The 1,113,047-nt window shown below is 40.8% G+C and overlaps 44 protein-coding genes, 1 long non-coding RNA gene and 2 other non-coding genes across 98 annotated transcripts; 23 read left to right on the top strand and 24 right to left on the bottom strand.

Moving 5' to 3' along the window:
- Positions 1-7,527: 7,527 nt before the first annotated feature.
- Positions 7,528-52,751, bottom strand: flrt1a (fibronectin leucine rich transmembrane protein 1a). Of its 3 annotated transcripts, none has more exons than XM_044371704.1 (3): positions 52,326-52,751; positions 24,738-24,996; positions 7,528-11,890 (listed from the first exon to the last, which is right to left on the bottom strand). In XM_044371704.1, exon 3 carries the CDS (start codon positions 11,817-11,819, stop codon positions 9,756-9,758), a length of 2,064 nt encoding a protein of 687 aa, XP_044227639.1. In that variant the 5' UTR covers positions 11,820-11,890; positions 24,738-24,996; positions 52,326-52,751; the 3' UTR covers positions 7,528-9,755. The 3 variants fall into 3 exon arrangements, with proteins under 3 accessions (XP_044227639.1, XP_044227638.1, XP_044227641.1); XM_044371703.1 differs by having other exon boundaries at positions 52,330-52,751; XM_044371706.1 differs by lacking the exon at positions 52,326-52,751 and adding an exon at positions 27,024-27,540.
- A 21,302-nt stretch (positions 52,752-74,053) lies between these two features.
- On the bottom strand, positions 74,054-90,919 carry rps6ka4 (ribosomal protein S6 kinase, polypeptide 4). Its single transcript, XM_044371793.1, has 18 exons — positions 89,912-90,919; positions 86,766-86,837; positions 86,093-86,160; positions 85,549-85,699; positions 85,229-85,344; positions 84,045-84,152; positions 83,834-83,914; positions 83,516-83,619; positions 83,163-83,313; positions 82,895-83,056; positions 82,487-82,612; positions 80,519-80,652; positions 78,827-78,920; positions 78,480-78,650; positions 77,269-77,460; positions 77,024-77,183; positions 76,646-76,809; positions 74,054-76,544 (listed from the first exon to the last, which is right to left on the bottom strand). Exons 1-18 carry the CDS (start codon positions 89,997-89,999, stop codon positions 76,332-76,334), a joined length of 2,355 nt encoding a protein of 784 aa, XP_044227728.1. The 5' UTR covers positions 90,000-90,919; the 3' UTR covers positions 74,054-76,331.
- A 1,015-nt stretch (positions 90,920-91,934) lies between these two features.
- Positions 91,935-102,903, bottom strand: stip1 (stress-induced phosphoprotein 1). Its single transcript, XM_044371794.1, has 14 exons — positions 102,787-102,903; positions 99,426-99,635; positions 99,185-99,326; positions 98,724-98,865; positions 98,220-98,385; positions 97,993-98,119; positions 97,414-97,516; positions 96,831-96,951; positions 96,328-96,424; positions 96,105-96,229; positions 95,973-96,009; positions 95,721-95,824; positions 93,961-94,133; positions 91,935-93,856 (listed from the first exon to the last, which is right to left on the bottom strand). The coding sequence occupies exons 1-14, from the start codon at positions 102,793-102,795 to the stop codon at positions 93,784-93,786; spliced, it is 1,629 nt and encodes a 542-aa protein (XP_044227729.1). The 5' UTR covers positions 102,796-102,903; the 3' UTR covers positions 91,935-93,783.
- Positions 102,904-106,956: 4,053 nt separating this feature from the next.
- Positions 106,957-110,540, top strand: LOC122995372 (spermatogenesis-associated protein 22). Of its 3 annotated transcripts, none has more exons than XM_044370580.1 (8): positions 106,957-107,061; positions 107,347-107,506; positions 107,905-108,042; positions 108,431-108,617; positions 108,806-109,175; positions 109,292-109,415; positions 109,507-109,604; positions 110,020-110,540. In XM_044370580.1, the coding sequence occupies exons 2-8, from the start codon at positions 107,467-107,469 to the stop codon at positions 110,209-110,211; spliced, it is 1,149 nt and encodes a 382-aa protein (XP_044226515.1). In that variant the 5' UTR covers positions 106,957-107,061; positions 107,347-107,466; the 3' UTR covers positions 110,212-110,540. The 3 variants fall into 3 exon arrangements, with proteins under 3 accessions (XP_044226515.1, XP_044226513.1, XP_044226514.1); XM_044370578.1 differs by having other exon boundaries at positions 107,000-107,072; positions 109,295-109,415; XM_044370579.1 differs by having other exon boundaries at positions 107,001-107,072.
- Positions 110,541-111,312: 772 nt separating this feature from the next.
- LOC122995351 (transmembrane protein 211) lies at positions 111,313-206,773 on the bottom strand. Of its 2 annotated transcripts, none has more exons than XM_044370523.1 (3): positions 203,877-205,816; positions 179,380-179,518; positions 111,313-113,882 (listed from the first exon to the last, which is right to left on the bottom strand). In XM_044370523.1, the coding sequence occupies exons 1-3, from the start codon at positions 204,231-204,233 to the stop codon at positions 113,656-113,658; spliced, it is 723 nt and encodes a 240-aa protein (XP_044226458.1). In that variant the 5' UTR covers positions 204,234-205,816; the 3' UTR covers positions 111,313-113,655. The 2 variants fall into 2 exon arrangements, with proteins under 2 accessions (XP_044226458.1, XP_044226459.1); XM_044370524.1 differs by lacking the exon at positions 111,313-113,882 and adding an exon at positions 142,857-144,051 and having other exon boundaries at positions 203,877-206,773.
- Positions 206,774-206,875: 102 nt separating this feature from the next.
- akap10 (A kinase (PRKA) anchor protein 10) lies at positions 206,876-221,070 on the bottom strand. The gene is made up of 15 exons (XM_044370522.1): positions 220,815-221,070; positions 217,854-217,901; positions 217,159-217,344; positions 212,517-213,002; positions 211,988-212,086; positions 211,804-211,888; positions 211,504-211,627; positions 210,957-211,093; positions 210,501-210,645; positions 209,882-210,049; positions 209,563-209,672; positions 209,071-209,153; positions 208,445-208,497; positions 208,186-208,278; positions 206,876-208,092 (listed from the first exon to the last, which is right to left on the bottom strand). The coding sequence occupies exons 1-15, from the start codon at positions 220,834-220,836 to the stop codon at positions 208,087-208,089; spliced, it is 1,845 nt and encodes a 614-aa protein (XP_044226457.1). The 5' UTR covers positions 220,837-221,070; the 3' UTR covers positions 206,876-208,086.
- Positions 221,071-222,547: 1,477 nt separating this feature from the next.
- Positions 222,548-225,832, bottom strand: c13h11orf54 (chromosome 13 C11orf54 homolog). Of its 2 annotated transcripts, XM_044370278.1 has the most exons (9): positions 225,741-225,832; positions 225,399-225,498; positions 225,198-225,296; positions 224,789-224,862; positions 224,573-224,674; positions 224,032-224,208; positions 223,602-223,751; positions 223,157-223,273; positions 222,548-222,949 (listed from the first exon to the last, which is right to left on the bottom strand). In XM_044370278.1, the coding sequence occupies exons 2-9, from the start codon at positions 225,463-225,465 to the stop codon at positions 222,776-222,778; spliced, it is 960 nt and encodes a 319-aa protein (XP_044226213.1). In that variant the 5' UTR covers positions 225,466-225,498; positions 225,741-225,832; the 3' UTR covers positions 222,548-222,775. The 2 variants fall into 2 exon arrangements, with proteins under 2 accessions (XP_044226213.1, XP_044226212.1); XM_044370277.1 differs by lacking the exon at positions 225,741-225,832 and having other exon boundaries at positions 225,399-225,557.
- A 285-nt stretch (positions 225,833-226,117) lies between these two features.
- On the top strand, positions 226,118-230,618 carry pho (phoenix). Its single transcript, XM_044370276.1, has 5 exons — positions 226,118-226,293; positions 227,054-227,327; positions 227,421-227,548; positions 227,623-227,665; positions 227,761-230,618. Exons 1-5 carry the CDS (start codon positions 226,118-226,120, stop codon positions 230,257-230,259), a joined length of 3,120 nt encoding a protein of 1,039 aa, XP_044226211.1. The 3' UTR covers positions 230,260-230,618.
- A 2,453-nt stretch (positions 230,619-233,071) lies between these two features.
- aspa (aspartoacylase) lies at positions 233,072-241,114 on the top strand. Its single transcript, XM_044370279.1, has 6 exons — positions 233,072-233,680; positions 236,123-236,318; positions 237,834-237,927; positions 238,070-238,177; positions 239,684-239,793; positions 239,938-241,114. Exons 1-6 carry the CDS (start codon positions 233,439-233,441, stop codon positions 240,127-240,129), a joined length of 942 nt encoding a protein of 313 aa, XP_044226214.1. The 5' UTR covers positions 233,072-233,438; the 3' UTR covers positions 240,130-241,114.
- Positions 241,115-250,653: 9,539 nt separating this feature from the next.
- abr (ABR activator of RhoGEF and GTPase) lies at positions 250,654-382,129 on the top strand. Of its 5 annotated transcripts, none has more exons than XM_044370667.1 (23): positions 250,654-251,712; positions 300,865-301,046; positions 308,283-308,381; positions 312,368-312,553; positions 317,751-317,858; positions 319,462-319,522; positions 324,955-325,007; positions 325,906-326,046; positions 327,350-327,471; positions 329,420-329,588; positions 332,904-333,023; positions 333,187-333,262; positions 333,418-333,522; positions 336,589-336,663; positions 344,838-344,935; positions 345,028-345,159; positions 377,071-377,130; positions 377,514-377,623; positions 377,751-377,890; positions 378,709-378,843; positions 379,023-379,128; positions 379,299-379,452; positions 380,456-382,129. In XM_044370667.1, the coding sequence occupies exons 1-23, from the start codon at positions 250,911-250,913 to the stop codon at positions 380,543-380,545; spliced, it is 3,324 nt and encodes a 1,107-aa protein (XP_044226602.1). In that variant the 5' UTR covers positions 250,654-250,910; the 3' UTR covers positions 380,546-382,129. The 5 variants fall into 5 exon arrangements, with proteins under 5 accessions (XP_044226602.1, XP_044226603.1, XP_044226604.1 ...); XM_044370668.1 differs by lacking the exon at positions 250,654-251,712 and adding an exon at positions 273,962-274,261; XM_044370669.1 differs by lacking the exon at positions 250,654-251,712 and adding an exon at positions 295,701-295,898.
- LOC122995458 lies at positions 254,778-273,561 on the top strand. The gene is made up of 3 exons (XR_006406794.1): positions 254,778-254,787; positions 255,786-255,788; positions 273,435-273,561. It is a non-coding gene; the product is annotated as an uncharacterized LOC122995458 (long non-coding RNA).
- Positions 373,307-373,379, top strand: trnav-aac. Its single transcript has one exon. It is a non-coding gene; the product is annotated as a tRNA-Val (tRNA).
- Positions 376,408-376,480, top strand: trnav-aac. The gene has a single exon. It is a non-coding gene; the product is annotated as a tRNA-Val (tRNA).
- A 5,378-nt stretch (positions 382,130-387,507) lies between the features above and the next one.
- LOC122995765 (histone-lysine N-methyltransferase 2B-like) lies at positions 387,508-785,883 on the top strand. Its single transcript, XM_044371130.1, has 5 exons — positions 387,508-387,556; positions 387,654-390,533; positions 783,860-784,277; positions 784,932-784,997; positions 785,119-785,883. Exons 1-2 carry the CDS (start codon positions 387,508-387,510, stop codon positions 388,763-388,765), a joined length of 1,161 nt encoding a protein of 386 aa, XP_044227065.1. The 3' UTR covers positions 388,766-390,533; positions 783,860-784,277; positions 784,932-784,997; positions 785,119-785,883.
- timm22 (translocase of inner mitochondrial membrane 22 homolog (yeast)) lies at positions 392,904-395,808 on the bottom strand. Its single transcript, XM_044370708.1, has 4 exons — positions 395,518-395,808; positions 394,643-394,839; positions 393,550-393,622; positions 392,904-393,454 (listed from the first exon to the last, which is right to left on the bottom strand). The coding sequence occupies exons 1-4, from the start codon at positions 395,768-395,770 to the stop codon at positions 393,378-393,380; spliced, it is 600 nt and encodes a 199-aa protein (XP_044226643.1). The 5' UTR covers positions 395,771-395,808; the 3' UTR covers positions 392,904-393,377.
- On the top strand, positions 396,392-479,699 carry specc1 (sperm antigen with calponin homology and coiled-coil domains 1). 6 transcript variants are annotated; one of them, XM_044370672.1, is made up of 15 exons: positions 396,392-396,493; positions 416,858-417,042; positions 417,177-417,312; positions 441,714-443,281; positions 445,485-445,692; positions 447,367-447,440; positions 448,784-448,959; positions 454,024-454,187; positions 455,865-455,965; positions 456,073-456,148; positions 456,891-457,035; positions 459,797-459,899; positions 472,854-472,970; positions 474,891-474,950; positions 478,177-479,699. In XM_044370672.1, exons 2-15 carry the CDS (start codon positions 416,881-416,883, stop codon positions 478,264-478,266), a joined length of 3,180 nt encoding a protein of 1,059 aa, XP_044226607.1. In that variant the 5' UTR covers positions 396,392-396,493; positions 416,858-416,880; the 3' UTR covers positions 478,267-479,699. The 6 variants fall into 6 exon arrangements, with proteins under 6 accessions (XP_044226607.1, XP_044226609.1, XP_044226608.1 ...); XM_044370674.1 differs by lacking the exon at positions 396,392-396,493 and adding an exon at positions 409,087-409,127; XM_044370673.1 differs by lacking the exon at positions 396,392-396,493 and adding an exon at positions 412,094-412,722.
- adora2b (adenosine A2b receptor) lies at positions 480,287-490,873 on the top strand. 2 transcript variants are annotated; one of them, XM_044370704.1, is made up of 3 exons: positions 480,287-480,815; positions 481,130-481,484; positions 487,700-490,873. In XM_044370704.1, the coding sequence occupies exons 2-3, from the start codon at positions 481,165-481,167 to the stop codon at positions 488,397-488,399; spliced, it is 1,020 nt and encodes a 339-aa protein (XP_044226639.1). In that variant the 5' UTR covers positions 480,287-480,815; positions 481,130-481,164; the 3' UTR covers positions 488,400-490,873. The 2 variants fall into 2 exon arrangements, with proteins under 2 accessions (XP_044226639.1, XP_044226638.1); XM_044370703.1 differs by having other exon boundaries at positions 480,288-480,815; positions 480,991-481,484.
- Positions 488,574-501,876, bottom strand: zswim7 (zinc finger, SWIM-type containing 7). Of its 2 annotated transcripts, none has more exons than XM_044370711.1 (5): positions 501,744-501,876; positions 500,005-500,026; positions 498,597-498,699; positions 492,803-492,907; positions 488,574-491,435 (listed from the first exon to the last, which is right to left on the bottom strand). In XM_044370711.1, the coding sequence occupies exons 1-5, from the start codon at positions 501,817-501,819 to the stop codon at positions 491,310-491,312; spliced, it is 432 nt and encodes a 143-aa protein (XP_044226646.1). In that variant the 5' UTR covers positions 501,820-501,876; the 3' UTR covers positions 488,574-491,309. The 2 variants fall into 2 exon arrangements, with proteins under 2 accessions (XP_044226646.1, XP_044226647.1); XM_044370712.1 differs by having other exon boundaries at positions 488,574-491,420; positions 501,744-501,874.
- ncor1 (nuclear receptor corepressor 1) lies at positions 504,402-564,338 on the bottom strand. 4 transcript variants are annotated; one of them, XM_044370662.1, is made up of 46 exons: positions 564,196-564,337; positions 559,456-559,645; positions 556,123-556,217; positions 555,698-555,905; positions 555,198-555,380; positions 553,051-553,164; positions 550,964-551,020; positions 550,757-550,809; positions 550,010-550,076; positions 546,663-546,835; positions 544,374-544,464; positions 543,075-543,253; positions 542,866-542,920; positions 542,175-542,276; positions 534,149-534,279; positions 533,064-533,359; positions 530,155-530,220; positions 526,394-526,530; positions 526,207-526,303; positions 523,796-524,243; positions 523,557-523,680; positions 522,983-523,157; positions 522,127-522,294; positions 517,451-517,617; positions 516,644-516,758; positions 515,380-515,465; positions 515,087-515,255; positions 514,870-514,995; positions 514,697-514,780; positions 514,348-514,598; positions 513,872-514,181; positions 513,383-513,607; positions 512,952-513,152; positions 512,372-512,521; positions 511,403-511,594; positions 510,475-510,610; positions 509,736-510,220; positions 509,461-509,577; positions 508,892-509,040; positions 508,542-508,759; positions 508,308-508,451; positions 507,734-507,879; positions 507,498-507,551; positions 507,215-507,403; positions 506,936-507,112; positions 504,402-506,829 (listed from the first exon to the last, which is right to left on the bottom strand). In XM_044370662.1, the coding sequence occupies exons 2-46, from the start codon at positions 559,564-559,566 to the stop codon at positions 506,606-506,608; spliced, it is 7,245 nt and encodes a 2,414-aa protein (XP_044226597.1). In that variant the 5' UTR covers positions 559,567-559,645; positions 564,196-564,337; the 3' UTR covers positions 504,402-506,605. The 4 variants fall into 4 exon arrangements, with proteins under 4 accessions (XP_044226597.1, XP_044226598.1, XP_044226599.1 ...); XM_044370663.1 differs by lacking the exon at positions 512,372-512,521 and having other exon boundaries at positions 564,196-564,338; XM_044370664.1 differs by lacking the exon at positions 522,127-522,294.
- pigl (phosphatidylinositol glycan anchor biosynthesis, class L) lies at positions 564,900-578,842 on the top strand. Its single transcript, XM_044370705.1, has 7 exons — positions 564,900-565,199; positions 566,455-566,554; positions 573,899-573,989; positions 575,135-575,202; positions 576,213-576,244; positions 577,858-577,991; positions 578,317-578,842. Exons 1-7 carry the CDS (start codon positions 564,941-564,943, stop codon positions 578,443-578,445), a joined length of 813 nt encoding a protein of 270 aa, XP_044226640.1. The 5' UTR covers positions 564,900-564,940; the 3' UTR covers positions 578,446-578,842.
- cenpv (centromere protein V) lies at positions 578,742-583,239 on the bottom strand. Of its 4 annotated transcripts, none has more exons than XM_044370716.1 (6): positions 582,822-583,239; positions 582,136-582,232; positions 579,862-579,954; positions 579,514-579,583; positions 579,290-579,404; positions 578,742-579,008 (listed from the first exon to the last, which is right to left on the bottom strand). In XM_044370716.1, exons 3-6 carry the CDS (start codon positions 579,951-579,953, stop codon positions 578,854-578,856), a joined length of 432 nt encoding a protein of 143 aa, XP_044226651.1. In that variant the 5' UTR covers position 579,954; positions 582,136-582,232; positions 582,822-583,239; the 3' UTR covers positions 578,742-578,853. The 4 variants fall into 4 exon arrangements, with proteins under 4 accessions (XP_044226651.1, XP_044226648.1, XP_044226652.1 ...); XM_044370713.1 differs by lacking the exons at positions 582,136-582,232; positions 582,822-583,239 and adding exons at positions 580,086-580,188; positions 580,340-580,767; XM_044370717.1 differs by lacking the exon at positions 582,136-582,232.
- ubb (ubiquitin B) lies at positions 582,448-590,518 on the top strand. 5 transcript variants are annotated; one of them, XM_044370685.1, is made up of 3 exons: positions 582,448-582,578; positions 583,267-583,508; positions 589,771-590,518. In XM_044370685.1, exons 2-3 carry the CDS (start codon positions 583,275-583,277, stop codon positions 590,452-590,454), a joined length of 918 nt encoding a protein of 305 aa, XP_044226620.1. In that variant the 5' UTR covers positions 582,448-582,578; positions 583,267-583,274; the 3' UTR covers positions 590,455-590,518. The 5 variants fall into 5 exon arrangements, with proteins under 5 accessions (XP_044226620.1, XP_044226619.1, XP_044226618.1 ...); XM_044370684.1 differs by having other exon boundaries at positions 583,267-584,603; positions 590,182-590,518; XM_044370683.1 differs by having other exon boundaries at positions 583,267-584,603; positions 589,954-590,518.
- p2rx5 (purinergic receptor P2X, ligand-gated ion channel, 5) lies at positions 593,337-602,114 on the top strand. Its single transcript, XM_044370695.1, has 13 exons — positions 593,337-593,806; positions 594,697-594,847; positions 595,078-595,149; positions 595,227-595,302; positions 595,691-595,775; positions 595,960-596,040; positions 597,898-598,048; positions 599,361-599,482; positions 599,582-599,675; positions 600,073-600,138; positions 600,305-600,393; positions 600,495-600,718; positions 600,810-602,114. The coding sequence occupies exons 1-13, from the start codon at positions 593,676-593,678 to the stop codon at positions 600,881-600,883; spliced, it is 1,416 nt and encodes a 471-aa protein (XP_044226630.1). The 5' UTR covers positions 593,337-593,675; the 3' UTR covers positions 600,884-602,114.
- Positions 601,946-606,394, bottom strand: emc6 (ER membrane protein complex subunit 6). Of its 2 annotated transcripts, none has more exons than XM_044370719.1 (2): positions 606,248-606,394; positions 601,946-602,736 (listed from the first exon to the last, which is right to left on the bottom strand). In XM_044370719.1, exon 2 carries the CDS (start codon positions 602,700-602,702, stop codon positions 602,370-602,372), a length of 333 nt encoding a protein of 110 aa, XP_044226654.1. In that variant the 5' UTR covers positions 602,703-602,736; positions 606,248-606,394; the 3' UTR covers positions 601,946-602,369. The 2 variants fall into 2 exon arrangements, with proteins under 2 accessions (XP_044226654.1, XP_044226653.1); XM_044370718.1 differs by lacking the exon at positions 606,248-606,394 and adding an exon at positions 603,892-604,135 and having other exon boundaries at positions 601,946-602,733.
- shpk (sedoheptulokinase) lies at positions 605,963-612,087 on the top strand. 2 transcript variants are annotated; one of them, XM_044370699.1, is made up of 7 exons: positions 605,963-606,160; positions 606,584-606,725; positions 608,217-608,376; positions 608,502-608,654; positions 608,841-609,016; positions 609,443-609,643; positions 609,958-612,087. In XM_044370699.1, exons 1-7 carry the CDS (start codon positions 606,023-606,025, stop codon positions 610,350-610,352), a joined length of 1,365 nt encoding a protein of 454 aa, XP_044226634.1. In that variant the 5' UTR covers positions 605,963-606,022; the 3' UTR covers positions 610,353-612,087. The 2 variants fall into 2 exon arrangements, with proteins under 2 accessions (XP_044226634.1, XP_044226631.1); XM_044370696.1 differs by having other exon boundaries at positions 608,217-608,391.
- On the top strand, positions 612,433-627,998 carry trpv1 (transient receptor potential cation channel, subfamily V, member 1). The gene is made up of 16 exons (XM_044370680.1): positions 612,433-612,560; positions 614,526-614,756; positions 614,942-615,099; positions 615,194-615,346; positions 618,001-618,138; positions 619,224-619,522; positions 620,018-620,194; positions 620,281-620,436; positions 620,518-620,613; positions 620,701-620,771; positions 622,723-622,888; positions 622,975-623,041; positions 623,310-623,617; positions 623,712-623,833; positions 625,673-625,794; positions 625,910-627,998. The coding sequence occupies exons 2-16, from the start codon at positions 614,548-614,550 to the stop codon at positions 626,002-626,004; spliced, it is 2,337 nt and encodes a 778-aa protein (XP_044226615.1). The 5' UTR covers positions 612,433-612,560; positions 614,526-614,547; the 3' UTR covers positions 626,005-627,998.
- fam222ba (family with sequence similarity 222 member Ba) lies at positions 626,894-660,107 on the bottom strand. Of its 4 annotated transcripts, none has more exons than XM_044370692.1 (3): positions 660,045-660,107; positions 636,411-636,538; positions 626,894-630,739 (listed from the first exon to the last, which is right to left on the bottom strand). In XM_044370692.1, the coding sequence occupies exons 2-3, from the start codon at positions 636,490-636,492 to the stop codon at positions 629,025-629,027; spliced, it is 1,797 nt and encodes a 598-aa protein (XP_044226627.1). In that variant the 5' UTR covers positions 636,493-636,538; positions 660,045-660,107; the 3' UTR covers positions 626,894-629,024. The 4 variants fall into 4 exon arrangements, with proteins under 4 accessions (XP_044226627.1, XP_044226624.1, XP_044226625.1 ...); XM_044370689.1 differs by lacking the exon at positions 660,045-660,107 and adding an exon at positions 655,529-655,637; XM_044370690.1 differs by lacking the exon at positions 660,045-660,107 and adding an exon at positions 655,540-655,637.
- On the top strand, positions 660,632-674,813 carry eral1 (Era-like 12S mitochondrial rRNA chaperone 1). The gene is made up of 11 exons (XM_044370700.1): positions 660,632-660,910; positions 662,982-663,140; positions 663,270-663,397; positions 663,491-663,568; positions 663,648-663,694; positions 663,792-663,853; positions 664,005-664,117; positions 664,476-664,763; positions 664,881-665,030; positions 665,500-665,580; positions 666,715-674,813. The coding sequence occupies exons 1-11, from the start codon at positions 660,805-660,807 to the stop codon at positions 666,835-666,837; spliced, it is 1,335 nt and encodes a 444-aa protein (XP_044226635.1). The 5' UTR covers positions 660,632-660,804; the 3' UTR covers positions 666,838-674,813.
- On the bottom strand, positions 672,694-693,412 carry LOC122995448 (flotillin-2a). Of its 2 annotated transcripts, none has more exons than XM_044370702.1 (11): positions 693,192-693,412; positions 689,646-689,727; positions 685,456-685,546; positions 680,622-680,745; positions 679,824-679,942; positions 679,584-679,697; positions 679,335-679,454; positions 679,027-679,241; positions 678,235-678,418; positions 677,432-677,581; positions 672,694-676,305 (listed from the first exon to the last, which is right to left on the bottom strand). In XM_044370702.1, the coding sequence occupies exons 1-11, from the start codon at positions 693,238-693,240 to the stop codon at positions 676,255-676,257; spliced, it is 1,299 nt and encodes a 432-aa protein (XP_044226637.1). In that variant the 5' UTR covers positions 693,241-693,412; the 3' UTR covers positions 672,694-676,254. The 2 variants fall into 2 exon arrangements, with proteins under 2 accessions (XP_044226637.1, XP_044226636.1); XM_044370701.1 differs by lacking the exon at positions 685,456-685,546 and adding an exon at positions 684,853-684,943 and having other exon boundaries at positions 693,192-693,411.
- si:ch211-283g2.1 (sodium- and chloride-dependent GABA transporter ine) lies at positions 697,538-704,128 on the top strand. Its single transcript, XM_044370693.1, has 13 exons — positions 697,538-698,029; positions 698,489-698,623; positions 698,734-698,938; positions 699,941-700,073; positions 700,166-700,300; positions 700,453-700,556; positions 700,649-700,773; positions 701,353-701,465; positions 701,574-701,714; positions 701,815-701,914; positions 702,068-702,168; positions 702,280-702,447; positions 702,579-704,128. Exons 1-13 carry the CDS (start codon positions 697,855-697,857, stop codon positions 702,735-702,737), a joined length of 1,794 nt encoding a protein of 597 aa, XP_044226628.1. The 5' UTR covers positions 697,538-697,854; the 3' UTR covers positions 702,738-704,128.
- dhrs11a (dehydrogenase/reductase 11a) lies at positions 703,565-719,794 on the bottom strand. Its single transcript, XM_044370707.1, has 7 exons — positions 719,365-719,794; positions 707,050-707,259; positions 706,011-706,105; positions 705,519-705,648; positions 704,824-704,916; positions 704,678-704,743; positions 703,565-704,570 (listed from the first exon to the last, which is right to left on the bottom strand). Exons 1-7 carry the CDS (start codon positions 719,494-719,496, stop codon positions 704,529-704,531), a joined length of 768 nt encoding a protein of 255 aa, XP_044226642.1. The 5' UTR covers positions 719,497-719,794; the 3' UTR covers positions 703,565-704,528.
- ggnbp2 (gametogenetin binding protein 2) lies at positions 721,003-727,699 on the bottom strand. The gene is made up of 14 exons (XM_044370681.1): positions 727,597-727,699; positions 726,748-726,867; positions 726,242-726,322; positions 725,816-726,069; positions 725,527-725,625; positions 723,920-724,033; positions 723,597-723,806; positions 723,279-723,453; positions 722,983-723,171; positions 722,729-722,876; positions 722,464-722,589; positions 722,199-722,347; positions 721,902-722,114; positions 721,003-721,791 (listed from the first exon to the last, which is right to left on the bottom strand). The coding sequence occupies exons 2-14, from the start codon at positions 726,838-726,840 to the stop codon at positions 721,588-721,590; spliced, it is 2,055 nt and encodes a 684-aa protein (XP_044226616.1). The 5' UTR covers positions 726,841-726,867; positions 727,597-727,699; the 3' UTR covers positions 721,003-721,587.
- Positions 728,885-731,731, bottom strand: pigw (phosphatidylinositol glycan anchor biosynthesis, class W). The gene is made up of 2 exons (XM_044370694.1): positions 731,217-731,731; positions 728,885-730,788 (listed from the first exon to the last, which is right to left on the bottom strand). The coding sequence occupies exons 1-2, from the start codon at positions 731,379-731,381 to the stop codon at positions 729,292-729,294; spliced, it is 1,662 nt and encodes a 553-aa protein (XP_044226629.1). The 5' UTR covers positions 731,382-731,731; the 3' UTR covers positions 728,885-729,291.
- Positions 732,680-744,716, top strand: LOC122995437 (unconventional myosin-XIX). The gene is made up of 24 exons (XM_044370678.1): positions 732,680-732,941; positions 734,247-734,394; positions 735,398-735,546; positions 736,017-736,130; positions 737,173-737,305; positions 737,388-737,457; positions 737,580-737,682; positions 737,979-738,075; positions 738,193-738,269; positions 738,367-738,457; positions 738,647-738,812; positions 739,070-739,143; positions 739,515-739,636; positions 739,862-739,975; positions 740,082-740,258; positions 740,344-740,481; positions 740,586-740,693; positions 740,806-740,876; positions 740,962-741,041; positions 741,719-741,882; positions 742,060-742,189; positions 742,530-742,615; positions 742,704-743,027; positions 743,136-744,716. Exons 1-24 carry the CDS (start codon positions 732,882-732,884, stop codon positions 743,247-743,249), a joined length of 2,910 nt encoding a protein of 969 aa, XP_044226613.1. The 5' UTR covers positions 732,680-732,881; the 3' UTR covers positions 743,250-744,716.
- On the bottom strand, positions 744,814-747,324 carry znhit3 (zinc finger, HIT-type containing 3). The gene is made up of 5 exons (XM_044370710.1): positions 747,159-747,324; positions 745,925-745,956; positions 745,742-745,807; positions 745,334-745,411; positions 744,814-745,215 (listed from the first exon to the last, which is right to left on the bottom strand). Exons 1-5 carry the CDS (start codon positions 747,224-747,226, stop codon positions 745,013-745,015), a joined length of 447 nt encoding a protein of 148 aa, XP_044226645.1. The 5' UTR covers positions 747,227-747,324; the 3' UTR covers positions 744,814-745,012.
- Positions 751,947-762,058, top strand: vkorc1l1 (vitamin K epoxide reductase complex, subunit 1-like 1). The gene is made up of 3 exons (XM_044370709.1): positions 751,947-752,235; positions 755,421-755,530; positions 757,794-762,058. The coding sequence occupies exons 1-3, from the start codon at positions 752,012-752,014 to the stop codon at positions 758,018-758,020; spliced, it is 561 nt and encodes a 186-aa protein (XP_044226644.1). The 5' UTR covers positions 751,947-752,011; the 3' UTR covers positions 758,021-762,058.
- On the bottom strand, positions 763,941-774,587 carry gusb (glucuronidase, beta). Its single transcript, XM_044370682.1, has 12 exons — positions 774,297-774,587; positions 772,803-772,988; positions 772,481-772,662; positions 772,021-772,163; positions 771,642-771,829; positions 770,367-770,519; positions 769,982-770,160; positions 768,852-768,998; positions 768,124-768,208; positions 766,578-766,754; positions 766,230-766,365; positions 763,941-764,956 (listed from the first exon to the last, which is right to left on the bottom strand). Exons 1-12 carry the CDS (start codon positions 774,567-774,569, stop codon positions 764,805-764,807), a joined length of 2,001 nt encoding a protein of 666 aa, XP_044226617.1. The 5' UTR covers positions 774,570-774,587; the 3' UTR covers positions 763,941-764,804.
- Positions 785,884-814,660: 28,777 nt separating the features above from the next.
- ca4a (carbonic anhydrase IV a) lies at positions 814,661-823,388 on the bottom strand. The gene is made up of 8 exons (XM_044371680.1): positions 823,163-823,388; positions 819,052-819,096; positions 818,793-818,957; positions 818,554-818,699; positions 817,428-817,520; positions 817,271-817,337; positions 817,019-817,182; positions 814,661-816,487 (listed from the first exon to the last, which is right to left on the bottom strand). Exons 1-8 carry the CDS (start codon positions 823,224-823,226, stop codon positions 816,308-816,310), a joined length of 924 nt encoding a protein of 307 aa, XP_044227615.1. The 5' UTR covers positions 823,227-823,388; the 3' UTR covers positions 814,661-816,307.
- A 3,146-nt stretch (positions 823,389-826,534) lies between these two features.
- Positions 826,535-871,119, bottom strand: mtmr4 (myotubularin related protein 4). Of its 7 annotated transcripts, none has more exons than XM_044369883.1 (20): positions 871,024-871,119; positions 865,839-865,940; positions 847,717-847,806; positions 842,289-842,405; positions 841,187-841,216; positions 840,535-840,617; positions 838,715-838,881; positions 838,527-838,623; positions 836,710-836,823; positions 836,365-836,564; positions 835,272-835,400; positions 833,983-834,094; positions 833,188-833,383; positions 832,811-832,996; positions 832,454-832,624; positions 831,891-832,045; positions 830,238-831,705; positions 829,971-830,081; positions 829,713-829,801; positions 826,535-828,417 (listed from the first exon to the last, which is right to left on the bottom strand). In XM_044369883.1, the coding sequence occupies exons 2-20, from the start codon at positions 865,839-865,841 to the stop codon at positions 828,240-828,242; spliced, it is 3,696 nt and encodes a 1,231-aa protein (XP_044225818.1). In that variant the 5' UTR covers positions 865,842-865,940; positions 871,024-871,119; the 3' UTR covers positions 826,535-828,239. The 7 variants fall into 7 exon arrangements, with proteins under 7 accessions (XP_044225818.1, XP_044225812.1, XP_044225817.1 ...); XM_044369877.1 differs by lacking the exon at positions 871,024-871,119 and adding an exon at positions 870,914-870,976; XM_044369882.1 differs by lacking the exon at positions 871,024-871,119 and adding an exon at positions 867,065-867,197.
- Positions 868,668-880,401, top strand: hpda (4-hydroxyphenylpyruvate dioxygenase a). Of its 4 annotated transcripts, none has more exons than XM_044369885.1 (16): positions 868,668-869,096; positions 874,489-874,588; positions 874,692-874,717; positions 874,935-874,961; positions 875,278-875,340; positions 876,004-876,108; positions 876,211-876,253; positions 876,365-876,447; positions 877,137-877,226; positions 877,320-877,426; positions 877,980-878,057; positions 878,366-878,528; positions 878,855-878,926; positions 879,062-879,184; positions 879,279-879,395; positions 880,084-880,401. In XM_044369885.1, exons 3-16 carry the CDS (start codon positions 874,715-874,717, stop codon positions 880,195-880,197), a joined length of 1,188 nt encoding a protein of 395 aa, XP_044225820.1. In that variant the 5' UTR covers positions 868,668-869,096; positions 874,489-874,588; positions 874,692-874,714; the 3' UTR covers positions 880,198-880,401. The 4 variants fall into 4 exon arrangements, with proteins under 4 accessions (XP_044225820.1, XP_044225823.1, XP_044225822.1 ...); XM_044369887.1 differs by lacking the exon at positions 868,668-869,096 and adding an exon at positions 874,220-874,409; XM_044369888.1 differs by lacking the exon at positions 874,692-874,717 and having other exon boundaries at positions 868,671-869,096.
- Positions 880,402-882,664: 2,263 nt separating this feature from the next.
- On the bottom strand, positions 882,665-971,634 carry LOC122995274 (E3 ubiquitin-protein ligase RNF43). Of its 3 annotated transcripts, none has more exons than XM_044370359.1 (9): positions 969,676-971,634; positions 912,875-912,958; positions 889,183-889,257; positions 888,892-889,026; positions 888,308-888,409; positions 888,018-888,188; positions 887,799-887,922; positions 885,944-887,446; positions 882,665-885,642 (listed from the first exon to the last, which is right to left on the bottom strand). In XM_044370359.1, exons 1-9 carry the CDS (start codon positions 969,895-969,897, stop codon positions 885,617-885,619), a joined length of 2,442 nt encoding a protein of 813 aa, XP_044226294.1. In that variant the 5' UTR covers positions 969,898-971,634; the 3' UTR covers positions 882,665-885,616. The 3 variants fall into 3 exon arrangements, with proteins under 3 accessions (XP_044226294.1, XP_044226292.1, XP_044226293.1); XM_044370357.1 differs by having other exon boundaries at positions 912,845-912,958; positions 969,676-971,633; XM_044370358.1 differs by having other exon boundaries at positions 887,820-887,922; positions 912,845-912,958; positions 969,676-971,633.
- Positions 971,635-971,769: 135 nt separating this feature from the next.
- hsf5 (heat shock transcription factor family member 5) lies at positions 971,770-974,694 on the bottom strand (the record flags this gene model as incomplete). The annotated part of the gene is made up of 6 exons (XM_044371129.1): positions 971,770-972,435; positions 972,562-972,678; positions 972,812-973,195; positions 973,360-973,451; positions 973,687-974,007; positions 974,340-974,694. Coding segments are annotated over 5 exons (1,233 nt in total), but the record flags the coding sequence as incomplete, so codon positions are not given.
- supt4h1 (SPT4 homolog, DSIF elongation factor subunit) lies at positions 974,660-981,648 on the top strand. Of its 2 annotated transcripts, none has more exons than XM_044370361.1 (5): positions 974,660-974,854; positions 980,292-980,398; positions 980,488-980,543; positions 981,075-981,128; positions 981,315-981,648. In XM_044370361.1, exons 1-5 carry the CDS (start codon positions 974,702-974,704, stop codon positions 981,380-981,382), a joined length of 438 nt encoding a protein of 145 aa, XP_044226296.1. In that variant the 5' UTR covers positions 974,660-974,701; the 3' UTR covers positions 981,383-981,648. The 2 variants fall into 2 exon arrangements, with proteins under 2 accessions (XP_044226296.1, XP_044226297.1); XM_044370362.1 differs by lacking the exon at positions 974,660-974,854 and adding an exon at positions 979,208-979,427.
- An 8,675-nt stretch (positions 981,649-990,323) lies between these two features.
- Positions 990,324-1,052,592, bottom strand: LOC122995011 (RIMS-binding protein 2). 6 transcript variants are annotated; one of them, XM_044369918.1, is made up of 33 exons: positions 1,052,226-1,052,585; positions 1,050,235-1,051,248; positions 1,027,869-1,027,976; positions 1,027,373-1,027,501; positions 1,025,484-1,025,660; positions 1,024,556-1,024,741; positions 1,017,112-1,017,279; positions 1,014,681-1,014,764; positions 1,014,437-1,014,526; positions 1,014,154-1,014,276; positions 1,013,955-1,014,059; positions 1,013,653-1,013,703; positions 1,013,050-1,013,082; positions 1,010,860-1,011,040; positions 1,009,905-1,010,009; positions 1,009,262-1,009,467; positions 1,007,175-1,007,281; positions 1,006,971-1,007,080; positions 1,006,008-1,006,883; positions 1,004,076-1,004,227; positions 1,003,486-1,003,953; positions 1,003,005-1,003,385; positions 1,002,216-1,002,371; positions 1,001,083-1,001,889; positions 1,000,180-1,000,279; positions 998,516-998,658; positions 997,978-998,146; positions 996,198-996,266; positions 995,479-995,526; positions 994,614-994,759; positions 994,450-994,521; positions 994,104-994,223; positions 990,324-993,524 (listed from the first exon to the last, which is right to left on the bottom strand). In XM_044369918.1, the coding sequence occupies exons 2-33, from the start codon at positions 1,051,138-1,051,140 to the stop codon at positions 993,216-993,218; spliced, it is 6,885 nt and encodes a 2,294-aa protein (XP_044225853.1). In that variant the 5' UTR covers positions 1,051,141-1,051,248; positions 1,052,226-1,052,585; the 3' UTR covers positions 990,324-993,215. The 6 variants fall into 6 exon arrangements, with proteins under 6 accessions (XP_044225853.1, XP_044225847.1, XP_044225848.1 ...); XM_044369912.1 differs by lacking the exons at positions 1,001,083-1,001,889; positions 1,009,905-1,010,009 and having other exon boundaries at positions 1,052,226-1,052,561; XM_044369913.1 differs by lacking the exons at positions 1,001,083-1,001,889; positions 1,009,905-1,010,009; positions 1,013,050-1,013,082 and having other exon boundaries at positions 1,052,226-1,052,560.
- An 8,497-nt stretch (positions 1,052,593-1,061,089) lies between these two features.
- On the top strand, positions 1,061,090-1,070,119 carry LOC122996235 (scavenger receptor cysteine-rich domain-containing group B protein). Of its 2 annotated transcripts, XM_044371872.1 has the most exons (9): positions 1,061,090-1,061,872; positions 1,063,139-1,064,767; positions 1,064,887-1,064,955; positions 1,066,420-1,066,734; positions 1,067,690-1,067,773; positions 1,068,076-1,068,141; positions 1,068,333-1,068,647; positions 1,069,416-1,069,496; positions 1,069,585-1,070,119. In XM_044371872.1, exons 2-9 carry the CDS (start codon positions 1,064,440-1,064,442, stop codon positions 1,069,899-1,069,901), a joined length of 1,575 nt encoding a protein of 524 aa, XP_044227807.1. In that variant the 5' UTR covers positions 1,061,090-1,061,872; positions 1,063,139-1,064,439; the 3' UTR covers positions 1,069,902-1,070,119. The 2 variants fall into 2 exon arrangements, with proteins under 2 accessions (XP_044227807.1, XP_044227806.1); XM_044371871.1 differs by lacking the exon at positions 1,061,090-1,061,872 and having other exon boundaries at positions 1,061,880-1,064,767.
- A 5,272-nt stretch (positions 1,070,120-1,075,391) lies between these two features.
- ywhag1 (3-monooxygenase/tryptophan 5-monooxygenase activation protein, gamma polypeptide 1) lies at positions 1,075,392-1,092,901 on the top strand. The gene is made up of 2 exons (XM_044370603.1): positions 1,075,392-1,076,130; positions 1,090,702-1,092,901. Exons 1-2 carry the CDS (start codon positions 1,076,044-1,076,046, stop codon positions 1,091,356-1,091,358), a joined length of 744 nt encoding a protein of 247 aa, XP_044226538.1. The 5' UTR covers positions 1,075,392-1,076,043; the 3' UTR covers positions 1,091,359-1,092,901.
- An 11,399-nt stretch (positions 1,092,902-1,104,300) lies between these two features.
- Positions 1,104,301-1,108,597, bottom strand: hspb1 (heat shock protein, alpha-crystallin-related, 1). Its single transcript, XM_044371054.1, has 3 exons — positions 1,108,117-1,108,597; positions 1,105,694-1,105,757; positions 1,104,301-1,105,054 (listed from the first exon to the last, which is right to left on the bottom strand). The coding sequence occupies exons 1-3, from the start codon at positions 1,108,502-1,108,504 to the stop codon at positions 1,104,898-1,104,900; spliced, it is 609 nt and encodes a 202-aa protein (XP_044226989.1). The 5' UTR covers positions 1,108,505-1,108,597; the 3' UTR covers positions 1,104,301-1,104,897.
- Between the last annotated feature and the right edge of the window lie 4,450 nt (positions 1,108,598-1,113,047).

Raw genomic sequence — 1,113,047 nt, 5'->3', positions numbered from 1 at the left:
TGACCCTTCCCTCTAAAGCCAGCTCAGACTACAGCAGTTTTAAAATCCTAACTGATGTTGAAATCGGGTTGCATTACACACATAAGGAGAAACTTCACAAATGTTCTTCTCTCTAATCTCAAATATGCACACTGTACACACTACCAGATTTGAAAATAATGGCGCATCACACACTACAGGATATTAATAAGATCATCGTGCCAGAGGGAGCAATGCACCACTGCATGTGATCTTATGGAGAAGCAGATGTAAACAAAATGGAGACTGACATGGTGCAATAACTTGCTTAGCTCTTCTCATTGTCCATATGGTTATGATATGTCTTGGGAGACATGTTATATAGTCAGCCCTGTTTTTGTCACATATCGACAAGCCTTCCCTCCATCTAAGCTGTCCAACGCACTTGTACAACAGCTTGTTGTTGTTTCTTCATGGTCGCCATTTCAAAAGTCCTCTCATTCACTTCTGTCTCCTTGTAGACTTGTCTCTCTCACTGGCTATATGTGGTGTGACATAATCATCCAGATTTTTAATCCTAAATATCAAACATGTTTTAAATTATTGGGGTGACCCCGATGAGTCTGCAAGCAGTTCTGGAGGTTTAAGATTGGATCTGTAATTCCCTCACATTACCAGATAATTTGGGCCAGACATCGATACCGACCAAGGTCCCAGGCCAGATTTCTCCTCCGATTGTTGGGAGGTGTGAATCGGCCATAAATCAACTCCTGTAGTCTGGGCCTGGTTTAAAGGGACAAGTGGAACCAAACCATGCCAGCAAAATGCCCCCCACAGCATAACAGAGACATCAGTTCCCCTCACTGTAGGGGTCGAGCATACCCTCCCCTCTTGGTGTATGCCACACATGCACTTGCCCACTTGTCAAGAATATAATGAAGGATGAGTCATCTGACCATATCACTTTTTTCCACATCTCTGTAGACCAGTGCCTATGGTTTTTGCACCACTGAACTCTCAAATGTGCATTCATCTTTGTAATGAGGGGTTTATGCACTGCCACCCTACTGTTCTTGCTGACACAGTCTAATCACGTCCTGCATTGACATTCTCAGTCACCTGAGGAAGAGCTGCTCTTCTGTTTTTCCTTACATATCGCACTAATGTATGAGCATCACAGTCATCAAATGTGTGCCACAATTTTCTGATGTCTTTCCCATAGATCTAAATACAGATGTCACTTTAGTCACTGTTCCTATTGAAACATGAGCCAGTTGAATGGTCTTGTGACTGAAGATCCTGTCATCTGTGCCCCAACAATGAACCCTCTTTCAAAGTCACTTAGATCTTTTCCTCTTGCAATCCTGATACATAATCAGAATAAACTGGGCATGCTCAGCATTTTTATACATGCCACAGAGCATGATTGGATGTTAATTGCTTAATTGTACAATGCAGTGCACCTGTGTGGAAGCATCTGCATTCATTATCTTTCTCCATTCATTTATTCAGGTTTTTCTTTTAATTTGTCACCTGTCTGTAGCTGCTAAGCACTAAACTAGAAAGGTTTCTTCTCTTGCATGTACACTGGTATAGAAACCAGTCTACACTTCCAAGGATATGCAATGAATACGTTTGCCCATGGCATTAAATTGGTTTCTAAATGTTTTTAGTCTTCCTTACTTTTCATTAAGCCAGAATTAGTCAGATATGTTTTTTATTATGCTGTTCAAGGTGTGGACTGACTCACTCTCTGACACCCATGTGCTTGAGATAATCAGATCCTGACCAACTATCAGTGTCTTTAGCCCACTTTTAGCTCAGGTTTGATGTTCCTACCACTGAAACACTGCTGACTTACTGTTTAAGCCCACTTTACCAAATCCTTCACCAAAATTGTTGTTTATGACAGAAGGAGAAGAACTGTCAAGAGATCCTATAGTTATTACACTCATAACTTTTTTGTGTCCCTTCCTATATGGGTCAGGATGCAGGGCTTTGCTGGCTGTATCCCCTGAACACCCTGGTTGGATATAATGTCCAGCAGCTGTCTGAGAGTTATGCTGAGCCATCTGTGACTCCTCCCCCAGCGGATCTGAAAGGCGCAGCTTACCTGAGCTCAAATTTGCACTTGACCACTCAGTGTCAAAACATAGTTAACAAACACCAAAGACAGCTGTCATCCTAAATCCCCTGCTCATTTGTTTGGCTGCTGCCGGTTTGTCCGTCACACCTCCTGCTCCTTCATGAGAACAAGTGCAGGGAGGAAATGATGAGAACAAAACCCCAAGAGGACACAGCTGTTTTTAGCGCAGGTGACGACAATCATTTGATCACTGTAATGGATATGTTGAGTCAGAGTGGAAGGAGATGAACCATTAAAGTGATGTGTCAGTACCACCTACCTTTCAGGTGTTTGATCAGAACGGCTGTGTTGACAATATCAAAGCACCGCTTGAGTCTCAAATGATTAAAAATGAACACTTCACTGGATCTGTCGTGAACAGAAAATAACTCTTGATATAAAGATGAGTAGTCATTGTGAATTTGTCATGACTGCAGTATTTCTCTGAGTCATGGTCTGTTATCAGTTCATCTTCATTGAGATTTTTGAAAGATAAAACTATTGAGACGGATAAGATTTGGATTGCGCTTAAGAGGTCAGAGACTAAAGAGTTGTTACAAATTTGTAAATTCGTAGTAGTTGGTGAAATGGGTGACCTCTTTAAGATATCCAGCAGGGTCAGCGTCCTTGTTGAGAGATGCTGTTTTCTCCAGGATATGAAAAGCTTAAAATCAGCATAGCACAACCTGTGCTTCATTTTATGACACAATCATTCTTTTTTCTGCCTGATAAATATCTACTGCCAACATTTTTCAGCAGCCACTCCTTTCATTGTTACCTGTGTTTTGCATAACTTATACATTCGTTATGAATTATATGTTAGCATATGAAAATGTGTATGGCATTTACAATATGAACGTAACAAAACAGGTGTATGAGAAAATAGTTATTCATATATGAGTGTATAATGAGGTGGTGGAGAGCTTAAAGGAGTCACAATGATGATAACAGCTGGGCTGGTGTGTTAATGTCTATGAGAGGGAAGGCAATGGTTCTTCTGCACTCATCCAGTGTTTCCTTGTCAGGAATGAATCTGTGCACAGATGAAAGCAGAAAGAAACATCCTAAAAGGTGAAATATACTCACTGCATTGATACCTGTGATGTAGTGAATCATAATAAACTGAATAAAATACTCATTGTTTAAAATGTAATTTATACTTTATAGTGCTGCAGTGTTTTGGAACAAAGCCCAACCTGTTAAGAAACCAAAATTAGCTTAATCACATAGCAACGAGACATCCTTTCTACAAAATATTTAATTTTCCCTCAGTGTAACACAGAGTCCAACAAAGGAAGAGTGTGATCACTCAGAGGCAGTCATTTACAAAAAACACACAAAGAAAATATGGTTAGACAAGAAAAGACAAAATGATGCACTCCTGCTAACAGTCAAGTAGGGGAGATTTTTTTTTTTTTTTTAAATTTGAAGAAAAACACACAATCCTGTTTGAAAGTCTGACTGAAATTTGAAATTACAATCATGATCACATGCCGTTTTGGCAGTGGGTCTCCTGTATAGGTCCGTGTGTGATGGGTAACACTGATGAGATGTGATGATGACACTGATGTGCACCATATTCCTGGAAATCTTGACAAAATATAGAGGAATTTGAGATTCCCACAAGTTTGCTTCATTGTGCTCTCTATTATTTTTTAGCAAGACACACACACTCTCTCTCTCTCTCTCTCTCTCTCTCTCTCTCTCTCTCTCTCACACACACACACACACACACACACACACACACACACACACACACACACACACATGCAAACCTTGCCAGACCACAAGCAACTGTCCACACCTGCCAACTGCAATCCCTGTGATTGTCAGCAGGTGTTTGGCAGGAATACTAAAAACTTCAAGTGGTCATGTTGCACAAATGCCAGCATGCAATACGTTTTTTCTTAATGGTATTAGTTTTATTAAGTGACTCCTGTAGAATATATTTACTATCTGTGTCCATCCAGAACAACTGAGTCAGTGAGATTCTTAATTGCAAAACAGCTTGGCTAAATTGCTTTACAAAATGTAATTTTAGTCCAGTCTGGAGCACCACCTTGGTAATTTGAGCCACATCATTTTTTACATCATTACTACCACTTTGGAATGAATAGCACACTTACATACAGATGTTTGGCTACTTACAGTAGATTTATGCTGCAACACATTTATCTTTGATAATGCTCTGCATCAATCCACTTGCAGAGAAAAATCTCTCACACCTACACACAAACATCTCGTCTCGATTCCTTTGCCTACATTAACTAATTAAAACTAAAGAATGAAAGCTTATCTAGTAACAATAATAGCAAGAAAACAATACTGTGTGTCTGCAGGTTAAAGCTGTAAGCATTTCTGAGAATCAGGTTGACTCTGGGACCTTGGAACAGACAAGAATAACAGAAGATATAGTATTACTGTAGGATCATTGTGCTGTAATAAAATGTCTGAAGGCAAGAGATCTGGTTCCTGGCTGATAAATGTTGGGGTATTACTTAAAGAAAATCAAATTACAGGCTAAGATAGAAAAATACATACCGTAAGACCATTAAAACTAAAAACCTGCTTTTACTTCCCTTCCATCTGTGGTTTTACTGATTAACCAACACATCACATTTAGTGATTAGAGCTCAGTTGAAGCAAGGACAGGTTCAAGAGCATGTATTGTATTTCCATTATACACCATTGAGGTTCTTGCTGGTGCAGAGAGTACTGAATGTTCTTCACCTTGTGTTTCTTTGTTTTCCAGAGGACCTTTTTGAGACCTTGGACTAATTTCTCTATTTATACTACAGGGCACACAGAGTTCTTAGATTAGATTTTGTACTTAAAGATGAAGCAACAAGAGAAAGAAAAGGTCCAGCTTCTTCTTTGAGGTCCATGACTGCTCTATTGTGACTCAAAAAAACAACTCTATAGTCTGACTACTGTATGCTGCTTACCCTGCAAAAACCACCAGTACAGTTTGTTTCTCTACTTTTAGACAGTGTTGTGACTGTAGCCAGAGCAGTCTTCTCCTCAGGGTCTTAACGGTTCAGACAAGGCTTTTCTTACAAAATCCAAGGCGGTCTTATATTATGCTTATCCAAGATGATCAGACTGCAAGCTTATCAACCTTTAACAGTTGAAATCTTGATAAAACAGTATTAAACCATCCGCATTACAAACAAAGCAAGCCCATCTGTTGTGAGACTCCTCAACGACTCCCATTGCCAACATCTCCACGATCTCTTTCTCTGCAATATCCCCCTTTGTCCTCATTTCCACTGTCATATTGCTCATATTTCATTTTCCTCACCTTTTTTTACTTGCTGCACAATAAGATTTACAGAGAATGGTCTTAAATCGTCCAGGACTGAGGCAAGAAATAGGTTACCGCCCAACCTTCAGGTCACAGTTATTTGAGTTGTGATCCGACTGACCATGACAATAGGATACTCTTTCATCTCTGTGAGCACAAAAGGTCCTCGAGATCACTGTCCAAGACCAGCAGAGACATATGTACTGTTGGCAGAGAAGCCTTCCTTGGAGACCATAGCAAAGAATCATCTTTCTTATTGCAATCCCAGTTTAGCTACAGAACAGTTGCCGTAATTCCACTGATTTCGGATGGAAGTTTCTTGTCCTCCAAGGTAACATTCACAGGACTCCCTTGCTTCTCCTCTTTTTGTTTCTTTCTTTCTTTTTTTGGGGGGATGAGGGCTTCCACAATAAATTGGTTATTTTAACTAAGAAAACTACAATTATCCTTGTTCAGATTTCTATGACTTAAAACCAGGTGTAATTTTTTATCTTTTTTATCTTATTAATAGATGTGCTGGAGAAATAAAGATATGACAAGATGCTTTCAGATGTTTTGCTCCCTCTCGGCTTGTCAGTCTGTGGGGTATCTGTAGACTTTAGAATTTTCTGTCACACTTGAAATTAACTAACTTGCGTTGAGTTGACTCACACTCCAGCATGTTGAGGAGTGGCGAATCCAATCAACTTCTGTCGCTCTGCATGGGGAATTCAGCCACCATTACAAACTGTTCACACTGCTTTGCAACAGAAGTTACATTGTTGATCTGTGGTAATGCTCCTTAAATCTCTCACAGACCCACCACACTCTCATGGGCTTAGACGATAATAAATGGCGCCACGCTGTAGTTATGTGGCAATCAAATGTGTGACAGCAAGAAATTCAAGTTGTATTGAAAGGGAAAATGAAACAAAACAATACAATGGCAGTAAAGTAACAAAAGGAGACTAAAAACTCTTTGGAGTTCCAATGTTTTGTACCTCAAGGTCACAGCTGGTGGTTCTCCTGAGTGCCTTTTCAGTCCAACACCCAGTATTTCCCCTATTCAGACCACAGACTTTAGGAATGAGCTTTCCTCTGACACAGCCAAACACAACATGACTGTGGGTACAGTGTAGTGGGTTCTCCACTTCAATTCAATCAATGTTTGCTCTGTACAAGCAGAGGAGTTAATCTGACTCGTTGTTACTGTGTCTACACCTTGCGATGATGTAATTGACAAATGTTTTGATATGCACAATAGCAAAGAATAATGTAATAGATGAGTGTATCCAATTTACAATAAAACATTGTTATTTGCCCTGACAAAGATGAATGTGAGTATTTGTATGTTGGGTTGCTTAATGTCGGCATCCTTCATTCTTTAGTTAGCCAGCTAATTTGTACTGCAAATGAAACAGCTTTGTTTTCCTTTACTAAATTAGCAAGTGGCTGTTGGGAATTCGGAGGTAGCTGAGGGGTATCCAGCAGATGCACAGGCAAAGTCGTCAAACTGAAATTTCAACCCATTGGAGGCTAAATGGTAAATGGATTGCATTTATATAGCGCCTTTCTAGTCTACTGACCACTCAAAGCACTTTACACTACATGCCAACATTCACCCATTCACACACACATGTTCATACACCTATGGCAGAGGCTGCCATGCAAGGTGCCAACCTGCTCATCTATTGCTCATTCAAACATACTTACACACTGATGGCACAGCCTTCAGGAGCAATTTGGGGTTTAGTAACTTGCCCAAGGACACTTCAACATGTGGACTGGATCAAACCACCGACCTTCTGATTAGTGGACGACCTGCTCTACCTCTGAGCCACAGCTGGCTGATTACTCTATCTAATTTGAAATGTGTTGATGAAATTTTTCATTTGGAGTTGGGCTCATACAACCTTGTGTCCCAGGCTGCATGTAAACGTATAGGTCACTGAGGGCAGCAGCCTGTTGTCTCTTCTCAGCTCCATTTTATAATCTCAGCTGCTTCCAAGTGTCTGGCCTCAGGCTGTAGCTGGCACTGGTTTATCCCAGTGCTACCGTCATCAAATGAAAACAATATGTAGGTCTAATTTGTGCATGAAACCAGCTTCTTGGGATAGATTTTGATCTCCTACCAAAACCTCTCTGCAATGTTACTTTCAGTTCAAGAATAAGTCACGCTGGGTTAAAGAAAAATCCATCTCTTCAGGCATGAGGTGAAATGACAGGTTGCAGTAATAACAAGATTATAAAACTTTTATTGATCCCCTCTGAAGATGAATTTATAAAGCAAAATCCACACATATCTCAGGTTCACATATTTTTTTTTACGCAAAGTTATGGCACCATTACTTTCTATAATTTCACCAGAGAAAATATTCATGTGGCTATGGCCATGGTTTTATTTATGCAAATGATGAGGAAGTACGTGTCTTGAATAGACCGACTATAAAATAGCAATTACACTATATCAACATTCCCCAAAACAGAATTAGCCAGGCCAGTAAGATGTTATTTGTTTAAGCCAGTGATTTTGGGCGCAAGATAAAATATACATTCCACTGACATTTTTTCTGACGCCAGTGTAAAACTCTAGCGGACAGAACAGTCGAGGAAGCACAATTGGTTTCCCCCTTTGGAAGCAACACAGTGGTAAACAACTGATGGACAATATTAAACCCAAGGGGAGAAGCTGAGTATGACAAACAGATTTATGCATGGGTGAACTCCATCGCGCCAGAGCCATCAATTCTGCATCTTTGTCAGTGCCTGGAGATGTTTTTTTTACCCTCCCTGTGCCTGTCATTACATTTATCCCTGTTCTCTGCTAAGTGCTAAAACATTTACATTTTTAGTGCTGCTCAGTAATAAAAGAGGTGGAATAGGTGGAGGCCTTTCACCATTGCTAAAACAAACACTGGTGAACTCCCCTCCCTGAGGAGTCAGCTTCACCCCACCTCCAAACTCCCCCACCAGTCCATCCACCCACCCACAGCTTGGCCGCTGCCCCACAGTGCAGGTCAACAGTGATGCGGTTTGAGTCTCCTCAGTTTCACTCACAGTTCATTCCTTCATTTTGAGGTTCACTCACAAGAGTCTGCCTCATACAGGAGGCTCCCCATTATTAGCATTTTGTCCAGTCTGGATTTTCATTCGTCACTTCAAGAATGTGGAGGAAACATTTCATAACCAAAAGTCACCAACTGCAGATACAGGTTAAGCACACAGGCACAAAATGGGAAAGGGGTGATTGGGGTTGGTCTCTACTGTCTCACTGGACATGCTAGTCTTTGGGTGGGGTCTAATTTTCAAATTACACATTTTAAATAGTTTTACTTCAGAATTCACTCTGCTGCATTTAGGATAACATGAATCTGCAGAAAACCATCAGAACATTTTCTTCACTTTTCGTATTTTGTTTTTGTTTAGGATGGAACAATCCACCGTCTTCATCAAAGCTGGATTTCATCACTATTGAAGAACATGAGGGTGAAAAATTTTAAAAGTAATTTTAGCAGAGACAAAAAAACATCACATAAGGAACAAAATAAATAAATAAAGAGAGTTATGCAGAATTTTATGGTTAAAAAAACACTGAAAAATTGCAAAGCATTTTTCAAACACAGCCCAGTCGGTATCTAAGTAAATTATCTACACGCTTGTGCTGCATCTCATCTGATGCAACACTACAATGCTGAACTCAGGTGAATGATCTTGAGAGGTATAACCAAGGCTGACCAGCCATGATAAGATCTTCAACCTGCCATCTACTGAATAAGGTAATAACAAGCTTACTTTAAGACAAGTGGTTAACGGGTTGTTTGAAATAGAACAATTCACAGCTTTACAAAGCCCTTTCCTTGAATAGCTGGTAGGGCACATCAATATAGTTGAGGCATTTGGAACAATGAGTTGATAAGACTTTATACTGTATGTGACCAGTGAGCAGGAAATGAGTACGAAAAATGTCTGTTTAACATCATTTCTTAATCCATTTTCAGTTTTGGCTCCTGTGTGTTGGAGGAGGAACTCTACCTGCACTTACGCTGAGTTTGACCTTTCCACAGTGTATACATTCTTTGCTTACATGTCACAGGGAGAGAGCAGAAAGGAAAACATACACAGGCCATTACTAAGATGGTGACGAAACAGTCAGCTGTGCATTTACACCTGGGGCATTGGCTGCTGCTTCCTGCAGTGAACTGTTCCCACACGGTTTCAGTTCCAGTTAATCACATACAGTACTTTCAGTGCAGTGAACAGCAGGTAATTTGGAATGGGAGACCAGAAGAAGAAGGCACAGAGGGGTGCTTCAGAAGTGTCCATGCGAAGGGAAATTGTGCATCTATACAGTTTACCAATAACACTGTGAACAGGATCTGGTACAGTACATCATGTATAACAGTAGTCTATATCTGGGATTCCTCCTTCTCTATAGCCCCGGTTGGTGCCATGTCCTGCATTAGAAACATGGTTGGCACCTTTGTACAGGCCAGTGCCATTGGAGGGGAATATGGTATGAATGATGTAATCCTCTTGTAGGGGTTTAGGCTGCATTGGCTGGCAAGCTGCCATAGGCGTCATCTGGAATCCCGGACCACGGATCTCCAAGATGGTATTGTCCTTCTTAGTGCCTGACTCAATGTAATCATCATAGTTCTTGCTTTTTCGGGAGCTGTTGCGAGTATAATGGTCACGGGAACACAAATGGCCACTCCTATGTCCATACCAACAGAAGACGCCAAAAATAAGAGCCAAACATACAATGGCAGTAGCTCCACCAATAATCCCTGCCAGAGGCAGAACTGTCATCTGCTGTGAATCTTCATCCTCCTCCTCTTCCAACAGGCTGACATCTGATGTTTCAGCTTTTGCACACACCAGAGCTTCATCAGAGTCAGCGTCTCCAGAAATTGCCCCTTTGCTTTCTGAACTGGCCGGCAGGGGCACCATGCAGATAATGTAGCTGGAACGCGGTTGCAAGGAGGTGAGCAGGTATTCCCGACGGTCGCCCCGAACCAGTGTCTCTGTGATAGACCCCATGGCGTTACCAGTACCCAGTCGGAGCCAGCTCAGCCTGAAGGAGGAGCTGGGCTGGGCCACGCTCCAGGTTACACGGACACTGTTGTGAGAGAGAGGCTTCACATTGAGGGCCAGGCTCTTTCCCACACCACTGCTGCTGAGAGTGTAGTCTAAGCCAGAATCAGGAAGCCCCAGGCCAGGTCGCTTTGAGCGGAGGGTGAAGAGAGAGCCCTGTGGAGGGGTGTTGGTGGTAGAGCTATCGACTCCACCTCCACCCACTCTGTCTCTGGTACCTGCTGTCCTCACCACCTCACACTCCTCCATCTCACTGGCCAGGTCTGTCAAAGCCATATCTCGCACTCTGTCAGGCCCATGGCAGGTGAGACCTCTGACAGTGATAGAGTTACCGCGGGCATGCAGCCAGTCATATAGCCAGCGCAGGTTACAGCCACAGTGCCAAGGATTACCTCGCACCAGCAGCTGACCCAGGCTGTCCAGGTCTTTAAACAGTCCCCTCGGCAGGGTGGTCAGGTTATTCCCTGACAGGTCTAGCCTCTGCAGCCTGCGCATGCCATCTAAGGAACCACGTGGCATGTGAGTCAGGGCATTGTCCTGTAGAGACAGGCGCTGTAGATGGGCACTGGGCAGGTTGACAGGTGGGGTCTGGAGGGAGTTACGGACTAAGGACAACTCGGTCAAGTTGGAAAGGCGTGAGAATGTGTCATCAGCAATGCGCTGGTTTGCCAAAAGATTCCCATCCAGGACTAGACATCTAAGAGAGGTGAGGCCTCGGAAGGCGTGGGTAGGGATAGTGGAGATTCGGTTGTCATCCAGACGGAGTTCTTCCAGAGAGGCAGGCAGTCCTGAGGGGATACTAGACAGGTGGTTGCGTGAAAGGAAAAGTAGACGCAACCGTGGATTGTCAGCAAAGGCCTGGTCCTCAATGCTGACAGTGGAAATAGAGTTGTCATCCAAATGGAGCTTCTCTAGCAAGGGCATCCGAGCCAGTGCACTACGAGGAATGGTGCGGATGTTGTTGTCCTGCAAATGCAGTTCACGGACCGATGGTGGCAGGTGCATTGGGAATTCATCCAGTTCATTATCATAGAGGTAGACCACGCGGACAGTAAGCTGGCGCTCCAAGGAAGTCGGCAAGCCCGGGTTATTTATGTGGTTGTTCTGAAGATAGAGGACAGACGCAGAAGGAGGCAGTGATGGGATGGAGCTCAGGCCACGGTCATTGCAGTAGATAAAATCCTCATCACATCTGCACACAGATGGGCATATCATGTCCCTCTCTCCAATGTAACCTTGTATCGTGGCTGCAACAAACTGAAGCATGCCAGCACGTAGTGTCAAGCAAAGAAACAGCAGGAGGGGCCGGGCCCGCAGTTTAGCTACACCTACAGGTGCCATAATGGTGAACATAGGCATTGTCTCTCTTTTCCAGGTCTGCTATTAATCCTCAAATTGTTGTGGTGAGCTGAAATCCTCTGACCTCCACCCTGAAAGACAAAGAAAAATTAGTCAGCACTGATGAATAAGTGAAACGTCACAGGTAATGACACAGGAGATTTCAGTGAAATTTCATGAGCTCAGAAACATTTAACAGCTTCAAAATTATAATCTAGGAACTACAATGATCATATCTAAACACAAGCTACAGAGACATCTTGCACTAAATAACAAGATTTTTTTCACAATTATTAATCATATCCTCAGGGGGATGTACAAACATGGATGGATCTATGATGATTCCCATCACAGCCTCCACCCTTGCCATTGATGATCCTGAGTAAAGCACACTACCTGAGGAATAAGATGGACAAACTCAAACTTTACACCAGAACCTGCTTTGAGTACCACGAATCATGTATCATGGTTTTTACAGAAACTTGGCTGCATCAGGATATTTCTAGCTCAATCGTTGAGTTGGATGGCTTTTCCCAGGCACATTCTGATAGGAGTTCTGAGTCAGCTAAGACAAGGGGGGGTGCAGACTATGTGTTTATATTAATGATAAATGGTGTAGGCAATACACCACATAAGAGGCTATTTGTAACCTGGACATTGAGCTATTATGCTTGAGTCTCAGGCTGTTCTTCCTTCCAAGGGAGTTTAGGAACATTGTGATCTGTGCTGTTTTGTGCCCCAACGTGGAAATGCAGGGAAAGCTGCGGCCCAAGTGGCGGTCTGTGTACATAGACAGTTGCAATGCACACCAGACACCTCTATGCTCATTTTGGGGGATTTCATCCATTTCAAACTTGAAATGTGTTTACCTGGGTTTGAACAGTATATTAAATGTGACACTACAAACAGTAAAATTCTTGACAAATGCTATGGAAATATCCAGAACATACATACAGCTAGAGCCGTAAGTGGACCACCGCTGAAGGAACTGTGGGCCACTATGAAATCTATTACAAATATGACTTTCACCAGGAAACCACTGCACACAACAGATGGCAATACAATAACAAATGATTTGAACAATTTCTACATTAAGTTTGATTTACATGATTTCTCTTTATAACGTGAAAGTGTCATTAACACCATAATAATCGATGATTGTGTTCCAAGGATAGACATTAGCCCCAGAGAAGTCAGACTATTTAAAAGCACAAACACCAATAAGGCAAATATGGTTTGCCTTGATGGTTTCTCAGCTTTCCTTTTGAAGACGTGTTCGGAGGAAATTACATCAGCCTGGGTCTCTGTCTTTCAAAGATCTGTTGATTCACATATAGTTCCATCTCTCTGTAAAACGGCAATCATTACTCCTCTTCCAAAAAAGCCTGTTCCCCCAGGAAAATAATGACTATAGACCAGTAGCCCTGACCTCTATTATAATGAAGTGTCTGGGAAAGATAATGGTGTGGAAGCTGAAGTCAAACATAAATGGACAGCTAGATTCTTATCAGTTTGCCTATAAAGAAAATCATGGCACTGATAATACAATACTAACCATACAATACCAATACACTTTATTTTGTGACACCTAGAAAACCACAAGGCCTATACCAGACTGCTGTTTGTAGACTTCAGCTATTCTTTTAATACCCTGCAGCCACACATCCTTGTCAGTAAGCTCAGGCAGATGTCTGGTATCATTTTTGACCAAATCGACCCAGCAGGTCCAAGTGGACCAGACATTATCTGAGTTTAATGTCAATAACACAGGCGTTCCTCAAGGATGCGTGAGTTCTCTGATTGTTTTTACATTATATACAAATGATTGTACAGCAGTCATCCCAGCAGATTTATTGTCAAGTTTTCTGATGACAATGCCATCTTGGGACTTATAGATACAGACACTGGCGTTTCTGGCTTTAGTTTGGAGGTTAAAAAGTTTGTACAATGATGTGATGACCATCATCTCATTGTAAACTCCAAGAAAACAGAAGAAATTATTTTTGATCAAGGACATATGGGGGATCATTCTCCAATACTGGTCCATAACGCTTGTATTACCCAGTTTCATTCTTAAATATATTTGGGTGTACATATTGACTGTAATATGTCTTGGAATGTCCATGTGAATTCTGTATCACTAGGATCCAACAGCACAGACTCAGGGTAATGATGTTATTTTATCATGCTATGATAGAGAGTATATTATGTTACAGAATCTCAGCTTGGTTTGGTAACATATCAGTTAAGTTGAAATCACAAATAAACAGACTGGTCCACACAGCAATGACAGTGATGGGGGTGAGGGAGCATCCCTCTCTCAAAATGCTCTTTGAGAAGACTATAGTTAAACAGGCTAGGAAAATTATTGCTGACCTCTCCGATGTCCTGTATTCAGAATACGAACTGTTCCCATCAGGTAGACGCTACAGGGTTCCAATTAAATACAGGAAAAGATGCCTGAATAGATACAAAAACTTTCATCCTTCTATCAGTGAATCTCCTACACTCAGGACATAACAAGGGTGTGAAATGAGGGAATGTGTTGCACTTGAATGCATTTCATGTCTGCACTTGTGTGTACTATGCACTTCATGTCCGTTACTGCACTAAAATTGTATATAATTTTTATGTGGCAGCCTTTATGTCCAAGACAAATTTCCCTATGGAAAAATAAAGTAATCTTGAATCTTGAGCCTTTCACAACATTCTGTCATCAATTAGCAGCCAAAAAGAACACAAAAATAATTGCAATAATTATACAATAATCAAACATTAAAGACAGTCATAAAGCTAAACTTTGTGTACTGTACTGAACAATTAGTCTTAGGAAAAGCAACCCTGGAACTGACAAATTCAATCCTACATTTAGAATTAAGCCTTGTGTATAAATATGAAGTCTTAGATACGCTCAACTTCTAAATTATTTAAGAGATCTTGAGAGGCTCCATAACTCCATTAGGAGTTGCCAGCAGATGGCTGCATTAGCCAGACAGAGCTGAAGATACTTTTCATTATCAAGAAGGAACAGCATGTTCATGAGCTAAATTCTAATTAAGCAGTCAGGAAGGCAATGGACACTTTAAAACTTCATTAAAACTTCTCCACAAATCATACCTTCTTAATTTAGTTGTATAGTAATAATTCATAATTCATCTGCAGCTGAATGTAGATGATGTGATAACTAATTAACCATTTGCAGTCACTACAAATGTAAATGTATTGTGGGAATCTACCTAAGTTGTCCTTAGAATTTGATTGGCATTGTAATTTGTTGCTACTGATTAAGTGGGAGATGTCATAACAGTAAGTACAGTATTGACTACAGAGATTTGGAAACTGGTAAATTGCAACACTCCGTCAGTGACAACTTGAGCCCATCGTAGTCTTCAATAACCAGGGCCATTAGTCAAAGCGTTAAGGCCCACACAGCTGCAGACATACTCAGGCTGCAGTATTGATTTCCACACAAATTCGAGGTGATCTGCCAGAGTCATTCGGCTCTCATGCACATTACAGGATTCCCAAGAGTGTAAGCTGATAATTAACCAAACAAATGGCAACTCTGCTGGCAGCTGACTTAGTTGAAAATATATTTGCAAACATTCATCTGTACTGTAAGTGCTTATTCATTACCAAAATATTTAAAACTATTTGTTGACATTTGTTTTAATTTTCAAGTGTAATTAATCACTGTTTGAAAAAACACCTAACACTCCAACAGTCGTTCAACCATGGTCGGTCAGGGATCATTTAATGGAAAAGTAATCATTTGTAAATCCAAATGTTTTGTAAATTCTTCTTACAAATGGAGGATTTTCATTCTCATTCTCCACTGAGTTACTTCCACTTACAATTGTGCAGACTAAGGCAATCTGTAAAGTCCTCAATCAAAATTAAACAGAGAAGCATTGAAGGAGGTGATAAATTCAGAAAACTATTTTTCAGGGGAAAACGGGATTATACATGGGAAAATGGATGACTGAAATCGAGACTGGCTGAAAGCAATTTATATTTTGGCTGCAGCAGAATGTGTTGCTTGATTTTATCTCACTGCTGGCGCCCTGCTCTGCTCAGTCCTGGACAGCAACACTGAGAAAAATGGCAATTTTAAAGGTGGGAGGTGTGATCATTTAAGACTAAAATTAAGTTCAAGACAAACTTTCTTCTAGTTCAACTGTCTACAATGTAGAATAATAACACATTTGTAATAGACTTTGGTATTCTATGTTACTTTTTCCTGTTCTATTCAGATATTGTTCACAGATTTCTACATTTATAACCCTGACAGGGCAAATTATTACAGAAATCATCTGTTCTACTGTATTATTAATATATTTTTACATCTCATATTGGACTTGAAATTTAGAACGTTACCAATAAAAAAATAAATGCATAATAATGCCATTGTGACAAAAAATACTGTGTGTTATTCTTATTTTTCAAGTTTTACTTTCTCTTCTTGTTTCAGATGTTGATCTGTGTCAGTCACCATCTGCCAAATGATCTCTAAAAGGGAAAATTCACCACTGTTAATATTATGTTTTTAAACTAGGTCATCTATGTAGTAGAAATGTGGAATTATTTTCGAAATTGGTGCCCTATGACTAAAGAAAATGAGAAAAAGACTATAGATTCCCTATACTGCCAGCAGAGCACCAAAAAAAATATTTCTTTACTGAGGCTTATTTTCATTTACAAAACATTTTTTCTATCGTACTGGTGTGCAAGGTTCATCAGCGCACCGTTAGTTACGTTATGCGGATCAGTTCAAACTCCCCGAGTGCCTCTCTATAGGCTGCCGCAGTTATAGCTCCCATGTTCGCTTTCTCCTCTATACTCTGTTTTGTCTGATTACAAAGCACTATATTCGGCCACATGAATTGTAACAGTGCCGCCACATCTCAGCTCCAACATTATATTGTAAAGCTAGTTGTTTTTTGTGTTAGATTCAGCTCTTCTGGATGAATCATGGAGAAACTTAGCTTAGCTTAGCTTAGTTTAGCTGCAGCTGTAACGTCGCTCTGGTGGTCTCTTCCTCCTCTACACTCTCTTGTGTCTAATTCAACAGCACGATATTCTGCCTTGTATCATGAAACTAGTATTCTTTCAAATATATTGATAATTTAAAATATTTAGCAGTATGATATTTTAGTGTCTGCTTTTCCCTTTCGTTAGTTAACATGATAGACAAAGTGTTTTGGGAGACCCACATTTTACTGTCCTTGAAGGCACCACTACAGAAAATGCAGAAACTTAGTTTGTAATCTAATGCAGATCTCCAAAGTCCACCGGATGACACGTTTTGCGTCACCCAACAGACTTTTGCCGGCAAATGAACACGGAGCTCTGGGTGCAGGCAACATGGAGGGAAGTTAAACATTGTTCATTTGCATATACTAGCCACATTGTAATGATACAATTCTGGTTGAAAATCAGCAAAGTTTCCCTTTAACTCTCACGCTCACTGATCTTTAGTGAGAGTAACATTTGTGTGTTGCTCCACAAAATATTCTCATTCCCTGATAAATTCACCTACAACCACTAATCCATTTTTGTGCCTATTTCCACTTCAGTCCTCTGGCCACAGTGAAGTGGTGCCTGTGCACTTTAAGTGGAACCTGGAGAGTAAAATGATTTCTGAAAATTTTAAAAGCTGATATTGTTTATACACTATGTGCAGTTTGATATGAATTCATTTCAAAGCCAAGAAGGCTAGATACTGTATTATATTGTAAATGTTCATAAGGTTTCAGTGTGTGAGCATGTGTGTGTGTATGTGTGAGAGGCTGAGTAGTGCTAAAGAATGGATGACTTTTGAATCCCAGGAGCTTCAGCAGTGAGTCCCTTGAATGTTGGAGTATTTGGGTCAGCTCTTTAAAAACAAGATAGATGTGGTGTGAGATTGAAATAGTGCACAGAGCCACAGGGATTAATAGAGCATATTGAGCTGTTATTCTCTGGATTAAGCAGGTGCTACGGCAGACAAACATTTCAGGGGGTTTTTGCATCATGGTTACTCATTTTGCCTCCTATATTAGAGAATAATGATAAAGCATAAACAGCACCTGACAGCTCTTTGTGTTTGTGTATGTGAATGTTTCTGGTTTGAAAGCACTGTGTGTTTGTCTGTCCATGCATGATCAAATTGCAGACATTAACCCATATGTGCACAATCTATATGGTCACAGTCTACATTTCACTGATCTGTATATGGGGAGTAAAGCATGGATGTGGGGTAATGTGTTAGCCAGACAGCCAGCCGCCTCAGGCAGAGTACAGTACACACACAACAACCCCCAATCTGATACTGGAACCCAAGACTGGATCGATTTACATAAAAAAAAAACCAGAGTGAGATGGAGAGAGTGACAGAAAGCAGCTTTGAGCAAGACCTTTGAATCCCATCTCCCCATTAAGACCCCCACAGAGGGATAGGGCTGGGAAATCTGGAAAACCGGATTTTGGATGACTGAGGGGGCTGCTGATGTATCACGAGATCCACTTTACTGATGGCAGGGAAAAGATAATAGTGGCCCAAAGCTTATCTTACATGCCATGTCTATGGGTCCTATTTTAGATTTAGAGATTGGACATGTGGAAAGGATGACAAAAACATGATGGCTATGGTGATGACAGAAATAAATCGAGGGTTTGAGACAGAGAAGTACACAAGGCCAGAGAAGCTTGGCTTATTCATTTTGGTTAATCGCAGAGGTTGTTGGAGCCACAGAGGAGAGGTGGGTTTTCATTTTTGTGTGTGTAGTATAATATTTCTGTAATACTGTGGCTGATAGATGCTGTTTTTGCAATAATACACTATAATCTTCAAGCTATCAAAACATGGAGATAAAAAATTGACTTTAATCCCCAAACAAGGCACAAATGTGCACCACAGCATCAATAATATGGAAATATTTTGCTCTCCACAATTTGCTTCTTTCACATTGGCAACATCAAGATCTTCATTGTCAGTTTTATGTAAAATAAACAGATAATACTGTCATCATCACAAATAATGCTCAAGTATCTTGAATAAAGGTATCAAACCAAATGAGTCCCTGTGTTATTTTTTTAAATTTTTAGATTTTCTTAGCTATACTTATGAATTATTTGATATGCCAATGCATTACAATCCTTTTAAATCTCTTATCATCTTCTCTTCTTGCCATGTGAATATGCTATAGAGGCAGAATGAATAATATGTTAAAGGCTAAATACGTAATGGAACCACCCCCCAATCAGTTTTTTTTTTTTCTTGGTTTATGCACCCATTTCTTGGCATGAAGGAGTGATTGGATTTGCACTCAGCAGTTTCTCATTTCAGCTGCTGACACAAAGACCCCGGGTATGTGACATATATAAAAGATTTGTGTTTCCGGAAGAAAATGTTGTTGGTTTTTTTTTCTTGTTTTTGTCATATAGTCTATATTAACACTCAAATAAAAAGGCCTGCATTTTCTGTTGTGTTATTACAGATTATGTTATTAAAAAACTCCACCAAGAGCTTAAATTCTTCAGTTACATGTACAAACAAACCAAAGATTAAATTCAGTATCAAATAAGTTATGCATCATATGTGTAAAAATGGATCTGGAGTCGAGACATTTACATAAGACAACGTAAATACTTTCGATACACATAGTCAACTTTGTGACAGGTCAATCATTTTTAGAGACTTTGCATGTTTTTGTCCAATTGCCGTATAAATGTCAAATGTATAATGAACACAAACAAATAAAGAGCACAGTTCAAATGAATGTTTGACCTACAAATCGAGAGTTTTTATTGTGTACGGCTGCAGATATTGCTTTGAAAATATGCTGTAGCAAAGTAATAAAGATTGTAGAGCATCTATGGAGTGCTTCACATAATTCACAGCTGGAGATATGTCTTCATCTTAGAGGCTTTTGTTTGCTGGTGGGTATGAGCCTGCAGGGCCCTGAAGTGACTTGACATATAGCTCTACAGCACTATAACATGTTTTATCTTTACAGCACTACTATATGTTCTGTCGTACCACCAGTCTAATTCCCCAGTCCTTTCCACTGCAGCTGCAGCTGCCCCTGAATACTTTTGGCTCGGCGTTTCTTCCTTGAGACAGCCAGATTACAGGTAAATCCTTTCAGCATTAACAAAAGGACCACAGCTCTTTTGAAGCAATATGCTCCTGCATTGTGTTCAAGGGTAAGAACAAATCTTACATGATGCTGGCAGGGTTTTGGGAGGGTTATGTTCAAAATGTACCGCATGCTAACTGAGATCAATAATGTAATCCAGCAGGTTTCTCAAGGGCATTATAGTAAAATAATCAGTCATCTTCACAAAACTGAACTGGATAGTTTTACAAAAATAATTGTCCCGTTTTAAAAACGTCACTGTGAAATCCAACAAACAATTGCAAATTTAAACCTATTTTTCAACCAGAATAGATAAAAATGATTTTAATGTTCTTAAGCAAGCATTCCCTGGCTTTGTTTGCTAATTGAAATGAAAAAGCTGACTCACATGCTGGATTTGATCTATAATCCAATTTAAAATAAAGGTCTTGGTATTTAATGGAAGATCTGCTGCTCTGTCACATTGGTGGATGATACAGTGACATAGCATGAGTTTGACAGACTGGCTGGCAAATAAACTTTAGATGTGTCAGTCTGTGTCAGTGGTCATATTCCGGTCTTTGATCACCTCGCTGACTTCTGAAATAATCTGCCCTGCTTTTAATGTTGCTGTTTTTTCCAGTAATGTTGGCGATACATAAAATAAAGGAAACTGTTTATTCTCAAGGACGGACTCTCCATTTTGAGAAAACGAACTTGATCATTTTAAACGGGCCTTATAAAGGCAAATTTATCTCCTGCCTTTAAGTCAAGGCTGTGGTTGTCACGCTTCAGCTAGGATTCTGATTGGATTTTTTTTATTTGCGAGGAAAGGAGAGAGGGAGGTTGGTTAGCTTAATTGGTTGAATTTGAATTCAACCCTGACAAGTTTTAATATAAATACAAGGCTGTGGGAGGCAGGCAGCTGAGTCACAAGACAGCATTGTGCTTTCAGGGTGAAAATTCACCTCCACATCAGAGAAAAGAAGATGAAAAAGAAAATACAACATCAATGAAAAACCTCTCTGTATCCCTGACACCTTTACTGGGCTGCCAGGTTGTGTCTGGCAGCCATATTGGAGGGCCAACAGCTATGAACAACTGAGCACGCTTCTAAACATAAAACTCAGCCATCTCACCACAGCTTAAATGATGTGAAAAACATATGTGCTTCTGAGTCTTAACTGTTCATTTCATTGCTGCTAACACACCTGATGCAGCTGCTAGTCGAGGCGTAGTTGCCCTGCAACTACTAAAGATTACTGCATCTTTCATCCTTTTATTTATTCAGTTTCATTGTTATTTATGTATTTCCGCAGGCTTACTATTTGTGGCTTTATTTATTTATTCAAAAATACAATATACAAAAAAAATACATTTATACAAAAAAACATTTCTCGGGAACTCAAGTTGGGCTTTTTAGTTTAAGTTCAGTTCAAGTTTTTTGTTTTCTATATCTGAATGAAAAGTGGTGGAAAATAAAAAGTTGACATTCTTTGCACTTTTTCCATTTGAGGAACCCAGACAGCGTTATTTGGTTTCTTACAGGCAGCTGTCACAGTGTTGGCATTATAATCATAATAAACAATCACAGTGAAGACATTTGTTTTTTTGTTTTAACATCAAACTGGTAATTCCTCCAGGAAAATGAAAGATTATTACTACAATGCCTTTGCGTTACACATCTGGACCACATCTGGAACGAAAAACAACAGTGATTGGTGGCTTGTGTTTCCCCTTTCAAGTTTCTGATGCTGGTACAGACTGTTGATGGTGAAGACGATGTTAAGGAAGTTGAAGAAAACCTCAGTAACTTGCTGCTTATCAGTAACACACACCTAGCAAAGCAAAATTGGCTGCAACTAGCGATTATTTTCATTATCGATTAATCTGTTAATCTAAAAATATCACTCTCTGTTTCCCAAAGATGCCCAAGATGCAACCTAAAATGTCTTGTTTTGTCCACAACCCACAGATTTAAAGTTTACTATCATAGAGGGCTAAAAAACCCCAGAAAATATTCACTTTTCAGAAGTATTTTTTATTTAAAAAATGACTCAAAACGGTTCACTGATGATCAAAATAGTTCCAGATTAATTTTCTGTCAATCAACTAATCGATTAGTCGTTGCAGCTCTAAAGCAAAATTCACATCCTACCCCAAATCCACCAAAATAGAAAGTAAGAGCAGAAAATCTAAGCAATAACTATAAAATTGTTTTGGTTGACAGGATCATAGTTCAGTAATACCAGAGGTGGATCTGCTGTAAAGGCCAGTTTCACGTGTTGGTTTCGTGATCCCAGCCTGTTGCTCCCAGCCTACCGTATTTCTCATCTCGCTGTCATTGATTTTGATCTACTTCTATTCTCTTCTATGACCTCCAAGTAACAATTTACACATCAAATCCTATACTGTACTTTCCAAAATGAAAGCATGCCTGTTTACATCTTCATTCACACAGCCTGAACATCTGAGGACTCACTTTCAGTCCACATTGGTTTAACAAAAACAGTCAGAAGAAACATATTTCTCGTCTCACTTTCTCCTCTCATGTACGTACGTGGCTTGTGGGAGCTATGAGGGGGCTGACGGAGACCCAGATTCTCTCAGTTTCTTACATAAATTCACAAATTCACAGACTGTTTCGGCTTCATCATCATGGCTCCCCTTTACAACCATGTCTTCCTTTCGCTTTCATCTGCCTTGTCACCTGTTTGTGTTTCATTTACGAGTGTCAAAAATGTTGATGTGAATTTCATCATTTCCTCTTCTTTCTTTTCTAACCAGAGTTTATTTTTCTGCATATTTTATTCCTTTCCATTCAGTCAGTAACAGCATCTCTCCTTCTTTTTCTCTTCCCTTTGTATGACTTTTTCTTAATGCAGCTTTTACTTAATCCCATTTTAAACAATCTTTATATCTTCCAAACAGAAATCTAAAGGAAAACAAATACTTTCTTTTCCTTTGACTTATTGAAATAATAAATGGTGGCAAATACCATCCAGTTACAATCCACTTATGTCTCATAAAACCTCATTCAAAAGGAAATTACAGCAGCAATGCAACTTAGAAAATTAATTACAGAGCCATTAAATAAATCTAATTTAACATTTGAGGAAAGCTCTCCATGTGTAATAGAATTGCAGTTGTGGTTTAAAAGGCACCGGTGTATGCATGCCGGCTTATGTTAATAATGAAGTAAATATTATCTTGGTAATACGTTGTCGCACTTAGAGCTGTATACGTTAATCTTTCAACATACAAGAGACAAAAGTGGATAAATACATACGGCCGCCTCCGGGGCTCAGAAAATATCCTGTGCAGTGTACACTTGACTTCCCAGTGTGTGTGGGTTTCTCCTGCATGAAATATCAGCTGTAGGAGTGTTTGGATCTTAAACAAAAGTTGCCTTGAATCCTTAGACGCCTAACACAATTTTTCTAAACTCTTCGCTCTCTTATGAAACCACACAATGACCTCACATTCACCCCTGAAGTCTGCTCAGACTGGGTTCAAAACAGAACATATTGTAATTTCTTTTCCTGATTTAGAAGATAAATCTCGGAAAATTTTGTATTAGAATGTTATTATTATCATTACACACTGTAATCTCACTTTTCAAACAGAATCATGTCTTATATTTGGATACCAGCAAAGCATTACTGAATCTTTGACTGAAGAAAAAAAGTCAAATCCTGCCCTTGTGAACCAACACACTTTGGAATTGTAAGACAAATTGAGGCAGTCATGGTGTCACAAGATACAGTCCACATCAAGGCATTGACCAATAGCAGCTAGTTAGTATATTTCGTTAATGGGTGCCGGCTTTTAGAGCAACCTTTACTGATTGCCTCCTGCCCAAAAGGAGAAAATGAGGGTGGTAATCAAGCTTTATTGCTCACTGTTTAACCAGTGATAAGTGTTAGTTTGTTTAACAACTTCATTTATCTCTCATTTAATTACTGCCACTATTTGAGAAGGAGGTACAGTCAAGGTGCTCCTCTGGCTTGGGTTATTTTTGCTACAGCGTTCAAGTCTCATAACTTTTTTCCTTTCTCAATGAGCCAGAATGGATTCCCCATAACAATATGAAAAGGATAAAAAAGAAATTACAAGCACGGAGACAGTTTTCTTACTTCCAAGCAGTAATTATATTGTATTTTGTGCATTTCATAAAAGAGTGTCTGTTGTAGTCTACTTCTTTTCAAATTTTTTATCCCAGTACAAAGGGTCATTGAGTTAGATTCACATTACATGGTGATAAAATAGCCCCAGTTTGTGCCTCTGATTACTTTTGAGCAACTGCGCTAAGCATTCATTTCTCTGAAAAATAAGTAAAACCAGAAGGTCGTTTAACAACACTTGCTGCTGTTCTGAGGATATTTTCAGACTCCTCAAAGACTCTTCTGACCATCTGGATGAAAAACTATTATGTCTTCTGCATGATAAAAACATATTTTAACCACTTTCCCAAGTTGCAACTGTTATATGTATAATCCAGGTAGCCAGAAATGACATATGTCCCTGCACTTTTTGTAAAACAATAACAAAATAAATTTAAAAAAAATATTGGAACGAGAAACAGAGAAATGCATGCTTACCACTGTGACACAAATATGATAGTGATACATGAGAGACACAAACTGGGTCTGGAGTTAAAGTAGCATGAAGTACACAAAGCACACATACAGGAGTGCTTCAATTAGTGACAAATTCAAATGCAGAGGAAAATACTTTGATTATGCAGTAATACATATATCAAAAGGTATAACTGCTCAAATACATCAATCTATTGTCTAAATATAGAATAAGTTACTTCGACAAATAACATTAAACTTACTTTTTGAAGTGGGGCTGCCAGGGAAGGAGGTGCTGCAGCACCATTTGCACTCTTCTTCCCGACACGATTCCTTCAAAGTCTGCTAGTTGTATCTTCTCCGGCTCTTGTCGACATGCGGTCCATAAACTCTGGGAAGCTGATGCAGGACGTGTTGTGTAGAGGTGTGGACCCACTGTTAACAAGAGCAACTCTTCCTCCTGCGTTTTTATTTTCAGTTTGGTTGTCGATTACATGCCACCACTGGTTTCAGATCAACTCTCTGTGGAGAAAGAGATGACAGAAAAATCATAGAGGATCACAGCTGACCACCAATGTCAATCAAGATGTCACATTTTCTGATGAAACTGTAATGCCATTACAGATGTCTCTGTCTATCATGTTTGCTACTGTTTCTCATATATAGTATTTCACTTTATATCTGTATTATGTTTCTTAATCTGCCCTTGTTTAGAGGATTAAGTGATTTATTCTTCATTTACCAAACTATCATTGTATTCATTCCAAATAAATCAAATGTGCGTTTGTAATGACTGTTACTCCGTCTAATCAAAAACACTCTAGATAGAAAAAAAACAGACTGAATTGCTGTTTAAGTGGTTTTAATGCCAATTACAAAAATATAAAGTCAGCAAACCTCAGAAGCCCATTACTTTTCCTTTGATTTTCCATCACACTTGATGCTGAACTCCTTTCCACTGAGTCGATGATTGCATCACCATGACAGTCATAAGGTTGTTGAATCAAGTTCAAAGAAACGCTTTAAAGAATGGTATCAATCTCAGCTAAAATATGTGAACATGAAAGTTTTCCACCAAAGCAACCTTACACCAAGTCTTTGCCTCTAACCTCACACCTCCTATTAGAGGATTTTGTCATTTACTCGGAAAAGAAAATGGTCAATGACATCTGAAGCTCCCAACTCCAAACTACCTCACTCACTTTCCCAGGCAAGGCCCTGAAACTCTGCCAGCAGCCCCTTCCACCCTGATTTCACCGTCTATCCTTCACAGGGATGCTGATCAAGTGTCTTTCTCACAACTAACATCGACTGCTTTGTGACAGCATGCCGTCCTCCTTCAAGTCAGTTACTCCTCATGTCAAGAAACCAAACCTCATCTGATCAGACACCTAAAAATACAGAATATTGCTCCTTTAACATTTGCTCTTCTTACATTTTTGAACATGCCACATCCAATGAGCTCTGTAGAAATCTTTTCAAGAATAACCAAAATAACAAGGTCAAGTCGTCTTTTTATGCCACTTTTTATGTCTTTTTTCATATATCAGCTAAATTATGACTTACGGCACTGATCTTTGGCACAAGCTTTGAGTAGAAATATAATACTCTGTAAAAATGTCTTGTTATATTAGTTATACTTCTCATAAACAACTTTCTGTGTGGGTGATATTCTAAAAAAGTAACATTATAATCTCAATATTCAAAAGAAGATCCATTACTGAAGAACAAGCTGCCTGCAAAAAAAAAAAGATAAATACACAGACAGGTGTGACTGAAAACTTGTACTTTGAGTTAGAAATATGATCTTGCCACTGAATTGGAATTGAAACAAATGCCAACAGTTGTCAAAATATGTGCTGAGCAGACAGTGCACCTCGTCTATGGTTCAATTCCAGTACACCATCAGGTATATGATTGAGTTATGATTTAAACAATCAGGTGTCGGAGCAGCATATTGAGTCAAATCAAGGTTTGGTGGTACTCATGTTCAACTTACAGTATATGCCAAAGAAACAACTTTACACACCTGTGACAGCAATGAGCAAACACCAACGAACATAGCAGAAGTTTTATTACCCAAATAGCTGTCATAATTCATCGAACTACAGTACCATAACTCACAAGCCATAACAGGAACACCTCTAATTTATTGCTACTAAGTAAACATAGTGGCATAAATATAGGAAGAGACCGAAGCAGAGATTGTGCAGCCAGACATACAACAATTTATTTCATTGCTCTTCCCTAAAGTGTAAGTTTTTTCGTTGAAATTAGAAGTTATTGTTTTGGAGACAGGTCTGTCTGACTGCAAGGCCTTTAAAAAAAAGAACTGATCGAAAGCAAGAGTTGTTGTTGAAAGAGTCCCTGCCTCTGAAATCAGCCTGAAATCATCCAGCCAACACTCAGTGCTTTAAGAAAACATTGTGTTACAGGTATCATGACGAGTCCACTTTCTCCAAACCCTCATCTTTCTCTACACCTAAACCACTTGCGCTGTCACCACATCCCATAACTTTTCCCATCATTGCTATAACACTTATACTGACCTTTTGCTTCCCCCTCTCTGACACACAGGTTGGGTTGCATACCTCCAATTTTCTAGCTGAAATCACCGACTGGATCGCTGCCAAATGCCTCCCGATTGACCTTGATAAGATTGAACTGCTGTTTTGCTCCGAAATCCTGCCCTTAACAAGAGCTGTCAATCACCATGACATCAGCACAGTCGCTCCTGCCCAGACCGACGTTTAGTCTGATCTTAGACCACCGACTGCTAGAGCTGCTATTGCAGATTTGCTGTGTGTAAAATGTGCTGACTCAGACCCAGCTGCTTGAGCAAACACTCTTTGTCTGTCATCTGGACTGCTGCAGATCTGATCTGGCTGAGCAACCTGAGAGTAACTGCAATAAGACAGCTGTCAGACTAAACTTCAAAATGCACTGAAATGTGCTTGTTTTCTACTAGTGTAATAGAGAGTGGTAATATACCATATGCACTGTCTCCACTAAAAACATGGAGGCAGGCAGAGCATTGACAGTCACTAGAAGCACATTCATTCCCCTGTGATAGCGTTGCTGTGTGTGTGTGTGTGTGTGTGTGTGTGTGTGTGTGTGTGTGTGTGTGTGTGTGTGCGTGTTTGTGTGTGTGTGTGTGTGTGTGTGTGTGTGTGTGTGTGTGTGTGTGTGCATGTTTGTGTGTTTGTGTGTGCAATCCAGTCTCACGGCAGTTTGTGAAATAGTCACAAAATTTAATCTATAGATTCGTGTACATGGACACGAATTTTCCATTTTTTTCGTGACACTCAGAGCAACTTTCAAACTAATGTATTTCATTTAGGAGTATGTTTCGTGCCTGCGTTTTTTTTTATCAGTCGGGACTCGGGAGCACAGAAGCTATATTGTTTTTTCTCATTTGTTATTCATTTTAACTAAAACCACTACATTGCTCAACATTTAATCACGAGGACCAGAGGATCCACTGACTTGCTGTGTGCATTTAATATTGCTGTCCTTTTCTGAAAGCTGGCTGCTCACATAAAACATGGTATAACCTGAGTTTGACTGAAAGATCGACTGAATGTGATAGAGTTTTTATGAACTGTTGAGTGTTGAGTGAATCGAGCTAGCTAATGATAGCAGCTTTATTTCCAGCCTGTATGCAATGATGCATCTGATGCAGCTGGTTTTGCTCCATTTCTTAGAAAGGATCCCTGATTAACTAACACAGCTCTGTAGATACAGATTTAATTAGCTTAGGAGCTGTTTTATGTATTTTTCTCAGTAACATTGGCGGTAACAGGCTAACAGTGTGTTAGTGGCGTTGTATTAGCAGTAGTCCAATTGGAGGAGCTTCCCATCCTGGGTCTGATGTCAGAGGAAAATGGCCATTATGTGAATAGCGTCTATGTGTTGTGGGAGGAGTTTGTGTGTTTGACTCCTGTTTTGGCTAAAATATCAGAAATAAACCAACATCTTAACTTTTTCTTAACATAGATCATCTAGATGCAGTGTAATTACTAGTTCCACTCTACAAGATATTTGATATATTCTGTAGATATCTTTTTACGACCCTATTTACAACCCTAAACCAGAAGAACTACAACTGTGGCGCTGATTTGTATCAAGCTGCATGGTATAGCTCTAGGGAATTGTAGTTTTTAAAAAATATTAGTGTTTTTCCTAGAATTGGGAGTTGTAAATACTTAATTGAGAGTATAATTAGAAGTTTAAGGGGATGGTAAATACATTTGGTAATCAGATTTTAAATATCTCATTTTTAAAAGGGTGAAAATTAATTTTATCCATATTCGACAGCACCCTGGTTGTTGACTATACTCATATGATAGCTGAGGTCAAGAGCTCTCTGTAACAGTTGGTCCCATGTCTGTAGCCACTTTTTCTGCTGAATTATAAACCTTTAAACGTGCACCAAGGTCAAGGTACAACAGTCTGTATTTCAAAGCAGGAGCCATGTAGAATCTTCATACTGACATGTTAACCCTAAACCTCACCAAGGCTGAGACCTTTCCAATGATTTATTTGATTTCACTCTATGACAAAGTTTTCTCAATTCATTGGAAAGGCATGCCATGCCTAGTTTCAGAGAACTTTGAAGGCCCAATAAATATAAAATGAAGCTTTTTGTTTGTCTGTTTGTTTTTTCTTTTTTAGTGGTAATAGTGACCAAATGAATCGCCTTCAGAGAATACAATACTGCTGGCGGCAGCAGTAGGCCTGGCGGGCCGCCAGGCCAAAAAAATATTTTTTCAATGCCAAAAATAACGCCAAATATCCATTCATTCAGAAATCAATAGTGTTTGGGAGCCTCTGTGCAGCACTGTTCCGAAACGTTAGTTAACCTCTGTATCGCTGCCTGGGAAACTCTTGGTAGCATAGCTCCCTCTAAGTAATAGGGCAGTGCATAATATTTGTGCATAGCGGGTGAATGAGTAGTTGAGTGAAATAGCGAGCGCCAGGCCAAAACAGTCAACCTAGGGGAAACACTGCAGGTCATCAAATACTGACGCATGCATAGTCTACTATTTGCACAGTTGTGGAGATTCTTTATAATTCTTGGTTTGGGGATTTTATGTCAGCATGACATACAGTAGCCCATTCAATCAGAATCTGTTTTATTAGCCAATGCAAGCATACAAAGAATGCGTCCTGGCATTTGCTCACAACACAGAAGAATAAAAATAAACAAAAGTTAGTTTTTATTAGTACCAATATAACAACAACAACAAGAATAATAATAATAATAATAATGAAATAAACCAAATAATATTAAAACTAAATTGAAATTTTAAAATCTATTTAGAGAATGGAATAGTAATAGTTTTGAAATGGGATATAAAACTTGAAATGTAATATTGACTGTACAAAGGAAACATGGACTGTGCTTCGGACAAAGAAATAAAGTGTATGAAATATATGAAGGTGACAAGCAACAATCAAATGTGTAAATAATTAAATTATGTAACAGTAAATTAAAAAAACAGTAAATTATGGAGGTTGAATGCAATGCACAATCTTAAGTCCTGTTTGATGAAATATATGAAAGTGAAAAGTGCAGGAATTAAATGAGGGATGTGAAATGTAAAGTCCAGTTTGATAACTCCGTCTGTCAGACCACACACACACACACACACACACACACACACACACAATGTTGGAGTGCTTTATTGGATGACGTGGCTCAATATTAATTTAGGAAGACTGTCTGTGTTAAGAAAGATGATTTCAAGTTAAATATCCTCAGCCACATATTCTTGGAAATATAAATTAAATGAGCAACATCACAGGTTATGAAACACCTTTTCCTAACATGGCATTGCCCGGTGGCAGTTTGAAATGGAATGAAGCCCACCAACGACAGACAACCCAAAATAGTAGCTGAACGTGTCACATCCACCCACAACACAATGCACTTCCTTAGCCTACCGCTACCAAAAACTAACAAAAAACGTTATTTCTCAGAATCGAAGGAGAAATAATGAAAACTGATGGCCATAACATTACCCTATCATATTACTGAGTTATCAAGGACACTATCGTGTTTTTGTGTTGAGAAAAGATATCATTAAAAGAAAACCTTAACACAATGAAGAAAATACTTTCGGACGGACTGTATTGGAAGTAAAGATACTTCCAAATGACTGAAAGTCATTCTGAGTGTCACAAAAAAATGGAAAATTTGTCCATGCACACAAATCTAGATTAAAGAGATCTATTAAAGAGATTAAAGAGATTATAGATTAAATTTTATGATTACTTCACGAACTGCTGTGAAACTGGGTTGGTGTGTGTGTACCCGTGTTGAGAAGTGCCAGTATGGTCGCCAATAGCCATGCTGTTTATTATGGTTAAGTTAACATACTGTTACTCAGCCCCATATCAGCAAATTCATATGCTACGTTTGGGCTTGCTAACGTTACTAGTTAGCAGCTATGTTACCATTTGAATCCCTTCTAAAAATATTTTGGTATTAGCTATTCTGACGACTGTCATTACATTCTTAGTGGAAAAGAGCAAGTCAGACAATGAACAAACAAAAACTGGTTGGGAAGATGTGGACAACACGGGTTGTCGATTCTTCAGTGAGAATTGAGGGTGAGATTTTAACTGTCAGTAACAGTAGTCAACAGTAGTATGCTAGTTAACGTTAGCCTCAAGGGCTAGAATGTTTACCTTTACTGTCTGCTGCTGAGACTTGTCTCTTTCATTAGCTATTGTGGTCCCGCTTGGAAAGTAGTAACATAATCATCCAGATTTTAAATCCTAAATATCAAACATGTTTTAAATTATTGGGGTGACCCCAATGAGTCTGCGAGCAGTTCTGGAGCTTTACGATTGCATCTGTAAACCCCTCACATTACCAGATAATCTGGGCCGAACATCGGTACCGACCAAGGTCCCAGACCAGATTTCTCCTCCAATTGTCGGGAGGGGTGAATCGGGGATAAATCAGCCCAAAACTCCTGTAGTCTGAAGCCTTGTTTATACTGTTTATACTTTATACACATTTATACGCTGTGGTGCAGGCCTCTGCAGATGGCACGTGAGCTACCAGCATGCAAAGAGGTGTTTATGCTCAACGCGTTACTCATTGCAGTATTCTCTGTAGCACCAGGGATGTACAAACAAAATATTCTGTGAATAAGCAAGAACTCAACAAGTGTTACCAGAAGAATGTCATTATCCAACATGGCTACAAGCACTGCCCTGGAGCTTGTTGTTGAATTTATCTGCTTAGGTATGTCCCTTACATGCAGAGATACATCTCAATGGTGAATACAGCTTCAACTACATCCTCATGTCTGCACTTCCACACGCAGAACGCACCTAGTTAAAACAATTCAGAGGTGCATGACCAAGCGCCACAACAACTTTCAGAGCCTTCATGCTTGATGCAAAAGAAGCAATGATTGATGAATGAACGGTGCGTGCACCGTTGTGCAGGGGACACTTCATCGAGCATAAACCTAGCTTTAGCCAAATGACAGCTAAATAATGAGCTTAAACTAACTATAAAACTCTGTAAAGCCAGGGGGGAGCTGCAGAGTCGCTCATAATTCTCTGTAGGTTTATTTCTACAAGCAACACCTCTCACATTACACACAGTCGTTTGACACGTTATGAAAAATATCAATTATAGCTGCTTTAAGTATGAAGCTGGAGTGTTTAGCTTAGCTTAGCATAAAGACTGGAAGCACAGGGAAACAGCTAGCCTTGCTCTGTCCAAAGTTAAAAATACCTTAACCAACACCCCTAAAGCTGTCTTATTTACATCATGTATCATGTCTGTTTAACCCTTACATGAACAGAAATGTAAAAAGGACAATCTGGGATTTTAGGGAGTCGGCTTTGGGGCTATTTCTTGCAGCTGGACTAAACATGTTCTGACTCTATGTACTGAATTAATCTTCTTTCAGAAAGAAAACAAATAAACTAATTTACCAAAATGTTGAACAATTTGTTCAAGTTATAATCTGTATTTGCATGTTTGTGTATGTCTACACTATAAAATGTCAGGCATCTAGGTTGACGTTCAGTCATTGTTTCACTCTGTTATTACTGCACATCCTTAAGTTACTGTTTCCATCTGGATATAAATAAAAGATGCAAATGTGTGTGTGTGTGTGTGTGTGCTGTGAATTGTTTATACCTCACTGTGATTTAATGGTGATAGACAGTAAAAGGTGCAGAACCTGAAGCTGAAATGATTTGACACTCACACACACACTACTCTCACACACAGACACCCCGCGATGTGATCAGACTTTCAACGCAGCTGCACATAATGTCTATTCACTGACAGGGAGGTGGCGGAGAGCAGCGTGGACTGGGATGACAAAGATGACACATAATTGAGACAGAAAGCACAAGAGTGAGATGATTTCACGAGAGCACTTAGCTCGGACCTTTCTTTATCATTGTCCTGAAGTTGTTCTCGCTCTTTCCTATTCAGTGCTTCGCTGTTTCACTTTTTCCTTTGAGGCCCATCTCAATGACAACTGAAAGAGCATTCTCTCTTCCCTCGTTAACTGAGGAGTGCATCAGTCCTAATAAGAAAGCTTTTACACGGTTAATTAAGAGACACTGTAATGCAGTATGTAATGCTCAATTTACTCTATCTCATTCTCCCCCTCGTCCTCTTTAATTTCATTCAGAATCAATCTGTCGGATTCTCTTTTTTTTCCCTATAATGTGTACTTTGCTACATCAAGGCTCGCTTCTGTGCTCATGACTATCCAATTTGCTTGTGCCGGCTCCATTTTGAGCCTTTCCAATATGTTCCTCTTCCACTGCGCTCACTGATCGGCCATTTCTTTTAACTTTCAGCCTTGATGTTGCTAATTCTGGGCAGAGGAGAGAGGAGAAAGGGGAAAGGAGAAAAAAAAAACTGATGTCAGAAAATAAATGAGCTGGTTTGGAGAGATGTTAAGATGATAAAACGCTGGAAATAAGGGGCAGCATTCACCAAAACACAAATATTGGCAGGGACTGAGCCTCCAGGACTTGCCAGTGAAACTAATGTAAACATGGAGGGAATATAGAGTGGAGAGAAAAAGAGAAGCTGTGAAAATAGAGTGTTGAAAGCGGATGAGTAAACACACCAACCACACTTTAAGGAAGAAAAAGAAGAAGAGGTGTGTGGATATTTGGAGAGGGGGACAAACAGAGCGGACACTCGAGAAGGAGAGAGAGAGGGAGCGAGCTGAGGTTGCCATTTTAAAGGTCTGCACGTTTGAACATTAATTAAAAGTTATCCACTGATGAATTGCCCTGTGATGAATTGTTTCCCTTACCATAAAAAATGTGTATGCATCCCAGCGGGATGGAGCCAGGCTACTAAATCTGTCATCTATGTTTTTCATGCTCTCTGCTTTTGACAGTAATGAGTCAAGCCAGTATGATTGGCTGTTCAGTGGCTGATTAAAAGTAGTTTCTTATAATACATGGATTTACTTTGACATTTCCTACACAGGAAACCTAATGGCTTCATAACAGTGGAGAACATAATGGTTGTTTTCATTAGCGATCAATCTCTCGCTATTTTTTTGATTAATCAATTCATTGTTTCATCTTTAAAATATTTTTAAGAATGGGTCAAAATGCCCCATAGTGTCTTTAAATTGCTTGTTTTGTCCGATCAACAGTGCAAAACTCAAAGATGTTCAGTTTTCAATGATATAAGACAAAGAAAAAGCAAGTCCTCAGTGAAATGTCAGCATTTTTGCTTGGTAAAATGGTAAAATTGTTGCTGATTAATCATCTCTCGACTGACTAATCAATTAATCGACTATTTGTTTCAGCACTTCTTCACAGCATCTTGTTGGTGAGATAAATCTCTTCACAAGCCTGTTTTCCCTTAACCTTTGAATGCAACATGCATTTAAAGTCACAGAATAACTAAAGTAAGCAGTAATCAAAGGGTAGTCACAGCAATACATCTCCCTGCGATAAAAAAGGCTTTTGTCACGCAAACATATGATTTGCTATCATCTCACCATTCAAATATAGTACCTCACAATTGGAGGCATGTTCAGAAAAGCACAAGGCTCAATCGTGCAATTTTGCAAATGTGCACATGCAAGCCGCATTGGGGCTGTTATATGACGCGAAGTGGGAGACAAATTGCAGAGTTGCAGGCCGAAATGGTCCATGGCCTCGGCTGAGTCTGATAAATTCTGTCCGCCGAGCTCCACTAATCACTGCAGCCTGTCACAGACACGCCCCTCGTCCCTAGAGAGCAGAGGAACACGTTCCTGATCTCAGGGCAGCCGCTGGCCGACCCCATATAACACACACTTACAGAATCACCCATTCAGCCTCCTCTACACTCAGACGTACACTCTTTATGCATGAATTCCTTGATTGTCAAATGATTCACAATCAGAATACAGTTTGAGTTTTCTTCTGCCTCCTGTGTGTTTTTTGTGACTCGCATGAAACCAGAAAATGCATACTACAGCACAAAAATTTCCATATCTATCATTTTTAATTCTTTCTCTATTCCATCCCCATCTTACCCACAAACACACACACATGCAAACACGCTCAGTGTGCTCGTCTGTAAGCTGTATCGGTGTAATTGATGCAATGACTGGAAATAAACAGGCAATTTAAGTGCTGGACACCTCACTGCTCTCCCTCTCTCTCTCCTCTATGTTTCCTCTTGTCCCCTCACACACACACACACACACATACACGCGCACACACACACACATTGTGGACTATCTCACAATCGAACAAGGTGGAATAAGGGACAAGGTCAACATGCTGGAGAAAAAAAAACGTGTGAGACAGAGGAAATTACGCAGGATAAGAATAGAGAGGGACAGAGGGCACATAGAAAACAAAGACTAATCTCGCAGATGACTCATGTCTGGATGGCCTGTTTAATGACAAATTTACAGCCCCATGAGAGAGCAACAGACCATGTTATCACCGTCCAAACTACATTTTGTGACCATTTTCAGTTTTGGAAGCTTTACCATATGTTCATGTTGTTCAGAGGCCTGCAGCACACAGGAGGTGCAGTTCAGGGAGAGCTTTCACCTTCTAAAATGTTTCCTCTAAAAAGTCTTTCCTGTTTGCGTGATGGGTCGCCCTCACTCGACCACTCAGCCAGGCAGACAGTGTTCCAGCCTCTCCTGCCTGCAGCGAGCTCGGACCAAAAAGTACAGAAATAGCCCAAGCTGCTCCAACTGGCCACGTCAATCTGACCAGGCTGCTGCACAGAACAACTCACTCTGTCCTTTGACCATTCCAAAAGATCCCTCTGTGTGTATTCATCATTCTACTGTACACCATGTGCATCTATATAATGACCCATAGCAGCAGTAATTATTAAAAAGCTGCATGTCAAAATGTGTACTTGTTTGTCTTATTCTGCATGTGTGTGTGACTGTATAAATCTGATCCCACTTGGTCCTGTTAGCATCAGTTGGGAACAGTCATGCTGCATGAATATTAAAAGGTTGTAGCAACAGTTGTGAATGCAACAGAGTTAATAATAAACGAGGTCTAATAATTTAATGGGTCTGCATGTTGACATATCCCATGGGCTGCCATACAGTCTGTACATGAGGTAATAGGAAAAGAGAGCGAAGCATAAAATGATACAGTAGGACTTGATAAATAGAGAGCAGCAGAAACCAAGACAGCAATGAGAAGAGCAGGAGTTACTTTCTTGAGGCATCCTCCATCATTGATGGGAAAAGCCTCTGGGGTATCCTCAGTTGACCCTGGGGACTCAAGATTTTCAAGAGCCCCAACAAACACAGTTTTATGTGCAATTTTATTTGCCCCCATACAGACAAAATATATAAGCATTAAGTAAGGAAGATGCCAAATCTGACATTTTGAAAATGAAACTGCGTTATTTTGGAGGTTTGATTCTTGTTTCCTCAACTTGGATGGTAGGTTTTGCACTGTACCAAGTGAGTTCTTGAAGTGGTCAGTGTACGTGCACAGTCTACAGAGTGGACACTGCCAATCACCAGCAGCTTCAGTAGCAGGGGTTGACTGAGTCTCTAGGATTCTGTATTTTTGCCTTGGATCCTCCTGGTCGGTTAACCCAGTTTTTCTCCCAATCATTATACCTGTTGGCCTCCATATAAACACCATTAGGTCTCTGGAAAAAAAAAGATCTTTCTGTAAACACCGTCTCCTGTGACCTCTGACCACAGCACTGCTGCTCAGCCATTTTTTTAGGACTGATGACATTTGCTCTCCTGCTGAGGAAAATATAGTTGTCATCTTTCAGACTACATGCCCTTGACTCAGCCTACGTAGCAACTCAACCTTGACTTGTGTCCGAACATCTTCACACTGACAATATTTTACAGAACTAAATAAACTTTTCAATTTATACACAAGATTATTGTGAACTCCTATGTCCATGTCTTGTAATTGCTCTAAAACAGCAAATAGATTTGACGTGAACTATCTATGCACAGTTTTCTTGAAGGCTTTTGAAAACCCCAATTCATTCATTTCTGTACGGCATGAATATCAAATGACATGACTCTTGAAACATGGGGACAACAGAAGTAGGTTGTGAACACAACCCTATACTTATCACCTTAAAGTTGATATGGCAAACCTTTAACAAACAGTTGTCTATTTACACATCGAGCAGATACGAAGCAACATCTGAAATTGTGTGACCTGGTTAATGTCCAATATTCAATCTCCTTTTAACTCTGTTTTGGTCTCCACCAGCTCCTGAGGTAAATATCTGACTCTTTATTGCTAAATGCTCTCCTGTGTTCACCAGCTAGTCACTAATTTTGTCTGTTTGCTATTTGATGCTGAGCAGGTAGTGTACAGTGAGTTTTTAAAGCCGAAAACAACTATGAGAGTGGTGAGGGTGAACCAAAACCATTAAGCTGTGAGCTGGAAAACCAAAACATTGAGCTAAAAGACACTAAAAAAAGCCCGTTTGTCACACCTCTCACCATCACTTTTTAATGCACTGGGTACCCCTTAGCGTCATTTTTCAACATGCAGGGTAGTCGGTTAGACTTCTTGAAACTCCCACAACGTCTGAAATAGACGCCAAGAGACCAATGACTTCTATATAAGGTGACAAATTGTCTTTATTCTGAGGTGGTGGAAGGGTACTTAGCTGGACTTTGCTTCAAGAGACCACTATTTGCTTCCTGCCTCCAACCATGTCATTTTAACCCAAACCATGATCTTTCCCTAACCCTAACCAAGTGGTTTTTGTGCCTAAACCTAACCAGACCTTAAACATAGCATTATCACACCATGAAACATATATTGCATAGTTGTTTTTGTAATGGTTAGTGCAGGTACGAAAGATATTTCCAATTGAAATACATTATATAAATTAAATTTCACAAACTGCTGTGATACTGCACATTGAAAAATGCTAATAATCTAATAAATCTAATAATCTAATAGTCTAATAATGACACAGATGGGTTTACATTGGAGTAAGATGAAAACCTTGCGACGCCCAGGGCTGTGACAAAGCATCGGTATTTGACGACCTGGGAATGAGAACAGCTTGAAAGTGATGGAAATTCAACAGCCTGCGTTATAGAATTAGCAGTTAAGGCTAAAATATTGAAAAAAACACTGATCCTTACAGGATAACATTCTTGTCACAGTATGTGTAGGCTACTGCTTTTCTCACTACCCTTCTATTTCTTTTTTTGGTCTCTATATTTCCTTCACTATCTACACCTCTCTCTCTCTCCCACTCTTCCTGACGTACATGCTCATTCTCCCTTGAAAGACTTCACTTCTTGATGCCAGCATTATCACCGCAACCTCCTGACAAACAAACCCCCACTCATACACCAAAGTACACTGACACACACACACACACATACTGTACATACACACACACACGTACACACTGCGTAGGCTCTCTGCAGTGCCTCTACCTCATTGACCACAGTATAATACTTCATTAGCTATATAGCAGATTTTACCGTTCTAAGTGAGATTAGCTTCTTTGTCTCCTTTAGGCTTTGAAAAGCTCCCTGCCATAAACCTGCTCACTAGTCACAAAGCCAATAACCTCAATGTCAAGAAATTTTATGTTTTCCTGGCATATTTTTTATTCGCAATTCATTCCTTATTCTCAGAAAGTGTGTGTGCTGGAAGTGATCCATGGCCATATGACTGATTGTGAAAACTCACACTGTAAAAATACACATGAAGGACTCCCGGAGGGGTCAAAAGCTGTTGTTTCATTACTAAAAAAATAGAGAAATCAGATACTAGTATAAAAAGGGCTTGATGCAATTTTCTAAAAAGCTCATACATTATAAAATGTTCTGTAAAGTGTTTATATATTTAACAACTCTCTTCTGTAATATTAAACACCTACAGTATTAACAATCAAACTGCTTGAGGCTGTTCCATAAAGGGCAGCCATTTTTCTTTCTGCACAGAGGAAAGTTAAAAAATTCAGGAGGCAGACCGAGGCCACAGAACTCCATTTTAAACCTTCGGCAAAATTTTCAGCGCAATTGATCATCGCACTTCATTTCACAAAGCACAAAGCGTGAAGCACGGAGAGAGGACTGCTCAGTGGTAGGAGGAGGGATGGAAATCAGAAACAGTAAACCTGTCCATCTGGGCCCCGTCTGTGCGGGTTGGTGGTTATTGCCCCCTGACAGGGCGTCCACACTGCGAGCGGCTGATGTGTTGCTGTAATCTGTGGGCGGTGCAACAGGGCCTGATTGCTTCTGTGTTCTGGTCTTGTTCAGCTACAACGTTTAAACAGTCAAATTATGTATGTATTTGCTGCTTTACCAGAGCAATTACCATAGCCAACAGAACACAAAGCAGTAAATGGGAAGCACCGATCTGAAACAATAAACTGAAAAATCACAAGAAAAATAAAGCTGTGAGCAGAAATCTTCACTTTTATTTTTTTTTTAAAAAAAAAACACAAAACAGGAAATGATCATATGTGAGGTTTATGGGTCCTTGAGGTAAATATGTTAACCATGTGGAAATGTATATAATATAACATGTCAATAACATACAGTATATGTATTATATGTATCATGTCTGATGTCATCGTGGCTGGCCTACACATGTAACATCTGCAGCAGAGTCTGCCTCTCACGGATTGGACTTCACAGCCACAGTAGATGCTGCGCCAAAACCTTACTCCAAGCACAAGAAATCAATGGTCTTCCGAGACCGCGATGCCAATGATGATGGATGGATGATGATGATGATGGTGTCATGTTAATTGGTCAAGCAGAACAGTGATTATGAGGGTTTGACTGAGACTTTACTACAGCTGCCCGCCTGATCACATTTGTTTCATTGCTTGTTGCTAATGTATACATCTAAACTATACAAAAACACACTAGTGTTACACACTGTTACTGCACAGTACAGATTTGCAGTACTGTCGCACAACAGGCTCTTACAGTTTTGTCATTTTATATTCACTTTTAGTGATTTCCTCTCCACCATTCTGTTTTTATCCTGTGCTGACTTTGCTTGTTAGTATTTCCATTCTATGAATGGCAATCAGAGAGGACAGCAACTTGTTCTCAGCACAAATGACAATAAAGCTGTGAAACTTTATTGAGCTACAATTAGACTCCAACTGGGGATACTGGAATTACATGGTCAGCGTCTTAAACTCCTTAGTCAGGACAACCCTGGACTCCTAACTGTTCTGCACACATTTATTCATGTAGCTTAAGAAAATTGAGATGCTATGAGCAACTGTAATAAGCTCCACATTCATTTCTCAATTTGCACATATTGATCATAGCTTGAAATCACAACAGTATGAAAATCAGTCTGGCTGTTGACTAGTTGTTGCCAGCTTTTCACATTGGCCACATAAACAGATTTCCTGTAACGTTTTGCTCACAGAGTGTGTGAACACGCCACAGTGATACACACATGTGCACTCTCCTTTTATGCATCCAGTTTTATTTTGGACTTATTCCATTCAGCTCTCTTTGCAGTTTAAGGGCAGGACTCTGCATGTGAGCCATTTCCCTGAGCTTTCTGTGATGGTTTGTGAATTATTCATTTAAACATGATTGACCGGGGGATTGAATTACATGACTGATTGATCAGCGAGCTCGTAAAAAGGAATCCCAATGACCACTGAAACCTAAGTGTGACTTAAATGACTAGAGGGTGGAGCCGCCTCAGTAGGCTGATATGCTCAAAATGCACCACTCTGGTTCTGAGGGCCTGTTTCATGGAAGTAATTTGCGAGCACTGTTTATAAAGAGATCGCAAATGGTGAAAAAGACCCTTTCACAAATGATTGTCACTTACAAATAGCAGATACATTTCTGAGTCCTTCAGTCCTCTCATATCTTTACACATGGGCGGCAAGTATGGGGTTCTATTTGATTAGTTAAATATGTCAAAATCAATACGAGAGGAAATTATCTCCTGTTGCAAATCACATCTTGCCTGTTGCAACATTGGTGAAACAGACTGCTGGTACACAACATCCCTCATTCTTTCTTGTTTCTTTTTCTGTAAACAACCAAACAACTATGAACAGATGGATGTTAGCTGGGGGGCTAAAAAGAATTAGAAATAAGAATAGATGAGGGCAAACCTTGATAAAAATAATACAGCGTCTGCGAATGCTGTGAATGCTTCTAATAGTGCGTGATGTTTTGAGCTAAAATGCTACTTCAAAATGTGTTATCTGTCACTTAACTGAAGAGGATCGCTGCAACTAGCGATTCCTTTCATGATCATATAATCTACCAGTTATTATTGCAAATAACTTGATGGTTTGGTATAAAATGCTAGCAAATTGCAAAAAATACACATTACAATTTCTTTGACACCAAAGAGACATCTTCAAATGTCTTATTTTATCAGACCATCAGTCCAAAACTCAAAGATATTCAGTTTACTGTCACAGAGGACCAAGTAAACCAGAAAATATTCACATTTGAGAAACTGGAACCCGTTCATTTTTGACATTTTTACTTGAAAAAGTTAATTTCCCCACAATAGATTAATTAATAGATTAAGAAATTAAAGTTGTGATTCAAAGATGTAGGAGATAATTATTCTGCCAGTGGAAGAGCAACACTCTCTTCCTGTCCTGTGCCACCGATCATCACCAATTTCCCTTCATGTGTCATGAAGCAGTTTATCAGATTTCCAGCGTAAGACAGTGACACATAATGTCATGTGTAGTGTAAAGGCCTTGTGGTGGCTGCCCTGTTTGTTATGATAATTATACAAATGTCTCAGCTGTTATTGGAGTAATGGTAGTAATCAGTGTTAGAATGCTGCATGTTAACATCTTTACTGGTGTTAATGGCGACACCAACATTCCCATACACGTCAGAGAAATGTCTGTGAACTGTTTTATGTTTCCAGCAGAGTATTGTTGCCGGTGTTTCTATCTCAGACTCTGATTTTCTCTCTCTGTCCGTCTCTCCCATCAAAGCAAAACAACAAATCTCTGTATCCCTGATTTTTCATTACGGCTTGTCTTGCTTTATCCCTCAAGATTCAAGTCTGAGCCTTGTGTTTTGTCTCTTTCTTTTTTTTCTATGCATTTTGTGTATTTCTGCAGGGCATGAAGTGCTGGTCATGCCCTTCTTCTGTACTATAATAATCCCAGATTACACGTCTACACATAGATATTGAGTGTGTGTGTGTGTGCGTACTTGTATATGAATACCCTCGTATGGCACACGTCTTTTCTTTTACTCTCTGTGTATGTTTTATATAATCTTGTGTACTGTAATTTTCTTTGCAATCACTGACCTCTGCACTTCCATAGATTGTTGTAAAATGCAGCAATCCAGCCTCCACACAACACTAATCAGATCTTGGATTTTCAGTGCTGCTGTTCAGTCTACAGCAACCAGGGAACCTGACCCAAATGTCACTTACTATTTAGGGTGAAGGAATGAAAGGAAAGCTGTCTTCCGTTTGGGAATGCTTGAAAATGAAGAAAACAGTGCAAATTATGAAAGAATAATATAATGGTAACGGCTGCTCCTCCTGTTTTCAACACCATTCACCAGTCAGAATTTCAGATATTCAAGACTCAGCTCAGCAGCTGATATGTAGTGGGGGGTGTAGATAGTGGAGAGTGGGACGGCACACGCTGTTTGTATAATAAAAGGTGCTGTTTGCATATTGCACAGTCATTACAGGAGATGTCTTCCTTTTGCTGTGAGCTATAAAGCTCCTGAATATAAAGGAGCGGGAGAAGGACAATGCTAAAGGGAGGAAAAGGGGCCACATGAGTAACAAAGCAGAGTTTAATTATTGCTCCAGTCAAAACAAAAGAGAAACTAATTGTAGTAGCTTTCCAGAAGCAATAAATATAGACATTTTCATAATAATAAGTTCACATACCGGGAATGAATTTTAGGGATGTCAACATCAATCTGTCATCAACTAAAAATCCATCTAAATTTAACATCTATCCACATGTTAATTATTATTTTCTAATCAATTCTTCTCCACGTACTGCTGCGTTCAAGGTTGATTTTTATGGCAGCTGCCTGAATGGCCTCTGCCTTGAACTCCGTCCCAACGGATTCATTTACAGGCCTTCCGTGAACATACTGTTGCACGTTTTAATGATCACGAAGCTCCATGGGCAGCAGGAACTGTAATGTGTACTGCGTGTGTTCGAGCTGTCCAAAAAAGAACAGCAACGAGAGATGCAGAGCTACAGCACGCATGAGTCAGTCACGTTCAAATGTGTATTTTCTCAGGTCAGTTGGCAAATATCTGCACTTGGGCTGGCATGCCCACTGTACCCTACTGGCTGCCAGCTGTCACTCAGGAAGACGGAAAGATGGAGGGTAGAGAACAGGGAGGGGGCAGAAGTGGAGAGAGAGATAAAGGGAGTGGTGACGATGTGAGGACATGAGCCCCAAGGCTTTCTTTCTCTCTTGTTTCTCATTTGTCTCTCTGATGATAATAAAAAACATGGCAGCACAAAAGAAAAGAGGTCGACATCAGAGGCGAAAAAGAAGAAAACAATGCTGAAGGAAAAGAAAGCGAATGTGCGTGATATGGAAAGGAAACCATTTTTTATGTTGATGGTAAAATTATTAAATATGCAGGCCACAACACAGTGAATCTTAATGCATCAATCCCAGTGAGTGCACCCCAGGGTCTACCATGATATTAACCATATACAACAATGTGGTATTTTATGCATACTTTGAATTGCTTTGTTTGCAGAGGGCTACAGGTTTACCCACAGCCTGTTGCAGTATTCATTACAGTACTCCTCCGACTAATTAGGACAGACTGGAAAAAATATAGCTTGTCTGTACAAAGAGAAGCTCCTCATATGAGAAACAAAAAAGGCACATTTTAACCCAAACAGAAAACAACAGACCCTCACAATGCATCCTTTTGGGTTCAGATTCAGTTTTTCCTGTAATTAGGCAGGCACAGGCCCTGGTTTTTTATGCCAGCGATGACAAAATGTGACGCAAATACAAATTCGTCAATATGGGTGAAAAATGTAATGTGAAAGGTTTCTTCTTGACGCCACATTTGGCATTGCACTCCAGCCAAGTACAAAGACTGTAGGTTTGCAGCAAGTAAATGAAGTCATTCATATTTTTAAAGGCCTCTTTGGTTGCTCCTTGTCATATTACCATCCAACCATAAGTGCTACTATTACTGGTAAATACTGATTTGGAAGAAAAATGGACACTCCATTTTTAATAAAAGTATTTTCTACTCTTTAATGATGAATAAAGACTGTTGAGAACGCCTAATAGAGCCTGCTGCACTACCAACACACTGTACAAAATCTGATGTCATGACTTCTCCCTCTGATTTTTGGAACATCAATCAATGCAGCCACAGCGCGGCGCAGAGAATTTCAGCTTAGTTACTCTAAAAAAAAGTGTAAGCAGCATGTGTGCAGAGGTTTGGCTTAAAAATACTGTCTCTCAGCATATACTGTACATGGGATTTGACATGAAGTTACTTGATATTCTTTGCTCTGCTGCAGCAGATTTGCAGATTAATAAATTTCTTGAAGCCTTTCATGTCACTAGACTGGGCATGGCACATGCAGATACAACTTACTCATATTCCACCTCATGGGAAACATTAATATTTAATATTTTTGGCCCATACAATACAACTGAGTAGCGCTCTATAGCTAGTCTGACTCACAATTTTAAATTTGTGTGTATATTTTTCAACCAAATGTCTTCTGACTGAATTGCCAACAAACGGAGCTGAGTATGAATGCTTACGCTTCTCATAAGACACTGGTTCATGTGATTTACAGAGTACAAGGGGTTTAACAGATCAGTTAATCATTAGAAGACACATTCTGTGATGTCTGCTGGATTCAAACGCTTTAGTGTCTACAAATGTCAATACTGTTGGGCCACAGAAAGCTGCACATCTCATTTAGAGCCTCAACACAATAAAGGAAAACCACCATTAATTGCTGCCAATTTGCATTTGAGATCTTAAAAATTTTCTAAATGTTTTTAAATAGAAACCACTATTGTGATTTTTTAAATCATTCATGCGAATAATAATTATCAGCATGTTATCCTCACTTTAGGCCTCCTGCAGTACCTCCTGCGTTCCACAATAAGATTTATTTGATGTACACAACATGAACAATACTCCATAAATCCACCCAGCATGAACCTGTACAGGCTTAAATTAGATATTATTTCAGGGCTGTGTGAGATTGCAGTTGGGTTCCATGTTATGAGCTACATATTGTTTCAAAGATGCTGGCATGGGCTCATTTGACCCAACTAGTGTGTTTGGGGGTAAAAAGCACCTAGAATGTGTAGAATATAACAAATTAAGTTCACAGAAGAGCATATTGCCAATGGGACAACTGTGCTCACACAAACAGGTACGGGGTTTGATTTTTTTTATACAATATGAATGTTATTTCTCCTGCATCTACGTACTCAATGCCTGTTATTAAAGTGAAGGACAAATTAAAATTGAGAGAGGACATAGTTTGCTTTTTCGGTCTCTGAACACGCAATCTACAGTGCTTTATGAAGGAGGAAATAATATTGCCTGTGGTGGAGCAACACAGGCTCTCTTGAGATGGACAAACCGTGGTTTTATTCCAGCTCAGTAAGCTCTCACAGGCAGCTTCAAGCTATTGATATCTGTTATATTGAACAACGTCAATGCTGATGACCCCACATCCTCACAAAGCTTTCATCTGCACAGAGCTTTCATCTGTGGATGAACTGATCACTCTGCATGCACAGCCGAAGTAGAGAAACTCAGTTACTCTTGGCGGTAAACCTTTGCGAGACCAAAATATATTGAAAATTTGTATAGATTATGTGGAGTAAATGAATTAGGCCGCTGACTGGATTTTTGGTCTCAGTGAACGGTCAGCTTTCTGTTGTGAAAAGACTGAGACATCAAGAGGTTTTTCTTCTGTCAAAATGGCAGACATACAAAACACTCAAAAAGACAAAATGAATGCAGGAGGCTATGTTTCTTTAGCCCAAAACCACAGTAAATAGCTATATCAGCATCACAGCTGATGTAATCAGTGACAGATATGCACTGCACACACAGCAAGACTGAAGCATAGCAGGGGAGGGAGAGCAGTTCATGTCTGGTCCTTTTAGTGATATCATGAATCTCTCATCTTTGCACCTGCACTGACTTAAACTCAATTTTAGAATATGAGCTTAAACCTAACCTTCCTCTTATGCATATTTACCAAAGCCTGTGATCTAATACGTCTATGTGTTGTACGACAGTGACAGCAGATACAACACTGGTGGTTATCATCTAGGCCAGTGGCTCCCAACCATTTTTGTCAGATGCTGCCTATGCCCACAGCCCTGTCCTAATACCACAACTATATAACTATATTTCAACTGTTTATCTATTTCATTTAGCAACTATTTTACTGTTATCCTTTACTTTAGCTGGGCTACCTTTTCAAACTATTATCCATTACCTTTGGCTATTTCAACTATATATCTTGATATATCTATTTCAAACATGTAGCCTATCCATAACTTTAGCTAGCTATCTATTTCAACCATTTATCTATTCTTTTTAGCTATTTATCTATTTCTACCATATATCTTTAGCAATCTATTTCAACTGTACCAGTGCAGTGCCCATTCAAAACGTGCCTGATCGGAACAGGCTGATTGCTTATTATTTCTTAAGCATATATATGTATCAATTAACAAACCTATCAATTTAAACAATAAAGATTCAATAACTTAAATGGTTTTATTCGAGACAGAGACTTCACCAGTGAGACTAAACAGAGGTTGATAGAATAGAAGCGGTCTACGCTCCTATTGGCTAGTGTTTTTCTCCTTTGTGTGCTCGTTCCCCACTGTGATGTGATGGTGTTTGTATCAAACAACCCTGGCTGCACTCAGATGCGGAACTGAGCAGCTCGCTGTTCGCTTGTTTATTCAAAGTTTATTGATATTAAACGTGTCGCGTGTGCAAATTGCACCAAATTCAATACTGCACTCCCTTTGTTCCACAGCCATACACCCACCAAGTGTGGAGTCAATCAGGTGAACGGTTCAAGAGATAAGCAAAGGACATACACACAGACATATAGAGATTCCTTTCTTTACAGGGTAGATATCTCTATCTATTTCTGATATTAATCCATTACTTTTAGCTCACTATTTAATATTTGCTTACTAACTAGTTTTCTTGCTCTAGTGGTAATCACAACACCTGGTCTTCAGATGTTATAGACTCAATTTTTTTTTTCATCAAATCATAATTCGTTTTTTTTCCCAACTACTCGAGCTACCCTGCAACCTTTCCATGTACCCCAGTAAGTGCAGAAGTACCCACTAAGATATGAGGACCCTTGGTTGGGAATCACTGATCTTGCTCCCTCACATGTTTTTCTCAGCTATAGGCTGCAACACTTCCATGGAAGCTGAAACAGCTGATCCCTCTGGCTTCAAACAAACTGCCCAGTGCAAACATAAAAACTATCATCAGCTGACAATGTAAGGCACAAAACAGGCATAAACACATGGTACTGACTCAAGGGTGTTGCCTAGGTTTACAGGTACAGAGATCTCTCCTCCTCACCTAGACAAGCCTGGTCTTCACATCTTACTTATTTCACGTTTATGAAGAGCAACAGCCATTACACCTCGATTCAGTCTGTTCAAACAAAGATTAACTATGTTTTTCTCAGCTGTGCATTAAGATATATGAACCTATAAACCTGCTCCTTCAAAAGATGAGTTATAAACTGTTTCCTTTTATGTCAAAACTGAGTGTCACTTAAAGGAGCGTCAGCACGGATGCTTACTGTGCATTGTGTCATAGGCATAATAACTCATGGTCATTATGGCCCATTTGCAGGCTCTCAGTGCTTGACTTCATTACATTTTTATTCTTGGAAATGGCATGTAAAATGCCATGTTTGAATGTCCATTTCATGCATCATGGCACCTGAAAAGACTCTTAAGACTTATTTTCTTAGGTGGCTGTTAAATGCTAGGATGCATAAATAGAGCCAGTATAGAGAAGCAGTGGCTTTAACTGATGTGAATGTGATGGAGTTACTCCTTTTTAGTTTTATGAAAAAACTAAACAAAACAAAAATTAAATTAACAATCAATTAATTAAATTACTTACAGTGACGGCCACATACTGCTAAAATATGTTTAACTTTCTGCTGGCTAATACTGATTGATTTGTATATCATATTTCATGCTAATTTGCAATCAACACTACAACAATCAACAGCAATTAGGGAACAATTGGAAATGTCCATTTCATGTTCATTTGTATTTTATTTGCCTTGGAGGGATTAGGGTTTGGAGTGCATGTGCTGATATCGCCATTCTCACTCTGCCAAATAAATAGCACTCGTAAAACTCAGGCGTCTGCTGCACAGGATGGCAGGAAGTTTACAATAAATGTCTGGATAAAGCCATGAAAGACAATGTTGCCAACTCTTCTGCAATGAAATACACTAATGGCTGCACGAAAAGTCGCACAAAGAAGATGATGCAATACCTTAATTTACATATAAATGAACTTGATGGATATTTATCATCCGAATGAGAGACTTTAGAACATGAAAAAGAGAACGATGGATATTGTGAGTGGATATTGAGCTAAGACCGGGGCCATGAAGATGCAGTGGCTCCATTAGCTGGAGGTAGAGACACATCATGTCACAAGCTGTCCCTCTCTTGTCTCCCAGCCAGCTGACTAACACTGATCCAATGAACCTCAGTTTTGTCAGCAGTAGTTCAACGTGCTGTTTACCCTGCAAATGTACAACTAATTAATTTGTGTTCATAGCCAAAGATAGAGGCTGTCCAGCTCAGCGCAGGCCTGTGGCAAGGGTACCAACACCAAAGGCCTCACTGGTTGCAGAGAGCCCTCCCTTCCCTTTCCTTCCTCCCCCTCTAGGGCTTTGGAGCTGTGGAGAAGAGAGGGACTGTGTTTCTGTTCCTGCTATTGCAAATGGCAAATGGCTCAAGAACGGCTTTCATTAAAACAGCACAAACAGTGGATGCAAAATGCTTTCAGAAAATGACAAGTCCCCTAGTGTATGCCCACAGACATTTTGCTGAAATTAGATTTCGAAAAGAAGCTGCAAAGTTGCTGAGAAAATACAGTTTTCCACATTAATATGATTATTGATGGAGAAGATCTGAGAGCACAAAGGCCTTGAGAAATACCTTAGCCATAAAAGATGGTGATTTTTTTTTCATACCCGCTTTTAGGTTTTTGCTAAGTTTCCCTGCTATGCAATTGTAAGAGCGCTTCTATTTCAGGACAAATAGTCCTTTTCGTACCATCATTTTAACACATGCTCATAAATGTTCCATTTTGTTAAAGACTAATACTAATTAGTACTCATGAATCTCCTTAATCATCAAGTTTTACCACTTTGCCATTGAAAATAACATGAAAATAACACTGTGGGATTCTTGGAATGACTTACCTTGCAATTAACAATATGAGTCAATAGTGAGTATAGGTGCTTTTCATCATAATCAAACTCAACTTATTTCCATAAACTGTTTTAATCCCGTTTCTCAGTCCGCTTCCAGTCTGTTCTGACAGGTTCCCACCTACTGCCCACCACAGACACTGCAAACCATCAATTTTTCAGCTGTAATGGCAACAATGGGTAGCGGGAAGGCTGTCATTCCTGTAATGACTGTGCTGTCATGAATATAATGGATATGCTGTTATGTTTTATAGACAGGAAGTTCACATATTTCCCAGTGTGAGCAAGAAGCCTACCGTAGCTGACGACACCTGGCTTAGCTGGGCTGAATCTGCATCATTTCTGTATGATTTTGTTTTGTGGCAACACTGAGCAGTCTATCATAGTTGAAAGAGAGCAAAATATCATGAGACAAAGGTTTCCAGCGGTTTTGAAGCCAAGTTTCATCTTGCTTCTGTAAAATCTTTGATGCACCATTTTCTTTGTTTTGAAAGATCTTCACATGATACATCCCTGTTGATATGTGACGTGTTGACATTAATCTGTCAAAGATCAGGATAAAATGATCTGGACATCAGTCAAACGCCAATAACATCAATAAGTCAAATGTCAGTAAGTAGTCTCACTTTGCATTCACAGCCAGTTGAAATGAACACTAATGATTTGGGACTGGCTTATCACTGGCAGCAACAGTCTCTGATCTACTACAGGTTGCCAAGTAAGGCACACGTACAGCGAGCTGGTCATTATTGAAAGTAAGCCCCAAGGCAAAATGCAACAGTGAATGGCTCCCTATACATTACCCTGCTTATTACATAGCTGCTTACAATAGACATTAATCATCTGACACAATATACTGATTTAAATGTTTTGAAGTAATAAACAAGGCAGATCAGCACTGCAGCCATAGAGACATTTGTAGCTATGGCATCCATGGATGCACTGTGAAAGAACTGGAACAACAGCAACATAAACATGCTGTCCAGTATCTGACAGGCAATAAAAAGTATTGTGCTCTCAAAATAATGTGTAATCTGGGTTTTGCAATTACTAAGGAGTAACTTCACATCAACAAATATAAAAAACAAGCCACTAAAAATGCAACACAAAGAACCCCCTACTACAAAGACCTTGTACTATTTTGTGCCTGCTCTATCTACAAACGAACGAATTAGAAAGCCACACTATTCAATTTCCATGTTAATGACCGGGCATCTAATAGCACTGGAAGAGGCTGCATTGTGCCTGAGCTGGTCATGCAATTGCAAATCATCTCAATTGCCTGCATATCTATTGATGTATGATGAAGCCATGCAAATCAATTCAGCAACACTCTGCAGCATGAGCATCGCAGCTACTGTACAGTGAATCTAGTTTGAGGGGATTGTTTTTTTTTAATAAAAAAAAGGTCCCGGTAAGTTAGAAGACTGAGCGGTGTAATCAGCGAGGCCATTCACCATGACTGCCAGACGTGAGCCCCGGTGCCAGCGTGTCAGAGGGTAGTCCATCCAAGAATATCTCTTCCAACTTTCACAAGATGAGTTCCTTTGGAGATGCCATCTGTTTGTCTATCGCCCGGGTGCCATGTGTGCAGGTTAAATCAAGTTATTGCAGCAGGCATGTCTCAAGCCTCTGCAGTCCCTTATTCACATGGGTCCTTCTCATCCTGTTTTGTTTCCCCTCTGCGGGCTTCTGCCAAATCTACCTTCAATCTAAGATTCCGCATGAAGGATTAATCAATGAGTTGGATACGGGGTTGTAATACACAGTGGGTTGCTCAACGTCGCCTCCCAAAACGCTTCCATGATCAAACACTGGTTTTTGAAATTTGGTTTAGCTGATCAAAGGTGATTAAATCGAGTGGAAGTATGGAACAGACAGGATATCTGCATGCACGAGTGTTGACTTTTATTCTGATTCAGATTATGACATGTAACAAGATGCTTTTTGCATTATTTCCATTTTTTGTTTTCAGATCATACCCTTCCTGATTAGCTCAGCCAGGGTTACATGCTTTGGATACACGAGCCCTTCCCTGTTTATCTGACTGATCCTGTGAAGCACAGTGTTTCTATATTTTATATGTTAAGATTTGTTGCGCTGGTTTCAGCTTGTGGCGTTATAACATCCAACTGTCTTACCAACTTAATGCCAATTTAATAATAGGCATGCATGTTGGGAGGCGCTGCTGCGGGAGTATTGCATGCAGTAATTCTGTCCACATGTGTCTGTCAGATGAGTCAGTGGAAACCTGGAGGTGGGGGCGTGGTTAGCGAGGACTCACCTGACCAACTTAACAATATTCAGCCCCAAACCAGAACAGGAGGCTGAGCAGGATCTGAGTACATTCAGGCTGATTGAAAGCATTGTTTTGCAGATCCATTGTTCTCTGCCTAATTGCAATTAAAAACGCAGACCTTCCCTCCAGTTAATACACATTACAAGCGCAAAGGCATTGAAAACAATACAGCTGTCAACTTACATTTTGCAGCTTCAATGTGCAGTTTTATTTTCTTTGCATGAAGACCTGCGCCAATCATTGCCTAATCCCTGTTGCTTTTATCTTGTCTTCTCCTTTGTTTGAATTTATATCCACTGTGGGCCTTCGAACCACAATCCACTGCTTATACATCTGACTGCCAGCCATTCACTGAAACCCGCATCCTCAATCAAGTGGTTTGGCAATTGCAAAGAGTCGATTGTATTGTCTCACAGACAGGCCTAATTGTTTCTTCAACCGTGCCACAAGCACAATAAAAAATGTGTCAAATACTTGTTGGGCTATAAGGCGCAATAAAACACTGACGAGGTGTAAATTTTTGCCGGATCAGATGATGCAAAGCATATTGGCAGTCCGTGCACATCTATGAAGGCTTACCTACCGGATGGTGCTTCGGATGCCACGCTTTCTCTCCACTGTGTTTGATGCAAAGTCCCTCCGGTTTGGCCGCCCTTTCCCCGCACGGGTCCGCCGGTGTCCTCCAGAACCAGGTGTGACCACAATCTCGCCTTGTTGTATTCCCATATGTTGTCGTCAGCGCAATTACGAATGCTCCAGTTGATGAGTGACTGGATAGCCCGTGTGATCATACGCTGCCAGCTCCTTTCTGTCTCTGTGTCTCCTCTCTGTAACTGCTCCCTCCGCCCGATTATCTCCCCGCTGCGGCACTGGCTACACGGAGATACGGAGAAACGAAACGTGCGCTGGCGAACTTGTGCGCCTTATTATGGTAATTAGTCGCCGGACCGGTCCGCGACTTGCTCATCCGTGCACCTTTGCAAAATATGCTGGCTCTCAGCTATATCCGCTATTTGCACTGAATAAATTGCCCTCGAGACGCTGAAACGTGTTTTATTTTCTGAAAGAGAGAGGGAGAGAGAGAGAGAGAGAGAGAGAGAGAGAGAGAGAGAGAGAGAAACAACAATCTGACGGCTGACGCTGGAGAAGAGGAGCAGAGAGGAGAAAGACTGAGGCGTAAAAGGATGGAGAGGATTAAAGGAGAAGGAGGAGGAAGCTGGAACACATTTGTGAAAGCCTTTCCTCTAGGCTATATGTCCTTTGAATAACAGTGAGCTACGGTGCATATTCCCCAAATCTCTCTCTCTCTCTCTCTCTCTCTCTCTCTCTCTCTCTCTCTCTCTCTCTCTCTCTCTCTCTCTCTCTCTCTCTCTCTCAGCTCTTCCCTGTTGATTGACTGTAATGTGAACTTGAGTACACAGCAATATAGATTATTAATAGATACGTCAAATCTATCTATCTATCTATCTATCTATCTATCTATCTATCTATCTATCTATCTATCTATCTATCTATCTATCTTTTTGTATAGTATCTGCCTTAAACATACCTGCAGTGTCTTTGTCTAGAAATCCATCTTTATGAATGAATAATATCACCAGGAGTCTCTTGCATATTGAAAACCAACAATTTCCCACAGCTTTTTTTTTCCTGGTCTCAGTCAGTCCGTCTTTGTCAGACTGATGGATGTTATTTTTTTCTTCTCCTTCTTTTTTTTTTTTTTAATTAGAGCTTCACTCTGATCCGGGCAGCATGTTGAGCAGGTTATGATTCTGTCCAATCATGGCACTGTTAGTCCGAGCCTTGACAGTGTGTTTTCAAAGTGCTCCTCAAATTGGTTGGACATCTGCTACAGTCCCCAGAGTGATGTGGACCACTGCTCACTGTGGGAGGAACCGAGCAGTGTGAGTGTTGTGAATCCCACCGGTGGGGCTGAGCTCAGACCAGCTGCTTACATTTCAGTTGTGCATCAAAAACCAATACTTGTCAGCTTGAAAGCTTTCTATGAATCAGCTGGTGTGATTAGATGTGGCACCGCTTTAGCCTCGCTCTCCCTACATGTGCACATGTCAACTTAAGAAATGTGCTGCTCTGAAGATTTGACATTGTTTTACGCCCCTCGATCATATTCCATAAAAAAGCAGAGCTTGTGATTTTTGTGGAAAAGCAGAATTTTATACATATAAGGCAGAACTGTAAGCAAAGATCAGTGGCTCCTCAGTGTATAACATTAATGATTCAGCAGGACCTTGAAAAATGAAAATGCAGCTACTTATAGTTTGCTATACCATCATGCACTCCAGTGCTGGCGGTGCATTAGATGTATTTTTGTATGCATCAAATTTATGTCAGTGTCTCTCCGGGAAACAATTACTGTAGCATCTGAGAGTGTTAAAGCATGGAAAAAATGACAACATTAGCCCTTTGAACAGACAGCTGAAGTGACTGGGTGGAGTGAGTAACCTACAAATGTAGTTCTCCTTACTGAGAGCTGAAGCTCAACAGAAAGCCAAGGAGACCCAGACTAAACCTGTCCAAGGAGTGATGTTTCTCAGTGCTATGATGGGCCTTGTCTCTATGTGCAGACACTGATCTGGTGTGCATAGGAATATGCAGCCTAATAATCCCAATCTGAATAGTATGCATTACCCTGATTATGAAATGTGGAGTCACAAAACTCTAACCTTTTCCATCCTTGTGAATGGATATCTGGTGCAATTTCATAAAAATAGAGATCATTTTCACGTGTTGATTGATGAGTAAGGCTTATTTGTGGTTGTTGCTTATCGAAGGTGCATGCCCCTGGCAAACTGTGCAACACCAGTGTTGAGCTGAATGTGCACGCTCTTTAGACATGTGCTGCAGAGGAGCCACCTGCCATTATGTGCATGCAGGTCATCGATAGTCTCCAATCACTGCTGGGGTCGTGCTGGCAGGTCCGGCCGTTTCAGTGGCTCTGCAGGCTGACTGTTGATGTATTCCAGCTGCTATACAATCAAATGGTAAGATGAGCTGAGCTGTGTGTCCTTCATTTAGTTGGCTGCTTGAGCTGTATGTTGAAACACTGGGAGGACTACTACACCAGTTGTGTTGTACTGGTTAATGTCAACAACCTTGTTCGAGCGCATGACTCCCTGTCAGCAGTTGATGTGGGTGCACATTTTCAAATGTGTTAATTAAATTTGTCTGGTTCTCATAATAGGCTACACGGAAACTGTGGTTTGTGACACTCAGGCTGATGACGTTACTGTCCTTGAAGGCTTGTGGGTATCTGGCTCCTGTTATAGCCAGCTGCTAAGATCCTTTTGTGATAAAGTGGCTCTCAGTCCATCCATTGAGCTATTGCACTGCTAAATGTGATTTACCATTAACATAGCCATATTGTAATTAGATTGCAGATTGAGTGAAAGCTTGAGTGTTACGTGATGTTCAACACATTATTTTTAGATAAAATTGCACAAGGTCCAATTGCTCAGATTTGTAATTCTATACCAAAGCATCCCGAATATTGAGCAGAGATTTTAACCTTTGCAGTTTGTGGTTTGATTGACAATATGATTGAGACCATTATGTTCAAAGTCACATTTCCCCCCTAATCTGTAGGAGTGCCCAGCATCCAAGACTCAGTAAAGGAGTGATTCTAATATCGCCCCCCCCCCCCCTCCCCCCACTCCACTGTGACATTTTGCTCATCTTTTCTCTCTCCCACTGCCACTGCTCTCCATCTATTCTGCATTTTTTTACTTATCCTCCCTCTCCATGGCGTCTCAGTGGGAGTGGGAGTGTAATTACGCAGTCAGACGGTGTTTACAGACGCAAAAGCGCCTTAATTTATTCCAACAGTTAGCAGTAATTCCCCACTTTAATTTATAGCTCCTTCACCCAGTGGGAAAAGGAGAGAAGCAGATAGTGAGAATGAGGGGGAGAGAGAAGGAGCATATGGACGTTATATTACGGAATACAGTTGGCTACAACTTCCACAAGGTGTACACACGTAAAAAGCCATCACCATTGGTTTTACTGCACATTTAGGTTGTTTTTTTCCTATCAATGGTGGGTTTTCGTTTGCTCTGTAATGGAAGGAATGTAAATAACTAAAGAAAAAAGATTTTTATGGCTGTGTTATTTGTGGCTGAAAATCGTTTGCAGTGTCTCTGTTCAGAAATCATTATCATCCAGTCCTTTGCAAAAAGCCTCAACAGACGGCCAACTGTGATATTCATGTCTTGTCAGGCTATAAACCATGTAATGACGGGTAGTTCAGTTTGTCTTTACTGTCATTTAATCAACACTGCAATCAACCAGTCTGGTAATAATCCACAGTTCAGTTAATTTACAAATATATTACACTTAGCTTCCTCTAAACAGGTCTTCAGTCTGTTTTGGGTGTGATTCACCATGAACAGGGAGTCTTTTCAAGAAATAAAAGTGCATTTATTTCTGTGTTTTCTTAACTTATAAGACCCTCTAAAACTGTGAACACTGTTGAGAAAACTGGCATTGATTACATTCATACTGCTGCCTCACAACAGCTTCAATGGCTCTTATTGACTTTTTGGAAACCATGTGAGGCAAGGTACAAAACCTTAATGACCGCACCAAAAGAGTTATGTCAAGATACCCAAGAAAAACAGCCCACTGAGCTGTAGCAGCTGGTGTGGAAACACGCCTCTCCATCCCCAGCATGAAAGTGCGGTATTGATGCAGCTGTTGACAGCAATTTGAAACAGGAACGTGTCAGAATGGAAAAGAGAGCATGGACCAAATCTTTGCACCAAGGGTTGTCACTGAAATCTTAAAGCTATGTTCAAGAAGGCAATTTGAAGCTGTGTATGCTGTGAAATCTCACAGATAATCTTGTTGTCAGATTGAGTCTGCTTAAAGATTTTCACATTGATAATGTCACTAAATGCAGTGTCATCTTTCTGCTGTATCTTCTCTTCCATTTTACCATCTCTCTATTTACAATTATCAAGTAGAAAACAAACACTGATATACGTAAAGGCTCCAAATTGGACAATCCTGATTTACATTTAGTCATTTAGCTTAAGTTCTCATACAGAAGGCAAATTGCATTTAGTGTAAAGCTAGAATAAGCTTCAATTCCCGGATAGCCAGCATTAAAGCTAAGCATTAGTAAGACCATTAGTAGAAGAGCAAGAGTCAAAGCCACAGAGGCCTGACCATGAATGTAACAAATCGTCCTGTGTAGCAAGAATGATCATTTATAATAAAAGAAACAAGAAAATTTGAGTGCATGAGGGAGAAAGAAGATGTATTATGTGCAGGGGAGTGGGGGTATTTCAGAAGAAGTAGGGCCATAGAGGAGAAGGGGACATAAGAAATTAGTTTTCGGGTTAAAACAGAGACACTGATTGCTGTGTCGACTGGTGAAGTTGACTCCACCAATGATGAATGACATTTGAGGAGTTGACGTGGCGTTGGGTGGAGTCACGGTTCAGTCGCCAGAGAGAAAAAAAGAGCTAAGCAACAGCAGACACACAAATAAGCTGGAGTCTGCATCAAAAAATGATCACTGCACTTCAGCAAATAAGCTGCATCTGTTAAGGGTCACACATGTCAGCGGTAAAAGCAAGTTGGCAAAGAGTTGGCTCATCTGGCAAGTCTCTTCAGTCATTATGGCAGACTAAATGATATCACTTGGCTGTCCTCTAGAGCCAGTGGTCAATAGGCACCATGTAACTGTGACCTGGTCTGACCTGATCTAGTCTGTTTCTGGTCTGGCCAGAAACATGTCAAATGTTACCCTCCATGTAAAACAATATTTCAAACACAGTGGCTACTTCACACAGACATAAAAACAATACTAAGAAAGAGTACGACATCAATTTAAAGCAGCTATAATCAATATTTCTAGAACAACAGCACAAATGATTGTGTGCAGTGTGAAAGGGGTCACTTGTAGCGACAAACCCACAGAGAATTATCACCTGACTCTGTGGCTTCTCTCAGCTCTTTAGAGTATTATAGATTCTTTCATCTGTTTATTTTGGTTTTCTGGCACACAACTTTAGTGTTTTGGTTGAGTCTCAAGGCTCTCATAGCATAGCATTTCCTCGCAGCAAGCAGCTGGTTTTCAGGAAAAAGCTCTGATAAACCCACTATATGCTACCTGCACAGCCCCAAACAGCAGACAGACACAGTTAGTGACTAGCTGGTGAACGTAGCAGAGCATTTAGCAGCTAAAGAGACAGATATTTCCCTCAGGAGTTGGTGGAGACCAAAAAAAGAGCTAAAAGAGAGTGAATATTGGACTTACATTCACTAGGTGGCCAGAAACATGACTCCAAATAATGAATAATAATGTTGCTCCACCTTTGCTGTGTAAAAAGGCAACAGTTTGCTAACAACTTACGCATATCAACTATAAAGGTGACAATATGTCAATGTTATGTTTGCCAATGTCATATGATTTAGAAATGAAATCTAATGGGACAAACAAACTGCAGCTACAGTATTTCTTCAGTACAGTATCTTGTGGACACTTCAGTTCTAAAACTTTGCTCATTTGGTGAAGTATCACATGACTGTCAGTCTCTTCCTGAGTGTTGGTTTTGAATGGAAACAATTATATACCTCATTCATTTTCAGGGGGGGTGGGGTAAATCATTGCAGTAAATTTCTGCAAAAACCCTCAAGACCCAATACAAGTACCTCATAAAACACAATCACAGGATAATTTGTGGATAATAAATTTAGCATACAGCTTGCAACAGTAAGCTGTTTCACAGTTTTACTATGAATGGCTCAAAGCCTTTCTCATTTTAAATGTGTTTACATATTCAGACTTGCTACTGTATAAAGATTAAAGAACTGAAGTTGCAGTTTCCCTACTTGTCACATTATCTAATTTTAGACAGTGAGATAAAACTGAGGAAAGCATGTTATGTTCAAAGGACTCCCTAATAACTGAAGTTTCATAGTCATATACATATATTTTGTGAGAATTATTACAATGTCAGCTTTCCAACCATATCACCTTTCTACAGAGCCTCAAACTATAAACACGATTCCACTTTCCCCCTCTGTCATTTACATAGACATTTTGATGTTTGTACTCGCTTTAAACCATTCATCCTGCTACATGTTCTTCATCAGAGACACATAAAATAAACAATGGTTTAGTTAAACCATGTCAATCAGCACTTAAACAGGAGGAGAAAGAACAGAGGTGTGGAGTGGAGGAAAGAGTTAAATTTTTCATTCTAGACTTTAATATCCCCTTTTCCTATTCATGCAATCAACAAACCATTTAACCGTACTGCAACGGGTAGTGACCCATTATAGCACGATAACAGTCATTTTTATTGGATGAACAGTCAGACCACTCGACTAAACCCAGAGCAGCTGTCAAATTCAACTTAAGTGACATGACTTGGCAACTAATCATTCTTAACTGCTATATTTTGTTTGTCCTTGTGGGTAATTTGATTATATTTATAAAAGTGATGTTGGTCTCATCTATTATGTCTGTCCTTGTTTCTCCTACTTCACTAAATACTCCAGGGATCCTCTTCCTGCTGGTGTTGCTGGGGGAGAGGACTTACTGTCACGCTGGACTCCTTCAGATTGGTGGGGGGTTACTGTTGAGAGTCTGCACTCCTGTTATTTTGCCAAACAGAGTGGCATTTTCCCCTCGGGACTCACCGGTGCACAACCAAATATTTACAGAGGCACACATTCTTAAATCCACATCGCCGCCATCATTTGTACCCTGCAGAGGCAGATGTGAAGCATTCTTGGCACAGAGCAACTTGGCACAGCATGGCAAGCAAGGTAGAGAGATAGTGAAAAGAAGGGTGAGAGAAACTCAGGGTTAAAGAGGTGTTTGTGCACAGCATCAATACATGTTTAGAGGGTCAGCAGCAGCACTAAGTCTGTTGAAATTCTGTTTTTTTGGCAACAGATCCTGTGAAAAGATCAAAACCAACAATGAATCGATCCGACTAACAAGTGTTGTGTGTCTATCCAATGCCTGATCCCTCATTCATTGTGCCATAAAGCTCACGTGTTGTCCAAACACTATTAAAAACACTTCAAGGAGCCACATGGTTGCACTGGGTGACTTGTTCCTGAATTATAAAGAACATGGGCACTAACTCCCCAAATAAGCTGCTGAAAATAGTCCCCAACAAATACACTATTTACTCCTGTTTGCTTAAATAGTGCCCAGATGTTTGGGGAAATTATTGAGCCTTTTTAAAAAATGAAAACATGTATTTGTGTACCACAGACAGCAGGATAAAGAAGTCAGAAAGCAGTGAGAGACAGATTAACACATTGTCGGTTTGGGTCTCTCCATCTAAGATGTTGGCAATAACAAAAATATAAACATCACCAGCCTTATCCTTTAATAGACTATCAAGGGTGAGTTATTCTCAACATAAAGCTCATCCCCCACAACTGCTGAAGACTCGTTAAATTACTTATCAAAGATTCCTTGTTGATGATTCCCAATTAAGGATCTAATTTTCCACCCCGCTGAGCTGACTTACTCTGTCCCACAGCATACGGGACAGAGATATTGGAGGCAGGGAAGGGAGACAAAATCACCACAGATGCATACTGTTGGGGTATGTGAGTGAGTGTTAAGAGGAAACCCTCTCTCCTCATGCATCACCAGTGGACAACATATGGTATCTATCATGATGTGTCACAGCAAAGAGCTAACACAATCTAACAAAATTCACCTCCCAAATGGCTACAAACGCTTTTTAAAAACAGACAAAAACTGAATTATTTGTTTTTAAAATGGTGTTTATTTGGTTGTTTGCTTCCCTTCGGTTGGTTTGTTGATTTACAATTACAGTTAGAGCTTCTTCATCATGCAATGAGCATTTGTTATATTTTTTGTCATTTATACATTTAATGATTAATGGATTTCTAAATCATTTTAAATCAGCAATAAGCATAGTGTTTTATTTACATCCCTGGTTTTTAAAGTTGTGGATTGTAACTATATTAATCTTACCCACTAAATCCAGTTGACAATGGTCCAACAAACAGTTGTCATCTCACTAACATGACTCTTTATGTATGTCAGCTTAGCTTGCTGCAGTATTTAAACATGTAGCTGGAAATTAAAAGAGAAAATATCTAATATTTCCCTTACAGCAGACATTTTGACTTGTCATAGCAGGAAAAGCACAGGTTTTACTAGTGACATTAATGATGGCTCTGTTATATTCAAGTGTCCCAGTAAGCCATGACAGTGTGACTGTGAGCCAGCATGCACAATACCAGGACTCTGAAACTTCCGCAGCTAAATGAAATTCATCCATCATTCATTTGATTATTCACACCTGTGCTTTTCCTACTCTGATACGTCAAAATGTCTTCTGTGAAAAATGCATTTTCATGTTCACAGATTGAAACATCAATATTCTGTCAAGTGAAATGTGGTGGAAAACTAAGTAAATGAAAAAACTAGTAATTGGACCTTAAAGGGGACCTATTATGCTTTTCCTTATTTTCAGTCATATATATATATAATGTTACAATGTCGGGTGTCCATATTAAACATGGCCAAAGTGTCAAATAATGAGGTAAATATATGTAGAAGTAATCCCTGTGAGCAAAAAGCACCGGCTTCAGACTGCTCTGACCACTCGGCTTCCAACAGTTTTTTCTACTTTCAGTCCAAGCTGACGTCAGTTTGTGATGGATTTCTCTGTATGATCTGCTGATCTGTATGAATGCAAGTTTTGTTTAATTTCATGTCTATAAGGTATAAGGAAGTAGGAAAATGATACTCTGTGATTATCTGAAGTATAATAAGGATAGCTATGCTCCAGTCCAGCAATTATACATATAAATAACTGGATATAGGTAGTAAACTGCTACCAGACCCTAAATAAATTCTCCTGAGCTGTTGCAGTTATATGGTCTAAGTAATAAATAGTAATAACAACTATAGTAGTAGAAAAAAAAAAGTGAAATCCATGGCATTCATTTTGATTTGGCATGATGTGGAGACTGGAATGGGGGCCGAAGGCAGGGGGTTGCAGTGCAGTCCCACCCCTAGTACCCCCACACTTTTAAAATTGCTGCTCCACCCCTGAGTCACGCCGAGCCATGACTCGAGTCGAGCTGGCACACTGTGAGTGTTTTTCCATTACACAGCAGGGAAAAGTAAAATAAGTTGTTTACCTGTTGGAATTGTGCTGGTCGTCTGCAGCTGTTCATCAAACATCATCATCACTGTGGCTATTTCTGCTTGTACTATTCCTCCCTGCATTATTTCTAACTGATCCGCTGAACAAAGAGCTCCAAATATTTCCATATCTTGTTGTGCTGACCGTTTTTGAGTGCTGCTAACAAAGCTCTGCTAATTAAGTGAGGAACACGTTTAATTTCCTGTAAATCCTTCACAGTAAAAGTCTCATGTTATTTAGTCATTTAAACGCCTTTAGTGTGAAGCAGTAAAGCAGGAAATTTTGGGTTTTCATCGGTGGCAACTTAACACAACTCTGATACAGCTGCCCCTCGACAGCTTCCTGAAAGCTGGCCAATCAGAACAGAGTGGGCTAATCAGGAGGGGGGCTTTAAAGGGACAGGAGCTAAGACTGCCTGTAAGAGACAGAGGCTGAACTGAGGGTCTGCATAAAGGGCCAGTATAAGATAAATAAGGAGTTTTTTGAACTGTGACTCATGCAAAGCTACTCTAGTGGAGTCCAAAAATAAAAATATAGAGCTGGAAATGAGCATAATAGGTGGCCTTTAAGTAAAGATTTTGTTTTATTCAAAATTTTATAAATATAATTTTGTTTTGTTTTTTACTTTTTTGTTCAACAAATAGATCCTATTTCTAAGTCCAATGTGGTTCTGTTGTACGTTTTATCTCTACCTGATCTACAACTTCACCATTCCTATTCTTTGGCCTTTGGACTTCAATGATAAGCAGATCTATTATAAAACTTATGTATATGAATTAAGTCTCTTTCAAAACAAGTGATGTTTAGAGTAATCATGAAATAGTTTTAATTTTAAGTGAAGTGGTTGGCAATAAACAATCAGCAGATAATAAAAACATCAAGATGCTATTTGAAAGTTAACAGTAAAAATGGGTCTTGGGTTGTAGGAGATAGAAATGGTAGGCACCTGCATTATTTGAGGGAACAGTTTCAGTGCCACTGACAGCACTCGTGCTCCCAGCCTGAGCCACTGGGGAGAGTAATTGAGGGCAGCTATCGATCCAGCGATCTGCTCTGCATGTGGGCAGGGAGTCACGAGTGCGATATAGTCTTTTATTTCCACTAACCTATGTGAAACGGTTTTATGACAGAGGGAGGCAGAAACGTTCCAGAGTTTGCAAGGAGGTCAGAACTGCGTCCAGCTCCCTGGTGCAATAAATGGCTTCATGCCAAGCTGTGTGAACAGATCTGGATGTGGCTGCTGTTGTTGATTTTCTGTCACACCTTTCTCATCTATCCTGCTTGGTGCAACATCTGCCAGAACCTCAACGATATTACCAGGGATCAGAAAGATCACCAGGGACAGATGTTCCTGCTTTTATACCAGAACATTTACAGTAAATGATCTTCTGCTGAAATTGAGCTCAGCATTGGTTAAATCCAGGCAAGGAGGCAAGTGGCTAAAAAGGCTTAGATTTAGTCTAGGTCTTTAGAAATGAAATATAATTTAAGTCAGAGAAGATGACCATAGTGGCCATTTGCTTCGACTGATGATGTAAATATATATATTTTCATTTTTTTAAAAAGTAATTTCCTAAAACATCTGGGCGCTGTAGTATTTAGCAAAATTACAAGAGTGAATAATCATTTCAGCTGCGGAATAATATACATTTGGTCCCCTAGTGAGTATTTTCAGCAGCAGGACCATGTATGTGGGATCGATTCAAAATAAACTATAGTTCCTGTGTTCTTGGTAATGAAGGAACATGTCGCCCAGTGTAACAGTATGTCTCATTGATGTGTTTTTAATAGTTTTTGGACAACAAATGAGCTCTATTGTACAGAATAATAAGATTTATCAAGCTTAATACTATACATACTTGTTAGAAATATCAATTCATTGTTGATTTTCAGTCTTTTCATGGAGTTTGTTGACAATAAAAAAATATCACCAGCATTATCCTGTCAATAGAATTTCTAGGATTTGCTTTGTTTTAAAGTTTGGAACAAACTGTTTTGATTGCAGTATAAAAGTGTTGGATTGTGCAGTGTTCTTTGCCAGGCTACTAAGCATACTCTTTCAACTTATCAATTTCTCAATTTCTCCTCAATTTAGAAAAGTTCGCCACACATGGGAGTGTGTATCTGCTTATATCTATGCAAGTAAGCCTCAGAAAACAAAACATGAAATAACTTTGAGCACGAGGAGAAACTAGATTAATAATGAAGCAACTGCAACACAGATTTCTTCCATCATCGTGCATTATCCAGCCCCTCCAACCCCCTATCCTCCACCTCCCTCCATCGCCACACTCACACACACACACACGCACACACACTGCCACCACAACTCCTCCTGCATCCAGTCTATGAAGTATCTTAATGGTAATTATTATGCTTCGCTGTTTACGCACAAGGGCAAGAATGCATTGCATGTCTCCTTCAGCTGTTTGTACCATTTTCAGCACATGTGTGACCTGTGAACGCGTTGTCGCTGTGAGGTTTGAGTGATAGCTGTAGGCGCTCTGATGGCTGCTTTATACATAGACATCAGCTAAAAGCAGTTTATAGACTGTTAATAAGAGCAGTGCAGGCTCCACAATAGAGCTGATTGTGTTTCCTCTGAAATGCTGGTCCTGTGTGCTGCATGTTTGTCTTGTGTGCGCCTGTAAAAGCACTCATGCATTACAGGGGCTTGACCCAGATCACAGACAGACATAATAATGCCTGACAAGTTGTCCTTTTGAAAGCCCTGTGTCCTAAAAGGCAGACTGGCCATTCACAGCCTCAATGTCTGATATCCTGACGACTAAAGCAGGGCATCTGCTCCCTTTAAATTTATTTAAATCCAGAAAACATTCCACACTGTATGAGAGTATCACAAATATATTCAGTAACTGCTCGTTCCAACCTTCATTAAAGCTATATGATGTTTACTTTGAGTTAAATATTCAAACCTAAGACACCATGGTATTATGGCTGCACCATTCCATCAAATGGAAGTATTCTGTCTTACGCTTCATTTTATACATATTTTTCCTCCAATTCAGCATATATTTAGTATCTTTGAGAACTTTAATTTAAAGTAAACCTACACAGGTTTGAACAAATCTTGGTTGCACACCAGGAGTTTTGAACCGCCAAGTCTGGCAGAGTACAAGAGGTCTCATAAGAAAATGTCTCTCACATTAATTCACCAAATGTGTGGCTGTCTGACTTTGCACATGTAAACATTAAATTCACAAAAAAAAGCCCAGCCAAGATAATACTCCAATTACAAGAAACTCTAAAAATACTGTGCTCACATTCCATGATGTCAACTCAAGCACAGTTTCCATGGCATCTGTGAGCATATTGAGATTATATTTATTCATTATACATGGGAACGTGTGAGCATGACATCAAAGATGCATACGAACAGCTTATCCTTAAGACTTTAAAGGCGCTGCTCACCAAACAAACAAAGATAATGTATTATTCAGACAGTCTCATGTCGTGGAACTGTACACAGTTACCTGCAAATTCCTCTGACTGGAGTTATGCAGAGTTAATGAGGCTAAATTTACCATCTGAGTGGTGTCATCTGAAGGACATATTCTGTGTGGAGAAGCGACAGTTCATCCTGGTAGAACAACATTTACATTTTTGTAGTTCACCTGACTCTACGTGACCTCATGAGTGGTAATCCAACAATTTGACTGATGATCTTAATCAGCAGGATTTTGCTTATTTTCATTTTGTGCCGTTACTGATGTTCCTCAGTTTCTCTGGAGGTACAGTGAGAATGCTGAGACAAAAATAAGGCAAAAATAAACAGCAGCCCTTTTGTCGGTTTCAGAGGTTTTGTGTCTCCTGTGCAACACATTATGAAGAATCAATAACATGAAGGCTGAGTGGCTCAGACATATTCTCTAACTGTTTATATCTGAAGTACTTGTAAACATGCTCAGTGAATTTATCCATGATTGTGTCTACTGTCCCAGCTGAATCCACAGCACATGATGGTTAGTATTCATCTCTCTTCATAATCTGGTCTGTTAACGTTTCTGGCTGTCTCCTCAAGCGTTTAACCTTGTCAGAGATAGGCTGGGATCCATTAAGATTTCCTGAAAGGGTTGAGCATTATGGGCTCATTTATAATGACTTCCATTTTTAATAAACTGCTCGCAGCCCTGCAGATCAGATACCGGGGAGGTGCACTTAACAATGCCGGAGAGATAGATATGCCTCATAATTTATATTACACAAAAGCTTAAGAAATCATGCTAGTGCACCCGCCATGATTTTTACCCCCCTTCATTTTGTTCTGCTCCTTCCTCCTCTTTGTGAAAGCTGCTTTCACACAACACGCTCTTAGTTTGAGATATTCAACATGTCTAAAAGCTGCCTCGTCATCCTCTCAGATTTTGCCCCTCTGCAGTTCCTGTGTGGCTTTTTTATATACTGCAATGATGTTTACCTTTTTCTTTAACAGACTCTGATTGTTTGTTTGTACATGGCATCCCTCCCTGCCAACTGAATCTATAACAGTCTGAACAGGCTTGTTAAAGTGGATCACTGGCAGGAAAGCTCTCCTGTGGATATAACCGCTGGTGATTTTACGTTTTTTACAACACACTTAAGATTACAGTGGCATTTGTATCACAGCACAATCACGCCTAAAGATGGACGTGTGAGGAAAGGTAATGATAATATCTCAGCTGAACAAGAAATGATGAGATGAGAATAAAGCGGACAGGGTTAACAGACAGTGAGAGGGGTGATGGGTGCCAGAGGGGAACGTGAGGTTAATGGAATTGGTGGAGTAAAAAGTGTAGGGGAGGCTGTTTAAATGGTACGAGAATTGAAAATGCCTTTTTAGCTACTGAATCAATACACAGTTTTTCTGTTCTGAGAACCTGTCAGTTAGCGAAGGCTCTTTTACCACTGAGGTGAAAGGGTGTAGGGTGACGAAAAATGCATAATAAAGACCTTTCTATCTACTATGTTCCTCTTCTGCATTCAGTGACAGCAATCCCATTGTGTCGACATATTCATAGGGCATCTCAAGTCTGTTCTCTCTTTTTTTTTTCTTCAAAAATCTAAACTTCAACGTCAGCCCCTTTGCTATCCTCACGGGTAATTTAACAAAGAAATATGCTGCTGGAGAAATATATATCTTTATCCTTACAGTATTTTATAGGTTGACCTGCATGATTAAGTGAAAGCAGCTCAGTATGCACCACATGAGTCAGATTTCTGAGATGTATTCACAGATGTTAGCTACTGCAAAATTAAAGTTGCTTGTGTAAATGCCACTGAGTCAGAGGACAAAAGTAAGAGAGAGGAAGCAGACATACACGACAAAGGATCGTTCTTGCTCATCCTCCAACATAAGGTTGGCGACCAGCGATGAACTCAGAAAGCCATGGAGCAATTTTAATAAAGCTTAGGTATACTGAGACTTTTACCCACAACACAGAGAGGAAGAGGAGTCACTCATTCGCTGAAAAGTATTCATTTATATACTGACATTATTCTACCAACTGTCACCCCCAGGTTCAAATCTCCTGTTTATTTTTAATTTCTAACTTCAATTAAAGGAGGCTGTAAGCTATGAAAATATGTTGACCCTTGGGTTAATGAAAACTCAGACAAAAAAATGCACGATCATCCAGTTAAAAATTTAATCTCTGACTTTTTGGGGATCACCTGACATGAGTAACAGTAAGCAAGGCCTGTACTGTGTCATGTTTATTGTCCCTCCTTGCTGTTTTGCTCAGACATTAATTTACCCTGCTAAAGCAACAAGACTTCAGAAAAGCAGAGAAATTGATGACTTTGTATTTAAAGAGATACTCCACCAATTTAATATTGTACACACATAAAGTTTTGGTGCTTGCATGAGACAGACTGAAAAAAAGAATGGTCGAAAAATTGGTGCAGCAGAGGCCGAAGTACCCTGACTTTTGGTCCCTAGTATGGGTCAAGTTTGAAAAGGACTGGACCCTACAGTTCCCATAATGCAACTCAACTGTATCTTTCATTAGACCTTCCCAGCATGTCTGTTAAATGCCCTCATCTTTCAAACTCAGTGTCCTTAATGACATCATTAGGATTATTTTCTCATCCTTTAGAGAGCTCCCTCCAGAGCCACAACAGATACTATAAAACTATTTTCACACGCTGAGTAGTGCTCACCATGACAATCAGACCAATCTTAAAATAAAAAAATCATTGGAGTGTTCCTTTAAATATCTTCTTGTAATATGAATCTTTTTAGATTTTTTCTCCAGCCTGATAATACCATACAGTTTGCATCATACAGCACAAGTCAATATTGTGTCTCGATGCCCCTTGATTCCCTGTGAAGTCCATAAAGACATTTTGTGACAGTTAAACTGCTTAATAGAAGAGTCCAAGACCATGTCTGTATCAGCTCTGAAAACTTAACATGTGAATTCCTGCAGCATCATGGTGCTACTAGAAAATGTTTCCCCCTTTTGCTTTCTGACTCTGTTCTCAGGTCACTCCCAAGCCGTATGGACTGTAATTGATGATTCTGAACAGGCGTTCCATCCAGATCCATCTTTGTCATGCTCAGTATATTACATTTATCATGTGCAAATCATCCACCCAGGGACTGATTTGATTAATGGCTCAATGACACATTATATTCATGTTATCCATCGCTTCTCAATTGCTCATTGTGGCATTTGTGCTGTCGGTGCCAAGCATCCTACTGACCCCCGGTGGTGTGGAATTTATGGCGCAGCACTCACAACCATGGACTGCGACAGAACTCATGAAATTTCTCTAATAAGTCTAATTGTGGGTCCTTGATGAGCAACATTTTCTGATACTATATATTATCACGAACCACATATTTTAATAGCCTGTTAAATATTTCATTAAACACTCCCATCAGTTAAAACACTTGGTATATAGTCTTTAACATAAAGCTTGGACTGGACAGCAGCTCCTCTCCCACATTCAGTACTGAACTGCAGACGTGCAACAGTAAAGTCGTTCCTCCAGGCTTTCATTTGATATATAAATATATACAAATATTTTATCATTCCTGGGTGAGCTGTTTGCTACATGCAGCCAGACACACAAATACATTATAGTACTTTATTCCTTTAAGATGTACCAACAAGGAAATGCATTGCATTGGCACTTTCTGTGGGTGTCTGCGAAACTGTTAATATGCTTACGATAACATTTTAATTCTACTTCCCAATTAATATTTAATTTATTACAAAACCTAAATATAGTTTCAGCTCACTGTGCCAACAGAACTGCTTCTTCCCACCATTTGTTGGCTTTCAATGTTGCTTTGTATGAAAATGTGTGAGTTTTAGGAGTAAACATTTGCTTCTTCCTGTGTGGACAAATGTTTTGCCCTTCAGAAAGTGCATCCGTTTGAAAGCGATGGCCATGCCAGTAACAGTAGCCCTCACTGCAGCCCACAGTCTGTAGAATATGTGAAGCGAAGAGCTTGATTAGCCCAGAGGCTCAGCGGGGGATTCACTTGCTGCCAACGATCAATGCAGGCTGCAAAGCATGCCAATCAGTTTTATTGGTTTCTCCATGCTTTTGTGTTATCACATGCATCATCACCAACAAGACAATATCACCTTCATACTGAAATATCTCTTTCAGATGGATTGTCATGAAAGTTTGTACAGGCATTCATGGTCCCAAGGGGATGAATCACACAGATGTTGGTGATACCCTGACTTTTCCTCTAGTGCCACCGTGAGGTTGACATTTGTGATTATGAGTGAAAAGTCTCCACAACTACTAGATGGATTGCCATTAAATTTTCTACATTCATGTTCTCCTCAAGATGAACTGTAATCACTTCAGCGATAACCTAACTATCCATCTAGTGCTGTCATTAGGTCTTATTTTTAAAACATGTCCAATACTTTGGTTTATGACCAAATATCTGCAAAACTAATCACATTTTCCTCAGGTGTCCTTTTTGTTCAGTGCTAATTAGCAAATATTGGTGTGCTAACTAGCTAGAATAAGATGGTAAACATTATACCCAGTGGTGATTTCTTAATTTTTAACAGGGGGGGGTGGCCCAATGGGAGCAAACCCTAGGACTGCAGGATTATCATATAGGCCTAGCCTAATTCTTGATATTTTAATCGTGATTATAATTTCAATTTAATAGAACTGCCATTAGGCTAAATATATATTTTGTGTAGGCCTCATTTTTTACTGGATGTGGACATTAAACATTTTAATAATGCTTATTTTTCAGAACACACCTAGTTTTGACAGTACAAACTTTACCTTGAATTATGTAACTGTAGCAGCTGAGCGCAGTGCGGTCAGTGCAGGTTAATTACCTCAGTCACATTATCTGCTCCACTCCCAAGTTACACCAAACATCTTTAGAAAAAACTATATCTGTAGTCATCTCTCCCCTAAAATATTTTGTTACAGAGGTGGCTTGGTCTGGGGATGTATTTTCAGCAGCACAGAAGCTACTGAATAATCATAAAAATAATATAGGAATATTGTGGGCATACTACAGGCAGTATTGTGTCTATATGATCCTCTCGCTCTTCCACAACTACACTTTGCTACTTGTCACTTTGATCATGAAGGTGACACTACTCTAAAGAGTATATAGGCTAGTATGTAGTATAGAATTGAGTACTTATAGTATATAGTTTAGAAAATATTATATATCCAAGACGAAACTGACAGAGGGGCGGGACTGAGAGAAAAAGATGCAATTACAAATCCATCTGCTTCTTCAGCATCATGGACAGCACCATGGATTTATCAATACACAGCACAGTTAGGCTACTGATATTTCAGAGCCATGGTTGGGGCCATAGATTCTAACTTGCACAAAACTCAGTCAGATAAAGGATCAATGAGTCAGGCAGATTAGACGAACCTATTCAACTAAACAACCCCTCTACCCCATCACTCTCCCTGCTACTAGTGGTTGGAGAGGGGGGATTGCAGGTTAACAAGGGGAATGCATTTTGGTCATTTTGCTAACAAAGGAGATGATATCCCCCCCCCCCCCCCCCCCAAAAAAAAAAAAAAAATCGCCTACTGATTATACCTGCTACATAAGCAAGATAGCATCATCATCATGAGAATAAATATATTTGATTTCAAAAGTTTAATTGCTGGACACAAGATGTCTCCTGCTTCACTGTAAAGTCCAACTTTAAACAATCTCATTTTCTTGGAATTTTTCAGATAAAGCAAAAACATGTCATTAGAAATGTTTGATTCAGCTGTCAGTGCTTCTCTAGTTTGTAGACTGTACAGTGACTCTGCAGACTCCTGGTCTGGTGGTAAATGAATAAGGGTGCAAATTTAGTGAGACTGTGTAGTTTAGTGTCTTGGCCTGTGTAATGAAGGTCTTGTATCATTAGGTGACCACTGTGCCCGTTTCTGTCCTGCTCTGTGTTGGCAGTGTCCTGTTCTTGTGTCCTCTGTGCTGTTAATCGGTGTCTTGTCCTCAGCAGTGTTTCAAACTGTCATGTCGTCTGAAATGTAGCACATAACAGAATATTCATTGAACAATAAAGTAATGCAATATTGAGTATTTTAAATATATCACAATGTTATGGTTCTGTCCCAGTCTGGCTCCGTGTCCCTCCACCAGTCCACCAGTCCACCAGATGCCCTCAGGCCTTTCTCCCTGTTTGTTAAGACTGGTTTGATGGGAAAAGGACAGATAAGAGAGATTGCAAATTATATTTAAAGACCACTTGAGATATTGTTGCTAAGTGCAAAAGTGAACTGAAACTCAGAGCAACAGTTATCTTTCTGTCCAATTTATGTTACATGCAGGCTTAATATGCAGACCACTCCGCTTGACAGATTTATTGGTTCATGTTTATGCCAGCAGCAATTTATGTTTCTAGTTTTCTGGTAAAGGTTCCTAGGTTGGCAATGTAATGCTGAAGTTTATTTACTGTGTTTGCTCAGTATGACTTGTGCACTTATTTAAGTTATATTTATGTAATTCTGCGACAGCTTGATTAATGACGGTTTATATATCAGGAGGATTGTACATGATTATATTGTAGGCTTTTAGTTTACTCATGGATGAAATTCTGTTTTTGACGTGTTCCCAGCCCAGAGCAGCTATTGCCTTTTGTGTTTTTTCTCCCCAGCCTGCTTTTCCCTCCACACCTGCCCTGGATTCAGCCTCGTCAGCCCTGCCCTGATCGCTGTTTTCCCCAGCCAGTCAGCTTCTTCCCTGTTCTCCCTTTCATCTCCTGATTTCCTCCACTTGAGTTTCTCCACCCATCTCCCCACCTGCACCTCATCTCCTCATTAGTTCAGTTAGTATTTAAGTCCTGGTTTGCCATTCAGCCTTGTTTGATCCTTTGTTGATCAGTTTTGTTCAGTTCAGTTTTATTTTACCTGCACTTGAGCCAGAATAAAGATGTTATTCTTCAGCTTTGTTCTGCCTGCAGTCTCCTGCATTTGGGTCCAGCTGCTCTGCTCCACATGACACAGGATTTCATTGAGCTCACCAACATACAGTAGTCATATCTTATGTCAGTGCGGACACAAAGAACACAGGACAGCACACAGCAGCCACCTAATGGTACAATAAACTCATTACACTGAATGGGATATTATAGTTCCCTCCTAGCGACTGCAGGGTCATCAGGCCATATGTGTGCGTGTATAAACCAGCATATATGTGGCTGTTCATACACTGTTAAGAGATTAAAATCACTCCACTGACTGTGCTGTTCCTGCCAGTCCTGTTACATACAGTTTGAATGAACAGTGTAAATATATGTTTTATTTTTCCTGTTGAAGATTTCAACAATTATGAGGCTCAGGAATTTCAAGAAAGTCAAGAATAATTCTTGACATGAAGATCAAGTTGAAGATTGACTAATTCACAATGATACTTAGAACAAGTCTTCAACGTGTCTGTATCACCTGTCTCAAGTACCTCACATAACAAACCTCTTTTGCAGAGGTGCTGTTCCACTCATCATGAAGCTGCTTTCTGTAAATGGTGGATAATAAATATGGATCAATGAAATACAATTAGGTTTTCATACAAAAACAAACTGACTCTGACCTTCTGAGTACTGGGAACTTTTTTATACACTAAAAACAATTCATGACCAAAACATAATTTCAAAAATCTGGAGAAGTTTATTGTGCATCTTTGAAATCAGTCTGCTGTTATGTTTCAGCCCATAAATGTTCCCCATTAACTGTGTTTGAATGGTCTGTTATCTAGTATATCTATCAAAATGTCATTATTAACTATCAAAAGATTATGACTGGTTTCAAAGCAGCAGTGTTTAAAGATGAAAGGCAGCCATGTTGACAGAAGAGTTTTTCTACAACCCAGCTGAGGAATGAATGAAGATGCTCAGAAATTTGCTTAACATCTAATTTTGTCCCATCATTTTTGTGCAATATGGTGGTATCAGTAGTTGTTCAGACTAGTGTGAAGTAACTTTAAAGCCCCTTATCTGACTTCAGCAACTCATAGTGGTCATTATCTCTCTAACAACATATAAACTGTACCAATTTTCACTAGGAATGTCTCATTTTATTGCAAAAAGATATTCAGTATATAAGATATTCGACAGGGGGTTTGAGATACATTTGAATAACATCATAGATTTGAGTTCATAAATGGCTGTCTTCACTGTTTAGTTCATGTTGTTTTGACATTGATTAAAGCGTCCTCCCTCTGTTATGAAATAGGTACATTTTTGGAATCACTTTTGTCCAGTGGAAGAGTTTTCAATAGATGTTTTTCACAGCACATATTTAGACTTGTCATAGCAGCAAAGGCACAGGTGCAACTGACAACATTAACGATCGTTCAGTTCCATTCAAGCGTCAAAGGAAGCCATACAGGTGAACCATCATGCACAAATGCAGCGTCATGAATTTGGGATAAATAAATGGGATTCAGCCATCGTTAATGTCATTAATTGCACCTGTGCTTTTCCTGCTTTGACATGTCAAAAAGTCTGCTGTTAAAAAGCTCTATTAGTACCAATCGTTCACAATAAAAAAAACCATCAATATTAATGCATCTCAGTGTAATTGGTGCTGACAGTCCTCAAACTAATGAGCGTTCTTATCACAATCACTTACAAAACAGTATCAGCACTCAAGACAACACACACACCATCTATTTAAAAGTAGTTTATTTTGCACCAAACAAAAAATCTTGGTGCAAAAGATAAAACTCCCAGTTATGACATCAGTGACAGTGCATCTCAGTAAAATAGTAATGCTCAAAAAAAAAAAAGAGAGAGAGAGAGAGAAGAAAAATATCATTTACTACAACAAAAGAATATCAACACCAATAAAAGCACAGTTTCTTAAGTAAAAATGTTCAATTTTCAAACACAAACAACCTGTTACCTTTTAAAAAGACAAAGGCAGCAAACAACAACAAGAAAATAATACAGTAACTTGCAATAATGCTTCATCTGGTACAGAAATATCAGTACAACCAATCTCCCAGCGCCACTCATGCTCTCACACAGCCACGCACACACACACGGTGCTGGTACACAACAAGAGCCAATTTCACATGAATCCCATTACCACAGCATTAAAATCAATTACATGTAATAAATATCAGTGAAAGCACCTTTAAAGCTGAAATGTGTTTAATTGATCAACTGTGCAACATGTAAAAAAAAAAAAAAAAAAAAATCCAATAAAAACATAATTACATCAGGAGACTATACCATACCATTAAATCATTACAGACATCATTTTTTGCTCTAAATCAAGGATGAGTATATACACAACAGCTCTCGCAGGATGGTCTCCAAAGAACCATTTTTAAAGTCATGATTAAGTGTATCATTGTATAACATCATTTTCATTTCAAAGCAATAAAATATTTTGAACCACATCTGTAAAAAGACATATTTGGGTGACCTATGCAGCCCAGGTGACAACAAACTTAAATCTTAAAATCAAAGCGTAATCGACAGGCAACAATACTTCACTGTATCAAATCTGATTTTATTTGTAATAGCTGCATTTGGCGCTGGTCTGATAGGCTAATAGAAAACTGCAATACCCTTTTAAAAATCACCAGCCCAAGACAATGTGCACTCAAAAATCAGTTAAATCAATTTTTGCTCCAATCTACGTGCAAACATTCTGAGTGACACTTTCTTAATGAGCCCGAAATACCAAAATATAGAAAATGTTCTTATAATTCATCATCACAACAGATTAGCATGCTAGAAATCCTCAGACAGGCACAATAATGCGAGTAATTTACAGCAAATATGACAAGAAAATCGCTCTGTATATCATGACTACTTCTGTGTCTTCATCTCTTGTTACAGGTGCTGCTACTGTTGGACACTTAGTTAGTACTGCGACCACTTCAAATCAAACTGATTGTTTATCAAAACACATCATCGGAGCAGCATATCAAGACATGAGCTCCGTGTTGTGTTCAGTGGGATCTGTAGAGTTGGTAGTGTATTAGAGGTGCCACTGCTTTGTCAGTGTCCTTTGGACTGAAGATCATCACACAGTTAAAACTGTATTCAATAGAGAAGATTTCGACTACAGCAATAATCATCCTTTGCCATCTCCAAGGTTCTACATATCACAAGCATTTCCCTCAGCGCTCAGTCCAGAAATATTCTTTCCTTTTCAACCATTTGATCATTTACATTCTCTGCAAATAGTGCAAACAGCTAGATTATTTTTGACCAACCTAAACAATTTTTAAAAAAAATGTACGTTTCGCTATCTTTACAGAGCAGAGTGCCTACATGTGGCAAAGCACTTGTAAAGCAGTGGCCAAATCATTATGTGTGGCAAAGTTAAAAATAACTAGATACAATCAAAGTATTAAATCTGCAAATTACTGGAAGGACTACTCGTTTGCTATGTGCAAATTAAGTGTGTATTCACACCGGCTCAATTGATATATTCACTGCTTTGCTGTATATATGGCTTCTGCTCATTTATGGCTCCTTTTTCCCTTTATCCCTATATAACCAGGCACTGTTTCTTACCCACAGTGAAAACAGGTAAATGTCTCATTTTTAACTTTTAGTGTGTGATGTCACCACATTATAGTGAGCGAATACTGAATATGTATTCATTTTTCTCAAGGCAACCAATTTCTGTACATCTTAGAGATGCCAAACTAGACCTCTACCATCTCATCTTACATCCAAAATACATGTGTGGTTTGGGGAAAATAATGCACGACGACATGATGAATGAAGTTGCTTTACAATGTTAGTAAAAAGTGGAATTCAATTTTGTGCTGAAAACCTAAACACTAACCTAAACCAGTCTTTTGGTTTGTCAGTATGTTTTTTGGAACTGGGTGACAGTATCACCACTGGAGGACATCTTGTTGCCAGTATGAGCACATACCACTTCATTTTTTCTACTTTCCTCCCCACTGCCATTTAGGCTAGCTCTGCTTTGGGGTCACAGTTTGCTTTGGCTGTGCTTTGGATGGTGTTGCAGAGGCGGAGGAGGAAGTGGAAGAAGAAGAGGAAGAAGAGGATGAGCTCCATCGGGTCTCTACACCTGTGCTTGTCATCTTGAGCTTTCGTCGTTTTGCAAGGGGAGCGTTGTCGACACTTTTCAGAAAGAAGCCCTCTCTCTTGCCGCGGTTGAAAGCCTGGTGAGAGACGAAAATGACAGTGAGATGAGACACATTAAGTACACGCACTTAACATATTGTTTCAAAAACTCTGAGACATTAGTACACAATGCTGTTACCTTGTAGGTGGCGTTGACATAGGTGCGGACAGTGGGCCCACTGGACTCCAGCACATCTGGAGTGCACAAAGGAGTGGTGGACATGGATGCTCCGCCTTGCAGCCAGCTGTTCTCTTTCAGATCAGAGAGTTTGAGTCGCATCTCTGGATCCACTGTCAGTAGACCTTAAATCATAGAGCAAAGGGTTAAAACAGAGAAAGAGACACAGACAAGAGAACAAGATAATGACGCGGGCTAACAAGCTGACTTGCATTGACATTCCTCTCACGGCTAGAAAACAGTGGGAACACTGTAAGCCATCCACCATGCTATTTGCCAACAGTGCAGACAGAAACAGAATCAGAACATGCGTCAGTAAAAGCAAATCACATCTCATACCTTTCACAAGCTCTTTTGCATCCTCTGACACACCCTTCCAGGCCTCCCCATCCAATGAGAAATCTCCCTCTTTTATCTTCTGCATGATGTCGGCAGCATACGATGAGGTCATCCCCTGCTGCTCGCTCTGAAATGGCACCTGGCCTGACAGCATGGTGTACTGATAAAAAACACACACAGATAGTAATAAGCACTTCAGTTAGCCTGTCTGATGTGATAAAATCAACAGTTTTGAGTGAAATTACCAGGATGACCCCAAGACTCCAGAGGTCACAGGCCTTGTCGTATCCTGCGCTCTCAAAAAGTTCAGGTGCAGCGTACTGCAGCGTGAAGCAAGGAGTCTGCAGGGGGGCGCTGCCTGCGGGGCACAGGCGGGCAAATCCAAAATCTATCACTTTAAGCACAGAGCTCTCTCCCTCATCTGCAAACAGCACGTTCTGTAAGATAAACCGACAAGAAACATGATCATCCACTTATTTTTCTTTACCTTTTACACTCAGGCCTCATTTTTTCCTGACAGAGCACTAAATACCACTATTAAATACTGCAAGTTGGTATGTTCCTGACCTTGATATGCTGTATGTGTTTGGTATTTTGCAGCACATGCAGCACAAAGGTGGGAATAGGGGCCAATGATGAAGTGTTATCATTCAAATGAGGTGTCAAAATTAGTTGTGGATATTTGAGTGAGACAAGAGCTGTTTCCACATCACTATGATTAAACATTTGCTGATTCTGACAATAAGCGCAAACTAAATACTTAGAGAGGAAATGTGCATGAATTGTAGAATAATGTAGATAATGTTTTGATAAACCAGGAAATGCATTTAGATCAGCATCAAAGATAAAGGTTTATGTAATTACAGCAGGCAGTTCAGTAAAACACTGTGCAGAACTAAAATGGGTGATTCTTCACTGCTGTCATTCACAGCTGCTTTATACTGTATGAAAGTCATGTCCTTCAGTTAATTAAATCCCGACAGCCTTCTGAAATCAAGATACATGTGTGATAAATCTGCAGCCTTCATTTTGAAAAGTGCCGTGCTGCAGCGCAGACAGTATGCACGACTGTCCACGGTGTTTACTTTTATTTAATCATGTGAAAATGATGTCCCAAAATAACCACACAAACATTCACACACATCAGACTGGTTGGTTAAAGATCTGCCAGTTTATGTGAGATATCCTGGAGGCGCACGACACATGCAGTTCACAGAGGAAAAACACTGAGATAATTAAAACTTCACTCTGTTCTTGTTCCCACTCTCGTTCTCTCTCGTCAGTAATTCTACTCACCTTGGCTTCCTTTCTAACTTCACTGGCACGAGTTTCGTTTTGAATTATTAAAAATGGATTTTTAATTTCAATCTGATGTGATACAGTGGAATTGTTCTGAATTAAGTGGGAGATTCTGTATGTTTACGGAAATCAATTGAGTCATCAAATCATAGCCCACCTCTGGTTTGAGGTCTCTGTGCACGACTCCAGCCTCGTGCATGAAGCTGACAGCTGAGACCAGGCTCTGTAACAGCTGACTGGCTTCCGCCTCTCCAAAGAGTTTCTTCTTCTTGATCCTCTCTAGCAGCTCCCCACCTTGCAGAAGCTCCATCACTAAATATGTGTGGTACTGAGAGAGAAGGAGATGTGCAAAGAGAAGGGTTTGTGATGACATTTTTCACCGTTAGATAGCTTCATATCCAGTATTGCAAAGTTTCTATCCTCGAATATGCATTCAGTATATTAAATTAATTAAGGAATTGTACATGTCATTATACATAGGTTTCCTGGATTTTTCCATTGTACCTGATCAGTATAGACGTCATGCAGCTTCACGATGTTTGGGTGAGCCTCACATTGCCTCAAAGCAGCAATCTCCCTCTGGGTGTTTGCCTCCATTCTAATAAAATCAAAAGAAAACAGTTTTACTTCACTGTTCAATACTTGAGACATACACACATACGAGAGAGATACACAAAATAAAACACAGTCAGTGGGTGAGGGGTGGGTGGTACTCAAGGCACTGGCCCAATCCTGCCGCAAATGGGACAGATTCACAGTTCCTCCAGCCTGCAACCCTCCCAACAGCACAGAGTACAGAGTAGCACCCTCTACACAAGAACAAATCCTCAGCACGCCCACACACACAAGAGGAAAGAAATCATCATGGTACATATTGTTTCAAACAGCAGACAAGGAACCAAAGAAAAACATCTATAAAAACAACTGAAAAAATTATAAAAAATGTCAGATGTCCATTATTCAGCCCCGGAGGATCTGTAGCTGCTTGTTCCATTGATGTCAAATATCAAAATCATCTTTAAGCCAGTTCTTCAGATGAAAACAATTTGGTTTTCTCCATTTCCAATGAATGAGTGTGGTCCTCTTTACTGAGAGACATAATTTATGGCATAATGGGATATTTATACAAAACATATGACTTAAAAAGCTTACCACCTCAGCGCAGAATGTTTTCTCTGCGGGGCAGTGCCACAGTAGATGTATTAATGTACCTGTCCTGCCACTCTGACCCATTTAAAACACAATTCATTCATTTGTGGGGGATTATATATATCCGACCTGAATAAAACCTTTGACTGAATAACTTTCTGCTTAAAATAGTCTGACAAATAATAAAAGCTGCAATATGTTTTCCCACAGGTCTATAGTGAGAGATACTCCTAGGTTTATTTAGTTTCTTTTTTTATTATTAGTGCAACAATTATCAAAAGTGTTCAACAGAATTTGACAAGGTTTGACAACAGTTCCTTTGCCATCACTACTCACTGTGTCTTTATGGCTAAATGTTATGCCATTAACAATGTAACCTTTTAGTAACATTTTCAGCTGGATATACTGAAAAAAGTTGGCATCATTAAAATACTGCATACTGCATTTATCTAGTAAAATCAATAATATTGCCATTAGAAAGAAATTGGCACAATTTGGTAATACTTTCCTGCTGCCAAACCTTGTTAAAAACCAGTTTCCAGACAATTTGTTAATTTCCTTGAATCATAGCTGTGGAAACTTTAGAGGAATGGTGGAAATGAGAAAAGACAGTCTGGGGAGTACATTCATTTTTATCACGTCTGCTCTCCACTATAATGATAAAGGCAAAGTCATCCATCTCTTGAGGTCTTTTACTTTTTTCCAGAGCTTAGGACCATTCATCGTTAAATATTTCAACCCTTGTGTTCCCCATACAGTGCAGGTAGAAGCTAAGTGATCAGACACTGTAAAATGTTTAATGTTAATTTTTAATTCATACTTTGATTACTTCTAATGGCACAGGACAACCCTGTCTAGCACTGGTTTGGAGCCAATTTAATCTGTTTTGTCACAAAATTCTTTCTAGGGTTAATACTCTGCATCTCAGAAGGAGAATGGAAAGGTATACAAGAAACAAACATGCTGTCACTTATACAATCAGATGGTGCAGTGATACAGTAAACACACAAACACAAAGTTATGTAAGAGCAATGTACTAAGACTCACCTGCGGCTGACGATCTTGACTGCAAACTCATGGCCACTTTGCTTGTGTCTGCATTTCCTGCACACAGAGAAACTACCCTCACCTAAAGGTGGCCCGTGGAGACACAGCTCATAGTGCTGGAAAAACTGGGATTCCTAAATAAAGAAGGGAAAGCGTGTGACTTTAAGCCTGAGAGATGTGTTTATTAGTTATTTTCTTGTGCAATAAAACATGGCTCCCAGCACAAAGATCTGGCTTCGGTGCACATTGATGAATGAGCATTTATGTACCGAACAAGGGTTTGTTATAAACAAACAAATATTTTTGGATTTATATAGTGATAAAATTTGCTTTTACAATCACATGAAACCTGACTGCTCAACATATCAATGTCTATCATAACCACGCTGTTGTTGTTTTTTACATAATGTAATGAGCTGTGATACACATTTTTGTTGTTACAATAGCAATGCAAACAATTACTACGTCAAATGTATGTATTATGTAACATTTGAGAAGGCCAAATGAAAATGATATGTAGCTCCAATTTGACTTCCCTTTCCAACAGGCAGTCTCATGACCTGAGATTTTCCATTCCTAAACATTTACTATAATATTGTACATTGATATCAGAACAAAGCCTCGTGATTATTGTGATATTTCTTCCATATTGCATAAGCCTTGATATGATATGACAAAACATCCTGTGAAATAAGATAGGCCAACTTTGGTTAACAAACTAAACTACTTTCTCTTCCTCCCTTTCTTCCTGTCTATCCTGATTAACAAACACTATGCTGAGCCTTTTTTAGATGCTACTTTACATCCGTCTAGATTACAGAGAGGAGAGATGAGGAACTGAGTCACCTAGGTTAGACAGTGTTAGCAAAATGTCATCTGCATAAAGATTGGCTTTGAAATCATAACCAAAAAGATACCATTTATGTTCTGATTATCTCTAACAGCACAGGCAAATGTTTCAAGTGTTACTGTAAATATGACTGGAGATGTAGGACAACCCTGTCTAGTAGATCTATACAGTTTAAAACCACTGGTTTGGACATGTGCAGTAGGATTACAATAAAGAGCTGATTTAAAACACCTATTTTGTGATAAAATTCTTGAAATAAGGTAGGCCAACTGTAGTTAAAGCTGGAGTGCAGGACTTTTTTCTCCCCCTTCTGGCAGTGAGAGTAAAGGGGGGGTGCTCAGCTGTGATTGCTTGACATAGGCATGCAGCACGCTCTCATGCGCACCCCCAATGACAGGCGTACAGAGAGGGCCGGTAAAAACTGATATGTTTTGACGGTACACAGGCCCGAAAACATATTTTTTTCGAAGCCCACCTGCTTACCGGGATTTGTCCCAGTATGCCAGTACACCACTGGCCATAATCTGCTGTTGCAGCTGTAAAACGGTGGATAAATTGTTTTGAGCGCCGCACAAGCCCCGTGAAATGACTCCTTTCACTGTCAGAATTAGATCCATTAGGTCCTACAACGTTTGGAAAGTCTAGAAGACCCACACGATTAACGGCTAAATGGGCAGTTCAGGAATGTTGTGCCCTACCTGAGATTTAAAAACTCCATATACTGTGAAATACAGACAGATTTATCTGACACAACTCAATCAGCAGATAAATCTCAATCAGCATGATGTGAAAACATTTGGCAAGGGCTTGAATGTAACAGTAGATATTTATATGTGAAAGTTCCGCATTGCAGGTTTAATAAACTAGGCTAAATAAAACTAGTTTCTCTTTGTCTCTTCCTTCCTTTCTGCCCTGATTAACAAACACTATGCTGAGCCTTTTTTAGCTGCTATTTCACATCTGTCTAGATTGCAGAAAAACTTCAAATAAAGTCAAGACACTTTATGTTAGTGAGGTAACCTTGCAAAAACATTGCAAGACTGCCCTTAAAACATATCTTTATTCCTAAATCACTTAACACCTTAACCAAAAATGGGTTTATAAGTGAATATCCATACCTCTAACATTGCACTGCGTTGGACAGAGGCCGAGCCTGGTCGATCAGCACGAATCTGGGACTCTACAAAGTCTCCCATGACCGCGTTCTTATTGAACAGGATGGAGGGAGCAATAAACGAGTAGCCCTAAAAAAACAGAGAAGAGATGTTGGGTTTATGACGAGGTAGTAGACGCTGAGTAGACTGCTGTGAATGATAGAGAGGAAGCAGACTACCTAAAAAACACAACATCATTATCCAAACACACAACTCTATTAATAAAAAAGGAATTAAGACACACTTTTCTATTATCTTTATTATCAGGTTCGCATTTCAGAATGATAATATTTTCAGATGATAGTTATGGATATTTTACATATTGGAAATCCAGCTTTTGTTAGTGTCCAGGTTGAGACAGCAAGGACTGACCTGGAACAGGCGGTCTGTGCTTGGGGGCGTGCTTGCCGGAGAGTAGACTGGGTCCATCCCCGTGAACTCCTCAGCAAAGTTCCCCACGTCAAGTTCACTCTTCAACTCTGGCTTGAATGGACTCTGCACCTTCTTCTGGGCTAGGTCATCCCAGTTTAGTCCCTGTCGGGCAAACAAAAAGCAGATGGGAAGAGTTTATGAATCAGTAAAAAAGGGCAGATGGAAGAAGAGAGGCACTTGAGTGAGTAGCAGCTGAAGAAAGAGGAACCTTGAAGAAGGAATGTGCTTTGATGTCTTCAGCTCCCCGTGGTCCAGAGCCCAGCCTCTTGTGGGGATCTTTCACCAACAACTTCCTGAGCAGATCCTGAGCAGTGTGTCCAATCATAGAGGGGAATGGTGGATCACAGCGCAAAATACGTCTGAGGAGGGTGGAAAAGATGATAATAAGTCCTATTTTATTAACATAGCACCCTCATAACATACTAAGACAATTCAAATTAGTTAAGTTAAAAAAGTTAAGTAAATAGTACTTTCAACACAATGGCTGAGATCATTTTTAGGAGTTGAGAATAAAGATGATTGAGATTTGGATACATATTTTAAGGAGTCAGCAGCACTCACTTTGACACCTCACTCTGGGAGTTCCTCTCTCCCTCCAAAGTAAAAGGAGATGCTCCCGTCAGCAGCTCAAACATCAGGATCCCGAGGCTCCACCAATCTACCGACTGAGGGAGGAGACGGGTTAAAAATACATTACATAAAGAAAAATGGACAAATTACACGCAGATGAGGTAGCCTATCATCAAACTGAATGTAAAAAATATATCATTTGAACCTTACTTCACAGGTGCACATTGAGATCATCTAAAATCTTTAACATTACCAAAATTATCTGAATACTGGAAACCAGTGCTCGCTGCCTTACTGTCATATCTTTACCTTGCCATGTCCCGCCTTCCCCCGGATGATTTCAGGTGCCATGTACTCAATAGTGCCACAGAAAGAGTAGGTCCTTTCCTTCTGTAATAAGAAGAAAGTGAAGATAAAGTATGACCGTAAAAACAATTATAATAGGAACAAATCATTGTTAAGATTGCGATAACAAATGACGAACGTTCCATGTATCATTGCCCACTTCGTATTTACGTACCTCTTCGACCAGAAACTCTTTGCTGAGCCCAAAATCAGTCAATACCACATGTCCTTCATTGTCTAGAAGAATATTTTCCAATTTGATGTCTCGGTACACAATCCCAAGCTGAACAAAACAAAAATACGTACCAGTTAATTGTATGGTACGTGCTGTGATTTGTGAACAGAGATGGCTTTCATTGTGCACAGTATAAGGTAAAAATCTTCATAAGAAAACAAAAAATTACCCATTATCTACCGATTGTTTTCAGTAATTACAGCATTTTCCAAGCCCATTCAGTACTTCTAATCTTCTAAAGGTCTAACTCCTAAACTTGTCAAAGTAAACTGCCTGACCAGCTACACAAACAGAAGTGCAACCCTTAATTGCAACATTACCTCAGGAAATGAGAACACAGCTCACCAAAGGTGCTGTTCTTTACATGGTTTTACTTGATGCTATGCAAAGGAACAATTCCTAACAGTTGACATTATGTTTTCAGCCTATATTAATTATTTAAATGCTTTCCTGTGAATCTAGTTTGCCCAGCAAGTGTCTTTACTTAGTTATAGACTAAGCTGATTCATAAGAACCTCAGGAGTGTACTCGTAAAGTTCTAAAACATCCTTGAAAATGCACACACTCTATCTTCCCTGCATACAGTGCTTTTTGCATATGCTAGAAGACGACATAAGGATCATTTAATGGCACAGTTGTTCACCTGAGGTTAGAGCTAAATTTACAGCTACAGTAGTTTTGAAACATTATTAGGTAACCACTAGGTAACTTTAGTGAGCTAAAGAGTATTTCAGGGAGTAAAACAATAGCACAGAGTTGACTTCCTGCCCAGCATCAAACTGATGTCAAATTTAACAAATATCTGGTAAAGAAAGTTTAGCATTACAGTTTACTCCTATACTAAAGAGGTGGTGGTGACTAAACCAGAGCTAAAAGGTCACTAAATATGGGACTAACATTAGTCAGGTGGAGAGAAACACGATTCCAATAGGATGATAATGTTGCTCCATCAAAACTGTGTAAGTAGGAAACTGCTTTCCAACACGTCAGACATAACAATTCTATAAGGTGATATCACTGCACTCTAAGCTCTTTAAGCTCGCCTTGTCTTTCTTCTGCTTTCTAGTGCCCAAAAATCAATAAATGAAGATTGAAGTTATAGTACTGGAAGGAGAAACGCCCACCTTGTGCAGGTGCTCCAGAGCAAGGATTATTTCCCCAATATAAATCCGCACCGCTTCCTCTGGAAAGTGATCCCGCTGGTACAAATGAGTGAACATCTCCCCGCCGCTCACATAGTCTGCACTCACACACACAGACAAATACACAGGGAGCTTGAATAGACATATACAAAAATTACGCAAACACACATTATGCACAAAAGGCCAACAGACACACAAACAGTAATACACAGAAACATAAAGAGAACATCTATTCAGAACTTCAAGACTGAAGAGACATGAGTTCTACATATTTGGTTAGACCTTTGTGTCCCAGCACTCACCCAGGATGAGATGCAGCTTGCTCTGCGTCTGAAAGGCATAATGGAGTGTGACCAGGAAGGGAGACTGGCGGATGTGCTCCAGCACCTGCCTCTCTGTGCGAGTATGTTCTGTTGTCTTTGCCTTCTGAACGATAGCTGCTTTCTTTAGCACCTAGAGTAGAATATAAAATAAACTTACTTATATTTTGACTGATTGGGGTTTTCCATCAGTATATTAAGTCAACATCAGGAAAACCTACATATCCTAAATTTATTTAATCCTACAGACCAGGTGAAGAAAAATACTGTATTAAGTTACAGCAAACTTCACTTTGTTGCATATCATTTTTAGAGTGACATCTCTTCATGTGTTTATTTCAAAGTAACAAAATGTGCACAATAAATTAAGTATAACATATACTGAATAAAAGCAAAATCAATTCATCATCAACATAAAACATTTCAAAAGGTTTCTTGTCTTAGATTTAAAGCAAAGCCCAGTGATTCATTTTTCGAGCCAAGAAACAGTTTTGTGATCACATGTAGTTCAACATTACGGACTCACCTTCATTGCATATAGCTGGCCTGCATCGTGGCCGCTGTTCTTCCTGACCAAAAACACTTTTCCATAAGCTAGACAAAGACAAACAAATATTTCCTCCAGTCATTCAATAACTTCTTGAAAGAGAGCCCCACAAGTACCAGCAAACAAAGAAACATCATCAGATTGTGCCTTAATTAGTTGTGGAGCTGCTGCAAAACACGAGCACAAGGTGAACAGGTGCAGAAATGATTTAACTCAGCTAAATATATGCAAAAGCATTCCTGAACACTAAATTTAATCAGGTGTTGTTCTGTTGATAGAAGCCGCTTCTCATATCTCCCATAGGTATTTAGTACGGCAGAGGTCTAATAACAAAGACATCTACAGCATCTGGTCTACCCTCTAAACATCCGCATATTAGACATGCTGTCTTGATGATTTGCAACTCCCAAACCAGGATATGAATGTAAAGACATGTTTTGTCACAGCACTGAAGTCCTCAGGGATGCTTTCTCTATACCGGCTATGAATATCAATTACAAACACTCTACCCCAAAGATATTTAACCATGGCAAGAAAAACACATCCTGTCTGCTCTGTATTTTCCATACTGACATTTCACTCAAGTTTTTCTTAAGGTTTGACAACACTTATAATTGTATTTCATATATTTCACGCTTCACTTGACACTTACCTCCAGTGCCCAAGACTTTGAGCAGCTCAAAGTTCTCCATGCCGACCCTCTCAGTGTGTCCTGTGAGGTTAGCTAGTGGCAGAATGAAGAAAACGTCTTCAAAACATACAGCAAATATGCTCATTTTTTTTCAGTACACTGCAAACATTTAAAAAATGCATTAACATCTCTTAAAGTAATTAGAAACATATGTCTAACTTTTAAGAGATACCTAGTTTTAATTGTGAGCAAGTCAGTTTAGCCTCGCACATGAACTGAGATTGACTATCAGCAGTCTACACAAGAGACTTGACAAAATCATCATAATATTAGAGATTATCAATGCGGGTCATTCTGTTTCAAATCAGATAAAGTTGTTGCAGCACCGTCTCAAATTTTGTTCAAACCTTGTCTATATGATGAATGGGTCCCAAAACCAAGGCCTGTAAAATATTTCTGTTCAAATCCTATGTTTTCATATTTTTTTCAGCCCTTGATATTATTTCATTTTTATAGCCTCAAAAACACCTTCTCTGGTGAGCCACGTTTAGGCATTAATATCTTGACAGGTATTGTTCCTGGATTCATCAAACTTTGTAGGATAGAAGAAAAACATGTTCTGTTTGCCAAAACCATTAAAAGCCTGTATTGCATGCCATGTTATTTTTATAAGGCTGTAGATTTGGAAAAAAAGTGCAAAATTCCTGAATGAGAGTGATATTGAAGGTACTACAAACACACATTTTTGCACCAATATGATATCAATCATTATTTTTTCAGCAAATACAATCTTTTATTAATTTTGTGCCAATATTTGAGGTCTCTACCAGCAAAGGACATGAAGATATTATGAATAAAATATGGCATGGTAGCATATTGGTCATTTTCATAGGACCAAAATGGTATGTAAGGCAGCTAGTAGGAACATTAAAATGTAGATGGAAATTGCTTGTGTATGGTTATTAACGGTACAAAGTGCCAATGTCCTTCTGTTTTTCCTTCATACAAAAATAGACACAGATTTGAGAGATATTTTACCTCTGGCAGAAAAACATCCATTTCAGGATTACATTTTTTCACCTCAGTATCTCCATGATTATTGAATTCCTGTGTCATAGGAATTGTAAGAAATAAAGGATAAACATGTTTTCAGTATGTTCATTGGAATAGAGGGCATTTGAGATGGGAATGTGTCACCAGTAAGGTCTTGGATATTGAAAATAAGTGAAATATTTTGATAAAACCTCTGGTATAAGGAGGAATAAGTGCTATCCTAATTGGCCCTCTCAGGCTCCTGTGGGAGAATCTTAATGTGTTTTCACATAAAAGGTTGGATGTGTTTATATATGTAGTTTTACAGTGTGCATGTTATAAAGCTATACGCCCTGATAGTAAAGAATATAGCTTGTATTAATGACCTATAGAAAACATGTATTTCTTAACTCCAATCAATATTTCAGAGGCTGGGACTCACATAGGTACAGATAATAAGGGAAGACCCTGCTTCTTCATGATGGAAATTTTTTCCCCCTAGAGTTAAAGCAATGCCTTCATAACTATGCACATGTATCTATGAAGGGAACATGGAGGAGACACTGGCACTCTGTACACTAAATGACCATACATTAAGCTATTTCCACATTTCCATTTTCATGTTCCTACTAGCTACCCCATATACCATTTTGATCCTATGAAAATGACCAAAAAATGCTACCACGCCTTGGTTTATTCATAATATCTTCATGTCCATTAGTGGTAGAGACCTCAAAATGACACAAAATTAATAAAATATTGTATTTTGAAGAAAAAATAATTGATACCACATGGGTGCAAAAAAATGGGTTTATAATACCCTCAATATCACTCTCATTAGGGAATTTTGCACTTTTTTCCAAATCCTGGGCTTTATAGAAAATGAATAGGCATGCAGTACAATGGTTCAGTCATACTGAGAACATGTTTGTCTTCCATCCAACAAAGTTTGGTGAGGCTAGGAACAACACTTTTCAAGATATTAATTCCCAAACATGGCTTCCCAGAAAAGGCATTTTTGAGAGTGTAAAAATTAAAAAATACCAGGAATTGAACAAAAATATTTTACAGGCCTTAGTTTTGGGATCCAAATATTATACAGACAAACTCCGAACAAAATCTGAAACTGTGCTGCAACCACTTTCCTGGATTCTGTCTGATTTGACAGGGAATGACCCATGAGCTAAAAGTGAAAAACTCATGGTATATAAATACATATTCAAGATTTTTTTTTTTTTTGAAGACTATCACTATTTTGCAGGTATTACAACACTATTACTAGAATAGAGTCTCTATATACACGCTATAGATTAAAACGTTGATGGTTGTTGCACTTCAATCAATATCTACATCCCAACTGATGAGCTCACTGTAAGCACAGTAATACATTATTCCTGTGACAGCTGATGAAAAATATTCTTTAACACCACACATGGCCAGACCTGTGACTTACTTTAAATGTTCAACCTACTGAGAGAAGATGCAGCAGCCGTTATCCGCTTTATACGATTCAGAGTGGATTTTCTGAGTAGAGTAACACTATAAGTCTCGATCAAATTTGTATTCAGGCTGAAGCACCACAAACTAAGTCAACATCCCTTTCTGAAGGCGGTGCACCCATCTCCTGCATCTCCTGTTCACAAGCTCCTCAGGTTTGACACACAGATGCTCTGAAAGCTCGGCACATGGCTGCAGTAAGCTCTTGTCAGACTAATTACTTGAGCTTATGCTGAAGGCCATGCAGTCCATGATCTACATATACTGAGCAATGAAAAACACAAGTAGAATCATGTATCATGTGAAGCAAATACTTTGTGTATTGACTTGATTTTATGGGACATTTTGGGGTTTGTTGTATTATACTGCATCGTATTGATGGTGTTTCTAATATGTTGTCCACCCACTGTATATGAAGAAGCACACAGTTGAAAAATGATAAACATATTACAATATAATACAAACATCACATCAAACTCCAGCCTCAAAAATGACCAGAGTTCAAATCAATCAATACATCCCTGACAAAGGTTCAACATTTAAAAAGTATGCGTTTCACGAAGGTTGTGTTTATTTAATGATGGAATTTAACTACAATTTACAGGGGTTGTATTCTCTGTTTACACAGCTCGACTTACCATTGGTGATTTGATGCTTGACGGTACAGGCTGTTTCGTTTGTTTTTGCATCGGAGTCATCACCACTATCAGATGCGTCCCCAGGCATAACTTACAGAAAAGTAGACTGTACCCTGTAGAGACTGTCGAAGATGAACTGGGTTGCCAAATGTTTTGGTGTTTACAAGATGTTACACTAAACTCTCAGCTATTAAAAAACAACAATCTACAGTAGCTGCATTACTGAGAATACAGGGATTATCGAAATGACCGGACAGATGTGTTTCCTACACAATACTGCTGCCCAGACATTAATCCCGATTCGCTTGACATCCTGGTGTTTCGCATTATTTATCTCATGTGATTGGCCGAAATCAATCTAAAAAAAAACCACAGACGTGTTGTTATCAGATTGTAGCTGCTCACTGCGTTAAGCAATTATTCGCTTTATTTCACAACTGACTATGACAAAGACATTCAACACTGATTTTGAGTAACTGTCACATATGTGTTACCCTGAAGTTTAAGTGGCTAACGTTAGCATTACTAGCAGTCATTCACTAACTAACGTTACCTGACGTTACTCAGTTATAACGTTTTCGCTAATTTTACAGACACGACGCGTTATTACTCAGTGCGTACACCGCTAGTTAGTTAACAAAATTGCTACGATAACTAGACATGTTACCTATCCAGCTGTTGTGGTTTGTAGTAAACTGGCAAACTAGCAGCTAGCTAACGCATTTGCTCCTGTTGCCCGTCAAACTTTGAACGTTAGCTGTCGTTAACGCTGTTTTAGTTAGCGGTGTTAAATGGCCTCTTCGTCTATCAGCTATCAGACCATGTTGGTAAAAGGCCAGTTTGGGTAGTTCCTGATCTTCTTTGTCTCCACTAAAGCCAAGTTCATGATTCGTCCATGTTAAAGATATTTACAGCTCACTTATTGTTTTTGTCAGCTGCTAGCTAACTGCTAACACCAGGATGCTTTCGACACAACCTGGGCGACGGTCAGTCACGTGACACGTCAGTGTGGGCGGGGCGACGTTGCATACTGATCCGATCTGGTTTCAATTGTAGTATAATCAATGAGGTGTAGGCCTACATTTCTTCACCATATAAATAACTCCATTTAATAGTTTTTTTTATCATTATATAAATCTTTGATCTCATCTTTAATTTAAAAAACTAAGAAGGTTCAGAGAAGAGCTACATCCAGGTCTGAAAGAGATGTCATATGAGGAGAGTTAAGAAAACTACATTTACCAATTTTACCATACAGGAGACATAGTGGAGACACGATTAAGGTCTATAAACTTGTTCACAGAATATATGATATCACAGGCGAGCCTGTCATCCACCTGAGGAAAGGAAAGAGGAAACTCCTTAAAATTATTCCTACTAATGTTTCTCTTAAAAGAGAAAAAAAACGTCTTCACACTTCATACTGTAAAAGCATGAAATGAGCTTCCAGAGGATGTATTGCAGGCTCCTTCTATGACTCTTATATAATATAAATATATTGGATAAATTCTGGTCAACATAGGGTATTGTGTATCATTATAAAGCTGATTTATGATTATTTGTGAAATTATTATTTTAAACAAGTATATAGTAGTACTGTTTTGTTTGTCGAGTCTGGTGTGGAGGATTTATATCCAGAAAATGTTCAATAAATTTCAAAAAATAAAAAACAAAGTAATATAAGAATACAAACTACCAAAATGGCTGAGAAATTGTTTGAGATAAAATGTCACAATCTATCAATATCTTTATTAACAGTGTGTTTAAGATGTTATTTTATGGTCATTTAAGTTTATAAACGCAACAAGTCCAAGCATGACTATACTACAAGTGTTTAGCTTGTATGAAGGCCACATTTCAGAATCTCTCCATTGTACTTATAACTGATGTGTGTGTATTGTGAGGTGTTGGAATTACATTACCTATGACCAGACTATAAAATTAGTACTACTACTGCACTGACTCAAATGTCAATGATGTTGGTCTCACAAGACAAAAAAAAAGCCACCACTGACCTTTCAAATACATTCAGATATTGTATATTCCACAGTAAAACTGATTTCCATCAGTACATTACACTTCTTGGGACAGTTTCTTTTACATCATGTGACAGATCCACATTTGTTGTATATAGTTTTTGATTACAATGGGGCATTTCTGCTGTGCTGTGTGCCACAAGGAATAGAGAAATCCTGTTGGAGCAATTCTACTGTGGAAACAAAAGGTGTTAAAATTCTTTTCTGACATATTTGAGTCCCTCATGGAGATCATTGCAGAGATATTATGACAATGTTGTGACTTTGAGGTATCTGAAGCCACGTGTGGCATAATGGTCGATAGCAATATTAACACATATGTATTTCCTCTCTGAAAACAGAGGCTGAGTAGTCTGCCGCTGTAGAAGGACAAATACCACCAGCATGTGTGAAGCCAACAAATGATAGGTATTACAATTTCAATCAGAAAAGGCTGGCACCATTTACCTAAACAATTTCCTTGCTGGGTGAAAAACACATTAGTGACAGGGTAGCACTGGGACTTCATCCGACAAACATTAAAGATGCATATGAAGTGAGATTATCCCCATTTACTCAACCAGTAGTTGCTGTCTTAGAAAGGTAAATCCACCCTTTGTCACATTATTCCCATTTTTCTTGAAATATTCATACCAGGTAAATCGCCACATTTTGTTGTGCAGCCCTCTAGTTTCAGGTTCAGGAAACTAAAATTTGGGGCTAGCCAAAAGTATCTATTTGGACTTGAATTAACACACCTCCTGTTGCCTGTGTCAACTCCTCATGCTTTGGCATTTTCCACAGTTTTCCTGTGATGTTGACTGACAGCTTTACTGATACTTCAACTGGCACAGAGCTTTACCTCCAAGATTTTCATTTTTAACATAGAAACAATAACATGGTTGCTTCAATTGATACATGAACTTATTTAATAAACTATTAAGGATCACTCTTACGTCTTATCATGGCAAAATTAGCCCTTGAGTCCAAGGCAATTAGTATTTGCTAGTCCCCATTACAATTTGTCAAGCTCCATCTATCCACCACAATCAACTGACAGAGGTAAAGCTCAAGAAAAGTGTCCATCCCTTTGCTGATATTAACAGTACACCAATAACATACCATCATTAAGCCAAAGACAGCAATGCTTGAAAACTAATATCAAATCTTTTGGATATGTACAAAAATAATATCCAACCTGCTTACAAGATCCAGAATCTGCATGTAAGTGGCAAGTAGACGGGACAGACTCAGCTTTGCACCTGAGGTGTGGGAGGTGACTCAAAGAGGCACAGAGGAAAACTAGACTCCTCAACTTCACAGCCACATGTTTAGTCGAGCCTTGAAGAGGACAAAGGAGCCAAGAAAAGTAACCAATGCTGAGAATTTCAATTTGTGATCTACATTACAATCTTGTTTTGTGTGTAGAAATTCTTCTATTTTGTTGCGTTTCCTTCAAACACGTCCATGAACTAATAGGAATATGTGAACTGATTTAGGGTGGATTTCCCCTTTAAACACTGATCGTGCTGGTGTACTGTATCGTGATGTTTATTTTAAGATGTATTTAAGCATCTGTACACATGAATTCTTTTTTTTTTCCAGAAGAAGTTGGAGTCGGAGTCCTGGAGTTGTCTAGATGACATACAAGATGCCTTCTTAAATACAATGTAAAAGTAGTGAAACTGATTTAAAAATAAAAACAAAAAACATACACACAAAGTCTCAGTGAGACTAAGGACATATCATTTTGAATTTGAAGGCATGTAAAGAGAGGATGTAATATATTGGAGGGATTTGCATTTTGTTCCACTCTGGTCTTGGGAGTTTCTTCACACATCTGGCTCTTGTCTCTCATCAGCGAATGGCTATCAGTCCAACATCAATGAGTTTCTGAATCTTCTGAGCAATAACTGGATTCTTTAAGTGGCTGGGGATCAAACAGGAAACAAGAACATATTAACATTTTCATGCATTTTAGTGGATGTTCGCACGATACTCTCTAAATGCAGAGAGAGTAAAACAGAAACTTACTCGCTGAGCGCCTGAGGGTCCTTCTGCATTTGCTCCAGGATCATGCGCATGGCTGGGTCAGACATAATCTGCTGCACCTCAGGATCAGCCATGGCCCTTTTCTTCACTTCCTCAGGGCTGTCGTTCCTCATGGCCTGACTGACCATACAGCGCTGCATGCCTTCTGTGGCTTCCTGAATGTAGAGAAGGCAAAAAAGGAAAAAAAAAAAAGAAAAAAAAATCAGAATCAGACACAGCAAGTATGGATAGGATTTAATACACTATCAGAGTATTTCAAACTGATCTTGATCTTGATCTTGGTGCTCAGTTTTTGCTCAGATTTCACATTGGTGGCCGTCTTATCCCAAACAACACGACTAATACTTATGCATGTAACAATAGTAAACAAATCTTTCACATATTGATAACATGCAATCAAAATATCATGTGTAAGTTGAGCAGTGATAGTTTCATTGGTGAAAAAATATATATAACTCCCTAGTTTTCAGAGTGGTGATGAATTATTGAAACTATTTAAAGGCAGATATCTGGTCACACTAGTTTTTACTGCTTTGGGTGTTAAATTAAAAAAAAAAAAAAACAATTGCACAGTCATTTGTGTTGACCACTTCAATAAATATTGTATAAGTAAAAAAAAAAAAAACTGTAAATAGTAATAGTGAAATGTTATCACATCTTGGCTTGTCCATGCGTGCTCTGTCAATTTTGATATTTCCAGCATGAGTTTAAGTCAGGTTGAGATGAGAGGAACCTCTTCAAAGTTTTAGCAGTTAATAAAAATTGAATTCAAGTAATGACCCAATGTTTCCCACAGAATTAGAGTCTGTTTGTGGCTCAGTAATACCATATATGAGGTGCTCCACTGCAAATAGGACGCAGCTATGTACAGCTGATCTTGACAACCCTGCTGTATTTTGACTTGTGTCGTCTTGTGTTACGAACATAGACTTATCAGAGATAACTTGCAGGGTTTCCGCCAATGTATTGCAAGTTGACCCGCCGGGCCTAAGCATCGGGGAACTTTGTTTTTTAAAAAAGTATTTCAATATGTTTTGTAAAATAAAATGTGTTTTACAAGTAGTGTAGCTACTTTAAGGAATAGAGAGTGTGTGTTGCTGTGCTGACACCAGTCTGCAGCGCACACTGACACAGGCACAAGTGCCGATTATAACCAGAACCGGAGCAACCCGTATGCCATCTGGAGAGAGATACACCGAGAGCAGACAGAGAGCGGGAGGATTTCGCCGAAAACATGCACTCTTTGCTGCAAACTCATGGAGCAGACACTTTAGTTTATAACTGTAGCGTCAGTTATCCAGCTAAGTATTGATAAAACAACAATCCAGGTCCAGAGTGGATGAGTATTTAATGAATTGTATTATCTTTGACACTTTGGCAATATTGTTAAGCTGACATTCATGCCAATAAAGCTTTATGAATTGAGTGAGTGAGAGTGAGAGAGAAAGAGAAACAGAAAGAGAAAGAGAGAGAGAGAGGGGGGGGGCAAGGGCACTGAGCGAATCAATGCACAGTACGCAGCTCTACTATGAAAAGACTTCACCCAAACCCTGAATGACCTATTATTAATATCAGTAATTTGTGGAAGTGGAAAATGTAATATAATGTTAAAACATTAGTATTTTTAGATACTTTTCCTAAATCTTTGTCATATTTAAAATTTTCAAGGCCTGGAAATTTCCAGATTTATTTCCCCATTAATTTCCAAACTTTTCTGAACTGCATAGAAACCTGTAAAATACCTTTGAGGAAGAGTCGAGCTCCAAAGCCTTCTGGTATGCATCCATGGCTTTTGAAAAATCTTTCATGGCCTCCAAAGCAGCTCCTTTGCGTGTGTAGCCTTTAACTGTGGACAGATGACTTAAATTAGGTGTAAATTCAGAATGATTTGGCCTGAATCTAAACTTAAACAGTTATAGTATAAAACACTCCTTCATTTAAGTTCCTCAAGCAAATCTTAATTAATGATAATTCACACAGAGTTTCCTACTTACTGAAGGTGGGCTCAAGTTTGATGCACTCTTCACAATCCTGACAAATAAAACAGATCATCAAGTTAATCTTATGTAGGCACTATTTTGTCAGGCTAGAAACTCATGAAGATGTTTGGTAAGGATGCACTGTACCTTCAGGGCAAGTTGAAACTCCAACAGCTTTGTGTAGCAGGCAGCTCTGTTACTGAAGAGTTTGGCATCATTGGGGTTTCTCTTGATGGCCTCGCTGTAATGTTTCATGGCTAAGGGGTAGTCTCCTGTGAGAAGGAAAAGATGAGTAAATCTTTGTTCAAGTTCATTAAATAAGAATCAAATCAAATCCTAACCATAGAGCACTTTAAACTATTGCACACACCTTTCTGGAAGGCGTCGTTGCCCTTATTCTTCTCCTCCAGGGCTAATTTAGGGTCGATGTAGGCTAGTTTCTCCTGCTCCTTCAGTATCTTCTCAGCCTGTAGAACCAATCAACAGTATTGTGGTGAAAGTAAATTGATAAGAGGTATTATAATCATGTAGCCAAACAGCAGTTAACAAAGTCTCTTACTTTACTTATAGAAAGTAAATCAAGCCGATTCATTCATTACTAGAAGCCAACATGTTATGACTTACAAAGGTCTGACTGTAAGAAATAAAAGGAACTTAAGGTCAGAAATCTTTTCTAAAAAGTTGAAGCCAATTTAACACCTAATTATGTTTTAATTAACAGCCATCTACAGTATATTTATTTTCAGACTGATCACACCACTAACCAGTGCAGAATCCAACAAGGTATCAGTTTGAATATTAAAAGTCACATTTACACATGTAGGTCTAACAGTTTGAATGGATGGATGAATGAATATTGTCTGAATACTGCACCTGTTGACACTTCTTCAAGACGTCTGGAGTGCGATGCTCTGTCAAGCTTTTGTTGAAATACTGAATTGCTTCTTTGTATTTTTCCTGCTTGAAGTATGAGTTGCCAATCCTGGCCAAGGCCCTATGAAAAGACAAGGAGGAGACAGATGATGATAAACATGTTCATACATGAGAATGCAATGATTTGACATCATTCTTGTTTCCTCACTAAAAAAAACTCAAAAACTCAGAACATGGAAGTGTTCACTAAAGGAAAAGAGTATTTTAGTAAACTCTGATGGACAGATAATTAGTGTCCCAATTCCACATCATCTTTTGCGAGTCTGTAGTAGGAAGCTACAGATCAACACTGCCATCCAATGGTTCTGCCATCCAACACAACTGAGTTCTCTTATCAAATGTTTGTTAGCAGCATGTGGGTATCCATCCAGTTTACAGTAAATGTTTTCTGTAGCCTTATCACTTCCAAATCCTGCAAGATACACAAAATCCCAATCCTGCCCTCTAGCTTGAAAGGCAGCGTGTGTGTAGATTCACTCCAGTAACAATAATTTAAAAAAAAAAGAAAAAATACAGAACTCACTTTGCAATTTGTCTGTAGTCTTCTCGGTTCTCTCTGCCAACGTCAATGGCCTTTTCACACAGCTCCCGGCACTTCTCAAAATCTCCCTTCTCAAAGTACACAGCTGAAGGGATATAAAAAAAAAAAAAAAAATGAATACACAATTAACATTTAAGTTATAAATTAAAAGTCATACGTCACATCAGTTTTCAATTCTGGTTGAACTGGCCAAACTAATGTCAATAAAAAAAAAAAACTGTGTCTGTTGAGTCAATATTTCAGTACATTTCCATTTCTGAGTGATTCACTTAGTGGCTTGTCAGCCCAGTGGCAGAGTGCTTCTACCAACACTTGAAAGTCAACTGCAAAATGCACCATTCTGACAGACTTTATTCAGTCCGTACTCTCAAATGCATTTTCACACAGATATTTAAAAGGATGACATAAATACAAAAATAAAATATCTCTCTGGGTGGACCGCATAGATTTGTTTTATATACAATCAAAATTAAGACTTATTTGTTCATTTTAAGAATTTTGTGGGTCAATAAACTCAAACATGTGAGGCTGGTATTCCAACATGTGAATGAAAATATGTACCTGCTTGATTAGAAATATAGGTCATGTTGGTAGGGTCATGTTTGATAGCTTCTTCATAATGTTTCAGCGCTTTTTCAAACTCCTTATTCTTATATGCAGCATTCCCAAGTTCTTTTTCCTTCAAGGCCTGTTAAAAAAATGCAAAATTACAGGATTAAATAAAACTCAAAATATGGATTCATCAGAAGTGACTCATTTAATGTAAAAACTATTCTGAATTGATGCACCTTTCTCTTGTTCTCGGGAAGGTCTTCCTCTTTGGGAGGAGGTGGTTGAGTCTCTTTGGGTTTGGGGGGAGGAGGGGGTGTGGGCTCCTCTTCCTCCTCCATCTCTGAAAGGTTCAGCCCCAGCAGCACAGAGAGTGTGGTCATCACTCTGGGATCCTGCAGCTTCCTGCGGAACAGTCGAGCAAACAAATGCATTTCTAAAACCACACTATTCAGGGCTAATACTCGTTTTCCCTTTTATGCTAAAAACAGCTGGGCGACAACACTGAAGATCCACAACAACTAATATCACAATATAAAGAATGACAGTGGGCCTACAAATACTGTATAATCTTGTACTACAAAAATACTTCAATACTTTTACAGAGTTTTTGTACAATTCTCAGCCTATTGAAATAACTACCTCTGACCTACTCCCCTTTGATTCTCATTCCAGCATCACGACACAAGTCTATGAGAAAATAATTTTTGTTCAAACTGAAAATTTTTGAAAAATGCACATACGTGCCGAGCTCTGATGGTTTGTTCCTGAGCTGCTCCAGCAGTTCTCTGTAGCTCGGATCTGACAGGAGCTCACGGGTCCGAGGATCATTCTCCAGCTTCTGATACAAGTTGGGCATGGCGAAGGGGTTCATCATTGATTTTTCTGGTGAAGCAGAAATTGATGTTCATTAGTGTAATCTATACAGCATCCAGGCTTCCCACGCATCCTCTACAGGCCTGGGATTGAATCCATCAAGGCTTTCTCTCCTGTGCCATCTACTACTTGCCCATTGACTCAATGTATAGCAACACTCAAGTGGACCTCCCACTCCCTTTCTGAAAACTTGAGCGCTCACAATGTGATTTTGCATTAGTGATTCTGTCAGCAACCATCTCTAAATCCTCTGCTCACGTAGGAGGTAAAGTGAGTCACATAGTTTTCACATCAGTGCCCTTTCATGTACAATAATAAGAGATTCTACCTGCAAGTCGGGCCTCGATGTTCTGTAAACCCTCCTTTAGTTGCTGATTACTTGGCTCTTGCCGTATTCCCTCTTGGTAAGTTGCTTTCGCATCCTCCAATCGGCCGAGAAATTCCAACGCTGCAGCTTTACGGGAGTAGCCCTGGATGGTCAAAATTGAAAGATTGTACATTGCCATGTTAGTTTTGATCATTATATTAAATATTTTGTCAACAGAATAACAACAGAACAATCATCTCACCTTGCCCCAGTCAGGCTTGATCTTGATGGTCTGACAGGCATCCTGGAGAGCATTCTCGTAGTTGCCTTTCTTGGCGTAGGCAGCTGAGCGGTTACTGAACAGGACGTGGTTTGAAGGGTCGAGGGCCAACGCTTCAGTGTAGCAACGTACAGCCTCATCGATATTTCCTGCACTCAGCGCCTTGTTGCCCTGGTCTTTTAATGCTGAAACCTGTGAGCCAGGACGAAACGAATAAGTGAAGCATAAAGAGACAAATTCACAATACTACAGCTCTCCTGCTCTTCATGCTCTATTGCTCTTACACAGGACACATGTATACGTTCCTCAATATAGATCTGACTACAGAGCAGACATCTTGTACAGCTGCCACAACTTAAAAAGCAATGGACAAATCAGCTGTTCATGTCAGACAGGTGCAGCAGTCACACAGCAAGATTTCTTTTCAAACACATTTTACATGTTGGAAAATAATTGCTGAAAACGTGAAATGACTGAATTACATAGTATTGAATTGTGGTGTTAGAGCATTAAACTGTTTTTCACCATTTCTGTGTTCAGGATTTTTTGGGCAGGCCTGAAATGGTGGCTCTATGAGTTAAGAGGGGTTACTAGCAACCGACAACAGCCAACGCCCGCGGCTTCAGCGGTAGCTGTGTGGCTGGGAGGTCCTCAGCCAGAGCGAGAGCGTTTGACGGGCAGCACTTCACCAAAAAGCACAGCGTGAGAGGCAATTGCTCCAAGGGTGACGGCTACAATAAAGCTGCCAAGGACATTTCAGCAGAGGTGTGAGTAACGTTAAGTGCAACTCCACTGAAAAAAAACCCAACAATTTAACATAACGATGACTGGTGATGGTTCACTTGTTAACTAGTCATTTAAGTTACATTTTTACTGAAAAAGGTCCACATTTACCTACAAAATGTGCTAAATTGAACAGTGGCTCCTAATGTTACTTTATTTTTTAAAATATCATCCACGTTGCTTGCCTTACACCTACAAACAAGGTCTGTTTTAAATTGTATATTTTTATACAGGAGTTTGGTATGAGCGTTGTTAACTCAGAGGCTGTTCAGTTGGGCCGTACTTTCAGCATCTTCAGCAGACGTGCCCCTAGCATTTCAGAGCAGAGAATACTGCTTATTTTTCCACAATCATGAAACCTAATTTTATATACTTGGCCATTTTTTTATCATTCCAATTTGGCTGGGTGGTTAACTGCACATTTTTCTGTGGTGTGACAATCTCAGAACACATTTATCAGTGCTTTATTTTGTTAATGCACATTCACTGCCCTTCAGGTGTAATCTACTCTGCTACTCTAAATATAAAAATCCAAATCCGGTGAAGAAAATTACACTTTTGAAAGTGTCAGTTTCAAAAAAAGGGTTTTATTCTGACTAAACACAGTAATTTGGCATATTGGGATGTTTAATCTGAGAGACAACAAGGACACTAATGATGCTACAAGAAAAAGGGGAGAGAAAGATGAGTTGTGCCCTGAAATAAAAAAAAAGCATGTGAGGATGCAGATTGTTTTCCAAGACCTCCTGTCACTGAAGTACCTGCTGTGGTAGTATGTGACTTAGACAGGATCAATAACACACAGACCAGAAATAAGCACTCTGTTCTAAAAAAGCTCTTCTTCCTTTCTGACTTCAAATTGAATAGACTTGGATTCCTTTGCTGACTGTGTGACAACACTAATAGTGCATTAATGCTATACTAGGCCAAGAACAAGGAGTGTTTACAGGCATGGCTTGGGGTAAGGCCTCTGTGACTCTCCAACAGAAGAGGAGAATAATGTTGACTTTCTAATGACTTTCTAGGCCGTAATTATAATAAACAACGGGCCAAATACGGTACATTTCGGTAAATACAAAGTCAGTCAATTGTTTTGACTTCTGTTTGTACTAATGGAAATAAAAACAAAAAAAAAATCTTGTATGAGTAAAAAAAAAACAAAAAAAAAAAAAACATACAGTTCCTGCATATTCATTTTTAACCAAACAGCTGCAGGTCTGACAAATTATAAATCTGTGAAATTAGTCAGAAGTAGTATCCCTGATCCTAAGCAGTGTCAGCCGCTGCCTACTTGGAATACCAGCCTGGTTGATGATGATGATGATGATGCTCTCTTCTGGATACTGTCTGTCTTTTAAGCATTAGGAATTCATGCAAAATCCATATTCACAAGTCAGTAGATCCACCTCTAGAAAGTCTGGCCTGTAAGCTGTGGTACGTGAGGCTATTACACTGCACATTTAATGGGAAAACGTTTGTCATCAAAGTGTCTGTGATGGAGACACTGTGGGTGTACCAACTGTCTTATTCCACTTTGACAATCTAAAATTAAATCATTTATGTGACAGCATTTTAAAGTTTAAACATGGCATAACATTGAGGTAACCACAAAGATCCACTAAAGCAAAAGATAAGTAATGCCTTGAAGGAGTGACTCTGCTTTGTTCTCTCTGAATGGTTTTTAAGTGACCATGTAAAACTATGGATCATGCCTCACAGCAGCAGCATACTTGTAACCATGTAGCACTCTCTGTTGACCTGCACGGTGCACGCATGTGACGAAATACGGCTGTAGCCATGACAGCGGCACCGTGTGCATCGAGAATGATCCTCCGGTCTGATCCAAAAATACTTCTGCAGCATGTGCTTTAACTTACACTCACTTCCGCAGTTTAAGCTGTCGATCCTCTGACATATTTTGACAAAAGAACGCAATTAACTTACAGCTTTCATTTGTCGGACGCCTCATTATTGATAGCTAATGTTAGCTATTAAACAGCTATTTGCTGGCTTAGGGGTTACTTGGCAGTATCTTATCGATGATTTGCTAGTGATTAGCGATTTACATAGAACGGCTACCGTGGCAGGCAAACCTTACCGTGGTATTTTCAATGATAAAGCAGCAAACTATCATATAGCTACATTAGCTTAACAGTTATCGTTAACGCTAGCTAACCTTGTCGAGTACAATCATAATTAGCCACAGCAGCACACAAAATAACTAACAGCTAACTTTGCTAAGCTTGCACTTTCTGCAATTGAAAGTTTGGCTACATTGCAGACTAGCGTTGGCAAAAAATCTAGCGTTGGCATAATATCTAGCGTTGGATAACACCATTAAACCCAAGCTACCACACACTGCTACCGGACTAACGCTAACCTTACAAGCTAGCTTAGCTATATGATATTAGCAAACAGTGAAGAGGTGTTTAGCTACACTAATCTCCAAATTATTATGGTGAAGACACTTAAGTTTAAAGTAACTCAGAGGAATACGTCGATATTTCTTTACCATATAGGTTGTAAAATAACATTAAGAAGAGAGTTGCAGGACACTCACTTTCTCCATGGTGCAAGCATGAGGTTCCTTCCAGAAGCTACTACGGACGAGCGCCTCCCCCTGAACAACATGCAGGTTGCCAGTTTGGGAGGAAGAAACCCCGTAATCAACGATCTCACTTACGTTTTCACCCATGTGGGCATATATAGACCGCTAGAAACTTCCAGAAGATGATGGAAAAAAATCGTAGGTGCGTTAGATGTGACATAAGATGTGAACATTCATTAAAGGTAGGGTTCACCTTTTTTCAAATGTGTCTTAAAAAGTAGTCTGGTGCCCAAGTTAACATTTTAAAAGTTTTTCTTGCTGTAATCATTCCTCCCGTTCATACTAGCCATAATGCACTTACAATGTAATAGATAGGGTCCAGAATCCACAAGCCTCCTTCTGTGAATTTTTTCTAAAGCTAATATTCCAGCCATTCATATTAGTCAAATCAACTAGATATCTTTCAATATTACAGTCTTTTTAATGCCATAGTCCCTCTTTTTGTTATTATACTTCCACCGCAGATCAACAGGGAAACACAAAGAGGGAATTTGGTGCCAAATACACTAAATGTGGCAGATATTCACTTGATATGACAAACTTAGACTGCTGAAGCCTCATACAAGCTTCAGATCAACTTTTGAATACATTTTTGCGTAGAATAACTGTGGACACTGTGGATTTTGGCCCCCATTACTTACATTTAAAGCACGTTTGAAGAAGATCTTTTAATAGCCAGTATGAACAGGAGGAATGATTACAGCGAGGAAAACCTCTTTCACTGTTCATATGGACACCTGACTGTTGTTTTAAGACAGACTTGAAACATTGTGAACCATTCATTTAAGCCATTGGTGCTTAATGGAAGAGTTATGTTGACTGAAGCCAGTCATTTCTCGGCAGAATGTTAACACAAATAATATAATACATCCATTAGTGAAACCTATAAATTTTATGCAGTGTATGTGGTTTTATGGAAATACATTAAGCCATACTGTGTCATTATGTATTTAATACTTATTCATTATTCATAGGCTGTGTTATTGTAAGGTTTCTTTTGCTAAATGAGATGTAAATCTGACTGGGAAACAGAAAATTTGAACCCCATGTAGACAATGTTCTGGTCATAATCTCATTTTGTATACTGAGACAAAGTAACATCCGATTATGTGCAGACATAAAGTGTAAACAGGTTTCAATTACCTAAGAGTCAATTGTGACTCAGTAACTGAATAATTGGTTTTCTACTCCACATGAGAGATAAAAGAGATTCAGAGAAGACAGGTGCTGCTGAGATGACAGAGGATAGCAAGGAGTGACTGAAATGGTTATTTTTTTCTCACCTAAAATAACATCTAATAACTACACAAGTTGTTTGCTGATCAATAGTTTCTCAGAGGCAAAGGATGTAGTGGAGGCCATCCTGAATAGACCATTCATGCTGCTGTTGCCATGGATTCCTAGACCGAGGACACACAAGACAGAGAAGCGATGTGTGTCAGGACCAATGAGTGTCCTCTGGACTCTCAGCGAGCCTCAGGCTTTGTGCAAAAGGAAGGGCAGCACTGGTAGCTCTGTAGCCTTTGCCCTTCTGTTTTCTTATAAACCTTTGAACAAGATGTCATCTGTTCACTGTAGTTCATCCACTGAAACACCATGAGGAGTCAGAAGCCCACAGATGAGCAGAGCATTTCAACCACACGTAAACTTATATAAATAAGATGAAGTTCAGAAAAATGTAATTGCTCCTCTGCAGATATTCACCATTAGCACACTCCAGGTATTTGATAAGGATTAAGGCACAGTTGGGAGCTCTGTGTCTTTCTTGTGGCTTGAGGATCCCATCAGGGAGGACTGAGAGGGACTGACACTTGCATTTTTGGACATTGGATACCTTTTATGGGTCCTGTTTTGCAGGTCAGGTTCATATTGGGATGGTAATGCCACAACTATTAGAATCCTAACAATATTTTTTTCTGTGTGCAAAATTAAACTTAGCAAAAGACTGAGAAAGTGCTCATACTCTTCGATCTTGTTCCCAGTTCTTCTTTAATTCTACATGGATATGACAACGTCTCAACCACTAATGGTCTTCCCCAGGTAAAGGTGAGGGTGTGAACACACACTTGTATATAAAAAGGTGACCTGTGATGACACGTCATCAGTGAACTGGATAACTGATTATATACCTGTGAGGGCAATATGTCTTATTATTTTATTATCATCACTGGAGTGGTGATGCAGCACACATATGAATATCACATCAGCATTGCATTAGAAGTAACCTACTGGATTAGAGAGCCTACACAGAAAAAGACGTACCTACATTTCAAAAGTAATAGGCTAAAGCAAACTTAAAGATCCCCTCTTGACATGTTTTATAATGTATATAAAATACTCTACAGTGAATAATAATTCATGTCTGATATGTTTTTTCCACAAAAAAAGTTCAGTTATCTTGTTAAAATCCTTAAAATGACATCTACTCCTTCTCCCTCATTAAAATCATTAAATCCAGAATCTATAAATATGCAAATATTTTTCATTTCAGAAGTTTAACTGTTGGACACAAGATGTCTCTTACTTCACTGTAAAGTCCATTCTCAGTGTTTGTGCACTGGGGGCTTCAAGTGTTTGCATCACACTTGCGTAAGTTGAATATTGGACCAGGATTGGCTCCAAACTGGTTTTGATATCACAAAGGCTCGTGCTCGCAGGCCTGCCGCTTAAAATTGGATTTTCGGTGAGCACAGAGAAACTTTCCACTTTCAGCAGATTAATGTGAAAACAGCCTTCTAGTGTCAAACTTTTCACATACTTCATTCTGCACAGTGAAGCTCAAACATCCAACTGTAGGAACAAGAAGAAAAACACATTTTTGAGTGAAGGGGGACTTTAACTCAAATTTTAAAATTATTAAGGAGATGTATAATCAGTGCACTAGACATGCTACTGAGGCCACTCAGAGTTACCTCTGATATTTTCTTTTTCTGTGTATGTGTATGCATCCAATGCAGTACTTGTAATGCAATGTTAATGTGATATTCATGTTTTTTTTGTGTGACTACACCAGTTGGGATGGTGTGAGTTTTAGGAAAGAGTGTTGACGTCATGTCAGCAAAAGATTGTGGTGAATGCACACGATTTGATGCATACAATAACATCAATATTTTATTTTTTATTTTATTTCATTTGCACAGACATAAGACTGCATAAAATCCAGATAATAAAGATAAAATATGTGACAGGAGAGGTCAAAAAGCCACAGGCTTATACAACGGACCTCTCATCAACAAACAAACAATAACAAAAAAAGAAAAATAAAATAAATCAAAAAACTAAGCTAATGTAAAGGGTTAAATATGCAGAGTGTAAAAGGTTAAAAATGTATATACAGGAATTAAAAATGGCATAAAAAAGATGTTAAAAAGTCATTGGGACTATCGTACAGTTCATTGCAAAAATAATGAGTTACATGTGTTTAAAAATAGACACCCCTATATTTTTTATTTTATTTTATTGTGTCAAATTGTAATTAAACTCCACATTTCATTGTACTCTACTTGTTACCGTGTCAGTGCGATGCTTAAACAGGTCGCTAGAGGGCGCTTAGCGCTTGGGAGGAACCTAAAACCCCGTAGAGGAAAGCACTGCAGAATAAATCCTGCAGTCGAGCTGAACCATAGTCTATGAGCTGAACGCAAACTAAAGTTGTCTGCCTCTTTGTTTTACATAAAGCTGCAGGGTGTATGAACACACCCCTCCTGACACCCACCAGGCCAGGGGGGCAACACTAACATAATTTAGGAAAATACAACAATAAATAAATGACAACAAGAAGCACACAAAATGAACATAAAATCTAACCAATCAGTGGACAGCAATCCAATAAAAACAAATAAATACATGAGAAACAAAATATATATATATGTCAAGAAATAATTAGACATCATGAATTAAATGTGATGACAATTTCCTTTTAAATTTTCTAAAGATCAGGAGCTCTTGATAAGATATGATACCTGTACACCACGATATCTGAGGGAGTACTATATATCAATATCGATGACATGTGTCTAGCATACTTCCCCCCTCCTTTTCACAGCTGCACCACAAACAAGCGCTGTGGGTTATTAAAAAAATAAATAAATAAATAATTGTTATTATCGACCTAAATCCCCTTTGAGTTGTAAGTAGGATCCCCGAGCTTACTGGGGAGACCTGAACGCAGCATCCGTCACCAGTGACTTTTGGCGCGAGTCGGTCTCCTCGGTGCTGCAGTGGAAAGTAAATTTCTGGTACAATTGTTGTAACTTTTGTGAACTTTCCGTAGCAAAAATGGTTACTAACTAATGTACAATGCTCAAAGAAAACAAATCGGTTCACTACACATCGTAAAATCGTTCGTCGATAGTAAAAACTGTTATTAATTGTAACTTAGCTGTAAATAACAGCTGTAATAGTAGGTTAGCTCCTAGCTAAATTAGCTGTCTGAATATTTAGCCCAAGTTAGTTATTTAACTTGTCGAGTCTGTCTAACTGAGTTAACCTACCACTGTTTTCACTTTTTAGAACCAAGTGAGTGACCAACACTAACCAGGACATCAGTTATAAGGTCTTTCCCCTATTTTATTTGGTGAATTTCTTCATATAGCTAATACAAACCACAGCTGTTTTTTCTGAGCAACCATAATGAGGAGACAAGAAAACCAGCCAGCCAGGCCCACAGCAGGTTTGTAAAATCTTATTTCACAATCCACAGGCTAGTATCTGTTTCCTCATCTTAATCGGTTTGGAAATGAAATAGCCTACTATTCATTATAGTGAGTAGTATGAGTCTGGTGATTATCAGAAGTCAAATTAGTTTTGATTTCTGAAAGGTCCTGTCATCATAATGGCATATGGATAAAAATGTTTAAAATGCAGCTGTGCTTCCTCTAGGGTGTATTTTTAAGATACAATTTAAGTATAATGAGTGAAGTCAATTTTAATATGTTTGATAATATTTTAAATATATCGGTATGTTTATAGAATCATCAAGTAGTAGTAGAGTATTTTATTACCTGGCATAATGTACTGAGAAATCTGATATGTTCAGATATGTTTCCTCTGCTGTTTCCTCTCCATCAGGCTGCCTCTCTGTGCCGCTGTTTAACCAGAAGAAAAGAAACAGAGTTCCTTTGACATCAGCTCCGTCCGAGAATGAATTCTTTTCCCACACTGAATACATGGCAAGCACCAGCTCGGCTACATCTCACAGCACATCAGGTGAAGTATTCAGTCAGGCTCTTTTAGATTCTACTGTATTTCAGTCACTAGGTGTCAGCACACCCAAATAAAAATATAAATCCACTTTAAATAACAAGTGGTCTTAATCATTACCTGAGATGTTTTTTCTCTGTACCAGTAAAGATGTTTGACCCTCAACAGTGTGGCTTATACAGGGCATTTAAATGTGTTAAAGAAATGAAATCCTTGCTTTCAAATGTTGTTCAAAGTCTGACTGTTGAATCACACATTTGAGAACATTTTCCTTAAAATAAAGAACAATATTGTAAACAGTCTCCCCATGAAGTAAGCTAACAATTCACAGCTATGGGAAGAGGAGGCTGCTATTTCTGTGGAAATTTTCATCTGAGAATGTACCTTTTCTCAGGTCCCTATGGATGTTATCAGGCCTCAGGTCCCTCTTCTGGTGCTCCTCGAAGTCACCAGTGGAACAGACAGGTTATCCCACAATCTACTCAGCCTCAGCAGTATGGTAGTAGACCTGCTCCTGGACTTGCTCCTACAATGAGAGCCTGTGCACCCATACCACATCCGTACAAAGTTGGAAACACAAGGTATGATTTATTGATCTTCTGACCATTAGCAAGGTAGTCAGTGAATTGACTTATTTGTCATGATACATTAAAAAACAAAAAAATGCTGAACAACCCAAAATACTTTTGACAAAATAAGATCCACAAGCTGTTTAAGTTGGACTGTTTTTTTATATTTTGATTGAAAGTAGGTTTATTTTCATTTTCAGCTCTAAGATGGGACAGCCCAACAACCCAGTGAGACAACAGGATTCCAGCTCCAGTGTTAATTTCAGACAGAACAAATATCAAACACCCCTCAGCAGTGAGAGTGCACAAAACAAGCAAACACCCCTTACTGGGTTCTCTCAGATGGGTCAGCAGTCATCTTACAAACCGCCTAATCTCACACATCAGTATTCCCAGCAGTCTAGATCTCTGCCTCATCATGTCCCACCACCCAGCGGGCCCTCTGCTCACACAGTGCAGCCACAACACCACTCCTGGAAATTTACAAATAGCTTTGGGCCACAGAATACCCCCTTTGAGGGAAAAAGGAGCACAAATCAACCTCAGACTCCACGACACACTCAAACTCAGGTAGAAAAATATATAGAAAATATGTAATAATACACAGAAATGTCTAATTTCCCAGTAATGTTTCACTGTAGCATTAATGACAAGTGCAGCATTTGAATTTTTTTCCCTGTATTCAGCAGGTAACATTTCCAATGAAGCCGGCCATTGAGAACTCACTGAGGATCCTGACTGCGGTTATCAATGGCATGAGACACTGGAGCCAATTTAAAGACAAAGTCCCATGCTTATTTGAGATATTTGGTCAGCTGATTTGGAGTTACTGCTGTCTTTGTTATGCACACTTTAGTGTTTTTAAACACTATTAATCTGGCATCCTGTGCTCTTTTGTCAGCTACTCTAGACTCTGCAGTCACACTGGCCCACCACGGAGCCAAGAACTTCCTCATGAGAGATGGGAAGGAGGTTGTGCAGTGTATCTTTTATGAAAATGTGAGTTGGGAATAAACACTTTCTCTTAAGAAGTAAATACAAACGAATGTTTCTTGAGTTTATCATAGGAGAATGTCAAATTACTCATATTAACTTGCTTTGAGTCTTCTCAGCTTCAGTCAGATAAAAATAAATTAAAATTGCTTAGTATTATCCAGGCTTGGTATTATTAAAATGTACTTTTTTTGTATAGTCACCTGTAAGTAAGTATACTACCAAGTAAACCTGTTAACATGAACATGATATCACCATCATAAATATCCTTGGTTTGAATATATATAATCAAACTCAAAATCTTGAGGATTTACTGAATACTTTTAAAACTGGCAAGGAAATTTTCAAAGTATTGGCATTACAAAAAATAGAACTGGAATCTGTCTTGACTTAATCTTAATTTCTGCCTCTTGTCCAACAGGAGCAGGAATTGCCCCGTCTCATCCGTGGTCAAATTCATCGCTGTGTGGGTAACTATGACCGTAGCAGAGATGTCCTGATGTGTGTGTCCGTCAGACCCGGCCTGCCTTCAGAGCTCAGGAACGCCCAGGAGGCTGTCAAAGCCTGCGATGCTGAAATGAGGGCCCTGGTCAAATCACTCAGTGAAGTCTGAGCATGAATAGATATCTTGAGCAGTGCGAGACTGATTGGAAGAATGTACACTAGTATTTGATGAGGGTTCAATTAGGGTTCATGGGAGCCAAGTCAAGTGCTATACAGTAAAAGATAATTCTTGTTATGAGTAAAAGTGGTTTTAAAAGCATTTTCAAGCATTTTCAAGGTATTAGTATAGTTTTTACCTGTAACCTGCTGTTGCCATGAGTTTGTTGTATGCAAACAAAATTAATTTGTTCTTAAACAGTTTAATTCTCTTGCATGTTCTGGTGTAGATATTCTTGTATTTATTTGTGAAACAAATATAAAAATAATTGTTTAATTTAACCGAAACTTTAACCAAAAGTAAAGCCTCTCTTTTTGTAATTCATGAAATATTTTTATTACAAAGAAAATTCACAGAACAGCAAACATTGTTTAGAGGTTAGTTCAGGTAAAGCAAACACGATGAGGTAATATCTCAAAATATATCTTTGAAAAACGGGGCAGTTAAGAATAACATGTGATATCAAGTACAGTTAGTTTATTTACAGTCAAACATCACAATGGAAAAACAATAATTCTACTCTACCAAAACAGTTTCACCAGTGCTGAGACTTTACACACAATGGTTCAACAAATAGGGGAATAAGTCCAGTGCAATCACGCCAGTCATTCCCACAGTCAAGCACAGTATGAGGTCCAATACAATACCAACATTTCTTTCCTGACCTTCTTCCAAAAATGAAAACATAATCACGGAAATTTTCTTAAAGGTATACTATGCAGGATTTGTCGGTTGGTGTTTGTCAACACAGCATTCAAAGTTGGCCCCTCCTCCCCGGCTCGAGCGAGTGAGAGAGAGAGCAGCAGTGGTCGAGCAAGCTAGAGAGCGAATGAAAAGAGCGAGCGGTGCTGGCGAGAACAAAGCCATGAATCAGATAAATAAAATGTTGTTTTCTGATTGTTTCACAGCGGTTACGTTGTAAAGCACAAATAAACAACCCTGCAGGAAGGTGCCATGTTGCCGGATTTTGTGTGAATGCAGAGCTTCATCCTGTCCGCTGTGGCCTTTCTGCTCTGCATGTGTGTAGCTCAGCCCCGCCCTCAGTCAAGCAGACACACAGATCTGCAGCTCTTTATACATCCACGACACAGAGACAGAGAGCAGAGTGGAGCACAGGAGCAACGGAGACGGCGATGTTACTTGGTTGCTACACTACCAGTCCCAACCTCACACCCTGCGTGCTATTATTGGCTACACACCCACTGCCCAAGGGTTGATGCCCAGAAGCGTCCAGAACACAGCAAATAATTAAAAAAATACGGGCAGAGGGCAGAGTCTCTGTAGATAAATACTCCACCACACACCTCTAGTGCGTCATAAGTGATGATTGTGAGGGAGTCTATACATTGTTTTTTAAGAAAATCCTGCATAGTATACCTTTAATGTCAGGATATGTCATTATGGGAGCCCAAACTTGGGAAGTATTTAAAGTTTAACCCATTAGCAGAATCCAACCCATTAAACACTAATACGCACATAAACACCCACTAGAAAAGGGAGTCTAGCTTGATGAAATTGGCAGTGTACGGGAACAGTAAGTGGAGAAGTAGACATTTTGTCCTTGGAACATGGCAGGGATGGTGCCAGCGCTTAAAAGGAGAAGTGGGGTGACAAAACACACACCAACACATTAGCTTATTTGAGGAGCTAATTATTTTCAGCCACATTTTACACATGATGTGAATAATGTGTCAGCTCAGCACAGATAACTAAAGGCAAAGTTCAATTTGTACAGCTCCCTCCTCTACCACTCAAATTCAAAATCACATAAGACAAGGATGCCAGGAATTAATCTGTTAGCTGCATGTCACAACCTTTTGATATAGCAATTCAAGTGATTTTCCTCTTCTAGTTAATTGCCAAAAATGTCTCAGGGCATAATTGAACACAAGTACATTGCTTTCCTTTTTTCCCTTCTGTCTGCCATTGCCTCCAAGGATTACAAGACATCATCTTTTCTTCTTCCAGAACATTTACTCAAGTTAATGAGATCATACTGCATCAAGTACAGGAGAAACACTTTACCACTGAGAGGACAAAATATAATTAAAAAAACACTTCATACAACAGGATCCACATTTTTCAGCAGAAAAAGATGATAACTTGATAATCGTATTAAACAGTTGTCTTAGTTATGTTAAAAGGCACAAGTTGGTCAGATCACATTAAAATCTACATCAATTGTTCTACCATTAACAAAGTCCATCTTATCATGCATTTTTGACTAAATTCCTACATCTCCCTGCCTTTTGCAATCATTTTTGTCCTGAATTGAGTGTTTAGTATTGTGTGTTGTAGACAGAAATTAGCGAGTTACATTACACAAGGAATTCTGGGGAAAAGGTTGACAAAAGGATGCAGTATCCCAACATTAAATTTTTGACAACACTGCTTTGAAACCACTACTTATTGTTATGATTCACGTCCTTGTTTGGAGAAGAGAAAAATTTCCATTTGTCCTCTCGGCAGGTCAGATGCTGTGTCTAGTGTCCTTTTCTTTGTGACAGTAACTGAAAGCACTGTCTTTAAAAGCTAAAACGTCCTCTTGACTCCCACTGGTTCACTGCCTGCTCACAAGACTGAAAGGCAGAAAAGTCTAAACAGCAAAAATCCTTCAAAGCACCAGAGTTCTCTTTTCTGTATTATTTTGAAACCTCAAACCTCAGCTCTGTTAAGTCCAAATCATATGTACAGTCCAAACGCCTCAGCACAATACATTGTCAAAAGATGCAACTCCATCACAGCTCCATTAATCGAGATCCATTAATATCCTCAGTCTTCGACCACGCCAAGTGGCTCTCCCCTTGTGTCTAATGTTCTTCACAATCTCTTAATGAAACATATTATTTGACTGGTCGAGTCGTGTCATACTGCCACATAACCTCATGCTTCCTTCCTCTCTCTTAATGCTGACAACTTCCAGTCTGTTTTGGAATGTTACATATGTTAACTTGTTACCCACAAAAGAAAAGAAGGAAAGAAAACACTTTAATTTTTAGCAAGCACTTGTTATGTTTGCGGTAATTTTCTTGAATCGTGTGAAATGTCCTTTCATCTTCTGACTGCATCTCCAGAACTGACATGAAGAAAACAGATAACTCAAACATGGAAAACTCATGATGGCATGATGATAGATTTGAGGGTTAAAAATATAACCATACAGTATTATTCTTACATGAAACATTTCTTTTAAATGAACTGAATTTGAATTAATTACATAAAAGATGCAGGAAGACAGTGTTTGTTGTTAAGTGTCAGCTTCAGTTTTCACTGAGTGAGGCTTCCCAAACAGCATCACCTTTAAAAAAAACGGGATGCAGGTATCTCTCCATGACATCAAGCCCAGATTAGAGAGAGTGGTCAGGAGGGAAAAAACAAAGACATCATTTCAATGCACTATAACAGAGTGGGCAAAGGGGTGGGAGATAGCTGCTCCTTCGGTGCATATTTGGCGAAAAAGGGCAAGAAGACAGTGAGCATAACTCCAACAATAGCCAGCATGTAGCCCCAGCCGATTTGGCACTCGCCAGCGTAGTAGATGTCAGAGTCTCCACAGAAGGACCTGACCAGTGGGGAGTTCAGGCCAAAGGGGTAGACCAGCAGTCCAGCAGCCATGATGAACACTGTAGAGAAGATACAAGACAAAGTGCATTAGATGGTGTACAATACTGAATATTCATATAGGCTGGTTGTGGAAACATTTAACACAAAATCACAAAATCAAATGTATATATCTATATATACATCAAACTTTTAAAAGGTTATATGTGTAAACCAGCACTTTGTCTCACTTTTTTTAGAGATATGAAGCCCTGCAGAGTTTTGGTTTTATTTTCCCAAGTTTTGAGATATCTGTTTTTGCCTACGCCTGAGTACAATGGAGGTAAATAGAATTTCATGTGTGGTGCTCACAACATTAAAAAGAAATTGTGTCTTCTTTACTCTGGATAAAAAATTGCGTGTTTTTTGTTTGTTTGTTTGTTTGTTTATAATGTAATTTTTTTATTCAATTTGAGTGGACCAACCCTTATGGCTAGATACTGTACTGATGTGCCAACAGAGAGCCACTTGATGGCAGTAGAGGTTTTGCAGAAAGCACTAACAGTCTGACCGAGAGTCAAGGGTGTAATTTAGATGCTTCCCCAGTGTTACAGTTCCCCCATTTGCATTGAGACTTGATGATTTGTTGCCTTGCGTTACATGCATGAAAATAAATCACAACTCAGGTAGTTTTATTAACTCCAACAGTGGCAGAACAATGCTTTTAATATACTGAACAACAAAAGCCGTGATGACCTGTAATTGACAAAACCTTCAAATGTAAAATGATTCACGTTTCCTTAAATCCATTTGTACTCGTCATTTCAAAACTCCAGGGCTCCGTTAAAAAAAAAAAAAAGAAGCTTGCTCTGCGCTTTGCGGCGATCAGCTTTCTCAGACGCTCTCCTCAGCGCCCATACAGCCAGAGAGCAGCTCACTTTTACAAATTGAGTCAAGTCTCCCAACCCATGCTGCCAAGCAGTTATCGACTGCGCTACAGGCTATCATTGCTGCTCTTAGTCATTCTGAGTGCCGGCTGGATTTCCATTACAATGCCAGGTGTCATAGTTGTTTTAGCTTTGGAGAGCTGTGGGGTTACTGGAAAAGCTTTAACTTGTGAAAGCGAGTAGCTCTCTAGAAAACACAACAAACATATCTTTTATTACGTCGTATTGATTTTACGAGATGACGGTTTTCCTACTTTCAAGGGCAGCCGCTTCATGGCTAGTGGAAAACAATGCGTCATGCGAGCGCCTCAGTGCAATAGCTGTACGAGTATCAGATCGATGGTTTGTGTGGGCAGGGGAGGATTGTGCTCGTAGAACAAGGCTGAGGTAGGAAGCTTTCGCTGATGTTCTAGTTGCACACTGGGGGATTTGGAATTGACTGTGAGGCAAAGAAAAGCAGAATGATGAGGAAGAAACAGACAAAGAGGTGTGAATGGGTGAAGGAGTAGTATCTCTAGAGTGTGGTTCGTCTAGCCTCTTGTAGCGTCTCTCTGGAGTTCATTGAGGGTGTAACTCTCAGCAGACCTAACCCCGTGCTCAGCCCTCCCAGCGCTCAGAATGGCTCCATGTTTTATCTGTAGGAGCCCGGCGTCTCAAAGCTCCCTGCCTAATGACACTTTAATGACCTTCTTTATCAAACTATCATTGGATTTTGTGGATGAAACAAAGACACAGGCGCAGGCTTGCAACCCAAACCCACTTCCCTCCTACTGTACACTGAAATGATGGTATATAAAGCAAACTTGGGCCCAAACCTCAAATGGATTAATGATGAACAACATAGCATTACTCCCAAACAATCAATACAGGAATTAAATCCAGGCTGTAGTCTATAACAAGTGTTAGGTAAGCAGGATGAGGGGTGGTTGTCTGGATCAGATAAGCTGCAGTTCGGGCTGACTGGATCTTTGTAAGCCTTTACTGAGAGAAGAATTGAAAAGCTGTAAAATCAACCTCACATCAGACTCAAAACTGATCAATGTATCCTTGACATGCATTTACACGTCTTAATGACTGCCTGTATTACACACTGTACGGGACACATATGCAGAAGAATGAGCTCTATGTTTTGTGACAAAACTTCAATTCAGGCAAGAGAAAAAGTGAAATTGCATTCTAGTTTCCACTTTATGGTGGACAAGCTTCATTTCAACTGGCTCTTACATGGCCTGGTGGTCTAATCCAATGAGGAATGGACAGTGTGATGAAAGAGTCTGACATGACACCACAGTGCCATGCAGGGAGACTGAAGCCTGAAAGTGTTCATTACTTGTGCAACCAGGAGAGCAGCTGCTGAGATCACATGAAAGCAGAAAACTTGCACATTTTGTCAAGAATTACAAAGAACATCTGAGTCACCTCTAACTTGAAAAAGAGAAGAATTACCGAAACCAACCGGGGTAACGGAATCAAAACCAAAGATGTTAAAATCATTGTCAGTACAGCTCTGACTTAACTCGAACAGAGTTGAATTTCTTGGAAGTTTAAAAAGCTGTCCACACAGTAGCCACCAGGTGGTAAAACGCTACGAGTACTTCCATCTTTTATCTCCTAATAGACCCAAGCAGCACAGTTTACTAACCTTCCAACCCTTTATCAACACTCTGCATTTGTAAGAACTCATACAGGGAGGAGAGTCTATTTTGGCCAGACCTTTCTCCAAACGGGAATAAAAGTGAAGAGGTGTGGAGTGAGTGAGTCAGCCCCAATCAGATGAGACTGCTGAGTACCGCTGAGTCCATGAAGCTATCATAATGGCTCAGAGATGAGACGGTGAATAATGGAGTTAGCTGGACACTAATGTGTCCCAGTTTCATTGCAAACTTTTCTCAGAGGGCAAAGGAAGGGGGTTATTATCTTTCAAGGTGTGTGTTTATTCACAGAACAGATGACAAAACAAACAGATGCTTCTCAGATATTTAAAGTCGCTAGCCATTATTGTTTTTAATTAATTTGTGCTTTCTGCATCATACAAAGGTATGAAGCTGAAATGGCAGTTCTGATTAATGCTGTAGTACTACATCCTTTTGAGTTTCTTGAATTGCTTTTTCACCCATGATATTACCATTTAACATACTTAAAATTTTGAAAAAATATCCTTGAAAACTCACTGTGTTTCTTATGACTGACAACTTTTCTGAATGCATACTTCAGCAGCTTTGAGGCACACTCAGACTTTGAGTAAGATATCGATTTGGAAAGGCGAAATAGCCAGAGGCTTCCAAGAGCACCAGATTTCATTGTTCATGAGATTTGGCCCGTTTTCAGGTAGCTACAAGGCTGTGGAGGCCTTTGTGTACGATAATGAATAGTAAATACCTTTATGTGTTTGCTTCTCAATTTTTCTGTAAAGGTTTTTATTGCGTGCATCCGTGGCAAGGGAGGTGGGGGAGAGAAGTGAAATTAAATAAAACAAGAGGAGAAAGCGTTGTACTGCCATTCAAATGCTCAGTGCAGCTTTTACCAACTAAATGAACTAAATTAACCTTGAATCTCTTTCTCAGTGGTGTAGCGAGAAATGGAAAGCTGCTCCCAGAGATGGCGAAACAGGTTCACAGCGGTGAGAATGAGAGACTGAGATTGAATGGGTTTGTGGAGCAGGAAGGTGTGTGATAACCTGGCGTCCAAGTGTGACACTGAATCAATTTCATCACAGGCCTCTTGCTCAGAAAATGGCTTAGGTTCTTACAAAAACCTTGAAAAACACACATCATAAGATTACTCTTGTCATATTTTAATGTGAACGTCTGAGGTCAACGGTGGTCATCCTGGAATCTACTCTTGTCAGAACAAGCCAGAAATCCAATAAACTGCAACCTCTGACATTCACAGACCTTGTACCTATGTAGTATTCCTCAATTTTATTCTTCCCAAGATATTACTAATAAAAATTTCCATTATGTGAGATTCGTGGCTCCTTTTATTACAAGGCTAAGCCTTCTGCTTTGGATCAAACTCTATTGCCAGCCCATGCTGACTCTCATAATTTGGTTAGCAATGGGAAGGGTTGAATTAAACTCATTGGAAATGGGTGGCTCCCCTACTGTATATGCAGCGCTACCTAATTCCTGTTTTGACATGGTGTCATCTGTCTAGTTGCTCCCTCTGGCAAACACTTACATACAGTATATTAAGCGCTCTGATTATTGTCACCCAGGCCCAGATGGAGAGATGCCTGTCTATACAACTACCATGCAGTAAAACCCAGTGTACAGTAGTGTACTGAAGCAGAATGATTCAAAGTCTGAAAAATATAGTATTGTTAAACCTTGGTAAGGATCAGGGTGAAGATTCTGTCAGCAGCAGCTTAATTCACTAACATGCTGCCTTGTGTGTGTTCTTCTATCGAGGAACAGGCTCTTTAAAGTGTTTTATAAAGAGACGTCAGCGAGAGAAAGACACTGAAATAAAAAAAATCAGACAGGACGGGTTACACAATATATATTCAAGCCTTGCAGCCAGCAAGAGCGGACTAGAATATATTAGAAGAGACTAATGCCCTGCTTATCTTCTCTGACCTACATGGCAGACAGACAGTCAGGTGGAGACCACCAGCTCTACTGGGATGAGAGCAGTCAGACGTGTAAATATAAAAACATTAAAAGAAGAAGCGCAGAATCAAACCGGATCTTTGGGTGTTACTTGCATCCTTCTGTGTCACTTTACTCTCACTCCTGAAAGAAACTTCTTATCTGGCTGCGGTCCAAACAGGACATTATCTGCTGCTACTATTCACTTCAAAGACACATGAAAGAGCACACACATTAGACCGTGGCCTTACATAACCACAGACCTGTTTGATGTCACATTACCTCGCATAGCAAAGACATCAACACACCAACTAGAGGGGAAAAAAAACACATTTTTCTTCTCTGCCAAAGCTAACGCCTGCCTTCTTCCAGGTAAAGTTGTAGGCGAATGCACAACAACAACAACAAAATGCGTTTAATAAATCTTGATTTGCCGACACAGCGCTCATTTGTTTCAGTTGCCAGCCATGTTTGTCATTGATGAAATACAGTGACAGGAAACATATGCTGGAAAATGCTGAGAAGTATTGCTTAATTACAGATGCAGGCCCAAAGCTATACATCAGAACTACTGTTTCTCTACGGTGTCTTTCCCCACTATATCCTCTATCATCTTGCCCCCCCCCCTTTTTTTCCACGAGCAAGCATTTTCCCTGAATAGAACAGGTGAGCTGCTCTCTGTCTGGTCCCATGTAGATAATAATAACACAGATGTGATCAGGCAAGCTGATGTAGATGAGGTGCTGATTTACAGCAGCAGCCTGGGGCAGTAAACACATAGCGTGACCCACATACACACACTGTTATATTGTATATACATGGCACATACAAGAGAGCATATATACACACATATACAGCATGTGGCTATCCAGGTAAAGAGGGGCCCCTGTAACGACAGTCGGGGGCCAATGCTTGGCTCAACAGTGGTTTAACAAAGAAATTGAAAGATTAGTGTCTAAACTGCATAATTTAATCACTGTTTGTATTTGCTGGAGATGTGTGTGTGTGTGTGTGTGTGTGTCCCATAGTGAAAGCATAACAAAGGGCAGTGCATAACAGTGGTGTGTCTGTAGGAAAATGGCTTTTCACAGGCTGCACACAAGGAGTATTTCCATTTCCTCCTCTATCTACAGGCGAATGGAGATGGGGAGGGATAATTTCTGTTTCTCTCTCACACAGAGAGCACACACTTTTTCCTCGATCTCCAGTCTGGCAGCATGGAGAAGGAAGCAGAGGCACGGCCAAATCATAGATGCGACTGTGCATTAAGGAGAAACCACAGATAAAGATAAAGGAACAGCAGAAGAATGTGTGAGCACACCTGAGAAGATCACAGACAACGGAGCGTTCCATCTGAAAAACCAACCATCTTTAAAAGGGAATCAGTTGAAATAACAAAGCTGTGGACACAGACCGCAACAGATGGTCCACCAGAGTCTTGTATCTAAATGTGCATCGAGTTTGCTCCATTATTTCGACCCCTCGTGCCCTCAAGGTGAGAAATGATACTGTGGAAGAGGAAAGTTTCTGAGTTGTTGGGAGTTGAGCTGTGCCAGCAATGAATCTCCAGGTAGTCAGCTGGGACCTGGCGGAGCGTGGGCATAAACAGCAGGGACTCCATCCTAATGTGATGAGCTGTGCTCTAGTCTGCACACAGCCATGTTGATAATTAAGCTCAGTGCGCCTCTGGGAAATTATGCTAATGACACTCCGACTACCTAGTACATTTCTCGAAAGGTTGGGCTTAAGGTGATCATGTACACAACGGAAACTAAAACGCATCTTCCTAATAAATGTCTCTGGAAAATATTAAGGACGAGAGAAAAAAAACATTGAATTAAGTGTTTTGGTAGATACATCTGCTCATGTGATGTTCATGTGTTTTTATCTCCATTTTCTTCAAAGACTGTTGTGCAAAAGAAGAATGACAGAGAACTGTAGGATGGGAAATTCCCTTTTGTGGAAAAATGAGATCATACTGAGGTTTACAAGAAGAAAACAGTTGAGAGGGAGGACATAAGAGGCTGCTGAGCTGTCCTGGTCCAACTGGAAAGGACACATCCTCCAGGCAAGGAGTTTTACTAAGGGGAAAAATCTGAAACCGTTAAAATTGAAAGTTATAGTCAATGATGAGGAAATCTAATGATCAGTCAGCTGTGATAAACAATAGCTGTTATGTGTCACCAAATTGTCAAAACTGGACAAAGAAATTCAATTTGTATGGTCCAGTTTTCTTGTTTAATTACAACAAAAAGGTGAAACAAACCAACACTGAGTCTACAAAGCTTGTTTTAGTCTATGTGAAAGCAACTCGTTAAAGAGAAAATCAAACCATTTTCAGTGGAAATGGTCCACTAATGTCAGTGGAGGGAAAAAAACTGTTGACCTTGAGCTCTGCACACAAAAAAAAAGATATAAAAGATTGAGAGAGTAAAGAAAGGGAGAGAAAGAGAAAGTCGACGAAATAAAATACAGTGAGTTGGGAGAGATTAGCAGGGCAATAAAATAGCTTCTGCTATCTTTAGAACGAGCAGGCCTGTCTGTGGACTGGTCAATCAGAGCTCAGTAATAGGTCTGTTTATCACTCAGTCGTTCAGACTGCTCTCCACACACACACACACACACACACACACACACACACACACAAACACACACAGGACTGCATAGGTGGTTAAAGCCCGCAGTACAGAATGCATTTGGGCATGCAGATGTTTTGTTTAGTCTCATAGACTCTTAATTGATTTTGACTCGTACAAGCTTTTTGCATCTGGGAGATTATATTAGATGATTAAGTGAAGCTTTAATGATTGTGGCACTGCAACAACAAAGACAATGACACAGATAAGATACAGAGAACTAAAGATAACACAACAGTTAAGTATGAGAGCATATTGTGAATACTCTCCACAGATAAAGAAATATAGGCTAGGCGGTGTTGTAAACAGATTGCAGATTAATTTTAAAAATATACTTGATTTATTGCTGAGTTAGATGAGAGGATTGGTACCCCTCTCAGTGGTATCAATCCTCTCATCTAAGTAAAGCAAATAAGTGTATTTCACCAAATTTTTTCCTTTAAAAAGGTGGGTTCATCCAAGTCACAAATAACACTCACTGACAGTGAGGTGTGTGGATTATTTTGAGTAACAGGGATAAGGAGATATTGCAGCTCAATTTTTCAACAAGATGATGTCATAAATACCAATTGTTGACTAAGGCTAAAAGAAGAAGATAAGATAATATGCAGATCAGCAAAAGAAAGCAAAACAAAGAAACAACAAAAGAATGACAGAATTACAAAAAGATGGACACCATTTTCACAGCCTCATAAGATGACTTTATGTGTGCATGCTGAGCCATCTAAACCCACGATTATGACTGTGAATCTCCATCCTGGGAGCACTGTAGCGATGACACATGAATCTCACACGCTGCATCCAATCTATCATCTTAATTACTTCCATTTCCATATCGCCATCTATTTTTTTTAATTTTTTTTTTTTTATGTTGTAAATTAATTTACACCTCAGACAAATTGCTTGTCCTTGACTTCCTTATCCCTTATGAGGCAGCCCACAGCGAGCATGGGGTTGTGTCAGTGTACAACCTAACCAAACCTAATCTGTCGCTCAATCCATCCAACCCACCGTGCAGATTGAATTAGCATGGGAGACAAAGTACCTCACATGCATGGATGGGAATATAAATAATAATAATACTGGAAAGAAAGTGCCGATTAGATTGAAGACATCAATCAACTGTGAAGAGTTGCTTTTGCCGCGACGATAGTGTGTCGTGTGAGGAAACAGTCCATGGTTTGGACGGAAACAACGGTTTATCTGACGAAACTTGAAGGTCTGCTCTCGTGCTGCATGTGGACGGCTGCAAAAGGTGATGTCTGTGTGTGTGTGTGTTTGTGTGTGTACGGCCGTGTGTCTGACATTAACCCCATGATTGTGTTGACAGCCTTTGGCCCTGAGGCTAAACCCCTTAAGCCAGACGTCTCCTGGGTTCAGTAGCTGCCGCAGGTTCAACAGGGAATGTCAGCCTTAAAAGTCAGAACAACCTGGTGACACTGGTAGGTGCATTGTACATCCAGCTGTGCTGTGGCATCACAGTTCATATCTGTGTGTCATAGAGACAAAGAGAAAAGGTAGAGCAGAACAGCCTGTGATGAATGTTACAAGCCTTGATTGATGCCATGTACCTTTTATGTAAAGCAGATGAAAGCTACAAAATGAGGAAATGGTTCAACTTTTTTTGTCCCTTTAAGGTTATTTTCATTAAAAAACATATATTTTTCTAAACACATGCATGAAAACAGCACAGAAGATGTAGTGGATCTTATTGAATAAACATCTACACAACCACACTAGCTCTTTGATAGAATATACTGTAGAACACAGCAGGTATAATGAAAAGTGCAAAATGCATGAATTCATGAGGTTGGCTAAGAACAGGGTACTTATTTTCCAATTGACTGCTGCGCATTTTTCAAATTGCAGAATGTATTTTGAATGGGTTTCCTACGTCCTGGGGTTATAAAGCTCACTCAGCACACACACAACCCTGTAATTCAAGTGAGAAAATGTGAAAAGTCCTGCAAGAGGAATTCACCTATTTTGTGTAAATTAATTTTGCATCCACAGACAGTTTTAAAAAATGTCACCATGGTAGCATGTTGATTATGAAAGCAGTGAAAGAGAGAAAGTGGATCATTATGAATGTGATGTGCACAAGGCTGCTGTAGACAAAAGAAGATCAGGAGCCCTGCACCTGGGCGCAGCAACTATATACGAACTCCCATTAATCAGTCTGTGTGTGTGTGTGTGTGTGTGTGTGTGTGTGTGTGTGTGTATGTGTGTGTGTGTGTGTGTGTGTGTGTGTGCGTGCTGCAAATGTGCCTCTTTGTGTCGCTTGTGCAGTCTGCACACAGAACATATGAAAATAATACATGAATGTCCTTGTTTATATGAATCTTGATCTCTATCTGTGTGTATGTGTGTTTCAATAGTGTGTATTTTTCTGGCAGTAGTGTTGGATTGAGGACGAGAGGGTGGACTGTACACAGAAAAAAGAGGGATCTTCTATGGTTTGCATAGTAGTTGATATACTTATTGATTCAAAGAAATAGTTTGATTTGTTAGAATAAAATTTTAAAATCCAAGATCTGAAAACAGGTACCTGCTGGAAAATACTTTTTCAATACAGCTGATTTTGGTAATTTTCTGCGATATTAAGGGGCTTTTACAGTATAAAACCATATAATCACAGTGTTAGAGAAAACCTTTTCTATCACAGGTTGTATAACTGCCTGTGGAAATAAATTGTGTCAGTTTTTACAGTGAAAAAGCACAATTCGATATTGGTTTTGGACTCAGCTATGTGCACAAAGCGAAATTTTCACAGCATCTGCTACATGGCAGTGTGCAGAAGATGCTCTAAAATACCATGTGTTTAGCCATGTTTTCTTGTTGAAAGACATTTTGCTAATATTAAAAACAAACTTATCTTCACTGAAACAAAAAGAGTATAAACATCTTTTTTTTCTTTTTTTACCAAAAAAAGCTAGAAAGAGGATGTTGCAGCCTCACAGAACAGAGGAGTCCTGCTTGGTACAAACCTAGAGGATCATTATCTGACAACATATAGAAATCTTTATGAAGAGTGCAAGATGTAGCCGGGTTGTGTGTGTGTGTGTGCATGTGTGTGTAAGGGAGGGTGCAGCAACATAATGAATCCCTACAGGAGATATGGGGGCCTGCTGGGCTGCTGTAATGAAGCTCTGCCCTGCCATCGCTCCCTGACCCACTGGCATTAAGGAAAAATGGAAACCATTACCTTCAGCCTTCACCTCACCAGTCAACCAAGTGGGAGACCTGGAACAGACATGTGTGTGTGTGTGTGTGTATACTGTATATATGGAGCAGGTATTCCTCATGTTGTGGGAAATCATGTGTGTGTGTGTAGGTTCAGGATGGAAACATAAATCAGGTTGAGGTAGAGACGGGGCACAGCAGGGAATCCAGACCAGACAGGACTGCTACTGTATATGACGAATATGTCTGTCACAACAGTGATAGGCTGTCGCAGGTGTGTGTAGGTGCCATGTAAAGTAAAGCCCAAGAGAAGAATGTATCTTCACAAGCATCTAAACAGCTTTAGCCAAGACATACTTTAGTTCAGACACAAACACACACACACACACACTGAAGATGTAGAGGACGAGGTTTAAAGAAGATTGGATGTTTCCTCTCAGTCACATTGAGGCAGAAGTCTGTAAAACTGCCCAGGGATCTTAACAGCTTTATGTGTGTGTGTGTGTGTGTGTTTCAGTACTCCCCCGCTAAGCTCAGCCTTGGTTGAATGCATCTTATTAGGAGTAGAGTGTCTTTGTTTGTTGTGGATTTCCAAAAGAGTAAACAGACCACACTCCTCAGCTATATGTGTCTATGTGTGTGTGTGTGTGTGTGTGTGTGTGTGTGTGTGTGTGTGTGTTTGTGTGTGTGTGTGTGTGTGTGTGTGTGTGTGTGTGTGTGTGTGTTTGTGTACGTGATTTCCACAGCATTTTATCACGTTTTTCAGTTGCATCTTGAAGCCATTGTTCAGAAGTGTCGAAATCCACAGTACCCCAAGGGAAGGAGAACAAAAGGGAGGCTTTTGTCTTAAGTCTCCACAAATTATATTTTGTGGGCTGCGTCGGTTGTGGCGGCTGCGTCCTCCACTGTTGGCTGGCCTCTCAAATTGGAGTGCCGCTGGCTGGGGATCATTTGATCAGCAGATCTCTGGGATCAAGCTCATTACAAGAAATGGAGCACCACCGCAGCCTGCCACAGATGAACCCTTCAGATAAGATGGGCTTCTCTCCTTTGGCTCTGGTTTCCTTTTCTCTTTTTTGAATCTTTTTTTTATTGTTATTCTAGCCTTTTCTCACTCCTATTCCCGTTATTGTTTTAAAGGTTGAATGAAGGATTAGGAGAATGTCTAGTCAGTTAACAGGTGACTAGCAATATCATAATTATTAGTAATTTTATTGGACAAAAACATATTCGTACACTGCACTCATTTCACCACATTTGCTTAGTACACAAAAAATAAATATATCTTGTGTGAATTATACCAAACTTCTTCTCTAAACCACCAGATTCAGCCACTTACCATAATTGATGTGCATGAAGGGGGTAGAACACAAACCAGACTGACAGAGAGCTTAAAGAGAAATCAACAGAAGTTGTTTTTATGTTTTGAAGAATCACAAAAAGTAATTGGTGGAAGTTACTCATATTCCCAGAAAGGAAACCTCACTGTTAGCTCACAGCAGGATTACATATTAGCATGTAGCTATATCTGGAGAGCTGTATCTGTTCAGAGCCCTGGATTTTAATGGTGTTGGTGTTTTAATGGTGTTAAGGTGGTAGATGGTTTTGCACAGAAACTGCTGATAGAGCTGATAAAGGTGCAGACTGATGGCTTTGAATGGAAATGTATTTCAGATAAGCACAAACAGCTCTGATCTGATGAATACAGTAATACTTATTAAATCATGCACTAATGGTTTGTTGTCATTGTAGTTTTGTATACATTACACATATCTAATATGCCGATGTGCTAACTTGTTTTAAAAATGCTAACGTTACCTGTGTATCATGGGAGGCTTCTGTGCTTTTAACTTTTGCTGCCCATTGATAGTTTGGTACACACACTTCATTATCTCCTACATAGGAGTTAGCATTGTGTAGTGTGGGTTAGTGTTATTACTGCTACTAGCTGCTATTTCTCCCTGGAATTCCACATGTCGTGTTAGTGATTTCTTATGGTTTTAATTAATAGTTTGTAGTGCCGTCACCCCATATGAAAGGCAGAAGATGGTATTTGGCACTGGAAACCTTTGAAGGGATGTTACAAAAAGCAGCTCTGCAGGCCAGGGTAGGTGCACAAAAAATGAGATTTGTTAAGAAAAATATTGATGAAACAGTGACAAAAATGAACCCCAGGAAATTCAACAAAGATAACTTAAGCTGAGCAAAGACCAAACAAATAAAATCTGCAGCCTCAGCAAGCTGCCTCCTCTCCTCCCTATTCCGTCTCAATGACCAGAGACCAGCCTTTTACCTTCTCAGCCTCACCTGACTAGAACGTACCATCTACTCAGGTGACCACCGGGTGACCTAGACAAAGCTTTTAAAACTTATAGAACAACACTGATGTAGAATTTCTCTGTTACTGCTGACAATCACAATTTACTATGGTCACACACACACAGCTATGAGTGCACCAAATTATACACAACGTAATTTAATACAGAACTCCTTCCTAGCTGAACTTAACAGAGCCCAGTGACTCACTGTTTAGTGCAGCTAATGATGCACACGTGTTGTCACTGTCACTGATTAACCAGACGTTCTGCCCACCATCACAAAACTCCAAAAGATTAACAGGACTGAAGCCCTTCAACAAAATATAACACTGTGAAACACAAACTATTCAACTAAAACACATTTACATTAGTGCAACATGACTGATAAATTAACATAAACATTAGACTGAAATTAGTGATTTAACACAAAAACACTAATAACGTTGGAAACCAGGGTGATGAGGGAGAGGAGCAGCCACTGAACAGCTGACCGTGTGGATGATTTTATACTCTGATTCATCACTGCAGCTCAGAATAACATGAGACATCTGTGTGATGATAAATAGAAATAAAAACGAAAGACTGTCTTTTATTAGAAAAATATTCCACACACTGTTAATTGGCTCCCATGATTATAAATTTAACATTTGGGTCAGACAGACTTCATCAGTCATTAACTGCTTTTAAACTCTTTGCTTCAGTAGCAGAAGCAGTCTGGCATAACTTTTAGGTTCTTTTATCTGACATATTCAAAATGGTTTCCTCATCATCCAATTAAAGGAATTTGGATATTATTTCTAGTGTTTCTACATCTTCTTATTCTGTTGTATAATTACAGGCTGTCATTTACATTTCATATTGTTGAATATGACTTTTTGCTGTCCCTAAAGCAGGATTTTTCCGCAGGTACTTTCACTGTTTCATCTCATGTCATAAGAAGTACTTCATTCATGGTTCTGATGATGTCACTCGTGATTGACAACACCGCCTCTTTCACATGAACATGCTTGTAGCTAGACAGGAAAACCCAGAGTTGACTGAGTTGATAGCCTGTTTCGTAGTAGTTCTGCTTTGTAGTACAGGCTCCAGGTCCTATCACTGATTTATAATGTTTGTTTTTGTTGGTTAGTCTGCCCGGCTTTGCAGGGCCTGCAGACAGAAAGAGTAGAGAGTGCATCTTGTGAGGGCGGGCTACCTGACTTTTACTCTCCTTTCCTGTTATTTGTTTTGTTTGTGCCATTTTCCTCTTCCAACCCGTCATCTGATATTTCACATATATGGAGAACTGAAATGATCTACCAGGATCATTTTGATTATTTTGGTGTTTGTCGATCTCTCCTCGACTCAGTGTATTCTTTTAAAACTCTTTGATCTTGCATCTCTTACATCTTTAATGAGCTTCTCCCTTCCTCCCTCTGCCAACTATGACACTTAGGTGCACACACACATACAAGTACACATACACACACATTTTAATGACATCTCTTGCAGCACTGCTCGTGCTAATGGAGCAAGAAAGGGACTTTAGCAGTTCCCCTCAACCTCACCCTGTGTCTTCTCATCAGACTTCTGTAGTTTCTTGCTCAAAGCCAGAGCATTCATCCTGTTCTTTAATCACTCACATCTCTTATTTAATCTAAGGAGCCAATCACAAATCTGCCTTCAGCCTTTGCTGTTAAATGGCCTCCGTCTCTCCTTCAATCGATCACATGCTTTCAGATCTGTAAATGAGGGCTTAGGTAACGAGGTTGACCAGAGAGGTAATCAAGAAGACCACCGAGACACAATGGAGAGGAGCGTTAATGTGGTGAAAGCATTTCCTTAGTTTCAGCAGCCTTCATGAAAGCAGTCAGAGCAGCGGTGGTTGAGCTCCTCACACACACACACACACGCACGCACACACACACAATTGCCTTTGTGTGCATGTGCATTGGCCCTTCTTAGGAATGGTCTGCCTCACTCTCCTTTATTTAATGCTTCGTCCTCTGTCTGTCTTTCATGTGATCACACACACACACACACACGCAGGGTGTCAGTGGTGAGGGTCAAAGGGTGACCTCTGTTCACTCAGGCGTGACTCCGGGACCTAATAACACATGCTTATTGTTTTGCTCTCTGAGCATCTATGTATCATGCCAAAACTGACAGCCTGACAGACAGACAGACAGACAGAGAAAGTATCTAGAGATGGTGGTAACTCAGGCAAAGCTGAAACTGTAGTAAAGAGAAGGATAAGTTATTGTATATTACTGTTAGTGTGTGTTTAAAGCATATATTTCAAATAGATCAAATAGCACATTTAAATGTAGTGGAGAGAGCTAAAAGGCAAAAATTAAAAAAGAAAAGAAGGAATCTAAAGATCATGGACTAAAGGCACTTAACTGTTTTTAACCAACACCAACACCTTCCTGTATCATTATTTGTAGGCCACATAGTTGAAATTTGATGCTGAATTATTATGAAAACTAAAAAACACCTCCTACAGACTCAGTATCCTTTGTTTTGCTGACAGCTTGCTTATCCTTTTGGAGTGCTTCACAGAACGTAATGGCATCATGAATCATTTATAGTATTGTATGTCAACACACACACACACACAAGGTGCGCCCATAATTGCAAACACCACTGTTCTCTGATTGGTTGCACCCCTCTGGTTTGCCCCGCATGGTTTCAAAACTCAATTTGAACACCGCCTCCCCTACAAACACACACACAGACATGTTGATTGTCCTTCAATCACAACAATCACAACACGCTGATAGGTGGAGTGGACTCACAGTGAGAGAATGTTAGTGTGAGTGTAATGGTTGGGTAATTGTGACAAAAGCGTTTAGGTAAAAGTTTTCAGAGTATGACAGAAGGGGTCCAAATACTACTACGAATCCTGATCGGCTGAATCCAGTTAATTTGTCTCTATTTTAGTTCCGCTGATCTTGATGCTGTTGATGTTTCCACCCGACAAAAGCAAAAATCTGAATATACCTCAGCCGCCACTGAACACAAGCTGTAATTCACTCGCAAGCATATTTGGCGTGGAGAGGGATGCAATTTCTGCCAGTTCACACCTCTTGTTCAGGCCAGCCCGCTGAGCAAATTGTCAGGAGGAGGAGAGAAACTCATCATCGCCCTGGGATGTGAGGTCAGAGAGGTGAACTGGGTGGGTGGGGGCCTGGCGGGGAGGTCGCTGGGTATAACACTGGGAGATCAAACTCATCAGCCTGAATCCTACTAATCTCCCAAGTCTGGGTTTGGCTTCAATTGGCCAAAATTGAACAGTTGGTTGGTACTTTTGTGCTTGAGTGCAGATCTCTGTCCACTGGTTGCCGCTGGGACCGGCCGCTCAGCTGGCATGGTGAGGTGATCGCACACACTAGCAAGCTGCTATGAGAGAATAGTGAGGAAAGCAGAGCAGCGTAAATAGAGCTGTTGTCTCCCTCCAGGAGCTGGTTTAGTGCGTGTTTTTATGAGCGTGCACAATGCTCTGTTTCCCAATATTTTTTTAAATTTTATGCAAGCTACATACAAACACACCTGTAGAAACTCTCTGGTGTAAATTTTAAAATGTGGTCATCCAGTAATATGTTGAAGTTATGATATAAATGATCTTATAAAAGCATTAATCCAAGATTTCAACAGGCAAACACACATCCATACACAGTTTTATCTCCACTCAAATAGTCTCTGTGGCCTTTTGGCACTTGTAGCTCAAGGGGAGAAAAAACTCAATATAAGGAAAACATTTTAAAAATTCTGCTCTCTTTTGGAGCTGCAGCTATTCTCAACCAAAGGGAGGAGCAGGGCCACTTGCTTGTCACGCTGCCTGTGAGAGGATGAATAGGCAGGAGACAAAGCCAGGTGCAAAGCTGACTGGTCATGCTTTAATAACAAGGCACAGCCCTAGTTACTAAGATCCTAAAGCAGCACCTAACATCTCCACTGTGTACAAACATTCCCTCATCCCAAAAGCATCTCATGCAGGTCTGGAAAACCCCCATGTTTAAGGACAGTGACACGGCAAACCGAAACCAAGAAAAACACACAAGATTTCTGTTATTACAGGCCCCTGTGACCCAGTGCCTGCACACACACACACACACACACACACACACTGATCACAAACTCACATAAACACTGTGTTGGGTTCCCTTGTGTCATATTATCATGATAACTGGGGTGTTCATCACACAGCACAAAGACTGGTTAACATCTTCAGTGGCTACTCCATTTGCAGCTTTATCTCTAAGCAACAGCAGAAAACCCCCGACCCCCCAATCTCTCTCTCTTAAACACACACTGACTCCAAGGGACACACACACTGTCCCTTTAAATGTAATGGCGCTGTGTCTAATTTGGAGGGTGTTTGACAGACAGCATTTTAATGACCCAGAGCCTGGGTGAGGACTTAAGCTGACAGAAGCATCTATGGGGCCTCTATCATGTCAGAGAGAAAGACTTTGAACAGTCAAATAAACATCCATTGAAAGTAAGATGGGGGTGTTCCTATTATCAAACCATTAAATCCAACAGCTATGAATAACCAACTAATACAGTTAGCGTTTAGATTGTAGAAACAGACTAAATATAACACTTTCCAGTGAGACACTGAAAACCAAGCTGGGCTTTCTCACTGTGCGACTTCTCCCCATCCTCAGCATAACACTACGGCACTCTGGGAGTACTGAGTAGCATGTAATGAGAATAACCATGCAGCTTTAGTCATGAAATGCCTAATTATCCATTAGCATGCACTAAAAAGCAGTTATGAGACCATCACTGTCTCTCCTCCACAATTCCCCCCACTGAGATTATACAATACAGGACTGGCTCAGAGGATCCTCACCGTGGCGAGAACAGTCAGCCTATCAAATGTCTCCTTCCACAGTTCGGGTCCCAGCAATGAGACTGCAATAAGGTTTCTCTTTGATAGCACTGGTCCAGCACACCCGTGCAAACTGTGGCCTCCTGTTTTTCTAATTTTGTGGGTTAATTAGGATGCAACTGTCTGCTGTTTACAAGGATGCAGCCATATGTAGTCCAGATTATCCTCATCAACACTTTGTATTTAGAAGAATCAGCTCTGGCTAAACATACGCAGATATACAGTATGTGTGCACAAGAGCACACACAGAAGCTTGCATGTATGCTCTATTTTAATCTGGATTGTGTTCCCTGTCATTAGCAATTTTCCTCTCACTCTGTTTTGGGATAATTAAGCAGCTCAATTTGGTGCCCATCTTGGCTAATGAGAGGTGATGTGCTGAGACTGTGTATGTGCAGAAAAGAATCCTTATAATTAGAAAAGACAACAAAACTATTGAGTCAGATACCATTATAACAAAAGACAAGTTTTTTTCCCATGTCCACTTGAAGGTCAGAGATCAGGCTCAGCTACAAGAAAGCACCCTGGATCTGGTAGAGAGTCAAGAGTCTTGCTCAAGGACACATCAGCAGTGAGGATGATTGTCAAACTGAATCCAAGCCATCTGGTTGAGAGACAGCGCATCTCTCTACTCACTGTTCCACCTTTCTGCCCTCCAACAGTTCAACTGGTGTGTGTAGGTTTACACTGAATACATTTACATTCATTAGCGTTGACATTTGCAATTGCGGCTCATTGACGTGGCGTTTGGCTTGTACTGTGTGTGTGATTAGTTTATTGATGTCTGAGTTTGGGAACCACTGAGTGTGTGTTTAGTCTGTAATGACGGTGTGATTTTGCAGGAGCAGAACCAGACAGAGGTGAGAGACCCCGTCAGGGCCGTCATTGATTGAACAGACAAGACAAACTGAATATGCAGACCTGCACTCAGAGATCTGGACAGCAGAGTGTGATGAATGTGTGGATTAAATATCACCATAAAACCATCTGTAAAGCCAACTGGCCAATAATTGCTTTGCTGGATTCTTCCCAGTAGTACCTACCAGTGTCACATGTATCTTTTTAGAGTTGTAGACATTACCTTCTGCATGCTTTAAGGGTGCATATAACCTATGCAATGATCAGACTGCTTGACATTTATGTCTTTCAAGATGGTCGCTATATTAGATTAGGTGATCATGGTCCTGCAAGGATTTGATCAGGAATATCAACAACCACAGCATCCAAAGAATCACAGAGCACGTTGTAGAAGCTGTCAAACCAGGCGCATGCAAAGAAATTCTGACATGCTAGTCAATTGGCCATGAGACGCATCCTCATTGTCCTATGACACACTACACAGGATAAAAGCACAAATTGTCATGCCCAGTGCTGTCCATCTGTTGGATCAGGTCAATTTCAGGACATTGGGTAGCCTGATCCCGGCTTTATGCAGAAAGTCTCTACAGGCTATCAATTCCCAAAACTTCCCCATGTCCAGCCCCATAATGGCACCCAAAATGCACAACCATGAACCCCACATTACACTCCCTCACTAAGTAAATATGACCAGTATGCCCAACGCAAGCCAAAGCATGTCTGTGTGCTTCCATCACCCACATCACTGCCCATGCACATCTCATGCCCAGCCTGTACCCCCCAACGTACCATCTGCCTTGGCAGTAAAATGAACCAGACCAGACCAGACCACTGCTCCAAAGGAGGGGTGGACCAGTGATGGGAGGGTGTGCTCCAGATGCTCCTCAATCCAGCTGCAGCCTGTTGGCAATGTCACGGCATGACGGCACGCCTCTAGATTAATGAGCCCCCCTTCTGCCAATTCCTTGGGCTGCTGTCCCACTATCTGTATGATGCCTGCCAGGCCCATTATCCATGCACGGTTTAAGTCAAAATGCCACACGCTCACTAACTGATCGATGGGGTCTTAAACAGTGGGGAGCCATTTAAACAAGGAGTAGGGGGTGTGTGTGTGTGTTTGCATGTGTGTGTGCGTGTGTGTGTAATAGTTTTCTTGCTGCCCATGTTCCCACTGCCATCTCATCCTTCCCAACCGTCTGTATGGATTTAGGTGGCTGGCCTGTGGGCCAGGCTCCATCAATTACAAACAGCCAACCAATCACGTTGACAGGCAGTTCGGTCGAGAGCGCACCTTGGCTTTTAATAGTCCTGTCCACGATGCCCATGTTCATGTGGCAAGCTGAGAACAGACAGTAAAACACTGCACCAAACACACACTGACACCCAGCAGGCAGCCGCTGTAACCTTGTGTATCTGTATAATGAGACAGACAAAGACGTAGACACAGACAACCTCGAGCAGTTGCAACACACACATTCACAGAGCCGCACAATGCTTTTTAAAATTTAAACCTATTTGTGCCTCTCCCTTGTCCTGCGTGTGTCTCTGCTCTACTGGTGGGCTGAGAAGCAGCTTAAAAAAACACTCAGAGCAGAAATGCAAATGACCTTGTCTCACGTCAAAGCAAACATTGGGAAATTAAATTAAGGCTTGCTGTGACTTGCGAAGTGCTGTTTCCTCAGTCTTGTTGGTTATATGTGTGTATTTGTTTTCTGTGTGTGTGTAGCCAGGCTGCGAGGAGTTGATGTTGAGCCCCATTTAAATTCTGTTTTACTTTAAATGTGTGAATACTAATTTAATTTGCTCGAAACAAATTTCCAAAAATGTGTTGGAGTTAGCGTGGGGGTTTTTTTGCCCAGTTTTGTGTGATTATGAGAAAGAGTTCAGTAACATGTAACTGTTTCTCTGAGGTTTTTTTGGTGTGTGTGTGTGTGGGAGCTGTTTGTGAGTCCAGCTCTTTGTCTGGCCTGCTCTACTGTCACAACCACTAATAGGAATTCAAAGCTGTTTAATAATTCACACCGCGGTAGGCGGCTACAGTAAACTGTCAACAACACAAGCTCCTACTGAAATCCCATTTACTGCAAATGAATTATTCCCATCTCACATCTGTCCCTGCTTTTATACTGTATACACAATCACACACTCGAAACACAGATGCACATGTATCACATTCCCTCACAATATTCCTAATGGCCCAGTACTAAGCAGGCTAGACCTGGAGGTCTTGTGGGGCTTTAAGGCACTTTCCATTATTAGAGTGGTGAGATGGAGACCTCATTGGCCTTTGGGATGGGGTGCTAAACCCAGGGATATTATGATAATGGGGGGTTCCATGGGGAGTAAATGCCATGCTGGCTGATGTGCTGTCTGGTGAGTGGTGATATAATAACAGCAGCCTGGCTATAGGTTAGGCTCGCTGCAGCTTGATCTAAACATTTCCTCCATTCTTATCTGATTTAACGTCCGCTGCTGCATATTTGCTTCTTATGGTTTGTCTTTCCCACATATTTCTTATTGGAAGTGAGAAAGTGAGGTAATAGAGGGCAGGTGGGTTCTGAAGTGAAGGGTGGTGGAAGGAGATTAATGTCAGATTGTATTTACATATATTTGAACTTGTCATGTTCATATTGAACTGCTGATTTATGTCAAATAAATTGCTGAATAAATGAATTAAAATTGTATTTGACAGCTGAAATTGAATGCCATTACTATTCAATTAAATATTTATAATTCACTTTCCTTTATTCAAATTTTCTCCTGGAGTCTTGTTACTGTCCGGGAAGTCTCTGCTCCTGGCCAAGAAATAGTCCCTCATATAACATCCCATAAAACCACAAACTGTCATTTTTACAGTTTGTTTTTTATACAGATTGGACAAACTGGGATTACATGCTAATTAGTGAGCTTTAGAGCCGCTGGTAGCAGGATTTTGTTGGACAGAGCCAGGCTAGCTGTTTTCCCCTGCTGCCAGTCTTTATGCTAAGCTAAGCTAACCCTCACATCTAACTCTCTGCAAGAAGCGAGTTTAATGATACCAGCACCACTGTGTTTCATCATTTGCGGATATAAAGTCTGATGAGGTTTGTAATTTAGCAATTTTATAACAACTTCCCAACCAAACTGTATCTAGTGAAAATATGACAAGGATGAAAACTTCAGCTTTCCAGTAAAATCTAGATACAATACTATTACTATATGCTTTCCAGTATTATTGAATTAAACTTGTGTTTATCTGCATTTCCTCAGTCCTGAGATATGTCTGCCAGAGTCGGGGAACTCAAATTTAACAAAATACTGGCTGTGACTGGGCGATATGGAAAAATAATTAACTGGTAGACACTCTTCTGATATTGATGTATGTAACTATAAATATTTAGGTAAGAAAAATCACCTCTAGTTCTTTAATTGATGTTCACATTTGCAGTGATGACAAGCCAAACAGGAACCTTTGTTATCGATCATTCTGAGAGAGATCTGTCTGTGTTAATTTAGACTAGAAAACTGTGCATCACAGTTCCTGATATTAAAAAGAGTCTCATGATAGAAGATAAACAATAAAATGTCATATATTACACTACCTCCCCTGTGCTGTGGAATATTATTTTTATTTTAGGAGACACAGCCTTTCCTCAGTGTTTCAGCATGATGTGCATCTACACAACAGCCTTCCACATCCAGTAGGGAGTGGCTCTTTGTCTGCCTGCGTTCAGCTTGCTGTGTTACACATGCACACACATACACACATGCACACACTGAAACGCTCCTCCAGCAGACAGACGACAGTCCCTATTTGTCAGGAACTGAGATTATACCTTTCATCAGCAGCAGCAGAAAGCTGACGTGAAAGCTATATGGATTTCTGTTATCAAGCATGTAACAGTTTGGATGCCCCTGGTTACTCATGTGGAAAACTGGAAATGTTTGGGGATCCCTTCATTCCCCTTTTGATCTCTTTAACGTAGATTAAGATACTTTAAAATCCCAAACTGGCAGTAAAGAACACTTTGGCAAAACCTTCTTCATTTCCAGTAATTGCTAATAGGGACTGAGCTATTAAGAAGCCTCAGCTCAGCACTGGAATTGAAAGCGTTTTATATAAGCACCTGCTTCAGGAGCCAAGAAGTGTCACGTTAATACTGTCCATTTACTGTAACTAACTGCTTCAATTGAGATAATGGAGCAGAGGTAGAAGGGCAAGTTAACACCCCCCATCGCACCCCATGGTCTCCCTGCGAAGACACCAAACTTGTTTTCCTAAGCTGATACTAAATATTTTCAGTCATACTGCCTTTTATTTTGTCTCATTTCAGTCACTCCTCAAGGTCATCTACACAGACAGTCCATTATTATTTTATTTCATAGCCGATGGATGAGATCTTCATTGACATTGCAGGGCTAGGCTGGTTTGGTAAATATAATCACAGCCTCCATTATAAGGAGCAGGCAGAACCAGAGCCATACTGTACACACTGCAGAAAAGCTCAAAAGCAGCATGAGGGCTTATTGTGCTTGTATGTGATGAAATGAACACACTGGGGTTATATGACGCTTGAAATGTGGTTAAGGCCAACCAAAACTGCTGGAGCTGTATGGAAGCTACAGTTAAACTAACACAACTGCTGCACCCGCTGGGTTGCTGGAGGGTTTGGGTGACCTGGTCAGAGCATAACCTTTCCCTTTCTGTTACAGTTCACAAATCTCTCTGCACTTGGCCCTGAGGCTGTGAGACATTTGTCACCAACACTGCCATGTTACAAAAAAAACAGCTTTTGACTTTAGAAACATGTAAAGTGTGAGCCATCCTGTCGGCAACCTCCACCCATGGGTGGCTGCGGTACAACATTAGCAACCATCTTTATTAGTGCTATTAGAGTACGAGGCATGTTTTTCATATCCAGGCCGTGTTAATGTGAGGTTAGATTGATGATGATGATGCTCAGTGTGGAGATCTTGCATCTGATTTGCAGAGGTTGACAATGAGGGCTTCATTTCCATAATGAATCCTCAGCGTCTCTTTGATGAGCTGTTGACAGAGGAGAAAAAAAAACACGTGTCTTGTCTTCTACAGATAAATAATGGAGCAGTGGAAAATGAGCCAGTCCAGTAAATGACTCCATTAGCACTTCAGGTTTTTTTTTTCTATCATGGGTTTCTAGTTTAACAAATTGTAACAAATCTAACTGAAGTTTTAAGGCTCTCGCTTACAGCCACAACTATCTAGCCTAAAGCTTTCTGTCAAAGAGGACAAAGCTTCGTCTATCTCTTCCACACATATCCTTACGCAGCCCTCCCCAGCTCCGAACAGCCTACCTTCTAGCTTTATTGCCAGAGAGCGACTCTAGCTAGATGAGATCCCTACACAGCTTAACATCTGGGCGCTTTGCCGCTGATGCCCTCATAAATAAAAGATAACTCCTGCCTACCGCGCACAGTCGCACTAGTATAAATCATGTATATGGATTTTCACTTGGCTTTCACTCTCTCTTTCTCTTACAGTCTCTCAACCCCCTTCCTTCATTCTGCCACCTTTTCCATAACTCTTCTTCTCCTCTATCTCTTTCTCTCTGCCTTTACAACCCAGCGTGAAATCCACGAGACAAAGGGAGATGGCAGGTAATTAGAAGCTTCATGATGGTGGGATGAGAAGCCACCTTGTCCTTGTCCTCCTGTAATTCAAAATCATTACAGCTGGCTCTGTGGCCAGGATGTCTGAGGACTGTTATTTACACTGGTAGTTGTCGGTTAAAACAAATTTGCCTGCACTTTTAAAGTAAAGTTGTAGACAGATGGTGTGACATATGAATCTATCAGTCTTAAGTGTAGTTACCTTGAGTATTCATCGAGGTGGCAACAGTGATAAATCTAACAATCAATATAACATTTAATTGCAACAAAAAGCCAAATGTAAAACTTTTAAAAACCTCATTTATGCTACTGATTGTGTGGGACTATGTAAAACTTTCACAGACTGCTAAAGCAATGAAAAGTTATATGGATACATGTATAAACATGAAATATACTGTATGTGTCTTTATAAGAGATTAGACTCATCTCTTCATTTCTTGTGGTCATTTTCAACAATAATGCCTTGTCTTTAACCTGACAGGCCAGATGGTTTGTTACACAGACCCATTTGAGAAGTCGTCCATGGAAATTTTTTGGATAAGAGCAGGCACATTCAAAAAAATCCTTGGCAGGTGATTGGATGAACCATTCATCTATCACCATCTTACTTTGCGAGGCAGCTGGATTTGCAACGCTGATTGGTCCGAACCACCAGTGGTTCAGACACAAGTGCAAAACTTGAAGCCTGACAAGATGGATTCTCACATGATGTCGTGATCTTGAGAATCCAGCAGTCTTGCAAGGTAACCTTGCCTTAAAAATAAGGGTCTAATTCACAAGGGTCAAGTTAACATTTGTTAAAGGGTTAACAAAGAAGGACAGCGGGTGAAACTCGGATTATAGGCAGAAAGACAAAATAGACAATTAAATTAATTAGCAACACTAACTACTAACCATTTTCTGGATCAATATAACAAAACAGTAAAACACAAGCAATTGTGAACAGCAGCATTTCCACCATCAGAGCATACTGCATGTCCATTTCGAAATTGATATGTACTATTTAATTACAAAGATGGAGCTATTGTGAAAATGAGGTCTGAGTAATGTGGCCCTACCAATAATAACATAGCTTTATTAATGTACAGTGTGATACTTTATTGATGCCTGAAGGGAAATTCTTTTTCCCTGCCATCCCCGACCCCCCCCCCCCCTCACATCATGTTATTGTAGGAATGGAAGCATTTTACGTCAGGTCATGAAGATGCAACACATTCAGACAGAGTACAAATGACAACCAGCAGAATTCAGTCGAACCAAGAGATAAATTGTAGGAGCTCAGGTGGAACGCAGATAGTCACGGCTGATCAATAGACGTGGCTGAAAGAGGGAGCTATGGACAACTTCCTGTCTCAGGTTTTGTTAGGAGATGAGTGCGGCCCGATGGGTGCTGAACAGTCGAATGATTGTCTGATATATTTAATCCCCAAGGACAGGAAGCCCAAATCAACTTCAAACAAAAAAACCTAATTATGTCAAGTCTCCTCTGGCTGATGATAAAGGATAATTACTTTTTTATTCCCCTCGCTAAGGCTGAATACGTTCCCTCAGATGTGGCGACGTAACCTTTAACGAACACCTTGTGATTGATGAGGCGCCTCATTTCCCCCTTCCAAATGATTACCGATCACTGTTTCCCCCTCCTTAAACACACACACACACACACAAACACACACAAATAATCCATCCACCCGCTCAACCAGCTACAAACAAGTTTGTGCATGACACTTGAAAAAGGAAAGCATCTCATTTCAGGACTTTCATTACTCATATCATCTAGTACTTACATCTCCAGCAGTGCATGGAGACGGAATACAATTACAGAGAAAAGAAAGAGGGCTCTGCTTTATCTGTCCCGGGAATGAGACGCATTCACATCCACAATGACCGTTTCTGACAACAGTGTCAGCCATAGACAATACTCTGCCATATCTATCTGTCTTCAGTGGAGAGATAGTCGGACAGTGGGAGCCAGTGATGAATGAGACATCGCCTCGTGTCTGATACATATTTCTCATTTCCAGAACAAACAATACAGACATCTGAAATGAATATCACCAGCTGAACACAGGCAACACAACTCACTAGGCAGGCAGGAGGAAATAGACAGTTTGTACATAAGGAAACACTTTCTCTGATTTCTTACTTGTCAATAAACGCTCATGAACTTGTGGCAAGAGGTCCTGTTCCTGAGTGAGTTTACATTTAAAATCTTCATTTCGGCTTAAGGAAACCTATTAACTTGTAAGTCCAGCTTGACAGTAAATGAAATGAGACAGCTCCCGCCCTCAATCTAAACAGCTTGTGTAAATTCCTACGAGACTAGAGAGCAAGTGTACAGTACATGTCCATATCTGGTGTTTAGGTCTCAGCCCTGACACTTGACAAATGTGGTGTTCCCCTCTAAACCTGTTACTAGCAGGTTGTCCAATGACTGCAGCTATTCGCTGTTTAATGCCATCGAAATCCGATTATGTCTTTCGGAGGTGCATTTGTCGGCCGACAGAGATGGATGGAGATTATAAACTGAGGCACTGGCCGAGTAGAACATTTTTTAAAAGGTTAGGAAAGACATAAAAATAGCAGGGCTCAAGGATATCTGTGGTTAAATATCCCAGCACCCAAGGTCAGCAAAGTCGAGGTGGAGGAGATGATACTGGGAGCCAAGCAGGTTATTGGTGCTTCATCCTGCGACGCCACCAAACTGTCCGAGAGACACAGAATCTTATATGGCGGGTGTAAATCCTCTGTTTTTCAGTATTTTCATGGTCCTTGTAAATTATTGCCGCAAAGAGAAAAAAGTGAAGGAAAAGGACAAAAAGACAGAAGAAAGACGATAGATTGATAGCAAGAGGGAGATTTGTTTTCAGCAGTTGTATAAAAAGAGGTCATTCGATAGGTCATTAATGTCAGTCCCCTTTGGTGAGTCTGGCTCCAGGTGGCTGAGAGCAAAAAAGTACAGTGGTAAACATAGATTTCTATTAAGGATCAATACAAGGTAATCAAAAGCTGATCGTGACCATAGCCATGAATTGTTAGCACCGAGGAGTGATGAACACTTTCACTCTTTCACCATGGTTTAGCGCCATTGTTGCACCACCACACATTCGGCTGTGACAGTATCAGTTTCTCAAAAGCACCAGTGAACTCTTTCAACTGTATGTTTGCCAACACAGTTTACTCTCTGTGAAAGAGGGACCAATCCAATAATCACATTCCTCCTCTCGTTTTGTCTTTCAGCCATTCTCAGTTTCTGGAAGGGTCCATTCAGTAACCCGGGGACCATTCTACCTTTTCCTGAAAGGCTTCAAACCAGCGCCTCCACTCAATGGCTGAGAACAGGACGGCCCAGGCTTTCTCTGGGTAACACAATTAGCCATGGAGCCCGGCCTCCTTCACATTCAGGCTCTGTTTGATGGCCAGCCAGCCCCATGACTTCATCCATACACACTATCAGCCTATTGCAATGCAAAACAGCAGCTTCTTCTCCGGCCCAGCACCATCTCACACTGAAGCCTAAAAGAGGTCCCCCCTCTTTAGCCCTGCTTTGTCCCACAGCTACTAATGCGTGTAATTTTTGTGCGAATGAGGAATGGAGACTGTGAGCAAACACACCTCTTTCAGCTCAAGCTATTATAGGATTTGGCCCATATGGTGGGAGGAAGATTTGTAATTGTGGCCTACTGGGGGAAACAGTGGGAAAGACAAGGTTGGGGAGAGCAGTATGGGAGGGCTTAGGAGTTTGTGGCACTCAGTTTAAAATAGAAAGCAGAAGAAAAACAAGAATTCATGGTAAACAACTCAGGAAAGCACTGCCAGACCTTGTTTTCATGAAGATGTCTCAAGAATGTAAATACCCAATCGTCCATTACTCCAAACTGCAGAATGAAAGTATGCTCTAACATTGAAAGTTGATAGAGAAATGCTTCAATCTGTATCATCCTGCATATATCAGATGGAGTTTAAGGTTTCTGACTGCCCTTTGTTCTCATAAAACTTCCACACATGATTCAAAACCCGATTTCAGGCTCAACAGCAGAGCGAGGAAGAGTGAAATATAAAGCCGGCATTCCTTCAGTGAGAGGCCGAGACAGCTTTATATGATTAAAATTGACTGGCACATGGCGCAGGCCTCCACATCCACCCATAACAGATATTGAAGACCCCCCTGGGAGGGTGAGTCTCCCTCTGTGAATGAGACAGGTTTGTAAGAAAGCATGGGGCTGCCGCCACAATCAATTCCCTTCCATTCAACCCATGCATGTCTGTTTTCTGAGGGTGTGTGTGTGCTCTGTCCTCGTACCAGGGCACCAGTCACCAATTCCAATTCCGTTAGCTCTTTAAAAAGCACTCAAGCCCTCCTTGCCATACCACCCACCCACCCCCCCCCTTCCTCGAGAGGCGTGGAAATAAATATTTATCACATCACAGGAGGGAGAGAGAAAGACGGACAGAGATGCAGGCAGAGAAAAACAGGAGAGCAGGGACAGGGAGAGAGAGAGAAAGTCAGAGACACTTGTGGTTACGATGACAACAGCTTCCCACTTGGCAGAGGACAGAAAGGGATGGAAATGGAGCGGACTAAAAAGCAACCAAGACCAAGCAAAGAAGTTGAGAGTGTGGGGGAGAATAAAAATAGCAGCTAAACCCTCAAAATGAACCCAGGGTGGTGAACATATGCCACTCTGGTCAACTCCCCTCACTGAATTCTGGGAAAGACAGACACATGGTGTTTTTCTGTGATTTGTCTCCCGCGCAATGTTGTGTGCAATGTCAGAACTCGCATTCCACTCCAGTCCTCCTTCAAGTGCAAAAGATGAATTCCAAGTAGGCTATCATAATACTAACTGCTGTATTTAATGGTATCTTGCAAGGATGGAGAGCGACATGTATATATAAGAATGGCGCACACACCGCTGTAATACTCAAGGTGACTGTGAATGTTGAGGGTTTATGGATGAGGAATCTATTTAGAATTCAATCAGAGAGGGGAATAATCTGGAAGAGACCACGGAGGCTCCGCAGGGCGTACTTAAAGCTGCCGTGAAAGAGATTTCTCTGGATGGAGCACCAGGATCCAACATTAGAGTATCCTCAGTCCTATCAGCCGGAGCACATGTTGCTTTGACTGGACAACAGTCATGACCTTTGATCCCCAAAGAGGCTGAGGGTCATATGGGTGTGACCGCTTGTGGGAAGCGGGCCTGAGAATACCATTTTATTTCAATGCTGAAACAATTATGAGATCAATCATTTACCACACAAAATTTTAAGAATCGATTAATTGTTCATGTCATTAATCAAGCAGGTTCCAGCATCTAAGATGTGATTTTTTTTTGCTGCTTTTCTCTTTTTCATATCACAGGAACTGAATATCTTTGGATTTTCATCTGTTGGACAGACAAAACAACATGATTCTCTCTTTCTGACATTGACTAGATTACTCAATTAATCACCGAAACGTAGAATAATCAATAATGAAAATAATCCTTGGTTGCAGCCTTGTTTTATTTCACTCAAACTCACTAATTCATGCAAACAGACACAAACACACATAAATCATTTCAACAATAAAGCATTTAGTTTGATGGATTTCTATCATTGTGTCTGCCCATCCCTTCAGGGTCTGAATCTACTTTTATGTTAATAGACACTATTCCTTTTCTGACTTTAATAGGCGGTTTAATAATGCAAGAGTATTCCATACAATTCTGTTAAATTCTATTCTGCAAATCATAGCCTCAGGCTTTTCTTTCCTGCACTTCTTCTCACTCTCGGCGGGTAGCCAACCTGGAAAGGTCTTTGGCAGTTGTATCCATAATTCTGTGGTGGCCGTAGATAAAACCATTATCTCCCGCATTTGATCCACCTCAATCCTCTCAATATTATATTTCCTAATTAAGGAAGGTGCGGGGGAGTGCAGAGCTTTCCCTTGAGTCTTTTTCCTCACTTGATTTCTTCCTGTTGCCAACATTTCACCTCCATCCTCTGTTTCATTCCATACGCATCAGTCTCACTTTGCTTTCTCCTCTGATTCTCTATTTGTCGCTCTTTCCTGCTCTTTATCACTCTGCTCAACAGCCATCCATCTTTTTTTGTGCCTGTCTGCATCTCTTCTCTTTCACTCCTGCTTCCTCTCTGTCTTTGCCTCCTCCTCCTCCTCTCTTTCTTCCGGGGGCAGCGGGCTCAGGCAGAACAGTAGAGGATGGTTTTCTGAGAAGTTGTAAATCCCAGAGAAAGCAGCAGAGACGGTGACATGGGCAGCGAGAGAAAGATAGAGTGATTTGGAGAGAGGAAAAAGCAAAGCGTGAGAGAAAAAAGTTCAATTTGCAGTAATTCTGTTATCTGGGGCAGGCAGGGCTGGGTCACAGCTTCAGATACAATGGGTCCCCTTAGTCCTGTATTCCCCATGTCCAACATTCAACATCAGTCTTACAGCTCACTGCAGTTTATTTATGTGTGTGTGTGTGTGTGTGTGTGTGTGTGTGTGTTTGTGTGTGCACATGTCCGCCTGTGTGTCAGTTTGTGTCCATATATGAGGATTCCCTGGCCAGCGCAGTAATCCTTTAGAGCAAACATCCTGTCAACAGCAAGGAAGAGATGTGACAGAAGTGGCAGCCATTAGCAATAAGAGGACCATATAGTCCTCTAAAAAAATGAGATGTCAATTTGAGGAAGAAGGAGTATGCAAGACTTCACCACCAACTCTATCCGGCAACATTTGAAATGTTTTGGCTGTCACACGATGCTAATTGCAGATTTCTTCAATCAGGGTGTGCTTTAAGGGACTCAGGGAGTTTTAGCCCTTATTATTGGTCAAGCTCCAAAAATGATGGATCCAACACTTCCCATAGTGCAACTGGATAGTTTCATTTAAACTTCATTCCTCCAGTTTGTAATCTTTCTTGTGCCGTTCAAGCCCAGTTTGAGATAACCTCTGATGACATCAACAGGGTCAATTTATCAGACATGGCAAAGCTCCTCTAGAGCCACAGAAACTGATTTTGGTGTGTAAAATTGGTGGAGTGCCACTTTAAAACTAGCCCCTTTTGCCCTTACATGCCTATGAAAATGAAAGAAAGAAATGATGGAATTTCCATTACACACAGATCACCACTGTCTGCAGCAGCAATCCCAGGTGTAGTGCATGAAAATCCTCTAAACTGCACTCCTCCAGAAGACTGTTTCAGCCTTCATTAAGCCGGGCAGCCAACACAAAGGTGTGACCTTCAATTACTCCCCTCCACATTCAAATTAACCGTCTTTAGCAGGAGAGATAGAGGGTAAGAGAGAGAGAGACGTGCACAGAACAAATAGGCAAAGAGATACAACTACAATATGCAAAAGGCACAAAACTCACACACAAATCAGTTTAGTGCGTTAATACTTACCGCAGGCTTTAATGAGCCCAGGATAAAACCACTTATATATTAACCAGCAGGTCGTAATTACAAGAGAGGCAAAGCTGTTAAGTAAACAAATTAATTATTAATGTGTATGCAGTGAGAATTTTAAAAATGTAGCACTACTGCTAGATGCTGTATTTTGAACTTTTCTTTATCTATTTTTATATCTTTATTTTGGGATATACAACTACCTACACGTTGTTTTAACGGGGTGGGGGTGTGGGTGGCTGTGGGGGTGGGGGCATTGTGGGCTTAGGGGGAGCCTGGAGGTAAAGAACAGATATCGTCCATCGGGCTCAAATAGCCAGGGCAATGTGTTGGAAAAACAACCCACTGTGGAGCAGGGATTATTGAAATCTTCTCAGGCAGGGCAGTTTTAAATGGGAAAGGGAGTAGTAGTGCTGATGCTGTGTGTGTGTGTGTGTCAGTGTGTGTGTGTGTGTCTGCGTGCACGAGTCACGGACAAGCATGAGCGCTGCTGTTGATGACACCTCAATGAATGAGTAAATCTGCTGCTTTCCCCTCCTCACACCACTGCTACTATATTTTTACTAGGAAGCGGAGGGCTAACAGCTGCTGCACTTCTCTCTCATGCACACACACACTTATGTATGGGTGAGGGGGCAGAAAAAGCTGAAAATGAGGGTGTGCAAGCTGTGACGGTGAACATTAATGGGGACAGCAGCTGTGGATTTAATGTGGCACATCTGGGAGGACGGAGGAGAGAGAAGACAGCAGCTCCGAGAGGGAGTGATGAGGAAGAGATGGAAGAAGACAGACAAGGGGAGAGAGAGAGAGAGAGAGGAGGAAGGGATGAGGGAAGTATGTTTGACTTGACTTTCAATAAGTCGTCATTTCATCTCTCTTGTACTCCAGCATCCAGATGAAGCAATAGATTTTTAAGATCTTTTCATCCTTGCGTCACCTGTTAAAAATTCTTCATCTTTGACTTTTATTCATCACATCGCCTCACATTCATTCACTTAAAAACACTCCCATTATAACCTGGACGCAGACTTGAGACATCGAGGTATTTTGCTAATGCACATACCCATTGCAAACTACAATAAGCGGGGGAGTATAAAAAGCTATGAATTTAATCAAATCATAACAAGTGCAACAGCCTTGACAATATGCCTATGACCATGGAGAGATCTTGCAGCAGGGTGCAAAAAGAAAAAGACAAGAGCTCAGAAGAAGAAGCAGAACATGTGAACGTTTTCACACAGCAATTAGACTGAGAGGAAGGAAAAGGTAAATGTTTCAGTGGGGAGAGGTTGTTCTTCTTGAAAACAACCACTAGGTTGCTGCAGCTGGGACTACAAATAAAAGAGTGAAGGTTTAAATGGGATTAAATGGGTGTAACAGATTCATAACCAATTTCCCCTCCCTCTACAAAAGTACAGCTTCAAGGCAAGGCCTTCCTCTATCCCCCTATTCAAGTGCTATCCTGGGAGCTCCATCAAACAGGCAGCCAGAGGGCAACCTTAAAAAGTCTCCTCAACCTCCCACCCCTCTGACAGTTGGCTGCTTGTCTGGCTGTCTCTCGGCCTTAACGCCTTCATTGAAGGCCCTCAAAAGCAAGAGCAAGCAATAGACATAGAGTGGAATGTCATGGAAATGACATCTCCTCTGCAAGATTTTACTTGGAGTATAAAAACATGCAGACAGGCTTCAAGAGCCCACTAGGTGTAAGAAAGAGGAGCAAGGTGTCTGGCTGCCTGTGTGTGCATGTGTGTGTGTGTGTGTGTGTGTGTGTGTGTGTGTGTGTGTGTGTGTGTGTGTGTGCCTCTACAAAAACCCACTACCTTTCCTATCAGCCAGCTAAGACACATATACAGGATTGGAAGAGCTCTGTAATGAGCCATCACAGTCTTGGAGATCCACTTCACCTTTATACCAAGAAGCTCAGAACATCTGCCATAGGCAGGAAAGAGAGAGAGAGAGAGAGAGAGAGAGAGAGGAGCTGAGGATTGTAGAGGAGGAGGAGAGAGAAACCATAAAATAAACTGCTGCCACTCTCTAGACACCCTTCTAAACAAAACATATGGCCTGATGCTGTTCATCAGCACCATGATGAATGAATAAGCCTCTTTATGGGCTCACAAATGCTCAGTATTCACCTCAGCACCCTCTGCACTCACTGTTTTCCTTCTAAGACCAAACATGGTAGATGACAAAAAACTCAGTTCACACACAAACAGTAAATGTCTGTTTTGATGCCAAAACCAAGGCTTGAACCAGGACTATCTGGTTGAAGGTCTTTGTCTACAGAGCACAGTAACATTTAAGGGCAATGGAGGACACCAGCTAGTTTTACATAATCTCAAGAGCAACATAGCACTAGAAAATTTAACACTAAGACGTGAAGAAGCTACCAATGTTCTCGCTGCGCAACATTAAGTTGATCAAAGGGCTGACTTTCCAAAACCTCAGGGTATGTCTTTATAAGAGTACAGAGGAGGTGGAAGAGCCGAGGATTCGCTCAGATTAAGACTTTGATTCTCTGACACTCTCCAATTTCCTCAAGCAAGTTATGACCCATCTGCAAGGCACAATTATAACTGAGATGAAGATGTAAGCCAATGAACCTTACTAAGATTCATAGACTTTTTTTCTTTAATTGGCTGATTAATTGTCTGTCACACACGGCCTGACCAGGAGGTTAGCATGAAGGGGAGGGGAGACGTTGGCGGTAAAACAAGCTGATATCCACCCTTTGCACAGAGCTGAGGATAGAAATGGATGATCTCTCTTTCCTCTCCTGCTCTCTTTTCTTCAGATATATTGCGCCATCAATCCCCCGCAGCGGAAACCACACTAGGAAGATGAATAAATTAATCTGGAATAAATGGCCTCCTGCCTGACACATAATCACAGATTAGGCCAGGTTGGCTGGTGGGAGTGATGGGCTGAGCCAAGCTGGTAGGGGAGACGGAGGGCTGAGTGGAGGAGGGGTGAGGGGGGAAGGTCACCCACATTAACCCCTGCCTTAGCGAAGGGAGCCCTGCACGGCCTTAACCAGAGTCAGAGAGGAGATGGAGAACGGAGCTCTGAGGTGATTTAAGTGGATCCACAGCCTCGTCCCTGAGGTGTGATTCAAACCGTGGGAGGCGGCAGCTAATGATGTCACTAATGAGAGGTTCATTACCAGGTCAGCCCTTTGCACCCGGACATGTTAACTTTTCACTCTGCTATGAATAATCTTTGAAAGCTCTGACAAAAGACACTTTACACACCATGCTGGTATATTTCTTCAACTCTCAACAAATATCTTTTGCATTAAATCAAATCAATTTACAGCTTGCTACATCACCTTTTCCAAATGACCAAAAGCATCTACAACATCCAGCAGCGCCCCGTCTGCTTTTCTGCTGAGCGAAACACAATTAAGGTGAGCGGAGAGATTCGTCATGTTGATTTGTCCCACACCTCACCAAATGAAATTTTCACACATTCCCTTTTGAGCAAGTGGCTGAAGGTGGGGAGAAAAAAATGAGAAATTGAAGACGGGACGACCCTCCGCACCCCACGTTCCTCTATTTAGATAAATGAATTGCACCGCTGTCCCTTCCATTTTTCTCAATTAAGTATTTGCCATTTGGAATGCTTCCCAGCTTCATGATCATTAAAACCTTTGCATGTCAGAGGAGGTTGAGGAGGAGGAAAGGGGGGTGGAAGGCACACTTAATTCAATTTCACAGTCGTCAGCGCTACCTGCCCTCATCAACAGACGAGAGAATGTGAGGGAGGGATGGTTAAAAGAGAGAGAGATAAATAATGACAATAAACACACCATTCATCTGAGGGGACTTTCCAACATGAAAAACACTTAACAGCGGTACAGTTTAGTGTGGTGATGAGTCTGAAAATCTTGTTGTTTTAAGGTAAGACAAAAAAATCGTTTGCTTCTGATTCACAGTTTAAAAATGTCGATAAATCACATTTCCTGTGAACTCCTACGTGATTCCCAACAAACAAAAGATATGACTTCACCTCAAACTCAACAAATAGATTTGTTTTTAAGAAGGCCCTGTACAACACTGAAGGAGATTTAACAAAAAAAAAAATAAAGATTTTCCAAAGAGAGAGAGACATAAAAGAGCTGTGAGCCAAACACTCCTCTTGCTCGACTCAGAATGGAGTCTGTACAGTTTCTTTATCTTCCTCCCGATGCCGCATTGACTACTGCAGAAACCCCTGACCCAGTGCGCTTCGGCAGTTAACGTGATATATTCATGTGTCGATAGCAGGAATGCAGGGGAGAAAATCAATGCTGATATAATACACTCACATTAACATGGGACAGAGCAAGGCCACAGAGGAAACTTCCCCCCTCAGAAAATGTCATCATCGTCATAGTTTGTATGTAGGCAGTGAATGAAAGAGACAGAAACAGAGTGGAGTTCAGAGCCTTGGTAACAGCAAAGTTCTTCTTCTGTTTATTTCACACAAACCACAAACATTTTACCTCCTAGGTGTGAAATGTTAAAGAACTGAATTGAGTAAACTGTAGGTTGAATCATTATCATATCAAACAGAAAGTAGCATCTAAGAGGTGAATATTTAAAATGTTGTATTTTATAGCTATCTCACAACTGTGTGCAAGTGAGACAGGTGACTGGAACAGCGGCTTGTAAATCCCTGGAGGTTTCATTTAGAAGGGAATGCTAATTCTTATCGACCCTCCAGCCAAGTCGGGAAATAAGTGATGGTTGCTCTGTCGCTGCTGCCTTCCCAATAACATCACAGTCAGAGGGGGGGGAGGGGGGAGGGGAAGAAACACTTCTGGCTTAAATACATTTACGGTTCTTCTACCTCAGTGATTTGCAAACTTGGGTCTTGCACACCCAGTGGTTCGACTTCAGTGTAATTTAGTGTCCAACAATAAGACTCCAGCCATGCTAGTGGCTGTGTGAGGCTGTACTTTGGCACAGCGATGCTTTGAGCTAAATGCTAACATCAGCATGCTAACATGCTTACAATGACAATATTAATGATGATGCTGGTGTTCAGCAGGTAATGTTTACCATGGTCATCAACTTAGTTTAGCATGTTAGCATGCTAAGATTAACTAAGTAGCACTAAACACAAAGTACAGTTGAGGCTGATGGAGATGTCAGTAGTTGCAAAGTATTTGACAAATTTTGACCTGATGATAGTGTTAGATGAAAGGGATGACCAAAGTTACTACAATTCATTCTGTGGGAAACATGAATGTCTGTACTAAATTTCATGGCAGTCCATCCAACAGTTGTTTTGATATTTCAGTCTTGACCAACCAACTGACATTTCCATCCTTAGAGCCATGCTGCCAATGTGGCTAAAAAAAGCTACAGTAGTTGTTGAGACATTTATATGTATCTATATTTTTTTTATCAATCCACCTCATCGATGTTGAGGTATTTCACTGGATTTTTTAATAACTTTCATTAAGACATTTTACTAAAAAACAAAAATGTCATCCTCATGGTGGCGTTAGAGGAAAAGTCAGGGGCTCACCAAAATCACTAGGCTCCATCCTCTGGTCACCATGAATGTACATAATTTCATACAAATCCATCCATTAGGTGTTGAGATAATTGGACCAAAGTGGTGAACAAAATGGCTGACATTACCATTCATAGAGCAAGACTGTGAACATTAAGGAGTACCAAATAGTATTATTAAAGTTATTTCCAAATCCCTGCATCTTGCCTCATTCCTTGACCTCTAAAATTAATCTCACTGGCTAAATATCTATAAAGAATGTAGAGCAATGACTAAATATTTTTACAGTCAATGCAATGTACATTCATGGCCATCAGTCTACCAGTAGGCATGCTGTCTTGGTTTGTGTTGTGTTGTGTTCATGAAGAGTGTAAAAGAAGCTAGCTGTGGTTAACAGCTCCTCTATGAAGGGACTAAAAGAGTTTCAGAAGGCGACAACATAATGTGCCTGCTTCTCTTCTCACTAGGACCAACTCCAGTATCGAGCGCAGTCACCATGCCGACGTCAACCCATCAATTTTTATACTTTCACTCCTCCCTCCGTCTCCGCTCCTCTTTCCATCCCTCGACCCTACATGGATAACTATATATGTCGGCACTAGGTTGTCCGGGACGTGGATCGACTCTTAATACACGTCACACACACACATACACACACACACACACGACAGTCTCCCCACCAGGTTTGATTAATTTGGCTCGTAACGCATGTGAGCAGAGCTATCACCGGCATCCAGATGTTGCACAGCCCTTTTGTCTGCGCCCCCCACTACACACACACACACACACACACACTCTTTTAAACACACACATGCCGGGTACACACCTGCTTACATCTCCTCCCCTTGCCTCCAGTAGTCAAGGATGTGATGCGGCGTGTAGCGTGCTGTTGTTTTGATTATTTCTCCTTTGCTTCTCTGAGCTCTCTGTGAGCTGTGACTATCTGCTGTGCATCAGAAGAAAGAGGCCCACACTCTGTTTTCACAGAGGCTTGCAGAGATTGCATCAATGACTTAAGGGCAGTTATCAAAGGCAAAGATATGTTGTGTAAATACAACACACAAACACACTCGAGCACAGATGCACACACCTTCTCCTTCACCATAATCGCCACCAATCTCATACGGACACACTCACCCACCACAGAGCGTGGCACCAACACTAACAAGCAGAGAGTAAGACATCTCATGGAGTCCGGTTTCCCTGCTCTGTCTCTCAGTGTGAGCCAGTGACAGTGAGCGTTGACAGGGATCATAAGTCTCTTCTTCACCTCTGAACCGTCTCTTCCCACAATGCTAACCGACCTCCTCTGATCCTACCTCCCAGCTTTTACCCCCTCCTAAACTGAGGGAGTGTCTGGACACAGGAGCAGGAAAGGAAGAGAACAGGAAATTGGGTTTTGGAGATGGTAAGCATGAGAGGGACAGAGGACACAGAGGGAATGATAGATTGCAGCCATTGGGAATACAGATCAGAGAGTTGATAGCCACTTTATGGATGGAGAGCAGTGGTAAAGTTATGCAGCAGTGGAGCCCTTTCGTCATAGAGAATAGGTTGAGATTTGGTTTGATTTTTTTGGTGATTGTTCTTCAGTTGTGGTGGCTATTGCCTCACATGCTACCTCCAGCTACCAAGCAATCCCTGTTCACTTCCTTTGCCAGATTTATTTCTCAGAGGGACGAGAATGTTACAGCTTTTAAGCAATAGCTTTACATTAAACTGCTATTCAAAACTGCAACACGAACACTTATTTATATGACTATGTCAGTTGATTTGATTTGTGGTTAATTAATGAGCTTAAAGCCATTGACCATATAAATTACAGAGTTTGACTTATAAATGAAGTACAGTCACACAGGCAGCTCTTTGAGGCTGCACTTAGGCAAAGCAGAGCTTTGAGCTACATCTTGAAGTCAGTATGCTAAAATGATCACAGTGGTAATGTTAACATGCCAATGTTAATGTTATGTTATGTTATGTTATGTTTACCATGTTCACTATGTTAGTGCACCATATTATGAGGCTACCAATTAGTACACAGCACTTAACACAAAGTACAGCTGAGGCTGATGGGATTTTCGTTCATTTGCAGGTATTTGGTCATATTAGACAAAGTAACATCTGACTATATGGAAAATTAAGGGATCACCAAAGTTATTACACTTAAACCAATCTTGGGATTTGTTTTGTCTTAGTCTTGTTTACTCTCGGACTCTATATTGTATCTTTAAGACATGTGGTCTTTTGTTCTTTTGTTCACATCTAGAAAACTATATACAATTTCAAAGTAAAGTTTGCAGCCTCTGAAAAGTCGTGGTGGGACTGTAATAACATAGAAACACATCAGTATGAACACATGCAAGCATAATTCTGACATGGAAACACACATACATACACACACACACACGCGCACACGTAGAAACCAACAGATGCTAATAAATACTCACACACATGCACACACACAAGCACACACCCTCAGGGTATTTGTATTTCTGAAGCATATGCGTCCCTGTTTTTACCAGTTGGAGCTAATACAGCTCTGTATCTCAAGAAGCAGGCTCAGTCTGTTTTCTGATCATCTGCGGAAAGCACACATGATTAACCTACCATACTGTGTGTGTGTGTGTGTGTGTGTGTGTGTGTGTGTGTGTGTGTACATGTTTATGTGTGTGTGGGTGTAATTTCCTCAAATACAGTTAAATACCAGGCCACAGACCCTCCCTGTCTGTTTTAGTCAGCCAGATTCAGAGGGAGAGAGGGTTAATCACTGCGCTTGTTGGGAAGCGGTGATATGAAGCTGATGTCTTGAGAGTAACATTGTGCCGCTCGGAAAGCTTTATTGTTTTGTGTGTGTTTGCATACTGATGACGTTTAAGCTTCCAAAGACTCCTCAGCGTTTAGATCCATGACAGCGATCATTAAGAATCCCTGAATACACACACTTTGTTTATGTGGGGGCGGATTTAGAGACAAGCTTAAAAACACTGTATAACGATAAGGCGAACAAACGTAGGCACACACGTTTTCTCACATACACACAAATACACACTAAAGACAAGGAAAGTGTGTGAAGTGCAGCTTTAGCATGAGTTACATTAAATTGTGAACAGAGTCATGCTGCACTGGAGTCATTCATCCATCTGTCCTCCAGTTGGTGTTGGTCATGTTGAAACAAAATCACAGCAGATCTCAGTCATGGTAATGTATAAGTCAAGAGTCCTTAGCATACAAGTGGTTGCTGGTTCAAAATTATAATATAAATAAATAAATATTCTTTTGTTTAATGGCACTTTTGTTCTCCAACATCACAAAGTCAAGCCTCCCTTCTTGATTGAATCTCTTCCCTTGTCTTGTTAGTGCAAACAAACCCACCTGTATTGTGTGTATGTGTGTATATACTGCGTGTGTGTGTGTGTATGTGTGTGTGTGTGAGTGTGTGTGTGTGTGTGTGTGTGTGTGTGTGTGTGTGTGTGTGTGTGTGTGTGTGTGCGTGTGTGTGTGTGTGTGTGTGTGGAGAGATCTGTAATTGGAACATATTAAATGGGATGTTTTTATAGCCAAGTGTAGGCCATGCTGAGTTGAGGGGAAAATAGGGTCATCATAGAGATGATAACTGAACATAGGCAATAAACATGTGTGTGTGTGTGTGTGTGTGTATGTGTGTGTCCATTTATACTGACAGACTGTGTGTTTTTGCTGAATGGATGTGTGCAGCCAATGCTAGGGGCCAAACAAAGGAGAGTTGTTTATCCATCTCCACTTTATAGACACTCCAATGCTGCACAATGAGCCCACAATGAAAACTCACACACACACACACACACACACACACACACACACACACACACACACACACAGAATACTGATACGGTTGTTACGTGGTTCATAGCCTTGGCACTACTTGACAGGAAGCGTGTGTGATTGGCTTTGACTGTACATGACAGAGGGAATTGGCATCACTGCTGTCACCGGGTGGGGATAGGACACATGTGTGTTTGTGTGTGTATGAGAAGTGTGCATGAAGAGCGACAGGTTTTAGTGGATGTGACATGCAGCCATGGGTGAGTGAGTCATGTTGTGTGTGTGAGGCAGTAGAGAACTAAGCACAGGTGACAGTGTTTGCTTGTATGTTCATTCAACTCTAGACAGATACAGTAAATAGTGGCATTTATTTACCTCAACTGCAAAGAGAACCAGAACCTTTCATTGTAACGTGTATATGAGGGACAGACCTTTATCGCATATTCCTCTCATTTTATATCATGTTTATATTATATCATGTTTTTAGTAAAACATGCCTATTTTGTGATCTGCTACTGTTTGAAGTTGCTGTTGATTCTGTTTGCTCCAAACCTTCTCCATGTTTACATGTTGTCTTATAAAATTCAGGATAATGTACATTTCGGCTGCATTATTTTCACTCACTAATTAACTTCAGCAGGTTGCTGGTTTTTAAAGCTATTAAACGTCTGTTAATGAAACTCAACAGTCCCTGCAGTGACTCAAAGGGCACAATCATCCCCTTTCATGGTTAGTTAATAGGACTTTTTGACATGTCACAGTAGGAAAAGCACAGGTGTAACTATAAAAATAATGAATTTATTTGTTGTGCATGCTGGCTCTCCATCACACTGTCATGGTTTACTTTACTAGGATATTTGAATAAAACAGAGCCCTTGTTAATGTTTTGACTTGTCAAAGCAGGAAAAGCACAGGTGGAATAATGACATTAACGATGGCTGCATTGCATTTAGGTGACCCTGTTCTGGCGCTCTGGTATTGTGCATGCTCACTCACTGACATGGCTTACTGGGAAAATTAATGGAACAGAGCCATTGTTAATGTTATTATTTACACCTGTGCTTTTCCTGGGGCCTGTATTATGAAGCAAGTTCAATATACCCAGGATATCTTTTCGTTAGCTGGCTTCACTGAGTGTAACATTGGACATCCAGATAACCAGCGCTATGAAGCTGGTTATCAACTCAGTCAACTCTGGGTTTTCCTATCCATCTACGAGCGCGTCCATGTGAAAGAGGCAGGGTTGTTATTTACAAGCGACATCATCAGAACCATGAATGAAGTACTTTATATGATATGAGACAAAACGGTGATACAAAGTACCTGCAGAAAACTTCTGCTTTACGACAGCAAAAAGCTGCATTCAACGAAATGAAACGTAAATGAACCTGTAATCATACAACAGAATAAGAAGATGTGGAAACACTAGAAATAATTTCCAAATATTAAAAATGAGCTAAGGCTTAAAATACATGTAGGAATTACTATACATGACTTAAGTATAGAGTGAGTATGTTTTGCTATTTAGTTGGTTGATGAAGAAAACATTCTGAATATGTCACATCAAAGAACCTAAAAGTAATACCAGACTGTTTCTGCAACTGAAGCAAAGAGTGGAAAAGAAGTTAATGACTGATGAAGTCTGTCTGACCCAAATGTTAAATTTATAATCATGGAAGCAAATTAACTGTGTGTGGAATCTTTTTCTAATAAAAGACAATCTTTCGTTTTTATTTCCAATTATCATCACACAGTTGTCTCATGTTATTCTGACTGCAGTGATGAATCAGAGTGTAAAATCATTAACATTGTCAGCTGTTCACTCCATAAAATCAACTTTGCACAATTAAAATGCAGCTAACATCATCATTATGTCCTTAGTTTCATGAACGATCTCTCTGTTTGTTAGGGGCTCTGTTTTAAAACCAGAGAGGAAATAAAAAGCCTGGAACAACAAAATGTTTCCACTGACCTATAAAAATATATATTTCTCTTTTTTAGTTGTCACTTTATTGTAAACTCAGGATTTTTGTTCGTGTCGGTATCCTGTAGGAATGATGACTCCTTTTTTTCCAGCCATCTGATTGGTCAGTGGTCGGGGGGGTTGACAGGTTGTGATCTGATCCTCTGAAGTTGCTGCTCCGGAGCAGATTAGCTGTTCAGCATAAGTTACCATGGTGATGTATCCCTGAACTACTGTTGTAACCCTTGAAACCCAGAGTTAAACCTGAAGTTACTCCAACTCCTGTTTCTTAGTAAAATGTCTGCTGTGAAAGGGGCGACCAAATACTATGGTTTCAATTACACTCCTCAGTCTCACCCTGACTGTTTTCTCTAACTTGTCTTCTCTTTTCAGAGTCTAATTTATGGGAAATGTCATCAGCTTTGTCTCTAAAGTAACACTGCAAAATGCTCAGCTTTCACTCTATGTAGCATCAATTTTCTTAGCATGATCTCTAAATGCTGAAAAAACAGACATCCAGTAGTCCAATATACCAGCCCTGCAGGGAGCCGCTTCAACAGTAGCATTAACATCCTTCACCATGGGTTGTAGCACTTAAAGTCCCCCTCCACTCAAAAATGTGTTTTTCTTCTTGTTCCTACAGTTGGATGTTTGAGCTTCACTGTGCAGAATGAAGTATGTGCAGAGTTTGACAGTAGAAGGCTGTTTTCACATTCATCTGCTGAAAGTGAAAGGTTTCTCTGAGCTCATTGAAAATCCAGCTTTAAGGGGCAGGCCTGTGAACATGATTTGTGACATCACAAATACTTTGGAAGCCGAGCTTGGTCCAATATTCATCTTGATGTGGAAACTTGATGCCTGCATTGCACAAACACTTAGAATGGACTTGAACTTACAGTGAACAAGGAGACATCTTGTGTCCAGCAATTTAACTTTGAGATAAAATATATTTGCATATTTCTTGATCTGGAACTTTTAACAATATAAAGGGAACAGATGTCATTTTAAGGACAAGATAATTAAACTTTTTAACTTTTAATTTTTTAAACACAAATTATTATTCAAAGTAGAGTATTTTACATACATCTCAAAACATGTCTGGAGGGGTCTTTAAGCATCAGTTTACAGGTAGCATTAGCATCCTTCACCATATTCTTACAGGTAGGCATCGTTTTAGCATTAGCAGCTCGCAGTGACCCACTTTCCTCATCAATCACCGCATCTGTTGCACCTCTTCCTCCAATGCTTTGTTCATTATCTGAAGTTCCAGTGATGTTGATGTTATCAATCTATTTTTAAACCTGAAATCCAACCATCCAATCCCAATATTTCAGCTAATGGCAAAATGTCATCCTCACTCACAGAACCTGGAGTGAGTATGACTTATTGTATTGCACTGCTGGAATTAGTGCTGGAGCTGTACATTGTGTTGAATTCACCGTTATAAATTTACTATTTATACATCTGAGCCTTATTTGACACATTTGAATACTAGCTTTCATTTGAGATTTTACAGTATGTGTGTGTGTGTGTGTGTGTGTGTGTGTGTGTGTGTGTGTGAACATCTCAGGTGAGGCAAAGGGTAGAGTGAGACTGAGGATGCAGATACACAACCAGACATATGCACACATTAAGTTTTCCCACCTCATTACCCCTTTTAGGATGAATATGAAATGCACAGCAACCACACACACACACACACACACACACACACACACACACACACACACACACACACACACACACACTCCCTCTCTCTCTCTCTTTCTCACACACACAGAACCCACTAACCATATCAGGTCCTATTATTTACACTAGACCACAACCTGATGCTTAATGGCCCTCGCAAGCAGAGAAGACACTAAGAGAAAAACCCCAACCATCCTGCCGACTGAATAAATAAATAAAATGAGGTTGAGTGAAGCTCCAGAGTAGAATAAACAAGAATAAAGCTTTTTGATCAATAACTCAGAGTGGAGCTGGACATGGAGAGCGAGCTGACAAGCAGTGTGAGAGTGTAAGTTGATTATCTGTGAGCTCGGGGATTATCCCTCGCCATTCATCCTCTGTAGTGAACCCTCGTCACCTGGATAGAGAAATAACTGAGATCAGAGAGGCAGGAGGAGAGCGCTGATCTGCACATACTCCTATCTGGGAATCATGTCAAGGAGGTGAAGCACCTTCCCTCCTTCCTTTTTGTCTCTCCGTCCTCTCCTCCCTGTCCTCTGCTTCCATTTCTCTCCACGTCTCAATTTCTTTATAGCTCTCTATTGTTTCTACCCATCCCTCCCTCCATCCCTCCCCTCCTCGGGCTGGTACGGGCAGCAGGGAGGTTCAGATTTCAGATCGCTGGCATGACAGTGACATCAAGGCCTGTGCCAAGCCGACTGTGCTTCGGATCATCAGAGAGAGAGCGTGAAAAGATACTGGCGGTGACACACAGACTGTCCATGCACAAACACTAACACAAAAACAAACAGAAATGCAAACAGAGGGACTAAGACTATTTGAACTAGCAGTGTGTACATGTGTGCGGGTGTGTCTATGTTTGTGTTTGCGTATGTGTGATGCATGGCTCAGCATGGGAGTGTGTTTGCCAGTGATATCACAGGGAGCACAGCGGTCCCAAACCTGCCAGCGTCGCCTGACATCTTTATCCGGGCAGCCTGCCCAGCCTCACCCAAAACCCACTACCCATCCAAGTCACCTTGATCAGGAGGGAGATCACATATCAGGGCTTCATCTCACACACACACATAGAGCACCACACTGTTCCGAAATAATACCCAGAGATTTCATGTGTGACTCATCTATTTATTCTACTCATAACCACTGGGCTTTTAGACAAAATGTCTATTATTGACTTTCACATTTGATTTTGTATTCCAGCTGCAAACTTCACTTCATTATCCTCATTATCCAGTAATGTAACAGTGGTAAAGCACATAATTCTCAGACTTAAGCTTGTTTTTTGCAGTGGATGGTAGCATCATATGGCCAGTATGCTTTGCTTATTGTCATATGACACAATCAGACAGAGGTTAGGGAGTCATCAGAGGCTGTGGACCAACATTAAACGATTAAATGGATCCCCTTTTACCAGTAAGAACCACAAACACAGTACTGTCCTCAAAATTCAGAGATGTTTGTCATCCAAACCATTTCTTTCAGGTCTTAAACTGCAGAGTTCAGTGAAGTCTGGAATCAGGCTCTTAAAGCCCTGAGAACTTTAAATCTAACGTACTTCTCTATTACATTAAACTCACGACTAAATAAGCTAATGATAAGTCCAAATAACTAACTTTAGGTATTATTTATTGAGAGTTTAACAAACTCAAGTAATCTGCTTCATCAGGACTGTGCGGGTGTGGTTTGATCAGATTTGATTGATCAAACAACCTACCAACTGTTATCAGGTTTTGATTCCAATGTCGAATGACATCATCTTTTTTATCCAGCTGAGCCTCGTCAGCTTCAAACCAGTAAGAACAGCCCAAACAAAAAACAAGATATAGAAATCTCTCATGTGTAACAACCTAAAGCGTATAACTTTGTCAGAAAACAGTGTGTTTGTGGAGGATCCCATCACTCATAGTAGGGAAGCTGAATGAGAAAATGAGTTTTCAGGGCCCTAAAAATTAAACTTGTTACTTTCTGTTTCAGTTTAGTTCCTGTGTGCAACGCAGAATTTCAGGTGAGAAAAAAAGGTCATTGTGACATGTCAAAGAGGATGGAAGCTCCTCTCTGTTGCAGCCCCAAGTAATGGTTTATGTGAACAAGACAGGTGTGTTTTCTACATAAAAGACTGTCTGGTACAGCTTGAAATAGCAACATATACAGTATATGCAATACTGCAATATCATAAAGATTAAAAACAAACTCAGTGTTGGTCAGTGGCGGCATTCAATACCAACCAGCACTGAACAACTACACTGCTTAAAACATTTGTGGTCTGCTGTCGCTGTCAGCCCGACTGTGCGTAGACAAGCAAATAAACGGAGAGGCGGCTGTGCGAGGTACTGATTAAAAAGCTGCAGGGGGGGGCCAGACGGGAGTATCATTATTATTTATCAGCTCCGTATGGCTTCTCTCACACACCTGGGTAACACGTATGAAAAAGCTGCAGGCGTACACACAGATCACGCACACACACACACACACACACACACAGCACAGAGCAAACACAAGTACATTCCTACACAGCAGACACGACTTGACACATTTCGATACATAATTGTGACGGTAAAAGTCGACAAAAATTAAAATCTCTTAAAATCTCAATCACTGATCAGCTGTCCGTTGAGCAAATCAGCCCTTCAAACTGCTTAACAAGTCAGGCCTATGAAGCAGTAAGGTTGGATTACCATTCTGGAGAAGACGTTAATTACGCTGGATCCCTCTAATAGAGTCACGCTGCACCAATTAAAGACAACAGAGACTCAGCGTGGACGTACAGCGCTCATTACTCACACAAACAACACAGTTCTCACGGGACACAGAGATTAATGGCACTCTCCTTATACAGCACGTACATACACAGTGTTTGCATTATGCAAACGCTCACAGAGACGACAGGGGGAAAGCACAAGCATGGGAGTCCAGTGCCGTAACACACTGTAACACACAAGGATGAGAAATTGTGCAACAGCTGTAAATATGTGTAAACTGTAAGAGATCATCAATCGACACCTGCATAGAGAGAAAACAATAAACCTTGAAAAGAGAATCACACTTATTTTCAGTCTCAGGTCCTCGGTGCAGGGCAGGACACCAGGCACATTTCAATTTCAGAGAATTTTAAAGGTTTCTTGGAGACGACATGCGCAAGGGGTGGGCGGTGAGGGAGGAGAGGATGGGAGGGGGTTGGAGGGAAGATGAAGAGACAATGGAGGGAGGGGAGGGGTGAAGTCAGAAGAGGAAGGAACAAAAGGAAGAGTTGAAAGAAAGAGCCAAAGCACAGAGGGTGAGAGGGGAACATATTCTTGAGAAAAAAAATTGCAAGCGAGTATCATTTGCTTGTTACAGCTCTTTCGCTCTCCGCTTTGAGACACAAGTAAGGCTTTGTGGTGATAATTGCATCCACACTCTTGCTGTCAGGAGCATTTCTGGTCTCTCCGTCTTTCTCTGAAATAGCGGTCGACGTGTGGACGTTGAGCGGAGGGCCCGCTGTTGTAAAGACGGGGCAGAAATCAGTGATCAGGTCCTCCGACAGAGAAAACATCCCTCTCTCTTCTCGCTGAAGGCCTTTCGCTCGACTGAGGCCGTTTGTTCTGCTGACAGGCTGTAATTCTGTTCTAGGATAGAAAAACCTGAAAGTGCTATACCACGATCAGCAGCAGTCAAACTATGGTTTTTTTCTGATAGTATTTCTCTCAGGATTAGATGAATAACGTGTCTCTCCTCAGCCATACAAAGTGCTGATTGTCCTTGTGACCTCTCATGAGGGTCGTTGACTTCCTCTGGCCTCTGCGTGCCCAGACTGTGTTAAACAGCCCTGCTATAAAGGGCAAAGCAGAGATGATAGAGGGATTAGGGCCTCAGTGTCACCTCTGTTTCCCATTAAAAGTCTTATCTCCATCACAGAGACCCTTGTGTTTGCAGACTGACGACAACGTGTATATAATTCTTACATCAAATCTGTAAATCTGTCAAAAGCCGTCATGGTTTCTCTCTTTTAGTCGTGAAGCTATATTTCATGACTATAATGTTGATGCCCTAGTTTGCATTATATCCTTTATTACTGTTTTATTCATGCCCTTTATTAATAAAACACCGACTTATATTCTTTTCTGCTTCCCTTCAGGGATCACTAAAGCCCTTTTTATCTGGCAAATTTGGCAATGATTCTGTGAATATGATTATGTTTAATTCTATTTTAAGTTTATAGTAAGTCTATTATATTTTACAAATAAAAGAAAAATAATAAAATATGAATAAAATTCTAAAAAGAGAATAAGATGCAACGGCTGTCTCTGTTAGAAAATACAGAAGGATTTCATCATATAAGATATGCATGACGAATGAAAGCGTAATGTAGGTGTAAAAAGCCTCCCTTTTTCAATCCAAACGTATTGTTTTTAAGCTTTTTTTTAAGTCATTAGGGGAAACTTCTTATAAGAAGAAAACTCAAATATTGCCAAAAAACTGATCAGATAGTTTTCTCAACATGGAAAACAACAAAAAAATAGATTTGGTCGAGGTGTGTCCACACAGATGTGTTCGCTCCGTGTGTGAGTTCTCCACTCTGTGTGTGAATGTGTGGTGACAGATTGAGGGTGCTGGGAGGCTCTGGGAGCCGATGACGCCTACTGCTCCTGTTGCTCCTGCTGAATGTGAGCTGTGCTCTCTCAGATACAACCCGCTCTGCCCCCCCAGAAACAAGAAAAAGGAGATTTCCAAAATGTTACACTCGCCCTCTTTTCTCTCTCCGTCTGGTTTAGTTTACCTTGTTTGTCTTTCTCATTTGTTTTCTCACAAGAGACTACTTTTATCACTTATACTCATATATATACTATACTTCTACCACTATGTCTCCTGCCTGAGAAGCTTCCCGGCGCTAAATTGCTTCCACGTGAGAGAGAGAAAGAGAGGCAATTTGCAGCCAGTTTCCACACTTCATATCTCATCACAAGAGGTGCTAAAAACTGCCTTTTTTTGACAACTTGCGTATTTTGTTGGAAATGTAAGAAATGCTACAGTATAGAGCTGAACAACTCATCTCATTCTGCTGCTTTTAATATCACAGTCTGTTGCTATATGGCCGATTCAGCAACCAATCTGATAACAGCAGTACAGCAAGTCATCGTCTGCTTTTGCATCTTGAAGCATCAGCACGTTAAGTTGCACACAATACTGCAAAAGTTAAAATCCAGCTCATGAATTTTGTTTTCTCTCCACCTAACAAAGCAGAATTTCCACAGAGGTGATCTTAAAAAGGCTCTGAAGATGAGCACTGTTCGACAGCATTAGACTGACGAGAAGAGAATGACAGCCTGGGTTTCTCAAACTCTGCCAAAAATATATTCTCTCTCCGTACTTCCCGTCTCTCTGACATGCTTTGGTTAGAAGTTGAGGACCAGGGGAATTCCAGCTGTGATGAAAGAGTGCAGATAACTCTAGAGTAAACAGGGCTAGACCGAACCAAGAGAGAGAAGGGAGACAAGGGAAATCATTAATGCATCAAAGACTGTCAAAAGAATACGGTCTGAAAGTCTGAAAGTGTAAACACAGCAGATGGCGAGCATCTTATCCTTGGATGGACAATTCAGCCCCGCTGATACAGTATTAGCCTCTACTGAGGCTGTTTGTATCTGCCTGTCAGCGAGAGGGGATAATGGAGAAAATAGCTGGACGGATTATGTGATTAGGCTTTGCAGTTTTTACAAGAGGTGTGATTAACGGATGTTCAGAGCCTCCAACACCTCGTCACAAAAAATACTAATCCTCACTGATATTATTATTATACTTCCTTAAAAGAAAAGTCTGGTTTGTTTCAACTTGGGTCTCATTTTTGTAGTTTTGGTCATTGTCTCTATTAGTTATGACGATATTAAACAACACAGTCATCACTGAGATCTGGGAACACATGACATCACCGTGCCGAAGCAGGAAACAAACAGGTTTTCAGTGTATGTGTGTGTGTGTGTGTGGGAGGGGGGGGCATACATGTATGTATGAACGAACATGTTTAGAACAAACAGCATACTGTATATAGAAACACTGACAGATGTAGAATCACATTTTCTAAACATTGATCTGCAACGTGTGGAAATAATTACAGCAGTTGAATTGATATGATAGATATGATCAAGGACTGATGATAAACTGCAAAAAACCATCTCCGTACACAGTACATTTTTGGTGTTTTATTGAACATATTATTAATGCGTCATGTTTTTGATACTGTCAGGTTGTCTCAGCTGTCTGCTTCTCAGAATCAGCACCCTTCAGTGATTTTTCTCTGCGTAAAGAGTTTTTATCTCCCTGCGCAAGTGGACAGTAAGTTAGTTGCTGCTCTGTGTTCACATGAGAACATCGAGACTCATTTTCAACAAAATAAGCAATGTTAGGATTTACAGAAGAAATAGTGTCAGGCAGAAACCAGTGTCAATTCTGCATAAATACACCAAGGGATGTACACATAACATGAGAATATCTTATGCGTGTTTATCCATCAATGTTTTTTCCAAACATCCACAAACATGTAAACTGTGATGGATGTTATATAGTTGTATAGTTAATCATTTCATTGTTCACTTTTTTCTTCCAAATATGTTTGGCTACACTGTAGCTTTACTTACAACCTGTATGATCATCTGACTGCTCATGTTTCGTGCCCCATCTGACTTCATTTTAGCGATTTTCCCAGATCTCACCAATTAACTTGAAAAGTACAATATTTTTATTAAAGATAGGAATTATAGCCAAAACTACAAAAATAAGACCCAAATTGTAATAAATCAGAATTATCCTTTGAAAGAATATCCATGAAACATGGCCAAACACAAGACGATGTTTTGTTTCCCGGTGACAACTGAGCCAAAGTCGGGTACGAAGACAAGACAATTAAACATACAATAAAGGGTGTGGTTGAGGGATGTGGCTGTCAGAGTGATCCCATCTTATTCTTCACTTCCTGCCCGGCAGCCTCATCTTGACCCCACAGTCATACGATGAGAGAAATGAAATGAACATGAGAGGCTGGTGGGGCGACCAGTGCTTTAATCTGTTTGGTCCCAGACGGGCTGCTTGCCCCATCTGTCTTCTTCCCCTGTCTGTGTGCTCCTGTGAGGTGCCCTCTTTAAACTGCAATCAGAGGGAGGCGAGCGAGGTGAGGGATGTGCTGGGAACGAGAGAGAGAGAGGAGAGACAGAGATCTCTCTCTCTCTCTCTCTCTCTACTATCCTCTCTATCTTCTGTGTGTACTCCTTTGCTGTAACAGATTAGATCACAAGCTTGAGAGCATCCATCCCATCAGCAGATCACTCAACGTGAGCTGCAGGAGCAGCCCAAAACACACACGACATATCAATTAGGAGGAAATTGTATGGGTTGAGGGTGTGTTTGTTTTACGTCGCTACACAAACCTTATTGGGTTTCATAAAATGCTACTATCATGAAGAACAAACACATTTTCTTTATTATACTTAACTTGAAAGTCCTCTGCAGGTCAGGGAGTTGGACAAAATAATGGAAACGTCATTAAAAAGCAGCCATATGCAGCTCTCACTGAGAAAATAAAGCCATTTCCTTCCAGTAATTCAAGATAAATACTAATAAATAAATACCCATGTGTCATTTTTATAGAAGTAAACACACACACACACACTCACACACTCACACCTCGAATTCCAGATAGATCGATAGCATGGAAGAAGTGGATCAGCAGGTGAAAACATGAGGACAGATTTCATTACAAAAATGATCGATGAAATCATTACATTCTGTCAGTGTGTGTGTGTACATGTGGACGGGCCTAGAATAATATGCGACTCTGGTCCTGATGTACGGAGAAAGAACCATCCACAACTGACTGCTTTTACAACACCTACGTGTGTGTGTGTGTGTGTGTGTGTGTGTGTGTGTGTGTGTGTGTGTGTGCGTGTGTGTGTGCTGTGGTCTCTCCCAGAATACTGATCTGAGTTCTACCTTCATGCTGAGATATGATAGCTGCTTACAAATAACCTCAGAGAGTGATGCACATATCATATCCTCTTCCTCCACAGAGCCAGAGATACACATCTTTAGGGCCGACAACAAAGGTGTGTGTGTGTGTGTGATATATACAGTGTAAGTCAGACAGAGAGAGAACATTCCGGACGTGTGTGAACTCACCCATTTGTCTACCTGCATTTCTGTGAGGACGAAGGCAGTGAAGCCAACTTATGTTAGCTACCCACCTTAGCTACATGTAGATACAGATTATACAGCCAAACCTATTCAGTACACGAAATAGTAACAGAAATAACGGAATGAAGATGATGACAAAGAAACTTTTTTACACACCGTCTGAACAATGAGTTGTTGTCGGTGGCTGAGCCTATACTTGTACGCAAGCACAACATTGGTTTTTCTTCTTCTTTCTCTCGCCATTCTCTTCAAACGTCAAATGGTAGCTTCCTTTTCTAGATCCATTTCGTCATCCCGTCACTGTTTTTCAAGCAAAAATCATAACAACAGCCTGAAAATCCATGACGATAAATAGCTGGCTACCAACAACCGTTAACACAGTGTCACGGTAAACAGTGCTAAAGAGGACGCTGCTTTTAATCATCATCGACTCAAGACAAGTGCATCATCAGTTAAAGACACACCTTCAAGAGGGTAGCCCTGTTTGGAGATGCAAATCCAAGCCGTGCTAGGCTGATGCACCGAGTCAAACCGAGTCAAACCAAGTCAGCATGTGTGTGGAAAAGGGCCAAGAGTGTGTGTTTGATTTAAGGAGGCACCGGGCCAACTGTATGGGGGCCCAGAGGGGTCAAGAGTCCTCTCTCTCTACTTTCATGGGTGTGTATTTGTGTGTGTGTGTCTGTGTGTGTGTGTGTGTGTGTCTAGCAGAGCAACATGCACCTGTGGGTACCACTTTTTGACAAAGACGGAGAGGTATGTTAGAATCTGTTACAACAAATACACACACACACACACACACACACAAACACACACACACACACACACAGTCTCTCTCTCTCTCCAGGTCAGTTGGCTTCTATAATCTCAAAAAGCCATTTTTCACTGGTGTAATATGCTGTGGTCTCCAGGCTGAGCGGACAGACAGGCGTGTCTCACTTTCACTTTTCACCGAACATGTGAAAGCACTGAGAGCAGCTGTGTGTTCATCACATCATCATGCCTCATCAGCTCCACATCAGAGACTGAGTGGTGCATTAAAAGCTCTATTCTGATTAAACAAGATGAAGTTTGCTTGTCTTAACCTAAAAGTTACTGTGCAACACGTGTGAAAATATAAAGACAACGATTCTTTACCAGTTGTGTTAACTATTTGGTGCGTTAGGGTTCACAATTCAAAAGCTGAACAAAGATGAAAATAGTCTTACTGGGCGACACAAAATTTCAGAGCCACTTAGATCAAAGAATGAACAATTTATAGGTATAGGAATTTGTTAGCTATACAGTTAGATTTAGCCTCTACTCTTTGAGGAGCTCTCAAATAATCCAAGCAGCAACTAGGACTTTCTTGGGAGAACTCATCCCCATTTATAAATATATATGATCACTAAATATTGGTTAAATGAACACTACCCAAAAAAAAGCACATGAGATGCACCTGCAGGAATAAAACTGGGTGTTACAAGACAGCTGGATATGACCCAGGGATTGTGGTTTTCACAATACAAGCATGGCTTCATTGCTCTGCCTGAACTAACGTTACATTTTGCGATATGTGGATCAATTCAACTTGACGTACAGTGTTTATAGGCTCAAACTCCTGAGGTACAGAAGTGATGCATAAGTAAAACATTCCAGCGTGACTCTGCCTTTGAGGATCATCATGTTGCTGCAAATGCATCAAGTGTAGCTGCTGCATGCATGCATGCATCAGGTGGTTCAGGACTGGACCAGGTGCAGCTTCATCGCAAATGTTGACGCGGCAACATCAGCATCAAATTAACATAAACCATAGCAATAAACGAACAAACATCCATTAAGTTCAAAGCTTTTTTTTTAAAAGGAGAATAAAGTGATTCATAGCAATCCTCAGGGGGCAAAACCACTTTGTGTTTGAGTCTAAACATTTCCTGTCAGTCCTAATGTCTTCTGCCTGCTCGTAAAAAAGGTGATGCGCCCTTTACCAATGCCTTACTACACATGATTATCTCTTTATATACCCCACCATCTTCACTGAATCTGTCTGATATGTGTCTCTTATCCAGCTGACTCTGAATGTACACTCAGTCTCCAGTCGCCCTGCCGCTGCTGATAGCTGATTCCCTCTACAGCTCTCTCTGCCTGTGCTGCTTGTGACACTTGAAAGCTCAAACGTGTCCTGGATCGCTACTGTTCTTCTCTTTTCTTCTGCACAGACCTGCAGGATCAGCAACGGCACATACAGAGAAAACAGTCCCTGCTAGTTCCAAACAGTATACTATTTTTCAGTCTTATTTTGTGTGCTTTTCATCAGCGTTGTACACAGCAATAACAGAAATTGCTGCACTTAAGTTGTGATTGCTTACCCTTAAACTGTAGAGCTTTTTGTTCCCCTTTAGTATACTGAAAGAAATAGTTTGACATTTTGGGAAATATGCTTACTTGCTTTCTTGCTCATAATTAGATGAGAAGATGGATAACACTCCCATGTCTTAGCTTAGCTTGGCATGAAGTCATATGGCATGTAAATTACTGAACTTTGGGGGTGTTCGTATGTGGCTTTTGTTACCTTTGGATGGAATGGCTAGATGTTTCCCCCTGCTTCCAGTCTAGCTAAGCTAAGCTAACCGGCTCCTGACTGTAGCTTCATATTTAACCGACAGATGAGAGTGATGTTGATCTAAATGTTGAACTACTCCTTTAACATAGATATTAGTTTTTGATTTTTGTTCTCTCATTACATAACTGCTAAGATGATTTTGGGGCAAATTCTGCTAAAACCTTTCAAACCTGAAATGTATTGATGTAGCTTCAGTAAAGCTGTGATTGTCAATGTTATAAAATAGATAGGACAATTGCCAAGAGCAGCCAAAGTGTCACGATTTTGATATACCATTGTTTCCCAACTTGATTTCATCCAGTATACATTCTGTACAGGAACAATAGGTTGGTCAGCATACACGCCATGTACACACCTACACACAATCCTCAAAAGCAGTATTTTTAATTCACTTAGCAGAGCAAACACATTCATTTGTCTCATGTAAATGAGGAAGTCATGAACACAAGCAAAGCAATAGCAACTGTGCAGCATTGCCTAATCAATCATGTTGCCCGTGTGTGTCTGTGTGTGTGTGTCTGTGTGTGTGTGTGTATGTGACAGGTACCGGCGGTCTCAACCCTTCATATTGCCTACAAAAAGCTAATTCCCAACAACACAGATGGCACAAACAAAAACATGACAACGCGGCACCGGCTCCCACTCATCACCGCGCACTCAAGAGAAGCCTCTGAGCGGAGGATCAATCACCGCATGAGAGGGAGGAGGATAAAACGACATAGGAGAAATGAAACTGAAAGGAAAGCACACATAATCACGCACACACACACACACACACATCACACATACACACCCACAAACATTCATCCAAGTGTGTGTGTATGTGTGTGTGTGTATGTTTACGGCTGAGGGCCCAGTGTGGAGGACTAAAGCAGCTGCAATCCAACAACCACAGACACAACAATGAGTCATCCAGGCTGTTGTTCATATCAAATGGGCACTAGTGGGAATTCCTAGGAGATGCACAGACACACACACACTTACTTTGTGTGTAGAGTTGTATTACAGTGACTATTAGTGAGCCAGTCTGTTGGCGTGACTAACCAGCAAGCTTCTAGATCTACTTAGATTTAGTAAAAAACAAGTTGAACATCCAGAGCACACGCCAGAGTGTTAGCACAGGTGACAATTCAGTTCCCTTTGCAGTCAGACTATCTAGTACAAACATAATGTTTAATGAAGACTGTTCCAAAAACTTTCCATTTGTTGGGTCTGAGTAAACTTCAGATTTTATTGAGTTTAAATGTTTAACATCTTCTGTAAAGTCAGACATGCAGAGCAAAGTCAAGTAAGCGGAGAGTAAAATAAAGCCATAGGGTTTATGGGAAACGTGGTCTGACTACAGTGAAACACTAGCACATCAATAGGCAATGGGTTTCATTAATTTCCTGCTCTCAACTGCACAAAGATATTACAGAATTACATATTGATGATTTAAACTGCAGCACACAGCATCTTTAAGTCGCAGGTTTCCTATAAGCAGCTTCTGGTCTGTTTTCCTGCAGTAAAGAAAGGAAGCAGCCCTTAAGTGCAGAATCTGGCTTCCACCTCATCATCTCTGCTGTAAGTTGCGAAATGAAAAAAAAAGCAGAGAGGCCTTCAGAAGTGGAGGACTCATGCAATATGCATAGCCACTAGTTCTTTGAGTGTGTTTGTGTGCGAATGTGAGTGTGTTCACCGGGGCTTTCATGGCAGGATGACGGAAGAACAGGAAGAGAAGGGAGAAAGGGGAGGAATAACAAACAGCCGAACATGTTTTTGGACCCTGCGACGGTTCTTCTCCATCTGACAGAAGGGAAAGGACTCAGCCAGTCCACTGGAAAAAAGAAACAAAAAAAGAAAGTGCTGCTGTTCCCCCTCCTCTCCTTTCAAGCTCTGTTCATCTTCCTCCTGTCAACATGTCATTTGTTGCTTGCTACCGTGATACGACTCAGGGAGGCGTAACCACACACTAGGGCAGTTTCAGTTTCAGAGATAGAGTAATAAGGGTTTCCAGCATATACAGATAATAAGGAAGGTTAATTAATATTGTAAAGAACATTAATATCAGAGGAAAAATCTCTGAAACACGCCGGTATTCTCGCTTCTTCACATGAGTTCACAAGAGTTGATGTGGAGGAAAAATATCAAAGCACAGCTTTCAAAAGGCAACATTAAAGATAGATTTAAAAAAGAACTGTTGATCTGAGACAGCCGCTTCAATGCAAAGTCTGTAAGAGAGCTCTCTAGTAAATTAAAGAAAGTAGATGAATTGGACAGCATGAAAGTTCAGTCTTAATCACAGTCCAGCTCTAATTGACTGGTGGGCCAATTACTGTGGTTTTTGTGGGTAATGTATCAGTGAGCGAGCAGAGCCAAGTGCCGCCATGCTCATAATTACAGTAGACATCAGATTTGACCAATGAGTGAGCTTAGCATACGCAAATACACAAACACGCAGGCTGATTCAGTAGACATTAGGCCTCGTTTATCCATTTGGGTCCATTTGCTGTAACACAGATGACAAATGAATCAAACATGTTGCATGTTTGTAAATGCTTTGTCGAGTTCGCAGACAAGGCTGTGTGGTGCTTCTCCAGTGTAAATCTGCTCCGATCTTTTTTAATTAACAAGTTTGTAAAACTAGAGCGCAAACTCAGAGAAAATGTTCAGACTGTGTGTGTGTGTGTGTGTGTGTGTGTGTGTGTGTGTGTGTGTGTGTGTGTGTGTGCAGGATGCAACTCTGATTATATAAAAAGTGACACTGAAACATACGAACACTGTGACTGACAAGACTCCTTGAATGTCTATTGTCAGCATGCTGTGAGTCACAGGTGAAGAGGTTACAATGTCAGCATCACACTGCATCTAAACTGGGTCACATTCTGTCAACACACACACACACACACACACACACACACACACACACACACACACACACACACACATACACACGCACACAGACAAAACATAGCGTGTGTAGAAGTTAAATTGACTTTTCTGTCTTTGATTTCTTTGGTAGATCTGTGAGATTCGGTGGTGAAAAAGTTCTAGACTCCCTACTAAAAAAAACACTTTGAGGCGTGTGAGAGCCTCGAGCCGGCCCGACGCATGATGAAACAGAATGAAATACCAGTGATCGACAGAGAACATGCAGAAAGAGGTTTGGGGTTCTGATCGTGATTAAGACAATGTGAATAGTATATGCAAATTAACAATGTTTAACTTCCCTCCATGTTGCCTGCACCCAGAGCTCCCCACTGATTTGCTGGCAAAGACTTTGGAGATCTGCTTTAGACTACAAACTAAGTTTCCTCATTTTCTGTAGTGGAGCCTTCAAAAACTGTCAAAGGTGAGTCTCCAAAAAAACTCTGTCTACCATGTTACACCAGTGATAGGCAAAAGTTTCTAAAATATCACTACTAAATACTTTAAAATATCAGCATATTTGTAAGAAAACTAGTTTCATGATACAAGGCCGAATATCACACCGGCACCAATCCTTGCACACCAGTACAATATATCCAGAATCGATGAGTAAAGAGATATAATGCTTCTTACTAACTTTGTCTCTGAAATTTGCATCCCATAAACGCACCCTTCAGTAGATTGGACAGGACACACACAATGCATCTTGGTTGCTGTAGGATTCCCCTTTAACTTTTTCTCAGTTTTCTCTAGTCATAGGGCACCGATTTCAAAAATAATTGCACATTTCTTCAACATAGGTGACCTAGTTTTAAGAAATCATCATATTCACAGTGGTGAATTTTCCCTTTGAGAGAAAGAGAGTGAAAGAAAAAAGCAGAGGAAGGAGTGATAGGTCAGAAAAAGGAGCGTGGATTTACTACAGCAGTGCTCACACACATTCAGACACACAGCATATTAAATGAGAAGGAAGCAGCTTGAAGGGTGGAGCAGAGGCCTCCTGAACAGACATGAAAGACTAAAACTCAAAAACATCAGTTTGAGTACGGAGCTTAACCCAAAGTTGCCCCCGTCACACAGAAATATGGAAAACTGGACAGCACTGGCTAGATTTTATGCCTGGAGGCAGCTGGAAGCGGTTCAAAGATGGCAGAGATAATCAAACAATGTTTCAGTGATGTTTGCTCTCTAAGAAAAGTTCTCTCACTCAGTCTGAGACTTTTTAGAGGAAAACTATTCAGAATACTGATGGTGACATAAATGATGGTTCAATCATCCTCCCTTTCGCAGCGATGAAAGGAAAACACACAAAGTGTAATTTAATTGTTGGAGGGACATGTTCTGCTAATAGACTCTGCAGCTCTAATCCAGCCTGATATGGAAAATGTATTCATCTGTATCAGAGAAATGATTGACAGCTGGCACAGGTACCATATGGGCTCCGGCGGCGACAGCAGCACTGAAATAAAACAGCAGGTGCTTTGATCAAAGCAACTTCCTATTTTCATCACCATGCTTCGGAGGACATCTGCATAGCAGCTTTGCCCAAGGGAAAGCTGACACAGCAGGCCGGGCTTCCTCAGCATCAGCACAATGAAACTGGATGTGAGTGTATGTGCTTGAGGGAACACACACACACACACACAAAAATACACGCTCTCTTTCGTTTCCCAAGCAGCCAACGTCGGGGTAAAAACACTGAAGGACTCTCTCTGATGGGGATGCAGATAAGAAGGCACAGTTTCAGAAAGTCGCATAGGGGGAATCTTCAAAGGGAAATATTCAGCGGGTGCAGCTGGGGTTGGATGGAGTTTAGCTGCAAATTGGAAACCTTTTTGAGCCAAAAGTTGGTCCACTGAGCAAATGATAACATTCCCTTACAGAGTCATTTTCATTCATTCTGCTGTGACTGCAAAATCCATTCATTCATGGCCAAGAGCAGCCGAAATGTCACGATTTTGATATAAATATAGTCCTGAGGCTGAGACACAGTACTGTGATATCTGCAGATATCAGAAGAGTAATGTAGTTGTTTCTGAAGTTGTTTTACAACAAGAGGTTAGTTTGCCAAGTGTCCATGAGCAACTCAACCTGCCTCTCCACACAATGAACCAAATATCAAATAATAATGTAAATCAGTGGTTTCCCACTAAAGGGTCAGGGGCCAAAAAGATAACTGGATACAGTGTCGGAGGGTTCCATTCATTCCTATGAAAGTTGCTCAGTGGTGCATGAAGCCAAAAAAGCCACTTCCCAATGTAAAGACCTGGATGAAAACATACTGTGCAACTCATAATGCACCCATAGAGTTTGCCCACTAGAAACTTCTGCAGGCTGAGATAGCTAACTCCTAGTTTAGCCCTCTGGCTTACTTGAATGTGGATAAAACAATTCAATCGTGTGGCTCTTCTAGACTTTTGAAATGTGATCGGACCGAATGGATCAAATTCTGATGTGAAACGAGTCATTTTGCGGGGATTGTGATGCTCAAAAAAATGTATCCACTGTTTTAGAGCCGTTCCTTTTCTCATGATTGTGTTCAGGAAAAATGCTTTTTGGGCCCAAGGTGGAAATGGAAGTTGTAATTCCACAGTTTGGCCATCATGTGAAATTGGCTTTAAAGCCCAGCGCTGTTCCTGGGGACTTGTAAGGGCCCCAAAGTAAATCTGAGTGATTGCAGGATACTTAACTAACTGGAAAAAATATATATACTGAATATATATATATATATATATATCTCCTATATAAAATCATGTATCAGTCATCATTTTCAGGTCAACTGACTGTGAAATACTGAAGTTTTACCTCTTGACTTAAAGGGGCTATATCATGCTTTTTGTGATTTTCTGTTATTTTCATACTGTTATGATGTTGAGTGACTATGTTAAACATGGTCAAAGTTCCAAAACTTGATGTGAATGTATGTTAAAATGCTCCCTGCAAGCCAAAAGCCAGGGCTTCAACTTGCTCTGAATGCTCTGCTTGCAAAGTTACCTCTACTTCCTCCTCGTGATGACATTAGATTGTTCACTCATGGCCACTAACAGCCATCCTTTCTGTAGTCTTTGTTGCTAAGGTTGTTTCTATGATTGTTCTGTAGGTTGTTTGCGTTGTCCACTCACATATTCTGGATTTGATTCGGGTTCAAAAAGAAAGAAAGAAAAAGAAATGAAATCCTTCTACTATAGTTTGTTTCATGGTTTGTTGATGTAGCCTCCAGAGCCAGCAGAAGTCTGCTGAGGGACAGCTTCTGGAAGCTAACCTATCAGAACAGAGTGGGCTCATCGGGAGGGGAGTCTTAAAGAGACGGGAGCTGAAATGGCCTGTTTCAGACAGAGGCTGAACTGAGGGGTTGCATAAAGGGTCAGTATAAGATGAATAAAGAGGGTTTTTTTTTACTGTAAATCATTCAAAGATATTCCAATATAGCCCCAGGATATAAATATGGAAATGTACATGATATTTTAAAAATCTGATTGCTCTTAAAGTGCTCACAGCTCATAGAAATATGTTGAGTTTGCTTTGTTTAAAATGGTCACAAGCCAAAAAAGTTGTGAACTACTGACATAAAGAATTTGAAATACTATAATCACTGATAGCTGCAAAGAATATGTTCAGATAACATACCAGGCTTTGTACATCAACAAGGAAAATCAGAGCATAAAAAAGTCCATTACTTCAGGACTTCATGTCTATCTAAGATGAAAAATTACTTTTCTAAGCTTCCACTTTGGGAAACTTGATTTCTTTCCTCAACGTGTGAAGTCTTGTGGTAAAAGAATTTCAATAAGATCTTGACATTTTGGGAAGCATACAAGAAAACTTTCATGTTGCGGCACATGAAATATTTCTTAAATTACAGGGTTCCTTGTTATCAGAAAAAAAAAACAGTTTGGGTTTCATATTTTAAAAAATGTCACCAAATAGCGCTGCCAAATTCATTGCTCAAAGCAGAACCAGATTTCACTTGTGGTTCCCCATTTATTACTGAGTGCCATTGCTCTCCTTTTATCTCTCTGTGTAACAACAAAACACCACAAGCTGCTGCTGCTCCAGACCGAGCAACTCAAACATCTTCGATTATACAGGTAAGAAAAAAAAAAACACTCTGTGGTTCATATTTCTTTCAAGAGCAGAAAAACACAGCTTTAGGTGTATACCTTTTAAGTCCTCAACCTGCCAGACTCCCAAAGAACCATTTTCACACTAAAACATTTTTTGAACTGGCAGTCATATCAATAAAAAGAGAAAACAACAGGCAATCAATGTAGCACATAAAATCTCTCCAACGTTTTCGTGTGAGCATGTAATGTAAATGATCTCCATATGTTAATATGGCTATAACCCTGGAGGAAAGCAGCTTGAGATTACGCTTGTCTGTGCAGTGAGTGCTTGTACACTCAGCGGAGTGTGACGTGTCTTCAGCCCTGAACAGATAACTGCACTGTGAGAATCTGCCTGAGTGTTGTTGCACGACGAAACCCCAACGTGGTCTTCAGCTGCTTCTGTCAGCATATGAACTGAAGTAAAAAAGCAAAAATGAAGGGTAGATTTGATGTTACCCAGGAGTGGAATGCTAGAAAGTTAAATACACAGAAATTCAAATAAAATTCAGTAACACGAATGAAATAAATGAGTGGGTGTGTTTGTGAGCTTGCAGCTGTGTTTTTTTACACCTGTGCATGTTTGTACATCTATAATATGCATAAATTTATGTGCGAAGTAATGGTTGCATGTATTTCTTTACCCTGATAAGTAAATCTGTCTATGCAAGTCTCCATCTCTGTTCACTCTTTCCACACAAACACACACACACACACAGACACACATTGCTCGAATCAAAGAGCCATCCAATCCTATGGATCCTGACCACTAAGAAGAACAGGCCGATAAAATATGCATGACAGGAGAAAAAGCTCCCCGCCTAGGCACACAGAAATGTTCTGCCTCCCTCTCTCGGAGCGTAAAACATTGATGGTGGCAGCGCTCGGTGGCGCAGGAGCTGAACCACTTGATATAGTGCTGAGCTAAACCAGTGGAGGGGTTAGCAAGTTCACATCTAATTCTGGACTTCACCCACGGGACCACCGGCCTGAGAAAGCAAAGAGCTGGGCAGTTTTACCTCGAAAAGCCCTCTGCTGTGTGTGCAGAACTGTTGAATGTAAGGACACAAGGTTACGTGCTTCTACTTCTGACAGAATGTACAAACATTCCTGGGCTGTGCCTCCCATGTTCTAGCTATGTAGTAAAAGTGATACAGCAAATGTTGTAAAGCAAGTGTCAGTTTTAGAGGTGGACTCTAACCCCTAACCCTAACCCCTAACTCTACTCCTAACCCTAACACTCATCCTTTTGGCCAGCTCCGTTGTCTCAGACTGTCCTTAAAGCACCCCAGTGACTTTGTGAACCACTGGTCTACTATAATACTGCTACCATATAGCAAACAGATATTATGAAAACAATATTGTTACTGTTCCACATGCATCTGCAACGTCATCATAAGTGCAACAGACTACAGCAATGAATCCTGACAACATGACTGACTGTAATTAAACCCAATATCTAATGAAAAAAAATCTCTTTTCACCTATTGCCAATTTTTATGCAATAATTTCTACCACATGTTACTACATGATGATTTTCTTGCATCTCTAGCTAAAATCCTTTTGCATTACTCAATCCTATCAACTTAAAAATGCAAATTAACTTTCCACCCACAAAACTGTGACATTTCTGCCCATACGTTTTGCGTATGTTTTGCTTACATTTCACAAACATTTCATAAACCTCCCCTTCCCTTCCTATTTGATATGTGATCTCTTTTTTATTTTTGTGACGCTCAGCCCTCATACAGTAACTACTACTATATTAATACTGTAATACTGTAAGTGAAGTAATACAACATCACATGTCTCCTTTGCCTCATTTGTCAGAGATACTGTAGAAAACATGGGAGTAAAAACAGGCATCAGCAACACTGATAATATGCACACTCTAACGAAAACCATTGTTCTTAATCTACTTGTTTCAGTTTATCAGGCCACTTTGATAGCACTCATGCACATACTTGCATTGCTGGGAAAACAAACACTCCTCTGATCTGCCCTCCTCAGGGCTGTGTGGGCTCTCTGTGAAACCTCTGTCTATCTAGACAAGAGTCGACCTGGAAACTGAACAAAGGCCCGTCTCCTCGCTTTGCATTGTTATTTAGCAAAGTCTATCACTGAGAAAGACACACAGCTCTACACCACAGAACAGGATTACACACACACACACACACACACACACACACACACACACACACACACATTCACAAGAGGCTCAGCACTCTTGCTTTGCTGCAGACTCCCTCTCATCTTCCCAGAGCAACATTGATCTGATTGTGGAGTCAGACAGAGGAGTATGAGGGTCTGACTGTTAGCAATAAGCGCCACTTTAAAACACACCATTAACCATGCCCTGTGAAAGTTCCGGCTTTGTCAATAAAGATTTAACCTGCCCAATTAATTCAGCTTCTAATTATGCTTAGTTAAATGCCACATGCAGGGATTCAAATTAGCTACTCAGTATACAGGCTACGTAATTGCTGCTGACGCCAAATGAATTAGAGAGGGAAAAATAAACAACTAAGGGTTTGTGAATCAGTCGACCTGAAAAACAGAGTGGATAGATGAAGTGACTTGAGACTTACTAAATCAAAAAGGCATCAGAGGTGCATGAATAGCTTTAGAAAAGGCAGAAAACGGCATTTTTTTGACTTGCTGCTCAGCTATTTTATCTTTAACAGCGCAAATGCACAGTATCTCAACAGAAAATGTGAAGGTGCGACACGTATAAGAAAATATGTTGCTTTAACTAAAGCACACATGAACCTCTCATTTAACATTAGAAAAATGCTTCACATTTGTACCAACAGCCATTAAAATGGTCCGATGCACAAGGCAAGAGTGTGAAGGCCGCTACCGAGCAGTGACATGAGCCGTGGTGTATTATGGGTTTTTAAAGCCGAAGTGCTGACAAGACCACGCTTTGTTTATGAGACTACTTCTCTGTTTGAATGAAAGCGGCAGCCTGATAAGTCACATGTAGCCCTGAACCAATGACCTGTGTTAAGGAGGCGTAATTGTCTTTTTACAGCAGGCTCTAAATCTATCCTCGCCTTCCCTTCAGCAGTTCACCCCTACGAGTGCCATGCAGACTCTGGTTGCCTAGCAGCAGCTGTCCTCCAGTTGTTTCCTTTGTTTTTTTGTGTTTTGACTGATGGGCAACAAAGTCAGCTTCTTTTTACTGTTTCTGGTAATAGGAAGCACTGTCAGGGCCTGTTGCAGAGAGGCTCTACTGAAGGAAGATGCCTCATGCTCGGGGGGTACAGGGGCAATGCAGAGTGTTGAAATGATGAATTTTAAGCAGATGCAGGACTTAACAAGCTGTTATTAGCTATTTGTGAGAAGAAAGTCCTCTGTACTATCTGTCTGTATCCAGTATTAGTGTGTGTATGCTGCTGTGTGTGTATTCACGTCTGTACTGACCTGAAGCCATCTGCATGTATCCAGCCAGGGTGCAGATCCTCCTCTCACATCCTCCACTGGGCAGGAAGATGGTGATGATGGCTAAGAGGGAGCTGACAGCCAGCAGAGCGCAACCTCCTGAACACAGCACCGCACTGGTCTGAAGAACACAAAACACACACACAAAACACTGTTATTTTAACTTAGCTGCAACGATCAACCATTTTTGTCATTTTTCAAGCAAAAATGCCAAACATTCACTGGTTCCAGCTTCTCAATGCTTTTCTTTGTCACACATAAGTTTAAACTGAATATTTTTGGATTTTGGGCTGATGATTAAGTAAAACAAGCAATTTGAACACATGACCATGGGCTGCAGGAAATTATAACGAGAATTTTTCACTATTTTCTGACATTTTGTTAACTAAACGATCAATACTACCTGATTCATTCACTGAAAGCAAATCAGACACTACTGTGTTAGACACCTGGCTGCACAACAAGTGGTTGCAAATTCCTCTACTCTGTGAAAAGAGGCTGCTTTTGTAACATAGCCACAAACAAATGTCTGTGTTTGCCTTCCCGTCAAAGAGTTATGATTCATTGCTACATTTGAATCCACTCCCAAAAGCCAGAAGTCTGTGTTTTGGTCAGGGCAGATTGTGTAATCTCACAGTCAATCCTCCTAACAGGTTAATGGCTCTCTCAGCTGGAAAACAGCACTCTATGGCCAAACAACAGGACACTGTCCCTATTCATTACATCTTCGCTTAATCACACACACATGCTGGGAGCAAGAGGAGCAAAACAGAAGCACTACTACACACACGCAGATGACAGATTCATTCACACCTTTTCTAATGAGCTGTACAAATGTGTGCAAACATGTAAATTTGTACTAGCATGTCTGCCATGCATTTGACATGGAACATCACCACTTCCGTAAAGCAGCAGGCATGTTAATTCTTCCGCTGCGAGAAATTTAAGTTCTTTACGCAGCATCCTGTCAGTGTTTTGACCGGCTTTTCACTCAACCTGCTAAGCTGGCCTCTTACTCTGCTCTTACAAAGAGTCTCCTGGGAAAGTGTGCATTCCTGGACGAGTGGCAGGTAAGTTTGAAAGCCCTATAGTGCGTTAGCCCTGAGGGAGTGTGTGTCTGTGTGTGTGTGTCTGTGTGTAGGTGTGAGTGTGTTTCCTACAACCTGTGTGTCTTGGTGGTGCTGTTTGATGTGGATAGCTTCTCAAAGTGACTCTCCAGCTTCACTTCACTACAAAGCTGCCACACACCCTCCTGGACACTTTCAAAACATGTCCCTCTTGGACAAGTGCAACACACAGACACTGCCGCAGTCAGAAAACAGCGCCACATTAGTGATTAGCATGCAGGCGGGGGCGATCCGAGAGAAATGTCTAACACGCACTAGGGAATTACAGCCCTAAAACACGTGTCATTATGCATGTCCCTGATGTGACTGACGTGAATGGAGGGAGGATGAAAGCAGAGCGATTTCCATGCCTGACAGAAGATTTAATTAGCTTGTTCTGGGTGTTTGGCAGAGAGGCAAAGAGGGGAGCAGGAGAATATTCAAGTGCTATGATGTTAGTGGCAATGATGGTGATTATTCTTTTGACCTTTATTTGTCCAGGTTTTGCTGAACGTGTGTTCTTCTTCACGTTCACAGCTGGGTTACGGATCAGCTCCTTGGGAACTGCTGGGAGCTAAGTGCCTTGCACAAGGGCACCTTGACCATTGCAATTAAGCAAAGGAAGAGCATGTGCAGAATGCGAACAACTCCTTCAGGATTGTATTGCAAATAATTCAGAGGAAGATTATAGGTTTAATTTGATTTAATCTATGATTCAAATGTCATCATAATTCTGCACAGTTGATCATTTGTCAGTCATCTAGCAGTACAGTCTCTTCCTCTGTGATGACTGTTTGGATATTAACAAATGCAAGCTTTGACTATCACATCGGTGGTCAGCTGTAGGATGAGCCAGAGGACAGCAGACGGAGATGCACAACAATGTTCATTTTTGCCAAATAAATTTAGTCTGTCAGATCATTTGTGCTAATATTTCTGTGCATTACCAGCTTAGTCAATCAGTTACTTTCCCCACTTTCATAGTGAGTACAGAGGTTGCTATCTGCAAAAGCTGAGCCACACGCCCTCCTGAGAGAGGTCCTACCAGTGTTTTCCCACATCTGCATTTCTTCCAGTATCTATTTCCTTTATATACTGTGTGTTTGCACTCTATTTACCAAATATTATCATCGTTTTTCTCTATAGTGTCATTTTACTTGTTATTTCTGTCGACTTTGTACACACAACATCTAATGCATGTCCACCTGTCCTTGAGGGACCCCTCCACTGTTGCATTTCCTGACTTTTTCCTTCTCTGAATCAAGGGTGTCATAGGCTTTACAGATTTTAAATTCCTTTGTGATTCTGGGTTATATAAAAAAAAATCAATTGGACTTGACTTGACATGAAGGGAGGAGGAGGAAAAATAACCAGCAGGAAGACACAAGGTATAAACAATAAATATAAAAACATGTGGTGATGTTGATGAGAATAGTTAAGTTTCAGCAAACACAATAAAGTCTGAATGGTGTTTGGTGTGAAGCAGTGAAATTGTTCTCAGCTGGAGAAAAGTGGACAACACGACTTTATATCAAAATATTTCCAGCAGCTACAATAGAGTGACAGGGAGAAATGATTACTAGAAGTGTTCTAGTAATTTAAAACATTCACAGTGAGCATTTTGTCAGATAGTGTCAATCCCTAGAAAGAGACTCTAGTAGAAAGATTTATTTCTAACCTTTTTTCAGTACTAACAACAGCACCATTGAATAATCATAAAACACAGATCATAAAATCATAAAAGAAGCAGAGATTCCAATTTCTCCAACCAAAGTGGCAGCAACAGACCAGAATGCACCACAGTTTTGGGTACAGTCAAAAACACTGACACATCCAGTATATACACAGCTGAATAAATACACCTGGAGGGTATTTACCTGCTTGTGTTTAGACCTTTTTCTGAACTAACAAGTTCAGGTACAGTCAAAGTTATTATTATCAAAGGCATTCTAGGAAATCTAAGAAATCCTTTAGTACACCAAGTGAAATATATCATCACATACTGTAATAACTCCTGAGCATTAGAGATTGATTATATTTAGCAACACCAGTGGTTTCCCTTTCAAAGCAATTATTTTCTGGCCACTTAGAAGCAGAAGAAACAAGCTGTGAACACAACACTCACACATTATCACCTTTTTTTTAAAGATTTTTGGGGGGGCATTTTATGCCTTTATTATGGCAACAGTGGAGAAATGACAGGAAACAAAGGGGGAGAGAGATGGGGAGGGACAACCAACAAAAGTCCACTGCCAGATTTGAAACACGGACGTTGCGGTTATGTGGTGTGTGGCATGCGTCACACCGTGCATGTGGCAACCAGTAGGCGTGCCACATTATCACCTTTTAAGGTGCCAAGGACACGTTAGCAAACAACTGCCTATTTACACATCGAGCAGATATGGAGCAACATCAGCATTCATTTGCTTTTGTGTTTCTGGCCACCTGGTGAATGATGAAAATCCAATATCTTCTTTTAGCTCTTTTTTTGGCTTCCACCAACTCCTGAGTGAAATATCTGTCTCTTTAGCAGCTAAATGCTCCACTATATGTTCACTAGCTAGTTGCTAATTTTGCCTGACTGCTGTTTCGTGCTGGGCAGGTAATGTGTTGTGGTTTTTTAGAGCTTTTTCACCGAAAATAGCTGCAAGCTGCAGCCAAAAACAAATTGTTGAGAGCAGTGAGACTGAACCAAAACAGCACATTTGTGGGCTCTAAAACCAAAACAATGAGCTGAAAGATGCCATCAAGCTCCTTGAGAGCTGCGGAGAACTGCAGAGTTGGGTGATAATTACCTGTGGGTTCATCATTACGGCAACGCCTTTCACATTACACACAGTTACAAGATCCATTGATACAAAAATATAGATTATAGCTGCTTTAATATACCAAAAAAGGACATGATAAGTAAAGAAAAAACATTATGCCAACAAGAACTCTTATCTCTGCTACTCCTGCTACTTGTTCTTCCTGTTTTGAACTTGGTGACTACAAGAGGACAGAGAAGACACAGCGGTTCACTCAGATACAGAAAAGCCATTAACTTCGGTGGTCTTTGTTCTCCTCCCTTTCTCGCTGGAATGATATTCATGTATGCAGAGGAATGTCTCCTTTCTCCCTGCTGCTTGATCTCGGCGTGCCTCGTGGGTTCCCAGTGTGCAGCCTACCTCCCACCCTGCTGTTCTCAATTCATTGTGACACATTAAAGGTGCATCATGTGTCATATAGGGGAGTGGAGCCTTTGAGGGGGAGGACAGCCGTGTTCAGTTATATAAGGTCTACTTTGACTAAACAATAAGAGGCACGTTGTGATCGGCTGAATTAAGTTTGATAAAGATGATTAGCATAAAAATGCATGACTGTTTGAGGGCAAAGAGAGAAATACATTTCTGAAAATGGTTGTAAATATAAATATTTCCCTATGTAAGCTATAAATCCAGCTGCTATTTGTGTATTCTGCCCATTTTTTCAGTCAATTATCTGCAAGCTGTAATAGATTTATACACATGACATTTTCTGTGTGCCATTTAAACACAGCCCGAGAGACTAATAAAGGCTATCAGAGTGCTGCACAGCTATTTTTACAGAAAACAACCAGCATTTCAATTAATGGTGTCCCAATTAATCAACTCCCAACTCTGTGTCTCTGTGTGAGTGTGTTCTGATGAAACAAACTCATAATCATTACCACTTTAACTCAGACAATACAGAAAAACTTAGGAGGCCCTAGTCGCTCTGAGCAAGTTAATTTAGTAGAAAATGAGCTGCTAACTGCACTGGTCCTTTCAGTGATGCTTCCTAAATAAATTGCAATTATGTGTGAATAACTGGTAGATCCACCCCAACAGCTGGAGCCAGAGTGGAAAGCAACGAGGGGGAGGGGTTGAAAGAGTAGAGAATTGTGGTGAGAAGAAATCAAAGTTTTCATTTGGCAGAAGACAGGAAGGACTTATCTTAATCTCTTTGTCTTTCACTCTGCTGCAGCCTGAAAACTTGATTTAGAAAGCAATCCTCTCAGGATATTGTGACTTAAGGCACAAGGACACAACTTTTACATCACCACCCTAATTAATACAGACAATAACTGGCGGACTTGACCCACAAGCATCATTTAATCCGGAAATACGAGTAACAAGCCTCTAGCAGCCGCTAATATAACCATACAAGTGTTACAATGCTGATAAAACTAAGGGCCAAAGGCATTGACACACATGTTGTAAGACTACCTGGCTCTGTCGTAAAGAAACTTTATTGGATTCCCACAATAAATGGTCCACATCCTGAGCCTGTTGGAGCCCAATAACTGCGCTGAAACAAAAAAAAAACCCTCTATACAGCTGCTTTGAGTAATAAAGGGGCAGTCTGAAGGGGACTCTTTCATTTCCAATTACATTAAGGAAGTCAGGGATTACACTGTACAGGACAATGAAATTTCATTGTCTCCTCAATTGGGAGTTACAAGATGGAGATGGCAAGGCATGTCTCATTAAACGCACTTTGCCTTCCCAAGCCTGGACTGAATGGCTTAATGTTTCCACACAGGTTTCTGCTCTTCAGAAGTGCCGGGGCGAGGAGAATGTTACCTTAATGCTCAGCACCGGCCCTTGACAGAAATAACCTCACCACTTTACAATCGAACGCCTCGCCTTTATGGAGGACAAGAGGTGAGGTGAGAGCACTGCAGATCCACCGATAAGCAGATGTGACAAGTTTGTGTGTGTAGGTGTGTGTGTGTGCTTTGGTGTACATTGTCAATGTGTACAGGTATGCCATCTGCACACAACTGCTGTCTCATCCTCTGCGTGTGCTTGCCTCAGCTCTCCCATCTCTAATCAGCATTCAGCAGCGTGAGAGCCCAGAGGTCACACTAAAGCATCGGCCTTGACACGTTCAGCCTCTAGAAGCCCATTAGTGCTGTAACACAGCTTCCCTGAACATCTCAGAGCCACCAGAGGTGTTTCTGCTCCATCACACATAAGCAATCAGCTGATTTCACCTGTCCAGTTTCTGTAAACCGTTCCCCTTCTACTCTTCACTTTTTCTCTCTGCTTGTTGTGTAACATCATCATCTCTCAGATGAATTCTGACAATCCTGCCAGAGCACTAAGACAAAAAGCTCCCTCCACCTCTAAATTAATGTGCTGAATAATACATCCGTCTCCTCATTGATCTTCACTGGGAGGAGACTGGGAGAGGGAGTGTCGTACGGTAAGTGTGTGTGTGTGTGTGTGTGTGTGCATGTATGTGAGTGTGACTGTCCTCTGAATGGCTGACGACGCTGTGTGTACAGAGTGAATACGAGATGGAGAGGAGATGAGGGAGGGATGGGAGCGGAGATTAATCACCTGACAAGTGGATGGAGTGTCCATTTGTACCTTGGGGACGGGCTGCAGATAGGATGTGACATTCAGGAGCACTTAGCTGTTCCCTCTCAAGCACACACACACCCACAGGGACTCACATAGGGAGTCACTCAATGTTAGCATACAAACACATGTACGTTCAGAGGGGAATTCCTTTGTTTTTGTTGTAAGGGTATAATTGTAAGGGTTTAAGGTTGTGATATAATATAAAATCCCACAACAAGTATGATAGGCTGCTAAGATTATCGGCCACAGTGAAAACACTTGTTGGTTCAGGTCAAAATGCAAAAGGTGCCTCTACATTCATTTATTTTTGAGCCCATTTAAAGAGTGGTTCCTCCCCAGAACATATCATGTTCTGTGTTTAATGTGCTACAAAAACTGTACGACAACTGTAAACATCAGTCAATAATTTCCAACATTAACAAAACATTCTTGATGAAAAAGATTGATCATATTGTGGATGCATCAGTTGTACCAGAATGCATTGAATTTCAGATTAACCTCAATCTTGTATCAATTTCTGCCTGAAGTCTGCCTCCGTGAATTTGTTCAAGAATCTAAGAGAATCCATTCTGAGAGAGAGATATTTTTTTCCACAAGAATAAGACCTTTGGTGTCCATACTGGATACATTTATGGTGTACTTTCACAATCTTTCCTCCTGTTGTGTATCCAAGCAATGGTTTGCAAGAAAGAGATACTTTTCACACATACTTTCACTCCTTCACAACATTACATAGGCCAAAAAACACCAGCAGTAACACATCTTTCTTTATCTTTTCTTTATCTGCATGGTCTCAGTAGTTTGGAAGGAAAATCCCTCAGATGATTTCAGCTCTATGTCCTCTGTCGTTTCCTAAATTTGTTGTCCTATCATTCATTACAGGGTTTTAGTTTTAGTGATGGAGATGGATCGGTCTGTCAGTCGGTTAGTTGGTAGATTCACCACTTTGATCCAGACTGAAGTATCTCAACAACTGTTGGATGGATTGTCATGACATTTGGAACAGATATGCATGGTGCCTGGAGGATGAAGTCACCTGACTTGTCCTCTAGTGATACCAGCACCAGACATTTGTGGTTCAGACTGAAACAACAGTTGGATGTATTACCATGCAATTTGGTTACCCACCGCCTCTTTCTTCACTAAGGGTCAGCCGTTTTGTTAGCTCTGGTTTGCTAGTGTAGGTAACCTGAAGTTAAACTGAAGTGTTCATGTTGACTAGAATCTTCTATAAACTTCTATAATCCCGCGACTAAAGAACCTATCCTGCTGCAACTTTAAAAAACTGAGTGAGACAGGAAAACTTTATTAAATTTTGTGATGGTAAGGTACATAAGATCGACCGCCAGTTTTAATGTCATTATGTATGGGGAGAAATGAATTTTTTATCAAAGTAATGACATTAAAATTAATAATTTAAAAATGGAATACTTAAATAATTTAAAAAACGAGGCTCTGAGGGACTGCTTTTTGCATTTCAGCTGATTTTTTGAGCCAATGTCTGAAGTAGCCAACTTTCTGGATTAATCTCACCGTATGGGCCGACTTACTGAAGCTGTTTTGGCCTCATGTTACTTAAGTCCTGGTGCTTGTTCTGCCAAATGTCACAGAAAGGGTACACGCTACTACCTGGAATAGTTTTAATTACTTCTATTTTGGGCCTTGAATGGTGACATTAATTATGTTTGGTAACACTATTCCTTTATAGTATCAGTGTTCAGTTTCTCTCATCCAAGTTACACAGTAACACTAGAAAGTTGTTTATTGTCATCAGACATCCAGTGTTCTCGTCCAGGGACCCAGACAGGACGCTCCCTGCTGCAAAGCAATGCTTTAATGTGGTGTTGAGTCTTCGGTGTCATGTTAAATGAAAACATGGTGAGAATCTCTCGTACAGTCAGAGTGTCGCTTTCACACACCCTCACACTCACTCACACACACACACACACACTGACAGTAGAATGAACTGGGAGGAATGCCATATATGAGCCCAGGAAACACCCCTAAACACACCAAAGGCAAGAGAACACACACACCTTTATACTTCCCATTTCTAGGCATTTACTGTACAGTATGTATATCGTGTGAATGTTTGATCTGGATCATAGTTCAGGCCAGGAAGTTGGTTCAGAATCTCCAGAGGCTGCAAGAACACAACCGCAACCTGTCATTTCCAACTTACTCCAACTTCTGTCTAGTGGACTGTATTTTTCAACCAAATATATACTTTTTTTCTGTGTGTTTGTATTGGAAGCAGAGACCCTACTGTGTATGAACACACTGCGTTACAATCTTCAAGGCATCTCTCTTCTCAACCCACAGCTGAGCTGAGGCTGGATTAGCCCGGGGTAGTGGCCCGGGAAAGGTGGGAACTTGCACCACTATAAAGTACAATATCAAGACAGATCCTTTATTATCAAAGTTTAGCTTTAACAGCTTTACAACCTTAATAATTTTAGATTATAAGGTGCTTACGTGGCCCATAGAAAGTTGTGTTTAATCAAATAGCTTCAAGATAATTAATACTGCAAACCTGGGGCCAGGTGGTATTGTTCCAGCATGGGAGTACTGGTTGGTGTTTGGATGTGTGAGGATATAGTGAAACATCACATTTTTGCCCCTGGGCCCCCTTGCAGGTTAATCTGATCATGCCCACAGCAGTCCACTGTAGCTGGCGTGGTTCCAGTTTATCCAGAGCTAATCTCTATAAACAGATATCTGCATATGAATGCAGAATCTGTAGGCAAGGGACAAGATTTTGGGATCAGAAGCGTTCTGGTTTCTGTTTCCACTCTGGGAATTTCTACAGGAACATGCTTTGGTTGAATGCAGGTAAACAGTCCGTGTGGGGAGCGAAAGAGGCAGAACCAATATGTCATCTGGACCTAAAACACCTACAAAAAGTATTGATGTTTGTTTGGTTTAAAACTGTTACCTGAGTGTAAACTGACTACTTGTGAAACAATCCAGTCGTAGACATCATCTCTCAACTCCAACTCCATTCTTGCATCTCGCAAGTTGCTAATCAGACTGTAAACAATGACTGATGCACAGAAGAGGAAGTCTTGGTCCCAATATCCAATAACTGTTATCCGTTATCTGTTATCAGTTATCCGGATATCCGCTGGCTTCACCGGAACCCCCGAAATATTGGCCATCGCCCCCAGAGGCTAAATCGTCGTCAGACGATAGCTGATGGGTTCTGAGATTGGTTGAGAGCTGCAGGCAGCTGCCTCCCTGCCAGACTAATAACTGCCACCTGCTGCACCACCTGGAGACCAAACTTCACCTCTGGGCTCTGGGGTGATGAATAAACCCAGATTATTGTTCATCAGTGAGCCAAAGCTGCACTATGACCTGTCACTTTGAACAAATCACTATCAGACTGCTATCAGCCAGTGCAATGTCTCCAATATAAATGATCATATTCCAGTCATGTGTGAGTTTGAATAATGACAGCTGCATATACACCCTGAATCAGGACTGTATGCAACTGTGAATATCTTAGGAGTGAGGTGCTAATGAAGTTTTTCTCTTTTTCAGTGTTCTTCTGACTTCACAGTCTACTCTCAGGTTATTTCCAACTGTGATTGTCAACATAGATTCTGCTGTTGTACATAGTTTATTTCATAGCTTCTCAGATTTTAACTAAATGAACTGTATGGCCAATAAAAAGGTAAAAACTGCAGCCTAAATGTTTCCACACCAACAAAAGAGAAAATTAGACCACAGATTACTCTGGAGAGAGATTACTGGAGCTCTTTGCACAGTAAAAACCATTATGTTCCATCATGTTCTTCATTTTCAAAAAGAATAAGATTTATTTCATTCTATGAATAGAAGTTGTACAAATATAAGCTGCCTCGGGTACCTGCCAACCTGCCAAAAAACTTCAGTGAGGCTCGAGTCCCAGAGCTGCTGGAGAAAGGGATAAACCACAGCTCTGGTTTCACATCAGCCGCGGAGCAGCGAGAGGAAATAGATGCACGCTGGTATCATCCCAGAGGAGAATCATCTTTATGAAACCCTCAGGTGGAGAAGCACAGACAATGACTCATATGTAAGAGACTGTGATGGAGGACTATAGGACGCGGAGAAAAAGCTTCTATTTTAGGCACATTGTTCCGTGAAAAATACCTCTCTTTCAAAACTACATGAAGCACTGCAGCCCTGCAGTCCCATTCATATCAAAATACTGTAATACTGTAAAGCTGTAAAGATCAAAAGCTAAAGAAACTTAAAGAGACACATAAATTCCCTCAATGATCCACTGATGATGTCGATGAGGGCTTATACACTGGGTTCATCTTTATGGGTTAATCAAGAATTGTGTGACAAATGATCAAGTGTCCATCTGGCATTGCTGAGCACCACCTGCCCACACACACACACACACACTGCAGCACTACATGACTGATTCTCACTGTTTCCCCACAGTGTAGAGATGAGAGCAGCAGGCTTATGCACAGCTCACACAGCCGCACCTCCCTGACCAAAGCAGAGGGCTTGCAGAGATTGAGATCATTAAACCTCCTTCTTGCCTCCAAACTTTACCGCCTCAGATCAGAGTCATCATCTACTATACCTGCAGGGCAAAATATCCAAATAGGATGCAACACAAAAGCCTTTTCTTCTGCTTCTTTTCTCTTTATCGCTCTCTCTGCTCTCAATTAAACCACAGTTGAGATCCTGGAGAAGGAGAGGAGGGGATGAGGGGGTGTACAGGTTGAGATACTTCTGAACATTGCCTCTTCTCTCTCTTCTCCATCGCACTCTTCTTCATAATAGATCACACAAGCGGATCAGATCAGATGGGAGGATCAAATAGCTGGTTTGAAATATATGGGATCCCTCACAGGCCGGTTTAATGATGGCATCCTGAGAGCCCGGCCAGAGGTTTGTTCAGCTCCTATAATGGGCTGCTGTTGGTGGGGGCTGATGGGTAGTTGAAAGAGAGAAACCCCGGGCAAAGTTTCTCCTTTCTCTTCTCTCTCAATAGATGCTGTAATTGAATTATAGCGCAAATGATACTTTTGTGTCCGACGCCCTCCCCCTCCCCCTCCACTCTTTCCCCCCCTCAGTCTCTTCAAAAGACACCAGTCGTGGAATTTGTCTTGTTTTGTCTCTCGGCTTTGAAAAAAGATGCTAATAAGAAATGGATGAAAAGCAAAATTTGAATGAAGTGATGAAAGCAACCAAGATGATGACTGTTAATCGCCATGTTTGCTCATTAGAATTAACGTATATTTGGCATCCCAACAAACAGCAGAGCGCACAAAAGGAGAAGTTATGGTTGATCTTTTTACATCAAAAAACATTGGCACCGTAGGAGAGAGCCAGAGAGAGCTGAGGGGAGAGTACGAGATGAGAGGATGGAGGAGTATGAGAGAAATATGGAGAAGATGTGGGGGAGAGAGGGGGGAGCACTTTGCCTTTTTTTTAAAGTGAAAAAAAGAAATACTGTACTTTTTCACACTGGCATAATAACACTACAGCCCACATACAGAAAGGCTCCATCTGTACAATAGATGACTTATTCATCTAGTATCTGTTTATCAGGCTGAAGCTCACTCAGTCCAGTAGGTAGACAAAATGTATGACTCAAGTCCTCATAATAAAAAGCACTGACTCACCTACTCAATTTTCCTGAACTGAGGTGAATGAGGACACAGGGTATAGAGCGAGGATTTCTCTCAAATTATTGCTTGTAGAACAGATTAGAGTGTTGATGATTTGAGTCCAGATTAAAATTGATCTCAAACTGTCGTCAGGGCAACAAGTTCTTAAACCAAAACCTGTAAAAGTGCAGACTTATCACAGTTATAATGATAACACATTGTGTGAGACACAAACAACTCACTTAATTATGATGTAATATAATGTTGAAGTATGATTTTAGATGAGAACATGCAGTTTTATAGAGGAACCAATATTTGCAGGTGTAATTAGCGAGATGTCATTTTAATTACAAGGAGTTACCTACTGAACACCTACAAGTACATGATAAAATATACAACAAAACAAAGTATGATGAACACTTAAAAAGGAACGAATACAACATTAGTTTAGAGCATGAACCCAGAGTATAGAGTAATCAGAATATGTTTATGATGAGATTTTGCAGTGAGCTAGCTATCTAATTACTTAACAGTAGTGGAAATGCAGAAATAGTGGAAACATTGTGGAGCTCGATGTAAAACACAATAACAGCAGTAATAATTTAGCAATACAAATTGAATGAGACTGACAGCACCAGTCAAACACTTGGACACACCTTCTCATTCAAGTGAGTGTGTCCAAATGCTTGACTGGTGCTGAATGTCCATGAGTCTGTTGTACTAGTGCATGCTGGGAGGTTTCCCTACACGCCTACTTCATCTAACTCCAATCATATAATCAGCACTTTTCCCTCTCAACTCATGGTGCTTTTATTTCAGTAGAGAGCACTTCAAGATTCAAGATAAGTTCATCAAAGAAGCAACTTATCTGGATGAGAATTGACAGGATTGTTTAAGCTTGATAACAACATGTTAGCCTGTTAGTCAAGCCACATTTGAACAACAGCTGTTATATTTTGGCCAGTTGTATGGAAATATTGGGACTGAAAAACTGTATCATCACATGATGTAGTGCAATAAATTAATCTGAAGAGTCTGATTATATGAAAATGATTTGTAGAAGAGCATCTTCTTAAGAGTGAGTTACTTTCAACAGTCCAGTTTGAACCGGTTTACTATTCCCCGATGACTAGTGAGTTTGCAGAAAAATGAGGTAATTTACTTCGATTTTTTTTAGAATTTGGATTTAATATTTATGAATCTTGCATATTTATGCTTGATTACAAGTACAGACCTCCCCCCAGTTAAAAAAAAAAATCAGTTTGTCTATGGCTAAAGTCTAACTTATAGACAATGCGACCACGTGGGCCGGCCTCCTCCACCTGTAATAGAGCAGTTTAAGAGAGCGTGTGGGCTTCAGCAGAGGCCGTCCTTCAGCAAACCTCTCACACAACTCACACCCTCAAAAACTCGCACAGCCCAGCTTGTTCTTGCATTTATGCATGATCTGCACTACCGCTGGTCCCAAGTGCACATTTCATAATTCATGCATACTGTACTGTAGCAACTGGAAATGCTACTATATCTGCCTCCACCACTCTGCTTCATTTCATCAGCAAGTCAGACTGGTCCATGTTACACTCGGATTACAGCAAACTCACTGACCCCAAAAATGAACATGTAGCTATAGGGCAATATTTAGAAAAGTTTAATTAACATCTTTAGTTCGGGAGTCGAATTGGTAACCAGCACTAGACCTTCTTGCCGGTAAAAAAAAAAAAAAAGTCAGGAATCTTCTTTGAGTTAAGCGTATTTTTTACACAAATCAAGACGAAAGTAGAGCTCCACAGGCCTAATAAATAAAGTGTGTTACCAGGTCTGAATCACAGTTGCATCACTCTGATAAAGTATCATCCTCATGACTGAAAGAGCATGTTAAGGAGCTCAGAGTCTGGTCTACAGAGACTTAGGGTAAGAATGATGTAACTGGACAACAACATGCTGAGCTGCTTACATGGTGACAGTTAATCATTACACAGTAGGTCACTAATTAAACTCACTTTTGTGATTTGCTGTCTGGCTGGGTGAACACTGATCAGAGATTTCAGCAGGTTTTTTTTTTTTTTTACCATTTATTGTGCTGTGTTTTCCCAAACTGCATGAACATATTGTATAAAAATCTCTTTAGAGTACAACTATAAGGGAGTTTTCCAGGAATAATGGTGAGTTGAGATGATCAGCTAGGAGCTACAGTTTTTATTAAAGTCATTAATAACTGCATGGGAATACATATCAAATGCAGGAATCCTATTCTTGTAGCCTTGCAGGGTTTATATTTATGAGCAGGAACAACACTTGAACCAAATTCTTAAAAGCGAGAATCTAGATTTCAATATGAGATGTTACACTGATGTACAAATTGACTTGCATCCAAATGACTTTATTATACATCTATGTTCTCTTATGAATGTCAGACTTTACCCGTATCCTCCCATATTCATCTTTGGAGCTGCACATTAGCACAACATCAAACTCTTCACTGTTCGGGAAATTAACTTTTTATTGAGGAATATTTTTCCCCCCTCAGCTGTTTTTTTGGAGACAATCTGCATCACTCTAAGAGAAAGCCTTTGTATCATCCAAACCAATCACATTAAACGGTAATAATACATGTTGTTGTCCATTTATCAAACTGAAACAATGCACAGCTGTAGCATATTGTGTTGTGAAGTTGGCTGGAATTGATTCATAGTAAAATTCACATTACATCAAGATAAGAAGAGGGACTGCTACTTAAATGCTAATGCTAAATTAAAAATGCATCTAGTACATAACCATTAATACACAAAAACATTAACCCCAATGACTGTGTGAGTGGGTTGTGATAAATGTTTCCCACATGAGCCTTTAGGCCGCCTCTATCATCATAGTTTGAGTGAGAGAGGAAGAAAGTCTTCGCCTCTACTAGTAAGACAGAACTCCCCACAGAAAGATCAGAAAATCTGATTAGATGCTGCAATTCCCTTCTGCACACCAGCAGGCTTCTTCTGACCCAAAACTTAAACATTTGAGGGGAACACTGGCAATTCATGTCCCAACCAAGGGCTATCTTTTTTTTTGTCATGTATGACATGTCTAAACTGTCTAAGAGCTTATAAGAGTATGATATTTTAAAGCTTTTTATATAACTCTGAGTAAGTCTACACACGTGGGACTTTTCCTCTCTGAAGCTGCACAACTCGCTCCGGGATTCAACAGAGAAGTTATGTTTCGGAGCTTAGCTGGATCCCAGGAGCTTTATGTTTTGATGTTTCAGGATTTGAGAGAGAAACGAAAAAGTGGAGCAGCAAAACTATATCCATCCACGGTGGAAAAAAATCACAAAAATATATTGATTCCATCTAACTAGTATCTTCACCTCTTAAAGAAGTCTTCCTAGCACATTGCCCTCTACAGAATGACAGCTTTAAGATGTGAAGTGGAGGTAGACTTACTGTATGAAGGCAGCAAAGTGTTTTTCCCGGTATGCCTGAGCTCTTTTACCTGCGACCCCTGTGCTTTGATTACTGAAGGAGGCCGGCTCGCACGGCTACAGCCGGCCTGTATGCATCGAGCCGAGTGAGCCATCATTTATGTTAAAAAATGGAGAAAGGCTCCCTGTTAAATCAATACATAAACTACCCGCAGGATCCCCAGTGGAGGCGGTGGAAGTGACAGGCCGCTTAACAAATGGACGGCGGCCTCCCGGAGACCGCTGACTCAGCACGTTTCCCGGCGAAGGAAACAGCGCTCCGCTGCCCCATCACTCCCGCTCTCCTATCACTAAGACAGCTCACTGTGTCTACCTGGGAACTGCTGATCAGAGGGTCTTAAATATCACCAAAGCAAAGAGTATAATTCATAAGAGAGAGATAAACGCACGGTTGGGAATTCAGCCAGTATTTGAATAAACATTCTCCTGTCTGCCGGTGGAGTAAATCATAGTTTTGACCATCAGTGTCTTTTGGAGGTGCACATCATCAGAGCAAGTGTTTTGCTGTGCCAGTTCCTTTGAGAATATCAACTACCAGATATAAAAAGCAGCAGAAAATGATCACACGCAGCAGGTAGCATCCATCCATCAAGGCTGATGAGATCATAAATCCTTTTCCTCCTCAGCCAGACTGATTTCCTCTCTATTTCACCTCCGTGGGTATAATATGCAGATCAACATGTTCCCCTCTCTCCTCCTCATCATCTCTCTCGAAGCCACCTGTTCTATCCATCATCTGGACAGCTGTTCCTCTGCACTTTCAATTCCTCTCCCGTATGCAGCGCTGACCTCTTGCCCCGCTCCGCCTGTCGACACACTCCCTCCCCCCTCTCCGAAAGCCAGCCGACACACACACACACACACACGGCCAAAATCTTACATCTAGGAATTTGTGACAAAATCCACAGATGCAGGATTTAGATGAGACACACCCTACCTCAAGGTAGCAGAAGTGACTCCTTCAAAAAAATGAATAAATTCTATTTTTCAATCATGTGGACAAACATCTAGTGGGCGGTTGTAGCTCAGGTGGTAGAGCAGCTCAGCCATTACTGTAGAGTTTGTGGGTCAATCTCCACCTCTACATGTCAAACTGTCCTTGAGCAAGACCCCTGTAATGCTCCCAGTATGTGCATAATGCATTTTAAAACCAGGAGACACAAACGCTCTGTACTAAAATATTGCAATTAATAGCAACAATACAGTAAGAAATGCATAACTGAGAGGAGTCCAATTCAATTTAAAGGAACATACTATTAATTTTGCATATTTCCCATTCACATTTGTAACTTGTGCTGTGTGTATTTGTGATATTACAAACTGTACCAGTAACAAGTTACGCCAGGATAGCCGTGTGGTGGTCATTAAAGTGAATTGAATTTAACTGAGTTAACTACTTTTTCAAAAGCGTCTTAAAATGATTTCCTACCTTCCAGGCAGCCATTGGTTTTATTCTTCTCAGAGCAGCATATGAATTCAACTTGCAGAGGCTTGAAATGTTCTTGAAATACATAAGGCATTGCGAGCCTACTTGTCGTGGCGTTCAAGGACACTGTGTGCAAAATTTCAGTGTGAGATTTCAAAAGGTATTACGTTAAGAGCTACTGTATGCTGTATATCACAAATTTAAACCCAGAAGACAAACAGTACAGTATAAAATGAATGTTTTGAGATTGATTGTGTGAATTTGGTTGTTTCATGAATTCAATAATGACATAACTTGATCAAATACTGTAAATAAAGGCAACGTGATGCGATGGATTACCTTTCTCAAGCAAGTTTCAAGTCTCTGTATGTTAACTTTCATTGTGTGCTGACATAAACTGAAACAAGAAGCTGTTTGGAAGGAAATCAATGTGAAACCTCACAATGTGCTTTCAAAAAGGATGAGCAGCTTTATAAAGTATGTATGTTTTGTAATTAATGCAGAGTTACCGTAGTACAATCCTTTAAATGCCTCCCATAGACGTCAGCAGGGTATTGACAAATTCTCCAAAAGCTCATATCAGAGGCAGACAACACTGTCTGGACCAATTTGAAATAAAAGATAAGCTGATATCTCAGCACATCTTTATATGCGTCTCACTCATTCTAATAGATATTGTAGTCAAAATGCATTATGAAGCCGTTAACACTGGGAGTTCAGAAGGGTAAACAAGAGAACACACGAGCATGTGAGGGGGTAAAAACGAGAATCAGGATGCCATCCAAATGGCCCATTCATCCTCAAATCTATCATTTTAAAAAGCTCCTCTGTATACATACTGCCTACCATTCATTTTGTCACCAGTCAGAAGGTGGCCTTGAAGTCAACATGCGCCGTATGATAATAAGTCAGCACACCACATTTCACGCAAGACTTGCTGTCAAAGGACCAAACATTTATCTCTCTTTCCAGTTCCAGCGCCTTCCCCTGCTCTCTACACTGTAGTTTTTGCAATGAGTCTATTTATGTACCTGGTATAAGTCAAGGTGAACAGACAACTAAATACAAAACACCACTAATTCATATAAGGCTGAGCGTGGGGGCCAAGGATGTGTTTGTCTCATAAAGCAGGGGCTATGTGCTTTGCCAGGCAGCACGCCACCACTAGCAGCGAGATGATGTGTAGCTCTGCTCTTAACCAGCCACCTGAAAAACAACCCGGCAGAAGAGACGGTAGTAAAACACGACTCTTGACCTCCCCGTGTCTCTCCTGTGCTCGCTCCCTCCTCTCGTCCATGCCACGTACTTTGTACTTTTCTTTCTTTTCTGTTCACAGGTAAGTGTGCGAACAAGAGGCTGGGCTAAAGGTCGCAGGGGAATCAGAGTGGAAATAGGCTGGAGCTGGTGGCCGCGACATTACAAGTGGATTTCCTTTTATGATATCAGCTGAAAAGAGTTCAGTTTATTACTGAGTGTGAAAATGGATGATGGCTCCTTTGTGCTGTGAACGGGGGCGGTTTGCTGGGGCGCTGGTTTTGAGTGGATACAGCCTTGTTTTAGCATGGACAATGTGTTATAGCTGAGTTTTTTGGAAGGTAGCAAAAGAAGCATTTTTATTTAAATAACACACTGGGTCTACTTCTTTCTCTTCTTTTCTAATGTCCCTCGGCCATCCCTCCCTGAACCCCTAATTACTGCCTCAGTGCTGACATGGACAGCCACTGTACATCACATCAATGTCTCTTTTGATCACGCTGATATGTGAGAAAGCATTTTTTTTTTCCTGTGAGTTAACATGTCTGCGTCACTCTGACTCTTTTCATCTCACCGTGTGCGTGCGTGTGCGTGTAAAAAAAAATATGTGCGTGTTTATGTGTGGGTGCATCACATCACTTTGACATGTCATACTTGTGTACGTGGTGAACGTGCCTCTGTGGTAAGAGCTGCGCATGAAGCTCTGAACAGAATGAGGTCGGCAGGAGAAAGCATCCAGACAAGTCCGTCTTTGTCTCTCATGCAAACCGGGCAGTGGACTCCCCACGGGGAAGCAGGAATACAACATGTGCATTAGACCCCATAACATCATTTATAACAGGCAGACACACTTCCACACAAATGGCTTTCACCACAGAGGTTCCCCATTAGCATTAAAGGAGAGAGGCTATAAGAGGCAGAGAGGGGAGAGAGGAGCTTTACTGCTACACTAAATCTAAGGAGCGACTCGAGCCTGCATCAAGGACGAAATGATGGTTTTCTGTTCAGCGGAGATTTCACAGCCCTCTGCTAGTCTGCTGGGTCCTCTGTTGAGCCGGTGTATTTGTCAGTAAGTGGCAGCAAATACATTGAGTCTCTTGGGAATGTGTGTGTGTGTGTGTGTGTGTGTCATTGGACCTTCTGGCCCCCGCAGTGGAGGCCAACTCAGAGCACAGACCCTTCATTTCTCTCTCATGTTGTTCAGACAGATAAAGGCCAGACCTTGTCCATCATTCTGATATTAGACGGCAGACACACCAGTGAATCTCTACCTGAACTCACTCTCCACCAGGAGCATCATGCTCTGGTCTGAAGGGCATATATCATACCTTATTAAAGGTGCAGTGTGTAGAATTTAGCAGCATCTAGCAGAACGGACTTGGCAGAAATGGCATATAATATTCATAAGTATGTTTTAATTAATGTATAATCACCTGAAAATAAGAATCACTGTGTTTGAGCCCTTTATATCTACATAGGGAACGGATCCTTGTCCACGGCGTCCACAATGTTGCACCGCCAAGTTTCTACAGTAGCCCAGAATCGACAAACCAAACACTGGCTCTAGAGAAAGCCTTTCACATTTTTCGCATTTTCATGTGTTTTGCGGCCACCGTAGGTTCTCCTACACACTTGGAAGGGGAGGGGGAGGAGAAGTGGGAGGGGTATTCAGTTAGTTGCAATCTGCAACCTCACCGCTAGATGCCACTAAAACCTACATATTGGTCCTTTAAAAGAGAAATATTTAATAAAAGTGCATTTACTTGACTGTTGTTTTTTCTGGATAACAAAAGAAATATGGAAGTATAGGTCATGGTCTTAATGTTGTCTTTTTAAGTCAGAGAACTTTATCTTATCTGTTAAAATTTTTATATTATATATTATATGAGTTGATGAAGTCTTAGATTTAGTACAATGTGAACAAATGTATTGTCTGCATTCACATAGAGTATCTCCTATTTGAGGTAACAAAGATATTTATTTCACAGATATTTTATATACGAGTACTTTTTTTTAAATCTGTTTGATCAAAAGTCAAATGTACCTTTTCAAAATATGCTTCGGCTAAATGTTATTGAATTACTGGGTCATTGTTGGGTATGATCTTCATGACTTCAAAAGGTTAGGATAAACTTTGACAGACCTTTTACGACTTTGTTTTAAGGGACTGTACACAACGTATTGGGGCGGTGAGGGGGACAGAACCTTGTTTTTCACTTTGTAAAAAAGCAAGGCCATCCCTATCCTAGCATTATTAATGTTACCACTGAACCCTCCTCCTGACTTAGAGGCACCTGCTAAATATATTATAATGTCAAAATTATATAACAGTGTTAGATTGGTACAATTTGTTTAATCATATACCCCAATTTAAACCTAAATATTTTAATGGAAATTCTCATGGGCACCACCAATGTACACGTTAATAAAACGCTGACACAGAGACAGTAAAGCATACAGAAACGGTCCTCTGCTTATGGCAAAGTGCATGTTTATGAAACGTGGTTCAAGTGAAAGTTGTCTTTTTGATGCAACTATTAACTATATTGCAAAGGAAGGCTGAATTAAAATATAAATTTAGGACAAGAAAAAATAAGTCTCTCTCCTGCTCTCCCAAAAAAGTCAGTCTACCCTTCAACCAAAAGAAAAACTATAACACCCCCCTCCTTCTCTGACTCCCCTAATAATTTTCACACAGTGCCTAAGATAGAATCATTGAAAATGTCAAAAATTAACAAAGTTGCATTACTATTTTGTTCTTTTGTTCTGCTGGTTGACTGTTTGCTGTAAACTGCTCCACAGCTGTCTAGTTTCTAATAAAAATGCACTTGATCAAAGGTGAAATTAAATACTTTAAAAGTAGAAGTGCACAAAAGCTATCAAATGAATGTAACATGAGTAAAGGTAAACTAGTTACAACACTTTTTGGTGTAAAATAACCTAAAATAATCCTCACACACAAACACCAGACTAAAAATACAGCTGTAACATCCTTTTTCCCGTTAACATTTATTTTCACAGTGTAACCATCTCTTGATATTAACATTAAATGAAGGAAGGCAAAGACAAATGCTGACTAGCAGCCAGACAAAGGAATCACATGTGAATTTCATTAGATGAGTTATCTGTCTACTTAAAACTAGTTCTGGCTCACTGAGTGGTGAAATGACATTTAGAGCATCTAGCAGGGTTTATGCACCAGTAAGTGTTCTTCATAGGTAGCTGGCAATTAGGCATGGTAAAACATCTCCAGTAACGTCTATAATTCATCTTCTTGGCACGTGGAAGAGACAACATGGGCCGATTGTTTTGTCTAGTGTGTTAAAGGATTTCAATGGAAGCCAATCACATCCCTTTTTCACAGCCCAGAATCTCCGCCTTGACATGCTGCCATTTCCTGCACAGACCGACAAAAGATGAGGACAAACTCAGACATTTTCCAATCAGTGTTCCTGGAGCTCGGCCACCACTCATTTAGGCTACAAGACGACCTTGACATGCAGTGGGCACGTGCTGTATGAGAAGCCCAAACACACACAGCACAGCAGAGACAGAAAACACATACAGAACAATCCAAAAGCACCCAGACACAGCACCTCTTTGCCCAGACACACACACACACACACACACACACACACACACACACACACACACACACAGTTGTAGTGTCTGAGCTGTTGGCTGGTTACTACAGAGGCCGAGCTAATCCAGTTCCAGTGTTTAGTGCTGTGGAGCAGCTGGAAGCACATAAGCTCTTAACAAGTTAAGGTGAAAATGTTTTCTGGCAGGCGCCCTCCTCCTCCTCCTTCACACTTTACCTAGCAGCAGCTCACAATACAGCTCCTCCAATGACACGTCCAACCTGGCGTGCACCACCGCAGCACACACGCTTTCACACTTCCACTGACTTCTACACACTTACATTAAACGTACGCAAACACGCTCACACACTGCCGCTACTCTACATCACCCGACCCCAGCAGTGTGATATGAAGAAACACGCGACAAGGAATAATTTATATGGAAAACCACTATGTAGAAGAAACAGTTTTCAGTAGCTGAACTTAAACCGTCCCTGCCAGCCTGGCGACGGCTCACAGCACTGGGCTTCTAAGCGCCAGCGGCACTGGAAAGCAGCGCGTTCCAAGGAAAAGCTTTTGACAACATGGAGTAGCAACAGAAAACCCCACAGAAACTCCAGCACAAGTAGGGCAGTCTCTCTGGGAGCCTCCTCCTCCTCTGTCCTGTCCTGTCCTTCTCTGGTTCACTCACACAGCATCAACAAGAGCTCAGCTTGACTCTTCAGAGTGAGACAAGAGCACACACCCTTCCACTCTGATGGAGCTCAATATACAGTTAATAGTTGTCTTCTTCTACTCCAACACAAACACAGAGTGGAACTAATGGCTTCTGGGGCTTGCGTCTGTGTATTTATCACATACACACACAGATTTGTGTTTCTGTGTGCAGGCAGGTTGTTGACAAGTTGAAAATGGAAGGCATCAGCAAAATGATGTGCACATCAGCGAGGAGTGGTGGAGTAATAAAGTGGCTCTGATGAAAACTTAATGGCCCCTTCACCTTTATTAATGGCTGTGGGAGCAGGATCGTGCGCTCGGGTTCACCGCCGTAATAACACGTGTAGCCCTGCGCAGAGAAGCAGCTCCATCAGCCAGGCGTTCACTAACACACTGGCAGGAAAGCTTCATAACTGGAAGACTCGCTAATTGACTTACTGACAACTGGCAAAGTGACTGCTGATTTTAGCCAAATGAGCCTTAAACACAGCGCAGCAAAACTTTGATTCAGTGAAGGACACACAGTAGCTGATATTTGAATGTGAATGAGATGAAAGATACATACAGAGGACCAAGTCTCTGTTGTGTTTGCTCTCTATCTGTCTCTGCAGTTTCAACACCTGTGTTTCCCTGTGAAAAGAATCCCAGGCGTTGCATTCTTCCCTCTTTGCAGATACTTGCTACAATCACCCAAGCAGCCACTTATTAATATCTCCCTTTCAAATGCTAATTCCCCCTCATACATAAATCATACAGTAACTCCAGAGGTGGCTGGTATTCTGTAGCAGGTTTTTTTTTTTTTAGACTTTTAGTGGGGGTTGCCAAGCTTGGGGGTCCAAAAAGCCTTCCTGTAATAATGAAATAAATTATTCCACCACTTGCATGAGCACTAAGCGTCCCAGATACAATCTCCTAACAAGGCCTATTGTATTTCTAACTCTGGCACTGGGAAACAATCTGATTTGATAACAAAGCAGTCTTTTCCAAACTTTTTTTTTAAGTCTCAAACAGATCCACACTGGCCCACAGACATTTGTGAGGATGTTTGTTGCTGGATATAACCGTGCAGCTGTTTACACCGTATGTGGGGAGACTGCATTGGGTAGGAAAACAGCCACTCGTGCATTTGCTAAATGGGTTCAATTTGACAAGAAGAGACCAAAATGAAATTTCTGCTTAGTAGGGAGCCCCGATCAGTGAGCAGCCTGCCAACCTAGTGCCACTTTAGCAGCTTTGATGAGTGTCTGCCATGCTGTGCTGCAGATGCTGCTCTGTATGATACACCCCCAGATCAGTAATTTCTTCTGCATCACCCCAAATGTGTTTTTTTTTTCCTCAAAGAAACTGACTCAGGAGGAGCATCAGAGCCACAGTAATAATGTTGTAGCGTCATTCAAGTTACTGTGACACATATGGCGTGTGCAGCGTGTATGTAGGCCTACAGCATGTGACTGAGTACAGAGTTCCATCATGAGATGTCAGTTCACCTGAATGGCAGGGTCACTTTTTTCATCTGAGCCCAGAATTTACAAAAAAACCCCAAAAAACAACTTATGAGGCTGATGGATGAGTAGATATTGGGAAATGTACATTATAACAAGTCATTTAAACTACCATTATAAGTTAAAAATGTGTTGTTTTTTAGATGAATGACTTATTATGGATACAAATCATCTTGTTTAATCAAATATCTTAAATCAAGAGACATTTCAATGAGGTGTAATTCTCTTGATTTCGTAAAATCATCAGTAGCAGTAATTAGGCTTGAGTCTGGATGCTCAGATTTGTTCATTTTTGCTGTAAGATACTCCTTAAAGATCGCTGCCCCGCTCCCAGTTCTCTCCTGGATCCCGTGATGCCACACAGCCTGCCATGCATTACCCACCCACATGCTCACATCCATCCACATGTGTCGGACATGGGTGTGCACGCTTACCTGCCAGGAGCTGGAGGGGATCTCTGCAAATTTACCCAGTCCCCCGAAGGTGTAGCATCGGTACATGTGATCCAGAGACTCCGAGCAGTGCCACAGCAAGCCGAAGCTCACGGAGTCCTTGTTGTTGTTGTGATGCTGGTGCTGGTGGTTGTTCCTCAGCTGGTCTTTAACAATCCAGGCAGGAGATATGAAACTGAAGCTGCAGACGGCGACCAGAGCGGAGGAGAGGAGCACCCAGAAGCAGCCCACACAGCTGAACATCGTGGCAGCTTGGGGCAGAAAGCCCGGAGACAGACCCAGATCGATCCCAAACCCGGCTTCTTCTTCTTTCTTCTCCCGGCCCAGGAGCGAATGCATTTGGAGCTCACACCTTCAAGAGCAGACTTCAACTTCAGCCCCTGACCAACACTACATCAGCAAATAATAATAGTAATAATAATAATAATCACTGGACATCCGCAGCCCTGCGCGTGTGTGTCCAGAACATCTGGTCAGCAAAGAGAAAACACTAAGAAAACGTCCAAAACACATCAGCAGCTGGAGTGATGATGATACAATAAAGTCAAGTCATCCGCGCGTCCACTCAGGCTGGAAAAATGCCCAAATCTGACACACACGCGCGCAAGATGTTTGTCACACCCAAAACTGGTTGCGCAGTTGACATGCCGGTGCAGGTGGAGGAGCAGGTTCATTCAGAGCCAGAAACACAGACAGAAACATCTCCTTGTACCGCTGTCTGCCTTTTGCTCCTCTGAAGGTACTTGCTCTGCCTCAACACAGACAGCAACGCACTTTGCGTTTCAGAAAGAGTGCGTCTGGACAGCGTCAAGCTCACTGGGGTTAGAAAGACCACATTTCCGGATGTGATTTTCAAAGTGAAATCCAGAGAGAGAGACGGTGCAGTCAGCCTTCACAGCAAATCAAGGAATAATGTTAGAATATAATTAATATCTTCAGAGAAATGTCTCAATTACAATTATATTATCAACAGCAACAACAGCTGCCCTCATGGAGACAAAATGTGGCCCAGATGTGGTCCAGTGCCACCCCCCTGATGAGGCTCTCATCTTGCTTCTGTGGAGACTGAGGTTCAGTCAGCTGAAATATTGGTTGGGTCAGTTATTGCCGTCATTCAGTGCAGTATGTGGGGCAGAAGAAAGTGGGAGATGTGGGTCAAAACAGGGATTGTGGAAACTTCACTGTGTTCCTACATAATAAGCAGCAGCCCTCTGGTGGGTTAGTCGAGACAAACTCATGCTGTGCCCAACCAGACTTGACTCAAACCCACAGAAATTTATTGTAAATTCTCATGGAGGTCCCAGCATTTCCAAAGACACCAAATATGTCAAGCTGAATTTGGAGTGAAAGGGTGTAAAATGATGCAAATGTAGAATATTTCCATCTAATGTAATTGCACAGCAATAAAAGAGCATGGAGTGTTGGGTTTGAATATTTCACAACAACAAAAGAGACAAAACTGTACGTTAAATATTTTGTAACACTGAAGTCCAGTTGGATCATCCCAGCTCTTTGTTGGTAGGACAGGTTAGAGCCTGATAAGATATTTGCGTCAAGATATATTTAATGAGAACCTGCCTAACTTGAGCTTGTGGAAAAACAAAATGCATCAAAAATGAATTGATGCATTGATGGATCATGTGAAATAATCTAGTGTGGTGTGTTAAGATATTACATTCAAGTGTATCAACAAGTTCAAACAAGTTGATCTTTTGGAGAAGTGGATGTACACATCCAGGTAGACCGACAGGTTTTTGTCACACAACCACAACAACACAAAGTCAACTCATAATGTGACTTGTTTGAGGATTAAGAGAACCAGACTGTACATGTCGATAGTTAAATTCAGTCTGTTTGGGTACACTACATGTTTCTGTTAGAGCTGTGGCAGGAAATCCTCTATGACCCCCTTGTTTAACAACATTACTTCAATTGTGAAGGTAAAAAACTTCATTTCCAGTATTTTCCTACACTGCCTTCTTTTCACTTGACAGAGCAGGTGTTTGTCCAAATTCACACTGCACTTTGTTAATGCACAATGTTATGTTAAATGATTTCATAAAGACACATTGTTGTGATAAAAACAGTGAATTAAAATATTAATTTAACATTTTTAATCTCAATTAAATGGTATTTTCTGCCCAAACAAAATATCTCATACCATCTAAATGTACAATAGAAGTTGCAGTTACAAGTGTGTGTAGGTCAATTATTATACCAGCCAATCAGAACTCAAGACAGGGACTGTCGGTTTATATTTAGGTGGACAGACTCTGCATGTACAGGTGTCCTCAGTCTGGAAACCACAGTCAGCTGGTGTAGCAGCAAGTAGCAAACATGCTGTGAAATGAATTTCACACAGCTATATGTGGCACTCTAATTAGCTTTAGTAGATTAGTGTTATCCAGGAGAAAATACATACAATTAACAAATTAGCTGTAAATCAAATCTATTTTGCTGTAAACTGTGCTGGGGTATTTACAGAGTAGATATAGAGCTGTTGTACCATTAATTGTTCACACACAGTGAGAGACAACAATGACTCCTCTAAAAATGCATTCATAGGGCCAACTTTGAGCCATTTCACTTCAATTATATTTTGCAATTTGTGGATTTTCTGGACATGTAGACTTACTCCAAGAGTAGCCTTATTGTTAGAGAAAAGTAGACATAACTTAAGTTGTATTCTTAATGTTAGAAATCATATACAGTCTCATCAGTGGGCGTCTTTTGTTTTGCTTTAACATAAGCACTGCAATCAACACTGCCCCCGCCTGGTGGAGGGTGATGATTGTCCACCCTAAAGCTGTCAGTACTGGGGTCACTACTCTCCCCATGTTTGAACTATAACACTGTTTTCAAGTCAGTCTGTCTGTAAACATAATACATTTAACTGTATCAAAAAAATAACCACAGTTTGCAGTATTACACCAGCACTTCAGCTACAATATGTTTTTGTTTTTAAAAAGAGCACAGACAAAAACATTTCATAATATATGTATTTAAATCAAACACAATTTAAATATATTATAGATTAAGTACACATACATGTCAGAAAACATTAGTGGTACATAGTACCAAAACTCTTTTCTGGTTCTTTTCCACATCTTGGTAAGGCTCAAAAGAAATTAAAAAAAGTTTAATTCACTGAGCACACTATCCAGTTGACCAGTCTAGCCATCACTGACGCTTGATTCAGTGATGCATACAAAAAAAAAACCACCATTAAAAAAGGACTAACATTAATATATGGGGTAAACCAGAAATCTACATATATATACTATATATATATATATAGAACATGGAGATTGGAGTTTTCCATCACAATTGGAGCAGTTCGGTTCATTAGGGAGTATTTCTTCTTCTTCTAAGCTTTATAAAGGTGCCGGGAGGTTCCTATAGGAAGTCGGCCAGTCCAAGAACAGAATCAGATCCTTCTCTGTTTCATTGTCACATTTGCAGATGTTCTACAGTACGTAATTGTCCAGAGTAGGACAGCTTACATCAGTGAATAGCAGACAAAACAACTCCAGGCATGAGGGAAGCATATGCAAAAACTGTACGACACTCCAAACCGATGATTTTCATCTGCTTAAGCCTGAAGTGGCTGACCCTTAGGAGAGAATTTCATCTAAAAACAAGGAATGGTTATAAAAGGTGTGGGGAGGTGTGTCATCAGGGGGTAATTCAGTCTTTGTGACATCCTCCATAGGTCCGAGATAAGACATTTTTCAACAGTATGGCTACAGCAACGCAGTAATGGTCTTGACTGACATGCTGCCTCTTCGTGCCAGTGTCATGTTGAATGTTTCCTTCCTCAGGAGTTGAGAAGTGACCTCAAGATGATGCGCTTTGCTTTGCTTTGCTTTACTTTACTTGACTTTGCTTTGGGCGACGACATGTGTACCTTTATAGTGTTATGGAGTTGGAAGATTGGAACAATGATGTATTTCAAGTTTTCCACTAGCCCATGCGTTAACAACTACTCACCCAAGCTCACAGCCTCACACACGCGCGCTCACACACACACACATGCACAAATACACACACACACGGTGGTTGGGGAGGTGATAAAATGCCTTGTTCGTTCTCAGAGTAATGCAGTTCATTGCGGGGTGAACCCTGTGTACAGTTTGTCACAAGCTTGGCCGGCGTCTGCAGGGAGTGACGGTCCTTTGGTTCCTCAGCGGGGTCATAACTGCAAACATACAAAAGAAAACACTTAGAAAAGAACTGTAGTCATTTCACACATCACTGCACAGGAAACAGACAACTGACTGAGAGTTTCTACCTTGGTGGACTTGCCAGGGCTGTCGTGGTTTGACTGGTGAACAACGTCGTTGACAATCATCTTGGCAATCTGCCATGCCATCTCCTCCTGGGCCTTGAAAGCAAGAGTCACAGCACAAACAACTTTAATTCATCACGGGCTTTTCATTAGATTATTTAATAAATCATACGTCATCCGCTAAGTGGATTTGATTACATGCCATTCATGAGCCTCAGACCACTGAATCATTTATGAGCATTTTAACATTTTGTAGTCTCACCTCATCTGAGTTGCCTTGGACCCACTTCTTCATGGCTTGAGAAAACATGGAACCTAAATGAAGAGAGAGAGAAGACGGAGTGAGACAAAAAGAGACGACATCTGTTAAGCAGACATCATAAACTGACCTGAATACACTGCCACAAGCTACAGGCTAATCTGGCTTTCTCTGTAAAAGTGCTCTCAAAATTAACTCAAGGTGAGATAACCCTGACATATTTAGTGATTTGTTAGATTCTGCTTTTGAAATGTGAATAATAATTTCTAAGCAGGCGGTTAACGGTAATGAATGAGAGTCGATATTCGTGCTAGTTATTCTACAGTCAACATGTCTGGGACTCTGTTGTAGTCCTTGAGAAAACACTCAGAGACATGATAAATTAAGATATTTTATGTCATTTTGTGTCCCTGAAATCTAAGAGTAGTGGATGCTGTTTTTTTAAGGGAATGCTCTTAAATATTTCAGAAGGCTATGAGCTGTTAGGAGAATGGAAACAGCCACAAGCTAGATGTTTTTTACTGCAAGGAGAATGAGATAAAATATGACAGAGTGAGGGCAAAGACAGAATACTAAGACAGAGAGAGTCTAACAGGCAGAGGAGAGAAAAAAGTGGGAGTGTATCATGCCTTTGGATTTCTTCACATCCGGCTCTGGCTCTGCCTCCCTGATAAACTGGCCCAGCTCATTCACCTTCCCAAACGTCATCCTTCTGAGCAGACAGAGGAGAGGAGACCAATGAAAAGAGCAGACAGAGCAAATGGGACAAAAGTGAGCCTCAGGTGCACACACACATATACACAAGCATGTACATATCCCTGTACAGCTGTGTGTATCCATTCAATAACTGACATTTCTATGGGAAAAAAAAAAATCAAATCTGACATATTATAGCTTTGTCTGTCAGTATGATCCTTCTCTTCAGTTCTGCTTTTTAAAGTACACTCATGAAATCACTTCACAAGGGAGCATTAAATCCAAACAGCAGTCTGAAAATCAAAGAAACTTAAAAGGAGAGCAACATAAAAGTAAAAGACAAGAAAGGAACTTGAGGTAAATTAGCAAAAAATAAATTAGGTGATTTAACTAGTGTAAAGCCTAATTAGATATGCAACACTCACCCAGCATATGGCCTCTGGTACAGGGACTCGGGGTCCAGACTGGCAACGTCCACCGTTATCGCCTCATCAAAGTTTTTCAGGATCTTTATCGCTGCCTTTTTGACACCATGCTGTAGTGAAGATACCATGAACTGAATGTTTGGCAGCATTACAAGTAACATCATTTTTTTCTCTAGGAATACAACTAAATGATCACGACCCTTTGGCATTAACAAAAATATCTTCATAATTCATCTAATGAGACAGAACAGGTCTAAATGTCAGCAGACAGAAGAACACCCCCGCGGGGGCTGAAGATGTGGGTTAAGGTTTGGGTCACCTGAGTTTGAGAGCCCTCGCTGGCATTTGAACTTGGACGGTCGTTGTCCGCAGGCCCACCCTGACCCGGAGTGCTGACATTTACAAACTCATCCGCACGCACTGAGTTGATGAGGTCACTCAGGTATTTGTAGTAAAGGTTACTAGACAGGAAGCCTGGCATGTAGACCTGCGCAAACACAAGACAGGGTGAACTCTTAGAAAATAATGAGCTCCCTGATATATTTCTAGGTACAAGTTAAAAGGTTTGTTACTGACCTTTATGTGCTAACAACAGTGTTCAACTTCTATTTCATTAACTTAAAGCAGGTGCATTTGTCAGTGGTGTAACAGGACAAGTTGTCAGTGACTTACAGTACAAAACCTTTCAATTAAATTCAAGAAAGAAGTTCATGGAGTACAGACAAAAGCGCTATTGAACCACAATCTTAAAATATCACAATTTTCTCCTACTTTGCTGGACAATGAAACTGAACTGAAGGCTTTGTATTTCTTTGTTTAGGTTGCTTTTGTTTATGTAGCTGCATATTCCATATTTCCTCACGTAGTGAAAGAACAGAAGAGAAAACCCATATTGAAAATAATGGAGTCCTTGGTGGGTGGCTTTTAGAGAATCTGACCTTCTCCATGGTTGTCCAGGCCTGTCTGAGTGGAGTGGTGAAACAGTCGGGGAGAGGGCCTCCCTCTCGGCAGATATTCGACTCTATCTCCATCCGCACAGAGTCGCCAAAGCCCAGAGGGTTGGTGGCCTGGAGTGAGAAATACCTGGAAAGGAAACAGAGCAATGAAGGAGTTCAGATGAGGGTACTTATATTGATTTCAATCAGTACCTACAATACTACTTCTGGTTCAGAAAAAACCTCAATAGCTTTACTGAAAGATTTGTGACTTGAAATGAGGCACAATAGAGCGAATCCATATGACCTTCAGTAATTCTAAGAAAATGACATTTAATACAGGAAAAACAGCATCACAGTAAACACTGAACAGTTTCAAGTCAAACCCCATCCCTTTGACAAAAACAACTGGTATTTCTGAGCACAACAGCACAGCAAAGCAGCACCATGAAAACCTACTTATCGTATAGGATCATGGCATCATTTTGGGCCTCCTGACCATCATACTGGCCCTTTTTAGCTGCAAGCTGGTTCTGGAAGTTGTCTGCCGCCAGCCAGAACTGCAATACATTCATCGCCTCCTCCTTTTCCATGTACTGCAGGGACGGAGATACAGAAGATGGAACAAATCAACTGACAGTGTCTGTCATGATTCACTGTATGTGTGCTAACTCTGTCAAATTAACATAATTATCACCCCTGTATCATATAAATATATCAACAGGCTAGAAGATTGTAAAGAGAGCATTCACAAGTTGTTTGTGTTTGTTACTGTGTCCTGAGTTTATTGATGCTGTGACAGTGGAGTTTCCCTCTAGGATAGATAGATAAATATGCAAACTAACTGTCACTGTTCATTCCCACAGAACCTCTTGCAGCAGTGGCAAGAGAGGACAAGTGTATAGTAAGGAGTCAAGAGGAGGCAGAGATTGTCTGTGACAGGAGCAAAAACTGTTTAACAGTAACAGTGTAAAACAATGTTTTGGGAACCACTGGGCCCACTCACCTCAGAGAAGTAGAAGAGAGCTGACTCACAGAACAAGATGTCAGCTAGGAACACGGAACCACTAGTCAACACTTCAATCTGGTATTTACAGAAATGATGGCTCCGCAGGAATTCACTGAAGTGCCTGGGAATGAAAGAGCAAGTGGGAGGTGAATGCAGCCGCTAAAGTGGATGTCAAGGTGGTAAAACGACAAAGGACAGCGGAGACACTTTAATCTTAAATGTCAAAATATGGCAACGGGGGAAAACCTTTCTGTGTGACTATTAACTCTTCTAGAAAATGAACAGATAGAAACTCACTGTTGCTCCATGATGGAGAAGACTACCACCTGTGCAATAACAAAGCAGTTTGGGTCCACCATGCCGTCCTCTCCACATATCTTAGCTACACAGAGGAAACACAGGAATTAACTCAAATCAGTCGGGCTTTGGTAAAAATGCAACAAAACAGACCATGTTTACATTACGCTGATATGCGTCTTACCAACTATGTCGTTTCTGATCTGTTCTGTGATGGGGATAGGCCTCATAGCGTCTGGAGAGATGTACTTAGTGAAGATGGTAACTGCATCTTTCTCTATACCTGAAAAAACACAAACATAGCTGATAATCTAGTGATGCTACAAGATAAGTAGTTTCTCTCTCCAGTTGTTTTAAAGCTGCAAAAGATAATTCTGAATCGCAAAGTGGAGGGAAATGAAACAGTAGCTAAAAAAAGTTTCTCCCCATCACCCCCAAACAATCTCTCTGCACGAAGCTGTTTAAACTTTCAAAGATTTCAACAATCTAGTTGCCCACTGGGGCCACTAGAGTACAAAGTACTTACTTCAGATTTAACAGTCATTAAAGCTGCTTTTCATAATCGTTCTCCATCAGTGTAATGAAAATTCACTTTCTGAATTTAAAACATCCTAATTCGACTTGGCAGCAGTAGCCCACTGAGTACAGTATGTGGAAAAAACATAAACAATTAGAGAAATATAAAGAGAAAGACGTGTGTAAAGCTGACTCACTTTTCATGAGTTTGTCTGAGAGGTCTCGCAGGGTGCTGTTTGACTTGTAGGGAGTCCCTGTCCTGGACGGTGGCTGCCTGCTGGGGGTTTCTGCTCGAGGGGTGCCGGGTCTCTGGCCTGCTTCTGTGTTGGAGGAGTCCCGCTGCTCTGACTGCACTGTAGTGCCTTCACTGCTACAGTCCCGGGTGAGGGCGTTGGGTGTGTGTTGGGCGAGCCCTGAGAGCTCCGAGCCACCTTCAGAAGCAGGGACGGGCTCGGCCAAGGAGCTGTGTTTGACAGAATTGAGGCTGTGTGCTCGGACTCGGGACCAGCTAGTGGAGCGGAAACTCTCGGCCTCCAACCAGAACCGAACCAGGTGGTCGGCACCCTGTAGTTCCATGAAATGCATGTAGTGGGGCATCGCCACGTTGTCCCGAAGGACATGGTCTACCGTCTTGGACAGCCGAGAGCGGGTCTCCTGGGGCTGATAGTTTACACTGGAATGACCTGGAACATACAAATACAAACACAACAGAGCAATAAACTTAGCAGAGGTAACTATAGGTTTCAGAAAGACACATTATAGACTTTATTAATATGTTTTACTTTGTTATAAATTGCATTCAAGTACAACTACCTCAACCAAAACAGTGTCAACAGTGTATTTCTAGCAACATAAGACAATCCTGATATGTGATGCTTTACAAATCTGCTGCTGTGCAATTCAATGTAATTTATCTCAATTTAAAAGAGTGCATTAATTATCAAGTACTTATGCTGACTGAAAAAGAAACCTGTCATTACACAGTGGGAAACAAGAACACTGATATCTAAGATAATTTATGAATTGTAGCGTCTTGTTGACAGATAGTATAAATTCCTGTCTGCAAGGCTGAGATCACTGAAGCATATACATTTACAGTAATGATCCATACAAGTATTAGTAATCCAAGTGTCCAGAATAACAGCTCTAATGTTATTAAAGACACTATGTAAACTTAAGCCAAAACCCTCTGCATTCATATGACACGGGCACAAATAGGCACAGATTAGAAACAGAATTGTTCCACTTTAAAACCAGACTGAGCACTACATTTTCTTTAATGTACAGCTTTCAATTTTCATACTTGAAGAAGATAAATTGTGTACTTTATTGATGGAAGTTGGAAGATGTAGTGAAAGGTAAATGGTGGATTTTCTGTGTTCAACCTTCCCATTTCAACTGAAAATTTAGTCCAGACTGAAGGCTGTTGTGAGCTGAATTTAAACTCCTGGATATTTGTTTTGAAGACGTGAATTTCCAGCACTCCGTCTGAACGTGGCCTTAGACTATGTAATTTCACGGATGATTTAACCCAAAGAAATTTTTCAGAATCATGCTTTGTGTCTCGTGTCCATCCTGTCATTCATGCGTATATGAAGTGGCCGGCGGCGGACACTCCTGCAACCTTTGGCAGTCAAATCACACCAGACTCAAACTCCAGCTACGTCTGAGCTCTCAGACGGTGACATGGAATGTATTGTAATCAGATTCCTGTAGAGAAGTATTTGACTTTACAATGTGTCAAATAGAGACTGTCTGTTTGAATAACATCCGCCATCCTGGGGGACAGCTACTACAAACACACACACCCAGAAAGCAAAATAAACGAGGCAGCGTGTTCATTGACTACAAACCCGACACTTGCTTGATTATGAAATCTGAGCACATCATCTGCAGTTCGAGTGAGATGTGGGCAGAAGCTTCGTGATGTTATGTTTGCTCTTTGAAGCTTTGAATCTTGATAAAATTCAAGAGGTGTCACCCAGCGAGTTGTTTATCTATCTGCCTCTTCACATTCCTGAAGATCACACAGTCAAGGCCACCTTGACACTGAAAGCTGTTTAAATCACAACAACCAGCGCAGCATCTGTGTCTGCATCACATCATCAAAAACACCAGCCTCATTTGCATATCTTTTCAAAGCCACTCAAAATCTGCAGTGCCTCCTCACATCTGCGTCTTGTACTGTCCCACCTTAAAACCATCACCGACCCACTCCTGGAGACAACAGGTCTGTGGATGATGCAGTAAACCTGGCCCTCCACTTCATCCTCCAGCACCTGGACTCCGCAGGAACCTACACCAGGATCCTGTTTGTGGATTTCAGCTCTGCCTTTAACACCATCATCCCAGCTCTGCTGCAGGACAAGCTCTCCCAGCTGCACATGCCCGACTACACCTGCAGCTGGATCAACAACTTCCTGTCCAGGACCATCAACACCGGTTCCCCTCAAGACTGCGTCCTTTCCCCTCTGGTCTTCTCCATGTATACAAACAGCTGCACCTCCAGTCACCAGTCAGTCAAGCTCCTGACGTTTTCACATGACACCACCCTCATTAGGCTCATTTCTGGTGGGGATGAGTCCGCCTACAGGCGGGAGATTGACCATCTGGTGTCCTGGTGCAGCAAAAACAACTTGGAGCTCAACGCTTTAAAGACAGTGGAGATGGTCGTGGATTTCAGAAAGAGCCCGGCCCCACCCGCCTCCATCACCCCGTGTGACTGCCAAGTGTCCCTCCGCTACCTGGTCACCATCATCAGCCGGGACCTCAAGTGAGAACTGAACATCAGCTCCCTCACCAAGAAGGCTCAGCAGAGGATGTACTTCCTGTGGCAGCTGAAATCGTTCAACATGCCAAAGCCAATGGTGGTGCACTTCTACACCACCATCGATGAATCCATCCTCACCTCCTCCATCACCATCTGGTACGCTGCTGCCACTGCCAAGGACAAGGGCAGACTGCAGTGTATCATTCGCTCTGCTGAGAGGGTGAATGGCTAAAACCTGCCGTCCCTCTAGGATCTGCACGCCTCCAGGACACTAAGGCGAGCAGATCATGGCCGACCCCTCCCACCCAGGACATAAAACCTTTTCTAAACACTCCCCTCAAGCAAGAGACTGTAATCTATCTTGACCAAAACTTCACACCACAAGAACAGGTTCTTCCCGACTGCAGCTGGCTTCATCAACAAGACCCGGACATAAACTTTTTCAAACATCCCCCTACGGCAAGAAGCTGAGGTCTATCCTGACCAAAAACCTCATATCACAAGAACAGTTCCTCCCCAACTACAGCTGGTCTCCCACTCACAGTGACTGCACATCATATTAATGTGAAATCTATTATCTTATATTGTACATCTGTGAACTCATCACATCTAACATGGTGCATTACATTAACACAACTGTTTGTATTTGTATCATTACACTTGCGTATTACCTAAACTGCTTATACTATGAACATTTGCACATTCCCAACTCAACAGCTCTCTTCACATAGAGTATATTTCTACTTATTCTTTATTGTAAAATTGTATTTATATATTTATACCACCTGTCTTTTGTGGTAGTTGTATTTATCTCATTTTGTATATACTTTTTTTCTCTTGTCTTCTATTTTTTGATTATTGTGCACAACACCAAGATAAATTCCTTGAATGTGCAAACTTACTTGGCAATAAATCTGATTTTGATTCATCTACTCTATACTCTTTCAACCACGATCAAAGGAGACGAGAGAAATCATGTCCAACATTGTGGTTCATGCTGCCACTCAATTCCTACAGGCTACTAACCTGTGAATGTTTAAGTCCCACTAGCTCTGAGGACGGTACGGCTTTCACCACCTGCTCTAGGATTAACTGGCACGACTGCCTACAAACTGACACTGACACTGACACCTTCCTCCTCACTGACGTTTATCCTTCCTCCTCCTCCTATTGAATCTCTGCAGCCCACAAATCATCGGCACCCAATGTGTTTCATTCAGATTTTGTTGTCCGGCCTGTGGCACAGGTTCCTCCACCTCTGTCTGACTCAACCCAGCTATTCTCTGGACAACTTGCTCGTACAGTTCCTGCCACTGCTGTCACTCAACATGTCAGTCATTCTACACGTTCGCTGCCTCATATCACGGCACCCTGCGCACAAACACACAATCTAATTTTAGATAAAAAAAGGAGGAGCTGTTTCTTCACCGTGTGACAACGCGTGAAGACGGACTGCGTGTTGCTGAAGGTCTGGGTGCTCGTGTCATGTGAGTGCCTTATAGGGTTAATGAAGTGTTTTCCCCCTTGCACAAGACAGTGGGTTGTTTAAGCCATTTCAGTGATGCAACTGTCACACTCACGCATACTGTAGCTACAGTACGCTACTATGAGAAACCTAATTATCTCCATATGGTTTATGCAAATTTTATTGCAAATATTTGTTCATTTTTGATAATTTTCATTTACTTCTCATTTATTTCATTTGCCTGAGTATGTCAAGCTTTTATTATTTGGCATACCCTTCATACATGCTGTCATTTTTATTTCTATACTTTGCATTCATTTTAACCAAATCTAAGCAAAATTACTGGAAATTCAAGGTGATAATCATAAGACAACAAAGAAGTATAAACTAATGAAGTTTTCTTAAATACTTGCACTAACCACTGAGGTAAAACCTGTATTTTGAATTTCAACCATTTGAAAAAAAACAAAATGCTGGTTTTCCATCTACAACAATAACTCCGCAGTTACTTTTATGCAAACACCCCAAATCTAAATGGTGAAATGTTTGATTTGGCCTCTGTATGTTATCACTAAAAACAGTGTACAACACGTGAACTCTGTACCAAGATCGCCGAAGTGCGCAGCCTCCATGTGGCTCGGCTGCTTCTTGAGGATGGCGGTGCGACCTCGAGCAAAGGAGTCCATGTTGGCAGAGATGGCGTTAATGGCCACATGGCTGGGCCCCGCAGCTTCCTGGATGGCATGGTGGTTCCTTAGTCCTAGTGATGGAGAGTGAGGGCTGACTGGAGCTGTGAGCGAAGTACAATAACGTCAAATTCCTGAGTGGCTTGAATGTACAACATCGGAGTGACTTATATGAAAAGGTCTTTTTTTAAAGTGAAATAACTGTCTTTGAAAGAGCTCACACATTGTGTACAGATGCCTCAGGGGTGCGAGACATGTTTGAGAAGACAGACTTGCTCAGTGTTCATTTGACTGTGTGCTCTGTCTTTCACTTAATAGCTAAAGGGCAAAATGTGGGTCCTTGTGACAATGTAACCAGTGATGATTAAACATAAGCCAAATTAAGCAAGAATCACTACCTTGAAAATGTTAATTTCAGTCTTGAGTACACACAGATACAAAAACATGTATAAGCAAAAAGTCAGCTAATACATCACAGATATCATTGAACATTATCTACTAGGTCTGTAGCGTTTTCATACAATTTTCAATGATTCTATGAAACAAAACATTTCCAAATTCAACAACACTGTATGACACTTTCATAACATCACAGAGGTAAAGATGAACTCACCTCTGTTGACTTTAGCATCTGTCACTCTCTCAGGTTCTTTGCTTTTAGCTGCGGGGAGAAAGATGAGAGCAGTGTTGTAACTGGAGAGGCGTACAGCATTTTCATTCACAATACAGGGTGAGACCAGCAAGTTTAAAAAAAAAAAAAAAAAAAATCATACACAAGAGTGATTGTGGAGTCAGGGGAAAGGTTCTTGTGGTGTCACTGACTGGAAAGTACTATCTAGTTAGATAAAGGCATAGTCAGGAAACTGATATACTGTACAAGCAACCCTGAATAACTATGCTATGTAAACACGTCATTTACTGCGGACCTGCTTCCATGCTGCTGCTGATGAATAAGGAGATAAATAGGGAAGTTGTGTTCTGATATGTGAAAGCACTCTCAGTCCTGCTCACCATATAGTAAGCAGAACTGAGAGGGCTTTCATACTTGACATCGGCATTAAGAGCCCCTCACAAGATTTGTGACCTTGGTTCATCAGAAGTTTAAAGATAGATTTTCCTTCAGCTGAGTGGAGTTGACTGTGAGACAGCTGGAGTTGCTGCTTTTCTATTAAAAAAAAAAAAAAAGTAAACAATATCCTAACTTCAGATGGCAAACAGGCCAACCAAGTGGGTGAGCTAGAATTTTGTGATCTACTGTAAAATTATTTAACAAGACAAATATTTGACGCCGCTCCTAACCTCTGTGGCCAACTGTCAAATTAAAAAAGGAAACACACAGACTACAGTAGAATGAATGCACATTGGCAGACATGATCAGAGTGACTCAACATTCATATCTTCAGATTAGGTTGTTGCTGCAAAGACCAGTTAGGCCGAGTATCAATTTCAAGCAATGACATTACATAATGGACCGTAAGACTTGGGCAAATGGTACAGAAGATAATCTTTCAGAGAGACATTTTGGACAGATGTTTGTGAATGCATGTGTCAGCCAAAAGTCAGAGTTGGTTGGCACTGGTAGGCACAGGAAAGAGTTGTGAAAAAGTCTGAGCTCCAAAAAAAAACTTTGCTGTACTAAACTGAAGCATCAGTCTCTTTGCTCTAAATAAAAACTCAAACAACCATGATGGCTTGATGCAATTGATTTTCTAGATGTTCTAAAAAAACAAACAACACTTTCACTTTTGGACATAAAAATGAATTTTAAAAAAAGGAGGAGCTTAATCTCAGCGCTTTAGCACAAAGACAGATGGGAAGAAATTTTGTATGGGCCCATTATAAACAAACAAATGCTTAACTGAACAACAGGTGGCTAAAACTGATAAAGGAAAACTTGTATGGATTACTTCCTGATCAAGATAACTAAAGGAAACAACAATGACCTTTGAATGACCAACCTGAAGATATTAAGATTAAAAGCATTGTAATAATGAAAATATGTTCACTTGTGGCAAACAGATTTGACTGACGACATTTCAACCATGCCTATCCCCGAGAACACACCCACTTCCTGTCAGTCCTGAATCCTACTTTAGAGCGTTATAAGCGCACTCTTGCAACATTTCCTAATTTTGAAGATGTGCTGTGTCAGCTGCTTTGACCACTAATCTCACTCTTTAAGATGAACAACTGCAGGCCAGATTAGACAGTGAAGATACTGTGCTGATTTCCTGAATGAAACACGAGCAGACTTTTCAGTTGAAATCCATTTCACAATCACTGGCTCTCCTTTCTGTCCCTTTTATCAAAGCAAGGCTCAGTGAAAATGTCTCTTGTAATCTAACTGGGATGATTTAGTGAGTAAATGTATTGCTGCTTCTTTAAATACACTCAGTTTCCAGTTTATTTGGTACACCTACAGTAGCTCAAACAAATGCAGCCTAATTCAACAGGTCTGCAATACATCCTACATTCATGAAGACTGTCATGTTTAGTTTTTGTTAAAACTGTCTTACAATATACTGACAGGTGTTTTAATAGTCTACCCTAATGGAGTACACAAACATGGACAAAATATTAGAAAAACCTCACAGTATAATGAAACTACAGCCTTCAGAATGACCATGAAATTGAATAAACACCTCTCTAAAACACTCTGAACAAAAACTGAACATTACAACCTTCATGAAAAGTAGGAGTTATTGCAGGACTGATATATTGGAAGTCATTATTGTCCCTCATCATTTAGTAAATGGGTGTAACTGGAGCAGCACAGCAAACAGGTAGAGTCAGTGAGGCTTTGTGCAGGTGAGTAAGGACCATTTAAGGACATGAGCAATAGTAAACTGGATAACAAATTTCCCTGTGTCAAGGGCACAATTTTTGCGTCATGCAGTGGCTATTCTTTCACTTGGTGGCCAAAACTATAGGAGGGTTGGCCTGAAATAATGCCTGGTCATGATGTTTATGTCTATCTAATAGCTAATGGACAAGTCCGATTCATATCCGCTCCTCTTTCTTAGAAGTTGATGCTTAACATTTCGGCTAAGGGCTCTTAATAAGGACTAACAACGCACATTTCCTTCATGATAACCATCAACTCTGACTCAGACATAACGGACTGTTTTTTATCTTTTTCGTATTTCTTGTTCATTGAGGCTGTATGTGTGAGAAACGCCTTGATAAAGCTAGCCGCCGTAGCACAGCTCGACATTTGTGTCAAGTGTTAGCTATCACAAATAAGAGACTTTTGACCATGAAGAAGCACTATTTTCACGTCTACGTACTAACGTGTATGCTCTGCGGTGTGTTTAATGCCGCCCTGGTTAACGTCTGATCGGGTAGGAGGACAGTGAGGCCACCGCTAAGCTAGCCGTGTTACTGCGGTGAGCAGCAGCGGCGGCGGGACAGCTCATTTCCACAAACACCACGGCATCCCTGTCTCTGTCTAATTAACTAGCAGCCGCAGTCTCGGCCACATATTAGTCACATCTTTTCGAGGAGTACCCTCAATCTCTCCTCCTCCGCCGAGTGTCTCTGCTGCTAGCTGCCGTTGACGTTGCAGCGTCCTCACCTTTCCTCTTGAAAAACGACATGACGGGTTTCACACTCTGAAACGTTTCCTCAGCTCACTGACACCATCCCGTGGGTTCACGGCTCCCTTCATTCACACGCATCTGTTCCGTGCACTCCTGAGCTGGGAGACGGGTTACTGCTGCAGCCCCGGAGAGTGCTGTCAAATTCCTATTTTCTCCAAATCCAGACCCAATTCAGCGGCCATGTTGTCAATAAACGTCTTACTTCCGGGCTGGTGCGGCAGCAGCATTGTGGGAAATGATGTGTTACCTGCTCGGGTCAGCAGAGGGCGGTGTTTGCACACGGTCATCTAGAGAGAGAGAAAACATGCAAGTTCAACTCTAATATTTCACTTTTCAAAGAGCTTAATGACCTCTCAAAATTAAAAATACTCCCAGGAGAAGGAGACAGGGCATATCTTGCTGCCCAATATGTATTATATGTACAAACACAAACACACACACACCCACACATACACAAATACATGCATAGAATATACCATGTATACACATGGATACATAGATATACTATATATGATTAATACATGTCAATCTTAATGTTATGTTATTTTGTTTCATCAACTCTTGATGCTTTGCTGTTGATATTGTGACATAAAGCAGTAGATAGATAGATAGATAGATAGTAATTATATTGTCCAATACCACCTACTTCCATTAATGAAACCAAACTGAACATTCTCTTCCCCAGGAAACAACAAAGCGGTTAAACTATTAAATGTGTTCTTTTTTATGTCTATGTTGTCAACAATGACAACAATGATATATATTTTTTCCATGTGCAATGGAAAAAATATATATAAAGCAATCCTTCATCCATTCTATCATAATAATTCATTTTTCACATATATGTTTTGCTTAAATGTACATCTTGGGATTTTTCAATAACCATGACTGTAAAATCCAAAGGTTTTCATCATAACAGTGACAAACTGTGTTAATACTTTCCCAATTACATTTAATGTAACCACAATACAATATTTTATTTACTATAACCTATTGTAATCGCCTGAAACCTTTTTAAAATTTGGTATGTTTTAAAAATGTATTTTGTTGGCAGTATGAAACAGAATTGGGGAAACAGAGTAAAAAATACTAAAACTCATTCTGGGAGGAACAAATGTGATGGGGTTCATACTGCTTTCATAACAAAAATGAAGTGGGAAGTGAGAATGATAAAGGAAAAGGTGTGGGTTTGTAAATCCTTAAATGTGTAGCTCACACGTCATACATTGTTCCACAAGCGTAGACATGACAATTCTTCTCTGGGGATAACTTAGACAAATATATTATCCAGTGTTGGCTCTAAAACCAGGATGAGGGTTACAGTTATACATATGTAACCTCTGATAGCTCTCTTCTATATGGTTCTGATAGCTAACATATACAGGTGTTTTCACTTCTGGCTGATTAGATCTCTGCTATCCCACCTCAACAGGTGCAGGAGTTAGACATATGTCAATCAAGCACATTTTGTAAGCACCTCCCCTGTCCTCAAGAGGGTTAGCAAGTGAAAACCGCTGTGTATGAGGACCATGAGTGTGTAAAGTGATAGTTCTGTCTGTCTTTACTTACTGCGACTGTCTAGTCTGACCTGTCTTGCACAATATTTTATCATGATGGAGCTGGCAGCCTGTGTAGTTCAAGGTCCCAAATTTACCCAAATAATAAAATGAACTACTTCAATGTGAACAAACAAAAAAGAGCCAAAACACAAATTCAAGATTGTTTTTATTATAATACACGAAAATTTCTGAAGTTATTAGAAGATAGAAGAATAGAAGTTAATAGAAGAATTATGAGAGCAAATGATGCTAACAAATCATTTTCATTGTACATTTTTTGTGGGATTTTATAAATCATAGGACCTAACATAAATCACATACTGCTTGATTCATTTAGATTAGATCAAGAGATGCTGTGCTGCTGTTTATACTGTGTTTCAATCCCGTCCAACTGTGTGGGTCTCTCTGGGCCTGTCGATGCGGTAGACAAACTCTGCAGGCATGAAGTAGCCCAGGTACTCCACACTGTCGGGTGTGGTGTCTATGTAGTAGTGGCCACCTTCTCCATGGTGACTGAAGCAGTGGGTGTGCTCCACACGCAGGTCTAAACCCTGAATACACAACACACAGCAGAGTAACACTTTTAACCCCCCTTGTTTAGCATTTATAAGCAGTATATAAACACTTCATAAATTGTTTATAACACACTATAATGCAGTTGTAACCAGATAAAAGGTCCTTTTTTAAGTGTTGTGCTCCAATCATGAACTCATCTGATCTCATCTGTCTCATTGTGATTGTGTGTTTGCTTTACTTACAGGATCTCTGGATACGAGCACTGACTGGCAGATGAGTGGGGCGCTGACCTCAAAGTGCTTGAGCCAGTTGTTGACCTCATCGTTGGTGTTGAGGGGGCAGGCTGAGAACTCTCTAGGCTATGTATGAGTCAACACAAGGAAATTAATCAATGTTTGAAACTTGACAGTAAGGCAAGAAAGTGTAATTTGCTTCCACAATGTTTTGGGTTTTTTTTTTTACTGTTGCAAATGATGGCCATTTACAACAGGTAACAAAAAGGAATTGGCTGTAACCCCAGGCAACAGGCAACCATATATGCATCCTCAGAAAACAATCAAGTGATCATGAACAACCATTTAAATGCAAAACAACATGATACACAGAGAACAGAGACCCATTCCTCCTTTGAAACTAGACAGTAACAATCAGTCGCTCATTCTGCGCCTTCTTGTTGACAATACTTGCCATGATATGGATTTTAGCTTTCCCTTTCTGGATGATGAAGGTGCCTCCCAGAGCCAGGCTTTTATCAGGGTAACGATCTTCAAGAGTCTTCCTCAAGGCCGTCACGAGACTGTGGCCTCCTGTTCTCTTCTTAGCCCTCACCTCTATGACCTAAGGGGGCACACATGAAGAGAACGTGTCAACTCAGCTTGTATAGTCACTTTACATTTGTTAATGTTTCTTCTTTCATATGTCGGGAGCAAACATGTCCAAAGGCCGAAGTTCATGCACAAAAACTTGGTTAATGACACCCAGATAATTGTGTTTGGATTCATATATAACCAGAGAAGTTCATTATTTGCCAAAAACCAAAGTAAATAATGAGAATGCATTTTTGCAGGAACCCCATCATCCATTTGTAGATTTTGTTTGATCCATTAAGTCTAATTACCTTCCCGGACTTCCCTTCACAAGCATAAAGATTGCCCAGTAGTGCGAAGTTGCAGCCGGAGAATCTGTCGCTGTATTTCTCTTGCAAACACTGGCCATCGGCTGGATTGATGGAGGAGAAGTAGCTGCTGTTCACTGCGGGCCTTCCCTCCGCTTCAGTCAGAACCAGAGGCATCAGCTGGGAATGAGAACAGTTATTCCGTCAACTTCTGTGTTTCAAGTGTTTTTGGTTTTTTTAAAGATTTATTTGTCACTCTCTGCAGGGAGGGTCAGTGATTCAGCATCTCACTCACTGGGAGGACATGTGGCTGCAGTGACTAGCTGTTTACATGAGCTGTTGTGTAATACAGTGTAAATAGTACAAAATGAGCAGTGAGCACGCTGAAAACGAACCTATACACAATTCAGTATCTGGAGCACCTATTGGTCAGCTGTTATTGTTTACTTCACTCTAACATTTTGGTCAGAATTCGATGGTGTGATGCCAACATGTTGCTATTAGCTGCCTGACACAGAAAGTATTGGTGGTAAAGGTGATTAACCTCCGCGTTCATCCCAGTGATTCTGGAGGGAGCAGCTGCTGCACCGAGGATGAACGCTCCAGGCAGCTCCAGCTCCTTTGATACAGTGTTCATGTTGTACTCCTGAGAAGAGAAAAGGGGAAGACAGTATGACAAGTCCCATTCACCACCAGTTATTACACGTCATCTCCATGCATCGTTTCCATATGCTGCGCTGTGAGTGGTTGAAAAAACTACCTTGTGCTTTTGAGCCAAGGGGATCAGGTACGGTACACCACCAACATCAGTGATACGAGGATTTCCACACAAGCCTACGGTGTGAGGAAAGAGATGATATTAAAGGACGGGTTCATATTTGTTCAAGTCTCTCTTAAAACTACAATCAGGAGCCCAAATGAACATTGAGACAGGTTTTTCTTGCCATGATCATTGGTACAACGTTGCATACATGCATTACTAGTATTTCAGACCTAAATCAGTGTTTTGATCCACAGCCAGTGGCTAAAATGTATGCATGTACAGTAGGTGGCGTGCTAGAGAGATGTGATTTTTACACTTCTCATGGGATTCTGCATGTACATATAGTGTGGCATAGTTTTAGAACATTTGAAAACTGTGCACACTGGGAAATACACATGGCTTTTACCTTTGACAGGAAACTGGAAGGGCTCTTTGGTGAGATCTGGACACTCGACAACACAAACCTGAACTTCTGCGAAGTTGGTTTCCAGTCCTGTTTGTAATACTGCAACCAGCAATAATGTGTTTACTCTCTCTTTATCAACACATTACTCGCATTATAAACATGCCTGTCACTTTGCCTGTATATCAAAGCTGAAGTCCTTACCACCCCGCAGTTCCTCCAGATCTGGTGTGTGCAGCTGGACCTTCTCAGTTTTGCTGATATCTGCCATAACTGTACTGTAAGCTGGACATAAAACAGCTGACTGTAAGGTGCAGGAGAGGTAGATTGTTATAGCGGGCACATCTACTGGCTGGTTAAAGTACGACCAAAGAGTAAAGTGTAACAAGATAGATATCCCACATAGTGTTTCCTCGCCTGTGCAGCCAGATTAAGTTATAACTGCTTAGATTTCATAAACGTTTTGTTCACGGGTTATATTGTAATCAATTAGTAATAGATTAATTTGTTTGTTTGATTTAAGTCTTAACTCAATGGTCTACTTACTAGCTTTTCGTGAAGCTTTCAGTTAGTTGGTTCGTCCATTTGAATCACTGGATTGTGTGAAAATCAGCATCGAGTCGAACACGGAAGTACACACAGTGAACTCTCTCGTTCATTTCGGTGACTTCTGCTACTCTTTGGTGATCGGTCAGGTGATCATTCGTCGCGTTGATGACGTATATACCGCCACATGTGTTTTGAGGAATGTTTTCTTATTTGTAATTATACATCATCATGTATCTGTAGCGGACAACTTACGCAAGAATCAACTCGTTTCTTGCATGTTTACGTTGGAGGCATCAAGGAGATTGAATCGACTCAAATTTATCACCAATCTCCACTTCCGTGACTAATATCTTTTTCTGAACTAGCGTTGCACGATGAAGGCAGGGCATCATCCTGTAAAGAGAAGTGGATTAGATGCCATCACTGAGGTATCATCACAGTCATGTCACTTTGTGCTGGAAACGTCTCCTCCGGATTATGTGGAGAAGATATCGCGGTTTCTTGAGTCTTCTGTGGGACAGAGCAGACAGGACCTAGAGGCTAACGACAGGTACCAATGTTACTCAATCATCAGTGGTTCCACCAGAGTGGCTCCCAACCTGGGGATCAGGACCCTGAGAAGAGGTCGCTGGATCAATCAAAGTGGGCGTGAGATGATAGGACAGGATAGGATACAGAATTTTTTTCTGTATCCTACCAATCCACATATTTTTGACACAAATGTGTGATTCTTTTTTGTCAAGGTTTCTTCTAATTTTGCTTTATTTCTTGTGGATCTCTGTATTTTACCTCCTCAAGCCTTTAAGTCATTCTCATAAAACAAAAAGTGCTTTTTCTAGAGCTGCAAGGTTAATCAATTCGTTAGATTAATCAGCAGCTGTTTTGATTACTGAATAATCATTTTAGTCATTTTTAAAGCAAAAATCTAAATAAAATAAGCTGGTTTCAGCTTCTCAAATGTGATGATTATGAATGTGATGACTGTTAGTCAGACAAAACGAGACATTTGAAGATGTAATCTTGGACTGTGGGGAACTTTAACAGATATTTTTCACTATTTCCTGACATTTTGTGGATGATTAACGAATGAATCAAGACAATAATCAGTAACTTAACTGTTAGACAATGCAACATGTCACAACAGGTCCATGCAGACTTTATTTGAAGGGGTCGCAGGCCAAAAAGGTTGGGAACCACTGCTCTAATGCCACAGCGATGATGCAACTACCCGTGTAACAGCCCTATTTGTGTTGCAGCAGCCTGAGGATGCTCCAGTCTGACGCTGTGAATGTGTAATTGTGTCTCTGCAGTGATTCAGGGGACAGCTTGTTTCTAACTCAGAAGTCGGTACCTGAGGCTGTGAGGTCACGAAGGCGGCGTCACTCCACCTTGAGGTCAGACCCAACATCTCCCAGAGATCTAGAGGACGGTGAGGATTCATGCTTCGCTCCCCACAGAGAGGATGGCAGAGAGAGGAGAGAGAAGAAATACAGACTGCCAAAATACAGCTTCCCTTTCCTCACGGAGAGGAAGGGCAAGCCCAAGAGCAATCTGTTGTTTGTCCAGCAGAATACAAGGCTCCATGTAAGGATAACTAATACTTCAGTACACATGTTTTAGCTGTCTGGTTTTGGGGGACGAGGGTTGTATATGTTCTAAAGTCTTTTCTGTTTACAGAATTTTGGGATGGGAGGCTTCTTTAAATGTGTCAGAGAGCTGTGGCAGAGCTATCAAAGAGGAGATAATCTGGAGTCATCTTTACTAACAGTAGATGTGGACGGGGAGGAGATACCTCCGTTGTCAGAGTGAGTTTATTTCAAGGAGTACTCATGCTTATTTGAAGTGACATGTGTAATTAATCACATCTTTACTGTTACAGAGGAGAAGAAGAAAAGTCTGAGGATGAGGACATCAAAGTGGTGGTAAGTAAGTAACTCATGGAATCTTGAATCCCGAAGCACTTCCCGAGTGTGAACTTGGACCTAATGTGTGTGTGTGTTTGTGTGTTATCTTGCAGGAAAGGAAACGTTTTGTGCTGTCATCTAAAGCAAAGTGCCCACAAGCCTTGAACACTCCACAGAAGAGACACAACCACGTAAAACAACAGAGGAAGAGGAGGAGAGCTAGTAATGCCAGTCAAGAAATGTCACAAGGAAGGCAATGGAAGATGCTGCATAAAATGCCAGCTAAGGGATCCATATCAAGGGTAACGTTATCGCCTTCAGATACAGAGAGCACAGACGATGGAGCGTCTTCTTGTAGAGCGGAAAGCAGGAAGAGTGATGAACATATAAAAAGTGGCAGGAACATTGTGGCCCAAACTGAAATGCCAAAAACAAAGAGATGCAAGAGGAATCTTTTCTACCAAAACGCAGGAGAGGAAGAGCTTCATAATGATAGTGATGCTACAAGCCCAGTGGAGTATACGCAGCTGGACAGAGAGGTATCAGTCACTGTGACAGCTGATGTTTCTCACATAGATGATCCGTCCCAAACAGGTCAACCAGAGGACGAATCTGGAACCAGAGAAAGCCAAGATCTCCTGCAAAGTCCCCCACACCTCATAAGGGACACCAATGGTGATGAAAGCAGGGTAAAGAAGAGAAAAAAAGAGAAAGGAGAGCACGGCGGTAAAGACAAGCTGCCTGAAGCTCAGCATGCTGCAACATCTGAGAATGTGGAAATCACAGATGCAGATTCCCCGGCGCTGCAGGCTGGCGGCAAGCTGGAGATTAATGAAAACAATCAGATGGAGAACTCGTTGCATGACGACAACACGCTGAGACAGGAAGGAGAGAGGAGTGTGGAAGATGGTGTCAATGAGAGAGAAATACCCCCTTTAAAACAAAAGAAAAAGAAGAGAAACAAGAATAAGGTTGCAGTAGGAAATAGTGGTCAAGAGGACAAGGGTGGTAATTTAGAATGTGACGTGAGGATGGAGGAGGATTCTGTGTTTTCAGAGAGCTGTAATGTGGTGAGTGACGGGACAGAGAAAAAGAAGAAGAAGAAGAAAAAAAAGAGGAAAAGAAGCAGTGAGCAAGAGGAGGATGTGGAGCAGTTATCCTCCGGCGTAGTTGCCGAACCTCTAAATGACGATGCTGAGACACAGAAGAAAAAGAAGAAAAGGAAAAAGGAAAAGAGAGTTATAAATGCAGAGGAAGTATTGAATTCAACTTTAGATCAGTTAGAAGAACATGAGAGTTGTTTAGAAAATACTGCAGCTTCTCAAGAAACGTTAGACTCCAGTTGTGTGAAGAGAAAAAAGCACAAAAAGAAGAAACAGTCCTCCTCTAATGATGCTACTCAATCTGGAGAAGAAGATGGTGTAGATGTGAGCATGTCTAATGATGCTGCAACTCTGGCAGGAAAGAAGAAGAAGAAGAAAAAACCAGGTTTCGATGTGTGTGATGGGATAGATACGTCTTCTGGGGAAGTTGCTGACAAAACCCAGAAAGCAACTGGAGACGAAGATGCTGAGCTGGTGACCAAGAAAAAGAAGAAGAACAAGGAGAAGAAAAGAATGAGTGAAATATTGAGCAGACATATCTCAGATGACACTGTGGCACAAAGCCATGATTCAGCGTCTGTGCGGGAAAAGGAAAAGAAGAGGGCCTCTTCCTTCCTTGCTGCTGATGCAGAGGGAAACTGTGCTCAAACAAACAAAGATAAAAGCCCTCCTTCGCAAGCTGTTGCCGTCAGCGCCGGTGCTTTCGAGACAGAATCAGCAGAAATGGCTGGAAATTTGTCTGTCGCAGAGTCTAACGACGGGGTCAGGAAAAAGAAAAGGAAGAGGAAGATGTCAGATAAAGGTCACGAGCGGGATTTTGAGGAACCAAACGAAACATGTCAGAGCGATTTGCCCGAAACTACTGACGGTGGGGTGAAAAGGAAGAAGAAACGGAGGCGAGAGGAAAGTGAGCCGGTAACCCCCACGGAAAGTGCAGCTGATGTGGAATGTTTGCAAATTGATGAGGCTGTTGTGTTGAAGAAGAAGAAGAAGAAGAAGAAAAAGATAAAAGAGAATCCACCAACTGACATTGAAGATGCTGAATCAGAAATATTCACGCTGACTTCACACAAGAAAAAACAATTCGCCTCTCCTCTGGATCCAAAGGGCGAACATGGTCACAGTGCTGAAAGATCCCATGATAGCAGGACTTCTGACCAAGCCGCCAAGGAAACAGCAGACATAGCAGCTCCAGAAGTACCTGGAAGTCAGACATTAAATGATGTCAAAGACAAGAAAAAGAAAATGAAAAAGAAACGCACTGATAACGTCTTGCCGGAGGGGCAATCGTTGGCTGAATCTGTTGAATTAGAGTCCCATAAACATAAAAAGAAGGAAAGAAATAATCCAACTGCTGTCCCCAGTTTCATATCCAGTAGCTCCATGTTACCAGACACTGACTCTCCTTCACGTTTTGAAATGTCCTCCTCTGACAATATCAGTAAAAACAAGCGCATAAAAGCGAAGAGGAGACTTTATAATCTGAGTGAGGACTTCCTCATGCACTGATTAGTCTTAGATCAACAGAAAACACTGAAGTTTGACCACCTGAATGCACAAAACAAACTGCTGCAGCTGTAAATAATCAAGTTTCAAGATGAACAGTGTAACAAAGACACAGAGACAGTTTTTTTTAATATAATTTGTTTTGTATCAAAGCATTTTTTTTTTTTTTTTTACTATCATGGCTCTCAACCTTTTTGGTGTTGAGATATTGATCTTGAGCAATAACACTCCATAACAAACCATGAATGTTTTGTGTTTTTGAAAGAAAAGCTCCAGAATCGGAAAGTTACAATATTTGGAGGAAAAACTTTTCCTAAACTTGAAAATTAAAACTTGAAATAAATTGGTTTGTGAACACTCTTTGACTGTGGAACAAATTGTTAGACAATGCTTTTTATTTTATATTTTTGATTTAACTTTATTGGTTTAAACCTAAACATTTAATTGGCATTTGGAAGAAAAGTCAAGGTCATTTTTCTTCTAGTTTTCTTACCACTAGAAACTTATTTTTTCTTATCCTTGCATAGTTTTGAGCATGTTGCACTGCAACTCTTCCTTGAGTAGAAATGATAGACATACATTTGATGCGTAATATATTCATGGCTGCAAAGGTACGATAGCGCTTTTTTACACCCTACACTTGTGCTTGTTCTGTTAATGGTGTTTAAAGTTCAAAGGGTTTATGATGATGAGGGTGTAATTGTCAGTTTCTGTGCTGGAAATTTCGGGCTGCTCAACACTGTTGAGGAGATCGCTCCACCATGTCAGCCACCTCTGCTCTTTTACTGAAAATGATCTGCTCTGTCTGAGTGACTCAGTGTTTTTTTGCAGTTGTAACAAAGTGCAGCTTTAGAACCATTCATGAGGTTAATGGGTAATACTGTGCCATTACTATGGGTAAAACATTTTCAGGGATACTTTCTGAAGAAAGGAACATTCTCTGGTATTTCATTTGTGATTGTGCTTCTGCGTGTTGGTGGCTCACTTCACTTTTGACAGACTAATGTACCAAATATGGACATTTTCCATTTTGCACAATTCAGATGGGTCAAAGTTTTTAAAATAATTTTATTTGTCTGCTCCTATTTCTACACCATGAACGCTATAAATTTAATAAGGAAGATCAATAGTGGTATAATTGATAAGTCAATTAAATGATTGACCGAAAATGAATCAACAATCATATTTTAATAATCAAATAATCATTTTACTCATTTCAGCTAATGCTTGCAAAAATGTGTGATGTTATGATTAATCATCTCTGGGTCAGAAAATCAAGACATATGAAGACATCACCTTTGACTCACTTTGCATTTTTTATTATTTCCTGATATTTTTAAAACAAAACGATTAATCAAGAAAATAATTGTAACGTTAATCGATATTGAAGATAATTGTTATTTGCAACTGTAAATGGTATCTTGAGACCTCTATAGGAACAGGTACATGTTTTATGTTATTTATGCTTTACGGAAGCCTTGGTTCAGTCTTAATCCTGCAGATTATGTAGCTGCACATCTTGTGACGTGGACTTTTTGGGGGGAAACGCTGTGATTGTGTTTTCAGTCGTTTCTTCCTGAAGTGCTCATCTTGTGTCCACTCAGTTATTTCTCAAGTGTCAGTTTCATTTTGAAGGTAATGACCAGAAGTACTGTGTCCAGTCAAATCTAACTTTGAACACTCCCGTAACATTGATTACACTTTATTAAGAAGAACGTCACTGGAAACCAGTTAGTATTTTCCATTAATTTGACAGTGATGAGGTAAACAAAGACTGAATCCAAACTTTCACCCTCCGGACTTGCAGACTTGCCCTCGCAGACTTCAGTGAGTTACAGTACCGTGACACGTTCACCGTCGGCACATCAAGTCTGTGATGGCGCTGAGCCGCGAGGGGATAAAATGCACTGAGACGGGACTTCAACCTTAAGTGTTTCCATGGAGATAAATTGAAATTCCTGACCCTGTGACTCATTTCAAAGTGTTTTTTCTGGGTTCTTGATGGTTCTGATATGTGCACTCTCTGCTGCTTTACTTAGCAAATCTGTTCACAGTGCTCAGCGAGATTTCCCGTTTGCATGACCTGCTGAACACTGCTAATATTATATTCAGATTGAAGCTGCGGTGGGGGACCTTTGTCTCCCCCTTCTGGAATTGTGAGTAATTACAAAAACACTCTACGCTGTCGTCTCCTGCATACAGGTCGTTCCCCCCCACCCCCAGGGCAGAGGTAATGAGGTAAATATCTATTTTCCGCCACAGAAATGTGTACTACCAGCACTTCCGGTGCGCCAGCGCGGGAAAGTCGCCACAGACATCAGATTTAAAAACTATGTACTGTGAAATACAGATAGATTTATCTGGCGGTGATAAACTTAATGAGCATTGTGTGAACTTGTTTGGCAAGTTCTTACGGAAGTTCACTTATATGTAAAAGTTCCACACTGCAGGTTTACTTACTCAACTAAGCACCTTCACATTGTAGACCGATAAAAAACCAACCTTTGCCCGTCTACATTAGCAGATTATAAAAAACAAATCCACTTTATTTAGCCTATAGGCCTGTTCTGTGTGTATACATTATACCTCACTACATCACAACAAAAGTGAAAAAAGTCATCAAAAGTACACATTTTACAAAGCTTATTGTTATTGTTGTTGTTGTTGTTGTTTTTATTATTGATAATAATAATTAGTAGTTGTCTTTACATCGTCATTTTATAGCCTATATTGCTGCAGGATTAGGGGTAACTCTCCGAGGGAGGTATGGTGAAGTCTACACCCTGAGCGGACTCTGGAAGTCTGCAGAAAGTCTGCTTGAGGGCTCTTGTGGACCTGATAAAATGCGGGTTTGAACAGCTCTCAGCACCCGCAGACTTACGGGGAACGCGCCCGCAAAGTCCGCGAGTCTGCAAGTGCGGTGGCGTCTGGACATTTGGATTCAGTCAATGGGACTAACCTTGTTGACCGGAGTTTAGCCTGCAACTCGAGATGTCGTGCACAACTCAGCGCCTTTTACGCACGGTGACTGATCGTGACAGCCCAGCGGGCACGTTACGTAAGCGCGCAGCCACAGTGGGCATTTAAACAGTGAGGCTGCGAAGCTCCAGCTGGAAACTTTTCCTCTGCCGTTGAGACCAACGTGTCTTCATCCAGGCTCTGCACAGTTTCTCTGTCTAGATATGTCTTCTTATAACAACAGCGTGTGTTTGAACGAGGCCAGGAGAGTAGCGATTTTCGGAGGGACTCATGGGAACGAGATGTCCGGCGTGACGCTCGTGAACCTGTGGGTGAAGAATAGCGCCGAGATACAGAGGAAAGGGGTCGTGACCAAACCTTTCATCACCAACCCGAGGGCTGTGGAGAAATGCACCAGATATGTGGACACGGATCTGAACCGAGCCTTCACACCAGAAAACCTCAGGTAAACACAACACACACCTGCTGTCATAGCCAGTGTCGCTGCTGGGTGCTGTTGTTCCTATCTGCTGTCACGTGTTGAACACAATCTGTTTCATGGCACGGATCCACAAAATTAATTTTTCGGATTTGGTTTTGAGCTCAATTTTATAGGTCTACTGAAAAAAAACATGGCACATTTGCATACTAGTGCTGTAAATTCTGACATTGTGTGAATGGTCTTACTTACTGTAAGTACATGTTGCCATTACGGTAGTTTTTTTGCGAATGAAATGACTAAAATCCGAGCTAATTATTGTGCTTGGGACCCAGTGGAATCTCCTTAAGGATCCATCTGTGTTAAAGGATCTGGGCCACAGTGAGTGGAAATGTGATGGAAAATGTAATGACAGCTTAAATTATGTAACATTATTGACATAATTGACCATTTATGTGTGTGCTCTGGTAGACAAATGAGGAAAAGATTCTGGGATCTCTCAGTGAGAACATGATGGTTAACACAATAGAATGAAAAACAACGCGGTGTGGACGTAAACAAGGTGTAGGACGTCTGAATATAGGATTCATACTCTTTTATTGTAGGAATTCCTACAGTAAAACAGTCACGTGGACACTTCCATCATACTGTTATTATCACAGGTAGTGTGTGTGTGTGTGTGTGTGATTGTGTGATTGTGTTTACCATCGTCCATGCCCCCCATACCCCCACCCCGTCCCACCCCCCTCACCTGCGCCTCTGCCAATAACAGCCGAGCAGCGTGCCCCCTCCTCTTGGACTTCAGCTGACTGCCAGCCAGCAGGAAAAACGTGAGCGAAACGTGACCGAGCTGCAAATGATTTAAGACGATTTTTTTTCGCTCCTTTTTTTTGTGTGTGCACTACAGCGTAAAATTAAGTCTTATGCAAACCCTGGCTCATACAGTCAAGTGTGCACGAGCACGCACAGCAGCCTATTTACTAATGTGGTTGGATAACAGCATCTCTATTCATAAATCATAATAGGAACAATGTAATAACACTCCCAAGGTTATTGTAGTGTGTTTGTTGTTTCCAGAGGGGAAATTATGATTATCACCATGATATTTTTAAGTGGGCTTATTTATTTATTCAATCTTGACCTTTTGCCATCATATGGTATCACTGATATTCCTGTTATGGGAATATTGTGGTGTTTACGGTACTTTTGGATAGTGTGTATATACAGTAGAGTGACAATAAGTGTACTTAATAGTGATACTATTGAAGGATTTCTGATGATATACAACATATTTTTCAGTAGTGTCTTTGTGAAAGCTCTCATCGTATGGGGGAAGTGACTGTCACTGCCTCATCATGCAGATGATTTTTTTTCTCTTAAAAGATCTTCTCAGCGCTCTCCAGCTTACAAACTGTTTGGCCTTTCTGAAGGCAACATATAAGAAGATTAACTACTTTCTAAAAACAGCACACAGTGTCATTTTCTTCAACTTAAATAGACAGACAACTCTGCTCTTCCCCATATTTAGTGACTGTGTGTCATTTCAGTTTAACTTAGTATGTTGGAGACCACTTTATCAGCTGTAGCTGACACTATGCCTGTGTACTGATGTGCCGGCAGTCCAGACAATACCAGATATTTGCTGAAAATGGGGTCTAAAGAGCAGATGTGAGGGAGGTGAGACAATATGGGCAGCAGAGGTGCTATTCTACAGTAGTTTGGAGAATGTCCTAGACTAGGGGTTATTTTGAAATGCTTTAAAAGAGCTAAGAGAGAGAGAAAAAGGGCAGCTCTCATTCTCTCTGTGGAGAGCATATACAGTGTAATGTCTGTCTAGGGAAAAAAGCAAGCTTAGCCCGGGGGACAAAACAAACTTCTCAAGGATCATTTAGTGCCGACATGCAAGAGAAAGTGGAGAAAGTGGATTAAATTTCTTCTGAATGCTCACAAAAGGAGGCCACTGTCCTGTTGAATCCAGCTTTTGTGTCCCAGTGTAGACTTAATGACTGTCATGACTTTCTACATTAACAACAAAATAGGTGTAATCATCTGCAGTCACAGTTATTAATGTTTTCCTGTTACCCACACGTGAAAAACTGTTGGAAATACAATGCATACATTCACCACATAAACAGGAAATTCTTGTTTTTTGGCTTTTGACGCTTGTTGTAGATGATCTCTAATTTAACCACACAGTTACTGTGTTAACATGCAGGCTTCTATCCACAGAGACAGAACAGTTAGGTAAAAGTGTTACAGGGTATCTTGGACAAGTACACACCTTTGTGTAAATCATTAACATGTTTCATTGTTCATTGTTCTTTTCAGCCTAACTTTCTGATAAGATATAAATCCAATGACGTCAAATATGAATTCTTTGATTGACCGCTTTCTAATGCTGCGTGCATGTGCGTGTGTGTGTGTGTGTGTGTGTGTGTGTGTGTGTGTGTGTGTGCATGTGCCCTGCAGTGCCCTGGAGGGAGATGACCTGCCCTACGAGGTGAAGAGAGCTCAGGAGATCAACAGGATATTTGGACCTAAAGGAAGCCCAGAGGCCTACGATGTCATCTTTGACCTCCACAACACGACGTCCAACATGGGCTCCACTCTAATTCTGGAAAGCTCCAAAGACCACTTCAATCTGCAGATGATGAACTACATCAAGGTGACGACCTCGGAGAGAGGTTTAAAATCTGACTGAATCTTTACACCTCACAGCACAAACACACCTCTGTAGGAGCAGCATTAGCTATTATGGGGATCTGCTGCTGTAACCATTTCCATAATTTACAGTATGCAACATGTATCATTTTTTTTAAACTTCTCAAAAAGAGAGAAAGTGACAGCTAGAGACTTTGTGTCTCTGGTTTCCTCTTACATCTATCTTCCAAATCATTGTGTGTGCTGAAGAGTCAATGTTTTACTAAAATTAGCTCTCTTTGGAGAGGTTCAGTTAACCTATGTGAATAATGTCATGATCTGTTTACCTTTACGTGTTGGACAAACTCATCTAAAGGATCAACCATCCAAACACACCCGAGGGTCACCTGTTTTTCTTTGGTCATTATGTTCTCTGAGCCACAAATGGCAGATGAGTGTGAGAAGATGCCTTTATGTGTTTCATATACATACACAAAGGTGTTCAGGGCCTTTGTCTATGATGTTACATATAGCATAACATTTGTTTTGGCACATTGCTGCAATGTTATGGCAAAAATACAAACCTCACTTTGCAAACATTACATTAGCTTGCTTACCTGTTTGGAATATATTGTGCAAGGTGTCTTATTAGCTCTTGTTCCTTTTCTTGCTCTACAGCACAAAACAAAGGCATGCAGAGCAACACCAGGGAGAAAAAGAAAAGCCAAAAGTATCTTTGTGACAGAGCTTATGAGCAACGTGTTCTAACACAAAATGCTTACACAGAAATGCATAAAGCCCAGTATACTATCACCAAGCATCAGCTGTATGATGACTCATTTCTTTGCTGTGTGTTAGATAACAAACTGAACTTTGAGTTCTTTGACTGACTTTCTGGTAACTGCCAGCAATCATTATTCTGCTCAGAAACTGAGTCAGGCTGGTTTCCTCAACAGGGATTGAGCCTCGTCTAATGACTAAAGGCAGGCTTCTATAATATGTGTTGTAGAATGGGAAGAATGTACGGGACAGTACTGATGACTTTGTCTGGACTTGAGCAGAAAGATGTTGGAGCCCTGCAGTCAACTCGGGTCCTCCACTGATTCAGAGACCCCTCAGTCAAAATAAACACAAACAATCTACTATTATTTGAATTATCCACAGTTTAAACTCAGTAGAACATGGTGACAACAATTGACAACAATAAATTATGAAGACAAGAATCACAGTGCTGTTTGTGCTGAAAATGATTTTGTGCCTTTACTGATTACCAAGACAGACTACCAACTTAAGCTTGATTCATGCACATGGTCATTGAGTTTGTTTGCTTTTTATTGCATGTGTCATATTTGTTGCGATGTGAGTTGGTGCAAATGTCATTTTCAATTTAATTCCATTCTGTTGAGCAGAAGCTTAAACTAGTCACTCACAGTTAAAGTAGCTCTGCTTAAGACAGCTGGCTGATGTGACGCATGTGACTTTGTTAAGGTGTGTTTTTATTTTTTTGCTAGATCTTGTTTTTGCTGCTTTTGTGTTGCAGAAAGCCATCGCTCCAGCCAGCTGTCTTGTTCTGCTGAATGAACACCCTCTTCTGAAATATTCCACTTCACGCTCTGTAGCCAAGCACCCTGTTGGTGAGTCTCTCAAGAACAGCCAAATCGCTCAGGGAGACTATGGACAAAGGAAATAACGTTTAAGCCATTCCCAAGGTGTCCATTCAGTTGGTGGGAAATAGTTTTACATGTGCAAATGAGTCTTTTGATTGTTTTATTGCAGGTCTGGAAGTGGGTCCTCAGCCTCAAGGTGTTTTGAGGAGTAATATCTTTGAAGCTATGAGGGCAATACTGAAACATGCCCTGGACTTCATCGATCTGTTTAATGAAGGTAGGGGAAGCAGCTTAAAAATGTAAGTTATGACATACCACGTTTATATGGCAAGAGGCCATTTTTGCAGGAAATAACTACACTGTCTCTAGAATTTTTCCTTGGGGATGATTAATATTATGATTCATTCATTGTGTGTTATGTAACTTTATGGTCAGTCTGTACATCTGTCAGCATAACGAGAAACTAGACGAGAAATGACATATAACTCATGGGTGCCCGTCTGATTTACCTACACCCAGAAGTCTAAATTTATCTGCATTTGCCTCATCTTCGCCTCCGCTCTACCCCTTTTCTTCCCCACAACATGGAACAGTGTTTGCATGTTTAGGTGCAAAGCAGCTTTTCCTTCCCCTTTTTACGTAAACAAGCGGTCTGTGCCAAGTGTGAGTTGCAGTTCTGTTGGTTTCCCCCGACTGGCCTGCTGTTGAATGGCCTGCTTGTTGGGAGTTGGTCAGTTTCCATGTCATTAGGGTCTGGCTGCCAATGAGTGTGGTAATCTTCTGTCGTGGGGCCACACTGGTGCTGATGAATGCTCTGGCATGGTGATGAATTGGTGTTCCTGCTCTCTGAAGCTGAGCACCATGACGAAACAACTCTTTAAGCTATACGAGATTACAATGCTGTTACAGTTCGACATGACTTCCTCTGCAGAATAACCATCACATAGATTCAGTCGGCAACGGTGATGACTTTTGGAACCCCCATGCTGCACCTTGCATATCAATACAGCTGAGTGGTCTCACTTAGGTTGCAAAGCAAAGCATTTGAGTCTGGACTCAAAAAGCACTGCCCTTCCTGTGTTGTTTCGGAGGTTGAATTGGGCCATTTTGGCAGTGTCTACCATCTTCCAGCACCTGAACAATAAATTGATAATTAAAGAAGACAATTGTCAGACCTGTTAATAATGAAAATAATTGTTGGTTGCAGTCTTACAGTACTCTATGATGGAATGATATTACCCTGCCCTCAGTTTTGTGTGTGCAATTCGATAAAAGAGTCCCTCCTCAAGACCAGGACCACAAGACGGAAGACCAGTCATAGCTGATATCATACTTCACTTTTGCAAATTTGTTACATTTTTTTGATTAATAAAATAGACCCGAATGATATGGAGCAAACCTGGGCTTTTGGGGCCCCTGGGCCGCTTTGCCTGGTTGGTAATCCAGCCTTGCATATACAGTTGTTGTTTTTTTTAAATCACATGACATCATGGTATCCCACGTAAAACATCAACTTTTGTTTACTTATGTTAATATATTGGGGTTTTTTTAAGTCTCAGATTGTGTCCATTATTTCAAAATAACTGAAAATACTGAAAGTTTTTTTCTCCTCCAAGTGGAATAAGTGCCATGATTCTGAGGATAATATGACCTTGTGAAAAAGTGTTACAAAAAGCTAAAAATGCTTGAATTTTTTGTGATAGTCACATTTTTCATCAGTGTTCAACAGGTTTCTTTAAGATGCTTACAATATCAGAGATGTTGTGTGCTGTGTGTTATTTAGGTATGGAGTTCCCTCCCTGTACAGTGGAAGTTTTCCGGGTCACAGAGAGGATCGACTACCCCAGAGATGCCAACGGAAACATCATTGCCATGGTGCATCCCAATCTGCAGGTTAAAAAAAAAACATATTTGACCCATTGCACCTGTAAATATAAGATATTATGAAAGAGGAAATGAGAAATCCTTGGTTGATGTTTTCCTTGGAGCAACACACTCAAGTTACTCTTCTGTGGTTATTGCTTGTTGTTGTTTCAGGACTGCGACTGGGAGCCGCTGAACCCCGGTGACCCTATGTTCCAAACGTTTGATGGGAAGACCATCCACTACCAAGGCTCTGGAACCGTCTATCCCACTTTTATTAATGAGGCAGCCTATTATGAAAAACAACAGGCGTTTGTAACCACCAGGCGAGAAACCTTGGTGGCAAGCGGCATCAGAAAAGCATAAAAACTGGTTTGTAAGGCTAACAGCGATCTTGAATATGTGCTAGTCACAGCAACATGTATAGATTTTGCACTTTGTTCTGTTAGCAAATGACAGACTTTCCTCACATATTGATTAGATACCATCTTTTACACTCTGATTTAGTTTTTTATGCGTTTACTATCAGAAAATCAATTAACTATGCAAAGAACATTTGTGGAGGCTTTGCAAAGAGTCACTGTGAAAGTCTTTCATCTGAAGACTGGTATATCGTTGTGATAAGTATTTATGATACTATTGTTATTTAAAAACCTATTTACATTAAATCAACTAAATTTTTATAATATTAAAGGCCAGGCTTAATCATGGATGACTTATGAATCCTTATACACCATTCTTTAAGTTTCCTTTTTACTGCTCAGGAAGGCCATTGAGGATCATAACCTGCAACTTTTGACCCAAAACTGTAGTCATTTGTCTTCTTCTGAAATTATACTTGTAAAATCTTCGGGAGGGTGTTTGTGGCCTTTGATACTACCTACCTGTAACTCCAGTGGTTGCATCTGTGGTGCTGTCCTATTGTTGCCTTAAAAAAAAAAAGAGAGATTTCAGTGAAAATTGCACAACAAATTTGGAGTGGAATTTGTAGATTACGTGTTGGATAACAAGATATTATTTTGATAAGAAATGGTATGTGTTCTGTTCCTCAATACAAATGGGATGCAGTTTGAAACATGTTTTATAATAATATATATGTGTCTATTTTGATATCCTTGTACTGTATGTTTGGTTTTAAGTGATGTATAGGACTTGAATAATGGAAAGCATATGTACTTTCTAATGTTTTTACGTCTTTGTTGTCTCAAAGTGTATCGCTGTGGTCTTACAGTCATTCATTTTTATAATGTTAATTCATTATTTTTGGTAGCAACATTTATAAGATTAGTAAAACTCACTGTCTTTGATGTCCTGTGGAAATTGTCCAATCAATAAATATAGTACTATGCTATTTTATTGTTTATTATTGTTGTTGCAGATGCACTCTTCATACTGTGTTGCTTTGACTCCGTCATGCTTGTTTTGTCATGCACTTGCAGCCACAAGAGGGCATCACACAACCACTGATCTGTAATCTGTATGTGGCCCTCTGCTGCAACTTAGAATATAATGGAGTAGTTGCAGACTGTCAGAGCTGGATCTTTTGCTCTTCAGCCTGCCACTGCTGGAGTGCATGTCAAAACATTATAGCCAGCATGCCATTACCAAGGAATTTACCCTTTAATTATTTCAATAGGAGAACTTTTCTTGTTCCAGAACTACATATCTATAGCTCAAATATACAACCAAAGTTTTTATACTTGACAGAAATAGTCAAAAACACCACTTAAATGCTGTATATTCATATATACTAGAACATTCATTATGTTTCATATAATTGGATGACAGTCCATATTTAAACTCTTTATGCAGCCATAAAGGAGTGGATGTCATTTGGTAAAATATTAAGAACACATTCGGAGCCTTGACGTCTAACCACTTAATTTAGATAGATTAGATTAGATTAGATTAATTTAAGTGTTGAAAATCTTGTCCAAAGCTTAGTCTAATTTGTCTAATTTTTAACAAAACTCTATGTCGTCTTTGTCACAGCACACACTTGAGCTACTTTTCAAAAAAAAAAAAAACATCTGTCACTGACGCATTTTAACACAACATTGCATGTTGTGTACGTATAAAAAGTATGTTGCAGATAAGATGTTCAGCAAACATGTCTGCAAACAACAGATGTGTTTACAATGACGCATCCTTTGCAATGACTAAACACTAAATGCTACAATTACAGCACAACTGAGAATTTTGCACATGTTGTTGTTGCAAGACACTATTGGTCGCTTCTTGTTCTCAGAGATGAATTCATATTAGGAAGTAAATCAGATTTCAGAATATTTGGAATTGAATGGCAATGAATGACGCTGAGAAATGCTGGAGGTGTCATTTAATCTGTGAATATATCGGTAACAGAAAAGCATGCACATTTAACAGGATAATTATACTAATACATTATTTTGCCTTATTATGCACCTTTGGTTAATGCAATACATGGACATGTGGATCAGAAATTCCTGATTTTGTTGTCTAATGAATAAATTCACTTTGGGAATGAACCAAAATGAGTGTGTACATGCTGTAGAGCGGTCTTTTTTTGTGTCTGTTAACAGCACAGCCCTACATAGTGTTTCCTTAGACATAATCACTGGAATGAACACAGCACACATGAGAAGGTCTGGACTCAGCTGTCACACTTCTGCGTTCCACAAGCTGACTCTATTGAAGACATGTAGATTAACCTGAAAAGTCCATACATTTTCTGTCAGGCCAGTTTCATGACTACAGGCTATAGTCGTAGCCTTTCTCATCTATTCATTACAGTAACCTGATCGGGGCTGTCAGGTCTGTAATGAGTGCTGATCAATGATTCCTCCTGGCTAGAGAAAGCTTTTAGGAGAATGATCTTTCAGTTCTGGGCAGTGATCCAAATGGGCACTCGAAAAACCAAGAGTCCATCTCTGCCCCCACCCTCCGCTCACTGTCCGTAGTGATAACTTTCTCCCCTGTTGTATTGCATTACAACTCTATTTTACTGGAAGTCTCCTACTTGGCTGCTTACCAGTTTTTTTTTTTATCCGGACACAGCTGCACAGATCCTGCTGAGGTTAAAATGATCAGATTTTAAGTTTACCCCTTTGTGTAATTATCAATCATGTAAATCACCATGATCACAAGTTTTTAAGGTATGATTTAACACATTTGCCCATTGCTACATTTGAAAATGTTGGAACTAGTAGATGTAAGGTGTCTGTGTTCTGTGGGTGGGAGAGGCTGAGCAGGAGTAACATTTCTTACCAAAGATTTTTCTGCAGTGATAAAATAGCATCAATCAAAACAAGCAAGAGAATGAGGATGTGTTCATCTGAGCTATGGCATGTTCCTGTATAAAATATGCACATGCAAATGCATTTCAAAGGCATCCACGTGTTTGCGGTGCCAAATAAGTGCTGAGGCCTGATAACACAAAGCCTGATAAATGAGCACAAAACTCTTCCCTTGTGTCTAACCACTGAAACCAACAGCTGAAGGGGAGGAGACTGGTTTCAGAGGGAACAGGCAAGCTCTAGTCACAGTGCCCTCCTTTTGCAATCAAGCGAGTTACCAAATGCTTATTCATGCTATTAAAACAATAAGTGAGATGATAAAAACAAGACCCATAAATGGATCTGTGTTAAACTATGAAAAAGAATTAGATTCTCATTGATTTTCTCTGGCACTCAAAGTAAGTGTTACACCTTTTCCTCTTCTCTGGATATCATAGTACTCTAATATGTTCTGAGAGAGAAAAGTAGGCTATGTCATTGTGTAGTGTGCAGTCAATGCTGCTTGAACAGAGAACCATGAGAAACCCATCAGATTAGAGAGGACAAAATGTTTCCAATAGCTCTGTACTTGAATATAAAACTGCACAATACAGCAAAGTTCACTATTAAAATAATACCGAAAAATGACTTTTTATAATTCATTTAAGTTGAATTATAAGAACAATGTGTAATCTTTTCAGCCAATGAATAAAATGTTCTATTCTGAAAAGAGAAGACTCATTTGGGACCAGGATAACAGACCACCATTTCATCTGTCATATAAACATCATGTTATTTTGCAAAAATGTGATTATAAGTGACTTCACATTTGTCACATGGCGTGTCCACCTTAACCACCAGGTTAAACCTGTTATCATCCTGATATCTTTTCATCACTGTCTCCACCAGCAACTGTTGCTTTCAGGTGCTGTCAGATGTTTTTGGACCATAGAGCATGACGGAATATTCTGTGGTGGGCTACAAAAGACATATTAGATATTTTATATGGAGGTATAAGAAGTGAGAACAATTTATGTTACAAAAATTATTAATTATTAATTATATAATTAATATTGTTTGGATTGTTTCTCTATTCTATATAATTTATTGTGACTTTTGTCTAGTTTTTGCCTTTTTATATATTTTTCTGCTGTTTTCCTTACACTGAATAATGTCGTTATTTTAATATCACTAACACATTTGACCTAGAACACAATCTGTGACCCTGGAAACCAAATATAACACCTGATCTAAGTAGGCCATAGTTCTGTGGTTGAGTTCTAAATGTTCAAGCCACAAGAACAATGTTTTTTTTTCTCCCAAAGCCAAACACACTTGCTTCAATGCTGGTAATGAGGTGTGAACCTTTGATTTGATTCTTTTTTAAAAAAAATACTTTTAGTTTTAGTTTCTTTTAAGGACACAGAACAGATGGGGCTCTGAGACAAGACATCACAATCAGTAAAAGAAAAGAGCACAGGTTGGAGAGAGTCACTATTATTGTAACATTTTTCATTTTTCACTCTTTTACTCACAACTTCTTACCTACATATGTAATATTTTCAGGCAAACAACCTGCATGTGTTATAAACCTCTTAAAGTTTTTCAATAGAGAAAACAAGAAGCACTCATCATGAGTATCATTTGTAACAGCGTGAGCTACGGTTGTAACACAGCTAAAAAACAGCATTAAACAAATAGTGTTCATGGCAAATCAACAATATTTCAGTGAAGCAACTCTTTCTACGTTGATTTCATGCCATGGATGTGATCAGATAATGCATACAACAAAATGATATTATTAAAACTTACCTGATGTACCAGTTGGCGCATTTGTGTTCTTCCTTGTCGGCAAGTACATTAATTACACCTACATAGTTTGTGAATTGGATTGATGGAAGTTGTAAAAATACTATACAGCCCTAATCTGATTTAGAATATAATTGAATGACATCTGACTGAACACAGAGTATTGGCCACTACAGCGCATGCTTTTTGGGGAGGCCCATGTGTAATAATGCCCTGAGGCCTGGAGGGTCAAAAATGTAGTAACACCCTAGATCACTAAGCTTTACATTCTATGCTATAACCACACAGTGCAGTCCACCAGCAAACAAAGGGGAACATTAATCAAGCTGTGCTCACAAATCCAGGCAGTTACAAATGTAACATGTTACAAATGAGCTCCTGGTTGCGCCCATGCTTTGTCCTTCCTTACAGACCAGAACTAGCATGCATGACATATGAAAACTATGCTAACTGATGAAGAACAGATACATGCAGACAACCATGTGGATTTTAGCTCCACAACATACAAGCACAACTTTATATTTGAAAAATACTTCTGGATCTTAATTTTTACTTACTTTGAGCTAAACTGGTTTTCCCGCCACCCTGCAGAGAGGACGAATCCTGTTGATATTTCTTAGGGATGTTTGGTACTGCACTGGCCACATGCTGACGTGATGAGGTCATGATGGCATTTACATAATGTGTGTGTGTGTTACAACTGTAACATGTTAACTTTAAGGCGACTCTCCCCTACAGTTCATAATGCATTTACATGGAGCCCATCTGAGGTCAGCTGAGAAAAAGAAGCTATCATGTGTAAATCTGTACTCTCAGTTTAGAAGGCTTATAAACTATGCTCTTGGATTACAAAACCATGCCCTTGGATTTGCAATCCACATGCTCAAATAACTTTTGGACTTTTCACAGTGGTCATTGTATAGCTTATTTATTGTACCTTTCAGTTTGAGGCTAGTGGGGAAGCAGCTAATATTAACTTCCCGGGCTTACTTGTTGGGAAAACTTTGTGTCACAACAATGTGAGATACTACTTATCCAGTTATGAAGCATCAAACAGGGTGAAGACAATTTACAATTTCAAAAAATATTTAAAAATAAAAAGACATATATAATTAATAATATTATAATTATTACATTTTTTAAAAAGGTATTCCACCCTGTTAGGGACATATACATAGTTATCACAAAATAAAAATACTGTAAATATTAAACCTGCAGTGTGGAGCTTTTACATATGAATGAATGTTCGTTACATTCAAGCCCTTTCCAGATGAGTTCACACAATGCTGATTAAGCCTATCAACACCAGGTAAATCCCTGTATTTCACAGTATATTGTACTGGAATCTGGTGTCAAGTTTGACATTCCCTCGCTGGCCGGATGAATGCATACTGGCATTAGAGACTTCCACTGGCCAAGTGGCTAACTTCTGGTTAGCTCTCTGCTAACTTGAATGGGGATAGAATAATTTAATCGTGCAGCTCTTCTAGACTTTACAAATGTTATTGGAGTCATTTTACAAAGGTTGTGTGAACAACATAGCGTTGGAACAGGCTACGGCCAAGCCTATGACATAAGCACGTGTCAACAGTGTTTTTGTAATTACTCTCACTGCCAGAAGGGGCAGATGACAGTCCCGCACTACAGCTTTAAACAATAATGAGCTTTACGTGGATAGTATATGTGCCTTATGCCATCATAGTATTTTTTATTCTTGAAACAATAACAAAACAATTATTCATGAATAGAATATGTCTTGATTATTAAGAACCGGTACGTTTTTAGACCCATTTTTGTCGATGGTAAATAAAAAAAACATATCTTTGCTGTTAATGCTCCTCACCTCCCAAAATTACACAAAACTGTGCCAAACATTTAATGTTGCTGTCAAATTGTTATTTAAAAATTACTTGTCCAAGAGGGTGGAAAACCAGTGTTAACAGGTTCTAACTGTGGATGAGTTTTCCCTCATTGTCCTGCATACTTTGTCATCTGCAATGTGTGAAACTCCACCTATATAATAATGTTTAAAAACAATCACTTTTTTTTCCAGATGTCCTTGCAATGTGCAAATTGGGGGAGGGTCACAACAAATAGCTTTGTGTGTGTGGCTCCTTATCACAATCAATCATGATGACAAGTGGCAAAACAATTCTCTGATCAGGTGGACAGAGAAAGAATTACATATTAGCAAGGACAGACAGAAGAAATTGTGTTTTATTTATTTGATTAAAAATAAAGATGCTGTAATTCATCATGTGATTATAATTAATTTCTTAAAGAAATACAACATTTTGGCACAAAACAAGTGATACATTCATCAATTAGAGTATCTGGCAGAGGTAGTGGCAAATATAAACCTTGAATGTTGCTTGTAAAGTGATAAAAACTGGACCTGCCAAAGTTCTATTATTAACTTGTAGGTTTAACAGACATGCATACATCGGGTCAGTACAAAAACATGAACACCGAACAATGATTAACAAGTAATAACAAACAAACACATAAACCATCACAAGGAGGAACAGTAATGGACAGGGATGCCTTTTTTTGTGGTTTGGCTCTTTTGTTCGTACCTCCATGTTGAGTGATCTACCTGTAAAGACCTTTTATTGAGGGCCTGCGGTCCTTTGATCAGGCACAGTACCTGATTGTCAGCGTATCAGCTGATGTCTTTTCACAATGCATGGAGGGTTTCACCCCAAGTCCAGCACCCTGAGACTGTACACTAAGCGGAACGAGGGAGGCCGAGGACTGGTGAGCCAACATCCAGGAATACATCAGGAAGACGGCCCCCAAAGATGAACTGCTAAATGAATACCTCAGACAGCAGAAACCTGATGATGCAGAGGAGGAGGAGGAACCATCATGGAGGGACAAGCCCCTACACGGTATGTACCACCGACAGATAGAAGAAGTGGCTGATATCAAGAAATCCTACCAGTGGCTGGAAAAGGCTGGACTGAAGGACAGCACAGAAGCACTAATCATGGCAGCACAAGAACAGGCACTCAGTACAAGATCAATAGAGGTGGGGATCTACCACACCAGACAGGACCCCAGGGTGCAGGCTGTGCAAAGATGCTCCTGAGACAGTTCAGCACATAATAGCAGGGTGTAAGATGAAGGCAGGAAAAGCATACATGGAACGCCATAACCAAGTGGCTGGCATAGTGTACAGGACCATCTGCACTGAGTATGGGCTGGAAGTCCCAAGGTCACAATGGAAGACACCTCCTAAGGTGGTTGAGAATGACCAAGCCAAGATCCTGTGGGACTTCCAGATCTAGACTGACAAGCTGGTGATGGCTTACCAACTGGACATCGTGTCAAACAACAGAAGAAGGCAGTAGTGATAGATGTAGCAATCCCAAATGACAGCAACATCAAGAAGAAGGAACACGAGAAGATCGAAAAATAACAAGGGCTGAAAGAGGAGCTAGAAAAGATGTGGGGAGTAAAGGCAACAGTGGTGCTAGTGGTAATTGGAGCACTGGGGGCTGTGACCCACAAACTGAGAGAGTGGCTCCAGCAGATTCTGGGTACAGCATCTGGGGTCTCTGTCCAGAAGAGCGCAGTCCTAGGAACAGCTAAAATACTGTGCAGAACCCTTAAACTCCCAGGCCTCTGGTAGAGGACACGAGCTTGAGGAAGACACACCACCACCCCCCATGGGAGAGGGGGGTGAGAGGAAGATTATTATATATCGATCGGCCAAAACATTAAAACCACTTGACAGGCGAAGTGAATAATATTAATATTAGGCAGCAAGTGAACAGTCAGTTCTTGACGGTGATGTGTTTGAAGCAGAAAAATGGGCAAGCATAAGGATCTGAGCGACTTGGACAAAGGCCAAATTGTAATGGCTAGATAACTGGGTCAGAGCATCTCCAAAATGGCAGGTCTTGTGGGGTCTTCACGGTATGCAGTGGTCAATACCTGCCAGAGTGGTCCAAGGAAGGACAACCAGTGAACCAGTGACAGAGTGATTATGGGCACCTAAGGCTCACTGATGCATGTGGGAAGCAAAGGCCAGCCCATCTGGTCTGAACCCTAAGAAGAGCTACTGTAGCACAAATTGCTGAAAAAGTTCATTCTGGCCATGATAAACATGTGTCAGAACACACAGTACATCACAGCTTGCTGCGTTTGGGGCTGAGTAGCTGCAGACAAGTCAGAGTGCCCATGCTGACTATTGTCCACTGCCGAGCGATGGAGTGATGGAAGAAGATGGCCTGGTCTGATGAATCATGTTTTCTTTTACATCACATGGACGACCGGGTGCGTGTGCATCATTTACCTGAGAAGAGATGGAACCAAGATGCAGTATGGGAAGAAGGTAAGCCGGCGGAAGCAGTGTGATGCTCTGAGCAATGTTCTGCTGGGAAACCTTGGGTCCTGGCATTCATGTGGATGTTCCTTGGGCATGTACCACCTACCTAAACATTGTTGAAGACCAAGTACACCCCTTGATGGCAACAGTATTCCCTGATGGCAGTGGCCTCTTTCAGCAAGATAATGCACCCTGCCACACCACAAAAATCATTCAGGAATGGTTTTTAAGAACATGACAAAGAGTTCAAGGTGTTGCTTTGGCCTCCAAATTCCCAAGATCTCAATCCAAACGAACATCTGTGGGATGTGCTGGAAAAACAAGTCAGATCCATGGAGGTTCCATCGCACAACTTCAAGGACTTAAAGGTTGAAGGTTGAATTCCTGCCCCCCCCAAAAGTTTATATCACTTCCCTTCCTGAAAATGGTCTCAATGGAATTGTAGTCTTCTTTGGAAGGTGAGAAAGTACATACTAACAGGAAGATGACTTCAGGGACACACACAATGAAGAAAAAGGTAAAACAACAACAACTATAGTTTCACCTGATTTATATGCTATGATTAGAGGCAGTTTAGCCTAAACTATAACATAATTAAAGACTATTTTGAGGTTTTTATCATTTCATGGTTTATAGTTCTTGTGGAAGTTGATTACTTTGCACTGAAGACACGATAAAATTGAATGCATATATCAATTACTTGTCAATTGATTGTCTATTATCCCTGTTTAAGTGATAAAGAAGACCTAAATATATAATTTAAGCTGTTTATTATAAATATGTGACTCATTTTAGAGAAAATATGAGTGAGTAAATCATAGGGACAGAAAAGTCACTGTATAACGGGGACGAGTATAGATTTACACATGGATCTTTTTTCTCTCAGCTAACCCCAGGGGGGCTCCGTACATTTAAAAGGGTTCAGACAGAAAAAAGAAAAATAGCTGAAATCTTGGTGATTATAGCACTCCCATTTTCCCAGTTTTTATCATCTTCTCTTTTTGAAGTTGAAGGGTTTTTTTTGAAGTTGTCATTTTTTCCATGGAGCAAATAGAGTTGATTATGTTGATAATAGGGCAGTGGTGGGAGGGTTCCTCTGGGGCATTTTGTAATTGTTTTTTTTTTTACTTGGGGCCATAAAACGTTCAAAACATATGTGTCACTTTTACTAAAAAATAGATATCCGATTTCAGGTCCAGAATCTCTGAAACTAAATGTTTCACTTCTCTCCAAAAAGACTTAATATATAAATAGGACCATAAAATATGTGCATGGTCCACCGAAACCGATTCACACTCCAGCAAGGGTGCTGAGACTCACTAAATTTGGACTTCTGCTTAGGGGTAATAAAGAAACGGATCAAGTTTTTCGAGCAGAAATCTCTCCAAAACAAGGAGTTAGTTAAAGTATATTATTTGATTCTGTCATAAAACATTATAAAACACACACGTGTCCGAGCAGCACTTGAACGCAGCATGCGTCGATACAGGAAGCCTTGAAACTTTTTCGTGGTAAACCTGTTATCCTCGTCACACACACACACACACGGTGCGCGCCTGTCACTTGTATATGAAAGGAGCAGAAGATGTTTAAAAAGTAAAGACTCTCAGACTGCTTAGTTGTGAGACAGGAGGACAGAGGGAGGAGGATATATGCGACAGACACGCTGCTGACTGTCGGTGAAGACTTAACATTTCTCTCTGTTGCTTTACGAGCCTGCGTTTGGCGGAAAGCCCGGTGTGAACAGCGATATGTGGGAACAGGAGGAATTTGCAAAACATTGGAGGAATGAATTTCCCGACGGCGAAGTCCCCCAAATGAACCTGAACTCTGTGGAGGACATCGAGTCGGAGCTGGAGGCATGTAAAACCAACCTGAAGCAGCTCCAGAAAGCTTTGGCGGAGGAGAAATTCAAGGTGATCTACCTGCAGACCACCGTGTCTCGACAGAAGAGGAACGACCCGGAAAGATTTGGAGGCAAAGACGAAAACTTTAACGCGGACACATTGGCCTCTAAGACGAGGGACACGGGGAAACCACAGTGTGACGGCGAGAAGCTACCTGACTTTGGAGGAGGCGTGAAGCTCTACGCCACAGGTAAGACGGCAGGGATCACCGGCAGCTCCTTCGGCCATGAACGGAGCAGGTTCAGCGGCAAGACAGGTAAGCCCGTCCCTATCCCTGTCCCGCCACTGAAACCCACCTTTCAGAAAGGGAGCACGGTCCCGACCAGGGTCCCCCAAACCAACGATAACGAGGAGGGCAGCGACCGAGAATACGAGGATGCGGAGCTGAATGACAATTTCGTGAGGAATAACTTGTTGGCACCAAAGATTCACGTCGCCAGGGACAGCCAGAGGACGCCCAACACCTTCCGGGACACCCGGCGACCTTGCCGCCACAGCAGAGATTTTGACTCCGGCGATGACGGCAGGCTGTCCCCATCCTTCCCGCATATTACCCGCAGAGCCTCCCGCGGCTCCGGCTGCAGCACCCCTGACAGGAGGAGCGATGGGTACCTGAGCTCAGACCATGATGACTCCTCTTCTGCAGGTACTGATGTTCATTTCAATATTACCACTGCTACCATTACTGATGATAAAATGAGAAACAAAAATATAAACACATAATACTACTACAACTAACAAAACTCAACATAACAGTGCAATCAATGAGTCTTGATTCTACATCAATGGTTCTCAAACTTGTTCACGTCAAGGACCCCTAAACTGACACAAATTAGACCATGGACCCCAATTTGATAAGATTTTGTCTCGGGGTCCCCCATCTGATAAGAGTTTTGCTTTTAGATGTTTTATTACAGAACGTGTATGAAACCGAACCAAAACTAGTCATGCACTGTCATTGTGCTACTTATGGATGGAATTATAGTGAAAATAAATGATTCCCTCTGGAACCCCCTCAAGGACCCCTGGGGGTCCCAGGACCCACTTTAAGAATCACTGTTCTCAGTGGAAAACTCAGGATGGTCCTTAATACATTGTAAGTGTGGCAAATGGCAACATGTAAAGGCACATATACTCCAAAATAAGTTAAATATGGCATTTTTTTCATTGACAAAATGTTGACAATCAATGCAAACAAATGTAACGTTTGACTTTGATCGCCTCTGTATGCACAGACTGACAAGTTGCTCAATATTTTAGTGCAGTCTCATTCACTGTCCTGCAATACACCATCAGCTGCTATTGATCAACAATGTTAAGTGATTTATTTATTTCTGGCTCTTGTTTCCTGCCGTGACTAGCCAGCTCCTCCATTTGAAGCGGACATCATGAAACAAAGAGGTCCTACCTAAAAGTTTGGCTCAGGACCAGATTTAAAGTGAACTACATGCTCTGTTGTTGTAGATATCTGAGCTGACTTAAGGGAAATGCCTGTTAGATGCTCGCTTACAGTAACACAAAGTCTGCTGCAACATGACACTTTCCAGGTAGAGGCAGAACAGGAAAAGTAAGCAACTACAATACAGACAAAGAAGTAAATTCCTGTTCCAGCATCTCTTTGTCTTTGTTTCACTTCATCTTGTACAGTAGATTAGTGGTTTACCTCAGACCGTGCCCGAGGTACAGATATAGCATGTGAACAGAGAGCTTGTAGGCAGTCATGTTAGCATACACTTTGGTTGTGTGAAGCAGAACCTGGCGTATGGGAACTAGGTTCTGTGGCTAGATGAGAAAAAGTCTTTCTGTACAAAGATCAACACAATTCAAAGTATTTAGTATGAAAGTTTTTATTACTGTTTTTGAACACAAATGAGGGATACTTAAATCAATAAACCTTGTGGGCTTACCTATGGTAACAAATGTCTCTTGTGTAGATCGGGCCAATGTTTCCATAACTATTGCAAATCCAGTGTTTTGACATCTTTGGATCTTTTTTTGTTTTTGCTGCAGACAGCAAAAAAAAAAACAAACCCAAGTTGCTGCAGTCTGATCTTTTCATCACTGACACTAGTCACTTTCATATGTTGTGAAATGTAGTTCAGATTACGTTTGTGACCATGAAAGTGAATGTAGACTTTTCATCACAATCAAATCTCCCTCTAACTCCTCTGATATGACATCAAGGAGGTGCAGCTTGACGTCATGTCCTGTGCGTTCAGTGGTAGGTTAAGCACTACAAACACATACAGAATGACTCACTGACATTTTAATGAGTAACTACAACTTTGTGTAAAGCCCACAGACAAGCGTAAGGTGGCTTTATGTGTCAGTGCATCAGGAATACATGTGTTCAGGTGGAACAAAAATCAAATAGTTCACTAATGATTTATCAGTAGTTGTAGTTTTACAAGATGTTGTGTTGTTACTCTGGTGCACAAAATCCAATTTCTTCCCAGCCCCTGAAGAAGGGATCTAAGAGATAAAGTAATAACATGAAGACTAACTCAGGAAGCAGCATTTACACAAATGCTTTGGCATTTGTTTGAGACTTCCTCAGGAAAGTGTGGCAATATTGACTGAGATTATCTGGGTGTCATGAGTCAAAAGTGAATGACTAACTTGAACATGTGAATAGATTGAGGAAGGCTTTTTGTGCAGACAAGACATTTTTATGACACATCCTCGTGCCCATGTGTGTCCTGCCCTTTAATATTTGAGGATTATGGGCGGATAAGTACTTTATTGTTAGCTTTTCCTTGTGGCTTCATTGTTTTATGTGTCTGTTTATGGCATTTATAGATAACATAAGTGTGAGTAGCTGCACAGCAAGAGGTCTGAATTATATGAAAGGAGGCTGGGTAGGCTGGATGAGACCCTCAGGCCCTGTGTGCTTCCTCTCAGTAACAACCGGGTACCAGCGCTGTGTATACTGACGCTAAGGCTTCTTCTTAATGGAGAACTGATTTGAGGAAGGCACTCAACCCCTGTCGCATTGGATGTTGAAATCATTTTGAGCAAAAGTGGAAAATCATATTTATGTAATAATTGAAGGCTGTCATTTAAAACAACACCTTTGTTGAAATGTCATACTTTATCAAGGAGACACGACTGTAACGAACGACTCTAAAACAAAGTCGTTGGAAATGAGTCGATGTGAAAACCCCTCATGTCTGAGGAGTTGGTCTCATACCTCAAATACAACATCGGACGAACAGAAAGAAAACACCTTCTGTGTTTTCTGATGGTGACACACTGTTTGTGCCTCTGTAGCAGTTTAGGGGATCATGCGTTTTCCCATAAAGCCGTGGGTCAGTGAGGATAAGCACTTACTGTAAGTCGTTTAATCTATTCCATCTTTGTTGTCCGACAGGATATTGATGTTTTGCTCTGACAACTGGGATAATCAGTGGACAGACTTGATTGTGGCTAAAAACAATGGAGGGTTTGTGGAGCTGTGGGAAGAACTAGAGGCTTTTTTGGGGCCTCTGCCCACTTGGCTGTGAGGTCAAGTTTTTTCAATTGAAGCAACAGCAGTTGCCTGGCTCCTGGTTCACTTGGAATTATGGGATGCGGCCCTCTTTTACTCCCACACGCACATGAACACCAGTAGTGGGCTCATGCCAAGGGTCTTGCTCATGCTGATGCCTTTTGTGTAATGTGTGTTTGCTGGGAAGAGGTCCATCAGGTCACGTGAGTCTGAAGCCATAGGTCTGGCCTCGCTGTATGGTTCCTGATTCACCTCTGATTCACAGCACGGTGTTGCTTTAAACCTGGAGCAACTCTCTGTTATTGTAAGACTGTCGCAATAAGCTTTGTTGTCTTGTCTGATGATTCTGTTGATCCAGAGATCTCACTGAGTGAGTTTGAAAATAAGAAAACAAAGTTTTCGCTGGTGTTTGTTTTGCATTAGTCCCGTCTAGTCATGCCAGCATGCAGCATGCAGACCTCCATCAGATGACTGGAAGAAACGCTGCACACACTTTAGTTTTCAGCTATTCTAGCTATTACAAGCATTTTAATGGAGAAATATCTGTTTTTTTTTATTGAGTGAAAGTAAGAGTGAGGTAGAATGAGGGAGCAAATGTGGCTTCAATAGATTGTTTATTTTTAGCCCACAGCAACTTTGATCTGCACAGAGAACTTCTGCACGGTTTCATTTCTGCACGGTTAAGTGTGTTTAGTCATTGTTTAAGTGGTGATAACATTTTGGCTGATGAAGTAAATGTGATAGTTTACATTAAGCTAATTGTGTTTAAATATAAGAGCAGTTTGTTTTATAGGTTGCTTTGTCAACAGAATGGCACGGGTGACTGGTCTGTTTTCTGTTCCTATTATATCTATAATACTAAATCTATAATGCAAAGCACCTGGGTTAGAAAATGACTCCTGCATGAAGTATTAGAATATGAAATTCTTTGTGACTGTTTTTGAGAACAAGCAAAGTCTGAAATGTTCAATATTACAAAAACCTTGTAGGCAAAATGTTCAGATGAGTCATCACTTAAATACTAACTTCTAATAAGAGATATTTTTTTGTGGTAACAAGTATTTTGGCTCTGGACTGTGAATGTATAATTTTGGAATAAAAGTCTTTGGAGTGAAGATCTTATCCAAACATACAATTAGAGAACATCGTGTGTCATGTTAGCACTGCAGGACATAGACTGTGTTTGGAAAGCCAATGTTTGTTGTAAGACCTCATATGAAATTACACAGAAGTTGGTCATTTTCCGAGGAAAGATAATTGTAGAATCCAACACGATTGTGTCAACACAGATAAGAAGGTTGTTTTCATTTTCACTAATCATTTGGGTGCTTTCTGCAGAAGTGCTTTTTGCCATGATGAACTCCCACTGTAATGTAAAGAATAAAACAGTATCACCAGGCAGGCCTGGTAGTACATGCTGTGTCATCATCATGGTAGGTTTTGTATGACTTTTCTTGATGATCTTGAATAAGCGGTTAGCGTTGATAACTGGGTGTTAGAAGAGTTCTGTTAATATGCGCTCAGGAAGAAAAACTGGGGAACAAACCTGTTTTTGTCACTCTACTCGAGAGTGATTCTTGAACATTAGCTCACATATTTCTTCTCTCCCCTTGGCTCTTTCTTCCCTCAGATAAGCAGGGCTTGTTCAGGCCCGTCTCGAACAGCATGTGCAACAGGGCAGCCGTCATTGTTTCCATGTTAACACTATGTGGTGTAAATGGCAGCTAAGACTATATTGTTTGTTTGTGCTTTTCTCATAAACTTGTGAATTATAGTTTCCAGGCTCTGATGCCTCGGTGTACAGTATGTGCTTTGTACCCACTTCTGGTTTGTAAGTATTATTACTGGACAGCTTGACAGCTCAGTTACTACAGCGTCTTACTATGAAGTGAAGGCTTTACACTGTGGCAGACAGTCCTCTGAGAATGTAATAGATCCCCACAAATCAGGGTAAATCTCTCCAAAAAAACTCTGGCTCATCTCAGATATCTTCTAGGCAACACTGCTGTTAAGCTCAGGCAGACACGGTTGCTTCTGTGGTATGTCAGCCTCTTCTCTGCCTTCTTAACAGTAGCACATGGGGCTACACAGGGCTTATACAATTCTTCATATTTTTCAGAGGATACTAATCTAGTGCTGACACTATTAGCCCATGAATTGATGAATCAAAATGTTAGGCTTTGCTGCTTTTCTCTGTGTTATATCATTGTAAATATATGTACTGGCTCTGAAGGCCACAGAGTCAGTTGGGGGCTGTTAGTGGACAGATGGTGAGGAGGAAGGCTCCGTGTATCACAGAGGGACCTTCACATCCTCTGTTCTCCAGATTCCAGAACGCTAAAACTCTGGGAGGCACTGCAGGATGCCTCTGGCTACAAAAAACATCTTTAATCCCACAGGCAATTCATTGCTTTGCTCAAGTCTTAGAAACTCAATTTGGGTCTTTTTTTCTTAAGGTATGTTTGTTAAATTATGTATGATGTATTTTATTACTTGTAGTTTTCATACTATAGATTAGGACTATTAGATTGGGAGACATCACCTTAGTCTCTTGGAACAATTGACAGATTTATCAACAATGAAAATACAGCTCAGACTGTTTTCAGACGTTTTCAGTTCTTCAGATTCTGTGCAAATTTAATTAGAGATAAAATAATGGATAAAGAAGCTCATTAAAGTCTAAGCTTTAATTTGAGGAGGTTTACATCAGTATCAGATGATGCGTGTGGCAGATATAGCCCTTTTAACACAGAGTGCCCAAAGATTAGGGGTTCAAACATAATTGGACAGATACAAACCCAAGTCATCATATTTGATATTTTGTGGAAAATCATTGTGCAGTCAATGAGTGCCTGATAGTGGTGTAACAGTTCATCCATGAACTGTACGGATCACCCCCCATGGTTTGGCGTGTATGTGAACCGCGGATTAACTGCAAAATTTAATGTCTCATTGGAGACAAAGTAAACAAACTGCTGTAGCTACAAGTCACGGACAGACAGCGTGTCACTAATGGGGATTTTGAAGAACAATGACTAAACAGGCATCTAAGGGGTCCAAAGTGACATCTACAGGTGTGTTTACACATTGTTTAGCTGTCTAGCGGTGCACTTTTCCCTGGTGAATGTTTGTTTGGTGGCTTATTGAACAAGCTGCAGAACAAGACACGTGTTTGTACGTTATCATTAAGTTTTGATGATGTGGACGCAGGTTGTTGTTTCATTCACTACCATGTTTAGAGGAAGAAGGTGTCACGCCTCATATTGCACTTTACTTTAACAATTGAGTATTAGTATTTCATTTAGTTTAAGATTTTATTCAAACATCGGACATCTTGAGTGTTGTTTTCATTTAAGACCTTATCTGAAAAATGATCCGAGCTGTGACTCAAAACTGTGATATGATCTGAACCATGAGTTTTGTGATCCGTTGCACCTGAAGTCTTGTTGCCACAGACATCAGCAGACACTTTGTATCTTCCCCCGGTGATGCTCTCCGAGACCTTCACTTCAGCTCTTGCTTGTTGTCTCTCTGCCTTCAGTCTGGTCTTCAGCAAGTGGAACGCATGTCAGTCTGATTGAGATCAGCTGAATGACTCAGCCATTCGAAAATATTCTACCACTTCACCCTTAAAAGCTCTTCGGTTGCTTTGACCGTATGTTTCGGGTCGTTGTCCTGCTGAATGATGAATTGTGGTTTTGATGCATTTGGCTGAATGTGAGCACACAGGATGCTCTTATAACTCTGCATTTGTCTTGTGGCTTCTGTCAGCAGTGAAATCATCAATAATGTGAGTGAGCCACTTCCATTGGCAGCCATACATGCCCAAGCCATAACAGAACCACTGTTTGACGGATGAGTTGCTATGCTTTGGGTCATGACCTGTTCCTTTTTCTCTCCAAACTTTCTAATGATTTTTAAATCATTTTGATGGAGGTAGATTTTTGTTTCATCAGGCCGTAGAACTTTGTTCCTGCACTCTATCGCTTTCTTTTCATGCGTCTTGAGAACTGCAGCCTGACCTTTCTGTTTTTGAGGCTTAAACCTTAAACCCAGTGTTTGCACTTTGGTGGGGAATCCTCTGAGGTTATGGTCATGAAGTCCTCGCTTGATTACTGACAAGTAAACACATATGTCTCCATCCTGAAGAGTATTCTTAACTTCCTGTGCAGTCATAAACAGGTTTTTCTTCAACATGCAAATTATTTTGACTTGTGCTCCTCAGTCTACCAGCACATTTGCCATTGCCTGGTTTTCCTGTGCACACCTGCTTTCTTATACAATGTACCCAATTGTTGATTTTGGCAAACCAATAGACTGAAGTTGTGATGAATTGATTCACACCTCAAATTCTGTTACAGTTTCATAATGATGTATTGCCGCTTTGATTTAACACTGTACTGATGCAGGCATCTCGAAGTTCTACCACATGTTGTTCATGAGATGGAAGTATAATTATTTGCGTGTTCAAGTAACTTCAGAATAAATCTCCTGTAACCCTAAAACTCCCAAAACCTTGTGTGGTGCAGCAGTGGGATCAACAACAGGACAGTTTTACACATCCTTCAAATCTAAAATGTCCTCAAAGCGAAGACATACAAAGAACCTACAGCTTTAAGTTCTCAAGACCAAAATACTATTTATGGTCTGACTTGTGTTACTAAGGCGATGAACATACCGTGGTGACTGCTGACAGGATGTCTCTGTGATAGCAGAGATGTGGGTTTTGCAGCATCAATGCTTGTTCATGAGATGGATGCAGGAGTGAATATCTGTGTGTGTGGGAGCCTTGACCTTAGTTCTCAATCAGAGGTGTGAAACGCAGTGTACATCTAGTGCATGTGCACAGGCACAGTTAGTTATGTAGATGCATATATACTTATATCCTGTTCACTCTAAATCAGTTGTAATTGTTCTATTTGTCATAGCAGTGTACAGTGATGAACCTAAAGGATATGGCTGTCAGTCAGTTTTCTATATTCTTCTTATTGTCAACCAATAAGCAAAACCAACAACGAACTGATCCTACTTACAAGTATTGTGCGTGTATCCAAAGCCTGATTCTATCTTATTCCTTCCTATAATTTGTCCTTGGAGTCTTTTCTATCGTCATGGTAATCTTTGTTATGAAGGAGCAAGTCACCCAGTGCAAGGGTGTGGCTCACTCACATGTTCGTAATAGTTTTTGGACAACAGTAGGATCAATTCACTGTTATCCTTTTAACCTGGTGATTTAAACAGAACTGTAGTTCCTTGTAAGGTGATTTATTTATTTATTCCCCCCCCACACCCACACCCTCACCGTCAGTGAAATACCATGCTCCAATGACACACAGCACAGTCACTGTCACTTCTTAAGAGAGTGCTTTGATGCAGTGTTCTCCCGTAGCCGACTGATGTCAGCAGCCTCAGTCACTAACTGCTGAAACTGTGATGAGCAATGAAAGTGGTTTAGGCGCCTGACAAATGCATGATGGTGACTATGATTTATGGAGTCATCAGATAATGTGAAGATTGTCACGGAATGAGATAGAACAAGAAAATTACTGAGGAAAAAAAAAAACCCCAAACTTTGTTAACACTTGCTGATTTCCCACCACCTTACTGCTCATCAGACATTGGCACACTGCCCTTTGTGTGTGTATGTGTGTGTGTGTGTGTGTGTGTGTGTTCATTCCAAGAATCAACAAAGGCGTGGACTTCCCATGGGGTTCGTGATTAGGGACATGGCTACGCTTGAAAGGTTTCCACATTACAAGGAGCAGGGAGGGGTTACAGGCCAGTTGGAGGTGACGGTCATCTTGCCGCAAAAGCCTTTTACTCTCCATCCACCAGCGAAAGCCCCCCCCCCCCCCCGCTGCTGTTCCATCTCCCTCGTGACAGGGTTGAGCTGGAATACCCCTCGCTCACCCTCATTTTTAAACAAAGACTAGACAAACAAACTCAGCCCGGCTATCACTTACTGTGTTTCCTTCAGATTACAACTTGGAGCTAGGGGTTTGCACGAGGGAATACAGAAGAACAGGAAATGCAAACTCATTCTTAATGTGAAATGCTCTCAGTTCAAGTAAATGCAAGATAAAGGGGTGCTGAGAGTGGTGGTTTTCCTGTCAGTTGGCTGATTCACACGGCACCTTTGCAACTCTGCTAAATGAACAAACCGCTCAGGTGTCTTAGATGACAGGCAATTATTGTATGAAAAAGCATGTTAGCTCTGAGGCTATCGGGATATGGAAAACACAGGTTACATTTAGCTACAATAACCACATGACTCTACTGACTTCTGGCCTGCAAACTGAGAGCAGAAGAAGAGACTTGCTTCCTCTCATCCTGTCCCCTCTGACAGGTTCTCGGTTTCTATTCTTCTCCCTCGTTCCTATTCTGTTTTTCAGTCCGTCTGATTTTGGGCCACACATTAATGTTAGGCCCAGTGTGATTCTGATCAGAGCACTTTCTATTTTGGTGGCTAACGCTGTGGCTAATACAGGAATTGACTTGTAAGTCTCCCTGCAATCAGAGTGTGAACTACATGTGAATGATGTGAATATCATTATTTCTTGCGCTGCGTGAAGTCACGGCTCAATTCAAAGCGAGACCGCTTCATCTATACTTTTGTATCTTTCATTTTTGATAGACGCAGCTCGCATGCAGCCACACACCAAAGGCTCAACTCTGTTTTTTTTATTGTTGACAAACTTCCTCTCGGTCTGAAATCTCAGAAAGCACAAGGACACTTCTGATTGGCTGACAACTGTGGCTGCTATGGAGACCCCATTGTGGTGTGTGTGTGTGGTAAAGAGCTGGTGTTTGTGTGTGTGTGCAGTGCATATGGGCTCGCTGAGCCCTGCATTCTTCTCTGACACACTTTCAGTGGATGTCAGCCACATATCGGTTCACTACTAATTTCACAGCTACTCCCACTTTAACTAGATGGGTTCAGTGCACCAACCACAACTTGATGATGCGGTCCCAGAACTGTTGGGGGTATCGATTCTTACAGATTCCTGCCTGCAGGACTGAAACTGTGGGTGTGGGTGCATTGCTAATTTTCTCTAACCTCAGCACGTAGTCTGATGTATCCAAAAAATTTGATAAAGCCATCCAAATGTTTCAGTCATGTCCAAATGTATGCATAATTCATGCATCAAGCTTCTGTTTTGAAAATATATACCTCTAATGGTATATAGCCAATGAGCTAATTCAGCTCATTAGCTAATTAGCTCATTAGCTAGAGGTGAGAGCTGGGTAATGACGTGGTAACAACTGGGACCAGTCATAACTTGTTGTTCCACGCTAGAAAGATTGTAAAGTTTTCTATCAGTTGGGTTTTTTTTTAATGTATTGTGTCAATCACTTGTTGCAGAAGGAAGCACAGTGCAATAGTTGCGGCTAGTGGCAACCTCGCTGCAGTGGTCAACATCTGCTGGCTCAGACTGCACAGGAGAGAGAACATAATCTGGGTTTTTGTCCTTTTACTTTGTTCCTTTTTCAGCTGTTTCGTACAAGTTTCATACAGAGTGTTGGCATTTGTTAACAAGCAAATCCTAATGCTTCCTCAAGCCTAGTGCAGTAAAAACAAAGGAGAAAAAAAAAACACATTTTGGACTGATGCTTATTTGTTAATGTGCTCTAAACTAACTTGTCATAAACCGGCTCCTAGGCCATGACAAATACAGGGATGGACACAACGGATGGCGGTTAAATTAAAGATATCTATTGTAACAAAGTAAACCACTGAAGAAATGACTACATATATGGAGTGTGCCAGTCAGTAACGTCAGTGATGTGAATGTGTGGGCAGTGGTGTGGAAGGTGCTGTGGAGAGAAAACAAAACTAAAACAAAAAGCAAAAGCCTGCAGCTGCTGGCTGGGATGAGTCAAAGTGAGAGAGAGCCTGAACAGCGCTGGGAGTTGGCCTTTTATCCTATGGAGCATTAAGCCCAGGTGCTCTGAGTCTGGCTGCCTGCCATGCCCACATTCACCCGAAACCTTTATAGACACAAAAGAATATAACAGCAACTCATAACCACACCACCATATACATATACAATACATTTAAGGTAGGTTAGGCAGGGGCCGTCCCAAACTCAAACTATATGGGATAACAGTGAACTGAATGTTCGGTAAACAAGTTGTGATCTCTCTCTTGCTCTCGTTCTGTCTCTGAATGGCGGGCTTGTGCTCTCCCCGCTGGTGTGTGACGCTCTCATGGTGACAGTGTTGCCATGTCAGATGGCAACCATGTTCAGACCAGAGGAAAAAATGCTTTTCATGGGCTGTCGTGGATCATCACCTCTGTATTAAAGAGATTTGGCTCAGACTTAGCACTTTTTAGCTTTCATAGCTGTCACCACAGGAGATGTTCTCATTACATGACTTTCTTTTTGGGACTGAACACAGCGGTATTCTCTCTCAGCTCCACAAGACACAACTTCTTGCCAAGCCTTTGTCAGTCCCCTCACTTGTGTGTCGCTCTCATGAAAGCTATTTCTGTTGTCGGCCGCACACGGGGGAATTAATGGACCGTTGGCTTTCACTGAAGTATAACTGTTTTATATACCTATGAACATTAATGAAGTCTCAGTTCTCTTATCTCAGTGTGCTTTGGTGATTTTCTTAAGGACTTCCTTTGCGATGCTTATCACTTTCACATCTTACTTCTGGGTGGAAATAGAAACAGATGGACAAATAAACAGGTGGATTGAAAGTGTTCATGAACCGCAGTAATGGAAGCCACTTGCTGTTTTAGTTATACAGCAACATAATAATATTATAATAATTTATTCTGTACAAAGACAGTCAGGACGGGAAGGTTTGCTCCCGGTTATCTGATTGTTCGTGTCAGAGAAAGGAAAGAAGTGTTTGAGTTTCAGGTCACAGGAGCTCCCACTGTGGGTATTGAGTGTCATCGCGGTTCCGTGTGGAAACACAAGCTACACCGAGCCCGCGGGTCAAGAGTTAAAAGTACAAGCATAATATTCTACTTAGTATGAGATCACTCCAGTAGGAAGTTGTCTATCTTCTATCTAGTTTATCTGCTCGTTCAGTGTTGAGAGACTGTCTGTAGGATCAGACAGTGTTTATTGGTGCGTTCTCATAATTGCTCTCTAGCCACAGGCTCTTGGCAAATGAATTGAGAGCGATACAACACGGCGCCGTTTGCCGTCAGGATGTGATTTAAAGAGACGCTCTCTCCAGCTCTCCTACATTTCAGGATATAGAGGGTGTCGTATGTATACTTTACTCTCTTAAGACATTTGTTTGCTTTCCTCCTGGTATCACATCTGTCCACCCACAGCAGGTTTGTTCCACTGCTAAGTTCCAGTGAGGTGATGTTAATGCCTCCTCTGTAGTGGCCAGAGTATGACATGTTATTAAGACACCTCATGATGATTAGCATAGAAGAAAGTTACTTGTTTTATCTTGGAGCAGAACTGTAAAGATGATGGGGACACAGAAGAGGCTTTTTAACAGGGTTCTCTGGTTCACAGACAGTCCACACACAACTGAAAACTGATGATCTCGATGAAAGGAGAGAGAGATCTGGACAATGCAGCTTTCGCTCTCTTAATTTGCAGTAAGTGTCCCTCTCATGTGTCAGCAAGCACTGTATCCTGTCCTGGTACAGTCCACCTGACTCGAGAGGTGCAGCGACCGGCCTGCTGGGAGGGAACAAATCCCTCTGCAGCTGCAGCTGCTTCATCAAACACACTCACCTGCTACACATTATCAGTAGCTGTGTTTATGGAACCTGTTGTTTCCACTAATAATCAGAACTCAATCAAAGCTTTTGTTCTAATTATTTCAAAATATTGTAAGAACTAAAACTGAGTAAACTAACTAAAGATCTAAAATCTTCTTTTTAACATTGAGATTTTGAGTCAAACCTTGAGAAAGAGTTGATCAAAACTATTGAACGCTGCTGGTTTGTGTCACTGTCACATACTGTCAGACTTATAGGTAAACAGGTGAATGATCCTGCATGCTCAAACATTTATGAGACATAATGTAGAGCAGAGTCAGGGGGATTATGGGATGTTGAACATATGGACAGCACCCTCATGTGGACATCTGTAACAGTGACATTTTTGTCGTGGTGCATTTGTGGTCATTCATTTCAGTTATTAAACTGAACTTCTTATATTCTGGTTTTCATTACATTTCATGTTGTTTCCTACCATGACAAGAGTTTTTCTTATGTCTCAACCATCAATGGATTGTCCAAAAACTAATGGTTATGAATTGGAAATACAGCTTTTTTTTGTCTGACACTGAGTCAATATCAGTCTACTTCTCGTTGTAGTTTCACATTAGTGTTAATCACAGCCGTTGAAGGGATACACTGGGGTTTGAGAGGTTGACCTGTTGGCAAACATCAAAATCAGCCATTGTGATTGTGTGTGAATAGAGACAGTGAACGAGGTTAAGTGAAAGAATTGACGACAACAATGCTAGTTACTGAAGTGCAATAAAACCTTCAAGTAAAAAGCCAATAAGAGTAATTTATCAAACCGCCACCTCAACAAGCATAAACATGTAGAAAATCTGTTTAGGCTGGTTGTAATGAACAAGCTAAAACAAAATCTGTCTGTATGTCGCTGCTGTAAATGTTTAACGTAGTTTGCCACGTATATTGAAACTAGTCACATTCTTGTAAACTTAGCTACAGGCTGAGACAAACCAGCCTCTTATCTTAACCAGCAGCACCTGCAGCAGTGAATCACATCAGCAGCAGAAGGAGGAGGAGGAGGAGGAGGAGGACAGGAGGAAGGACTGATACTGACTGATGTCTGCATTCTTCATTCTTTCTAAACTTCACTCAGTATAATTCATGTCAGTAACATGATTTATTTTACTGACTTTCTAGGATTACTTCAGGACATAGCGCCTACTTCACCATTTTGTTTCACTGTTCTTCTTAAACAGTGCACTGTGAAAAATTTTCTCGGGGTTGAACCTCCCAAACCCCCCCTACTTTGTTGAGGCATTTCATTTTTTGACATTTACTACAATGACCTCCAGAGCCCTTCTGGTGTGGAAAGTTCCTGTAAATTATTATGACTCTGTGGACGTGGATAAACCTATCTGGAACAAAGTTATTCCACTGCCGGCGTGCGCAAATACGAGTCCTGACGTTGTGGGCTGCGTGTGCATCCAACAGCACCGCTGCTGAAAAAAAATCCCAGGGGAAACACTGCTCTCCCCATCAGTTCCTCCTCTAGCTTTATGTTATTTTCCACACTCACTGAAGGTCTTTACTTCAGCTCCTGAACTTGTATTGGCAGAATCTAAACACTAGAGTGCAGTAGTTCTTTATTTAGACGCCGGTGCCTTCACAGTACTCACTGTCCACTGTGTTAATGGTGTGTGTGTGTGTGTCTCTATCTGTAACACTCCATCTGATGGCGGCTTTTCAGTTTATTGGCGGGCATCTGATGAAATCAATCATTCAGAAATTAATCTGTGGAGTGCAGACATACACTGCGCCGTTGTGTTCATTTTACACACACACACACACACACACACACACACACACACACGTACATAGACACACATGTGCAGCTGTGCATAAACAGACAGACTGTGTTTTTTTTTTTTTATAGAGCAGTCTTACGCATCTCCTCTCTGGGTATGTTTTAAAAACGCCAAACAAGCTCCCTGCGCAAGTGTGTCTGTGAAAGCAACAAATACTAATGACAAGCAAACAGCATAAATAAGACATGAGACGTTTTACAGCGTCGTGAGCACGTTTTGACTGTATGAGTGTTTGTGTGCGGAAGGGTAACGCTCCTTATTGGTGTCTGCCCAATCACAGCATGATTCAGATGATTTCCACATTGACCTCAATAGATCAAAGTGAATTCAGCTGGCACGGGATGAATACTCGCTCTATCTCTCTTTCTCAAACACACACATACACTCACAGACACACACACACACACACTCTTTTCTCGATATCTATGTCCCCTCCTCTGTCTCTCTCCTTGACAGAAACAGAGCGAAAGATTATATTTAAGGAAGCTCTATCTTATTATAAATCAGAAGCCGGTTTAATATAGAAACAGCGCACACACATGCACACACTGATATGTCACAGTGGTCGGCTAGACAGGGTCGTTCCACATAATTGGATGGTGAGGGAGTTAGGGGAGAGATTCGGGGCAAATGAGGTGAGCGGGGATCTCGCCTGCCAGAGCACATGCTGTTATGTACACACACACACACACACACACACACATTCATATATAAGCTCTCATGGTTTTCTTGTGTTGGCTGTAGCTTTGTGAATGTCATAAAAAAAAAGCTAGATTGTGACAGCTCAGTAGGTCATAGAGAAGTGTTAACAATCAGAGCCATATAAAGCAGTTATTATTGTAGTAACACACACATACACAGGACAGAAGGAATAGGAGAATCAAAGGAGGGGTAATTGTCGGATGAATTACTCTTTGACACTGATAAAAGTTGAAGTGATGGATAAAAAAACGCAGCGATTACAACAACACAGAGGAGAGACAAACGACTTATTTGTGCAGTTGAGATAAAAAAAAAAAAAAAAAAGGAAAACCCAAGAGGCTTATCACACCATTTCACTTTAAAAAAAAAAAAAAAAAAGCAAATAACAAACAATAAAAAAAAAAACCCGCCCCTGATGATTTCAAGCAGACATTCATCGCTGGTGCACTCTGGGCTTTTTAATAATGCATAGTCATCCCTCGTCCACGCTGCCATCTCCCCCAACCCCCAAAACAAAGGAACATGCAGGAAAATATACAACTAGAGAATATCGTCATTCATCTCCAAGGAGGGTGAGAGTTCCTTACAAAAGAGCTGAGAGCAAGTGACTGTTACACTGTCAGATAGGAAATTGAACTTGATTCAGTATTAGTTTGTTGTGATCTGATTAAGTTTCTCCATTAATTTTAGGAAGTAAACGGGTGCAGCTGGCGATGATCTTCTACTACGCGATTGATCGTTTGTAGATTCGACTCTGACGTGTCGCTGTTATTTCCAGCTTCACGATTGGCACGTACCATATTTTGAAAGAAAACACATAATTTAACTTTGTTTCAAGTTTGTAAGTTTCACATTCATATCAGTGGATGTTTAATATTTCTTTCTCTCTGCCAGGAATGATTTCAGTCAGCCTGAATTATTTGTGTTTTTGTAAATTCAGCTTTGCTCCAGTGCTTCATTAGGCTTTTTTGAAGCCACTCGTACGGAAACACAGCTGTCTACTTCCTGTGTGTGCAGCCTCACTCTGTCACTATCATGTACATACACACACACACACAAAACCGGTAGCGCTGGAAAAGGTTTTTGAAGAGTGGGAGTGAGGATGGTGGGATCATGCAGGAGCAGGTTGTTTTAAAAGGTGTACATCAGGCTTTTAGCATTTCCAGTAGACTTTACACTCATCTACCAGTTGGTGTTCCAGTGCCAGGTTGACGGGAGCAGGAGAGGAAGATGGAGGCAGAGTGGCACAACTCTCTGTGGATGCTGCAGGGGCTGGTGTGGGGTGGTGACTGGAAAATTAGTGCTATCAACAGACCCCCCCCCCCCCCCCTCCTTCCACCCTCACACTCTCACACTCTCACACCCCACCCCCTCCCATCCCCCAGGCCTGAGGTTAGGGTCGAAATGCTGGGGACCAGTAAGAAGGGTAGATGCGGGTGGGGTTGGTGGAGTAGGGTGGGGCGGGGGTATCTGGGTAGAACAGAGAATATGGAGGGGTGGGAGAGTGGTGGATGGCAGTTTGATTGGCTGGTGGGCCCCTATGCTGCCTAATTATACATGCCCGCAAACACACACACACACACACACACACGCTCAGGCTCACACTGGCCTGGTAATGACAAGCCCATCTCCCTCCAGCCTACATGGCAGGAAATCTGTATCTATTGAAATGTCATGTTGAGAACCGGAAACAATTTGTGTAAATATTTCTTTTTTGCTGTTGCTGATTGATATAACACACTAATAGAGCAACCTCCTGCCTGTTCATGGACACTTTTACATTAGCATTTCTAAACACAGTTTGTCTGGTAGGTGTTTGCTATGGATAAGAGCGTATTTTAATAACACGAACAGTGTTATTATAATCACGTAATTATGATGGTGTTGGTGCTGCGTGGGGATTAATCAAGAGCTATAATTCCCCAAATGAGGCTTATTAAAAATCATTTTGACCTTTTTTATTAGCAATGTTCATCAGAGCAGGTTTAGATTGTATTCACACAGGATCACAGGATATGTTTAACACTAGTCTAGTTTACACAGGATGTGTAGCGTGTTAGCGGAGCAGCGGCTTCATTCCTCTGTCAGTGTCGATACACAAGATGCATTCAGGCACAGCGTCGAGTGTAGGTCACCTGGTGTTTTGGCAGACCAACACATAATCACTGTAGTTACATGTGTCAAATGGAAGAAAATAAATTTGAATAAAAATATGCTTCAGTTACGCAAGTGGATCACAAGCTGATAGGCAGCCTGTGTGACTGTACTGATTAAAAGGGTCAGTCAGGGTCGTTATTGTGCTGTGGATACCAGGTGAAATTATATTAGAAATTAGAAAGACATATCATTTGGCTTAATTGTGAATATAAAATACATGATGTCCAGTAAATTGTTCCATTTGTGTCTGATTAATTTGTGTGTGTGTGTCGATTGATTGACTTCATCTGTGTTTTTATCCACTTTTAGTTTCGACTTCCTAAAGTTAAAGCTGTTTTTTAGTGGAAACAGTGTTGTGAATAATCAGCTTTCCTGTGAACGTAGGTGGTGCAGAACTTCAAATAAATAAATAAATATGTCCTCTAATTCAAATTTGACTTTGTGAAACCTAAAGATGCCTCGGAGCATCATGCAGTATGGTGATGAGGTGATGCCCTTTGTTCAGATGGTATTTGCTCACATTGGGATGACACGCATGATCAAAGGAAAGCATTGATTTTTGTCTTTTTTTTGTGTTGTAGCCCGTATTTCTGGCTGTACTGAGTAATGTTGTATTGGCTTTTTGTTTTCTGTTTGTGTTACACTCACATTAACTACACAAACACACAGAGACTATATGAGGAGATATTTTTTTGGGACTTCAAATGACTTGAAGTTGATTTGGCACGATGCACCTGCTTTCCTGTGAAAACCAATTTCAGTATGGAAACACTTAAAATTATGATTGCCTGAAGTCTAGATCTTATCCAGCCACTCTATCCACCTGCTAAGCCTTTATGCCAACACACACACACACACACACACACACACACATACATAAACACACAGAGAAAGAGTGGGAGACTGTTGCTGAATGTTGACCTTTACAGAGAATGATGTGTAGAGTTATATTGTTGCCTTACAAAGAGCCAGACTGCTCCCCCAACATCTGCAACCAGACAGATACTTCAGCTGCTCTTAACCTGAACCAACTGTGCTAGTTGTGTGTGTGTGTGTGTGTGTGTGTGTGTTAAAGGGTTGTAGAGACAGTTAGAAATGGCCCTTTTTACTACACAGCTTGACTGCCTATTAATATTTGATGGATGTAGGTTTGTGATGCTCCAGGAAGACTAACATGCAGCTTGATGTGTTTGCATATATATTGTGTGTGTGTGTGTGTGTGTGTGTGAGAGAGAGAAAGAGTAGAGAATGGCACATGTGTGTTTTCTTTGTTTGGCTTTGCCTCTTGAATGATGAGGCATTTAGGAGGGGAGGGGGCAGCTTCGCCCTCAAAACCCTTAAAGACAGGTACTTGCACACATTGGTAGAGTTATAGCTGTGTGTGTGTGTGTGTGTGTGTGTGAGAGAGAGAGAGAGAGAGAGAGAGAGAGAGACCCTATTGTCCCAGATTTAAGACAAAGGATGTGTAAGACTGTACAGTAGATAAATCTATTTTTGATGAAGTGCCACTCACCAACCATGTGCCATGCCCCCCTCCGCCTGCTTGGCTTTTCCGTTTACGTAAACCTGTGTGTGTGTGTGTGTGTGTGTGTGTGTGTGTGTGTGTGTGTGTGTGCGCGCGCGCGCTCTTAAAACCTTGACTTTGTGAATGTATTTGTCATGCCAGTATGATTTCCCTCCTTCATAATGGCACATTTATATTCATCAACAACCCTAACATACATTAACACATGCAAGCTCACATGAAATGCCTTGACACATACACACACACACACACACACACACACACACACACACAGATATGACCCCTGGCTAGACGAGCTCCTTAGGCACCCTGTCGTTGAATGTATGCGTTTCCTCCAGCTGGCACATAAGAGCTCTGTAGCCAGACAAAGAGTGATGTTCGGGGCCCGGTGCTCTGCCTGTGGAGGGGAGGGAAGGAGGGAAGGAGGGAGGGGGGGGCCCTCCTGTCAGCCTTTGTGTCCTAATTGAAGTTTTTCTGCTTCTCAACCCTCTGTCTTTCCTCCCCCATGCTGGTTAGAGGGGGAAGAAGGGGGGGGGGGGGGGGGGGAGTGGACTTGACAGGGTTTCGAGGGGAGGGTTTCACATATGTATCGGGCTTTGTCGCCACTGGCATGATGCTCGCATCTGATCGCCCACCTCAGCAGCACATGCGGTCACGAACACGGGAAGCTGGGTTTGATGAAAAGGAAGTGGGTTGGTTGGTGAAGCTGTCAGCTCTGTCTCTGGCAACGGGACGCGAAAGCTAACGTGCTAAATGAGCCCAATAAAACCTGATAGAAAGATAATTTGAAAATCAATAAAGCAGATTATTAAACTCTAATTGCATAATGACACATAACCTTGATTTGTTTGCTTTCCTAACTTGATGAGACATGTACTGCAACCAAATATCTGTTTTCTGGTTGTGTGGGGGGTTTTTAAAAAATATGCTCATGCCACAGTTTTAATGCAGATATTGCCCTGAAACTCATAATTCTGACTAGGCCTGGACAATTTGATGAACATACTTAATTTCACTTTTTGTGACCAGTATTGCAGCAGCAGTTTCAATGTCTGTTATTTTCTACAGATTAAACTTCAGGCCTGTTTTGGTGGTGTATATAGCACTAAGGTAACATAATCACACACTTTTCTACCAGCACATTCTGATATCAGTATTCAGTTTTGTCAGACCACCTCTCCACACTTTCCTCACATACACACACACACACACACACATGCTCAGGTTTGTGTGTCTCTTTCAAGTTCCTCCAACATGCGAGTCTGTGTAGACGAGCGGGGGGCCGAGCAAATTGCCAAAGGGAACAGAAGACGGGAGTAGCTTAAAACATGACATCTGAACCAGTCCCTCTCTTACTGAATGACTGACTCTCTTTCACACACAGCTGCTCATTGTGTGTGTGTGTGTGTGTGTGTGTGTGTGTGGTAGTAGAGAGGCAGTGATCTTGAGCTGATGGTGTAGTGTGGCTACTATTATCACGCGTCAGAAACCATCAAAATACACATAAGCATACTCACTGACAAAAACGGATGCTGCCCCTTCCACCCCCAACAATGTACAAAAGAAACTGATGAATTTCAAGAAAAGTAGCACTCCTGGTCAATGCTTTTGCTTCTAATTTATTATTTATTATTACTTTTTCTTTATTTTGATAGATTTGAAAACTCAAATGCCTGTAAATGCATCTTTACTGGAAATTGTTTCTGGTCTTTTGTAGTGTTTGACAGTTGTCTGTTGTTATAACATATGTTTTAAGCTGCCTTCTTGGTCAGATCTGTCTTGAAAAATAGATTTAATCTCAGTGAGGTCAAATAAAGGAAGAGCAAAAGAAAAGACAAGCAGCGACTTGAGACAAAGATTGAGAATTTTATCTTAAAAGTCTGTTTTTTTTAAAGGTATTTAAGAGTTCAAGGTAAAGCAAATGAATCAAGCAGCTGCTCAACAAAAACATAAAAAACAAAGGAGAAAAGAGACAGTGAACGTAACTTTGGATTTGGCATTCATTCAGTGATAAAGCTGGGCCATATTATACTCCTATTCTACAAGTTAACTGGGGTCTTAATAAAATGTATCTGACATGCTTTGGTCAAAGTACCACAAGGATCAAGCACCACAGCAGCCCTCTGGTCCTGTCTAAACAGCCCCGTTCAGAACGGCCAGTTTGAGTGCCTGTCCCGCCCGCCTCACCCCCCTCTTCCATGGGGTGTGCCGGCTACCATGGCAACTGCTAAGCATGAACCCTGGAGAAACATGGCTGCCTGAGAAAACATAACAGTGTAGCAAACACAGCAAATGCCTCGCTTTACACATGCAATCACTTGTGTTTATTCGCCCTAAACAGCCAGGGAGCAACAGCAGGCACCAACTAGCTCAGCCTGAATGAACCCAAAATAAACTTAGATTTTGCTGCGGTTTAATTGCAATAAATGGATCAAATGGATGTCGAAATAACTACATCATGATGCCGATTTGTAAAAAGTCTGAATTCATGCTTCGCCGGGTCTGTTTGCACAACAACAAGCGAACAACTTTTAAAATGCTTCTCTTCTGAATGGAGTTTAGATTGATCAGAGCTATGCTAACATTGTAGCTGCTCCTTCCACACTAATTAACGTCATCTAAAGAACGATGTTATTGTTTATACACATAGATATCTACATACTGTGTAACTTTAAAATTAGCTATATAAGATGTTTATTATTGATGACAGCCGCTGAGGTGGTGTGTGACTCTGGGGTCAACTTGGCTCCAGCTAGGTTGAGAAGCCACTTTGAAGATAAATCCAATTAATCCCAGAAGTTTAAAAAATAAACTCCTCCCGCCAGTAAAAAGCTCCTGATCCGAGAAGAATCGGGTGTTTATTCCTACAGCAAATGAAACAGCAGCATGCAGGACTCTCCGGCTCTGCTCCCCACAAATTTGTCGCCCTTAGCTTAGTTTAGCTAGTCCCTAGTCAATGAAGCCCCATGTGATGTAAGAAGGGGCATCAAATCTGAATGGCTTGTTGAATCACATGAGTACAGAGCAAGCCAGCCCAAACTAAACTGACAGGGTTATCTTATTTCACAGTTTGTGTGTTAGTAGGCACATCAGAGACTCAAATATATACATACAAGAACTGAAAAAATGAGTTTTTCATAATATAGCCCCTTTAAAAGGAGAAGAGCAGAGAGAGAAACAGACGGTGAATGTGCCAGTTAATTCACATATGACACAAGCCTCTTTGCTACACAGTCATTATGCATCACTTCTGAATTCCTGCCTCCACTCAGGGAGAGAGGCTGATGAGCCATTCGCGCAGAATCAAGAGAGGGAGACAGAGAGAGAGAGAGAGAGAGAGAGAGAGAGAGAGAGAGAGAAGGGGTGGATGGGAGTGAGCGAGCAAGCCAAAGAGAGAGAAGGAGTGCTTCTCCCTTCCCCTAGCAACGGTCGGCGGTGGTCGTCTCCAGCCTGTTGTTTTCTCTCTTTCTGTTATACAGACACACACATACACAGCACTCAAGCACACTCTCCTCCTTCGGCTCACTCGCTCGTCTGCCTGTTGGACCTCGGGGTGTCTTTTGACATTTTTTTTCCAAATGATTCTTTTTGCTCCTTCCTGCGACATGAAGGCTGTTTTTCAAGGATAAGGAAAAGAAAAGAGGCAACACAAAATAACAGCAACAGAAAAAGGAACGGAAGAAATAAGAAAGAAGCAGAGTGACTGAGCTAGGGAGAGAAAAAGGAGGATGGAGCCCCTCAGCGCTCGTGGCCTGCCCCGGCTCTCCTGGATCGACACCCTGTACAGCAGTATGTATCTCTCCGTCTATCTACGTACTCCTCTCCACACATCGCTTCCCATTTATCTCTGCGCTCTTCTTTACCTCTAGCCATTTTACCCAGCACCCCCCTCCTCCTCCCTCTCCATCTCATGGGCTGCCTGTTTGTGTTAAACCAGAGCTACATGCACTCACACACACAGTGGGAGCCACACTTTGTATTTCTCAAGACTTCCAATTAGTGTGTATTACTGTGGCTGTCCATAACAAGACGGTCAGCGACCCCCTCACACTCATTCTTTTACCTCCATTCCCCGACAGTGGTAGCAACTCGTGTCTGCTGTTGTCGGGCGTTTTGCTGGCTTGTAGGCAGAGAAGCGGGGAAAGCCTGGAGAAATATAGTGTGGGAGCGAGTGAGTCATGCTTACAACCTGGAGGTAGAACTTTATGTTCCATCCTATCGAGGACACAAGCTGTCTGATGTTGAATTTTTAATTTGCTCTTTATTGTGTTGTTGACACAGTCTTGACATGTCATACTGTACACTGGGTCACTTGGTTGTGTTTTCAGATCAAGCATTAGCACTGAGAAACAATTCATTATTCTTTCCTGCCTAAATTAACCTTGATATTTTTTTTTTTTTACTGTATATAAAGGAATATTTTAATGAGCAGTTGTGATGAATAAACATTTTTTTTTGCATAGACCAGATTATGAACAATGGTTTTTCACGGTGTAACTCAGCGCAGTGAGTGTGTGCCACTTTGCAGCGAATGCACACATCCTAGCAGGAGCAGCTGTGATTCCCTGTCGGTGTGTGTGTGTGTTGGGAGTTTTTCGGCACATGAAATAGCCTTCTGGGATTTGCTCTGCTGTGTCACCATTGTTACCATGCCTTAATCTGCGGAGAGGGATTGAATAGTGTTTGGGATTTTAAAGTGATAAAGAAAGAGAAACACAAAGTATTTGTCAGAAGTGTATTCACTGGGCAGCTGTTACTGAAGTTCCTCAGAGGTCTAGGGACTGTCACACAGATACTGAAGGCAGCTACACAGGAGTGATAATGTTTTTATCACAGTTATGGGCAGTATTCAACCAAGTGTATGATTTGGTACATTATTATATGTGTAACATTGTAGCTTAGCACTCATCTGTTTGCTGAATGTTGTGTGGAAAAAAAAAAAAAGACACATATGTGGTTGTGGCGTGACATTATTCAGAATATGCATTTTGCAAACAATTGAGCTACACACACGTTATTTTGCATGACGGTGATTAGCTGTTTTATCTCTAAAGGAGTAGTTTGACTATTAGGGAAATACGCTCATTCGTTTTCTTGCCGAGAGTTAGATGAGAGGATTGATACTGTATGCTAAATATGAAGCATGAACCAGCAGCCGATTAGCTTAGCTTAGCGTAAAGACTGGAAGTGAGGGAAACAGCTAGCTCGGCTCTGTCCAAAGATAAAATTCTGCCTGCCAGCACCTCTAAAGCTCATTAATTAACACACATTATATCTTGTTTCTTTAATCTGTGCAAAAACTAAAGTGTGGTTTTACAAATTGGTTACATGCTAGACTCGGCGGGGTGCAGTGACATCCAGGCTAGCTGTTTCCCCTTGCTTCCAGTCTTTATGCTAAGCTAAGCTAATCGCCTGCGGGCTCTTGCTTCATATTTAGGGTACAGACGTAAGAGTGGCTTCAATCTTCTTGTCTAACTCTGGGAAAGGAAATGATTGATTTCCCAAAATGCCAAACTATTCCTTTAAAGTGTCAGATTAATTTCTTTGTCTGATGGCATAGCGACATTTTATAATTTGGGGATTTTCATCAAAGATAATAATTTACTAGTAACTGTGAATGCATCATAGCACTGGCTTATCTCAACACAGAATCCTGCGTGCATGCATTAGTCCACTTTCAAAAATAGATCAGGTGAAGGTAACAGCATAATAATGATTTTTGATCACCAGGGACTGTAAACTTGGTCTGTGTACTATTTTAATATGGCTATTTTGGTTCTGGTATCGCTGTGAACAGAAAGAATCATAACTTTAAACCTGATGTGCTTTTACACATTTGAAATTCTATGAGAGCCTGGATGTGTACAATAGAGACTATTAACATTACAACAGCCTCTCTCCAGGCTTTACTATGAGCGTCTCTGAGGGAAAGGGCACAGTCCTTTTATGTTCCTGTCATTTCATCATCCTTTTGCTATCCAATCCTCCTTTATCCCAGCTCCTATACTTGTGTGCCTCTGTGCATGTGTATTGTGTAAGTAAATTGCTCCATCTATGGCTGCTGAACTGCCCCCTTTCCTCCACTCAGGATGATAAAAATACACCACTACTTTTGTGAGCTTTAAGGGCTACTGTTAAGTACACTTCCTCAGTACTACTACACTGACCCTAAAACAGCCCATTCACCAGTTCACAGGCTACAACACATCAACACACAGCAGACATACTATGGAAGATGACTCATACCTGGTTGTTAATGGTGTGTGACCCAGTCCCACCCTTCCTTAAACCATAATATGTCTGCCTCTGTTGTGTAGTGGATTTCCAAACATGAGGCTGTAAATGCATCTTTTCTTCTTCAGCCGCTGAAACTGTGTTAGTGGTCCAATGTTAAGCTGTGACCACACATCCTTAACTCCCTGAGTAAAGCGGGAGTAGATGCTCAAAGCCACAGCCGCGTCGTTCTCCCAAGAGGCTGAAGTCTTTCTGTTCAGCTCAACATTTTGGCCACAGCTGCTCAGGACAGCATTTCTTCTATTCCACTGCATCCTCTCATAGCACATCTTTTGTTTTTTTACAAGCACAAATATATTGTAGCGTATTCATACAAGGTGCAGAGCCCCATTTGTCTGGTCAGCAGCATAAGTGGTAGACTCCCAGGTGGCCATTAGTGTGTGTGTGTGATTTATCAATACTTCAACAAAACCCTCCTATTTTCCCTCATCTTTTCCTCTTCCACCTCTTTTTTTTTTTGTCTTCTTGTTACTTCTTAATCTAAGTAGATCCTTTACTCAAGAGTGTTTCTCACGCACACAGTTAATCAGTTTTGTTACAGTCTGCAGCAGGATAAAAGGTTTTTTCCCTCATGATCTGATTTAAGATGCATTTTGGTGGTGCCAGTGTCTCCATTCGCTGGCTCTAACTAGTCTGTCTGTGTATTATGTTTTTATAATGTTGGTTGTTTTTATTTCTTTATCACTGCAGTGGTTTTGTACATTTGAAATTGTCTATCACAGCTGCTGTGTATGTTTGTGTTCTTTACTGATGGAAAAAAATGCTTGCTAAGTTACATCAGCTGGCTAAATTATAGTGAGTTTGGATTACTAATGCTAACCAAGATGTATTAGCAACCTCAATTAATGTTGACTGGCTCTCTCAAAAATGTTTGTTTACAGTATATCTCAGGGCACTTTCAATTTGCAACATTTTATTATGTTTATTCAAACAATGATATAAAATAGTGATTAAGGTGATGGCCTTCACCTACAGGGGCATTGTAGTTTAGTTCTTTTATTTATTTATAATATCACAGGAGATGTACAAATTATTTTCAAGTAGAGCCTGACCAATACAAGTTTTTGAATGCTGTTTTCAATATGAGGGTTTTAAAAGATCCACTAACTATCTGCTGATATTCATTTTTTAATAGAAACACAGAACATAAACATTTTTGATGAGGATCCCTTAAATTTAGATATATAAAAGATATGTACTGATGGGTAAATTATGCAGCTGAACTACGGCGCTATTGCTGCCATCACAGCCTGAGTGACAGACGGTCTCCGACTTCTGACTGTGGCAATCTGCGCTGTAACCTTCAGAGAATTAGCCAGACTCCTCTCTGGCTTGCTTCAGTGCCACGTGATGCTAAAGCAACATCAAAGGGAAAGCTAGATTATGTAAGAGCCAGAATATGGGCATTTTGGCATGGCAGAGAAGAGGTGGCACATGCACGTGCAGAGAGAGAGAGGCACACGCATGCACGTATGTAAAAACGATTTTCTCTAATCCGAGTCACAGTGCGGAAGGCTTGAATTTATGCGCAGCTCTGAGGGAGCATAAAAAAAAAAAAAAAAAAAAAAAAAATCCATCCTCATTTCCATATATCCTGTCAGTGTGTTGGGAGCACTTGAGTTCAGCCCAGCCCAGTGTGAGTCAGGGCGGGCCATTTACCAGTTTGCAAGGGGTTAATGTGTGCTGTATAATCCCTACTTCCTGCTGCCAGTTTTTGCAGATAGTAATATGGAACAGCATGTTTCTGGTGAGAAGTAATCTGCCGTCTGTCCTGATGCCATCCAACTAGTGCGCTCTAATCATAAACCGTAGAACAGCATGAACGTTATGGTGATGACGTCACTCATAGGTCTCTTAAAGGATATTTTATAGCCTGCAGTTTGAGTTTACCACTTGCTGCTACCATGCTAGTTTCTGAAGCCAAATTTTGGCAATAGATTGGATCCTGATTAGAGTTGATGTGGGACTAACAAGCAGCTGAATGCTCAGTGTGGGATACCTGTCAATCAACGCGCTGCTTTCAAACAAACACTTCTTTGTTATATTGCAAATTGCAGTCAGTAGGCAAGCAGAGCTTTGGTATGACCTCAGTATAAATGACACATTGGCTGATATGTCAGTCAATCTGGGCATAAAATTTGCTCTTTTAACATTTAGGCCTCTCTGCTGCCACATTACAAATCTATGGAGTTTGCAGGTTATGCCTCCACATTTCACCAAACGGTTGTGTTTTCCCTGTGCTGAAACCACAAAGCTGTCAAACTGTCGGTCCCCCCCTGCAGCACATAAACTGTAATGGATCATGGAGCCAACTTCACTGCTGGCTAGCTGCTCCCGTCTGATTCGACCCGGTCCCAGTTCTGTCTTTAAGTGTTTAATGTTAGTAGTTAGTTGGCTGTCACATGGCCTGCTTTGGCAAACAGGGCACACAGCAAAATGATTCTGGATAGCTTCCCAGCAGCGTGTCATAGGGAAGTTTAATACAACTAGGGATGTCTCATTTATCACACCCTACAAAATCTATTTGACCAAACCACCCACCTCTCCCTCTCAGTCTCTCCGTCTCACTCTGTTTTGAAAAGCCAATGGCTCTGCTCTTGGTGCCAGCAGAAACAGGTCCAGATCAATGTGATCTGATAGTGTTTCCAAACACATCAATTGTGGCTTGACCGCAGAGAAGAACACAACTCAACAAAAACCAAAAGGTCTACTTAAATCCCTGATTCACTGTTAAGATTCACTCTTTTCACCAGAGTGCTAGTCCATTTATTTTATTAAAGGATATCAGGGTCATTGAGCAAAAATGATTTATATATAGTATGAAGTGGGAGTCACAAGGACGAGAACCCTCTTGGGCTTTCCCACCTGCGAACATGGTGCACCACTGCTGGGAATAAAATCCGTAACTGTACAGCTGTCCCACATGGGCACCTCAAAACCAGTCTGCACTTAAAAATGCATGAAACACTTAGAAGATACAGCAACTATGACAAGAGTAAAAACAGACTTAATGTTGCTTAATGGCGCTGTAGGTACATACATAATTTATTACATTATTTGAAAATGGTAAATACCTTTCTATACAAGTATTAATCAATGAATTACTGCTGGCCCTGTTACTGTAACTGTTCACTAATGTGCAGTGAGAATAAGATCTTGTTCTGTAGGAATGAGGCTGTGTATTGCGTAATTTAATCTGTGCTGTTTGTCAAGTCATGAAGCATTGTCTTCCCACTGTACAAGCTCCTCCATTATCCTGATCAATAGATGAAGCTGTTCCTTCCCTCCTCTGTACGGTAGCTATAGAAACAGACATTTAAATCTGTCCTTGCGCACACACAGAGAGGGAGAAAGTATCTGAGTCAGCCTAAAGCAGTGTTATGTAATAGCGTCATCTCCACTGCCTCTTCCATGCCATGCTTCTCTGCTTTTTGTGTTCGAGCATCTTCCTCCCATTGAGCCTGGTAAGGGGTTCATGCTTATGTAATCGGCTTCATGTTCACTTCTCCAAAACAGGCAGAAAACAGTTTGTACGCTGCTGCTGAGGGAGAAGCAAATGCTCAGTGCTTTGAGTGCTTGAAAGAGAAAGAAAGAGAAAGAGAGAGACCAGAAGTACTGATAGTGAAGTAAACAATTTAACTGATGCTCTTATCTAGCAAGACCTAAGATGCCACTTTTCTCCACAGGCTCATCGAAGATAAAGGTGCAATATACGACATTCAGCCCTACTAGAGGTTGCACTACAGCACCAGCATCTCACACCAAAACATGAATGTGGTATATTGCACCTTTCACTACTGTACCATTGATATTATTTAAGGACCATGTCAAGATCCACTTCAGAATATAGTAGGCTTTATGTAAGAACACACCTGTTACATGCTGTGTAATGCAGTATGAAATGTGCAGCTATCTGTTGATTAACATACAGAATACAGATTTGTATGGAAAATGACCCTCACTGCATGGTGTAGTAAAAAAATACAAACCCAGATTTATTTTTTCAACCAATGATTAGTGTTTCATTTATCTACAGATAGGGTTCTAACTAAGATTAAATGTTTCAGTATTTTCAACAAGCTAATGTTTTATTGGTATTTACTGTTGAAACCAAAACTGTCATATACAGTGACACACAATTACAGTAACAGTGCAGCTTGTAGTGTAGTGGCAGCCACATTGAAACGTGGACATGTTTAATTTCTCATCATTCCAAGTGAGTGAGTCCAGCTGAACTGGAGTGAAGGAGAGATTTGGCACAAAGTCATAACACTAACCTAGCTGCTCGTTCACCCACATCCCTGCTGGTGTTGTACTCCTCTGTACCAAGGATGCTTGGGTTCATTCAATGACAGCCTTGTAAATAATTGATGGAGCTTTTGGCTCAGCTGAATGTGTTGTTGTTGCTCTTTAACACACAGAAAACAAGGTAGACGTCATGTATCACTAGGGCTGAAGTGAATTTGGAGAAAATATCCAGTTGAATTTTCTTCAGACCTTGAATTGATTTTTTTTTGACCTGCAAAATGCAATTCTTTTTAAATTCCTACATAGCTGTCGTTTTATATAACAGTGACAAACTGTTTGTAAGTGATACCTGACAATATAATAGAGCTGCCTTATCTAACAGATAACAGGGCTCATGCAGTTTGAACATTTTTAATTGGAATTTTGATATAAAAACTATTAATAGTCCAGCCCCAGGTAATCTTTCATCATATATTAGGATCCATTTATAGTACACTGTGTCTATTCACTTGCCTTTTTCCTGTGCATGTTTTTAAATCATCTTTTTATTCTGCTTGAATCGACCTCAGTGTTCAGGAATTATAGAAACTACGATTCCTCTGTGCTCTTTTTGTTTATCACAAGAATCACTGGTTCAAGCTAAGCTATAATCTAGTTATAATACCCCAAATAGCAGCATTAGCAACATTCTCCTTTCAATTCCAAATCTCTTGCCATCCTCACGTGGGTGAAGCTCTGAAAATCCTTTGTTGTGCTTGATGTTAGAGGGTGTGTCATGTGTCTGAGTGTGTTTGTGTTCTGTGAGTCTGTGGGGACCTTCGCCATGTCCTGAGGGGCTGGAGCTGTGTGTGTGTGTGTGTGTGTGTATGTCTGGTGTGTTACTATGGACAGAAGTCATCCTCAAGGGCTATAGTATAGTAACCACCAACCCCTTCTTCTTTTGCCACCCTTGCCCCCTTCCGTTCAGCCAATCGGCAGAGAGTAACACCACCACCTCGGCCAATGGCGCGGCTGGCATGTTTACGTGCTCCCGGAAGGCAGGGGCCGTGATTAAGTATTCAGGGTAGTCGAGCGGAAGAGAGGAGATGAGGGAAGAAGTAGGGGGGGGGGGGAGATGAGGCCATTATGAGTTGAGAGGGCTGATGGATGCACTCGAGCAACGACCAGTCACCCAGACACACTCAGGTGAATAAACACATATAGGTCACATATCACCTCCGGTTTTCTTAAATTGGCTGGAACTCACACCACATTCCTGAATCACTGATATAAATCTGACTCTATAAATGTTTGGTCACATGTTTACAGTCAGTACAGCGGTCCTCTTGCTCTTTGTGTGTGCGTGCGTGTGTGTGTGTGCATATGTTTACATATGCGTTTGTGTGTGTATCATTAAAGATTGATGGCCCCAGTAAGGGTTGGCCTTCTGTTCTCACTAGGTCGTCCTTCTGCTGGGGTCAAAAGTAGATGCTCCCTTCGACATTGTGGAGACCCTCAGTGAAAGAGTTGGGAAAGAGATCAGATGTAAAGGGAGTTTGGCACAGTATGGGAAAATATGGATAGGATGCTGGCACTATTACAGACTATGTTTGCCACGGCAAGCCCATTCTGTCCACTTTTTAATTCACCACTAATGTCGAGTTCACACTACACAATTGTAGCGTCTCACCCATATTGTTTTCTTTTTCTTCCTTGTTTTTTTGCTGCAAATCAGCTCACAAACAACTTGGATCACTTGTTTCTTGCAGGCATCCATTTTTGGAATAAAAAAATCCTGCCTTGCGCATGGTATCATGTCATATCGCATGTCACTTGTGTGTTTGCATGACAAAATGTAGTTTGGGGACCAGACAGACTCGTCAAGATCCCTCTTGGTGAAAGATCCTGTAATGTGACCCCCCTGTTGCGATCAGTCATGTAGTGTGCAAACCACAACTTCAAGATTCCTGATTACAAGACAGAAAGTTGTGTAATGTGAACAGCACAGGGATCTGACACCTTTTGAAAATCATGTAGCGTGTGTGCTTGGCAATAACCGCAACCTTTTGTAGATGGACCCAACTCCAAATCAATGGAGCGATATCCACAAGGTCTCTCTCTCCGGTCTGTGTGTGTGTTCGCTGTGCTTGACACACTCGTGCCAGATGGCCTTGTGGCTCAGAGCGCTCTCTCACTTCATCAGGCATCATGCTGCATCCCCTCTTTCTGTCTTATCCCTCCCGTCACTCTTTCCAATGTCCCGTTCAATAGAAACCTCTTAAAATAAACTTCTAAAACAAAGTGGAGGCCAGCCTCTTTGTAGAGTCTGAGAGAAGTTTTTTTTTCCCTATAATGAAGGTGTTTCTCTGTATGCCAGCACTCCTGTCGTCATTGCTCAAAGGACAGAGGAGCTGTCACGATGCGGGAATGTTTTCAGCTCTTTTTCTGAATGGTGTATAGTGTTTCTCATCTTTTGATCTAGTCTTCATAGACAGCCTCATATCTGCTGCCAGCATTTAGCATTGACTAACACAACTTTTCAGTTAAAACCAGTGGCCTCTGATTTCAAAAGTATTTATTTCAAACAATGTTTAGCACCAGAGCCTTTTAAAGACTGAAAGTGAAAAGTACGTGCGCAACAGTTTTCAAATCTGCAAGGTTATATGCACACACTAATATTTTATTTGAATGTTTCATGGTGATAAAAATGACTAAATGTTGACTGATTTTTTTTCAAAATGATTCGCAGCTCTTAGAGAGAAGGCACCATAAACAGTTACCACAACACTTGTAGTCTTCAGAGGTTTACTAAAGGCACCATGAAGCCAGCAAATTTCTCTTACAGTCTTCAAAATGGCCTCTTTAATATCTAGATCCAGCAGAAAGTTTTATGTATTCCCACTCGAATGTGTACACCCACACACTGCCACTACCACTTTCTATCTTCATGTCTCTTTTTGGTCTAATTAGTTTCCACATGATTTTCTTCTTTGTCGCAAACTAATTCACAGATTTTTTTCGTGCTCACTTTTACTCCCAATAGAAGAGAATATTTTCCTTTTGATATCAACACTAGCTCTTTTCTGCCTTTCATTTATAGGTATGCCTTGATGGTGTTATTGTGACGTGACCTGACTCAGACGCAGACACCGCCGGCTGCTCAGGGCGTCCTCTTCCTATCTGACACACCTAAGAGTGTCGCAAACTCTCTGCCTCTAATCTGCATCACGTTCTCCTAATTGGGCTAGAGAGTGTAATAAATAGACGCTCCAATCACTGGCAAAGGATGCCCCGAAGGCTATCGACAGACGCTTGTATTTTAATAGCTTCACTCATCGTAGCTCTCTGCACAGTTTGATACTCTTTCCATTAGCACAATACCCACCGACGAATGCAGGGTGTACTGCAGCACACCGAGAGGTAGATGCCCACACAGTAGAGCTGCTGTACAAGTACGCGTGTGCAGAACGTGGGTGTGTGTTGGCAGAGAAAAGCTCTACAAAACATGCGAAGGATTGATCTCCTCGTACCTGCTTGCAAACACATGGAGAGAGGTGCAAGGTGGGAAGTGGGAGTGGGATGATCGGAGGGGGGGGGGGGGGAATATGGTGGTTTAGTCAGGGTTTTGTAGATGTGCCATGTTTGTGTCCCTTTGTGTGTGTGCGTGTGCAGAGGTGTGTCTGCACTTGAATGAGACCTTGTGTGTGTGTGTGTGTGTGTGCAGACAGACATGCTTTAGGCTCCATGTACAACAGAGGTTGTTCTAATCTATGGAAGCAGTGAGTTGTATCCAACCGGTCCGAGCCTTGGGGATTTAGGCCAGCTAATTACAATGTATAGTGGCTGGCTGCCATGGTAACGTTGGTTGGTTGGGTTTTGGGGGTCTTTTTTTGGAGGGGGGGGGCGTGGGGAGTAATAGCAATTCATGCATGTGGCTCTGCAGCTGAGGGGGTCCTTATCTCTTGCTGCCTACAGGCATATGGCACGTGAAGATATGCAGCCGTAGTAGAAGTGTCATTCATTTGAGCTATAAAGGAACAAAACTGCTTTTTATCAGGCTCTCCTCCGGCAGGAAAGTGCTCTGAATGTGTGTGTGCACAGGTTGTGGAGTGGATAGTGAGCACACATCTTCATTAGCCTCCTCTCATTACATTTGTAGCGAAATGCATAGACCAGTCTCATCTATCTGCCTACATTCGATGTTTCAAGCCGTTAAGGTTTTGATTTTTGATTCGCAGTTCTCCCCTCATCTTCCATTAACGTACGAAGATGTGAAACCGTGTTTCCTTGCTGTCTGCGCTTCTTTTCCACTTCCCTTTTCTGTCCAGTAACTAATGTGTGGGAGTCCAGAAGCTTATTGACCTTTTTAAAGTGTGCTCGGCTTGTTTCCTGAGCACAGTGGTTAGCTCTATCTGAGCCGAGGAGCCAACCCATTATCATCTTGATCAGGCTGGATGAGGGAAAGGGGAACAAAGACCCCGGCTTAACTGGATGACTCACAGACTTTCAGCTGCTCTCAGCTCTTGACACTGGCTTAGTTAGCATTGTTAAGAATTACTGTAACATCGAGCCGGTAAAAAGTAGTGGGATGATCTGCTACTTGTTGAAAGGGAAGGTGCAGGAACTGAAAGTGAACTGTAATTATAAGGTCTGGAGCCATAGAAAGGCCTCTGTTCTCTCTTCTTCTCAGGCAGATTTGTAATATGTGGATTATATCTTTACAACAGAGTGGAATTAAGCTTAGTAAGGAGAATATATTTCATTATTCAGACAAAAAAAACAGAAAAAATATGTCTCTTATCTCTCTTGTGACATTGGATTATACCACGAATTACTCCCAGATGTGATCTGATTTCTTTAAATAGCACTGTAATTTGCTCACGGGGAACACAGCAGGACCTTGGTGTTCCTTAAGTTATCATTGAACGCATTCATGATCCAGAGTCCACTTACAGTCGTAGTAACCTGTGTTTATCGCTGTTCCACATCCCGCACTCATGTGAAATTCATGTAGTCGGTTTATTTTCGGAGCTTTAAGTTCTAAAAGCTCTCATCTTGTATTCAGCAGTGCTCACATCTTCTCTACCTGTACCGTATAGATTGTTTGATCAGGCAGTCTGTGGTGGATGGCTGGTAACAGCTGGAGAGCATCAGTGCACGGTTAAAACTGAGTTTTTCATAGCCGCTAGAGACTTTGGGATATGAGAATGACTTTCTTCAGATGGTTTTTTTCTGACCACAAGGCCGTGCATATTCGTGCAAATGAATACTTTGCAGAAGAGTAGGTTGAGATCGCAGTGATGCTGGTGAATTCGGCATACAGCTGAGCCACAACCGAGCCTGCCTGAAGCGTGAGGTCTGCAGCATCATGTCAGACTTCACTCGTCGGTGCTTCAGTGAGCCATTTTCATTTTAAAAGCTGCTGTGGCTCTGTGGCTAATCAGATGGGTTTCAAATATACCGATGATCCCAAAAGGTATGGAAAATGTTTTGCATGTGTTTTTGCATTCGTAATGGCAATTGCACATATCACAGCTTTTTTTTTTTTAAACCCTTGACTCGTCCTTGTAAAGAACTGAGTTGTAGAGGACTCCTGTGCTGCTAACATCTGTTCACAAATATCTCCACCAACACTTGAGCCATATCCAGAGACACTGAACTTACTTGTCAAATAAAATTCCATATTTAATGCTCAAATAACAAGCTAAATCAGAATCTGTCATTGCGCAGCAAGACCTCTCTCTCCAAACATCTGCCCATCTGTCTCTGTGTGCACATGTGGCCGCGTGTTCACTCACGTGTCCGTCGATGTAATTGTTTTGACGATCTGTGTCTGTGTGTATGGAAGAGGGTGGATGTGTTTGCATATTGATCGCTACCTAAGCTGGATCGATCACAGTTGAGATTTCACCCTGGAGGGACAAAAAAAAGATGTGAACTGAACTGAACTGAACCTGGGGGAGGCAGCATGCGGTAAAGAACACAATCTGTCGCTCCACATCTGGCTCTCTGGCCGGCGGCTGTTTGCTGTCAGCCCGCAGGTTTACCGTTGGCTTCTGAACGGTTTTTTGAACAGACAGTGCGTAAGCAGAAAGACTTTTGACGATTTTTGGGCCTGGTTCACAAGAAAATGAAAGCTAATGAAGCAGTAAATCAGGCGCTATGGTTTTATTCAAAAGGTTCTTTTCCATCTGTAGAGTTTCATAACAAGTAGCTGAAACAATCAGTTAAATAGCACCTGCACACTCTGGCCAATTCTGAATACTGTTGATATGATATATAATCACTACATTTGGACATTTAATGTTTTAAACCTTCCCACAGGGCTATACACTCACCAAAGCTCCCCTTTTCCTCATTTTAGAGCTTTTCATTTGAAGCATCTGCATGCGGTGGAATAACATTGGTTTCAATTGATAACTATATTGCTGCTGGTTGTGTCCTCAGAGTCTCACTGCTGTGGAAATACTTTATGTTGATGAGTGGAATAACGGGACCCGGGCTGTAAAGATAGACCTTCATAAAGGCTTTTTAATTTCCCTAGTGTCCTGATTGATGACTGCAAGACAGGGAGGTGTAAAAGCCTACATGTACACAGTCATCACACACACACACACACAGACACACACAATGACCACACATCTGTCAAACCACTGATGTACTGTCACGCTGTCATGGCTCCACAGGGCCGGGAAGACTAGAAGTAGAGCAGGAGGCACCACTCCGTCTTTTTGTTTTCATTCTCCTCTCTCTGTCTTTTATCCGGTCTTCGGGGAATTGGATCTGTTATGGTTGAGCTCCCCTACATCTTGTGAGAGCGACACGGAAGACGCAGAGGAATATCTTCAACCATCCTGAACACACACACACACACACACACAAAAACACACAAACACGTTCGGTATATATACAGTAAAAACGGTTGAATAATAAAAAAAATAAACTTGTACAGACGTGTTGTGCTTTCTCCTCATGTAATTACCTCCCCAAAGAAACTTAAAGGTGCACAACAGCCTTGGCTCATAAACACACATCTCTATTGTGAAAATGAGTGTTTATTTGTGTGTGTGTGTGTGTACTCAGTCACTGCAGCCGAGCCCCATATACAGAGGCAGTTTGCAGGGCTGCTTCTTGTGCCCACACAGTATAATGTTAGCTGGCTGCAGGGCATGATGTAATCCCTCTCCTCCTTATAAAATTGCTGAGCAAGGCAGCAAGAACTTCCTGATTGAATTCTCACACTGCAGCAGCAACTTTTTCTCCCCCTGACTTTATTAGTTTGCAACTTTGCACAGCGGGTCTAAGCTCTTATAGATGGACAAGAGAGAGAGAGAGAGAGAGAGAGCTGGGAGGATGACATTATAGATTCTATAGGGGCTGTTTTCTTCTGGGGTTTTTTTGTCCAAAGGAGGCTGAACATATCCGATTTTTGCTTTGTGCTAATACACATATTCTATTTACCTTTTTTTTTTGATACTAACTGTTTGATGACATGGATTTTTCTCACTTATTGTTGATCATGTGTGTCAGTATGTGAGAATATAACTAGATGGATTATACATCAGGGTTTTGAAAATGTGTGGACTTGTTTGAAGGAAATCTTTTCATAAAATCATGAAAGCTTTAAAGATAGGATCACATGTTTACAAGTCTACTTTATTATAGTACTCATGTGTACATTGACAGTGTTATTGGTGGCTGTTAGCATTCTTCCTGTCCACACTGGCTGTGATTTAGCTGAATCTAATATGAGGCTTCAGCAGTTTGAATTATACAAATCAGGTGGGTAACTTCCAAACTTACAGTACAGTCTTTTTAGTACAGAATTCCCTCGTCGTGCCTGTTTTATAGACAGTGTTTCCTTACTGAGCTACGATGGAGGAACAGCAAGAATGAGTTTCGTACTAAAAAGACTGAAGATTTAAAATGTATCTATTTGATTTTTGTAACTCAGACCACTGAAGCCTCATATTAGCTTTACATTCACTTCAGAAAGCATTTATGCGTTATTAAAAAGGTAGACTGTGTATTTTGGCCCCATCACTTAAAGTGGAATTGAATTAGAGGGGGATCTCTTCAGGGCCAGTACGTGACCACTCTTTCAATGTATATATATTGTAATGAAGCTGTTTAATCAATACATCATCATCATGTTATATTGATTTCTTACATTCACTTTTTTTAAATTGCTTTTTAGACAAAATATTAATTTATCATTTATCAACACATACACACAAAAATCCACATAGCTAATGTGAGAATGACTTTGTCCTTTTGAATCAATTTGTAGGTAGAAGGATATGTTTTTACCATAAGAATAGTAGAATGGATTTGAAAAAAAACTAAGCATTTGCAGAGGTCACTCATGTTTGCATTAGTGCTGACTCATCTGTCTTTAGGTCATTTAGGTCAACACATAGTATTGTTGCACCACATAAACAAACTCTGCTGCCACTGTTTCTCTGCTCACACTCACACAGAATACTGATACAAAGCCGTCGCTGCCACTACATTATGTATATGAGTTTATTCAGAGGTAGGCAATGAGAGAATCAGTTATCTCAGCACACAGGTACAGTAGCCTCGCAGAGGACGACTACACTCGCATACTAACCTGTTCTCAGTGTTTCATCTTTCCATATAGCAGTAAATTTCAATTCTAGCTCCTTTTTTTCCCTCACTGACACATTATGATTCAGAGTCTTGCTTGTTGTTTGTATGCTTATGTCTGCCGTTCAGGTTCTTGTATGCACTTGCTGCTGTGTATGTTTCTGTGTTTTTGGGATGCTTCTGTCAGTCCCAAGTAGCACAGTGGACATGTTGGCTGTGTGATGGATGCCTTTGCAGATTCCTGTAGTCCCACTCACCCATCGCATTACTGCCCCTCGGACACACATGTACACACAGCTGCGACCCACTCTTAAAAAAGACTTAAAAAAAACCCTTTCATGTCTGAGCATAAAGGTGATCTTACAGAAGCAGCCATTTTCGTTGACTCTGGCTTCAACTGAATGCTCGGTGTAGTTAATTTGCTTTTCCTTATTTTCAGTCATATATATGATGTTACAATGTCTGATGTTCATATTAAACGTGGTTAAAGTGTCAGATAATGAGGTAAACGTGTATAGAAGTAATCCCTGTGAGCGAAAAGCACTGGCTTCATTCTGCTCTGAACGCTCGGTTTCCAACGTTTTCTTCTACTTTCAGCCTGAGCTGATGTTGGCTTGTGATGGACTTCTTTACATGGTCACTGCTCCACTCCGCTAACATTATGGTGTCTTTCCATTGTTTTGGGGGAAGTCACGCAGAGCCATGACTGGAGTTGGGCTGGCACGCTGTGACTGTTTTTCCGTTACACAGCAGGGCAAAGTAAAATAAGTAGTTTATCTGTTGGAGGTGTGCTGGTCATCTGCAGCTCTTCATCAAACATCATCATCACTCTGCTCGTACTATTTCTTCCTGCATTATTTCCGACTGATCCGCTGAACAAAGAGCTCCAAATATCTCTGTATGTTGTTGTTTAGACCAGTTTTTAGCACTGCTAATGAAGCTCTGCTAATTCAGTAAGGAACGCATTTCATTTCATATAAATTCCCCTCCTCCTGTTATTTAGTTATTTAAAAGCTTTTAATTTGAAGCAGAAAAGCAGGAAATGTTGGTTTGCGTCTGCGGTAACTTAACAGGACTGTGATACAGCTGCCCCTCAGCAGTTTCCCAAAAACTGGCCAATCAGAACAAAGTGGGCTCATCGGGAGCAGGGCCTTAAAGAGACAGGAGCTAAGACCGCCTGTTAAGAGACAGAGGCTGAACTGAGGGGCTGCATAAAGGGCCAGTATAAGATAAATAAGGAGTTTATTGAAATGTGAATCATGCAAAGCAACTCTAGGGGAGTCCCAGAATAAAAATGTAGAGCTGGAAATAAGCATAATAGGTCTTCTTTAAACAGCTGGAGACTGGCCCACCTGCTGTAGCAGCTTTAAGCAGGGGTCCTTCCATGCGATATCGCCTGGCAGTAGAGCTGTCACTCAGCTGCCCAGTGCGGGTGTGAGGAGACGATACAGCACAAGTGAGGTTATAGGTTTTTAGTGTTTCAAACCCTCCTTGCTTCTTGTCTTGTATTCTTGCTGTGTGGCTGCCTTCCTGGCTGAAAGCATCCCACCCTTATGCTTTAAAATGCCATTTTGACATTATCACTTAACCTCAGCAGCATGGGAGAAACCTTCTAACTGCATTAGAGTTGACCACTGTAAAACTCTCATAGGAAGTGTGTTCTTTTAGCCAATCTGTATTTTGTAGAGGATGTTTTCCTATTAACCATTTCTCTATTATTAATGTGAAGCAGTAGCGGACATACAAGCTGCGGTCACATTAAAGAGGAACAAAACAAAACAAAAGCTGAAAGGTGAGCTGTGATGCACATATACTGCAGATCTAGTACGTTCACGGGGCTAGATTTCATCTTTTGCAGTGTACGTGCTTTGCTGTATTATCTCTGCAGAGGTTTATTGTTTAGTGTGGAGGGGTGGGCGAGGGAGTCACACACAGTCTATAGCAGAGTATTCTCTCTCTGTTGAGCCCTCAGTCATTAGCCGAGGGCTCCACAGAGTGACTCGGAGTGTTCTGTTTTAAAAGTTTCCTCCGGTACAAATAGTCCTGTCAAGAACATTGGCTACCTCCCGACACGACCAAACGGCTTATTGGCAAGCAAGAAGCATTTACATCAACCTGACCAGTTGTCATGGCAGCCTTTGTCCTTGCCACAGAAACGAGGGCTGGTTATTGAGAGTGACAGGTGGATTTAGAGCCGTCCGTCAGGAGAAGTTAACAGTGAGAGTGATGTGAGCTGACACTGGGCCGAGGTCAATGGGTGGCAGGGATGGGATTGCAGATTCAACCGGTTGCTTATGCAACAATATTTAGACTTTATTACGTAGCAGAGATGACAGACCAAATCAACTGTCACGCACACCTCAGCGCTAATTCTCTGGAGAACCTCTGGACTCTCTGCATTACCCGAATCCTTTGTTTCTCTGCTGCCAGCTGTCACTGGCAAAAATCACATTAGGGTAGTATTGATGAAAAAGCGCTTCATGGCTCTCAAATTATGGCGTGTAAACACTAACCTGTCATTCAACCCTTCACCTCTGACCTCTTTAAAGGATGACATAGGTTTTACATGTTTAATCCCTTTAACTACAAATTGTGTGACAGGAACATTTAGTCTGCTGCTTTATGTTTCGTCAAAGTTACCTCATTGATTTTTTTAGTGCAGCTGCAGGCAGGGGGAACCCTTCCTTGGTGTGAGATTGAAGAGCCGGCTGCTATTGCATTCACACGCTATGTTGTCTAAAAACCAAACCCTTGAGGAAAAAATAATGCAACATAGTACTGAAAAGAATAATTTGAATTACATCAATTTTTGCATTTAACAGGTTGCTGCTTAGTAATTTATACTCAAATGTCACAGTTTAGAGCTTCTTTGAACGCATCAGGGAAGAATATTTTAAGGTGTGATAGCAACATAAATAGCACCAGAGATTGAGGACTATTACACTATTACTCATTTATTTCAAAAGGAGACTTTATTGCGCTGTACTGTGAGGAGAATATTGGCAGCATTTCATTCATTTTTCTGATTTATCTCATCGCGTTCACTTTGATCCCTCTGTGATAAACGTTCTTCCACCACATGTGGAACTAGTTGCTCTGAAAGCGCTGAGGTAATTTTCTCCGTACAAGGCGGATTTCAACACTTGGCTGTTACATTCTGTCACATACACTTAAGCAGTTGCTGAAGTGAGCAATTCTACAATTGCAGATTAGATTGCTCTGTGAGTGTTTGTGTGCGCGCGTATTTACCCGGTTTGAAAGGTTTTCCGGTGCAAGTCCCCCATATTAGCTAAAGCCTCATTGATTTAACCCGATCAACACACATCAGAGCCTGTTAGTAATTGGGTAGAGTGTGTATCTATGGTGTGAGTGACACAGTGAGAGTGTCTGCGTTTCCTCCAGGGCTGCACTAATTTCCCCAAGCATTATGTGGAGTGAGCGAGAGAGCACTATAAAATACATGATGCACAGACTGCTGTTTTTAGTTTTCATTGTAGATGAAGGAAAACCCAACCCATATTAATAATATACTTATATCTCACATGTAACACTCTTGACATATATATATTTTTTCTAATCCCGTGAATTACTGGCCATATGGTGATGACGTCATGTCACAAGTTTCATAACATGACCTTTTCGGTATTTCAGTATTATAAAACATCAGCGGAAATGTCAGGCTTTGGAGTCAATCCCTCAGAATCAAAGCAACTCTTCTTTCTGTATTTGCTTTGACATTTTACTAGGGCTGTGACGATAACCGCATGTGATGCCTACCGTGGGGCTGAGCTCATACCATCATCATTGCACTTTTTTTATTTTTTGGTATATCTTTTTTAAAAACAATTTCGAACATCACAGGATGCAGCAAGGTCCGTGAACGCACCAGCGTCGCCGGCTGTGTGTTATTCAAAGCGGCTGGCATTGTGTCTCCGCGTTTGTCTTCACCCGCCTCCCTAGCAGAGCTGAACGAGGAAGAACGAGACGGGGAAACACCCCCATCTCAGTGTGTGTGTGTGTGTGTTTATAGAGTATTCCTCACCACATCTCTTAGCCGGAGGTTTGAACTGTGTGAGCTGGCCTGTATGAGGACACAGGCGGTGAGCACAGTGGGGGTCAGTCACTGTTCTCATAGTTGTTATGCCGGGGCGATATTTGCCTTCTCACAGCATAACCTACATTTTACACAGAAATCCACTGTTGTGGGGATACAAATTTCTCAACTGCCAGTAGACTCAATGAACCAGACAACAATACTCAAAACTCTTAGAATGTATTAAACATTAATCAGAGGAAATATACAGTATTCAATAACAGAAAAGAATAAATCTGCCTTCTGTTTAGCTGTTTTAGAAAAAAACAAAAAAGCCAGCAACTATTTATTTATACCTTGAACAATGTTCAGACTTAAATGGAAAGGGCAGATAGTCTTGTCACTATCTCTCTCTACTCTCATAGCTTCAGTTATTAGCTGTTTAATTACCGTTTTGAGGTCACAGCAGCAGAATGGTGAAATAAATGGTTTGACTATCATAAACTTGTGGTAGCAATCATGCACGCGCACTATGACTGGTCTTCATCTCCATCCTCAACATTAAAACCCCATTTTAATCAAAGCTTTTATTCTTTAAAGCTCTCTGCAGGCGCTCCTGCTTCTGTCAGCACAAGCAGGATATGAACGTTGTACATGTGGTTTTATCTTCCTCAAAGTGCAGCTCTGTGGTCTCCACTGGTGGTTTGTTAGAGTATGCCTCTCTCAGTTTAGTCAATGGTACACTAATGACCGTCAGCATTTGAGTGCCACCTGTGCACATAGAAAACATATTCCTTCGGTGGCACTCAAATGCTCACTTATTTTTGAGTGTGCTCGGTGACTGTCAGGTCAGCCATTGTGTCTGTAAAGGTCAACTTGGCGCCGTTTGTCAGACAGTGAACCCTTGCATGCTCACTCAGTGTGTGACCTTTTGTAGGTGTTCTGTTGATTTCTGCGCCAACGTAGAGCAACACTTCTCTATTACAGTTGGCATAAATGATAGTCACATTTTCCTAATTGAGATAAGATCCAACAGAAACACAAGTAAAGAGGTTGAGATGAAAAATCTATAATAACAAGAAAAAAAATCTGTAATACAAGAGAAAGCACGCCTAGTGTAGCCAAGCTTGGATAGAGCCTGTCAGGAACTGTTTTTGTCAGACACTCAATCCTTTGAGCCGCAGCTCTCTGGTGCTTTAAGTGTAATTCTGCTTCCAACACAAACATGCTGGAGGTTGCACACACACACACAGCAGTAGAAGAGCATCCTGTGTTGGCCACAGGAGATTTTCTGCTTCCTCTCAGGTTCAGACAGACTTTTGCTGTAAATCTAATAGACAGCGCACCATTTACTTATACAAATGAGCCAGTGATTGTATGTCGAACCTGGTTCCCTATTTGATATCAGCCAGTTGGGGGAAATTGTTTGTCTGGAAAAACCCAAACTACATATTCAAATAGTCCTGTAAATGGTTAATCACAGTTTAGTTGATACTTGCCGTGTTCATCGCAGCTTGTCGGCTCTCCACAACAACATGATTTGAATGATTTCCAAATGTGAAGACTCCTCTAATCCAGAACTGGCTTCACCGCAGCAGTTTTTTGAGTTCCAGTGTTTGGTTTGGGTAGTTGACTTTCCATCATGTTGTTTGACAAGTGGTTAAATTATTGAGTATCTGAACCAGAAAACCAGTTTTGGTTGGTTCCTCGTAGTACAATTCATGCACATACACCCACAATATTGATTATTATAACTACATGACCCACAAACCATACCGGGACAGTATTTATTGGCCAACTGGGAAGTGATGTGACAATATTCAGTGGATAGAGAAGCATGTTCATGTACTCAATACTACGTTTCATAGCTTCCATACAGTAATTACTCTTTGTGCGTAGTTTGTTGCTTCCTCTTAGGATGTGGGTGTTGTTGCCTTCATTTGAATGAGGGCTGAAAGGTTTATAACAGTGGCAGCATTCAACTGAGCACTGAACAGCTTCAAACCAGCTCTCTTATTTTCATATCACTCCTCCAGCGGGACAGTTGAGCGAGCTTCTCGGTCTGTGTTGTCGAATATGAGTCGAAGAAACGGGACCAGCAGGACATGAGGTGTGACACAATGTTCGCCCGACTGCCTTGGTGACATGGAAGACTGCCAGTGAAAGGTGTTTTAGTCAGACAAAACACACACCTCGCCAACACACTCATGGCTTTCTTCTTCGAGGCTGCCTGTGTCATTCGCTCTCTCCTCTCCAACAACGGTGAGTCTGGTCGACCTGTGTTTGACTGGGTGATTCTGCCGGTCTGTGGGTGTGTTCGCTTCACTGTAGCGATGTGCCAGACTGAGGTTGTATTGATTTGTCAATAGAATCTTCCTCTCCTGCAAGTCAATCCTTTTTACTTGGCGTTATCTCCTGTTTAATCACATGTCATGTTCAGCTTGTCCCCGTTTTAACCCTTTTTAAAATGTGTGTATGTGGAGGATTGCGCCATTGAACAGTAATAACAAGTTAGAACTGATTAATCCTCTGCACTGAAAAAAAAAAAACCCTCTCCATGGTCTTCTGAGTCATTAGTTCATGTCAACATTGTGACTGTGGGAGAGTTTCCTGTGACAGTAAGTGATATTGTGATATAATAAAAAACTAAATTAAACCCACAAACTCCTTTTCATAAGTATATGACAACACTGATGCAGAGCTTTTAATGTAAATTTGTATCTTGTCTGGGAAAACTTGTCTCAGTAAACCAGTTTGTTTAAAAAAAAAAAAAAAAAAAATCTGGAACAAAGTGAAAAAGAGTGTATTCATTTTCAGGTAGCACAGTTTCCTAATGTCTCTAATATCCAGCTTAATTGCATATTAATGGGTTTTCGGGAAAAGCAGTGTGGAACAAGAGTGCTGAAAGACAAATGTAGGAAACAGGAAGATAATACAGCCCTCATTCAGAAACATCGCTTTCCCTCTCTGAACACATGAACTGCACACACTCAGTTTTTTCACACTTTTGCTCAGCTGCTAGTTATAAAACTTGTGCTTCCACCTTTCTCGGTCAGATATCGTTCCTCTATGCAGACTGGATATCTCCTGTGACCTCAGCTTCAAACACATCAAAGGTTTTTTTTCGGAAATTGCAATGAGATAGATATTACATACCGCAGCACGCAAGAAACTGGAGTCACACGTGGTATGATTTATCTGTGACTCTAGTTTCACCTACCAATAATGGAACAATGATGGTATTACTGAAATGTTCAATTTCACCAAGCGAAATTAATTAAAAAATGTTTTAATGACTTTTGTTCCTTTTTAATTATTGAAACAATTGTCATCCAGTAATACATACTCATTTGTAACAGGGCTCTTGTGAGATACGGTGCAGGCAGGGTGGTTAGGTATGGGAAAAATCTTCTCCTGTTATATCTGATGGTCTCTATAGTATAACCCCTATAAATATGCAGTAGTGTGCTGGTGTTGGCCTTCATACTGTAGGGTTGAACAGTATGTATGACTGGAGTTTTTACCTTTTTGAAAGTGTGAATACCAAAATGCTGTCGTTGAGACTAAATACTGAACAAAATATCTAAATTCATGTACAGGCATACCTACAACAGTTAGAAACCAACTTCCTGGTTCTAAAGAATGTGCATAGTGCACGCTGCACACTAATTCTTCCTATACATTGTAACATTAATCAGCAAATGGCAAAATATTGGTTCTTGATACTGATGTAAAGGTCTACTGATGATGACATGACTTGCAACATTTAACTTTTGAATGACAAATAATTTTAGTTTAAAACTGATGGCTTTATTTCCCTTAAGCTAAACTTCAACATACATAAAACATGATTATATTTCTATACTTAAAGTATGTTATTGTTTACTCCATATTATCTGATACTGTCAATATCAGTTTAATCTAGTCACTAGATTATTAGAAACGTTACTAACTTTTATTGTGCATCTACTATGTCCTACCTGTTTGCATTTATTCAAATATTGACACCTGAAACCGACAACAAACATGTTTTCAGTTTCTGTTTTGACAAATCAGCCGAGATGAGCAGGATTAGAAGGACATAGGCATGTCGGTGTTGTCTTGAAGTCTGTTTCCCTGTTGATATGTGTTTCCCTTAACCTGCACCTGCACCCAAACTCATCTCTAACCCCAACCAGTCATCTCTGCTACGCCTAACCATAACTGCAACCTAAGCCCTGACCCCAACCACAGAGGTGGCTCTACGGGAGGGAAACACTATTCGAGGGGGAACAGACGTCAACACATGACCTGTAAATAGTCCATTTGGACAACACGAGTAATCAAATGTCTCAAATGCCTTTTGGACCTAAAATACCAATGGTTGTTTATCATGTGGGAAAACATTTAACTCAAATGAATGAATAGAAGTGGCCAATTATGTGTAATCATATAATATTAGCTGATATAACTGAATGACCAAAGCACTGAGCTTTTACACTGTAGGTGCATATGTGATGTTTTCTACTAAATAACTGAGTTACACTATATATGGCTACAATTTCAGAGTGTTACTGAATACACAACCTTCATTTCTGTCTCCTTGATCTCCTCTGTCCTGAGACTGTGTTGGATCTTAGTCTGATATCATCACTGAGTGTCCAAGCAGCAGCTCAGCCAGGCGAAAGAGACGTTCTCACAATCTTTTGTCTCTACTTCTCTCTCTCTCTCTCTCTCTCTCTTTCTCTCTGTATCTGTGTCTTTCTTGCATTAGTAGAGCTCATCAGATATAATAAGGAGAAATAATGACCACTCACACACCAAATTGCACTCAGCGAGATTCATTCAAAAACAAACGGACTCTAATGACTCACATTAACAGTGGAACACACGTTGCACACACAGCAGACAATCAACTAGCAAATGCATGAGAGCTCAGACGAGTGTAAGTAAAGCGTGTAAGCACACAGCTTGTGCGCGTGTGCAGTTCATGAGCCAGAGAGTCGAGTTTACATTCAGCCCATTTGCTCTGCTTTGTCTTCGCCGCTCCAACTCTGTTCTCCATGATTGACTGGCTCCCTGCTCCCCACAGTAGGGACTGTATTTCTAAATGATTTCTGCTGCCTATTGATGTTTCTGCCAATAGAAATGAATCATGGCCTACATCTTTGTAAAAGAGGGAACAGACTTTAGTGCTCGTCTAGACGAGTGCTTTGTGGAGTGCACCGTGTAAGGATTTCTGTGCTATCCATCTTTTTTTTTTCTATGCCAATTTATCCTGTTCAAGGTTGCTACACTTGCACACTTAAGAAACACAATCACATTCTAACTCATATTTACACTTTCCAGTTCACCTAACCTACACGTCTCTGAGATAAGTGAGGAAAACTGTAGCACCTGAAGAAAAATCCCACAAAAACATGTAAACTCACACACAGAAACCAGGTGTGCAGTGTTCACTGGGTCTATGGGAACACTGAGTCCTACACTCAATAGCAGCCCCGAGTCTAAAACGTTCCTTCCAGCTCATAGTTTGGTTTTATAACATCAATACTTCACTCTCACACACACTCACACAAACAGGGACAAACTAGCATGTCAGGAGGCCAGAAGGTGTACAGAAGAGCCAGAGAGGGAACAGATGGAGGAGCGAGAAAAAAACGAACACACACACACACACACACACACACACACACACACACACACACACACTTGTATGTTGGAAGAGCCGATCTTTTCTATGGCATGATCATGGCACAGTTGGTGTTGGACAAGTGACCTTACCACAGTATTTTAACACCATCCTCTCCCTGTTGTCTCATGTTCTACTCTTCGTTTTCAGTGCTTGAACGCACTGTCAGTGTTTTTTTTTTTTTTTTTTTGCACATGCATCACTAAGTCAGCTAAGACCCAAATGCACCATTTGTCAGCTATTTGCCCAACAGCTACAAATAAACCATATGGTAGCGGTGACTCTGCACGCTCCACTCACATACTTGCATGCACATAACAGATGGAGGGATTTTTCTTTTGCTTTTTGATTGGCAGGTGGGTGGTCCAGTGACTATGGGTTATGGTGCATGTCAGGAGGTGACAGACGGCAGTGTGCCGGCCACTGTAGGCACCCATCAACATTAGCTTGATGGTGTGTGTAGTCCCAGTGGGGATTTACCCCTGCTTTTATTTTCCAATTAGTTCTCGTTTGTGGCTCGTTAGGATTGTCTGATATCTTTGTGCACACACACACACACACACACAAACACGCCTTGTTGAACACGTATGTCTGTGTGACGATGGTGAGTTCACACACAGCTCTACTATTAAGTGGTGGCGTGAGCTCAGCGTAGGTCATTGGCAGGCAGATATGCTTACCTACGCACCTCCCACATGAAGCGCTCTCCAAACATTTGGTTTTGCTTTTACTCCGGTCCACTGCTGTAAGGCTTTTTGTACAGATTGACACAAGCTTTGGTGCGAGCACCGCTGCTATTCCAAGTTCATAAAGGAAATGTATAGATAAAAAGGATTTGCCTCCCATCAGGGTAAAAAAAAAAAAGGAGAACATCTAAGAATCTCTAAAATTACTGACTGTCACTTAGTAACTAATTCCTCCCTCTGTTCCTGACAGTACACCAGTGTTGCTTGTGTTTTTGATCTACTTTATTACAACAGCTGACCATTACATGAGCTTGTTTTTCATCGAGTGCAGCCATGATGCTGTTTGTCTGCAGAGAATGTCACTCCTCTCCCCTACGAGGCAACAAAGAGGTGTGACTGCCCATCAGAAATACACCTCTCCTCTCTAATAAGACACCAGATATGAAAGGCTTCAAGTCGACTCACTGTTTTTTATGTCTGACAGGCTTTTTATATCTCATACATGCCTTTTTGTTATTCCGTGTTCTCCTCACTGGTGCTGCGTGTGAAGGCAGGACAGGAGCCGTTTCAGAGTCGGCGTTGTTCCTTTCCACTGGAGCTGTCACTGTTACTCAGGCCTGAACGCTAGCATTGTCACAGGATATGAATTTTGACCTCAATACTGACACTAAGCCTAATCATGTGATACCTTAGAAAACCAGAGAAACATTAAGCAAGTTACTTGTGACACTTTATTGAATTAGCAGCTGGATGTTTGTCTTTTTTGGCTCTGCAGAAATAAATAATTACATTTGAGCCCAGCAATGGACTTGTTCTCTGTGGTAAAATGCTAACCAGCATCTCTCTCTCTCCCCGCCTCTCTGTCCTCCAGACTTTAACTACAACACAGATGGCTACGAGGGGGACGGGGCAGAGGACGGCAAGTCTCAGGATGGCTCAGAGACGCTGCCCTATATAGATGAATCCCCCACCATGTCGCCCCAGCTGTGTGCGCCCCAAGGGCCCGACGGAGAAACGGTCTCTCCCACACCACCAGAGGGCCTGCTGTCTGGGGTAAGAGCGCACACACACACACACACACACACATACATACATACATAAAGAGGCAGGTATGAATCAGTAGCAGTCCGCCACACTTGAACTTGAACACACGGGAATAATGTGACAGATGGGAAGAGAGAGGGAACGTGTGACCTGGATGTTCCAGGTTGTGATTACATGCTAGATGACTGATTGGCTCAGGTGTGGTTCAGCTCCAGGCGAGTTGCTTATGTAGAATATTTTTCAAGATCCTGAAAGGCCTTAAAGACTATACTGGTAGTTGTGTAGGTTTAAGCCCATCGACTAGTTTATACTTGGTGCTTTCAAGTGAATGCATTCAGCACAAGAGAGTTTCCTGCTGAACTGCAATCAGTTATTTAAGGCAAGAAACAACCAAAGTCACATTATCCTTAATTATTCTTGTGAATGCAAACCTCTCAACAGTCTGCTCAGATGTTGGAGCTTTTTTTAATGCACCAACAAGGAAGAGTCTTCGAAACAATCTCTGTTAAGCCATGACCTCATGATGATCATGTAATTAAACCTAAAGGTAACCAAATAATCATTAACCATATGAAGAAAGTTTCATGTTTCTACAAGTTGATTTTATTTACAACTAACTGATAAAAACAAGTATTATGTGATGTTTAGTAAAAGGTGCACTATTAACCAGTAACCAGTATCATATTATCTAAACTCTCAAGTTTCCAAATTCTAAGTGGCATCAGAGTATTTTTAGAGCGTAGAGTGTAATACAGTTAAAGTTTCTGCTGGTATTAGCAGTAGAAGTTTCATTTGGGATTATTTACCCCAGGCTTCATCTGTCTTTCTCTTTTCTGGGCTGTTTGTTTCTTTCTGAAGTTAGTTTCCAGATCTTTACCCTCTGTAATTGTTAGCGATTAGCCGCAATAGCTGGACTGCCTGCAGCACACTGCAGGTGGCACATTCACAGCAGCAGGAAATGACCACTGACCCAGATGGGGTTTGACGCCACCGGCACAAATCTGCCATTCTGTGTGTCAATGAGAATACATTACTGTAATTATCCACACAGTTGTAATTTTTTAAAAACTTGCTAATTTTTTACATGTCAATCAATCGATGTTGGTGCTTTGGTGCTTTTTGTCTTTGGATTTACAGTTAATGAAATGAGAATCTATGTATTGTGGATGTTAGTCTTTTCTTTGTTTGTTCAGTCACAGTGGCTATCAGTGCACATGCTGAATACCATCTGCTCTTCTGTTTATTCCAAATAAACTGCTGCTGCTGGAAATATAAAAACACACTAAGACACCAGGGATTTAGAACAGCTGATGTAAAAGCTTTCATGAAATGGATATTTGTTTGGTCCTTGCCATTATATTAAATTCTGATAGAGTGCCAATATACTAATTCTATAAAACTACTGGTAGTTTTCGGATTGTTTTTATCTGCATATTTCAGTGTCCTGTCATGTGTTCATCCCCTCCTTCATATCAGTAAGTCAGAGGTTAGCAGAGTCTCTTTTCATGCCCTGCGGCTGCATGTGTTTGTGTGACTGCGTGTCCTGTGTGAAAACTTGTGTGTAACACTGTGTGAGAGGGTGCTTCACCAACCCAGGGTGGCTCAGCGGGTGTCATGTTGACCCTGACCTGAACCAGCCCTCCCACACACACACAGAGGAAGACTAGAAGACTTTTCACTTAACACATCACAGCAGCTTTGACATGCAGCATGAAAAAGCCTTAATGAAAACTACCATATTACATGTATTAACATGAAAGAAACCCTGAGTCCGGTTGGCTAAGACTTGTTGTGACAGTCTATCATGTCCCGCCATTATACAGTGAACAGAAGTAGAGAATTTCCAGGAGATTGCCTTCCCACGTCTGTCACCTTTTTCAAGAATTGCCTCTTATCACCTCCTCTTCTTTAATCTCTGTCTATCCGATCCTCATCCTGCCCCTTCCTTTATTTGCTCCGTGAATCTACCTGCCCTATCTCTTTTCCAAGCAGCTCTCTTATCACTGTATGATCACAGACCTTGACCTTCTTACAATTGTGGCAAATGATGAATTATTAAGCTCATTGTTCTGTTACATTCACTGTGAGTCACCCTGCTTGGATGTCAGCTCATGTAAATGGAAATGTGTCTCCATCTAGTGGCAAGTTAGTGTAAGAACAGGCCAGAGAGGACATTTTCACATGTTTCAAACTGTCCAAACTCTAAAACCTTTGAGGAGGAGGAGTTTCATAATCCGTTGCACGCATGAAGAAAAGTTAAACTGGTTACATCTTGATTATAAGTTGACTTTATTTGTTTAGTCAGGTTAATGGTTAAAAACATTTACTGGTGTCAACCTTATGTGGTAGATTGATAACTCATGACCCATTATATAGAAAGGACAAAAAGGAGCCTTATCACAGTAATATCAAGATGCTGAAAAAATACAATGTATATAAACAGATCATGCAGCTATGTAGAGTCATGGAAAATATATAACATTTCTGTCGCTTTGGATCATTTTTTTTTCAGTCACCACCTCCAACAGACCGCTCAGCACATTTTAATCCTTCCACCCTCAAAAAGCTGTCACTGCATGCATAATGTTAGTCAAAATGCACCAGTGGATAATCTATATTCTCAGTTCTGATGGCGTATTTATCTTTATCCACTCTCACTTTTGTCTCCTGACCCTTACACTTCAGTAGAAAAATGAGTCAGAGCAGTTCAGAGTGCTTTAGTTTGACCGAGCCGACCGGTCTGCTGTGGAAAGATGTTTGTGGAGAATTTGTGTTGGACGCTGCCTCGCGGACTCTAAAGGTCTTTCCGCTGAAGCCGTCCTCTCCTCACCGCCTTGTTAAATAGGCCTTTTCTTTCCGCTGAGTTTGCACAGGCCTCTCATCTGCTGACACGAGAGAGCCGACGCTGACACCTCCATGCCAAGATACATACGTTTAGCGTGTGGAGCTTGTATGTAAATGTGCACGCGTGAGAGTTAAATTTGAACTCGGAGATATTTTTGTTTTTTGTTTTTTTGGGATGCTTTAAAACTTTAGTTTCTGTATGGCTGTCTGTCTACAAATGATTTCATTCCAGTCTTTCTTTAAGGCAGATGTTATTTTCTTTCCTTTGTCCTCTTTCTTACAAGATCACTCCTTTCTCCCCCCGTAGTACTGTCTTATAAATACAAGCCACAACCATAAATGTATTCGTATTAATTCTCCCTGCTACCTTCCAAGTCCTTGGTTTGTAAAATAAGCCTGTCCTAAATAATGTAGGCTACAAAGTTATTAACTCAAACTAGCCTAGATTTAGCCAGATTAGCCTGCATAAATGACCTGAAAATGGCCTAAAAATGTGGTTTGGGACACACAGAAGAACAAGTCTAAAATCTTCCATCAGAGAAAGAGGTGGGGGGAGGAAAATCTAGAGGGAGGCTGAAAGAGCAGTAGTGGGTCTCACTTCCTGTGAAGTGGCATCTTAAGGGTCAGGAGCAGGGTGGGAGGTCATGGCGAGCGAACTAAAGTCATTCACAAACACATGTGCTAAGTAACACCCACTCAGAGTTGAATCATTATATGCTCAGTGTGACTCAAGTCACTCCCAGTTCCAGTTTCTTTCCATTTCTACTCTCCAGAGTTATTAATTTTCCTAACAGCGTGTCTCTGTGTCTTTTTTTAAACACTGTTTTATATTTGAACCCTGTGTTCTGCCAGTGCAAAATCGTTGTTACCCAGTGAACTATGCGACCTGTAATTAGAATCAGCCGCACTAGCAGCACATTAGCCGGGTCTCAGCTCAACATCCAAGCCTCTTCGAACGGATCAATAAAGAAACAATGACCAGAGAGTGCGAGAGAGGAGGAGAAAAAAATGAACTCTGCGACGCTCAGTGATGCAGAGAAAGAGAGAAACTGTGTGCTTGCGTGATGAGGAAGTGGCTGCAGCCTGAAGAGACGGAAGAAAGAAATAAAAAAGAATGAAACAGAGTAACTCTCCCACAGCTAGAGAGAGAGAGCCTATGTGGCCATCAAGGAAGTGGCTGGAGATCGTTTGTTGTGAGGGGAGGGGCGGATGTAGAGGGAGGGCAGACCTCATCGACCGAGGTGGAACACTGAGATACACACGCACACACATAGAGTACACACACACACACACACACACACACAGAGACACACACACACACAAACACACCACCAGGAAGCCCAGCAGAGGAAGGGGGTGGGGTTATGTAGGCGGGGTCCTCTCTCTTTCTCTCTCTCGCTGTCCAGACGACTTGCTCTGACGGGAAAACACTGATGTGTCCAGGCAGGCCCTGAAGAAGGGAATAGCAGACAGAAAGAGGGAGAGGAGGAGGAGAAAGAAAGGAAAAAGAAAGAAAGAGAAAGAAAGAATCATGGAGGAGGAAGAGGAGGAGGTGCTGTGCTACTTGGACAGGGTCCTGGAGGAGGAGGAGGAGCTGTTTGATTATGGAGATGGGGAGCTAGATCCCATCACTCCGTCACATAGACAGTTCAAGGTGAGACAGCGGCTGGACAGCTGGATGCAGAGAAAATACACACACACACACACACATGCACACACTTACGCAACTTGACACTCTTACTGGGCTTGAAAGCTTGGCTATATTTAGCAAAGTGGAAAGTCTTATTGGTGTCTTGGCATGATGTGGCGTCACTACAGTATGCGCTGCAACGTGTGTCTATGAGCCATCTGTACTGCAAGAGTGTGTGTGTGTGTGTGTGTGAGATAGTCATTGATGTTTCAGCGTGGCCCGACGAGGCGCTCACGCTGTTACTTTTTTAAGAACCTCTGTTCCTAATGGTAACTTTTGTTTGTTAAGAAGCCTCATTGTGCGTGGGTGTGTGGGTGTGTGTGTGTGTGTGTGTTTATGTGCTCCTCCCAGTAGATGAATTGACAAAAAGCAGGGCTGTCTGTGTGGTATCAGGTCAATCTTGATATCATCTCCTTTTATGACAGAATGACAGCAGAAGGCACAATAAGAGAGCACACAGAGTTGTCTGTATGAAAAGTGTAACTGTGAAGGGACAATTAGCGGTGGACAGACAGGTTGCCGTGGAAAAAATCCTTTCACCACTCATGTATTTCTCATCTTGCCCTCTCGCCACACAGTAGCTCTTTGTACAGCTGAGGGAAAATATTCCTGCTGTTGGAAAAAATAGTTTTTCCCCCTTCCTTTTTTCTGTCTTTTCTCATCGTGCTGTGACATGTTTGTCACCGAAGGAGTAAGCTTTACACGTCACCAACACGTACGTGGATCCTTTGAGTTGCATATGGTTACTCTGTTTGTTTAGTCCAGTGTCAGGGCAACTACAAGGCATCATATCTCAGACCTTAGAAAAGATAAGAAGTCTTGTTAAACATAGCTCTGGGATGTAATTTCAATAAAAAACATGTTTATAATCATTTATTTAATAATATAAATAATGTTTATATAATATTATAATCATGATGTTTATTGAAAACGTCTAGAGATGTGAGCAGACGTTTGGTGCTAGAAATAAGTGTCGTGCAGGACTTGCATGTCAAAAAGCTTCTGAGAGTTTCAAGAGTATGACTCATCTCTGTTGTGGCTTTTGTTTTTAGTTTCAGTCATCAGAAAAATGATCTCTCAATTTCTTTCAAGGAATGCCAGCGTTCAAACATGTGGAGAGGCTACTTACTCATGAACTCAAACCTCTCTGGATACAGGCGCTGCTGAACTCCTGCATTACCTGACAGAGGCGATGATGTAAATGCGGTTTGACAGATGGAGAGTTGAACAGTTCAATAACATCTCAAACTGAAAATCCTCCACAGTTCAGTTATATGAGACAACAGCTTTAGAAATCGATCCCGGTTCGTCTTCTGATTTTTGCTCTAATTTTGTTTTAAACTGTCAATTCACAGCGAGATCAAGCGTCAACACTGTTATCATCACAAGCGTGGAGATGCAAGTATATTGATAAACAGGTGCACATGTAGCATTTTAGATTTGTCACAGAATTTTAATATATGTCTTAAAATAAACATGAGTTCACATAAATATTACTCCTTATGTTACAAGTGAATATCTAGCCCGCAATAGTTTGTGCAGAAATTTAAAGTATATATTGTGTAAAAACTCTATATACTGTACGTACAGTGTTTGTCCAATCTGGAAAGACAGCAGGAGTGTCAGGAGGTAAATGTTAGTCATGATTGGGTTAAAACAATGAGGTCATGGCTCCCTTTTCTTATCAGGCCGAGCCGGTGTGCTGATATCATTGTAAGGATCTGGCTGTTAATAATTAATCTTCCTCTTCTCACTCTTCCTCTGCTCACATCGCTGTTCTTTGGCCTCTGTTAAGTACATATGTGACTGTCTGGCAGGTTGCTTAGATGTTTACTTTGGGGAAGTAGTTGATTAACTGTTAAGGTATATTCTGGTTATTAAGGAGGAATATTAAAACGAGGATGGCCTGAGTAGCTTTCACGCATTTGAATTGTTTTGTTCAACACATTTTTAATGTGCTTTATAAATTAAGTAACTTGACTTGTTAAGGTTATATGAACACCACTGCTCTTTACACTGCAGTGCAAATGATGATGTTGTCATACATGCACAGATATAACGATTGCCATCTTCACACATTCGCATATGTCGCTGTGTAATATATTTTATTAACAGCTTGCTGACTAGATAAGATGTCTTCAGTGATGATACCAAACATCTTAAAATATTTTTTTGATTCAATAACCATTGAGTCAACATGCTTCTCACTACTTTGCAGCTGTATTTGTCAATTTTTTCTCTTTCCAAGCCTTGATAATTTTTATTCAAACTAGTATTTCCCTCAATATAGGGTGAAAACCACAAGTATGTCTTGTTTTGTTCTCCGTGTTTCTCAAACATGATTAGGGTGGTGACTTCCCTGATACTGAAGTCAAAATACAACAACCGCTTTGAAGCACTTGGAGTAAGACTTTCCACAGAGGAAGCAAGCTAATTTGATGTTTTTAGATGAGCAGAAATTCCCAATAAACATTCCTTCGTAGTTTGGCTATGTGTGTGCATTAATGTTTTGTTTACGTGATATGGTAACTGCAGCGGCATCAGGAAATGAGCTTGAGTCATGGTACTTTTATGTGGTGTTGGTTAGAAATTAATTCTGAATACAAATAGGTTATTCAAGGATCCTTGCTGTGTATGTATGTGTATGAAGTATGAAGTATATAACTACACGTATCATACATTATTACAATCATGTTTGTTTTATCCCACAGGGAGACATAGAGAAAGGACTGGAGATGAAGAAACTGGTGCTGTCTGGTTTCCTGGCCAGTGAGGAGATCTACATTAACCAACTGGAGGCCCTGTTACTGGTGAGACACACACACACACACACCCTGCCAAAAAAAAAGTAAACATTTTGAAGTAATACAACAAAATGAAGTCGTCCACTTATGCTCTAGACCCCACTCCTACCAAACTCTTTAAGTCCAGCTTCCAGTGCCTCTCCAAGGAAACAACAAGGATAATCAACACTTTGATGATTTTAAAGCAGTTATAGTAAAACCAATGCCAATCTCAAATCTTCCATTTCTTTTAGAACTTCTGGAGAAAGCTGTTTTTGACCAACTACATGTTCATTTGAATACCAACAATATATCAGAAAAAATCTAGTCTGGCTGTCAAACCAACCCTAGAACTAAAACAGCTTCATTAAAGGTAGTAAATGACCTGAGAATTTCAATTGACTCCAACATTGTGGCCGTCCTCATTCTGTTAGATTTGACCACTGTGTTTAATACAGTTCATCGATCATGGCATTTTAATTAATTAATAGACTTTAGATTTGGTTAGGTCTCTCTGTTGTGCTGTGTGACCTGTTTTTCTCGTACTTGTCAGGAAGAAAGTTTTGTCAGTCTAGGTTTGGATTTTTGTGTCATAGGCATTTGATATTGATTATGGTGTTCCTCAGGGAAGCATCCTGGGCCCTGTCCTTTTTTTCTTTATACAGAACATTCTCCCTCTGTGTAAGATTATTAGTCAGCATACAGTAATGTCAAATATAATTGTTACACAGATGATACACAACTGTATCTCTGTCTCACGCAACCCTGGTTCTTTTTATCTTTCTCATGGATATCAATATTTGAATGTATCATCTTTTAAAAAGGGGAAATGAGCATGAAACCGAGATTCTACTTGAAGGATCAAAAGAAGAAAGACAGAATCTGCAGTCAATGTTTGGTTGTCTGTCCAAAATAAATAAGACAGAAGTTACAGATATAGGAATGTTTGGTTTTTTTGCCATTTTAACAAGGTCATGAAAATATAATTTTTTCATCTTTTTCATCAGGGTTTTGACTAAAACAAAAAAAGAGGGATCACATTACCTAACTGCTCGCAACACTGCACTAGTTACCTGTATCTTTTAGAATTATTTCCTTTTGCCTGTTTATAAAGCCTAACATAATCTTGCACCTTCCTATATCACCGACTGCCTTTCATTTTTTACCTTGCAATGCAGCTGGATTTGCGAGATCACGCAAGAATCCATCTTGTCAGGCTTCAAGTAATGCACTTGTGTCAATTAGTGTCCTATGAGGATTCTCTTGTGATCTTGTGAATCCAGCTGCCTCTAAGATGGTGATAGCCAATAACCCGCCAAGTGTTTTTTTGAAAGTGCCTGCCCTTTCCCAAACAGTTTCCAACGACAACTTCTCAGATGGTTCTGTATAACAAAGCATCTGGTGCGTCAGGTTTTTTCATTTTATGTTCCAACTAGAACTCTCAGATCTTCAATTGCTTTTCTTTTAGAAGCTCCTAATGTTGCCCACAAGAAATCTGGTGAGGCTGCTCTTTGTTTTTATGGCCCTAAGCTGTGGAACACCCTTTCCTTAGAGCAGCAAACTAATAAGAAATTAAAGACCCATCTTTCTGATCTGGCTTTTAATTCGGGGTAATCCAACCTCGCCAGCTCTTAATTTTTTTATCTTTAGTTATTTATATCGTTTTTTCCTGTTAGTTTTTTTTTGTATTGTTTTTAATGTGTCATTGTAGTGTTATCAAACGTTTTATCTGTTATTTTTTTATTTTAATTTTTGTTCAGTTTCGTAAAGCACTTTGGGCTGCGTCTTATTCTTATTTCTACATCAAGGCTCATGTAGAAGCATTCATGTAGAGGCATTCATGTTTCAGCGCTGCTGCTATGTTACTTGGTGCAGGCCTGTGTGATTGCCATTAGTGGTCATAATGAAAGCAGGACCGCACTCACAGCAGTTTCCTGAAACACTCACTGAACATGCTTCCCCTTGCTAAACTATGTCATATCCTGCCGCTCTCAGCCACATGTTGCACTTTGACCAATATGAAGTTGGTTTGACAGCAAGTGCAACGTTATGCTATTCTGTAAAATTGTTTTGTCACCGTTATAGTGCAAAACCTCCATCACTAAAACACAAACAGCTCTAGTTAGTAGCAATCAATGAAGTAAACATAGGAGTGCAGAAACACTGTCAAAAATCTGGTCTGTGGCTCAGTTCCTCCTCTTTTAGCTGTAGTAGTGACAACACAAGTCATTATACAAGTCGACCAATGGAGAGTTTGTTCCCGTCCTCTTCCACTTCCTCAGTCATTGAGATAATGTCTAACACGCAGGGTGTTATCACACTTTGTTTTTGCTCTAATGCATTCTTTATATTTTGCAGATTTTGGTTTACACTACCAAAATACTGACAAGCGGAACTTGTAAACAAAAGTCACAAGTGTTGGTCATGGGGTGTCAGTAACCCTATATGTCATCTTTCAGTGTTAAAAAATATTTTGGTGAATGTGACAAAATCTTTGAAGAGTGATACAGATATGTGACAGCCTAGTAGTCACTTATACTTGAATGTTTTGGTATAGTTGCCAGCTGCAGTCTGGAAGCTGGTATTCAGTTGCTTACTTTTAACTGGTATTAACACCTGAGAAGGTAACTTAGAGTACAGCAACGACAACAGAGGTGAGATAATACTGTGTGTGGATCAGTGCACTACTACTTTACAACAGGTCTCAGTTTGTCTCACTGCAGAGAGGGTATTTCTCTCTGTATATAGGTGTTTTACTTAAGTGTTGCTGATGCTGCAACTGTCACCAACTAACAGCAGGAGGCTACAAGTCATGACCTATCGAAGGAAGTATAGAATTAAGCAATAGATCAGATGACACTGACATTAATAGGGGTTAAAAGGTCTAATGACACATGATGAATATGTACTTTTTTATGCGATACCAAACACAGATTTAGCTGTACTGAGCATGTAGAACATGCGCTGTGGGCCTGTGCACACTTGCTCACATAGGTGTCTTATTATCAGTAACAATGTAGATAAAGACGGCCCATATTTTACTGTACAGTAGCAAAATGGCTGTTTGTAAATATATTTCAAAAGTATAATTTCTAACAACTCTGTGCAGTGGCAAATATAAATTCACACGTGTCCCTTTTGTGTTTTTGTCGGTTCCGTAAGCATGTTATCCTGTAATTTAACCAATAATATGCAAAGATGGAAATGAACAAATGTGATCAGTCTGTGATTTCATTCATCTGTCAAAACATTTGTCCAACCCGATGAGTGGTTTTCAGCTTGCTGCTTTGCCATCATATATAGACCTTGCCGGGGGCGTCGAACGCAGTCATTGTCAGAGCTTTTAAAAATGAGCCTGTGTCTGATTAGCCTTCATGCAACCCCTGCAATCAGTGGGAGACTGACTCATCATCGAGAGAACTTTTGCTTCTATGACGTGAAAGCCTTTTTGTTTTCACTGTAATTCAGTGTCATCGCCCCCCCTCTGTGTCCACTTCACACATCTCTATGATTAACCGAGTTGTCCTGCAATCTGACTGGTCAGAAACAGCACATCGGAGAAGAGAGTCACCCAATGGCAGAGAAGAGAGGCTAAGATTACATGCTTATCACTGGGTGACACACAGCGAGATCAGAAACTTTTCTTTTCAGGCACTGGTCCAATTAGGCCACTGATTGGCCAATTAACTGCACCAAGTTACGCTCGCAGCCTGCTCTGAAATTGGAAACAATTTCAACCCACTTTATCAGGACTTGAGTGTAGAATACTGTATATAACTTTTTAAATAGAATGAACATTCCCTTGAAGAAAACAATTACACACCACCTCAATAAACTTGATATTGACTAGAAGAAACATTAACTGAGTTAAAGTATGATGCCAGTTTCTTTCCCCTTCTTAATATATTTAAATAACCTTTGAGAACACATTCAAGGTCGGTCCTGGTCTGCCTCCTCGTCGGCTGAGTTGTCTTCACTAACTCTGTCCGTTCTCTCTGTCTCTGCCCATCCAGCCCATGCGTCCCCTGAAAGCCACGGCCACCACCTCGCAGCCCGTCCTGACCATCCAGCAGGTAGAGACCATCTTCTACAAAATCCAGGACATCTTTGAGATCCACAAGGAGTTCTACGACGCCCTCTTACCCAGCATCCAACAGTGGGATGAGAAGGTCACCGTGGGACATCTGTTTCAGAAGCTGGTGAGTCTGACGTGTGCGTAGCGCTCACTGTGTGTGGATCTCTTTCTTCTCCTTCCCCTCCATCACTTGCAGGATACATATGAATGAGAATTGTCAGACTCTCACTATTTGTATTGAGTGAATCTCTTTTCTAATTTAGACTGTGTATGTAAACGTGTGTGTGTGTGTGTGTGTGTGTGTGTGTGTGTGTGTGTGCACCCCTGTGTCTGTGGTCTGAGTGCATTAGCAGAAATGTGGTAGCCCCCGGTCTCTCGCACTGTCATATTTGAACTGGATTATGCTGTTTAAACAGGCTCTTTCAGTACAGAATGTAACAGTATCATTGTTATGTGTGTGGATGTGTCTGTGTACAGAATTAGCAAGGCTCCAGGCCTCAGCTAGTAGTAAAGTGAGTTAGTTCTCCCTCTGTGTGAGATCATTACATTGCAGAGGATAATGTAATTTGAACAGGGCTTATCAGCACATAACATAGCGTAAGAGCATGTGCATACAATGTGTGTGTCTTAACATATTTTAGATACTCATTGTATTTGTTTGGCATATGCTCGACGGGCTGATGCAACACGGTGTAACAGAGACTTTCAACTAAGAAACTGGAGACTAGCAGGAAAAAAAAAAAACAGATAGAAATTTAATTTAGAGGGTAAAGCCCAGTTAGTGTGTAAAATCCAGATACCATCATCAGGGAAAATAGTTAACTTTAGTGGCCAATTTAAAGCGTTTGAAAGTAATTTATTGAGAGCAGTAGCATAGTAGTGCCCTGTTAATTCCCCCCTGACACAGTCCAACTGTGGGCAGACGGTAGAATATTGTGGTTTATAATTTTCTGGGGCTGGAAACTAGACAGACACACAAACACTTGCTATTTAGAAAAGTGGCAGTAAAGTGCTGTAAGCTTCTCCACCTGACAGTAACAACAGGCTTTTGCTCTTAAATTGGGAGCCTCACAATACCGCTGCAGATTATACAGTACCACCCCTTGTGCGAGTGAGAGTGATGCTACTAGTCATCTCTGTCTTTTACATGTGGACCTCCTTTGGTTTCAGCTACTTCCGCTGTTTGTAAAGACGTGGTACAAAGGCAGAAGCTTAAAAATAGACAACTTTACTGTCATGGGAAAAAATCAAATACTATACTGATCCTGTGTGAGAACGTTATGAGCTGTTTTTGAAATCTGCCTTTAAATTTTACAATAATAACCAGATAAATTTGACTTACTACTGTGCGATCAGTGATTTAAAGAAGTCCTGCATTTAGTTCACACCATGTTTTCAGATTTTAGGAGATGTGATTTATTCTCGCCAACGAGCTGTTAGTTAATCAGACGTCCCATTATGAGAGATCCTGTGACATTTTGCCAAGTCATTAGCACATTTCTGTTTAGACTAGAGGACGTGTCATGCCAGCTCTTATCCTCACCTCAGAACCAAGACTTCACCATCTATTTTAATCTTTTACAAAGAGAAGTTTTGATGTTATAAAATATTTCTGGCTCTTCTGGCTTGCGATTCAGTGTTTGTTTCTGTGGGCTGGCTGCTGTGATTTAGAACTGAAAGTATTTTAAAAATGTGACAGATTAAATTAGAGTTAATGTCTGTGCAGTGGACAACATCTTAGGCTTTTTAAATGCAGAGCAGCACACATTAAACTCTAGGTCTGATCTTATTATCAACGTATCAATCAGTGTATTTTTCTAGCCAAAATCAAGGTGTCACATTGTTTGGTATCATAATGTTGATTGTTTTGCTACATTTACGCACTGTTTGGTTTGGTCACAGCTCAGTGAGCAAGTGAGCTACAATATCTAACCAGGCTTTCGGTTTTACAGCTGTATAAGCATGACAACTCCGATAAAATCACTGAGAAAATTCATGCTATCATTATGAGGAACTTAGGCAAGATGTCTGGTGTATTCTGATATGAAACAGTTTCTCTGCCATGTAGACATCTTTCGCTTTTGGTTTTCAACATCTCACAAAGGGTTTCGGGTATATTTTGATCTCTTAAACTATCAGCAAACTATCAGCCAGAGTTATTATTAACAGTAAACCACCACAACTCAACGATTGCCAAGAACCAGTCAAGAGTTGCCAAGAATTGAAAATCGGCACTGAATGTCTGGTCAGATTCTTATTCTTTAAGGTGATATTTCCATATCTAAGTCCTGATATAAATTTGGACTGTATTATATATTGACAAAGTTCTTGTACAGCTTTGTGTTAAGACAAAATAAACCAATATGTTTCACAAGTATTATGTGGGATTGGCACATATCATAAGTACCAAATAAAGTGAAATCATACCCACTTTCCCGCTAACTACTTTAGCCCAAGAGCTAATGACTTTCAATATGGTTATTAAACTTCTCCTAAACGCACACTGGTTCAGATTTATGTGTGCAATAATGCACCAAGTGATTAATTTCATAAAATATTTAATGAAACGTTTAATGAATAAATGATTCTGTTGATGATTCAGAGGGGGATAAGTCTCAGTAACTGTGGAAGACAGATTGGCAATAACACATGAGCTCATGTTTAGAAAATGATGGCGGCTCTGGTGTAGAAATGTAATACTTTTAGTAGTTTTAAGCGCTTCCTCTCACTCTCGCTCCTCTCTGTTAACCCTGGGAGTCGCACCACCAAGTGACACCTATTAGTGTAGTCATCAGCTCCCATCTGCGCTGCGTATATGTGCGTACATGGGCATGTCATGTGGCAGCTAAACATTTAGTCAGAGTGGCAGTGCGACACTACAGATGGCACTGTAATTAGCTGGTTTGCTTCCTACTGGTCCTTGTCAGCAGCATGGAGGCCACTGGAGCAACACAGAGGGACAGAATCACAGAAAGCAGGCTGACAGGAAATAAAAGCCTGCCACAGTTCCAACTCTTCTCACCTTTTTCAGACATAAAGAAGGGTCTCAGCTGCAGCCTCTGACTGCCAGGATTTCTTTTGACCAACCAAATTGTCAAAATCTCTGGAGACATAAAGTGAGAAGGGTTCAATCCTGCTACGGTCATGGCTCTGAAGGGGCTTTGTAAACCCCTTTGCTGAAGACATGCCTCCATGTTTTGACACTAACTATAAGTGTAATCCATGTATTATGTTATTACGGGTAACTGGGTTACTGCTTCCCCATGATAACCTTTAATGGATTATTGCATTTGTTCTGAGTATATTGAGGATAAAATTATGATGAGTAGATGTCAGAAGGTTGGCTCACACACTGATGTACTTCATCTAAATTTTTAGCCATGCGTATCTCACTTTGACTTTTTGATTTCTGTCTAAACTATGCAGTTGTTATTTTTGTGGATATTTGAATTTTGTCATCACAACATTTGAGTGAAAGCAGTGAAATCTTCCCGGTTTGATTATACTCACTTCTGTACAACTGACTGAAGTTTGACTGAGTGTTTATATATCAAGGGGAACAATGTATTTCAGCAACAGGAGGAACTCTGACCCATTGTAGACAACAGACAGTGCTGCATATGGCTGCACTATTTGATTGTGCAATTGATTTGTCTGTTGGGATTTTTCTCTGGAAGGCAGAAACACTCGTTGGTGTTGCTTAGCTGCTATCAAGCATGTGCAGTATATACAGTAGATATTAATAATTGCTAATATTTAAGCATTAGTGTCTAAAATGTTTGATTGCTTTGTTTGTCTTTGTTGTTTTTAACTGATCCTAAAAATGATGATCTGTGCTTAAACAGAGTAGACTTCCTCTTCTCCCTAAAATAAAAAAAAACAGACCCAAAAAATCAAAACAGAGCTTGGATGATGTGTTGTGTAACATGGTTTGGACTGCAGCCTTCTCCTACATGTCAAAGATGGTTTGAATTATCCAGACTACACAGGTAAAAGTCTCTATTCTAGTCAACACATCTAGTGCCCTCTCTCATCATCATCTTCTTCCCACCTCCATTCTAAAAACACAAACTGATGTTTTCCCGCCAGCTATTTTCACCTGTGAACCTGTTATTTGAAGTGTAGGCACTACGCTAGCAGTGTTGCTCCAAGTCCAGCGTGTCCAGGCAACATGATGAACTTATGAAATATCATCACGTCAGTCTGCTTGGTTGGTACTTTCCAGCCAAGCTGCCAAGTCAAAAATCTCTATATTTGGAAATTCAGTAATTACACAGTGGTTTCTCCCTTCCATCCAAGGTTAGGGTTGGACATAATGAAGTCACCATTATGATGAGATGTTGTGCAGACACTTGTTTGGCTGGCTTCTTGTCTGTTTAAGTCTTTATGTGGCTAAATGTTTGTGCTAAGATGACCATATTAAAATAGTTGTTGGCTATTTTATTTTAGTTTCTCTATCATCTGTTCCTATTAAGAATGTATTGATCTAAAACACAAGTGACATATGAGGCCGGATGACTCCCTAACATCTCCTCTTCTGAGCCCAACTTTCCACTTCACACCCTGAGAGGAAGTGGAAGGAGAGGAAATGAAAACGGGAGGTGGTGGGAGGGTTAACGACAAAAGTAACAAGTCTTACTCATTCATTCTATTCAGCTGAATCCAATCTCATTGCTTTAATAGGATGCAGTCAGCTCCTCAGCATAGCCAATCGAGCATAGCTGTAGCAGGATGCATATTCATGCACTGCTGGTCTGCAGCTTGTGTTACAATGCACATACAGTGCAGCAGAGAGGGGCTGTTAATGAACGGGAAGAGGAAAGAGAAAGTGACTCTGTTCCAATCAGGAACACCGCACAGAGCCACCAGTAGTGTGGCATTATGGGAATATGATTAGTCTGCGTGCATTGACTGTATGTGTATGGGGGCGGGGGGGTCATTTCATGTATGCTGATTGAGCAAAAGAGCGACTGCAGCATTCTTTTCAACCCTTCACGTCAGGCAGAATTCTGATGGGAAAAGAAAATGACTTTATCTGTCAGAGCTGTATATGAACTCTAATAAGTGACATGCAGGAGTATGGAAGTGAAGGTGAATGCAAGATGTACTGAACTCACTGTATTTATGTTTATGACGCTCAATGTTGTGTTGTGATAGTAAATGTAGGATTAGGCAGTAAACCAGTTCCTCATTGGGTGTCCATTAAACAATCCAAATGGAGGAGAGGTAGATGCCCCGATCAGTGTCTCTCCCTCCCTCACACCTGCCTGTTTCTCCTGTACCTTAATGTTTATCCTCCTCTCTTTTCTCATATGCTCCAGGCCAGCCGGCTGGGAGTGTACAAGGCCTTTGTGGACAACTACAAGGTGGCTCTGGAGACGGCAGAGAAATGCAGCCAGGCCAACAGCCAGTTCCAGAAGATATCTGAGGTATGTTTTTCATCCTTCAGAGATGATAAGAGACTCAAGGAGCAGTTGGAAGAATGTAAAGAACCTGCGTAGCAGAGAGGCAGCATCCACTAGGTTCCTTTTTGCATTAGGATGACTTGTCATTTTGTCACAGTTGCTGTGTGTTGTGTTTTTAAATCACAATTTTTACACCACAGCATGACAAACTTGTTCTAGTTAATGCATTAGAAGATAAATCCCTCATGATGGCGGGTTAATCCTCCACAGTAAAGTAAAAGAGAAAACAAATGCACATGGAATGATAGCACAGAGAGGAAGCAGGGTGAAACATCCTCTTTTCGACAAGAAGCAACAGTGTTTATTGGAAATGTGGTCTGATTTTGAGGAACAGTAGTTTAAAACACCCCTTGAGTGAGACTGATGCTACAAGTCATCTCCGTCTTCATTTATATACAATAACAGTCAAAAGTTCAGACATACTTTCTCATTCAAGACAATGTGATGGTGTGTCCAGCCTGACCGTACTGGATATTTGGGGCCAATCAAATATACATAAAATGCTGCCAGTATTACTTTAAAAAATAAAATTAATACATACATGTACATACAATACATGTCGGACAACGTGTGATAAAATTGGCTCACTGATATATCGGCCGGGCTCTATATTGTATAGATTGATGGTAAAATATGTTTCACCTAGAATATTTATCTTAAGTCTGCTGACTGAATTCATTGTGTTTACAGGTGAGCAGTGTGTTTCACAACAGAAGGTTTAGAATACTGTAGGGTTACTATACGTCAACGCATAGCTGCAGCAAGGAGCTTATATATATTTAGTGTTGAGAGCTGGTGTGAGGAGGAGTGTTGTGGGGTGCTAAAAATCTTCCTCATTGCTTTGAAGGTGTTATTGATGTTAATAAACCAGACATATGTGATGGAGTGGCATCGGATGAACCCGCTAATGACAAACCTGCTCTCATTCGCTCGTTTCTAGGCTGGTTTTGTACACAGCTACACACCTAAAGTTTGCACAGAGGTGTTACATCCCACCCATTGGTAATTATAACTTAACTAATAGTGAAGGAAATCCTCCTTCCTGTCTCTGAATACTTGAAATGTCAACAGTGAATGAAGTGCTTCGACTTTCTAGCACAGTTTTACTCTAATTTGTATATCAGTTCCAAAGTATTTATGAAGGTATTGGCCACCTACAAACTTCTGTCCACACAAAGCGCACACATTTCACCGTTTACAGCATAGACGCCTTTTTTTTTTTTTTTTTTTTTGCATTTATAAAAACCCCTATTTCCTGTTTTTAACCTTTTAAACCAAGTGCTATCCCGCCCACTGAGTATGCAGCTGAACATTTTACAAGGTTTTAATCAAAACCATTATTTGTATTATTTCGCCATCATGCTGTAGAAGTGTGTTGGTGGTTGTAAATATAATTAATTTTGGGGTAAACTTGTGAAGGTTGCATGGTCCAGCCTCTCTCAGCTGTCTCAGTCTGCTGCAGTGACCGATACTTCTTCGTTAGCTCAGCCTCATTTTCATCCAAGCAAGTACAAAGAAGTGTGTGTGATTAATTAAATTGATCTTTCCGCTCCTCTGTTTCTTTCAGAACCTCAAAGTAAAAGGTCCTAAAGACTCCAAAGATTGTACCACAACGGTCTCAATGGAGGGTAAGTTTATGTGTGTGTGCGTGTGTGTGTATGCGTGTGTGTGTGTGTGTGTGTATGCGTGCGCACATATGTCTGTCTTTCTGGCTTGATGCTTTAAGCCTCCAGTCCTGCCCCCTTCTACTTGTGTATGCAGTGGCGGGCTTTGGGAGGCAAACTGGCGCATGTGTGAGCACACACACACACACACATTCTCTCTCTCTCTCTCTCTCTCTCTCTCTCTCTCTCTCTCTCTCTCTCTCTCTCTCTCCCTCTCTCCCTCTCTGTCTTGTAGCCTGAGAAAGAAGGCAGTGAGCAGGAGAACATAGTGAGGAGAGGAGAAGAGGGATATGGAGGTGCTTGTGGTCCTCAGACTGTGTTGTAACTGCACATACGGTAACGACTGCATGATATGAGCTGCCGCCGTTTGATGTTGGCAACTTGGAGTGTTGTTTTTCACGTCGTTTTTTTTCTGTGAGCCGGGATATCAACGTCTTTGATCCTACGGTAGACTGGTGATATACCGTATTTGCTGTGAAGTTTGGACAGTTATTAATAAGCGCTCAGATATTGATTTTGGATATCGGCATATCTGATTGGCATTTGAAGCTTTGTGCGCTGATGCTCATGATGTACAAATAGTTTCTGTCTGCCGGTGATTTCAGACCTTAAATGGAATTTGCCCTTTTCAGATTTTCCGGTGATGAAAGTAGTTCATTTTGAAGCGTCTGAGCTTTTGTGTGGTTGCTGAGTGATGCTCCTCTCGAATATGCTGTTCACCGGGACTGACAGACTGCAGTTGTTCTTGTCTTTTAACATAGAGAATACACAGGAGGACGGCAGCTTTTATGTGTGTGTGTGTGTGTGTTTAAAATCAAGGCATGTTCTGCCTGTATAAGAACTGCTGGCCCCAGACTGCTCCTCATAGAAAATACTTATCACCAGTGGATCAGAAAAAGTCTGATGTCTTATGTGTGAGTGTGTGTATATATATTAGGAAGACAATACATGTCTGTGCTCTGCTGCCGTCTTGCAAACTTAAGGGATTTTGCTTAACCAAACCGCAGGGTAGACTTCACACTGCAAGGGAAAGAGGAAAAGGTTTCGGGCTGTTCAAATTATGCAATGATAAGCATGCATGATGAGCAAATGGTGTGGCTTTGTCAGGCTGAGAGAGGGCGGGTGAGTGTTCACATGTGTGTACCGTGTCGATTTTCAGCAGCATGTACCTGTGAAACGTCTGTTAATTTATGCATCGTAAATGAGGAAGAATCAAACATCTGGGTTATTTCAGTTGCATTCTTTTCTGTACAGCTGAGACTATATTATGTTCTACAAGAATAATATATGTTTTGTTTGCCGGCAGTTAGGACGCATGAGAACTAAACTAGTTTAATATTCCCTCAACAATCCTTGTTTGTCAGCACCCGGGGCCGTTGCTTTGATTACTCTTTGTATTGCGGTTCCTTAATTACCTGGCAGAGCAGTCCATGGATTTCTTTAGCTCAGCTCTGAAACTTCCTGTTTTTTTTCCCCTTTATATTTCTTTTATCATGCTTTCTTCCTTTCTTTTCATTACCCAACCATCCATCTTTCTTCTTTCCAAATGATTTCACTGGATCCCGGCCAAATGAACTGATGTTTGATCTTGTGTGTGTTTGGTCTTTATTGAAATAAGTCAGTTTGTCAGGCTTGTTTTACATATAGTAAAGCTCACCGATTCATCTGCCCACCACCTAATGAATGGATGCAAATAGCAACACAAGTACTACATCAAACAAGCATCTAACATCCTGATTCATATGTAAATGGAGGCTCATGCGCTACATTGCTGGCGTTTGCTCTCTATTTCTTAATCCTTATATGCCCTCTCCCTGTCTGTCATTCTGCCTCCTTTATTATCCCTCTCTTCTCTGTCCTGTTCCATCCTCATCCTCCGTCATGCCTCATGCCTGGCTTTGGTAGCTGAATGTCTTGCCAAATATTAAGGGCAGAAAGCTGGCAGTCCCCGTAGCTGTACACCCCTGTGTGTGTATGTGTGTGTGTGTGTGTGTGTGTTTTGCTTGTTCAAAGGTTTTGGCTACATGGCCTATTCCCTCGTTAGCAAAGATGAACTATTTGTCCGTCAGCCAAGCTGTCAAGGCGACCTTGAGAACAGGACCAATTAGAGGCCCTTGCTGCGACAGGTCATCGACTTAATATTCCACCTCTCTCTGTCTGATTCTCTCTCTCCTCATGTCTTCTCATCCTGCTTTGTCCTGACTCTTACCGGACTTTGAACATAGCTCCTCTTTCCAGATTTGTGTTTGTAAAACACACACAAACACATAGATATAGATATAATCCTTATCCAGTCTGTGATTACATTCATCATATGAAGTTTCCCTGGAACGTCGGGTAACCTGGTTATTTATATCTGTGCATACATAATTATAACATTATGTATCCGAGAAAAAAGTCATATATATGCACAAATAGATAAAAATAAAGTCTTATATCCTCCAAAGTATGGAAGATGTGATTGATCGTAAAAAGAGGGAGAAAAGAGAGGAATATAACATGATCACTGAGCCATCACACTCAGTTCAAAACAACTGATGATGAACTCAGCAAGCATATTCAGGTCTCTTATCCAGGTTTCCAAAACCATGATGTGACATTTACATTCACAAACACATGAACAGAATACTCCAAAAACATGATCGTACTCAGGACTCTGGTGATAACATATACATACTCAGTGTACAGTATTCTTACTACATGTATATACTATATAATATTACTATATAATCTATTACATCACCAGATGTGTAGTTACAGCTGTAGAGATCGTAAAGATGTTTTTTTTTTCAAAATTCCTCTCAAGAATGCAACCAAATTGCAATAATGCAGACATGCAGCACAAAGTAGGACATAAATAATCAATACAGCTGATGTCAGCTAGCATACTCACAGCTGAAGTACTTAAATGTTCTGTACTAACTTTTGATACTTGACTTGTACCCAAGGTAAACTAAAGTCACCTAAACTTTCCCAAAGTACTTGTACTTGAGGTGAATACAAACCCCGACACACACATAATTAAAGGTGTTCGCTGCCCTCGCAGCCAGAGCAGGTCCTGTGGTAAATCCTGCAGGAGGTAGCAGTATTGGCTCACTGAGCCAGGACCATTGATGGAGGCGGCATTATTAATGACCAGAGGGTTTAGAAACTTCAAAGAGCCTCAGCAAGGCTCCCTAGAAGATTCTCTTTGGTCTTATACAGCGACTGAGCGTGTGAATGTATATTTGAGCGTATAAGAGTGTGTATAGAGTGTGTAAAGTTTAACATGACAAGTCCTATCAGAAGATCTAAACATGTTCCCTGTAGGTTTTTGCTCTGCCTCTTTCATTTCTTTTAGTTGAAGGAGGAGGCGATAAGAAAAGAGAGCGAGCACTTGAAAGTGAGCGTACTCAGGGAGAGAAGAAGAGAGAGATAACATGTCTGTACTACTTTACAGCCGAAGAGAGCGACTTTCATTGGTTTAAACAGATAGTGTAACATTCAAGGGGAAGAGTAGCTGTGTTTCTAAGTCTCTCTGGGAGCAGAGCGCTGTGTGCCAGGGACAAGCAGCCCTGCATACAGAACTCACTTTACTTCTCTTTGTTTCACTTGGCTAGCTTTTCCTTCCTTCGGTTTGGAAATCAGGTGCTTAAAGTCCGCAGTATGCACTATAATAAATGGAGATTAGCTTGGTCACTGAGTGGAACATCGTCAGCCGGTTTCCAATTTTTTATGCCCTTGTGGTTTGTTTTGATTACGTACCCTTGCTGTCTTTTCTTTTTGGGCACATGTGCAGAGCAACATAATTATACTTTTTTTTTTATAATGCTTCGTGACACCAGTGGCATTATTATTTTGAGACGTTTTTGGCATTTCATTACTTGACTGTTGGAACCTTAGGTCTTACAGAGGAAACCCAGAATAATTCCTCCCCCCCTTCTTCTATTCTTATACATCTATGTGTGTTCGCTTCTTATCCGTCACCCCTCCCTCCCTTCTCACATCTGCCATCTTGCCTGCCGCCTATCTCCCCTCTGTCATTTTTCCCCCCTCTTTCTGTCTGTCCTTTCTGTGGGAATTTCTCACTTAGAGCCGCCTTGTGTGTCAGACCTGCTGCTGTTCACACTACCTCAGCAGCAAAACCATCCCCGGGGAAGCCAGCCAAGTATGATGGTGCAGGCTTAAAGCTATAATATGTAACTATTCCACATTAAAAATGTCTAAAAACGACTAGACCTATGTGTACTTACATTATCCCAAAGGTTTCCAACAATCTTCAAACTCAGAGAAATTGACTTTTATTCAGGTTTAAGCCAAATTTTTACAATAAACTTTTTAGATCTTGGTCATTTTTTAAGTATATCTTTTAACCGGATGAAGGATTTTAGTCATCAGACATCTGGATCTTAACTTATCAGAGAAACAAACTGAGAAAAGGTTAGCAGCCCGTCCTGGATGTCCTGTGCCCACTGAACAACATCAGAGAAACAGATTTTTTTACGTGAAACTGCTTTACTCAGTGGTCTAAACGTATTAATCACCGGGTCTGTTTGTTTTGGAGAGGAGAAGACCTCTGAGGATAATTCAGCTCCCAGAGAAGCTGGTTGTTAAACAATGAAGACAACAACTCCCAGGATCCCACGCTGCTTCACGACATCATCAAACTCCGTCTTTTGTTACTGTTTTAACAAGATACCCCTGATTTAGAGACAGGAATGGCAGCGTGTGGGCACGTGTCTGTCTTATTGGACTTTTTATATATACTGTCATGCATTCATTTGTGCTGTTAACGTTTGTATCTGTGCATTTCAGAGAGACTCTCTTACAGTCCAGTGTTCAGGCAGGCTGTAGTTTACCTAGTAGCAGCCTAAATATGCAGTGGAAGCAAACTGTTTCAGAACCAATAGGAGGCAGCAGCAGCAACCCTGGAGATGGACTGCATGTTAAGCAGCCTGCCTACGGATTTGTGTGTGTGCGTGTGTGTGTGTGTCTCCAGTTCCTTGTTGTGCAGTAACAAACTGCTGCATTACCCTGCTTTCAATCTATAAAACAGCACACATGCAGTCAGATTTCTTTAAAATAACAATAATAAGATGCTCTTGTTTGCTTACTCCCCTTCACAGAGAGGTCAAAGGTCAGGGTCAGCTGCACCCAGTAGCTTGTTAAAGGACAATTCAGCACTATGGATGCTCATGAATTTGAAAGTCAACTCAAGAATCATATCATCAGTCAGACTATAGGTGCTGTGTTTAACTCTGTGTGAGATTAGTGGGAGTGTTTGTCCTTGTGCGAGCAGCAGAACTGTGACCTCCTGTTGATGTATGTATGTGTGTTGGGGTGTGTGTGCATGTGTGTGTGTGTGTATGTGTGAGAGAGCAACATTGACTCAGAGCCCTCTTCTTCTCTTCCCACAGCTCTCCTTTATAAGCCTATTGACCGTGTTACCAGAAGCACCCTGGTCCTTCATGTGAGTACACGGTTTACACTTACGCTGCTCAGTTCACCCAAATCACCAACAAACAGGAGCACAGAATCTGGAAATGTTGCTGCAGAATTTTACAAATGTATCTGTGTAGCCAGAGACCGCTAGACTCAAGAGGAAGCTGAAAAAATGATTCTGAAAAAGAAAAAAATATCTGTTCTGTTATAACAGACTCTGCATTCTTCACAGCAAATCCACCCTGGAGGGTAAAATTTAGACTCTCACACATCTTATTTCCCCTCCACACAGCAGCCCAAGAGCTGAAAAGTCAAAGCCTTGCTTTTTGCACAATGATGTTTATCACTGTGTCCTCCCAGCTTCCCACCTCTTTGGATGAGTAATAATTAAGTAGAAACTGCCAATCAGGGAAGCGGAGATGTCTGGATGTGTCTAGTTAGGTTACAGGAGTGTACTGCATGAATAAGTTTGCATAAAGCTGCCAGAACAACAACAACATGCCCAGTGCATCCATGGTTAGTGTGTGTTCCTACAAAGGTCATGTTCCTGTCATAAATGCAAAATAAGAGATGGTGGAAGTTGGTGGTGTTTATTTAGGAAGGAAGATGCTTGCTCAAGCTTCTGTTGTCAGCTGTGCTGTTCATCATTCAGCTTTACTGATGAAAGCAGCTTCAACAGCAACAAGGAAATGGGCTTTTGAGAGATGACTTCTTCTCATGTGGAATTTCTAATGAAAAAGAAAATAAGGTCAAAATTACAAGACGCTAGAAATTAAGTGCACAATCAGAAATATAATTACTATCTGTTGTTAATGACATTCATTCATAATTGCACCAACAACCGTAGGCAGTTATATTTGTTCTTTCACACTACAGTTAAGTTTTATGCATCTATGTAACCCTGTATTTTTGTACACGTGTTGCAGGACTTGCTGAAACACACTCCTAAGGACCACCCGGACTTCCCCCTCCTGCAGGACGCTCTGCGGATATCTCAGAACTTCCTTTCCTCCATCAACGAGGACATCGACCCTCGCAGGACCGCTGTCACCACGCCCAAGGGAGAGGTGTGTGGGGTGGTTTGTGTTTGATTAAGTGGACTTGAATCACATCTTCTCCAAGTACGAATGAGGTTGCCCACATGCTCTATCTAGTTACTGTAATGAATACAAAAGCAGTAGATATTATTGGGTTTTTTTTAGAACTTGTCTTAATTATCTGGTCAGAGCAATGGCAACAGCCTTATGATTGGATAATTGACTATGTGGTTAAGTGCTGTGTCATTTGGTACAAGGAGAGACTGACAATGAATGGAAGAAAAACCTGAGGTCTATTCCACTCAGTCAATATTTTCATATCCTCTCTCTGCCAATTCTTTACTTCTCCTGAGAAATGACATACAGTATGGTGTGCTTTGACTACATTTCTGCATGAAACACTTTCAAAATTAAAATCTGATGTATTGATAGATTGATAGATTTCACAAAATAATGAAAGTCATGATTTGACACATGATTTGACTAACTTTTATAGGCAAAAATAGCAACAACAATAGCAAGTACAACTGTGAAGAGTATATTAGGAAGTTTAAATATTAAAACACTTCAGGAGCAAGTTTTTTAAAAATATTTTAAATCCAGCAGTGTTTATATCCTTGTTTACTAGCTTGCAGTCTTCTTTGCTACCTTCATGGGCGCTTTTCTACGCTTTTTTTGCTCATTACCGCCACCAACTGTTGATCAGGGGAACCGGTAGCTGTAATGTGAATTGTGTCGCCCACATGCATGAATATGCATCCTTGTGTGCATGCATGATACAAACGAAATGGGGACCCACTTGTAAAAAACAGTCAAAAATTCAACAGGGTACCTTTTAAATAAAAAAACAAACTAAAAGGTATGACTTCTTTTAAACCATCTTAAATGTTAGTGTCTGTTACTGCGGATACTAATGGCTGGTAGGCTGCTGCAGGGAAATAATGAACCTGTTTTGGTTTTAGCTATGTGACTGTTATGAGATCAATGTGACTGTCTGGCCTTTAAGAAACATTTAACTAATACATACATTTTGAAACTGAGTGTGGGGCCAATTCAGAGCCAGCAAGAGTGATTATAGAGTTGCTAGTGTATTATTTTTCTTTGTTGAAACATATTACTAGTTCACATCCAAGTCAATAAAATCCAGAAATGCATTGTGATCTCCCTGAAAACAAGGCAGTTTCTCTCAATTCTCAAATGTTGCCAAAATTCATCATGGTTTTCAACCGACATGGAAAAAAAAAAACACAATTTGACCCATGTCAGGTCAATTTGATCAGCATTGTGTATATGTTGTTGGCACAGTAAGAAGTGACATGAGGTTTTATCTCAGGCTCGTCAGCTGGTGAAGGATGGCTTCCTGGTGGAGGTGTCAGAAAGCTCCAGGAAGCTACGGCACGTCTTCCTCTTCACTGATCTGCTGCTCTGTGCCAAGATGAAGAAGACAGCTGTGGGGTGAGTCTACTTTACCTTTTCCTCTTCATCCTTTTTCAGAGTGAAAAACTATGAATGTATTTAGTGGTCTGAAAGTGTACCTTTAAATATCCACTCTTAGGATTATCCTCCCTGTCTTCATATCTTTATGTCATTCATTTTGCCTTCCACATCAGCATGTCGGCCCCCCGACGGTGAAACAGAAAGGATGACACTGGCACTTTACAAAAGATCCTGTCTCTCATTCTGTTCCCGTTTCTGCAAAGCAGGAGGGCTTTTTGATTCCTCACTAACAAAGAGAAAGACTAGCAGGCATTTTACCTCTGGTATTATGAAGAGTGGAGGAGAGTAGCAGATGAACAGGGTGAATAGAGAGTGAGTCTGAACACAAAGGTGTTATTCAGAAAAATGCTTAAGTACAAGAAGGGGGCTGTGTGTCTCAGGAAGCAATCTGCTGGAGGCAAAGTCGAGAGGGTGACAGAAACAGAGCGACTGTGTTTTTTTTGACCGTCCACAGATTAAGTGTCACATTTTTGGGACTGTGTGTGGCTCGCCTTATCAGCATGGTAGCCACTGTTAGCCTGATTGGATCTGATTTTGGTTGACAGTCACTATACTAATCATTTCCAGACGCCTCTCACTTGGAGGAAGACACAGTGTTTCCATAACTACCAGACCTGTAAATCAGACTATTATGGTCTGGAGTGTTATCTCAGTGTGCCGCCAACAACCACCCCCAAACACACACACACACACACACACACACACACACAGTTAGAGCTACAGTAAGCAACCATCCAGAAACTCAATCACCTTGTGTTCCCTGAGGATCCTTAATCCCTTTGAATCCGATGCTTATCTCTATCATTTTCTGTCATTTTGGAATTACATACATAAACACTGATTGTGTCTCATGGGTATTTTTGCATTTTCCTGTTGTATATTCTACCTTGGCTTTGGTTAGTGAATGGACCGTACTGTTTGGCGCTGCTGGTTAGGAGATTGGATACGGCGATCCGTTCATATTCTACTCTCATGTATCTAACTTAGCTCCACCCTTATGTTTGTGTATCAGTGTGCAGCACCTGCAAGGGTGTGTTCAAGTGTGACTGGATCAGCTTTAAGCAGCGCTATGGGTGCATTGGATTAAAATTGATGGGTAGTCTGTAAAACAAAGAGATTTTGCTCATCAGAGTGTCTGGAGGGAAACAGCTTCAAGAGGTGTAACATAAGTGCTGTCAATTATAAGACAAGTCCAGACTACTGATACCAAACAGTATTTGGTCAAGATGATGTAATGAATCGTTTTAACTCTCGCTGAAAAAGCTTTATAGCAAGTGCTGAAAATGCATTAAAATATGTTAATTGGTCTTTTGATGATGTTATCACATTGGTAATGTGTTGACTGTGCAGAGCCCGGGAATGCTAATCAAAGTCTCATCATTAGTGTCAATGCAATTCAATCCTCCCAGCGCCAGTGGAAGTAGCACTTTGCTGAGCATGCATTATTTTCAATAATATAGCTTTGTGTTTATATGAATGAGCTGAGCAGTAATGCATTTATGAGTGTGAGTGTGACTTTAAATTGGAGTGCCCCTCTATAGACCAATTATTGTGATTTGTAAGGCTGGCTGGTTGTTGTGATGTGTTTCCATTACAGTGATGTGATTAAACCAAACAACACTGACAAATAAAATCATCTCTTACAAGGAATGCTTTGTCAAAATCACACTAGAGATAAATTAATTATGGAATTTCAAAGCAAGGAAATGTGCTATGGCAAGGAATTATGGCATCTCTTTTTTTTTTTTTTTTTACATTTTTTCATATCTGCAAAATGGCCATCTTGACAGACTTATTTGTTTTGTGGATTTGATTTAATCTGTGATATTTTGACTAATTGTGTTTCCTCCTCTGAATCCTTCTTCTTCTGCATCCCTCCATCTTTACCTTTTCTGTCCGTCTGCAGTCGTCACCAGCAGTATGAGTGCAAGTGGTACATCCCTCTGGCAGACTTAACTTTCCAGACCCTGGACGACTCCGACTCTTGCCCCAGCATCCAAGTCCTGCCCGAGCATGAGATAGAGGAGATGAAGATCAAGATCTCAGTCTTAAAGAGTGAGATACAGAAAGAAAAGGTAATCCTGTTGGCTTTTACTGGCATGTGGCGAAAAATCCAATGTATTCCCATGGTTTAGAATGGCTTAGCCAGTTTAACAAGCAAGGGTTTAACACTGAGACAAGCGACTGAAACCTCTGTTAATCTCTATTAATGCAAAAAAAAGAGCAAGTGTTGGGTTAATCTACAATGAAATGGGATTGACGTTGAAGAAGGCATTCGACAAAGACGCATTTATGCAATATTTCAAATCTAAAATGTGATTGCATCATCTGTGACTGACACATTTTACACTCTGAAGACAGAGAAGCAAGAAGACTAATTCATTCATACGATCTGTAAATGGAGCTATTATTGTATGACATGTTGGTACATTTATAGTAGGAGTGTAAAAGGATACAAACACATTAATGGGATATGAGCAGATAATGTCCTCTGAACAGTTACGAACAGCATGAGAATTTTTACAGTAACATTCGTCCCCCCACCTCCCCTACTAACCTGTCACTCAGTTTACAGTTTGCCACAAAATCACACCGTCTCTTCTCAGAGTTGTAACTCAGTCAAATCGAAACACACTAACATGATTCACACCTCAGCTGCAATCAAATCTGTTTAGAAATTATATAAAAAGGCGCTCTTGAGACAAATCTTGTCTCATGGTCATCGGAACCGGATGATTATCAAAAGTAAGCCAGGTGATTGTTGTCTGTACAGTGTAGAAAGGCATTGTTTGTGGCCAAAATAGCATGACTTTCCATGACTCAAGTTTGCCAAAATGTAAACAAACAGGCTATAGGGAGAAAAAAAATGAAGGTGTAGATAGTTTTAAGTTCAATACTCAGACACTATACGAGGTTCATCCTCGAAATGTTTTGTTTTTTAACTGATTTGTTGTGACATGCAGGATCAGGCTCGACTGATGTTCCGCCAGTGTTATAGTGAATCCTGACACCTTGTGTAACTTGACAGCAGATGGGAAACAGATGTGCTGAAGTTAGGAACTGTCTCAAAAGTGCATGCCAACAGACCAAGCGAGCTTTTCATATTTTTGTCGACAGCGTTCTCATTTTTTCATCAACAGTTACATTGATTTTACTTCGACTCTGTTCAGACTGACTTTTTTATGATGATAGGGATCAAATACAAATTGTGCTTTATTATTTGATACATTTCAGTACATAATTCAAATATTATGTTATTTTGTATATTTTGGCTTCAATCACTACTGTGTATGAGGAATATAAATGGCAGTAGAAAACAATGAAAATGAGACAGTCTAGACAGTGTCCAGCAGTCTCTGGTGTAGGCGGCACTCTGCCCACTTCCTGTATAATACAAGTACAGATATTTTTGTGATGTATACAGATACAACTTTGTATTACACCCCTAATTCATAGGTACATTTTGTGACTGTAGAGTAGACTGGCAGACATATCGGAAACAGGCACAGGGATAAAAAGTTTGATGCCAAGGTACACATGATTAGGGAAGAAGTTATTTTAAAATATGTACCGGAAAGCTCTCTTTTCTGAGCAGGACCTGTTCCAGGTTCCACAGATTCAACACACAAACACACACATGTAAACACACACAAGTGACTCAGAAGGGGAGTTTTGACCGATTGTGTCTTGTTCTTTCATGGAAAACTCCCCCATGTCACTTACCACTTACTGGAAGGGCTGAATCTCCTGTTACACACTTTGCTTATTATTCACACCTTTGTTTATCTTTCATAAGGTCAAGACATGGTTTAATGTATCATGGTGGGAAACTCCTGTGACTGTGAGCACTGATTAAAAAAAAAAAAAGTGAAATCCAAATATGCACGATTTAGATCCTCAAACTGGGGAAAAACATGAACTTAAAAGATGTCAAGAACACGAAGAAGAAGTCAAAAACGTACTACTTCCTATTCTCTGAATTGTTTGAGTTACTGTTATTTGGACTTGCGGTCAAAAATGCGTCACACTTGGAAAATGTTTGCCATGGCATCAGCCTTTTTTCTTCTATTTCTGTCAGTTGCTGAAACATCGGTTAGTGACGGGTTGGAAACAAAAAGATGTTTTAAGCCCCCAGCTGTTACAAGTATGTACAGTAATACACCCCCTCACCCCTGGGTGAGAGGAGCAGAGAGTTCCTGTTATTCCCCTCGCTCAGTGTTAAACTCGCCCACCCAGGGCACATTGAGTGACCACGGTTGGTATTTTGAGTCAGAGGAGAGATCCATCTGATAGTAGCCAGGCTGTGACTCACAGCTTCCTGGTCCTGGGCTGGGAGGATGTGTGTATTTGTTTTCCTTCATTACTGGCAAGGAGCTGAGATCCTTGAATTATATATAAATACTCTCTCAGCACTGCGCTCATTTCAGCTTCAGAGCTTATCCACAGGCTTTCCTGGAAAATAGGAAAGATTTTGATAAGCTGATTCGATGCTGATAAGAACTTCACAACAGCAGTGATTAATGAGTTTGTTTGTAATTTGTGCAGACATCCTTTTGAATCAGCTGTTAAAATATTTTGTTCAAAATTGAATCGGTCCTTACAAAATATGTGTGTAAACGAGATGCAAAATCAATACCAACACCATAGTTTTATGTCAGAATATACTGTACTGTTTATTAATGTATTACGACTCTGTCATGTTAAAAGACAACTTAAAGGTTAGTTTCAGTTCAACTTTTATCAACCAGCATCCAACAAACCACACATCTGGCTGCACAAACATTCAATTCACATTACAATCACATTTCAATCTCCTTTTACAATTTAAGGTAATCGATCCTGCTACAATAGATGTACCTTTAATGTAAAGGAGAGTAAGAGTGGAGGAACAGTAACAAGTATACAGATGTTAATAAACTTCAGGAGATACATGAGGCCAATTTTGAACTTTGAATTTTGAAATTTCAGGTATCACATTAACCTACTACTTTGAAAAATAGCCTAATATTTTGCTGTAAGAGAAACTTTGCTATTCAACAAATTATAATGCAAGTGTTGCTTCTTTCTTTATGATTATGCCAAAGTGAAACTGTGGCTGTACCTACTTATTATTTTTTAAATATTTTTTCTATTAATTGTTTTCTAGATTTACTACAGACCAAAGTGACACATTGCAATTGCTTTTGGACCAACAATCAGACAACCCAAAGTCATTTTATTCACAATGATATGAAACAGAAACAAAATAAAAATTAAAAAATAAATTAAACAGTAATGTTTTGCATTTTACTTGGTAAATGTTTCTATCACTTTATTGATTCATTTTGATTGGTTCATTTCAGCACTAAATGAGATTCTGTATGTCTGTTTTTGTGTGTGTGTGTGTGTAGAAAGCACCAAAGGGTCAGAGCCGTGTGGACCGTCTGAGGAAGAAGATGAATGAGCAAGAGTCTTGGCTGCTCCTGCACTCCCCCACCATCCCTTTCCGCATTCACAACAAACATGGAAAGGTAATCAGTCTGTCCCATCATGCCCTGCAAAGCTCTCAAATCTCACCACTAGAGGGAGACACGTACCTTTCAAAAGATTTTTTGCACTAGATTAGATTTAGAATTCGATCAGATTTAGGTGTCTGATTTATAGTATAATTTTTTTTTTTCTGTGTGTATTCAGAGCTACCTGTTCCTGCTTTCCTCTGACTATGAGAGGTCAGAGTGGAGGGAAAGCATCCAGAAACTTCAGAAGAAAGGTAACACTGCCTTCACTATGATTGTCCTGTTGATTGTCCTTATAAAACATTGTGTGCTTCATCTTTAAGTTGGTTAAAACCACTTTTTATACACTGTGCCACAGAAAAGTGAAAGTTTGACCATATTTGTGTGGTTGCTGTGTTTTTTTTTTCAGACCTTCAGGCGTGTGTTTTAAGCTCCGTAGAGCTCCAGGTCCTCACCAGCTCCTGTTTCAAACTCCGAACTGTCCACAACATTCCTGTCACCAGTAACAAAGACGGTAAGAAACACTCACACAATATCTTTTTTATTCTCTTCTGTTTGGACATTTTGTATGTTTCTTTTTCTCTCCCCCCCCCCCCCCCCCCCCCCCCCCCCCAATCACAAACACACACACAGTCTCCAATTGCTCCTTCCTCTCCTCTCTGCTTTGAGTTTAAATTCACACAAAAGCGCCCATTACATTCTCAGCACAAAAACAAGCCACATAATGAGAGAGGGGGCCTTGCAGGAGAGAATCTAGGTTACAATATGTTTCTCATCTAGCTCGTAGCAGTCAATGCCACGCAGTGAGTCGGCGGTGGCCTGTGCCGAGCTCTCGGCTCCTATATGTTTGTTTTCGCTCCAGATCTCCATGTCGCACTGCTTTCAGAGGCTGGTAGTGACATTAAAGCCATCTGGCCGACCTGCTCTGATCTCCCTGAATGGCATGAGGGTCTCTGCTTTCAAACGCACACATACACACATAACCACAGAGCTGATGGAGAGCTTTCAACACACTGAAACACACTGTCTTTATCTATCTTGCATAATACAGAAAATAGATCCATGTTCATGTACAATGGACTCACTATGTCAGTGAACCATTATTTTGACATTCAATGCCTTTAAAGTGGTGATCACAGGGATTCTTGGTTTTTATTTTCATTTCGCATTCCGGTAAACTTTGAGGGCTACCAAGAAGTCCCTGCTGAACGTAAAACACACAACACTTCTGCAGTTTCACCACACAAACTGGCTTAATCAGGGTTTCTGAGATGACAGTGTGTACAAAGCTTATATAGGCTGCGTTCAATCAAGCATTCATTCAGTCAGCTGTTGGTCACACCCACCTATTACATCACCGCACATCAAAGAAGCATTTTACACACTCGATGATCAGAAGGCAAATAGAAAAAATATTACAAATATTGTTACAAAAAAGAAATTGTAAGGTGTATTAAACTTTAGTGGATTAGCTGTCATAGAATGGTCTCAGATGAAAGTCAGTATTCATGCTGTAGTGCACAAGAGCTTTAAGGATGAATGAACCTTTTTAGCAACAGATTGTCCATGTCTTCCTCTTTCATTGAGACCTTCTCAATTCCAATATATCTTTACAGTTTGCCCTGTTGCGGGTGTTTTAAATGTTGAGCATGTATATGTATGTATGCATGTATATACATTACCAGTCAAATGTTTGGACACACCATCCCCTTCACTTGAATGAGAAAGTGTGTCCAAACTTTTGACTACTGCTGTTACACAATGTACATGCTCCATATTTGTAATTCTCAGCCTGTAAAGGACATAGACGACTCTGTGAGGAGATATTTGGAAGAAGATGATCAGACTTTAGCCTTAGATTGATAATTTGCTTGAAAGTCCTGATGGGAGGATATTTAAATGCATTTCTGAAGGTCTCATGTGAATGATGAATATGTCAGTGTCTCCTTAAAATTAAATCAGAGCATTTTGAGTCTTTAGTTGTGAAAACAATATAAGATTTTTATTTATTTTTAATTCATTGATTTCTTCTGAATATGATCTGATCTGGATTTCCTTGAATTTTTTTCAAATGCAGAGTTGAATTGATTTATATCTTCTCTCCATGAACTTCTCTTGCTTTAGCAGATACCAGGAGGTTCTCGTTGTTAAGTTTCATTACAAAGTTTTTACTTACACATTTATTGTTTATGTTTGATTACACCCTCAGGTCAGTCGTCAGTTGATATGTCTGTGTGTTAAAACAGAGCTCAGGCCCCATGTCTTGTCTTAGACTTTTGACCCACTCCTCATTATAAAGCAAACACACACACACACACACACACCTCCATGACATGCAGTGCACAGAGCACAGTGGAGGTTGAAATGGGGACCAGCTGGCAAAGGAATGTTCTCATAATTAAGAGGATGGATGATGTTGCAGAGACCCTCTCTAAGTCCACAGTGGAATACTCAAACTTTCACTTGACTCCTTTGATTGACTCATTATCAATTATCACATATTAGTTAATGGTTTTCTCTAGTTTCCCTCAGTTTATTGTTCAAGTTTGCTCATAATTGAGAGAAACAAATCTCAGTTTTGCTCTAAAAGCAGCGCGCAGGCCACCTCGAAGCTGAACCTTTGAACCTTCTCCCTGTGAAACTCCCCTGTTGCTTATACATAACACACACTCACTCACAGTTAACCCCTGGGCTGACTGCACTCCTCTCAGCCATCTACAATGGAGCTCCAAACAGTCCTGCAGCCCTCCATCGTAGTTTATTTACCAGGAAACAGTCGGGGCTTCGCAGGCCTCTACTAAAGCAAGAGTGCATCCCCTTCATGTGTCTGTCGGCTGGACAGGGGGTACATCAGGCCACCCAAAAACATCCACCCACCAACTTCTACTCGGCGGCCAGCTCAGTTGTTATGGCAGAAGAGTGCGTTTGTTGATGTGAGGTCTGATACAGATCTGATAAAAAAAAAAAAAAAAAAGGTTGTGATAACAGTTAATTTTCAGATCTTCAAATAGTAAAACTTGTGCGTCATATTCAAGTTTTAGCTAATGTCATGTGAAGTTTAATATGTTTTTTTCTCCAACATAAATTGGTAACTGGGTGTCTGTAGGGGTGAGAGCAGCTATCATAATGGATGATGATAATAATGAGTTTAGGACCACCCAGACAGAGAGGAATGAAAAGCACACATTGTTCCCACTGAGCAATTTCATGTTGATTAACAATTTTAAAGACATCTAAATGGTTCTGGACATCAAGGCGAAAATTAGGCTGCACAGAGTTTAAAAGTAAAAGCTAAAACCGCAAATAGACATCTTGAGGGAATTACTAGAACACGATTATATATTTTTGAAGTTTATAATGTTACATCTGAATAAAATATGCATTTTTTATTTAGTCTGAAACTGTTTGGGGATTTTGAGAGCTGCAATAGAAATGTGATTGAATTAACATCCTCAGGTAGGTTATGCGCCATAATTTGCAACGACTGCTTATGTTTCCATTCTGAAAGACTTTAAAACACAGTACGTCACCATATTTACACTAGAAACGGCCCTGACTGCGCTGTGTGCTTGTTTTCCAGATGAGGAGACTCCTGGCCTGTACGGCTTTCTGCATGTGATCGTCCACTCTGCCAAAGGATTCAAGGAGTCAGCCAGTAAGTCAGCCAGAAACAGCTTTTTGTTTTCTTACCACACTTGTACTCACACTCTGGCTCAGCATCCACTCGCACATAGCTGCCGCGCACGTACGTGTCTGCCAGCAGGCGTACGCAGAAACACATGACCCAGTCAATCACTGCAGTATGCACACGCATATCCATCATGTGAGAGCCCAGAGATGGATAGATGGATGGATGGATGGATGAAAAGAACAAAGATAGAGGATAGGAGAGAGTGAGGGATGGAGAGAAGTCGAAGCCACTGTGGAATTTCTGCGGTTGTTTTCGTTTCGCAATCAAAAATGACAAAAATACTCCATTAAATGGAGAGGGAAAGAATGTCTAAAATCATGCACAGCAGGGGGATGATAATTTACAAACTGAGCTGCTGGCAAACATAATACCAGTTGTCTTTGTTCACAAACTCTGATATCGCCTACCTTACACAACTGTTCCTTTGTACAGACACAGTTCTGTGTGCGTGTTCAGTATCAAGCCAGTGTAATATTGGCAGGACCGTGCAGAGGCTGTTTCAGACGTGTCAGTAGTGGACAGCTGGTGTTTCAGTACACTTTGTGCCCTGTTACACAAGCACCAGTTCAAATATCAAATATCTGGATAAGAGAAAAAAGGGAGAAATATGATTTCCTCAGTTACCATGACAGCCTTTAGTATATGAAAGCTGGCCTGCTAGAATTTCCCGGGTAATGGATTGGAAAGCTATCTCCTCTGAAAGCCTGTTTGATCCTCAATGGAGTGCAGAGAGCTGAGGGGTTTAAAAGAGAAGAAAGTGTGTGTGTGTGTGTGTGTGTGTGTGTGTGTGTGTGTGTGTGTGTGTGTGTGTGTGTGTGTGTGTGCGTGTGTGGGTGTGTATGGGTGGAGGAAAGTTGGGTAGTTTCACTGATACATTTTCATGTCAATGTGTCCAGCGGAGCATACAGAACCAGGGTGGGGCATGCACACCATGAAGGTACTGTGGCGTAGATGAGATGTTAGTGTTGTTAGGGGGCACTCTGGGGAGGATGATGATGATAGTTTATGTTTATTCGATTACAGGAGCGTTTCATCCTTAAACTCAATGAATGCCACATACTCCGTTAAATGGCTTTAAGCTCTAATAAAATGACTTTATGTTGATGTAATAATTTGTCATATTATAATAAAATATCCCTCCAGATGGGTCAGAAATGAACAAAATGTAATTGTCAGGGATGTAGTGGAGAGTGAAAGCACATTAATGCCATTAACCAGCTCTCAAAATCTTAAAATTGAATTCACATTTGCACATATTAAAATGCTTTTTTTTCTCTTGTAAATTCTGAGTTTGCTCACACGACCCACTTGGGTGAGTTAAATATGGGGAAAAAAACAAACCTAATTCTTCACTGAATCCAGCAAAAGAGGATAATAATTCTGTTTACCTGGTGAAAAGAGACAAGTCAGAGGTAGTCATACAGCATGGATATCCATCAGAATTTAAAATATACTGCATCAAATTCAATCTGAATAAAAGACCATAAGTTTATTTATCAGCCCTTATGTGGAGCTAAAGCTTAAGAATCAACTCTGTTAAATCCCACCAAGGAAAAAAAAAGACAGTATTGTATATAAAACCTTGAATTGCCATAATTAATTCTATTTTCTAATTTTACATCACTGAGGTTTTTAATGCAGGTGTATCCAAAACATTGCTCTATAATAAAAAAATCACATACAGTACTGGCTGTACTGGTGGTGAACCACAGTTCACCAACACTGCCACAAAACATCTGTGATCCTGGTTAGGAAAGTGTTGTGTGGGTGACTGTTTTTATACAATGTGTGTGTGTGTGTAGTTTATATGTGGGCGTGCACTGGCAGTTAACCATCACAGCTGTTCATCAGTGCAACATTTTATTTAAGGAGCTGTTTTTGTTTATTAAGACATTAGTGCGACAGTATTACGTTATCATGCAATCAGTGTATCATCTTTTCACATGTATTCAAGCCCTCTGCTTACATCTTCATGGTTAAAGTAATAATAAATTCTTTCAAATTCAAATTGATGCAGTTATGGCCTTGATGCACATAATACCAGTATCAAACACCAGTATTCAAATATCTCACTTTTAATGGCATTGAAGACTGATGGTGTGCCACAGTTTGTGCTTTTACCCGCCTCAGAAATAGATGGATGTCTGTAATATGTTTTTAATATCCCTATAGAGGCCTGCTTATGAAACTTGTCCAGCACTGGCAGAATTTCTCATATACAGATGTTTTGAAAACAGCCCAGTGATCACTGTGAGACATCATGTTCGTGACACTGTGTCCTCTGCCTTTATAATTCCCTCCAATACCACAAATGACAAAAATGACACTGTTTCTTTCAGATGTAGGTTAATTTTGGGATCCAATTTGATTTTTATGTAGATGTTTTGCAGAGATGTTGTTGTGTAGTTCAGCCTCTGTGTGTTAGAGGATTGTTGTGGTTTTAGTTGCTTTGTGGACGCTGCCTGCTTAAGACATTTCTCACTGTTAGAGAGCTGGCATCTAACAGCAGTTTGCTGCTCTTGTGGATAATTGGCGTGTGTGTGTGTGTGTGTGTGTGTGTGTGTGTGTGTGTGTGTGTGTGTGTGTGTGTGTGTGTGTGTGTGTGTGTGTGTGTGTGTGTGTGTGTGTGTGCTCTCTTTTGGTAATTATTGTCATATCAGAATGGAAAAGTGTAATGACTGGAAATAGCAGTCATTATTCAGTAAACGTGGAATCATCAGCCTCTTTTTTTCCTTTTTTAGGACTTAAAAATCACATAAGCTTGTACTAAAAAAATCTTATTTGAGATGTGTTATTTATGTCATATAGATCTCCCCTAGTGTGAAAGTGCTTTTAATTCAGCCCAGGGCAAAGTAGTCAAACTGGGTCACAGAGGAAGGAGCTGGGAGTTGAGAATCTCCCAAAAACTTCAATCCAAAAAAATCAGTGGAAAACATGACCTAGTAGAGAGGTATGAAACTTAGGACTTTGTTCTTGGTTTATTTTCGTGTATGTGTGAATGTCAGCGAGTGACACTTTGCATTGTTCCCACTATATGTATTCAACAGCTGCTGCAACATGATGCTGTAAATCTGTAGTTGTCCGTGCTGCAAAGGAACAGTTTGTACAGATCCAAAGACGAAGTCATTTTCAAATACATCAGTTGCACAAACTGAGAGAAAGTTAGATGAGCTTGTCCAACAGCTTCCAACGACATTCAAAACTCAATTCATATTTGATATACTTAACTAATAATAGAATAACTGCAGTTGCTACAGAACAAGAGAACGTTACACAATAGCTTTCATCTTGGAACTCCAACAAGAAATGCTTTTTTATGCCTGAATTGCAATCAACTTTTCATCACTTGCCACTGTTCCCATAAAGATTTAAGGCACGACACTGCTTTAAATGGTCACATGTTCTCATGACTCTTGTGATTTCTGCGAGTAATCGAATCCAGCCATGGCCGCATGCATTCCCATTCATTGTTTGCCACGCTTTTATTAGTTTTCTCCTTCTGGATTCTATGAAAACAATCCGATTATGCTGTTCCCTCCTCATTTTGTTCTCTTAAGAGAATATTTTCTCCTGAAGCCCTCAAGCAAAGCATACAGATAGTCGTTCTGGTGGCAGGGACTAGAAGCTGTGGAGACATTGATTAGTTTAACTGGTTATCACTTGTCTCCTAATTCTGTGAACCCACAGTTTGACCCGGCATTCAACACTGCCTCGGGCAAAGATTAGCCTCCTATAGAACACACACATACGGGCTGCAGCCCTCAGTTAATTGAGATGGAAAAGGATGGTATCCATTAACCCCTGCATTTAGGGGTCAGAGACCCCATGCTGACCAATTTATCCCCCTCATACTCAGAGCCTGATGGTGACCTGCCAGGAAAATGAACACTCATGGAGTTCCAGGCCTCTTTTAGTTTGTCCTACTTCTCTAAGCTCTCCTGGATCCACTGCAAGGACACAAAAAAAAACCTCTCTAAATATGCTCTCTCGGGTCTTGTTTGAGTTTTAGCTCTGCACACATCAACCCCTTTCACATTGAAAGGAAACCAACTTTCAGAGACATGTAGGAACTGCCCATACACTCGCTTCTGCTGTGTGGTTAGATGAAAAAGAAAAGTTTAAATCACATTAGTGTCTCAAAGAAATGTCCTCACAATTTATTTTTTCTGAACTGAACACAACAAACAGCTTGTTTTTGTAGCTATAAAAAGTGTCAAACTGAATTTTCACTGTGTTTATAACTAAAAACAAGCTTGATCAGTTTTTTTACTTCAAAAGTTTCATCCTACCTCTTCACTGAACCAGACTCTGACAGGTAGTTTGTGTATTTTTGGGGATGTCGAATGTCAAACCAGAGGTGATGGCCATGAGCTGTTTTGCTTCCGTATGTAGCGGAAGCGTACAATAACTGCTCAGCTATGACTTCACTTTATAAATATCCCCCAGATGGTCACACTGAATTCCCCTCTGCTGAATTTCCCTCATACCACCGCCGCTAATCTTCTCCTCATTGGGAGTAATTATGCCAGAGCCTTTCAGGATGCTGAGAAAACAAACAAAGAAGGAATGAACTTACAAAACTTAACTGTCCTCTGAGAGGCAATTTGTGGTACAGCACAGGACATATAGACACATGAAAAGCACAAAAAGCACAAAAACAATAATAGTTAATAGATAAGATCATCTATACCCGCCATCATACATATCATCACAGTCCAGGCAAGCATGCAAGTGCATGTCAATAACTGTATACCAACAATTAAAATATAATAAAATAAATAGACAGTGAGTATACTGCACATCCCCTATGTATTCATGTATTTCACATCCCCTAGTCCATGTATTTCCCAGACTCCCCATGGCTACCACATCTCATTTAATTGAGTTATTCCCATGGGAAAAAATGAGTTTTTTGCTTGGTTGGTTCTGATCTTGGGGTATCTATACCGTTGACCAGTAGGTAGTGACTGGAACTGAAACTGGATGGATGTATCCATGTAGAGCTTGGCTGCGTTCTCAGTCAGCCTGGTCAGGTACAGGAGGTACAGGTCAGCCCCAGCCCCCTAACCCTCCCCCATGATTTTTCCACAAGTCTTCACATTTTTTTCTAATTTGTTCTTGTGGGTGATTTTTGAATGTCCATACCAGCATACAATACAATAACAAACGATACTCTCAATAAAACATTTGTAAAAAAGAGTGAGAATTTTGTTATCAACATTAAAAAGTTGAGTTTTCTAAGAACTTAAATGCGCTGTTGGCCCTTCTTAAAAATAGCAACAACACATTGGTCCCAGTAGAGTTTGTGATCTATAATAAGACCAAGATACTCCATCACCACTACAATCTCCTCTCCTCTGATCCTGGATAGAGTGGGTGGTGGAGCATCACGTCTGAAATCTAAAATCAGTTCTTTGGTCTTGGATGTGTTCAGTTTCAAATGTGAGGCCTCACACCAAGTCATTTAGAACTGGACCATGTTTGACTTCATCCAGCCAATTAGATGAAGGAAATGGGCCTGTAGTCATTACGAGAGGATTGATGAGGAACTCTGGGAAGGGGGACCACGACACATGTTTTCCACAGTGACGGGACCACCTGGGTATCCAGTGAGTGTTGAAAGAGGGAGCAGAAAATCCCACTCAGTCGGGCTGAGTAGTGTTTCAACACCCTGCCACCAATGTTATTGGGCCCTGGGTTCTTTCATGTGTTAGTGCTCTCAAACACTCCATCTCCTCCTCGATGATGAGTGTGTTGTGTGTGTTCTCTATCCCAGCATTGTCCGTCTCTTGCCAAGCAGGAATGTTGTCACCGCCCCCTGTCTCAAAGTGGGTGTAAACTTAATTCAGTTTGTTGGCTCCATCTCATCTGGACGGGGGGCCAGTTTTTTCCCTTCATTAAAGGGGGCATTTGCCAGCCCATGCAGCCCTAGTGTTGCTCTCAGTCAGGATACCTTGGCCCTGTACTGGCATTTGGCCTTGTAGATCTCCTTGTTTACCTTCCTCTTTATCTCCTTCCTGTCCTGCAGGCTCCTGGAAGCAAAAACCCTCTTTTTCATCATTTATTACCCTGTTTAACCCTTTAGTCGCCCACGGCTTGTTGCTTGGGTATACTCTGCTTGTCTTTGTTTGAATACCGCACCCACACAGAAGTCTATATAACCTGCGATAACCTCTGTCACCTCATCTAAATTGGCAGAAGAATCTTCAAAAACGTTCCGTGATGTGCACTCAAAGCACCCTTTCAGAGTCTCAACACTGTCCTCATCACACACCTGGACCTGTTTTTCCGCAGGCTTCACCCACATCAGAACCTGTCTATAGGTGGTTCTAAGAAGGACATTATTGTGGTCTGAGCCACCCAGGGGGGCCTTGGCAATGCATGAATACGCCTTAGGGATGGAGTCACAACATAAATCAATGGTTTTGTTTTTTCTTGTAGGGCATGTGACATACTGAGAATAAGTAGACAATGTGTGTATGAGGGTGCAATTATTAAAATTATTTATGAACTTGGGCGCATCTGGTGAGATTTAGTAATATTAAAAATAATATCTCTTTCTTTATCAGTATTTGCTTTTGTATGGATATAAGTAATAGTGAGAAATATTTGTGGTAACTCACGGGGAAGGTAGGAGGGGTGCAGGGACACTGATAAGAGTTCGATATCAGGGGTACAGATCTTCTTCCTCACCACTGTTTCATGACACACATGCTCCCTCCTTGCTCCTTGCCTGTAGTCTCTCTGCATCGATCAATGCGTGTGATAGTAAATCCGTCTGGGCAAACGTCAGAGTCCGGCACGGTCTCATTAAGCCAGGTTTCAGAAATGCAAGAACACGAGCTTCCCTGTATTTGTGCAAGTAGAGAGTGTTTGCTTGAAGCTCGTCCACTTTTTCTTTAATCTTACCAGATGAAACCAGATGCGTTGAGATTCTATTATACTGTGAAGTCCTGTTAGTGATTGTTACATGGCTGCACATGTGAATGTTTGCTCCAGTCAGTCATAGCTCACCCAGCTGGTATGGTTGGTGTCTCTCTGTAGCTTTAATCAGACAAAGATCGGGCTTTTGTTTTTGATGTTGCAGTATAAACAGGTTCTCTGTCATATATGTATATGAGATTCAACCAGCCCCCTTGCATCTGTCTCTGGCTACCTCGTCCAATCCTGGCGACCCTCCTGGTGAAAGGTCGAGCCACACATCCATCCATCATGCTGTCAGATGGAGGTTTACCCGAGGGACCAGGTCCAGGCTACAGGACATACCATAGACACTTTACAGACAGCTGGCAGCGCAGCCTGCAGGAACCGCTGCTGCAACAGCATTTGAAGAAACACATTAACAGACTTAATTGCTCCTGTGTAAGAGCTGAGTGTGAGCTGATCTCAGGGGAGCGACGGTCGTGGTTTGAGGATGTAAATGGAGGGGGGGGGGGGTCCTGATTGTGTACACAAGCAGGAGATTGATGTCTGTCAGCTAACGGACTACAACATATTGACATTTTAAAGGGCTGTTTCACTTTGACAGCGCATAGTGTTTTTCATTTTTAAATGCGCATTTGTTACAAATACGCTACCAGAATTAAATACTCACTCACTTTCTGTTAAAGTATAAATACTCTCTGTAAGATTTGTACTTTCAAACACTTGAAAATGGATTCAAGTGTGGATGAGACTCTTGAATAACAAATCATATCTTTTTATATTTATATTTTACTTATTTGTGCTGACTGGTGGAGATATGCATGCTAAAAAAAGTGACCTCAGAGAAACGTTGCCTTTAACACTGTAAATATTGATCAAGCTTTGGCAAATTTTGCAGCAAAAAAATACTTAATTTAATGCGATTCTCTGGTTGCTGAATTTATAAGATACATGAATATTGCATAATATTCAAATATGACTCTAGGGTAGAGACACTCATTAATTAGAAATGTCTTTGGCCTGTAATTATGTTGACGTTTAATGCAAAGACATCATTTTCCATGTAATGAAATCATTACCCACTAAAAGTCTGTTTTAATGGCCGTACTTCTAATTTTGCAAGGTATATGTTTTCAAAAGATTTAAACATGATATAAAAGTTAATTTTATCAGCGTGACTGATGGATCTTTCAACCTTCTGTGTTTCCTACTAGATCTATACTGCACCCTGGAAGTGGACTCATTTGGATACTTTGTCAGCAAGGCCAAGACCAGAGTCTTCAGAGACACCTCAGAGCCTCAGTGGAACGAGGTCAGTTACTAAGACATCTCCTGGTATATTTCTCCATTTTGGCATATGCAGAGTCAGATATTTTAATTCTCCTTTCCTGTGTCATCCAATAGGAGTTTGAGATCGAGTTGGAGGGCTCCCAGTATCTGCGGATCCTGTGCTACGAGAAGTGTTATGACAAGAGCATGCTCAACAAGGACGACAACGAGATTGTGGACAAGATCATGGGCAAAGGGCAGGTTCAGGTAAGAAGAGAGAAGCTAACAAGCCATCCGTGGATGATCAGAGAAACAAACTGTACACAAAGAGAAACGTCTGTGTCCTCTTGGGGAGATTTCCCAACATGTGACTCGTTTTAATTAGCTGTCTAGCCTCCGTGCACAATGGAGTGGTCTTGTAGTAGCAGCCTGTAATGACGCTGGTTGGATTAACAGTCTGAAAGCGAGTTTATTTAAGGGGGGTTTCCCTGCCTTGTTGTGAGAAATGTCCCTATAAAAGTCCCTTTCAGAGTCTTGTTAACTACACCCTGCCTACACAGTGGAATCTGCGGTTTCTTGGGCTGTTCTCCACTCACAGCATCGGTGTTTTGGTTTTGCAGTGCAGTCTACGGAGAAGTCATATTTCAGTTTTTCCAGAACTTCTTTGGAAAATGTGTTTGGTCAAGTGAAGCTTGACTCCTGTCATTTTCCCTGCAATTCAGTCAAATTGCTGCTGCTGCAGTTTCCGTCTCCTCTGCCCTGTAATGGATAGAGTTTCACCTCATGAATCTGGGCCAACTCAGAGGGATTTAGTTGCTCTTATCATCAATTAATGTCCTCATGTTTTTCTCAAGTGTTGTCAGTGCCAGAGGCAAACTTGCAAGGCAGGTTATTTATGAACCTGCTTCTGACATTTTTTATCTCTCTTAAACTAAACAGAAGATATAAATCAGTTAAGATTTCAAGATTTGTTTGTTGCTGCAGCAAATTTGTAGTCGCAGGTAAAAGCAATATCAGTAACAAGTTGCAGTGGGAATACAAATCTCCTGTCTAACAGAGAGAAAGTGGAACAAACATGACTCACTCACATAACCTTGCATTTTAAAGGAAAGGATGCAGCTCAAAAATATCTTATAAACCTTATGTTCTTGAGTGGGTTTGTTGTTTCTCCTCAGACCTAAGTTCCCGTTTTATATCTTTCAAACAGTCTTTGAATGGAAAAAAAAAACACCCACAACACATTTGTTGTAGTATTTCTTGTTTGTCACCACTGTTTTCCATGTTTTTCTCATTCAGTTTGATGATTTGTGTCCTTGAATGTCAGATTTGATTCCCTCTGAAGAGTGAATTGGAAGAAGAGCAAGTGTGTACCACACAGACATACTTCTCTTGCTGAACTGCATCAAGTCTCTTTCACACAGAGCTCCCGGTAAATTACTTGGATTACCTTTCAGGCACCGCTGGTGATTTTTACTATTAACACAAGCAGCAACATTTCTGTCTTGCGCCTTTTCACAAATGCCATGGCAATGCCGGAATAGATGGGGCAAGGGACAGTCCAGCAGATGGCTGTCATGCAACACTCATGGATGCCAACCGTTCTGCATGGACTGAGAGAAGCTCCCTTATTTCTGAATCTGTCCAGTTTCCAGCCATTCTTGGAAAAAAAGGGGGCCTGTGTACAAACAAAAGAACTTGAATTGCTTGTTAGTTATCAAATCAACCCTTTGGCAAGGCAACTGTGAACAAGTCATGGATTCAAATACGTCAATTCAAACAGACGTAACCCTTTACGTGCTGTTCCCTGCAATGTTACTGCTTTCATTCACAACAGCTGTACTGGCATTTTCCCTGAAATGTTACTAGGTCTTGAGGTGCGAAATCGGTGGTACAGATTTCCCTGAATATCGATCCCTGCTCCCATTCACACATGACCCCATGCAGGAAATGATCCTGAACATTTCAGGGATAGACTGCATGTTAGATTCACATCCATCTTAATTTGGCAGCTGTTTTTTCTTATCATGACCTTGGATGTTTCTAACATAATTAATAGAAACATCTGTGAGGATGATGGAAATCTATGGAGTGTTACCAGTCAATCTTTGTGTCAAGTTTAGTGTGGTAGAAATTAATTAAAATCTTCATCATGGCAGTTCCTGGTCTGTGACCAGTTATCTGTATTTAAAGACTTAAACATAATGTATGGGGTTAATCAACCTTACCTTGCCTTGCCTGTGTGATGTGGTTAATGAGGTTGGCTCCTGAATGAAGACTCACGAGAGGACTGGAAAAAGAATTGTGCACATGCATGTATGTAAGTGTGCAGGCATCTGTTTCTACATCTGAGTATGTAGAGTAAAAGGACTTCTTCACAGTTATACACTCACAAAGTTGCAAAGAATATATTTTATTACTGATTTTACCTCCACATTTTCAAGCAGAACCATACAGATGAATATAATGTTATTCAATTATCCTTTCTTAGTTAAAGGGGACCATTCCATCTCTGCACATAAGGTATAGTGGTTTATCGGTGGCTCAACATTTTATCTTATATGACAGTAAAATCTGCCCTCTCTGGTGTGGCAGCCAGTCAGAGAGACAAATGCTGCTGGTGCCTCTGCTGCTGCCTCTGGGAACATCTACTTCCAGCCAACAACAGCCAAAAAAACAAATACACCACAAGTCCGCTGGCTCGCTGAGAGAGTGGAGAAATAGAGAGGAGGGTAGAAATGGAGAAAGAGAATGGCATGTTCTGTCCCAGAGTCTGACAGGGTGGGAACGGTGTATGAGTGTGTGTACTACGGAGTGGGAGGCCAAGTGACAGATGTTGATGGAGAAACTTTCTTTACTGATTGTATCAATTTGTGTATCAGGTGAAAACACAGTATCGTTGATATCAAAGGCACTGACAGTCCAGGGTTGTGGTGGTAAAACTGGAAAATACATTGATGTTTTGGATATTGTCACCCTTGAGTGATATATATTCAATCTGATTTTGATCTCAGTTGTCGGCCCCTTCTACCTTTTTAAGGCTCTGAATGCAAGGACGTACAATCCATGAACAGGTCATTTTTCCAAGATAAACTGACCCCACAGTGTTCATGTATAGTTTAGAGACATATTTCATCACATTACAGAGGCATGTCATGATATGGCAGCTGAGGAACTGAAGTGCTGTACATTTTCACCAAAAAATTGGCCTGGGGGACATCAGTCTACCGTACAGTCCAGAGTGCATACCTAAAGAGACTTTCGCTTGGACCCGAGCTGTTTGCTTTCCTGGTGAAGCTGAGTTTAGAAGGACCCTTCAGTGTTTTGCTTTCCTCCCTGGAGACCCTCTGATTTATTTAACAGGCTTGTGGAATACTGACTGACCGTAGATGGGCATATTGAGCTGGAAGTTTTCTTTTTTTACACTCTGCTGTTATTTCACTTTGCACTGATGAGAAAGTTGATCGCCTTTGTCATCAGAAGATGATGATTTGGGCCAGAGATTTTATTTTGGTTGTGGCTAAGGAAACCTGATGGATTTTTGATACTGTCTTTTCGGTTAATGATATGCCTTTGTTGGCAGGAAGTATATTGCGCAAACTTTAAACATTTTGTTGGAAAGTTCTCCAGAGTTTGTTATGTCCACCAGTGAGCACGTGCACACACACACCCACAGTAAAGGAAAAGCACGAGAGAGAGAGAGGCAACAGTAGAAGTGCTACAGCAGCGCTCTCATGTCAGCTTGATTGAGTCGCTTGTCCACAGGCGAAATACCACTCACCATTTATTTCCAGCCCGTCACCCAGTGATGTCCCCTGAGCAGATAACCTCTGATCTCTGAGGTCACGCTGCTAATCATCCTTAAATGGCAACAATGTCGGGGTCACACTCACCCTGTCTCTCAAACTGGCAACACAAATGGACTCATGTTTTTTAATTACAGACTCCACTGGATCAGGCTCTCATGTTGATTTCTGATAACACTTAAGAGATATGTCACTGCCATCTCTGGTTGCTTAGATTGTGTTCAGTCTTGCTACTAAGGACATTGAGTCCTGAACAGTCTCCTGGTCTCCCAAGTGGCTCTTATGTATCAGCTGTAGCTTGCGATACTTGTCTTCAGAGTGCCGGTTGCGTAACTGTTTAGGTTATCAGCCTCTGTGTTTTGTGTAGCAGAAATGCATCATATCACCCATCGTCAGCAGTGCTTTCATCTGGTAACCCAACCCTCGCAAGCCTCCCCTGGGCTCACCTCTTGAGGCTTTTATTTCTTGTCTTATCAGGGGAAGAGTGTGTTGTCTTTCATACACCCATCAGTACCCTCAAATCGTTTAGTCTGTCGGCTGTCACATTGTTGAGGGCTGGTTAGGAAGAGGAAATGGATCCCATCGTGGGTAAGGTGAATCTCAAGGCTCTATAGTAAAGTCTTTGGTCTCTCTCTCTCAGAGCAATCAGCATATCGCTGCCATCCAAACCCTTGAGTCTACCACTTAAAAGATCAGGGCCAACATCACGTGATCTGTCTCATACTGTTGCTTGTTGCTGAAGTTTACAGTCACATCTGACGATCCTATGTTCGCTTACGAGTCCACTTATGTCCCCAGAAAAGGGACACTACCTCAGTCTTTGAACCCCTGCATTCATCCATGAGATTCACGCACCTCTCTCTGCCTCTGCACCGCTCTGGGGGTTGTTTCTATTGGTTTGTATTCAGAGGTGAGTGCATGTCATCTCCCCCATCTCTTCAGTGTTAACGGGCCCCAACAAGCTGTAACCTGATAGTTTTGAATGGCTTCCCGGAGATAATGAGAGCCAGAGAAGTTGGGCATTAGGAGGGAAAAGGGAAAGGGGCGATGAAGTTGTTTGTTCCTGGCAGCTCTGGAGCTGGACAGGGGAGCACGCATTAGCCGGCATTACTGTAAAACTACGGGTGCAAAGGGGTTGTAAAGTTTGAGGCGAGCATCTATCAGCACTCTCATTCCCACTTAAGAGCCAAAGTCTTTCCTCTACACGAAGCATTAGATGCGAAGTTTGACATTTACATGCTATGTGAAGGGTTTATGGGTGAAAGCACCGTTGTTTGGGCTAATAGCAGGCTGGCCATCTGGAGAATTAGCGGTGAAGCTTGTGGACCAGTGGCACCAAGCCAGTGCAGAAAGCGCAGTCCTCACGCTCAGACCCAATCTCTCAGCGCCCGTTCAAACGTAATGCCAACATCAGGCTGTCATAATGATGAAATATAGCCTGGTGCTTGTGTTTAGTAATATCTACAGTATGTATAAACAGTGAAGGAACAGGAAAAATCGTAAAAATAGTTGTGCGCAGATATAGAAATTGGCAACAAAATCAGCACAAAATGAAAATCTGATAACAGATTTTTGGGATTCTTTATATTTTATCGTCATCTAAACAAAACAGTCTCTAGATTCTGTTTCAGTGTAGCATAAAATTAACATTAAGGGGAACAAAATAATTATTTTTTCTTTCTTTTTCTATGGAAACTGTACCCAGAACTCCCAACTGATTATTTTTTTTAAAAAATGTCTTGCCTCTGGGGTATGCAGGGTGGTAGTATTTCATGTAGTATTTGCTTTGAACATTGAGCTCAGAGGTTTTAATGAGGGTGTGCGTGTGTGTGTTCATGCTCCAGTGTGTAGGTATTAATATAAATTATCATCTAATAGATGGTGTCATCTATTTTGTTTCTGCCCCCTGTCATTTAGGGCTGTGATCTGTCATGTTTCCACACCACACACCCCCTGCAGCCATACATACACACACACGCACACACACACACACACACACACACACACAGAGCCATCAACAACACTAACAGATGGGACCCCGCTGTGTGTGTTCAGCCCCCCCCCCCCCGGGAGAAGACACACACACATACATGCACACAACTGGGTGATGGGCTAATGTATTGTAAATGATATGAATAACTTCAGCCTGCCACATTACCTGGTGTTTATTAGCATGTCTCCTTTGTCTGGCTAGGTGTGTGTGTGTGTGTGTGTGTTGGGATGGGGGTTGTAGATTAATGGAGTATGTATATTCATTCAATAACAAAGTCCTCATCGCTTGTTTACTAAATCCACTTATTTTATTCTTTATGTTTCCGGTACAGATTTTTTTTTTTCACTATGATTTTTAATGAGGCTCATCCCTCATAGTCTGTCTGTGTTTCAACATATGGAGCTTTTTTTTTATTGATGAGTCCCAATTAAGCCGACTTCCTCATCAAATGACCCTTGATCAGTGGAGCTGAAAGCAGCGTTTTGATTGGATTTTTAGTCTTTCCTTGTCATATCCCCACAAAGAAGCTCCTCCATCACAACCCCTCACTTAGACAGCCTTTGTTCCCACTTAAAAACATCCACTCCCCTCCACTAGGGATATACATGCCCTAAATAACTACATGCACTCCTGTAAGCGTTCTTAGATCATGCAAACGTGCAGATACACACTTTTTTCCTTTTTGTGAGCAGAATAGGAAAATCCTCTGACCTGCCAAATCTAGTTGATGTGTGATTGTGAAGGGAAAAGAAAGACACATTTGTCCAGCTAGAAGCTTTTGTTAGGTTTTACTCAGAAGGTATAGACTGGGAGTAAAAATCAAGCATGAGGAATCCTAATGTATTGACATATTCTTATAGAAAACAATAGAAGGATGCCAGCAGCAAAACCAAGTGAAATGTTAGTTTGGAGACGACAGTATTAAACTGCAGCAAAGAAAGTGGAGTTAGTATCTCAAATCTTGGAGTTATTGTTGGTATCCTGGGTATTGTCATAGAGAACTTCTCCAACTATACCAACAGTTTTAGGCCTTTCTAAATAAAGTGAAACATTACGAATTCCTACTTGGAACATGATGAACAATAAATTCTGAATCTGTTATGAGTAACAGGATGCCAGAACTGGTTAAAATCTCAGCTGCTGGACGGTACAAGTCGGAGGCGTTGGACAGACATTTTTGATTCAGCCAAGGAAAAAGAGTGAACTGTGTAGGAAGAGCAAAGCAGAAAAGTTTTGCTGTAGCTGTTTGATGACTGAGGACCCCATGAAAGAATAAAGTGAGAATATAAACAGGCTATTTAAAGGCCAAAGGATCTCCGTGACCTCCTTCACATCGCTGTCTTTTTCCCTTGCGATCCCATTTGTACCTCTCTGTAGTTTTTACAGAAGAAAAATACAAACACGCTTCTCTCCGAAGTAATGGCTGAACCTCCGAGATGTCAAGGGCAAGCCTGCTTGGTAATTGGTCCTCATTATAACATTACATAATCTTTCGGGAAAGTGGAAGGGATTGACAACAGATGTATGATTTCCTACCATGAACATGCATATGTGGCGCACGTGGAGAGGACGGTTAGAGGGACACAGAAGAGGAAGAGAATAGGAATGAGAGCCCCAGATGGTGGCCAATTATATGAAGCTGAGAGTTAAAGTGAGAACAAAGGAGCTCATCAGAGCCGGAGAAATGAAATGTTCTCCAGAGAGACACATTTACTACCACCCTTTAGTCTCATGGAAGAGTAGGGGTTCAGAAATAATTGGAAACAGTCTGGAGGGTGTGTGTGTGTGGGGGGGGGGGGTCAGCTAATACAAAGAGTGTCACATTTGAACACAGAGGTCGTCAAATTCTACGTTCAGATAAAACCGTGAGAGTGAGAGAGCCGTAAGAGCTCGATGTTCCCGTTTTGACCATCAGGATCAGTTAAATGGCCTGTTATTAAAATTTCCCATCGCTTCTCTTATTGTTTCAGCTGCTAAATACGTAACGTTGGAGCCTGAGACTTGAAAAGGATAATACAGAGACTCTACAGTTGGACTCCAGAGCACAGAGAGAAGCAAGAAGTAGTCATTAATAATGACAAGCCGACTTTTTGGTTAACACCCAAAACTCCTCGCTGTCTTTGTCATCCTGCTGTGTTTATAAAAAATCAAATCTCATCTAGTTTTCATGTTATGGGACTACTGCTAGCAGACGAACAAATGGTGACAAAATACTGTATATTTTATTCAGTATCAAAGAGAAATCATTCTTTCATTTGATTAAACTCCCACCTTGTGTTCCCGCTTTTGTTTTTCTTTCTTTGTATCCTCTGACATTCCAGATTTAATTTAGGCTCTTCCCCTTGTTCCAGTGCGTTCTTTCTTTTCTTCTAATTTACAAAATGAACCTGACACACACACACACACACATCCCCTCGCTGCTCTCAAGCTGTGGATTTATAGACAACAGATGACATTGGGGGGAAGAGATTCACCTCGTTCCTCTCATCACGGTCCCAGTCTGACTCTCTGTGGGGTAAAGCTCATTTCATGCTTGGCTCTGCCTGCCAGCGCACTGCGAGGCTCAAACCATGGATTGACTAGGGTTCACCTCAGCTGTGGGTCTGTGAAATCCCCACATTGATGCTTGAGTGTCCTCTGTGTGTGACCACACAAACGCTTCTCCACCATAAGAGCGTATCTCCTTACAGACTGGAGATGTCCTCTTAATTTCTGCTCTGTCCTCTTTGATCTGTTACCAGGGTTTTACCTACAGTTTAAGGATGGTATGAAAATTATGATATTATATATTAACATTATTAGTTATTATGTCAAATCCATAGTATATATTATAAGGAATATAGAGAAATCCACCTACCAGCAGCTCTAAAGCACATTAATTAACACATTATATCTTGTTTAATCTGTACAAAAACGTGTAAAAAGCTGACTGGCATCTGGCTGTATCTTATCTTGAACAAACTGATATGAGAGTGATATCAATCTTCTCATCAAAGTCTCAACAAGAAAGCAAATAACTGCATTTCCCAAAATGTGGAACCAATTCTTGAAAGCAATCCCCCCTCTGCTCTGCACACTTTCCTCCTTCGTCCTTGGTTGACTGTTTGAACAGCTCTGCAGAGACATCTCTCAGCTTCTCTCTCTCTGCCTTTTCTGTCTTTTCTTTCTTAATAAGATTTCACATCACTGCCAGAACCAAGTCTCTGACCACCAGATGCGCTTCTGTATTTTTTATCCCCAAAAATCCCAGTGAGACCAGAATACTTTCTCCCACTCTGCCTCCCTTTCACTCTTGTTGTTGTTGGCAGCCTCCCTGCACATATTAAAGTAAATGGGCCTCAGCAACACACAGTGTCCCCAGCATGGAGAGCTCGATCTGCCTTTCAAGTGGCCAGTCAGGGGACCAGAGCTGTTCCTACAGTGGTGAGATGCAATGGATATCCATCTGTAGCTGACGTCTGCTCTGGCCCGCTTTTGTTTTGTAAGCCACAGTTCTCTGAGGGAAGCCGGTGATTGGATTGGACAGTTATGAAGCTGTAGAGTTTGCCCGAATGCCACTTTGTTCGAACGTTCTCCTCAGCCGTTTGTTTAGATGTGATAATTGTGCAGGAACTTCGATGCTTTCCACATGGCCAGAGCTGGGGTCTTAGATTGAGCAAGTATTTGCCCACTGCGGTTCTGCACCTCATTATGCAGGATGGTTTATCTGCACTGGGGCCTGCGTGAGGTTTGTTTTCTTCTAGGAATTGGAGATATTGTAGAGAAGACAAGGGGGTGGCTGTCTACACCAGGAAAAGAGAAATTATACTTATGGCAGAATGTTTTCTTGTGTTGTACTGCATAGTGGAGGCATTGATCCAAAGTACTTTGTATTGCTGTACTGTAAACACAATTTTACCTTTGTTAATCATTGCAGGAATTGCAAGCATGATGTCCCTGTTCACCACACGTGGCCCACTATATCCTGACTACCGTGTAGCGTTTCTCCTCTAAAACGTTTCCCCAGAAGTGTCCATAAGAATCTGTCAGGCGGTATAGTGTGTCAGAGAGATTACCGACATCCTGGTTTTCCATTCGACAACCTCAGTAGAAAGGAGAAGCTTTGTAAAACATCCGCAATCCAACAACAACATTTTGTATCAGCAGAAGTGGGCCAGATTTAATGATGTTTGAACAAAATCAGGAGGCCTCACCCAAAAAGATGGGAGAAACAGCAGAAAAACAGCAACTGCTCCAACCATCACGGTCATATGGGGTTTTCATATTGTGTGTCTGTTATTTTCCAGTCACATTTCCACTGTGTTGTTCATTGACATCCCTGCTGAAAATTCCAATAATTTTTGAAAGATGAGCCTCGCCCCTGCTGTCCGCCAAGAACCATATGCAGATTCTTGGATGCTCTTTGTCCTCGAGCCTCACAGTCTTTGTTGAAATACTTCTATATCTGTTTGTGTGTGTGTGTGTATGCCTCAGTAAGCTGTCACATCTGTCTATATGCCTGGCCTCTAAAGCTCCAGTGGCTCACACATGGAATGAAAACACCAACAGGACTGTGCTTGTGGAGGTGCACAATGCTTCTGCTAGTTGCAAGTTAGTGAAGAAAGAATGCTATCAGTAATTTTTAACAGGTTTCACAAATCCTCAGTGATCGAATCGAAACGTCGCCTCCACTTTTCTGCTTGTTTTCATTGCCTGTCTTTGAAATAGTGGAACAGGCGAGCGGACATTTTCAGAATTGTAATTTCAATGTAAAAAGGTGTTGAAATATACTGCTACAAATACAGTGGGTGACTTGAGATATACAAAATATAATTTCTCTTTGAGGGAAGTACAACGAGGGATTGAAGACGCAGTTCGTGCCAAGTCATGATTCGGTTGATACCGAGCGTTTAGCTTGTGTTTCCTCTACACCATATGAAGATGAAACAGTAGCTGACTCTTAATCAGTAGCTTGAGGTACTGCAGCTGTTATTTTTGGGTTGCTGCATGCTGTTTCTGCATGAAGGCGGGGTGTTTGGTAGGCATCTGCTCAGCTCCTGTAGTGATCTAACCATGTTCATGGGTGAGTCGAGAGAGAGAGAAAGCCCCCCTCCCCTCCCCCCCCCCAAGTCACAAACACGCATACTGAATTTGCCCAGCAGGCAGAGAGACAAACGAGTGGACATGAAAAGTGCTGGCTGAGGGAACTACATTTATTAATAGCATTCTTCCCAGGCTTGTATCAAGATTTAAAGTGAATGCAGGGTCCTTTAAAATAGTGCATTAAGCCTGTAGTCTTATCTAGACTGTGATCTTTAACCCTAATGTAAGCAGAAGATGATGAACAGTGGTGGAGACGTGGTTTATGATGTTAAGATTCATATCTAAACATAACTGTAGAGGGTCAAAAGCAAATAAATAGCCAAAACTAATAAATGCCTGGCAGGTGTTTACATACTGTAGGATAAGTGTGAGATTTAAAGGGTTTTAGTCTAAACTGGACTAGTTAAGAAGTATTTAACATATAAATACTATAAGGATTTTATATGGCTTTTTATTCTGTCTTTACTCTTAAGGCGCAGTCGTTTCAGGTCATGGCTCAAACCTTCGTGCTTTTGTGTTTGTTGACTCTCTCTTCACATTTCAGCAAGTCCTGCTGACCTTTCCATATTCCTTCCACTCCACTAATCTGAGTGCGACACAGCCTCTCCATGTTTAATGTAAATGTACAAGAAACCGGGCAGCTAGGTAGCGTACCACTGAGAGAACCTCTGACTCATCATTAATAGTGTTTCTGCCTCATGTACAGATTCTACACTCTGCAAACATCCAGCTACCTTCGATGGATCAAGTTTTCATAACTTCAGTTATTGCAAAGGCTTTGAGTTGTCATTAGCATTTCCACTTCAGGACTTCCCATGACATTTAGTTGTTCATATGGCAGGACCGTGAGCAGTGCCAGGCGTTTGATCCTGCTTTATGACTTCCTGTCCCAGGGCAAGGGAGGAAGACTGCTCGTTTCCTGCTGGGACTGTGCAGTCTGCATAAACTCTGACCTCGCTGGTGTGCTAATGGCAGAAGTCTTTATCTAATTTGTTTTTATTTTTATCAGTAAATATCGGAAACCCCTCCCACTCTTGAAAACATCTTGTCCAGAACAGAAGCTTTATTAAATCAGATACATTGTTTTTACAGTCTGCAACCACAGCAGACAATGCAGTTCCTTTCCCATTCATACCATACAAATGTGCAGCCGGACTGACATCTGGCCACCCGGACAGGTGTTTGTCTTCCCTAATCACACAAAGCATTCCTCACATGGCAGATATAAATATGCTGTAATGAGTTAAAATGATTTAAACATATCACAATAATGGTTATTAGGTAGATTCAAGGAATTATGTAATTCTCTCAGAGCCTCCTGGCTGTTAACAGCAAATCTCTTTTTATTGGCTTCTTGAATGTTTGACCTCCTGTATCGGGCCTCTTTTGCCACCATACATTAGGCTAATGATGATGTAATTGTTTTCATGTGGAGGAAATGTTTCTAAAGTCCCTCCAGACTGTGGAGGATGTTTTGAACTTGTCAGCTGTATAAAAGATGAGATCACCGCAGTTGTGGTTATCTAGTATTTACACCCGCACCAAATCCAGTTCAAATGCTGTGAAGCAGACTGACACCACATGTAACATGTTAGGGATCAGAGCATTTCAACTTGATCTTCTGCCTTTGTCACATATTAAGGAATGTTAAACTTCTGGAGAAGAGCAGTGTAAAGCTCCGTCCCTAATGTGTCAGCAATTCATGCGTCCTTGTATAAGTTTACTTGAGTAGACGAAACTTAAGTAATGCACAATTTGAAATTAGTCACTTTACAACACTCCACTATGAGATTAACTACTGAAATGTACCAGTTTAAACAACCTTGGAGAACAATGTTGCTTTCTCCAGCTCTTTGTGTTTCTCAGATGATGAGTGCACTCTGTACCTTGCTTCGCTTGAAACAGCCTGTTGCATAACCAGCATGTCGTGATGAATTCATTTGAGCAATCTATTTAAAAAGCGTCCCTGGCAGAAGCATGAAATGTTTTGATCCGGCGGGGGAGCCAGCTCGAGTGTGTACCTGTTCCCTCTGCTGGTCCTGCTTTCAAAGAGGCTGAGTGGGTGTTATATGAGGGAGGGCACCTCAAAAGTCTATTTCACAGAGTCACACATTGGTTGAATTATGTAATGTGTGTTGTATAATAGCCAGGAGAGGGATGTGTACTGAATGTGTGTGTCCAGGCTCTGCGGAGGAGTTGTTTGGGTTGATTGCATCTCTGCCTACTTGTGTCTTCTCCCCTCCCTCCAGTATAAACTGACGCTGGCGGCTGAAGCAAGCGGGTCAGCTGTGTTTAGATAGAAGACACTGTGATCCAGCTTCACTAATCCTGCTAGTGGTTGCTTGGTATCGATCATTAGTGGTAAACACTAACTTATTTAGTTTCAAATCCGTCTTCTTTATCTGTGAATTGGATGGAGAAGAGGAAGAAAGATCGAGAATCAAAGCGAGTGAAGGAGAAGAAAAGAAGAGACTTGGAGACAGAGAGTAGTGTGGTACATCAGCCTTTAGCCTGAGGTGGTTTTCTGTGCCTGCACTGCTAACACTGTTACACAAAGACTTATAAGAACCCAATCATCAGGATGCTTGCTGGGAGCTGACACTGCTGAAATCTCCATTGATTGATTAATAGATTTTCCACTTCCATGTTGATAGCTTCTTCACCTGATAATGAGGTTTTGACCCTGCACTGATTTTTCGGGGGGATTTTTTTTACTCTATTGGTAAAAAAAGGGAGGGTTTGTGAGGGTTTGGAAGATGCTGTGAATTAGTTAACGGAATAGCTGACCCAGTTTTGCTGGAGAAGAAAATGTCAGAGCTTACAAAACAGATTTTTTGATAATCTTTGATGATTTTATGTCCTTCATTAAGGCATGTTCTCAGTAGTCGGCTCATCGTGGAGAAACTGCACTACCTCAGTCACATTTTGTGCTGATGATAATCTTGAATTGAGCTCATAGGACTTGTTGTAACTATCCCTTAAAATAATCAGCAGTCCTTTGATTTCTTGTAGGTAGGATTAATCACTTTATTGGGCTCATCAGGTGGGCATCCTTCATTCTCTGGTGTTTCGTTGATAAGCCCATGACACCTCCAGAGGGCAACATCTGGCTTCCCAGGTGTGCCCCCCTCCGCTTTTAACCCTTCCTATAGGTTGATGGTCACCTTGCAGCCCAGATCAGGGCCTTTCTCTTCAGCCAAAGCCAGTTGCTGCTACACTCGGCAGCCTCCGACAATGACCTGGTGGCTTGTCCCATCTCTTTCAGGATTCCAGTGGTTGATTTGGCCACCAAATCTCTGCAAACTCACGTCCACTGGGAGCACTCATGCTGTCCAGCCCTGCTACACAGCCTCAGCTGCTATGTGTGTGTGTTTCAAACTTTTCCATTCATACGCTTCACCCACTGCAGTTTTTGTTGGTTGCTTGGCAACTCCACAGTGACGACAAGACTCCAGTTTAAGTTTGGGGTCAGCATGAGCTGGCTCACCCACTACCTGTTTAACATGGAAAGCTCGCCATCTCTGCATCATGATCGGACATCCTAGAAAAAGAAAAGTGTCTACATTACGAACTTCCAAAAACTGAAGAAAACACCGAGTTGGTTTAAACACAGAAGTCCTGTGTGCTGTAAAACACTTTATCTGCCTCCCTCCTAACATTTAGATACTCAGAATTGTTTACCATCAGTGCTTTTTACCGTAAGCCTCAGTTGTGTAATACTTTCTCATCTCATCTTATGTCATTCATCCGCTCACCTCTTCGTCCCTGTTAGTCCCACCTCCCTCCTGCCTGTTCGTGTAATCTTCCAGGTGGCTGCATCCAGTCAGCCGTGACTTTATTCTCCAGAGTGAATTATTCAAGCAGGCCAGCAGCGTCGTCGTCCTGTGAGGCTGCACTCTCTTCATCACTGGAACTGGGTCACACTGTTCAGATGTAACCCAGCCTCGTCCCAGTCAACCAGAGGGCACAACACGAAGGCACGAAGCTTCAGCATAGTGGGTTCACATCCAGATCGCACTTAAGGCCAAGATAGTTTAATGCTACATGAGATTTGTATGAAGAATGTGTCACCCTCCCTTGAGACTTACTTTTTAGCTTCACTCTATTTACGCAGATAAACTGATACCAGCTAATGCATGACACCAACTGGAAATCTTGTGCACAGGAAATAACAGATCTAAACTGGACAGCAAAAGCCAGTAGGTGAAAGCTAAGTCCAGAAAAACCTGGAGGCAGCAATGATGGCTAAACCTGCCATGGAAAGATTTCTTATCACAATCTCTTCCCCTACTTGTGAAGAAAAAAAGATAGACCCAGACACTTTTTTGGTTTCTTAATGTTATGATGCTTTATGAGTTATGAATTCTAAACTTTCAGAAATTCCAAAAACTTATTTTATACCACTTCTCTGGGTTTCAAAAATGCAAATTTGCCTTGTGCAGCTTTAACTCTATTTTGAGACATGGGTGTTTATTTAAAGCAAACTCAAGTTTTATCTCAGCTCAGATTCTATCCTATAATATTTGCCAGGGATGGGCGGATCAGTTGTAATTAAAGAAAGTTCACTGTGTTGATGAGATGTAATTACCTCCACTGTTGTTTGCCTGAAAAGATTTCTGTTGTTTGGTGAACAAATAGACTTTGAGCCAAGGAACAACACATTTGAATTTTTGTGTTTCACATATAAAGCATCAGCTGCCTCATTGCTCTCTGTGGGTACACCGCAGAGTGACTTAAATAATAAGATTATGAAAATAGACATTAGAATAAATCAAGAGAGGAGCAATAAATATAAGTTAGCAATCACAACACATTAAGGGGAAGTACATGAATCACTGTAAGGAAAATATGTGAGGAACAGTGTGTATACAGAGTGTGACCTCATTGTTTGGATGCAGGTCTGTCATGCAGAACCTGCAGCATTGCTGCTTCAACATTTGCTCTTGCGTCACTCTGCTTCTCAGCCTCTTTTTGTACTTAGTTTCCTTTCCCTCATTTTATCTCTCACTGTCCTCACCTACATCCACATTTACTGATCAGACTCAAAAAATATTCTTCAGTGAAGGGAGCTTTTAAACATTTTCTGCTGATTTGTGGATAGGTTTAAATAGCAGGCTCTATGTCTCATATCTTCTCATATCCTGAATGCTTTGTTTTCCCTCTCTGTTTATAAGTGGGTACTCACACACTTCTCTTCTCTTCTCATCCAACCACACCCAATAACACAGACTCCAGCTACATGCTAATGAAACCTTCCCGTAGCTCCTTGTCTTTTTTTCCCTCCTCGCTCCCCTTCACCACTTTTGTTCCAAAGTGCTTAATAAGTGATGGAGCGGTTAATCGGAGGAAGATGCCCCCCAACGGCGCAGATGAAAGAGAAGAAGGAATAATCTGTGGAGCACCCTAAGGCTGTGATTTCCCACCCCGCCAAACCCCCTCCTGCCTCTGCACTCCCATCTTAGCACTCCCACAGTACCCTGAAGGACCCTCCCTTGAAAGCCCCCTTCGCATACACACACACGCACCTCCTTTTTTACTCTATTTCCCCTTCCTCTTGCTTAAGCTCCAGTGAAAGCAGCAGGAGAGATCAAAGAGGTGGAGCGGGTCATCTCGTAAACATACTTATAGAGACCGTTCTAATTAAATCTGATTGAATTATCCGCTCTCAACACTGCTTGCAGCTGTTGATGTCACCCAGCCCTGTCATTTCAGCCAATCTCAGGCCTCGAAGAGACACACATGATGAAAACACAGCACTTTGTCATTTTTGATGAGTAAGTCAAATAGGCCGGGGGGCGCTTCCCCCAATGATCACCTTTGTTCCACCGTTAGCAGCTTCACAGGGACTCACAGTAAGAACATTACAGAGCTGAGGCCATGTGAATCCTGCTCCTGCCACATGTGCCTGCAGATTGTAACACACAATAAACCATACGTGCTTTCAGCCAAACCTCCTTAAAACATATGATTTAAAACAAGCTGCCAAAACTTTAAAAATCTATACAGATACACACTGAAATGCTCTCTGGCTAGCTTTGTACATTTACAGCAAAATCCCCCATTTTTTTGTATTAAAGGAATAGTTTGACATTTTGTACCTATTCACTCATTTTTGCAGAGTTAGATGAGAATGTTGATTTTGTTCTCATGTTTATGCAATGACTATGCAGCTAGAGCTAGGAGATTATTAGCTTAGCATAAAGACTAGAGGCAAGAGGAAACAGCTAGCCTGACTCTGTCCAAAGCTCAAAAGTCCACCTACCAGCACCTATAAAGCTAGCTGTTTCCCACAGATCCTAGCCTTCATGCTAAGCTAAGATAATCAACTCCTGGTTTTAGTTTTATAGCTAATGCATATACATGAGAATGGTATCAATCTTCTCATGTATCTCTTTGCAAATAAGCATACTTCCCAAAATGTCAAAATATTCCTTTAACAATTGAATGTAGCAGCTGTGCATACATGTACTACAGGTCAGGCAGGACAGGACATGCAAATTCTACACCAAGTGGCCCCAGCTGGAAGCTGGATTTGAGCCCAGGACCTTCTTGCTGTGAGGAGAGCCACTCCACAGCTTTCTATTCAAAAATCTGGAGTCAAAAATTTGTAATTGCAGGATCATGCTAATGTCAAATATTCCAGCTTTAACTTGAGATGGGAATCATGAACAAGTTGCTTATGATATTAGGAAATTATCATTGTAAACCTCACACACAGGGGGAATACAGCAAAGGTCAACTACAAAACATTTACAGGCAGATGTTTTTTAGCCAGATGTACAACATTCCCAGGACATCTTCCATCCACTCATAGGTTACATGTCAAATACACTAAAACACCAGACTGACTGCATTACAGACTGTCAGGACCATCCCATGTTCATTAGCCAGGCATGAATTCAGAGCTGCTCCATATTCATGTCAGAGCGCTGTAGCTGTTAAATTGATCATTAATTTATCTCTGGCTCGTGAAGGTGTCTGTGATTGGCAGAGCAGTGCTGAAGCCTGCAGGAGTGGAGGCCGGAGAATCGCAGAATCAACAGAATCACAATGCTTGTCAGGGAGCGGCTGCAGTCCCAGATGGAGTCTGGAGTGTAAACCAGAACCTGGTTCAACGCTCCCTTCCCCCTCCTGTCTGGTCATATGCTGCGGCTTTACGAGGGGCTGTGCCACCCAGCCCATCTATAATTAAGGGCCAGGACTGGCCCTGATGTCAGAGCAAAGGCACTCAGGGCTGAACCATCTGCTTCCTCACCTTTTCACATTGTAATTTTACCTTCATCTTTGAAGTTAAAATAAACTACATTTTAAAATGAAATATCTTTAAATTGCCCTTTTAAAAAAATGGTGTCAAGTAAGTTGTTCGTTGGAGCTCTGGTGCACAGATTTCCAGCAGCAAAAGCAGTTTGTTAAAGAAAAATAGATAAATTATAAGAAGAATTGATTAGTCAGTATGATCCACAGTATCAAAGAGGAAAAAAGAAAAAGTATAATGGAGAGCAATTTTTAAAAAGTGTAGGAGCAGCAGGTGATCTCTGAAAGCACTCACACCATAGCAATGAGGGCTCAGCACCAAACCTGGAACCAAAAACACTTCACAGATCACCACTTTTACTAATTACTCTTTTTTTCTTTCATGTAGCCTTTCATTCCCACAAGAAAACTTAATCTTATCTCCCTGTTGAACTCCATCCTCTTCTTCCTCCTCCTCCTCCTCCTCCCCTGCTTGCATCTTTCCTCTTCTCATATCTCACAAGCTCAAGGCCCCACACAGCTCATCCTCTCTAATAGCATACAGTGAATTTATCTCTGCGGTACATTTTTATCTACGAGCGGCCCTTTTTAGGAAAATAAGGGGCCATTATTCCGCTCATCTTACGCACAGCAAAACCCATCCGACCAACATCAGAGTGCTGAAATAGTTTGGTTCCAACGAGATTCAGATAAATATTATCCTGGCACATCGCTATCCTGTCATTATTTTTGCATTTAAATGTCACGTACGGAGTAAATGTGGGTTTAAGGGAACCGTGGCGGTCTGTGTGCAGCCTGTGCGGAACTGCAGGGAGTGTTTTTAATGTGTGTGTAGTGGTGTGAATCCATAGTATTCTTGGTTGACACGTCTGCATGTACAGAATATTGGCATGTTTTTAGTGCCATAAATAAAGCATGAGCTAACACTAGGGAGAGGGGGGAACCTGGATATATGTATATGAATGTACAGTTTACGCTATGCTGGGGGAGATGATGTGTGTTCACTCCATGATGTTGCTGATGTGATGTGTTGTGAAGTGTTGGACTCTGGTTGACCCGGTCCTAGAGACGCCGGAAAGCTGCTGTTACTCTAAGGAGCAACACCACGCCAGAGTGTGTGACTGGCTGTTCATATATCGAACATCTTATCTGGTCAAAGAAAAACAATCAATCTCAGGAGTGTGAATATACAGAAGAAGTCATAGAAGAGTATGTATAAAGAAAGTGAAGACAGTAACATGAGACACCCCTGGAACGTGAGGAAAAGAGGGTTTTTTTATGTCTCCTTGTGACAGCAGAAAAATTTGATAGACATTGAAAAATCAGCTGTCTCATTTGTAAATTGAAGACTATGTTGCTGACTGTTGATCAGACTAAATAAGGAGTTTGATGACATCATGTTGGGCTTTTGACTTTTAACTGAACTTGTCATCACTGTGGACTAAACAATTAAGGATGCACTGATCCATAAACCTTCTTTAAGTTAAACAGATGGGGTATCAGTCCAGTTCACATTAAATATTGTTCATCACTGGCTTAAATGCAGTGTTTCTGCTGTCATTTTAGACTCTTTAGTGTTGTATCGGTACATACATACCCTGCGTTGGGGTTGGATCGGAGCATCCCTTTAAAGGAGATATAGTCTAATTCAGGACTGAAGTGAAAAGATCACATGAAGGCATTAGTTTTCACATGGCTTCCCTCTGGAGCTTCCAATATGGAAGTTTTCAATTTGGACTTTTCTTTTTTTTTTCCTGCTTATGTTACCATCTCTTTGATGGATGCTGTGGCAGCAGAACTCTCTTGCAACAAAAATATCTAAAACACATACATAACAGTGAACATATACACAGTCCAAATACACTTATCTATTTCTGCGTTCTCTTTCTCTCTCATCTTTCCCCAAAAATATCTCATGTCTCCCCTGTGGGTTTTTTTTTTCCTCCCATTTCCAAAACATGGTTTTCCCAGACATTCTTTCCAGGACGTGACGCATGGAGTGTGTATGTCTCATACTTACGAACCCTGGAAGTTAAAAATACTCTGCGGTGAGGGTTGGCTGAGGTCTCTAACCCTCTACGCCACCCCTCCTCCTCCTCCTCCTCCTCCTCCTCCTCCTATGCTGTCGGTCACAAAGTCAGACATATAGTCTGTCCTGCTCACCCTTCTTATCTGTTCACTATTTTATCTTCACTACAGAAAACACAGATTGTTTTACACCCTGTTATCACACTGTCTACTGCTGACACGTGCCAGAGACATGATGACTTTGTTTTGACTGCATGGACGTAAAAGTAACCTCTGAATACAATATTTTCACTTACACTCTGTCAGCTAGTAACTGCTGTAATAGAGAGAATATAGAATTGACAAATCACTAAATCATCATTGAGAATATCAATAATCATTAACCTTAGTGATCTTTTTGTATCATCAGAGAATACAGGAGGTGAAGAAAAATGTTTCCCCAGTTATTATTTATTCATTTTGCTTCAACCTGATTCTTTCCATTTGTATAGTTGGAGTAAACACATTTAATAGAGAGGAAGGAGAGCAGTTTCTGTCAGAGCACGTATTGTATTTATGTATCTTACTTGCCATCCTAGTAAACACAGCTGTGTCGCAGCATTTCAGAAGATCAAGGAAATAGTGTAACATGCACATACTGTCCTCTCTTCTTATCGGAAATCCCTTTATGAATCACTGTACAATCAGCAGGCATCAGTCTACCCACCGCAGACACCCACTGAATCACAGCTACTGCTCATCTCAGCAGACAGCCGGTCGTACTGGTAGCGAGGTTTCAAAAAATGCAGCCTGGTGTCTGTAACCTTTTCCCCAGCAGAATATATTTCTCCTCTAATTTGAACGGGATAGGACACGGTGGATGGAGATGGAGTTTGACAAGCGTACACACACACACACACACACATACACACACACTCCCCTGCCCCTATCGATCCATTATACAGAGGAGTACGCCTTTTAACAGCAGCCAGCTCAGGCTGTCCTGTTGAATAAAGATGGTGATTCGCTCCGCGTGTCCTCCGAGGATGTGTGTGTGTGTGTGTGTGTGCATGTGGACGAATGACTTTCCAATGTCAACAGGCAGGCTTAGTGAAAAGGGTTAAGCATTGTAGTGGAAAAAAAAACCCAGTGAGTGCCTTCATAGCAGGAGGGGAATGGTGGAAATCAGAGAACTGTAAGAGCATGGTGAGGAGAAAAGAGGAGGAGGAAGGAAAGTGTCACATTTTGAGAAGCTTTTAAAGCCTCTTGTAATGTTTTTGGCTGTTTTTATTTTTTTTGACATTTTATCTAAAAGTGAATCCTTCTGCTGCTCATATTTATCATTCATTACCTGCCCGCTTTAACGCAGCTCTTTCTCCTCATCACATTCCTCTCCACTCGCGTCATGAGTGTGGTGACCAGCTCTGGGAAAGGTTGACAAGGGGTCAAAGCGCGGAACAAAACACAGTACTCCCTCTTTCACTCTCCCTCTCTCTCTCCCTCTCTCTCTCCTCTCATTTCTCACTGACTGTTTATTGCGCCCTCCTCCCCTCCCTCCTTTCTCTGGAGGTGTGTCCATCAACATCTGGAGAAGCAGGGCCCGCTCAGTGACAACAGGAGCTCATTCACTCCCCCCTCCTCCCCATCTCCCTCCCTCCTCTCTCTCTTTTTCTCTCTCTCTTTCTCTCTGCCTCTGCCTCGCTCTAGCGCTCTGTATCTGTGTTTGCCGTTGTGGAAGTCAGATTGCACGAGCGAGGAGATGTTGGCAGCTGACTGTGGAATGAGCTCACAGCGAGAGGCACCAACGTGGAATTATTACCAGGCTTATCAAGGAGACCATGGCAGCATCTTGTTCTCTTGACTTTCATCTTTCTTTTCTTTATTGAAGTGAACATCTAGACTTTTTTTTTTTTTTTTCTTTTGCCGGTGAATTCTTCCTGTCAGGAACGTCTCTCCAGCATCTGGTCCAGTGATCAGTGAGAGAGGTTTAGTCCTCATTGTAAGCGGCGTTACTTCCTCCACCTGTGTTCGGTGGAAGGGGGATTCAGAGGCTTTGGGATGACGGAGATCTTGGTGTCGGATGTAAACTTGAACTCAGTGTGTGAGCGTCTGGAGCAGCACTGCTGCGTGGACCAGAATCAGCAAAACCTATCCAGCCAGCCACAGACCCCTGTGCTTAAAAGGCACACCAACACCGGGGCCAAGCTATGGGGCCGCGTCCGCAGCAAGCTGCTCAGACAAAAGGTCTCTGGCTGACATATGCACACACACACACACACACACACACACACACACACACAAAAAAAGCATGTCACGTGCATACACAAGCTGTGTTTCCTCTCTTTTATCTTCTTTCCCTCGCAATTGTTCTCTTCTTTTTATCACTGTGTCACTTCCATCTGTTTGCTCTGTGTCTTTTATGCTCACTGTGTCCTTCTCCATGTGCGTGCGCTCGCTCCCCGGGTGTCTTTCTTTCAGCGCAGAGTTGACTATTATCTGATGGGTCTATTGACTGCGGTAGAGGTAGTGATGTAGTGCTACAGCAAAAGGTGGCTAAACTATGATCTGCACTAAAAGCCAACCACTGTAAACACAAAAATATATATTTTTAGAAAAGCTTTTTTTCCTCTTTAAATGATCTTATCCTCAAATAACTCACATCGATTTGCTCATTGTACATATTTACCAAGCATTGTGTTGGCTTTAAAACATAGTTAATGTTCTCTATATCAAGGTGTGTGGTCAGGATTGATCCTCCACCACAAACAAGTGTGTCTTGATGTTAATGTTTTGATAAATAGGTAACAGATACCAGGAAGATGTATTCTCACCTGGATACTGAACTGTACAGTTTAATTACTAAGAGATAAAATCACTATTGCTTCGATGAGTGAGACCATCTAACATTAATAACATCTATTGTCTCATTCCTGACACTTTCTACATCCGTCAGTCTCTCTGTTACTCCTCATGTAAAGGTTCTGGTGATGAGCGCACAGCATTTCCAGCTACACTGTGTTGATGTTTCAGTATCAGATTAGCTCCCCCTGCTGTTCACTTACCGTCTGAGTATCATCATCCTCCGGCTGAGCTCATCTAATGCCCCTTTGACATTTCAAGCACACGTATTTTTTTTTTCTTCCACTAATTAACTATCACATTATCCCAAATAGACTCCAAAACATCTGTCTGGCACATGTGCATCTGATTTTTTTTTCTCATGAAATTAGCATTGCAAGGATAAAGTTTAATTAAACTTTGACATTTTTTCAGCATTCAGCCAATTATCAGTAATTTGTGCCACAGTGTTGTTTTGTTACTCACAGACTATTGACATTTCACTCTGTTTGTATGAATTTTTCAGCGTGATTCTGTTTTTGCACTTTATGAGAGGCAGTCCGTGGATGGTTAAGCTAAATAAAGATAATAAGCTAATAAAGATTAGAGAGATGTAATTTTAGCTTTTTCTTAAGAATTCACTTAAATTCCAGACCAAAATTAGATGGAAAACATAGCGATCACTGTATGTTCCATTATAAGACTGAGCTTCATTTATTATTTTCATGTGGTTAAAACATTAAGATTGGACTGAATGACCCTTCTGTCGAGGGATCTGTTACCTAAAGATGGGTGTGCACACACACACACACACACACACAGGTCTGGTATGGCATAGTTGAACTGCTGGCTCTGGATTTGTGAGTCGTGCGTGGGAGCAGGGGAAAAAGGGGCTACTTCTTTTCTTCCAGCTGCTTTTTTTATGTGTGAAAGATAGAGAAAGAAGCACGTGAGTCTGCTCTGATTCTCTGCATAGCTCTGCACACGCAGCTAAAACTATGACTAATGTGTGGAGGTATGAGCCCTAGATGTAATTTTTTTTTTTTTTTTCACTGAATATTTGCACACGTGTGCTCAGCAGTCCCCTTCATCTTCATCATGAGTGCATCTCCAGCATTTTGAGTTGCATAATAAACCAGTTCAGGACAAGCAGCAAAGGACAAAGAATCTAAGTTGAGAGGTGGCCCAACCTTTGCTTCAGTGCTTTCCATTATTCAACAGAGGCCTGAGGAAGGCTGACCACTGCTTATACTGAGCAGGATAAAACAGGGATTACATACTAAGCCCAGACTTTACTGCATTGACCCACAGGTCCCGTATTGACTCATTCCTCTCCTCCCTGCGTACACGTCAGCGTGTCTTAACATCAACAAACGTGATTAAGACGGTTTCTTTCTTTCTGTCTGTATTTCATTGCCGTCTAAATATGTCAGCTTTGCAGTCAGTTGCATGTGATCCTGCTCAGAAATCCCCGTTCACTCGACTGCTCTGTGAAGTCCCATTCATCCACTCATTCATTTTTGAAAGGGTCTTTTGAATGCCAGGTTTTATGAGTAAACTTGTGTTGCAGTATTTCTGTGCTCAGTTGCCTTTTGATCCTATCAGCTCTTCTACAATTCACCCTTTCTTCTCCCCTCTCGGCCTGCGTTTTCTGCCTTGAAATGGCGGTGAAGGCTGAGATGATAATGGCAATCACATACCATCATCACTTGAAACAGTGACAGGGTGCCGGAGGGTCTCTAGAAGTATCTGAAAATGTCAAAATCTGAAGTTTAAAAAGTAAAAAAAAATATGTTTGTTAAGGAAAGACAAGGTTAATCAGCGTACATACTTTTTTTAAAAATTATTTTTCTCTAATCTGCACATTAATTATTTTACAGCTTCAACCGGCCACCTTCAAGTATTGTAGTAAAAATATGAAATGGAACTTTGTAACATACCAAGTATGAGGAAGGTTGACTTCAAGTGTTATTTTCAAAGGATTGGATAAAAGGGGGGCAGGGAAAGCTGACTTTAGGCCATATCGCTTCTTCTGTTTGTGTGCATCTGTGGCATGCATGTTATTCACAGGGCGTCAACAGTATTGTGGATGTTAAAGAATGCGTGAGGGTACGGGAAGCACACCGGGGAATTGTCCTCACTCCTTCAGCCTAAAGCGGCTACCTAATTAAGATGCGGTGTGATGAGATAGGAGGAAGAGGAGGGAGGAAGGGGCTGGCTGGCTGGCTGGCTGGCTGGCTGGCTGGGAACACTAATTGGACTAGAACCAGACATAAGGTATTGCAAATGTCCCAGCAAAAGAACAAATGATGATTAAGCTGTTGCTCTGTTGTAGCTGGAGGTTTTTTTGGCCGTGTGTTTAACATCATGTTCTTTTGGCTGATGACCTGTTTGCTGGACAGGTTGGGTTTTATTTTCTTTTGTGGAGTGTCAGCCAGCTTAGCCCAGAGAACAATGGAGCTGTCGTGCCGGCTTAACTATGGAAGAGAATCAGATCCAACCATTATCATCCGCCCTCATCCCACCTCTCGCCCCTGCTGTATTTTAGCCCACACACGAAATTATGCTCTTCCATTTGAGTATGTTGATTAGCGCAGATGAGATATTAGGGTTTCATCCCTCATGCATGCCTAAAATGCCAGCCAGTCCCCTAATGGCCTTTTATATAGGCCACATAAATCTCTGTCTGTCCCCGCCGGAGGGCATAGCTCTTTATTGGCCCCAATCCATCCTCATGTGCAGGATCTGAGATTGGTTAATGAGCTCCAGGAGGGGAGTGGCAGGTCAGTAAAGCATTCTCAGGTTGATACCCAGAATAACCCCCTCCTCGGATGAGTCCAGTCCCATCGCTTCTAGCTGTGCAGCAGGCCATATGCAGGGTGGCTTTAATCTCACTAGGCTTGACAACGAGGCATTAATCATCTAATTAGACAATGGGAGTTAGGATATGTTGGTTTCTGCTATATTCATCACATGCTTTAACAGTGGTCTGGGCTTAGGTAATGTAATGACAGGGGGGTTTATAGGGAAAACCCAAAGATGATGACTCTGGGTTACCACATGAATTCAGGGAAACTGAAACATTTATATGAAAAAGTCACAGGACATTTAGTTTATCACTTGCTTGGCACATTTGTCTCAATAGTTGTTGGTTTTCAGCTGTTTTTATGAAAGTTTTCCTCTGACCTAAAACATAACATCACCAAGCAGGAAGATTTTTCATCCAACTTAAGTCATCAAAGTCACCAAAAAACATGATGAATGTTACAACAGAGCTTAAGCGAGACGCATCCGATCATCTTACTGGCACTCGCTCGAGCAGTGACACATCCTACTTCCTCGGTTACTTTGTCGACTCTGTTGGGTAAACATACATAGAGATGATCTAATGGCTTACAAATGGTACACGCCGTTAGTTGTGGCAAAGATGACAAATGAGCTGAATAGTCAGGTAATGACTTAGCCCAGAACGACACAATGTTCCCATGAGGCCATCGGCATCACCGTCAATCTGTCCAAGACAAACATGAGGGTTCATCAGAGGACAAAAATGTGGCTGAGATCCGAGTCTCTTGATAGCATATGTGAGTTTTGTCACTGCTGCACCAGATTAAATCTTTTTTTTTTTTTTTTTTTTTTTAGTGGTTAGTCTGTATGTCAGAGGATGGAAGGTGACATTAACAGATCTTTGTGTGTGAAGAGGGTTCATGAAATAGTTTTTTCTGCTTTTTTTTTTTACAGCAGAAAAGACTTAAGCATTAGTTTTTTAAATTGAGTGGGTTTTATTTGTGTCTGGGGTCAGAGTTCAGATAATCCATCTGGAGTCGATATCGTAGTTTAATTTGTTCTGACATCACTGGTTGTACTGACCTCCTCATTTTTTCATCCTTTTTATTACTGATAACCACTTCAATACATGAAGTACTTGTGTTTAATTCAAATTCAAAACATTAAAGGGATATTTCTCTCTCTCACTGCAGTGCAGGATAACTCGCGATTCCGTGCGCATCAACGCTCTTACTCACCCAGGCTGCAGGCAGGGCCGTGTTGCATAAGTGTAGTACGTGTCTGTGTGTTACTGTTTACAAGCCCTATAAGAGAGTCACACAATGCCCGCAGAGATGCAAGACTACTCTGCAAATCACAATCCTGTGCCAGCTGAAAACCTGCTCCCATTGGTTCAAACAAGGAAGTGAGGGGAGAAGACAACATGGCAACCGAGTCAAAGACCTCTCATGGCAGTGGTGACATCAGCAGCTGCTGAGTAAAGAGGCCCGCTATTACTGATGCATATGTAAACATTATGCTTATGTGGTTCATTTGTCTAAAAATAGTCATGTTGCTCGTACTCGAAGCAAATACACTGCAGCGTGAAGTGATAGGTCAGGGAGGGAGGGGGGGAAAAAAGACTCAATCGTTGCACAAACAGTTCCTGTAATCCCACTAAAACCAGAGAACCATGCAGTTTGAGCTACGTTCTAATTAAAGGAGTAATAAAAGGCTTTCTGCAGCTGAATGAATATTTAATCAGCCAGAGCACAGCGATGTGATGAAACACAAAGGACAAATTAAATAGAATTCATTAATTTAGCATATCTAAAGATCAAGTTGTGTTTTGAATGTTGTCACCAGCATGCATTAGCTCTCCAGCACAGCAACAATGGGCTAATTAAGTGTGTAGGGATTTTATTATTAAAGACTGTACAAATCATTGCAGTAACGGACTTTTTAGCATAATGTCTTGTTCCATATCAGAACGCCCTTAGTTAGAGCTGCATAAACTAGTGTGCAGAACAAACAAGAATCCAAACCCCACACTTAATTGCAACCCTAAGATGAATTCTGAGAAGCATTTGATATATGATATAAAAAATTAAATGAAGATGCAGGATTTTTACTTTTATTTTAAATGTATAGACTAGTAAATCTTCCCTAATTGTGACTGAAGAAATCCCCAGATAAATATTTTCAGTATTCATTTCTCAAAAAAAAGTTTTGCACATATTGCAGGTGTGTGTTTTGTGCTTGTGATGCTCGTCAGCAGTGAGAAATGCTTTCATGTATAGTATGCCGGTGGATCGATCACACCTCTGAAGGGCCCAGGGCCGAACATGCTCTTGTAAGATATGTATGGTCTTTTCAAGGCCGCTTGGCAATACATGTGCTGAGCTCTCACTCCTCTTTTTCTGACAAATGAAGAACCTGGATCTATTATTCTCCTGCTGTAGTGCTGCATGTGCAGGAAATGTTGTGTAGGAAATGTAAACAGCTGTGGAAGGAGGGGGGGGGAGGCAGACCTCTGACTATCCCGCTGTGTCGGTCTGTTGTTGCTGTCAGTCTCATACGGGCTGCAGCAGCACGGCTCACATGTCACTTCACACCAGCGAAGGAGGGCAGGGATTATCTGTGCAGAGCGGGGGAGAAAAGCTGTCAGCCAGTTCCCGTAGTGTAGTGGTTATCACGTTCGCCTAACACGCGAAAGGTCCTCGGTTCGAAACCGGGCGGGAACAGCCCTTTTTGTCTCTTTTGAGCCAAATAAATCAAGGAGCAAAAGTTGAATTTACAATAACTCTGTTGGTTTTGAGTGAACTGTGTTGCTCTTGGTGTATGCAGTGGTTTAATGGTTAATAAAAAGGCTAAATCAGTGACTGACTCACCAGTTTATTATTTGATCAGAATAAGCAAAGCATTGCGCCTTTTTAAACAGATTTTGCAATGTCTTATGTTTCTTTTTTTCCACATTTTTACTCATTGTCAAATCTAATCTTTTAGTAATCAAATTGTCTGAAAAGCATTCAAAGGGACTGACAACCTAAACCAATTTTCACTCAAAAGGCTCTGTCACCTCAAATCTCCTTATGAATCCTCATAAAGGCAAATTAAAAATGTCAGGAAATGAAGTTTACCCTCTCTACCAAGTCTCTCATCGTTGCAAATAATGAAGGAGGGAACTGACAGCTTGTTCTCCTGCACTGTCTATACAAAAGAAAGACCATGTGGTGGCAAAACACCCTGATTTATCTTATCTGCTTTGTTCTGTCCCCGTAGATCAGTCGGGGCAGAGTACGGGCTGTGTGTACTTCCTGGTTCACGGCTGTCTGCTGCGTCTTTGAAGTTTAGACTCCTGGTCGTGATATTTCTGCCTGTCTTCTGGTTGACTGACAGAAACTCCAACCAGGAGCGGGAAAGACGTACTGAAATCAACCATCGATCTTCTGTTGAGCCCACAAGAGGGCCATATCACATGGCAGCCACATGCCTCCTGACATATTTCAAATGCTCAAACACACAGAAAAGTGATGAGAGGAAGATGTGTGTGTGTGTGTGAGCATACAGGGGTCAGGTTTAGTAGACCATATACACAGAGAAAAGTAAATGGGCAGCAGCGTAACCAGCTGATCCCCAAACCTGGTGCACACTCAGAGACCTACATTATGAGCTACTTACTGTACAGAATGAGCAACATGCTGACACACACACACACACACACACACACACACACTTATTGTATTCTATGTAAGGAAAAGGCTTCAAATGTGTACCGCCTACCAACTGGAATGCGTACAAATCAGTGTACGCAATGGTCCACTACATTTGAAGTATCTGTGTTTTTTTGCTTCAGGCTGCAGTCTGCTCTGGCTTCTCCTCAATCATATATTCTCAGTAGCTTTCATGGCCGTACAAAGAGAGCTTTGACACCAGACTGATGCGATCCTAATCGGAACCATATAAGCCTGAGGATGTCTTTTAAAAAAAAAAAAAAAAAAAGAAAGAAAACACGAGACACGTTCTGACTTTTATCTTTTCCTTGACATGTGCATCAATGTGCACACATACTGTAGATGCTCATGTGCTTATAATCTCCTTCATGCAGGAAGCTGCTCATTGTACTTTTCAGCTTTTTGGACTGAGATGAAAGGCGACTGCTCTTCTGAGAGTCCTTAAAAGGTCTGATGAGGTCTTAATATATAGAAAATCAGCTAAAAGTGAGGCTTTAAAATGTATCCTTTGCACTGTCTTGTCTATTTTTAATCTTATTTGCTATAAACATTATTATATCTTTGGTATAATAGCCTATGATAGTTACACTGTCAGATTTAGACAAGTATAACACGCTTTATTTCTTTATTTTGGCTTTTAATAGGTCTTGAATTGAAATCTAGGCCTGCTCTGTTACCTGCTGCCCTCTTCCTGCTGCTTCCCCAGCTGAGCTGTCACTTAGCATAAAACCTTAAATCCTCCCGCCGCTTTGTTTAAACCAGCCAACTGGACACATCCCTCCATAAGTCACTATTCATTTCCAACAAAGCTGTTTCCTATCACGCAACCCTTCTCCTGACATTTTGCTCTTTATTCTGAACGTAATATTTAGCATGAACTAAATCAGTTTTCTTCGTGCAGCCTCCTTAGCCAAGCTGTTTGCAGTCATCCCTTTAAACCAACTCATTTCCCAGGAAAGGAAAGGGGGGAAATGGGCCAAGTTCCTCTCTAAGTATTTTTTAATAAAAGGAGTCCAGTTGAGGATACGGTTTCGAGAGGGGTCACTGAGTGTAACTGCTGCCTGTAAAGGATCCTCTTTGTTTTTACAACCCTTATCCAACCCTATGCATTCATTTTTAATCAGGTTTTTTTTTTTTTAGAAATTAGCAGAGGGCAACAGGGAAGAAATCAGCAGGAGGAACAGTTTTTGTTTTTTCAGTGAGTCTACTTCGAGGGGGTTACGTGAGGCGTCAGCAGTGAGTCCTGGATCCTTGCCCGGTTCTCTTCTTGGAAGTAGCTGTGTAAAGACCCGATTGCAGTGATTACCTGTCCGTCGTCTCAAACCCACACCCTGCTAGGAAAACAGGCTTTAACGATTATAGGAATGCGTGAAACCGATGCCAAATGGCCTTTTTATGAGGTGATGAAACACACTCACTGAGAACTTTTAATGGTTTCAGCCTAATGCCGACAATAAGAGAAGCGTGCTGCCCTTGTGCTCACCCAACATTCATTATTATAAATTGAGCTTGTCACTATGCCGGATAGTAATAACATAACTGAAGTGCAGACACTGAAACAGCCTATAAAAAAGACATTAGCTGTTGTGGCCTCACTTAGCGGGACTCCAGGAGACTTAAAACAAGTTTCCATCTATCATGTCTTAGAGGGCATCAAGGGACGTCTGATGAAGACTTTGAGAATGTGTGTGGTAAAGTAGGCCAAGCGTCTGAGGAAATCTGGAGTCCTTGTCGGACCCCCGAGAGACTGCCAAGGGCATATGTGGGAAACATAAGTGGTATCATTCTTTCCCAAAGTAGACTTGGTGACTGTAAAGCACGAAAACCCAACAACAGCAGCTAGACTTTGATCTGGTTCAGAGGTTAGACATGTGGAGAAGTTCAAAGCTAAACTTCTGTCGCTTTCCTCTCACCTTTAAACTTTGTCAATAGCAGCTTTGCTTTTCTTGTCTGAACATTTACATGGCTACAGACAATCTCTCGGTCAGGTCTTTCTCAATACATGTATGCAGAGAGGGGGAGGGGATGCCGTCAGCCAGTTCCCGTAGTGTAGTGGTTATCACGTTCGCCTAACACGCGAAAGGTCCTCGGTTCGAAACCGGGCGGGAACAGCCCTTTTTCTTTCCTCCGCCGCGATGGTGTATTTGTTTTTAAGTAAAAGAAATAGAGCAGAAAACGTGGAAGTTAAAGTGCAAAAAGCTCTGAATGTAGTCACACTACTGCTCCTCCTTCCTCACAAGCGGGTCGAATCACATTTCACTTCACCAGTTGTCGGCCTCTTGGGAGTTCAGCACTGCTCAGAAAAAGACATTCTGAAGCAAGTTAGAGTTTCCCATTATCATGATTTTAGTGTATATAAGTGTAGACAAGCATGTCTGGGAGCACACACCGAGATGGTAAAAGCTGACTTCCTTTTTTTTGTTGTAAAAATATTCTCCACGATTGATGTGGTGTCATATCACATAATCAAAACCCTTAACTTCCTCTTTGTGAGTGTACAGGTAGTGACTCTCTCTTCTATTGTTTTCCCATAACAATATCTTACAAAAATGGGACTTTTCTGTGCTGACACTCATCATCAGATGATTTGATGTAGCAACGTCGTCCTCTGGGAAACTCTGTGAATGAATTAAGTAACGTAACCTTATTTGGTCAAACATCTTATCATCCAATGTATCTCTGTCTCTGTTGTGTCTTTCAGCTGGATCCTCAGACGGTGCAGTCCAAGAACTGGCACATGGACGTCATAGAGATGAACGGGGTAAAGACACAAGCAATTTGAAATCAACTTTAGATTATGACATACACTCTGTGGTGACATATGTTATGTTTGGAAGGAGCGATGTAAAGTTGGCCAGCTTTTCTGTTTGGACAATGTTTTTATTCAGCAGTCTTAACAACACTGTATCCTCTTACATCCCTGCAGGAGAGTCAAAGCTAGATTTAGGTTTAGATTGTTATATTTAGTTGATTAAGTGTTATGTCCTCAAAAGTACAGACATTTTATGTACACAGATTTTTAAAAAGAACTTGATAATGTGAAGAGATCTGTTAATAGCTTTGAGATTCAAACTATATTCAGAATTGACATCTGTTTGGCTCTAATTTTTAAAAAAAAACAAATGTTAAAATGTCTGTCATCAGATCAAAGTGGAATTCTCCATGAAGTTTACAAGTCGGGATCTAAGCTTGAAGAGGACGCCGTCCAAAAAACAGAGCGGGGTGTTTGGAGTCAAAATCAACGTGGTGACAAAGTAAGTATGTTCCAAATATGGGGCTGTTACCTTTTTAAAGCTGAATTGTTTACATGTCAACAGTAGAAAATCTGTATAACTTCACTCACATCATCAGAGAATTAACACGACTGTTAAACGTCCACAGGCGCGAGCGCTCCAAGGTGCCTTACATCGTCCGCCAGTGCATTGAGGAAGTGGAGAAGAGGGGGATCGACGAGGTGGGAATCTACAGGATCTCAGGGGTTGCCACGGACATCCAGGCCCTCAAATTAGCATTCGACACCAGTAAGACTCCACTCACTGTCTCTCTGTGTTATCTTTCCCTCCCATCATCTTGTCTGGAGATCAAATTTAACAGGTTTTTTTTTTGTCAGTACTATGTAGTACCAGTAGATTACAGTAAATAAAGTAATTTCCCTCTAAGATGATAGTTTGAATAATCGATCCTTTCCTCAAAAGTCTTAAATAGATTTTCATATCTTGAAGGTCTTAAATTTTGAGTTGATGCGTAGTTGCGTGATATTTCCCCCACAGGATTCACTAATTTAAATATGATCAGTCATCAAGCATTTAGCTACTTTGTCCTCAATAATATCCTGTAAATGTAATGTGTGCACAGAGGCTGTATGTGTATGTTTTGGAAAAAGACTTTCTGATGTCATAGTAACCGAGGCCTTTGCTCACAGTTGTTTAGCGAAGAGATTTGTGAGAATTGGCAGTCAGGGAGGCCAGGGGACAGAGATGAGGAGCAGCAGCTGTCAAGTGTTCAAGTGTTATAATACATTTTTATAATGATAATACATTTTATTTATAGAGCACTTTTCAGGGTACTTGAAGACACTTTACACGAGTTAAAATGATCATAGAAAAATGTTGCATAAGAGCCTCTTAGTGTCAGTCACAACTGCTTTTACATCACTAAGAGCGGACTGAGCAGAGGCTGCTATCACCTTTCATTCTCTTGTCTGCATCTGTCTCTGTCTGGACGTGGGGTTATTTAGAGATTATATCATTCCTGGAGACGAGGGAGAGGAGAGAGCAGCTGAGTTATTGTGAGCCTGTAATAATGTGTTCTGTTTATAATGTGTGTGTCTGGCCTGTAGATACCAAAGATATCCTGGTGATGCTGAGCGACATGGACATCAACGCCATCGCAGGAACGCTCAAGCTGTACTTCAGGGAGCTGCCGGAGCCTCTGCTCACCGACCGCCTCTACCCGGCCTTCATGGAGGGCATAGGTATGACCTTTTACCCCACTCCCAAACTTCCACATTAGCCCAGGAAGTGTTTGTCATCAGTGAGCCATTATAGAGGTTTACAAGAGAGTTAAAGTTGCCCAGCTGGATCAGATGAGGGCTGAAGTTTAAACGCTGTCTTTCCATAATTGGATCTGACATCTTTGTCCTCTCCTCCGCAGCTCTCTCAGACCCGGCTGCCAAGGAGAACTGCATGATGCACCTCCTGCGCTCCCTGCCTGACCCCAACCTCATGACCTTCCTCACTCTGCTGGAGCACCTCAAACGGTACACATACACTCACACACTAGCCATGGAAAAATCAGCTCAAAAGCTTCCCAGTACAACCACAGTCATCTGCTGTACACATTGTCCACCATGCAGTTTCTGTCGACATTTGTAACGACCATCACTGTCACTTTTAACCCCGTCCTACCTGTCGGCGTGTGTTCCTGCAGGGTGGCTGAGAAGGAGCCCATCAACAAGATGTCCCTCCATAACCTGGCCACTGTGTTTGGCCCCACTCTTCTCAGGCCCTCAGAGTCAGAGAGCACGAAGGGACAGCACATCACCTCCGCCTCTGACATCTGGTCACACGACGTCATGGCACAGGTACCTACACACACTTCACGGTCGCGTATGTATGTGAATATACTGTCGTTGATAGAGGGAAACTGAGCGCATGCAGTGAGTGACAGACTGGTGCGTACATGCATATTTCCTCGGTCTGCGCACATGTTTTTCCAGATGAATTTTACTCCCACGACGCTAAGTGACCCGTGTCACTGCGGTCTATTCCCCCAGCTGTATTTAGGCTCCAGGACATCCATTCATCCCTACTGAGAGATGAGTTTCCTGTGCACAAATGTCTTTTCTTGGCAGAAAAAAGAACAACATCCAGAGTAAATCATCATAACTGGGGCAGCGTGCACATGTAGCAGGCCCCGTCTGTCTAACAGTGAAGCTGAGTGTTTGTATTGGGGCATATTTAAATTCTAAATGTTTATTGCATAAGTATACACAACGTCAAACACCCTTGAAAGATACTTCCGCCTGCATATCCTGAATATACAATAATCTCATACTGAGACATGAGACCTCTTTCTAATAAAAGAACCCATCTAGCAAAACTGAAGAGAGGGTAGCAGTCGTTCCTACATGCTTTTAAGCTCACTGACTCACAAAATACACTTTTTCTGAGTAGTAAAATACATATTTTAAATTCAGTTACAAGCTAGAAACTCATTTATCTGGTGAGCCTCTTGCAGCATTAAACAAACAGTAAATCAAAAACTCAATTTTCCAGACATGTGCTCGTCTGATGAAACTGATTAAAAGGGAGATTAAGGGAAATTTATGGAGTGGACTGAAGGGGAAACATTAGACTGATTCACCTGTTTTCATAAAGTAGATTGTCTAGACTTTACAAAATTTCAAAATGTTTGCAGACTGCCAGAACCTTTCCTACATATTAAATCGGTTAATCATGGAAAACTTATTTAAACTGTATTAGTCACATTGAGGTAGGAGCAGACAGACAACCAGGATAATGTGGGTTCATTTCAGATGTGGATAAGATGACTGTAAAGTTTCATCTCTTTCTGTCTCCTCTTAGGTCCAGGTGCTGCTCTACTACCTGCAGCATCCTCCCATCTCCTTTGCCGAACTGAAGCGCAACACGCTCTACTTCTCCACTGACGTCTAATCCCCACCCACCTCCCTCAGGGCGACTTCTGGAGACGAGAGAGAGTGAGAGACTCCATACGAACCTTTCGGTCCCCGCCGCTCGGTCCTCCCGCCTCGCCTCTACTCCCAGCGGGCGGCTCGTCTCGACTGTACAGCCCCCACTCCCCCACCCACATCCTTCCCGTCTACTCCAAAACAGCCCTTAATCAACCTTCTTCTCCCCCCCCCCCTGTCCTGAAAAGAGATGAAGCCGAGTACGTAGGGAGGTGGTGAAGGAGATTTCCTGGTTGTCTAGTAGTCACGTGTCATGTCATGTTTGTAATGTGAGGAGAGCAGAGCCCCCACCCCCCCCTCCCCTCCCCTCCCCGCCTCCCACCGACATGATGACAAGGCATTCTCGGACCGCAGTGGGAAAGGTCAGGTGGCGGTGGTAGTGAGGGGGTTCTGGAGGCCACGGTCCTTCAACACAGGATCATACACAGGGATGTGTGTGTTGGCGTCATCTAGGGAGCCTTTTCCAGACACTGGTTTCATGATCTCAGAAAACCGGTCGACTCGCAACCTCCAGCGTGACACTTTTTTTTTTTTTTTCCTGATCAGAGGCATTCCAGAAAAAAATGGCATTTACGTGTTTTATAACTATGTTCAACAGCTGTTTCATTTCCTTTTTCTTGTCTTTCTGGCTTTGTGCATGTGGTGGAGGAGGCCGGGTGTGTGAGAGACAACGTGGATGTACATACGTGAGTGAGTGAGTGAGTGCGTGTGTTTGTGTTTAAGGGACTATGAGAACTTGTGAGGTTTAGAAGTGGGTGGGAAGCCGTCCTAATAAATGACTGGCGACGCGTCTCTCTATGCTGACAAACGAGAGAACTGCCCTCCCCAGTGAGTCTTGGCCAAATTAGCCCTATTTATTTTAAATATATATAATATGTGTGCCTGTACAGTTCTGTGCAACTAGAGAAATGCTCTAAGGAGTGTGTTTTTTGAAGTTTATTCAGGTAGTGATGTTATTTTTAGTCTGATTTTCTCATTCACCATGTCCATGGTTGGTAAGCTGTACTGAAAAGATCATCAGAAAGTCTGCCAATGAATTTCAGATCACTTTGTAGAGGAGAAGGGGCACTCTGTGACATGAGGGTTGTTGGGGAAAAAAAACACAATGAATGGAACATTTAGCTTTTTTTTTCTTGTTGTTGCATTGCAAGCCTGTTCCAAGTGTCTTACTGCACCGGTATAATCTATAGGATGATTTGTGTAGTTGCCCTCATTGCATGTTCAGCTTGTCAATCAAACCAGGCCGGGTAACACAAAGGTAGGTGGTCTCTGCTACTGTAGGCCCTCGCTAAGACCAACAACAGCCCATCTCTGCTCTGTACAAAGCCAACCTTTCTGCTATCAAGCCTGCGACATATCTTAAATACTGTAAGCACTGCTAGATCAGTACTATTTGATATTTTTAATATAAGATTAAAATAAAATAAAAAATGTTGTATTTTACTTCATTTGAGAAGAATTTCAATATACTGTAATATTGAGGCTAAATGTCAATGTGAACTTTTTCCCCCTTTTTTTTAGTAAAATAAAAGTTACCAAAACACTCTGACTTTGTGTCCGTCTGTGATTTAAGATCTTTAATATAAATAAAACTGTCCTCTGAATGTAAAACTGCACTGTATGGTCATGTGTATTTATAGTGGATTGTTTTCAGCCAACTTGCACATATATATCAGAATAATGACTTCTCTCTGTATTTATTCCATGTAATATACTTAAATAATTCACCACATGATCAGAAATGTTGGTAGTGTAGTTCTTCCTGAAAGATTGAACCACATTTGGATCTGTAATTTCAGATCTTTGCATATTGCACCACCTGGTGGTCAATTTTACAAACTGTTGAAAGTGACCTCCAGTGAAAGATTTAACTCACATGACTGATTAGATTTGCTGTTAATCTTCAAATATGTTGATATATTTAGATCTGCTGAAGACTGCTTCATCATATGTGCACATTTGTACCGTATGAGTTGAAGGAGAGTAATTATATGCACATCATGTAGGTGTAAGGCTAATAGAAAGCAGTGTCAATGAAAATAGGTAACGCCTGCACATTTACTCCAAGCCACAAAATTTAATCTGAACACTTCGATCCTACTCTGATCTTGTTTAGGTCAGAATGTGGACATCCAACCTGCCCAGGGTGATAATCATCTAATCATTTAATAAAGTACATAGAAAAGAGCAGGAATACCAAGGCCATACTTCAAAATCAATAGATCAAAAATATCACAAATATCAAAAGATACATCTTATATATAAACATTTCATCACATTCATCATCACATATATCACAATATCACATATGTTCAGAAAGACATAGTAAGCTAGAAAAAAGGAACCTCAAATTCTTGTACAGAAAGGGGATCTTTCTGTACAAATATTTGTACAGAAATGTATATTTTATGTAATATGAACTAGATCAAATGACATTTAAAATTGACAAAGTGGCACCTCTTAGATTTACAAATTTTAACAATATCAAATATGTATGTCAGAAACTAGAAATGTAAACATATAAAGCCATCAAGAAGCCACCAACATTTTTTATACTTCAGAGAAAATGTTTAATCTCATATTCTTGATTCAGACCTCTGGGTGTAAGAGTCTGAAGAACATTTTCACCTTATATCATCCACAAAAACTCCTTTCAGTCCTGCAAACGTGAGCAACAACACTGAGGCTCAGTGTACCGATGAGGTCCAAACTTTGGATCTAATTTGCCCTGCAGCATGACTGAGGGTCTTCATGTAAATCTCGTGATAAGATTGTAACGGATCAGTTACAAGAAGCCCTGCAGCCAATGATGTTCTTCATGTCTTAGATGTGTGTGAAATCTACATGGATGGACGATAACATGGACATGGATGCCTCTGGTCTGTTACAATTAAAAATACATTTTACAGGACGTCCACAGACGTATCAGTTAAAATCATCTGTACTGTATATCCTTATTGAACTCATTTAAGATTTTTATGAATAATATCCCAAATAGCATATATTATAGGATATATAGTATCAATTGATATTGTCAACATAACTGTAAGGGAAATATATAGTAAACTTTTCTCTAATATGCAACAATATATTGAAGTATATATAATCTTGGATACAATTAATGATGGGTAGTCTTAATCACAACAAGTTGTACATGAAACTGTGATGATTGATGTGATTCAGCTCTGACGTGTCCCCTCTGGCTGATTCAGTGCTGGAGGGAGGGCACTGTGGGTAGACATGATTGTAGTCTTTACTTTAAGAGTCACTGCAGTCAGCGCTGAAGAATCACACTTAAACTTTGCTGGAAATTACTTTGGTTTCTTATTGCAAATCCACCTACAGCCCACTTTTTACAAGGGATTTTCTGACTCAAATTTTAGGATCAATCTTAAGACCATTACTTAGAAGTTTTATTCATACAGTATCAGCCCTGGGACCTCAGCTCATTTTAACTAAAATGTTCTAAAAAGTTGAGTGTACTTGAAATATCAAGTTTAAGTTTGCTCAACTAGTCGGTTCAATCAGTCAGGCTATGTGCGGCCCCTGCAAAGATGCAAAGGCAACCCCATAGAGGCAACAAGAGCCATCCACCACCTACAGAGACATTTACCCTATCTTTTACCCTGCTTGTATGGTTTATCAGATTTACTTTTGGGTTAACTAAATGAAGTGCAGATTAAATTATTGTTTAACATTGTTGGCAGCCCTATTGGACACAGAGACTATTAGAAAGCGAACATTAGCTCGTTAGCAGCTGCAGTTTTATTATGTTTTACATGTACATGTATATACATATTATGGCCAATTTTAGAACTTGTGTGACTTTCCCAGTTAGATATTTAATGTAGATAAACAAGCTTAATTAGCAACATTATTTCAAAAAATGTTTTCAATCCATGGAAGCCAACTGGGCTTGCATGTATTTTCTACATTTGCTTTGTTTTAGATATTTGACTTTCAGGGGTTTGACTGATAAAGCGCCATTTTCAGCTATGACTCAAATGATCCTCTCACTGACTTTATCAAACCACAAAATGATAATGGTTAAGCCACCACCATAAGTGGAAGAATACAAAGCAGTCATTGCTAAATATAATTTAATTTTTGAGTGTAATTATTTTTTTAGTACATTTTAATTAATTTTTAATTTATACTTATAAAATATGAGCCAATGTCATTTAATTGTTCATTCTTTAACTATAACATATTCTTTTCATGTGGTTGTTTATCGTGGGCTGAGAATCAGGGTTTTAGGGACACGTCGTGCCCTCATACACATCACCTGATCATCTGGTTAAAACACACAACACAGAGACTTGAATTTAATAAAACAGCATTTTTGAATGTTCTTTGTTGTTGATGAATCAACTTTATGTGGTGCTGTTAGAAAATAGAAACTGTTTTGTGGGCAAATTACACAGTTCAAGACTTTGAATGAGCTTAAAATGTGAGTAAGATGAACTATTTCTGAAAGAATGACCTGGCTGCCATCACATTTCTGAGGGCAATATGGATCTTTTTCATGGCATTTTAAAATGTCATACCAGGAGAAGTACAGGTGTAATTAATAACATTAATCATGGCTGCATTCCAATTACATGTGGAGGTTTCAGGCCTCCTATTTGGCTAACTGGTTTAGCATACTGGAGCACCTAAATGGTACGGAGCCATCGTTAATGTTATAAGTAACACCTGTGCTTTTCCTGCTATGACAAGTCAAAATGTCTGCTGTTAAATAGTACTATTGTTCTACATTTATCTGACCGCTACAGTTACTAGTTACTTTGCACACCGTTGGGCCCCTGGCGTTTTCGTGCTTGGGCCCTAATCAAAAACATGGCATGATCACAAAGTCTGTTTAATATTCATCTGGTTTGTTGTTATTACTGCTGGTAAATGGGAATGTTAGTTTGCATTTTTAACTCTTTGTCACAGAGATTTGCCCCAAACTTGTCTTTTTAGACATCAAACTACATACTCTAACTCTAACTAACTAGTCCATTTACTGACAGCAGACATTTATGTCTTCTAAAAAAACTGCACATATGAATTACAACTTAATGCAATAAAACTGTTTGTTTCCGTTTTAACTTGTAATTGTTTTCTGCATCCTGTTGTGTGTTTTTATCATCAGACCATCAGCTGCTGCAGGAGACATTTCTGAGAGCTGCACATCAATATCTTTGCTCTCTTTCTCTCTCTTTTGTTTTCAAATTCGTTGTATTGTCATAATCATTAGTACAATATTTGCTGAGTCAGGTTGTATTAGAGTTAAATGTCAGTAATAACTCTGAATGTAAGGACGAAATACCACAAATGATTTGCACATTACTGCAAAGCTGCTGAAATGAAAGAAAAACAAATCGTACATATAATTGAACAAACTAGTATAAATAAATGTTATTGTAAAATTTGATTTAAAAACTCTCTCACACGCATGCGCGTGCGTCATCGATGAGCAAACCGAGGTTACGTGATGCCTACAGAACCTTGATTCCTCACTTTGCACCTGAACTTGGACCCGAGTGGACCTATTGCAAAGCTTGGATACTGGAAAGTGAACTCTTGGAAAACTCTTCAACTCTAAAGCGGATCTTGTTGGAAAACAAAACTACTTGGATCTCTGAACAACTACTTGGACTTCTGAACTCTTGTGGACAACTGAACAAGTTGGAAATGGCCCTCGGAAGACCCCTCTCCACTGGTGACCACCTGCTGACTGGAGTCGCCCATGAGATGGACCGTGACCCGGCAGGTAAGACGAATTTAAAATTTATATTTTACTTATGATTTATTCATTATTTATCTCCAAGAAAGCTTTGAAACCAATCTTAGAGTAAAAATAATGTCACTTTTAGAGTTTAAAGGTGGACAGTTCATAGCATGTAATTGGGCCTATTGAAAAAACACAGATTTGGTGAAAACAGACAGTTATTCGACGATTTCTCCGTGTAAAATTATTATTTATTAGATAGAACGAATGAAATATCCCGGGACAGGTGTGGAATGTGTAAACAATTAGTGTAGTGATTTGAAACACTGTTATTTTGGTTTCAATGCATCAAATTGTCCAAAACTAGCATTGAAATTATGGAAAAAAGATGGCGACTGGGCCAAATTTCGGAAAATGCCAAAATTATGTTCTTGTCTCGCACCATGGAGACGCTGGAACTCTGAGCTCCAGACGTCAGAACGTCAGGACGTACAGGTGTAAACAGACCTGGTCCGGTTCTTCTAAATGTGTAAATCTGAGCTGCTTGTTTTGATTGTTGAAGCTTAATTGGCTAAAAAAAAATCCGGAACTGTTGCCGAATAATTAAAAAAAATAAAAATCATTTACGTTTCAAAGTTCATCACATTTTAAACTAATTTCAAGATATTCATCAACATGGAGGAGAAAAAGTGAAGCATGTCTGACTGTTTTTGGGTTCACAATCAGAACTTTGCGTTCAATCATTATATAGTTTGTACTTGACGTTGGTATTTTCATAACATTGAAACGCGATCTGTTTGTTCGTTTGTTGTTTTATTTTTCGAGGGAGAAGACAGAAACGTGCAGCTTTAAGGTTCTGCGTGTGCGCGTCCTGCGTCCAGGATGCCGCCGACTCCTGCACGTCCTGACGGTTTGTATCACATTATCACAGTTTTTCTTGTGATCCGTGTCTGGAACAGAAGCCAGCCCCCTCTCTGTTTTCTCATTTACCCCGTTATCCAATTTCCCCTTTCATAAATTCTCGTCCAAAGAAAGGATTTGTAGCCTGCAATAATAATCCAGATCAAAAAAAGAAAAGTGGATAGAGCCGGTGCGTTAAAGCGCAGGGCGCGCAGGGAGCTCAAAGTCTCCTGATTTATATAATTAAAAACATTTTAACTGTGAGTCCTATGTGACAACAATTTGATAATTCGTGATCAGCTCTTAATAAAATGATAATCACGTCAGTGGTACAAATTGACTTTTCATCATCAGACGTCAGCTAAATAAAATTCAATTCAGAGTTGATTTGAATATGAAAACATGCAGCTTTAGATTTGAATCAAGTTCTCATGTGATGTGTCTCTTTTCCCATCAGGTGACTCCTTTCAGCGTGTCAACTACCTTGTTGAGCGTCCTGCAGGAGACGGCGTCCCTGAAGTCATCAGGATCCTGGACCACGATGATGACAACAATCTCCCCATCTGCATCTCTTCTGACAAGAAGGAGGAGGGTGAGGTTGCGGTAAGTATTGTACGTACAGGTGGAGGTGAGGACGTTCCTCCGTTCTCTTCTGATGAAGAGAGTGACGAAGAGGAGGATGAAGACACCGAAGACAGTGAGGGCTGGTCTGACTCGTCAAGCGAGGATACTGGATATGACAGTCTGTCCGAAGATGAAGAGGAATTAGAAGACGACCACATCAGATGTCGCTCTCCTCTCGTCCAGCAGCTCTCACCAGAGAACATTTGGCAGCGTTGGAGAGAAGCTTGTCCTCCTGTTCCTGCTGGTCCTCCTGTTCCTGCTGGTTCTCCTGTTCCTGCTGGTCCTCCTGTTCCTGCTGGTCCTCCTGTTCCTGCTGGTCCTCCTGTTCCTGCTGGTCCTCCTGTTCCTGCTGGTCCTCCTGTTCCTGTTGCTGCTCCTGTTGTTGTTCCTCAGCAGCTGACTGCCAGGCGTCCACCGGTACCTGTTCGGCACCGCAAGCCCCGAGGAGCTTCAGCATCCCAACGGCCTGAAGAGTCTACTCCTTCAACCCCCAGCCTCAGCTCGTCCATGAAGAGGAGCAGGGAAGACAGCCACTGGGAGAGGGTGACTGCTAAGCGGCCAAGGTGGAACTGTGAGGAGAGAACGGACAACTCAGCTCCCTCAACTTCAGACCACAGCTCTTCTACAAACAGCAGCTGGGACGAGAGCTACGGGGACTCACTACTTTTATTCTCCGGCCTCAGCTTGTACACGAAGAAGAGCAGGGGAGACAGTGACTCGGAGGAGGTGACTGCTAAGCGCCTGAAGAGGGACTGTGAGGAAAGAACTGACAACTCAGCTCCCCCAACGTCAGACCTCAGCTCCTCTCCAATCAGCAGCAGGGACGAGAGCTACGGATACGCAGAGCCCTCAACTTCAAGCGGCATCTCCGCATCTACAAACAGGCCATTCAGGGAGTGTCATTTTGGGATCCCGTTGTGGGCTTATGACAGCGACTCAGACTAGGACTGCCAGCCTTGTACACTGCAGGAAGCAGGTTCAGAAAACTGTAAATACTTTGCATCTGGCAGAGCTGCTGATGCCCAGCCTTTGCGTCTGACGGGGCTGATGAAGCCCTGAGTAGCTTCTTGCACCGGGGTCTTTTTGTATATAACTGGTCACTGGATTGTCCCTCTTTAACATTGAGGACTGGCCTTTGTGTCTTGCGGGGCTGATGAAGCCCTGAGTAGCGTCTTGCACTGGGGTCTTTTTGTACATAACTGGTAGCTGGATTGTCCCTCTTTAACATTGAGGACTGGCCTTTGCGTCTTGCGGGGCTGGTGAGGCCCTGAGTAGCGTCTTGCACCGGGGTCTTTGTGTACATAACTGGTAGCTGGATTGTCCCTCTTTAACCTTGAGGACTGGCCTTTGCGTCTGGCGGGGCTGGAAACACCATCTTGCACCAGGACTTTTTTTAATCCATTGATACAATTTTCCTTTTGAATAATAATTTCCTTTAATAATAATTAATAGGACACTTAAATGCATACACACACTGATGGCAGCGAGTGACCATGCAAGACACTGACATAACCATCTGGTTCAGTGTCTTGCTCAAGGACACATCCACATGTAGACATCAAACCATCAACTCTGCAATTAGTTGAAGACCACTCAAACTCCTGAGCCACAGCTGCCCACACTTAACTATTCATCTGGTCCTGCAGGGAAACACTTTCAAGCTCCTTCATGTTGAATGGATATGAGCTACATCTGAGGTATCTCAGTCATGAAATACTTCAACGCCTCCCTGTGAAGGAATTCTAAGCACCTCTAACCAGGACCAGACCCTGTGGCAGACCCACTGGAGGGATTACTTACAGTATCCCATCTAGTCTGGCTATGTTAGCCTGGGGTTTACTGGTTTGATGCAGATAGAGGGAGCCAGGGACTGAAGAAAACTACCCTGTAATTAATGGAGGAACGCTTTAGCACACGAGCTGTTGTCCAGGATATAATGTGGAAGAAAAGTTAAGTATGAACATCCGACTTGCAAAGAATGTTAACTACTGTAGGCTCTGTAAACAATTACAATATGGCTGTTTCATGTCACTTATTTAATAATTCAAAGATCATTTATTACTTTTCTTACTCTGTTTTTTTCATACTGAGCTTTAGGTGTCTACACCAGAGGTAAGTTAATAATTAATGACAATAATAACAACATTAAAATTCCTGCAAGTTTTAATATCACTTAATGATAATCCAAAGATTATTTCTTTCACTCACTCTGCTGCAGTTTGATGTGTTTTGTAAGGTATAGGTGGCTGTGTAAATAATAGTGATAGTGATTATTTATCTTACTCACTCTTGTATTTTGATTCTTTTTTTCAGAAGACCCAGTGAGTTCAACAGTCGAGAGGATGAGGAGGACCGTCCCAACCTGACCTGCACAGAGGAAGTTGTCACTATTTGCTTCTTCTGTGCTGGTGGGTTTGGGAAGCTCCTCACACACACACAGATGTTTTTCTCCAGCTGTGGATGGTCACACCAGAAGAAGCTAAGTTCAAACTTAATGACAACATTAACAAACATGTTCTGCACGTTTTAATTTGACTTATTTAACAGTTCAAGGATTATTTAATCACTTAATCTGTTGTACTGTTGTACTTTTCTCTAGTTGTAGATGATTATACCAGCTGTAAGTTAATACTTAACAAGACAAAAAAACTGTCATGCAAGTCTTAATATCACTTATTTATAAAGTCAGGGATTATTTATCTTACTCACTCTTGTATTTTGATTTTTTTTTCAGAAGAAGAAGAGTTCAACAGTCAAGAGGATGAGGAGGACCGTCCCATCCCAACCTGCACAGAGGAAGTTGTCACTATTTGCTTCTTCTGTGCTGGTGGGTCTTGGAAGCTCCTCACACACACATAGATGTTTTTCTCCAGCTGTGGATGGTCACACCAGACGAAGGTGAGTTAAAGCTTAACAATGTTAACAAAAGTCTTAAGGCAATAACCAATAAACCAAACCAAAGATTATTATTTTTATTATTATTTTACTCACTCTGTTGCACTTTCATGATTTTTAGTAAAAATCATCAAGTCAACAAATTGGTGAGTGGTATCTTGTATGTTAAAAATATTTATGTGGCAGTTTTTCATACTCTGTTCTTCATTCTTCGTACTCCGGAGGCTTGTCTTAATCACTGGATTGCACCTCTGACAGAGCAGATGGCTCTAACATGTTGCTGTATCAAGTGTTCACCATAGATGATGTTTTTTGTCGTGACAGGTGGAGCTGTGGAGGCTGGAGCACTTCCCCCTGATGACCACTGGACAAACTAGAGAGTAGTAGTAAGTAATCCCCTCACTAAAACTAGAGAGGCAGCAACAGTGACATAAAGTGATGATAAATAAAGTTAATTTTATAAATGCTGATGATATTCATTATAATATTATTAGACTCAAATGTCCAGACCTACAAGCAGCTGAGAGCAGATGTTAACCAACCAATCATCCCATGAAGACCCAGAACCACAGCAGACCTCTGAACCAGTCCCAGCACCCTGCTTCCCAAACAACACCCCCCCCCTCCTCTCTCCTCTCCCACCCTACTTCCTCCTCCCTCTCCCCTCAGCTGCCTCCAGCTGCCTCCTCATCAGCCAAGAGGATGAGGAGGACCATCCCGATTCCACCTGCACAGAGGAAGCTGTCACCATCTGCTTCTTCTGTGCTGATGGGTCTAGGAAGCTCCTAACACACACTTGGCTTTGTCACATTAAATACAGCATATTACTGTAATACAATGCAACACATTAAGACAAACTTTCTAAATATTTCTTTATAATATTCAAAAATATGGTCATATTTAAACTTATCCATATCACCACACATAATTTAAGTGTTTATTAGTGATAATAGATCATACATTCATTCCTATTGTTCATATGTGTCACAATGTTTTACAGTTTGACTGGTTTGTTGTTGAATTCAATAAAATCATCACATGTGAAATGATACTGTGTTCTGTGAGGTTCTTTACTCTCAGTGATGTTAAAGTTACATAAAGCTTCTTAAATACTGAATCAGCTGCAGGTGTCATAATATTTGTTGGAGTCTGTTTCAACCAGCAGCTTTACTGAGATGTTATGATAAGTGTCACAGAGAACAATAGATATATGAATCTCTTGGTGCATCATTGCTGATCAGCCCAGAGAAGCTTTCATCTACAATAAACAATAGACACATTCTCTTTTTCTCCATTAGTCAACTGGCAAATATTTGATTACATGTTTTAAAATGACTATAAATGAACACTCCAACACTTATGTTCAAACATAAAATATGTATTTACATATTTTTGACAGTTAATATTAAACATCTGAACACCCATCAGGTGTTAATCAGATTTTTTGTTGTGGTACCTGCCACTTAAAATGGCTACATTATTCACCAGTAAACACCAAACTGATATTTGACCACCTCTGTGTGGTTTAATGGTTTACTACAAGATGTGCTGTACTTTGTTTTGTTAAATAAATTCACATCTTGTATTCTGAGGTACATACATTCAAAATGAAGTCATGTTTTTAGCACCTTGGATAAAAGTGTCCTCCAAAAGTTAAACAATTATAGCAGTAATGCTCTCTGAAGTGAAAACCTTTTCAGTATTTCTGATATTAATAAGCTGATATGTGTTGTTTGCTTGTTTTTGTAGATAATTAATAGCCTGAGCTGTTTGTCAAAGTTGTTAAACAAATGTCCCGCTAAAGATTGACATGTTACCAATACTGTAACTACTTTTAACTACTTGTAAATAAAAAAAAAATCCCATGGCATAATGCCGTGGACAAAATATGTGATTTTGTTTAGGTTCTACTGATAATTTATAACTCCATCTGCCCCAAATTTATGCAGCTCTGTGAAGGATCTGTTGGTTTTCCTGAGGTAAAGCCTAGGACTGCAGTCCAGCTGCCTCTCCTGGTGGAAACCTGTAACTCTGAACTCTGTGTGAAATCTGTATGACACACATCACGATACAAGAAAAAGCCTGGAATAAAGGCAACCTATTTACATAGATTGACTGTTATTAAAAGGGAATCAACAGTTCTGTGATTACGGACACTTGTAAAACCAATCAAGAATTAATGCACAAGTTAATAAAACAGTTTTATTATAAATAATCCTAATGTGGATTAGTTACTGACTCATCATACCAGTGTTCTACAACAAGAACAATGTTTTATATGACTCTGATCTGATGCCGTCATGATTCAGAGTGAAGGTGTCTCGTGTTCAACATTTTCATCTCATTACACCTTCGGTACAGAAGCAGACCCACCCTGCTCCGTTTCTGGAGATTCTCCACATGAAGTTGCTTTGTTTGGTCAAACTGTCCATATGATAATAAGTAATGAGACACTGGAAAACACAGATAGGTTTTTTTTCAGCGTCACTTAACACCACTGTACACAAACAGGAACCTGTCACTTCCACCAAATACTTTCACAGCAGGCCTCCATGTGCAGACAAATATTCTCAGGGTTGGATTTCTCACACAGTGAGTCTTCACTGGCTTGTCCAGATGTGCAACGATTAAATTCTTGTCCACAGAGCAACTCTTCAGTGGTTCACCGCAGATAATATTCAATGGCAGCGGAGAATGCAGCAAAGCCTCCACATCCCAGCACCCCGGCCTTCAGACCAGCTACAGAACAGAAAAAGAATCCGTGTGAGGACGTCAGGAATAAATCACTTTCAACTGAAAACATAAAAATAAATGTACCAGGTTTGGTTACATACCACGAAATCCAATGGCTCCTCCAGTTACACAACCGCTGTACACTGCGTTCTTCCAGTCAGATTTGCCTCTGTGCTGCAAATGAAAAACAGAAGTTGATTTATTTGTGTGTGAGAGCTGTAGAGAGCAAATTAAACTGATCAGAGGAGATGCCAGGGAACACTGAGGGGATTTCTATATCTGAACTGTAATAATTTGGGTCAGAGTTGTTTTTTAAAAATTTTGCACAAAAAAAACCCCCAAAACAAAAAACAGTTTAGCACCAGAGGGCGCTACCACACCACTGTGAGGAGGTTCAAAGAGCAGAACAGATCTACCATGTGTTTGACATTCATCAGGGGATATTTGAATGGTTTTACAATAACAAGATGTGGATGAGTAATTCCTCAAATAGCTGGAATCGCTTTATAATTTCTGTCCAAGCTCCATCATGGATCTGTTGAAGCAGGGCTATGAAGAATATATGAAGCCTTTTTAGCTTATCCCTGTCCATTTTTTACAGCATGAAAGCAGGTACGCTCTCCAGTCAGTCTGGACACACAAGAAATGACACAAGTTAACTACTCACTCATCTTTCAACCTGAAACTAATGTTCCTCTTTGTTGATGTGTTTTCTATTTGTCATCATGATTTTCCATATTGTTCTCGTCGATGTATTTAATATTTCTGCTGTGTTTTATAATGATACTCCTGAAATTTGACCACAGGTTGCATATTTGTTCTTTTTGAGGCTGTTAGTAGTCTCATGTTACTTTCAAAACTCTTGTCACATGTCAGCCATCCTTGTAGCAGTGTTTATAACTGTGCTTAAGATACTTCAATGTTTAAATCCATCTTCACAAAGTGTTTATATTTATTTCTTTGTTTCTTCCCTGTCTTGCTTCACATAGGGACATACTGAAATCCTCTTAACTCAACTACTCAGGAGTTGAGTGATGTGAAGTATCATATTCACAGATGATTCTGTTTTGTTTATAGGATTCTTGTGAAAGTCTTTAGTTTCAGCCACGTTTATGAAGCCATATGGTTCTGTCCTACATCGGTATGTCAACGCACCAGTCCCCGCACATAATGAAGAGACCTACTAAGACCTACTGATTCTATGATGCACTCTGTGCAGGAGAACATGGCGCCCACAATGGCAAAGTTCTTGGCGTATGACATCCCCCTCTGGCCCATGTCTTTCAGGACTTCTCGTGCTGTTGGAGTTCTCAGAGGATCTTTGGGATCGAAGCCAACATTGGTATCGATGCCCGCTGTGAAAACACCAAAAGCTCCTCCGAGGACGAAACCTGTGACAAAACAAACAACCGACATGAGGTTTTAAACAGTAAATCACAACAATATTAGGGAATGAAGTAAAAGACGCAATCTGTTGTGCTTATTCTCCTCTGATTGGAGAAAAAGGCTGTCTGACTGACTGATCATGTTTCTGTTATGGACAGGAATCTTTATGGTGGGGTTACAACTAATAATTATGTTCAGTATCGATTAATCTGCAAATTATCTCTCTTGATTCACTGATAAAATTGATAAGATGTAAGATAATACTGAGAAAGATAACACATTAGTGAAGCCCAAGGTGTCATCTTCAAATTGTAGTTTGGTATGTTTGCTTTAAATATGACTTAAACCTTGAATAGATTATCAGATAGTTGCAGATGAATTTTCTGTAGATCAACTAGGCTAATCATTTCAGGTCTGCATTATGGAAAACACATGACACAAACCCCAATGCCAGTGTCCTCCTAAAATCCTCATCCACATACAGAAAAACTGACACCACATATTAAGAGATTTGTTTCTAACTGCCTGTCAGCTGAAGCCAGACACACACACACACACACACACACACACACACACACACACACACACACACACACACACATACACACATACACACACAAAGACACTGAGCACTTTAAAATAATAATAATAATAAATAATAATATAACAATTGTGGTGCTGACCTCCCACACAGGCCAGGACAGACTTGAAGGCGCAGCTCTCCATCCCCCTTTCGATCATCTTCTGCTCTTCACTTTTAGGAGGCACCGGCAGTCCCCCCATCACGGTGGGATTAAGATCCTTTACGGTCCTCTTGTCCCCGATAAGATGGTCCAGAATCATACTGTACTGAATCGGTGGGCTGCCCATGCTCGCCGAAGTTGGACCTTGCGAGTCGGAGACAGCAGCGTTTGCAGCACCCGTGGAGTCGGCCATGTTTCTCAATGACAGTCCTTTAGGTAAATGTAGTCAAAGACGAGCGGGAGCAGATTCTGCACATTTGTAACGTCTTATATTGAGAACGGAAAATAAGGGCAACACAATCAAAATTATATATACTCATATATTCAAAGGAACAAACAGAATCATGTAGATATACTTTTTTCTAAGCTCTTTCAAATTCTTTTATCATGTCATCACTAGACTTATTTAAATTCGTGTCAGCACATTCGACACAAAGTCAACCTGCAAATATGACCTTACCAGCAGCCCGGCAATAACTCCTAACTTCATATGAGTCATAATGTTTTCGTTGAACATGTACGGTCATTTTGGAGGCTGTGGATTGTGGTGCTATTGAATTGTGGTTAAAAAAAATTGTCTACCACTTAAAAAAAAAAGTGCAGACAAACTATTATCAATATGATAATATTATGGTTTTAATAAACTATTTAAATATCGTACATTTAAATATGACATTTAATATTAACACGGACATTTGGCCACATTTTATCTACCTTTTTCATTTCACTACCAACCAATAGAAAGACTACATTTCCCAGAAATCTACCGGAGCACTGCGCCAAACTCTCTTCACGCGCTCCACCTACCGGCTCGAGCGCAGGCCGGTGGTGACACTTTGATGACTCGTGTGTATGAGGCGGCGGCAGCAGCAGCATCCTGGCCAAACAACAGCAGTACCGCCGCAATACTGAACAGGTGAGATGAAGCTAGTGGCTTATACTCGTTTATTTCTGACCTTATACGGTGTTTTCTTCTTCTTATCGCCAATGTGTTGAGTTTAAATGTGTAAACTTTACCGTTAACGCTTTTCTGTAGTCGGTGGAAATGAAAGAAGCTGTCAGAGTCGCTCGGGATCAGTTGGTTTGGCCAGTTTACAGCAACGGCAAACAGACTTTTATGACAGCTTGTTCATTAACAGCATTGACAGTAGATGTCTCTATTTCTTTAATTTAATGACTAACGTTAATTCATTCTGAAGCAGACGTGTCATTCCTGATAACGTCTGCTATTAAAATTAGGCAGAGGACATGTTTTCGCGCTAATTTAACGTCTCATTGTATGACTGTAACGTTAGGCAACAGAAATCCGAATAGTATTTTACATTGCTTCAGACTGTCATCCTGGATTTTTCAGTTTACTTGCTAATGTTGCACCATGCGTAGTCGTGAGTTCAACAGGATTCTTGTTTGTCCAATACTCCCCATCTGCACTGTAAAACAAACAAACAAAAAAGACAACCTTTTCTTGGCTCACTTTTCATTCGACCATAGTTAGAAGTAATAGTCTTTATACAATGATAATGTTATCATGGCAGTGGTGGTAATGTTTTCCCTGACACCTCTGCATGTGCTGCTGTGTGGAGGGACATGTCAGTGAGGAGACTGCAGCTTAAACTCAGCCAGGGCTTTGGCCAGGATTTTAGCAAAACTGATGTCCCCTCAACGTCCCCCTACCACCCTCAGATATTTTTTTTTATTATAACCAACCCATATGTATATATATATATATGTCAACTGTTCAGTTATTTTTTGTAAATCTTATATCCCAACATAAAGGTCTAAATGCTGTTTCAAAGCTTTCTCCACGCTGCCAGGAATAAAATTATGGGGGAGAAATGCTGTGGCCTTTATTTATTATTTTGTTGGCCTAAAAGTATAGTTAAATATAAACGTACTGAGTCTAAAAATGTTGGAAGCAGCTTATATAATAGCCACCGTGTGTTAAGTCCCCTCAGATTGCTAAAATGCCCTTATTCTCCCCCAAAATAAAGAGGACTTGATTTCAGTGGAAGGTAAGACCCTGCGCATTGCAAATATTTTGTTTTGGGATGAAAGGTTTCCTCTTGGATTTGTATGTACAGTAGTTGGACCCTGTTTAGCACCTGCTTCTTTCATAACATTCTCACACTTTCCCTCCTGACGTAAAGCTGAGAATGTACTGGCAGATCAAGATGAATTTACAAAATTAGCCATACGGCTGAGGTTTCCCTGTGTTTTATGTAAATAACACATTTTGTTGCCAATGGCAAGTTGCCTTTGGAACCGTTTAAGTTCACTGCAGGCGTTTTTTCTTCACATGATCAGCCAGCCATTTGTTCCTCATTAGATCAGTGCCATGTGAAGCAGTCAAACAAGGCTTTGTTGTGTTTAGTGTAGTCATCGGTGAAAGTTTGCTGTTTATGTCTTTAATAGGTCCTTAAATGCTTCATTATGGCCAACTATCCTGTGCTAAGCTACTGTGTGTTATTCTGTTCTTGCCACGTAACATTTGCTTGTTAACTACATTACCAAAGTGTTCCAGAAACACCAGATCACTGTTTAAAATAGTGATGGTAGAATAATAAACCTTTGCTATTTTGGTCATGGTTTGTGGTGGAGCATAATTGGACATCTCAATAATAACAAAAGGTTAAGTTAAGTTAAGTTGTAATATGTCCTAATTGCAGAGTTTAAGTTGCAGTCTTATGTTTATAGAATAGGCCAGCCATGCAGTGGAACATGCATGTGTCCTTTGGGAGGAACCAAATAGGCAACAAATGACAGCTTTCACTTTCTTCTGTTCCTTTTGATAATACCAGTAGAAAATAGGGTTCAAATATGAGCAGGGCACCAGTCATTTATGATGCAGTCAATGTGAAGGATGTTTGTAGGTAATTACAGCGTTTGTTTTTCTCATGGTTAACCATCCAAAAAAGGGAAATAGTTGGAAGTCTGGCTTTTGGCTGCTGGGCTGGACAAGCTGGGCTAGACAAAAAAAAAAGCACTCAGACCAAGGGAGGCCACGCTTGTGTCCATGTAATGATGCGCAGTCAGACTATAGCACTGAGTAAAGTGGATAATCAAGTTTTTTAACCTTTGACATAAAATCTAATTTACTGATGGATGTAGCGTGACGAGGCTCCTGTCCTTTCTGTGTCTACGATGTGTATCGTTTATGAGTGTTTGTATCTCAGAAAATCACATGAAGACATCAACGAAATTGCAAATTTTCAGTTTGTCTAAGTCTTAAGTTTATTATTGATTTACTGACTTTGTGTTTGTCATTTATAGAGACACTGGTGTCTCTTACCTGGACCTGATACTCAGCATGTCCTTTTAGAGCCTGCAGCAGTGAACCTCCTGCCTTTTTTCTATTTTAAAGATATGTTTTAGGGCATTTTGCTTTTACTCGACAGTGGAGAAGTAGACAGGAAACAAGGGGGAGAGAGATGGGCACGACATGCAACAAAGGTCCCCAGGTGGATTCAAACCGGGGATGTTGTGGTTATGTGGCATGCACTGTAACCATTCAGCAACCACAGTGCTCCTGCCTTTTTTCTATAGCTGCTCTCATCCTCTGTTCAACGCATTATCCACTGTCCTTGTCATTGGCTATTTATAGCTAGGGGTTATGTGAGGAGCACCCATGGCCAGTTGTACAGCGGTGGTATGGCTTATTTTGTGAGATGGAAAATCATGCCTGGCGATCTCCTTCACTGCTCTGCTTAACGGGATGTGATTGTGTGACGTTCTTAAGGGAATTCAAGGTCTCCTCTCAGTGCTGCGCTTGCCCCACACGCTCAGGAATATCTCCTACCAGTGCTGGTGTCCTGGATTCACTTTTGTTAACGACACACTCAGGGACTGTGAGTAGAAAATTAGCAGCTGTACTGGAGTCCTTCATCCACATGCTGTAACTGACATATGTATGAAATGAGTCAGGATGAAGGTGGGGTAACAACATTTGGGGTGACCTTGTCCAGCTGTGGTAAGAAGGTTGAAAGGCAGATACAGCGGTGATGAGGTCCTCTATACTGTTCTTCATATGCCCTGTGTGATCGCTCTCTACGGAGGGAGATACCATCATAATGATGACCTGTGACTCAATATAACTCACACCAGGATATCAATCTGGGTCTCAGGAATGGGGTGAATACACACTTTTCAGAGCTGCAGCACCCCAATATAACCAGCAAGAAATCTGCTTATGAATCTAATACCTGGCCATAGCTCTCTAATTTGTCCAAAAAGTTCTGATTAGGCATTAAAAACTGAAATAATAACTTTGTTTTGTATAAATTCTTACTTTTAAAGAGTATGTACACCCTTGAGTTCAGCTAGGCAATGCCAGTATATTTAAAACAAAAGTGTGTGTGTGCAAAGACATGGCCACATGGTGCCGTGTTTGACAATGGATGGAGGTTGTTGGTTAGGATTTTTAGCAGAGAGGGATTGATAGTTAGTAGAGAGATTGAACATGACTTTCACCAAGTTGAGCTAGCATGGATGGAGACCACAACTGTCCTCTCAGGAGACTTCAGCCACAAGTAGTTATGTAAGGTGGGGTACCCGTCTTTACCAGAACATACAGTACACCACCCCTCTCCCCACAACAATGAGCTGGATGATCACAAAGGCCACCGCGCCAGTTTGAACCCATGGGCAGTCTTCCTGAACTTGATGCTGCAGCTGAACCTGCTCAGTGTTAGCCTATAAAGACCTGTCAGTCAATGTTTAGTCTTTATATATAAACAATGCAGTTTTTCTTGAGTTGGAAATGACCTTATCTCTAAACAAACTCAAGACTAGAAAATCAATTTCCTGCTGGCTGATGTAGTGCAGTTTTGGAAGTAGATCAACGAGTGCAGACTGTGTGCTGGTTGTTCATAAAGGGATCAACTTAACAACAATTTCCCTGGCATACTTTATCAGGTAAAGCAATTAGGACTAAGCATTGAATGCAATGTGCTGCTCAATGGACCAGTGTGTAAGATTTAGTGGCATATAGTGGTGAGGTTGCAGATTGCAACCAGATGAATACCCCTTCCCTCACCTCCTCCTCTTTCAAGTGTGTTGGAGAACCTACAGTGGCTACGTAACTCGCGAAAAACACGAAAGGCCCTCTCTAGAGCCAGTGTTTGGTTTGTCTGTTCTGGGCTACTGTAGAAACATGGTGGTGCAACATGGCGGGCTCCATGGAAGAGGACCTGCTCCCTATGTAGATATAAAGGGCTCATCTAAAGTAACAAAAACACAATGATTCTTATTTTCAGGTGATTATACACTAATTAAAACACAATTATGAATATGATATTGGATATTAATATTATATTAGAAGATGCAAGTTGTCTTCTTGAAATGAGCTCATGGATTTTTGTATTTTTTTAAGAATTAAATGTAAATGGTGTATTGTTTTAAATTGAGTGTTGAACAAATGACATGTATATATGCCCCAGCCTGATTGGTTGTAGATGTGGTACCACTGGGTATAGTTCATGAATCTTGAGCAACACAAGTATCCCGTGGTAATCAGCACAGCAGAATGACCTGAAATCAAGGCAGTAGCCTGTATAGTTTTATACTCTGAGGCCTGTTTGCCAGGACACGTCTTCTGTCTGTTTCTTCTTCTGTAATTAACAGTGTAACCATTCATTTAGCCTTTGTTGCTGTGAATGTTGTCGCTCTTGTTTGTGAAAAGAATAGTTCTCACACTCCTCAGCATGAGGATCTTAGGACTATACTAATATGGTCAGAAACACATTTCTATGCCTGGTATGACCAGCCAGCTCTCCTTCCCACTCTTGTTCACACACTTTGAGGGAAAGCACTCTGAAAAGAAAAGAGTTGTTATCTGTACCCAAGAGGCGAGGTCTGGTCTGCATACATTTGGAGTGGCACGTCCTTTACTGCAGTGGAGGCTTTAATTGAGGAGATAAGAGGAGATGGACTGATTGGAGCAGGATGAGTACTGCTGTGGCATTCAGTCAGTTGAATAAATAGAAGTGGCCTTATTTCTGACAGAATATGAGGCTGCTCAGTACACTGCAGCAGGTTGCAGATATTTTGCATGATATTTTAACAAGATACTTTCTCATTCGCATAGGCACAGAGAGGTCCTAGCCCTCCCGGAGCATTGCCAGGCTGCCTTCCCTCAGTTTTTTCTCCTCAAGCATCATCTACCAAAAGGCCAGTGGAGAAAAATGCATGGCACTGGCACACCATTGTTTTTTTGTCAGAGAGGTGTATGTTAGCTGTGAAGGAGAGTAGCTCCAAGCTTTTTTTTTTCGTTTGGCTCTGTTTTTAGCTCAGGAACGTCCAGGAAACAGACCGCATACTTGACAAGCATCGCAGTCTAACTCGCTGGCTCCAAGGAATTCTACTGTTTCTGTAAATGGGTCATCTGGGTCACGTTTGAGGTAAACCAAAGATATGGTCTTTAAACATGAATATCAGGCTTCTTTTGCCCTCACAGTAGCCTGAGAGCATGAACAGTATCTTGTAGAACTGTGCTGTGCAAGTCAATAATCAGACAGATGATTTAATATTATTGAGTTATCCCATCCAGGTAAACAGGACAAGCGAGTTTACAAGTGTGACGTTAACACGTGCGTGGGGAGAATTGTTAAAATGTTTGCTTGGTAGCTGAAAGATGTCTGGCCTATTGTAATCTCTTCTGGTCTCTCTTCACACAAGTGAAATTGAACACACCCACAGTGCACATCAAATAGCTCTCATGCCACAAGTCTGTGTAGTGCAGGGAATGCTTCTTTTGGGTTGTACAGTAGTTCTGCTGTGTGGCACTAATATTATAATGCCCTATTGTGGAATATCATTGTGCTCTGTTTAGTGGTTGTCTTTTTATTTCCACCCAGTTCTCATGGATCCTATGCTAGTGTTTCTATGGAATCCGCCCACTCACTGTACATGTAGCCAGCCAAGCAGACAGGAAAGCAGCTGAAGTTTCTGCAACGTGGCTGTGACTGACTGTTTCTCAGACAAGAACTTTGACACCATCAGAGCAGGAAGTTTGCCCCTCAGGGGAGCCCGACTCTGAGAAAGATGAAACAGAGGCTCTAGCAGATGAAATATGCATGAAGACTATCTCAGCTCCTACTACTGCAGTGGTTCCTAACCTTTTAGGCTTCTGACCCCCCTTTAAATGTATTTATTTATTTATTTTATTTTTAAGGGACCATGTACAGTGTTAAAAATAAATGTTACCATTTGATGCACTGTACCAGAGTTAGCTTATAGCTAATTGTCATCTACAGTCCCTTCGGCAGTTCACAATTAAAACATACAGTATAACAGCACAATAACAAACTTCAAAGCAAAAAACACACAGGACACATAATAAAAAGTCACGCACAAAAGCACATCACATACATACCTACAATGTCAACTAGAAATGACAAATGTATGCTTGTCAAATTAAAAGCAAGATTATTTGCTTTCATGAGAAGACCATGAGATGAAATGTAGAATCAGTGGTTACAGAGCTGAGTATTTTTTAGCAGACTTTCTAATTTGGTTTTAAATGTGCTGATGGAGCTGCAGCTCTTCAAATATCGTCGGGTAGGGTGTTCCATTGAGTTGTGGCTTTCACATGCTGACTGCCTAAATGCAGTGTGACGAAATGGTACAGTAAAATCTGTTTAAGAGGATATTCTTGAGGATTTTATAGTGTTCACTGAACGAAAATACACAAAGTCACATAATGGAGGAGGGGCCAAACCATTAAAAATTTTATAAACACTAGTGCAGTGCCCGTTCAAAACGTGCCTGTTCGGAACAGGCCAATTGCTTGGCCTCCAGCTGCTACTTCAACACGTAATACGGTTGATGTGAGGTTTTTCTCATTTCAAGTAGCCTTAAATAAGGGCTGCATTTAAAAATAAAATAATATGCATCCGAAAATAAAGTGGATTGATGATATTGGGCTCTTAGATCGTTCCTATTTTCTGTGCCTTCAGGTTGGATTTGAGTGGGTTTGTTTGCTCCAAAGATTTGTGCTTTGTCTGTAGTGGTGCTTCATAATCGCCACGGTCTCAGAACATATGAGACAATTGGTTTTGAACTGCCTGTGGAAGTATTTGATCTGTTGTACGTGCGTAACTATGGTCATTGTGTATTGGGCTCTGAGCGCTTCCAAAACACGGGTGATCTACGCTCAACAATGTACCTAAATGCCTCTTTCACCTGCCCCCAGTGTGTAATGCAATAGGACATATGGGAAAGGATTGTAGCATGCATAAATATCTTGGCTGCATCCAGAGAGAGACAGTTTCTAATGTGTCTAAAGTATGCCAAGTTGTACTTTATGGTTTTTACCATTTTTTTAAACATGTTTATTAAAATTAAAATTTGGATCCAATGTCATGGCAAGATATTTAAAATCAGTGACTATGTCAATACTTATATTTTGATGAGAATATCATCGTTATGGGGGTTGTACCATGGTTTTAGAAAAAAACATTTTGTCTTGTCAACATTCAGACTAAGACATGATTGATGAAGCCACTGTGTGATCCTTTCCATTTGGCAGCTGCTAACTGTTTTTGCATGTGTGCATACAACAGTGTCATCTGCATATATTTGCAGTTCTACATCATGGTACTATTGTTGAATCTTTAATATAGAGGCTAAATTATAGGGGACCTAACACTGGTCCTTGTGGTACACCCATAGTGCACTTCATGTTACTGGACAGTGCATCACAAACTTTAACACATTGCATCCTATTAGATAAATATGAAGACATCAATGCCAGTGCTCTAGATGAAAAGTTAAATTTATTAAAACGTCATGATTGACTGTATCAAATGCTTCATGTAAATAAAAATACATCACCTCCTTTATCAAGCCTAGATTTAATGTGATCTAGATTTAATTTGATCTGTAAGGTGTAAAGTAGGTATTTTGGTGGAAAGATTTTCTCTAGAGCCAAACTGTATACGATGTGGACCAAAATTGCCTTTGTTAGGAGATTTGTCAATAGTTCAACAACAACTTTCTCTGCAGCCTTTGAGAGTACTGGCAGTACACTTATCTGTTTATAGTTATTGGCTTCATGGTGGTCTCTAGATTTAAAAATAGGAGGGACTCAAGGGACTCACATACAGACTCAAGAAAAAAATGATTAAAGACAGAAACAGTAGAAAGATTATCTTAAATTAGCTCTCCCTGTATTTTGAGCTGAAAATCTCCCAAAAGTTATGGGTCTCTCCCTGTGAGATTATCAATATTTTTCCAGATCAATTTACTGTTACCCTTTGACTCATTCGTTATATTAAGATAAGAGCAAGATTTAGCTCATCTCAGCTCTTGATAACTCTGTTCCTCAAACCTTTATAAATCAGCATATCAGTGTCTCTTCCAGATTTCATTATTTTCCTTAGTTCTGCATCTCTTGACTTCATCAGTTTCCACAGATTTTCATTAAAAAAGGGTGGATTATTTTTATTAGATTTTTTCTGCACCCTCACAGTAAATCTTTCCCTAACATAGTTCATTCTACAAGTATAATGTGTTACAGCCATACTCCAGATCATCAGAAGATAGTACATCATCCCATTTCAAACCAAGTAGTCTCATTGTCAAATCCATCTTGGATAGTAGTTACAGTATTCAGTATCTATTTTTGTCAGTTTACTCCCAAAAAGAGTTAGATTGTGATCGGATAAGCCAGTAATCAAATTATAACTTTTGAATGTTCTTTCTGGTTTGTTAGTAAATACCAGATCTAATTGTGTACTAGAGAGTTATGCAATACTTGTTGATCCATTTACTAATTGTGCTAGGTGGAAGTTCTCTGCGATCGTTTTAAATTGTTTTTCTCTTTAACTTATCCCCCGACTGACATTAAAATCACCCATAAGAATTAATTCTGTGTTGTGGTTACACTTCTGTCTAGTCTAAAATATTGACATCCAGGCACAATAAACACACTAATGGGAGTCGACTGTTTCAGCCACGTTTCAGATATAGAACAAAGTCCAGATTTGAGTCAGACAGTAAACAAATTAGCTGATTGCTCTTTGAAACAATACTTCTGATGTTCATGTGTCCACCAAATAGTCCCCTCGGTTTCAACTTCGGGTCCGATAGGACTTTTGCATGATCGACAGTTTGAAATGTTTTGGATAGTCTCTGTTTCCTCACCGCAGGGTTCCAGCACACTGCAGCGTTTGCAGCAGATTTTATGAGAGAGACAGTGGGCCTGTTAAGGTCTCCAGAATCCAGCAGCGGTATATTATCCACTAATAGATCGTTATTCCTGGTGTTGACAAAGCTCAGCCTGCAAAGGGAGAAACCAGTCTCAGAAAGTTCATGGTCACTTACCACCACTGGAGAAGCCTCGTCCGCACTTTTCCTGTATTCCTGAAGTAACTAGTCTTGGACTCAGTTGTACATCCCTGGAGAGCAGGAGCAGCATGAACTGGAGACCTGGTATCTTTCCATATGGGGTGGCGTATGGCCACTCCATTGGTCTAGTATGTCGGCCCATCCGTGACATAAGAAAGAGGAATTGATTGTGTAAAAGCTGTTTATGTTTTGGTGAAAACTTTCTGCAGGAGCATTGACTGGCCATGTACCAGTGTTTGCCCCGTGTTTACCCGCCAGGAATGTATGGTGATCCAGCTGATTTCCATGACACAGGTGATCAGCATTGAGTATTCTGGCCAGACCGACGCACACAGGTAGTGCAACAATAAATAGCAGCAGCAGTGTAATAATCACACCATGAATCACAGCCCAGATCTTCTTACTATTAAAAAATCTTGTAAACTGATTTATATTTGACACAGTCTTTTTACAAGTATGCTTTATGATGAGATGAACGGCCTCCTGGGTGTAATTGGAAATGTGGAGCAGCAACACTTGCCAAGCTGCATCTCCACACTGCCACCATGTTCCCATTTGTCAAAATAAAGCAAAGTCTACCTGGGACCCCTCGTCACACATTGTGATGTCTACCAGTTAAACGAAAGAAGGCTTATTTTGTTTTATTTGAATAACTTTCCACTTGGCTTGAGTAGTTGTCCTATCATCTCACGACCCCTTAGATTAATCCAGCGACCCCTTGTGGGGGGCCAGACCCCCAGGTGGGGAACCACTGTACTACTGTATGCCTGATGAATCCAGGACAGAGTAGTTCTGTGGGAGATAGTGTACGGCTGTGACATGGTACAGTTCAATACATCAGTTATTCCTTGTGTAGGGGACAAACAGATCTTACATAAATTTCTTTGAAATGATTAATTTTGTAGGTGTCCAGGAAGTTAATCATTTCCACATATAGCAGATGTCATCAACAGAAGAACCTTTTTGTGAACAAATATCTCGAGAGGACTGCTAAAATGAATTGTAAGACATCAAAGGATTTATTGCCTATAACTTAACTTATAACTGCTTTGTTGGAGTTGGTGTTTGGCTAATTAGTTACCACTGTATAAAGTTACAAATATTGGCTCATAGGCATAAACTGTATTATGAAAGAGAAGAATATATGATTTAATGTTTTAGAAAGTTTAGCTGTTCAATTAGTAATCAGGGCATAAATAGTTTTATTCATGTTATATTAATTGTATAACTTATGTAGATCAAAACCAGATGAAAACTGTGAAATAATTGTGAACTTTTTAATTAACAAAGTGAATATTGTATCAGACATAAAAATGGGGAATGAACATCCCAGCCCCTCCTCTTGGACTTGAACCATCACACTTAATGAGCCAGGATCCCATAGTGAGCACTTATTATTTTGAAAGTTTGGGAACCCCTACTGTACAGGCCCGAAGGCCAAACAACCTATTGATCTATGTCCAGATCAAAGGAAATCATCACCTCAGCACTTTCCTCACTTGCTCTGCTTTTTTTCTCTTCTCTTGAACTAAAAGATGCTGATTTAAGCAGGAGCTCTCATTTTTAGGCTATTTCATATTCAGAGGCTGAGAAGTAGTTTTTATACACTAGAAGGCCTAATAGGGTATGTGCAGTGGTGGAAGAAGTATTCAGATCCTTTACTTTAGTAAAGATACATAAGTATTATCAGCTTGATGTAGTGTTGCAGTAAAAGTAGTGGTTTGGTCCTTCTAACTGATATATTATTATGAATGACATCATTAGATTATTAATACTGAAGCATCAGTGTTAGAGCAGCATGTTACTGTTGTAGCTGCTGGAGGTGGAGCTAGTTTGAACTACTTTATATACAGTTAGCTAGTTTAGTCCAGGGGTTCCCAACCTAGGGGTCAGGCCCCTTCAGAGGGTCACCAGATAAATCTGAGGGGTTGTGAGATGATTAATGGGAGAGAAGAGAAGAAAAAACAAAGTTCTGATACACAAATCTGTTTTCAGTTTTTGGACATTTACTCTAATCATTGATTTTTGGTGAAATATTGGATCATTTGAACATTTATTGAAATGAAAGCATGTGAGAAGTTTAGAGGGAAAAATCACTATTTGGTGGAGCTGTTAACAACTTATAGACATGTGAAATGTGACCCCGACTACACACTGCTTTATGTAAGATGTCAAAAGCCAAAAAGGTTGGAAACCACTGGTTTCATCTTTAACAATGTCTTGTATTTTAAAAGCTTGTTATATTATCATTTGTGTCAAATCTTCATCAAATGGAAAAGTACAAGTGCCTCAAAACTGTACTTTTACTTAGTTACATTCCACCACTAGTTGTGTGTGTTAGTGAAGAGTTTAGGGTCATATTCTTTAAGAAATGATTCATATAATTAAGATAAAACACTTAGTTTATTAATGGATTAGTCGATTAGACATAATTGGCAACTATTGTGATAAATAAAGATCCTTTCAGTCAAACTCTAGATCCAGTTCCAGCCTCTCAGTGGTGAGGATTTGTGCCATGTTGTTGACTTATGTGAAAGTAAACTGAATGTTGTTGGGGTCAGGGTTAGCTGGACAGAACAAGCAATTTTATGATAATGATGAAGAAATTGTGATGGCCATTTTTCGCTGTCACATGTCACACATTTTGCCTTATTGTTTTGTGCAAAACTAGGCTGCAACAACCCTGATGCTGCTTTTGGGAAGGAGGTTTGCGTCCTGTTGTGCATTAGTTTCAGATCTCCCCAGACGAAAGGGGAACCCAGAGGGAGAGCAGAGACCGTCTCACAGCATGGCATTCATACTAATCCCACACTCTTCCTGTTTCACTTCAACTGAGATAATGACTTTGAGCACACTGCCTCCCTAGATCCAGGTGCTGTACAGATGCTTCAGAGCTACAGATGTGGTCAGGCACTGTTAAAATATTAACACATGCATGTTATAATGCATATTTGCCTGTATCGCTCACTGCAATATCATTGAGTCAACCAATACGCTGATATTGTGTGGCACATGTAGTGAAATGGATCTTGATTATACAGTAAATGTTATATATAGCAACAATAATCTGTTCTGGACCCACTAGCTCAAGTGCAAATGTTGGCCAAATGTTCAGCTGCTGTTATGGTAATGTGATATCAGTAGCAGTTGCAACATATCAATATCCACCAGCCGACACCACAGTAAGATCATCTCTGCTTTCGATTGTAAGAAGCTTATTTTCACTTCTCCTGATGATACTCTGTGATTGGTATTCAGCCTGTGTGTTACATTTCATCATAGTTATATAACGTTTTAGTCAAAATTAGACTGAAATAACTAATTCAAGTTTTTCATGTTTAAATCCTCTTGCTGCAGAGCGTCAAGATGGCGAGAATCGGTTTAAGCCCTGCTGCAGTGACAGGGACAAACAACTATTATGATTTTCATGACAGTATTATCAGGGAAAATTGCTTCACTTGTATTTTGACCCGTTTAACTTTGTGTTGTATATTTATTAATCTTTTAATCTTTTCTTCTGTCAAATACTTTTGATATCTGGAAAATGGGGACCCATTCACAGCCAAAAGGCTGTAGTTCCCTGCTTTTTTAATGGATGTGGCTTTAAATGATGAAAAAAGAGAATTCATATTGAATTGAATGTTTATTTTTATGGGGACAAGTACATAGTATGGACCAACGCCACATACCACAGTATTTATAGCCTAAGCTAGTTTGTAATGCCTGTTGCAATGAAAGTCATTGTGCCATTACACATTGAGACCAATAGTGTGGAGTCAAAACCCCAGTGGTATGTCATAATGCTGAATCCTCAAAAATGCTCTGACCTACACGTGTTTCACAGTCAGAATCACATGATCTAAATTTCTTTCTGCACAAAAACTTAAAATTGAATTTGTAATCCTACAGAACTTTTACAATGTATTCTACTTCTGTTTACAGTCTTAACACATGCCTATGATACTATATAATGAGTGCAGGATCTACTTACAGTGATCATGGAAAAAGCAGTATTTTAAGCCACACACTCAGCTGAATCACTGTCATCACACATTTTATATTTGTTTTCACATCCTGTGCGACTGTGGTGTCTATGTGGAGAGTCTGACTCAGTGCTCTTTCCTGTGGATGGAGAGAGGAAAAAGGAAGAGACTTAAGAAGCAGGCGGCACACAGGAGCCTCATCGTGCTTGCAAATAGTTCTGTCTGAGCAGTGTGAAATTCAGTGGTCAGTCCACTAAGACTCCTATATCACACAATGAGAGAATCTTCTGACAGCCACCTCACCTAGTGAGAATCGAGCCACATGGCTTCATGTTCCATCATTATTTATTCATGTTTGGCCTGTTTCATAATCCTGTGGTCTGCTGTTTCCTGTTTCTGTTTTTTCTCTTTTGCTAAGTGTTCAGCTTTAATTTATGCAAAAGGTCTTTGCAGTATGGAAGTTAAATTCAGTTGCAGATTCACAGAAATATCCTCATACTTCAGTTGGTTGTTTTTATGGCTGGGAAATGGTCAGTGTATTGGTAATTACTGGTCTGTCATTGTCGTGCTTGTGAGAAAGTGAGGTGGACATGAAGTTCAAGCGGTTCTTTGCTTTTCTTCTAAGTCAGTTATAGTCTATATTTGGGTACCTTGGAGTGTGCTATTGTTCTTCTATCATGGCAGCAGCCTTTGACACCAGGTGTGTGGGAGAAAGCACAAGGCTGTCTAAACTTTTCCCAGGAAGCATTTTTTCCCTAGGAGGATAGCTCATTTTTCATCTGTGTTTTCACCTTACTGGCAGTTGTGCTCACTTACTTCTGGACACCTTCAGCAGGCTCACCGCACCTGCCCCTCAGGGATTTATCATAATTTGAAGTATTTCACTTCTTGTGTGATTTGGAATAAAGACAAATCGAGTCATGGGTCAATATTTTTGAAACACAGTTCCTATAAATCATGCTTGTTCAGCACTGCAGCCATCTATGAAGGGTAGACTAGAATAGAAAACAAAGTCACACTTGTCTCCCATATCTCTACAGAAGGCTTGTATAAACATCCTAGGAAAACTAAAACAATTGTTAGACTGTTAATTAGAACTATGTTTTAGGTGTCATAATACATTGTTTGAAAAGACACCTTGCAAATATTAGAAAGGAGTATTTACTGTGGTCATGGTGTTATCCATTTACCGCACAGGCAGGAACCTGTGTGACCAGTGGCAGTGAACAATCACAGGAATGGTGCAGTGTTTTGACAGCATTTAAAGGACCAGTGTGTAAGATTTAGTGGCATTTAATGGTGAGATTGCAACCAACTGAATACCCCTCCCACTCCTCTTCCAAGTGTTTAGGAGAACCTGCGGTTGCTGGGAAAAACGTAAATGCTCTTGTTAGAGCCAGAGTTTGCTTTGTCCGTTCTGGGCTACTGTAGAAACATGGCGGTGCAACATGGCAGCCTCTGTGGAAGAGGACCCGCTCCCTGTGTAGATATAGAGAGCTCATTCTACAGTAACAAAAAACAATTCTGATTTTCAGGTGATTATACACAAATTAAAACATACTTATAAATATTCTGTTCCATTTCTGCCAAGTCTGTTCTGCTAGATGCCACAAAATTCTACACACTGGACCTTTAACAAAGCTACAGTAGGTAGTGTCCCCCAATGGCAATATTACTGACTCAGAAGCCTGCGGTGCATGTGAAATCACAGCTGAAATCTGCAACAGAGTGTGACATAGTGTGTGATGCCTTAAAAATAATCCTGAACTGTTTCTCAACTCCTTGCAGCGCCCTTTTAAAAAACAGTTTTTGTGGTAGAGTAGGGGTGTGGTCAGACCAAGTTCCACAGTTAGCCACTTGCCACAAACTGAAGTCTGTTTCATCTCGTCTCGGAGTGTACGCTCTCTACCCACATTCTCTACGGCCTTGGCATGCCGTAGATTGTGGGATCCAAATTAGACCAGTATGGGACAGCATAAAATGCAGGCCCCTCCACAAATGACCCACCCTCATATTAAGAAGTGTTTCTGAGACAAGGAATGGCTTTGTCAGTGTTGGTAGCTGTTTGTGCGACTGCTGTTTGTACCCAAACAGCCTACAGATGGTTTGGAAATAAACTACACAGCACAGCAATGTCATAAATCAATGTTTAATTTTCAGAATCTACTCCAATTAGTCAGACATGAGTTGAACGTAATGCAGAAATATTTCACTCAAGCAGCACAAATACTTGCTTTACACAGCTGTGGTTTTTAATTTGAAAATACAGTGGAACGATTGTGTCTCGCCCACAAACCACACAAACACGTGGTCTCAGGTTAAATCAAATTGTAAGCCACTGTCCTGAGAATGAAGTGCAGAAACCTGTATTTCAAACAACAGCAGTTTAGGCTGTGTGATCCTTCAAAATATAAATCATTACCCTTATTGGCTCAGTAGTCTCAGTGCCACATGTTGGAAATCTGTTCCTCCTGCTTCATTCTTCCCTTTCTTGCAGTGAGTTTTTCAGGAGTGAAAGTCTGGAAAAACTGTGAGAGGAAAAAAACATGCCCATAGCTGAGACTATGTGTCTGTCTTCCTCTTTGTATGAGAGAGAGTGAAAGAAGCAACGGCACACACAGCACAGCGGTTGGCAGCCTGCAGTATTTCCTCATCCTGACTGCTGTATTGAGGCAGACAGCCGTTGCTCCTGACACTTCAGTTTCGCGCTCAGACTCTCTCTCCGTAAAGCTCAGCAAAGGACGAATATTTTGGTCAGTTGTGCTTCAGGGCACTCAGGCAGAGGGCAGGCTCCAGGACAGCATCCAGTTCCAAACACGTGAGTGAGCTGCGCCACTGGTTGTTTGTTTTTTTTTAGCACTTTCTCTGTGACACCAATCTGCCATCACCATCTTTTGTATTACTCACTACCTTAAGCTCTCGGATGATATTGGGATATGTTGTTTAATCTTCAGCCATTGTTTTAAAGCTTTACAAGGATAATAGAGTTTATTTTAGATTTAGAATGTGATTGGTGACTGTTGGAAAGTTTGAAAAAGGAAAATCTGAAGTCATTTTATATAATAGGTTAGGAAAAAAGCAACTGAGAACATCTGCTGTCTATATTTTTGCCAGGTTTCTCACATTTCTGTCAACCACTGAAAGTACATTTCTGAAGGGGATTGTGGCCTGTGCTCTGTGTAGAAGTACTATTTATGTTAAGTTTTACAACTCTGGTTAATAAAAGTTCGCCCTATTTGGACTAATATTATGCTTACTGTGTGTTATATTTAGTAGGCTTTTAAAAGGTAACCTGCTAACTACTGACCCAGGCAGGAAAGAACATGAGGATGTGATGACACATACTGAGCTTCTGATATCCTCAAATAGCTGTAAAGCACTAGTTGTTTGCTTTGTTGTGTGTTGCAATGCTTCAGCCTCTTTAATGTTATTCTCTGTGGATGGAATAAAAATGATTAATTGTAGCAAAGCAGTCCAGTCACACCTGAATCCATTTTGTTTAATTAAGTGTCACCACAGGAAGGCAGCATGTTTTGCATTCAGTCCAGGACTGCAGTTTCCCTTCTGATCACTGATTCTGAAGGTCTGTGTAAATGGCAGAGACAGGATGTTTGTTCATATGCACGGAGAGTACCTACTTGTAACAGGCACTTCACTTGTATTTGGTACATATTCTACACCCAGAAAGTGAAGTGTGGTGTTCATCATGGCCCATCCTGCTCTGTACTGGGACAGCCTGCATTTAAGGTCAGAGAATGGTCAGGACTGGTTAGCTAGGATTTCCCTACGTGATCTCAGGCTCTTTCGTGGTTGTGGCAGATGTAGTCGGCCAAGTTACGTATTTGTGCAATGAAAGTGTACATGCAAGACGGTATTTCCTCTGTAACTGATACAGTATATAGTGGTGGGTTTGTAAGGTGTAATTATTGGTTTTGTCTCAACATCTGTCCCTGTTTTGCTGAGCAGCCATTCTACTACAGGTTGCACCTTAAAATGATTATATATGTGGATCTTTTTTAGTGAAGGAAATATAAGTAACACACATTCTAAATACTGGAGCTATATTTATGTGTGCTCTAAGAGGTAAATTGATATATATATGCAGTATTTTGCTCTAGTAGATCCACTACTAAACTGAATCAATGGGCACACTAGTGGATTGATGTTTACATTATGTGTCACTGCTGATCTTCCTTGTGTGATGAAAGCACATTGTCCTCTCTCTGGGGGTTGTATCAGATCAGATGATGTGTGAGTGATTGTTTCATCCAGGTCCAAACTGATAACTGTTGTCTGTTGGTCTTGACTCCTCGTGCTTCCTCCTTATCTCCTTTCAGCAGTTGAGTCTAGCAGCAACTGTCTGAAACTCCTCTACTACTTTGTCCCAAACTTAGCCTTTACATTCATCTTCCTGTTTTTGAGGCAATATAATTAAGGCAGATAACAACCTATTACTTATGGCTGTGGTTGCTACAAATTATATTTGGTTTTCTAATTTGGTATTTTTCCATATTTAGCTTTTTACCAGGCTTGCTTAAGCCAGATGTCATCATTTTACATGTTTGTTTTGTCACACAGTGCAAGCTGTAAAAGGCAGTAAATGTTTATTATCTTTGTCGCTTAGTTGCTTTTACAGACAGATACCCTACTCACACCCTGTATCTTAACTCTTGGATAGTTCAAGTTTAAAATACAACCAGCTGTCTGTGTCAAAGACATTTTGGTTTCTAACTAGGCCATTATAAAGTGGGACACACTTTTGGCTCTTGAGAAACTGGCCTCATATCTCTGCAGAGGAATAAGGAGAGGTCATATTTGCAGAATTGAGACCTGTTAAACTAACCTTGCGGTGGTCCAAAGAAGGTGAAAACAAAGTTCAGACTTAAACTTCACAGGCTTTACTTTACGTCACATTATTGTTTAATTTATTCCACAAAATGGTTGTTGCTTAGTTCCCTTCTGTTTCAAAAAGAAAATGATATAACCTCAAGGGGGACATCCTCAATTTTACCTCACTTCCTCATTTAGCCTAGACAAAGATCAAACGTGCGTTTGGCAATATGTGCTGTAGATGTAAACTGATCTGATGGGAGACGAGGCATCACAACTGAGGTGTTGAACTACCAGGCCAGGCAGGAGTTAGTCACAGGATCTTGCCTAGAGAGTTCTGAGTATCATATGATGGGCCTGCAGAGAGACACATGCTCTCATGAAGGCAAAAAATAAAGTGTGTGCAGTGCGTTCTTAATCAGATAAGTCCCTAAGCACAAGCAAACAATCTCTAATAAGATTGCAGCATAAAATGCACCAAGCACTTGGTGTCCCCTGCAGCAAACATTTTAGTGATGTGGATCCCCTGTATGTTCTTAGGGTTGGTCACATTGCCACATTGCTCCCGTTACCCATCATATCATTGGTTGTAGGACTGCAAGGTATTGTTAACTGTAGATTTTGAAATGATCTCAATTCTAGCATCACTAGTTCTGCTCTCAACTGTTGTGCAATACTTGCAACCTTTCAATCATTCCAGCAAATGAAATAAATATTAACAGTTAAGAGCAGAGGGGAAAGCTGTCCTGCCTGACAGCCCTGTCCTTGGTTAACTCATTTCTGTTCTTACAGAGTCTAGAGGCTATCCCCATTAACAGCCCTGTGCCTCTCAGAGGACTCAGAGGTCAGGTTACCCCGGCCTTGATCAATGACTCAGCCACTCCTCTGGGAATTACAGAGCTCTTTACCAGTGCACACTCTTCGTGGTTAAGTGCACTCCCACCTCCTTCCATTTCCTTCAGCTATTCTCTGCCCAGCTGAGTACATTTCCTCCTGGACATCAAATGTACACCTTTAACAGTCTCTGTGACCACATCCTGTAGGAGTTGGAAAAATGAAGCTATTATTGTGCTGTTTTTTAACCATATTCTTATACAAATGAATGGCAGTTGTGACTGTAACTGGCTGCATACCTCCAACTAAATCTGTGGAGAGATACTTCTGCCACTGGTTTGAAGTTATCAGATAAGAGATTGTGTTCTCTCTCCTCCCTCTAGCAGGAAGTAGTTCAATGGTGTTGCTACTGGTCTTACCTTATCTGCCCTCAGAGGCAACTCTTGTCTTGTATATTTTGGAACAGCTACAAATGCCACCAGGCAGTGCTAATACTGTATAGTCTTGTTATTCAGACGAAGCAAAGGTACTGCCTATTATTCTGTACTTCCCCTTCAGTTTTATGCTGATGTGGTATTTAAGGGAACAATTCTAGTTTTGACTCACACCTATAAATGTTGCATTGCTAAAATGTTTTTTTATGAGTTATACCATTATTGCTTATAAAATATTTGAACTACAGTATAATATATATTATTTTGCAGTGCAGGTAGTTTTCTTGAAACATTTAGATCTATACTGCCCCACAAAGGAAAGAGGCAGAAACTTCAGCTGTTGTCTAAATTGATAATTTGTTAATTTTGCTTTAATATTATTATGTAGTGTTTAATTAATGAAATGTTTGTAGTCAAGTTACACGTACAGTAGGTGAGACAAAACTTAAGTTGTCAACAAAGTGAATTTTTAAAGATATAAATTTCACCTGGCAGTCAAAAACAGCAATTAAACAACTCAAAAGCCAGTTTCACACAGTGCCACTTGTCTTGTTGTTCTCAGGGACTTTTTTGTTCTCTATTTAATGGAAGATCATGTGTCCATATTTCAGCAGTGCTTACGAGTGTCTTTGGGGCATAGACAGTGCGGCATAGTGGTAAAGAAACTGTTAGTTCAGTGAAATATACTGAGCATCTGTGTTGGAAAAATCTGCCTACCAGCTCCAGCAGGGCTGTTCTGCTGTACTCTAGTGAATACACCAGCACGTTAAAGTTATTATTTTTCTTTAGGATAACCATTCAAAACTTTGTTATTCAACAGTTTTCTCTTAACTCTCTTCTCTGGACTTCTCTCAGGTGTAGTTATCTGACACGCAGCCATGATGAAAGCGGGCGCCACCAAGGTGGGGCTGCCCAAGCCGGGGCTCCAGGAGCGGGCCAAGCAGGCCTCCTTGGCGCCTTCCTCCTCCTCTGCCACCTCTACAGCCATGAAGACCTCCAGATCCTCCAGTATGCTGGCCTCAGACCAGCGCCTCAGCAGGGTGAGTCACAAACACACTGCAGTCTACCACCAACTAACATGGTGATAAATGTACAGTAATGATGGTAATTTAAATTAATCATTATCACATTAGTGGACCTACGTTGTTGGTACTAACAGCAGATGTGTTTCTAGCTGAAAAGAGCCAGCAGTGATGATGCCTTGACAAAGCCTGCACTGGGAGCTGCTGCCTCTGGCTCCAGGATGAAGAAGACAGTGACTACTGGAGCCATCTCAGATCTGGCAGAGGCCCGCCCTCGCAATCTGTCTGGTAGGGGACTACAAATCATGTCAGATATATTCAAATAAACCAAATCTCTAAAATATAATTAATTTTAGAGACTTGGTTTGATGTAAAAAAAAAAAAAACAAAACCCAAAAAAAACAATAACGTGATGCTGTTAAGTGGGGAACAGAACTCTAATCTTCATTAATTATGGATGTGATCTGAATTTTGTGTCAGGGTTTAGAGATGAAAGTAGTGCAACTAACCACTTGTGACCACTAGAGGGCCACAGCACATCAGTAATGCTCCCTGTCACAGCTCCTGGATGCTGGTAGTAACTAGCAGCTAGAGAGATGCCTCTCTTTACCCTTTACTCTTTTTTTCTTTTGTCTCTTTATCCTCGTTTGGTTTGCATTAGTGGGGTGCAGGTGGCTGAGGACTGTGGTTCTTAGGGTTTTGGTCCAAAACTGAGAGACTGGACACATTCATAGTGTGCTCTTCAGACGTCTGCTCAGCTGTGCGAACAGCATGCTATGTTTTGGATGACAAATGAGGAAAAATGAACTCTTTTCTATCCAAAAGCACGAGTTGGAAAATGAATGTGGTGATGTTATTGGCTGGTCTTCTGCTGTTATTTGGCTTCAGTGTGTGACATGTCACATGTCTTTGCATGTGCTTGTGTACATGTACAGCCTGTGCTGATGTTCCTTTAGCTTATAGTCCTGTACTATGGTCTGTATGGCTTCAGACATCATGATCACTGAGAAGCACCCCAAAGCTCTGAATGAGAACATAATTTATGCTCTGTTATGAAATATGCAAATTCTGTTTAATCACACATTACTTGAGATAAACACTCCACTGAAGACATCAAGGTGAGAGTTTAATTTCCTACACATAAACATTTAATTGTGCACTTAAATAAAAGTATTTTGTGGATCACAGTAAGCATGATTATATTTAGGTTTGGTCAAATATTATTGGGAAATTCATGTTAAGTATCCTCTTAACCACCTATCACACCTGCATTCAAACTTAATTTAACCATTTCCCATGCAGCTTGCTTGTACTATGCAGATTTGGTTCTATACAGCATTTCACAAAACTATTCCCCATGGTGTTCAAAATGGCCATGTGTATCCACATTTGAAAAGCAGCCTTAAAATTCAGTTATGATCTGAAAATACAAGACAAAAATTTGCTTCATCCCCCTCTGGCCCCTTTTCTTCTTACCATGCAGTCAACACAGTGAAGTAAACGTCCATGCTATGAGATGCTACTGTAAGTGCTTTATTGAAATTGCATTATTTATACTAGTGTACTGCCAGTTCAAAACATGCCCGTTCAGAACGGGCCAATTGCTTGGTCTCCGGTATTGCTGCTTGCAGCTTTCTCGAGAACAGCTCATCCAAACAACAAATCAAACTTCAAATTGTTTACATGCAGTAAGTCAAACGTTTCATGTATTAACACTCACCAGACAGCCATACTAATTATTCAGTATTTCAACTTCATACAGTTCCCGCCACAAATATTGGAAAGCGAAAGACCCTCTCCAGAGCCAGTTTTGTGGCCCAGAACAGTTTGTCCGTTCTGGGCTACTGTAGAAACATGATACATGCAACGTGCAATATGGTGGCCTCCGTAGCAGAGGACCCGCTCCCTATGTAGATATAAAGGGCTCATTATAAGATAACGAAAACACAACAATTCTTATTTACAGGTGATTATACACTAATTAAAACATACTTATGAATATTATATCCCATTTCTGCCAAGTCTGTTCTGCTAGATGCCACTAACTCTTAAACAATGGTCCTTTAACTGAAGTAAAATGATTCAAAAGAAATAATGAATCCTCATCAGAGGATTTTTTGTTAACCTTTTGTACCTTGCCTTTTTATTGTATACCTAGTCATTGCCAACAGCTAGCTATTTGATACAAGGCTATTTTCGGGAACAAAAGTGTTCATTCTGAAAGTCCAGCCTATTTTGGCTGGGGGTTTTTTTGCATCACAAGTGTCTTACATTCCCAGATTCAGCAGAGTCAGGGTTATAGAATGGTGATGACCAGGACACAATTAGAGATGTGCATTTCAATCAAAAATATCGTTCAACTTAATAGCAAATGTGAGATAATCAACTTGCCACTCTCATTGCTAACAGCTAACTATCTGGGACCAGGCTAGTTAGCTATTTGGGGTCAGGCTATTTCTGGGAACAAAAGATCTTCAAGAGCTTGCACACGATACTGCACTTCCTTGAATCCTCAGCAATACACCTGCCAAGTGTGAAGTCGATCGAATGATTGGTTGTCAAGAAAATCAAAGTGCAGACATACAGACAGAGACTCCTTCCATTTTAGTTAGATTAATCTATTTTACCAAAGTGTTCACCTGTTTGAGGCTGTAAAGGTGTAGCAGATCAAGAATTATACCATCAATATTTTTGACTGATTATGAAGGTATGAAGATTGTATATGGATCTGGTGTAGAGTTCAATACACATTAGGATACCTAACAGACTGAAGCTATTTGATGATGTACTTCAAATGATGATGGTTAGACATGTATGGGACAGTTACTGCTGCCTCTTGTGTTTGCACAACACAGTGTGGTTGCTGGGGGTTTGTTGTCCATGACATCAGTGTTTGTTTCCTGTGACTGAAACAAATGCTTTCCTACTCACATTATCAACAGGATCTCATGTCCCAATAAACACTTGTTGTGTGCCTTGTGTGTTGGTTTATACTTATGAGCTTGGTATGTAGGACAAATATGGTGAATGATAATGACAGGGTATTTATTGCAGTAAATAATTTTGTTTACAGCATACCATTGGAAAATCCTCTGTGTGGACGATAACTGCATTTGTTTATGGCAGCCCATCCGCACAGTGTGTAGATGCTGTGCTCCAGTGAAATTCTTCTTCAAAGGGCTGTTGTGCTGAAGCGAAGATAATTGAATTCTACTTGACAAAAGACTCCAGAGGAGCTGAGAAACTTCAGCCAAGTGAGGCTCTCGCTTCTTTCAAAGACAATTAGACCATGATCAGCTTTCATTGGACTTGGTGCTAATTAACCAAAGTTTGTTTTTCCAAAGTGTTTTCACACTCAAGGACAAGAACAGATTCACACTTTGTGCCGTGCATGATAAATTCATTACACTTCACGTACTTGGTCTGGCCTAGTTTTGCTAGCCAATTTCTGGTAGTCAACCAAGTTGAAGGCAGGAATCTTGTTAAATAATTCTTTATCATAAAGAAAACCATCTTTTAAAGAGGGCACATAGAGGTCATGCTGTAATATACTTTAAATCATGCTGTTCTATCTTTTAAGCAGTTAAAAAAAACTGACACTCTATGTTTAGCTTGTTTTGCATTCCAGTTGCTTTACCATTACAACAGAGGAAAAATCATTAGTCAGGTATTTCAGGTATTTCTTTGTCCCTTACAAAATGTATCCTTTGGGTTTTAGCTTCAAACTAACCAACTTTATTCCCTTTAGGCACCCAAATGAATTCATTCTACACACTTTCTTAATTAAACAAGCTCAAACGTGCACAGGCATATTCTCCCCTTGTTTATAACTTTGGGACACCCGTGACAAGGGCGTTTTTTTTTTTTCCTTTGCTCAACATGATGTTCCAGTCAGGCCTGCTGTGTTGATCTGCACCTGTGTCGGGACTTTACACCAGTGCATGTCAAGACATATGAAGGCAGACAATGAATGTATATGTCAAACAGGTTTTAAAAGTCAAGCTAATCAGCAAGTGGAAAATCAGATCAGATGTAAAAGAGCAGTGATGGTCAACCATGCATTCAAGCAGTGGCAATCATTACTTAACCTGTTGCAGTCAATATTAAGTCACTGAATCTGACCTGAGAGTTCTGCTGAAACATCCACACAGGGGAAATGTCATGATTTGAATATAGACTGCGGTGGTGATCTGTGGTATTTTGAACTCTTTGATGTTGAGATGTAACAATCTGAAATGCCTTGAGTGTTTGTATTTATTGATATGGATGGGAAGAAAAAAAAAACGTATTGAAGAGATGAAGAGAGGAATCATAAATCCAGAATTTGCATTATGACATTTTGGGATGAACACATTCACTGGAATATGAGGTGTGTCTTCAGGTGTGTCTTAGTGATATTGTCAACCATCAGTGTTATCAAGTTGGTCTTAAACAGATGAGTTTCTCCTTAGTTGATATGTGACATTCCACACTGACAAGAAGCAATCAGGACTTACCGGGCTCTAAGGCGCACCGCAGCAGAACTGTCATCATACCTGTCATCATACCTGTCAGGGCAGTAATTGAGTCTTTTTTCAGAGGCCATCCGAGTGGATTTTACAGCTAGACTGTGGATGCATGACAGAATCCTGACTGAGCGTTGAAAACATACTTTTACGAAAGTTTTATGGAGTAAGGAACACTCCATTTCCTGTAATTGTACTCAAACCCCATCTTCTAACTATAAAGGAAGGAGTCTGTCTGTGTGTGTGGGTCTGTTCTTCGCTTTTCTCGACAACTGTTCATCCAAACTACTTCACACTTGGCAGGTGTATCGCTGGGGATCCAAGAAAGTGCAGTGTCAAGTGTGAAGTAGTTTGGATGAGAAATGTTAAAGATATCCAATATGGTGGCCTCAAATACCGGCGCTGCATTTGTTTACTAGCGGATCTTGACCATGGATGTATAATAAGAGTTGGTTTGGGCTCTGCCACTCAGCCTTGTAGCCAATTTTTCCCAGTGGTCACTCCCAGTATTGCAGTGAAAAATCCCCCTGCGGCCCACAAAGCATTTTCCCCTTAGACCACCACTGTAAAAGAGATGTCTGTAAAACTGTTGACAGGGCACCTTGAACTGCAAACAAGGTCAATTATGACTCTTTCTATTATGAACTTTTGATCCATGGAGGTTTTATATTTATAAAACTTTCCTTGAGCTGAGAAAAGTGATTTTAAGATCTGTGATGTCATCATAATGTAAAGTCTATAGGCTGAGCAGGAACTCGTGGGCTTGGCCCACTCCCACTGAATATTTCCGTTGTGCAAATAGTCAGTGGGCTGCACAACGCGGAAGCAAATGCGGAAGCTAGAAGCTTTACTTGGCGTATGCGCCAGCTGAGCAATTCTCTTTGGACTGAAATGGTGCCATTTTCAATCTGGTATCCAGCTCTTATAATATATAATATATCCATGATCTTGACCTCTCCAACATGGTTGCTGTGCAGATGCATAGCTGCAACATACAGCAGCCGATCAGGAATAGCAACATCATAATGTTTTACATGTTATAATACTAATTAGTTTTATGTATTCAGACATTGACGTACTGCAAAAACTCAATAATATATCTGAACTCTGGGTACCTGCTTCAGTCACATCTCCAACTGCTTCCACAAACATATGAAGACTGACCTACTTCTGCCATTTACCAAAATAAAATGACATGCAAGGCAGCGACAGACTTTCAAAATAAATTACAAACAAGGATTTATAAAATTTGATAACTCCTCGATGTTAATAACACATTAATCCTACATATTAATGACACTCTTATTGGCTGAACTTTTGATGACTGAATTTAGGATGTTTTTTGAATCTGTCCAGCTTAGAAACAATAAGAAATGCGCATACAGTTAGCATGCTCCAAGAATCGATTTTCCTGACAGCTGTCAATCCAATCGACTTCACACTTGGCCGGTGTATTTCTGAAGACCCAAGAAAGTGCAGTATCAATCGTGAAGTTATTTGGATGAGTGGTTCTTGAGAAAGCTGCAAGCAGCAATACAGGAAGCCAAGCAATCGGCCCGTTCTGAACAGGCATGTTTTCAATGGGTACTGCACTTCTTTAGACAATCAGTGATAAATGTAGGAATGAGGATTGCAGTGGTGAGATGCATCTTTTTTTTCGAGTTTTATCAGAACTAGGTCAGATGTGCCTGAGGTATTTTGCATACATGGAAAAATGAAGAAACAATCAATATAGCATATTGCTCAAGCTAATCAATGCAATTTTTAAAATACTGATTCTGATTGGTGTGACAGTCAGTCTTCAGTCATGAAACTGATCTGCACTACTCTTTTTTTCTCTGGATGAAATCAACCAAAATTGCCCACATGAGGAAGAAACTGCCATTTTTATCATGATCTTTGAATATATTTTTACGGTACCATCTCATCTCCAATTCCAACTAGATATCAGCTGTGCAGCTTCAGGCTTTGCACTGCGAATGACAGATTTCACTGGAGTCACTGCTGTTTCGTGATTAAAGGCTTTTGTCTCTCTAAAAGACTTCAAAAGAGTATCTATAAAAAACAAGCACAGTAACTACTACACTTTTCTTAGGCGCTAAAGGAGGCAATCACAGAAGGTTAGATGGCTGTAAAACATCAAGGGTCCCTTGCTGCACAAGAAGGGAAATCTACACATGTTCATTCACATAGAGTATTGGCTAACAAGGTCAGCTGACCGACAGTCTGACCCCACCCTTGCCTGCCCTCACAGCATGCCGCACTAATGAGTCAAAACTGTTATTTTTCCTAATGGAGTCTTGTCTGTATCCCAGTTGGCACTTAACCAACTCTTCCATGCTGTCAGACAACGGGTTAAAACCCAGCCTCATCCTGATGACTTATTTAAAACATCTCATCAATAATTCAGTAAAGCTTTCACTAGAAGAGGAGTCCCTGTGGAGTGTGCAAGGAGAAGAGACAGAAGGAGATAAGACTGTCCTGCTCTATAAATAACAAGCCTAGTGGGGGTGACTGCAGGGCATAACTTTACAAATGGGCACATCATTGACAGGCACTTTCCTTCACCCCTGTTCAGTCGATACTTTCGCACTGATCATTAATGTTTGGGTGAGTAGAGTTGATCTTGAAAGTCATGAACATAACTGTTTTTCAGTGAGTCTTTTCCTTGTTCTTCCTACTTCTACTAGTTCACCCCCTGTAGCATTCTGCCACCACATTTACAGGTCAGAGATTGTTAAGGCACAAATTTGTGTGACGTTCAGTGATACTGTGGTGTTTCAGTGGTGATGTCTCAATTGATAGATTTGAAGTGTGAGCAGCACTGGCATCACAATGGATAACAATGACCATTGCAAGAGATTCTAAAGTATGATATACTATTTGAATACAAAAGAATATCACACTAAATTCACCTGGGAAGTAAAGGTTGTTGCTTGGCATTCTGTATTTTCTGTTAGGGCCTGAAAGAATATTTCCTCGAGCCCTATTTCATAATTTATTCTATGTTCCTCTTGTGTATTTATTAGCATCTAGTATCACTTTTTGCCTTTAGGTAAAAGTTGAGTCTCTGACAAGAGTTTGTCGAATTTGAAAACACAAGCATCTGCCAGTTTTACTCTGCTTGTGCTGTAAGGTGTCTTTCTCCAGAGTGACATGTGTGAGTGCAATACTGTCTCTTCATAAATTTCACTCTGCAAGAAGAGGAAGCTGCAGTATCAGGATTATCTTAGCCCTCCACACTCCTCCTATTCTACTGAGTGTAAACACAGAACAGTGACACATTATCACATCAGAGATCATCTTTCATCAGTCCTCTCACTGCTAACCATCTTGTTGTCATGATTATTACAAGTTAAGGCGGGTTAGTTACATGCAGGATAATACATGCTGACTTACATGTATCTTGTGTGTTTTTATTGTATCATTCCCTGAATATACATCAACTACACACACATTTTGTTAACCTCCAATGTCTGCTGAATAAAAGTTCCTCTGTCAGTGAGTGATGGAGTAGAGGTTCCTCTCAGATTATTCGCTATATGTGAGGTTTGCTAGAGACACCAGATATGGACTTTTATATTCCCAATTTATTAGCTCATAGCTTGTGTCATTTCCTCATTCACCACTTTATCGCCAGGAAAAAATAAAAACGGATGTATGATGCTAGTGTCAGTTGACCTTCATGAACAGTCACAGTGTAAGATAAGCAGAGAAACTAATGTGCTCCAGGAATATTATGGACCCAGAGTTTTACTATGCACAACTCAGACACCAGACTCAGCCGTAACATGTGTTCCCAGCGGGGCCCCATCTGTCTGTCTGTGTCAGTGTTTGGGAGGCAGCAGGAGGGAGAGGTATAGTCCTTTAGCTCCTCATATCTGTCAGATGAATTAATCAAACATGCTTCAGTCCACCGGGATGCCTCAGCCTGCATAAGCACTCAGCCATGACAGACACAAGCGGTAAAGAGACATACATGCTTACACATAAAGATGAACGGGCACGAATATGCATGCAAAAATTACACTATTTTATGTCTCCCATACTGTCCTGTCCATGTCTAAATATGCACTACAGTGTACAGTATGATAATGCACTCCTCTGTTTATTATGCATGCAGTGTGAAAAGGATAATGGTAAGTGGGAATAGCTTTACTCCTACTCACTACAGCGAGAAGGATTTGCTTCAGAATTAACACCGTACACCGTGTGTACGCCTGTATCTGACCTCAACTCAGACATAAACACACCTGGCCTCTTTTAGGTTTGTTGACCAGAGTTTGAAATTCCTCTCCTGAGAAGCTTGTGACCCTAGCAAGTCCCCTAAAGTTGCAAGACAGAGAGAAATGGTCTTGCCAGATCTTGAAAGAGGCCAGTTGGGCCCACAGAGATGGACGTCCTGCGGTGAGGAGAACATTCTTAGCTGGATTAGAGACATGTTTGTTTACCAAGGTGGATGTGCTTGCTCCGAGAGGAAGAGAGATGAGAATATTAAGAAAGGAAGAGGAAAATGCAACAGTTTATGCAACATTCATAGGATCTGTGAAAAGGCTTGGAAGAGGCAGTGCATTGTAGGAAAGGACTGAATATCCAGCCCAACGTGGGCAGAATAATGCAGCAAACTAAACCTTTCTCACAGCGAGTGGAGAATTTTTTTTTTTAGAAGGATTTTTTAGCTGGAGCTTGAGAGTATTTTGTGCATCAAATACAAATTGACCAAAAATACAGCTACAACTTCAAATGGCCATTTATTTATTATTCTGCTTATTCATTTTTATTTCTTTTCAGCTATGAACATGTAGGAAATAAGCTGGTAGCTCTGAGCTTATGCCAGAGAGACTCATACTACTCATACTACTCAGTGCTTATCTGTGTCAAGTGTAGCTTTAAGAAATTGATGATGCAGTCAAGATTAATTTCAATTTCTGGTAAACAGTCCTTCCTCTTACAGATTAGGGCCCTTGGCTGACAGATGCTTCTTTTCAGGCCATCACAGCGCAGCCTACTGTATCATAGAACCTCAGAAAACTTAAAATAGTCAATAGACATTGTGCAATGCTATTGTATTTCTGTGGTTGGATGAAATGATGTGGATCACTTCAGAAGAATAAAAAATTATTACTTTGCTCAAGTTGGAACCATTTCATAGCAGTTTTAATTTGCAAAACAATGGTTATAATCCCTGTGGTTTCTTGTAACTGTTGTGGTATGAATGTGGCTCATAGATAAAATATAATTCTCTTTTTTTTTTTTATTAATTAATGAAAGCAATCTGCCCGTAGTGTAGAGCTGTAGTTTCTGACTTCCTCATGTTTTAGCCACACTTCCAAGAGGGTTTCACAATGATTTTCCCAATAGTTGCACTGGACACATATGCTCACTCAAAAATACAACACTGAAGATCGGCTACCCAAAAAGAGACCAGTCCGACTGAAAATGACAAGTCACGCTCGCTTCCAACTTGGTTTCTCCCTGTAGCTCTTGCCATCATAAATATTTAACACTTGCGTACACTGAATGAGAAAGGACAGAAAAAAAACAAGCCAGTCTCCCACTAGCTCCACACAACCCCACCAAAACTAGCACACCACCCCCCATCTCATACACATGTACTGTAGGCACACTCACATACACACATACTATTGTTTCCTGCTGGGAGTGCTGCGGGGGGAAATGCTACAGGACGCCTGGGGTGGCCTCTTATCCCCTTCACCCATTTATGAAGACTTTTGTTGTGTGTGTCTGTGTCTCTGTCTGTCTGTCATTGTCTGTGTGTCTCTGTGTGTGTTTGTGTGTGTGTGTGTGTGTGTGTTTGTCTGTGTATGTGTGTATGTGTGTGTGTGGGCAGGAGAGACTTTGTAAATGGTCCCAGCCCGCAACTTTGCTTGAAAAGAAAAGACAAAGCTGCACTGTCACCCTGTGCCAAAAATAAAAAATAGTGCCTTTCCTTTCCTTCTGCTCCTCTTTCCTTCCTTCGTCCCCCCGCCCTCCTCTCTCTTTCTCTCTCTCTCTGTATATTCACTTGTCCTTTCAGTACCAGTGAGAGGGACGGTTCATCTCACCATTGTTCAACTGGTATTGGTGAGAGTATACTGGCTGGCAGGAGTGGGAGGAGGTGTGTTAATGTGTGTGTGTGTGTGTGTGTGGCCTGGGAAGCCACTCCCCCTCTGAGCTGATTCCAGTCATCACAGCGATAATGAAGTGCACACGACGCTGCCTGCCCGCCTGCTTGCCAGTGTGACATACTGTCACCGTCCTGGAGGACACGCATACTCGCACACATTCACACACACACTCGCAGTCACTCACTGACAGGACAGGCACCCTGCCTCCTCAACACATGCACACACACACACACACACACACTCACACACACACAGTTCTGGGAAGGAGAGGAGAAAAGAAAAGAAGACCAGAAGGAGGGAAGAATAAGAAGAATTTTATGTTTCCTATGGTTTTCCCTCACTGTGACTGACCGGAGGTGATTGTGAGTGCTGAACCGATACGACAACCCAGACACCCACACACTCACAACTCTCCCCCGCAGCCACGGATTCTTGGATTAGTCCGCCCCGGTGTGGAGTGTGGGAGTCGCGGAGCGGACCAACATGGGGAACCAGGCGGGGAGACAGGAGGAAACAGAGACAGGTCTGCTTCTGTTGTATCATGGTTTGCCTCAGCATCACTTATTCCTCTTTGTCTGTTTCTGCCTTTCTCTTTTGATGTAAAAGGCAAAGACAAACGTTTGCTAAATACAATAGGTTCGAGCTAATCTCCTGTCATGTCATGTCTGAGTACATCTGACAGACAAGTCCTGACTAATGAGTACTGACTAAGATGCGCACCAACAGAGCACTGATGGATGAGCACTGATTAATATGCCCTGGAGTTATGGAAGATGTTTAAACGAGTTAGAGGTTAGTTGCTCAGTTCTGTTCTTGCCATTAATTTTCTGAGCATGTCCACACTTTTTTGGATCTGGTGTGTTGTGTTTCTGTGTTCAGTTAGTACAGGTCTGTATGTGTATATGTGTTTGCACCTGTGTGTAGATATTAAGAGGCGGGTAGGGGAAAGTGCTGAGTGAGATTCGCCTGACAGTAAGCATGAGGGAACCTGCCAGAGGAGATGGTATCATCAGTCTCACGCTCACATCCCTCCACTGCCCCGAGCACACTGCGCCTCCGTAAGATTTCCATTTCAAAGTCCCTCTGAACTGCTCTCAGCGGCAACTTCACATCGAAAGACAACCAAGCTCTTCCACGTCTGTGTAACCTCTCCGAATTTCTTTAACAAAACAAGCATTTGCATCTTAGTGTGTTCTTGTGAATGCATAGGGCCTCCATATATTTGTACGGAACTTTGTAATTTATTTGATTATATTATGTCATTGATATTTATCATATTTGCATGCTCCATCTCAACAACAAAAGATACTGATTAGACCACAGTCAGGGGGTGTGTTAGGGCAAAAGGGACAGACACATACATACACACGCACACACACAAAAAATACAGTGGGGTTTTTTTTTTAATGTCTTTTTTTTTTTTATCAGTGGTGGGTGTTAAGCTGCATCATTTCATATCAGTGGTGTGTGTTGCTTGAAGATAGAGCACAGTAGGCTCAGATCGGAAGGCTGCTAGCAAGCTACTGCATGCTTGAAAAGATTAGCTCCCAGTTCTCCATGCATGCACACACAGATACAAAAAAGAGTGTACAGTTAATACATTACACACAAAACAAAAGATTGAGTCAAAAAGTAACAACAAAGAAGGCTGATATTACTTCTTTTACCTTGCTAATTATCGTTACTAAGCAAAATTGGTCTGCTTGTTGATAAATATTACTTTTTGTACAGAGTAATTATGAGATTGGTCCACATAGGTGGTATATGGAGGTGCAGTATATGTGATTTAAAATTGAAATGAGTCAGAGTAAAAATATTAATTCAGCCAGTGAAAGGATATACCATCCTGGTCACACACTATATAATCAATCATCTCCAGGCTATGAAAAGTATTTAAACTGTGCTTGGTACTCCATAATCTTTGGTCCAACCTCCCACATTCCATTATGAAATGAAGCAGTCAGCTATATTTTTAATTGATTGACCCATTATCCTTATAAATCCACTCTCCATTTTCTCAAATGAGCCTCCAAGTAAATCTAAGGAGAGTTGAATCGAGGGTAACTGGACTTGGACCAAGTCCACTTGCCCTCGGTTCAACCCTCCATGGATAACCATGACCTGGATGACTGAGAATCTTTACAGACCTCTATAGTAAATCATCAAATTGCTTGATTTGTCATTGTGCCTGTTCATGATATGAAACTATTGATCCAAGAGTGCTGAAGCCAAGGACACACAGAATATATTTTTCACCTATTTTTTGACAAGTTGGAAATATAATGATTAGCATATACTTTGTAACCTTTTAACTGAACCAGAAGTTTTGATTAGCTGTGTTGCTCTGATGAACAGCAACATAGTGATGGATAAGAGCAGTGAAGTTTGTACTCTCCACATTAGCTTTCATTCCACCCAGACGGTGAAACAGCCAGCTGAGGTTTGTCAGACTTTGGGCTTGTAAAGTAGAATAACAGTTCTGGTGCTGGAAGTGGGGAAAGAAACGTGGGAACAGGAGGAACTCGTTCAGATTTGATTGATGCTGTTATCTCTGAAGTGGAAGGCTAAGGAGTAAGCTGTCTGCTGCAGTGATAAGAGGGTCGTTATCAGAACCAAAGTACACTGATGACTACTACACTGAGCCTTCCTGTCTCCCCACTGGCTTACCAGGAGAGCGGCCAAGACTAGAGCCTATGGTCAGCATGTGTCAGCTGTTCATGAATTATCAGTAAAATATGGTCCAATAACAGTGAGTCTATTTTCAGGACTACAAGTCAGTTGTGTGCATTTGGGCCCAGAATAAAAGGAAAGTTAAACATGTTTGTGTAGTGAGGTAAAATAGATTGTTGTTACTTTAACATGGTCAAAAATGGGAATTTTCACATACGTGTGGTTTCTCCACAAGTGTGATTGGGATGCTTGAAGGGAGCTGTAATGTTTGAAGACAGTGCCAAAAACTTGGAAAAGCATGGCATTTCTTGAAATTAGAGGATGGGGCTACTGTTCACACTCAGCACCAGAGGAGCATGAAGTTATTAGTTTTTATAGGTACCAGTAGGAGTACAGAAACAGAGCTCAGTTAGTTCCATGATACAGACATCCAAGATGTTTGAAATGTCTCATAATGTAACACCATAATTACGTAATTAAATATTTAAATATTTTTCACCTCTTTTAAGATTGTTTTCTCTGAAATAACTAACTTTTCTTCAGCCATTTACTGAGTACTTCCACTTGAAAAAAGCGTTGGTGAACCATGACACGGTCATTGTGTTTTCACTTAATCTACTTTATCAAAGCTTTTCTAAGGACTGCATGCAGAAAGTACTTGATTGACATCTCCCTGGCTCTTCTGTTTGCTTAGTTGCATCTGTTAGGGTGGGACAACTAACGCGTCCGTCATTCTAATTGGCACATGGAGTTTGGTGACCTCATGAAACTGTCATCATAGCTTTGCCCAACATCAACCTTAGCAGAGGTCTAATCAACCAGAATAACTGTGTGTGTATGAAGACTTTTATTGATAACTGTTTGCTAGCCCAGATAAGTGCCACTTCAGTGGCCCATGGCAATAGTGTCTTTGACAGGAAACAGTATTTTCATGTTGTGTTTAGTTAGGATTAAGTTCTGCATGGCTTCTGCTTGGTGCTCTCCAGTGGTAAGGCAATTTTCCTCCTCCGGTTTCACACATAAACCACACTTGGCCTCCTCTCAGACATAGAGCGACATCTGTCTTCCTCTTTCCCCCAAACACTGGGATATTTTTTCTTATTGACATTTTTTTTTAGCAGCCCTCTTGCTGACAAATTTATCACAGCATTGAAAATAAAATCCCAAGACCACCACTGAGGAGTCCCATTCCTCTCATACAATGCTAGAGGCTGAATTCAGCTGACTTATGCCAATTAAAATACTTCTGAGACTATACTAAATGCTTATCTGTCTGAAGCGCTGATTCATTTTGCCTGGCGGGTGCTGCTCCCACACAGAGCAGACTTCGACACCACAGTGAGCAACAAGCCAAAGAATGTGGAAGGACAAAGATTATTGTGCCACCTCAACACCATATTGGAGCAAATTGACGTAGAGCAGGGATTAAACTTGAGGAAGCAAGTTTGTCCAACTTCTGATAGCCGGGACACTGTGAGGAAGTTACATCAGTCATACTTTCCATGGCAGTAAGCGGTTGGTACAGTACAGTAAACACAGTGGCCATTCCACTGTGCTTTGTGTTTGCAGAGGGAGGCGTGTGCTGTTTAAATGTCCTGTTTGTCTAACTAAAGACTATAAAGTTGATACATTCAAACCTTCAGGTCTGAGTTCATAAAATTCACAAATTTATGGGAGAGCAACTAACAATTTGTGTATGAAATCGACACCCTAAAAACACTTGTGCTGGATCGAACATGTAGACCACTAAGCCTGTGAATTGTGTGTTCAATGCATACCAAGTCAAACTTGTACTGATGTGGTTTGTATATCTGTCAGCAGCTGGCTGAGGCTTGTCCTCAGTCTGGGATTAGTAATCCTGGCCTTTCTGTGCATGTTGGTTCTGCTGTCTACACTAGCACTGTTTTTATCTTTAGAACAACAACCCAAAGAAAGATCTTCGCCCTCTGAGAGTGAAGTTGGGAATCCTGGGTGTCATCATGTTGAATGTGTGTCCAGAAAGTGGCACAGCGAAAGTCATTAACACATCCTCACGACAAGGCGATGCTGGAAGCTTGGTGACGTAATGACTACTTGCGGGTTGTATGACACAGCAGCTCTTTGGTTCTCTCTGTTCCCTCGGACGTCAGCGCTGTCAAGATGGTGTGAATGTGTATGTCAAAGTTAATCAAAATTGAACCGTGAACAGCTTGAATTTTCATAGCCTTTCAAACAAATTGATTTTGCTTTTAGAAATGCTGGTGAACCCTTTTGTAGAATCAGTATTCTCTCTGTTGGCTGTGTCTTAAACTGTGGTCAATTGAAAGGGAGCTTAGTGGGGCTTGAGATTGGGGGTTGATGTTCCATCTCCTATTTGCAGTTTAATATTTCCACAAAGCATTTTTTTTGTCCTTTTTGTGGTCAATCCAGGAAAGTGAATCACAAATGCTTAATACATCCTAAGTCTTGTAACGTTTCTATTTAAGGTATAATACAAGGATAGAAATCATCCAAAGCTTAAAGCTAAATTCAGAAATACTCATTACAACCTGTTACGCAGCACACACGCTTATCCCATAAACCAGCAATTATGTAAAATGGCATATTATTCCTTCAGTGAGTCCTGTGTTAAACTGTTTTCCATTTGGAGAATGAAGAACTTCGCCTGTGCTATTGGATATTTCTGTAGGGTATTGGCTCTATAAGTAGTGTAGAGCAGAGTGGGTCAGCATAAGGATGCTGCGTTAACAGTCTTAGCATACAGGCCAGTTTAAATGATTCAATCAAAATGATTAAAGGAGCCAAGGAACCCAAGCCAAGTGGTCCTCTGTGGCTTGCCAGCTCTCATGCTGCCCTTCCTTGCTGTGCTGCAGAGGAAGCACAGAGCTGTTCACTTTTCAGGCAGAAAAAAAAGCATTTCAGCTTAAATACACAATGAAGACTTGCGTATTATTGTCTTTTTTTAACAGCAGGGTTGAAGGTTTGCCTGGTCAGTGGGAGACAGACAGTCGATTAACATTCCACCTGCTGACAAGAGTGTCACAGCAGTGAGTCCAGACTAATGTTTAAGGTTGTTTTACTGGACCTCTGCTTACAGAGGAGGTTCGGTGGTGTTGGGTGGATGGCTCTGTATCGGCTTAGTAAATAAGCATTTCTTTGCTTTTCATTTCAGTCCAATAATTATTTTTTCTGTTTATTAAGTCCAAATGATTTCTTAGAAAAATTAAAAGTTTCAGTCAACGCTGTCTTTTCTTCTACTTTTTCATGATTTTTCAAGTCTCTTTTTAAACTTGACACGACCAAAACATTCTTTTTGCCTCACTAAGTTGTATTATTTTGACTGGTTATTGAGTAATCCCAATAGAAAAATATCACCTCAGCTACTGAGCATATTTGCTCTCCTCTCATACATCCTGCATATCAGTCACTGAAACAGCAAACTCTTTCCTGATTCCCTTTATTGAATAACCTCAACACAAATACTTTCAAATGTTGTTAACGGAAACCTAATGTTTACCATTTCTTGCCTCAGTTTTACCTTTTATTCCTTAGTGCACTGAATGTAAACTCTTTGTTGCAGCTAAGGTTTCGCAGTGATGTGTTTACACAGTTTGAATGTAGCCTACTGTGTTATCTTAAGAGAATTGTTTTAATGACAATTGCAGTAACACCCCAGCTCAGGAGGACATTTTGCAATGAAAATATGCTGGGCAAGAATATATGCAACAAGATCAGACCTATTTTATGTTATTGGTGAATTTAGCTAAGAACAGTGGTGTGAGGGGCTTTGAGGGGAAAAACAGAAACCCTGAAAAACCTATTTTATGGCTGTGAAAGTCACAGCACTCTGACTTTTTCCTCCAATGAATCTCAAACAACTATTCAAAGTTGGAATATGTTGATTTTTTGATGAACTCATCCCAAGTGCAGACAACCGTTTAAATCCTCTGTGTAGTTAGTCCCTAATCTCAATTTTTGAGACAGATGTTACAGTTATCAGACTTCAGTGTGTCTCTGAAGCTTAATGATAACGGTATATCCGATTTACACAGCTGACTATTGCAAATACAGACACTGTTAAATCTGATTGCCCTTGTTTGACATGGGCCCAAGGAGCTTCTGTAGTCTTGTATTATCAGTTTACTTATTTATTTATTGTCTTCCAAGTAATGTGATGTCCTTGACTGGAAGAAGCTTTTTAGGAATTTCAGTATACAGTAAGATGCTAATTAATTAATCCAACTTGTGTTGCTGGATTTTTAAGTTGTGTACAATAACTTATTACAATGAAATATCATTCTGAACAAGTGGTGCTTTCATGGTTTCCAGTGGCACATTGGGCTGTTGTGATGCAGCTTACCGTCCAGGCTAATCTCTGCTCAGTCACTGTGGCAGTCATGGAGCCTCGGTTCTGTCTATCTTCCATTCCAGTAAGAGGAAAGGAATGCCTGTGCATCCCAGCGTCTGCCTGATGGGCGCCTGTTGACCTATTTCATGCCCTGTCAGTTGGACAACAGGAAGGCCAGAAACACAGACTGCGTTTTCTGTCTCTCTCCACTTCCACTTGACTGAAAAACAGCACACCATATTTCCTGGAACACAAAAGGGAAGACGTAGGAGTGGCAGCGAGAGATTCCCATCAAAAGCTTGTTTTTGATGATGATGAAGCCAGTGGGTCATTTCAGGTGCCAACTCTCTGACACTTGACCACCTGCAGTCATTAATTCATCATGACTCGTCACCCATGACCCTCCTGTTCTGTAAATTGAAGAGTCTGTGCACACAATGCACTCTGTCACCTCTTGGCTGGCAAGCAGGCTGACCGCAGTTAACTGGCTGGTGCTGGACTGTGTCCAGCCACACAGCTCCTGATGTGATTTGAAAGCTTATCTTCATTAGAAAGAAAGAAGCCAGCACAGTGCATTAGTGTGATCAGGGAGCTGACTTCTCATGAAATAGCTGAATGCCTTTGGATTACTGGAAGTCAGCCTGTTTAATTGATTTAGATAATTCATTAATCTAAACAATACAATAATTTCATATGCTCAGTCCCCTCAATCAGGTTTATTGAACTTGGCAGCAAATCACTTTTTGCGGCTACTGTCTAAATGTAACTAATGTAGCTTTGGTTCTAGAAGGTGCAGACCTATCCAGTGGCCTCTCCGCTAGCTCCACTGAATATATACAAATTTATGCTCATTACCTTTATTCTTACAATATTAGTTGCACTTTTTGTAAATAATATTGGACAATGATAACGTATGACTATGAGTCACTCATCAGGATAGGGAAATGGACAACTCACTGCTATGTAAACTCTGCTCCTGCTACTACTACCTGCTGGTTGAGGTTTTCAAATGTAAACAACAGCATAAACATTGGAGTAAACATCGAGGAAAAGGTGGAGGGAATAAACACCAGCTGCAATCCCAACCATACAGACAAACAAGACCATCTCCGCATCCATCTCAACATCAGAGGAAACACCAAGGTAAACATGGAGGGATTAAACACTGGCTACGGTCCCAGCCACATGGATCTTCTCTGCCAAGCATCCTGCTAGCTAATGTACAGGCATTGGATAATAAATTGGATGGCCGCCGTGCCCGCATCAGTTTTCAATGGGATATCAGGAACTGTAATGTCCTCCGTTTCACCGAAACTTGGCTAAATCCTGGAATACCAGACAGTGCCATTCAACCAAGTGACTCTTGGCAGAGACTGTTTCACCTCAGACACTTGAGGATATGCCAGGTATTCCTTCAAATACAGAGGAATTTCTACTATTGTACTATCGAGAGCCTCCTGATGGGGAACATCATTGCCTGGAACGGAAACGGCACCGAACAGGACCGCAAGGCCCTGCAAAGAGTAGTTTGTTCGGCTGAACATACAGTAGGTAGTGCTCTACCCTGCCTAAAGGATATTTACACCAGGTGCTGCAAGAATAAGGCTAGGAGAATCATTACGGATCCCAACCACCCGGATAACGACCTTTTCTCCCTGCTACAGTCGAGAAGAAGGTATCGGACACACCAGGCCAGTGCTGAGAGGCTCATGAAGAGCTTCTACCGTCAGGCCACTAGGATCCTAAATGAGGTCACTGCCCAAGACTGCCCTCCCACTGTGATTGTACCTTATATGATTACATGTGACAAATAAAATTGATTGATTGATTTACATTAAAAATTCTTAATCTGGAATTTTTGACAAATTGTCAATAGTGCAAGAACCAACTCCTCTTGAGTATTTGAGAAAAGATTATAAAACAGTCCCTGAGACACTGAATATAAAAATATTCTCAGACAATGTTCTCTTTTATTGAAAATGATTTTTTTCTAGTTTCTCCAAAGCTGGTCTTTCTCAGCACTTACTATCAATAAGTGCTAGTCTCCATAGACTATGTGAGGATTTATTTCCTGCTGGAAGGGGAAAGCTCCTCAGTGAGCCATTTAACTTCCCATTCAACTGCTTTTCACGGATTTAGTGCTTCTTGTGGTAGCTATAAATGGTCCTGGACCAGAGATGGCCTACATCGAAGCAAGCACTAAATAAAGGCTAAGCTAACTCTGAACAACCTTTGTCTTTAATATTTTAGTTTTGAGTGGTGTAAGAAATATTTGCACTTCCACACCTACAGCAGAAGTTATTTCTGTTAAGACCATTGATAAATGTATCGCTTTAGTATTCTTGGGCACAACAAATTGAGTACACAAATTTCACTTCATTATAAATTAAGCAATTTCTTGTTGACTTTCTTTGTCTTGTTAAATCTTCATTGTGTTTGGCTTGATTGTACATTCAAGAAGTTGTTGTTATCCATCAGTTGTGCATGTTGATGCTGTACAATCCACTCTCCTTTAGCTTTCCTACAATTTAAAAAAATTCCCTAAAGAATATTCGTTTTTTGCTTCTTTTATTTTTTAAGGAAAAATAACTAAGCAGGCATGCTAATTTACAGCAGTGCACTGCTATACATTAATGCACTTACCCATGTTCTCTCCTGGGAGTCTTTTTCGGGTAGCCAGTATCTCTGCTAGAGTAATTGGAGGTGAAGTGTCTCTCATCTCAACTGTAGTGTTTGAGTAAGGAAAACGCTTCCACTAGTCTCTCCTTCTCCACTCCACATTTTTTGCAAACTAAAATAAACAAATGAATTAAACTGACTGTTTCTGTTATATATTTATTAGTACTCCCATTTGAACCAGTGCCACAAGCTGGTAATTGTAGGAGTCAGTGGTCTATTTGATGTCCCCTAATGCCTTCTCATTGTCAGGCTAAGTAGGATCTGAACTCATCTCTTTCTCCCTTGGCAGGGTCATTCCTTTCACTGGCACTGTCTGGCAAAGTAGTGGACATCTGATGATGTGAAACTTTAAATGATAAACATTCCGCTGCTGCCGTTTTGGTCTTGGAAACAGATTATCTAATTGTGGTGATTTTTTTGATATGCTGTCAGTGGTGTCCAATATCAGCTTTATAAAACAATATTGATTTTGGTCTGATATTATTTTTACAGCCAGAATTTGGCCTCTTGTGGAATTGGCATGTTTATAATCTTTCTTTCCATAGTAGGAGTATTCCACTTAATACAACTATCAGTAGTGTCAATCACCTTAAAAAGGCATGTCTGAAAAGCTTGACCTGTTTTGCACCTGCACTTGTGCCATAAAAATGCATTTTGGTATTTGTATTGGCTGGTACAGCCAGAAAATGGTGGTATATGGTTTTAGATAAAAAATATATATAGTAGTGCGTCCTCTGCTATGGTGGATAGAGTACCATACAGTGGATACAGTTTAACCTCCTAAACTCAAAGGGACGCTGGTGTCCTCGGCCGACATTACTGTCTTTCAGAGGCTGTCACGGGCTCAGTTTTAAAGCTAGAGTGAAGATACTGGTATCATATGAAACTAGCTTGTTGGGAAGAGGGGTAAATAATGCTCCAAAGTTAGACTAAATTTTGGCGAAGGGAAAAACTGGCATGGCCATTTTCAAAGGGGTCTCTTGATCTCTCATCTCAAGATGAAAATGGGTAATATGGGTACCCACAAGTCTCCCCTTTACTGACATGCCCACTTTATGCTAATCCCATGCAGTTTTGGGCAAAAACCATGCAGGTTTTTGCATGCAGTATAAATGTGTTATTTTTGCCTATTCTAAAAATGATGTATTTGAATATTTCTGCATACTGGGGTCTCTAAACAGTCTTGGATTTGCATAAATTGACTGGAAAGCTGAGATTCTTGTGGATTCAATGAGCCCAATTGTATTCATGTGTGATGATGATAGTCCCCACAGTAGCCCTTTCATTGTAGTGAGAGCATTTTGTGAAACTTGATCTCACTCTATAAAACGACCTATTGTGACCTCTAGGATAATCACAGCCTCATGAAACGTTACAACCACAAACTAGAGACCAAGGACACTCAGATGATGTACGGCTTTCCTAGGTATATTGACAATAAGGGGGTTTCTCAGCAATTTCAAGAGCAGAAGTGCTCGCCATCCAATCGCCAAAAAATGCAATTTTTACAGAAATCTCCAAATGTCAAAAGTTTTCAAATCCCAGCATGAATTTTTCTGTGGTGTTCCTCAAGGTGTCTTAATGTGGTATTTTAGAGGGATTTTTGACCATTTTTATCAGTTCTCAAGTGGTCAAAAATGGTTAAAATTTGTACCAAATCTGTGTAACAATTGGTATCAACCCAAAACTTGCTGCAACAACTTATGAGACATAACTGCGCATGTGAACGGCCTTCATATACTTCCATCACAATGTTCTAAGCCCTTATACACTCTAAACTTTCAAAAATTGAATAGGTGCCTAACCAAAACACAAAGTTATTACAGATTTATGACCAGAAAAACTTGACACACAGTGCTGAGTGCTGCATCTCAATAATCTTCAGGTTCCAGGCTTTCAGATGATGTATTTCACTTCTATGTGGCATGTACTGTTGACCTGCTATCTCCCCCTAAAGATCCCCCCTTAAAAAGACAAAAATGGGTCTACAGTAGGGAGGGGGGAGTGGAAGAGGTTAACACAAATCCAGCTCTGTTATTAGGCCTTTGTGTCCATAGACTGTAGGATCCTTCCGTCTTGCATGTGCTCGCTGCTGGCATTTACACTTGTGTTATTTCTCTGTGCACATTAAGCAGCTGTGGTGATGTCATGGCTAAAGAGGTGGGCGATCTGAAGATGAGTGAGTTCATGTTCTCCATCTGGGTTCTATTCAGTAAGAGCAAGAGGCCAAACAGAATAGCAAGCAAATAGAGGGCTGTCCCACAGTCTCACTCCTCACGTCACTCATCTTCATGGGAATGAGCTGATCTCAAACACATCAGACTCCTCTCTCTCTATTGAATGAGAATATGACAAGTGGCCATAAAATTTCTTTTTCTGTCCTGTCTGGGTGATGCTTCATGTAGAGCACAGTAAATAGTCATTTATAACACACAGTGCTGATTTAATGTTAACATCCTCCACGTGACAGTACATAATTTAGGAGTGCATGTCCTCATTCTGTCAGTCATAGATTCATCCTCTGTGAAGTGACGAGAAACTTGAGTGTAGATTTTTAACTGCACACTGGATCTTTGTGAAGTGCAGGTCTGTCCTGTAGCAAAGTCATCTAACTGATTTGTGATGAAGTGCCTCGTCTGTTATTGTGAATTTAAATGACTGCACTCCTTCAGTCCAAACAGGTTGGAGTTTTCTCTAAAGAGATTTAACCAGAGTGTCATTCTACCATTCTGCCATATTTTAAATCTGAACCTCAAATCCTTTACTGCACTGTTTGTTCAAAAACTTTTTTAGGTTATAATTAAAAAGTTGACCATTGTGGTTTGCTTTAAATCTGTGAATTCACAATTCTCCATTTACAGCAGTGATGTATCTTTACCTCTCTACTTAAAGCACCTCACTTTCTCAAGCCCAGCTGCACACTCTGGGAATGTTAAACGGCTTTGTACCCCTCAAATTGTGCCAGTGTTGGCAGCCTCTTCCACAGTTGCTAGTTTATTCAATAAGAGGATAGTCTGTGCAAAGTGCCTATCAATGGCAGAGTACTTAAAGAACTCACAGGGGTATAGGCTTTACATTTCAAACTAGGCCATTTGTTTGTGGATTTTGTGTGTGTATGCGCGTGCTGTAAATGTGTGCACGTGTTGCTCAGGCTGATGCGCTGTCTATCTCAGCACACAGGCTGTCTGTCTAGTTTGTGCTCTGTGGGTTTGATGATGATGTATGCATGTGAGAGACACAGTGCTGTCTTTGTCTGTGCACTGCTTAAGCTGCTTTGTGCCTGAATGCTCCACGTGCACAGAGACCTTTGTCATCTTTTGAAACAAGCAAGCCCCTTGTGTCCGTGTCGCTGTTTGCTGATGATCTGAAAACAAACAATAAAACGTTTTCAGGCGGCACCCTGCTCACGCCGGCCATCAATAAATACTCTTCATACAGTATTTGAGAGGGGTCTGGAAAAGGCTCGCACCAGCGGCCCACACTCATGCCTTTTGAAATGCCACAGCTAAGCTCTGCTGCAGCAATGAATGACCACAGACAGCAACAGAAAGACAGTGCCAGGCAGATGCTCTGTTGTCCAAACAGAGAACAATATGTGAATAGAGTACAGTGACCAGCAACATGAAACTGCTGAATAATACAAGTGTCTGAATGTGACACACTGTCTATTCAATTAGTGTCATCATTACATGATGTTAACAAATTCATGGTCCCAGTACGTCTGTATGCTGATTCCATTAACCTTCCCTTTTCAATGTCAAGCTTACAGTATGGTAATTGTAGAGCTTGACAGTCCAATTACTGAGAAAAGTTTTATCTTAGAAACTGGAGCTGCTGATGAACAATTTCCTGTCTGTCAACTTGAATATGAGTTGTATCATTTGATTAATCAAAATGCATTTTTGACTAGAATTAATTGCGCATCTGATGTGATAATTCACATTCTTGACTTTGCAAATATAATAAAATATATAGAATATGAATATAAACATTCTGTTAATGTTTGTATTGTTTTATTCTAATTTCTTTGTAAAGTTTGCATATATTGTAGCTATATTTGCTTATTATTTAACAAGATATAAACTATTTTCATTGTCTACTGCTTAGTGGTGAATGTAGGTTACCTTACAAGTTTTCAAGATTATATCTTTATAGTTTTTCATTCAAGAAGACAATCTGGCTCATGAACTAGGAGTCTGACGCTTTAGGGACAAATTAAGTATTTTGAGTTTAATTTAAGCGGCTGAAATAGAGAACTGAATTAAACTTTTTTCACAATATATTTACAGTTATAAATCAAACTGCTCTGTGGATAGACTAAGGTAAATTTGATTAGGTTCTTCAATACACTGAATATGTTTATTTTTGTGTGTGTTGCAGGTGCCCAAGCAGCCAAGAAGTCAGGTATCCCAGCCCCAAGAGAAACCTCTTCAACCATAACAAGAGACCGCATCTCCCTGAGGGACCAGCTGAGGAGCTCTACCAGCAAGAGGATGGTTTCTAGTGCCAGCACATCCAGCCTCTCTACCCTGGCAAAGCAGACACGTAGTACAGCTAAATCTCGTGTAGATATAGAAGTCCAGGAAAAGGGCCTTCTGGAGTGCCAGGTGAAAGAGCTGCTGGCTGAGGCCAAGGCTAAAGACTTAGAGATCAGCAATCTCAGGATGGAGTTGCAACGCTGCAAAGGTAAAGCCTCCACTGCTTCCTCATCACCCTCACCTAACTCTGTCTCACGCCAAGAGCCTGCTGCAGAACAAGAGGAGGGACAGGTGGCGGAGGCCCTTGTGCTGGTTGGTGAGCTTAGGGAGAAGAACGGGAAGTTTCAGAGAGAGCTGGCATCCCTCAGGGAGGAGAACCAGGGGCTGAAGGAAAAGCTGCTTTGTTTAGAGGATTCCCCTCTTGCTAGTACAAACACCAACAGCCCCTCCAAGCTTTTGCTGAATGGCCTGCCCTCAGTGTCCAACTCTTCAGCTCCACAACAGGACAGTCTCCACTCTACTGCCAGCCCTCTCAAAACCTCTGTCTCCTCCAGCTCTGATGTCACCAAGGACTCACCTTCACCTGACTCTTCAGAGTTTGAGAAGATCCCATCACGTTCAGAATCAATAAGCAGCGGTGTCAGTGGTGAAGCTGCTGCAGAGGGGGCAGTAACCAGTGCAGGGGGGCAGAATGTGTCAGTGCAGAGCCTAACAGAACAGATTCACAAGATGGAAGAGAGCCACCACAGCACGGCTGAGGAGCTGCAGGCAACTCTGCAGGAGCTGGCCGACCAGCAGCAAGTGGTGCAGGAGCTGACGGCTGAGAACGAACGTCTTGCTGAGGAGAAGCGCCTCCTGCAGACCTCACTTCAACAGCAGAGAGAGCGTCTGGAGATGCTGGCCCAGAAGAATGAGGCACTGGCTGGCAGACTTCAGGAGCAAGCCCAGGCTCAGGCTAAGAGAGAGGAGGAGCTGGGAAGCCAAGGGCCTCGGCTGGCCGAGCTGGAGCAGAGGTATGCCGAGCTGGTTGAGAGCTCACGCTTCGAGCGGGAGAAGCTGGTGGACATCCAGCAGCAGCTGACAGGCAGCCTGCGGGCTCTGGAGGAGGAACACCAGGAGGCCCAAGGCCAGGTGCGCTGCCTCAGAGAAGAGATGGAAAGACTGCAGGCCCAGCTGGACAGGGAGCTGGAAGCCGGAGGTCAGGCAGCACAGTCTGCGGAGGAGCAGAGGGCAACAGCAGACTGCCTCAGACTGGAAAATAGTAGGCTCAAGGCGCAGGTGGACATTGAGAGGCAAAAGGTGGGTGAGCTGAAGGCCATGCAAAGTGCCAGTGACAGCACTGAGCTGCAGAGCTTACTGAAGACAGCCCACGCTGAGAGAGACAGGCTGGAGGTGGAGCTGACAGAGCTGAGGCAGGAGCTGCTACAGGCCCAGGCTGAGACTGAGCATGTGCAAGCCATGATGTCCAAGGTAGGCAGATGCAAGTTTACAACTCTTGGGATTTATAGTATGTGATTTATTGCACCTTTGTTAGGTCTGCTCTGTATATACACCATGTATATATAGAATTAATATGAATAATTATTGAGATTTGCTGTTTAAGAAATACCAACAGATGGGAATTTAGTCAGAACACCATCAAAGGCAATAATTACTAATATGTTTGTTTGGAGACAATATTTAGAGACAACTGTTGTCACCAAAGATTCATATGAATCTATTTAAGACTGGACAATTCTCTGGTTACAAACTGTCTTTGCAGTTCAGACATTTTCCACTTGCTTGCTTCCATTGTGTCTTACTAACTGGTGTGTGTGCAAACCAGGACTTGGATTATATGTGACTCAGTGCTAAAAAACTTTTTGTGAGCTTAGTGAGCTCAATAGTTGTGTTGTGTTTGACAAAGCTTTCAGGAATCCCCTTAAGAACAATCTCCCCATCCACATTTACTGTAAACTATGAAGAAGCAAAGCAAGCAGTTCGCTTGTTGAAAAACAGTTGATTGATTATTGTTCAGATGCAGAACTAGCAACTCATGTATTCTTGTACATATTAATTACAAAAAATGTAAATGCCTCAGTGACTTGTCTGGTAATAGCCAAGTCACTGGTCTAGCAATTGCTAATGATTAAAAAATGTGAGTCAAATGGGCGACCATGACATTTGTCATAATACTTGTCTTAACCACTTCCAAAATTGTTTGAACATGACCGTTAAGCTGCGTTTAGAGCTGGTATTGGGTACTTTTCTTCACCACAACAGGACTCACTCATGAACTCATGTTCATTCAAATTATTTTCATATGTTTCTCAGTTTTCCCCTTTAACACCACATACCCCAGTGGGGCTGAGGCAGTGTTGCTTTGGGGTCATGTTGGTGGTTGTTTCTCCAAAGTGAGGCGTATCACTAGTTTAGTCATCAACTTAGTGATGTCATCACTGTTGGACTGTGACTGTGGTGCCAACAGTAGGGTGGTCCACCAGTATGAGACCCTCTGAGTCACGCTACTGTCCTCTGCCACATGGGTGTGAGGGTGAGGCCACTACATAACTTCACTCTCAAACACCCTAATCTATTAGAGCCACATGGCGTCAGTTGGAAAGTGTCTTACCCAACACCATCATGTGCTTATTTTAGTGTGTTAAGCTCATAGAGGTCTGCTTTACAGTGTAATTTCTCGGGACAGAAATCATCATGGCACATTGCCTCAGTGTTATTCGACAGTTGGAGGAAAGAACACAGTGATGCAGTCCGACCTAATCCAGATGATATTCTTATTTCCATGAGTCACTGTCACCCCGCATGTCACCTGTTTACACTGTGGCCAAATGGTCATTGTCAGACATGGTTAAGCTCTCTTGCGTATACATCCAATAATGCTCGGACGCTAGCTTAAGTGCTATTACCAACCTGGTTTACATTTACTGTTATTTCTATGTGACTTTTGTTCCTGTGTGACTTTTTCATAATTGGAAACCAGAAGTTATTATGTGACATATGTGTCAAGTCAATTTTATTTGTATAACCCAATGTCAAAAATCACAAATTCGCCTCAGGGGGGTTTTACAATCTGTACAGCAATACAACAGTCTCTGTCCTTAGACCCTCGATTGGAATTAGGTGGAAGCTAGAGCTGAAAAATCTATTGTTTGAGCACCAACATCGCATTGCACTAATATGCAGTGGTCATATTGCAAAGGATGTCAATGTATTAAGGCCAGTTAGACTCACTTTGGCTCATTAATACATATTACTGCTCAATAGAGTTTGTTTTCATCACTTATCCGAAAGACAGTCTAGCTCATCTGATAAATACCATAACATTTAGCCTACTTCATTTACATGGTGTTTAGAGGTTTCTACACACACTGCTTGTCTTTTTCATCCAGCCATCATGGATACCCAAAAGTCTTGGCTTGATACAGACTTAACATCTTGTATCTAATCTTTGGAAAAACAGAGATGTAGAAAAGCACCATCAAGATGGAATGGAAACACTGCACCACAAGAATGTCTGGAAGATATCATAAATTATAATATCTTGAGCCAAAGGTGACCTAAGTGCTTCCAGCTAATTAGCACAGTGAAAGCCAACAGTTACTTTCACATAAAACATTGCCTCTTTTTTAACCCATTTCTGAACCTAATCTCACAAATGCAAACACATACACAGGTGGAGGCCAAATGCCAGCAGGTTCAGGAGCGAGCAGAGAGGAGGGAGCAGGAGCTCAGCAACCGGGTGAGTTCCCTGGAAGAGGCCGGGATCCAGACTGAGAACCAGGTGAAGGAGCTGAAGGAGACCATCTTCGAACTGGAGGACCAGGTGGAGCAGCAGAGGGCCGTCAACCTCCACACCAACCAAGCCGTCCTCGACATGGAGAGTATGTTCTTTGCATGCTGATCAGTTCCTCTGTAGCTCTGTGGAGTCTTAAGCTTGGTGGTTAAAGCACTTTTAAGTCTTTGTTTCAACCTTGAATTATTACCTTTGGGAATGAGCCTTACTGTCATTTACTTTTTCCTGACAGTTTTATGGTTCTGTTGAACTGTATTGCATTATATTGAGAGATGTTTCTAATTTTAAGTCTGTGCTCATTTATATAAATATGGTGGACAATATATTAGAAACGCCTCCAAAATGACCAGAATATTGAATCAATACCTCTTAAAACAGTTCCAACAAAAACAGAACATTATAACCTTCATGAAGGTAGGATTTATTGCATTAGTTTAAGCTAGGTGTACCTAATAAGCTGGCAACTGCATGTTTATAAAAATTAGATGCAGGCGCACTCCGATAGCCTCCTGGTTAAGACCCATGCTGCATAACCGCAACGTCCGCGGTTTGAATCCAGCAGCAGACCTTTGCACTGCAGATGAGATTGTTGGGGAAAACAACAGACGAGACTTTTCTTTGTCTTGAGAAGCTGCAGCATTTATTAACTGACACACTGTAGCCTGTACTGTACATTTACTGCCAGATTGACAACGTACTGCTATCCTTTTTCTCTGCTCCACTCGCATTCATTGTCACTTTTCTGCCACTTGCTCAACCATACACTCAATACACAAACACATTACGCACTGCCCTATTCCTTAATGCGGGTACGCTACTCTTATAACAGTACCTTTCACATAGTTGTCCATTGAAGACTGAGGAGAGGGATTCTGGGATTTGATGCACTCGTCAATGACTCAAAACAATTCCATGATAACATAGGATTTTATCATACTTGCACAGCATGTGAGTGAAAATCATTAGTAGCCCATTAATATTAATTATTGTGTGAAATTTTAGCAGCAGCGCTCATAATTCTGATGGCCACAAAGATAACAAACAGGGATTTTTTTATTTCATATCATGCCTAACTTTAGTGAATCATAACATATCAGGTATGGAATTAATCTGCAGATGCTCGGGTTCAAGATGAGAACAAACTTTTCTATGGATGTCAGTTTTTGAGCCACGACAAAGGCCAAAATGTGGCCTGCAACAGACTAAGTAAGCCTTGTTTTTAGCCTAGTCGATTGCTGGAAATGCCTTTTCCTATGTCATAACGGATATTGTAAAATCATGAGGACTGCTGAAAAGACAAAGGTGTAAGCTTTACGATAGGCTCATAAAGAATGGTGTTATAAAATAGGTTTTTTAAAAATTGTGAATCACCGCAACCACGAGATGTCCTTGAGCATAGTCATAAATATGCACAAAAAATGTTAGGCTGATGGGTCCAGTAGTATATGAGATTGTTGCAGACAGATACAGACACGCACACACACACACACACACACACACACACACAACAACCAAATGCATGATCCCCTCCAGGCTTACACCTGGCGGAGATAATAATGTGATTCTGTGCATAAGTAACTGTTACTTTCATAGGAACATTTATTCTATAGATGTGGCTGCTTTGTCCCCATCACACTGAAAACTGTACAGTTTAGTGGTGAATGCTGTATTTAATGGGTGTGACTTTTCCTGAGTCTATAGTAAGTTATACCTGACCGAGTTTTGGAAGCAGTTCTCAAAAACCTTGAATTTGTCATTGCAGATCTTGTCAAAAAGCTGGAGGAGCAGAAAACTGAAGCAGAGCGACACCTGAAAGTTTTTAATAGACAGATGAAGGTAAGAAGGATTCAATATGAAAACCAATAAAGCTTCTTTTCTGTGGTGACATACCTTTTCAAGATAAGATGTGCTGCCTCTGGTAGAGCTTCAGAGCTTGCAGCAGGGCCATACTGTGACATAGAAGCAGTGAATTTAGCCATATTGTAGTGAAACGGTGAGTGTTTGGAATATAATGAGCATACACATGGACAGCAGAAAAGTGGATATATGTCCCTACCAAAGTTTGGATGCCATTGTCTGGTGTAAAAAATGAATTGACCATAGCCACCATACTCTTTACTCAATACTCAAAAGATAACTTGTGGATGGAGTATCACTTTAAGGTTAGGATAATGTTCTAGTGCTGGTATTTATTTTTTCCTTGTCTTTTTGCCAAAATGTTTGACCTTTGAGTCATCTGTCCACCGAGTATTGTTCCAGCAGCATTGTGGAACATGCAGGTTGGCTGTTCAGACAGGCAGCTATGTATTTTTTTTAGCAGATCGAGATTGTCTCCATGGTATTATTACATGCGTATCACTTCTGTTTGGTGTTTTTTATTCAAAACAGGCATTATCAAGTGCACCAAACACATCCCCCTGAATGTCTCTGTCACCTCCCTGATATTAAATGTGATCCTTGGAACTTGCTCTCCTTTTTCCATTTATCTGCCTGACTGTTGACTGATAGAGACCAAGTCTGAGGAGATGCTGAAAAAACATTTAAGCATTTGAAAAGTTTTAGTTTAAAAGTCAGCCGAAAACAAATCTACAAAGTACTAATCCTTGCGTTTACAACACTGAATATAGGCCCACGTTTATTTTTTATTTTACTTCAGTGGCAAGGGATATCTCCATTTCTATTTTAAGTGTCTGTTACCTGCTGCAAACCAAAGAGCACCTTTTGTTCTGTCGCCCTTTTGTGGTTCAGATTCAGGTTTTTTTTGTTCTTTTCAGCCTCCGGAGTTTTAACAGCTCTTTCAGAGGTTTTCAGAAATTTGGTTTGTGATATTTTACTTTCACAGATCTCTGTTATAAAGAATAATAATAAGAAGAAGAACACTGTTGTTAACAAAATTTGCATTGTGATAGCACAGGATGCATCTAACGCATATCCAAATGTCACTGACAGTCATTTTCCTAGTTATCATTTAGTTTTTCCAGCCTATACTGGAATATACTGGACTAAGTCCTTCACCTGTATATGTGTACCGTTTGTTTATAAGATTTGCTGACGTCCAACTAAGTCTAAATTTTCACAAACATCCTCCATGTCAGTAATTGATGATTGCTGTCTGTATGGCTTTCCCTATATGTGTCTACATCTGCATCCACCTGCACATATCCTGTTTGTGCTTTAAGGATGAAAAAGAGGAGTGGCGCCGGTTCCAGGCGGATCTCCAGACGGCAGTGGTGGTGGCCAACGACATCAAAGTGGAAGCCCAACAGGAGCTGCGTACACTCAGGAGGCAGCTGCAGGAGGAGCAGGATCGCAGTGCAAAGCTTTCCGCAGACCTAGAGGCCCTGCAGGGAGTCAGGTACCATATCTACCATACTCCACTTTTTCAGTGTTCCCCCTCCACCAATCCCCCTCCCTCCTTTTTTTTTAGTATCAGGCTGCAGTTCCTTTCTCTCTGAACCACAATGTGAATATGAGATACCTGCCAGAGTCTTGCCATATCCCCATCCACTGTCATGTTTTATACATGTGGTACAAACAATAATATTATTATCATATTAATTCCCATGAATCTCTTGATTAAGAGGTTTCCAAAATTCCTATCTGGGATCAAAGTAGGATGAAATATTTACTAGGATGAATTTAGTATAGACATTATTTAGTCTTGTGATTTCACAAGATTAAACCCTTTCAGAGTTTAGGTTACTGGGATTTGGCAGACTCTGTTGGTAAATTAGCAGTCTCCTGCAGTATTTCCCTCTGTGTATTCTACTCCTTTAAGCTGCTGCCATCTCTGTCTCCCTCTTCCACACTGACCACCGCTCTGTAGTAACACTCAAACACTCCACAACAAACAACAGTATCTTGATTAGAGTTTATTATTACTCTATGAGAAGGCAGAAGTGGTGACAAATCTGCTCTATGCACAGAATGCTGCTTTGATCCAAGTGTGTTACAATGCAGCACTGAAGCCACTTTAACACTGTCCTCACTGCACTTTTCAGTTAACATATTTCACGCCAATATATCATGCTATTTAAGATTTCATGTAGTGTTGTTGCACTGTGGCCATACAGTAATGTGACTGATGTATTTATAAAGAGCGTTGCATTGATTTGTGTGTGAGTATACTGTATATCAGTGTGTTTGAGCGTGCAAATGCCACAGTTTTTGACAGTCTTGTCCCCTTTCATTATCATGCCAGGTCAAAAAGTCTGCTTAGATTTGCTACTGTATAGCGCTCTGTTTATCTGTGTGGCCCGTCATGGTATAATCCTTTAATCCTCAGTCACACTATAACACCTCACAAACTTCACGAGAGCAGTTTTTCACATATGAAAAACAGTAAAAAAAATAATAAAATAGTCTTCTGTTCAAATTTCATGCAGTCTTTGTGAATATAGTACGTTACATTACTGGTTTTAGACCATAGCTAAATGAGGCAACTTTCCCCAAGATTAGCTGTTACGCTGCGTCCGCTCCCCACCTCCAGCAGCTCCCTGTGATGACTCTGTCAAAGATGTCCCTCTGACAAGGCTCCTTATGTAAAGTCCAGGTGAGTTCCCTGCCCTGCCAGCCCTCTCTCAGCCAGTCTGCGTCTCCCTGCCTTGTGTGCTGCTGCTTTTCACTGACTGTCCTATCTGTGTTTGGCTTCGTGTTGCTGCTTCAGCCTGTCTGACTCTGTCTGTCTTTCCATATGCTGGCTGACTGCACCTTCAGGACTATCTTAGCTTTTTGATTTGCTCTGCTTTGCCTGGTTCTTTAAACCTGCTGTTCAAATAGATGTATCTGGTGCCACCTGCTGTTCTTTGAATGAATAACCCTCCTACTTTTTTGATTAAGTAGCAGGATGGTCTGCACGGCATGACTGGATTAAACCCATGCTATGCATCATCTGCTTCAGATACATTTGCATAGCGTCTTCATCACCGGGTGATTTAGTCTTAATTGACATTATGAGTGACCTTATTAATCCTATGAGGTATGCATGGAGATTTAAAAAGTCCAGAAGTGGTCAGAAGTCGGCTTTTTAAAATAACGATTTTAAGAACTGTAAGGTCTCTAGTTTTGCTGCACATGTACAATGTGAGTAATATGATGATACTCATTATACTGCACATGTAAATGTATTTAAAAAAAAGGCTTTATATGGTAATTGTACACAGTAGTTCATCTTCCATCTTCTTTTTTTCTTTCAGAATAAGCACCGGAGCCACTTTTGATACCAAGACGGCAGTAGAAGGGCACTAAAGATGTGCCCCCCACCTCAGCACCATGTGAAGACAGTGTTATTGTTGCACTTATTACCCTCCTGTGTAATTGAAAATGAAATGTGTCAAACCAGTCTCATTCTAAACCACAGTGACCAATGTAAATGCAGTACACAAACAGTCTGGTGACGCAGAGTCTGGCTTCCATTTCTCTACATGTTTTTAAATTTTGGAACCTTCTCAATAATAATACTGTATTTTTATTTCCCAATGAATGTACTCTTTATGTTTATTTTCTTTACTTGTGTTGAAGAGATGTCATATGTTTGTTGAGACTCTCTTTTTTATACAGTGTGAAGCTGCTTTGTGCCTTTTAGAAAGTTGAGATGGTAGAGGGTACATGATCTGTTACAAAAGCAAAATGAAGTGTGAAAAAGAAAATCAGTAAATTTAGATTCACAGCAGTCTGCAAGAACAAAGTCACATATCAAGGCAAAAGCAACAGTGAAAGTCCAGTTGACATTCAAAAACTAGGTGATTCTTGGTTTTTGTGCTGGACCTTACATTAACCTTTCTTACTATTTCTGTATCAGTCAAATTACCTTCACTTTGACCTCTTAGCTTACTTTAAAACTTGACATTTATAGTATGATTTGTAAAATACTTCAGACTTACAGTTTTTCTCAGTTGCTTAAGCACATTTTCTGAAACACTGTTGCAGTTCTCAAAACACTGTGAGCAATCACCTTACCATTTTATTCTGAGCAGTACAGCCCTTCATTTGATCTGCAAAAGGCTGTCAGTCACTCAAAACATTTAATTCACATTTCAAAAGTAAATAACTTCATCTGCACGTCACTTCATCGCTGCCACCAAAACAACATATTCTATTATCATTTTTTAAATCAAGACAGTCAAATGTCTAAGGAACTATGTCAATATGACAGAACTCACTGAAATAGCGTTTCTTTATTGAATTTCTCATTGAGAAGTACAGACAGTAACCAAATAATAAAGTCAATTATCCTTACAACCAACTGAATAAACTTATAGTGTATAAACACCAGTTTCAACAGTCTACTCACATTTGTCTCACCATCAGTAGTAAGAGACATGTGAATAGTGAATATTATATACAAGACAATAATGTAAAACAGAAAATACAAAAATGTAAGTACATCAAAAACAAACATCTCAGTACAACAAATTCATGTAAATCAAAAAAATATGTAAATCCCCTCCGAAACCTCATTTGCTGTCAAAGCACTTCTTTCCATCTAGTCACACTCTCTTATTTATTTTTGCCTTTACAATAAACACAAAAATATTTTTGTATGATGCAGCCTTACAAGGCATGTTTCTGCTGTGGTGTCCTCACAGCAGCACAGAGGCTCAGTCCTCCCTCTGACCAAAGTACTTTTTCCTCAATCTGAGAGTTATACAGATCATTAGGAAAGCTCTTGAATTCATTTTGATCACAGAGGCTAATGCAATGCATCATTGGATCATTTGAAGGTCTTTGTACTTATAAATTTGACCTCAGTATGAAAGCAACAGGACATGCATACACTGTTGTGAAAAAATGAACCGTAGATTTGAGAATTTTTTCACAGCAACTGAGAAAACCTGTTTGAAGTTTGATCTTTGGTCCTGCAGTTGGAATAAAACTGAATGCAGTGTCATATTTTGCCATTAGGTGGCACTATAGAACACACAATTACCATAAACGGGTGACATCCATGTGGACATACTGGTATCATCTGCTCTGTTACTGTATGTATGTATATGTGTTTTTTATCATTGCATTATTCCTTTTTAACAGAGTGATTCATAGAATTTGTTCTCACTGCCAGATAAAATAACCAGGATGGTTCTGATGTTTGTCATGCTGGCAGATTCAGAGCACTGCCAAAATTAGACTTTAGAACTGCCACAAACACAAACAGCTGTACCTCAAAGTCATTTTTACTCTCCTCAGACATACCAAAAGGCTGATGGTTCATGTTAACACAAAGACCTAGAATACTGTGCTACAGGTTTCTCAAAAGGATTATTTTTTTCCCTTAAAAATCACTGTCGAATGATTAGTGGAACTCATTTTTATTCCACTTTTTATCATATTACTGACATGTTAGTATAGAAATAGGGGGCGCTCCAGGCTCTGATACTTCCTCCTTGTTGACCAGTCTTGAACCACTATATTAAACATATTTAGAGATTTCTTCAACATATTTTTTACTGTATCTGGTCTTCAAATTTTGTGAAGTCACTCATTTTGACAGAGATGTCACCTGTCAAATGGTTGATTTATTTTATCTTTGAGCCGAACTCTTCATACATCAGATAGTATCCATACTGTAATAGTATAATGGCATATGGTTTCAGGATCTCAGGTTCTACTTAAAGTCCTGTTTTTATCAGAGATATTCAATTTGTGCATTTCTATTAAAAGCCATATTGTTCTACCAGAAAATAAGGTACTGACACTCAAAATGTTAACATTTGGACACTGCCAAAAAGATGTAGAAAAAGATGAGATGGTGACAGTGTGGTCATTTTCTGTCTATAGTAAAGCCATTTAATGAACAATACAGTGAATGTGCTGTTAATTTATTCTGCAAAGAGAGACTTAGAAAGACTTGTGACTGGTTTTATGCCTGTGAAAGAATACATAAGTGTATTGTATGTCTGTTTGACTGTTGTTCATTAGGTAAATGAATAAATGAAATTACACCAGTACAGCTTGTTGTGGTTGCGTATCTCTGTCAGTCTACATTCTGTGGAGGTGAGTTGAGTGCAATGTTCAAGAAATTCCTCACTTGTCATTCCTTCCTCATCTATCACTGATAACGACACTCCAAATCCCTCAATCCGTAGCCCAGAGTCCAATGTTCACCAGGGGCAATGGGCAGAAAGCGCCCCAATGATTTGACTGTTCAGATTTTGTGTTCCCAGTTTAGATCTGGTTATCTGCAACTGGTCATCAGTTATTGACAGATCTTTAGTTCAGACTTCAAACTATGATCACATGATCTTGTCGATACATTGAGCAAACACTCTATCTCAGAACATTCTTCAGGTAATCTCATAAAATAAGTAGTGAAGTGAGTCCAGTTCACAAATGCACATGATGTCCTGTCAGATTCTCGTCTCCCTCAGTGTATGTATTGTATGTGTCTCTACACAGCAACTCTGTTCATTGTGTCTGTCAGGTCCCAAGGTGAAGAGGTGAAAGTGTCCGACTCCGATAACAGCCGTCACTGGTGCGGCATCTCCATGATCCCGACCACACCCGCCGACGCCAGCGGAGATGCCGACTCAGAGCCAGGAGCTACTGTCAAATCCCTCATTAAGTCCTTTGATACTGTTGGACAAAGTGAGCACCGAGCACCTCAACACACTCACACACACACACACGCTGAGAGGGAACCCTACTGCAGCAGTGTAACTATAGAGGAGAACAGCTGGTCTGCAGTGTGAATATCTGTCATTTCTTTTCAGCAGAGTCATGTACAGTTGTGTTGGACTGTGGCCTCAGCTGACCTCAGGCATGTTGGTGGTTTTTTTCTGTGTTTGTCTGTAGAATCACGTTTGACCCATGCAAAACTGATGTGTCGGATCAGCAACTGATGAGGAGACATTTTCCTTTAATAGCTTTAGTTACTGTGGAAATGTTTGTTCCTGTCACGTTCTCTGAAAAACTGTCTCAGCACCATCAGCTTGTATCACAGCACATTCCTAATTACAGCACGTTAAAACCTCAACAGTGAACGTGACATGACAAGTATGTAGAGCTGCTTTCAGCACCAGTGTCAGTAAAATAGTGTGGTTTCAGTTATTTTTTTCTGATAGCTCACTATGTCATGTGAATACATTTTTAGGTTCTGATCTAGGTTAACATCATTTAACATTTAATATAACATAAATTTTCATTTAATAGGTTCACAGTGTTGTTTCTTTCACAACACTGAAAGAGGTTTTCCTCGCTGTAATCATTCCTCTTGCTCATACTGGCTATTAAAAGATCCCCTTCAAATGTGCTGTCAGTGTAAGTGATGAGGGTGTGTCCACACAGTCATTTTGTGCAAAAATGCTTTGTTGATGTGAATCTTATATGTTCAACAGTCTGAGTGAGTCATATCAAGTGAATATCTGCCACATTGACAGTCTTTTTAGCATCAAATTCCCTCTTTGTGTTTCCCTGTTGAGCTGCGGTGGAAGAATAGTAACAAAAAGAGGGACTTTGGAACTAAAAAGACTTTAACATTGAAAGATATCCACTTGATTTGACTCATTTGGGCGGCTGAAGTTTCATGTTAGCTTCATATAAACTTTTAGATACATTTTTGCACAGAAGGAGGACTGTGGGTTATGAAGGGATCACCAGGAGGAATAATTACAGCAAGAAAAACCTGTTTCAATGTTCACTTCGGCACCTGACTGTTGTTATAAGACAGACTTCAAAAATTGTCAACCTGTCCTTTAATATCAGAACTTTGACTAAATAAAATACACTACACTCATTAACATTAGAAATATGTAATAAAAGAATAAGTAAACAAGACTATAAAACTGACCAAGAAATAGTTTTTTATACTTGATGCTACAAACATATTTCAGTATTTAAAAAGTATTTGGGGTTTGATAGCTCTATCTCTACTGTAAGATCATCGTTTCACAAATATTTTTCTCCACCAGGTTTTACAGTAAAACCTACTGTTCCTTCCTTGCCTGTTTTTATGCTTTGTTTTATCTTGGGCTAAACTGAAGTCAAGATGGGAGTCATTTTCTATCAGCCATTCTTTCCTTTCTCCAGCTGCTAATGTGAAAAGCTGCTGTTTTTGTTTTTGCTGTAGGAACAGTACCCATCTTCTCCTTAATCTGAGCAAAGATAAAGTCTGGCATACTCTGCCTGTTTGTCTGTAGAGTCATTATTTACAGTAACTACACTGAAGTCTTGGAATCAATGTGATAATTATTTACTGATATAAAAAAATGATATGTGCGGCTCTTTTGAAACCGTAATCAATGTTTATATTTTGGGGTCTTTCAGATGGACCAGGTCACACAGTTCAAATGCATTCCTCACCGAGAAGCCCGCTGAGTGGAATCCCTGTACGCACAGCACCGGCTGCTGCGGTCTCTCCTATCCAGGTTTACATGAGCATATTTTACCGTTAAACATGAAGAAGACTTCCTGTAAGTGACGAGGTTTGGTATTCTGATATGTCTGACCCCTGTTGTGTTTTATGTTCTTCTAGAGACAGTCATACATAAAGCCCCTATCAAAGACTTTGGAAAAAAGAATCAATCATGGAGAATTCTCTCATCATCATGGTATGTACCGCAGAGATGATTTCAGATGACAGTTGTGGTGTTTGATTTACAATCATATTTATATTTATATTCATATTCCAGTTAGCTGTCAGTCTTAGACAATATATAGTCCTTGAACACTGCTTTCAGGAATACTGACAGCCAGCCAACATACTACTGTGAGGCAGCACCTGTAGAAATTAGTAAATGTCAGATGTAATTAATTCAAAAAAATGAAAAGGAACTAAGATGTGCAAACATCCGACTGCTGTTGTTTTTGTGGGTAGTTTTATGACTTTGGTCTAAGAGAGCAAATACTGTAAATGTGGTTTACAGCTCCTTCCTGGATGAGTTGACTGAGACACAGAAAGTAACTTGATCATCAAGCATTGAACAGAAATGATTTTTAATGGTCTTAGCTGTTTCGGTAAAATCAGCCTTTTATGAGTCAGATTTAACAGGACGCCCTCAGGCAGGGTTGCTTGGGGTGTTTTGAAGACCAGGCTGAAAAGTAAATGTAATAGGACATTCCCAGTCAGTCACATTATGGACAGATTTGTAAATTTTCCATTTGTTCTTGTCTTGTTTTCATTCCCTGTTCTTGAATTTTGTTATTGTCCCACTGTCCTGTTACATAAAGCATTGAACAATGTGATTTATCAAAATGTGTTTCAAAAAGTATATTATTATCCCTCCGTTTTTGACTGGCTCCTCACATTCTCCGGTGACTCTCTCTCTTTCCTGCATCTTTTTGATCCCTCAGATAAGTTGTCGGGCTGCGGAGAAGACATGAAACCTGCCAGCCTTATGAGGAAAAGCCCTTCCCTAGAGTCTGTTATCAAAACTCCTTCCTCCCTCGGCAACCGCACGGCATCCTTCAGCTACAACCGAGCCAACAGCAAGCTCAGGTGTGCTTACCCAGAGGCTTTTGTCTGATAATTCTGTGAGATAACTCCACTTGTTTAGCTGTGCGGGGTTTCCTTAAAACCGGTGAAATAATCTCACCAACCTCCTTTACTTTGGAAACAGCAAAACATTTGTTTCCTTTAGTTGGAGAGATGTAAACATCAGTTTATATAATGACACACATTGTACTGTCTTTAACACACATATGTTAACATGCTCTGACCAACAACACTGCAACAAAACAGGCATGTTAACAGTTATTCAGGGATTTGTCAGATCTGGGTTTTTCGGCTTTCTCTTTAGGTTTATTTTTGCATCTGAAATTAATTTTCAACCTATTAGTGGAGCAATCTTAAAATTTCTCCAACTGGCCTGTATTAAAAAATATAAGATAATCAGCAAACCCTTGTATATAGAGGGTACGCTTTTCAGTGTACAGCCTGCCGGAAATTCATTAAAGGAAGAAAAAGACGACACATTAACAAGTATTTTTGTCTCATATTGAGCCTTGTTTCTGAAATGTATAAAAAAAAAAAAATACAACTTCAGGGTTCAGAATAGGGTTAAAAAAAAAGGTGAGATGTTCATTTCTTACCAGAAGAAGAATAATTTACAGAAAATACAGTTTCAGTTCTGCATTTTTGTGAAATAGAAGTTCCTCTTTAAGATACTTGGTAACAGGTTCCGGTATATATGTAACTCTTACACGGTGTCCTTCTAGGTTTTCTAAGTATCAACACATTGGGCTGAAATTCAGTGTTAAATATTTAAATTCCAGCTAAGAAGACGTGCACAACTTTTCTAGCCAACAGTGTGGTTGCGACACAGTAGTTTGAGTGTTTGCTTATCAGAGAGGGCAGAGATGGATGTTAAACAAACATACTTTGATCGACTGACTCCTGGCATCAACAGCTGTCATTTTCCCACATAAACCACTCCTCTCTTTATCCAAAAACAATCATTGTAGCATACACAGCTCATACTCATACACAACTGCAAATGGTAACTTTTAAGGTAGATGACTTAGTGTTTGAGGTAACATTAACATTTTACAGTGTTTGATTTTTGAATCCAGTGTTGTCACAGTGAGACGGTGATGTTGGTTGAAGCAGTTAAATCCTTGGCCATCGTTCTGAACAACACCCTCAACTTCCACAGACATACTGTTGACATTAATAAACATTACCCTCAGTGACCTGGAGACTAAAAAACCTGTCCATCCAGCCTCACCTCTTCCTCCTCATCTAGGCGTACTGCTCTTCACCATCTCAATTTACAGATGTGCCATTTTCAAAGATCACACACACACACAACCGCAAAGATTATTTGTACTGTATTCTTTCTCTCTGTTTAGCTCATCTTCATGCAGACCTTCCCTCTCAAATAGCAGCAGTCCATTACCGTGTTTGGTATGGTATTAGGGTTATGATAACGCTGCTTTATCACTGTTGATATATGCATGCACATGTACAGTACATCCTGCCTCTGCAACATTCATTTTGACAGGATCTTGCTGCTTCTGGCCTCGCGGTGCTTCAAACAGGAGAAATAATGAATTTTACAGCAGAGCTTCTATGACGTGTGAAATGTTTACCATATTCAGAGCAATGACCGCGTCTCAGTCTTCCCATGGCCTCAGCTCCAGCACAAACCCTGGGGATCAGACCCTCTGAAGAATACTGCAGACGGGCATTTAAGCAATCAGATATCTCACTTGGAATTTCCCCCTGTGGCTGTGTAAACATGTAAACCACAGTATAAACATGTTAACATTGCCTGTAGACCTAGAACAGGAAAATTAATAGGGAGATAAATAAAAACTGTGTTAAAGCACACAAACTATATATAGGTGGACTGAACGTGCTGAACTATATATAGTTGCGCCACTCCAAAGTAATCTTGAACCAACTTAAACTCCAATACAAACATACTAAACTGCAAAGAAGCTTCCATCAATCCAGCTGTCTCTGATAATGGAAATCTTAGAATATCATATAATTCTGGGAGGTACATTAAAGACAGGGAAAATTAAAGAATTACCAAAGAATTGTACAAATGGATCACTTCAATTCTTTATTACAATGCATTTTAATTTTTTCCATCGCTATACAGGCCATTAAGTCATTCTAGCGACATTTCCCTTTGTCATTATGTCTCTATGCCTTTAACGTTTTAAGCTACACATAGAGTTCATGTATGTAGTATGTTTTTGAGCTGTCATCCTGTATGAAATATTTCCACTGTACATGAATGCATTAATTAGTTTACTTAATTATCTCATTATTGTAATGTGTTACATTACAGGGTGGTTTTCAGCTGTTCATCTTACTTTTCTGATCTAAAAAGTAATGTTTACAAAATAGTGAGGAGTAAAAGTTTAAGGTCCCTGAAGCATCCTCCCGAGAAATCTGGAAAGAATGATGTTACGTGTAGAAGTTATTTCTTACAAAGGATTGTCGTCTGGGGAAGAATGCTTACCGAAAGGAGCACAATGCTAATCTGCTGAAATAGCTCCCAGAAATAACTATGTACTATGAGACATAACTGTACAAGTATTGCATGTGGCTAAAACGTCAGTGTGTCCTTATCCAAATATTTATGAAGCTCATGTTCATGTTTGTTTGAGTGTGAATGTGAATTTAACGTTTTTGCAGGGGAATCACACACTACACTTATCATACTGGAGCTGTCTCTCTCTCTCTCTCTCTCTCTCTCTCTCTCTTTCTCCCTCTGTGATTGCGGTTCTTATTTCCCTGATGACAGTGTGGAAAGAAAGGACCCTTTGGCTGCACTGGCGCGGGAGTATGGAGGATCTAAGAGAAACGCTCTACTGAAGTGGTGCCAGAAGAAAACAGAAGGCTATCCGGTAGGGATCACAGGCCAGAGACCTCTCTCACATGCAAGTCAGGCTCCATTCACTTTCACACCCTGCTTTTCTCTGCATCTTTGTCTCGCAGTTTTATTTTAGTCTCACACTCTTCAGGTTTTCATTTAAAAGTGAGATGACAGCTCCCACTCCTCCCACCCATTTATATTGAACGGATGCGGTATTCGGTTCAGTGTAAGCCCTCGGGTACTTATTTTATTTTTTCCAGCCTTCACAGAGGTGTTAGACAGTAGTGGCACATTACTGTGTTTGCAGACACACCATTCACCCACCTGTCATCTCACTGGGGATATGAAGTCCCTGTGGCACAGACGTAATGGAAACAATGAAGCAAAGCGCTCATTGTCACAGATACACTGGATCTGTGCATCTGTGTTTTTATATAGCCCTCCTTGTTTTTTTGCATGTCCCTATGCTTATGCATTGTTATTGTGATGTGTTCCCATCTGTGTTCTCCGTGTCCATGGAGCCAAGTGCTGACAATCACCTGGCTTAGCTGCCCCCCTAATACCCAGTTTAAGGAGCCCATTAAGCCCAGTGGGATTAAAGATTTGCCTATGTAATCATCGTGTTTGTGTGCCAGCATGCCAGCTAGCTAATGCTAAAACTCTTAGCACCAGGCAGACTGGTCCCAGCCTGTAAAGTCTAGTTCAAGAGGAAGAGGAGTCATTTCATCATTCAGATTGAAGATTTATCTTAGTTTGGGGTTTAATAGCATGTAGCTCTGGCATGACCAAGTATGAAAAGGCACAGGTGATGATAACTGCTAAAAATAGACCGAGCTTTCCCAGTGATAAATGGTCTGAACAATGGGATGAGTTGTTAGATCAATAGTTTGTATTTCATATACAGCTCAGTGAACTTTGATTCACCCTTCCCTCCTCTGAGGTCGGGTGTTTAATGGTCACACTGTGCTGTGTGTTGGTAAAACACACAGCAGATCCTCTGTGATGGAAACATCTGACAAGATGAGATAAAATTGCAGGTGACCAACAGACAGTCTGGTGTTCTGTCTGATAAGATGCAGGACCTGTATACAGACTACGATGGATCACATTGTTGAGATATACACTATGATGTGGGTCTTTGGGCAGCAGGAGTGTGTTTAAAGACACTGGCATATAAATAGAAGATGACTGGTTCAGTACCCATAAATTCCACAGGTTCCGCCACCAGCTGGGTGCTTGTGGAAAAGAAATAATAAGACAAAATTTAATATCAAATGCTACAATCAAATTAAACTTGAGACTAACTTAATTAGATTTGTAAATAGAAGAAAGCATTATACGAACAATCAGTGTACAAATGTGAATTTATAAAACAAGTTTTTTAAAGGGATTCAAAGTCTAAACAAAGTCAGCTGGTCTGCTGTCTACACCCCTCTCTGCTGTGTCCTGGGTGAGAGCAATTTAAACGAACTTCTGTCAAATAGTAACCTCACTGGAATTGCAAATCTCAGTTCAGTCCAGGACAGATGGGTCTAGCAACACGAAACCCTTAATGGCGCCTCATTCCCATTGGTCTGGATTTAACTATGGAACCTATGATCCGCTCTCACAAAGGGCTTAGCAACACAGTGTGATTATTTGCAAGTATCAGGAATGCAGTAAGAAGATTTGGCTACTAGGAGTGTTTCAGTGCGTGGCATAATGAGTCCCCTCCTGGAGTAACTATTCTTGATTCGAGCTGTGATCCTTTATGTTTGTGCATTTTCTCCATGTGCGCCATGTGCCTGACTTGTAATTGGATTCATTCACAGACTATTAGGCAGTTAACCTTAAAATGTCTATTTTTAGAACAAGTGAGTGCCCCTATACTGTATTGTCCTAAGGGCATTTGATCATAATGCATATCTGTTTGCATATCTGATGAATATGTTTTTCCAGAGAACTTGTGGCAGTTTTTCCACAAACCTGTTCACAATCAATGTTTTTTTTTAATCTAAAGAGAATAAAGACAACAATGCTTTTATAGCCCTGTCTGTTAAACCAGGTTTCCAAGAAACATATAACATATAACATGTAAGACACTAAATATACTGCAGAAAATGTGAGGAACTACAACTCTGCTTCAGAACGATTTCCCAAATATTTTGTCCATTTGGTGTTCAACTTATGAGGAGGATCAGCAGAGATTTATGAGAACGGCTGTTATTTGCATCTTTATTTTTTCAGTCTTCTAGTGAATTCCATCACCTTCTACAGGGATTTCTGTTTCTGAGGATAAGGCGTTGATATGGATTGTATGTTTGCGTAAGTGACGTCTAGTGTTTGCGCATCAGTTACCGTACGTGGAGCCTAGTTGAGTGCTCTGCAGCAGGACATATGTGACCACTGGCCCCACCTCATGTTGAGCAGAGGGAAAAGGTTACTGTCAGAGGGCGTGTTAAGCTTCATATGTCTGCTGAAAGGTCAGGCTTTTTCAGTGTCATGTGGCCTCGGTCCGCACCGAAGCCACCAATTACAGGCCTAATGACCAGAGAGACTGCTTGATCTGTCACACAGTTTATAGTTCCAGGACAGCGAAGGCACAGAGACTACGACGGTCGCCCGAAAGACAACCACATCCACGATGCTCGCTTTTTCTTTCTCTTTCTCTGTCATGCTCCTGTTCTGATAAAGGTTAGTGAGGTTCAGTGTTATCAATACATCCACATGCACTTTGTGGCCCCTCTCCTCTCTGCTGTGGACTAAGGTCATAAAGGTAATAACTCAATACTAATTGGCTCTTTAGTATAGAGTCACCCATTTGTAATTTATGTTTGGCCTCTTGAGGCAGCATAATTAATGGTCACTTTGAAGAGGCAGCTTTGACCATCGACGTTCGCTTCCATCTTCTCTCTGCTTCCAAACGGAGGAGTCAGGAAACAAGCTCTTATATCATTTTCATCTGCGGAGCCAGAAAAGCCGCTGTGAGAGACGGGAACAAAGCCGATGGGAGGGTCAGCCCCGTGCCAGTTGTTATTACAGTCCTATTGTTGGCGGACATTTCAGTCAAACTGCAGCCTAATTAAAGTGAAACAGAAAACGGGGCTATTGTAAGCCTGCTGGAAGATCATTTGATGTTTAGGTGCAAATAGCTGCCGAGGGCACAGTAAATCTGTCTGATTATAGCCGTACACAAAGCCTGATGTCACCCTTAACCAATCAATAAAGGAACGAGAGACATGTGTGCCTGTGATTACCACAAGAAGAGAGTGAAATGAGACCACAGTGTAGGGTATTGTGTGCTAAAAGAACTATGAAGTGAAATTTCCAAATTCCAATTAAAATCTGGCTTAAAATATTTGATAGCATCGTCCAGCCTATTGTGCTGTATGGTAGTGAAGTATGGGGTCCACTCAGTCATCATAAACATACAGTAGCTATAAGTCTTAAATTAGATTTTCAGAATTTAAGGTCATGAGAAATAAACTTCCCCACAGGGTTCACTTATATAAATATGGTTGGGTCTTCGGTCGCGACTCAGTCCGGTCCAGCTGCTTCTTTTTGTGAAGATTTTTTGACAGTTCTTGGCATGCAGTTCATTCAAGGTGATTTTACATATGATTGTTATATGGAGATACAAAAATATCACTATTAATGTTGTCAAATTGATTTCAAACATAAAGTTCAGCCCTAATGTGCATTTGTTTTGCTGTGGAAAGGGTCTGTAATTTTCTCTGTCGAAGGTCTTTAAAGGTCTTAAAAAGTATTAAATTTGATTTAAAAAAGTGTGCAGCAACTCTGTATATGCAGAATTCTGCAGATACATTTTCAAGTACACAGAAAAACACCAAGCAACGCATGTAGAGAAGAATTAGGCAAATACCTAATACCTGATAATTAACATTCAAAAGAGAGCACTCAAATTTCTTAATCAACTTAAATCCAGCTCCCTAGACACCCTCCATTCCAAAGCCCTCTAAATCCAAGAGCTGAGCCCAGAAAAGAGTCCCCTATCTCAGTTGGTAATGAGACTAACTGCCTCCTCTCAGACACACTCTGACCAGTCTCACACCAACACTGCTCTCCAAACACCAATCAAAGTAAACTAAATTATAACACAATGTAAAGAAACCTATCTGGGAAATTGGAAAGAAGAAACTAAAAGCCAAAGTAGATTAGGACGTTACCTGGCCCTGAAAGGAGATTATGAATCAGCAGAATATCTCTGTACTGTCAGAGACAGAAAGCAGATCCTCATCAAGTACACGCTCAGTGACCACAAATCGGCAATTGAAAAGAAAAAACCATGGCAACCAAAAGAAAACAGAATATGTGGTCACTGTTCGACAGGTGAGGTTGAGACAGAGATGCACTTCCTCCTACAAAACACTGAAGTGAGGAGCATTTACTTTAACAAGTTTAACTCTGTAGTTTCAGATTTCAAAGAGCGTAGTGAACACTCAAAACTCTCCCAGAAGATGATAAGACATATCTTGCTGCCCAATATATATTAACATGCCACAACCTGACAGACAGTGAATGACCTACACACACACACATACATGCATAGGACATCCTGTACATATATATAATTAATATATACCAAACTTAATGTTGTGTTAATGTTCATATTATTGTTATTATGTACTGTCCAAATATTTGGACATATTGTACTTTAATGCTAAAACTATAAAATTGAAGTGATTGTGAGACGCCAGGTTACATGTGGCTCTGCAAATGCAAGCTTTTCTGTTTATTCAATGTATACAGCATACAATGAAAAAACCATGATGAAAGCAGTCACCATGGCCTACGTGCCTTAAATCATGCATTTGATCGCAGTTACCATGGCCTACGTGTCTTCAATCATGCATTAGGTCACGCCACAGGTATGAGTCTATGTATGTGTGGACGTGTGTGTAGGTGTAGCTAGAGAAAGATAAGGGAAAACATGGCAAATGACATGCATTTAAACACTTACACAGGGGTAGGATGGCAGTGCTGTCGCCAAGGAGAAGAGCCCTTCATCCCCTTAAGGGAGAGCATGGTGTGTTTACTCATCAACTACCACCATACCCCAGTAATGCAGAGGTCCTCAGCTCAATACCTGACCTGTGTTAAACTCTCAGCGGAGGATGAGATGTGAGCCCAGACAGACTCTGTCGCACCTCAAATGTCAGATTCTGGGAAGCACAGATCGATCAGTGAGGACCTTAAGCTGGCTCTGATTGACTCTGCCCTGTGGGAGAGACTGAAGGAGCCTCTCACAGGAAATTAGTATTCACGAGGGATCTTGTGCACGTGCATAAAAGCATGTCTGAAACTGGCTGTTTTGTGTTTTCCACAGTGGCTGTAATTATTTACACTCTCTCTGTGTTCATTTTTTTCCTGCCATCCACCTCAAAGTCTTTACATTGTTTAATTGGACTACAAGGAATTGCGATCACAAAGCGAGCTGGACCATGTTCATGTCTAATTTTGAAATTTTTAATTGAAAATTCTTTTATATTTTTGTTAAAAAATTTTACTATAATTGTGAAAAAAAACCTATCCTCTTGTCTACCTGCTGTGGTTTCACAGTAGTGCCCATTTCATCACTACTGATCAGTCATTCTCAGTGAAGTAAAGACTTTCTTGAACAGCTGGTCTGGTAGCCTGTTGTGAAATGTGCTGCTGTATATTTATCAGACTCTTTGATGTCTTAATTTAGGAGAGCTCCGGACACTTTTTAAACTTTTTTTTTCTCAATTAACCATAGAAGCCAAACAAAAATAAATGCTCTATTTGTTCAAAATGGGAACAATGAGCAAAGGCTCAGAACATTAGGCTCAGCTGGGTCTGACAGAGCACAGCTCATCCGGCCCTGTCTGGGAAACTGTCTCACACACACATACACACACACACACACATACAAAGCCATTGAAGAGACAGGAATGGACCCCCAGGCGAGGGAGGAATGGAGGTCTGACATCGAGGAGGGGGAGAGGGTTGAAGTTCAAAGACTAGAAATTACTGTAAGTTCTAATAATGCAGGATTAATAGTGGTAGTGGTGTGAGTGACATCATCAGTGCAAGGTAACATAGTAGAGGGCTCACTGCAGTTGAAAATGTCTGGAATATCTTATGTATTTATCTAATGCTAAATAATCATAATGACCATAATATGTCAGTCAAATCTGAGTTTAAACCTGCTTAAGACTGAAAGTCCTTGACGTTATCTGAACTTAAGTGCAAAAAAAACATGCATAAGTAAACAATCCTTGACACCTGGAAGTGGTAGTGCTAAGTGGTTATTTAATTCACTCTTCTAGTCTGAGAGGTGCAGATAAATGTTCTTGGTATAACAATAGAAGGAAATGCTGTGCTGCCTAATTAAAGAAACACTGACATTTTGAGAAATGTGCTTGTTTGCGGTCTTTCTAAGAATCAGAAGAGAAAATGAATGTTCAGTACAGCGAGAGGTCCAGGATGTGTTGAGCCTAGCTCAGCAAAAGCAACAGAGGCAGGGCAAGTTAAGTGATTTATGGACATAAAAAAGAAGCCAGTTTTAAAAACAATATGGTCGTATTTAAAGATACAGAGTCATAAAATCAGAAGGACATATTGAGTCCAAACTCTGTGATAATCTAAATCTCTTTTATCTTATGATTCATCAGATAGGTGAACGTTTTTAATCAAAGGCAGATCTATCCTAAAACATCAGTACAGGTGACCTGTGTACTTCTGTGTCCTCTCTGACCCGCGCCGCCCTCCCCAATCTTTATCTGGTCCTGTGTGCAGAATGTGTCCATTAAATTGTATGTAGACAGGCTGAGTCTAGAGAGAAGCACTCCCCAGCTCCACCAGCTCTGTGACCTTCCCAGCTGCCCCGTCTTCATCTTCATGGTCCCGCCTGCCTGGGCTTTCAGCCTGTCATTGCTCATGACTGCGATTCATTGCAAGGTCTATTAGGGCGTTCCCCCTTCTCTCCCATCTCTGTCGTTCTTTGCCTCTCCATTTCAAACTTTCTGTTCCTATTTTTGTTTTCTTACTCATACTTTCATTTTTATTTTTGCTCCTTTCTCACATCATTTTCAGTTATTTTTCTTCTTGTTCCCCAACGCATTCAATCCCACTGACGCAGAGAGGTTCTCTGAGAGGAAATATACTAAGCTCATCAGTCAGACGACTCTCTCAGGCTTGATGTCTCCTGCTTTCACCCTTTAGACTAATGGCTTTTTAACAAACCATGTGTGCGTGTCACAGTTATCCTCCTTCCTCCCCTGCCTGCCGTGTGCTGCATTGTGCTTTGGCATTGTGTTTTTACATTCTTTATCTGTAAGCAAGAGCTTAATATTGCAATAATGGCACGTTGACATCCGGGGTCAAGTGTTATGAAAACACAATAGCGGAGGGGCTTTACTCCTTGCTACTGAACGTGTCAAAAGTCCAGTAGCATTTACATAGAGCTGCAGAGAGCACACACCCATCTTGTATTGCTGCACACAGTGTTGAAGTGCTGTCTCTGTGGTGTTTAGTACTTGGCTTGTGTCCAGCTCATCTGTGAATTCCATTTCCAAATGTTTTACAGCATATAGAGGTTGTTGTCCAGGCAGGATGTGACATGTCCTTGGCCTGTAATGTCCTCTGCAGCAGTTTGTCTGCAGGATGAAGTTCCATGTAGAACTGAAACGATCAGCAGAAAAAATATCCTCAACAGTTTTGATGATTGATTGAAGTCATTTTTTCAAAGAAAAATGTTGAAGAGCATCTCCACTGTGATGATTTGCTTCTTTTCTCTGTTTTATATCATTGTAAACTGAACTTCTTGAGGTTTTGGACTGTTAGTTGGACAAAACAAGTTATTTGAAGAAAACAACTTAGACTCTGGGAAACTGTGATGGGCGTTTTCAGATGTTTCTGACTTGATAATGAGAAATAATTGTTAGTTGCAGTCAAATGTTTAGTGAATGAAACACTGAAATGAAACATTTGATTAAATCTACAAAAACAGATCAATTTTCCACCAGTTTTTCAACTTCTAGCAGTTTCTAATGTAGCTGCAAATATTTCACTGTCTGCATTTTGTGACATCGTTAAGATCTTTCAAATAACCGGTCCCTTTTTATTAAAAAGTGTGCAGTATTAAAAGGCAGAGAATGAATGCTGTACCATCGGGCCATTCTAGTCTATCTAAGAATGTGTGTGTGTAGTTTATTACCTGCTTTAAATGTCATTTTCACCCTTGATTTAACTATTGATACAATCATAGATCATATCTGCTTTAAACTTGGAGGCAGGCCAAAGCCAATATACACAGATTAACTTGACGTTCTCTTTTTTTGCTCTCTCTGTTCAGTCCTCTCTTTGTACAATCCACTGTTTCTCTCTCATACTCTCTTTCTCTGAGCCCTAAAAAGCGACGGCTCTGCCTTTTGTGCCGAGCGAGACGCTTCCTGTCGCTTGATGCTGTGTTTGCTTTTCTGAGCCGGCTCCCAGAGAGCTGTTGTTGTCCGCTGCTGTTTTAGCATTCATGCCTCTCCCTCTTTTCCTACCCTGAACGACCCCCAACCCCCTCGTCCTCTTTCTCTCCCACCCTGAACTCGAACATACCTACCGGCCCTGGCCTGGATTAGGACATGTGCTCTCCTCAGACTACCACAACACCCAGACACACTCTCCCTCACATATTATGTACAAACTGCCCTCTGCAACCTCTTTTATCAGCTTATTTGTCATTGTCTCTCTTGGTCTTGGGAGTCTCTGGGTTCTGATTAACCCTCTATAACTCCCTCTATATGTGTGTGTGTGTGTGTGTGTTAATGTGCACATACATCACACACACTCTCATGCTCAGTGTTACTGCATCAATTAAAGAGTACGGTTTAGACCTGCTCTATGTGAAAAGTGCCCTGAGATAACTGTTGTGATTTGACGCTATATAAATAAAACTGCCTTGACTTGACTTGACTAGACTACTAGTGGTGCTGCTGAGCCAGCTAAGAGAGAGAAGAGGGGAGTTATGAGAGGAATGTGGGCTGACATGACTCCACAGGTCTGCCCTCCAGACATAACAGACAGGCAGTGACTGATGGAGAGGAGAGTCGTGCATCAAACCACTCTCGCTTTCAGCCTCTGTTACACCATCTCAGCCTGCAGATGAAAACGAGATTACCAAAATGTTACCTGCAGAATAGAGATCACTTAGCTTTTGAGAGTTACGTAAACATTTCCGTAAATTGATAGTATGTGCTGATTAGTATCCATGTGGTGATTAAATAGGCGGTTGTTGATGTAAATGATGTTTTGGTGATTGTTTTAACACACAAACTGGCTGTATATCGTAAACAAAGCCTGAGCCCAGGACTATGCATCCTGTTTTGCTTCATTAAGATGAAACAGCTGCTCCTTCAGATCCCATTGTGACCATCAGTGCTCTGTGGCTTTGGACAGAAATAACTGGCCACACAAACGCATAGATGAGATGAGCAAACGACGCTCATTGGCATGCCGTAAGGAATATTCAAAATCTAACAATTTCACATTCAGGAATATGATTAACAATAACATAATTAACAATTTACTGTATATTAATATGAACCAATCATGACTTTGTATGACTAAACAGGATCTACAGCCATGGAGGCGGCTCTGTGAGGCTGTGCTAAATGCTAAAATCAGCATGCTAACATGCTCACAATGCAAATTATGTTTAGCAGGTGTAATGCTTACCATGTTCACCATTGAAGTTTAACATGTTTAACATGTTAGCATGCTATCATTTGCTCATTAGCACTGAATTTTATGTACAGCTGAGGCTGATGGGAAGTATAGGACTGGACCTGATGATGGTGCTGGGGGGGGGTCACCAAATTTTTAGGTCCTGTGGGGAATGTGAATTCATGGCAATTCATCCAACAGCTGTCGAGACATTTTACTGAAAACCTCATGGTGGTGCTAGAGGAAGAATCAGGGTATCACCAAAGTCAGAGGGATTCATCCTCTGATGACCATGAATGTCGGTACGGAATTTCATGGCAATCCATTAAACGCTTGTCAGGATATTTCAGTCTAGACCAAAATGGTCGACCGAGTGATTGACTGACATCGACATCCTTAGAGCCACACCACCACATGGCGAAAAACTAGATGAAAATAAGATAACATTCAGCTAAAGACATAGTCTCATATCAGTTAGCAGTACTAAACACAGCTAGGCTCACATCAGTGTGAGTATGAGCTCCACAACCAGAAACCATGAAACTGTTTGCTCTTGTCCCACAGTTGTCTTCTTGGTCAACCTCATGACTTGAAACTACATCCAACTTCAAGCTGAGTGAACTGGTCTCCATAAAGCCAAAGCACACAAGTGAAGGCAATCAGACATAACAAATCTGTCAACACTTCTTGGGAGCTCGGGGGATATTCATTACTGGAGAGACTCAGAGCTGTGATTTTTAATTCTTGTCCTCAGGAGCCAGAGTTCTGTCGTTTCTCTGTCCTATCAGGTAGTTAATTACATTCACCTGGCCTCACATGTATGGATCAGTCCCTGATTAGATTATAGAACGAAAATCAGCAGGACTCTGGTCCTCAGGGCCAGGCACCGAAGACAGTAAACAAACATATGATTGCATGTCCAATCTCTCACATCTCACTGGTGCTAATGCTGTGTGTACAGATGCACCGATGAACCCAAAGATATTTAATGCAGTGCTTTATCCCAAACAACTAAAAAAAACAATGTTTCTATTCACTTTTTGAACAGGTTTTCAATCGCTGTGTTTGATGTTGTTTTGATTTTTTCTGCTTTTTGTTGAATTGATTACAGTACGTCTGCTAGTCTCACCTAGACAGACAACTCACCTCCCAGCTAGACCAGTACCACACACATCCACAGCAAATGCTGTACGCCCCAGTGGGAAATTGATTTTAGGAAAGAGGAGAATTTCAGCATGTACACATTGGGCTACAATCAGACAATAGTGTAATAATGTGTAATATATTGGAGGTTTGTTTCCTCACTAGCAGCATGGCTGTAGGGATGGCAATATTTGTCTTTTATTTGGTCCAAACCGAAATATCTCAACAGCTATTGGATAGATTTCCAAGTTTTGTACAGACATTCATTGTGTCCATGAGGATGAAGTCTCCTGACTTTGGTGATGTCCAGTTGTTCCTTTAGAGGCACCATCGAGTTGACAGTTTAGTTTTTTAGTGAAATGTCTTCAAAACTTTGTGTTTAGTGCTATTTAGTAACTGTTAGCATACCAACATGCTAAACTAAGATGTGAACATGGTAAACATTATACCTGCTAAACATTAGCATGTTAGCATTGCCATTGTGAGCTTGCTGTTGTTATTTTTAAAGCAAGATGTGAAATTTGCATATTCAGTTATTACACACATATTCATATTGTTGCATGTCTTGTCATGTCGACCATAATGTTCACACATCTGCTTTTAAATCTCTTTATGTCCACCTGCACTGGATGGCGGCTCTGGATCAGAGTGCTGTAGATTTCCCAGGATCGGTGTGTGAATGTGTTAAGTATTACTTAACACATTTATTGTGAGGTGCAGAAATTCACTAGATTTAAAATTGAAATGGGAACTTGAATTGATCATTAAACTGTGAAAGAGTGATTAGCATTCCATGTGTAGAAGGTAACAAACTTCCACTAACTTTAAAAGATGGAGGGAATTCAGATGGAAGAATTTAATTTGCTTCTTTATTACATCCCACATAAAAAATAAACAACTGGGTAAACAGAAGCAATATTGGAGACAGTGTGGGCAAATTAAGGCCAATCACTCCCATATTTTCTGGTCATGTATAAAAATACAAACAGGGTTATTCAGATTCTGGAGGAGATTTTATGTTACAAGATTCCCAGGGAGCCACAGATTGAATACCTGGGATTAATACCTGGTGATATAATTCAGGACATCTATTTCTTCAAACTCCGCATACTTGCATGTAAAAAAAAACCATCACGAGGAGCTGGTTGTGACCCCCCAAAAGACCAGGACAGTAGCTGGACATTGTACAGGAAATATAGTCCGTGGAAAAACTGACTCCTTATCTAAGGAAGAATGTCGGGGAAAATGGGCTGCATACAAGAGAAAGGATGGGCCGTATTCTCAGTGGGACTGAATAGAATGGATCAAAGGTTGTAAAGAGAAAGTAATGCCCCCTTTTATTTTTAGATTTAGTTTTATTTTTGTTATTAATGTTGTTTTGTTGTGGATTTTGTTCAGTTTAAAGTAGTTGAATGGTTACTGCGCATGCCACATAACTGCAGCGTCCCTGCTTTGACTCCAGCCAGTGACCTTTATTGCATGTCGTACCCATCTCTCTCTCTCTCTCTCTCTCTCTCTCTCTCTCTCTTTGTTTCCTGTCTGCCACTTCACTATTATCTATCCAACAAAGGCAAAAATGGCACAAAAAATCATCTTTAAAAACTGAACCAAAAAATAACCAAAAATTAAATAAATAAAACGTTTTTTAAAAAAGAAGTATGTGAACCGTGAGGGAGACACCGGAAATAACTGATCTATCCAACGGGGAGCCTGCAAACACCCAACAATGGCCTGGAGGAAGTATTTCCTTCAAACACTCTACTCTTATCAGACTGTGAATACCCTGAATACAGAGTGTGAGGTGATGATGCTCTGTGAATTGCACACGCACACAAAAAACAACAAACTGGACGTGCCGCTATGCACGTTCTTCACCCAGAGGAGAGATCAGAGAGAACCACAGAGGCTTAAAGGGGATCTAAGAAGATCCTTCAAACATCCTCCAAAGGAAACATGACCCACACATAATAGCATTACATTTTAATTTTCATGTTGTTTCCTGTGGTTCTGTGACTTAATGGCTTTTTTTATTGCCTGTTAATGTTGCCAAAAGACTATTAGCTCTTCCACTCAAATTATGGGCATTTTAAGCTTATTATGAGTGTGTGATATTGATCGTGGTTTGTGTGACCTCTCTGATTTTTGTCTTTTTTCCGATTTACAGAATATTGATGTGACCAACTTCAGCAGCAGTTGGAGTGATGGACTGGCTTTTTGTGCCCTCTTGCATACATATCTGCCCGCCCACATCCCCTACCAGGAACTCATCAGTCAAGATAAGGTAGAACACTATCAGGAAGACTACACACACACACACACACACACACACACACACACATGCGCGCACACACACACACACACACACACACACACACAAAAAAAAAACAGGTACAATTCTCATGTTACCCCCTTATCCAATTGCTGGCTCAACTGCATACTTGGGTTCAGACATCACTTCGGTCATGACCCACACAAAGTTTTTACATCCATATGTGAGCAATTCTGTGTGTTCGCGTCAGTTCGTAGCAGAAGATTGAGCTACTTCACACGTACAGCGCAGAGTTTCGATGGCTCAACTAACCACAAGGGTCACTACAACACTTCCTGACTGGAGGCTTTTCTGAGAAAATTCACAAATTTAAAAACAAAATGACTTCATGAAGATATCGATCTGTCAGACCTCCAGCACGTGTTCAGGAAACGCAGTCACATTTGCTTGGAAACAAGTTGTTTGTTTTTTTTTTTTCCTCAAAAGTATAGTCTGAATGTCCTCTCTGATTAATGAGTCGAGCAAACAAACTGCACCTTCAGCCTTTTGTTGTCCTGTCTTCTATTTAGACTTGCAGAATTGTGTCTCCAAAATAACACCACACATAAAGCCACAATAAGTTGTTTGTGGAAAATGTGAACCTATAAACTGTGAAAATGGTCTGCTTACACAGTGCAGGTCTGACAGAAGAATGTTTGCCAAGAGGAAAATAAAATCCCTGTAATGCTTTGAAGCTATTTTGCCAAGAGTCATTTTTTCCACCATTAAGCTGCACATTAACAGACTTCCTTTATGAAGTTGTATACATTTTATAAGCCTGCCATATTGTCCACACAGCATTAACAGACACCCTGAGGATGAATTATGAATGTGGCGTTTGTGTAGTCGAACTGTAAGTGATCCCAGGCACAGAGCAGCAGCTATAGCTCGGTGTTGACAGCTCTGCAATGTGGACATGCAGGTGGTATATACAGTAACGAGCTGGCAACTTTGCAAACAATATGGGTCCTCTGCAGGTCTTTCAGTCTACTCCAAGATTAAAACAATAGACAAACACCTCAGAGCAGACCTGACACATCCTACGTGACAAATGAAGGCGTGTGCGCACGGCCTTGTCGATGTGAATGCGTAACATTAAGCTGATGACAGAGACATTGCGTGGCCCATCTCTCTGAATAATTCAATAGACGCGTGTTGGCTTTAATAACTCTTGCTGAGTGACTTTCCCCGAGGCCCAAACACCCAACCTCTTCCCAGTATAATCTGTCCTTCCAGTAATCCCATTACTGCCCTCCTTCACCCTTTATCATAGATGTTTTTAAGAAAACAACTTTATAGATGGATTTATTGTACATTTTTGATGAAACAGGGGAAGTTTGTTCTTTCAAGAACCAGTCTACACCTGCAGAACTAATTATTAAGACTTTATAATTTTCTAATTAATCATTCCAGCTGTGCTGATGTCTAGAGACAGTTAATATGATGGTTGAAGTGATTGTGAGAAGCACGAGATATAATGTTCATGAGTTCAGCTGCTCACTTCCATTTATAGGACAGTTTGTGTTTCACTCGTTAAGTTTTAAATGATCATTTCTTGTTTGTGGAGAAATTCCCATAGAAAGAGACAGAAATCTACAGAGATCCATTTCATGTGGGTGTTAATTAGGCTCACAGACGTGTCTGTTTTTGCCCAGTGTAGCTTTGCACTTATCAAATAAACATAAGAGATAATATAATACACTGAAATATGCACACAAACAAGCCAAGGCTCACAGATGTATAAGGCTGCATTTTTGGTGTTTGTGGGATTCGTGAATGTATTTGTGAGTTTATTGTTGTTGTACTAAACTCTGTGTGTGGTACTGAGATATAACAGCGAGTAGAGAATGGCGGCTTCAGTGTCTCAACACCCAATGGTTTGTTTTTCTTCAGGTCCGGAATCTGACCCTGGCTTTCCAGGCGGCCGAGAGCATTGGCATCAAACCCTCCCTGGTGAGTTGAGCTGCCACACACACACAAACACACACAAACCCACAGGTTTACTTAAAGGTAGAGTCAGTGATTCTGGGGAAAGATTGTTCTTTTATATACTTTTTGTCAAACATGCAGACATACAAACTATTTTGGTTGCTGCAGCTGACAGACGGCAGAGACGCTGAACGCAGGTTGAGTGAGAAGTGGGGAGGCGGCAGAGAGGCAGAGCGTGGTTGGACTGTTGTACCCACATGAGATGAATTTTTTTTTTGCACTTGTGATAAAGTGTGAGAAGAACAGAAGTGACTCTATGGCTGACACATCGTTCTGGATTTCACCATATTTCTCTTTTGGTTGTTGCCTTGGCAACACACGTCTGTAAATTTGGGGGACGGAGCTTCTGAAGGAGCAAGAAGGAAGGGACGTATTTGTTCTTTAGGTTAAATATCAACTATCTTTCTCCAGAATGACTGACTCTACCTTTAAGTCACTTTCTGGGGTATTTACATAGACATACATCAATCAGTGTTTAACCAACTGGGGACACAACTTTTGTCTCTAGTTGCACAATCAACTGGTCTTAAGTCTGGTGTGTGTCCCTGAAAGTGACTTAAGTCATACATACACACACACACACACACACAGAGGGATCCATTGATTAGACGAATTGGAAACAGTACACTTTGATTTGTCAAACTTACAGGATGCTTCAGAACAGAGACGCCCCAGAAGCTTTTTATTGGACCATTTTTACTGGACCATGACAGTCATGAGCTTATCTCTGTCATATCAGTTACCGACTCTTTTATTGCTGGATCGCCTCGAGCATTTTATTCCAGCACTGCACGCTGGAGATCTATGAGACTTTGCTTCAAGAGAAAAGAATAAGCTAATTCATAATTCAGATATAATTGGGTTTGATTAGCTTTGTTGGTTTGTGAATCAGCAGCTTTCCTCCAAAATGATTGAGAAACAAGCAGCTGCTCCGCTGAAGGAGGCTAAGAGAGCACTTAGTGAGATAACCTCAACGTTTCGTCATGTTGTAAACAAACACAGTGAAATGTGCTTCATGTAGCAAGTCTAGAGTGTCCACTCCTTTAGAAGAACAGTTTTAGGGTGGATTTCCTTTTCCTTTCTCTTTAAGATTAAATATTCTAAATAAGACTGAATAAGCAACAAAAAGTTCAAGTTTGGGGAAAAATAATTATCGTTTGCTAAGAGTTTAAGACCGTGTTCAGTCTGACTTTAGCGCTGTGTGGAAAAAACGCAGCGCTCTCATTCATTTGAATGAGAAAAGATAACCTGATAACTTTCCAGAATTATAAAACTCTGTCTCGCAGCATTATAAACCGCTTGTTTGGATGGATCTATCACTCAAACTGGACTTCCTCGATGGTATTTCATCGTCTCACCAGTACCTGAAACAATTCGTCTCCACCAAGCAGCCCCTTACGTTTTTTTAAACGCAGGGTTCTTTTGGGTCCGAGTGCCCACTAACACTCAAAAACAGAGCTAATCTGCATCATCAGGACTGTGTGGGTGTTTGATCAGATCTGATTGAAGGTGATTTAACCTGAGCCTCGCCCACTTCATACTTTAAACCAGTGAGAAAAACAAAAACACATAAAAAAAAAAAATCTCTCACATGAAATAACCAAAACTGTTCTAACTTTGGCAGAAAACAGTGTGATGAGGCAGAATCTAACGTTCATACCAGGAAGCTGAGTGAGAATTTTTTTACTGAGGTCTTTTTAAATCAGGCGCAAACAGAGATCAAACAAAATCATCATGTTTTTAGTTTCAGGTCATAGATGTCAGGAGCTGTTGTTCATAAAAACATCACACACACACACACACACACTGCCTTTATGTTTTTATTTTCACTGCATTCACTGTATTTTCTTCATTCTCATATAAAACACACACATCACTGCCAGTGAAAGTGTGGCCACCAGACAGTTCAATGCCAACCAGGTGAAGTTAATCGCTCACACTCTTGGTTACAGTACGTCCAGTGAAAACAGAAAAAAAAAAAAAGATTTAGAGGAATAATCTGCTGCAGTTTTGCTGCTAGCAGGAATGAAATATTTCTTGTCTGATCTTTCCTCTGTACATACTGATGGCACCTCAGCTGCACTACATCATTTAAAATATCTTGGAAGTGATTACTGATTATTGCCTCCTGAGACAGAAACTAACATGACCTCCCTGTTTTACATCTGTGCATGACGTCTTGCCTTGTTACCCTCTCTCTGATGACAGCTTCTTGTTTTAAGGTGCATGATAAAACAGATGAATGTGTTTTGATTTTTTTCCAACTAAAGATAATTGCTGTATGATGACTTTGAAAACACACAAATCAATCCTAACGGCTCATTTGCTCTAAATCTGGAGGAGCCAGCAGGACGTCTAGGAAGTGATTTATGTGATTTAAATGTTTCACTGAGACCAAAGTTCACATTTCTTTGACTTATTAATTCTCCATTACATGCTTGTGGCTGCCAGTTTGGATATGGTTAACTTGTTCCCATGTCAGTGACTTAAAAATACTATAAACAAATAAATTACAGGAACCAGACTGCCACCGGCTGTCTCTCTAGTCTACTGATTGTGTTTTACTCTCCATTCATCTGCTGCATTAACAAAGCCTCAGATACAGCTCAGAGAGAAGAGGTGACTGTGTACAGGAAGCTGCCGTGACACTGGCTCGACATGGAGTCATGTGAAAGCCTGCTTCACTGTCTGACTCATCACTGTCGGCCAGGATTTGTCTCCGAGCGTCTCGCTGCAGCTCCACACAGCTGATCAGAGTCTCATAGTCTGTAGATTAGAGCGCAAATGCAATTAAAGTAACCATGAGGAATGCAAAGGATGACATGGTTTTGGGTCGCATCTGTGTGTCTGTTTTGATAAAAAAAATTCAGATGTTGCATATTTTTTTCTGTGTTCAAGTGTTTAAAAAGTAATTGGGCTAATGGGGGTGCTATAAGATTTTAAAGCCCTCACATTCATATTAATCGCATTTGGCAAAAGCTTTTTTTTATGATCACACGTTTAGCTTTCCCTGCAGAATACATTAACTATTTGTATAAAAAACAGATTTAAAGAGCAGAATTTGGCTTTGGCTGATTAACCTGGTGTTCATAAAGCTCAAAAGTTTTACAAACTCTAAAATACACTTGTTCTGAATCGCTGTTCTTTCCCTCCTCTCTCTCTCTCTCTCTCTCTGTGACTGTACAAACAGGACATCGAGGAGCTGATGAAGACCGACAGGCCGGACTGGCAGAGCGTCATGCAGTACGTCTCTCAGATCTACAAGTACTTCGAGACCTGACCAGCGGAGGGAAGAGGAGACCGATGAAGATCGGAGGCACTGCAGCACTTTTCTGCCGCCGTCTGTCAGCACTACATTCACCTTCCAGACAGACCGAAAGTTGCAAATTCTACCTTCTCCCGCTCGCTGTTTGACACTAGAGACTCGACTCTGACGGACCGCTCTGCTCTGAAGAGCTTTCAAACGGTCACGGAGCTGCTGTTTTCTCATTTCTCATTAACAGGACACCACAGTCAGTGTCGTGGCCCAAATTCAGCAACACTGCAGTCAGTGAGAACATTGTCCTGTTTCATTTTTACAAACTCAAGGTGTCAGTGGAGCATCTGATTCACAGACAAATGACAGCAGGTGATATTAAGGTGCAGATTAATATTCAAGCCTTGTAGTGGCACGTAGCACAACAGCGTTTTGTTCATCCCTTTATATTGACTTTGAAAGACTTTCTTTTGAAGATAATATGACAAAATGATATAATCTATTGAAATGAGAGATATTTTTTGCAGACATTCACATTTTTCAGATGTTTGTGCACTCAGTCCCCACGTCACTGTGCTTCCAACACTTTTCTAAAGGTTATTTGCTAATTATCGGTGTTGTTTGTGAATCAAATGCTCTGTGGAAATGTTCTGACCTTTGTGTCATTTTGAACACGTGCCAAATTTTTCTGCCAAAACACAATCTATACAAGACTATCTATGCATGGTTAAAGTGTAACATTCTGTCTGTGTGCTCAGTGTGACTGAAAAACATGCAGTGAACCAGAGTGAATTCAACTTTTGGTAAATTTTTGGCCCATTTTACCTAAATGTTGCTCAATAGAATCAATCACTTCTCTTGCTGAGTTCTTCCTGTAAACGAGCTGGAGTGACAGGTTTGAGTTGAACTGAAGCTTTTATATTTTCCACTTCAAATGTGTAGTAGAGATTAGACAAACCCTCGCTGCCATCTGTGACCAGACGCTAAAACAACTGAACACTGCGAGAGTTGCTGAATAGTTTTGTAGAAATATTTTTTATGAAAAGAGATCTCTACGTTCGGCAAGCGTTAAGGATCGGCTGAATCAAAGCATCGTACCGTGCCATCCTGTGCCGTTTCTTCCCATCAAGACTCTCAAACAACTGTGGTACTGCAGCTGCTTTGCTAAACAGATATCTATATTTCGCATGCCATGTTAAATTATGAAGGAGAGAATAACTTTTACATCTTAGAGTCGAGGCACTACACGTTCTCTGTGGCGTGATTTAGAGAAGCCTCCATTTGCAGATGCCCTTATGTTTTGAAAGATAAAAGTGTTATTTATTTATTTACAAGAAATGCATCCTGAGAGGTGACAATGTGCACAGAAACGTATGCAGTTTTCTATTTACGGATGTCAGATTTGGAGACCTGTTGGATGAATATTGCTTAATAAAGGATTGTCAGGTTTTCTTTTTTTTTTTTCATGTATTCTTTCGTGTAACAGTTTGGCACATGATGCACAGTTTTTGAGTGAGAAGCTACTGTATTGTGTGAACTCAGCAGCCTCTCAGTGTAGCACTTTGTGTGTTTTAAACATATTCTTGTCTTGCTCCAGTTTAGGTTAAACTGCTTTTCCACTGTGCCCATTAAAGCTCTGTGCCAGGGTTGTAAAACCTTTGGGTATGTGGGAACACTGAGTGGAAAAGGGTTGCCTGCTTCTCTCTCGCGCACATACGCGCGCGCGCACACACACACACACACACCTTTCAAGGCAGAATACACTTTGGCAGGCCCCTATTTTTAAAAAAAATGGATTTAAATATCTAAACATTAGATCAAACAAAGACTTGAATGAGTAAAGGACAAACTTCACAGGGTCTGTTTAGCAAACAGACCGAAGATTCTGCTTGATCATGACCAATAAGGACATACGTCATATTCTTTTCTAGGAATATTATGCACCTATATACAAGTGACTATTTCATTATTGCGCTCCTCACTGACTTCTTGTGCGTTTGCGTCAGCTAGAACAGGAATCTGAATTATGTCCGGCAAACACTTAAAAACATGAGTAAGTTGACTTTTGGATTGCTTTTAGCTCCGCTGAGTCTTCTGTGTGGGGGCACAACACCGCAATTTCGGCCTGATTGAAACCAGATGCAGCCGGTGTGAGTAGTGCGGGCGCGCGTGCGTGTGTGTGTATGCGTGTGTGCTGTACACACAAGACAGCATTTACATTATACTGAGAGCACGTGGAGACGTAGGTGGATGCTGTTGTAATTGGCGCGTAATTACGCACGGCTTCGGGGATTCCACTTTTATCACACCAACTAACCGCGAGCGTGTGTGTATGTATGTATGTGTGTGTATGAGAGAGTGTGTGTGTGTGTGTGTGTGTGTGTGTGTGTCAGATTGGGGCGTGGCCTCTCTGTGAATTGTGAGTTTTTTTCCCCCTCTTTTTTTCTTGCGTTTCTCCCTCCACTTCAAAACTGCTGTCGGTGGGAGTTGTGTGACAGATGCCGCACAAACGCTCCACAGATCGGTCGCTGTTGGTGTGAAAACATCCACAGACGATGTACAGGTTCATTAAGGTGAGCGAAAACAATGTGCAGATACTTTTATCTGTTTTAGAATAGTTCTATTTAATCAGCAGGCGGGAGGATTAATGCAGTAATAAGCTCTGTCAACTTTGTGATACAGAAATAGTAAATTACTGCTTTTTCTCATAGCTTTTGTTAAAAAATTAGATCCTTTTCTTTCCAACAGATGGCTGCTTCTGCTGCTCACACTTGTGGAATATTCCTGGATTACAGCAAAAAGACTTGTTTACCCCATCGGGACTAGGAGCTTTGTTGCGTGTGTGTGTGTATGTGTGTGTGTGAGTGACCGTCTTCTCTGTGAACAGCCTGCAGATTTTGGTCCCGTCACACTCTTGCTGAGATGAATACGTACTACATCGTGATTGAAGTAGTAATTGCTGTTCTGTCCATATCCGGCAACGTACTGGTCTGCTGGGCTGTCGCCATCAACACCACTTTGAAGAACGCCACCAACTATTTTTTGGTGTCTTTGGCTGTGGCAGATATTCTGGTCGGTTGCCTCGCCATCCCTTTTGCCATAATCATCAGCATCGGCATAAAGTTGGACTTCTATGGATGCCTCTTCCTGGCCTGTTTTTTGTTGGTGCTGACACAGAGCTCCATCTTCAGTCTTCTAGCCATCGCGATTGATAGATATCTGGCCGTCAAAATTCCTCTGAGGTGAGTTTTCTTTTTTTAAAATCTCCTACGTGGAAGTAATGTCACATCTTGTTTAGCTGCTGAAACGCTGCTACAGGTTTTTCCCCCTGGAATACCCATATGACAAGATTAGTGCTGTAGGTGTGAAGATAATAATGAAGATAATAAAACTTCTCCTAAACGTTCTCATCCTGCTTTCTTCTAATTGATTAAATCAGTGACTTCACGTGACCTCTTTGACCTCTGCCAGGGATCCTTGTTGGTTCTTGGATCCCACTTTAGAAACCAACCAGCCATCTATCTACTAGAAAAGTGACTTTATTTGTGAATAACTTGTCAACGTAGATACTAAATAAGCAGAAAAATACCGAGCATTGAATCATTTTCATAAAAGAGCTGAAAACATTTTCTCAAATGCAAATATGTGTAAGTTTCCTAAATGGTGACATTTGTACCCCATGGAGAATATTTGAATTCAGAAGCTGGGAGATCAGTATCAGCTCTGTGATCTTACTAATTAGTTTCTTGCAGAGCTTATTGCCTTGTGTATTAATAGCAATGGTTAATATCTAAACTAGGTATGATAATCAGATAATATTCTCCAAACATTATTTAAATCTGGTGTTGGAGACAGACTGACTGTCGCGAACGCTTTGAAGTTTTTCATAACCTTGATTCTATGACCTAAAGGATTTGAGTGATTCCAGTTTACATTCAGAGGTGACTTTAGTATCACAGCAGCAGATACAAAATACATCTACATGCAAGTACTTGAGTTCTTTAAAATATCCAGTTTCTCAAATATAATTTGCCTTGGTTGACCAGTAGCTATCTGATGTGCGTTTCATCTGCAGCTCATAAAAAGATGCAAATCACTCTCATGCTGATCTGCACGCTGATCAATGCCTGCTCACAGCGTGTCACCTCCATTGATCCTGATGGCTAAGACCACAGAGATCCGCTGTGGCCTGAGGATCAGCTGCCAGCAGAGACAGAGCAGAGCTGTTTGACATTTCCATAAACTGAAGACTGCAAGATCTATTATCAGATAGGAATGGTTCATTTCCAGGTGGTGTCGGTGTTGTTTCTGGTATTTCTCTGTGTCAAAGAGTTGTCAGTTTCTTTTGTAGGGAGGAAATTATCATTGCAGTTTCCTACACAGGCACTGATGTGGTTTTGGGGGCTGTTTTCTTGCTGCGGGGCTGTTCAGTCATGATGTGCTGTCATTTCCATTAGCTTCAAACTCTGGCAAGAAAGGACAGTTTGACACGAGTCTGGAATTGTCCGCCACCGACCAAGTGGCTTATAAAATCCCCATTTTTGCTTCTATTTTTGACCTACCACAGAAAAAAACACCTTATTCTACTTTCTCACATTGAAAACAATGACTTTCATTGTTTTTAAACAGGATACACACTCATAACACTCTCCAAAAACTTCTCAACGTGACTTTTTATAGTTTCCCCTAAAAGCCCAGCGCCCACCCTAACAACACACACACACACACACACACACACGTGATATTAACATCAGTGTTCAGCTCATATTACAAATCCACAGCGATGGCTGGTGTGTGTGAACTCACACTCATGTATGTCTGCATGTGTGTGTGTGAGTTTGGCCAGTCTGCGGTCCTTCGGGGCTGCGATTCTCTCTTAGATAAAAGTGTTTTCACAGATGGTTTTAGTGGAAGTGATAGAACAGAGCCAGATGTTTAAACCCCCTGAGATAGCAGAGCCTCTCACCCACTCAACGCTCTCTTCCAGCCCTTCCCTGTTCGCATTTCCCACAAAAAAAGACCCTCGAGCTGTTTTGTCCCTCTGTCCTTTTTAAGCTCTCAAATAACCTTTTTAATACTTCCTGGACCTTGTCGTCACTCACACCGGTAGCTGTCCCTTGCTGTGCTCAAGAGAAGTATCATCTTGCCTGCTGATTCAACAGATTTCAGCTTCATCATTTTAACGCACAGTTTAAAGGAGTGTGGCGCAGTGTTGAGCGTTTCACTATTCTGGCGTTTCCCAAATCACTATTGATTCAAATAAAAAAAGTTGAAATATGAAGGCAGCGATACAGTTGAAGGAGCTCTGTTGACAGCTCGACTTGAAGCGTAACCGCTCAATTTCAAGTTTTTCCGTCACAGTGATCCAAATTTACTGATTTGTCTCACACGGAAAATGAAGAGGATCAGGACCGTGAAGATGCAGACATAACGTGAGGGATTAATCATCCTCAGACTTTGAGTGAGGAACACATTCCCCACAACAAAAGCAGAGTCCTGAAATGACCTGGGATTAGCTGCGGAGACTAAAATGAGGAGCAGTATGATGTAAACAGAAGTCACGGAGGTCTAATCAGTGATTTATGATGAGTTCAAGCATTTCAGTTTCATCTCATGTTTACCACCATCTGTCACCACCATGACACTGAGAACACTTACTGTCAACATCTGATCTAATAATCGGAGCCAGATTTCATTTTGTGTCTGGACTCACTAAACATGGTGTTTAGAGGTTACAGTAGGATTTTTAGGGTTAGTATCGATTGTGCTCACTGTTTGCATTTACAGACGGGTGAGACGTCAAGTCTTGTTGATATTGATGACGGCGCTAGATGAAAAGTCAGGGGATCACCAAGTTATTAGGATGCATTGTCTGGGGATCATGAATGTCCGTACAAAGTTTCATGGCAATCTGTCAAACAGTTGTTGAGATATTTCAGTCTGGACTAAAGTGGTGGAGCAGCATAAAGTGTGTTTGTAAGGTGTTGGACCTTGTTTGAATGTTTTGCACACTGGGAGGTGTTTTAGGTTTAGGGTTAAACTCAGGATGATCACTGGGCGGAGGTCATAACCATTTGTATATTTAAAGTAGTGAAAACAAGTTGTGCACTGCCTCCATTTTCTGTGGTGAAGAAAAACCACCTATCACACCTACACGGGGATGATGAGTATTTCATTTCTAAAAGACAGCCTTTGGGTGGAACATCACTTTGTCATCAAGGGCCAACACAAGATTTCTAAGAGCAGCATTCGAGGTTCACAACAAGACACACAGTTAGACTCTGAGAGAGCGAGATTATATCTTAATTTACCTTCCCTTCTTCTGTCAAAACAATTCTTGCATGATCACATTTTAATCAGAGCATTAGAGCTTTACATATTCAAATCTATGTTATCAAGTCTTCAGCATGTTGTAAAACTCGTCTTTTAGAGACACCGAAACAAATGCAATTCATAATGCAAATGCTGTAAACTTCTGTTTGCACACACACACACACACAGGCTGAGGAAAGTATAACAGCCCCTCAGTGCTGTTGGTGTGAATGGTTGGCCACCTGTTAGAATGTGTTGAAGCTGAGCTGCGGATACTGCTGGACATTTAAACGGATGTTGTGAACATTTAGTGTGTTTGTGTGTGTGTGTGTGGATTGGCAGAGGTCTGTGGCCCCGGGCGGAAGCACAGCCACAGAGAGAAGAGAAGGGATGTATGGAGAATAGAACAGGGAGAAAAAAAAAAAAAAAAAGGGGAAGAAAGCAAAACAAAGATAGATGCCAGCGTGCTGTCGTCATGCCAGAACTAATCCATTCAGCCGGCCAGCCGTTCCCTGCCTCTAAAGAGAGAAAGAGAGAGTGAGGGGTGATGTGCAGGACCTCTGGGAAATGGACAGTATGTTGCAGGAAATGTAGCCTGCTGCATGTTTGACTGACAGACAGAAGGAGGATGAGGAGAGGATGGAGAAGAGCGGGAGGGGGGGGGGGGGAAGATGTGGAGACGTGAGGAGGTGCGCAGGTCATCGTGACCTCCTCTCCTCCCTCTGTGGGCAGAGTGGTGTATTATTCATGGTCCCCGGGGAGACCAGTTCTCCTCCCTGCAGGGGAGTCGCAGGGCAGAGGCAGAGCTCGCGCACCACTGATGAATAATTAACTGTTTTTTAAAATAATTTTATAGTTCTTATAAAGTGGGCAGACTGAGCTAATGATTAAGAAGTTGTGTCGTTCCAGTGACATGACTTTCATTTTACTAGCAAATTCTCTGCTTCTGAAAACAAACTTTAATGACACAGACTTCCTGCCTGTGCCATCAAAGTCATAACATTTGCTGCCGTTTGAATCCACTTCCTCATAACCTGGCTTCACTTTCATCCCTCTCTGCCTCTTCAAAGGGTGAGGCTGGCTTTATTTTATAGTTTTATCAATATAAAAATCAGAGGCCAAAATCAACAATGATTTTATCCTACTAACAACTATTGCCTGTATAACCACTCCCTGGTATGGCTTGTTGTCATGAACACAGACATGAACAGTGCTGTTGCAAGTAGTGATAACAGCACCCACCTGTTCATGAGGAGTGGTTCTGTCAATACACACACACGTCTGGTTCAACTTAGGGTATTTAAGTTGATGTCTCTACTTAAAGAATAAGAGCACAGTTTGTGTTACTACAGATTAACATGATGCTGAACAATAATGTGTCATAAATCAGCTACAGATGAGGGGAGAATGTTTCCTCCTGAAACAGCAGGAGCCTATTCTCAAATGATTCTGCTCTCTGTCTTTATTTGTTTATGTCTGATTGACCTTTTGTTAAAGGATGCGTGAACCTGAAGTACTAAAAATACTGTGAGGTGAAACACCAGACAGACAAGGTGATGCAGAGCCGGTAAGGTCATGCTGTGTTGTGATGACTGGAGTCAGGAAAGACAGGGAGGAACAACTCAGGCTTTAACCAGTTTACAAAGGCTTCATAAAGGATCATCGTATACAAAGCACTTTTTACATATTCAGAAATGATAGGTTCACATTACAACAATACTCATATGCCCATGTGTACATTAAAAGAGTTGATTTCGCCCCTCTTCACTTACAAAGGATTTGCATTAAGAAACGATCTTGTCAACCAGTGACTGTGTTACACTATTATACTGTACTTACTATAAGGGCATGTGAGTATTGCTTTGAACCTATCCTTTAAAATATTTTATGATCCATTAATAAATCATGAAGTGATTTGCAAAGGCTTTTAATCACAGAATAACAAATCATTTTTTGTCATTTATAAATGATTCATCAACAGTAATTTGGCTAATGGCTTGTAAATGACACAACAGATTAATATAAGAACTTACTTATTAATCATTCATTAATGTTTTAATGATGAATTACAGCTGATTGTTAGAAAGTGACATTTGAAGTGTTGATATAGTGTGATTATGTAGTTCAGCTGTAGAAGTCAGATGGATTATTTGTGGCACCTACAGCACAGACTGGCGTGTGTGTGTGTGTGTGTGTATGTGTGTATGTGTGTGTGTGTGCACATGTGTATGAGTCATAACCATGTGGCTGCTCCTTCTGAGTCACTTTGGGGAAACGGTTCATTTTGCTTCAAGTGCTGTTCATATGATGGGGACAGTCAGGACGAAACTTGTGTGAGTCAGTCTTCCATCTCCATACATAGCCTCTGTGCACCTGCTGCTCTGATCATTTCATAGCATATTTCAGTGAGGCCGTAGCTCCGAGGGAGACATGCTGAGTCAGGGTACAATCTATAAATCTAGAACTCAACCATCAACCATCTTTGAGTTATGATAAATATGTACAGGAAATAGTGTAACGGTATCAGCGTCAAACTTCAAAACAACACAAAACCGAGACAGAAAACAACAGTGAAGTATCTATTGATGTGTGGAACCAGTTAACTTTCAGTTCTCTACTGCTTACAGTAAATGAAAATCACACAAGCGTATAATCTGCCCTCTGTTAGTGTTGCTGTTGGACTAAATCCATAGATAGTGATGTGTCAGTTAGGCCACATCAACAAACTGCACGTCAAAAGCCAAAAACTCTGTAAGAGCTAAACAAGATCGACATTTGAGTCTCGTTACAGTCACAAAATACTAACCAGACCTCTCTGCTAGCTTTGAGTTTTATTGTGATTTTGAGACTTTTGTGAGAAAATGAAATAAAGATGCAGGTATGTAACAGTCGTGAGAGCTACGTGGGCAAATACTCACATCATAAAGTGGTTAAAATAAACTATTAAATGACAGCAACCACAAGAAACAAAGCGTAATTCATGTTTGCACTCTGTTGGCATTTTTGCCATGTTGTTACAGATTTGATCTATTATTGCTGGCCTGTAATCAGTCTCAAGAGTCTCCTTTTTGAGAGTGACGCATGTCTAAAACTGCCAACTTGGGAAAACTTTTAAAGAAAGTAACCTCTGCTGTGTTTTCTCTAGGTACAAGGAGTTGATGACAGGAAAGACAGCCAGAGAGATCATCGCTATTTTATGGATCCTCTCCTTTGTCATTGGCCTTATCCCCTTCTTCGGCTGGAACATGAAGCACTTAGCCTGCAACACCAACAGCTCCAAGGCAGACAACACTACAAACGCTGGCCTACGGAGCTGCGAGTGCCAGTGCTTATTTGAGAAGGTGGTGGACATGCACTACATGGTCTACTTTAATTTCTTTGTGTGCGTGCTGCTGCCGCTGCTCATCATGCTTGGCATCTACGTGAAGATCTTCACCGTGGCCAGGAAGCAGCTGAGACAGATTGAGCTCAAGTGTGTGGGTAACGGGGACAGCCATCACCACGGGCTCCTGCAGCGGGAGATCCGGGCCGCAAAATCCCTCTCCATCATCGTGGGACTGTTCGCCCTCTGCTGGCTGCCCGTCCACATCCTCAACTGCCTCACGCTGTTTTACAAGGAGCTGAACAAGCCGGACGTTGTAATGTACGTGGCCATCATTCTGTCACATGCCAACTCTGCAGTCAACCCCATCATCTACGCTTACCGCATCCAGGATTTCAGGAACACCTTCCGCAAGATCCTGGCCCAACATGTCCTGTGCCACAGGGAGGAGCTGTACCTCAGCTCCAACGGCAGCAGACGCAACAGAGACCAGATCCACATGACCATCGACCCTCTGCTATAGAGAGCCGTGACGGAGTATTATCTGTGTCAGTTCTGTTGTTTCAGTCTTGTATTTTATGTCCACTGAGGTTTCTAATGTTTACAGAACAAGGGTATGATATGTGAAGATGAACCGATGTCAAACACGCCTTGAATGTGGACATTTATTTATGAATCGTGCCAAGTATCAGGGGTCAAGCAGTGAAATGTTGAATGGAGAGTCTTATAACTTTTGTATTGTGAAGGAGTTTTGATTTTTTTTTTTTTTTTTTTAACTGTTGAAGCTAACTGGATTTGTAGGACTGTGAAATAGGATCCAAACTTTGCTACATTCTAAAATGCTATTTATCATATTGAATCCACCCTGTTACAACTCATAACACTCCTGCTATTTTATATTGTCAACAATCAGTGCCAGTGTTTAATTATTTATTTATTGCAAGACCTTATCTTTGAGAATGTAAAGATCAAACAAAAACAAACAAAAAAAAAAACAAAAAAAAACTTTGTGAGGCTAGATCTGTGCTCGTGGACCTAGAAAGGTACAATAGAAGTAGTTTGCATCCATGGTTATTTTTTGGCTTGTGACCCTTTAAATTAATTCATTAACTCATGATCTCCATTACAGGCTTCATCTGCAGAAAGAAGTACAGACTGTCATTCCTTTTCTGTGCTGTTGTATTTGATTATAGGGAGGCATTAGCAGCTGAAAACAATGGTATTTCTCACAGACGACCCAAAGTAAGACAGTAAAATACACAATACCTTTGTATAGCAGAATTATTTCTATTAAGCAGCTGCCTTCAACTAAGTACCAGTGTTTGCAAGTGTTCCTGTCGCTGCACTAGTAAATCTTCTAGAGGCACACAGTCCGCTCTCCACAAGAACAACAGAGCCTCTCAAGCAACAACTAAAGAAGAGGGATAATCAAAACATAAAAAAGAAAAAAAAAGAAATGCCGCTCTTATTCCATGAGTCATCTCTCACAGCAACAGGGGTCTCACATTTATTCTGTGACCCCTGCAGCTATGAGCCAGAGGAAGGCGTTTTTGTGACTACTAGATGAACAGCATGATTTGATTTGGTCACGCAGACCTAAAGACATGAGAAGTAGTTCAGCAACACACACCTGCGGTGCTGCTCCGTATTATTTCCACGTTAACATTTCTTAGGACAAAAGCTCAGGAAGCGGGAAACTGATTGTACCCTTCATAGAAACATGACATCTGCACCGAGCATTTTCAGCTGCTTTGTCTTGAGCCAAGTGATGACAAACTGTAAGCAGACAAGCTGGTGTCAAACTTAAGATCAATGCAATTTACATTATTCCTCATCATCCAGGCTCCTGGTACACGTGCATTTAGTGGCTTACATAACATAAAACACCATTTCTTTGATTCAGTTGGGTGTATATATGAATGTCACTTGCCTTTTGAGTCCAGCTGACATCTCCCCGACCCCCCATGAGACAGTCTCAGCTGGGATCCCCAGGCTCTCATGTGGCCTGTTAATGCAATCAGTCCTTCATACACTGCTGAAGTCACTGACTGAACTGAGATGAGCTGTTTCCTTTCAGGAAACAATACGTATTTTAAGGGTGAAATGTCTAAAACGTGTTACATCCAAGACTTGTTTTAATCTAATTCCTAGTGATCCGACACTTGTCCGCGCAAAGATAAGACGACTGATAGACTAGCTGAACCCAGAAAAATAGAGATAATATTGAGAGTGAAGCAGGAAACACTAATGATGATAAAATCGTTCACACTTGATGCTCTTCCTCTTTTCTGCATGTTTGCGTGCGTGAATTTCATCAGATAAGTAGTCTTGTTTGGAGTTTCAAAATGTATGTGAAAAAAAAAAAAAATTAAGGTATTTCTGGTCACCTGAGAGCCATCACTACACAAATGAAAACACATTGCACTGATGTTTCGTGTGCTTCATTGGTGTTGAACCATGTTGTGTTGGCGTTCTTGAGTTGAGCACTTGCCTCCACTGCTTCGCCATTTCCCCTCAGTTGCCGTTGTGTACAGTGTTCCACCTCTGACTAATTTCAAGGGCTAAAATACAGGAGTGTGCCAACGTTTTAGTACATTCCAATGGAGACATCTATACTGTAACTGCACTGTAACGTTGTATTGTCTTTGTTGACTGATGTGTAAAAATAAGTACTGTAGATGTCCGGCTTTCTACAAGCTATTGATTGATGTCAAACTATTGCCTTCTTTTGCAATTTCAAGGTAAAAACGGACAATAACAAGTTGATCTAGTTCAACATTCCTGCCTTTCATTCCAAAGTATCTGTCAGTGTGCTCTAGTGTCATTACTAATCAGGAGAAACATCCACTCTGTGGTCAAGCTGATGTTCAATCTTTCTTCTTCAGGCCATTGTTTCAACAGAACTACAACTGCAAACTGATACTGCTATTTAACATGATGCAATCTGTATGTATGGTGAAATATTTTGTTAATAAAGGCAATGTTTATATTGTTACAGATCAGACTTTATTCTTAAAATACACATTGAAAATCATATGAGAATTTATATTTACAAGTGACACATGGGGAAAAAAATACATCCATGTTTTAAAAATGTCTCTGAAGTAACTCACTACTTCCCTAGATAAAAAAGCCTAAGCCTAAACCTAAAAATAAAGCAGCGCGCAAACTCAATGAACAGATGTCGTTACCATGGAAACAGATTACAAACTCTTGCAAAAGAAAAAACAAATAAAGCAACATCTGGTGTCTTTTAAAGAGACATATGAAAGAGTAGAAACCATGGTAGTTGTCTCGTGCTCCTGTCGTCTCTGCAGTGACCCAAAGTTTCCATTTAAAACATCGGCTCTCATCCAAGAGGGTCCCTGCTGTCCCTGTGGAGCCAGGTGTGCTGGTCCACCTGCTGTACTCAGTACTGAGCAGTATCTGGGTGTCACAGGGCTGCAGTCCCACTGAGCAGCATGGACATCTGCTGATCAGACACACTCTCCTGCTGAGTCACACCCATGGCCTGACACAGGTAGGCGGCCAGGATGTGTTTGCACTGAGAGAAAAGAGACTGATTTATAACGTGAACATGAGCACCGATGTGATTAATGACGCGGATATGAAGCTCTAATGACACTGAACTCATTTATATTCAAAGATCTCATGGAAACAGACTTGAAAAGGTACAACTCTGACCTACTGAAAATTTTCCACTGAGTAACATCAATCCGAAAATCTTCGTCACAAAACAAATGCCGGGAAAAATCCCAATATTTATACCAAATTATAAACATTTCTATAAATGACAAACACTTCTGATTAAGAGGGTTACAGTGTGTATTATTTTCCAAACAGTAAGAAGTAACTGCAGTGTGTGCTGAAGGAAAAGCAGTGGTGCAGTTCTGCATTGTGTTCATGTGTCACTGAACACATTCAGAGGTTCCTCTCCTTATTATAAATTTTAACACATTAATCATTGACTTGTTTTCACCGTCAGCCTATTCCATGCATTATGAATGAGATGCTAACGTGCCCGTGGATTAGCCTTTTAGCCTTTTAGCAATGAGCCAAAGTGAGGCGAAAAAGGCAAAAGGTACAGAGAGTTTTTTTTTACTAGCTTCTCCACTCAGCTCTGTTTGTGAGCACATGGCCGTCTCCTGTTTCTTTATCTCTCCTTTGACGGACTCGCCAGAGCAGCATGGACCTGGTCTGGCCTTATCCAGTTTGTTGGAATCTGCAAAGCCCCCGAATGAGCAAAGTGTCTACAGCAGGGGAGGACCGCAGACTGTATGGTCAAACTCACTCTGTCTCTTAAGAGTTGTAGGGTTTGGACTTGTGGCAACACAAAATCGACCCCAAAAAGTCAGATTCAGCTTCATCAGGCTTCTGAAGTTGTTGGGGGGGTTTGACGAGGCAGCGAATAGCTTTATTTTTCTGTCTTCAGTTGATTTAGTGATTTCATGGGGAATGACATCAGTAGTTCTGATGCGCTCACGGAGAGTCTCAATGGTCTGTTTCAGTTCTCTGTTTCTCACACTGATTTTAGCAGCAACCTCAGGGGACACGAGTCTTTCTGATACTGGGAGCAAGAGACAAGGTCGTTTGCTCACAGATATTTAGAGCTACAGCACAAGTACAAACAGCCATTCAGAGCGGAGTCGCCCCTCAGTGACCAGACACAAACATGACCCAACCACAATACATCTGTTACACACATTTCTACGTGTGCTTCGTCTCACTGTCGACTGGATGACGGTTTTCTCCAGGATTCACGCTTGGCTGACGGGACACAATGTCTGTGTGTAAATATGCAACTGTATACACTGTCCCTTATATACTGTATGTATGTTCAACCCCAGTAGGACACTGTGTATAAACATTTGTACTGAGAGTGGAAACCGAGCCCTACCTGTGTGTGACAGTTTGTCTGAGACTCACCAGCAGGCCTTCATTTCTGTGGAGCACAGTGTAGGCGAAGGCCGGGCACGGGCAGTAGTGACAGGACACGAAGCAGGTGTACAAACGTCCCGAGCCTCCCATTACCTGCAACAAATACATGCAAAATACATTCAAATATGCAGCACTTTATACACAGCAGCTTGTGAGCATCAACTTTATTTGAAAGATCACACACAGAGACAAGTGTGAGTTGTTTCTTATGGGGGACGAGGTTCACTAATCAAGTATGATCGAAATGCTGTTTGCGTTGGCTGCCAGTTGTGCACAGCGCAGCTGAGGAGCAGTGGAGACATTAAAAGAATGGAAAGGCATGAAGGAAAACAAGCATCCCAGTTGTCCCACAACGAGTCCGGACATGGCTGCCTGAGCTCAGAGGATCAGAGCAGTGAACACATGAAAATGTCTCCTAGTACTGTACATCTTCCTCCCCGCTTGAATGTTTTTTTAACTCAATATTTTAAATAAAACTCTTAAATCTCAGAGTAAAAACAAATCTACTTTTTGATTTTTCTTTTTTAAATATTTTCTGTAATTTGTGAATTTGAACCCATTTGTCCTTAAAACTCCCAGCAGACAGACAAGATTAATGATGTGATGATGTCATGTGGAGACGAGTCCTGCAACTGCTTCATGTGTGAAATCAAACTGTTCACACATTATGACAGAAGTCATGGTACTTTACTGGGATACAGGCACGTCTTCTACCATACAAATACACTGATTCGGATGTAATATCTATAAGCTCTCGGAGTCGTGACTGCTTCAGTGAAGATAAAGATTCAAGATTTCCAGCTAGTCTCTCTTTTTAAATATTGATTGTAAAGTCCAGAATAACTGGAATATCCCATTGGAGATTCTGTTTTTGGGTGGTCTCTCCTTTTAAAATGTTGCATAGAAGTGACAGAACGGTGGTTGGGTTGAAGGTGAGGTTGCTTCCACCAACCTCATCATTTCACATTAGTTATTTGGAGGAGACGAGAGAGAAATTATGCATTTTTAAACAAGCCGTATGTGTTGTCTAATGGCCACAGTTGACAGCACCTCCTGTCCATGAATGCTGGCGCACACGCTCAGCTGCAGACAGTGATTTAAATCTCGTCCTCATGCACATGACACACGAGGACATTAAGTTGGTGGATTAGCTTGACACTTCACAATAACTAATGCCTCCCAAGATGGAGGATCAGGCTCCATTATTCTCCAGAGCTCCAATAAATTACCTTCCCCTGTGACCTACAAAAGTAAAAACACCTCATTTGTTCAATGTGACACTTCATTATAAATAAGGCACAAAAGAGACAATTACATGGCCTTCAAACACATCAGTAAAGATGAATAAAGCACTGTGCACAGCAAGACGCTAGGCTAGAAGCTGTAAAACTGTGAGACCAAGCCAAGAACTGCTACAATCTCTAAAGAGCCGGGTTTATTGAAAACCAGCTCACACTTGGAGCCTGTTTTATTCTCTGCTGGCATCATGGATTATGTGGAACTCCCGGCTGCTAATATCTTCAATAGACACCCCAAACTGCAGGCCTCCACTGCCTGGCAGGGATCCAAGTTTCTTCAACAAGACGCTACATTAAGAGCTGCCACTCAGTCGCTGCACATGGAACAGTGAGAGTTAAAGCCTCAGCAAAGATCTGGCTCCGTCTTGCCTGAAATAATGCCTCTCGTGGGAACTCTCAGGAACAATCACGAGCCAGAGGGCCAGGAGGTTGAACGCCCTCTGTCCATTGGTTCCACACCACAAACAGGGCTGTAAATTTCAAGCTCTATGAAGTCACATATGCCCTGTATCTGTACCCCAACATACTGTACATCTGCATCACCGGTCACCACTGATGGGATGCATTTGTGAGTGACTGACTCATATAAAAGCCATCTATAAACACCGCCTGTCTTTCATAGGTGTACTGATGGACTACTTCAAGTGCTAAAAAGCCTTCCTCTTAACAGAGTTTATTTTACATTCCGGTCATGAGGACGGTTTGGCAAACTAACGCCACTGGAGAAAAGATAAAATACGTCTGAGCGCCCCTCCCTCAGCTGCCTCTCCTCACACCCAGAGACTCACATGAGCACAGCAAAGTCTCAACTGCCCCTTTCACCAGTTTATCAAGTCATTCTTGCTCGGTTGGCAGCGATGTCAAACATGATCTGAGGCACAAAAAATATCAAAGTCCTAGCTGATGATTGTTTTCTAATTTATCCTGCAACTATTCTGTCCGATGAGTGTGAAGATTCCCAATTATTTTTGTCTACAAAATGTCAGAAGATATTGAAATAAGTCTACATATTGCTAGTTTTGTTCAACTGACTGCTATCTATAATATGAGATAGAAACCAGTGAAACTAACTGTTTCAGCACAGCTGTCCTCAATGGAAATCTCAATATTTAGTTAAGTAAAAGACTGAATACGTCACCGACAAAGTATTCCTGCTAATACAGTCAGAGTTTTATTATTGTTCAGTACTTCCGTCTCCCTGTAGGATCTAGTACACTATTCCCGAAAAGGTCACTGAATTGTGGGGATGAGACAAGGTGAAAAATCCCAGCAGTGAAATGTCATGCTCTCATGAGTTATTCATTCCTTTTTACACAAAGCAGAGACAAAATAACCAACGGCAACATGAGAAACTCAACTTTCTCCCACAGAAACAGGATATTAACAGGAACCCATTACTTGTTAATTCATCAACTTTAACATCTCTGACACATTGCCTTGTCTATTTCCAGTAAGACTCTGTTTATTCACTATTATATTTCATGATATGATGTCAGAAATCTGCTCTCATCCTCTTCTCATTCCCACCTTACAGGATGTGTAACAACACTTAAGTGGATGATTAATAGTAGAGGGCTTTTGTTTTTAAAACGGGTCACTTCACTGACTTCACTGTGTTCCAGATGTTAAACAAATATCCTCTAACTCACAGTGCTTCCACATGTGGCCCAAATACGGTCTACTCTGAAAGGTCACTGTTGTTATGACTCAACCATTGATCCTCAGCGTGGCATCTTCACTTTACTCCTAATTTTCATCGCTCTAAAGTCAGTAAACTCAGTTTACTGACTAATATAACACAGAGCCTAGATTATTAGATCAATATTATTATTAAGCCTGACATCTTCTGGTGTTAGAGATTTCAGTGGAAGGATCTTGGTTTGGTTTCAATAACTGTCCCTTAAAGCACTTACTGTCAAATTTAAATTGAGAGAGTCAGAGAGCAGTGAAAGCTAAACATTTATGGCATGAAAACAGCATTTTATCAGAAACTGTGTAAACTCAAGTCTCACTTAATGCATCTCTAACTGTTAAAATATTAAAGAGACCCGACAGGAGCAACACTCGCAGCAGCTCATCAGACAAAATAAACTCTATCCTGAAGATTTGTGACAAAGAGAAAAAGAACATTCTGATTATTAACGTGCTGTTCATGTTGTAAAACTTCCCTGAAGCCATGTGCACTATTACATGATGTAATGCTGCTATTCCCAAAATTTAAGAGCCTGTACCTTCAGGTAGGTGTGAAGCTTCAGGAATATTTAACTTGGACAAAGAAAAATCACTGCTCTGGTTATTCACTGCTTTCCTTGAAATACTCAAATTCCATCAAGTACGTAACAGATAATTTACTCATTACGGTCAACAATACCGGGTCCTCTAAGTCTGAAACATTCAAAAATGGGCTTTGAGAAAGACATCTTACTGCTATATTCTACATTATTTAAAGAAATACTCATGCTCATGGTAATACATTTGATAGACAGGATAAACAGCTGCTAGGGCTTCATTTAATGGTTTGTTTTATTTAGGATAAATCTATAGCTGTGTGCCTCCCTACGTTAGTGATGATGTCGAAACTGAAGCGCTGCAGGCAGAGCAGCAAGTAAACAGTGAAGCAATAAAACACAGTAGAGAGGGAGAAATGTGTGACGTTCCCACAGACTCAGACACATGCAAACAGTCCAACAAATACAGTAAGACCTGTGTGGCTTCCACTGAACACTAGATTCTGCCAGACACTGCACCAGCCTGCAAATCATCATTTCTTAATTTACAAAATAATGAAATGAAACACTGTAAGACATGGAACTGACATCGGTCTGGACACACTGAGTATAACATTAAAACCTCCTTAAGTACAAATAAGATGTTTAATGAAAAGATGAACCCTCAGTATATGAAGGTTCATCTCAAAAATCCAAATATCACAAGAGGTACAGCGTGCCAAATATAAATTTATATATGTATTAAATGTAGTTAAATATAAAAAAATTGTATTGTGTCTATTCCAATAAAAGCGGAAACAGGAAACGTCATGTTATTCTTTCCTGGATTTGAGGCAGAAAAAAAGAGGCAGAAATTGTAATGAATTACGTATAAAGTATTTTCTGGAAGAGAGGAGAGTAAAATAAATACTGATAATTGTATTAATCCTTTCCAACGAAAACTGCTGGACCACAGCTGTTAGACAGCCTCGAGGGAATGAAGTGAAACAATTAAGACACCAACAATTTCACTGAAAGTGTCCCAAGACAATAGAATATCTGTATTTAGCTGCATTGTATTTTATGCTTCCTTCCATAAATGTTTTTGCAGGGGCCTGAAGGAGTTTACGGGAAATTTGGGTCACAGTGACCACAACCTCAGTGGACTGCCTTGTTTCTCCCAACGCAAGTCACTCGATGTCCTATTGAGGTTACTCTTTAACTTTGAGGACAGCAGACTCAAGATTAAGGAGTAATAACATTTCATCTTTGGTACTAAGATATAAAGTAATTTGGTAACAATGATTATTATTATAATCTATAGTCAATGACTATATTATTATGTAAAGTGCTTTTGGAAATATATGCGTTTACATAATGATGGGTCAATATAATTAAAATAACTCAATCAAGGAGGAGAGTCAGTTGCTATGTTTAAGGTTTGTAGTGATACTTTAGTAATGAGATATCATAAAGTAACTCACAGACGTCGAACAGAAAACCTCAGCCTGTTAGGTATCATCTTTAAATGTGACCTTTATAATTATAAAATGTCACAAGTCAGGTTTAGCTTGGCATTCAAGTGCCGTACACACAATAGTGAGCATTTTGGGCCATGCTGGGACTTGATTACTGGGTCTCCCGCAGGATGAAAAGGATTCAGGGAAACTACAAATACATATCCAAAATATGACATAGCAACACCTCATGACCTTTTCTTGGAAAGGGCTTCTGACATGTTGGTGCTGAATAGTGATATAAAATGTTTTGACTCATGACAGATCAGCTGAGTGAGAGGATTTTGACTAAAAAAGGGCAAGACACACAAGACACACAATAGGATTCTTAACTAGAGTTGGAATAGAGACAAAACACTGAGTGTTTGAGAACACGACCTACTGCATTAAAACAAAGTACAATGTAGACATCTACTGAAAACATCTTTACTCTTACACTTTCTCCTTGTCTGAAAAAAGCCTAAGATTGGTTGTTCTGATGATCTTGTTGATCTAGATGCAAATATATTTACAAACTGTTACTAGATTGTAGACTGTTAACTAGATTCATTTCCATGATTTCACTCTGAATTTTGAAAAAATGTGACAGGAATAAAACTGGGTAACTAAAAGTCAGAGACCCAACGGTTTTATTCAGAGGAATGAGAGTACTCCTACACATACTAATGATGCAGCTCCTACAGGTTGGAAATTGTTTTGCTGTGGAAGAATGTACCATAAATTTGCGGGATTTAACAGTGTTGACAAGTGCATGACAGACCTGGAAGGCCTTGCGTCCACTTGGAGATGACAGACAGGTGACTGAACGCTGGTCTACCAGGTCCAAAGCTTGCAGCGCACAAGACCCAAAGACAAACTTCAGCCTGAAAGACATAAAGCAAACGTAACACGAGGGAAAGATGTAAAGACACACATGTTTTGTACTTATGTCCTCAAGTTTAAATGTGTACATGGCAATGCAAGACTTGAAAACGTTGTGCAAAATAATGAGTTGTGCATATAAAATACGCTGCACATGGTATACAAACAGAAACTGCAGAGTAGAAGTTTGAAGAAAAGATCAAATTAGACCAATTTAATTATGAACCCTAAAGAATGTGTGTGTGTGTGTGTGTGTGTGTGTGTGTGTGTGTGTGTGTGTGTGTGTGTGTGTGTGTGTGTGTGGTGGAGCTTCCCACTAAAAAAGCATTTCTCTTCAGGTTTGACTTTTGGGGCAACTGCTGGTAGAAGAACAGATATTTCTGCCTCTTGTACAGTCACTTCTTCCCTGTATGACTGTTGAATGTTTGTGCACAATCATGAATCTGTGAATTTTATTTTAGGAGACAAACACCAAAACCTTATATTTAAAGCTGAGATGGTCAAAAATATCATTTTCGGTTTGTACCTGTGCTCAAAATATCAAAATGTGACTGTCATGCATCCACTGACATGAAAAATGCACTAGCTGTCTTGTATCAGTATCAAAATCTTTTACCCTCCACTAAAAACTTTCTCCACCAGTTTAGACCACACCAGAGCCAAAAAATATGTTTGAAAAATATAGTATATTAATAAGATTATGATTCCCATACATTACATCAGACATAACTCATTTAATTACATTTTACTTGCTATCATTAATGTGGATGACAGAATTTTGGCTATGAGGCAAAGATGAGAGAAACCAGGAGAACATATATATATATATATATAAAGGAATGAAGTCGGCTTGTGAATTATAAAGTGATAAAGAGTCCCTAAATCAGAGACGTCCTGACTAACAGACAGGATGTGGCTGTGACCCAGACAGGGAGCACCCCTTCACTCTCAGTAACTCAAACCACTATGTCGGGAAATATCTCAGTAAAGACACTAAGCAGCATCATGACATTGTGTCTCAGTGCTTTGTCACTTTGGCAAATCCAGACTGTAAAACTGCCTCACTAGACCTCCACAGTGCGGTTTCTGAGCTTCACACCCACTCAGATTCAGCCATGTGCAGACCTTTTTACATAGATCAGACTCAGACAGGGGACAATAACTATTCATGGAGTCCAGTCTTAAAGTCAGAACATTTTTATGATTGAAAGTGACATAATGTCATTAAGACATAAAATGGCAGAGCTAGTGATAAATAACTCATTGAAGTTAATGGGTAAGAGGATAATAAGGAGATTGATACTTACGCAATGAGCAGGTCATCAGGAACTATAAAAAAGAAACAAAAATAATTTCTTAAAATGTGTGTTCATGTATTATTATTATCATCATCATCATCATCATCATCATTTTCTAAACAAAACAAAAACAACAATTCCACAGATTTAAGAGTAATAAAGCTTTAAGTAGCATTTCCCTATTAGGGTGAGTGCACTAGCTGTCTCAGAAAACCTGACTAACTAAATTAAAAAACAACTACAAGGTAGTTGCAGTATTTATGAATTATGCACTGCAGGTGGTACTTGGCCATTTTTCTATCCACTGCCAGTGAGTCAGCAACTGTCTGTTTGGTATAGAAGGAAGCTGGAGGCCAAACGGTTGTAGGTCCAAGTTTAATTACTGTTTCATATAATATCTGGGTTAAAAAAAAAACAAAAAAAACCTGTTGAGATGGCTTCAGGCAAGGCACTGCCTCAGAGTGGCTCTGTGTCAACTATTCAGACCTGCAGTATCGTTTGTTCCCTTTGTGTGACTTAAGTATACAAATTAAACCAACTCTTCCCTAAAGCCAAAGCTAAAAATAGGAGTGTCTTGAGTGCCTTTAGTTTGCAAGGTTACAACATGACCATATATAGATAGAGCACATTTACTGAATATGTCCACTGACGCATGCTGAGTAATATGGGGATTTAAGGCTTGGCAGGAGTTAATGGCATAACATTCCCATATTTTATGCCCAGTGAGATAAAAACTGCTGAGGGACAACTCTTACTGTAAGTAATCAATGTCCAATTACTGTAACATTATATGTCCATTTGGGGGCCTGGAGATGAAGGTGGGTTGGTGATGTTTGAATTATGTGAGTCTCTTCATGTTGGACAATGTTGTTCATAAAAAGACCCAAACAGAGCCAGTATTTATGTTGTTAATTAAACCTGTGCTTTACCTGCTATGACATGTCAAAATTAAAATGAAATGTAAAAGGTCTTTTCAGGCATGCAAGCCTATAGTTGTCTATAATAAATAATAATAATAAATAAATAAAGGATGTGTGCTGTCTAAAGTCACTTACCAGTTTATTAGGTACACCTCAGTAAAAGTAATGCAGTATAATCCAACAGCCCTGCAGTAATTCCTACCTTCATGAAGGTTGTAATATTCAGTTTTTATTTTATCTTTTTCGTGAGGTGTTTATTTATGTTATGGTCAGTCTTGGAGGCTGCTGTTTGTGATGCTGTTGAACTGTACTGGGTTATACTGAGAGCTGTTTCTAATATTCAATCCATCCCATTTGTATGAATTAGAGTAGACTAAATATTAAAAGACACCTCTCAGTATAACTCAGTACTGTTCAACAGGACCTCCAAAATGACCATAAAATGAATCAACGCCATTCTTCAACATTATGATGTTCATAAAGGTAGGGTTTATTGCAGGGCTGTCGCCTTATTCTGCAACAGTTTTATTGAAATGTACCCAATGAACTAACATGTGAGTGTTTATTTTATCCTGATAGCAGCCCCTCCTTCAGCTTAAATATTAAATTACATCGAGTTGTAAAACACTAACTAGAACATTAATGTTAACTCTAAATGTGCATAAAGCTACGTTAACGTTAAGGTCAAGTATAGTAACAACAGCTACACCGGATAAGTTGACGTCGGTCTGGTCAGAAAGTCAGTAACCTGTTAGCTTAGCTCGTAACGTAACAGCTGCGTTTACGTTAAACTGTCAAATTCATCTCCCTTCACCACTCTCTTCTTACTTTGAGACGTTTCCTGGTATGTTTTCTGAATATCTCGAAAAAGCTGTTCAGCAACTGTAGGCAAACATGAGCGCATTTTGATTTTTGAGACTGTTGACTTTCATGGCGTCATCGGCTCCTCTAGCCAATAGGACACGATCAAAATAGTACGACTTCCGCTTCCGGGTTTGTTTTTTTTAAACACTTATTTGTTTTCTTGTAGCTTTGCATTAACGTTTTGGGGGATTTTTTGTAATATTATTATTTATTTTTTGGTAATATTATTTTCATCACTTTATTTTTAGAAAGCGTCTCTTACAACATGTGTGACAATAGTACTACAACAGAAAACAATTAGGCATAATAAAATAAAATAAAATAACACAAAGGACATGACTTCACTTTCAGTTTGTTGATACAGTCAACATGGTAACAAAGGACAAAGGGTCAAAATAATAATAATAAATAAACAGATAGAAAAATAACTTTTCTTTAAAAATTATTCTAACATACTAACTGTATGAGCACATTTCTTATTGTTTATAAGTTGGATAGAATTCTTTCTAAATTAAACCATGAAAAGTTTAAACAATGGGATCTTGGATTTATGGCTGTGAATTTTTTCCCAGGAAAATTAATAAACTAACAGTCTGTTGAACTTTTCATTGTATATTGCTACATCCTTGGCTTCCAGCTTAATTAAATAGTTGGTTTGATTTCAAAGTAATCTTGACCCCCCCCCAAATCCTGATGTAAACTGATATTCATAAAATAGATGTCTAGTTGTGTCTTCTTCATTTTTACAAAAATATCCACAAATCATGAGACAAAATTGTTGGTGGGATATATATTACAGTAAGCACAATTTTGTAAGGTACTTCTTTCAGTTTGTTGGGGATCAGCTTGCCTTTGCAATTCATAGTGCAATGCATACTGATGAGGTGGCGGTAAGTACCTGTGTTGCTACTGCAAATACTGCTACTGTTGTTGTTGTTGTTGCTGTAGAAAACAGTAGCCAAGGCCACTATTTCATGACACATTGTTTGAGATATAGCAGAATATATGACAGCTTTGGTGTGTGTATGTGAAAGATAAGCAAGTCCCAGACAAATACATGTATACCAATGATCACACTGCCCCACCAGACAACTGACACTGATACTTGGTTCAAAACTCTTCATTTTCTGCTGTCTCTCTGGTATCAACTCCTCTGTTTAATTGACAAAACTGCATAATACAGATGTCTGGAGACATGAGATCACCTGGAAGACAATTTGACACGTCACAGGTGTAAAAGCAACAGGTGTAAATATTAAATTTAATGATGGCTGAATTCCATTTAGCTGCTTTGTAGTGGTATTGTACATGCTGGCTCACTGTCACCCTGTCACGGCTTACTGGGACACTCAAATATAATGGTACCATCATTAAAAAGTCAAAATGTCTGCTGTGAAGAAGGGCTATAGGTCTTTCCTACTGGTGACGATTAGCACAGGTTTTTACTAATAACTAGCCAAGGAGCTAGTATGTGCAGCAGGCTCTTTTCTCATCATGAACAGGCTGAGTTCAGAAAAATAATCAACTTCATTCACCGAGCACACAGAATATGCAGTGTTAGACCTACTGTAAAGCAAAGCCATGATATAGTTCAACAGCTGATTTGTCATATTTCTCATGTTCAAACATCAAATAATTCCTCCTGTTGACAGTCACCATGAAGAAATCCCTTCTCAATGCGTTTACAGTGAAAGCGATCCACACTAGTATTGAGGCTTCAGCCATCGAAATGAGTCAAATCGTAGATATCTTTCAACATTACAGTCTTTTCAGTGCCAAAGTCCCTCTTTCTGTCACTACACTTCCACCGCAGCTCAACAGGGAAACACTGTCGGAGGAAACACAAAGAGGGAATTTGATGCTAAAAAGACTGTAAATGTGGCAAATATCCACTTGATATGACTAACTCAGACTGCTGAAGCCTCATATAAGCTTCAGATAAACTACATGTGGACACACTGTGGATTTTGGCCCCCATCACTTACATTGAAAGCACATTTAAAGGAGATCTTTTAATAGCCAGTATGAACAGGATGAATGACTATATTTGGGGAAAACCTCTTTCACTGTTTCACCCCTGACTGTTGTTTTAAAACAAAAATTGTAAACCTGTCCTTTAACTGGACAGCAGTAGAAATGGGGACGCAGCAGAATCTATATGTTACATTAACCATTTATATGCGTCTGTTTTCTATTATTTTTCACCTTATTTCTTACTATTTCATGGTAATTCAGTTAGTATCTCTGCCTTATTCGCTCACATTCAATGACTCTCTCTAATAAAATAAAGAAACCAACTCCTAATTACCTCAGTCAGTATGGAAAATACAATACTTTGATTGGGATGTCAGTCAGGTTTTACACAAGGTTATACAAGGTTGTTCATATCAGGCCAAAACATTCTGAAGTAAATTACCTTCACTACAAGATGGCTGATTCAAAACCTTGCAAAGGGAAGTATTGTTTTTTCCGCCAATAAACCAAGTTACATAATTTCCTACTGCATGAATTCACAAATGAAAATGAAACTGCACTGTAGTACACTTTAGTCACTGAGAATAATGACCAGGGCATAGTAGTCAAAATGATGCAACACCTATTAAGAAGCTACACATTTATCAGTGGTGGAGAACTGATCCACTTTATTTGATTGGTCTGAACTCTTGTAATAGCCTACTAAGAGACATTGTGCGATACAAACATTGCATTTCAACATCATAGGATACACGGGTTTTCAAGTCTCAATTTCAAAAAGACAAAAAAAGTCACCACTGTGTGTTTGATAGAGAGCTGAAAAGATGCTCCAATTCTTTTTCGGCTTCATGTCGGATTTCTTTAAGATTCAAGTTTGTAAACTTTTTTTTGTCATTGCCTTTGTAAACACATAACATCCCATCTAAATAGGATGAATAACAAAGATGTTGAAAATGACAGAAAATAAAAATCTGAACATGTGCTATGACAAATGATTCAAAATTAAAATGAAAGGAAGAAAGGAAATATCAAGTTTTAGTTAAACTGAGCAAAGTGAAAGCTGAAAAAGCCTAAATATGGTATTTTTTTTTTCCACATCTAAAAAAAGACTTGCAAAGGAACGTTACTGCCATTTATGATGTTGACCTAATATAACGCATATTCAAAGCTTTATGCCTGTTGATTGACACAATGAAAGCAGAGATTAAGTGGTCACGGTTTTGAATCACCATGACAGCAAACTCCTAAACATTTAACGGTACCATACACTTAGAATTGTAACTGTAATGCAAGTGTCACACTACAAAATCATGTACCAGCTACAAGAAAAGACAGGAAGTCAAAACATCCAGATTTCTGTGAGTGGTGGGAAAAAGTTAAAGCACATTACTGAATACTCCTGTGCTGGAGGCTGAATAAGTTACACAGCAGGTAGGTATGCTTTTTGTTGTCAAAAGCTACAAAGCAAAAAAAGTGCAACAATGGTGCAGACCATTCTTTATGTTTGGTTAGTTTTGTCTTTTTGTGTAATAGAAAGACAATTTACAGAGTTCAGATTTTTGTCAGGACAGTATCAAAAAAAAAAAAAAAAAAGAGGGACTACAGAAACAAATACAAACATCAAACACCAACGTATATCTCTGAGAAAATTAGTTAAAGCTGCCTTCTTTCTCAAGTCACAAGGCATGGCAAAACCGTCAAAAAAAAAAAAGAAAAAAAAAAAAGAAAAAGTTCCCGAGGTACTTTTTTTTTTTTTTTTTTTTTAAAACCATGACAACATTGCAGAGCAGATCATTCTGGACAGGTTGGAAACTGCAGAGAGAGACAGCTACATGTGACACACCATGGTCAGCTCTACCGAAAAAAAACAATAAACAAAAACATTGGCTCACTTTCATTATTCAGACGGGGTCCAGGAGTAGTCATAAGGATATCTTTTCCGGCACAATTAAGCTTATATCAGACTTTTCACCTTTCTGCTATGACACCAGTGTTCTCAACTTGCTTTGAAGACATTTCTCTGTCTAGAACGGGGTGAGAGGTTACCTCTACCATCTGATAGTTATAATCCATGCATCATCTCCACTGAGTGAAGAGAGGCATCAAATATCAATGCTGTTCGAAATGTTAGTCTGTTTTGTTTCGTCCTCTAATGTCCACGATGTTCAGGCTCTGGTGGTGCTTGGTGGATGGCGCGCAGGGTGGCACAACCTCTGTGCTCAAACCACAAACCACAGGTCTGTGTCTCTCTTAGCGGCCGCTATGGTAAAAATATTCGAGTGGGTGTCAGGTAATGTGGGGTGGGGGTGGACTGGGAGAGGCCAACTGTGATATTAAAGATTACACACCTTCTCTTCCCGTTTAAAGTGGATCAATTTAAAAGCGACATTAAAATAAGAAATAATCAAGTTAAGAAAAACACTGCAAAAGGTTACTCTATTTACATACAATGATTTTCTTAAAGACAAAGTATATCTTTACAGAAATCAAACAAAATTCAGAAATAGTCTCTTATGTTGTTTCTTTTTACATATCAAGTTCTTCATATTTACTGTAGCTCATGTCATCCACTCAGTCGAGTATTCTTTATTTCCCTGACAGGCTGGGTGAGTGCTTCTGGATCAAAAGCGAGTCTTGTTCTGGAGAGCCCTGCCTGTCACGGGCTGCTGCTTATACTCTTAGCTAACAGCCAGGGGGCGCCATAGCACCAAAAAAAAAATGACACCACCCCATTCTCTTCTCACACTCGCCAGTGAGCGAGGTTAGTTCTGGGAGAGGGGGGTGAACAGACAAGCCTCAGCGCAGGCCTCTCTTCTTCTCTTCTGGTTACTGGGGGCTGTAGCGGGCAGGGCTCAGTCGTCGCTGTCAGACAGGGTCTCGTATTGCTCTGACAGCAGAGACTGCCACACGCGCTGCTGGGCCACCGGTGCTCCAGCTAGAGACGGCTGCTGCTGTTGCTGCTGCTGCTGCTGCTGCTGCTGCTGCTGGCTCTGTATGGAGGGAGAAGCTATGGAGGTGGGTGGGGTGCTGCTCAGTATGCGCATGGTCAGCGGGTTGTAAGGAAACTGCATGGATCCTGGGGAGAGAAGGAGAAGACTAAGTGAAACATGTAGATCATGTGCATTCAGGTATTTCTGTATTTGATTTTACTAGAACACAGTAGGAGGGGCTGGACAGCTCACCTGTGGATGAGGGTCGGTCGTCCCAGCTCCACTGGGGCTGGGCTTGGGCTTGTCTGTGATAATCTCCCTCGGAGTGGACGGAGGACACCGAAGAGGGACGTTCCCCTCCAGCGTAGGCCTGACCCAGGTTAGGTGACTTCGATTTCCGGCTGTTGGCTTTGCTCTGCTTCTGCTTCACTGTAGATTCAAACAGGCAGAAGGTATAAATCAGCAACATGTTTAACATACGACTCTGAATGTTGGTGCTGTTTGTGTTTCTGTTGTGTGATTTGTGCCTACCCATGCTGGGTGATGGGTTGGCCTCCTGACGTGCGTCACTGCCTGTGCTGGGTGTGTTGTTGATGGCTCCTGCCTGGTGCTCCTCCGGTCTCTCCTCCAAGTTGCCCATCAAGGCCTTGCGGATTATGTCCTCCAGGCCCAGGTTACTGGCTGGGTCACTAAAGGAGTGATTCCTGGGGTTGATGCTGCCTACAAATCACAACGCAACAAAACATTCAGTGAGAAAGGAGACATCGATTGGAATGAGCCGCAAAGCATATGAGTGAGTTTAACTTCTACTTACTGGAGCTGGTAACAGCAGGCAAGTTGAAAATCTCAGTGCCTGGTTGTGCATTTCCTGCAAGACAATTATTAGCTGTTAAAAAAACCCACAAAATATCTGACAAGAAATGTAGTAACCACATGCTTAATGAGCTTGAAAAATTAGAAATAACTTGCATGCACACATATTACAGACTTAAGGTCATCATTTGATGCATGCATGTTAGTTTGAGGGAGAAGAATAAGAGACCCACTTACCAACATCAGAATCACCGACACCAGATGTGGAGTTCAACTTACGAAAGATCTCCTGCTTTTTGGATTTCACCATTGGCGAGGTGTTCTCCAGCTTGGTAAAAAAGGAAGGCAGATAGCCGACACTCCCCGGGGACCGTGAGTCACTCCTTGAACCAGAGAGAGGGCAAAGAGTCAATCAGCAAAGGGGTAACTGGGGCAACAAGCTGCTGGCAGAACTAACCACTTCCCACCTCACTGGGATGTAAAACCGCTGTTGACACAGGGGCACATTCTGCCTGCTGGCATCCATACAAGAAATTGATTTACAGTCTAATACAGTAAGGCATCAAATGTTAGGGCGCTAACACGAGGCTAATTTTAGCAATGTGATACTGGTAATTCAATATTCACAATATACAGTATACTACACATGACAAGACATTTCAATACACATGTGCAAGTTGCAAAGAAGCTACATGGATGTCAGAGGCTGAAAATCTTAATTTTAATTTTAATTCATTTTAAATCCATTTCAAGTTGCATTAAGAGATGTGCTGGCTAACTATCATGCATCCCAACTGTGCAGATCCCGTACCTGATCTCAGAGTTGTCTGCCTCGCGCCTCTGGGGTGGAGGCCCACCAGTGTCCTGTTTGTCCATGCCTTGGTAGCTCTGTGGCGGAGAGATAGGTTCATAGTTCTCCATCGGCCTGCCACCTCGCTCTGGAGACTTACCAGGCCTGGACAGGGACAAGAGAGAGACAAATGTTAGACAGATGATGGGTAATAAATAAGACTGAACCTGATGATTAAGTGGTTGGTCCATGTACCTGGCTCTGGGCTTGTCAGGGGCATTCTCTGGGGAAACTCTGCTTGAGGGTCTCTGGTGGTGTGGGGCCTGGACCTGATTCTCAGGACTGTAGCGGCTGGGCACCTTAGCTCGACCTGAGGAGGACATGGTTGGCACCCCACTCTGGAATGTGGCAGAAGCTGAGGAGGAGACTGGGGGAGGGTCCTGGTTCCGGGCGAAGTCCTGGGTTATGATATGCTGCATGACAGGGAATACAGGGACAACAAAACCTGGTCAGTTCGATATGATGGGTCGATGTACACAGTAAATCTGGCATGTGCTGCATTAGTTTTTCAAATGCGAAATATTTTGTTCACCAGCATTTCTTACCGAAATGTGGTCTGCCAAAGTCATGACCCGGTGAGTCTTGGGGACCTGGGAGTAGCTTTCAGCCTGGGAAGAGGGGGGCTGCTGGGAACTGGGCTGTGGTGGCTCCCCTGATGGCCGGTAACGACTCATGTCATAGGCCCGCATGCCAGCTGGTGAAGGTTGAGCGGGGACAGAGTGATGTTGTTTTGGAGAGAGAGAGGCAGGGTGAGGCGAGGCGTGATGAGACGAGAACACGCTACATGCCAACAGCAACTGATCTACGTCTGCTTGCAGGTGACAGGAATAACTTTAACTGGAGTCTGGTGACTTCACTGGTGCAAAGGAATGGTGTCTGACAGTCTCGAATGACAAGGTCAGTGGGTTAAGTTATTCGAGTTATGGTATGTTTACTCCACTGCACTAGCAGCTAAATTTAGCCTTTAAAGCAAAAACTGCCTCACCACTGTTACATGTTATCTTTGATATGAAGAATCTTTCAAACAATCTTTGAGTAAACTGAAACATTGTTCAGTATTATATTATACTCTACTACTAATCTAAATGCTCAGACTGAGTTTGTGTGTTCATACCTGCTGCCTGCTGTTGCCCGTCATCTGGTTTGTCCTGTTGGGACTGGACTGGGGAACCAGCAGGACTAATCACCTCAATGGCTCCTCCACCAGGGTTGTCGTATCGACTGGATGACACTGCAGGACAAGTATGGACAAAGAGTTACTACTATCTGCTGAGTAAAGGACACAATGTTGAGGTTAGGTCATGTTCTACTCTAAGAAAAAGATTACATTTAAGGTTTAACTCATATGTGTGCTAACTGATGATGTCACTGTGTATCCAGCACACTCACAGCTGCTGGACGAGTCAGAGCTCTGAGATCCTCGCTCTCGTGAGTCTTTGTCTGAGGCTATCTGCCGTGTGATGATGACATCAATGAAGTTAGCGGCTGTAATGGTCGTCTTTCCACGGGTCCGAAGCTCCTCTTCGATGCGGGACTTTGAGGTTTGAGGTCCTTTATCCTTCACCCCGACACCAGGGCCTTCAGAGTAAGCTGGATGGGGCTTACCCCCTGGCAGGGACATAGCACCATATGGTGACTGCATGGGTCGCCTTTCTGCCTCCTGCTGCTGTTGTTGTTCAGAGAGGCTGGCTGCTCGCCGAGCTGCAGCCGACGAAGACATGTCATCATCCCGTTCATGTTTGTTCTCCTTCACCTTGGCCACATCCATCTGTGGGGCAGAGGCCGCAGCGTCCACCAAAGCAGCCAGAGCATCAGCTGCAGTACTGTAGCGAGAGCTACTCTGTGCAGCTGCTGTCGCTGCTGCTGAATGAGGCCTGAAGAGGAAATAAAGAGATGAGGGCTTCAACCACAGTTCCTGAAGGATGGGTTCAGTTAAAAGGCATGTGGTTTGTCTGTCTGATGCATCTGAGGTCTACTGAACAAACTTTTAACGCAAACTGTGGATGTTTGACGCACAGAGCTGTCAGAGAACAGTAATGTTGCCCAAAATTTAACCATCTATATAAATACTGTGTATACACACAAACAGTGTGAGTGAGCTGATGAGTTAGAGCAGGTCTTGACTTACATCAGAGAGGTGATGACACTCTTGCCCTGGAAGATGCTTGGCCGCTGCTGAACCACTACATCCTGTGTCCTGAGCGAGGGAGAAGGGGAGTGCAGATAACCTCGACTCCCTGGCCGGCCTGGCTGCTCTGGTCCACCTGATCCACACACATAAACCAAGCATTGTAACTGTGTTTCAAAATACATACACGGCTGTCTAACAATCATAAATAACGGTCTATTCTCCATTTGTGTTAAACCCCATCTTTCTTTTCCCTCCATGTCGTACTGCTACGACTAGCAGCTCTACAACTACAGCAGTTGCTGTATCTCATTCTGTATTATCAGATGGTAATAGTTATAATAACAGATCATCAACTTGAAGCTCCTGTGAAACTTCATTTCTGTGGGCCACTGAAATCTACAGGTAAGACTTTTTTTTCCCAGCACACCGCACATACTTACACCCCTTTCAAAATGACCCCTGTCTGAAAGGGGCGTAAGTATGTACGATGTGTGGGGTGTAAGAGTGTTTTAAACCCTTCTTTGTGGTCGATCTGAAAGCGTCAGCACAAATTGTCTGACCTGGATTCACAGACCTCCTTTATTATTTATCATGTTGTAATTAATGTTTTACTTTTATCTATGTAACGAAATACCCCACTACTTAAAAAGAGTCAGATAAAAGCAGAGAGCATAATAGAGAGTGAGTGAGCAGAAGAGAGCAAGTTAGAGAACTTATTTTAGGTTATGTAATTCTATGTCATGGCAGTGATTTGTATGGAACCACAGTTGCGTGCTCAGTGATGACTAACAGCAGTCTTATAGGAACTGGTAAATGTTTTCTTAATAGGGTGGATCAACACAGATTACTAAAAGGGATATAAACATTAACTTCAATTGAGATTTTCACAACTACATTGAGCTTAAACAGCAACAATATAACTCACCTCCACGCATGTATTCATTGGTTCGCTCCCGGTCCCGCTCTCGTTCTCGCATTTCCCGCTCCCGTTCCCTCTCCCGCTGCTCCCTTTCCCTTTCCTTCTCTCTCTCCTTCTCCTGCTGCTCCCGGTCACGCTCTCTTTCCCGTTCCCTCTCCGCACTGGCAGCAGCGGCAGCAGCAAGGTGGGCTTGGTGACCTAAGGACAACAATGACAGACATCATACACACATGGTTTATACACATACGACTCAAAGAGGTCTCGGCAGAATGGATCAGCTTCCTTTAGTAGTCTGAGCCAAAGGGCCTTGCTGACAAGTTGTGTATCTGTCACAGCAGGAGCATGGTAATCTTCTGTCTCAGGAATATTACCATATTTACCATTTCAGACTTTTTAAGACCATCTTAATCTTAGAGTGAAATATAAAGACATATTTGCTTTCAAATATGAAAACGAAAACAACTGTTGACCTATTTTGTAAAATATATTTTTTAAGGCTTACTTTAGTGAATCTGAGTCAACATATTACAAAAAATGTTGATTTTAGATAGAACAAATTTGCACTATGATGAATTACAAGACTTCACAGAGTTTTAACTACAGACAAAAAAGGTTCAACTTGACCGTTAACAGATGCGCAATTTCCTTCACATTTCACTCCAAAAAATGTTGTGCCCCTAAAAATGATCTTTTAAGGAGCACAATTTCTTTAGGGGAAAAAGAAAATCACTCCGTTCCTGTGCGACAGTCAGACAGTTTTGTGAGAAATCCTTCCCTTGATGTTTTCAGACTGAGGCACAGTATGACTGCAGTAAGACTCAACTTGATCTGTGACTGGACAGGCAGAATTGACCTTTGACACCTCAGGCCAGTGCAGGGCTGCACTCTTACAGAGGTGTGAGGGAACACGGAGATCGTGGCAAGGAGGATAAGGGAACACTTGGTGTAGGGTTGGGGAAGGGAGGGGGTCCTCACCTGGCGATATGGAGGTTGGGTTGAAAGCCCTAGGAGGGAAAGGGGGCTGAGCTCCAGGGAGGTAGGCGATGCGTTCCAAAGTGGGAGTACCTGTTCCCCCAGGGTGAGGCAACAGGATAGTTGGAGGCATCTGGGCTAGATCAATAATCCCTTTTACAGACAGAAGCAAAGGGCCAACGGTGAACAACAAGAACCGATCCATCAATTTCTGAATGTATGAACACCGTATACACTTTAACCCATCACCTTCATCTGTTAGTGCTCCCAAATACAGATTGATAAGTAAGCAGGGCTGCAAAGGGAGTGGAATAGTGGTCAACTTGTAAGAGGCAACCACTCAGCAAATGGAGATTTGGATGACCATGCCCAATTGATAAATTGAGTAGTAGTCGAATTAGTTGCAGCCCCAATATAAAGAGCAAATCAGCAAAATTTGTCTAGGTCATTTGCTTCTGGGCGTCTGGAAAAGGTAGCCACTACTTCACAAGCACACAGTCTGCATACTACAGCCCCTCCCGCCCATGGCCTCTACCCTGCCAGTTGTGCAGGTGAGAGAGGGTCAGCTGGTGGAGGGCCATACCTCGAGTTCCGGCTGCATAGGGGATGGTGACGGGCTGTTCCCGTGGTGACAGGCCTCGGGTCATGTCAGGCCGAGGGATGACTTGCATCTGCTGGGAAGTGATATAATCGTTGAGGATCGTCTGCCGCGTGTTCTCCATGGTGTACAGCTGGTAAGTGTTGTGGTAGCCAGTTGGGGACGGCTGCCTGGGGAACATGAACGCTGTAACAGAGAAGAGGAGGAAAAAAAAACAAAAAAACAAAAACAAAACAAATGAACAGAAGGCTCACAGATACTGATCACCATTACTGACGTCAATAGCTGAAAAAAGATCCTGGACATCTAGTGCTTATGAATTAGAAATCTTGAGTTGCTTTCGTCAGAATCAAGGCTATTATTGTTCTGCTATGATGGAAACAGTGTGAAGAGGTAGCAGGATTTATTCACTGTACCAGGATCCAGCACTCTGTGGAAGGCCAAGGTGGGATCCAGATGTGGAGGCAGGTGGGCTCGGTACACTTCCCCAGGAACAACAGGCCGGTGGTGGGGGTCAAAGGGGCTGTGAGAGGCGACAGGGTCACCCCCAGACACTGGGGACTTGGCTGGAACGCTGTCCCGCTGTGTTGGTGTCATGGCACTCTTTCTTTCATGCGCAGCAGATTTTGAGCTCATACCACCTTTGTAGGAGAGAAGAACACACGAGGCTCATCTAATTAGTTAATTCTTTGTTCAACAAGAACTTAATATAATCTCATGACAGCAATCTGTAACAGAAATCAGCAATAGAAGTTCTCCTAATTCAGCACTGGGTGCACATAACGCATTGCTAATTAGACAATGCTATACAAACAGTATAACTATTGTATTTATAGCATTAGAGAAGTAATGACTAGCTGAGAATCTTAAGTTCTACAGTTTGTAAATAAAATGATGGAATATACCCTCTTGACCACGTCCCAGCATGGGTGATCCTCTGGACACGGGATTGGTGCTGTAGTTAACAGGGGTCCTGCGGGCGTTGGCGTCTTCATACATGCCCGGGCTAAGCTGGGATTTGCCAGCCTCCTGGTGTGTGGAGCGCAGGACAGAGGCAGTGGAGTTGACCACAGAAGTGTGGCGTACTGCCTTGCTCTCATCGTATTTGGCTCGTTCCATGGCCTCGAGCTGGGGTATGCCGTGGGGCATCTTATTGGGACTGGTGATTAGGGACTTGACATTGTGCTTGATAGTAGACTGGTTCAGAGGGTGAATCTGTTAAATGGGGGGAATGATTTGGATTCAGTCATCAAATCATCACTTATACCATTGGTAACTTGACTAATTGTTGATTTCACATATTCTCTAACATAAAACCCAATAATATGACAATTTGTTCACTGAACACATCTAAAGTCCTGATCAGCTCTTCAAAACTCACCTGAGATATGGAGCCCTCCATCACCCTCCTATCTGACAAGTCAGGGGTCTTGCAGAGGTCCTGGCCAGACTGGTCTTGTCGGGGTATTTCATGAATGGAGCGTCCCATCTCTTTGATAGTATTGATTCCCTCATAGGGCTTGCCCTTGCCAATACCCCCTTCGAAGGACCGGATTGGTGGGCTCTCTCGCTTTATCTGTTTTCCATATTTCATGGCATCTTCATAGGTCTCTGCAGCGGTTCTAGGTGTTCCTGGAAAGATTTGAAAAGTATTTCAGCTTTTCACATTATTCAATGCTAGCAGTGAGTGTGTGACTTATAGAGAAGAGGTGAGCTTTTCAATTGGCTACCTTGCATGATAGATCCAGTCATCAATGGTCTTTCCTTAGAATCCCCATGGAGTCCTTCTCTGGGCAAGGCTCTGCTAATCAGCCCTGAGAGACAAACAAGTATAATCACTATCCTGATACAGAACAAACAAACCAGGACACATACAATATACTCATTGACACACGAGCAGTACCCTCAAATGGAGCTCCTTCCCTGCCAGGGTGTGCCCTGCCCATAGGTCCCTCCATCATGTCATAAGTGCGTTTCAGCTCATGGCCAGTTCTGGGGCTGCGGGTGTTTTCCCTGGGGTTCTTGATAGCTGTTGGACACATACATTCATGATCAGGTTTGTGTGCTTGGTGAAGAAATACATGACAGTTATTTGGTATATCAATAATCAAAGCACTTACCATCATAGGAGACGATGTGTCCACACTTGCCTTCAAAGACAACATGACCTTTAGCCAGCTGTTCTCCTCTGGCCTTGTCTGGGCTGTTCAAGTCCTCTGTGGCCAGCTTGGTGATTGTGCCCTTCAGGAGATCAGCAGCAATGCTCGACTGGGGCAGGGCTGGTGTGCCCTATTTTAGAAAAGAGTACAGATATAATGTAACACAAAAAGCATATATGACCGATGAAAAAGCACAATGTGTCCGTTATTTATCCAATTACTGCTTCTGCTTCTATAATTTCATCATTCATTACCTGAGTGATTGATCCTCTGAAAGCCAGACCCTCGCCCACCTTCCCTGGGTTGCCTCTGCCATCCTGTATGGATGGAACTGCAGCTCCTGGAGAGAGTTGTAGAAAGAGGAAAAGGAGAGTTTAGTCATGTGCTGCTGGTTTCATGTAGTGGAGTTGCACCAAAAGTTTGGCTTTGGTTGTAATTCTGGTTTAAGTGTCATGATTGAAATTTTAAAAAAATACAAATAGGGGAAAAGTTACTGAAACCACAAAAAATATATTCCTGCAGGCAATGTTTTGTTTTTGTTGTGACACAGCTTCCCACTGCTTGAATTATAGCTGTACAGCATGATCTTCCAAACAAAACATATGATAAACATGACCTTATATTTTTGGAAGCAACGGTATTTATAGGAGTGAGTTTTATGCAAACACATAATTAAAACATCTAAAGTGACGTAGAGGATCAGGTCAGGAAAACCTGTACTACCAGTCCTCACATCAGGTACCCCAGTGCTTTATCTGCAGGACCACTACCCTACGGGACAATAAGTTCCTATTGGTGTAGTATGTTGTAAGAACCTTTGATCAGAGACCAGAGAGACACTGTGTAAAGGTTCAGACATTTCTGTGTCACACGGAGCAGAAATAGCTTTTGATCTAGACTAGTGCCTCACTTTCTGTCAGTTCTGGAGTAACACAACAGAATTGTGCTTCAAAGACCCAAAGGATATTTTAATCATCAACCTTCTCTTGTAGTCAACATATCCTTGATTGTCCAGAACAATCTCCTTTGACGTATTAACATTACGCAACTGACAGCAAAGACACAGATTCACAAAAAGTGGATGCAATCCTGATCGACAATATACATGTGATATCAGATTAAAAGGTTATTCTAATCCATGTTCTCCCTTTCTTTATGAGATGATAGATGGATGGATGAAGCTTACTTTTTAGTCACCACAATAACTGGCAAAAAGTATGCAGAAGATTTTATGTATACCATTAGTGACTCATCTATCTTTAAATTTGTTTGAACACTGGTTAAATATCCATTATACAATTAAAGCTGGCTATAGAAAATCGTTATGATGCAGAGAGATGGAGCTTTATGGCCTTCAAATTATAATAATCCCTCGGAAGTGGTACTTAATGTCTGCCTACCTACATACAGGTCTGCTCTTGTTATTATGTCAGGATTGATTTCATTTGACTGTTGTCGAGTCTGTTTAAACTTCACAGTGACAATATAGTGTAGTAATGTGACTGTCTGCTGTCCTACCAGGCTTGTTGGGATCCTGTTGCCGAGGCAGACCCAGAGAGATGGAGCCCACAGTGCTCTTAGTCCCATCTGGCCCATAGACAGCGTGGGACGGCAGGTATGTGCCAGGAGTTCCCTGAAAAAGCAAAGAACACATTTCCAGGTCAGGTCACTGTGTTCACATGGTGAAAACTGTGAAAAAAAAACCATGGTGAAATTGGTGTCAAATTATGTTGATAATCTTTTATGTGTTACAGTAAATCATTTACAATGATGTGATAACAGCTAATAAACAAATCAAAAAGTCTTCATTTCCCTGACTAATGACTCTTTGACAATGGCCTTGGGACCCAAGATACCTTGGTAGAAATAATCAAGCCAACTGGGTCAACCCATCAAATTGTTTCTATTATGGATCACGGTTGAAATCTGGGTTACGCCGCTCCACATCTATCATGTTGCTACAAGTCTTTGGGTCAATTTTCTGGGAGTATAACTTACAAGGGATGGCATATAATAATTGAACAAACTGCATAACCATTTAAATGTTTAAAATTGCATTACAATCTTCCTTTGATAATTGGGTAAAAGTTTGGTAGTTGACAGAACAGTATTTTGTGCATCATGGTGTCTGTTGTGGAAAACATCATCAAACCCAGACGTGTTCATTCTAAATGAGAGTTCACATGAAAATTATCTTTTTTTAAAAATGCCAACACAGGTTTGTCAAAGCTCTGGTGTGAATGGCAGTGGTGCAGAAAGGTAAGAGGACAGTTGCTTCACTGGGTCCACCAGTTGAGCATTCCCATTATTCCTCTGGTGTCTTACCTGCGAGATGGAGCCTCCTTGAATGAAGGAGGGCTTGTCTGTGGGCTTGGTGGTTGGAATGAGTGGAGGAGGAGAGGGAATGTTGGGGGGTCGACTGGGTCTGCTGAAAGTCACGCGGACTCCATCTGGCATACTCTGGACCAGCTGATTGGGGGCAGGGTGGAGGACTGGTGGGAATATGAAAAAGAAAAAAAAAAAAGAAGACATCACTGATTACTGGCTAACAGTAATTGGACAATAAATACCTATCTGAACAGCAAATTAATCATTACTTTCCTCCCCCCAAAATTGCAAAACAAATCATATCAACAGCTCACACAGTAACCCAAACCCGTCTTCTAAATGTCTTCTGCCTGCCAGACAACTCAGTACCAATCCATCCAACATTAAGGGTTCCATTAAGCTCCATTTCCCAGCAAAGACTGCATGATAAAATATTCAGCTCGACTCTGACAGACTCCATTGAGTGGTGAAGTAAGCATTCAAGACCTCAGTTAATAGCCTGTCCTGAGCCTGAGATAACTTTGGCATGCCTGCTGCCTGCTTTACTGTCTCCTGGGAAAGCTGAGTAGACAAAATGGATCATAATCCACAAACACACATACACACACAGACCGGGAGTAACCTCCCTGCAGGGAGCGCGCCTCACGCTCTGCACTCTATAAAATCAAAAATGCAAATGGATGTGTGAGAGTTCCTCCAGCGGGCATTGACGTCATCATCCTGCTGGCTCATACAGGGACAGATAAGAAAACAAGCCACTCGATGACGAATTTATAAATCCCGGATGCAGGGAAACTGTGTGTCAAACATTAACATTCATGCTGCAGCTCGCCATCAGGGACAACAGCCTAATTCGTTAGGACATGTGAAATGTTTACCCAAAATGTCCAAAAAAAAAAAACACCCAAACTTTAGTCCAAATGTTATTTCCAGACCAACAGCAGCAATGGACTCTTAGGGAGGAGAAAAGGAGAAAAAAGGAAATGTTCTCCTTTACAGCTGTCCTCTAAAGTTAAATCTGTAAATGTACTACATCTTACTACAGTTACTGCAGGCAAATGAAACAATGAAATTAAAATTATCATCAAAAGATCAAAAAAGATCATCAAAATCAAAACTGGTTAATAATTTACGTAACACAGACACAGACGTAATAACACTGTCTGTGTCCCACAAAAACTCAGTGAACAAGAAGTGAATTCAGCTGAAAGTGGAGAAAATGATGTTGGATTCACTGTAGTCGTAAAACTAAACCCTGCTTGTTTGCCAGTCAGGGCTAAATGTAATGATTGAAAGATTCATAATTCATAATAACTACCTACAGAGGATATTTGGACTTGAAATGTAATACATTTACCAATGCAAGAGCATCAGTCAAAGTTAGGACACACTTTGTCATTCAAGGGAATGGGAAGGTGTGTTCAAACTTTTGACTGGTACTGTATATATGGAACTCTTATTTGATGGTTTCTGTTTTTTAGTTTAGTGTGCAGTAGTATGTGTCTGGTTCATTCACCAAACAACAACACAACATAGCATCTGTATTAAACAGGTACATGTATTTATAGCCATGTGTGCTCCTTTATGAGTTGTAGTAGCACATCATTTATTTTTTGATTTGTTCATTATAATAATGTTGTGTCATTGTCGCTGCTCCATGTTCATGCATTACATTCTGTGTAAAGTACAAGATTTTATTTTATTATCACACAGCTTTGAATTTTTTACTGTATGTTATATATAGTTAAGACTTTTTCCTTTTCAACTTTTAATCTATTGTGATCTTAGATTTTGTTATGAATTTATAGTTTTAACTGTGAGCAGCAGCCACCACTCCTGTGCCAGGCCCCTCTCCATTCATCTGTGCTAACTGCAGAAGAGACAGCCACTCCAGAGTGAGGCTGCACAGCCACAATCGCCAATGCAACAAAAACTGACGACCCTTCAGGCGCAATCCATAGTCAGCACTGACGGACGGATGCCTACTACTGTGGTTTTTACAAAACAAGTTTTTTTTAAACCTGCGTTTACACCATTAGGCCATGATTAATGGCATCACATTCAAACCCTTATGTACAGATCATAACAATTTGGGCAACTAGGACAACTTTGTTGTCATGACAATCCTGTCATGTCAAAAAAAGACCAAAAAATTATGACAATGGCAACTATTGATAGGCAGTGATTCATACACACCACCTCAGCCTCTTTTTGGTACAAGAAAAATGCTGTGCAAGGGCCAAGCTGTGTGCTACTGGTGGACACACCAAAAATATCTGACTCATGCATTGACGTACTCACTGCAGTTATAAAATCACCAAGCGTCTCTCTAGTATGTGATTATACCAGAGAGAGCTGGCTCATTCTTGTTTGACCTCTACTGTACTGGTACACGTGTACAAGCACACAGTCCATTCCTCTCATGCAGGGATCCAGGCTCCGCAGGGCCTAAAAAGCATATGTCAATAATGCTACCTGTTATAAAAAGTGTTATGCATCAACAAACCAAAAAGCATCCAACACACTCTTATAAAAGGTGCACACGAGCACCTAATATTAAATATGAGAACTGCACAGATAATGATACATTCTCAGAACAAAACTAAAAGAAAATAATTTATTGCAACCATTTTTCTGATTTAATGCTCAAGAGAAACTGCAGCAGAGGTTTCAAAATGTATTTCTCATGCCAGCTTAACATTGACTAAATGCATCCTGTACATGCTATAACCCCAATGTGGGTACATATACCTTCGGAAAAGAGGAAATTCAGCCTGACTCATCAAATGCACAAGTGCTCTAAAACACTGCCGAACCCAGAGTTAAAGGATAAAAGCTCCACAACAATTCTCTCTGCTCCAACTTGTGCTGGGCAGTATACCAATTCATCTGGTATACCTTTTTTAATTTCCTGTATGATAGGAATTTTTCATATACTGCCATACCAGTGCATAGCTGAAATAATTGGCGTAACTCTTCAATAGGTGGCAGAATATATAATCACTGCAAAGAGCGCTACAGTCGGGACAAGCTGTAGCCCTCTCAAATATTGAGAGGGGACCACTACTAACTGTGTAACCTTCTTACTAATGGTTATAACTTCATAACACAACGGTTAATAACCTACAATTAATTCTCTTTAACAGGGAAAAACACCATGGCACACAACAATTACAACACTAATAACTGTACATTTACAAATTATACAGCCGAACGGCATGCTGGGTACAGCTCTCTAGCTAGCTGGGTACAGCTCTCTAGCTAGCCGGGTAGCTCCGTTGATTCAAATTGAGACACGAGACCTCGCGTATAATGACGATTGTCGGGGCAGCCTCTGTCAGCCTCCTGCCAACGAAAGTAAACACAGGAACTAGCCGCCTGTAGCAGCATTATGGCTAACTGCACAAGACACTAAGTTACATCCGGGGAAGTTTTCACGTTGGTTTGTTTACTTCTGAGGCTGTAGATAGCTCAGCGTCTGTTCATGCTAGAGAGGTAGTAACTTAGTAGATGAAATAAAATGGTTCATGTCTGCAAGTTTCCAAATTGCAAGGATAAAATGACAAAGATACACACAAAGCTGAATGATAGAGACTTGATTACTGTAATTCCTCAAACAGTTATGTGTTGAAATCACATTTTTCCTATCACGTGGAACTGAACGTTTGGTCCAGCCAGCTTTGCTCTTTTCTTCCAGGTGAAACAGTCTCCAGGATGACAATATTGATAAACGCTGTAAATCCATGTGCAGTAGTTACACAGCTGGGACTACTCTCATCCGTGGACACTTCTAGATTTTCCAAGTCTGGCAGCAACAGGTCCGACTCTGCAGAAAAAGTTTTCCTCTTCAGGAGAGCAGGAACACCAGGAGTTTCTCTGAGGTAACCGCTGATATACGCTGACTTTCCTTACGGTCATTTTGCCCTTTTGGTTCCATTGTTCGTTTTTCTTCTTTCAGTTGTTTTATCTCCTCTCTGTGAACTCCGGCTCAAATAAATATGCTTGAGCATTCAAAGTGAAATGACTCATGATTGTCCTCATAATAGTCCGTGGGATAATCTGTCATTGCATTCATTTTTTTAAGTTTCATTACAGTCTAACCGCAGTGAAAGTGAGCCTCGTACATGTAAACAAAACAGCGTGCGTGGATAAATATGTGGGTGGTTTGGTTACCCGGCAAATTGCCCCGGATAAAGATCTCTATGCAATTAGCCATAATGCTTCTACAAGCAGCTAGTTCCTGTGTTTACTTTCAGACTCAGAAACTAACTGTTGAAGCAATTCATGTAAACTCCATGTACTCCTACAGTAGAATAAGCCACTATAAACCTACATTAAAGGTACAGTTGTGCAAAAAAAAAAAGTGATATACCGTAAAACCGCCTGAATGTTAAAAATCTGTGTATCTGTGATACACAGATACACATATCTGTGAGATATAGAAAAGCCTGTGAGAGTAAAAATATGGATATTAAAACATGTCATACTGCATTCAAATATAACTATATTGCCAACAGAGTCAGAAAAATGTGTCCATTGTCAAAAACAAGACTCCTTGGGAGTCAGGCGAGGCTAATTTGTATCAGCAAGGGAAGGGAGGATGGTGATGGGGAAGTCTGGGACAGAGCAGACAAGAAGGGGGAGGAGGAGGTGGTGAAGATGTGTGCTTTTACCTGGTGGCACACTGTAGCGGGATGCATTGGGGGCGTTGGGGTCAGGCTGGGGTGAGGCCTTGCTCAGCTCCCTGGGGGAGAGTCTGTAGGGAGAGCCTGGCCGACCAGAGAGGGTCTCCTGGTCCAGAGCCAACATCATGTCATAAGGCATGTAGGGTAAGGGCTTACCTGCAGTACACAGGCATAAGGACAAAGGGAAGACAACCACTATTAAAAAAAGAACTCAATGCCAGTGAGCATCGAGCTGACCTAGACTGGACGGGCCTGTACAACTAACACAGCCACCTGGACACACACCTGCTGAAACCTATGTAATAAATATCTTATGTCAAAGCTCAGCAGCTTAGTGACAGCTGCTTGTCTTTTCACAACACACCGACTAAAAGGTGCTAAAAGCTTTGCGAAAAAAAATCAAGCCATAATGCAGCTTGCCTAGTGCCTTTACCGCTCTCCCTTCTAATGTTCAGTGGCTGAACTATGTCTGACTGCCCAGAAGCAGAAAGTGTCCTTCTCTGACACGCTCAAGTCATACAACTTCAAAAAACACCACAATCCCCTTCTTCATCCAAAGACGATTCAAAAAAACGCATCAACGCAGGCTTCAGCTCAGTGTTTGCATCAAATGTAAAATAGGGTCAGCTAACTTCTTTGTCTTGGCTCAGGCTGAGCCACATTATGACAGTCCAGATCACCCTCAAACGTTTCCTAAAAAAAAAAAAAAAAAAAAAAAAGGCCTAAAAAATGCATTAGCTATAAATAGTCCACTGCTAGCAGCGACAGGGAACAAGGTTGACGGAACGATGAACAGGAGGAAGGGGAGATGAGGACAGAATGAGGATAGTACTTGTTCTCTTACCATCTCTGTCTAGTATGGTGGGGCTGCAGGTGAAGGGGGGCCTGCGCTCTAGGTCTCCCTGATCCTGCCTCTGCTTCTCCTCCTGATGCGCCGACTCATGCACTGCTTTAATCTGGTGCTGCAACATGGCAAAGCCACTAATGGGCACACCACCAGGGCCAAAAGGACCAGGCACCTAGAGGAGTAGAGGAGGGAAAATGTCCAGATGAGTTGGAATAAGTGAGATGTAAATGCATTTCCCTGCTTATCTTTAAAAGTTTACTTTTGATGGATAAAAGACACAACATAAAAGAAAGACTATACATCTTACACTTAAATAAAGACCTTGGGAGATAAAATATCCAGATTTGCAGATCCCAAAACGGGACACACCGTCAGCGCAGGACACGATGGAACTGATGGGTAAATACTACATAACTGCTTAGTAATTTAAAGGCTGAATGTGCTGGCCTATAGTTTCTAATCTTATCACGTTGCTGATAATGACTGAAGTGGGAAATGGTGTGGGCATGCTTTCAACCTGCTGCCTGCCTCCGTGCCAGTCTAAATGAATCAACCTGAAACTGTGACTAACCATGGGTGGGATGGCAGCTGCCCGCTGCTGCAGCTGCTGGATGTTGAGTTGGGTTTGCTTGGGTGAGGACACCAGTACCGAGCCTGGAGGGGTGAGCAGGGAAGGCTTTTCCATGGAGAATATTCTGCAGAGGCACAAGGAAGCATGAATCATGAACACTTATGTCCTGTACTTATAAAAAACACAATTACGTAGTGTCAAAATGAGAACATGAATGCAGCAGTAATGGAAAAACACACCTCTGTCTTTCAGGCTCTGCTTCCACATCCTCGTCAGCACTGCAGGTGGCGCTGGAGTCATTATCTGAGTGGAGCTCCCTGTGCCTCTCGCCATGATCTCCCTTTTCTCCTTTCTCCTTGATCTCAGGCTCCATCTTGACCTGAACCTCTCCGGTCTTCATGTCCACATCCTGAGGTTCGGTTTTGGGATGCAGTGAGCCTGCATAGGAAGCCATCCTGGCCCTTTCCTCCTGAGATCCAGTCTCACTCTCAGGGCTTTTCTCTTCCTTAACACAGAGTTCTCCATATGAGGGCTCCAGGGCCTTTCCATTGCTGGCCTGACCTTTGTCCTGGTCTGAGAACTGAGCATCTCCTGCAGCGCTGTCTGCCCTCTTGGAGTCACCAGACTTTGAGGAGTCAGCCTGAGAGGGGGAGGGGGCGCTCTCTGTATCAGAGCTGTTGTCACCACCTAAGGAAGCAAAAGAAGACAAATTATAACGTGTCATACAATGCATCAAACACTGAGGAATTTATAGGCAGTCTTTAACAAGACTTTCAGGCCAAATTTAACTCCATTTAAATAAAAGACACCTTATATAGAATAATTTTAAATATCTACATACTGACTTCTGTAAAAAAAAACATATTTGAACATGTTTATGAATCAATAAATAACCCCAGAGAAACATGGTCACAATCACACAGGCTCCATGTAATAATCCAAAAAAGATGCAAACACTGTGTTAACATCAGCTGCAGTTGGTATACAGACCTGACCAGCAACAAACTTTGAGACAAACTCATACTTGCTCATCTCCAAAATACACGTGAGAGAAGCAGAAATTTGACATGAGGACTGTTAACTGATAAAGTTGCTGCGAATTTATGCCTAAAACATTTCTTTCCTAGAAATCCCTCCAGAATTTATCCATCGTCACGTTTTCATTTGGCACAAACGTATTGGCGAGTTCCTACTGTATCTAATCTATGACCATTTTTTGTTTATTCAATTATCTTGCTTTATACCATTAAGGTCTGCTTATGTTAAGACCAAGGCCTCCAAGATAGAGCAAAACAGCTTTTCAAGATAAAAACTAATCATTTGTTTCTTTTACACTTGATTTTAGATATCTCTGATGTCACACACATACAGTTTAGTGTCCGACAAGACACTGAACAAACTGCAACTTATAAGTAATAAGGAAACATTTACTCAGATAAAAACTGTGTATTTAAAAAATCTCTATGCCTCTGTTGGTTTGCATATTGTCTAGCGCTGCAGTGGTTGCCATGGTGATGGTAGTCCAGATGCTATGTCTATGCAAAAACAATTTGCAGATGCATTAAATGTATCAAACTAAAATCAGAGACGTGGCATTACTAAACATCCGAACGACAAACATCACAATGCTTGTGAGCACATGTTAATAGAGCTGTGCTAATGCCTCCTCTGGTTTTATGTGGTCTACTGTAGAATGTGTATTATGTGTGATCCACAAGCTGCAGGTCACCAAGGCCTCTAAAGAGCAGTTTGGGTTTCCATGAGACAGAGAGAAAGTCAAATAAACATGACAGAAAGCCTTGTGACCTCCTGCTGTCGCCATTGCTATCATGTGAAGTGGAGGCTGTTTAAATGATATAGAGCTCTGCTAAGCGTGACAACTGTGAAACAAACATTAAATCGAATTGTTGTTAAAAAAAAAAAAAAACTTGTGAACCGATTTTATAAACCAGTACTATTCAGCGCTAATCATACAACATCCACAATAATCTGTCTCTGTAGGTAACACTGTATCTTTTTCACAGTTGGATTCCTTCACCGTGTAATGCCAGCAAAGATAAGGGCTTCTGGAGAGGAGGGAGGTGGATAGACAGGCAGGCTTGCTGGATCAAACAAGTGGACCAGCACTTTGTGTTCAAAGAGCAGGCTTTCTTGAGTCTTCAAAGCCAAGAACTGTTATGCAACAGGCGCCCATGTAGTCAGAATTAGTTCATATCTTTTATCTCTTCCTCTCCCCCCCCCCGTCGCTCTTTTCATTTGATCCTTTTTTTTTTTCCTCTCGTTAAAAACTACGGCCAGACGAGAGCAAGCACGTTGCCATCAAGTCAAATAAAATCCTATATGACAATTCAGAGGGCATTTTAGTCTTCCCTGCTTTCCACTGTACTTATCACTGAATACTTGCTCTCTTTGTCCTCTTTACTTAACACTTAGTAATGAAGCTCCACAAGCTATAGGCAAGGACAAAAAGATGGATACAAACACCAGCTTGCTGTATATCCTTCACCCAGTTTGCTCTAGGACTCGCACCTCCGATAAACAGGATGAAAAGTCCAAAACAAATGAGTTTGGGCGTGTGTGTGTGTGTGTGTGTGTGTGTGTCTGTGTGTTCAACGATGTTCACATGCTACCTATCATCCATCTCACTGACCTTCACTGTCATCTGCGTTGTCCTCATCATCATCATCAGGTGATGGTGTGGCTAGACCTTCACCTTGAGACCTATCAGCACGAGCCCGCCGTGTGTCCTGGGAACCAGAGAGACACAGTGAATTATAGTTACAACAGTCTGTCGATGACAGACCGTAACAGAGAGCAGATGACAGCGACTAGCTTACCTGCTTATGCTGCTGGAGCAGGTTGTCCAGGTTGTGGCGTCTCTTGTAATTGAAATAGAAGTTCTTGCACTGAGCCTCACTTTTGGTGCCCACCATTTTGGCGATGGCTGTCCAGTTTCGGCCGTGCTCAACTAGCCCTGGTGCGGGACAAAGAGAGGCAATTCACTATTTAAGATTTACGCTTAATAGGATACAAATTAATTAGGCTGAAATCACTTGTCATGTCTGATAATATAAGCTAAGTCTATACTGAACTACTCAGACTAATTAAAATGATTTCATCCACTGTATTTAAACAGGATTAAACAGAAGTGAAGGTATCTAAAAGGAACAGCCGAGTGGTATAGCCAAGCCGTAAAAACCTAGTTTGACACGGACATACTTTGACATTTTATCCTTTTATTTCCAATTATTGCTTCATGCTGCGTCAGTGTCATAACTATGATTCAAGAAGACGATCTCTATGAATTCTTAATGGTCTCTATTAAGAATCAAAAGCTGCTGTAGTTGTTGTTATTAATATTATTGGTATTACTGCAAATTTACACTATACTCCCGGGGTCCCTGTGGTTTGCCGATGGTCTTCCCCATCCTGATCAACTCTAAGCCGAGCACACAATCAGCTTTGATCGTCTCAAAACACTTTGAAACAACTCTGCCGAGCAGCAGTGAACCGGAAGACTGCCATTTACCTTTGACATTAGGGCGTCTTTTCTCTAAATCCTGTAACCCCCGTGACCTCCCCTCCCTCTCAGCCCGACTGAGATGAGGGATACTGGCAGCTTGACAAATCACCACAGAGCTAAACACAAAGCACCATTACTGCTCCAGTTAAATAAGGGAATGAGGGCATTAGGACTGTCCAGACTCATGTCTCATTTGGAGTTATCTAAACCTGCAGACAATTAAATAATGTCAGGCAGGATGGTCTTGTGTATCTTGTGACATATAGTAGACACCTAAAGACAGCATATACTAACAGCTCCTAGCCATACACACAAGTTAAGCTGCTTACACTCTCAGATCTCCATGTAGCCTCATTCTGTTTCGACCACTATGGCAACTTCATTTAGCATCCTAACTGTAAATGCTCATGCACATCTTCAGTTTCTTATAGGCAGGTGCGTAGGAGGAAATATCCGTAGGCAAGAGAGGAGAGAATTCCAGCACATTGTCCTTTTACTTGCAATAAACTTAATAAAAAATAAGTTAAAAAAAGACTTTGAAAAATCAGGTAAAAACCTGAACAAAACATTGTATCGTTAATAAAGTTTATTGCCAGTGAAAGGACAGCATGTAGGAATTCTCTCTTCTCCAACTTCATCGAGCAGCCATGAAAGTACACAAAAACGTTCTTGCATGTCAAGATCACTGTCAGCAGGAACCTCCAAATAACCTTCACGGTGTTCCCAAATGTTTCATAGCACTGCACGCAACACATTCAACAGGCAATAGTTCTTGTTGTGGTGCCCCTACCTTCACCTTCATATCTAAAAGCTTTTCTAAAGATTTAATTGTCTAAATCTTTACGCTTGGTTACTCAACCGTCCTGACACTGTTGTCACATGACGAATGACGTGATACTCGTGATGCAACAGTAAATAGAGTGACACAGAAACTGAGAAATTATCGAGCTAAATGATCACATGTTTAACTTCTTCGATCCTGCCAGCTCTGACAAGAGTTAGAGCTGGCAGTATTAGTATTACAGGATTACCATGGCAACAATCTACCAATTCATATTGCGAACACATCCTTGACAAAAGTCCTTGACAGAGCTAAGTCGATTTTATCGTCTGAATTTTGAAGTCTTGATTTGGTATATATATATATTAGTATTGTAAGGAATACCTCTCAATGTGATTCAATGTAACAGCTCTGCACTACAAAGCTGCATTTGTGAAGCTTGTGGAGTGGAATAATATCTATGGTCATGTATTAGATCACATCCTGGTGCTGTTACAGTAGATGCATTATGTTGTAAGGTGTTCTAAATTATTTTTTGTCAAAATAATGTATTTGCAGCAAGTGTCTTTGTCTGGAGCTGTAATATGTCCAACTTCACTGTTTGCATGCAAACAAATCAAGATAATGTAAAAGAAAAGTATGAGCAACCCTAAAAATATCACTATTAGGCTGTAATATATAAGCTGGATATGGCAAGATCTTGTTTGCTCAGGAAAGCTTGATGTTGATCTGTTATATTTCTGACTTGCTTTAGAGTATGACTGAATCAATGAAAAATAACAACAAATGTGTAAAGTATAGTTCTAGCTGGTTCATAACAGTTCAATTAGATTGCAGGTGTGAAATTGCACCAACGACAACAGAGAACGGTTCTTTTCAATTTCCCCTCATAGAGCTTTGTTCCTTCCCCCTGAGGGGAAACTTGATAGATTGATTGAAACTACGAGGGCTGGGATGTGAAAGCCTTATATTAAAACAGAGACTTATACAGATCAACAGTTTACAACTGTGACTTGTAGAAGGGAACGGTGTTCACTGTGCTCGCATGACCAGCCATGCGTGACCACATAGCATAAAAGTGATTTCTGAACCTGCTTTGTCATATAACTACAAGAGGTCGTGCAGGTCTCCTTGTGGTACACTAATCCACGGACATATCTGGCATAGAGGTCTGAATGCCTGAGGAGATCATAGCAGCAACGTTTTTTTGTTAAGGGAGCAAATCTCTACCCGAGAGAGTCTTAATTAATCCCCATTAATCCTTTCATTTACTCCCTCCAGTCTATGGGTCTTGGGGCACTCACGGAAGAGCCCATACCAACAAAGCCACAAAGCAAAAAGGGTAGAGTGGGCACGCTTGAATGGCATATGACCTGACTAATGACCGAAGCAGTACAGTCTAAGGTCCCGATCAGACAGAACGCTTTTTGCAGGTTGCAAAAGGTGAGACACACCGCACTGACTTTTTTGTCTTACAATTTAAAAAAAAAAAAAAAAAGCAGCTTGCCGCGTCTTTTTTTTTTTTTTTTTTTAATTGTTGCTAGGCAACCACCAAATCACCACCTGCCTCTCAATTCATCTGATTGGACAATGGGAAAAACGCAAATGACGTTGGGCACTTTGCTCTGCTCTGAGTTGAAGTTTTTTCAACTCGAGGCGTTCAGGGCGCTGCTGCAAAAAAACACGAGGCGCACAGAGCACAAAAACGCCAAGCGCTCAGCAACACAAAAGCAACGAGCAAAAAGCTTCACTCTCATTGAAAACAATTAGAAAAAGCTGGCACAGGCTGCTAAAAAGCGTTCTGTCTGATCAGGGCGTAAGAGCAGGCACAGTATGCAATAAATATTTCGAAGAATTTAAGAGACCATGGTCTGACAAAGTGTTCGAATGTGAATAATAGATAGTGATCTTTGGAGGAAGCTGCAACTGTCACGCTCTGTTGCTTCATGGATGGCCTTAATAGATCACTTCTGAGAAGCCAGCAGAGCAGTGCAGCTAAACGGAAAAAAAAAAAACTCCCTGAAACCTTTCATGGGTCTCTGACAACTTCCAGTAAAGCACCAGTACAAGTTTCTATTTGTGTGGATGCATGTGCACATTCATTCCTGTGTGCATGTAAGAAACAGGCAGGGCGAAGCAACATCAGATAATCAGAAGGGAAAGAGAAAGTCGAGGAGGCGTGGGGGGAGGGGGGGAAGGGGGGGCAAGGAAAGATCTTAAAAATTCACAGCAACGCAGAGATAGAAAGGAAGGACAGAGAGATAAAGTGAGAGAGAAATGAAATGAAACACTACCTTTTTTGGCGACCTCCATCTCCTCCTCGGTCCAGCGAGAAGTTTCTCCGGTTTCACCAACACCAGCTAAATCACAAAGAAAAGAGAAAGCCCCATCAGCACTGACAGAAAGAGAGAGAGAGAGAGAGAGAGAGGGAGAGGGAGAGGCAGACAGATATGGAGAGTGACAGTCCTCTCTCCAGCCGTCTCCTTCTCATGGCCACTAATCTAATAATCTGTTTACATTCAGGGGCTGCTGAGACCTGCTCCCTCACTTACACTCTCGCTCTAGCTCACTCTCCTCCTCTCACACTCTCACACTCTCATTCTCTCTCCCTCTCCCTCTCTCTCTCTCTCTCCCCTTCCCCACAGCCCAGAACAAGCCCTCCTCCTCTCTAATCCACAAGGGGAGGGCCTTGGTCAGCTGATGTAGCGCCAGACAGTGGAGGAGTTGAGAGCTGTGCCTCCCTCTTTGGGAAATGGCCTTGGATGGAGACAAACAGACAGATAGAACAGCCAGCCCAAAACCCTCCCACCCCTTCTACTGTGACACTGCGCATCGCGCATCACACACACACACACACACACACACACACACACACACACACACACACACACACACACACACACACACACACACACACACACACACACACTCCTCCTTCTTGCCTTGGCATGGCTACACAGTTCTACACCCCCCACAAAATTCACAGAAGTGCACAGTTATGTGGAGGGGGCCGAGTGAACTCTAGCCCACTCTCCTCCATGGCACCCACTGAGACAGTGTAAACATTTGGACTAATATAGCTGCAGATGTACCCTTGACATTAACAGGAGGCTTGCCCCCCCCACCCCCCCCCCCACCCACCCACCCACCTCGAAGATGAGGAGATCAATTCTCACTGTTTAGACGGCTCCTACCAAAGGTCCCCCGGCCACACAGTCTGTTACAGTTAGTTAAACAAATGTCGACTGGACTAGGCTTCCTTCTCCAGTTGCAAAACTCACATGTTCTCCCCGTGACAGTTTAGGCCCCTCTGGGGTGGTCATTAATCTCTGGGCTATGAAAACAGACGGGGCGTCTGCCTACAGCGCAGCATCTCACCTCATGACAGGAGCCCTCCTCCTACACACACAGACACACACCCCATCCCCCACGGCTTCAAGTAAGATCTAACCACCACCTTTTGCCCCCACTGAATCAGCAGCTTCCTCAACTTGCCTGGCACCGTTTCAACTGGGCAAGACTGACTGATAGCTACCCTTTAGCACCTAGCCAGCTTACTTCTAAGAAGCACCATAGCTGCAGGGGTTACAACAGGGCAAGCAAACAGACACACACAAAATCCACAGTGTAGTCGCTAAGAGAAATTACAGTTGACACAGTCCTACGTAAACCGTGATACACCCAGAACATAGCCAGAAAGGTCAGGGGGTGTATAGGATGGAAGGACACACTGCAGGTTAATTAATCACATTGTAGGGCAGATCTTGCATAACTTAGACTGTTGAGAGGTAGAGCTCAACAGACAGCAGAGGGAGCAGGTGGCGGAGGAGCACAACACACTTACAAAACAGTGAATTAATGATACAGATTAGCGTCACAATGAGCTTAACACACAGGGATACTTGAAAACCTGAGCTGCCACCGTCAGAGTGACAGACTTCAAAGGGTGGAAGAGTACAAGTGCGTGACTGAGTACCATGACAACAGCTCTACCAGTGCAGTGCATTGCCATGGCGATGGACAGACTACACAGAGCTTCCTGAGTGAAACGCAGTGCAGGACAGAGTCTGTCTGACACTTAACAATGAGCGCCTGAACCTCCTGAACCAACTGTCCACTTTCAGGCTAAAAACAGCTCATGAACACATTTGCCAAGTCTGCTTATTATAAGCTACTTTGGGCTTGTTTTTCTGTTAAGTCGCTTACAAATATTGGTAGTTGCAGGTTGCGTTTTTTTTGGACTCGTTTCTGTTATATGCAACTTCTTAACTTTCATTTTCATTCATTCATTATTCATTCCTCTTTTTTTTTGATGGCCCATTGGTTTTGTTCAACTCATTCAACTAATTACAGTATTCCTGAAACGGCTGCTAATGAAATGCAAAATAAATTCAAACACATATTGTGTATATAAATTAATCAAGCGGCCTCTCTCACGATGTCGTAGGTAAGGTCGCCTGTTTTGAGCTTTTTGTTTTTTTGGACAGCCAAGTCACTCCTCTTGGGCTTGTTTCCATGGTTGCTTGTTGCTCTTGTGAGATCTGGCAACACTGCGTATGAACCTTCACATTTTAAAGAGGGACAAAACTAGCAGAGCATTATTCTGATGCGCCTCTTAACCTTGTTTCAGGTGTGTGTTTGGTGTGTGCTATTTCGTTCTTTTCGCTCATAACTCAGCAAAAAGAAAAACAGCCTGAACACTGTCCCTTACACAAGGGATGCTAATGTTTCATGCTAGGGTTTGATGCTAAAATCAAAAATCAAAATCAATGCTAACTAAGAAACAACACTGAACTTTAAATGATTGCAATGTGTAATCTTTCCATATATAAAAATGTATATGAGCTGAGTTTAGACTCACACTTTGTGTCAAAGACTCAAGGCTGTTTGGGTGACTGCACCACAATGTGGCTTGCAAATAAACTCAAGATGCTGACCCAACCGTCTAGAAAATGTGTGATGTTTGGTGCCTAGCCAAAACATATAATAACATTACTGCTAATACAACTTGAATAAGCTTTGGATACTTTCATGCTGCTGAATCACAAATCTGATCTCTGTTATGCATTCTTTCCTGCAGATAGTTTGTCATGATTTTTTTTTTTTTTTGGGTGAACTCTCTAACAATTAATTCTGGGTCAGTAAGTTGTTCCTATGTTGTGAAAATATATTTTTAAAAACACCCTCCGGAGAGCATCCCCACCTTTATTAGCATCCATGGAAGCTACTGGAGTCTGGGGTTTTGCAGGCTCCTTCATGGCCTTCTGTGCGGGGTCGGCTTTAGGGAGCTGCGGAGGATCTGGCAAGGCAGGCTCAGGGGCATGGGGAGGTGCTTCCTCAGCCGCCACAGACGCAGCCTCATTGGCCATGGAGCGTGTGGTGATCCTTCCCTTACGGCGGCCCTGGCTGTTGGCAGTCTTCCTGCCACGCGGCGTGTTTTGCTCCTTTCCGTCCTCGTCCTCCCCACCGTCACACTTGTCTTTGTCCTTGCCAATGTCCCTGTGGTTTTTGAGGGAAAAACGCAGCTTTTCAGACTGTTAGGATAGAAAATATCTATCCCCTTTTGATTCAGCAATAACAGGCCCTTTTTGTAATGTGCTCTCTTCCTCCACGAATGAACACACAAGAGAAGTATTTCAAAGTTTGTCTACAATCAAGTTGAAATGTTAACAAGTTGTTCTGTCTGTTAGCCAAAAGCCAAAACAGACGCTACTGTCCCCGTTCCAAGTCTTCTCTGGACCATGAACATGCCATCACTCTACAAAGGACATGGGGACATGAAATTTTCTTATCACCACTTCCGATGTTCATTTATTACTTTATGAGGCAATACAAAACCAAAACAGAACTTGCATTAGGTTTATCATTAACTCAATACTTTGAATCGTCTATTCCAAAACACTACTTGAATCTTACAACATGAGGTCAAGGTCACTTTCTGGGCTTGCACCATTAAACCTGAATGTGACGCCAGCTTTTTTCAATTCCTCCATTTCAATGTCAGCAGGTTAGATCCAGGAAGTAAAAGCTACAGTCATGTCATTTGTTTATAGGTTGGAGGAATATTGTTGATACACACAACTGTAACTCTACAGGCTTGTTTGAACATAACAGGAGAAATGTTTCCAATTTAGCTTTCAAATACTAGCATGAAGACACATAAGACACCCTGTCTCTGAAATAATCACTGTGTACGGACCAAAGACTGGCACAGAGAAGGAGGTAGCGTTACCTGCAGGGCCGAACGGAGTAAAGAGACACCAGGACAAACAACTATTCATAACTCACCTAGAATCCTCCTTTTCATCTTTCTCTTCCTCGTCCTTCTTTTCCTCGTCCTCTTTTTTCTCAGACTTCTCAGATTTTTCCTCTTCGTTTTTGTCGTCTGACTTGTCTTCTTGTGAGGGACGTGTTATTTGCTGGAGGCAAAACACAAAGGGGAAATATTTAGTTGTTGCTCCTTGAAACATTAAGAAAAGGTCAATGTGTAGATAAGTGAAAGTGACAGATAAACGTTCAAATTCAGCAGGCGCTCTGTAGTAAATCATTATGTGTCTGAAATCTACTGGCGACTTTCATATTTTAACCAGTGTTTGGCTGGTGGCTGGTGCTAATTTCCCACACTGTCATCAATGCTTTCATTCAAATGTAAAAACCCATGCTGTAATGCATTTAAAATGGTAATCCAGCTGATCTCCATTTAGTGATCAAACAACCACCACAAGCATTTTATTTTTCTTTTTTTTTCCTAAAAGGGCTACATCTTAATATATTCACCAGTCTGATAATGTTTTACTATGACACAGAATACATCACATACTTATTGCAAGCTTGTATATCTGTCACAGTCTACATATGAAAGGAGAGTATCTGAGCTTTGGTTGCTTCAACCTTTACTACACTACACTTCTCCTGAAATTTGTCCATACTTCCTGATCCAGTCTCCCCGCATGCTAACAAGCAGTAGCATCTCCTAATGGTATAGCAGTGTTTGCATTGGCCCTGTGAGCCCAGAGGACCATTTAAAAATTGTACAACAGAAAATAGGCCTGAACAGTCTGCTTAAATATTCAGTTTGATAAGAACAAAACAGATTAGATGAATTGCAGAAACGTATAATGCCATCTGGTTATTAGACTTCCTGTTTTCAAACTGCACTATTTCCTCAGAACTAGTGCAAAATCAAATATTATGATTAGATAGAAGAGGAAGAGCCCAGTCATACACCCTGTGCAGACAGGTTTAAGGCTATGCCATATTTTGATCATTTTCATAAACACATAGACACAAACAAATCATATTGCAGACTGCTCTCTTATCTTTCTGCTATAATTACAAAATTAATTTGGAGTGTGGCCAGTTCTTATTTGTCTCACTAACAGAGGAAGGGGCTTGACCATGACCCTCGTGCAACAAAGTAGAAAAGAGGATAATCTCACTATTCTAAAATTTAAAGTGTAGAGGCCGAGTTCAGATCGATATTACTGCCTTCACAAGTTAAGAGTGAAATCATCATTCAAATGAGAAATTTCAAAAACAGGTCCGACAGAGTGATTGAGGACAGAGCAACATTCTTTATCATCACTGCTGGCGTGGTACACCACAGAATGCTTCCTCCTGCCTGTTCCATGAAAGCGCTGTGCTGGAACAAGTCTGGCTATGCCAAGCCAAACATCCCATGCTGGTACCAGATGGGGCCAAGGAATGTGCTTCACTCAATAGTAAAGGCAAAAGATATGGACTGAGGCAAAGAGAGGAAAGACAGGGGTATAACCTGAAAAAAAAGAGGGTTGTGGCCACTTGTCTATTTTACAACAACGTGCTCTGCACATGAGCGGTCTGGTTGCCATATCGCACAATAAACGGTGGTACAGACATGCTTGACAACTCTAGAAAAACAGGCAGTAAGCAACTGTCACAGCAGCCTTTGCTGCTCTCGGACAGAAGCTGTTTTTAAGTTTCTGTCTCCTGACTTGCAGAATTAGAGGCTGCTCTAGCCAGCTCTAACCAGAGACTGCCAATAATCAGAGGGATTTTTCTTTCTAGGAGATGGGCTACATAACTAGCAAAATCAAATCTACGGTATTTGAAGGAAAACTGCTTTCTCAAGTTTTCCAGGTATACTTTCTATTAGGTTCACAGTCCTCCCTTTGTGACTCTTGAATCAATTGCAGACAAAACTGGAAAATCTGATTCATGGTTGATGTTGTTGCTGTTAGTTGCTTATTATTTTAAGACTGTTGCTTACAAGCTACTTGTATATTTTACTTTTTGATGCAGATCAAGGGTCTTGCCAGAGTCTTGGGCGTGTTAACCCATATTTAGTATTTTGTATATTAAAAAAATGACATGGAAATATGCTTGCAACAATATTTTGGAGCTGATATGATGATTTTACAGCACAGTGTGATGATGCAGCTGCACTGCACAGTTTTTAAAAAAGGGAAGCCCTGCAGATTCAGAGCCCAGATTGCAGGTCGATGTATGCAGAAAGGACCACGTCAAACTTGGACCGGGACTTTAACTCTTGACTCATTTCCTGCCTGCAGCAGTCTGCATGTTTTTGGCACTCGACGATTCGGAGACTTTTCTGCAGTCTGTTTTAGGGCAGAATTATTCTCCCCATACTTCTCTTCAGTGAGACGCTGTTCTGGTTGGGTCAGGGAGCGCTCGTGTTTGCTTTGGAGGTGGTCAGAGAGCCGTGGCATTCCTGCCTCTTCTCCCACACTGCGTAAAGAGCCTATACACAGATGTTCTCCAAAAGTCAATGAGGCCCTGTGGTTCTGTGGTTCTTCAGTGTTTTTTAAATGAAGCTCTTTCCTGACCTGGCTTGAATATTTTGAGAGTTTTAATTTCTCCCCTCTTTTGCTGATTCACAAGTCCTGTTTGATTTAGGAAATGACAGAGCCACAAGTCAATCTTCCCTTTCCTACCACAGAACTCAGGCCACCGGAGGAATCTCTCACTCCTGCTTCAAGCAATTCCACTGCAGGACCAGGAAATGAAAAAAAACTACTAAATTATGACTATGCATCTCCTCTACCCTTGAAATTCATTACAGTTATTGCCATCATTGAATGACACAATTACTTGGACAGAAGATCTCTTCAAAATGTCTAGTAAATGATAAATTACGGTAAAGAAATTGTATAAAAAAGTCTGAAAAGGGAAAGGATTATGGAATACATTTAAATCACTGCATTTACCAGGAACATTTTACCATGCATTCATTTTGGATAAAATGTGCAGTCCTGCTGAGGGTGCTATTAACTCCTGAGCCATTATGGTGGAACATTTTACTGTCAAGAATAACTGTAAAAGAAGATAATATTTGGAAAAAAAAAATAAAAAAAATCAAGCATTAGCCACAGTTGCCCTGGTTACTGAGAGCTCTGCAGAGGAAAAAACTGCTGATCATTGGTGCTACAAACCAATGAAATCTACTTGACTGCTTGATAAACTTTACTGGCAGGCAATTAAAAAGGGAGCACTTAAGGAACATTTCCCCATTTTGGACCCCCACAAGAAAAGGACAGAGATATATATATTATACATATTTACTCGCCTTGTATATGAGCACTCAATATATGCTATTCTGATCATAATATAAACTTTTACATTGATTAAAAAAAAAACACTTGACAGCCAGGAGAAGGCTACATTATGTTTCCAAAATGGGTGAAACCTTTTATCACTTCAATTTTTCAAAACACTACCACCAAAATTGAGCTTCATGTCATATTTTTCATCTTGAAAAACATTGCAGTGACAACTGCAAAAATCACTCATGCTTTTCTTTATAAATGCTCCTATTCTACTCATCAACCATTCTGTCATTTTACCACAAACACATGCTCTGGACTTTTCTGTGTTCTGCTATTTGATTAATGTGTTGTCTTCACGAGTTAAAAAAAGAAAATATGGCCTGTAGCGCAGGTGTTTTTGAACAAGAGATGAGATAAAAAATGAAGATATCGTTGTGGAAAAACTGGAATTTTTTGCAGTGTTGCAATGGAAACTGTAATTCCTGCGTTGACCTTCTCTCATGGTGGAAATTATTTGTTTCACATTTGTCTTTGGTTCTCCTGACATGGCTGATGAACAGATAAGCACATTCATTTTTTCCACCGCTGACAACAATGATTCCAAGACCCATAAAACGTGTCAGAGAAGCTCATAACAATATGTTTATACTAGTCTGCATATCTGTTTTAGAGCTCATATTGCCTAATATTGACAATTCTGATTACTGCAATAGCCACATCTCAAAAAAAAAACATGATTACAGGGTATCCTAGTGAACCAGTGCTCCAAGACAACTAGCACATTATCACCATGTTATACTGTGTGAACTGCCAAACAAATTCAAATGTGTCAATCCAAAATAATCTTATTTTAAACTGGAATAAGAAAATATTTTTATATTCGAAGTACAGCCCTGGAAGAGCATTGAAATTAATGTGAAAGTTATAGCGTAATCACTGAGGGACGGCACCTCCCTTAGTTCAAATATAGATAAGATATCACACAATAATAAACATTCATTATGACGATCATAAAAAGATCATAACATGCGACACGGGATTGCAGCTAGTCCTCAATACTACCAAAGCTGCATAAAAAGCAAATAATGATATGTTGTTATGGGAGGAGCTTCTAGCTGACAGATATACAGACTACATTTACTTAAATGCTTTGTTTTTGTCATAACAGAGCAGCATGGGCAAGAAGACCCTCTGACACGACCAGTGTGTCAAGGCGCAAGTTCCACTTACCGATAACCAATGAAATGGTTGCAGAGATGAGGGGGTGTAGCCGGTGTAGGCTTACACAAGAATGTGTACTGTGAGTATCGATGCTTATTGTTGTCGAGGCAGAATATTCATTTAGCTCAGAGGTGCAGTCAATAAGAGTCAGCTGACATGGGGGGGTATATACTTCAATGTTTGAGGCACATTTGCACAAGAAATGTTTTAAAGCTGTCAGTCTGTCCAACGCCTAATACACTGTACTACAAAGTATGACATTAAAAAATAAACACACTTTTTATTTTTACCCCAACCCTATTGCATAAATGCATATGTACATGCATGACCACATAGCCTTGGCTTGACTGTTAAATTAAAAACCATGTCTCACTCTGCACATGTCCTAGAAAAACCACCCTAAAATAGCTGAGTTTGACTGCCTACAAGCCTCAAGTAAATATGGAGGCTAAGAAACGAACTGCCCGAGCAACAGAGCAATAAAAAAATACGACACAGGAAAAAAAAAACCGAGAAGATACAGGACAAGGGAAAAAAAAAAACGGAGTGAGTGTGGTAACAACTACAAAGCGAAAACTGTGGTTTCAAAGCTGGTGACGTACCTGCAAGCTCATTTGCTGGTCATAAAAACCCTTTTCTCTGCTGTGAGCCACAGCTTACTGGTGTTGCAAATGGGAGTTTAACCTCCAGTACTTCCATAGCGGTGGTAACGGTAGCAGTAGAGGGGCAGGACAGCACCATAGCAGAGCTCCTTAGAAGGGCTGCCGGGCCACGGCACCGCCGCACATATTCCGGGAAAGCGTGTCATCAGGCCGCTTAAGCCGCCCAAAGAATTGTCCATCTCACATGCACGCACTAATCTATGCAGGGTCACTCAAGGTAATCCCTGCCGAGCACTCCTCTTTGATTGGCACTCACAGCAGCACAGTGAGTTTTTTGGGCCTGTCAGATGGCTGGGCTGTACCAACTCAGCTGTTTCAGAGAGGGGTGACTTTTTCTCTCTCTCTCACTCTCTCACAGGAACAGAAGAAAGAGGAAATGGAAAACGAAAAAAAAACAACAGCACACACTCAGCGGATAAGCTGCCAGCGCTGACTCTGTCTTGCAGAGGGTTTTTTCCCTCAGTTTCACTCACTCGCCCTACATTCCACTGCTCTTGCTTTTGCTCACTGTCCTCTTCCTTCCCTCTCTAATGACTCACTCTACTCACTCCAACTGCAGTTGTTAAGTCACACCAGTAGCTTGGAAATCCACTACATCCTAATGTGCATTACTCCAAATGGCAAAGAAAAAAAAACCAAAAACAGTATTGACTTCATTCGCAACAACCGTAAGAAGGGTTGGAAAAAGCAATAAAGCTGTTTAAGCGACTGACCAGACGATGATAGAGACCATCTTAGACTCTTTTTTTTTTTTTTTTTTTTTTTTTTACATTCAAGAGATGACCCATGACCCAAATTATGTTTCGTTTAGCTGTTCCACTCGTACAAAATGACCACCTGTCATGTTAAATTTCAAGTGTCAAAAAAATATTGTAGGAAGCATCTTAAAAGACTATGAAACATGACAACCCGGTTCAGCAGTGCACCGCAGATGCAGAAGTGGGTTTTGAGTGAACACAGACAACCTGGTATTCATCCACGTTCAACAGTCTCATATGTGTCGTCAAACACGTGTGTTAGACCCATGTTCAATATTCTGTCTCATTTGTATGTAAAATTCCCACCCAAGAAAGTACATTTATGTGTTCTCATCTCTTAAACGAAGCCCACGCTGTGTTTTAAATTTAGAAAAAGCAACTTGGAGGCTGCATGATTTAACAATAAAGTATTTAATGTGATTCTGGCTGTGTGTGGATTTTGTTACACTATAAGTAAAAGAAGCGAGAAGTTTCACCATGTGAAATGACAGTGTACTCCAAATACATAAAAGATAGCGTTTGCTTCAATTAGCTACCATCAGCTGAAAATCTGACAGTTCAGACTGATTTTTCCACACTTATTTATCACTCTGTGTCACAGAAATGGTCAAACACTTTCTCAACTGTCTATTCTATGAATGGTTAAAAAAAAATTAAAAAGCTGACTCACCCATTAAGAAATTGTATCAGTCACTTAGAAAAGTAAGAAAAAACATCTTTGTGTTGGAGATGTAATCATGAACTTCTGTGCCCTCCACCTCTTCCTATATAAAGAAACGGTCCACAACAAACCCATTGTGTTCCTCAGTACTCGACGCAGAGACAGAATGTCCTGTACAAGGACTGTGGCATCGATGAAGTAAGGAAAAAACATCCACTAGAATGGCCAATGTATTTAGTCAGCCAACACGGGGATGTGAGACGGTGCTGTGATGGTCTTTTTTGTACTGGATTTTGGTGCAAAGACAACAATTATATAAAACCCTCAACAACAATCTGTGTACTACTGTATCTCCACAGCCGTCACTTTGCAGTTTTCGCTGAGAAGTCCACAAAGTTCACATTCCAGGTCTGACAGTGATTTAACACTGAGGCTTTAAAGGGAGAGGAGTCTGCAGTTTGTTTTTATGCTGGATAATGCAACAAGTAAATCTTTGTGGGGGCATGTGCAGCAGTCGTGGCAATGGGATCAAGCAGACCATTCCTGTCATGAAATAAATCAATGGAATTATTTCACTTTCATCAAAAATCTAAAAGACGAGTAGTGCAGAGAAACTGTTGAGTAATGCTGCTTATTCTTATATATTTGTTATATTATTACATATTTATAAATCAAGAGATTGACTTTTTCATTTTTATTTATTGTAACTGCTAGTTTATCCTCTATACAGTGTGGACATTGCAGCTCGTCAGGCTCAGCTCTACATTGGCAGACTTGAAACTTTCATCAAGCTGAAAACTTTACAGCTGTGCAACAGCTTCAGTTTTCCTCATCCTGGAAAACATTTTCCAGAACGCGTAAACTCTTATTTATATAATTACATGCTCCATTTAATATTTGACAGATAATCAACATGCTAACAATTAACAAGACAAACAACTCAAATTGTAGCCATATCGAAATAATCCGAGGGTTGCTTGCTTTTAACTGAAGAAAATGTGGGGAGTGCTCACTCTGCTTCCTGTTTTGCTGACCCTGACCCATGAAGAGTGCCAGCAATGTAGGAGCTAAATCCTAAGCACTTAACACTGTAGAAAGCTGTGGCATGTGTGTAATATATATGGTAGATATATATCTGTAACACCTACCATGTACTGTCAATCTGATGACCAGATATGAAACAGGTGTGGCAGAAGAGTCAAACAAATCTGAACCCAAACGCTTCAAACTCTGCATGTGAAACGACCACACCTCACAATCAACTGACATTTCAATATCAAACTCCCTGTAAATTCTTCTGTTTCTCTTTCAAGTCCGGTCGGATCTAAGATGTGGAAGTATTGCTAAACTTGATTTAAACTTGAATTAACTTAAACGTCATCTTTAATGCTCTGAATACAAAGAGGAGATATCCAGCAACTTGTCAATCACAGCAGGAACAGATATTGAACAAAGTCTCAGGTTTACCTGGTTCCTTCCTCTCCGTCTTCCATAGTTTCGCCTCACAAGCGTCTTGTAGTTGTGGTTCTTCTTGGTCAAGTAGTAGTATAGGACACAGTCAGCAACACACTGAAACAAGGAATAGCGTGTAAATATGAACAGATGTCACTGAAACTGGAGGCAACGTGGGTTTTTTTTTTTTAGAGTTCATGTATGTTTCTCCTTTGCAGTATTATATCACAATCAATATTTTAATAATAGCCTGAAACCACAAACCAAACTGGATTATCCTTAACAAGATGTAAAATTAGATGTTGGTATTGATATGTAGAAGACTAATGGGGGATTATGGGAACCCACAGAGTGCAGAGTTTTTTCATATTTCTGTTTATTATAAACAAATAATCACTTCACTGCCTCACCGCCTGCTGTTCTAAACTAGTAAAAGTGTACAGAGACTCTTTGAGTGATGTGCACTTTAAATTAAGTGAAGTTGGGTTAAATATTTCATCACAACCTGTACTACTTCACTACAACACGGATGAAAAATTAAAAGTTTAGATTTTACTATAAATAATGATCACATAGAGCTTTATGGTCTTGAACTTTGGGAGAGTGAGGCATTTTAATAGACTGCCTAAACAATATCAACAGCATGAAATCCTTCTCTTAGTTCCAAAAATGGGCACACGGTGTGAAAATGCCAGCAGCAGTTTACCTTTCTCTCTAGATAGGAGGCAATCAGGCCAAAGTTCTTGGGGTGTTGGACGAACCTGCAAAGAGATGCCAGTATTATTCATGTGCTAAAGCCAAAAATATATATAGCGCAAGTACAAGGTGGCATAAAGGTCTATAAACAAGATCTGCACTACAGACTTACAGGGGGGGGAAACTGACATCTTGTGCAACAAAACAAAAATAACTCACTTCTCTTTAAAGATCTCCTTTTCGTGTTCGGTCCACACATTCATGAACTGCCGGGCTTTGTACACCTTCATTGGGTCGTCCATCAGGCCGTTCATGTTGATAAACTTCACTCGCCTCTGCTCGGAGTCGTACATCATAGGAGGGATGACTGACAGCTGTCTCATCTGTTTCTCGTTGTTCTGTGGGACACAGACGGGGAAGTGGACACAGATACAATTCGTCACAAATCATTCTGAAACTTCGATACCTCCACTTCCATCAGCAGGGTGTAAAAGCACAAAGTTTCAAAACTGTGTCCGCTGAAACGAGAGACACTTTAGCTGGGAAACTGCTTTTCAACATGGGAGGAATAAACCTGGGTTTTTCAATAGAGAAAGGTCTCCTTAATTCAGTATATCAGAGTCAACCTGATCACCGCTTCACCACTGAGTGAGCGGCTCGAGTGATGGGACATCAGTTAGTCTCTCGGGCTTGACATAAAGAATGATGTGCCTGCCGAATGCCGACCAATATTCCTGCTGCAAAGTCGGCCTCTTAATGACAACACTAGAGTAAAGACAGACATTTAGACTATAGAGGCCATAAAGAATAGACTACTACAGGAATAAATGCATTTGAAAAGTTTACCGTATTGGTCCGAACTTATTTTCCTGGAAATATGCCTGAAAAAGTGTGTTTGTCTTATATTCGGGGTCTAGACTATTACGTGTTCACAACATCAGATATTCTTTTTGAATGGATAAAGTGTGTTTATAGTGAGTGTGTTAGAGTCAGTCAGCACTAAAAGTGGTTGGTTAGTCCAGTTTAACCTGCAGGAGATTCTGAAGGCTCGTGTGACATGGTTTTCTGCCACAGAGGAAATAAATTCATGACGAGTTCAAAGAGTCTTCCGACGTCTCCATTGCAGAAATGGAATATGTCAAGCTGCCAAATACCATTGTCACAGATGATAAGGAGCTCAAATACACAAACAGGCAGTTGTATAAATGCTAACTGCCAAAGAAAATCATTTTGGACCGCTTCCAAGAGCCTGACAGGAGAGTGTGTGAGTATGTGACTATACTATGATGAAAGTTATATTCAAAAAGTGTTTTTCCAAGAACAGGTGTTGGAAAAGAGGGGGTCATCTTATAATCAGGCTTTATATTCAGGCCAATACGGTATTTAGGAACCAAAAACATCTGAGGTTTACATTTTTTTTTATGTTATCACAACAGTTTGAACAGCTTCGCTAATTTGTGTGGTAAGGAAAAAAAAAAAAATCAATACTGCGGCAGCTCTACTCCAGATAATACCCACCTCCTGCTCAGAAAGGCCGTCTATGATTTCAGAAATCTCATGCTCGCTTCTTGCAATTGTTGCAGAAAGGCCCGTTCCTCTTTGTCCAACCCTGTGGAAAATAGAGACATATTGTGTTACAAATATCACAGTGTTACAAATGTATTTTAAATGTTGCATTACATTTGAATGCTGTGCAAAGACAATAACAGTTGTTATTGTCCATTCTTTTCAGAGGAAAATACATTTTCCAAGCTTTGATGACTTTTTCCACAGTTGTTTCTTTTCCAAACAAAACCAGAGTCAAATTGCTAACATGAGCAACAGGAGATAAGTTTTGGAACTTTCGAAGCTCTGTTAACAAACAGAATCATTGTACCCATTATTAATGAATAAAAGTCTTGCTCTGACCAGTTATTACTTGCTTCCTCTTTCACGGTCTAGCAGTCTGCATAAACAGCGCTGACATGAAAACTCTTACTTAGAGATTTTAGTGAAAGCCCAAAACGTCAGCGCCAGGAACAACCAGACGCTGGACCCTGTCCCTGTCTCCCACCCTGCCCAGCAGCACCCAGACAGCCAGTGTCTCTGTCCAAAGTAGGCCACCGCACACAACCTAGTGTCCTCCATTAAGTGATAGTTGAACAGGCATTTTAAAATTGGAGGAGACAATTTTAATGTCTGGGTGTGGCTACAGTCTTTGGCTGCTTCTCTTGTCAACATTATTAATGCATCAAAAGATCGCTAAAGTGAATATGATTTCACTCTTACAAGTCTCCCACATACAGTAAAGTAGGTCCTTCACTATTTTACAACAAAATGTGTTTACTTCAGCTGTGATTTGGTGTGACGGCACAAGCAGAACAAAAAAGTCCACTATTACATAAAATACAAGCAAAAGCTTAAATTCCACATTAGGCTTTCATTTTGCCCAGTCTCCAGAACAATAGATATGTCTTTTTTTTTTTTTTAAATAAATATAAGCTAAATCATTTTTCATTCAATTAAACAGCAGATACTGCTTTCTCAGTGTGTGGGATGTGGCACTAGAGCTGCTGCGGTATTGATTTTTTCCTTACTGCACAAATTACCAAAGTCATTCTAACCGTTGCAGTAACTGTCATTAAAAAAAAAAATCTAAACCTCAAATGTTATAAAATAATTGGTTCCTGGTACTGTATTGGCCCAAGTATAAGGCCATCCTGATTATAAGACAACCCCCCTCCGCCCCTTTTCCAACACCTGTTTTTGGAAAAATGCTTTCTGAATATAACTTACATCATAGTATAGTTACATACTCACACACTCTCCTGACAGGCTCTTAGAAGCAGTCAGAACTTATTTTCTCCAGCAGTTAGCATTTATACAACTGCCTGTTTGTCTGTTTGAGCTCCTTATTATCTGTGACAGTGGTATTTGGCAGTTTGTCATATTCCGTTTCTGAAGTAGAGATGTTGGAAGACGCTTTGAACTTACTGAATTTATTTCCTATGTGGCAGAAAAACACGTTAAACAAGCCTTTAGAAAACTCCTGCAGGTTAAACTGGACTAATGAACCGCTTTTAGTGCTGACTGACTCTAACACAATCACTATAAACAGACTTGAAGACACTTGCTAGCCTAGCAACATTAAAGCTACAAACAACCCATAATGCAACACTCCATGGAGGAGTCAGTTTGACACTGGTATTTTATCCATTCAAAAAGAATATCTGATGTTGTGAACACGACGACCCCACTTTTTCACACGTATTTCCAGGAAAATAAAAAACCTGTCTTATATTCGCACCAACTTTTCAAATGTATTTATTCCTGTAGTAATCTATTCTTTATAGCCTCTATTGTCTAAATGTCTATCAATAAGTCTTATGTCTCTAAATGTCTTAGTACTCATCATCATCATCATCCTCATCATCATCAGGCACATCATTCTTTATGTCAAGCCTGAGAGAATAACTAATGTCTCATCACTTGAGCCGCTCACTCAGCGGTGATCAGCTTGACTCTGTAGTGGGCGTGACATGATTGCATCACCATGGTAACACAGTAACCACAGCAGCTCTACATCGCACCCATCAAATTTAAGGAGTACAATTAATCTCCTTCCACCAGCCAATTATTGAATCTGATGAAAACAAAGTCCACCCCTTCCCAGAGTAAACCAATACTGAGGAGAGGAGGAAGACTGTACAGCAAAGTAGGAAGGGTACCCGTGTGCTTCTGAACCATAAACCAGTCATAGCCAAATGTATATTACACCACACAACTGTATAATGTCACAATGCTGACCAGTCACAGGTAAAGACCTACCTCTGGAAGCGCTCCTGCTGCTCTCTCTGCTTCCGGATCTCGGGAAATTGTCTTTCATAGTACTCCCGTGTTCTGCTGTCCTTGGCTTTGCGTCTGGGGTTGTTCTCCATCCGCTCCACCTTCTTCTCCCAAGCTTCCATCAGTTGGTCATAGCGCTGGCAGATCTTCTGTTCCTGTGCGCACAGCATGAAAAATGCACAACTGTATCAGGAGTGGGCATCCATCACTACAGTAAGGGCCAAAAGAACCTCGTCAAACCGATGAGCCAGAGGATCAACAAGGAATATTTTCAAATTCCCAAATACAATTTGTCACCTGCATCTTCGCTACATTCTTAAACCATTGACTGTAATAAGGATTAAAGATGATTTCAATCTTCTGTTGCTATATTGTTATCACAGCATTGTACAAGGTTTTGCTACACTGTTGAAGTGGTTGACATTGAGGCTGGGCAATATGGCCTCTAAATAATATTCCAATATTTTTGGGCTATATCATGATACACAATATATATCTTGATATTTTGAAATCTCCTCTAAACTACTCTAGACTACTAAAATCCTAAACTACTGTTATAATTAAGTTAAATAAATTACTGTTATGATAAAGTTAAATAAAGTACCATTATAATGATATGAATGAAAGCAGAACCACTGATGCTTTTATTTTGCAGCACCCAGCTCGTCTCGGGCCGGAAGTTTAGTTGCTGTGAACTTGAAGCTTCTGGTCAACAGAAGGTCGACAACAACAACAGTTAGCGGTTAGCAGTTAGCTGTTCGCAGAAAGTTAAACTGTTACTGGTGAGATCCAAAAACATCATGGTCTGAATGGACAGGCGAGTGTGTGCGTCATATGTATGTGAGTTTTTTCTTTTTGTCTCTGTGAGAGGGAGAGACCCATAGGAGAGAGAGAGAGAGAGAGAGAGAGAGAGAGAGAGAGAGAGAGAGAGAGAGAGAGAGAGAGAGAGAGAGAGAGAGAGAGAGAGAGAGAGAGAGAGAGAGAGAGAGAGAGAGAGAGAGAGAGAGAGAGAGAGAGAGAGAGAGAAGAAGCAAAGCACCTAAGAGAGGCAAAACATCAAAGCAAGTCTGATGCCGGCAGCTTTTAAAAAAAAAAAAAAAAGTGACTATTTGTACTCGATGTTCGTGATATAGTAATTTATTACATCCCAGAAAGAACAAGCTGTGATACATCGAGTATATTCGATATATCGACCACCTTTAATTGCGTTTAGGGCGGATTCTAGAGGTGAGAAATAAATATAAATTCTCAAGTTTTTGATGAAGTAATGGATAGAGCTCAGTTTGTTGGAGGTACATTAAATGCAATATGTTGCTAGATCACTGAACAGAAGAGGCAAAGTAAATACAACTAATGGAAACATCATTATTAAAATCTAACCATCAGACCACCTAGCAACAAGAATCACGACCTACCTCTGTCTTATTGGCTGTAGGTGAACATGAATGTATTAGTGGATGTTTTTTTTTTTAATGACAATGAAATCAGTGTTGTAGTTTATCTTTGAAAATGAGCATTAAAAAATAACCACAACTACAGACGGGCTACAGAAACTTTGAGTTGAGAGAGTACATGCTGTTCAGGAACTGCCTCTGTTTGTTGTGGGTTTGCGCCTGTCTTTCACATTGCCTAATTCAGTGTGCTGACCCAGGAACAGCTTGTTCTGATGCAACTATTCTGTTTACAAATCGCTTTCAAAAGCTCTTTGCCATAACCAATATTTGGTTACAGAAGCTTACGTTTAAATCAGCACATACAGAACCAGTCAAAAGTTTGGACACACTTTCTCATTCAAGTCAATGGGAAGTTGTGTCCAAACCTTTGACTGGTACTGTACATGTATTGTATATGTTTTTATATAAAACTGGTCTGGTACACTGTAATTCTACAGGAGCAAGATCAAATACCCTCAAAGATCTGACTTGGTATTTACTGCTAAAATAAACACTGCACTTTACTGTACCATAAAAACTAAAAACCACATTTCCAGAGTCGTAAGAGTTAAAGTGCTTAGTGAAGATAAGATTCCTGTATTGGGAGGACAATACAGCCTCGTTTCCACTCTCTGCTGCGACAGACAAACAATTCACCTTCCTCTTGGCATGAGGCCATGTGCACTCTGCCATTGTTCAGAGTCCAAAAGGTCTGTCTGACCCTGACAGGGAACAGCCAGAGAAAGGTGGGACTGACTGAACTACTACAATACAAAAAAAAAGAGCAAATTGCTTCTACATGGGGTGATTCTGAAATTTGTAACTCACTGGTTACTGATAAGAAAGACAGACAGGCCGTCATTTGGACAGCATATGTGTCATATCTGTTCTGTGATGTAACAGTATTTATTTTCCTACTGAATATGAAAGTAGGTTTTGGCTCACAACATACTTTTTAACAGGGGAAACCAAGGCGTTTCCTGTACTGAAAATACACAAGTAAATGACTTTTATTAGCCAAGCATGCGGCATGCCTCTTGGGATTACAATGTCTGTCGGTCACTCGGTCCACCACTTTGTTCCAGACTGAAGTATCTCTCCAACTATTATATGGACTGTAATGGAAATTTGTAGAGACATTCATGCTCCCTAGAGAATAGCACTGATGGGTGATCCTCTGACTTCTCCTCTAGCCAGCCTGAGGTTTACATTTGTGGTTGTGAGTGAAATGTCTCAACAACTGTTGGACAGATTGCCATGAAATTTGGTTCATGTCCCCTTTAAGATGAATTATAAGAACTTACAACTTTGTAAGTTATTACAATAACTTTACTTAGAATAACTTAAGCACATTAGCAGGCTAACTTAATTAAGATGGTGAACATTATATACATTATACATGTTAAACATCAGCACATTAGCATGGACACTGTTAGTGTGTTAATGAATTGGTTTCACTGCAGCCCACGATTTCTATATTACACACTATATACATTAAGCTGATAATTACAAGAGTTTCTTATTTAAGTAATTATATAAAATCAGCTTTAAATGTTGAGTGAGCTCTAGTATTTAACATTCTGTCCAACAATATGGACATTCAAAACTACAAACTTTTCTTATTTGAGTTTGATGATGATGATTTTTGCAGTGTACCCAGACTGTGTCAATATTCAGTAGCTTTATGTAAACAGGGAAGATGCTGCGTATCAAAACCTTTAACAAGACCAATAATATTTCCCCTGGGCGGCTGAGGTCATCCTAATGCAAACAGTCAGATATGATATGGCTGTTACACTGACCACCAGAATGACTGCTGCTGCTAATACGTCCAGAGCACTCACACACAAATACCTGGAACTTCCACCACACTGTCTGAACAGCAGGGACACTTACCCTTTGTTTACGAGCGTGGTTCCTCCTTTTAAAAAACAAAATCAGCTTCTTCCTCATGACTTGGTTGCTATAAGAGAACAACACTTAAATCAGTGAAATGGAGATATCATAGAGTTCATTAGCAAAATTATTGTGGCATTTTCCAGAAAGCATACAAAATTGCACATTACTTAAAAAAGTCATTATTTCAGCAGAAAAGAAAATTCTTTGAGGAAGATAGCTTGATTATTGTTTCACCCTTGAAAAAAACATCATGGACATTGTTTATTTGCACAGTGGCAGGTACAAAATACTGGGAACTCATTTGTTTACACATGATGGCGGCTGTGGGGAGAGAATAGTGAGTGAGCTGACCCTGAAAGCATGTGTGTACAGCAGATTCACACAGAGGTGGTCTCTGTCCTGATAAAAGACCGAGTCAAATGGGCCACTCTCAAGGTACACACTGATAAGGGTTCCTAGATCCTAGACAGCCTGGCCTTCAACCCCAAACACAAGCCTACGTTAAACACACCTAACCCAGACACATGTACGCTCTTTTACTTCCTTTCTCAATCACTCTCCTTGGTGTCAGTAGGGCAACTCAGTCGGGTGACGCAGCAATCAGATTAGACAGGTTTATCAGCTGGGTTTATTGCACTGAGGTCAGCGTTACCTCAAGCTGAGATGGTTCCTATGCTGTTAATATGTTAAGCATCATGTCTTGCACTTCTAATGCAAATCTATGTAACAAATGTGGATACTCACGTTTTGATGTTGTCATGGTACACCTTTGTGTCTGACGGCTGATTGTACAGGGGCTAAGAAGTGTAAAAGAAGACCAGACACAGGTAGTGGATTAGTCATTAGCCATTAGACAAGCAGTAATAATTAACTTGCCACTGATCTAATCATTACTTCTTCTTCAAAGCTCATGCAAGGACAAAATATATTATTAACCATTTCATAACATACCAGCTCAACCTTAGGACCAAGACCTTCCAGTATTTTATGGGCCTCTTCAGCTTTTTTCTATAAAAAAAATAAAATAAAATAAATAAATAAATAAATAAAGGACAAGAGTTTTAACAAAGATCTACAAAAAAACTCCTGCAAATTCAAAAATGAAACATTTTCACCTAGAAAAACATTGCATGTGAAGTTCAAGATTATATCTTGGTTATACTCATAGAAATATAATATTTATGAGATTATATTTATAACATTTTAATTGGTCATAGCATAAAGAGAAGCTTCAATTAACAAAGTACTTAAATGTGGCCATGCATTGTTACATTTTTACAGCAATTTAAATTTTCAAGTTAATTACTGTAACTATGAAAAGGGCAACAATTCAGGAAAATCATGAACTCAAAATAAACTTCAATAACTTTAAGTACTGAATAACGAAAAAAAATGGATGCTTGCTTGAACATTTTTAGATACATATTGTTTGTGCTTGAAGTATGACCTTCTGCATTTGATACATTTGAAAACTGAGCAGCTGCAGCTGAAAGGATACAAGAAAAAAATAAATAAATAAAAAAGGAAGAAAGAATGTTCCCACTGCAGCATAATTAATAGGGTTGGCAACAACAGATTTCCTGGATCAGAGCAGACTGTCAACTTATTCAAGATCCTCAGAAAGATGTTGAATAACTTTTTTTTTTTTTTTTTACTTTGCATAAGCCTCCAGCCACAGACTGAGACAAACAACCAAGACCTAAATGCTGTGCACAGAGCTGGAGCAGCTTTACAGCCTAAAGGGTTAATGGCTGACTGGGAAGGAAGGCGTGTCCCAGCACTCTCCTACCACAACATTGTCTGACAGACATGAACTGCAGTGACCTTCATAAGCACACACTCACTCACTCCCCTATTGTTCGGCTGAAATACAGATAATGAGGCCTGCCTCTGCACTTGACTGTTGGTTATGTGTGTTCTTAATTGATTAAACGAAGTTAAACAAAAATACAATAGGTATTATAATAATATAGGAAATACCTCACGAAAATACGTGTTTACTTTCTCACACTACTGCCTTCAAAACATCAATGATGCAAAAAAAACCACAAGACATTCCAACATATTCCAACGGCAGACGCCCAAAATTACTTCTGAAAATTAACACATTGCTACGCCATAGGCCGTTTTTCATCAGGGGTGGGGATAATCATGCAGAGCTGAGCTGTGAGAAAACTCATGGTGCGAGTGTTTTCCCACAGCACAGCACAGCACAGCAAGGTAAAATTCACTGATAATGTATTGGAGGTGTGCAGAAGAGCCAGTCATTTGCAGCTCTTTTTCCAACATCTTACTGTGGTCGTCTCTGCCTGTACTATTCCTCCCTGCAACGTTTAAACAGACCCAAATAGCGTTCAATATGTTGTGTGGTTGGTGTTTTTAAGTTGCAACGCTGTAAGTTACACCAACTGCCATAAAAAAAATGCATTTCCTATTGCTGCTCCAGACTGAGAGCCTCCTGCTGGTTCTCCAGTGAACAACGTTAATGTGACACAGCAACAGCAGGAAATGTTGAGTTTGTATCAGCAGTAACTTAACACAGCACCAGTCAAATACAGTAACGGTAAAACAGTAAAACAGGGCTGATGTCTTGAAAGTAGGAACAGAACGTAGTGAAACTAAACACCAAACCACAGAGATCAGTTAAAAGATACAAAAGTACTGAGAGCTAACACAGAGAGACATAAAAACACGTGCTCAACTGCCAGTTTAGTGCAAGACATGGTTTAGTTTGAGAGAGGAGACAATCACTGGCTGGCCGTGTTTAGCCATGCTACTAAGCAGGACCACGAGTGTGCGGTTCGCCTTAGGTGTCCCCTGCTGTGAGGGTGCAGTGGAAATGCATGTGTTCTCAGCTTTGTGTGGCTCGGCATGACTTAAGTGGGCTAACCCAGGCCAGTGGAAAAACAAAAACTTTGACGCAGCACAGAGATGATAAAAAAAGAATAGCAGGAATTGTTAAGAACACAAACAAACTGACAAAAGAGAAGTGAGAAGAACAGATGCTTGTTTTTTGGTGTTTGCAGCAGACGACTAACCCTGTTCTCATCGTAGATGATCTGGACTATGCTGCGGTGCTTGTGCTCCACCGGGGGAGGGGTCACTGGCTTTTCTGGCTCCACTGGCTTTGCTGCTTCCTCTTCTAGTTGTTGCTAAGAGACAACACCAACATAAAATATTTTTAACCAATAGTACACAAGACAAGACACACATAATACACACAGGAAAAATATGGAGGGACCTCCTTTCTTCTATACGTGACTCAATTAAATGTTTTGCATGGTCTTTATGTGTATTCGTGTTCATACTGAACACACGGTAGAAAACACACAGAGATTAACGAATATAACTAAGGTTCTATGAGACGGTATGAGATACCTGGATATACATCGCACGCATGCACAGGGGGTCGAGACATAATACCAACAAAGTCACACGTGTTACCTGGATGACACAAGCAACCTGATAGAGGGGCCTGGCACCCAGGAGTTGTATCCTTTTCATCTTCTCGCCTAAACGCACAGGTTGTGTGTGTTGTTAGCATTAGCTAGCATCAGTGCTTTACCGCCTATGTCAGGAGCCTCGTAACCTATCAGTTGGACCTATGATTCCGTCCTCCAGAGGCTACATAGCTAGTGTTCATCTCCGCTGGGAGTTTTGCCAAAACTTTTCCAGGCAAGTAGCCAACTTTATTTCCTCCGTCGGATATGCCTTGCTAACGTACCCGCTTAACGCCTCCGGTCATTGCGGGTGAACTGCTATCATGTGCTGTATTAGCTTGTGGGTTTTATACTTGACTGACCAGTCTCGCTGAGGTGTTTTCGCCTCATTACGACAGTTGTGTCGATGATTGGGGAACCGTAGCAGAGAGTGTTTTGTTTCACTCCTTGGCTACTGACTAATTACATGCAATTACAACTAATAACGGTGACCTGTGTGAATTACTGGTGACATTAGCAGAGTCTGGATTTGTAGCTGGGTGTTTTTCGCTCTACTGCTACATCACTAGCCTTACTGCGATAAAGGTGCTGGTTTAATTGGATTTGTAGCTAATCTACAATGTGTTGATCTGATCGTAGCTTCTGATATCTGAGCCCATACGTGTATTATCAGATTGTTCTCTACAAACTTGTTCAAGTATAACACTTTTTATTACAGAAATGAAGGTTTTTGCCATTTGGGCCATGCTGATGCTGACAGACAAGCTGAACTACTGAGTGTTTGATGGCTCAATGTTTACAAGTTAAAGGTTATGTAAACTACCAGGTTACAGGGATGAGATTAGAAGTTCCTGAAATGCCTCAAATAAACAAATAAATCCCTGAAAATCTTGGGAAAACGCAGACTGAAAAACTGAAAAGTATTCTCTCCCAGCAAAGCTCAGCTTACATTCCTATCTAATGAGACGAAATTCCAAAAAAGATAGCGGCAGAAAAACAGCCACAAACTAGATTAAAAACAAGCTAATCCAGACGAGAAGATAGGATGATGAAAAACTAAGCCTGCATCGCTAGAAATTGAGAGAAATGTTGAGAGACAAAATGCAACACTGTATGGGGCCTGTTATCATTAGACTGAACACCAGATTTTTCCAGGAGGGAAAGAACTCCAGAGACTGCTGGAAAACTATCAAATCTGAGATTATTTTAATCCAAAATGATATTTTGCCAATGCTACGAATTAAGACTACTGACATGACTACAACTACTGACTACAATATTTGTCACTTGAACCTGACCTTCAGTTCTGATTGTGACGTTGCTGTGCATACACCGTTGGCCTGCTATGACTCTCCTGTGGCTATATATTTATTTACATCCATGTGACTTTATTATACTTGAACACGTTCATGTCTGGTTCTGAAGCTCTGATGGCAATGCAGTCACTGTCACACCTGCTCTTTCAAATTGTAATTATTACACTAAACATCAATCAACAACAGGACCTTTAAAACTTCTATTATGGTGGTTTATAATTACACATAATTTCATAAAAGCAGTAAGCCATTGATGTTTGAGGTTTAACAATTCATCATTTCTGTTCTAAATTACCTCACTGGTAACCTCATGGGTTATTGCTTAACCAAAAAACCAAGTGGAATTGTTCCTTGTGCCAAGTTTTCTTACATAACACCTATTGTGTTTGATGCATGTTCAGAGACAAAAGGTCTCACTGGGTAACCAACCTGCTTTTTCTTCAGCTTGAAAATCTGCTGCTCCACTTTAGCAATCTCTCTGTCCACGCGGTCCATACTCTGGATCAGCTCCTCCTTGGACAGCTTGGAAGGTGAAGTGTCCTGCTCTTCCCCCATGTGTAGTGTATGTCCTCCTGGGGACACGGACTCCACTTTGACGGTGAACTGAGACTCCTGGTAAAATGAAAAAAGGTTCATTGAGATCCCAAAAACTACAGGACAAGTTCTCTACAAACCGAATGATTGAGTCCTGTCTCATAACATTATTTACACTTCAAAAAGCAGCCAGTGAGGCAGTGTCGCAAAGGGTTCTACATTTTGTTGGGTACCGACTTCCAATAGTACACATGAACACGTGCTGACATTATAAAACATACAGAAAAGTTATGTCTCATTATGAGGAGACTGTAAACCATAATACGATCCATCTCAGTTTGTCTCTTAAAAGGACAAAAACACAACTGCGACTAACTGTGACTTCTTGGGCTCACCTTTTTGACCTCCACAGTGGCTCTGAGGCTGTCCTGTACTGTGTGGGGCATGGGCAGGACAATACCCCCAGCGGTAGGAGGGGTGCGGGTGATGTGGGACTCAGCAACAGTCTCCATGCGAGGGCGTTTAGACTCCAAGACTTCATGTTCAGGCTGGGCTGTGACGGAGTGAAACTGCTGTTCGTAACCATGGCGTCTCTCGGGAGGCCTAAAGAACAGAAGTAAACAAGAACTCACATTTACAGATGGAGTCACACCCAGCTGTCGAGATAAATGGCTCCCAAACTGTAATCTGGGGTTATCCCTGAGGGAGTGCAAATGGGGAAACTGCAACACAATACTGAATTTAGAAATCTGGATTGAAAATACATGGATGCAGTTATCATCTGTTAGATATTTAGGCAGCAGGTCAGTGAAACCCTTACCTTTCAGTTCCAGGGTGGAATTCAGACAGTAAAGATGGTCTTCTCCGACCCTGTGGATCCTGCATGTGAGTCCGATAGTCTGGGACGGTGAAATCCTGCAGGCAAGAGGTAAACACCACGAAAACACTTTATGAAGCAAACTGATCAAGGTCACAACAACATATGGAGGAAATGAGATCTGCTGAACAGAAAAGAAAAATAAACCATGAGTTACTGCAAAGCTACCATTATCAAAAAAGCACTTCACAGATGAAACAAATAAATCATGTTTACAGTGAGGCAAGTCTCGCCCACACCAGCGACTCGCTCTGCGTTTTTCAGTTGCACATCTCACACCCATCTGACGCAACATATACGCTTGATTTTTAATCAATACAGGCTGCGTACTTCGCTCACGCTTTACACATCTAACTGTGACTGAGTTTTTTTATGGCTTTTTTTTTTCCCCTCCTAATTTGCACAAGTAACTGCGTTGACTGTGTATTGGGCTGCGAGCGTCGTCTGAAGAGCGACATCTGCGGTTCGAGTCCAGCTGGGGACCTTTGTCGCGTGTCACTCCCCCCCTTACCCACCTCATTTAAGATCTCTGCTGTACTCAATCTAATAAAGGCAACACTGCTAAATGAAGGAAATGGGGCATTTCTTAGCTTTCAACAAGTGCAGAATATAGGACATAGCATCTGAATACTAAACACTAACTAATCCCTATCTGTTAAAATAACAAGGTTCTCAAATTTATCAGCATGTACAGGAGGACATGCCCATGTAGCTTAGAATGAGAACACAACACCACAATATCATGTCTAAGCTTATTAGAAAGATGAATGAAATAAAACCATAGGACACTGTGGAACAAGGGCTGGTCGGGAAGTGGCCAAACATCTCATCAGTCAGTGGACAATGATGAAATCATCACAATCAGTAGCACTGTCTCTATCTGGCAAGCTAAAATTAATTTTGTTCATGTCAAGTAAATTGATTAAACCTTATTAAATACTCTATTTATTAAGCATTTATTAAAAAAGCTTTTGAGAAAAGAACACATAAATGTTATCAGCACAGAGTGACCTCCAACCTGAACAAGCAAATGCAGTTACAGGAAACATTTCCAAACTCCAGTTTTGTCCCAGATTTAAGCAAACAATCCGAATGCCCAGAAATGTACCGCTGACAATTTTCTGTGAAAGTAAGTTTCTAAGAAGTAAGTCATTCAAAACGGCTAACAAACATTATCCGATATTCACAACAGTCAAATGAATTCAATGCTATACAGACATTATAGAGCTGCAGGAGTATGTTGTTCGCTATGATTATCTATTCATCTTTATTGCATTTCAATTTGACAAAAAACTCCTGACAACTTCAGTGTAATAAATAAACCTGTAAATGTGCTTCAATTCTACAAATATTGAAATTAAAAGGTCTTTCTTCACACATGAAATTAGTATTTTGTTTGAGTTAAAATATTACTAAAACTAGTCTCAAAACCAACAACAATGCCTCCATAGCAAGCAAGACATTCATAGCAAATGCAGTCCCAATTCACTTGCAGGTTGCCTACGTAGTGAAAAGGCTCTTGCAGCTCCAGCTGGGTTTGAGAAACTAAAAGCCTTAAAACTGAAGCCACACAGAACATGAAAGGCTACATGAGGCCACCGCCTCCGTTTAATTTTCAGTGTGTAGCTGCGAATCAGTTGCGAAGAGGTCAGTGAACATGCATTACCCATTCGGATTAACTGTCAACACAGGTTTAAGGTGCAGCCCGAAGGCCTTGTTCAACAAATCTGTCTGAACTTCTTCTTAGACTGCCTACCAACACAAATCTTGTTTGTTCACTGCACTTCACTGCAACAAATTCTCAACCCACGCAATCAGTACTGCTCTGCAGGTGCCTAAATTTAATGTCTCATCCCAACCCACAAAAGGTAAAAGCTGAGCCTGAACCTAAACCCGCTGTTCATCACAATCACAATTAAGAGCAACAAAAGAAATCCTTCTTATTTCAAATGCTAGACTTCCTCTTGGAACTGACTGTGTGCAAAGTGAAAACAAAACAAAAACATATACAGTATAGCATTCAGCTACTGTCAAAAATGAAACATATCTCAATTTATGTACAAACAAAACCTTTAATTTAAATCAGTCAATAATTGTCCAACCCAAGCCCAATATTTTAATTAGAAAATCAGGCCGAATCTGGTTCACATCTTCCTTCCACAACGATTGCAACGCGTTACCTTGATCGAATCCCTGACTCGGTTATGGTTAGAGTCCAACTGAAATCACATTTAATCATATTTGCAGTCAAAAATAATGTCAATGTGCTTTTTAAATATGTTGGTAATAGTTCTGTATTATTAAAAATTAAGAAAAAAGGTATTTGGGGAAATATCAGAGATGCTCCTTTTTGTGTCAGCCAGCTATAGGAGCATGCTGGTGTTTGGGTTTGATTGACAGCAGCTAGCAGGCTACCGATCTTACAGAACAGAGACAAAGAGAATAAAATGGTGCAGCTGCAAGTCATAGGCAGACAGTGTGACGTTAGCAGGGATTTTAAAGAGCAATAATCACACCAGGTATGTTTACACGCTGTTTAATGTGCTGCAGCTTAACAGCTAATTAGCTATCTAGCTGCTAACTGATGTTAGCAGTGCACTTTTCCCCATCAAATGTTTGATTGGTAGCTTGTTCAACAAGCTAAGGTGCAGGACAAGACACGTGTTGATGTAAGTTAGATAAGGAGACTTTAGCAGGTTGTTCAGAGTCTGTGGCTCTTGTGTTGTGTGGCAGGATGCTTTCAGACTCAGTGCGACACGTTATCGCTTTATGCAAGATTTGATTTTCTGTATCGAAATAAAGTCTCCGGCTACATAGGCGAATATAAGAACGGCATTTAAGCAAAATAATGTAAAACTAGGTGAAGCCATCATGAAACCAAAGAATTGAACTGGTTTCTCTCAAAGGAGAAAACAGGATACCTGATTTACAGAGCACACATATATATATATATATATATACAGTGGACACAAAATTGCAAATTAATACCAGTGTTCCTAGCACAGTACCATTGTTACAGTTAAATAGTTTTTATTTGTAATATCTTCACATCTACCCTGCGCTCAATTGCAGAAAATCTCAAGCCAAAATTCTGATTTCAAGATCCATGAAACTGTCTGTTAAAACGCCGACCATGAACCGCAACATCTCCAATTCCAATACAGCGTGGGACCTCGTTGCATCACTCTCTCCTTTACATTGTGTCATCTCTCCATTACAGCTATTTAACAAAGCCAGCAAATGCCCACCTCCCCCAAAAAACAAAGAAGGCTTTACCTGTTGGTGGCGCGAGCCGCTGAAGGTGTACTGGACAGAATGCGGTGGGTATCGGCTCTGCTCGCTGCTGAAGTTCCCCTGGCTGGGGGGGTAGCCCGAGCTACTGGACATCCTGAATCAGTGCAAGCGGGCTGCTGCTGCTTCACGGATCAGAGGTTTCAGCTAGACCATGTTTGGAGACACAAACCACCTGCAGCAAGACAGGAAACATCACATTTATTTTTTTTAATGTCACACTGTAGATATTTACATGACAGAATAAGACATAAGACAGAATAAGATAAAGAGAATCTGCCAACCAAGATAAAAGGAATAAACTCAGTTAGATTAACAGTAATGAATAGTCTTGTCAAAAAATACTGCATTTTGAGAGACCTGCTAGAGCATCAGATAGAACGTGTGGAACTTGTGATAAGCTATCGTGTGTCGTCTCTTGAACTAACGGTGTGCTGATGCGTTAGTGTGCACAATATAAACACAAGACACAACAAGAGGGAGGGAGTGCCACAAATCTTTCATATGATAGTATATTTATATATCATTTTTCTCAAAAAGTTCTAATACAGGCCTAAAGCACTGGTCTGCTGATATTGGCTCTTGTTGCTAATGAAGGTCAAAGAGTTAGTATCAAAGCCAAAATACACCACTCTATGACTTATTAAACTCCTGCATTAAAGTCAAAGCCTTTAAACAAAATGGGCGCATTAAAGCAGCTGCAGCTCTAAGAAACACCGAAACAGTCTCTCTGTGCATAGAAAGAACAGGGGCCTGATCTCTGAACACAGATAACACAGTTAACTTGATTTGTTATTAGCCAGGATTTTTTTAGCTTGTCAGAGCTGTCTCAAACGTATGCGGAGCTGTTATCACAATAATAACTTATTACGTTTGAATATTATTTATTCAAAACTGGCTGCATCATCAAGGCCAAAACTTTTTTATATTCACTTCATCCACCAAACATTCAGACCTTCCCCAACCTTGACCGAGGAGTTTTTGTCTTGCCTTTACTTAGCAGGCATAGGTGTGCCTTGGTAGCCCACATAAGTGCAACGTCTGCAGTTCGATTCCAGCAGTGGACCTTTGTTGCAGGTCACTTCCTAGACCCTGTTCACAACTGGAATTAACATGCATCTCCACATGCATCTCGAGTGACCACTTGTGATCAGATTTCACTTCCTGGCTCTATATGCAAATAAACACATACATCACTTTCATTTGCAAAGACCAAATGCATTGTTGTTTTTAAATAGCAGGAGGCCGCAATGCACTTCCTGTGCCTAGTCTGCCAGAAATTAAAAGAAGAAACAGTTTGTGATCTAGGCACACAGGCAAAATAAAAACTCTTCAGCCTAAATGGAAATCAGAAAGCGTGTTTCGTGTGAATTCCATCCACAAGAATCCATTTTGCCTGTTGTTGTGTTGTTGTTTCGCACTTTCATATGACGCCGTTGGCAAACGTACTTCCGCCTACAAAGAGGACATCAGTTGAGTAGACGGTCCAAACGTGGCCCAGAACACATTCACATACACGCTGCTAAATGAATGTGGCCATATGCAGCCCAGACCATCTCCTAATTTGGTCTGACTGATCCGATCTCAATGTGTCCTCAATGCATCTTGGGTGCATTCACACCTGTACTTAGAGCTGTCCCACACGTGATCAGATCACCCGAGATGCATTTTAATGCCAGGTGTGAATAGGGCCCTGGTCCCCCCCTTGTTTCCTGTCTACTCTCTACTGTCACTGTAAAAAAGGCTTAAAAATGCACCAAAAATATATTTAAAAAAAAAAACTTCACAGGTGTAGATGTTGTTGGAAAAAGTAGGTATTGTTGGGGGGAAAAAACATTTAAAAGTTGATATAATTCATAGTTTGCAGATAGGTTCTGTATTATCATAGCAACAAAAACGTTGCACAAAAAGTTCACGTTTTGCAGGAATGTTGAATATAATCAATTTATGATAAACAATTTAGGCAGCGTTATGTGCACATTAAATCAATGTAATTCTCAGGAGATTCACGATAAAAAGAGCCTATCCATGATTTGAAAATACAATAAAATCAAATGAATATAAGTGAAATAAACTATCCAAATGTAATCTAAAGATATGAACATTCCTGCTCAAATCCAAAGGTAGCTTATCTCACTGTGAGCTAGAACAAATGAGATCCAAATTCAAATACAGTTACTTTAATCACAACATTTTGATGAATAAAATGTCGGACACTTTCTAAACATTCAAGCGTAAACTACAAATAATTCAATATTATTCTAAATTATTCAACTTTCATACATGACACCTTAATTATCTAAGTCAGACAGACTATTAATATTATCAGTTGGTTGTGCGATTTCATCTCTTGTTTAAAAGGGCTTTAAATCTGTTGTTTATTAAAAGGGGCTGGCAGGGTGTGTCATTTCATAGTTAAGTGTTAGTTAAGATATTTGTTTCAACAGAAATGTTCTTCCACTCTTAATTAACTTCTGCTGTACAGCTGCAGTAAACAGGTGCTGTCTCAAACCTTACATGTCGTGCCAATCAATCAATGTTATCAGCACTGATCGTGGTTCCAACTTTCCGCTCATGTTGTTGTTATTTCAGAATAACGTCAGTCTTTTAACTAATATAATTCCCTCCCGAGATAAATAAATCAATCCTCCACTTGCATTTAAAGACATTAGTTAGCTGGAGACATATGTTGCTTAACCTGTATCAGTTAAGCAACGTATGAAGAACAGGACCCAGGACAGAGGCAGGAAATACTGTGACGCTTAAAGAAAACATACATATCCCCAGTATTATTTATGGGTTACAAAAAAGAACAGTTTGGTGTGTAAGTTTAGAACAATCACTTTTCCTGGCCCTTTTTTTAATCATTCTTCACAGTGATCCATCAAATGAATCTGTGTCCTGCTGGCTCTGTCATTTTTTATTCTAGCATGACCACGATGCCAAGACATTACGACGCTAACTTCAGGGTTGGGAAGAGCTATTGCCACCATAACCAAGGGTAGGAAGCTGTTATTTTGTTTTTTAAATCCGCAGACAGGTTTGGTGTTCCCAGAATTTGAGATCCACTTCCACAATTTCAGCAATGCGACTAAAAATATCATCAGTGTCTTCAAGACATGACTTGTAAAAAAAAAAAAAACTAACGTGTCGCAGTTAATGCTGCTGATAGATGGTGATTTTTTTTCTAATTTTTCTACACTTGATTTAATTTGAAATGGTTTTCAATAGCTCCTACATAGTCTTCTCTGTGTTTATGAATATTAGGCTTCTCTTTATGCTTCCATGTGACCTCTACACTAAAATTTAGAGTCAGGCTGGCTTTAGTTTTATTGCATTTAGCTTGCAATGCAATCTACATAGCGGGAAGATTCAGATCTAAGTGGTTGAACCTGAGTTTACAACAAATATAAACATGTGCTGTTTTTGTGATACTGGGAATGTAAATATTTTTCACTATTTCCTTGCAAGACAAGTTTACAAATTTACCCAATGGGACAAAAAATAGAGTAGAGTTGAGTTGAATTCATGTGCCAAAAATAGTCAACCAAACTTTGCATAAATAAATGTAATCCTTGCTTAAAAATGATGAACTTGAGTTGTACCATGAGGTGATGACCAAATATTTATCAGTATGGCTGATAATCAGTGACACAGGAAACTAAAATTCTTGCAATTCTTTGGCTTCAAGTATTGCAACCAGATGATTTGTTCAACTTTGCTCCCCATGAATAAAAGAAAACAGATCATCTGGGTTCAAGCCCATGTCACAGCATCCTCCCTGCTTAGCAAAGCACTGAATCCTTGAATCTTAATTATTCACAGCAACTGAGTAAGCATAATAATATGAATATGCTTCAGACTCAGCTGCCGTGGTTAGTGACATAACTTCCCATAACTTGTTTCTCAACTTGAAGCTATGTCAACTTCTAAAGAAATCAATGATAGGAATCAGTCATTTGACCTTCTCACAATAAAGTTAAGCTGTATCCCTTTCTCACTCCCTTTAACATGACGCATAAATGTGGCTGGTTAGATGTATTTCCATTCTGTAATGTCACAGAAAGCTCTAAGAATTAGTGGCTATAGTGTATTTGGTGTTACCCTTCATCTATCATTCCCAGTTCAGCAGTCTTCTATCATAATTTCCATCGTGGTTTAATGTCTTTTTGAGAGTAGATGCATGAAGTTTTCAGGTTATGAATCTTACACTGCGTTTGGTCTGCTTTCATGGTTTCACAGTTAATTTTAGACAGCATTTACAATGGTCTCTCTGATCTGATGAGCTCCATGCAAACCCAGTAACCGTGATGAACTTTATGGCCTCAAACACAGTCTGGCTGTGAGAAATCCTACTGCTGTGTGTTGTTATTGTTGTCTTTTAACACCACACTATCATATAAACGCAATAGGATTTGTAGCTTATCTTGAGGGGGGGATGGGTTTACTTCCACAACAGAGAGCTTGTCCGGAAATGCACCAAAAACATGCACAATAATAAACGTCGACTCAAAAGTATATATGCCACTTTAGCCCTCCAGTGTACCAACACGACGTTTAAGATGTTGTTGTTGTCGCTAGCTGGCTAACTTAGCCTGTGTTTCACCTTTCAATTCTCAACCACGTCGCCATCTTGCAAGGCAGATTTTCAGCGTAGACCGGAGCGCTTAAATATCGTGCTAATTAGACGTGTTTCTTTGCTGTATGTACACGATTTGTACTCACCTCATATCTAGAAAATATACCGAAGGGAGAGAACGGTGTCCCTGGGCAGAAATATGTGTCAGTTGTTGATTGTAAATCCGCGGGTTACGGGCTGTGGACGGCTGGGCAGACTGAAGGCTGCGCCGCATTTGTCGGTCGATGTCCTGACAGGATAAAATAAATTACCCTTACTCAGTTCAATCCACAGGGTACTGGCACTCATTAACACATGTGTATTTATAAAGAAAAATATAATGCACAGATTTACAAAGTAAGATGATGTTATGCAATTCTTAAGATAAACCTTTAAAATCTTAAATGTGGACGTGTATATATACCTGCAAGGACAATGCGGTGTGACAGCTAAATCGTCCCCTCAAACACGGTAATGTTTCTGGTGGTTGTTCATTTTCACTTCTCAAAAACACAACTTTAGCTTGATTTATATTACGTTCTCCTACATTCCCCTTATGTCGGTATTTCATAAAAATATTCCGTATCACAATCGTTACTTAATAGGTTGATATAAACGCAAATGAACTGAGAGAGCGAAAGTGACTTTAAGTGACTAAAACACACTAATATTAGGTGAAAATTGTGCAGCTATCGCTTTTTTTGGATTTAGTTATCTTACTCATTGCATTTGCTGATGAACTGGTCAGTTATATCAAACGGGCTGCATGTTTTGTTGTTTTAAACGTGTGGAACCAATTGCATTTAAGACTTTTTGTTTTTACACGGAGTGTTTACGGTAACGGTCAAAATAATGAGTATTTACCTGGCTGTCTTCATACTCTTGTCCTATCTGATTTGGATAAAATGCATTTTCCATCGACATCGGCGAACATTGTTGAAGTCGTTGAAACGCGTAACGAACATTTCATCATGCACAGAGCCAAACGGCGCTGACGTCACCGCCCTGATCGTAACTGCGCATCCGGATGATGAATGTATGTTCTTCGCGCCAACGATTATACGGCTGGTCGAGTTAAAAGCCAGTGTTCATTTGCTGTGTTTATCTGAAGGTACGGTGGTGTTGTTTCCACAAATAACGTTAACAAATTCATATAAAGTTATGGAGAGTGAATCATTAGTCGTGTGGCTTGCTGCTAGCTAATGTTTCCTAGTATTATTACGTGTTTTTTTAGTGAAATGAGTTAACATAATAGGTGACAAAAAATAAAAGTAAGATTTCCCTTAAAGGAAAGTGAAATAGCATGTCTCCTAAAACACTGGCGTGGCTTTGTCAATAGTTACAATGTTTTCTTAAGGTCAAGAGTTTTTGAATGTGTGGTAAAATCAAAGTAAGAGTTGTCAGCCCACTCAATATTACGACCTTGAAGTTAACTTCCGATTCTGAGTTAAAAGACACATAAATAATGATATTTAGCGGCGATTCCCGTTTTTTCACCACTTACACTCATTAAAGAGTGTTAGACATCGTAGAAAAAGCCTAAACGCTGTTTAAACCCTCTTTCGGATTTGTGAAACCTTTATTTTGCTTATGAAAACAGAAAAAAAGGGTGGTTTCACTGATATTTCTCCATCCTGACCACATTAGACCAGGCCCAAATCAAAAACCACTAAATTTAGATCTGTCAAATCTGGACTAGATTATTATTATTAAGATATGACAAGTCTAAATCGTATAGTGGTTTTTTATCTGGACCTGGTCTAATGTGGTCTGGATGGCAGAATATCAGTGAAATCCCCTTTTTTGTTTTCACAAATAAAATAAAGGTTTCACAAATCTGAAACTGTGTTTTAATGACTTTCTGGAGTTTCCTTGTTAATCTAGTCCAGATTTGACAAGTTTAGGTTTAGTGGTTTTTGATCTGGACCTCATCTAATGTGGTCTGGATGGAGAAATATCAGTAAAACAACCCTGTTTTCAGTCTTAAGGAGCAAAATAAAGGTTTCCCAAATATGAAAATGGGTTTTAACAGCTTTCTACGATGCTTAACAGTCTTTCATAAGTGTTAGTGGTGAGGTGAAAAAACAGAGAATCAGCTACTAAATATAATTATTTATGTTTCCCTTAACTTTCCCTCAACTCCAAATCAGAATTAACTCCAGCATCATCTCGATATCCATTTAAATACTGAAGAGAATATAATTAAACACTTTTCACATCTGTAGAGCACTGAATTTAACATAGATCCAGATCAGCTGATGCTGGAGGACCATCATTACAGAGCTAAAGATAGCATGATATTTCAAAACAATGAAGCACTATGACAATACATTTACAGCCTAATTTGTCCCTTAAATATTAAACAGGAAACTACTACAATCAAGGAGCTCAGCGTAAGCAAGAACTTCTCAACAGCTGTGCTGTGTTGGGGATACCAGCTTCCAGAGTCACCATAACAGACCACAAGTAAGGAGCCATTTTACACATAATATACAAATTACATCTGCATTTAATGTTAAAAACACTGAGGTTGTGTTGCCTTGTAATAATTTGCGCTGTTGAAGAATCAGATTTGTGTTTTACATGTTTATACTGTACATGTGCATTGCTGACTCTTCATATGATTTAAACCTAAATGTAAAAACAAAACTTCAGTTCAGGAGTCTGGTCTCAACATTTCTGCCTGTTGGACCCCATCAGTCCCCTCCCCACCACCCACAGTCTATCAGAACAAAAAGAGAGTCGACCACAAACCCCGTCCTTCCATTCTCACCACAACAGAGCTGATCCAGCCTGGCCTGATGTATTACCTCTCTGTGTCACAGGGGAAATAAATGACTAGGCCTCATTGATAGGTCTGCCCTGTGGGACACACAGCCCCCTAAAAAGCTTTAAAAGCCCAGACTGACATCTATGTATATATTTATATTTCTACAGTATATCTGTCTATAAAATGTAAAGCAAAGCAAGTTTTCAAATGATAATTAAAGTAATTTAGTGAAATAAGTTCTGTGTAGTCAAACCATGATATTTGAATAATTCTGCCTGTAATGTTTACTTTGAGGTCATAGCAGTCTCTCATCACAAGGCTGGTTAACAATATTTCTGGGGAGGAAATTGCCTAGTAGTCAAGTGACGTCTTTTTCCTCTTCACTACTAAATTAAACTATTATTTTTTAGTCCCTCATTTATCATCAGTAGCCGCTCAGCCATGTAGCTCAGATTTGCTGGAAACAAATTTGCGTGTCAAAAGTGTCAATCCACTTTTTTTTTTCATCAGTGTTTCTTGTATTGTCATTGGTTCCCCAACAATATTCTTGCCGAGCTATGTAGGAAAATTAGTGGAATGAAAACAGTCGCATATTCCAGCTGTGTTTCAAGACCGCATACTACAGTACCTCAGAGAATTACTGAAGCAAATACACGATAAGAATTTTTAGACCACAAAATGAACAATGATTACAGAGTACAATATTCATTTGTTCAAATATTTTTTATCACCGTAAAACGCCATAAATCATGCACAGAAACAACTACGGTTATTAAAGCAAGGCTGTCACATTCAAAGCAGGGAGCAGAACTGAGATCCAGACCCTCAAACTATACTGTTGTCCAAATACTTGTGGGGCTTGCTCTTCTTCTGTGTTCTTCTATATTCTGTTTTGTTTTGTTGATGCAGCTGTAAGCCTTTCAGTCTGCTGGCTCTGGCTATTGGCAAGGTCAAGTTACAGAGAAAGTAGTGGTAAAAGGTGAAGTTGAAAAGGGGAGTTTTTTTTTTTTTTTTTGTGGATCAACCCTGCAGCTTCTCTTGAAAATGTTTTGAGTTTCTGAGAACCTCCCAGCTGCCTACATGTGAGTCTCTACATGTTGGTTCACCAGGAGAGCTGCATGAACTCTGGCACTAACCTGGAACTCACAGTAATAAGCTGGCAACATGCCCGGGTTGTCTGCCCTAGAGAACATTGTTAGTGTGTGTGTGTCTTGTTTTTTTTTGTTTTTTTTAAACACACACATACACACAGACTTCACCGTTTTATCATCTTGTGCACACAGAATATAGCTGAACTTTGATCTCAGTGCTGTCTGCACTTCTGCTGAACTGGAGTGTAGCCCATTTTCCCTTTCTTTGTATTCTGTTGTTTGCCCAAAACACACACCTAATCAGCACTTTGAGAACCCCCAGCCCTGCTCACTCTCAACCACACTCGCTCTCTCTCTCCCTCTGGCCCTCCCCTCCTCCTCTTGTCCATGTCTGCTGAAGCCAACTGCCAAGGACTGTGGGATACATTTTGGCAACGCACTGAGCACTGCTAATGTAGGTCATTCCAAACTGTTTTTCTCTTTGTATGTGTGTGTACATGGCTAGCCACACTTTGGCTTTTCTCTTAACCTTCTCTGCCCAAGTATGTGCAGATGTACATCCTTGATTTGACCTCTCCTTGTTTTTCTTACTGACCATGTTATTGTGCACAAAGAAAGAAAAAAGATGCAGCGCAGCAATTAGCGGCCTGTTAATTTCTCATGTTTGCATCTCAAACGCATAATAGTGAAGCAGTGTTTTAATGTCACAGACAGAGATGTGTTTCAAGGTTTAATTAACACAGAAATGCACACAAATCCCAGTAGAATTGTAACCATCTACTCTTTTGAATAGAAACAAAAGGCCTTTGCAACTTATCAGTTTGATTTACGCAGTATTTACACGCCTGCTATAAATCCTACCTTCATCAAGGTCAGTTTTTGTTGAAACTGTAGGAGAGTTGTTGATTTAACTTTATGGTCATTTTGGAGGTTGTACTTTGTGCTGCTGCTTGATAAGGCTAAGAGGTGTTTCTAATATTTTGACTACACTCATTAAGATAAATCGGATGGACAAAATAGATATGTATACGTCCATGAGAGAGTTATACAAAAGTCATTTGCATTGCTAAACAATTCCACATCAATCTTTTACAAGCTATTGATCTGAACAGGACTACATTTCATCTTTCTCCTTCACCACATGTCCATGTCATCTATTAGAGCGCTGTCATTTTACAGTATTGTTATGTAGATTTGTTATGAAATTAAAAATTTAAATCCAGACAAATTATTCAAGGTCCATTAAATATCTCAGAGTGTTTTGTCTTAAAGTAACTGCAAAGTTCAATTTCATACCTTATTATTTCCTATATGTTCTCACTGATAACTGCTTTGGCTTTATGAACCTACCACTTAACTGTAGAAGATATTTTATAAAATATTGGATTTTGGATGCACATAGCAAGAATGTTTTCTGTTTTTGTATCTGTGAAAGAATGGCCCTGTAAGCTCCAGTAGTTTGGGAAATGAATGTTGTGTCGAGACTAAATCACTACACTGTCACCGTGTAGAGTTGTGATGGATGTGGGGTTAGACGATAATGACTGGAGGTAAGGGTAACTCATGCTCAGTAGTTGCAATATGCTGCCTGTGCTGATTTCCAGACAAATCTCTATTGTTTTGGGAGGTTTTCAAAGATCATTTGAAGCCTAAAACAGTGAGCACCTATGCTCATGAACTGGGATTTTTATGTGATTCTATCAAAGGCTAAAACTTAGAGGAGCTCTTCAGACGTTCAAAATATTTCAGTTTGGTTACCAAGCTGTGTTTTACTTCTTGACACTTCTCACTGGCTATAAAGTTGGACTTTTCATTTAGCCTTAGGCTTTGTCTTTGCAGTGTTCAAAAAATCCATATTAATGAGTTATTTGTTCTTGTAACGACACTTAGAATCCCGTCTTTGTTGAAATGAATGTAATCCTGGCAGTGAATATACATATGACCGTTTCTGATACAAATCATCTTCATAATTGTCTCCATACAGTTAGAGTGCCATCACAGGTTTGAGATTTTTAAAGTCCTCCTCCACTCAAAAATGTGTTTTTTCTTCTTCTTGTTCTTACAGTTTAATGTTTGAGCTTCACTGTGCAGGATGATGTGTGTGCAGAGTTTCACTGTTTTCACTTTCATCTGCTGAAAGCGGGAAGTTTCTCTGTGTTCACCAAAAGTTTAAGGCGTGTACCTACGAGCATGATTTGTGACATCACAACTACTTTGGAGCCAATCGCGGGCCAGGAGGCAACTTACACTAATGTGGAATCTTGAAGCCTCCAGGACACAAACACTGAGAACAGACTTTACACTGAAGTAGGAGACATCTTGTATCCAGCTGTTAAACTTCAAATGAACAATATTTGCATATTTATAGATTCTGGAATTAGTTTACGAGGGAGAAGATGTCATTTTAAGGATTTTAATTAGATAATTGAACCTTTTTTGTTGAAAAAGACTATTTTATATACATCTTAAAACATGTATGCAGGGGGTCTCAAAAGGTTTGAGAAAAATCTCAAACCTGTTAAAATTAGAAATGAGGAGGGAAAGTATTAATTAGCAGAATATATGATTGTTACGTTGTATTTTTTTGCACTATTGGCTACGTGTATTCACTATAATCTCATTCATCAAGGCAGCGTGATGCACTGAATCTACTGGACTTTTTTTTTGCTTTCCAGCTTAAGTCTCAACAAACAAAAGTCCAGCACACAGTGCGGGTAATGTTTCATGATGACAGCTCTGGGTGAGACTCGCTCACTCACAACTATAGCCTAGTTCTCCAAGATGACAGGAATAACACATGAATTCTGTTTCTAAATTGGATTTTTCCTTTAATGCTCACTGAATAGGACAGCTGTGTTGACAGTATCTGGGGCCCCAGTGCATGTTGGGGCCTTTGTGATCAAGCTCGATCTGAGCACGCTCTGCTGCCTCTCCACTTGCACTGGCTTGACCTCTGTCTGCTCCCTGGACTCGATTATAGCTGCTCACTGCACAAATCCAACCGTGTCACTTCTTCACTACATTATCCATCAGACTGAGCTGAAGCCTCACTTGCCACATTTCTTTCTGCATTTAATAATTTTAACCCTGTCCATGATAACATACTTCAGATTTGCTTTAGTTCAAAATCTTTGCTCAGAAGTAAATCACAAACTGAGAGGCTTTTGTTTTTGATTGGAGGGGTGTAATTGTCTGCAGGGATGTGTAAACAGAGCTCACCACTAGTTTCTGGCAAGTAAAGCCGTATTTGCTGCAGTAACATTCTATCCTCACACCGGTTTTAAATATACATTGATCAGCGGTAAAAATAGCCCGAGCTGATTTATAAGCACATGGCAGGACGCAGTAAATAGTGGTGAGTTGTTCCAGCCCTGCCACTGACCTCTGGCTGTGCTTTTATTCTAGATACATTTGTCACCACACACTGGCCTCCGCATAGTCAAACAGTTGCTTTTCCCATTTACCGAATCTTGCAGCCAGCAGCAAACTGTAATTTTGTCACATTAGATTGCTGTTTTTCTGCACAACTTACTTTCAAAACAACACTAACAGCATTATTTCCATGGTTATTTTCATGACAGTTTATTACCACAACACCAGTGAATACTGGCAAAACCTGCAACCATAAATGTCAGTAAATCATTGTGAAACATGTGTCTATTGGTGTTATTACTGCAGTCGTAGCTGCCTTATTACACTGGGATACTGCAGGCGTACTGTCAGCATGTAGTGGCATCTCAGCCGTTCACAGCAGGACATATAATCTGACTGTGTGGACAGAAGTCTGGCAGTTTCACAGGCCTGTGGTCCATGTGACCAGACTAAACAAGCCCTCTCTCTCTTTCTCTCTCTCTCTCTCTCTCTCTCTCTCTCTCTCTCTCTCTCTCTCTCTCTCTCTCTCTCTCTCTCTCTCACTCTCTCTCACACTCACACACACACACAGAATCCCCTTACTGGGCCAAAGTTCAGCAACTGCATACAGATGCCTGCAAGCAATTAGACATCCACATGCAAAGCTACAAAGGGGAGCTGGGGAGGTTACTTTAGGACATTTTGCACCGTTGCCATGGTGAAGCTGACACTCAGCCTGCATCCTGCCTCAGAAAGGTCAGGTGTCTTATATCTTTTGTTCATTCCCCCCCCCCCCCCCCCCCCCCCCTCCTCCTCCTCCTCCCTCCTTCCCTGTAGGCTTGTGCTTAGCTACGGTTGGCAAGGCAAAATGTCTAAAATAATAAATGAATAAATGTAACAGTGGGAAAATCATGTAACATTAACAGCACAGATAGAGCTACAGTGAAGCCAAGCTGTGAACACAGCGTGTTATAATGGTAGTTAATATTCATGCACTTTGGCCAAATTCTCACTAAATCCTCAACTTATCTTTAATAGTCTAAAGCAGACAGAAATGAGGACATTAGACTTGTGTTTATTAATTTATACTGAATTTAACATCGGTTTAGATAAGATAAAATTTCACATGCCGTCCTGATCCAAAAAACACACACAACCCTAGAGCTGCTCGATAAATCAGTTCATTCAAATTTGTTTTAAAATGATGCAAAAAAACAACTGAATTGTAAAATTTAAACTATGACTTCAACTATAAACACTCGCAGATTACTTATATACTGTCATGTATTTATTTATATGTTTAAAAAAAGCACAATAATGAGCCTTACAAGTGCTGTTATTTATTATTCTTGAACTACTGTTATTGCACACATAGGCAGACTAGTTGATACAGTCTCATTCTTTTTTTCATTTTAATAAGGAAAACACTTATTTGAATCATGTCTTGGTCTTTGTTAGTTTTAGTGAAAAACAAGAAGATTAAAATCATGGATCGTTAAAAATTTGATAATAAAATCAAGATTTTATTTTTTGGCCATATCAACCAGCCCTACACAGCCGTAATGATATGTAGGTCACTGGTATCAGAGTGTCACAGCAGTGCATTCACTCGATGACAGACAGTTTTAAACTATCTCTGAACCCCCGACCCTCCGCCCCTCCTCTCTTTGACATAGCCGACCCCGACACCCCACCCCTTACACCAAAGCCTGACCCTCACATCACTGGCAGCCAATAGATTTGTGGCCATAATCCATCACTTCCCTCTACGAGCTCAACTGTCCTGCCTCATTGTTTGCAACTAAGGGGAGGGGGACAACTGTTGTCACGTCCCAACACCAACCCCCAATTTATGCACTTACATATACGTATGCATGCACACACTGTCACTTGCGCCACCCATATCCAAATGTACAACAACACGTCACGCCATTGATCTTTCTCCTTATCTTGTCAGCCCAACACCCCAACTGTTTACTTCAAACTGTCGTTCAGCAGGGGTTGTGTGTGTCCATTTGCTCCAGTGATGTCAGTCTCCCTTGTTGGTTGTGTTTTTGATCAACATAAAGCAGAGTAATGATAGCTGGTGAGAAAACTAGATTTGCTGCACTTGAAATGAAACACTCAGCACTTTGTTTTAGTTATGTGAACTGTGTGAACTGGCCCAGCGGGAGGGTTTCTCTTGAGTTAAGGGTGAAAGTTGAACAACCATAGAAAGCAAGGCTTTATTTTATAAACTGACAGGGGAAAATTATCTTTAATTCTTGCCAAAAATGGATTCTATGGCCAAGATATTGGACTAGGAATGTTTGATGTACGCTCCATGTTGTCTCCACCCTTAACCTCTGGACTTCCCAGCACTCCCGCGCCCTTTTGCAAATGCTCGGTTAAAGCCCCGCTGCACAGATATCTTCTGATGGGAAAAGAATAAGACTGCTCATCTTAAGAAACGTCCGGCAGGTTTATGTTGTATTGTATGATTTCAGTTCCAGTGAGGTCACAATGCACACACGATGCACTCCTGTATCTCTGCAAGAACACTGCTGTAATAGTGCTGTAACTGGGTAGATAACCAGTGTCCCTTTCTTTCCCTTCCAGAAAACTTCCAGACGATCCCAAAGCAGAATGGAGCGTCTCCTTGGTCTCCTCTTTAATTGTGAAACACATAAGAGCTCATTCTTTCAACATGGTACGCTCTGCTCTGTGCTTTTCAAAGCAGTGGCTTTTCTGTCATTTCCTGTTTGACGTTAACACACAATTTCCTTGTCATTGTGTGTAAGAAATCTGTGTATTGTTTTGTTTTGCGTTTACCATATGTTTTGGCACCACAGTTTCCTAACTCATTATCCCAGTTTCACTGCGGTCTGTGTAATAATCCTGTCAGCCGCCTTTTCTTTTTGTTCAAACCCAGACTGTATTTTGAGCCTCCCTAAAAACCAGGGGAAATGGCCTTCTGCTGCAGTAGAAAGGATGGATCGGATTCAATTTCTGTGTTTACAGAGAGATTCTTATCAGCCCCAGTACAAGTTCCGCGCTATTAGCTAATGGGAATGTTGCAAATTTAAAGATTTCTTTTATCTGGTCTATCTCAACAAGGTTTAAAAAAAAGTGAATAGTAGTAGTATAGCTATTAAAACCCACACATCTTTACAGAAGATGATTGAGAAGTGAGCTCACTACTTCTATCCCATATTTGCTGATCTCTCTTTGTTATCAAAGATGACAAACAAATACGCCGTCTCCTCCCATCCTGTCAGGCTCACTAGCAAAAAGTACACTAGAGAATCATGTCAGTCACGCATAAACATCCTCTAACAAATATAAGCTGGAAAAATGCACAGACATAACAACAACTAGAAGTGGACAGTAGTTCATTTTCCTGCTCTTAAACAGAATAATATTGTTTCTTTGGTCCTTCTCAGACTTCACTAGACTTTGCTCTTCTGTATATAAGCCAGAACGACAGACTCATAGTTCACAAGTTCCTTATAATATATGGTGTTTGGGGGATTAAATTTATGCTTGATTGCAAAGGCATAGTCATGGTAAAATACGCCTTAGCATAGCAAATGCCAAGTCTTTAGTCAAGCAGTTTTTCTTTCCCTTTGACCTGATTTTTTTTTTTTTTTTTCTCTTGCTTCCTCTGGTGTGCAAGCATGCACACAGAAAAAGGCTTTTAAATATCAGTTGTCAGCTGCCAAGCAGCTCCACAGTCAGACACAGAAACCCTTCCACTAACCCAAGAAAAATCTCTCTCTGTTTTTGCCTTCGCTCACTTTTAGATACTCAGATTCTGGCTTTTCACCCACACAGTGAGATATTTTGTTGTTTCAGGTGCTGACCTTCGATGGAAGAGGAGTGAGCAGCCATGCCAATCACATAGCCATCTATAAAGCTGTCAGGTACAGACTGCATTTTAAGGCTTTGGCATCAAAAAAACAGATTTTTAAAAAAAAAAAAACACCACCACTTGCGCATCATAAAACTCCCTCCAAGAACATGCAAAACACTTAAGACTTACATCAACATCCATCTCTCCAAAATGTTTCCCCATAAAGGCGCACACACACACCATGTTTTTCAGAATTGGTCTGTTACATATAGCTGAGAGGTCATCCAGACACAGTCCCCAGAGAGCAGCAGTAAATCCTGTCCCTGAAGTGGTGAGGTGGGAGGGAAGCTCTGGTTTGGAGAGGCAGACCAAGCAAGTTGCATCAGACTTTTGGTTTAAAAAAAAAAAAAAGTGCTTTGCAGTTTTGCACAGCGAAGTTTACGTTGCTGTTCCCATATTGCACCGATGCCTTCAGTGTCTGACGTGTTAGTCATGATTTTTTCCCCTTGCTGAGCCTATATGGCTCTCTGTCAATCTGTGGGCCTCATCTGTTGATAAGATACAAGCTCTTCACATCACATCCCATGATTCCCATTAAGCTGAAGCCAGAGGGGCTGTGTACTGGTTTCACAGTTCTCTAAATATCAAGGGTTTGCGTTTGGGTTTATTTTTTTTGTCATCGTTAACAGCTATTGTGTACAGAAATGCTCGTTTGGAGGAAAACTTGACTTTGCTACCACCAAGACTTAAAGATGAATTGCTGTAGTGAGAGAAGAATATGAAATGGAAAATGATGTTGTTGCTTCACTGAAAAAAAGCTCACAGTACAACTGGACCCCAAAGAACTTGGCTGCAGCACTGCATAAGCTTACAGTCACTGACTTCTTACCCATTTGTGTTGTTATCAATGAAACCAAAACACTTTTAACAGATATTGGGAATTCGAAATATAACACTGGTCATTTTTTTGTCGAAGTTCCCAACAGAAAACCTGTCAGTAGGCTGTATCATCTCTTAAATAACAATGTTTGCATTTGTGACGTTTTCAGTGGGTAACATTGTTCTTTTCTTCACCTGCAGGCACCTCGCTTCCACTGGGCAGGTACCCAACGGTAGGTTTGACACAAAGAAAACTTTCTGTTTATATTTTTATGTGTCTACAGTATCACAGGTCTTTGTGGATTTACAGGCGACTCAGAAAAGTTGTCTATAAAATTCCTTCCTCAAAAATTTCTGAGGAAAATTTCTGCTCCAGTAAAAAGTCAAGTGATCAACAGCAGATAACTGGTTATGCTGGTTTGACTGTATCCACATGTGAGGGATGATGACAGTGAGTACAGCCACTGAACACAGGCCTTATTAATTATTCATCTTTAGGTAGCGTTTTAAATTAAAGATACAAACTGCTTCAAAATCAGACAAGACAGAAATGACTTCCTCACATGAGAAGCACCACCTCTCTTCCAGCCTGCATTTTCCACACTGAGAACCTTGGAAAGTACTGGTTAATACTGGCTGAGACAAGGTATTTTGTTAATGTGCAGCGCCCTCTTCTGTTCAAAAGGGCTGCATGAGTCTTCTGTCTCTATACATTTTGGTCTGCTGGTGGCAGCAGGAGGCCAGCTGGGTATTTGAAACACCATTTGCAATACTATTGTTTTGTTTTCAGCTGTGTTGTTGCCCTCAAACTACATATGTTGTCATTCCAAATGTCCGTTGTTCCATACCGTCTTTTGCTGCTAGATTAAAAAATTAATGTACCTTTCCTCTTTTCTTTGCTGGCATCTTTACTGTCCAGGCATAATCAAAATGTATGCAAATGAATCCCTAAATGTCATCCTAGAAACTGTTCAGAATGACTGAAATCTTACTTTGTGTTGCTTTTGAAAGGTCATGTCTCACGATGACGCCCATGTGGAGTTTTTTTTTTTAAAACAGGATATGAAAGGAAAAGTAGGACAGAGAAGTGGCAACATGTTGGAACAGAGACTCATTACTTTGCTGGCTGGGTAAACATGCAGGTCCACAGAGCACACCCACATTAAAGTTTGAATAGGCAGAATGATAAGAAACAAGCGACGTAGGCCCATGTAGTTAATCATATATGAGATCTAAAAGCACGCACAGGGCTGTGGGATAGCAGGAAAGACATTATCATCTCAGTACCAAGGTCACAGCAAACACACTCTTTATTTAGGACAACATGACTCGGCCTGTCTCGGCCTCTTTAGCCTTCAGTGAGTAATCTAAAAAAACAGCAGGGGTGTCATTCGTCTTGCTCACAGGTTATTTATTACCACAGAGTGACGAGGCGTTTACACCTCACCTGTTTGACTGGTCTGCAGCCTCTAGAGGAGTTTGGAGAGAATTAGGCTCAATGTAATTGTAAAGCCTCTTCACCTGGCTGTACAGCAAGACTCCCTGCTCATTACCAGCAGCTTTAAGTCCCTTGTGCCCCGCAAACTCCTGCTGCAAGTGTTTGTACAAAATTTCAGTAAAATGAAAGTCTGTGCTTGGTAATATAATGTTCTGGGGTTTTTTTTTATCGGGTCATCCAGTTTTTCTTTGTTTTTGTATGTTATATGTCAACTCCCCTATAGTAGCAGCGTATGTTCTCATGCACAGGAAGAATAGCCTGAGTGTGTGGCTTAGGGAATGTCCTAGTTAACTGTCTGCTGCTGTAGTCAACGTTAACCACTAACTGGGTCTCTGTCTGCTCTCCCAGACTGCTGTTTGCTCTCCTTGGTGACTGTTGGCCTCCTCAGGAAATACATCTCCCTCCTGGAGCTTCCTCTCAGCTGGCTGCTGCCCTCATGTCTCTGCTGTATTATTGGCTCCAAGGGCTACAAGCAAGCCAAAGTAAGCTTCGAAATAGACAGTTTGTTGGCACGAAATAACGCTGTCCACTAATAGAAGATGCACGTGTTTTTTTAGCACATTGAAACAAGGGTAGATACGTGAGCTGAAGCAGCAAAAGAAGTAGAGATTCAGTTAAGAGACACTACAGTAAAGTGAGGTGTTGAGGTTTAAAATTGTGTCTCATCTTGGACTCAAGCTAATATTATATAGAGAAATACATCTACACTAAGAAATAGATTTTGACCATTATCGGCTGTTAACTGAGATCCCACAAACCACGTTACAAGTTATATAATCTCTCAAACAACCCTCCTTTCTTCACCAGGCTGCCATGCTTTGTCATCGCACTCAACTCCTGTGGTTTCGTTACCTGTACGTGGCCTTCTCACGGTACATGTACGTGAACACATTCCGAGTGATCCCACAGGGACCAAAGAACCTGAAGATTTACTAAAAGTTTGTCTCTTCCAGAAGCACTGATTGTCCAGCTACTCGAATACAATAGTGGAAGTGAATTTAGTAGCCGTTTACAAATCTGATAAGCTGTTTTGCGCACAGTAAATAAAGACTTCTTTGATACCTTTTTTGGCTAAAGTTGCCTGAATATCTAAAGCACTTTCCATTATGATGATACAATAATTTTAAATAATACTTGACAATATTAGTAACTTCTGATGTCTTTCTATTACAGAGACCTCTTCATTGTTTTCAGTCATAACACTGTATACAGGAATTTGAATGTGACCAATGTTTATGTTTATTTTCTCTTGATTTTATTATTGCAAAGATTGTTGAAAATACTGTACAATATTTCTGATATACTGCTGATTGAAATAAAAGTTTGATTCTTATATCAGTGGTGTTATTTTGTTTCTCTCAGCTGTACGTCCGCTGCAGGTTTAGACATGTCTCTGATGGTCTGGTGAGCTTGCATGCTTTCTTCCCACTTCTCCCCACAAAACTTCTCTACTGTGACACTTCGCACAGTACCTGGATCCAAACAGTGTGGAGCAACACCTGGAGAGGAGACAACAAAGGACAGATCATTGATATGTATACACACAGCAGCCCTTTCTCTCCAGCACATTCTGATGACAACTTGGTTTTACAAGTTCAATCGTGCAGAGTATTGTGTTTCAAGAGTCGTTTCCCGTAGGGCATTAAAGAGCAAAGGTGGTTGGTTAGTTTGCAGTAAACACAACAGAACGAGTTTGGAGCGAACGCAGCAGGATGATAAAATACATTTACAACCCATGAGAGTGGTGTGACTGTCTTGTGCCAGCAGTTAGAGGTCGTACCGTAGCCGTCAGGGTTGGAGCGTGGAGTGTAGAAACTTTGAACCCCACAGGTTTTACAGAAGGTGTGTCTTGCAACGTGACTGTTAAACGTGTATGTGGTAAGATTATCTGACCCCTGGAGAAAAAAAGAGAAGGGAACAAAGAAACATTATTCATTTAAAATGCTCTCAGGATTTTTAGGATCAGTTATATAAAATATTTTTGCCAGAAGCAGGGCTTCCTACCTGCAGGAGTGTGAAGTGTTGTTTTGGAACAATGAAATGATTGTTTTGTTTCTTTGTGCAAATGCTACAGCTGGAGAAAAGATGTAAATCAGTTTATATTGCTTTGCTAAAAAAAAAAAAAAGTGTACAAAACATTGTTTTAAATATCTTTTAACGTGTTTGGATGAATGCCCAAACTTAAAAATGTAGTTTCTTTGCCAGAATTACATTTTTTTGGCAGACGTCTACCAATTCATTTAGATTTAAAATAATGTCTTTGACAATCTTGTTTCCTTTGTAATACAAACATTTATTATTGAAGATGATGAAACATCTTGAATTACAAATGATTGAATTTAATATCCGTACTTGCAATGGAAAACATAGAGATCCGGGGAACTCCAGACTTCAAATCTAACAGCCCCACAGTGGCAGCCACCGGTATGTTTCACAAGATCCATTCTGTAGGTAAAAATAAAACAAACCGTCATGATAAATGTATATCTTCCTCATATTTGAGTATTCTGGGGTGGTAAGCCTTTCTTTTCTGTCATTTTGATGCTGATAAGAAAAAGAACAGGAACGTTATTTACCCAAAACTCTTTCAGAAAGTTCTGGTAAAACCTGTGTGACGTGTTTGTTGTGGAAAGTGTTGACGTGGAACTGGACGTCCCACCCAAAACACTTACAACCACCCTTCCAAAGAAAACACAATGACCCCGATCAAAGTCCATCACTGATAAGAGTCACATTTACATTAAAAGCCTCACAGCTAGTTACACCTTTGACCCATTCACATGTATCGACGTGTTCATTGATTCAGCCAATTATATTCAAATGTAGGTACCTCTAAGAAAGTCCCACCGTCACGTTTGTTGTTCGGACTCATGCGCATTTTTCATTTCATGTGATAATAGTGTGAGCTTCCATAGCACTGGGCTAGGCCTATTTTCTGCTTAAAAGATTGTTTTTCCTGGAACACTTTGAGACAGACCATAATTATTCCAAGCAAGGGGCTGGGCAAAGTACAGCAGACTTGCACAAACACATTCCTCATAGGTTGAACCAGTTCAGCCAGAAGCTCAGCTCTGTGTTGGAAAGCACTGGTGTGGTGCATCACGAGTTTGGTGTCATATGACAGAGTGCAGGAGGGGGATAATGTTTTGACCCAAATACATAAATTAGGACTCACCAAGCTGTATCATGGCTATGATCCGTAAATAGAAAACCCAGTAGGCTGCAGACACCTATGTGAGCTTTTGCTCTTTGATTTTATTTAGTTTGCAGTCCAACAGCTGTCTGCAATGATGATGGGAATAAAAGTGGGGGGTCAAGTCACTGGTCACTACTTGAAGTTACCAGTAATGAAGTTAGACAGAAATCAGTACTTTTCACTACCATCCACTGTGAAGACCACTGACCTAAATCTCAGATGCTCAGTATGTTTACTCAGCTGGCTCATTTATTCACTCCGGGAACATAACTCAAAAACTCTCTGTACCAACTGAAAAGCCTTGTCTGACTGACTTTACAGAGGAGCCCTGCTGTCCCTGAGCAGTACTTAATTTGAGGGAGTTTTCCAGTATCACCTGGGCGTTCACATCATGCCAGGCATAGTTAGTGTCTTATGTTCATGGAAACAAGATCTTGTGACTCCAGCCAAAAAAAAAAAAAAAAAGCTTCAGGATAAATTACTGAAGTGGTGAATAAGGAGGAAAGATGAAAATCTGAAACTGGTATTACTTTTCAAACTATAAACTATTGAAGTCATTCAGCTTGAACCAGAGAGCTGTAACAATATGTCTATGTGGGAAGAAATAATCATATTTCAAGGCTTTTGAAGTGGTGGTGATGACTTGATCTCTCTGTAGAGTATGTTCATCAAGATGATCAGAATAACGACAAATATCTAAGTCACAGCTTACTCTATCGTTTGAACATATGTCCATATTTTCAGTGAAAATAGATTGAAACAACCTTAAAGTGAAACATGGATGAACTATTAAAATGAATTTAGCTACCCTAGTCTAGCAGAACACTTGAGGGTGGCTAAATAAGTAACAGTATATCCTTAGGCCTACTAAATATGGTCTGGTCAGTCCCAAACATTGTTTCAGTTTCAGTATTAAGGTCATGGCCATACAGTTTTTAATCGTGACTCATATTGTAGGCCTGCCAGATGGCCAGTATCAGCAAATTCTGCTTATCAAATGACATGTTTTTCCGTGGTATTCAGGTTGTCTATAAATACATGGTCTGTGTAATAAGGCCTGTTTAATTGCAAGTAAATGAAACAAGGTGGATAAAAGAGGCCAGCAGTGTTATCTTCCTCTTAGCTTAAAATACTTTGCCCTGCTGTCACAGCAGCTGGTAGCACATGTCCACCAAGCACGTTTCCATCTGTTACAGAATTCCTGTCTGCACATATCTTCACATAAATGAATATTCATTTAGAATTGAGGAGTTCATATTAATGCAATAAATATGATATTCTCGAAAAAAGGAATACAGGACAGTGTATGATACATAGACTACACTAATAGCCTATTCAAGATTTTTGTATATTTAGGTATCGTGTAATGCTTGAAAAGGTGTTATTATCCCCCAGTCATAAGCATAACTTAGTCATCAAACATTACTTACTGTTACACAGCAACCAATCACTGGTCAAACAAACAACTGCACCATCCAATCAGAAGCTCGGGGAAGGTTCTTGTTGCTGTGGAGGTTCTAGCAAATTCTGGAGCCAGAGCCGTAGTGTAGAGAGATATATCACTCCGCCGCTCAGTATATGTCAAAGTGTCGTTTTTCAAGCACTCTAATTTTGACTAAACGTTGACGTTTATGGGTAAATGTGTAATTATCGAATGAAAAAAATGCAGTAAAAAATAATTCCTGTATATTGATAGTGCGTTACGGAGCGGTGGGAACTAGTTTCAACTGCGGATGAATATGGTAAGATGACGTATGCGGACTCCGGTATATAATACAGTGTTTGTCTGTACTGCAGTATAGATCTTCAGCAGAAGTCGACCAGAAGACGACTCGAGACACAAATAACAGATAATTTACTGCGTTTCTCGACTGTAAGTACACCTTCCCCCTTTTTAAAGTTTTGTGACTATTATACGTTTGAAAAGTCGATGAACTGGATGTTCTAATATCTTGTTTGGCGACTAGCGCCATGATTTTACAGCTTCACTTCAAAGGATGGTAACGTTATCTGGCATTAACAGTCCTAGATATCTGCCTTAAATTAACGATACATTTGACATAAATCTAAGTATTTTAGCTACATTCGTTTTAATTTTATATGGGTTGGTCACGACCTGTATTGTCAATCAGTTCCTCATCGTCGTCGACGACACTGTAAGGTTAGCTGATGTTAGCTTCAGCAGTGACTCGACATTTCCAGTGTCGTCCATTAGCCGAACAAAAGGGAGGTCAATATGATCTCAAAATGGCGCTCGACCTGGAATGGCTGCTCAGCTGCCGACAGCTGTTGTCTTGATTCACCGCTGCATAATCACTCTATATATTAATAAGTTATCTAGCTTTAGTGAAGATAATGTAATTTCAGCTTCCATTTATAGGTAAAGTCGTCATGTAATCCATGACTTATAAATGGTAATCAAGGGGTTTTTTGTTTTCATTCAAACGCTAATTCATTATTACCTAATTTAAGGGAATAGTTGTAAATAAAAGCATATGGGTAAATATAACGTTTTTGGTGTTATTTTAAAATCTTATATGATGTATCTGAATTCCTCATAGGTGCAAACATGCAGATCTTTGTGAAAACCCTCACTGGCAAGACCATCACCCTTGAGGTTGAGCCCAGCGACACTATTGAGAACGTGAAGGCCAAGATCCAGGACAAGGAAGGCATTCCCCCTGACCAGCAGAGGTTGATCTTTGCCGGCAAGCAGCTGGAAGATGGCCGCACCCTTTCTGACTACAACATCCAGAAGGAATCCACCCTCCATCTTGTCCTGCGTCTGAGGGGTGGCATGCAAATTTTTGTGAAGACCCTCACAGGCAAGACCATCACCCTGGAGGTTGAGCCCAGCGACACCATTGAGAATGTCAAGGCCAAGATCCAGGACAAGGAAGGCATTCCCCCTGACCAGCAGAGGCTGATCTTTGCTGGCAAGCAGCTGGAAGATGGCCGCACCCTCTCCGACTACAACATCCAGAAGGAGTCCACCCTCCACCTTGTCCTGCGTCTGAGGGGTGGTATGCAGATCTTTGTGAAGACCCTCACCGGCAAGACCATCACCCTTGAGGTCGAGCCCAGCGACACCATTGAGAACGTGAAGGCCAAGATCCAGGACAAGGAAGGCATTCCCCCTGACCAGCAGAGGTTGATCTTCGCTGGCAAGCAGCTGGAAGATGGCCGCACCCTCTCCGACTACAACATCCAGAAGGAGTCCACCCTCCATCTTGTCCTGCGTCTCAGGGGTGGCATGCAGATCTTTGTCAAGACCCTCACTGGCAAGACCATCACCCTTGAGGTCGAGCCCAGCGACACTATTGAGAATGTCAAGGCCAAGATCCAGGACAAGGAAGGCATTCCCCCTGACCAGCAGAGGTTGATCTTTGCCGGCAAGCAGCTGGAAGATGGCCGCACCCTTTCTGACTACAATATCCAGAAGGAGTCCACCCTCCATCTTGTCCTGCGTCTGAGGGGTGGCATGCAGATCTTTGTCAAGACCCTTACTGGCAAGACCATCACCCTGGAGGTTGAGCCCAGTGACACCATTGAGAACGTGAAGGCCAAGATCCAGGACAAGGAAGGCATTCCCCCTGACCAGCAGAGGCTGATCTTCGCTGGCAAGCAGCTGGAAGATGGCCGCACCCTCTCCGACTACAACATCCAGAAGGAGTCCACCCTCCACCTTGTCCTGCGTCTGAGAGGTGGCATGCAGATCTTCGTCAAGACCCTCACCGGTAAGACCATCACCCTTGAGGTCGAGCCCAGTGACACCATTGAGAATGTGAAGGCCAAGATCCAGGACAAGGAAGGCATTCCCCCTGACCAGCAGAGGTTGATCTTCGCTGGCAAGCAGCTGGAAGATGGCCGCACCCTCTCCGACTACAACATCCAGAAGGAGTCTACCCTCCATCTTGTCCTGCGTCTGAGGGGTGGGCAGTAAAAGTGAATCATGATTCCGTGTTCTTAAATCTATGTCTCAAGTTAATGTGCTATGTTTAACATGATCTACATGGCTGTATTACAAAGTTGTTACATGACAAAGGTGTTTGCCTTTTACGTGACCAAAAGTTCAATGCTCCTCACTTAATAAAGGATTAAACTTAACTTGTGGTGTTTCTTGGTTCTGTTCTTCCAGTGATCAGGTGAATGATGATGATGATGATGATGATGATTAAAAAAATATGGATATTTTTATTGTCCACAGTATTAACAAGAAATGGTAAAAGATCTGAATGCAGTGGGGACAAGTGAGCCCCAGCTGTTTTTTTTCCTACTAATGGTGTGGTGAACTGTTATTTATATTTTGATATATATATATATATAAGCAGTAATTCTCATAAACCTCTTGGTGTATTCATGTAGCTATGTGTGTGTTTATTTAAATATAGGCTAAAGCAAACAAGACATAACAACTTGGTTAATGAAAACTTATATGACAATCAGGGAAAAAATATAAGTTGAGGTTTACTAGCTCAGTTTATTTTATTACACACACTAATGCCTTACATTATGTTACTGAAGACCTGGAGTTTTTGGGGGGGGGGGGGGGGTTCCCCATCCAGGGCCAATACAAATGTTTAATTCTGGTAATACCATACATCAGTTTCATATTAGTATCTGTGGAAGATTTGAAAAGTGGTATTTTGGGGACATTTTCAGCCAACTTTTATGACAGGTCTACTTAAGTATAAAAATAATTAATTTGGAGAGAGGTTACATGCAAATAATGCCCTAAAAACTGCATCACATAAGGCTACAAATTGATGATTATATGTTAACCTTAGTGTTGGCAAGCTGGAGTCTGGTGACATCTAGTGGCTTCCAAGGCAAATTACAATCTGCTGAAGAAAACTTAAAACTACTGATGAATGATCTTTCTGCTCACACTATTGCCTCTGTACATTTCCGCAGGCCCATGCAGTGGTTTCTATCATAAAAAACATCTGGCTTCAGTCATAAGGTATATGTTAGAAGCATAGTGTGTAGAATTGTAATAAAACCAGTATTTTAACTAGTCATAAGTGCCAATATTATTACCCAAGGACTTTCCATGTCAAGTAAAGTACCCACAAGTCAATAATAAAAACCTGCATATTTATTAAGATGCAACCCAAAGCCAGCAGGTTTTTATGTGGTATGTAGGCTACAGCTATGTCTGTATTCTCTAGACATGTAGATTAAGAAGATGTAAATTAAAAGTATTATCAGGCTCTTGCACAGTGGTGTCCACCTGCCTCAAGAGTGCCACAAACATAACAGTGCCCAAGAAGTCAAACACATCCTGCATGAATGACCTCTGCCCTGTGGTCCTGAATCCCATAGTGATGAGCAACTTGTCATGCGGAACATCAAGGCCCACCTTCCTGCAAACCTGGACCCCTTTCAGTTCACATACCGGGCCAACTGGTCCACTGAAGATGCAATATCCACCACACTCCAACTCGCTCTAACCCACCTGGAAAACAAGGACACCTATGCCACCTATGCGTTCAACACCATCAGACCACAACAGCTGGTGGAGAAGCTGAGTTTGCAGGACATGGACATTGGCACCTGCAACTACCCCATCCCTCACTTTACACCACATAGTGGACTTTAAGTGCAATATCTCCATCCTGCATCAGTCGCTTTCACAACAGTAAAATATCTTTCTGCAAACTCACTGCACTACCTCAGGTTTACCTTTGCTGCTATCTTAAAGATTTTATACTTTGGTGTACTTGTGTGTATTTATATAATTCCTTTATGTTTCTAAAACTTTCTTAACATATTTGCTAAATATGTTTTTAGTAATCTTGTGCAAGTGTACTGTTTTTGGAATTTCATTTCAATGTATGTGAGAATTAAGAAATGACAATAAAGAAATCTTATATCTGCTCAGTGAATTAAATTGTGAGCAGAAGCAATTAGTTTACTTGGACCCCCTTTGTATATCCTACCACTAGCCTATAGCTGCATTAAATCAGATTACTGTTTTGTCTAAATGCCGAGTTCTCAGAGGTGGTCTGTCTGCCCTGTGTCCACCCGGCATAGATCTACTGAAATCTTTCAACAACATGGTCAACTGTGAAACTGAAGAGCATAAGATCAGCTTCTGAGTCCTCAGAACACATGAAGGGGTTGAAGGAATTCTTATTAATGAAGATGTGGCGCCATCTATTGTTGAGCATCGAGTGTGTTACATAGAGGAATGATGGGGGGGGGACAAACAAACCAGAGGTAGTGATCTCAAAATGGGTCCAAAAATTGAGTTCAAGGACCAACATGGGTCCCTCAGAGGGTCTAAAGTCAAATAATGAAGTTTACTAAAATGTAGTGAAAAGATGTGCTCTATAACTGGTAGGAGGGTGTTGGTACAACTGGGAACAAGTTTGATTTCAATTGACAGATGGAAGGCACGCTGCTATTTGGTGACATCGTCAAAGGTTTAGTCTTGGCACATGCAAATTGTGCAGAACAAACACACTCTTTCAATAAGATGTTAATTGTTTTCAGCATAAGTCAAGAAGAAAATGTGCTTAACTATGCAGTTTTTTATCCTAAGCTGGAACAGTTGACAAAGTGTGTTTGTGTTCCAGGAGAGAAAATGATGAATGTGTTTGTTTTACTGAGGGATAGAAGGTACAGCATGTTCATATCAGATTTCAGCACAAACATACTGTTTTATGTGCTGGAGGATAGCAGGTAGAACGGAGCCCAAATGTCTCTTACAATGTTGAAGCTGGATGATTTGTACATGTGACGGATTAAAAACACATTGTGTGTTTAAGTTCAGGAAGACGTCAAAATATCAGCAAGAACCAGGAGCAGAAAATTTAAGCATATACTATATACTTTTCAATGTGCAGTCTAATAAATGATTGAGGTGAAATCTAAACTTTTGTGCATATAGTGACAATTCAGGTACAATTTGGCACTCCAGCATGAAGAACTTTAGCTATGTTGTACTTGAACAGAAAGAGGTTAGGGATGATGCTGCAGTCTCTGGTGAGGAACGCAGTGTGGATTATGAATTGCACAAGGATTGTGCTGTGGCATTTACCATCTAATCCAAACCTAAACTGGCTCAACACTGTTATCTGGATAATCAGGTGTCAGCTGTTTATCCTGCCACAGGCATTTATCTCATAGTGCTGCTGATTTGACAATCTGCTCTCAGTTTGTGTGTCAGGAAGAGGAAAATAAATAACAAATACATGAAATGTGCCACTTACTAAATTCAGACAACAACCTGCTTCATACATATTCATTTTCGCAGCAAAGCTGTATTTGACAGCAAAAAGGCAATGCAACATTTATTTAGTATATTTATTATGTGGGCCTGTTTTATAATCTGTGGGTGATTGCCTGCTTTAGTGTTGTCGAAACAGTATCAGCCCCTTGACCTGTTAAGACAGTTACACTAAAATAGCTTTTTAACAGTGTATAAATCAGGCATACACAGTCTGACCTTTACTAGCATTTTTATCTTTAAACAGTCAAATTACATACTTGGTTTTGTTACTCATAGATATATTAGTCCATATCATTATATGATTTAGTATGATAATGTAACATTATTTATGGGCTACCTGGTTGATACAGCTAGAAGGAGAAGATAAATGTCACAACAGTTGATAGCAAATTGTTAATAAAAAACTTCTCCATTTGTTAGCAGACTAATGATCTACTCATGTATTGTGCCATGATTGTCTTAACTGCATGACACGTGATTGTCTTAATGACTCATACCAGTCACGTGTCAATTCATTTCTTTGTGCACTTTAGTACCCTAAACAATTGTATTGTGAAGCGCCTCACAATGCAATTAGTGAGGCGAGTATCCCTCGGGCTATGTTAAAGAATGTTTGTTGAAGGACCAATAATTGTAACGAGTCTAACTAGTTTTATATTTATATTGCAGTGGGAATTAATAAGTTACCACTTGGGTAGTATCAGTTGCTTTACGTTTTCCATTGTTTGCTTACATTAACTGTCAAAGGGTTTTTCTTCCGCCAAGTAATTCCACAGTTCATTTGTAAGCAAACTGTATTATTGTTCGTGTAGTTTCATGTGTATGACAGAGCTAAATGTACCCACATTAAGTCAACTAAACTCAATGTTTTAACCATGGACTGAATATAAAGATACTTTATATACAGTCTATGATTTTTATCTATTGTATATACGAAAGAACCGGGAACTATTTTCACTTGCGGATGGATATCGCTCGATGACGTGTGTAGTATAAATTACCCCGTCCCCTTGGCAACTGCAGTCAGAGGGAGGTGTTTGTAAGGGGAAGCTGGAACTGACGCTGAAGCAAATTGTAAGTACAGCTGTTTTTTTTTTTCAACAAGTAATATTCCATTTTATTTATTTCTGTTTTGACACCGGTTTGTAGCTTTCATAGACTTTACCTGCTGTCGCCTTTGTCCCCTTTGAGTAGCCAGGTAACAGCTGTGAAGGCTAGCTAGCAACCACAACATCATATTACGTTGCTAGGTTAAATTAATAACGCTAATGTAGTTAACCTTTTTCACGAATAATATTTTATGTCACCTTGAAAACAACCGTAATGTGAAAGACATGTAATAAAGCTAGGTAACAGTTAACTGGTAACAATGGTACAACATTTCTAGCTGTATCGTCCATTAGCGGATGACGTTAGCTGAACAAAACGAAGGCAAACAACAATGGCTTATTTTAAAATGGCGCTGGTGCTCGAAACACCGACTTCCTACCAGTATGTTCATGGGTGTACAGTAGGATTTAGCTGTATAATCGCTCATAGGAAAATAAAATGGTTACTAAATAACCGAACAATGGCGGTGGTATATAAAGATACTGTATGTATCAAGTGATTTTAAAAATGTTGACAGAAGGAAGTCCTTCAATAATGACCAAATTTTGAAATGTAAGATGTTGTATTAAGAATGTGCTAGGCATAGTAGGCTGGTGAAATGTTTTTGACACCTTGGTGTATCTGTCAGGCATACAAAGTCATTTTTGCTGTAGGCCTTGTTACATGAAAATGTATTTGTAACGTGGATCTTTCATTTTTCATAGGTGCAAACATGCAGATCTTTGTGAAGACCCTCACCGGCAAGACCATCACCCTTGAGGTTGAGCCCAGCGACACCATTGAGAATGTCAAGGCCAAGATCCAGGACAAGGAAGGCATTCCCCCTGACCAGCAGAGGTTGATCTTTGCCGGCAAACAGCTGGAAGATGGCCGCACCCTCTCCGACTACAACATCCAGAAGGAGTCCACCCTCCATCTTGTCCTGCGTCTCAGGGGTGGCATGCAGATCTTTGTCAAGACCCTTACTGGCAAGACCATCACCCTGGAGGTTGAGCCCAGTGACACCATTGAGAATGTCAAGGCCAAGATCCAGGACAAGGAAGGCATTCCTCCTGACCAGCAGAGGCTGATCTTTGCTGGCAAGCAGCTGGAAGATGGCCGCACCCTCTCCGACTACAATATCCAGAAGGAGTCCACCCTCCATCTTGTCCTGCGTCTGAGGGGCGGCATGCAGATCTTTGTCAAGACCCTCACTGGCAAGACCATCACCCTGGAGGTCGAGCCCAGTGACACCATTGAGAATGTGAAGGCCAAGATCCAGGACAAGGAAGGCATTCCCCCTGACCAGCAGAGGCTGATCTTTGCCGGCAAACAGCTGGAAGATGGCCGCACCCTCTCCGACTACAACATCCAGAAGGAGTCCACCCTCCACCTTGTCCTGCGTCTGAGGGGCGGTCAATAAATGATTCCATGTTTTTACTTGATTTACGTGATGACCAAACCCAATAAAAGATGAGATTTAAATTCATGGTGTTTGTTCCTTTTTTTTTTTTTTTTCTTTTTAGTACATTTATATAATGTGAACACTGTCAGAGCTGACGGTATTCAAAGTAGCAGTAGTTATTACAATGGCTTAGACATTTATACATCCAAGCATTTATAATTCCATGTTGACTAATTTAATGCTCCCCTTCACAATTAACAAGCAACATAATATTCTACATATATTTGCAAAGTACTCCTTGTAATTCATGAAGTCAGCTGGTGTGACTGCATCCAGCTTACATGGCTTAAGTGCTCTGACAAGAATAGGATAAAGGTTAGATGTGCCTCCTTTGTTTTTCTTTTTACATTTAGTAAAACCCAGAATGTATAGACTGTAATGCAGGGTTTTATTCAAAGTTTTCCAGATAGCTGATCTTATTTCTTCTTTTAATCTCATAGACTTCATATGACAAGTATTAATTAGTTCATTAACCTGGGTTTGTTTTACTTAACATCCCAAGTAAAAACCCCATTACTCCAGCTGTCTACAAGCTGGAATCCTGGTTGAAAAGAAAAATTCGAAGGCCATTTATTGAAGAGTGAAATGACATACGGGACCACTAGAGGTCACTGGCTTACCAGTAGTTCTCACCCTGCAGGTGCTAGGAAGTTGCAGTTATTGCTTTTATTTGTGGTTAAAAGCCAGAGTGCCTTTAATGGATCTTACCATATTAGAACCATATTATGGTTCTAGTCCAAAGCGACTGCTTTGCAGATCCTCAGAGCTGCCTGCTGGTGTTTTGCTTTTGCAACAAACTACTGACACTGAGGGCTGTAAAGAAGGGTACTGCAGGAAGTGATGTACCTCAGATAAAGAATCACACATTTTCATGACATTTTCATTTTGTGACTCACAAAGAAGTGTCTAAGATGACCTAAAGTCTTCTTGCTCAGTTTTCCTCCTGTGACTGTGATAAAAGTCATTGATGACAGTATTGATCAAGGCTGGACTACTAACCAGGCAAAACAGACAAAAACTGCCGAGGTCCCCTGACCCCCTAAGGCCCAAAGCCTTAAGTTTACTACATATCAGTTAGTTTAAAATAATGTATAGGAATTTGAAACAACAAAGTATATTAACTAAGAAAAGTCTTGCATCATAATTTAATCTTTACACCCTGTTTTAAAACCTAGCTCTAAGACCTCAAACAAATGTGTTGCTCACACTGTGTATATTTCTAAATATTCTATTGTTAAATTTCCTCAAACTGACAAATACCAGGTAGAGGTCTGGTCTATCTGTTATGTATAATCTGCCATGTGCACTGCACTTAATGGGAATATGGAGGTGAACGAGTTAAATACATAGAAGGCATGAGGTGTTTCAGCAGGTCAATAGACAACCTTCAAAACATTTTTTTGCCCCAAGGCCTCCCAACATGTTAACATGGCCATAGTACTGATACAGGAGCAGATGACTACGGGTAGGAAAGAAATCTCCAGATACATGGAAGAGAAACAGCCACTAATAAACGATAAAGGTCTGCCAAGGATGCAACTAGTATGTCAAGATCATCTAGTGGGAATTCTGCGTCTGGCTCAGGACCAGAGGGGACATGATTTGAACACGAGTCCTCTGCTTCAAGGACAGACTTTCTGCTCAGCAACCCGCCCTGCCAGATGATGTGAAGCCATTTCTGGAGGCCACACAGTAACAGATAGCTAATGAACATGAAAGACAAAAGTGATTAGTTCAATGGAAGTTAAAGGAAATGTGAAAAAAATGGTGTTTTCAATGAGTTTTTAATGTTATTAAAGAGACAGAGCAAGGACATTCTAAATGATAATAACTATAATAATATGAAAGGATTATGAGGATATGTAGCCAACATAACAGTATATGAGCCTACTAAGTCAGAATGAAAATGATAACACAAATGTATGAAGGAAATATATAATATATTGTATTATATTATCGTAAGTTATATGTAGTAAAAAATAATTACGAACAAATCAAGATATTGTATTATATGTGTCTCACTCACTTTATGTATAGCCTTTATACTGCAGATGGTTACCTGTTGGTGCAGAAATGGTCAACAGGTGCGTCATGAAAAAACTACAACTACTAAAAAGCTCTTTAAAAACAAAACAAAAACAAAACATTAACACCACTTTTATCATAACATAAAGGTATATTGCACATATAAGTATGTATGAGTCCAAAACTGACTTGCATGCTCCCCTCACCAGTGGAAAGTAACTAAGTACATTTACTGAAGTACTTGTACTTTACTTGATATTTTCATTTTATGCTACCTGATAAGTATACTACACTACATTTATTTGACAGCTTTAGTTTTAAGATTGAAATACATAAATTACAAAATAACTTATACATTAAAGATAAACAGTGGTTCCCAAAGCAGTCTATATCTGTATATTTGTGTCTCTTTGTCATGTTTCAGATATCTGAGCTGTTTGCAGTTCATTTAAAGAGACATTTCCCCTCACATAGCTTCAAATAAATAACTGTTTAAAGTCCAAATGGGTTAAATTCTCCGATATTTCACGACAATGCAAAAATTAAAGAAAAGTTCTGAAAAATTAATCCACATTTATGAAGCAGACCTATACTTTTTCTTCTTTCCTATCCAATCTATCATCTCGACACCCCTCAGATTTATTTTATGACCGTCACAAATCAGCTCAAATTAGGTCCACCTCCAGCAGCTCCAGCAATAACATGCTGCTTATGCATTGACTCATCCTTATAATACAAGGTGCTGTAACATCTACGTAATATATCAGTCACTGTCCGATTTCCTGTTAAATGAATACTTTGACTCAAGTACTTCAAGTAAATGTAGCTGGTAATATTTCTATACTTCAGTGGGATTTTAAATGCAAGACTTTTACTGAAGGATTTGAATACTTCTTCCATCAGTTTGCAAAGTTTTTTGGGGGCTCCCAAATTGATATTAGTGAAAAAGAATTTGATTTAAAACTGAACATAATTTTGACACTCCCTCCAGATGTCATGTAGTCGTCTTTTGGAGCAAGCAGCGTTTGGTCAGCAGTGTTTTGCAGCCCCTCTCTCTCAATGGGTTTGCCCGTTGTGTGACAAGTGAAGCAGCTGTATCAGCTGGGAGCTGCAGTCTGTCTGTCTGTCTCAGTCGGGCTCACCGTGCAGGAGGAATGGCTGGCCTGGGAAGCTTCTGCGTTTCTCTCCTCAACTACAAGACAGCGAAATATGTCATCGCCGAAAACAAGAGAATAGGAATATTATTAAGACTCTACCAGCTGGCCGTGCTGGGATACATAATCGGGTGAGGTGCATTTGCATGCCCCCCATTTTTCAATCGTGCTATGCATGGGATAAAGTAACCTTTTAGAAAGTGATTCACAAAGTTAAAAATAGTTGAGCTTGCCGAAGGTTTTTTACTTCGTTAAAGTGGCAGCACCACATTGCTTTCTTTCACTTTAGATATGTGTTGTTTGTGTTTCTGAAATCATTAATGTCTCAAATTGCCCCACAGAGAAGAGGTAATCTTATCCCACCCCTCACTGCATGATGTCATGCTGATGTATGTAAGAGAAATGATGAAAACTAAGCAGGTGACAGGGAGGACAGGGTTAATACCAACGAGTGGTTTGACATTAACATTACCTGTTTGTGAAAGTTAAGACAAACTGTGAGATGACAGATTTAGTGGCAGCGTGTTGCTCTGACTGTCATATTTGGCTCTGTAGCTTGTGGAGAGCTGCTCATGTTCATGTGTATTGATCAGTATCATGTCAACTTTGTGGTATTTTTGTGCATGATATGAACTGGATGCTGCTGTCACCCTCACATGTATGTGTGTGTGTGTGTGTGTGTGTGTGTGTGTGTGTGTGTGTGTGTGTGTGTGTGTGTGTGTGTGTGCAAAAGGTCATTATAGTTCCAGTGGAGAAGCATAAAATATTCTATGACATCCAGGATACACTCACACATTACTCCTTTCATCAGCCACATGCTTGTTAACTCACTTAATTATTACTATGAGTTATAACGTGTGCTGTCAACCCGGACCACAGACAGGCTGCTCAACAAAAGATCACAAATATCACACTTACATCAAAAAGGTCCAAAAACACAATAATACTGAAATATACAGTAAGATATTCAGTATAAGTCTGTGAAGCATTGAGAATCCTGAAGGTTTGATGGATTTTTCAGGTGGGTGTTTGTGGTGAAAAAGGGGTACCAGGAGAAAGAAGAGACCATCCAGAGCTCAGTCATCACCAAGCTTAAAGGTGTTACAATGATCAACAGCTCTGAGACAGGAAGTCAACTCTGGAGTCCCGAGGACTATGTCATACCCCCAAATGTGAGTCTATCGATCAATCTGATTAATTTAAAAAAGGCAGTCCTAGTTTACGTAGTAACAATATCAATGGCAGAGTCCCCAGTTGAGGCTATTGAGTGTCTGCCTCGGTGGATATAGGTGGCATCAGCATCAGTCTGAACAGATTTAACAATATTGAACTTCTCAGGAGTGTAATTTGTTTAACCTTTTCCTTCTCCAACTCACTGTGTGGACCTAATTTGATTTTGTAGGGTGAGCAGGTGTTCTTCATAGTAACAAATTACATTGAGACCCCCAATCAGACGCTGGGGCGCTGCCCTGAGGTGAGTACACAGAGCTCAGTTTTAAATGCGTCGCCACAGATTTTCAAATGCAGTAGCATCTCTTCTACCTCTCGCAGAGCGCCAAGGTACTAGATGGACAATGCAACAGTGATGATGACTGCATCGAGGGGGAGACTGTAAAAGCCGGCCATGGTGAGGAGCATTTATTGCACTGTAGTCATGTGAAAGCCTTGAAAAGCTTTAAATACTTTTTCATATTTTAGCCTCAATTGCAGGTTTACATTTTCATCTAGGTGATCTTTCATATTGGTCATTGAGCATCTCCTCTAGGCTCTGTATGATGAAAAGAATGATAGTATTATTTATTCATAATTATATACTGTTTAAGAATATTTTTATTTATTTAATATGTTTATGTTGTGGTTTGGTTATTCACAAAGTTATTACATTTCAATACCTCAGTTATATTTTTGGGTTTCAACAACATACTCCAATAAATAATTGTTATATATGTTTCAGTGTTCCAGTTTGTCTTATTTAGGAAGCCTCACCCAACAGTAATCTTTGCTCTCTCTGTCAGGAGTCAAGACCGGGTTGTGTATAAACGACACTGGGACCTGTGAGATTCAAGCTTGGTGTCCTGTTGAATACAAAAAGAGACCCGAGTGAGAATCCCTCTTCCTTTGCAGAACCTTGGAAATGTGCCATTTTGTGCTACTACATTGACACTCGCTCTGATACCTCACAGGGACCGAGACATTTCACAGCTTCTATTTATTACTAAAACACCCTGGCGGCCACATTTGTTTCTGTCTTTTGCACACAGCTGCATGTGTCTTTCACTTCCAGAGAGCCTCTACTGAGCGAAGCCGAAAACTTCACCGTCTTCATCAAGAATTTCATCCGGTTTCCAAAGTTTGAATTCTCCAAGTAAGTGTCTTTAAGTGGTGCTGATTGGTGGTGTGCTTACGGTTTAAAGGCACCGTGACATAGCTGACTGAGTGGGCTGAGGGGATATACGTGTCCCAATGGCTGCTTTAAATAACTTTAGGGTGCAGAAAGCCTTCTATTTATACCAGCCTGTGCATTGCACTCAGTGAGACAGTGAAACAGTCATCTGAGACGTCCTTGACAGCGGGCCTTGCTCTGGACAGGTGTCAGATCGGATGGGGCTAACCCAGGGAGCTGTGCTGCTGCTCGCTCTGCTGTCGTTTGTTCAAGTCCTGCAGGAAAGCAGAGAGATGCCACAAGCTATTGCCAATTCATCAGTCAGGATCTTATTTTAATGACACAGCAATCTCTCTTATGTTTCCTCACTAATCTATGATATGCTCGTGCTTAATGGAGATTGGCAGGTAATACAAATTCCTGTTAACGGGCACCACTCGAAATGGCTGGCAACACTACACGTCTTACAGTGTGACACATGCAGTTGCACTCAGTGCTCTCAGAGCAGAGCGTGTAATGGTGTGGTCACGGTTGATTGACGTACACGCGCTGTATACGCTGCTCTTTGTGTGTGTGTGTTGAGTTTATTCAAGCTGCAGTTTTTAACCCTTAAACAGGCAGAAGTGGAGAATGAGTTGTAAAAAATAATTAATGTTATTACTTATCTCATTTGCACATAAGTAAAACATTTCAACGCAAATTTTTAAAAATATTTTGTATATTTTAGATTTTATGAGTTGAATCTCCCAGGATACGTTGCCCTATTAACGTATAAAAATGCTCATAATGGTAAACATTTTGATATTTTATTTGATGAAGAGAAGTGGTTTGTTTCCCTGGTCAATAACATCACACATACTAGTTTTTAAACTGATTTTATCATTTCTATCAAAGTATAGGCTACCACACAGTTCTACCAATTTTAAAAAGGACAAGGCACACTCAAATGAACAACCATCTCAACTGATTCAAGCCATTGTTTGACTTCAAGTACACAGGTACACCGGTCTCTGCTGGTGTACCTGTGTACCTTTCTCTTTTCCCCAAAATACTGAAGCTCAGTGCGATGTTCTTGAGACCAAAACCTTGGCACGCAGTTTCCCACCTGACCAACCAAAAGCAACTGAGGTTAGCAAAATACCAGACATGACTACCAACACTGTGCCAATGTCATGGCACCAAGATGCACTTTTAATTTTACAAAATTAAAGTGTTACAATAAGTATTCATAAATAAACTACCTGACGAAGGAGGTCCCCATTCTGACCTGCTGATAGACATAATCACGTAACAGCTGATAGACGTAACAGTGGAGCAGAGGAGAGACACTGAGATAGTGATGTAACCGACCTGCATGCTGGTATTTGACATGTTTTTTTTCTTCCTGACAACAAATAATTTTTAAAATATTTGTATGAAACAAATATTCATAAAAAACTTACTATTTGGCTTTGCCAAATAAAGTATTTGTATTCAGGCACACACACACACACACACACACAAACACACACATATATATATGTGTGTGTGTGTGTGTGTGTGTATGTGTAAAATAAAATTGGTATATTGTCATAATGTACATACCTGTGCATGATAATATCTGTTTTTGCAGTGTGTGAGGGCTTTTTAATGTTAAGCAGTTCTCTGACTCTTACTTGGTAGGACCAGGTGTTTCTGATTCTGTTTCCATCTGCTGTAAAAGGTTTATTTGTCTGTTTTTCTGTGGGTTGACTAAACTGTAAAATTTAAAGTCCCTAAAACATGATGGTCAGTGTGAAAATTAGACTCATTCCTGATAATCTGACAGTAAAATGCATGTCTTCCATCTTAACCTCTAAGGTCCAACTTCAAAGACAACCCCACCAATAGCAGCAATGACACCTACCTGAAGGGGTGCTCCTACAGTGACAAAGATCCTTACTGCCCCATCTTCCGCCTCGGACATATGGTCAGCTTGGCTAGCCATGACTTCCAAACCATGGCTATTAAGGTACTAAGTGTAATAATGTTGGCAATTATGACAGTGTGTGGGAGGGATTTCAGTTCCTGGCTCAGGAAATTATAACTTGATAATAAGCCATAATAGACCATAACATTTAGGAATTATGGAAATGCATTTGAACTGCTCATGATCACAGTAATCACTTCAGAAAAACTCAAAATACAGTAAGTGTCTATTTCTTTACTTCTTGTCAAATCATTACATCATTCCCATTATTGACAAGGATGCTGGGCAGCCATATTGGTATCTATGGTTTTTAAGTAATGTGATTTCAGTTTTAGTGGAAATCAGAGTGGTTGTGCAACAATCCTAAGAAAAGGGATCTTTTTTAGCAAAAAAAAAAAAAAAAAAAAGTCAAAATTCACCTGCTTGGTTTTCCATAGCTTTCAGCCAAATCTTGTGGCCTTTATCAGTGGGTGGAAGTTGCTCAGTTGTCATGGAGATGGTTAGTAGTTATTATGTGACTGTCATGACTGACATGATTACAGATAGTCCTATGAATAAAAAATAAAATAAAAAAGTAAATTCTGTACTCAGGTCATGTGATAACATCTCAATTAAAAATTTTATCTGCTGATGAAGGCCACAAGATAGGGCTGAAAGCTCCAGAATAACTAAGCAAATGGACCTTTTTTTTTTTTTGGCAAACTGCTATTTCCAAGGCCAACATGAGCCTTCAAGCTCAGGGGTTATCTTGATGCATTTCTTAAAGCCCCAACACATTGATAGTTTACCCACACAGGTGTTTTCACTTAAGTTGTCTGATTAGACCTCTTGTAACGATCATGTGGTCCCGTGTAGAGTGAGCTTGATTGACAGCTGTACCTGTTAGGGTGGGACCATTTCCACCGTCATCATAGGCCTTTTTCACAGCAGACCTTTTGACATGTCACAGTAGGAAAAGCAACAGTTGTAAATAATCAAATTAATTGTGTCTGAATTCAATTTAGTTGCTTTCTACTGGTATTGTGCATACTGGCACACTGTCACGGCTTACTGGGACACTTATATAGAACAGTGCCATTGTTGATATTATTAGTACCCCTGTGCTTTCCTGCTATGACAAGTCAAAACGTCTGCCTATTGATAATAATTCATGAAGTTTGGTGGCATCATGTGACTCCCAGCACAGCTCCGCTCTCCTTCAACCTGACTGAAAACACTTGAGTGGTTCTAAAGAATAAGAAGGGTAACAAGACATGAAGTTTTGAATTTAAAGGAAACAAACATAATGTGCGTCATTATACTTAAGACATGTGTGAGTTCTAATACTCACAAAGTCTCTGTTTATGTCTGTCAGGGTGGGTCTGTTGGTATTGTTATTGACTGGAACTGTGATCTGGACAAAGACTCTTCAGAGTGTAATCCACAGTACAGCTTCACCCGTTTAGACAACTCCACTAAATCAGGATACAACTTCAGGTATGTCCCCCCATTTAACAAGACGGATATCTGTCAGCCCCCTGTCCCTGTTTTGTTTACCCTTCACGCTTTAAATCAACAAAATTTCTTACCCTGCAGATATGCCAGGTATTACAAGGATCAAAATGGTACAACCAATCGCACTTTGTTCAAAGTGTATGGGATTCGTTTCGATATAATGGTCATTGGCCAGGTATGACAGTGATCTGGACATTTTGTTCTAAGGGAAATACATGATTTGGGTGTTACACTGTATTTCGTGACCCATCAGATTCTGTGACCTGTGGTGTTGGAAGAAGAACTCAGATCCTTTTCTTAAGTAAAAGTATCAATGCCACAATGTAAATATACTTCATACAAGTAAAAATCCTGCAACCTTAAGTAAAAGTATAGAACTATTACCAGCTAAATTTACTTGAAGTACCTTAAGTGTCATTAAGTATTTTTACATTGTGGTATTGATACTTTTACTTTAGTAAAGGATCAGAGCACTTCTTTCAACACTACAGGTCACAGAATCTGAAGGGTGACAAAATACAGTTTAACACTGGTAATGGTCATTGCAGTGAATGCCTGATTTTGTTTCACAGGCTGGGAAATTCAATATTGTTCCCACAGTAATTGCCATTGGCTCGGGAGTTGCTCTGCTTGGTGCAGTGAGTAATTTATTAAAATATTCTGATGATGTGTCAGTGGATAATTGGTGTGTAATTACTGAGATGCCTGAAGTTTGAAAAATATCATCCTACCACTAGCTGCATGATCACCAGTAACATAATGATTCTCCGGAAAATCCAGTTGGAAATGTTTTCTTTCTTTCAGGGAGCGTTTGCTTGTGATATGATACTGCTGTACATGATGAACACGAGCTTCTTCTATCGAGAGAGGAAGTTTGAAATCATCAACTTCAAGTATGATTTGCTGCATTTACACTAATGTTAATGCTGGAGCTTTTTGATCAAACTTGATCATCACATTTACTGGCTCATCTCTGGTTTACTGCATACAACAGGAGAGACCGGACCAAACCCAAGGATGGGAAGACAGGGCACCGGGAAAGGAGAACCAGGAAACCAGCTGCAGAGAAAGAGGCCATCAACTCTATCAAAAAGCCAGACGAAACTGAACTCACTGAGGGATCTCCCACCGTGGAGAACCAGCCACCTGTGGACAACCGGGGTCCCACCATTCCACGCAACACAGGACAGCGATACTCCGCCATTCTCTCCCCACAAGGTGCACAGACAAAGCATCACATCACTTTCTCTTCACACAATTAAAATTTGCAGAGACAAATCACCCGCAGTGATCTTCGGTTATGTTGCAGGAGGTGGAACCAAAAATCGGACCGATGTCCGCTTCTCACCTACTGGCACGAATGCTGGCATGACACTAGCCTGAGTGAAGATATGTCGGTCCAGAGAGTCTTCAACGTCCTGCACTGTGCATCTAGGACAGGACACTGATGTAGATACACAGGGAGGAAGGTGGTTTTCAGTGGCTGGGTCAGGATCCAAAGGTGGGATGTGGGAGATTATCCATATTATCCATAAATGATGATATGAAAACGTACTGTGATAATGCTGACACAATTAACAGAGTGATATATAAATTACTCATCTAAGACTAAGGGATCTGCCAAACATTTGCTTCCTCAGAAATGCAAATAATCCATCGTACATCTTTATTTCATGTCATAAACACAATACTTTTAGCTTTTTTGGCTGTTGATCAGACTAATTAAGCATTTCCAGTTAAAGTAACATGACGGACCTTAGTTTTTAGACAGAATTATAAAATCACTGGATATGATGCTTTCATTGAATTGAAGAAAATGCAGCCCTTTATGATTATGTAAAATCTTCACTATGGATCTAAAATGCAGGCTTGAATAAGGTTAAATAAATAGATTCGGCTAAATTGGTCAGCAAAATATAGTGAATTAATGTCTGATTATGAGATTTACTATTTTGTCAGCATGCATTCAAAGTGAAAATGTTTTTAAAGAACTGCACTCGGAAGCAATATGTAAGAAAATGTGAACGGTCTTAACTGTTGGTGTTTCGGTTTAATGCTTCATGTACCTGTGTTGTGAAGCGCATCTGAGCGTACTGTTAAAACACTGCTGTACGGGATATCGAGTTGGCTGTTGCTGATATCTGCCATGCAACGACTACAACACAATCTCTGTCACAACATAACTCGTCCTCGTGAAGCTGTGGAATGCAGTGTGTCGTGTGCTACGGGTCTACCGCAAGTGGACGAGTTCTCTGTTGATGTACTGGTTGATAATGAATGGTGCAAGAAATTGAAGTGCATGGACTCTTCTTCCTGTTTGTTGTTCTCCTTTTTATTTATTTGAATAGTCTCTACTGTTTGAAACAAATGTATTGTTTATTTCATGATGCCAACAATTGTCTCTATACCTGAAAGACAAACGGATTAATAATGAGTGCAAACAAGTTGTACAGAGGTATTTATTCCAATCAGTAATCACATTTATTTTATTCTAACAATAGTATTGTACATGAAATGTAATGCCAAGGGCTTACACCTTGTGATGATGTAATCTGTTTTGATCTATGTTACACTACAACCGACATAATAGCTGTGGCTCTCATCCTGGCACTGATGATGCTGAGCAAAAAACCGTGAGTTACAGGTTAAACAAGTTCATAGTCACTGCTAAGTGTGAAGCAGGAGGGATAGGAGGACAGTTTATTCTGCAAATGGCAATTATTGACACATCCTCCACTGTATCAACAGTTCATACTGGAAAAATCAAGTCTTTCACTAATGGCTTATCTACAAACAGCAGGACAGACAATATTATTGGTTTACTAAGCATTAGTTGGGGATAAATCAGGTTATTTGCGGTGGATCATTTTTAGTACACATGCACCATTCCATAGAGGAAAGTCCAGAACAGGACATAAGTGAATAGACCTCCGACGAGCCCTCCAGTGAAGAGCAGCCGCCTGGATTTAAAGCATTTGTTCCACCGCCGTCCAGCCTTGAGGATGAGCAGCAGAGAGAGGAGAAACGCCGAGAGGAAATAAAAAATGAAGCCATACAGTCCTGTCAGCCCCAGGATGCCAGCTGTCGCGCCGGACAGAGCGGATACGGAGGTGCGGCAGTAGTCCAGCACGGCGGCGTTACCCCTCACGGCCACTTCGCTGATGAACTGTGGTCCCTCACGCTTGGCTACAACTCCTGCCATGTTGGCTCTGGTCGTGTGTCACAGGAAGGTGCTGCTGCAACAGGAGAGATTCAGACATGTTAACAATACAAACTAGGTACATCTACTCAAATGTACTTAAGTACAGTTTTGAAGCACTTGTAATTTCAGTACTTTAGTTTTATGCTGCTCTATACTAGGCAAATAATGTAGCCTACTTGTCAATTCTACTGTACTCCACTTTATTTCTTTAACAGATGGGATGACTAACTCATTTGCACCTTTAGATTTTACACAGGTTATATAATACAATCCATTGTTATAGATTAAAATACTGAATTGTAACTAATGAGGTTGAAGTCACATGATGTCATATACTGTAGGGTTTGTATTTTTTATTATCACAGATCAGTTAATGTAAAAAGTGTGATTCTTATAGATAAATTTAACCCTTAACAATCCCTCCTGTCTCTAAAGATAATAGTTCACATAATGTTTAACCAGGGTTTAGAAAAACATTCACTAATTGTAGCCATGAGGATTTAGAAAAACCTCAACCGGCTACAAATTTAAATGCTTTGACATTAATGTATCAGTGATAATAATAATTATAATATATGATAACATTGATGGGAGCCAGTCAGCCGCATGAAGAGAACCTTTTACTTTTAAGTCTTTATATATTTTGCTGAGAATACGTCAGTGTGTTTACTTAAGTAAGATTTTGAATGCAGGACAGGAATGTTTTTACATAGCAGTATTGTTGTTATGTTTTTAACCTACAGTACTTAAAGGAGTTCAGTCCTTCACTTGTCAGCAAGGCCATTACAACAGCATTTTGTACAGGCCTTTAACATGTCAACGGGCTTACTGTTAATACCTTCCCTTGGATATAATAACAGATTAACTATGACAAAGAACTCAACAGCAGTCTCATTAAATTAAAGCCCCAATAATACGAGTGAAAAAGAATATCGATCCTCGATGTTAGCTTTGCTGACGTTACTGGCCACAATAAAGCAAATAATTGGCACATTAACAGCCTTATTCTACTGACAGAAACGGGCCCATTTAACAGCAGAAGAGACAAAGGCGGACGAGACTGTGGTAGAGAAAGGAGTAATTAAACTAAACTTTACAGCACACTAACTGCATGATTTCGACATTCTCGCCACACCAGCGCTAACATGCTAATATGCTAACAGCGACGTTAATGATGGCAACTTCTTACCGGAGATAAACGCAGGGACTTGTCGGCTCCTCACAGCGCGATCACGCGGACATAATCTGTAAGAATGACTTAATAGACGTGGATTTTGGGTTGTTTTGATGGAGTGTCAGTCGGTATTGCTCAGAGATATTACATTCATTCTAGTTTAGACGACATAGTCGGCCATGTTCCTTCGCAGTGCGTTGTGGGAATCATCAAACGGGAGGCGACCATGCGGTGCGTTTCCTATCACAGTCCATAGTGGGAAATTTCAGCTTTAAAATAGGGGAAAAGGGGCCTGTGCCACTGTCCTTGGTATTCTTCTTCTTTGTGGTTATTGGTGGATCGCAAATCAACTTTAAAGATGCATACCGCCACCTACTGTATTGGACTGTGTAGATTCATGGCATTAGATCACCTGAGTACTGATTGGTCTACAGAAAAACAAACAAAGAAAACACCCCCCCCCCCCCCCCCCCCAAAACACACCCTATTTCCTAATCCTGTCTGTATCATATAACCTATCAACCCCCTTCTGATTTCCCTGGAGTCCTGTCCTGAGCTCAGTGGTGATTTTTAAACTTCATTCCTGCCCTGTCTCATGCACTATATTTCTTTATGTCTCCCTCTCTGAATTACATATACTACAATGCATGATACTGTGTTCTACATCTTACAGAGTGTTACACCACTGACACAGATTTCATGAACTTTTCCCCATTAAATACAACATGGAGTGAAAGCTTGCATGCCTGAACTCTTCTATGCAGTTATTGTATCCTCCTTTAAACTGTTTAATATGAACTGACTTCTGTATCCTATAGCAATGTCTCCTTTTATTGTCTGTGTCTCATTCCTTTTGCCAGGCGTTAATTATGGCTGATCTGATCACTGTCCATGGTGAACACTTGTCACCCTCTTGAGGCACTAGACTGCAACTGTTGGAAGTCCTCCGTGTCAGCAAAATATAGTTAATTAATGTTGGATTATGAGAGAAATTATTTTGTCAGCACACATTCAAAGTGAAAATGTTTTTAAAGAACTGCACTTGGAAGCAATAAATAAGAAAATTTTTAACTGTTGCTGTTTCAGTTTAATGCTTCATGTACTTGTGTTGAGAAACACATCCAAGCCTACTGTTAAAACACTGCTGTACAGGATATGGAGTTGGCTGTTGCTGATATCAGCCATGCAACGGCTACAACACAATCTCTGTCACAACATAACTCATCCTCGTGAAGCTGTGGAATGCAGTATGAAACTTACACAAGTGTGATGTGGAAACTTGAAGCCTCCAGTGCACAAACACTGAGAATAACTTCACAGTGAAGTAGGAGACATCTTGTGTCCAACAGTTAAATTTCTGAAATGAAAAATATTTGCACACTCGTAGAGTTTGGAATTTGTAATGAGGGAGAAGGAGTAGATGTAATTCTAAGGATTTTAACAAGACAATAGAAGTGTTTTTTGTTTTGTTTTGTTTTTGTTTTTGTGTGTGTGTGTGTGTGTGGAAAAACTATATCAGACACAAATATTATAGTAGCCAGATATTATTCTGGGCTCCCTTAATCTGGATCTCATAGATCAATAAACCACAACAGCAAAACTGACAAAGCTGTAGTGTACCCTCAGACAGGCAATGTAGGCCCACTTTTCTGATAGAGAACATTTTGACTTGTTATAACAGGAAACACTCATTGGTGTAAATGATAAAATGAGTAATGACTTCAATGCATTCAGGTGTTCCTGCATGACATGGCAGAGAGCCAGCACACACCTGGAATACAGTGTTTATATTGTACAGCATTTGGCAAGACGAAATGTCCACAATGAGAAAGAAATTAGATATTATATTAGGAATTATAGCTAAATAGACTACTACTAATCTGTCAGAGGTGCTATTATAATAGCCTCTTTGTTGGAGCCAGTAATTTCTTTTCTCTTCGAGTCAATGGTGCAAGCAAAAACAATTATTAAGTTTTTTGTTCTTAATTTTTCCAAAGTTTATCACTGGAACTATTTGGTTTGAAGTAGTTACAACCAACTAAATTGGGAATGTCCGATTCCCTACTTGCACGTAAACGCACCAGTGTTGACTTTGCCTCATGATGTCGTTCAGCAGAAACACACAGAGCCAAAAACAGCAGCTGTCATGGCTGCATATATCTTGGGACTAGACGTGGGAACCACCTCGATTAAAGCGGTTTTATTAGACAGTGAATCCAGATCTGTGGCTGCGAGTCACTCGATACCAACCACGTCTGATATAAGCGATAGTAGCGGGATAAAGGTGAGTGCGTTCACGTGCTTCACAACTTTGCCCTGCAGCTAAGTAAACTAAACACCGTGTGTGTGTGTGTATGTGTGTGTGTGTTACCTCATTGAGACTTTTTCCGATATAAACACCGACCTTGTTGGGACCATAGTCCTCATGGGGACCAAAACCCGGTCCTGATGAGGCAAAACTTAATTTCTGAGGTCCTCATTGAGGTTAGGTTAGAGATAGATATGACTGTTCCACAATGAATGGAAGTCAATGCAATGTCCTAACAACGATAGCTGAGCAAATCTCTCTCTCTCTCTCTCTCTCTCTCTCTCTCTCTCTCTCTCTCTCTCTCTCTCTCTCTCTCTCTCTCTCTCTCTCTGTGTGTGTGTGTGTGTGTGTTTCCTGTGTGTCCTATGTGTAACCTGGCTACGTTTCCCTGCTACACAGGCCAAAGAACAGGATACTGTCCGTATCATAGACACTCTGAACCGGTGCGTCGGCCTGCTGCCCAGAGACAAACTGCAGCATGTCCGCAGCATCGGGCTGTCTGGACAGATGCACGGAGTTTTATTCTGGAAAGCAAAGAGCGGTAAGACAACTGTCTGCCTGCTGTGACATTTCATAACAATGTGTGGTTAACTGTGTAACAGCAGCTCTGTGTTACATGAGTAGTTTGAGCAGAAGAAAATGTTTAATTTAACATAGAAAAATGTAAAATAATTAGAGAGGACAAGGTAAAGTGTGTTTGATGGTCCTGGGCCCCAAAATGTAGATACATATGTAAATTTAATCAGAATCTGTGTTTATGCACATAAGTCAAAAACCCTACATGAAATTCCATAATGAACCATGACCCTGAAATAAAGAGGGCCCCCGGCCCCAGAAGCATGCAGGGCTCATGACAGAGAGCTCTCCATATTAAAGCCTGCAGCATCTGGTCATCCATCTATACTTGCGTAAAATGGTCTTTATTCTTCTGTTCCATGGAAGGGGCCCCTAATAAGGGTCCCTCATTATACACCCTGATGTGAGGGTCCCAGTTTTTACAATTGATTTAATGTTTTTTTTTAACATCATTATGAAATGGCAGCTTTACAGATCCTCAGTTGAAGTTTAAGCTATTTCCAAAGGTGCTAATAAATTAAGCTTTTTAACTTGTTTATGTCTTCATAGTGTCCATTGTGTCTCATTCTTCTCCCTTTTAATTTGCATTACTATTTCAGTATCTATTGTGTTAGCAGGGGACAGATTGCCTCAGGGCCCCTCAGTGTTACTTGTTAATCTGGTCATGAGACAGAGGGTGGAAACTGCCAATGGAAATCAAAGACAATGTTTCTAACAAGTCTACACGTTGTTACTTCAAGTCTCCATATGAACATGTGCAATGGAGATTAAAATTCCACATCCATGTATCATAAACTATTTCATCCAACATATTTTGAAAGTGTTGTTCAGAGTGTTAAAATCTAAGCAAAAGGCCGTCCCCTGCTTCATACTGTATGTATTTTTATACAGATCAGTTAATGTAATAAATGTGTTTCCTCTAGATGAAGTTAACCCTTAACAAACCTCTTGTACCTAAAGATAATTCACAGTTTTGGCTCCACAGTTCACATAATGTTTAAACAGACCACAGGCTTTAAGAAATAGCCATGGGAGTTTAAGAAGAGAGCAGTGTTTTCAGATTGCTGAATTATGGCAGTTATCCAGTTTGAAATATTGATGACCTTAAGATGTTTTTTTAAAAATATGGATTAAGTAAGTAAGTAAGTAAGTAAGTGAGAAAGAGATTTCTCTTCTTACATCAAAAATAAAAAGTTAATGGCGGTCCAAAGCAAGTTATGACCTCTGTCTTAACTTGCTTTGCAATGAAGCCTCATCTCATCAAGGTTTGATGAGAAACTATGTTGCCCTCTGCTGGTTGAATCCTTAGCTTCATCTATCAAGAAAATCTGTGCAACAGGTTTTAGTATCAATACAAAACTAAAACCATTACGTCAGATATTACTTATTTTGTTTGGCTAAAGGCTGAAGTTAAGGTCTGCTATCTTTTTTTGTCCATATTTCTTGCTTCTCGCAGGTTGTGACTGGTCCAACGGAGACTTCTTCACAGCTAGAGATGCCAGTCAGCTGATCACCTGGCAGGACGGACGCTGCAGCAGTAGCTTCCTGTCCTCTCTGCCACAACCAGACTCACATCTCAGCGTAGCCACGGGGTTTGGCTGTGCAACAATCCTCTGGTACATGAAACACAGGTTGGCACCCACTTTTTCAAAACCTCATTTAGAGCCCCCTGCACCACTTTGACTGCATACATTCCTGCTAATCACACAGTGAAATCTAATGATGTGTGGTTTCGCTGCAGGCCCAAGTTCCTTGAGGACTTCACAGCTGCAGGTACCATCCAGGACTATGTGGTGTCCATGTTGTGTGGTCTGGACGGATGTGTGATGACGCCTCAGAATGCAGCCAGCTGGGGCTTCTTCAACACCTCCTCCAACCAGTGGAATACAGACATGTATGTAACATGCTTCATTTACGTGCTAAAGCATGTGGTGTCAGTAGAAGTACTAAATGCGAGATAAATGTTCTGTAGTTTACCTGCCTGGAGTTTAAACTGCAACCACTTAACACAGTTCATTACAATCTTGGAGGTGTCGTGTATAACCTACATAACCAGCCGCTCTGTGTGTGCATGCTCTAGTCTGAAGGGTACCGGCTTCCCTTTGCACCTGCTACCTCAGTGTGTGCCATCTGGTGGCTTGGCGGGAAAGACGTGCTCTGACTGGCACGGCATCCCTGCTGGTACGCCAGTAGGGGCCGCCATGGGAGACTTCCAGTGCTCTGTCTACTCCTGCATGAGTGCGCGGACAGATGCAGGTGAAACAGGAAGTCCAGTCATCTCTCTTAGGCTGAGATCACACTTTATGCACTGCATTCATCACTCCTTTTACACTTTATTCAGTTCAAATGAAAGAATCCATTGCGACTGCACCGTGCCGTTGTTTTGTGACGACAATGTTGCATCCATTAGATCTCATCTACTAATTCACTGATAATGCTTTAATTTATTATAGATACGTTTTTTGTAATGAAAACATTTGATCAGTGTATCAGCATTGTGATGGAAATATGAGAATAATTTAAAATAGGTGTTTTGCAGCTAACCAGAGTAACCAGCACACAGAAAACAAATACATTATGGATTACGGGTGTTCCCACCATCAATGTCTCTTGCATGTCAGATTGTTTCTGTTAGTTCATATTCCTTAGATAACTGTCTGTATCCTTTTTCTAATTTCCTAGTCCTTAACATCAGCACCTCAGCCCAGCTGACCTACGCCATGCCAGCTGACTTCAAACCTCCAGACTCTCCTCAGCCTGCCTCCTCCATCTCCTTCTTCCCGTACTTCGACTCCTCTTACCTGGCAGTGGCAGCGTCACTCAACGGAGGGAATGTGCTGGCCACTTTTGTGGAGATGCTCACTGCCTGGATGAAAGAGCTTGGTAAGTACCATTTTATCCACACATGCAACTGAATGTTAGTGATATTTCAGAGCATGAAATGTACTTCACTGATGAGGTTACTGTAAATTCTAGTGGCTTAAATTCTGCACTTGAGTACATCTCACAAGCTCAGTTTTAAGATTTAATTCTGGAAATAAGCACTCAACAACTGAACCAGCCTGGTCAGATGTGTACTGAATCAAATGTCTGACTCTCCAAACTCCTGCATCTTGTTTAAAGCTATTAAAACCAGGCTCTGTAGATATAAAATCATTTCATTCATACGTCGACTTTCTCCCTCTTATATCTCACAGGTGCGGAGCTGAATGAGCCTTGCCTATATGAGAAGCTGATTTGTAGCGCTCTGAACCAGGAAACAAGTGACCTGAGGGTGAGTCCTACCATCCTGGGAGAGAGACACAACCCTCTCTGCCTGGGTCAGGTGACCGACATCTCTGCCTCCAATCTGTCTCTGGGTCACGTGACCAGGGCACTGTGCCACGGAGTCCTGGACAACATCACCTCCATGATGCCCGCTGAGCGTCTGCAGCAGGCCGGGGTCAGCAGGATCGTAGGCAGTGGGAGCGCCCTCGCTCGCAATGAGGTGCTCAGGCAGGAAGTGGAGAGGGCGTTTCCTCAGCCGGTGGTTTACGGACAGAACGCGGACTCTGCTGTCGGTGTGGCGATGGTCCTCTGTGACAGACTTTGAATCAGACTCGTAATCCACAGGGGAATTCCTGATTGTTTACATGATTATAACTGATAATTTTGCACATTTCAATAAAATACACAGATGTTAAAAAAGTAGTTCCCTCTGAGTTAGGTGTTTGCAGCTCAGCCATCTCCTCCTCATGTCACTTTGCAGTCTGGAGTTACTTAAGGGGTTGAATCCATAGATCGGAGGAGACCTTGGTATCTGTGCCTTTGTATCTGACTGCACTTGTTGTGGTGTTGCACATACAGGGGCCTGTATCACAAAGCAAGTTCAACTTAGACTCAGCAACATTGGTAATGTGGATAAGCAGTATCATGAAGGTATCAACTGGCTCAGGCAATTCTGGGTTTACCAGTCCAGTTATGAACGCATTTACATGAAAGAGGCAAAAATTATAATAACAAGTCAATCACATGCAGCATTATCAGAACCCTGACAGAAATATTTAATATGAGATATGAGCTGAAACGAATAAAAAGCCATAAGCCATGCTTTTTAAATTCCATTGCCTTGTCTTCAACATGTTCAGTGTAACATGTTAAGAGTGATGCGCTTTAAATCAGAGAAAGTAACGTTTTTGCTGCCACAGCAGACAGAAAAAGTACAGATAGCGTGAACAAAAAAGCCTTGTAGAGAGAAATGAAGGCCTGATGAGGTTTATCTGACTGAAATGTATGTATAAGCTCTGAGCTAATTAACAGAGTATGGATTATTTTTCAGTATTCATTTAATTTCCAATTATCATCTCATTGAGTTTAAAAAGATAATACTCAAAGTTGCCACATGTCATCCTGAGCTGCACTGATGATGTGAGTGTAAAAGCTATTTATTCACTCAGGAATCCTGCAGGGAATTAAAGGAACTTAGTGCAATTAATGTGCGTCCGTAATCACTGTTCATTATTCTGTCAAAAGTGTTGTAGCCGCAGCTGCTGTGTACAGTATGCCTTTTATCTCTACTGTAAAATGATTATCATGGAAAACAAAGTGGTTTTGCTGATTGATAAAAATGTCATTATGGCTCTCAAGTCTCTATCACTTTACAATGTAAAGTGAGTTTTGCAGCCACCATAGGTTCTCCTACACGCTTGGAAGGGGAAGGGTATTCAGTTTGTTGCAATCTGCAACCTTGTCGCTGCAACTAAATCGTACGCATAGGTCCTTAAATTTTACACTATAAAGGTCTAATTTAGATTGATTGATTACTGCTTTTTCTTTACCTTTTTTGAATTTAAGCTGCTACTCAGTGAGTAACAATATTATTTTACTTTCTGTTGAATGTTATTGTTGCATTCAGTCTTTGTCATCTTTGTTTTCAAGATGATGTTAATTTTATGAACCATTATAGAATTTGCCTTGCTTCTGCAGTTGGTTTTTGTCATGATTGGTTTCATTATTCAGTCTATTAAGAATCAAGAAGATCAAAGTTAGAATTAGAGAGAGGACCTAAAGTATTTAATTTAACTATTAATAACTTGCAAAACTTCTATACTTTGCATCAGATGTATCAAAACAAATAATGGCAAACCAGGAATATTTCTAGCATCAATGCTGTTGGTGGCTTCATAATTTTCTACAGTCATGAGCATATACAGTAATTTTTCTACAAGTGAATACAGTTATAAGGCACATGACATGAGTGTTATTAGTGTAGATTTTTCTGTTAATGGGCCAGCAGTTCACTGTATGTGATGTAATCCTGTTAAAAATAAAGCAGTGTTAATAATTCACATTTGTCTCCCATCTTGAATATTTTAATTATGAATGTCACTGAACTTTAATGTTCTTATTCTACTTCTGAGGGGGTGATATATTATATTATATTATAGTGTGCTGACTCAGTTTTTGAATGGAAGGTGCTCTTTACATACAAAATCACACAAGTTCAGAGAAACATTTGGAATGAAGGAGTATCACAGATAAATGTTTGGGTGGTAGGCACCTATTTGGGCCCGTTTAACAGTGAAAAGGGGAAGTCATCTTAAGAAAGGAAATAGTCTCATCGAATGAACACAGATCTGCCAGCCCACACTGGCAGGCAGTCACAGGACCACAGCAGCCTTGCAAACACAAACACACACCCATTGAAGTGAAACCACAAAGAGGCAGATGAGACACGCAGGAAACATTATAGAATAAAAAAAAAAGAAAAATCGCTTTATGAATATAAAACAGAAGTGACACAAAAAGCGGTGCAAGAACGGTAAGTTATTCACTTATAAGTTATTTTCAGAGACACAAGGATGTTATATATTTTAAGGAGCCACTGGTCTTTTCTTGAGGGCTGGAAACATCTTCAGCTTCACTGAGTTACTTCCACAGGAAACTGTGATCAGTATATTCTAAATGTCAGATAATGTATCGTCAATATGTGGTACTCATATGTGGTATCCATGCCTTTGTGGTATTTTTTGCTGTCTTAGTATGAGCAGAGATGGTCAATACACCCTTTTAAGCACTCAGACCTCCAGTAATGTGCTCTGATATTCTCTAGGGCGGGTCACTTTATCTCCCACTGGCTTGTTTCTGCTAATCTCTATTACGTTAAGTGTGCATCTCTGGGTGCAGCACAATAGGACTCGCACACCCGGCTTTCTTCAGGACGCTCCACTGTACTGTTTTTATGTTTTTGACTTGAGGATCAGATAGTGAACAAAGAAGACAATCTGGGACAGGAAGACTTATTGCTGGTGGGTCAAATGATGTGTTTGGTTTTGTTTAGCAGTTTCAAATGATTAGATTGCTTCAGGTCCTGAAGATTATTGGCAAATGTTTTAACAATGTCTAAACATAACATTTTTTCTGTACACCCTTATTACATGCTGCTGTGATTTATCATACATTTTGTACATTTGAACATATACAGCCATGCTGTAGATTCAGTGCACAGCTTGGATTGTGGTTGTTTAATGTGTTTAATGAGAAAATAGATTAGCTAAACATACAGACAGAGGGAACACTGTCTCTCTATAGTCTTTATTAATAACTTGAAGTCTGTAGCTGGAGTGTTCTATTAAAAAACAGGGCTTATAGACCTAAATGACTGTATGTCATCAATCAATAGACTCATAAATAATGCAGCAGGGTGTGATAACATGGATAACATGCAGTGAAAGAAGGCGCTTCTGTACACAGTTTAACATGTACTGCTGTTGATGTGTATGAACATTTTGCAGCTCTGTCTTTAAAATATTGTTGCTCCACTTTTGTCAGTGAAAGCAAATATTTAATTCATCATTCAGATGTGGTGCAACTAACTGATTATTAAAATGAATTTTATGAATCATTGAAAAATAGACTTATGTAAAAAAGGATATGCTTACTTCTACTTTTTCATCCTTTGTTTCTTGCTGTGCTATATATTCCTTGTGTGATGATCAGTTTCCACTGAGTCACTAATTCCCCATTTTCTGACAAGAAAAGGGGAACAAGCAGCCATCAAAGATTAGGTTCCTGTTATCCTGAACTATTTTTCATTTATTTTACCAAGTGGTTCTGTTTCTACTGTAAATAATTTGATTATTCCGCACAGAACTGGCTTACCAGATCAAGTGCTGTCATGGAAATACTCTTATAAATAAACTTCTTTGTTAGTCACTTGGGGTGAAACATCACATGTTTGAAAATATTTCTGTGCCTCTAAGGCCAATGACATGCTGCAGAAGTGATCCCCTTGTGGTAAACATGTTTCAGACACAAATGAGACAAACACACGGTAACTAAAACCACCAACATTTTGTCATGCATTGTTTACAGCAATGGCTCGCAGCTGTTTTTGGCTTGTGACAGATTGAAATGAAGCAATGTGCTAGCTGCTACTACTCTCAAATTGATTCAAGTAATTTTTGAGGCAAGGTAAAATGTGTTGCACTAAAGAAGATACAACTGGCTCCTTTGCACATTTTAAAAAACTCTTTATTAGTAGTTCTGCAAGCTCCACAGAAAATTTACCTACAATATTTTTCAAATCAAATGAGTAATAAAGGGTAGCTCCCAGCCTTGTGCACTTTAAAATGTAAATATGTGATAGAGAATTAGTGGAATCTGATTAATTAACCACATATGTTTACTCCCTGTAGCACCTCTTGACGTTACACTCTTATTATTAATCATTAAATTCCCTTGATCTGTTGTGTCATGTGCATTCATGCCATATTTCCATATGCAGAGCACCTGAGCAAGAGGTGAAGATGGATAAATCAGAGATGTTCGGCTTCTCTCTGGAGACAGACGACAGGACAGAGGAGGAGAAATCACGTCATAAAGCTGCAAAAAAGGATGGTCTAGTCTGTGCTTTGGGTTTGGGGCAGGAGGCACCCAAAGCTCCCATGGACACTGACTACCAGGAGGAAATGGAGGACAGCAAGCCTCAAATCAGATTCAATCTCAATTTTGACAAGTGAGCCTCTCCATGAAGCAGTAATATGATTTCTGCCTTTTTTATTACTCATTAGACCCCGGGTGCTGAGCATCATAAAGTATGACTGTTGTGACTGTATGTATGACTGTGTGAAGCTGCTTGACCTTTTGACCCGCACAAATCTTTTGTAACCCAGTCGACTGTAAAACATATTTTGTTTACAGAGGAATTCGAGGTGAGAAGCAGCACGATAAGAAGAGAGACAGCAAGACATTTAACATCGATACGTTGTTTGAAGCAGTGGCCAACAGGGATGTCAAAAAGCTGGACGGCCTGCACCAGTATCTACGACAAAACATGAAGAAACTGTCTGACTCCTTGTGTGAGTGTGAACGGTCCCACAGTGCAACAGCTGCAGCTAACAGTAAACTTCTGACTTGTAAGGTAACTCTCTAAATGTGTGGTTACACCTGCAGACCAGTCCTACGGTAAGACCGCCCTGATGAAGGCTTTGCTGCACCTCAGAGACGGCAAGAACGAGACGGTGGAATTATTAATCGACATCTCAGAGAAGATGGGCGACATTAAAGAGTTTGTGAATGCAGCTTACACAAACGGCTACTATGAAGGTACACTTTTTTCTGTGAATCTGAGAGCTTAAATTTGACTTAATCCTCTCTTGTCTGACTGTGTGCATCTCTGCCTGCTGTGACAATATTCTTTAAAACAACTTTTTCCATTACTCTCTTTGTTTTTTTAGACACAACAAAGAAATTGCAGTTTTTCCAGTTATTGCCGGACTGAAACCTAACTATGATAAATGTGCTGTGTTACAAATGAGGTCTCTGAAGGAAACAATTTTGAGCTCTGTGGTGATCTGCCATTAAAATGGTCGGATGGCCCAATAGATGTCCTAGTTATACATCTCCCTGAAAACATGGAACACATTACAAAGGAAAACTTCAATAGAAAGTTAGATATAGTTGACAGAAAAAGTTTGGACAATAGCTAATTTAACTTTATATGGAAAAATAACAGTGATAAACTCTTTAGTAATTCCTCAGTTTATCTATATTCTCATGTCATTACCTTCCCCGGGAGACAAGCTGTTTAAAAAATACGAACAGAATGTGTTCAGTTTTTCATGGGGCGGTAAGCCAGACAAGATAAAAAGAGCTTATCTATATAATGATTACAAACATGGTGGACTTAAATTGTTAAACCTTAAGGCACTCAACTTTGCATTAAAAGCATCTGTTATGCCTGACTTTATTTTAAATCCGCAGTGGTTTTCAGCAAAGTGACTGATATCTGTTCATCCTCTGTTCCATAAAGAACTCGATCTGATCTACGATATTAAAGAAAAAGTCATTTCCAGACTTATAAGGTTTTTTGGAAGGTCCTAGTCAGCTGGTTTTAATACCAATATCATCAAGCAGAATCCTGTTATGAAAGCCAAGTGTTATGAATTATTTTGATGATGAACAGAACGAGCCTATTAATTATTGAATTAATATTTGAAAAGGAATGTCTTATGATGATCTTATAGAAGTGTACTGTTATATTTGTGACCCTCTTACATATAATCAACTCGGGCAGTTATACCACAGACCTGAGGGATCTTCTTTCAAGCTGCATAAAGGAAAAGCCTGGTTTATTTTGATAAGCCTCGTTAATTTATGTGAGAGTTCCTGTTCCATCTCTGTGGCTTATATGAATTCCCGCTCAGTAACCATGACAACTTATACAGCAGAACCAGGCTAACTGTCATTGGCTTAATTTAGCTGCGTGTCAAAGAATGTCCGACGGGCGGAAACAGTCTCCCAAAACACAGTTCCGCCAACTGTCTTTTCCCGCTCGCATCCCTTTTATCATGTCCGTGCTCGCAAACATAAAATGGAAGAACTGTGAGGGACTTTTACAAAAATACGTATTTCAGTTAATCCCCATTTCATTCATGGTCAGAAATAAAGTAAGAATGGTAAGAAATAAAAGTGTGCCAACGTTGTTTTGAAGTTATTGATTATTTATTCATTCGCTCAATTTGTTCAAGCTGTGAATACAAACCAAGTCCAAACCATGACCATCTGCTGTATTTAAATTTATACAGTGGAAACTGCTTAAAGTGATCACAGTTACAGTGATCAGCTGCTTATATGGATCAAAAAGCTCAAGACAGAAATCATTCATATACAAAATTAATGCTGTTTAAATAATCTGCCTATAGTAATCAAGTAGTCCACTTACAGTATTCATTTTGGATCTCTCCATTCATGACAACATATGGAAAAACATTTTAGAACTACGGTAATTTTTAAAAAATTATTTATTTTTTTAACTTTACTTCCATGATGTGGCTGTGGTACCATTATTGCACACCTGAGGCTGGTCCTGAGTCTAATCACGATGGAGACAGAAAGTCATTTTCTCTCAATGACAAACGTAGTCTCCAAGAAGCTTATGACATTAAAAGGGGGAAAAGAAATCCAAGGAAAGGATCACCGCTCTCTTCGCCACCACCATGGTGTTCATCCCTCCAGTAGAGTTCCAGAGACTGTAGAATCAGTGCCAAGGCTGATGAACACCATTCCAAGATATTCCCTCATCTGGTGTTTTGATGATGGTGGTGGAAAGTCTAACATGTCAGTCCAAAATCTCCCATAGATGTTCAATTGGGTTGAGATCTGGTGACTGTGAAGGCCATAACATATGACTCACATCATTTTCATGCTCATCAAACCATTGAGTGACCCCTCGCACCCTGTGAATTGGGGCATTGTTATCCTGGAAGAGACCTCTCTCATTGGGATAGAGATGTTTCATCATAGGATAAAGGTGATGACTCAGAACAACTTTGTATTGATTTGCAGTGACCCTTCCTTCTGAGGGGACAAGTGGACCCAAACCATGCCAGCAAAACCATGCCCCCCCACAACATAACAGACCAACCAGATCCTCTCACTCTAGGGGTCAAGCACTCAGACCTGTACCAGTTTTTCCTTTAATTTGCCACCCATCCGTATATGAATATGTGCGCACGAGTTGTATGTATATGGATATGAATCTACCTTACCACTGTTTTTTTTTTACTCTTTTTTTTTCTAATATGTTGTTGTTGGTGTTGGTGACACTGTTAATATTTTCGTTTTATATGTATGTGTATGTATTCTTTGTGTAATAATATTTTTTTTTAATGATAATTAGAGCAAAAAGTAATTGTATTGAGAGATTATAAAGAAATATGATTTGCTCTCTGATATGTACTGATGTGTGACTCTGACAGGCCAGACTGCTCTCCACATAGCCATCGAGAGGAGAAGTATTCCCTATGTCAGTCTTCTGGTCAGTAAAGGAGCAGACGTCCACGCCAAAGCATGCGGGAAATTCTTCCAGCCACATGACGGCCCCAACTTCTACTTTGGTGAGTGGATGCTGCTGCAGACAGGAGCGCCCTCCTCTGGATCCTCACATAAAGATCATTGGTTATTGGTTAACATTATTAGTTAATGCTACTGCAGAGAGTACTGTACAACAAAATTATCCTGTAGCATTCAGACTATCACAGGGTCATAGGATGCTATTTTCTTCAGCACAAAAAGACCCTTTTAAGGGTACTCACTTAAAAGGGTACTCCAGTGATTTAGTATTGCACCTCCGTACAGTTGGGTACTCATAAGGGACAAATTTTAAAAAATAGTCAAAATTGATGCTACAGGTTGAGATTTGACATTTTTAGCCTTAATCCCAAACTGAGATGCCCCTGATGTCATCATCAAGATTATTTTTTTAGACTTTGGAGAGCTCCCTTCAGAGCAACAGAGGATGTTGCACAAGCCTATTTTCACAGGCTGAGTAGTACTTGTCGTGACAAGTAAACTAAACCGTGTGTAAAATTGGTGGGGTGCCCCTTTTAAAGTATGTATGATGTTGAGTGGGTAGTGCAGTTGTCCTCTTTGCTCCTTTTTAAATTCATATCAACACCACCAACAACTGTTGATACGTATCGATGCATGTGTGCATGTCTGTCCTTGCACAGAGTCCTGTACAAATATGCAGAATTTCTGATTTATCTTGGTTCATTTACTGATTTACACCCAGAATCTCAAATCTGGAACATAGACTGCAAAGTCATGTAGGTAACTTGTATATATGACTTGTAAACCTGCTTCTTGGAAAAGACCCTTGGTAGAACACAAGATATATACAATGGACAAAAGTGGACAAAAATGTATAAGGTACCTTTAATATATGGGTAAATATTGTCAAATATTTTCTTAATTGAATCAGTGATAATATTATATCTTTTGTTCATAAACCGTAACAAAAATTTGTCATTGTCAAAGCCCTGCTGTGAAAGGTCATACTTGTACTTTGATGAACTGAATGTAGATTCATTTGAAACATTTTGACAGCATACACCATAATGCTTTTTAATTAGTTCTGCAGAAAAAAAACTGTAAAAAAAATGCTGCCACTGAAGGGCCTCCCTCTTTGTGTTGTCTCCAGGTGAGTTACCTCTGTCCCTGGCAGCCTGCACCAACCAGCCTGACATGGTGGACTTCCTGATGAAGAACGAGTACCAGCAAGCGGACGTACAGCTGGCAGACTCTCATGGCAACACAGTGCTGCACGCTCTGGTGGTGGTGGCTGACAACACCACGGAGAATACAGAATTCATCACCAACATGTACGACCGCATCCTCAAGACCACCGCCCAACTGCATCCGAAGCTGAAGCTGGAGGACATCGAGAACCACAATGGGCTGACGCCTCTCAAGCTGGCTGCTAAGACTGGCAAGAGCGGGGTAAAATGCTACAGGTTGATATGAGGATATCTGCAGGGCCAGAACAGACATGACTGGATTGAAATGCCAGAGGCACAAATGTACTACAGGGCCCCCGTCTCCACTGATAATTCAAATGGTTGTGTTGTGTTGGTTCCTGTGAGTTTCTGGGTTGAGATTTTGAGACACTTGTTAGGATTGAAGTAGAAACATGTTTCACAGTTTTCGTTATGAGAAACTATTGTTTTCATGCCACATGATGGTCCAGGGGGCCTGTACGCCTGCATCACTTTCCCTGTTGGTAATTCAGGCATAAACATCTTAATTTCTTGAGGCAAAATGAATAATCCAATGAATTGAAACTATAGATATGAAGAAAGTAGAATCTTACACAAGTCTGCAATTTCAGTAAAGTGGATTACTGGTATTCATTTTGCCTTGATGTACTATCTGGATGCATGAGAATGAACCTTCACAGAAATCTTTTGTTTTGGCTTTCCTTCTGTTTGTCTGCAGCTTTTTTCGCACATCCTGCAACGGGAGTTTCATGAGTGCAACACCAAACATTTGTCCCGTAAATTCACAGAGTGGGTCTATGGGCCAGTCCACTGCTCCCTGTACGACCTGGCCTCTGTGGATTCGTACGAGGACAACTCAGTCTTGGAGATCCTGATCAACAGCAGTGACATTCCTGTGAGTCCTGGTATTATAAGCCCTGTCAGAGGAGCTACTGTCGTTATTGCGTACTCAAACATCTGTCTCCCCCTGTCTCCTCTCAGAACCGTCATGAGATGCTGCAGACGGAGCCTCTGAGCCGACTGCTGGAGGCAAAGTGGAAGATGTTTGCAGGTCGAATTTTTTTCTTCAATTTCCTGGTCTACCTCCTGTATCTGATCATCTTCACTCTGGTGGCCTACAATAAGAAAGGAGGACAGGTGAAACTGTGTGATTGATCAGGTTGGTGATCCCAAATGGACTTGTGCAAATGTTACTGATTTTTGTTCTCGGCCCTGCAGCCACCATTTCCCCTCAAGTACGACCGGATGGACTACCTGTATGTTTTGGGTCAGCTACTGACAGCGCTGGCAAACTGCTTTTTCTTTGTTATGGGGGTACGTTGGTGCTCTTGTGCTTTAATTTTATATTACCACCTTGTGGAAGTAAGTGCTCCCCTTATATGAAACTTCTTCTATCTCCAGATAATAGACATGAAGAGGAAACGCCCAAAGATGCAGACGTTGCTGATTGACGGATATTATGAGATTCTTTTGTAAGTAGTAATGCTTATTTCTCAGACATGGTCAAAATTAAAGCTGCCCTGTGGAGTTGCAACTCACACAAACAAGTTATTTTTACGTTCAGTGTTTTTCACCAAAATGCATCGTCTGTGTTCTTGAGGTCTAGCAAACATTTTGAATGCTTTTCCTTCCACATAAAACATTTACAAAACTGATTTTTTGAACATATGAAATTGTTCAATGTTAACATTCATGATTGCTAGCAATTGGTTTTCTTCTTCACACAAAAGCAGTGGCGGAAATGTGTGTTGTATCGTCCATGTGTGTCCATAGTAAAATAAAAAGAGTAAAAACATTGCTCCATAGCGCTACAGGTGGTCAGAAGAAAAGTTGTGTTTCACTGCCATCTCTGGTTCAAATCTTCAAGTCTGTTTCACCTGGATGTGGTCAGAAATGCACCTTGTCCACACCTAGCAGTGATATCACAGTGTACTGACACACCCTGAAGTACACTTTTACATCACTGCAGTGAGGTGAGACGTTTAATGAGATTTAATGTGGCTTTTTTGTGACCATTTTTTAAAGTTAGTTTCCACACTATTCACACAGAACAACACAAACATTCATAGAAGACATGAATACAATTAATGACATATAAATGAAAGATAAAAAGAAAATATAATTAAATGAGAAGACACAAAATATAGGAATGGAGAAAAAGACATGTGACTCATCCACCTCAACCCACCCCTCTTGCTACTTTGCACTTCATAGAAACTTCATTAACGAAAAAAGTTAACTAAATTCATTTGCAAATAGATTTTAACTAAATAAGCAGCTCTTGCCTCATGTGTATAGACACAATCAACATTTCTAAGTAAAGAACTGTAAAGAACTAAAGAACTGTGAAAAAAGACATCCACTGTTTAATGTATGAACAATGCAACAATTTTCTTAGCTGCAGTCAATCCAGAGAAGAGGAGCTTCTTTTGATACCTTGACAGATTTAGTGATAGACATCGTAGTGAACCCCAAAAGCATCTGATAGTGTATTGGTCACTTGACGCTAAAAATGATTAACATTTGCTTACTCAAAAAACATGTGGATATACGTATGTGCAAGTGGATTTTGGATTACAAAAGAAAAATATTGGACTGTGAATCATCTTTAATTGAGAGTGACTATGAATCATTGTACTGTAATAAATCCTATTCACAGCAGACATTTTGACTTGTTAAAGCAGGAAACCCACAGCTGTAAATAATAACATTAATGATGGCTTCATTCCATTAATTGTCCCTGTAAACCATGTCAGTGAGTGAGCAAACACAATACCAGAGCGCTGGAACTGGCTCATCTAAATGCAATGCAGCTGCCACTAATGTTATTAATTCCACCTGTGCTGCACAAATCAAAAATGTCAGCTATTAAAAGGGGTATATAGTTAGTGATTGTAACTGTACAAAGTTAAAGTAATATTGCACCACTTTTACATTTTTCCAATTAATAGTCTGACCATACTTTAATAAATTTACATGGTGTTGGTTTATGACACTCATACTCATTCACCAAGAATTGAACCTTCCACATTCATACTACAATCAATTGAAATACACAGGTGATCTACGTTTCACTAGTTGTGTGATTAAACAAGTTGGCTGCACCAGTGATGATTTAAGTGTGTTCATACTTATGCAAACATGCATTCTCTGATCAATTTAGGTCACATTGTAAAGATCTGTTTTCCCTTTGACATTGAAGGGTGTTTTCTGTTTATAAAACTTGAAAATGTTTTATTGAGTTGGATTTATTGAACAGCACAGACTGGTGACATGTAACTGCTTCAGATGAAGTGAGGATGAATTCTTCCTTCAAAACATGTCATTTAATTTTCTTATTGTTCACACACTGTACAGTACAATATCAGACGAATCTTGCTGTAGCCTCATGTTTTCCAGTACAGATTTCTCTGCTGTTTAAAGTTTTGTGCAGGCTGTCCTCTTCCTGATCTCAGCTGGACTGTATCTGGGTGGGCATCAGCAGTACCTCGGCTTCCTGGTGCTGTGTCTCGCTCTCAGCTGGGTGAATCTGCTCTACTTCTCCAGGGGCAACAGACATATGGGCATCTACAGCGTCATGATACAGAAGGTTTGTCCACACAGGTCTCACAGCACCACACTGAACATCACAGTGATCAGTCTGATCCCTTTGACTGTCTCTCTTCTCCTTTGCAGATGATCCTCAGCGATATCCTGCGCTTTCTTTTTGTCTACATTGTTTTCCTCTTTGGATTTTCAGCAGGTATTTCATTTTCTCCTCTGTAAAGTGAAAAAAATAATTCAAAAAGACATCTACTACTCTCACACTTGAAGATATAACTCACAAGGTGATATAATCAAGTTTTTACTCATTTGAAAAGTAGCACCATCCCAAATTTAAGATCTATTACTTTCCATAACAAGTAAAGGGCATTTTGAGATATAAACATGTCATAACACTGCTGTTGTCAACATGCCATGAACGGAGGATGTACTGTATTTAATCTGCTTCTTCTCGTCTCCTGTCACAGCGGTGGTCACCCTGCTGACCTGCCCTGCAAAAAGGGGGCGCTTCTTAAGTACCGCCAGCCCTGATAAGAACTGTGTAAACGCCGACTTCAGAACTATCTCCAACACTACGCTGCAGCTCTTCAAGTTCACCATCGGCATGGGCGACATGGAGTTCACAGAGGACTACCAGTACACAGAGGTTTTCTATATTCTCCTCATCGGCTACATCATACTTACCTACATCCTACTGCTCAACATGCTCATTGCCCTCATGAACCGCACTGTGGAGAAGATCACCATGGAGAGTACCAGCATCTGGAAGCTGCAGGTGAGGCGACCAGGGGTCCCTGTGATCAAGTGTCTATTTCAAGGCAGCTGTGGTTTGATGTGGTAGCATGATTTCAACTTGTGTGTGTTTTCAGAGGGCCATCACTATCCTGGACGTGGAGAAAAGGCTGTCTCGCTGTATGAGGGAGAGACTTCGCTGTGGGGTGGAGAAAAACCTGGGCACTGCTGCTGGAGGAGACCATCGCCGGTGCTTCAGGTTTGCTTCTTTCGGTTCAAATGATGATACAATTGATGGAATGAATGATGAGATGATGATGATGATCAGGGACTGACGTGTTTGGTAAGGCCCCATCAACAGGTGCAAGTGACTGTCCTGGATTTCATAGAAGTGTACTGCCATAATAGTATAAATATTCATAATGTCTCTGTCCCATCACAGATTATGACCCAAGTACCCATCTCTGTGTACAATGGGTTTACAAAATTGATTGGTAATATGCACTACTATAGCACATGGAAACTACATTTAAGCCATGCTAGACCGAAATATCTTAACAACTATCGGATGGATTATGATGAATTTTGATGATGTTGTGAATGTGTTCATGGTGCCCAGAGGATGTAGTCTACTAACTTTCATTTAGCACCACCAGCAGGTCAACATTTTTATTTATCCAGTGAAATATCTCACCATCTACTGGATGAATTGGCAAAAAAATTAGTATCAACATTGACTCGTTTCTGTTGACAGTGAATCTTAATGACTTTGGTTCTTCTGATTTTTCCTCTGGTGCCACCATGTGGTTGACATACTGTATGTTTTTTTTTCTTTTTAAATTATTTTTTACAGCTGTTGGGTGGATATTGCCATGAAATTTGATTGACACATCCATGTCCCCCTCAGAACAAATTATCACAACATTGGTGATTCCTTAACTTTTCCTCTCGGGCCATCATCAGATCAACATTTTAATTTGTCCCATACTTTGGTTTATGACCAAATACATGCAAAACTAATGTTCAGAGTCAATCAGAAAATGTTAGCATGCCAACACGCTAAACAAAGATGGTGAACGCTGTAAACATTATACCTGCTAAACATCAACATTTTAGGATTGTCATTGTGAACATGTTAGCATGCTAAATGCTAACATTTAGCTCAATGCACTGCTGTTCATAAGCACAGTCTCACAGTGGTGATAGTGTTCTGTAATATTGAGGCCCAGTCCAACAGAAGGGCTTTGGGTCAAAATTTTTACTTTAAAACCATAATTATTTCAGTTGATATAATGCTCTAATAGTGTGTATCCTTTAATAAATGTGTGTTTTATCAAATTGCCACAACTGCTACACAGCAAACATGAGGCAGGGTAGTATTCAAGCATTGGAGTACTGGTTGTTTCTGGGGGAAATGTAGTGAAGCCGCCATAGGTTATCTGCAATGTGAGCTACCTGCTATGTACTTAAAGGCGACAAGGTACAAACACAATGCACAGAAAGTAGGAGGATCCATTGGTTAGTCCAGCCCTGGATAAGGCCTGTAGAAATTAGTATGTTTGCTGTGTTTATGATAATTGAACATTTTAACACAATTATTAGTCACATTTTGTGATTAGCTACATGTTTCATATGTCCACTGGTCAGGGGTGGTCCTGTTTTGTGTCCAGTTGTGCTGGATAACAGTAAATATGCTTGTGTGTCCTCAAATGCATGACTTGGTGGGTTTGTGTCAGATTTTGCAGTGATAGTGAGAATATTGTGAGGAGTATTGAAGTTGTTATCAGAGTTCCATTTGTTGTTGATATGATCAGTTTCTGGATTTGCGTGTGAGAGATGGTCTGCTATGTTACAAAGTCTCATCTCTTTTACATGTGAATGTACAGATTTTTGATCAGCCACTACAGGTTGATCCTTTGAGAAGCAAAAAAAAAAGCAGGCTTCAGCAAGTAAAATTTGACAAAAGATTGCAGCTGTGTGAGCAGGATCGGTTGATGCATAGTACAATGTGTTCTTCACTAATTTGCCTTCTCTGACAGCTGATTGATGCCTCACACAGTAGACAGTAATTGGAGCATGTGTCCTCTTGTTGTCTCAGAGTGGAGGAAGTCAACTGGAACAAATGGAACATCAACCTGGGCAAAATCAATGAGGATCCTGGGTGCGGGGATGGTGTCCAACAGCCTGCCTCCAACACCCCGCCGCACAGGTCAAACTTAGGTGCGGAAACATGGACACAGACTCAGAAGTGTTTAGATTAGAAAATGCCTTTTAAGCATTTCTCTGTGACATGAAAGTCATCCATGTCTAGTAACATTTCCTCCTTTTTCCACAGGGAGGAGCTGGAGAGGTTTATTCACGGAGGGCAATTGGCGACGGCAAACACACCAGTCCACAGAGATGAGGCCTCTGAGCACCACACCAGTTTAAAGAGCTTCACAACAAAGAGCTTCACTCTGGCTGCTCAACTTGACTGACCTGAGCAAGAGGCATTCAACCTAGAGACAGTATTCAGTTTCAGGTCCCCAACAACTGAAGATCTGACTACCAACTGTCACTCTGACTTGAATTTAAATCTTGATTGAAGTCTTTGAGGCATTTCATTTCATTTCATTAACATGAGCACTGATGAAGAGCATGTTTTATTTGTTCATTTGACTGACATAATGGTGTACAAAAGCGTAATCTATCAATGCAGAATGCAGCAACAGGTGCCGCTTAAATGCCTGGGACATAATGGATTTGAAATACGTCAAACATTTAATCCAAAGGCTTCTGTAAATGCCTTTTCTGTCACCACCTGAACAGGATGTGCATCCTCTGCACAAAGGCCATAAACCTGCTGGCACCTCTGGCAGCCCTTAAAAATCTTTCATGGAGTAATACTGATCATGAAGGTGCTGATCCTGCCCTCCTGCTGGGTGCCCTTTATCCAAGTCCCATTTTCATCACAGCCAGACAAGCTAAATCTACTGCAGCCAGATAGTCCTGGGGATTTCACAGCTTGCTTTGTCTACTCTACTTCCTGTTTCTATTTGGTAGAGGTTGTCCTGGATAAATGGCATGAAAGCACAGTAATTGGTGCAACAATCACCACGTTCAGCACCAGCTGTTGCAGTTACAAATCATATGTTGAGACAGGCCTTTTGAACTGTGCAGCCAGTTGTGAGACTGACTGTGTAAGAAACAAATGTGTGAACAGTAAGATACTTGAACTAACTGTCACAAAGGACGACGACATTTGAGTTATTATATCTCTGTAAGGCTGAAGTGAGCAGTTCAGACTGTTGCAGATAATCCAAACGATGGTTCAGACTCATTTCAAAGCATAAATTAGAACTTTATTTTATTATTACAATATTACAAAAAGAGTAGCACAACTCTCACGCTCTTGCCTTTTATCTGTCGTACAGAATGACACAAAAGAAAGGCTTGTGGACCTTCTTCCATTTCACAGCAATAGTACAAGAAACAAAAGAAGAAAATAAAATTTAAATAACAAGCAAATCAAGTATTATAAATAGTCACAACTGCAAACTGAAGCTTTGAAACTTGGAAAAAATGTTACAGCTCAGTAACTACACATTGCTAAAATATATAATTACAAAATATTACTCCTTTTCTTACTTTCCATAAAGAATCTCTAAGGAATTGCTCTGTCTATTCAACAAAACTTTATTAAAATAAAAAGACCAGAAAAAACAAAGAAACCAAAAATTGCTGTTTCTGCGTATCCTTACCATCTTCTTTCTCATTATTTGGGGTTTTCATTAAAACCATGCTCATTTTCAAAGGAAAGTCCAAGGACCAAACACTTAAGGCTTTTTAAGGGCTGTTAGGGGGTAGGTGAACAAAACATGGGCGTCATTGTGTTTATACACACACACACACACACACACACACTCACACATACACTCACACATACACTCACACTCACACACACACACACACACACACACTCACACTCATCCACCCTTAACTCTACCCACATCAGCAGGCAACATTCACACACAATCATTAAACTTTAAAGTTACAGTAGTCTAGTAGGTAAGCCAGTGTACAATAAAATAAACAATGCATTTGCTGTTTCACTTTAAACTTAAGTCAGTTTTGTTTACCTCCAAGTGATCTTGCAAGTGATCAATTTGGTCTTTTTGATCAGACTTCACATCAGAATCAGTAGCAACTACACATAACTTAATTCACTTAAGTTACTGCTGTCTGGATCAAAACTCTGGTTAGGCTTGTTGTTAGTTTCTACATGACATTAGTAACACTATTATTTCTTCTAGTCCAGAGTTTTGTCCTCATAACTAACCTGTCTCCTTCAATACCTGCAAAACAAATAATCTTAACATTCAAGTAATACATTTGTCATGGTTACAAAAAAAAAAAAAAAAAAAAAAAACAATCTGAAAAGGAAACAAAAATAAAATGGCACATCTTCATAACAGTGTGTCCTTGTTAACCTGACTTTGGCCATTTTAAGGTATAAGAGTTAATCTTTCAGGACTTTTCTGCACTAAACTTTTCACAATCTTGTTGCCAAACCTTCCTGGCATCGGCAAAAAAGTTTTTTAAACACCTGAATTCATTGCAGCATTTTAAGCAGAACAGAGCATCACCTTATTAACATATTTGCTCCCTGCTGGATCCTTACTATGTACAAACAACCTGATTACATGCGTCCTTAAGTGACAGAGAGGAATCAAGCTTGAATATTCCTACTATACAAATAAATAATTACATTTAAAAAGAATAAAACCTCTGTGTACATGTGCATACTGCAAGTTTTTCCAGCTGTACTTTGTAGTCCAGTGTCTGATGGCTTTACACTGAAACAAGACCATTACTCTTTCTTCTGTCCTCAAGAAGAAAATGGTTATGATTGTGTTTAATCTTAAAGTTACTGTGAGGTTTGAGCTTAAACACCAAAATGAAAATGAGTAACCTGTCTAATAAAACTAGTCAGAGCCGAAGTTTCCTGACATGACCCTGTAAAAAAACATCCACCGATAGATGTTACTGTTTTTCAGTGACGGATATATCTGTTTTTCTTCTTTCTTACATGCATAAGAAAACTTTACCGACAGGTCTGAAGTAGAAATAACACAGGATCTGTGAAGATCCAGGCACACAGATAGACAAGTATGATAGAGGAAGAAACAGGGAATGACACACAGTACAGACGTGTACACACACGTGAAAAAGTTCCCTAAAGTGCCACATAAAAGCACTCATTAACAAAAAAAAAAAAAAAGTAGCAATTGATCACTTGCAAGATTAATTAAAAAAGAACCAAAAAACTACTGTTCTTCATTAAATATATTAATTTGCCCTCTTTAAGATTAGCGGTCATTTGTTTAAGTTATCAATTTAGTTTTATGTGTTTCCTTTCTTAAGACTAAACAAAGGGGTTTTGATAAATGTTGTGTAGACAAGGCCATAGCTTATCTGTACCCTGGGTGCTGGATGAGAGCGGTTCTGCCATCCCCAACCTCCGGACCTACCCTGCTCAGAGGAGGCCTGTGCATCTTGCCCATCAACCCTAGATTCTGATCGCGGAAGTAGGGCGTCTGGAAGTCCCCACCCAAGTAATCTGCTGTTTGCATCAGATTAGTCTGGGCGGAGGAGGAGGAGGTGGAGGAGCTCGTTCCTAGCCTGTAATGGGGAGCCCCAGGGGGCCCACAGTCTAGCGTGGTGCACCCCCCTGGGCCCGCACCATGGAATGGCATGGCTACGTCCTGAGACCCGGAGCTGTCACTGTTGGGTGTGGGTAGGATACTGCTGTTCCAAATGTGGGACTGGAAGTAGTGACCATTAGTGTAGTGGGCCATGGGACCGGGCATGCCGTTGTTGACAGGGGGAGAGGGGGTGGGCCTCTCTACGGGAGGTTTCAGTGTGTAAGGCTGACCCACACACACCTCTGCAGGGTAGCCCATGCCCTTAAAATGGAAGGCGGGGTCCCTGGAAGGCTGCTTACAGAGGTGGGTCCCACCGTTCTGAATGTGGGGTACATGGGTCAACTGGTGCTGATTCCAAGAGCGCATCTTCTGCTGCTGTGAATTATGTTGTAGCTGTTGTTGCTGCGGATTCTGTTGGGGATGCAGGTGCTGCTGGAGGTGGTGCTGCTGCTTGAGATCAGTGTGGTTGGAAGGCAAGTGGTTCATAGCAGCCACGCTGTGTGGAGGGTGAGCTCCCACTGGGGCAGTTGCTTTCTCTTGAGGGCCAATAATGCAGTTGGGTGGGGGGAACCCAGGGGTGGCAGGGTTGCTGTGCATGGACACCCTGGAGCAGGCGCTGATAAGCAGGTTGCGACTGATGGGGCTGGGGTTGGCGATCTGGCCCTCGCACATGGAGGTGGCTCCTGCACCTTGGGCCCGAGCTTGGCAGAACTGGTTGATCTGATGCACGATGGTGCTCAGGTCAGCCTGGCAGCCCTGGTGTAGCCCGGTGGCCATGGAGAGTGGAATGGTTGAGGTAGAGACGGTAACGTTAGGCGGTGCGTCGCCATCTGGCAGCTTTCTGCTCCCCTGCAGGCCAGGTGGCGGCTGCTGCTGAAGGTGCTGCTGCTGAAGCATGACAGTAGGGGGCCCCTGTGGGTGGCCAAGGGCTGGGTGCTGAGACAGAGTCTGGAGTCTGGATGGGCCCTGAGGGTGCTGGGCCATTGGGGGAGGGTGTCTGAGGCTCTGGGTGTGACCCTGCTGCTGAGGGAGGGGCATCTGTAGAGTCTGAGGCGGGTCCTGTGGTTGAAGGGGTAAGCTCTGCTGGGGTCGGGGAAGGTTCAGCAGAGGTGGGTGGTGGTGGTTTAAAGTGCTAGTTGAAGCCACTTGGTAAGGTCCGGTGGGAGGGTTCATGATGACTTCAGGGTGCAAGCGAGCCCGGCTGCCAGCAAAATCTTTGAGGATGCCTTTGACTGTGGGCACCTTGACGATGGCGAGGAGGCCTGTCTTGGCACTGGCCTGAGAGGAAGGGTAAGGGCTGTAGCGCTGGCCTGATGTATCCAGCCCGTTTACTGTACGGCGCACGTGGTTTCGCTGGGGGACCTTGACACTGTTGGGGAAGATCTTGATGGTGAGGGGGTTGTTGGCAACCTTCTTAGCATAAGCATCCAATTCTGCAGGGGTTGGAAACGGAGCGGATCTCATCCTTTGTGTGGTGTCCCCTGGGGTGGAGGACAGAGGTGAGACAGAGAAGAGGAGACAGAATTGGGGGGATGAACAGAGTGGGGAGAGAGACAATTTAATCCAGGTAGAAGTGTACATGGCACAAAAGAGCACATCAGTAGTAATCTGAGCAGCTGAGAGGAACCTGATTTGGACAGTGCTCTCATATTCCATACCTCACTATTTTTCTCCTAAACCATCACAACTCCCATCTCAAAAGGACAAAGAGATTTCCGAGCTCATTCTCAGCGGAATTATTGTGGCGGACACATTCTCAGTCTAAAATCCAATTTTGTGGTGCTGTTGGCGACTTTGAGGTCAGGAGCTTTTAGTGGCCTTAATTGACGTAGGATCTGGGCAAACAATAAGCATGCATCTGAGGGGGGGCTGCGCTGCTTGCTACTGAATCACAAACTAAACAAAGAATGAGCGAGGCAGTGATGGTCCCCTGTGGCTGCTTTGGGGAGAAGGAAAGAAAGAGATAGATGCAGAGAGCAGAGCTCCATGACAGCAGACAAGTAATCAGACACAGCAGCAATGTCTCTGATCTGCGGTAACACCTCCCAGGCCTCCGCTCGCAGACATTTGTTACACCTGCTAAGCACTGTGGCTAAATTTAACAATGCCGAAGTGACAATGTGAACATGATTACGTGTTTGTGCATGTGTGAGGGTGTGTTTTATTTATGAGCCTGTTTAAAATGTGCGACAAGATAATGCAGGTGTTGGCTAATGTTGTCAGCATCTTGTTGTTTTAAGTCTGGGTGGATGTGATTGCATGTTTCATTGCAATCCAGTGTACTCACTTCCAATTCTTTCAAATAAAAGTCAGTGATAATTGTTTTTTTTAGGGAAATGACAGGCTCTTCTCACTTTCCTCCATCCCGCTGCCCTGATCACCTCGGCCCCGCCAGTCTGACCCACTTACAATACACAGCTTTCGGACTGATGGACACGAGTGCAGCTGATCTGTGGGACGGATCACTAGTATCAGATTACTGTGCTACATTCAACTCACTCTTTCATTATTTTTTGAATAGGGAGCTTTTCAGTTCAAGTAAAATAGATGTTGTCATTGCAGCATACGGGCTACTTCTCACTGTTGAGTGAGCAGTAATTTCAAATGTCTGAATTGCTGGCAGAGGTCTGTGGTTTCATGCGGCCGTGGCCGTTATGCTCAGCCTCACAGTAGGCAGACTGAGCTTGAGGGATGAGGCACAGAGCTGATCTCTGAGTGCTGACACGGCTGCACCAAGAGTTGTGCCAACTGGCTAATTAATTCCCGCTTTATTTGTGAACAGGAAACAATGGGCAGCGATGTGCGGGGCCGGTATAGGGCGGCACACAGGGGGCTGCTGTGACTAAGTGTTCAGCCTGCTGATGGCAGCCTCATTAATGCAGGGGTCTGGGCCAAGGAGCTGGAGCTCGACACCCGCCATCACAGCGGCCTAATGTCTGTCGCTGAATAAATGCCGGGGTAAGCAAACACTGATAAATGAACACTTACACACAAGCACACAAACATGCTGAGGATGGACTTCACCTGTCAAACACAGGTAATGATTAATGACCTTGTTGGAAATTATGTTTTGTAAAGTGACAGAGTAGCAGGCTTAATAAATACAAGGGCAGTTTGACTGTAACAGTTAACTCACCCAGTTTTCACAGTATGAACAGGTTCTATTTACTATACAGTGCATACCATTTAAAGCAAGAAAATTACACTTTAATTAAGTGCAACTTGTTTTCTATCAGTATTCAAGATATACTGGATTCAGAGCTTGTGAGATTCTGGCACAGCCCCCTTGGTCTGCACTCTTGTCAAAACCTCACGTCAGAGTAGAGGTAGAAAGTGTTGTAAGTAGGTGGGAAGAGATGTATAAAGTTTTTTTTTTTTATCATTTCATGGGAATCTGCTCTTCTGGATGAAACCAGGATTGTAGACAGCACGAATGAATGTTAAAGACCCCAGTAACTTTAAATGTGACATGTCATCATTCAGGGTTTTCTCTGCGTCTAGAGAGGCGGAGACAAGCTTTGTGGAGATATGAGGACACACACTGAGCAGACATGGAAGGGTGAGGTGGGGATAATTAATACAAGCATGCAAGACTGATGGATCAAAACAGTCAAATTCAAAGAGCATCAACAAAGACAACAACAATTTTTAGTGTCTAACTGGGGTCCGACTGCAAAATTAAACATGTTGTATTTTCATTTGAGACAAACTGTTCACAATTACATTTTAGGATAGTGATATTAGTGATATTAGGATAAGATATGTGTATAGTTCTATAGTGTTATTTGTACTATTTTAAAATAGAGGGGAAATAGCTTTCACTTGCCTTTAGATTGAGAAATATAGCAAGTAACACTGCAGTGAGCATATAACTGTGTACAGTGTTATTTTGTTGCCACTGGCACTTGTGTAATGAGTTTTATACTTAAGTTGTTGGACTCAGGCAAGTAGCAAATAAAGCAATGTCAATGTCTGGAAACTGACCAATCCATTAAATTGGAAAAGGGATTATACATTGTTAACAAAGCTCAGGCAGGCATTTTCTGGGGGAAAAAAGCAAATCAGAAAGAAGAGTTTAATAGAAATGCTACAAAATGTGTAATAAAAAAATAAAAAAAAATCAGTGAATTACTGTTTAGAGTATTTGTCCCTAACGGTGGATAAAATCGACCTCCTGTTGTTTACATCTGTTTAACAGTTCTGGCGGTTGTTGATTATATGTTCTGGTAGCAAATGTAGCTTATTAGCATTTCAACCTTAACCTGAAACCTGGATTAGTTGAAGAGCTTAAAGTATCAAGGGAGGGTTAATGAGGATATGAGTGAAGTTTGTAGGCGGCTGCTGGTGGCTACGAGCATATCATCTCTTAGATCTCCAGCTAAGCACGTTCCCAGGGAGGGAACAGGGGAAAGAGGCCAGTCTGGCCATATGTTAATTACCCCGCTGCTAGCTAGCTAGCTGGAACACAAGTGCACAGTCAGCAGGCACTAATTAGGGTTTCTTTTATTCAAACTACTGTTTTAATTGAACAAGGTTTAAGCAGCAGGGGGCAGGGGCTCATGCTGCTGTAAATTGCAATTTTCACACAAGAGCAGGAAATTGGGTCTGAGGCTTCGGCGTCAAATTAGACATGTGAATTCGGTTTCCCACATGAAGCCACCTCCTTACATTTTTGCAGACTTAAATAGCAGCTGAATAGAGCATCCCATGCTGATAGAGCAAGACCTCTGAAAAATGAAAAAATATACTAAGGAGAGGAAGAAAAGATGGTTGCTTTTGATCTCAGTGGGGACTGAGATGTGAAAATCAGCCAAGTGGTCCAGCTGTACTCACTGTTTGTTCTGCCTATAAGAACTGAGGACCAAGGGCCATTTCCTGGTACTTGAATCATCCTGCCTGGGAGATGAGCTGTTTTCTCTGTGACCCACTGTCTCTTTGCGTACCTGATCTACTCCTCCGTCAGCCTTTACATTTCACAGCCATCATCTGTTAACAGTCACTCCCTGATGATAAATAGAGCAGCTGCTCTAGCCTTGCCTCTGACAGCAACCTGCAAGCTCATAACTTTAAATGACTCCTCTATGCACAGATTCACCCGCAGGAGAGGGGGGCGAGCCTGGAGATCTGGAGCTCTTGGTTAAAATAGAGGGAGGGGAAAGTGTCAAAGACAAGATTCTCTACTACAGGACTCAGTATTGTAGTCCACTGAGTAGCTGGAAGGATGTAGCTCAAGAGTAGGCTAATGGGAACACAGATTGGAACTAATTATGAAAACTCTATCTGAGCCATTTTTCTGTGGGAACTTGTCAGTATATTGAATAAAGATTTCCAGCGACAACTAGTCTATGAATTTCACCTAAAAGCAAGTCAAGTACATCTCTCATGGAGTTAAGCTGTCAAATTATCTTCCATGCTGCGTAAACGATGGGGCTCTGAAGAGACAACGGGGGCCACCGGCATGTGCGGACAGCCTACAGGGACAAGGCCTGTGTGAGTGTTGAGGATTGAGGCCTGGTTCTGGCTGTGTGTGGCAGTGCACAGGGAACTAATGCCTCGACACACAACAACTGCACAAGAAAACCTTGATTTCCAGAGGTTGGACAGTAGGCAGTGAGGGAGGCAACCTGAGAGTGTACAGATTTTTTTTTTTTTTTTTTTTTTTTTTGGTGCTCACTCTTTCCAGTGGCCCTTTGATGAAAATGATTTAGTCTAAATGAAATACAGCTCCACGGCTTTTGATATAACACCATGCCTGTTAATGATACTTTGAAGAGCAGATGAAAAGGAAAAGCATTATGAGAGAATGACGAGGAGAAAAAAAAAAAAAAAAAATAGATTGAAATTACACTTCTAGGATCGGCCGTGCTGTGTGAAGCACGCTCCATCACCAAAATGGATTACAGTTTTGGGCAGAAAAACAAATTGAACTCCAGTTGCGCCTCCTGCTCTGATGTGTCTTAGTGTGTCACATAAAGGAAGAGCAGAGAAACAGTCTAGCTGATGGCTGCACCATGTCACTAGCCTGCCTGAGTGAGGCAACAGACGCTGGCACTTAGCAGACTCCCTCACGCTCGCTGATCTCCTGGGGGTTGGCTGATTACTGTGATTCTGAAATTACAGTCTTGATGAGCTGGAGCATTTTACAACAAAAAAAAAAAAAAAAAAAAAAAAAAAGAACTGCAGCAGAAATGGGTCAGGCTGGGGCTGAGTTTCTACTCTGAGAGAGAGAAAGAGGCAGGAGGAAATGGAGACGTAGACTTTTTATGATGGAATAAATAAAACTTACCAACTGCTGTAATCCATGTCTGGCAAGTGATTGATTTTTTGGGTATATCTAAAACGCTCACTGTAGGAGTTATAGCTCTATTATGATTAGGGACAAAGAAAATGAGAATATGCAAGTATGACTGTGCGCAGACAATTCATACACAGCACTATAGAGCACGAATGTACATTTGAACGTATTTAAAAAAAAGGGATACGTGATCAATTGCACTTTTCTCAGACTCAGTTAAGAGTCTCAGCTCTAACTGGCGGTTGCTGGCTTCACCTCTCCATTTGTGTTGCTGCCCCTCACTCCGAAAGAATCCAAGTTGAGTTGTAAAATTCAAACACTTTAAATAACTGGGCCAGATCCGACTAGTTTGCTGTTAAACCGGGGCAGCAGATTGCGTCTTAGATTCGCTCGCATTACAAGATCATCAGGCCAAAACCGCTCAGCCGCAATCTGTCTGCAAGTCTGACAGTAACTGACTCTTCCTGATGGTGAAAAGTACGGTCAAATCTAACACATGAATCTGATGACAGTGCTGTAGTGTGCGTGCAGCTTTTAGAACCACAGGGCTGCACTCCTGTGGCCGACAGATCTTCAGGGGGCGATGAGGGAGGGAGCCAATTCAATGTTCAGCAAATTAATGGTGCAGTTCATCCTAATTTCCCTTGAAGACAGATCTATCATCCTGGAGCACGAAAATACTCTCATTTTGGTTTTTAACACAGAGCTGCAGGAAGAGAACCAGGCCGGGGTTGGCATGGGCATCTGACGTGGGGTAGGCATCGGGATTGTAACAGCTTGGTTTGTTGTGTGGGATGGTGATGGTAGTTAATAGTGTGTGTGTGTGTGTGTGTGTGTGTGTGGAGCTCAGTACTTACATTTCTGAAGTCCAGTGTTCATCTGCGTGTGGGGGAGAAGCTGGAGGGGGAGGTCACCTGGCCCTGGCAGACAGGCCAGCATTTCACACAGACACTAATGCAACATGGGACACACACTTCTCCTCACACTGCAGAGAGAGAGAGAGAGAGAGAGGGGGGGGGGAGAGGGAGAGAGAGAGAGAGAGAGAGAGAGAGAGAGAGAGAGAGAGAGAGAGAGGGGTGGGGGTCAGCAGTCAGACATAACTGCGAGGCAACACATGGTGCATGGCGATACAGAGGCTGGGTCCAGACTAATAGAACTCTGTGGCTGATCCCCGGAGGCACAGGGCTGAGGGAGACATAGTTACCTTTCAATTAGAAACTGATTCACACCTGGAGCATCAGGTAAGGTGACATTTGATGCCAATAACAACTTCAATTAAACATCAAACAGCTGAAGTAAAACGGGCAGACTGGGCCTGAGGGCCTGGCAGCTTTAAATCGACTCAGTCCCTCCTCCTCCTCCTCCTCCTCCTCCTCCTCGCCCTGCATGTTAGTCAGCTAGTTGGACCCTGCTACCTGCGCTTTACCTCTCCGCCTCCGCCAGACCTCGGCGGAGGAAATTAATGACTCCTGTACACTCAAAAAGAACACACTCGAGAGGCCCGGTGCTGACACGTTAGTGAGTCTCTGATCGATACTGCAGTTCTCTAGACCTTAAAGAGGCCTTTATTTTGGGGACATTAAACAATGGAGCCCGCTCAGGATGCAGTGAAAAGAAATGAATAAACGGGGCTACAGCTCCAATAAATGCCTGCCACTTTGTGCAATAACCCTGATGTAATAGAGAGGGAGAAAACATTAGCCATGCTCCACTTGGCTTACTGCTGTATTCAAAACACCACAGATGCTTGCTTAATCAGCACTGAAGAACAGTCAGGGAGCAAATTAAGTCTACAGAGTCCGTGCCCTCCCCTTTTGCTGCGTGCCATCAGAAGAGGGCGGCAAGTGTGCGCAGACAAACAGCGTCTATGAGAGAGGCAATTACCCACAAAACAACCTTGGCATGCCTGTCTGCCGCAGGGTGATGGCTTAAAAGTGTCTTCCCCCCCTGCAGGGAGAAGAGACAAGTGGAGGAAAGAGTGACAAAGCGAGAGAGAAAGGTGGAAAGAGAGAAAGACGGGTGGCGGGTTTAAGGGGATGGGGGGGCTGAACTTGCTTTAAAAAGCAGGAGCTCAAAAAGGTCAGGATGACAGCTCATTTAAATCCTCCCAGCGAGAGGAGAAAAAACAAGCCTTAATGAAGCTGCCAGTTCTACACAGATACCTGAGAGCGTTGCACCTTGGGGTGCTGCAGGGGCAGGGCGGCGGCGGGGGGGGGAGGAAGGGAGAAAAGGGTAGAGAGAGGGGAAGGCTGGCGGGTGGCGGAGCTGCAGTCTTGAAACAAATATGAGGATTTGGGGGCCACTTTGCGCCGTTGATGCTGCGTCACCCTTTCTGTTTGCCCGGCCTCCCACTCCTCTCATCCTCCTCCCTTTCCCCCTGCTTTCTGATTTACAGCCTGGACCGCCATATGGCAGCAATCCCTGCCCTCGATTCAGCGTGTCACCATGCATTAACTTTAATTGGCCTGATATGTTATTCTTTTCCCTCGGCCTTGGAAGGATTTTAGGTACATAGCGCCTTGATGTCGGCAGGCAAGATTTCCAGCTCTCTCTCATTTATCAGGGTGCCAAGATTTCACACAAAGATAACAGCAATCTCTTTGACAACAAGCAGGTTTGGGGTGGAAGAAAACTAAATATCAAAAACAACAGTGTCTGTGCTAGGGGTTTCAAAACCGAAACAGTGGCAAGAGAGTGGATTGATGTGGGAAATGAAATAAAAAAATAAAAAAAAAGCATAAACTGTCAGTTCATTTGTTATAAGAACACACACATCAACACACTACAGGCAAAAAACAGCCAACAGGCCATCAGCCCACCCCCTTCCTGCCTTCCCCACAGCGCCCCTGAATGTCAGAAAACTGTGCAGTGGGGAGTGCGGCGGCAAAGGTCAGCCTATGGTAATGCCCCAGCTGACACTCTGCTTTACAGCGCAGAGCAGGAGGAGATGAAACCCGACAGACAGAAGCCTGACGTCTACTGACTCGCCTATCAGCACCGCTGCCACAGCGACTTCAAATATACATCACACGCCAAACACTGGAGCTTTCTACAAAGGCACCCGCCCCCACACAGGCTTCTTCGACACATCGACTATTTGTAACAGGAGCAGGATGACTACACCTGACAGGGTGTCAAGTCCAGACAGGGACTGTGCTCACTAAAGTTGGAGGTGCTTCTCCGCAGGTCGCAGTTGGCACATTCTACCCGCTCCTGATTGCTCTCAGACCACCAGGCAGGAGGTTTTGCCAGGTCTGGACTCTCCAGCAATCTCATCCAGGCAAAAAGGTGGCTTAGTAGCCTTTTGTGATACAGAGACACAGCCCCTCCTGTCCTGAGTGGAAACAGAGTTGAGTCTGCGGAGGGCCAGGCGAGCCAGCTGGGCAGGCCTATGGAGCAGGGATTGGTTTGGTGGAGTTTAGCCAGGCGTCTCACACTATCAGCCCCATACAGACAGACACCACGGGGTTCTCAGAGTATTAGGGGGCCCCCGTGACTCGGCAAGTCTCCACCAGCTACTTATAGAACTGTAATAAAAGTGTGCGAATAACTGTGTGGCTTTCATTATAGACAAATAAAGGCTAGCAGACAAAGCAGGACTTCAGCAAGTGATGCGCATGGCTTGTGTCATGTGTCAAATTGTTCCCATAAAAGCTGACCTATATTTTTCTTTTCATTCCTCGGTGGGGAAGGAGAAAAAGAAAGCCATTTGAAAGTTTTTAAAAAAAAAAAAAAAAGTGCAAAGAAGAGAAGGAACAGGATAGACGGAAGCCATTTAGGAAATGAGACCAGCTGACTGCATTTATGTGCTGAATCTTTTGATCAATAGCCTTTCCATCAACTGTGATCTGCATTTATTAGAAATTGCATCAGAATAATTGCATAGGAAATCATCTATTAAAATACCCACCAGCGGTGATGCATGAGGAAAAGCGAGGACTGTGCACCAAAAATAAGCTCATTAGAAGGAGAGGCGTACAACTATATTAATGAAGAAAAACAATGAAAAAAAAAACAACAAAAACAAAAAAAAACAAGGTGAGAAAGTATATTTGGTTGCTGGTTGAATATTAGCAGCTTTTCTATACCAATTAAAAGCAAAAGCAATTAGGAGAACCAAGTCACCATGTTGTACATTGCTTGTGCTAACGGCTGAGGGAGAGGAGAGTGGTGGAGAAAGCAGGCTGCTGTTATTTTAATTGCATGTTTACCCCCAGGTTATGGGTCTGAAATAGAGCCAAGAAAAAAAATGTTGCAGTAGAAATTCAATGCAACTTCACTGTGTTGATTCTCTCAGGGACAGAGAGAGTGAAATTACTTTTCTTTGCAAGCTGAGTCTCTGAATAGGAGGTAAAGAAAGGAGCAGGAGGAAGAGAACAGCTTTTTACCCTTGAATACCAAGCCAGAGCATTCTGTCAAAAGAAAGGGGAAAAAGCCTTGGCTCCTGAGCACATTAGGAAGAAATGACACATCGGTATGGCCTTCATTAGCCCGTCAGGCTTTACAAACAACAGAAGTAGAAAAGGATTTCTGTTGCTAGCAGAGGGCCACGGGCATGTGAGGCTACCACAGGCTGGTTCACAGTCTCACACAATGGATCCTGATGACTCCAGCACATCCTGAGGCGCTCGGGACGGGCCGTTTGCTTTTTCAGTCAGCAGAGACCCCTCATCAACCCGGGCTGTTATCTCACACCAAAAGAGAAAGGGCGAGAGAGCGGGAGATAGCCATGATAGTGAGCGTGAGGGTGGAAACGGAGAGGAGACAACCAACCCAAACCCAACTAGCACACGAATCGAGAGTCTGTAAAATAGTGGTTCCAAAAAGTTCCAAGACGCTGAGTGTCAGGGATAAAACTGTCAAACAAGGAAACTGCTGCAGTAGTGTGGGAGAGAGGAAGACAGCTACTTGAAACTACTCTCCTTTAGAGGGAGGGAGGGGTCTGCGATACAACTGGGAGGCTGTATGAACGCTCAGTAACTAACTGATGAAAAAGTGACAGTTCCCTGAGGTGAGATGGTGGATATGGAGCGGAGAGAGACAGCATGCCCCTAGAATAATGCATAGACCACAGCTGGATCGGCTAAATCTCTGCATACGTGTCAGATACGGAAAGTTGGTTTCACAATGAGAAAACATGCTCTTAGAGAAGCTGTGTGCCATGAAACTTAAAAAAAAAAAAAAAAAAAAAGCAGACATGCTTTGAAAGTATGGGGCCTCTTCTTATCAGAGTGACCTCATTCCTCCACTCTCGTCTTTACAAGGGTGGTTAGGAGCCCGTGGCCCCTCCTCTTGGATGATGTCCAGAGCTCCTCACAGTGGAGAAGATGACATTAATGGTGGTGAGATGAGAGGATGAGAAGATATTGGGCGGTGAGTGGCCTGGCCTGGCTATCTCTGCCAGAGCTATGTCATGGTCATTACCCGTCCGCCACGTCAGCGCTGCGAGGACAGCCAGCCAAGGTCCACTCTTCAACTTGGGGTCAGTTTCACTAACAGCCACTTAAGCCCACTTGGCTTCTCGAAGCGCCCAACAAATGTGGAAGATAGAGCTAAGTGTGCTCAGTCATGTCAAGCTTGGCCAAGGTCAGGCGGGCAGACAGAAAGTGCTGGCAGCGCAGCATGCATGGCGTCATGAATGCCAAAATGCCGGGGCCCCTAGCTGTGCCGCTTGACAGACATGTTTACACCTGATAGAAAATGCAGTGTGGATGGCCTGCCAAAACAGAGGGGATCCAAAGTGAGGGGTGCCAGCCTAGTTATTTATTTATCTGCTGCAAATCCATCCAGAGTGCTGCCAGAAGCTCAGTGAGGAAAAAGCCAGCCTACTCTCAGACATGACAGTCCAAAACCACATAAGGGAGAAATAAAGACATGAAGTAAAAGAAAAGGAAAGCAAAGATCTCATGAAGCAGCTCTAGAAATTGGATTTGATTTACTCGTGTAATAACGCATCTCAAACTAGTTCTGATTAACATGAAATGATTAAAATTAATCAGGGGCTGCTCTAAAAAATCATCCATGACAAGGGTAAGAGGCTGGTCCAGTCCTTTAGCACTGCAGCTAACACACTAAAAACAGCTCGGTGTATTGGATACGGCAGATGATAAGAGCGGAGAAAGACTGAGAAGCGCAGGAATGCATCATGGAGGAGACCCTTCATCTCGTGGAGAAACTTCAGCCTTCTGGTAACCACCGGGTTACACAACTTGGAGACGGAGCCCCGTACGTATGAGAGAAATATTGCTCCTTTCATCTCCTCGGCGGTGCAGCCACATCAGTGTTATCTTCACATATCCCAACATCACACCAGACAACAATGCGCTGAGTCACATGCTGCCGTGTCAGATGCCAGATTGCTGGGTTCTGTACAGGGCTAGGAGGGCATATTTAGAACAACACAGATAAACAGATACTAAACAACCGTAAATCTATTATCTCCACGTGTGTAAGGGTATGTGCGGTGATAGACATCTTCAGACTTCAGGCAGCTGGTTTTTCGAGTTGTTTGCTATGGGAATGCTCGGTTATAATTTGCATAGTTGTGTTACGGGCAGGATGAAGAAACCCAAACAAACAGATGAATCTGTGTTGAGTTGATCTACTGTAAATACTTCCAACGTACAAAGAAATACACACTCAAAATGACTTAAAATAGAAAATAGATAGAAACAACTGCTCTGAAAGTCATTCAATTGGCCTTTTACATAAAATTCCTTGAAGGTGTGTCACAGAAACGAGCCCAGTTGCCCATCAGAGGTTAAAAAGCAGACTTCTGGGTCTACCTATTTGCCAGGCCTTCTCCCTGGTTAGTGGGAAATAACTCAATGTGTTGAGAGCTAAAGTGCGGCAGCATTGTTCCAGCTGGCGGAAAAAAAGGGAAATGAAGATGGAGTGGTTTGATTTCATTTGTTAGCAGGTGCATCCATTTTGTGTTCTTCCCCACACCCACCTCGCCTCTCTCAGTCAAAGCGCTTATCAGAAATTGGACACCCCAGTGACAAATTGAGCCTGCGATTAAAGGGAGAAAGAGGAAAGCTTTGTTAAGTGCTGCTGATTGGGATCCCAGGCTGCCCTCGCACATCAGAGGTGTGTGTGTGTGTGTGTGTGTGTGTGTGTGTGTGTGTGTGTGTGTGTGTGTGTGTGTGTATGCTTGGTGCAGAGCCAATAGCAGAGCTGACACCACCACCACCTCTTCTCCCATTTTCCCCTCTCTCCAGGTGTTCCCACGGCTTACATTTCTGCTCCGAGTACTCAGCAAACAAAATTGAATCAATGCATCTGTTCCTGCATCTCTCTCTGTCTCACACACACACACACACACACACACACACACACACACACACACACACACACACATATACATAGTACATGCATATAAAACACAGGCGAACATATACACCACTGATTTTCCCTGCAGCAATAATGACCTCCTTTAGCTTTCCCAGTTCCTTCTTATTGACATGTACGCTGTGTTTAACAGAGAAAAAAGTTAAGTCTCTGTGTGTTTGTCCCACCCAGACCCATATTATTGACCCAGCATTAACCAGCCCTGGCCTGTTTGCAAGTGCGGCTAGGCTGATTTAAGAGGGGGGTCAGAGCAGCTCTGCTAGGCAGAACTGTGCAAGCGCTGACTCTCACAAATCATCCTAAAAGGGCTTAACGCACAAAAACAGCTTCCAGTGTTACACAGGCCTGCTGTGAGAGATTTATCCACTGTGCCATTATACTAACTGGCCTCTCTCCCATATGAGCTGTATATATACCAACACACACACACACACGGAAAGAAAAACCCTAATTAGACTTATGTCTGGCCCGAAACAATTCAACCTTGTACTATTCTGCATTAAAACAGCTTAATCCTGTTTACTATTAGTCGTCTTATTTAATGCTGACACATCGCTCACACGCTGTTGGTTTAAACACCTTAAGGTCTCATCTAGATGCTGTAATAACTCAGGGAAACTCAATCATTTATAAGTATAAACACTGACCTCCAAAAGGATTTTAGTGAGCCAGAGCTCATTCTTCAACTCTGTTATTTTATATACAGGTTCATTTGTTAGTGTTAGTTTTTAAAAAGGTCTCATGACAGGCATCATTTTTCAGATCTTATGATGGATTTTTTTTAATGCAGACCAGAGAAATAGCTCTCACTGAGATTCGACGGAAGCACGTTGGTTCAGTTATTAAGATTACTGAGATGCAGGTCTGGTGGATTTTCGTGGCGGAACTGGTTAAAATATTCTGCTGCACTGAGAAATGCAGCCGCACGAATCAAAAACAAATCCCAACATGCTGATTTCAAACCCTGCTGCGTATGTGTTCGATACGAGCTGATCTGTCTCCTTCCTGTGTCTATGGAAGTTTGGTAAGGTCAGCCGCCTCCGTGGCAGCTCTGACATTCAGTCTGGCCTCCAGCGAGACCAAACGAGTCCCCTCGCATCAACAGACCAGCTGAGGAATAAAAGAGATCTTTCTCTACCGGACAAGGTTGTGTGAGATGTGTTCCTTTTTGCCCCTGGCGACACACAAGACATTTGTGGTCTCTCCTTCATCTCCTGTGTATATGCGAGCGCCTCTCCGCCCCCGGCTCTTTCCCCAGCAGACACCGGCTCTGGGCACCGGGCAGCCAGCCGGTGACTCTGTGGAGAGCCAGGCAAACACAGGCCCGGCATGGCAAACATCTCACCTCTGTGTGTGCATGGGAACATCTGGCCTTCCCAGGCTCGCAGGGCCCTCCGTCTGTCTGCCTGTCTGTCTGACTGTGAGGCTACACACACACTGCTGGTGTGTACTGGTGTTGTCATGGAACCAGAATTTTTACTCCTACACAGGTACTGGTTTAAAATACAAAAACAATCACTATAATACCAAAGCAAACAAGCTAAATGTCACATAACCACAACACCATTTTATGATTATTGAATAACTGATTTAGCAGATGTGTTTGCACCTTAAAAAGAGGTTCCCCCGGCAACAAACACATTTAAGTCAGTACCAAAAAAGTATGGAGGTTCCATACACCAAGTATCAAAAGGTACAGAAAGCTTCAAATGTCTGGTCAGATTCATGATATCAGTGATTTATGCTTTGATCAAATAGTTCCTGATTTAAATCTAAATTTAGCAAATTTTAAAATGTTTTATTTTATTTAGGAAAAGTTGTACGGCTGCTTATATTTAGGCAACATCTGAGAATTTTAACTACATTGGCACCAGTGTACAAAATGACATAATTTGACAGTGGTTTAGGTTTGATTGACATCTGGCTGGTTCAGGCTTCTATATGTGTAGACTATCAATAGTAAAATTAAACTTAAACAAAGTAAATATTCACTTATAGTAACAACACTAGTGTGTGTTTGTAAGGGCTGAATGTATAAATCTTAACTCAATCAAAATATTCAATCTCTTCCTCTCCTCTCAGCGAGTGAGATAGAGTCATATGAGTAATAGCGTTGGCCCAGCTGATAAAAACTCCTTTTCCTATCGCTCTCTCTCTCTTGCTTTCTTGCATCACGGCCGCTCATACAGATCTCCTGCGGCCGTCCAATGATTCAAGACTGATGAGGCATGCTCAAAGGTCTCTGCCATTGAACACAGCATTAATGCACCCAGCAGCAAATTTTTTGCCATCGACCCCCGTTCCCTGCAATAAGGACAGAGCCATCAATCAGGCCGAGATAGCCGACACCAGACACGGGCTGATGAAGTAGGGGACTTTGGAGCTAATGACAAATGGATCTCTCAGATATGGTCACAGTATACTATGACAGTCCGTTGAGAACGCTTGACCTTTAGCAAAATCCGGAGCCACTTTTTGCCAACACTGTGCAATGTAAAAATGGGGAATATGCAAACTGCTGTTGCTGTTAAGAAAGTGTGGTTATTGTGTGAGAACTCCTGGGCCCAGCTGAGAGTCTCAGCCCTGTAACTCTCAGAGCTGCTCCTGACCGGCCCAGCCCTCCTCTGTTCTCACACCAAAGCTCTGGGAGTGACCTTCAGGAGGCCTGCTAGTCTTGCTAATTGGGGTCTCTACAGAGCACTGCAATCCACCCCCCACACTGCACTGGAGGAGGGACTGAGGGGCAGAGGGAGAGAGAGAGAGATAGCAGGGGCCTGTGTTAACAGCTTGGTGGGAAACAGACAAAAAAGTAGGAGACCGGGCTTCAAAACTGAACTTTGAGAATGAAACTAATGAAAATGGGATGCATGGAGGGGAAAGCACTAGCAGTAAACTAAGTGAAAAGTTTGTAACATGGATGCTGAATATTAATGTAACACATCATTTTGAAAGTACAGGAAAATCACATGTCAAGTCTTTATTGGACTGTGTAACAATAGAAAGTCTTACTGGAGTTCAACATTAAGAAAACACCGCTATATGATTAAAATGATGGATGTTAGAAGATGAATCCTTAATAATGTAAACTGAACATACCTCACCAGTTACAACTAGGGCTGCAACTATCACCTGTTTGTATTATTGATTCATGCGCTGATATTTTTCTCAATTAATCAATTTTTTATCTTGTTAGAAAAGAGTAAAAAATGTGTATCACAAGTTTCCAGAGCCCTGATGATGTCATCAGGTTGCTTTAAGTCAAAGACCTTATTGTCTAACACGATGGAGAAAAGCAGCAAATCCTCACAAATCAGAATCAGCAGCCAGTGATTTTTTTCTTTTGACAAAACTTAAATAATCGATTATCACAATAGTTTTGGTTATTGTTCTGTTGATGGATTAATCTTTGCTTATAACATAAGATGTATGTGTGGGAGAGGTGCTGTGAGTGAAGTGACCTCAAAAAGATTCAAGGATAGCATCACCAGAAACAACTAAGTGCTCTGGGTTAAAACATTAGTTCTTCTTATAAAATAAATACATATAAACATCACATTAACTACTGCAAAACCAACTTGAACACAGATTAAAACTAATGAAATTCAAACTGTTTACAGAACATGATGGTATTTGAAAAGTAGCAAAGGTACAATAAAGTGGATTAGAGCTGGGCAATATATCGACATTATATTGATGTGATATGAGACTAGACATCTTCCTAGATTTTAGATATCATAATACAGCATAAGTGTTGTCTTTTCCTGGTTTTAAATGCTGCATTACAGTAAAATGATCTATTTACCAGACTGTTCTAGCTGTTCTATTATTGGTCTTTACCCACTTAGTCATTATATCCACATTACTGATGATCATTTATCAAAAATCTCACTGTGTAAATATTTTGTGAAAGCACCAGTACTCAACCCTATAACACTGTCGCAATATCAATATCGAGGTCAAAAATATCGTGACATTTGATTTTGTCCCTATCATCCAGTCCTAGTGTGGATACTGGGTTTCTGAAAGATAGTGTGGGTGAGGCAGGTACATTTTATCTGTGGGCCAACAGGGTTGGTGCTCTGTTCTCAGGAAACATGGAGGAGACAATGACACAGGTAATTTAGAGCAGGCTACGGCTGGCTGCAGCTGTGCACCGAGCTTGCCAACACATCATCATATCAGGGCCACTTCCTATCAGTGTGATCAGCACTCAGTAATGAAAGGGGTAGAAAATGTACGGGAAGTCATTCTGTAAAAACAAGATACCCTGAGCCTTTATGTTGGGAAAGAGTCATTGAACTAGTTTTTAAGAGAAAGTTGAACGATAAAAGACACTTTTCTGAAGGAATTAAAAGACCTGGTAACCGTTTTAAACTAGGTTTGTGATAGATCCAGTGAATGAGACTTTGCGCGGGGATGGACATGAATAAAAAGGTCTGCATTTAATTTGCTAATCCATCATTCCAATTGTACTCGGTAACAAAGGGAGAGGAGAGTGGTGGGGCATTCAGAGGCAATGGAGCATGCTGAGGGGTGCGTGTGTGGTTCTCCATGGAGCCAGCCAGGCCGTGGCCCTTGGCCCTAAAAGCCTGGCCAGCGCTGGGGAAAATGGGCTCTGATGAGCTCAACGCAGGCAAGACTAATCCCTTCATGTCTAAAGAATTGTTTAACTATGTTTGACTGATTAACCCAAACCCCTCGATTCCACTTGCAATCTATTTGTTCAATCAAGTCTCCTGTGCTCAACATGCTGCAGTGTGTGGGTGGTGATGGTGAGGGAGAGAGAGAGAGAGAAAGGAAGAAAGAGAGAGAAAGAGAAACAAAGGGGCTTGCAAAACAATCCATTTGGAGGAAGCATACATAAGTCAAAGGACAGCTTTTTTTGTTCTACTTGCCAATCTCTAAATCCACATAGCGCATGAGTTTTTGCCAACGAGCTGTTGCTTACATTCAAAGGTCAGAGAACTCTGGCCTTGAAAGATTTCAAGTAGAAAGTCAGCCGTGGTGTGGTAGCATACCGCACTGACATGCTCGTTTCTACCAGCTTCATGGGAAAAGGAAATTTAAAGGCACTCTCCCCTGCGTGGAAAAGAGGTTGCCAGGAAGATTAACCCAGCTTCCTTTTATAGCCTCTGACAAGAGGTTAAATCACACATTACACTGCCTGAAATGTCTCCTAGTAATTAGATCAAGAATATTACTCTCTCTTCTTCCCCTTGCAGACTGCAGCTGATCAAAGCCTAATGATGGTGTCAGTGCCATTGGCAGTGCTGGCTGGGTAAATCTCCCCATCGGGATGGCAATCTGTCAGGGCCGCAAGCCCTGCTAAACAGCACAGGACATGAGAAGAATGGTGCTTGACATAAAGTGGACTAAATGAACCACATCCCTTACCAACAAGCTATCCTTCAGCAAATTCACCGTAACGATTAAACATCTCTTTGTTTTGGGTCTGGTGCTGCATGATGTATATGTGCACAGAGAAAAGATGTTAGTGACATCTGCGAGTTTTATCCCAATAACAGTGAAACCCACCACCAGCGTATCTGCTGTCTTTCCATGCCAGAGCAGATCTAAGCAGCACCTGGTCCCTTGATGGGGGTGAAGGGGGCTACTGGCTATTAATTACAGAAAGCCGACACGCAGCGCAGGCGAACCCTCGCAATGAGACCCTAGGACGTCAGATATACGGCGAGACGAATGCTTCTCTGTCACACAGCAACATGACCTGCCTCAGGACTCTTTACACACGAGTACTTTCAAGTAGGCCTCTCAAATTGTGGCCCACCCTTCTTCCTCTGCCCCCACCCCGTCTCCCTCTCTATCTCCATCACATTCTGCGGATGTTACACTACTTCAGGGGATATTTTCTGACTAATGCAAAATGGTTGTGCAGTGGCATGATAAAAGTTGACATTTTCCTTTTCTAATTCAATGCCTCCTTTGTAAATAACTTCGCCTTTTTATGCGTGCGCACATGCACGCACAAACAAGCTGCGAACACAAACGAGCTGCATAATGGTCAATTTCATTATTTGCTCTCAGACTCAACAGGCGCAGTGAAAAAGGGGGGAAATGGCAGGAAATATGCCAATCGTTTATCGTTGAAAGACGTCTGACAAAAGAGGCATTAAAAACCTGACAGCTTTCCTTCTCTGTGGTATGTTGCACGTCAGTCCCTGGCGCAACCGGCTCCTGAAAAAAAAAAAAAAGGGGCCCCGGCAACAGACTCGTGCGAGAGGTCTGACCCCGATCTTAACCCCATACAGGTGGCACCGCGCTAACACAGGAAGCAGGAGCGCTATTCACAGAACGCAAGGTGAAAACTTTGTTCTCACCCAAAGAACTTCTCTCAGAGATAATTTAGATGGGCACAAAGACAGCTCAATGCCAGTCAAGTGTATTCTGACATGTTGAAAAGCAAATCCCCTTGAACACATTAACGATAAAGACTGAAGTAGTAGACTAGAAAGCTTCTGTTTAAGGGGGTGATGAGAGTCAAAATGTTAGAATTAGCTCTACAACTGAAGCACTACTGTATTGTGTTGTGAAGACTGTTCTTCAAGCGTTCTCAAAAAATTGAACAGTTCACGTTTAAACAGCAACTTTCAAACATGTTAATGTGCATGAATAAAACCACCATGATCCTGTTGTGCAACCGACGATCAAAACCCTGTTAAGATCATCTCAAAGCACAACGACAGTAATATCAAGTGTGGTCTTGTAGTTCAGGAAAATAATGTGACCTGTCCTTAATTGAGTCCAACTACAGAGTTGAACTATGAACTGTGATTATAGCCAGGACCCCCCACCCCCCCCCCAACCCACCGCAAAGCGACAACTGCATCCCTGCACATTCCAGGAAACGCAGCCAGCTGAAGACAGCAAATACACCAGAGAGGAGGAGACATAAACAACGTAAGCTAGTTTGAGAGCTGCACCGATGTTTACTGTCTCACTAAGTGCATTTCATCCCCACTGCTTTCACAGCAGCGGCGGTATTTCAGCATGCAGTACAGAGCGGCTGCTGATGCCACAGGTCTGTGTACAGTGGGCTCAGTCACAGGCTGGAGAGACTGTTTGGACAATGTAGGTGTCAGACACACTGCCTGTCTGGAATAACGATTCAGTTCAGCTGCTACAAAACACCCCCTGGTTCCTTTAAAGTGGAGGTTCGATAAAAAAAAATAAAAAAAAAACTAACTTAACTGTTTCTGGAGTGTAACTGTTGAAAACCTGAGAGGAATTTCTGCTTTGTTTGACTTGGTACATTGCTATCAGGGAAAAAGGTCTGCATTTGCTTCAAACGGGCACTGAATGACATGCCAGAGATTAGCCTCTGAAGGTCACAGTCTTAGCCTATGCTTTCAGCCGCTTTTCACAGCACAACCCCGGGCCCTTTTGAACAACAGGAAGAATGTCATCTGGTTACTTTTCAAGGCACGGAGATACCATTCACTGCGGCCAACAATGGCTGCAAACAGGACCAGAGGGTTAGGAGGTTATAAAGGGCCCCATTCTAAGCGCCGCTCGCTCTCCAGCACACTGCACGCACACAGAAAAACACACCCACACACTGAGGCCTGGAGAAGTGGTGCAACAGATAATAAACTGAGGAGGGTCATGGCAAAGTGCCGTGCGCTGACCGCTCACCTCAGCAGCTCTCCCAGCTCAGCTTCCGTCCCTCCCCGGCATAGCTCTTAGCACCCAGACTAAGCCTCTGAGCCTCGTCAGGCCTTCGCAGACACTCACTGCTTTGTCATTTTGGAGAAGATAATTGTATGATACCCTTAACTCCATCCTTCAGGTTATTGTGTTCTGCCAATGATTACAAAGGAAAAAACACACTACTTCCACAAAGCACCACATACTTTTGGCAAGAAAATTTAAAAAATGTAACCATGTAACATGACTGAAATTCTGTTAAACATAAATAGTATTCTCCTAAAACATTATATCCTGTGTTCAATGACAAGAAAGAAATGATCTGCTATTATTCAGGTTGTGAGGCTTGTCCCAAAAAGACTCTCAGACTACAGCCAGAACTGAAATCCTTCACCAATTTAGTCTCTAATGAACCTCTGAAATATTAAAAATAAAGCCCAATTAGCCGACAGCATTTTACATCTCCTCCCCCACTAATCCTCTGGTAGCTTAGCCTTATCTAATGTCTGCGCCAACTATGACACTTTGAGCTCACTCTCCCTCTATCCTCACCACTTGATATCCCCGACAGCTTTACTGGTGCTTTGTTGTGGCCCCACAGACCGGGTCAGGCTCTGAGCCTCTCTGGTGGTGGCTAATGATGCCCTGATATGTACAGTTGGCATGGACGTTGGAAAACTGCAGCAATAACTGCGGACATGCTAATGGCATCTATTAGGATTACTTAAGAGAGATATGGGACTCGCCTAGCAACCTCTTATTACAGAGGGCATGGTATTGGGGGTGGAGAGTATCAGTGGAGGGTCAGTGATCCGACTGAGATGGCCTTATCCTGTGCCATAAACAGATAACAGTATCTGCCCTGCTCTTCTGCCGTTCCTGTGAGATGGAGGTGGATAAACAACCCTGTCGTCTCCAGTGCCTCCGACAAGCCTGATCAGACAGAGATGCTGTCCTAGACCAAGCCTCGTTCCTCCCGCTGCTCTGACTGCTGTTATTGCCATGAATGTCACCGGGAGGTTTAGATTCTTCCTCGATTGCCCTCAAGCTGAAGACACAACAATTTCTGAAAGGCCTTTGGTCTTGGTGTTTGTAACATCAGGTTGCAGCACTCCCTGGCTTAAGGCCAGGGTTTGCTGATTACGCAAACTATCCAGCAAGAGTTGAGCTTTTTGCCCTAATTGGACCTGCCGGCTAACATGCAAATCCATGCAAAAAGGAAAAAAAAAGTCACAAAGAACACAAAAATGTAGTAAACAAAGACACAAACTGTATCCTCAAACCAGGCCTATCCCCTGCAGTCATTTGGCACAACACAAAACAACCCATGTGAACCAAACCAAATGCCATGCAACAGCTGACCCACAGCCGCAGCCCTGCAGGTCGGTCCCTTGTTCTCAGAGGTAATCAGAAGTTGCCCGTGATGTCCTAAACACCTGATCTGGATGTATCATGTGGCCGCAGTTCTTTACACCCAGCCTGACCTGTTTTTGACCCTCACACTGTGTCTCTTGACTTTGCCCACTCACACAAAGGCTACCAAACATCTGCTCCCTGTTTGAAACCAGACTCATACAGCCGAGAAGACATCAGGTGGCCTCACAGAGACTCTCTCCAAGTGGTGGGTGGCTATGTGGGTGAGTGTGGGCTGACAGCTGCACTGCCGACTGGAGGACTGAAAGGTGGAGTCGGCTGGCAGATCATTGGTACCTGGGAAATCTCTGCCCTGCTGCCCCGCAAAGGGGGGGGGGCAGCCTCATTTAGCAAATGGATGATATTCCGCAAATGCTGCTCATCTAAAATGACCGAGGTGAGGAAAATAAAAATCTGCTATGCACATAAAATTCACAGACAACACCTGCAAGAGATTTAACATACACAGGCCCCCGGTGGAATATGAAAGGAACAAATGTATTGCATTGGGGAGAGCACATGGTTACACATTTCCAATTCAAGCACCGTCTCTAAAATGCTACATCAAATGACAGGCTTTGAATAAACCAAAATGAGCATCAGCCAAGTGGCTCATCCCAGCACAGAAAATTGTTGCATCAAAAATATGCTGGTTAGCCGAGCCATTTCACAGTCAACAATCACAGAATCAGGACTGTTACTAATCAATGTATTTTAATGAGCTCCCTGTGAATCCCAACAACAGCTGAAACATAAAAGCTGCTCAAGTTCTCTTGGTTCACTCGTTGTACCTTGTGATCTGTTATTCATAGTCTTGCTCTGAAGTCTCAGAGATATAAAGCAGAGCTTTGATGTTATCCTCTTATTACTGCTGTCTGAAACAAGCTTAATGTTGGGAATCAGAACGTTTGGCTGTCACGTGGAGAACCTTCTGCAACACAAAACATCCGGGCTTCAGTCTGAGGCGCTGAGAACGGTTGATTTTGCTCGGTGAGACCAACTAACATCTGCTTTGCCATTTGCTTACAACAAGAAAGTTTGATACAGTGAAATTAGTGTCTATAAAACCGTGTGGGTGGTCATATTACATTCACACTGTACTCTACTCACTACTCTACATCAAAGCTTCCACTCAAGGAAGCTTAAACACGTAGGTGTGCATGTTCTCTACACAATGTGCTTTTTGTCTGAAATAGTTTAACCTTGTCTACAGGCAAGGGAGACTGAAGCAGCCAAGACGCTACACAAGTATTTTAGAACAAATTACCCTCCTCTGCCCACAATGTAAATCAATATGTTCCAATATATTTGTCAGTGGTTGGCTGAAAAACCAGATGCAAACTTGCCTTCCTGTCAGTTTGCCCTCAGCAAAGACTCTGGGTTTGCGGTGACAGGTCAAAGAGTCAGCAAATGACTCAAGGGCAGGGGAGGAGAGACACTTTGAAAAGCCATGCAGAGATCTAATTAACACATGCATTCAAGTGGTATTTCCCTTTCAGTGGAACGCGGTCATTTTCTACAATGCTGACCAGCACAACATGAACAAATGAACCAGGTGCTCCTGACATTCAAGCTTTTCTGCTGCCTCTCTAAGTTAGAGCAAAGAAGAACACACATCAGACTTAAACCAAAAATAAACACACCGTCGAGAGCACGCACAGAAATTCACAACTATTGCACCAAAGTTAAACTTTTACTTCAAACACTATAGCTGGAAGCTACGGCAAAATCTACATGTGTATTGTAAGAGGGGTTTTTTTTTAGCCTTCGCATCACAATATCTTTCAGTATCTTTGAAGAACTTCTTCTAGGTATCCGTCAGACTTGTGCTATTAGAGGTGAACTGAGTGTTACAGAATGGGAGAGGCCTTACAGTCATTTGTTTCTAAGACCTAATTAATCTTCATTGCGCTGGGAAACATAGCACCCCAATGCAAAAAGGGTTCCTTCTACACGATAATTGCAGAGTCTAGGGGCCTGAGTTTCCCAGACAACAAGGTCTGAAATTTAATTATCTGCTCTTTGGGAAATGTAAGGGAAGAAAGCTACATTGCAAAACTGCACTTTTGGGCAAGTAATGTCAGGCTCTTGCTTGAGTAAGCACAGGAGCACATCCTCCCTGCTGTCATAAACTAAACAGCCTCTACTTTGTTATGGTAAAGGAGAGATAATGGCATTTTACATAACGACAGATTTTTTTTTAACTTCAGAAAAGAAAGGTCATGCAAATGTAGACAAAACTGGTTTTTATCTCTCAGCATCACTCTTACACATTTCACAGTTGTGTTTTTTTAAATCATCTTACCATGTGCAGAGCAAACCCGACCACTTCCATTGTCCAGTCAGTCACAGAAGTATTGTTTTACTGCGGTATGTTTTTAATCATATCCGTCAAGCTCCATGACATTATAGAGCGACTACAACAATAAAGCCAGACTCAAAGCAGCCAAAGACAACACGAACAGGCTGTGGCAACATTAACATTCCGCCGTGTAAAGATCAGGCTTTGCAGGGGGGGGAAACATCGATAGGATCCCATTAGTTAAGTGCGCCCTTAGGATACCCGAAATCTGATCAGAGATAGACCTTTTCCTTCCAGACACGAACCATTAGACGTTACGGCAAAAAAAAGCTGCTCTCCTCCTCTGAAACTACTCCTCCTGCACTCCTCCTCCTCCTCCTCCTCCTCCTCTTCAGTGGTCGAGGTTGTGCGGCAGGATCAGGCAGGATGAGCCCGGTGACGTCAACCTTTTGTTATCACCTTTAACACTTGCCTTTGCAGGTGGAAACACTTTTCTCTCCCGTTATATGAAGAGGCGCTATTTGGAGACGCGCCGGCGGTGCAGGGAGCGCACACAACATCTGCATCACCGCTGAAGACGACTGACAATCTAAATTTGGATATATGCATGCATGTCCTAATGAGTATATCGGATACAAGCCGCGGGAGACAACTCAGTGACAGCTATACCATACTTTGAAAGCCGGGAATAGCATAAGATAACCACACTTCCAACTTCATCCACAGATGGCTTCTTCTAGGACTTGCAGTTTTGTCTTGAGATGAGGCACAAAACTATAAGCCTTAATGTTAATGAAAATTATAATAATAAAGATAACATCATGATAATGATTTGAAAGGCAAATTGAGGTCTACTTCATCGTCATTGGTTGTTGTCATAATAATGTAAATACAACTAACTAGCTAACCAGCTCAATAACGCAAGTCCAGTTTCATTCACCAGCATCCAGAAAGAATTCATGGCTCCTTCTCTGCCTGAGTGAAGTATTTATGGCTCATAAGAGACAGTTAAGCTGCAGGGACTTAGAGACAGGACAGGGGACCGTACAGGAGCTATAAACCTGCAGGTTTCCCGTCACTGTGCCAGCTGACTGCTCCTGGTTAGCTAACATAGCCAGTCAGTCTGAAACATACACACAGTCCCATTGTTGCCTTCGCAACCTTTCCCAATATTTATGGCCACAATTTGCGAGGATGTCACACAGTGTCGGGCAGCAGGCGTGTTATGAAGATACAACTACTCACTCTCCGTTTACCTCCGCGAAAGGCATCGTTTAGTTGGTCGCCATGGTGTGAAACGGACAGATTTTCTCCCGTTGTCCTGCGCAGCCGAATCACTGCTGCTGTCTGCGGCAGCAACTTCCGGCGCATGCGCACTAACTGGATACGTTCCAGGCTGGGCTGTGCGCTGCGCAGGACATCCGAGGGGTTTAAAGGGACAGTCAGCGTGAAATGCAATTGGACGAGTATTTGTACGACGAAAATTGTGAAATAACGCAAAATAGATGTAGATGTTTAATCACCGAAGACACTTATCAATATACACGTAGGCTGCATACTCTTGTTTAGCTGCCCTCTATTTCTGTCATAATACACAATTAATAAGCTCCGTAGGCAAAGACATTGTAACGAAATGTATATACTAAATGGGGTGTTATGATGGCTCAGTTGGGTTTGCACATAATGTAGCAAGTGGTGTATATATATATATATATACAATTTATTTGTGGAATTTTCATCACAAAAACTCACATACAAAAGCCCTCACAGGTATGAATGAAATATAAGAAAACATGCAGAATGAGGTAAACATTGGTAGAGATAGTAATGATACTCTGACAAGAGGGCAATATCATGGAAATATTGGATTTAATATCTGATATATATGAAATATATAAACACTGCACTTAAAGGTGTCGTGTGGAGGTTTTCTTTTGTAAACAAACAGCGACATTCATTCAGCATTACTTACAAAAATGCATTGTGTGTATCCTTGAGGCCTGACTAACATGTTGAGTACATTTTCTTTCCTCATAAAGCAGTTGCAAAGATGATGTTGCCCAAGTGCTCGGATTTGTGCATGTGCATTCATGTGTGCATGCACAATACAAAAAAGCAGCAACCCATTCCTTAAATCATTGCTCCACAGCAACACTGGTGGACATAAAACCCCGCATGGTACCTTTAACATTCTACTCCACTACAATTCAGAGGAAAACACTATACTTTCTCACTTGCACTGTACTCTTTTATCCATCAATTTGTGTTCTTAATAATTGGTAATTGGCTGCTCATACCACCTCGTTCACATGATAAGTGGCAGGAAATTTTATTTTCTCTAGATGGATTGATTTTGATTACTTTGAATGTTTTAAGCCAAAAGACAAGAAAGAAATATGGCATCAGTCTTACTTTGTTCCCTTTGTGATTCACACACAGGTGCACAGAGGAGGAAACACAATTATCCCAACCTTTGAAGATTAGAGTGTAGGGTGAATTTTTGGTTTGTAATAAAGTAATGATGTAGCTTTTTAATTAGTGAGACATAATTAGAGATACAGATGGGCTGACATACAGCATCTAGGGGAGAGACAACATAAACTGTTGTAGTAAGGTACTGGGCACCATGAGCCTCTAGAATTAAAGATATTCCACATTAGGTGTTATGATGCTGGTGTTAGAAAGCATTGTCTGACACATCGCTCCAAAATCACTCATAGGTGTTCAGCTGGGTTGAAATCTGGTGACTGTGAAAGCAACAGTATATGATTCATATCATTTTCATACTCATCAAAACATTCAGTGAGCCCTCGTGCCCTGTTTGGAAGCATCTGCATTTGGCTTTCTGCTCAGAGAGTAATATGGAGATGGGTCACTCTTCTGTATTTTCCTTTTTGAGCAACAAGCCCAATGTTGCCTGCAAACATCTCTCAGACACTCATTTGTCGTTTAATAATGATGATCATTATTTCTTGCATCGACATCTTCAGTTTAGCTTTTGAAAACACGACTTGTTCATGCATTTTACTGACCCAAATGTCACACTCATCTGGCACAAGATTTGTCTCAGGCTGTATTTCGTTTGCATTATTGTGCTCGTCACATATGGCATTATGAATCTTGTTGGGAGAGATAAAACCCAGTGAGAAGCCTCCACGGTCAATAGTGTCACATGCTTTGTGGTTTGATGAAAGGTTTTATTTGTGCAGCCTGATGTGTATAGCTCCCTAATCAAAGACTTATATTTCTGTGACAACTAAAATAAATTACTCCATTACAACCGCCCACCTGCCCTCTCCACAGTATTGATACCATTTTATTACCAGAGAGAGACAGATGGACAACACTGAAGACTGTGGCGAGTTACGGGAAAGCTTGAGAATGTGTGCTCATTGCCGTGTAATGTCATGCCAGGTTAGAACCTGCACAAAAGTAATCAAATAAGATGATTAGAGAGGAAATTACACACGTTCAACTCCACAAACATTTCTGAAATAAAGCATTGTGAGGGATGACTCCATGGCCTCGGTTCCAGTACAGACTGGGCTTATTACAATACTCTAGCCAATTTAGGCCTGCAAGCTTCACTTCCCCCATCAGCAAGTGAAAGAGGGGAGAATTTGGTCTGAAAGCCCAATCACACACAGCGCTCCGAGTTCAGCAGGTGGGGAAGCAGCAGCAGCAGGCTCCATCAGGCAATAATACAAAGTTAATGATGCAGAATGGTGTCTTTCTCCATACCAAAGAAGACGTCAATACAGGATATTTAAGAACGCTGTTCCTAATTACGCTTTTTAAATTCACCACTGACGTGATTGATGATTTCAAAGGGAGGCATTATTGATCCACTTCACAGACAAGTCCCATCGATTGCAAGAGTAGAATGAATAAAAGTTTTTTTTCCCCCTTTATCTCCCCCACTGAGAGAGAGATTGTACAATCAGAGCATCAGTGTGACCTATATGGGTAGTTTAGGAGCTAAATCGCCTCTTTTAAAAAGCAGTCAGAGCAAGGACATATGGAGCAGTGATTGCTGAATCGAGGGACCTTGGGGGACCTTCATGGCGTCACAGAAGACGCAACAGTTAGGTCTCATCGCTCTCTCATTTATCAGATATGGAAATTCATCCAACCATTCATTAATCTGTGGGATCTTTTACAAATTGCCTATCTGTGTTGGAGTCCTCAGCGTGAAAAAGTTCAGGAATGGCTGCTTTATAGACAGTCAGCCAGCTGTGCAGCATCACGCCTCTCACTGCAATCAGCGGTGATGGAGTGATGGATGCTCTGACGCACTGACAGATTGTTTTTTCCCACCTCTGCTCCCTGCTGACATGCCCCATGGCTCATGCTTATTATTCCATGAACTTTGTTATTCCTCATGAGCAGCAAAGTCTTCTTATTAGTGGAGAAGCTGCCAGTTATTGCATGTCTAATCCCGGCTAGTTTTATTACTGGGGCAGATCAACAACAGAGGTTGCTGGAGCAAAAGCTGATGTGGCAGTGTATCTGACATCACCTGCTTCAGCTGCAGAAAATGCATACTGCATACTTAGGGAGTTTTAAAAAAACATATTTCCCATCAATACAATCTGCTCTGTTTGAATTACAGAAAAGAAGATTGATTAGGAATCAGCAGCACACTGAATTGCAGCAGCAGAAAGAGGTTTTCCATCACACCATGCTGAATCTCATTGGCAAGTGCACTTCAGATGGCAAAGTGGCCTACAGCTTATGATTAAATGGTCTGCAGGCGAAGCCTTTTTGTCTTTTTTTTTTTAGAGAGAGAGAGCTCTTTCTGAAGGCCAAAGTTAATGCAGTCATAGAAAGAACTCTGATACACTCCCACGTGAAATGGCCATGTGAGAAAAGCCCGGAGGGAGAAAAGGCCTTGAATGAATTTGAGAGGGGGAGAGAGAGAGAGAGAGAGAGAGAGAGGGATAGAGAGAGAGAGAGAGAGAGAGTGGGAGGGTGGCAGATAGAGAGAAAGTTCAAACATTACTGATCCTCAAATATCCTTTTGGTTTCTGGTTCAATTGGAATTCGGCAGTAAGTGTCTGCTAAAAGCTCCATTTTTGTTGCCCTTCCATTGCTGCTGAGCTTTTAGAGTTAGATGATGACAGATTGTGAGCTACCTGATATCCTTCATCATCCTCCCCAGTGGAGGTGTTTGTTCCGCCCCGAGCAAGTCCTCGAGGACTAACAAACAGCTGGCGTGTTTGATGGACTATGGGGAGACATCTGATCTGCCTGGCTTTGCCATACAGAACGAAAACAACATGTTACATTAATCAATCAATATGCAAACTGTGTCCTTTTAGTCTGATGATTAACCTTACAGACGTCATGGTCATCAAGTCATTTTATCAGCTTGTCATCGTAAATTAGGACTGAAGAGTTGCAGGGCGGTGTGAGTACGAGAGAGTTTTCCTCAGGTTGGCGTATTGCTTTGGATGCTCGATATATCCTCAACAACATTGTCACAACTGTGCTTCAAGCACCCTCGGGGATAAGCTCTGTTCTGTGTACTCAAGGGACAAGAGGGAAAGAAAAAGTCTGTGCAGAGCAATCTGATTCATGGTTAAAGGCGCACCATCCCTCACAAAGTCATCTAGAGAGTATCACCCCAGCCAAAAGATCCTTTGAGCACTGTCATCCATTTTAAAACTGAGAGTTGCTCGTGTCGGCAGAAGTGTTTGTGCATTGTGATGAGATGACTTTGAAATTGTTGTTGGCTGATTTTAGCCTCTGAATATCCTACCTGCTGTAGACAGGTGGTTCCCAAACTAAGGCCCTGCGAGTCCTCAGGGAGTTTGCTGCAAAATGAAGAATAATTAAATCCTGCTGTCATCTTATTTAGTTATTTTGCCGTGTCATTATTCTACGTGTCAAAATGCTTTCACAACCTGCAGTATAGCTCTGTCCCCGTGAATAATCTCTTCTCTCTGCTTCCTTTTAGTTCCTCTAAATTGAATTCTCTTCTGTCTCATTCCTCTTTTATTTCTTTCCTCGGTGCTCGGCTCTTATGCAATCATTTTGTGGTCACTTAGACCCCGATCTGTCATTTTTGATTTAGGAACTGAAGCTTAATCTTCTTCTGTCTTTGTAAATCACTCGAGATCAGAGTGTAAATACTAAAAATATAATTGCAAATAGCCTAAGTCAGGTCATATCAAACCAGAGACATTTCAAACTTGGTACATTTTGCCAAAAGCCTTTTAAAGCGGGGTCATATGGGGACCTCTGTGGATGTTAAGACTTTCTCCACTTTTAGACTGATGTTGTGATTCTCAAGCTGCTACAGGAACATTTTGTAGTTGAGGTAGTGGTCGCTAGGGGGCGGTGTGGTTCTCACCTGAAACTGTGTGTGAGGACACTCTTGAAAGAGGAAGACGCTTCTCTTTGGCCACAACAACATGGTGTCACCCTGTAGGCAATGTGAACGTAAACAAGCGACTCACCTCCTCAACGACAACTAGTCACATCATCTGAAATACAGCAGCTGTCGTTGTCGGGGCTCGATGGCTCTCAGAGTGTGTAGTCGGCTGTTCAGAGACTCCGCCGTCTTCTCCAGACGAGTCGTCGCGTCTGCTTCACAGGAACCTGCGTCACGGCTCCTCACTGCAGGTTCAGCTCGTTTACTTTGATTTCATAGCAAGGAAACGTGTTGCCAGCAGTAAAGCATGTGATACTTAACTGTTGTATACAAAAAGGAGAAAATTTGACCGTCAGTCCAGTGACGAACATGAAGGTTTTCAGGGAGCAGGGAGACAAAACACATCAGGGCACCTCTGCCCTTATTGTAGATTTAAAAAATGATATTATGCTGCTTTTAGTTACATTCAATAATAATTTTACCTTGTAAAACGATGTGTGGAATGGCAGACAGGGCACAGACAAAATAAATGACATATAACGATAAGATATGAGGTGATAAAGGTGATTTTCTTGTCACCTGTGAGGTGACGTCCCTCTCTGTCAGTGCAAGTTACTATCTCAGCTTAATAAGGCAACACGCCCCCCTGTATTAACACAAGTAATCTATTTTTAAAAAAAATATTTACAATGATGCAAGCAAGGATGTTTTTCCACTTTAGAAAACATACAGATTTGACTTTACGTTCTGCATTGACACCTTACCCTTCAAATATTTGGTGGATTTTAAAGTCTCCCCCACTCAGAAATGTGTTAAAGGACCAGTGTGCAGGATTTAGTGGCATCTAACGTGAAGTTGCAGATTGCAACAAACTAAATATCCTTCCTCAACCAAGAGTGTAGGAGAACCTATGGTGGCTGTGAAACTCGCGAAAAAAAACAAAAGGCCATCCCTAGAGCCAGTGTTGAGTTTGTCCATTCTGGACTACTGTAGAAACATGGCGGCCTCTGTAGAAGAGGACCTGCTCCCTACGTAAAGGTATATAAAGGGCTCATTCTAAGGTAACAAAAACACAACAATTCTTATTTTCAGGTGATTCTACACTAATCAAAACATATTCATGAATATTATATTCCATTTCTGCCAAGTCTGTTCAACTAGATGCCACTAAATTCTACACACTGCACCTTTAACAGATGTTTGAACCTCACTGTGCACTGTACAATCTTAAAATTACATCTACTTCTTCATTTTCATTTAAAAATCCTGAATATATGAACATGCAAATATTTTTCTATTTCTAAAGTTTACCTGCGGGACACAAGATGTTTCCTACTTCACTGTAAAGTCCATTCTCAGTGTTTGTGCTCTGGAGGTTTCAAGTTTCCACATCACACTTGTGCAAGTTGAATACTGGATCAGGATTGGCTTCAAACTAGTTGTGATGTCACAAATCATGCTCGTAGGTATACGTGTTAAACTCAGATTTAAAGTGAGGACAGACAAATGTGAAAACAGCCTTTTAGTGTCAAACTCTGCACATACATCATTCTGCACAGTGAAGCTCAAACATTCAGCTGAAAGACCAAGAAAAACACATTTTTGAGTTGAGAGATGTTCAAAGATTTTGGTGAACTGGGTTGAAGCTGGTTCATTCTGCACTACGTATCTGTTCATGTTTGAATTCAGGCTGCCTTTTTTCATTATGGATTCATCTTTATCTGTATCTGATTATTTTCTCAATTAATCAGATAATAATTTGGTCTAAAACTAGTTAAAAGTACCGAACACAATTTTGCAATTGTCAGCCCAAGAAGGTGATGTCTTCAAATTACTTGAAGATAGTTAAAAGTTTTAAAGATAATCAATTTTTATGTCATTTACAGTAAGATAAAACAGAGAAAAGAACCTTGAACCAGCAAATCACCTAAATGAGTCCATTATCAAAATTACTGGCACTTTTCTGACGATTGACTATTTAATCAATTGTTTCGGTGGTAGTTTGAACTATCGATCCTGTCATTGTTTAAAAAATACTTTATACTATGTACAGACTTTGATTCAGACATGAGTTTTTTTAGCGTAAAAATGCGTAAAGCATCATATAGTTTCTGTGATTCTCGAAGGATCTGATCAAGCGCTCCAACACTTCTTTGGAATAAAATGGTTCTTTGATTAATTTTATGAATAAGTTTGCGATCACGCCCATCTGAATGCATCATTATATTGTTTAACATAAACGCCCAAGTAAGCACAAGACATCAGTTACCTTGCGGCTCTGCCAGCAGCGAAGTGATGAAGATGTTGATGATGTCTTTACAGGAAATGCTGCGTGCAGCCGAGGAGGGAGGAACACATTTATCTTCACTCCCGCCTGTTTTATTACATCAGAGGCATTTCTGAACAGACTGACGAAAGGCAAACCAACAGAGGCAGACGGTAGCTTTGATCGCTTTCCAGCCTCAGTTCTGCCAGACAGCGGTAAGCAGACCACCACCTCAGAGATGAACTAATCCCTAAACTCATCTGAATATTCTGGCCTAGCCTGACCGTCATATTCACTTACATTGTCTTTCTAATGATTCGTTTCTCTTGTGTTGTTTTTTTCAGCTGACCAACTATCTTTGTTACTGAGACATCCAGATCAGCCCGACAACTCAAAGGTTTTGAAAGTGGCCATCATAGGCGCTCCGAACGCAGGGAAGTCCACGTTATCCAACCAGCTGCTTGGCAAAAAGGTCTCTTGTCTTATCTGTCCCTCTTTTAAACCTGCACACTATAATGCATCTGTCTGCTGCTCACTTTGTTAAGTATATAATCGTTTCTTAAAGGTGTTTGCTGTGTCCAAGAAAGTACACACTACACGGTCACGTGCCCTGGGTGTCCTAACAGAGAACGATACACAGATAGTAAGAGATTTTTCACCTCTCTTCTGTTATGATTTAATAATGCTGTTCAAAAGTTAACGTGTGTGTGTATTTTTTGTAGATTTTACTGGACACTCCTGGTCTCACCACTCCATCAAAGGTCAAAAGGTGCTTTTCTTTTTTCTATTTTTTCTATTAAAGTCTGTAGTCTTCATGTAATATTATCATACAAGCTAATACATGTATGGAACCTCTGTGTTCTCAGACACCAGCTGGAGAAGTCTTTGCTCATGGATCCCTGGATAACGGTGAAAGAAGCCGACCTACGTATGATATAAATTTACTCTGACTGAGACGTTCGTTAGTTAAACCTGAACTATGCTGTGATTTTGTGTAACAGAAGGAATGTTAAAGAGCAGAATATGGTGCTCATGGCTGAAATTCAAAGGCTTATAATTGTAACTGTGTCGATTCCCAGTGGTAGTCATGGTGGATGTGGCGGACAAATGGGTGTGTCACCGGCTTGACTTTGAGGTGCTCAAATGCCTGGCCCAGCACCCAGACATCCCAGCAATCCTAGTCCTCAATAAGGTATACTTACACTATCATCAGGCGTCCTTCACACAAGCAGAAACTCAACTTAGTTCAGCTTATTGTTCCACATATATAAAGTGATAAGCAGACTGACTCACAAATGCATATATGGTCTACTTTTTGTTTCAGAAATACTTGAAATTTCATTTTTGAAAAAGGCCAATCATTTCCAGAAACCAGTTCCTGAAATCGGTTTTGGTCTTTTCATAGAATTTATTGACAATAAATATTATATTGAATGTCACCAGACATTCCTTGAAATCATCCCAAGACATTTAAAAAGAAATGTTTGTGCTCTCAACTGTGCTGAAGGTCATCTTACAGATTTCATCATTAACGCTCTTCTGCCTTTAAGGTGGACCTGGTGAAAGCCAAAGACAGGCTGCTGGATATCACAGCAGAGTTGACTTGTGGAATGGTGAACGGACGCAAAATGCGGATCAGGCCGGTGATCAAGCCTCCGTGGGCTGAAAAGAAGCCAGAAAGGGATTCAGAGTCGTCGCTTGAGGAGGACAGCGCCGAGCCAAACTCTGTGCTGAGCAAAGAGCAGCTGAAGACGCTGAGGAGCCAGCAGGGCTGGGCTCACTTCAAGGACGTCTTCATGCTTTCCTCTGTGGACAGAGAAGACGTGGAGACCCTGAAGGTATGTGTTAGATTACATTACAACTGGTTTAGCACAATATCTAATTTTTTATTCTTGCATCAATCACTTTTTGTTATATTTCATGATAATAACCATGCTTTTATCTCCTTCTCCTAGAGCTACTTTATGGTTGCAGCCAAGTCAGGATCGTGGCAGTACCACAGCGAGGTCCTGACCGACCAGAGTCCAGAGGAAGTCTGCACCAACATCATCAGAGAGAAGCTTCTGGAGTATCTGCCACAGGAAGTACCCTATTCAGTGACACAGGTGACTAATGAAGCTATTGTGCAGGGACACTCTGAAGTCAGGCGTGACGATAAGCAGCCCTTCATACTCACTTTCACTCTGCATGCTGACATGTGCTTCAATGCTTTTGATGCAGCTATTGTCCCTAACCTCCACCTGCTTCACTCCAGCCTTTCCACGCACTCTGGAGGGCCATTTTGTCCGTGTCATTTCCAATCCTGGCATTATTTTCATTGTTCTCTGCCTGTTATTCATCATGTCAGTCAGCATTTCCAGCTGCAGTGTAGCATTCCTGCATCCACAGGTGTGTTATGTGGCGTGAGTGTTTCTGACAAACTAACTACACATTTGACACTTAGATATCCCAGTCAGGCTCATGTGGAGGACATTTTTAATACACAAGCAACGAGTTATGGGATATGTAGTTATGGTCAATGATCCAAGCCTGGAAATGAGCATATTGTTAACATTTAAACATCTCTGTTTTCAGTCTGTTGAACTCTGGCAAACTGCAGAAAATGGCGATATCGATATCTCTGTGAAACTTTACGCCAAGAAAGAGACTCACATGGTAAGTGCTCTCTGCTCATTTTTGCTTATTTACTCCTCTGGCAAGTATGAGGCCTGTGTACTGAATGTGAACTGTAAGTCAGCAGAGGAAACACTGTACTTGTTGCTGCTTATATGAAATTTGAAGCATTTTCGCCACAGTGTGAGAAGTGAAAGAATGGGATGACTTTCAGTAGGTCGATTTAAAAGTTTACTTGCATTTTCGCTGGAATGTCAACATGCAAAATGATTTGAAAAGTCAACCATTAATGTACAGATGAATATTTTTATCAGATGTGATGAGGATGCAGCACAAACACTAAAAGAAAGAAAGAAGTAGCAACACATGACTGGAGGAAGTAAAATATTTTCCTCCATTACTGACACCTGAAGCTTCTCTGATGGCTTTTGATATTTAGTTGCCTTTGCCCCACCCCCCCTCTACCCCATACTTCCAGATTCCTCTCTTTTTCTTGTGTTTTTAACTTGTAAATATTTGAGCAGCCTTTCTAAAGCATGCATATTTGATGGCAAAGAATATTTGAGGCTACATTTACGATGCTGAAATGTTTCATGGCCAGTGACCTCCGAGAAGAGTGACTCAGACCAGCAGCGTTCTTCAGCTTTTACAGTCAACAGGAATGTAGATGGGTAGAACTGACAGATTTACTACTAAAGAAATCGAATCTTGTGTATCTTGTGTGTTCCTGATACAAAACAACCTTTCCTAGTTTTCTTTGACTACATTGAGGATCAAATTTTTTGAGATCAATAGCTCAGTCGAGCTTATAGATGGAAAACAAGTGAGGTAAAATACATTGATATGTTGATAGGTATTCAAATTAATTATCAATGTAAAAAAAAAAAAATTAGGATCCTGTTAAAAATGTTTCAATCTTTGCCAGTTGGCTGGATGAATACAATAAAGAAATATTTTCATTGTTTCATCAGCTAGTTTGTGGTGAGTGGCAGCAATAATATGGTATGAACATAATCATTTAATCACCCAGGATGCTTTTTGTCATATAAAACTTGACTTTATTAAACCTGCTGATATCCTTAATGATATATCTACTGATATTTGTTTTTAAAAACCTTTTTTCATGCAATAACTATTCAGTGGTGCCTGACTTTGCTGTATTTCTTGCATCTGCAGAAGATGGTGATCGGCACAGCTGGCCAGATGGTAGCACGGATTGCCCGAGAGGCGGGCGAGGACCTGAGTCAGATCTTCCTAAGAGAAGTGAAGTTGAAGCTCTCCGTCAAGCTGAGGAAGTGAGGAGAACGAAGAGTTGGAACCAGATCCTGCTGCATTTGAGACAACTCTCCTTGTATTTATCTCTCTAACGGACGGACCTGAAGTGTTGAACAATGAATGAGATGTCATCAGGGAGCTGTGAGGTGAAATATATCCACAGACCCAGACCTCCCACTGAGCTGGTACATCTGGGGAGAAATGAACTCTAAATTTTACATTATCTGTCTTCATGCATCAGCAGCATCCTTTCATATAGTCCCATAAGACATTATTAAAGATTTTTATGTAAAGATGTAACCTATAAGATGCTGTTAATATAGTGGTGCACAGCTGTGAGGGATCCTCCAACTTCATGCAGAAATGATCTAAATAAATACTGAATAATAATGAAGAAAATACGGTGATTAAAAGCAGCTTCCACAAGCTGCAGAATAGACTGTAATGGGTTATTGGCGTTTATTTAGCCATGATATATTTTACGCAACAAACATGACACAGACTCCCATCAAATGGATGTTTTGACACAAGTTTGACAGTGCGTTCATGGCTGAGCAGGTTTGGCAAGCTGTGAAAAAGGCTGATGGTTTATCTTTGGCTCTCAGAGCTTTTTACTTGGCGGGCGCCTCATGCAAACATGGACTGTAGATAAACCGAAGTGGGACCTGCACAGTCATGTTCACTCAAATGTCCCTGATGTACCATCCACCCTTGTTCCCTCCACTCCCACATCACTTTAGCCTCCTCCACTGCCTTTGAAGTGTGGCCATCCATTCCTGCGACTATCACTTTTTGTTCCACTGCAATCTTCCCTTTTCTCCCTCCTCCCTCCCCCCCCTTCGTCTTGCTTTTTTGGCTCTTATAAAGCCCAGCTCTGCCCCTGAGGGCTGAATTGTCTCCCTAATGGATGGCAAAATGGAGCACTAACCTGATGCTAAAATGGGTCAGATAATGGTGATTAGATTCATTCCTGCTGCCTGTGAGTTAACTCGACGGTTACTCTATCCGGGGCATCTTGATGAATAACCAGCTAGTAGCCTAAAGCGAGGGTGAGGAGAGAGAGAGGGAGGGAGGGAGAGGCCTTGAATGTCTTACAGAAGCTGTGTCAGCCCCTGAAGCTCTCCCTGCTCTCTGCAACGCCTGCTTCCCAGTGATTAGACAAGCCGGTTGCGCAGCAGAGATCACCACTTAGACAAGCCAACTGCTGCTCGAAAATATTATGGTTGATGCGCGTCAGCCAGCACATTAAAGTAATCCTTCAAACACAAGTAAATTACAATGCTGATACCCTGCTTTAGATGCATTTTAAAAAAAAAAAAACCAAATAACAACATATTCATTTGTTTTGTTGGGAACCATAAGCTTTATTTCATATGCATCCTCAAGTACATCTCAAAAACAGGATCAAAAGATCAGTTTAGTGTGTCACATTAAGCTCATGAATAATACACCGACTTTTCCTTTCCTGCTGGTCCAGATGAGATTGAGCGAGGGCCGTATAACCCTTACCATTACTAAAACTCAGTAATGGTAACGGTTTGACGGCCCTCCTCTGTAGCGTGCGCAGCCTGCAGTCCGTTAGGCCTGAGAGTGTGCTGATAGTGCTGGAGGGAGTGATGAAACCCTGGATAGTACATCATCTATACTGTAGTGTCTCTATAATAAACTTACAGTATAAGATGATATCCTGTCCAGGGCACAAGGCATAACTGTATAGCAGCGTGTTCCCACTTTGTTATCTGCAAGACAAAGGTAGACGACTCATTAGTGATGCATTCGGAGAAGGTCAACCATGACGATGAAAATGTTAATAACATGGTAAAACTGCTCTTAAATTAATATAAAAAAGGAATGTATTCTAATGCCAGTTACAAGAAAAGTCCATTTCTAATAAAGTGTACTTTTCTTGATGTGATACTCACCTTTGTGCATGCGGTGTCGTTTCCACTCTCCTTTAAAGGCATCTTATTCGGCTCCATCGCACTTGTTCCTCACCACTTGTTCATATTTCATGGCTGCTATGCTTCCATGTCTGGCTCACAAGCTCCCAACTGGTGTGCCTGTTTGGCCCCGGCACTTAAAGGCCCTCTGGCTCATTAGCATATTGTGATGACATCTGGGGTGGACCAGACAGCAGGGGTTGAACTTTTTCTTATCTTGTCCTAACCTGACTGTGTCTGTCCAGTGATGGCCCACACCCTTAATCCACCCAACTGGACTTTGCAGAAGAACTGCACATGAATCCCATTTTTATTTTTGCTGCATCTACTGTGCACTATAAAGTATTTGGATCATCATAGAAAAAAGCTCACCAATTTGCCATTTTCCTTGTTTTCTAATTTCATTTTGTACCAGAGTTGATTTTTAAACCTGAATCCGTTTAACTAACTTAATATTCTTCATGTCCAAAGCCACTTTACAGAATTTATGTAGTTGAGTGTTGACCTTTCTTGGTCACACAAGTCTAATTAAAAGAGGCCAGCAGAGACGAGCTGATGACGTAAGCCCAAACAGGTTTTCTCTGTTGACTATTAAAAAAGCTTTGAGCTTTTTATCTCACACTGCTGTAATAAATCTAATGTTCACCATTGCTTAAGTCCCCTGAATCTCATAGCTCCTTGGATTTATGCATGATGGTTTCATGGATTGGGATTTAATACTAAAATATGTCAGCTGATGTCATGTTATCTGACTTATTAAACTTTCTTTTTTCATGCGCTCAGCCAGATTCCAGGATATGAAGAGCTAAGATCTGTTTTTTATTGGATATGTCACACAGACACAGCACATCAAATTCACAGCGTTACATTATTTAAAGATGGGCTGCCCGGACTGTGATAGAGCAGGTTACCTGCTGTAGTTTGTCTTTAATCCCTGACAGTTTGTCTGCATCCTTTAAAGATAAACTGTTTTTTGAAAAGAAAAGAAAAGAAGTCTTTCAGGAGACTTTGCCCTCATACATTCTGCTAGAAACTCACTGAATTCAAACCTTAAATTGCTGCAAAACCTTGTTCAGGTGTAATTGAACATGATTGGAGTCATGTAGTGTAGGATATACACCAGTATACACAATATAGAGCATAGAGATTTCCCACTGATGAATGCACCTGCTTCAAGGTTGAATCATTAACATGGAAGTGTTCACAGTATACTTGTGTCTTCAGTTAAACCACTATTTTAAGGTCAAGTTCATTTATCAAAGCTACACACTGTATGTACACATAATGCAATGATTCATTTCAGTAACTACGTCTGTTTGTGGATGCTGTACTTGAACTGCAACATGTTCTTGAGGAAGGTCCGGGTGAGGTTGAACACGGCAGTTGCCATGGTAACACACTCCCTAGTTTGGGTGTGGGAGCTGGTTCAGGGTGTGAGAGGTCCTCCTGCAGGCACAGATAAAGGTGGAGGTAGGGCTATCTGGGTGGTTTGGTTTGCCTCTAACTTGTTATCTGCTGCAGAAATGGTAACATTTTCCACACATTTACATTTGTGTTCAGAGATAAGTTTGTTTTTTTTTTTAAATTCTTTGCTGCTTGTAAAGACAAAAAGGGAGGAAGCTCTCAATGTGCAACAATCCAACTTTATCCAGAGTAATCAGGGGAACCTGTTGGGGGATTGATTAAACTGTTTGTAGTTAGGTGAAGTTTTCTTTTTAATTTGTGGGGTTTTGCATAATAAAACAAGTAAAATGCTATTAATGCTATTACATCATGTAGTACACCCCCATCCCCCATTTCTCTACCACATTTCTATCTTTTTCAAGTGTCACTTCGGCCTTCCTCCTCATTCTCAGCCCAAACCTTGTGCACTCGCTGGAGATCAGAGCAAAATACAAGATTGTGGACATATTTGCCAAGAAGTTAATGAGTCTGGGACATGAATGCTTGCTCTATTTTCCACTCATTTCTGGAAAACATTTGGCAAGTTTAGCATTTGTGCACTTAACCTGTTAACTTTAGCCTCGGTGACATTATTTTCAGGATCACTTATACTCATTCTGACATTTTGGTCGTAAAATTCAAAGATTTCCCTTCTAAATGAGACCAGGGTTATGACTGTAATCAAAAGGGTTGAAGAACAGTAACCTTCTTATTTTGGGTACATTATTTTCAGGCTTGTGAACTAAAATGGGGCGCCTGGTAAGAAGCTAAATTATATCTAACCACTGCATGTGTATATAGAAGATGAGTGGTACAGGTCAAGAAAGAGAAATACATGGTGGTAGTAACATGTGCACCAGGGAAGCACATCTGTACAGGCCAAAGTGTTGTCTAAATGGAGGCAAAGTTTTCAGTGTGTATGTACAGACTGAACTTAAATGGTTCCATTTCGGCCCATATATGTATTTTAAGCTTGACTAACCAAAACATATATATTTCTAATATTACTAGCCTATGAATAACAGGTCAACTTGGCAAGAGGCATGTCATCTGATGTTTTGAAACACTGAAGATGATGTTTCCTTAAAGAAATGCACTGGCAGTGACACTGAACTCAAGGCCGATTGGATGGTAACATCCATATTAATCATTGTTTGTATGTTAGGTACTGACATGTCAAAGTCTGGACCACATTATTTTTTATGCAAATTAATCTGAATTGGAAACAATACAGTGAATCAGAGACTGAAGCACAGACTTCATATATTTATTTCAGGCAACTGTAACACATTTTAAATAGTCTTTCCTCCATTTTCCATCCAAACATGCTTCGCTTTTCATTTACACAGTAAAAAAAATTGTGAAAAAGCCAGAAAGTTACATCATCACTATGTGGCAAAACAACACAACATATAACAACATTAAAACCGATACATGATGTTGAATTTGACAGATCTCCTAACTCAAGCAAGTTTCCACATTTCAGTACAAGTTTGATTTTTGCTACAGAACAGAAATAAATGTAAAATTACTGTCAAATAGAAGGAAAGAAATCACCTTAAAAAATACAAAACACATTGCATACATTGTAAAATAGTTATCAGTATTGTAAAGTGTATATGATATGTAGTAAGTTGGCTTAAACATGAAAAACAGACACAGTGCTACATACAGTCAGTCATATGAATAAATGTGTTGTTATGATGATTATTTGCAGCAGCAGTAGAATTAATTAATGATTGTAGTTTTTGCATGGTCATTGTGTATTAGAGTTTGTTCTGTGTTATCTCTTAGTGTTCATGATATGATTGTGACTGCCCTCTTCAGGTTGAATATGAACTGTCTGTGGTTCATATTCAGACCGTGCATGTACAGTCTGTCACCCATGTGCTCTGTAAGTGGTCCAGATCAGCTGCTGGGGGACATGACTGGTAATTCACTGGAGACATACTGACTCCAGATAACAAAAGACTGACAACAAGCCTTTTATAACTCAAAATATCAATATAGCCCTTTATCAAATCACTGAGATATTCTCATTAAATCAGCTAGAAGTAACTGTGGTAACATTTTGAGGACGTTTTTACAGCTTTTTTGCGGCAGCATCCAGACCTCTGACCTCAGGTAATGAGGATGTCCAGCTTAATGGAGGTCAGCGGCCAGAGGACACATCTGTTCCTGCTGACACAAAGCTTTTCATCTCTGCCTTCATCTGCTGGGAGTCTGCTGCCCTGTCATGTTGCCAAGAGGGATGACTGCGTACTAAACCACAGAGCACAGTCCCCCCCTATGATGATGATGATGATGCTGGTGCTTATCCTCACACAGTCATTAATCTCACAAATATTTAGACAGCTACACCGTGTTGGATGTTCTTGTTCCAGTTCCAGTTATTTTGGATGTTAAATGATGCACACAGACAATAAAGTTAAAGGGTGACATTTCAGCCTGTACTGTTTATGTAACATTCTGTAAGAAAAACACAGTGAGGCCTACAAGCGGTGGTGTAACATTTATTATAAGATGGCACACAATACAGAATAACATGAACACATGCTTTAAATGCCATGCTGGATCAGTTTTTCCAAAGGTCAGTGTTACATGAGAAGCCACAAGATAAATCTACAATATCATATTAATAGAGATTAAAGATTATTTCCATGACAGACAATAGATGGACATGTTTCAGATGAGGACATTAAGGCGTAGGTCTATAATGTTTGGTCTTTAACCACATTCTCCTCTCAAATGCTACTTAGAGCAACAGACAGTTGCTTCTGTTCTGATTAGACGACGCAAATCAAGAAATTATATTTTTGGCACAAAAAAGGCCAAAATAATGAAATTCTTTAAGAGGTCCAGATTCCAAAGGAGAAGCTGTAAAATGGTATCGAACGCTACATTAATTGTCTAAATAGTTATTTCTGTGTTCCCTTGTCTATTTCTACACTAAAATACATAAAATAGATAAAGTAGAAAAAGGAAAACACACAGCTTGACACTCACTACGTGTAAAGATCACATCTTCCACAGGACACAATGATCAGTCTTTGACCTAAATTCATGATAGAATATCCAATCAGTGCTTCTAAGTGTGTGATTTATACAATCGACAACCGTGCACGTATGAATAACCTCTTCATTATTTAACAAAGGCACTGTGTACAATAAAACTACTTCAGTCAATAACAGGAGCACTACAACTTTGTTTGGGTAGTGAAATTACCTTTGCACAGTCGGGAAACAAACACTCACAAGTTGATTAAACTTGGTCAGATATGTAAAGAACCAATCAGCAAACATTGCATTGTATATATAAAATAATTACCTTGATTGCACTAAGAATCTAATTTGAGTGGGTAGTTATTGCAAAATGTGATTCCAGATCGGCCATCTTTTTTTTTTTCTAGTTTAAAAAAGAAAAAACAAAGCTTTATGACTGCCGGGACTGTCAATCATCTGTAGCCTGAGCAGACCACAATGAAGTGATGACTGTTGGAGCGCTTCACCAGGCTGCAGTCAATTATCACAGAACAGTGGGGAGCTAAAGAGGGAAATTAAACAGTGCACATCCATGATAAGAGGATCTCTGTCAGGTCTGAATGACTAATATTAGATGTTACTAATCACTTGTTAAAAATCACTGGCCACATTAAATGTTTAATTTCGGAATTACATACTGTATGTAGCAGTTGGTTAATAATATTGTATTTGCGACGAGCGAGGCAGTGTTTTCACCAACATTTACAGCACGTAATAACTGCAGAAGTATATTAGAACTCAGAGAGAATTATAACAAAATGTGAAAAAACAGAAACAAGATGAGTGAATTTTCTCAGAATAAACAAGCCAAAAGCCTCATGTTTATTTGACAGAAAATAAGAAAAATGGCGTAACTATGATAACTGCATAATGGTCACTAGTAAAATGAAAAAAACAAAACATTTAAGATCACAAACTTTGAAAAGTGGTTAATCATTATTCACTATGTGATTTACTAGAAGCAAAACACAAAATTGAAAAAGGCCAGCCCAACTGAACTGTGTGTACAGACAGTAAGCTGGATAATGTCAGAAAATAACAGAGGTCGATATGAAAACATTAAGTTTAAATTTCTGCAACAACAAAAGGCTCATTGAGCTTGAAGAGTAACGTAACATGGGTTAAAACTATGCTAACATCCTGCCATCTAGAGGTCGAAACTTACAACTTGTTGCACACTGCACCAGTACTGCTATATTGCATCACTTTGGACATCGGCCGTCATCTGGCTGTCAATGGTGTATTTGAGCAGTTAAATGATTGTAACAGACTAAATTAGATTTACACAATCAAAAAAGAGTTAATGCTTCACTCTGAGTTAGATGCTGCAGCAGGTGGTTGATTGGTCCAATATGATCCATACATACTCTTCACATTATAAATATCCCTCACTGAGAACCGCCTGAGCTCAAACACTGTGCACAGTGTTGAAAACCTTATCACATGCTTATTCCCAAAATTAATTCCTTCCTGTGGACCGACTGAATGTAACATTTAATTCCTGCGTTGTCACCACAGATTGGGTGTGGTCAGATGTGCAGCAGAGTGGCAACTTTCAACCAACAGAGGTCAGTGCAAAAAAAAGCTTTTCTACCATAAAAGATTTAGTGTGGGGTTTACTCTTTAAAGTTAAAAAAATATGTACACGATCTGCAAAAGGGAACGACATCTGAGAAACACGTTACCACATCCGAGTAGGAGGAGAGCTAACAGCATAACAGTTCATCTCAGGAGGAGGAAACAAAAAGGATTAAAGCTCAGACCCTGAACATCTACCATTTGCCACTTGAGGTATAACAGAAATGTTGGGTAAGTCTGGCAGCCGTCCAGGGTCTATTTTAAGGCTAATCTTCTCTATGTATGGCTTTCTGTTATACATTTGCTTAGCGTTTATATCTGTCTATGTATCCAAACACGTGACAAAAGTGAGACGTTAACACTATTGTTAGTATAAGCAAATGTTATGAAAGCAGGGAACACTATTTAAACATCGTCCATCTCCGACACAGTTATACACTCTGACATAAATCCAACTATAGCCAAACCGCTGTCCTAAAGGTTTGGGCACTTGAGTGGTGAACAGGCACTGCACATCAGAAGACAGGAAACATGACAACATACCGTGAGGTAAGAATGATCAGACAAGTGATTCAAATATCACTAATATTGTAATATACTGTAAATTTTACAATCACAGTGGGTGAAGATCTGGTGAGCCTGAAGTTTAACAGCTGTTTGTAAATCCATCAAGTTATTTCAGAGTTAAAGATAAGTCTAACTAATCTAGAAGAAAAGAGAGTTTTAAAAGCAGAGAGGAAATAAAGGCTGCCAATTTCATACTGTGTTCAGTCTACTGCAAGTTATTTCATTAACTGGGCTCTGAGCATTAGACGAATGACTGTTTAATGAAGAGGCAGGAGCTGGCACACTTTGCTCTGATCCTAGGATGAATAAATGTCACCACACCTGACAGAAAAGCGGTGCACTCCAAACCTCAGGCATCAAGAAATTTAAACAGCTCCAGAGAAGAGAACAATATTCAGATTTGTCCTTAATGTTTTGGAACTTTTTCCAGCACTAACTATTGAAGACAGTGGTGTGTGTTTTCCTTCAATAAACACTGCCACATTCAAAGTGGACTAACTCTGACGTAAAAAAAAGAAACACCCCAAAACAAAAACCTACAACTCTACTTTGGATGACTTGTAGGACTGAACAGGATTGCAGCATATAATCCTAGCTAACTAGTGCAGTTTGATATAGAGCAAAGTGTCAAAACCAGCAACTAAAAACAACAAAAGATACATATAGTCTGGTCCTGTAGAAGTAAGGCCCAAGCTTTGTTTTTCCTTTAGAAAATTAAAAACCTCTTAAAAATATAAAAAAACCTCTTGGTTGGTGTCAAGTGTTTCTGGTCAAAGGCAGTTGCATAAGGGGTCAGAGGCTGAAAAAACTGTTTTCATGCTTGAGGCAGGTATATGTCGGATTGTGATTAACGAGTCTCTGGTCTGACTCATCAGATGGCTGTTTGGCACTGTGGGTTGGTCATCTTCTGAAGCAGAGGGATCTGTGGGATCGGAGGAGAGAAGGATTAGCTGGTGTTGATGGACAACAGAGAGTAATGAACACATTTAGAAATTACAGACATCTATCTCACTATCACAGACATTTTCCACTTTGGAATTCAATCTGAAACTAGAAGGGCCGTCTGAAGAAAATGCTGCTGACAGTGTGTAACTTCAGCACCCCCTGATGACCAAATATGGTTACCACGGAGCTGATGACTGATGGCAGCCATGATTTTTGGTAGAATATCTAAATCCACAATGGCTTGTTATTCTGACTTCATGTTGCTGTAATGTCACCTGCAGACAAAATGCCATCATATTCTGCTGAATTAATGAGTCACTATGTACAAAGCGTTTGACATTTACAGTGTAATCATCAGAAACCTCAATGGTACATCTAATAACAAAAGAACAACTTTTTGAAGCTTATCCAAATATAATGGCTACTAAATTTGGTAAAAGGTGCAACACTGACATATTATCACTTTGTAAAGTTGATATGTTTAACATGTTAGCAAACAGTTCCCTATCTAGGCATCCAGCAGACACAGAGCAATGCTGGTTTTCATTTGTCGTGTTTGTGTCCATCTGATGAATTCAAGTACAATATTTCCTCTCATTTTAGCTCTGATCTAGTCTCCACCAACTGCTGAGGGAAATATTTGGCTCTTCAGCGACTGAATGCTCCTCTATATCCACCCACTAGTGCAGTGGACTTATCAGAGAGGAATTTGTGTAAAACCCAAAAAAGGATCTTTAAGATGTGAAAATGCTTCATAGAACTGAGGGGAAACTGCACAGTTGTTCTTCGTTTGACTTCCACAGCTGCTGCTAAACTGCACTGAATTCATGTGCTATTTTGCTGGAAAGTCCCTAAAGATGTGAATGATAAACCGACAGCATGGAGGATGCAGCTTGGCAAGATGGAGAACTGTTGAGCGTTGGCGTCTGTTTCTACTCTATGATGTGCCCTCTGGTTGTTGCAATAATGTTTTACTTCCACTGGAAATCAAATCTCTAGCAAATATATGGATCACCAACCAAATTATTGGGCTTTTTCGTATCTTATTTTTGTACAAGACGGTCAAACACCCACATTTTTCAGCAATCATAAACCACTCTCACCTTAGTCAGATCCACTCCAGTGAGGGCGTTGACGGACACGGGGAGTTCAGCTAAAAGACGGTTCACTTCTCCAGTCACGCGGCTGCCTTCTCCACTCAGGATGACAATCTCATTGGTCTTGGACAGGGGTGCGGCAACCTTACCGGCAATCTAATAAAATACGAGAGAGCATCTGAGCATCTCATACCATCCATACATGCCAGGACTGACAGGAAATGACAGACACATTCCATTTGCTCCATTTGTTCTGTTTCCTCAGAGAGAAAAAAAAACTTTTGGCCCTTTTGGTCTCTTTAATAAATACAATATGTGACTAAAATATTGATGAGAAAACGAGTCCATGTAATATCTGTACGGCAGTAGAGTTAGTTCATTTTTAATGATGTACATGTAAACCTGCCAGGCAACATAAGGAAAGACACTCTTGTTGACCACAGCAGATCGTTTCTCTTCTCATGGGACTTCTTGTTTACATGAGACCAGACAGGAAAGACAGCTGCACGCTGTTTTCATGCAGCTGATTCATAATTGACTTGAGTAACGATGACGACTAATTTGTTGATGTTTGACAATAAAAATCAAAACCAACTTCGGAAAACTAAAAGAATGTGTCATGTTTTAATAATACCAAATATACACGTTTAACTGTCAGCACTCGCATGGAAAAAGCTGCTTCCAGATGACACACATGACTTTGGTGCCAATCCACTTGTGTTGATTGGATAATGAGACCAATAAGCCAAACTCCCTAAATGTTGGTGAATTCTTTGAAAAGCAGTGGTGTTTAAGTGTATACCACAGACCTTGGGCAGAGCTTCGAGGACCAAAGCTGTCTTGGCAGCTTCGCCATACTGCTGGTAGGCTTCAGCTTTCAACCTCATCTTCTCAGCCTCTGCCTTTCCCACTGCTTCGATGGAGGCGGCCTCTGCTTCACCGATGGAGCGGATCTTCTCAGATTCTGCCTGTGCCATCAGCACCGTCTTTATCCTGGCGGAGGTTAGAGAAAGACTCTTTACTTACATTTGCAGACAGTCGTGTCACTTTCACTCCATCACAAAACATGAACTTTAAAAATGTGTTGTCGTCTAGCTTTTGAAAGACAAGCTTTTTAATCAGTTTAAAAGTGAGAGCATGTTTGAATCGTGTTTTAAATTTTGGTGGTGGGGCTGCCCTCGTGTCTACATTTGAACAAAGGACATCTGACACTGAGGTTTTTTCACTTTTCTTGTGTCCATGCTGATCTTAAAAAGGTCTGAACAGATTTGAGTGATGGTAAGTAAATGATAAACTGGCTGCCACTTTGATGGTGCTGTAGTTTTATAGGAGTCATTTGCATGATGGCCTGTCATATATTATATCCCGTAAGTAATGGTCAGTTCCTCTTGTTTCAGGAATTGTGTTGAGATAAGTAGCAACATCTTAAAATAAGGCAGACTGTTGTATCGCTGTCGGGAACGTGACACTTGATTCATAGTGGAAATATGTGAAATTATCCCCCATCATTAGCATTTTATCTCAAGCATGGAAACTTGAGAAGTTAAATAATAGTGAGATAATAGTGTGCGCTGAGGGGCGATCTGTGTGTGATGACTCACTTCTGTCCCTCAGCCAGCTGCTGCATCTTGTAAGCTTCGGCCTCTGCAGGTCTCTTCACGGTGGCGATGAGCTCCTTGTCTGTGCGGTCGATTTCCTTCTCCTCAATTGTGATCTGCTTCTTCCTCTGCACGACCTCGATTTCGATCTCCTCCAGACGGATCTTCTGCTGCTCTTTGGCAGCCTGCAGCTCGTACGCCAGCTGAGCCTCTGCTTTCTGGAGAGGTAGGAAGTTTCTTAATACTTGTTGTTTATACTCTCGTGTTTGATTGTTAGAAATATATTCAATCCAGTCTATTCAACTCCATACCTTTGTGTTCACTTCCTGATTGAAGGAGGCTTTCTGCATTTCCAGCTCTCGTTTGGAGTCGGCCATTTTTGTGTCAGCTAGGAACTTAATGTCCATCATTTCTTTCTTACACTCGGCTTCCTGTAAAAGACAGTGTGCAAGATTAGATGAATTAGCACTAGCTAGCTATTAGCTAATAGCAATCACAGAACGGACGTTTTCTAATTGCTCTTGTTTGTAGTTTTAATTTGCTCTTAAAGCTCCTCTTACCCTGATGCCAGCGTCTCTCTCTGCCTCTGCCACTCCGATGTCTGCATCCCTCTGTACTGCAGCTGTCTGCGTTTTCCCCAGTGAGCTCAGGTACTCCACTTTATCATATACATCCTGTCAGAAAGGAAGTGCAGTACGGTCAGTCATTAAATTACTCAAATTCAAATTAGCAAGAGGAAAGACATTCACTCAGATATTCAAAAGATAAATGCAGAGTGAAGAAAACATGATGTCTCACACCTTGATGGTGAAGCTGAGAATCTCGATGCCCATGCGGCCGACATCAGGTGCTGCCACCTCTCGCACCAGGATGGCAAATTTGTCTCTGTCTTGGTAAATCTGCTCAACAGTTAGGGTGCCTGTAATATAGAAACAAAACAGTGGTTAGTGCCTTTTTTCCCCGATTCAAATTCTTAAACCCCCTCCTCTGACGCAGCAGAAGGCTACTTTACATTTATGTTAGCATCGGCATTGTATTTGATTACACAGAAGCGTTTTTTCTTTCAATATAACTCATGTCTTCAGTGTCACTCTGTAATATTACACACCTGTTGAGCACAATGTGTTCAGATCAACTATATTTTATCAGGATGGAATTTAAATTTGGGCATTGATCCAGTAACTAAACCTGCCTCTTGGCTGTTGGCACATTTTACTCCACAACCACCATTCTGGTGAAACTGCTCCCCACAGTGACTCAGGCCAAGCTTTTAGTGAGTTTGTTACCTTGTACGAGTAAAACAGCCATAACCTAAAAGAGTATATAGCTGCTAAATGTTTCTACTTTCAGAACCAAGAATCATGATCATGTTGTGATCATGTTTCTCACTTGTTGCTTACTTGCTACATGTTTTGACTCAAAGATGTTGCCAACAATTTTAAAAATAGTTCAAAGAAAGAAAACATCTGGTGGAGCAATCTTAACTTTCCTAGAATATTTAACAAGACAATGTGGACTGCCCACATTTGTTACAAAAACATGGACAAAAAAAAAAAGCAAAACAAGTGATGACATTGCAGCTTTGAGGAGCTACCCACCAAGGATGGCACGCAGGTGACCCTCGAGTGTCTGCAGGATGACACTCTTGATCTCAACGACTGACTTCCCTAGGAACTGTTCGCAGGCGTAACCCAGCAGCTCGTTTTCTGTCATCACCTTCACCTGGTGCCAGTGTGGACAAAGATTGTCAGCTGAACACACATCCACAAAAACAGGCACAACACAAATACAAAAACAGGCACAAAGAGGTGTGGTACACATGAAAACATGATACGTACTAGCTCTCTAACTATTAGCTAATAATTTTCTATCTGATCAGTTACCATACATTGTTATTTTCTGTTCACTTGGACATAATTTTTAAAATTAATTTTATAGAAAACTGCTGAAAGTACAAAAGAAAACACTACATTTACATCTACATTTAATCAAGTTTTTTGAAGAGATTTTGTTGGGTACAAACACGTCAGACCTCTGTATCATTGATTGTGATTTGGCAACAATCTACACTGTGATGAACTTCTTCAATTCTTATTTACACAGAAGAAAGGCACATAAACACAGTATTAAAGCAACAGCCTGGGGCCGCACAGCAGGTGCTGGAGATGGAGGACTGATCACTGGAATTGTAATCTTGTATAGTCACCTTGACATATTGACATGGAGCAAATTCTGTATGGTGAGATAAATGAGTTCATGTAAAACCTGCTAAGTTTCTCAAACTACATGTGCAACGTTATGTCCCCAATTATTTCTTGTTTTTTAGACTTTCAATACACCTTGCTATGCATGTATAGAGCAGCATTTTAGCAATATCTTTGGATGGCACATTTTTGTCCTTATCATATAAATAATGACTAAATAATGACTGTAGTCTGGACATTAATAGTGCAGACAGCAGCATCCTTGAATCTACTCTGTGGCCTTCACATCAAACTGTAGTATGTAATCCCATATTAGAAGCTTTCCTTCTGTGATCGATATCACCAGATGCAGACCTGACTTCTAACTCATTCCTTTTGGATATATGACGACAGGTAAAGTATGTAAATGAAAACTGCTACACTGATGCTTCTTGAGGCACGTATTTATGTGCAGGGATATATTCCTGTTTAGTTCTACATTTCTGATCTGCATTATGAACCATCTAGATCTCTCAGGTGGTCTGGGACAGGTCTGCTTTCTGTCCCCAGACTAAAAACTAAACATGGAGAAGCAGCGTTCAGTTTTTATGCTTCACATATCTGGAACAGACTTCCAGAAAACTGTAGGTCTGCTGCAACTCTCACTTCTTTTAAATCGCAGCTGAAGACTTTTCTGTTCGCTGATGCCTTTCATTAAACCAAATTGAGGGTTAATATTTTACACTGCACTGTAACTTTTATTCTCTTGATTTATCTGTCTTATTCCCTCTTTATCTTCTATTTATTTCCAATTTTTTCTTTGTTTTTATATGTCTTTTTACTTGTGTTGCTTTTATATTCTGTTTTAATGCCTTTTATGGTCTTTGTAAAGCACTTTGAATTCCTTTGTTGTTGAAATGTGATATACAAATAAACTTGCCTTGCCTTACATTTGAGTAATTATCCTTTGGAAGAAAATCCAACATCTAAGCTGGACTCATGGTAATGTAGTGCAAATCACAAATCAGAAACTACGTATGTTCCTGTGATAATGTCAAATAACAATGAACAGTATTATTCAAAGTTGAGGGAATTAAATCAGTGACATTGTTTACAATAAAACAAAAGGAAAATAAATGTCATGACCTGAGGTGTATAACATACAAACAAGGGCAGTCAGTGACAGTAAGAGAGCTCATTTATACAGTCAAGAAATCAAAAATGGTGTAACAGAAGGTTTGGGGTAATGCTGTACTCCACTGGAGCTGTAAGAAAAGAGAGAGTGAGCTGGGTCCTTAGGCGAGAGGTCTGCACATGGTTTTGTTTTGCAACATGCAATCATACCAGGAATAAGGGCAACACAATGTCAGGAAAGATGGACGTCATTCCAAGGAAACATGTCTGAAAATGAAAAAGGCTGCAAGCCATCTTGACAACCACACATCAGGCCAGCACAAACAGACAGCAGGGGGAGCTGTTCTGCGGCCCAGATTGGAATAAAGACTTGTGTGCAATGGTAACCTCTTATCTATAACTCCTGACCTCCAACCTAAACCCCCCATCCCCCTCCTGACACCACCCTTCCTCCTGCCAACAGCTCTTTCGTTGATACAGAACTGGAAAACACAGGCGCAGGAAATGTAAGAGAAAAACAATGACATTCAAACTGTTCCTGAAAACTATTTTCTCACAACTCATGCTATTCCTCAAAGGCAAAAAGATATTTATCTTTTTTAAAAAAGGTCCCAACTACCAACAAGTGTGTAGTAAATACAGAACAATGTTGTGGATTAGCATTCTGCTCTGGTTTCCTTTAAATAAACTCCCTCCCTCCCTCTGAGTCTATACATAGGTCTCTATAAAAGAAGGACACACCACTACTGTTGCCATGGGACACACGTTCCACAATGGCTTTGGCTTAGGTTAGACCAATCAAGTGGTGGCATGGTAAGCCTCTGTGTGAAGTGAACTGTGTGAGAGTGAGGGGTTGTTCAGCTCCAAACAGTGGGCTCATTGTCAGCATGCATGTGAATAATCACAGAGGATCATTGGCTTGACTGTGGCCAAAAGATGATGAGGCATCTTCTTTCAAACACGAAAAATGCATGCAGACTAAAAAAAAAAAAAAAAAAAGATAAATGAATAATAGTGGAACATCATTTGAAAACTGAAATACAGCAACTACTGGTACGTTAGGCAACTGTTCCTAAAGTGAAAATCCACCGTAAAAAAAAAAAAAAAAAAAAAAAAAAGATTTCACTTTGTGTTACACTTGTTAAAAACTTAGTTGATACTTATTTACGAGAGCGAGTTTCCACAAGACAAGATATCTACCACTGCTGTGACCTGTTGTCAAAAAACACAAGCAGGCCAAACACACCTGAATTTCCAACTGAACTCTCTGCAGTTGCATTGTGGGTAATGTAGGCACCAGGTTTTGAAAAGGAAGAAGAATGCGTGGAATAAAAAAGACAATATGGCTCTGCTGGATTCATTTTTTTAAAAACTGTGATTTGAGTCCTTGTTATGGGAGTGCAATGCTAAATAGTTTTTTTATATTATATTTTAGTTTGCATGTAATTATCTTCAACTGTTGCCTTTGATTGTATACTGAAGAATTATGAAGAACTTTATAGGACTGAAAAGTGCCATTAATAAAGAATATAATTATTCTACATTTAGTGACCCTGTCTTTATACTGTGAACTGTTAACTACTGTTAGTTACCCAGAGGGCTTGTGGAAGAGATATAATGAATTTTATTTTAAGGTGGATTTTCTCCTTAACAGTTGTCAACCTAAAAAAAAGCTTAAAAAGTTTTGAAACTGAACAGGATCAAACAACCAAATAGCAGACACACTAAAAAAAAAAAAAAAAAACACAGAGCGACACTAAAATGCACATCAGGCTCTACACAGACCCCTTATATTGTCACACTAAGACCAATTTCAGACGGAAAATGGCACTGCTCCAACAAAACACAAGGGGCTTTATTGTTGCGGTGAAGCTGTGAATCAGTGTGAATACACAGGAAGTTCATTTTGAAGGTTTACCGCACAAAGTTTCATAAAGAAACTGCACAACAGTTTATGGTCCTTAGAAGCAGAATTTTACCAAGTAACTGGAAAGTTACCACGGAAGTAATACTTTTCTCCTCCGTCTCCACACTTGCATATCATAATCAGAAGAATTAGCACAGTGCTACAAGGTCCATGCTACCAGATACTTGAAATGTGCACTTGCTTGTATTTGATTGGCCGGTTCATTCCACCTTGCCGTGCTCAACGCTCACTGCGCTGGCCAGTTCAGTGGTGTCACTGAAATGAATAAGGAGGCTGCGTTTTTTTTTGACACAGTGCTACTGACAGTCTGACTGCGGCCTTGGTCAGATACATTAAACTAGGTGTTCCCTGCCCACATGTGAGCATAAATCATGCAGACAACAGTTTGACCCAACATCTGTATGTGCATCTGTCTTGTGTCAAAAATAAAAAAAAATACAAGTGTGCATCTTAACTTGAGTCCTCTATATGAAATAACCCCTTTTGCTGTGATTATGGGGTGACGCCAGAGAAAAGAAGGTTGGGGAAGGATGTGGGGGTTAGTGGAGTCTGAACTGGCATTCCCAAAAAAGTGTGGTGATTTACCTGAGCCACCCCAGTGACAGTAATAGCTACACCCTCCGCTGTCTCTACATCCTCACACTTGGGCTGCAGGGTCATAATCTCAAGCGTTATCCTGTGAAGAATGTGGAAAAATAAAAAATAAAAATTGACATGTTCGGAGGGAAAGCAAATGAAGGGAAGGGCCAGAACACAAGGAAAAGAAACAGCACACAGTGAAACCATTCACCCAAGGACTCCAGATCACTAACAACGGAGTAAAATGAGATGCTATCCAGAACTAAAACGGCTTTAGATTTAGATTTGTTTTAATTATTTCGAAATGCAGCTTTTTTCAATGATTCAATTTGTTTTTTGGATTGGATTCCTAAAATCCTTTTTTTTTAGCCATTTCTGTAGCATTCATTTAGTTACCCCATTGCCAAAGGTGACTCAGAGTTTAGCATTATGGCAAAGCTCAAATTAGTGACAGCTGAGCGTCTCTCTTCGACTGCAGAAAAAAAAACCCATGAAGATGAGAGAAACAAACACACAACGTTAGCTTGTTAGTTGAACCATTTTCCTGTGTCTTCCTTTGGTCTCGAGCACCAGCCACTTTCTTTTTTTTGGTCTTTTGAAATGAATTACCTGAGCCACCCCTGTCACATCCAAGGGAACACCCTCCGAGGTTTCGATATTCTCACAGCGACAGAGGATGGTCATAACCTCCAGAGACATTCTACGTAGGCAGGCAGGCAGACGGGAATAGCAAGAGGCAAAACAGTAAGTTGGACAACAGCTGTTAGGAATGTCAGTAACCAAGGTCAAGAGAGAAAAGGAATGAGGGACGGGGTAAAAGACACAACCTGACCTCCTGTTTTGCTGGTTTTAGCCCTGAAGGCTGTTTCATGTATGATCTGCTGCTGGTGACACCTCTTACAAAACCAGAATGGTCACAGCTACAGCACAGCTTCCTTTGTCTATGTCTGTTAATAAATGTTTAAATAAACTGGGACAAAGAGCAAGATCCATACATGAAACGTCAAGTCAGTGTTGACAGGATTCTTGATCCATGTGACGACATTTGCATGGAGATTACACAAAAATGTCTTCTACAAACAATCATTATCTGCCACTTCAATACCACTTAGGCATGACTGTTTATGTTTCAGAGCTGATAAAACAGCCAGAACTGTTCTTTTACAATAAACACTGACTTGGCTTCACTGTTGTCGCAGTCAGCTTCAGAGTGGAAGACATGGGAGGCTGATTGCAGCAATGCTTGGAGGAGGAGACTCTCTGGTTCGGGGCTCCACCTCCTCCTTCTATCCAGAAGAATTGGATCAATGACTCATAGGCCTGGACATTAACGTGATTGCTGCATCACAAGCGGGAAGCCACGCTGCACCCCCCTCCCTTGTTTTTATGACACTGTCTAGCGACTGGCTTGTGAGCACAGGGCTTTTAGCTGAAGTGGTCACTACTCTGGAAAAAGAAGGAGCATCTCACCTATTCTCATTATCTAATAAAACATCTGAAATGTTGATCAAACTGCAGAATTAAAGTAAATGAGAGGGGATTCTTGGGACAGCCTGTCTCTTAACAGGGATAGGGTGGGAAAGACGTGTGATTTACATCGTTTTGTTGTCGAGGTCGGCCGTTAGATTTCCTAGCAACTAACAATGAAGAGCAGCACTTAATGGGAAATGGGTTAACTGAAGGAGACACGGCGGGGCTGAGACAGGGTGAGATCGACACCGCACGAAGCAAAGCAGGTTAGCAAAGTAGAAACCAAGAGGCAGAAAAACACTGAATAACATATTCATTATAACCAGGAGCTCCAGAGGCAAAGGAGTATTATCACAGGTTAGTTTGTTTTCATGGAATAACTACTCACTATCTTTTACAGGTGGTTTTGTAATAGAACAAAATTTTTTCCCCCAACAATTTCAATGAAACAAATGCTGAAGCTGCTTTACTGACATTAAATTAACGACTTTGAACCAAGACCCACAACTTTGAGGTTTTACAGGGACATATTATATGGCTACAAGCTTTAGAGTTTGCAGGTCCACAAAGTGTCTGTCAGTGTTTCAGCTGCAGGTTTTGTCTCTTGATGAAGGCTAGACTTGATTAAAAACAGGCTATTTTACTTTCTGGTTTCAAGCTCTGGCAGAGAGACAATCATAGAGAAACACAAATTCAATTTATTATCAAATGAATAAATATTCAATGAATGAATAATATAATGGTTAGGATGGGAGAGGTCGACACCACAAGGTCAAGGGTTGTTGTTTTGTATAGTTTTGTAAAACATTAGTTAACCTGACCTTGCCATTTTGTGCCATTTGTTTATCTTTCCAGTGTTATCACAGAAGCTGTATATCGGGTTTCATTTAAAAGCAGCGGACAGTGGTGAGCAGCTATGTTTACACATCTGGTAAACATTAGTTTTTAATATTGATGCTGTTTGCCTCAATTCACCATAAATAACTTGTTTATCCTTCACTGAAGTGAATAAGGGTCGGAAACATTTCAACATTTCTTCTTGTCTTATTGAAAAATAACTTTGTCAGGGTATCTGCAGTTTCACAAGCCCAAGTTCAAACATTTGACATTTTTAAGGCTATCTGTATATGAAAGCTGAAAAAAGGGCAATTCTAATTGAAGGGTAAGTCGGGCATTATTTCTTTTCAATTATTATTATTGATATTTTTGACAGAGACATGTAACCACCTGTGGTCTACATATTATAGATATATACATACATACTATTATATTATATATTATTTACTATTTTTACTATTACACACTAACAAATACAAAGCAGATCTCCTAACATGAGGGACAGAAAAAGGCCCTAGAAACCTCGTATACTCGTATAGATACAATAGTAAGCCATTCTGTCCAATAAACAGTCCATATTGTCCACCAAGGTATAGAAATCATTCTTCTACATTATCAGTCTACTCAGATGGATATTTTTCAACGACATTAATTATTCTACAACTGGTAACCTCGAAACCACAATCTCTTCTGAAAATGTGTTACAATAATCCAAACAGACACACTGCAGGACTTTTGCTCAAATATATTCCTAACATTTTATTCAAAAAAGATACAATCTCCTTCCAATTATTTTTTTGCTTTTAGATGCACAAGATTCCCCATGTCTTTACCACATTTCCAGCACATGTCATTGTCTCTTAAAGACCCAGTGTGCAGAATTTAGTGGCATCTAGTGGAGTGGACTTGGCAGAAATGGAATATAATATTAAAATATCTATAGTATGACTTAATTACTGTGAAATAACATGATAATAACAATCATTGTGTTTTTGTTACCTTAGAATGAGCCCTTTATATCTACAGAGTGAGTGGGTCCTCTTCCACGGAGGCCGCCATGTTTCTACAGTAGCCCAGAATGGACAAGCCAAACACTGGCTTTAGAGAGGGCCTTTGGGTTTTTGTTTTTTTTTAGATTCTCCTACATGCTTGGAAGGGGAGAGGGAAGGGTATTCAGTTGGTTACAATCTGCAACCTCACCGCTAAACGCCACTAAATCCCACACAATGCACCTTTAATTTTGCCAATTCATATAATCTTATAAAACATTAGTTGAGATTGTGCTTCATGTGAATATGTATAACAAAAAGTTATAAAGTTCTTCTAAAATTATTTATTATTTTTCTTATTGTCAACAAATCCCAAGAAAAGATCAAACTCAAGAACACATTGGTCCGTTTCTCAGTACTTCCTGACTTCTTTATCCTGTCTGTGGCACTCTGCCCCAGGCCCATTTGTTCCTATCCACAGATCTTGTAATATGTAATTCAATTTTTTATAGGCTCAGTAGTGGGGCAATGGGCAATGTAGTTTTTAGCAAACGTCAATCAGACAAAATTAAACAGTGCATCTGTGTTGAGCTATTTTCATCTGTGGATTACTACACACTCGGTGCCCCTCCTGAGTGTTTAAGCATCATGACATTGTATATGTGATAGACTCAAAATAAACAGTGTCCATGTTCATATCAGAAGGAACATATCAACCGGTGCAACTTATTGAAATGTTTATAGGTTTTTGGACGACAACGGAGGCCTATGGCACAGAGGAATAAGCTACATGTACATCAGACTTCAGACGAAATTTGTTAATAGGATCAATTCATTGTTGGTTTATTCTTTTTACTGGATTTGTTGACAAATAGAAAACATATCACCAGACTTATCCTTTAATTATATCTGCTTTATAAATATGAGATACAACATTTTGCGTGTGCAACGTTGACACATGGTCTGAGGCTGATGCTTGAGAAAAGCTCATGGAGTGTCTGAAATGGAATAACATCATCCTTTGAGGGTCATAAATGTACTCAAATGACAAATTGGTGAATAGATTTTTATATATCTTGTTCCACAAGTGAAACTTCTGGCTTGATGGTGGCATTAGAAGAAATGTCAAGAGATCTCCAAACACTGGAACTCATCCTCTGGGGGTGTTAGATATCTATACCAAATTTAATGACCATCTAACCACGAGTTCAGATTCTCCCCATGGACCAAATTGATGGACAAAAATACCCTTGCACCCCCCAACCCTCAAGGGTTAAATAAATCAGTTGCAAAGTAGGACTCTAATAAGTTCATAAAGAACATTTTTTCAGATCTGTGAGCAGCCCGTTGCGTGTACCTGCAGATACCCTGTTCTTAAAAGCTTCCTTACTGAGTTTGTCAGCTCTGTGCCACCTGACACTGAATGGCCCTACAGGACATGTAAGCTGTTACTCTGGTTTGTGAGTAGTATGCAGCCTTGGAGCCAGAGCAGACATGTCTTACCTCTGGATGTCAGAGATGAGCCACCAGGCCCAAGCCCAGCCTCCGACAACATATGTCTTCTGATCTGAGCCACAGCAGCCACCTTGACAACAACACAGATGACATGGACGTCACATGGATACAGTCGTACAGATAATACACTACACATACTGCCATCACAGTTAAATCAAAGCATGAGCTGGATTTACAAAGTATTTCATTAACAGTCACAATAAACAATATCACCCCAAATGTGAGAAGCTTTCACACTTACATGTTTTATTTTTTCTGACACTATGGGCAGGTTTGTTCAATCAGAAGCAATACACTTAATAAGAAAGTTTATTTATATATATATATAGTAGATTCTGTTTTGAACCCAAACTAGTGCAGGAGTACTAAGAAGACAGTGACCTGGTTTTCATACTCTACAAGTGGTTTCTAAGGGCGGTGATCATGTGCTTTTCAGAAAGTCATAAAAACATGCGCCACTCCATCTTACGACCACAGTCCCCACAATGTTTGTTCATCTTGGAGAAAGTAGTGTCTCTCTGCTTTCCGGTATCACTTTTAAACCCTTGATTTGACGTTAGCTCTGCCACCGTAGCGTATCACCACTGCAGCACATTTTTTATTTGTCGAATCAAGCTGCCTGTGTGTTATCAATGTAAATGCTTTCACTCACTCTGATATCAATGCTCCTATTGACTTTAATCAGTCATGCTTTATCTGACTGTGGTGTTTCATGTGATTCCATGCAAACCACCAATCTAACTCAAACACATTAATAAACTATAAACATAAATAAACTTAAGCAAAAATAACACCTGAAACAAACTCTTCTTTCTACACGATACGCACTCTTTACTCTCTATTCTTGTAGGGACATTGAACAGAAACATCTGATTTCTAAACTACATATGCTGTTAACTTTTCAACACAGCGCTGTAGCAATTGTAGTAACAATAGTTTTAAAACCAATGTGAGATATGATGAAAGTTAGGTTACGCAACAGATACCAGTCCCACTCACTGCCTTCTGTTTGATAGTTTAATCAGGAGTGTTTAGTGTGACATTCCCAGCTGTCACACGTTAACCGGCAGACAGAGGACGGGGAGGAGCTGGACTATCTTTATGGACACTCTCTAAGTAACCAAGCATTGCAGCAGGACATATTAACCAACGTCTCACACACACACACACACACACTCATTTAGATGATTTTTAACTTTTCCATCCACACGCTTATTATTGAAAACACTCTTTTTTTAAGGGTTATATTGTGATATTTCAAGTCTAATGTAGATATCTCACATCCTGACACAGTAGCCTGTTATGTTCCTCATTCCTCACATTAAACAAATAATGCACTTCCCTGATGTGACTGAACAAAATCCCAGAGGAAGCAGTAGCATTGTATTGTGCAAAGACGACAAAGGATGTGTAGTACTTGGAAAATACTCTCAACTCAAGTTTATGATGATGACCTTTTGAGCTAATCTGTCATGCTGACTTTTGAGTTTCCAGATTTACCTCACTCTTGCCCCAAACTATGCAATATCTGAAAAAAAAATCAACATTTAAATATTTACTTTTTCCTAAATCAACCAATTGTCACTTTCTATTAATTTCCACCAGCAGAATGTACACCATGAAAGGTTTTTTCCGACATTTTCTGTTATGACGATGATCTAAATCCTGTGGATTGGAAGTGTTGTTTTAATGAAAGAATGTGGGCGGGACAGACTTTTACTATTAAAATCCAGCTGACTCCTGCCAAATGCCATTGCAAACTTAAGTGGTAACAGGCTGAAGACCTATAGAAATGCTTGGAACCGCACACCATTTTAGCCCCAGTCGCTCTAGTCTTCCCCAGGCATAACTGAGATTCCTGACTGCGTTCACTCCAAAGCGGAGGGGGGGGAGGTGCTCCATGGGAATGAATGAGAATTTACACAAGCTAAAAAAATCCTGTCATCAACTTAAGTTTTCCTGATGAAGGATTTGGTTCTTGAACAGTAACGCAAGCCTTTTCTCACAACATGCAGATATCGTTGCAATATTTCACAATAGGCCAGAAAAAGGGTCATTCCACTTTGGCATCCAACCTCATTAAAAATGCTGTACAGAGAGTACTTTCTTCAAACATGGTGGAATTAATCAATCTTGGAATCGAGATGTGTAGTTCCCGCCCACTCACCTCTGCACCATCTACGTTCCTCTATGTGGTGACTGACACACACCTCAAAGTTTGTTCACAATGGAAAATCCCAAAGCTGTTTCTCTTTTTTTGTTCATCAAGAGCTGGTTAGACGGGAAACCGCCCAATCAGATTCGGTTACAAAATAGTGCTGGAAATCTTCTCTGCATGCACTGCACACATTTATAAATTTAGGCAAGCTTTTAAAACAAAGGTAACGGTCTTTGATTCCTAAAAAAGTGGGGCCTGGAGGTCACCAGAGGTCCATCTGAGATTACGTGACAACGCAGCAACATGACAGACAGTTTTGATTTACCACAGACATTATTGACACAATTCACAGATTGAGTGTTGTGATCAGACATTTGACTATCTGAAGGCTGCAAGATCAGAGAATTTTGAATACATGAAAATTTAACGGCCATCTCTCTGACACAAAAGTGGGCCCTAGCCTCTGAGTTTTTATAGGTGAGTCCCTTCGTGAAGATGAAACGCCTTGGGTCTTCTGTTTCAAGGGTATAAGAAGCACCGGCTGAGAGAGACACACACTGACTATGTAATGCACCGCAAACCTCACTGCAACCAGGAAGAGTGTATCAGCGTTGCGCCTGACTCTAATTTAATTTAACTGTATTCCTTCTGCAGCAGACAGCCGCCATGTCCCACCACCACTGTTCAAGGAAAGGAGACATAAAATACATAATATAAATATAAAATATATACCCATTATAAACATATATATATCTTACCTTCCCTACATCTCAATTCTTACATTTAGCTCTATAATGGCTGTTTTACAATAATGAAGTGCACCTGTGAAAGCAGCTTCATGAACAAACAATACACTTAGCTAAATAAAAACATATGTGGAACCAAAACCACAAAAAAAATAAGGATAATACTTGAACACGCATTACAGCAACGATAAAACATATTTGAGGATATTGACGTTAAACAGAGAAAACAGTCATATTTATTGTGAGAGCATAACTGGGTTTTTTTTGTTGGTTTTTTTTTGGGGGGGGGATAACCGCATTAACGTCGTGTTGGATATTGTGATTCATCTCAGTAAAAATCGACATATTGTATATTTTTTAGTTAAATGTATCGAGTTTGGGGGGGGGGGCGACCTGTTAACGGCTAACATTAAAGTACATAAACACAAGCCTACATGGTTTGTTGTAAAAAGAAATGATAGCTAACGTAAATACGTATGTGCTGTTTCACATATAAAGAATTAGTTATACTTGGAATAAAGGTTAGCAGAGTGCTTCATTTTCTCTCGGGTCTGTCTCTGTGGGTACTTCATGGACTCTGGCAGCGGCCGTATCGTACATATTGTCCGCATACGTTAACGGTTAACTTACCTGAGACCACCAAGGCCTCGTTTGGTCCGACAGTGTGGCAGTTTCCCATTTTATCGACAGAAGAATCGACTATCCAACACTACTCGACGCCCACAAAACTATTTTTGCTTGTAAACAATGATTTTCCCCCCGTTTTTCTTCACTACTGACTGTCACTGATCGCCTGCACTACATCGGTGTGACTGTTCCACGCCCCTATCGATGTCTTCATTTCAAAATGGAGAGCAGCACTTCCGCTCATGACTGTGAAAATAAAAGTCCTGCTAATGGTTGAAATGATTTTGTACATTTATTTTAGAAGCTCGCATCAGCCTACTTCCGTTCTGGTTTTGCAGTTACTTGGTTTCGCTGATCAGATCCCCCTCCCCTCTCTGCCCATAGCCTCTGCGGACCCTCCTCCACAGCAGCGGATGTGATATAATAGTAATATAGGCGTGGTTGTTTAAATGTCCTCTCACGCGACAACCAGCGACAGACCAGCTTGATTTCCCTGAATGTGTGCGCGTGACAGTGTTACCACCAAACCCGGTGTTTAGTGACATGATCGCATACCATTTATCTCCCTTGGTAGTATTAACGTGGTCACAGATTGCAGTCATAATACCTCTGCCAAAAGTGTCAGGGGCTGCAAGGACACGCCTCATGCAGCGGGAAGGCGTGTGCTATTGTAGTGCTTCTCAAAGTGGGGTCCGGGGAACCCCAGGGGTCCTTAAGGGGGTTCCAGAGGGTCCCCAGCAAAAGGGTAATAATTTATTTTCATCATCTTTAAGTAACACAGTGACGGACTGTATAACTATTTTGGTTGGGTTTCATACACTTTCTGTAATAAAATATCTAAAAGCAAAAATCTTATTAGATGGGAGACCCTGGGACAAAATCTTATCAAATGAGGGTCTATGGTCTAATTTGTGTCAGGTTAGGGGTCCTTGATGTGAAAAAGTTTGAGAACCGCTGTGCTATTGTACAACTGTGGAAGCCTATAATGCGTGCAAATGAAATGAAATATGAAACCTTCATGCACCATTCAGGCAAAAAAAAAAAAAAAACTTTACATGCCCACCCACATGATTCGTGTACAATTGAACAGTATAAACTTTAAATCCTAGGACTCAGTAAAAGCATGATATTCAAAGCAATATGTGCCTTGTCAAATTTGTGCATTTACAGTATACCTGCACAATCACAATCTTTGACATTCTTCACCAAACTAAGATTTGCTGGCCTGTATTCATACAGAAAAGGCGTGGCACATCTTGCAGAGGTGGCCCTTCATCAGCACTATAATCAAATACTGTAGAGGACCTGCATGAGAGAACTCTTAAGCCATTTGAGAATGCGACTAATTACACCTTACCAGGCCTCTACATGCATGGTAAGCAAGATGAGAAAGTCTGGGGTGGGGTGGCAGATCTACAGAAATCATGATATTGTATTTTCACACATTGATAACCTATTTTCTTCATTCAGTTTAGTTTTTCCATCTATTTCATATCAGTGCCCTCACAATGTTGTCATGTTTTCCATGTGTCTGACAGATGGATGTATGAGTGCTGCTGTAGCACAATAAAAGGACAAGACATGCTCCAGGGCAGGAACTGACTGGGACTGTAGCCCTGAAACACAACCCATATTGACCCAAGATAACCAGCATGTGGATATCCTGCACTACAGCCTCTGGCGAGGTTGTCACAATACCTTAAAGCTGCATTCATAAACATTCCTGTGCTGATGCAATGGAAATAACTTCAAAACCTGCTTCACTGTACAGGGCTGCCTGTGCACCTTTTGGGGCCATGGAGGATACCTCCCCACAAGATTACAAAAGTAAGCCATAGACAGTATCCAAACTTCTTAATTCAACATCTTCTCTTCATTAACAAGTTTACCATTTTGCTGGAATATTGCATGAAGGTTTTACAGTTACTGGAGTGGTGCATGAACTGGGATTCAACCCCAGTCGAGCAGGACTCTTCTGTGCTCACTCTATCCAGCAGGTGGCCTACAAACACAAATCACTAAAGTGTCATTATGATGATCATATAACAAATGAAACACTAAACTAAAACAGCTGCATTTCACACTCAAAGGCAAATATTGTTCTTTTTACACCACTACATTTATTTCACAGCTATAGTTATTAATTACTTTTCAGATCAATATTTTACACATAAAACACTTGTTATGTACCTATTGTTATACATAAATTAGACTATTCAACATTATAAGGTGTTAAAATTAGCTCTACCTTGACAGCATAAAAATGCTGCTTACATGTACACATTACTAAATCTATTTTAATATTCAAATATTATATAAAGCACATGTAGGATAAATATAACACTAAATAGAGTCATTTTTCATGATGAGTACTTTTACTTTTGATACTTTAAGTATATTTTGATGCCCATACCTGTATACTTTTACTTGGAGGACAGGTTAGCGTTTTTTCAAGTCTGTCTTAAAACAACAGTCAGGTACCTAAATGAACATTAAAATATGTTTTTCTTGCTGTAATTATTCCTCCTGTTCATACTGACCATTAGAAGATGCCTTCATAATGTACTTACAATGTAAGTTATGGGGGCTAAAATCCACAATATGAAGCTTCAGTCATCCAGATTAATCAAATCAACTAGATATCTTTCAACGTTCGTCTTTTTAGTGCCAAAGTCCCTCTTTTTGTTACTATACTTCCACCACAGCTCAACAGGGAAACACTGTCTGAGGAAACACAAAGAGGGAATTTGATGATAAAAAGACTGTAAATGTGGCAGATATCCACTTGATATGACTAACTCAGACCGCTGAAGCCTCATATAAGCTTCACATCAACTTTTAAATGCATTTTTGCACAAAATGACTGTGTGAACACACTGTGGATTTTGGCCTCCATCACTTACATTGAAAACACGTTTGAAGGGGATCTTTTGATAGTCAGTATGAACAGGAGGAATGAAAACAGTGAGGAAAACCTCTTTCACTGTTCATATAGACACCTGACTGTTGTTTTAAGACAGACTTGAAAAATTGTGAACCTGTCCTTTGAGTAAGATTTTGAATGCAGGACTTTTATTGAGTATTTTTTCATAGTGGTATTGCTACTTTTGCTACTATCAGAAAATGATACAAATACTGACTCTTCTTCAGATTTCCACCCTGCACAGTTGTTCAAGACTTCACAGTCTGATGCTTTAACTTTTCATCCTCTGCCTCTCCATACTCTTACTGCTTACTTGTTTACTTTCTACATACTTTCTTGCTGCTCTCTGTTCCTCTTTCCAGCAGGGTTGGCTCTGGCACCTGTGATGTTCACTGATTTAGTACACTCTGCTGCAGCCTTTTCCTTTCTTGGTTGTAGACCCAGTAAATCTCCTTGCCTACCTCATCACAAATATCTCAGTGTCTATATATTTATGTTGACACTGTTGTCAGCAGAACATAATGTCTAATATCCAATCACTCATTTCCTGATTGAAAACTGTCTGCAAACATTAATGTTGTGAATTGTTTTCATATTGTGAGATATTCATTTTGAGGGCATTCACATAATAATGTTAATTTCTCCATTTGCTAAACATTGTAAATGTTTTCTCTAACATGTCAAGATAATAATAACACTGTATAGACCTATTGATCTGCCATGACTGATATGGGATAATAAAGGAAATTAATAAATATCCAACTGAGTCAAACACAAGTGCAAAGTGCATAAAGCAAACTGACCAAACAAACCTTTAGAAAGATGGTTGTTTGACTGTGCTGACCCCACGTAGAATCTGTCAGCAGGATTGCACAAATGCATTTTCAGCACGTGTTGCAAAGAACAAATTGTGTAATTTTACAGACACTCATTTCATGTGTGACACACTGCACATGTGTAACAAACTAGTCATAAAAGACTTGAGAAGAAACATAGTGTCTCTCTCTGCTTCTGCCTTTACTGCAAGACTTTGAATTTGCTGTTGATGTAAAGATCTTGTTGTTACTGAAGCTGAAATGTTAGAAGTATATGAGAGTATTCAAAATAGTGATTTATGATAAAAAATGATTTAAGTTTAACCCCTGTCTTTTTTCCTTTGCTTGAGCTTCTTAATCCTACAGATAATAATTGTTGACCTTGTCAACAATGTTGCCAGAATTTCAATAAATTAAAATGAGGCAGACAAATAAAGTGTGCAGAGACTTCTGGTGATGCGCATTTGAAATAAACTGACATTGAAGTTGAAGTTGAAGTTGATGTGCTGTCAATGCATTTAGAAAAAGGTTACAATAATGTAAAAAGGGAAGACTTTTCACATCCAACTTGGAGAGTTAGATTTAGTTTTAATTGTGTATTGTGAAGTACTGTACATTGTTTAAAAGCAGACATGTTAACATTGGTGTGCCAAATGGTTACAAAGAATCATGTTAAACAATCAGATTTTACAAATAAAATCTTCAAATTTCTGATTAACCTCTAAGGAATTGTATACTGTATGTTATTCAAAACAACAAATCTGATGATTTTTATCACACTTTGACACAAACTTTTCCCTCTTTGAGAACCACGGAGCCACTGCTGCCACATGCTGGACAACATGGACAATGCTGCTAAGCTAATCATTAAGGATAATAAAAGAAGGTTATATCACCCAGAGTCACTTAAGTCACAGCCAGCTTTTCCATGGAGTTTGGGCCCAGACGAGCCACAGAGAAGACAGGAGGAGCAGACATGGATGAGCAACCCAGCAGACCAACATGGAGCAGGCAGATAGAGTTTACTCTGGCTGGCATCGGCTGCGCTGTGGGCTTGGGCAACGTTTGGAGGTTCCCTTATCTCTGCTACAGGAGTGGAGGAGGTGAGAAACCAAGCTGACATTTCATCCTTAAATAATATAATGAAACCAGACTGCCCTCGGTACTGACTATATGATACAGTACACTCAGGTCTCTAGACTGGGTTCAAAGTTTGTTTGTTGTTAGTCGGCATGACTTCAGGCACTCTGCTCTGTAGTGATACTCATTGTGTTGACAAATTTTCAAATTATTCTCCTAGAAATGTGTGTATTACATGTAAGTCTATACTGTACTCAGAAATCCTGCATGCACAGTAAAAAAAACATACAATTTTATGGAGGGATACCTCACCTGACAATTACAACAGATTACCCGAGACGCAAGATATAGATAACAGATGCGAGGACTTGGTGCCTTTCACAGAAGTTAAACATTAGAGAACAACATAAAACTTGCATAGTTGCAACTTCCTTTGCCAGCAAAATGTGTGTGACAGTTGACTCACCATCATTTTCTGCCAGGTGCCTTCCTGGTGCCATACTTGCTTATGCTGGTGGTGTTGGGGATCCCTCTGCTCTACATGGAGCTGACTGTGGGACAGTACATGAGGAGAGGGCCTGTCCGTGCTCTGGCTAATGTCTGTCCACTGTTAAAAGGTACTATGTAGCCTGACTGAAATTTTCAAGTCACCAAAAAGTGTCCAAGCTGATAAATGGACATTTTTCTGAAAGCAAAAAAAGTGACATTATTTTTTTTTGTCCCTTAGGAGTGGGCATTGCATCTGTTGCCATCTCCTTCATCATGTGCACCTATTACAATGTCGTCATCACCTGGGCCCTCTATTATCTCTTTAGCTCCTTCCAGGCACCGCTACCCTGGCAGAGTTGTAACAACACCTGGAACACACCTAACTGTACTAATCACGCCACCAACAGCAGCTACACCTCCACAGCCAGCCAGGAGTTCTTCAAGTACATATCACTCTGTGGGAGAAACCAGCGCTGGGTCTCAGCGTTACAAAACCAGACTAGATAATGATTAGATTACAGCAGAATTACAAAATCCCTGCATTTTGACAAGAGGCTCTGCTGCTTACACAACTCAACGTCTGGAAATTATATCACAGCTGAAACTGATTATTTTAATTTACAGCTTAATTAAATTGAAACTCATTTTATCATATGAGTCGCGTGAGGGATATCAGTCAAAGTGATAAGTGATTGACAAACAGATAAAATATCTTACAGACGTATAAAAAGTGTTTACTCAGTTTTAATTTCACTTAATCATCAGTCTAATCTAAAATGCTTGTATCTATAAACACATATCGCTTTCTTCTGTGTGCAGCAGTTTCAGAATCCTCAAAGGTCAAACAGGTGTTGATTTCTCATGAGGACATGCTTTATGTCCAAACGTTAGTTGCTGCACCTCATTAAAAGGTCTTACTATAAATGTGTGCTCCAGATGTCATCTCTTCAGATGCTGATCCTTGGTTTTGATGTGGATAGACTGAGGAAGTACTGGGATTAGCTTTTCAATGTGCAATGATGCCACTCTGAAGATTTTTGTAAAGAACTGACATTTTTCATTGTGGATAGTGACAGTGGAGTGAAACCTCACGTTTTCAGATAGGTTTACTCATTAACTTGTTTAACTGCAGTTAGTGCATAACTGTGTGGAAAGTACGTATGGCTTACTTAAAGCAATGTAAGTTACATGGAAGGTGTTAGCCAAGCCACCGTTGTTAGTGTAGAGTTATGTTAATAAAAAGCCCAAAATGGAACCCAGTGGGACACCGCCATGAGTCCATCTGATTACTGACTATTTAGTATAACAGGGAAGACATCTGGAACCATCTGTCTGTCAAAGGCTATAGTTTGGGGGCATATTGTCAACATTAAATGTAGATTACAATTGTCTTAGAGAATGCTAATTCACGACTTTCATTTCAATTTTTTTTGGCTTCTTTGAAGCTATAAGATGCTGGAGCAGACTGCTGGAGTGGAGGAGGCAGGAGTGATACGGTGGGAGCTTTTCCTCATTCTCCTGCTGGCCTGGATCCTCATTTACCTTTGCATCTTTAAGGGTGTGAAATCAACAGGCAAGGTGAGCAGGAAAAAGAGAAAGAGACTGACACAGAAACAAAGAGAAAGATAGGTGGGCAGACAATGCAATATGTTGTCTGTTTCTGTGTGCAGGTGGTGTACTTCACAGCTCTGTTCCCGTATGTTATCCTCATTGCTCTGCTGATCAATAACGCTCAGCTTCCTGGAGCAATAGATGGGATAACCTTCTTCATAGTGCCGGAGTGGGACAAGCTGCTCTCAGTGGAGGTAAGAAAGAAGAAAGATGAGGAAGTGGAAATATCTACTGGTTCAGTCTGACCTGCCTAGCACAGTAGAGCCGAGAAAAGATGTATACTAGTGTTAGCATTGCAGGGATACTGATAATTGGTTCTGGCAGTGATCTGTTGGATGTGTTGCAGGTGTGGGTGAATGCTGCAGCTCAGATTTTTAACTCCATCGGGATTGGTTTCGGCTCCCTCATGGCCATGTCCAGCTACAACTCCTTCAACAACAACGTTCTGAAGTAAAAAGCCTGAAATCCTTATCCTCAGCAGTGGCAATAATGATCTCTGGGCAGTAAGAAAAGTGATTTAAAGGTGTCTTCTCTCCTCACAGGGACACACTGACTATATCCATCATCAACTCTGTCACTAGTATCCTGGCAGGCTTTGTTATTTTCTCTGGTTTTGGATACATGTCTCACTTGCAGGGCATTCCTGTCAGCAACCTGGCTGTGGATGGTAAGAACAATCTCAGCTCATATCTGCTGCTGCTGCAGGGGGATTAGTTTTACTTCAGATTATTTTGATTTAATTTTCTCTAAGTGGCAACTCTTCTCTAATAATTTCTCCAATCATTGTAATTTTTTTTTTCTTTTTGACTAAAAGGATATTTTGCCTGCCCGAGAGTTTGTATGATTTTAATCTTCATTATCGTTGCCCTTGTAATGCCATGCTCCTGTTCTTGTTACATTTTAATAATGTGCTCTAATAATTCTGACTATGGGAAAGTGAAACCAAGCTACAACACATCAATGCGCTGTATACAGGCCTGAGACATGTGTCATGCTGCAAATTAAAGCTCTGTTGACACAACAAAGGAGAAACTCAATTTAAAAAGGTCAATTCACATAAAAGCGACCTCTGATGCGGAAACAATTTTGACTGATTAAAGATGCACCTGGCCAATTTTCATCTCAAAAAAAAAAATCAGCTGTTTTTCGCAATTTTCATGATAGTTTTGACTCTTTGTGATGGCCATGATTTACTTTTTCAGTCAGTCAGCAATGCTACACAGACATTTTGTGTTTGTGTATCCAGGTCCAGGACTGGTTTATGTTGTTTACCCACAAGCCTTTGCCAACATGCCAGTGTCTCAGCTCTGGGCTGTGATGTTCTTCTTCATGCTTCTTTGCCTCGGACTGGACAGTGAGGTAGTTTACTGAGAAACTGGGAAAGCGACATTACAATTCTATAGTGATAATGATTATTTTCACTAATCCTACACAGTTATGATTGATGTATTCTGTCTATTTTGCCAGTTTGCAATGGTTGAAGTGATGGTGACCAGTCTCATGGACGAATTCGATCAAAAGCTGATTAAATTCTTCAAGCGCAAGGAGCTGTTTGTTCTTGCAGTTTGTTGTGCAGCCAGCATTCTTGGGATTCCTTGTGTCATGCAGGTACAGGCTGCAATTTACTGGATGGATCGTAATCAAATTATATCCAAACTGTAAAATCCTCAGTCTCACTTACATGCTGTCTTAACATGTCTCTGTCCAGGTGGGGATCTATGTTTTCCAGCTGATGGACCATTACACAGCCATAGTGTCCATCATGTTTCTTGCGTTCTTTGAGGTTATAGCCATCTGTTGGAGTTATGGTGAGAGTAAAAGTCTCAGTTATATTCCTTTTCTCAGTGGCCAGATAATGTGATGATGCACTTGACTCCAAAAATAGACAATTTTTCAGGCTCCATGTAATATGCAAATAAAATATGCATAGCTTTTTGTCTAAAGTACCTTTCCATGTGCAGGTGTGAATCGACTTTCAGACAACCTGGAAGAGATGACTGGAAAGAGAGCAAACATCTTCTTCAGGCTGTGTTGGTTAATAGTTGCACCTGTGCTGATCACTGTAAGTCAACAAGGCTTGATTAAAGATTTAAAGATTTCTTTCCCCTAAAACAAAACTGAAATCCCTCTAAATGCATAACGACTAAACTTAAGTTGTTTCTCCTTGCGGCAGGTCATCCTCATTTTCTCCATCATCCAGTTCAAACCAGCTCGCTATGGAGACTATGTCTTCCCTCCCTGGGCTCAGGGGGTCGGCTGGGTCATAGCCATGGCCTCCATCATCTGGATTCCTTTGGGTGCCATTCACACATTGTGGGTGTTACCTGGTTCATTCATGCAGGTGACGTACATTTACTATTTACTTTTTTCCCTCCCAGGACATTACAGGTGATATCCATGTGCATTAGCTGCCATGTCATGCTCATATAAAATCAAGCATGTATCATTATTATGAGTACATTTCTCCCACAGAAACTGAAACTGTCCATCGCACCATACGCCCTGAATGAGACGTCAAAAATGCCATATTATGAAAGAGGAGGGAACAGAGGAGACGGATATCCAGTCATTGCCGTCATCAGCTCCACCGTCTCTCTATCTGACAAACCTCCTGTTCAGACAAACCTCTGATACCTCTGTGCTTTGCACAGTTAGTGTTCATCAAGCCACCAGCTGGAGCAGATTTTTAATAAGTACAAGTTAATCACAAATTATTGCTTACCATTAAGTTGAAATCTTTCACAAACCTCTGGTGATACAGATAAACAGAAATATACTAAAAAAAAAAAAAAATTTACATGATTGTGAAAAGGTATTGCTGCATATCTGCCATGCAGATATTTTAAAATGGCCATTTTAGTGAGCCTGTTTGTTTAATTTGTGATATTTTGTTGAACTTCTGCTGCCCATTTTTAATACAATAAGATGTTGTGAACAGTCAGTGTTTAGAATCTGTTATTGTTGTGTGCATCGTTAATGTCTGACCTACACTTCCTCTGTTGTAAGACAGAACACCAAAGAAGTGGAGCTCAACTTCACTGCCTTGACTTTGTTTTGCTAAGGGTGCCATCTCTTGGCCATGTCTGTCAACGCACTTATGTGTGTTAAATCTCAGATAAGGTACTGTATTCAGATTTAGTACTGACATTTTACCTAATAAAGTGACAAGGAAACACCACCATTTAACATTTGTAGATAACAGAGCTTAACTTTTATATTGAGCCATGTTCTTTAAAAATAAATAAACCACTGTTGTTGATTGTGGCTGACTCATTTATTAGGGCATGGCTGATAGATATGCTAATGGTTAACAAGAGGTGTACACAGGTCATGCACCTTTTATGTCATGTCATGTCATGTAATAAAAACCCGTCACAAAGTCCAGTGTTTGAATCTTATTTCCGCAATGACAAACTGGGTGTAACAGTCTGTCTGGTTAATATAACACAAAACATAACTTCCCTCTGGGCAATAGCTTTTATTTATTCATTTAATGAGAGATTTCCACTGAAAGGTACACATTTCTAGGGTACACATGTGCAAGGAGTTAGTTTCTTCCCCTACATGAGTTGCCAGTGTTTCCTTCTTATAACTCCTCGCAAATGAATGCAAAGTGCTGAACTGAAATTACACAGCCTAAGAGGTGGATTGTCCAAACCCACGTGCTTAACAGAAAGGGTTTTATATACTTTTTGTGTTTTATACCTTTCCTGACTCCTTATGGGGTTGAAAAAGTGGATAGATCCAAACAAAGGTCACTGGATGTGTTTGTGAAAACGTACAATAAGTAAAGGTGGCGGGGTGGACTGACTGTTAGGTACAGTGAGTACGACACAGTGTTGTCTATGGTTAACGTGTGTGAGTCTACATCTATCTATGATCAAAAGTTAAAATATTTATAAAAAATTAAAACAAAAAAAATTCTCATTCTTATAAACAGCGATTACTCTTTCCATTTAATTTCAAAAAGATATGTAATATGACCTACAAAGAAAAAAAAACAACAAACAAAAAAAAAAACATGTGCAATCAATGGCATACTCTTCCCTCTGAAGTGATGGTCGTACAGATGACCACAGAGCACAGCAGAAACTCCCTCCTTTGTTATTTGTTCCTACTGTAGTTTAGAGTCAGCTCAGTTCAGGACTGGGCTCAACATTTCACAAAAACCAGGTTGCTGCATTCAGTAGTATTTTAATAGTGGTTTACAAAGTCCACGCCCTTCATTTCCTCGCACAGCCTCCTTTAGGGCTCCTTGACCACATCCCTCCAGATCCAACACAGCTGTAGTTGATTTGTTTTATCCCCACCCCACCCCCCCTCCCTAACCCCCCCCCCCTCCCTCTTTGCCCAGCAGAGGTCGCTAAGGAGTCACCGTGGCTGCCGTCTGTCTGCTCCTCCTGCAGCTTCCCTGATTCACTGCTATGACACCTGCTCTACTGGCCTCATCTGCACATCTCCAATCTGATGGCAGAAATGAGTTGAGGTCAATACAGAAACCAACCGGCATTCAATGCAATGCAACTGATAGTTTAGAAGCAAGAGAGAGAAGGAATCAAAGAGAGACATACCTGGACATGAGGAGGGGCACTGAGGACAAATGTGACTGCACTGGCTATGTCTTCTGCTTTCAAACACTGGATGATGGAGAAAACCGTTATTATTAATGCTACAGTACTTCATTTAGTAAAATACATCTGTTGATGTGCACTCTTACTTTCATACTCTCGTACACTGCAGCTGCTTTCTCTGGATCACTGTTATGGTGCCGGAAGGCAAACTCCGTCTCCACTATTCCAGGTGATATACACTGCAGAGGAGGGAAAATGCATTAGATTTTTATTGCTTACATGCATAGTCAACCCCCCCCCCCCCTGAAAACATAAGTTTCCCACACTCATTTTAAAGTTAGGACATACTGTAAATAAAGTCAGTTATTCTATTTACTTATTCATGTGATTCAATTTTCTAGAAATAGCACAGGCCAAAGACAGACCTCCACAGTTTTGGTCAAAAAGGCCTGAGAGGGTGTCTTGAATACGATTATTTTTGAATGAAGTTTAGAGGAAAAAAACCCCACAAACCAAAACAAACCTTTTTTTGAAGTTTTTATGACGCATAGAAGTGTCAGCACTATGGCCAAAGCTTGTTAATTGTTTTGCTTTATATTCAAAACAGAGCGGCACAGATGGATGACTCAAGCCTCTGCTCTCTACTTTTTTTTTGTATATTTACATCATAACGCTATGAATCACCACACATTCACTGTGCAAACATGCCTCAAACTGATATCATCTAGTCAGACTGCGACCGAGATTACATTAGACCCATCTTGCACAGTGTGACATGAAATACATTTAGATTGTTGTTATTGCACAGTCTAAAGGTGCATTAAGGTGACAGCTCACTTACTGTGGCTCTGATGTGGGTGTTTGCTTCTCGTAGTTCTTGCCGGATTCCCTCAGTCAGAGCAGTCACAGCGTATTTAGTGGCACAGTAGAAATGCTCATCAGCACTCGGGACGACTCGGTGCCCACCCATACTAAACAGGTAGAAGAAGAGATAATGTAGATGTATAAAATATCTCAACCTTGATTCAAGCCTAAATTAGCCCCATAAATTTACTGATTTACTTGTGTTCCTCCGAATGTCTCCATGTGCTCACTGATACAGCAAGATTTCTAACAAGTTTATTTCATAAGTACACAAGTTTATCATATACAGCGTCTCGATCGACTTAACAAGCCCACGCTTCCAGAAAAGTCAGTTCTTCACATTGTTCCAAGTCTAACAGATGCCAGGTGGGTCAGATTAAAATCACCTTGAACAAATTGGCAAACTGAGTTATTTTCAGATAAATCTATATATTTGTTCTGAGACTTGTGGGCTGTTTTTATAGCTTACCTGTTAATATTGATGATGTGACCATCATCCACATTCCTCTCCTTCATTGATTTGTATGCCTCACGGGTGCAGATAGACAAGGCTAAGACATTCACCTGCGGGGGAGGCGAAGACAGCAACTTTATTTAACCATTTACCTGTCAGTCTGTGTATCTATTAGTTAATGTCTGTATCTACCAATCTATCTACTGTATCTATGAACTATATGCAAAGTATAAGAAAAGTAGACAAATTCATGCTGTGTGAGAAAAATGAAAATAAAAATGAATTACTAAAGTTGATATTATTTGCAGAACTTCATCTTGTTTTATTGCTAAATCACATTTAAGAGTGCCATGTGAAGAAAGTGTGATCAGTTCAGCTGACTTATGTTCTCTGGGTCACTGTGTTAGACCATCTGAACCTGCTGATCCTGTCCAGCTTGTGGACTCTAAGCTGCTCCTGCAGTGAAATTGATAGACTGCAGGTTAAAGCCAACGTGGTGGCAAGATAGGGGGAGGTGACCAAACAAGGTCAGCGTGCAGATTAAACACAGGCTAAAAATACACTGCTGTACACATTCATGTGGGCTGCCATGACAACAGATGGACAAGCGTTACAAATGCTGGAGTCTGGAGACGGAGACTTTAGAGCAGGGGGTCTTCAATGGTCAAGAGCTCAATGAATCAGAATGTAAAGTCCCAACAAGAGAAATAGTGCTGGCTTTCATTAGTGGGCCTCTGCTGTGCCAGGGCTTCTCCTCAGAGCCAATGAAGCAGCCTCTGTGAGGGGAGGGAATCAGCGTGTGTGTGAGTGTGTGTGTGTGCACGCACGGACATTTCTGCTTCAACTCGTAGTCTTTGCTGGCTTCCACTCACACTGGGCAACCATTTCAGCTCCTCCCAGTGCTTTTGTGTTTGATTAGAGGAGCCAAAAAAATAAATACAACGTAAACTTATAATAATTCTAACTATCCCTGGGCGATATTGCTCTAAATGAATTCCATCTCTCTAGTTTGTTTCAGCTTAAGCATTTATATGTGCGTGCGAGATCCACCCACGTCGATCATGTTTCTCCAGCCCTCTGTCTTCCCGCTGAGTAAGGGCTCATTATGGGCCAACCCAGCATTGTTGATGCATACGTCCACGCCCTTGTGCAGCGTCTTGATGGCTGAAAACATGGACAGGATCTCTTCCTCGTTGGATAGGTCACACTTGTAAGGGATCAATGTGCCACTGTAGCCTGCACTCTGACATTCCGCTGCCAGCTTCTGAAAAACACAAATCAAACCCAACGTACATCATTTTAGAGGATATTAAACACAAATCCTTAAACACTGTTGGCCATAAAGTAATAATCAGGTCGGAAACATTGTTAAGAGCTAGAAATGATTAACCTGCAGTAACATAATTAAGTTACAGTCCCATGATAAAACACTCTACCCGCTCAAGACACTGAGACAGCAGTGAGAACATGCAGCCATAAAAATCAACACCACATTAGTACATCATAACCTGTAGAGCCAAAACATTCATACAAAACTCTACTTTTTTTTTTTTTTTACCAAAAACTACATCATGACCCTGGATGTGAGGAAGCGCTGATGGGATGCCTCTTGCTTGGGGATACAGCTGGGCTGAGCCTGCTGCAGGCTGAGCAGGCTACACTCCAACCAGGTCAGCTGCCCGTCCACCACTGCGGGGTTTGATACAAACTGACACAGATCCTCCTGCCAGGCACAGCTGCACTAGTCACCTGATGTCTCGCTCCTGGTGCCAGTCAGCCAGGAGGGGGGGGTTGGTGATAAGAGTGGGGCTGGTGGCGGACAGAGATGATGCACAGTAGTGTAACACTCAGAGTGAGCGTCTGTGAGGCCAAAAGGATTACATGTTTAGGAAGTTGATGTAGTGAAAAGGAAAAGTCTACCCTCTAAACTTCAACACCTTACAGGAAACTAGCAAAGACCTGCGTTAATCAGTACATTTTGTCTTGGTGTGTTTCAGTATTCAATACCTGACAGCTACGATGGAATTTCTTTCAGGGAACTAAACCAGTGCTTCCCAACCCTTTCTGTGCGACATACCACTACAATTTTCCAACTATCTCTTTAGGGTACACAACACACGTTTTAGCCTATAAAGCTATCACAAGTCTTTTATTGTATGAAAATTCGCTGGAGGCATCTTAATGCATACGACAATAAATTCCTAACCTGAATCAACACGTTCTCTCTGTATGTGGATATTGAGTGGGCACTTGTTTAGCATTGAAGCTCTTTTCTTTTAAGGCAGAGTGGAGCTTGTAAAATTAGTAAAATTTTCCAGAGGAGCTCACTTTCTCTTAGATGAAACTAATCCCAGGGAGGAGAAGGTATGATCTGATGCTTTAAGCTGAAAGTTGATGACAGCTCACAGCCACAATGTAAATGAGGACAGCAGCAGTAGAAAGTAGTTGTAATTATCATATGAAGTAATGTGGATCAATGCACGGACTTTGCACTAGGGAGCCGGTAGGGTAAAGTCCGTTTAATGTCCGGACTGACTGATTCGGACGTTTGCCTTCACACATACAGTTCCTCCGGGTAATGTCTGGAAAATTTCAGGGTTTGCAGTGCATGTGTGAAAGGGGCTTGTGTGACTACGTTGTGGGATTCTCTGTTAAATGTCTGACACCTGGATACACGCTATAAGCCTGACTGTATATTTGCTGATAGTGGAATCCACCTAAACTAAAGTATACTCTTGGAGCCTGCTTTTTATAATCAGGATGAAATTGGATTGAGGGATCATTTTTGGCTTTTTTCTACTAAAACGCATAATAGAGTGAACGCACCCCATCTCACACTTGGAGTGTGCAGATTTCTCTGCTCTTCCTCTAAGCTGTTTAACTCGGATTATCCAGAGAGAAGGCATTACCCGAATAAAGCTGTCAAAATGCTAAAACACTGAAAACACTTGTCTCTTCTGTAAAGACTAAAACCAACCCTTCTGCCCCTGTTATGGAAAGGTGAACCACTCCCTTTTGTGCATTACCTTAGATGTGAGGCCGTGATCACTGGTCTGTTCAGCTTAAGTATCTGAAGTGCCTTTAAATCCAAGGGACAGACTCTCAGGCATACGGACTGGTGAAGAGGCCTGTTTTTTTATCCAGAAAGGAGGTTAACGTAAAGGGGAAGCCAGGCCAATCTTTTGTGAGAGGGGGAGAATTAGTTGTGTAACTGAGGTTGAAGTGGAAGCTCAGAAGCAGAGCGAACAGACTGTGATCTAGTTCCAACTACAGGAAGTCTCAGGCTGTGAATCTGTGAGTTCTGGCACCGGCTGTACTGCCAAGGCCAGTACCAGCCCTCATACTCGCCACGCCTACAACAATGCCACTATAGCACCCTGTCCTACAGATAAGCAACCAGGCCTGAAAAATGCAGCCGCAGCATACTGTGGTCGGCGAATGCACTCGACACACGATTCATTCATCTCAGTCCAAATTGAAACTGGATATCTGTGGATTGAAGCGTGTTCAGCATCGTACCTTTTAAGATGAGGATGAAAAGTGAGAGTGAGACAACCATAAAACATGTGTCAGTGACAGACACACACAGCAGGGAGAGCTTTAAATGAGCCTCGGGGAAACATGTAATAAAAGTGAATATAAGGTTGTACTAAAGGTGTGCAGGACAAGCTCACATCAATCAAATGCAGCATCAGAATCCAATACGCCGAAATGTAAATAATTCAGGACATTATGTAGCCATTTTTCTCTAAATGCAGCATTCCCGATCTTGATGTAATTTCACCTTGTTTCCTTATCTTTGGACAATGTTTACACAATTCAAAATGTTTGAAATACATACATGTACAAAACCTGTTTCTATATCACCTGTATTATCAGTGACTTCAGTGACTTTCATATCATTTTGCTATCCTGCAGTTATGGAAGACTGCACATGTGTACACACAGCTCAACAACTCAAATAAAATCACTGTTTGCAATTACATGGAGTCTTGATAAGACCAATACTGAAAGATAAAAAGTCTTACAATTCATAAGACAAATGATGTTTGAATAGGTCATTAACCCTTTACATGTTACAGTAATGGGTGTGCATACACCCACACAGCACTAACAAAAGACACATGTGGGCATGTCCATGTAGTCACATTAATGGCCTGCAACCCCTGCAGGGGGCTGTTATATAAGGTCTACGATGCAAGGGACATCATTGTCCCACACCATGTTCGTCAATCATTCACCCAGTCACGTGGAACTGGTGTAAATGGGCCAGCAAAAAACAAACAAAAAAAAAGACGTAAAAAAAAAAAAAAAAAAAAAAAGATAACTAGTGAAGGAGAAAGAGATAAAAATAAAGATGCCAGAGTGTTAAAAGGCAGACAAGCTTTAAGTGGCGAGTCAGATCAAAGGCACAAGGCAGCAGCCATGAACTGAGAGAGCTGAGAAATTAGATTTGTCTCAGGTTGACTCGGGAGGTCCATCAGACAAAAGGGGGATTGTATTATAGCCAACTGTGCGCCTCTTATTCTCTGAAAAGACTGGTAGACAGTAAAAAAAAATAAAAAATCAAAAGATGCAATGCAGCCATAATTCAGCCAATGACCCCTCCCCTCTTCATCCTTTCTGTCCCAACTCTTGTACCTGTGACACACAAAACAATTTTTGCCTGTCATAATGCATTTTCATCCTCATTACTGAGACTGTTGTCCAGTGATCACAAAAAGTGTGCAGAAGGAGGGAGGAAGAGAGGGAGGGCTGGCAGCCAGAAAGTGAAACAGAAGGAGAGAGAGAGAGAGAGAGAGAGAGAGAGAGAGAACAAAACCTGAAGCATACTGCATTAAATGTGATCAAATGCTTTCAGATTTCAGTATGCTTTACTCTTTTAGAGGCTGGAGAACAGTAGCACAGGATGAGGGCAGCAATTTAAGATTCCATTACTATTTATAAAATGAATTCTTCATTTATTGATGTCTCAGAACATTTTTTCTGAAGACAAATCTAACAGAAAAGGTCTCTGAGGAACACGTCTACTTGGGACACTTTATTCTTCTAAGCCCTATCACTCATTATCCAGCTGAACTACTATTGTGTCACATAAAAATAGACAGTTTTAAGTTTAGCCTGAGCACAACTGTACTGAATGTGGGGTCAAAGGTAAAAGTAGGCTGTATAATTGGATTGCAGGAGGGCTAGAAGGGATGGTTGTGTGATTATCTCTTCTTCACACACTGAAAGACTGCCACTAAAAGGTCTAAAGGTTGAACCGGCTGGTTTTACAGCACCTCCCTCAGGACAGTCTAATCAAGACAAAGAGATAAGAAAAAAAATTACACTCTTTGTCAGGAACAATACTTATTGACAGACTTGGGCTTTCCTGGGGAGTTCCAAGCAGGGAATAACTTGTAACAGGAGGCCCAGAAGTAATTTGTAGTATTTGAAGTATTCGCCTCAAGCATAAAACAACTTTAAATCCAAACACAGGTCCTGGTGATGACTAAGCTGAGAAACACTGTCTGTGATAAAAAGAATATGACAACTGATGTTTGATATAAGTATGCGGCTCACATGAAATTGGCCTTTAAAACACTGGTAGACTAGGGACAGAGCAGCTGGCTGGGTGTTGTGTAACAAACTGGTGAAACCAGTGTGGTAGGACTTTATTTTCACAAACAAAGTGATAAAAACCAGGAGGGCGTAGAAGCTGATCTCTATTCTGAAAAGAAAGAAAATAGTGCAAGGAGAACATTTCTGTCAGCAATATTTCAACACTAGATCAACTACAGAGAGCAGCCTTTATTCATATATTCACATGGGCATCATATGATTAAAAAATAGCTCTCTAGGTCTCTTGTTTGTAGTTGAAACATGCTGAGGGGGTGAAGCTTCCTTCTAGTGAACCAGCATTCATCACGTGCCTCTTCCATCTCATGTGATGGGTTCGTTCTGCACCTGATGCCAGCCATCAGTACGACTTTGCTCACACCGCAGGCCTGCGGGCGGCCCTGATGCAAGCTATGAGCCACCTCATTACGCATGCTAAGTTTATGATACCTTGAGCCCAGCGCAGACAACAAAAACAGACAGGGGAGTCTCATGGAGACAGTGTTGAGCTGACAACGTCCAAAATGAAAACCTTTCAAACTGAGCCAGGCTGGGCTGCCTCTATTCACCCTGTGAGCTTAGAGTAGCCCTAAAATGCTTCCAATATCAAACAAACCCCCAGCAACAAATCCAATTTGGCTGTTGTTGAAGCGAAAACAATCCAATTTGCATTCTTTCTCTTCAGCCCCCCTCAATTTTTGAAATAATGAACTTGGTGAACTCAGGTTTTGTGTTGTAGATTCACAAAATCCTTTCACCACAAAGTGATTTCTTTCCCACTTTGCTCTCTGCTTCAAATATACATTCAATTACCAGAGCTGGCCAGCTGCCGCAGTCGCACTTAGCTTTCAAAACCTCCTCACCTCCTCCCCCCCCCTGCACATCAGGGCCTCTCATACTAATACACACTCCATCACACAGACTGTACATGCAGAAAAGAGCTTTCCAGCAAGTCTTCAACAAGACAGGACAGGACAGGAAGCGCCCCACCTATCATAGCAGGAGGCCCGAGGAGGGAATGTCACTGCCAGTAAACCTTACACCTTGAAAGATGATAAGCAGAGAGAGGACAGCACAGTGGTGGTGCAGGGGGGATGGTTCATGGGGGTCACTGGGCTGTCTAGACCAATCAGACTGTTAACTGCGTGAGACCCAGGTGATGTAGCATAACAAGTAATTAAAAATACTCCAGACATAGGAACTTTAAATAATTCATAGAGAAGATGAAACTGATTTCAGTGGTTTTAATATGCAGTAATACAGTCTGTGTCTGTAATGCATATAATCTAAAAAAAATCTGAGAAAACCTCTTTGTTAATGAATTACAGAGAAAGAAGTGGAGCTATCACAATTAAATTTTAGTATAGACTACAGTCCTAAAAGCTGCTCTGACAGTTTACTCTACAGTATATCTAATAATAACAGTTTGATGGATAACAGAAATAAGCTGAGAGCACAACACTCAATTAACAACTAAAATTGAGCTCTACAAATAGTGTATACGTTAGTACATTAATCAATCACCTACCTCTTGAACTGGCTATTTCTGTATAGAACTTTTAAGGTGCACAATGATGGTCTCCCTCTGCTCAAATCCACTGCACATTATAAAATAAGTGAAGACGAGTTTTAAAACTAATTTCAAGCTGTTGGCGTATTTAGTGTTTGTACGCTTGGCACCGTTACAGAGATCATCATTGCATCACCTACCCTTATTTTATAAATCTGTCCATATGTCAGTGATATCCTCACAGGATTCATATATACAGTAAGGAAACGGTGTTATGATTCATGTTGGTGTGAATGTTGCTTCTCTTGGGGGCAGAATCCATGGGAACATGACAGATTATTAGTTAGGTATACGTCTTTATCAGCTCACAGCTCAAGTGGAAAGTGTGCAGTCAGTGGAAAAGCTTTCTGCATGGCTAAGACAAAAACTTGTGAAACGGAGGAGTAGTGAGGTAACTCGATGAGCTCAGGAGTAAGCTGACAGGAAATAAAATAGCTACTGTGCAGGTGAAGACAGCAGTGCTGTGATTTCTCTCAGAGCGGATGACAAATGACACAGCAAAAAACTCATTGTTAAAACATAATTATTTGACTACTCATATACAGTAGATACTGTATTATATTGAACATAGGCTAAATTGGGTTTTTCCATAATAAAATGGGTTTTTACTCTATATTTTGCAACATACCCATCCCACTCAAAATACAAATCACGAAGAACAAGACAGAGAAATATATAAAGAAGAATCAGGACATAGACTTAAAGAGAGATGAAAACACAAAGTGAGGCAGAGGGTGTGAGACAAAGAGAGTAAAGCTGTCTGACCTGACCCACTTCAAATCCTTTCTGGAGTGAAATCTATTTATTGTGAGATAACAGGACAGGCTGTTCAGACACCTACACTCGGTGGTGGAGACTAGAGCTGTGCGATATGACCAAAATCTCCTGAGATAGACCATTTCATATCCAGAGAACCATACATATCAGGACATAGCAGCATTTTCTGTTTCTGTCTTGTGTAGGTGGTAAAAGACACAACAAAATAAACAATAGAGCATAATATGAAATAATAGACGTTTTTCTATCGTCACACGATATATATCGTCATATCACACAACCCTTGTGGAGACGGTTTCAGATTTGCACACAGAGACGCTGATTGACTTTTACATGACTGAGCACCTTTTACCTCCTACACAATGGGCACCAAAACCAAGCTGCTCAGCCAAGGTCTGACATTAATCTTCTGGTTCACCTGCCAAAGGCTTTGAGATTTAATTCTAAATTTACTCACTCAAGATGGGTCAAGTTTGCGATTCATTTAATGATGCGTCTCAATAAAGCTTAGACTGGTTAAAAAGGCAGCACTAGTCTGCAGAGGTGTAGAGGCTGCCAATCAAGAACCTGTTTGATTTAACCAGTGAGTTCAAATATCATTATTTAAAAAAGTTAGAAGCCTGTGTGATGAGTGAGTGGATGATTTGGCATTTGGTGCTTACAAGTTCAAAAACTGCCGACTGCTTTATATTTGTACTGAATCCACTCCAAAGGCCAGTCCAGGTTTAGAAAAATCATCAGTCTGTCACTTATACTCCTGGTATTCTCTGTCTTCTTATCACAGACTGTGTTTTATTCATTAGCCCAATAGTTTAACATAGATCATCCTTTTTGGCCGTATTTTACGCAGAATCTCTTGCTAACACGGGCTATCGGTATGCCAACCACAAATCTGTTTAGCATTAAAAACCCACAAATTGTGTTTTCTAAGTTTATCTGATCTAAAACTGCAGGTGCCACAGCTTTGAATTTTGACTGATGCCTCTGTTGTGGGTAGCCTCAAAGCACCCAAGAAATGTCAGTTTCACTCTATCAGTTTTAAACAAACTCGGAAAAAAAAATAAAAAATTATTTATTATCTAGAAGGCGATGATCTCTCTGCGTTTAGCCTGGGTTACCACAAATATGACTGCAGCGAGAATAGAGAAGTAATTCAGCCGTTTAAAAACACTGATTCAATTAATGAAGAAACAGGCTATTTACACTGTATATACACACCTGTGTCCGCTGATTATATTGACCACTAAAGGGACACCAGCTGAAATTGTGACCCTTCCTCCTGGGTCCTGATTAAATATCACATGTATCTATGTGTTGAACAATGTTACAGAGACACAACTTTCCAGGAATCATTAGAGGCATAGGCGACCACTGAATATGATTGATTATGTGACAGACCCTACCCCATCCAAACCTCTGCCTCTCTTCCCCTAGAGCAATAACAGCACTGACACTAATCTCCTCTAAACCAATCCTGACCTGCAAATTATGGTTATTTTGTATTTACAAGGTGTGGGGGCGTCGACTTAATGACATTAATATTAACAACCAGATTATGGGACATTCAGACAGCTAATACATTTCTACATTTAATTACAACTCGCCAAATTTCATTTGTGAAATCAAGTTAAGCACACAAATATGAAACCACTTTTATCTAAATTCATGGCAGGCCTCACGCCAAAAAAACGGAGCTTCCCGGCCAAATGTGATAAGAGAAAACAAACTGCATAGTGGTTGTAAATCTAATATTTGTGGTTTTTAAAATGAGGGATTATTTGAGTTGTGGTGATCAGCAACTTGAGTTCATATTCCCATAACTGTATTTACTACTGCATCACATTGTGCTATGTAAGCAGATAGCACAAACCCACACATATGGGCTATGTGGGCCAGAGAGCCTTAAAGTCTGATGTGAGCTCAGACATAAAATCCTGCTAATATGGAGGCAATCTAACAAACAACATGCATTCAGGGTTTGTTTTTTTTAATTCCCTGAGTGGATCCTCCTTGATAGTGACCTCACCATTGAAGTCAGATGCTGCGGTGCTTGGTTACAATGAAATGCAGCTCTCGGTGGCACACTCTTGGACTGCACTGTCTTCCGCACAGGGGCCACCTTTAAACCTTTTGTAACCTCACAGAACACGCCGTATGAACCGTGAAGAGATTTTTCTTCCAGCTAAATAAAAAGCTTCGTCCAGTGGTCTCAGTTACTTTCGCAAGAGTTAATGAGAATCTGTGTTGCTGCTACTTGGATGCGGCCCTGTCATCTCCATTCCTGCATGGACCCCATGGTGACCACACGTCTCCGGACAGCTCCCTGCTCCCCCGCTGCCTATTCTATAGTCTCACAGACAACATAACAATAATGCTGCCACAACTCCCCACTCTCCTTTCACAGTGTTTTGTTTACACATAAAAACAGAATGTGACAACATCTGAATACGTCTCTCATTTTTCATCAGGGTTATATCCCGTCTACTTTAAGAGAAAATATTGCTGCTGTAACATAACAATCGTAAACCCTTTATTTCCCCAAGTAAAGACATAAACACCAAAAGGGAAGTCAAGAACAATTGCTTAGTGATGGACACTTGCATCCCCCACTTGCAGCATGCCAGGTTTGGCACAACTACAGCAAGAACCCAGTTTACATAGCAGAGAGAGTACAATACTGGCTTTGTCCTCAACTCACACAGACGACTCTCTAGGGTCTTGTACCAGTGATGAAAACTATCATAGAATGGGAGAGATGTAAACCTGTCGCTCTATAAAACCTGACATGTACCTCCAGTTTGTTCTTGTCATTTAGTAAGTGAATTGAAGCTTCGGTTTCATGTATACTAATGTACAATTTACAATAGTTATAGCTGATCTGGCTGTGATGTAGTCAGCTTTTTAACGCTGACTGACTTTTGTACAATGTAAAAGCGCTATAAAAAGGTTTTACATGTTGTGACCTTGTTTCAGTCTTGCACAAGTCACAAACAGGGGCTGAAACAAGCCGCCGCAGTTAACTATTGACAGGACGGGCCATGTGACCAGAGTATGAATGGAAAGAGGCTATCTATTGCACAACATCACACTCACTGTATGCATGTATGGGCAGGGGTGTGTGTGTAGTCAAGGTGAGGATATGCTTGCATGTCAAAAACAAGACCTGACTGAAGTATGCAATAATGTACTTTTTAATCCCTAGAATGAAAAAAAAACCAAAAGCTTAACGTTGAAATGACTTACATGCCTATTTGTAATTCATGCTTTCACAACACCATCAGCAGCAGAGTTCCTGAAACTGATATTGCAAACTGTAAATTGTGCAGCAATAGACACTGGTGTAAAAGCCATACTATAGGGTAAATTGGTGAGAAAAGGTTAATGCACAATGGGAAACTAAGTGGCTGACCAAAGACTGATCAATGACATAACATATAGCTTGACCCCGCACCACGCTTGTATCTTTTGTAAACAGCTTGACACTGGGATATCGCAGGTCATTGAGTTTGATGTAACAGGTTAAGACATGGATGAGCCCCTTGTTGAGAAATGTGGGTTATATAAGAAGGCACTTGCTTTCAGCACAACTGTTTACACCAACCATAAGCCATGGGAAGATGTGCCCTGCTCATCTCTTCAGCCAGTCAGTCTCCCAAACTTTATGAGAGAGTCACAATTCAAATCAAACTGATTTCATATTTATTCAATAGCTAGAATGGACTGTTGTCTAACATGAGAATATACCAGGTCAGTGACTACATGCTAGTTAGCGACTGATAGCTACACTTGTGAGTGACTAAATATTTAAATAAGTAATAATTTACATGATGGCTGTTGTAAAATGATAGTGTCGTATTACTTATATTGGTGACTACACACACACTGACATACTTAGGTGATATTCGACAGTAAAACATTTAAATATTAAAATATGACAAAGTTGTTAACAACCACAGGCGAGCAAAACTACAGCACTCTGCTTCTAGAAAAACACATTAGCAGTGTAAAAGGTGGCTAAAGGCAGCTGTAGTAAGCCTTTTACGGGCCAGTGCTAGAAGCTAAAACAAGTGTGGAGTGAGGAGAGTAAGGCTTAATTATTGGCTGACAAGATAAGCAAGGTGCAGTGCCTTATGGCTTATGGTTACTTAGTTGGTGGGGGTGTGCAAGAATGTGTGCCACAGGACGTTGAATTGCATCCACTGCATTTAATTTACCCTTCACCTTAAGAATTAATTCATTTTTTAAAAACATGTCATCAGTTCACTGGTTCAATATGTGGGTGACAAATTCACATGCGGTTCAAATATAATCACCGCTGACACTAATTACTTTCATAGTCACAATGAGAGCAGGACTTAATGATTGAGCTTGTCTTTTATTATATTAGAGGGTGTGATTTAAGCTAATAGAGCAGTGAGAAAATGTTATGAGTATTGTGTCATATTTGTTCCAAACTACACTTGAAATTAAAATTGTTGTGCAAAGTCAGTGTGTGAAAAATGAAATAAAAAGAGGATATAGGTGGAACAATTTGTGGACTGAGATTTACATCTATTGAATTGATGTAAATTTATTTCTTATACACCAAAAGCTGTAGTTTGAGAGATGGTGGAGAAGCTGAATGATCAGAAAAGATCTTCTTATACTGTCCCACAAGGCTGACACTCTCAAATGATCCTCACACCTCTTTCGAAACTGTGGTGTGGTGAACTGACTGAACCTGAACACACTGTTTATTACTGTAACACTGTTAGTAGATGAATTAGGGGATGACAGGGTGACCCACTAGTTACTGGCCCCATATAATGATCAGTTGTTAGCAGGTATCTCCCTTGTCTAAGTGTTATTTATCAAGTCACACTGAAGTCACCCTGCCAGCTCTGTGGATGCTGCCTCCTGACATCTGACCTCACAGGAGAAGGTCGTTTTTAAGCTATAATAAAGATTTAGAGTGATGCTGGTCATATTTGCTTCATTTGGCGGGTGTTACTGTGAGGCACTAAATACTTTCTCAATGTGGAGGTGTAGAATAATATCCCTGTAATATTCATATGGTGAATTGGTGTCAATGCCACGTCGGGATTTAGCGTTAGCTTTGGTTTACACCTCTTCCTTCACTCTGATTTAACTGTATTTACTTTGAATTTAGTAAAATATGTTATGCATGTCAAACTGTAAGGAAAAAATGAGTCACTTTTTCTTGAGTGCTTGTCTAATTTCAACAAATGTTTCAACGGCTGTGTTGCCTAAATATCACAAATGTCTTTAACGTTACAGTTGACGTTGAAGTTGTGAAGCTAATGTTAGCTAGCGGTTAACGTTAGTTAGCTAGTTTATTGTTGCTCTTATAGAGCTAGCTTCTCCTGTGACTCAGACTGACTTATTTTACGGCTGTTAGTGATCTTGAATTAAACTGCCCACCTCTATTTTGTCGACATTCCTGGCACAGCCGACAACCCTCATGCCTTGCTGGACCAGTGCCCGGGCTACAGCCGCTCCAATCCCCACCGAGGCTCCGGTCACCAGGGCCACTCTGCCTTTCCACCGCTCCATCTCCTCCGCGCTGTCTGCACCGGGTACAGTACGCCAAACAACAGCAGCTCCTGCGCTGTACTTCGGCTTTGTCTGCTTAGTTCAAACTGTCACAGTGGCAGCTGTCGATAAAATGTACGGTGTGTTATAATTGTGGGGATGGAGTAGCTACAGCCTCCAGTCTCCGTCTATGCAGCATCCAGGACAGTGGGGGTAGTTAAGCCCGGATCCATGCGCTCCGTCCTCTGGATGAAATATGAAGAGCCCTAAAGGATTGTGAAAAATGTTTGGCTCACATCACCTCCCACTTTCTTCCTCAGTGTTGTCCATGTGTGGTTATCTACCGCCGCCTACCGCAAACACACTCACATAACACGACAGGTGCTTTGCGTGTTGCTTTCAAGTATTTTTACTTGAAAGTTTGTTGGGAAACATTATAAAAAGCGCAAGTACGTGAAGTAAGACAGGACGGGGACGGTTGCAACACTTTTGCTCAACACGCATTTACTCAGTTACTCTGAGACTATTTACAGTAGACCACCACAATTTTAATAGATTGAATTCATGTCAGTTTAGTGCCCACATCATTAATTAAATGTCTACATATGATAATAAACTCATAATTTGCATCTGAAGAGAAATCAGGTGTTGCAACTGACCCTATACATGGGGGCAGTCGCAACGTACTCATTAACCTTTGTTAATGACATAGTTTTTATTCTACCTGTCATATCAGTCTGAATATTTGAACTGTTTTACAATGCACTATATCTATGAAAATCAAAGTTAATATGTTGTAATAGCTGAGATATCCTGTAATGCAGTGAGCTCCAACTGATATTTTAGGGTTGAGATGTCTTCAGATCCAAAAGGTGTGGCAACAAAGGATTAAAACAGAAGCATACACAATTGGTATAATGGTATAATGTCCTACAATTTAAATCAGTTTATCATAAATTTTACTTTATCAGATTATTAAATATCAAGGTTATATTCATCTCTTTTCCAAGTGGTTAATTAAATCTGAACTGGGAACATTGACATTTCCAATAGATAGTGAAGGTAATAATATCTCCACCCAGTTGCTGAACTTTGCTCCAGGTACTATGATGAGTGAATGAGATTTTCTTTTCCATCATTCACTTACATTTACAATTACTAAAAAATGTATTGGTCTCAGATATACATCTGGTTCTGGCTGAGTAAATGAAAGACCCCATTTTTCACATATTTTAGTATTAAGACTATTTAGAAAATATAAGGCCATGGACTATTTAGTTCAGTGTCTATCCCTGCTACATTACTGACATTAAAAGTTTTAACCAAATTAAATCCTTCAGGACAAAAACTTGTTCCAAACTACAAACTTCAACGGAAATATTAATTGAACAATGTTCTTACCTCAGGACTAGAATCACTACCTGCCTTTTAAATCATACTATTTGTTCAGAGTTAAAAAGGTCAGGACAAGCGGCTCAAAGAATGAGAACTCTCTAAGATCAAGACGTAAATGAAAAACAACAAATATATAATGCATATTAATAAATATTTTTTATTTAGTAAATTTTGCACATTGCGCTCTTAACATCACACCCAAATCCTTATTACAAATGGATGTTTATTCTCTGTAAAATCTTTATATTTAGAATTTCTGTACACATTTAATGGTACAACCTTTACCACTACACTGAAGTGTCACCAAAGAGAAACAGAATACGGTAGAAACAGAACATATTTAAAAAAGAAAAAGAAAAAGAAAACATGAAATAAGACTCCTAAAATGTATTCCTAATGTCACAGCTTGCAAAGCTTGATTACAGATTCCACTGTGCTCTTACCCAACAACCCTACAGAAGACCAACAACAAATAGCTAGGCTTGGTCAAAGAGAACAATTACAGGTGAGAACGTGGCCAAGAAATGAGATGGAAAAGTGTGTTGGTGTACAAGTGTAAAAGAGAGAGATGATCAACAGAAAGTAAGAATCACATTGACTTTAAAAAGGAAAAATGACCGAACAAGACAACAAACGTACTTCAGAATTTTATCCTTTCTACAGATGTTGCACCAGTGGTCATGAGTGTTTTCCTGGGGGAGGATGTCATTAGTGCAGTTAGTTGACACTGGTGGTGGCAAACCACTTGCCACAGACTGGCTTACTTCGCTCAGTGGCACGGCAGTAGTTGGTGAATTTCTCTTTCAGGAGCTGTCGGTACTGGTGACGGTTGCTGTAGAAGGATTGGTTTCTTTCTAAAAACGCTTGGATTTCATCCTCTGTCAGAAAGTTTTCTTCATCTGAAGTCGCTTCAGAATCATCCTGTATTAAAAACACAACCGGAGTACAGTCAATCAGCGCATTAATCATACTCAAAAAATTGACAGAGAGGTTCAAAAGGTGTATTTTTGATTATTACATTTCTCACTTACCAGAAGTTCCACAAGACTTCTGTTTGCTTCCGGAGGCCTGGCATTAAGGCTGAGGTTCTTCTGATGTACTGTCCATGGTAACCGTAGGGCAATGCTGGCAAATGTATCACCACATAAGGAGGAAAAGATTTCTTTGGTTCGGCAAGTGTGTGATGATGGCGGATTGTGGCCCGTTTTGTTCCTATCTGACATACAACCTTCGACTTTTTGTCCCTGTAGAAATTTGCATACTTTGATTAGTATACAGTGTTAAATTTTGTGCATACAATGTGTGAATTCTGTAGTTTGTCCTCTCACCTGTTCATTGCAGAAACCTTTGCCCTTCTTTTTCTTCTTTTTACTCTTGCACTGAGTCTTTTCCTCGGAGTGCGGCCAGCAGTCCACACAACTGTCTATTCCGTCCTCCTCCTTGTCTTCAGCACAGTGATGGCCGTTCGCGTCTTCTCCTTAAAGTTAAACAAAAACACACTGTGAGAAATGACATTATACTGCACGTATACAAGACTCTGAAATGGTTTCAGAGTTCAAAGTCCTCAGCATCTTAGAGCTGCTCAAACCTGACCTGCTTCGTCATGGTTGCAGATTCCCTCAGAGCAGGCAACGTCAGAGCCTTCCCGTGATCCCATCTCACTGCCCTCCATACTTGAGGAGTAACCGCAGTCACTACCGTTGCTGAGGGGGGATAAATCTACACAAACACCAGTTTTTTTTACAGCTCATTATTTGTCTTTACATTCAAGCACTATACAGACTAATTTTGGTCATGCAGTGACCTTCATGCATATACAGATTTAATGTCATATGGTGATGTCTGTGTGAATCTTTACCTTGTTTGGTGTTGTCTGGGCAGCTACAGGATGGGCTTCCATTGGCGGTGACACTCTCCTCACAGCCGGCCTCCTCGGCCTCCTCCTCCTCCTCCTCCTCATGGCTCCCGCAGGCCTTGCAACTGTCCTCCACACACTCAAGAGAACCCTGCAACATACCAGATTTACTGACTTTAATACAGGCGAACAGATGTGAAGCTGCAGATGAACACAGGTGTCTTAAATAACGCGTAAGGCCAGCTTTAGACTCTTACTTCATCCAGATTTTTCTCCTTGTCCTCTGCCTCTTGTTCAGATATGTCAAAGCCACACTTGTTTTTGCGTCGATTTTTTCGCTTTTGTCTCTTTTTCTCCTGTTTCAGCTCTTTGGCCCTCTCCTCCTCAGACAGCTCCTCAACAAACTGCTCTAGCCGACTGATCCCCTGCATCTTCTCCACCGCCATCTAGGGATATGGTAACAGATACATGATCACAGCGCCATAATGTCTCCATCCTCTGATAAATCACTTCTAAGTAATACCATAAACACACTGGCTTAGAGGGTATGTACCTCAAAACTTTTACGTAGTGCATCAATTCCCAAATGGAAGAGTATCTGCCAGGTCTGCTCCTCTGCTCGTAGTTTCTGCCAGATCTTATGCAGCCGCTCATAGAGGTGAATGCCCAAACAGGTCAAGACTTCTTCCTGTGCAATGTCGATGGTCTTGGCATGTCTCTCTCTGCGTCTTGAGAAAACAAACAAACAGTAACATCAACTGGATGTATAAATACACTGAAAGAATCATGGCAAGAAGGAAAATGACTCAAACTGACTTGATCAATGGAGAATGTGAGCTCTGCAGTGTTGACTGTTTAAAATTTTACTTACTCATAGCCTCCTGCGAACTCAGGCTCTGCCCGGCCAAGGAGGTGAGCGATGAAGTCAGTCTCACAGCACACATGGATGTGGCGTTCATGAGGACAACAGCACAGTCCCTCATACAAGGCAGCGCAGTAGCCTTTCTCTTTACTGCAGTCCAATTCTCCTACCAGGATGTTGTATGCCCTCAGCACTTTATTCTTACAGTCAGTACAAAACCTGTGGACAAGAAAGTAATATGCAATTAACGCAGTTCCTTTTAGACCTGTAACACAAAATCTAAGAGAAAAAAATGCATTCTGGAAATCAAGGCTATGACAGTCACACATTACCTGTGTTTACGCAGGTATGTCTCCAGCGTCTCTAGGAGACAGGCACTATCAATGAGGACCACCTCATCCCTGCACTCCTGAGACATCAGCTCCCACACGTCCATCCAGCTTCCACTGTAAACAATTATCATTGCTTAATTATTACAACAAAATGCATCACAGAGCACAATTATCATCTCTTAAACCTGCGATAACTGATTATTGTCCGCTTGGGGACAATGGAAACAAGCTGTAAACACAACACTGACATATTACCTATCACCTTACAGGCTGATATGTTGAACTTGTTGAACAAACAGTTGCCTAATTACACATGCAGCAGATACAGAGCAACATTATCATTCATTTGGAGTCATGTTTCTGGCCACCTGGTGCATTTAAGTCCAAGATTCACTCTCCTTCTAGCTCTGGTTTTGGTCTCCACTAATTCAGGAGGGAAATATCTTGCTCTTTAGCTGCTAAATGCTGCACTATGTTAACTACATCTAAACAAAGCCAACATGTCTGATGTCTGTTTGGAAAAAACAAAAGAAAAAAAAAAGAAACAACCCATGGTCAATTTCCAATGTACACACTGGCTTAAAAGCATGCAACTGCTGCTGTATGTCCCCACCATGTGAAGAACTCCAGGTGCTCCAAGCACAGGTTAAGGATTTCTAACAGATGGAAGTATCCAAACATTACTGCAGAACTTACAGTATAATTTTCAGTTTTACAAGTCTGTTTTGTTTCCCAAATCTGAATATAAACCAAACCATCAACTACTGAAAGGTCCCCAATATTTATAAAAATCACCACAGGATGATAAAAAAAAAACCATTTGTGTAACTGGGGTCTTAATCTGCTTTAATAGAGAAAACTCATACATGTACATAAGTGCATCTCTTAACTGCGGGAATGTTTTCTGATTCCAAAATGACACTAGCAAAAGCACTCTGCCGAGCAATAAGCTCTCATTCCCAACAATGTTACAAGCACATATATAGAGTATGAGACTAGGCTATATATTAGTTTTGTATAAGTATGAGTGTATAAGTTTTTCCCATCACTACTAGCCACAGGTAATAAAATTTGTATTTCTTAGATCTACAAAATGTTACACGATTCTTAGTAAAAATTACAAACGTGATTGAAAGCTGTACACATCAACAAGCTATAACAACCACACTGAGGCAACCCCCCAGAGAGCCTCAAACACCCCATATTGGTTTCTGTTCAGTTTTAAGTTTGTCAGTCAAAAGGCTGAACAACTTTCCCAGGTGAAGCATATTTTTGTATAAATCACTCAACTGTCCATATAATGGTACACAGATGACTGGCCTAAAACACAGACCTTCTGGAGGCTGGTGACAGAGCTAAGCTGTCTGTTTAAAGACTTGCGTCTACCTACGGGGGACACAAGCTGTCCAAAGGCAAAGAAGATGCTACATCTGTTGTCTTCAGCTCCTCTAACAGTGTCATTCTTAAAACCTAACACTCTGTGCCGTCGTCACTATGGTTTGATAGAAGACAACATTCAAAACATCCTGGATATTGTTTAGAGAGAAAAAAAACTGAAACATAACAGTTGTATGAGGAAAACACATGAAAATAGTCATTTTACTCACCCCAAAGGTTTAGGTTTGTGTGTGTCTAAGGAGTGTAACTGGCATCGTTTGTTCTTTTTGCTTTTTGGAATGGCATCAATCATGTCATTCAACTTTGACCTGCAAAAATATGTATATATTTTTAAGAGTTGATATAAATACAACAGTGTAAGATGTCCATTTACAGGGTTTTAAACTGGTATAGAATTATCCTTTGACAGTATCCAAACAAACCCTGAGTAGACCCAAGTATCTCCCACGTATAAATTTGGCAGTAAGAATGAAAGTAACACATTTCTGTGTATCTTACCCGTGGACGTAGAAGAGGGTGTAGAGTTTCTTAACGTCTGCCAAACAGGCCTTGGTGACAGAGAGCATGCCCGTGGGTTTCACTGTCAGTGGCTCCAAGGCTGGGTTCCCTGATTCCACTAAATGGGAGAAAAGGCGCTCCACACTTCGTCTGCAACCCACGCATGGCACCAGCTGAGATAATGCACCGTACACCTCTCTGGATGTCACCATCAGGGCGATATTCAAATCCTGTTGCTTCAACTTGGAGTGATACTAAAGGAATCATACATCCATTACAGCTTTGCTGATAAGTCACATGAAGAAAACCTACACCCTTTTCAACTCAAGCTTGTGAATGTAGTAGTAGGGAAAAAGCAAAAAAAAAAATCACATGCTTAAGTACATTTAAGGAAGGGACATAATGTGTAAAATTGAAACTACTCACCTCAGAAAATTGTTTCCAATGAGAACTGTTAATTTCGTGTCTATCGACATCCATGACACTATCAGAAAATTCCATTACCATCTGGCAACAAGACAGAATATAAAACTGTTAATGTACATTATTGAAATTCTCATTTCAGCCGTGCTAATAAGTATCACAAGACATGATCACGTCTCTGAAAATATCCAGTGTCACTTTGTACATTATTAATGCATCATTTATTAGGAGTCAAGAATGTTGAAATTTATACCACGGCCACTTAAGAGTTCTTGACACTGATTGCCTGGCAAGCATCTATTATTTTACTGTGTTGTACAGTATGAACAGTATAACTTTCAAGAGCCTATCCTTTAACATTTTAATAAAGGTCTGTACTTAGTAATGACTAAGTCTTTGGTTTTGGTCAGTTACGGAGCAGATGTGGCCTATGATTGTGTTAGCCCTTTCACATCTGTGATTTTCATAGACATCCCTTTGTGGTCATACACATGAGAAAGCTTACTTACCGTGAGACCATCATCAATATACAGGGGGATCTGTCTGGAGAGGAACGGGTAGTCCTCTTCACCTTCCCTGCAAACCGCGACCAGACGTGCCATGGTTTCTCTCAATGTGGTGCAGCTTTCCTGCCGATTACAAACAAGAGACCGAATGACCACATCTCAAATCAATACTGGCCACAACATCACCTTGTCACCACAATAAATACTATCTGACAGAGTATTTGACATTAAAACGCGTTACTAAACGCCAAACCATTTGCTATATAACACCGACACCGTCTGATTTACTGACACGGCTGCAGAACATACAGATTTGTCTTGACCCAGATTTAGACAGCTAAGTTAGCAAGAACAACCTGGGAAACGAGAGTATATTATTTTATGGTGTAAAATCTGCTGGCAGGAGGTTTTTCTTACACTCTTCCAGTTATGAAAACAGGTTTAATGACGCTAACGTCCGTCTGCTGGGCAGGATAAAGTAACCGGCGGTGAGCCAGTTAACGTTAGCCTGCTAGCTCATTTTATTTGCCAGTAGGATTTTGAAATACGAGGAAGCATAAATTCAGTCACGCTATACACCCTTACACTGACGTGTGTAATGTCTTGACAAATAATATAAAGTGCAGTGTTGATATAGTTAGTTTCTGCCCTGTCGATGCCACTTGTTAGCATCGCTGTAGCTCGCGTTAGCAACCTCGAACACGGCTTACATAAAGTTGAACTGGGCTACTTAGCGACTGTCACTTTTATCAGCTTCTCTTTCTAACGTTTAAAAGACTGACCATAATCTGTCACCTTGACGAGCTACTTAAATGTGCCTCTGTCAAAAACCTCATATTTGTCTTTACTCACCCACTTATGAAAGTTCCTTTTTAAACAAAAATAAGTGCGACAGTGAGTGAGTCTGCTACGGTGGCGAAATCTGCATTACTGATTTGACCTTTGCACTACGCACGTAGTAGCTGACGTAATGTGCTCAGCCTCCAGGGGGCGCACTATGCATCTATTTACACCAATAAAGAAATTAAAAAACAAAAAGCAAACATAAACACAATTAAATTAAATTAATTACAAATCAAATTAATTAAATATGACTCTAGCTTTCACAGCTTTAGAGTTTGTGCAGTATTTTAGTGTGTTTAAATAGGACATGAAGACAGTAAGTTTGGGTGTCTGTTTTTGCAAATTTGCAAAAAGAAATAATATTAATAACATATTTTTAGACAGTAATTTTAAATGTTCAGTCCCAAAAAAGATGAGCTGTCGTTTCATGTGTGTGGTGACAGAAGGAACAAAGAGGGTCAACATTTAGCCTATATTTTACAATAACTGAATTAACTGGATAACACCTGTGCAATATTTTCAGAGATACCTCTTGCACCTTATTTGAAACAACAAAATCCTGGGTAATAACCTTCTTTTGTTTTTTTACCCAGTCTATACCAATATACAGATTATTCCAAACAAATACAGAAGCAGGTTTATTAATTATGCTTCTCTGGGTTATTCCCTTATACATTTATTATTACTTTGTATACTCAAAAAAAGGATCTGAATTCCCTATATATAATTCTGGTGTATTATGAGCTGTGCACGACTTCGAGCATACATTGCCTTGTTACTGTTGTTGGAATGGTAAATATGTTGTAAATTCCATTGTGTAAATGAAGTTTAAAAAAAACAAAACAAAAACAAAAAGACCCTCCATCTATTTTGAGGAAACCTTCAGATATTTTCAGTATGTCCAATTGCAAAAGTATTATTCATAATTAACGATTTCCTTTTACTTGAGAAAGAGAAAAATCCTCATTCATACAAGCTAAACTGTTATAAATCCACTTGTTAATAAAACATCTTTATTTGGGAAAAAAAAGTTAGTTTGAAATGAATAAATGAGCCATAAGCATTTCCACATCTTAATTTTTATTTGCTTGTTTCTTTGCATTCATCATATATATACAGTATATACAGTATTAGATTTAAACCCCCTTTTTTTTAGTTGAGGTTTGGTGTAAACATGTCACTGATATTTGAGTGATGTTAGGATGAGAAACTAAAACTTCATCTACAACAAACAGAACTGTACTGAGTAATGAAATAAGCAGGAAAGGAATAAACACCAGAAAGAGATTAAGAAGGCAAAAAGTAAAAAACAGAACATATACAGTATATACAGAAGATCAAAAGTTCAACAATACAGGCTTTGTTCAAGTGCTGCATTATTTTAAATGCAGTTTTCCATTCTGATGAGAGCATGAACAGCTTATACTTACTGCTGACGAGTTGAATGCATTATTTAGCTGCAATAACTTGACTGGTTTTGTGACAAAGGCAAATCATTTAAGAACATTTAACAGCACATTTGGTTCACGTTATATTGAAGTCCAAGTCCTCACTGATTCAGAGGTACCATTTTTATCTAGACATGTTTATTTTCATAAATAAAGAAGGCATGTACAATGGTATCTTCTTACAACATTAAATCTCCCCAACTCCCCAACTCTAGCCCTCCACAAAAACCTTCAGAATAGTTTTACAAATTCAATTTCACCAGAATTTGACTGTAATTCCAAGGAGATGTAAAACATATATTACAATGCAATTCATGAACATGTACGACAGCAAAACACACACTGAAAATAAATCGCTACAACTAAGTGTGTTCACCATGGAGTTGATCAATCCTGTCATGACATTTGCAAGCAAGAAAAACAACAACTGATTCTTGCTGACAGCTTGAACGAGGCACATTCTGTCCATCTCATCTCTCTTTTTGTCAGAGACTGAATCTGATGATTGCTTTTTATACAGATCCCACGATGACGGCAGCAAGTGACAGCCTGATGTTCTTTTGGAAAACAGTAAAACCACATCAGCTGTAGCAAGGCAGAACATAAAAAACAGGGACTGGGCAACACTCCACAGGCAGAAAGGTAAATTAGCAAAGCGCCGAGACACTGGCTCCACAAAGGTCTGACATATGTACAAAGCAGCGTAAAGCCCAAGACTTCCCAACATGATGTTGAAAAGTGCTTTGAGCCACTCTCTAACCTGGGATCTCGGCTGCATCACATAGAGTCCAACCTGTGCTCCTGCCATGTAGATGGCTACATAGCCCAGTACAGAGAATATGCCCTCCTTATTAGCATGCAGGAAGTCCTTCTCTCTGTCATTGTTGTGGATAAGGAAATCCTTGAGCCCTGTCGTCTCCAGAGCGAACTGATAAAGTCCTCCGATCAGAAGGGCGAAGACCCAGGACTGGCTGACTGGTAAAATGACTAAAAGCATTGAAGCCACAACTTTCACGATGGCTAGTGTGAAGAAGAAGTTCCAGTGGACGCCATATTCTGTCACATGCTCATGGTAGCTGGTCATTTTGACGCTCACTAGCCGTGCCATACCAAGAACAATCAGGGGCCAGACAGATAGGAGCTGCTTAGAGAGATGATTCATCTTGGATCCAGAGATGTTCTTCCTCCGTGCCTCTGGACAGACGAGGGCATTTGCAAAGACATATGCTCCGACGCCAAAGTCCATAACACCTGTCCCATAGGTTTCTGTCTTAGCATATCGCCTTGGGAAGACACTGAAGTCTACGGCGAGAATGCTGATAGCTGTTTTCACATTCACAAACACTCTAAAGATGGTCACAAAGGGAACCTGGTTGAACTGAACGTGACTCTGAAGGAAGGTGCTGACAGTGGACTGCCGGTGCTGAGCAGGATGACTGTTGGTACGGTAGATATAGAAAATCACACAAGCCGAAACACAGATTAAGCTAAAGATGACCTGGTGAAGAATGTTGCTCAGGATGGTACATGACAGGACGAGGGGGAGGATAAGCACAAAGAAGTCCAGAAGCAGATGAGAAATGAGTGGATGTGGCAGAGGAAGACTCCCTTTGGCCTGATGGTAGAGGATCAAAATGAGTCCTCTGCTGATGAGGCACAGTGGGCTGAGAAATGAGCCCAGTGCCACCTCCTCCAGACTGGTCCCATTGAGATTACTGACAAACGCTTCCTTCTGGTCTCTCTGAGACATGGCCTGCAAACATTACAAATCATTATTCACTGCATAATTTACACTGGAAACCTGAAAAATGTAAGGACACTATGGCAACACCCATGGTGATTTTTTAAAGGGATATGGGTACACTTTCAGATACAGGAATATAAAAGCTATATAAATTGTATAAACTCAGGTGTCACCTCTTTACATCAACTGTCTAAATCTCGATGTGTTTATCATAAACGTATCATAAGTGGAAGCAGTCGTTGTTTGTAATCAATGGCCTACCCGCACAAAAGCATTGAAAGAACAATGTAAACAGTGACTTTGCCGGACGGATTTTCACTTTTCCTGATAGTAGACTGTATCACTGTAACACTCAGCACGAGCAAAGTCCATTGACTTCTCTAATCTACACTGCGACGTTAAATGACGTTACGAAGGCCGTTGTTAGCAGTACTCACCACGGAGTAGTCTGTTGGGTGAGGGGAATGCAGGTTCACACAAATACCTGTTTTACAGCATTGCTTGTTACAGCTGCATGAAACACCGGCCCTAACCTGCCATGATGCCTTCAGTAACGTGAGATAGCTGCGTCGCTTACATCCGCGTTTGGTCACATGTCGCATTCAAGACTGCTCGGATTACTGGCAACTTCCGACTAAGCAGGACTTCAGTTTTGTTTTTTTTTCTTGTTCAAAATATTGTGAATAAATATTATTTGTATAACATTAGTATGCCTATTATTTTCTAGATCACGAATATAAATATTCTGGATCAATTTCTATTTCTGACAACTGATCAATGTAGGATGACAATCAATGTGCGGACTTGGGGACACAAAAGGAAAACTTTGACATTGGAAAAGCAGCAAATAGGCAGCAATAAGAAAAAGAAACTGAGGATTATGATACTTTGTGATGTCCTCTGTCATACTGGAGTATTGGTATCTTAAGGCATTTTAATACTGAGCAGTTATACCACAGCAATGCTACAGTGAATTTTGTTAATACAGAATTATGATACTCTGTAATGTCCTCCATCACATTGGAGTATAGGTTTCTTAAGGTTTTTTTTTTTAAATACTGAGCACGTGGAAGCAAATAGGCAGAAATAGCAATATATGATTTACAATTTCATGTTACTGTACCATGTTCAGAGGTCAATAAGAAAAAAAATGCTACAGTAAAAATGAGTGAAACTCAGGATTATGATACTCTGTGATGTCCACTGTCATACTGGATTATTGTTTTCTTGAGACTTTTTTAATACTGAGCAGGTATACCACAGCAAATAGGTAGAAATAGCAATAAGACTGAAAATCAGTTTACCATGAGTAAGGGCAATAAGGAAAAAAATCCTACAGTTAAAAATGATCAAAATTCGGGATTGTAAATCAATTAAAGAACATTTTATTCTAGATTTAAAAAAAAGTCAAAGCTGTCGTTAATGGAATGTATTTTTCCCCTCATTTGTTATGTTTGTTGAAAATGACTGAACACCATCCTCAGCAGGAGTTGTGGCACTTTTATGGTGGACCAGAAAATTCTAAAAAGAAGCTGTGAATAAGAAGACAAGTTAAGTGTCGTACTTTAAGTCAAGTTAAGCGGCAATTCAAGCGTGAAGGTTTTGAAGAGTCATTTTAGGGCAAACCTTAACCGTGTGGTCCTTGTGGTAGACCAGGGCAGTGAGTCATCAGGAAGAGGGCGGGAACAGGAATATTTGCGTGGTTTGGGAGTTTGGGAGGCGATATTTTTCCTAGGATGGCGAAGTCATAACCCGCTCTACTCTACCTCTGATTGGCTTACCTTGATATTCGTACCCTAACCCTAACCAATTACACTCCTCATGCCTAATTTAACCAACCCAACCAACGAGGACAACGAGTACTAGCCAATCAGAGGCACAGTAGGGCGGGTCATGATTTCACCATCCTAGGATGGGAGGCAGTCGGGCGAGTAGTAACAGGCAGTGGGGAGGTTGTCCTTGAGGAATTTCAGACAGTAATGGAAAAAGTTGAGGTTAACTGAGAGGTAGAATAATGAAACAACATCTCCAGTAGAATTTAGGTCTAGTTTTTATATGAGCTTACTTTTAAGACGGACAGACAGAGTTTAACGGTAAAATCAATGAGTTCTGCAACCGACCAACGCAACGGCAGAGCAGGACACAGCCGTGGAGTGGGGACGGTAAGTTAAGTTAGGACACGGGACAGAGGTTTCCCCTTTTGGTTTGTAAAATGTAAACTTCAGTTTTTAAAGTTAAACTTCATCTGGAGTAACCTTATCAATCTGTACCGGTTCTCAGCTCTAATGGGCTGTTTCGTATTTAAACCCTTGTAAAGTATTAAAAAGGCACAACGGTGACCGTTAACAATGTGAGGTTCATGTAAATGTGCTCCAAGCAGCAAGTATTTCAGTCTGTTTTAACATACGGACACGGTTTACACACACTGCTGTAACACTGTGTGTCTACCAGTGGCTGCAAATAGCTAAATAATATCTGATATAGTTGCCAGTTTGCCAGTAGACAAAATAACATTCACGCAACCGCCAGATTTTTGACTTGAGATTAGTATGACAACATCACGTTACAGACGAGGGCTATTCAAAAAGGTGTCAAATAACTTAAGAAATAACTGTTCTAATGTGTTGTTTTATTCTTAAGCCACTCATAATATGACATACTGCATTAACATATGACTTTATAGTGTTAATTGTATGTACTAGCTATGCCAATTATATGTATGTATGTATGTATGTATGTATGTAATGTATCGTGTACTCAGGATGTTATTATTGTAGCATAAGGTGTTAAATTAATGACATCAAGGCTATTGACATGTTTTTAAATGGCCTTACAGAATGATGAGATGTAGGCTACCTGGTATTGGATTAAATCTGTCTGCACAAATTTAGTACGTCAGACTGTTGACAGTCCTCAGGCGGACTGCAGGTACTGGCCATGTGATCGTGGCGGGATAAAGTAGACTTCCATTTGTCAGGCTAAAGTGATTGTCATGGATTGAATGGATTACATATGACACATTCAGCAATTAGTGGCTCTGCAAAAATGCAGTGAACAATTAGTTATGTAAGACTATGGGCCTCTGAAACAAACAATGTGTCCATGAATATATCATGCGATGTGAGAACTAATGCTTGTTTACCTGTGTAATCTGATTTGTGATGTTTGACAGCAAAGCCAAGAATAAAAAGTTGAACATTTAATTGCATAAAGATGGAACATTTTTAGGCGTTTTATAGCTCTGGGAAGTTTGACAGCTTCCCAAAATTTGGAGATGGTCTTTATGTTTTAAAAATTGTTTGGAGTGCTCTAGATCACAGAAATAACAAATGAAATAGACATAAAACATATATGTCCTCTTCCTGGCTTTTGTTATTTTCACCATTGTTTCCACCTTGTATTTACTCTGCATCACTTACAAGATGTGGATTAATTTCTTTGCCTCACGTTTTGCCTCATTTACACAGGTGAAAGGATTTGTCCAGAAAGCCCGTTCACCTGATCGGTCCCTCGATGACTCACTGGAGGGAGAACTTCAGGCCTTCCTCATTGATGAAGACCAACTCCACACTTATGATGACCTCACCAAAGTCAACCCAGTGACCCCAACAACAGGTAACAAGTAGGGCTACAACGTCACTGGAGGAGGTGGTGATAATGTCTGATGTTGCTGCTAAGTGACATTTAAATCATGTCACCTGTTATGAGTTTTGTGGAGTTTTGGTTAGCTGATGTTTTCAAATCTAGCGTTGTATGTCAGTGAGGGTTTGATTTGTTGCGTAAACTTTGTCTTTATTTATAGTCAAAAGTGTTTTCCAGCTCATGTCACCTTGGTTTGCAGCATTTTCTGCGTATTGTTTACCCACATTAAGATAAAATCTGTGGGGGTTGATAAACACAGCATTAATGCATTAATGATTGCTGCACTACCACAACGCTGCGGTACACATAATGATAGAGAACAAGTTTCACTCAAGTGACAGAACCAAGGACATGATTTACTTTGCTGAATGCCCCCAAAAAACAATAATAACCAGCCTCAGATTCTTTTATTTTACATTTATAAGTATCTACAGTGTGTGCAGCATTTTGACTTTCTATTGTTTAAACATTTATTGACATAAAAATGCAGTGTCATTAGCATTATGTAAGAAATGATCAGTGTCATTGGTTCATATTTCTAGGTACTTTTATTTTCAGCCTAAGGGAGAAAATAAAACTTATTAACAGCAGAGGTCAGGGTAACAGCATGGAGGAGCTTTTCCTCCAAAGCTTTCTGACTTTTGTAGAGATCCAGAGGTTTACTGAAAGGTTTTACCAGAACCACTAGGTTGGGTTGTGTGTCCGACAGAATCCATTCAGGTCAGATGAATTTAGTTCTCTTGTTGCCTATGATTGTGTTTGTTATGTTGCTTGGTATGTAGGTTTGGATAATGATTATACTGATGACCCATGATGTGGCATCTCCTCAGAGAGTATAATAACCTAATTTGATAATTTCATTTTTTTAACCCTCCATCAATGTCATTTAATTTTTAATCCAGTTATCTATAAATATCTGCTTCTTCTGTTTTTTCCTGATTATGCCTAATTATATTTTAATGATTTTCTCCGTTAGTGCTGAAATGCCTGCAGGCCAGGTACAGAGTGAAGGTGTTTTACACCAATGCTGGCTGCACTTTGGTGGCTCTCAACCCCTTCCAGCCCATCCCAGATCTGTACTCTCTGGATGTGATGAAGGAGTATCACTGCGCTCCTCAGCCCCAGGTATTTATAATGTCACAACAGTCTCTCACTGTAATTCAGCTGACTTATGTATGTTTCCCTGTACGATTTTTAATTACGTTGAGGGAAGATGTATGGTGGTGCAAGCATTGGTGTGGGTGGGGAGGGGATATTGTATTGCAAGCGTTTTAGCATTTTACAGAAGTCTATTTCCTGGGCTGTCAGGATGAAATTATGCCATAACGCAGACCTTCAAAAAAGTGTGTCATCAAATCAGTAACGATCAATATTTCATCAGTATGTCTGATGTTTACCAACTTTACAGTGTAACAAAGTGCAGAACACATCAACCGTGCTGTTTTCTGCTCAGTTTAACTACTTCAAGCATGAATCCTCCGGTTCCTTGTCTATCCTGTCTTGTCCATCGTCAAAAAGTCAAACTCAGAGTAATGCACCTCTACCTGCAGCCAGGAATGACCAGCACATTAATATATCTGTATATTTGTCAACAGGAGTCCAAACCACATATCTTCATTGTGGCAGAAGAAGCCTACAGGAACGTGCAGGGTCAGGTGGAGCCAGTCAACCAGTCCTTGGTGGTCAGCGGTGAGAGCGGTGCAGGAAAGGTAAGGCATAGTGCTAACATGAGTATAGAATCAACATAACAAACTTCAATCATGGTTTGCTAATGTCAGTTTAGTCGCTTTTTTTACTTACAGTGCCACAGATTCAACTCATGGGATATTTGCCAGTTTACAGTAGATGGACTAAGCTGATTACACTTCTGTAAGCTCGCTTGTTTAAGAATTTAAGTCTTTGCGTGATTCATGCCTTGAAAGTTATTACTGTACACTGTATTTATTAGCAAAACAGTGTTCATCATTCTTATTATTGTTCTTTGCTCAGTGCACCCTCCATTCTAAAATGTGTTTTGCTATTTGAGTTTGACGCCAGGAGGCTGTTTTCACATTCATTTGCTGAAGGAGAAAAGTTTCTCTGACATCAATTAAATCTGAGTTTAACATGTGTACCTAGGAGCATGATTTGTGACATCACTAGTTTGGAAGCCAATCATGGTCCAGTATATAGCTTGCACAAGTGTGATGTAGAAAGTTGAATACACTGAGAATAGACTTTACAGTGAAGTAGGAGACATCTTCTGTCCAGCAGTTAAAGTTTTGAAATGAGAAATATCAGCATATTCATTGATTCTGGATTTTTCTATTGATTGATTTCATTTTAAGAATATCTAACTAGGTAATTCAACCTTTTCTGGAAAAATCAGACACAAACTATTATTTAAAGCAGAATATTGTAAGTATTATATTGTATGTCTTCAAACATGTCTGAGAGAGTCTTTAAGGGCAGTTTTGATGTTTGTATCTGTTGGCACTTCACTGACTGATGTAATAACAAAGACATTCAATGTCAAGCCGGTTAATCTGCTGCTCTGAATGCACTAACCTCCTCTAACCTACAGGAGGTGATTTGTCGTTTTACATTTTTTAGCAGCAACAGTGATTAAAAAACAGAGGATGTTGACAGAATAAAAAAATCTGTAAAATGAGCTTTAGGACAGGTGGAAAGGATCTTTAGTTGACTAATGATTAGTTTTGTCAGGTTGAGGTCTACTCCTCAGTTGTGTATGAAGGATTTGTTTCTTTACAGACATGGACATCTCGTTGCCTGATGAAATACTACGCCACTGTGGCGGCCTCCTCCTCGGTGGTGAAGAGTCAGGACACAGTGGAGAGGATAGAGAGGAGAGTGCTGGACTCCAACCCCATCATGGAAGCTTTCGGTAAGACAACTAATAGCTGGTGTCTTTTAAAAAAATACCTTTTACAGACAGTCACTGAGTCAACTTTCAACCCTCCATGTAGGAAATGCCTGCACGCTGCGCAACAACAACAGCAGTCGCTTTGGAAAGTACATCCAGCTCCAGTTAGACAGGTACTTACAAGTGATTCACCCCCTTCGTCATTACATGAGACAGCATCAGCTCACTTTCCCAAAGGGAACTGTATGATATGTCGGTCAGTTTAATCTGTTCAACGTGTTATTTTGACATGAAGGTGTCAGATGTTGGTGGGGGCGTCTGTGCAAACGTATCTGCTGGAGAAGACCAGGGTGGCCTGCCAACCAGCTAATGAAAGGAACTTTCACATCTTTTACCAGGTGAGTTAACAGACCCCGTCCAGTGAAAAGCATTTATCTTCAAATGTGGTGATTTTGAATAATTTTTTAGATAAACTGAAGGATCGAGTGCACCTTCATGGGATTAAAAAATCTCTGACTTCTTAAACTAAAGAAATCATTTGAAAAAAATATTGAATTATATGAAAAATGCATTTCCATGAAGATGAAACCTGTTATTTTTCTTAGTTCATGAAAAGCACCCACAAATGATGTTTATGTGGTATTTCATTTTCTTATTGACATTCATACAGAGCTGAGTGTGTATTGTTTTTCAGATGATGAAAGGGGCCACAGATGAGCAGAGAAAGGAGTGGATGATGCCACATGGTCAACTTTTTGTTTGGCTGCCAAATGCTGAAAAAACTGTTGAGGGTTAGTTTTTATTTTTCATGTGTGTTTTGTACTTTTTATCACTTCTTTTTTATAGATTTTATTTATTCTTTGACAGTGATTCTCACAAGTAACTGCTGGTCATTGAATGTTTTACAGAGGATTGTTTCCATGACACTGTTGAGGCGATGGTTCATCTGGGCATTAATGCAGAAAGGCAGAGACAAATATTTAGGGTAAGGTGTTAATCATCAACTTTTAATCTAAATTTGTGTCATTCTTTCTTTCTAAGAATAGCATTTAATTTCCTCTGTTTGCTGTGATGTATTACAGATATTAGCAGGGATTCTGCAGCTGGGGAATGTGAATTTCTGCTCTTCAGCGGACGAATCACAAATGTGTAACCTAGAGGAACAGTCCAAAGGTATTTGATATGATTTAGTTTCAGAGGTTTAAACAACTCTTATCAATCACATCCTGTTACTGAGTGCTTTCCACAATCAGAAACGTCAGGCTGCCATTAATAATCAAGGGATTTCAAGATGTCATTCAGATTGTACTTCTGTGTGTCAAGCTGCTGAATAAATTCCATGACATCACCCCGCTCCTTTAGACTCCATGCAGAGGGCTGCTGAGCTGCTGCGCGTCCCTGCTGAGGAGCTTCAGACGTGTTTAACAGTGAGGACACTGAAGGCGGGGAAGCAAAGTGTGCTCAAGCCCTGTTCCCAGGCCGAGTGCAGCATGAGGAGAGACTGCCTGGCCAAGACCATCTATGCCCAGTAAGACGAGGATTTGATCAACAAATAACACGGCGACTTGTCAGACTGGGATAATATTGTGTGAAAAAGTGCCGGTTGTACTGGAGCTTGTTTTTGTTCTGTGTACAAAGACTCTGTTGTCATCAAACACTCAAATGTGAAACCATCATGCCTTTTTGCTTACAGTACACAGCGAGGGAGATATGTCTGTTTATCATTGTTGATTTCTTATAAGCTCTCCATCTTTTGGAGTAATTGTGTTCTTTTTTTCCCAACAGATTATTTGAGTGGCTGGTTACATTCATCAACAACAGCATATGTGCTGACAAATCCACTTGGTGCAACTTCATAGGTACAAGTATTCTTTTCTTTCACCACAATGAACACCTGTAGAGCTGCAACGACTCATTGATTCACTGATGAGTCGATCTACAGAAAATCAATTATCATTTCAATCATTCTTCCAGCAAAAATCCCAAACAGTCTCTGGTTTTTAGCTTTTTCATCGACATATATAACAATTGGATATCTTCTTCTGGTTCTGGACTGTTGGACCTGACGAAACAAGCAAACAAGGCATCACTGTGTCTATTTCATAGACCAATCGAGAAAATAATCAATTTCAAATTGATAATGAAATTCGTTTGTTGCAGGCCTTCATATCTGTTAGTAGCTTCTTTTTATAAGCTCACATACAAACACTCTCATCTCTGTGATCTCCAGGAGTTCTAGATGTTTACGGGTTCGAGTGTTTCCGGATTAATAACCTGGAGCAGCTGTGCATCAACTACGCCAACGAGAAACTCCAGCAGCACTTTGTGGCCCATTATCTCAGAGCTCAGCAGGTAACGTCTCTTGGTTTTCCGTTTCCATGCAGAGATCTCAGCAGAGCCGTACCATTCCCTGGTGGTAATCTGCTTATTGTGTCGATATCCAGACACACAAGAGGCCTCTTTCTTAAGTGTTTATGAAATCTCTGTTGATGGAAAACCGAACAGCTTATCTTGCCTCCCTATGGTGTTAAAAATGGACTTTGTACTTGAATATATGTTGATATGTGCCTCTCCCAGGAGGAATATGTGTCAGAGGGGTTGGAGTGGTCCTTCGTCAAATACCAAGACAACCAGAGCTGTCTGGACCTCATAGAGGGCAGCCCTATCAGTGTGTTTTCTCTTCTTAATGAGGTGTGCATTTCATTCTCTTGTTTAATACATACATTGATTCATTCATTATTAAATCTGTTTTTATACACTAACTGGATATTCAACTTTTCACCTACCCGTCCTGTAGGAGAGTCGTCTTAATCGAACCTCAGACGCCAAGACGTTTAGGATTCGTTTGGAGAAGGAGCTCTGTGATAATGCCAACATCAGCTGGGATAAGTTCAGCAAGGAGCCACACTTTACCGTGGCCCATTACGCTGGCAAAGTCAACTACCAAATACAGGGCATGGTGGAGAAAAACAAGGTGCATAAGAAAAGCTTTTAAACTGTGTTCAGAACAGTTGACCACAGATTCATCCTCTCATCCTCTACTGGATTTTGTGTTACAGGACCCAGTGCCACCAGAGCTCATCAACCTGCTTCAGAAGGCTGAAAACCCCCTGCTTCAGCAGATCTTCGCTGACAAGGAAACTGAGAGCCCAAGTAGCAAGGGGCTCAGTAAAGTCACTGTGGTCTCCAAGTTCAAGGTGGGAGCCTTTGTAACCAGGGTAACAGTAGCTTGTTGGGGCATTTAGAGTCCCTCCTGGGAGGATTTAATCATGGCATTGATGATGTTGATGTCCAACTGTAGAACTCTCTGGAGAGCCTGATGAGGATCCTCCACACCACAACTCCTCACTACACTCGCTGCATCAAACCGAACCCAGACTGCAAGCCGCTGACCTTCAAAAAGGAGGAGGTAGATGTTCTATGTTTTTAATCTGGTGGAGTTATTAGAAGAGCAATGCTTTCTATGTCCACAAAAGGGAAATATTTTACATGTACTGTGGATATTTCTTGTCTGCTGTCAGGTGATCATGCAGCTGGAGGCCTGTGGGATTGTGGAGACCATACATATTAGTGCTGCTGGCTTTCCAATAAGGTGAAATGTTTTCCCTTTGCTTAACTCTTCATTTACTGCTGTGTCCCTCTTGGATTTTATATAACTTGTCATTTCTGTCACGCAGAATTCCTTTAAAAAGCTTCATTCAGCGTTATGGACTAATTTCAAAATATTCAAAGTTCAGCTCAGGAACTCCTAATGTTGGTAAGTACAATTTGTTGCTGGATCTACTGAAGGTCAAATTTTGCATGTTTACTGTGGGCAAACAGTGATTTTATTTCCTCTCTTTAGGTCTGCTGGTTTATTCTCCTTTTACTTCACTAGTCCTCTTAGTAAATCTGATCCTCAGTTCTCTGCTCTCCTTGGGACTTTTCAATGTGGTGTAAAAAAAAAACAGGACTTTCTAACAAAAATTGCAACTTCTAATGAACTTTTCAGGTAAATGCATGCATGTCTGACTGTCAGAGCCTGCTTTGCTCTTGTTTCCTGTTTCTACTCGTTTTTGATTAATGTATGCTTGAACTAATATTTGCCTTGACCCACTCTTCTGCTGCTTTTTGATTTCAAGGAACCTGCTCACTAATCCTGAGTGCTGTCAAATATTTTGTCATAACTCTTCACATCTCCTCTGTCTTCATATGCACTTGCATGTTATCAGTGTTTTAAAGATGCGATGAATTCACAGTAATCATATCAGTGTGTGTGGAAGCTGTGCTGTTGATCCTGATGGATTTCTCTGCGCTCTCACGCTGACAAACTGTCAAACAAATGCTGTGTGGTAAAACTGAATCTCTAGATAGCTGGAATGCTGCTCAACCCTTGCTTGAATTACAACGCTCATACTTAACTCTGTCTATTTCTTGACATTATTTCTGTCACAGATGTGGAGACTGACAACGTTGACATTCTTCAACAAGAGGTGGAGAAGCTCCTCAGGGTGGTGTTACAACACCAAACTTTTGGTCCCTCACACAACCTTGACAGGGAAAAACACAATTCACTGGTGCACTGTGGGAGGACTAAAGTTTTTCTCACCCAGTTGATGGTCAGTCATTTATATATACGCAGGCATTCTCACATATTTTAAAGTGTATGTATGTATAACGTAGTTCAAAAATGTACATCTGGTAGTATTGTACTTAGTGGGGCTGTAAATGTTCAGTTACTTATCAGAGCTCTGGTCTTTTTCGGGAGTACTGACCTGCCTGGCTCTGTCCCACAGCTAGATTTGCTGGAAGATCAGAGGAAGAAGATCCTCTCCTGGTGTGCCTTTTCCATTCAGTGCTGCTGGCTGCGACACCAGCGGCGCAGACGCCGTGCCCGGCAGCAGTCTGCCACTCTGATCCAAGCAGGTAAACTCTTAATGCCCCGGTGAGTGTGATCAGTACAGCTCAGCGACCTCGCCCCCACGGTGTGAGTCTGCCGGTATTGACCTGACTGTCTGGCCAACGGGAACCAGCTGGCTGAGTCTGTACACACTGTTTGTAGGGTGACACTGTTTATCCCTTCTGAAGCAACAGAGGCTGTCACACGTATTTGCAGCTCATCTGATTAACTGTTAATGACATGTTCTCTTGAAACTTCCCTCTGAATGGGACTATGTTAACATTTCTCTCCACATTGCTTCAAACTGTGCAAACCTGCAGAATGCTTGCTTGGTTTGATGTTGAATATGTGTTATGTTGCCTGCAGTGGTGCGGTCTTGGCTTGTCAGGAGGCAGGTCCAGAGATGGAACAGAGCAGCGGCAGTCATCCAAGGCACCTGGAGGAAGTGGACGGTGAGATTTGGAGACATTTCATAGGGAGTTGTGAGTAACACGTAATAATATAAATGATATGTAAATGACTATTTTGTTCTCGTGGCAGGCACTCTTGAAATCCTTGGCAGAGGCAGAACTGGATGATGCAAAGGACCTCGTGGAGGAGGACGTGCCAGAGCTGAACCCTGTTGTCAGGGAACGGGGCTCGGTGCAGCTTTCCACCATCCAGGAGCCTGTCACAGTGCGAGGGTGGCCCATGGGGCTGGCTCTGGCCTCGGCCCCGTCCATCACCGTGTCTCTGACGGCCACTGGTTTCCAGAAGATGATGTCTGTAATGGCCTCTCTGAATTTGCCCTCCAGGAGAGGGGAGTACAAGGTGGAGACCAACCAGTACACGCAGGGGCTTGCCTCCATACGGGCTCAACCCAGGGTAAGAACACATCCAAACCAGCTCTGTTAAATCTCCTAAATTATTTTGTCAGCTGCTTGTTTTTTAGGATTGTTCTCATGAGATTCTTTTTCCCTCTTTTCTACTCAGGGGTCTGTAAAGCTGCACTATCAGCGATCTCCACTTCTCTATGCTGACAGGCAACCAGAGAAGAAGACTGAGGTGACAGGGTTCAACGAGATCCTGTTAGAGAAAACTTTGTAAGAGTTCCCTCTTCGGATAACACTAAAGCCTGGTTTCATGGACACAGATAAAGGATAATTTGACACAGTTGCTTTAGCAGTGAAGCAGCTGCCATCTGTAATCTGACACAGATGGAACAGTTCAAAGTGATCATTTACATCTCTAACTGACTTTAAAGGTGCCAAAGTTTGTCTTGCGCTGTGTCAGACAAGGATGCGAAAACCTGCACCCTTGCATAATCATGTCAGGAGGTAAGATAACACAGTGTACTGTGAACTTGACCTTATTTAGGCCTCAGAGACTCCAAAATCATCTCAAATTTAAAATCTCAGTCAGTAGACTGTCCACTGCCCTGCTACATATGAGATGGGACAGATAAGATTTTGTCAACCATTTGTAGAACATGTGCCATGTGTCCCACATACAGAAAGCCATGAATGAGATGTGAGTCGTGATCATGATGTTACTACATGACAAGACAAAGAGTAATTTTTAGTCTGTGTCCATATCTGGAGAACTGAAATTCTGGCACAATCTTAGCACCTTTAAAAAGACAGGACTGCAGGTTTTTGTCTCATCGTTGCCTTTTTGGAACATTTGACTGTTGATCAAAGTATTGGGCCTCTGACAAGTGCCTTTCTTAAAATCTACACAAATCACAAATGGGCTGTTAATATATGTATTTATTTAAGTGTGATTATTTATGTTGAAGAACACACTGCTGATTCATATGCAGATGTAAACACAACATCTGACATTTATTTTGTGTGTGGTTTATACTGGGGGGGATAAGTAATTAAGCAAGTATTGCACATGTTAAGCACATTGCACATTAAAACCACACACCTGCTCACAGACAGCCAGAACAAACATCACTGATGTGATACAGGGAAAGGGGGAACCCAGGTTTATTCACATTGCTGCTCTTTATTTGATCAAGGGTCTTTATAATATGCACATCCTCTTTCTATGCTAATCTTTATCAGCTGCAATCCAAAGCATTGTACTGTGTAACATACCAAAGTCTTTTTACACAACACTGTTGTATGGGAACACAAACTTTATCTTTTAACTGATGTGTTTTTATAGCTATAAAACTTTATGATGTTCATAATTGAAATATTCAATTATGTTACTATGAGATTTTACTAAAAATGATGCATGTTGGGCAGTACCTCTTATACACTTACCACTGATATTTAGCCTCCTAGCTTCTGATCCAACACATTATCCACAGGGACAGCTTCGTTGACTCCTAGCATATCTTCATTTACTGGCTGGATAATTCCTCCTTTTTACCAGCTGTAATGTCATGTAAATGTTTGTCAGGGACACTATGACAGTATATCATCTGGAATCTGTATACTTTAACCAGCTGTTTGGTCTGTGGTACCATTAGGGATCAATGTACAAGAACTTGAAATATGTTAATATTTAAATGACTGTTCTGTTGAAATAAATGTCAGTTTATAAAACCTTTTGTTTAAATTTTCCTCGCAACTCAAGCTTTGTTTGCATGTGATCAGATATTTCACAAGTGACTTACGTTAACAACACTATAAAGCCTTTAGTGTTGACTCAGGAATAATTGATATTGTATTTATTTCAACACTATGCACATACTGTTACATGGAAGTAAGATCAACAAAAATTACAGTAATTATACAACACATGAGGCACAATATGGCCTATTAAAAGACATTTTATGTTTTAAAAAAAGTTCAACCCCCCAAAAAAATATATTCAAAAAACTATCTGATAGCCAAACTAATGCTGGCACTGTTTTACAAATCCACAATGTCATTAGTTGTCAGTGATTTTGCATCATTTTCTACAATTTTCAAACACTGATCTGAAAACTCGGCAAACAGGGGCTCCTGCATGGCAGCCCTCATCGCTTCTTCTTTGGTGTCTGCGCTGTCAATGGACTGTAATAACTGCCTCAGATGGGGGTTGCAAAGAAGATCTCTCAGCTCTTTTGATTGACCTGTAGACAAAAAAGAAAACTACTATTTACACCTGACTTCTTTGAAAAACTATCCAAATTGGATATGGAGTGCTGTCAGAAGAACTGAGGGGGAAAAAATGAAAAGGTTAATGAATACCTAACAGCTGGAGCCTCTGCAGAGGCACTTTGTCAGTGACATCATCCTCATGCAGAAGATCCTCAACACTCCACGGCTCTGCAAAGACAGTAAAGCAAAAAGCTTTTCACACAGAGCATCAGAAAATCATGAAGGTTGAACTCTGTTGGTACTTTGATCACTGCTTCTAATGCAACACAGAAGTATTTTCACATGATTTTTTCTGTGATTTAATCTAGACAAGTGACAAATTTGAATAGAACAGAACACCAATTCAAAAGATCAGCTTGTCCAACTCTCTAGCTCAGTGTAATGTAGGAACAGAAATGCAGATAGATTATCACAGTAGTATTTTGTTTGTCATCTTTCTATATAGAGCAATTGTTTATATTAAGAATCACAGGAATGATGAGAGAAACAACAACATACCAGCGTTAAAAGCATCCTTTGCTTCAGAGGCAGCGGGTGTGAGCTGCTGAGCAGGAAGGCAAGTGTCTATGGAGAGAAATTAAATGGTGGATCAGTGGATGATGAGCAGTGTAATATTTTAGGATCACGACTTGTTGAAACACACAATTATAATAACAAAATACTGAGATCAAGCTCATTTACCTTTGTGCCTCTTGTAGCAGCCAAGTGAACAACTACAACAGGAAAACATGATTAATTTATCTTGCAGATAAAAAATAATGGCTGAATCAAGGTAATACACACTGACATCAGTAACATCAGCCATGTTGTTTCCCATTGAATGTTAGAAAAATGGAAGCTCCACACAAATTTCCCACGGGGAGTAATATTCCTTTTGCTGATAAAATAATTCCCCTCATGTTTATTACATTTGTGACTTTTGACATTTATTCCATTAATAAAGAATGTAGGCTCCACTTCCTGTAAGTCCTGCCTCTCAGAGTGGCATTTCATCAGCTGAAGGAGAACAGCATTTATTACCATTTGATATTCTTTAGAAATGTCAGGAAAGGTTTTAGATCTGAGAAATTCCTCATAACTGAGAATTTAAGCGTCAATTTGTAAGTTTGCAAGAAACATTATATTCCTGTCAGTCCAGTGTTGCAAATATAGTGATTCATTGTTTCTGGTTATGCACTCATTGTTCCATATGTGGATAAAGTATAATTTCGTTACCGAAGAAACTGTTGGTGAAATTTAGACAAGTTTTGTTGTAATTTTGTTTTATCATAATTACACAGTAATATAAATTTTGGGCCTCCCATTTTTCTAAAAATATTCTGCGGTATGAAACACCAAAAGTGTTCTGGAGTTTTCAAATATTCTTTTATCCATTTTAATTTAAAGGCTTGAAGTCCAATATCTCCATGCCACCTTCAACTCTCGGACCTGCTAACATCTCCTATAAATGATGGCATTCAGTTATTCGCAACAAAGATGCTTTCTGAACTGGTCTCTGGTTGCAATCTGCAACCTCACCGCTAGATGCCACTAAATCCTACACACTGGTCCTTTAAGTCAGATGCATAATCTGTTCACAATATTCTCATATTTTTAATATTTAGTTGCAAACGATCCCTTGTTTGAAAGTCGTGAGACCCACTGTCATGTTTCACAGGCGTAGCTAACGTTACGTTAGCGTACTAACTCGTAGTTAAGCTTTAGCCGCTGTTTTTTGATATTTTTCTTTTTAGTTAGGTCTTAAAAACTTACTGATCTACCAAAGTTGTGGAAAATAGTCTTCCAAGATATTGATTACTGTGTGTGGATTCTTCATGCTCATATAACTGTTTTAACTTTTGAGTAGCACAGTAAAAAACTAGCCAAACAAACCGGAAGCTAACTAGCTCGCAGACAGAAAGCTGACGTCACTTACTATCTGATTTTGCAGGCTGGACATCTGTATTTTGGTGTCTGTTCGGCGCACACGCTGCATAGCTGCATCTTCTTGGGTAAAATAATAAACCACGGATACCTTGATCAGTTGTTTTCCAATTCGCACGTGTGCGACGACAGGAAATACGTAATATAGCTTCCGGCCAATCTTTCCTTCAAAGTAAAAGCAGGTCACTTAAGCTAAGAATAAAAATAAAAGTCATACTATGACACATTGACACAATCAAAACACTGCTGGTGTGAGTTTAATCTTTTCATTCATCATGTATGTAATGTTTCAATCCCCATAGTGTACTTTACACAACACTCAGCTGCATATTTAAAATTATACATATTACTGCATATATATTATATATAGATATTATTTTATTATCATTATTTTACGTTTTTGTGACCAACCTTTTTATTCTTCTCCCCCCATGTAGTTTGGAAAGGGTACAGGAAACACAACAGAAAGGGAAATGTCATGCAAAGAATATACATTCCATGTGAAACAAAAACTGAGTCAAGATGTATCAACATCTCTGGTCTTCACATTACCAAAACAACTCAGCAAAAGCATGATCTATACCATATACCTATTGGCTGCAAAGAGAAGAAAAAAGACTATAGCTGCCAAGCTTACCATATCATCTATTTGTACACACATATTTAAATTTATGCTGTACATAGCATATGTCTACTGTTGCAGAGTATACAGGTTCTTGAAATATACAGTCCAGTCACCCAGATGGAAAAACAGCATGTCAAAGAAACTGTACCCTCTTCCCACCTTTGCCCTCCATATCTGTTTACCCCCCAAAAATTACAGTAGTACAGTAAATATAGAGTAGTTTGAGCTCTTGAGCGACCTTCATCAATGCTTGAATATATTCTATTTTAGCTTCTTGTGCCTGGGCACAAAACAATAAATTACTATGTTATAAATAAGGAACTCAATAAAAAAAGCGGGTAAAAAAGCAGGAACTGAACTCAACTATCATTCCTTTGAAATATGCTAAGTTTGTGGGGAGGTTTCCATGTTATAACCAGGATATGTTTTGCTGCTGTTAATTCTGCAAACAAAACTTTATGGTTATGGTTGATTAATCATTCAATAACATGACATGGTTTATGGAAGAGAGAGAGGATGGGGGCAACCTTCGCACAAAACAAGTACACTTTTGGACAAACCCACACAATATGGCTGTAAGTACCAATTGATTTTGGAATGCATAAGATGCATAAAGGGTTTTGAGTAATTCTTAATTGGCATATTTTTCTTGGTGTTAAGTAAAATTATATATAGATACATATATATATGTGTGTGTGTATGTGTGTGTGTGTGTGTGTGTCTGGATATGCATGCCACTCCTCTGGGATAAAAAGGGAAACTGTCCCCCCACTCCCACCCCCACCCCCCCTCCAGAAGACACTTGACACTGACAGGAAAGAGAATTCATAGAGAGCAGGAAGAAAGTCATGACCAATGATCAAGTGAAGCAAAATAAGAAGGATGGAGGAGAGATGCCGCTTTTACAGAAACTATAAAGAGCAACAAACCTGTAAAGCAGCATATGTTGACCAGAATTACATCAGTTGTATTAAAAATCAAAACTAAACTAGATAATAAACTAGAAATTGTTGTTATTATCAGGTCTGAACAATAGAAATAAAACGATCCATGTTGGTTTAGTTAACATCCTTTTTTATTGAATGAAAATACAGTATAACATCTTCTCCACCAACAGAAATGATTATACATGTATATATCTACATCTATATATTTATCAAGCACACACCACTGACCTATATAACACAAACTATTCTTGCACAGCTGTAACTTGAGAGTAGCAGGTCTGGTTACAGGGTAGAGTATGGAATGGAGAGCAGTCTCGTGACTGATTATTGGGCATATTCCCGATGTCACAGCTGCCCATTCACATCATCCACATCGGTCGGGAAAGGCAAAGACACTTGGCCACGGTCAACATCAGAAATCCAACGTACATCCAGATCTATGTGGAAATCAGAATTAAATGGTCATCACAAGTCATTACATCAATGTTTTCTGTTAAAATTCAACCACTTGTTTGAACCAACTATACAGTATTTTATCAGTATGGTAATAGTGTTTATGCACAATAATATTTATTTTCTTAAAGTTGCCACTAAAGGTTATTTTCATTGCTGATGAATATGCATACTATTTTCACAATTAATCATTTGGTCAATAAAATGTTGGAAAAAAGTTAAATATGTCCATCATTATTTCCAAAAGCCAAAGTTAAAATTTTCCAAAAGCAAAAAAAAGCCAGACATCTATCAACAACAAAAAAAGAAAAGAGACAAGCAGGAAACCCCCACATTTGAGAAGCTGGAAACAGTGAATGTTTTGCTTTTTTTTTTAAAAAAAAAATGACTTTTTTGAAACGTTTATTCACTTATTAGAATTGGTCCTCATTCACTGTCAGTTTACTTAAATTGTCAGTTGTTTTAAGCTTTCTTTTTCTATCAACTAATCTAAGTTTAAGACATCAAATGGATCATATTAGTTACTCTACCTGTGCAAAAATGGAGCTTAGTCTGGTTGTATTATAATGTAAACACCGTGGATGGTAGACAGCTGTAAAAACAGTAGCCTGTAGGTGTTACAAGGGTGCTCGATCCATATGCTCATATCAGATCGATCCTATTTACTGTGCAAATCCAGTAAGAGAAGCAAACTTAAAATTTCCAGCACATATTAAAATGCTGCTGATTGTGACACAAAAGAAGGCGTTGTTCACCTCACTGCTCGACTACACCGCAGGATCTAGTTATGTAAATATTCAAGCAGGAGGTAGTTTTGTTCAGCCATAAAGGCCCATTGTTTAACAAATAGGACTTTCAACACTTATTATTTCCAGACAAAAGAGGCACATTGTTACCTGTACACATCAAGACGACGAGCTCTTGGTTCTCCTGCGTTTTATCTCGCTGTTGTGATATTTCTCTGCTATTTTCCTCTCGTGTCCGGAGGGGGAATGGCGGTTTGTGTTCAGCTCGATCTCTCTCTTGGATCTGCCTTTCCCTCCAGCATGGCACGAGTATTCAACCAGGTTGTAATAGTCATACTGATCGTAAAATGCCTCCTCGAAAGAAACAAATCTTTCCATATCTGTCGCCATTTGGGAACGAAGTGTAGTAGTTTCTACCAGACAGCTCTCTTCGCGAGTAAACAGATGATGTCACCCTGTGTTTATATACACGCAGTCACGTGATCATGGCTGTGACGTTTGATAGTTTTGGCTGTGGAAATATTGACTATATTGTATTTATCGTTTTTAATACTTGAAAATAACAAATGAATTATAGTTTGTTCTGTTATGTCATTTTACATTAATTTCTGGATTTAATCTGTTTTGTTTTTTCTTTGATTTGTTTCTCTTATTTTGTGAATAAAGTTTGTTATAGACAGACAGACAGACAGACAGATAGATAGATATACGGATAGAGAGATAGATAGAGTACTTTATCAATTCCAAAGGGAAATGAAAGGGTTGCAGCAGCCACCTGACATAAATCAAAATACAAAAACAATGAGGTAGGTAAAAACAATTAACAAATAAAATTAAAGGCTAAATTATATACAATCACTAAGTAGACTAACTCAAATATAAAAAAATAAATAGAATAAATAAAATTAGAATAGAGACTAGAGCTATAATCATAACTATAATACTATTTGCTGAGTATACACTGTTCAATAATGTTAATATATGAATCTGAAATCTAACAGATATGATGAATAATGTAGTAAAATAAAAGGTGATCAGTCTGTCTTCACTGTGAGAGGAGGAGTCCCCTCCCCGTCACAGAGGAGAGTCACTGTACAGACTGATGACAGCTGTCAGCTGTATGCATGACAACAACATCAACAACATTCATACATTCAACATTCATCAATGTTGGATATCAAAACAGTTAATCATAACACTAACTATTTAATAATAGTAGCCTAAGTGGTAATAACAATGTTGCTGACGTGTCATTGTTTTGTGAGAAATTAAATTTAGGGACCTTTAATGACTGAAATGTGGCCGGTCTCGGCTATGGAAATATTATTATCTAATAAAGTTAGGGCAATGCACAAAGTGCGGCTACAATGAAGCCTAATGTACAGTCCATTTATAGAGATTAATCCACAAATCACAGTTAATATAACACTCAACCATATAGGTTACTCTTTTCCAGTTATTATCGTTCTGCACAATGTATAATAATAAATATTTATATTGCACATTGCACACCGTATAATAATAATGATAATAATTCTACTCTTGCTTTATTATTTATTATTATTATTTTTATTTCATATTTCATTACATACTATGTATATAATCATTGCACTATGGATAATAACTATTTTTATCTATCTCACTACTCTCATTTTATTATATACGACGGATATAATTACTGCACAATGTATAATAACAACCTTTTCTGTTTTGCTATTTAACTATTTATATTGTTTTATTCTATGTTGTGTGTGATGTGTGCTGGGCAGTGCTGCTGTGACACTTACATTTCCCTCTGGAATAATAAAGTATTTCTTATTCTTATTAAATAATAGATAAAAGAACAGCAGAACACTGCGTTGTCAGAAACCAGTGCATGCCTGTTACCTGATGGTTGTTTATTTTCTTGAATATTCCATGTTAAACCTGTTTCAGTTTATAAGTCCTTGCTCAGGGTGGTGTGTGCACTGTTACTCCTCTGCAGCTGCAGCTCTGCAGCTCGGCGGCCCGCCCTCTGTGTGGCGCGTGCTGACGCGTTTCCACGTCGCAGCTCTGTCTCGCGAGCTCGCTGCGTATGTATGCGTGTCTCCAGCTAGGCCAGAGAGTGATGGCGGCGCCCGTCCTGAGAGTGTCCACCCCTCGGTGGGAAAGAATAGCCAGGCTTCTAGTTTGCCTGCTGGGCATACTGCTGTCTCTTTATGCTTTTCACGTCGAGAGGGAAAAGGCTCGGGATCCGAGTTATAAGGCCATGTGCGACGTCAGCAGCTCCATCAGCTGTTCAAAAGTGTTCAGCTCAAGGTAATTTGAATTCAGCAAAGAGCGCCGACAGTGAAGCTCAGTGAAGCTTTCTGCTATTGTGGCAGTCAGGGAAGGGCTGCGCGGGTTTTGCTGTCAAATGCACTCATAACATTTGCGCGCTGGCTGCCGGAGCTAACTGCAAACTATAACTGCAAGCTGCTAGTTTAACAACCTGTCTGATATATGTGAAATGTTAGCTTTCATTTAATAAGCACATCATTAGCTATATAGCCCGATGAAGCTAACTGCTAACCATTAGCCAACGCGACCCATCTGTTAACGTTGTACTTCTTAGCCAGCAAGCTATCAACAGAGCTACCGGTACTGTTAAATTATCGATTGATAATGTTAATTGATCACACTAGCTGCTCTCTGTGTGTATGTAACTGTTATTCATTTGTATCACCAACTTAAGCTCAAAAGTTATCAATAGCTTGTTCAGACTAACGTTATTGTGAATGTGTGTGTGTTTGCTGTTGCTGGATGAAGCCTTTCATTCCTGAACTATGTGTTTTTGTTGGTTACCTGGTTTATTGTTGATAGCTTTAGCAAAAGTAACTTTAGCTGTCACCCTGCTGTCATTGGCTGTCGTGCTAATGTCACCGGCTCTCAAGTCAGTCCGAGGGGTTAAACCCTACACCACCCTGGTTACCTAAAGGGACAGTGCGCACAGCTGCTCCAGAGGACAGTGGAGGGGACTGTGACAGTGTTGGCTACAGTACCTGAAAGTGTCAGTGCTGCTCACCATCACACATTGTTACCAGTTAGATAACTCCACAGATGAAGCTGCTTCCTAAAATCACAGCTCGCGTGTAAAATCAAGTCTGTTAAGTTGTCACACCAGCTTTACTGTGGGTAATGCAACTGTTAGTGAATAACCCCACCTATCTGATCTCACTGAATGACAGACTTGGCCCAGAGCAGATACTCAGCATAACAGGAATGCAACCTGGCTAGGATTTATTACGTACATTTGTAAGATGAGTGAGTGAGTATTAAGAGACAGCCTTGCCATTGTCATCTAAAATAAACTGTGAGCCATCAGTTGTTAGTACATATGTATGTGTATGTGTGTGTGTGTGTGTTTCAGAGCGTCTACACCAAATGTACTATTTGTAAAGACTGAATGTCATAATTTTGTCACTCTAAATGAAGAATTACAGCAGTTTTTACTTCAGTCCAAACAATCTTGGTGTCCAGCGGTCTGATCTCTAACAGCATCCAAGGACTATAGATAAACTGGATACTCTATATCTTTGGTGATGCAATGTGTTGTATTTATGTATTTTTAAATGTCCGCTCTGTGCATGCTTCCTTAAATGGCTATCAGTTTGAGATAGAGCCTTGAAACAAAAGCCAGAGTGCCTGCTGTAGTGAAATGAATGGAAAACATGACTGCCTGTATATGGGAGGAAAAAAAACATAATTTATTAGACATGGGGAATAAACTCCCACAAAGTCCAACATGAAATGTGATTGCTAAAACATATTGCACACTAAGAGATAGAGACGTGCTATGTTTTGTTATTTTAAAATTATAACATACTTGGATGGAGGCGTTAAGCTCTATCATGCTTCATTCTTCCCAAATATTTCTCCGCATGCTGTTCAGAAGTCGACTGTTGGTTGTCAAGACAGTCACTGAGACACAATGAGGCATTTTGTTGTGGTAAATGAGAAGAAAGGTCTGAGTTATTGAACCAGCTTCTTATCCTTATGCTCCTGGTGTAGAGCCTCAAGACACAAGAACAACTTTACACATTCATATTGAATTAATGCCTATGTTCAGTAATTATTGGGTCATATGAGAAGAAGAAATAAGTGTACGAATAGTGATATAACTGCACAGTCGCATCAATGTATCTCCAATTCACAATCACTACTTTGCACATGCTGTGTTATAATGTGTGTTATAATACGCAAGAAATGAAATCCACACTAAAAGTTTGTGTAGCATGGTAGAGCAGTTACACTGTTTCAGAGCAATAAGTGTTAATATTCTTGCTGAACACATTGGATACGTTGAACATTCCCAACAACAGAGTGAAACTACTCAATCAAGTAAAATGAACGTCTCTTTATCTTTTAATGCGCTGGCTGTTGTTTGGTTATGTTGGAGAGTCACTGAATCTATCAGCACGTACAAAAACATGTTGAAATATGCAATACATAGAATGTCAAACCGCTTTACAGCAGAGCAAAAGCCTCAGTTTTACTCAGCAAACAAATACAAACTGGAATGTGAGACGTAATGTGTTGCACACAGTAGGTTTAAAGTTAGTGGGGGACGTTGGTATTAACGGGTGGGGACAAGAGAGAATAGTTGACATCAGCACGAGTAGTTGCACCACAGAAACTCAGACAAATGAAATGCCACTCTCTTGAGACAGTACTTTAAGAGTTCTTCTAATCAGGCAAATTCAATAAAGGGGATTCCTTTTATGGGTTCTCATCTGTCACATGCACTGAAGAATTTGGTGGGGCAACCTGGCCTTAATCGTGGTACTCAAGTTATGTCAATAAGATTTTCCATTGCAGTCACACCAAGGTCAAATAATGAAGAAATACTTATTGTTTTACAGCATTTGTTTTCTCCTCTTGAAAGGTCCAGATGGGTTTAGTTTGCAGTTTATCAACTGGCCAATCCCATCCATCAGAATGTTCTCTGTAGAGCTGCAGCGATTAGGCAATCGCCAATGATTTTGATAAACAATTAATTGTTTCAGTCATTTTCAAAAGCAAAATTGCAAAACTTTCTCTGCTTTCAGCTTGTTCAATGTGATGATTTGCCGCTTTTCTCTGTTTTATATCATTGTAAACTGAATATCGTTGGGTTTATTGGTCAGACAAAACTGAACATCTGAGGACATCACCTTGGACTTTTTTTTTTTACTGTTTTGTGACATTTTACAGATTAAATGATTGAAAATAGTCAGTTAGTTAGTTACAGCTCTAGTTCACTGAACACAGAAATACTTATAATATATATTAATGTAATTTGCCTGTCATAAAACAGTTTTATTTAAATTATTTGACCTGGGTCTGATTGCTGTAAACTGCGTGTTCGTCTCTCTAATTGGGTTTTGATAGCACTCTGACCGATCCAGTCTAGTTTGTCACTTTTCTTCTGTATTCCTTAAAAAAGTAATAACTACCTTCTGTGCTGCTGTTGTTTTGTGGTTTAGGTGGGGTCGAGGATTCGGACTCCTGGGCTCCATTTTTGGAAATGACAGTGCACTGAACCAGCCAAACAGTGTCTACGGGATTGTCTTTTATGCTTTTCAGCTCTTACTAGGTAAGATGTCATTTTATTCAGAGAAATCTATGAGTACTGCAAATTCAGGTGACAAATCTCCCTTGCCGTTGCACAACTGGGGCTGACTCAACACTCAGCGTTCTTCCGTCACGGCTATATTTGACCAAACCTGACTCACATGACACTGAAATTTTATGTAGTGACTATGTATAAATATGATTTTATAATTAGATGGCAGGCTAACATATTAGTGTAGTGACCATAAATATAACAAAAGGAACAAAAGGCCTTGATTGCTGCTGATAGTGGCTTCCTTCTTGACCCTTAATTATATAAATAATACTATGTTTGTCAGTATGATTCATCATACATATTTCTCCGCATGAGTAACTTGTTTTAACTTGAAGGTTTTTCCCCTTGGTTACTCTCACAGTCATACTCTCCTCCCCTCAGTACATAGATGATATTGCTGACTCAGTCATGCTGCTTTGACATGTTTGCCTGCTGAGTGGCCTGTAGACTTGCTCGGCCACCTGGAGCTGGAACAGAACAAGAGGTCCTTTTAGCCACAGCAGTTACCACTCATTTGACTAACACAATAGAGGCCCAGTTAAGCCAAACTGCTACAGCGGGTCAAGATTTCCATATTAAAGGCAAGACTCCTCAGTTTCAGAACTTCTATTATTCTTACGCCCTCGGACGGTCTAATATTAGCGGGCAAGACTCCAGAATCTTAATCTTAATCTCCAATTAATACCAGTGTACAGCTTAGGACGACTGTTGAAACAGACAGAAGGGCTTTGCTGTAGACTGAAATTTATATCCACATGAAATGAATGCTAGAGTTGTGTCTTATCTCAGAACACTGCCCATGTGCAGTATCTCTCAGGAGTTTTATTACATTTTTCCTTTTTTTATAATTTAGTGTTATGAAGAAAGTGGAGCTGGGCCATATGGATAAAATCTTCTATCATGGCATATGTTTTATTGTATCGCAGTATGGATATATACTGTGGTATAGTAAGTTACTTGACAAGCTGTTAAGAGTACTCCACCCATTTAGCGCTGCACTCCTAAAACGCTGTTAGAAAACTGATGCAGCAGAACCAGATATCTTTGTTTTTATTCCACACTTTCTTCTTGCTTGTCAAAACCTGACGCCTACATTGCCCCCAACGCAACTCTACTTTATTCACTCAACCGTACAGATTTGAGTGTGTTATGCTAGCAGTAGCCTCTAACCTAAAGCAGAGATGAGGAGTGTCAACAGAGGTCTGGGAAGCTCGCTTCTTTCTGACTCCACACCCTCAGATTCTTTTTTCCTTTTCAAACTCGAGTGACATCAGATTTTATGCCGTTCCCTCTGGGGCCATAAAAGTCTTTATACAACATGTTTTACATATGCAGTAGTTCTCCCCAATGCCTGTTAACAGACTTTGATGTGTAAAATCGGTGGAGTTCTCCTTTTAATGGATAAAATAACTAGACAAGATTGTTTGTTTTTTGATAATCTAGCAAATTCTAATGGTCTAAAACACTAAGAGATGTTAAAGGGATAGCTGCCACAAACTAAACAGCACGTCACATTTCTAATGTTTGACTGAATTCACATCGCCTCACAGTATATACTATCACTAGGCCATTTTCATGCTTAAAGACCTCTCCTGTACTACGACAACTGTATAAAGATCCCCCACTGAACTGTAGCTGATTTTTCTGTCATCAATAATCATAGAAAGCAACAATGTTTGAAACAGCGAGCACCATTGGCCGCCACAGCCCTCACACACTGTATCCAGTTCATTTATCCCTTGAGAGTTGCCAGTCTACAGTATGTGACTCAGTCATGTGCAGACAAACCAGAAACTGTTTAGCTGGGCATTTTGCCAGTCAGAGAAACTAGGACCCTCCTATTCCAGCGTAGGTACGGAACAGCCAACGATTTTGTAATAATGGATAAAGTGGAGCATCCTAGATTCAAATCAAATGTATGACTGATGATAAAGATGGAAGGAAAGTAGAATCCTCATCTGCTGTTTGTCAGCGATTGTTACAAACCTGATGAAATAAAACAAGCACAAACACAGAGGAAACTTATCTTCAGAACTGTGACTGCACCTCATGTGACAACAGAACGATATGACCAGTCTATTCAGTGTTTAAGCTGAATGTCATCACGAGGAGGCTGATCATATAAATAGAGAACCACTCAGAGAAAAGAGCAGACTCATCAGGTTGCTTGTGTTTTGCAAGGTTATGTGTTTTTTCTTGTCTAAGCCGTAGTTTGTGTTTCTTGCCATAGGAATGACTGTCAGTGCAATGGCCGCCCTTATTCTCATGACGACATCCATCTTGTCGGTGGTGGGTTCGCTCTACCTGGGGTACATCCTCTACTTTGTCCTAAAGGACTTCTGCATCATCTGCATCACCACATATGCGCTGAACTTCATTCTCTTTATTCTCAACTACAAGCGACTGGTTTACTTGAATGAGGCCTGGAAGCAGCAGCTCCAGGCCAAGCAGGACTAAAGCTGTTAAGAACGGCAAGAAAAATACGACAAACAAACAAAAAAAAAAAAGAAAGAAAAGAAATGTGACCTCTGAACATTTGACTTGCCACCAGGAGACCTTGCTTCCAATGTTTATTCTGCTGTGTGTTCAAAAAAAAATGAAGAAATTTAACTTAAATGTTGGGCCTGACATCTCTATGTTGATTGCAAACACGGAAGGATTTATAAGTGAAAGGTAATTTTCTTTTCATTTCTTTTACCTTGTTTAACATTGTACTCACTTAAGGAAGGGGCTGGATGTGTGAGTGTGCGTGTGTGTGTGTGTGTGTTTGGGGGGGAAACACATCAGCCCGAGCAAGCAGAGGCAGAAGGCCACAATACAGAACGATGGAGGACAGCTCTCTTTTGAACAAAAAGGATCGCAGAATGGAAGAAAAACAGGACATTAAAGGGGATTACTTGAACTGGTTAGAACGGTCCTATTACTCCACAGCAGACCTGCACTAAAACTATGAGAATGGGTCCCAAAATTAGAAAAAAAAACACTCGTTAGGTTATAATAGTTTGCAGATAAGGTTCTATGGCAAGGTGGGGGAGGTGGGGGGAGGGGGCAAAACGATTAACATTTATACAGAATAGTTTTTTTTTTTTTTCCATGTTTACACTTTGTAGTATGTTTCTGTTTGAAGAGGACCACTAAAAATGAACACGGGACAATGTGAGATACTGTGTGTAGATCAGTCAGATAGTTTGTTTTGCAATTCTGTAAATAGCTGCTGAGCAATATTCCAGGCTAGATTGTGATTTTAGTGTTGACACAAACCTTTAAGGAATATTTAAAAAACAAAAACAAAAAAAAAAAACAACAACAACTGACAAAACAGGAGAAAACGTCAGTAAATCCGGAACAAAAAGTGATCGAGGTCACAGTTAGGCGGACAAGTCTGAAGATGCGTTTGCGGTCAGTTCGGGACACCTCACGTCCTGCGACCCTGGTCAGGCATGCAGTTCAGAGTTGTGTGGATTTCTTTGTTGTAAGTGGTTATTGTTTCATCTGAAGCCACCGACACAAGTCTTTTAAACAGAACTAGAGGTTCTTTTCACAAAGTTTGCATAAAGGCACCCTCGCTCTTTTTTTTTTTTTTTTTGTCAATGTGTGAAAAGCATTTCTGACCACCATACAAGTGGGACCCATAAAGACTTACGTGCCTAAAGGAGTGTTAAGGTGATTTTTCTTTTTTTTTTTTTTTTTTTTTTTTTTTTTTTTTACATTTTTTTGGGGTGGGAGGGTAGGGGTAATGTCATGTTAACACCAGTTTTGCTCGTTGTTTTATTGTCACAGGTCCAAGGCTTTATTTTTATGATCACAATATTTTGTAAATTAAGATACCAGTGAAGTGTTTCTCCCTCCCTAATAGAGTCTCATGAGGTAGCAAAGGCTGCTACACTGTGATTGTCTGCTCAACGACAGAGCGGCCGGGTGGCAGAAGCATCTCTTGCAGTTTCGGTTGCGTTAAATGCTCATCTGGCTTTTTTTTTTTTTTTTTTTTTTTTTGTTCACTGTCCGGGCCTGTATACATTTGATGTCAATTGAACAGTAACAGTGATCTTGCCAAGCTGAGTTACAGTTCATTTGCAAGGATGTGAACAAAACTCTGAAAATGTAACGCTTTGTTGACATGAATGGCAGAAGGTTAACGAGGTGTAACAGTATGTTAAGCCATATTGTGGAGTTTATGGGACTTTTGCTCCGGTAGGAACAGATATCCAAGTCGCTGATGGTTTTCTAAGATGAACAGCAGCAGACAGTCAGTGAAGCTTTTCATTAAGAGGTTGGTCAAACATAGTCAGACAGATCGCAGTACTGGAAAAGCAACCACAGCTTGCAGTGGCTTTTCCAAGAAATCCACAGTACTGTCAAACACGCTTAACAGTTCAGCACCAAGTGACAAGAGAAGGAACATTGTCTTGTTTCCATCCAGAATCCACCAATCAAAGTATCCTACTTTTCAGATGCATGGTACACTTTCTCCCTGGCTCTAAGCATAAGTCGGCCATCGGACAATCTTACACACTGAAAGATCTATAATAATAATAATGGTAATAATTGTAATAATGTGATTCATCTGTGGTGTTTAATAGTTTCCATCACTGCTAGTCTCCAGTCTGTCCCCCTTCACGTTTCATAGAATTCAAGTTCTCTTACCCATCTTTTTTGTGGAGGATGAGGGTTGTTTTAAGTATTGATGATAGCAACTGTCAGGAATTTCCAGTGACGTGCTTCCTGTGAGAACAGATGAAGTCACCCCCGCCTCCCCCCCCAAGATATTTTACTACTTATCATCTATATATTTTACATCACTGTTACCCATTTTCCAAAGTGTTATATTTATGAAATGGTTTTTCCGAAAGTCCAGGCAGACGGTGGTTTCCATTCATTTCACCTTCTGATGACGTAAACTTGAAGAGGCTTGACACTTCCATCACTTAATCCTTCACAGTGAGGATCATACACACTGTTTGCCATGTAAATATTTGTCTTCTGAGTTTGAGTACCAACTGTATAGCTTTTAAATGTCATGCACAAGTGCACAAAACTCTTCAGTCTAACATAATATCAAATCTTTGAAACTTGATTTTAATGCCACACAGAAAAGAATGGAAACCAATGGCTGCCTGGAAGAGAAACTCACTTTGGAAAACGGTTGCCAGTTATGTGAAGTTGACATGATTGGTAGTAAACTGGCAAAAACATGTGAGCACCAGTACAGTCTTAACAAGTTGTATGGTCCTCCATATAATGGTTTAAATGTTTGCACGTCACCATTAAGATCTTCCTTATACAGTATTGCCTTGTCGGGCTAACATCAGGTTCTTTTTCATCTCAACTCAGAGTGAGTTTAGCAGCCACACTGTTTTTGTCTTTTTCTGGGAAAACCTGTGCACTCACATGTAAGAAAAGTCTCCTATGGATTCACTATGAAGTCATTTTTTTATTTAGGGAAGTCAAACTGACATAACTTGCTAGTTTGTTATTTTTAGGCAACAACTATGGGTCCTGTGAGTACTGACCATAGAAGCAACAAGCGTACAGTAGGTAGCCTCTCATTTCACCCAGGATTCCAGTCATATGCAAGCCCTATTACACTAGTCGTGTGCAGTTACTTTAAAGAGACGGATAAGGAATTTGGATGTTGGGTCAAAAGTTGAAAATCTTCAGCTGGTAAAAGGAATCACCATGATGTGTGACGATTTAATGTAAAAAAAAAAAGAAAGGTCAAATCAGTCGATACTGCATTTTCATATATATTCATTTAGGCCCTGAGGTATAACTGCCATGTTAGTTGCATCACCAATGCCAACAAAAGTGCCTTCTGTTTGATCACTAGGCCTTGAGCCAAAGACGAGCAACAGTAATAGCCTTTGTAAAAATGAAGAATGGTAACTGTAACAGGCACTTCTGCTTGCCTTCCTCAAGATGTAATCTGATCAATTGGTAATTCCCAAAGATATCCAGTATCAGTGCAAAAATCCATTTACAATTTCCAGACAAAATGCCCTGTCAAATCAACGGCCGTTCCCTTTTTCCTTCCTAAACTCCACTATATAATTCTCATCTTTATTTTGTCTAGCTAGGATTTGTTTGTTAGCTAAGAATTCACTCTTTAAATTTCAAGATTGTAACTTTCTTTTCCCCCCCATCATTAATGATGCCCTTTAGCTGTATAGACTGTTAACAATCTGGGTTATTTTAGTAAAAAAAAAAGTTGAGGGGTTGGAGGGCTAGGAATCCATGTGTCAGCATAAAATGTTTATTAAATTTCTTTGTGGAGGAAAACTTACTGGGTTTGCTTCTGTATTGCCAAATATGTTTTAAAATGCTGTATTTTCTTACATGGAAAAGTGTTACATGAATGGTAGGAGGGTGTGAAAAAATAAAGTTGTTTAAATCCAGCTTACCTTAAGGGAAACTGTGGAAAAGGTTTGACATGAGAACATTTTTAATTGTGTCATTGTCATGTGGAAATGATCTACCATTAAAACATTCCCTCTGAAACCACCTGTCATTTTAAGTTTTTTGAATGAATCTAAATACTATTAAACATGTAAGAGTGACTATCGCTGCTGAATTTAAACATTTTGTTACTTTGACATTGAGGTTTAGGAGCAAAAACAGATTATTTTTAATCTAGTTACAAGTTGGTAATTGTTAAGCTCATTTTAAGTCTTACCAATTTTTTTTATCTGCTCTACTTTATTAGTAAAGAGCGATATACAAAATATTGGGGTAGCAATTTACCTAAAGTACTTAAATTGCCTAAATAATAAATATCCAATCTGTGCTAGTACTTTGAATGTCATTTCACATTTATTTTGTTACTTAAAATATTTAAAAGAGTAGATCACTATAAGAGATTTGGAAGCATACTGGATTGAGATGTAAGGGTGTTGGTTTGGTTTCAGAAGCATGTGTGGGAGTGGAGACAATGAAGTCAGAGATGCATTTGTATCGATCTAGCAAATACCATAACATGATGAGACTGAGTATCATGCTTTTTATAATGGTAGTATAATAGACATTTTGAAATGCTAATTTGCTGCATTATTAATGCACTAACCTATTACTAAAATCATATTTAGCCTTTTCTCGTCAGCTGTTTCAGCCCCAAAAACCTCCAGCAATGAGATGGGGCAGCTTGTACAATGTTGAGTTGTGGACAAGAAGTTCACAAAGCTTGTTGCTATCACACAGCAACAATAAAATTCAAGCCAATTTAGACAAGCAATTCAAACTTTTGATAACACTTTACTTTGAGTTCCCCTATTTGACATTTACAAGCAGTATATAAACATAATATATGGTTTATAACACACTGATGTAGTTATGCTCAGATGTAAGGGCACTTTTAAGTGTTTATCTAAAGTATTTGTCAGCAATTATAACTTCTCACATGAAGACATTTTATATTATATATTACAACTGTGTTTCACTATATTGTCATTTATTATGAATGCTGCCAGCATTCAGTGATGGTTGCCAACAGACGGAGTTATAGACACTAAGATCTGCTTACAACTACATTATAGAGTGTTATAAGCCATTTATCTAATAAGGGGGACTTTAAGTGTTATCAACATTTTTTTTAACTCGTCTCATCTAGAATGTGACAGCTGGACATAAAATGCTATAGAACAGCAGTGAACAAGTAAGTTTATCAAAATCAGTATGTGAACATAAACCTCCAGTATATTTCAGTCTGTCTAAGAACCATGAGTTTAGACCTCGATGTATTTAATGTGGTTCAGACACGCCTGGCTGATACCTCGTCTGTTTAAGATCAATATCAGCACTGATAATGATTCTTGCAGTCATAGTGGTATTGGTTTAAATGTTTCATGCAAGCTGTTGAAAGATCACTGTGTTTAATGACAGATCAGTCTGCACTTATGCAAGACTATTATTGTGTAAACAGCAATTACAGCTGGACCAAATCCAAAAGCATTTGTAATACTAGGAAGTACATAAGAAGACACTTTTTATTGTCTTTCACATACCAACATGTTTTGTTCTGACAAGTTAGGGATTTGTGTAAAATGAAGAGCTTTGTTTACAGCATCTTTAGGTGAAGCATCCTGCTGGCCGCTATATGTTTGAAACAAAAGTACTTGTCTGGATGTAACAGAAAGGTTTAAGTTGTGATGAGGGTATGAGTGGAGTCACTGATAGTGAAAAGTCTGATTGCAGTCACGCCACCAACAATCCACATGTCAGTTAACCATTGAGCTGAGTGTTGAGTTTTTTAAGTCACAGTGATTTCAGGAAACAAAACTAAGACTGCAAAGTAAACGTCTGTGTGCTCTACAAAACTGCAGCATGAGTAAAGTTAAAGAGTTTGGGGACAATAAGAAAAAAAACTCAAAAAGTTACAGTTTACATATTGAGTACATGGTTTGTCTTTAATACCTTGATTTTTTCTGTTGATCCTCACATATAAAAATAAAACACCTCTGTGATTAGATTCAGCATTGCAATTCACATTAACATTACAAATATAGAACAGTTTTATCCTTGAAAAACGGTAAAAACACACAGATTGGTTGTACAATTCATGGAGATGACAGATGCAAATATTTCTAAAAAATCAGCTTCTAACATATTTGTTATCTTGCTATTAAACACAATTTTATGTGTTTATTATAGAAAATGTATCCTTAAACACACACAGAGGAAAGGTAAACGTAGATAGTGTGGCAACTCCCTTCCTTTACAGTGTCTTGAATCACCTGACCAGAGGAAAGGTCAGATCTTATCACAAAAATGATTTTGTGTGGAATGATTTTTATTGATCTTGACTTTTTCATGATATCAAAAGGAAAGCACCATCTGCAACAGCTAAATAAATGTCCCCAGTCTTCATTCAGGTGTCCTGAGGAGACCCGCATCACAATATTAATTGTCTGTCAAACCCATATTAAAGCAGCTAAATGTGAATTACATTATAGATGAGGCACTAGAGGCAAAATTTCACGTCAGAATCAAACATTGCTTACATGTTAACAGTTGATTGCTGGAAAACCCCTTTATAGTGTTGGTGGTTTTGTTAATTAGATGCAAACCACAAGAATAGCAGAGTTTAATTGTGTTTCATGGTGGCTTGACCTTATATGTATGTATTGAAATGGTTTGAAAAGAAGTGTTCAATATGTGCTTAAGTAAACCGACTGAATTTTACCAGCATTTGTCCGTAAGCGCTCATGGGATTGAGCCTGTCCTGGACTGGGTGCCCCAACACTGGTGGGTGTCAGAGGGGGCAGGGGTATTTGGTCCAAGGAGGTAGTCTCCCAGTTTCATTTGCCAGTCTCCAGTACCTATCCTTCAGGATGAATGCTGCTGCTTTGGGCTGCCTTTGCCTGGTGAAAACACCCTTCTTGTTCCCCACGACACGGGTGACCTCTGCAGACAAAAGAGGGTCAACAAAAACCTCGTCATGCACAAGGCAGAAACACAGTGGAGCCTTTCTTCAGGCAAATATGCAGACTGATGAAGGTATGAAGAGATTCTTTTTCTGAGTAAATTCATAGATGCATAGAACAAGGATGCTAAGACTTAAGCAGTTAGAGGTGAACAAAAATAGCTCTGTCACCAAGGTCTTCTGATTTATCAGTCCAATAGACACAGGAGGGGCCTAGAAAGTTGGCAAGATACTGGTGCTGGCTTTCAAACATCTCCTGAATGCCCAAGTGACACTTCCTGTAGTGCAACTTCAACTCATGTTAGGCTTAAACAATGCCAGCACTATCTCTACAGCAATAACACAACACTCAATGTAGTCATGGAGGGAAATAACCAGCAAAAAATGTCTACAGCCTTGCTGGTGGCTCTGTAATGATTAACCAATGAATCAGGAAAATAACTGGTAACTTAACTGGTAGACTGTGCAACCTGTGATGAGGGGTCCCAGGTAGACTTTGCTTCATTTTAAGGGGTCACAGGCCAAAAAGGTTGGGAACCACTGCTCTAGGGAACTTGACTATGTTTTAAATTTAATGGCAATCCATCTAGTAGTTGTATAGATATTTCACTCTGAACTGAAGTGAGACTAATCCAAAGGAAAACCGACTGAACGGCAAAGCGATGTTGCCATACCTAGAGCCACGCCACTAACAAAGCTAAAAATTCAGCCTGGACTATTAGGAGTACTGTATAAACAGCAGCAAATGACAGCAGTACTGGCTATACAGGTTATTATCCGCAGCTGCAGTACCTAGTACAGTCATGAAGTCAGCAAAGTTGGAGAGATTCTTTTTCTGAGTAAATTGTGCTTCCTAAATGTCAAAAGCAAGAATGCTAAGCCTTAAGTAGTTAGAGGTGAACAAAAATAGCTCTGTCACCAAGGTATTCTGATTTATCAGTCAAATAGACAAGAGGGGGCCAAGAAAGTTGGCAAGATATCAGTACTGGCTTTCAAACATTTCCTGCAGGGCAACTTCAACTCATGTTAGGCTTAAATATTGCCAGCACCATTTCTACAGCAATAACACAACACTCAATATAGTCATGGAAGGAAATAAATAGCAAAAAATGTCTACAGCCATACTGGTGGCTTTGTGAGGCTATACTTGAACTAAATGCTCATATTAGCATGCTACCATGGGGGAGTACTGTATAAACAGCGACAAATGACAGCAGTTCTGCTTCAACAGGTTGGGATCCGCAGCTTCAGTACCTTGTGCAGTCATGAAGTCGGCAAAGTTCCAGATTAGTTCACCGATGACATACTGCTTCCTCTTCTGGTCAAACACATTGTGATAGCTCTGCAGGACTACCTTCTGGTACTCCTCAGTAAACATCATGGGTGGATCCTGGAAAGTAAAAATAAAGCCTCTTACTCCGGGTATCAACATGTTTCTAGGAAAATGTGTTGCAACCAGAACCTTGAAGACAGATGCAGGGTTTCATAAAATCTGAAGTTCATTGCAGTCCTATGGTTTCTACCAAGACAACAAACATAAAAATGTTCACTGCTGCTGCACTACAGTTGTGTATTGGGGTGTGTATGTGTGTGTATCCTCACACTGTGGATCCCTGGCACTGCATCTGCTCCATATTCACTCTGGATGATGGGTTTCTGGTACTTTCCATACCAGTTCTCAAACTGGCTGTTGAGCTGGATGGGGATGACCTCCAAGTGACCTGGATCATGGTACCAGGAGAAGTAACTGTTCACACAGATTACATCCACATAGGGAGCCTACGGACGGAAGAGAAAAGACCAAATGTCACTTGTAGAGATATTAGATTCAACTTTATTAGATTAGATTCAAGTTTATTGTCATTGAACAAGTCGTTCCCAGCATGTCCAAGACCTTCCTGTGGTTGTTAAACAGAGTTTGATCAATTTTTTTATGACTATAAATTACTAAAAGCCCCAATATCAGCAAATCTAGATTAATATAATCTGAATGCTCATAAAAGTATGAACTTTAAAACTATTGTGTTATGAGGCAAAATATGTACCATTATTCCAATAAAATGATGGTGAATGTGAATGTCTTTTCATCTTTTCAATACATTATTATAAGTATGCAGAGGCTATCTTCACACTAATTTTTGGCCATGAAAGACAGCAGCAGTAACTGCACATAAATTCTCCCAAATGCTCACAAAATGACGTGTTTGAATTGAATTCACTCAGCCAGAGGCCTTTATAAATTAGTGGCTGCAGGTAGTCAGTGACTGCAAACTAATCACTACCTTGAAGCTACAAACATCACCTTGAAAGATATTCCTCACAGCACAGGAATGTGAACAATTCTCAGCATGTCAACAATGTAGCTTGACATGATGTCAACAAGCTCTTCAGAATGTGAGATAAACCTCTGAAGCAATTTGACTCCCGTCTTTCTCACAAGGCACTTTATCCAATTCATTAGTGGCCATTATGTTGTTATGTGAGAACATTCAGTCAAGTGCCATGATCTGACAGGCATAAAGGTGTATTTTGCCCTTTTTTTCTATAAATGCCATGCAATTGTAAGCAATGTTGACTCAAAGTGCAGTGTATAGAATTTTACAGAATGTGTCTTATTATATCATCAGTGTCTGCCCATAAAGAAGTTTTTGTTTTTTCCCCTGATGCACAATTCAAGCCAAGTCAGCCTGATCAAAAATGTTGCCTTTGATATTTTCTCCTTTTTATTACTTAAGATGAGAACAAATGTGAAAAGTTTCTTACTTTAACTGAACTTTAAAGAGTAACTTAACACTAGTGTGTAATTTGGCTGCTCTCTCTACTTGAAAGTCTGATGCACCTGTAACCACACCCAACAGTGATGTCACAGTGTACTGACACGCCCTGGAGTGCGACGTGCAGCAAAGTGAGAGGTTCAACCACTGCAGGGCAGCAAAAACACAATTTTTAGAGTGTTAAGTTACTCTTCAACTAAAGCACAAAAACACTTGATGTTCCCAGTGCAAATAAAAAAAGACATTAACAACACTTGCCTCAACAAAAGTAATTACAGATAATGTGCCAGATAATAAACATGACAATTTATCAATGTGATGTGCAGGTTTTCACTTTGGCACACTAATGGTGAGTGAATACTGTGAAAACTCACCCCCTTGTCCCTGGCATAGTTACTGTCTGTGATGTAAGTGACAGGTCGAGTGGAGTCCAGAGCTTTGGTATGCTTTATCAACGTCCTGCAAGACAAACAGAAAGCACCTTTAGGTGACTGAATTTCAAGTGCAGTAATTGCTACAACGCCACAAAAAGCTGACAAGCAAATCGAAGAGTCTGTTATAATTATATGAGTCATATAATATGAGTGTAATTTAATAAACTTCTTTTGTCGGTCCCAACTTCAGCGTGACAAAGAACCTGTCTGCACACTGGAAACATCATACCACTTTACTTTATGAGTACAGCAGGTGGGTCAAGTATTTGTCTACACTATTTGTCTCCCTGAAGCCTCGGGCTTATTACTGAGCTGTTAGTGTTCAAGGCAGCTTCATGACTACTCTTACTGCATTACACACTTCAGAGGAAAGGTATCAGCTGTGACTGACAAACAAACCATTATCTCACCAGCAGACACACATACAGACAGTTTACAAATGCTTCACTTTTTTTTTTTTTTTTAAAGTTTTGGGTTTTCAATGGCATCCCAGTAGCCTTGTTCTTGTCCATCTCTGCACTGTCAACTATCAAATAAAAAGGGGGGGGGGATGAAAAATTTCAAGGCAAAGACTAGTGACAAAAACAAAACAAATGAATGATCTTGCATCTGCGAGGAACAGATAAGTCTTAAAAAAATTTTTTTTAAAAAAAATGACCAGTACTCACTTGAAATAAAATTCAGCTGGAGGCATCTCTGCCGCTGGCTCATTGGCTACTGACCACATGACCACAGAGGGATGGTTCTTGTCCCGACGCACAAGCTCGTCCATGACATCCAGGTGATGAGCCAGGGAGGCGTTTCCAAAACTGCGACTGCATTGTCGGGCAAGACACAGCACACACTGAGACTGAGACAGCTCATGGAAAGAACAAAGACTGACATTCCAGACCCACCCAACCTCAAAACAGTGCACAAAACAAAGATAAGTGTCTGTCAACATCTGTAGGCAAGAACAGTGAGACTCGCCCTGTCTTACACAGTCAAAACTGTCTTCTGCTTCAGTGTCTTTCATGAAATGATTCATCAAAGAGGTTTTTTTAATATATTCTCATCTCTTTGATTTCATGACTGAGGTCTAAACATTCAGCTCTCAAAACCTGCCTCTAACATTCATGTTCATGTATCTCAACACAAGTCAATAAAAATGTTGCCACAAACACAAAGTGAGAGCTACAGGGATGCTGGAAAGTGAGAGATCTTTCTGCATGTTTCCTCTTGCAATGCCAGACTGCTTTTGAGTAAATCTAACTGAAGTAAAAATGCATGTGGCTGTTTATAATTAATTGAAACTTAATGGAATTTGGCTTAAAGCTGTTTCATTTAATTAATGTAACTGGATAAACATCCATTAACTTGAGATGGAAATTGTTTTGTGGTGTGATCAGTTACCTTTTTTTTTAACTCAATTCAACTCCCCCAATATTAGAGAATATGCACATTTATTTTCAATATGCTGTCAAGAATATGCATCTTTCATTCTAATCTATTATTATCTAAATAAGAGTTTCATATAAGTCTAATCAACATGAATTGTAACAACAGAAGAAAATCCTAACTTAGACAGGGTGAAGTTTCTTGCATGTATATTTCATTGCTCTAATTTAACAACAGTCAGGAGGTTTTCAAGAGTAATGGTGATGGACACCACTCATCCTCTAAACAGTACAACCCATTCCTAAAGTCTATCCTCTGTCCTCATACACTGTGACTAACACTGAGACCTTAGACCCTATTGACCACCTTAAACCCTTCAAACACACCTAAAGGTCCCAGAGAACTGAGCAGTGATACCTACATGTCTTTGATGCCCACCCCTGGGCACTCATCTATCACCACAATGCCATGGCGGTCACACATCTGCAGGATCTCCTCCGCATAGGGGTAGTGGCTGGTACGGAAGGAGTTGGCCCCCAACCACTTCAGTAAGTTGAAGTCTTTGACAATCAGAGGCCAGTCCAAGCCTTTTCCTCTAATCTACAACACAAGGTAAAGAGATGAAGAGACAATTGAACTGGAGCCACTTTTTCTAAAACATATTTCATGCAAATTTTATATAACTCTTTGTCCATGTACTGTAAGGGGGAAAACAGGTTCAGTAAATGGTAGAACATACAGTATATGTTGCCTCAGAGCAAAATGAGTCTTCTGTAAAGGTTTTGCTTCCCTCTAGTGGTACTCACATCAGAGTCCTCGTGTTTATTGACTCCATGGAAATAGAAGGGCTTGTTGTTTATGAGGAACTGGGTGCTGGTAACATTGACAGTGCGGATGCCAACTGGTAGACTATAGACATCCTCATATGTTGATCTCTCATCAGCTGCCATCACGCGAACCTTGATGTTAAAGCAAACAAGTCAGAATAAAATAAAATCATGATAATGCTACCAAATAGAACTCTTTTTAAAGTAAGTACTGCAAATACAAGAGGATGTGCTGAATACCAAACAACTACAGCTAGTTAGGAAGTTGATTCTTACACAAGATAACATCATCACACACTCAGTGTGGTGCAAAAACTGTCAGATGAGGAAGAAAAGCAAAGAGCAGTGAAAACTAACAATCTGGCTTGCACAATATCCAACCACATTGAAAACTGTCAAGTCACAAATCAAAAGTTAATTCTAGTAAAGGTACACAAACCTTTGACTGTAACTGTGAGTTACAATATGTTTCTAGATTATATGATTGTGAGAGATTTAAGGCTTATTTAAGTGAGAGGAGCAGCAATTTCTGAGAAGCTTATCAAGCTGGTAGTCAGATGTAAACATCTACATGTTACTGCATGACACTATTGTCAAGCCAGAGGGTGGCATATGAGTTTTATTTTTAAAATCGGATTATATTTTATTGTTGTTATTGAATAGGCATTCACTTAGGACTGTATGGGCATTGGTTGTGTAATAGTGAAGTTCCCCTTGGTCAGAACACACAGGATGTTCAGATGTCATTAACTCTTCGGTCTGCTGACCGTTGGGTCAAGCAGCAACATGTAGTGGATGTTTGCATCTGACTATCAGTTAGATAAGAAACATCTTTATATTTCTGTGAGAACAGCTACTGTTGTGCCTTCAGAGAAGTGATCCAATGCAGGGGTCTGAAATACACTTCTTTATGCAAGTGAACTACAGCTAGTTTGGTGCCATATAAATGAATAAATGAAGCAACTGTGAGTTAACAATCATTAATTCATGATCTATCGAGTGTTAACTAATCACGCTCATAATGACTTGATCATTTAATGGTGAGACAGGCTATATTCATGCATTAAATCATCAGGGGTCATGCATTAGTTATGCATACTTAAGCATAATAAAGTGTTACTGATGATTTAATTACAGCAGATTAGATAATTAGATTTTTTATAGTTTTATGATATATAAAAACTTCATCTGACACAAGGTGGAACATGTGATCTTCCTGGTGGTAAATTAAGTGCATAAAACAGGTTGTCTTACCTCCATAGAGTAAAGATAACCTGGATTCTCATGCATCAAGTACGGCCACCACAGATTGACATCGTCTACTTTGAGCACTCCAGATGGCTGGTTGGAGGAGGCCACACTGCGGCGGTTTTTGTCCATCAAAGTGACCTTCAGGTTTGCTTTGGCAGAACCCTGGACTGATACTTTGTATTTGACTAGACCTGAAACACAGAGGATACAACAAAGTCTAATAAAACAGACATGAACAATCAGAAAGCTGCTTCTTCATTCAGTGAGGTTGCATGTGATGCATCTGATAGCCACTTACTCAATGGATTTCTACCAAATGCTTTGGTTTTAGTAAGGGTTAGAAATTGAATACATTTCATTGTATACAGTTGTATTTATTTACCGGTGTTATCCAAGAAGTCAGTCACCACAGTGATGTCATCCACATAAGCCTTAGGAGTTGTATACAGCAGCACAGGACGATGTATCCCAGCATAGTTGAAGAAATCAAAGTAGATGTTTTGCACAAAAAAACCAGGAGGATACCTGTTGAGCAATTACATTTGCCTTATTATCTCAATACTCATTGACAGGAAATTGTGCACATTTAATCTTGACTAAATACAATAAATAAAGTCTGAATTACATGTCTAGTTTGAAAAGTTTGAACATTCTCACTATTGATTCCCATTATAAAAAAAACTTGGGGGAAAAAAGAGCATTTATAAAAATTATAAATGATTCTAAACCTTTGAATTGAAGCACGAATCACCTGGATACATTAAAAACATGTCACACATGAATTTAAGCTTTCTTATCAAGTCAGTGTTTTAATTAGGAAAATAAAAAGTGAATGAGGTTACTTGGAGAGATCGTTCATGTGCTGGATGATTCCTGGAGGAAGAGTCTCCAGAGTCAGAGTGTTGTTGACAGCGATGGTGATCCTGCACGGGATCGTTGGATCCTTGCGGATTAAACCGCCTATCTCTGCCTCAAAGGGAAGATGGCCACCTTTATGCTCTGTCACTTGCACCCCGTTCACCCACTGCAGAGGTAGAGACAGCGAGTCTGAAGCAGCTTGGTCTCAGTTGTGGGTACAAAAGGATGACTGAGATCTTTAAATAGTCTCTAAATTTAATACAAGCACGGATAGCTCTGGGTTTTCAGGGTGCACATAATACTCACCACCACTGAATAATAGTGAGCACTCCCCACTCTGAGAACCACTCTTGTTCCCTCATCGGCGATCCAGCGGGCAGGAACCACCACCTCTCGCTCATACCACACCCAGCCAATGAAGTCTCTCAGTGTGGGGTCCTGGGTGATGTCGTTGTAGCTGGCAGGTACTGGCATGTCGATCACTGGGCCAGTCTAACACACAGGAACACATGGACGTGGAAATGGGTGAGAAAACCGCCTAATGAAAAGGCTTCATTTATTTCGACTGGGGCTGACTGTTAGTCACCGCAATGATAATCATCCATAATTAGAATAATAATAGTAACAGCATGATTATGATAGATTGTTTTTCATTTGATTCTCATTTTGCTCTTTTGGCATTGGTTGGACCCTGAAAATAAATCTTGCAAATTAAAGGAATAAGAAAGAAAAAAAAAACTTTGGTTACAAAAAATAATGTGTATTTTCTGGCTTTTCTCTCATTTTTTGCTTTTTCCTTGTTAAATACTAGATACATCATCTCTTCTAGTCCCCAAAACCTTTGACAAATTTTCACAGGGTCATAAGCCATACAGGTTGAGAACCAATGTCCTCTGGTATCATGATTATGTTTCTATAGGTTAAATGAACTTGAGAGTGTTTCTGTTAAACTGATATTAAATTGGAGAGAATGTAGTAAGTAATGATCTTACTGATCAGTTTTATCACTTCTGTGATATCACAGTAGCATCTGCTAACGGACTGACAGTAAGTTTAAGTTTAATTATAATATTCACTGTAATATTCCCCCAACGTATTGTATGATAAGTTTCTGTTTTGGACTTAAAAGGATGAGCTCACAATTTTTCAAGTCTGCCCTAAAACAACAGTCAGGAGCCCAAATGAACATTGAAACAGTTTTTTCTTGCTCTGATCATTCCTCCTCTTCATACTGACCATTAGAAGATCCCTTCATAATGCAAGTGATGGAGGACAAAATCCACAGTCCTCGTTTTGAGCAAAAATGTATTTAAAAGTTTATCTGAAGCTAATATGAAGCTTCAGTCGTCCAAATGAGTCAAATCAAGTAGATATCTTTCAATGTTATTTTTGTTTTATTTATTTGATGCTAAAAAGACTGTAAATGTGGCAGATATCCACTTGATGTGACTAACTCAGACTGCTGAAGCCTCATATAAGCTTCACATCGACTTTTAAGTGTATTTTTGCACAAAACGACTGTGAAAGCACATTTGAAGGAGATCTTTTATGAACAGGAGGAATGATTACAGCGAGGAAAACTTGACTGTTTTAAGACAAACTTGAAATATTATGAACCCATCCTTTATGCACTTTGTGGCGTTTTGCATCTCCTATGGTACGCTAAGTGGACTAAAATGTCCTATATCGCAACTGTCAGTGATTATACTGACCTGTTTCTTTAAATTCAGATAACTGTCAAACAAATAAAACGAGCTCCTTCATGTTATCAGAGCTGCAGCTGGCTGCGGTCCTGCTCACCTCTGCAAGGGGACTTTTGTACCATGCTTTCTCGAAGCCCTGGTTCCTGTTAGAAGACTTGTCAGCCCTGAAGACCCACAGCCCGCTCAGCTCCTTCACCTCCCTGGAGGAAGACTCCCGGGGGAAAAGCATCCCGGTGTCCAGCGGACACACCGCGTCCCACAGCGCGCACACACACAGGACCCGGAGCACACCGAGGACCCCGGGGGGAGACATCCTGGACAAACCAGACTGCTGCAGGCGTCCACTCAGGAAGTAACTTCTGCTGCTCATATGAGTCAGTCACATGATTTTCTTTGCGGTCACATGACCACAGAGCCAGGCCGGCAAAAAACAACCTTTCTGCTGCCTGTAGCATATCTTAAAATACTGCAATTGAGGCTAAATGTCAGCATGAAATTCCCTCCCTTTTTTTTAGTAAAATAAAAATTACCAAAACACTTTTTGTCCGTCTGTGATTTAAGATCTGCGATATAAATAATACTGTCTGACAGCCAACCTGCACAGATGTCAGAATGTTGACTTCCTTTTTATGTATTTTCCCCATATGATACACTTAAATAATTACACTTAAAGAAATGTTGGTAGTGTAGTTTTTTTCCCTGAAAGATTGAACCACATTTGGAGCCTTAGTTTCAGATCTTTGCGTATTGCACCACCTGGTGGTCAATTTTTACATACTGTTGAAAGTGACCTCCAGTTAAAATTTTAACTGACTAAATTTGCCGTCAACCTTCAGATATGTTGATATATTTAGAGTAGAAGACAAAAATCTGCTGAAAACTGCTTTGTTCTACGTGAACATTTGTACTTTATATCACCCACAAAAACTCCTTTCAGTCCTGCAAACATGAGCAACAACACTGAGGCTCAGTGTACCGATGAGGTCCAAACTTTGGATCTAAGTTGCCCTGCAGCATGACTGAGGGTCTTCATGTAGACCTCATGATAAGGTCTTAATGGATCAGTTGCAAGAAGCCCTGCAGCCAACGATGTTCTTCATGTCTTAGATGTGTGTGAAATCTACATGGATGGACAATAACATGGACATGGATGCCTCTGGTCTGTTTATCTCCAACAATAACTATTAATAGTCATTTCACTCAGAGGCTCCCCCTCTGACCCCTGACCCTTTAGGCCCCCAGACCTGTGCCCTGTGGGAGAGAGCTCCAGAGGACAGGAGGGACCAGCAGAGGCAGCGCATACACACTGTCTATGTTTTGGAAATGTATGATGAGAAGCAGACAAAAGATACAAGGTCTGTCCAACACCCACATTACCTATACAACATGAAAAGTTCATGACATGATGGATTCATGAAAGAACACTCATATTAACAACCTCTATATCAATCATAAAAACTTAAATAATTATTATATTAGCCAACTTTTTAAGGAAATGTTTCATTTTTAGTTTGACGTCTGGGTTTTTAGTTTTGGAAAAACAGAAACAATAAAAAATGCATTTAATGAAAATACAAACATTTATAGGACCTCCATAGATTTGTATCAATTAAAATGGTTACTATATCCCTCTTGGATTAAATTAAGATTTTTATAAATAATATCTCAAATATTATACTGTATGTTACACAAAATATCCTAAAGCAGCTCCTAACTGGCCAAGTCAGGACAACCACCTAAAAATAAGAGACTTATCAGTCCTAACTTCAAGACAATTAAGGTTTTGGCTGAAGAGCAATTCACATTGCATTATATTGCTAAAAGTAGCTCTGAAGTCTGTGAGAAGTTAGAGGGAGTTCAGAGGACTACTAGTCACTGTCCTACTCACAATCAGCTGCCAGTGTCAGTGTTTATAGCACTGATGAAATTTCAATATCTCAGCTGTCAGAATGATTCATTTTGTGGATAAACGATATCAGACACCAATTACTATTCAAAGCAGAGTATTTTCTATATGTCTAAAACATGTTCGTTTTACTCTTTCAGCTTAGAACAAAAACACAGAAGAAGTAGGTGGACACCAACATAAACCACACTAAACCACTGAAAACACTGTGATTGATTACACAGATTCTAAAATAATTAGAATCAACAACATGGCATGATTACAAAGTCTATATAATCTTCCATCTGGTTTGTTGTTATTACTGCTGGTAAATGGAAATGTTAGTTTGCATTTTTAACTCTTTGTCGCAGAGATTTGCCCAAAACTTGTCTTTTTAGACATCAAACTACATACTTTATGTACTAACTAGTCCGTTTACTGACAGCAGACATTTATGTCTTCTAAAAAGACTGCACATATGAATTACAACTTAATGCAATAAAACTGTTTGTTCCCGTTTTAACTTGTAATTGTTTTCTGCATCCTGTTGTGTGTTTTTATCATCAGACCATCAGCTGCTGCAGGAGACATTTCTGACAGCTGCACATCAATATCTTTGCTCTCTTTCTCTCTCTTTTGTTTTCAAATTCGTTGTATTGTCATAATCATTAGTACAATATTTGCTGAGTCAGGTTGTATTAGAGTTAAATGTCAGTAATAACTCTGAATGTAAGGACGAAATACCACAAATGATTTGCACATTACTGCAAAGCTGCTGAAATGAAAGAAAAACAAATCGTACATATCATTGAACAAACTAGTATAAATAAATGTTATTTTAAAATTTGATTTAAAAACTCTCTCACACGCATGCGCGTGCGTCATCGATGAGCAACCCGAGGTTTCGTCATGCCTACAGAACCTTGATTCCTCACTTTGCACCTGAACTTGGACCCGAGTGGACCTATTGCAAAGCTTGGATACTGGAAAGTGAACTCTTGGAAAACTCTTCAACTCTAAAGCGGATCTTGTTGGAAAACAAAACTACTTGGATCTCTGAACAACTACTTGGACTTCTGAACTCTTGTGGACAACTGAACAAGTTGGAAATGGCCCTCGGAGGACCCCTCTCCACTGGTGACCACCTGCTGACTGGCGTCGCCCATGAGATGGACCGTGACCCGGCAGGTAAGACCAATTTAAAATTTATATTTTACTTATGATTTATTCATTATTTATCTCCAAGAAAGTTTTGAAACCAATCTTAGAGTAAAAATTAATGTCACTTTTAGAGTTTAAAGGTGGACAGTTCATAGCATGTAATTGGGCCTATTGAAAAAAACACAGATTTGGTGAAAACAGACAGTTATTCGACGATTTCTCCGTGTAAAATGATTATTTATTGGATAGAACGAATGAAATATCCCGGGACAGGTGTGGAATGTGTAAACAATTAGTGTAGTGATTTGAAACACTGTTATTTTGGTTTCAATGCATCAAATTGTCCAAAACTAGCATTGAAATTATGGAAAAAAGATGGCGACTGGGCCAAATTTCGGAAAATGCAAAAATTATGTTCTTGTCTCGCACCATGGAGACGCTGGAACTCTGAGCTCCAGACGTCAGAACGTCAGGACGTACAGGTGTAAACAGACCTGGTCCGGTTCTTCTAAATGTGTAAATCTGAGCTGCTTGTTTTGATTGTTGAAGCTTAATTGGCTAAAAAAAATCCGGAACTGTTGCCGAATAATTAAAAAAAAATCATTTACGTTTCAAAGTTCCTCACATTTTAAACTAATTTCAAGATATTCATCAACATGGAGGAGAAAAAGTGAAACATGTCTGACTGTTTTTGGGTTCACAATCAGAACTGTTGCGTTCAATCATTATATAGTTTGTACTTGACATGTTGGTATTTTCATAACATTGAAACGCGATCTGTTTGTTCGTTTGTTGTTTTATTTTTCGAGGGAGAAGACAGAAACGTGCAGCTTTAAGGTTCTGCGTGTGCGCGTCCTGCGTCCAGGATGCCGCCGACTCCTGCACGTCCTGACGGTTTGTATCACATTATCACAGTTTGTCTTGTGATCCGTGTCTGGAACAGAACCCAGCCCCCTCTCTGTTTTCTCATTTACCCCGTTATCCAATTTCCCCTTTCATAAATTCTCGTCCAAAGAAAGGATTTGTAGCCTGCAATAATAATCCAGATCAAAAAAAGAAAAGTGGATAGAGCCGGTGCGTTAAAGCGCAGGGCGCGCAGGGAGCTCAAAGTCTCCTGATTTAGCAGTTTATGTGCGCCTTATAATTAAAAACATTTTAACTGTGAGCCCTACAGTGTTGCGGGCACATTATCACTATTATGAGTATATTTTATTTTTCTGCAAAGTTGCCAGTGCTCATAATTCAGAACGGTTTAAACCTTCATTTACTGGGCAGCTTAATATGTGACAACAATTTGATAATTCGTGATCAGCTCTTAATAAAATGATAATCACATCAGTGGTACAAATTGACTTTTCATCATCAGACGTCAGCTAAATAAAATTCAATTCAGAGTTGATTTGAAATATGAAAACATGCAGCCCGACTTTCAGCGGCTTTTTACATCCAAAACATACATAACCACATGAGTTTTGATGATATGACATAGTTATAGTTCTTATATGTTTATATTTTTTCTAATTTTAACTTTGATTGTTGGTTATTTAGTCCAAATATTTGATGTTATGTTTTATATATAGAAATGCTTTAGATTTGAAATCAAGTTCTCATGTGATGTGTCTCTTTTCCCATCAGGTGGCTCCTTTCAGCGTGTCGACCACCTTGTTGAGCGTCCTGCAGGAGACGGCGTCCCTGAAGTCATCAGGATCCTGGACCACGATGATGACAACAATCTCCCCATCTGCATCTCTTCTGACAAGAAGGAGGAGGGTGAGGTTGCGGTAAGTATTGTACGTACAGGTGGAGGTGAGGACGTTCCTCCGTTCTCTTCTGATGAAGAGAGTGACGAAGAGGAGGATGAAGACACCCAAGACAGTGAGGGCTGGTCTGACTCGTCAAGCGAGGATGCTGGATATGACAGTCTGTCCGAAGATGAAGAGGAATTAGAAGACGACCACATCAGATGTCGCTCTCCTCTCGTCCAGCAGCTCTCACCAGAGAACATTTGGCAGCGTTGGAGAGAAGCTTGTCCTCCTGTTCCTGCTGGTCCTCCTGTTCCTGCTGGTCCTCCTGTTCCTGCTGGTTCTCCTGTTCTTGCTGGTCCTCCTGTTCCTGCTGGTCCTCCTGTTCCTGCTGGTTCTCCTGTTCCTGCTGGCCCTCCTGTTCCTGTTGCTGCTCCTGTTGTTGTTCCTCAGCAGCTGACTGCCAGGCGTCCACCGGTACCTGTTCGGCACCGCAAGCCCCGAGGAGCTTCAGCATCCCAACGGCCTGAAGAGTCTACTCCTTCAACCCCCAGCCTCAGCTCGTCCATGAAGAGGAGCAGGGAAGACAGCCACTGGGAGAGGGTGACTGCTAAGCGGCCAAGGTGGAACTGTGAGGAGAGAACGGACAACTCAGCTCCCTCAACTTCAGACCACAGCTCTTCTACAAACAGCAGCTGGGACGAGAGCTACGGGGGCTCACTACTTTTATTCTCCGGCCTCAGCTTGTACACGAAGAAGAGCAGGGGAGACAGTGACTCGGAGGAGGTGACTGCTAAGCGCCTGAAGAGGGACTGTGAGGAAAGAACTGACAACTCAGCTCCCCCAACGTCAGACCTCAGCTCCTCTCCAAACAGCAGCAGGGACGAGAGCTTCTACACGAAGAGGAGCAGGGGAGACAACGACTCAGAGGAGGTGACTGCTAAGCGCCTGAAGAGGGACTGTGAGGAAAGACCTGACAACTCCGCTCCCCCAACGTCAGACCTCAGCTCCTCTTCAAACAGCAGCAGGGACGAGAGCTACGGATACGCAGAGCCCTCAACTTCAAGCGGCATCTCCGCATCTACAAACAGGCCATTCAGGGAGCGTCATTTTGGGATCCTGTTGTGGGCTTATGACAGCGACTCAGACTAGGACTGCGAGCCTTGTACACTGCAGGAAGCAGGTTCAGAAAACTGTAAATACTTTGCATCTGGCAGAGCTGCCGATGCCCAGCCTTTGCGTCTGACGGGGCTGATGAAGCCCTGAGTAGCGTCTTGCACCGGGGTCTTTTTGTATATAACTAGTAGCTGGATTGTCCCTCTTTAACATTGAGGACTGGCCTTTGCATCTTGCGGGGCTGGTGAAGCCCTGAGTAGCTTCTTGCACCGGGGTCTTTTTGTATATAACTGGTAGCTGGATTGTCCTACTTTAACACTGAGGACTGGCCTTTGTGTCTGGCGGGGCTGGTGAGGCCCTGAGTAGCGTCTTGCACCGGGGTCTTTTTGTACATAACTGGTCACTGGATTGTCCTACTTTAATCTTGAGGGCTGGCCTTTGCGTCTTGCGGGGCTGGTGAAGCCCTGGGTAGCGTCTTGCACCGGGGTCTTTTTGTATATAACTGGTAGCTGGATTGTCCTACTTTAACACTGAGGACTGGCCTTTGTGTCTGGCGGGGCTGGTGAGGCCCTGAGTAGCGTCTTGCACCGGGGTCTTTTTGTACATAACTGGTCACTGGATTGTCCTACTTTAATCTTGAGGGCTGGCCTTTGCGTCTTGCGGGGCTGGTGAAGCCCTGGGTAGCGTCTTGCACCGGGGTCTTTTTGTATATAACTGGTAGCTGGATTGTCCTTCTTTAACACTGAGGACTGGCCTTTGCGTCTTGCGAGGCTATAACTGGTAGCTGGATTGTCCTACTTTAACCTTGAGGACTGGCCTTTGCGTCTGACGGGGCTGATGAAGCCCTGAGTAGCGTCTTGCACCGGGGTCTTTTTGTATATAACTAGTAGCTGGATTGTCCCTCTTTAACATTGAGGACTGGCCTTTGCATCTTGCGGGGCTGGTGAAGCCCTGAGTAGCGTCTTGCACCGGGGTCTTTTTGTATATAACTGGTAGCTGGATTGTCCTACTTTAACACTGAGGACTGGCCTTTGTGTCTGGCGGGGCTGGTGAGGCCCTGAGTAGCGTCTTGCACCGGGGTCTTTTTGTACATAACTGGTCACTGGATTGTCCTACTTTAATCTTGAGGGCTGGCCTTTGCGTCTTGCTTGCGGGGCTGGTGAAGCCCTGGGTAGCGTCTTGCACCGGGGTCTTTTTGTATATAACTGGTAGCTGGATTGTCCTTCTTTAACACTGAGGACTGGCCTTTGCGTCTTGCGAGGCTGGTGAAGCCCTGGGTAGCGTCTTGCACCGGGGTCTTTTTGTATATAACTGGTAGCTGGATTGTCCTTCTTTAACACTGAGGACTGGCCTTTGCGTCTTGCGAGGCTGGTGAAGCCCTGGGTAGCGTCTTGCACCGGGGTCTTTTTGTATATAACTGGTAGCTGGATTGTCCTTCTTTAACATTGAGGACTGGCCTTTGCGTCTTGCGAGGCTGGTGAAGCCCTGGGTAGCGTCTTGCACCGGGGTCTTTTTGTATATAACTGGTAGCTGGATTGTCCTACTTTAACACTGAGGACTGGCCTTTGTGTCTGGCGGGGCTGGTGAGGCCCTGAGTAGCGTCTTGCACCGGGGTCTTTTTGTACATAACTGGTCACTGGATTGTCCTACTTTAATCTTGAGGGCTGGCCTTTGCGTCTTGCGGGGCTGGTGAAGCCCTGGGTAGCGTCTTGCACCGGGGTCTTTTTGTATATAACTGGTAGCTGGATTGTCCTTCTTTAACACTGAGGACTGGCCTTTGCGTCTTGCGAGGCTGGTGAAGCCCTGGGTAGCGTCTTGCACCGGGGTCTTTTTGTATATAACTGGTAGCTGGATTGTCCTACTTTAACCTTGAGGACTGGCCTTTGCGTCTGACGGGGCTGATGAAGCCCTGAGTAGCGTCTTGCACCGGGGTCTTTTTGTATATAACTAGTAGCTGGATTGTCCCTCTTTAACATTGAGGACTGGCCTTTGCATCTTGCGGGGCTGGTGAAGCCCTGAGTAGCGTCTTGCACCGGGGTCTTTTTGTATATAACTGGTAGCTGGATTGTCCTACTTTAACACTGAGGACTGGCCTTTGTGTCTGGCGGGGCTGGTGAGGCCCTGAGTAGCGTCTTGCACTGGGGTCTTTTTGTACATAACTGGTCACTGGATTGTCCTACTTTAATCTTGAGGGCTGGCCTTTGCGTCTTGCTTGCGGGGCTGGTGAAGCCCTGGGTAGCGTCTTGCACCGGGGTCTTTTTGTATATAACTGGTAGCTGGATTGTCCTTCTTTAACACTGAGGACTGGCCTTTGCGTCTTGCGAGGCTGGTGAAGCCCTGGGTAGCGTCTTGCACCGGGGTCTTTTTGTATATAACTGGTAGCTGGATTGTCCTTCTTTAACACTGAGGACTGGCCTTTGCGTCTTGCGAGGCTGGTGAAGCCCTGGGTAGCGTCTTGCACCGGGGTCTTTTTGTATATAACTGGTAGCTGGATTGTCCTTCTTTAACATTGAGGACTGGCCTTTGCGTCTTGCGAGGCTGGTGAAGCCCTGGGTAGCGTCTTGCACCGGGGTCTTTTTGTATATAACTGGTCACTGGATTGTCCCTCTTTAACCTTGAGGACTGGCCTTTGCGTCTGGCGGGGCTGGAAACACCATCTTGCACCAGGACTTTTTTAATCCATTGATATAATTTACCTTTTGAATAATAATTTCCTTTAATAATAATTAATAGGACACTTAAATGCATACACACACTGATGGCAGCGAGCGACCATGCAAGACACTGACATAACCATCTGGTTCAGTGTCTTGCTCAAGGACACATCCACATGTAGACATCAAACCATCAACTCTGCAATTAGTTGAAGACCACTCAAACTCCTGAGCCACAGCTGCCCACACTTAACCATTCATCTGGTCCTGCAGGGAAACACTTTCAAGCTCCTTCATGTTGAATGGATATGAGCTACATCTGAGGTATCTCAGTCATGAAATACTTCAACGCCTCCCTGTGAAGGAATTCTAAGCACCTCTAACCAGGACCAGACCCTGTGGCAGACCCACTGGAGGGATTACTTACAGTATCCCATCTAGTCTGGCTATGTTAGCCTGGGGTTTACTGGCTTGATGCAGATAGAGGGAGCCAGGGACTGAAGAAAACGACCCTGTAATTAATGGAGGAACGCTTTAGCACACGAGCTGTTGTCCAGGATATAATGTGGAAGAAAAGTTAAGTATGAACATCCGACTTGCAAAGAATGTTAACTACTGTAGGCTCTGTAAACAATTACAATATAGCTGTTTCATGTCACTTATTTAATAATTCAAAGATCATTTATTACTTTTCTTACTCTGTTTTTTTCATACTGAGCTTTAGGTGTCTACACCAGAGGTAAGTTAATAATTAATGACAATAATAACAACATTAAAATTCCTGCAAGTTTTAATATCACTTAATGATAATCCAAAGATTATTTCTTTCACTCACTCTGCTGCAGTTTGATGTGTTTTGTAAGGTATAGGTGGCTGTGTAAATAATAGTGATAGTGATTATTTATCTTACTCACTCTTGTATTTTGATTCTTTTTTTCAGAAGACCCAGTGAGTTCAACAGTCAAGAGGATGAGGAGGACCGTCCCAACCCGACCTGCACAGAGGAAGTTGTCACTATTTGCTTCGTCTGTGCTGGTGGGTTTGGGAAGCTCCTCACACACAGATGTTTTTCTCCAGCTGTGGATGGTCACACCAGAAGAAGCTAAGTTCAAACTTAATGACAACATTAACAAACATGTTCTGCACGTTTTAATTTGACTTATTTAACAGTTCAAGGATTATTTAATCACTTAATCTGTTGTACTGTTGTACTTTTCTCTAGTTGTAGATGATTATACCAGCTGTAAGTTAATACTTAACAAGACAAAAAAACTGTCATGCAAGTCTTAATATCACTTATTTATAAAGTCAGGGATTATTTATCTTACTCACTCTTGTATTTTGATTTTTTTTCAGAAGAAGAAGAGTTCAACAGTCGAGAGGATGAGGAGGACCGTCCCATCCCAACCTGCACAGAGGAAGTTGTCACTATTTGCTTCTTCTGTGCTGGTGGGTCTTGGAAGCTCCTCACACACACATAGATGTTTTTCTCCAGCTGTGGATGGTCACACCAGACGAAGGTGAGTTAAAACTGAACATCAACATTAACAAAAGTCTCCTGCATGTTTTAAATTCACTTGTTTAAAAATTCAGTGAGTATTTATCTTACTCACTCTTGTGTTTTTATTTTTTTTCCGAAATCCCTGTGAGTTACAATAATGCCCCAACAGTCAAGAGGTTGAGAACCATCCCGATCATACCTGCACAGACAAGGCTTGGGAAACTCCTCACACACACACACACACACACACACACACACACACACACACACACACACACACACACACACACGGGTATTTTTGTGTATGTATAGATGTCACACCAGACAAAAGTAAGTTAAAACTTAACAAAAGTCTCCTGCAAGGCTTAATACTACTTACCAGTAATCCAAAGATTATTATTTTACTCACTCTGTTGCACTTTCATGTTTTTTAGTAAAAATAACCAAAAGTCAAAAATTGGTGAGTGGTATCTTGTATGTTAAAAATATTTATGTGGCAGCAGCTCCTTATGTGTGTGATCAGGAGAAGGAGAAGTTTTTCATACTCTGTTCTTCATTCTTCGTACTCCGGAGGCTTGTCTTAATCACTGGATTGCACCTCTGACAGAGCAGATGGCTCTAACATGTTGGTGTATCAAGTGTTCACCATAGATGATGTTTTTTGTCGTGACAGGTGGAGCTGTGGAGGCTGGAGCACTTCCCCCTGATGACCACTGGACAAACTAGAGAGCAGTAGTAAGTAAGTAATCCCCTCACTAAAACTAGAGAGGCAGCAACAGTGACATAAAGTGATGATAAATAAAGTTAATTTTATAAATGCTGATGATATTCATTATAAGAACTTTCTTTAATATTATTAGACTCAAATGTCCAGACCTACAAGCAGCTGAGAGCAGACGTCAACCAACCAATCATCCCATGAAGACCCAGAACCACAGCTGACCTCTGAACCAGTCCCAGCACCCTGCTTCCCAAACACCACACCAAACACTATCTGAAGACCCAGTGAGTACAAGTACCACCAACCCTCCCCTCCCCCACCCTCATCCTCCTCCCTCCTCCCTCTCCCCCACCCTCCTTCCTCCTCCCTCTCCCCTCCACTGCCTCCAGCTGCCTCCTCATCAGCCAAGAGGATGAGGAGGACCATCCCGATTCCACCTGCACAGAGGAAGCTGTCACCATCTGCTTCTTCTGTGCTGATGGGTCTAGGAAGCTCCTCACATACACACACAGTATTTTTAGGGCTCCGTAGCTTTGGCTTTGTCACATTCAATACAGCATATTACTGTAATACAATGCAACACATTTAAGACAAACTTTCTAAATATTTCTTTATAATATCCAAAAATATGATCATCTTCAAACTTTTAACTGTGATTTTGATACTTTAGTAAATATAAAGTATGTATAATGTTTAATACACAGCACAAATATTACATGTTGATATTAAAAAATGCTGTAATACTGATCAGGATATGAACTTTGTCCATATCACCACACATAATTTAAGTGTTTATTAGTGATAATAGATCATACATTAATTCCTATTGTTCATATGTGTCACAATGTTTTACAGTTTGACTGATTTGTTGTTGAATTCAATAAAATCATCACATGTGAAATGATACTGTGTTCTGTGAGGTTCTTTACTCTCAGTGATGTTAAAGTTACATAAAGCTTCTTAAATACTGAATCAGCTGCAGGTGTCATAATATTTGTTGGAGTCTGTTTCAACCAGCAGCTTTACTGAGATGTTATGATAAGTGTCACAGAGAACAATAGATATATGAATCTCTTGGTGCATCATTGCTGATCAGCCCAGAGAAGCTTTCATCTACAATAAACAATAGACACATTCTCTTTTTCTCCATTAGTCAACTGGCAAATATTTGATTATGTTTTAAAAAGACTATAAATGAACATTTATACATTTATATGATCAAACAGAGAAAAATATTTGTTTACACATGTTAACATATTTGTTTTTGGCTAGTTTTCTAGAAATATTTGACAAAAAGTTGATATTAAGGTTCAGAACACCCCATCAATCTTTTTTATTGAGGCTTCAGATCTCTCTCACTTAAACTTGGACAGAGTAACCGAAGAATTTAGGAGGACCCTAGTGTTAAAAAAGACAGTGAATAGGGCCCTCTTTCAATTACTCACTGCAGCAATACTGCATGAATACACGAGATGGCGCTAGACACCAGTACATCAAACTCAACATTGCTCAGAAAAATCACTTCCATGATTATGTGTCAAATAGCGCCTCCAGCATCCCCAAATATCCTTCAAGCTCACAGTGGACGTGAACGGATGAACCTGCTAGAGGGCCCTGGGTCATTTAGCTGCGGACTCCCTGTTTGTGGTAATTTGGTTGTATTCAGGAATATGCACCACATAGGCTTACATTTCCACAAGTAGAAAAGACAACTAATAATGCAACCTACCAACTTTAAGGCCCTTGACAGTTTAGCTGATAATGTGCTTTAGTGGTGTAAAACTGACACACAATGAACATGAGGCCTCAGGGACCACTGGGGGTCTGGAGCACATGGGCAGTTGCCTGCTTTGCCTGGTGGTTAGTCCAGCTCTGACTGTGGATGCTGAGTTTCAAAAGTGACCTGGGAGAATATTTTGGGATTTGGGGAGAAGAAAGTAGACACTCTATAACTACGTAAAACTATCCACCACACAAGCTTGGTAGTGAGTAGTAATAGTAATAGTAATATGTGTGTAACTCACAGTTTATGTCCACCAGTTTATCAGCACAGTTCAGGTTTAGCTGCAGATTGTATTATAAAACAACATTAGGAAACATGTATTATTTACAAAATTATCCAAGATTTTTTTACTTTCTTTGTCTTCTCAGCATTGTTGTCAGTTTTTTGGTGGTCAGGCATAGCTGAATCATGAGGGAAATGCTGGGACGATACATTGCAAGTGTGTGTGCAGAGAGTGGTGTGCCATGATTGAGAGTGATGGTTATCAACCCATCTGTGTAAAATGTTCAGAACTTTGTTGCCTACTTTTTTGCGATTTTAAGAATGTGATTATAATCCTGACACGTAAAAGTCCTATCGCAGATTTTTTCTTCAGTCTGAAATGAAACTAATGCAACTTTTGATAGAAAAAGGTAAATGCATCAACATTTTCAAAGGAAATATTTCTTAAAACTTTTCCACTACGAAGGTTTTCTTTTGTTGCGTTGGACAAGTGAGGTTCTGTTCAATTGTTTCATGTTAATAATATAAATAAATAAATATAAGTTTTGAACTGGATGTGTCCAGTTGTAGTTTCAATGAATGGACTGATACAAGCCTCAGTCCAATTTTGGTTTGCAATGCATGGGACAGTAGCTCATTCCCTATCCAGGTATGTTTCTGATCCCTGATTGCCACAAGTTGATGTATGCTTTCTTTTCCCACATAACATTTTAATCTCAGAGGGAGTGACTCTTGCAGAGAAATTCAGTGTACTTTCTCTGTTCTGTTTTGTTTTGTTTTGTTTTTCCTGATTTACTGTGTGTCTGCCATTTCTGTAACCCTATGACCTCCTGGTTCCCCCTCCAGAAAGCTTCGTTCTGATTCATTCTTTGGGAGAGTGCTTTTCTCATTAAATCAAAATATTTGTGTGACATACTGAAGTCAGAAAACTTTATCCCCAAGACACCAAGATAATCAAACCAACTGAATTTAATGTCGGAACTTTGGGGAGTTGAAAGTAATGCTGTCTGGCACCAAAGAAGTCAAGTCAAATTTACTGAGCATTTAAAGCACCAACAAAGCAGGTTCATCATAAAGTGCTTCACAGACTCATCCAAACAATCCATCGCACTGCCATCTGCCTGAAATTAATGTAAGGTTAATGGTGAGTTCAGTATTAATTTCCTGTGTGAAGTCTGTCCCAAGTCATTTTCCCACTGGTTAATTTGGGATGTTTTAAAATAAAAAGTACTTTAAATCTTTAAAGCTGCCATACTTTGGTTCCCAACCCATGTCAGTGATGTCTTGTTCAACATACCTATCCATGGTTGCATAGTCCTGTGGCACAAAAGCAAGTGCAATCAGGCCAGAATGGTTTCCAAAAAGCATTCATGCTTATGACCACAATCTGGTATGAGACTTGTCCTACGCTCTTAAAGAGACATTAGACTACCAAGTATGTTTTCAAGGGCATCCATGCAAATGTATTTGTGAAGCTCTAATGACACCAGTTGGTCTCAACATGCTTCACAGAACAACAAATGACTTGAGTAGGCGTCCACAGCCTGTTCAGATCACTGTTGTTGATTCATGAGGAGGACACAGGAAGCTGCTTCCTTCCACCTGCAGGACACTCATGTAACTTTGCAGCTATACTGGTTTTGACCTCTTCCCAAAGTGGACTTATCTCAAACAACTCAGATGTGATCTTAGGTTGTATGAGTGAAAACACATCTGTACCTCACTCTGAACCCCATCCTTCTATGATCTTAAAGAAAAATTAAAAATCAAGTGTCGAGCATTTCAGTGTATCTCAGATTTTTGCTTTTTGTGTTTGTTTTTTCATGTGTTACCATCTTTAAAGCCTTCTTGAGATAGAAACATGTAGCTAAAACTACACATGCAATGTTCAGAGGAGCTGTGGATTACAAAAAAGTCATAACCTTGACTGAAAAAAAGGAGCTGGCAGAGGTCACAATGAGGCAACAAGGATTCAGCTTTTGGCAAACATGTTAAACAGTCTGACTGATTTGTTGTCTTAACATCTTCTCCCTTTCAGCCTGTAGCATTCCCGTTGTGGTCACGTGCATTTCACTAGGCTGCTTGTGACTGTGGGACTGACATCAACATATATTGATGTTTATTGTTTGTTGCCTTTGTTACTGTAAATCGCACTAATTGGAAGATACCATAGCAGCATTTAAGTGTGTTTGTGCCTTAAGCAGAATGTGGTACAGTTGGGAAACAAATGCAAAATCTGTTCAAGAAGTCCTGATTGCACAAAGAAAGTTAGAGAAAACACTATATCTCAAAGACAAGCTCTTTAGTCGTGATCTTTCTGATACTCAGAATACAAGTTATTTTAGGTTCTGCTGTAGCAAATGACACATGAATGTTGTTTGGTGAATCACATTTCACTGTCTACCCTTGTCATATTTAAGCACTAGTTATTTTAATAGCTGACCTGCTGTTAAACTTGTTCTTACTTCTTTTTTTATGAATAAATTTGTTAGTCGGCAGAAAATAAAAAGCAGTCTGCAGCAAACAGTTTTGAAAGGGCGTTCGTTCATGCATTATTGATAAATAAGCAAGGGGGAGTGAGAAATATAGAGGGCAAGAAAGAAAGAATAAAGGGGGACACAATTCACCAAAGCTGGAGTTTTGTTTTGTTTTTTTTTGTTAATATGCTTTTCACAGTCCCGCTGTGCCCTTCTTACATCAGTACTGAAAGGAAATATAGTCATGTTCAGCTGTGAAGAGAAGTAACAGCCTCAGCTCTGACTTGCTCAAACTGGTCAGTTAAATAAGTCAAAGTTGGTTTATTAAACAGTTAAAAAACGCAGTGTACAGATATGGAGACAGAACAAGATTAGTTGCTGACTTTAAAGTACAAAGTACAGCAGTGCAAAAAGCAACCAGAACTGTACATCCTATCAATAATAATAGGATTTCTTAAAATCCTTATCTCAATCAGTCTTTTATGCAGACGTAGTTAATAATCAGACCTCTGATTAGATATGAGCTAAGTTTCTTCAGTCGCTGCCTTGATTCTGTTTTTTTTAATGAACTGTAGTGAACATGGTTATGTACTTTAACAATAATTCAGCTGGTGGAGAATTATTTATTGGCCGGTGTGAACCTCAGACATTCAAACAGTCATGATAACCATCTATCAAACAGTGGACTGCTGAATAGAGCAATGTGTCACTCTTTCTGTTTGAGAAAACTTAAACACTATCATCACCTGCTGTCGGGGGCCAAATACTCCAATACTTGTGCTGTTTTTTTAGAATTGCATAATAACAACCAATAGATTTTTAATAGAAACATACTGCTAATTAACTGGTTCCAGTCTAGTGCGGATGTACTTGTGTATTTCCTATAGTGCTCTCTACATCCTGTCTCCTTTCATTGTGAAGACTGTCCACTCTGCTTGGATAAACATTTACTGTTTGATGGCAAATCTGATAAGAACCCTGAATTTATATAGCTTTACTCCTGAATGCTCCAGGCCATAATCCCAGCCAACATGCTTCTCAATATCTTATTTGACCCAATGAAAGGCAGCATGCTCTTCATATTAATCATCATGTTTTGGGATTTCAGAAAACAAAGGGCAAATGATAGAGGAGGAAATATTTTGATAAGGTGTTTGAGGTGCAACGTGCCACTATATGTCTTACTGGAAAATGTAAGAGCAGAAGGAAGGGGAGCTGTCCCCAGTGAACATTTGTTCCAAGGTGAAAGCGGCCGTTGAGTCACCTTGCTGTGTGCTTTCTTCCTTAGTCAACATCCTCTGACCAGGCAGCACAGTCCTCAATTCAAAGCAGACTCATTGTGTTGCAACTAATGACATATTGGCAGCAACTCCTGATTACTGTAACACCAGTGATTAATGCAATAAAAAGCATAATAAAACCTAATGATAGAATAAAGTTCTCATTATGCTGTAACATATTGAGTGTGTAAATGTGTTGCAAAAATACATTAAGACTGCAGGAAGCACTTGGAATTCAGTCAAGTTAGGTGTGATAGTCTTTCATCTCACCTTCTAGCAGCTGAAACTCAAAGGTTTTTGTGGTGAGTTTTGATAGGAACCTGCAGAAGAGATGAATTTAGCATCTTATAATATTACACATTTAAGTTGTAGTGTAGTAGTGTCATTCTCAGCATGAATAATAAATTGCTAGATGCTGCTTTGGCACATGATAGATCATTTCATTGTGTATTTTTAAAAATTACACTATGCACTGTTGTCTCTTTCCATAGATATGAGTGTGGGGCAGAGGGAGGAAGCCCAAATAAGGGTGTAGCTGCAATGAGGGTCTAGGGACGTTCAGTCAGATAGCAGTAGTGGCAGATTGGCTGTGTGGGCGCACGCATGACAGAGTAGGAAATCATATCTTGAATCCCGCTGCGCCTCCCTCTGTGCCAAGGATTTACACTGCCAAAGCCCCGGCTGTGATCAGGAGCCTGCAGAACCTCCACCACCTCAGCACAGATCTGCTCCCTCCTCCACGTTTTATTAACGGCCACTTTCCTGCGGTAATGTTGAGTTTGAGGAGGTGAGACGCTGGGTATTTCTGTAGGGTTATTACACAGCTCGGCCCTCAAGGAGCAAAACAGGTTTCCAGCTTGATGAGAGTTGCAATCTGTCGTAGAGTGTAAGATCTGGCAGTAAAATCAGAACCCAGGATTTATATGCTGTAATTGCTCTATTGTGAATGACTAAAAATAAAATCCTTCCCTTCCCTGCACATGACATAACAGCAGACTGGTGCAGGCTGTTCCCAGTGGACACAGTAACACAGATGTATGATAGCAGGGTTTGACACCGTAGCGTTGTGTGAGATGTGTGAGCCGCAGCTGCACAGGCACAGAGAGACCCGCTCGATCGATTTTAATTCCAATTCGCCATCTTCTCCCTGTCCAAACAGGGTGAGGAAGATATACTGCATGATGGCATGATGGCCCTGAAACAGCTTCATTTTTACAAGAGAGCAGTTATGGATGACAGCTTTTTCAATGTCTCAGCGTAACTCCAGGCAAAGTGCATCAATATCCTATTCTACTCGCAATCTTGTTTTCACAGCTACCTGTATAGGTGAGGAACAAAGCCAGCTAAAGATTAACTGTTTCACTGCAACATGTTAATGGCCATCACAGGTCATGCAACCAGGGCTGTGGAAGGAAATATCTGTCATGGGAGCAGGGCAGAGCAAAGGTCAGCGACCTTTCCTGTGGATTTGGATGCGTCATCGTTTTTAGTGACAGGAAGCAGGTGTACTACTATTCGCTGCTCACATTTTTGTTCTGCACTTGGTTGATTAATAATTCATCAAATGACTACATGAGGAATTGTTTGTTTTTATAAACAATGCATCATATATATTTTAAAGAAGTGTAAGAATGCTACCATGCTGGTGATTACATGAGCAGAACTGTTTTGTTCTCAAATGTAACACACTGCTTGAAATGGATTCAGTTTTTTCTGCTCTCATGAGCGGAGCTACTGGAAACATGGTTTGTTTTGTGGCAATAATGGTGGTTTTGGCAGAAAAACATAAACCAAGCCTCAGTTTTTACATTAAGACACCCTGAGGCTAGAACGACCCCATCTTCGTCCTTGCTGCGCCAGAGTGACAATGGTGCATGAGAGAGAGGGAGATTGAAGCCAGAGGGAAAAGAGGGAGAGAAAAGACAGGAAACAGGCATTCCTCGTGTCTTCTCCCAACTGTTCTCATGTGGAAATCTGAGTGTTGAATAATTCATTGCCCGTGGGAGGTGAAAAATGAATATGTGCAAGTGATTAAAGGATGAATGCTGATGAGGTTGATGAGCGGGAGAGAGAGGAGGGCTTCCCCCGCTGAGTGATCTCTCACCTGCTCCACCAACAGAAAAAAAAAGAAGGAACAAATGAAAAATGCTCCAGCAGAGGAGCTAAAATTGCACGCATGCATTTTCACTTTCGAGTTCAAAGTGTTCAACCTGCGCTGTGAGATGGAAGCTGCTGCTGGCAAACACAACATACTGAATATCCACGTGCTCTCTGAATGCCACAAAACTGTGTAAATGGAGTGAAAAGGAGAATCCATGTTTAAAGATGGTGAATAATACATCACTGCGGCATCACGCAGAGCTGTGTCTGCATGCTGGGGTTTCCTATACAGTGGAGGGTGGGGAGAAGGTTTATCTCCCTCTCTCACACTCTGTCAGAATGTGTATGTGTGCGCATGTAAATGAGTTATGTGTGTGCATGCAGGTGCACGCATGTCTGTGCTGACACATCTGAGCCCATGCATGCATGTGTGGTTGTTTTTGCATAACATGGGTCATTGGGCTTCCAGCGTTAAAAGTAACTCCACGCATCTGCCCACGCAACACCCGCTGCTACGCACAACTATTCTAAATATACACCTCACATGTATGTGAAGAAGCAACATACCCGCAGGCAAGACAAAGGAGCAAGCTGCAGTTTTATTTATTAAAGGGGGGATGTGCATGTGTGGTGGAAGCTATAAGCTGGCAGTTTCATTGAAGCTGTCGCAAAACACCAGGGAGCAGCTCAGCATGTGAGGAGCAGAGGCTGGTGTGTGAAGACTTTCTTTTACTGCATGTGAATGTGTACAACAGTGTGTGTTGTGACAAAACAGACGGTGTGTGGCGATATAGTGAATTAATCTGCGCTTATGTAACGCAGCGCTGAGGGTTTCCCTTTTTGATGACTTACACTGAGCAGCTGGGTTTCCATTCAGCGGATGTTGCAGGAATTATTCAAACTAACAACACATATAATGAAGAAATACGTAGGTGTAAATGCTTCCACACCTCCATTAAAGGTCATCATATTGTGTGGAAATAACTGCAGTTTGTGTAAAAGGGTTTACTGAATAAAATGAAGACTCACCATACTGGACTCTGTGTGGCCCAAAACACCACCTCCTCTAATCTAATTAAAGAAAAGTAGAGGCTGTATGGTTCAAATGCTGATTGGCAAGTTTTTAGTAATTTGCTTTTTGGTTTTTGAGAGCTGGAGTTGGAATAATTCCCCCAACAACTTGTTTAAAGGAGTGGGGTTTCTGTAATTTAGAATTAAATTCCTAAAACAAATTAGAATACTTAAGTACAGTACAGTTAAATCCATCCATTAAATAATAACAAATTAAATAAGGCTTTAAAATGTATAATAATAACTATATGAAATGATCCACATGTTTTAAAGGCAAATAAATAGTGCAATACACAATACATTGTTTTTCAAATGTTAATCAAAAGCTTTTTTCTTTGTATTTTGATTAAGTTATGATTTGTATTGTGCCTGGGGTTTTCTTATGTGTGAGGAGGTCTGGTTGTGGAAAAACATCACTAATAATAAATGACAAGATGATTTGACTCGTTTCTGCCATCTTGAATGTTTCAATATATTGCCAATAAAGCTTGTTTCATCCCACAGAAAAATTTCAACGGTCTGTTGCTAATTTGAATTATTTTATTCAGTTCAGTTTGTAGATTCATAGTCACTGACATTTTTTCAAAGCTAAGTAATCTCTTCATTGCTCAAATTCACTTAAAGCTATAATATGTAACTATTCCGTATTAAAACGTCTGAAAACAGCTAGACCTATGTTATATATTTTGTTGAGTTGTGTACTTACATTATCTCAAATGTTTCCAACAATTTTAAAACCCAGAGAAATCTGTAATTTTAATTAAGGTAACGGACCGTTTCATTTGGTCACCTGTCAATGGCGTCATACCCCCTCTACCAAAGAGTATACGCACACAAGATGCATGCGTTGGCGTTGTGTTTGTCTGCTACAATTGCATCTACCAAAAATTATACACCTACAAGATAATACAACAGCATTGTGGTTGTTCAACAGAAACTGTTATAAATTGACTTTTACTCAGTTTTAAGGCACATTTTTATGATAAACTTTTTAGATCTTGGTTGTTTTTAACTATATCTTTTAACCAGATGAAGGATTTTAATCATCGGACATCTGGATCTTAACTTATCAGAGAAACAAGCAGAGTAAACGTTAGCAGCAGCTTGGCTAGCAGCCCCTGTCGAAAGTCTGGTCCAAACATCGTAGGAGAAACATAGATTTTTTTTACGTGAAACAGCTTTATTCAGTATTTTTACAGTTTGAATCCCTGTGTATGTTTGTTTTTGGAGAGGAGGAGACCTCTGCGGATAATTAAGTTAAGTTATCAGAGAAAAAAGCTGAGCAAACGTTAGCAACAGATCAGCTAACAGCCCCTACCGGAAGTCCTGTGCCAGCTGAACAGCGTCAGAGAAACACTGAATCCTTACGTGAGACCGTTTTATTCAGTGTTTTTACCTGTTTTAATCACCGGATCCGTTTGTTCCGGAGAGGAGGAGACCTCTGCGGATAATTTGGCTCCCGGTAAAAACATCCCGAACGATGAACAGCTGGTTGTTCAACAATGAAGACAACAACTCTCATGATCCTTCACTACTTCACACGATCATCACACTCCGTCTTTTGTTATTGTTTTGATAGAGAGACTTCTAGTGGCAGAAATGACATATTGTGCGTTTAAGTACATAAAACATTAAGTAAATGCATCACTGTTCAGTCCACCATGTTGTTCTGTGCTGATTCTGTCAGGTCAGAAAGTTCAGTCTGTTGCTGGCTCTTGTTCAGTCCAGTACAAAACTATACATATACAGCCCTGTTTATAAGTTTAATAGATCAGAAGCCCCTTATTTCCAAAAGTAATCAAATTATGATTGCTTTGCTTTTACTTAACAAGAAAGTTACGTATCATCTGTGAATCATGGCTGAGCTAAAACACTGTGCTTCTCAATCACCAGTGAGGAGCTCCGCTGCTGAAAGCTTCTGTTTCAGTCACAGTTGTGATTCAGTTATAATCAGTTCAGTTTAAAGATTTGTTGTTTAAGATTTGTTTGTACATGTATTGAACACCTCTAGTTAAATCTCCCATCCTTTAACAAGACATTAAGCAGTTTTTTGGCCACTTGCTGACCATCATACACATTATAGAGTTGTTAAGGCTAACTGCTAGTAAACAGTTGCCTACTTACACATCCAGCAGACATGAGGCAACATAGCATTTTATTTGGAGCCCTGTTTCTGGACACCTCATGAATATAAATCCAATGTTCACTCTCATATTAACTCTGTTTTGTTTTCCACCAACTCCTGAGAAAATGTGGGTATTTAATTGCTAAATGTCCCAGTTTGTTCACCAGCTAGTTGCTAAGTTAACTTCCTCTGTCTCCTGTTTGATACTAGGGAGATTGTGGCCGGAAACGACTGCCGGCTGCTGCTGCTGTCAATGTCATTAGCAACACTTGTGCTTTTCCTATTATGACAAGTGATGATGTCTGTTATGATAGAGACCTATGAGTGCAGTGAGATGATCCAAAACTGTAAAGTTGCAGACTGTAAAACCAATACAATGGGTCATCATTCCCATCACTATGAGCAAACTCTTTAACACCTATTGATTTGACCCATCGTTCATCAAATATTTTGATTGTAATGCAGCTTTAAAGCCACAGCTAAAACGTGTGGTATCTGTGTTGTTTTCCATTGTGAGCGCAGCCTGTTCAGAGTGGTTCACTCTTGAAGGAGCAGAGGTCCGTGCTCCTGGTGTGGGTCAGTGTTCTCCAGAGTGGACCAGCGTCCCGGGGTCTTCAGCTGAGAAAATAAACCAGTGTTCCCTCTGTCCTTGTCTTGAATCATCACAGCTGGCCGACACAGCTCTCACATTCCTTAACATGACCTGAGGAAAAAATACAACTGACAAATTACTGATATCTCTGGAAAGATTTTATGAGGGAATAGTGTGGTAGAATAGGGGAAAGGATAATGGGCATGCTTATGAATAAGCACCATTATAGACAAAGCTCTGTGTCACGCATATATTTTCACACGCTGATCATAGTTGTGCCATTTGTCACATACTTCTATGCTCGTGACATAATTTGTTATTGGAGGAGTGGTAATCCGGAGGAGTTCTGATCAGTGTTTGGCTCCTACACACAATCAAACACTCAGCTTCCTCTTCCTGCTTCTGAGAAGCTTGAATAAGAGGCAGGCACTGCAGGAGTTCGCAGAGAGACAGACACAGAGGATGTCTGGGGGACCGTTTCTCATGATACCACACACACACACATACACACACAAACACAAACACACTCATTCCTTTGCTTGTAAAAAGTGCATGCCACAGACTTGAGGTCTCAGTATTCAGGAGCTCACGTGACAGCAGGTGTTGACTCTGAGCTGCAACAATCAGCTAAGTTAACGAGCTCCTCTGTTGGATCAGAGGACACATCTGTCTGCACGTTTACATGCTGAGAATGTCAAGCTGATTGTAACCTTTATGGATGAGGCTTCTTTAAGGTGAGCTTGTGCCCCCATGTTTGTTTTCCTAAAAAAATGAATTCTCTAAAAAATGTTACTCAGAAATATCTTTGCATTCGGGTTATTTGACAAAAAGAAACACAATTTAACGGTAGCTGATGTCAAACTAAAGCTCATTCACAAAAGGGTAAATGCTCTGTATTTTTAAATGGCTCATAACTTAAATAGTAAATGGTTTTTGCAACAATAATTAATCAGGATGTCTATATATTTATGTCTATATATTGTTGACTGATGTAGTTTTTTTGTTTCTTTTGTGAAAATTGATACAGTTGTTTTTGGGGTAAAACCTTTTGTTAGTGCCACACGTGTCCCTTTTGCACGTACATCTCCACAGCACAGAGGTTCTCTTCTTTTATCGCAGCTCACGCATATATTGTTCCTGGCATCAATGCAACCAACTATTTCCCAGCTATTTTCTTCTGCTTGCGACAGGAGACTTAATCAGCATTTAAGATCATATCAACATAGAGGGGTTGCTCTTCAGATGTTGGTGCCAGCACACTGCAGGGACACCAGTCTGCTCCAGCAAGCAGTGGGCCGAAGGTCTTTGCACAAGTGGTAAAAGTCATGTAGAGCCACATCTCACAGACTAACTCACTGACTACCTGTCTGGATTGACTCAGCAGCCTTATTCTCCCTCCCTATGAATGCTTGTGTGCTATGACGTGTTAAGCCTTGTTTCCCATTGTCCCAGGGTGGACAAGGTGTCTCTACCTTTTCCCCTCGGAGATTATCTGAGGCTGCGTCACACAAACTGTACCTCTGCAGTTTCCTGTGCTTTTCAGGCAGCCAGTCCTCACATAAGGTCTGTTGATGGAATATGGAGCACGTAGCCATGGATTCACTAAAACATTAGTTGTCTGAAAAACTCTGGGAAGGTCGTAAGGAGAGTTTGTCATTATGATTAAATTTAGGAAAGTGACCCCGCAGGAAAGAGGAGTGTGTGATGATGCACTCATTGTCCAGGTTTCCAACTCAGTGACACATCCTGACAGATATTTCTGTTTAATATATTAATAGTTAAAGTGATGTTTTTAGAAAATGCTTCTGAGCCAAGTCATTACCTCGAAAGCAGTCTATTCCATTAAATATTTTGGGGAAAAGTTTGGCAGGGGTTATACAATCCAGTAGACAGATGTCAGCAAAGAAAAATCTGAAACTTTGGAAGCGACAAAGGCAAACTGTCATGTTGTTCAACACACACAGACAAAAAGCGTTGGTGAAAGAAAACATTTGTAAAAAAAAAAAAAAAAGAAAAAAAAAGTGTGTTGTGATGTGTGTTCCAGTCCAATATTGTCATATTTTTCTATTGATATTCAATGAGAATTCTCAACCTGTAGAGGAGATATTACAGCTGAAGTTAAAACATGAAACTCACAGGAATTACTATTACAAAGTTATTACCAGGCAGGGACAATATGCAGTTTATATATTATATTACCAGTATTAGAACAAATCCAGCTCATAGATATAAAACACATATCTGGGTCAGATACTGCACAGGACAGTATGTGTTCACAAACTTCTTCTCTGCTCCAGCCTGATAAACTTTAATCAAAAATAACTTTATCTGACAAGACAGCATGTTGGTCACCGCATATCTTCACCTTGAAGACATGGAGGGAAATGTATACATGATGTTGGCAACAAACTAGGTCACTACATGTATAGAGAAGGTTAGTGTATACAGATTTTTGGAGCACAGACTCATTCTTGATTCCTCTCCCTGGCTCTATGTATGGGCTGTGTGGACTCAGACTTGCTTATGGATGTAGGGGATGTGGTCAGACCAACATGGGATTTAAGGTTGGAGGCCTGGTGAAGGTTACGATGGAATATGCTGTGGCAGCGGTGGGAAGAGGACAGTAATCATGAGAAAGTCGTGGCCTTGTGCACAGACCACCCACAATAAACAAACCAGGGTGAAACATCTGCAGCTGCCTTGCACTTAAAGAAATGCACATAACCATATTCTTAATTATGCTACACTGCCTGTCAGGTGTCAGTTTCCCATATATGAGATGACCTGATTGACTAATATGAAATCAGCAGATGATGTATTGTTTTCCTTATCTCCAGTTCTCTAACTCACCCACTTCCCCCTGACTGAAAACAAACAAGACTCTTGGTGTCTATCTCACATCCTCCCTCTTGGCTGGGAGTGTGTGATGTCACTGTCACTGTCCCTGACCCTGCGCCCATATAAAGACTCATCACCTATGTCATCCTGTGTTGGCTCGGGTCGTGACCCGGTGCCTCCTCACACAATGGGGCTGAGACCTGTGGGTTGGGGTCGACAGTTCAGGTCTGCTCCGTATGTCTGCAACAAAACAAACACCACAAGAATAAGATCATGTTTGGGTGACCACGAAAATGGTAAATGTCACCTTGGTGTCAAACTCCATAACTGGACCAATCTGTAATGTTTTTCTTTAATGGTGTTGTGTATTCAGAAATCAATGCTTATGGTAAATAATTAATATTTTCTTAGCTGTTGCATAGATTCTTGTTAGTCATGGAGTGTTAAACATGTCAGTACTTTCTTATAAGACACAGATTGTAATGTTTATAATGTTAGTGGCTTAATTAATAGTTTTATTTAATTAGAACTAAAACTTTATTAATGCTTTATAGATCCATAATAAATCATTAATAGAAACAGTTTGGGATTTCCAGTTTGTGAGAAATCTGTCCTCCTCTATTTTTAATTTAGTTCCTTAATTAATCAGGAGAACTCCCTTGCAGAGCTGCAGGTCATCCGAACCAAACCCATTCTTTATCACTTTTTAACATTTACAGCTGCAGTTTTAATGGCATATTAGAAAATGAGTAAGTCATTAATAAAAGGTCATTTCTCACTTGATAAGTCAGGCCTGCAGTTATGTATATTATTGACATTAAAGGAATAGTTTGACATTTTGTGAAATATGCTTATTCGCTTTCTTGTCAAGACTTAGATGAAAAGATTGATACCACTGTCATATCTGTCTATTAAATATGAAGCTGGAGGTAGGAGAGGAGGGGTGTGAGTGAGGGGGGACAGCTAGCCTGGCCCTGGTCCAAAGGTAAAATAAAAAAAAAAACCCAAACACACACACACATATATATATATATATATATAAATTAAAAACTTAAAATTAAAAACTTTTTTTCTTCCAGTCTTTACACTAAGCTAAGCTAAGCTAACCATCTGTTGGCTCCAGCATCATATTTAAGTATGAGAGCAGCATCAATTTCTCATCTAACTCTGTGTAAGAAGCCTTGACTAAAGGCTTCCTCTTCTGCAATAATCAGCCACGTGTGAAGTTGTGAATATTAACAAGCTGTTAATAACTGATTTTTGGTCTGTGGAGGTGTATTTCTCAGTTAAGTGCACATTTCTAAAAAAAATTGTCATGTGACTGAATTCTAAAAAGCCAGTGGCTGATATAATCGGGCTCATAAGGAAATTAAGTGGGGAACTAGAAGCTGCGGGGCAGGTTGGCAGCCTTCCTGCTGTAGGAATAGATCTGACAAGGATAGTGGGTAAACACAAATGTTCCTTGCCTCACAGGCAATTAAGCTCATCTAATTAAAAATTCCATCTATGATGAAAATGAAATTAAATGAGCTACTTAAGATGCCTCAGGTCTGTCTACGTGACCTGTTTTACATCACTGTCAGGAAAGTTACTTCATCAGAGATTGTGATGTCGAAAACACAATTCACTGCTCCACCAACTGACACGACACTTACTGTGTGATTGGTGACATCATCATCAGAGTCAAAGGTCATCATAAGGGCGTGTGAGGCACAAATAATGTCCACCCCTGTGTGGCGCCCTTGTTTTTATAAATAAACAACATCTCATTTTTTCAGTTAGTGACAAAATCTCATCCTATTCTGGAGAATAATTCACGGCAGGATGTGTGAATGATAAATATTAATAATCCAGGGGGCCAATGTTTTGAGAGACGCTCATCTGGGAGAGAAGTCAAGACCAGAAAAACCCAAACAGGCTTCAGCAAATGCCGACATGGCTGTGGGAAAAGCATTAGATGTGGCAGATTCAGGAAAAATGATAAGTTTTGTATTGGTTAGTTGATCCCAACTTAATCCGGCTGCAAATGATCATTGTTAATAGCTGTAGCTGACTGTAGAAATATGTGGGTGTATGTTTTTTATGTATGTATGTTTGTACTGACAAAAGTTCAAATTTTGGCAGGTTTGTCCTCCTTGAAATTATAACAATTTAATTATTCAGGCGTCCTCAAATGCCACAATTTATAAATGTAAAATACTAGAGAACAAGGCTTTAACATGGTACTGTATGTGCATCTTTCTCTATGAACCCACTCATATATATTTTTCTTCATCTGGCTAAAAAGTGAATGAGAGTTATTTATGAATTTTACATGTGCCTCTGTGTGTCCTGGTCTGGCCCTGTGTATACACGTTTCTGGGTGCATTCATCCATGATTGCATGTACAGTAGAGAGAGTCTGAATGGAGCAGGGTGTCCCTTTAGAAATGTGCATCACCTGAATAAGTCATGGTAAAACACATGTATATCCTTTTTTAAATCTTTTTTTTCCCCTCTGTAAACTGTGTGATTAAAGATAGAAACTGCAAAGTGATCCTGGTGCGTCAGGATGGAGCACAAACTCATGTCAAGCTGACCGGAGCTGCTTTCTTATCTGAGAGTATACGTCTCCTCTCAAATCACTACATTGTCACACACTGCTTTGAAGCCTTCAGCAGGAATGTATCCTTCTTGCCTCAGTGCAGATGTACATTATACAGTCACTGCTTTACACCAGTAACTTATACCGGAGGCTTCGGTGTCTTATTGGGTTTGTGTGATCCCAGAGAAATCCCCCGATCAACAGCCATGCAGCTATCTGATGCTGACAGAAGTTGTCATCAACGCAACATCATTCGGGGCAGAATGAGGACACCCACTTGCAGCTGATCACACAGACAAACAAACAAATGCGGCTGGGGGGGAGTATGTGGAGGTGGTGGGTGGGAGGGGGAGCAGATTAAATGAAACAGAAAGCGACGCTTCATTCTGTGGGGTGCCCGCACAATCCTTTGAAAACTTCTTCTTGTTCCAAATCAGCACAAAGTTAGCAGAAGCAAGGGAAAGAGAAGCCCCTTGTCCCTGTCAGGCCAGCAGGAGAAAGGCTGAACGAACTTAAAGCAGACATCTGAGAGGCTCGTAGTGTCCCAGAATGCACAGCTGAGGAATCAACTGCCAAGAGCCTACTGGACAGACAGGAGGACTGTGTGTGTGTGTGTGTGTGTGATTGATATATGATGATTAAGTCATTCGATAAGTGACAATAACAGTGTCATATGTGCATTGTTTTAACAACACATCATCTCATATTTCAGCTCTGTGCAGTTCACCACAACTTTTGCAGTTATTTTTACAACTGTGTTTGTACACACAGTAGTAAGGCAATCCTCATTGGTAGCTTGTATGCAGAAATACAGTGGATGTGTATGTGTGAATGATTGACCTAGCCACAGAGACACTAAGTAACGCTACCCTCCAAATCCTCCCAATGCATTCCCCTTGAAACTGGAGTGCTTGTTTACTTCAGCGTAAAATTGAAGAAGTCAAATATGATCTGCACCTCTGGGCCGCAGATGCTCCTGAACCTCATTTGATGCTAAAACTGTCCGTCCTGTCTCTCTCATTTTTTTTTAATTGGTCACCTCGGCGCTGATGACAACCTGCTGAAAGTGCACTAACAGGAAGAAAAAGAGAGTCTTTGATATTTCCTGTTTCCTTCCTCTTTTGTAAAGGCGTCAGAGGTGAGGGTTTACTCAGCCTACCCAGTATGTAGTTTTGGCACCGTCTCCACTGAGACATGACTCCCTTGGGAATGGTAGTGAGGCGGTGAAACAATATATGGCAGATATTTCACCAGCTTCTGGAAAGGTCGGGGCACTTTGCCACAGAGATGGGAGGTGGCTGTACTGCCCCATTGACCTGCAGAGAGGCTACTTATATAATTGTTAACTGGCCAGGAAAATAAGGACTGAACAAATCCAGCTTTCACTTGTTATATACTCTACTTGAGGATTTTGGGCGCTTGAAAATCCTGAAGTAAAAATCATTTTTGAATTGATTTTATCTTATGAACTTGAACATGGTCTTAGATCATCTTCTTGTTGTTCTCAGGTCCAGTTTTGAGACCTGAGGGGATCAGGCCTTTGCTGTCAGGGCCCCCCAACTCTGTTACACACTTCCTATAGAGTTATAGGACACCTGTGTCAACCTTTACAAAGCATTTGAAATTTACTTTTTTAGCACGGCATTCTTCTAATGTGTCAATGTTATGTGTGTTTGTGAATGTGAATGTAAATGTGCTTATGTGTGTGGTATTTATATGAAGATATATATGCGCCTGTGTGTGTCTATGCAAATATTTCTACAAGTATTTGTGTGGTTCTGTGGATGTACAATATGTATCCATGTGTGTACATGTGTGTATATTAGTTTTTATCATCTTGTTTTATCAATTTAATATTTTATTAGTGTATCTTGTTTTTGGTCTTTTTAGCACTGCTCTGTTTTAATAATTTATGTTGTTGTCTTTGCTTTTGCTTTATTTATCTTGTTTTTATTTCCTTGTAAAGCATTCTTTAACATTTGTTTGGAAAAGTGCTAAATAAAGTTTATAGAAAAGTATAGTAGTTAATATTTCCTTAAATTTCCCCTTAAGTAGCTTAAATTTTTCACACTGTTCCAAAACAACAGACACAGCATTTTGTACAGTCTGTGCTTGTTCTTGCATATGTAATATATAATAATACTATTACATGAAAAGACAAATTCTAGATACCTTTTACATCATTTATGCAAATACTTACAGTTCAGCAAGATGTGTTTGTTCTGTGGTATATTTGGGATCTGGACAAGAATTTAAAATTCACTTCTGTGATGTTGATCTTTGCTTGTTTGGGCTGACTACTTTTAGGATGCAGATGTGCATTTAATCAAACACGTATGTCACTTTGATGGAAGGATTCAATTCATCTGGCCAAAAGACTCTACTGTTTGTGGACCGCTCAATAATAACAGACACTGGAACGACCAATGAGATTAACTGGGAGTATACCAACAAAGTTAGTCATATTTTCTGGGTGGCACAGTGAAACAATGTTATTTAAAGTCCTGTACAGCGTCAAACTAGTTCCTCGGAGAGTAATCCTGCAAAAATGATGACTAAAAATATACAGGAAGAATGTCACTATATTGAGAATTGCCAGATTTATAAATTAACAGATGTTTGTATGTGCAAATCGTCATTGCAGTTTGAGTAACCAAAACGTAAAATTGGAATACAATTACTATTTTCTTAAATTTCCAAAGAATAGAATAAGAACAAACAGGATTGTTTGACATAAAGTTTCAAATCTTTTCTTATATTCAAGATTTTTTATTAAACTTTAAATAACTTTAATTTTTATACACTTTGGACTATGTTTGTTTTAAGAATATTCCTTTTAGATTAAATAACTATAACTAACTAACTAACTAACTAACTAACCATAAGTATAGATACAGTGCAGCTACTCTTATTTATGTCTTACATTGTTTTTCAGGTGGAAGCAACATGATTTGCAGCTGGAAAATCTTTTGTCATGTTTTCTTACATTATAGTTGCCAGGAAGATGACCATTACAAATAAAACAACCACAATAACACAAACACTACAATTTCCTTCTTCTGAGGAACTTGATAAATAATTTTGGTATGTAATCTCTAGAGATGACTAAAACCTCAAATAGCAAACGCCCCATTGACGCAGGTAACAATAATAATAAGAATAAGAAATACTTCATTAGTCCCAAGGGAAATTTAAGTGCCACAACAGCACCGCCCAGCACACATTACACACAACAATAGAAAAAAAAAAAGATAAATAGATAATTAGTAAAATAGAAAAGGTTTTTATTATACATTGTGCAGTAATTATGTACATAATATATCATAAAATGAGAATAGTAAGATAAAAAAACAGTAAAAAGTTAAAAATAGCTTTTATCCATATGATTATATACATAGTATATAATGAAATATGGATGAATTAATATTAAATTAATATTAAAAATATATTTTTAAAAAAGACTAGAATTATTATTATTTTATGGTGTGCAATGTGCAATAGAAACCTTATTATTATACATTGTGCAGAACAATAATAATAATAATTATATATTGTGCAATTCTTGATCAGTTATCAGTTATCGTGGGAAGGAGAGAGCATATGGTGGAAAGCATTCTATGACATTTGTTTGGAAAAGTGCTAAATAAAGTTTATAGAAAAGTATAGTAGTTAAGATCCCAATATTTCCTTAAATTTCCCCTTAAGTAGCTTAAATTTTTCACACTGTTCCAAAACAACAGACACAGTATTTTGTACAGTCTGTGCTTGTTCTTGCATATGTAATATATAATAATATAATGTAACATAGCATATGTTATATATAACAATATCTACAAGCATATAGTCTACCCCCACTACACAGAACCTTTGCAAATTACTGTCCCTCTCTTTCTTACACTGTTATGTTTATGTTTATGTTTATTGTTTAATGTTCATGTTTATTGTTTTTTCTCTTGACATCTGGACCACATTGAATTATTTGTACTTGCTACTTGGCAAATAAATCTGATTCTGATTTTGATATAAATTGCATATTCAAATAAAATATGTTGACACCATTACATCAAAAGACAAATTCTAGATACCTTTTACATCATTTATGCAAATACTTACAGTTCAGCATGATGTGTTTGTTCTGTGGTATATTTGGGATCTGGACAAGAATTTAAAATTCACTTCTGTGATGTTGATCTTTGCTTGTTTGGGCTGACTACTTTTAGGATGCAGACGTGCATTTCATCAAACACGTATGTCGCTTTGATGAAAGGATTCAATTCATCTGGCCAAAACAGACTCTACTGTTTGTGGACCGCTCAATGATAACAGACACTGGAATGACCAATGAGATTAACTGGGAATATACCAACAAAGTTAGTCATATTTTCTGGGTGGCACAGTGGAACAAGCGAGCAACTGTGTTTTGTTCTGTGTTATTTAAAGTCCTGTACAGCGTCAAACTAGTTCCTCGGAAAGTAATCCTGCAAAAATGATAACTAAAAATATACAGGAAGAATGTCACTATATTGAGAATTGTCAGATTTATAAGTTAACAGATGTTTGTATGCGCTAATAGTCATTGCAGTTTGAGTAACCAAAAAGTAAAATTAGAATACAATTGCTATTTTCTTAAATTTCCAAAGAATAACACTGTTAACAGCACAAATATTTAGTTGCAAGGCATCGGTTAATTTGTAAGGTGGGGCCTGCGGGCAATGTGTGTTGATTTGTGCTAACGTTATCTGCTAAATTAGCATTTGTTAGCAAAAACAGTTAATGTAGCATTAGCTTTGATCAACGAGGAGTACAGGTGCTTTGCTGTGGTCATTTGACAGTCGGAGGATTACTTTATTATATATCACTTTTGTGAGTCACAGTTTTGAATTGTGGCTCAAGTTCTATGGTGAGTATGTATCTTTTCTCAAATTAACACGATTAGAAGTGTCTCCACCCAAAGTTATATTTAAAAGAAAATAAACACTATACTAATGCAGTGATTTGTGTGTTTGGTGCAGCTCACCATGAGCCACTCTACTATAGAAGTATATAACAGCCTCACACTCTACTATTATATAAATGTATTGAAGGGAGCATTGGTGTCATTTACATTTTCAGATGCAGAAATATATATTGGCTATTTGCTGCTCTTCTATAAAAAGATTGGCATCAGCCATAAAAAAAACATAATAATTACCCCACACTGTTCACATCCAGTATATACTATTTGTGTTTAGAGAAATACAGTTTTGCAATGTAGAAGTGTTTTTTCCGCTGCTCTTTTTGCTGCAGATTGACAAGCAAACTTAGTCTGTTATCTGTAGATGGCTATTTCAGTTGATTGGTAAGTGTGATTGATATGTGTGGGTATATATATATGTAAATTATTGGTTTAACTCTGCCCCACTCTGTTATCGCCATTGTGTGTCATACCTTTAGAAATGCTTGTCGTAAACAGTTGCAGGAAGTCTCATTTGACTTTCAAGTTCTTCTTTGTTCACTACTGTTACTTAGACCTTCCGCCTATTATTATTGATTGGTGTTTGATATTTTGGAATTTGTGACAGCTTGCCATGCATTTTTGAATCAGAAACACGTGATTTTCTCATTAAACATTGATCCTTATTTGTTTCCATTTCTCTTTTGCAGTGAATGGTGCTGCAAGTGTGACAGAATATTGCTGTGAATGTGGCAATGTAAGGCTTGCCCCTCAGTTTTCCCAAGTAGGTCCCAAGTATTAAAGCATTATTGAGTGAAACATAGATATTATGGGAATAATAATCCTTTTCCATGTGTATATTTGAGCCACCCGTGTACTTTTAGAACGTGGAATGCGCTTTTAATTCATTTGAATAGATTTCATGTGACTAAAACCAGTCGTTATCTATCAGAGAGCTGTATATTTAGGTGCCATTTATGTCCTTGTAAGGATCTTGTCTCTGAAATGGATTACTGGGCCCACATTAATGCACACCTGAAGAAAAATGTGGTTGTAACTTGCATGCTTTTAGATTGCAACTTTCAAATGAATATCTATGGAACATTCCAATCCCACAAGAGCAGAACACACATATCTTACTCATTAACAGATTTTAAACCAGAAAATGTGCCATCAATAACCTTTGCTTCTCTGGAATCTGCGAACTGAGAATTCCCCGCAAATTCCCTGGGAATCTGTGAGGCATACTCTGATGCACAACCAGATGCACAGCCAGATTGCAGTATCGATATCACAAAGGACCTACCACATGTAAATGAACACGGCTTTGTTGAAGTTAGAACATTTTATTCACACACCAAGCACTTCAATCAATGATTTTTTGTTAGAGCTTCACCAATTAACTAGTTCTGTCTCAAGATCCCACACTGATGGTATTCTAGTTGATATTTTTCAGAAGCACAATCTCCAGGCTGACAGAGCTATCGTAGAGGAAATAAGCACTTCTCTGTTCACAGGGAATCCAATAAATAAAGCCATAGAGAAGGGTGGTCCTTTGAGTTTTGTCCTTTAATATTGTTGAACCAGTTGAATATATTCTGGATGCTGAAGAGAACAGAACCTTGAGGTATGTCCCCATTCTCAAATCCCTACGAGTGCTGTTGAATAGGAAAGATATTGTGGATAAAATAGTTTGTAATCACGAAACACAAAAGGAGATGGCAAAAGAAATTGTGTACAAGTCTTTCAAGGATAGTCTTCATTGTAAGCAAAACAGTTTGTTCTCAAGGCAAGAGTTAAGAGTATCTATTGGTTTGTATGTTGATGACTTCGAGGCCTGTAACCCTCTAGGCACCTCCCGTAAAACCCATAAACTTTGTGCTGTGTATTCGGTGCTGAGTAACCTACCCCCAGGGTCTCGTTCCTCTTTGTCCTCCATTTATTTACCTGTTTTGTGCAAAACAGACTAAGTTAAGTTCTATGACTATGACAAAGTTTTAGAGCCACTAATTCACGATCTCAGGTCTTCGGAAGTTGATGGAATTTTTGTCCCACAACAGACACTTAACTGATAAAACATTTAATAAGAATTACATAACTTTAATAATTACCAAATAAAGTTAAAGTGCCAAATTAAGTTAGAGGTGTAGTGTGTAGGATTTTGTGAAACACACTGGACCTTTAAGGCTCCACTATTCAATATTATGTATGAATAAAATAAGATATTACCCAATGCTGAAGCTTTACTGAGTGTTTTTGCATGTTTAAGCTTTACATACTACTATCTACTGTTAGCTGGTGAAGAAAGTCAGACATCAAATTTCTTCTCCAAAATGTAGCTTAGGAGAGTGAATATTACACTTTGTCACTTGGCCAGAAACATGCCTCTAAACAAAGCTAATACAAGCGAATGTGTAAATAGGTAATTGCTAGCTAACATGTTAGCCACAGCATAAGGTGGAGTTATTCAGCCCCCATTTGGCCAAAATAATGATGCGTAGATAGTTAGTATCATTTAGTTAGGTAGATAATGGGTTTAACTGTGTTGGTCTGAATTAAGTATTTCCAAACTGGCCAAATTTGTTAAAGTGTGTATCAAATTTATGAATAAACTCAGGTGAATGTGTTCAGATTTGCAGTTTAATTCAGCCTTGTCAGCTACACATTAACAAAAATTAAATTGAGGAATAATCATGTGTTCAGATATGCAGGTGTGTTATTTGTTAGAGATCAGGCTTACAAGCAATCAATCACAAGCTACAGCCACAGAAGATACAGAAATGTATTGTTTTCAGAGATATGAACAGAAATATATGCATGTGAAGAACATGAGCAGATTGATTGTACATGCGCACCGAGTGTTATGAAGCGTGGGAACAGAGAAAATAATCCACAGCATTTTACAGAGACTGTGTAGGCTGTAGCACCATTTATTTATTTCATATTATTTCAGCATTCTAATGTCATACTGCATATCTACCCACGTATTGTGTGATAACACCTGGAGCTGTGTGAATTACACCATGTGAGGAAGTGTTGACTATTAATAACTAATTCATTACTCTCCTTGAAAAGACTGCTGAATGTTATGTGTGCTGTGAAAGTGAAAGGCTATCGACAAGTTAATCCACCTTCATATAAGAAGTCACACATTAGAGCAACAGACAGCAGAAGTGGCTTTAAAAAGGTTATAAAAGAAAAGCTGTAATTGTAAATTGCAGCAGAAAGCCGAAATAATCATTCTCTTCTTTGTCCCATTGCACCCCTTTTGCTAAAGATTTAGTTTTAAGTCAAACATGCCTACAGTGTGCTGTGTATGTACAGTTTTACCATATTAATAGATACTTGGTCATTATCACTGCAAAATAAGCTGCTGATCACTGATAGAGTAATAATTAAAAGACTGTGCTCTCATGAACCATATCCATATCATACCACATGATCATTTGATCTGATTGTTCCAGCTTTGTGTATGAATAATGTAGGTTATTGTTGAATACCCAAACATGTGTATATTCACATCAGTTTGTACTGAACAGAGCTCTGCACAGCTACTGCAAAGTCCAAGGACATTTCCGTCTCCTCTGTCCCCTCATCCTGCAGTTGTCTCTGTTTGCCTGCATGTGGTTGCTGGCAATGTCTCCTTCCTTCAAAAATATAAATATTGCTCCTTGAAAAGAACAAACTGTATTTTTTCTTCCCCTGTAGCAAACATTTGTTTGATGCTGGACCAAAACATAGCCCTTTTTAGCCTTTTTCTTCCTCAGTGTGGCTTTATTTGCATTCAGAAAGCAGCAGAGTGTGACGTGGGGAGGCGGAGTATGACGCTGAGTGCCAGGGGTGGATGGTGGGTGGGAGGTGGTGGGGGTTTTTGTCGTGATGTACCAGCAGGCAGCAGCCTTTCACTATCGTTGTGACTGGTCGGAATGACTCATGAAATTCAATTTAACAAATGGAAAATGAGAATGCCCTCTGCTTCCACACGTCGTCCGGATGAACAGGGTGTGCCGCCAGCAAGAACAAAATTGTGGCACCGGTAGAAGGGTTTCCCTGCACAAGGGTGGGTGTGTACTTAACAGCCATTGACAGGTATATAATAGAACACGTGTATTATCACATCCTTATGTGTGGATTGGGAATTCTATTGGCGACTATTGCCAAGTGCAGACTTTGGACAGGTTATGTGAGTGTGCACTATGTCCCGCAGACCCGCCTCTGGCAGGATTTCTGTGGCCTTTGACACATTTTTGGGAATTTATCCCCTTTTTTTATTACAAACTTACAAATAAATGTTGAGGAGAATAAACATGTGGTTAATGGAAATATAGGAATGCTGGTGATCAGTATATGGTTACTATTCTGATCTCTCTGCAGTTTTTCAGGAAAAACTGCCATAAATCTGGCTTAGCTGGGAATGTAGGGTCATCCTAAAGCTTCACATCCATTTTCACTTTTTACAAGACCCCTCACCCCTGCACTGGCCTGCACCCCCCCAGAACAATGCAGCCAAATAACATTGTTGTCAAAAATAGAACGACTTCACCATGTTTGCCTCCAGCTCTTTGTGACCGCTGGTACTTAAGATACCTTTGTTTCTGTTAGCTCGAACTGTCTTTCACCCCATCCTGGGCCTTCTTCCTGTTGATTAGTGCCACCACAGTCCAAGTCTGCACTCAGGTCACAGAGGAGCGTCACTTTCACAACAAAGGTGCCATGATAGAAGCTTCCTCACAGTTAACTTTGTGCATGTATTTTGATTTCTGTCCATTCACTCCACCCAGAGAACATTTTCTCATGTTGATTTGCGCATGCTTGGCCTTCCGAGTAAATTTACTGTGACAGAGTTCACTTGTGGTAAACTTATCATATCTTTGCTATGGCTGACAATGGATGCCAGCACTTATCTCACAGGTCTGTGAGGTCTACTGATGGAAGAGGAGGGTAAAACTCAGTTCTTTTCAGAGCTGCACACCCTCAGACTTATAGGCACCCAGGACACGCACACACACACACACACACACACACATGCACGAACGAACTAGAGACCAGTGGTGCCAAAACTGAACAGAATAAATTCGAGTTGACTTCGGAAGAGAAGGGGGAGCTGCTTGTGTTCATACTTATTGACTGAAATTCCCCTGACTCTAGAGGTGATTTTCTTCTATCAGTGTTTTTGCGGGGCTTTTTCCATATCTGTGCATCCACCCCACTTATCCCTCCATGAACTGCTGTCTACAGCAGGCCAGACTAATCCAGATCACTTTCCCAAAGCTGCTGCTCCTGAAGGGGATTACAGTGGTTAACCTATCACTTTAGTTGACTCTATCAGACCGGCCTCAGAGCCAACTCTGTCTGCCTTACTGACTCCACTTTCATGGGTCCGACAGGAGTAGCACTGAGCCGCCTCGGCAGCAGCTGATCCCACCATGTCTTGACCAGACATGCACCTTAATGGACTAGTGTGTAAGATTTAGTGGCATCTAGTGGAATGGACTTGCCAGAAATGGAATATAATATTCATAATTATTTTTTAATTAGTGTATAATCACCTGAAAATAAGAATTGTTGTGTTTTTGTTACCTTAGAATGAGCCCTTTATATCTACATAGGGAGCGGGTCCTCTTCCATGGAGACTGCCATGTTGCACTGCCATGTTTCTACAGTAGCCCTGAACAGACCAACCAAATACTTTTTCTAAAGAGGGCCTTTTGCATTTTTGCGAGTTTCGCAGCCACCGTAGGTTCTCCTACACGCTTGGAAGGGGAGGTGTATTCAGTTGGTTGCAATATGCAACCTCACCACTAGATGCCACTAAATCCTACATGCCGGTCCTTTAAACACCTCAGAGCCCCGGTGAATAGATCAAGATGCAAACTAGGCTTACAGATAAAGAGATCCCAGCTTACTATGAGACTCTTGTGTTAATTTTGACCTCAATGACCTTTGACCTCCCCTGCAATTGAAGCTCAAGAGTCACTGAAAAGGAGAATGAAGTTCTTGAAAAGGCTATTTAAACCCAGTGATTTACTCATTATCCTACTCAGAGAGATCAAAAGGCTTTAAGTAGCTTCACATTCTTTCTCAACATTTATCACTGCGCTGGATGTAAACTGATTGTCAACGGCTGTGTATAAATGACAGGATATCATCCTCACTGATGGAAAATGTATGTTAATGGCTGTAACAGTGTCTGTGTTGTGATAAGTAGGCTCCAAAAAAGATATTAATGGTCAATGGTCACCTTGCTGTGTAATTTTCCCTGAATAAAAGCCATTGTGTGCTAAACTTTTAAGCACAAAGCAACACTCTACTCATGGCCTATCTCTCCTGAGTTTAATTTAAGAGGAAATGAATGTTTGGCCCCTTTCGATTGCTTCCTCCAGATCCTTATCCCTGTAAAAACAAGAGAGGGGTAGTGAGGGTCGTTGTCGCTTGCTAGCTGCTGCTACATTACCTGGCAAGAGAGGGATTATTTTCCACCGATGGCTAACGTTACATCATGACCCTCACAGTTGGCAGACACCTCTGCGAATCATATCACTGATAGCACAGTAACTAGGTTAGCAGGTGTATCAATTGGATTATACGAAAAGTTAATTGGGTCACAAATATCTCTCGCTGACAGCTCGGTGTAGAGACACGTGCATCGCGGCATCAATCAACAGGCTGTGTGGTAGTTATTTTGAGCTTGAGATGAGGACGCAGGAAGTAGGGACATCACATAGGCAGTAAAGGTGACATTGTTTGTTTTCCTCGAGACTACACAGACAGAGACTAGCCCACTGACCTTTAACTGCAGCTAGCTATCTGATAGGCTGTCGAGTGCGTCTCAGAGAGGGCCACATTCAATATGAGGATGCCTCTGGTTTCTCTCAGGGAGAATGGCTCTCTTTGTCCTAGAGACCCCAGGGACATGGGTCATTTGAGGGGAGATTTAGGGGGTAGTGAGGTTGTATGGGTACTGTCCAATTAACTGGAGGACCACCATACCATTGCCAGATATAAACCATCCATCCCTTGATCCCCAGTCCCTCCTGACGCTTAGCTGAAGAAGCAATAGTTAATAATAGCTCAAGCAGGGGAGCTTTCATTCAAGCTTTTGTCCAAACTCTCTCTTTCTCCATCCATGTCTCTCTGAGAGGCTGCTGTCTTCATGAGCCTGTCCGTAACAATAAACCTTTTGATTCCTTAATGACGTGGGGAGGGGAACATAAATTAACTTGAAAGGGGATGAAGTTTAAAAAAAGCACCTTGAATCTGTCTTAGAAGCCGGAAAGAAACAAGAAAGGTGTATGCTGTGTTATAGATTTTTGTGTGTTTGTGTGAGTACTCTGTTGCTTTGATAATGAGCTGTGTGTGATACAACAATCTCCTGTTCAATATGTAAGTGAACTCTGGCCAAAAACATCCCCCATAATATCAAGAACAAATCAATTAGAAAAGGATTAAGGGTTTTAGATCCATGAGTGCTCTCAGACTCTCCTGACAAACTGAAGGGGAAAAACTAAGAAGCTTGTCGGTGTGTCTGAGCTAGCAGACAAACAACAGAGCAACAGAGTGAATTCTAATATCAGTTTTCACCGTGCAGAGATGTGATGGCAGGGCTGACACTGAGGCTAAACACAGTTTTGATCAAGTTCAAGTAGCTTAAGTTGTGCCCATGGAAGCAGACTGTGATTAAAAAGGCATGTAAGTAGTTTATTGTTCAATTGGAACACATTCTCCATATTATTTGACACTTTCAAGTATTACAACCTGACAATCTCATACACGTAAACTCGATTGGTCATGAACAACTTCATATATGGGTTTGCATTCAGTACTATATGAACTTCGCAATACATAAATAACAATAACTGTGCGTCTCATATCAATATACACATTCGGTACATAAATATATGTGTACAATGACACAGCATAGAAATATAACTTGATGCGTTATGAAACAATGGAAAATACACAGATCCCTTGCTCGATCATCACAATAAATCTTGCTGGAAAATTGCACAGATCTCTCACTAGAATACATAACGAGTCCTCCTGAATAAATGAGCGAGAACTCAGTGGGGTGTAATTCACAGTCGATAACATTCAGTGCATCCGAGACCCTGTAAGACAAGCCATGAACACAGTCACATATTCTCCAGATAAGCTCACTGAACTTCACAGGTCAGAAATGGGAAATGTGGTGACTGAAGTGTGTGTATGGATTGTGTGTGTGTGTGCAGCTTCACATGGAGCTCATAATAGACATCTGGAACATCAAGACATGCTGATTCATGCAACTCTTAAGTGTTTTGAGATGCATGAAAATGATTGTTTTGAAAACAGAAGTGACATTTTATATGCTGGTTGATTCTCAAAAGTCTTGCTGTGTCCACACGCTGCTTCCTCTCCCCTCCAAAACCAAGCTCACTCACTTTTTGACCCACTATCAGAGCATCAGTAGCTCTGCATCTTTGTCTGTATCTCAGGTGTCAGTAGCCTCTTACTCTGGGGGGGGAGAGAGGATTGCAGCTCTGCTCTCAGAACACCATGCACTTGTTCATCATGGACACTGGACTCCAGTGGAGAAAGGCAAGACTACACCCCCCGCCCCCTAATCTCCCACCTTCCCTGGCCAACTGCTGACCGAGCGGCTGTTACGGGTTCACCTGAGGGCCACGCTGTGAGCTCCTGGACTTTGAGAGAAAAGCCAAACTGCTGACTCCTTTGACCGCTGGCTTTGAAATGGAGCTTGTTTTTATGACTCAGTTCTGCTATTAATAGCTCCATGCCGTTCTCATGCCCCATTGAGAACAAGCTGTCACGTGCCAGGTTATGGGGCTGACATTGGCACTCAGAGCGCAAACCATCGACGACTCACTCTGACATTAGCAGAGACTAAATATACCTGACATTGGACAGGGTGCATGAGGTTTAAAGTGTATGAGGATGTATGTGTACTGGTGTTTAGGATGATGCTGTGAAGAATAAGGTCAGGGCTAAAAGGGTCTGGTGATGAGTCTGAATTCAGTTGTCACTTTTAGTGCTTTGTAACCTGCTTTATGGCACATTCATAATGCTGAAATAAGACCTACTGCTTCACTATGCATGCATGAATGCTAATCGAACCCTTACAGCACCTCGAAGGCATTCCACAAAACGCCTTTGTCATGTGTGTCATAAGGGGGGGAACACCAGGTGAGTCATGCCTGCACTACGACGTGGTCGATCATCTTAGCAACCATGCGATGAAGATGTTACAAACCAGGGTTCAGCTGAGGAGTGATACAGAACTTATTGTGTTCATGGGTGTCGTAGTGCAGCACGGGATGCCTCGCTCTAGTTGGGCTGGGACAGTCCCAAGGCCATGGCCATGGCAGCCACAAGGAGGGCAGAGCTGGCAAGGATCACTGCGCCTCCCGACCGGAACACCATCCGGCCGTTTAGGGGCTGCACCGGCCTGAAGGTCCCCACCATCGGCTTCCCATCGCGGAACTTGAGCTGCGAGAATGCCTGCAGCTGGAAGAGCAGAAGGTAAACACAAATTTAGGCTCCAGTTTTTGGAAGAGATCAGCTGAGGTAGCAAAATGCTGGCACATCAAAGTGTGTAATTTGACAGACTTTGTCAATGTGGCATTTTTGTTGATGGCTGTAGTTTTAAAGGTGTAGTGTGTAAGATTTAGTGGCATCTAGTGGTGAAGTTGCAGATTGCAACCAAATGAATACCACTCCCCCTCCCCTTTCAAATGTGTAGGAGAGCCAGTGTTTGGTTTGTCTGTTCTGGGCTACTGTAGAAACATGGCGGTGCAACATGGCGGGCTCTGTGGAAGATGACCTGCTCCCTATATAGATATAAAAGGCTCATTCTAAGGTAATGAAAACACAACAATTCTTTATACACTTATTAAAACATACTTATGAATATTATATTCTATTTCTGCCAAGTCCATTCTGCTAGAGGCCACTAAATTCTACACACTGCACCTTAAATTTCAAATCAGAAACTGTGCTTTGTAACCAAAAGACAGAAAGGGTATTAAAAAATCTAACCTGGTCAATGCTCAGGGGGATGGGGTTCTCAAACAATGTCCAAATCACAGCCTGGGTGCACCCTGGGGTGGTCAGGGAGCCCTTATAGCGGTAATAGGTAGTCATATTCTGCTCAGTTGGGATCAGCTGCGCCAAGGAGATGGGAAGCAGAGATGTGTTGCTGTCTAAAAACAGAAAAGCCACAGAGGAGACATTAGGATCACTGCTATGCTTTCATGTTTTTAGTTGGTTCAACTGAACTTCAATACCTACGTGTGGTTTTGATGCTTTGCAGAGCGTTGATGATGGAGTCATACTTTCGATTTGCACTTTTGGACATCTGAAAATGTAAAGTGGCACATTTCAGCATTGTTTCATTTCAAGTTGAAGTATGTTCTTGATTATGACAATACAGGATTCAAATGGTTACCTCGTAGAAAAACCCAAGGACTGCAACTCCCTCTGGGTCAGATAGTGCTGTTGATAGATCGGAGTAGTGGTGCTTCATGTGAACAATATGCAGCTGTAGAAACAATAATACTGATGTTACAACTTTTTCACAAAGTCCTTTTTTACACAGTATGTGTAGAACTTTGTTGTAAATGGGCCAATAAAAATGTCACGATTTTATCAGTTTAGGGCAACATTTGTGGAAAATATTTCATGCTCGCACAATAGGAACTCAAGTTAAGCAACTCTTTATCAAACATGTGTCTTAAAAGACTATTGATAAAGAAAAGCTTTCCTAACTCATCTAACAATCAACAATTAATCACAGAATTATTTGCTGCAATAATAGAGGGGTGAAACCTTTTCTTTGTATTTTTACAGGATAATTTTAGTGATACGTAAGTCTTTTATTAAATACGTAAGCATTTTTATTATTGTCAACAAATCCCACTAAAAGATCAAAACCAACAGTGAATGTTAATGTTCCTTTATTCTGATGAACATGGGCACTGCAGTTTATTTTGAGTCAACCCCTCATACACCGTCCTGCTGTAAGTTATCACTAGTGCACCAAATCCACAGCAGAAAATAGTTCTCAACAAATGCACTATTTACTACTGTCTGAGTGACATAGTGCTCAGCTGTTTTAGGAAATAATTTAGCCTTTTTTAAAAATAAAAACAGGCCTACATATTTTTGACCTATTTTTAAAGATTTACATCTTCAGTAGGAATGAATATGGTCATAATTCAAATTATTGGTCTGTGTTTACAACTATTATCAATGTAAACAAACCTTTAATGGTATCAAATGATCACTTAACTAAAAGAGAAAACAAATCTTTTCATTTGGGTCAGGGATTATGCTTTTAAAGTTGTTAAGTTCCACATTTAAACAAAAAATATGATGTTTCTCTCAGTGGACAGTGAGTGAGGTACAACATTATTGCTGATTTAAAATTTTGACTTCATATATGCCTGTTTAATGTCTTTATTGTGAATGACACACATGTCAGTCCATCAACTCAACAGTTATTGTCACTCTGTCACATAACAGTCCATGTCAGAGACGGGCTGTGTGTGTTTTGGGTTGTAAGGTAAAGGTACCTCCATGGGATACTGCTCCCCATCGATGGTGTGTTCGGAGCCGGGCCCTCCGTTGATGCCCCAGTGCAGGTGGAACTGCACAGCCTTGTAGCTGGTCGGCAGGCCTCCACCTGAGATGATGGCGACGTGAGGGACTTCAACCTGAACTGGAGTGGACACACACCAAGCACAAAGAGTTCACACAACAGCCTCCGAAATGCATCAATGGATATTTAATGTTTCATGGAAAACATGCTCACCTGAGTGGCCGTTGTTCTTGATTGTGTTTCTGAAGATCTGCTGGTAGTTGCTGAACTGGAAAGGAGTCAGACGCTCGTCTGTGAGAGCCTTTCTAGTGACAATGTTGATGGGCGACTGTAGTTTTCCTGCACATTCGCTGTTGGCATGATTCCACTTTTCTGGTGCTGAAACAAAGAAAACACCAGCGTTAAACAGGCCTTCTGTTCAGCGTCTTTCACATTAAAAAATTGTACACCTTTTGAATTTAAAGAAGCTTACTGTTGCACTGATGATCACAGGTGAACTGGGACTGATAGCACCAATCTGAAACACAGAAAAGATTATTTCAAAACAAGATTTTCATTTAGAAGACAGGGTGAATTAGTGTAATGTGGGACACCTGTGCTCAAATGCATCTATCTCTTCTTCTAACAAATGCTAATGAATAGGACTGCTGTCAAATGAAACCTGGCATGTCATGTAATTTAATTATTGAATTATTATTATTGTATGAATTAAGGTTATTTTCACCTTTCAGCACAGGCTTTTCAGCCTCCCAAAGTGTGTCCAGGATTTCAGCCTTATCTGTCCCACATTAGGAAAGGCACATAATGTGGGACAATTTGGCACAAGAAGTACTTTTATATTTGCCATTTCTATTCTGAGCGTGATATTTGCATTCTCTTCTCTGATATGATTAGAAAACACCTTGGGGATTTCAGAATAGTATCGGGTGCAGATATGATGTATTGGCCTCATATCAAAATATATTGCCAAAGTGCCAGTTGCAGAAATTGTCCCACATTACTCTTATTCACCCTACACTTTACTCCTCATCTTCAGATTTGATGTCAACAGCAAACAAAGAATACACATGCACACAGTTGATGCCAGTGACATTATCAGTTCCTGGCATTGTTACCCTGACATCAACAAGCCTCAGCCTATTGTCAGAGCAGAATGGGATGTTTCTTCTTAACATATGTACTGGAAACTGTCCAGCTAGATTTTATGAGTATTTACAAATGTGTCTTTTTATTAATTGTTTATTTTTTCTTCCCTTACTGCAAACAGTGAATTGTTCCCCTATTAGTTTAAATCAGTTGTTATTCCCGGCCATACAAAACCCCTAATACACAGGAATTGTCTTCCTATTCACAAAAAAGTTGGTGTTTGTGCTTTATCTTTCCGTGCTATCAGAAATAAACACAGAGCCAATCTTTTGCATCAGTGAGGCCACGTTCTCACATGTTTGTCTGAGGGTTTATTAATATTTCACAATTGGTTTGCATGTTTCTACCCCGTACCCGGAGACAAATATCTGCAGCTATCTCACAAATCAAATATTTATGAAAAACACACATGCCATTGAAAAAATACGGGGAGGGTCTCCTGCTCTGTTATTAGAATTGTATGAGGACTTCTCCCGGTGTTTGTGAAGGAAGTCGACGCTTGGTTTCTCTGCCATGTTGGGGAGTCTTTTCCTCCTGCTCTGCCATGATAATAGGTACTGAAAATAAACTGAGCAGGGAGGGCGGGGGGCAAATATTTGTGTGGGTTCAGATTGTATTCACTGGTGCCATCATTAAGTCGCAGTAAATAAAGAGGCACTCAATTTTTGGATTTATTTTTTAATAAAGCTGCGTGGTGTGTGAGTGGAGCGTGAATGCTGCAGGAGAAGAAAAAAAATCTTACAACACAGAAATTTGTAATTATTCTCTGCCACTAAAGGCAGGACGCTGAAGCTATTAAAAGATTCTGATTAATTTCAGTTCCTGAAATTATCACCCTGTGAAAATATGTCATTTTCTGATAGCCTCAGTGACTGGATAAGACTAAAAGTGAGAACAAATGCTCAGAAATGTGCAATGATGTCACAGTTAAAACCAGGTCATCACAGGAGGATTCAGCTGCGTGAGTTCTACAAAGACATGATGTACCAATTACATCCGATAATTGTGACAATAAAGCCCGTCAGCCATCAGTCATGGCCTTGATGTTTGAAGATGCATTTATGACACATGACACAAGCTGCTAAAAATGCTCCCATAAGAAGATAATGCATTTAGTTTTAGCCAAATAAGTAGAAATATCTATTTTTATGGCTCACAGTCGCTTGTTTTCATCACAGCCAATCAGATCTCTGTCCGCACAATTCTTGACCAATCGCAGCCTGGCTTTGATCTTTTGTGCGGCGCTGGGGCAAATGAACAATATCAATGGGTTTCAATGGATCTGAGAGCTCTGCCAAGAGAGCAAACTGAGGAAACTGTCAAGTAGAAACAAAAGGCATCGAAAGGAAAACAAATAAAACCACGTCTGTCCGCACGTCGAGCGGGGTGAAAACGTAATGTGAATACACGCCAGCTGACTCGGAGCCGGATCTTTTCATGCCATTGTGCAGCAAAGAGCCAGACATAAACTGTGCGCTGGAGACGTTGCACTTCACACAGAACAGATTCAAAAGAAAAGGAAAGCCTGGGACTAAGCAATGCCAGCCCTGGTACCCCCTCATATGCCAGAGAGAGACTTCAAACACCATTCTGTAACTAATTGGCTGCGTCTCCATAAACCTGGATCCAGGGTGGAAGTTGAGAGAGATTCAGGGTCCCTAAAGAAATCAGGATTAATAGTTTCATGCTATTTAAGATATTAGAGAAGGCAGAATTTAACCTATGACTGTCCTGATCATGTTTCACTCGTGTTTCCCACATGGAAGCTTCTGTGTGTCTGTATTTAGATCCTTGGCATGAAAAAGTCTGAGTGTACTAACAACTATTCACACATCGCCTGCAGGGTGCATGTGTCCGAGCGCAGCATGTACCTCAACAACACTGAATAATATGCACCGAGTAACCTTCTAGATAAATAAGAGAAGGCTGTATGAAAACTGTGTGAGTGTTTTTATTTGGACTGATGTTTCATCTCCAACCATCACTAAAAAACAACCGTAAAAGCAGGAGGTAATACATAGATTATACGGGGAAAAAACGCATTTATTTCTACCAATAGCTCACTCCTGAATATGCAGACAGGTAAATGTATCAGTATAGGATACTATCTACATTAGAAGCGCATATAGCAGCATTTTACTTCTACTACTATTATGTAGAAAAGAAAAAAAAAAATACTGGAGAGCTTATTTTAATTTTGCACTGTAACTGGACTTCTTAGCTTTATTTAAATCTAATTATGATCACATTTTAAAGACGGTGAGAACAGATGTATTTAGAAAAAGCACATCAGGGGCGTGTTGATGAGATTTCCCCGATATGCGCAATAGTTCATCCTCTGACTAATGACTAATCACACTGACCAAATAGTTTTTTCAGTAATCAGTCATTGTTTCATCCAGGTCCTCAGATCTAATCTAGTCCATCAGAGTGTCGGTGCCAAATTCATCAGAGGGGGTTTACTTCGCTAACCCTCGAGGCATATTTATGAAATTAACGCCTCAGTATCCACCGCTGAGACATTTGGAGACACCGGAGGCGCGCAGCTCGACGCGTCTCTGTGGTGCAGCGAGGACGCAAACGTCAGTCATTGGCTCAGCGTGGATCCGAGCAGGTGCAAGAACGAGAGAGAGGGAGAGAAAGAGAGGGAGAGGGAGAGAGGGAGAGGGAGAGGGAGAGAGGCACTGAGGGAATCTCAGCTCCGCCAGATCTGCTCGCGTTTTGTCTTTGGCTCAGCTCTGCTTTTGTTGGATGTCGCTGGTTATCGTATCATGCCCTTGAACAGGCAGCTCAGTGGTGTGACTGCAAGGTGCAGATGAGCATGTCGGACACATGGAGGAATGTCCGATGTCACATCAGTGTGATGGACAGGGCAGGTGTGCGCGGAGAGCGTCAAGCAGAGGCGCTTTTGTTGCGGAGGAGCCTCTTTTTCATCTGGGGCTCTTCAGTGAGTCCGTTTTTTCCCCCCCTGAAGATTGCAGATTTCTATCTCTATTTTTTTTAGATTCTTGGGATTCCGCAATGTATCAACTTTCTAATTGAGCAAAGTGACTGGCACGGTTGGAAAAAAAAAACTGGTAAAAACAACTTCACCCGATTGAGAAGCTTTGCATTTATTTCAGATATACTGTTTGTGTTAAAACAGATTAAACATATTAATCCAGATATGAATGCTCTATTAATTGCATGCTTAGTTTGAGCCGAGATGTAGGCTAAACTAACCTCCCAGATTTTGATCAAAGATGTAAGAAAGTGATATAAAAAGACGCATTCTGCAGAAAAAGACCAGATAATATTAGAGAATAATAACATCTAATTTCCAGCTAATTATCCCATTTCTTTCACCACTTAGGACGTGTGCAATGGCAAGAGAAATTAAAATAAAGCCACCAGTTATTTCTCACATATTATCAGCTATGAATGCAATTGAGACTCACCTCCTGCTCCTGTGCAGAGGGTCCATAGGGATGCCAGGAGAACGGGCAGGATTAGATGCTGCATTTTGGAGCGTCTCTGACTCGACCGAGGGAAGGCAACACAATGACTTGTTTTTTCCAATGTGATCGCATTCTTGCAGGGGGTCTTATACTTATCTATCACCGTACCCGTCAGGAAAGAAAGAGTGTGGCCCCTCCCCCTTCGAGCATCGCCTCTAATAAAGCTCTCCACTGATAAGAGCTCCACTGAGGGCCTATCAATGGGGCTCCTGATGTGCAGGAGCCAAATGTAATGCAATCATTCCTGTCATGGTGATGATAGGCAAACACTCCCTGATGATTTGAGAGGTAATTGTAGCACTGGAGGAAATCAGATGGAGTTAATCATCAATGTGGGCAGCTGGTTTCTCCACAGGTAACTCAAGGTGGCCCTCAGAGGCAAGATAGGGAATATTCTCTCCCTTATACTTTAATTTCACCCTATTCCTGCATGTTTAAGGCATCTTAATAAACATCTAATTTCACACTGTCTGTACCATACGTATAAATTCTATATTAGCTGGATCCAGCTTTATATTGAAGCTATATGATGTCTAAACTAAGTGAAATATTCAAACATAAGATGATTTTTAGGTCTTTACATACTGTTCATGTTCTGACCCTTCACCCTCATAATTAGTCTCTATACCAAATTTCAGAACCATAACATTTTTCATTTATAAACACTTTATCAGTGTAAATGGGAAATTAATCCTTAATTAATCTTTCAGAGAGCAGAGAAAGTGTTTTCTTTAGGTTTTACACTATTTGTTTATGGAGAAAAAAACATTCACAATCACAGTGTATCATGGTCCAATGTTACATAAAACAGGAGAACATAACAGACATAATGATTTTAATGAATTTGATTGACTGTGAAGACATTTTTGAAAGGTGATTTTATTTATTTATTTATTTAAATATATATGGGCCAAACAGCCTCTATAAAATGTCTATCAGAGGCAAAAAATTCAAAAAGAAAGTTGAAATATGTTTATTCTGGGTCACTTTAGGAAAGGTCATAACATTTCAGGCTAAAATAAAGGTGTTCAGGGTGTTTTTATTGCTGTTAAATGTAAAAATGGCCTGAACAGTATGTAAAAGTTAATCAAATGCAGATATTCCAGATGTTTTGTGCATCATTTCCACATTCCCAGAAACATTCATTAACTGGTATCCTTGGGTAATTTAGAATCTGAACTAGAATTCAAAATAAACTTCTATTGATTTGAACAATGTTTGGCAGCACAGAGTTTCATTCAGTGAGGTTTACTGGTCAGACAGAGACAGACACACACACACAGCTTCACCTGAGAGCCTCACATCTAAAAGAGGATATAAAGTGAAGTCTTTAAAAAGGTTTATTTTCTGGTCCAGTTCACCGTGTCCACAAAACTCGTCTAGTCAGTGCAAAGCTTTGCAAAAAACCTCAACATCTCTCTTCTAACTTTTCCCCGGAAAAGTTAGAGCTGTCACCTTTATTTTCATTCACCAGGCAGAAACCTAGAATACCCCCGGCCTGAATTATTGATCAGGCTGAGTGAGTACAGTGAGGGACATTGGCAGAAGTTCTTCCCTAAAAAAACATGAATTAGCTAACGTTGCTCTTCTCGGAGACTTTAACCAGCAATCTGCAAGTGTAAAAGACTGAGAATGGACATGACGTGTGTGTGAAGGTATGTCTTCATATAGACTGTGTGTGTGTTTTTCAAGAAAATACATAGAACACTATGTGATGCATAACAAATATAAGTTTTCACTTCCATTCCTTTTATTTTCCTTAATCAACATGACTTTCTACACTTGCTCACAGGAAGGAAGTGACTGTTGATTCGTATCAGGGAGCAGCTATTCTCATCCGTCACCAGTAAAAAAGGAAGAAGAGTGAAATCGTGGAATAAACTTGATATGAGTTGGTGAAAATGCTGGCCTTGTAACAGATGTACCGCCTTGTGTTTCTCTTGATGGAAAAGCCCCATCTGGTGGACAAATGGGAGAAAAGCATTGGTGTTTTTATGATCACTGTAATGTGTTTCATATTATTTACTTACTTATTATCTACTTAATTCCACTCCAATATGTGTTTTGCTTATTGTTATTTCACTTGCATGTTTGACACCAGAAGGCTGTTTTCACATTCATCTACTGCAGGGAGAAAGTGTTCTGTGTTCACCTTAAACCTCACTTTATTTATTTAAATGCCTTCAGTGCACTAAGAAAGGACCTCACAGTGAAGTAGAAGACATCTTCCATCCAGCAGTTAAACCTTTGAAATGGAAAATATTTGCATATTCATAGATTCATAACTTTACTTATTATTATTCGCAACATGTACTTAAAGTAAAAGAAGTAAAGGTACATTTATTATGCAGTTACTTATTATGAGTTATATTATTATACATTATATCATAGCATTATTGTTACTAATGAATTAATGAGTAAGCAGTTTTTAACGGTGTTGGAGTTGGAGCTGATTTTAATGATTTTACAGAGTTGGCTTGTTTAATTTGCTGTATATCAATACATTATATTTTATTATTCCTAATCGTAGTAGTAGGAGTAAAAAAAGCATAAAGTACAAGAACTTCAGAATTGTGTTTAACTATAGGAACTGAGTTCATGTAAATAGTGTTTTCCACCTTTGAGTTTCAGAAACTTCTGCCAAAAGATCCCGAGCACAAAATCAACAGCACAGAGTATCTGCCACAGTCAAAGGTCGAAGCGAGTATAAATGATCAATGGAACCATGTTTTATAATCTTTCCCATCTCACCGCTGGTCCACTGTTTTTGGGTCTGTAGTAACATTCATCACCTTCAGTGCTGATAATGTGACCAGTGGAAAGTGACACATTTTGTATTTTGTGAACTTTAAATGTTCACCTTACCATTCTGGTGCTGTACAGGGTGCTCCATCAGTTTGGTACCTTTGTTTAGATGTTTTTGGGTTTGGTTTTTATTGTAAACTATAACCTGCACTTTCTATTCTTACAGACTTCTTGGGGGCTGCCACCTTGTTGTGAAGTGAATCTGAGGTTATGTTGGTATAGTACAGTTTTCTTGATCTATGGTTATAAATGTTTTTTCCTCTCCTCCACTTCACTTTTTATCGTCTACCAGGTAGTAAACAGTGAGTTTGAGCCTTTTAATGATGTACCAGCTGATTTCATCACACACTGTCTGTCTCGCATCGAGGTATTCAGATTTTTCAGCTTCATAACCGCCTGCTTTACTGGCGATAACACTTTGGTACTAATGATAAGACCAAATAAGTCTAAAACCCTTTCAACACTTTTCCAGAGCTACAACCAAATAAGCAAGCTGTGAAACAGAGGCATGATATAATCTTTTATTTTAACCCATGGGATTTAACTTTTACAGTGCATTTCTTTACAACAATTATTCATTAAGTGACATGTTTTAGCCACCACTACAGATCAGATCACTATGTATATTACATTTCTGAGTTCCTCTTAGAGATTTTGACTTCATGAACACCGTGTGAATAAAAATCCCAATTATTAGACAATGGATAACCACACAGGTTAACTAATTCAGTGACATCCAATCATCCATTGAAATGGTTAGCCTCGTTATCAAACTGAACCGTCTGTTAATCTTTAGTTGTCTCAGTGTTATTAAGCCGCTAACTATCTGTACCATTAAAACATACAGAGAGGTGGCCAATTAGAAACCTGCTGCCATCCATTAGAAAGAAAAAAGGCTTTAAAAATAGACAAAAGAACAAACAAAATATGGCACTATTGTCAAGGAACAACCAGTAGACACAAACACATTTTTTTAAAAGGGGACTGTGGCCGAAATCCCCCTAAACAGAAGAAGAAACTCCGAGCACTTTGTTCAGTCTTTCCCCGAGCAGTCGTTACTGCCAGTTAACAATCTGAGGAGGAGTCATCAGTCAGATGGACGTCAAGCTTTATGTGGACATTAAGCCATTCATTCACAAGCATCTCAGTAGAAAACTCTGTTGGAAAGTCCTTTGTCACTTCACAGGATACCCACAGTACGTTCATTTTTTTTCTCAAATCAGAAGACGACTTTACAGTAGCCTGCTGTCTCCCGACGTTCACGTGTTTCTCTTCCTCTTAACATACCAAGCACACGTCCCACGAAACAAACAACACGCAGCCTTGCATCAATCTGTCCATAAGGATCTCTCAAAATGTTGCAACGTGTTATACTGGAGAGAAAGCATTGATAAAGACAGAACCACATTGACTGTGCATATACATAATTCTGAAAACACATTGCAGCAATGAACACATATACGACCCACCAAATGCACATTGACATAAACTCAATCCAGTTACCCATTACATATTACATTCAGGCTCCAAGAAAAAGATGCGATGGCAAAGTAAACAGCAGATTTCTCCCTTTTGCTCAAGTTTGGTCTCAAATTCCCTCAAATACACAACAGCTAGTAGTGCACAAAATAAGAATACAAAATTAGACTTTTAAATACTGTAGCAGCAATTCTTTTCTTTTAAAGTTGAAAGCCTCCAGTAGTACAGGTAAAGGCTTTGGAGTCCCCGACACGTGGAAGGGTGAGCGATTGTCCTCTGAAGTGCGAGACAGTGTCTATACGGAGGGTGCAGGTGTTTGGTACTAAAGGTGGGTGACTCTGCTGGGGCGGACAGGTTTGAGATGTGTCTCGGACAGGGCACCGCTAGAGGAGAGCCGTGTGGAGGCAGCGGGACGCTGCAGCGCTCCAGGCTGAAAATGTCTTGAACAGAAGGGGTGTGTTCTTTAGGAAAACCTCCCCTGCTGCCACGCCTCCATCTCAGTCTCCCACTTCACAGACTCTCCCTTTCCTCTTCTCCGCCGCTCAGACAGCCTCACAGTGCATCTCCGCTTCCAAACCGAGCCTCCCAAACAGCAACAACTCCTCCTCATCCTTCACCCACCCTCCCCGCAGCCAAAACCACAACAGGTCGGGGTGACAACGGGAGCGCTCAGCTCATCAGTCCAAAACGACCAGGACAGAGCCGAGGCGGGCCATGCTACAGGACGCTTCTCTCAGCTGGAGGCTGTGGCGATGGCCTTCTTAAGCTGCTGGCTGCGGATCTCGCGAGTGCGGGACTCCAGGAGCAGGTCATGGCAGGTGTTGCAGACCAACACCGGATCATACAGCTGCTGGTCTGGGATGGGCAGCTTCAGATGACAACAGTCTTTACAGAACACATTGCCACAGTTCCTGAAGATGGAGAACACACAGAGTGTTACAGTAAGATATTTTATTAATACAAGAAAGGAACAGGGCATTTATCTGGATCCGATGATTCCTGAATCCTGATTTTATTAGCAGACAGACCAAAAAATAAAAAAACTTCAGTGTGTGTGTGTGTGTGTCAAAAAGTGTGTGAAATATAACAACGTGCATTAATTAACAGGCTTTATACAGTAGAATAATAAATACCCCTTGTTAACACCATCATCTTAAATCACTGAATGTTTTTTAAAAGTAAAACATTTCTGAAGCTCAAGTATTGATTTGATGCATTTCAGTAACTGACAAGCTGAACACATAACAAAGTCTGATTAGTTGTTGAGCATGTGTAGCTTTATGCTTCACTGAGAACTGGACTGATACTAATGACTCTATCTAACACTTATTGAACATCTTGTGTGTGGACTTGTACATTTTGTCCTTCCCACACACACACAGCACCAGCAGAGTGATGTCCTGTCTGTGAATATCAATCTCTTTCCAATTTAGGACACCTGTCTCGGTTTTTCAGTGAATATAAATATAAATAGCTACCCAAGGACCTTTGATGCTGAATTGATCTAAAAAAACTTGATTTACTGCCTAGAAAATACAAATCAGAGTGTCTTTGAACTGCAGGCTGCTTCACTGGCAGAATCGTGCTGCAACAAGAGAGTACAGAGAGAAATGGGCCAACAAAAAACACCTCAAGTTTAAAAGATAATAGTAAGCTCTCCTGAACAAATGATTAGATCGAATTATTTTGATGAGTGGATAAACAAATTAGATTTTTAAGCTCATCTTGATTTAGTGACCATAGAAGAGAGTAGAAGGAGATATTAGGGATTAAAGGTTTAGAGGAACGGTTCAACATTTTGGTTCGCCAGAAAAAAAGGAAATCTAATCTATCATCATTTGCCAAGCCGATGGGCTTGAGCCACAACACTGCAGTAACCCAGAACAACACTCCTGATAATACAAGGAAACAATGAGGAGCACAAGGTATCACAAGTAAATGAATGTAGACTGATAAGCTATGAATCACAAAGACTATTAAGAGTGAGACTTTATTAACCAATGAGGATGATGTTGGTTAAGTGGGGACATTTTTCTCTTTAAAACAAACATGTGAAGAAATATTTCAAACCCAGTGAAGTCAGTGAAAGAGGAGAACTGACTGACCAACAGTGTACCAAAGTTGATTTTTTCATTTGTTGGGAAATGTGATATTTTCTTTGTGTTCTTGTGTTTGTTATTGTAAGAAAACCACAGTGAAGCCCCACCTGCAGTGGTGACGTCTCTTGGCTATCCAGAACTCACAGTCACAGTTGAAACAATGGGAGGCCATGTGGTCGGGAACCCACCTCGTGACCTACACAAACACACACACACACACACACACATACACACAGAGACATCTTTATCAGAAAAGTGTTTGGTAATTAGTGGTGCTCTGAGTCATTTAGGTGAGGGGGAGGAAGGAAGGTGAGGGAGAGGAGACGGAAGCTAAATTAGATGATAAAGCTCTGAAGGATGCTGACCTCTGTGTCCTTACGCTCCACTCGATCCCAGCTGCCCTCAGACAGACGGTCCTCGCTGTGTGTCGATAGAGAGTCCTCCTCGTTGCTGTTGTCTGACTCCCGCAGACATGTCTGAAAAAACAGAGAGAAAAAGGCAAGATGAGAAAACAGATAGACCTAAAAGAAGAGAGAGGACTTTCTGAAGATAATCAAAAGTAAATATTTACAAACACAGCAGACAGGAAAAAAAGTTTCTGCTGTCTGACATCATGGGAAAAAGCTACTCACAATGTCATCCTCGTAGTCGATGTCTGGCTCTGAGGGAGGAGTGCTGTACTGTTTACTCTCCAGCCTCATCTGCAGCTGTCGCACCTGCTGCCGCAGCACCTCCACCTCCTGCTTGTAGCCCGCCTCGATCTGCCGCAGTCTCTGCTGAACAGCGTCCATGGGCACCGGCAGCCCGTCATCATCGAGGTAAGCTGGGGCCTGCGGAGGGGGAGGGGAGCTGGAAGCGGAGGGTGAGGAGTATGACACCGGTAGAAGCTGATGGCCTGCCAGGGAGTAGCTGTTGAGGGCAGCCATAGCAGGTCCATTCAGACCGGTGTAGCCTGCACTCCTAGCAGCAGACAGCCATCCAACCTGCAAGGGGCTGCTGGGACAACAGAGAGCCTCCCTGCGGCAGCACTGGGACCCGTTGGCTATGGCGAAGCCCTGGGAGCGGAGCAGTTTACTGGCAAGCCGGCGGCTCTGGTAAGTGTTGGCCTGCAAGGCCCGGCTGACGCCAGAGTGACAGGCAGACTGGACCAGACCCTGAACGCTCTCCCAGTGGGAGCCGAGCAGGGACAGGTCAGACAGCTGGCTCTGGGAGATCAGGTGGCGAGCTGCTATCTGGGTGCAGTCTACAGGAGCTGCTGCAACCGCTAACACACGCTCTCTTCCTTTCACTACATCTGTCCTCACGTCCTCTTTCTCCTTCTGGGACTGAACTTGTGGCTGCGACTCAGGCTGCTCCTCATCATTTACATGATTCTGGGTAAGATCCTTGCTCTCTGTGGGAGGCAGGGCGGGGGGAAGCTCTCCTTCACCTGTGAGAGTCTCTGTGGAGTCCTCCATGGGAAGCAGTGACGTTAGCTGCTTCAGAGCCAGCAGGTCTGCAGATTGTGGAAGGCCATTTGTTTTGCTGTCAATGTGGCCGTTAAGCAGCAAGGTGGGTGTGGTGGCTGCAGGTTGCGTGCCGTTGCAGGGGAGAGGTAAGCACGGCTCTGATTTATGAGAGGGTGACGTGGTGCTGTCAGCAGTCCTACAGGGGCTCTCAGCCTCCGGTGGAGGAGGTGGGAGTTGAGGCTTGGTGATCTGAGGCGAAGCTTGTTGGAGGACAGGAGTGGGGAAGGGAGTGTGAGCGAGTGTGACGTCCTTACTGAAAGGGACAGGGGGAAGGGGCAGAGAGGGCAGGGGCTGAGTGGTGAGACAGGGCTCCTCTAGTGTGTCTTCACAGCTCTCTGCACCTTGGTCACCCTCTGGAGTCTTGGCAGGACTCTGATGTAAAGGTTCCCCATCACTGCTGTCCAGTCCAGTGTCAGGTATGACCTCGTCAGAGCTGTCTGCAGAGGGTCCTTCTGTGGCGGGCGAGGGCTCCAGGGCAGAGCGACCCTCCTGGCAGTGCTTATTGAGATTGGGGTCGCTGGATGTACGTGTCAGGGGCACCCCGTTCTCAAAAGCTGACAGCAGGTTGTCCATGGAGCGGGTCTTGGGAAGTCTGGAAATCAGAAATACATAAGGATCTATTTATTCCACATATGCAGAAATGGCAAAGATACAATTCTCTATTTAGGGCTCTAGAGGGCAGTCTGCCTCTCTGTAACACAACAGAAGCATTTTGAATTGATGTAAATATGCCAAGAACAGTAAGTACAGACAGTAATTTGCACCAAACAAACATACCTGTCCAGAGAGCGGGAGGTGAGTTCATCTCCTGTGACACTCGGGGGGAGGTAGAGCTCCATAGAATCATCCACAGCGGTGCAGGGCGAGGATGTGGGCAGGTAAACAGCTGTCCACAGCTGTAATGCCCGTGTGTGGCAGACTGGCTGCAGCACCTGGCAGACAAACAGCGACAAGGACATTTTCAGAAGGTCAGTATACAATAATAACGGTGCCTATTATTCTATTTTTGCTGTTCTACCACTGCAGTGGATGATGTATTAGGATCATTCCTATGCTTTTCATAGAGATCGTTCATAAAGGATAAGAGAGGTAGAGAGTGGGATGATTTAATCTTGAGGTTATAGTCAAATTTATGCTTTAAATAATTGATCAGAGAGACAGAGTGGGGATGAAAGTCAAAATTAGAGTCATACTATCCATTAATCATTAATCAAGCCACTTATTCTACACCTTACTCCTCAATAAGAAACTCTATGCCGAACAGCAGGAGGCGACCTCCAGCTGTTACTGTACTTGGCAACCACAGAAGCATGAGTAATACTGTAAAAACTGGTATGTACCATATCATGACTGGGGATGTAGAGGAAGTTCTGGAAGTTCTTGTTTCCCGTGCGAAGCAGGGACCAGACGGAGCATGTGCGTTTGTAGATGTTCCTCGCCTCCCTCTCGCGGGCGTTGTTACACAGGAACGTGCCGTAAAGACACGAGTATGTATGCTGCACCAACTTGACCTGGACCACGAGTAAGATGGGATATGAATCAGGCGCTTTGACATCAAGACTAGCTTTGATTACACAACAATTGTGTCCTCTCTTAACATACATGGTTTCATGTAATGCCTGGCAAAACCTCTCACACTTTTGAGGTTTACTGATAAAGCAGTCGCAAGAAAATGTAAAGTGAAAGAGTGTACCCACCAGGAAGGCCTCGTTGAACTCAAATAGGCAGGGGAACTGTTTGAGCAGCTGGTGAACACAGTCCAGCCACTGCAGGAAGACGGGACACTGCTCGCTCACGTCGTCAGCGTTCTCCTGGTGGCCGCAGCGGTCCCCGAATTTATGACCGTAGTCCAACCATTCAGTTTCTACAAGCACCTGGAAACCCTGTGGACCACATGGTAGTCAGTACTGGAGGTAACGGTATCATAATGCCACAAAAAGTATTTTTATAACAATGTGTTCACATGTAATCTATGTAAAACAACCCTCTTCTTATGTCATTGTATTTCTCTGTCCCAGTCTTTTCTGTATCCCTTCACTTTGACCTGTCTACAAACAACCGTACAGACTCTCACCTCTAATGTTCTGTAGTAAGGGTCCAGCAGGATCTTGGCGAGGGCTACAATCTGGGGTGTGCGGTCCCACCCGTCTGAACAGTGAACCAGGACAGGACGACCTTCCCTTTCCACCGCTGAACACACCAGAGTGGCTGCCTTCAGCATGACAGACAGGTGCTGCAGCCAGCGGGTGCTCTCGAGAGCTGAAAGCCAGCTGGAAACAGAAGAGGGGGGCAGATTAGATCACTTTTAGAGATTAGATAGATAAATCTATATTAAACCTGTCCTACACTGATGAAGTGACGTGGAGCCGTGATATTGCATACATACATCAGCTCAGGTTAAGTCAAGGTCAACTTGAGGCTGACAGTATCAGGAGGAGGGAGCCTCTGACCTACATCTCTCCAGGCCTCCCTGTGTCATTACACACCTCCATCAGAATAACAACAAGCCTTAAAATAACATGTGACGCACAGCTACGGGGTTAACCTATGTGCTGTACATACAGCCACACATGTAATAAACACACGGATACAGATGTAAACACGCTAGTAAAACACACACAGCTGGCCCACTGAAAACATACATGTAAACAGTGGAACGGATGGAAACACAACAAACATATCCACTGTCGGTGTGTACAGACAGACAGCTGGCCAGCTCAGCAGGACTGAGACAGGACTGTGGCAGCGCTCCCATCTCTGTGTGGTGTTGCCTTACTGTGAGGTGAGGCCATTAAAAATGCGAGAGGGAGAGGGAGGCACGAACGAGGTCAGAGACGCGCAGGGAGAAAGGTCAAACAGATCGACTTACTTTCCTGGATCAGGGATTTGACTGCAGACAGTCCTCAGAGCCTGGAAGCTGTTCCGGATGGCGTGGATGTTGGCCATTCCCATGAACATCACCTCACAGTTAGGGTAGTACTCTGAATAAAAACAAACATAAACAACTCTGATTAAGGTCATAATACGTATAAAAGGCTTAGTTTGTAAGATACAGCAGCATCATGTGTTCAGATGATGGTATTCTCGTAGTCAGATGCAACATTCAGAGTTTTTGGCATTTGCATCTTCACATAAATTACTTAGTGGTCAACCGCCATCTGCAAAAGTGAGTGTCGCTGGTGGCAGTAATCATCTCCATTTTGTTTACTGAATATCATATATCAAAGCACTGTGGCAGAGCGAGGTCATCGTCTGCAGCTTAGTAAGACAGAGCAGTGCCCTCTTAAACAGATGCAAGACAATAACACAACATCTTGATATTCTGATTTTTTGCAGTCAGCTTCATCTTCGTTGAACTTTGACCTCTGAACAGGCTGACCTCTAAAGACAGGTCCAATAACCTTCTAGCATTGATGGAAGTTAGAACATTTGTAGTTGCCACAGTTAATGGAAAAATGACTTAAACGTATGTCAGGGACCTACAGTTGTATTCTCTACAACGCTATGATAGCAAAACCTGGTGAAAACATTAACTTTAAAGCTGCATTAATAATTTTTGGCCAGTTAAGGTCAGAACAAGCTGAAAACACAGCACTGACATACTATCCCCTTATAAACATAGCAGACATGTTAGCAATCAGGTGTCTATTTTTCACATCCAGCAGACACGAGATTCATTAGCGTTCATTTGGAGTCGCGTTCCTGACAAATGGCAGTCAAATATTCACTCTAACTAACTATTCTAACTATATACTAGTCTCCATTGAGAAAAATATTGGGCTCTTTAGAAGTGAGATCTACACTGGAAACAAGGTTACTGAGAGAGGGCTGCAAAACCAAAAAATGAGCTAAAAGAGGCTAAAAAGCACCTTTGAGTCAAATTAGTCATATGATTCATTGTTAATAAAGAATATTTATGAGTGCAGCTATAAGTTACTACTCAGTAAGTTTCTTATTCCTGCTTGAATCAGAAGCAGAAGAACAGGAGGTGAATACATACTCCAGATAATGTCATATGACTGACAAAAATATTGTTAGAACACTGATCAATTTAAATGTGATAAATGTTGACATACACAATGTCATTTTCCTTTTTTCTAATATCTTACCAAATGTATTGACTCATGTAAGACTTTTCTGATCTCATCTCACACTAACCTTCACATTCACAGCCTCCGCCCTTGGCTCGGTTAGCCACTGCAGCGGTGTATGAGCGAGCATCCAGTATCAGCAGCTTCTGTGGCACAGTGTTGTCATCGCAGCCAGAGCCGCCCGTCAGAGAGGAGTCTGCAGATACAGGTGAGAGGACAGAGAGACTATTTTTATTTTTATGAGTGGACAGAGTTGTGTGAATCGAACTGCTGGGGAGGGGAAGAGAAAAGGAGTGAGAAAGGAGAAGGAGGGAATCAGAAGAGTGTTAGGGACATGATTAACACAGACAGACTCTTATTTCTATCCTACTAAAAATCAATATCTCATCCTGATGACACAGTGTTGCTATTGGTAACCATCACAAGTAAAAAGACCATCTTTCAACCCTTACCACGGAGAAAGACAGGTAATTACTTCAAGACTTAAGCTGAACTACTTGTTTCTGCACTCAGTGTCCTGCTGCCACTCACTCTCTAGCCTGCTATTGTGCATCCAGTAATGGTGTACTGATAATGGTGAAGCTTCTTTCATATGTGAATTTCTCTTCACAGCAAATGTACTTGTATTGTGACATATTGTCGTCATCTTTGAAAAATAACCAAAATAGAAAATGGAGACGAACAAACAAAAAAGTAAAACCGTGTTCAGAATATATTCAGAGTTGTTTTTCTGTAAAAGTTGCTCTTTTCTTCAGAAACTCGTAATTCTGAATATGATACAGTCACATTAATGGATAATGCATGTACTTCTTTCTAAATGGAAGCAACAAAACAATTCAGGAAATAGATTTAATGCTACTTAATCCTCCATAAATTATTGGAAATGCATTTGCTGAACAGGCTTTATGTATGCAGGCATATTCGTTAATGGAATATTGCTGGGCACTTATGTTCTGCATCATTATCTGTTGGCAGCCCACTTTGGAAGACGGGAATATTAGTTAGATATGTTAATAACGGAAATTATTTTCTTCCCTCTTCATCATGTCATGAGGTCATTTTCACAAATAACTGCTTTAAGTTCCTTTGCATTCTAGTCAGCTGCAGTGCTCTAACAGTGCATGGATGAATCTGTATACATATGTCATAAAAAACTTTACCAAAATCACTATCAGAGGAGTCAGGAGCTTCCCCGCGTTGTCGGCAGGCTGGTGCACCACAGGTACCCTTGGCTGCTGCGTTCATCTGACAGGCCTTGGCGATGGATGTCACCAGGTACTCATCATCTGTGTTCCTCCAGCCCCACCAGCTGATCTCAGGCTGGCTGCAGCGGGCGATCACCACCCCGTTCTTCTGGTGTCTGGAATCCAAGGTTATAGAGTCAGTGAACACAAACAGAGATGAGTCATAACATTTGCAGTTAGTGAACAACTCTAAATGACAAAAAAAAAATGCTCTTGTGCAAATTAGAGAAAACATGTGATACTGTGTGTCAGAAAACCCACCTGTAGACCACCACAGGGATCCTCTTCCAGGATCTGAAGGAAGCTACACTCTCTAGCTCCTTGTCAGTGATCCATATTGGAACCAGAAGCTTCTGTGGGTAGCTGGAGCACAGCCTGTTGATGACAGATGTACATAGAGATACATATATCATAGATAAATACAGTTAATACAGTTAATATGGCTGAATTATACATCTTGCGCATTGGAGGCATTGGAGGAGTCTTTAAATCAGAAAAAACAGGGTAGTATAGTGCTTTGAGCTGCGGCAAACACACATTCTTACAAATACACAAGTGTTCTTTTTTTCAGGGTCACCACTGCATCTAGAGCTCTCAGCTTCAGCAGAGAACAAATCACAGAGCGCTACTGCCTGACTCCATCTGTCTCTGGTCTCCTCCTCCTCTCCCGTGATACTATCTTCAATTTCTAGTCACCTGCTGACTGTCTAAGGAGGGAGGGAGAGACAGAGACAGTGTGTGTGTGTGTGTGAGAGAAAGAGAGGGAAAGTGAAATACTGTGCTGAGTCATGGGCCTCAGCAGGCTGCGGCTTGTTTAATTAGCCAGTTGTCCTGTGTGTCTGTCTCCCTCAGCAGGATGTGCTCTCTTGGGCCCTCGAGCAGACTGACCTTTTTTTTCGTAGCATTTATTTGCCCAGACAGCAAAGGAGACGCAGGAGTCGGATACAGAGGTACACATGCAGAATCACTGCGTTATTTCTGCTCGAGTGAGTGCTAAAATGCTATTTATGCATGTGTGTTTAAGACTGGGTTTGGTGAGAGTGCTGCTGGACTGAGAGGTCAGATGAGGTAAAGGTACGCAAGTATACACACTCACCTGTGTGTACCTGTATTGTTAAGGGCATTTAAATGAATACTCCACTCCAAATCTATCTTCTGAGTGTTAAACACTCTCCCCCTGTAAGTTTGACTCTGTAAAGTTTGTATGTTCCTATGTGGAGAACGGTAGCTGTAGTCATCCTAAATTCATAGCAGTTACAATGGATACAAATGGTAACCCAGCAGAAAGTATCAAAATGTCCATAAAAACTTCTCAAACCCCTCCAGTAGCATATTTCACATCTCAGCTGTTGATCTGTTTGTTCAACAAAATCTTTACTATACCAATAAATCACTAAGTAAGTTACTTAGAGCAGAGCTTCAGAGCTATAAGAAGGTGACTGCGCGACACGGGGGTAATATTTTTAGCGATTTATTGGCAAAGCAAGGATTGTTTGGAATTTACTTGACATATTGATCAACTGTGGAGAAGATTATGCAGTAGTTTCTACGGATGCTTTGATACATCTTGACACACCTTTTTGCCATGACTCCTGGAAACTGATGAAACCTATTTGCATTGCAGTAAATCCAAGCTGATTATACTGTAGCTGCTGTCCTCAGCGAGCATCCTACAAGCTTCTAAGAGCAACCTCTCAAGCCGTTAACATACCCTAAAAGGAATATGTTGTTGTCAATTTAAATCCAAGCATATTCCTGCCAACTTTCCGTCCAAAAGTAACTCTGTAAATCAGTGCTAATTCAAAACTCCCGTTTCCCTGAGATGAGATGTGCCAATGCACTCACAAGCTGTTCGTCGCACAATCTGTTCAGTTTGGCGACATTATGGCGACAGTGTCTCTAGTCCTGCCTGATTCCAGCCCTATGCTCTGTCACAGCTCTCAAAAAGCTACTTGAAATGCCATCACTCATCATTCACTTCCTAAACAATCATCATGACACTTAATAGTGATAGTACTGTGCAAGTATCTGCCCGGCAGAGGTGTTATGATATCTATGGTAAAGTATCTGTGACATACTTGTAGTTGCAGTTTATGTCTGACACTCTCCAGACGTTCTGTGTGTCGAAGCCCATCCTCTTGACCTCTATCTCCATTCTCTGACGCACATGATCACCTGCAGACAGATTTTTATATTTTAACAAAGCAGGCAATCTCAGAGGCCTGACTGTTCTCAAACTTCGGTCTTGATTGTTGTGTGTATGGACCTGGGCGACAGAGATGAACGTGCTGGTCCTCATCATCAGCGCAGCCTCCCAGACACCACGCATGATAGGCCAGGGCGAACAGGTCCTCCAGCCGGGATGGGTGAGCTATGGCCCGGGTCAGACGTTTGACCCACTCCTGGCACTGCTTGAACGTTGCAAAGTGGCATCTGTGGAGAACCCGATGAAAAGATTAGAAATATTACTGAGATTCAAAATCAAAATATCTTGTTTATACACTGGAGACAGGGAGAAAAACAAGAAAAACGTATTTCTTCAAATGTTCAGTGATTTTCCAGCCGTTAAACAAGAGTAATAATATAACTGCTTAATGATGGGGAACCAAGATGCCGCTGGCACATCTGCTGCTGAAAATATGAGGGCTTTTTGAAGGTTTTGAACTTTACAGATGTCTGTGAACAGATGAGAATTTCTGTCTGCTGTGAAATAAAAGCAGGCCTTGGATTTTTTTTCCCTTGAAACTGTTTTTTTTTTAAACAAGTGAAAGCATTCTTAGTGGTAGTTATATATTTGCCATCTGTCTGATCTTGGCAAATGACCATGTAGTGATCACAAATTAAACAAAACTGCCAATAACAACAGCTCCAAATCAACAAACGCCACAGAGCATACACTGATCAAAGAGCAGTCCAAAGTACAACCTGCAATCATCCTTATTTTAGTCAGCTTTTAACAAAACATTAGAAGATTAGAACTAAAGCCGTATTAACTGGAAGAAAATTACAAGATATCTGGTGTTATCATGTCCAGGATTATCAAGAAAAAATATGGAAATATACCTATATGCAACTACAGAATCATAATGGATCTTTCTAGATATTTATAACAGTATTCAAAGCATCATCATAATTCTTTCCTGTGTGTTTCAGTGATTTATTACATTCTGATCTCTCACAAAAGATATGAAACATATTGTCCGTCTGCAATTAATGATTATTTTCATTATCAAGTAATCTGTTGAATATTTTTACAGATTACATGTTTTGTCCATAAAATGTCAGAAAATAGTAAAAAATTGGCAAACAGCGTTAGTTTTGTTTGATCAAAAGCCAAATTTGGAAAGATTTTCAATATATATAATGACATAAAATAGAGAAAAGTAGCAAAGCCTCATATTTGAGGAGCTGGAAATAGTCAATATTTGACATTTTTCCTTGATAAATGACTTAAACATTTAATCAATAACAAAAAAATTAAATTTCAGTTGCCTGACTAATCAATTAACCAACTAATCATTTCAGCACTATTGCACAATAATGCAATCCTCCATGCATAAATAGCTGGACATAAAATCCTGTTGTCCTGCTAACACAAAAGCATACCAAAAGAGAAATCACAAGTAGAGAGTAGAAACAAAAAACATCTAAAATATACACAATCTGGTGCTTTCTTAAACTTTAAATCTCACAATCAAAATACTGTGTTTTCACACTATAAGCAGAAATAACCCTGTTGAACTGTGAAGTCACAAGACATGATGTCCGTAATCCAAAATGTCATTAAGTAATTCAGGAGGGAGAGGTGAGGATGGAGAAGCCCAACACCACTGGTATTTTATTAGTGTCACTTTTTTTTTACAACTACAAAAGTTGTGACGACTATTTTCAAACCTGGAACTATTGATTAACATTTAAGCTTGGTAGAGTGTGATATAAATTGCCTCCTCATGGCCAGAGAGAACTAAACTATGGTATTATTCATTCTAACGAGTAACGGAGCATGGTGATGTATTTACGTCAGCATCAATCTGTCTGCAAGTTTAACATGACGTCTTTAGTGTGTGAGTCACTTTCTCTCTTTACCTGACAACTTTGGAGTCTTTGCAGATGATGTGCAGCTGGAACATATCTCTGCTCTCCACACTGTCTATCAGCCTGAGAGGCACCTGTAGGGGGAGACAGAGAGTCTGTGTCATTAGTCTGATGGCCCGCTGTCAGAGCAGACAGCACATCTGCAAAGAGGTTGCCACCCTCTGGTCTAGTACAGACAGCTTCTACCTTACTGTAGAGGAGAAGGAGGCCTCTGCAGTATACTGACTTTGTCCCTAGACCTCTATTATTATACAAACCGACAGCTAGAAACCTTGTCTATGGGTTGTCTACTTAGTTTTCTTGGCCTTTTAGTAATCCTGTGCGTGGACTGATGTGTTACTGAAGGTGATTTACACAATAACCCACTGAAGTTCATATTCGGAATGAGAAAATAACAACTATTTCATATCTTATGGCAGAAAATGGTGCTCATTACGTCTCAAGCTCAGCCAACATACCGCACCACAATCACTGAGCAAGGTGCTTTCATTGAAAATTATAATGAGCCCAGTGTTAGCACTCAGATGGATGTAAAGTACAATTTGTCCTCGGTACGCTGTAATCGAATAGAGTGAAGAAGAGCTGAGTGACTAAAGCTGTCTAGACTGTGGCAGAGGGTGGTGTTTTATCATATGGTACTCACAGATATCTCATTGTCCACACCTGGGTAGGTCTAAAACACAGTGACAACATGGAGCACACACAGAGAGAGGGAGGGAGGGAGGGAGGGAAGACACAAGACAGGAGGAAATGGAAAAAAAAAACTATTAAACCAAAAAAATTCAGGAGACAAAAGGAAATGAAGAGTTAAAAAAGGAAAGAGAACATCAAAGAGGTTGAGAGATGAAAGATAACCGAGTGGATCACGCAGTGTGCTACTTGCAGCACATGACCAAGCCAAATTGAAATCATGGAGAGAAAGACAAACATAGACGGGAGCAAAGGGCAAGAAAACAGCTTAGAAGTATGGGGATGAGTTGTGAAGGGGGGGGGGTGTGGGTGAGAGGTTGTGGCTTGTTGGCATTCATACAGAGTTCATCCGTGTTGTCGGGGTCAAGGCAGGACTTCCCAGTAGGAAGTCAGTACGATGGGGACCGTTAGCTGCTGACATTTGGTCTCAGTACGCAAATCTGACTCCTCTACTAAACTAAGTCAACGTGAACATCCTAGTGATCCGCGCTCAAGTCGGCCTTTCTCTTTCTTCCCAAATCCCTGTCATCTTTTCCAGGAGCAGAATCCTTCTGGAAAAGATGACAGGGATTTGGGAAGAAAGCAGGAATTTCGCTGCCAGTGAACACAAACAATTGGCCTGTTTGTGTTTGAGCAAGGCCTGACGTCAGCAGGAGCGGGGCTGGTGGACATCAGTGCCAATGGGGGCCGGGCCCTTGGAGACTAGATGTCACATTAAACCTCCCCTGCCTGAACATCAGAGGGCCCGCTACTCCTGTGGTAGAGTCCTGGTACAAACAGGCTCAAGCCAACTATGCTGACTAAACCACTTTACGGGTGCTTCATGTAAAGTACTTGTAGGTTTACTTGCCTTGTTTGCACAATTATGTGTTTATAAAATTTATATGGGGGAAAGGGAAAGGCCTATGTGTGTCCAAACTAAACACTATAGTCTCCTCTCTGCTTCTATTGGCTTCTGTGGTGGCGTGGCACAGCAGTGCTAGTGAGACACTCTTGCCATTTGGACTGAAGTGAATTTCTGCTTTTGTGGTTTATAGCCTGTGATGTGTACTTACATTGATGACAGAGTCCTTGAACTTAATGTGGAGCCTGTAGTTAGATATGGCAATGATGGCTTCATCGGCACGGCCAAGATATTCCACCCCTTCCCCCTGAAGAACTGGGAATGGCACCTGTAGGCACACAAAACAACCAGACTGTTGAAGTAGAAGCAGCAAAAACATTTCAACAATACCTGCTTACTTTCAGGCTTTATTATGTCTACTGGACGCATAATCATAACATCCACATTTCTATTCTTAAACCTGTGCTCTCAGTGTTTTAGAAGCTCTTTCTAATTACTGAAGGTCTTGATACAAAACTCTAACAAGACTCTAACAAGACTGAGAGTCTACAGAGAATGCTGACATGCAAATTTTCACCTCATTTCCTCTTTTAGTTTTAGTTTAACATTTTCTAATTAGTGCTAAGGCCATTGTACAGCTGAGGCTTTTAAGCTATTACAATTTATCCTGAGGTGAACATGAATGTGTGAATTAAATTCATAGCACTCCGTTCAAGACGTTCGAGACATTTCACTAAAAACTACTAATAACAACCTCATGGTGGCACTAGAGGAAAGATAAGGGGTTCACCAAAGTCATTAGGATTCATCATCTGGGAACCATGAGTGTTTGTACAAACATTTTGTGCCAATCAACATTTCTTCTCCTGTGGACCTGTGGCTGCATTTCAAGTGCTGTATGTTTAACTTTTGAAGTCAACAAGTTTTCCACAACACGTCCTCTGCAAATGTTTCAAAATAAAAGCCTTGTTAAGAAATGGAGGGTTTCTGTCCACTAGAATGCTAGGGGCTTTTAATTTTAAAAGGATAGAGGAAGTATTGAGTTTGTATTAACAGCGTAATGAAGTAACTTTAACAGGGCAAACAGGAGCAGATCAAAATGAGGCTTCGTACTAAAATATGACAAATTATACTTATCAAACAGAGGGAATTAAAATAAACACCTGCCTCTAATTCAGGCCTGCTTCAAACAAAGGCCTCAGTTACTATTTGAAGATATAGTGTATGTCTATAAAGGCCATAGGATCCTTTTAAAATATATATTTTATTATTTCACGGACGCCTTGCAATGACACCACAGACCACTAGGGGTCCCCTGATTGAGAAACAATGATCTAGTAGATGTTGAGATATATCACTGGGTAAGTAAAAAAAAGTCCAAGTCAGGTATCGAAAAATACATAATTTTGGTATTGAAACTATAGCCCAAATAAGATTTCGGAGGCCGATACTTATATATGACTTTGTGGGAGTTCTTAAAAATCCAATTACAGTAGTATTGCTTTTCTAAAACACAAACACATAAGATAAACAAACAATCTTGATGAGTTTTTTTTATTATTGTGACCAGGTGAGATACTGATCAGAACATTTTCAAGTGGAAAAATCCATTTGTAGTGTTCTCTGGTGGACAAACAATGTAATGGGCCTGGCTAGTCTAGCTCTAACTGAACCTTTCATAATAAGCATCATACTGGAGTATTGAACATTTTCAAATATTCAACACTAATCAAAACTAACAGGCAAAGTTCAGGTTTGCAACATTTTATGAATCCATCCTGCCTAACAGAAGCTAAACTTGTAATGCTTGAGGACAGAGCGCACCAACCTTACAAATATGAGAAAAGGGGGACATGGATGAAACGGTGTGCATGCGTAGCTGTCCAATTAGTTTTACAGAAGGACCTTTGTGAGCACAGAGGGCATGTTTGTGAGCTTGAATGAGCAGGCAGACAAGAGGCTGGGCTGGGAGACTGTCTGCATCAGTGCTGACGGTACAGTGAGGGACCCCAAACTGTCTATTAACATTCTTACTTGTACCCATTTTATTACAGACACAGCCAAGCCTGGGCTTTGGCTGCAACGAGACCCCTACATTAAGATAATTGGTTCCCAACAGAGGTTAATAGAAACATTTTTTATTTCATTGTGAGGCAGAGCATTAGCTGCTTTAAAAGCTGACCGTGTGGAAGACAGACAGCCACAGTTGCCAATTTCTAAAGGATGTCTCAATCCATAGAAAAATGGAAGCATCCAACCAATTTCAGAGTGGTCAATTTCATGCTGACCACTCTGGTAAATGTTTTGTTTACTGTAGATGCTTTTTCAAGGGATTTAAAAATGACGTCCTGCATTTCAGTAATTATAAGGCTTTTTATAACTGCTGTCAATCAGGAGGATTTAAGCTATAACATTATGTACAGAGATTAAACAATTTCCAATCACCTTGCATAAAACATTCCTTCTAGGTGATGTAAAACAATAAAGCCTGTTGGGAGATATATCATCGCTGTGACATCGCTCTCTGAGCTGACAAATTGAGGATTGTGTTACGCTCATTCATTCCTTACTTACATGACTGATTCACACTTCACTTTTCAGTCATCACTTCTGCATGCTTGTCTGCCTGCACTAATATTCTGGCTGCTTTAATATAATCATAGTCATTGGGGACCACGGATGGCGACTCAGCTCTTGTTGTTTAGTTTCTGGTAGTGAGGACAACAGTGTTGCTTAGAGACAACATTACCTCATCCTGCATTAGCATGCACTGCTGAGTCATGCAGAGGAGGACCCACTGATGCATGTTAAAAGAGGACATGCAGCAGGGCAGATGGGGGATTATGGTAAGATGTCAGAAAATCAGGCTTACTTGAAACAACGTTAGCCAACACAGTTAAAAGCACAGCCTTAGTTAGTGCGCAGAGCACATAAGCTGGATGCAACTGACAGACCCATAAATACAAGTCATCATTTACTCAGTCAACTTACCTTTTACCACTCATGACAAAAACAAGAGACAATACATATAACAAATTTAAACTACTCTTGTTTTTTTTAAAGGAATATTGTTGATTGGCAAGAGGTCAAAAGCTGTCAGTTCTTCATACTGTTGACTGATGACTGTTGGTCCAGTGAGCTTATGAAAAAAAAAAAAATTAAACCCCTGACATTTATCACTGCACCTGCTGTTGCTCATCTCTAACTGAATACATGTGTGCGCGTCGTGACGGGAAGCATGATGAGGGAAAGAGTACAGCTTAACCTGAGAAATGGAGCACGTAGTACTCGGTGCTCAGACACCAACAGAGCCAAATATAGGTAGCAGCCCCCCACGGCACCCTGCACTAGGACTTCAAAAAAGTGGCATATTTCAAATCAGACAGTGAAGTTTTGAATGTTTCAACTTTTGTGACATAACTGAGTTTAAAGTGACAGGTGCACAAACAAGGATGGAAACTCTGAGGTTGTTGATTGTGAGGGGGAAAAAAAGCTGCATACTGTTTTACAATTTAAAAAATGGAAAGCCTTGTCACAAGCATTTCTGCATTTGTACCCAAATTGTATTAAATATCACCTCAACAGCAGTAGAAATGGGTGAAATGACACCGTGCGGTTACTGAAGTCTGTGTGCTGCTCTGCTGGGGAAGAGCCCTAACACGTCCTGCTGAGAGTGTCATAGTTAACATGCTGTACAGACCGGGAACTGCATTAAACAAGCTGTGCTCCAAAAGTAGGTGCATGAGTCACTGAGTGCCAGCAAGTGCAGCAGAAGATACTGTGTCACGTTTCCTCCACAGAGCCTTCAGCAGCAGAAATGTAAAAAAGAGAGTACAGGGAAAGAGGGGGGGGGGGGGCAGAGCAGAGAGGCCCATGAATAACACTCTCTGACTTGTGAGTCGTGACTTCCGGTTCAAGCAGCCTGCCTGCAAGGACATGCATGTGTGCAAACGCACTCACAACTGCAAGCATGCACCACGACGCACACGGGATGAAAGGCAGCAGGGTATTAAATATGGTGGGGTAGGGAATGCCTGTGATTTGCCTGCGGGAAACTGCGGTGAGAGACATCAGCTGTCAGTGAAACTATCACGGGAGTGCCTGAACACAAAGAAAACACAAAAGCAGAGACACAATGTGTGATCCCATGTGTGAATGCAGGGGGAGGGGCAGCAAAGTATAAGAGTGCAGAAATATAGAAAACGTTGCAAGGTGCCTAAAATGAGAACAATTACAAAAGTATTAAGTGCAGAAACAGCTCTGCCTCCATGGATGTTCAGATTAAGATGCAGCCACATAAACTTTGTAAGACTCTACGTTATAGATCTCCTCTAGTCCTCACACACTTCCTGCAGGAAATAAATCTATCACGATCTTTGACACACAGAGTACTTTGAGGTACATCCCTTTCATAATAATTTAAAAACACTTTTGAACAGGTTGATACTCCCGTCAACTCAAGTGGAAACATGCTTCAATTAAAAACCACAAAAGGAACAACAGATAGTGACCCCAGGCTGGGCAAATCCCTCCTCCTTCCACCTTTCCTTTGTCCAGTTCTCCAGACACATGATGCTCAGCTCCATTAACCACCAGACAGCCAGAGAGCACAAACTCAACACCAGGGAGGGCACACGGAGAGTTGCCCATCGCAGTCATGCCACTGGCATCTTCACCGTGGAATAGACTTACAAATCCTTTTCACTTCAGTGACCTAAATGCTTTTAGCTGCTCTATTCTTTATCCTCTGCAGTGACTTTTACTTGCTGAGCGGAGCAGCGTGGGAGGGTGGATCCCTCTATTGTTCTCAAGCAGAAACAAACCTCTAAAATAAAATTTCAGTTGTACTTAGACAAGTTGATCTCTAAGACACTGACAGAATTTTGTCCAATTTAATGTGAGGGTAGCAGAGTCTATGTAGAAGTGTAGATAATAATAATCTAAACGTAAGCTGATTTATTGTGTTTTCCTTTATTTAAATAGTGCAAAAACATCAAATGGACTGTTAAAAGGGTCTGAAGATCTGGGACTATTTATCCATGTAGCATGCATATTACAATCCCTGCAGCTACGGACAGATAAACCCGAGCTGCATTTTCTTCAATCCTTTCATCCTGTCAACATTTCAACTTCCTGCTTTCAAAACTTTACTTCTGCTCTAGTTAAGTTTCAAGTTCCCTTATCTAAATATGGGAGACTAATTCACAATCTCTTTTCAAAATAAAAAAAAAAAAAAAAGCTTTCTTTTAGAAGTATGATCTGCAGAGAGCGTGTGCAGCGGCTCCATTCAAATGCAAATACTGTGTTCTCCACCAAGCCGCCTAATTAACTTTCTGGGTGGCAGAACAATGACAAAAAATTGCTCTTCTCGGCCAGTGTCATCATCTCTCCTTCAGTGTCTGGCCTCAAGCCTGCTGAGTTGAGACTCTTGCAGTACTGCCTTGGCAATCAGAGTATGGCACTCCACACAAGCTTCATCACGGTGTTGCAGAGGAGCCAGGATTGAAGATGAGGTCATAATCTGGAAGTGCCACACTTGGTCTTTTCACCAGCTCCTGTCTGTCTAATCCACAGACATGCAGCTGGGTGTCAGAGCAGATGAGACTGTGCTCTGGAGCAGTGCTTGTCATTCAGCTCACCTGAAGGCTTTCATCCTCCTTCACCAGCTCCTTCTGGGGGAACAGGTCTTTGGCCTTTATGTACTCCAGACTGGGAGGCCCCTCTTCACCCTGTCAGATGCAAACACAAAGCAGGGGTGGTCAGATAAATACTTCTGTTATTATGTAAGTTGACACAACAGGATGAAATAAAGCTACAGCTTAGAAAAAGAACACATTGGTAAAAAAAAAAAAAAAAAAGGAAAAAAATCTTGCGTAAAATCAAACACAAAGTTAATATTCTCAGTGTTCCTGTAGTGAGCATTTATCAGGGTGGTTAGCCTCTGATGTAAGACGTACGCCCAGCGGAATTTCACAATTGGCATCAGCTAACTCACAGACATCACGTAGGAGATTAAATATTGACTATGAGAGATCTAAAATTCTCTTTAAATAGGGGACACAAGACCATCTGTTAGGTCAATGAGACAAGCTATTTCAAAGATAAAATAATGTTGTTAAAATGTTTTCCACTCTATCCCAATAAGCATTTCCCCTGATTGAATTATCATGTAGGAGCTTTTATTTAGATTCTCTTTGCTTTGGCACTGTGCAGTGGGTTATTACATGAGCAAATGATACCAAAAAACTCTAAACTTTGTCACTGGGTGTTACAGTCTTGAGCAAACAAAGATACTGGGGCTTAGCTGAGTATTTCCCACACATTTCCACTTTTGCATGAGTCATGTTCTGACATTGAGTTTACATAATTCGTTCCTAGAGTCACTTTAAATACCAGTACCCAATAACCAAATGCTTCTATGTGAAGGATGACCGTGTCACATTTCTAATTTGCTGATAAATCAAACAACCAAATGGAGTCTTATCAAGTGCACACCTGTTGTAATGGATGGTTGGCTAAAATTAGACTGCAACACTTCAAGAGGCAGCGGAATCGAGAATGAGAGAGGAACAAAGAGGGCAGCCAACCCTGTCCTTTCAGTTTTGTGTGCCAGTGTCCCTCTCAGACTGAGCAAACACTCTCATCAGGTCAGACTTCAATCACTGGAGAGAAAAGACAATGCAGCTGAAGAACATGCCCGTGCTTTTTATTCCTTTTACCTATTTGTCAAAATCGCCTGTGAAGATTTTACCTCATCAACAGACTATTTATACTTAATAACTTTAGTATGTCCAGCGTATTTGTGATGCAATGTTTATATGGAATATAGAGAACTCTGTTCCAGGTTTATGTGGCTATGACATGCACAAACATGTCTTTCACTCCTCCACATCCAGCCTCAGTGAGTTATGTCACCAGTTGAGGATCAACCCAGTTTGGTGTCTGGCTGTCTGAACACAGCTACTTTTACTACTCTGCTACATTTGGCTTCTCAATCCTGGTATGACTGTATGCCAACTGTGTGTCTTAGTGAAAACAGCAATGGAGTCCTGGAGGAGGACCAGAAGGAGGCAGAATGTAGTCACCTGTGGTTTATCTCAGTGGAGAACACCCACTGACTCAGGCTGCTCTCTTGCTAATAAAAGACTTATTGTGTCCCAGGACAAACAACACAGCAGCATAATATCATACATCACAGCTAAAACCCCCCCTGATGTCTGACCATGCAGACCTCCTGCCATGATTACAGTCATTACATCTGTCATCCAAAGGTCCAAGCTGGTGATTAAACCACATGATAACCATACCACCCATTGGGCTGTCTGGTAACAGATGGAGATAGGGTCCTGACAGTGACAACCCCTCCTCTACAGGTCGCCAATATGTCACCATCTGATTTTGAAAGCACAGAAATTATAGGAATATAACAGCTAAAGCATCATTCATCAGCTTCTGTGAACACAGCTCCAATGACAGAAGATAAATGAATAGTCCACATCTAAAAGAATACGTTTTAAGGAAATGGCTTATTGCTAATACGTACACACACCTTTGAACATGAAGGAAGGGTAACAGTAGCTATTCAAAATATGTCAGCAACTACTAATTACTTTGTATTTAAAATGTACCAATTTCAAATAAAAAATGAGAGTTCAGATTATCACAATGCTCACACCTTCTTGCTGCAATCAAGTCAAACAATAATTCTGTTTTAGCCAAGTGAAGAAGAAGCTATCTAACAGGACACGGAGCAGAGGTGTCAATGGGTTTGGGAAGTCTTTGTATGGGAGAGATTAATGGGCTGAGTCACTATACATGACCGGTCTACCTGCTACTTCTACACCATAAATTATAATAAATGGCAGCGCTGATGGCGGCCATAGAGGTGGGTGTGTGCCAAATTGAGATGTACACTCGTTAAAAGATGCTCCATTGCTAAGTGCTGCCCGTTATTACTTTAAGCTCCATTTCCTCCAAAAGATGCCTTAATGTTCATGCTAATGTTGTGTTTCGTTCTTCACAGAATGCACTCAAGGCGACGTTGAGGTGGGAGCTGCCTTCTAGCACAATGCTGCGTTCACGTAATGTCGGCAGAATGGGAAGAACGGGAAGAACTCTCATTATTCCAGTTTGGGATTGTTTGCAGACTATTCCAAGATGGTTAGCTTAACTGCTAGCCTTGTAGTCATACCAGATAAATAGCCTAAATTAACTACTTTTGTTATGTTGCATTTACACAAACAAACAATGTATATCTGCTCTGAAAATACTAAGGCTAGTGCTAATACTGGATTTATTTCCATGTACAGTAATTTGTACATTGACACAGGAGTGGAAGATTTCATGTCAGAAATTCTTGATATTTCTGACTTGGAATCACAACGTGAAGGCTGATGTGAATGTTTTTTCTCCACTCAGCTGCTCAGAATTATGGCATAAAATATTTACGCCATGAATACACATGAATGTGGCATAACATGACCAAAGTCACTGAGCATTTCATCAATTCTCATTGTAAAATACTGCATTTAAAACTCAAACTGTGGTGTAAGAAGATACTCCAGTCGACACTAAAAGCTTAAATTTCGGACAGGTAAACTTGTCTGAACTGCTCTAAATCCCTTTCGTGGAGTCAGCCTTCGGCATCAGACTGATGAGGCAGTGGTCTGTGCATCATCAATTTTCTTATTTTTACCTGAGAATGGGTGGACCATGACAGTGGCCATCAGTCAGAGGCATCCTGCGAGGGTCAGGTTATTACAGGTTGATCTCACACTCCGTTGCCGGGTAGTCTGAACCACCGGCCTACGTTTGCTTTTTCTAAAGGGAATAAAGTTTACCCTGGCGTGCCAGACAGAGGTCATAAATTATGGGAGAAGCTATCGTTGTAGAGCCTCCCCCTAAGAAATTCAATGCCAATCAGTAGAGAAGAGCATTTATTCAGTCTCAACACACACAAGCACACATGTCCTACGTCAATAATCCATCTACTCCCTTGGTTCCCATATGTCTTTGTGCTGCAACACCTCCTAGATACTTGGCACCATTTACTTAATTCTCTTATGAAGCAGCCCTGACGTTGCACTCCTCTGAGAGGCCTGCTAGAACGCTGTGTACTTTAAAGGCAAAAAACAGCTGACTAAAACTTCTGTAGATGTTGTATTGGTCCATAAATCCATGACACAGGCTATATACAGGCTGGTTTATACTAAAACACTGGTGCTAAATATACCATATAAACATTAGAATGAAGATACTGCACTTCAAATTGTATCACCTGACAAGTTATGGTGGCAGGTTAGACAACAAAGGACAGAAAATGTCAGGGAGAGTATTTAGAGTACAGACATCAGTATAGCAGTGTTTAGAAGAAGACTTGTAGTAACTGAAACCTGCAGACAATCTTGATATTTCAGCTGCAAGGTCCCTTCGCATGGCAGATAACATGTGATCAAGACGGGACTTGAAACACTGTCATTACATCTGTAAACAAACGCAAGCAGTGAAGCACTTCTGTTCTCTGATTTTTAGTCCATCGCATTGTGTCCACAACCAGACAATCAGCTTACAGAAGATTATAGGAAAAGAGAAATGCTCTCACTTCCAACCGACTCACAAAGATGGAGCACAGCTTGTCCTGTGCCCGACACGTTTTTGCTTCGTCACTGCTGTGAGCCTGCGCACCCTCCCCCACCTTTGTCCAACCAACAATCAAAATGCTGGAGCTGACAGGCATGCAGCATACACACATACGTCTCCAGTGCATTTCTCAAATACTAATGTTGAGAACACATTTAATGTCTTCATAAAGCACATTGTGTTACGTGCAGTGATAGAATAAGCTGGCAGCAGATTGACAGGTCTGACATAACAGGTTCATAGTGTGGATGTGCAGGTAAAAGTTCACAGGGCTCATTTTTTGTATGAGCTAAAATAAGATTTTAATCATCTGGGGGAAGCACGTGTGCAAAACCATCTCCCAGACATTTCTGCAAGTGTGTGAATGGAAAAATGAGGCAGCATGACAACACAAAGGTAGCATAGGTAGAGGAATTGAAAAAGACACTGGCACAGTCTACATGAATAAGTGTCTGGTTGCCATGGATACACCAATCTCTTTTTAGAGGCAGAGTCCCTTTCTCTCTAAAGCTTTTGGAAACAATTTGCTGTCCTTACTCAACAGATTATTTACTTAATCTGACCGAAGCTTTGTCCTAGAGTTGTACAGATTAGAGAATCACTACCAGATGCAGAGGTGACCTCCTAAATATGTGGGGGACATGCACTCATGCATCTGCTTTAATGTATCCAGTTATTTATTAAATGAGGCAGACAAAGCTTGGCACATGGTCTGAAATGCCAAGAATGACCCCAAATGTGGTGTCACAGAGTAAGAAAAGGTTGGAGAGAAAGAAAGGAAACAAGGCTAGGGCAGAATGAAAAGCACCAAAAAACAAAAAGAACAACAACCTAGACAAACATACTCTTTTCTGAGAGCGCCGAGTTAGGCGGTGCAGTCTAAGTGATGGGTCAAGATCAAAGACGGCTGTCTGTATGACGAATCTTTTCAAATGCATCTCTTTCTGCACGTCCCCTCTCCGTCCATATTAATATTTCATAGACCATCGTGTTCTAAATGATCAGCCCCATTTTAGTCTCATGACTGAGCTGTTCTCCAAGAGCTGACGAAACAAGGCAGGGTCATGGTTTTCTGGAAGAAAGCAGAATTCGTCTAAAAATATACAAAGTCGGAGTAACTCTGTAGCAAACTGAAAATTGGTCTTTCATGTAGACATATTTAAGATTCTGGCCAACACAAAAACATTACTAGGAGCAGGAAAACATAAAAAAAACCAATTAATTTTTTTCCATTATGAAAACAACTCAAAATGATCAATACTTGACTTGATCTTTGTGCAGGAAGTACAGACAGATTTGAAGCTGGAGATACTGAGAAAACAGCACAAACTGCCAGTTAAGTGCCAGTTATTCTTTTATATAAAGTCTATTCTGTAAAAAATAAAACCTGCTCTGTGTCATCTTGTTGCCTTTTGGTCCTCTATCAGGTGGCTGTGGTCATGACAGCTTCCTCAATGTCAACAATCACCTACTCTGTAGTTCTTGGGAGTGTTTCTGCCTTGTTGTCAGTGCAGACTGCATCAAGGTATACAGCCTGAAGCACATCCCCAAAAAGCATGTGGCTATAGTTGCACCCCTGATTCATTTAGCTAGTGGGTATAATAGTATCTGACTCATGGAAAAATCTTAACCAATTCAATTAGGCTTTTTATAGTTCCATTTGGTGCAGACAACGTATCGCAGAGGGACATAAACATGAACCGTAACTGAAGATGTTTTTTTCCACAACTGGATCACAACAATCAATGGTGGTTTTGATGAAAACACAATGCTGCAGCCTGCTTTCACATCAGGAGACTTGACAGAGCTGTGATCTACTTCAGAGACAGAGGATGCTGATAATAAATTATAGAGAGACTGACGCAGAAGAACTGCCAACTCAGCTGAACCACAGACATATTAAAGAGAGATCATAAATAGTGAAATGCCTGGCCGTGAGAAAGGAGAAGAGGAACCAGCACCACCTGCCTTTACCACCAACGCTTTCTCTGGAAGAAATAGTCATGAAAAACAAATTAGGACTTTCCCAGTATTATTTACATGTATTGTTGTTGAGAAAGTTGAGGTGCTAAATGAAGAATCCCTCAGTAAACGCTCTAAATACAGAAGGTGATGCTTCAACAGAGACTGTTGCACAAGACTTGTAACAGTTTTGTCATTTTAACTGATTTACATTTAATATTAGAGCTGCAACAATTAGTTGATTAATCAATTAGTTGACAGTCATAAAATTAATCTCCAACTATCGAATGATCGTTTGGAGTCGTTTAAGATTTAAATTCTTGTTTTTTTTTTATTTTGGTCTTCTATCATATTAAACTGAATATGTTACTGTTGGTCGGGACAAAACAAGACATTTTAGGTTACATCTGGGAACTTGGAAAACATTGAGATTTTTCACCTTTTTCTGACATTTTATTGATTCATTGAGAAAATATTAATAACAGATGAATCAATAATGAAAATAACTGTTAGCTGAAGCCCTATTTAGTATTACTATTACATATTTCTTATTGTCTGATCATTATTATAAAATGTATAGCTTACAATGCTGGTATGTATAATGTTTTACTGAATGTAAAAACATTTTGTTACCACTTTAGTGCTATACTAAAGAAAGTTATTGAGTTTTGAGTATTTACTGTTCTGTTACCAGATGCTGGTTTTGTCAACTTTGGAAAAATCCATGAGAAAATGACTGCCAATAATTCATAAAAACTCGATAAATATATGAATGAGAAAAAACTCTGATGTTTTTACCAAGTTTGGGAAGCCTAATACTTTATTTAGTGGACTATTAATATGGGATGGCTGGGATGGAAGTGTTGAAAAAGAGACTTGCTGAAAGTTAGCAGCTAACAGGTCCTCACAGTGGACTGTGGGCATCACTGAAAGGCCAGAGGTTAACTTGTAGACCATCAGCTAATTAAAGGCCAGAGATATGAAGCTGAGACCACCCGGTCTTCTTCTTAAACTGTCGACCTTTTCACCACTCTCTCAGGATATAAACTCTGAAGATACAAACACCTGTTTTACATCAGTCATTGTCCCATAATCCCCTGCTACATCTCAGTACCCCGAACTACTGCTCGATGCAGGTCCTCCACTGCAGTGAACACACTTCACCATTCCGAGGCTGCAACAGTTACTGCACAATGTGCTCGCTCTTGGTAGCACACACGTTTTACACGTCTTACTCCTGACAGGCCCTCTCTCCCCTCCCTGCCAATCAACATACCGGCAGCTCAAAGCCCCCCATACAACAGAGCTGAGTAATGGGTGCCATAAAGTAGCTTTTCATCATCTCACACATGAGAAGACATTGAGGTAATTCAATTGTTTGTATGTGGAGTCCCCGTTGGTTACTTAATAACTGCAGCGCTCACGTGTGTCGACCAACACCCCCTACCCCCCATCCCCCACTGATTGGCAAGCAGGCACACACAAGCAGGCGAGGTAGGGAGAGGAGGGCTTTGATACACACCCATCACAAAACAGACTGATAAACAAAAACGAACACCGAAATAACATCCTGTGGACTTACAAAGCAGTTGAGCATGGAGCAGGACACCCTTCCTGCGAAGCTCATGTCGAGGTGAGGCAGGGCTGTGCCTGAATGACACACAGCCTATGGAGCAGCAGCACGACCAGAACACGAGGAGCCGGCATTACCATTCTTCCCCTCAGCCGGAGCCTCTCCACCCCTCTTCCACTCCGAACCCCCTCTGCCTGCCAACCCTCTCCCCCCCTAACCTTTTTGCACTCTCCCCCCTTCTCAAGAGGTGCTATGGGGCATCACGCCAGTCCCGGCTCTCATTCAGGAAACCACCCCACCCTCCCACCCCCCCAGTGTTCCCAGAGAGGGGAAAGAGAGCACGCTGGTGTCTGAAGACAGCCCCTGTTGCACTGCTGAGAGGAGGAGGAGGATAGTCCATAAAGATACAAACAAGAGCAGCGGTCCACCCGATCAGCCGAGTTGGAACTGAGGGGAAATCAAAAGTGATGAGATGACTGCAGATGTGCCTTCTCAACTGTAGCGGATAGATGGAGGGAAAACTGCGAGAGGAGAAAGCAGGAGAGAAAGGAAGACAGAGGGAACTGCCTGATGCTAAGCTCCACCCTCTGCATGCGCATCTACCTCCCTCTCTCGCATTCACATGCTCACATTTCTCCCCTCCATCTCATCCCTACTCCTCCCCCACTCCCTCCTTGTTCACCCTTCACCGACATCTACTCATAAATATGCCTCTCCCTCAGCAACGAAGCGGTAAAGCGCACAAGGTACCGCCGGTAACCAAAAGATGCTCCAACTGCCATGCATGCACCATCTGACATCAGCTGCATTACACTGTGGCTCTTGATCAAACGCACAGACTGCGCGTGCAGGTAGATGTCTCTGCACAGGCTATGCTGAACACAAAAACACAACCTGGAGAAAACTCATACACACAGAGAGCAGAGATACACCTCATCCAGTGGTTGGACAGTATCCCATCGCAAAACCGTTGCACTGGCAGCAAACGATCTAGTGCAGAAAGCAAATGCGTGGCAGAGGAAAGAGGAGGGAGGGTGTTGAGGAGAGTCTATGCAGAGATCTCCGGTGACACAGCATTCTACAGACACTAATTCTTCCTCTTCCTTGTCTCTGAGTGTCTCCTTGGCACTGTCCGACACAAGCGCGGTACATCTTTGCACAGAGCAGTGACTGCGGCACCTTCCTGTGCTTCTTAAAACGGGAGAAGGTCATTGTTAGTATATGGTGTATATACAATGTCCTGTATACCACAGGGGGACACTCAGCCCTTCCCCCTCTTACCCCAACCTCCTCCCTGGCAGAGTCGTGACAGCCACTCGCCCTCAGCTGTATGACCCCGCATTATGTAATGCGTATAACGTGGTACATGCAGCATATGTTGGATGCACAACGCAGCATTATTCAAATAGGATTAATGTTACTGGGGGAGGTGCTGTAATGTAACTTCGACATGGTAGATCCTCATTTTAACAGGATGAATTTTCTTGGGGGGGGGGTAAGGTTATTAATTATTAATCATATTTAAGTATAATCCATGGAGGGAAAAAAGCAGTCCAAGTGTATTTTTCCACTTGACACCCGTATCGGGCGTATTAGAGGTCTGACAATTCAAATCTTTCAACTGCTTTGTAGATGAGCCAGTTGTACTTCTTCATGACAGTCAGTGACAGTGCAATATCACCTCTGTTTGTAGAGAGGAAGGTGAACTGATATTGATCCAATGCCTGGATAGTGGACACTGCTTGACAGCCAATATAGTGTAAGTAAAGGTAGAAATAAAGTTCATTTGAGAGCTGTTATACTGGTTGTTCTGGTAGATGTAGATTCATATTCCCTCTGCAGGCTGGCAAAGACTCAATATCATCACTGTAAATAGGAAGCTCTGAATGTACCACATACCTGTATATTATATAATGAGCTATTAGCTACAATACATCCAGAACAATGTGTAAAATTACAAAGGAGTACAACTACTAGTATTACTTTTATTATAGCGCTTCAGTCCAGAAGGCCTTTTATACAGGGGAGAGGAAAAGTATTATTTTCTTAAAATTACCGCCATCATCAGGATGTAAAACGTACAACTTATTTTACACGCAGGCCAATAAAAATGAAATTAATTCATACTTTATAGAAATGTATAATAATTTTGTTTTAAGCCTACTACACGAAAACAAAAAAAATTCAATTCCAATCAGATGACCTCTTATTAATCCAAAATATGTTAATACGTTATTTATTCTTATGTCTGGATTTACAGACAATTCATGTTTCTTCTGGATTAAAAACGCAGATACCATCATCAACCTAAGGGCATCCCCAGTAAAACTAATCCAGCATGGACAAATGTAATAAATCACATATTACAAGGGTACAGTTACATAACAACAATGCAAAGACATTTCAACATGTCATTCCACCTCATGGTTTCAATATACCATATTTACCCTCATTAGTCTCTGACATCCATCAGCTGCTGCTCTGCCTCAGCAGCATAGTTTTTACTCTAGGTCTCCAGCTGTTATAAAAAGAAAAATTACACTAGAAGAAAGGTCCAAGGTACTCTTCTGGCACAAAGTTTAAAGCCTTTATTCAGATGACTATTTCATGGTGAAATTCTTAATAACATAGACAATACTCGTGCATGTTAAAATAGAGGTGTGTTACAACCCACACGTAGTGGCACAAACAGCCTTCTTTGGGGTGTAACCCTCAGCACACAGTTTCCCCTTTAGTAGATACAAGGTAATCGTAAACGCTTGAATAGAAAGAGAGAGAAATTAACTCACAGGTGACAAATGCAAAGGATGACCACTAGATGGCTCTACAAAATGTATAGAAAGAAGAAAAAGATAATAAGAAAAATAATAGGAACAAAAGAGAAAATAAATGTACAAGACAAAAAACAATAACAATATATACTGTCTACAGCAGCATAGGCACCAGACCACATGCCTCAGAAGAGTTACAAAAAAAGGACTGAAATCAATTTCTTCACTTAGTCCTGGCTAGGTTGTGGTCTGCATTCGGCAAATATATAAAAAGTTTCTCTCTGCAATAATAATTTCAGTCGATCACCACCCTGAATGTTCTTTTTGATGGTTTCTAGGCCTTCAACTATAAGACTGTCTGGATTACTGTTATGTACGTTATAAAAGTGCTTAGCCATAGGGTAATCCAAATAAGCTTTTCTGATAGCATACTTATGCTCAGAGTGGTAATGGATAAGGACAAATGTGTTGAAGAAGTCTTAAAGCAATTGGATAACCCAGAATATTATCATAAACTGTCCATAAATCCATTGGGCAACACACAGGAGACATTGAGAGAAATGTTGTCCACAGCTAAGGAGGCAGGATGGATTACTAAACAAGAGCAGGACTTCTTGTGGTGTGCATTCCTTCCTTCCTACATTCCTTTATATTGGCACAATGGTTGCAAAAGTCACATTTGTAAGTACCCTTCAAAGGTCGACAGCGTTTTTTAAATTATTGACAGGGAGATGGCTTGACACTCGCTTGTCCCGTAATGTTGGGGCCCTCTTGAAACAGATCTTAGGAGGGACACGAAAAACTTCCCTTAGAATAGGGTCACTTTTAATGATATTCCAGTTTGAGTGTTTTATCCTTTTTATGGATTTCTGAGAGAACTGTATCCTGTGATGAAGTAAACCTGCTTTTGTCCTGAGGATTATCTTTTCTTTTTCTTAAAGAGTTCAGATCTAGAGGCAGGCTGGGCTTTTTTGTAAGCATCCTGGACAGTCTTTGTACACAGTTTTTTGTACATTTTGTACTCTCTGTACAAAATGGTCTGCCAAGATTATAGCCTGCTTTTCAAGCTCTTGATCTGTGTCACAAATACGTTGAAGACGTTGGAATTGGCCCAAAGGTATGTTGTCCTTAAGCCAATTAGGATGGAAACTATCCACTTTCAGCACAGTATTTTTGTCTCTTGGCTTCCTATATACTGTAGTTTGAAGCTGGCCATCCTCATCCTTAAAAAGTCAAATCTAGGAAGTTAATATTGCTTTTAGAATACTCAATACACAATTTTATGTTTCTGTTGTTAGCGTTCAAAAAAATTACAGAACAGTAGAAGTTTCTCCTCAGACCTCCCCCACCATTTTATCTTTCCACTATAGTTGTTATGATAAATGAAATACTTTCCCATAAACCTAAAAAAAGGTTCTCATAATTAGGAGTAAAACAAATCCCCATAGCCGTATCCCGATCCTGAGTATACAGTTGATCTTGGAAAAGAAATAAATTATTTTTATGAGTCCATTCCATAAACTACGTCTGTGGGCCTGCTCTGTAGAAGTGTTGCAGAGCTTTCAGTGCATCGTCATGGTCAATATTAGTGTTTGAAGACTCCACATCCAAAGTTACTAAGAGACAATCAGCAGGAATTCTCATTTCATGTAGGACCTTCAGAACATGAGTAGTGTCCTGGATACATGGAGGCAGTTGTTGAGCCAAAGTCTTAGTGTAAAAGTCCACAAACTGAGAGGCTTTATAAGGGATCCATTAGATCCCTTACATTAGATTAAATTAGATAGGCCTCCCTGGAGGAGATTCAAGGTTCTTATGGACCTTGAGGAGCATGTAAAAAGTGAGTATCCCAGGATGTGCACACCACAAGAAGTCCTGCTCTTGTTTAGTAATCCATCCTGCCTCCTTCGCTGTGGACAACATTTCTCTCAATGTCTCCTGTGTGTTGCCCAATGGATTTAAAGACAGTTTATGATATTCTGGGTTATCCAATTTTCATAACGCTTCTTCAACATATTTGTCCTCATCCATCACCACTCTGAGCATAAGTATGCTATCAGAAAAGCTAATTTGGATTACCCTAAGCCTAAATACTTTTATAATATATATAACAGTAATCCAGACAGTCTTGATCGACTGAAATTATTATTGCAGAGAGAAACTTTTTATATATATGCCAAATGCAGGCGACAACCTAGCCAGGACTAAATGAAGAAATTGATTTTTGTATTTGTTCTGATGCATGTGGTCTGGTGCCTATGCTGGTGTAGATGGCATATATTGTTGTGGTTTTTTGTCTTGTTGTCTGTGCATCTATTTTCTCTTTCTTCTCTTATTATCTTTTTCTTCTTTCTATACATTTTGTAGAACCATCTAGTGGTCATCTATTTGTCAGCTGTGAGTTCATTGGCTTTCTATTCAAGCGTTTACGATTACCTTGTATGTACTAAAGGGGAAACTGTGTGCTGACAGTTACACCCCAAAAAAGGCTGTTTGTGCCACTACACATGGGTTGTAACACACCTCTATTTTAATATAAATATCGTCTACGTTGTTCAGAATTTCACCATGAAATAATCATCTGAATAAATACTTTTAAACTTTGTGCCACAAAGGTACCTTGGATCTTCCTTCTTTTTTGAACCTACCAAAGAACACCATCGTCATACTTGTTTGAACTCCCAAGCACTCCAGACTGTTTCTTTCAGAAAAATTAAACTAGTTTGTTTTTAGTTAGAAAATCATTTGGACATTTAGTTTTCACATTAGATGTACTACTTTAACCTAAAAAAGAGGATTACTCATTTCTAGGTTGTTCTATCCACATTCAAATTGGCTTCTGAACACCAAACATTGCCCATTTTATGCAAAGATTACATATTCAGATATACAAAAACTACTACTTCTTAATTTCAAGTCTGACTTCTCTTTAAACTTCCACTCTTAGTATGTCTATATATTAGGAGGCAGAGAATTATGCTGCCAGAGAGGCTTGATGCATTGCGCTCATGTGACGCATGACTTTCATCTCATCAGGTAAATGGACTGAAGCATCTGCTGCTATAAAACGCACTTCCACAAATCAAGCAGAACCTTACAGAGAATTATTTTCATGTCACATGGTAAACCTGTGACTCGTGACATTTATTTTCCTTGAGTGAAATGAAGAAGTGAAATAAAGCATAATGCATTAAAGCTAAGCCTACACATACCAGCCTTACAAAAACACATTTTATCCCTATGAAAACCTATATGTGTCATTTTGACTTTTGTTGTTATTTTTATCTTAAACAGCTCAGGCTTTCAAATCATTCTCCAGTTAAACCATTTTCATCCATTAAAAAAAAAAAAATGTTGAATGGACATTTTAAGGCTTTATGAATATTGCAGCCTAATCTGTGATGAGTTGCTCCACAGTACAAACACTGGGTCTCAAACTCCCCCTCTCTGTCTGCCCAGCCCCGCCCAAACCAGACGCAAAAGTGAGCACCAGATTTGGCCTCCTGTGTCTCCGGTTTTATTTTAGGAAAGGAGGGCAGCGAGTCACCAATGCAGAGTGTCAGCCTACATGTTGACACACAGCTATAGAAGTAAGATATGAATAAGACAGGAGGCATTTGGGAGCTTGTCTGGTCTAAAATCAATAGATTTTAGACAGACGAGGAATTATTTGCAGATCTGTATTTCGAGTGTCTGTAACTGCGTGTAACTATTTGTACATGCATTTTACAATATGAAACCATACAAGCTGTAATTTGTAACTATTCTGCTGTCTATAACAAATGAAAGATCCAGGCATCCTCGTGTGTTTTCCGATAATTTTGTTCTGTAGGTAAAATGACTGCAGCATGCAGGCCCTGAAGTGTTTTGTTACAGTTAGCGGTGGCAACTCTGACCTTTCAGCCTGAAGCAGGGCTTAGTTTAATATGATGCATTAAAAGCATTAAAATGCAGGCTGTTCAATATATTGACCACAAGTACACACCCATGTAACTTATTTTCACTCATTTTTGATTGGCTGAATCAAAGAAAAGATTGTTTGAATCGTGTGAAAACAAGGAAGAGGGAACCAGACACTGATATGAAGTCCCTTCATGGAGATTTGAAGTCAAATCATTAACAACAACCTGGCATGAACCCTCTGGCTTTAACTGACTGAAAGCTTCTGCTGTCTAGTCAGTGTGTTTTGAAAACACATACAGGTGACTTAATCCTTATGTAAGCAGGTGACATCATATGGGCCAGTGAAACAAACTCCCATCTTAACAAGGTGCTGGCACACCGGCTTCTACTGCTAACCTCTAAAAGGTAGCATTACAATGCACTGTGGGCACTGAGAGCAGGGTAAAACAACCCCATTGTCCTCGTTTCCATGCTCACATTATCCCGCTAACAATATGGCAGCATGAGTGGACAACAGTATGAACTCAATACTTCCCGTTTTGTTTCAGCAAAAAAGCTCGAGGCTGGGAAGCAATTAAACACTGCTTCACAAGACCGGATTAAAGGATCATGTTACCTGTGGAACAAACTGCTGGAACAAATGTCTCCCAATCCCACCTGAGAAAACAAGACCTTAGATCAACAATTTAGTAGAGATAGTGTGATGACCCCTGTCATCTTTAGTTTGCTGTTTATATACTTTTCAGTCTGCTCTGCTCTACAGGTGGCTTGCTAGCCCAACTGGGAACACCTGGTACCGGTGTTCCTAAGTAATAAAGCCTGGCCGCAGCCAGCAGCTTCTCTGTCCTCTGACTGCTTGTTGCTGCTGCTGTTGTTTGCAGCTCTCCGCTTCTCCCTTCTGGCGTCCATTTCGGTTTGGTTTAGTTACGCTGCCTTATTTATTTCTTTTGCTTTCATGCACCTTCCATCACATACACCACTGATCCCAATGACTCCCACGCCTCTGCCTCATACTTTAATCATTCAGTTGCATCCTTTAATTTGGTTTAATTTATTTAAATAAATATCTTTTGTTAAACTTTCACATGATGTGTCTCCCTTTTGTTGTGGCTACTTGAGCTGGGTCATAACAAAGGAAATATCATTAGCTGTGGCCACACAGAAACTTAAATGTAAACCACTAATGTAGTGTCTAACATACTTGTAAAAACTAACACAGTTGAAAATTCATGTTGCAAACGTGGTAATTTAACTTCAAATAAGGGTTTTGCATATCTCTAGTGTTTGAGGTAGTCTTGGGTGTGTTCAGTACACCTGATATCACTGAGTGTGGTTAACAGGTGCGACAGAGCACACTTCTGTCCACCCCCAATCACACCCAAAGTGCACCCCGGTAAGCAAGGAAAGGTCAGTGAGAAGATGGTTTTCAGAAACGTTTACAATTGAGCTGCATTATAGGACTAGCCCATGACTAGCTGAGGCCTGCACCCTCATTTTACATGCCTCGATGGACACATTATTTGTTCATCAGCCCCGCCATCAATTAAGCCCAGAGCTCGACTGTGTGTCCCATAAAAGGCTGAGAGCTGGGCACCCGGCCATAATGGCATTCTGTGGACCCAGTTGACCAGAACCTCGGGACACACATCCTCCTGTTACACTTCCTATTTCTGTCCCATAAAAGCTGCACCCATTAGTTTCGAAAATAATTTGTCAGTCATCTGGTCACTACTTCCCCTCTGTTGGAGCGTTATCTATTCTCACTAATGTACATTTACTGAGAAAGAGCAAAGGGAGAGACCATTGTGTGCCCAGGGTTTTCCCTATGATCACTAGGTATAATGATGCTATTCATTTCAAAACACATATTACAACCATATTTTGCATATTGTGTGCTAAAATTACAGAGAATGCATCAACACCTTCATTTGAGAAGCCCTGTGTGTCCACACACATTTCTTGCACAGTTCACAGTTGTAAAATCATAGTCAGCATAAACATGCAACAATTACTATGATATAAACTGCACAGCTCGCATGGCTCTCATGAAAGTCGGGATGTGAGCTACAAATAGTCTTGCATCTTGAAAGTCATACTTGCTATTCTTCAGTATAATTACAACCCTGAGGCCCACGACTGCAGCATGATCAGACAGACTGCTGCTTGTCTCAAGTATAGCAAAATCTGAGACTCAGCGTTTCTGAACAAATCTTCTGATTCAAATGTAAGTGCACATGGCAGAAACTATATGCAGCATAATTATTTTTGATATATGATAATGTTATTTGTCAAAAAGTTGGTCCAACTTTTGCCTCATAACTGAATGGCAGCAGCACCCACTAGAGGGACAGATCCCTATTGTGTTGCTACTGTGGCAAAGGGATGTCTTGGTCATCTTGGTTGGAAACCTTCACCACTTGGTTACAGCATACGCATTTAATTTCACATATTGGTTATTTAGCTGAGGTTCACATTCAGTACGATGATCAATCATGAATAAGCAGGATGGAATTATGCGTCTTGCTCAAGGACACATACATTCAATACTCTGAAATGTCACATATTACCATGAGCCTCTAAATGTGAGTAGGAGGTTAACAGGTCTGGATGTGCACCAGACCAGAGAGGTGTACAGGAGACACGTGGCAGGGAGCTACATGAAAGCCATGTAACATCTGTTACCTGCTAACAGCTTTTTTTTACTGATGCAGCAGCACGTTCCTGAATGGAACAAACAGTGCAATAAAGCCATAACCCTGCTGAGGAAAGTTTAGGGGTGAAGAGAGATGCTGCCTGCGGATGCTCGCTCAAAGTGGCGTGTCACAAATCCCTGTTTAGCGCTGGAGAGGGAGTAGACACAGTCCCTCTGTGCAGGCACTGTGAACAACCAGTAGGAGTCGCTAAAGCAGTGACAATAATATGATCCCTCACTGGCTTCCCACCTGCAAACATGGCCAAATCTGCATGCTAGAGGTAGCATCCCAAAAGATCTGAACCTCAAGTCTCTAATGGAAAAATGTGCCTTGGAGATAAAGCAATGTTGATCATGAGGGCTGCAGCTAATGATTGTTTTCATAATCAATTCATCTGTCAATTATTTTCTCAATTAATCAATTAGTTGTTTGGTCTATAAAATGTCAGAAAATGGTGAAAAATGTTGATCACCATTTCCCAAAGCCCAAGATGCAACCTAAAATGTCATGTTTTGTCCCGACCAACAGTCGACAACCCTAAGATCTTGATTTACATGTTTAGAGGCGGAAAAGAAACTAGAAAATATTCACATTTAAGAAGCTGGAACAGCTTTCCAGCTTGGGCATTTTATTTTTGTCAAAATAGTTGGTGGTTAATTTTCTGTCGATCGACTAATCAATGAATCGACTAATTGTGGCAGCACTATTGATCACTGATCAAAATTAGTCTTGATTGTCTTGATCTGAGGAACATATTTTTAAAAACTGACCATGCATTTTATAAACAAGAGCGCAGACTACTTCATTACTGAGGTGGACGTTCTGAGTGAAATTCAATGTTGCTATATTTCTGATCAATATTCTAGCACATGTGGAAATTGTTTTTGGACAAAAAATTAAAAGAAATGTCAACAGTCTGAACTGGGAAATTGATCCATTGTTAAAGTTAAAATGTACAATTAACTGTTCAGCCTTAAACCAGATGCATGGTGAGTTCAAAAAGCGACAAAAGCTTGAGAGGATTCTTTTGTTTGACGTGTTGAAACACTCTGCGCTTTGTTTAGGCATGTAAGCGCGTTTGCCATTTCCTGTGTGAGATTTCACGTTAAGAAAGCATATAGGGCGTTCAGAGCAGCACAGAGTTTAATAGAAACCAGGAATTTGCAGCAGAATATGTATAAACATATACAATCCCCTCTTCAATAGTGTGATTGGCTCACCATGCTGCCAGCCAGTGCTGTAGACAGTCGATCTGGGCGCTCCTCTTCAGATCCCTCCCTCTCCTCCTGTCTGCTGGATCTCTGCTGTGCCAGCGATGGCTCCTGCCAACATGAAAAAAAAAAAAACACACTACCTTCAGACATGGGGTGTGTTTGTGCGTGTGGGCTGTTGTGGAGTGTTTGTGATTGCGTAAAGGGCTGGACTCCAAAAACCAGCCTTCCCTGGTCTAAAGTGCAGCAAGCAGAATAAAAGCTGGCATTAAAACCATAAAATGTTGAATTATTGGAGAGATTGAGTATGAATATACTTTATATCGAACTAACACCAACACCACCCCACAATCCAACAGCTCTCAGAAGAATGCGGGGCAGACAGAGTGATGGTTAAAGTGGCTGCCTGGGACGAGAGGTAGTCTCCATAAATCAGGTCAGGTCAATGTAAACACACTCCACACACGCAGTGCTGCAGACAGACATGCAGGCACATGTGTGGAAACCTTGGAGCAGAGCAGCTGACCTGATGGGAGAGACTCTGATTTACAGGAAATGCAAACTCAACATTCCTCACCAGATTATCAGAAGCCAATTAGATAACTACAGGAAACAGCAGACGTGGACAAATTTCACAACTCTTCTCCAAATCCAACACACCAGCAAGGTGCTCCAGCTGAGCGGGCCCGCTGAGGTGGATATCCTGATGTTCTAACAACATGACAGATCTGCAATTCATTCTTCTATATTTTATATCTCAACAGTGCTGCGTGTTCCTACGGTGGCTAATAAAGCAACAAGTTTAAACAAACACTTAACAGCCTGAAACTAAACACCTGATACATTAAATATGAAAAGCAACACTCTGATATTGGATTGCCTTCTCTTCCTGTGCATGTGTAAACCCAGTCAGGTGGGAGTGGAGGACGCTCAGAAGTTTACAATACTGAGAGTAACACACACACACACACACAGGCAGCAGCCAGACAAAACATGGGCACAGTGCTGACTTCCCTCTGTTATGAACCAGACTTACTGTTGCTAAAACACATTGAGTAAAGCACACAAGTTGAAAGTAGATCGAAGTTCTCGCTGTGCAGCGCTCTCTTCTCACTTCCCTACACTTGTTTTTTTTTCCGGACACACCCCCTTTTGCACACAGCTCCACAAAAAGAAAAAAAACCTTACTACTCTCAACTCACAAAAATACAACTCTCAGTGTAGACTTCTCTTACCTGTACAAAGTGCTGAATCAACGTGCTGCAAACTGTTTGCTCAAACTTCTGTGTGTCTCTTAAGACTGAGTGAAAGCTCAATGTCTTGCAAAGTAGCAGTAGTCTCCGTCTCCCAAACACATACTGGTTGCAATCCAGTGCATGACATACCTCCCTCCCTCCCTCCCTCGCTCTCTGTCTCTATTGCTTACTCTTTCTCCCTCCCACTCTCTAAGTGCCAGGCTTCTCAAAGTGAAAGAAGCCATACTACAGGGCACGGACTCTCTCTATGAGTTCAACCAACTCCGCTCATGACTCATCTCGTCAACAGGGACGGCTTTCATCACTAATCGGTCATGAAAAAGAAATCATCACATGTAGGCAGGCAGATGTAATTGCTTTCAAAAATGTAAGATACTACGCTCAAAGCAACGCGAGTCACCTACTGACTCGACAAAAATTGTGTTGACGGATTTCACTGTATACGTTACACATGTTGCACAAACTGAATTTGGCAAAATTAAATGATGATTTGTCTATTTGGGGGCAGAAGAATTCAACAGCAACCTGACATATCATTGCCTTAAAACACTGTTACAGCTTACAGTCAACAGTTGCCTTTTTACACATCCAGCAGACACAAGCAGCGTTAGCATTCATTTGTTGTCGTGTTTCTGGCCACTTAATGATTGTAAATTCAAAATTTACCTTCCTGTGAACTCTGTTTTGGACTCAACCAACCCCCCTAAAATATCTGGGTCTTAAGCTGGAGGTTCAACAGTTACAGGTGCTAACTTTATTATTGTTAGCCATCTAATTAGTGTACTTTACTAATAATCATCCATGTTTTCAAAAGACGTGAAAGTCTTTATTTCTCAAATCACTACTCTGGCACCATTTGTCAAACTGGTTATCAAGTAGGGCAAAGTGAAAAGCATAGATATATTTCCTGTCAAGGCATGTAAACAATTTGATGGAATAAATTCATCCCCTCCTTCACTGTTTCTGGCTACCAAAACATATAAAACCAATGACAGCTTGTTTATGATCACTCTGGTTTTGCAAAAGTTTGGGGGAAATGTCAAAGGACCAAATAAATAATATCAACAACAATAAAGCCGTACACAGGTCGTAATTCAGACCCTGATCACATTTGTGCCATGACTTCTCCACCATCAATCTGACACCCGTTTCATGGAAATGCTTGCAGAAATAAATAATAGACTGGAGGCTGCGGCTAGGGTGTTGTCATATTTGCAGTGATATTTTTAACACAATTAAATGCCTTGTCAGGAAACCAAAACTGAAAAGAGAAATGTTACTACTAATTCCAGGACCTGTCACACCCTTTACACAATAGTGCATGTTTGTGCATGTCAAATCCTGTCTTCAGTTACATTGTCTTTATGTCTGCTTTAGGCCTTGTTGACTTTTTAAAAGCTACTGCATGATACATTCCCCTCACTGCGTTCAGCTCACTTAAAGTCCATGTAAAGGAAAATGAGAGATTTCTTTTTAAACACATTATACATTTTATAAATAAATAACTGAAATAGTGAAAAGACTGAACTATGTAGTGCTGAATTGTGGAGTTACAGCGTTAAACTGCTTTTCACTATTTCTGTGTTCACGATTTTTTGGGCGGGCCTGAAATGGTGGCTCTATGATGAAGAGGGGTGACTAGCATTACCATGGGATTCACTTTGGATAATCTGGTGTTACTGGTGAATGGGGCAATTTTCAGTCAACATTAACGCTCAAGGAGTTATTTTAAACTCATGCTGAAGTGTCCGTTGACAGCTGGAGCAGCCGGCGGCTTCGGTTTCAGCACCGGCTGTTCGGCTGGGAGGACAGGTAGAGTCAACGGACGTGACACGGGCAGCAGCCAACACGGCTGCTACCTGCGGCTTCGGCTTCAGCATCGGCTGTGCGTCTGAAAGGGTCCCTGGCCACAGGGAGAGCATTTACCAGGCAGCACTTCACCAGAAAGCATGGCGTGAGAGACTTTTGCTCCAAGGGTGACGGCCACAACGAAGGACTTTTCAGCAGAGAAGTGAGTAACGTTAAAGTGAACTTAACTCCATTGAAAAAAATGACAATTTAACATAACAATAATTGGTGATAGTTTACTTATTAACTAGTCATTAAAGTTACATTTTTCCTGAATCATCCACATTTACCTACAATATATGTGCCGAATTAAACAGTGGCTACTAAAGTTACCTTATTTTTCAAAATATCCACGTTGCTTGCTTTACACCTACGAACAAGGTCTGTTTTAAATCGTGTATTTTTATACAGGAGTTTGGTATGAGCGTTGTTAACTCAGAGGCTGTTCAGTTGGGCCATACTTTCAGCATCTTCAGTGGACACGCCCCCAGCATTTCAGAGTAGAGAATACTGCTTATTTTTCCACAATTATGAAACCTAATTTTATATACTTGGCAACTTAATCATTCAAATTTGGCTGGGTGGTTAATAACGCATTTTTCTGTGGTGTGACAAACTCAGAGCACATATTTATTATTGCTTTACACAGACTTTAAAGTCCCCCTCCACTCAAAAATGTGCTTTTCTTCTTGTTCTTTCAGTTGGATGTTTGAGAGTGCAGAACGATGCATGTGCAGAGTTTGACACTAGAAGGCTGTTTTCACATTAATCTGCTGAAAGTGGAAAGTTTCTCTGAGCTCACTGAAAATCTGATTTTAAGGGTCAGGCCTACAAACAGGATTTGTGACATCACAACTAGTTAAGAACCAATCTTGGTCCAATATTCAACTTACACAAGTGTGATGTGGAAACTTGACGCCTGCAGTATCCCAAACACTGAGAATGGACTTCACAGTGAAGAAGGAGACATCTTGCGTCCAACGGTTAAACTTTTGAAATGAAAAATATTTGCATATTCATCAATACTGGAATTTCTAATGAGGGAAAAGGAGGAGTAGATGTAATTTTAAGTATTTTAACTAGATAATTATACATTTTTTGTGGAAAAAACAAATTAGACACAAATTATTTATCAAAGTAGAGTATTTTATATACATCTTAAAACATGTCTGCAAGGGGTCTTTAAGGATTCACAAAAGGCAATGATGATTTCGATCAATTTCATTAATAAGGCTTGGTATCATTTGAAACATGTCTTTGCTAGTATCAATAAAATACCTGAGTCCAGGGCTTTAGAAAATTGTGATGAAGCTTTTTCACCATTTGTCACGAAATGATTAAACACGAAAACGTGTAGCGAGTTCTAACTTTGACATAAAAATTGGATGCCAGTAGGTATTTAAAATGCACAGGTAAAGGCTAAATGATGTCCACAGTGAAGGCGACAGAGATGTTATGTAATAAGATCTGCAAATGTTAATGAACCCTTTACAGACATTTAATAACAATGATGAGCATTCAGCATCAGATGACCAGTTTCACTCTACTTCCTTATAACTATTTCCAGTCCAGTGGGGTTATTCCAGGGTGCTTTCCACTGATAAACACAATAAAAATCTAGAAATTTCCTAAATCTCCGCTAAGCCTATGAGCTGACGCCAAACAGCACAACAATGAATAACAGGTGCAGTGTGACCGGAGGCAACACAACACAACAGGTGTGGGAAATATAAAGTTTAAAGACATGTCAGGTTGAAAGTGAAAGTGGACGACAGCCTCACCACAGGCTGGTTCACTGCTAACAGGATACTAGTTGGCAAACCGAAAGTGTGTGTGTGTGTGTGTGTGTGTGTGTGTGTGTGTGTGTGTGTGTATGTGTGTGGTGTTTGCAAACGTTAGCACAATGCTAGCTGCCGGATAGCTACATTACTAGAAGCTGCTGTGTTAAATTCGCTCATTTGCAAACAGAAAAAAACAAACCGGCTCAAGGTTCACGGGACCAACACACGTCTGACAGCCCGACAACATGTCACATATGAATACAGTATTTAGAGGCTACTTCATTTTAAAAATTAAATCGAGTTACTCACTCAGAAACAATCAGCTGACACAACGGTGACTCAGTAGACTGCACGACTTCCGCATTCCTGTGTGATGACAACAGCGCCGGCCAATGCTCGGGGAGAAAACTGGACCACCTAGACCAATAGCGCTTCAGGATTCGTACCCGCCAATAAGGATTAACGACGCTCAAACGAGTGAATCCGTACACACCCACAGAAAAGCCAATTAGGTACCACCAAACTCCGAAAGCGCACCAATAGAAAATCACAGCGCGGCACAAACTGGATACACACATACAGCTCACACACGCACACACACAGTCCAGCAGGCTTTAAGATATTCTGACTATAAAAGAAATGGGTTTCACTCTTCAGAACTGAAACGAAGAGCTGTGCAAACATGCTTAATCACAGATGCCAATTAGACTATTTAATAATATTACTAAAATAAACATCAAATAAATCAGAATCATCTTTATTGGCCAAATATGTTTACACATACAAGGAATTTGACTCCAGTTTATTGGCTGTCAGTGTACTTACACAGAATAAAAACACAGCAATCTTCAGAAATATACACAAGGAATACAGGTGAAACCGCTTCTGTGAGCTGTGAACAGGATACAAATAGTGCAAAGAAGTAAAGAGCGCACAGAGTGATGAGATAAATGTTTATATGCATATAGAAGGTTTGTTTGAATTTATGTTATGAACCATTTAACTGAAAGGTGATCCAGCATTTATGAAACTTTGTGAAACACTTACAGTAACTGTCTGATCTTTGTCTTTCTCATTGAGCACCCTGATAGACAGTATCATATTGAAATGTACAGCTAGTGGTGGAAGAAGTACTGAGATCCTTTACTGAAGTAAAAGTAGCAATAATACAGTGAAAAAAAAAATACTCCGATACAAGTAAAAGTTCTGCATTCAAAATCTTACAAGTAAAAATACACAAATATTGGCAGCAAAATGTACTTCAAGTATCAAAAGTACACATTATGCAAAATGGCCCCATTTACTATTGTATGTATACTGCATACATATACAGAATATTTATACGTATTCATTGATTTGTACATGTAAGCAGCATTTTAATGTTGTCAAGGAAGAGCTCACTTTAACAACTCAGACCACTGGGTTGTCTAATCTGTGGCAATGCTAATTCATAGTTTTATTAAGTGATATAAATAGCTGTGTCACAACCCAGCTCAAGGCTGGGCAAAGGAGAGGAGACCACACATGAGCTGTAACTAAAAATAGCTATATTGTACATAACTAAAAAGATAAATGAAACTTAACACAACCAAAACCAAAAATGGAAGCCAGAGGAGAAAGGGCAAGCGACTGCCACCAGTTTATATAGAAGCCTGTCAGATTAAAAACCATGTGCGATAGTACTGTACATATAGAGAGTGTGTGTATCAAGGGCAACTCCCTGAATCCACAACAATAAAAAGCATCAGGTGAGCGTCAGTGTTAAGGTCCAGTCCCTGACTATGTGACATGTACTAACTGGAAGGTACCTAATCCTTTCCCTTAAACAAACCTGATAGAAAACAAAACTTAAGTGCTGAATCCTAATGTGCATCAACAAAACCAAAACGTACTTCACACAAACAATCTGGAGATTCCCATCTCTAGGCTCACGAATACAAGGAACTACATAAGCTCAACCCTGATCTTCAGGCAGCTACTGATGGGGGTTATTTATTCACTGTAAAGCGGGTCCAGTAAGTACCTGCTATGCAGTTACCCCCAGAAAGCATATAGCTCTACCCACTTTCACTGCTACTTTAAGAGGTCAAGCTGAAACAAACTCACTGCAAGAGCTTGTTACAAAGACCCAGTGGGAAAAACTCCAGTAACATAATGGAAACCTTAAACCAAAATGCACAATAGACAAGCACTTACCAAATTTCAACCAGCAAACAACAAAAAAGGGATAAAGGATTAGAAATTTGCTCTCCCCCAAAAGAAAACAAAGCTCATGTATGAAACTCTTAAGCCCAGACTTTCCAAAAACCAAATCCATACAAACAAATTGACAAACTCCCATCATCACAGGAGGTAGCAAAACAAAAGTGGTCCAAAGTACCACAAATGCTAAATTTCATCTCACCAAAATGATTAATTGGATCCAGGATGAGCCCCCAATCTGTCATAACCCTGCTCAACAGGAAGGGAGGGGAGACCACACACGAGCTGTAACTAAAAATAGATTTATTGTACATAACTAAAAGATAAATGAAACCAAACACAACCAAACATGGTGGAAGGAAAGAAGGCGAGTTACTGACTGCCATCAGCTTATATAGACAACCCAACTCTGCAGATGAGGACAAGGAGTCTGTCCAGAGAGGGTCGTCACACTGTGAAATAAATGCTGTGGAGTAAAAAGTACAATATTTCCCTCTGAAAGTACTTGAGTAAATGTACTTAGTTATATTCCACTGCTGTTCTGTTATTAAAACCCATCTTTTGAAACTAGCTTACTCACTCTAATTCATCAGCTGCATCTTATTTTTCACTAAATGTTGATCTTAACTCATTATTGAGCTGTGCTCTGTTGTTTAGTGCATGTTTTATTGATGATCTTTGCAGTCTACAGCACTATAGCTGGGTCCAGACTCTATTTTTGTTTGTCAGCCTTGCCTGTAACAGCCTGGACCTGACCTCATGTGCTCTCCGATAGCTGTCAACAGCCACACAACGCTGCACTTCACCCCTGTGTGTGTTTCCTACGATCCTGTGACATTTTTCTCCTGAACAGCTAGACAAAACATGACCACCCATATGTGAATGTTTTCATTACCTCAAACACTGTCCAAGAAATATATTATTATCAGGCTATTATTATCAGTTTTATGATTTGAAGATCCTGTGCAGGCTAAAAACAACAATAAAAAAGGTGTAAAACCCTGTTGTAAAAACTCATGTTTATCATCTGTTTTTAATCCTTCTTTCATTGTATGAGATCTTATGAGAAGGAAATTTAGTGGCTTTTAATACACTTTAGTCAAATGAAGATGAATTCAAAATTGGTTCATGTGCAAATAGAAAGATCTCGCTCTGGTACTTACTCCTCTTTTAAGTATATGGTTAATTGTTGATATCAGTGGCAGGTTATATCAGGCAGTTCTGCCCCCTCTGGTGGTGGAAACCAGAAACCAGAGAAGGATCTCAGTGGGACTGGTGTGGGTGTGTTGTATGTCTCATCTTTTCACCCTCAATTTACTACCACTGACTCAGTGACACTTTTAGACACTCACAGTTCTTCACACTCTGGATGCAAATGTTTGTTTCAAGCTTTGAGCCTCTGTTACATCACAAATAAAAAGTTTCACCTGAGCTTATTGCATCTTCAACTAGGGGATCTACTCAGTATCTCAGTCAAAACATCCCAGACTAGAGTGAGTTTGGTATTTGCACTTCATTATTTTCCCTATTATGAAAGCTGAGGTTAATGTGTCTTGTTTCTATGACGACCAGGCCTCTGAGGACTGACCGCTGATTAGACACTGGACTCAGGAGGGATGACTGCTGTTGAACTTTTTTGCTAACTTGCAGCAGGAAGCGAGGAGGCGGACAGGTGGGTGTAGATCCTAAAGGACCAATCACAGCTGGTCATCAGGTCAGTACTTATCTGCACGCCGTTGGGCCGCACACTGATTTTGATCTTTCTCTTGCTGAAGTGTGGCCCATCTACAATCACAGCATGGTAAGAAACTTTATTTGAGTCACCTATGATGAGCAGGTGCTCTCAAATGTGAGGCATTAAATGATTTCACAGCTTAGTAATTGAGGAGATAATTGTTTCTTTAGAGGATAAGAACCAATTATGTCACAGGAGATGTACACTAATGACTGCAGGTTAGTCTGAGGATTCTGTCAGCACTGATGAATTATAATGATTTATATCTTTTCTTTCTTTTTAGACAAGCTACACAGATAAAGGGGAGAAGGTAAGATTAAAATAACCTCCAGAGATGGCTTTTTGTTGGGACAGGAGTCTGTGATGCGTGATATAGTTTGATGTGTGCACTTAACAGGACTGTTAGTTCTGCAGAAGAAGGCCTGAATCATACATGAGTGGCCGAATGTTGTAGGAATAAATCATTCATTCTAAACCTGACATTTCATTACAAGTCTTTAGGTAAAGTTAATCATTTAATACCAATATGTTAGTGTTTCTCACCTATAGGATTCTTTAAAATGTTCCATACTGTGTTTAATTTTTACTCTCAGTCAATATAATTCTTCTACATGTTTTCCTTTTAGCCTGAAAGGGGAAGGTTTCTCAGGTTTCATCATCTCACCTTCTGGGTTGGCAATGCCAAACAGGTCAGTATCCAAATGCTGACATATGACTAAAAGTTTACTTTTTGTTATCTGTGTCATTTAGTACCAGTCAACACGCACCGAATTCTTCTGAACATAATTCATATTTAGATTTAGATGAAGTGTTTTAGATCACAGAGGAATTAAAAATAGATTTAAAAATGTAACGTATTTGAAGATTCAGTGTCTTCTTCATGCTTCTTTATACGTCCTTCTGGCTAAAGATAAAGTCAGACAGTGTTAACTGCATATTCAGTATTTACAGAAACATATACTGGTTTCAGGTTAGTAATTACATAACTGTAAATTTGTTCTCCATATACAGTTGAATAACCATGAATTGTATGATCTGCCGAAACAGAACCCAAACTGCGACTATGTTGATAATCAATTAATCATCATTTTTCAAGTAAAAAAGCTCAACTTATGCTGGTTTCTTCTTTTGAAAAGTGAAGATTTGCTGCTTTTTTCATCATGTGATAGTAAACTTAATATCTTTGGGTTCTGGACTCACATAATAACGAGATATTTCAAGACATCACATTGGGTTCTGGCAAGATATGATGGTCATTTTTCAGTAAATTTTTGGCAGTTTAGTGTGTCTCACTTTGTCAAAGTTCATCAGAAACTTTCTTGACAGTAAAGACAGTCTGGTCTCTTCTACAGGCGGCCTCGTACTACTGTGATAAGATGGGCTTCGAGCCTGTGGCCTATAAGGGTTTGGAGACCGGCAGCCGAGAGGTTGTGTCTCATGTCATCAGACAGGATAAGGTATGCAGTTTAACATCCTATGCTGATTGAATTACAGTATTTGAATTATCAGTATATTCATCCTCTCCTCAAAAACAAACCACCCCTCTTCTCTCCTCACAGATAATATTTGCGTTTGAATCTCCGCTTAATCCTGGCAATGAAGGCAAGTTTCCTCATCAGAAAACATAGAGATATATGAAATTATGAAAAATGAAATGCTGTGAGCATGACATATAGTATGATTGCATTTCAACATGGTTTTATCTCCCCTCAGAAATGGGAGAACACATGATTAAGCACGGAGACGGAGTGAAAGACGTCGCTTTCCAAGTGGAGGACTGTGACCACTTAATCAAGGTAACAATGAAAAGGAGGACTTCTGTGTGACGTTGATGTGCTGAATCTGATTTAGTTGCAGTTTGCATTGAATTGGCAACACAGTGCAGGAGGTAGAAGTTGAATTGATACTTAATTGCAGAAAATATGAATTAATGGTTCAAAGAGATTCTCCTCATCCATAAAATGTGAATTTTATATTATTTGACCTCGTGGCCAGTGTGTGATTGATTCAAACTCAAACTATTTCTCTAAATGCAAGAACTGAACCTAACCTGATTTGTATCACTTGCACATCATACTACTTATATGTATGTGTGTGTGTGTGTGTGTGTGTGTGTGTGTGTGTACATGCCTCTATGGTGCACACAGTGTGTGTTGAAATAGGGGTAAACATGTCGGTGTTGTGACTGGTTCCACGAAAGTGCAGCCTTGAGGTTTAGTAGCTCATTTGAACTCTTTACCTAAGTCAAGGGCGGCCTGGAGGTTTGGATAAACTAGGTTGACCCTCCGCTGGCTACAGAGATACAGAATCAGCACTGACTTTACACAGAGATCTACAGTGTAGCATCACCTATCTGAATTACATAAATGAAGATATTCTTTCTTCAGCCACTGGAGGGCTTCAAGGAGCCACCCTCAGACTGAAATACAGTGTTGTATGTCCTTGTGTTTCCCAACTGATCCCAACACCTCTCACACACTGACAGACAGCTAAAGAGCGGGGAGCTGTAGTCATCAAGGGGCCCTGGGTGGAGCAGGACAGCCATGGGAGTGTCAAGTATGCTGTGGTTCAGACGGTACGTAAAGAGTGACGCACGTTTCAAAGCCTCATGTAAATACACATTTAAAACTGGAAATGAATAATAGTTTTGTCAATGTTTTGTCCCCAGTATGGAGATACAACACACACACTCATTGAGTATCTCGGACCCTACAAAGGCCTTTTCCTGCCCGGCTACAAAGAGCCTCTGTTTAGGGATCCTCTGTTAGCCAAACTGTGAGTGTCTTGAATATTTCTATACATGAAAACATTTTTGTGTGGTACAAAATTGAACCAAAATCCTTTTTTTTTTTTTTTTTTTGGTGTAAAAATCCTTCTGTTTTGTACTAAATTGTTTGTGGGAGGATTAGATTGACACTTGTCCTGCATTTCACACCTCATCCTTCAATTTAATTATACTGAATTTATAGTGCAGCTTTAATTCCTTTATATTTCTTAATTGATCTACTTTGTTCTTACATGTTAGGAAGTTTTATACCAGGCTGCTTTATAAACCATAATCAGATTTTATGGTTTAGAGAGAAGTTTGCCACAGTTTTTTTTTTATTTTCAAATTTTTAAATTATGTTTTGTATTGTTCCTTTACCATGGAAGTCAGACAAAAAACTGGACACAAAACCAGTCTCTGAAAAAGTTGTATGTTTGTCTGACAGCTCTGATTAAAAAAAAAGAAGAAGAAGAAGAAGAAAAGTGATCTTTTTCAGGATTTTAACCAAAATTTTCTTATGGAAAAGTACCCATGAAGTGTTTTTTCTTCTTTTCTCTGTAGTCCACCAGCAGGTTTGAACTTCATTGATCATGTTGTGGGAAACCAGCCAGATGAACAAATGGTGCCAGTTTCAGACTGGTAAGATTCCTGTTTAATCGCACGTACACACACGGCGGGCACAGCAGACACACGGGGCAAAAGGACGAGTAAACAGAAAAGGTCACTCCACCACTGTTGCAGGCTGAAATGTAATGTGATACTGCTGATATTCAAAAGCTGGCCCCAATACAACATTACTAGTCCACAAAAGTTATATAAAAGTCACTTTTTTTTTTTCAATAAAAGTCACCAAGGGTAAAAGAGGCGCACTCAAACAAACCAAATAAGGTATGGCTTGTTCTTTTAGCTTATCATCAGTTTCCCTGTTTGTAATCTCCCAATTCCAGGTATCAGAAGTGTTTGATGTTCCATCGGTTCTGGTCAATAGATGACAAGCAAATCCACACGCAGTACAGCGCGCTGAGGTCCATAGTGGTGACAAACTATGAAGAGACCATTAAGATGCCCATCAATGAACCTGCGCTGGGGAAAAAGAAGTCACAAATCCAGGTGTGACTTTTTAGCTCATTTTATCACCACAACACCTACAGACTCATTTTATTTGCCACTTTCTGTTTAATGCAGTGGTTTGTTCCCTAAACTGGCCCTCGGGGATCCACATGTGGGTTACTAGCAAAAAGAGGAATACATTTATTTCAGTTATTTTCAGTTATTGAATGAAAGAATTACCAATTATAGAGAAAAGAATCTTCCCATATGTGGATCCGTGGGTCCAAATTTTAGCAATTGAGAGTTTGTCGCATTCAAATTTGTGACACCTCCTGGTTTACAGCCCTGCTTCAGTACATTTATGTCCTGCATCTCCCTCTCTACAGGAATATGTGGACTATAACGGCGGGCCAGGTGTTCAGCACATCGCACTCAACACGTCAAACATTATTCAAACCGTGAGTCTCTTGTGTTTTTATTCATCATTAAAATTCCAACATATTCGTCAGACTTAGCTTTGCACATTCTCCCAAAACCTACAAGTAAAGACATGTTGTAGATCCCACTTTTTTTCTGTTTTTGTCCTAAAACAGATAGTGAACCTGCGCGCCCGAGGGATGGAGTTCCTCTCAGCGCCTGACACGTACTATGAAACCCTGCGGGAGAAACTCAAAACCGCCAAGATCAAGGTGAAGGAGGACCTCAACCGTTTACAGGTGAGGAGACGACTTATTTCAGCAAGCAGGAAAATCTTTACAGCCTTTTTGCTGTACAAAACTAAAGTATAAATGATCTGTTTTTCCTTTTAAGGAACTGAAAATCTTAGTTGACTTTGATGACAAGGGCTACCTCCTCCAAATCTTCACCAAACCTGTGCAGGACAGACCAACCCTCTTCTTGGAGGTCATTCAGAGGAACAACCACTTTGTAAGTGACCAGTTAGGCAATCTACTTGTATAACTGGTAAACCAAGGGTAATCCGTTAGCTTAAGCACCTCAGTGATGGGATTTACAGGCCTTTGGTCCTGTTTCTTACCTGTACCACCTTTAAGAAGCCCAGAGCAGCCTGAACACCTGTTTACAGCTCCCACCCAGTGCGAACAGTATAACAGTGGCCCACTTGTAAAAGCTCAGTAAATCTATCACAGATACAGATTAAAAGGCTCACTGCTTCACAGCGAGGGGGATCTTTGGATTGGGTTGCACCCTGTGGCACTCAATTTAGAACACCTAGCACCCACTCTGCTTGTCAGAACAGGCACGTCTTGTCACTCTCCAGCATTTCAGCGAGTCCACAGATGTGGATACAATGCATAAAAGTGAGAAACTGAATCTGAACCACAGCAAAGAATCTCTCGCAGCAACCGCTAACACTTGATCTTTTGATTATCTATGAAAATATTTACATGATTAATTTGCAAGCAGCTCCCCGTCAGAGCAGAGTGGATGTTTGAACCCTCCTGAGAATATTAATCTGCCGTTTGTGATCCAACATCAAAGTGTTAAACACCCCGAACAGTGTGTGAGAGATGATCCCCAGAGCCATAACAAATGACACAGAAGAAGGCAGATCTGTGGGCAATTAGCCATCTGTGTGTGTCTGTTCTCTCTCCAGGGTTTCGGGGCAGGAAACTTCAAGTCTCTCTTTGAGGCCATTGAGAAGGACCAAGACGCCAGGGGCAACCTCACTGTGCTGACACCCAAAGGGCAGGCCAAGGCCTTCTACTGATCCTCCGACTGCTGCTGCACCACACTTAGATTGTTATATATGGCTGTACATTTCAGAGGCAATCAACACCACATCTACAGTAAATCAAACACATGTACAGAGTGTTGAATATCTTCATGTGACAAGCAGCAAGTGTTATCAGATACGCTTTGAGCTGTCAGTAGATTGCATGATATATGGCTGAATAAAGAAACTCATGTTCAAGCAGGCTGGCATGTGTGTTTGGGAAACAGTGGTGCAAATTATAAAGGAAGAGTTGACATGTTTGGAAATATATTTGCTTTCTTGCTGAGAGTTAGAAAAGAAGATCAATGCCAATCTCATCTGTACTGTATATATGAAGCTAGCACCAGCAGTCGTTGTAGCTTTGCTAGCCACCAGCACCTCTAAAGCTCATTAATCTCATCTAATCTTTTCCCTTGTATACATTTATAAATGATGCTCTTGGCTTTATGTATTAATTAAATGATTCATGTGACTGAAATATCATCAATTTAATAAAGTACATAAATATTTGCAGTAATAGACCTCTAAGCACAGATAAAGGCCAATTAAATGCACATTATTCATATTAATTGCAGCAAGATCTAATATTTAAAATGAACGCTGTGATGAAGGTATCAATATGGCATCAGCAGCAGCAGCAGCAGCAGCAGCAGCTGTGTTTTGATAAGATTTGCATTTGGTTTCTTGGCTTTACTGCTGCCAATATGTCAAACACTCATTGCTGTCTTACAAACAGTCAGATTGCTGCCTTAGGATATAAGGGAAACAACAAACCACATTTCTGTTTTACATAAGTGGTGCCAGGTTTGTGTGATAAATTTATGTAAAAAAGATGAGTAGCATGCCACATTCTGGTTTAAACATTTCCTTCAGACTTCAGAGACTTCTGATAGGCTTGATTGTGACGGCACACAGACACCAAAAGGAGAAGAAGAAAATGCATTGAGGATCTGATCAGTCAAACTACCTCAGATGTGGACAGAGAGGCATTTGTATTATGCTTTAGCGAAATGTTCTTTATCCTGCATAAAGAATTTGTGCACAGATCTTACCAAGAAGCACAAACAAGTTAAACAGGTGGCAGGCAGCTTTGATAGCAGGACATATTATCACAAGAGGCTGTGATGTGCTATAATCTGCATTTTGAATCATAAAGAGGAGCCAGGAGAGGATTAGTTTAGCGTAGCATTAAGACGAGGGGAAAAACTAATATGACTCTTTCCAAAGTAAAAAAAAAAAATCAACCTACTAGTATCTCTTAACTGACATTAGTGACATTAGTCAGTTACCATTATAATACATTATATCTTATTTGTTATGTTGTTTGTAACAATTTCTTGGTGCAGTGACTTCCTGGAGTCTCTGTCTGTTCCCTGATAGCTTAACGGTGACGACAAGACTCCAGGACCAAGAAATAATCACAGCATATAGCTGCCTTTAAAATCACAACTTGTTGTTTTTACATTTCTGTTTGTGTGCGGATGAAAAAAAAAAGAGATATAAGGTATTTTAGTGAGCTTTAGAGTTGCTAGTAGATGGATTTTGTTACCTGCAGATATAGCTGGACTAGCTGTTTCCCCCGGTAAGCTAACGGGCTTATCTTTATTGCTATTCAGACTTTATATTCACTACTGGGGGTTTTTACAGGTCACATTCAGATGTCCTCCCAAAGCACTTGGTTCTGTATGGTACACTATAGTGCACTACAAACACTACGGTGGTGTTTAGAGAAATCTAGTTAATGTTTCATGATTTTTTAGGTCTAAGAAAATGACCCAGTTTTAAGAGTTTTAAATTAACACTAATATTCTTTATAAGTACCAATCTGGGTTCTGAAAATCATATTCCACAGAGTTGTCCCTTGTTGACCTGATTATAGAGTCAGGTTTAATATGGACCATGGGTTATATACAGGGCATGATTATAAATCAATTGTCAAAAGGCATTTGATGCTGTAAATCATTCATACCTGAGTAATATCAGATCCAGGAGTTGGCGAATGTCCAGGCACCAGACTATCTACAGGTGTTTCAGCATACAGACCAGCATGGGTATAAAACAGGCACAGGAAAAGTTCAGTCTAAAATTCATAGTATGGTTCTTTTGGATCTAAATCTTTGTCCTATGTGTGGGTGCTACAATATGGATCAGTTTACCAGAATACGTTAGATGTTAGATGATCGGAATCTGTTACAACTTTTAAAATGAGGTGTTTTTATTTAAGGAAATGGAAAGATGGTTGAATGTACTTCTTCCAGACTGAATTTGTGTCTTTTGTGTTCATTTTCTTTGTTTATGAAAGAATGAACCTAAACCAAACCTCTTATCTTTAATAGTTTGAAAGGGACTGATTTGGCTGAACTATTAATTTAACAACAGCAGGCAAACTCAACTCATTTGACACTGCAGGAGTTTATCTGAGTCCTCCTGCAGAACAAAGTAGTCAGCACACAGATTTTATTTCAAAATAATTTATTTGCATATAATTGGAATGAAGACAGGTTGATAGTGATGGCACTGGTCAGTTTCCATATAAAACATATACAGAAACCACTCTTTCAAACCTGGACAAAATGGATAAATATATTAGTAAATAAATATATTAGTGACACGTCACTATATTGAAATGTTCTATTATATATAAAATACAACACTATTTCATTTCTGTTTTTGTTGTTCTCTTTTGTACACAAAGTATCCAAAATATACTGACATATCCCTTAACGAGTTCTGGAGGGATTTTTTTTTTACTCTATTAGAAAAGGCAGTTTCAGCTCATTATTCTTGCAAAACATAACAAAACAAACACATAAACAACACAAAGAGAAAGATCTTGAACAGGATGAAATCACATCAGATATTCTGCAGCATCACTGACGTTCTTGCTATTTTTCATGTGCTGATGGTTTTGGGCTTGTTTTAAATTAATACTATGAGTTTTATTTTTTTATATATATATAAAATCTGCTTAAGCCAAAGTGCTGCTTGTAATTCAGTCATTTCCATCTCAGTCTAGGAGACTGTTTGGGCACGAAAAATAACAGACAAGGAAACCCTGATACTTTAGCAGGAGGACTGCGTGGACACATTCAAAGTGAGGTATTAGTACGAGGGAATGCAGGTGAAACTTTCTGCATGGTTGTCCAAAATATTGACTCCAAAATGATTTCCACTTCAATTCTAACATGTTCTCTCTTGTCATTCAAAGTACATTTAATTAGAGATTCAAGGAAAGGGATGGCGCAGGACAGAAGGTACAACACATACTATAAATTCACTGTGTTCAAGATTTTGCCTCTTTGGTTAGACAGCTAAGAGCTTAGTGTGTTGGGAGGTTCCTGGTTTAGGACTGTGAACAGTATTTTAACTGCAACATAAGATTTGAATGAATAAGGCACATATGAGGCTTTAGTAAGTGCTACTGGTTACATTGCAGTACCCATGAGCTCTTTCTCTGCTGTTTGTGCTAAACTGTATATGCAGTCAGACTGCCAAGAAAAATCCTTTCACATTTTCACTGAGCCTTTAAGGGAAAGTCCACACTAAAACAGAATTCCTATTCCTCTGATCTCAGATTATCTAGTACATGTGAGCATGAAGAAGTCTGTGGTTAAGTCGAAAATAAGAGAGCCATCTTTGATGGCACGATGAGGTCAACGTTTATCTACTCAGTTTAAGTTTACAGAGTAATTTTCCGGGGATACAAACACATTTTCCATCTGTCAGTCTACCAGAGTGGCTAAATGGGAGCAGAGGGAATAGTAGGAACAAAGAATTACATTTTGAGAGATGATTACTGGTTGTCAAAACTATATCAGAATGTAAAGTACTGTATTTGATTTCTGATTTAAGGTGGATCTTCCTTCAAGTGCTGTAAGCTCAAAAGCAGGGATTGGCAATGCACATTTACCACGACAAAGGAATTTTCACCGACTTGGGTATCATTACTATAACTATGATGAATTATTCCCATTTCTCCAGTGTTTGATTGTTCCTGAGACATTTCTCAGGCTCTACCCATTAGAGTTTGAAATCATGGGAAAAGCACACCAAGCTTTCACGAAACTGGTGCTAAGGCAACAGACAGAGCTGGTGCTTGGGACTGTAAGGTCTACCTAGCATGGCTTTACTCCAGTTATATTATTAAATAGGCACTATGTCTTTTCTATGGCTGCAATGTTGAACATTTTTGTAGAGCTTTAGTTGCTGGAAGACAAAGGTTATGCCCTTATTCAAGGACATAATACAATATTGGGCTGAATGAAGGAGCAGAGAAGATGGTTGTCATCCCTCTAAAGCTGAGGCCCATTCACTCTGATCAGGGGGTTTAACAGCACTGAGGTCAAACACGTGAAGTAACCATTGGCAAGAGAAATGACAAGAACAAGACAATAGCTTGTAATGACGACGACATAATTCAGTCAAACTGGTTCATTTTGAAAAGAGAAAAAAAAAATTACAGACTACAAAAAAAAAAAAAAATTGAAAACAGAAATGATCCAAGACACAAACAAACATGTTGAAAACAGCTGCCATTATTGAAATATTGAAAACAAGGCCCATGCAAGGCTCAGCAACCTCAGTGAATGCTTGTAATTTGATGGGCTGAGAATCAACCTTTCTCTCCGTTTGGACAGGTCAGACTGCCAACAGGATTACTTTTAGTTGAGTTTATGGGAGCTACATGGTTGTGACAAAAAAAACAAAAAAAATCACTACAGCAGTACCTTTAAAGACCCCCTGTGTGTGAGGCATGTTAAGAAATCTGAGCTGAGGTAGGCTGGAGAGAAAAGCTTCTCTCAGCTGAGACTGGACTCAGCGAAGGAAGACGAAGATCACGCGAGTGAAAGTTAAGTACCTCTAAGATAAATCAAGTTATTCTGTCATAGAGTGAGCGACGCAGAGATGGAGTCTCACTTCATGAGGGCTCAACACCCTAAGCAAGGATCATTCGTTAGTTGTCACTAAGGAGCACGGGAACTTGTGATATCATGTCGATAATGAATATTCTTCCTATAAGTGACGAGGAGAAACACACAGACAAACACTTTTTCCCCTTTGTGGTGTATGAGTCGTTTCCCCAGCAACTCCCTGACTCCAAACATTCAAATCATTCAATATATTTTGATACACAATATTATGAAGGATGCATCCAGAATTATCTTACGATTTTAGCATAATGTAATAAAAATTAAAATTATTCTAATATAAAAGTAGGGTCAAACAATATCCAAATGGACTGAACGAGCGTTTCAGCATGCGTGAGCTTTGAATCCTGGGGGAAGCTGGGGAATCGTCTGAACGAAGGCATTGCTGGTGGAATTATGTGGAAGATATGAGAGCAATAGCCAGTGAGAGGCTTGTCCATTCTGGCTCCTGTGTAGCAGCGTGATAATGGGGATGCAACAAGTTCTCACACGCCAGACTCCTCTTCTGATCCTGTGGACACAAAAACAGCTCAAGTCACCTTAAGACTATTATAAAAAAAACAAAGAATACCAAAACAATCGGCAAATATTATGCATGTTTAAAGAATTATCCAGATTTACTGCAACTCAGGGCTTATTTTTGTAGGTCTTTTGAATGTCTACAAAGTTATTATCATCACCCCCACACTCCCTACCAATAGAAATGATGTCCAACACTATGAAAATAAGACCCAAGTTGTAATAAACCACAATTAACCTTTAGCGGCTAACAGCTAGTCATGTTATCAAAGATAAGGAAGTGAGACACCCACCCTGATTGTGGTGTAATGTTTGGCAGTATAAACAAATGTCTGTGTTGCGGTCAGCAGCAGGACTGTGGTGGAACCTGCAGGGTGGCCTGTCCATAGAGGTCCCAGGCCCCAGCAGCTGAGGCTCTGAGCGGGCCTGCTGCACCCGTTTTTGCCACACAACATGGGCCCCGGCACAGCAAGGCCAGTCCTCCATACCTCCAGAGTCCAGAATGAGGGGTACGGGGAGCAGCGCAGGGCGCAGCTCAGGGGGCGAGCAGCAGAAGCCTGGGCCCTGGCCGTAGTGGATGTGGACACTACGGTCGTCCTGCAGATCCAGGCTCTGGTGGAAGCGAACAGAGGGGCCATCAAGCACACAGCCACCCACTCGCCCAAGAGGAGTGGGAGGGTGTCCGTGTCCCTGGTGGCAGCAGTGAGGCTGGAGCTGTAAGGGGATTGGGGACACCAGGACAGAGGGTCCTGTAGGGCTGCCGGGATCATGGTCCTGACCCTCTGTCCCAGGGCCAGGCCGATCTGTGGGGTCTGGCTTTGGGCACTGGCAGGGGCTGTGCTTGGGAGGGCATACAGGTGAGTCTTTGTCAGCAGGTGCAGCTGCAGCAGCAGCAACAGCGGCCCCCTGCTCCTCATCTGAGCCTCTGCTTGGGCCCTGGCTGTGCTCCCCCTCCTCATAGTGGTGGTGTCTGTGGCGGTGGTAGTGGATGTGGCTGAACACAGTCTGTGGCTGTTCTTCGGTGCAGCCCGCTTTGTTCACCACAGAATCCAAAGACCTGGGCCGGGCCTGGGCACCTGCCTCCAGGCTGTTCCTGCGAGGGGCACACCCAGGACCTGGCCCGTAATAAACGAACGGATCATAGTCACTACTCAGAGAGCTACGGAAAGTGGACCAGCTGCCATAAACCCCCTGCAGGGACACATCAGTACAGTTGAGAACTGAGTCACTGGAGGAGCCATGGCAAGGCCCTGAGCTGGAGTCACTTGCCGGCCCGTCAGCCAAGTATCCACTGCGTTCTGTGTGGTAGCTGCCGCCAGAACAGCTGCCCTCTTCCTGCCGGCTGTGGGGCGGCACTCCCCGGGACTGTGGTGTGACCGAAGAGGTGTGGTGCAGTCTTGAGCTAGATGCACTGCGTTGAGCCGGGCAAGATGAGCGATAGTTGTGGCAGGATCGACGGGGGGTGTAGTGGTGAGTGGAAGTCCTGCAGTTACCTCCAATCCTGTGGGGCCTCCCAGGACCCTCTGCAGGAAGGTGGTACCCACAGGAAGAGCCAAGCGGCCTGCTGGTGAGGAAACGTAGTGTTTGGGTGTCCATTGGAGAAGAGCCACTATAGTGGCCGAGGGAAGGATAGGGCCCAGAGGGTCCGCGAGGGTAGTGGGGCCTCATAGAGAAGGGGATGGCGTGCTGGGGGAAGGGGTGGTTGCGTGGGCTGCTGTAAGGCTGAGAGTGCAGGAAACCCTGGATTTGCTCCGGACTCTGCTGGTGCCTGTTCCTCTGAGGTTGCCGCTCTGTACCTGTGGACCACAGCAGTCAGAATATATAGAATACCACAGGATTGTAACGGCACTTATCAAAGCAGATTCACAAATAGGGTTAAAAGCCTCAGAAAGGAAATAGTTATAATTAGTAAATTTGCGCCTTTATTTAAATTTAAGTGACACATTTTTAAATAACAATTATCACAGATAAGACACAGATGTTTCCAGATGGTTACAAGAGAAGAAATGCTCTAATTTTAAAACATCTCCTGAGTTGTTGAAAGCTAAATTTTAATCTTGAAATGTTGATGAAGTCAATGAAAATAAAAAGCTTCCTGCAGTTTGAACTCCTACAGTCTTATGGGCACCTTCTTTATCGAAACTTAACTGGAAATATGCTTGTCCTCACCCATGATGTTGTGCATGCAGAGGGGGCAGGTGCGGTGCTGCAGCAGCCAGGGGTCGACACAGTCTCTATGGAACTCATGAGCGCAGGAGATGATCCTCAGATGCTGGGATGAAAACCAGAGAGAGGCATTATTGAGGATAAATAACTAGCGAAGACGTTTTAAGTTAAAGACACGTTCCTCGCTTTCTCTCCTCTTACCTGTCCGTCCTGGAACTCCTCCAGGCAGATAGCACAGACGGGACTCGAGTTGGAGCTGCTGGCCGACCCCCAGGCTCCACGATGGCGCTGTGAGGCTGAGCAGCCCTGCGAGTTGTAGGTTTTGGTCTCCAATCGACTAATGGCCCTCATGGTCTGCTGATGGACGGAGTCCTGAACACACAAGGAGAGAGTTAGAAATACCCTTGAAAGATCTCTACCTGAGCCAAACTGAAGACAATCCTTGTCTCTGTGAACTTTATAATTCTACCAATCTTGTTGCTCTCACTCACCCAAGTTCTGTTGGACTTGCACTTGTAGCGGAAAGCAAAGATTAGGACGATGGTCAGAATAGCCAGGACGATGGTGAGCAGGATACCCACATCATAATGTGGCTGAAAAGACAGCAAATATTGTTTTATACACTAATTTAACATATGTTAAACTTAAATGTTAAAACAAAAACAAGAACATCCTGTAAGACCATCCATATGAAGTCTAAAGCACAGCACGACTGTCGCACAGCAATGACTTGTTCTTAAGGATCTTGTACATCTGTGAAATGTCCTTTAAGAGGACATGGGTGAGGCATGGCTGAACAAAGTTAAGTGGTCATGCCCATGGGGACATGAAAAAATCATATTCCATGCCTGTCTCCCACCCTCTCTTCTCTACGCTGGACGGTCCATTTGCATCCAAGCATCCAGTCCACATTAATACATTCTCATGTATTTCACACCAAAACAACATTTAACGCTGGGCCTCAAGTGGCCTCTCAGCTAACATGATGTGAAATTTCCAGAGCTGCCACACAACTTCCTTTCTGTTCTGCTACTTCCTCTTGTTAACATGATGGTGTGTGAGCATCAGTGTTTACCCATCTTTGCTGCTCCACCAGGATCTTGATTTGAACTTTGGCCTCCTCGTTCTTGTTGACCAAACTCATCAACTCCTCAGCATTCTTAGCCTCCACCAGCACGACTGGACGGGGAAGAGATTCTGTCTCTCGCAGCTGTGTGTGTGTGTGTGTTGTGGAAACAGGACGGTAACCAAAGCAGGAGGAGAAAGATGCAGCAATATGGGTGAGACAAATGACCATCTTGTGTGTGTTTATTCATGTTCCGTATTTTATAAACTGATACAGCTGTAGCTGCATTTGCGCACTCACCTCAGCAGCAGCCTTAGCGTCGTCGCTGACGTCAAAGATAACAGCCTGAGCTCCTTTTTCAAGCGCCATGCGAGCCTGCAGGAGACAACGTGGGAGAGACTACAGTTAGAAACAAAACATACACACTGCAGTGTGTCAAACTCACTTTAAGGACATTTTCTCTCAATCCAGAGGTGAGGAACAGCCAAAAATTGCTTGTGTGACCCGAACTTGTCCCCCAGTACAATCTGCACTCAAACAACAGAGAACAATCAATCCCACAGGCCAGTAATACAGTGGACAGTTCAGTGTCTTAAACTGTCACTAGGTGGCAGTCATGCCACAACTGTCTGTCCTCATAACACAGACCAAAGTACAGCTCCTCCTGCCTTTTCCACCTGACTCTGGAAACCCCACACACTATGTGAAAGTGTGTTAGTGGGAATCTCAAGGCCGCAGCACAAATCTGCTGCCTGGTCTAATCCTTTATCTAATGCTGGAGAGTGCAGACAAAAGAAACAGTGGAGGATTATTTGATAGAAGGGAAAGAAGTGGGGTTATGCTGAATGAAAGCAAACAGGTGGGGCATCCCGGTAGAGCTAACATGCAAATAAGTGACATTTTGTATTCAAACTAGGCTCTGACAATGTGCTACCAGACTACAGCTCTATTTGTTTTATTATTTCTGTCATTTTACAGTGTGATATTTTAAAGCTAAAACCATATGTTAAAAAAAGAATGATATTCTAAACAAACATGGTAGCACATCAGTGGTACTACCTGCTAGTACAGGCAATAAAGGCAGTAACTTACATAAAGCAACCGCTGGCTTATTATTACATTATGAACTTTTATTAACTAATGTGCACACTCTGGTTGTATTATAGCACCTACGAGTGTCATTAAATCCACAACATCCTCCCATTTTTATTTACATTTAAAAATATCAAGAGTGAGCTGGGAGGAAATATGAGATATGAGGATATGAAGGTGCTAATTCAATGTGTGTGCCTTCATGTACTTGAATATATATATATGCATATAAATGATGATAAAATAGGTTATTGGGTTTTCCATATGGATGGTTGCTACTTGAACCTTAAATCATCTTTCTTGTTAATGCACTAACCCTTCTTAACATCTTATGTTTCAGAGACCTGATACTTTATGATAGATAATGTCGTATTTATAACTTAACTACAAAAAACAAAGATTTCTGCATCCTTTTATGAGAATATTAACTAACTAAAAACAGAGTACTGTTTCCAGCTCTGAATAGGCCTTTTTCACAGCAAACATTTTGACATGTCAAAGCAGGAATAGCACAGGTGTAATTAATAACATTAATTCATGACCTTGCTATAGCGCATGATGGTTCACCAGTATGGTTTCCTTGGATACTTGAATAGAACAGAGCCATTGTTAATGTTATCAGTTTATCAGTTTCACCTGTGCTTTTGCTGCATACGACCCCAACCACCTCCAGCAATGAGGTAGGGCTGACTGTATGTAGCCTGGGGGGTGAAGCACAGCCAAAATAAAGTCAGCAAAGCACTTGTTAAGCTTATTGCTGTGTACACGGTAATGCTCAGATAAGCATATTAACATTTTTATCAACTTTTCTCTCATTTGGATTACGGTAGCAGGACAGTAAGATGACAATGTTCAGAGAAAAATCAACCTGAAACTATAAAAGTGAAGGGGACTGAGATCTTCCAGTGGAAATTACACCCTTACTACCACTGGTACTGACCCACTTCTCCATGACAGGAGCTGGGTTGACCTCACATTGTCCCGTGTGTGAGGCCTTCTCTGTGTGTGGGCGTTTTCTGCGTTGGCTCTGAACGTTGTTTGTGCTATCGGAGCACTCTACAAAAAGCTCGGAAAAAGCTTTCGCGGGCATCACCAGAAGACAGCGAGAAAACAAATCACTGCCTTTTCATCAATATCTCATCACATGCTCTCAAGCGCCTGGCATCTGCCAACGCTTAATGAGGAGGAGACACAAGTTTAAACACCTAATCACCCGGGTCAAACACAACACTAAACAGTTATTCCTAGCCTCCTGCTCGCAGCCCAGGGCAGGAAGGAGCATGTGCGCATGCACACACACACACACACACACACACACACACACACACACACACACACACATATACATTTTTAAAAAAGTCAGGTAAAATCATCACTCAGTAGATCCATTAATCATGTTAATGAGAATCCTGCTTGGTGCGGTGGCAGCAGATCACTTTTTAACACTTCAAAAAGAGAAAGTCGATGCATGACAAGGAAGAAATAGACATTTCCTTTGTATACACAAAATGTCAGAATCTCACCCCCCTCCTACACTTATTTCTTCAAAGCACACTGCAGAAAATAAGTAAAAAGCATTATGTTCACTACATGCCCACAGGTCTGTGTGCACATGGAAGTGCACGGTTGTGATTTAGCAGCATTGTCCCACAGAACCGTTGGCGGTATTCAAAAGCTATGGTATTGACGGTCAGAAAGAGGTCAAATAAAAAATTAACATATCCCCTTTGATCTGGCTTCCAACTCTGGTGCAACAGCCTTTCCCCTGTTTCATCAGAACAGTAATTGTAGTACGTGCATGGGCCTAAATGGGGTGCGGTCACATAGGAGAAAAAGAAAGAAAAAAGCTGGATCTTTGACATGTGGGAATTTGCTTTACCTGGGGTTCAAAAGTTCTCTACACGGCACGGAGCCCATACATGCTCTAATCGTGGTAATAAATGCAGGGAAGCCCGCTTTTTGTGGTCCAACACACACAGACAGACACGAGCAGTTGAGGAGTTTCAAATTGCCTCCTACAGCTCCGACTAACAGTAGCCAGTTCAAGAATATATCATAATATATTCCTCAAATGACCACTGTGGTCTTATTATATCTCAGTATTAGTAGTGGTTGTACCAGAGTGTGGTCACCAACCCGTACGCCTCCGCTGAGCCACATACCCGGAAGCAGCCTGAGAGATCTCATTACATGATTAATAGGAGATATATTTAACCTTTCATAGTGCAATGAAAAGCACAAGTCTGACGCTAACAAGACAGTTAAAAGGACTGCCAGCGCGAGTGTTTCAACATCTCCAAGTTTGTTATGGTCAGAACTGAAACAGACATCACTGTGGTTAACTAAACACCCATCCTCATGAGGTGCAACTTGACACATGTGATTAAACACTATTTGGCATGAGTAAAAACAATTGCAGCATCGGAAATGGCTGTGGTTTACAGAGTTATACAGTGAGGACGTCATCGCTGAAAAGCTAACAAACAACACAGACACCACAATAGTCTGCTTCTACTTTTAACACTGATGGGGTTTTTTTGACGGAGGGTGCGGCTGCGGGTGAAGTTTTGCTGCGTTTTGTGAAACGGAGTGGAATCGTAGCGGATGAGGCTACACGGTGAGGAGCACTGAGGTAGCAGGTAGTGTGGAGCTTTCACAAACATAAACACACCTGAGGGCATGGAGCCAGAAAGAGGCACCGTGAGGTCACACAGGTACACAAGCAGGTATGCATTCATGGAAACACACACAATGCATAACTTACAGCCTCACTTGGGGTTTTCTGACATGAATTCAGCTGTAGTTTGTGAGCTCTACAGGTGCTGGTAGAGAGACTTTGTTATCTTCAGGTAGAGCCAGGTTAGCTGTCCCCTCCAGTTTCCACTCTTAATGCTAAGCTAACTGACAAGACTACTGAGGGCAAATAAGTGCAATTCCCAAAATGTCAAAATTTTGCTTTAAAAACTGGTCACGAGTACATACTTTCATTTCTAAAAAAGGCTGAATAACCTCCTAACACAACCGGGCTCTGTGGATTTTAGGTTATTTTTAGCTGCAAATTTAGTGTCATAGTGATTATCTGCAGAAACAGAACAGTGAGTGTGAGATCAACTCAAAATAAACTGCAGTGTCCCTGTTCATCATTACGAGAGAACATACACACACAACACTGGTTGGTTGTTGGTGTTTTCACAGTATTTACTGACAGTAGGACAAATATAAGCGATCAATCAAATGTTTTAACTAGATTTGAGTTAAGGTAGTCGTAGTTACAAGAAATCTTTAAGTCTTTTGCCTGTTTATGTATTGAGGTTTTTTGCACTGCACTCACAAGAGCTCATTTTGGACAGAAAAACTGAGTCACACACACGGTGCGCACAAACAACCCAATGAAGAATCAATGCTTGATCCACCTTGCTATGAGCAGCACTTGACTAACTGCAGCATTAACCGCAGCTCAGCTCGCGTAGCACCACATCGAGCCAGTGACCTGCCCTCTCCTGCAGTGGGTGGCCTGCTTGGGGCCAGCCTGCGCCGTTTGTTTACATCCCTGGCGAAGCGCGGTCTCTGAGCCAGGCCTAGTATCACAGTGTGTTCTCGATAGGTCAGGAACAAACTACGCTCTGATGTCTTTATTTCACATACAGTAGGGACGCGCCAAGGTTTTTCCGTCGCCTGACAACATCTCTTTGCCTGTTGACGTCTCGGTGTTTGTCATGGGGTTTAATGTGGTGCGGATGGCCCAGTTCAATCCAGCGGGCGACCTCCCTTCATCTGCAGCCATGCTCCAATGTAATGGAGAGGAAAAGGAGAAGGGCAATAATGAGAATATTACACACACACACAAACACACACACACACACACACGCATACACACACACAGGCACACTCAGTCTTGCCATGGAGAAACATCTGCTGTATTAGTTGGACATCTATGATTACAGAACTATATTCAGAGTCAAAGTGTGACCCAGTAGCTTCATAACCTTTGACTTTTGACAACAGATGAAGACGTCTGTGCGTTAAAGGGGCAGCAAGTAAGTCTTATAATCTACAGTAGTAAGCACACAGCAAAAACATCTGGCTGAGGAATGAGATCATTTCACTTGTTTCAGAAGTAGCTGCAGCTTTGTTTCAGAAATTTTTGTTTTGTTTTTTTGTAGATGTTGATTGGAATCAGATGAAAAAAGAACACCCCTTAAAAATGGGCTTGTTTTAAGACAATAATATTTTATGACTCTATGGGTAGATATTTTTAGCATTGCATCCAGTAAGATATTTCAATCTGAACTTTATATAATTAGTGAGCATGGTTATTGTGAAAATCTTTATTACTCTTAATTACATGCCGCTACAGCCAAAAACCTGATGATGTTGCAGTTACTTGGTCTCTCTGATAACCCTGACTGCCTCTTTAAAACATGCCACCGGACTCTATTTACCTCAATCTAACTTTATGGTTCTTGTGGGGACCATGTAGGTCTCTTTTCCCAGCGTGACTGTCCACATCATTCAGTGCATGGGTAAATTATACAGTGGAATAATATGTGTGGGAATAAGGAGTGAGAGTGAAAGAGGTAAGAAAAAAGAGAGGGACAGAGAGGGAGGGAAGGAGAGGAGTGAGGCGAGCAGGCTGCGGTGCTGCTGCTGCATTAAAGTGTCTAATGACAGAGTACAGAGCTCTGGGCCTACAGGTCTGAGGCCGACTCTCTGCTCTGTCATTTCTCCTGACCGGCCCGGCACACTGGAACCATTACTGAGGCACTGGGACACGCCGCACGGCTAAATGAGGAGCAGACGGGGGCGGGGGCTGGTGGCGGTGATAGCAGGGTGAAGTGGCACTGGAAGCAGGTGCAGCCTGCATTGATGTTGTGGACATTGTGTTTAAGTTTCCACTGTAATGTACAAAACACCTCTACTTGTCTACTGGATGCAAGACTTACAGAAACCAGTCAATTAAAGGGATAACCATACAGACTGTTGGCCCATAGGTCAGTTTCCCTGATAAGTAATGAGAATGTTATCCATGTATGCTGACGATGTTGACCTCTCTAAGCCTAATTACTAAAAAATGAGCCAGAGTCTATTTCCTCCATTGGAGGCTCTTTCTCAGTGTTTTTAGCTATGCTAGCTGCATGGTTTTAGATATGGTGATAGCCTGGTAGGTGATAAATACTGTGTACAAAATCACTGCACATAGATGCCCTCGCATTTGCTCAGCTGAAAAAGTTCCACAAATAAACATGAGTACATCAGCTGTGTATGTAATAATTTAGGAATTGAAATATTTTTTTAATGTATAAATAAAACCTTTATATATAAATAATGTGTATGCAAATAAACAGCCAATAAAATAAAACCAACTCACTTAACATAGTGCATGTTAAACTGACAACTGGAATGAATGACTGTGGACAAATAGAGGATTTTGGTTTGTTTTCATCAATTTAACCTGATTGAATGCATCTGTATGTGATGTCGGTCAGCACAGGTAAGTTGACCAACATCAACACAGCAGCTTGTCTAACTAATATTATTACTTTCCCAGTTATGGATGGTGGAAAGAATTATTATTCTATTTTCATTATTATTTACAAATATCGCATCTAACTAAAAAATGGGCCCTCGATTTGTTCAAAAATCATTCAACGAACATCCATAGTCCACCACACCTTCCTATTTGTGTTTGTCAGAATTCGATTCTAACTAATAATTATCAGACAATTAATTTAAGAACACACTGAGCAAAATAAGATAAGATACAGGAAAGTGACTAATGTATACTCCTATTAATTTTTTCTTTCTTTCCCAGTACACTCATATAAATGTTGAAATAGTAAATTAAATACCACCAAAAACAACCAGAACTACACAGCATTTGCCTTAAATATTATTTACCTAGGGTTGAAGGTGTGTATTTAAGTCTAATTGTGCGTGGATAATTGCTGCATGTGTGTGTGCTGTGTGATTGCCGGGTGCTCGCCACCGGCTGAGCAGCATTTGAGTTAGTTGGAGGAGGGAAGGGTGTGGCCCTGCAGGGTATCCATTACTCACAGGGATACTTTGATGTGGGGCCGCTGGAGGGGGGCGACCATGAAGAGGAGGGGCCCGGCTGGCATGTCAGGGCAGGTGAGCAGATTCTACGCTCTCAAGAAAAGTATTGAGCCTGAGGGGGTGGGCCTGAATCATACACTCCTCCTCCTCCTCCCTACTACTTCTACCACCCATTCATCCCTGTGCACGCACACACACACACACACACACACACACACAAACATACACATACACACACACACACACACACACAAACATACACATACACATACATACACACACACACACACACACACACACACACATATGCAGAAAGACTAAATCCAGAACCTGGGCTTGGCCACCTTTCTCGTGCAGAGACACTGGAAAAAGTTATGAACCTGATCTGCCTGTCTGGAGGTAAGAGAGGTCATTTAGAGAACTCACAGTGTTGAAGCTCAGCCCGCCCTTCTCTCTTTCTCTCTGCACTTCCCCTGTCTCTCGCCCCCTCTCGTTAGCAGGCGCTGGCTGCACAGTGACACAGATTTGAAATGCAAAGCACAAGGTGACAGAGAAAGACCAATGTCATCTGATACACTATCGCTTGCTAAACACATCCTCGAAACATCAAAGAGCCAGACGGCGAGTGCCTGCAGCCTGGGGGGCAGATGAGACTGATGTGGCCGACAGTGACAACCGTGACGATCGAGCCGAAAGGCTTGACTTCATCCCACACACGCCACCATGTGACCTCAAATTTCACTCTTGAAACGCGGCGAGCCCAGTGCCCGAACACTGAGAGTGTGCAGGGGGTTAACAGCCAGTCAACATGATGAGAAGAAGAAAAAAGTCAAGAGGACTTCAGTTTAAAAGCCACTAGATGCTAAGGAATAGTGCAACATAGTGGGACATGTGCCTGCTGAGAGGAGATCGATGCCACTCCGATCATGTCTGTACATTAAATATGAAGCTACAGCCAGCAGCCAGTTAGCTTAGCTTAGCATAAAGACTGGAAACAGGGAGAAACAGCTAACCAGGCTCTGTTCAAAGACAAAAAAAATCTGCCAGCACCTGTAAAGCTCCCTAATTAACACATGAGATATTGTTTAATATCATTTGATGCAAACAAGAACAGAAGTGTAAAGGCAACAGATTGTGCAGCAGGTTATGTGTGGGACTATTCCTTGGCAGGAAGCAGTTACTTCCTGGAGTCTTAGCTGGTTGATTGGCAACTTCACAGTGACGACAAGAAGGGCGTCACTACATATATTTTTGTACTATATATATAAATAGTCCAACATCAAACCGCAACTTGTCAATTTTACTCTGTTTTTTGCACAGATTAAACAAATAAGATATAAAGTGTTAATTAGTGAGCTTTAGAGGTCGTGGTAGATAGTTTTTTTTTACTGTTTGCCTCTGCTCCCAGTTTTTATGCTAATCTAAGATAACTGTCTCTTTGCTTTAGCTTAAATTTGTATGGATATGAGATATGAGAATGGTATTGATCTTCTTATCTAAATCTCAGCAAGAAAACAAATATGCTTATTCCTGAAAATGTCTGTTCTTTAAAACCAAGCTAGACCAGAGCACGGTGGTTCCACCCAATCAACCAGTGCTAGTATTTCTTGCTTTCCAGGCTAAAATATATACCACACTGAGCAGCTATGGAATATGCAGTATGAAATTAGTAATAATGAAAAACATCATACATGCTATGTGCATTGATATCCGCCACAGCATCTTTTCTACGATACAAATACTGAGTGCAACAAAATCAGAACTTTTCTACACAATTCTGCACATACTGAAGTGGCTTTAAAAAGATAATATTAAAAACATGAAAATAATTACAAAATCATATGCTGTGCATGATTTGAAAATGTATGTACAGTAAATGTGTGAGCATGTACAACATGCAAATAAAAAGTTCACATTTGATTTTCACAATCTTTATTTTTTATGGGTAGTTTTTATAAATTAAAGGTAAAATTTATCATTTTCTGCACTTTTTTATGTTCTACTTTTTGTATACTGTGTGTAATTTTACTGAGGAAGCTTATGTTGAAGATACTATCTGCTCAACTTTAGGAAAAGGGAGGAAAGTAACAGCAAAGTGTGATACCACAGAACTTTGGTTATGATTTTGATGCATGAAAAGGCAAAAAGTATGAAAGTTGTTGCTTCTAATCCAACGGCTCTGTCCTGAATAAACACTGGTTATAACAGTGTGAGCAATTCACGCCAAAATCTGTCACTACTATGACAGTGAATAATAATATATTTTTGACATTTTCAGTCCAACGTTGCATTCACAACACTGACTACTGCTACTATGAACAATCACTATAATTTCCTAAAGCTGTATAAGCATACGAAATAGTTCTAAAATTAATTACAGCTGTAACTATCATGATATACTTTAATTATAGCGGTACTTGACTATAATAAGTATAATTAAGTAAACCACCTGGGTTACATTGCAGGGAGAGAGATGTAATGAGGGAGAGTTAGATCCCTGGATGTACGGACTCCTCTGATCTCTCGGGGAACACAAACATACCAAACCCTACCTCTGACGCTTTCTTCTCACTTCTCCAAACATCTAGAGGGCCTTTTTGAAAACCTCAGCTGTGAAAGTTGCCACATGAGAAACTGTCCGATCCCACAGAGGAGCCACTATCGCTTTATTGTTTGTATTGCACTCAATCAAGAGATTCAGGGAGAATAATACTCCTTTGAGTGGGAAAAGACACCCGTTTTGTAGGCTCTGTATCGCTATGTTGATACATTCCTATAGTGCTGATGAGAGTATAACTGGTGGAGGGAGAGAAAGTGTCCTGCATGGTTTCTCTAAGTTTGTGGCTGGGGCATGGCAGAGGATTTTTTCTCTTACCGACGGGTGGCAACGCAGAGACTCAGGGGAAGCCAATTAGAGGGCCTTTCCCGGCCTTTTAAGAGGCAGATAATGTTCTTGTTTTCATAAAGCATCCTGTTATTTAATCAGGCCTGTAAGTGAGAGCCCGACACCCCTCCTACAGTGTAGAGCAGCCTCCCTCCTCTCCCTCCCTCCCATCATTCCTGGCCTGAGCCCTCCATCTCATTCAACAGCTCTTGTAAGCCTCCAGGAATTCATTCTTGGAACAGGCCATGCAGTAAGCCGTGTCTTTCTGCAGAGCAAACACACACACACACACACACACACACACACACACAGCAGTACAGGGACAACTGAACACACACACTGTCTGTAATAAATGTAGTACACTAAGACACAAATAAAGTTAAAAAAATGAACAGTGCTGCTGTATATCAAATCTCATTTCAGTTAAGTGAATGGGACGTTTGTTTATGAAAATAAGAGAAGCCACATCTTTGACATTCATGATATTCATTCTGCCAGAAGTGAAAAAGCTGATTTTAAGAGGATGTGACAAATCCCCAGTTAAAATTACAGTACAGATGTTGAAATAATTTAACAAATGAAGTAAGTATGGATAAGCATGTAAATCATTTATTGGATATATTTCAATGTCAACTACTTCCAGGCTTGCTGGATGACTGGCTATTGTTTGCAATTAACAGGCTTAAGAACTAAATCCCAGTCAACATAAAAATCAGCATGGATGTTCATTCTTCATCTTTAGGAACAGTAAGTGGATATTTTGGCTTACTTCACCATATATGCTGTACATTTCAATTACAGTTGAGTAAAAGCAAGACTTGGCGTCTACAGCTATGCAACCAGCTCTGTGTTGCTGTACTTAAAGAAACAGCAGGGCTTTGAGCTAAATCCTACAGTCAGTACGCTAATATGCTCATAATGACAAACAATGTTTAGCATTTTAATGTTTGTCACGTTCACCACCTTAGTTTTAGCATGTTAGCATGCTAACTTTTGCTTATTGGCCCTAAACACAAAATGCAGCTGAGGCTGATGGGAATGCCATTAGTTTTACAGGTATTTGGTCATAAAAAAAATGTTGGACAAATAAAAATTTGTGATTAGAAATCATCCTGAAGGGAATGTAAATGTCTGTACTAAATTCAATGCCACTCCATTCAATAGTTGTGAGGATATTTCACTCAAAACCACAAATGTCAACCTCATGATAGCGCTAGAGGAAAAGTCAGGGGATCATCACAATCTGGCTGGGATTCATCCTCCGGGGAACATGAATATCTGTACAAAATTTAATGTCAATCCATCAAAGTGCGGACCAACTGTCTGGCATCCCTAGAGCCATTCCGCTACGTGGCTAAAAATATGTTGCAAATTTAGTTTCTGCAGGCTGTACATGTGCTGTAAATGAGTATTCCTATTCAAACATAATCACAGGATACAGGATTCAATATCTGATGTTTACTCACAACCAGAAAGTGAGTCAGTACAGTTCACATGTACACCAGTATAGCCCAGGGCCCAAACTTTGACTTTTTGACTTGTCAATAATCTTACCTAGGCTAGTAGAATAATACATTTCTTGCAAAATGTGGGTCAAAAAAAAAAAAAAACAGATCACAAAGTCTCAAATTAGCCATGCCCAATAGCTATTAGGCATTTACGCCTTGCAAATCTGAGTCTAAATAGTCTCATTGTATCCATAGAGCCACACTGTCTGCACTGTGAATCTTTTTTGTCAAACCCCTGTTAAAAGCCAGAGAGGGGGGCACTTGGCACAAACCTACCTGAGTCAGAGTTAAACAGGTTCATACTGCAAAGGAGAAACATGAACTCGCTCCCTTCGCCTGCAGTGTCGAGACTCACAAGACCTGTTTGCTGGTTTGCTCTAAACTCTGGGAGATGCTTAATGCTAGCTTGCTTGCCTGGGGAAGTAGTTATTGGTAATACAAACCTGTCTACTTTCCACTTCACTTTCAGCAGCAGCGTGCCCTTGCCCAAGCCTGAGGCAGGCCAAATAAAAAAAAAAAAAAAGAGAGAGAGAGAGAAAGTGCAAGACAATAAATGAGACAGCAATGAAGAGAGAGAAGGAGACAGAAAGAAAGACAAGAGAGAAACAGAGAAGTGAAGGGTGAAGGGACATGGGGAAATGTCTTTTTTATGGGAATGTTTCACTTAATCTCATAAAGGCAGCGTGAAAACCTCCATCTGTTTGCCGAGCAGTTCAAAAGAGACTCCACATGCCTCCGCTTGCTGCTATATAAAAACAACATTCTAATGCAGATCTTAAAGAGGGCCAGCGGCTCAGCCTGCACAATGAGAACTGGGATGTGCCAGATGAACCGATGCAGGATGGGAGGGTGGAAAGAGAATTAGGTAGGTAAACAGGGGGGGAATGGGAGCAGCGGAGAGAGAGAGAGAGAGAGAGGCTGACGACAAAAGGAGGAGAAAGACGTGAACTAGGCGAGGGAGGGGAGGAAAGAGTCAAATCAAAGCAACAAATTTTCCTGTCAACGGTCCTGTTTCTGACCTGGTAGACCTGACCTTGAAACAGTAGACAGACAGGACCGGCGCGGGTTGCCCTCTGGCCTCGGCTGCCACTCCTCTGAATCAACCCATTCACCTCTCTGACTCTCTCCTGCCTCCTCTTCCCTTCTAAGGGTTTCTGCAGTGTTCACTGAATGACACGTAAGACCTTTTTAATACCACATAGAATGCAATTTAATACCTTTCTCACCGTCATGCCGGTCAAAGACTGATGGAAAACCAGTAAGGACAATGAGGCCTGCAATTACTGATTAAGTGCATGAGTTTATTGACATTAAATCACTTTTTTGTCACTATTTCCTACCTGTACAATAATATACTGGTAATGTCATTGATCATTTAACATGATCTGGAACCAGAGAAGTGGCATAAAATTGATGGATGGATTAAACATCTACAAAAGTTCATTTAAGTTTTCACCAAAATTGACACTTGCCCTCATGAAAAGATGAACTAGCGAGCTACTGTAGCTAGTATCAGCGATAGTGTTTGCTACAGGTCTGATGGTGTTTACTGAAACTCCACGAAAAAAGGATCGCACAGCTTCCTTCAGCACAATCCACTGTCACACCAGTCTCATTTGTAGTTTATAGATGTGTAAAGTCTCCCGACAGCCCACAAACACACACAAAAAAAAGTTATAACTAATGTTACTGTCTACAGCAGGCAAGAGAACATATTCAAGACCTTTCTGAATGAAATTTAAGCCTTGTAATATATTCTAAAGCCTTTTCTTGAGGGAACTGAATTCGGTGGTTTTTAAGACTTTTTCAAGACCCGCATATACCCTGCTTCTCAGCTCCTTCTTCATGTTTCACCACGAGGCTTACCATTCGCCTTTGTCATTAATAGAGGAATGTCCTGGCTGAGAATGACATCTCGTGTTTTATTGCGGCTCCTGAGCACGGATTTAACAGCAGCACCTTCACATTCAGGGTCTGAATGTTGATGCAGTCAGTGAAGATAAAACTGTGTTTTTTCTCCTTTTCAATAAAACCCTTTACAGTAGGCACAAGAATCATGAATCTCCTTGCTTAAGGGAACCGAACAAGAATGCGACGGATTAGTTATAAATATAAGGTAATAAATTATGTCTTTGATCCATTCACACACTAGGAACTAAAGGTCCATGAGACTCCAGTGTGATGCCTCTGTAGTCAGGTTTTCCTGGTGCCTCTGCACACCTCCGGGCCTCCTCTCCCCTTAGCTGGGGCAAGACCAGGCCCGATCCCATTTGCAAAGCTATTTTGACGAGCCACCCCTCTAAAAAACTCCAGGGTTCAAACTGCTGGAAGATCAAAGGACTAATACTGCAGTAATAACAACTTACTGCCCTATGAACGCCTCATTCATCAGGGAGAGGCAGTGATATAGTTCAGTTGTAACTGCAGGGCCATTAAGCACTCATCATATGATCCTCTTTGCCATCACCGTGTGGAAAAGAAATCTTCAGCTCTGCAGGCAGAGTTAGAAACAGGGATGAACTCTTGCCAGTGATGCTAAAAATCCAAGAACATACAGTGATAAGGAAGTGCATGAACATCGTGGACTCTAAATCTGTCTTAACGCTGGTCCTCTCACCCTTCATGCATCCTTCCCCACCCTACCTCACAGATGAGGCTGCAACCATACAACCGTCACCCCCCCCCCCCCCCCCCCCCTCCCTTCCTCCTCCCCTCCTGCAGCCAGCAGAAGGTGTCTCCCAACCAGTTGGGATGGAGGTATTTTAATCACAGCAATTTGGCACAGAATAGCATCATCTGGGCTCTGTCTCTCTTTATGAGCATGACAGACCGTTCTAATTTTAGTGCCGCATTTTTCTCCAATCGTCTGCTCCGAGCGCCGACGACAGCCTGACGAAACCCTGACGAAACCCTGACCCCCGCACGCTCCCTTTGAAGTGACAAGTGAGGGATGTGTCGTCCTAATATGAACGTCTTGAGACGCAAACACTTTGCATTCTCAAATACCAGGAGCAGCCCTGCAAGACGGTGGTGCGCTCACCCTCGGGGAGCAGATAAACAGCCTAGCGTGCATAGGTGCTCACACGGGCCATGTACAGAATGTATGCATGTTTTTATGCGTCATAAAAACTCAATTCCTTGTGCAAGAAGATATTCTTTCTTCTATTCCAGGCAGTAAATGATGTACGTAGCTTTATTAGTCTTAAATCATTATTGCTTTTAAACAAGTGTGTCCAACAGCTGAGATAATTTCATGTTTTCTGTGTAAATTAGCAAATTTCAAGGGTCATTTCCTTGATAGTGGTAAAGGATCTGCTTATTTTTCCTTGTTTTAAGATGTTTACAGGAAATTTGTCTAATGCACTGGAAGCAAGGGGATTTTCTTAACTTAGTGGCAGATGTGTGTTTCCACTTTTCACAAAGAAAACAGGACCCTGGAAAAAAAAAAGTATTTGCCGGAACTTGTTAGAAGGGACATATTTTGCGATCCACACATATACACACTCAGGTGATATTCCAGCTGCTTCTATTTTGGAGAAGTACTTCCCACCGAGCGGCACTGTAGACATCTCACTGTTTGTGTATAAAAGTTTTGCGGTGATGCTGTCGACAAACTTAAATTGGACTGTAGAATCAGTGTTCGCTCCAGAAGAACTCGACATGCCTGCACTAACTATGCAGAGCTTATGTGTCATTCCAGAGAGGGCAGAGAAAAAGGGAAGAGCAGAAACGTGAGAAAAGGGGAGCGACAAGCTGCTAATCGCCAGTAGCTGGGAAAAGAGAGCAAAGCATCTGAAAACATCGCCTGTCAAAGCAAACAACGCATCGCCCAGATTTTATGTGAGTGTGGGAAGGGCGGTTTGCCGTGCCATCAGCTCGGAGTCAATGTTTAGCTTAGCAACGCTGGCATTGGGCGAGAAACTGAGGACAAGACATGCGGATGAGAGCTGCAGCCACAGCTGGGGTGTGTTCTTCTGAAAATATCCCCGACACACACCGCAGGAGTAACGCACGCACCTTTGGGCCAGAGAAATCTCCACCTATTTAAGGTGACAGGATGAGTGGAGAGAGTGCAGCAGGGGAGCAGGGCCTCTGCCAATCACTCACACCTCGTTGGTAGGAGCGATGACAGCGCTGAACTGAGCTGAATGACAATAATGCGGCAGGGTCAAGGTGACATCTGTTAAGCTTTGACCCACAGGCCTTCTGACCTCTGAGTCTCACTGAATTGTGATCCACTAAACTTGGAAGAGCTGCAGTTCAAATGCTCCTGGTCACCCGTAGGATGAACTGTGTATGACTAAAATATTACGAAACTATTACCAACAGCAGCCTTGGGGCCTATAAGCCGAAATCTGATTATAGGGGATTTCAACAGCTTCTCCTTAGCAATTAAGTTGATTTAAACGGCAATTCCTCTTTCATATCGGCCCTGCAAACTCAAAGTAAGCTCACTTTGGACAAGGTAACGTAACATTTCAAGTTACAACAACTGAAAACAGTTTTATTACAAAAGTAGTAATAAAACCCTGAGTTCCAGCAGGGTTCTCCATCAAGTGCATTGTTTCTGTGATTTGTCCAGGACTCGTGCCGACAATCCCCGGAAATAAAACTGTCTTCGGAATCTACACAAATCACCAGGGTGTTGTATCTTTCATACGACGAGTATGCAGCTGTGATATATCATTGTGTAGACTCATAACCCTGTTGCTCCAAAGGTCAAACATATCTCAACGAGCAGCCCAACCCACTTTCCTACCCCACGGCGAGACAAGAAGACCAAATTCCATCCATCCCGTGATATTTCCCGTAACCTCGCTGTCCTGTGCGTCCCACCTGTTCACCTGAACCGACAAATTAAATTCGATGTTTGTTTTCCAATTATCTTTTCCCCCCTCACGCAGGTCACCAAAACCGCACGACTGCCGATACAAAGCACCACCACTTGTTTTTTAAAGTGCTGACAAAAGGAGGAATGCACTTTCCCATTGAGGAGAGAAAACCTGAAGTATTCCTCTCATTGTAGAGCCTCGCACAAAGCCAAGCGCTACGTGAAAGGTCTCCCCCAGTGATAAAGGCTTGTTCCTGTGCTTGCTAATCCCCTTGTTGCACAGAGCTTGTGTTAAAAGTACACCGCTGTATAGTTGCCACCCCCCCCCCCACCCCCCCTGCAGATTCCACATGTCTGTGAACTCTCACCGTAACCAGCTGGTGACCTCAGCAAGGTCCAGGTTTCCCTCAGATAACTAGGCAGTCAGGTGGTAAAGGGAGGAACCGGGTATTAACAACACAGAACAGTATGAATACAGCAACTATCTGCAACTAATGAGCAGAAAATCTTCCTGAAATTGTGTACAAGCCCTCCCACACAAGCTGAGGTCAACAAGCAGCAACCCAAGATTCATTTTGGTGGCTTATACTTGAATAACATTCCTGTTGCTCAGGGCTCTTCCTTGTCCAAAATATTCTTTGGCTCGGTCCCATGGGAATGCACTCTCGTGTTCGTGTGATGACAGCGAAAGAGTTATCATTCTGTTTTCCTGTCCTTGGACTTCTAACGCAGCAGATACCTCATGAACATCCATGACAACTGGCTGATGATTTTCACTCTCAAACTCCTTTCCAGGTTACAATTGCCCCCGTTTGTGCTTCACATCGTTAGCCAATGCCTTGGAGGACAATGTTTTACTCTGATATTGTGCCAGAGAAAGTACTCTGCACTTGACTTGGGTAATCCCTTATGAATTCTACAAGCAGTAGAGGTGCACACACCAGAACGACAGTGTTTTGGGTTGGAAATGAGGAGTGTGTATGTGTTAACCTGTAAGTGTAACGGCTGACCACTTAAAAAGGTGGAAAAGTATTGCGACCAATGTTTTAAGCAACTTCAGGTGACCCATTATATCATACAAATGAAACTCCAGCATTTTTATTTTTGCACAATTACACACACTGTTTAAATATGACACAGTGATTGATTTACGGTCACAGTCATATGATTTCATCAGTGCATATTTGTCATAGTCATTGACAGTAAAGCTTGAAGAACTGCAAAGATCAAAGAGTCGATATCAAACAACCACTATAACACCTCACATCTCATAAAGTTACAGGACGCTATGTCAGGCAAAACTTATCAGGTGTGTCCCATAAAATCTCTACAGTCATGCTAGCGGCTCTGTGAAGATTTAATGTTTATAGAAAAGGAAACCTAAATCGATTAATAGATAAACTAAAGTATTGGACAAACTGAAACGTTGACCTGATGATGGCATAGATGAGAAACCAGTTGATCACTGAAGACCATGAATGTTGAATGCACCAAAATCGCAGGTCCTTCCAATAGTTGTCAGGATATTTCACTCTAAACAGCAAATGTCAACCTCGTGGTGGCACTAGAGGAAAAGTCCGGGGATCATCAAAGTCATTAAGTTACATAAGTCAGACTATGAAAAATTCCTGTGAACCATATGTAGGTTTAGCTGAGACTTATTTTATTCAAATCTACTTGGATTTTGCTACAATTAGGGGCCACTACTGTAATTTAAAATGCTGTTGTAATAGAAAAAAAGTGCACATTGTGTTTTGTCTTTTTTTAAATAAACTATTGATTGATAACATGTCCAATAATTGATTAGACAGACTTACTGTACACATCAGGTCTAATTGGAAATGCCCATCCAGGGTCAGTCTTCTACTGCTACACATGCACACAAACACTTAGTACACCTTAGCATACAGTACCAGTCAGTTTGGATACACCATCCCGTTCCCTTGAATGGGAAAGAGTGTCCAAACTGACTGGTACTATACATGGACACATGTACAAACAAATACATAAAACTACTGTATTAACAGCACCAACTCAGTCACAACAACGCCACGGGAGGAAATCAACCCCTTCTCTCTACACGCTGCAGAAAAGGACTGTAGCTGATGTTAACACTGTTTGCCGGGAGGGTTATGACTCTTGTTATGTAGGATGGTGGATAAGGGAACGGCCCGACAAAGGTGCCCATTGTTCTGCTTTATTAGAAACCCTGTGGGTGTGGCTTTGCCTTTTATAATGAGCATCATCGTGAAAATAGCAAGAGACGGATGAAAATACCTGCACAGTCAGAGCACCATCTATTTCAGAGACAAAATAAATAAGACAATCCTCAGAGACAGGCTAATCAAACTACAAATTACATCATGGGTACAGTAAGAGCCAAACTGAGTGCACTGCCCGAAAAGACTCAAAGCTAAGTACTTCCTACCGAGTTATCTTCACATTGATATGGGGAGCTAAGACGGTGCCTAACTTTAGCAACAGAGGAAATGGGAGGGAAAAGACTGTGTTGTCAGGGTCAAACAGGCACAAACGGAGGAATGTGGTTAGTTAATCTTAAGAAGGAATGGGAGGAAATATCTGAAAAGACACAGCAAAACAGAGTGAACAGTTAAAAGGAGGAAGGAGACATATTTGGGACATTCGTGGGTGCAGCTCTGCACCCCGATAATGAGGCCATCCGTTCACGCTGCTGCTTGATAGGAGGGGAGGCTTGAGAAAGAGAAGCCCAAAGCTACATCACTTTTGAAGCTGTTGCGTTAGAGGTGACATGATCAAAGCAGTGTAAACCTATCTGACAAGCAGCAGAGGGAATATGACCCTGAGGATAACAGGAAGAAAGGGCTCGCACAGAGGGCTGAAAAACAGATTTTGAAACGTCCCCAACTTTTTATGCAGCGATTTACAGTTCATCTCATATTGAAAACAGTAAAAAAAAAAAAGCAGTGGTGTGTCTGTGTTTTTGATTGAGAGATTAAAAAGAATAATCTAAGGTGCATGCAGTGGTTTAGGAGGTGCAAAGGTCCTTGCATGCTGGAGTCGGAGTGACGCTCTGACTAACAGGAGAAAGAAACAGAAAGTCATAGTCGATCCTTTTGAAGGCAACCGTGCAACTGTCTGGCACGGACGAGCAAATAATGAATTTTCTTGGGAGGGAAATCAAAGCGAACCCAGAAGTCTGCTAACACTGACGCATTTCATACCGGCCAAAATGTCCATTGTGTACCTGCTGCTTTTTGCATTTGCTCTGAAAAGCTGAAATATCCCCCATTTTCCAGATGTTGCCCTGTGTTCCTCCTCCTTGATTCGTCTCCTATGAACTGGAGACGTTGGACTCTGCTACCGAAGGAAAATAAGCCAGAGGCAGCTGCCATTGCGTTTCCAGCCCCTGTCTTAACTTAAAAACACCAGGCAGGAATAGCCTGAGGTCAGTGTCACCCCCTACAGACAATCAGACACAAGGAGACGAAAACATTGTCATGAGGGCCATGATTTATTCCTCCCTCAACGGGCTTCCCTTGTTTTTAACCACTTCCTGTCACTGGGACTACTCTTGCTGGCACGAAAGTTTAGGCCACACTGGAAGACAAATTGGACCATTCGGAGTAGTTTTCATGACTTGTATATTGTTATTCGTTCTTCAGTTCCTCATTCTAGCTGATTTTCTAGCTTTAACATTTCCTGTTCTTAATATATTTTACTCCTTCTATTCATCTTTCACTAGGTCATTTCATTTTTCGTATTGGCACAAGCTTAATCATTCAATTATCTCCATCCTGCACATACAGTATATACTATATGTTAGCTAAATAAAAAACTGTGGTTTGGATGGAATAAATTAACCAAATTACCATGAGAAGTGACAAAAAAATAGATCCACTTATAGCAACTCTAACAAAAACTGAGTCTTAATCTTTAAAAAACACTAAAGCTGATAAGACCTTTAGTGTTACAGTAGATGGATGCTGCAAATCATCTTTAACTATTATATTCAACGTGACAAGATATAATGTCATTACAAATACTAGATGTGCACCATCAGTGTCGTTTTCCTCTTGATGCATGTGACTGACGCTGTCTTTGGATCCCCAAACCTGCCTCCTCACAAAAAGTGGCCAACTTTCTAAAAGCTTGACAAAAAATTTGAGAAAGCACACTTGAAATAATGTCCAATCCAATAACACACACACACACACACACACATACACATGAAAACCCTAGTTAAAGAAAACAGGATTACAGCACAATCAGGCCAAAAACCCTTTTCATCTGAGAGGAGCAGAATCAATAAGCGAGGCTTTCTATAAGAGTCAGCAAGTTCAGACACGGGCCAAACAGTCACTGTAAGAGCTGTTTTCACAAAAACGACGGATTCTTATTAATGGTGCTCCACAGAGCTGCACTTTGTGTGGGTGAAAAGTCAGTTCAGTCTCCCCGAGCGCAAAAACTGGGCCATCTTTTTTGCTTTGAACATTCCAGATTACGGCATTTCTTCAGAACAAAGTACAGTAAGCCTCGTGTGGAGTTTAGACGAGGCCTCCTGGCACCGCTGCGATGCCTTTTCTCGTTGAGTCATGTGTTGCTCTGTGACTTTGCTACAGAACCTTTCCAAGGCTTTAGTGTAAACAGAAAAGCCAGGCTGGGTAGAGGAAAGCAGACGGATCACTTCTAGCACAACATGCTGGCAGAGAACCTCTGCTTGTGTTGTGTTGTGTAATGATGCAAAACCACTGGAGCGGTGGAGGGTTTTGATTCAGGCATTTGCATACAGAGAGCCGTATCTGAAACTCAGATATATAACTGTAGAAAGAGGTGATTTGGACACTTTTTGGATATTTCTGGATTGATGTGACTGTTTTTTTTTTAGTTAAGGTGTGTAACAACCATTTGTTCAAGCACCATTATTCTGGTCTCTTCAACATCCAACTTTTAATGAGCTGCATTAAAGTTACATATAACATATTTAAGGATTTTATTCAAGTTAATTTAGCTAAATTGAACGATTTTCCAAATATAATAAGAAAAGTCACTACTATGTGACTTTAAAGTTTCTTTTAAGAGAGGTGTAATTTATTGTTCCCTTCGTATTTTTAAATTTGATTTTCTATAATTGTGTTCCTTTGATGAATTACACTTGTGTGAATTATATCCTTCTAAAATGTACAGCATTGTAGGACAATTAACCCTTTGAACGCTGGGCTTTCTTTAGCTGGATTTTCAATCCCTTTATTCACAGGCTTTTAGCAGAGTCACTGACAGCCATCAGAATAGGTTGGGCTACTTAGAAATACCAATAATCAGTGCTCCAGGGATGTAACTTGACAGGACATTATGCGCCTTAGTAATGTGAAACAAAAAACATCACATTATTGGATTTTGTCATTTCTATTGTTATTCTTTTATTGGGGATACGTTTTTGTTTTAAGATTTGGATGCATTTGTTTACATTCTGGTAAAAAGTCATGCCGCATCAACTATTAGCAGTTGCTGTTTGCACTGTGATGGACAGACAGCTGTCACTGAATTACTTTGACACTGAAGAAAACTCATAATGTGGTGATTATAAGGCAAGATCTGCAGTTATACGGAGCGTTTTTGTTTTTTTTTTCTTTTTAAATTGACTTCAAAGCAAATTTGTGGACATTTATCTATTATCAGGACATCAGAAATATTCACAGTATAGCCCTAAAACATGTGATTCATGCTCATTTAAACGAGATCGAGAGCTGTACTTTCATGCAAGTGTGTGAGTGTGGATGAGAGGTGGCCAGCAGTGCTGAGTGTACCAGGAGAGGGCGATGCTTAAAGCCTCAATGCACGACTTCTTATTAAGGGCATCCAGAGAAAGTGTTTGACATGTTTTTCTATTAATGAGAAGATGTCGCACACTGTTAAATCAATGTTTGTGTGCAGCAGAGACACTTACTCTTAACTTTAACTTTCCGAGCTGTTCAGAGATGCTGTTAGACCCTTTCAGTAAAACAAAGAGTATTAGAGAGACATCGCAAATCACTGCGAATCAGCAAAGGAATCTGGCACATCCGTCACGTTTGTGATGTCGCTGAGGATAAGAACCTCTAAAAACCAAAATAAAAACAAAGGACAACAATGAAACGCTATCCTTCAAGGTTTTGAGCTTCGCTTTGTTTGGTTTACAGTCTATTCTGAGTGTGTGTGGTGTAACATGAGCCCTCTGTGGCCTGTCGGAGTATCTATAGATCAGTGGGGCGGGTTACAGTCAGACTAAACTGTAAACAAGTCCCATCCAGAGACCACGGCGGACCCAGCACGGCACATCCAAACCATCTGATTCATCCTCTTCAAACGGCCGAGAGCAAACTCCTCAGCAGCTGCACGATGAATCCCCAATAAATCCACCACGACCAAAAGCTTTGAATCTCACTAAGGAAGCGAGGATGCAGGTGGCTGGAGTGGAGTTTATTGCAACACATACTTTCCAGACGACCAAAACAGCAAGAAAGACCCCCTCCTCCTCCTCCTCCCCCTCCTTCTCCTCCTCCTCCTCCTCCTCCTCCCCCCTCCTCCTCGCTCCTTCACTTCTCCTGATTTCAAAGGCGATCTGCAGGGAGGGAGGAAGCACTCGGAAGCAACAGCCTTTTGTCCGAGGGTACTTTTGCATGAGGGAGAGACCGTGTTTTGTTTATGGGACAACACGGTGTTGCCATTAAGGCTTTAATCAAAACTGTTTCTGGAGTCAGCATCGAGTGACACCCCTCTTTTTCCCGCTTTCGCCCACTCGGTTTGGTTCCCACTGAGGGAGCAAACAGGAGGAGGAGGAAAGGAGCGGGGAAATGTGTGGGAATGTCTCTACATCGTCGCCACGGTGGGCAGCTCCTAAACATGGCTTGAAATTAGGGGAAAAGAAAACACAGGCTAAAAAAAGGCAGTCGCCTAAACTCCTGCCTGCTAATTTGTCACCACTTGAAAAACGGGGAAAAAATAGCAACAGTTTTAAATCACGCTGCTTTAAAGTTAGGACATGCCAGCCAGTATGTATGGTAGAATACTTAAACACATGGGAGATTTAGGTCAACTCCATAGCAGTTGCACATACATCTAAACCATTGTGGGTGGAATCTATGGAGCTCTGGCTGCGCTCATATTAGAGGGAAGCAGAAATGGAGAGCACCGAGTGTCTGGTTCTGGCTGGCTGGCTGGCTAGCTGGCTGGGATCGGACCAGTGACAGCTGGGGCTTGAAAGCCTTACATCCAAAGCCAGGGCTCACTGCCACTTGCTACATAGCAGCGCTGAGCTAAGCCCACCCCCTCCTGTCCAACCCCTCACTCTGAAAGATCACCATCCCGAACAAAACATTACGCTCCTGCCAAATAATTCCCTCTAAACCGTCTTCTCTTTAAAGTCTAAGTCCAAGAGCGGAAGGGGTTCTAGAGAGAGGACAAGATGGCAAGATGGTTTATCTGTCTGCTGCCATGTCTGAAAGGGGAAGGGGTCACACAGGGGGAAGTTTCTCCAAGAGTTCAACCAGGAGAAACGCGTGAAGCATTTTTAACAGCGTGTGTGTGTGTGTGTGTGTGTGTGTGTGTGTGTGTGTGTGTTTGTGTGATCTCTACCTTATCGAGCAGCGGCAGACAGGGATGTACCTTGTGCTCCAGTTTGACAATGGTGATGAAGTCACTCTCTTGTCGTTCATCCTCACTTGTATTGCACAGAGACAGAGGGTGATACTGCAAGAGAGAGAAAGAGGTTAAACCTTTAGAATAAAAGCTTTAGGAAAATAGAAGCTAAAGGAAAATAATCACTTGTAAAGATCAGAAATTTAAAACAACACAGATGTTTCTGGTGGTGTTATTTTTCTGCTTGGGGAGTTGAGTGGAATACATTTTTGAGGAATACTTTTTTTTTTTTTTTTTTTTGCAGTGCCAACTGGGGTTTTAAGCCGTGCTATGAAAAGTGCAAGGAGTGTGAATGTTAAGTTACACAAACAGCACATCAACAGCTCCTGAGATGAAAGGTACCGTGTGGAGTTTCTGACCTCTAGTAGTGCTGTGGAGCAGTTTTTGTATAAGCGGGAACCCATTTTCTTTGTCTTGTGCACGCGTGTATGCATCACAGGTGATGCAACACATGTTCCTGTCGGTGGTTTCACAATACTTTGCAAAGGCACCATAGCTGCATCCTGGGCTTTGCGCCATCCAACACGATTGTGATTGATTAAAAGAAATACAAACAAGCTAAAATCTCCGATAGCAGAATGATAGTGGGTGCAGCCGGACCTTTCTCCAGTGCCGGCAAAGCACTGTGGAATTAGGTCTGGCTATGCAAGACTAACATGGATGCAAACAATGCAGGATTTAAAACACTCTAAGTCAGCTGTGCAAACGTTTGATTAGAAAGGAAATACATTCAACACTTTTGTTAGACCTCAAGGATACACACAGTGTGCTTTGGTGAGTAACACTTAATGCAAACATAACTTTTGATTGTTTACAAGAAAACTCCACAAGGCAAAAAATGAAATGTGAATGAGTCTGAAAACAATTTTTAAAATGTGACATTTGTCCTATTGTAAAAATACAGAATATTTCAGGGATTTGATTTTTTTTTTTACAATAACAGCAATGACTTTCACAAAACATATGCAGACAAGAGAGAATTTCCAAAAATAGTCACACTAATGGATTCTTAAGACCAAAAAGAACCAGTACAATAAAAAGCTTCAGCTGTAACAACACGTTCTCATCCCAGCTCGTAAAATACCAACGCTTCGTCACACCCCTCTGGCATCTCATACAGACGCACAAGGTGACCATTGGCGTCTGTATAGCGGCACACCAGGCTTTCAACTAAATCCAATGTAGACCCATTCACGCCAATATTACACACTCATAGCAACTGGTTTAGGCACAAAAATCACTTGGTTAAGCAATCCAGGAGGCACAAAAACCACTTGGTTAAGCAGTCCAGGAGGCACAAAAACCACTTGGTTAGGTTTGGGGAATTCGTGGTTTGGGTTAAAATGATCACTTGAAACGTTGTCATGGCAACAGTAAACACCACGAGAAAAATGTCCCAAGTCGTGGTTGGAAGCAGGAGGCGAACAGTGGTCTCCTGCAGCAAAGTCCACTTTTTGCCTCCTAATTATCTAGACATCCATCCAACCCACCTCCTCCTAACAAGGAAATGTCACCTTATATAGATGTCATTGGTCTCATGGCGACTAATATACGCAGATGGGTTTACATTGGAGTTAGTTGAAAGCCCGGTGCATCTCATACAGACGCTAAAGAGTGCCTTGTATGTCGGTATCAGACGTCGAGGGGCATGACAAAGCGTTGGTATTTGATGCCCTGGGAATGAGAATGGGCTGGCTGTAAACCAATGAGACTTAAGAGACAGATACTGTAACACTGACATCTATCTGTCGGAAGAGGTTCCTGAGGTTTCTGCCATTTTTTTCTCCATTGAAGGGTTTTTCCTTATCCGAATGGAAGGTCTTAAGATAGAGCGTGTTGTATGTTGTGCAGACCCTTGAGTCAAATTTCTGATTTATAAAATTGGGCTATAAAGATACAGTAAAACTGATTTAACTTGACCATCTATTCAGTAAATTGTGTCAATCCATATGGACCAAAAACACAACATGTAACCGATAGTATGTGACCATAAAGATATCAAAAAATTGGACCAAAACCGAGAAGAATGAGAAGAAAAAATGTTCAAGAAAACCTTTTAAAAGATAGTCTAGAGAAAGATTCTAAAGCTGGTTTTCACACCATTTGAGAACAACAGTTGCTTTTGATAGAAGCTTTTATCTGTTAAATGAAGGCGTTTCCTTCTTAAAGCTGTTGATATCAAGAGGAAAAACTTTGGCACCCTAGAAAATCAATTACATGGATGGCAATGTTCACTCCCACTCAGAGCCTTGAGGACTGAAAGAATGAGAGATAGTCTTTGGTAGGAACATTTGATCCCCTCTGAAAGGGAGGAAATTCGTAGCTGCTGAAAGGCTGCATTTAAGAGCTCAAGGGATAGCAGCAGTGTTTGCAAGTCACAGACATGCTGTCACGGGTATGAAGAATTGCACGGCAGTCCAGGAGGGAGCAAACCACTCCTAAAACACCCCTGCGGATCACTAATTCGCTCACATGACATCAATAAGGGCACCCGTCACAACGCAGTGCTCCCAGATTAGTCCTCGTTACAGCTTACAGATCACCCTGCAGCACCCAGCTTCCGCGCTCACCCACACCCCAGCGGAGCGGTCCCACCCTGCCATGCCATGCCCTGCCCTGCCCTATACAGGCCAGTCCCCGGACTGGTTCTGCCCCGGTGGTGGGCCTCTTCATGTGGCTGTGGGCTGAGGTCATGGGGCTCCCCCTCATCTCACCCAGCGGAAATCCCTAAATTAAAAAGACCCAAGGGTGACATCAACAGCTGGCACCCCGGTCCAGGGGAATTGACGTAATGTGCTGCAAAGGGCTGGTGCATGTCTGTCAGAAAGAGAGAGAGAGGGAGGGGAGAAAGAAAGCAGACAGGAGAAAGAGGAGAAAATAAACCGGAGCGGGGGCATGAAGATGAAAGAAAATGAGAGATGGGGGTAAGCAGGGGGGTAAAGCATCCTGTGTATAGTGGTTGTATAGTGTGGTGGATTCACATACCACAAATGGAGAATACAATATCTGTAAGTGTTGGCACAGGTAACACCAACACTAATGATGAAACTAGTTGGGAAACCTACACATATGCCATATGAGAGGTGCAGTAATGACCTATAGAGTAGATTAGGAAGACAAGGTGATGCACTCAAACACAGAGACCAAAGCATCCTGGAAACACATCTCTGTCCAGCTAAATCTGAAGGTGAACATTGAAAACAAATACACTCGGTTGAGAATTTTGCCCTGCATGATGTTTTCAGACCGTTGCATGTCAGCTGAATGGCAACCCGTGTTCACGAAGGAAGTGCATGGCCTGGCCTGCATGCTGCGCTGCCAGCTGCCTCTACCAGTCCACATTTACTAGGCCCAAATTAGAGGCCTACAGTTGAACTTGGCCCTTAACTAAGAAAAAGAAAGAAAATTCAAAAAGATCCTTTAATGACACTACTTCACTGATGCCATGACCTCTGCTCTTTTTTGCTATAGGTTTGTGGGAAATGTTGAAAAAGAGCTACAGTGCATTCGGTTATGAGAACCTTTTTATTGCCAGATTACAACGCTTATTTAAATCTTCAGACGCCCTTGATCATGTTTGGTTCTTGCTGTGAAACATGTTGATGCATGGGGTTGTGCAACCATACTTAATAAAGCAGATAATAATCCCAAAGCGGAGCCAAACAGGCTCGGAAAGGAGCGACTAGGTTTAAGTTTCCTCTGGCTCTCGGAGGCTCTGAGGGCAACCACCTCGTTGGTCACAGTGTCTATGTTTTGCATCGTTGACAAGACTAAGCATTATCTTCTATTTTAGATATGCCCACACCACTTACAATCAGATGGCTGTGAACACTCTCCATGTGCCACCATCAGTGCCATCTACCACTTAGAAACACGCTGCCGCTGAGCTATAAATGGCAACCAGGACAGACTGAAACGTCTTCATTTGGTTTTTGTGCGGCCCTGAGAAAAAGGGGCCTGGGAAACCAAATCACTGAGTCTCCATTTCACAGGGACTAGAAACCACAGGGCACGCAAACAGTTCCCCACAGACTGTTAACAATGCTCACTCCTCCGTTCCGCCTCCTCCTCATCTGTCTAGATCTGTTGCAAAACTGACGGGGACATGTCCCTCGGTTCCTTTGTAGCCACGATTAAAGGCATTCCTTTCCAGCTCAATCAAAGACTACCCCAAAAATATTCCAAGGCAAGAATCTAACAGCCTCAAAAACAAATACACGGACAGAAAAAGGGGAAAATAAATAGTAGCTGCGGTGAGAAGTCAATAATATTTTTTTCCCCTCGCTTAGCCCTGCGGATCTTCTTTTTTCATCTGCCAATAATCAGCAAGAGAGCTTTCTAGTTCATCTGCTGCCAGCAGGGAACCAGGCCCAGGCAGTTATGTCAGTGTGTGTTAGAGGTGGGGGGGGGGGAGTAAAAAAAGCTTGCACCTCTCATCAAGCTCCACCACTCAATTACCAACTGCATGGGTCACTGGGCTTCTGAGGAATTATTGGATGAAATGCTATATGCAAAATTATCAAAATGAAGCAGATTAGTTTAGAAGGAGATAAAAGAGATGTATCTGCGACGTATGTGTGTATTCTATCCAATAAATCAAGACTGAGAGTGAGGAAGGGAAAAGGCTTCTTCAATGGAACTCTGCCCCAAGGCCTGGAAAGCCTGCCAGGTTAAAGCATATCAGGGAAGAATTCAATCAACCCTGCCACATGCAAGCTTGCACACACACACACACACACACACACACACACCTTGTAAATACTATCTGTTGCCTGGGTTCTGACCCACTTCTTCAGTGAGTGACTCAGCCTCCCACGTCTGGGCTCTAAATCCAATGAAGTGTCTCGTTTTCTTTTGAAACTCCACCATTAAACACCCACCTGTTCTGTGGGCACACACGCACACACACACACACATGCACACACACACACACACACACACACACGCCCACACACACTCATGTACTGGGCCAGGAGTGAGAAAGGAGTCAGCATGTCTCGCAGCAGTAAGTTTTAGAAATGGTGATCAGGTTGGCAACCAGGATGCAGCTTTTGGTTGCCAAAGTTAACAGAATGGTTCCCATAATTTACATTACTGGTAAATGTGACATTAAACATTTAATTTGCATGAGTTTCAAAAAATGATTTAGCCTCACTGAAGGTGTGAATCAAAACTTTCTCTTATTGAAATTGGCAGAAGCTTCGACAACAAGGGCAGATGGTACAATGTTTGTTTTAAGCGCAGGAAAAGCGGTTGCCAAAAGGAGCAACAAGACCGCATGTAATAGATGAAAGAGATCCGAAACTGGTTGCCCGGGTTACTGGGCAACACTTACTGTTGATCCCTGCTAAGATTTGACTTTGTGTGTGTGTGTGTGTGGGTGGGTGTGTGTTTTTTAAGGGATGAGAGACCCCGGGGTGACAGGACAGGTTGAGACCCTGACCCTTTGCTTCCTATCTCTAGCGACAACCCCAGCTTGGAAATGCATCAGCTAGCTAGTCTACCCAACATCAGGTACAGTACAGTCTGTGTAATTGTGCAGGTTAATGAGTGAGCGCGCAGCTATGTACTGTTGCTAGAGGCACATGAGCATGTGCTTGCATGTGAACATATGTGTGCATGAGCATGTGTCTACTGATCTTCTGTTTCAAAAAGTCCCTCAGTGGTCCTGCAGGGGAGTTACTCAGCGCTGGGTGCAGGAGTGTGTGTCTAAATCTCTGCGCTGAAAGCCAAGGCACTGAGGCTCATATCCGTCCTTGGACCAATAATCAGGCAGCGCTGGCTTCTACACAACACACTGTGGTCCAGCTCTCAGTGCCACAGATGACACAGATACACACTCCTCATACCACACTCCTCAATCAAACAGGCTTGTATCTCATGAACCTACACTAAGTAGATTTTCATGAAAGGCTGATATGAGAGTGACGCCGGATTGCCCGGTGCCGGGGGAGCAGCGGAGCAGAGGGTCTTTCTCTGTCGGAGCATCTGGAAAAGTGGGCTCTGAGGCCTTCTATTTCTCCTCTCTTTGCAAATGCAAACGAACAGGAGGCATTACTGCTTTGGTCCTGTCAAAACAAAAGGCGTGTCATCTTTCCCCCCGCTTTATTGACAGTGTCAGCCCCATATCCAGTAACGCTTACCACAGAGAATGACTTGGGGAAACGTGATCCCATAATGAGGCCCAAATAATTACCACCAGCCCCAAATTTGCCCGGGCGCTTTCTTTAAGTAGCAGTGCTTCCCCCCCAACTCCAGGCCCGTCAGACTGTCTCTCTGCTCTATAAAAGGGATTAGACAGAGGAGAAAGAACCTGGAGAGGGAAGAGGAGTTGGTCTTAAAGAAAGGAAGCTGAGGAGTGAGCATGAATGTTGCCGCCAGAATGCCAGATGAGGGAATGAATGTTTGCTTTTTTCTGATGTGCCAAGATATTTGAACAGACTTTAATGGGATGTTTTTTTTTTTTAACTCAGACAAATTGATCCATATCCCATTTTTCTGTGCCATCCTCATTAGCTTGTTTCTAGTAAATGTGCAAGAGTTTCATCATCACAACATGCAGCTCAAAAGTTCAACCTGGATGAACTTTGAACACCGCACCTATGCTTTGATCACTGCGGCAGATTTTCATTCAGGCATGCGTGAAAGCAAATGAAAATAATTAATTTTAGAGCTCAGTGGTGGAGTTACAATGCCCTACATTAGAGCAGCTTTACTAAATTGGTCTCTAATCCATGTACTAAAGTTATATTCTTAACTCTTAAAGTTATGTCCCTCTATTATAGCTACTATAAGCAATTATACTATTTTCAACAAATGGTAGTCAGACAGGATTTGGATTTAGATCCAAAGGATGAATGGACAATGAGAGGGACACACCCTGACCTGCATTTAAAGTCTAAAGCCCAAAGTGTGACAATAGTCCCACATACACAGAAAACCGTTACAGAATGTGTGGTTATAGTTTACAAATTCGCCTTATTGCAAAATGTACCCAATGAAATGGCAAAAAACAAACAAACGCAGAGACAGAGTTTGACATTTATAAGAGAACAAACTTAAATTTATGGATGTTGCAACAAACCTACCATAGTTAATACTGTCCTGCCAGCTAAAGGGGATTGCACATAAGACTTCTGTGTAGTTGCAAATCTCCAGACTGACACTCAGCCACAAAACTCGTTACGCATTTTTAGTTTTTGTTATTGTTATGGCTGCTGCTCTGAACCACTGGCATACAGTAAATCATAGCAGAATGACCACTCTCTCTCTCTGTGTATGGTGACAAGGCACTTAGAGCCACTCAACAGGCAAAGTAGGTTATAGTAGAGTAAAGCTTTAATGTCCCCAAGGGGCAATTTGGCAGAAGTAAAAATGGAATCCATAAAATATATATACACAATCATTGTTGTCCTTGACACCAGAACCATCAGAAGAAGCAGTAAGACAGAGAAGTGGGGGACTGTATCACATCCACAGATTCTCATAGTCCCATTTTGTTTAAAAAGCCAATAGCTGACGGAATAAAAGACTTCATATATGAGAGTCCAGTAAGATGACCTGTGCTTTCTGTGTGGCTCTGACCTGGTAGAGGTGGTAAAGATCATTTAAATTTACGCCTGTAACTGTAACTTTATGGCACACGTTCACAATTTTTCCCAGCAAGTCTTTGTTTTTCACACTGAGATTAGCAAACCAACAGATCATAGTGAATAATAAAACTGACTCAATACACGTATACAGAACAATTTCAGCAGACTTGTTACCATTAAAACTTCTGAGCTTCTAATCTAATCTAAACAATCTATTTGCCTTTTTACAAATAAAATCAGTGTTGGCTTAGCAAGTGTTTGTACTGCTGGAATACAGTCACATGCTGCCCTATAATGACGGCAGGGGCAAGAGAACTTAGTCGGTTGCTGGTTAGTTGCACTGGGATCACCGTGGAAACAGCTCAAAGATGGAGGCCGGTGCCCTTTCCACATTTCCTGCACAAGTTCTGTGGTCATACTAACACAAATGCACGTGCTTACATATATACACACCTAAGCATGCACACCACCAACAACTAGTGCCACTCCATCAGCCTGGGGCCAGCGCTACGCTATACATTTCAAAGCTCTGACTTAAACATAAACACAGCACTTCCCTGTCATAACAAGTCAGTGGCTTGGTAACCCAGCAGTTTGTTAGTATTGCAGTGATCCTTCTTCCCTGTAGACACGGGGGCCACATCCACACGTCCTCCAGGCTTCCTCCGGCCTGTCCCTGGCCCGCAGGACGACTCACCAGCTCTCTCAGGTTCCATAACATCAGTCGGAGAGAAAACCCACACTTTTCAACTTGTCAATCATTTAAGGTTAAGAACTTAAGGTCATCTATGTGGAAAGAGATTAGCCATAAGAGTGAGGAAGGGTGTTCACCGAAAGGAATTTTAAATTATAGGAGAAAGAGAGACGTGGGAAGACGGACAATAAGAGAAGATTGTTATTGACTTTGAAGGGGTTTTGAATTCAGTAATTTCACTTTACTTTAGTGTTTTTGGGCTCATGACAAACCACATCCATTTCAGACATTTTGATCAGATTACACATTTTGTAGATTAAATAAACTTCACATTAGTAATTTAATGCTCAATTAACTCACATGTTCAAGTAGTACGGGCCGTCACCTACTGAGTATTATAAGTGGTTTGTTCATGCTTGGTTGTTCTCGCTAGTTAGTTGGATAGCTCAAAGCAACAATAACATTATGATTTGATACTATCATATCATAAATTAGTAAAGTATGTAGGAGAATTCAAAGAGAAACAGACAGCAAACAAGTGAAAGAAAGTAAAAGAGCTGTCTGTTATGAACCCTGAGTACTGTGCATGATTACGCTTTTGAGGTACTTTTGAAGTCAGTAATTACATTTTACTTTGGTATTTTTTAGCTTATGATTGTGAAATTGCATTCATTTCAGAGTGCGCATTTTCTAAATAAGCTTTATATTAGTAAGCTTTATTCGGCCTGCAAATGAAGGACATCTGGTAATACCATCACTGCCTGGTACGAAATCACTATCCAGACTCTTCTCATTTGTGGTTCGGCGATGGTGGGATGAGCTACCCAGCTCCACACAGTCTGCTGGCTCCCTTTCTGCATTCGAGAAATGCCGGAAAACTCAGCTCTTCCGTGAACACCTCAACACTTTTTGGTGATTGTTGCACTTCTTTCTTGTTGCTTATTGTTATTTCTTATGCACTTGTCTACTCCCTGTTGTTTGTTACTTTATATATTAAAAAACAAACAAACAATCAAAAAACCCTTCTGTCTAGCGCTCTTTCTCGTTGCACTTGTACCTGGTCGGCTACTTGAGAGTTTGCATCACGGCTCTTTCAGAGTCACTGTTCTGTGACGCTTGATTGTCTCGCTTATAAGTTGCTTTGGATAAAAGCCAAATGACAAAATGCAAAAAAAATTTAATGCTCAATTCACTCACATGTTCAAGCTGATCAAACATTAGCGCCTACTGTGTACTGTAAGAGGTTTGTTTATGCCTGGTAGCTAATAGCAACAAACGCATGATTATTTAGTGATATCCTATTAGTGATATATTTCATTGCATGGAAAAGGTAATATCTCTGCTGTTATCTTTACATTTACATTAGCACATTCTCCTACAGTATGAATATCTCAGCAGGAGTGAGAGTTTAGCAGAGGAAAAGTACTTGTGCTTCAATAGAGTACTGTGGCACAATACAAGCATCTTCTGAGTCAAAATGACAAAATATGTGACAAAAGGCACAACTGTGTGCCTTGTGCTGTGACAGAGAACAAGACTTCAGGTCAGCCTTGCTAGCAGCTCATTGAGGCTGCATTTAGGAATAGCGGAGCTTTGAGCTAAACGCAAACATCAGCATGATAACATGCTAAGCTGCTAATGTTTGGCAGGTATAATGTTAACTATTATCACCATCTCTGTGTGTTAGTATTTTAACTAATTAGCACTAAACTCAAAGTAAAAAGGGGATGCCATTAGTTTTTGCAGGTATTTGTTAATAAACTGAAGAATTGGACAAACTAAAATTTCAACCCAAATTAAAGTCAGAGGATCATCTGAGTAACTACAAATTCATCCTGAGAGGAACATAAATGTCTGTACCAAATCACACAGCAATCCATCAAACAGTCATCAAACCATAAATATCAATCACATAGTGGCACTAGTAGAAAAATCAGGGGATCACCAAAGTGATTAGGATTCATCCTCTGGGGACCACGAATGTATGTACAAAATGACATCAATCCAACTAACGTACCATCCCTCCAGCCACAGTGCTAGCACAGCTAAAAACACGTGACCAAATGCAATGAGCCCACGCTTATTTAAACATAAAGTGATGCTGTCGTTGTTCTGGAGGAAACATTTCACACATAGCAACTGGTGCCAGACCTTCACTGAAGATACATGTCTGACTGTAGATCAGTTCAAACCAACTGCAAGAGGGTCGTATTCCAAAATAAAACTGCTGCATGAAACTGAAAAGACAAAGTGGTAGCACCCAAATTTAAATGCCTTAAGATGTTCAAAATGGACGTGTTAATAGTTTATTTTCTGTTGTACCAATTTGACGCAGTAATGTGAACGCCGAACTAGACGTTTCGGTCCTATTCTACGTTCCATAGGAGGGTTTCAGTATGCTTCTCTTTAACGAGAAACAGGTGCCTTTTTTTACACACTTGCACATAAAATAAAAACAGTAGACTGCTGGGGGTGTTTTTAACACCCCTCTTTCATTTTGAAATCCAATCCCATGCCTGCACCCCCCCAAAAACCACCCAACTTGTCTCTTTTGTTGCAATATGCTGTTCTTAAAGAGGGGTCGGCCTTTATTATAGCATATGAGAGGGAGCCATTTTTCTCTCTCCCCTCTTCCTCTAATGTTCCAGCTTTCCAGTTCTTCTTCCTGTCAATCTCATAAAGCTTAAAACCCTAAATGCAGCTCAAGGGCTGAGAATGAATGTCACTGTACAAGACTTTATTTATAAAGCTGTGTGAGGACGGGACAACAGCTTGAAAAGGCTAAAGTGTAATGCTGCGATCATATCTTTGTCTTTCACGATGGTCACCGTGTCACCAAGCGTTTATGCTCGACGTGTTGTTTGTTGCAATATTCTCTGAAACACCAGGGGGCGTACAAACATGAAGTTAACAAGTGTTACTGGAAGAACGTCATTGTTGCTGGGCAAGAATTTATCTGCTTATGGCTATTAAAACTACAAAGGCGATGCAAGATGAGATGGTCTGTCCATCCCGATGCAGAGATACGTCTTGATGGGGAATATAGCTTTATTGTGCAGCTAATGCGTGCTATCGAAGAGGAAATGCACTTCAGTTACCTCCACATGACCGTGTGCAGCGCACGCCTAGCTACAAAAATTCAGAAGTGTATCACCAAGTGCTACGACAACTTGTGGAGCCTTCAAGCTTGATCCGAAAGACATGATGACATCATTTTTGGCATGCACACCCTTGCGCCGGGGACAACGCGTCGAGCATAAACCTAGCTTAAAGACACCATCATTCCCGATGTTCACATTTGGACCCGCTGGTGGAAATTTGTCGGCAATGACAAAATTGTGTCAAAATCTGGATGAATTCCTGTCGTCTGATCCCTACATAAGTTTAAACATACAGTATAACTGAGAATGAAATGTGCTGTTTAAAAAAGTTTGAAGCATGAAACTTACTTTTTGCTTTTTACTTTTTACTTTTTTATTACCGTATCTTTGTATATTTCCATGTTCAAAATGGTTGATGACGAAGCATTACTGTACTTTTTTCCCGCTAATTATAATCAAACATTTTATCTATGTTGTGCAACGCTTTTTATTGAAATCTAAGTTCTGGCATGTGAGACTGAATATTGTTTTCTATCTCTCCTGCAGGTCGACTGCTGGTATGTTTCACCTCTTGGCTGTTCAACACAAATGGGAATTAACTACAAATGGTTAGAGGGAAATATAAAGCTCAGTTTTTTTGTTTTGTTTTATTGAATCTGGGTTAAGGTTTACGCCATAAATCATTTTCTTGAAATGCCCTCCGAGGCATCCCCATCCTCCCATCTGCTCAGAAACAAATGACAGACAAAAATGACTTAACCTACTGACTTCCTCTTTTCTTCACAGTTGATTCTTCTAACATCTGTCCCTGAGTTTGGACACTTGCTATACACTGTAAAACCTTTCCATACTAACAAGTCATTTAGCTGCATGTTCAGCCTTAAATCTGGTTTTCCTGGAAAGAAGAAACCTGCCATAAAACAACGGAGAGTAAAGTACTCAACTAAGTCTAGAGTCTAGAAAATAATGTCTTGGGAAGATCTCCCCAGTGTCTCCCACAAATTAGCAGATTTTTAACGTATTCGGGGGAGGTCGGGGGGGGGGGGGGGGGGGGATTTTAAGATTCAAAACTAGAAGAAAGCACTCTTTCAGAAGGGTATTTTTGCCGTGCAGTTGTCATTACCTACTATTCTGTCATGGAAGATCTCTAATTTAATCCAGGGGAGGTTCCTGTGGAAAAAAAGAAAAACGGTGGCATATTTCTCCACAGATGTCACTGTCTGCCACCATCCCTCCACCACCATCACTCCACCCCACAGGGAATCCCATAATCACCTGTGGCCTATGTCGGAGAAACGCAGTCATAAAGGCAAAGAGCAAGTAAACGCAGCGACTAAATTAAGGGCTTTTCCGTGTTATTTCTCACACACACACACACACACACATGCTGCACCCTTAGCAACCCCACCAGTAAATAATCACAAACACATCAGCAGAGAATTTCTCCGATGTGGCCGCCGACTGCTTGCAACACACCTTGTAATTGGCAGCATAATTGTTTTCTTTTTCACAGCTATATTTCACTTTGGCTCTAAGGCAGGCGTTGAAGCAGTCTGATTTATGGTCAGGGAATGTGCTGAGAGCTTTTCAAGACAAACTGGCGCAGATGTTTATATCCAACATCGGTGAGACGCAGACTGACATTTGCAAGTCTTGATATCCAACTGAGAATATCAGCAGCGAGGGGGGGGGGGGGTAGGAACAAGTGAGGGGAGGAAGGCTAGAAGGCTGAATCTCCTGCCCTCCTGCGGTGCCACGGTGAATGTGATCCCTCCCTTTACCTCCTTCTTGGCTAAGTTTGATGTTGACAGCTCCCTGATGACTGTTTTTACAGATCTTTTATTGAGTCTTTTTACTATTTCTTTTATCTGTTGGTATCCTTCTATCTCAATCTAAAACAGAACGATGAAAACAAAGGTGATCGAGTTGCGTAGCTGTATCACAGGTGCTCAACAGAAACGTCTGTCTGATTTGATTTGTAACAGCTGATAAAGAAAGCAGAATCCATCCTGTCTGACAGCACCCACTCTCTGCATCTAGAGTTTCAGACCTGGCCTTCGGGTTCCCGCTTCATATACTCGCTAGCCAAAACCAACAGATACAAACAATCCTTCATATCCTCTGCCATTTCACTGCTACACTCCCAATAGAAAAAGGTAACATGAGCTTGACCACCCAACCACGCTCGGTAAATATTATGTACTCTTTGTTTTGACTTTTTATTATATTCATTTTATTTATTTTAATCACCTTGGGTGTTTGTCTTATCACTGTGATTTTGTGTTATTACTGTTTTTACTGCTGCACAACCTATTGCCCCTCTGGGGACAAACAAAGTTCAACTACTTCTTCTTTTCTCTGAAGGTGTCCCGCCGCTGGGTGCTGCATGCTCCACTCCCAGCTGGCTCCTGTCTTGTTTTAACGGCCAAGCGGAGAGTACAGTTGTGTGTACGGAATATGTATGTACTATATGGGCAGGGGTGGGGGGTGGTGGGGGGTGGTGGTGGGGTAAATGTTGCTGAGGCGTGGGCACGCAGCCAGGAGCATGGAGCTCCTCGTGGAATGCCATGGAAAAATGAGACAGAGGAATGCAGACTCTACTGAGCAGTGTAAACAGGCTGGGCTGAGAGAATGCTGCCACGCCACTTTGAAGTCCCTTCATCTCCGTATTACAACACACACACACACACACAGACACACACACACACAGATCCGTGACCTACTGCTGTGTGATTAACCAAGAAAGCATGATTTTAACTAGTGAACTGTGAGTCTTGCTTCGTCAGGGCGGTGACACAAAACGACCACAAAACACAGCATGTTCAGTATGCGCGTATTTTCGGCCCTGCTCGATGTCCGCCAGGCCGGAACACACACACACACACACACACACACACACACACACACACACACACACACACACGCACACACGCTCTATTTATTACTCAAACACAGATGCGCTCACTTCAACACATGTGAACACATATGCACCCACGCACATGCCTGCGCAGTCACATACAGTACATCCACACACAAACATATACAGAAGCTCACACCTGTTCTCCCTCTACATGCACCCACACTTCAAGGCTTCCGGCCCCGCTGACGGTAGGGGATTTTATGAGGCGACTTCGGCTATCTTCTCAAACTCCCTCCCTCCTTCCCTCCCTCCGTGTTCTGCCCTCCCACCCCCCCACCTCTCTACTCCACTCCTAGTCCTGCTTCAATATGGCCTTTCAACATCTTTGTTGAGCGTGCGGCAGTGATATCAGGCTAAGAATGTCTCCGGTGTAGACAGTAGACACGCAGGCACCGGAGTCTCTACCTCAGTGTCTGAGCCAGCCGGCTGAGGAATCCACTGAAGTGGGCAGGTAAACACTGCTGCCCTTTGGAACACCACTCGCTCTTACTACCAGTGTGTGTGTGTGTGTGTGTGAGAGAGAGAGAGGGTGTGTAAGTGAACAAGTGTTATCAAAATCACTCTCTAAAAACCACTCTACTAGGGGTTTAAGGTATGTATAATCAAGGGTTAAGCACATACTATGGTTGGTGGTCATGGCCATTTGTCAGTATTATTTCAATGTAATTATATAAATCAAATTCTAATTATTCTATTCCATATATGCAAATGAATGAACATAATATGCGCGTTGAAGATCAAAGTAGTTTCAAATCTGCTAATCTTTGTCCAGGCAAAGAGGCAAATCATCTCTTTTTCTGAGAGAGTGAAACATGATCTTTGGGTTTACTGTCCACATTCCATAAGATAAGATAGATGATTATCTCTTACACTTTCTATCAGAGTTTGACCTAATTCTGATTTGAAATGATTAATCGAGGCTGACAACAACGCTCTATATTAACTTTTTCACACCGTTAGAGTTACGTGCATTCACACCTGGAAGCTGCCGACTACAACCAGTCTGATCTTTGACTTACTCAAAGGCACATCAGTGGTGGTAATGAGGGGAGCTCTAATCTTTAGGCTATTACTGCCCCACTGCCACATTATAACTGCTGGTTTCTTATACATCTTCAGCCCTCTCTGTCTTGTCTCTTTTTGTCAACATCACAGTCCAGGAGCTCAACACGCAAATGACTTGTAAATCAAGCCTGTTGATTCCACCTGTGACAATCTTTCTGCCAGTGGGAAATAGTGTTTGTTAAAGACCACAGATATATATTTTTTAAATTTACTACTACTGCCTAGATTGGGGTGTGCACACCACACTGTTGAGCGAGGTCATGTTGTAGGACTGGATTTTTAGTCATTTGCATTCATGTGATTTTGAATTACCTTTTTATTCATCCAAAAGTTATGCTTTCACTTCAGCTCTCTTTAACTTACTCACTACTCTGGCTTCTTAATTAGACAGAATTAGACTTTTATCATTTAGTGTACTTAGCTGAAAAAATGATGCACCAAACCAAACGTCCTGAACCAAACATTTGAATACATTTACAGTTGCATGCCAACCCTGCATGCAAATTTGATTTAATTGAAGGTTGCAGGATTTGAGGATCCCGTAAATACACAACAGATGGTGCTTATCTTTGTCAAATAAACCGTAGCGTAACTGTAGCTGCTTATTCTAGCTCTCTGATTGGTTACACGGTATGTCCATCTACTTATATTACCTGGTATCTTGACAATCTTCAGCAACGGCTGTCTTAAATACTGACACAGAAGGTTGTATTTTCACATCTGCCTGCATACACTCAACACCGCCACTACTCAACACTCAACACATCCATATATACACTCATAAAAGTCTCTATAGTGTATATACACATAAATCACCTCTCCTACTTGGTAACAGTATGTATACAGTACACACACGGACACTAACAAAATAAAGTTGAGCCGTAGCTGCTGCTGCTGTCTGCCATCGGAGGCCTTTCATTTTCACAGAGCTGTGCCACCTCAGTAGGAAGACTCTAAGTGTCTTTGAACATCAGCACACAGTCCGATGAATAAACCCTGCAATATTCACCTACTGCAGTTCTGTCTGGGCACCAGCGAAAAGATTTACACAGAGCAACATCCAAAATATCCTCCAAAAGGCTCGAGAGAACAAAATGGCTTTGCAAAAATGACATTTATTTAGACATCATTCCTCATTAAAATATATTTGGCGTGTAATTACAGAAGACTCTGAGCATGTATGAGCGTATTGAGCCAGACTCGATCTGCCTCAGACAACAAAACACAAGGCATACTTCTACCGCAGCGGCCACATTATGGTGCAGTACTTCCTACTTTAAAGGCCTTTCAGCAGTCTTCCGCTCTCCCTCTGTATTCTGCAGGATGAAAGGTAGGGGAGCCTGGAACACAGTTTGGCCTGTCATCACCGCTGCGCTGTCATATCATAGGGAAGCTTTTAAATTGCTACATGTGCTGCCTGGCAGGGCAGGTCTGCTGGTCTATTCTGGTACCCGCTAGATAAATCTCTTCAGCTGGGACCGTCTGTCTGTGATTTACAGGTCAGCCGATACCACAAGTAGGCACCGCTCCACTACTGGCGCACAGTGAGAGACACCTTGGTCAGGAGGCTGAGGTAAGGTAGAAACTCCAGCAGCAGTGCATCTACCTCAGCTCTGTCTTGTCTGCTCCTCCTCCTCACCTGGAAGCTCTCAGCAGACAAAACATTGCCGTTTTTCTGCAGATTCTTGGCAGGAACGGAGAAGGCCTCTGAATTCAATCACAGACAATCTCAAACTGTACTCGAGTTTTGCTTGCTTTTTTTTTTTCTTTTTACTATCATTGGCTGGGATTCACCATAAACACAGATTCTGAATCCTCAATGTAGTGTCCTCTGCAGGTATGTCCCTGAAAGAAAGTGTGCCTTTCTTACTTTGCTACTGTCTTTAAGCCTCTGGCAAATGACTAAACCAGTCTGGGGTCAGTTCCAGGGATCTCCATAAGTCATTTCCTGCTGGAATATTTATTTCAATCACAGCTCTTCATGGGGTCACTCACTTCACCCCTGAGTCTTTTCTTCTGGATCCCATCAAAACATCCACCTTTCTGTCTTTTTCTCGTCTTAAGGGATAGATTTATTGCTGGCACTCCCTTGTTTTCTAATATTGTGGCTAACCCACTGGCTCTGGACACAAACTTAGTCCATCGCTGACAGACACAGGGAGTTGGCAGCCCTCAGTGGCATATCCCTTGCCTACAAATCCACAGGCCCGACCAGCTAGCTGTGAGCATGTCAACACCAGCGGGCTGCCACCAGGAGGGCTGGAATCACATGGAGACATTATTCATAATGCAGGGATCCTGCAGATGGCAGACACATTGCTACAAGATAGAGGACAACTGCCAAACCACACATTATGAAGTATATAATAATACCTCAATTTGCATTATTCTGGTTCATCTACATCACTTGATTACAACAAGGTTAACTTTTTAGCTCACAGGATTTCAAAAATGTATCCAAAATAATCAAATCTAAATGTTTTCATAGACCATTTACACTACTCTACTATCATTATTACGTTATTTCCATCCTGTTTAAAAAATGCTGATCCCTCTTATCCACTGATCCTCTGTGTTGCTATTATTTACATAGAAACCATAATGCCAATTCCACTTTTGAAGTAGCAAGTTAGACAACTTCTCTACTCCACTTCTGCATAATGATGAGCGACATCACACCTTCAGTGTGGATCAGGATTCACATGCATTCCAAATCCAGTCGTACATTCTTTTTAATCAGAATCCTTTTTTTTTTCCTTCAAATTCCAAATTAATGTCATACATCGTGTACTTGGGGACGTATATATAAGAATTCCATTCATGAACGTATACATTTTGGGTGACCTTAGCAACCTCTCTGGTTCGTGTGTCACAAAAAGTCAAACCATGGAAGAAAATGACATTGTCATGAATCACTGGGTCCAGTTTCTTTTTTCAAGTCAAAAATTCATGAATGGCATTCCTCTGTAACACAAAGGAATTCAGATTTCCACTGTGGCATTCTGCGGTCAGTGCCTGGGGGAAGCTCCAGGGGTCTACGACACAAACAGGACCCTACTGACAGAGACAAGGTTCATTCAGTGAAGCAGATCGACTCATCTTCACAATAAAGACCTGGCTGGCCCCGCAACCTGATCTAGTATCCTTCCAGAGTCACTCAGCAGTCTAACATTAGACCTTTACACTTCCTCTGCTGGGTCTCTTTCCTCTGGCCCTGAGGGTGTGAGGGCTATGGGTTTGTGCCGAGATGTGTGTGTATGTGTGCACTGGACACAAAAGACGGTGACCTCATATGACATGAAGACTGGAGAATCCTGTCTCAACTGGAGTCAACTAGAGGGTCCACAAAGCTGACAGTATTGCAGTTGCCTATTAACGGTCATCTCAAATTTGTCTGCTGAAGTGCCTACGGCAAGAAAAAAAAAGATCCTGTATCGGGTTTTTCCTAGCTTCTGCGCGATTGATCGAATCATTGAAGTTTAGTGCTAATTGAAGACTACTAGAAAGAAACGTTCACCTCAGCAGCGGGCAGGTGACAACAACAATGTGGCAATAACTTTTCATCACCTTTTCCTGCAGCTGTGGGTGGGTCAGGTGGTTGGTTTGTGGCATTTACTGCCATGTGAGGGGAGGGGCTGAGTATAAAGTGGAACCAGAATTTCCTGATCCATTTTTATGTCGGAGCCTTTGTAGACAAGCCAACACATCTCCTCGGTTGAGCGCACACACACCTGCACCCAGCGGAAAGGAGGAGGAGGAGAGAGAGAGAAAAAAAGCATTGGAACTCAACTGTAGACCGCAGTAAATAACCGCATAAAATTGTACTCCTGGCAGGGAAACGATAAAGACTGAGGGAAAGCACAGCATTCCCTCAGTTAGGTCCATTCAAGTTGCGCTGCTATGTGGGTGGGCCACAAATCAGAACCAGCTTTTACAGGCCTGTCCCTTAGAGGAATCAGTGCTGTGTAGCAAAGGCCAGCTGCCACTCCGCCAGACTGCATCACGCTCCAGCTCTCTCCCTGGTAAACCACATCACAGCCAAACCAACAGCGACCCTGACCTTTCAGACCAGTCATCACCTCCCAATTGTCACATCCCTCCCGTTCCCATTCACACCTGCTTATCATTGCAGGATAATGGTAAAATAACAGAGTGGTGGATAGGGGGGCAGTGCATCGACGCTGAGTGCTTTAGTTAAACAGCTCAAAACAGCCTCTTGTGGGTGTTATGCTAATGTTAAACATCTGTCTTCGTGCTGAAAGGAAACAATAAAGGAAAGTACTGCCTTTTCAGATCATATTAATCATAGCATCTGTTTTTTTCACATTATGCACAGCACTTCTGTTTTATGCTTTAGTTATAATATAGGGAACAATACCTTAAAGCGCTTAAAAATAGAAAAAAATACATTTAAACAAACCATTTCAGGGAGTTGGTAGTACTGCAACTAATGATACAACTACAGATTCAACCGCAGATTACTTTCTCATTTGATCGTTTTGGTTTTTAAAATGTCAGATGAATGTCTTGTGTTGTTGTTTTGGCCGACCAACAGTCCAAAACCCAAAGACATTCACTTAATGATTTAAAACAGAGGAAAGCAAATCCTCACATTTTAGAGGCTGCAACCGAAGAATGTTTGGAGATTTTAAAACTATTAACTGATCATCAAAATTGACGTTAGTTAATCTTCTGTTGATTAACTAACTAATTGTTGCTGCTCTCTTTGAGTCCAAGTGGTGAAAGGCATACAAGCCAAATATATGTTGCTGGCTCTAATGTGAAACAGCAGACAGTAGATCAATCTGGTTAAAATGTAATTTTCAGTAGGCTACAATGGCGATTGGTCTCATGTATTGTATAATACACAGACTTAAATCATGATATATTGGGAGAAACGTGCTATGTTGTTTATTAGTAAGTTGTTATTCTTGTATTTTTACAAAATTACTAGTCTTATAAGCATGTTTTTTTTAACTACACTTCTATGAACCATGTTGAATGAAAGTCAGCAGACAGAATAAGAAATCATATGTTAGTCCTGCCATACTACCCCATTCTGCCTCTATGCAGGTGTTCATAGTGCTGATTTTACCACAAACTGTGTGCAAGAACACATAAACATAATGAAAAGCATTCTTACCCTCCAGTACATAATTAATGTATCAAATGACCTCACGATCACAAGTTGAACATACTAATCCCCCCTGTATGAAGGTGTGACTCATGGGATTCAAAAAGCTCAGTAATTGCTGAGGAATTAATTATGTTTAATACTCATAAAGTATTAGCTAAGCTGTAGGTGTGTCCCTCTATGTATTTCAGTATTCAGACCAATCCTGTAGCCTAAAATGAACTGTTAAATCAATACCAGCAGACGTGTGTGGATCAATCAATCAACCAATCAATTAAACTTTATTTGAATAGCACCTTTCATACAGGTTAGCGCAGTTCAAAGTGCTTCACAGGTAACTGACGAGCCAATAATAAGACAGAACAAGTGTAGACCGTAAAAACAACAACAAAAAAAAACAAGCAGATGTTTAGTCATCCTCTGACACTTTGCCAGCCTATTATCTCTGCAGTACTGAAAGAGCCTGATGTGACTCATCCTGATAGGACAGACAGTTGTGCTTTTCAAGCTTAGGCAGTATTACTATGAACTTAAGTGGTTATCTCTACTCTCTCTGTGATTCTTGGCACACAAACACGCTTTAGACACACTTTTCACCAAGGTGCCAGCTAAGCACGTCATTCAGGTTAAGAAAACTGTGAAATATCATTAGTCCTGCTGTCCTACTCCTTATGCCCAAATACATGATAAACAATACCACACATATATTCTAATATGGGTTATTTGCTTGATTTTTACTTTCCAAAAGTGCTGATCCTGGAAAGCTTCATTTTAGATCTTGGTACGTTTTCCTGTTTTTGTAAACTATTTTTTTTGTTTTGTCACTGGTTCAAACAAATTATATGGAAGAAAAGTGGGATGAAAAGAAATCGTCAACATTTTTTTTAACAAAGACCAGAACAAAAGTCTAAAAGAGGCTCTATTGTTGTGTTACTCAGCGCAGGACACTCAAGAGTGACTAAGCACTGATTTACTATGCTGGAGGGAGGTCTCAACCCAGCCTTTCATTCCCTCTTAATTGTTTTAAGGTAATTAATTATTCATTCATTGTTAATTAATATTTATTTTCTTAGGGTTAGGGAAGAGTATCAGCCCAATCTTCTCCCGTAGAGGAAAAGATTTATCACTTCGCCTGAGGGGTATACCACTAAAACCCCAGCTGTTCAAACTAAAAATGGGAGCTCATAAATTAGCCGAATATTAAAAACCTTAGTTGTCGGTAGCTGTCAGCTACAACAAAGAATCCTTCAAGATTTCTATGAAGCAACAAAAACCTAACACACAAGTAGGCTGGCGATTGGACACACACACACATAGAAATGTGATTACTTTTTTTCAGTAGCGAGTGCTGTAACATTACAGTATAATACATCCCAGTAACCTTCTGTTACTTTGACAATTTGGGGGTCAGTTTGTTCGCTGTCTAGCCAGGAGGTGGTTGATGACAATTTGTTTTTAATGCATTCAGTGGAGAAACTGGTCCAATGCGTGTTAGCTTGGGGCAGGGGCTAGAGGTGTGGGGAAGCTGTTAGCTTCTACCAAAGGAGAACAAATGACTTCTAATAACTCAGAAGTTGTCTTACTTACATGTCGGGTCGTCTTAGCTGGCTTGCTAACGTTAGCTACTCGCGGGACTATGTTCAGTAGCACTTTTCCACTGTGAAGGAAGGGCTTCTGAAGTGCTGGTAGGTGTCACCAGGACTAAAGTTTGTCAGAGCTGAGATGATAAATTAGTAAAGTAATGTAATAAATTTTTCAATGAGTAATCTGTAGTTATATATACTTCTTTCTGAAAGTTTCCAAGTAACCTGCCCAAAACCAATCCAGTGATCACGGATGCCTTTGGTGGCATGTATTTAAGTGTGTATACGCTATGGATGCTATCTACACTCTCTACAGGCCAAACGGTCCTGCTGACAAAATCCTGTATAATACTATTGGTATCATAATTACAATGGGAATGGGAGGTGACGATGAATATGACGAGAAAAAAATGAGAAAAACTAGCTGTTCACTTAATGTGCAGAAGAAAGGAAAAGAAATGGAAAGCCAAAGATGGATGATGCAGTAAATGAGGCGTTGTAATGTTATACACACTATATGGAGGGGTCTTGACTATGCTAAGTTGACTCTTGTGTATATGAGGTATGATGCAGTAAGATTAAGCGCCGTCCACTGTCATTGGTCAATGTTGAGATACAAGAAAACATCTGTGTTTACAGAGAGCTACAACAGCTGCTTAGACCTCGCTCGCTATTGGCAGGTTTACTTTAGACATTCCTCTGACATAAATGAACACACATACACACTACACACACGCTCTTACAGGCACACGAGCATGAGAAAGTCTGCATTATTTTGGAGTGGAGTTTTACAGTGAGTGTGTGTCTCATTATGTGGACCCCAGAGGCCAGACAGTTCTAGTAAAGGAGACAGGACTGTCGCCTCGGGAGAGATGGATGGGCTGGGAGATCAGTGCAAGGGGTGTGAAGGGAAGGCGGGAAGGGAAGGAGGGAAGGAGGGAGGGGTGTGTCTCAACATGCAGCCCCTCTGGGGAGACGGGCAATGACATCCAAAGCACTTCCTCCCTCGAACTCCCTCCAAAAGGAACATGTTGTTAAGGTAGAGAGACAGAGCGAGACTCTCAGACATTCATCACAAGGGAGCGCCATATCAGTGGCAAAGGCCCAGAGGAACATACGCCGGCATGATTGTTCTTTATCTGGCCCAACCTACTTGGTAAGTGAGCTGTTGACGCATCATTTTATCAGACACTTTCCAGTTTTTCCTCAGGTGCAAATTAAGTCATTTCCTATCAAGCAGCAACTTTGACTTTGGGCGTGACGGTCTCGTTGTGTAGTGTGTTCTGAAGCTAACCAAAAAAAAAAAAAAAAACAAAAACACAATCTAAGCTAATGCCAAGCTGCGTTTGTTGCTGATTTCATTCAGAGAGAGCAACACAAAATGTAATCCCCATATTCTTCTTTGAGCCTTTGAAAAAAAAAAACACAGCGATGGGGAAATATTTAACATAGCTAAGGTTGAATTCAGTGGAATAAACTACAAATCTCGAGAGGATTATAAAAACCAACTGGCATGTGAAACCCCTATCGTCTGAGGAGGAAGTGGAGCCAGCCCAGGGTGTTTTCCACATTACATGCAGCCCTAATATCAAAGGAGATAACAATTCCAGCTGCGTCGCTGTTGCTGCTACACACAGGATCATCTGGAGGAGTCATCCCCCACCACCAGCACCACCACCGCTGTGTCAGGCCACAGAACACGATGCAAAAGCACAATCACACACACTTCATGCACAAATAAAACAACAACAAGACATCTTTACCTCTATAAATCAGATACACAAAAATACTCATAAGTTAAAACGAGGCCTCGATGGAAGGCACCTTTCAGTTGGTTTTCCTGGCTTCCTTGCAGAAGGGGCGTGGAATACGAACGAGGCAAAAGAGGGGAAACAGTTGTACGCTGAGTTATATCTTTATTCTTAATAAAGGCTGTCGCTCCCTTCAGAAGCTTAATTAGAGGCTGAAATGGTTGCACGCGATGGATCTGGCCTTAGGCATAAACCTGCGACAGATGAGCTGCTCCACTCCTTTGGTGCGGATTCACTTAGAAGCATGCCATCTATTTGGCCCTTCAGGCCTATCAGACAGAACATGGAAGGGGAGGTAGATCAGAAATGAATCAAAAACCTGCCAACAAGCTGCGAGATCCCCAAGGAGAGCAAGATTCATTGGAAGAGGCATCCTGCGCTCTATTCACGAATTTGCAAAGTATCGCCGAGTGGTTCGGTGTGTAAAGAACGGTATTTTTTGGAAATACGCTCATTTACCTTCTTGCTGAGAGTTTGATACGAAGATCAGCACCATTCACACGTCTGTCCGTTAAGTATGAAGCTACAGCGAGGAGACAGTTAGCTTAACTTAGCGTAAAGCCTTGTTCTATCCAAAGGTTAAAAAATCCACCGACCAGCACATGTAAAGCTCACTAACTAACACGTTATATCTCTTTGCTTTAACACAAACAAAAAACCAAAGTGTAAAAATGATAAGTTGTGTTTTTCACAGAAGGTTATGCACTGGACTGTTTCTTATCCGTTAGTGGTGACTTCCTGGAGTCACTTCCTGGATCCAGCGGCTTCATGGCCTCTATATACAGGATACTTTATGTTTTCAAAAATGCACTGCTCTGCATGAAGTCAACAAGAAGCATTATCTTGAGCCAGTGCACAATGGCTGGCCTTAAGAGGCGGTAAATCTTACTGATAATGTCATAAGAGACATGATTGATGTAATTCCAGTGTTGAGCTTGTTATCGGAGAGTCCATAAACAGTGCAGGAAATCATTTATAATCATTGGGGTCAACAACAATGCAGCAAAAGTCCACTACATGAAAGGTGGCTAGAATTGTGGCAGTCTTTCCAGAGCAGAAACAGAACAGCGTTTGTTTTGATTTTTGGGTTTTCTGTCTTGAACTTTGACTAAATTAGCACATCTAGGATATATCATTTTGACTGGTCTGCAGAGAGACTAACTGGTCTACAGAGAGAGGGCACCAGAGATCTCTCACATACTGTTGTACTGCAGCCAGTGCAGCCAGTGTAGAGTACAGGTGGATTTTGGCCAATAAATCCCTCAGGACTGAAGACTCTCTGCACTGCTGACTGACTTCATTTTACAGAGACGAACACCATGTGAGAGTTGCATAAGTTGAAGTTGTCTGTAGTTGTCTCATACAACAGACCAATTAAAATATACTTAAATATACAACTCAAATTGTTATGTACTGTAGGTAACATGCATATGCATGCATATGTTTGCATATATCACTAATATCACTTTCCAAGATTTTGTACAGCTCACTCCTGAACCACAGGGGGCTTGTTTATAACTTTGAACACGTACTCCACTGCACTCACACTTACTGATGTTCTCATTGTGGCTTTTTTTGCACAAAGAGTTACATTAAAAATCACTGATCTTACAATATCTTTTTGATCATCTAGTGATGTTTTGCATGTGCACCACACCTTTACGTGCTGCTGATGATTACAAACTACATTTGATCTTTGGTATTTTGTTCTTACATGTAGAGGAAGAGAAGCTCAGAATTCTGTCCAAACCTGATTCTTCTGTCTCTCTTCAGATAACACACAAAATACTACAGGATGATATACAATACACAGCTTGGATTGGATTAACTAATTGTATATGAGTAAATAAGTGAAGAACATATAAAGAAACTGGGGTAAGACCTGATCCTTGAGACCCATTAAGTGTTACAATAGGTCAAGGATTCATACCTACTTGGACAACAGAGCATATTTACTGACATTTCTCATGAAAATAAAAGCTTTTCTGTCCATGTCTCAACGTCCTCGCTGGGTCCCTTTTGTTTTAAACTGTCTGGTCTGTCAGTGAGGGGAGAAACATCTCTGGCCCTGGAGCAGGACCTTCCTATGAAGGACTTTATTATGAGCAACTGTGGAAAAATAAAAGCATGCCGACAACAGACAAGGGAAAAAAGAAAAAAACTTGCGCATAAAAAGGGACTGATAAGCAATGTAGATTGGCGATAAGAGACAAAGAGTGTACATGCAGAAACGCGCCAAGACCAGGGAGATGAGGGTCTACGATAAAAAACACAGAGCTGAAGGTGGCGAAACACAAGCGTCTGAAATGGAGAGACAGGAAGAGAAAAAGACAGAGGCATAGAGAGCAAGAGAGAAAGAGAGATTGAGGGTGAAGATGGAAGTGTGTGTGTGTGTGTGTGTGTATGTGTGTATGTGTGTGTGTCACAGTTGCACCTGTGAGTAATCTTGAATTCGTCAGTGTGCTCCGACAGGCATCTCTGTAGGCTTCACTTCCTCTAAATGGGCCAGATGAATATGTAATCTGTCCTCTTTCATCCCGATCCTTTATTTCCACACTGGCCACTTACACTAGCCTGCTGTGCTGCTGATCAGAGTGGCATGAAAACTGCACAATATACTGTACGCAAGCTGCACAAAAGACAGGTTGCAGGGTCACCCTCCTCCAGCGGCCGAACCACTGAGCAATTTATACCTTTGACAGTATAGGAGAAATGCAAAAAAGAGAATTGGCGCCGAGCACAAAACGACAAAATGATATGAATGCTGATAAATACCAATGACTCAACAATTACTTCTCCAGGTGTTCTGATTTCTTGGCTTTCAAAAAACGACTTACCGTCCAGCCCTGTACTCTGTTTTGGAACAAATATAAAACTCCCCAGCTATTGGAATGCCAAGACTCTCCCAACACACATGTACACACACTCCTCCTTAATCAGCCTCCCACTGCACATGTATTTATTATTGAAGACATACTGTATGTGAAATTTTAGTTAAAAAGGCTACGAAAGCTTAATTTTGCATCCAGCCCAGCCAACTAAACAGCAGGTTTTCATTGGAAGCTCTTATCAGTTATAACTGTAATGATAACGGTCCTGTGTAATAACACATCACATCTGTAGTCTTGTGTCAGATTGAAGCTGTTTTTGATCAGTTAATGTGTAATCTTCTACAGCAAAGTCTGACACTGTGAGAGACAACTGCACCCTGTCTGTTTGTCCACTGGTCTTCAACCCATAATGTCTGTATATTAATGCATAGAGGAGAGTGTCAGTGTTCCAGGAATAAACTATAAGCTTTTGAGCATCACATGTCATAGACACAGTGATACCGCACCATGAAAAAGTTCACATAAAAACTTTTTGTCACTATTATTGTTTTTTGTTTCTTGATAATCATGCTCTTAATTACGGAAATATACTTCCCATGATGCTTTATGGGGTTTGAAAAGGATCTATGATGTTGCCATGGATTCACTGAGTTAGCTGTGGACTACAACTTGAGCTCTACTTTTTTTTAGGCTATATTTGTTTAGATTTTGGCAAGTTGGCACCATTAAAAGTATCCTGAATTAGCTATTGGTTACTGGTTACTTTGATACTGAAGAAAACTTCAAAATGTGATGACTCACAGGCAAGTTCTTTTGCATCTTTTTAAAAATTTCCAAGGGGATCTACAGATCATTGTTTGCGATGAAATGCCTTCAGAGATGATGACATTTTCAGCAAGTTAAAGTCAGACTGAATCTGAAAATAATCACTGCATTATGACTCAAAGGAGTTTAGAGTTTTAACTCCTACTCCTTACGTCTCTCCTTCCCTGCCCCCTTTTCAATTCTCTTGTGTCTCCCTGGGGAGGCGCACCTCATAGTTTGAAAACCTCTTTTCTATAGTGAAAATATGATTTTATTACATTCGACTCCGGACAAATGTAACTCAAGATGGGTGGAGGATTTCCCTGTGCTCTCTCTGTGCTGCTTAGAGGACTCAGTGGAGCTCAACAAAAGACTCTGTAAATGACTTCACACATTACACCTTATCTGATTTGGGTGATGTGTAATATGGGAGTTCCAAGACATCTTCTTCATCATACCTCCGAAAGAGGAGGACTATGGGACCCTCAGCTGATGTCAGAGATGATTTATAAAGTTCCAAAAAGCCCATGACAAAGTAACCCCACAGGGCAAAACCAAGTAATCTACCAGGAGGATAAAATGATAAGAGATATTATTGTTTTGACTGTCAGCAGCATCTGATGTGCAATGATAATGACTGAAGGGACAGTGAAGCCCACAGGTTAAAGCAGAGTTTACACTGCAGTTTGATGTTGTCACATGGCTACATACTCCAGCCTAAAAAAACTGCACAAGCAGATTATAAGGGCCAGGGAAGCAAAACATCAGGGATGAAATATGGACGAGCCATTGATATAAAAAAAGAAAAAAAACAATCTTCCACAGAGGCTTACTTTCAGTTGTTAGCCAATCTCTCATCTACTGTAACTCCCTGCCCTTCTCCACCAGCATTTGGTTTCCATGGATTCCTGTCTAAGTAGATTAGGAAAGCACTCTGTTTTCCTGGAGACATGGCAAGCTGTCTGCTGTCCATCAGTCCACATCAAGCACATCCAATGTGTTGGCCTCCACCTCCTCCTCCTCTTCCTCCTGTTAGAAACTGAGGCCAAAGACGGGCGCCATGCCAAATCCACCAGATAGTTTCATCCACAGCTGCAAGCAGGCGGCAGCCCCAAGTAACAATGGAGTCCACTCATTAAAGCTAACCCGACTCTGACAAAGAGAAACGCGGGGAAAGGAGTAGGAGCAAGAAAAAACATGTCGGAAAAATGAAACGCAGACATGAAAAAAGTCTTTAAACTGATGCTAAACTAATTTCAATCAGGAAATATTGTTGACAGAGTAAAAAAAAAGATTTCAGACACAGAAATAGCTTCTGGTAGAGGGAAAGGCAGTAATGCAGCCTGTGAGGGATGAGATTCAAGGAGCGATATAAGCTGATATCAGATGAAAAAGATATCTGGTTTTGTGTCCTCGGGCTATGCAGAGCATGCCTCCCACGTGCGGAAGTGAAACCAATCTCCCCACTCTGTCCCAAACTCAACCACTATCTGCAACAACAGTGCGCTGTAGTCTTCAAACTGCTGTTTTCTTTTCGCTATACATGATGTAATTAAAGCAAATGTGTACATAAAACTGTCACCTACACACACAACAGTTATCTTCTTATCTATACTATCCTAGACAGGTAACTGGCAACTGTCCGTTAACAAAAAGGGTAGAACTGTGATAAGATCAGGAGAAACAAATCAGCTTCATGGTCTTTACATCTTGACACATTCTTGTCAAATACTGAATGTAAAGACAAACAATAGCAATGTTTTTTCTGATATTGTTTTTTTTTTTATTGTTTTGATTTGTTTCATGGATGTATAAAGATAACTGGATACAGCGTTGGAGGTGGGGCTCCGTTCATTCCTATGAAAGTTGCTCAGTGGCGCATGAAGCCAAAAAAGTCACTTCCCGCTGTAAAGAAACTGCCCGTATGAAAACATGCTGCACACGCTCCATCGGCCCAATGCACCCCTAGAACGTGCTCACTAGAGACTTCTGCTGGCTGAGACAGCTAACTTCCGGCTAACTTGAATAGGGATAAAACAATTCAATCATGCAGCTCTTCTAGACTTTTCAAAATGCGATTGGATCAAATGGATTAAATTCTGATAGTGAAACGAGTCATTTCGCAGAAGTCGTGACGCTCAAAGAAAAAACGTATCCACTGATTTACAGGTGTTTCTTTCACAATGTAAGTCTATAGGAAAAAAGTCTGTTTGGGCCCAATAGCATCACGTGACCGAGATGGAAGTTGTTGTTTGGCCACTATGTCGAATTGGCTTCAAAGCCCTGCACTGTTCTTGGGGGCTCGGTTTTAATGCCCCCAAATTCCAGTTAAAAATAAGCACATCTACTAGATTTATGGTTAACTCATTACATGTGCTTTTTACTTGAGGCTGTGCTGAGCTAAAGGCTGACGTCAGCATTCTAATATGCTCACAGCATCAATGATAACGCTGATGTTTAGCAGTATAATATTTACCATGTTCATCATCTTTGTTTAATATGTTTAGCATGCCTGCTCTGGAAAGTGGAGGACCAACCGACCGACCAACCGACTGGTGACATTCCTCCTCACTGTGTTCGATTAGCCACAGCTTCAAAACAGTCAAAGATCTCTTCTCTTACAGTAACATATGAGCCGACCACATAAGCCTTCATTTATACTGAGGGGTCCCACCAGCAGCCTGTGTTTTCTAGAGGAGACTCTAACATTAAAGACCGTTGCATTCTATTTCTGTCATATGGTTAAGTTTTACAGAATTGTGCTGCAACAACCAGTGGCCTCGGGAAATGTGTGTGTGTGTGTGTGTGTGTGTGTGTGTGTGTGTGCATGTGTGTGAAAGAGAGAGAACAGTGCCATGCTGGGAGCGCACCACATCCTTCGTTAGCAGTGGGGACATAGCTTGGTGCTGTGCCCACGTAACATGACGCCTTCTCGTAATGGCATTTCATGCTTTCACACGAGCGTGGGCACTCTGTGTGTGTGTGTGTGTGTGTGTGTGTGTTTGTGAGTGTGTGTGTGAGTGTATGTGAGTGAGCGGGGGGGAGTTGAACATTGAGGCGAGCATCTAACGGAGGCCCGGGTAGGCCGGCAGAGGGCGAGGAACAGCTGGCCTTTCATTGACAGGCTTTGAGTGCGAGCAGTTAAGATTTCAGTCCAAAGAGGGGGGGGGGGGGGGGGGGGGGGGCTTGGGGGGGGGGGGGGGGGGAGGGGGGGTGCTGACATTGTCCCAACAGGAGCCAACTGTGCTTGGAAAATATATATATAATAATATATATGCTATGGAATACAGAAGCCTGTAGACTGTGGGGGATATTGTGGAGATGATGCTGACTCTTTGGACAACAGAGTTACTGAGAGGACTAAAGCTATTACCACAATGAGTGCTATTTCTGGAGAAAAGCAAAGGCTAATCATGATTTGTAAGCAACGCTAACTGTGCCAAAGCTACAAATCTCAGAACCAAGACTCTAATCTGTGATGTTATGCCAACATAGCACCACCCCAACCCACAATAAAAGATGGACTTTGTGGAATACAGTCGTGTTAACAGAGCCAGCTGGGTACTATCACATCCGGGTAACACACAGGACAAACTGTGCTCTCATTTCTACCAACAGGAGATGTTTGTAAATGTTTACTATTACCAAACTTTTTCCAGGAAACATTATATTGTCACAGAGACGGTGTATGTTCTTGCATAACAGACATGGTTTTTGACTGAAGTGTGTTTGGTAAATGATGTTTTGCCAACGCAGACTGACCACTGCGTCAGAGAAAATTGTGTATGAAATGTAACATCTGGGAAGAGCAGGTGTAAAAATCTGTGGCATTGCTTCTTGGACACACACGGAGGGAGAGAGACTACAGCACAGAGAAACAGCGAGAGAGAGAGTTGGAGAGGGAGAAAGAGTGAGAAAAAACACAAATTACAAGAGGCATTACAAAGTTACTTTACTGGAACTCTCATCTCCCAAAACAAGATGATTATGAATATTAATTTTGAATCTGTTTACAGGAATAATCCAGTCAAAGGATTTCAAACGTTTTATCCTGAACTTCACACATTGTATTTTATATCTCTTCAATCAGTAAGCTTTTTGTTAAGCTGATAACATAATACATACTTAACTAATATTTCCTCACATGTAGCTTCCTCTTGCGAGATGAATACATGCGTGCGGTTGCAAAAGTGTCTTCTCTTCAGCCAGTATTCCAAGTTCAGCATGAGAAAACACTTTCTTTTGTACTCCATTGCTACGTTACCACATTGATCTCGTTTAGCAGCAGTTGCATGCAAATCAGATGAACTGTGGCTAAATTTAAAAATTGTGGTGATGAAACGTTTTGCGCCCCGGGCAGTAATTTGTATTGTATATATCTGCTGTGGTCTCACCAACCACACCATGAGCGAGGGAAGTTCACACTGTGTCTATCACATGTGTGGGAGCCCCAACAAACCCGGATGGGTGGGAAGCCAGTGAGGGTCAAATACACGACCACCACCAAGGACCGAACTTTGGGTCAAAATAAATTTGTTCCTATTATTTCATGATAAAATTATTAAATTAAACTTTTCATTTGAGGAACTATAATGTAATTCCAGCCTCATCATGGCACAAAGCCTCTTTATGTCTGTCAACAAGACCTTTATAGCTCTTATCCTGCAATCTCAAAACACACACACAACAACCCCCCAGTTCATTCATTTGCTATATGTTGTTGCTATATGTTAAAATTTTTTATTACTTTTTGAAAGGCTTGGCACATACATATGTTATTGATTCCAGAATACAGGAACACATGGTATATTCTTTTATATTATATTATGGAGGTAGACTCCAGTTCTCAAATCCAGTAAAAATAAACAAATAAATAAATCTTCTATTTTGAGTCATACTACAGGATCACATAATCACAGAGGAGACCTATCTTCCATCTTAATGTAAGCCCAGAACTGGTCCAAGGGAGACATGTCTTCCTCCTGATTGTCACTTATTCTACTAAGCATACATTCGTAAGATGCTATTTCCACCATCGCACTAACCCATTCCTTCAGTTCTGGAGCCTTTGTTTTCTTCCAATGTCTTAAAATAACTCAACAGACTGTTATTATACCCACAATAATAACAGAAAATGCACACTTGGATATGTTTGGTATTTGGGACCGGTCCCCCAGTAAACATAACTTTGGTCTTGAAGGGATTTCTGAACCAACCAACTACTTAAAATACCTAATACCTGGATCCAGAGTAGTCTGACCAAACATTCACATATACAATGTAGGAAAGTTCCTATTTCAATTTTATATTTCAAACACAAATTATTGTCCAACATTCTGTGGAGTCTTGGTGGTGTGTGATTGTATCTATGCAGTATCTTTTATTATCCTCGCTTCTTTCACATATTTGCCACAACCAACCGGCCACAATTTTACACCATTTATTGCCTTCAGTTTCTTCTCCAAAGTCTCTCTGCCATATCATTTTCACATTAACAGGCTCATTACACAAGGAGTTAGTTGTTTCATGAAATTGTGAGGCTTTGCGGTTTTTTCATGGTAGTTCCAGATAGTTTATAAGTATGTTATCACCACCACTGTCGTTTTGCTTTTTTTTTTTTTTTTTTTTAGAAATAAAACCCATTTTGTTCATTTTTGCGTATCAGCGCCACATTCATCAAATAAGAAAAACTAATTTGTAACACCAGTGTTGTCACAAGTTTATTAATTGGTGGGAAAATTTCCTCACCATGGCATCCCTACTGGGTGGAAAGCAAGACATGGGAAGTTGGGGCTTGGGTCTTGAGGAGTTGTAGCATGTAATCACTGACAAATAGCCTAAACTGTACACAAAATGCACTGTTCACAGCTAAACTGCTAACTTCATACTCTGTGCTCCGGTCTGCAGGCTCATCGTCACACACATGCTCTCTCTATCTCTCTCTCTCTCCGGGTCTCAACCACACACTCATTACGCACTGAGCTATTCCTTAAAGGAGCTGCACTACTTGTATAACACATTTTAGTTTAGAAAACATCTTGAAACACATTAAAAAAAATTCCCAGATGCTTAGACCCAATGGTGGGTCAACTAAGGGCGGGCAGGCTTGTGAACCACTTGTGCAACTTTTCGTAGTATTGCTGAAATACTTTATTTATGTCTTTGGCTGAATAGATTTGTCTATCCCTTGGTTTAATTACTGGTATTCTATTGAGAAAAGTTTTCATCTTGTTATTTTGAGCACTGAACACAGCTTGTCCATCATCCAGTGGGGATGGTGGTGTGTGTCCCTGCCCAGAGCTCCCATAGTGCCCTGAGACCCAGCAACCTGCAGCCCCCATAGAACTAGGCCACCCAGTGAAGACATCAACATGCTGATTGTTGGGCTCCAGAACATTTACCTCATCTTTTACCCCCACCCCCACCCTCTATGCGGTGGCCAGTTGGTTCCCACACTCCCCTTCTGTAGCAGGCATCAGTGCTCCCCAACCTTACCCCCACAAAAGGGCCAATGAGCAGTGACCTCACCATGTAGGGGCTCAGCGCTCATGCACAACTTCACACGCACGGATCATCATAAACACCTACACTTTTGGCACACATAGACACAATTGTGCATGCACATCCACACACCTACTCAATCAATGCGACCGTCCCCTCTCGTCCCACAATGCCAGTGTCAACCACCCCGGCTGATATACTCTCCAACTGAAACTCATTTACTTTGACCAAGTCACGATGACATGTACAACCACACAAGGATGAAAAGTGAAACATGTTGTCACCCACAAATGTAGGCAAACAGTAATAAGACGATTCATAAATTCTACGTTTTACCACAATCGAAAGCACCAAAATGTGAACATCTTTCAAATCTGCTGGAAGAGAAATGAAGGTGCACTGAAGTACCTCTCTGTAGTATTTACATGGTTGCCAATTATGCCAAGAGACACAGAAGACGACACGTTGGGCCCCGACCCTATAATACTGTAGTTTGCCATCTTTAAAGACTTGTGTGATGTAGGTAAGTGATTGGGAAGGTGCCAGGGATGACTTTACTGTTCCACCTGACTGCACCAACCACGGACGTTTAGTATGGCATCTAATTAGTCTCAAAACCTGCGTACATAAAAACCAGGCGTGCATAGGATACAAGAGCAGAGTATAGAGTATAGTATCCCACGAATATGTCCTGTCAAGCTGACTTTTGAGACTTTGGAGGCAGGGATGGAAAAGACAGTCTGCTCCTTTGATTGGTCACTTTGAATACTGACCATGACCTTTGATAGGCTGTTTGGTTTGATTACTGACACAGTTGAAGACAGGCAGTTGCCATAAATAATGATATTTAACAGCTGATTCTCCGTTTGTTTACCCCTTACACTTATGAAAAAGTGTTAGGCATTGGAGTCATTCATTTGATATACTTCTCCTGACCTGAGGGTGGTATTGTGCAGTCTGATCCTGGCATTGGCATTATAGATACTTCCTTGTCAACTCAGTCTCTAAAGGAACCTTGGTTAAAAACTCAAAAACTTTGCTAAACATTGTCAGATGTCTTCCTTTCTCCTCACATTCAAAGAAGACTTGTGGCACACTACTGCTCTTCAGGCTGCTTCATTTTTCCTTCCAGCGCCCCCCTAACCCCCCAACCCCCACCCCAAGCTTCTCAAGCTTCTTGGCAGAATAAAAGGCCTCTCTGATCAAAGGAGCCAGAAACAGGTTCCAACTGAAAAAAACCTGCAGCTACCAAAACGGTTTGTTTATTCTACATTGCCATGACAATATCAGATAAGAGATCTAAAAATATAAAGGGGCTCAAGAAGCAGGTAGACGATGACAGAGTAAAGCGTGCAGGTTACAATGACTGAATCTGTATAGCGGAGGAAACGGGGTAGATAAAATGGGGAAATGCCTGTTTCCATTGCTACTGAATACAAACACTGGCAACAACATCACGGGGGTCAGCTGATCAGTTAACTAAGCCTGTATAGTACGTGTGTATCATGTACTGTAGCACTCCAATACATACTGTAAAACACCATAGATAAACACTAACTAAACTAAATGCTATTAAGTGGTTGTTACTGTAACCCATTTTTTTTATTTAGAGATAGAGGCATGGCTGGCTATTTCCACTGCTGGAAAAACAAACTTGATTGTGGTTTTTAAAATAGCTGACCGATATAAAGAACCTTTTATCTGTTTACATAGGATAAGCCGAGACAAAGGGCCGTGAGAAATGCAATAATGTAAATTGATACAATTGATTTTGCTATACTGTTCTGCAGTAAAGTCTGTAGCTTCAACAGCCTGCAGCACGCTCGCTTTTTCCAATCTATTCTTTTGAGTATTCACTTTTTTCCTGGCATTTAGTTGTGTCAAATGTATGTTTCTGTTAAATGCCAGGACAGAGATGTATAGACAACCAGGGAAGCAGCCATAGCTCAAAAGCACTGTGTTTCCACCACACCAGGGCACAAAGCATCCAAGAGTTAACCGAAGCGATAGGTGGAGTTGAGAGGGAGAGCTTGTAGTGGGCCGTCTAGCGGAACACACCCCTAACCCTGCTGGCCAATGATCTCCAAGGAAAATGTCACCCTGAAAAATTATTGACAAGTCAAGGCTTTGACTGTTGGTGAACGCTAAGGAGGGAACAAGTGTTGCATACCCGGTGCCGCTAGGGAAACATAACTCACAGCTAGGGTTGCCTCCCATTTCTCCAATGCCTCCCATTCAGACCGCGGCCCTGCAATACTATACCTGCTAACAAGGCAGCCTGACACTCTGCCTCCACTATTTGCTTTCCACTGTATTCATGATCTCTTGTCTACTCTGGAGCCAACCCATCTTATATTCCCTTTTGATTTCCTGGTACACATTACATTAAAGTGGTGCGTCGCTTTACTGTGTCAATGATTGCCCGGGCCCTGTGTTTGAACTTTGAACCGACGAGGCGAAGGTGCTCTCTCTTGTACTCTGTATGGAGGCGAGGTATGAAGAGGGGACTCTGGGTTGGGGGTTAACTCGTTTACGATTCGCACCATAAAGCTCCCTGAAAGGTTGGTCAGGTTGAATAAGCAAGGATATGTTAACCTTTCACCCTCCCGCGCACCGACAGTACAGAGTCACAGGAAACGACTGCATCACTGTGTGCGTTTTTGACATTTCGTTTGTGTATCTCAGACGGCAAACTAGACGTGTCTTTCTCCTCCTAAAGAGCAGGTGTTTGTGCAAGCTGTCCCAGGAGAGGCACCCTGGCTACAGTGTTGTGAGATCGGTCCCACCTGTGAAGATCAAATATGAGACATTTATTATACAGGGGGGACTTATCTAGCGCTCCCTATCTGATGGGCTATGTAATGGAGAGGCCATGGACAGATCCACTTTCACTGCCCTGAAAGGCTGGCGAGGTGACCCAAAAGGAAATCATTATGCGAGAAAACAAAGGCGTCGTAGGCGTGGAGGAGAAACCCTCTGAAGGGTACTGCCCTCTCTCCTCCCTGCTCGCCATGCAGGCTGGAACCACTGGGTCAGTGCAGGGCATATTATGTCTGAGTGTGTGTCTGTGTGTATTGTGCGTGTGTGGATGGTGAGTTTGAGATCTCACTAGTCACCAATTTTCAGGTTGTGCCTAATTAGACAGTTTAAAGTTAATTCTGTGTTCAGGAGGTTTTAACTGTATATTTTGCACATAATTATGTAGTGGCAACTGCAGACACTGTAACTTGAAACTGTAGAGATGTAATTTAACCATATTGTGGCCCATTCATCATTATGCATTGTATTGTGAAGTCTTTAGCAATACCCAGCTGTAAAGTGCTGCCACTGTTTGTCCTCTGGGCACCAACCAGACACCCGTTAAATGATGCCAGCCTTCTCAGCAAAGGTCTCATGCAACCAATGCTGAAGTGTTATATAACAAACTACAAAGAGCACAGCAACATGGCTAGACTGAAATGAAACGGGATAACTGCCGATAGGCACAGAACAACTAAACTGGAAATCTAATTGCTGTCAACGCCTGTAAAATTTGTTCCTGTTTTATGACTTTCAGCTTTCACACAAAGAGTATGACACAATAAGCTGACATGTGTATGCACATTCACACGCTTATTAAAGTCAAATAAAGTGTTGAGCCTTTCTGTTTTTAGTCATGCTTGACATGGCACGCATAGATGGCAATGTCTTGTTGAGACTGAAATATCATAGCAACCACTGGATGGATCATGGTCCCCAGAGGATGTATCCTACTGACTTTGTTTATCCCCAGACTTTTCCTATAGTGCCATCATAAGGTTGAAATGTGTGGTTCTGAGTAAAATGTCTCAGCAACTACTGGCTGGATTGCCATTAAATTTGGTAAAGACATTCATATCCTGCTCAGAATAATTTGTAATAACTTTGGTGACCCCTTAACTTTTCTTCTAGTGCTGTCATCAGGTCAAAATTTCAGGTTGCCAAATATTTTGGTTACCAAATTTTGGTATTTACCAAATACCTGCAAACTAATGACATTCATATCAGCTTCAACTATACATTGTGTTTAGTGCTAATCGGTGAACTAAAATGGCAATCATGGTCAACATTATACTTGCTAAGCATCAGGATGTTAGTATTGTCATTGTGAGTGTGTTAGCATGCTGAAATTAGCATTTAGCTAAAAGCACTGCTGTCCTTAAATAAAGCCTCACAGATTCACTAGCATGGCTGTGGAATCTCAGTCCTGTTGACAATCGTATCATCAATCTGCTGCTGGTATAATATGTCGCATTTGTCAGATGCAATTTGAGGGTATTGCAGGTGAGCTATTATGTATCTAAAATAACTTAAATATATCTTGAAACACAATCAGGTCAAGGATGAAAGTGACGCAGTAGGTGCTGCTATTGTGTGCCTGATCATTTTACCCCCTGGCATTAAAAGACAGGGATGACAGAACAGGGAGTGAACACCTCTGAGCTAATCAAAAGCTACAGAGATAAGACTCCAACGAGAGGCTACTGTCTCCACTGCTTTGTCAGGGTGAAAAAGGCCAGGACTTCCTGCTGGGGAGAGGAAGTGAGCATGGGAGAGGTACGGAGGGGGGATTATCTCTCTCACATTAGCAGGCTTCACTGAACCAACAGAGCAGTGTATGGCCCGAGGATATCTGACATCACATTTTCAGATACAGTCTGTGCCACACACACACTTCAAAAGCGCGCTCTGTTTATATATCAATTATAAAGAATCAGATTCCAAGTTTAATACACAAACGGCTATCCACACTTCAAAGTATGATATGTTTACATGCCATCAAGAGTACCATGTGTACAGACAGATTCGAGCTAATATGGGCGAGCACCTGGCTGTAGCATGATGAGACTGCCACCTGATCAAATAAGCAACATAATACACTATAGTAGACGCACACACACACTCATAGTGTTCACCTGACTGCTCACTGACATGTGTAAGAATACACAATAAAAAATCCTAACAATAAATAGAAAAATAACGCAGAATAGATCCTCGAAATATTACCTCATCCATGGTTAAACTCTATTCTAGATGTATTGAATGGAGAGTGTAAAATAAGATGAACAATATGGCAGTACAGTACCATCAGTACCAACCAACAGGGGGCGTAACACATACATGACAGTCTTAACTCTGAATCTGGTTGACCATATTATATTTGGGTCACATGTGCTCTACATTATTCAATACTTGGAACTTTGGATGAATCACTTGTGACAGATTGGCACAAAAATCAAAGAGACGAAAATTTCTTTTATAAAATTTGGAATACTATACTGCACTGTATACAAGAACCTTTATTTGAAGCATGCATACTAAATTATATGACACGAGGTTGTTGCACAGCGATGTCGAGACAAAGCTTGATTTGTAATGATCTCGTACAGGTCACAGATCAGAGCAGAAATGTCCACAAATAATCCTGAATAATCCAAACTCAGGTTATCAATGAAGTTTATTCTCATTGCATCATTATTATTATATAGTTACAGAACTGGAAAACAGGCTTGTTTTAGGTGTTTGTGTTAAAATGACAATTTACAGCATATCTCTCAATCTTAAAATAACTTTAATGATACAATTATATAATTACTTCCACATAAAATAGCTTTCTTGTGATCATGACCCACGTATCTTAACATCTAGTGAAAGCAAATTTTACAGCTTTGCCAACATCCAATTGTAATGATGTAGATAAAGATTCTACCCAAGTGAGCTTATTCATTATTTGGTTATTTGACTGTTAAATCAATCATTGATTGATGTAAAATCTGATTAGTTGATCATGCTTACTCATAGGCTGTCAAAATCATTTAGGCACTCAGGCTACATCTCAGCAAAGTCATGTCAAGATAATGAGATAATGAAGTCATGATCATACTATATTAATGTTTGATGTCTTAAAATAGCAATATATTGTTATCTCAGAATAACTGACTGATGAAATAGGCTAAATTTGCACAAAACTGTAATTTGTTATCTGGAATAATGAGATAATAAAGTCATGATATCAGTTTGATAGTGATAGCAGGTCCCAGTCCCCCCCAGGATCCAGGCCACCACTCGAGACATGCGATCATCCTAAAAGGCTTTTTAGCTTCACAGAGACCAAATTCTCTATCATTGACTCCTTTGCCCCATGTACATGGGCTGTTGATAGTTCTAAGTACACGATGTCTAGGTACATTAGAACCCACGCTCTAAGGGAAAAGGCGTGGGGGTGGCTTCTAGCATGCAGCAATCAATTTTTTTTGCTGCTGTAAGCCCACATAATAGCGCTCGCTTTTTGATCAGTGTCAAGCTCAGGTTAGAGTGAGTATAACGGGCGAACATTTCCTGAACATATGTAAATACATATCAGAAGCCTTCATAGAACACAGAGTGCAAATAGAAAAAAAATAAATACGTATTGAACACAGTCACCTCAACAGACAGGATATGGTGGCCTGGATTCCTACAATAGTATTCCCCAAAATGAAAAAAAACCTAAACCATAAAGAAACAAAATAAATCAAAGAAAAGTTAAGAGATACATTACTCTTCGAGATTCCTGATAACATCCGTTAACTGGTGAACATTGAATCGACATTGTGAGTCACCGGATCACATTCAATAGATTTACAGCTGCGTTAGGGTACAGCTGAAATATAGGATAAAACAAATAAAATGATGAAAAAGGAGATAATACATCTGCGGACATACAGTTGTTATGCATTCAGTCTGCAATCCTTCACACATTTACACATGTATCCTTATATTTGAACTCCTCTCAGCGTAGTAGCACTAATAATAGCATTTAGACATGTTAGAAACTAACTGAGAATATACCCATGCAGAAGAACATAGCACCCAGACGTATGTACATGCACACACATACACACACACACACACACATACATACATATATCTAGACATGTGCACCCATACACACACACCTGTCCTTTAAAGATAATATCTATACATGTGGCCTCATAGATCTGGATCTGGAGACAGGCACAAACATACATGCTGACTGGCATGTGGCCTATATGGAGAACACAGGCATGCAGAGATGCCTGCATCTATACGGGGTGAACTATAATTGACCAGGAATGCAAGAGAAAAACAAATAATACATACACATATAGCCCGCACATGGTCAAAAGAATGAAGCAAAATTAAATTAATGACCTATGATATATGAGGCGGTGAAGAAATGGCAGTAAAAGACCAGGGTCAGGCAGCATGTCTGGATAATAAGATACCTAAACGCTGTTTCTCTGCGTGTTCTAGCATGTCTAGCCTTGCCATCACACTGGACATCCGGGTAAGCACATCGGCTAATTTCTCCTCAACAGCAGAAACAGCTCTCCGTGTTTCCGACAGATCTTTCCGAATGTCCGTGAAATGTCTTGTTGGGTCCTCAGATAGCTTTTGGAGAAGAGCAAGAATGGCAGCGTTAGATGTCGGCTCAACTACACAGGCATCTGAGGCTTTTGGTCTGTCCATCCTTTGAGTTAGCGTTAGCTCTGGAGCCCGGGTGTTTTTCGAGGATTCAGCATTTAGGTTATGGATGAGATGAGTATTAGGTCTGGTAACTTGTGATTAAAGTAAAAATATCATGGATATCAGAAGATTAGAGCAAAATAAATGGCAACGGTGCTGGAGCCTCCTGTTCAAGCAGCCATCTTCCTCTGTGTCAAAACTCTTCCTTACAACATAAACTGATGATAAAATTATTTAATAATTGTGAGACAAAAGCCTCAACCGTTTGAAATGTTGAGTTTCACTGTTGTTCGAGTTTATCATTATCCAAAAATAATGATAATCAATAAAGAGTCTGGTGGTGCTATGACACTGCACGAGAGTAGCAGAATAATTTCAAAATGACATATACTTTGAATTCTACCAAAAAACCTGCAGATCATATCATCTTTACAAACTGTAGTTGTGCGTGTTTTGACTATGAGCTAACTGTCTAAAATGTGCAGTATTTTCAATGTTTTTGTACTGTAACCACACTGAAGAAAATGAATGCAACCATGAAAGGGATAATAAAAAGAAGTGTGAGTGGGTGAGGTACCTGCCAAGAACAGTTTAGCCAACATGTGCATGTTCAAGCAAGGGGATTAGGAGAGAGAGGGAATGGGAGGAGGTAGAGAGCGAGCGATGGGGAGTGCTCAGATAGTGCTGCAGTGCTGGGATAGGTCTTGAAGCAGAAACTGTGGCTGTGGCCTTTTGGAAGGACTCCAGGGCTTGTAGTGCAGGTCTCCTTTGATAATGGGCCACAGTATGTGTAAGAGCGTTGGGCTGCAGCCAAGGTACACAGCCTTTTGGTAATAGTTAACAGAGTGGGCAAACACTGGGAGTCAGTGGCATGGAGGTAGGTCAGAGAACTGCAGTAGACACACTGCCCCCTTCGCCCCCACCTCCCTCCTTTCCTCCCTCTCTCAGATAGATCTGGCATTGCTAGCGTACTGGGACACTTGGCTCCACTCCTGACTCTTGGGCTTGGACTGGCGCTTCATAAACATGCTGTTGACTCATATAGGACAGTGTTGTAATGAGCACTCAACAGGACCGTCCTCATAAAATACCGCAGGATGTAAACAGTCCTTTAACAAGACCGACCCTATCTAACTGCTTTGAAAACCAGCCAAGTTACAAACTTCATGCGACGCAAATACATTTCTACAATTTAGGAAATAATCCCAACACTGTGATGTCGGAGTGTTGGCAGTTTTGTTGAGATTTTGGAGGGTGACGGATCAGATTTGGAACAAATGTGTGACTTACTAACGTGCATTCATTTCTAGTGTTAAGTGCTGTGAATACACAGATGCGGAAAACACTAAATCCTCTCCAGGGGAACATTCCAAGCATGTACAAACGAACGTTTGTAAAATGGAAAGAATGCGTAAAAAAGGACAAACACTAATTGAATACCTCTGTTAATGGAGTATAAGAGAGCGGAGATCAAAGCTATGAGCAATCTTTCAAATGAATGGGCTTCTATTTCCATTATCATTCTCATTACACAACTTTAAACACCGGCACCGCCACCAGGATGTTATTTAGTTACTTGTTATTGGCCACTGCACACTTCCTCCAATGTTTTTCTGCTTTATTTTCATTTTGTTATATACATTAACAGAGATATAATGCCCTGGAAAATGTGATTTTCGACTCAGTGTCGTGAGTAGAACATTGTGTCATCTGTGTGTCATCGACTATTAGTGGCAGACCGTGTCACATCTCATTTGGCTGAGATCATAAATGTTATGTTGTTTGTTACCACAATGTTAGCCTTTCTTGGTGATACTTTATGGTCAAATTTACCCCGGTAGTGGAGGAAGCACTAAGCTTATGTGTAGGTGTATGTGTGTGTGTGTGTGTGTGTGTGCCTCTTGCTTTCAAGTAGCCCCGCAGTCCCAGACAGGCCAAGGACTCGAGAGCGGTAGACATGTCATTACCCAATCCTCTGCCAACCTGCTGCTCTAATCTCAGAGTGAGCAGACCAAACACCAAACCACACACAGCTCTGCTTTAGTCTTTAGAGCTGGCTTGCAGGGCTGCTGTGGTGTAATGCTGTGCTAACCCTAACCTAGGGCCCAGAACAAAGAGCAACACCATGCTCCGCTCCACTCCCGCACAACAATCAGGGGGTTTAAATAGCAGGCTGTGAGGGAATGAGGTTTGGCAGCTCTGGTCACCGGCAGACCATCTCGAAGTAGAAAAGGAGCCGATATGACTTTGGACAGCCCTAACAACATGATTTTTTTTTTTTTTTTTTTTTTACTGCTTTGGAGCGGCTCCCACAGAGGAGGTTATCAGGTGAACGGCCCTGATGAGACATCATGGCCCTGTTCTTTCAAATACAGACTGCCTTTTGATCCGCCCACCTGATTTCAGTCAACCGCTGTGTGCCGAGGGCAGTCGACACTGGGAGAGAGAGGATCTGTTTTTTTAACTTCCAGGCTGCAGGAAGCCTAATGTTGGAGTAAATGTAAATACATAAGTTATGTAACCAAGGAGTAGATGATACTCTGCCAGCTCTATCACTTTCCTACAAACTCCCAGTCTGTGGTCAAGGCCATTTCAAGAGAATAATCTGAATACCGAGTGGAAAACCAACACAGGCACCAACACTGGCATGAAAAAGCCAAGATAGTAACGCATATTCTGAGTGAGTTCAACAATGAGATCATTTGTGTTTCCGTTGCTGACTGATGTTAGCTGTTAGTGTTGGCTGAATATCTTCTCTTGTGTATACTCCAGAGGGTTAAACGTGAGTGAGGGGAGTCAGTGACTGTCCAAGCTCTCCTGCTTCTCTCAGAGCACCCTAAACAGCAGTCTGTCAGCATTCCTGTTGGGTGCCAAGGTATTTACTTTGGACAAGAGAGCGGGGCACTGTGAGGGACTGCTTCTAATTAGGAGCAGCCAGTCAGGAGGTCATGGCCAATGGGAATGGGTCTCTTGGATATGCAGTTCTCTCCTGATGCCTGTTGGACAGCGCACCAGGAACAGTCTATTTTGTTTTTAGTTGTTTTTGGAGCGTGCAACAAGGTCACTGCATGGCTGTGCTGAATCAGTTATTCCACCTGTGCTAAAAAAACGGCTGGGGGCAGCACTGTTATCACACGCTTAAAGGGAGCTCTAAAACGGCCTTACAGTGCTTATAGAGCCTTTGAAAACACTGTTATGAGAAGCGTGCAGTGCCACAGTCCTGAACAGATATTAGATTTTAGCACGCTACACTGTCAATCATTAGCCTGATTGGGCAATCTGGAAGGGTTTTTTGGGGGGTTTGACTCAGTCCATATGACATTGGAAGAAGGATGAGAGAAAATGACAATGAGGCTGGCAGAGATTCAGTTTCTCTTTCTTGCTCAAGGACATAGCAGGGTGAATGTGTGCAGAGACTGATCTGCGCTGTAATATTTCATGGCACGGCAGAAAATAAATGCCAAACAAAAAAGACTATTGAGAGAGAGAGAGAGAGAGAGAGAGATGCTGGCAATCGATCTCTCCTCAAATGAGTTAGGTTACTTGTTCACCTGCCAGCTAGCTGATTAGTTATGTGGTCTCCTTGATTGGCACTTAACGATCATTGGCAGTTTTAAACCATGGAGGTGATTTGGATACTTGACTGACATTGGGATCATGGCCCTCGTAAATCTGCAGTATGTTATTGCAGTGAAGCAACTCGATCGGTGATTAAATCAGTTGCCAGCTTTGATGAGGACTCCGTGGGTCTCTCAGTCATACTCATTTTGGCACTTGTCCTACAGTATACTAGTTTTAGGATGCCCTGCTCATTATAGGTCTTCACGTCTGAATGCTTCATGTGGGAAACCTTACCAAACCAAATGTGCATGAATTAATTTTCATCCAAAGCGGACCTGAGCACAGTCAGACCCAATCCGAACACACACAAGAATACCTAATTGCGGTCGACCCAAACAGACTCGAACACCAAAAAACGGCAGCATGATGCACTATCACTAAACATCACTTGCGGTGGAAAAAAGAATTGATCAAATAGAGGCAGGCTCAAGTGGTCCTCCTGATGGCAGTGGACGGTAAAACAGTGTGAAATCATTTGTGAGCGCATGCATATGAGCATTTAGCGCCCAAGGCCATGTGACAGCTCAGCAAGGAAATTCTCTCAGCAAGGCACATGTGACTTTTTCTCTGAGTGTGCATTTCCAACAAAAACTCCCTGAAGGGGAAGAGGAAAACTCTCCCTGCAGGTGAGCAGAGACGAACACATCAGTGAAACACACTTGTCTGGCAGACATACTAACTCCTTGTCTAATTCAGAGGCATGCACTTTTCATTTGGTCCGACTGAGAGAACAGCCATCTATCATGCTGGCAGGCATGTGACTGGATGTATGATGATCAGCCATGTTCACAGAGAACAATTATTCACCTCCCGCTCCAACAGCAGTCATTAGGAACAGGCGAGCAGCTGCAAAGGGCAAATACACAGCAATCTTTCAAGCCAAAAACCGACAAAGTATTTTTCCATTTACAGAGTTTTATATTGAGATACACCAAGTTCCCATGAGAACAATACAACATTTTCTAAAAAACACAGTTTTGAGCCTTTCCTGGACAAAAATCTGTCATGCTACCTCTTCACTGGACATGTCTGGTATGCTAACTCTATTGGGAAGTTATGTTTGCATCAGTTACAGGCCATCTTAAATCAGGGAGACAACAGAAGGACAGTAAAAAATGACATGTTAACACTGACCAATTTCCAATAAAGTGTTTGCTGTTATGAGATAACTGGATTCCCATGATGGAAAACCTGTTATCTGGTTTACTGTTAGTTTTATAGAAGCTCAGTGGCATTGTACGTTTTGTTATTAACTATGAAAGCTTAGCAACTAACAAGGGACGCATATAGAGTCTTACATCAGTCTTTCAAGGATAAGTCCTTAAAGTAATAATCCTCAAGATTTTCATTAAATCAACCCCTGTTTTAGTATTTATGTCTTTTTTTTCTGGATGTTTTTTGGCAGAGTCCACCATTCCCATGCAAATCGTCTACATACGATTCAAGGACCTGTACTTTTAAGTCATACTTGCTGTTACCACTAACAAGACCCCCTCCAGACATGTTTTAACACATAAATGCATAAAAAAACCTCAAAATTACATCTACTTCTTCTCCTTCATTGATAAATCCAGAATCTATGAATATGCAAATATTTTTCATTTCAAACGCAAGAAGTCTTTTACTTCACTGAAAGGTCCATTCTCAGTGTTTGTGCACTGGAGGCTTCAAGTTTCCACATCACACTTGTGTAAGTTGCATACTGAACCACGATTGGCTTTCAGACTAGTTGTGATGTCACAAATCATGCCCGTAGGAACATGCCTTAAACCGAGTTTGGAGGTGAGCTCAGAGAAACTTTCCCTCTTCAGCAGATGAATGTGAAAACATCCTTCAAGTGTCAAACTCTGAAAATAAATCATTCTGCACAGTGAAGCTCAAACATCCAACTGAAGGAACAAGAAGAAAAACACATTTTTGAGTGGAGGAGGACTTTAAGGATTTTAACCTTAACCCATTCAAGCCCATTCAGCCAGTACGTACAAAGACACCTGTTGGTTAAGAAAATTTCCACCATAAAAATATAAAGACTTTTATAAATGGACCTGTACTGGGCAGGTTGTCATAGTTTTACTTGTTAGCTGCTGCATTTCCCATTCTGAAGAGAACACATCTACCTGGTTAAAGTGTGGTTAATGCAGCCATGATGGGTGGCATGTGGCCTTCATTAGTGTGACAGTGTGAATTACAGTACTGCGAGGCAATAGCGGAAAGATTTTTAAGCTAATATTTCGACATGTCTCTAACCACTTTTGGGCCGTTTTTGTTTTTGTTGCCATGAGACTAAATCATTTCGATTAAGACTATAATACTGTCACAGAGTGAAATTTGACATTTGTGTTCAGCTTTTCTAATTCAATAAATCAAACTGCATGAAGCGGTGAAGTACGAACACCATTACCGCAACTAACACTGAAGCCTTTCTGAGAAGGAGGCAAAAAAAAAAAAAAAAGGTCAAAAATGGGACATGCTGTTTGTTGTTTGGAGGTGACCATGTGACTTTTGGAGACATAAAGCATTTTTTGTCAGCAGTGTTATCTCCCTGGATCTGGGGTTACAATATGGCTTTTGTAGTCATGCAGCACTGAAAGATCTAAGTCACTTTGATCCCGCTTAATAGAGTTTGGTAAATGATCTCAGTATGGGAGCGCGCGCGCGCGCACACACACACACACACACACACACACACACACACACACACACACACAAAGACTCACTCATGCTTGTACACACATACATAAAGAATCAGACCGTCACACAGGTGAAAGCTCTTCCTCTTGCGGATCGTTGAGCCAAGCGTTCAAGCAGAAAAGTAGAGAATTTGTTTCCACTCAGAAGACTGCTCTGTTCGTACTGTAAGATTCTGCTTTTTTAACAATTCACTCTGCAGATCAGATGCTAATTTTTCTGTCATAAACATGTTATACAAACAGTTTTCAGCTTGTCAAGAACCAAACAACTTTGTATGAAAATTAGATTGCTGGGAGGTGTTATTGCTATATTTGCCAAAGCGGCAAGCACAAAGACATACAAAAAAATGTCTGAAAGAGTGACTGAAGGAGCCACAGGGAGCCACAGAGAGGGAGGGAGTTTGTCAGAGAGCATTTATCTGTGGTATGGTGATGACTCTTTTCCTCCAGCCTCTCAGCAAACTAAGCGCTTCCTGCCTTTTGAGTGCATGTAGCCATTTTTGTCCTTGAAAACTAAAGCACACGCAATGAATTACAACCATTTTAAAAAGCTGTCAAGAAACAAGAGAGGGCTGGTTAAAGGAGAGGAGGTGAGGAGGAGGAATTCCGAGCAGCACTGTGGGAGAAAGAGGGAGAGCGAGACAAGCAGAGAGATGAAAAACTGCAGAGAAGCTTCGGAGCCTTTGATGTTGGCCGGAGCAGAAAAGGCTGCGCTTGCCACCGCAGGCGGGGCAGAAGTTATTAGTGAAAGACTTTGCGATAACTTACATTATCTATGAAGTCATTTGGCTGAAATGAACAGAATATTACCCACATAATAATGATATGATAGCAAGCACAAATGAGGTCTCAAATGATAGAAGCCAAATCATCCCTCAACAAACTGTACATCAAACATACTCCATCTTTTGTTCAAGTATGAATAAAAATTTAATTAAAATGAAGGACAGATATGCATATTAAACAAAAGTCTGGCCCTGAGTCATGTTTAATCTTGCTTATCTTGAAGTCAAAGACCTTCAGTTGCACAATTGAGAACTGCTGTTCTTTCTCTGTCCACTGAGGTTTGCAGATTCAGAGATCTTTAAGGAGAAAACAGCTTGCGTGAGCTGTGTGAGTTAGGAGAAGGGAAAAGTGAGTCCTATTTTCTTTTGTACTGGACATGCTATGATTTTCCATGAAATGACTCGACAAAACTCAGCAGTTATCTGGTGTACAGATGATCAAAACCTGGATAATTTATTGAGTTTAAGTTTCCTAACTTGGTCTCAAAGCCTGGAAGAGAAGGCAAGATGGATTATTTAGTCTATTCTGATGTCTGTAGTATTATATATCACATGTCAGAGGTTTATGAATTTTCTTGTAGACAATGAACATTTGAAATCTGATTGGTAAAGTGAATTAGTTTTCTTTATTATAGTAGTAGTGCTGTTTGAAAATGTATGTGCGGCATTCTAGATCTGATTATATGAGTTTGTGATATCTTGTAAACCCACGCAGGCTAGGCATAGTTATATGCATGAGGCAATAATAAAAGCTTCATTCATTTGTAAGTTGTATTAATGATTAAACCTCAGGGCATGAAACTACCTTTTGGTCAACCCAGTGATCCCTACCTTTCATCTGGGGGAGAATACAGAACAGACACGGCCAACTTTTTTTTACTAGTAGCGTACGAATTCTCCTGCCGTATGGTGTTATTGTCATCTGTTGCAACACGGTTCTCTGTAAATCTCTATAAATGTGGCCTTGATCCCCCAGGGAAGGGATAGCTTGGCCTCCACACCCACGATGGATCAGCAGGCTTTCCTCTGTACTCCCGGTGGATCGGTTTCAACTGGAAAGAGACAGGTGTTTCACTTGACATGAACTGTCAGGACAAATTCAGAAAGGTCACGCAAGATACCCGTCTCACTGGGAATGCAAAAATGCCAAGGTATTCTCAACAGTTTAACCCCGGACATTTAACATAATTGAATTCCAGTGACCCTAAATACACCCTGGCCCTGCCTTGCCCTAGGTCAGGTACGGTGCCATCAAAGGAATATATGAATGTATGTGAGTGCGTGCATGTGCTCTTTTATAGTAGCACTTCAGCGGTGACTCACTTCTCTCCATTGTGATGCATGCGTGGCTACATAATGGCACAACTTAAAAGAGCTGCGTACATTTGCTACTCCTTCGGTACCCTGGTGGTTACTCAGAGGGACAGACAATAAAACCACTCTAAAAGAAAGAGCCAGACAAAGCCTCTGTCATTAACATTTAATTTAAGTGTGTGTTTATGCATGTACGCACGTGTTTTTCCGCCACTCTGTCTGAGATCAATTAAGTGTGTGAACATGGAAACACACAAACACAGTGGTGTAAGAGGACAATGTGAGATTTGATAATGCTGTTTGTCTCTACGGCTGGGCGATATGGTCAAAAAATGTTATCACGTTAAAAATGTTAATATTAGTCGATATAGGCAATTAACAAGACAAATGACAGATCATTATTTCATTCCAGTTTAAAGGCTGATTTTTGCTCCTGAGTGAAAGCTGAAGAAACCAGATATAAATGAACGTCTGTTACATTCAAGCTCTTGCCAAACGAGTTCACACAATGCTGATTAAACCTATCACCGCCAGGTAAATCTCTCTGTATTTTATAGTACATGGAGTTTTTAAATCTCATGTCGGGCACAACATTCCCACGCTGGCTGTTTGGCTGTTAATCACGTGGCTCTCTAGACTCAAATGGTATAGGCCCGAATGGATCAAATTCTGATAGTGAAACGAGTCATTTTAACATAAATATATTAATAGAAAAATGAAATGCTGCAGTGTGATAGAGGACATGTAAGATGGCTCAGACTGCAAAGTTAATTACATGTCAAGTAACACATGATAACATAAGCATTTAAATTCCAACTAAATTATACAAAAGAAAATAACCACAATACAACCTACAGAAATCACCTCTGCCCAGATGAAATTGTGACTGATGTGCTGCAGTAAGTGTATTGTCTCATTTCCGGTTGCCGGCTTTTCTGTGTTATTGGTAGCATTTGTGCTGCTATCAACTGAGTTAATTTTGCTATATTCTTCATTAGCGCGGCTCATTACTGGCTGTACATTTAAACAAATACTTGTTATGCTCAAGCACTCATAGCTCTCTCCTTCTTTTAGCAAATTTCTCGCTAATCCCACAGTTGTTAACATGCTATTCAGATCTGCTAGTTACTTTAGCTTAGCAGCTAGCAATGGCTTCCCTCTCCCCCTCTGGCTCTCCTGCTCTCTCTTATGTTTAGCTATTCCTCTCTTTCCTCCTTTAGTGATAATGGTATATGTAATAGCCTAAATGTAGTTTATTCTCTGTGATGGAGGCGAGGCTCAGTGAATTAGAAGCACCGCACCATGGAAACACAGTCGTTAGCTGCTGCTGTTAGCCAGCTCCTAGTAGCCAGTGCGAGCCGATCCAGCCTCTCAGTTTAATCATATCGAACATTTGTTATATTTCTATCGAGGAAAATTATATTGAGATAGTTATTGTTATCATTTTATCGCCCAGCCCTATTTGTTTCAGCTCTGATGTTTTCTCTTCTTCCCTTTTTTCCTCTTCTGTCGTCTCCAGCTCGCCCTGTCTGTGGGCCAGTTCAAGGATAAGTCCAGTAGTAATGCCTTTACCATACTGCATTGTGTGTGAGTGTGTGCTTAGCATGTGTGTGCTTGTATGCTCTACATGGGTGTGCTACAAAAATGTGGAATTAAGTATGTGGCCTTTTTTTTTTTGCACAAATAGATGAGGGAATGAGTGACAGTACATATTGAAGTAATAGAGACCTTCCCTGGTTATTTGCATGAAGAGAGCTATGAAAAGTAGAAAAGAATGTGTTGTATAACACGAGCCTGACAGACACATTCAAGAATTCCAGACCTGGTCTAATGACTTAAAAAGAAGGGGGGCGACAGGATTAAGAGATTTGCCATGTTTCCCCTACCTGCCTCTCCCTTCTTCCCAGTGCCCTAAGAAACATCTCAACAGTCAACTCTTGTGGAAGAGGGTGGACAGGACAGCACTAGCCCCTGCTTCCTGTGCTGCAGGCATGCAGCTTTGTCAGATCCCTGCTCAGGAGAAACCATTAGCCCAGAGCTTGTCTGATAGGTTGGACACACATGGGGGTCTGTTCAAGGCAGGAGCCAGAGGCAACACAGAAACAAGACGACAGAAATGCAATAGCAGGCAGACTGTACTGATGACCATGTGGAAATACAAATGACAAACACGTCCTGAGAGCAGATCTGTGTGAGTGAGGCTTGTCTGGCCAAATAAAGGAATGTGAATAATCTCTGTATCAACATTTCTTAGGTTATATGCTGTCTTTAAAGTTGACAGTTGTCTGGAGTGCCCTGATTGCCAAATGGTTACTGTGCATGCCACATAACCGCAACGTTCCTGGTACAATTCCAGCCAGGGACATTTATTGCATGTCATAACCATCTCTCTCTCCCCTTGTTTCCTGTCTGCCTTTTCACTGCCCACTATCCAATAAAGGCAACAAAAAAAAAAAAAAAAAAAAAGTTGACGTTTGTCCCTGAATGGCCTTCCTTTCTACACAAACAGCAGTTAATCACAGAGAAGTCAGCATTCTTTTTAACAGGCACTGTGGCAAAGCAGGGGAAATTGTGAGCTTATGGCAATTTTATTCATACGTTTATGTAACTGCCAGTATTGCCGAGGGGCAGACTGGACTGATGGGGACGTGATTCTACTGCTGTTTATGTTGAGGTCTCATATGGTGTCCATACCGGTGGACATGGCAGAGCTTTGCATGCCGGACATGATCGCTGTGAGGCTTCCAGCAAAATTCAGGGCAAGCCTCTACCACTCTGCTGCGAACCTCACTGTCACTGTATTTTAAGAAGATGTACGAATCAGACTTCAGTCAGTCAATCTGTTTGCCAAATGTGCGGGTTTATTACCCAAAGGCTTGTTGCAGATTCATTAGCAAGCAAATATTTGGAGACTTTATATGAGCCAGAGAGAGAAAGAGAATGTTTTTGAGTTTTAAAAACTTTTCATCTATCCAATCAAGAGTTCTCACACAACTAAGAGTGCAGAAGTTTGATACGTAAGGCTAAAGCTCCAGGCACCTGCTCACGCTTCAGGAAAACCTTCAAAAAATCCACATATTTATGATGATATGATGATATATATTAATGTTATCCCACATGAACAAAAGCAAAACTGTGCGCAGCAGCAACCCCCAACAATGTAAAGCAGTGAGGAGCCCTGAGGAGCCCTGGACAGGCTGTTATCTCATCCAGGGAGATAGGAAGTATGGACAGGAAATCTAGAGGGAGGGGGAGGAGAGGGCCCATATGGGAAGTGCAGTGTAAACAGTCTCGGTTTTTAATCATCCCAGCTCACGTTTGGAACTGGACGCGCTTTGATGTTCTCCCTCAGCGCCCCCTCCGCCCTCCCATCCCTCGTTCCCAAACGGCTATGCTGAGGGCCAGCCGGGGGAACGTGCAGATAGTAGTGGCCCCGGACAGTTGACGAGGAGGCAGTCAGTACCTTGCGGGACACTGAGAAGGGAGACGAAAGAATGTCAAGTGGTGCAGAGTTAACTGGTGTTCAGTCAATTGCCTGGCGTGCCTTAATTATAGCTGATGTATTTAAGGGAGCTCTCAAAGGTCAATTCAACATTTCAAAGTACAAAGACCGAAAAATACAGCGCTAGGATGAAAAGAAACTCAAGATGGCCTTCAGGGAACATAGGAGAGCTTTTATGATGTTTAGCTTCCTTTAATTGGGCGCAGTGCCCGTTGCAGCATAAACTCCCGACTCCTTCTCTCAACAGAGGCCAGAGGACAGTTGACATTCCTCTCAAGTTCAAAGTTATCCCAGAAGCCTTTGCACTTCTTCTCTGGTCATTAAGCAAGCTTCATTTTGGAAGCGGGAGAGAGAGTCAAAATTCCTCAGCACTTGTATTTGTCCAAATAGTGCTGGCCAGACCCCAGCCAGTGTTCCAATGAACGTGTTCATTCAGAGGACAGGGCACACTTCCAGGGAGATCACAGTTTAATAGATCAGAGGGAGATACGTACCAAAGCAAAGTCTTATGACTTGAATACACTGAAGGAAACTTCTTCTATCCCGACTACTCACAGTTTTTATAGCAAACATGGTCAAAACAGGACCTGATGATGATTAAAAGAAATAACTTCATCTCCACTTCTACAAAGTATATTACTAAAAAGGCTACAATATGTGTATCTATACTGTTTGAACAGCTCAGTAAAAATGAATCTTTTTCTGTTATACCACTGATACACAACAGTTGCAATGTAATTTTTATATTAAATTTACCTTTAACTTCTGATGCCAGCTGTCGTTGTCCTGGATATCATCCTCCAGAATGAGACAATTTTAATAGAACAGCATCACAGCCGGTGGCTCATGGGGGTGACCTGTTAATGAATGATCAACTGGCGGCCAAAACGACAAGTAACGACTGTGGCTTTAAAAAAACTGGTTGTCATGCTTCAGCATGGTGCAGAGGAGTACTCTGGGGTAGCTTCTGGGACTCCTAATGTACACACTGGAGGAATTAAGCTTCATGGTGGACAGGCATCTACTAATTTGGTTTGTCGTCATGATAATATATTAATAGACTGAACAGTTTTAACACAGAGGAGAGAGTGTAATCTAAGATTTAAAAAGGGAACAAAGACTGAGAAAGGCAGAGAATCTATCTTTAGAACTCAACCTCCTCTCCAGCCTTCATCCCCCCCATCCACTGGAAGACAGGAACATAAAGCGGGACCATAAAGCAGCCTGCAGAGGCAATGAGGACCTGTTGGAACAGGCCTAAGCTGCAACAAAGAGCATCCTGCTGCATAACACCACCTCTGTGCACTGTGGGAACAGCCTGAGAAGACAGAGTCTGACAAAACTATACCTTCCAAGCCTTGGATCGAACCACAATCAAAGATCTGACTTGGGAAATAAGAAAACAGTCATGTTTTTGTAGAAAAAAGTAGCATAGTGAGTCTTCACCTGAAATCACTTCTACAACCTTTATCAAGCTTTGTCTTCCACACGCCACTGTGCCTTAATGTGCACAGTATGTTGCTGAAGCTCTAAGCTGAGATCTGGTGACTGGAGGTTACTATCTTTTCATGAACGTACACACTCTTTATCTGACTGCTTTACTCTCCAGCAGATTTATATTTTGGCCCACAGATCTTTCCAAAAAACTGTGCGAGGTTTTATGAGGAAAAAATAAAGAAAGCTGGAAATCCCAGAAAGCTGGAAGTGTCTTTGATCTCAGAAGTACTGTGATAAGCATCCATAACATGTTGTCAACATGCCACACAGACACATTAAAGTCAAATCAGTTTTAACTGGAGAGGAAAAGGAGTGATGGCGATGGCTAATACTGGGCTTTTCTCTGTGGAGAAGCCATGTAAATCCTTATCAATTACAGCAAACTGCAGCATCTGGCTTGCCATTCACAAAACCTCCCACACCTGGTGAGTGAAGAGAGACAAGATCCTACAGTGCCTCATATCTGTCGTCCCGTTTCTTTGGAGACGGTAAATAAATTGACACAGCCGAGCTTTATGGCCCAGGAACCTTAATCCACTCCTGAATCCTAAATATGCACACTGAATAGACCACATACTTTACATTTGCAAGGCATGGGCATGCTTCTTTCTAAATGGCAAAAAAAGAAAAACACTTTTGCTTAAATTATAGGTTTGCATGGGTCCAAACATGATTTGCTGTGCTGTTTAACAGTCTTCCATCACACCTTGGTATTAAAAATGTTGGAAGAACATTAGCTGTCATAAATAGTTAAATGCAGAACAAAGCTGTCATCTTAGAAAAGCAACACCTTTAAAAAGGTTGGCAACCTCAACCAAACCCCTGTTTTTCAGGGATAGGTAAAAGTAGATTGAATGCAAACTAACCTCAATAACAGTTGTATGTCATCACTATTGTTAAAGGAATTTAGATGTTCTGTCATCACATGCTGAGCTCTGAGCGTGACATTGTGAGCAGCTCTTGGAAAGATACAGCGCACTGTAACCCTTGGTCACTACAGTATTTTGATGGTGTATAGCAACGAGTGCAGGTGTCAACATCATTTGCTTCATCAGAAAGTGGACACTGTGTAAACTATGTTTTAGGTTAAAAAAACAGGTGGGGCCAACATTCACTCCTCAGAAGGATTGGTGCACTGAAAGACAAGAGGGTGTGCTTTGAAAAGTAATTTCCAAATTAATGCTTTTTACATGGACCTCTTTTAATATATGGGCTTTGATTGTTGGATTATTACTCTGCAGTTGACATAATCCATCAGAGATGATGATAGAGATAAGCCCAGTGGGTGACTTGAGGGAGTTTCAAAGCGTTTCAATACTTTTTTGATACTGTACTGTAGGACAGCGTATACATTTAGCAAAAGATTAGTCTCCCAATGATCACCTGTCCACTTGTTCAGATAGTAGAACAGCAGAACATCTACTTCAATAAAATTGTTAAATGGAAGGATCACCTGAGACAAAATGGCATAAGAGCAACAGGTCAATGTAAATGTATATCAGGGCACAAAGGATGCCAAGTGATAGACTGTCCTTCAAATATAAGACAAGCATGGAAGAGCAAATATTCCCACGTATCCACCCTGCTTAAGTGCCTTTGAACAAGACCTATAACAGCTTTTCATTTGGCAGGTAGAGAGTTTGGGCCCCGTGAAGCAGCTGAACAACTCTGACAACAGGTGCCCAGCAGCACCCCTGTAACTCTACCCAGTGGAAAAAACTCAAAGTATTCCTCTTTTTAATATGTTTGGGGGTAAATGATAAGTGGGGATGTTTGGTGTGGGCACACAATGTAGACATTCTTTTCAGACACCTTACCTGCATTAGTTTTCCCTCCGCGTTGCCGGCACTACCTCCCACGAACACCCCTTCCAGGGTGATGGGCTTCCGCGTCGGCTCCTGCTTCAGCAGTGTCACCATGATGACCGCTCGGAGGGCCGGCCGCTCGGACTCCAGGCCCGGCTGGCCCAGCACCACCTGCAGGGCCGCCATGAGCAGCCACGGCCAGAGCCCGGCCAGGCGCCGCTGGGGGACGGTCATGGCCTCGGCTGCAGCGGCGGTGCCCGGCCGCACATGGTGGACTTTCAAAGCAGGCAAGCACCGCACACAGACAAAACGGAGAAAATATTTATATATATATATACACGTCCCACTTCTTCTTTGTGCCTCGACGACTACAGCGAAACGGATACAATCCAAACTTTTAAAGCTGGAGGACTGCCATCGTAACTCACGCGTGAATGTCCCAATACTTCCATTCAGCACCAGAGTTAATATTCAAGCTCGACACGCTACAGAAATACATATCACTCAGTGCCCCACATGGAGCCAAGCGCTTCGTCACAGAAAACTGTGTCTCCAGAGATTAAAAAAAAGCTATAATGAGCTTTTATCCAGTGTCATTAATGTGGGTGGCGAAACATTGTATGCACAAATACACCATGAAGACACGTTGTGTTGTGTTAGAGCTTGAAGTGTGCATTGGCTTCGCATAGCCTGCTCATCAGGAGACAGACAACATAATGTCCTCATTTGTAACGTGTTTGCGTTATAGGTGGGCTGTTGTATTCTCTCCCAGCAGGGCAGGTCCTGGCAACAGTGTATCGATCTTCATCCGCAACTGAACAACTAATAGTATTACAGTGTACACCAGTCACTGTACCTAACAATCACATTTTGAGAGCAAACGCGAGTTGGCAAAGATAGCACGTCCTGTGGGCGCCACATTTTCTGGATAAATCCACATAAAACGCAGAGGAGCGACGACTTGAACTTCAAAGGCTGGGTTACAGGTTGCCGCCGGAAAGTTATACGGCATGTTGACAGATCATGCAGGGTGCCAAAAAGTGGGGTAATATTTTTTTTTTCAGTTGCGATAATAATCCTCGAAGAAGTTGTTCAATTCAGGATAGAGCTCTATCTAATTATTAAGAGAACCAAATGGACCGTTGCTTCCTGCGCGTATAACTCCGTAATTAAACAGGGTCCGAAACCAAAGCGATTTCTGTATCAGCTCCATCAACTTATTTTCTATAGTCGGTCCTCATTTAAACCTACACGCTGAGAAGAAAAAAAAGGCATTCCCCGAGTTCAGTGTCTCCGCTGCACTATGAGAAATTGGATACGATCCTCCTGAGAACACCGAGGGAAAATGAATCGTTTGTCAAACTCATCAGCGAGTGCAGAGTAGAAACACTACAAAAAGTACGGAATGAGAGTGGTCCAAACTCCTTGTGATCCCCATTTAAAGTTGATAAACAGGAGAGACACCGTGTACAGTTAGGACACTGTCCCAGAAGTCTACCTCCCGGACTCTCTCTCGCTCCCCTGGGATCTCATTGACAGGCTCTACCTGCTCACTGTCCGCTGCCTTCACGTGCCGGCGGAGATTGAGATGATTTTGAAACAGCGCAAATGAACGACCAAAAAGGACCTAATGTGTTTAGAGAAAGGGGGTTATTTGTCACTTGCCACGTTTCAGCGAGGGGGAAGCTGTTTAAACTTAATTGTATTACAGGTGAATTATGGAATTATAATAGACCTACTATCAGAAATGTGATGTAAAAGTTACAAATAGCATTTACTCTGTTTTCAGTCACATTCACTTTAATAATAAACATTCATCAAATTTTAATTTTATTGCTTGCTTCGTTTTGTCCACCTAAAGTCCCTTAACTGTCACAGAAGAGAAAAAAAAGTTATAGTAATGTTAGTGGGGTTTCCGAGTAGCACGTGAAGGCAGCATTAGACGCTGAGGGCGGAGCAGCTTCAGAGCAGCGGCGCAGATAAAAACCGAGTGAGTGGCTCCCTCTAGTGTTACAGAGTCTATAAAACCATGCAGACGTACTGTAAATGCTGCAATGTCGACCACAAGCGATGAAATACACATAAACAAATCTTCCAGCTGCATTCTCGAATCGATATTACATTTTAATGACTATACACATATACTTTTACACACATGCCTTTAAAAATGTCTGTTACATATTTTAAAAAACACTACATGCTGGAGGCAATGCAGTGAAAAATAGAAGGCTTGGGAAATACAACCACCACTGAGTCACTATCACAAAACAAACAATCACAAGTAGACTAAAATAACTATATTTTCATAAATAATTTAATATATATGGTGTATCTATGTATTACATCGCTTTGTTACAACTTGCCTCGACAAACACTTAGAATAAATTAGTTAGAATAAGTTAGTTAGAATAAATTGTCAGTCAAAAATGTGCATATTAAAATAAAGTGCATATTAAAAAAATCTGCATATTAAAATAAAATGCATATTACATTTTTTTTTACATGCACTATGGTACAAGTCATTCTTATTCTTGGAGAATCAAAAATATCATTCAAATTAATGTATTTTCCAAAGTCACTAACAATAAGGAAAGATACCACTATAGAAAGGTACAAGCTACTACTACTTTTGCAGTAGTTGTACAATTAGATTTCAATTAAAATACAGCAACAAATGAAGTGGAGAATTAAGTCTGGTCAAAGTGAGAACATGACATCCTGTAGTGAATCAAGACTCCCTGTCACATGCCAATCAAATCAATAAGTTGAGATCTAAAACAAAAAAAATACAACCAACTGTCAGTAAACCTGCTGCAAATATACATTCCATTTTCAAATTCCTTTCCTTCCACTAGTTTTATTGTGAATGTGCTCCCTAAATGTTCAATAATCTCTTACCTACACATGTGGTGTACTTCCCGTGCAGCTGCTGTTTTAAGGAGGGCTGGAATCCCCAAGAGTTTGGCTAGACTCCACACCTACGACCTCACTGTCCTTTGCATCATCACTGGTGACCTTGCCAGGAGACCACAACAAATAATGCAATGTGTTTCTGCTAAGCTGTTACACATTCTCTAATAAATATCTATTAATATACACACTGAATATTTCTTTTTGACTTCGGGAAATCTACAATACAGAAGCTTACCTCCAATATGACATCTTCAGGCATTTGCTCAGGTACTGAAACCACAGATCCTTCCTGCTGTTCACAAGTGACTAGGTTAATGTTGCCTGACACAGCCATTATAATGGGTCCGGGACATGAAGGGTCGGCTTTCCTGGTACTGCCAGGGTTGTCATTCTGTGGGGATGCCTGCGGTGTGGTGTTACTGGTGTTGAATGACACAGTGCCTGGCTTCTCTGGGGTCACAACTCTAACCAGGCAGTTATTGGGAGTTTGCATCACCTCGTCGGCAATCTGGAAAATTGTGTCCAAGTTTACGTCACATTTCTTCATCTCAAGGTTTTCCTTATACTGCAAATCCTGGTTCTGGTCCCCATGACACAGATTATTCACAGGATAGCCTGCCTAAAACAGTGCAAGAAAAATATGTTTTAGAAATAGTGCATGTTAACAATCCTCACATTCTTTGATGAATCACAGAATAATTGTGAACAGAGTCATTGATGACATGATTTTCAACTTGTGAAATCAGTTTGCATGACTAAGTGAATAGACACCACTTTACCTACCTGGTAATAACTGTGGAAAGGGGATTGCCCTGTTTGAAGGCCACTAGCTTTCATATGTGATGCCACAAGGTTTGGATGGTAGCACTGGCAACCTTCAAGAGCAGGGACAAGAGATTATATTTTAGGTTATAAAATGCAGGGTTTTGGTCCTGCTCCCACTGCAGTTAATACCAAAATTTAGCCATTCATAATTAATAAACAACATTTATTCAACATACAAATCCTTAAAAGTACATTTTAGTACATAATAGCTTAAGTACATTTTTCAACTGAAATTCAGTTTAAGCAAAGTGACAATACATCTAGGTTAACTGATATCATGCTCACCTGGGGAAAAGTAGCCAGGCTGATATTGTGCGTTATGAACATTAAAACTGGAGAAATTGTGGTTGCCATGGTTTGCACGAGCCAGTAAACCCTGTTGAATATGCAAAGCATTGGGGCTGGAGGCTACTCCAGTGTAGTGGTGGCTTAAAGGAACCGCTATGCCTTTGTCTGTAGCAAAGACAGAAGGAGGAAGACCTGCACCATGACCCCTTATCAGGTAACGTGGTGGAACTGGGGTTCCATTGTGTGCTGTAATGGACTGAGCTTTGTTTGGATAGTAAGGATGAGTTGATTCCTTGTGGTCAAGCAGTGAAGAACTGCCTACAGAAACAGAAAAAAAAGCAAACTACCGGTTAAGACAGTGATAACTGAAATTTAAAGCACTGGACTGTGTAATTAAAACTGCAATTCGATGTTTGGTTCAGAAGAAAAGTCAGAAAACGTTTAGTGATTTCAAAGTGTGGTTTGAGGACCCTTTCCAGTCCTTGAAAGGTTTCATTTTACAGTGTTATTCACTGTACCACAATAGGGAAACTTGTGTTTCCACTAACCACAGCTGCTTCCCCACTGAAAGACAGCCATGAGAAGGCATCCAGTGATGTGATATATTTTTGGATATCCGTGCCATGAAAAAGTTGAGATGACGCACTTACTTCTTTTAATATTTTTATCTCTTCCATCATCACCCCCACTAAGTCGCTGGTATCGACTCGGGGGACGACAATTCACATTCAGACCAGCTTGTAGCTTGGCCTTATTGTCGACGGTGAGTCTCCTCAGATTCAAAAGAAGTTCAGGGTGGTTTCGCTTAAAGTTTGGGTTGAAAAAATGATGATGCGTTCCAGTGATCACATTGGTTGGAGCTGTGTTGGCTGGGTCGGCTTTCCTGAAGCCGTACAGGTTGAGCTGACGGACAAAGCTTGAGAAGTTGGTCGTTTTGAAGGCGTCCGCGTTGTCCGAGGTGATGCTGCCGGGAGACAGAATCTGTTTCTCGAAGAGCTGCTGATCAATAATAATGACCTCACCGCTGCTGTCCCAGCAGATGGCTCTGTTGGCCGGGTTGTTCACCAAACGCCACAGTTTGGCAGGAAAGTTGTTAGGGTTAATGCAGTCAGGGAGTAAACTATCAGCAGCATCCATGCCTTTGTCTGTGGTACTGGAAACAGAGGTAGAGTTAACCTCATCTGAATATCAGGCCAACTGTCAACAGTTAATGCTAACGTCAGCTACGTTAGCTGCTAATAACACTTTTATTACCAGTTTCATTGTACCGTTAAAAAAGTTAAATAATGCTAAGTAGTGGATAATTTAGAAATTGCGTTACAAATCGTAAAGAAAATCCCCACCGAGGTGACACAACAACGTTCTTAAAACGTCTAATGTTAACGACTTAAAAATGTAACATTATAACGTTAGCGGTTAAATTGCTAAAAGACCCGAAAATGCTAGTGGTACTCCGCTAGCATTAGCGCTAGTCCGTCAGCTCACCAATGAACTGCTCAGTATGTCAAACTGTTTTTGCCACAGTACCGTTGGTTGAGGTTGTATTGTGTTGTCTGGTATTTTTAGGTCATTCTGCATCGATAACAAACACTTAATTAGCCGCTGGATAATCGTACCTGGTTCGCCCAAAAACGACCTTCTCCTGTTCTCAGAACCGTTAGAACTGTTGGAACTGTTAGGTTCCAACGGTTCATCTGATTCTGACTCTGGAGTCAACTGCCAGGTTCATCTGTCTGTCTGATGAAACTGTTTCTAACAAGCTTTTCATTTAAAAACACTCCATTACGAGTCTGTGGAAGTACTTTTGTGTCTTTATTATACAATCAAACAGAGTAGGTTTGCAACTAAAAAAGCAAAACTATCAACACTGCAATCAAAAAATTTACAAATCCAACAGTATTGTGTGCAAATCCACAAGTTTTGTTTGCAAATAAAAACATTTTTTCCGCCCTGCTCTGTCTTCTCCGTGGACTTCAAAATTCCCTCTCTTTTTCACTAACTGTGGATGTTGCCAAACTGTCACTCCAATCGAGACTGGCCAATAGCAACATGTCTTACAATCTTTCAGCGTAGGTCCCGCCCACAAGATTCAAAAGCAAAACTTTTGGATTTGCAAACAATAGTTTTGATTTGCATTTTAATCACAAATTTATTTAACTTACAATAATTTTTTTTTTGATTGCAGTGTCGATAATTTTGCTCTCAAATCTATTTTTTGATTGCAAACCTATTCAAAGTACCTCCATACAGGTCCTGCTTTCAAAATATTACGCTTGTAAAAGTATAGAAGTAATATCAGCAGCAAAATATACATAAAGTATCAAAAGTAAAAGTAGCTATCATGTAGAATGGTCCTTTTCAGAGGCTAATATTGCTGGATATTTACTGATGCCTTAACACAGGGCCATTTCTAGCTTTTTGCCCCCTGTACATGTAGCTGCATTGTTAACATCAAAATCAAAACAAACATGCCAATTATAAATAATGAACCAATAAAATTACTTAAAAAAATAAATTATAAATTTATGAACAAGAATAAACACAGAATTAAGTATTATAAAGTGACACCAGCAAGATCAAGATAAAAGTTTAAAAGTATTTTGCAAATCAGACAACTTAAGTATTATTTATAGGGCGTAATGAAACTGGCATAAAGATAAAGGTGTAAATGAACTATGAGCAAATAACAAATTACACACAATTATCATTATAAAGCTTAAAAGAGAAGGCTATCAATTATCATCATCATCACCCTCTTCAAAACTTTTGCTTCCTAGATTTTGCAGAAGCAAAATCATCAATGATGTCATCATAGGACAGCTGCTGGCCAATCTCATGATTGATACCGATTAATGCAAGGCCACTGAGGTGATCTTGAGCCATTGATAACCTCAGGAAAGTCTGAGGATGCTCGGTTACCAAGAGTCTCAATTTATATTCCAGGAGAGAAAATATGTTGGCGCACTGGGGTCCTCTAGTGGTAGCGGGGGCCCTATGCACATGCGTAGTCCGCATGGAGTAAGAAACAGCCTTGCATTAACATATAGTTAGCTAAATTGCAATTTAGTAGAGTGAACCACAGCAGACATTTTGATTTGTCAAAACAGGTGAAATTAATAACATTAATGATGGTAGCATTAGTGCTCTGGTGATGTGCACACTTACTGACATGACTTACTGGGAAAATAATGTAATGGAGTCATCATTAGTGTGATGAGTTACAACTGTGCTTTTCCTGCTTTGACAAGTCAAAATGTCTGCTGTGAAAACAATCTAATTTGAAAAGATGGACGAAGTTAAGTTTATGAGAAGGTGGTGATAATCTTTGTAAGGGTAAGTCAATAAGCAAAACAAAGTTTTCAAAATAAGTTACACAGTGCTTCACATTAAAAGCACCAAACAAGCATGATAGTAATGAGATTTATGTTTACAAAATAGAAAATAAAAGAAATAACATCAACAAAATCAATTTAACAGCAAGCATCAGTTTACAAAGGTAGTAGCAAAGGTAGAAATAACTTTTAATAAATGTACTGTTCATATTGATATTTAATCTAGATAGATTATAATCCCGGGACTGTGAGAAGGTTTGTTCCTCAGGTGACACCATTCACCTGTTAGGAACATGTGTGAAAGAGTGAGAAACTGTCACAAAGAACTGGTAATCTTCAGCTGATATTGAACTTGAGTAGAAATATAATTATCGCAGCCAAAATGTACTTAAAGTAAAGTAAAAGTAAACACATTGTTAAGTTTAAATGTATTTGGATAAAGTTGCTGTGCTGTATATAAACATAGTGTCAATCCAAACTAGAGCATTTTATTTAAAATAAACAGTGTCATGGATAAAACCACGACTGAAGTACAAAAACATAGTACAGCATGAATTTATAGTAGTGTTATGACTTGATAGTAGTCATTTGTCTTCACCCTCATAATCACATACAGTTTCCCAAGTTGTAAATCAAAACCAGACAGTCTGCAAAATGTCTATTTTTAACAGTTGCAATTTAAAAATGTGGTATACTATAAGACCAGAGCCAAATAATAGTTATAAATATTAAATAGATAATAAATAATACATATGAAATAAATAGCTGATTTAATGTAAATAGCAGTGACCTGGTTACAGTGATGAGTGATATAATAATGATATTAAGAATAATAATAATAAAACAAGAAAACAGACATTGTAAGAACAGTTCATTTAAAATGCATTCAGCTATTTTGTCAAAAACCAGAGAGAGGAAGACATAGAAAATTTAAATTTTAGTAAAAGTCAATGAATATAGATAAGTACAGAATAGCATCTTAAAGGAACGGTTCTCATTTTTTCTAAAGAATAATACCTGCTAGCTCATACATACATTGAAAACAGTTTTTACTTACTGTTAAAAAACACATATTAACCTTGAATATGCAGCTTCAGAAGCTTGGATTGATCAAATCAAGTGGGTTTCTTCAAAAGTTATGGTCTTTTTAGAACATATTCACTTTTTGTATTTGTTTGCTTGGATAGTGTTTATGTGCTGATTTGCAGTGGAGGCATAATAACAGAGTAGGAATGTGGTACTGAAATAAAACTTTGAATGACACCCACTTAATTTGTGTAACTCAGACTGCTGAAGGCTCTTATTATCTTCAGATAAACTTTGGAATATATTTTTACATAGAACAAGGACTGTGGATTTTGTCCCCCATCACTTACAGTACATTGGATCGTTAAGGGATCTCTCAACGAGCATTATGAAAAGGAAGAATGATTACCGCAGCCAAAACTGTTACATTGTTCATATGGACATCTGACTATTGTTTTAAGACAGGGAGCCATTGTACTGCCTAAACCTCAAAATGCTCAGATCTGATTGAACTTTATAGGCATGTGGTTATAATTCATCCATAGCCTGTATTTATTTTGAATTTGAACATTTATTATTTTTAGTAAAATCATAAAGTCTTCACTGGCCTGAATTAGGGCTGCAGCTAACAATTATTTTCATTATGGATTAATCTGTTATTTACTTGTCTAATTCTTTGATTGATTGGTCTATAAAATGTCATAAAATGGTAAAACATGCTGATGATTGTTTCTCAAAACTCAAGATGATGTCTTTAAATGTTTTGTTTTGTCCATAACCCAAAGATATTCAGTTTACTCTCATAGAGGACGAAAGAAACCAGAAAATATTCACATTTGAGAAGCTGGAATCGGAGAATTTGGACATTTTTTCCAAATGATTAATTGTTTATCAAAATAGTGGGTGATGAATTTAATAGTTAGCAACTAATCGATGAATCGACTAATCACTGCAGCTCTAGTCTGAATCCCTCAGACAGAGACAGTTGAAATACAGGCATGCATGACCAACAGTCGTTGTTTAGTTTAGACATAACAAGTTGACTGGACAAAGTGGAACACATAACCAGTTGGTGATTTATACAGAACAAGTCTGAAATAATCTCTGTAACCGAGCTCATTATTCTACATGATGGCAGGTCTAAAGATTTGTATACAGGCGCACTAGAGACGCCTCTGCGCTGGTCCTGTGTTTAGGTCCTCACAGGCAGTGACGTATTACTGCCATGATTACTGCTGGGGAAAATTCAAAACATTCATCTGTTAGATTTGTTTAGTATTTCTGTCTTATTTTCTAAAGAGGCTCAACACAATGGCATTGGAAACGGTCCCCAAAGACCTTCGCCATCTTCGAGCTTGTCTCCTTTGCTCTCTAGTGAAGGTAAACTGAAGAATATGAAGAAACAGTCGAGCTAGCTTCTCTGCTAGCGCCTAGCCGTGTTTTTTTTCTGTTGTGTCTCCAACTTGAACTGAAACTTTGGTTAATTATCGCTGTCATGACGACTTATAGTCACTGAATACCATCCAAACACTGGTGGAAGTATTTCTTTGCTTGTTTACAATGAGGCTGTTCACGTCTGAAACTGTTCATGTCGATCGAATATCTTCTGTACTACGACGCTGAAGTTAGCTTTGATATTTAGCAGCTGATGCTCCGTGTTTTCAGCACTTACATATATGAAAAAGTGTTAGACATCGTAGCAAAAGCCTTAGTGCTGTTTAAAACCTCTTTCAGATTTGTGAAACCTATATTTTGCTTATTAAAACTGAAAAAGAGCGATCTCACTGATATTTCTCCATCCAGACCACATTAGACCAGGTCCAAAAAACCACTAAACATAGATCTGTCAGTCTAATGTGGTCTGTGTGGGGGAGAAAGCAGTGAAACCACCCTTTTTCAGTTTTCACAAGCAAACTAAAGGTTTCACAAATCCAAAAGTGGATTTAAACAGTGTTGAGGTTTTTGCTACAGTGTTTAACACTCTTTCATCAGTGTAAATGGTGAAAAAACGGAGAATCAGCCGCTAAATATCATTATTTATGTTTCCCTTAACTTTTCCCTTAATCCTGAATTGGAAGCTAACAGGTATCTTTAATGTTAGAATAGAGGTCTGGCATAGTAGTTTTGGTGAAGTGAAACATTTGAAATACAACTATGTCTGTCTATCAGCGGTGGTTTTCATTTCTTGACTCTTTGTCCTGGCTTCATATGATCTATTACTAACTCTCATCATGTCCTCTTCAGACCATTGACCAGTTTGAATATGACGGCTGCGACAACTGTGAGTCGTACCTTCAGATGAAGGGGAACCGAGAGATGGTTTATGAATGCACAAGCTCCTCATTTGATGGGTAAATACTAATTTTAGCATTGTTTAATTAAACACTTTCACACCATTATTTCACCATTCTGTTTATAATAAAGTTCTGTGTGTTCACAGGGTGATAGCCATGATGAGTCCTGAGGACAGCTGGGTAGCTAAGTGGCAGAGAATAGGTAAGCAACGGGCACTGTAGTATAAGTTGTCACTGAGAAAGGTTTATTGAATGTATGCCTACACTTAAAGCTGCATCATCATTTTTTGACTACTAGGGAGCAGAGACACATAGCCCTGACATATTTACATAGTTATTACAGCTAACCTGTAAACATTAGCACACAGCAACATTATCAACCTGTCAGACTTGTGTTTATAGCCACCTGCTTCTCTACCAACTTCTGAGACATGTAAAGTCAGATGAAAGTTCTCTGTGGGTTCATCACTCAATATTATATCAATATCAACTCAATTTATATTCAGTTTCATCATTTGTCAATAGAAAAATAATGATTAATGGAGCTCATACGCTAGTACACCTCAGTGTTTTTGAAAACTATTTAATCATTTCTGTGTTTAAATACTATTAATATTGTTTGAATAATTTTTCCTTTTTTGGTTTACTCTATTCATGTCCTCTCTATATGTGGTCTCTGATGAAACATTGAAAAGTCAGCTTTGTTGTGTATATTTTGTGCTTTATCCTACAGGCAACTTCAAGCCAGGTGTATACGCAGTGTCAGTGACAGGCAGACTACCTCCAGGTACGCCGTATCTAACTGTACCGCTTCAACATGTAGCTCTTCTAATCACACACACACATAGAAAGTAAATGTTTGTCTGTTTCTTGATTGGAATTTATATTTCTATTACTTTTGTAGGTACCACTAACTTTGCACTGTAGCGTCACCTGCTGTTTACGTTGCTCATTTTCTTCTCTTCTCCTGCAGGTGTGGTGAGAGAGCTGAAAAGCAGAGGAGTGATCTACAAATCCAGAGATACAGCAGTAAAGACATAAACCTGACTGTTTCTAGTTTACATCATCTGATCAGTTACACCAGAGCGCTAGCTTCCTGCAGCACGGTGCAACTCCAGGAAGACGTAACAACAACGGGACTAAATTTGTATGTTTTATTTTCCACATGTCTGTGATGTCTTGTAGAACTGTCCTCCAACTGTTCATTTTTTGTTTTTTGTTGTGATTAGAAATATTAGCATGGGTGTATATAAGGAGGAAGTTGATATTATTTCTCTTAAGAACTGAGAAAAATAAAGGTCTTTTTTTAAAAAAATAAGAAATATGAGTATTGTCATAAAATCACTGTTTACTTTAGGTTTTGTGGAAGCTGCAACCACAGTAAGATCTGCTGATTCGTGGGCAGTGGACGGTGAACTACCAGGGAAATCAGTATGATCTGGGTTCTTCTGAGTGCAAAAATCATTACAGCACACTGGAAGTTCCCTGAGATGTTCCCATAGAAAAACAGTTCCCTGTAATTCCCCAAATAAACTATCTGTAACAAACAGGAAACGCATTGAGACCCACAGTGTGTACCGTGTGCACATTAAGGCCATGATGTATTTGCTCAATACAGCAAACTGCTGTACTGAGAGAGTAAAGTCCCGTCTTTGCCTGGAAAAAAAACAGTTACAGCACAGTGAGGCATACTGCAGCATGACACAGCATTCTCACAGAGTCATGGCAGGATGACTGAAGAGGCTCTTTGGCCAGAGTTTGTTTGAATGTTTCTTGTTGAAAAGTCAAAGTAAAGATGTCCTAATCACACTTTGTGCTCCTGTGTGAGTAGTTCTCAACCATCTGCAATCATTTACAGTTAAGTCTCACATGTAAAATGTCAGTAGAAGCAGATTAGTGGAGGGTGAGGGTGCTAAAGTCTGCCAGCAGAGGGAACCATAAACTAAAGTATCAATCTAGTGTAAATCTAGTTATATCTTCACCTTCTGTCTGCCATGAATAATTTCCCCAGTTAAATTTTAAAGTGATTTTCAGTTCCAGTAACTGTGGCTATTGTTTCCTTCAACAATAGCCTGTACAGAACAACTTATGCTCACAGATTGTCACCCTGTGCTGCTGTGTGTATCAGGTAGTGTTCAGGTGCAGCACTCTATTGTTGGATTACATTACTGTTTAAGAAGAGACTATCACTATCACTGTAAGCTGATGGATCGGGGTCATGCACACTGAGGACGCTTTAAATCTCTGTAAGTGAGCTCAATAAGGCCTTGCCATCGTCTTGTTAGATGAAGGTTTTATTGCAAAGGAACAGTTAGTGAATCTGCTTCTTTGAAAACACGCACACACACACACACACACAAAGGAAAAAACAGATTAGGTTATGGTTTAGTGAAGTAAAGCAGATGATTTTATCTCAAAATTCTCCATTGTATTGTCAGGTCGCAACTGAGTGAGCACTGAAAAGCAAAGACACACTCCCTATGGCACACACAACTTGTCAGAATATTCACTTCATAATCATCAGTCCAAGACGTGGAGCGGAGAAAGACATGTATGGAAGGAATTTAAAGCGTTACCTTATGACTTAGAGTTGAGGATTTTTTTAAATCAGAAAAATAAATGAACATTTATTGCTTGCAGGGACTTTAAATTCATTAAAGTAAAATGAGGTGAAAACAGCATAAAAAATCGCATCAGTGATATGATACACAGGAAAACTGTCCTAGTTTGTATGCAGGAACATCTCTCACTTTACTGTTCTGGACAGACAACAATGAGACAGACGCGGAAAAATAGGAGAGAGAGCTGGAATGATGTCCAACATATGCCGCGGCCTAAATGAATGTGACTCTACTACTGTCACATAGTTTTTCCTCATTACTGTTAATAAATATATCAGGAGATGATAGAAGTATTATAACTCATTAAATGCCTCCACTGGCGAACTACAGCTCAATAGAAATCCAGAGCAGTAAATACAATAGTTATACCTCACACTACATTCATTGTGTTATGTGTAGGAGTGCCACATGTACTTTTGTCAGTTGCAGGTCATGACCCTGTAAAGGCTTCCATTGAAGCAGTGTATAACTGTGTGTGAAGAACATAGAGTATGTTGGCGTTAGTGACTCATGGAAACATTCATGCAGCTTTCTTCATCTGTTTAGTTTGAACTATGTATCAAAAATAAACATGTTTGTGCAGCAGAGTTTCTTCTGTCATTGTTATATTATTATATATTACAATACTGGATGATTATTACTGATGCATAAACATGTAAGGAGGATTTTAATGTCAGTACAGGTTGAGTTGGATCAAATTTTAACTACTTTGTGTTCTGTTGGGTACTTTATCATATTTTATATAATGATAATATGTTTTGTATCTCAGTCTTTAATCTTAGAATTAACTAGCGGTTAAATAACTGTAGCAGAGTCAGAAGTACAACATTTCCCTCTGAAATGTAGCGCAGTAGAAGTATGAAGCAATAGCAAATGGAAATACTCAACTAAACTACAAGTTCCTTTACATTGTGCTTAAGTGCAGTACTTGAGTAAATGTACTTAGTTACTTTAAACCTCTGTTAACAGATAACTGAGGCTCAGCGGTGCTGCTGTGCAGATAAATGACAGACATAGCTGATGGATGAATTTTAAGAAACTAGCTTTGATAGAAAGATTAATTTGTTATCCAAATGTGATAAGCTTCTGAAACATAAATCTCAGTTTTTGTACATCAGTTCATTTATCATCATTTGCTAATTTAATGTTTTCATCAAGCTGAATAGGAAGATTAGCGCAGAGAGGCATTTTATTGAAAGTAATACGATTGGTTTAATGAACTTCTTTTGGGTCAGAGGTCAGTGTCAGTGTCTGATGTTCATTCAGTGTCCTGATCAAAGACTTCAGGACACCTGCTGAACCAACTGAAACACAGTGGTGGAATGTACCTTTCCTCACATGCTATAATTAAGTCAGTGCTTTACATTTACATTTCATGCTATTTTATACTTGTGTAAAACTACAGTTTAGAGAGAAATATTATAATTTGTCCTCTACTGCATTTATTTGACAGCTTTAGTTACTTTAAGATGAACATTTTACATGAAATAACATATGACAAGCTTATAAAACATTGTTAAAGATTAAACCAGTAGTTACTAAACCTTTTGGCTTGTGACCCCTTGTCATGTTTCAGATGTGAGAAAGATATTTCCCCTCTACACTTCTCACATGGTTTCATATAAATAACTGTTCTAGACCCAAAGAGGTTCAACTCTCCAATATTCCACAAAAAAAGCAACGATTTGAGGAAAGCCTGAAAAATGAATCCAAATGTTGGTGTCAGAACTTTGTTTTTGTCTTCTTGCTGTTATGTGAATGATCATCTCAGATTCATGTAGTCACCTGTTGGAGGCCCAATTATCTGCAAAACGAGTTCTTTTACTTGTAATACTTCATGAGAATGTACTTTTACTTCAGTAGGATTTTAAATGCAGGACTTTTATTTATAATTAAGTACTTTTACATTGTAGTATTCCTACTTTTACTTAAGTATAGGATTTGAGTACTTCTTCCACCACTTGCAATGTCTTTTATTCACGCCAGCTATTGTTTTTTTTACTGCTCCTGTTTTTTACTTTTAATTTCCAGGCTTTACTTGTGTACTTCTCGCTCCATCACTATGACAACATATCTCTTGAATACAGATTACTATCTGTAAAACTGTCACCTCAATGTCTCCTCTTTTATTTTAAAATATGAAACTTTGTTGAATTACATATCTTTGCAGAACTCAAAACTTTCCTCCCTCAGAAACTGAGCTGAAAACATGCAACTCAAACCTTATTATTCAGTTATTCGGTTAGTTTTAGAGAACGTTGAGTATTTCTCATCCGTTCCACCACAGGTGGAACACGGAGCACGCAGAGAAGTGAGAATCTATCTACAGTGGTTAGGGCAGTTGGTAATCAAATGAGAAATAAACCACATGTCAGTGAATACGCCTCCATGTGGGTTTTTAACTCAACAACGCACAACTGAGTGCAACATTCAATTGCTCAATTTGACACTTTATTCTGCTGTGTGACACTATGTAAAACAATTCCACCCTTAGGTGCAGTTTTTTGTCTCTGTTCAAATGTCATTTGAACCTATTTTCTCCTCATCTTCAACGTTACGGTGGGTGAAGTCATTTCATGAGAGCCGCAAACTAAAAACAAAACCGAGAACTCAGCTCAGTGCTGCAAGACTTCCACGACCACAGGCGTTGTCAGACAGGAAGGCTCTCAGCTCCGCCCATGCTCTGTATTTTTTACACATCTAGTGTGCAACAGCATCTGAGCGGGGCCATCACGCCCTTCATTTTCACACACAGGGGACACACAGGCCTGTGTGATCGCAGCTATGGTTTTTGCCCTTATTTGGATATGCAAGCAAGCTGAGGGGAAAGTAATAGATCAGAAAACCGAGGTGTTATACTTGAAGCTTTTTTTTTCGTCAAACTCTGTGACCTCTGTGAAAAAAAAAAGAAGGAAAAAGCGAGTGAAGCTTTCTTCAGCTCAGTCTTGCATTGTGACAGGGATAAACACTCAGTTGCTGTGTTTCATAAGGCTGACAAAACTTCCTCTCTCAAGCTGGCTGGAGAGCAGCTACATAAACCGAGAGAGGCAGCAGCTTGTCATATATCAGGATTTCAATTCCTTGTAAAAAATGATGGCATCTTCAGGGGACATGTGGGAGCTTGTGGGTGGCCCAGGAGCTTGTGGAGCACAGGGAGGCAAGCAGGCAGAGAGGCAGGGAGGGGGAAATGGCTGCCGGCCCAGATAAGGTCTATCAGAAGAGCCAGTGTGGGCTTTACTTAACTCTTCACACAGGGAGTTAGGATCACTTCCTCACTGGCACATGCAGTGGTCTTCTGCCAGATGAAGACGTCTCCCCCATACACACACACACACACACACACACACACACACACCTGGAGGCTGGTGACTCAATAGATTGGAGAGGACAGGGGATTAGCAGAACGCAGGGCAGGGGTGAGGAGATTGGAGGGTTAAAGGCTAACAGAAAAAAAAAAAAGTGTGGCTTTTAAAGACAACATATCCTGACTTTTCATTGTAACAGACATGTTGCATTTGAAGCATCAGAATATGATCATTCAAATGAATAAATAACATCAGCTTTTATGTATTTTTTTTGTATCCTAACCATGTCATTTTTTTCTTTAATGTCTTTGTACTGTAGGAAGGGTTTGTTTCCCACATCCACTGCCCTCAAAGGTATTAATGTCAGAATGATTTTCTCTTTTTCGGCCGTTAACCTACATGAAAGAGCAGATGTCGGGGGGATAAAAGTGATATTCTACCTAGCGATGTCACAGTTTTCTACACATATGCTTCCAAGCCCTAAACACACCGCCAGAAACAGTTGGTTCACTACTTAGATCAGTTTATATACGAGCAGCTGTCTTTGCACAACTTTTTTCATCACTACCCCGCATTACAGGTCTTAATCAGAAAATGAAGCCAAATTCTCATCCCTCTGTCTTTGTGCTCACAGACAGGCCTGTTCATTACTGCTGGAGCTTCTTCAGAGAGATTTTTTTTGTGTGTGTGACCTAGATACCAGCAGAGCAATAAATGAACAAGTCTTGACAGAGAAAAGTTGGTTTTCTATTTAGTCCAGCAGTTTTTTAGGGCTGCAGAAGCAGTGATGGAATGTAACTCAGTACAATCTGAGGTGAAATTAGGAGGTACTTTTTTATGCTGCTTTATAGGGAAAGAGGAAAACACTGTACTTCACTACATGTACCTGGCAGCTGCAGTTACTTTCAGGTTAATATAATATACACAAAAACATCATGTGATCATCTTAAAATAAAATCCAACACCTTATTAAAGCCAGCCTATTTTCATCCTGTGAGCTTTTCTATAAAATCAGCTTGTAGTTGTGTCTCCTGGTCATGTTTCTGCTGTTAGCAGCTCCACCAAAGACACATTTTGGTTTCATTTCAATGACTGTTCAAATATTTCCCCAAAAATCAAAGATAAAAGTTTTGTGCATCAGAACTTTGCTTTTCTTCCTTTTCCTCTGCCATTATTAATCTGGGAGAGGAAGCTACAGCAGTAGAATGCTGATTACACATTGATGCATCAGTATAATATAATGTTGTATATATAATGTATCAGTCACAGAGGCTGAATTTCAGGGTACTTTTACTTGTAATACTTGAAGTAAATTTAGCTGATAATATTTGTTTACTTTTACTTCAGTAGGATTTTAAATGCAGGACTTTTACTTGTATTTGGAGTATTTTTACATTGTGCTATTGACTTGATAAAAGGATCTGAGTACTTCTTCCACCACTGTGTAAAAGGCCGAGTTTTATACTGCACTGTACTTACAGTAAGCTCATTTCTGTGGTGTGTTAGTGAAACTCATACTGGTGTCTCCATATTACTAAATATCTACCAGAGAAGCTTTTTTTCTCCATCATCCACCGTGTGCGATGGTGACCTGCCCTCCAAGTTAGCATTATGGGAAAACACAGCTACAGTTGGACATTTACATTAACGAGGAATTGAAACTTGCCGCCTTTCACTTTTGAAACCAACGGAAGAAAATGTTATTCAAAATGCAAATAAGCAATCAACTTACACGGATTAAAAAATGTTCACATTTACACTGTTTCTTGTAATCTACGTTTTGCCGTCTTCCCATTTACAATGCTGCTGTCGTGTAGCTCATCTGTTAACTCATCTGTTTGATAATGATGTCTGTTTGATGACCACAGCTGTGAAACAAACACCACAGTTCACTGTTTTTACACCATCTGACTGCTGCAGGCTCAAGCTTGAGTCAGAAAGAACCAAAACTTTACCATTCATATTTTATCAGTAATCATACTATGAAGACTGTTATTTCTACAAAAGGAAAGTCAGATTATCAGTGAAACCATCTTTTCACAGGAAACGTTCCTTTTTACTCATCAGGTACTTAACCAAACCTTCCTGTAACTCTCAGAAGAAAAAAATAGGTGAAAATCTGAGTGTTCAGAATAATTAGTCAGATCATGAAACTGACGATAAAATGAACTTAATGTGATACATTCATGTAAAATACACTAAATACTTTTCATTCACCTGATGGGAACACTACAGTGAGTTGTAATCTATTTCCACTTCACTCTGGGTTTATTACCCAACCTTCACTTTACACTGTGCTCTGAACAAAGCTGCATAAAGCTACAGAAAGACTACATGACTATAAATGAACTCATCACGGCCTGCAGCTCAGCATCAAATATGGTAAAGATGGAAAAATGTGAGTTTAAGTCTTAAAAGAATTAGATTTGAAGTTGATTAACACTAAAAAAAAATCCCAATTTTAATGTTAAACTAGAAGCTCAGACACATCTGCTAATGACAAAGACGTTTATTTCATATATTCTACACGTCCGAGCAGCGTATTTCTTTCTCATGCACTTTGTGTAATTATCAAGCTGTCACGTCTTGAGAAAATGATCTTTAGGTGCAGTTTAAAAAAAAAAGCGAGAGAGTTGAGGCGGAAGAAGAGAAGGAGAGCAGCTGTGACTGTTAGACCTCTTCCTGTGGTTACATCACGTGATTGTCGAGGGTTCAAAAGGAGGCAGCTTCTTCTTCTTGTTCATCCATTTCTTGGACCGACTGAAGACACCTGTGAAGCTGCCGGACAATCGTCTCTTATAACAGGGAGAAACAAACAATGAAGGAAGGTCGAGGTGAAGTATGACGGGCGACATTGTTTAGAAAATGTTAGAATTATTTGTGACGATATGGTAAATATTTTTTTCGCTTTTTCTTCTGTTAGATACTAAAAGATAAGCCAGTGTTCCAGCTTTTACTTCATTAATTCTGCATTTCCTTGATCTAAATGTCTTTTTATAGACGTCTATTCAGAAGTTCATTTGAAATTTTGACAAAAAAAGTTTGTACTTAAAACTGAAATCTTGTTTTTCGTTACTGTAATATTATTGATCTGTTTAAACGTTTCATGTATATTCTGCATGTTTGCATTTACTCCAATTTCATTTTGAACTGAACAAAATTTCTACAGTATTTCTTAACTTTTTTTTAAACATGAGTTTTAACTGCACAAGTTAGTTGCTCAGACAGAAAAGCTTACTCACGCCTGCCAAAATGGCTTCCTCAAGATATCGCTGCATTCAGCAAGTTCTGACTTTAGCCTCAAAACTTGCACGGAAGCACAATGTTAAAAAGAGACGGGCGGGGTCTTTTGACTGATTTTTGTCTTGCACAAAAAAAGTTAACAGGCCTCAGTCTTATTTAAATTAGTTGTCTGTAAAATTAAGCAAGCAAACGAACGTCTCAAGGCAAATCAGGAAGTGTGCATTTTCTGGTAGAACAAAAGCGAGGCCTGTCTGAGCTGGGTGGCGCGTTGAGCTGAGAGGTTTCAGTTTGCGCATGGGAGGGTGGGGGTTGGTTGGTTTGTGTGTGCAGCTGCAGACGTGGCGGCTACAGGTGCAGAAGAAGAAGAAGAGAGAAGTGGGAGGACAGAAGACGGAAGAAGAGCGGTGGATGTACAGTGCAGTCATCCATAAAGTAGAAAGCACTACTAAACTCCTCGCCACAGTGTAGTGTTTCCTACTTTATGGATGAGTGTACTGTTGGCTTCAGGGAGAGGAGAGGACCCCGGCGCCAGCGCTCACACAGGAAGTCAGAAAAGAGGAAGCTGCTTTGTCTCGCAAGGCCACGCGTTACTCAGAGTGTTGCCCCAGTCTGTTCACATGGGCGGCGTGTGGCTCAGAGCAAAGCTAGCGACTCTTTCCTCCATTTTAGAATTCATGTTTCAACTGACCTGAAAAAAAATGTACATACATAACATGTGAAATGTAATCAGTATGATATGAAATAAAGATGAACATTTAAAATTATCTCTTTTTTTTTTTTTTAACCTTTAAGAAACATACATTACAGACTGTGTTTTCTGTGAAAATATACATACTTTATTCCTGTAAAAAGATCCATATTGAAAGAAACCATCACAATTTCAAGTCCTCTGTGCACTACATCTTTAGTTACTGATCCTCCATCGATACTGCCTGAACATGCAAAAAAAAAAAAAAAAAAAAAAAAAAAAAAAAATCTGAAAAACAATATTAACAAAAATATTTACAGATGAGCTTCCAAAAGGGTAATAAAAACAGTAATATATAAAAAGGTCAATCTTCCACTGGTTTCAAACAATAAATGCAGGTCAGGAAAGACAAAAAAAAAAAAAAAAAAAAAAAAAAAAATCTTGTGCTGTATGAAAATATACCACATGGTCAAAGTCCCAACACTGTTCATTATATACAGACAACTCCTATAGCTTCCTCTCCACTGCATCGACAATCTACAACTCAAATATTGTAGACGAGTCAGCCTAGAAAAACATAAATATGACAATAACATAAATAAGGCCGAACATGGGTATAACATTGGTATGCATGCAGTCAATAAACATCCTGTAAACAACATATTAAGACTAAACAAGGTCGTCTTCTTGTAAGGCTAAATATTATCAACTGAGCTAAAACACTACCTACATGTATATGGGTCTAGGTCCTATTCAGTCAGCAGAGCGGGAGCAGCCTACTCACTACACAGCAGGTAGAGGAATACTTGTGCATTAAAGGCCGTGAAATACAATATCAGTACAAATATTCGCTGTACATTTCGGCAACTTTTTAGAGCATCCGCCCCACCCCTCAGAAAATAAGAAAAACATGAATTAAAACGACACGTACAGTACAGCCTCAGTCTTGCCTCTATCCCGGCTATTTCACATCTAAAGTGTCTTTGTCCGTCCGCCCCCTCCCCTCCTTCCCTTTTAGTCTTGGCATCATCAAGCTCCCTTTATGTAACACTGACAAACAGTTAAAACTAAAAAACATTCATGACGTTAAAGAAAAAGGTTTGCCTCCGACTTGTGCCTTTAGGTGTGCTCCATCGAAACTGAAATCAGGTCTGATCTTCGCCACAAACCTCCGCGCTCATATCCCCCCCGCGCTGTTGGACTGCTCGCTCTCTCTCGTAGCTATGGTAACAGGCAAAGCACCTAAAGATTTTGGCATATTCTGCACTTTTTGACAGCCGGAGACCACGGGTGGCTCGGCATGAATAAGAAACTACATGTATAAACCTGAGAAGTTACAGTGCCTACTGTAACAGCCCTGTGTCACACAGATAAACCATCCGATCAGACTGTTCAACTAGAATACTAAGGCCTGGTCCACACATTCACTTCAATAACACCGCTGCATCCCTAACGTAAAGCTGTCACAAAGCATTAAACGGTACAGTATGGTTCTATTAAACATTGCGGTACACAGTATGCTATATTGCTGAAGTCATATTACTTAGTTTTAACAGAACAGTCGGCATGTTATGGTGCAAATGTGCAGACGTTTAAAAAAAAAACAACTAATCACTGCTACACTGCGTGGGCTGATAGAGATGTTATAACACTGTTTAGCCTGTCTGACCCAATACTCACACACCACTCACATGGAGGCAAAACAATAAATACGTAATCAACTTATTGCAGAGTCTATCACAGTACAGTAGTGCCGCAAACCACCAGTGCCATGACTGAAAACTGTTCAGTATAAATACAATTCTACTGTAGCAAGTTCCTGTCAGCTGTGTTATATACTGTAGCTAAAACACCAAACATGCTACATTTAAACCAAACTGAATTTACCAGCCTGATGCTCCACATACAATCAAACCAGGATATTTTGAGTATAAATTAGCCTACTGAACACCAGATACTACATCATTTTTGGACATACTGCAGGTCTCTCTTTCTCTCTTGCACAAACACACACTCACATACGCACAAACAGAAAATATGTAGTATGCAACATTGAGGCCAGTCGTGACTGTTGTCACACACATCAAGAGTTCCCATGTTAATGTTTGAGAAAGGCATCTGTTTTCAGTCTCACCAGTGGACTGGGCGGCTTCGTCTACAAACACACACACACACACAAACACACACATGCACACATAGAAGGGCGACCCTTCACATTCTGAACATTATCTTCAGCTTCAATTAACAGCGCCGACGGTTAACTTTCTCCATCTAAACTACACATATCAAAGTGGATCGTTGCTGTCTCTGACAGCTCTAAACGACTAAGCTTCTACCCTGATGTCACTTCATGCAACGTGGCCATGATTAGGGCAAGAGTCTGATACAAATAAATAACATGATCTGTACAAAGTACTGTATAAATACTCTTAAAGACAGGAAACACATGTGAGGGACAAGCAGACATATTTAAAATAGTGCATTCTTTACAGTCACACAGAGGAAGAGATGGACTGCTGCTTCTATTCGTTTGCTTCAAATAAATAAAGTGGCACCAGTACACGAGCGGTAAAGCTAACAGTTCATTAGCTGTGTCTGACGTCTGGAGCTGCTTTTCAATAGCGTTCTGTATCACACTGATACAATTAAATAAACCGGCAGAGTACTAAGTGTTTTATATCAAGCGTTAAAGCCTCTGATGAGTTGAACATTTGCTTCGATAATTAGCAAGTATTTAGAGAGTATATTTGTAAGAGTAGTGAGTTTGCACACTTCAACATGCACTTCAACATGCTCTTGTGATGCTGTAAGCTGTATGTTGATGGTTTTAAGTACTCTATAATTAACAGCTGGTCTAGCAGTGCTCTAAGGCAAATGTATAATTGCTGACGGTTGAAGTATCAGTAATTATATCTGATAGCCACTAACCGCGCCGACTACCAACCGAGAATAACAGTGTAGATAGAAAAAAGTGCTTTCAATGTGACGCGAGTATTCTGAGTTAGATGTTCTAACTCTCATTCTTTCTTGCTGGATCCCAGCCTTTTGAACAGCTTCTTGCCTTTAGAGAAGAAGCCTTTCTTCTTCTTGGCTTGTGCAGAGCAGTCTGTCTGTGCCGGGCTGTCTGCAGGGAGCGGGGCCGGAGGAGAGCGGCAGACGTCTGCTGCAGCTGGAGCCGTGTCCGGGTCTGACGTGGGGCTTGCAGAGGGTAGCGGGTTGGGTTGGAGGTCTATGTGCTCTGTTGGGTCAGGGCGAGGAGGTTCTGGTTGGGGGTGCAGGATTGACGGCCCAGGATCCTGTGGCTCTGTAGAAGATGTCCAGGTACCCTTCAGGAAGAAAAGAAGACTTGTTTAACACTTTATGTCTGTTAAAAATATCCAAAGCTTGGTTTTATCTCAGTATCAGTATTTACTGTGCAAACTAATGTTTAAAACTGCAGAGGAAAAAGGAAACATAAGGATAGGAGCACACACACAGGAGGAAACAAGTCGTTTTTGTTTCGATAACATAAAATCATAAGCAGGTGCAGGATCCTAACCAAAGAAGGAAAGTAGAACTACAGTTAAAGGTGGAAGGAAGAGGACATTAACAGGGAGTAAATGGGGGGCACTACTGTTGATCACTGGGCTGCTATAATCCTGTCAAAAAACACTTACGATCAAGTCTCAAAGTGTACAGTTCGTTTCTGCTTCTGCACAAAGGCCATGCAGGAAACGGTGGGGCAAAAAGAAATCCAACAAAGAAGAATTAAAGAAGCAGAACAAAAAAAAAACACAACAACCAGACTCTGCAAATACTCACAAATGATGAAAAAATAAACTGATGTCAGGGATGATGTATCTGACTGCAGGTCAGACGGACGCTCAAAGCATAGCACAGTTTATACAGTAATGCATGCTGGGTACCTGCGATTCTTTCTTGGGTTCCGGTGCAGGCGGAGCAGAGACAGGCTCTGCTGGAGCATCCTCTGGTAGGGCCTGCAGGAAGTTGGAGGGCACTAAGCCTCTGTGTCCGTTCAAGTCTCCCTAGAAGGTAAAAAACATCATCAGACATGAGAGCATGTTTCAACAATGAGGCTGAAAGTTATATTGAGTTTATTAAACCTTTTGTATTTACAGTCAATAAGGGCTGGGAAGATTTGTTTTCTAGTGTGTTTTATTTTTCAGCAGTTATAACAATTCATCAGGAAGCGCGGTTCAAATATAACAAAGAACAAACCACTTTAAATTCTACAGGCTTTTTAACACTTACATAAAAGAAGCCATCTTCATCCATGTCACCAAACACATGTATGATGTCTCCTGCACTGAAAGTCAGCTCAGCCTGAAAAAACAAGGCCGATCATGAGCAAACAGCTACTACAAAATACAGTGTCTTGTCTTGAGAAAAGATATCATGCACGTGCAAAGTCTGACCTCTATGTCAGTGTTGGGGGAGCTCTCTCGTGGATCATAGTCAAAGATGGCTACCATCCTGCGAGCTCCTGGGGCTGGGTTCCCTGCAGCAGCAGCAGCAGCGGGAGCGGCAGCAGCAGCAGCAGCAGCAGCAGCCTGACTGGGATCTGTCAGTCAAACAGACAGGAGGATAATTAGAGGAGTAAGCTATCTCTGATGTTCTGATCAGCTCATCAGCATGCAGCTCGTCGTGTCTGTGGGTCTGATTCACTCAGCGTCATGCTAAGCTGAGGGAGAGTCACACCACTGCAGTCCGACACATGAAGTAAAAACAAAAGGAGATTAGCAATGAGAGTTAATCATTTATTTCCATTAGAAAATTGCGACACTGTAAAAATGAAGAAAATTATTTGATGATGAAGTGATGCTACTTGAACTGAAATGAAAATAGGAGTTAAGAGGGGGGCACTGCTTGATATTTATAAGATGGGGGTTAATGAAGAACTTAGGATATAAAACATGGTTTAATTTATGCTACTTTCTGAAATAGCTCATGCTATTGTTTCCCCATATTTTCATTATTTCAAACCCAAGGAAAGTGCATTTTTTCATGCAGACTGGAAGAATCTATAACAGTTTTTGCTTTGGAGGGGATTTTTCAAAAAAGGTCCACATTCTTCAAGGTACCCCAGAATAATCAAACAGCCCCTAATAAGGATGGATGAAACTAAGTCCTGGTATTATAAGACCTGGTGTTTACAACCGAACAAAAAGAGGCCACAGAATGGCATGTAAAGGCATGCAGGCCTCCGGTGGACACTGAAACGGTCGTCTGGTCATGCAGGTGAAAACAGAGAGGAAGAGGGTCCAAGTGCCGACTACAAACCTTGACTGGAGGAGTCTACGCTCTCCTCCCAGAGTGCTGCAGACTCCACTGGAAGAGATGAGGTGAGGGAAGAGAGCATAAGCACAATCACAGAATCAGCTGTGATTTAACACCCAAATTACACCTTTAAGTCCAAAGAATAATCCTGTCTGACGTTATAGTTTGTATCAGTCATCACACTGGAGTACATAAAGTCACAGATGGAGATCAGAGGGGATGGATGTTTCAACAAGTGACCTTTAAGTGATCATGTAATTCATTTGTGACACAGGAGCAGAATACTGGCAAAAGGACTTTTTCTTTGAGATTATCATTCATTACTGTGACATTCTGCTGCTGTGTCTGCGTAGTATTACATGAATATCCAATGAAAGCTGACAGGACTGGCTCAGTATTCATGCATGTGTCTTTTTTACAAGTGTGATGCTGTTGCACAGGTTAAAAATCGAAATCAGGAGAACCTGTGGAACTAGGATAGAAAGTGTAATACTAAGTCTCAGTTATAGAATGTGAAACTAATGCAGGAGACTTATTCATAGTGGAAGTATTTGACTATAATGCTGGGAAACAGTAACTGACCTAAAAATCCCCTCTGGTCGCTAAGTGAGAAGCAGCAACTGAAAGAGCAGAAGCTAAAGTGAAAGAGACAGAAAGAGAAGCAAACCAGGTAACTGAATAAAGGAGGGAGGTGGGAAGCCGCAATCTGCAGCGAGACACACCTTTCTTGGACCGTCTCGGTTTCGGCGGTGGGACAGGGCGACGCGGAAGCTGTGCGTGTGTGCGAGTGCCTTTATGGAGTTTTAGACAGGAAAACCAAAAAATAAAATTGAAACCAAAAAGAAAGACAGAGGTGCAATTTTGAGAGAAGCAGACCAGACAAGGAGACAATGAAAAGCCAGTGAAGAGCAATTTAAAAATGACAACCAGTGAGCAGCAGACACGGCAGCGAGAACAAGTGGAAGTGAAAAGGTTAAAACCATCTGTAAACACTGCTCCGGGTAGAAAGCAGGAAACAGAAGCAAAGTGTCAGCTTGATTCTTTTGAGCAAACACTTTGACTTTATGTTTTAGACACCTGCATGACAATGCAGTCAGTATGTGTTTGAGAATATGTAGATGGTTATGAGTTCCTTCATAGCAACACAGTGAACCAGAAGCCATAAAATAAAATGCCACAATGAACAATTTTGGGTCCATTTTAATGCAGTTCAACTGAAACCAAGTCTTTCTTTGTGCCTCCTGTTGAGTCAAAAAGTCAACAGTCAAGAGGGAGTTTTTACTTCTTCCCTCTCATCTGGTAAGCAGCTTTCATTTTTCAACCAATTGACTGCAGACAAAAAATATTCTAGTATGTCTCAAGACACTGAGCCTCATACAAGAACATTTTCGTCCTCTTATCCTAAACCTTGCTTACTTTTTGCTGTTAAGTTTGTTTGTACGAGTGTTCCAAGTCATATTCACCAGACTCTCTTCACCATTTTGTTGTAAATCACTGTTTCAACCTGAAGAATTCCACCTGTTTATGAGGAGGGGTGCATTCATGAGATTCTTCATTGGCATAATGACACAGTTAAAATTGCCATATAAGACTACATGTTCATGTTTCATTTACAAATATATTACCAAAGAAGAATTTCAAATCGCGGAGCTTCAAGTCCTGCCGTCAGCAATCAGCAGATATATTTATCAGTGTCAGTAGGATAATGGTATTAAATATTAATAAATATTAATAGTACAATAGTACAGCTGCCATCAGAGCAGTGCTGTACTGTGACAGAAATAAAGAGGGAATTATTTGATATAAAGTTAGATGCTAAAAAATGTCTTTCTAAAGCAAAGTGGTCCGTGACTAATATGAGAGGCGGCCATGTGACATTCACGACAATAGGTGATGTTACACTGTCAGGTGTTATATCAGAGGTTGATACTGGACAGATATCTTCATAAAAACCCAGAGGCAGCTGACAGATTGAGAAAAGTTTCTTTACTAGTGAAATGTAGAAATTGCTGTGTGAAATATACCAATAAAATCATGAAATGGAGAAAACCAAAACTCTGGTGAATGGTCTTTTAATTTCTGTCATATTTAAACTAGGAATTCATTCAGATGAAGGCATTATGATTTCAGATCAAATGAGGTTTTTTTGTCTTCAAAGGCAAATTTCATTGGCAACACTCGTATCTGACACTTAAGAACAAATCTGTACGTATGAGTTGTTCTTCCATGAGGCCCATTATCTTTACATAGCTGAATAGGTTTGGATTCTGCAACACTTGTGCTGCTATTTTCACTTACCACTTCAACATGAACAGCGGTGATATCATGAGTAAAACATTAACATTTACACCTCTGGTAAAGGATGTCCAAATGTACTCCTTTTCTAAGTGTAACAGAACACATTTAACAACAGACAACATCATTAAGATTTACACACAACACACTTTGTTTGTCATTTGGTCTGAAATCTGCTAACAGTCTTTGACTGACAGCATCACATACCTATCTTCTCCATGGAGGCTGCTGTGGACAAGAAGCCCTGCTGCAGTAGCTGCTGCCGGGTCTCCTCATCCTCCACCTGGATCTCAGACACCATGTTGCATGGCACATAACCCAGACGACCACAAGACTCCCCTCGGTAGAACCCGTCTGCATCTTTATCCCCGTAAACCTGAGGAGAGGGGTGTAAAAGTTTACCTATTGAAATGGAATGAGGTGTACGGCCTCTTTCACACATGGCACATTACTGGCTTCATCTATCGGTTCAAGTAATGGCTTCTGTGCTTTAAAACATGGGTCACAGGTACATGTATATTTAACCTTGTGTGCACCATCAATAGGAGCTTCAGATTTGTTGTAAATGTCACAAAAATGTTATTAGTCTACCTATTCAGACTACAAAAATGACACTGACATGTTCAATTGCCAGCAAACAGTGAAGTGCATATGTGAAAAGAGGCTTTTCAGAGATGCTTTGAAAGGAAAACATGCATGATCGTCAGTGTTATTCCAGCAGTGTCTGAGCTATGTAGGGACATACTTTGATGATCTGTCCTTCAGTGAAGGGCAGCTCTTCATCAGCAGCGTCAGGATTGGGTGACATGGTGGCGGGATCATAAGGAAAGAGGGCCACAAAGATGCGTATGTCTCCGTCTCCTTTCATCTTTGGTGAATCAACACCACCTGCAGTAACACACAGAAACTCAGTCACACGCGACCTTCCTTGGTAGCATTGGTAATGGTTTGACACGCACACTGAACCAGTTATTTGTTACAACTAATTTGCATAGAATTAAAAAGTGTAACTTGTTTCTTAAACAAGCTTATATCATTTTTGTTTCCATGCAATTAATTTTTCTCTATCTATTTTTTGGCTGTTATGCTTTATGTGCTTTGTAAACATTTTATTGATAAAACTAAAATACAATTTACTATTACTATTACAATGACTATCATTATTTCAGCACAACACACACAGTACGAGTAGGAAGTTTGGACACAGTTTATCAGTCCCTTGAATGATAAAGTGTGTCCAAACTTTTGACTAATACTGTACTTTGCAGAAAAGCCATGCACAGCTTGCAAAGCTCTGCAATCAGTGTAGGCAGCTTTCCCCTCCCCCACTGCCCACCAACTGCAGAGCTGCTATGAACAGTGTTCGCTTAGCACAGGCATGTCCTTAAAAGAGGTAATCAAGCTAAACCACTGATCCTAAGCTGTGTGAGCTGTTTGACAAACGTGCGCTCGTTCATGATCTGCAACCGAGCAAGAGGGGAACTAGCATTTGACCCACTCCCTAATCTAAATCTGAGGACGTTTACTGACAACGCAGCCACAAGCACACATACAAAAGAATTATATCAAAGGGGCTTTTATAGTTTGTCACAGATTTTGCAAGATAGCTAATAAATGTGGTGTGTGGCGCTGTGTTTAGCACTGCAGGCATGAGGTATGACACCACTAAAAGCATTACATCTGAAGCCTATTTGACAGGGCGAGACATATATGAAGAGCTGTAGTGAGACTTAAGCTGCACTGAAGAGACGTGTTCTCTATCTCATTAGGGAGAATCAGCCCATCTGTGGCAAGAGTCACGGGCAGACGACTTGCACACTTTCACATCCTCACTGATTTTCGAGTAGATAGGACAGAACTTCTCCCTGCTCCCTTCCTCTATCTGTATGCACGTTCACGCTTATGCATGTGTGTGTAGTCAACTGTGCTCCTACACGTATACCAGAAAGGTCAGGTTTACCGAATGAAAACTGCGGTCTGCCTCATTAAGACAAGCGAGAAGAGAAGAGAGGGAGTGATGGGAGATTGTGGAACTAAGAAGAGAAAGAGAGGGGCTTGTACGTTCAACGCTGCAGCTTTTTTCTTTGCTGGCTAATCGAGGTTACTATTTTAATGTCTGTCACTTCCTCCTGTCATGACAAGCCACTTTGGGTTAAGCCGGTTCTCAGCTTAGCAGGCTCTCTCTCTCTCTCTTCTCCACTGCAGCTACAGCAACCCCCCCCCCCCCCGCCCCCGCCCCCTCTAACACAAGGTGCTAATCTGACTACCATCATGTGAGAGAGGAGGAGGCTTGCCGACAGAAAGCACAGGTGTGTCAGCATCGTCTCATGCATTTCCACCGCATATGTTAGGGGGAAAGAAACAAGAGACGGAGGAAACAGGAAGACAAAAGAGGAAAGAGTCTCTGACCTTTCAGTTGCCTCGCCGGCAAGCAAGCTGGTTTAGAGGAGAGCTCTGCCTGGGGGGCCCATGCTGGACCGGCCTCAGCTGGTGGCATTTGGCCGGGCTCCTGCTCAACATACAGAAAGAGAAACAAGACAATAAGAAAAACAGCTAATACAGAAACAGAATCACTACAAGGGAGGAGAGGACAGCTGGGGGGGGCTCAGAAAAAAACGAACAGCAAATGCAGCAGTTTATTTTTCCAAACAATATTTCTCAATCTATGCTTCATGTACTGATAATCCTTTTGAATTGTTGCTTATTGCAGTAGAGATAGAAAACTTATCAAATACAGCAAACCCAAACATTCTACTCTTTAAACATAAATGTGTTGCATTGTGGTGATGTCAAAGCACATCTAGAGAAAGCTAATGCACAAGGCAATGACAAGGCAGTACTGACTAGTTTAAGACAAGAGCAGAATGGTTTACAAGGTGCAGGAGAATTTGAGTGGAACAGGAATTAGTGCAGTCAGACTGAGGGAGGACACATTCAGCTACACTTTGGCTAAAACAAAATCTTAGTATATAGACAAAATCTAGTATATACTGACAGTTTGAAGCCTCAGGGTAATGGTAAAAAAGTTTGCAATCACTTTTTGGCTGCATCTTGGAAACTCAAGAACTATTACTGAATAACAACTTGTACTGTGCTTGCTTTTGTAGCAGCAAAACATGCCTCAAAATGAGCTACCTGACCTCCCTCTGTTCACTGCAATGATGATGATGATGGAACCGGAGGTTGTTGTCTACTGAGCGGTAAGAAGTGATATCAACTAAATGACTCAAATGGGACGATCCACACTGCTACATGGGAAAGGAGGGGGTTGGGACAACACACCCATTGCGGCTGGCCCGCAGCAACGTTTACCAGTGGATCAGCCTTCGGCCCTCGGCGGTTGGGGGGTCTGCTGTGCTCCATTTGAGCCCCCTCTACCCACCATTCAGAACTTATCTGCTCCACCACCACTTCCCCTGGACTGTACTCCACGGGCTCCTCATTGTCATCTGTGCCGTACTCCACATCGATCTCCATCCCGTGACCAATAGGTGACCTCAGAGTATGTGCTGTTTTGCTGACTGGGTAGGGTCTTGGCGGGGTAAGGCCATGGCCGGGGTTGGCTGCCGCGGCGACAGCCATCTGACTCCTGAGCATGGCCTCCCTCCTAAGGCGGTCCCCTAGCCCTCTGAGCAGTACTCTTTCTTTGCTGTTGGGGGTCGGCTGGGGAGGACAGTGGGCTGAGACCCGCCTGCTGGTGGGACCCTCATATAAACTCATGTCTTCTTCTTCAGGATAAGTGATGGTGTCCACCGTGTCTGCATAGTGCACCCTGTGCTGTGTTTTAGGCTTGACCTGCAACGGTCCGTGCCTCAGTAAAGGCTCTTTGGTTAGAGATCTAGGATCCCTGTTGAAGTGGTGATGGGGAACATGTGGGTGAGGGTTGGGGTGATGTGGGTGATGCTGGGAGCCATGGTGGAGGTGTTCTGTGTCTCTGGGGTGAAGGTGGCTGGGCCTGGGCTTTCTGTGGTGGGGTAAAGGCTCTTCTTGACTGCTGTCTTCCTCCTCTGTCACCTCGGGAATGCTGAACAGCTGCTTGCTGTGGTAGACCTGAGGAGGCAACTTAAGGATCTTCTCAAGAACCTCCTCATCACTGTCTGGAGGCTCCACCTTGCATGACTACCAGGACCACGCGTCAAAGCAAGTAAGAATGGGTCGGTGATGGTGGGACAGGATATCATATTGTTCAGTGAAAATAAGGGAGGTGCAAAGTAAGCAGAGGACAACGCAACCATGCAAAAGAAAAAGGAAAGAAAGAGGAAGAAAAAACAAAAAGAATCACAATCAAGCATGATCAAAAGTATGACAGAAGAAACAAGGCCACTACAAGAACTTGACTATGCAACTTAAAGAAAAGTAGTTCATGTGAAAAGCAGAACTCACAAAGTGAAAACATTTTTTTGGGTGCATATGGACGCAAAGTATGTACTGCACTCATTCATTACCCTGTTAGCTCTGATTGTGTATCCCCTGGCCTGTGCCTCTCCGAGGTGGTCAGAGTAAAGGTCTTCCTCTTCCTCCTCCAGGATGTCAGACAGGTCTGAACGGCTGTTGTCTGCGTGGTAGTCACTGGGAGGCTCCACTAGCCCTCTGCCATAACTCTGTGAAAACATACATCAACATTCTGAGTGAAACTATCCAGAGTGAATTTATTTTGTGAATTTATGTTCAAATTTAAATTATTATTAGTCATTCTATTGTATATTGAGTAAGATAATAAACCTGCAAGTTAAATAATGACATGTTGCCTCTTCGGTAAGAGCTCACATGACTGAAATATGTATCGACTTTCCATGATTTAGGCTTTCTTAACATGCTAAAACTGCATCATTCATTGTCTCCATTCATTTATCAGGACAAAGTGACATTTCCACAGCAACAAATAATCATCAACTAAAAAAGTATATTTTAAAGCTTTCTTCCTTCAATGCTGGTAGATTTGACGATGTAATGAACACCGATGGACATTATGGTAAACTTTGACATAAATAGCTGCTCAAGTAGCTGAACATAACCATGGTTAAGTCTAGGATAAACAGCTTAGGGCTCCAAAAGACTTTTATGTAGAGTAATGTTTATTGGTGAATTAGACCTCTGGAGCGTCTCAACCAAACATTCTGGCGTCCCAGAATCTTCCCCCCTTTCAGATCAGTTCTCAGTAATAATCGATAAATAAAAGTCTACTTAGTAAACTACTGCAAATAGTAGGCAGATATCAATACATCAGTGCTAACCTGCTGCGTCCTGCAGTATGCCGGCTCTTGGTCCTGTCTCAAGAACTCCTCGATGGACACCAGGCGGGTATTCTCTCGCTCATCCTCCACCTCTGACTCCAGTGGTGAATTGCTGGGAGGTCGGAGGAGCAGAGTGTCCTGAGGGTTAAGAATCGCTGCGATCGGGGCTTTGGGTGGTGTGGGGATGCGCTCAGGGATCTCGAGCTTGGCACTGGGGTCCTCAATGAAATCTGTGATAGATGGGAAAGGACGAATTGTTCCGGGGCTGTCGGTGTCTCTGCGCTGCTCCAACTCGGCTACTGCTGCCAATGCTGGTGCTTGTGCAGCTGCTGCTTCAGGAGGGGGCTGGGGTGATGAGATGGTGGGCGAGGTCACATTAACCTGAGGATGAGAAATACAGTCAATGCAATATCTTTCAATTATTATTCTAGAAAACAAGTGGTGTCTCATATGGCCAGGAGGATGGCAGAGTGAGGATTACCACTGGAGTGATGATGGCAGGTACAGGTGATGTGGCCTCATACACAGCCAAGGCAGCAGCAGATGAGGGGTCGGCCCAGGCGTTCACGTATGAGGCAGATGAGAGAAGAAGATCTGAGTGGAGGGCGTGAGGAGAGTTGGCAGCAGCCTCCACTGTGAGGCCAGTGAACTGTGTGTCTGATGGTAAAGTGCTGGGCAGCATTGAGACTTTGGCAGCAGAGTTCCCGTAGGATGGCGGTGAGGGCAAACCTGCAGGGCTGCAGGATAGGGGTGGCACAACTGGGGCAGTGATAGCTGGGCCAGCCATGATGGCAGCCAGCTTGGGGGGCACATTGACTGGCAAAGAGTCACAGGACTCCCCGTGGGCAGACATGGTGCGGACAGTGAGCTCCTGAGCTGCCTGCAGGGACTGGATCTGAGAGGGGCCCAGCAGGGCGCTGCCAGCTGTTGGGGAAGACACCTCCAGCACCTGGGAGAGGAGAACAACAGGTATGACCCCACCTTACATATACTGTACATTTTAAAACTCCTTCAAACAGCAATGCACTGCTTGGTTGAAAGGAATCTCAAAGAAAAAAACTGAAGTCTTGCCTTTTTCTTGTCAGCGTATATAGTGTATCCAGTGACACGGACTCCATTGGAGGTCCCGGCAGCATCTATGGTGACCGGCAGCCAGCTGATGAGGGCAATCCCCGGAGAGGGACCGTGCTCCAGCTGGACATCCAGAGGAGCATCAGGGGGGCCTGAAGGGATCAATAGCATAATACCACAGCCAGTGGCAAGCAAAAAATAGAGAACCATGTTTTTATATTAATATAGAATCAACTGAATAAGTCATATTGAAAATACAGTGCTTGGGATGAGAAATAATTACTATACTCTACTATATACTACACTCTAAAGGGACATTCAGAAATTTAGAAACCATATACCTGTATTCCCAGACTGTGGGCATGAAACTTAAGGAAATTTGAATGATCATTTAGAGAAATACAACTCAAATCCAATATGACACTGATCACAAATACACATCTCTAAGATTTATTCTTGAAAAAAAAAGAAAAAATGTTGACTGGGAGGAGCAGAATGGTAATATGATACCTCAAATTGACCAAAAATATTTCTGGGGATTAAAAACTCAGCACATGAATGACTCAGCTCTCATCAAAATATGAACATTAAGCACATTAAGATTCATCATTTACGTGGAATTCCAATTCTTTGAGCTGCCCTTTATACTCTTGTGTAAGGGTAGGAAAATATAAAACAAACGGGTAAAGTGCACTTCAAGATTGGGAAAACACCAACTACTTCTCTCTAAATTATGTCATCACAATGAATGCTGGTTTAGAAGTTGTGGTAGAGAATTTGTCATAACAAATCAAGTCCCCAGTTTTCCTTCCTTTTACAAACAATGAATTCGGTGAGTGCCTTAATGTTTAGGCTATTTAATACAGGAAATGAGATTCAGAGCAGCTCACAAAAGCTGTTCTCATGAATAAACTGATGTCCTTGTTTGGGAGGTTCAGAATCACCTCTACATCTTAACCACACATTTGGTTAATTAGTAGCTGTAACTGTGTTGCTCTAATTGAAGAAGAAAAGCCGCCAAACATTTCAGTGAAATTACTGCACCTGAAGAGCTGGACAGAACCAGCAGAGGACTGTAGGAACAGTTTGGGAGCTGTAGCCTACCAGACAGGTCCCTGATATTAATGGTGGATGTGACTGCCTCAACAATCTATCCAGCAGATGCTAACAGTGCAACTGTCTATAAAACTTCAATCACCACCAACACTATGGCCATTTAGCACATAGGCCTATTTAAAATTAAACCTTAATTTTTGTGAGATTTATATTAAAGACAATTCGTCAATTTATCATCCACACAAAGCTTTGGTAAGCTTCTGCATATGATGTGGGATCTCATTTTTAGTAGATGATTATAAGTTCAGTACATGTCTGTGATATTTTCATATTTTCCTTTTTTGTAAAAGTCTCATAATGTGTGCTGAAGAACATCAGGAGATACTTGTGCAGAACTTTTCCCACTCTGATTGCTTCAAAAGAGTCACATTTCCATGACATAATCGAACACGTACACATGTACTTGTTCTGTAATGTTTTACGCTCAGCCATTTTATTCTTTTCCTGTGATTAAAATATGTGTGAATCATAAATTCTATGCAAATAATGTACTTTCAAATTGCCACACTGTGTGGCACTGTGAGGTGCTGTGTGGATAAAATATATGTGCATCTGAGTTACCCAAGGTCATTGGCCATATTCATGGACATACAGTTTCAGGCTACAATAATCATTTTAATAGATTCTCCAAAAGTTTGTCCAAAACTCTTCATCTGGAACAAATATCTGAGCAAGACTGAGTATTAATTGTTCTTAACTTATTCTTTTCCAACTTAAATGTTTGAACGTCAATGTTTTTGAGTGGGGAAAAATTATTCTTATATGTAGTTAGCATTGCATCCTTTGAGAACATCTGATATTAGACAAAATACTGACCTGCCATCAGTGTGTTGAAGGTGATTGTAGCGCTTCTGTGTTCACGTCGCTCCACAGGTAACTCCCATGGTGTGCGGTGAGGCCGCGCCTCAACTTTGACTGTGTACTGCAGGCTGGGCAAAAGGTCATTGAGGCACAGCGAGTAGCAGCCAGCCTTCACCAGCTCACACTCCTCCTCATTCAAGGACACAATGTGCACATAGTTACTGTTGCTGGGCAGCCAGGTCAGGTTGGCAGAGGTGGCAGTTATCCTCTCCACACGCAGTTGCGTGGGCGCCACACAAACGTCCCGACCAACAAGCATGCTGCAGCGCAGCTGGTCAGAGAGGCCCTTCTCTGTCAGGCTCTGCACTGACACACGGTAGGCCTTGAGGTTTATGTCTAGCCGCTCCAGAACCGCTTTGGTCTGCGAACCGAAGGGCACATTGAGCCGCAGCTCCTGGTCCACATACACATTATAGCTCCACACATTGCCCCACCCAGCCGGCACCAACGGAGGGTCCCAGCCGATGATAATGCTCTTGGCAAGCTGCTTGATGAGGGTGAGCTTACGTGGGTAAGGCACAATGTCCACTCCCACCTCCTCCAAATCCAAGTCCAGGCCGTTGGTGAGGGGGGCTGGGACAGCCAAGGCCGATGCTGAATCTGAGGGGGCTGAGGCAGGGCCAGAGGCAGCAGAGGCCTCTGTCCTTTCTGAGGCGCTGACGCCTATGTGGAGGTGATGCTGGTGGCTGGCACTGTGCAGGCTGCTGTCTAGCAGCGAGTTGTGGGACATGTCCCCTGTCTCTGGATGGTGAGTGCTCATGACATCATCGTCCGATACACGTTCCACAAAGTTGGAGGGGACCAGCCCTCTCCGTCCATCCATCAACTCACCTGAAAGCACCCAAAGTAAAATACTCTAGACCATGGACAGACAGAAATATGAAAATGTAGATGCAATAAAATATACTTGAAACTCACCTTCATAGAAGCCGTCGTCATCCATGTCTCCATACACATAGATGTATTCTCCCGCAGTGAGTGGTAGCTCCACTTCAGGGTTGTCATTGGGGCCATCATAAGGATTATAGCTGTTGAAAGTTAATTCACCAGGAAGTTATTTTCATCTCATAATAACAAACTCTTGATATGGTGAGTTGACTTTTGTCTTAGTATAATACTAACCTGTATCTTGCAATAAAAACCTGAAGCTTTGCAGCTCCTCTGCTGGCTGTGTAAGGTGCCGGGGCCACGTCAATGTCCAGCTCCTCTACTTCACTGGCAGTGTCCACCTGAGAGCACCATAAACAGATGCTAAAATGATTCAACATTCAGACAATTCTAAAACTGCTTAAAAATATGAATTAAAAAAGGGAACAAACAATTATTTTATTTTTTTCAACACAGTAAAGCCACATTCTTACAGACATTGGTGAGACATACTGACATATCCAGAAGGTTATTTCTAAGAAATTTAACATTTTTCTCAATACTAAAACCTGCTTCTAGTAGTGATTATTAGTGATGGGATATTATTAAATTTAGTGTTAGATGAGTGAACAACTACACATATGAAAACTTGAAAATCTTGAAAGGCCATGACTGTTAGGAGTGACTGTACAGGAAATCATTGTCTTTGACTATAAATGACTGTTTCCAGTTTTTTACTCAACTAATCTATTTAAATACAGACAGACGCTACAGAGCTAGTTATTAGCTAACACAAATGACTGCTCTCATAAAAATACCATGTACAATCTTCTTGTTATATAGTGAGCGAATAGCTCAATGACTCACTGTTGATGTAGAGAATCAAACTGATACCTGATGTGGAGTTTGATTTCCATTCATAGTTACACACAATACAATATGAGAAGTTGTATATTTATAGCTCCCTGGGAAAACCTTTTTAAGGATAATCACTTACAACTACTACTGTATAACCTTCATAATCCACAGCGGCGAGTGGATTATCTCACTAAATATGAGCTTTATTGAACTGTAGGCAGACGAGTGACTAGATGAAAAGACCACCAACCTGTCTGTTATGCGAGACCAGACACTAACTGTTTGGAGAAATGGCACAATAAAAATACTTAAGCATGGGGGTAGATCCACATAACGTTTCGTGTTTACTATATGTATGAGCTCTGGCAGATTCAGCTATAGTTTGTACTCGCGTGAGATGACAGAGAGTTTAAGGAGGGCTTTTTAATCCATTAAATCCACACAATCAATGTGCTTGTGCGTAGCTGTCTTGGTAATCTTGATGAGTGATCTGCCTGTCTATAGGGAAACAAAGAAAGCACTGGAGCTACAGGCAGGGGTCCTGACATGAACTCAATGAACATCAAGAGACCAAAGGAGCATTTTCACAAATCTATAACCAAGGCTTAAAATAAATACTCATTAACTGCCAAATGTGGGTAAAAAGAAAACCATTTTGCCTAGCAGATGTCAAAAGGGAAACTCTACTGATTTCACACATCAAAGTCTGTTTAAAAGGTGGGCAATACTACTGCATATGTGAAAAAGTTTTATAAAGCTCCAGAGAGAGTTGCATGAAATTTGATAAATTGTTTCAAGTTATGTTACTGGAGTCAGCATCAGATAGGGCTGAAGACTACAAGTTTGAAATTTTTAAAAATGTGGGGGTGTGGAGTTAGAAAGAAGCAAGATTACCAAACCTCTGTAGCTAGCGGCTAGTGGCTTGAGGCTACATTAGCTGCTACTAGCATAAAAAACCTGAATCTCAATCTGAATCTGAATCAATCTGAATCTGTTAGCAGTTGAGTTGCATTGTGGGTAATGTACGTACTAGGTTTTGACAAGGAAGAAGAATACTCGGAATAGAAAAAAACGATATCTCTGGTTCTGCTGCATCAATTCTGATCTTTTTTTTTTTTTTTTTTACTGCTCATCATGAGTCAACAATGTTGTAGGAGTGCAATGCTAAATTGGTGTACTTGCTGAAGAGTTAGTGGCAACCTGTGTTATATGTTCTATGCAAAGTATAACACTGACTAATAAGTACATTCAGTGTTGTGTGGTAAAACAGTAATGCATTGCAACAAAGTTTATAATTTTTCCAGCAGCAAATTGCCACTTCAATTTCCAAATAATACCAATAGCAATTGTAGTAATACTATATTATCTCAATGACAACTAAGAAAAAACTGAACTAAGAAAAAACAATAACTAAACACAACTGGAAAAGTATGAATTCTGACATGAGTAGCAAATGATGCACTGTACATCCTCATGGTTGGTACCTCATGTGTTGGGCTTGATTTGTGTGGACTGAGGTGGGTGTCAGACTTGGGGGTGAGGTGTGCGGTCTCGGACTTGCTGGAGGAAGAGCCTGACTTGTTGATGCTGATGGTGGGCAGCTCTCGATGTTTGGTGACAGGCGAGCGCTCCACCCTGGACAGCCCTGCAGCGTGGGGGGTGGCCCCCATCCGTAGTGCAGCGGCCACATCTAGCAGGAGAGACAGGAGGAGGATAATGCATAATCCACGACTTTAATAGATGACACCAGCCCTCTCATTGGTAACCTGGTTGAATCCATGAGCAGCTAGGTGGGTGAGGTCACTGGTTGACATGCAGGAGGCTCAAGGTTGAACCTGGCTGATTAAACAGTGGAGAAAAATCCTCCCTCCATCTGTCTGAGGTCAGAGGTCACACTACCTTGTGGCAACTTGCATCACACCTGCACCGCTAAGGGGCTTAACTGGTTCCACAGTCCACAGACATTTCTCACCTCAGCCCATGAGAAATGACCCTCATGAGATTGTGAGACAAGCTCTGTTACACTGTTGGACTGTGACGGTGTGGGTGAGATGACAGGTTAGAACATGCCGTGCTTTTGTGACAGTGCCCAACACATATCATGAGTAACGGAGACAGAACGAGTACCGAGCGGATCATTACCCTCAGGGCAGGAGAGAGTGTCACCTCCCTCGAGACTCCAGAAGGCTATTTCACTCAGAGACACCATATCCCATGAGCCACCAGTGCAGTCTAAAACACATGAACAGCGTAGGAGAAAGAGGTTGGATACATCTGTGGGACACATGCAATAGTAAAGATATGGACTGTTGTTTCATTTAAGGCAGCTGTGGCTGGGATTACATTATAAAGGATCTTCTAAGAATGCTGCTTGTTCAGTTGAAAAGTAATTTAAAATACGACTTTAATTCATATTGTAGTAGAGAAAGCTGAAATGTGACACACACAGAGCTGAAATGTAAGAGATTGTGTTCAATTTGTTGTATTGATAAACAAAGGAGACATAATAGTATGAGAATAATTTTATTCAAAATAAATTGTACCCTTACTGTTTAAAAGGAAACTACATAGTCATAATGAAAATTATCTACGCATAACGAAAAAATACTACAACCTGAACAGCTGCATCCCTGATGGGACAGTTTAAAAAAAAGGATATGAGTCTTTTTGAAAGCATTTTGTCCATGGCTGGACTGATGCTGTTGGTCTATATTTCCCATGCTATGTTTTGTGCCAGGGGTTGATTCCTCTTTTAGTGATAACTTTTTTTTTGGAACAGAAAGAATTCTAAAAACACTAACAAAGATCATATAACGTGAAAGTTGAATTATGGCAATGATTTAACTATCAGGGTATCAGAGGCAGATAGCTTGAGTCAAAATGGCACTTGGACTTTATTTCTTTGTTGTGAAAACTCTTCAAAGAAACATGGCTGTTGTTCATCTGGTTATTAAGTACCTTTTAAAGCATTAATGCAAGAAAAATTACAAAGAATCCTCTGAAGTACATGTAATTATAATAAGAAATCCATGATGACAACTATTATTCTCTCAAGTGCAAAGCTTGTGGTGGTGGTGCTTACCTCGTTCTGTAGTCAGGCCCACCCCGTTGGTCAGAACAGAGAGGCTGGGATTGTTAAGGAGGCTGGAGCCAGCAAGGTCCACCTTCGAGGCCTGCAGTCGAAACTTCTCCAACTCTTGGGACAGCAAGCCAAACTGTTCGCTCTGGGTGCGACATTTCTCCTCCAGGTCTCGTACCTTTGACTACACATAATGTGTAACAAACATGGAGAACATACATACAGTGAAAACCCAGTTTTAACAAACAAAGAACTGTGACTTGAAATAAGAAAATCCACCTTTCAGCACCTTTATACAGGCTATCATTGATTTGTGATACATATCAGGTGTAACAGTGATGAAGTGCTTACTTAACTTTACTGTACTTATTTTCTTGTGTACACACTTTAAAGCAATGTACTTTGTTAAATACACAAACAAGTGAGTTAAACGTTGATTACTAGGCTTGTAAAGTAGTATGTGAACACTGGGCTGTGTTTTAAGGTGGATTTCTGCTTTAAGTGAATCTCAAATAGATTATTGGAACACATGTGGTCAGTCATGTGGAGGGGTCTAACCCTGTAAAAGTAAATAATAATAATAATAATACATAATAAAATAAAGGTAATCTTCTTTATAAATTGTCAGTGTCATGCAGAAACCTTTTATACCTATACAGCCACTTTATTGGTATTATGGAAAACTTTTTTATCATTGATGTACACACATGTTTAATGCATAAAATTTCACATCTGATCTCGCACACTTATACATTGCTGCTTATGTAAGATATAAGCAATGCATTGTAAAATGAAGTATGGCAATATAAGGTCAGGTTCCTGCAAGACAGACCATATAAACTGTCAGTGAAACATTTGTTACAAACTGCAAACACAAATCACAAGGAATTACAAAGATCAGTGGGAAGAAAAGGGAAGGGAAATAAAGGCAGGTAGTTTTCTGGTAAGATGGGACACAAGAGTAAAAACCAGAGTTAGATAGGAAGCATAGGTTATAAGAAGTTATATGTTGTGCTTCTGTCTTACACTGCATTCACTTTAACAAAGCCACTAGACAGCATGATTATTTGCCAGAACACTACAGAGTCTTAGCCTCACTGAGTTTCTATATGTGGCTGATTTCACTTCCGGTTGCGGTGGGAGTTTCCTGGCAGCCTCTGCACGAAACTGTCTGAACAACATTTCCTGTTAGCTCTCACCTACGCAAAGCCTATTCTGCAGTCATCTAGCTACATCGTTATCTAGCTGCACACACTGAGCTGAGGTGGTCATGTACTAAAACAGAGCAATTCCTTATAAATTATAAGTACTCAACTATACACAGCAATCTGCCTTAGTGATGTGTTGGGTGTATACAAAGGAAATCTCAGTATAATGAGATCAAGTAACTAGCCAGCAAGATAAGCATGATAACTGTGCTCAGTGCAGCTGGGAAAATGTGAACGACCTGATTTACACACACTTCTATAACCTAAAAAAAAATGGCATCCGCATTTAAAATGGGCCTCTGTGGCCACATGAAGCATTTATGCAAGATGGTTTTACAGTAATAACTGAAGGGGAAATACTCCTGCCTCTAAATTTCTATACACGAAACACAAATGACATACAAGCCAGGCTGTTCTGTCAATGTCCTCAAACTGAAGAATTTAAATAAAAGTAACTGGGGTTTGGTGGTTCTACCTACAGCACAGGGGCTTTTGTGACAGAGAGATTAAAAATTTGGTCCAGGGGATCAAGCAGGCTAAAGGTTAACAGTACCTGCATGCAGTCCAGTGTACTCTGGTTAGCACAAAAAATAACACAAAGGAAAAAGATGTACACAAAAGTAAACACATGCTTGTGAAACATTTAGTAAACATATGAATAAAGTAGAAACACAGCAGCCTGAGTCCAGGTCGGCAATAAAATCCTGTCAGGAGCAAGCATCACCAGAATGTCTCTTGGCCCTCGGCAGTCAACACCTGCCTTTTAAATGAACACACATATTCCTTATAACCTTTGAAAAAAAGTGTTTTTATCAGATTGGGGAAAAACAGTGTGTTGACTTAGCAACAAAGCTCAGGCTCTCTCATAAGGGAAAGAGACTTTCTCCTGTGATGCTTTAAATTTAAATAGAGGCAGAAAGCGAGAGAAACTAAGCAAGAGGAAGGAAATGAGCATTTTTTAAAAACAGGAGCAACTATACTCTACCAGCTCCCTCCGCAACACAAGCTGAGTCAACTCCTAAAATAAAATACACAATTCATTTAGGAACAAATTCTCATAAAAAAAAAAAAAAAAAGCAAAAGTGTGGAAAATGGAACACAGACAGTAGGCACACACACAGTCATCAATTGTGGAAGATGAAGTCTGAAGTCTTTTTGATCTAATGTCGTCATTCAAAATCAGCCAATCAGACAGATAGGCACTTCAACTGTCATCGGCTGTCTGGATTCATTTTGAATTCACAATGTGTAACACTCACACCGAGAGCAAGCGTAAACGTCACACGGCGGCGGAGAAGCCATCTGTTCAAACGGTTACGTCTCCAGGCCCAAGAGTGTTACAAAAATGCCAGGTGTTTAGATAAAGAGCCCATTCCATTGTATATCCATGCCATCTTTTGTCAACCAATAACAAGGCGAGAATTAAATATTCATCTTCTTTAATGCTTGGTGTGTGTTTTGGTACTGCAAGTCATCCTAAACGCTTGAAAGCAACTCAGGGCTTCATTGTATGGTAACAAAAGCACTGCATGGTATAAAAATCTTTTATTTGCCTTTCTTTTTGCACAATGGTGCAATACCAACTCACCTCCAGCATCTGAACCACTCCTTCATGTTCCCTCTTGGCGAATAACTGAGCCTGATGATTAAAAAGACATCAAAATCAGTGTTAACATTGGTTGTTTGCTCATAAAAATTCTAATTCACAGCACAGTGAGCTCTGTTTGAATTGCCTTGACAACATGTGATGCTTTATTGGTGCCCAAAGGTTGCCTCCTGCTGGACAAAACCCCCCATTTCTCATAATTAGGCTGAAAGCAACATGGGGGCCATGAGGGTTTGATTTAAGCTGTCAAACATGAAGAGTGTACAGGAGACTGTGGGTCTTACCCGCTGTAATCGTTTGATTTCATCCTGTTTGAACTTAAGGATAGCCAGTGCCTGCTCATGTTCCAATTCCAGCTGCTGCCTTCGCTCGGCGACCTCTCGCATATGCTGGTCAAAGAGGAAAAATGTCAGAATCTTTTCAAGTAGTATTGTAAGGAGTGAAATTGAAAATAATCCACAGAATATCTGACTCCAGCAGTACCTTTAGGACCTGCTCTAGGTTCTCCAGTTTGGCACGGAGTCTCTGGTTCTCCTCGAGAACTGAATTGTGTTGAGCGGTCACTTCAGAGAGATCTTCCCTCAGCTCCTCATTCTCAGCCCGAGTCTGAGAAACAACACAGACAAGCAGGTTAACTGACGGGATCAGTTTAAAGGAAAATAATGGGTTTATTTTTTTTTGCCAAACCATTTGTGTTGCTTAACCTAGGTTGGTGAGTAAAATAGACGGAAAAGGAAGGAGCTCGACAGGAAAGGGAGACACTGACCTGGTCGAGCAGCTGTGCCTTCCTCCTGAGGAGATCTGCCTCCTCCTTTAGTTGCTCATTTTTGCCTCGCTCATCCTCAAGCTGGCTCTCCTGTTACGAAACCACAAGACAACGTTCAGATAAAGCCGAGGAAATCCATGTCTCCCAAGTCATCATTATGTCCACTATGGCAATGCTTAAACCAGACTGGAGGGCTGCCAAGGAGCATATGAGAAGGAAATACTGGAGCAAGAAGATTGCTTACCAAATCCAGACATCTCTTCTGTCGCTTCTTTACTTCATGCTCGAGGTTTTCACATTCTTTTCTCTTCTTGCTCAGCTCACTTTCCTGAACCGACAATGATAACAAAGCAAAGATAATTACACTGAATCTTCTTCTTGTAATCTGATATAGCTCTGAAAATACAAGTTCTTTACATGATTTTGACCAGAACAAACACAGATATACTGTGTAAGAGTAAATCCATGAAAAACAATATGTAATGTAATAATAATTTATTTGCTGACAAAGGATAAACTGTTTAATCTACAATTTGCAATGCAGAAAACATTGGCTTTAGTTCCATGCTGACCTCTGACACAATGCAGCGAGGTATTACAAAGCTTAGCATCCTTTAATTATTCTAAATGCAGCTTACATGCAGGACCAGTATAGGAGAAATCAGCTTATTTCAGCATGGCCACAGGACCTCAATCAAGCACTACCACTGTGACTGTGTGGGGGGGAAGCCACAGAACAGACAAGCTAATTGCAGAATACCAGTGGCGGACTGGAAGAGACGCTGTACTCTCACCAGCGCTGACACAGCAAGACGATAAAGATAATTAAAATGCAATCTGTGGTCTGATTTGCTTGATTGTGTGTATCGTCACAGCATTGCAGGCCTGAATAATGCGCATCAAGCCAGTATGCTCTGTTGTGTAGTCGACTCATGACTGTGAAGCTAACTGAGCTGTTCATTTGTTGTGTGCCCAAGCTAATGGGTTTGATTGTTTAGTTCCTCATGTGCTAACTCTGTACTGTCAGTTGGCCTGAAGAGGGTGTAGATTTACATGTGTCTCCTCTGATACACACAGTCACCAGAAGCTTCTTTTTGCTAATTGTGGCACTGCGTTTCTTCTCTACACTTCCCCAATCTTGTTTTTTATGCCTTAACTATGCACTGGATTAGGGCTGCAACTAATGATTACTTTCATCATGGATTAATCTGTCAATTATTTTCTCAAATAATTGATTAGTTGTTTGGTCTATAAAATGGTGAAACATGTCCATCACCCAAAACCCAAAACGACATCCTCAAATGTCTTGTTTTGTCCAGACAGTCACCAATCCAAAGATATTCAGTTTGCCATTTTAGAATATTAAAAGAAACCCAGAAAATATTCACATTAGACACGCTGGAATCAGAGAATTTGGAAAATTTTGCTTAAAAAATTCAATGATTAATCAATTATCAAAACAGTTGGCGATTAATTTAATAGCTGACAACTAATTGATTAATCAACTAATCGTTCAATCAGCTCTACAATGGATTTTGGAAAGTAAAAAATTCAATTCAAATGAATTAAATTACTCCCTCTGCAGCCAGACTGTGCACACTTCAGTTTCAGATGTAATGATGCAAAGCACATCTCCTTCTGATTTAAATGATATACTTGCTCATTTCGTCATAACTTTGTCACTCTTTAGAGAAGTCAGTGTGCTGAAGCATACAAAAATGATGCATTTGAGCAAATCATGTAGATGCATCTTGGAGATCAAAATTTAAAAAGCAGAACAGCACTTGTTAGAAAACACAGTGACACATCCGCATGTTAATTCTAACATTCTCAACTAAAAGAAAAATGCAGAACAAACTTTTCAAAATGCTGCTGACACATCCGTGAGAACAGTAGTGGTAGCTCAGATATGACCTCGATGGATACAGATCACAGTCATGAAGACACAATAATGGCATGTGCATGGCTCAATGAAGGGTGAGGAGACGGTAAGTTGTTTTTATTTTATCTGCCATGACGTTCAATATGAATGCTCTAACAACAAACAAAACATCAATTATTGTCTAAAATGCCCATCCTAACAAGAAAGTCAATACAGAGCTAAGTGGGAATATGCTCCCACTTGTACAATCAGCAAGGCCAATGTGTTACTCTTCTGTTTCCAAGGGACAAGATCAAAATAATCCCAGCATTACATAACAAATCTGACCATAGTTTTTTTTTCCCCTCGGTGGCAGTCAGCACAGTCACATCACTGAATTCAAGCTCCAGTTTCACATGAAAATGCAAAGTAGATGGAAAAGCTTGAGCCCCACAATTATGCATAATATGCAGTTACTGCGGCTAAGAGGTGCGTAGGACTCTCATGAGTGACTGTTTGGAGGAAAAGATTGATATGAAAGCCATGTCAGTGACATTTAGTGATCCTCTGCATTGCTAACCCTCTAATTTCAGCAACAACAAGCAACACACTCTAATTGGTACATTTTATATGATTATATTAATAGAGATTTTATGAAACTGCTTTCATGAGCAATTGTGTCCTCAAGAAAGCAGCAATATTACACTGGATCTCATACTGTAATTCAAACGCTGCATGCTCTTTGTCTGAATACTGCCCTGCATGACAGGGTTATTATGAAGTATCAGCTCAGTATAAAACTAGACATACTCACCAGAAAATGTAGGTGCTGCTCCTCTGTGTGTTCCTCCTGATGGGAGGGGGTCGGGCTGAGGCCCGGTGGGGGCGTCACTCGCAGCCCCGACTCCTCCTCCTCTCCGGGAGTCTTCTCACACCTGGATGGAGCTTCATCTAATGCCACACACGGGGTCTCTCCTACAACCTGGCAGGGGCAGGGAGAATGAATAAGTTAGTCATCTTACATTTACAGAGGTATTCTTGAATAGCTATTTTCCAAGACGCTGCAATAAAACCGTTCTTATCTGGTAAACATGACCAGCGACGGAGAAGGGAGCAAATATATTATTGGTATACTGTACAGTAACACTTAACATTACATCCCCCACTGTGAGCGAGGGATTAGCGGCAAGCCTCCTTCCCAGTGGTCTAACTACAATCAATGAATAATCCAGGGGGAATCCCTCTAGCCTGTGACATGACTAGAACACATTAGCAGGTCGCCGTCCTTTCTAATTAGGCTGTGTGTAGTGGTTTGAATGTTTCACAGTGGGCTATTTTTCTTTACCAATTACTGTTTTACAATCTTTCTAAAATTCGTATGATCCGTCTAACTGAGATCCAGGTGGGTGGGGGACAGGCTGAGATTGGTTAAGGGTTAAGAGTCGGGAATCAGCATCTAATTTTAGAGCAAACCTACTTATGCTCAGAGTAAAACTGTGCTAGTGCAGCCAAGGCCATGACCCAATAACAGGATCAAAGGCGCTCGGCCACGTGCTGCAAAGGGGATCTCTTCTTTACACTCTCCTTTCCTTTACATTGTTAGTCCTGAAAAGACATATCACTTAAGACTTAAAATGCAGTTTCCACACCGCTTAAAGAAAGGAATTCTCTTGGGACTGTCAGTTACTGCATGGAGACATTCATATACTGGACCAACAATTTCTCTGTAGGGATACAGTTAAACAAGTCAAAATCCACCAAAAAAACTGGATTGTGAGAAAAAAAACCCAAAACAATTAGTATAATTTGTTCCTTCTGGTCCATGCTGTCAAAGTTTTCATTAGCTTGTAATTTCTAGGGTTTTAATGGAAAAAACTCATTTGGGAAAGAAATATAGAAAACAAATGATTTCTCACTATGATCTTACAGCAATGACCTGCAATGCATGTTTAATATTTTATAAACATATACTAATTATGTTCAGTGTTTAGTATTATGGAATTGTCATGAAAGAGTCAATAAAGAAATTAACATTTCTCTATTCATATAACGTGAAGGGAAAACATATTAGATACAATACAAAGAAATTGTCCATACAATTACTGTGGCACAGCTGAAAACTGACACACAATTCAACCTAAAAACATTTCATCTGTCCTGTTGAAAAAAAGATATACTGAAGAGGCTGAAACTGAAATATGAGAGGATTTCTGACTTGAATGGAAAAAAGAAGAAACCTTGATGTGCACAGTCATCGCTATTCTAAGAAACCACCAAACTGTGACCTGGCAATAACAGACGGACAGAATGGCTTCTATGGAGGACAACCTTTCATTTTATGAAGCAGCTGATTCTCATTGGTATAATTTAACACTATATACATCAAGATATCTATTTCCAAGCCTCATTCAATTTCATCGTACGTGTTACTACTAGCCATGTGAAAAGATTTCTGGCACCATACTGATCTGTTTGTTTGTCTGTTAAATGTGCAGGTGCTTAATGCAGTAGGCTTTTCTTCCTTTCACACAGCTTGAACCTTGGCAGATACAGAAGACCTCAGTATGGGGCTGATAACCCAGTGTGATGGTCAGCACCAAATCACTGAAATGTCTGTGAAGTTAAGCAAGGCTCTCCCAGGTTTATCTTTTGGAAAGAAGACCAGATGGTGTTAGTAGTGGTGACGAAAGGCCGGCAGGAGGCACTAATTCCATTGGCCCTTGTACAAAAACAGTGCACAGGAATGAGGGCTTTAAATAAATGCTTTGCTGTTTTTTTGTCCCTGATTCCTTTTGAGGGGGTATTAAAGATCCTGTCACATTCATTAGAAGTGCCAGATGATCCCAGCGTCCAGGCAAAAATCCCACCGTTGGTCAGTCATGGTTAAACCAATCAGTCTACTTGTGACTCTTGATTAGCTTGTAGCACTTGTTTGCGCTACAATCCGGCAGCCGTGCACCAAGGTGGGAGTGACATATTAGCTGTGTTGGTCAAGGTAAGATCCCTATGCAACGTGAACAAACCCACCCTTTTTAATCATTATTCCACTGCTTTTGCAACTCTTTAACTCTTAACTTTTCATACCTTATCAAACATCCCTACTTAGTAAAAACAGTCATGGTGTTTACCTTAGATAGATATTTTCATGTAACTACACAGTGATAACATATAATCAGTATGACATACATCACTATTAGTCTACAGGTCAAATCCTCTAAAAGAGCAGTCTTTTTTGTAAAGGGAATGTGAGAGCTCACAATGAGGAGTTCAAAGCAAACATAATCAGGGTTCAGGCGACGTGTGATATAATTCTGACATCGTTTAGACGAATGGGCACAGAGGGGGAATATTACATAATGTCTCATTTATACAATGCTGTGAGGAATAAAGGGACTGTCACAGAGAGCATTAGACCAGGGCTTAGGCTATTATGAATCATTTCAAAAGGTTTATGTGCCAACACACCAACTTAACAAAACTAGTCATTTCACTGGGTCACAGTGCAGAGTTTGAAGCTAAATGCAATAAAATTGTATGTGCTTACATTTTTTTTCCTTGTGTGAAAATAAAACAGATGTGCACGACATAAAAAAACCCCAAAATGTTTACACGTTCCTGCAGTTAAGTAAAAACAGAGTTTACATTCTGAATAGTCAAATAAGAGGCCAGAAAAAAAATAAATGAATAAACAGAAAACAGAGAAATTGAATAGAAAAATTAAGAACAACGACAGAATAAAAGGTAACAGTGAGGGGTGAGAGCTATGGATGTGGGAAACAGCAGGGTGGAGTTGAGGGAGGATGTGTTAGGGTTGTTGTCCAAAGTGTTTGCTAAAGAAGTGGGTAATAAAGTTGTGCAGCATTTCTCAGCACTCACATACGTTGAAATGAAATTAGTCCTCTGTATTTGACCCAGCCTATACACTAGGAGCAGTGAGCAGCCGCAGTGCAGCACCCAGGGACCAACTCCAGCTCTTTTTGCCAGTGCCTTGGTCTGGGCCAATGACTAAGCTTACATAAATAGCTTACATTTTAGAGCAAAAATATTTATATTGTATATTATATTTTACATTATGCATGTCTGACATACGGTGGCAAAATTATAATATAGGGTTGAGGTGGTACAAAAACAATAACTGTCTTTTTTTTTTTTTTTACACTGACAGTATGAGGACATGCAGCATTCCTCTAACCACTTAGCACTACAGAATACGGACAGATTGGCCTCATTTTATCTCTTAGTAGTAACAGAAGTTGTCTGCATAAATGTATGTTTTTGGGTTTAGATATTTCATATTTTTTCATATGATTTTGATCAGAAGAAATGTTAACTTGTTGAATCTGATGTGTAAATATTTCTTTAGTGTCCCTAAAGGACCAACTGGCCTCAACAGCTGACATTTTTATTCCTATAAACAACAAATCAGGAATTGGCTATAAGTTTAACAGAGTCATCCTATATCTTACCAAGAATTTTGTGTATGACTTGGCCCTACTAACATTAGTTCAAAATCATTATCCATGTATGATTTCACGTTTGCTTATGCATTGACATGTCAGGGAAGGTGGTTTAAGGATTGAATATAGAAAGTGAAAATAAGGTTTTGTTTACATTTGTACAATATGTTCTTATAATCAGTTGGTTCCTGCTGTGAAATGGTCTCATTAGGCTGACATCCCAAAATATAGTTTGTAGTTACAAATCAAGTAGGTACCCACTTAAGTTATAGTCTAGTAAAATATTTCCTCTTTGTGTTACTGTCCCTCCACCCCAAAATCAGCAAGAAAATAATGTCCGAGGAAACAAAAAGAGGAAATTCTGTATTAAACTGTGGTTACCTACTTGATTTCAGACTGCTGAAGTCTAATATTGGCTTCAACTGAACTTTAAGATGCATTTTGATACAGAACAAGGACTGCAGAGTTTGTCCCCCATCTCTTACAATGGAAATGTGTTTGGAGGGGATTTCTTCTTTGTATGGAACAGGAACAACTTCAACCAAAAACTGTTTCAATGCACATACGGGCATGTGAGTAGTGTATTTAGATAGACTTGTGATCCTGTCCTTTAAACTGTGAATTCATTTTTTGATACGTTTCTCAATGTTGGTCTTTTATTTAACAATATAGAACAATCAGTACGTGTCATGCTGTGTTTTCTGGAAAGGAATAGTGTCAAATTTAAAGATATTACTGCAAATTACCCAACTGTCAACAATTCAAAATAAAAAGTGATTCAGTATGTATTTAGACAACTTACTGTACACTGTAAATGCCATTTCTGCACAGTGATGAGCTCAAGGCATTCAAACACATTTGGTATACAAATACATGTTATTCCTGTGGCCACTGGAGCACTTTTAAAACCTGAACACAACTTGTACATGTATTCAACGTGTGGTTATGATTATTATGATGCTCAGAGGTATGTATATTATATGTATATGTATAATATATGTATTTTAATGAGGTGTACCTGTTTAGTAAAGTGTACAATTATTATAATTTACTTAAGTGTATAATATGTAAAAACACTGGAAAGTTGAGGAATGATTTGAGCGTCATTACAAGCTCTGCTCACTTCCTATATTCCCTTCCTTTACTGATTTTACAGACTATAGCTGATGGAAGCATATTATTTTGGTATATTTGTTGACTTGATTGGCTTGTAGCAGAGGGAAGATAATGTAACAGCAGAGAACACTAAGTGCTGGTTAAAATGAGAGAAATCTGAGATCTGAGAAAGCATAATTCACATCCCCTTCCTGTCTCATCTCTGCTCTTGTGATTTTCACAAATGTGCATGTGTGAGAATGTGTGAAATGAACTTCTTCTTTTTAAGATGTAAAAGGTTCTTTACATGATATTGGTATGCTTGGTCTCTCAGTCCTAGTGATGAATACTTTACTTGGACTAAACTGCTGGAGCATAAGGGGTGTGGCTCTGATCTAAAAATAAAGGCAGTCATGGTGCAAGCATACAAGACTTGCAATGAATATTAAAGGAATGTATATTGTAAATAATAAAGAAGAAATGAAAACGCTGGAAGCATAAAAACACTCATATCATTCATTTTCAATATATGGCCTGATAGAGGATGCTGCCAAGTCTGTTCTCATGAGCTGATAAATGTTCAGGACACAACAGCTGTGTGTGCTTTTGTCAGAAGTCTTTGCTTATAAACTCACCTCTACTTGCACAATGCTTCACACTATAAGGTGCCATTGTGTACACTTGACACTGATGTGGTCCATGTATTCTAAAGGATCAAGTACACCCTGGGCCCATGCGTACTAAAGCAGGGTCAGATCCCATTCAGCAGGCCCTGAATGCCATAAGCACATTGGTGTAATCCCTGCAGACTACTGAAACGGGTAACTGGATCACTTCTTTTAAAAGCACCTTAATGGATTGGCCTGGCCGTTGATTTTCTTTTTAATACAGAGCATATCGATGTCCACCAATCAAACACTCTACCACCCTGTCACTAAGTCGGTCTGTCTAAATTCTACATCTGGAAGCTCCAAAATGTGACTGTTATAAAACTGGGTTCCTGACAGGCTGCCCTTGACTAGGCCTCATGCATGTCCTGTCTTTCTAATTTTCTAAGAAAGTAGCAGTCCATCACAGACAAGGGTGGAATTTATCGCAAGATTTACTGAAATTAATATTGAAAAACAACAGCTATGAGACCTAAAAGAAAAATCCCCTTAGCTGCGAGTCATATTGTAATACCAACACAGGGTATGTAACATACTAATAATCTGTCAGGAAAAGCTTTTCATTTTTACATCGAACACAAATGCAACACCCGCTGCCTTGAGCCAATTCTCTCACACTCCCGATTCGTCATGACACTGATTCATTTTCAGCAATAAGTCTCAAGTTTGAGTCCTGCAAGGCTTCAGTCTCACATCCAGGCGGATACATATGAGGTTAGCCAAGGAGAACTACGATGGACCACTGACACTTACACACAAAGACTACAAAACTCAGAAGATGACCTACCCCTTTCGTGTGATCTGTGGCGACGTCAAGGCTTCCCTTGGCCTGCTAGTTATCCAGAGCAGGGCGAGATAGAAAAGTCTTTAGTGCGGCTGGAGTCTTACCTACCACCCAAAACCCTCTCACCGCTGCCACAGCAACAGAGAGCGGATTACTGGACTGTACCATTCTGTTGTTAGAGGGGATTAGAATTCACACAACATGGCCCCTTTCTGGGTGTGCGCGTGCCACTGTGAGTGCGTGTGTGCGTCCCACAAACGAGAGATTACCACAATCGGCATTCTCATTTGAGCTTCACAAGCAGAGAATTTACTCTATTTCACAGGCAGAACAGAATTTTACACACACACACACACACACACACACAAATCCATATATAGAATGCATGCTTTAAACTGATATTAATACACAGAAATTATACCTATAAAATGTTCCTTTCAAAACAACATCACAGGAATTACATTTTCCCCTCTGTTACAGATGTTAAATAATGCGGCTGACTAAATTTTACAATTACAAATAATGTCCATCCTGCATTATGTAATTTATTCATATATGCATGAAATATGTGCATTTTTTAATTTTTTGGCCAGCGGTAGACATATCTGAGCATCACTTCTACAGTGAAGAAGATAAGAACTGCTTCTAAGAATCAAATATGAAGAGATCAGCATTAAATGCAGAGAGGATCAGAGTGTGAGACTTTGGTATCTTTGATCAGGCCCGAGTTCAAGACAGGGAATCATCTCATTATGGCTTGTGGCAGATTAGTATCGGGTCCAACGACAAGCCATTATATAACACTGCAAAACCGCATCCATTCCAACATAAACATACACAAGGTTTTCAGGCTACATTTTATATTTCCAAACAACGTATAATCCCCACTATACTGTGGTATCGACACCATCAACCTTTCTAGGTGTAAAGACATAATCTGGTTTGTGTTTGTTTGCCCTGATCACATAGTTAACCCCAAGTAAAAGTTTACCGTTACATTTTTTGAACCTGTGCAGTGACTTAAGCTGTATGCATCATTTTGGTTTTTCCTCTGATCAGAGGAGGGAATTTTCCTTCCATTTTTCATTGCTACTTTGATCTCATGTCTAAAAAGCACAAAATGACAGGTGCTTTGATGTTGTCAGTTTAGGAGTGCATAGAAGAGGCTCACTTGCTTTTATTAAAGCTGCTTAAGACCAACAGGGGTCAGTGTAGAGTTGTGCTGTGTACATGATATGAGTGGGGTGACTTTACCTTCTCTTCCCCCTCCTGCTCCTCCTCGGTTTCCTCATGCTTCTCTGGGCCACCTGGATCAGGACTGTGGTTGTGCTGCTGTCTGGATGATGTGACCGACAGCTGCCTCTGGAGCCGCAGCACCTCCCTCTGAGACTCCCTGAGAAGCTTCTCAAATTCCACTCTGCCAGATGGAAAAGGGGAACCCTATGCAGACACATACACATCAAAGACAATGTCTTAATCAATTCAGCACATTGGCATTTGAATTATTTACGTTTCAGTTATTACATTTTTCAAACCGCATCCTAAGTACCAAACTGATTCTAAAAATGATCATCTCATCAATAACAGCTGTAATCATGTGTATCCAAACCTATTTCACTTGCAATTTAGAGTTGACTGCAAAACATATGAAGGTACGTTTAATAAAAGCACAGTCAGAGGGACCGTATAACTAAAAACAAACAAAAAAAAATTCAATTTAAACTGAACCTTGTTATCACATGGTGAAAATGTGTTTAGGTTGAGCATGGGATCCCTAGACATTCTCATTAGATCGATGCACAGCTCAGCCTGTAAAACCCTTCATTAATAAATTCAACAGATGTTCACATTCAGGAGAATGAGCTCTTAAGTCACTGGAACAGTAATTAAAAACAGGCACTTATAAAGGCAGCCTATTCCTGCACTGTCATCTAGACATCAGCAGTGACGCAGCCTTTGTAATACGGGCTTAGGAGGGAGTTAGGATGAGCAGTACCCATGTTGTCCAGCAGAGAGCAACCTTGTGGCATTGTTAGCCTTTGTAGAGGATGAGTAGGGTTAGCTGGAACACTAGGACAAAAACTTGGAAGAGTGAAGTGATCTGTTTAAAAAAAAGTCCAAATTAATAACCACAGTTCAATCTGGGCTGAGTAAAGTTGCTGAGGAATTGTGTTATAAATACCTTAGTGGTGCCCAGCCGTGCCTCCAGCTCTCTGCACTCCTGCTGCAGGGCAGCAATCTCCTTGTCCTTGGACAGAAGTGCATCGGCGTGCTGCGCAAGGTCACGAGCTCGTTGACGGGCAAATGCTCTCTTGTACTGTTCAACTGACCCCGGCCTCATCAGTGACGGGGCATTCACCTGTACAGGAACAAGACGGAGATATACAACATATCAGTGGTGCATTAATCACCAGAGGATTTTATAGAAGAAGTCTGTAATGGACATGAATTTATCTGAAAATTTGCAAACTTTTACATGGTAGCAGGTGGTACAGGGAGAGCAGAGCTGTTCCTCAGTGATCTACTGCACATACCAGCTCTATTAGTTTAAGTGGAAGATCAATCATCAATATCAGACAGGGGGCAGCATTACTGTATAAACACACCCCAGGAAGATAGGACAGGATATTACTGTGTTTTGTGAGGGGTTTATGGCTCTCACTTTGTCTACCAGCAGTGCTATGTAGTGAAGAACATTATGTTAGAAGTCCATACACAATAGTTCAAGAAATGCTGCAGAGCTGTTAAACTTCTTTTCAGTTTTTGTAAATGTCATTTTACCTGAACTACATTGCTCTGCCCTTCAGAGAGCAGCGGGAGGTGAGGGGGGAGGGGAGAGGTCTCTCTTTCACTGTGGTAAACAGGTGGACACAGAATACACAGCAGCCAGGGACGGTAGGAGTCAGGACAGAGATACTGTAGGTGGTCCTTTAATTGTTTTCTAGATTACTGCAGCTCTTCAGGAAGAGACTTTGGCTGGGGGCTCTTTCCCACTTGAGATCTGTTTTGTCAAAAGCATGTTTCAAATACTACTGCGAGATACTGTGCAACACACAGCTTTTAGTTAGAATACTATTACAATACAATATAATTGTATTGGATTAGATTTCATCATGATGTTCACACCATTTGTTAAGAGACTAGACATTTATCAACCTATTTAATGATCATTTCACGTGCAGTTTGTGTGTTGAAGCAAGATACTTTTTAAGTGTTGTGTCTTCATCAAAAGTGATGACAGTTGGATCTTCTGGGAAATAATTTATTCTGTCAACAAAAAGATGCCAAAAAATACTGCATAAGCAAATACTATTAATATTAAAAAAGTAGTCAGGGAATACGGACATAAATTTTGCTGAAGCAACTGTATACTTTTATGCTGTTGCATAGTAAAAAGCACATTTTATGTAACTGCTTGTCTTTTCAGACATGCTGCCGCATACACAGAGGGATTCAACCAGTGAATTATCATGTTTGTGTACAAATTTTCGACAGATTTAATTTTTCATCCCTTGATCTGAAAATAGATGTTGATATGTATGTCTATGCAGAGGTACAGATGGTGTCTAACTAGCAACCCCATGTTCTAAAACAACTACTACTGTAAAAGACAATGTCCATCTTTGCTAACGTATCAGTTCTAAAATACTGCATTCAAGAAATGTTTCATGAGGAATGTAAAAGTTTTAAACTGGCAAGGTTGTGGTTTTCTTGACCGTTGTGTTCAATTCCTAGTTTGATTTACGTAAAAATGTTTTATAAAAGAGATATCAAGGGACGTCCAAGTCAAATAAAATAAGTAAAAAATCTTCTAAAACTTGTTCTTGTAGTCACTTCAGTGATGCGTTAAATTTTTCAATAGGGTGCTGGTACCTTTCAACAAGGCTCCTATTCATCACATGCTGAACTATTCCATCCATCTCATTACCGGACATCATGGTGATGTGGTGATTTGGATGGTGGTGTTCGATAATGAGTCACTGCCAGTGTTTGGGTCACAGAGAGGGCAAAGCGGCGAGGCAATGCAGTTAAATGAGAACATGTTAGAGGTATTTTATTTGTGCGGTATACCACTTTGAGGTTGGCCTCCTGCAGTTTTCGAGCCCTCTCCTCCAGCCTCTTAGCAAGAACAGCCAGCTCTGTGTTCTTTCTCCTCAGTCGCCTGACCTTCTCCTCTGTCTCTGGGGCACTGCTCTTCCGCTAAACACACGGGGGAAACAAATATCATCATCAGACAACGCCTGTAGCACATATTAACACAGCAATGCCAACCGAGAGTCACGAAAACATTTATTCAGTGAGGCTTATTAGGCTTGCTTCATATCATCTGCCTGTGCCACCGGTGGAAATTCAGAAGATAGATGGGGAAAAGCTGGCACACTGACAAAATAATTACCTATTTATGAACTGAATAAATGACAGAGAACAAAAAAACAGAGCAATTTACAGGACTAAACTAAAACAATGCACATGTATGGTAGATGTTTTGCTCAGTTTCTGTGAACCTGTCCTACTAGAAAGTAGGCCAGGTGCAGTCAAGACTACAAACTTTTATTTTTAGTCTTACCAGCAGGCCATTTTCCTCCCTCAGTGTGGTGCAAGTCTTCTCCAGCTCATCAAGAGCTCGCAAGAGTTCAGAGTTCTGACGTACCAGGAACCCGTAGTCAGTACCGTTCTGAAAAACAAAATCAGATCCAGGGTTTACCAACTACTGGCACACAAGAGTATCAGTGTATCTGTTTTTGGGTTTTTTCTTTGTGAAACAGGGAGCGAGTGCTTATCAATACTAAAGAAATGAATTCTCTAGTGTTTCTAAAATCATGTGCCATCTCTGAGTAACATAAAAGCCTTCCTCTGCTGTCAGCCAATGTTTACATAGCACTATCTAATGGTGGCTGACAGATGACAGCCCACTGAATGGGCTTTTCATTAGACTAACTCAGTGAGCCTGCGACTGGCGCTGAACACTTATTATACCACAGTAACTCAGCATAAGAGGAAGATGAGCTCTGCACTCACATTGCACTACAGAGAGAGGGGGAGGAGAGACAGAGAGTGAGAGGGCAGGAAAAAATGACTGAAGTAGATCCCATACAATGAAGTAAGAATGTTTTTCAATTTCTTAACTCATTTTGTTCCTTTATAGATTTAATTCACAATGAGGCATCTTGCACTTCATGGTGACATACTCTTAAAACTAATTAGCTAATGTTTTTATCATTTACACACATAGTGCCAAACCCACATAGAACCACCAAAGGCAGCAATTACAGCTGAGATTTCTCTCAGGTGTGCCTTTAGGCAGTTTCACCAATTCTTTCTCGTAGATCCTCTCAAGCTGTCAAATTGGACAGGAACACCAATTAACTGTGATCTCCAGGTCACCTCATAGATTTTCAGTGGGTTTCAAGTCTGAGCTTTAGCTGTCCCCCTCAAGAATATTCAGTGGATTGTCCCAAAGCCACTTTAGTTCTGTAGCTGTGTGCTTCGGTTTGTTACTGTGAGAACAGATGAACCTTCAGCTTTCTTCACTTCTACTCCTCTGATGCTCTAATAATGACCAAATGGCCAAACATTAGCATGTTAATAGGGTAGCTAAATTAGTGAAATTGATGATTTGTCCCAGGCTTTGGGTCTGCTGTGTGTGCAACCTGCACCTTATGGTGATGGACTGTGAGATCAGTTGTTTTTTATGGAGAAAGAATCAGAAAAGGATATCAAAGATCCTCTGAAACACGCTGCATATTCCAAGATTGCAACCATGTACTGAAACAAATACACATAATAAAGTCTTATAGTTTTAGACAAATGAGCTTGTTATTTTGTCAGTTCCTAGTCAAGGGACAGCTGGACAAAGCAGCGGTGGATGTGGCAGATAGTCAATGTGACAGATAGTCAATGTGGTGATCAAGACTGTCACGAGTGTTTATCATTCATGTGGAGGAAGCCTGGAAGTGGTGGAGACCTCATATTGGTCCATGGTTTGCATGGAAACGATGCCACCCTGACTCTGTGTCAGGGATGCTCTAAATGAGGCCTGGGGCTCAGGGGCAAGAACTGACAGTAGACCTGGCACACATGAATGCAGTGCTGCAGTGAGAGCAGATGGGCAGACGGGGTGAACAGATAAGCTGGATGTAAGGGGAGGGTTTGTCCTCAGTATAAAACACATTCAACAAAACAATAATCTAGACTGACTTTGGCTGCTTATGTATAATGAGAAAGCAATTAACTGTTGAGAAAGGTGACACTGCCTGGTGTTATCTGTGGTCAACTTGACTCTGACTCTTGATTGTGAAACAGCCTGCATGTTCCTACCGCCAGCTACTGCAGCACACACACACAGACAGATGAATAAATGAGTAAGGAACGTGTCTCTCCGAGTGCAAGACTTAACTGTGGTAGGCTACATAACTCAGCATGACAAAAGCACACAGATGGTTCCACATGTGAAACACCAGCACCAACCTTTTCAAATGTGTCCCATTATGGCTCCATAATACTCCAGGGATCTCATTACTAACCTGAAATAACCTTCTGCCACAATGATACTTTTGTAGCAGCACAAAGACTAACGTTATATCAAACATCGTGATGACATGGTGTGGTATAAAAATCACGTGACCGTCATCTTGTGAGATTATGTTAGCGCCTGTGATTCTTATGTTGTCTTGGAAACTGCGGATGATGGGCGATCTGATGGCTCCCTGGAGGGTTTTTAATGCTACTATACAGTACCTGTTATTAAGTCAACACTAATGACCAGCTGTTTACTAACCCAGCAGCTGAGGCTCCTATGTGTTCATCCTCCAATATTATTGCTATAGTAATATCTGACATCCTCTCTGAATATGCATCTAGTGGGAAACAAACTAAAAAGACCATATGTTTTCTGGGTAAGACCATATAAACTAGTAGACACAATATTTTGACTGGCTAAAAACTTAACACATTGTCTCATGAGGAAAATGATCAAAAAATGAAAACTATTGAAGAAGTAGCATAGAAAAATAAACATATTTATTAATATTACATATAATATATATTAATCTGCACAAACCTTCATATCAAACTGGCAGAACGTCGAGTCGAGGGACACAACAGAACTCATGCAGCTATAAATGCTACATCACTTAGTGATGGCCAGTCCCACTGCAGCTTCCCAAAATAAGAGCATGTTTCAGTGAATTCCTAATACTGTCTAAATTAGTTGTGAAAACATTGCAGTTGAAGCAAAGATGTGATCGTTACTTGTCACTGTAGGCAAGAAAAGATGCTTCATGGCCGACATTTATAATCAATACAGGCATTGAGTCTGCAAGTACATTCTCCTTAAACTTGAATGTCCTCTTCGGGCACATCTTGGCACCAGCTAAAACACCGTAAGACAACATTTCATCTCATTATTCTGGTGCATGACAGCACCGAGAAAACTGAAACTATTAGATCATTTCATATAAAGATTATAAAGTAAAAATAAATTGTTAGAACAAGTAAGACAGCTGCCTGAAGTAAAATGTCAACTTCTTTTTTATGGGTCCTGCCTTTTTGGTACTTTTATTTTTACAAACTGAAAAAGTTGCTACTCTCCAACCATTCATTCACTGGTCACTCTTTTCCTGAGCAGGCTCACAGACAGGATTTGAGGTTAAAAACAGGAAATCACTGTGGTTAGGTCACCGGTTTATCAGAGGGTGAACATGCTCACAGACAAACACCCTAACCTTATGATGCAGCGTATGAGAATCTCCTCATTCACTTTAGATGATGTTTTAGGACACATAGAGAAACTTCACACAACTGCGCACAGCTTTTTATAAAAACCTATGACCAGCATTTCATGACCGGACTATTTGCTTTGTTGATGATACATGAATTTTTCAGGGACACATGCTTATTCAATTTTCTTTTCTTTGATTAATCTCTTGAACTGTATTGTTAGAGATACATAAGTTACTTTAATATTACAGATTTCCAGATACTCTAAGTAGGAATATTTGGTAAATTCTTAAAACTGCATATACTAAACTGGAATGTTTGAAGGTCAGTGGAAATTTTTAACATGAAGCAGCAGCAGTTTAAGCAGCAGCACTCTTAGATGTGGAACAACTGGCACAGAATCTGAAGATAAAAGTGGGTTTCTTGTATCGGAATAAAGCATGTTTTTCTCTTGAGGACAGTAAAAGCAATCGACCATAATGTGTCTGTACGTGAGTATGGAGATATTCTGTACTCTTTTAGGTAAACGTAAGAATAGAAATGTAGCACTGAAATAAACCTTCAAACTACAGCAAGTCCTATGTCACATGAGTGGCAGAAATATACTGAAAACTTGAAGTAAAGACTTCATAATGCAGCTCTTTTGAGGGTGGGGAATGTCACATTTTGGCCATAGCACTGTTAGTGAGTGATACACCACAGGATGCCATGATAAAAATGTTACATCAAGCCAATAGCAAAGGACACAACTTACACTTTATAACATCACCAAATGTCACTGAAAGTGGCACACAAACACTAGGCAGAAACTGTTGCAGCCTAAATTACTTTTTTCAGATTGAAGCTGAGGAGATCTTACTGGAAAAACGGAAAAACAGCTCTACACAGCACAGATTCTTTAACGGTTCTAAGAGAGTTAGCCTCAGCTCTCAGGCGAGGCTTTGTGTCCTTGAGAGTTATTTTGCCATCAGTTAGAGGAGTCAGCTGGTCCCTATATCCCAGTCTTCCTCTCAGGACGACGATAGTGAAGCCCAATCAATCACCTCAGAGGAAGGCCAGCCAAAGTGAACTCAGCCTCCGCCTGCCTCCATTCTGATTCTAATGATCTTGGAGCCCGTCCATGTCTCGTGATTGTTCCCAGGGAATCATACTGAAATACAACAGAGGGTTTTCTGTAGGCATGAGGTAATGCTGGCTTCTTACAAACTAAAAACACACTGCTCTTGCTGCCTCAGAAAAGGGCTGCAGGTGGCAAGGTCCACTCAAGGCCAGAGTATTAGCATTCAGCCAGCTCTCCTCTCTCACAGCAGTGCTGTTTTTACATGGGCCTGGCTCAGTAAGCGAGGCAGATGTAACTCAGTAGCAGGAGGGCAGGGGTCTCTACACAAACGTCTGTCAGTAGAGTCTGAGCCTTGGGCAGGGCAGACTGGCCTAACGGAGCCATCTCCCTATGCTCTGTTTGAATCTGTCTGCAATAAGTATGGATACAAGCTGATAACTGAAGGGAGTCTTGATTATAAAACACATTGACAGTCACCATAGTGATACTGTCAACAGCCTGCAGGGTCTAGAAAACACCATGATGTACCATAGATGTCAACTTTTTAAACAAAAAATGTATCATTGTGTTTTCAAATTACAATAGCTACTGATAAGCAAAAACTAATTATTCTATTTGACTGTGAAACTGGGATTTTTTTTGGTTTGCAATCATAACTTATGTTAGAATTTATCTCAAATGCCAAGTTTCATTTGTCTAAATGGAGATTTGTTCATCCTCACTTTTAAGACATGATTAAGCAGAACAGAAAATGAACCACGCATTTACAGCCAAAATTTCCCATTCCTATCATAGCCCTGATAGGCTGATTTTGCTGTGTGATCTTTAGTGCAACACAGCTGATAAAAGCAGAGTGGGTGAGAGTTTAACGCCTTTACTGATTGCTGCTGTGTGAGATATTTTCTGCTGAGAAAAACTTCTATGGCATCCAAATCAGCTTTTTATCAGTTTTTCTAGTGCTTTGAAGAGGAATCTCTTTGGGCTTTTAAGATTATTACAAAGAAAGTCAAACTTTCAGATGTATTAAACAGCTATACAGACAGAAAACCCTTTCACACAAACACACTGACGCATTTAAATTCAAAAATGGCAGGAGTCACAGAAAAAATGACTGACGAGTGACACTACAGAAACCACTACTCAATCCAGATAACTGATGCCAACAATGTTGCAGATTCCACTTTTGAAAGTGACTACACTCAGGCCCTGTTCATACCTGGCATTAAAATGCGTCTCAGGTGATCTGATCACAACAGCTCTGAGTACAGGTGTGAATGCACCCAAGATGCATTGAGGACACAGGAGATCGGATCAGTCAGACCGAATTTGGAGATGGTCTGGGCTGCATATGGCCACATTATTTTAGCAGTGTGTATGTAAATGTGTCCTGGGCCACATTGGGACCGCCTACTCAACCGATGTCCTCTGTGTAAGCTTAAGTACATACTCATTCGCACGCCAACAATGTCATAGTACAGTGTGAAACATCAAGAAGAGGCCACAATAACAGGCAAAATGGATTCTCCGGCAATATTTTTAAATTTCTGGCAGACACAGGAAGTGCATTGCTGCCTCCTGCCGGTTAAAAACAACAACACATTTGGTCTTTGCAAACGGAAATGATGTACGTGATTATTTGCATATAGAGCGAAGAAGTGAGATCCGATCACAAGGGTCACTCGAGACGCATATGGAGACTCATGTTAATGCCAGATGTGAACTGTTTCTAACTAAAACTCTAAGTACACTGTCTGAACGACAAACTCTAGTATCACGTTACTGACCTGACAATTATTAGCTTAGATGATTCTACACTAATTAAAACATACTTATGAATATTATATTTGTGCCAAGTCCGTTCTGCTAGATGCCACTAAATTCTACACACTGCACCTTTAAAGGGAAACCTCACAAGTGATTTGCTACTAATTATCCACATGCTTATTACTTATATTGCTAATAACAAGCTGACACTGACAAGACTGAGCTTCGTAAAGAGGGCAGGCGATATTGACTCTTGATTATCTGGGTCAGTTGCTTGTTTTATATGCCTCTAAGGGTCTAAATCAAAGAGGCTAGGGGCTTTCTGAAATTCATCCCTTTCTTGGGCATTTTATTGCAAGCTCTAAAGTAGAGAAGCAACACAGACACAAGAAAAATAATAGGCAGAACACAGTCTATTGAAAGCATCATATTAAACTGACACTCTTTGTATAAGTCTTATTTGGAGCTTAGACAGCTGCTCATATGTGTAATATCAGTATGTGTGGTTAAAAGGAAAGTTCAGAATCAAATAAACAAGTCATTAACTGCAAGAAAGAATGTGTTTAAATTACTCCATTAATGCTGTCAAAACATACAATATGACAGAGCCAGAACACACAGAACAGAGCCCACGTAGAAGCTGCTACATTACGCCAAATCTTCTAAATCTGTTCTCATGGATTCAATGTGCTACCACTAAGAGTAAAGGAAACTTCTCTGTGTTTTGTGTAATATAAGTGATTCCCTTCATTCCCATATTTTTTCCTGACTTATGCTGGCTATCTCGACTGCATTTTACGTTATTTCGTATATCACAGTAGGAAAGATGTTGGAAGAACATTTGAGGGGCTTCTCACTGTTGACAAAAATGTAAAAAAAGAAAAAAAAACAAACAAAAAACAGCAATGTTAGGCATATATGTTTGCAGTATTAATTAGTATATTTTGGGCAGAGATAAAGCAGAAAAAATACATATGCAGGAAATGTTGAGTATAAAAGTAAATCAACAACGATTAGAAAAGATAATTAATTGTACTGGGGCTTATTCTTAAATATTCATAAGGTCACACTACCAGATTATCCTTTTGTCTGGGATCCTCAGCTAGCTTTTGTACGGCGTATGGAAATGTCTACAGTCTGGTTTCACAGAAACACCAACATCAGCATTTTTAGCTGACAGCTAGAAATCCCCCACTATAAGCCTCTAAGGAGACTGCGAGACAAAGACACAGACATGCACACACGGCACACATGCACACAAACACACGTTTGCCATTGTTAACTCTTTGTTGGACATGACGACTGAAGCAGCATTATTAAAGCTCGAATCTGCAATTGGTGTATCATTTCAGCCAAAGTCCACAGTTTGTATTACTGCAATCACAGGGTCTGCTACTAAAGCAACTCGTCAATTCACCAGTAATTATACCAGTTGTGGATTGGGGCTTGAAAAATATGAAAACCTTTATTTACACTGGTTCAGTTGGTTGCCACTGCTCTTCTACCATTTCCACAGAAATAGCATAAAGCTTATTGTTGGCTAGGTCTGGATGGAAAAAAGGATAATACACAGTAGCAACTGTGTCTCAGTGCTACTAATACTGGAGGCAGCCTCTTTCAGAGATGCATAAGACTGTATTTCTAAAAAGAGTTCTGAAGTTTGTCAAATAAAATTAATGTGAGAGCTTCTGGAGTCAGGTCATGATCATCCCAATATTTTTTTACTCTGGGTTTTCAGAAAACTACAGCTACAATTTTATAAAAGCAAGGTGCACAATCTGTAAGACCTTGCTGCTGAGTTTCATTTAGCAGAGTCGCTCGGAGGATTGGAATGAAGGACGCAGTCTGCTGAATCTGAAAATGTGCATTAATTAATTCAGGCCTTGTCTGCTCTTGGCAATAATGGAAGGGGAAAGGTCTCCTTCCATACAAACATCCCTCCAACACCACATGGTCAGAGAAATGACTACTCAACGCAAATTTAAGGCCTGAATATACTCCCAAGAGGATGCACACATGGACAACTGCAGATACCATGGACGTGTAGTAGTTCTGTTTATACTACTTTCTGGAGTCCACGTTCCACACATGCACAGTAGATCGGCGCCTACAGGAAGACATATGGATGGTATGTTGTGACCGCAGATTGAAAGTATTAATTACCAGCAGAGGTAAGAAACAGACAAACTATTTAAAGACTGGGAATAGCCGCTCTTCCACTGAAGTTGAGACTAATGGACTTCACAATATCAGTGACGTGTTACAATTTATAGCTAAGTCAATGATTCTCTTTATCTGTCTCCTACATCATCAGTGGTTTTCTTATGAGGTTTCTTGAACTGCTCTGCCGTCAAACATCCTCAAAAGACATGAAAAAGTAAAATAATTAATGTTTTTGATCTCCTACACCTGTAGTTGTGTTGACTCTACTCTATTACAACCTACACACACACACACACAACACTGCTTGTCAGTGCTCTACTACATATTATTTTTACAATAATATTTGCAAACACCCTTTCCAAGCTTGTGTTTTGTACTAATTACTATGGGCAACGCAGCAATATCCACCTAATTCATGGGTCAAAAAAGTAGGCTATGGCAATGCTTAAGATGATTTGAGATCTGTGTCATCGCAAAACTTTCTTATGGTTGAAAAACAGGGAGGCAGCTATCTACAATGATCTCAAACATAGCAGAAAAATATCTCTTGAAAACTACACAAGGAAAGAACCGCAAAGCACATGAAAAAGCAGTTTGTGGCCCGAGGTATTTTATTAACAGCAGCTTTCTCCCTACACTCATATATAAGTCATGAAGAAGCCCTCTTAAGTGTCCTCTCAAATCCCCTCCTGTATTTATCACGACTCATCTCCCCAGGGGTACCTGACGGTGACAGATTAGGGCGTTAGAGAACAAAGAGCCAACACAAGACACCCCTTTACTCCCCTCAGGCGTCCAGCAATCTACCTCTACCACGCCTCATATGAACATCCTCTGGGTGAGGTTGTGCAAAAATAAAATGCACTGTCTGGAAATGCTTGTTAGTGCCTTTTCCCTTCCATATGTTAAGAACATAAGATGTACATACATATCAGCTCATACGTGGTGTGAATGATCCAATTTACATCCAGGAATTTCCAACCATTAGACTCTGAGGTCATGCAATCAGATGTCATTATGTATCTCATGAAGCAACGGGCTAATTCATCTGTCACGCCAGTAGTGATTTTACACTTGATACAAGTGAAGAAATCAGCATGGAAGATATGGCAGCTATGTTTTAGCATCTGTAATGATTGGTAATTGTATGCAAGTTAACATTAATTATGACAGCATACCCCATCAGCCTTCAGAGGTGGTCTCTATTACAGCTTGAAGCTTCTTTCTTACAAAGCCATTATCATGCTGACCTACCAACACAGTTAGTAAAATCCACACTAGCATGACTGCCTCATCTCATAGTCCACAGAAAAAATAAAAATGTCATGATCTCTCGAGCCTCGAAGGGCTTAATAAGGTGTTAGACATGCAGAGAACATCTGGCCTTTTAAAAGTCAAAAGACGGACAGAGGGAAGGGGTCGCCAAATTATACCATTTAGTGCAGTGTCAGCAGAAAATGGATAGAAGCGAGACAGAATGTGGTGGAGATGATTTGTTTCACCCCCTACTCTACACAGGCTGAACCCTGAGAGCTTCAGAAGAATATAACCCTTAATCCTGTCATGGAAAATTGCATATGCAAACAAGCCCCTCAACCCCCCGCTATCACACCAGCAACAACTTAATATGTGGTCTACCACAATAGACACACTTACAAATGGCTTTACTGAATATTTAAAACCACATCAGTCATCATAATAGGGAAAATAGGCAATATTTAAGAAAAACTACAATGGAATCACATAGCATTTAGATATTTTGGTGGCATCTATGTGGTGGGTTAAAAAGGTACATGTGACAGCCTTTGTTAAGTGGAGCTTTGATGAAATCAAAGTGAGTAAATGACAAATATGGGCAAGACATTTGGCCATTTTCATTCTACAGATTGGGCTGACCTCCAAAAGCTCCAATGCACTCAACCAGAAATGAAAGCACCTAAAATTAATTGAAGAAATACGTCCAACCAGCCCACAAGGACCTTGTCGTCACTCTCGATGTTGCCAAAAATCACTCCTCCTACTCTGTCACTGTCATCACTGCGGTTTTCCCCGGCCAACATCTCATCACCCAGAGCTCACTGATAAAGAGCTGAAAAATTTCCCCCGGATGTTTCCAGTGTGAAGACAAATTGGGAATTCCCGTCCTTGTATTATCAGCCCTGTGCCAAAATGCTAAATTGTTGTTATTTAAGAGGTATACTAATGTAAATAGATGAATTTCTCTGTACAGATCATGTTGATATCATGATCTAGAAGTAGGCTTCGCCATGAGGCAGATTTATTCAACATATTCAGAAGAACATGGGGTGGAGCGAGCCTGGAGGTTAGTTTCCAGACAGAACCATTAACAAAACACACACAGACACACACACACACACACACAGTCTAGGAAAGGACAGCGGAGGGTCAAGATAGTCAATAAGTCTGACAACACTGTAGCACTACTCAAATGTCTAAGCAGTATTACAACGTTCCACAAAAAAAAAACCTTTACTAGTCACTCTCAATAAATGTACCTCTGGTAGAGGCACTTCAGTAATAAAAGGCCCAAGTGACCTTTCTTGACATTCAGTGGTTCAACGAAATGAGTCTCCCTTTCCTCCTCCAGGCAAAAAGTATTGCCCATTGTGAGAGGGAAAACAGGTAATCATAGGTTTAATCTTGCCAGCGGCCAAATGTCACCAACAGAGAGCTCTTGGAGAACAGCAAATACATAGAAGTCTGGATGCAGGCCAGTGAATATGAACGTGAGGAGGAATAGCCAGACACCCTCTGTACGATCAAAAGTCTGAGCATAAGTCTCTAAGAAGGCAAACCCTGCAGGTGCGTTCAAGGTATACTATGCGGGATTTGTCGGTTGGTGTTTGTAAACACACAGCATGCAAAGTTGGCCCCTCCTCCCCGGCTCAACCAGAGCGAGAGAGAAAGAGAGAGAGAGCGAGAGCGAGCGAGAGAGAGCAGTGGTAGTCAAGAGAGCTAGAGAGTGAATGAAGAGAGCGAGCGGTGCTGGCGTGAACAAAGCTGTGAATCAGATAAGTAAAACGTTATTTTTGGACTGTTTCATGGCAATTGGGTTCTAAAGCATAAATAAACACGCCCACACATTGTCACATTGCCAGATTTTATATGAATGCAGAGCTTCATCCTGTCTGCTGTGGCCTCTCTGCTCTGTGTATGTGTAGCTCAGCCCCGCCCTCGGTCAAACAGACACACAGACCTGCGGCTCTTTATACACGCTAGATGTTGAAACATCTACCGTGCATTTGTGATGAGATTATATGCAGTTATATACACAAGATGGGAAAGTTAAATTAAGAAATGGTCACAAAAATCTATGCCATTGTTCTCACAATGGCACAATTGTTTCTCTAAATTAGTTGTCATAATTTAATTTTATGAGAGTATTAGCAGGGAGGTGTGGCAATGAGAGGAAAATGGCAATCAATGGGCACTTTCACATTTCCCTTTTAGTGGTTAAAGGTTAACGAGCAAATGTGATGGGTAAAGATGAGAAGAGACTGGAGAGGAATTGCAGAGGCTGGATTTGAGTTGTTCATAAGAATGACTATGATATATGTATTTCCTTGCTTCTGCCATGTGAGTGACATTTCTAATACTGCAAAAATCATAGCGTTACATTTTCATTTTCAATAGTGCTTTATAAGACCTTCCAAGCCTTTGTCAGATTTCAGTCTTTTACACTGTGGAATAAATGCCAAAAGATCAGATCTACAGGGTATATCCTATACATCCCACATACAATACAGTATATGGTGTGGAAGTGACAGCAAGTGAATGTGACAGCAGACACACACTGTCTGACCCCTGTTCCATAGAGAGAGTCTGTACCTCCTTGTAGCCAGACAGTGATGTTTGGGCTAGGATATGGTGAGAGACCAATACTCCAGAGATTACCCTCGCACTCCTCTATCAATTATTCAAAGTCATAACATAGACAGCCAATAACACAAGGCAGAACATTGTGGCTAAAAGGAGCCATGTAGAATCTGCAGCAGGAAAACATCTTGCAAAAAATCTTTATCTGGAATGTGAAATGAAATGTTCAAAGAATATGCTGAAAAAGAAATAGTGAACAGAGCCAGAGTCACCCTTGTAAATGTCTAACACAGCAGATGCTATGCTCATCATCAAGGAGCAGAACAATAATGACTCACAATTAAAAGACTCTACCGCAATGGCATGAATACGCCCTCTTTGAGATTTGTGATTAATTTCAGAATATTATGGGCAAAGTGATGGTAAAATCTGACTATCAGGTCTTCTAGAGAGACATAGTGCTCCACTTTCTGTTCTCCCACAGGTACAAACTGGGTCAGTGGTGACCTGCAAGGCTGGCATCAGTGCGTCACACATAATGTCACCTCTCTAATGAGGAGCTAATAGACAGTTTAACACATTCACACCTGGTCTTCAGTTCACTTGACCTCCACATATTTGGTTTGCGTGAGGAAACCCACCCACTGTACTTGTTATGTAGCTGCTTTGAGTAGTATAAAATAGCTCTCTGGAATTTTTGCTGAGCATCAGTAATTCCACCAAAGCAGGGGAAGTGACATATTAACAAGGTAGCAAAGCTTTTATTTACAGACTACAGAACCACTGCTGACAGGAAGAGTGACAAGTACTCTTACGTTTGGAAATGCCCCTGCTAACTGGATTACTGGAGGTAAAGGTATTCCTTGTGTGAACATCAGCACTTCTTATATAATAAATGAGTAACTTCAGCATGATGTCAAGGCTGAAACATGCTTGCACATCCTTGCACATTCTCCAAAGTCAAACCGCTTAACCAGACTTTGCTGATGACTCCAAAATAACTGTTTTCATTGACAGATTTGGCAGCCACCGGAATAAAACTGTGTGAGGTTAAGGTACCAAGATTCCAAGCCCCTGCGGATAAAGTAAATAAATATGTGGGACCATTACAGTACCGCTGTTGTGTTGTAAATTAAGACTATACCTTCGTCTAAACGTGGAGCAAAGGTCTTTATACTGTACAACACTGAACAAAAGAAAACTTTCAAAGAATCTCTGGCTGTGGTAGCCTAGCCATAGCTTCATAACCACAGGGAGCGATCACAGCTAAATACAGGGTGAATCAAAAAAAAATTACTGTCTTCAGCGGAGTGATTTAGGAGAAGCAGGGTTTAGTATACTATTACTTTGTAGCTCCATTTGGAACTCATGGTGTGTAAACCCAACAATCATTAGAGAGGCAGCCATATGGTATCCAGACAGGTGTTGAAGAGTGTGGATCACAGAGGACCACACAGTCAACAAGCTCATTAGCCTTCAGAGCAATCATGTTTCTTGAAGTAGAAAGACTGACAATGACAACTGCTTTTTGTAATTTGTACCTACAGACTGATATAGGTTTTCCGTAATGGTTCTAAAAAACAGTGTAACACTGATACCAGGCAGCTATGAGAAATATGTACACAAACATTATTTTCATCCTGGCTCGCTTGGAAGATTTTGTCCTATGACAGAGTTCAACCTATCCTTTCAGCCACAGCAGAATAAAGTATACTGAATGAAGACTAATCATTACTTTTTTCAACTTGTGTGTGGAACTTTCAGATGGTATTTAAAAATTTCAGGATGAAAAGAAACTCCATTCAAATCCTTAACTGATTTCATATTTAAGATCTTACATTACACACATTTTTATGAAGGAGCATGCTTGTCGTCCTCAAGCTCTTCAGTCCTATCTCATCCTAACTTGTGTCTAAATATCCCCTCAGTGCTTTAAATGAATAATTAATGTATATTACATATTTTAACAAAAGCTTTTAGTCAGTCAACAGAACTAAAATACCCCTCTGACAGCTTTATGTGGAATACAATGAAGGCACAAAAAAGTGAAAACCTTTCTGCTCTTTGGGCCGAGCCACACTGAATCATGGTGATCTAGAAGATGATTAGCATCTCCTACACTATAAAACCAGCCATCTTTCTATATACTATTCTATATATACTTATAACCCAGTCAAGTCATGTGAGGGTTTGCTGAACATGATATAGTTTTCCAGCTATATTCTCAGCCTCTTTCCTTCTGCTGTACAATACCTGCTCACCTTCTTGCTTGAGTGTTTTACTCTTGCTCTAGAGGATTATAGATAATCATTATGTTCCTATAAAAAATCATCCTGCCACACACACACACACACACACACAGAGTCATCAATTATGGGTGGAACTGGTGATAAGGAAACAAAAGAACGATCATAGTACCCTCACTGCAAATAATGGCGTAATTATAAACAATAATCTAAGACTGACAGCCCCCTGCTGAAAAACACAACTGCTGACCCCCACTGGTCTGAAATGGCCAAATAATTATTTCTAATGCCTCATTTAATAATGCTGCCTCTCAGCGTCTGTGGCCACAGAGCTTCTCCTAGGTTGTGTTTTGACAGTTCATTAGGGATTTTACTTAACCGTGATTGTGGTGACTGGGTAATGAAGTGGCGGGGGTGGGGGAGCCAGCAGGCAGTGTTGCAATAAAGATCACCACCATGCTTAAATGACAAAATGACAAAATTCTGTCATACTGATACATACTATTGTATTATGGAAGAGTTTGTGATAAATACATGCTGTATTATTATATGTTATAGGACAAACAAAAATATGGTCAAAAAAAAAACAACAATTGGCCCCTGGCATTTCAAGCAATCTACTGTATGATTCAAATTGGCTTCAAGTGATGCCGACTCCAAATTTAACAATCAACTATAAAAACAACATGGAAAGACGTGGTAGAAAAACTGAATGTTTTTTACTCAAAAAGTTCAGCTCGACATGGCTCAGGTTGATTCAGCTGCCTTCATGTGTTGCTTTTGATGGTCTACGATGGACCGAGTCACTATCTGCATCTGTATTGAAGCTTAGTGGTTAGGAAACACAGTCAGTGATGTGGGGTGTCTAGTCAGGACATGTGAGGCAGGAACATCCTTTGACAGTTTTATTGTGAACCAAATGCAGATACACAGATGGATAGGCACTGTTACTATTCCTTGGGAGTGTGGTTCTAAATGAGAGGGAAACAAAGACATCAATGTTACACTTCTTAGGCTATACTATCTCTACATTTAAGATAAACCTCACAAGTGGGACTAACTTTCTAGAATTACAGGAAATAAACCCTGCAAAATGGTTACTAAATGCTATAATATACAACAGGAATGCTGCTTGATAAGCTACATATACGAGACGGATAAATTATCACTGATAAATTGCTACATAAACAGCTGGTAAACTTACGACATTACAGCATAAATCACCAACAGTAACTAAACATCTTCACAATACACAAATTTAGTACTCGCTTGTGGTCATGGACGCACAAGAACTGAGGAAATCAACTGAAACTTCATGTGTTAGAAATCGTTTAACCGTCTAACTTTATATTAGGCTGTCCGCTGTTCTCTACAACCTAGCACGAGCCGTCTGCAAAAGGGCGTTGCCTAGCAACGGGTTAAACCTCACTGTCCAGACATCTTCATGTTCCTTACGCCTTTTGCACAGCATCCTTTATACAGTATCTACTATCTGTGTTTAGACCAGTTAAACCACTCATGATCAATTATTCCAGATGTTTTCGATTATTTTCGTTATAAGGACATTTAGAAGATGTCTTTTGTTAGCTGAGTGGAGTAATTTAAGCAAGTTATTCTGACTGTTCCTTACAATGATGACAATGATGTCATTGTTGTACAAGCATCCATCAGTCACATGAAAATCTCATGGGTTCCCTATTGATTTTCTGTTGGCTACCATTAATTGGATCCTCTGTTTCCTAACAGGATACGCAGAGGTGTGAAATTAAGGACAAGGTTACTATAGGTCAGCATAATTCCAACCAACTGCTTCTACTACAGCACTGTCCCAGATAAAGTGTCAAGAAGATGTGCTGCAATCACAAGTTCAGCGTTGGTAAAGTACAATCACTGTAACCCAGTGCAGATGATAATCCATCTATCTGCTTAAAACTGTAACAGTGGCTAACTAACTCTGGATAGTCCTGTCACTTTCAGGTATTTTTAGATTCCTCTGCTCTTTATGATCCATAGATTATTAAGAACCAGACAATATATACTGTATACATGAGTACAAAATGTCTGTAGCATGTCTCAATGCCCCAAACTTCTCCGTGCCTTTTTAACCATCGAGAATGGCACAGGAAGACACAAAAAATGTTCCTCACTTACCTTACATATGCCTTCCGCTTCAAAACCATTGAGGTTTGCATACAGTGAGTGGTGCCGCTTTCCTAACAATGATGTTGAAGTGATATTAGCCGTGGTTAGGCCTGCCTTGTCCAAGAGCCCATGTTGCTTATCACCCTGCTCTTCCGACCTCTTCAACTCCAGCTGTGTTTGTCCTGGAGCTTCAGCCTCCTCACGGCTCTCCATCTCTGTGTGTGCTGATGCAGACTCCGGCTGCTCAGGCCGAGTGCACAGGTCATACATCACTCTCTGTCAAAGTCAAACAGTGCAGACGGGATCAATATGACCAAATGAGGTGCCCAGCGAAGACCATGCCATCACAAGCTTTTCATTTGTCGGAGGAGAATTAAACAGATCAAATCAGCTGCGGCAGGTTGACTTCAGAATGATAAAGATGTCACTGTAGTCCCCTTGTCAACAGTTCATAAGCAGGAGTGTTTTTCATGGGTAAGTTGAAGTGTCAATCAAGCAAAGGGCTGTAACCGCCATGGTTGTTAGTGACCCAATAACAAGCCTCATAAATTTATAAGTCCCAGTAAAGCTTAAGCTGACAAAAACAGCACTATTGGAGGCTTCGTTCCTTGCATAAAATCTGTTACAGCTGTTCCGAGACAAAACCAGTTACAGATAAACTAGTTGTAAAGTGCCTTCTCTCTCTCGGCGCTGTGACGTTTCCCAAAATGAGGACAATCAGCTCCAAAGGGATATTACATATTTTCGGCCTTGGCTTCTGACGGCGATTTAATGAATGTCATCGTTCTGTTAGCATTCTGGAGCAGACTGTGATTAGTATTTAGAGAGTCCTGCTCACTATACTGATATAGGCTGTTTCTTCATGCCTTACCGCTCTGTCGTCTGAGGGGGGTTTGTCACGGGTACTTGTCCAGAAAAGAGAAAAGATAGACCAGTCCACCTTTTATCCTACGTAACGCTGAAACACTGCATGTAGGCCCACAATGAAATAGCAAACAAGAAGACGTGCAACGGAGAAAAAAAACAAAAAACGAGAGAGCGATCTAACTAACAGGTCTCCACTCCAGTCCCCGTTCTCTCAGTAGGGCTGAGATGTATGCTGCATTTTGACTCTTGAGCTCTTGAGTCCGTCTTCATTGATGCTGCTGTGTCTTATTGCATTCATCCAGATGCAATAAGACACGACAGGCTGCTTAATCCCATCTTGGTTACAGCGCCATAAAGGTGAAGAAAGAGGACGAAAGGGAAAAATGTGTGTGTGTGTAAGACGGTGAGTGTCGCTGAGAGGAGGGGGTAGGGAGCACTGCTTCCATCGTCCTATCACAAAAAGGCAGGCTTTGAGTCGGGGCCCAATCATTACAGCGACTAGAGCTCGTTTCCATGGAGATGACGCTGGAATGATGTTGGCTCCCTATTGATTGTTCAAGAGGCAGTACACACTGCAACACACGGAGGCTGCAGGAGGCAGGCAGAGGAACAAGTGTGTCCAGTCCAGACTAATTCTAATGTTTTACTACAGTTGTACACCAGAGAAACAAATTAGACGTCTGACAAGATAATGAGTGTTACTGATGATGTAGTAGTTTGACCTGCCATGGCAGCTTCTTGTTTTTGTGTACTGGGCATTAATCCTTCAGTTGAATCTTAAATGTTTTAAAATTACTTTAAAGCAATAGGTAATGGTGCAAAAGATTACTATATGAACAAAATCTGGATCACAACTCCAGCTAAATATCTATCAAATGATAAGCTTAAAAGTAGCAGCCTGAATACAGTCTAGGAGGTGGGTTCATATCACCTGCCACTGACATACATTGTCATATGTCACAGTAAGTAAAATGTAGGTACAGATTTATCTTATGTTTCACTCCTAACACCTCTCATCCAGCCTATTATCACCTCATCTACAGAAGGTCAAAACATATTTTAATACTTTCTGACTACTCTGTTGCAGTCACACAGCTTGCTGAAGCTTTAGAGTGTGGTTGCTTTGATGTTGTGCAACAGTCTGCCTTCTGTTCTTTTAAAGGTCACTGAAAATCCATGGCTGGGTGCTGCAAAGTCAAAAACAGACATTTTGCCCTGGTTTCTTGGCATTCTGGTGCACTGCCAGTGCAGCCAGTATTAAAATTGTTACATTTAAATTCCCTTAACTGTCCATCATCCCCATTTTGTGCAATCAGTAACACTGGGGAAAGGGACAGATTTTGAAAAGACGGGCCAAAAAAGTAAAAATAAATATCTGAGAAGCCTCAACCAGACAAATCAAGCTGATGCATATTCCTGGTCTCTCACAGACATGCGCTTCTTATTTTGCCCTTTTTTCACTATTTGCGCCCTGATGAAGATCCTGTGAGGTCAAAATCTGCATTATAACCAAGCAGTAACTTTCAGGACTGTAAAATGAGGCCAACACAAAGTGCTAAAAACTGTAGTACCTCGAATGGCCACTTGAGGCTGGCTCCAAAAGCGAGTCAATTCCCATAGACTCCCATGTTAAAATGCCCAACTTTAAAGCAGAAATAAACATGTTTACAGCCTGGTACAAAATACAGTTTTGGTCTCAACAGCTAATTTCCCCTTTCAAGACAACTGTGCAGGGGGTGAATTTTGATATAACTCACCCGTTTAAACATTATTAAGGCTTAAAGTTATGCATAATTAAGGGTGTGGCTGCTTTGAGTGACAGGTGGGTGCCGTCACAGGCAAGTTGCTACCACAGTGACAACGTTAGTTAGGTAAGGTAACCATAGTGTAACCTCATATTCACAGAGCATAGGCGTAGCCGAATGAACTGAATTTCAGTTTTCAGTTCATGAAAGTTAATTGTAACATTTTGGTCAGCTAAAAAAAGTCTTGCTCAGCGTTGGGTTGTACTAAAAGAGGAGTTGCATGTCCAGTTTTTCCCAGTAAGTATATTTTGTTTTAATGGTTTGTAGCCTGATTTTTGCTAGCGAAAATGAGCATTAGCATTATCACAGTTAACCATAGACTGTAAATGCACTTGGTTAACCAAGCTAGCAGCTAGCGCTAGGGTCAGCTCCACCCTCTCGTCCAAATATGGTCACTTCTGGCTCCAAAAATCCAAGATGGCGACATTCAAAATGCAAACTCAAGGCTTCAAAACCCGAGTCCACAAACCAATGGGTAAGGTCGTGGTGGCCACATCCATAATTTTTTTTACAGTCTATGGTTTTAACAAATATGTCTGAATAAATAAATGCTTTTAATATAACTTCTGCCCATGAGTTCCTGAAAAACATTTTCTTTACTGCATTGAATAGTTTCAGTCTGTTCCTTTATTAATTACAGTGTGTTCACAAGACCATGAATTTAATAGCCTTAAGACTGAAAGCAACTCTGACATGAACTCTGCTGAACACTGTTTCTATTCTGCTTCAGCTCCTCTCACTGTTTAAATTTGCACCCTGATTGGAAAAAGAGGTGCTGACTGCAAAACAAACACCCAAGTAGAGAATAGGTGAGACAACTGCCACAGACATAACCACTGCCATCAGTGAGCGCACATATCACGCTGTTCACAGCACACTTAGACTAAATACAAAAGAACGTCACTGAGCATAAAAGAATGAAAAGCATCCAGTCAGCATAACTGAATGCATGTCAAACAGCGTATGCTGTGCACAGAAATGAGCTTTAGTCTGGTCCATCATGGCTCAGTGGTATTGACATCCTGTCACACTGACATATTTTGACAGAGTCTCCCTGTCTGCAGTCTGACTGAAAAGCAGGCTGCTGGTAAAATACATCTGACATGAAATGTACTTCATTAAATTAGGACAGGGAGGAGCACCTCTGAAAAATCATTTGGGATTTTGCAAAAAGCCAAACAGCAAACCAGTGGTTGTCAGCAGACTATTGTTTTAGTATTACCACATCTTTCAGCTACAATAGCAGATTTATACACTGATTGTATTATTATTATTTCTGATTTAAGTAAATATGCATTTTATTGTATGGCAATTAAGATAATCACAAAAGCCTATTCACCATTTATAAATCAAACACACTAAGAAGTCAGTATGGCCAAAATACAAATGAAGGACTCTGTCCTCACTGTTAACTAGTCTTCTATCACTGTGAAGCCTTAATTTTGTGAAAATCTAATAAGTTGAGATTTTATTGGGTTTATAATAAATATGTTTTTCCAGGTACAGTATGTATGTGTATGTATTTAACTTGGAAAATCAAACATTTATTGTTCATTACTTAGTTATTCAGAAATATAAAATGGAGGCGAACTAAATGGAATGAAAATATAACCAAACAGACAATAGATAACATGAATTACAGTAGACACGTTCAAAAGACAATGCATGATTAAAAGAAACAGGCATAAGCCAGTCCATTCTTGTTTTGAAAGGGATTCACATTTGAATACACTTAAAAAATTGACTTCACCCTGATAACAGAGTTGCTATGGGACCAAGGGTGATGCCTCCGAAGTGCTGTGCAAGAAACATGAAGTAACCATGAGGCTGGGTAAATGGGTATTGCTGTTTGGACACAGTTCAAGCTTTAATTAATTATTAAATTTCCTATGAAAACTTGATCCAAAATTTAAGAGACAGAAGCACACTGACCCACTTCTGCCACTCATACAAGAGACATGAACAGATCCACGCGCACATGCTAACCCTTCCTCTCTCTTCTCATCGTGCAGAATTTACCTTCCCTGATAACATATCACTGACAGCAACTGATATTCACAAATGTAGATTTTACACCATACTGCACCAGTCATACTAAATGCTTTTCAAATATCCTGCATCAAAATGGCAACAAATAAGGCTGTGACATTAGCTAGTGTTTGATTCTCCTTTTTGTCGTAGTAGAGTTTTAGTAGTGTCTAATTACTGGAAACACACCACAACCACTGCTGCCTTTTTACAAAGCCGTCTTGTCTGAGAATAGCGTCCTATGCTTAAACTACCAGGTCTCTGAATGCTTCGCTCATAAAGACAGAACCAATCCCAATCCCGTAGGTTTGTTAGCAGCCATTCTCGCTGCTGTTCAAGCAGCTACTGTGCATTTAGAAATCCGAAGACTTCGGTAGGCAAAGATCTCTGATTGTCTAATATCACGAGACTATCCCACGCTAAGCTTAGCTTAAATAAGGGGGAATCATTTGACAGTTACACACTTTCTGCACTTGATTGAGCGAAATTTGATGTGCAAAAACTACTAATAAGAAGACAGAAAGTTGGTAATGATAGCCTAAATGGTTCATGCGTCAGTTATTTTGTATATAATGTGGACTGTTTGACCCTAACCCTCCTGGTAGAAGTTTTGACCCCACTGGTATAAAGATCTATTGATAAAAAATGGTAATTGATATCAAAATATTTAGATACACATGCTTTGTCCTGTGCTGCTGCCTTGATGATCATGGTGTTAGTCAGCAGCATGATCATCTGTTTCTGTGATGTAACTTCCTGTATTATTACTGTGGTGGTGAACTATTAAGCCTAGGTTTACATCTATTCTATGCATTTATGTATAGTAATGAGGAAAACATGAAGTTAATATCTATATTGATCAAGATGATCATTATTATTACTATTATTAACTACTCCAATACAAATCGCATTTTCTTTTTAAGTAAATATAAGACACTTGGAAGTAACATTTTCCTTTAAATCACAGGGCAAAGTTGAAAGATGTGTGTCCACTGTCTGTTAACTCACATATAAAAAATGTAAAGGTTATGATTGCATTTGTCATCTGGATTTTTTTCTACAATCAACTTTCTCCAAAACAAAAATGCAGTATAGTTTATAAAAACATAGTCAAAAATATTGTATTGCTACAAACCATTCAGGGTTTCATAGTAGAATACCAAAGAGAGTGCAATAGACTACACTTCCATCTGTAATTGCCATCAACATACTGTATATATTCAGTGCACAATTATGTACTTTCTGAATTAACAACTAGTGAAAAAAAGTCAAAGATTCATTTGTAAATATGAAGCTGCTCACCTCCATGTTTCTGTCCATGCATTTGGAGGGCGTTGACTCGTCTGACCCAGAGGACTCAGCGCAGTAGGGGAGCTGGTCGTCCCAGCCTGCATGGGGAGAGTTTGGAGGGTGACAAATATTCAGAGAGCTGCTCCAACAGGTGTCCACTACTGCAGCCGTGGTGCAGGGGTCAGCTGCAACCAAGTCCCGGCCTAAAGGCAGCTTTTGTGGATCTTGTTTGGTTTTCTTCTTCGGTGAGAGGGAGGTATTCTGGGATCTCTGTAGCGAGGCCCTAGAATAGGTCAGACGAGGCCTTGTCTGACAGAAGTTGCTTCTGTCTTGCGTTGGTTTTCTTGAAAGGCTTTTAGAAATGTAGCTGGGGTGTCCTGCACTCTGCCTTCCCTGTCTTTCATGGGCCTCTAGCAGGTGGCAGAGGAAGAAGGCCTTTTCTAGCTCAAATTCCTGCCTGTGATGCAATTTATAGACTCCCTGCTCACCATTTATCTTCTCATACAGTGTCAGCAGCAACTGCTCCAGCTTTGTGCACGTTTCTCCGCTGATCAAACAAAAAGCCTCTTTCCCTGTGGAATCAACGTTACTGTATCGTCCAATGTCTTCAATGTTCACCTCCTTAGCCAGCAGACGCCAGGATCTGTTGGAGTGCCAGTCCTTTTGGCAGCCACGTCTGGCCGTCAGCTCCCTCAAAGCCCTCTGCTGCTTCCTCTCTGCTTCTTCCCGCAGGTGCCTTATCTCCACACAGAGGTGTCGGCGCGCCCGCAGCGTGCGGCTCTTCTCCGCTTCCAAATCAGCACGCAGCCTCTCTAGCTCTCGTCCATACTCCGCCTGGCCCTGGCATGGTTTCTTGGGGGACAGTGCCAGAGGGTTATCCCTGTCTTTCCTCATGATGCCACATTCACAGCACAACATGCAAGGATGGGCGACTCATTGATTTCTAAAAAGGACCATGCACCAGAGCTGAGTGTAGGTGGGTGATGGGCTATCAGACATGCAGCATGCAATTGTCACACCAGATCACTGGAGAGATGAGACAGTGGAGGATGTGAGAGAAATGGAGACGTGGTCAGGTATTTTTAGGTGTTACAGATGAATGTATTAACAAGAAATGCAATGTGTCTAGTGTGATGAAAGCTGTGATGACTACTCTCTGTTAGTGGGAGAATTCAGGAAAAAAAAGGGCAGCACTCTGTCTAACTTTAAGAAAGCAACCACAATGAATACTCCAATGAAATCCTGTGATTTTTTTGTTATAAATGGAAAAAGAATTTGTCTCTGGAGTGGGGAGGAAGGGAATCTGTAGCCATAGCAGTAGATACATATCTTAATAGCTTTAATAAAATGGTTCAGTACAAATACCTTACCAAGGAAATTATGACTGTCTACACTTGGTATGTTTTTCATTCGCTCCAGCTAAACGTGGCTCAATGGACATATGTCCATATATGGTAGAACTCACTTGATTGATTTTATTAATGGATTATCAGACACAAAAAATAAAAATCCAAGGAATGACATTAAAGTGAAAAACACTTATTTCCAACATAGTCACGCCTTTAAACAGACACGCAGTCAGTTTATTCATTATGACATACGATTAATGGAGCTTATGTTTGGGAGAAGGAGCGTAACGCTCAGCTGAATATGCAACAAGTGAACCGGTGAACTTCCAGTGAAAAGCACAAACAGCACTGCACCGTTAGCCGTGACGTTAGCCAGTTTTACCCATCAATAGCTCAACATAGCGGTGCCCATATGGGCGTTGGGACACGGTTCATATTACAGAGAGGATGGGGACTTCGGCTAATTAACTAGCTTGCTTGTTACTAGCAAATGGTCAAGTAGCTGTTGCTGAAATATATAACGCTATTTAATAACATGAATAACGCTCTGGTGTATTGGAGCTAGAATAAGTCCTGGCTACTAGCTACTGCGTCTTGTTAGCAAACGTTAGCTTAACGGTAAGTTTTCTAGCCACAACTTGTATCAAAACTCACCTCTCAGCGGACTCAACCAATGTATTTAACTTTTCATCAATGAAGTCGTCTTCTTTTAACCAAGGTTGTTTTCTCAACATCAAAATGAGCTATTTAGCAACACTGACAGTGATAACATTAATTGTTAAAAGGTCCATAGAGCCATGCAAGAAGGGGTTTGTTTATCTGTCAGGCACAGTGTCACACACGCAAACACCGTCACTGTGCCTGCTGGACTGTCCAGGAGCTAGGTGCTGCCTTCAAGTGCACTTCGCCCTGCTGTAATGCTGTGTGGCTTGTCGCCTGTTTCAATGACTATCACTAGGAGTACTAAGAGAATTGTTCATGTGAGTTTTGAAAGTCAAATTTGATAGATTTGCAATGTGCTGCAATAACAGAACGAGTAGAGAGAAATGGCTATGTAATTAAAGTTTTCAGCAGTGTATTGTTATTACCGACAGTCTGTGAAGGCAACAACCATGTAACTTGTGTGAGATGGATGACCACTAGTGGCTACAGGCTGCTAGTGCTGACTTGTTAAGGTTTATACATTTACCAGCTACAGCCTGTACAGACTTGAATGAATACATGTTGGCACTCTGATCTCACGACAATTGCATTGGATCATTCTTTCATTTATCACACAAAGGTGTCATTATTTTAATGATTCTTTCTTTATAAATATATGCATGTGTCTTTAGAATAAATAGACGAGAATAATGCAATCTTATGAATCCAGTATAATTATGATATCTGTGAGGAAGTATGTAATTTTATGAAACTGGTATCCTGTGGAAGAAAAACACAATTTTATAAACCTGCTATAAAAAGTTCTCTTGAAAAAGTAACCCCTGCCATGAAATATCTACCCTTGAGAATAAATATCTAATTGTACATCACAAATTGTACATCAAGTATCTGCAACATTTTGACATGTTACAGCAGGAAAAACACAGGTGTCAATGATAAAATCAATGATGACTGAATTCCAATTAGCTGCCTCAGTTCTATGATGTACAAATTGGGCTCACTGCCATGGCATACTAGGACACTTGAATTGAACAGAGCCATCATTAATGTTATTAGTAGCCTAACATCTGTGCTTCTCCTATGACAAGTCAAAATGTCTGCTGTGAAAACATTCTGTGGAATCTAATCTTCTGGTAATTTGCAATATTAACACTGAACTTTCCGTCTGCCATTGTTTTCACACATCATATCTTATCTACACTTTTATTGTATATTCTCAGTGCAATGTCAGATGTCTGCAAAGTGTTTATGAAAGAGAAATACTTGTGGTGTGCGTGTTGTGTGTTGTTTCACCGTTTTGGACAATTAGAAAACAGGAAAGAGGAAAAAGCAGACACAGGATACAGCTGGCTGGGCTAAATATAAGTTTAATAAATCAAAGTTAGAAGTCAAGCCCACAAAGACAACTAGCAGGCAAACAAGATGTAAAAAAAAGCTTTAGTTGAAAGACAAGTAAAAGGACTACAAAATGGATTAAAACTATGACAGTAAAGTTATGTCTTCAACTAAATAGAGGAAACAGGCCCAGGGTCAATAAATACACCAAGGAGAGCTAATTAGGAAATGAGGAACAGGTGTGCAGGGAAAATGGCTTATCATGAGACCAGGAAAGATCACTCAACAGGGGCGACTAGTGGACAGGTAGGGGATAGCAGCGTGGTCCGGAAAGTTCAAATACAAGCAGACACTGGGGAAGGGGAGAAAGTCTGTAGGTGGGGGTAAAGGGAGACTGTGCAGTTATCACCACGACACCTTGTTGGTTTTGTAATAATAGGCCATATCACTTTATCATGTAATGGCTGAGAAATATGTACCATCTTATCTTGTCTTTACCCTTTTATGGTTACTGTACACTCTGGTCACAATAATATGTTTACAGTCATGTGCTGAATTTCATCTAATGTATAATTGCTACTATTACTATCATCCCAGTGTTATATCTCACTTTTTGTCTGCACGTGAGGGTATAATCAACAGGAATGTACTGTTTAATATGATACCGGAGACCTTGATAAAAAGCTTCCTGTGATTCCATTATTTGGCAAAGGCAATGATATTGAAATGTATAAATCCTCAGAGGTATGCTACATACCTTTTCACTATCATATTGCCGAAATCCATCAAAGCGGCAAAGCATACCATGTCTGATCGCTGGCATTGGTATAACCCTCTGTATTTTTGTATTATGTCTGTTACATCAGTAATGCATGAAGTGCAGTATAGTTGGTAGCATTTCTAGGGGTTTTGTTCCCTGTGAGGGTGAAACAGACAGAGACAAACAGAAAGAGAGATTCAACATACCACTCTCTGTTATCAGGGTGTCCTTGGGCCGCTCCCTCTCTCATTCCCATCTCTGTCTGCTCACGAGTGGCAGACGGACAAGAGCCAGAAACACTGAGAGGGAGACCGAAATGTGCTGCAAAAATCTCAATCTCCTCATCATTTAGCACCTTCCCATTCACTTAAATGAGAAAGTGTGTCCAAACTTTTGACTGGTACTGTACATGTGCACCTATATGTTCATACACAGTATGTTATGGCACATATGGCTGTGGTATTTTTGGATGTCTATCAGTATGATGATCTGTGAGTACTAAGAACCCCAATTTGCATGAACTGACTCACTTTTGCTCATATTTCTGTTAATTTATAATATATTGGATAATATATATCTACCCAATCTACAATATAATAACCTGTTTGAAATGCATTATTTTTAATACTGTCTTCTTCTTATCTAATTCTCCGCTGCTGTGATGTGTGACCAATCATCCCCAAACTCATCTGGTCTAATCTGATCTTCTGCAAGAACAGAAAAAGAATATCTTTTGTGGCCATGTATCTTTATCGAGATTAGCTTTAGATCTACACGGTGTATTACTGTCTGCAATTTGTAGTGGGATTACATGTCAAATAAAACCTCTAAACTGTTTTCATTCACACAAGCCAAATAACCAGAGGCAGGTGTAGTGCTGTCTTACACTCCTCTGTTTCCAAGACATTCAAGTCTCCTTTTTTCATCGTGACTCAGTGTGCATCCTGTTATGCATTGGCACTATGCTGCATTATTTGTGTGGCACACAGGACTTCTTGGTATTTCCTTACTGGTTTTAATAAGCATAATATCCTCGAGGTTATGTAAAATACCGGCAACATTGTGTTACTGAAATCTTCAATACAAGTTAGATCAAGTTTATTATTGAACACATATTTCATTCATAAAGTTAACTGCTTTCATTCATTTCTATTTAAGAAATGTAGGAATTACAGGCAATACAGGAATTAATTCCAAGTCTTGACGTGTGCATGATATTGGTGAAGTATGTCACAGTTTTCATCACCTGTGATACAGAATACTGCTTGTCTTCATGACCCACTTTATATAACTGTCCAAAGACAAAGGTGTCAGGATGTGATGCTGCACTATTTGTGTCATTTCAAATCCAAGACCCTCATAACTTGGGAACAAAAGCGTTAAGATAACCCATATCTTTGAGAGAAACAGAAACCATGACAGATAACCCTAATCTGTGATCTATGTACCTCTTGCCCCTTACGTATCTCTGAGTTATGTAAAACACTGTGGACTCTGAGAACATGCACAATAGCTGACCTCACCAAATCATCAACACACTGACAAGACTCTTCCAGAAACTTCTTAAATCCCCCCTGAGAATAACCCATTTACTCACACGGTGTATCTCTGCCTAGAAACTCAACTGGGAGATGATAATACTGGTCTTCCTTGAACCTTTTCTTCCTTCAGGCCTTTTGTATGGAATAGCTTTGTTTCCTTTTTTCCATCTTAGCCCTATTAACTCCAGCATAGACCAGCGCAAACATCTGAGATCATTGTATTTCTTTGCAGTAAATATATCAAGTTTAAATAGGTTACTGAGTCACAGGGAAAGCTAGTTAATATGCCCTTGAGTGCAATGGAGTCTTGATTTTTTTTTAAAAATTTTAACTGTCAATGTGTGTTCATGACATTTACATAAGCTGATTCTACAAAAAAAATCAGACTCAAACATTAACAATATAAAGAAGAAACACCAGTGTGAGAACCAAGTGACGAAATAATATAGTCATCAATCTAACAAAGAGCTTCCTTTTCAAAGCACAGGAGGGCTTTCACTCACAGTCACAGCCATAGATCAGCCAGGTCAGGTTATACTGCAGCTAATCACTACTGACCATCTCTCTGTCATTGTATGTCTTACCACAACTGGGAATCCTTGTAATATGTGTTCGACAACATCCAGTCCGTGACACATGAACCTTCCAACACCTGCTGGCCCAGACTGGAAGAGGGATGTCACCTGTAGATTACACATCAACTAGGACTCCTGCATATGTGGCTTTTATATATGAGGAGACCTCAGCAAAGAAGAGACACTTTAACATTAAAGAACAGTTCTGAAACATTAAACATCATTACCATGGTCACTGTGGGTTTAGTACACTGACAATGTTTCCATGTTGCTGTAGAGGAAAAAAAAAAAAAGAAACACTCTCTGGGGTTATACATTTCTTAGTATCTTGTGGGCATATTGTAATGTGCTGAATATTTTTGCTTCACATTTTGTACTTTCTCCAGTATCGTTTAATAAGGATCAAGTGGCTGGTAATGAGTGTGGTACAGTAAGTCTATAACCCTTATTTATTACTTTTACTACTGTTACTGTAGAATTACATTTAATATGTTTAAATTACACAACTTTAATAATGATTCTCTGTAAATTACTGGAATCAATTTGTGCCTGTTGCCCAATATTTTCCGGATACAGAGTTAACTGTTAAGTGATTTCCTTCATTGTTTCATTTGTTTGGTTAATGGTTAATTTTATATAATTTTAAAGCAGCTGTGATGGATATTTTTATATTAACAATGGATTGGATGAGTTGTATGTGAAAGGAGCTGCTCGTAATTACAAACCCCCCAGAGAATTATCACCTGACTCAGCAGTTCCCCTCAGTTCTGTGGAGCATTTTAGCATCTTTCAGCTCATTGTTTTAGTTTTACAGCCTTCACCTTTACTGTTTAGATTCACTCTCACAGCTCTCATCTGCATAGTTTCCAGCAGTAGCAGAAGGCAGCAATTTTATGTGAAACAGCTCTAACAAACCGACTGAATGCTGTCTGCCCATCACCAAACAGCAGACAAATTTAGCGACTAGCTAGTGAACAAACTGCATTTGGAGCATTTTGCGACTAAAGAGCCAGATATTTCCCTCATGAGTTGGCAGAAACAAAACATTCTCTCTTCTGGCTTAAAATGAATATTGTTCTAATATCCATCAGGTGGCAGAGAAATGACTCAAAATGAATGCTAAAATTGTACCATATCTGTTGTGTAAGTAATGTTAGCTAATGAGTTCGATATAGCAACTTAAGGTAATCATATGTCAGTGTTGTGTTTACAGCTTGTTTCTGCTGCCTCCAAGTGGTCAAATAATCAATTAATGCAGGTTTAAATATTTCAAACTTAAAGCACTTCAAGCAAGTAATTGGCTAATGCTAATTACTTAAGTAATGTTAATTATTCAATAATGGCTAGTATATTTACAGGAACTACTACTAATACTATTTAGGCTCAGATACTAGTCATTGTCCTCAGTCCTCATACCATTCAACTGTTTCCAAGTTTGCTGACTCAAAATCACACATACACATGTGTCATATCTGCAAGCTTCCCACCTTAAAGCTAAACTTGTTTTAAGGTGGCAAGTTAACAGCTTCACTATTTCCTTGGTGAGGAAAAAGTTCAGAAACACAAAAAGAAGTAGATTTGTGACTCTGGCTGTCTGGTGTTTGTTTTCTCAATCCGATCCTGGGGGTTTCAGAAGCTTAGTGTAACTCAATCCCCATATTTTGGCTCCACCACTGATTCGGGTGACACCACAGGAAGGAGCCCTGAATTGGTCCTTGAAAACCCTGACAATGGCCACGGACAGCCAACACGTTTCGCTGCGGCTCAGGGAGGATTAGTGTTTGGAAGCGATTGCTGTTAGTCTCCTGCACATTTCAAAGAGGCCCCGGGCTTTTTCTCATGAGGAGACATACAATTAAAAGAACTATAGAATATCTTCTATGTCTGAAACATAAACACACTGACACACATACTGCTGTAATAGTTTTCTTTGAGGGTACATGTTGGTTGAGAGCTTGAAGTGAACACATGAAGATTATAACAATCTTCCAGCAAACCACTGCACTGGTACAGTATGTTCATTCAGCTGATGAAAGATTTCCGAGGTGCTGTAGGAACTTTCATTGGAACATACTGACCCCCACACTGAGTCTTCTGACAAAGATTAAAACAGAAAGTTGGCCAGAGCTGCATTACTAAGCACTCAGCTAATATGTTCATGTTTGCTTTGCTTTGTCTTTTCAGTCCACTGCTGTGGATCAAGCAGCACTCGTCTGTCATCAGTATTCTGATGATTTGTAAAAACTTTAAAACTTTGTAGGAACTATTGTGCGCAACTCTAGGAGTGATTTAATCAAATTTTCATTGCCTCATAATTGTCTTTTGCTTCAGACTGTTTCTGTGAGGGAGAGTCATGCAAACACACACATACACACACATACACACATACACACACAGGCTCTGAGCCACAGCCCTGTCCTTCTTGCTGTGAGTGTGTGCAGAGATGAGCAGGACCGCACCTTCTGTGAGCGCTACCTGAAACTGGAGATGCAGGGGTACCAATGAAGGGTTAGCTTTCATTGTCTTTTTTTTTCTGTTTGCCCCTCCTGCTTCTTTTAAGCATAGACGGGTACAGGGCGTTAGAATATTATCATACAATGCTGTGGTATTTATTGTTTTTACATAATCTCTGTCACTGAAGCCAGGTACTTATAGTCAAGCAGGGTTAAGGAGATGAAAGACCTAAAACACGTAGCGCTGGATGGATGCTAGAGTTTCCTGCCTCCATTTCTACACAAAGTTTCTGTGTGACTTGTGGAATTAAACTGCTTGCTACTTGAGCTCTGAGGACAATTTGTTTTAGTTTTTTTTTTTTTTCTGGAGGAAACCTATTTTTATTTCTATTTATTTTTTATTTTATTTTTTTGTTGGTGAAGATAAATACTTTCACAACAGGTATGTATTTTTCTAAATACAAAGTTGATTTTGCTTTATGCCTCTGTATTTGTTATAATATCTTGTTATTATATATCATTATCTGTGATAAATCAGTGTGTATGATTATATCTTTCAATGCAGCCTTTCTCTGTAACTGATGTTGTTTTTCTATAACTATATAATATTACAAGGTTGACCCCTCAGGGACAGAGGTTAATTAAGATCTTCATACTGTACAGTGTTGTTGCAAAGCCAATATACAAATTAAGATAATACAATGTCAAACATGTTCAGATTCTGTTAATTATTGCTTAAAATTTTCTCAGTGTCATTGAACAAGGACGTATTTTCAAGAAGATGTCTTTCTTCTGTTATATTTTGTCACGAAAACTAAATCGACTTTGCAGTGTATTGCTCATAAAAGGGCTACAGTCAGGTACACATGCTGACAAATGCACTGATTCTCAGTTTAAATGGCCCAAAATTCTCCCCGTTGAAGTGACTGACAGCGTTATTCTCTGGTTTATCTCAGGCATTAAGGGGTATTTTTGTGGGGCCGAGATCTTTCAGCTATTTCTCAGCACAGGGAAGTGAGAAGGGAGGGGAAGCAGAGCTGACACAAAAGGCAACATTATTCCCCAGCGGATCTGCGCTACATCCTACTATGAATGGAGTATTGAAAAACACAACATTGGGGACTAGATTATTTTTCATCCTCCATAACTGAGCCATTTGTCCTGGAGTTTCGAGTGGTTTGTTAGTACACTCTGCAAATGAGACAGCCGCGGTTCTTGAGCGCTGTGCTGGTGTTAAAATCCCCACCTCCCAATTGGACACACAATGATCTCTCTGTGGGCCTCTGGCCTTCTGCGCCGCACCTATTGAGACAACGCAAGACCAGACCTGGATGAAAATGTATCTATCCAGAGCTTTTTCTCTGGCTGTTGTTAAGTGTTGTTGTGCTACTAATGGCTCAAAATCTACCACAAAGGCTGTGTGACACTGTGTTATATTTACCTGAGCTGAAGATAACTGTATGTATACAGTACAGTGGCTCAAGATTTGAACACCCACCCACCCCCCTCTTCCTCCTCCTCCTGCCTCCTGCTCTCCAAGGAGACGAGAGGCGCCCCTGCAGTGTCATCAGGTGCCTAAGCGTTTTGGAGGGTTCTAGTGACAGATTGCAGGAAGCAGCGTTTATGCCTGACGATGGGGACCACAGAAAGCAGAAATGTCTTTTTGTGCCCCCTGGGCCCGGAATGTCCACTATCTCGAGGGGCCAATATCAAATTCTCCCCTCATCATCCCCTAATACACATTCCAGTGTAAGGTCAGAGGGAATTCTGTATGAGCGAAAAGACAAACAAGCCAAGGCCGAGCCACACACTGTGGTCTCATAATGACAACATGCTTCTAAATACATGCAGAGATATCATTGTGCTGGAGGGTTTTCTTTAAAAGCAGTCGTTGTACACTCCTGATCCCTCCAGGTACAATGACTGGAGGGATCATAATGTCCCCATAGAAGTTTTATAACATACTTTTTTGCTTTTTCTTTTGGCAACGTATGTTAAAAATGTGACGTTTTGTGTTTGTTCAATCACATCCTCACACTATAGGCTATAAAGCATTCTCTTTCAGTATTTGATAATTGTCATCCCCCATTTTCTCACCTGAGGAGAATGATGGGTATCCAGTATCTGCCTACAGTCCTATCTAGCTCTGATTAATGAGTGATCGTCAGTAAATCCCAATATTCTTTCTCAAGGAAATCCCCCTCGCATATCGAAAAACTACAACACAGGTGCTTACCTCTACATCTATCTGTAACACAAGCCTGCCTTCCCCCATCCCCAGCTGATGTTAACGCCAGGAAACCTGCAAACTAAGCTTCCTCTGCTCTTACCATCATCAGCTTTTTGCGGCCTCTGTTACCTGCTGCCAGGTTGGTGCATGGCAGCCATTTTGTGCTTACAAAACAGCAACGTAACTCAACTCACTGTTCCTGGTATTTTATTGACAAGGGCAGCAGTATGTCTGTGAAAGTGGGATGACTTTATGTTTAATCGGCCGGGAAACGTTTTAATGTTATCATCACTCACTATGGACAAAGTCAGCCATGCGCTTCACATAATCTCTGGAAATGATTTGAACTCCACTGCCCTCAGACTACCATCAATACCTACTACAGCACCACAACAACAACAGCTGCAGGCTCCATCAGAGAAAACAATCCAATATTATAATTAGGCTACACTGAACCAGGATAAAGAGTAGTGATTGTTTTGTTGTAGTAGAAAAGGGACCCCTAGTCGACTACATTTAGAGCTGTGTTAGCTTAGTACTTTGGGAAGCTTGACAGAGAGAGACTGAGAGAGTGTGTGTGCGTGTGTGTGTGTGTGTGTTGCAGGCGGATGGTCAGTCAGGCAGCCATGCGAGGCCAGCGTGTGGTGGAGAGCGAGTACAGGTGCTGGAACCCGGCCGTCTGGCTCCTGGTGTCCTTGCTGGGATCCCTGGTCTTGGTGACCCTCAGTGTGCTGCTGCGACTTGGTGAGTGGGTAGGGGGGGGGGGGGGGGGGGTTGGAGTGAGGGGTGCTGTGTGAGATTTGACCAAAAACAGCTGAAGATCACTCCTTCCAAGCTGCTAGACTGCTGGAGTTGAGCTTTCTGCCATACAGAACACTACATGTGATCAGAAAATCACTTTTTAAAATCAGTTTAAAAATATGTTATATTGTCTATATTTGGGTCTATATTTCAGAAATGGGACAAAAGACTGGAGATATAAGAGTAACCTCAGCATTTAATTGAATGGATTTTGCACTGATGAAGTAATTGTTGTGGAAATTGTCTGAACACTAAACACAAATATGGAGTAATACACAAAACACTGCTGGGTTTAAGATTAAAAATATTATTGTACAATAAGGAGACAGATCACACAAAGATTTGCATCAGTTCGTCTCAGCGAACAAAGAGCAACCCTAATCTAATACAGTTGCCGGATTACCTTTACATAATAACATCATGTTTCATTTTCTCAAAATGGCTACAGTAAAATTCATTGATCATGTTTGTGTGACATTGTTATTGTTATAGTGAACAATGTGAAATATATATGGAAAAGTAATAGACCTTAAAAGTGTCAGATAGACACTTATTAAAGTATGTTATTTCCTAAAGGGGATAATTTTTCATACACTGGCTCAGGACCAGAGGGAGGTTTTATGAAGAATGAAACTGATTCCAAAACTTTATTTAAAGCTATCATATATTGCTGTCACATTTCTTTTTTAAAACTCATACTGTATGTTTTTATTTTTTAAAGTTTTTCAGATTAGTAGTTCATAAATATAATTTTGTTGGCCCTTCCATATCTGACTAAATTAATTTTGAGTTAGAGAAATTTTGATATTCTCGTGGGATAAGAGGAAAGGTTACCACTGCCCTAAACTGAAAGAGAATTGACACATGAGATGATTTCTTGTGTGTCAGTGCTTAACCACATGTCATGTGTAAGGCTTTAATAATGCTGGAGAACCAGGTGTACCTGCAAGTGAACTCCCTGTAGATGAGGGCTATTGTGTCCACAGTTACTGTCTGCTCTGTGTTTACCAGTGGTACAGTAGCTGGCTGCGAGCCCTGCAGCTGTTTTGAAGCGAGGATTGATTCCACTCACTGGACTTTATGGATCAACAAAGATATGGAACAATTCATCCAAATGTGCTGACACCAGCTTACGAGTTCTATTTCTTAATAGATCCAACAGATATCTAAATGTGTGCCTGACTAACATTTGTCGTATTCTTATTGCAGGAGACATGAAAATAAACAGACGGGCTGTATCCAGTAAGTGATATTAAAGTGTTCTGATCCCCCATAGAATAAGAACTGTGTCTGCCCAGAATATAAACCACAATGTAACCTACATGTGACACCATAAACAGATGCATTACCCATCCCTGGGGCTAATGTTAATTAGCTAATTAGAATGTCCTCTATACAGACCCAGAAACAATTTCCACTGTGTCTTCATGGACACCTGGGAAAATATGGATTGCATCAAAACACACACATCTCAGAAATTTAGATCAGAGGCAGATAGCTCAGTCCTGCATGGATCATCTGTCTTTTGCCTCAAAAATATCAACTTTTGTTTTAATTCATACATGAATTGGCTTTTGGATTTATTTTCTCAAGGTCAAATGGTACAAATAAAGAGCACAACTTTGGATTTGGATGTTGTATTCCCCCTTTCTTTTATCTTTTTTTGTTCTTCACTTTCAAAATAAAATCCCAGATTAAAGGAGCAGGCAGAAATATCTCTGTTGTACCTCTTTTGCTTGTGCAGTATGTGGTCTAAACAGGCCTCCTGTTGTGGTTTCAGGCTGTGTCTAGTGTTACAGGAAAATAGATATAGTAGATATAGAGTACAGTAACTATGCAAGGCCAAGAACCTCCTTTCAACAAATAATTTGACCATACTCTCTCTCCCTCACTCTCCCATATCCCCTCCTCTCTCCTGTTTCAGCCAATACCGTGGAATCCCCCGAGAGGACGCAGTACCAAGGTAAGCATGAGCTTTACAGCACCTCCACCTCCACCTTCACACACCTGACCCAGACACTCATGTTCAGAAAAACACGCCTGCATCCAGGCCACGTCATGAAACCTATCAGTGGCTGGCTGTATGTCAGTGAAAGAGAGCACAGAAGGTAGATCAGTGCCTGGGGCTTTCTAAACAAGGTCACTTTCCCAGCTCTCCATTTCCCTAATCCCCTCAATGACTTATTTGCTATTTAACCACCCTCCTGCATCCACCTCGTTCACTTCCAGGGAGTCATGTGGCTTATTGTGTGCCTTAACTTGGCAGGATTAGACTTATTCCAGAAGGATGTTTTTTTTTCTTCTAATTAACCATCATTACATTACAGCCAAGCCAGTCTTCTCTTCTCTTCTCCTCTCCTCTTCTCTTCCGATACAAAGAGTAAAGCCTTTATGAGCCTCAGTTTTTGTTAGTGAGGTGGCACAAACATAACCAGAGACAAAGGAACGTCCCCACTTCACTCAAAGAGAGACATGACTAACAAATATGACAGAGAGAAGCCCTGACAGATATGATTTGTTTTTCTCCCCCAAAAGTGCAACTGGTGAATGGACGTAATAGGTGCGAGGGTCGCGTGGAGGTGCGCTACAATGATACATGGGGCACAGTGTGTGATGACGACTGGGACATGGTGGATGCCAAAGTGGTGTGTCGGCAGCTGGGCTGCGGTGTGGCGGTGGCGGTGGGCAGCAGCTCTCAGTTTGGTCAGGGATCAGGGCTCATCCTGCTGGATAATGTGGACTGCAAAGGAAGTGAGACAGACCTCAGTCAGTGCAACAGTCTGGGCTGGGGCATCCACAACTGTTACCACTATGAGGACGTGGCTGTTACCTGCAGAGGTAAAGCCTTTAATATAACCTTTAGGTGGTACAGGTAGTGGTGAATCATCTCTTACTGTATTACTGAGGGGAGAATAACTAATATTCCTGCTTCTTTTTCATGTTTCTCCTGCTGCTAGAACCATCAGTGGTTGGGGTAAAAGGTTTCGGGGATCTCACCACACCGTCCCCTGGGAATGCAGGTTTAGGTAAGTGCTTGCTGCTTTTATCTAAATGAGACTGGTCTTCAGCCAACCTGAGAGGTCACAGAGGTAAATCTGTCTTTACAGTAAGAAATTACATGTTAAAAAATGGTCCAGATGTGATTTTATAAATAGTGACCAGAATATTTTGAAAACAAATAAGCAAGGGAATTGATCATTTTGAGATAATATACTGTGACAAATTAATACTTACTGTATGTGAACAAGATGCACATACAATAACAAAACCACAGTATGCAACTTATTATAGTCCTTGGAGATAACTGTAATAAAGTTGTCATTTTTTACATTGACCAGCTAAATTTTCTTACTATTTATATAAGCATTAGATCCAACATTAAATGTGCCTTTTGGAAAACAGAAACCTCAGCGATATTTGGCATTACTCTTCAGTGAACAGAGGTGATGAAATGAGTCCTCCACCTCCAAAAATGGAACAGTGCCATCAGGCTGATTTGCAAAAAGGTTTATGAACAGGTGCTACATTGTCTCTCCACTAAATAAGTGTACACCTCTTGTTCTAATGCTCATTAAAAAATGCAAATTATTTTACAGGATACTAAGGAAACACTTTATGTGTTGAGAGGAATTAAATTTAATGCCAGCTTTTCTGTGTTTGATGATTATGATTTGTTATAATCTATTATCAAAATCAAACACGCACAGACAGGTGGCATGCCAGATGTTAGGGCAGGTTTCATTAGGTAATGAAAGATGGCTTATTTTTGGATGTGTGTGAATGAGCACACGCACATTCAGAGCAGACATGAGACTGGTCACACTGATATGTTCAAGGTCATAATTTTTTACTTGAGGAGTAATTTTATTTCAGCTTTGATAAACTATCACTAAAACTGTGCTGGACATCAAAGACACAGCTCAGTGGAAAATATCTTTTTAACATCTCCAGGGGAAATACACAATACAGCTCAAAGGGCTCCTGAATTCCAGGCCGTCCCTATTGTTCCCTGGGTTGGCCTTTGTTGTGGTCACCGTGTTTTTTTCTCTTCAATCCCAAGTGGAGTTTCAAATTTAGTTTACATATGACGTATCCAGCTGATTCTCCAGTGGATGTCATGAATCCCTCTGGGAATGCGAGGAAGCCTCCCAGATTCATGGCTTCCTTTCAGTTGAAGAGCATTTGTAAATGATGGACACATGAGAATGCCTATTGTCTCTGTTAAAGGTGTGTTTTTGTCAGCCCCAAGGCATAAGGTGACAACATCTGTGCTTACTGCAATATCAGATGTTCAGATGCTCCTGCTTGCATGTCTTGTATAGGCCCACACCCTTCTACTTTCTCTGTATCACTGTCATTTCCTCACACGCAAATCCCAGCTGTTACCATTTGCTCTGAAACATTTAAAAGCTGACATTAACATCATTTCTTACAGAAACCTACAGTGTCTTAAAACACCAGTCCTTATAAATCTCTCCCTCTCGGTTTAGGAGATGGCACCATCCGTCTGGTGGGTGGACTGAACTCCTGCCAGGGCCGGGTGGAGGTCTACTACCAGGGAAGCTGGGGGACAGTGTGTGATGATGACTGGGGCAATATCGATGCCGACGTGGTGTGCCAGCAGATAGGCTGTGGCCATGTTGTCTCGGCACACACCAACTCCTACTTTGGCTACGGGACCGGCCTGATTCTTCTGGACAATGTCAACTGCCATGGCAACGAGCAGCAGCTGTCTAAATGCAATAGTCTGGGCTGGGGAAACCACAACTGTGGCCATCACGAGGATGCTGGGGTCACCTGCACTGGTATGCTGCTCAGATTTTTAAACAGGCAGTTTATTTTATTATACAAACAAATATCTCAGAAAATGCAACAGTTTATTATCTACAATCTTGTTATTATTAGTGTTATTAGCAAGTGTTGTAATATCAGTGATAGTACTAGTGGTTATAAAAATACTGATTATTTCCCTTTATAGACACAGGTGCACTCATTTCAGAAGTGCAGTAGTCCAGAGAAACAAAGAATAATGGTCAGTTTACGTAGGAGAAAGATTAGTGGTGGAAGAAGTATTAAGATCCTTTACTTGAGTAAAGGTATGATACCACACAGTAAAAATACATCATATCCCAGGTAAAAAGTCCTGCATTGAAAGAGTAAAAGTAAGTTTTATCAGCAAAATGTACTTAAAGTATCGAAAGTAAAAGTACTCAATGCAGAAAAATGGTCCCTTTGAGAAAAATACTATTACATATAATATATGTAGATTATTAGTACTGATGTATTACTGTTTAAGTTGCACCATTGTAGTTGGCCATGGTGGAGCCAATTTTTAGTAGTTGAGTAGCTTATTCTATAACAGTTCATCAACAAGCTCATCATATGTCTTCTATGTTCTGTAAAATCTGAATATGTAAAATTAATTGTAAGTATGGCTGTGAAATAAATACAAATACAATAGTAGAGTAGAAGTACAGGTACTTCAAATTTGTACTTAAGTACAGTTTTTTAGTAAATCTACTTAGTTACATTCCACCACTGGAGGAATTAAGTCATTAAGTAAAAACGTAACGTAAAAGTAATGAAAAGTAAATTATAAAAGTGCGTAAGTCTGCTTTTTCTAGTTGTAGAAGAAGGAGGAGGAGAGTTGATAATGGCAGTAGTATCGTTGTTAGAGGTACCACTAGTATTAATGGAAATGGTAATAGTGGTGGTTACACTGTACATATAACATCACTTTTATGTCTATCATCTACTCAGGTTCAGGATCCACTACTGCACCTCCTGTGGTGAACACTCCCACTGGAGGTCCGAGATCAATCTGGCCTACACAGGACACTGCAGGTATATTGTTTGTATATTACTTAATGTATACACAAAAGATCTGATGGTCTGCCTCCTCTGCATCAGCTTGGCTGGATCTTTTTTCTTTCACAGTAAAAAATGAAATTTGCACTTTTGCCAAATGACCAACAGGGCGAGCCATTTCTCCCTGATAGTCTTTCAATGTGACACAGTGCTGTACAGCGCCATGAGATATTGTGTTACGCTGCAGACTAATCCCATCATGGTTATTATAGTGTGACAGTTAGTTTGGTGTTTTGGGTCATAAGATAATTTTGTTATGTGTCACATTTTCCTTCCAGCAACAACTGAGGAAGTTACTGTCACCCAAAGTACAACAACTGTTACCACAACTGCCCAGACAAAAGGTAACAGTATTAAACTGATTTCTCCTTTGTAAACACAAGCACAGTAAATCCTAAAATTTAAAGGCACCATCAACATAGACTTAGCTAGTTATACTGCCTTATATGCAAATATCAGCCGAATAGATTTAATTATAAAGCACACGTCTACTCTAAAATTGCAGTAATGTACCTGTCTGTTTATCTCTGTGCAGACAAGCCAGCCATTCGTGTGGTGAATGGAAACAGTAGCTGCCAGGGTCGTGTGGAGGTCCTCTACAGAAACGTTTGGGGAACGGTGTGTGACGACGACTGGGACATGCCCAATGCCAATGTGGTGTGCAGGCAGCTTGGTTGTGGCTTGGCTATCGCAGCCAAGTCTCAGGCCTACTTCGGCTATGGTTCGGGTCCGATCCTGCTCGACAATGTGGAATGTAATGGCAACGAACTAGAGCTGTCCCAGTGCTTCCACCTCGGCTGGGGTCAGCACAACTGTGGCCATCATGAGGATGCTGGAGTTATCTGTGCACGTAAGACTTGACTGGCCATCTCTGACATAATGTGGGGCCATAGCAGGCTACATTAGGCATACATTCATGACGTGCGCATATACAGTACTGCACATACAGTAGGGAATATCTGTATCTACATAATCACACAAGCATCTATCTTACAGTAAGTCATCGCTTCCACTGAAAACATCTATGCCCGCCCCGCTGAGCTGTCCCATTGCAATGCATGACTGTTGTACTCTAAGGAGGTGACAGCCCAGAGAGCATGAAAAATACAGTGGATGAGTCAAGGCACATCAGCGTCACGGCCTGCCTCCAGGCCAAATTTCAGTTCTTTGAGGCTAAATCAAAAAGCACGTACAGACTTCCCTTTACTTACAGCACATCATTCAGCCTGATAGCAAAATATGATTATACCTTTGATTTCTACCAGCAGCATGTTTTATCAGTGCTCTTGAGTAATACTGTCCTCAGCAGGAAATCAGAATTGGCAAAGTGGGTATAATCTATATATGACAATGAGGATATAAGCATTGGAACTCTGACAAAATACTTTACAAAACCATTGCTGAAATTGCTCAACAGTTTTGCTGCAAAGGGTGTCTCTGTATCATGGTCATAAAAGAATGAAAGTAATTGGCTTTCTACTACAGTACATATTGATCACTGCAGTAAATATAAGGAGGACAGCCTGGCTAATGCTTTTGTGAACTGATATTTCCTGAGTATGCATGGGACACAGAAGCATCACTCAGTTTTTTTCTGTTTTCTTCTGCTTACTTCTAGCTTTTATGCTAAACATTGGACTTGCACGTGACTTTAGAGTAACAGAAAGGATGCACACCACCACCACACCACCCACTGAAGGTAGGTCAAATAAATCTTCAACTAGCACAACACCAGTTCACATTTTCCTCTTTTTTTGTGTGTGTGTAAGACTCCTCTTTTTTTGTAGGAATGGTGAGGCTGGTGGATGGCCAGCATAACTGTGAGGGTCGGGTGGAGATGTACTTAAATTCTGGATGGGGCACAGTGTGCGATGATGCTTGGGACCTCCCTGACGCACAGGTTGTGTGCCGTCAGCTTGGCTGCGGGGAGGCCACGGCAGCTCGGGGAGAAGCTTACTTTGGGCCTGGCACAGGAACAATCCTGCTGGACAATCTCAAGTGCAGCGGTACGGAGGCCTCCCTGCAGCAGTGCTCCCATATATCCTGGAGTGTGCACAACTGTGACCACTCTGAAGATGCTGGCGTCACCTGCTCACTGTCGTGATTTCAATAGAATCACACTCCCACCTTTGCCATGAATTGGAAGTGGGTGTACCAACCTGGGACTTGTATACATTATGTAAATAACAGCTTTCACATTGCTGAAGGAATACTCCACCAACAACAACATACAAACTAACTAATATGACAATATATGATTACATACTATAACTATCTATGCCTATTAAGCACTTTATAAATAAATATATGATACAAAATACAATGTACACAGTTTTTTTTTATTTGATAAACAAAGAAAAACAAGTATTTTAACTGTCTGTCTCTCTTTTTTGCCCTGAGATTGTTAAAAATATTTACTGTGCATGTGCCGGGGGAAGGCCATCAAAAGGAATCATTTTTGTGAACTTTAACTCCACAAATATGTGTCATGAAACAAGAAATATAAATGGGGAAAAAAGACAAAAACAGAACCATCCCGTAAAAATGTGTTATATCTTGTGGATATATCTCTCCATTGACAAATAAATTACGTGTTTTCTGTTAACCATCATATAAATAAATGTAACTAATAATCATTTATGTGACAAAATAAATGTGCTTATTTTTCAGTATATGATATATTTTTGGTGTGAAAACAGAGAATCAATGAATTTTCATTGACCTAATTTAATTGGTCAAATGATGACTCTTCAATTTGAAATTATATATATAAATATATAATATATATATAAATAATATTTACAGCAGAAGTTTTACACAGCAAGATTTTAAGCCAGAACAATTTTAAGCCAGGTCATTTCCTTACATAAGTCATATGCAATTTCTAGCTGATACTACGGAGGGTTTTAAGGGCCATACTAAATATATAAATACATAAATAATTATATGATTAAATGCTTAAATACATTAATTGATTAATGTATTTAATTGATAATTAATAAATATATAATAAAATGCTTAATTGTCACCATAAATAAATAAATCACAAATTAAATGAGACATTAAATATGTAAATGTTAAATTTATTAGTGTATTTATATATATATATATACATATATTTACACATTTTTATATTTATTTATTCATTCATATATTAATTAATTAATTTACTTATTCATTTATTGACACATTTATTTATTTATTTATTTATTTATTTATTTATAATGTTATTTATTTATTTATATATACTTTCATTTTTCCATAGTGTAACTTGCTGCAACGAAATAAATAAATCTGTCAACTTCACCCATCAAAAGTCAGGGGTCCAACTCTGCCCTGCATCTGGAGGTTGAACTTGAATCTACTGCTTTTGCCTAATTCAAGATGGCAGCACCCAGTGCAGATCTTAATGAAATCCTGCAAGCTACAATGGTAGATATGTTGGCTGTAGCTGAGTAGATGGAGGCAAATGCCAATTCCTGTGCTTTTTTAGATCAGATTGAGGAGTTCGCTAAATGATTTGGAATGATATCAGCCCTGACTGACAGAGAAATGAATGAAGCTGTATTAACAATCCCAGATCCTGCTGGGTCTGTAATACTGTTCATTCACCAGTCAGAGGCTTTAACCCGTCCCCTGACTTTTGATGGATGAAGTTGACACATTTATGTATTTCACTGCAGCATGTTACACTATGGATAATTAAAAGTATATATAAATAAATAAATGTGTGAATAAATAAATAATCAAATATATGAATTAATATATGGATTAATAAATAAATATGTGAATGTGTACATATATAAATATAAATTTAACATTTATATATTTAATGTCTTATTTAATTTTTGATTTATTTATGGTGACGATTAAGCATTAAATTACATAATATTAATTAATTTATTTAAGCAATGTATGATATAATTATATATTTATTAAGCATTTAATTATATAATTATTTATTCATGTATGAAAGAAATGTATTATTTAATTATATATTTATTAATTTATATAAGCATTTAATTATATAATTATTCATGTATTTATATATTTAGTTTTGGCCCTTAAAACCCTCCATATAAATAGAAACAAACTAATTGTTAGCTTAGTCAGTCCATGTAGCATCACACAGTATGACAACAACTAAGACTTGCTAACATCACATCATGTTGCTCAGAACCTGAGATCTGACCTACTTTTAAGTGAGACTATGCAACTTTTTGAACAGTATTCACTCTGGCCACATGAAACAGTTACAGGATGATGGTAAATGCTAAAACATAGTGCAACAGTAGTGAAAGTTGTGGCTAGTCATAATGTCAGTGAACTGACTCAGTAATGTCAGTTACATAACAATTTTAAACTTGTGAACATTGGCTAATATTAGCCACAATAGTCTACTGGTCATACCAGACCAAGTAAGGCTTTAGCAGCAAAACTTGCAAAACTCATTGTCATGAATTCAACTGAGAGGGAAAATGTGTTACATAGTCTGACTATGAAGTCTATCCTATATGATAACATGTCAATAGTGCAAATATATTAAAATGTGTCAAACAACTTAGTATGACATGACAGAATATGAAAATCTTTCTACTCTTGGTCTCTCTCTCTCTTTCTGTATATGTATATATATACATATATACATACATACATATATATATATACATACATACACATATATATATATATATGTGTGTGTGTGTGTGTGTGTGTGTATATATATATATACACATACATATATATATATACACACACACACACACACACACACACACACACACACACACACACATACATACATACATATATTTTTTTATGTATATACCTCTTGTATGTGTGTGTGTGTATGTATACATACACACACACAAGGGGTTAATCAGTTTTGGTTGAAGCAAAATTGAAATACAAAGTTTCTTTATTTTAGTTCAACTTCAATTCAAGACATGCACAAATTATAACATACTGTTTTAAATTATTGTGGTAAACTATTGTACTTTTAGATATAAAAATAATAATAATAAATAAATCTCTTAAATTAGCTAAATATACTGTATGTTTGATTACAATCAGAATGAAGCTTGAGATATAGTGTCTTGAATGACAAATCACTACTTACATGGAGGTATTTGACATGTTCATTTCAGATAGTCAAACCTAAAGTGTAGATATCTGTAATACAGTTTGATGGCAAAAGTAACCTTAATCTTAATTGGATTAGAGATTAAATTAATATTTTAAATTAGCATTTTGTATTAGTAAAATATGATTGAAGCTACACTGTTTAAGGTGACATTTTGACTCATAAATTAGCTGCAGATATCTGTGCACCTATTGTGAATACTGTAAGCAGAAAAAAAGAAGCTGAAAAGGCTTCCCATAATCTGCCAGGCTCATTAGTAAAAGTGGAGCTGATTGATCAATCTCAGAAGCATCCAGTGTCTACAGGGACAAGGAAACAGAATGGCCTAAGAGGGCGTGTTTGTATTGGATGACTCATGATAAAATGAATCAGCATTTCAGTTACAATATGGTGCTTCATACCAACAGTCACTACTATCACCAGATATATTAACATGTTTACAAGAGTAGTTTCACAAACATATTATATAAAAACAAACAGTATTCAATGCATATATTCTTAAGGAGGTATTATATATTGATATCTTGAAAAACAGCACTAGAGCTTGCAAACTGTTTAGATGTTTTAAAGCTATAATTATCTTTAGCTTTTAAATGATAATTGGCTCGCATTTCTTCTGCCAAGCGACAGTTGCAGGAGTGTCAAACATAAAATATGAGCTGCTCTGTGCTTTGCTTTGAGAGTGACTCAGCCAATCACACGTGGAAACAGAAAATTGTTTCACTGACTATATTCCTTTTTATAAAACTTATATATGAAATGTGTATACTTTTTAAATATTACCTGTCACAGCATACTGTTGTCCTATAGTTTGCGTGTGTGTCACTACCTTCTAAGCAAGAAGCGACAGGACTTGCAGTGCTCACAGGGATCCCCTGCAATCACTGTGATATATGGCCTCTACTGTTCACTATTACAAAACGTATTATGTAGCACGTAGAACATTATCTTGTGTTAAACTGTATAATCTTATTTCAGTACTGGTTGGACATGGCATCACTAGGCCATGTCCGGATAAACGTGGTGGACGGCCCCTGGGCAGAAATGATCTGTAGAGCCCCCTCTCTGTGCACTGTGTGTAGTATTCCTATCCTGGAGGTTTGCTTGGTGGTAATCTGATAAAAGACATATTGATTAAAGATTATCAATCATGTAAGAAAAATATCAGTTGAAATAGTGGAGGTTTTAAAGTTAGACTTAATTCAAGATTGAAGATCAGGTAATAAAGCAGGACTTATCATGAGGCCATTATCATATCAGCTGGTATTGTGCTATTTGTAATACATATTCCCATATAGTCAAAGATGTGTTTTGCTTATTGTTACTTCTCTTGGATGTTTGAGCTTCACTGCACAGAGTGATGTATGTGCAGAGTTTGACATTAGAAGACAAGCGGCAACCTCCGGGGCTGAAAAATGAAGCCAATGCTTAAGTGCTAAAAACCTGCATTCTCTCGAATGGCCAGCAGGGGGAGACTCCACTGACTGCAAAAAGAAGCCCAAATGTATGGAAGTCTATGAGAAAATGAACCTACTTCTCTTTTGATTTATTACCTCAGTAAACTGTTTCCTAATAAGTTTATGGTCTCAATCGCTAGTTTCAAATCTTCTTCAATACAGCATGATGTTCATTTTGTAAATTATGGTCCCATTTAATTTAAATTTGACGATAAAGCAGGGTATGCTTTAGGGTGTGGCTACGTTCTGACTGACAAGTAGCTACCACGGCGATAACATTGCTTACGTAACATAACCGTTGAGTACAGGCGTAGCTGCTGCTATTTCACAGTATGTTTTCAGTTCACTTAAGTTAATTGTAACATTGTGGTCGCCTAAAAACTGTCTTGTTCAGTGTTTGGTTGTAATAAAAGACCCATCAATGAGTCGTATGATCAGTTTTTCTGGTGAGTACATTTTTAGGCCTGTTTTTTGCTAGTGAAAATTAGCATTAGCATTAGTATTAACACTGTTAACCATAGATTGTAAATGCACCATGCTAACCACGTTAGCAGCTAGTGCTATGATCAGCTCAACCCTCTCATCCAAATATGGACGCTTCTGGCCCCAAAAATCAAACATGGCCACGGCCAAATCCAAGATGGCGATGGTCAAATCGCTACATTTGAGGTTTCAAAACGGCAGTTTGCAAACCAATGGGTGACGTCACGGTGACTACATCCATATTTTTTACAGTCTATGGTTTTCACATTGATCTGCCGGAGCTCACCTTAGATCTGAGTTCAAGACATGTACATAGGAGCAGGATTTGTGACATCACAACTAATTTGGGCCAAACATGGTCCAATGTGATACCTGGGGCCAAACATGGTCCAATGTGATACCTACACAAGTGGGACATGGATACTTGAAGCCTCCAGTGCAAACACTGAGAATGGACTTTACAGTGAAGTACGAGGCATCTTGTGTCCAGCAGTTCAACTTTTGAAATGAAATATGTTTGTGTATTCATAGAATCTGGATTTCTCAACGTAAGAGAAAGGGTAGATGTCATTTTATGGATTTTAATTAGGTAAATGAACTCTATCTGGTGGTAAAACCATGTCAGACACAAATCATTATTCAAAGCAGTAATATTTTTATGTATCTTGAAACATTTCTGGTGAGAACCTTTAAAGTGTATCATGACAAAGCAACGCAGTGAAAGCTGGGCCTTTGGGGGGCCCTGGTGGTCTGGGGTCCAGGATAGTTGCCCCCTTGTCCTGTTTGGTAGTCAGGCTTTGCATTTAGCATGTGAGTGAGTGGCATATGTATTTGTATAGTGACATATCACAGCCGTATTATAGTAAAATATACCCCTTTTCCTTTGACATTTGAAGTCCAAACCCTGCAGGGCAATAGGCTACACCGTCCAGCTCTGCGGGCTGCCAGGGTCGTTACATCACTCGGTGAAGACACGCCTTTTTGGGGTGGTGACACAACCGAGGGAAAGTGCTCGGAGGGGGAGGGGTGTCCCGTCGGCAGGCACACAGACAGCAGGCAGCAGCTGCAGCGAGAGGAGCCGCTACCGTTACTCCGCATTAACACATTCACATTACGATTTTTAGCTCGGGACACATAGGACAGCAACACACACACATTTAACAATGGTAGACCGCGAGCAACTGGTGCAGAAAGCCAGGCTGGCCGAGCAGGCAGAGAGGTATGATGATATGGCAGCTGCCATGAAATCGGTAAGTAAAGCTTCCTCTGTAATGACCTTTTTCTCTTTGGGACCAGTTTTATTATCAATAACCTTATCGATATGTGTGTGTGGGTATGTGTGTGTGTGTGTGAGAGAGAGCTATTATAGCATTTGGGGCAGTAATACGCAGACAAGGGACTGAGCCTGTGTGTTAGTCAGAGCACATACAGGCTTTTTGACTTAACCGAATAAGCCACATAAAGTTGGTGTATGAAACTTATGATTAAAGACCACATTCATGAGAAATGCATAATTGTGAACATGATAAAATACTGTTAAAATACGATTTGGGCAACATCATTTTGAACAGGACTGCAAGGCCTGTAAAGCCTAGGTTCACATTTCATTCGTTTCCATACATGTCAGATGTGTGTCGGTTAATAGTTTTGATAGTCTGAGATTGGACTGTGAATCTCTAATTTGCGGTGAATCAGCCGGTGGTGTTCGGGTGTGCTGCGGCGGGTTTGGCTGTCTGAAATGCGGACTGTTTGATCTTGGGGCGGTGCCTTTCGCCTGGCTCCTTTCTGAACTGCCAGGCAGTGAGAGGAACCGGGCAAATAAAGCACACAAACAGCCCCCCTGACAGCGACAAGACTTGGTTTAATTATGTGTCTGCATCGTAATGAAAGAGTGTTAAAAATGTTCACGTCGAAAGATGCGCATACTGAGCAGCAGAGGACGAGATAGGTGGTACCATGATGATGAGAGGGGACATCGTAGGCTGCGCTGATGGTCGTGTTCCGGTTTGCATGATGCTGAGCACGAAATAATGAGGCATCGATTGAGTGTGAAATAACCAGTTTTCTTTAGCTTGATGAGGAGGAACAACCAGGTAGTGTCCTCGCGTTTGGCGCATTGGGGAAGCAGCAATGTTGGCTGAAGGTTGATCGCAATCGATTTGCGCAGAAGCAGCGCACAACATACGAAGCGTTCACCTTTCAGACGTGGGTGTTGGTGGACGGACAGCTTTCCAGAAAGCTCCGTAGATGTCATATTGCAGCAAATGGTGGGGTTTTTTTTTTTTACCCCCTTACAAACTGTAGCATGGCGGACTGCTGTGTTAATCGATGCTGTGTAGCAACCGCATCCCTGCGTCCTGGTTCCCACACAGAGGCGTGCCGCAGCATCTGCCAAGATGCAGCACAGGCCCACCCGTAGTGCACCATTTCACTAGTGCTGCTTTTCACCACAGCTTCACAAAGGTGCATCTCACAATATCACAACTATCAGGACAACAAAATCATAGAGGAAAGGGCAGTTTGTCAGGAGAGGTGAAGGAATGTGGAGCTGTGAGGAGGCCCACTCTGCTTTATTCAAGAGAATGGCTACAATGTCCATGCAGGGGTTCATACTGTGTACGTGGTTACTCATAGTGACTCCTAGTGATGCTATAGAAGCCTTTACTATCTATTTTACTTTTATAATCAGATACTAGTAGTTTTGGTGCCATATTTCTATAATATTCCTCTAAAAATGAGCATAGAATTGGGCCAGATTTTGTCTAAGGGTGACATCTGTTTGCTTTTGTTAACAAGGCCAGTCTTCAGCACGTGAGCAGGGCAGCAGTCGTGTCTAATGGTGGTGAAAGCAGGATTAGTGGAAGCTACTTTTTCCGCACTCCAAAAGTCAACAAGTAAGGTGTCGGCGTGTTTAAAGGCCACTCACTGTAGTGATAATGCCACAAGGGGCCCCGGCTCCACCCCTTCCCATTTATGCCGAGTCAGAGAGAGCTGCCCCTCACCCAGCCAGTCTCTCTGCAGCACTGGGCAGCGGGGTGTGTCTGCTGCCTCGCCCATCATCTGAGGGGAATCCCTTGCCACTGCAGACATGGTAACCGCCCGGTGGCAACCGAACCAAATCGCTCGGATCACAGACAAAGATTCAGGAACTAGGTCCAACCAGAATGAGCGATAATGTCGACGGGCTGCTGTTAGTGCTGTATTTTCACACAGTGCCTTTATAAGATTACAGTCGATACCAGAACAGCATGTCTCACCATCAGCTATGTTTTTTACAGCATCAATAATGTTCCTCATTTCTTAAAGAATACATCAGGGACAAAGTGAAATCATCAAGTTATCTTTTTTTATCTGGGACAGCCTTGTCTTTTATTTGTGAGCTAGAGATAAAAAAGCAAGGTTTTATATTCAGTGACAGTAATCTAGTGCTATTTTATTTGTCTGCATTTTTTTAAAAATTAAAAACACTGTACTCTTCTCAACAATAAATGTTCCTGCATAGAGTCATTATCAGCTCTCCCGTGTTTCTCCTAATTCATCTTCAGGAGCTATGTGTGACATCACAGATTTGAGAGCAGCCTTATATTCTGCTTGTCCTCTTTCTGTCTGTCGGGGACAGCTGCGAGTGATGCAAGACCCAGTTGCCTGCAAAATATTTTCTGGTTTTATTAGCCTTGAACTAAGAGTCAGAAAAAAAAATGAAATTTAAACCCTGGACTTCTAGATGAAAAAAAAAACCATGTGAACCGAAAGTGAGTTTTTAAGTTGTTCAGTAAATACTCCTGATTATATTTTATTCAAAAGAGACGTTAAAGGCCAAAGACATTGACAAAAAAATACAATTTGTGCTCAGAACCTTCCACAATAGCTTTCACAATACAAGAAATTATTATTAATAAATCTCCTAGCAACTCAAACGTCAGACTCCCAAATACTGTCTAACACGATGATGCCCTCACAAAACTGATTTACACCATTGTCTATTTGACACACGCCCCATTAACTCTCAAAGCTAACGCCTGCACATGTTATCAGAATCACGCATCTTAAAATACGGTCCATTGCTTGGGATCTAATATTTCCTGACTCATCGGTTTCCTCATCCTCTCGTTGTTAGTGTTTGCAGTCATTTGTTGCAAAGACCTGTACTGCACAGTGTACAGCAGTACTCTGAACTGAGCTACTGTATTTTAAACCAGTATATATAACAAAAGCCGTTCTGTTAGAGTGCACTGCTGATGAGGAATTTGCATGTTTGCTTTGTAAGGTTGTGCAGTTATATGTTATTTCTAAATATTCATGTAGGAAGATCTCGGTGTTATACTGTAGCATGTATATCTAATTAACTATTACATCATAGTATCTGCATGGGCACGCTGCCTCAACCTTTTCATAAAGTAAAAGGTTCATTGTCTAAAGCTGATTGTGTTTTTCTGCCTTGTAGGGCAGCCATTGTTTTCCTTTCATTCACCATGAAAATCAACTTGTAGAGACAAAGCGGAGGCATACACAGTATACCAATGCTTGCAGAGAATATGTTAAAAGGATACTTTGACATTTTGAATTTTAGCTTTCTAATTTTTTCCCCTTGTCAGTGTAGCCTGCGACTCGCAGCTTCTTGGTTTGCGGAATAGAAAAAGCATAACCTGCCATTTTTGGGAAAACCTTGAACTATTTATTATTCCCACAAGGAGAGAAGTGTTCAGTGAAGAGGAAAAAAAACCAAACTAAATGTCAGGTTATTCCTTAAAGCTTTAGAGGCAGCTAAATCAAATGTTTGACTCCTCCCGAACCACACAAAGCTCATACCCCTCTCATACACTCCCAGGTATGTTGCACTGTATTGAACCGGTGTTCAACCTGTGTTTGACCTGATTCATATGGGATTGCTTTCACAGGTTAATCCCTGAGCGTCACTGCTCACAGAGACTTCAGTCTGCAACTGAACTCTGTACGAATGTCTGCTAAACCACAGAATTACAGAAAGTAAGCACACAATCATGGTGTAGTTTCACTTTCAGTCTTCCTCTCCCCGTGTCTTTTTTTAAACTATCCGAATCATGCACAAATGTTCAGAATAATATTAGCTGACATACTCTGCCTGTTCATCAAAAGTGGGCAGTGTCCAGCTCATGTTCTGCTCAGGTTGGGAGGAGGATCAAGAAACCATTTTGGATGATGCAGGATGCCCATTCAGCCAACCACAGATGTGGGTTTAATCCATTTCATGGTGCTGGTCTGAAAGAGGTATTACATCTTAAGTCCCAGCAAAAGCAGCCAAGACACAGTTTTTGTCCTGCTCTGTAGTTCATACAGTGCTGTCCCATCATAGAACCAAACCAAATAACTCACCAAAGAATTCATCTAAAATTATAATTCAGCTGTTTCACTACTATTGCCTAATTTTCCTCTAATAACATTCCCTAATTTGGCCTCGGGGTTACTGTGATTACCAGTTTCTGACTTGTTAATATCATTCACACAAACAACCAAGTTGTAATAACAACTGAGAATCGCAGATTTTTCTGAAAGCCTTAAAGTCATACAAATATACTGTAGATACTATGTGATCAAACCCAAAGTTAGAGGATACAGTGCCACATGGTCATCGCACAGTATTTTTAACCCTCACGCAACCATCACACTGCAGTCATACAACTCGTATTAAATTATCAGATGACGTGAACGCTTGAATGTCATAAACATGGGAATCTTTACTATCTCTACTGTTCATTTCCACATCAGTGTAGCATTAGCCAGTATGATTTGCAGATTTGACTCCAGCATTTTGAATTAGTTAAACACGCACACACACACACACACACACACACACACACACACACACACACACACACACACACACACACACACACACACACACACACACACACACACACACACACACACACACACACACACACACACACACACACACACCCCCTGTCGGAGAGCTTACTCCTTTGTCTTAGGAAGTGCATGGCACAGACAGCCAAGGCTGCGATCACACTTAATGGACTGAATGCATTATTCTCTCATGGAAGTCCATTCAATGCATTAACAGATGCATTGTACTGCACTGCTCCATACATTGTATCTACTTTTCATATGTATTGACTATACAAGTGTTGGATAAAAGAAACGGTGCTTTAAAATCATCTACATGTCTGTAAATCCCAGCTAATTATCCAACTGCCTTCAATTCAATCATTTTAAGATACCTAACAGATAAACAACATACAAGCCTGATGAGCTGTAAAAACAGATATTTATTTGTTGAAACACTGGGTTTGAATCATAAAAGCAATATGCTCAGGTCCTGCAGGACATGACACAAATGTTGCGGGTGTGGCTGTTGTCATTGGACGTCTCAGTAACATTTCAGTTTCTCGTGTAGATGGTTACATAGATTTCACTGAAAGGTCAATAACGTTTATTAAAATCGCCACCCACATCTGATCTGTAAACAAAAGCGCTGTCACTGCATGGTGAAACATGGACTTGATCCATAGTGTGTTTTATCCACACTCAGTTCTCACCGCTTAATCTACGAGTGAGGCGGTAATGGTTTGAAATCTTGTGGGAGATGGTGGGTGTGGGATAGAAAAACAGTAAAAAAGAATTAAATGTGTAATCCATCATGTATGAATGTAATTTGGACTGCAAGGGACATGAGATGCCACTTTAACTTTTTGGATATTACGCCACATTCTCATTTTTTTAATAAGGTACGCAGGAATAAATGAGATTTTATAGACTCAAAATATGGCATGATGTGAATTTGACACCTATGATGAGCTTCGTTTTAGATAATAAGTGCTACAATCAGTGTGCTAAACTAGGAAATGGGGTTATAGCCCCAGAAAATGTCTGTCTTCTCTCAGTCCCCATTACCAGTTTTCTAGTTCATCATCATCCTCATCATCTTGGAGTTTTTAGCACAGGAAGCATCAAACTTCTGTATTTCTGAGGTGTGAACATACTGCTAAACCTGAATCCAATGACGAATGTGACCAGTCATCCCAGGACATTTCAGGGTGGCCCCTAATGAGTTTTGACTCAGTGGTGAGTCACACACGTTAGCCACCTACACACACTTATCAGGTTCATATCACAACATCTACTGTAGGAGCCATTCTTACATCTACAGCAGTATGTGCAGAGTTACAATGAGTGACGTTACTCTGAGTTACAGTAACGGTACTTTATTATCTTGAAGCATAATTCATTTGCTGATGTGATGCTGACTCACCGTCAAGGACTACCTGCGCAGTAATGCATTATATTAAACTGCATTATAAAGTATCACATATACACATCTACTCTAAGCTGCACTTGTGGTACAGTTTAAAAAAGGAAGCTAAAAAATGTATAGAGAGCATCCATATACAGTAACTCCCTTTTCCTTCCTTTTTCTTGGGTACTGCAGACGTCCTCTTAGAGCAGAGTGGACAACATGTACAGACTGATGTCTGCTTTAAGGATAGTAGTCTTACAAACACATTACTCAACAAATACCACCCACAGTTAAAATGTAATTCTGGAGAATTTCACTAAATTTGGCACAAGTAGGGATGTCCTTATTAAGATAGGGCACACCCAAGATACAAGCAGGAAATGAGATAAGATAGAACTTCGGATCCTGAAAGACATTTTTGTGATTGTATAGAATACAAAGTAAAAAATCATTCTATACATACGTAGCAGCAGAATACATGCAGTGATGATTAAATATGTATCTGCCTCCCTAAATTTGGCACACCTTATTTTTCACAGCTACTTTATCCAAATACTAGAGGGTCCTGGTTCAAAACGTATCACATTAGTAAGCTTCAATTATTGATATGGTATGATTGAAAGCTTAAGTGGGAGAATGCGACTCCTGAAATAGATGTGACGCGATCAGCTCGATCATTTAAATTTTATGCCTCCGTTGGACAGCGACAGTTTAGAGATGACAGGAAACAAGGGGAGAGAGAGAGAGCGAGAGGCAGGGAATGACATGCAACAAAGATCCGCCGCTGGAAATGAACCACGGACATTGCGGGTATGTGGCGTACCAGTAGTCTGCCGGGACGCGCCAAGCTCCATCGTTTCGCTTGAGATGACTTGTCACTCTGTGGGTTTGTTGGAACTACAAAAACACTCGGTTTTACTCGCTATTGTACAGAGCGCAGTGTCTTCCCTCGCAAGCGTTCTTGCAGCTTGCAGAAAGCACTCAACAGACATATTTAATTTTGGCCTGTTGTCGAGTTACTCATAGAATTAGTTAGTAGCGGCCTATATGACATGCAGCTGGAAATGTTTGTCATTTTAACCCGCGAAAGCAACGGTCAGTGCCGTCTAATAAGTAGAAGGTGCTACTTGAATGTTTTATATACTGCTCTATGCTAATAGGAAAGAGAGAGGAGAGATAAGAGTTGATTACAGATTTGAATGTAGGAGCTTAGTGAATCCATGTATTATGTCAATCCGGGTGTTAGAGCTGGCAGGTCACTCGCACTGTTACTTTTGCAAAGTGTTAAAGCCCAGCTCGTTAGCCAGTTGTTATTAAGTGTCAAATAATAATTGACATGATTGCTCCTCAGTGTTCGATTCCTTGAGTAAGACAGTGAACGAGTATGTCGAAGTGACAGTTAACATGGCTTGGTAGCATCCTTTCCAGGTTGTAATTTCAAAAAAAAAATTCTTGCACACTATAAAATCTTAGTGACAGGTGCGTGGGATCAAAAACTCTTGATTCAAAAAGAAAACCCTAAGAACTAACATGACGTTTTGGTCCTCAGACCTTCATTAGGCGAAATTCATACAGACAAGCAGCATGAAGTGAGTTCAACTGATGGGAAGAGGGAGGGTGAGGGGGCTCTTTGGTTTTTCTTTTCAATACTTTCCACGTAAAACCAAGATGGTCAGCGAGGATTTTGACAATGGGGTAAATGAGGACACCGTACTACCATCCTTACAATAACTTTCAAGAATTTCAGGCTTTACTGACGACTACATCTGCAGACCTTTCTTGCTGGCAAATAGGATTTTTTTTTAGTGTTTAGTTTCCTATTTTAATCATGGTTATGTTCTTGTTTTTACTGTGTTTCTTCCTCTTACTTCATAGAGTGAAATATCACTTGAGGCTACATTTCATGTTTATAAAAGAACAGTTGAAGTTGTTGCTTTATTGCTTCGGCATCATGATGAGGGTTATTTGTCTGGGATATCATGTCCCTGAATGAGTTTGCAGGGTTATTACAGACCTGCAAAGTATGAAAAGAGTGATTTGGGCACCTTGAAGATGCACCAACCGTAAAACTATAAGAGTGAAATGTCAGCCTGTGTCCCTGAGACAGGCTTATAAAAGTATTAGTAGTACAATTACCCAATACTCTCAGTACTCGGATTGTTAGTAATACTACAAGTCCTGCATGGGTCCAATTGTGCAAACCCGCACCCGCAAAGCTCCATACCAGATCCGACCCTTTACCCGCAATTATCTCTAAATCAAATCCAGACCCACCCCAACCCATTAATATAAGTCCTGCGGTCCAAGTCGAACCCGTAAGGAAACACATAGGCACTCATTTTGTGCTTCACTTTAATTTGTGCAATTTGTCAACAGCCTTAGGCTAAACAGATATCTGATCACATTGTTTAAATTAGTATATACAAAAAAAAAATACAAATTTTACAGCCAACTGGGTTATGGCCTCTTTGACCTCTCGTTTGAGTGGTTTGAGAGTTGTGTTCATGGAAAAGTATTTGTCAATCGACGCAGCACCCGTGTTCCTTTACATTCATTTTTACTCATATAAATATTATTTTTTACCCGTCATGTACCGTATACTATAAGCAGGTCTCTGCCACAAGTCAATACTGCTGCTGACTATGTTTGGAAATGAAGAATTATAAGAAAACCCAAAGTTGTCATGTGGTCCTAGTCGTCTAAAGCGACTTAGTAATGTTATTATATCCAGTCAGATCTGTCATTTTTCTGTGCTGTCATAACTATCATAACTCACCTCTGACCTCTGAGGCAGAAAACACATCTGACGTTGCTGCAACTAAACAGGAAAAGATTTGGGCTTGTACACCCATTTTATTGTTTTAAAGTCATTACTCACAGTAATATTTGGTACACGTGCCAACATGTAGCAGGGATTAGCTTCTACTTTTACTTTTGGTCACATTGTATTGTTTCCTTTCTTTGCAGAGAGCTCTCTTTATACCAGCCCAGTAGCTTAATTTGGTCTACAAATCTTTGTCACTCCTTTTGAGTGATAAACCCCTTTATGTGTTTTATTTTTGGATACGCACATCACCTATAATCCAAGAAAAACTACAGTCATATGTGGCAACAAAGAGCTACTTGAAGCTCCCTCTCCAACACCATTACTAAGACACACACACACACACACACACACACACACACACACACACACACACACACACACACACACACACACACACATACACACACACACAGCCTCACTTGCATCCCCCTTTTCTTTGCACGGTGCTCTTTGTGGCTAAACCAGCTAGCCCTATTCACACCGCCAGTGACGTCAGGTAGTCCACAGCGCCTTTGTGCTCTGCTGCCTGAAAGAGGGTCGGCACGGGGGTTGTCACATCAGATTAGGAGTGAGGGAGTGGGGAGCGGGGAGTGAGAGCAAATGAGCAAAGGAAAAGACAGAAGGAAAGCGTGGAGCAGGGAGAAAAATGGGAAGCTGTGGGACCGTGGCAAGCTTTCATTATGTGAGTTGTATTCCAGTAAATGGAAATGTAAGGCGGCGGACATTCAGTTCTAACGCAGCCTCTACTTAGGCCCAACATATCCTCTCACTCTCCCCTCTTACTGTGTATCTCCTGTGGATATTAATGGCCATGCGGAGAGCTGTCAAAGAGGAAGTTATTGATTGTCCTTCCTGGCCTTTGTTTGTATTAACACTCAGTTGTTTGGAAGTTTGACTGCCTTGTGTAAGGATGAGTCACGAGAGAGCAGGCGCGATTGATGAGCTTTATGGGTAGACAGAGCCCTATTGTCATCCCTGCACCGCAGCTTCCGTCAGGGCTTTCTGCTCACCCTGCAGCCTTCTGAAACAAAGGCAGCCATGTTTTTACAGACGGGTTGTTTAGGCCTTGTTTTTCTGACCTCTCTGTTGCTCCAGTGCTGACCCATTCTACTGGTTGCATTTGCTATAGGTCAGATCCTCGTTCACGCTAATTGCAATTTAATGGGCTGAGGCGTAGAGCAGTATAGAGCTGAGACCGGCGCTATGCTTCAGGAATGTCTAATGGTGTGTGCACGGTGACTTTTTTCTTTGCTTGTAAGTGGGCTCATTACATAACGGATGTCATTTTATTGTTTGCCTTTCTTCATACTCTTCCAGCACAGAGGTTATTTTATTTATGAGGGTTGTAAAATTTACAATGTCTTGTGTAGAGCCACTCCTTAGTGAACAATCAGAAAAGTCTACAGGCATGCTTGTGGCCCTCTGGAGGCTGCACTGTCCATTACAATGCAAAATAAGGAACGAGAAGCATTGTGATGGTTTAGCTGATAGAGCCTCACTCATAAGGTAGGAAAAAAATAATCAAATTCAAGGATGCTTCCTCTCAGGAGCGTTAAAGTAGATTTTATTGCAGTCTGGCCATTAGTTACCTTTTAGGCCAAGTTGGACCAATCATTTGGTCTTCGGGTGATGCCTAAGGAAAGTGGTCATTTATGCCTGATACTGTGGGCCATTGATGATTCTTAGTACGTTTCATGGTAATCTGCCTTTTAGATTTTGATTCCTCTGGACTGGGTTGCACCAGCTGTTTCTAATTCCATCACTAAGTTTAATTGACCACAAGATAAAATAAACTTACAGGTAAACCTTAACAGGTATTTGCATACCTGGAAAAATACATGTTTCAGAATTAGTAGTATTCATGTAGTTTACAATGAGAGGGAAATATCTGCTTATGCTGAGCTAATTGTCGCTATTTGGTAATTTAGTGTTATTTGTAAGTTTTGTAATTTGAGCTTTAGTGTGTTTTTTTTCTGTGAAATATAAAGCGTCAGGACAGTAATGTTGACCATATTAATACCTCTTTTATGCTTCAATCTAAACAGGTCAGATTTAGCATGCTAATGTTAATCCTCTGGGCAGCATGAATATGCTCAATAAATTTCATGGCAATAAGACTGTTAGATTTTAATATTTTCTATATACAAGTGAAAATATTTGACTGATGATAGAGTTACCAAATGATTACCAAAAATATTGGAATCATCTAAGGCCCTGTGACATCTGTTTTCATTTTTTTTTCCAGATTCTGTTTTATTTTTGAAGAAGTGAAAAAGATATTAGCACTATGGTCTGAAATGTGACTGTTCGCACCATGTGCCATAAAAAATAATGATCAAAAATTAAGGTTAAAGTTTTTTGGATGATTTAGCCTCATCACCCTGAGTGTGTGTGTCTGTGTGTGTTGTAGCGGGTTTGACACTTTTAAATAAAGAGGAGTGCCAGTCAGAGATGACAAATAATAACTATAGAATAGAAAATAGCTCTGTCAAACCATACAAAACAATAAAGCAAATAGCAAGTAGCCGTGAAATATACGTCACCAAAAACCAGTAGTGCAAATGTACCAAGACTCAATTCAGTTTTGAATAGATGTATTAAATCGAGCAAGCAAAGCAACATTTGTGTGTGTGTGTGAGTGTGTAACTCGTCCCACAGTCAATACACAGTCAAGAGTTCAATCCACACGGTAAAGACTCTATTTTGTTTTCCCCACAACCCCAAATCACTTCAGTTCAATCCAGTTTCACAAACATAAAAGAAAGACAACTCAAAGTCCGCTCCGGGTTTTACTGCAGATCCCTGCCCTCAGACATCAGAGGACAGAAGCTGCAGCATGAGCTGCAGCAGCTGCCGTAAATGATACCAAAACGCATTAGAGACTCTCAACATAGTTTTTTTTTCCTGTTCATTCGGCTTAGGCACTATGAAAAAATACTCAGGTGCTGCAGGGAAAACTTTGATTTTTATAAATTGCTGACACATTTTGGCAAATTCCATGATGTTCCATGATGCATTTTACAGTTGATTCCATTTTTATTATCAAATCGTGGAAATCAAAGGGCCCTAGAATCATCCTTTGGGTAACATGAATGTCTGCACTAAATTGTATGAGTATTTGACTGTAGCACGCAAAATATGGATGGACAGACAGACCAACCATCCTCAGACCCTACATGCCACTAGAAATGTGATTTCAGTGAAGAGGTTGCTTGTGGTTCTTGCATGTTTCATGTGCAGGCTGTTTGCCTTTGAATCATTTGTGTCCTGTACCAAGCCATAAAAATGACATCGCTCAGGTCGACTCCCAGTGTGGCTGAAAGGTGTGAGATATGAAATGGCTATCCCCACCCACAGTGCTGCAGCTCTCTCCATACCATCAGCCATGTCAGCATCCTTGCCATTAGCAGCTTGTGGCCAATGTCTCCAGCAGAGAGAGTATGGCTCTCACAAACAAAGCAGATTTTGCAGTCGCCATGGTAACAGGAGATTGCATCATCAGATTGCTCTTTGCCCTCCACTCCCTCCCTTTTACAGTTGAAGTAATCTTATTGAAGAAGGATGGTCAGGTCTGTTGAATAGAACTGTTGCTTTCTTACTAAGAGCAAAGAATCACAGTGAAAGGTGGGTGGAGGTGTATGGAAGGACTTATGAGGAGTTTATCAGATGAACACATGATTAGTCATAGGTTTGCATCAGTAGAGTCTGTAGTAACAACCGGGAAAGTGGATTAGCAGCTCCTCTGTGCTTCTGCAGGCAGGCTAAAGCAGAGTGACACAGCTGCTAGCTCATGCTGACTGCGGTACACCTCAAAGGTCACAGGTTTAAGCTTTCCTTTGTCAGCGTCCTTGAGCAAGACACTGATGCTAAGCTAATGTGTCGAGGATTCTGGAAGCACTCTACCAATTGAATGATGGGAAATAGAGTCAGGGCTGGTCATGTCTTTGAAATGTCTCTATTAGATTCATTAAATGTGATCCATTAGAATACTTCAAAACTGTGGCAACAGAGGGCAGCCCCACATTGGTGGTTGGGGGAAGACAAATAAGATAATACACCCAAATAGCAAAACATGTTCAGCTGCAATGAAACAAACAACAGACATTCATGGTCCCCAGAGGATGGATCCTAATGACTTTGGCAATCTGCTGGCTTTTCCTCCAGCACCACCATGAGGTTGACTTTAACTATTGAATGATGTTCATGGTCTCTGCAGGATTAATTGTAACTTTAGTGATCCCTTGAACTTAAATCTTACACCATCAACAGGTCAACATTTGTTAATTTGTCTGATACTTAATGACTGTGTTTAGGGCTAATGTTAACAGTTAGCTAAAGCACTGCTGTGCCTAAGTACAGCCTCAAAGAGGATGAATGAATATAGACTAAAATGGAAGCAATTCTAATGTTCTTGTCAATGGAAAGTGCTTAAATTCATTTTGGGTACTGGATTAATGTCAGGTCAAGCCAAATGTTGCTGAATTTATAAATGACGAATGAATGTAATACCAGTAATACCAACACTAAGTAAGGAGCAGGCGTCTATAACATAGATTTACATTTACATTACATAGTTTACAAAGTGTGTCTTGTGAACAAATGCTTAAATCCAACTAACAGATGTTTTTTCAGCAGTCACTTTATCATTTTTGTTGTTTCTACGGCATTACAGTAAAAAGCAAAGCAGCGTAATCTTAATCAAGTAAGCTTGTTTTTCTTAATTTAATTAAAGTAATACCAGCACTATCCCATCAGTTTTAAAGCCAGAATGTAGTTTTATGTTGACCGATATTGCCTTCAGTAAAGGCATTGTGAAGAGCTGTTCCACGTGATCGGCCGGGGCCCCCTGCTTTGATATGCTCATGGAACAGAATTCAGTGCTGAAAAAGAAAGTAACAACAGGCTTTATACTGAGAAAAGGTCTGTAAAGATGCCTCTGCTGCACAGTCCCAGTGGGGTATAAAGGATTAAATCCTTCAGCCAGACACAGGCCTGTCAAAACACAACAAAACAAGCTTTCAGAGCTGAGGACAGCCAATCAGCAGTCAGCTCAGAGGGTGATGTCAGGGTGCTGGAGGAGTGGCTCACCCTGCTGGATGCAGTGGCCTATGCCTCGGGTGTAGTCGAGTTTGTCCAGAGCCATCTGTGACCATTTGCAGATCTGAACCTTTTGTCCTTCTTTCCCCGATGTTGTTTATATTCTTGTGATTGCTGTAGTTTGACTGTTAAAATGTTAACATATTGTCAGTTGTTGAATTTGAATGTAAATCAGGAAATTAAAGGGGAAATCCACCTTTTTTGTTGTTGTTTGTTTGTTTTTACAGTTTTTCATGTGGAGAACTACTGCATATGTGAAAAAAGACGTGTAAAGTCTTTTGTGGCTCCAGAGGGAGCTGTGTGAAATCTGATGACTCGCCTCAAGTGATGTCACTCGAGTCAGTGTCAGTTGGAGCTGAAGTGAACTTTGATGGGATGGCTTAGAAAGAAGTGAGGTTACCAGACCTCTGTAGCCAGCTCTTCATCTCTACTTGAAGCTAGCAAATCAAGGATATATTAGCCGTTACTAGTATAAAAAAACAGAATCTCCAACCCCAACTGTTGGTGGTCGAGTTGCATTGTGGGTAATGTAGGTGCCAGGTTTTGACAAGAAGAAAAATGTGTGAAAAAAAGACGATATTTCTGGTTCTACTACTATTGCTTCTACTTTTTAAATAAACAGATGCTAATACGTGTATATTTTTCTTTTTCTCTCCTCCTCAGGTCACAGAGCTGAATGAAGCACTATCCAATGAGGAGAGGAACCTGCTCTCTGTAGCCTATAAGAATGTGGTTGGGGCAAGGCGTTCATCCTGGCGCGTCATCTCCAGCATTGAGCAGAAGACGTCGGCCGACGGTAATGAGAAGAAGATCGAGATGGTGCGGGCCTACCGGGAAAAGATCGAGAAGGAGCTGGAGGCTGTCTGCCAGGACGTGCTCAACCTCCTCGACAACTTCCTGATCAAGAACTGCAACGAGACGCAGCACGAGAGCAAAGTGTTCTACCTGAAGATGAAGGGCGACTACTACCGTTACCTGGCCGAGGTGGCCACGGGGGAGAAGCGAGCCTCAGTGGTGGAGTCCTCCGAGAAGTCCTACAGCGAGGCCCATGAGATCAGCAAGGAGCACATGCAGCCCACCCACCCCATCCGCCTGGGCCTGGCTCTCAACTACTCCGTCTTCTACTATGAGATCCAGAATGCCCCGGAGCAGGCATGCCACCTGGCCAAGACCGCCTTCGACGACGCCATCGCCGAGCTGGACACCCTCAACGAGGACTCCTACAAAGACTCCACTCTCATCATGCAGCTGCTACGAGACAACTTGACGCTGTGGACGAGCGACCAGCAGGACGACGAGGGAGGAGAGGGCAACAACTAAAGAGTCCAAAACCTCATTCTGCCAAAACAACACAACACGCGCGCTCACAAATGATGACAAAATAATAATAATAGTAAAAAAGTTCTTAGAAATTTAAAAAAAGGGGAAGGGGGAGGGGGCAGTGGAACATCGGCGGCCAATTTAGCCGATGGTACTAACGTGGCTGCTGTTCTTTATTTTTCCACAAATTAAAAGTGAAAAAAGTAGGAGGAGGGAAGACGATTTTAGTTTGAGAAATAACATACAATTAAAAAAAAAAAAAAAGAATGAAAACCCCCTCCTTGATAGCCTCTGCAGCATTTGCCAAAATACCACTTAGAAGCAAGAGGTATGTCATTCATAACAGTGTGACCATTGGGTAAAGATGCCTTCACACTGGCAGAGACTGGTCTCATCGCGCAAATGAAGCTGAGGTGTCTTATTGTATTCATTGAGGGGCGGAGCATTCAGAAATTGAGTTCAATGCTTGAGCAACACGAAAATTAGAGTAACCTTGAATGTCACGGCCTTGCTTAGCAAGAGAGAGAAAGACAGAGAGAGAGAGAGAGAAAGAGAGAGTGAGTGAGAGAGCAGACGGGTTACAGAGATGAAGACGGGGCTTTTAGGGGTGTCCAACTTCATTGCGTAACTTCAAACGTACCAACATGGCATCTTTAGTTGCACCACACTACGATCGTCGAGTGAAAAGCAGGTTGTCTCTGTTATCGAAGATAACATTTAAGAAAAATATGTTTTTGTTTTGCTTTGTGTCAGGTGTGTGTCCAGCTCAGTCACACAGTCATACTGTAACTAAAAATACAAATTCATAAAGTAAACTTAGTGCAGCTTGTCCCTCTCATGTGCTGATGTGCTTTATTAAATAAATTAACTGTTTTTGGACACCTAATTCTTATTGTCAGTATTGTCGTTACTATAACAACTTCTATTGGCGCCTTATGTTTGGAGGAAACGATTTGATTTGAAGAAATTCAGATAGAAAGATAAAAATGGAAATTGAACCTCTTAAAAAAAATGTAGTGATGGGAAATTATCATGAGTCCACCCTTATTCTCCAATTATGCTATCTTCATAACAATCAGTAGGATCTCTGAAATGGCACCTGGAACCACAGAGTCGATTAGTGAACTACATAATTTTTGGGCAGAGCACATGCAATGTTAAGTGGAAGCTCTAAAAGCAGATTTGAGAATTGTGGATTTACTTTGTCTTCAGTTTCTTATTGGTCAAGAAATGCACTTGCCTATTATACTGTTTCTTCAGTGTAAGATGATAACTGCTCCAATATTCTCCATAATACAATATTGTGCATGCTGGTGATGTATTTATACAGTAGCTTCAATTTATTAACTTATACTGTAGATGTTATGTATTCATATGAACATGGAATTACTAGACCTTAATCAGATTATTTTCTATTTATTTCTTTTTATTGCGATTGTTAGCTAGACTTTATTTTAATCTGTGTTTTCTTTACTCCATTTGCTGAAGTACGCTATACCAAAACAGTGATTGTTAACAATAAATTGATCTGTTAAGGACATCAGTATGGTGACATGCAATTCTTGGTAAGGGTGACCAAAAAAAGAAAACATATTGGCTTGTGATATATGACAGTGTTAGCGAGTGTGTTAAAAGTTTTAGGTGGTCTCGGATTTATAATTACATTGGCAGTCACACAAGTAAATTATGATAACTGAGATACAGTAGGTATTAAATAATAAAACATTGCAAAATTTTTCTGACTACATTTGGTTTACTAAACAACTAAATTCTGTTAAATAAAGTCCCGCAGGACCATGAGGGGAATGTTTTGTAGTGCAGTAAAGGATATCTGTAGCTGACTTAATTCAACTGCGTGAAAAACACACAACCACTATTCAGTCAGTACACCAGAGGTGAAGCATTTCATGTTTCAATGAGGACACTTGGTTGTCAACTCGGTTCTAAAATAATGCACTATTTAGATATTTATACATGCATTTAGAACTATCCTTACAAAATTGTGTTACTGCAGTGCACCATGGGGTCTAACATATTTCAACTGAGTGCGAGAGATGGCTCAAGGACATTAAGTACAACAAGTTTTTCATTAAAAAAATCAGAATTCAAAGCATGCTCTACTAGACAGTAGATAAGACCATTAAGTGGTTAACTATCTATCTTCCTCAAAGACAAGCAAAAGAGGAAAATACACAGGTACAGATCATAAACTATAAAAAAAATAATGGACGTAGCCACCATGACGTCACTCATTGATTTGTGGACTCCATGAATGTATTATAAGAGTTGGATAAGGGACTGAAAATGGTGCCTATTCAGTCCAATAAAAAAATGCTCAACTGGCGCATGCGCCAAAAGAGTTTCTAGCTTCCGGGTTTGCTTCCAGAGGTATGCGGCCCACTGAACTTGCGCAGTATTGTTTTTCCCGCTAGCCCCGCCCGCAAGGTCACACTCAGCCCATAGACTTTACATTGTGGTCACAGATTTTTAAATCGCCTTTCTCAGCTCAAGGAAAGTTTTACAGATATAAAACATACATGGATCAAAAGTTCGTAATTTTTCATGACTCTTTTACAAAGGTGGTCTATGGGGAATTTTTTTGGCCGCAGGGGTAATTTTTCGCTGTGATACCACGCAAGGCTGAGCAATGGCGCCATGGATCTATAAAGAGAACTGGACACAGGAACAGCGCCCGGCTTTGAAGCAAATTTGACATGGCGGCGAAACCGTGTAGTTACAACGTCACGTGACGCACACTGGCCCAGAAAAAGACTTTCCCATGACTCGTTTTACTATCAGAGTTGGATCCATTCGGCCCAATCACATTAATAAAATTTAATAAAATGATTAAATCGTTTTATCCCCATTCAAGTTAGCCAGAGAGCTAAACCGGAAGTTCAATGAGCGCATGCAGCCCATAGAGCAGGCGCAGTATGTTTTCATCTGAGTAATTTCTTTACAGCGGGAAGTGTCTTTGACAGTGTCTTTTTGAGAGGGTGGACCTGACCCTAACCTAACGCTAGCTGCTAGCATGGTTAGCACAGTGCATTTACAGTCTATGGGTAACTCTGATAATGCTAATGCTAATTTTTGCTAGCAAAAAACATGCTTAAAACCATTCAAACAAAACATACTTACCAAAAAAACTGAACATCTGACTCCTTAGAGGGTCTTTTAGTACAACCAACCGCTGAACAAGACTTCTTTTAGGTGACCAAAATGTTACAATTAACTTTCATGAACTGAAACACAGACTTAAATAGCAGCAGCTGCGCTTCTACTTACTTGTTGCCGTGATAGCAACTTGTCAATCACAACGTAGCCACGCCCTGAAGCATACCCTGCTTTATCATCTATTTTACTCTAAATGGGACCATAATTTGAAAAATGATCATCATGATACATTGAAGAAGACTTGATACTAATGATTGAAACCATAAACTCATTGGGAAAGTGCTTACTGAGGTAATAAATCAAGTGAGAAGTAGAGTCATTTTCTCATAGACTTCCATACAATCTGACTTCTTTTTGGAGCCAGTGGAGTTGCCCCCTGCTGGCCATTAGAGAGAATGAAGGTTTAAATCACTTCTGCATTGGCTTCACTTTTCAAACCTGGAGCTACCTGCTTGGTATAGATCCCAAAATAGATCTTACATCCTGAAAAGTATTCTATTTTAAGCCTCTTTATTGAATTTTTGTCCATGAAGACACTATAATTCATTTTAAAAATATTTCTATTTCCTCTTGATGTGTCTAAGACTCATGAGGGTCTCTCTTCAAAAGCTTATTAAATACTTACCTCATCCAGTTATCAGATTTTGTTCTTTGACAGGAACATGAACTGTGACCTGTTCAGATGGAGGAGGCTGCTGCACTAACCTGATAATATAGAAATCAGTGCGTTTGTGATAAACCTCAATTGACTTCTGTTTTCCTCCATTTTGCATTTTTGCTTACAGATGTTTTCGAAATTCAGTAACTGCTGTCCTGATATCTCTTATGTTGGTCAGTGCGTGACTGGATTCAAGACAGACAATGAAAATGGAATAAAATCCCTCACAAAGTATGTATCATAATTAATTTACTTAAATTCCTAATTCATTGCAAGAAGTGATGAATGCAAAGAATACAGGGTAATCCACAGATGATGCTCACCGTATTCTCCTGAGTGCAAAATAGCATTGATTCATCAATATCCCACAAATTATTTGATGTCTTTCACTCCCACTCCAAATCATGATTTATTCTACACAGAGAAAAGAGACTTTGATTTTTTTTTCTTTTTTTCTTTTTTTTTTTTTTAAATCTTATGCAACTGTTCATCCGTGGAGAACATGATTGAAGTAATGTTCAGTTTGTGTCTCTAATAAAAAAGTAAAAAGTAAAGTAAAAAAAAAAAATTTACAGTCATGTTAGCAGCTCTGCGAGGCTGTACTTAGGCACAGCTAACTTCAGCTAACATGTTTAGCAGGTATAATGTTTACCATGTTCACCATCTTAGTTAAATGGGTTAGCATGCTAACTTTTGCTAATTAACACTAAACACAAAGTACAGCTGGAGCTGATGGGATGTCATTAGTTATTGGACAAGTTGAAATTTTGACCTGATGATGGCGCTAAATGAAAAGTCAGTATCACCAAAGTTATTACAATCCTGATGAGGACACGAATGCACACCCAATGTCATGACAATTCATGCAATAGTTGTCAAGATATTTCACTCAAAACCACAAATGTCAACCTCATAGAGGAGGAAGAGGAAAAGTCAGGGGATCCCCAAAATCATTATGGTACATGAATGGAATCCATGAATATCTATATAAAATTGTTTGCCAAGTAGATGTTGAAATATTTTCACTGGATAAGTGAGTAAATAAGTTTGAATGTGTATGTCTGTACAAAATTTCACAGCACTCCATCCAATAATTGTTGAGATATTTCAGTCTGGGCCAGCGTGGTGGACAAATCGACTGACCATCCCTGATAAAGATGAGACTCCGCTACGTCTAGACGGCAGAAATGTGGCACCATTAAAGAACTTGCTACATATTGCAGATGATCTCTGAGAATTAATGAGACAGATTCCTCATATATTCAAGGCCTTGATTACTATGCTATTGGTAATGAGTTGAAATAAATAGCTGTCATCTGAGGAATGTATTACAGTCTCGAGTGAATCCATCCATCTTTTGCATGGTTCATAAAACAATGACATGTTGAGAGCCAAACTGGGCCAAGAACAGGAGTCAACAATTATACTGATCTTACATGTAAGAATTTCTCATCAAATATATACATTTCCATGCAGGTAAGTCAAATGAAATAACCAAGCAAACTTATCTTTGAGCACAATGAATCAGTCTAATCAAGCAAGAAAGACTGAAACACTGGAAACTGATGTCAATTAAGAGCAACAATTTATCTAATTAACACCATCAATCAGAGATGGAGAACTAATTATTGAAAACAGCTGGTGAGTGCAAATTGGTTGAAAGGCAATCAACGCTCTGGCCCTGTGATTGGATGAGCCCTGGTCTAAGGTGTTGTCAACAGCCAACCCTGATCTGTTGCTAAGCGGAAAAAGCCCACCACCTGCTCTCATCAGTGTGCTACACAGAGGTCTCCAGCCTGCACCCTCACTGAAGATATCAGACCTTCTGTACATCTACAGTTCATCTTTTGTGATTAAGAAACATCTTTCAACATTGCTTGAGTGTGCATTGGCCCAATTAGAGTTAGCTTTAGAGATGGTTACCAGGTTTGGAACAATTGGCAAAGTAAGATTAAGAGTAAGATTTATTGCAGGTTTGTTTGCATATGTAAATAAATGCTTTTGTAGGGGGTAAAATTTTAACTTCAACCTGGCCTGCAGTCTATCTATCAGATAGTATATGGTGGAGGGATGACTCTGGTTAGTGCCCATTAAGTTTGTTGTAGTGGCCTGAATTCAAGCAGTGTGTAATTAAACTCCACAACAGTAGTTGGAGCCTTCCTGTCCCTCACACTCACCATGTGACCAAGTTTAACTCATTGATTTGCTGAGAAATTCTGAATGATGGATGTACAAGTTTGGTGTACATGCATTTTTAATTCTGTATTCTGTAACGAAGTGCATGAAGCTGGGATAAAATGACCACTAATCAGCTCTGTTTAAAATGATCATCTGATATTTGGTGAAAAGCTTGTCAATAATTGGTTTGTGTTGTGTTTGTGCCATAGTGAATCTACTAATCTTGTTTATTATTATTTAGGTTTATTGTCATGAATCCCACCCAGCTGTTATTGTTGTTTTACTTTCTCAGTATTGGACTTTGATCCATACATGTACAGTATTTCTACTGTAGTAACATTGTTTCAGCAGATCTTATCAATAAACACGATGTTTTGTGCCAAAGTAGGTTTGTCTTGGTGCAAGTTACCATCACCACCGATTGTCACCATCACTGTCAAACCCTTTGAGCAGTGACAACAATGTTTCACAGTGAGGGTTTGTGTATGTAACACAAACACAAGGCAGGCTTTATCTTTATTTTAATTCACAGATGGTGGAATATGATTTCAGTCTAATAAATCACAATGGAAACAGAGCAGTTGGAGTCTTGGTGCAATCCCAGAAGATAAAAAATGCAAATAACATAAATTGTGAAAATCTTGAATATGTCACTGTCAACCATGACCATTTGATGTTACTATATATCAACAGTAAAGTTTTGTCCTAAAATGAGGATTAACTGCAGGCTGTTTTCACAGCTACATTCTGACATGTCATAGTAGGAAAAGCACAAAATAAAATGAATGATGGCCATGTACTGTAGCTGCTTCAGTTTCAGGGTCCTGATATTGTGCATGCTGACTCACTGTCACACTGTCATGGCTTACTGGGACACTTAAATAGAACAGAGCCATCATTATGTCATTAGTAACACTTGTGCTTTTCCTGCTATGACAAGTCAAAACGTCTGTTGTCAACAAGGCCTGTTAAAAAAAATGTTTAATTTGTTTGATTTCTTTCCATTTCCCCCATGAGATTCACATTAGTTACATTTCCTCTTAAAAAAAAAATCTGTGCCAGCTACACCTCAAGATCACCTGACAAGGTCTTTGGAAAAGCCAGACCTCTTCAGTCTGATGGCCTGAGTGCAGAGAGGATGAAGAGATCTGAGAGGAGTCCTATCTGCAGGCTTGTAGCTAACAGGGCTTCACACGAGGCACTTCCTTGGTTTAAGGACTGGATAGCTCCTGGATTGATGGGGATTGGCATGAATAATTTAGATCTGCATTAAACTGGAAGGAAATGGTGACTCGTGGAAGAGGAAAAGTGGAAATGCTAAGTGGTTTAGAGACTGATTCTTTGGCATAAGTCAGTGTCTGCTGGGCCTCCATGAAAGGCTTTTCTAACAGAGCCTCTGCTAATCTCACGGTGTAGCAGAGTACATATGACACTGCATACATACAGTATAAATGCATGTGCTGTTCAGCAGATAAGATATGTGTTTTGGCAGATGTTAAGAACTATCTCACGCACACTATGTATTTTATTGTGCATATTAAACCGTCAAATGATGTAGAAATGCCTGACATCAGGCTAATGATAGCAGATTAGCAGCCTATTAGTCATTACAGGTCTAGAATCGTAGGAGAAAAAAAAAGCACAAGTTCATGTCCGCTATCTACCCTGTGAAACTATACAACATGCTGGAGGCTCAGTGCATAGCAGAGTGCTCTATAAATAGATTTCCCCTGCAGCTTCGGAGTCAGGAGTAGAGTTAGTATGTGCATTAGTGGGCAGGCACGCAACATGAATGACTAGAAGTTGACGGAGAGGAAGAAAAAGAAGTGATGAAAACAACCAGCCACTGAGTACGTCACCAGTTGTGCTGCTACATCTTTCATGTCATCCTGCAGTGACTGATGATTAACTGGCGAACATTAACAAAATTTCATGTGGTATTAGCTTCAAACATGCAGCTGTACAGCATATTGATTGCAGCAGTGCCCTCAGCTCACATGGGTTGTTAATGTAAAGCTGTGATGTCATTTTCAATTGCTGCCCCTAGCCTAGTTCCCCCACTTATATCCTGAGCATGTGTGTTTCTCTACTTGAATGTGTCATAATACACATTCTAACCTTCAGAAAATGTGCAGGATGTTATGAAAATCTCTCAATCTATGTGTTTGGTGTTGTTGAAAAGACACAATTCTTACTGGTCTTGATGAAAGTGTCTCTCCTTTGATAACATAATTACCTTTGAACCAAGGACATTGCTTTAGAATTTCAACTTCTCAGATTGGCACATAAATATCTAATGAAAGGAGATTTAAGAACTGAATCATTGCTTAAGGCATTTTGAATTATGTAACTCTTAATGCATCATGAAAGTGATAAAAACCAAAGTTCGTGAAGAGGGGTAGCCATACCTCAGTGTGAAACTATGAAAAAAAAAAAAAAAAAAAAAAAACACCAGCACCATTTTCCTAAAAGCTCTGGGTTTGGGTAGTTTGTGATACACATTATTTTAGAAATTTTATGATTTATGAACAAGACTAGGAGTCTACATCTATGCTAGAAGCTATGTGAGACTCAGTCACAGCAAGTGTTTGTGTTCAGTTGTTAATTAGCACTAAACACAAAGTACAACTGAGGCTGATGAATGTCATTGGGTATGCAGGTATTACAATTTTGTACCAAATTTCATGGCTATCCAGACAATGGTTGTTGAGACATTTCACTTAAAAACACAATTATCAGCCTCATGGTGGCACTAACTGAAAAGTCAGAGGTTCACCAAAGTTAGTTTGATCTATCCTCTGAGGACCGTGAATATCTGTACAAAATTTCATGGTAATCCATCCAGGAGTTGTTGAGATATTTTAGTCTGGACCAAAGTGGTGGACCAACTGACAGACCTTGCCATCCCCAGCTGCTAGTGAGGCTAAAAACTATCCATAGATTTTAATCAATAATAAAATAATAATTGGTTGTACCTCCAGTATCATACACTCACACTTTCTGGCTCCAGCAGACTATATCCATGCTTGGTGCAATTGTTTTAAATGACCTTGTTCATTCAAAAGTAGAGAGCAAATCTCCATTAATTATGTATCTATCTGGGCATGAATAATTTATCAGAGACATTCTGTATGATGGAATTATGTAATTGTTTTATGACACATTACAGTGCAGATACAGGGCCGAAATCGCTCTTTTTCGCTGTACATATGACACCTATCTCATATAATGGAGTTATTATTATAAAAAAGGTTTAGGAACAATACCACGCCCCTCTCTCTCACTAAATTCAAACACCTGTGCCTCACTAATTCAATCATCCGTGCATACCTTTAGAAGCGTGTCTGACCCCTTTCCCTCCTGTTCGTCTCAGTTCTCATGCGACCTACGACACGCTTGCATCGCAAACACTTACCTCCCGCCCGTGCTCCGTGATCCACGTTCCTCGGCAACATACCGCCCACGACTAGATCCAGCAGTACCAACGTGATATCTCCTTCACCACCACATCCACATGGAACCCTTCTCCTCCAGACGCCGCGCTTCTGATCACTTGGGATCCAGATGCTCCACACGCATCCACGCAATGGCCCACTCGGACGCGGCTCCAAGCAATTAACATCTTCAACCGGATGTTTGCTCACCTCCAGCGAGCTCTCAAGGAGACGGTCGTCCCACTCCTACGAAACGATGATAAAGACTAACTTTCCAACTCTATGCAGACTCTACTTCCATCAACTCTCTCGCTGGCAGCTCAAATTCTCCCGCTCCTCTGGGTTCATTGTCCGCCGCCGGGCCGCCGCACACCGATGACGTCACAACGCCGCCTACAACAACAGAGCCCAGACTTCTTCAGCCCTGGCTGAAGGCCAGGCTGAACTCCAGATACAAATCCCGTTTCGCCGAACCGACAACAAAGCCAGGTTCTTCCTGCTTCCCTGCCTCCACCTCCACCACATGGATGTATAAAGAGAACTGGATAAAGCGTCGGAGGCAGGGCCCCGTTCATTCCTATGAAAGTTGCTCAGTGGCGCATGAAGCAATAAAAAATCGACTTCCTGGTATGAAAGTACCCGGATCTTGCGCATTGTGCGGCCCATAGAGCATGCACACCAGTGACTTTTGCTGGCCGAGTCGGCTACTTCCGGTTTAGCCCTCCGGCTAACTTGAATGGGGACGAAACAATTCAATCATGCGGCTCTTCTAGGCTTTTGAAATGTGATCGGACCGAATGGATTTAATTCTGATAGTGAGACAAGTCATTTCGCGGGGGTTGTGACGTTCAGAAAAATGTATCCACTGATTTACAGACATCTCTTTCACAATGTAAGTCTATGGGAAAAAGTCTTTTTGGGCCAGTGTGCATCACGTGACATTGTAATTACACGGTTTGGCCGCTATGTCAAATTTGCTTCAAAGCCTGCCACTCTTCCTGTATCCAGTTCTCTTTTTACATCCATGCTCCACCACCGCTCTGGACGGCCGCTCACTTCCCGATTCTCCGCCCAGCGCCACCCCTACGCCGCACGTTGGTTACGTTACGACGCAGCTAACTGCTTCAGCCCCCTCGCAGGGCTAGGCCGTATCTCCCCCTGTGCCTGCTCCCTCCCTGTCTGATTTGTCTTTTTTTTGTCTTTTCTCTCATCCCCGTGTCCACAGGCTGCACAATTGACCGCCGCACATACATCCCCTCATCCTTTCCTCTTCCCTTCCTTCAGCTACAGCTACCTCTACGCTTTCGGCTCCACCTGCTCCAGCAGCTCCTTCTTTTATGTTTCTTCCCTCAACCACCTCCGGTCCTGCGGTTACCACAGCAACTGTTAGACCGAGCCACGGCGCGCCCTCTGATGGACCCTCTCAATTTCCTACTGTTCTATCCCTGTTCCCCTCCCTTCCCCAACACCCAAATGTTTTTTCTGTGTCTTCAGCATCCCCCGTCGCCTATCCCCTCACTCCAGCCGTTATTAACACTCTGGCCTCCACCACTCCACCCCTCCACGGCCTACAAAGCCAGGCTTTCCAGTTCTGCACAGCCTCCAGTTCCACCACCGCTCCAGCCGACCACTCGCTGGCGGGTTCCCTACCCAGCGCCCCCTTTACTGGCACACCAGTGATTCCATCTTGCCGCTACTACGTCGCGGCAACAGACTGCTTCAGCCCTAGCTAGGGCCAGATCATATTTCCCCACGTGCCTGCTCCCTATGTCTTAATTGCCTCATGTTTTTGTTTCATCCCTGCGTCTGTGAGCCGCACATCTTACCACTTCACATGCATCCCTTCATCCCTCACCCCTTGACCCTCATCCCTTCATCCCTCGACCCTCATTCCTTCATCCCTTGCCCCTCAACCCTCATCCCTTCACCCCTCACCCCTCGACCTTCATCCCTCGACCCTCATCAATTCATCCCTCAACCCTCATCCCTTCATCCCTCCTTCGACCCTCAACCCTCATCCCTTCATCCCTCACTCCTCGACCCTCATCTCTTCATTCCTCACCCTTCGACCCTCAACCCTCATCCCTTCATCCCTCCCTCGATCCGTCCTTTATGAACCATCCTGGCTCTCCTTCAATGATATTATTTGTTTACAGCACCCCTTTTTGCTTCCACCTGCCACAGCTACTATAGCTCCCTCCAGTGAACAATTTTCATTGCAATCACTTCATATCGATTTATTGCTTCAGGGAGCCTGGTTTTCCTCATCATTAGTTGATACGTAAGGAAGCCACAGAGCTCCCTCCTCCCTAGCCCCCTCCGTTTTGTATTTGTTTTCGTTTTCGTCTCATCCCTATGTCCGCAGGCTGTATAATCAACCCCTGCACATACATCCCCTCATCCCGGCATCCTTTCTTCTTCCCTTCCTTCAGCTCTTTCCTTCTCTTTCTTCCCATAGCCACTACTGGTCCTGCTGTTACCTCAGCCACAGTCACACCGAGCCACGGTGCTCCCTCTACTGGACCCACTCCATTTCCTCCTGTTCAATCCCTGTCCTATCCACACCCACTACCAAACTCTCTGCACAGGCAACCTGTCTCCCCACATCGACAAAGTCAGTCCACATTCCTAACCGTACTCTGGCCAATTCTTCCGCACTGGAGCCGCTTCAACTGCCTCCAAATAAGAAATCCCAGACCACCTGTTAAAATTAAATAAATAAAATTCTCAACTGCTAGTCTTGTCCCCCACCCTGAGTCTCGACCCCCAGGTTCCTGGACGCTCCAGCCTCTTTCTGATTCCATTTGGTCCTCGGTCATCCCCATGCCATCAACCCCCTTCATCCCTCTCCTCGACCCCCATCCAGCCCACCATACACTATCCTCGTCCAATCCTGAACCCTCTCGACAATCCAAATAAAACTACTTTTTATACCGTTCAAATGACGTGGTCTTTGTTAGTGAAACAACCATTTACCCGTTTTTCTCCACTTCATAAAGTACATACCCCCCTCATCAGTTTCACATCCCACCTACACTGAGAGGGTCCTGTCTGCTGAAGGTCACTGGATGCAAACTGAATTGTACTCCTTCAGAATTACACTGATTGGCCAAAAGGGGGCAGTGTAACTAAAGGACCAAATGTTTAAACCAAACATAATGTTTTAGAAACTATAGTTACAATTTTAATAAAACCTGGTGTAGTCTGCCACTGTGTAGGGATCAATGTAAAAATTATAAACATTAATTTTCACTCATGGGTGCTGACATATTTCACTTGTTCTCTTTTGCATGGATGACCATCAGATGAATAATTTAGCATAAGGTACCGCAACATTAAAAAGCTTTGCATTTCTATCTTTCTGTTGCCAGACCTTTCACAGCTCACAGTAGCTGCTTCAGTATGCTACCTCCGTGAAGAGGAAGACCACCAGCACATCACCATCATGCAAATATACAGCAGAGTTTGTAACTTAAAAAAGAGAGGGAGAAAAAGACAGTCAGTCAGTATTGTTTGTTCTTTATTCTCTGTTTGCGTGACTGAATAATTTGTTTCCAAAGGCAACTGCAGATGAAACCAGTCTATTTCCAGTCCTAGGAGACCACAGACATTGTTCTGCACTTACAGTAGGGTGGTGGTGTGTATGCTCTCCTGGGACCTTAGCTCCTTAATTTACAAGATCACTGCTATTACAGTCCGCTTTGCTGTTGTCTTACGTGTGTCTGGAGAGGCCTGAATTTGCTCAGCAGAAATGAGGAAGGTGTGTGTGTAAATGAGGGAGAGAGAGTAGACTGTGAGTGGGGCTAAGCTGAGATTTCCTACATTCAGATGAAGAGTGTAATTACCACAGAAAGAGCAGGCATATGGCACTGGTGCAGATGTGTTTACACAGTGCACTCAGCTGGGGTTGGCTCATTACCAGAAGAGAGAGAAGAGCAAGGGCAACCCCTCGCTTGTGAGTCTGCTTTAGGTAGAGCTCTTACATCTGAGGAGGAAATAAACTGCTGCCTCACCTTTCTAGAAGCAGTTGTCAAAATAAAGTGTTTGTGTGTGTGTGTGTGTGTGTGTGTGGGAGACAGTGTGCTGCTTTTCTTTCTACTTCTTCACCACGCCACTTTTGTCGTCCATGGTGACAGGTATTGTGGTCTCGGAAGACTCGATGGCCTGTCTGATCAAAGGAGCCTCCACGGTCAGCAAACCCTCAGGAGACAGGGATGAGGTCACCTTCTCAACGTTAGTGTTAGGGGGGAGGCTGTAGGGGAGCAATACAACACCGTTATAAATTTAACAAACCACTGAAGTGAATTTAAAAAAGCACCAGTCTTGATGAAAAAAGTATCACTGCCACTATTTAAACAAAGACGGAATGAAATGTCAATGCCCAAACAACCCTTGATAGGAAATCCCAGTTTGTATTCTCAGTGTGTGCTTTGGCCCCTGGATGGCAGCAGAGCCCTATTAAGCTAAAAACTCAGACAGAGGAGGGCTGAACGCTAGGTGGTGGAGGCGGCTGCTGTTGCTGCTGCTGCTTTTCAGAGCATGAAATTCAGCTATCAGCAGCAGCCAGCCCTCTACAGGCCGGTACAGCCCAAAACTAAAGAGACTCACGTCAGCAAAGCCATGATAAGAGAATCATAGGAATCTGGAGCAAGCCTGAGAAATGCATTTCCTCCATGAAAGTTCATTGCAAAGCCATCATCAAACCACCAAAACGAACTGATTTTTAGTCTTGAATTTGGAAAGTTTTGAAGTGAGTTGTTAACATATTGTATGGCCTCCTTTCATTAACTGGACAACATTCTTGTTTAAAGTGATCAAAAAACTAATAAAATTCAATTACACAGGCTTATTCTTTGATAATGAATGCATTTTAAAACACTGATTTACTTACGTGTATTTCCTGGTGAAGGTTCTGGACACAAATCCGTGCTCGTCCTTCCTCTCCTCATGCTTGCCTATGGACACAGAAAAGATGCATTCAATCTGAGTTATAACAAAAACAATGTATTATAATGCACCAATTCTAAAAGAAAACTCTTGTACAGTATGTATTTTTAAAATGCATATTACATGTATATGGAAATAGAAGTGACATGGGTTGCAGAAGCTGATCGAGCACATGAATACAGCATTAGTGGAGGGAATAGTTGCATGGTGTTGTATAGCTGTGAGTACATGTTAATAATTTTGTACCTCTTATCCCTGACAATTCCATATTGGTACACTCCACTTTTAGGATTGCATTAACATACTTAATGAAAATAATACCTTAAAACTGTTATCATAACCATCATAACTCACTTAATAATGAAGCTTGACTGTATTTTTAACAATCAAACTAAACTAGATTCAGTAGTTTGTCATGTTCAGCAGGTCTTTTTCAAGGCAGACATTTTGTTTTGTCAAAGCAAGTAATGCACAGGTGTAACCAATATCCAATATATAGTAATTATGGCTCAGCTCAATTAAGTGTCCCAGAAGGCCATTCCATTGAGCTGTCACACACAATACCAGCTACAAGTTGGTATTCTTAAATGAAAACCTTTTCTTGCTAATATATGTTTGTCCTGTATTTGATCTACTAGTCTACATAGGTATTATATACTGTATGTCAGATACAAAACCAAAATGTAGATACTTTAAGCAACAGTTCAACACCTTGGGAAATGCCCTTGGGTTTTCTTGCTTGCTTTAAGCCATGGGCAGCAGACGGTTAGCTTAGCTTAGCACAAAGACTAGTGAAGGTAACAAGATCTGTTTACCAGCACCTCTAAAGCTCACCAATGAACACATTATATCTCACTTAATTCATATAAAAGCTGAAGTGTAAAAATGACATGTAGAAGTGCTGGTAGGTAGATTTTGTTAACTTTGGACAGAGCCCGGCTAGCTGTTTGCCCCTGTTTCCAGTCTTTATGCTAAGCTAAGCTAACCAGCTCCTGGCTCTAGCTTCATACTTTTTACCTCTAGTACTATACTGTATGTCTAGCAGTGATACAAATGGAATTGGATACTGTTCAGTGACAGTGTTTTGTGTTTACAGAGGCCTTTGTGGTGCTATTTTTAACTTGCACATCTTCTACCAATGTAACCACAGCCATATCACCAGTCTTTATCACCTGTCAGTCTCTCAGAGGCACCCAGATGCCTGGCTGTGATGTTGTAACACTGGCTTTCATTCTGGCTCTGTGCAGTAATATGTTTGTTATGACAACGGGCTGATAAAGGTTCTGTTCCTCAGGGGAGCTGTCCGCATTTCAACAGGACGAGACTGTCAGCATGAGTGTGTGTCCGGCTGGGGTAAGCACAAACTTTTTCAACAACTGCATTAAGGGTCATTATTTGTGAGTATGCATGACAAATAAAGAGAGGGCTGTAGCAGGTTGATTTATATACAAAGCTCTTCACTAAAGTGGGTTATATCACCTTTAAACATATCATCTTTGTTTGCTTGTGACAAATGATAATGTGGTGGCAAATTCCACTTGGACTGAATCCTGAGCTTTGTTTAAGCTTTGTTTAGTGTTTCTGACTATGCCCAGTCTCTCAGCAGTGAGATACTGGTCAGACCCCGATTTGGAAAAGATCCAGCAGTCCTTTTAAAGTAGCAGACATACTGGGTGAGTCACGGCTAAATCCCTTACTCAAATTCCTCACTCTAAAAGCATGATGCTTTGTGAAACGACAGACAGAGAGGCTGAGACTAACTGGGAGAAAAAAGGAGCTCATGGCTTCAAAGAGCTAAGCTATTATATGATCCATTCCACACTTCCTTCAGGTTATTTTGCTTTGGTTTTTCACAAGCATAGGCGCACAAGAAACTGTTTTGGCACTATGTTAATCTCCGGGCTGCTGTTAAGTCGACTCCCACATGTTGATTTGTGTATTGTTTTGCATCTAGCAGGCGTGCATCCAACTGCATCCGCCCTTCGGTGTGCTGGAACTTATTATATTGTTTCAAGATATTATGTAACTCTGCAGCAATGCATCTGCCTTGTGTTTGACCCAGCAAGAAGATTTCCTGCCTTTTTAGTGTGTCTTCTTGTTTGGTAGTACAGCAGTTTCTGTTTTTCAGGAAAGACACAAACCTAAGTACACATATTATGTTAAGTTCCTGTCAATGTATCTGTCCTGTATGTAAGCACATCTTTAGGTTCTATCACTTTACTATTAGACTGGCTCTTCCTGACAGTGGATTGTCTTAATACATTTAATGTTTTTAGGCTGTGAGGTTATGAAAATACTTAAATCAGCATGCAATAGGTAACAATGCAGTACAAACAGGGGATCAGTGAAGGAGAAATGAGGGCTCACCAGTGATTTCCACCACACCATCCTTGGTCTTCACGACCAGCTCCTCAGGTGAGAAATGGTTGACATCCAGGGACACCTTCCAGTTGTCTTGGGTCTGCTTGATCTCTGATATGCCACTGCTCATCTGGCGGGACAGGGCACGAGCCTGCTGGGGCATCATGGCATTGGGGTACATCATAGGGGCGTGGGGCATCATGAGGCTCATGTCCGGGGCCATCATAGTGGGCCGCACGTACCCCGGCCAGTGGGTGCTGGGGAATGTGGCAAAGTCCTCAGGCAGGGCCGGCATGCCGAACGCCTGGTCGAAGATACGGCTCTGGTGCCAGTCACGGAATGGGTCCCAGCTCGGGGTGCGCATCAGGGTGAAAGGAATACGTCTCTCTGTCATGGCTGCTGTTTTTTTAGGCGGAAGAGTAGTGTTGCTGTAAGAGCCCTCTGGCCTCTCCGACAATGTTTTCCTAACGTGCTGTCTGCCTCTCAGCTGAGGGCTTTTATACACACTGACACCACCCCTGTCAACAGAGCCCTCCTTTCTGACTCAAGCCCCCATAGCTCACACCCCCAACACATTTATGGAAGGTACTAGAATATCTATTTGTGGCAGACATAGCACTCAAATGGAATCCAACAGGAAGGCCCTCCCCAGTGACAGCTGACCGGTGAACTGTTAAACTTTCCTCCCTCATGCTGTATGTAATCCCCCCAACCCCCTCCCCTCTGGACGTCCCAAAGAGCCAGAAGAATCTGGGAGGCTGCTGGAAAGTCAGACGCCTGCTGCGCACATACAAAACTCAGACTTAGATATGACTAACATGCTGTTTTTAACATGGCTGTGTCTGACCATGACATCATGTGATATACAGTAGGCTACAGGCTGTGCTACGCTATTATCAGCCTCATATTAATTACACAGTGCAATGTCAGACATCATTTTGTGACGTGGATGCAAATGAATATTGCACACACATACACCCATAAATACAAACACAAATACACTATTGAAGGTTTAAAAAACAAAAAGTTTTTTAATATTACTTAATAATAACACTGAATTTCATGATTCATCCTCAGGTCCTTTGTGAAATAATGACACACAAGAAGATGACTGACAAACAAACTTTGATCTACATGTAATTACCACAATATTCAGGTCAAAGTATTCACAATTGCCTGTTACTGTATCAGATATATGCAGTGTCTTTTTCTGCAGCCGCTCATGTTATTAACATCACCAGCGGAGGAATTAATAAGCTGTGGTTTCTCAAAGCTACTGACAGCCTGACAGACTTTTATTGCTGCTGTCTCTGGCTCTATGTGTATGTCATAGATGTGTTCACACTGGCACTCTCATGAGATGTTCTGCATTAGCTCCTGAATTGCACCCTGTCACCCTGAGCTTATAGGATCCAACTATGAGGTAAGTCAGAGGGTTCACAGTCTCCCACAGACTCCTTGAAGTTGCAATCAAGTTTTTTTCCTTCAGCATCACTGTCAGCAGGAGGTATGTTGGATTAAATTTGCTTAAATATTATTGGATATATCCCTAGAACCAAACAAAACAATACATTTGAGAATTAATGAAAAGATCACTGATTGAATCAATTCTTTTGGTGTATTTTTTTTAGTTTTGCTGCTCCAATTTAAAGTTACACTTCTGACACAAAGCTTTTGTGTGGGCATGCGGTACAGGCGTACATGCCCACTGGTCAACAGCTTTGTGAGTGACAGTTAATGTCCAAGAAGTCAGACAGTGGGGTAATCCATGATAGCTGGTTAGCTCCCACAGTAATTTAGCAAGCTATCTCAAAGAGAGGGGAAGAAAATGAAACAGATAGAATGTGAAGCGAATTTTAGATGCAGAGCGATTATATACAAAGCACAGGTGTAAGTAATGACACTAACGATGGCTCCATTCCATTAATTGTCTCAGTAAGCCATGTCAATGAGTGAGCATCATAGACTGTTTATAAAGATGGATGTAGCAAGGTGTCACGTCACCCATTGGTTTGCACTTGAGTCGGTTTGAAGCCCAGAGTTACAGCTTATTGTTGACGCCGTTTGCAGCCAGGACCTTCCACATAAGGAGTGTGGGGTGTTGCCTTTCATGTTTTGGAAACATGCCCCACTACCCTGGATGCAAGCTAACGCTAGCTTACTGGGAACACCAAGCACTGCACACTTGAGCTAATGTTAGTTACTTCAGCTAAATTGTGCTAATAGGGCAAGTATTGTAATCAGGTAACATTAAACTTAGTGAAATATTGTGACAATAGACCGACTCAGTGCGAGTCCTGGAGCTGGGAGAGCAGCAGGTGAGCCAACTGTCAATCACAGCTGTCAATCAACGCCCATATGGCAGATATCAAAGCTAATAGAAGTCTTATTAATGGAGCAATAATTCCCAAAATGATCACCAGCATGCTTTTTAGAGGGCCCAAATTTAGAGATTGAGACCATAATGACTCGCTGAACTGTTGAATTAGTACTTCTAGAGAGAAGTTTACGCTTTTTGAATAGGTGTCAGTTCTAGTGACACTTTAAAGGTTCAGTGTGTAGAATTTAGTGGCAACTAGCAGAACAGACTCGGCAGAAATGGAATATAATATTCATAAGTATGTTTTAATTAGTGTAAAATAATAAGAATCTTTGTGTTTTCGTTACCTTAGAATGAGCCCTTTATATCGACACAGGGAGTGGGTCCCCTTCCATGGAGCCTGCCATGTTGCACCGCTATGTTTCTTGAGAGAGTCTTTTATGTTTTCTGCGAGTTTTGCAGCCTCCGTAGGTTCTTCTACATGGTGGAGGGTGAGGGGTATTCAGTTGGTTGCATTCTGCAACCTCACCACTAGATGCCACTAAATCCTACACACTGGTACTTAAAGGTACTTCTGCACTGGCTTCAGCCTCAAGTTGTGGTAGTTGCCGTTTGGTGAGCATGCACAACACCGAGGCCCTGGAACTCGCTCACCTAAAGGGAATGCAGCCATCAGTAATGTTATTAATTCCTCCGGTGCTTTTCCTGCTTTAACAAGTCAAAATGTCTGCCGTTAAAAGGGTCTATTGATGCAAAGACGCATCAGCAAAAGTTGATCATCAAGATAATGCTAGCATGTTGATGTTAGCCTATTAAACATTACACTTATGTTCACCATTTTCACTATCTTATTTTAGCGTATTAGCATGTGAATATTTGCTAACACTAAACACAAAGTAGGCCTACAGGTGATCGCTGATGAGAATGTCATTAGTTTTGAAGGTATTTTTGGTCATAATAGTATTGGATAAAATTACATTTTGACCAGGTGATGGCACTAAATGAAAAGTCAATCAAAGTTATTAAGATTCATCCTCTGGGGACCATGAATGTCAGTACCAAATTTCACAGCAATCCATCCAATAGTTCTCTAAATAAATAAATAAATATACAGTATATTTACATTAAAAAAAAGCCAAATATGTTTTTGATATTTCCATAAAAAAACATGTCAACCTCATGATGGAGGTAAAGTGACAAAAGTCATTAGGATACACTAGGAACCATGAATGTATGTACAAAATGTGCCAAAGATGTTGAGATATATTTCATTGAATAAATAATGTATCCTCTAGAGACCTTGAGAAAAACCTGGTGAAAAATGGGCAGCAAAACTGAAAAGTGACAGTAAAACCACAACCCCAATGAGTGAAATAAAATTAGTGAATATTGTAATTGAGCATAATTTTAATTAAATTAAATAGTTAAGTTTTATATTTTTTTAATTTTGATGTCATATTTTGTTTTCAAATTGTTTTCATAGTTTCAATGGAATTTCTTAGTTTGATTCTTGATAGATAGCTCAATTACTATTGAAACCAATATAATTCCATAGAGTTACAGTATGTTACAGCAGCTGGTGGTGATATATCCACACTCCTTAAAATAGACCACATCCTCCCATCAGTCCTGTAATAACTGGCTGGGCTGAAGGTTGGGGAGCTGGAGAACATTCTAGTTCATTTTTGGGATGTTTCATGGTTTCAGTCATGTGTAGCAGGTACTGGAAGGTTCTCATTATTGCCATCTGCAGGCAAAAATATGCACAACACCTGCACCTGCTCTCTACAAACAATGAACTCTTAAAGAAAAAGAACAACAGGAGAATTTGATAATTTCCCCATTTGTTTTTGTTTATTGTCAGGTATAATAACTTGTACACTACAAAGAATGACTTGTAGAACCAAAGGGGCAATGCTATACTTGAATTAAAATAACAGGTTCGCAGAGTATCATAGTAGGTTATACTGGGAATGCAACACTGTGCGAGTGACGTGAGACTTGACGAATGGTTAGGAAGACTTAAGGTGATCCCTGATTGTATCGCCAGTTTGTTTACTCTACTACTGAAACTGTAGACAGAGGAGGCATTACAGAGCCTGCTGGTGTCCCTGCGCTAAGTTACATCACATATATTCTCCTCTTGAAGCTGGTAACCAGGGGACCTCTGACAGAAACACGCTGTGGCCCATTATACAAGGGATTAGAGTATGCGGTGGCTGGGAACATACAGTCGAGTAGAATAATGGACTCTCCGCTCTGTGGAGGGAGATGTTTTGGTTCTGCTGGAGGCTTTGTCATGAGAACAGAAGAAAAAATCTGATCCCTCGCTCCTCCATACAGGCAGAGCCACAATAGCTTGCATTAAAATGAACCATTACAATAGACCGGGATGCCATAACAGCAGTCGTGGGAGTAACTGTAGGCGAAGATTCAGTTCCACTGGCTAAAACCGGAGCAGTCAACATAAGCCTTCGCCACAGTCAAAAAACTATTCTGGGTGAAACATGGACACATACAGTACATCTTCAAATGGGAATACATCTGCAGCAATCTCATCTTCAAAGCATGATCCAACTGCTTTACAGCTCAAGGCGAAATCATAAAGAGTTAAATA

This window comes from Thunnus albacares, chromosome 13, assembly GCF_914725855.1.
Source record: "Thunnus albacares chromosome 13, fThuAlb1.1, whole genome shotgun sequence".
In the NCBI taxonomy this organism is placed as follows: domain Eukaryota; kingdom Metazoa; phylum Chordata; class Actinopteri; order Scombriformes; family Scombridae; genus Thunnus; species Thunnus albacares.
Note: the sequence above shows the minus strand (reverse complement) of the source record. Positions and strands in the feature narration are given on the sequence as shown.

Bases quoted from the DNA above. Each gene is read 5' to 3' on its own strand.
- fam222ba (XM_044370692.1), bottom strand. From the start codon at position 636,492: ATGCTGGCCTGTCTGCCAGGGCCAGGTGACCTCCCCCTCCAGCTTCTC. The intron at 630,740-636,410 runs GTAAGTACTGAG...CCTCCACCCCAG, and splicing joins GAACACTGGACTTCAGAAAT to GGGACACCACACAAAGGATG.
- pigl (XM_044370705.1), top strand. From the start codon at position 564,941: ATGAGTATTTACCTGGCTGTCTTCATACTCTTGTCCTATCTGATTTGG. The intron at 566,555-573,898 runs GTAAGGAGCCAT...TTTCCCTTCCAG, and splicing joins GTCACCATAACAGACCACAA to AAAACTTCCAGACGATCCCA. The intron at 576,245-577,857 runs GTAGGTTTGACA...CTGCTCTCCCAG, and splicing joins CACTGGGCAGGTACCCAACG to ACTGCTGTTTGCTCTCCTTG.
- zswim7 (XM_044370711.1), bottom strand. From the start codon at position 501,819: ATGCGCTCATGTTTGCCTACAGTTGCTGAACAGCTTTTTCGAGATATT. The intron at 500,027-501,743 runs GTAAGAAGAGAG...TCTTTTTTATAG, and splicing joins ATACCAGGAAACGTCTCAAA to TTCCTGATGACCTGCTCATT. The intron at 492,908-498,596 runs GTCTGTCATGCA...TATTTGTTGCAG, and splicing joins GTGGACGCAAGGCCTTCCAG to GTAATGGGAGGCTCGGGACG.
- dhrs11a (XM_044370707.1), bottom strand. From the start codon at position 719,496: ATGGAGCGGTGGAAAGGCAGAGTGGCCCTGGTGACCGGAGCCTCGGTG. The intron at 704,917-705,518 runs GTAAGTGAGCTG...CCTCCTCTGCAG, and splicing joins ACACCCACATCAGAGCCACA to TGTATATCACCTGGAATAGT. The intron at 704,571-704,677 runs GTATGTCTCTCT...TTCTGCCATCAG, and splicing joins GTGCCCCTCCTCATGTCCAG to ATTGGAGATGTGCAGATGAG.
- aspa (XM_044370279.1), top strand. From the start codon at position 233,439: ATGTCTTCTTATAACAACAGCGTGTGTTTGAACGAGGCCAGGAGAGTA. The intron at 233,681-236,122 runs GTAAACACAACA...TGTGCCCTGCAG, and splicing joins TTCACACCAGAAAACCTCAG to TGCCCTGGAGGGAGATGACC. The intron at 238,178-239,683 runs GTAGGGGAAGCA...TGTGTTATTTAG, and splicing joins CATCGATCTGTTTAATGAAG to GTATGGAGTTCCCTCCCTGT.
- stip1 (XM_044371794.1), bottom strand. The intron at 99,327-99,425 runs GTGAGATGATTG...TTGACCATCCAG, and splicing joins TCAAGCCTGACTGGGGCAAG to GGCTACTCCCGTAAAGCTGC. The intron at 96,425-96,830 runs GTGCAGTATTCA...TTGGTTCTACAG, and splicing joins TCTTGAAGAAGTGTCAACAG to GCTGAGAAGATACTGAAGGA.
- ywhag1 (XM_044370603.1), top strand. From the start codon at position 1,076,044: ATGGTAGACCGCGAGCAACTGGTGCAGAAAGCCAGGCTGGCCGAGCAG. The intron at 1,076,131-1,090,701 runs GTAAGTAAAGCT...TCTCCTCCTCAG, and splicing joins TGGCAGCTGCCATGAAATCG to GTCACAGAGCTGAATGAAGC.
- trpv1 (XM_044370680.1), top strand. From the start codon at position 614,548: ATGGATAAATCAGAGATGTTCGGCTTCTCTCTGGAGACAGACGACAGG. The intron at 614,757-614,941 runs GTGAGCCTCTCC...TTTTGTTTACAG, and splicing joins TTCAATCTCAATTTTGACAA to AGGAATTCGAGGTGAGAAGC. The intron at 623,042-623,309 runs GTATTTCATTTT...CTCCTGTCACAG, and splicing joins CCTCTTTGGATTTTCAGCAG to CGGTGGTCACCCTGCTGACC.
- pho (XM_044370276.1), top strand. From the start codon at position 226,118: ATGAAGGCAGGGCATCATCCTGTAAAGAGAAGTGGATTAGATGCCATC. The intron at 227,328-227,420 runs GTAAGGATAACT...TTCTGTTTACAG, and splicing joins AGCAGAATACAAGGCTCCAT to AATTTTGGGATGGGAGGCTT. The intron at 227,549-227,622 runs GTGAGTTTATTT...TTACTGTTACAG, and splicing joins GAGATACCTCCGTTGTCAGA to AGGAGAAGAAGAAAAGTCTG.
- vkorc1l1 (XM_044370709.1), top strand. From the start codon at position 752,012: ATGTATGCGTGTCTCCAGCTAGGCCAGAGAGTGATGGCGGCGCCCGTC. The intron at 752,236-755,420 runs GTAATTTGAATT...TTTGTGGTTTAG, and splicing joins TCAAAAGTGTTCAGCTCAAG to GTGGGGTCGAGGATTCGGAC. The intron at 755,531-757,793 runs GTAAGATGTCAT...TTCTTGCCATAG, and splicing joins TGCTTTTCAGCTCTTACTAG to GAATGACTGTCAGTGCAATG.
- gusb (XM_044370682.1), bottom strand. From the start codon at position 774,569: ATGAGCAGCAGAAGTTACTTCCTGAGTGGACGCCTGCAGCAGTCTGGT. The intron at 771,830-772,020 runs GTAAATAAATAC...TCTGTGTTTCAG, and splicing joins TGACTTCTTGGATAACACCG to GTCTAGTCAAATACAAAGTA. The intron at 770,520-771,641 runs GTAAGACAACCT...TTTAACATCAAG, and splicing joins GTTATCTTTACTCTATGGAG to GTTCGCGTGATGGCAGCTGA.
- specc1 (XM_044370672.1), top strand. From the start codon at position 416,881: ATGATGAAAGCGGGCGCCACCAAGGTGGGGCTGCCCAAGCCGGGGCTC. The intron at 445,693-447,366 runs GTATGTTCTTTG...TTGTCATTGCAG, and splicing joins AGCCGTCCTCGACATGGAGA to ATCTTGTCAAAAAGCTGGAG. The intron at 474,951-478,176 runs GTGAGTTGAGCT...CTGTACAAACAG, and splicing joins TTGGCATCAAACCCTCCCTG to GACATCGAGGAGCTGATGAA.
- si:ch211-283g2.1 (XM_044370693.1), top strand. From the start codon at position 697,855: ATGGAGTTTGGGCCCAGACGAGCCACAGAGAAGACAGGAGGAGCAGAC. The intron at 701,715-701,814 runs GTACAGGCTGCA...GTCTCTGTCCAG, and splicing joins GGATTCCTTGTGTCATGCAG to GTGGGGATCTATGTTTTCCA. The intron at 701,915-702,067 runs GTGAGAGTAAAA...TTCCATGTGCAG, and splicing joins AGCCATCTGTTGGAGTTATG to GTGTGAATCGACTTTCAGAC.
- mtmr4 (XM_044369877.1), bottom strand. From the start codon at position 870,961: ATGTTGTCGGGCTGTCAGACGTGTGTTGGTCCCGTGAACCTTGAGCCG. The intron at 865,941-870,913 runs GTTTGTTTTTTT...TCATGTTGGCAG, and splicing joins GTCCCGTGAACCTTGAGCCG to GAGCCATCGCTGGCACAGCA. The intron at 831,706-831,890 runs GTATGTTTGTTT...TCTGATTTCCAG, and splicing joins ACCTCCCGCTCTCTGGACAG to ACTTCCCAAGACCCGCTCCA.
- emc6 (XM_044370719.1), bottom strand. From the start codon at position 602,702: ATGGCAGGAGTTGTAGCCAAGCGTGAGGGACCACAGTTCATCAGCGAA.
- LOC122995765 (XM_044371130.1), top strand. From the start codon at position 387,508: ATGATAATCACGTCAGTGGTACAAATTGACTTTTCATCATCAGACGTC. The intron at 387,557-387,653 runs GCTAAATAAAAT...TTTTCCCATCAG, and splicing joins CTTTTCATCATCAGACGTCA to GTGACTCCTTTCAGCGTGTC.
- LOC122995448 (XM_044370702.1), bottom strand. From the start codon at position 693,240: ATGGGAAACTGCCACACTGTCGGACCAAACGAGGCCTTGGTGGTCTCA. The intron at 679,698-679,823 runs GTGTGAGACATC...CCTTTCTGACAG, and splicing joins TTCTCAGCTTCACCATCAAG to GATGTATATGATAAAGTGGA. The intron at 676,306-677,431 runs GTGAGAGTGGTT...CCGATCCCACAG, and splicing joins CTGGAGTGGATCTGACTAAG to ATCCCTCTGCTTCAGAAGAT.
- pigw (XM_044370694.1), bottom strand. From the start codon at position 731,381: ATGCGACATGTGACCAAACGCGGATGTAAGCGACGCAGCTATCTCACG. The intron at 730,789-731,216 runs GTGAGTACTGCT...TAATGTTTGCAG, and splicing joins ACCCAACAGACTACTCCGTG to GCCATGTCTCAGAGAGACCA.
- LOC122995351 (XM_044370523.1), bottom strand. From the start codon at position 204,233: ATGCATTCGCTCCTGGGCCGGGAGAAGAAAGAAGAAGAAGCCGGGTTT. The intron at 179,519-203,876 runs GTAAGCGTGCAC...TGTGTTCTTCAG, and splicing joins TCCCCTCCAGCTCCTGGCAG to ACCAGTGCGGTGCTGTGTTC. The intron at 113,883-179,379 runs GTCAGTACAGAC...TCTTCTCTACAG, and splicing joins ATACATGCAGATGGCTTCAG to TGTTCATCATGGCTGCTGGA.
- flrt1a (XM_044371704.1), bottom strand. From the start codon at position 11,819: ATGCCTATGTTCACCATTATGGCACCTGTAGGTGTAGCTAAACTGCGG.
- rps6ka4 (XM_044371793.1), bottom strand. From the start codon at position 89,999: ATGCCTGGGGACGCATCTGATAGTGGTGATGACTCCGATGCAAAAACA. The intron at 78,921-80,518 runs GTGAGTCTTAGT...TGATTTTATTAG, and splicing joins GTCAAGATCGTCAGCCGCAG to AATGGAGGCAAACACCCAGA. The intron at 77,461-78,479 runs GTGGGCTATGAT...TTTATCTTACAG, and splicing joins ACAGAGACCTCAAACCAGAG to AACGTGCTGTTTGCAGATGA.
- adora2b (XM_044370704.1), top strand. From the start codon at position 481,165: ATGAATACGTACTACATCGTGATTGAAGTAGTAATTGCTGTTCTGTCC. The intron at 481,485-487,699 runs GTGAGTTTTCTT...TGTTTTCTCTAG, and splicing joins GCCGTCAAAATTCCTCTGAG to GTACAAGGAGTTGATGACAG.
- hspb1 (XM_044371054.1), bottom strand. From the start codon at position 1,108,504: ATGACAGAGAGACGTATTCCTTTCACCCTGATGCGCACCCCGAGCTGG. The intron at 1,105,758-1,108,116 runs GTGAGCCCTCAT...CTGTGTCCATAG, and splicing joins TGGTGTGGTGGAAATCACTG to GCAAGCATGAGGAGAGGAAG. The intron at 1,105,055-1,105,693 runs GTAAGTAAATCA...GCTCCCCTACAG, and splicing joins ACCTTCACCAGGAAATACAC to CCTCCCCCCTAACACTAACG.
- c13h11orf54 (XM_044370278.1), bottom strand. From the start codon at position 225,465: ATGGCAGATATCAGCAAAACTGAGAAGGTCCAGCTGCACACACCAGAT. The intron at 224,675-224,788 runs GTAGTTTTTTCA...TTCTCTTCTCAG, and splicing joins CCTTGGCTCAAAAGCACAAG to GAGTACAACATGAACACTGT. The intron at 222,950-223,156 runs GTAAGTAAAGCA...TTGTGTATTCAG, and splicing joins TGCTCGTATCCAGAGATCCT to GGTTTAGACCTGCGTGTGGA.
- hpda (XM_044369885.1), top strand. The intron at 876,109-876,210 runs GTATGCAGTTTA...CTCTCCTCACAG, and splicing joins ATGTCATCAGACAGGATAAG to ATAATATTTGCGTTTGAATC. The intron at 878,058-878,365 runs GTAAGATTCCTG...TCCCAATTCCAG, and splicing joins ATGGTGCCAGTTTCAGACTG to GTATCAGAAGTGTTTGATGT.
- LOC122996235 (XM_044371872.1), top strand. From the start codon at position 1,064,440: ATGATTTGTTTTTCTCCCCCAAAAGTGCAACTGGTGAATGGACGTAAT. The intron at 1,064,956-1,066,419 runs GTAAGTGCTTGC...CTCTCGGTTTAG, and splicing joins CCCTGGGAATGCAGGTTTAG to GAGATGGCACCATCCGTCTG. The intron at 1,067,774-1,068,075 runs GTATATTGTTTG...TTTTCCTTCCAG, and splicing joins GCCTACACAGGACACTGCAG to CAACAACTGAGGAAGTTACT.
- eral1 (XM_044370700.1), top strand. From the start codon at position 660,805: ATGGCTCTCAGAGTGTGTAGTCGGCTGTTCAGAGACTCCGCCGTCTTC. The intron at 663,398-663,490 runs GTCTCTTGTCTT...CGTTTCTTAAAG, and splicing joins ACCAGCTGCTTGGCAAAAAG to GTGTTTGCTGTGTCCAAGAA. The intron at 665,581-666,714 runs GTAAGTGCTCTC...TTGCATCTGCAG, and splicing joins CCAAGAAAGAGACTCACATG to AAGATGGTGATCGGCACAGC.
- ca4a (XM_044371680.1), bottom strand. From the start codon at position 823,226: ATGCAGCATCTAATCCTGCCCGTTCTCCTGGCATCCCTATGGACCCTC. The intron at 819,097-823,162 runs GTGAGTCTCAAT...TCTGTGTTTCAG, and splicing joins CCTCTGCACAGGAGCAGGAG to ATTGGTGCTATCAGTCCCAG. The intron at 818,700-818,792 runs GTGAGCATGTTT...TGTCCACTCCAG, and splicing joins CAAGAACAACGGCCACTCAG to TTCAGGTTGAAGTCCCTCAC.
- abr (XM_044370667.1), top strand. From the start codon at position 250,911: ATGTGGGAACAGGAGGAATTTGCAAAACATTGGAGGAATGAATTTCCC. The intron at 251,713-300,864 runs GTACTGATGTTC...TCTGTCCTCCAG, and splicing joins TGATGACTCCTCTTCTGCAG to ACTTTAACTACAACACAGAT. The intron at 379,129-379,298 runs GTACACATACAC...GTGTTCCTGCAG, and splicing joins CTGCTGGAGCACCTCAAACG to GGTGGCTGAGAAGGAGCCCA.
- timm22 (XM_044370708.1), bottom strand. From the start codon at position 395,770: ATGGCCGACTCCACGGGTGCTGCAAACGCTGCTGTCTCCGACTCGCAA. The intron at 393,623-394,642 runs GTAGGTCTTAGT...TTTCATTTGCAG, and splicing joins CAGAGTGCATCATAGAATCA to CACAGAGGCAAATCTGACTG. The intron at 393,455-393,549 runs GTATGTAACCAA...TCTGTTCTGTAG, and splicing joins AGGAGCCATTGGATTTCGTG to CTGGTCTGAAGGCCGGGGTG.
- znhit3 (XM_044370710.1), bottom strand. From the start codon at position 747,226: ATGCAGCTATGCAGCGTGTGCGCCGAACAGACACCAAAATACAGATGT. The intron at 745,957-747,158 runs GTAAGTGACGTC...TTCCTGTTGTAG, and splicing joins CCAGCCTGCAAAATCAGATA to TTGTTCACTTGGCTGCTACA. The intron at 745,412-745,741 runs GTATGTTGTTGT...CTGTCTTTGCAG, and splicing joins AAAGGATGCTTTTAACGCTG to AGCCGTGGAGTGTTGAGGAT.
- cenpv (XM_044370716.1), bottom strand. From the start codon at position 579,953: ATGGATCTTGTGAAACATACCGGTGGCTGCCACTGTGGGGCTGTTAGA. The intron at 579,584-579,861 runs GTACGGATATTA...TCTTTTCTCCAG, and splicing joins CTCTATGTTTTCCATTGCAA to CTGTAGCATTTGCACAAAGA. The intron at 579,405-579,513 runs GTAGGAAGCCCT...TTTTTTCTCCAG, and splicing joins AACACTTCACACTCCTGCAG to GGGTCAGATAATCTTACCAC.
- p2rx5 (XM_044370695.1), top strand. From the start codon at position 593,676: ATGGCTGGCCTGGGAAGCTTCTGCGTTTCTCTCCTCAACTACAAGACA. The intron at 594,848-595,077 runs GTGAGTCTATCG...TTGATTTTGTAG, and splicing joins ACTATGTCATACCCCCAAAT to GGTGAGCAGGTGTTCTTCAT. The intron at 599,676-600,072 runs GTATGACAGTGA...TTTGTTTCACAG, and splicing joins ATATAATGGTCATTGGCCAG to GCTGGGAAATTCAATATTGT.
- LOC122995372 (XM_044370580.1), top strand. From the start codon at position 107,467: ATGAGGAGACAAGAAAACCAGCCAGCCAGGCCCACAGCAG. The intron at 107,507-107,904 runs GTTTGTAAAATC...CCTCTCCATCAG, and splicing joins GCCAGCCAGGCCCACAGCAG to GCTGCCTCTCTGTGCCGCTG. The intron at 108,618-108,805 runs GTATGATTTATT...TTTCATTTTCAG, and splicing joins TACAAAGTTGGAAACACAAG to CTCTAAGATGGGACAGCCCA.
- LOC122995011 (XM_044369918.1), bottom strand. From the start codon at position 1,051,140: ATGTTGTGCTGTGAATGTGGCATCATGAGGAAAGACAGGGATAACCCT. The intron at 1,003,954-1,004,075 runs GCAAGACTTCAG...CTCCTCTCCCAG, and splicing joins TATACGCTGACAAGAAAAAG to GTGCTGGAGGTGTCTTCCCC. The intron at 996,267-997,977 runs GTATGTGATGCT...AACTCCATAAAG, and splicing joins AGCCTCCATGGAGAAGATAG to GCACTCGCACACACGCACAG.
- LOC122995437 (XM_044370678.1), top strand. From the start codon at position 732,882: ATGAGTTCTGCAACCGACCAACGCAACGGCAGAGCAGGACACAGCCGT. The intron at 738,813-739,069 runs GTAAGACGAGGA...TTTTCCCAACAG, and splicing joins GCCAAGACCATCTATGCCCA to ATTATTTGAGTGGCTGGTTA. The intron at 740,694-740,805 runs GTAGATGTTCTA...GTCTGCTGTCAG, and splicing joins TGACCTTCAAAAAGGAGGAG to GTGATCATGCAGCTGGAGGC.
- ubb (XM_044370687.1), top strand. From the start codon at position 583,275: ATGCAGATCTTTGTGAAAACCCTCACTGGCAAGACCATCACCCTTGAG. The intron at 584,638-589,756 runs GTGGGCAGTAAA...CATTTTTCATAG, and splicing joins TCTTGTCCTGCGTCTGAGGG to GTGCAAACATGCAGATCTTT.
- ggnbp2 (XM_044370681.1), bottom strand. From the start codon at position 726,840: ATGGCACGTCTGGTCGCGGTTTGCAGGGAAGGTGAAGAGGACTACCCG. The intron at 725,626-725,815 runs GTAAGATACACA...ATATTTTTGCAG, and splicing joins ACCCTCTTCTACGTCCACGG to GTCAAAGTTGAATGACATGA. The intron at 723,807-723,919 runs GTAATGTGTGAC...TCTTGTCCACAG, and splicing joins ACATACCTGCGTAAACACAG to GTTTTGTACTGACTGTAAGA.
- LOC122995274 (XM_044370357.1), bottom strand. From the start codon at position 969,897: ATGACCGTCCCCCAGCGGCGCCTGGCCGGGCTCTGGCCGTGGCTGCTC. The intron at 889,027-889,182 runs GTGAGTGCGCAA...ACACACACACAG, and splicing joins ACGCTAAGGCTGCTGCTGAG to CTGCGAGAGACAGAATCTCT. The intron at 887,923-888,017 runs GTAAGAGGAGAG...TTTTCATCCCAG, and splicing joins AGGAGTTCCAGGACGGACAG to CATCTGAGGATCATCTCCTG.
- shpk (XM_044370696.1), top strand. From the start codon at position 606,023: ATGGCTGCATATATCTTGGGACTAGACGTGGGAACCACCTCGATTAAA. The intron at 606,161-606,583 runs GTGAGTGCGTTC...CCTGCTACACAG, and splicing joins GCGATAGTAGCGGGATAAAG to GCCAAAGAACAGGATACTGT. The intron at 606,726-608,216 runs GTAAGACAACTG...TGCTTCTCGCAG, and splicing joins ATTCTGGAAAGCAAAGAGCG to GTTGTGACTGGTCCAACGGA.
- akap10 (XM_044370522.1), bottom strand. From the start codon at position 220,836: ATGTCGTTTTTCAAGAGGAAAG. The intron at 210,646-210,956 runs GTAGGTTTTCAT...TTTCCTTTCCAG, and splicing joins GCCATGATCCTATACGATAA to GTATTTCTCACTCCAGGCCA. The intron at 209,673-209,881 runs GTGACCCAAACC...TCTTCACTACAG, and splicing joins GCGAGGGCTCTCAAACTCAG to CATGGTGTCAAAAAGGCAGC.
- ncor1 (XM_044370662.1), bottom strand. From the start codon at position 559,566: ATGTCCAGTAGCTCGGGCTACCCCCCCAGCCAGGGGAACTTCAGCAGC. The intron at 526,531-530,154 runs GTAGTGTTTCAT...GTCCCGCACCAG, and splicing joins GATGGAGGTCGCCAAAAAAG to GGCTAGTTGAGCACGGCCGA. The intron at 508,760-508,891 runs GTAAGAAATGCT...CCTGTCATGCAG, and splicing joins CTTTGGCAGACCACATTTCG to CATATCATAACCCAGGACTT.
- supt4h1 (XM_044370361.1), top strand. From the start codon at position 974,702: ATGACCTCACCGCTGCTGTCCCAGCAGATGGCTCTGTTGGCCGGGTTG. The intron at 974,855-980,291 runs GTAGAGTTAACC...TGTCCTCTTCAG, and splicing joins CTGTGGTACTGGAAACAGAG to ACCATTGACCAGTTTGAATA. The intron at 980,399-980,487 runs GTAAATACTAAT...GTGTGTTCACAG, and splicing joins ACAAGCTCCTCATTTGATGG to GGTGATAGCCATGATGAGTC.